Here is a 995,528-nt window from a genome sequence, read left to right as displayed (position 1 = left end):
AACACAAATGTCCGATTTTAGCGTGATCACACGAAGATAGATGCACTTAAGGAAGTAAGATTATATCGGGTAAGAAGTTCTTGTCTTGTCTTGTCTTGCGGATATTTATTTGGGAACCAAACATATTCTTTCCCAGTCACGAGCCCAATGAAATTTTTCACTTATATCACAACAGCACACGTTTAGATCAATAATAACCAGTTTTAGCACGATTACACTTAGATAGATAAACTGAAAGAAGCACTATGATATCGTGTATATGTAAGTTCATAAAAGTATTAAACTATCTGCACTGGTCGAATACACAGATAACCTATTAATCTTGAGCAATAAAAATGTGTTGCACTGTACAAGATTGGAGAGTAATAAACTCTTGGCCCGGAACATATAGAAATGCCACTTCACCAACATGTCGGAAAAAACAACTGAAAATCTAGATCGTAATTACAATTTGATGTGAGTGTTATCAAGGTATTCGTTTAAGATAGCAATGATCCTAGACGAAGGTTGATACAACAAAGCTGAAAGTCGTGTAGGGAAAGGTACGTGGACATTAAGTAATTTCTGCATTAAAGTGGCCTGTTGGCGAGCATATTGGAAGCAATGGAAGAACAAATGGTCACTATCGCCCTGAGGTTCTCCACAGGAACAAGTTGGGTCGTTCGTAATATGAAATTGAGCTAACTATACCGGGGTTAAGGCATGATTAAAACGGAGTCTGATGATGTTAGTAATGTGACGTCGTGTATACGTACCATTTGCAAACCACGGAATTGTGCTCGGTTGAATTTGGTAGTAATAGTGGCCTTTCGTACTAGCTGATAAACGCCATTTTGTGCACCATATGTGTTTAGCTGCATTTTTGATATATGGAAATAAGTCAGAAAACGGGATTTTGATTTGTAGTAAGTTCGTGGTGTCTGCACTAGCTTCTATTGCTGCTACATCGGCCATATCGTTGCCTACATGTCGGTTATGCCCTTTAATCCATATTAACGTTATAACAAAACCGGATGTTTCGAGTTGAAAAATAAGGTGTTTAACTTCGTAGACATATGTATTTTGACTATGAGCGAAGGATTGAAGAGCTTCTAAGACACTTTGAGAATCGCTGAATATTTTTTTTTTTTGGATTGCAACTGCTGGACATATAAGAGAGCTTGATATATGGCATATAATTCTGCGGTAAAGATAGTTAAATTATTAGGCAACGGATATTTAAAGCTAGTTTGTGTTTGTGGATCATAAAATGCTGCTCCGACGCCAGTAGTCGATTTTGACCCATCGGTAGAAAGGTGATAATCTGGTGAGGTTATTGAACTTTTAAATTTCTTAAGAGCGTATAATTTGGGATGAGTCGAATACAGTGATGGTTTGAATGAATCAGAAGGGGCAATGATAATAGAAGGACGGAATGTTTGAATATCATAATCATATGAATACAAATTTACGCGTGGTGTGCGAAATATAGTTTCAGTAAGATGGTGGAGCTCAGCATACGCCATATATATGGCGGGGTACTGATGATGAGGTGGAGGACGCTGTTGATAATATTCATATAATAATTTTAATTTAGGGACGATAAGAGAGTTCGATCTGCTAATATGTTTAAGTAGGAATTTTTTTGAAATTTTTATCCTGCGAATATACAGTGGTTCTTCTGTAGTTTCTACTAATATAGCGTTAGTTGGTGTTGTTCGGAGGGCACCCACACTGATACGTAGTGCTGAAAATTGTAGACGATCCAAAGCTAGTAAACTGTGTTTAGCAGTTAAATCAATAATATGGGCGCTATAATCAAGTATGGACCGAATAGTTGCACGATATAGTTGTAATGCTGACAAGGGGTCAGCACCCCATGCACGTTTCGTTACTGTTCGTAAGATAGTGATATAACGATCAGATTTCCGGATTAAATACTGTATTTGGGGTTGCCATGCAAGTCTTTGGTCGATATATATGCCTAAATATAAGTGTTGTGAGACAAAAGGGATGCTATAGGTATCAAAGTTAATAGGGCTTTTATCAAAGGTTCGTTTATTTGTAAAGATCATCGCGGCACATTTGGCGATTGAAAGTGAAAGACCATGGGTTGTTAGCCACCGAAGGACTAAACTTAAAACGCGAGATATTGTGGCTCTACATTGGTCAATGATGGAGTGAGAACAATAAATAACATAATCATCCGCATAAGCGAGAATTCGAGCGTGTGGAGTCACAATAGATTCGAGATCTTTCATATAAAGGGCAAACAAAATTCCACTTAGTATCGAACCCTGTGGTAATCCTTGTGATGTGTAGCGACTTTCAATTGTGTGTTGAGTTGATTTAATGGTTAACCGGCGATTGGTAAATAACTGATTTAAAATAGAAAGGAATTTGATGGGAAATCCAGAAATAAATAATTTCTCCCAGAGAATATGCAATAACACAGCATCATAGGCATCTTTAATATCCAAAAAGACTGCCACGGTAGATTGTTTCCGCCATTTTGCCAATAAGATGTCGAGTAGGAAAATAATGATAGGTTCCTGTGTACTATTACCACGTCTAAAAGCGAACTGATACTTAGGTAATAGCGAGTGATATTCCAATAACCACGCCATTCGTTTCATGGGGATTTTACAGAAGACTTTCCGTACACACGATCCTAAGACTATGCCACGATAATTTTCAGGTTCAGTAGGTCGTTTTGTTGGTTTCAAAATAGGAGTTATGAAAAAATCGTTCCATGTTGCTGGTACGTGTAATGTCTCGAGAATATTATTATAATATTGTAGTAAATAGATTTGGGCATGAGGGGGTAGGGCCCTGAGCATGTGGTAAGTAATGACATCAGGTCCTGGGGACGAGCTATTAACGGTACATAATACCGATTGTAGTTCGTTCAGTGGCGGCTCGTGGATATCAGCAGTGGGGGGCGCGCCTTAGTTTCATAATTCCACAAATATCTCAAGTTCTTCAAACTATTTTATCAAGATACACACTTCGAACACTATACGGTGCAATGCATATGCAATTATGATTATGATTATTATTATTATTATTATTATTATTATTATTATTATTATTATTATTGTTGTTGTATGTATGTATGTTCAGTCTTCAGCCCTACGGATGGTTGGATCCTCAAGAGCTCCGCCATCAGCTGTCACAGATAGCCTAGGCATCACTGAAGAGGCGTACTAGGGAAATGAGGAGTGAGGTAGTTTCCCGTTGCTTTCCTCACCTAGCCAGAAGTTGCTATTACATATCAGTCTGCCAAGCCCACTGAAATGCATGCACTAACTGACCCTATGAGCAACATTTTCACACCATTCATAGCAGGGACTGGCTGCAGAAGGAATGGCATTACTAGCATCGCTCATACCTCAGTCACTTTCATATTGTCAAATCCAAGGACAAGACAGACACAGATCAATGAAAGTAACAAAATTACTCTAGCCCATACCAGAACACATAGTGCACAGTAAACACTAGGTCCTGCTGGCAAAGGCAATATTATTATTATTATTATTATTATTATTATTATTATTATTATTATTAATGCAATTTAGTACAATATAGTGCATACCTTCATCCTCTGATCACGTTCTGGTCCAGCGGTTACCGTTTTTGGTTGCTCTACAGGAGGTCCCGGGTTTGATGCCCAACTCAGCCAGAGAAATATGAAGCATTGATAGCATTTGGTTCCTGCTACCCCATCCTCGACATAAGAAGTAGAAAATCACCTAATGCTGTGGGTGGAAGAGCGTAGAAGAACTGACCACCCTGCCGCAAATAAAGTCCTGCACAGGCTGCCTGTTCTCTGCATGTCTCTTGTTCCGATTCCTGGCGCTCAGTATGAAGATACTTGCTGAGAAATTTCCAACGTCTCGCGAAGAGGTTATTTCTATTTCACAATTTCACAATAAAATCACGACACTTTTTCCTAACATAATTAACGTGAACAGATGATTTGATATTTAATTAAATTATTTACACAGACCTAATTAACTAACCCTAATTTCTATAGGAAAAATCCATTCGCCGCTCTTTCAATTTCACAAATTTGTCCAACACTTTCTTGTCAAAGTCTGGAGTTGATTGTATCATATCTTTGCTTATAGACATCATTGCCAAAGCGTTCAACCTCTCGTTTTTCATTGTGTTCCTAAGAAACGATTTTATGCGTTTCAACGTGGAGAAACATCTTTCTGATTCAGCCCTTGTCATGGGGCTGGTAATGATAATTTTGAGAAGTTTATGAACTTCACTAAAACAATTGACAATCTATTTTTCCTCAGAAAATTAAACAAATTAATTGCTCCTCTAATACTCCGGAAATCTTCTCTTCGGTACATAACTTGAAGTTCTGTTTTGAGTTTTTCTCTTTCAAGCATAGGACAAAATGAACAGACATGGTTAAAAGATTCCTGTGGGAACTGGGTAGAATGTGCCTCGAAGTGAACATCATTCAATAAAACAGAAACTTCCAAATGGCCAGTAAATGAAAATCTCTCTCTTACTTGCACAGAAACCACGTCGCATATTTCTTTGGCCGACACTATTCGTCTACTATGTGGAGAAATATCATCCTTTTTCCTCTTTCGATCCGGTTCTGGAAAGTTTTGTTCAATTTCCCTGTGAATTACATCAACTTGTGCTCTTTCTCTCATTACGTGTTTTTCGAAAGAATCAATGTAATTTCTTATTTGAACACTGTCTTTGTTTCGGGACTGAATTTGATTATATAGAAGATCAACGTGATGAAATAGACTATGGAACACATATAGCCAGAAAACAAATTCAGGATCACAAAGAATACGTCTTAAGCCATTTGCTTCATTTAATGTGATCTTGTTTGTACATTTCTCTTCAATTTCTTCAATGCAATCTATTAGATTTTCTCTGTTTTCGTACACCACGTTCACAGTTCTTATATTATAATTCCAGCGCGTGGGTACAACTTTCGGCATTTTCTTCTTAACGATATTTTCGAGGAAATCCGATCTCTGAGACGAATTCGAAAAGAATGCAGGTATCGCTGATAAATTTGAAAAGAAAATCCTCACTTTAGGAATATGATTTGTTGATTGTTCCATGATAAGATTAAGCTTATGGGCATAGCAATGCACATAATATGCGTACGGATAGTGCTCACGAACCTTTGCCTGAACTCCACCAAGAGAGCCGCTAAAAACATGAGCTCCATCATAGCTCTGTGCAATCAACTTATCGCGAGAATGGCCTACCAGGGGATTAATCTGTTCCAGTAAGGTTTCTGTTATTCCATTCGCCGATTTGTCAGAAGGATAAAAGAATCCCCAGAATCTTTCATGTACCGAGCCGTCGTGAAGGTACCGTAAAACAATGACCAACTGACAATGGTTCGAGATGTCGGTTGTTTCATCACACTGTATACCAAGAAATTCAGCCTCTTTAATCTGTTCAGATATTTCCTCCCTACACACTGCCAGCATGCAACTTAAAATGTCATTTTGAATTATCTTTGACGTTCCTTTAAATACACTAGCTGTTTCTAAGTGTTGCTTCATTACGCTATCCAGATCAGCCGTGAAGTTAACTAATCCCTTAAATACACCTGGATTTAAAGAATTATCTTCTTCATTGTGGCCTCGGAGCGGCAATTCAAATTCCGCACAAAAACGTACGCAAGTGATGAGTCTCTTTAATATTTGCCTGTTCTTGTCCACGATCGAATTATGTTTACGAATAGTTTCACTGTAGTGATCACTTAAACAAGACACGACATTGACTTTACCAAGCATTTCAAAGTCCATAGTACTAGTGATATGTTCTTGGGATCTTTCATGCTTTTTAATTTTCTCATTAATATGCTTGATATCACTTACCCTGTGGTGATCCATTTATCTCCTTTCCTAGAGCGGGAGAATAGCAGGCAAGGAAAGCAGTAAAAGGTTTCTGAGATATCACTTCCACATATCCACGGGTTCTTGTTATATACGTCAGGAGAATAAATTTGTCTTTGGAAAGCCCTATTTTCATTTTCCTTGGTCTCCGATTTTTTCAACGAGAAGTCTGGTGTCGGCCTACCACACTCCTTCAGTTCGACTTTCTTCTCGATAGAAAGAGAAGAAAACGTAAGTTCTTTAATATGTTCGACGGTAATCATACTGTACGAAGTGCAAACATAACACTACGCCTACGTATAAATAACAACCTTTTTCCTAATTTCACCTCGTCACAGTAACCTCACGAGTTCATTCATCAACACAAAGCTAAACATCGCGCTCTCCAGTGAGTATGGCCAACATGAGTCAAGTGCGAGGAGACAGTAGTTACAGTCATTACGCGTTTCGTTAGTTAATAATCCTAAAAATTACAAGACTATTTTAAATATTTACTGGCATATTTAACTCAGTCCGACTCGTTGGCTGAATGGTCAGCGTCCTGACCTTCGGTTCAGAGGGTCCCGGGTTCGATTCCCGGCCGGGTCGGGGATTTTAATCGCTTCTGATTAATTCTTCTGGCTCGGGGACTGGGTGTTTGTGTCCGTCCCAACACTCTCCTCTTCATATTCACACAACACACTACACTACCAACCACCACAGAAACACGCAATAGTGATAACATCCCTCCATATCGGGTTGGCGTCAGGAAGGGCATCCGGCCGTAAAACAGGGCCAAATCCACATGTGCGACACAGATCGCACCCGCGACCCCACAGGTGTGGGAAAAGCGGTAGGAAAAAGAAAGAACTGGCATATTTAACTCAGATAAGTGCTTCAGTAAAATAGTTCCTAGTTTTAGGAGAGAAATGACACAAATTGACCCCTGTTAAATAGAAATCAAATCACCAATGTTTCGGGTGGGTTGGCTGCAACGATGGGCCGCGGCAGAAACGCGCCGGATTCTCCGTTAGAACAGCACATCACTACCGTGCCTCTGATTGGCTCCCTCAAGGCCAGTCAAGCGAGACTCGGAGCTTTTGGTCCGCTATGAGAGAGCGCCCTCCTGCGCTGGGCCAGCATGATCCTTGGCCAGCAGCGTATCGGGCCGCGGTACAGTTCAACTCGCGCCCTAGATAATAATCTTATAGTAAAATATTTCCCTTGTTAACATTTAAGATTAAAATTCCCCATTTTAATGGAACCCCGTGGGGGGCGCGCGCCTTAGCGCCTCCCAGACGAGCCGCCACTGAGTTCGTTATGATGAAACGGGAACGCCCTACGAGCATTCACGTTTCATTCTTTTATTATGAGGAGCTCGCTAACACCCGGCCGTAAGCATTTAAAACTTGCGCCGAGCGCACAGGCATAGTGGGAGCTGCAAACAAGCTCGCGATGTTCTAGAACACCGGCCAAGGACAAGCGACGTCACGCAGAAGGTTCCTTCGTGTTCCATAGCATTGCTGCATGAACGAAATATAATATCAATATTTCAATAACGTCACCTTGCAGGCAGGAATAATGAACGCTGCTAGCCGAAATTTCGTGTCAATCGCTGTGAAGATGGCCAAGATAAAAAAAAATTCTTGGGGCCCACATGTGTAGCCACGCCCACCGGCCTTCGGCAATATAAGCGAGTCGCCAGCCTGGGGTAAAGCAGAGAGAGTGTGCGGTACGCAGCGGCAGTGTGCTGTAGGCAGAGAGTGAAGGGAGTCGGCAGTAAGCCGTGAGTTCAGTGAGTGTGTGCAAGCAAGCACGTCGCGACATAATTCGTCACTCGGTCCGGCTGTATAATTGAGTTCAGAACGTTCGTGTTAAGAGCTTTTTCCGTGGGCTTGATTTCATTTAAAGACTGTGTTCTCGCATAAACTGTGCCAGCCTTGATTTCATTTAAAGACTGTGTTTCTCGCATAAACTGTGCCAGCCTTGATTTCATTTAAAGACTGTGTGAAAACAGCGATAGTGTTTCTAGCCAGCCTTGATTTCATTTAAAGACTGTGTTTCTCGCATAAACTGTGCCAGCCTTGATTTCATTTAAAGACTGTGTGAAAACAGCGATAGTGTTTCTAGCCAGCCTTGATTTCATTTAAAGACTGTGTTCTCGCATAAACTGTGCCAGCCTTGATTTCATTTAAAGACTGTGTGAAAACAGCGATAGTGTTTCTAGCCAGCCTTGATTTCATTTAAAGACTGTGTTTCTCGCATAAACTGTGCCAGCCTTGATTTCATTTAAAGACTGTGTGAAAACAGCGATAGTGTTTCTAGCCAGCCTTGATTTCATTTAAAGACTGTGTTTCTCGCATAAACTGTGCCAGCCTTGATTTCATTTAAAGACTGTGTGAAAACAGCGATAGTGTTTCTAGCCAGCCTTGATTTCATTTAAAGACTGTGTTCTCGCATAAACTGTGCCAGCCTTGATTTCATTTAAAGACTGTGTGAAAACAGCGATAGTGTTTCTAGCCAGCCTTGATTTCATTTAAAGACTGTGTTTCTCGCATAAACTGTGCCAGCCTTGATTTCATTTAAAGACTGTGTGAAAACAGCGATAGTGTTTCTAGCCAGCCTTGACTTCATTTAAAGACTGTGTTCTCGCATAAACTGTGCCAGCCTTGATTTCATTTAAAGACTTGTGAAAACTGCGACAGTGTTTCTAGCATAGACTGTGCCGATCTTCATTTCATTTAAAGACTGTGTCTATCCGTTGAACTGTGTTCATAATAAACTGTGCCAACATTCCCTCTTAAAGACAGTGGAATGCAGTATCGCGATTTCTTTCCGAGGAACCATGTCAATTCCCATCATAACCTGTTCAGAATCACGTATGATCTTAAGTGCCAGTGATAATCTTCTAAAATTTACGACGTAATGGAACTTGGACTGTCATTTATTTCAACAAGTGTATTGTGCTGATGGAGTACAGTGCAGAGACTGTACCCGGTAAATTTAATTTTCTTTATGAAGTGCTTAATCACTGCACCTCGGAAGGTCCTAGATTGTTTTCGTTTGTTTATTATTCCAAATACGATAATTCCTTCCATCTTATCCTCGTGGAACTGTGACTCTAACTTTATCCTTGCTGCTAAAGTGCGTTCAACATCATTGACTGTGGGAACTATTTCGGCGTGCTTCGCCTTAGAGAAGTGTCACACCAGTGCCCCATGACGTCCAATGTGGAAGCTCCACATTTCCCCGTTCCTGCCTCAGGTTCGAGTCATCAACACTAATACAGAGAAAACACCAACGACGGAAGACAACGCCGACGCCGACCGCAAGACGACGCAGCCGCCGCAGGACGACGTCCTCTCCACGCCTTCAGGGACAACTCCACGATTCAGCTGTAAAAGGTGACATAATTCTTTGCATATCTATTGAATAAACTGGAAGATCCACTTAATCGGGAATTTTTTTTTCACTACCCTTCTCTCTCACTCTCTTAGCATGGGCCGTACACGCCTTGTCGTTCCTCATGCTCTCCGATAAACTGAAGTACGGGCGTTCCTGTTACAATATGTAATGGGCTTTAATAACGAAGTAGTAAAGAAGTTCTAACATTAGCCTTGCTTGCTTGATTGCTTGCTTGCTTGCTTGCTTGCTTGCTTGAGGAGATTGGTTGGGATTGACTGTTCTATCTCCCAGTCACGAGCCTTTCTGAATATCACACTTAATTCACTTTAAAGCTACACATTCATCACTAGTAGTCTTTAGCATAATTAAAATACTTGATAACTCCGCCACTAGGAATGACTCGGATTTCCTAGTGCCGGTCCCAAGCCCGGTAAAGGAGGAGGGTCAATGGCTGGTTGTTGAGTCTTGGGGGTTGCACTGATGTCGAGTAAGTGCTGCCATTAAAACTCAAGAAATGCTTTAGTTGACAGTCCATCTGTCAATGTAACCAGCAAATCCTACCCCTCATGGGGATGGGGGAGGGCAAGTACCTGGCGCCTTAAAACTGGGTCCCTCGGCTAAGGTATGGTAACCCCTCCAGAAGAGTCCCTGGTCCTCCAGGTTGGGGGTTGTGCGAAGGGCTGGTAACTCTTCCACTTAAAAACTTACCTCACTCATAAATCTCAGATGAATAACCGGACGGATTCTATGATGACGACAAAGGAGAAATCAAAGGCCAAACGATTTCGAATTAGAGATACATTAAAGTTGGGAACTTGGAACGTGAGAGGCATAAAAGGAAAAGAAGAAGAACTGGATAGAGAGCTGGCTAGGAAAGAAATCAATGTTGCTGTAATTACTGAGACAAAAAAGAAATTACAAGGAACAAAAGAAATTGATAAATACACTATGATTTATAGCGGAGTTACACAGGATAAAAGAGCTGCAGCAGGAGTCACAATATTAATAGACAGGAAGTGGAAAAACAAAATAGAAAGCTACACCATTATAAATGAAAGGATTTTGGTGCTGAGGTTGAAGGTAGAGAGAGGGAAATTAACCTTGGTAGCCGCGTATGCTCCTGAAGAAAACAAACAGGAAGAATCTGAACAGTTTTATGAAGTTCTTCAATCAGTGTTGGATAACATATGTAAAAGTGACTTTGTTGTTCTGGCTGGTGATCTCAATGCTCGAGTAGGAAACAAACCAATTGCAGAAATAGTGGGAAATAAAGGTGAACCAACTTTGAATGAAAATGGTAAATTATTGATAGAATTTTCATCCTATAATCAATTAAAAATTACTAACACCTTCTTTGAGAAGAAAGCTATACATAAATTCACATGGACTGCAAGAGGACAGCGATCAATTATTGACTATATAATGGTCATAAAAAGGTTAGGCCCAGATGTAACAGATGTCCGAGTACATAGAGGCATCGATTTATATACAGATCATTATCTGAATTCTTGCTAAATGGAGGAAAAGGCTGAATAGAAATATACACAGAAACCAAGAGATCTATAAGGTATATTTACTACAGGATGATGGAATAAAATACTTATATCAAAATCGGTTGGAACAGTATTTAGGTCAGATTCCGACAAGTACTGATATTAACAAAGAATGGGAAATCATAACATCAGCAATTCAGAAGTCAGCAGATGAAGCCATTGGAGTGAAGAAGAAATTTAGGAGAAAAACTGGGCTTAAAATATGGAATATAGAAATTTCAGAAGCTGTCAAGCAAAAACAAATATTATACCTGAAAATGATACAGCATCGTACCCCACAAAATGAGAAAGAATATAAAAACAGCAGGAACAAGGTCAAGTCACTAACGAGAAAACTCAAGCAAGAATCATGGGATAGGTTAATAAACTCAATAGAGGATGATATCCGTGGTAGGCAAGAGATGGCATATAAGTTAATGAAGCACCTCAACAGTGGTGAAAGAGAAACTGCTAATATAAATGTAATCGAAGAAGAATCGTGGATACAACACTACAAAGAATTGTGGTATAACGGAGAGTATGGAGAGAGTCAGGAAGATCAAGATATAGATATCGACATTGAAGGAATTGACCTAATAGATATAGAAGAACTTAATACTGTTCTGAAATCTTTCAAAAATAGAAAAGCACCAGGGTTAGACAACATAAATATGGAGTTGTTCGAATATGGTGGGATCATTCTTAAATTTAGAATGTTACATTTAATTAATCTTTGTTGGAAAAGAAGAAATATACCCGAAGAATGGAGAAAAGCTAAAGTAATATCACTTTTCAAGAAAGGAAATCGAAGTTTTTGCAGTAACTATCGAGGAATAAGTTTATTAAATGTTGGCTATAAAATATATGCTAAAATTATAAATAATAGACTTAAAATCATTGCACACAATCTCTTATTGGAAGAGCAATGTGGATTTAGGAAAGGCAGATCCTGTACAGATAATATATTTAGCCTCAAACAGATACTGGAGAAGAGAAGAGAATTTAACTTGAATACTTATGTCGCTTTTGTCGACTATGAAAAGGCTTTTGATAGGGTAGATAGAGAACAGTTATGGAATATAATGGTAAAAAATGGATACCCTAAACATCTTATTCAAGTTATCCAAAGTCTGTACAAAAGGACGAGAATTGTGTTAGATTTAGGATACAAACGAACGGAAGAAATATTAATTAATCAAGGTGTACGTCAGGGATGCAGCCTCTCTCCAACACTATTCAATATATATATATAGATGAAGTAATCAGAAATTGGAAACGAATTGTGCACTCTGGAATAAAATTGAACACAAGCACATACATAAATACTATGCTCTTTTGCAGATGATCAATTTATCCTGCAGGATGATGAAGATAAACTCCAGAAATCAATACATCAGTTAAACAACATTTGTAAAAGTTATAACCTTCGGCTATCCAGAACAAAAACCAAAGTTATGGCGTGGCAAGGGAAATATCCTATCAGAGCGAAGATAGTAATCGACAATCAACCAGTAGAACAAGTCACAAATTTTAAATACCTTGGTTGTGAAATATCTTTTAATGATGATGACGAGGTGAAGAAGAAGCTTCATCGATTTCAATATATGTGTGGGACAATTCGCCGAACACTGAGAGGAAAAGTAAGAGAAGATACTCAACTTAAATTATATAAGACTATGGCTGTACCAACTTTGCTGTATGGAAGTGAGACATGGGTAGATAAAATAAGCTATAGGAATAAAATACAATCATCTGAAATGAGATTCCTAAGATCAGTGAAAGGATACTCCCTAAAAGATAAAATACGAAATGAAGAGGTAAGACAAAAATTAAATATATTCTCAATGAATGAAAGAATATTCCAAAACAGGATAAATTGGAAAAACCACGTTCTGAGGATGGATAACGACAGAATCCCAAAACTTGCCCTGGAATACCATCCTACAGGAAGAAGAGATATTGGTCGTCCTATGAAGAGATGGAATGAAATCTGAGGTCGGAACAGGCTATTAGCCTAATCCATGAAGAGGAAGTAAGTAAGTAAGTAAGTAAAATACTTGATAGCAAGTAATGCTAAGGAAAAGGTATATGACGCACAAAAACGAGGGACGTTATGCTCGCCCAGGCAACGTATAGAAGTGTCACTTCCAAGCATTCGTGAAAAACAACTGAATTATTATCGCGTGATTACAACTTTATTTGAGTGGAATCAAGGTACTCGTTAAGAATGGTGATGATTTGTGGTGAAGGTTGGAATAGCAAGATTGAAATTAGTTCGATTCGAACAGTGGTAGTGTGCGGTTCCACTTTCCTAATTGGTTCGTGTGCGTCAAGTGCAGTATTCTATAGTGCAAGGTTTACAGCATATGTATGGCTCTCTTCGATAGTGGAGGCGGCGGTACTAACCGTTCACCGGCCATGGACATTTCTAGTAATACTGATCATGAAGAAACAGTGCGGTCAACCAATAATAGTGTCATCACACCTGCTCTCGGTGGTGAAAACTCTTTATCCAATATACACTCTGATGAGATTGTTATAACTAAGCCGATTTACTAGTATTCAGGACACCGCGGTCCGTACGTAATCTATGTTGAGTCAGCTGATGAGAAAAACACTGGAAATATTCATCCCATGGCGCTTGGTAGGCTCTTCTACGATAGTAAAATTGTAGGTATAAAATCTATCAAACCGAAAGGTGCAAAGCGTATACAAGTTCTATTTGACTCAGCTAACAATGCCAACATTTTTCTCAAACACCCCATTTTGAATTCTCATAAACTTAAAGCTTTCATTCCGGACTCCAACTTGTATCGCATTGGATAAATTCGCGGAGTCGATAAGCAATTAACTGAGGAGGACATTATTAAGTACATTGAATCCCCCGTTCCTATAGTTAAAGACCAACGGCTCAACCGACGTGTGTCAGTTGATGGGGAAGCTAACTTTTTTCCCACGGGAACGATAAAATTAACCTTCAAATGTCAATCTTTACCAGAATTTGTTACTATTTTTCACGTCATACTAGAGGTTCAGGCATTCATTTTTCTCCCTATTATCTGCGGGAAGTGTCAACGATATGGGCATACAGCCAAAAAATGCAGAACAAAATACCCGAGATGCGGTAACTGCTCTACGAATCATGAAAGTCACACATGTTCTGATGTAATACGTAAATGCCTACATTGTGGGCTAAATCACAGTGTAGGATCCGATAGATGTAAAGTTCATCAGCAACAAATCGCAATCAAGCGCATGACGTGTGTGGACAATATTTCCTTCCAGAAAGCACAAGAAAACTCCATCCGACAGGATTTTCCCCCCTCAGCGTCCCACATCTATTTCCACAGTTTAGTACAAGCAATTCGACGTCACCACGTGAGACTCCACGTAAACGAAAATTTACTGAAGTAATTCAAAGACCAATTCGACCAGCTCCCCTGCCAGGCTTTGATAGAGCCGGCTATCACGCGATCTTACGCAATCCTATTTTGGAACATGCTCCACGAGTATCTATTTCCCAGACTCAACCACCAAAGGTGCAAGTGGAACAGTCAACTAGCACAGCTTCCCCTATAGAAGGTCCCTAGACTTCATCTGATCGCCCTATACTCCCGCGATTAACCAAGAATGTTCAAGCAGAAATACTGCAAGACTTCAAGAGATTAGCAGACGTTCTGGGTGAACAGCCTCAATGGGCTCATTTATTAAAAATCCTCTTTAACAAGGTTAGTCAGTTTTTAGTAGAGGAGGATGCGCATACTGCAATGGAACAGTATTACTCCAAAAAAGCATGAATTAATACTTCTCATCCAAGAATATCATCCCCATATTATTATATTACAAGAGTCATGGTTAAAACCTGACTCCACGTTTTGCGTCCAGGGTTATAATGTTGAACGACTCGATGATTGTGGCTACGGTGGAGTACTAACTTTAACTGAGTCGCAAATACCATATACTAACGTCTTGCTCCCTTACACGATTCCTAACACATACTCCTTGGCTGTTAGAGTGCAACATTTCCTTATCGTGAACCTCTACTGCCCGCCTTCCATACAAGGCAACGCCTTTCAATGGCATCACTATTTTTCACAGTTTTCAGCCCGAGACAGTTTAAAAATAGCAGGTAACCTCAACGGACTTCACACTGACTGGGGATGTGTCGATATCACAAAAAAAGGACGTCATATTCTTAATGCAGTTTTAAATAACCATTTGTTTATTTTAAATGATGGCTCCCCTACGCGGCTATCTCCACCAGGACACCCTAATAGTGCAGTGGATCTATCAATTTGCTCCGAAAAAATCGTCCATAAATCAATGTGGTACGCGCACAAAGACACTTATCTAAGTGATCACTTTCCTATAATTATTGACATTATAACACAACTCCATCCGCAGAACATAGTTTTACACCTTCAGCATAGAACACGGAATCTCCAAAATTTCGATTTTGGCCTCTTTCATGGTTATATTTCAAATCGCATTAAATTTGCCTCACAATCATCTTCTGCCTATACTTCCTTATATCAGCATATTCAAAACTACCTAGATATATATCACCCTTTTCATTATCGCAGATATAGCGATACTACTAGACGGCTTAATATTCACTGCTGGAATAAGCAATGCGCTGCTATGGTGAATCGAAGACGCAGCCTGCTCAGAAGCTTAAACCAAAATTTCACACCTGCTAATTATTTGCAATATAAAAAGTACACTGCCCACCTGAGAAAAGTATTCAACGAAAGACGAAGAGAATCTTGGAAATGTTTTATTAACTCCCTCAGCAGAAAAAACCTGTATTAAGGATATTTGGGCTGCTATAAAAAAACTAACTCATATAGGATGCAATACACTCTACCAACCACACTTCGAAAGCATCTCCCAATTTTACGACACATTAACGCCGGATTTTGTTGTTCAAGAATTTCAGCAGTATACTACAGTGCCCCTTCCAGATAAATTTCTCACACTTTCCCAACTTATATCTTACCCAGAATTTTTTAACATACTCCAAAAGAAACCTACTTCTGGTCCTGGACCGGACTATATTACCTATAAAATGATCTCCCATCTTCCTTACCATGCACATGCAATCAGCATAGCGTATCACAATCAAATACTAAACTCCGATGTTCCTCCTTCTGCATGGAATATATTTACGCTTGTGCCCATACCGAAACCAAAAAACTCGGCTACCAATCTAATTGAATATAGAGGAATCTGTTTAGGGTCATGTTTAAGAAAAGTCTTCCTCAGTATTCTATTGGAAAGGCTTTTATTGTGTCTCGCTTATCACAATTTGCTACCCGTCTATCAATATGGCTTTATAAAAGGGAGAAGCACAGCGGATCCCATTAATATATTATTAACTGATTTGGTGCTTGCAAAACAACGCAAACATGGAACAATTGTTGCTTTCCTTGATATTAAAGCTGCCTATGACAACGTGCCCATACACATGTTGCTGTCGAAACTTCATAACTTACACCTCCTTGCTAATTTTATTAAAATTCTCCAACATCTTTTATATTTTCGGCGAATGGAACTCGCATGCCGAACCTCTACGTCTAACGTACGATACGCATCTCATGGGTTGCCTCAGGGCGACATTATAAGTTATTATTGCTCTATACTTAAAGGATTTAGAAGGTATCGTCATACGTGATGCAGGAATACTATTATATGCGGATGATATCGTCATTTATTCTTCTCATGAAAGTCTGGAAGTCTGCAGAACTAATATTACTCGAGCATTAACTGCTGCTAAAGGATGATTAAACGAGCATGGTTTGGAACTTTCCTCTACCAAAAATGTGGCCATGATTTTCACGCATAAACGCAAGTATAATACAGACTCTTTCAGAATTGCAAATATTACAATTCCGATAGTCTGGGTGCACAAATATCTTGGTATATATTTAGATAATAAACTGTCCTGGAAACCCCATTTCGAATGCCTTTCAAAAAGATTCAAAAATTTACCAATATATTGAAATTAACAATTAGACGAAACTGGGGTGCTGATCCCGTAACGGCTTTATTACTTTATCAGCATACAATACGCTCGCTTTCAGATTATAGATCCTTTTATTTTGATATTGCTTCCTCCACTCTTATTCACAAGCTCCATGTAATTCAACATCGAGCACTCCGATTATGTATAGGCGCTTTACCATCTTCCCCTACTAATGCGTTACTTGTTGAAACATGTGACATGCCGCTCCACTATCGCCGTTTGTATTTAGCTTCTAAATTTTTATTGCCCCGAATGGCACTAGCTAGACATCCTATCCTACCCAAAGTACAATTACTGGAGAAATATCGGCAACGTTCTCAACAGCAATCACGAACTCCTGCTTTGTTAGACGCTTTCAACTTGACGCGACTATATCATACTAGCATTCAATAAAATATTTCGCTTCCATACAATACAATGCCATACAATATTATGCACTACAAACCTAATATTGTAGTGTCTCAGCGCATTTCCTTTAATAATAGCACAATGCAAATTTCTGACATACCTAAACTAACACTTAAAATGGCAATAAATGATCTCAATCCTACTCTTATAATATATACAGATGGTTCCAAACAAAATGTGGGCACAGGGGCCGCATATTACATTCCGCAGTTACACGTCTGTGAGCAATACACACTTCCAAACCCTGCCTCAATATTTACTGCTGAGGCTTTCCCTATACGACAAGCTTTGCTATACCTAAAAAATAACCAAGTCTCCAAAGCGATCATTTTTACAGATTCCTTAAGTGTGCTTCAAAGTTTAATGCAACATAAGTCCTATACAAATTGGTACATCTGCAATATTCGCCGACTTTTATTTGAACTCGATGAAAATGGTGCTGATATAACGTTAACATGGATAAAAGATCATTCGAACAACGCAGGTAATGATAAGGCTGATAAAATGGCAAAACAAGCTGCATCCGGAACCGGAATCAATGCTTCCATAGCCCTTCCCTACACAGATTTCACGCCGTCTATTAAACTTGCTATTCAACAAAAATGACAGCACAATTGGACACAATCGGCGAAACTCAAAGGAAAATATTATTATCAGCTGCAACCACGTATTGCTAGTCACCCATGGTTTTCAACAACAAAATATTAACGCAGACATATTACAACAATTATCAGATTACGCTTTAATCATGCTCTAACTCCGGCTTATAAATTCAAATTAAAGTTAGCGGATTCACCCATGTGTTCATGTAATAATAGTATAGCCGACACTACTCACATATTCTTTCAATGTTCCCATTTCGCCCTACATAGAAAACGTTTTTTCCAAACTTTACGCTCACAAAAAATACAAGTACCCACAACGGCCGCTCGCCTCGTTCAACAGCCTACACCTTCACTTGTTCTCGCTATTCAAGAATTTTTGGATAATTGTCATATTAAACTCTAAATTCTTTTGACTAGTGAGTCTTATGAGCTTCTTAACTCGCATCCTCCTCTACATAACTGTAACCCAATCACTTTGCTATAACATCTGATGACGTAACGTTCTCGACCCGTAACCCGAATGTTTCTACAAGTGTTGAACAACTCTATCCCTCATAAGTAAAACTCAGTCTGTTTCTCTCGAAGATTTGTGATAATAAGTGTTGTGATTGGGTAATGGCTTTTCAGCAGCGCCAAAGAAAACCCTAAGAAGAAGAAGAAGAAGAAGAAGAAGAAGAAGAAGATTGAAATTCTCGTGGGCAAAGGTATGTTAAGACTGATTAATTTCCGCATTAAGAGTCTCTGTTGAGGCGCATATTGAGGGCATTGAAAAAATAAATGATCACTGTCGCCATTATTATATCCACAAGAACAAGAAGGGCTATTTGTTATGTGGAAGCGACATTGATACACCGGGGTTAGTGCATGATTAAAACGTAACCTTATAATATTAATAATATGGCGTCGCGTGTACTTACCGCGGGCAAACCATGGTTGTTTCGCAATGGTAGGCTGCAATTGATAATAGTGTTGTCCTTTCGTACCGGCAGAAAGTCGCCATATTGTGTTCCACGCTTGATGAGCATCCTGTTTAATAAGTGAAAAGAAATCAGAAACCGGGATTTTAAGTTGCAATACATGTGTGATATCAGCACTTGCCTCTTTAGCTGCTAAATCGGCTATATCATTACCTACGTGGTTACTATGTCCTTTTATCCAAAGTAACGTTATAGAAAAACCAGACTTCTCGAGTTGGAAAAGAAGGTATTTAACCTCGTATACGTACGCATTGTAACTTCGTGAACAAGATTGTAAAGCCTGAAGCACACTTTGGGAATCGCTAAAAATATTCGGGAACTGAATCTCTGAACATATAAAAGAGCTTGGTATATGGCATAGAGTTCCGCTGTAAATATAGTTAAACTATTCGACAACGGATATTTAAAACTTGTGTGTGTTTGGGGATCATAGAATGCTGCTCCTACTCCAGTAGCCGATTTTGACTCATCAGTAAATAGATGATAATCTTGGGAATGTAATAAACCTTTAAATTTCTTATGAGGAAAAGTTCGCAAGTTAATCCCACTGGAGAATTGGGTAGGTGGACAAGAGGACGCAATAATTATTGATGGACGGAATATGATAATATCGTAAATATATGAGTACATGATGAAACGCGGTGTTTGTAGAACGGAATCGGGAATATGTTGCATTTCAACATATGCCGTATATATTGCAGGGTATTGGTGATTCTTTGAGGGACGCTGTTGGTAGTATTCATATAGTAATTTCAGTTTAGGGAATAGAATAGAGTTCGATCTACTGATGTGCTTGAGCAAGAATTTTTTCGCAATTTTTAACCATCGAATATGAAGAGGCTCTTCTGATGCTTCAACTAACAGGGCGTTAGTCGGTGTTGTTTTGAGAGTACCCATACTTATACGTAAGGCGGAAAATTGTAGTCGATCTAATGTTAAAAGATTTTGTTTGGAAGCTAAATCAATGATATGTGCACTATAATCTAAGGTAGAGCGAATGGTAACGCGGTAGAGCTGTAAGGCTGACAAGGGATCAGCACCCCATATACGTTTCGTTACCGTTCGCAAAATGTTGATATAGCGATCGGACTTTCTAGTTAAGTGCTGAATTTGATGATGCCATGTTAACCTTTGGTCTATGTATATGCCTAAATATAAATGTTGAGGGACGAAGGGGATGCTGTAATCACCTATCAAAAACTCTTTTGTTAGTAAAAATCATTGCCGCACACTTAGGTAAGGAAAGATAAAGGCCATGAGACGTTAGCCACCGGAAAACCAGGCTCAGAACATGTGATATTGTGGTTCTGCAATTGTCAACGTGTTGATGCGAACAATAAATGACATAATCATCTGCAAAGGCTAATATTCGGGCATACGGTGTTACAAGAGACTCTAGATCCTTCATATAGAGAGAAAACAAGATTCCACTTAGTATAGATCCCTGTGGTAAGCCCTGTGAAGTATGCCGACTGTCAATTTGATGTTGGGTGGATTTAATTTTAAAATGCGGTTGGTAAATAATTGGTGTAAGATAGAAATGAAATGGTAGGGAAAGCCATAAATAGACAACTTCTCCCATAATATATGTAATAAAACGGAATCATAAGCACCTTTGATGTCCAAAACACTGCAATGGTATATTGCTTCCGCCATTTCGCTAATAAAAGATCAAGTATCAAGATAATAAAAGCTTCTTTTGTACTGTGGCCGCGCATGAAAGCAAATTGGTACTTAGGGAACAAGGAATAATATTCTAGAATCCACGCAATTCTTTTCACGATGATTTTGCAAAATATTTTACGTATACATGATCCTAATAAAATTCCGCGAAAATTTTCGGGTGCATTCATCGTTTGGTGGTTTTTAATAAGGGGGTTATAAAAAGTTGTTTCATTGTTTTGGTACTTGTAGATATGTAAGAATATCATTATAGTATTGTAGCAAATGAACTTGTGCTTACGAAGGAAGGGATTTCAGCATAAGATACGTGATTGCATCGGGTCCTGGCGAGGAACTGTTAACATTAGATAGGACAGATTAAAGTTCATTATAGGTGATTGGTTGTGACAAAATAGTAAAATGACGAGAATCACCAGATGATAAGGGTAGAAAGGGAGGAATTGCGGAATCTGGGGTGATTGTATGGAGAAAGTCTTCTAAAACCGTTCGAGGAACGGAATATTGGGATTGGTATTCAAACGTTCTAGTTACCATACGAATGGCATTCCAGAATTTCGCGGCAGTTAGCTGAGGAGTTAAGGAAGAATTAAAAGATTGCCAAGCCTTACGTTTCTTGGTGTTAAAAAGCCTTGTTTTTGCAATATGCTTACGTAAATGTAAGTAATGATGTTGTGTCATAGATTGACGATTTTGCTTAAATAACCGTTTCCTTTTATTGATGAGTTCATGACATTCTGCATCCCACCATTTAATTTCGTGAACCGGGGGTGGGCTCGATGCTTTGATAGGCCTACACGGATGAAACGTATTTAAGAATTGAGTTAAATAAGTAACCAAAGTTGGAAAAGTGATAGGAGTACCACATTCATGCTGTAGAATATGATGGATATATGCTTGATAAGTTTGATATTAAAATTTTTGTATGAGCGTACATTACTGATTATGGGTGAAGCATAGGACTTTGATATTGATCTGCTATTACCGTACGTTATAATAATAGGAGAATGATCACTGGTGTACGTGTCTGCTACGGTATGGTACGTGGTGATAGGAACCATGTTCATACGACATAACGTGAGGTCCACCGCGCTTGGAGGGGATCCGGGAGATGTAAGACGTGTTGGTGAGCCATCATTTAAAATAAAAAGGTCGTGCTGATGTGACATAACGAGTAAATTTCATCCTTTTATGGTATCAGTTGTACACCCCCATTCAGTGTGGTGACAATTTAAGTCGTCGATAACGAAGAGATGCTGAAAGTGTGTAAATTGTTCAAAAAATTGTGCCCATTGTCGTTGGGTGATATAAATTTGAGGGGGACATTATATATTCAAGAAACAAATGTTACGATAGACTATCCCTGCCGCATAAGTATGTGGAATAAGATATTGTATAGCTAGTGTGTTATAACTTAAGGTCTTCTGTATACAAGTGGCTACACCATCATAACCATTACCATCATGGCGGATGACATGATAGCCTCGCAATCGAAAGGAAAAAAGTGGTTGAAACCACGTTTCCTGCAGAAAGACAAGATTAGCCTGCGTCGCATTTATTAAGAGATGTAATTCGTGTTGCTTGGGAATGACAGTTCTACAGTTCCATTGCAATAATCTTATCATGTAGTAATACACTGACTGACAGAGCAAATGCAACACCAAGAAGGAGTGGTCAGAACTTTATGCCAATTGCAGGGTAGACTGACGTCACTGAGGTATGCTCATGATGTGAAATGCGCCGCTGTGCTGCGCACGTAGCGAACGATAAATGGGACACGGCGTTGGCGAATGGCCCACTTCGTACCGTGATTTCTCAGCCGACAGTCATTGTAGAACGTGTTGTCGTGTGCCACAGGACACGTGTATAGCTAAGAATGCCAGGCCACCGTCAACGGAGGCATTTCCAGCAGACAGACGACTTTACGAGGGGTATGGTGATCGGGCTGAGAAGGGCAGGTTGGTCGCTTCGTCAAATCGCAGCCGATACCCATAGGGATGTGTCCACGGTACAGCGCCTGTGGCGAAGATGGTTGGCGCAGGGACATGTGGCACGTGCGAGGGGTCCAGGCGCAGCCCGAGTGACGTCAGCACGCGAGGATCGGCGCATCCGCCGCCAAGCGGTGGCAGCCCCGCACGCCACGTCAACCGCCATTCTTCAGCATGTGCAAGACACCCTGGCTGTTCCAATATCGACCAGAACAATTTCCCGTCGATTGGTTGAAGGAGGCCTGCACTCCCGGTGTCCGCTCAGAAGACTACCATTGACTCCACAGCATAGACGTGCACGCCTGGCATGGTGCCGGGCTAGAGCGACTTGGATGAGGGAATGGCGGAACGTCGTGTTCTCCGATGAGTCACGCTTCTGTTCTGTCAGTGATAGTCACCGCAGACGAGTGTGGCGTCGGCGTGGAGAAAGGTCAAATCCGGCAGTAACTGTGGAGCGCCCTACCGCTAGACAACGCGGCATCATGGTTTGGGGCGCTACTGCGTATGATTCCACGTCACCTCTAGTATGTATTCAAGGCACGTTAAATGCCCACCGGTACGTGCAGCATGTGCTGCGGCCGGTGGCACTCCCGTACCTTCAGGGGCTGCCCAATGCTCTGTTTCAGCAGGATAATGCCCGCCCACACACTGCTCGCATCTCCCAACAGGCTCTACGAGGTGTACAGATGCTTCCATGGCCAGCGTACTCTCCGGATCTCTCACCAATCGAACACGTGTGGGATCTCATTGGACGCCGTTTGCAAACTCTGCCCCAGCCTCGTACGGACGACCAACTGTGGCAAATGGTTGACAGAGAATGGAGAACCATCCCTCAGGGCACCATCCGCACTCTTATTGACTCTGTACCTCGACGTGTTTCTGCGTTCATCGCCGCTCGCCGTGGTCCTACATCCTACTGAGTCGATGCCGTGCGCATTGTGTAACCTGCATATCGGTTTGAAATAAACATCAATTAATCGTCCGCGCCGTCTCTGCTTTTTCCCCAACTTTCATCCCTTTCGAACCACTCCTTCTTGGTGTTGCATTTGCTCTGTCAGTCAGTGTATTCATAATATGATCCCTCAATTTGTAGATTACAGTACTTAGTTGTGGCTCATGACCTATATGTTGAAGAAACATCACTAAAATACGTTGAATTTCATGTTGAAGGTATTCCTTCGTAGGGATAGAACTTGTGGCTTGGGGAATCAAAGGATTCCGCTGCTCACGTTGTTGTGACAAAGGTGGTGTATGCAATATTGTTTCAGTTGTTATCGTTGTACTCGATGATGGAATAGGACGTGCTGAAGCAGCATGCTCATTCCTAAGAATGGCTAAATATCCCTGTTTATCGTATCCAGGCCCGGGTGTGGAGGGTGGAGATTGTAAGATAACTTGGGTAAACTTGCGCTTTCGTGTGTTTGTCGTAGGTGGAGCTTGAGAATCTGTTGGTAAGGGGGGAAATTGATTTGCCTGTTGTTCAGGGTAATAAACTGGAAGCGCTGTTCTGGCCTTAGCCTCCGGAAAAGAAAGATATTCTTTACTCATAAGTCGTTTGATTTTGACTTGGTATTTGTGCTCAGGGCAATCCTGGGAGCCCGTAATATGGTCTTTCTTGCAATATACACATTGCAGAAATTGTTCAGTACAGGTATTGGTTTCATGTTGTTGGGAACATTAGCCACATCGTGAATTTTTTGCCTGACATTGTCTGATAGTGTGTCCATATCGCTGGCATTTTCGGCAACGGATAGGAGAGAAAATAAAAGGTTCAACCTCCATATAAACTTTATATAAAGCAACCTGTGGAGGGAGCATTTGCGCACGAAACACAATCTTAATGGAACCTGTAGAGAGATACTGCGTTTCACCATCTTGAACAACCCTACGATTTAGTATTTGCACGGATTTAACTGGAGCCACGGATTCTAGGTGTTGGAGAATTTCCTCATTTGAGATACCCTTATCAACCCCGCGTATTATTCCTACTCGCAAAACTTAGCAGGAGGGAATATAGGCTTTGATTTTCAAAGTGTCTAGGATTGAGTTGTTTAAAAAGGCATTGGCTTGCGCAGCAGTATGGAAGGTCACCTGTATTCGGTTTCGACCTTTACGCTGAATGGATTTGGCATTTAACTGTTGTTCGTAGAAACGGCGACCAAGGGCCATAGGATGGAAACTACCAATATTCTGATCAGTCGTAGATTCTACAAATACGAAATATGGCCCATGATGAAACCTATTATAGTATTCCGGTGTAGGTACTGCTTGTTGCACTGCTGGTTGTTGGTTAGGTTGTTCATCATTAGAACAAGGTGATACTTCTGTATTGAGACGTTGCTGGTCACTCTTAGTTGAATGGGATACCTGCCGTTGTTCAGTATTGATAGAGGTATCAGACATGGATTACTCATCCATGGGAAGCTCAACTTCACTTTCCACTAGTAATTTATCCCCTGTCATCGCCAATGGCCCTCCACTAGCGGCAGCCATGGCTTACTACTCCCTCACCACACACTCACTAAGCAAAATTAATCCCCACTGCCGCACTCGACTGACACTCACGACCGAGGTAGTGCACCGCACGGCAAGCAACGACGAACGGAATAACATTAGCCTTCTTTCACTGCTTTGGTTTGTCCGTTGCCTACGTTATAATACAAGGCCTGGAAATAAAGCCCGTAAAACGCTATGGAAGTAGTTACACTGAAGTTCAATGCCGGGCCGCTAGGATCGCTTTCTTTCCCCTTGTCTACCAGGTTCGTGCCTTAAAAACGTGTTCATTAACTGAATTGGTTGTGAATGCATTATGTATTCGTCTGATGTTAAGCATTCGCAGTTCCAGTCATGGTTTATTCACGAGAAATTAAAGGTAGTGGAATTTCATTTCATAAGTTTCCAGTGAATGTTCAATGTTCGAAACATTATACAGAGGAAGTATTACGCATGAGATACGAATTCAAGCTAATCGAAGTAAGCCTCTGTTCCTAAGTTTTGATCCGAGTTACGTCATAAGAATCGTGCGATCCCAAAATTTGTCACTGGACTTTTTTGTAAACAATACTACCGTGACCGGCGATCATTTGAGAGGCATCTTCAAACTCAGAAATCTTAAATTAGGAAACCAACGAGGAAAATAATTTGCCCAACAAATTTGGCGAAAATGAATTAGCAAGAGCTAAAAATATTTTCCCCCCTGAAACAATCTCTGGTTTGAAAAGTATGGAGGTGGTTTGTCCCGAGAGCATTAAATACAGTTTAAAATAAGCCATTTGTTTTATGGAGCATTTTACGAAATTGTTCGATGCGCATGACGTCTGCAACACCTCACATGGGACATATTCCTGGAACGAGAACAAACGAGCATCTTTTGACCGGGTGAGTTGGTCGTACGTTTAGGGGCGCGTGGCTGTGAGCTTGCATTCGGGAGATAGTGGGTTCGAATCCCACAGTCGGCAGCCCTGAAGATGGTTTTCCGTGGTTTCCCATTTTGACACTAGGCAAATGCTGAGGCTGTACGTTAATTAAAGCCACGGCCACTTCCTTCCAACTCCTAGGCCTTTCCTATCCCACCGTCGCCATAATACCTATCTGTGTCGGCGCGACGTAAAGCCACTAGCAAAAAAAAAAAAAAAGCATCTCTTAGTACTGAAGATGAACACCTCAAACGCTAATAATAGAGAAAAATAAAAACACGCAACACACAACACATCGTACTGAGAGAGAAATGTCTTCAGTTCATCTAGACGACGTACGATACGAAAAACACTATGGTGGAAGCAGAAGGGAATGAACGAACATTAGTGAAACAATGAAAATGAAATGTCGTATGGCTTTTAGTGCCGCGATATCCTTGAACGGGTTCGGCTCGCCAGGTGCAGGTCTTTCTATTTGACTCCTGTAAGCGACCTGCGCGTCGTGATGAGGATGAAATGATGATGAAGACAACACATACATCCAGCCCCCGTGCAATTGGAATTAACCAGTTAAGGTTAAAATCCCCAACCAGGCCAGGAATCGAATCCGGGACCCTCTGAACCGAAGGCCAGTACGCTGACCATTCAGCCAACGAGTCTGACAGTGAAACAATGATGAAGCGAAAAACACAGAATAATGGAAAAATGAACACGGATAGAGATGACACTGGTGGTGTCGTAAAAGCACTCAGACACAGATATTGGAGGCCGGTACCACTGCCGTGAGGAGCATCATAATATCCAGTAAAAGAAAAAATTAGAATAAAAAGGCAGTGGGACAGAGGGGGAAGTTACGTGGTAGTGGTGGGGAAGAGGTAAGAGATAACCGCATGGCAAACTCGCCCGGTTTGGAAGATTGAGTACGATCAGTAGTTGAGAGTAAGTTGGATGAAAACCAGTGTGATTTCAGACCACAGAAAGGCTGTCAGGTTCAGATTTTCAGAATGCGCCAGATGCCTCAAAAATGCTACGAGAGGAATAGACAGTTATGTTTGTTTCGTAGATTTAGAGAAGGCATATGACAGAGTACCTAGGAAAAAAAAATGTTCGCCGTATTGGGGGACTATGGAATTAAGTGAAGATTAAAGAACAATCAAAGGTATGCATGTTGACAATCGGGCTGCGGTAAGCATGTATGGTAGAATGGGTTCTTGGTTCAAGGTAGTTACAGGGGTTACACAACGCTGTAATATTTCACCTTTCTTGTTCATGGTTTACATGGATCATATACTGAAAGGTATAAAGTTTTTTTTTTTTTTTTTTTGCTATGGGCTTTACGTCGCACCGACACAGATAGGTCTAGGAGTTGGAAGGAAGCGGCCGTGGCCTTAATTAAGGTACAGCCCCAGCATTTTCCTGGTGTGAAAATGGGAAACCACGGAAAACCATTTTCAGGGCTGCCGATAGTGGGATTCGAACCTACTATCTCCCGGATGCAAGCTCACAGCCGCGCGCCTCTACGCGCACGGCCAACTCGCCCGGTAAGGTATAAAGTGGCAAGAAGGTATTCAGTTAGGTGGAAATATAGTAAGCAGTTTGGTATATGCCGACGACTTGGTCTTCACGTCAGATTGTGCTGAAAGCCTGCAATCTAATATCTTAGAACTTGAAAATAGGTTCAATGATACGAAAAAATGCCTTTCGAAGTCTAAAGTGATATAAGTGGATCAAAAACCTAAAAGAATTGCAAATGAAAAGCTTGAACACGTACGTAATTTCAAGTAGTTAGGACGTGTATTCTCCCAGGATGGTAGTATACACACAGTTCAAAAAAATAGGGGAACATGCTTCGTAACGTCTGGTATGTGAATGTTAATCTATCTATATATATATAAAATAACTTGTCCTGACTGACTGACTGATTCATCATCGCAGAGCCAAAACTACTCTACGTAAAGAAATGAAATTTTGGGGATATATTCATATTAAGATGTAGGTGCCCGCTAAGAGAGGATTTTTGGATATTCCTTCGCTAAGGGGGTGAAATGAGGGGTGAAATTTTAAAATGAGTGTGTCTATATCTCGAAAGTTTAAAAGTTTACAGATGTAAAAATTGGTATTTAGAATCTTCTTTAAAAATAAGGAAACACGTATTTTTTTGTTTTCAGAAATTCCCAATAGGAGGGGTGAAAAGGGGTGAAAATGGGGAAATGGGTTGAATGCCCTTAATCAGGATACCTGTACTTATATCTCAGAAACTGAAGATATTACAGACCTGAAAATTGGTACTTTTGATCTCTTTTAAAAATAAAGAAACACGTATTTTGTTTTTGTTTTTGGAAAATCCAATTAATGGGAGGGTGAAAAGGGGGTGAATTTTTAAAATGAGTGAATCCATATCTCCAAACTTTTAAAGTTTGCAGATGTAAAAACTGGTATTTAGAATCTTCATTAAACATAAAGAAAAACGTATTTTTTGTTTTCGGAAAATCGCAATAGGAGGGGTGAAAAAGGGGTTGAATGCCTTTGATGAGGCTACTTATATTTCAGAAACTGAAGATATTACAGACCTGAAAATTGGTGTTTGGGATCTCCTTTAAAGAAACACGTGTTTTTTTGTTTTTGGAAAATCCAATTAATGGGGGGGTTAAAAGGGGGTGATTTTTTAAAATGTGTGTATCTATATCTCAAAATTGTTACAGTTTTTAGATGTAAAAATTGGTATTTAGAATCTCCTTTAAAAATAAAGAAACACGTATTCTTTTGTTTTCGGAAAATTCCAATAGGAAGGGTGTAAAAGGGTGAATAATGGGTTGAATGCCTTTAATGAGGCTACTTATATTTCAGAACCTGATGATATTACAGACCTGAAAATTGGTATTTGGGATCTACTTTAAATGTAAAGAAACACGTATTTTTTCGTTTTTGGAAAATCCAAGTATTGAGTTGTGAAAAGGGAGGTGAATTTTTTAAAATGAATGTGTCTACATCTTAAAACTTTAAAATTTACAGATGTAAAATTTGATAGTTAGAATCTCCTCTAAAATAAAGGGACACGTATTTTTTTGTTTCCTGTAAATCCCAATAGGAGGGGTGTAAAAGGGTGAAAAATGGGTTGAATGCCTTTAATGAGGTTACATATATCTCAGAAACGAAAGATATTACAGAACTGAAAATTTATATATGGGATCTCCTTTAAAAATAAAGAAACACGTATTTTTTTAGTTTTTGGAAAATCCTATTAATGGCGGTTAAACAGAAGTGACAAATTGGGGTGAATTTTTTGAAAGATTATCTTGGAAACGTAAAATGTTACAGACGTAAAAAGTGGGTGTTTGGAATCTCCTGTAAATGTAAAGAAACATAGGTGATTTGTTTTTGGAAACTCCATTTAAGGGGAACCGAAAAGGGGTGAAATTTTAAAATGAGAATTTTTACAGTATATCTAAAAAACTTAACATGTTACAGAAGTGAAAAATGGTATTTTTATCTCTATTAAACATAAATAAACGTGTATTTTTAATTTTCTGAAATACCACTCGGGTGGAGGGGGGGGTGAAAGTGACTGAAAATGGTGTTGAATTCTTTTATTTAGGCTACTGATATCTTAAAAATGAAGATGTTACAGACGTGAAATTTGATATTTGCAATCTGCTTTAAAAGTAAAGAAACACGTATTCTCGGAAAATCCAATGAAGCGGGGGGGGGGGGGGAGGGGGTGAAAGAATTAAAAAATTAATTGACTTTAATTGTATGAGAATATATACATCTAATAAAAACTAAAGTTGTTACAGACGTGAAAATTCGTATTTGGATCTCCCTTAAAAACAAAGAAAAACGCGTTTGGGGGGGGGGGGAACCATCTTGGGCTGCGGGAGTGTAAAGGAGTTGAATTCCTTTCATGAGGACACATAAATCAAAAAGTGAAGAAGTTAGAGTCGTGATAATTGGTATTTAGAAGATCCTTCACTATTAAAGAAACAAGTATTTTTTGCGGGAAAATTCACTTGGGGGGGGGGGGGAGTAGTTTGAAATGAAGTGACAAAAGTAAATTATATTTATGGGGATACTTATCTCTCAAAACTGAAGGTAATAGACGTGAACATTGGTGTTTGGAATCTCCCTTAAACATAAAGAAACACGCCTTCTTTTAATTTTTTGGGGGGGTGGGGGGGGGGGAGGGTTGGCAATAAAAACTAACGGCGGTGGGGTGTAAAAGGAGGTGAGACCAATTGATTTTACTGTTCTTAATGTACTTATAAGGATCCTCCGCTGCTCAGGCGGCAGCGCGCCGGCCTCTCACTGCTGGGTTCCGTGGTTCAAATCTCGGTCACTCCATATGACATTCGTGCTGGACAAAACGGAGGCGGAACAGGTTTTTCTCCGGATACTCCGGTTTTCCCTGTCATCATTCATCCCAGCAACACATAATAGTAATAATAATAATAATAATAATAATAATAATAATAATAATAATGTTCCGGACCGTCGTTAAATGTGCGGACCGCGCTGGAAACGGCTCCTGGACGGGTAATGACTAAGAATGCAGCCGGCCGCGGGTTCAGTGCCGCCAAGGCTCCCAATAAGACACCACGCCGGATCTCCTGAAGGATTTTATCCAGATTAAAAATGATTATAGGAATATACGGTATGGCAAAGATTTACGGACCCAACTGACCGGGAAGAATACCTGAGCCTAGCCCGGGAAGTACGAAATCGATTGCTGGAAAGGAAGATTGAAAAATGGGAGGAAACATGCCGTAATCTAATAGAAAACGAGTCAGATCGGGAATTTTGGTGGATTCTCGCTGAAAACGTGTCAGATCGCGAATTTCGGCGGATTATATATCTAAAACAATAATCATGCAGTTATAAATTTCAGTATAATACCGTAGCGAAGCACGGGTACCATGCTAGTTTGGTATATACTTTCTCACCTCATACTTCTGACATAATTATATAGATAACAGAGTGCTGGTATTTCACTCCCGTTTACTCCTACATCCGTCCTACATCCGTCTAGGAAGAGATTGCAGGGCTGCTGTTATAGGAGTAATATAGTTTTCTTTCTATAAGTAGATCTGTTAAAATGAAATGCAATCTTTTAGGTTTAGTGTTCCCTTTTGTTGCTTGGAATCGAATCCGTGATCATGGGTCGGACATCACTACTGATCTCCCGAGGAAGCTAATTACCAGTTAGCGATGGCTACGACTGCCGTAAAATTCAAAATTTTTCTTTTATAATAATAATAATAATAATAATAATAATAATAATAATAATAATAATAATAATAATAATAATAATAATGGTGCATGGCATCTGTATAGGCTTGGTGGTGACCTAATGAGGATAAAATGAGTGGCGAAGACGTCATAATCACCCAGTCCCCAAGCCAGGGGAATTAACGGTATGAGGGGGTTGATTCTGAAAATTGAATCAGGGCCATCGGACCAAAGGCAAGCATTCTAAACCTTAGGCTACCATCTGCACTGAAATGAAATGTCGTATGGCTTTTAGTGCCGGGGTATCCCAGGACGGGTTCGGCTCGCCAGGTGCAGGTCTTTCTATTTGATGCCCGTAGGCGGCCTGCGCGTCGTGATGAGAATGAAATGATTGCCACTGCCATTGGAATTAACCAATTAAGGTTAAAATCCCCGACCCAGCCGGGAATCGAACCCGGTACCCTCTGAACCGAAGGCCAGTACGCTCACCGTTCAGCCAACGAGTCGGACATCTGCGCTGATCAGGTGGTATGTATTGGCAGTAGCTGAGGCCAGGGCAGTAGCTTGTGAAACAGCCTTGACAACACAGCATTGGCTATTGGCTGCAGCTCAAAACGTTGAAGGCTTGACTTCACTAAACCAACAATCGAAAAGTGGTAAAAAGTCTAGTGGTAGCACACATCTTGATCCCAGCATACGCCACTGCTAACGATGGCAGAAATATGGAAGATATGAAATGCAGACTAGCACAAGCAAAGAAGGGCCTTCTTAAGAAAATAAATTTGCTCACTTCGAACATTGATATAGGAATTAAAAAGATGTTTTTGAAGACTTTCGTCTGGAGCGTGGCTTTGTAAAGAAGTGAAATGTGGACGATAACTAGCTCAGAAAGAAAGAGAGATAGAAGGTTTTTAAATACGGTGTTACAGAAGAATGCTGAAGGTGAAATGGAGAGATCGAATCACGAATGAAGAAGTACTGAATCGAATTGGTGAGAGACCTTCTTCTTCATTTTCATTATCTGTTTACCACTCCCAGGATGGCTGAGGTGGGAATCGAACCCATCTCTGCTCAGTTGACCTCCCGAGGCTGAGTGGACCGCGTTCTAGCCCTCGTAACACTTTTCAAATTTCGTGACAGAGCCGGGAATCGAACCCGGGCCTCCGGGGGTGGCAGCTAATCACACTAACCACTACACCACAGAGGCGAACGAGTGGAGATCGATTTGGCGAAATTTGGCCAGAAGAAGAGATAGAAAGATAGGATACATCTAAAGACACTCAGGACTTGTGCAGTTGGTTTTGGAGGGAAGTGTAGGCGGTAAGAACGGTAGAGGTAGACCAAGGTATGAATATGACAAGCAGATTAGAACGGATGTAAGCTGCAGCAGTTACGTAGAAATGAAAAGGTTAGCGCAGGATAGGGTGGCGTGGAGGGAGAGCTGCATCAAACCAGTCTATGGATTGATAGCTCAAACAACAACAGCCTAAGTGTAATGGTTTCTCATTTCTCGGAGGCTTGCAATATTCAGCTCTGCTGCCTGTTTTGAAAATTACCCTTTCTTTTCGGCTTGCCGCTGTTGCTAGGCTCATGGACTCGGTGCTAGAGTCAGCGTCTCTGGCACACAATGGAAGGAAACGGTAAAACAAACACATTAATACGAAGAAAGGGCCATTAGCTCATTTCACAGAACCTGACGCGAACTGCGCAGGAGGAAAGCGGTAGCGGCGATTAGGAATTAGACGTGTGTGTGGTGGGGAACAAAAAGTACCGCGGTTCTGGGGAATAGAGTGTGCGATAACCAACAAAATTGAAACAAAACAGCTACAAAATTATAAGTTTTTCATGCTCTCTGAGCGAATTTTGACGTTGACACTTTACCAACTTCACTGCGGTGATAATAGACTTTTTTAATTTAATAAAGCTTTCACCAAAGGAACAATTACACATGTGCGTAACAAGGGCTTAGTGTCATCTATATATAACTTATAGGCCTATATATAAGGTAACATGTCCGGACTGACTGACTCATCATCGCCGAGCCAAAACTATTGGATATAAAGAAATGAAGTGTTGGAGAGACATTTGTATTACAATGTAGGTGCTCGCTAAGGGAGGATTTTTTATATTCCGTCGCTAAAGGGAGAGGGGGGGGGGGTGAATTTTTAAAATTAGTATATCTATGTCTCCGCCTGGCGGAGGCGGTAAAGGCGTGCTCGGTTCGCCTCGAAGGACGTGGGTTCGAATTCCCGTCAGGAAGTCGTAAAATTTAAGAAACGAGATTTCCACTTTCGGAGGTGCATATGGCCCTGAGGTTCACTCAGCCTACACCAAAAATGAGTACCAGGTTCATTCCTGGGGGCAAAGGCGGCCGGGCGTAGAGCTAACCACTCTACCCCATCATGTGCCGAGGTTAACAATGGTGAAAGCCTTTACCTTCCACTCCTCCAAGGGATTTCAGAGCCTGTGCGGAGGTGACTTCGCTTTGCTTTGCTATATCTCAAAAACTTAACAGTTTAAATGTGTGAAAATGGTATTTGCGAACTCTTTTAAAAATAAAGAAACATGTATTTTGTTGTTGTCGGAGAATCCACTTAAGGGGCTGAAAAGAATTGAAGAAAGCGGATGATAAGTGAAGGAGTTGAATACTTTTTATGAGGATACTTCTATCTCAAAAACTGAAGACGTTGCAAACGTGAAAATTTGGTATTTGGAATCTCGTTTAAAAATAAATAAACACTTATTTTTGGTTTTCAGAAGGTCCACTTTAAGGGGGTGGGGGAGGGGGGCGGGAACTGAAGAAGGCGTTGAATTCTTTTTATGAGGATGCTTATATCTCAAATCCTGAAGATGTTACAGACGTTAACATTGGTAGAATCTCCTTTAGTCCGCCTCTGTGGTGTAGTGATTTGTATGATTAGCTGCCATCCCCGGACGCCCGGGTTCGATTCCCATCTCTGCCACGAAATTTGAAAAAGTGGTACGAGGGCAGGAACGGGGTCCACTCAGCTTCGGAGGTCAACTGAGTAGAGGTGGGTTCGATTCCCACCTCAGCCATCCTGGAAGTGGTTTTCCGTGGTTTCCCACTTCTCCTCCAGGCAAATGCCGGGATGGTACCTAACTTAAGGCCACGGCCGCTTCCTTCCCTCTTCCTTGTCTATCCCTTCCAATCTTCCCATACCCCCGCAAGACCCCTGTTTAGCATAGCAATTGAGGCCGCCTGGGCGAGGTACTGGTCATCCTCCCAAGTTGTATCCCCCGACACAGAGTCTGAAGCTCCGGGACACTGCCCTTCAGGCGGTAGAGGTGGGATCCCTCGCTGAGTCCGAGGGAAAAGCCAACCCTGGTGGGTAAGCCGATTAAGATTAAGAAGAAGAATCTCCTTTAAAAATAAAGGAACACGTAATTTTTGTTTTCGGAGAATCCACTTAAGAGGATGAAAAGTATTGAAAAAGCGGGTGAATTTTTAAAATGACCATATCTCGAAAACTTAACATGGTACAGACGTGAAAAGTGGAACGTGGAATGTCCTTTAAAAATACAGGAACAAGCAATTTTTTTCTTGTTTTCGGAAAACCACTTAACGATGGTGAAAAGAAGTGAAAAATTAGTTCAATTCGTTTTATGAGGATACTTTTATCTCACGAACTGAAGATGTTACAGACGTGAAAATTGGTATTTGGAATCCCATTGAAAAATAAAAAAGCATGTATTCTTTGTTTTCGGAAAATCCACGTAGTTGGCTGTAGAGGTGGGGAGGAAGGACTGATAAAGTAGTAGAATTCTTTTTATGAGAATACGTAGACCCTATATCTCATATCCTGAAGATGATACAGACGTAGAAATAAGTATTGGAATTTTCTTTAAAAAATAAAGAAACATGCATTCTTATGTTTTCGACTTGAGAGAGGACTGTTTCTCACATGCACAGTTCCATGTCACATGTTCCAGAGTTAGCTCTGCCAGTAGCCTGGTCATCTTAGCCCCGAAAAATCAACACCACAAACGTGGTGTATAAAGAAGTTCTGGGTTAAATGAAACTCAGTTTTTCCATGAGTTTTTATACTTTATATGGATTTTCAGATAATGTCTAAGTGCAGTACCGAGGAACGATTACTTTTATCAAATAACGAAATCCACGCGAGTGAACCCGCGGGTTACAACTAGTCAGATAGTAATCGTGGTCTAATATCGTGCCAATGCGTCTGTAGCCCTCTTTACTACAACTTGCCGTTATCATTCAATTCGAATTTTAGAAACCTGCATAAATAATTACTACGCCCCATGTTAATAATAATAATTTCGTGTGGCTATTTCTAGCCGAGTGCAGCCCTTGTAAGGCAGACCCTCCGATGAGGGTAGGCGGCATCTGCCATGTGTAGGTAACTGCGTGTTATTGTGGTGGAGGATAGTGTTATGTGTGGTGTGCGAGTTGCAGGGATGTCGGGGACAGCACAAACACCCAGGCCCCGGGCCATTGGAATTAACCAATGAAGGTTAAAATCCCCAATCCGGCCGGGATTCGAAGGCCAGTACGCTGACCATTCAGCCAACGAGTCGGACAACGACCCATGTTGAACAGTATTGTATGTCCATTGTGTGGGCTATGTTCTATACAATGTGCGCCGGGCTGAGTGGCTCAGACGGTTGAGGCGCTGGCTTTTACTGATTCCAACTTGACAGGTTAATCCTGGCTCAGTCCAGTGGTATTTGAAGGTGCTTAAATACATCAGCTTCGTGTCGGTGGATTTACTGGCACGTAAAAGAACTCCTGAGGGGCTAAATTCCGACACCTCGGCGTTTCCGAAAACCGTAAGAGTAGTCAGTGGGACGTAAAGCAAATAACATTATTATTATTATTATTATCATTATTATCACACAATGTGCAAATCTTATGAACGGCAGAAGCTCAAGCGTTAAATACATAGTCGTCGGTGAGTTCACCCTCAAAGCAATATTTTAATGATTGTTCAGACCAACCCGGTATCCACTCTTTAAAAAGGTATACCCTATTTAATCAGGTTCCTGAATTTTGGTGCAATAAATTGGTAGCGAGCCAGAAGCTTCAAAAAGTGAAAACAAAGGCTTCAATGAGTCAATGGTCTAGAACATTTATTGTCTGTACATTTTTAATGTAGTCATTGCATATTACTGCTCCTTAGTCCGGCTCCATGGTTAGCGTGCTGGCCTTTGGTCACAGGAGTCCCGGGTTCGATTCTCGACAAGATCGGGAATTTTAACCATAATTGGTTAATTTCGCCGGCACGGGGGCTGGGTGTATGTGTAGTCTTCATCACAATTTCAGCCTCATCACGACGTGCAGGTCGCCTACGGGAGTCAAATCAAAAGACCTGCATCTGATGAGCCGAACTTGTAGTCGGACACTCCCGACACTAAAAGCCATACGCCACTTCATTTCTTTTACTGCCCCTTACATTTACCGTGACGCCAGGGTTTCCTTAGACAGCTAATAGTGGACTGTTGGGGATTTAGTCAGCCTTCGGGCCGACTGCTCAATGTAGGTACAGCACACAATAACGATGCATTCTATAATTAATAAAGACGAAGTGACGTGCTGAATAATGGAGATGGGAAAGTGACACACCACGAAAAGAAGTACGTAGGTAGTTTTCCTCGGAGCTGTCATGCAGAGGGTGAAAAGACATCAGAAATATCCGTTCTAATAAATCCCAGTCCCATAAAAACTTCAGAAAACGTTTGACAGACGAGACTATGAATATAAGTGCAATAAATCATCCCTTTAATGTATGGCTATAACGTGTAAAACTGCTTTCTGAAATCATGTATGGAACTGCGTAGTTTCTTGTTTGAATACAGCTGGCAGGTTATACAACGCTGATGATAATTTTCAGAGAGAAGGCTTAAACTGTATTCTTGTAAGAGAGAGGGTTTGAGCTTTTCCCAGCCCAAGGAGTATGCATGGAAATTTCCAAAGGCGTCTGTTCTCAGCCATTGTCTGCGAGTCATACGAGAAACCACGGTGTGATTTACCGGGCAGGAATGTGCAGCTGCCCAGAACTGATAACGAAGACGGCCCGCAGAACCTGGGAACATTCTTCCTTGGAGACTCGGTTGGATAATTCAAACTACGCAATAATCTCATTCAAGAAGACTTGCTAAAGTTCCTCTTTTTAATAATCTGTTGATACATGATGTCTTCTGGCATGGACTGGAACAAGTTTTTTTCAGCCTCAATCTCGTCTTTATGAGCGATACTAAAGTGCTTGTGTAGGCATGAGGGGTGTATCCTAAGGGGGGTGGGGGTGGGGGGTTACTGGGGGTTAGAATCATCCCCGATGATTTTTTTTTCTTTTTCAAAAACAAAATAAACAGAACCGGCAATAAACATTCAGATATTACCGAGCTTGATAGCTGCAGTCGCTTAAGTGCGGCCAGTATCCAGTATTCGGGAGATAGTAGGTTCGAACCCCACTGTCGGCAGCCCTGAAGATGGTTTTCCGTGGTTTCCCATTTACACACCAGGCAAATGCTGGGGCTGTACCTTAATTAAGGCCACGGCCGCTTCCTTCCCACTCCCACCCCTTCCCTGTCCCATCGTCGCCATAAGACCTATCTGTGTCGGTGCGACGTAAAGCAAAAAAAAAAAAATATATATATCAGATACATAATTGTCGAAACAACAGATCTGTTGAACCTATTTTCAAAGAAGACCGTGATCGTATTCTTCTTGTTCCGTATTTTTTTTTTTTTTTTTTTTTTTTTTTTTTTTTTTTGTATAAGTTGTTTTAGGTCGCACCAACACAGATAGCTCTTATGGCGACGATGGGACAGAAAGGTGCTAGGAGTGGGAAGGAAGCAGCCATTGCCTTAATTAAGGTACAGCCCCAGCATTTGCCTGGTGTGAAAAACCATCTTCAGGGCTACTGACAGTGGTGTTTGAACCCACTATCTCCCGAATACTGGATACTGGCCGCAGCTATCGAGTTCGGTCAAAATTTTTGTGTTTCAATGTAAGATTTTGTAGTCTAGGCCTACTTTTCTTTCAAACCACTAAGCACTGGACTTAAATACATAAGGTAGTCCAGTCGGTTGTTAAAAATACACAGCAAGGAAAAAAGTGTTGTATTTCAATTATGGATTATCTTAAATTTCTTTTTAAACACGTAGGATAGCAGATTAGAAACTAATATTGAAATTTTAAAATGTGTTAGATGTTTTACGAAAATACCAGGTACAAACCCCCTAAAGCCACTCCCCCTTTTCTCTCTCTCACACACAGAGAGTGAGAGAGAGAGAGAGAGAGAGAGAAGAGAAGAGAAGAGAATATAAGTTGAGAAAATGAAACGAGTTTGGTTTTGAAATTTTGGTACTGGAACACACTCGGTCAAGGAAGCCAAGAATAACGGCTGACAGGACTCATCGTGCTGACCCCACGACACCTCGTAATCTGCAGGCCTTCGGGCTGAGCAGCGGTCGCTTGGTAGGCCAAGGCCCTTCGGGGATATTGCGCCATGGGGTTTGGTTTTTGGTACTGGTACACATAAGTATTGGAATTTACTCCTCTAGCGAAATACATCTCCACTGAGACAAATCATGACGATGATAATACGAAGTAATAATTTTCAAGTGAGTGCAGTCATTACTTTTAATTTGTTATATCTTATCACCACTACGTAACGGATGTCCGTATTTAACATTTTAATAATCCTCCTTTCGAACCAGTCCCAGCACTTCACTTGTAGGCCTTCACTACACCATCCACAGAGGAACAGTTAGTTCAGTTGCTTTAACAGAAATAAATTTAAGGACCAGTGATGTGTGTTCTACCATGCACATACAAAATTAACCGGATTTTCCTTAAGTACAGCATGGTAGCCCTGCTTTTATACCCAGTAAATACATGAAAACGGGCCTGTTCCGCAATGTAATGATACCGTGCTGAAAATGCTCACGGCATATAAGATTACCTGCTATGATGATAATGACTGCACTTTCTACGCACGTATATATAGGACTAAAATATACATTTGATTACATTCCGCTAGAATCTTTAGACGCCGTTGTTAAGACTTGTTCCCTTACGAGGTTTGTGCATTTTAAAGAGGCAAAACAAAAACTGGTAAAAAGACAGACAACATATTAATTTATTATTATTAATATGAATGTAAACATTTTTGGAAGCACTGAGGTGTAGATGATGTTTATCGTGAGTAGATGGAATGCCACAGTATTCTTACGAATAATTTTGGAGGAAGACAAAACTAGTTCACGGAAAATAACAATACCGGTACCGTAGCTTATATCGTTGGCAGGGTATCGTACACATACTTTATAATTCCACAGTTAAAGCAGTTAAAAATAATCCTATTTCACAACATTATTGTTTAGTTCTTCCCTATTTCAAATACCGGTACCGTACTTAAAATACGACGGTTTGGTTTAGGATTGCATTCTTTCGAAGTGCGATGTTCTTCATCTGTTACTAATTGGCAGGTTGCCCAACATCGTCTAGAGAAAGCATTGTTCGCTTAGCGAACTGTGAAGTTGGATTGGATAAATTATTGAATATACATTATTTAAAGTGATGATTCTGACATTGCCATGACTGTCCTGGATGATTGGTGTAATTTAGTCAATCGGAGAACACTTAAGGAGGGTGTTGGATTGTTTGTTCTTTATGGTATTATTTACTCCTTGAGATTTGAAATAATGAGAAAATATTACATGTATTTATTGGCAAGCATGTTTTCCACCGGTAGCTATATAAGTGCAGTACAAACCGATCAGCCGTAATGTGTGTGTGTGAGGAGCTACTACGTGTTGGTACGGTAGAGGAGCGTATTTGAAAAGTGTTTGTCTTTGATCTGTGCTTAATTATAACTAACAATGGCGACTCAGAAGTGCGTATTTTTAAAATATATACATGTTAAATTACTGTTAATCGATAACCACAGTGTTGCCAGGTCGACAAATAAAAAATCCGTAGATTTTAGTAAAAAATTTCGAGAGTTTTAAAGGAAATTTCAGTAGTTTCTCGAGCACCGAAATGTTATAATATAACTAAGTTAAAGAATGCAGTAGTCGTGTGACGTTATTATGAGAAAAATATACAATTCCACTCACCCGTACTCCTCTCTGGCCACTCTATATCTCTTCTTCTCTTTCTCCCCACTCTTCCTTTAGATGTGGTTATTCATTAGGCATAGAAATTGTAGGCCAATTTTGAAGTCGTAGCAGGATGCAGATTTTGTATTCTATGTGCGGGTCGGGGAATTCCCTTCAAATGATGCTGTCAAGCGGCAGTTTTGAGTTCTCTCAGGGGAGAGATTGCATAATTCGAGCCTAAAATGAGTGCGGGGAAGTGCGTAACGAGTGGTGTTATTGATAAAACGTCACGCAGAGAGATGAGAAAAGTTTTTCGGCACAAAAGTATTATGTACCGGTACCATAAAACATTATTATTCATTTTCCTTAAATATGGATTACAAGAAATTTCGGGAGGTATTTTTTTTCGGTTTTTTTGGTGTGTTGCAAAAAATCAGGAGATCTCCTGAAATTTCGGCAGACCTGGCACCACTGGATAACCACCACATGTATCTTGTCACTTACATTTACTTTTGGCATATTGTATGTTTCAGCGAAAATTATTTTGATGCTGTGATAAAGCCAATGCTGACTCCTGGGCATGAAGGAGAGCTTATTGAGTGGCTCAAGGACATGGGCTTAATTAAACAAGCTGTGAGGTGCCCCTGTGCTGGTCAGAGTAGGAATATGGTATTGATCAAGTCACGTGTCCTTGACAAGTATACTTGGGTGTGCCCTACCTGCAGCAAAAAGCTGCCTATTCGTTCTGAGTCTCTCTTTGCTGGGTTTAGGTGCGACCTAAAGAAAGTGATGCAAACTATTTTGTGCTGGTGCAATGGTGTTTCGGGTGAGGTTGCTGCCAAGCAGTTAGGTGAGTATTTGTTTTATTTGTATGAGTGAATAATTTGAAGTTGATGTGAAGTGTTTTGGAGAAAGGCCTTCGATGAGGTGAATTATGGTTAGTTGTCAGAGGATGTTCTTGTAGATTGTGATAGTTTCAAGAGATTATTTATCTCCATACCGTACCTCGCTCCACAAAATTTCTGAGATTGGGCTGATGCAACAGAGGGGTACATGTTCAGACTTGTGCTTGTTTAGGATAATTTGCTTACTTGGTCACAGATTTTGAAATAGTAAATATGTCATAAATTTCTTGATTACATCGATTTAGTTCCCAGTTGCACCTTAAACTGCTTACACTCGATCACCTTTTACCTTGTAAGCCATATTTCTAATGCAGTCTGCTATGTGGCTGTTAACTTTTTAATTAAATCTAGCAGATTCGCTTTAAATTTAATACAAAATGTTTGGTCATTAAGTTAGCATTACTTCTCTTTGTGTGTTAATGATAGTTGCTGATTTATTTTCCATGTACAGTAATAAATTCTGTTGTCTAGTAAAATTTGAATGGTGGGTGCCACTGGCATCTCGCCTGACAGTGATAAATGTCATGGTTATAATTATATACCCACAGATCTGAAAAAAATAATTTATAGACTAACCTCATTCGTTGAGTGAATGGTGAAAAAGTTGATGTATTTGCCTATATACTGCATTCAGAAAGGATGCCAGTAATTTGATAATTCACGTTAATTAACCATAACAGTTTTGAAGATGGCATTACCCAGCATTCATCACATCATTGAACTGTCTTTGAGAGTTTTACCATCTAGGCTGTATGGCTCCATGTCTAAATGGTTAACGGCTGGGCCAGAGTTTCTAACATTCATTGGTTAATTCCGGTGGTTCGGGGGGTGGGGGTGGGGGGGAGGGGCTGTGTGTGTGTGTGTTGTCTTCATCATTAGAATTCATCATATGTACGACCCCATGGTCACAAACGCGCAAGTTGCCTATACGGCATCTACTCGAAACACGTGCAGCAGGTCTCTTCCTTTCGGAGACCACACACCATTATTATTACCATCTAGGCTTGTAGATTTTGTTTTATTTGAGTTTTGGAACCTTATGAGGAGTACTTTTGGCCCAGATGCTGCTATTATTGGATGATTTTATTTTAGAAGGTGGAACGATATATACACATACATACATTTAGGCCTTATACAGGGTGTATCTGTGGTGATGATACAAACTTTCAGGGATGATGGAGGATGGCAAATGCATCAATGTGAGATACATAACCATATTCCGGAAACAATCGAGTCAAAAGTTAAGCAAAATTCTGCTTATTTAAGTCTGTTTGCCTGCACAAGTTTCACAAGCTGCTCCATTTACAACAAATGCTCAAAATGGCATCCGCCTGCGTCAATGCAGGCATGGCATCCATCGTCACACAAAGTTCTGTCATACCCGCTCGAATATCCCTGGTGTCATTTGAACTGTTAAGAACGAATGTTAAATGACTTGGATTATTGATAACTTTCGACTGGAATGTTTCCGGACTATGGTTGCTTATCTCAAATTGATCCATTTGCCGTCCTCCATCATCCCTGAAATTGTGTAACATTATTACAGATACATCCAGCATATTTGTTGTTGTGTGTAATGTTGGAACACTAACTTGTTGGATGTGAAACACTCTTGAAATGATGTCAGATTATGTTCATCTAGAAGGGTACTTCATTTCTCAGAAGGTGAACGTTGGTTATCTTGACTGGCTGGTTTGCATAAAACATCTCGTTTGTTCTTGGAACGTTTCAGAAACCTTGTCAAGTTTCCTTATGTGATGTAGTTTGCCAAATTAATCAAATGTATTTTTAAGGGATTGTTTTTACTATTTATTCTTATTTTTCTCACTCTTTTGGTGGGTTTACACGTACATAGATTCACTGGCGCCAGTTCGTTCACCAGTCCTACTGGCATACCAAAACAGGTTTATACGCATGTCTAGCCAGTGTCATTTTGAAGTGGGTTTAGCCAGTAAAAATTATTAGAAGATACTGAGTGAAGTTGGACTTATTCATGTCACCTGCCATGTTGGTTAAGAACATGATAAATGATCTTGAAAAACAAAAACGTAAAAGTCACGTGTGGGTGAAAAAGTTGATTGCATAAAGGGTTGATGTAGGTGCATCTGGGCGACTTTTAACTGAACTTCCACCAAAAGATTATGTACGAATGACAAAGGTCAATTTAAAAGGAAATGGAGCATGCAACACCATGATACAAAAGCAGAATACCACAATGAGAGATGCTTTACCGCCAAAACTGAAGCTGGAAATTACACTGAGTTATTTAGCATCTGGACATTCTTTTGCATCTTTACAGTATTTGTATAGAGTTCAAAAATGCACAATTTGAGCATCCCCGTTCTTATATAAACCCAGTTCACGTCCCACAAACAAGGATATTGTTCGTATGCTTAAAGGAATTTTGTAATTTTTTCTGAATTTTACTATGCTTTCATTATTAATTAAATTCTGATCCCACAACACAACACTTTACACAAAAGCAACTTAAGTGGATTTTAATATCTTATTGTTTACACGTTGCCTAGGAATCTCATATGACACGATATCACCAGCGCAAGGAAAGTTGGAACGCTACCAACTGTTCAGGTCCATGCATGCATGGACTGAACTTGTGCATCAGTTAAGGTTTATACGTGCAAGCCTTTTCTACTTGCACGCCAAAAGCTACTGGCGCCAGTCAATCCATGCACATGTAATCCCGGCATTTGTCATCGAAGATAACATCCTGGTTGTGTAGCAGATCCTTCTGGGTTAGTGGAATACAGATGTATTTTGTTTTTGGCACTGCTTGTGTTTCAACATCAGTGTAGGATAAAGTTGTTGTTTAGGCCAGCTGTTCCTCATATCCCAGGTAGCTGAAGTTCCAGGGCTATTCTTGGCTGTTTAGCATATGTCCGTTTCTTTCACCTTTTTGAACCATATTGTTTGCTCCATGACTTGTCTCCTTTGCATGTAACATGCTTCTGATGTGATCTTTCTTTGAAACTGCTCCTTATATTTCAATCATCTTCATCTCCATGGCACTTGGAAGAAGCTTGTGGTGTTCATAGTAGAGTTGGCTAGTGGGTGTATGCTTCGAAACGCTGAGCCGGCGCAATCAGATGTCTCGATGCCTCGGCACAACAACGCTTCGCTGTTTCGTGCGTTGTGTCGCATGGACAGGAACTCCAGTCGTTCTGTACATGTCGGTACATCGATGCTTCAAAACAGCAAAGCTTTGAAACAGTGATGGTGCTTCCTTTATTCTCTCGCCTCGATAGAAACACTCCGCGTGACATTGCCCTGAAGAAGAGCCAACACTAGTTAATAGACTCTTCATATTCTAAATAGCGAGTCAAATTACTAAAAGAAATAGGGAGTCCACCCTGCAAGGATTGTAATGTAATATATTAGTTTTAGTGCTGCTATTCTTACCTAGAAGTGATTCAGGAGGAGAGATGTGTTCATTATGCTTGCCAGGGACCAACCTGCCCCTAGAAGTGCATTTACTTTAATAACCTAAAGTAATGATCCAGGCACCATTATCCATTGCTTCTGCTAAGGATCACGGACATTGGCTGAGATATCAAAGATTAAGACGTCATTCCTGCCAATGAAGAGACAGAGATTTTGTTACCAACCACTGCAGAAGGAAAAAGGCTAAAGAGGTCCACAAAATTTAAAAGTGTCATGGCATTGGACGAAAACTGTACACTTTCTCAATTCCTTCTTTAATATCGGGGCTTACGGCAAGAAAAGAAAAGGTCACTTAATTGCCGTAATGTATTTTTGCACATCCAGGCCAATATCTGCCATAAAAACAGTGGCCCCTTCAGGGCCCCACTCCCTTCGAGAGGCTTTATCTATGCCCATGGTGTATACTGTCCATATGACGATAAAAAAATTAATGTAGTAGTTGTAACCTATCTTTGCACATCCAGGCCAATATCTGTCATGAGAACAGTGGCCCCTTCAGGGCCACAGTCCCTTCAAGAGGCTCTTTTCTGTCGCCGCTGCGCATACTGTCCGTACGGCAAAAAGAGGACAGCTATATCAAACCAACAACCAACAGTTGGCACCAGCGCTATTCTACTTACCTCAACTTACCTCAGCGCTACTAGTGGAAACCTAAGTATTTAACAAAGAACAGTCACTTTGCATGCGCCGCATAGTGGTGCCTCGTGTTACTTACATCGCGGGATGGGGACTCTATAGTGATGCCAAAAGAACAATGTACTCAGCAATTTAAGGTCTTTGTTTTGCACAGAAAAAGGACATTGTTCTCAAAGCAGGGTCATACTATGAATGATAATATACGATTGCACTCCAAGACAATGCCTTATTCTATTTTTTCTATAACTTTATAAGAAAGTAAGGCATTGCAAATTAGATCCACTGATTATGTTAAATTCATAATCATTTTTCACAATTTGTTTTAAATTCTAGTCAGTGGATACATTTTAATTATCATTACATTTTGTTCCACCTTGTACCATTAGGGGTCGATGACCTAGATGTTAGACCCCTTTAAAGAACAATCATCATCTTGTAAGAAGTTTGTAGAGAGCCCATTCATTTCTTTGTGCAACAGACGATTGAATTTCGCTGACATTTGACATAGGCAACCATCAGAATCCAATTGTTAGTTGTAAGGAATGTGAATTGGAATCTATTATATGTATATTCTCACATGCTATTGTTACATGACTTCAGAACAGACTTAATGGCTCACTCGGCATGGAAATGCATGTAACTTGAATAAAATTCTTGTTACACAACTGTATATTTTAAATGGCGCATTAGCCGTCTGCTCACAACACAGTACAGGTGTCACAACAAAGACCTAATAACTATGTTACCCCAGGGGAGGCATACATAAATGGTAAATTTGAAGATAAAATATCTATGAATTAGATGATGCACATTCCTAGCCCATTTCAACCGTAAATATGATTATTGTATCTCCGCAGTTTTCCAGTAAAAAGTGTCTATACCGGTATACTTCAATACTAATGTATTAATGCGCAAGGCCCGACAGCCATATTGACAAATTGCCTTTCACTTAGGTTGTTCTGACCAGACTCTTTGGGCATGTTGGAACCGGTGGATGCACGAGGGCATGAACCTATGACTATCAGTCACCCCCTCTAGTGATTCAAAAAATAATGTAGTGTGGATATTATAGCTGGAAGCAGGATGTCCTCAAATGACCAACAGGAGATAGGATGGTCTGATTCTCTTAGACCCTCTGAGAGAAGCACAAGCAGATCTGACTCTTACAATATTTGCCATCCAGGCACGTGTTGCACCATTGTTACAGGCCCCTTTGCTTGCCACATTCTTTATGTGTCCTGCAATTGGATACCCACCTGCTGTCATCTCTGTTTACAGTGGTGTGGTCATTGTCTAACCTGGACAGTTGCAAACTGGAATTAGCTCTCTTGGTTTGCTAACGACAGCCATGAATATGTCTGGAGGCCTTGTGGTGAGCGCCTCAATCCTGCCATTGCTGTGGATCAACATACTGCCTCCATTGCTTGTGTGCTAGTCTGAGGAACCTGTGGATACAACTACCAGTCACCCATAGTAGTGATACAAATGATTTAATGCAGCTGTTATGGCTGGATGTGGCCTATGTTATGGTGACGGCCACTTTTTGTTAACTGCATCTTAATTGTAGTGGAGTGTTGCATTGTGTGTGGTGTGGTAGATTCTGGAATATCTGGAATGGCATGAACGATCTGTTTGCCAGGCTAGGCCATAAAGGTGTTTAGTTTAAAATCCCACAAACTAGACTCTAAGGCCACGACACTGACCATGCAGCCATGTAGCCAGACTAGCAGTGATACATGGGACATTGAGAGCACACATCCTGTGCCTTTCATGGCTGGTCTTCCAAGAAAATGCTTGACCGTGCACAGCATGGATATTGAAGGAATGCCTCTGTTACCTTGCCACACTTCCATGGTGTGTTCATTTGCCATATATATTACCCATCAATGCCTGGGACCTCTTGATGCGTCAACATCAACTACCGGTACCTATAAATCCAAAGTTTACAGGAACAGTTGCAACAAATAGAGATAGAAATGCTGCAGGATATCTTCTGAAACCTGTGGATCTCCATGGACAATTGTATCACGTCTTGGGTCCAAGCACCTTGCGATTTGGCTGCATGGTTTGGGCCATGTAGCTGTGTCTGGCATTCAGGAGATGACAGTATACCACTGTTGACAGCCCTGAAGATGGTTGTCCATAATTTCAAATGTTCACACCAGTCAAATACTGAGGCTGTATCTGAACTAAGGCTTTGGTCATTCCCTTCTCAGTCCTATCCTGTTGTCATCCCAGGACATGTTGAGTCAGTGCAACGTAAAACCAATAGCAAGAAAAAAAAAAAAAAAAAAAGGTTCAAAAAGCATCCAAACTAGAAGTGGACCACTGGGCAGAAGCAACCATATCATGTTTCATGTGATTCAGACAACTCTTTCTTGGTGCATGATTTCATTTTTTGAGAGTGAGTGTATTTTTAATAAATGTTATTGGTATTTCTTTAAATGATCATAGTCTGCTTTGATGTTTCAGATATAAGGCTAACGGTTGTCTTCCGTATTTATGACAGCTTATCACAAGTTGCTAGTAAATATGTCAAGGCCCACAGTGATGAGTGGAAACTGGGTGGAGAAAATGTACTTGTTCTTGTGGATGTCTACCCTGATGGCTACATGTCAACTGTGCCTCGATCTATGAAAGTAGGAAAGTGTAGGGGCACTAAGAAGAGGATCCTGTGTATTGCTGAAATTTCTCAAATCCCACCCAGGGTTTGGGTGAAAATTTTGGAAGAGGTCAGCAGCAACTCAAAGGTTTAACGTTTTTTAACTTATTTATTTTTGGAGTGAAAGTCATTTTGTTATGCAAATTGAGACTTCTAGTTGTCGTTTTTCATGTCTACAATATAAGTGTATCAGGTGTACCATGAATTGAATACATAGCCTGCATGTCTCAATGACATTCGTGGTGTGGCATGAGTACATTATTTTGGAATGTGTTAAATGCTAGCATTTTGGATTATTTTCGTTGTTATCCTCTGTCGTGACCTGGTTGTTAATGTCTGTACACTGTAACTTGTTACGAATAACTGTACTGTGTGCAGAAACCAAAAATCTTACTCCCTTATCAACAGGCGAATTTCACAGACACCATCAGGGGCATGTCCTTCAAGCAGTGGGTTGCATTAAGCTTGCTCTAGGACTTGGCGTATATCTAGAACCCTTGTTGGACAGGCAAGGAATAAATGATGCACAGCAGCAGCGTTTAGCACCTTTGCCAATTATCTGCAACTGTCATAGCACGTTGTAATAATAATAATAATAATAATAATAATAATAATAATGTACTGGGCGAGTTGGCTTTGCGGTTAGGGGTGCGCAGCTGTGAGCTTGCATCCGGGAGATAGAGGTTTTGAATCCCACTGCCAGCAGCCTTGAAGATGGTTTTCCGTGGTTTCCCATTTTCACACCAGGCAAATGCTGGGGGTGTACCTTACTTAAGGCCACGGCCACTTCCTTCCAACTCCTAGGCCTTTCCTATCCCATCGTTGCCATAAGACCTATCTGTCGGGAGATAGTAGGTTCGAATCCCACTATCGGCAGCCCTGAAGATGGTTTTCCGTGGTTTCCCATTTTCACACCAGGCAAATGCTAGGGCTGTACCTTAATTAAGGCCACGGCCTATTCCTTCCAACTCCTAGGCCTTTCCTATCCCATCGTCGCCATAAGACCTATCTGTGTCAGTGCGACGTAAAGCCCCTAGCAAGACCTATCTGTGTCAGTGCGATGTAAAGCCACTAGCAAAAAAAATAAATTTATTTCTTTTACATCTCACTAAGTAACTTGTTTTTAATTGAATTTGGAGATATAGAGGTGCCAGAATTTTGTCCTGAAGGAGTTCTTTTACATACCATTAAATCTACAGACATGAGACATATTTGAGGATCTTCAAATACCTCCAGACTGAGCTAGAATAGAACTTGCCAAGTTGAGCTCAGAAGGCTACTCAGCCCAGTGTTATAGCACACTGCTGTTAACTTATGTTAATGCTGTTAAGGTCTATAGTAGACTGAACAATGAGGAGGCTTTTCTTTACCACCTCGTCAGAGAAGTATTACCACTTCCTTGTCTGTTCTGAAGTAAGAATATCAAAGCTCAAGTCATTTAATTAGAGATGTTGAATATTCCAGGTGGAGGACTCCCAGTGTTTTCAGAAACCATAGAAGAGGCACGTGTTCATTTCCCTCCTGCAGTGCAATCATTTTGAAAGTTCTACATGTGCACTCCTTATTTTCTGTCTGCGTTGTCCTGCACTCAACATATTAATGGCCACTGTTTATATTTGACTTCCAGTATTATAATTCATTATTTTGAATTGTGAATCATAGAAATATCATCTCGTACTACTTCTTAGGTAAGTGGAGCGCTCACTGCTACGGCTGGGGATTGACCAACCCACCCTTGGAAATATATTTACTTATTACTTTTATAACCAAAAATCGTTCTTTGTGTGGCATGCTTCCATACCTCTTGAGTCAAAGGCACTGCACTGCCTTTGGCTGAAATTCATGGCTTTGTTTCCAGAATTCAGCACATTATCAACTGCAATACAATAAATGATCCTTAGCAAGAAATATTAAATATTTGCCTTTGATAGTCACCGGCTATGAAAAACAGGGTTCTATTTTTGAGTCCTTTAATACCATTTTTCTCAGTTGTGGGTGCCGTTTGGCCTCAAGTCAACGTCTCATATCCGCTTTTGATGTTATATTTCCAGTACTTTTTTGGTTGTCCAGGTGGGTGGTCACCATTTACATCAAAGTGGAAGGCGAGATTGGCGACCATGCCAGGTGCTGCACATTGACGATGGCCTTTCAAAGGTCCTTTTCCTGCATTTTCTCCATAATTGCTGCAATGCCCGTTTGCAGATTTATGTCATTCTTGATGTGGTTAATTAAGGATATGCCTTTCATCAGCAAAGCATTTACATTTTCTTGGCATAGAATTGACATACTGTGATTTCGTTGGATGACTGGCATTCAGCTCCATGCAGCATAACTGGACATACTGTTGTTTGATTCCCACTGTCTGCAGCCTGTAAGATGGTTTTCCATGGCTTTCCATTTTCACACCAGGCTGTACCTTACGTATGGCCATGGTTGCTTCCTTCCAACTCCTTGCCTTTTCCTATCCTATCGTCACCATAAGACCTGTCTTTGTTAGTGCGACATAAATCCAGTTATAAAAGACCCCTCTCTAATAGTGCCTCCTTCAGCCAGGAGTTTTCTTGATTCATCTCTACCGAGCTCGATAGCTGCAGTCGCTTAATTGCGGCCAGTGTCCAGTATTCGGGAGATAGTAGGTTCGAACCCCACTATCGGCAGCCCTGAAAATGGTTTTCCGTGGTTTCCCATTTTCACACCAGGCAAATGCTGGGGCTGTACCTTAATTAAGGCCACGGCCGATTCCTTCCCACTCCTAGCCATTTCCTGTCCCATCGTCGCCATAAGACCTATCTGAGTCGGTGCGACGTAAAGCAACTAGCAAAAAAAAAAAAAAAAAGATTCATCTCTATCTGGCGCAGTAGTTTAATTTTATTTCTGTAAGCAATTTCTTTAGCCTTCAATTGTTCTGTTTGGACAGTAATACAAGTTTCTCCACTTTTATTAAATATAGTATGTTCTACATCAGGTATTTCCTATACTGTCTTAGAGGAGTCACATGAAACTACTTTTATAGTGTATGGAGTAATTGTAACAACCCTCTTCTCCTGCAAAAGAAATCTTAAAATTAGTGCTCTGTAAATATGTACTTCGACGTATTTCTCACATCAAATGACCAAAATGAAGGGAAATATCCTTTGATTCTGCTGTAAATACTTGGAGAAAGCAGTAAAGATAGATGGAACAGCCCATTTCCTTAGCCACACGACACACAACAAATTTACAGTAAATACACTGTAGATATTGTATATTTTTGCAGCAACCTAGACTACAATGTTTTGATACAACCAATATGGTGGCAGCGCTTACCTGCTGGCTTCTATTCTGGCAGCGTATTGGTGACTCTGTATTATTCTGTGCTCATTGAGGTGGATCTGGAGCAGACTGGCTTCAACTACACAGCACTGCATGATCAGCGTTGCCAATCCGTGCTCAGAGGTAAGCGACTCAAACATCTGTCGCTTCGCCATTCCCATATCTGACGACAGCGCAGTTTTCCTCACCCGCCTAATTTGGTGATCACGGATTTAACCTGTTATGTATCATGGACACATATTTCAAGCCCCAGTAGAGTCATGATAACCTTTTGCTATAAATTTACATGGGAATAGTCTTTTCAAACATTAACCAGATGTGAGAGAGTATACAGTAAACTGATCTCTGAAATCAGTGATCCACTATGCCATATATAGGTGGTATAGGTGGATAACGTTCTTACTTAATTTTGTTTCATAGCTTTAAAATGTAATCATAAATTACTTCAGCCTTTATATCTAACGAGTTAACAATTGCTCAAAGTAGGTAAATATTTGTTCCATAGTGAGGATAGACAACTGTGGTATGGGGTAAGAGCCACCTAATCCAAACAAATTTGTTTACTAAATCACTGTATTATTTACATACTGTATTTGGAAGAAAACTAAATGTGAAGGCCTACAATAATGAAACCTCAATAAAACTGATCAATAATAACATTACATGGAACATCGTTTCCAAATTTGGTTTTAAAATTTCATTGCATATTCATCGCACATCCAAATTTTGTTCATTAATCTGTTTGAAAGGTAAATGGAACTGCAATGTAAGTTGCATATGAATGTGCAATTTCAATACATATACGACTTATTGTCCATTTGGCAACACAGTCACATTTGCAAGATGTCATACAATGAATGAGTAATTAATTAAATAAATAAGTAAATAATACTGGTATACGTACGATGCATGGCCTAACGGTAGTTTGGCAACGTGGTCATGGGACTGTATGATTTACAGTGATATATTATGAGTTTTCATTTGAAATATGTAGTAAGGCTGTAAGTTATCGCTTACCGGCACCATCACAGAAAATGCTGGCACCGCACTCACTTGTTTCCTAGGACGACCTTCAAAGCCTTGCAACCAGTGGTGTACTCATATCGGAACGCGCAGGCAGACGAAAAAAAAATGAGTCATTGAAAATGTAATTCATGAAAAATAAAGTCAATATTTGCTCTCATCAATGGTATACATCAGAATAAATTTGTTCTTTTTTCATAAAATTGTCATTTTCTTGTGGTCTGCTATAATACATGATCGAACATTGCAGTACTGGGAAATTTATGAGTAGGTACACCCCTGCTTGCAACCCTTGTACTTCACCTCTAGTGGACCTCTTCATGTTGTAGGGGTGTGTAGGCTTTTCCCGTTTTGTGTTTATTAAGGTACTCCCGCAGAACTCGACTGCTCTGGAATGTACCGATGCATGTGTGTTTGTAAGCAAATTGATTACTGTAGACATATGTGCATGGGAATTTTAAGTTTTATTTTGTTTTTGGGTTGTTTGTTGAAATATTTTGTTTTTGAGTATAATAATACTGACCAGTTATGGATAGTGATTTACATAGCAACACATTAACATGTGAAGCATATATTTGTAATTATGGATAATTATGGTAACTATTCTGCGGCTTTCAAGCTAAACGGCACGGAAATAGAGCTGTGGAAAGAAATATTTCAGTGTATGGAAACTTGGCATATGTGACTGGTGGAAATTAAGACAAACTAAAAAACATAAACTATTTGAGATGCGCGTTTAGGTGTCCAGAAACGGGGAAGTGTCCAAAAATTGATGAAGAAGTGTTTGTGTATGTCCATGAGATACGTAACAATGGCGGTGTGCAAACCCAACATTCCCATAACTCGGTTTAAGGTGAGTCGTGAGTGGGTTATGAGGTTCATGCAATGACATAGCCTGTCAGTGCGAAGGAGAACAACACTTTGTCAAAGGTTGCTGATTACACGAACATGATTGTAAATTTTTCCAATTTGTCTTATGTTTGCACCAGGAAACTTCATACTTACTTCCTCAAATTGGTAATGCTGATCAGCTTCCAAGCTTTCTCGATGTGACTCACAACAGCACTATTGCGCTAAAAGGATCACGGAGTGTATAGCCTATTTTATGAAAATCAACGGTAGTGGGAAATTACGATGCACAGCTGACGGAAGAAAGTTGCTGCCTTACATAATTTTCAAGAGGATGTTTAAGCAAATACAGATTCCCAGTGGAATTCGTGGTCGAGTGCAAGCAAAGTGTTGGATGGTCGTAGAACTTATGCTTAGACAGGGTTAAAACTGTAAATTGTGTGGGATAGAAGACCCGGTGCACTACTGAAACAACCGGCTCTACTTATTTTGGATAGATTCTGAGTTCACCACATGAACAAAGCGAAGCAACTTCTCAATGAAAATAAGACACAGCAGGTAGTCATTCAGGTGGGAAGGAAGTGGCTGTGGCCTTAATTAAGATACAGCCCCAGCATTTGCCTGGTGTGGAAATGGGAAACCACGGAAAACCATCTTCAGGGCTGCCGACAGTGGGATTCGAACCCACTATCTTCTGGATGCAATCTCACAGCTGTGTGCCCATAACCTCACGGCCAACTCGCCCAGTGAAATGTTAGTTTAGGAGAAGGCCTAAAATTTGATTCTCAAATATGTATGTTATTAGTGGTCCTATAGATAAATACTTTGTAATAAAGGTTATATAGAATTAAATTTCCAATCATTTATGTCTTATACAGTTTTTACTGCACTGGCTATGATAACAGAGATATTAATGAATTTAGATTTTTGTGGCAAAGTCCATATTAATGCCAATCCATGAGAAAATGGGCAAACTGAATTAAATGAAAATTGGTATGCAAAGTTGGGTCTAGGCTATAATTTATGCACCCTGGATAAAATGGTAGTGTAGGGGAAGGCACCTGAAATGTAATTTTTAAATACCTATGTTATTGGTCTTATCAAAAAGTACTACATAAAAAACGCTATAGAGAATACAATTTCTGATCATTTATGTCTTATTCAGTTTTACCGTACTGACTATGTTAAGAGATGGTGGTGGCGGTGGTGATTATTGTTTTTAGAGGAATTACAACTGTTCAACCATCCTCTACATGACATTAATCAGAGAGAACAAATGGAATGGGTCCGACACATCAAAAAATGAAGGTAATGGTGTAAGATGACAAGCGCCACAAAGGGCATAAAAATAAAGACTCTACGCCTCCATACATAATACTGTCGGGGTCAGAATAGAACAAGAGTTGACAAAGGGAGGTCGGATAGGATAGATGAAAGTGAGGAGCCTGACACAAGTATGTGGAAGCCCCTGGGGCCACTTTTAGTCACTTCTTACGACGGGCAGGGGATACCATGAGTGTTATTCGACTGCCCCCACCCATGCAAGAGGATGACTATGATAAGAGAATTCATGAATTTAGACTTTTGTTGCTTAGTCCATATCAACGCTGAGCATTGCCGACATGGAAATGTTGTTCAATCGTAACTGGTGATGGCTTTTGTCATGATTGTCTAAAGGTGTAAAAACACATGGTCATCAGTCTATATTGACAAAGAAAATGATGAAGATGATTGTAAAAGAGAAGAGGTCATAAAGGAACTATCACTTTAAGAATAAGACAAGAGGGAGTCATTAGGAAAGGACTCCTTTTACATTAGATGCCCTGATATCCCAAATTTGAAAGAAAACTAAATGTGAAGGCCTACAATATAGAAACCTCAATAAAACTGATCAATAATAACATTACATGGAACATCGTTTCTTGTGATATGCTTTGTCCCTTCTGTTGGCACTCATCTCCAACAGATGGGTTACTGCTGCGTACTGAGTAAAACAGACTGCCTGAATATTGGTTGGAGTGAACTGGAGAGTTAGATAACTTTTTACTTTAGTATGCCATTCCTCTGGTTCAAAAATTTACTGACTCTGTTGGTACGTAACACACTGGTTCATCGTGGTATTCCAACTTTTCAGTACCCACCCTGAGGCGCTGATTCGAATGAGCTGTGTGCACACTAAATGGAATAATGGCAGAGGGGTGTTCACGGCTATCTGTGACCGGATCATTCTAGCTCTGGAACTTCAGAAAATGTGCGGTTTTTCATTTGATCGAGTATTTCATATGATGGCATTGTTTCAATCACGGCATTCCTACTGACGTCATTGTAATAACCTAAAATATGGTGACTTCAGTTGGGAAAACCACAAAGACACTTTTGGAGGATGTAAAATAGTAGGAAGAGAGCATCTGTCATTATAATGAAAACTGCCCCACTCGATTGCGACTGGCATTAGGCAAGTGGGCATCATGGTAAAAACTCCTTAACACAGTTTTCACATGAGAAAAGATGTATTGGTGACTTCCCCATTGCGTTTCTAGGATGACGTGAAGAGGTATGCAATTTTAACACATCTTACTCGCAATGTGTGCACTACTTAACTTAGAATTGGGTATACAATGTAGAATTCCGTAGTGAAGCACGTGTACTTCAGCAAGTTATGTACTACACCAACTCGATTTCTAGGTTAACTTATAAGACTGCTAATGACCCCAACTTGTGTCGAATTTAGTCCCATATCTGTGTGTGTGTAAATAATACAGTGATATAGTAAACAAATTTTTTTTATTAGACGGATTTAATCCCATACAACAGTTAACAACTGCTATCACCACACTGTTTACGCATATATTACAAAAACATTATTCTCAGCTTTTGTTTCAAATTTTGTTTACAGTTCACCATTTGATAGGTATTACCGAATACTTGGTATTACTAATAAACTCTAACATGACCTTTGAATGTTGGCGAGAGCTCGCTAGTGCACATAGCATTAAAATGGTGCCGAAGACAATTGCATTCAATAGAATCACTGGAGTGCATAAATATTGAGAAAGAAAAAGTAACATGCATAATCACCCTTAATAACAGATGCATCATTGATAGGGTTCTCACTGTAATATAAGTCCGACTCGTTGGCTGAATGGTCAGCGTACTGGCCTTTGGTTCAGAGGGTCCCGGGTTTGATTCCCGACCGGGTCGGGGATTTTAATCTTCATTGGTTAATTCCATTGGCTCAGGGGCAGGGTGTCTGTGCTGTCCCCAACATCCCTGCAACTCACACACGACACATAACACTATCCTACACCACAATAACATGCAGTTTACTACACATGGCAGATGCTGCCCGCCTCATCAGAGGGTATGCCTTATAAGGGCTGCACTTGGCTATAAATAGCCACATGAAATTAATTAATTTACTGTAATATAAGAAATTTCAACGGATAGAATGAAAGCAGTTGTTACAGCAGGGTTCTTACTGTTTGCTATACTTGCTGTAGCAGACTTCTACTGTATTTGCACCAGTTTTCATCCTTCCGTGCATTCACTCAAATGCTCCGCTTCGTACTTTCCAGTTTGCCTAAGCAGTCCAAAGTGGCATTGGTTTCTTGACGTATTGGTGTCCGAGTTTTTTGTATGCAAGTGTAATATTATTTTAGTCGAGGAACACAGCCTGTCCAACATCTGGGAACTCGTGGATCATTTGAAGGAAGATTATGTCAACATTATCCTTGCATAGTTTCAAGAGGCAAGTGACTGTTTACATTGCAATCATGGCACCATCATTGAGGATTAGGGTGGGAGAGGGTGGTTTTCAGCATTAAGGTACATTGACATTTTTTAAATAGTGTCTTTACGTTGCACCAACACGGATAGGTCTTATGGCGATGATGGGAGAGGGGAGGCCTAGGAGTTGGAAGGAAGCAGCCGTGGCCTTAATTAAGGTACAGGCCCAGCATTTGCCTGGTGTGAAAATGGAGACCACGGAAAACCTTCTTCAGGGCTGCCGACAGTGGGATTCCAACACCATCTCCCGTATGCAAGCTCACAGCTGCGTGCCCCTAATCGCACGGCCAACTCACCCGGTAATTGACAGTTTAACAGTCAGCCTGTGTGGTACAATATGACTGAAAGAATGTCATATGCTGCAATGAATATCACTTTCACTCCACCACCTTGCGCAGGGCACAGATTTTGTTGATTGAGGCGGTCCAGGGAGCCTCTGTTCCACCTAATTCACCAGTTATTTTCTTTTTGTAAAGGTTGAAGGACATTTTGCATGAAATTTTAGATGAGAGAAGCTGCCATCCATTCTTTAGGATCCAAGGTTGTCACTGCGGGGGAATCATGAGAGATGGAAGTGGTTACGGTGTGTTAGCAAGTGTGGTAGCATGGATAAGAGTACTTTGAAAGAATGTAACTGACTACTCTCTTATTAGAGCTAGGTGTATATTTATGATACTGAGGTTGCCATTACTTTATATCCAGCCTATGTATGTTAGTGGTAGGGTATTACACATTGACACATGTCGGACATAGACTTAAAATTTCCTTGGTAATCTTGAAATTTTATGCAAGAGTTTGTACCAATGAATTCCTTGTCATGGGATTTCTGTGGCAGGTATTTTTTACTCTGTCAGTCCATACCTATTGGTTTGTATGATTGTGATATTAAGAATTTGCATTGTGCCAACAGGACAGACCAGAAGCCACTCAGCGTACAATACAGGAAGCGTTGCATGAAATCACGGAACACGTTCTGCCAGGCTCGATACTGGTTGCGAATGAGCGCACTGCAGTGTGTCCTTTCAGTGCTGTCAGGACTTTGGAAGATTTTCCTGTGGTGCAAAGGGTGGAGTATTTGAAGGAACTTAATTTTCTAGGCACCCGGACAGTAGAAGAAAATCTCGGTGAGTATTGAAGATGTGAGGTTGTAGGTCAGTGTTTTATTTTCCATACTGGAATGTATTGGTTGATAGCTTCAGCATTACCTTCTTGAGTATCAGAAATTGGCTTGCTATGTTTATCAGGAGAATGTTTGTCAAAGCAACAAGGTAGGACTATCTAATACTGGAATGTTTACTACAGTGTTGGAGGTAGGATAGAAGTAGATTTCTTGGGAGTTGGAAATACATTTCTGAGATGCACTGTAGGTTACAGAAGGCAAGCGTAAAACAAAGTCGTACATAATGGTTTTTGGGACGAAGAGTCCTGCATTGAAGGTGTGGAGGTGTGCACACTTGTAACCCTGTTCTGTTATCTGAATTGAATTTGGACATGTTCATATACAGTTCCTCTGGTTGATATTTCTGTACTGGAATCTTTGAGTGTGAAGGGTGTTGTTATGCGTGATGCTAGTACATTGTGGTTCGATGGCAGTCGCATATTTTTTGTGAATTAGTGTACATGTTCCTTCCCATAAGGGAGCAGAGTTAAGAATGACAAGGAGCTTTGGAGGGGATTTTGCTGTATGTAAGATTTGAACCTAGTTTAACTGTTAATTTTCTATATGTTGAACATTAAATATTGTTGTCCGATTATCAGCTTGGACTGCAGTCAAGCAGCAAGAATTTGCACTATGTCAACAGGACATTCCAGAAGTTGCTCAGCGTGCAGTATAGGAAGCGTTGCATAAAATCACAGAATACATTCTGCCAGGCTCGATTCTGCTTTAACCTGGAGTTTTAGGTGTTTTTGAATGAACAATACTTGATGGAAAAGATAAACTTTTGTTTCATTATTCCACATAAAAGGTAAAGATATGTTTTTAATCAAGAAAAAAGTAAGAGATTTTTACATTTTAAAAATGAAGTAGAACCTCGATGCATCGTTCCTGGAACTGCCGTTTTTCTGTATTCATCGTTCAATATTCTAGCATAGAATAGCGGCAACCTGGTATGCGAGAATGTTCAGGCGATTCAGAGTTGCTAGCCTTGAGCAACCATCTTGTGAGCTGGAGTGCTGTGCACAGGTTATTCATGCACAACCTCGCTATGAGTCTCCTGGTGCCAATGTTTCACTGCAATCCACTAACAGACCAATAGAAATATTCTTATTTACAGGAATTAACACAGAGGCACTGTAAGTAATCAGATTTGCCACCATTTTCTGTGTTGCGTTGGGCTGGCTAGGGCTGCCACCTTCATTGAAAATACCTAACCCATGCAGTTTAAAATCGTCACGGCGTGCACTGGGTGATTAATCGCATCATACCGTGTGGAGTGTGTGGGATGCTAGATATCTGTTGACCACTTTGTTGCCCCCTGCCCAGTTGTCTTGTTACAAGCCGGATCTAATCTAGCCAGACCAATAATCTTTTCGCTAGCCTGGTCTTGTAACTAATTAATAAGTTGGCAGCCCCTCTGTATCATCGTCCGAGACACACCGTTTAGAATTTCTTACCTCCCTGAGTGTGACATCACCTGAGCTGCGCTGTGTTAGGTCTTCAACCTATCGTCCGCAAAGAGTCTACAGAATCTTTACCAAAATGCAGGTTATCACTGTAGAATCCACGTATATCATTAATTTGCAGTAATAGAACTAACCTTAAAGGTTATAAATTATTGCGAGATGAAAAGAAAAGTGAAAAGGAATTGCATAAAATTCACGCTTATTATTTTCATTGTGTGTATCGTGGTTGCAATATTTCAATACCATTGTGTATAGTATGAGCATGTCCGGCTCCATAGCTAAATGGTTAATGCATGTTAGCCTTTGGCCCAAGGGATCCCGATTGGGTCAGAGATTTTAACTTTAATTAGTTAATTCACTGAAAGGGGGGTAGCAGCCTTTCGGAAGTTGCAAGGGCGGCAGTCTGGACGACTGACTGATATGGCCTTGTAATAATACTCAGCATGGCTTAGCTGTGTTGATACTGCTACACGGCTGAAAGCAACGGGAAACTACAGCCGTAACTAACTCCCGAGGACATACAGCTCTCTCTGTATGAATGATGTACTGATGATGGCTTCCTCCTGGGTAAAATATTCCGGAGGTAAACTAGTCCCCCATTCGGATCTCCGGGTGGGGACTACACGAGAGGGGGCGATCATCAGGAAGATGGGTACTAACATTCCGTGAGTCACAGTGTGGAATGTTAGAAGTTTGAATTGTTGTGGTAGATTAGAAAACCTGAAAAGGGAGATGGATAGACTAAAGTTAGATGTAGTTGCTATAAGTGAAGTACATTGGCAGGAAGAACAGGATTTTTGGTCAGGCGACTACCGAATTATCAACACAAAATCAAACAGGGGAAATGCAGGAGTTAGTTTAATAATGAATAAGAAAATAGGGCAGCAGGTAAGCTACTACGACCAGCATAGTGAAAGAATTATTGTCGTAAAGATAGACATCAAACCAATGCCCACCACAATAATGCAGGTCTATATGCTTACTAGCGCAGCGGATGATGAGGAAATCAAAAGAATATACGAAGAGATAGAAGATTTAATACAATATGTAAAAGGCGATGAGAATCTAATTGTGATGGGAGACTGGAATGCAGTGGTAAGCCAAGGAGGAGAAGGTAATACAGTAGGAGAATTCAGTCACTTTTTGCGAAATTCTAAACAAGTTTAAGCTGCGACCCAATCACTCAATGTGCTCCTATGATGTCATAAGTATGTACCCAAACATCTCTACCAAAGAAACTGTAAGAATCATCAATGATAATATCAATAAACACAGCTGCCTCAGTAACATGGAAATTGAAGAATTCATGAAGATATTAAATTTTGTCTTAAGCAATAACTTTTTCTCTTTCAATGGAAAGTTTTACCAACAAAAAGGCTTAGCGATGGGCGACCCTCTTTCTGGCATCTTAGCAGACATTTATATGGACACAATAGAACACACAAAAATTATAACACAAATAAAAGGCGTATGTTTATGGCTCAGACTTATAGATGATACTTTCGTAATTTTCAACAAAAATGTCACTAATAGTGACGAGATCTTGGAGTCCCTAAACAAAATTGATCCCAGTGTAAAGTTTACTAAAGAGGATGAAGTTAGGAACTCATTAAACGTTTTGGACTTAACTGTTACACGCGGCCATAATACCTTCGATTTTCGAATATACAGGAAACCTACACACTCTCCCTTAACTATTATGAATTCATCCCTACACCCTAAGTCCCAAAAACAAGCCTCTTTCTATAATTTAATTTATAGAGCTTTTAACATTCCTCTTTCTCCCAACAATTTAAAAATTGAACTGAAGTACATAAGGAATCTTGCTCAACTCAACAGGTTTAAAATAGATATTGTCAACTGTTTGATTAATACAATCAAAATTAAATTGTCCACTAATCTCGTCCCAGAAAAACCCAAAAAAACTAGTTTTGCCACATTTACATATAACAACCCAGCCATCCATCAGATCGCAAATACTTTAAAGAAGCACAATATTAATATAGCCTTCAGGACAGTTAACACCAATCGAAACATATTTTTTAACCACAACAAGGTCAATCACAATAGCAACCATTATTCAAGGTCCGGCATATATAAACTAACATGTACACAATGTGATTTTTCTTATATCGGCCAAACTGGCCAGAGCTTTAACACAAGATATCTGGAACATTATAATGCTCAAAAACACAATAAGTACTCAGCGATGAGAGAAACGGGCCATCACTTTACATCCATAGAGAAAGATCTTACCATCTTTAGAAGCATAGGTAAAGGTAAATTAATGAATGAACTGGAAAATCTACACATCTTTTTAGACCAAACCTACAATAAAAATAAAAATCTCAACGATGTCAATGAAATTAAAAATCCTTTGTACGAATTAACACCTAGATTAATTAATATCGTGAATTCAAATCAAAACAAAATCCCTCAATTTTTTAAATCTCCACACTCAAATGCTTCATCCACCATGACAAAAGTTAAACCCGCCCATATCGCTTCTAGAAACTCCCCTCCAGCAATAGCACATACACCCATAGACCAGCCTACCCCCACTCTCCCTCCATGCCCCGCCCCTCCATTACCGCACCAGTACAACACCAGGAGTAGAAATGTTGATAACACAGGCAGACAGGTCCATCTAGTACGAATTGAACAAGTAAGTCATTTTACAGTTAAGAGGTGTTAGTCTAATACATTTTATCCCAACGCGTGCTCTAAATTTTTAATTCAATATTACTTTTCTACTTCATTACAGATATTCTTAAGATCCCTCCCAAAGACCAAGCAATACATCAACGGGAACAATATTCATACAAGACTGTATCAAGTTTCTAGGATGTTCCTTCTCAATTAAGCAGCAGCCTAAAACTAAGAAACAGCTTAATATTGTACTCTTGTCAATTCCTTGTCGTTACATGAGACCCAAAGTCAAGACGCTAACAGTTTCATTCACAACAACGTTCTTGACCAGTCTACCTACAACAATCTGTTTTTTAAATCTCCACTTGTGCATGACAATACATTTAAATATTAGTTACGTCAAGAACATGAAAATGAAAATCGTGGGTCAAATAAGCCCCAGTTTTAATATCACCCTTTCTCAAGACTTATGATAAAAAAGAAGATACATTTCATTTCATTTTTGAACATTTTAAGTTAACCAGAATAGAACTGCCAAGTTAAAATACATTTAATTTAAATTTATATTTTCAATCTTGACCAACCTACAATCAACAATCAGTTCAAATCTCCACTTATTGTTGACGACACATCCTGTCAACAGGCACGGTACGTCAAGAACATGATATGATATAGGGGTCACATAAACCCTGGTATGTAATCCTCTTTACCAAAAAGAAGATCCATTTTAGTTTTGGACATTTTTCAAATTAGATAGATTAGGACCAAAAAACTTAACTGTATTAACTTAATGTTACCTGTCTTAAGAGTTCATTAATGTTTGTATATATTGTATATATTGGTATGTTTATATTGGTTAAAAAGGTCCCAAACCTTGACCTAAAGGTTGTATACAGGCTGAAGATGCCCAAAATAATGGGTGAAACATGTACCTGACCTAAATAAGTCTACATAAAATCATGTAGTTAATAACCACATTAAACGTGGAAAGTATTGAATAGGTGTTTTTTTTATTAAATTATCCTTGATATCTATGCCTAACATCATCTTCAATACGGAACAATAATGAGAGTTGTTACTTGTACTGGATACTGGCCGCACTTAAGCGACTGCAGCTATTGAGCTCGGTCTATAGTTTTTGAGATATATGTAGACTCATACAAATAATTTAACTAATTGTTCCTTTTTTCACCCTGCCTATGTGGATTTTCCGAAAACAAAAAAATATGCATTTCTTTATGAGATTCCAATCACCAATTTTTACGTCTGTAATGTTTCCACTTTTTGATATATCAGTATCCTAATACAAATAATTCAACCTACTTTTCAGTCCTTTCTACCCCCCCCCCCCTGCCCCAGGTGCTTTTTCCGGAAACAAAAAGTACGTGTTTCTTATTTTTGAAAGGGATTAAAAGTACCAATTTTCACTTCTGTAACATGTTAAGTTTTTGAGATATACTGTAGATATGCTCATTCTAAAAATTCACCCCTTTTTTTGTTCCCCTTAAGTGGATTTTCCGAAAAAATTATCTGTGTCTCTTTACTTTTACAGGAGACTGCAAGTACCAGCTTTTGAGTCTGTAACATGTTAAGTGTCTGAGATATATTGTAGGCCTAGATATATGTATTTTTTTAAATTCCACCCCATTTGTCACTCCCGTTCACCCGCTATCCTTTGGATTTTTCAAAAAGAAATAAATACGTGCTTCTTTATTTTTAAAGGAGATTCCAATTACTAATTTTCATGTCTGTAATATCTTCAGTTTTTGGTATATAAGTATCCTCATAAAAGGTATTCAACGAATATCCCCCATTTTCACCCCCCTAAATGGGAATTTGCGAAAACCAAAAAACACGTTTTTCCTTATTTTTAAAGGAGATTCCAAATACCAAGTTTTACGTCTGTAAACTTTTAAGTTTTTGAGATATAGATATCTTCATTTAAAAATTTCACCCCCCTTTTTGCCCCCTTAGCAACAAAAAAAGTACATATTTCTTTATTTTTAAAGGAGATTCTAAATACTAATTTTTACATCTGTAAACTTTTAAAGTTTTGAGATATAGATACACTAATTTTAAAAATGTTTAAAAATTCACCCCATTGGTCACTCCTGTTTACCCCCATTAATTGGATTTTTCCAAAACAAAAATATACGTGTTTCTTTATTTCTAAAGGCGATTCCAAATACCAATTTTCATGTCTGTAACATTGTTAGTTTTTGAGATATAAGTCTCCTCATGAAAGGTGTTCAAACAATTTTCCCATTTTCACCCCCCTCAAAGGGATTTTCCAAAAACAAAAAAATACATGTTTCTTTATATTTAAAGGAGATTCCAAATACCAAATTTCATGTCTTTAAACTGTTCAGTTTTTGAGATATAAATACACTCATTTTAAAAATTCACCCCCTTAGTGACGGAATATCCAAAAATCCTCCCTTAGCGAGCACCTACTTTGTAATATGAACGTATTCCCAAAATGTTATTCCTTTATGTCCAGTAGTTTTGGCTCAGCAATGATGAATCAGTCAGTCAGTCAGTCAGTCAGTCAGTCAGTCAGTCAGTCAGTCAGTCAGTCAGTCAGTCAGTCAGTCAGTCAGTCAGTCAGTCAGGACAACTTATTTTATATATATAGATTATTGTAATATTTGTGATTTACGTCATCTTCAATATGGAACCAGAATGAGAATAGTTACTTGTAAGCAGTATGCTCCGAATTGTCAGCTGAGAGATGGTTGTGGAATGGCATCAGTGGATGAATGAGCTTGAATTGAGTTTTAAAAAAGTCCTTCTTATTGACTTTGTGACTGACTGGATTGATCCTTGGGACATTTCTCTCAATGTGCTGGCATTCTTAAATCATTTCCTTCTTTCTGCCAACATACATTACTCTTGGAAACGCTGAACGTTTTTGAGGTCTGTTCATTATCTACACAAAGATGAAGTTGATTATTAAGAGGACACATTGGGGAGATATTAATTTATAGGAAGGGGAATTGCAGATTGGAATATTTTACCAAGGATGATCTTTGATAAACTTCTAGATTCTTTGAAGTCATTTTAGAAAATTGTATTGTTATTGGTTATTAGATGGCATAAATTGAAATGACAGAGCTGGTGGTGGTGGATACATCCAATAATTGGTGATTGACATTTTCGCTTGTGTGTTTCACGTTGGTACCAACAACGTAAGGCAAGCTGATATAAGTACCAACCTAGTTGGAGATGTGTGGGATCTAGTAAATGCAGCACGGGTGAAGTTTAAGAAAGCGGAGATTGTTATTAGTGGAATACTGTGTAGGAGGGATACTGACTGGAGGGTGATTGGGGATTTAAATGAGACTATGGAGTGGGTATGTGGGAAACTGGGAGTGAAATTTCTAGATCCTAATGGGTAGGTAGGAAATAGGGATCTGCGCTCAGATGGCCTTCACTTAAACCGCAGTGGTACGTATAAGTTAGGAAATTTGTTTGGAAGGGTAAGAGGGAGGTACATTCAGGGAAACAGGGTGGCCTAGAGAGCGGTGATAAGGGAACAGGGAACTGGAAATCAAGTAGGGATGACATAAAATTGTTAGTGTTGAACTGTAGAAGTATTGTAAAGAAAGGAATAGAATTAAGTAATTTAATAGATATATATTTACCAGATATTCGGAATTATTTGATAGGACAGTCGACTATATGGGAAACGACATGGAAAGAAATGTGATTGTAGTGGGAGATCTGAATTTGCCACATGTCAATTGGGAAGGAAATGTGAACGACAGAAAGCATGACAAACAAATGGCAAAAAAGTTAATATGGGAAAAACAGCTGATTCAGAAAGTGATGGAACCAACCAGAGGGAAAAATATGCTGGATGTGGTGCTGATAAAACCACATGAGTTCTATAGGGAAACTGAAGTAATAGATGGTATTAGTGATCATGAAATTGTTTTTGTCATAGTTCAAAATAAATGTGATAGAAAGGAAGGTCTTAAAAGTAGGACTATTGAGCAGTACCACATGGCTGATAAAGCAGGCACGAGGCAATTTCTAAAAAGTAACTATGATTGGCAGAAAACGGTAAATAAAAATGTAAACCGACTCTGGGATGGGTTTAAAGAAATTGTTGAGGAATGTGAAAACAGGTTTGTACCTTTAAGGGTGGTAAGGAATGGTAAAGACCCACCTTATTATAATAGAGAAATAAAGAGACTAACGAGGAGGTGAAGACTGGAAAGAAATAGAGTTAGAAATGGCTGTGAAAGTAAGGAGAAATTGAAGGAACTTACTAGAAAATTGAATCTAGCAAAGAAGACAGCTAAGGATAACATGATGGCAAACATAATTGGCAGTCATACGAATTTTAGTGAAAAATGGAAGGGTATGTATAGGTATTTTAAGGCAGAAACAGGTTCCAAGAAGGACAATCCAGGAATAATTAATGAACAAGGGGAGTGTGTATGTGAGGATCTCCAAAAGTCAGAAGTATTCAGTCAGCAGTATGTAAAGATTGTTGGTTAGAAGGATAATGTCGAGATAGAGGAGGAGACACTAAGGCCAAAGAAGTAATAACATTTACATATGATAACAATGACATTTACAATAAGATACAAAAGTTGAAAACTAGAAAAGCGGCTGGAATTGATCAGATTTCTGGGGATATACTAAAGAGAATGGGTTGGGATATAGTACCATATCTGAAGTACTTATTTGATTATTGTTTGGTCGGAGGAGCTATACCAGATGAATGGAGAGTTGCTATAGTAACCCCTGTGTATAAAGGAAAGGGTGATAGACACAAAGCTGAAAATTACAGGCCAGTAAGTTTGACATGCATTGTATGTAAGCTTTGGGAAGGCATTCTTTCTGATTATATTAGACATGTTTGTGAAATTAATAACTGGTTCGATAGAAGGCAGTTCGGTTTTTGGAAAGGTTATTCCACTGAAGCTCAACTTGTAGGATTCCAGCAAGATATAGCAGATATCTTGGATTCTGGAGGTCAAATGGACTGTATCGCGATTGACCTGTCTAAAGCATTCGATAGGGTGGATCATGGGAGACTACTGGCAAAAATGAGTGCAATTGGACTAGACAAAAGAGTGACTGAATGGGTTGCTATATTTCTAGAAAATAGATCTCAGAGAATTAGAGTAGGTGAAGCTTTATCTGACCCTGTAATAATTAAGTGGGGAATTCCTCAAGGCAGTATTATTGGACCTATATGTTTTCTTATATATATATATATATATATAAATGATATGAGTAAAGGAGTGGAATCAGAGGTAAGGATTTTTGCGGATAATGTTATTCTCTATAGAAATTAATTAAATCTCAGCCATAGATGCCCAAGAGAGATCCGGTTTACTCTGTCTGCCATCTAGCGGACCTAGAGTAAAATGGAACATTGAAATTGACGAGCAGACAGCCAGATGGCGTCAAATCGAAATGTCTGCACACGGTAGCTGAGGCGATACGATTATACATATTCTCTATAGAGTAATAAATAAGTTACAGGATTGTGAGCAACTGCAACGTGACCTTGATAATGTTGTGAGGTGGACAGCAGGCAATGGTATGTTGATAAACAGGGTTAAGTGTCAGGTTGTGAGTTTCACAAATAGGAAAAGTCCTCTCAGTTTTAATTACTGCGTTGATGGGGTGAAAGTTCCTTTTGGGGATCATTGTAAGTATCTAGGTGTTAATATAAGGAAAGATCTTCGTTGGGGTAATCATATAAATGGGATTGTAAATAAAGGGTGCAGATCTCTGCACATGGTTATGAGGGTGTTTAGGGGTTGTAATAAGGATGTAAAGGAGAGGGCATATAAGTCTCTGGTAAGACCCCAACTAGAGTATGGTTCCAGTGTATGGGACCCTCACCAGGATTACCTGATTCAAGAACTGGAATAAATCCAAAGGAAAGCAGTTCGATTTGTTCTGGGTGATTTCCGACAAAAGAGTAGCATTACAAAAATGTTGCAAAGTTTGTGTTGGGAAGTATTGAGAGAAAGAAGAAGAGCTGCTCGATTAAGTGGTATGTTCCGAGCTGTCAGCTGAGAGCTGGCGTGAAATGACATTAGTAGATGAATAAGTATGAGTGGCGTTTATAAAAGTAGGAAAGATCACTATATGAAGATAAAGTTGGAATTCAAGAGGACAAACTGGAGCAAATATTCATTTATAAGAAGGGGAGTTATGGATTGGAATAACTTAACAAGGGAGACATTCAATAAATTTCCAATTTCTTTCAAATCATTTAGGAAAAGGCTAGGAAAACAACAGATAGGGAATCTGCCACCTGGGCGACTGCCCTAAATGCAGATCAGTATTAACTGATTGAACTACGCTACTTATGCGTATACTTCATCTTCCTTTACCGGAAAAGTATGGCCCATGATGCAAATGTCAGCATTGTAACCTTGAGGTCATCTTTGTACATCTGTATTACACAATAACTTCTAGTGTCTAGTCCATGTCTAATTTAACACCACTCTATGCATGTTTTTTGTGTTATTCAATGGAGAAATATTACATTTTCAAACTCTCATCTTGCCTTACCAGAATAAAACTTGCATGCAATCTCCAAGGCCTTCATTCTCATGACTTAGTGGGTTATTGGATAACGCCAGCTTTGTTTCTCTTGCATTAATACAGTAAGAAGCGTATCAATTTTGTTAAATTTTTCTTTCTTTGATCCTCAGAATGTTTCTGTGGACGTTCAGGCATTCTTAAAATTTTCTTCTTATTTCCGCCAACATCATATGTTGCACTCGGAATCATCAAACTTTTAGCTGTGTATTCATTACTATTGCCAACGGCCGTAGCTGTGTTGAAACACCGGATCCCGTGAGATCTCCGAAGTTAAGCAGCATTGGGTGTGGTCAGGAGTTGGATGGGTTGCCACGCGCTGTTGGTGGGGGGTAAGGGAATGGAGGAGTGGAAAGGAACTGGCCACCCTACCGCACATAAACTCCGGCTCAGGAACACCTCTGCGGAGGTTCGGACCTGCCTTTGGGCAGAATAACCCTTACCTTACCTCATTACTAGTTGGTTTTATCATGTGTAAAACCCGCAAGTTAACATCGTAAACTCTTTCCCCCATATTTAACTGAAGTGACACAAGCAGTTAATGAGATGAGTGATTGATGCTCAGAAATTTAGTTGATCTATAACTGTATAGTTTTCAGTCTTTTGAAATTGTATTTAACCTGCATTAGTTTCAAAAGGATTCCAATTTACTATGTGCTAAGCAAGAAATCTTTCTAATGAGGAATGCACTAACAAGGTCTCACTGTATTTTTTCATGTCTAGTTAAATTTCAGGAAGGCTATTCCCATGTAAATTTATAGTGAAAATGTTATCATTACTCTACTGTTGCCTCAAATATGTTTCCGTGATATGTTTAATGTTAGGTTGGGTTAGGTGACGCTGTTTGAATAAGAAAACTGAAATGTTTGACACAGAAGCCACCGAAGTGATACTACTCCAAATTTTTGGAATGAAATTGAACATTCACATTGCTTCAAAATTAGAAAAATAACTAACAACTAAGCCATAGATTGGAAATCTGCAAAAACTCAAGATTTGAACAAACTGACTGCCTTTATCACTTATGTGATGTGTCCTTGTTTTATAGTTAAGACATTGGGTGCCACGTGGTCTTCAAATTTGAGATGGCATGACGCCATATGGTGGCACACTGTTCTTGAAATCAGAGTTGGTGTGATGCCATATGGCGGCACAGTAGAATTTCAGGCAATGTGCCATAGAAAATCAGCTGTGACATCTATGCGCGTAAAATTGGTACTACGTGAAGAGCGAACTTCAGGGTCTATTCCAGGTATGTATTTCTACTATGTGCCACCATATGGTGCTACAGTATTCTTCTGAAGTCACTGACTGGCCAGTGGTCATTGTCATGAGTGAAAGCGCGCTAGGCATTGTTTATTGCTCATTTGCGTACGAATAATAATAATAATTTCGTGTGGCTATTTCTAGCCGAGTGCAGCCCTTGTAAGGCAGACCCTCCGATGAGGGTGGGCGGCATCTGCCATGTGTAGGTAACTGCGTGTTATTGTGGTGGGGGATAGTGTTATGTGTGGTGTGTGAGTTGCAGGAATGTTGGGGACATCACAAACACCCAGCCCCCGGGCCACTGGAATTAACCAATTAAGGTTAAAATCCCCGACCCGGCCGGGAATCGAACCCGGGACCCTCTGAACCGAAGGCCAGTACGCTGACCATTCAGCCAACGAGTCGGACTGTGTACGAATTATCACTCAGTTTGTATAGTTGTGCAAAAATATAAAAAATGGGAGATATTGGTAATAATCTTGGTAGAAATGGTAAGCGACTTGCAAAGAAGAGAATTAGTGAAGTGGATATTTGTGAATTACTGATGGATTCTGATGGAGAGGAAGATGTAAGTGTTGATGGCAGTGAATATAACACTAGTGATGATGAGTGTAGTGACAGTGACAGCATGAGGAATGTATCGAGTGATGTGGAAGACAATGGTGATACTGATAGTGATATTATAGGTTAGGACGGTGCTGGTGCAAATGGTGTAGACAATCATGTGAACAATGATGCCTAGGGTCCTTGTGTTGGGGCACAGAAAGATATTCCATTTACAAGCCAGGAGCATCAAAATCTTCAAATTGATACTTCTACAGCCACACCATACGAGTTTTACTGACCGTTCCTAACAGACAAAGTTCTTGATTTGATGGTACTACAAACTAATCTCAATGAAAATCAAACACTAGTGTCTATGCATATTAAGCAGTATAGAAGTTTGAAGGAATGGTTAAATACTACAAAGGGGGAAATGAAAGTTTTTATAGGTTTGAGATTGTGGATGGGTCTTGTGTGAATGCCTTCATTAACAAATTACTGGAGCCAGTTTTCTGTATATGGAAATAGTGTAGCTGGTAAGGCAATGCCAAGAAATTGTTTTCAGTTACTATTTCGATTCTGGCACTTAGTTCCCAATGATGCTTTAGCTGGAAGTTGCACAAGATTCAGCCACTGTTAGATATAATGCATATGAACTTCAAGAGTATCAAAACTCCAGGTGAAAACCTCGTAGTTGATGAATCAATGATTCTGTGGAGGGGTCATTTATCATTCTGGCAATTTGTGCCTGGTAAGGCACACAAGTACAGTGTTAAACAATTTAAGCTGTGCAACAACATGGGCTACACCTACAAAACTAAAGAATACGCTGATAAAGGTACCTTGAATTCTCAGAATACACTGAGCATGGCTACTCATGTTGTAATGCAACTTATGGACCCGTATCTGGGCAGTGGTCGCTTTCTCTACACCAACAACTATTACTCATCAATTGAGTTAGCTGAGGTGCTACTGAATCGTAAGACACATTTTATTGGCACGCTTAGGAAAAATCAAAATGTTTTACCAAAGGATGTTGTAAATGCAAAGATTAAGAAGGGAGAACTCATTGCAATGGAGAATAGAAATGGACTGACAGTGATGAAGTGGAGAGATCAGAGGGACATGCTGATTATGTCAACCAAATGTTCTAATGATGTAATTGCTACAGGCAAAAGGAACAGGAAACACGAAGATGTGGTTAAACCGAAAATGGTAATAATGTACAATAAAATGAAAGGAGGAATAGATATTGCAGACACACTTTCTTCGTATCACACTGCAATGAGGAAAACCATCCGATGGTACCACAAAGTTACAGATGACATTCTTTTTGGTACTGCCGTTGTAAATGCACTGCTCCTGTACAATAAGACACGGGCTACTGGACATCAAGAAATATCTCTTGCGGAGTTTCAAAGGAACGTAGTCAGCACTCTGCTTTGTTTAACTAATGATCCTGTTAGACATACTCCAAAGAGAGAGAACCACTGCCTTGGAGAACCCAAGAAGACCGAAGGACAGAAAAGTACCAGGTAAGTATTATCAAGTTCAACATTATTGCACTTCTGGAGGATGTTAATACTAATTATAAAATTCATTTTTATTTCTTCCTTTCAATATTGCAGGAAAGCTCGAGGTCGGTGTCGAAGCTGCTATCAACAACTATACAAGGTCATGGGCAGAACGGCTGCTGCTTCTGCCGCAAAATGGGTACTGTCTGCACAACCTGTTCTGACACACCTTTCCTTTGTCTGAACTGCTTTGAATCATTTCACAACAAAGAGTGACTGAAGGTTAATTGTTGTTGTAAGTCTAATGCTTATGTTGCAATGTGGGTGTCACTGCCTGTGAATCGTGCCGAGACTCATATTTTCATTGTTTCGATTTATCAGAAAACTGTTCACAACAATATGTAATGAAATGTAAGTACTTGTTTTACATTTTATTAGGTTTTCATAAATATTGTGTTAGTTTGAATTAGCAAATTAATCTCCCGTATTTGAAATTTGCGTTGAACATTCCATGTCAAAAAAATTCTGTGACACCATATGGCGTCACACTATATTTTATCTTCCGTAAAAATTGATGTGGCACCATATGGCATCACACATGACCTTGGTATGACAAGATAAAGCTTACTTAGTACATCATATAAATATATCTCAAGATTATATAAACAGCGTACACACGTACAATTGCTTTGGCACCAGGGAATACTATTCAAATCAAATCAAATCAAAATCTCTTTATTTGCAAATGAGGTGTCTACCTCGGTGGCAAATGGTACACTAAAATACATTATTGTCAAGCACTAAATTTTAAATTAACAGGAGATGAAGAAAATTTTCCTAGATTACAATATTATACAATTTACGCTAATAATTTTTTCTATTAAACACACACATCATCCTTAATGAATTTATATTGTTTACAAAATTCTACTTATAATATCTTACAAACATAGTCAACTCATATACAGTACGGTATGTGAAATTACTTCTAATAATACTATACAACTGGTATATACCGGGCGAGTTGGCCGTGCGCGTAGAGGCGCGCAGCTGTGAGCTTGCATCCGGGAGATAGTAGGTTCGAATCCCACTATCGGCAGCCCTGAAGATGGTTTTCCGTGGTTTCCCATTTTCATACCAGGCCAATGCTGGGGCTGTACCTTAATTAAGGCCACGGCCGCTTCCTTCCAACTCCTAGGCCTTTCCTATCCCATCGTCGCCATAAGACCTATCTGTGTCGGTGCGACGTAAAGCCCCTAGCAAAAAAAAAAAAACAAACAACTGGTATAAGATTAAAATTAACACTGAATTTATTCACATATTTATATTTTACCCATTTTGGAACCTAAGTAGCATAACGACCTGCTGCATCTTAACCAGAGCCCCTTTTGCCACCACTTTTCAGAGTTCCTGAAGGGCCTTCACAGCTACCGTAGCGGTCCCAGGGCCCTCAAAGTCCCCACTGTACTTCACCCCTACAGGCAGTCCCCTACTTGGGCTGTCCAAACTCCTTAGACCAGGGGATGGAATTAATTTAATCACACACATTTATTATTTACAATATCCTGCACTGGTCGAATGCCCTCTAACATTTAATTTATTATCTCTGTTGCTGTTTATTCTCTTCTTGAATATCTGTACAGATTTTGGAAAAGGATCAAACACTACCCCTGGTAAACTGTTCCACTCCTTCACGCCCTTCCCAATGAAAGAAAATTTACCCCAATCGCTTCTGCTAAAATTCCTTCTAATTTTGTACTTGTGGTCAGTTCTACCAATGTAATTATTTTCCAACCAAAGCCTCTCACGGATATCTCCCCATGCTTCTTCTCCTGTATAGGCTCTATATAATCCTATAAGTCTAGTTTTCTCCCTTCTCTTACTTAAAGTTTCCCACCCAAGTTCCTTTAACATTTCTGATACACTACTCTTTCTCCTGAAATCCCCTGTTACAAACCTTGCTGCTTTCCTCTGCACACCATCTAGTTCTTTTATTAGGTATTCTTGGTGAGGATCCCAAACACTGTTTGCATATTCCAATAATGGACGAACCATACTTAAGTATTCAAATACATGCCTGGCACCAGTGGAATAGTGAGCTAAAATCGGCTCGGCACTCAACGTGTTAAGAATGTCTGCCAGCATAACGGTTAGCCCAGTTAGGTTCTATTCGATTCCCACTGCTGCCAGAGATTTAAGAATGGCTGGAAGGTTGGTATGCGGTAAAATTGCACATACAGCTTGCCTCCGTTGGAAGTATGTGTAAAAAGAGCTGCACCTTCTTGGGATGAGGTCACGAGTTTGCTATTAATATGTTGTTGCTGTTGTTTGGGTTACGAGTCCATAGACTGCTTGAATCCAGCTCTCCATGCCGCCCTATCCTCTGCTAAACTTTTCATTTCTACGTAACTACTACATATTACATCTATACTGATCTGTTTTTCATATATATACCCTGGTCTACCCCTGCCGTTTTGACCACCTATACTTCCCTCAAAAACTAACATTACAAGGCCTGGGTTTCTTAAGATGTGCCATATTATTCCATCTCTTCTTCTGGTCACATTTTGCATATCATTCTCCTCTCACCAAATTGATTCAGTATCTCTTCATTTGTGATTCGATCTACCCACATCGCCTTCAGCATTCCTCTGTAACACCCCATTTCAAAAGCTTCCCTTTCTGAGCTGGTTATCATCCACATTTATTTTCCATACAATACCATGCTCCAAGCAAAAGTCTTCAAAAACATCTTTCTAATTCCTGTATCAATTTTCAAAGTGAGAAAATTTCTTTTCTTAAGAAAGGCCTTCCTTGTTTGTGCTAGTCTGCATTTTATGTCCTCCTTACTTCTGCCATCATTAGTTACTCTACTGCCCAAGTAACAATATTCATCTACTTCCTTTAGGACTTCATTTCCTGATCTAATATTTCCTACATCACCAAATTTTATTCAACTGCACTCCATTACCTTTGTTTTGGATTTATTTTCAACTTGTACTCCTTCTCTAAGAATGTGTCCTTACCATTCATCAGTTTCTCCAGATCTTCTACAGACTGAGACAGAATAACTATATCATTGGCAAATTTCAAGGTTTTGATTTCCTCTTCTTGGGTTATGATTCCTTTTCCAAATTCCTCTTTGATTTCTTTATCACCTGTTCTTTGTAAACATTGAGAAGGTGATGTGAGAAACTGCAGCCTTGCCTCACCCGTTTCTGGTTTGCTGCTGCTTTTTCATAGCCTTCAATTCTTATCACTGAAGAATGATTTTTTTGCAGATTGTAGATAGGTATTTTTGCTCAGTATCTGATCCCAATCACCTTCAGAATCTCAAATATCTTGGTCCAATCGACATTATCGAATGGCTTTCCTAGATCTACGAATGTCGTGTACGTAGGTTTGTCTCTCTTAATTCAATCCCATTAACATTATAAAATGTTTACTAAGGTTTGCTTAACTTGTGAAAATGTAAAATTGGTATTTTTGATACAAGTTGATGCTTTGACAATATGGGCTCAAATATGAAATTTATAACGTATAATGAGGATTGCTTCACGTGTTGCTACATTACTTCTGAAGCCAAACTGATCTCCCAACTTGACCTCTAATTGTCTTTCCATTCTTCTGTAAACAATCTTTCTTTCTTTCTTTCCTAGTCTGTTTACCCTCCAGGGTTGGCTTTTCCCTCAGACCCAGCAAGAGATCCCACCTCTACTACTTCAAGGGTAATGTCCTGGAGGTTGAGACTTTGGGTCGGGGGGATACAGCTGGGGAGTAAGACAAGTACCTTGCCCAAGCGGCCTCACCTACTATGCTGAACAGGGGCCTTGTAGGGGGATGGGAATATTGGAAAGGTTAAACAAGGGAGAGGGAAGGAAGCGGTCCTGGCCTTAAGTTAGATACCATTGCGGCATTTGCCTGGAGGAGAGTTGGGAAACCACAGAAAACCACTTTGAGAATGGCTGAATTGGGAATTAAACTCCCCTCTCCTCAGTTGACCTACTGAGGCTGAGTGGACTCGATTCGAGCCCTCCTACTATTTTTCAAATTTCGTTGCAAGGCTGAGAATTGAACCCGGCCCTTCAGGGGTGGTAACCACTACACCACAGAGACGGACTTCTATAAATAATATGTGTTAAAATTTTGCAGGCATTAGATACTAAATTAATGGTGCTGTAGTGTTCACACTTGTCAGCACCTCATTTCTTGGGAATAGGTATAACAACATTCTGTCTAAAATCAAATGGCACTTCTCCTGTATCATACATCTTGCACACTAATGGAATAACCTGCCCATGCTGGTTTCTCGTAAGTCGGTCCATAATTTTGAGGGTATGTTATCAATTGCAAGTGCCAAATACAGCAGGCGAGATTAATAACAGAATGATTGTTTAATATCTCGTAACTCAGACCAATATAAGTATATTTTTGGAGAAAAAGTTTTAAAACTTGGAAAAAACAATCCAATCATGATGACTGTTTTACTTGTCAACATTCCTAATAAATCATAATAACATTAATATTAGTTTTACATCCCACTAACTAATTTTGTGGTCTTTGAAGACACCAAACAACTCATATTATGCGTTAATAAAACCATGGGGACAGTGAGCATACAAAATTAAGCACCTTGAGATACTCATAATTACGCCTAGCTTTCCTGTTATATGTATTTCTTTCAATGTGGAACTTCAGGCACTATACGGGCACTTAGAGATAGTGTACCAAACCTAAACAATGAGGCCTCTCTATCTCAATTACAGCTGTTTAGGTAAATCCTAATGTGATAAATGTAGAGAACAAGCATCAAGTACACTTAAAAACTAAAGTTTGGCTTTCAATATCTGCAGTTATCCAAAGAACGATTCCAGTCACTATGTATTACATTCAGAAGTATGACTCGTAACATTTGCTAGTGATCAGCTGGTGGGTTGCCACACTTTCTACAGGACGGCGTTATTCGGAAGGGGTGGCTTGTGCTATGCACATACCAACTGGGAAAATAGAGACCATCTCTAGAAACCATTTGTGAATAGGTTCTCACTGTCTGGATTCTGTAATCAGAAACTGTTAAAGTTTCAGAAAGACCAGGATATCGAATGCTCTCGATAGATGATAACGCTGGTAGCAGGGAAGTTGGTGACACAAAATGGTAATTTAAATAAAGCCATGATGGGGTTTAACTGTATGATAGTCCTACTGCTACACTGATGAAGACAGATGATGGGTCATTAAGTTCTTTTTCTTTCATTTGTGTTGATATTACATAATACGATAATAAAACTGTATGTCTAAACCGTATCCCTTTTCTCTACGGGGTAAAGTATGAAGTGAGATGTATCTTTGTATTGAGTTTTTATGACCAGATGCTCTTTCTGATGTCAACCTTGTCAGAGGAGTTACTGTGTTGAAACGAATGACATGATATCAGAGTAATAAAACTGATTATATTTACACTGTATACTGTATTTACTCATGTATTAGACCCCCTCGCGTATTAGACCATGCCCCGGGCTTTTTGAGACAAAGAAAATGAAAAGAATAAATTTCTCATACAAGATCCCCCCAACGTAATACGTTGGAGAAGAATGACAATTCCACTTCGAAGCGGGTACAAGCCTTACTGCAGCTCTGATGACATCACACAAATTTGTGAATAGTTTTGTCCGCATGACCCGCGCAATGTAAACTCGCCTCAGAGTCATGTGGTACATCTGTGTGTCGTAGTTCAGCAATGTCTTCCTCTGTAGTGTAGCTGTATTGCAGTTCTGATGATGTCGCACAAATAGTTGAATAGCTTTGTACACTGCAAGTGCGCATCAGTTGTGCTATATGTCTGTGTTTTGTAGTTGACAGCATCTGCCGGTGTAATTATTAGCACAGTTAGCTACCGTTCTCGGGGCCCTGAGTTCGATTCCCGGTACCGAACTGCCAGATTTAAGAATGGCAAAAAGGTTGATATGCCGTGAAAATGGTACATACAGCTCCGTAAAACAGAGCTGCACCACCATGAGTTTAATTTAGTTAAGAAATATTCATGATTGTTGCTATTATTATAGCAGGTGAGATCATTAACAAAGTAATTGTTTAATATCTCCTAACTCGGGCCAGTATAGGTTTAGAACGTGATAAAAGCAATCCAATCATAACAAATGTTTTACTCACCAACATACCTAGAAAATAATAATAATTTTATTGATTTTACGTCCCCATCAACTACTGTACCCTACAGGGCACATTAATACTGCAGGATGATACCTACCTGCTCTTCTGTTCTTGCATACGGGCACCAGCTCAGCTACCGTCGGCAGAAATGGTCGATAGTTTGGGTTCTTATGACGAGAGGATCATGGGGAACTCAATACTACATTAAACTACCAAATGAGGAACACTTTCGCTATAATCAGAATTTTGAGCATAAGTTTGTATTCACAACACAAGTTAATTACAAGGATTGCACCTGTAGTGCCAAAATACGTGCGCCGAAGGCTCATATCTACAAATTAAAAAGACACAAAGCAAATACAATCTTGATAATGACGTTATGCTGAAATTTGTCGATCTGTGAACCAAGAAAAAAAACCGATGTGTTCTCCCACATGGAAATTACATCCCTATGTCTGCGACATAAAATGATATAATGGTAGAATTAAGGATACCTGCAGAGATTACCGCTATGACGAAAGTCTCCTCCCATACCGGGATATTTATATACACAAAAATTAGCAGCACAATAGGTAAGTAAAAATAAACTAAGATAACCTACTCTAGCGCCCTCAATTTCATATTTACACGGACGTGAACCCACGTCCACCAGGCAGACACATGTGCCAACAGGGCAATCATACCAGTGGCATAGTGCCAAGATCACATTAGTAGACTACACAACCCTAATAACGCGAATCAAACAAGAAAGGACTACGAGGCAAAATGGATAAAAATAAATGACGCACAGTTTTGCAAAAGATTCCCTGCCAAAGGAGAATGACCGACCTCCAGAGCAATTTAAAAATGGCCGAGCTCACCCCAATACGGAGCAGGCGAACATTGACCTAAGTCGGGTCTGGAGCCCCCTTCCACAACAAAAAAAAAAAAAAACTTGTAAACAAACTCCCGCTAGACATCTTACCCTACATTCTTTCACAAAGGGACTTTCAAGCTTCTACACATACCAGCCAATGGCATAAAATAAGTGAGGAAAAACACATCTCACATCACGCTCCTGACTTTAATTAACCACCCACTCGGGTCGCAGTCGAATCACATGAAGTATTCTACAATTCAATCATATCAAACCATCACCGCCAATATGCGGCGCGACAACAGTAACCTAGGGAGTCAGAGGTTCAAACCCCACATTTGGCAGAGTAGCACAGAGTCGAATAGCGTTAAAACCTGCGCCTCCGCTATAGTTTACGCCCGTCTAACACACGTAAGTAGAGCCCCTTAACTAAATAAATGTCATCAGCCTGCATACCTTACACAACGCAGGTATATCTGCCCTTCCCCTGGAATATAATGGGAATTACATATATTACCAAATCCTACAAGTAAAATGCATTTCGCGACCGACCCAAAGGAAAATATCCGGTCTATCGTACTCAAACAAATATGTATCACTAGGCACACTACCTCTTGCCTCGCTAACAAATATTACCACATTGTCCACTTTACATAAAGATACAAGAAAACAAATCTAACTACTCTTACCCTTAGATATATCAAACACTCTTAATATGCAGCCTGATGGGCCACCATCAAACCTATATGAATATTTACACGTTTACTTCTACTATCTCTGCGTGATACCTTAACTCTACCATATGTCTAATAATTCATTGGTCCACTTATCTTAATTAATCTCCTCGTCTCTCCCTCCGGGTATGGCTAGCATGATTTAGCCCATCATGATAGATGTCTCATCCAGGTTCGATTCTTGGAGTCCATTCTTCCTGCCCCGCTGGTCCATAGTGCCGCCTTCTTCTTGAGGGATGCCTCGTTCAAGGTTGCGTCTTCGAAGCCACGTTCTGAAGTTATAGCCGCTCACTCCCCTTGGAATACCTCGACTTCTTACTATAATGAAAGATTCACTTTAACCACTACGCCACATTCTGGACATTTACTTAGGTTGAGCTAGCACACAGCGCTAACACTTTGCAATGCACACTCCTCGTCCTCCCTTCACATATAGCTGCATACTCGCTAACTTGTGTACTGTACCACAAACTATTTTCTGCTCTAGAAACTATCCACTCAGTTATTGTTTTTACGCCCGCTTAATTTGGATTCAACATTCTATCAGAGAATAAATGTAGACCTCCTCAGTCTATTGTCCACACTTCCTCGGCACCTCGGGAGCTTCGCCCCTACCGTTATTTAGCCGAGTCTGCAAGTACAGCTTTCTATTGTTACTGATAGCATTAAGCACACGCGATCTCATTGATAGGTATCTGAATATAGCGCCACTTACAGATCCACACCTGTCTCCGTAAGTCTTCTATCCACTGGATCAAAGTTATCGCACTGTAATAATTAATCACACTGTAATAATTACACACTGTCTTTGTTCTGAACAAAGGGTTTCTGGAGCAATCTAGGCAGACATGCGACGCGTGCCGGCAGCAATACGATAGTCAACTGGATGATCTCCCCCCATATCACTCAGCTTTTATATGAGGCCGCACACCAAAGGACGCCAGGGGAAGTCCCGAGAAACAACTTGAGTCTGGAATGTGGCCACTACAGAGCTTCCCACGGTGGTTCTGCTTGGAACATATTTATTGATCTAATCCTATGTTAATAACCCTAGATGTATCTACCGCATCGTAAAATTCTAGTAACCATTTCCATCTTTTTATTTCTTGAAAGACCTTCAATTACGGGAATTACGGCTCAATTTCCGTAATGTGGTGGGCCTGTCTGCTCCCGCTAAAATCTCTGTTAAGATGGCAGGTCTCTCCCTCCGACAAAATCCCATCTCTCTTTCTCTCTTCCTCACATATTCTTTCTTCGTCACACCTGACCACGCCTTGCCTCGGGAAATCACCTTCTCGATTCCCGCGCTCTGTATAGCATCACGCCCTCACAAACGGCGCCCTACTGCAAAATTATTACTGCGTTAAATATCCATTCTCGCCACTCAATATAATGGTACACTACTTTTACGATTTTCAGAGAGGGCAAACAAAACATACTATGCTTTAGTAAAAAAAAGGCAATGAATTTACATAATTAAATATTATGATGATAAAACGCATTACTGCCACACCTGTTGACATCCATAAATGTGACAAGCTTTCCTGTTATTTATTTTTATTCTTTCCATTGTAGAACTTCTGGCACTAACTGGACACTCGGCAGCATACCTAACCTAAACAATGTGGTCTCTCTTATCTCCATTACAGCTGTTTAGGAAAATCCTGATGTGATAAATGTAGAGAAGAAGCATGAAATATCTGGCTTTCAACAGCCGGAGTTATCCAAAGAATGCTTTCATTCAATATGTACTACATTTGGAAGTACAACTCATAACATATGCTGGTTATCAGCTGATTGGTTGGCATTGGCAAGCTTTCTACAGCACAGCTTTATTCTGCTACACATGCACCAACTGGGAATAATAGATACAATCTCCAGAAATAATTTGTGAATAGATTCTTACTGACTCTATAGTCAGGAATGGATCTATTTTTAAAATTTTCAAAAAGATTGGATCTTGAATGCTCTCGATGGCAGTGCATGGCTGACGAGATAGCAGTACATACATACATACATTATCATTATAGACTGTTATGGCTTTCAGCGTTCAGTCTGCAAGCCTCTGTGAATTTACTAAACGTCGCCACAATCCTCGATTCGCAACTAGTGTTGTGGCCTCATTTAGTTCTATACCTCTTATCTTCAAATCGTTGGAAACCGAGTCTAACCATCGTCGTCTTGGTCTCCCTCTACTTCTCTTACCCTCCATAGCAGAGCCCATTATTCTCCTAGGTAACCTATCCTCCTCCATTCACCTCACATGACCCCACCATTGAAGCCGGTTTATGCGTACAGCTTCATCCATCGAGTTCATTCCTAAATTAGCCTTTATTCCCTCATTCCGAGTACCATCCTGCCCTCCCACCTTTTTGTACCAGCAATCATTCTTGCTACTTTCATGTCTTTTACTTCTAACTTATGAATAAGATATCCTGAGTCCACCCAGCTTTCGCTCTGGTAAAGCAAAATTGGTCTGAAAACAGAACGATGTAAAGATAGTTTCATCTGGGAGCTGACTTCCTTCTTACAGAATACTGCTGATCGCAACTGCGAGCTCACTGCATTAGCTTTACTACATCTTGATTCAATCTCACTTACTATATTACCATCCTGGGAGAACACACAACCTAAAAAATTATCGACCTGTTCTAGCTTTTCAACAATAATAAAGGTGTTTTAATTTGTTCCACCTATTCAATACTTATACTTTACTTATACTTATAAGTATATACTTATATACTTATACGTATGGAATAGGTGGAACAAATTAAAACACCTTTATTTTGTTGAACTGTAAAATTTTCAATACGGACCTAAAATGAGGTTTATAACATGTAATACTGTTCTAGCTTTGTATCACCCATCTGACATTCAATTCTGTTGAATTTCTTACATACAGACATCAATTTATTCTTCGAGAGGCTAATTTTCTTACCATACTCATTGCACCTATTTTCAAGTTCCAAGACATTAGACTGCAGGTTTTCGGCACAATCTGCCATTAAGACCAAGTCGTCAGCATAGGCCAAACTGCTTACTACATTTCCACCTAACTGAATCCCTCCCTGCCATTTTATACCTTTCAGCAGATGATCCATGTAAACTACGAACAGCAAAGGTGAAAGATTACAGCCTTGTCTAACCCCTGTAAGTACCCTGAACCAAGAACTCATTCTACCATCAATTCTCACTGAAGCCCAATTATCAACATAAATGCCTTTGATTGATTTTAATAATCTACCTTTAATTCCATAGTCCCCCAGTATAGTGAACATCTTTTCCCTCGGTACCCTGTCATATGCTTTCTCTAGATCTACGAAACAAAAAACACAACTGCCTATTCCTCTCGTAGCATTTTTCAAATACCTGTCGCATACTGAAAATCTGATCCTGACAGTCTCTCTGTGATCTGAAACCATACCGGTTTTCATCCAACTTCCTCTCAACGACTGATCGCACCCTTCCTTCCAAGATGCCAGTGAATACTTTGCCTGGTGTACTAATCAATGAGATACCTCGATGGTTGTTGCAATCCTTCCTGTTCCCTTGCTTATAGATAGGTGCAATTACTGCTTTTGTCCAATCTGAAGGTACCTTACCAACACTCAACGCTAATTTTACTACTCTATGAAGCCATTTCATCCCTGCCTTCCCACTATACTTCACCATTTCAGGTCTAATTTCATCTATTCCTGCTGCCTTATGACAATGGAGTTTATTTACCATCCTTTCCATTTCCTCAAGCATAAATTCACCAACATCATTTTCCTCCTTCCCATGGGCTTGGCTGATTGAAACACCACCAGGATGATTTCCTTTTACATTGAGAAGATGTTCAAAATATTCCCTCCACTTCTCCAGTGATTCCCCGGGATCTATTATGAGTTCACCTGAATTACTCAAAACACTGTTCATTTCCTTTTTCCCTCCCTTCCTAAGATTCTTAATTACTGTCCAGCAAGGTTTCCCTGCTGCTTGACCTAGTCTTTCCAGGTCATTACCCAAATCTTCCCATGACTTCTTTTTGGATTCAACAACTATTTGTTTCGCTCTGTTTCTTTCATCTACGTACAAATCCCTGTCTGCCTCGGCCCTTGTTTGGAGCCATTTATGATAAGCCTTCTTTTTACGTTTACAGGCTGCTCTCACTTCATCATTCCACCAAGATGTTCGCCTTTTCCCATCTTTACACACAGTTGTTCCTAGGCATTCTCTTGCTGTTTCTACTACAGCATCCCTGTAGGCCACCCATTCACTTTCTATATCCTGAACCTGCTTACTGTCTACTGCTCGAAACTTCCCACTAATCATATCCATGTACTTCTGTCTAATTACCTCATCGTGGAGATTTTCTACCCTTATTCGTTTGCAGACAGATTTCACTTTCTCTACCCTAGGCCTAGAGATACTTAGTTCACTACAGATTAGATAGTGGTCTGTATCATCAAAAAATCAGCGAAAAACTCTTACATTCCTAACAGATTTCCTGAATTCAAAGTCTGTTAAGATATAGTCTATTATGGATCTGGTACCCCTAGCCTCCCATGTGTAGCGGTGAATAGCCTTATGCTTGAAGAATGTATTTGTATCTGCTAAACCCATACTAGCACAGAAGTCCAGCAAATGCTTCCCATTCCCATTAGCTTCCATATCTTCCCCACATTTACCAATCACCCTTTCGTATCCTTCAGTTCTATTCCCAACTCTCGCATTGAGATCACCCATTAGCACTATTCTATCCTTGCTGTTGACCCTGACCACAATGTCACTCAATGCTTCATAAAACTTGTCAACTTCATCCTCATCTGCACCCTCACATGGTGAATACACGGACACAATTCTTGTGCTAATTCCTCCAACTGACAAATCTACCCACATCATTCGCTCATTTACATGCCTAACAGAAACTATGTTGCATGCAATGGTATTCCTGATAAAGAGCCCTACCGCAGACTCTGCCCTTCCCTTTCGAACACCCTTCAAGTACACTTCATAATCTCCTATCTTTTCCTCGTTATCTCCCCTTACCCGAATATCACTTACTCCTAGCACATCCAGATGCAACCTCTTTGCTGACTCAGCCAATTCTAGTTCTTTCTTCCATAAGCCCCATTAATATTGATAGCTCCCCATCAAATACCATTTCGTTCACCAAGTTGTTTCCAAGGAGTCCCTCGCCTGTCAAATGGGAGTGGGACTCCATTATTCCCATAAGTCCGAGGCTTGCTTAAAATGTTCTGAGCTCGCCAAATTCATGAAGCAGGATGCTACCCTACTTGCACATAGTCCAAGTGAGGATCTCTCCTCTAACGGGCTATGGACCACAGGTGAATTGTATAGTCCTAGCCGCCTGAGCACAAGGAGGCCATGACCCAGAATATGTCCGAGATGCCCACTCCCATTCCATAGCAACTGGTATCCTGACTCTCAGGAGCACTTACTAGGCCACTCAGCTGTTGCCCATAGTTCATGAACTAGGACGTGACTACAGTAACCCACAAACATGAACCATCCACAAACATGAACCATAGCAGTAAAGATGATGTAATTTGGAATGACGACACGCCCGGGCCATTAGGTTCTTTTGTATTAATATTGCATAATACAATATTACAATACGTTTATCCCTTTTCTCGACGGGGTCGAGTATAAAGTGAGACGAAACTTTGTAGCGAGTTTTTATGACAGGATGCCCTTGCTGACGTCAACCTCATCAGAGGAGTTAATGAGATGAAACAAATGACATGATATAAGAGTAACTAAAACTGACTACTGTATATTTACTTTATATGCAAGTCTAAGTATCCTGTGTTCACCATTTGTTGTCTTTATACATTTAGAAATACTGCCTTCCAACAATAACAGACAGTAAAACTCAAAATACATTCGTAAGTTTGTTAAAGAATAGTGTAGAATGTTTACATGTTCAATTTATTTTTTATTTATTTATTCAAGAAAGGGCACCTGAGCTGAGGCTCTTACCGCGCAATACAGATTAAATATTGGCAGAGTTTACAAAATATATACAATACAATAATAGCTTATTTCTAAATACGTTACAGTCTTAGAGAAGAGGAAACCCTTACAAATATATAATACCACTGTACATTACTTGGTTTGTAAGATTTACTGCTCATTTTCTTTTGTCCATTGACTATTTATTTTTTGTTGAAATTTTGAAATTGTTGTTGCCTGTTGTATATGTTTTGGAAGAGCATTGAACACCTTCACAGAGTAGTGCCATAAGGAGTTACAACCATACTTACTAGTTTTTATAAATTCGGTATGGACTCTCTTTGCTCCTCGAGTGTTATATGAGTGTATGTCAGAATTTATAATACAGATAGTGTTTGTATGAACCAATTTATGCTTAATTTTATAAACCATCATAGCTGAAGCTCTATCACATAACAAGTGGAGTGGTAGAAGTCTGCATTTCTTATAGAAATAATCTGTAGGTGTTAGGGGCTGTCAACTAAAAAAGTACTTTTAGTGCTCTTTTTTGTAAAATGGCAACTTTCTCAGAGTTCCTTATAGCCCTTTTTATCCTAAACGTCCTGCGTTCACTGTGTAAAACTTGAGGTAATTGCATATTTGGCAACCCTTACTTTTCTTTTGCTGTAAAAGTGGGGGAAAAATTGGTAAATATGGTATATAGACCTAAAATTTAGAAATACTGCCTTCCAATGAAGGTAGCCAATAATACTGTGAATATAAAACTAAATTTTTTTAAAGAACAGTGTAGAATACATGTACAATTTTTAGTTCTTTATATCCGGAGCTTACTTCATGAAATTGGAGGCTATTGCATGGCTATTCAGCAATAAAAGCAGAAAAAAGGGGGTCCAACTCCCAAGGAAATACGGTATATACGGTCTAGTAGTGAATTTTCCTGTAGAGATTTTAAACTTTATCAGACTACTTTCTGCTTGATGGTTTTGGAATAGTGCAAATTTTCTGGCCAAAATTTACTTTACTTGTATTGTTGCGAGTTCTTTCTCTTAAAACATTTTTTCTTTTCTAGAAATTATATGGCAGCACGTGGTGGATGTTTGTGATGAATCGCAAGAATTGTGCAAGTCTGCTGGGTCACTTCTCCTTAACGAGTTTCTGTGGCGTCAGATGATCTCGCAGACAACGTCCTCTAAATTGGAATCGATACTGCACCAGATCTCTGAACAGTATTGTGAAAGGTGGCGCCAGAGGAGGTATGTAGTCTACACCAAATTTATAATGGCAGCGTTTATTTCTTTCATTCTGCATTTTAAAGGCTGGTGTTTTCAACTGGGAAGACACTTCAGAATAAATGGATACCAGGTAAGGATGTCTGTATTTAGTATTAGGTGCTCCATTACTAATTCTTCAGCTGCACAATCATCTAGGATGAAGTGTATGCAAGTTTATGAAAGTACTGTAGTTCTTGCTTCTTTTGTGGGAGGAAATACAATGTATTAGTATTACTTTATTTATTTATTTATTTATTTATTTATTTATTTATTTATTTATTTATTTATTTATTTATTCCCTATCGTGCCATGAACACCACACAACAGCTGTAAACTGAGAGCTATTCCTGTACTTGGGTCGGATGTTAGGTAAACAAGCAGCGGCTGTATGATGCAAGGGTTGTTCCGCTGTTGACACTTTGCCACTTTCAAAAGTTACTTTCATGCACGAGTGTAAATTAAGATTTGAAACTCGACTGCTTTCTGAAGTGAAAAGTGGAGTTGAATGCGCTAGATGATATACATATGACGTTTATATGTAAATAACATTACTTTCCACATGCAAAGTATTTGTAATATTTTCCCAAAAGGTAATTTGTAGCAACCCAATCCCCATGTTTTGTTTGTTTATTTACCTTATCTCCAAAGTGATTTGTGATTGAGTATAGCTTTGGTCTTTACACCAGTTTATATTTCTGTTAGCAAGATTTAGTGCTGCAGACCACAGACTAAAGAAAAAAGGCAATGATCCCCCTTCTTTTTTCTTCCACTTCACTGTTTACTTACTTTACCACCTGGAACATTTCTTTCCCTGGTTTGTCACTTAACAGTAGGATTCTTCGACAGCTGGTCTCAAGTAACGTAGTCCACTTGGTATCGGTGAGTTTCCTGGTCAGATTTTTTACTCGTCAGGTAATTTCTGAAAAGGAATTTGGCTATCAGCAACTGCTACTTATTATCAGAGTTGTTTTTACTTCCTTTCATATTGTTTCTAACATATTTCTTGAGTCGCCTGATGATAACTTCAAATGATTTTCTAAAACCTTGTGTATTTTACCAATTTCCCCAAATGAGCAACAAATGGTTTCTTGATCTTCCTGGAGTTCAAACAAGCCTACCATACAGCTGTCGTAATTGGTAAATAAAATGGCTTGTTATCACTGACATCAAGTCACCCTTTAAAAAGCATTTCTCTACATTTTACCAAGCAAGTGGCTGCACAATTCGGGGCACGTAGCTGTTGGCTTTCTTTCTGGAGATAGTGGGCTCGAACCCCACTGTCGGCAGCCCTGAGGATGGGTTTTCCTTGGCTCCTAATTTCCACACCAGGCAAATGCTGGGGCTGTACCTTAATTATGGTCATTGTCGCTTCATTCCCACTCCTAACTCTTTCGTATTCCATCGTCGCCATAAGACAAAAGATTGCTGCTGGGCATATTGATTATTTACACAAGTCCTTTACAATTTTTTTTTTTTTCTGCAGACATATTTATTTTAGGAAGCTGGTAGTGTGTTGCATACCATTGTCAAGCTATCTCCTTGTCAATGAGCAGTACTCTCACATTGTCTTATGACTGTTACCTAAGGCAGTGCAATTGGTGGGAAGTCTGGCGCCAGTCCTGCCCATTTTTAATTATTCTGCTGCTTCATATTCTGATGTTTTGTCCACTTGCCTTGCTAAAATTGTAAATAGGCTAATGTAATTTTCAGATGTTGAATTATTTTAACTTAACATACTTTGTCGTTGCTGCCAGTTTTTATTTTACTTGTTTCCAGAGACCCTACTGGTACAGAAAATATTGGTAATATTTTGGAACTTGCCAGTGCCAATGCAGGAAACCATATATTGTTATTAACAGGATTTTATCATAATATTATGTGGATAGCAGTACAGACATACATCAATATACCGGTATACCGTATTTCACTGCAAAATCATCACACTTTTTATACCAAAATTTAAAAAAAAATAGTAGGGTGCTACAATTACATAAAGAACATTTTAATACTGGTATTTGTATTACTAAAAAATGTGTAACTAAATTGTATTTTGTTCAAGTTTAAGGTGCACGTAATAACTGCACACATACATTAAATAATCAAGATTCTTCATTTATATGCAACAGTTTCAAACATTTCTCCAATCTGAAAATAAAAATGAACTTATTATTGAATTGTAATTAATTAGAGCATTAAACTTAAACTATTACACTAGCAAAAAATTATTGCATTATTGTAAAATACGGCCTTCCCTGTAAACAATTTACTCGACATTTTCCATGTCCCTACCTGATCCTCACCGCTCCTCATGCCAGTGTCAGATTCTTCGTCCCTGCCACACAGCATCATCTTCAGATCCATCTAGTGCATTCGAAATCCAAATCTTTTTGAAGCTCAAGTGACCCCACCACTCGTGTGTCCAATGCCACCATGAAGCTCTTAAGGCAATCTTCAATTCCAAAGGAGGAGGCTAAACATCTGTCCCCAAGAGATGCAATGCCACCTAGATTATATGGACTGCCTAAGATTCATAAAAAAGATGTTCCCCTCAGACCTATTGTTAGTGTGATAGGTTCTCCTACGTATGCTCTGGCTAAATACCTAAGCAAATTGCTTCAGCCACATATAGGACGTACTGAATCATACATCAAGGACTCTTGGTATTTCATCAACAAGCTGTCAACCATAACCCTTCAACCTAATACACTTTTGGTGAGCTTCGATTTGGAGTCCTTGTTCACTAAAGTGCCGATTGACTCGATCATGTCTCTCAATGAACACTTGTTCCCTGAAGACATTACTAAACTATTTTACCACTGTATGACGTCCAGCTATTTCTTGTGGGGTGGGAATTTTTATGAACAGACAGACGGAGTGGCCATGGGAAGTCCACTTTTGCCTGAAGTGGCTAATTTCTTTATGGAGCATTTTGAGGAAGAGGCTATTGCTTCTGCGCCCGTCAAGCCTATGATATGGTGGAGGTACATTGATGTATTTGTGGTCTGGACAGAAGGTCCTGAGAAACTTCATTTATTTCTAAACCACCTAAATCAGCAACATCCATCAATGAAATTCACTATGGAGATGGAGTCAGACTGATGCCTTCCTTTCTTGGATGTTCTGGTAAGAAAGAAACCGGATGGCTCCTTAGGACATACTGTCCATCGTAAGCCTACCCACACAAATCGGTATCTTCATGCAGATTCTCACCATCATCCAGCATAAAAACAAGGCATTCTCACGACACTCGCCAAGAGGGAGAGACAAATTTGTAAGCCATCACATATTCAGGTGGAGATGGACATGCTCAAAGTCGCGTTCAAGGGTAATGGTTACAGCGATTTGCAGATTCATAGAGCCCTACATCCCTGAGAAACGACCAAGCAAAGCTCACAGAAGGCAGAAGTGAAGGGAACTGCCTACTTGCTTTACATTCACAACACCACAGATCGAATTGAGAAGGTCCTCCGCAGACACAATATAAAAACCGTGTTTGGCACTGCCACTAAAATTGCTCACAATCTGAGTAAAACCAAGGACAAATTGTCCCCTGTTTTACATCCTGGGGTATACGAAATTCCCTGCATGTGCGGTAAGGTATACATTGGCCAAATATGCCGGTCCATTGGTACTCGTATCAAAGAACATGAACGTAATATTCGTCTCAACCAACCAGACAAGTCAGCAATAGCTGAGCATGCTCCATCGTTGAGTCATGATGTCATGTTCCAAGATACTTGAGCTCTTACCCACACTAGACACTACAGGTCCAGGATTATACGGGAAGCTGTGGAAATACGTAGAAACCCTAACAATTTCAACAGCAACACCGGCTATCAATTAAGTAATACCTGGTTGCCAGCCATTAAAAATTCACATAGGTAGTTCCCTTCCATGCCCCCTTCACTATTGTTATCTTGTCTCGGTGTTTTTTCAAAATTTGTACGTTCCTCGTCGCCAGATGTTTCATTCCAGGCTTGTGTCTATATCTTACACCTGTCTATGTCATATGTTACGCAAAACATGTTATGCGAACCGCTTAGTCTGATTGTGAGGGTTCAGTCAGCTTCTGCTTGTAACGCTAGTGTTGTGCTACGTCCTGGGAGCCGTCTGGTAGTGAATGAACGTACAATTTCCACTTCTAGTATAACATTCAAAATTTCAAAGGGTCATTGTTTAAGAAGCATTTCTCGTGGTCAGTCGAGATTTCTTCTGAGGACGCAGAGCATAGTTTTCTGTGAAGCGTTAAGAATTTCACCTAATTCTCTTGACACAGCATAAGCCCAAAAGTTTATACAGCATCATGTCTATAAGTACGGGCCGTGAAAGCATTAATGGCAATATTAAAAACCTCTATGGGGAGGATACTTTCAAAAAGGCTTCAAAATTCAGCAAATTATGGAGAAAGAAATCTATACTTCTTTCTTCCTTGAGCTTTCTACTGAGATGCAGGGACCATAACATCATTCCCAATTGTGTGAAGCTGAAGCATACGTTAAATACACCAAAAGCCAGGAGAATATATCAACACGCTAGCAAGGCTCTTGTGATCGAGAGAGTGCGTAACACTCGTAGGGAGCTGGATTCAGTCTCCCGAGAGTTGTTTTGTTTACACCTGCTGTTAAGCAACACTCTCTCGCGGGAATTGTGGTTGACTTTCGATCGCATTACTACTATACAGGCTGAACAAAAATTCAACCAGGTATCATTCAGACAAATCAAAGTTCCTCTGTCAAGCTCAGAAACAGGCAGTCTCTCACATGAACCCAGATGCTAGTAAAATTATCATCAATCTTTCCAAGAAATCCTTGGACGAGAACCAAACGGCAGTTCTAGCTTGGGGTCTTAATTTCGCTGTCACTCCCTCCAAAATTCCCACTGAGGAGTTAATTACTTCCATTGAGGCAGCCATCCACAAACTACCTACAGATGAGGCTGAGGAGTTAAGACAGAAATGTGTGAGGCTCATGAGGTCCTCCGTTGTGCCCGCGCCCAATTTAACAAGATGCGAAAGGAGAGCTCTGAAAGAACTTGTAGATGATTCTGAACTGACCATTCTCTCAGCTAAAAAGGGCAATGCGACAGTGGTTATGGACACTGACGAGTATAAGAATAAGATCTCGGCTATATTGTCAGAGCCTGTTTACAGACTGAGCTCACGTGACCCCACCACTCGTGTGTCCAACGCCACCGTGAAGCTCTTAAGGCAATCTTCAATTCCAAAAGAGGAGGCTGAACATCTGTCCCCAAGAGATGCAGTGCCACCTAGATTATATGGACTGCCTAAGCTTCATAAAAAAAAGTTCCCCTCAGACCTATTGTTAGTGCGATAGGTTCTCCTACGTATGCTCTGGATAAATACCTTAGCACATTGCTTCAGCCACACATAGGACGTACTGAATCATACATAAGGGAATATCGGTATTTCGTCAACAAGCTGTCAACCATAACCCTTCAACCTAATACACTTTTGGTGAGTTTCAATGTGGAGTCCTTGTTCACTAAAGTGCCGAATGACTCGGTCATGTCTCTCAATGAACACCTGTTCCCTGAGGTCATTACTAAGCTGTTTTACCACTGTATGACGTCCAGCTATTTCTTGTGAGGTGGGAATTTTTATGAACAGATGGATGGAGTGTCCATGGGAAGTCCACTTTCACCTGTAGTGGCTAATTTCATTATGGGACATTTTGAGGAAGAGGCTATTGCTTCGGCACCTGTCAAGTCTATGATATGGTGGAGGTACGTTGATGATGTATTTGTGGTCTGGTCAAAAGGTCCTGAGAAACTTCATCTATTTCTGAACCACCTAAATCATCAATAAAATTCACTATGGAGATGGAGTCGGAAAAATGCCTTCCATTCTTGGATGTTCTGATAAGAAAGAAACCAGACGGCTCCTTAGGACATACCATCAATCGTAAATCTACCCACACAAATTGCTACCTTCATGCAGTTTCTCACCACCATCCAGCACAAAAACAAGGAATTCTCACGACACTTGCCAAGAGGGTGAGACGAATTTGTAAGCCATCACATATCCAGGTGGAGATGGACACGCTCAAAGTCGCGTTCAAGGGTAATGGTTACAGTGATTTGCAGATTCATGGAGCTCTACATCCCAGAGAAATGACCAAGCAAAGCTCTCAGAAGGAAGAAGTGAAGGGAACTGCATACTTGCCTTACATTCACAACACCACAGATCGAATTGCCAAGGTCCTCCCCAAACACAATATAAAAACCGTGTTTGGCACCACCACTAAAATTGCTCACAGTCTGAGCAAACCAAGGACAAATTGTCCCCTTTTTATATCCTGGGGTATACGAAATTCCCTGTATGTGCGGTAAGGTATAAGGTATACATCGGTCCTGGGGGCCATCTGGTAGTGAATGAACGTACCATTTCCACTTCTAGTATAACGTTCAAAATTTCAAAGGGTCATTGTTTAAGAAGCCTTTCTCATGGTCAGTCGAGATTTCTTCTGAGGACACAGAGCGCAGTTTTCTGCAAAACGTTAAGAATTTCACCTTATTTTCTTGACACGGCATAAGCCCAAAAGTCTATACAGCACCATGTCTATAAGTACGGGCCGTGAAAGCATTAATGGCAACATTAAAAACTTCTATGTTAATCTTGCTATTGATATCAGGAATAGGTAGAGTTTACTATGACAGGAAAAGATCAGTTATTGAGAAGTGGATGTTATGAATGGATCGAGTAATGTAACAAGTATTTGGAAATCAGAATGATAAGGTTAGGTAGAGACATGCAGTAGATATGTGTTGTTTATGTCAATGGGAAAACAAGAAGGAATATTATCGTAGGCTAGGAAGTTAGATACCATCATGATGAGATAATATGTGATCCAGTAAAGTGAAGATAGTTTTATTTGAGTATTATACGCTGAGGGAAATGTGCCTATGAGAAGAGATTAAGATATTTAAGAGGAAATGGCTACATTAATAAAGTATTATAGTGGAAATAAATGAGCTACGTGTTGTATTGAAGGAAATGAATAATCGTCGAAGAGAATTGATATGAGGAAGGCACAGAAGAAGAATTAATTTAGCTTCTCTCTTCTTGTACCGTGAGAACACTGCTTCTTTATAATAAATGTACTTCATTCTCCTATGTTTTCTATTTTTGTTTCTTGCACGAAGAATACCTATATAGATATTTATCTTAATCTCTTGTGATTAAATGCCATTGACAACCTTGTTCTCCATTTGCCTTTTCTTGGTAGTCAGTTATATAACAGTATCATTTTTTAACAATCTGCCTTGTATTTCCTGTTTTTTCCATTGCCATAGTGATTATGTTCTTCCTTTCCAAGTTCGGCCCCTGTGGACTTCTTAATCATATTATTATTTGTGTTCGCTCTACATAAATTTTGTTTCACATAAATTTATTCATTCAACTTGATGACATTTTTCAGCATTACGAAAAATGCAATGGCACATAATGAACCTCAATATAAGGAGAGGTCTGCTTCTAAGGAATATATTTAACATAAATTTCCATTGCACATCCCATTGTAACGGAATTTTACGATACGATACTTTTTCTAAACTTGTTTTAAATGTTAATTAACTTCAGTTTTCACGTAATATCAGTCCGAAGTTAACACATTAAATGAAAATGCTCTTTTAGCGATGTGTTGAACCATAATAAATTGGCATGGCTTCTGGAAGTCACTGTTACCGGCAAGCAGTAGTCGCTATCAGGCAAGATGCTTTGCAGCATATTCTCATAATGAAACTCAAACCATGATTTATCAAAGTCTGTAACCTTGTGGTAATGTCTTTGTTCACTTCCCCGGTTTTGCTTCCTTACAGTAACGTGGATTTAACATTTGAGTTGAATATACTTAGCTTTGTTTTTGGTGCGTATGGGAGGGGGATCTCCATATTGGTCCTAACTGTGCAAAAGCTCCCAGGCTTTATTTATATGACTTACCACATCTCTAAAAGCACCTCCATTCTGGCTGACCATGCTTCCTAAGTACCAAAATTCCTCTACACTTTCTATATCCATTCCATGTACAGTGAATCTAGAATTGTTACGATAGATTATGCGCATTTCCTTTTTCGTTTTGTTTTCTTCAAGCTTACTTCTTTACCTTCTATTTTTAAATGATTCAAAAGCCTCCATGACTCAGACGGCAGCACGTCGGCCTCTCAGCACTGGGTTTCGTGGTTCAAATCCCGGTCACTCCCTGTGTGATTTGTGTTGGACAAAGTGGAGGCAGGACAGGCTTTTCTCCGAGTACTGTGGTTTTCCCTGTCATTTTTCATTCCAGCAACACTCTCAACTATCATTTCATTACACCTGTCAGTCACTAATCATTGCTCCAGAGGAGTGCGACAGGCTTCAGCAGCCGGCGCAATTCCTGTCCTCGCCGCTAGATGGGGGCTTCATTCATGCCATCCCTGACCAGGTCACTGACTGGAAAACAAGTTGAAGGTTTTCATTTTCATTTTAAGTCATTCAGTTTGATTTCCATGTCCCAAAAATATCCTACAAGAAGACAGATCATCCACATAATCCAGTTCTTCTAATCTGTTACTTAATCCCCACTGAATGCCACACTTTCTAGCCGTTGTCTCTCTCAACTATCCAGTGTCATGATAATTGATATTAAGTAATTCAGCAAAATACCCCTCCCATTGCTCGAGAATGCCCTATCTTTGTGTCAAGATTTGTCCTGTATCTCTCCTTACAACTTTTTTTAAAAAAAATCTTGTCTCCTGTTTACTTTGCTTTTAACCAATCCATACAAACTTTCTTACATCCTTCAACATCCTCTCACACAGTTTCTGTGAACTTATCCCAGCACTTCTGTTTCTCTTCCTGTACACTCTTCTCTCATACTTTCTTTGCTTCATAATACTTTTGCATACTCTCTGTATTTCTGCCTCCAATGCAGCTCCTTGATGCCTTTTGTTTTTCTTCCACTGCATCTCTTGCTTCATTATTCCACAGGGTGTCTCCGTTTCCTTCTTTATCCCTGATACTCTTATCACATGTATCTTCTGCACATTTTACCATTCCTTGTTTGAACTTGGCCCATTCCTCTACAACACTACTCCAGTATAGTGTACATCCTTTCCTCATTCCCCTCTTTTCTTTCTCCGTCCATTTAACTTCACTAAAGCCCATCATTCCTATGCCTTCTTTCTCCATAAAATCCACCACTACTTCTGCTTTTCCTGTCAGGGACATTATGTTGATTATGCCCAGTTCCATGATGTTCTTTTCTTGTCGCCCATTTTTCACAGTTCTCCCACTACCAAGGAAATGCACGTCACTGGCAGAGTGCTCCCTAACCTTTTCCGAGACAAGTTTAGATGTACCATATACACGGTGAAGCAAAATGCATGCACTCGGGCATTGTAGCGTGACTCCTCACATGCCAGCAATTAAAAAATATCTCTCACAAAAGTTTGTCCTGCAATTATATCTGGCAGAAAAAGGACATTGAAGAGTGGCAATCTGGCAACACTGTAACCACATGTATGGTAACTACCTCTGTCAGCACATATTAGTCATGCTGTACAGGAGGTCGAGGTTCAATCCTGGGTTGAGGCGCATGTTTTTATTTGCTAATTTCCATCAGACATTACATACTGTAATACAGTAAGACACCGAATCTTAGGTCACATGTATCCTACATTTACAACATTTTGTAATGCTGAACACAACAAATATGTGGTTAGACAGATAAGAAACAGACATTTGAAATAAATGACCTGTCATAGGACAGAATAACTACACGAACAATATCACTTTTAAGATGCTAAAGATGATAGCTCAGTAAAATAACACAGCATCTACTTATTATTTACATACTACATGTAATTTTTATGAGTGCTCAGATGTAGCACATTAGCAATAGTACTCTCCGTATTAATGACCACATGGTCTTCACAACAGAATATATTGTCCTCAGAACAAGAGATGCTCAAAGCGACCTCCCTGCACGTCCAAATATTGCACAACCCGCCGAATCATACAGCTCTGGACCCTTCGCAGCATAGCTGCTTCCACAATAACAAGAGCAGCATGAACACACACTATCAATTCTTCCACATTTGTCGGCAAAGTAGAGTACACGTGCTCCTTCAGGTGACCCACAGGAAGAAATCCAGGGGATTTAGGTTAGGTGAACGTCGTGGCCATACAACTGGACCTCTACGTTAGAGCCATTTCCCTGGAAATGTTCTGTCCAAATACTGTTGCACATTACTTCCAGAGTGTGGAACCATATTCTCTGCCGAACATGTAGTGGAACATCTTCCAGTGCATTAGGCAGATAGTTTGAGAGGAATGCATGATACCTTCGTGCAGTCAACCAGTGAGGCAACATGTAGGGGCCCAAACACCTGTCGCCCAATATTCTGGCCCAGACGTTGATACCAAAGCGAACTTGATATCCACGGTCACGGGTGCCGTGCGGGTAAACTTCACACCCTCAAGAGTGAATGCTGCTTCATCCAACCATAGTATGGTGTTCACAAAGTCATCATTGCCTTCCTGTTGTTGTTGAACCATTCACAGAATTGCATCCGCTGATGGTGATCTGCAGGATGCAGGTGTTGTGTGAAAGAATAATGATAGGGGTGCAGCCCATGTTCGTGCAGCACGTTAATGACTGTGTGTTGTGAGAGACAGAGCTGCCTTGCTACGCTACGTGCACTTCCCTGAGGTTCTTGGTTTATGACCTCCAGAATAGCTTCCTCAGTAGTTGGAGTTCGGCGAGTCCATGGACGACATATGTCACACGATGGTGGAAGGAGAGGACCTGACTTCTGAAGGCGCAGCTCCAGATGACAAAACACACTTTTATCTCCATGGCGTCGACGAGCAGCATATTCACAAGCAGCAACACCAGCCCGGTTATCAGATGCACCAAAGACCAGAAGCATATCTACATATTCATTGTTTGTTTATGCCATACGTCTGCCACACTGGTTTAGAAGTTTACAAGAAGGACATTTGATACATGTATGCATGTATATTGGAATCTGTCACGGGCACATTACTCCGCTCGCCACTAGTCCCTGTCTGGTGGACAGCGCATACACTTCGTAATAAACATGCCGCCAGTCCTGCGAGCTGTTCCACCTAATGCGCATTATCCCTCTGACACATATTGTTCTTCATGATTCATCCCGACACCGCTACTTGTGAAATGGTCGGTTTTGAATTACACTGTTTCCCTAGCAGTAATAGACGTGATGTTTCCATAATCCCATTGATAGAATAATAATAATAATAATGCATTGAGATATGTACTAAACAACATGTGGTTACCAGACGCAATGTTGAAAGGAATAATTAGTGGGACCATGGTGGTAACACATACAAATTGTAACCGAGTTTGGACATTATTCGCAAAGCACGTTGCTTGGCATCCTGGTAACGTAAGACCCCAAAAGGAATGTAATGGACCTGAATGAGGCAAGAATAATAGTTGGTACTAATCTATGGGACCATTGGAGGAGGGTACAAAGAAAACAGGTTTCACATCTAGTAGATGAAGTGGTGCGAAAAAAATTCACGCACACGACGTAGAAAGGGAGCCTTTCAAAGCTGACCAATGAAAACAATTGTTCGTCCATTTCTAGGATCGTAGTATGTAAGTGCAAATGGTTTCTAGAGGACCCACTGCAATTGCTGTTGATGATTAAGATGCCAGATACCATACCACCTGGACTACATTTACGAAATAAAAAACATACGGCTCAACCCAGGATCAACCCCTCGACCTCTTGCATGATAACCCAAAACTCCATCTACTTCACCAACTGTACAGCATGACTAATATATGCTGACAGAGGTAGTTACCTTACATGTGGTTACAGTGTTCCCAGATTGCCATTCTTCAACATCCTTTTTCTGCCAGATATACTCGCAGGATGAAAGTTTATGAGAGGCATGCGAAGAGTTGCGTTGCGACGCCCAAGTGAGTGAATTTTGCTTCACCCTGTATATGCTATTATTACAGTGGGGTCACCACACCCAGAGGTATTTTATACTTACTGTCAGGTGTAAATTTAGGCCGCCCTCAGGAGTACAGACAATTTTTGCAACTGCTGAGTATTACAATAAGTTCATAAATTATGCCAACAATAACTGAAGGGACTATGATGTAAATTATTGGGCCCTGATAGTATGAGATTGAATATGGTAATCTATACATATATAAAATAACATGTCCTGACTGACTGATTCATCACTGAGCCAAAACTACTGTTCATAAAGAAATGAAAATTTTGGGGATACATTTTTATTACAGTGCACGTGCTCACTAAGTGAGGATTTTTGGACATTTCATCACTAAGGTGGGTGAAAAGGGGGGCAGATTTTTAAAATGAGTATGTCTATATCTCAAAACATAACAGTTTAAAGACTTATCTGTTTTCTTACATCTGAGGAAATTTCATGAGCATTGTTGCTTTATAGAAGCAGAGTGCTCAGTTCATTAGCCTCAAGAAACATTTCATTATTAACGCAAATACTGTCTGATTACAACAAACACAGGAAGCTCTGTTAAGTACTGATGACAGCGAGACTTCTCTATCTCGGTGATGTATCCTACAGCTCATTTCAGTTAATTTACTCATAACTGACAACTAATGCAAGGGCTTCATGTTCACCATAAAATATAACCGAAAAATTCTTCTGCAACATACAATACAGACTGCTGAATGACTGTTTTTATGAGAATGCAAAAACTCGCAAGCACAGATAGACATATACACGTACAGTAAGATTTAAAATAAGTCCATCTACTGTACTTACATTATCAGCAATGTAGAGATTTTAAGTCAGAGGTGGACTCTTCATCTCATCCATTTACACACTGCTTGAGGAATCTTCATCTGAAAAGTCACCAAAGTGGATGATGATGGGTTCGATGTTGTCCTGAATTTCATCTGCCTTCCAAGTATCAGCTTCAATTTTCTTAACGTGATTCACATAATTCCTCCACTTATCAGGTGCGACACACACTAAACTTTCCTCAATCAACCTTTGTATTTCTTTTACTTTGAAGTCTGTATCATGTAAGCTCACATACTGTTTTACCTGAACCCATACAAGTTCAATGGGATTTAATTTGCAGTTGTTTTGGGGCAGTCCAAGTACTCTGTGTCCTCTTTTTAAAGCAAATTCATCTACCTTAAACTTATTGTATTTTGCCTTTTCCAAAGCAATAATATCCATGAAGTACTTTTTCAACAATTCATCTTCGTACTGAATATGATGTTCCCTCATCCATTCTTGCATAGCATATTTCTTCCAGCTTCTTGTCGGTATATGCTTCTTCTTGCTTCTGATAAGCATTGTCAGTAACAATAACAGAATTTGAAGGCAAGTTCAGCAAGAACTTTTCTGGAAAGTATGCTCAGTTCATTAGCCACATGTGCATCGGCAATATTTTCCTTGCAAAAAAAAAAAAAAAGACATATTCTGTGTTGGGTTCAAAACCGTTTTCATTACCTGCATGATGGATAGCGAGTGATAAGAGTTTTTTAACCCGATTACAAAACATCTGCCATTTTAAAGCACAGTTTTTTGGTTCCTCATGATATGTGACTTATACTGTTTGATATTATACACAGCTTCTTCTTTCTTAAAAAATTATTGACAAATTAGTCTATGTTTGAGTAATATAAGGAGTAGCAGATTGCTGATATGTTTAATATTATTTTAGTATTTGAACCTTGCTTCGTAGTATTTTCAAGGTAAATAACTGTATGGCTGAGGCCGAAACTATGGTTGAGATCTTGAATATTATTTTATATGCCAGGTGGAAATGGGCAGTAATTAGTATTAATCTCGAACCAGCACGGACCTAAAAAGGAAATTGTAAATTGAGTATGAGTTATTGAGAATGAAACGCGGCCATCAATTTGAATCAGGGGAAATTGTGACTCGTTTGTGAACAACACAGCTCTCCAGTGGCAAAGTTGCCAATTGATATGGTTATGGGCAAAGAGAAGGTGCACTGCTAGAAGTTGCCACGTTATGCAAGGCACTGGAAACAGGCCGTCTGGGTTGTGAGCTCTTTTGGTGTGAACTGTTCCTTACAGTCTGATCAGCTATTGTGACACCTGATACCCTCGAGATGTCTCATTGCTGTTCTCTCACACTGACTGTAAGACACAATGCAGAAATTACCAGTTTTCGGTCGTCGTGCACTGCAGGGCGAAGACTAGAGACAGTATGACTTGGATGTTCCTTGCTTTGAATACACAAGTTCTTACTCTATACTATAAGGCCTTTGATAACACTGTAACTTACCAGATATTCAAAAACATGTTCTGCTAATTCTTTTGCATAGTGTATTAAAAATATAATTAAATGAATAGGGCTTTCCACTTGATGTATTATTGTCTGCAGTTCTTGTAACTACTAAAAAGGGCTTACCATCATGGAGTGCTTTCAATTTCCTGTAGAATCAGCCTTGGTGGAGCTCTTTATTTTCACACATGATGAACGGTCCACTGCGAAATACTGGTGGACGGTAACCACACAGAATTCAAGATTGGAGTGTGCAAGGCCAGTGGCCATGGTAAATGGTGTACAAGTATGGATGAAATGTAGGGCAATTCTTCAGGCCTGGTTATCGGACACAAAGGCATTTTTACATTTATGTAATTTGTTTGCTAGTACCTCCACATCATACTATCTTGGAAAGGTCTTTTGATGATGAAGGGATAGGAAAGGAGTGGGAAGGAAGTGGCTGTGGTGTTAACTGAGAGCTGAGTATTTTCCCAGTGAAGAAATGGATAAAATAATGGTAAAGCATCTTTAGGGATGCTAGCGGTGGGGCTGGAATGCAACGTCTCTCAAATGCAAGTTTACAGCTACACAGTCCATACTTTGCAGCCAAGTTGCTTGTTAAATTTAAAAAGAATACATTACTTAAGAGAAAAATGGGTACTGGTGTGAGGTGAGAGAAGCAGAGGGAGACCAAGGCACTAGATGTGGAACTAAACAAGACCAATGTGTGAAGCTTGCACACCGAACGCTGATGATGTACATGTAAAGTCCACATAGTGTAATATTAATATCCTGTCCACTGGATACTGTATTTTTGTGTCTGCCTCTTGGCACAAGCCAGAATAAATGTAGCTTCCACCAAAGTCTCTGTCTCTGGTATGGAAGTTGTCAGAGCACAACTTATGTTTCTGAGTGTGATGAAAGGTGTTATTTGTAGGGTCAGTTGTGTGGAAAGCAGTAGTAAACTACCTCACTTCTTGTCATGCATTGTACAGCTCTTTATGGGACCACCATTGGTTTTTGTGGCTTCTTAATAACCACTTAATGGATTGACCGGGCTACATATTTGGTGTTGTATGGCAGGGTATTTGCATTCAGGAGATAGTGGGTTCAAACTCAATCGTCCTTTTTCACACCAGGCATCATAATTAAAGGCGTGGTTGCTTTGTTCCCATCCTATCCCATCACCGCTGTAATAGCTCCCTTTGTCACTGTGATGTAAAACGGCTAGCAAAAACTAACTACATAACCCTTTACTAGGAACATGTATCCAGGCAGCCTCAAAGCTGAAGACTTACATTGCGGGCAAAATATTGAATAATTTATCATATGATTTGGATTTTGTGTGTAATAAACTAGTTGTTTGAATTATGTGTATTAATTTCTGAAATTATAATTAATTCTGTTCCTTTTTTTATTGTGAATTTTTCCTAATCTTAATTTTCAGGCACAATAGAGTTTAATTTGCTAACAGAAGTGTGATCCGTCCATTCAATGACTTCCTCGCTCATCAATGTAAATACTGGAGCTCTGGCGTATGGTTTACAGTTTGAAGAATGAGCAGGCATCCTTGGTTAAGTCTAATTTCTAAATTTTTTTTATTTTTGTAACTTTAGTTGCATGATTTGAATTGTTCACGTTCTCCTTTCTGTGTCACCATTACTACAAGTTGGTTACTGAAATTCAAAGAGCAGTTAGCCACTGAATGATTAGTGCATGAGGTGGGACACAGGTCTCTCCTCTTGGTTGTAGAATTACCAAAGTAACCAGTACTTCACCACTTAAATTAGTTCCATTATGATAGATTTTAAAAATGAGGAATTCTGTTGACTAGTTCTTGATTAATTTATTTATTATAGAATTAATTATCCCTTAGAATAGTTTGAAAATTATTTGGTTGAATACCCAGTTTAATTGTTGTACACCAAATTGGTAGCTCCGTTATCAAAATCCAGCAGATACAGCAGGAGTGGATGGGTCGCTATAATCTATCAGCTTCATTGTCCGTATTGATAGTTTGAGCACACAAGTATAAAGATTGAGAGTTTTCCACCTAATCAATACTTCATTATATAAAGTGTCTAAAATATTTCATTCACATTAAAACACGTCATCATCAGCTGCTGATGAACCTGCTTATTCGATAACGATTGTACATTGTAAAACATTACTTAGACTAAACATGAATGCCATATATTCCAGTACAATATAATGCTATAATGTTAAAACATAAAACAGGGTACAGTTCTTGAAGTCTAAAAAGGCTTTGACATCCTTGTGTCATGTGAATGCCACCCGTTCCAGCCAACGGTTGTACAGGTAAATTCAAAAGTGCACTGTTGGGCCACAAATATGCGGAAGAACGTTATGTTCAGTACTAAATGGGGTCCTGTTCTTGCTTTATAGGTACCTATGCTCATCCTCAGTCCATTATTCTGCTGATAAACATGCTTGTTTTTACTAAGACTTGTTGTTGAGATATAAGTTGCTGTATATGAAGTACTGATATCAATAAAAGTAAGTGTGAGTACTGCTCTCTTCATACTTGTGTTACACTCAGGTGAAGTCAAATGATCTATGAAAGAAGAAAGAGAAAGGTAGAAATGAGATTAACTAATAGAGAGTGCCTATTGAATGTGTTGTCATTGAGCATGGTCAGGAGCGTGCTGCACACTGTTCCGTGTTTGTCGTGTGGCTGTTGTAGCATTAAGATGGAGGAGTAGTGGGGAGGGGGAAGCAGCTTGTGGAGGGGTGGGTGGAGTGGAGAGTGTCTTGTGGGGGTTTGTTTGATGTGTGGATTAATATTTGCTGATTCTTTTTAGATATGTATCTTTTAGAATAGGAATGGCTGTGTTAAAAAGAATGTTTGCTTTACCTGTGGTTTTGTTTAGGTTGAAGTCAGACTTAGCATACTGGTCCATACTGATGTAGAAATCTTCCATTATAATGAGCAATGGGCCTGTGGGGTTCATATTTAAAATTTCCATGTCATTCTCGACATTAGTGAATTTATGCTTATAATCCTCGACATGTTGCCCGATGGATGAAAAATTATTATGTTTTATGGCATTGATATGTTCATTGTAGCAAATAGAAAAACTTCTACCAGTTTGCTTTACACGTTGGCTTAAGTCACAGGTCTTGATGACCATACGCACATCTCTCCGCAGATATTCCCAGGTAAACTTCTCCCTGATCATGTTAAAAACTTAATCTGTCCTGGCATGTCCCAAGATAACATGGCTATGCCAAATGATATCTGATCTACTTTAGGGGGTGCAAAGATTCGCCATTTAGTTTTGGCAGAGTCAATGTACTTGTATAATAAACCATTAACAAGGCAAAACAGTTGGGCAACTGGCTGGATGCGAGGAAGGTCATCATCATCTACCGGAATGGATCCCTCAAAGTATTGGATAAATTCTTGGCACTTGCTGTCTCTCCTCTGCATCTGCAGCAGATATTGTATCTTCCGGAGGAACTCCTCATCCTCTTCTCAAAGGATTTCAATGGGATTAGCCACAATAATTTCGGTGGGATTCCAGCTAAGGTCATCAGCTAGTAAATTCTTACGTTCTGGCCTATGAATGACAGTCAGATCAAATTGTTGGATAAATAAGGTCCATTGGGTTATCCTTTCCCTCGTTAGATCAGAAGACATGATAAATATCAAAGCCTTATGATCTGTGAAGATTGTGCTGTGATAGCCATAAATAAGTTTCTTCCAGTATTGGAGGGAGTACATAATCACGACAGCTTCCAGTTCGGTGATCATGTAAGAATTCTCATGTGGCCTCAACTTCTGACTCGTAAAGGAAATGAATAATTTATTATCTGGCTCTTCCAGCTTGATCTGGTACAGGGCTGTGCCTATTCCCATGATGCTTGCATCACATTTAATGTAGAATGGCTAGTTGAAATTTGGATAAGCCAGTCATACATTATCTCTAAGCATGTTCTTAGTAGCAATGAACGATTGTTCACAGTCTTGGGTCCATTATCACCTGTTGTTCTTCTTAAGCAGCTGTTGGAGAGCAGATACAGTTTCCATGTACTTGGGGCAATGTTGGGCAAAAAACTGGCAAAGTCCCAAAAAATTGCCTTACATGCTTGATTCGATTAGGCCTAGGAAAATCCAAGATACATTGAATTTTTGCAGGGTTAGGTTTAATGCCTTTACCACTGATCACATGTCCCAGAACAAAACTTCAGTTTAAAAACTGACTCTTGTGGGCAATTATCTTGAAATTCTTCTCCATTAGCTCCTGAAATACCTTGTGAATGTCTGCCTGATGTTGCTCCCATGTCTCTGATGCTATCAAAATATCATTGACATAAATCTCAGTGATAGCTTACACTTCATCAAACAGCTGATTCCCTAAAGTCCTAATCAAGGCTGCTCCTGAGTTCTTAATACTGAATGGCAGGCAATTAAAGACATATGTGACATTCTCGAATATGAAACCAGTGTATAATCTACTCTTCTTGTCTAGCCTGATGTGATAATATGGCAAAGTCTTATCTAGGTACGTGAAATACTTTACCCCATGGAAACACCTGATGATATCTCGTAAGAAAGAAGGATGGTCATGTTCCAGAATTAGCCTGTCATTCAGCGCAAACTGCCGTTGGGTTTTCTTACAACCGCCAAAGGGTTGATGAATGGGGTGAAGCAAGGCGAAATTATTCCATCTTCTTTCATCTGATGAATTAGTGCCCTAGCTTCCTCACGATACCTTTCTGGTATTGGGTAGGCTTTACGTTTGTATGGCAAATGATCCTTAACATTGAGATTATATTCGTAATCAAGGATTTCTCTTGGTTTGCTATCGAAGCTGTTGGGGTAAATTTCAAAAATTAGATTAGTTGCTTCTGCTATGTTTGAAGGGGTTTCTCTGTCAATTATTGCATGGGTAATCGAAGCAACATAGTCCTGATCAAAATCAGTGACCTCATCTACTATGGACACAAACTCGTCCTCCATGGGTCCTTCCGTCGGGTTGCCCTCTTCTTTCAGATTAACTTTGACTGGCACTGCATCATCTTGATTATGCTCTTCTTTTGCACCATCGAGTTTTTCATCAAGAGCTTCTAACCCATGTATCACTTCTTCTTCCTCTACCATTCGCATTTCCACAGAGTCCAGATTTATAAACCAAATGACACTAGCAGAATAATCTATCACCCCACGGAATCCCAACATAAAATCAGACCCTAAGATCAGATTAAATTTCATTTGTGGCAATATCAAAAAGATATGCTTGAAGAGTACACCATCAATATAAAGTTCGATGAAAGCTTGTTTCTTGCATTTAACAACCTCATCAGGCACAATCCCCTTAACCTTAAGTAAGGCTACTGGAATCAAAAACATGTCCTGTTTGTCCCTTAAGGCCTCAATGAGTCTTTCAGAAATGAGCAACATCTGTGCTCCAGAATCAATTAATGCGGCGACATTCATCTTGCTTATCCTCATATTAACGACAAGTAATATACACTGAATTTTCAGTCTAGATAGTGGAGTATCCTCGTATAATAACTCTGAGTCTTCTATGTGATAATAATTAATCGACTTCCATTTTACATAATGGTTTTATCTGATCATCCTCCTTGTGATTTTCAGGCAATCTCCTTTGGTCTAGATAGGATTGTTTTTTCAGCACCTGTGACTTGAGAGTCATGATCAGGTAGTTCTATCCATCTTGAGTGCTCTTGGTACTCCAGGGAGGCTGCTCCAGGTAAGTCATCAGATTGGTTTCACACCACCTCTTCTCAATCTCTGCCCGATGTGAGCCTCGGTCTCTTTCTTGAGTTTCCCTCTTTCTTCTTCCATGTAGTCCTTGGTCGGTAGGGTGAATTTCTTCGATATGGACATCTTCTAAATCCTCTATATCAAGTGGGAGTAGTTTGCCTAACTTCCCTGTCCTCTAAGTGCTCTCTTTCTTGGCTATCTGGAGGTTTAAATCCTACATGGTTGGCAGTAACATATTTACTCCTGTTGACCCTAGGTGTCGACTGCATGTTAGCAGTGTCTCCTCTCCTTAATAGAGAATCTAGTTGTTCTAAGACTTCAATGTCAGCAGGGCCCAGGATTTTCTGAACATGGGGTGGAAATTGTAAAGTAATTATGTGGATCAAATCCTTTTCAGGTAGTGGTGGATCTAGGAATTGCATCTTCTTAAGTTGAGCCACAAAATAGTCTGAGTACCTGGACATATTAATAGAAGTATTATACCGTTTCGAGTATAACTGCATCTTAACAAAGTCCTGAACATCAGTGTTCCAAAATCTTTTTAAAAGAGCCTCTTTAAATTCTGAGTAAGTTTTGAAGCTGAATTTAAAGGCTCTGAACCATGGAAGTGTGCGTCCTAATAGTTTTGACCCAGTGTGAAGTTGTCCATCAGAACTAATGCAATTTTCTAAGAAATTCTCTTCAAATATTTGCTAGGAATTCTCTAGCAGAGTATTCCACTTTTCCTGAAAATTTTGCAGGTCTATCATCTTGTACTTTTATAATAGTAGTTACATTAGGATTGTCAACACATGACCCCATTGACAATGATGGTGAAAATGAAACATTGAAACATTCCTCTGCTCTAAAAAGATAATTTTATTATTGAGGGCATCTATTTGCATCTGCATCGTTGTTCTCATTTCCTTAACTTCTGCTTGAAGGTCTCATTTTACCACTGCTACATCCTTACAGAGACAGGTGACCTGAGTATGTGTGGTTTGAAGTTGAGTTGTGAAGCGTTTATCAAATTCTCCTTGTTAACTTTTAAGGAGTCTGGCTTCATTATTAATTCTACCTATATAATTTTTGAGCGAATCACTTAATGTTTCCTGGACTGAAGCTATCTTAGCTTGTGCCAATGAAAGATTGCCATGAGATCCCCTAAATTCTGCCTTAAGATCATTTAATTCTTGAGATATTTGATTTGAAGTTGGTAAAATTGCCTGTAAATCATCCTTGATGATATTCACAACCTGTAATTTAATGTCTTCTTTAACTGACAAACTGAGTATTCATTTCTGTGAACCTCCTTTCTATTTTGGCATTAGAGTCACTAAATCTTTTCTCTATGCATGTACTAGTTTGTGCAAGCCGCTGCTCACGGATAGCATTAGAATCAGAAGGTCGTTTATCTGCAATTTTGATATTCACCTCGGCAATGCTATTAGCTAATTCAGAAGTGATGTTGGCATTTACCTCGGTAAGTTTTTTCTCAAAAGTAGCCACTTAATATGGCTTATGAGCTCTCCTCTCGAGCCTACCACGCTGGCTGCCACGTATACACTCCTTTCTCTGTACCAGTAACTGACACGCACTCATTGTTGCATTGAGCATGAGGGTTTTGCAGGCATGTGAGCACTTATGTTAGGAGATTGTACAGAGAGGAAGTAAAAGATTCTATATGCTGGCCACATATATATTAAAAATCAGTCAAAGTAGACACATGGCCTAAAATTTCCTTAAACATTTGTCAAATTGGACTCTCATCCACACTTAATACTCATTAAACTGATAACAGATTGTGTCAGTCTTATTAGCGACAAATATTTAAAATGAAGTTCATCAATATAATTAATAAAATCACTTCTTGATATAATTTATTAACTTGGATAAAGAAAGTTCATTCTTGAAGTTTATAATTGAAAACATTAATTAAGATCACCTTGAAATAATTAGTTATTTTACATGAATAATGCTCATTCCTGAAGTTCATAAATAATGATTTTAATTAAGTTCACTTTGAAAAATAAAGATCAGTTTTGAAAATGGAACTAACAAAAGTAATTAGATTTCCTTTCTGAAATGATTAATTGGTGTGAGCAAATAAAGTTCAATCTGGATATGCCTGTCAAATTTTGAGCTGAAGTTCATTCTTCAGTTAGCTAACTAACTAAGGTAATATGGAGATAAATAAAGTTCTAATTAGTAATCAGTCAGTCAGTCAATACTGATCTGCATTTAGGGCAGCTGTCCAGGTGGCAGATTCCCTATCTGTTGTTTTCCTAGCCATTTCCTAAATGATTTCAAGGAAATTGGAAATTTATTGAACATCTCCCTTGGTAAGTTATTCCAATCCGTAACTCCCCTTCCTATAAATGAATATTTGCTCCAGTTTGTCCTCTTGAATTCCAACTTTAACTTCATATTGTGATCTTTCCTACTTTTATAAACGCCACTCAAACTTATTTGTCTACTAATGTCATTGCCCGCCATCTTTCCGCTGACAGCTCGGAACATACCACTTAGTCGAGTAGCTCTTCTTCTTTCTCCCAATTCTTCCCAGCCCAAACTTTGCAATATTTTTGTAACGCTACTTTTTTGTCGGAAATCACCCAGAACAAATCGAACAGCTTTCCTTTGGATTTTTTCCAGTTCTTGAATCAGGTAATCCTGGTGAAGGTCCCATACACTGGAGCCAAACTCTAGTTGGGTTCTTACCAGAGACTAATATGCCCTCTCCTTTACATCCTTACTACAACCCCTAAACACCCTCATAATCATGTGCAGAGATCTGTACCCTTTATTTACAATCCCATTTATGTGATTACCCCAATGAAGATCTTTCCTTATATTAACACCTAGATACTTACAATGATCCCCAAAAGGAACCTTCACCCCATCAACGCAGTAATTAAAACTGAGAGGACTTTTCCTATTTATGAAACTCACGACCTGACTTTTAACCCTGTTTATCAACATACCATTGCCTGCTGTCGATCTCACAACATTATCGAGGTCACATTGCAGTTGCTCACAATCTTGTAACTTATTTATTACTCTATAGAGAATAACATCATCCACAAAAAGCCTTACATCTGATTCCACTTCTTTACTCATATCATTTTTATATATAAGAAACATAAAGGTCCGATAATACTGCCTTGAGGAATTCCCCTCTTAATTTTTACAGGGTCAGATAAAGCTTCACCTACACTAATTCTCTGAGATCTATTTTCTAGAAATATAGCAACCTATTCAGTCACTCTTTTGTCTAGTCCAATTGCACTCATTTTTGCCAGTAGTCTCCCATGATCCACCCTATCAAATGCTTTAGACAGGTCAATCTCAATACAGTCCATTTGACCTCCTGAATCCAAGATATCTGCTAATACCTTGCTGGAATCCTACAAGTTGAGCTTCAGTGGAATAACCTTTCCTAAAACCGAACTGCCTTCTATCGAACCGGTTATTAATTTTGCAAACATGTCTAATATAATCAGAAAGAATGCCTTCCCAAAGCTTACATACAACGCATGTCAAACTTACTGGCCTGTAATTTTCAGCTTGATATCTATCACCCTTTCCTTTATATACAGGGGCTAAAATAGCAACTCTCCATTCATCTGGTATAGCTCCTCCGACCAAACAATAATCAAATACTTCAGTTATGGTACTATATATATCAACCCGTTGTCTTTAGTATATCCCCAGAAATCTTATCAATTCCATCCACTTTTCTAGTTTTCAACTTTTGTATCTTATTGTAAATGTCATTTTTATCATTTGTAAATTTTAATACTTCTTTAGCCTTAGTCTCCTCCTCTATCTGGGCATTATCCTTGTAACCAACAATCTTTGCATACTGCTGACTGAATACTTCTGCCTTTTGAAGATCCTCACATACACACTCCCCTTGTTCATTAATAATTCCTGTAATGTCCTTCTTGGAACCTGTTTCTGCCTTAAAATACCTATACATACACTTCCGTTTTTCACTAAAATTCGTATGACTGCCAATTATGCTTACCATCATGTTATCCTTAGCTGCCTTCTTTGCTAGATTCAGTTTTCTAGTAAGTTCCTTCAATTTCTCCTTATTTCCACTGCCATTTCTAACTCTATTTCTTTCCAGTCTGCACCTCCTTCTTAGCCTCTTTATTTCTCTATTATAATAAGGTGGGTCTTTACCATTCCTTACCACCCTTAAAGGTACAAACCTGTTTTCTCATTCCTCAACAATTGCTTTAAACCCATCCCAGAGTCTGTTTACATTTTTATTTACCGTTTTCCACCGATCATAGTTACTTTTTAGAAACTGCCTCATGCCTGCTTTATCAGCCATATGGTACTGCTTAATAGTCCTACTTTTAAGACCTTCCTTTCTGTCATATTTATTTTTAACTACGACAAAAACAGCTTCATGATCACTAATACCATCTATTACTTCGGTTTCTCTATAGAGCTCATCTGGTTTTATCAGCACCACATCCAGGATATTTTTCCCTCTTGTTGGTTCCATCACTTTCTGAATCAGCTGTCCTTCCCATATTAACTTATTTGCCATTTGTTGGCCGTGCTTCCTGTCATTCGCATTTCCTTCCCAATTGACATCTGGTAAATTCAGATCACCCGCTACAATCACATTTCTTTCCATGTTGTTTCCTACATAGCTGATTACCTTATCAAGTAATTCTGAAGAAATGTTAATGAAGTGGCCAAGTTTCAAAGTTCCCATTCGTTAGCAAGTTCGTCAGTACGACTTAATATTACACTGGCTTTAAGAAATAGCAAGTCATCTGCCACCTGGGCGACTGCCCTAAATGGAGATCAATATTGATTGATTTGGTGAATAAAATTTATATTTATTATATTATTGATTTGAAAAATTGGAATGTATCAGTTTGAAATCGTACTGAATGAGTTGCTGCAAAGTTTTAAAGTGACTTGCTGAATTGAAAGTTCCTTGATAAGACACAGTTCACACTATTGTTTAATGACACAGATGCTTATAACCTTATTGAAGAACTGGCTCCGTTTGACTGTGTCCTTACAGACTGTATTACCATGTCTTCCATGGATCAGGAACACCATCACTGGAACAGCATACCATGTCCCTCACAGTTACCACGTCCACCATAGCCCGGAACACCATCATCACATCCCTCGAAGTTACCATATCCACCATAGATCAGGAACACCATTACCACATATCCCTTGGTGTTATCACGTCGCCATCGGCGGGAGTTCACATGACAATACAGGCAGTCGGAGTATGCATGGTGCGTTGGTTTACACATACCACTTCGAATGATATTGCACAGTTCGTTCCAAGTAGGACGTCTAATATGCGCAGTAATTTGCACCAAGTCCACTAATAAGGTGATTGACTTCTCATGAGACACTGAATTTACTAAGTTCTACTTGCCGTTTAATGCAATTAAATAAGTTTTAAACAAAGTCTATGCTAAGATAATTGAACCTTCACAGTGCCCTGACTTCAATAAGTTCTGACTGTCAGGTTAATGCAGTTCAAGGAAATTGAAATAAAGTCCATTCATTCAACTTCACACATGATCTTAGTGTGGGATTCAGTCTATGTTCCTGATGCATTGATAAACAGTCTACTATCACTCTGTCACCATGAAATACAAGGTGTCTGGGTTAAAGGTATAATAACTTTTGATAACTTGAGAAGCAGTGGAGATATTTACTTGCGGTTTGTTTCTACAAGTAGGGTAACTCACGATGTTTGTTTACATACCTAATAAACCTCAATATGTGGATCATTAGTGGTGTGACAGACATCTAATGGGTATTCCACTTCTCTCCAAGTGTTCTGCAGCATTGTAGGTGTAACATTGGCGATAGCTGCACGAATGCGATGACACAAATATGGTAGATCGCGAACTGGTGTCTGGTACACTTGATTCTTGACAAACCGCCACAGGAAGAAATCAAGTGGTGCAATGTTGGGGCTTCTAGGGGGCCAAGCAATTGATGGACTACCTCTCCCAATCCAGCAATCTGGGAACTGATGATTTAGGAAATCCCTCACAACTTCTGTATAATTGCATCGTGCACCATCTTGCTGAAAGATCACGTCATGAGGAAGATGTGGCACAACATACTGCTCCAGCATGTCTAGGTAACATGTTCAATTAACTGTAGGCTCCGCAAAGAAGAATGAGCGAATAGCCCTGTCCTTCAACAATCCACACCACACATTCTCTTTCGCAGAGTCCTGTTCCAACTCTTATCACTATGTGGGGGGGGGGGGGGGGGGGGCGGTTCAGATCCCCATATGCGGCAGATGTCCTTGTTTGCTGTGCCCGAAATATGGAATGTAGCCTCATCCGAGAAACAGACTGAATCAAAGACTGCCACATTTCCATCAATTTTTGTCAGAATTCTCCGTGAATGTCTTACATAGCGGCCTGGCCTGAGGTTTGATTTTCTGACGAAGCTGCAGTTTGTACGCCTGTAGGTGCAACCTTTTGTGGACGACATCGTGTACTGTCAAACGAGGTAACTGTAACTGTCTACTTGGTTGTCGAATTGACTTACGAGGGCTTCACTTGAGGGACTCACGGATTAAATCAACAGTAGCCTCTGAAGCTGCGTTCTTAGCGTGGGAGCCTGACATCTACAGCAAGGTCCCAGATTCTCGAAGGCACCTGTCCCATTTCATGATTGTTACGTAAGTGGAAAGATCATCAGTTGGTAACAGTCCATACTCATGCCGAAATCTACATTGTATTAGTGTAACGGATTTTATCTTCGCGAGTGAAAGCACATAGAATACCTTCTGCTGTGGAGTCCACATGGTTACTGGTACACTTCTTGTGAACAATGCAATTACACGCATGCGCATGTGGTACCACCGCCACTGCAAGTGAACACAGAAAATATTTCGAGTTACCCTAGTTGTAGAAACAAACCGCCAATAAATATCTCCATCATTTCTCAAGTTATTAATTTTTATATTATTATACCTTTAACCCGGACACCTTGTATTAAATAGTTAATGGCATTGTCTTTACTTCTAACCATGAAATATTAGGCATGTATTTTCCACAAAAAATGTCCTAACTGGTTACTTTACTTGTAGAAGTTAACATGTATACTCGTCGTATTAATTTATAAGTTAATAAACAGTTCTATCACACATGGTATCAACATGTCCGATGTCTAACACTTGTATATTATAAGTCACGCAAAACGTTTAAGTATTTGGAAAAACTTAAAATGCAGAATTTTTTACCGCCGTCGGAGTTAGAGTTCTCGGCTGTACCTCGCAGGTACTTAGTTCGACGTTTGGACTTGACACTCGCGCACAAAGTTGAACTTTACTGCCTGCACAAACTCGGGCAGCAGGTGTCTGCTATGCTGTACTGTGTCTATATTGTCCTCTCGCCCATCTTATATACCCGGGCTTGACCCTGAGCATGCACGTCATTGAAATTACTTGATACTTTGACATTGTGATATCTCTTTAAATAAAATAGTTATTAACATGAAATTTGGGCAGGAGCCATATGTTATTGTAAGCTACACAGTCCCATTGTCCATTAGTTGATATCACAACTGGAAGTGGAGATATAAAAAAGCTTCCAGATGGTTCTCTCTAACGTGTTGGCCACGTGTTTCATGACATCGTAGTTGTGTCTTAGCAGGCTGCCACAAGCTCGCTCGCTGGAAGCATTGCCTCATAGCCCACAACGCGCATGATTTGAAAGGATGAAACAGACCGTGCGGTCGCCAGTTCAATCACAGGCAGTTCCTGTTTCAATTGCAAGTAATCAGCTTCATTTTCCGTATCAAATTTTAATACCAATATAATGGTCCGTTATTGGACATTATAAATTTTCCAGCTAACTCATTCTTGGTTGCCTGCGTTTTGCCCTCGTGTGCTAAGTTGGGCTCATCAGTTGGTACTTAGCACACCTACCAAGACGCAAGGCTAGTGCATACTGTGGAGGCCACTGCATAGGCTACTTGAATCCACCAGCAGTACCAATGCACTATGAGAGACTATGTCTAACTTCCAAAAATTGATGCCTGCCTGGCCATCAGATGATACAGATGTTGATTCCATAGCAAACATGAGATATTTGTCCTGAATGAGTAAATTTATAATACCAATATAATAGTCCGTTATTGGACATTATAAATTTTCCAGCTAACTCATTCTTGGTTGCCTGCGTTTCGCCCCCGTGTGCTAAGCTGGGCTCATCAGTTGGTACTTAGCACAGCTACCAAGATGCAAGGCTAGTGCATACTGTGGAGGCCACTGCATAGGCTACTTGAAGCCACCAGCAGTGCCAATGCACTATGAGAGACTATGTCTCACTTCCACAAATTGATGCCTGCCTGGCCATCAGATGATACAGATGTTGATTCCATAGGAAACATGAAATATTTGTCCTGAATGAGTAAATTTATAATACCAATATAATGGTCCGTTATTGGACTTTATAAATTTTCCAGGTAACTCATTCTTGGTTGCCTGTGTTTCGCCCTCGTGTGCTAAGTTGGGGTCATCAGTTGGTACTTAGCACACCTACCAAGACACAAGGCTAGTGCATACTGTGGAGGCCACTGCATAGACTACTTGAAGCCACCAGCTGTGCCAATGCACTATGAGAGACTATGTCTCACTTCCAAAAATTGATGCCTGCCTGGCCATCAGATGATACAGATGTTGATTCCATAGGAAACATGAAATATTTGTCCTGAATGAGTAAATTTATAATACCAATATAATGGTCCGTTATTGGACATTATAAATTTTCCAGCTAACTCATTCTTGGTTGCCTGCGTTTCGCCCTCGTGTGCTAAGTTGGGGTCATCAGTTGGTTCCTAGCACACCTACCAAGACTCAAGGCTAGTGCATACTGTGGAGGGCACTGCATAGGCTACTTGAAGCCACCAGCAGTGTCAATGCACTATGAGAGACTATGTCTCACTTCCAAAAATTGATGCCTGCCTGGCCATCAGATGATACAGATGCTGATTCCATAGGAAACATGAAATATTTGTCCTGAATGAGGAAATTTATAATACCAATGTAATGGTCCGTTATTGGACATTATAAATTTTCCAGCTAACTCATTCTTGGTTGCCTGCGTTTCGCCCTCGTGTGCTAAGTTGGGATCATCAGTTGGTACTTAGCACACCTACCAAGACACAAGGCTAGTGCATACTGTGGAGGCCACTGCATAGGCTACTTGAAGCCACCAGCAGTGCCAATGCACTATGAGAGACTATGTCTCACTTCCAAAAATTGATGCCTGCCTGGCCATCAGATGATACAGATTTTTTTTTTTTTTTTTTTGCTAGGGGCTTTACGTCGCACCGACACAGATAGGTCTTATGGCGACGATGGGACAGGAAAGGCCTAGGAGTTGGAAGGAAGCGGCCGTGGCCTTAATTAAGGTACAGCCCCAGCATTTGCCTGGTGTGAAAATGGGAAACCACGGAAAACCATTTTAAGGGCTGCCGATAGTGGGATTCGAACCGACTATCTCCCGGATGCAAGCTCACAGCCGCGCGCCTCTACGCGCACGGCCAACTCGCCCGGTGATACAGATGTTGATTCCATAGGAAACATGAAATATTTGTCCTGAATGAGTAAATATATAATACCAATATAATGGTCCGTTATTGGACATTATAAATTTTCCAGCTAACTCATTCTTGGCTGCCTGCGTTTTGCCCTCATGTGCTAAGTTGGACTCATCAGTTGGTACTTAGCACACCTACCAAGACGCAAGGCTAGTGCATACTGTGGAGGCCAAGAACCAAGAATGAGTTAGCTGGAAAATTTATAATGTCCAATAATGGACCATTATATTGGTATTATAAATTTACTCATTCAGGACAAATATTTCATGTTTCCTATGGAATCAACATCTGTATCATCTGATGGCCAGGCAGGCATCAATTTGTGGAAGTGAGACATAGTCTCTCATAGTGCATTGGCACTGCTGGTGGCTTCAAGTAGCCTATGCAGTGGCCTCCACAACACTCCAGCTACTTGTGTACTGTATGGAAACAACTACGAGCGGCAACACCTGTATATCAGCAGCAGATTAACAGAGAGCATCATTCGTCAAAAATTTACCACCTGCGGCTAAAGCAACATTCATGGCGACCGGAAGTACTTCACCACCACCACCACGAACCGTGATGGACGAAGAAACAATAAAACAAGCAAGGAGTCTTGAATCCAACGATTCTCTGAGTCCCACTCACTGTAAGAAGATTGCCATTGCTCCTGAAGATGACAGGTCCTGAGCATCGACTGGTAGTACTTATACAACACTGTCAGCCAATCCCGAAGCGTCTCCAAGCGGCATATCACTTCTCAACATCAAAGAGAGTGATATTATAGTACCGTTCCATTTACCACCTGGGAACCAGTCTTCGGAATTTATGCCATCAAATATTAGAAGCTACGCAGAGGCAGCAAAAAATCCTGCACTGCCCTACCAAGTACGACAGCGCAGTGGCACAGCAAAAAACACCGGTCTACCTGCCCCATTCTACATTGTGAAGTTGAGGCATCTGAACCCGGACATCAACCACCCGAAAGCAATCTACCATATTATCATCAAGTTTCTGCCCAACGCCATACATGAATACAATCTAGAAATTCAATGGAGCAAAGAAGGCTACAATATCAAAACTTCTAGACCATTCCACTCAGTCCTAGTCAACTCCATAGGAATGGCTCACTTTGGAACGCACGCTGCAGTACAGAACCTGGCTCAACAACCACGGCGAAACCAGCCACTTTCGCGTCCAGCCCCCACCTTGTCAGTGGTGGCATACAGGGTCGATCGCAGTTATACTGAGGATGAGGTCGCTGCCCAACTTCAGCAGCAGGGACATCAAATCTTCCGGGTAATTCATATCTGGAATGCCAACGGACCGACCTCGCTGATGCGTATCCTGTCTCAGGATACTGCAACATTGGACCAGCTACTGAGGGAGGGTGTGCTGACCTACGCGAAGCGACATCGTGTGGAGGCCTCCCGCTCATCTCCACCACAGCATAGGCGCTGTGATCGCTGTCAATCCTACAATCATCCCACCACTGTACCGTGCTTTCTCGATCAGGTATGTGCGATTTGTAGTGGTCAACATGTCTCACATGCTTGCATGAATAAGGGATCACCCAAATGCAGCACCTGCAGCGGAGCTCATCCAACATTTTCAGTTAAATGCAAGGGTAAACCTCAACCTTCCCCCACTCAACCAGAAACCGTGCTACCTATCACTCCCATTGACCTTCCTACCCTGCCTTCCTCTTCCACTCTTCCCCCTCCCTCCACTGAGAACATTCTGCGATTCATCACTATGGTGCTCCAGAATGTTCTCCACTTACAACGTCCTAATATTCTGTATCAGGTCCAGTTAGAGGCACGATTGATCTTCCAGACTCACTTGGACACAACGTTCTCTGGGACAAGAATGCACTGTGCATTCTTTCCCCTTGATCCTGGTCCACTATTGTAGTAAATGAAAATTTATAATGTTAATGTATGTTCTCTGAGAGCCAAGCGCCCGCTGCTGGATCTGCAGATAGATCAACACAAACCGGATATCATAATTTTTTAATGAAACATTTTTAACAAGGAAACAAAGACCAAAATTTAAAAACCATACTTTCTACCGCTCCGATCGCCCCACCAGAGGCCGCGGAGGGGTAGCTATTAGTATTCATCAATCCATTCACTCACAACAACATTATCATTATCTAAATGAATATCCATCTGAAAACTTAATTATATAAATCACGATTGGAAATCAAATAATAGCTCTAGCAACAATTTATATACCTCCAGGTTCTTCCCCACCAACCAAATTTGTAGAATACATCGATCGTAAATACAGTACGTACATTATCATCGCAGATTTTAACATTACGTCATATACGCAGCAACAACAAACCATCTACGACCAACTATTACATGATATCCGGGGTGTTGACTTACCCTTCCCCTCCCCCACCCGCCCTATATCACAAACGACCCCTGACATTGTAATCCTCACCCCTAACCTAGCAACGAACTGTGACATCACTATGCTACCTTCAATCGGCAGTGACCATGTCCCTGCCCTATTAACCGTAACCAATGTACTAACCAACCCATATCAACATACCCAACGTCCTCCACCAGTCAGACAGTATAATCGAACCGACTGGGTAGCATACAGGCAAACAATAACAGACAAAATACGCAATACCGACCTACCTACATCACAGCATGAATTACATGACGTAATTAAGACATTAGAATTCGCATTAATTACAGCCGACAGACGCATATTCCTCGCCACACCTCCCATCCCTCCAAACCTCCTCCCACCTAAAGCACTCCAGCTATTAAAATATTCCCACGACCTTTACAAGGCATACCTCCGCACCCGTGACCCAAATACCCTCCCCGAACATAGAACTACCCTTAGACATGCTCGTTCATTCATCAAGGCTATGAAACGAAAAGCCTGGGCAAATACTTGTACTGAATTATCCAACACGACTGATACTCGCAAATATTGGACCAAATTAAAACAACTGACACACACAAAGAAATCCTACCCCCATTATCCAATAATACATAACAAATCCGCACCCAGTGATCCTAAAGTAAAGGCTGACATTTTCACAGATCATTATAGAGTAATTTTCTCGCCGTCTTCTGACCCCCATTTCTACCATACTGATCACGCTGTAATAACCGAATATGCGGATATCACTCAACCTCCTCTTCGACCTAGCTTTGAACCTCCTTCCGCCCCTGATTCCCAACATTGCTTAAATGCTCCTATTACAGTACAAGATATAAAAGACGTACTCAGGACCAAAAAGAACTCTGCCCCTGGTCTAGATCAGATTACTTATCGACACATCAAAGAAGCTCCACATCCCTTCCTACAACTCCTAAGTGCAGTATATACTATCATTTTCCATACTGGATTCTTTCCTGCTCATTGGGGACATGCTACTATTTTGTTATTTTTAAAACCTAAAAAACTACCATCCCTCCTAAATTCATGTCGTCCTATTAGCCTTCTAACAGTATATTCTAAAATCTTAGAAACCATCCTCGCATGCCGTATATATTCCTATCTCAATTCCCTCCATCTCATACCACAATCGCAAGCCGGTTTCCGTCCTCAGCACTCCACATATGACCACCTCTTTCATATCTCTGCATCCCTCACAAAATATTTACCTCCCAAAAACTGCACAACCCTTATCAGTCTAGACGTTGAGAAAGCCTTTGACAAGGTATGGATCGACAGACTGATATTTAAACTTCGTCACCTCCCGCTACCTATGACGATCACCCGTTTCTTCGCCAACTTTCTCAAATCCCACACAGCCCAAATCAATATTCATAATACATTATCCTACACCTTTCCTATTAAAGCAGGAGTCCTACAAGGTAGTCCATTGTCACCGCTTTTGTATATCTTGTTATGTATCGATATTCCCCAAACCCTACCCCCACTCAGATTATATCAATTCGCTGATGACATAGCAATACTGGCTCTAGGAACTAATAACCGATCCCTGCAATCCCGATCACAAACCTACTTAAATGAGCTCGAACAGTGGCTGAATCATTGGCACATCAAAATCAACGTAAGTAAAACACAATTTATAATTTTCCGCAATCATAAACGTAGATGCCGTTCTACTAACCAAATTTACCTATCCTTACATGATCAACCCCTTACCGAAACCACCACACTTACCTACCTAGGCATCACTTTTCAAAATAATCTAAAATGGAATATACATTTGGACCAGATTTACAAAAAGGCATCCCGCAGGTTTCACCTCCTCCGCTGGTTGTTAGGTCAAACCTGGGGATTAAAACCAACATAAATTATTAATACATACAAAGCTTTTGTTCGGCCTGTTATCACGTACGCCTCCTTATCCTGGATCTCCGCCCCCCTTCTCCGATACCTCGACATATTAAAACTAGACCGTCACGCTATCCGACTGGTTTATCGCCTCAGACCAGAAACAAGACTCGAAGTAGTAAATAACCGTTATACATTCCCAACAATCCTTTCCCATCTCCATTTGATTCGTCTTCGTTATTTACAGAATGCTGTTTCCCGCAGCTCATCTGAACCTTTAGAAGCAATTAGCCTTTCTCATCTCGCCACCGCCATCCTTACAAACCAATCAACACCTTTAAGCAAACACCTCTTTCCACCATCGACCTCAGCCCACAACTAAAGCTAAACGCACATAAAGTTATGGACCACTACAGATCGCACAATTCTGACTGAGGTTCTTATTCCGGTTAATCTTCCATTGCCACCTTACACATTTAGTGGAATTAAAGGCGATACCACCGCCATCTCCAATTACATTTGTGTTCAGTGTATGTGTAACCTCTCAGAACTTATGACGACGTGGCTTTTTCACTTGGACAAGAATTGGCTAATAATACACTGACTGACAGAGCAAATGCAACACCAAGAAGGAGTGGTTCAAAAGGGATGAAAGTTGGGGAAAAAACAGAGACGGCACGGACGAATAATTGATGTTTACTTCAAACCGATATGCAGGTTACACAATGCCCACGGCATCGACTCAGTAGGATGTAGGACCACCGCGAGCGGCGATGCACGCAGAAACACGTCGAGGTACAGAGTCAATAAGAGTGCGGATGGTGTCCTGAGGGATGGTTCTCCATTCTCTGTCAACCATTTGCCACAGTTGGTCGTCCGTACGAGGCTAGGGCAAAGTTTGCAAACGGCGTCCAATGAGATCCCACACATGTTCGATTGGTGAGAGATCCGGAGAGTACGCTGGCCACGGAAGCATCTGTACACCTCGTAGAGCCTGTTGGGAGATGCAAGCAGTGTGTGGGCGGGCATTATCTTCTGAAACAGAGCATTGGGCAGCCCCTGAAGGTACGGGAGTGCCACCGGCCGCAGCACATGCTGCACGTAGCGGTGGGCATTTAACGTGCCTTGAATACGCACTAGAGGTGACGTGGAATCATACGCAATAGCGCCCCAAACCATGATGCCGCGTTGTCTAGTGGTAGGGCACTCCACAGTTACTGCCGGATTTGACCTTTCTCCATGCCGACGCCACACTCGTCTGCGGTGACTATCACTGACAGAACAGAAGCGTGACTCATCGGAGAACACGACGTTCCGCCATTCCCTCATCCAAGTCGCTCTAGCCCGGCACCATGCCAGGCGTGCACGTCTATGCTGTGGAGTCAATGGTAGTCTTCTGAGCGGACACCGGGAGTGCAGGCCTCCTTCAACCAATCGACGGGAAATTGTTCTGGTCGATATTGGAACAGCCAGGGTGTCTTGCACATGCTGAAGAATGGTGGTTGACGTGGTGTGCGGGGCTGCCACCGCTTGGCGGCGGATGCGCCGATCCTCACGTGCTGACGTCACTCGGGCTGCGCCTGGACCCCTCGCACGTGCCACATGTCCCTGCGCCAACCATCTTCGCCACAGGCGCTGCACCGTGGACACATCCCTATGGGTATCGGCTGCGATTTGACGAAGCGACCAACCTGCCCTTCTCAGCCCGATCACCATACCCCTCGTAAAGTCGTCTGTCTGCTGGAAATGCCTCCGTTGACGGCGGCCTGGCATTCTTAGCTATACATGTGTCCTGTGGCACACGACAACACGTTCTACAATGACTGTCGGCTGAGAAATCACGGTATGAAGTGGGCCATTCGCCAACGCCGTGTCCCATTTATCGTTCGCTACGTGCGCAGCACAGCGGCGCGTTTCACATCATGAGCATATCTCAGTGACGTCAGTCTACCCTGCAATTGGCATAAAGTTCTGACCACTTCTTCTTGGTGTTGCATTTGCTCTGTCAGTCAGTGTATTATGTCATTGCTTGCACATTTAAATTCCGATCTTGTTTATCATTTCATTCCATATTCTTTCTCTTCAGGAAAACAATGTTTACTGTTCTTATGTTAAGTTTGTAGTGCTTCATACTTCAAAAAACAGACTTTCATTTTTGCTGATGTGTTCTACAAAAGAAGACTTTTTTTTTAAACTTTCGTAAAACATGTGTTATCAGCACACACTCATATAAAACATTTCACAATACATTCTTGTACATGTAATCAGCCAAAGAGTCCCTTTGTTGCACTGGTGGCCCGCTCCCCTCACGGGGAGAATGAAACAACTATTTGAATAAAAAATCCTTCACAGTATGCACTAGCCTTGCGTCTTAGTAGGTGTGCTAAGTACCAACTGATGAGCCCAACTTAGCACAAAAGGGTGAAACGCAGGCAACCAAGAATGAGTTAGCTGGAAAATTTATAATGTCCAAAAACGGACCATTATATTGGTATTATAAATTTACTCATTCAGGACTAATATTTCATGTTTCCTATGGAATCAACATCTGTATCATCAAATTCTAATCACAGAGACTTACAATAATTGAAAATCTTCCACCTGTTTGATACTATTTATTTGCTTTTTAGCAAATTATTAATTATAAACAGTACATGTTTCATTCTCACTTGAGAACATCTTCAGCTGTTGTTAAGCTTAGGTGAATCGCTAAGTTTCTGAACTTTACAAAGGTGAAAAATGAGAGTATCCTCCTAATTCAATACAATAAATATTCCGTCATTAGACGGAGTAAACAAATTCAAACATGTTTCGGCTCGACTCCTTTGAGCCATCTTCAGTGAAAAATGAGGGGAGTTTGAAATAATTTACATAATATAAGTTGAAAAAATGCTAAAGAACATAATGAAGGAGCAAATGAAAAAACAAACTAAAGAGAGCCTAGATGGAAACAAAATTAGCACAAATATACAATGTTTACATCAATATGCGGAACAAAAAACAACTCACTGCGACAAAATTCAGTGAAAAGGTGTTGATTTAAAATAATAATTGAAACTAAAAACTGTGTTAACCAAAGAAAACAAAGGAATGAAAAAACAAATGATGCAGATGGAAATGAACAATAGTAGCACATGGTGAGGTTGTGGACCTCATAGTTTACAAAATATTGTTTAGTAACAATAACAAAACAGGTTGAAATCTCTGTCGAAAATCATCCTTGTAGTAACCCATCACATTAAATTGGTCAGGAGGAGAGTGGGAGCAAACATTTTTGAGAAACCAAGCCTGATATACCATGCAGGCGAAAAGCCTGTAACAAGGAAAAAACACCAATGAGATTTAAAGCTTAGCAGCATTCTCAATACCTTCTCAATCTAGCTGTCCCTTTCTTGATTATTGTTTCATAAAGTTGGCTGGTGTCTTGCCTTATTATAAAGGGTCGAAAGGGCCACGATATAAAATTGAGAAGCTGTGCTAGGTAGAAGACAGATGCATAGTAAAGTGTATGTGATCTAGTGGAAACCGTCAATGAAGTTCTAATCTGTAATGGAAAAATGAGGTTGTGTGAGAAACGTGGGGTGATAAGTAAAAAGTGTAGAATGGGTGTGAAGCTTTAAATTTCATTGGTGTTTTTTCCTTGTCACAGGCTTTTCTCCTGCACGGTATATCAGGCTTGGTTTCTCAAAAATATTTGCTCCTGCTCCCCTCCTGACCAATTTAATGTGATGGGTTTCTACAAGGATGATTTTCGACAGTGATTTCAACCTGTTTTTTTATTGTTGGGGTAAGGGTTATTCTGCCCGAAGGCAGGTCCGAACCTCCGCAGAGGTGTTCCTGAGCCGGAGTTTACGTGCGGTAGGGTGGCTAGTTCCTTTCCGCTCCTCCATTCCCTTTACCCCCCACCAACAGCGCGTGGCAACCCATCCAACTCCTGACCACGCCCAATATTGCTTAACTTCGGAGATCTCACGGGATCCGGTGTTTCAACACGGCTACGGCCGTTGGCTTGTTATTGTTACTAAACAATATTTTGTAAACTATGAGTTCCACAACCTCACCATGTGCTACTACTGTTCATTTCCTTCTGCATCATTTGTTTTTTCATTCCTTTGTTTCCTTAGCTTAACATAGTTTTTAGTTTCAATTATTATTTTAAATTAACAACTTTTCACTGAATTTTGTCGCAGTGAGTTGTTTTTTGCTCCGCATATTGATGTAAATATTGTATATTTGTGCTAATTTTGTTTCCGTCTAGGCCCTCTTTTGTTTGTTTTTTCATTTGCTCCTTCATTATGTTTTTTAGCATTTTTTCAACTTATATTATGTAAATTATTTCAAATTTCCCTCATTTTTCACTGAAGATGGCTCAAACGAGCCGAGCCGAAACATGTTTGAATTTGTTTACTCCGTCTAATGACAGAATATTTATTGTATTGAATTAGGAGGATACTCTCACTTTTCACCTTTGTAAAGTGAAAACCGTCAGTCGGAATGATTCTAATATCTTGTAAAAGTTTCTGAATACATTATTTTCAGGTACATTGTTCCTCTTAAAGACTATTTGAATATAAATTAAATTAAAATGATGTTAAAACAATGTGGGGGTTAATGTGTTGATGAAATGAGATACGATGAATACATAGTTAGCCTGCTTAAAAAGTATATCTATTCATTGGAATAGTTGTTAAAATTTTCAACTCTGTTACACTAAAAATAACTGTTTGTCTTCCAGTTAAAAGGTTTTTAAAAAAATGATTGGCTTCTTGACACTATTCTAATTATTGTTCTTTCACTCCTTCCAGGTAGGCTGTTATTTATTTTGAGCTTGCTTAATGTGCCCTAAATTGAGTCTAATGTGGAACTTTGAAGCTGATTGCCGGTCACTTTTTGAGAAGGGAGCTTCGTCTCAATTTCTGAAATGAAATGAGGAAAATAGGAATTTGTTTTTTTGTAATGACACGTCAGAGTTGAAACCTTTAACAACTATTCCAATGAATAGATATAGCTTTTAAGCAGGCTAACTATGTATTCATCCTGTCTCATTTCATCAACCCATTAACACCCACATTGTTTTAACATCATTTTAATTTAATTTATATTCAAATAGTCTTAAAGAGGAACAAAGTACCTGAAAATAATGTATTCAGAAACTTAGCGATTCACCTAAGCTTAACAACAGCTGAAGATGTTCTCAGGTGAGAAAAAAACATGTACTGTTTATAATTAATAATTTGCTAAAAAGCAAATAAAAAGTATCAAAAAGGTGGAAGATTTTCAATTATAGTAAGTCCTGTTTCAATACCAAATATCTTTGTTAGTTATAAGGGACTAGTTTTGACCCTGTAAACTAATCAAATCAAAATCTCTTTATTTGCAAACAAGGTGTCTACCTCGGTGGCAAATGGTACACTAAAATACATTATTGTCAAGCACTAAATTTTAAATTAACAAGAGAAGAATTTTTTCTTTCTAGAATACAATAATATACAATTTATGCTAACAATTTTTTTCTATTAAAGAAACAGATCAACCTTAATAAATTTTTATTCTTTACAAAATTCTACTTATAATATCTCCTATACTTACAAACATAGTCAACTCATATACAGTGTGTGGAATTACTTCAAATAATACTATGCAACTGGTATAAGATTAATATTTACATTGCATTTATTTATTTTTTTTTTTTACCCATTTTGGAACCTATGTAGCATAACGACCTGCTGCGTCTTAAACAGAGCCCCTTTTGCCATCACTTTTCAGAATTCCTGAAGGGCCTTCACAGCTACCATAGCGGTCCCAGGGCCCTCGAAGTCCCCACTGTATTTCACCCCTACAGGTAGTCCCCTACTTTTGCTGTCCAAACTCCATGGACCAGGGGATGGAATTAATTTTTTTTACACACATTTTTTTATTTACAATAGCCTGCATTGGTCGAATGCCCTCTAACATTTCATTTATTTTCCCTGTTGCTGTTTATTCCCTTCTTGAATACCTGTACAGATTTTGGAAAAGGATCAAACACTACCCCTGGTAAACTGTTCCACTCCTTCACGCCCTTCCCAATGAATGAAAATTTACCCCAGTCGCTTCTGCTAAATTTCCTTCTAATTTTACACTTGTGGTCAGTTCTGCCAATATAATTATTTTCCAACTGAAGCCTCTCACAGTTTTCTCCCCATGCTTCTTCTCCTGTATAGGCTCTATATAATCCTATAAGTCTAGTTTTCCCCTTCTCTTACTTACAGTTTCCCACCCAAGTTCCTCTAACATTTCTGATACACTACTGTTTCTCCTGAAATCCCCTGTTACAAATCTTGCTGCTTTCCTCTGCACACTATCTATTTCTTTTATTAGGTATTCTTGGTGAGGATCCCAAACACTGTTTGCATATTCCAGTAGTGGATGAACCATACTTAAGTAACTTTTTTCTTTTAATTCTTTGTTGCATCCTTTAAGTAGCCTCATTATGACATGTAACGATCTGTATGCTTTCCCAACAATGTCATCAACATGACCCTTCCAACGCACATTACTTTCAAATCTCACACCTAAGTATTTGCACTTGCCATCTTTTGGGATAACTACCTCATCCAAAGTATATTCAAATTCAGTTTTAAAGCTCCTGTTTGTAAAAGTTGTAACAGTTGATTTGCCTCCATTAACCTTCATATTATTTTCTTCAACCCACTGTTGGATACTTTCAAGGTCCCTTTGTAATTCTGAACAATCCTCAATGTTATTTATTTCCCTATAAACAATTATATCTTCTGCATACAATCTTATTTTTGATGTTATATTGTTCCCTAAATCATTTGCGTATATTAAGAAAAGTAACGGACCGATTATACTACCCTGTGCGATTCCCTTCCAAACTTTCTCTTCCTGTGATATATTATTTCCTACTTTGACTTTCTGAACCCTTGAATTTAGAAATGTTCTTATCCAACGTATAACTCTTACGTCCAATCCTATTCCCTCCAATTTCTTTAATAATATTCCATGTTCCACTCTATCAAAGGCTTTGGAAAGATCTATGGCTATGCAATCTAACTGGCCTCCTGAATCCAATTGATCTGATATGTCCTGCTGAAATCCCACCAGTTGTGCCTCACAAGAAAATTTCTTTCTAAATCCATACTGGCTCCTCATGAACCAATTGTTATCATCACATATCCCTCTGATGTACTTTGCTATTAAACTCTCCAGTATTTTACAAACTATACTGGTCAGGCTGATTGGTCTGTAGTTCTCTGGTTTCCTTTTATCAGCCTTTCCTTTATAAATTGGTATTATTATAGATTCCTTCCATTTTTTTGGTATTACGCTATTATTTATGACATAGTCAAAGAGAAATTTTAAATAAGGCACTATGTACCACCCCATTGTCTTTAATACCTCCCCAGTAATTTGATCACTTCCTGCTGCTTTTCCTTGCTGAAGCAGTTGGATTTCTCTGAAAATATCTTCATTTGTGACTGAGAAGCTTCTTGTTTCCGTATGTGTCTCTCCCTCTCTATCTTCTGTTACTGTTTCCAACTCCTGACAATCTTCTACTGAATCTCTGAATTCCCTACCAAATAGATTTGCTTTCTCAGTATCTGTTGAATAGTGTTCACCCCCTTCTCCCCCCAACGTAGGAATTTGGATTCCATTTCCTTTTTGATTTCATATATATGAATACATCATTTTCCCTTTGTGGTCATTAACCTCTTGAAGTATGCCATTCATAAATTTCTATTTTGCTTCCTTTTTCACTCTATTCAGTTCCCTCATTAGCTGTTTTCTAGTTTCTCTATTCTCCCTACCCTCTTTGATTTTCCTGTTTACTATTCTACATTTTCTTTTTAATTTCCTTATTTCCCTTGTATAATAAACAGGGTCTGAGGTCATTTTACCCTTCGTAACAGGTACAAATCTCTTCTCTCCTTCCCAAATGATTCCTTTAAATTTAGCCCAAAGTGTATCCACGTTACTCCCTTCACTTATCCAACAACTGAATTGTGATTTAAGGTAAGTCCCAAATTCATCAACTTTAGTTTTTCTGTATAATTTCTTATCTTGTGTGACCCTCTTATTAAGCATTTTTGGAACAAGTCCTACATCCATTATTACAGCCTTATGTGTCACCTATTCCTTCAATTACCTCAGTTTTATCGACAATTTCCCATAGTTTAACCAAGAATACATCTAGCAAGTTGTTGAGATGGGTCGGTTCTTGTACTACTTGTGTAAATCCTCCCACCCAAATTAACTTATTTGCCAGTTTCTGTTCATGGGCTTCACTTGCAGCTCCATTCCATTCAATTTCAGGCACGTTTAGATCTCCCCCAATTATTACCATATCATTATTATTGTTTTTATGAGTATAATCTATTATTTTCTCAAATATTTCCATGTCTCTTTCCTCTCTTCCAGGCCTATATGTTCCTATAATTCCCACCTCCTTCATATTATCACAAACTAATTTTATCCCTAATATTTCATCCCTTCCATCGGTTAACCATTCATGTGAACAATAAGTTTCCTTCACCAGAATAAACACCCCCACCCTTTTTATCTCCTCGGTCTCTACGATAGACTGTACACCCTCCTGGAAATACTTCTCTGTTACCCACCCCTTCCCTCAACCATGATTCTACTCCTATCACCACATCAGTCCCATAAGATTCCATCAATGTACTGAATTTTATTTGTTTATTTACTACACTCTGACAGTTTACCAAGAGCAATCTCAGACCCCCTTCCTCCCTAAAACTTGACTGTTGTAATTGGGTAACATTTGACTCATGAGTTGAGAACGTCCCTCGAACCCAGATCTTTGTACATAGATCTTGATTTAAGGATCTGGGTTTTCTGGCAAGTTTCCCTGCATATGCCAATTTAGTGGTATGGATTTTCTTAAGTGCATATTAGTTTGCAAATCTCTGTTGATAATTGTAGCAATTTGTCTACAGAGAGTTGCTTTTCCATTACCATTCAGATGTACCCCATGCCTAGTGAACATTTGCCTGCCAAGACCTAAATTATCTACTACATAGACATTTCTAAAACTCTTACATAATCTCTTGATTTTTATATTTACATCATGTACAGCTTTGTTCACACACGAGTCTTCTATAAGGTCATACCTGGGTGGCAGATTAACTACAATTACTTTTGAATCAGTAGTTTCAAAATCTTACCTCTGAGGGTCGTAATTAGTTTGTCACTTTCATTTGCAGCAATGTCATTTGTCATCTGTACCACTCACAATCACCACGTAGTTGTCCTTCTCTAACATAGGATCTTTCTACTCCACTGTCTTCTATATCTTCCAGTTTCTTTATTCTGACCTTTAAGCTTTCATTTTCAAGTTTCATGACACATAAGTCTTCTTGTAGCACTCCTAAAATCTTAAGCATAGATTTGTAAGTCTCTCTTTCTTGTTGATCTACCTCACTATCAGTTTGTTTACACTCGGGACACAGCCACACACTTTCTTCAATATCAGACCTATTTACAATATTTGCACAACGAAAATGGTGCCATTCATCACACTTACGACACAGAATCCCATTTTTAGCTACTCTTCTGCATTTGCCACATTTTTCACTGCATCTTACACCATTATCCACCACGGATATCACAGACTTACACACAGTAGTCGCCATCTTGAACTATGTCATCCTCAGCCTTTTTTGGCAATTAGAAAAACATATAAAATCTTATACAACACAATTGCCAATATTCTGCTGAAATATATATGAAACATAATGACAAATAGTGTTCATTAGCACTTGTGTCATGGTTAAAGTACAGTTATTTGTACTTCTCCTTGGTTGTATGAGTAACTTCTGTTCTTTGGAAATGTAATCTTAAGGTAAAACTATACGAATACACATTCAAAATTAAAAGAGATAAATAAGTTAAAGTCACACATTAAAATCTTCTTCCAGTAATGAATAGCAACGTCTGTTGATATGGTAATATTTTAATCATGTGTTGATGTATAACCTCTTAAGTCATAGATCATCATCATCATCGTTGACCATCTCCAGTTGCCTGGGTGTGGTGTACGAGCCCCCTCCATCTTTGTCTGTCCATGAACCACTGTTCTCTCATAATCTTCTCCCAATCTTGTTCTCTCTCCTCGACATGTTTCTTCACCAGGTCAGTGGATTTTCCTCTGGGTCTACACACTGGTCTTTTTCCTTTTACTTCTCTTTCATATTCTCTTCTTGCAGTCCATCTTGCACTCAATCCTCCTTACATGGCCAAACCACTTCAGTCTTGCTTTCTGAATCCTCTGTAGTAGTGAGTCTCTATTCCCACCTCCTCACAGACTTTTACATTCCTGAATATTTTTTTTGCTATTTGTTTTACATCACACTAACACAGATAGGTCATATGGCAATGATGGGATAGGAAAGGCCTAGGAATAGGAAGGAAGCGGCTGTGGCCTTAATTAAGGTACAGCCCCAGCATTTGCCTGGTGTGAAAATGGGAAACCTTGGAAAACCATCTTCAGGGCTGCCGACAGTGGGGTTCGAACCCACTATCTCCCAAATACTGGATACTGACTGCACTTAAGCGACTGCAGCTATCGAGCTCGGTATTCCTGAATTTGTCCTTCCTGGTGTTTTGTATCATGATGCGTAAGAACTTCATTTCTGTAGTTTGGAGTTTTGATGGATATGTGTGCATAATTATGTTAAGTTGCTAGGTATAACTCTATCAATGTAATTACCATGTTCAGCTGCTACATACATTTCCAAAGAAGACAAGTTACTCATGTAACCAAGGACATAAGTATATATTTTAACCATGACACATTAGTGCTAAACAAACACTATTTGTCAATAAGTTTCATATATATTTCAGTAGAATATTGGTGATTGTGTTGTATAAAATTTTGTTTTCATAACTGGTAATTAAGGCTGAAGATGACCCAGTTTATAGGGTTGAATCTAGTCCTTTATATCTAATAAATATATTTGGTATTTAATCAAATGGTATTGAATAGGTGGACCTCCCATCCTTTATTTATCAATGACCTTGGGAATCCTTCAATTTATGTTCTTTGTCTTTCAATTCCCCTCTTCCTTGTACAGTTAATACTTTTCAGTTATTACCACCTCTCTAAGGCCGGTATTCATCAATATCAGTTACTTCTGCTGTTATCTTAAATTTCCAAAACTCGGATGTCATTTTCTCGGTTAACGCTCACTTCTGTATTCACCACAGAATTTATCATCTCAGTTTACCAAAACTAAGTTTTCGTTTCAGTCTGAATTTGAACCATAAATTTTTCATCCTGGCGCACATAAAACAAATGACTAAGTGCTGCCGCCACTATTGAAATATAAAGAAATTTTTGATTCCTTTCAGGGTTAGCAAATAATTTGCATAAATTATGTCTGCTATTGAACAGAAACAAAGAAAGAAGCCTAATATGACTTTCCAACAGAGTGAATTATTATTGAATTTGGTGGCAGAAAGCATTAACAACCTAGGAAATAAGAAAACAAATTATAGCCTACACATGGTATACCGTATTTCACTAAACAGTAAGGCAGTATTCCTTAATTCTTCAGTAAAAAGTCACCCAGTCGTGTACTGTACAAGATATAAGATATAATCAAGAATTCATCTTAGGCCATGAATGACCCATAACAACAATTCACATCAAGTATCGCCTCGCAAATGACATGATTCCTATGTGGCACAGAACTGATTTGACAACATAGTGGCTGCAAAAGTACCAGCTTCTAGGTTTCTGTATGACTGGAGCACTGCACCAAACTTCTTGCCAATAATACCTGCAGTCTAACTTTTCGCCGTAAAATTATGAAAAAATATGCGGGTGTTATTCGTGTATAGGTGGTATATCTGTAGGTTGTTTAGTACCTATAGGTATAATACGTCAGCATTAATCTTTCCTTTCTATTTTCTCATTAGCATTTTCATAGAAACTACGAGGGAAATTATTATTATTGGCTCATTTAACGTGTATGCAAAACTTATGTAAGATCAGTGATTCCCGGATACGTGCCCTTCCCTTGTTAGTATACTTTCTTTTGTACTATATTCACCCTGCATTAATGCTAGACTGATAAGCAGTAAAGGTAGTTCTAATTTTGTTTAGATTTAGAGCATGTATTTTTTGAAATTTGTTATGTTGTACTCATTATGCAATGTAATTTCCCAATAGTATACTAAAATTCCTTGCAGCAATCATGTTGTGTATTTATACTCTAGTATTACAATGTATTTTAATATTTAATTTTGTCTCATATTTTTACATCTATATAAAGATCATTGTATTCATTCAGAGAAATTCTCTCTTCACTTTTTAGTATCTATGTATGTCTTAAGTGTTTGGTTATGGATGTCATTTTAAAAATGTTTTTCCTAAATTTTATTTTACTTTAGTTTAATTTAGTGTTAATACTTCATGCATATGGAACAAATATACTAATAATATGCACATGATTCAAAATTCAGTGTAATTGCCCAAATTCTGTCTGCCTCGGGTATTGCATGGAGAACATCCTCAATAATTCCATGGTAAGTGCTTAGTGAACACTTGAACACTCAGCACAACAATCAAAGCGAGGAAAAGGCATCTTACTCCATTTCAATATTTTATAGATTAGAAGTTAAACATATCCCTTCTTGCTCTAAGTGCAGACATGAGGATTTTTTGTTGAAAGAGTTAACTTTCATGAAAAATTTAATGCCAAGAACCAGCTGTTTTTATCATAAAACTTCCAAATACTTTTTGGTACATTTTGAAGTCACATTTTCTATTTATTGATAACTAAAACATGAAAAATCTGGCCCTGTTAAGAGGTTTTAATAGTCCAGTGAGAAATATCTCTTCACCTCAAGTTGTTCATGTGGCATTCTGCAATTTTTCCTTGTTTCCTTATTGGATTCTATATTACTGTACTTAATTTGGTGTACATTAAAAAGAGCAAGATGAAATACATAGAACTGTAGGTATTCTTTTAACTTACAGTTGGCATCCTTATTAAAACGACTGGTCTTAAACTACAATTTTCATTTACAGTTTCTCAGCTGTATGGAACAACTAGAGAATTGTGTCCAACTTGCGCCTCAAATTGTATAAAGCTCTATATTAAAGTTTACTTGGATATTCCTCTACATAAAAAATTCATAGTTATGTCCTTATATTTCAGTTTGCTGTTAGAGATATATATTGCATATTTAGTGAAATGTAAAGTTTTGTTCCTTGCCAGGTTATTGGGTATTAACTTGAATCTATGCATAATTTTACAGACTTGATACTGAAATTCACTATGTGTATTCAAGCTGCATGATTGTCATTAGGTGTAAATGTTAATTCTAGACCTGATCCTTTACTTACCTACATCTGAGAGAATTAGGGAAGTGATCAGAGCTTCTTCCTTGGAAGCAGATACTGTGATGCATGTTAAATATTTAGCTGACTACAGTATGTTCAGTCTTTATTCCTCAATATGTTACAGGATGAATGTTTAAAAATTTTATTTCAGCTCTCCTTCTTTTTTCTCTTCAATTCTGAATTAGTCTTCAACTGCTCCATTAGAAATAGTTGTATGGTACTGCAGATATTTTATAACCATATTAGTAATTAGCTCTGAATAACCAGAAAGTGAAAGCCGATGAGTGACCATTCAGTTTTTTCCATCATTGTGAAGTTCATTATGAATATATTAACAGGAGTTGTTTCGATTTAATATTTTTACTTATGTTTGAGAAACTTCAGATCCATCTTGCTCTTTGAAGCTGTATATCTGGTGCTGATTTTGACAAGTTCTGTAACAGACATGGTAAAATTAGGTTATATTTTATTTCAGTATTGTTTGCTTAAATAAATTATAAGAGTACTTATAACCTGGTTACTTTGGTTAATCCTACTGTATAAAGCTGTGTGAACTAGAATTTTGAACTTTCCTGCTGGAAGTACATTTTGTTATTCTCTTCATTCCTGAGAAGAAACCTGAGGCAGTTTTAAGTGTGTATTAGTTCAGTGATACCTAGATATATGTTTTTAATTGGTAAGAGGATGCTTGCTATGATGCACTGTTACTTGTACTCAATGAAAAGCATGACTACTCTTTGAATTTACTCTGAAGAAAATGGAAATTGCAACACACAGAAGGAGTAGTGCTACATTGCTGCAATTGAACATGCAGGACAAGTGTTTGGTTGTGATTCGATGATTATACTTTCAGGTCACTCTGACTGAAGTTTGGACAAGAATTAATATAGGATGTGCCCACCATGAGCTGCAATACATTGATGGATTCGTCCAGGCATGGAGTCAATAAGGCCCTGGATAGCTTCCCGAGGAATTGTGGCCCATGCTTGCTGCACTGCATGGATCAGTTGTTCCAGAGTTGTGGTTGGCTGAGGACGGTTGGCCAGTTGTTGACCAATCATGTCCCACACATGCTCAATAGGACTGAGGTTCGGGGATCTGGTGGGCCATTCTAAGATTGTGATGTCGTGGAAAGCTTCTCTGGAGATGCATGCAGTGTGAACCCGGGCATTATCCTGCTGAAACATCCCATTAGCAATGTTCGCCATCATAGGGACAACCACTGGATTGAGTACCCTATCAACGTACTGTCGAGCAGTCATAGTGCCCTCAACAATCACTAATTGTGATTTCACATTAAAGCCAATAGCTCCCCAGACCATAATGCTTGGTGTTGGCCCTGTGTACCTCTCGACAATAAGATCTGGGCGGCCCCTCTCCCTGGTACGTCGGCACACACGATTCCGGCGATCACTGCGGGTAAGACAGAAGCGCGATTCATCACTAAAGACGACCCTATGCGATTCGTTGACCCACGTCAATCTTTATCGACACCAGGCCAGCCTTACACGTCGCTGTTGTGGGGTCAATGGAACACCTTCTGCAGGGACATGGGCTCGTAAGCCAGCTGCATGCAGGCGATTACCAACTGTTTGTTGTGTAACGTGGGGTGCCACAGCAGCTCGAATTTGCGCTGCTGTTGCATGGGGTTTCATCCGGGCCATCCGAATGATGCGGTGATCCTCTCTCACAGTTGTCTGTTGCGCTGGGCCTGTGCGAGGTCTACGAGTGTGGGTACCTTCATTTGACCACTGCTGCCATACATGTTGTACCGGAGATGCCTGTTGCCCAACATGTGCAGCGACAGTCCGTAACGATAATCCAGTCTCACACAGCCGAATAATCCGAGCCCTCTCTAACGGCGACAGTTGTTGATAGCGTGCTCTTCTCTGTCGTCGAGGCATGTTTATTGGGGAACACTTCACTGCACAGACTGCAAGTCAATTACGCTACACCAGAGTCCGTATATTGGAGTTGATTCCTCCACGACCAATCACGTGGGGAGACCTGTAGCAACAATCCAATGGGTCTGAAACTTTGATCGTTTATATACTTATATGGCATCATTTCATATCTTGAAAATCAACGCAAACGACCAATGCCTTCATGGTGTTGCAATTTCCATTTTCTTAAGTGTATATTCTACTTCACTGGTGTATATCAACTTCTTATTTGTGTAGTAGGCAGTGGTGTATGTTGGGATCAAGATTTGGGCTACCACTAGACTTAGGTTACCCCTTTTCGATGGTTGGCTTTGAGCTGCAGCCAATAGCCAACGGAGAAGCCTACTGTGTTGTCTAGGCTGCTTCACAAGCTACTGCCCTGGCCTCTGCCACTGCCAATACTCAACAACTAATCAGTGGAGACGGTACTCTAAAGTTTTGCTAATTAATGTCCTGCTTTGTGGCTTATTGGATAGAATGCTTGCCTTTGGTCCGATGGCCCCAGTTCAATTTTCAAAATCAAACCCCTCATACTGTTAATTTCCCTGGCTTGGGGACTGGGTGTTTATGATGTCTTCACCATTCATTTTATCCTCATTAGGTCACCACCAAGCCTATAGAGATGCCATGCACCATTATTATTATTATTATTATTATTATTATTATTATTATTATTATTATTATTATTATTATTATTATTATTATACTAAATGAACATGTTGAATTTTACAACGATCGTACCCATCATTCACTGGTTAATTAGCTTCCTCAGGAGATCAGTGGTGTTGTCTGACCCATGATCACGGGTTCACTTCCAACCAAAAAAAAAGAGAACACTAAACCTGAAAGAATGCATTTCATTTTAGCAGATCTACCTACAAAAAGAAAACTATATCATTCATATAAGGCTAAGGCCATACGAGGCAGTAAATACAAATGCAGCGAGCAACAAAAACTGTACCATGGCAATTAATGCCGCTGGATGCCACACGGCGGCAGCAATTGCAGTTGTAGCACAGTTGCTGCAGTGCAAGGATCACCTTTTTTTTCCTCAAAGATCTAGTTCAGTTATGAATCTTGCAGCGAATGTTGCTTTATCCGTGTTACTTGCACGACAGGTGGCGTTGACAAAAAAGAAAGTGGTGGATTCATCCTATTATCAGTGAAAGGTCAACAACGGATAAAAATATAATTATTCATTAGAACCTGAAGCTTTACCCAGATATTTTTTAAAAATATTACCGAATATCAGTGAACTATTTTCATAATCGATTGCCAGTTATAAGTAGGAAAATTGTCATCGTCGTTGCCATTCATTGCAGTGATATACAACCTTGTACTACAAAATAAACATGTAACTTTCCTCATCAGGAAACGAGGGCCCATTTTCAATTATTGTGTGGGGCCCCCAGAGCTTCTTAGCACTGCTACTGCACGTATTGTACAAACATGGGTACTTCTCCACTTCCAGAACGACATGTTCACCGTCCACATACTCCATATTTCATAAATGTACTATTGTTATATATGTAATGAACGAAAATGAAATATGCAGTAAATACATTCTCTTGTGGCCACTGCCCAACAGCTTATACAGTGAAAGAAATGGGCTCTGGCCTATCCCTTCAACAGCCAGACCTTGAACTGCTTCCAACAAACTGCGTTTATGGCAAGTGTGGCTGGCCCATCACACTGCAACACAAGGTGCACATTTTTTCTCCTGTATTTGCTGCTGACTTCCAACAGCATTAACTGCTCGTGTGGCCGTAGCCTAACAGCCATCCTACAGCATCTTCCTACAAGGATGTAGAAGTAAACAGGAGTGAAATACCAGCACTCTCTTATCTATACAATTAAGCCAGAAGTATGAGGTGAGGAAATATATACGATGAGTAACACATGCCTGATTGTTAGCAGTGGCGGAAGCCTAGGACAGCTATCACCCTGGTCCCAGCATCTATCGGACATACGTCAGCAAGCCGCGTGAGATGGGTCGAGGGGAAAGGGATGAGAGTCTGGGCTGCAACATCAGTCTCCAATGCCTAGCTCCCAGAAATACGTGCAACATTTTTTCCTCAATGCTTTCAAGTTTTGTAAATGGAACAATGTGTCAGATGCTCACATTATAATGTGCTTTAGATTTCCATCCTTCTCAATTAAGGTTTAAGCTTCAGCGATAGCCTTGGTAGCCCTCAGTATATGCCACTGGTAGTAAGAAGGAAAAAAAGAAGTGACAATTCAAATCATGCACATAGACAGATAGACAGGAGGACAAGAAGGAACACAAATCAAGAGAAACATGAAAACACAGTTTCTTCACACATACTGCAGGCTCTCGTCCCATCTATCCTAGTTCCCTTCTTGGGCGGAAATGAGAGATGATGTTTCAGATGTGGAGATTGTCCTAGTCTTTCTGTGTTTTCATGTTTGTCCTTGTCTTCTCTTTGTGTTGTTCCCTCCGCACATTGACATGCCTTTATGTTTCCTAATTTCTTGTTCCTTCTTTCAACTTATTTAGTAATTTTTTCAACCTGAGTAATTTTGATTAATTATAACTGAAGTTAGTTGTTCTATATCACAAAAATTTGTTGTTCCTGTTCCAATAAGCATAGGGAGTCCTTGAAATATGTCTTATTTTAATTTATTTTGTGAATTAGATTCTAATTGTTATAGTTCATTGCTAGTTGTTTAATCTTAGGGAGGTGCTCATGGAAGGTTGCTTAAAATTGTCCTGCATGAGCATACTTCACATTTGTGTTGTTTCTGCTGCTTTAGTAAATACATGTACATATTGTTTCTTTCCATGTACAAAAGCAGTAAGATATGAATCATCTGAAAATGATCTCTAGTAAAGTAATTTGATTGGTCTTCACCAGAGTATAAATTACTGGTTCATTTTGGTCACAATACCCAAAGTTCTCTGCCTCCAGTCCTTGGACAGATGCGGTTAAGTCTCCAGAATCTTACGGATTTCTGTAGTGGTGTTTTGCAACATTCTTTCTTCTTTTGGAATATGTCGTGCTTTTAATCTTCTTTGCACACATATACAGAGCTGCAGTTGTTAGACACCCATACTTAGCCGTGATGCTCTGCAATGGAGTGGACTTCAGCTGACTTCAACAGTGTTGTAAAATTTGAGTGCTAGAACTTCTGGTAGAGTAATTTGGTCTTCACCTTTCACGTACCAGAGTATAAAGTACTGGTTCATTTTTATCACGGTACCCAAAGTTCACCTCGAGACTGGAACTCTGCCTCCAGTTCTTGGACAGATGCGGCTAAGTCTCCATAATCTTATGGATTTCTGTGGTGGTATTTTGCAACTTTCTTTCTTTCTTCTGAAATATGTTGTGCTCTTAATCTTATTCGTATGCATATACAGAGCTGTAGTTGATAGACCTCATACTTAGCCACGATGCTCCACAACGGAGTGGAGTTCGGCTGAATTCAACCGTGTTGTACAATTTGAGTGCTAGAAAGCGAGAGGGAGCTAACCCACACAGACATGGAACTGAGATATTTTGAGTTTTGTGTTTGAGGAAAATTAAAATCATCTTCTAATATCTATTATTTATCTGAAAAAGTCAGCACCAAATTGGCAAATCTGAAAAATGAAATTTAAAAATGGGTTACCGTAACAACAATCGCAATTTTCATCAATTACTTGTTTTAAAATGCAGTTAGTTTCAGATTTACTTTAACATGAATCCTGTTGCATTCTGGTTGAAGGCCACAGTACACAACATGATGGTTTTCTGGGATGTGAGGGAGCAGGGACATAAAGTCCTTGTGTTTTACAGCAACAATCATTCTGATCATCTGGCCAGATGTGCAAGTCAGTTTCTTAGCTAGATTTGAAGTTGACGCTACTATAATGACTCTAGTATGAAGAAAACCTTTTATATGATCACTTACTCCATTTTCTAAATCGATAAACTTTGACTTTTGTTTGCTATGTTTTTCTCTTTGGTCAACACAAGGAGAAGATTTACAGGCTTCATTTTGTAATGTTTCTGTGTCATATGACTGTCGATGAATGTCAGATGTTTGTATACTTTGGTCTCCTGGCGGTAGATAAAATGCTTCCTGTATATCTCAAGTATATCACAAAATGCTTTAGCAGAAGCCCTTGCTGAATCACCGCTTGCATTCTTTATGTAATATGTATACAATAATTTTCTATTGTCTCCACTGTCAAAATCTGCACTGTTTCTATATGCTCTGTTGCATGCTTTACCGTATACAAGACTGCACAAATAAAGCATTTTGCTGATTATAGTTTCCTAGTTTATTAAACTCAGTAAACAGGTCGTCCCTATCATTCACCGTAAGTGTGTGATATTCACATCATCTGAGGTTATATTTCATATACTTCACAGCACAGTCACAACCTCTACCCTGTTTCCGCACTGGAACAGCTTTGTTAAGTTTTTCACTCATGTAGTCTACTCCCAAGTTTCTTTGTACTTTTGTCTTTCTTTTCTTCCAGTCATCTTCATTACTTGCAAGTTTTCTAGATTTCTCACAACTACTAGGCATGATCATCTTCACTGTCAGCCATGGTATCAACATTAAAACACGCGACTGCAAGCGTGTGTGCTGTTGGCTACGACTATGTAGATGACGTAGTGTTATTGCTTGGCTTAACTCCCTCTCGCACAAGAACAAGGGTAATACATTCTACCCGACGTACCATGTCCTTTCAATTCAGAGATATTCCAAAATCTTTCTTTTGATAGTAAATATTCATATATTGTGGGATAAAACAAATAGATGATTGTGGTATCCAAGTATGTAAATAACTCATTCTTTAAAAATTTGCTCCCTCTCGCAATCTAGCACACATTTGTACTTTCGGTCATACCAGCATATTTGGATATCGTTGGTGTGTGTTTGATGTCGATGAGTCGGCAGCAGTTTGATTTTGGTCCCTTATGATACCTTCCAGTTTGCCAGTGTGACCAGACTTTATTCCTGTGTATACGTTTCATCATTGTTTATAGTCTTTGTTAGAGGATGCAATCCTTCTTGCTTGTATACGTCCACACCCTCGGGCAATGTACGCAGGGTTGGACCCCAAAAATGGATGTGGACGACTCTTGTTTTGAAGCACCTACGTGCTGAGGGTGCGTCTGCGCCTTCCTGCTCTGACACGTGTTGCTGGAGCAGTTGTTATCAGAGCAGGGAGGAGAGGACAACAACAATGGGGATCCATGTCATGGTAGCCTTCTGATCGAGTGGGTTGCCACCTGTAATCATGTTTGGGATGTCAGGAGTGGATGTGACTGGTTTAGGTATTTGAGTAGTGGGTGCAAGTGTGCCTGCGGAGCGTGCTAGAGTCTGTTTCCGTATTGCCATGCGAACTTGGAGAAAGTATGAGTATATTCTTCTGTAACAGTTGTTAATGGTGTGTCTAGCTCAGAACATTCACGTTTCTCCTGTTGAGGCAAGTTCTGCATAATTTTCATAAGAGAATCAACATGTCATTCTTTATACAACTGAATATTTGGAGATAATATAATGTACTCTTATTTTCTAAAGATTTAATGCATAAAAAAATGATACTTTAATTTATGCAAGCAGAAGTTTGCTTTGGGTTTGCAGTAGTACAGAATCTCTTGTGTTTGTAATGTGAATCACTATTTAGTATTAACGTTGAAAATACTGTTGATTCATCCTATAACATTTTTAGACTTCAAGATCTTCCTTAAATGACTTTATAGTCTCAGTGACTGATAATTGAACTTGTTACCAAACTAATTCATGGTGAAGATTGGCACTTGCATATGAAAGTATTCTACTTGAAAGTTTGTGTTAGAGAAGCTTTATTGAAGATGTTTTCAGGTGTGAATTCATATCGTTACTAAAACTGAAATTGCTTGATTGTACAGTGTGTCTAGTATATACTTGAATTATTTAATTTAGTGAATCTTTTTGGGCCAAAGAGAATATGTTTAGGCCTCCGTTTTTTAAATTCCACATTTTATCCTTGTATTATATAGTTACTAAGTTGTTGTTTTTTTACATGTAAATGTTTATTTTAATTTTATTATTGTGCATTCTCTGTTATGAAAATGTGCATCTCTATATTTTTGTGTTAAAGTTCTTTCTGTGTAATATTTTAATTTGTTTAGTTTCTAATTTGTATGTGTATTTTCAGTTGAAACATTTTATCATGAAAGCAGACCCGGCCAGCAGCTGGAAACTGCAGATGATGATGATGATGAGAGTATTCATGTATATTTCCAGTTGATTTATTGTTGGTCATGTATAATTTATCAATATTGAAGACTTTCACCTTATAGTATTTTCCCTATATGTTCTTGGTGTATATGGAATGAGGGGATAGGCCAAGAATTTTTTGTAATGAATCGGTTTGCTTCTCTACAGAATGTTTTCATTACTTAAAAGAGAGCCTATACTAAAAGGAACCGTCATTCAGTTTTGGAAGCATAGCAGTCTTATTTTTCCTGTGTAAATTGTGAATGACTAAACATATTCACCTCTTAGAAAAATGAGTTACTAGGGAGAAGGATGACCAACATTGTTGGGTACTGACTGTACCTACAGACCAATTTCATTCAACACAAAATTGTATTTCTCATTTCTGAATATCAGCATAAGAGTGTAGCATAGTTGGTTAGATGCTTTCCTCCTATGCTTCGAGGTTCGAGTCCCAGCATTCGACTTTGCATAATACGAGAAGTAGGATTGGTATCTACATTGACACTTTCAAGAATTCATTTCAGAGCATTTCTGCCATCTCTTAAAACTGATAGACTTGTTGATTAGATGTATATCCACTGAACTAGTATTTAACTTCACTAACTAAATAAATTAGTGCATCACTACTTCTTAAAGTACTCCCCATGATGTTAATAAACATTCACAATATTACCCGATGGAAGCTGACACTCAACTGAATGTAGACAGCAGTTGAGCACACATGTCTGCAGGAATAAGCCAACATAAGGTAACATGACAACTTTCTGGCCACTGCGGCATGGGTTCCTGCTCTTTGATTTCAACAAAATATAAAATATGCATTAAAATTGTTCTGATAATCAGTCTTTGTGCATTGCATATCTATACATTGATAGCATTACTTGGGGACTTTTTTTCATATCGCTCATCACTGGACTCGTCAGATGATGATGAAGAACTAGGTTTGTAAACTAATCACTCAATGGTAGCTTCTTATATAGATTGTGGACCATTATAGAAGGTGATGCCAGCAATTCTTCAAGCTCTGGGTCACTTTCTTCCTCACTTATCCTGTCTTTTTTGTCAAGAGATTAAGTACTTTTCTCATCACATCCTTGTAACCAATGTGGTTTCTTTGCAACGGCAAAGACAAGAAAGCTGCTAAACATATTCCCTGCCTGCATCAAGTTACATTCCTTTTCAAAAGGCTAATTTTCTATTCCATGTAAGCATGATTTGAATACATTTAGTAGTACTACACCCTGCCTGCGTCCAGGTAGGTCAACGTAAAAGAATTCCCTAACCAGCTTCCCAGGGGTACTTGCAGTTGCGATGTAGTTTAATTTATTTTTCGTGGGATCCGAAGAAGACTTTGATGAGTCAACACGGTTACTCATTTTCAACCTAGTGCTTTGTTTTTTACTTTTTTAATTTTTTAAAAAATTTTACATCCCCGAAGGATGTCTCCATCAGTGACGGCATTCAGTCATTGAGAATCTTGGCTACTGTACCTTATTCTACTATGACACTTATAAATAAATCACCAATGAGACTTTCTTAAACTAATATTATTTATTAACAAATAAATATCTATAGAAATGAGTAAACAATTAATCGAGAAGAGAAAAATAATGTTGATATTTCCAAATGCTTATCCTACAAGTACGTACTGCTAATGAGCTGATTTTACATTAATACAAAAACGAAAAGCCTTCTTACTGTCATCTTCAGCATATGGTTATTCAAATTAAACCCTTTACTTTTCTTACATCTCATAAGTAATATCTCAGCATAGCCTACCCTTTTAAATACATCTCTTACTTGAAAATAAAAATATTTCCTATGGTATTTACACGGACTTCGACTTATTAATGTTCCAACATAAGTGCATTATACATGATCTAAACTTTAAGTATATAATCTTCTTGAGCTGGGTTTCAACTAACGTTCATTCTTAACTATCAATCTGAATCTCATCATGGAATTTTATTATTTAGGCTTTGGAAAATGGGATAAGTTTCTTGTAACATGCAGCTCAAATTTTGCTGCTATAAATCTACTATATTTAATTTCAATATTGTGTCTATATTTCATATTTTCAATACATGCATAATGTTAACAAACTCAAATATGTCGCATCTCACGCAATTACTGCCTGTGTGCCGTTAAGATGCATTAAGACTTTCAATAACCTAAGATATATTACATAACAAAATCACATATTCTCCTTTGTATGGCACTAGCCTAAGTCATTTCATAGCTCTCAACCCTGATTTGGTTCATCATGAAGATTGCAGCTCCGTACAAGGTGATTAACCATCATCATAACCTAATACAAGGTCTCTCAAATGCCCAAAATCTCATGCGTGGAGACAGTGGCACAGAGATCCTGTGCACAGTGCATTGGTCCCGCTCCGCTTGCCTCGGACCAATGCTTCGTCACTGGGCTACTCGGCTAAGCTCGGTTCAACTCGGCTCGGATTTGGAGCGCTACAGAGCAAGTGAGGAAGAGGGAGACAGGGGGAATGAGTGAGACAGGTGTGGGGAAACAGAGAGACAGTGCTATTGCTCCAAATAGAGGAGTGGGGGTCTGCACTCTGGTCAACCAAGCAAAGTCATCTTTTGCACTGTGCACAATGCATGCACTGGGCGCATGCACCCTGAGAGGCTCTGACCTAGTATAACATTATTTCTTTACAGTATTGAGGTTACCAGGTGTATACATTCCACTATATTAATTCATATTTCAGCTTGATTATGTTGGAATTGTGATAGGATCCCTATTCTCTAAGACAATAACTTTTCTGATATATTCTTAGGTAAGTATGATCCTATTTGACCTGTATTACTACTTAACATATTCCATTTCTTCTTAATTACAACAACATATACCTCTTGATATACTTCATATTCCATATTTCACTTCATTCAATTCTTCTACCTTATAAATATTGCACTTCATATCATATTTCTTCTTAATATCAACTCCATGTTGCAAGAACATTTCTCTCGACATATCATTTGATTCTATTTCCCTTCATAACAACATAGGATCCATCTCTTCTTAATAGCTTATAACCTTTACCCTGTCTGATTATGTTACTCTCACATAAACAGCCTTATTTAATACAACAAATAACCTCTATGATACTCTTTACTGACATCAATATTAGCCTAGGCTATAATTTGGTCTCTACACATGTTCTCGCAATGCTCTCCTATGGTATCAAATCTTTACTATGGCCACTTCTTACTTCATTTTACATGGATTACCACATATGTTAATCATGAGAGCTAGGCATATCAAAGAAGTTGATTTCGTCGATCACAGCAGGCACACATATTATTTCACACTTTCAAAAGAAACACAGTTAACTCTACCAAACTACATAAATATCTTAAAATAACAAGAAACTTATCTCATTTCCTCAGCGGTGTTGGGATGGACTAGTCTGCATTATTACTGCCACCGAATCTTGCGCTTAGCAGCAGCTTGGCTGTTGTCATCTGGGCCCTCGGCTCATCCTAGTTTAGGTCGGGTGGCTTTGAGTAACCCATTTCTCCCATGCAGTTAGAAATTCTCCGTGACTCTTGGCTCATTCATGAGTTGGATCAGACAATACATCTTAAAGAAATCTTCTCTATAGCAATCTTTCAATTGATAATAAATGTTAGCCCTGTATAATTTAAGCTGGTCTCTAATTTCTTCTATATGATTATCTTCTCAACTAGTTCCATAATTGACTAATGAGGGTATGGATTTATTTCCTTTCTATGGGCTACTTTATGGTTGATATTTAATTTTGCTCTTTTGCTTCTCCGTGCGGCAATTGTGTAGGCGTAAAATGCTCTGCTTTTCTCTCAGTTGTATTTTTAATTGGAAAGTGTGTTCGTACTTCTTCTCTGTGACTGGATATCACTAACTTGGCAAACTCCACTTCTTAATATGTTTCCAGATCCGTATTCCCTCTTCTTTCTGCAGTATTGTAATATCCTTTTATTATCTTGGCTGAGTTATGTGTGAAAATTTGGATTGCCAAAAAAAGTAGTAGTCTTTCTTTAACTGTTGTCCCATCTTAACAATCACCAATGATTCTATGTATTATGCTATACTGCTAATCTGGATTTCTATGACCTTGCATGCTTATTTACTCTGTTTGATGCCACCGCCAGCCATTGTATTTAATCTGATCTGATTAATATTTCTACATTAGGGATAGCGTCATGGTACATTTCACCTCCCGGTTGATCAAATATATTGCTTGCAATATATTTACAGTTCTTGTTTCATTTCTAGTTCAATGTATCTTACGCTATTCCGTTTTGATGTCTTAGCTACCGTCATATCACGACACTTGAATGCACATTGGTTTTCTAATCCTCTCTCATCCTGTGGTCTGTTTCTTTTCACTTACCTCTATTCCTGACTGTCATCTGTCTGATATTCTTGGTCCAAACAATCCTTTCCTTACTCCACTTCCAGCAAGTTGTTTGGTACGTGGTTATGTTCCTCTTTGAAGTATAGCTTAAGGTTCACTGCATTGTGAATACTCTTGTAGGTGCCAGTTAAGTTTTCAACTTCATATGCAATATTGCTAAAGGTTCTCTTTATCACAATATGGTCCATCATATAGATGTGCAAATTTAGCAAATATCTTTCCTAAGACATGCACCTTTCTACCGGATTTGATGACAGATGCCTGAATGAACATAAGATTTGCTTAATGTTTAATTCCTTGATGGTTTTGCAGAATTGATCAGATGTAAATTGTGTACCACAGTCAGTTGGTTTCCCCATTTTTGGTATTATGTTTTTCGTTAGGCACCGTAGGACTTGCTTCAAATTAGCCCTCTGGATTGGCTGTAATGTTATGTATTTTGAGAACACATCCATGATTACTATGATATACTTTCTGCCTTTCTTCATGATAGGTAGTGGACCAAAGATCTCTACTGCATACATTTTTCTCGACTCAGTTGGTAGTATTGTGATAGGTTGGTGGCTTGTTAATTACTTATTATGCTTTGTTCTTTGGCATACGTCGCATGTACGGATCATTTTCTTGACTGCTCTTCTTAGTCCCTTCCAAGTAAACCACTCTAAGATGGTCTGTACCACTTTATCTATACCTCTGTGTCTGGTGATACAATGTGTGTGCCATATTAGGTCTCTTTACAGATACTTTCGTACCATGATTTGCCTTTTCTCTTGGTTCTTTCCTATCTATCCATTAAATATTCCATTTACCATTGCATATGCTTGCACTGTTTGGGATTCTTCATTGATCTCTTCTAATTTTCTGATGATTTGGCCTAAGTTTTCGTCTGATCTTTGTAATGTATTTAAATTTTGTAGTTTATTCAGTAAGTCCTCGTCTCATTGTTCTATTTCTATTTGGTGTATTGCCTCTTCTTGCTCTGTCAGATTTCGGCTTAGTGCATCTGCTAGGATATTTTCTTTACCTCTGCAGTTTTCGATTTTTAGTTGAAATTGCTGCATAAATAACATCCATCTTATTACTCGTTCGCTTGCCATTGAAGCTTTTAGTCCAAAGATCAGTGCTTTGTGGTCTATTTGGATAGTTATTGGGTATCCATATATTATGTTCCTCCACTGTTGTGGTGCATATACTAATGCCAATAGCTCCTGCTCTGTTGTGGTGTAATGCTGTTTATGTTTTCTTAATCTGCGACTTGTAAATACCAAATATGTTCTTTTCTTTGATTCGTTTTCTTCTTCTTAATATAGGCAAGCTCCTATTCCGATATTCAATGCATCTGACTGTATGATAAATTCCTGCCCATAGTTTGGATAGCCTAGTTTGATGTTGTTTACCATTAATTTTTTCATCTCTAGGATTGCTTGTTCAATTTCTCCACTCCACTTCCACCTGTTGTTTACTTTTAATAGCTCTTGCAAAGGTACTGCAACTGTAGTGTATCCCTCAGAATGATCTGCAAAAAAATTGCATCATGCTCAGGAATTGCCTTACATGTTTTATTCTAGTTGGATGTGGGAAGTCGCATGTCGCTTTTATTTTAACCAGGTTTGGTCATATCCCTTCTCGATCTATAACATGTCCAACAAATAATATCTGTGCTGGGCAGAATTTTGATTGGGCAAGATTGACCTTAAATCCTGTATTCTTTAATTTTCCCAATAGTTTCGCTAGCTTCTCGCAATGCTCTTCGGAAGTCTTCATTGTAAAGACCAGGTCATCCACATAACAGGTCACGTAGCTCTTTACTTCTGATGAAAGGTTTTGATCTAAGGCTCTTATCAGCATGGCACAGCTATTTTTCAGTCCGAATGGGAGACACCAGTGTGCATATGTCTGATTGTCAAATATAAATCTGGTTTTCAACCTCGATTTTTCTTCTAGTACAACATGTTAAAATGATCAGGTGAAGTCCATACTGGTAAAATATCTCACGTTCCTAAATTTCTTAACGATGTCCTTTAAACTAGGTACTTGGTCATATTCTGGTATTAACTTCTCATTTAATTTCCCGTGTCTAAGCATATCCTTAGGCTTCTGTTGCTTTTCCTTACGATCACCAATGGATTGAGATACGGAGTAGTTATTTTAGTTATTATACCGTCAGATAACATCTCCTGCATGATTTATTTTACTTCGTGGAAGTATTTTTCTGGGATATCATATACTTTTCTCCTATATGGAGTCCAACGATTTACAAGCAGTTTATATTTAAAGTTTGGGATTTGCCCCGGTTTATTCTTGAAGATTTCTGAATATTTCTTTAAAATTTCGTATAAATCCATCTTTGCGCTGACGAGACTTCAGTTTCTGCAATGTTCTTCCATATTTCTGAATTTTCTTCTTCCTCTTCTTCTGAACTCATGATTCCTTCAATTGAATTATTTATTTATTTCTGCCTCTATCTCTTTGATATCATTCTGCCTTGTATCTAAGTGGAATCCTTCTTCTAGGTTGCTGTCTATTTCTTGCCCTTCTATCCTCATATGCTCGTTATTGTTTACCCTGTCCTTCAGGCTAATTCTCTCGGCTGTTTCTCTACCATTATTCCTGATAATTGAGAATCTAATTTCCTGTTTTTCCATGTCGATAGTATTTTTGTGACTAACATGAAATCAATACTTTATTTTATTCATTATTATGAATGGATGCTCAAAATTTTGACTTCCAATTCCGACTCTAAGATAAGTTTGCATCTTGCACTCGATAGTTTTGTCTGGGATAATCCCTCTGATCTTTACCCTTGATACTGGTATTGTTAGTAGTTTGATCTTTCTCTTGAGTTCCAAGAATAGCACATTTGATATGACACTGATGCTTGCTCTGGAGTCTATTAAACAATGAGTCCTCATCCCATTTATTTTTTCTATAATTATTGGTAGATTAAATTGCTGTATTCTTGCATTAATTTCACTGTCATTTAAGAGTTCATCTGGTCCTATTTCCCATGAATCAACCTGTGCAATTCATCTGGTCTTATTTCCCATGAATCAACCTGTGCAATTATCCAGCTTACAATTTTGTCATTATTTTTCTCTTCCTCAAATTTTTTATATATAAACTTATTCTAAGGTTGCCATTGTTTTCTCTCGGATATCTCTGAGTTTTGCACTAAACCTTGGGTTTAATCCTTGCTTTCCTCTGTCTCTGCTCTTATATCTTTTGAGCTCAAGACTCTCAGCACCTTCTATGTCCCCATTTACATCTTGATCTCGGATGGCTTGCTCCCATCTTTCTTTACTTTGTGTCACCTCTCGTAAATCCTGAATATACTTATTATTGGCATATTTCCTTTCTTTGGAGTTGTGTTCTTGTCTGTCATCATATTCTGGTCTTCTACGATAATTATATCTGCCTCTATTTCCTCTAAACTGACTGTTTGGCCTGTGATATGGTGTGAATCTGTTATTTGCATTGGATCTTTCATAAGACTCATTATTCTTCCTACACTGGATTCTATTTAACTCTCTTCCTTCTTCTCTTTAGTAGTTTCTGGCAGTATTTCTCGGCTCTCTTGGTACAAGTTTCCCAGTATTATCTTGTGTTACCACATTTGTCACCTCTTCATTACTTGTGTTCCGACTGATTCTAATTGTAGAATGTATCATCATATCTAACTGTCATAAGATGTTTTCCATTTCCACAGCTGATTCTACATTGGTGGCTGCTAACAATCTCTGCATGTCCGGTGGGAATTGTTTTTGGATTGTTTTGATCGCTTCTAACTAGCTTGGTGCTGCAATTAAGTCTTGGAATTGGTGGAATTGATATGGGAAATAATCGCTGAAACTTGTCTGTCCAGCTGATGCATATTTTCTCGAGTATAATTCCATCCTAAGTTGCTGTTGAACATCCAAATTCCAGAATTTTGAACTACTTATAGTTATGGAAACTGTATTTAAATGCTTGGTAGCATATACTCGGATTTGAGTCTAGGTATTTTTCAATTACTTGTAGTCTTTTGTCTTCCAGAATTTTGTTCTCCCTGAAGTATTCCTCCATCTCTCTCAAAAACTGCTTGGGCGACATACTTGCAGTATTGTTAAGGTGTTTAGGCCTATCATCATAAGTTTTAATGACGTTTATGATAGCAGGCTTTCCATTGTTATTGTTGCTATTCCCTGTCGTTGTGTCATTGGTATTCTGGTTTGACTCTATAGTAACTGTAGTTATTGTTTCCCTCTCATTGATATGGATTTCCATCCTTCTCTGCCTCTCATTGTAGCTTGCTATGGCAGATTTTGTTGCCTGGTTTTCCATTCTCATGTCTTGAACTTCCTTATGAATTTGCTGTAACTCTCCTTCTGTCTTATCGATTATTTCATTAGCATCGTTTCTGTTGTGCTCCATTTCTTCTTTCATGATTTATCTGCTATCTGGTCCCTAGCTACGATAAAATTTACCTCCATGGATTTGTTTGTAGTTTCAATTCCTTCATTTAATTTATTCATCATCTCTTGGCATTTTTCCCATCTCTCCTGAGAATTTGTTTCTAATCCCTTGATGTTATCTGCCAACTTCTTCATTTCCTCTTCCTTCAGGTTCTAAATGAAGTTTCAGTTCTCTGATAGTTCTTCTCTCATCTTGTTTATTTCTTCATAAACTTCTCTATTCTTGTTCCCCATTATTTCTGTCATTTCCATGCATAAGCTTACAATGTCAGTTTTGATCTCTGCCATCTCTACTCTGATTTTTCCAATCTCTATTTTGACCACCTCCTTCTGTCTCTCTTCCATCTTCTTTATTTCTTCCATCTGCCTTTGTTCCAGTTGCTCTTGCCTTTGCTGGAATTCTTTCTGCTTCTCTTGACCTTCTCTCGTGCCTCTGATCTCTTCCATCATTCCTTGCTGTTTTTCTTGCTCCTCTCGCCTCTTCCATCTGCTTTTCTTGATCTTCTCATCTTTCTCTTCTCATTTCTTCATTATTTCTTTCATCTGCTTTCTTGTTTCTTCCATCATCTCCTCCTGTTTTCCCTCCTGCTTTCTTATCATTTCTTCTTTCAAAAGAAACACAATTAAATCTACCAAACTACATAAATATCTTAAAATAACAAGAAACTTATTTCATTTCCTCAGCGGTGTTGGGATGGACTAGTCTGCATCATTACTGCCAGCGTATCTTGCGCCTGGCAGCGGCTCAGCGGTTGTCATCTGGGCCCTCGGTTCATCCTAGGTTAGGTCGGGCGGCTCTGAGTAATCCATTTCCCCCATGCAGTTACAACTTCTCCATGACTCTTGGCTCATTCATGAAAATACAACAGATGAGTTGGATCAGACAATACATCTTAAAGAAATCTTCTCTATAGCAATCTTCCTATTGATAATAAATGGCCTCTAATTTCTTCTATATGATTATCTTTTCAACTAGTTTCGTAATTGACTAATGATGGTGTAGATTTATTTCCTTCCTACGGGCTACTTTATAGTTGATCTTTAATTTTGCTCTTTTGCTTCTCCATGCAGCAATTGTGTAGGCATAACATGCTTTACTCTTCTCTCAGTTGTATTTTTCATTGGAAAATGTGTTCTTACTTCTTCTCTGCCACTGGATATCGCTAACTTGGCAAACTCCACTTCTCAATATGCTTCCAGATCCATATTCCCTCTTCTTTCTGCAGTATTGTAACATCCTTTTATTATCTTGGCTGAGTTAAGTGTGAACATTTGGATTGCCAAAAAAGTAGTAGTTCAGTTTTATTTTTATTTTAATGTTGTCCCGTCTTAACAATCACCAATGTTTCTATGTACTGTGCTATCCTGCTAATTTGAATTTCTATGACCTTGCATGCTTATTTACTCTGTTTGATGCCACCACTGGCCATTGTATTTAATCCGATCTGACTAATATTTCTACTTTAGGGATGGAGTCATGGTACAGTACTTAATGTTTGTTAAGTTTCAAACTCCTTTTTAGTGGTGTAATTTACTGTTAATTATGTATATGTACGAGGGTTGGAAATTAAATAGTGGCAACACTGCTGTGGAAACACTATGCAACAGAATCTAATATTGTCGCTGAGAGCACACGTTGGTTACATACCTACCATACCTCATAGCAAATGGACTCGCCCTTCCCACATCACCTGCGTGCACACAAGTGAGACAAATACAGTCACGGGTGAGCTAGTGGTCTAACATAACGTTGTCACTATGTTTTCCAAACAGGAACAACGGAGTTGGATCAAGATTGAATGTGCCAGAGGTCGTACACCACGACAGTGTCATCAAGGTCTTCCAGAGGCTTGCGGGGAATCTGCATTGCCTTACAGAACAGTGGCACGTTGGGTAAAAGCCTTCGACGATGGTTGGCAAACCATGGCGGACATTCATCGAGCAGGTCGTCGTATGAGTGCCGCGTTACTGGACAGTGATTGAAACCAGACGATTCGTGAGCATTCACTTCAGAACTGTTGCAGATATTCGACAGGCAGTAGACTGCTCCATTCGCACCATCAACAGAACAGGCTCTGCTAAAGGTGTACTACAACTTCCACATCACTGGCAACGGGTTATACACAGCGCTGGTGACTACATTGAAGAAGAGTAAAGGTTGCTAACATGTAACCCTTTTGTATCTGTTGTAAATCAGTAGTTGCTACTATTTAAATTCCCACCTTTGTATGTAAAGAGTAATTTACAGGAAATCAAGTTTTTCAGAACTAATAGTTAATAAGGGCGTGAAAAACCCATACTATGAAACAACATGAAATTACCATGTTTTTTACTAGTTCTTGGCTGGGGAAAAAGTTCCACTTCCATCATTAAATGATATTTGGTCAGCTTGTCCTATAGCTTATGTTGTGTGCAGAAATACTAAGCTATACTTTTAAAAAATATTCTGTGGCGGGGCCATTTAAAACCACGATATGCACAAGAGGGTTAAATGAAATTTCACATCCATGTATAACCGAAGTTCCTATGGCTATGTTCACAATATTGACAGTCAGATTTTGCTCGTTTCTGACTTTCGATGCAACTTTTACAATTTTTACCTGGTGTTCAGTGGAATATCGTACTCTCATAACTTTGAATCCTATTGTCATTTTGAATGGGTTTCTGGGAGATGAGAATGAAAGGTTTAGCTTGTAAGCTATAGTGGGGAAATCCCATGTCTCGAATTTCAGTGTGATGATTACTGTTTTATTTACCACAAAACTATTTATTTAAAGCCAGCTTAATATTTCTGGCAAGACTGCTCCTAAATTGCATGGAAAATGATTTGTTCTTTGAACTGGATCATTTGTAGGGTTTCCGTTCCTTAGACTGGCTCCTTGACTTTGAGGACTGGTGAAGTAGATTCAAGAAGACATTATTTTCTGTTATAATCTATCTTTTATGATTGTGAATGTACCTTTCAGTTGCTGAATATGTAAGTTCCTTCTCAACATGGAAAGGAATTAAGGGGTTGAGAGTACAAGTTGTACAATTGCTCCTTTGTGCAAACTGAGTAAATAACCACTAATGTTGAATGGCTGTTTATGAATTCTGAGAATTGTTTTCAAAACATCAAATATTTTTTCTAACCGTCAGCGAGTCTGTATATATTTTTAGATGTTCAGTTGGTGATTGCAGTGCCCCTGCATTATTTTTTAAAACATATTAAAATCATTTGTACTCCTTAAATCTGAAAACTTTTTACACTAAAACAGGTACACGTGCAAACACACTTTAATTACCATGTTATATTTTTAAATTTGTCATACAAAACATTAGATTTACAATGCATGCTCACTATAAAACAAGGATATGTGAACAATTAATGCATAATTGATATAACAGGCTGAAGAACATGATAGATAAACAACAAATAATGTAAAAACATAAAACGAAAATATAATGGTGTAGCTCCAACACAGAAGAGACATTATTCATAGCCGCTCTCTACATTTCCCTCAATGTCAGTATGTACAGAATCAGAAACATTTGTACCATTTTGTTGTGCTTTCTTCAGACTCTCTCTTCCTCGTCCTATTGTTTCTCTTCTCCCTCTTCTTGCATTCATTGTAACTGCTGTCTGAGAATGAGATATATTGTTGTAGAACTCGTGATGAATTGGGGGGGGATGTAGTCCTTTATCACCTGAAGATCTCTCCACTTCTCATATTTTATTTCAATGTCATCTTCACGTAAAATCTGAAGAGAAACCATTGATGGCCGACCAAGAATGTACCTTATGATATAGATGTTGATTCCCATAGGGAATCTGAAATATTTGTCCTGAATGAGTAAATTTATAATACCAATATAATGGTCCGTTATTGGACATTATAAATTTTCCAGCTAACTCATTCCTGGTTGCCAGCGTTTTTCCCTCGTGTGCTAGGTTGGGCTCATCAGTTGGTACCTAGCACACTTCCCAAGACACATGGCTAGTGCATATTGTGGAGTCCACTGCGTAGGCTACTTGGAGCCACCAGCAGTGCCAATGCACTATGAGAGACTTTGTCTCATTACCAAAAATTGATGCCTGCTTGGCCATCAGATGATATAGATGTTGATTCCCATAGGGTATCTGAACTATTTGGCCTGAATGAGTAAATTTATAATACCAATATAAATGGTCCGTTATTGGACATTATAAAATTTCCAGCTAACTCATTCCTGGTTGCCAGCGTTTTGCCCTCATGTGCTAGGTCGGGCTCATCAGTTGGTACCTGGCACACCTCCCAAGACGCATGGCTAGTGCATACTGTGGAGGCCACTGCGTAGGCTACTTGGAGCCACCAGCAGTGCCAATGCACTATGAGAGACTTTGTCTTATTACCAAAAATTGATGCCTGCTTGGCCATCAGATGATATAGATGTTGATTCCCATAGGGAATCTGAAATATTTGTCCTCGATGAGTAAGTTTATAATACCAATATAAATGGCCCGTTATTGGACATTATAAATTTTCCAGCTAACTCATTTCTGATTGCCAGCATTTTGCCCTCGTGTGCTAGGTTGGGCTCATCAGTTGGTACCTAGCCCACTTCGCAAGACACATGGCTAGTGCATCATACTGTGAAGGCCACTGTGTAGGCTACTTGGTGCAACGGGACCCACAGAACAAAGATGATATGACAGAATACGAAACGCTCCAGCATATTGCGGCACATTGCTGGTATCGACATTCATATAGTAGGTCAAGGGCAGTGCATAGTGGCGCTTTTGATGGGACTGCGAGTCACTGTCTCGGTCTCGTTTGAGTATGTTTCAGAACAACTGATACTCGGTGTTCCGGAATAGTGGAACATAATTGTGAACCGGCACAGTGTGCCAAAACAGGGACTTGGTGTCCAACCCTACCTTGAAGAAAACCGTACTCTAGCTTACCGAATGATCATTTACCAATTTCTTGTGGGATGTCACTTGTACCACTTGTACTCTCAGCCCCTCATTGTAAGCGATGGTATGTATATGTAAACAAAGCTAGAGTTTAGCTGGCTCATCCCAATCCTTTTGTTGGAAGGGTAAACTGGTGCTTTAAGATGCTTCAAGCAGATTGGTGGACAGGTTATTTAGATGTTTACATTTTTGAGATGAGTTTATCATTAAGGGCACAAAATCTACAATTCATTTCAAAGAATGTGGGATGAATGACAAATCTATGTCCTTTAATATTTGTTGTAAGCTTATTTGAATTTTATAGTGCATAAATTGTACATTATTGTTATTGATACAAAGCATACACAATGTCTTTATGGTAATTTGAAGGGCATCAATACATTTTGAATGCAGAAGGCAGTTCAGGCACCATTACTTCCAACACTTCATTCAGATGGTCTCCAGTTTCTATGGCAGTGCATGTGCGATTTGTTCTGGTGGCATACGTGTCTCTCACATATGAATGTAGACTTGCAAAAACTATTCAAGCCATGCTACTAATGGAAATAACTTGGCCATGACAAGAACAAGGAAGAGAACACGATGTAGTAACCCTGTCCCCGTACATTGACCTACCATCACTGACGATGCTTCTACTTTATTCCCGTTAAGCATTGTTGAGTCTGTGTACAATTCATTCCAACTTATTAATGAACATGGGAGGGCTAAATTGAAATGGTGAGAATGATGTATTCCAAAGATGCAAAGTGATGGTTCTTACTTTTATCAGTTTCAATTTGTCATTAACTGTTCAGTGCTGCCATCTGAAAATGATGTAGTGTTTGATTGAGATTCAGCTTTTGCTTTTCACTCTTGTTCCCTTTGTCACTTCCGTGACATAACCCTGCTTGGGGATTGTAAGGATCATGTAATCACTGTATTTCAAATAAGAGTTTGGCTACATGAGGCCGATCTCATCTGCATGTATGCTAAGAGCACATTCTGCAGTATGTTTTAAAAGCTTCGGGAAGTATTTCATAAATCAATTTATTTGCACTTATTTGCCTTTTCTACGAGCTTTTTGGAATGTCTCATAGCATGCATGTATATGAACTGTTGACTTCTTTCTGTAATGCTTGTTGTGTAATTTGGTAAACTTTTAACTAAATACATTTTGTTGTTAATTGCAGATCAATTACCTTGTTTTTGCAGCTAGTTTCATTTTTGAATCTCATAGGTAATTAAGTGTGCAGCACCTAGAAACTCCTTGTAATTAACAAGACAGAATTGTTAAACAAAACTGATAAATTTCTTCTCATTTTGTTACCTTTGCTTTAATGTTTCAAATTGTGTGCTGCCCTAGGTGTTCGAGCAGTTTATTATGCCTATCTGGGCAAAATATATTTTTAACATGTTATAACATTGTAGCTCCAAGGCTGAATGGGGGCATTTTAATTACCTGAAATTAGGTGCCTTTCTGAAAACTAAGTACAAATTCTACAAATTAGTGGACTCAAATAAGGGGACAAAATTTTATTAGGTGTTCTTTTTTCCTGAGTAATCCACTATTTATGAAAGACTGTTCTTAAAAACTATTAGTGAAGATTATAGTTGATCTATTTTATCTATGTTACAAATGTTAAATATTGATAAATAAATATCTGAATAGCAAAATTTACATTTCTTTTGTTATTTGCATGCATCGTCACCCTTAGACCTTAGATTAAGATTTAGCATTAGAAAATGGTGTCTTCTCTGTACATGACCTTGCTTAAAGTTCATATAGGGGTACAAACTGAAGACTATTCTGTGATTCCCCAAGGTACAGCACTAAGGAAAGTGTCTACTTTGATGACATAACCAATGTACTATGATAAGACTACATGCTGCCTGTTTCCACCAAAAGGCCCTGCAAAATTTTTGTGGCCAGATGCTCATGGACTTCCCTAACTCCCTGGTTTTTGCTCCCCAATCCACTGCTGACTTGCCAACGGTGAGGGCTGTACCATTCAACATTTAGCCACTTGTATCACTTCCCTATTGCTTATATGCGTAACTCATCAATTTATTTTGTGGCCATTCCTGTCATTGCTCAATACCTCTTTTAGTTAGTGCGACTTTAACCACATGGCGACTAACATCGTTTCGCAGACGTGGGCCTCCACCGAGAGCAAACAGCCTAAGCACGTCTCTCAGCCGTGATGAAATTTTCCACTAGTGTGAGCTCATAGCTCAGCATGTCACTCATAGATGGCAATTGCATGCTATTTTGTAAACCTTCTTAGACTTCCCACGAAAAGAATATCCAGATCTAAGCATTTAGATTGCTGAAATCTTTGAAAATAAGGTGGAATGTCTTCCACTACAGTAGTTCCATGCCAAGATGGCCATGTGCAGCAACAAACATTTGACTCAGCTTGATATAAGTAACTATTTATGCAAAAGTGGCGACAGTGAAGTGTCATGTAAATCTGAAGGTGATGATGAAGAGTTTATTGTTCACAAAAGTAATGAATCTATGTCAGAAAGTGATATAGACCCCGACAAAGAGTTAGATTTAGCTCAGTCTTCCACATCGCAAAGACGCAATATTGATCCTCGAACATGATAAGTTGAAAGTGAGTGGAAGTGGAAGGATGAAGACAATGTACCAAGTATTTGTAAATTTAGTAACATATCATTTCTCAGTGTGGTAATTACTTGTAATCTTGGCAAGAGATCTTCACCACTAAATATTCTAGCGTGTGTTCTGACGAATGAATTCTGGACTATGATTACAACAGAAATGAAAAGATACGCTAAACAGTGCTTAGAAAACCTAGATTATGAAAAGAGACTTTATGGTGATAAGTGGTTCGACACATGCAATGACGAACTGAAGGCTTATTTTGCACTATGTATTATTATGTTGCAAGGAAAAACTCCTGTGTAAAAATGTACTGGTCGAATATGGATATTTTTGAAACTCGTTTATTTAGCAAAACAATGCGTTTGCTCGCTTTGTTTTCAGATTTCTTCACTTTTGAGACAATACTGTAAGAGATACTAGTGATAAACTAAGAAAAGTTAGAACTGTTGTGGAATACTTGAACAGCCGATTCCAATCCATTTACGTGCCACAGGAAAATGTAGCAATTGATGAGTCTTTCATGAAATTCAGAGGACGTTTATCATATGTTCAGTTCAATCCTTCCAAGTGTGCCAGATATGGGACAAAGTTTTATAAATTATGTGAATCAAATTCAGGTTATTGTGTACAGTTTATACTGGCAATGATTTAGTTGTGGGAAGTGGGATGGCTCCATCTGCAAGTGTAGTCCTGGAGTTCGCAGAGCCTATCTTGGACAAGGGATATACCCTGTTCTTAGATAATTGGTATTCATCACCTATGGTGTTTGTGAAACTTTGTGATAAGAACACGAATACTGTAGGAACTGTAAGAAAAAACAGGAAGATGATGCCCAAGGATTTAGTGAAGAACCAACCGAAGGAAGTTGAAGCAGACAGAAGGTCAAGTCACGGTTTACTAGCTATAAAATGGCATGAACGCAAGGATGTTTACATGTTATCTTCAAAGCATGCAAGTGTTGAAACTGTAGACACAGGGAAAAGAAGGAGGAAGAGAGGAAATAGCAAGAATAAAGTAGCAGAAGGAGAAACTGTCAAGAAATAGAAAAAGGTCCTTGAATATAACAAGGGAATGGGAGGGGTGGACAGGCAGGATCAACTACTTGCCTGCTTTCTGATTATGAGGAAATTCATGAAAGGCTACAAAAAGATTTTCTTCTGCATGTTTGATATCGCTCTACTAAACACGTGTGTCATCCACTCCAAGATATTGAACAAAAAAGCACTGATGTTCACAGAGTTTTGCTTGGACCCAGCAGATCAGATTCTTCAGTCTGTAACACTGCCCAATTATAAAGGAAGAGAAAGGGTTTTGAATGGCAATTGTCCAGCTAGACTGCAGACAAAGGCATGGGCACATTTTCTAAGATATATTCCTCCCACAGTAAAGAAGCTTCATCCAGCTAAGGCTTGCAAAGTTTGTACTTCACAAGGAAAATGCAGCAAAACAACCTGGGAATGCAAGAAATGTGAAGTACCTTTACATCTTTCTTCTTGTTTCAACAGTTACCACACCAATGTCAACTACTGAAACATTTAAACATTTTTAAAGACGTTCACAAGATTTCAATGATTTATGTAGTAAATTGTATGATTTATGTCACGTTCTTTGTCGCATGGGGCATTGTGTATTAAAGCCTTCATTTTAAATAAGTATTCAGTGTTATGGTGCAGCAAATCAAATTGGTAGTCAAAGGAGTTAAGCATATACCAGAAAGTCACCTGGAAATGAAATTTTTCAGAATTTACAGTTAGTGATGTGGGTTATTGTAGTCATGTCCTAGTTTGAACCATGGGCAATGACTGAGTGGCCTAGTATGTGGTCCTGAGAGTCAGGATACCAGTTGCCATGGAACAGGAGTGGGTATCTCAAACACATTATGAGTCATGGCCCTCCTTAAGCTCAGGCAACTAGGTCTATACATCCACTGTGGTCCCTAACCAGTTAGAGAAGAGATTCTTACTGGGACTATCGGTAAGTAAAGTATCACCCTGATTCACAGAACTCTTTTACGAGCATGCTCAGAACTTTTAAAACAATCCTTGGACCTATGCGAGTAACAGAGCCCCATTTCCATTTGCCATGCGAGAGACTCCTTGGAAAAAACTTGGCAAATGAAGTGGAATTTGATGGGGAACTATCAGTATCAATGGGGCTTACAGAAGGATGTAGAACTGTAGAGTGAACAAAGAGGATGCATTATGAGTTAATGATATGTGGGTAATTGAAGATAACGAAGAAGAGATAGGAAATTATAAAGTGTCCTTAACAGGTGTTAAAAATGGAAGGGCAGAATATGGGGTAGGACTGTTCATCAGGAGTACTATTGCATGAAACATAGTTTCTGCCAGGCATGCAAATGAGCAAATGATATCTGTAGATTTAGTAGTTGGAGGAATTAGAACGAGAATTGCCTCAGGTGTATTCACCATGTGGGTGTGCAAATGAAGATGAAGTTGGCAAGTTTTATGAAGCACTGAGTGATATCGTAATGAGGTTCAATAGCAAGGATAGGATAGTGCTAATGGGAAATTTCAGTACAAGTGTTAAACATAAAACTGAAGGATATGAGAAGATGATTGATAAATGTGGGGTAGTGTTTACTGGATATCTGTGAGAATTTGGAATTAGCAGTTACGAATACATACTTCAAGCTGCACATGGGAGGGTAGACTATATCATAACTGACCTTGAATTCAGGAAATCTGTTAGGAATGTGTGGGTATTCTGGGGATTTTTTGATGATACTATGATACTATCTTCTCTGTAGTTTAGGCCTAGGGTAGAGAAAGTGAAATATGTCTGCAGAAGAATAAGCATAGAAAATCTCCAGGATGAGGAAATTAGAAGTTCATGAATATGATTTGTGAAAAGTTTGAAGAATAGGCAGTAAGTAGGTTCAGGATATGAATGGAGAAAGGTGGCATACAGGGATGCTGTAGTAGAAACTGCTACAGAATGCCTACAAACAGCTGTATGTAAGGATGGGAAAAAATGAACATCTTGGTGCAAACATGAAACTTCTAAACTTCTAAATTTTTAAACTTTAGAAATAATGCATATCTGAAATGGCTCCCAACCAGGACCTAGACACACAGGGAACGGTACATAGTTGAAATAAACCAAGTAAAATAAATAACTGTTGAATCCAGAAAAGAAGTCTTCGTAAGATTTTGGTAATAACCTGGAAAGGCTTGGTCTAGCGGCAGCGAAACATATCTGGACAGTAATAAAGTATCTTAGTAATGGACGGGAATAGGAAATGAGTAGTGTTTTGGGTAAATCAGATGAACTCGTAGCAGATCCTAGGGTATCAATTGACAGGCGGAAGGAATATTTTGAAAATCTTCTGGACGTTTTAGAAATCTTTCTGTTGACGTGGTGAACAACCAAGCTTATGGGAAGGAGACAATGATGTTGGTGAAATTACACTAGAAGTGGAAAGGTTCGTAAACAGACACCATTGTCATATAGCAGCAGAAATAAGTACAATTAGACCCAAAATGGTGAACTATATTGGGAAGGCAGGGCTGAAATGGCTGCACAGAGTAATAAGATTAGCATGGAATGTTAGTAAGGTACCTTCTGATTCACAGGCATAGCCACGGGGTGGTTACTGGGGGGTTAGAACCCCCCCACTGAATATTTATAAAAAGAAAATAAATAGAAACTGGCAATATACAATAAACTAAATTAACATTCAGAGACATTTGTAGAACCAAAAGATCTGTAATTCACTTATATCAGGGCCCTTGTAATGACAAGTCATGCATGCACCTTCAGTGTGTTCTGCCATGATTTTGTTGCTATAAACCCCCTCCCCATCGGCCGGTCCTGGCTATGCTACTGCTTCTGACTGGATGGAAGCAGTAATTGCACCTGAGCAAGAGAACAGGAAGGATTGCAGCAACTATCGATGCATTACATTGGTCAGTGTTCAATGGCATTTTGGAAGGGAGGGTACGATCAGTGCTTGAGAGTAAGTTGGATGACAACTATTGTGGTTTCAGACCACAGATTTTCAGACTGTGCCAGATAATTTAAATATGCTACGAGGGGAATTAGCAGTTATGTTTGTTTTGTAGATCTAGAGGAGACATATGACAACAGTGCCAAGGAAAAATTTTTGGCAGTACTGGGGGATAATGGGATTAATTAATGAATTATTAAAAGTAATCAAAGGCATTTATGTTGACAATTGGGTTGCAGTGAGAATTGATTGTACAATGAGTTCTTGGTTCGAGGTCCTTACAGGGGTTAGATAAGGTGCTAATCTTTCACCCTTGTTGTTCATAGGTAATTTAAAGAGATCATCTACTGAAAGGTATAAAGTGGCAGGAAGGGATACAGTTAAGTGGAAATTTAGCCTATGCCGAAGACTTGGTCTTAACGGCGGAGCAGAAAGCCTGCAGTCTAAATATTGAAACTTGAAAATAGGTGCAGTGTATATGGTATGATAATTGGTGTTTCAAAGACTAATGTGATGTCTGCAGGAATGAAACCCAAGAGAGTTTTTACAATTCAGTTTACATTGCCCAACAAGAGATAGCTCATATGGCGACAATAGAATAAGAAGAGACCAGGAGCGGGGAGGAATTTAATGGTCTTCATTAAGATAGTGTGACTATAGGACACCATGGAAAACCATCTTCAGGGCACTATCTCCAGAATCCAAGCTGACAGCTACTTCCCTTGCTGACTCAAACCATGCAGCCACTGCCATGCTGGGAATAAAAAACTGGAACAGGTAGGTCATTTAAAGTATTTAGCATGTGTGTTCTTGTAGGATGGTAGTATGGTATAGTCATAGTGTATACACTCTTGTATAGTACATTATAGTACTCTGGCACGTAAGGCTAGATAATAAAAAGCAAATATCACCGCCCTATTCTCTTTTGTTAATGGTTCATCACTGCTGCCAACATCACTAGTTGTATATGAAAATCACTAGATATAACCATAACAAACTAACCTCACTGTGAGCATCTTTAATGGCGATTCCCTTACCCAGGTACATGATAAAAGTAAAGATTAAATAAATCAAGATATTAATAATTAAGTCGGTCTTCAAACTGAATGAGAAATTAAGAAAAGAAACACACCTTCTCACCCTCACTGAATTTAATGTTAAATATTTCTGCCTTTATTCTGATACACACGTCACTATAACCGTATTCTTGAAAAGAGGGATATGTCTTGACTGATGCAATTTAATTAATAAACCTTTGCAGTGTGATTTTCAAAAGTTCCGGAAATTACTTAATGTCTTTCATTTCTTTGCGTGATTGTTTTCTTCTCTCTTCAATAAGCAGTAAAATAGATTACTGAGCACATTTTCAGCTTGCAGGCTGGTTATATCTTCAAGCTTGTCCAGAAAGCATATAGGAGCAGTAATATGCGAAGCTACTTCAACAGAAATTAGGTCAGCTTTTAAAGCTGAGAATTGAGAATAATAATGTTATTGGTTTAACGTCCCTGTAACTACTTCTATGGTTTTCACATACTCCGAGGGGTTGTAATTTCATCCTGCAAGATTTCTTTTATGTACCTGTAAATCTACAGACATGAGGCTGGCGTATTTGAGCACCTCAAATACCCCTGGACTGCGCTGGGATCGAACCTGCCAACCTGAGCTCAGGAGACCAGCACACTACCACCTGAGCTAGTTATACTCTCTCTCTCCTTCACTTGCGTAATTTAATTTTAAACATTTCATGCCTTTATTTTGAGGTACACATTAATATAACTGTGTTCTTAAAAGGAGAGGGATCTATATGTAGGTGCTTTGAAAAGTTCTTGGAATGTACTAGAATTAAGTATCTTACCTCAGTGGAACTGCTTTTATTTTTCAACATAGTCTCCCTGTAGACTAATGCATTTGGTCCAGCGATGTTCCAATGCCTTGATCCCATCTCGGAAATGAGATTCCTCCAGGCCTGCAAAATACCTCTCCAATTCGGCTGTCAGTTCTTCCCTTGTAGAAAATCTCCGTCCACCGAAGAAAATTTTCAGCTTGGAGAATTGATGAAAGTCTGATGGTGCTAAATCAGGTGAATAAGGTGGATGTGGCAACAATTCATACCCCAGTTCATGAAGTTTTGCCATGGCAATAACACTTGTGTGCGGCGGAGCGTTGTCCTGATGAAAGATGACCTTTTTCCTTGTCAAACCAGGCCTTGTTTCGTGTATCTTTTCCTGTAGTTGGTCTAGGAGGTTTGCATAGTATTACCCCATAATTGTTTGGCCAGTAGGAAGATAATCTATCAGGAGAATGCCTTTTGCATCCCAGAAAACTAAGGCCATGACCTTTCCGGCCGAACGCACTGCCTTTGCTTTCTTTGGTAGTGGTGAATCAGCATGTTTCCACTGCTTTGACTGCTGTTTTGTCTCTGGGGTATAGTAGTGGACCCAAGTTTCATCTGTAGTCACAAACCGGCGCAATAAGTCTTGTTGGTTGCAATGAAAACGGGCCAGACTTTGTTCGGACATTTCCCATCTGGTGCGTTTATTGTCCAATGTCAAGAGCGGCAGCACCCATCTTGCGGATAATATTTTCATACCCAATTCTTCGGTTAAAATATAATATACCCATTCAGAAGACATCCCTACAGCTTCAGCAATCTCCCGCACTTTCAGTCGACGATCCTCCATGACTATTTTATTCACTTTTGCGATAAATTCTGGGGTCGTAACACTTTTTGGCCGTACACTACGCAGATCACCATCCAAGCTCTCCCGACCAAATTTAAACTCGCTGGTCCACTTGGCAACAGTTGAAAATGAAGGAATAGAGTCCCCCCCAGTGTGTTCTGAAAGTCGGCATGAATTTCCTTTGCTTTCATACCTTTCTTTACAAAGTATTTAATCACTGCTCGAATCTCAGTTTTTTCCATTGTCACAAATCACTACACGGGAACAACAACAAAGAAACATCACTACCACACTCCTGCAGCTAGAGCACTGACGCGCCACGTGTTCACTCACAAAGGATGTGTGATTATTGCACGGGAACCTCGTTGCTCTATCACTGACATCTAGTGGTGATTCCGAGAACTTTTCAAACCGTCCTCGTACATAACTAGAATACATAATTGGGAAAACCGCCCCAGTTGCTGGGTTACTAAAAATACTTAGGTATTTAATCCTAAAACTCTCGTACAAATTTATTATTCACTAGTACAGTACCTAAGTGTAATTTGGTCACATTGTATAAGTCTTCCCTGAATGAACTAAGGGTGATACAAAACAGGGTAATAAGGAACATATTTATCTAACACCCCAGTAAAAAACCTGTACATTCAAACCAAAATTCTACCTCTCAGCATAATTACAGAGCTTAATTCTGTCATACTAATGTATAAAATAAAAAGAAACATAATATTTCACAACATCACTTATTAATTCAGACAACCACAGGTATCAAACTAGACATACAGATGGTTTGGCCTAGTACCACATCCACTCTTTAAAATATGGGAAGAATTGTTGTAAATTTTCAGCAATTCAAACATACAACAAACTTCCTGCTGTTGTAAAAACAGCTCGTATTTTAAAATGTTTCAAATGAAATGCAAAGGAAAATAATGAAGCCATGACTTCCAGAACAGAACAAGTCCACCAACCTTAATTCTGAGAAAATCAATTATTTTTATATAGGCCTATCTCTGAAACTATTTAGTTTATTATACTGATATTTTGTGTAGGCTAACTAATATATATATGCATAACCTTGTTTCATACCAGGAAAATTCAATGAATGGTTTAAAAAAAAAAATGCTGAAAATCTTGTTTTTGTGCTGTTCTGGAAGTCACTGTATTCTGGGCTGTGCAACTTCACAATAAGAGAGCCCAAATTAAGTTATCAATATAGAAACAGTAGTTATTTTGACTTATCTCACTTACCCAAAAAAGGAGTGCATCAATGTTTTCATGATCTGCAAGAAAGAATTTCAGAAAATGTGGGAAAGCATCAACCATAAAATAGAAGTGCAGGATTTAATGAGGAAGATCTCAGAGATATTAGAGGTGCAGATGATGGTTAGCTTTCTTGCCTGGATCATAAGGATTCCTTGGTGACAAGACTTGTTCATCTGTTTGACAGGAATTTGATCAGAACTAAAGTGAAGAGGTCAATTTTCTAGCTAACTGGACCTTAGAATGAACTTCCTTTTTTATAACATGTAGTGACTGGCACAGGATTTAAGTGCCCGGTAAAACACTTCTGTGTAACGTGTGGTCACTGGCATGAGATTAAGCTCCCTGTAAACCATTTCTATATAACGTGGGGTCACTGGTGCAGGATTAAGTTCTAAACAGTTTCTATGTAATGTATGGCCACTGGCACAAGAATAAGTTCCCTGTAAACCATTTCTGTATAATGTGTGGTCACTGGTGCGGTATTAAGTTCCCTGTAAACCGTTTCTGTGTAACCTGTTTCATCATCATCATCAGTTTTCTTCATCCAGATACCCCCTTTGGGTGGGTGAAGTAGGATACACCCATGGTGTCTCCTGCATGTCATAGGAGGTGACTAAAAAAGGCCCCAGGGGCTCTTAACTTCGGAGCGTTGGTTGGCGACCCTTGGGACCCGTAGTTGAGTCCTGGCATTACTTCTACTTAGGTATGCTAGGCTCATCACTTTCATCTATCCTACTGACCTCACTTGGTCAACTCCGGCCCACTGCTCACCCCAACCCTCCCCCTCTCCTTCCCCTCCTCTTAAATTGTCAGGTTACATGGGTAGTATACATTCTGTTAGTGGCTGGCCGGCGAGCAGATATGCTTCCTCTGCTTTAACTATTTATGTATGTCCTAATAATTTATAATTATAAAAGTAATGTAACATAGCTTTTTCTTTTTTTATAGTACTAAAGGAGCATTTGCAGGAAACATAACAGGAGGTTTGTTTCGCTCTGTTTTAAAGAGTCCGGTCCTGCAACAGTTGAGCACAACATCATCTGCCCTGATGGCACATACATGGCTACATTTTAATATTTATACAACTTTGTAATAAATCAGTGTATCCTATAAAGGGTCTTAACTTCAGTAAGATGTCAAAATTAGATGATAAGATGGTAAATTTCTAGTGGCAGCAACAATACAAGCAGTGACAAGTAACATTTTATCAGTATCTGACTCAGCTAATGGATCCATCCAGGGTGATGATACACATTGTAAGAGTGTAAAGGATAGGAGGAATGAATGAACTGTTCCAGAGCATTTTTAAATATGTTCCATGTCTTAAGTGTTGGTTTACAACAGACATTAACACTTTCCAGTCTAACTGCGAGCATAGCTCGCAGCGGCTGAAATTACCCTCAGGCTGCGCTGCGGGCATAGCCCGTAGTAAGGTCTGACAATTCACTAAAAATCGAGAACAAGCTATGCACGCATTCTGGTGGTTACATCGTGTTTCTTCTTGTATTAGTTATGAGAGAATTTAAGCAGATGGTAGTATTATATGTCTAAGTCAGAGAATTTAAAATATTTTCGATCAACATGCATCCTTAGATGTTGTCACTCAGTGAGCTCTAAGACATGGCTTCTCGCAGCAAACATGTGCTTGACGAAAGTGATATTTTCAATATTTTATCATATATTATAAGTTTATGCGCAAATGAACATATTATTGACATATGAATTTGAAACAATTTCTTACATTTTATTATGATTGGAGTTCGTTTTACAGCCTAGTGCACGTTCCCGCGTATTTCAAATTTGCGTGAATACGTAAGATTGTCTACATATTAGTAAAGTTGTCTGTTTAGATGACTGTATTTTCTCTTTCTCGGAACAATGTTTTTTATATTTGAGTAACTTTTGACAAAATTTATCAATTAAAATAAAATTTTGTAAGAGCTCCCATTTTCATTATTGTAATTATTACTATTATTATTGAAGCATTATTATTTTTATATCGTACTCATTATTGTTGTTGTTTTGTAATTGCAATACACATATTTTGTTAGCAAAATAGGGTATATATAACAGTATTTCAGAAAACTGTACCTGCTTAATTACCATTCGCAAAACATGGTTTAATATATAAACAATTTTAAAATATCAAGTGATAGTTGACATAATACAAACAGTGTTTTTCAAAACTAGATGCTCAAATAAGCACAAAGTAAAAAGAATCATGCAAATATCTCCTACAGGTACAGAGATATAATGTTTTAAATATCCTTAAAAATGCCCAGTGCAGAACTTTTGTTAGGGATATTAAGGCCCACACTGGAATGGGTTAATATATAAAGCAAAGTGTACATATGTTGGTCTAGAGCTGACATTATACAGGACAATGCTTAATGTTAATATGATATGATGTTGTATCTAGAGATTTGGATAAGATTGATTTTGATGTAAATACGCTGATGAAGGGAGTTAAGGCTCCCGAAGCATGTACGTATAAATAATTCAAATATTAATAATATATTGACCGGGCGGACTAAATAATCACCCATTGTACATTATTATTCAGAATGGTTACGCATTACATCACACACGTGTATTCAGGATACGGTAAATAAAACTATCTGTGTCCATGTACAAAACTGAGAGATTGTTAAACTGCTGCTTCGCAAAACCATAATAAAAATCAGTAATCTAGAATGACCATTTGTAAATATATCAGCTTTGCATACCCTGTCTCTGTTTGTTCATTTCAACCGCAATAAAGTCAAGGTCAATGACATTATAGGTTTTGAGATGTACTTGCATGCACCGTACCATTTGTCCCATTGATTAATTAAATGAATGTTGTGATGTTTGCGATCATTTTCCATACTTTTCCCATGGAGGCAGTAATTCATGAATTTAAAAAATGTTGTCGTAGCACATTGACGATACTCTGTATTTAAATCCATATACGGCTTAAGCCATGCTTGCTGCTTAAACGCAATAATACGATGAATGCACTGAATGTTAATAACATATTTGCTTTTTAGGATATAGTGTAGCCAACAGTTTAACATGCTTTGATGTATCATCAGATGGAATCATTTTTAAAAACGCAAAAAGTGAAGTCAAAATGTGCATTAGGTACTTCAGAATGATAAACTGATTAACTTCTAAAACAAATCGTCAATTATGATCCTTAGCAGCAAGATAAATATCAGAATGTTCAATTTCTGTCAACCAAACAAAATGTTTATATTGTAAAGGCTGTAACATTACATACCAATACAATTTGTTAACATCATAGTTGATAAGATAAGAATGTTCTTTTTGTGAATCGTATTGTTCAAGGTATGGATTATTTGCAATTGCATATCTGTTACCTATTGAAACAAGTCCACCACAAATTCCGCATTCTAATAATCAATAATAATAATAATGTTATTTGCTTTACATCCCAGTAACTACTATTTTAAGGTCTTCGGAGACGCCGACGTGCCGGAATTTAGTCCCGCGGGGGTTCTTTTACGTGCCAGTCTACCGACACGAGGCTGACGTATTTGAGCACCTTGAAATACCACCGGACTGAGCCAGGATCGAAATTGCCAAGTTGTGGTCAGAAGGCCAGTCCCTCAACCATCTGAGCCACTCAGCCCGGCATTCTAAAAATCAAAAACATGTCTATATCTGTAAGAAGATCAAGTTCAACACTTGTATACTTTAACATTGCATTCCATGAAAGACCAGGGCTAGTATAGTAATAGCAAGGATTTAATCTAAAAATACTCAAACACATTTTATGAACCTTTTCAAACAATAGCAAAGTATAAGTGTGTCTTTTAAATACAAATCAGCATATTCACTAAAGATTTTATATTGAATGTGACCACATGTAGTCCTCATCTGAAATGTATATAGTATGGTTGTCATTTGATGAGGTACTTAATGACAGTGTACTGCTTTAATTTATATCACTTGAAAATGCAGACTGAGGAGGTAATTGGGTTTCTTCTAGCATTTTAAAGTTTTGCATATAGTCATATGGCAAAATAGTTTTCCTACTACAAAGTTTAAATTTCTCAGGATCTGGGAAATAATCATGAATGAATTTCAAATCATTGCTTGAAAGACCATTTACAAGCATACCAAGAGAATCAAGTCAAAAGATTTGAAGTAGAGACTGCTCAGCACATGAATCTATTTGTTGTGTATACTTAATCTCTGATGATTATCTGTAAAAAAAAAATAGAAAAACATATAAAATATACAATATTATTTCATAGTATATTTACTTTTTCAAATAAATAAATAAATAAATAAATAAATAAATAAATAAATAAATAAATAAATAAATAAATAAATAAATAAATAAATAAATAAATAAATAAATAAATAAATAAATAAATAAATAAATTTACATAACATATATTAAAATTCGGTACATTGATGGAATCTTATGAGACTGATGTGGTGATAGGAGTGGAATCGTGGTTGAAAGAAAGGGTGGGTAATAGAGAAGGATTTCCAGAAGGGTACACAGTCTATCGTAGAGACAAGGAGATAAAAAGAGAGGGGTGGTGTTTATTCTGGTGAAGGAAACTTACTGTTCACATGAATGGTTTACCGATGAAAGGGATGAAATATTAGGGATAAAATTAGTTTGTGATAATATGAAGGAGGTGGGAATTATAGGAACATACAGGCCTGGAAGAGAGGAAAGACACATGGAAATCTTTGAGAAAATAATAGATTATACTCATAAAAACAATAATAATGATATGGTAATAATTGGGGGAGATCTAAATTTGCCTGAAGTTGAATGGAATGGAGCTGCAAGTGAAGACCATGAACAGAAACTGGCAAATAAGTTAATTTGGGAGGGAGGATTTACACAAGTAGTACAAGAACCGACTCGTCTCAATAACTTACTAGATGTATTCTTGGTTAAACCATGGGAAATTGTTGATAAAACTGAGGTAATTGAAGGAATAGGAAACCATAAGGTTGTAATAATGGATGTAGGACTCGTACCAAAAAGGCTTAATAAGAGGGTTACACAAGACAAGAAATTGTACAGAAAAACTAAAGTTGATGAATTTGGGACTTACCTTTAAACACAATTCAGTTGTTGGATAAGTGAAGGGAGTAACGTGGATGCACTTTGGGCTAAATTTAAAGGAATCATTTGGGAAGGAGAGAAGAGATTTGTACCTATTAAGAAGGGTAAAATGACCTCAGACCCTGTTTATTATACAAGGGAAATAAGAAAATTAAAAAGAAAATGTAGAATAGTAAACAAGAAAATCAAAGAGGGTAGGGAGAGTAGAGAAACTAGAAAACAGCTAATGAGGGAACTGAATAGAGTGAAAAAGGAAGCAAAACAGAATTATATGAATGGCATACTTCAAGAGGGTAATGACCACAAAGGGAAATGGAAAAAGCTGTATTCATATATCAGGAATCAAAAAAGAAAAGGAATCCAAATTCCTACATTGGTGAGAGAAGGGGGTGAACACTATTTAACAGATACTGAGAAAGCAAACCTATTTAGTAGGGAATTCAGAGATTCAGCAGATGATTGTCAAGAGTTGGAAACCAAAACGGAATATAGAGAGGGAGAGACACAGAGGGAAACAAGATGCTTCTCATTTACAAATGAAGGTATTTTCAGAGAAATCCAACTGCTTCAGCAAGGAAAAGCAGCAGGAAGTGATCAAATTACTGGGGAGGTATTAAAGACAACGGGTGGTACATGGTGCCTTATTTAAAATTTCTCTTTGACTATGTCATAAATAATAGTGCAATACCAAAGGAATGGAAGGAATCTATAATAATACCAATTTATAAAGGAAAGGCTGATAAAAGGAAACCAGAGAACTACCGACCAATCAGCCTGACCAGTATAGTTTGTAAAATACTGGAGAGTTTAATATCGAAGTACATCAGAGGGATATGTGATGATAACAATTGGTTCATGAGGAGCCAGTATGGATTTAGAAAGAAATTTTCTTGTGAGGCACAACTGGTGGGATTTCAGCAGGACATATCAGATCAATTGGATTCAGGAGGTCAGTTAGATTGCATAGCCATAGATCTTTCCAAAGCCTTTGATAGAGTGGAACATGGAATATTATTAAAGAAATTGGAGGGAATAGGATTGGACGTAAGGGTTACACGTTGGATAAAAACATTTTTAAATTCAAGGGTTCAGAAAGTCAAAGTAGGAAATAATGTATCTCAGGCAGAGAAAGTTTGGAAGGGAATTGCACAGGGTAGTATAATCGGTCCGTTACTTTTCTTAATATACGCAAATGATTTAGGGAACAATATAACATCAAAAATGAGATTGTATGCAGATTACATAATTGTTTATAGGGAAATAAACAACATTGAGGATTGTTCAGAATTACAAAGGGACCTTGAAAGTATCCAACAATGGGTTGAAGAAAATAATATGAAGGTTAATGGAGGCAAATCAACTGTTACAACTTTTACAAACAGGAGCTTAAAACTGAATTTGAATATACTTTGGATGAGGTAGTTATCCCAAACGATGGCAAGTGCAAATACTTAGGTGTGAGATTTGAAAGTAATTTGCACTGGAAGGGTCATGTTGATGACATTGTTGGGAAAGCATACAGATCGTTACGTGTCATAATGAGGCTACTTAAAGGATGCAACAAGGAATTAAGAGAAAAAAGTTACTTGAGTATGGTTCGTCCATTATTGGAATATGCAAACAGTGTTTGGGATCCTCACCAAGAATACCTAATAAAAGAAATAGATAGTGTGCAGAGGAAAGCAGCAAGATTTGTAACAGGGGATTTCAGGAGAAAGAGTAGTGTATCAGAAATGTTAAAGCAACTTGGGTGGGAAACTTTAAGTAAGAGAAGGGAGAAAACTAGACTTATAGGATTATATAGAGCCTATACAAGAGAAGAAGCATGGGGAGATATCCGTGACAGGCTTCAGTTGGAAAATAATTATATCGGCAGGACTGACCACAAATATCAAATTAGAAGGAATTTTAGCAGAAGCAATTGGGGTAAATTTTCATTCATTGGGAAGGGTGTGAAGGAGTGGAACAGTTTACCAGGGGTAGTGTTTGATCCTTTTCCAAAATCTGTACAGATATTCAAGAAGAGAATAAACAGCAATAGAGAAAAAAATTGAAGTGTTAGAGGGCATTCGACCAGTGCAGGTTATTGTAAATAAAAAAAATGTGTGTGAATAAATTAATTCCATCCCCTGGTCTAAGGAGTTTGGACAGCCAAAGTAGGGGACTGCCTGTAGGGGTGAAGTACAGTGGGGACTTCGAGGGCCCTGGGACCGCTACGGTAGCTGTGAAGGCCCTTCAGGAACTCTGAAAAGTGGTGGCAAAAGGGGCTCTGGTTAAGACGCAGCCGGTCATTATGCTACTTAGGTTCCATAGTGGGTAAAAAAAAAAAAAAAAAAAAAAAAAAAGTAAATGGAAATGCAATGTAAAGTTTAATCTTATACCAGTTGTATAGTATCATTTGAAGTAATTCCATATACTGTATATCAGTTGACTATGGTTGTAAGTATAGGAGATATTATAAGTAGAATTTTGTAAAGAATATAAATTTATTAAGGTTGATCTGTTTCTTTAATAGAAAAAAATTGTTAATATAAATTGTATATTATTGTATTCTAGAAAGAAAAAATTCTTCTCTTGGTAATTTAAAATTTAGTGCTTGACAATAATGAATTTAATGTACCATTTGCCACCGAGGTAGACACCTCATTTGCAAATAAAGAGATTTTGATTTGATTTGATATATCTGCTTGTGAAGGAAAGCTGCTTACAAATGAGAAGGTTGACTATGGATCACATGCTGATATATGACCGTATCGTGCAATGTTTACCTTTTGTCATCTTCTCTTCTGTATGCATACACACACCAGATGTTGGGTTACACAAATTGTCTTTACTCAAAGACATTTTTGTATAATGTATAAAACCTTGACTGAGCGAGTCGACCATACGGTTATTGTCATGTAGTTATGTAGTAGCATTTAAGAGATAGTAGGTTCTAACACTGCTGTTTGCACCTGTAAAAATAGTTTCCTGTGGTTTTCCATTTTCATATAAGTTGAATGCTGAGACTGATCCTTAATTAAGCATGCAACTGCTTTTTTAATTCCTGTGCCTTTTAATCTTATCATTGACATAACATGTACTTGTGTTGGCACACCATTAAGTCTATTGTAAAAGAAGTAAATAACCTTTACAAATATCATTACTGTTTGTTTATTAAAATTGAATAGATCTATACATACTCATGGTTTTGCAGGACTACCTTGTTGCGGCTGCTGTTGTACTGCATATGCTGGCTTCATCCTTTCACACACTGATAAGCCACTCCCAGAAAAGAAATGATGAAGGGTGTGTACAAAGTGAACTTAAGTCTTTTTAACAGCTTGGCTGAGTAGCTCAATCAGTAAAGATAGTAGTCATCTATCTCCTTTACCTGATATTACACACAAATAAAATTTGTATAGCCTACCAACCATCCACTACACTGCCTAAATGCCTGCAGATTACCAGGTAACGTGCGGTCAGCTCAATAAATCCTCTTATCCATTATTTACAGCTTTATTTACTGGAGCTGCTATCTCTTGGTTAAATAGCTTATTAACTGTACTCTACAAGATGCTCAAAAGAATGATACTTAACCATATATCCAGGAAGCAATAGAAAGAGTCATCCCAGTTAAACAAGGGGGTTTCAGAAAGAATCATAGTTGTTGTAATCAGGTGTTAACACTGACAACAGAGACTGAAGCAGGATTCTAGAAAAGACTGAAGACTGCTGCAGCTTTTGTCGACCTTACATCAGCCTATGACATGGTCTGGAGAGAGGGACTGTTGCTCAAGTTTGTTCAAGTCATCCCTTGTCAGAATCTAGCATGCTTACTAAACGACTTGTTATCCAACCTTCGACTTGCTGTATTTCTGAATGGTGAAAGAAACAGGTGGAGATCTCTAAATAATGGTTTACCTCAAGGGTCAGTATTATCTCCCATTCTATTCAATCTTTACATCCATGACCTGCCAAGAACAACTTCAAAGAAGATACAGTTTGCAGACGATCTAGCTTTAATTACTCAGAGTACGGATTTGGCACACTGTGAGGATGTACTTATAGAGGATCTAGCTACCATATGTGACTATTTTCACAAATGGAGACTCCAGCCAAATCCTAGTAAAATGGAAGTAACAGCATTCCACTTGCATAACATGGCAGCTAATCGGAAGCTACATTTGTTTTTTAACGGAACAGTAGTCATCTATCTTCTTTACCTGATATTACACACAAATAAAATTTGTGTAGCCTACCAATCATCCACTAGACTGTCATGTAGTTATGTTCTTCTTCTTCCCAAAATATCTGGGTGTCACACTGAATCGACCCTTGTCATTCAAACAGCATTGCTTGAATGTGTCAATGAAGCTGAGTACAGGAGTAAATCTGCTGCATAAAGTAGTGGGTGCAGATGCAAACACTCTTTGCACTGCTTCACTTTCCCTAGCATACTCGGCAGGTGAGTACTGTGCTCCTGTGTGGGAAAACAGCGTACATTCGAGCAAGATTGACGTACAGCTCAATGAAACCGCGAGAGTTGTTACTGGTACAGTGAGGTCCACTCCTACTCAGTGGGTGCCTGTTTTAGCAAACATTGCTCCTACAGATATGAGAAGAAAAGCAGCAAGAAGACCTTTGCACACAGGAACTCACTCTTGTTCAATGCCTTACAAGATCCACCTGTGATGAGGTTAAAATCCTAGAATCCACTTTGGACTAATCTACACTCCTTTGAAAAATTCAGTGTAACAGCAGAATGGAGACAGTGATGGGAACAATGTCCACCCACCAATGCCTTTCTGATTAAAGACCCAACAAAGAAAGTGCCAGGTTTTGATCTTCCTCGACATGAGTGGTCAAAACTCAACCGTTCCAGAATAGGCCATGGCAGGTGCCGTTATATGATGAAAGTATGAGGATATCGTGAAAGTGCTGCGTGTGAGTGTGGTGCTGAGAAGTAGACATTGCTTCATGTTGTTGAGAGCTGTCCACTGTCAGCATTTAAGGACAGTTTACGGGCTCTGCATGAATTGACACCAAGTGCAGTGGACTGGTTGTTGAAGCTGGACATTCTAGTTTAATTACTTCTATATTTTAATTTATATGTTCATTGTATATTTTTATATATTACGCTTGTAAATGCCATACGATGATAATAATGATGATGATGATGATGATGATGATGATGATGATGATGATAGTAATAATAATAACTGTAATCAGAAAGACTGAGCAGTCATTAAATTAGCCCTCATATCACAGTAAGCTGGGAATTGAAAATACAGTCTACCCTGTTCCAGCTTTTGTTGTAGAGTTGAGAATCAAACTCATACATAGGCCGAGCAGACATCAAACTAGCCTTCAGATCATCATAAGCTGGCAATCAAACTTGCAGTCCACCCTGTTCTAACTTTTGTTGCAGAGCTGGGAATCAAACTTTCAGTCTACTTTTTTCCAGCTTTTGTTGCAGAGTTGGGAATCGAACTTGCAGTCTGCCATGTTCCAACTTTTGTTGTAGAGCTGGGAATCAAACTCAGACATTCACATGTAGCAAATAATTACACTCCTTGCCTAGCGTGGAATCGAACTTGCAGTCTACTCTTTTCCAACTTTTGTTGTAGAGGTGGGAATCGAACTCATACGTAGGCTGAGCAGTCATCAAACTAGCCCTCAGATCATGGTAGGCTGGGAATCGAACTTGCATTCTACCCTTCTAGCTTTTATTGTAGAACTGGGAATTGAACTCAGGCATTCATGTGTAGCAAATAATTACATGCCTTGCCTAGCTGGGAATCGATCTTAAGGTCTACCCTTTTCAGCTTTTGTTGTAGAGGTGGGAATCAAACTTATACGTAGGCTGAGGCAGTCATCAAACTAGCCCTCAGATCATGGTAAGCTGGGAATTTAACTTGCAGTCTACCCTGTTCCAGCTTTTATTGCAGAGCTGGGAATTTAACTCAGGCATTCATGTGTAGCAAATAATTACACTAACTTAAAAAAAATAGCGGAGGTAAAAATCATTCTCTTTCACTGACGAAGTTACAGCTAAGCAACAGTTGTAGTTTGTCTACCCGTTTCTGTTCGCCGATCAAATTACGAGCTATCAGTGCATCCACGCATACCTTTGTGCTTGCGAAGAAAGAGAAAGTGCAGCTTCGTATCTACCACAGACATGTAACTATATGCAGGCTGACGATTTTTATCAATACATGTGTATTATAGAAGACATTTTGGCATAAGCAGCTTAACTTTGTGACATCAAACTAACTCACTGATCAAAGTAAAATTCCCCTAGCCTGACTAGAGAATTAAACCTATGGGTACTGAGATTCTCTCAAACCCAGCATGAGATCCCACCTTAACTACCTTAAAAGCAGTGTCCTGAGGTGTAAAGGTGTAAGACTTCAGGTTGGAGGAGAATACAAATGGGAAAGACACTAGCACATTGCCCAAGTGGTCTTACCTGTTATACTGAAGATAGGCCTTGTTAGGGAGATAGGAAGATAAAAAGAAAGCGACTGTGGCCTGAAGTTACGTACTATCCCATAATTTGCCTAGAAAAGAAGTATAAAACCAATGAAACCACATATAAGAGTGCTGAAAAGGGAATCAAACCCTCTCCCCCTGTACTCAGTTGACCTCTCAAGGTTGAGTAGACCCTATTCCAGCCCTTGTACCACATTAAGTATCTGCTGCTCTGACTAAAGGCATGCAGATTGTGGGGGTGACGTGCATTGTTTGTTTTACAACAGGATGCCCTTCCTAACGTGTTCTTTTTCTGTTATACTTTACAATTTGTATCATAATGTTGAGTTCATTATGTTTTACAGCATGATGCCCTTCTTATTGGGTTCTACTCTTTACCTTGCAGAAGACACAAAAAATTCCCCTAGCCTGGCTAAAGGATCAAACTTATAGTCACTGAGATTCTTTGAAATCCAGCAAGGGATGCCACTTCTACTGCCTTAGGGACATCGTTCTAGAGCGTAAGACTTCATGTCGGTGGATACAACTGGGAAAAGGACAAGTACTTCACCCGAGCGGTCTTACCTGCTATGCTAAACACAAGTCAGGCGGATAGAAAGATTAAAAGGAAACGGCTGTGGCCTTAACACTTTGACTACCACGAAGTAGCCAGGGCATTTAAACCTCCAGCCCAGCCATTTTTGAAAGTCCTTGCCTGCTAGTCCTGCCTTCTGCACTGTGGAACAAAAATATTTACTACTCTTATATCACACTTTGAAATAATGTGAAAATTTGAACATACCTGGGGAAGGGATTCTAGTATGATTTTAAGGTGTGATGTCTGGTGTCACATGCTCCAGGGTGCAGAGGGACGTCACACTTCCTGTAGTACCACCTTGTGTCACATACTTTTTTCTTCTTGAGACAAACTCTACATCTTCTTGTCGAGTAAGGGTCAGTTTTCAGTGGTGGGAATGTGAGCAGAATATGTTCATTCATTTTTCCATCCAGACGTGATGGGGGATCTTTAGCTGGTGCTCTTCATGGGTAAATATAATGCAATGGGGTGAATGCTAGTGATGATGTGTCGGAGAGAGCTGGAGAGGCTGTTCTGACTTGGGACGGGGCTGAGACGGGGACAGTGGCAGAGGATTATGACCTTCAAGATAGTATCTGCAAACTGTCTGAATAGCTGCGTTTATACTAAGAGCAATTCCCTCATGAAATAATTTCACGAGGGAATAGAGCCTAGTGTAGACGCTCTTTCACTGCTGAGTAATTGCGGAGTGAGGGCCCTTGCTGCGAGCCGGAGCTCAGTCGGTTTTTGTCCGCGCATCAAACTGTTTCGCTCATCAAATTTCGCTCAGTGTAAACGTGGTCCCCATTATTGTGCGAGGGATGAATCAGGAGCAGTGCTTGCAGCTCATTGAGCTCTACAAAAAATCGAGATTTTATGCGGAATCCGAAAAACAAAAACTATTTCAATCGCAATAAAAGAGAAGATGCGTGGAAGGAAATCAGTTCTCAACTAAACTTTCTTATTTCTATAGTGAAAGGAAAGATGAAAGCGCTACTGGGATCATGTCGAAGCGAAAGATCGAACGAAAATAACAGCAAAGTCACTAAATCAGGTAAGCAATTACTATTGGTTTATACTGCAAAATTGTGTAATTTCATTACTTTTTTGAACCTACCGGTACCTATTTTGAAGCATTCTTGGGTCACTGTGAAGAACTTACACTGAGAGGCACGAAAAACGCAACACTTAAATCACTTACAAAAACTGACATTTTTAAGACACTTTTATGACGCTAATCTAATATATGATGAGGAAAGATTGTAGTGCAGTCCCATGTAGGTGTCTAACAATGAAGAACAATGAAACAACAATGAAAAAAAGATGATAAACAAATTAACTCATAGAGGTAATGCACAGCTGCAGCGGCTAGAGCGATAAAACAAGTTTCCATATTGACTGCAAAACCAGAACTGAAGCTGTCAGGCTTGTCGAAGGTGGCTCGCCGCACTCGTGCTATTTTTCACTCTGAATTGCGCTCTGTTTTGGGTAGTGCAAAATTTCACTTGAAGCAAGTGAGTTTCGCCCGAGCGACTTTCGCGAGGGAGTTTTTCTAGTGTAAACGCAGCTTATGAACTGTAGATAGGTGAGTTCTGTCTGGGTATTGGACTTCTGGAAGAGACGGACAGAATTCAAGAGGGTGCATTTTAATAAACAGATGATGATCCTTCACTTCCACTCAACCAGTCTTCTTCTCCTGCATAGAGGGGAGGCATTCCCTTCTAGGTGGCCCACTTACCCCCCGCCAGGGTGGGGAATGAAAACTTCATTATTATTTTTAGTAGTAGCAGTAGTGCACTCTCCACCACTTCTGCACAGAAAGTGGCCACTGCCTGGCTTCCTACTTCTCCCAAGGAAGCCGGCAATATTTTTGGTCGGGGCTGGGATGTAGCACCTGGGAGAGAGATTTCTCGGTTGCTAACCCGACCATGTGAGGTTAGCTTAGCGTCTGTGGTTGCAAGATTAGGTTAAGATGTCATCACGACATCATAAACTCACCTAGGTGAGGTTAGGGTAGCCCACGTAGGTAAGGTTTAATTTCATGATGATGTCATTGATTAGGGGTCAGTGGCCTTGTCTGCACCAAGAAAATGCTGACTCAGCAAAAATTCAAATTTCCCACCAAAAGCAGCCATTATTTTAGAACATACTTTGCCCTTCTACTTCTTCTGTTACCATTTCTTTCCCAATTGTCAAGGCATTTTCAAAATTTTGGTTAAATTTATAAAGGAAAGTTTGCATTCAGTATAGGCAATCACCTGGCTGATGGTTAGCTTCATTGTCTTCAAAGTGCCAGAATCTCAAGAGAAGAAGGAAGAGATCCAGTGGTATTACCCATCTTGTAAATCAAACATCATGTAAGTTGTTCTTGGATAGTAAGAGTTGATACTGGGATGAGGAACAAGATGACCTCATTTCTTCTATATTAGTTTCCTTCCATTTCAAACTTCTGGACTTCCTTTTCTCATTATGATTTTGTTTAAATTTTATGGAATACCTGTTTGTTTCCTGAACTATTATTTACAGTATTCTGTCATCCAGGAAGTGAGAGTATTTACCAGTGGGCTTTCCCTCTTCTAACCACAACTAAACTTTTGCTTCCTCAGGAAAAACAGTGACACGTCAATCATTCTGGGTTATACCACCCCAACTGCAGTGTGATTTTCCTAGTTTATACAGGCTCTAGCAATCATGAGCTTGAACAAAATATGCAGCAGGATATTCGATTACTTGAAACATGGCTTAATTTCAACCGATTAACTATCAATCTAACAAAAACAAACTACATAAATTTTCACAAACCTTTATATGTATTAAATTTGGATAAAAATCTGCTTTTCTTCAATCAAAGAGTAATGAAAGTGCACAGTACTAAATTCTTAGGACTGATTATAGATGAAAATCTGTTGTGGAGTAATCACGTGGAGACTATCTGTAATAAAATTATCCCTGTGATTGGTATCCTCAGTAGATTGCGATATAAGTTTTCTCGTGGGTTGTTGAAGGGTATTTACTATGCTCTTATTGAAAGCCACATCTCTTATATGATACATGTCTGGGCATGCTGTAATAAAGAATTATTTGGAAAGGTAGAGGTCCTTAGGAAGAGAGCACTAAAAATAATTTTCAAACTGCCCATTCTGACACCGACTAAAGATCTGTATAAATATTGTAATATATTATCACTTCCAAACCTCCGCATAAAGGCTTCTATAATTATGATCTATAAAATTCAAAACAAATTAGTCCGCTCAAACACATCAGTAATTACCAATTCACAGATTCATAATTATGAAACAAGAATTATTTATAATATTCACTACAATCAGATTCATTCCACTAGTTATGGTCAAAACTCTCTTTGGCATTTTTCTATAACTATGTATAACTTGCTTCCAAAAAATATAAAAATGTTACCAACTTTATCTATCTTCAAAAGTAATTTAACTAAATACCTGAAGTAGTATGGTAATTATGGTTAGGAAGCTTTGTCCTATCTTATCTCTTACACAATGTTAAATTATATACTTACTGTATTTTATTTTGTAATCAGATTGTGAATATAGCTGCCATTGTCATTTATTTGTATTGCACCAAGAAGAGCCTTGGCTCAGGTGCCTATATTGAAATGAAATAAATAAAAATAAAAATAGTTTGTTCATTGTCACCATCATTTACCTCTGTGTCAGTTCCAAAGGATGCTGGTGAAGGTGATGAACTTCATAATACAAGATTGGGATCTTCAATATCACTACATTCAATATCTTCATATTCTAGAAGATCCTCAATATCCAACCCTTTTAATGGTTTTTCTAAATGCAAACTCCTGGGTGGTTATGAAGAGTATGAGGTGGAACACTCTCTGGCAGTCTGCTAATGTATGATTCATTTGAAACTAGGCATGTATGCATGAACATTCCTTAGCCTTTTTTGCTTATAGTTGACAATAAGATAATAAAATTTGTAAGTAATGTTCTTACCATGATACTGCATAGAAAGGATGCCCACTTATAAATACTGTAGTTGCTTCACATGCTAACAAAGATATTCATGCAATCACAACAGATTTCCACCAGCTTATAATGACTGCTACAGCACGATAACACTCTATTTACAACGTATAGCTCTTACTGTCCACCACAGTTCAACGGTAAAAATGCGAGGCCTTGTAACTTGTTTAGCAAATAATAAAAGCTGTATTACTGCCATGTGTGACGAGTCACCAGTGTTTCATGGTACAAGGTATCTGTTAAACATACATCTATGCCATATAATATCATAAATACCCTATGTGACTCACTGGCATGCTATTATGCAAAGTTATCAGTGTAGCAGCGTAGGAATAAAATGTAATATTTTTGTCCCATACCACATTTTAGTGTTGTATGAGTCACATGTGACTTGCAATGGGCTTCTGATAAGTTCACCTGTATACACCCCAGCGTCAGTGAGTAGGGTCTGACACATCCCACTCTGATGAGTCTAGTGTCAGACCTAAGATGAAACGCTGGTTAATAGAGCAAACACCTGGAAAGCCTTATATCTGATCTGTTTTTGACAAGCTCTATTGGTGAAAAATATCTAATTCCCTCGATGGGAACTTAGAATTTTCCACACACTCCAGTTCCGTGAGAAAATTTCTGCATCTATTATATCATTTCTCAGCCATGATTCAACCCCTATTATAATATATGGTAAATATATATCTATTAAATTACTTAATTCTATTCCTTTCTTTACAATACTTCTACAGATCAACACTAACGTTTTTATGTCGTCCCTACTTGACTTCCAGATCTCTGTACCCTCATCACTGCTCCCTAGACAACCCCGTTTCCCTGAATGTACCTCCCTATTACCCTTCTAAACAAATTTCCTAACTTATATGTACCACAGCAGTTTAAGTGAAGGCCATCTGAGCGCTGATCCCTATCTCCTACCAACCCATTAGGGTCTAGAAATTTCACTCCCAGTTTCCCACATACCCACTCCATAGTCTCATTTAAATCCCCAATCACCCGACAGTAAGTATCCCTCCTACACAGTATTCCACTGATAACTATCTCCGCTCTCTTAAACTTCACCCATGCTGCATTTACCAGATCCCACACATTCCCAACAATGTTGGTACTTATATTAGCTTGCCTTACGTTGTTGGTACCAACATGAAACACTACCAACTTCTCCTTCCCCTCCTCCTTCTCTTCTACTTTTGTCAGCATCTGCCTCAACCTAATTCCTGGATAACACTCTACCCTGGTTCCCTCTCCACCACACACTTTCCATACGTGTCTAACGATGGAATCCCGCATGACTAGTGCCTCAACTCCACTCACGTCATTTGATCCCCTCCGCTCCCGATCAGCCCTATCTTTTCTCACTGCTGCAGAAGCTACTTCCTCCTTCCTTTTCTCCCTCCCATGTCCCTGTTCCACCTGTCTTTTCCGATCCTCTACTCTACATTTCCCTTTTCTGCCTTTTCCCTTCCTCCTACTTCCACACATCTCAGCAACAGTTCCCTGTTCCTCATCTTCCCTCTGTTGCTCTACCTGGAGTGGCTCGTACCAATTTCTCACAGACACCTGTCCTGAATTCTGATCCTGAATAGAGCCCTTAGCCTGCAATCTCTTTCCCCTGAGAACATTAGACCACCTGTCTTCTACATTTCCCCCCTTTCCTTCCCATCCCTCTTTTACACCTGCTGTAATCTGTACATTGTTTGAGGGAGGCCTACCTTCCTTCCTGTCTTCTATCTCCCTCAAACTCTCCAACTCCTCCCTCATACCCCTCAATGCCTCGCCATATCCACAGTTCCTACACTTGCACTCTTTAGCCATTCTTTACGGAAAAAAATGAAATGAAAAGGAAAAATAAAATAGGTTGTTTTGTGAAAAGAATAAAATGAACAAAAAGAAATATTGTCTAGGATAGTACTAAAAAATCACACGACAATAAGGTATTTAATATACTACTACACTACAACACTACTTAGTCGTATTCTATTTTTATCCTACAACACCCTAACAGATTTTAGCGACAGCAGTTAATTAGATCAAAAATTAGATGTATGGCTTTTTGGCGTTTGCTCTATTAACCAGCATTTCGTCTTAGGTCTGACACTAGACTCTTCAGAGTGGGATGTGTCAGACCCTACCCACTACATCTAATTTTTGATCTGATTTTGATATGCTCTATTGGTGGAAAAATATGTAATTCCCTCCACGGGAACTTAGAATTTCCAGCAGTTAACTATGTAAACAGTGCAGACAGGCTCTATAAAATCAGACCAATATTAGAAAAACTTTCGGATCAGTTTTCAGTGGTTTACAGTCCCGACCGAAAGATAGCTTTGGATGAGGGCATGCTTGCTTTGAGAGGCTGGTTACGTTTTCGAGTTTACAATCCATTTAAAAATAACTAAGTATGGCATTATGGTTAGGATGGTGTGTAAATAAAAAACTGGGTATATTTGCAAACTGCTTATTTGTGATGCAAGTGGAATGGCCTTAAATAGTACTGTTCTCAAACTTCTCAGTCCATATTTAGGCCTAGGGTATTCTGTTTACATGGGTAATTATTACAACAGTGTTGCTCTTGCAAAAACCCTACGTGAACAGAATACTACCATATGTGGGACAATCAGGCAAAACAGGGGAGTACCAAAGGACCTTAACAATCAACAAAAATCCTTGAAAAGAGGGTAAATGACATTCAAATGTGATGGGGGTATATAGTCTTGTCTCATGGATGGACAAGAAAATAATCACAATGATTTCATTCATGCATTCTGCTGAAATGGTTTAAGTGACTTCAAAGTTCAGCAGAAAAACAATGAAGCCAGTATCCATTGCAGATTATAATCAGTACATGCATGGAACAGACACAGCTGACCAATATCTTGCTCTATATCCTTCATGAGAAAAAGTTGTAAATGGCTGAAAAAGGTTATTTTCTATTTACTACAATGCACCCTCTTCAATTCTTCCCATCTCTTCCAGAAGTCCAATACCCAGACAAAAATTACTTATCTACAGTTCATACAGACAGTTTCTACATACTATCTTGAAGATCATAATCCTTTTTAACAAAAGAAATTTCATAAGGAATTTCATCCTCCTGCCACTGTACCACTCTCAGCCCTGACCAAAGTCAGAACAGCCTCTCCAGCTCTCTCGGACACGTCGTCACTAGCATCTACCCCACCGCATTCCATTCACCAGACTCCTGCCATGAAGAGCACCAGCTAAAGATCCCCATCACGTCTGGATGGGAAAGTGTATGAACATGTTCTGCTCAAGTTTCCACCACTGAAAACTGACCCTTACCTGACAAGAAGATGTAGAGTTTGTCTCAAGAAGAAAAAAGTATGTGACACAAGGTGGTACTGCAGGAAGTGTTGCATCCCTCTGCACCCTAGAGCATGTGACACTAGATATCATACCTTAAAATTAAATTAGAATTCTTTCCCCAGGTATGTTCTAATTTTCATATTATTTCAAATCGTAATATAAGAGCAGTAAATATTTTTGTTCCACAGTGCAGAAGGCCGGACTGGCAGGCAATGGCTTTTAAAAATGGCTGGGCTGGAGGTTTAAATGCCCTGGCTACTTCCCGGTAGTCAAAGTGTAAAGACTTGGTAAAATAGTGAAATTAAAAGAGTTACGAGAAAGAAAAGTAAAGGTATGGAAATTAGAGGAAAAGGGAGCACAAGAAAAGTTCCAAGAAGAACTGAAAAAACAAATTCCTGAAGGAGAGGTTTTATTGCGAGAGAAGACCTGGTACAGTACACAGAGAATATCTACCAAGTAAATGACAGAATCATGAAAATCAGACCTGTCTTGGAGAGTGGAGTGCAAGATTTTATCCACGTATATGCACCCCACCCATACAGTGAAATGTGCAGAAGATAGATGTGGTAGAGTATTAGGTATAAAGAAGGAAAAGAAAACACCCTGCTGGAATAACAAAGTACAGGATGCAGTGAAAGAAAAACAAAAAGCATGGAGGAGCTGGGTAGGAGGCAGAAATACAGAGAGTAGGCAGAAGTATTCTGAAGAAAAAAAAGCATGTCAGAAGATTGTACAAGGAAAGAAACAGAAGTGCTCGGAAAACTTCACCAGAACCTTGCGAGAATATACAAAATTTGCAAGGACAGATATGGGACAAATTTTCACACAAAGAGAGGATATTCTCCAGTGGTGGGAGGAGTATTTTGCTAAATTACTTAATATCAAATTCAAAGAACTGGAGGAATATGAGGAACATGAAGAAGAAATGGTGGAAGAAAACCAAAATGTTGGAAATAGAAGGAGTTATAAAGAAGATGAAAAGTGGCAAAGAATAAAGTGTGGGTGAGGTAGCTACGGAGATGATAAAAGCAGCAGGACCAGTAGGGTTACATTGGATATATAGATTATTTCAAGTGATACAGAAGAAAAACGAAGTACCAGAAGATTGGAGGAAGGGTCTGATAATCCCAGAATTCAAGAAGAGTGATATGAAGAAATTTAGCAACTATAGGGGAATCACCCACTTAAGCGACTGCAGCTATCGAGCTCGGTGGGGAAGGATTTAGTGATGACATTTAGAGATACTAAGAAGGTGTACGGCAGTGTACCATGGCAACTGGTCTGGGATGCAATGATAAAAAGGAAGGTAGGATGAAAGTAGAAAAGGAAATGGAGGAAGAACAATATGGGTTTAGAAGAGATAGATCAATATTTGATCTAATTTTTGCATTAAGGAACTTGATGGAGAAAAATGGGAGTTCAGGAAGGATTTCTTTTTTTTCCTAGTTGCTTTACGTCGCACCGACACAGATAGGTGTAATGACGACGATGGGAGAGGAAAGGTCTAGGAGTGGGAAGGAAGCGGCCGTGGCCTTAATTAAGGAAAGCACAGAAAACCACATTCAGGGCTGCTGACAGTGGAGTTCAAACCTACTATCTCCCGAATACTGGATAATGGCTGCACTTAAGCGACTGCACCTATCGAGCTCAGTGGGGAAGGATTTAGTCATGACATTTAGAGATACTAAGAAGGCATATGGCAGTGTACCACGGCAACTGGTCTGGGATGCATTGATAAAAAGGAAGGTAGGCAGAGCAGAAGTACAAATGATCAAAGCCATGTATTAAAAGTGTGTAAATAGTGTGGGGACTAAGATAGGACAAACAATCTGGTTATTATCCCTTCTACTCTTCATCACAGTCATGGATGAAATCCACAAGAGTTAACAACAAAAAATGGAAAGCAAAGAGACAAAGGCCTTACTCTTTGCAGATGACATAGTAATATTGGGAGAAGAAGAAATGGAAGTAGAAGAGCAAGTTAATGTATGGAATCGGGAGACAGAGGAATATGAAATGAAAGTATGTGTGGAGACGTGTAGGACAAAAGTGATGATGAGAGGTAAAAGAGAAGGAAGAGGGAATACTGAATTAAATGGAAGACAATTAGAAGTTGTGAAAAGTTTCAAATATTTGGAGAGTATACTTGCACACGATGGGAAAATAAATGAAGAAATTGGAAAGAGAATCCAACATGCAAACAGATTTTACCAATGTGTGAGAGGTATTGTGTGAAACCAGGATGTCCTAGAGAAATGCAAGAAAATTCTGTACTCGATTTGGACATACACAGCAGGCACATGGACAACAAAACATGATGAAAGCAGAATCCACATAGCCGAGTTGAAATTCCTTAGAGGAATAATTGGGAAGACACAAAGGGATAAAATCAGAAACATTGAAATCACAGATTCTCTAAACAGCAATACAAAATAGACACCAGTAAGTTGGAATGGTATGGACACATGATGAGAATGGAAGAGGATAGAGTTCCAAATTGAGTATTTATAGAGAAAATAATAGCTTGGAAACAAACTACTCCCAAAAATTTACATATTACTCAAAAGTTCTACGAACAAGAAATGTCCTGGAAATAGTACAGAAAGAAAAATAATTCAAGTTAAAACTTTAATTAAAAAAAAAAAAAAAAAATCTTACCCCCAAAGTCACAACCACAGCTACCAAGGACATGTCCTTCCACCATGAGCTTCAAGCAGTAACTCACCTCATGGTATGCGTCACTTCAGGCATGAGCTCCTGACACAAGGCATATAACACGGAGGCTGAGTACCAATCAACAAATAGGTTACAAACCTAAGACATTTCTTGTCCAATCACATTCAATTTTTCTGTTTAGTTTAATCCTTTGATGCTTCTGAATGGATTTTCCGCATCACCGGAAGACAACCTAAGTTACGTACATATGCTGGGTATACGGTGTTCAGCAAATTACTTCCCGATCATGCAATGTTGCACCACGCATATAATAATAGCACAGTTACCCAAGTCAGTAAGAAACTCTATGATATAATGATAGTCCCTGTTAGTCTCTCATTAACTAAGCTATTGCAGCAATGTGTAATGAGCCTTTTAGTTTGCTTTCCAGTGTGGATTTCGCTGCACTTTAATGAAAGAAAATTGTATACTCAATTTGGATATACACGGCAAGCACATGGACAACAGAACATAATGAAAGCAGAATTCACATAGCCAAGATGAAATTCCTTAGAGGAATAACTGGGATGACACGAAGGGATAAAATCAGAAACATAGAAATCACAGAGAGAATTGGATTCTCTAAACTGCAATACAAGATAGAGACCAGAGACCAGCTATTAGCTGCTGTCCTATGAAGCCTGGGTTCGATTCCTGGTGTTGCCATTAATTTAAGATTGGCAGGAGAGCTGGTATGTTGTTAAAAGTGTACATGCAGTTCACATCCATTGAGGGTGTGTCTGAAAAGAGCTGCACCACCTTGGGGTGAGAACACAAATTTATATTTACATTATAAATAATTTAGTATATGGAAACGACATAAATCTAAGGTAGACATGGTACATGAAGTACATGTAATATGAATGTGGACAATAGGAAGAATATGATTTCAAATTATTTTAATTATTTATGAATCAGTACATACACCACTAAGTTTGAGGATCTTATAAAGTTTTATTCAGCAAATGAATGAAAATATGATGCATGGTTGAAGAATTTCTTGTTTACTCTGATGTATACAACTGTTTTACAGATTTCACTTTCCAATTTCTTCTGAAATACAATAACAAAACAATTATTTTAAGTTCTTAGTCACCTGTTATATACAACAGGTTAACTGTCACTTATATTTGGAAAATTTTAGTCCATGTAAATTCTAATTTATTTATTTATGTTTTACCAATAGACATATTGTTATGTAAATAGTTTATATTTAATACTCCAACTGGCATTAAAGGCATTTGGTTGCTTTATAAATGATGCAATTTTACAAACACAGCTCATTTATAATGTGAACAGGAGAGGAACCTGCAAAGAAACTGAATACATATTACTCCATTTTGACAAAGTGGAGTTAGTTTGTGTGGCTAATTGAATCCTCCTATTCAATACATTATAATATATTTCATCTATAAAAATTTCATTTTAACATTATCATACATGTTTCAACCTGTATTTTGAGTCATCTTCAGTGGATTTAAAGCTTAAAATACATAAATTACAATCCAGTAATTTTATGAATGAAAGTTATTGAACTTTGGTACAATGGGTCTTATTTGAATCCTAAGTTAATATAATGCAAAAAAGTGGAGTTTATTAACACAAATAAGGAAGTGATGTGGCTCCCTTTAATTTAATCCAAACTATCCTTTCCTTTGTTATTTTAGGATATTGAAAATTATTATGTATGCTGATGAGTAATGTAGCAAGTGCAATGTCTGATATAAACCCTACATTATCTATTGGTAAATTTTGGCACTCCTAGAATATTTGTAAGTTGGAGATACTATCAGGTGAGACATCTCATCAGTATTGTTATTTGGAGTATTCTTTATCTGGGCTCAGATAATTGCAAGTTATGTTACAACTCTTAAATTGGAAGTTTGTCATATTCTAAAGGGAGACATTTATAGGCACTCCAAGAACTTAAGAGACATCGATGATAATCATCATCTGTATAGAACAGTTACTATGACCTCAACTATTCCAGTAAATGAAGGACAAAAATCTACAGTAGCTATGGTACATAAGGTACATGGTACATAATATTCGATAATGGGAGAGAATGATTTAACATTATTCTAAATAATTATTTGTGCATTAATCCACATATCATTGACTCCTAATAAGGAAACGAAGTGTAATTTCATTATTCTTTAAGTTACTACCAACATTCATGATACAAATACAGAAAGCATCTCATTCATCTCTGCACTATATGCTCGTCCCTTCTCTTAGATTCATAGGTGTTACATAACTGTAACTTAATTATTGGCAACCTGTACACTATTTGAGCAACATTCACTGATAACATAGTTACAAATTAAATATTTCATATATCGTAACTAATATTATCAGTAAATGCATATAATGGGTAATCGTATCAGGTATCAAAACTTATTCTACGGTACTTATACTAAGTATAAAGGAGAAATGCTATTCTAATTTCTAACACATCATACTCGTTCATCATTGTTACGAGTTTCAGTGTCCTATGTTACTGATTTGGTGACAGCTGCAATAATAACAAACATAATGATATTTGTAATGATCACGACAATGACAATAACAATGATGGCAAAGATGTGTCGATGATGATGATGATGATTATGAAGAAAACATTCATGAACCGATAATCGGCAGTATACCAAGTTTTATCTTGGATGTTTCCTGAGATATGTGTCTGTCGTAAAGTGTAATTATGAGATAAGTACGTAAAACTGAATAATCTTCTGTGATATTTCAATAATGAAATTCAGTATGTCACAAGGATGCTCACAGAAGAAACTTCACTTAAAATACACTTAAATTACATACAGTATGAGTCAGGTCTTGAACCACAATGAAAAATTGCAATGAAATGTTGGAACTTTATCTTGCTGACTTCTGTAGGAAATTTAATTTATTTCAGGATATTGGTCCTTATCATGCAACACTCTACACCAGAAACAATTATCAATCTGCCTCATCTTCTTCTTCTGCATAGTCATATTCTTCTGGTGATATGCTGGTAGGTATGTAATCCTCTTCTTCACTGAAGTCCTACAAATCCAAAAATAAAGAAATTTATAATATCAAAGGATTAATAAAAGAAATAAAGGTATACATGCAATGTAAAAGAATAAACTAATTGAAGAAAATATAAAATGCTTTCAACAAAATGGAATAAAATATTACAACTGTCTACACACATTTCACATATCCCATTTTTCAGTAAGAAATCATTAAACCTATACGACTCAAAATGGAAATTGCAACACTTGTAAGGAAATGGTAGTTCGTTAATTTTGATGATAAGGAATAGTGCCATTTAGATGCATAGACAATATCAATTTCAAGCCTACTGGATTGTTTATACAATACTGCATAAGTGACACTACAAACAAACCTTCTTTAGAGGGGAAGCTCGATCCACTTTAGTTCACTTGCACTGAAGTGAGGCAGGTGACACCCTGCCAAACATGCCTTGATGACAGAGAAGAGTATGCTATCAACAACCATCACAGTTTGAGAGCACTTGGATATTTAGACTGTGGGATAATGGATTATCTCTAAGGATTTTAGCGGCATATCTTGACCAACTTGCACCTATGCATCTACATAGCAGCAGCGAACATATAATGGCAAGGGTACTAACATTACATTTTTGTCTTTAAAGAAATACAAAAGTGGGCTTCTACCCCTGGGGCTAATGTGCAAAATGGCGGCCTTGCGGAACTACCTAGTGCTAGGGCTCTCGAAGCAAGATGGCCACTATACATTGGTTATATGAGACTAATTTTAAGGAGCTGGGCAATGGGCTAATGGTGATACATTGTTCTTATAAGCCTAACTTTGGAGAACTACCTGAGTGGCTCACAACTTCTAACTTATGACCTATTAGTTTTATTAGCCTAACTTTCGAGACCTGACACAACGGCTATACTCTATTTGTATAATTTAGACGGGTACAATATAATGAGAAAGCAAATAAAAATGGTAAGACTATATAAAACTTTGAAAACATGAAGAACAGAAGAAGAGACTGTGAAGACTACTTAACTCCATTTTGCAGTACTAAGTCAAAATTCCAGTATTGATAGGCTATTTTCTTTAGTACAAACCCTGATGGGCCTTCCAAGCAATTGCTGCTCCGCACAAAGGCCTGCAGATTACATGGTGACGTGTGGTCTGTGCAAAAAAAACTTCTTGATTGGGGCTGCTAACTCATAATCAGATACCTCCTCAGCTGGTTTCAGTTTGGCTGAGTGGACCTTGAATCAGCCCTCAGATCGAGGTAAAAGTCCCTGACTTATATTGGAATTGAACCCGGGGCCTCTGAGTAAGAGACAGGCTTGCTACACCTACACCACAGGGTGGGTTGAAGAAAATTAGGTGTAGTGATAAATAAGCAGGATGTGTAAAGTGATGGTATAAATGGTGAAGGTGATATGTGGAGTTCTAAATTGGTACATATTTAGTGTAGAAAGAAAATGGGACATTTTGCTATCATAATATATTCTTTCATCTGCCAGTGCAGTGAGAGGTGAACAGCTGAAGGTTCAACCTTGACCTAGTGAGGGACGAGAGAACATATGTCCGCTCAAGGCTAGAGTTTTATTGCTCTCTCTTTTCTACAAGCTCACTGCAAGCGAGTTGTAAATCACGTGACAAGGCAGAGTGTGTGCAGATGAAAATAAACTCCATCATTCTCAAAACATCTACCAAGACAAGGACCGAACCAATGATATTTGGAAGTGAACGTAAGAATCAATGAAAATGTGACAAGAATACATGCCTCCCAGAACAGTAATTAATAAAAAACATGTAGACGAGCATTGCTCTCCTACCATTTTGTTCTCTTGCATATTTGAAACTCTTACCATTTTGAATTTCTTTTGCGTATTAGAAGCTCTTACCATTTTGCTCTCATGCCTATCTGAAACTCTCACATATCTGAAATTCTTATGACTTTGAAACTCTTACATTGCAGAACATTATAGAAGTTACGGAGAGACAAAATGTTCAGGAACATGTCCACGAGAAACGAATTCACCTCGTGGAGATATTGTGCAGCTTTAAACACTTGTCAGTCAAGAAGATAACTTTTGAAGTGCAATAGGGTTTGGTCGTGTGCATATATTGAAATAATTTATTAGTTTCAGCTATAAACGTGCTAAATCAAGTGGACCTCTTACATATTTTGCGAGAGCCATTGTTAGGGACTTCCAGTATTATAAGGAATCTGAAGTACATGATGGGCTGAGTAGCCTACATGGCAGAGCATTGGCATTCAAAAGCTCAAGTTAGTGGGTTCAATTCCAGATAAGTTCGGTGGTATTTGAATGCGCTCAAATACGTCTGCCTCATGTTGATGGCTTACTATCAATGTAAAATAGTAATGAAGTCAAAAATTTGCACTGCAATCTAACTACAGTGAATAGAATATTTTTTTTTTTGAAGAACATGTTTGATCTGATTCAACTCAGTTTGCAGTCTGAAATGAAGACAAACACTAAGGATTTAATATTCTTCTTCAGTTAACGGAGTTGTAAATGGCTGGAGAGAGATAACAAACAATATTTTGGACTCTTGTGGATGGATTTGTATGACTACATATGATTCACATTCAAGTATTTCACTTCTAAAAGTGCCATTGAATGTGATTATTTCTTTGAATTTTAAATTCCTACGTTAAACTGAAGTCCAAATGTTATGATCCACTCCTATCGACTGGGGATCCTAATGGAAGAGATTTCCTGTTTAAATCCCAAAAGTGACCATGTCTCTTTTGTCTTATAAAATCACAGAATTGCCACTGTTGCTGGACAGGTTATCAGATGCACACACGACACTATCTCTCATATTATCAAGAAGAAATTTACAAAATTCTTTCTTCCACCAGCCTCATATCAGCAGTAGATTAATATACCATTTCATATGGCTATTTCTAGCTGAGTGCAGCCCTTGTAAGACAGACTCTCCAATGAGGGTGGGCGGCAACAGCCACGTGTAGATAACTGCATGTTAGTGTGGTGGAGGGTAGTGTTGTGTGTGGTGTGTGAGTTGCAGGGATGTTGGGGACAACACAGACGCCCAGCCCCAAGCCACTGGAATTAACCAATGAAGGTTAAAATCCTCAACGCAGCCGAGAATCGAATCCAAGACCCTCTGGACCAAAGGCCAGCATGCTAACCATTTAGCCATGGAGCCGGACTTAAACTTGTATCCTCATCCCGAGATGATGCAGCTCTTTCCAGGCATACCCCCAATGGAAATGAGCTGCATGTACCATTTCAATCACATACCAGCCCTCCTGCCATTCTTAAATTTCTGGCAGTACCAGGAATCTAACCCAGGCCCCTGAGGACAGCAGCTAATAACACTACTTATGCTATGGAGGTGGACAGCAATAGATTTACGTGCAAGTAAAAACAACTGTGGGACAAAATTCAGGCATCTCATTTTCTACGAAAACCAGAAAAGTAGTAAGTGGGTCATAAAACCAATAACATTATTATTTATCTCTATACTTCCTCATGGTGATTACGATACTTTAATAATAATAATAATAATAATAATAATAATAATAATATACACAATATCTACATGAGCAGCACTTGTCATTGCTGAAATACAGCCCGTGTTCCTACCTGCCATTGGAACAGCAGAACTCATGTTAATGAAGAAAAACAGAGCATCTCTTGCACCAATTCACGAAACCACTATAAAGAAAAACCGTCACTTCCTGGAATCCGGTCACCCTACTATCTTCAAGACCTAAGTTTGCGATAGCTGCTCTATCAACTATGACTGATACATTTACATAAATGGCTCTCACAAACCTAATATAGCTAAATCTGATACAGTGGAATGCACATTCTTTATATACAAGAACAACGGCGGAGTGTTTACAGCCCAGTATAAGTTGTCATCCAGTTGCTTAGTATTTAAGCTGAGCCAACAGTAGTACTCAGATACTAGGTGACTCGCAGGCTGCATTGAACTCAAAAAGAACTATGTCAACACAGTAGCTGCTACTATAAGGTCTACAGCACAGCAGTTTCCCCATGTCTGTCTTTCCTGGATCGGAAGAGACACCTTTTTTGCCAGAAATGGAAAGGCAGACATCCTCGCAAATCGATATAGCAAGTACCTACAACAAATCACCCCCAAGCTGTGAAAAGCTCAAATTAAAACATATTTGGTAAGTAAGTGGAACAATCTCTGGACATTCTGCACAAAGGGGTCCTTCACAAGAGTCTTTATACATATAGCCGATTCCAGTGTAAAACATTTGTGCCCGAATTCATTCACACTCAGTTTCTTTCCAGCCATGGAAATTTTAAGTGCTATTGTGAATGCTTTAAAATTAATATTGAGGATAAATATTTGTACTTATGTGGACCTTCTTGAAAATTGGACTGTCCAATGACTGGAAGGAAAATTTTTTTCTAGTGGCTTTACGTTGCACCGACACAGATAGGTCTTATGGCGACGATGGGATAGGAAAGGCCTAGGAGTTGAAAGTGGCCATGGCCTTAATTAACCCTTGAATGCCCGAATTTTTTATTTTTTGAAATGTTCAATTTTTCTTAATAAACATTCTTAGGATAGGGTATTATTCAAGGAATATCCATTATTTTGAAGCAAACGTGTTTAGTTTCGGAAATATAGGGTGTTGCATATATGCAATGCTAGGCGCTTAAGTAGTAGTCTGCAAGGTACCAACACATATGTTGTTTTCTTCGAGAAATAATGAAAATAAGGGGACAGTGAGCATGGAGAAGAAGATATAAGTTATTGCTGAGTTGATTATTTACTAAGAGATAAAATAAAATAGTTTATATACAGTAAAACATTATTTACAGTACCTGTTATATACACTGACTGACAGAGCAAATGCAACACCAAGAAGGAGTGGTCAGAACTTTATGCCAATTGCAGGGTAGACTGACGTCACTGAGGTATGCTCATGATGTGAAATGCGCCGCTGTGCTGCGCACGTAGCGAACGATAAATGGGACACGGCGTTGGCGAATGGCCCACTTCGTACCGTGATTTCTCAGCCGACAGTCATTGTAGAACGTGTTGTCGTGTGCCACAGGACACGTGTATAGCTAAGAATGCCAGGCCGCCATCAACAGAGGCATTTCCAGCAGACAGACGACTTTACGAGGGGTATGGTGATCGGGCTGAGAAGGGCAGGTTGGTCGCTTCGTCAAATCGCAGCCAATACCCATAGGGATGTGTCCACAGTGCAGCGCCTGTGGCGAAGATGGTTGGCGCAGGGACATGTGGCACGTGCGAGGGGTCCAGGCGCAGCCCGAGTGACGTCAGCACGCGAGGATCGGCGCATCCGCCGCCAAGCGGTGGCAGCCCCGCACGCCACGTCAACCGCCATTCTTCAGCACGTGCAAGACACCCTGGCTAACAATTTCCCGTCGATTGGTTGAAGGAGGCCTGCACTCCCGGTGTCCGCTCAGAAGACTACCATTGACTCCACAGCATAGACGTGCACGCCTGGCATGGTGCCGGGCTAGAGCGACTTGGATGAGGGAATGGCAGAACGTCGTGTTCTCCGATGAGTCACGCTTCTGTTCTGTCAGTGATAGTCACCGCAGACGAGTGTGGCGTCGGCGTGGAGAAAGGTCAAATCCGGCAGTAACTGTGGAGCGCCCTACCGCTAGACAATGCGGCATCATGGTTTGGGGTGCTATTGCGTATGATTCCACGTCACCTCTAGTGCGTATTCAAGGCACGTTAAATGCCCACCGCTACGTGCAGCATGTGCTGCGGCCGGTGGCACTCCCGTACCTTCAGGGGCTGCCCAATGCTCTGTTTCAGCAGGATAATGCCCGCCCACACACTGCTCGCATCTCCCAACAGGCTCTACGAGGTGTACAGATGCTTCCGTGGCCAGCGTACTCTCCGGATCTCTCACCAATCGAACACGTGTGGGATCTCATTGGACGCCGTTTGCAAACTCTGCCCCAGCCTCGTACGGACGACCAACTGTGGCAAATGGTTGACAGAGAATGGAGAACCATCCCTCAGGACACCATCTGCACTCTTATTGACTCTGTACCTCGACGTGTTTCTGCGTGCATCGCCGCTCGCGGTGGTCCTACATCCTACTGAGTCGATGCCGTGCGCATTGTGTAACCTGCATATCGGTTTGAAATAAACATCAATTATTCATCCGTGCCGTCTCTGTTTTTTCCCCAACTTTCATCCCTTTCGAACCACTCCTCCTTGGTGTTGCATTTGCTCTGTCAGTCAGTGTACATATGGTAATCAAAATAAATATATTTATTAGAAAATGGTATTGAAAACTGACAGGGTATTCAGAATTCTTCAGTTTACTGGTGTGATCATTTCTCTGAAGACTCAGTGATCTGTATGTCCCTTTATGTGGAACAGAATGAAGCAACTTATGCAGAGCCCAACGTCACAATTTACACACCCTGTACGGATTATGCTAGAGCATTTCTCATATGTACACCATCTTCATTTATTGTCTGGGATATACATCACAAGGGGGTGTTGCCCGTCGTACCGTACAACTTCATGTACGCGACCTTCCCCCGTGCGCGACAGCGATGGGCGCCCCGCTCCCCTGGGCTCCATGCCGTAGGATTTGACGTAGTATTGCGCCACTTCCCGCTTGAACTGAAGCTGCATCATTTTAGGCAGTGACATGTTGCTGAGGTACCAAGCATTATGCAGGCTGACGTCTAAAATCCAGGAAAAAATTGCCCACCACCATTTTTTGCTCCTAACTGCCATGCAGAATCTGTTGACGCTCTCGTCCATGAGATCTGTTCCTCCCATACATGTATTATAAATTCCTAATAGTACAGGGCGTTCTACCATGACGACTTTCTTATCTGCCCTGGAAAACCTCTTGACGAGATAATATGCATCACAAAACTGGTATATGAGTTTGAAGTGCATGCATAGCAACGAAGGGTTGTTACGTCAATAACAAACCCTTCAGTAACAAATTGGTACATGAGGACGTGATTTGACAACGGATCCACCCAGCGTTGCGAATATGCAATGCCAGGAATATGTGGATCTCACTCACCCACGAGTTATTAATTGTAAAAGGATGCAACGCTAGGCATTCCTGGGTTAAGGTACAGCCCCAGCATTTGCCTGGTGTGAAAATGGGAAACCACAGAAAACCATCTTCAGGGCTGCCGACAGTGGGATTTGAACCCACTATCTCCCGGATGCAAGGAAAAAATTTGATCTTGAGTGTCACCTAGAGAATTGTAATGCAGAACTCTCAAAGCCATTATACCATCTGTTAAGAAAATCCTGCTGCTACAAACGGCACATCACACTCATTCACCACATCTTTAATAATCTAGCTTCCTAATTTTGTGTCAAGGACCAATAATTAATTAAATGATCATAAACTATAGCCCTAAAAACTCATGTTAAATAGGGTTCAGACTATTGGGATATTAAAAAGAAAAGCATGGTACAAGAGTCCCAAACGACCATGTTCTTCCAAGCAGTTGCTGCTCAGCTTGAAGGCCTGCAGATTATGAGGTGTCATGTGGTCAGCACGATAAATCCTCTTGGACATTATTCTTGGCTTCCTAGAGCAGGGCTGCCATCTCACCGTCAGATAGCTCCTCAACTGCAATCACGCAGGCTGATTGGACCTTGAATCAGCACCGAGATCCATGTAAAAATCTCTGAACTGGCTGGGAATCAAATCTGGGGCCTCCGGGTGAGAGGCAGGCATGCTACCCCTACATCGCGGGGCCGACATTGGGATATTCAATAAAATAAAATCATACAGTAATACTACCTGTGAACACAATATTTATCAAGAAAATCACAACTGAAATAAATCAATAGGTAAGCACTGAATTTCCAATTTAAATACATACTACAATTTTATCTGTCATTGAAAGGGAATGGGTTAACATTAAGTCCACTATACAACTCAATTATTAGAATAATGATACTTACATAATTGTAGTGTGCTGGCTGTGGATATTCACAAGGGAAGCATTCCATGTAGCTCATTCCATTATTATCAGCGGTACACTCGCAAGTTTGACAGGAATATGGCACAGCAGTTTTAGCAATCCGTTTGCTCAACACTGTCACAAACTTCTTAACAGCACCTTTCTTCTCGACCTCCAGTAGTTTTGCAGTAAATACAGTTCCTGTATGACAATGGGAACAAGAAAAACATAATCCATAGCCTTAGATGTACTCATAATGAAAATACATTTTTGCTTCTAAAATATTCATCCAGTAAAACTCTGCTCATCTAGACCCAGTTAATCTGGATATCCGATTTATCCGGACTTACTATGTTGATAATATTTCTACATTAAACTTACTCTTGAAAATAAATCATTTTAAATACACAGTTCAAAAAAATTAGGGGAACATGTTTTGTAATGCCTGGTATGTGAACGTTCATTTCATAGATGGGGTTCCAATGGTTGTACAGCATATCTTCAGACCTTAGCTACTCAGGGTATGTCATATCGAAGTTATGCTCCATCTGTAGGCGTAGCCATGCATTAAACTGTCAGGTGACCCCTCAAAACAAAGTGAATAGCAGTGCGTCCGAGTGTCGTTGTGAGGTACACAGACTACTGCAGTCATATGAGCATGTGTCCAACTCATTGGCTGAATGATCAGCGTTCTGGCCTTCGGTTCAGAAGATCCCGGGTTCAATTCCCGACCGGGTTGTTGATTTTAACCTTCATTGGTTAATTCCAGTGGCTCGGGGACTGGGTGTTTGTGCTGTCCCCGACATCCCAGCAACTCACACACCACACACAACACTATTCTCCACCACAATAACATGCAGTTACCCATACATGACAGATGCCGCCCACCCTCATCGGAGGGTCTGCCTTACAAGGGCTGCACCTGGCTAGAAATAGCCACACGGAATTATATATATATATTTGAGCATGTTGTATGTAATCCAGCACATCCCACAAGACATCTTAACAAGGTTCAATTCGCAAGGGCTGTCACTTGGATGGACTTCTTGTCATGTTGCTGTGGATCTCAATGTCTCTCCGTCAGTTATTCACTGCTTGTGGAATTGCTACAATTAGACAGGCCAGTTCACAATGAGGGTTGGACAAGGTCATGGACACATGAAAACCCAACAGGATGACCGATATCTGACCATCCGTGCGCTACAGCATCGTTCAGCAACTGCCAGACAACTGCAGCAAGACCTCAAGAGGGTCACTGGAGTCATGGTATCTGACCAGACAGTAAGGAACAGCTCAAGGGAAGTGTCCTTACAACCCATACGTCCTGCTTGAGTGCCCCATTTAACGCAGCAACATCGCGCAGCTCGCCTTCTGTTTGCCCGTACCCACGTCAACTGGGAACTTTGCCAATGGAGACCTGTGTTGTTCACAGACAAGTCCGGATTTCCCCTGACACAGCGTGATGGACATCAACGTGTATGGAGACACCGTGGTGAGCAGTACATGCCAAATGTTGTCCAGGAAGGTGACCGATTCGGACAAGGTTCTGTGATGGTGTGGGGTGGAATCAGTACTGATGGCCACACGGATTACGCCGTTGTCCGTGGTAATCTTACCGCTGCAGGGTACATCGAGCAGATACTATTACAACATGTGTTGGTTGCTGTATACTGTGTTGGCCCTGAATTCATACTCATGCACGACAATGCCAGGGCTTGTGTACCACCCATCACCAGAGCTGTATTGCGAGAACTGGATGTTCAAGAGATGGAATGGCCAGCAGAGAGTCCCGACCTTAATCCCATTGATCATGTGTAGGAGAGGCTTGACAGAATTGTTTGTGGGCGTCCTGTTCCACCACAGACACTCCAACATTTCGAACAGGCTCTCATTGAAGAATGGGACCTGATACCAGAATGTAACCCCCATCAACTTATACGGAGCATGCCACATAGGTGCCAAGCTCTGATAAATGCTCATGGAGTACATACACCGTACTGAAGCTCTCCAACTGTGATAAAAATCCACCCTGGAGGAATGTTATCACTTTGTTTTTGTCCCTATTTGGACATTTCTGTTTGTGTTATGAAAATGAATGCGAATCCATCAATGTTCTTTTGTATACTCTAACAGTAAAGAATAAAGGTTTAGTTGGTAAGTAACTTTTGTGGAGTATGGCATACGTTCAAAAACGTGTTCCTCTAATTTTTTTGAACTGTGTATAAAACAATGAATGACCCTTTAAAATTAAGAGGATTTCATTGACAAACACAAATTCTTTCATTATAAAGTGTTCCATTTATAGTTAAAATTAACCACATTTTTAGAATTAAAGATTTATTTACAACTGGCTTTATATCGCACTGACACAGATATGTCTAATGGCAGTGATGGGACAGAAAAGGGTTAATAGTGGGAAGGAGACAGCTGTGGCCTTAATTAAGGTACAACCCCAGCATTTGCCTGGTGTGAAAATGGGAATCCACAGAAAACCATCTTGAGGGTTGCCGACAGTGGTTTTCGTACCCACTATCTCCTGAATCAAGCTCACAGCTGCGCGCCCCTAACTGCATGGCCAACTTGCTCAGTTTTAAGATTTTTTATTTTGTCAACAAAATCCTCTTGATGCAAAACAACTGCATTAAGAGTGCTACTTTGTTTTGTTTGTCAATGATAAACTAGGTGTGGTACTGGTATGTGAACTTGAATTAATTTTACATTTAGTGAAAAAACCTTTTGGCTCGATAGCTTTTTGTCAATGCAGGGTCAGACACATCCCACTCTGATGAGTCTAGTGTCAGACCTAAGACGAAACGCTGGTTAATAGAGCAAACACCTGAAAAGCCTTACATCTGATCTGTTTTTTTTACATGCTCTATTGGTGGAAGAATATCTAATTCCCCCCTTTGGAACTTATAATTTCCATTCGGAATTGCTAAGCAGGCAATAATTCCATTGTGGAGTTTTATCTCCCGTATGCAGTTATCAGACTGTGCCTCTTATATAGGGCTTCTGATTAGTTCACTTGCATACACCCCAGCATCAGTGGGTAGGGTCTGACACATCCCACTCTGATGAGTCTAGTGTCAGACCAAAGACGAAACGCTGGTTAATAGAGCAAACGCCTGAAAAGCCTTACATCTGATCTGTTTTTTTTTTTTACATGCTCTATTGGTGGAAAAATATCTAATTCCCTCCTAGGGAACTTAGAATTTCCATTAGGAAATGACACACAGATTTATTGCAATGCTGCCACCTTGCAAATTGGATAAAGGACTATCAACAGCTAAGGAGTTAACTCTGACAGAAAAACCTCACCTTATGTTAGACTCAGCAAGCCAGCATGGGGAGGGAAAAAATGTCAAATCGCTTTCAACAGTAAAATGAGCCTTGGATGTAAGCAGAAACCAAGATATAAACCTTCTTCTACAGAAGGTCACTCGGGATGTCTGGGGACGATGTTTGAAGGGTAATTAGCCTATGAAAAGCCATGTTTCTACCAACGATGATGTTCAATATGAAAGCCAGCATTTCAAGTTATAGCCTGACAATGTCATTCCCATTGCAGCAGACGTTTTTGCAGAGCTAGCATGTCTATCATATCCCACTCCTCCTGACAGGCTTTCCAGAGGCCATTGTGATAGTGCGTGGGTGTCTATTTCTTAAGGCCCTTTTTACGAGTCCAAATGCACAGAAGTACATGGGTGATCCATTGGGTGCTTTCAATGGAATGTCATTAAGAGGAATTGCATGGATTCCATTTTCCATCTCCATTCTGTCTAAGAACAGATACGTCAAATGAGAGGTGTGGCTGGATGCTTTACCTTGATGTAACCATACCTGATTTTTTGCCCTCCCATAGAGTGCTGGGATATCTGTGTTGTGAATGGGTGTTAAAACATCTTACTGATAGTATGTAGAGTTCACCTTCACATTATTAGCAACACGGTGATTGGTTAAATTGCCATTGTAGCAGTATAAAGGGATGATCATGAAAACTTTCCTGGCATTCTTTATACAATGTTCGTTTTTTTTTTTTTTTAGTCTCTAGGGAAGTAGTAAATCGAGCGGGGTTTGATACAATGACTAAGGTAAACATATGCTTCATCTAATGTCACCACATTTTTCCATCTGTTCCCTGCCAAATAGCTCTCATACAGCTTTCTTGGGTTAGTGCAACATTCTGAAACGTGATGAGGCAAAAGCTTGTAAACTTGGCGCTTATGCTGCTTTTCTAATTGGAGGTTCTTACTGATTATGCTGTTAACTGTTGAAACAGACTTCCCTAACTTATGTGCAGTAGTCCTTGGGGGGGAGGGGCAGGGTTACTACTTGAGACAAGGGCCTTCACTTTCCTCACTACTTCTGGTGTAATGGTCGTGGATTTGCCTGTTTTCTTTTTTCCCCCCTCTGGAATTACGCCCAGTCAGCCTTTGACGATTTTATTCAATACAGCACTGATCCCGTTCTTTGATATCAAGAAATCACACTTCTTGCACATTCCTTGGATTGCAGAATAGCTATATTTAGCATCAGAAAGGGCTGTTATATAGCCCTCCCAGTAAGGTTCAATCCACTTCAGTATCATTGCAGTTAATATCACGAAATTCTACAAACATGTTCTCAGTAGTGACGTGAATAATCACTCCGCATTCTGATGTGCTCAAGTTGATAACAGCACTGCCAGAGACCTTCAAAGTCATCACCAGAAATCCCGAACGACCTCCTGTATGTATAATTCTGGTAAGGATGACGGTGAAAAGCCCAAAGTTAAACAGAATTATTCAAAGAAGAAAATTCCCGGGTGGAAAACAAATTCAAAATAGGAACATAAAATACCATAAGTCTGACTGATAAATGTGAGGAGCTTGTTCATCTCATAAAAAGAAGAAAGAATAAAGAAAGGAAGAGGTCTTTGGACTGAGGAAAACAAAGAGGAAAGGGAAAGGAAATAAATTGCTGCAGAAAGGTTACAAACTCTACTGCAATGGAAATAAGAAAGGAAACAAGGAACTGTGCGGCATTCATAATCAGCAAGAACAGTGATGCCATGGCCGATACAAAATATGTTAACCCATTGCTGTCTAACATCGTCTCGGAGACATGGTCAGCCGCTGAGAAAGAAGAGCCGGACCATATCTCAGAGACATGCTGAAATTTGTCACGTTTTGATATCCATAGTTCGGCATGACACAAATGTATGGCAGTGTTACGCTGCTCTATATACATTTTTTACGTCTGTGGAAAGAGGCAATATCGATACTGTTATTTATGTTACATAAATCCTTGAAAATTATATGGGGTGTCTTCTGCTACTGTACTCCATTGTCAATATGGCTACGCACAGATGTAAACATTTGAGTGAGTTAGATATCGGAACTTCTTTGTGCGAAAGTGGTGATAGTGAAGTCTCATGTGAATCAGAAGGTGATGATGAAGCAACGAATCTTCATCAGAAAGTGACACTAATTCAGATAAAGAGTTAGGTAACCCACAGCCATCCACATCAAAGAGGCCTTACATTCGTGCTGGATCACAGTCAACTGAAAGTGACTGGAAGTGCGAAGATGATGATAACATACCAGGTATATGTAAATTTATTGCCGTATCATCTCTATCTGCAGTAGTTTCTCATAGTCTCGGTGATAAACCCTCTGCATTAGAAGTTTTCTCGTGTGGTCTGACTGACAAATTCTGGACGATAACCACAGAAACAAACAGATACACATATTGGTGTTTATCCAATCTGAACTATAAACAAAAACTTTATGACAATAAATGGTTTGACACTAATAATGATAAAAGGCTTACTTTGTACTCTGCATTTTTATGGCTCAAGTAAAAAAGCCCTCAGTACAAATGAACTGGTCAAAGAGGGGTATTGTTACGTGCTAACTAAACTGCAGATGCCAATGATAAAGTAAGAGAAGTAAGAAGTGTCGTGGACTACGTAAATAACAGATTTCAGTCCATTTATGTTCCACAGCAGGATGTAGCTATTGACAAGTCACTGATGAAGTACAGAGGACGTTTATCTTACGTGCAGTTCAATCCTTCCAAGCATGCCAGGTTTGGAGATAAATTTTATAAACTTTGCAAATCCAATTCAGGCTACTGTGTAAAATTTAAAATTTATACTGGTAATGACTTACTTGTGGGAAATGGGCTGAGTGCAAGTGAAAGTGTAGCGCTAGAACTGGCAGAAGCTATCTTGGACAAGGGATATAATCTTTATTTACAGTAGATAACTAGTATTCATCACCTAAATTATTTGTGGAACTTCATAACAGAAACAAAAATACCACAGGAACTGTACAAAGAAACAGAAAGATGATGCCCAAGGATTTACTGAAGGAGAAACCTAAGAAAGGAGAGGCAGACCGAAGGTTAAGTCACTGTCTAGTGGCTATAAAATGACATGACCGCAAGGATGTTTACATGCTGTCTTCAAAGCACAGAGGTGTGGAAATGGTGGCCACTGGGACTAAGAAGAGAAAGAGAGGGAACAGAAAGGGTCAGGTAGCAGACGGTGAAGTAGAGTGCGTCAAGAAACCCTCAATGGTCTTGGACTACAACAGGGGAATGGGAGGGGTGGACAGACGTGATCAAATGCTTGCCTGTTTTCCTCTTAGGAGATAATTTATGAAAAGTTACAGGAAGATAATCTTTTATATGATGAATTTTGCTTTACTAAACTCATGTATTATCCATTCTAAAATAGTGCAGAAAAGAACATAAAATTTCACAGCATTACGCATGGACCTGGCAGAACAGATTCTTGAATCTGTAACATTGCTGAATTATGCAGGAGGAATGGAGATTGCCCAACTAGACTGCAAGAAAAGACATGGGAACATTTCCCTAGGCATATTCCTGGTACTGCAAAGAAACTTCATCCTGCCAAGGCCTGCAAAGTGTCCACTTCACATGGAAAACGCAGTGAAATAACTTGGGAATGTGAGAAATGGGAGGTACCTTTACATCTTCCTGCCTCTGAATGGTCAGCGTACTGGCCTTCGGTTCAGATGGTCCCGGGTTCGATTCCTGGCCGGGTCAGGGATTTTAACCTTCATTGGTTATTTCCAATGGCCCGGGGGCTGGGTATTTGTGCTGTCCCCAACATCCCTGCAACTCACACGCCACACACAACTCTATCTTCCACCACAATAACACGCAGTTGCCTACACATGGCAGATGCCGCCCACCCTCATTGGAGGGTCTGCCTTGCAAGGGCTGCACTCAGCTAGAAATAGCCACATGAAATTATTATCTTCCTGCCCGTTTCAAGAGTTACTGTTGTCACCTTTAACTCGATCCGAGTATATATAACTTCTTCCTGCATACATTGACCAGTTCATCTCAGTTTATGGATGTGTTTATGATGACTAAACCGACCAATCCTGGCATAAAACATACGCCCACACAAATCACACTGAATGGATGGAGGAGGGTGGGGTTGTAATTGACAGAGTTTTCTTGCTTGTTGCTTGGCCTCTTGATGTCTGTGGCGTGCTCTTTCAAACAAGTTGACAGCGGTGGATGTAGTGTTCCACCACAGTGAACGGTCCACAGCACATTCTTCTCATGTCTGTATATCTTTACCAGTTGTCTTCATGATGTGTTTTAGCAGGTCCTTAAAATGCTTAAGAGGGGCTCCATGAGGTCTACTGTCAGAGCAAAGTTCACCATAAATAATTCGGCGGGGAAGCCTGGTATCACCCATGTGGTGAACATGGCCTAACCATCTCAGTTAATGAGCGACGATTATTGCCTCAATGCTATTTAGTTGTGCTTTGTCGAGAACTGCCATGTTGGTCTCATAGTCCTCCCACTTAATATTCAAGATGAATCTCATTTTCTGTTGGTGGAAGCGCTCAAGTATTTTGATAACACGACGATAGTGTGTCCAAGTTTCACAGCCATACATACAGCAGCGTGGAAATGACAACAGCTTTGTACAACATGAGTTTGGTATGCAGTTTTAAGTGGTCATTCATGAAGACTCTGTGCATTAACCGTCCGAATGCTGCATGAGCAGCCACAATTCTTTTATCAACGTCTTGTTCACAGGTACATCGTTTAGAAAAGATGCTTCTAAGATATGAAAAGTGATCAACCTGTTCCAGTATTGTGTCTAAGATGGAGATACTGAACTAAGGTAGAGGTAGAGTTAAACCTGGGGCAGGTTGTGCAAGTACTTTTTTTTTTTGCATTAATGGCAAGACCAAAGCGATCACATGCAGTTTTAAAGCAGTTTACTGACTGTTGTAGTTCTGCAGGTGTTAGAGCAGGAGATGGAGTGTCATCGGCATACTGCAGTTTTGTCACCCGGGTAACCAGAGTACGTCTTTTTTGAGTGAAATCTTGCCAATTTGAAAAGGCCTCCATCAAAACGAAATTTAATCCCCATGCCTAAGTTGTTTGCTGATGAACCATGCAGCATGGCAGCCATGTACAGTGCAAAGAGTGTAGGAGCAAGCACACAGCATTGTTTCAATCCATGAGTGATTGGGAACGAATCTGATACTGAGTTACCATGAAGAACCTGTCCAGACATGCCATCACGAAGAGCTTGAACCAATTCCACATAACGTTCAGGACATCCAAAATGTCTCAATACTTTCCAAATATCGGATCTTGGTACTGAATCAAAGGCTTTTTCCAGATCATAGAAAACTAAATACAGAGGCTGCTGCTGCTCTCTGCATTTTTCCCGCAGTTGTCTAGCACAGAATATCATATCTGTTGTGCCTCTGAAGGTTCAGAAACCACATTGAGACTCAGGCAAAATCCTCTGAGATAACTTGGAGCCGGTTTAATAGAATTCTTGCAAGAATTTTACATGCAATTGACAAAAGCAATATACCACGGTAGTTCCCACATATACTGCGAATGCCTTTTTTGAAGATAGTGATGATGGTAGCATTCTTCAAGTCGTCAGGTACTTCTTGAGTTTCCCAAATCAATAGGATGAGTGTGAAAAGTCTAGTCTTGAAGGGTATACCTCCATTTTGCATCAGTTCCATAGGGATGTTATCAGGACCAGAAGACTCTTGGTTTTAGTTGATTGAGTGCTTTGGTGAAGTCTCTGTATGCAGGTGGAACTGTCATCCATGGTGTTCGTGGCTGCTCAGGGACATTACAAAGAAAGTCCTCAGCAACAATGGAGACATGATTTAGAAGCAAACAGAAATGTTCCTTCCAATGGTCTGAAATTTCTCCATTATCAGTTACAATGATGGAGTTGTCAGCAGTCTTCAATGACCCCGATGAAGATCGAATTGGACCACGTATCTCCTTTATGCCAGCATAGAAATTTTGCAGGTCACAGGCATCAGATAATGTTTGCAGTTCTTCAGCTTTTTGTTGCCGCCAGTTATTCTTGATTTTCCTCATTTGTGCCTGACATTTTCCTTTAAGTTCCAAGAAATGTGATTTCTTCACATTGGAAGACGGATCTTGAGGATAGGATAGATGGGCTTCCCGTTTGGCATTAATCAGACATTTAATTTCTTCATTATTCTTATCAAACCAGTCCTGTCACTTTTTCCTCACAAAACCAATTGTTTCCTCTGACTCAGTGATGACCTTTTGAAGCGTGGCCCATTCCTGATTTGTACTATCACTGGTGACTGGATGACTAGCCAGTTTGTTTGAGATTGCATTTCTGTAATCTGTAGCAATGGATTCAATTTGAAGTTTAGAAGTACCAAATTTCTTTCTGGGGAGGTTGTGGATGGATCATTTTGTTTTGTGACAGATAGAGATTCTCAACCAGCAAAAAAGGAGCTTATGATCTGTCCAGCAGTCATCGACGTTTCTTGTGGTCCTTGTAACTAGGACATCTTTCTTTATCACATTGCCTGGTGATGATGTAGTCAAGATTGTGCCAGTGCTTTGAGCGAGGATGCATCCGAGTGGTCTTGTAGCGATTAGGTAGGTGGAACTGAGTATTAGTAATGAAGGGTTCATGTTCAGCACATAAAACAAGGAGCAGTAGACCATTGGCATTACAGTTGCCAGTCCATGTTTTTCCATCACATTGACCCATAATTGGTGATCTTTACCAACTCTGACATTGAAATTGCCAAGTAGTAAGAGTTTGTCTCTTGGTGGTACTCTGGTGATGGTAGTGCTCAGCAGGTTGTAGAATTGGTCTTTAGCTTCCACATCAGCATCCAAGGTGGTTGCATATGTGGAGATGAGTGTCATAGATTTGGCTCCATAAAGTGGGATTCGGAGAGTCGTAATTCTTTCACTGACAGTGGCTGGAGTTAGCTGATAATCATTCACCAATTTGGTCTTCACAGTGAATCCCACACCATGAATGCGGTGTTCTCCCTCATCTTTTCTCTTCTAGAAGATTGTGTAGCCTGAGCTGAACTCTGTAAGTTTACCTTCGCTGGACAGTCTGGTTTCACTTAAGGCAGCAATATCAATTTTCATTCGTCCGAACTCATGGGTGACAAGTGCTGTTCTTCTCTCAGGTCTGTTGTTGTCTTTCAAATCAAGTGGGGTTCAAACATTCCAGGTTCCTATAATCAAAGTTTTGGTAATCTTCGTTTTTCAACTGCATAAGGGGTGACACACTGGGTGCGGCCTCCCAGCCGGCTGAGAGTGTGACTACTGATGTTTAGCCCACATTTTCTAGGGCCTTCCCCATTCAGCGTGGGCAGCAGTGATACTAAATAGGCCTGCCCAAACACAGATGCAGTACCAAATTCCTGAGTAGTCATGGGGGTCTCAGAAAGACGACCATCACACATCTGCTGTCAATGTACAGGTCTGAACTAGAGGCTTCCAGTTTCACCCGAAAACCTGCCTCCACCATCCTTATCCCATCTCTGTTGGACTTGAGTTGAAGGGGGTGACAGCAGGAAAAAGTGCCACAAGCAGGATTTTGTTTAAGATGGATTGCACCTTGCAAGGAAGTGACCCACACTATATGATGTCAGAACTATACCCTGTGACACAAATGAAATGCGACACGCAGGTTCTAGTACCATGACTGCAACGGGCTGCCGCAGACTCGAAATACCAGTGAGCTGTGGCTTCACAGCCAGTCCGTCTGGCATGACCTCATCTGCCTGCATGACCTATGAGAACCACAAAAAAGGAGGTTCTTCAGTCTGTTTTGCTGTTGGGCCAAAGACACAGATGATGGGTTTCAGTGTCATTTCCTACACTGAGGGGACCATCCCACCCAAAGGGGCTCATCTACCCAAAGCCGTTGGCCCCTATGGGGAGGCGGGTTATTTACCGCCGCTCGACACTCAGCGTTAGCTGTTTTTAAAGCTGATTGCCAAGCCAGCTGTTACCATATCAGTGTTAACTACTGAAATGATAAACATTAAACATGTTGACAAGTTTTTATCCAAATATGTTATAAGTTATATGTATTATACTCTGTTACCTGTAATACGGTATAGTGTGCATAGCATCATCCATTTTAAATTAGTATTCTGTGTTATAGATAATTATATTAGAATTCAATGGGTTCATGAATGAATTATTAAGCTACATCAGAAAATCAACAAAAGCACCTGACCCTTGTTCAGATTTATGCTCCACATACTGGGTGCAGTCAAGAAGGGAAAGATGACCTCCTTCAAGTAAGAGAGAACCACATCAAACAAGATAATACTCTTGTTATGGGAAACCTAAATGCTCAGGTGTGAACTGTAAGGGCAGTGTATGAGGCAGTGATCGGTTCTTGTGGATATGGAAATAGGAACCACGAGGCTGAATGTCTCTTTGAATTCTGCCTATGAAACAACCCAATAATCAAGAACACCTGGCTTGAAAAGCAGCTGAGCTATAAGTTCACAAGGTACAGCTGGAATGGAGAGCAGAAATCTCTTACTACTATGTCACTGCAAAGACATTTATTAAAGATGTTAAAGTGCTGCCAGGAGAAAGTTTTGGTAGTGACCACCACAGGTTGCTAATGAGAAAGAGAAAACCTGGACTGAATTCACACAGAAACTAGATGAGGAGAACAACAAGAAACTATTATATCAAGTAGTGAGAAGCTAGAGAAGCAAGTATGAAGAAATAAATGCCCTGGAGAAAGGAGATGGAAACATCACTAGGAATGACAAAGAGATAAGAGATGAGAGGGGACAGTATTTTGAAAAATTATATAATGGTGAAAATTTAAATATCAAACAACAGGAGACCATGGCGAAAGAAAATAATGCCCTAAAGAACATTAATAAAGCCAAGGCAACAGGCATAGATGATGTAAGCGCTGACATGATCAAGGCTGCTGGAATGCAAGGATTGCAGTGGTTGTCCTAAACACCATTTGGAAAGAAGAAAAACTACCTGAAGACTAGACTAAGGGAGTCATCGTCTCTCTATTTAAGAAAGGAGATGGACGGAAACCCAGAAATACAGAGGCATCACTCCTCTATCACATGGACTGAAAATAATGGAACCAGGATAGAACCACACCTTAAAGAGGAGCAGTTTGGTTTTAGAAGGAATAGGGCAACAACAGATATGGTATTTTCTGTAAGGATGATCATGGAGGAGCACTGGAGAAAAGGAAAAGATGTCATCTTTATTTTCCTAGATATTGAGAAAGCTTATAAGAGTGCACAGAGATGAAAAAACTGGAAATATATTGAGAATAGATCTATACCGTGTGCTTTAATTAATAAAGTCAAAATGCTGTATGAACATTGCCAGTGTTGTGTCCAAATAGGGGGTTGATATTTGGAGTGGTTTGAGAATAGGCATGGTTTATAACAAGGCACTATTGCCACTTTTACTCATCATTGTAATGAATGAAATAATGAAAAGAGTTAAGAGACTCAACAATATTAACTCTGAGTTTAAAGCTCTTTCTTTGCAGATGATGTGGTGATGGTGAGGCTGAAGTACAACAGAAGCTGGAATGCTATATTCAAGCAAACTGATCACAAGATAAGCAAGTCCAAAATGGCAGTGTTGCCTGTTGGTCGCCAAACATCTGTACTAACATCACTCTAGATGGATCAAAGTTGGAACAAGTACATCAGTTCCGTTATCTTCACAGTGTAGTAACAACAGATAGCCAACCATCTGCAGAAATCACTAGTACAGTACAGAATGCAACACAGATTTATCACCTTGTGAGAAAACTTCTTTGGGATAAGCAAGTTCCATTACATTAATAATACTTTACAGGAGCTTCTTTGTACCACTTACAGTCTAGAAACATGCATCCAAACCAACAGAAATATCAGCAAACTACAAGCAGTGGAAATGAAGGTCTTAAGAAAACAAGGAGGGACAAAGTAAGAAACGATGAGATATGCCATCTTGTCCAATATCCCTGATCTGGCCGGCATCAAATCCAGGGCCTCTATGTATGAGGAAGTACGCTATCCCTACATTGCTGGGCTAGCACATCACTAGTACATTTACATGTTTTAAACAACTTTATTCCTTAACAGAATATAAACTTCCTGATCCAAGTTTGTACGATGACTGTTTAAGTGTGAATGGTCTAATGAAGTATGGTACTGAATAGGTAGATCAGGAAGTTTATATTCTGTTATGGAATAAAGTTGTTTATATTAGTGTTTATATTTATTTATTTATTTATTTATTTATTTATTTATTTATTTATTTAGTTATTTATTTATTGATGTCTTTAATTGCGGTTAACTTAGGGCTCTTGGCCCTCTCTTACACTTAACCACATTATGTGGCTTGATAATGAATACAAACTTAATATTCTAACTTAATACACTGTATATAACATAATAATATAACTTAATACAGACTAAAACTAAAAGATCTACATCCTAAGTCTAAAATGAACAAAATAAATTCAATATTAACTACTCTACATGGAATTCATATAATATAACAGTAATTTATGTAAACATTTGGGAACTATTTACTCAAGATTTTCACTCATGCGTTCACACATAACTACATAATATAGCCTACGTATTCAAGAGGAAATCTTTAGACTGTCTTTTGAAGGTAATTAATGAGGAATTTCTAATTTCAGGGGGTAAAGCATTCCATATTCTAGCGCCCAACACAAGGAAAGAATTACTGCAGGCAGATGTACGATATGGAGATATTGCAATTGTTGACCCAGAACGCGTGTCATGGTAATGAAAGGAAGGTAGAAAACGGAAACTTCTGGAGAGACATTCAGGTATATTTTCAGTCAAGAGTCAATAGATAAGCATTGATACATGCTGATTTCTCTGCTGCTCTACTTTTAACCTAGAAAGTTGTGCCTAAAAAGGGGATATATGCAAGGCAAAATTCAATGAAAAAATAAATCTAATGCAGGAGTTTAAAGCTCTCTGCAGTTTCTTACTTTGTTCACTGGTAGCATCCAGCAACGCATCACAATAGTTAAAAATTGGAAGTATCAGTGATTTGAACCAGTCTTATTTTCAAGTTGAGAGGTAATACAGTCTGGTGAATCTTAAGGGGATGAAGTAATGAATGATCTTTCCTGCATATATTAGAGGCATGCTCATCCCAGTTCAAAGTTTCATTTATGGTGACTCCAAGGCTTTTTACTGATTTACGGAATGGGACAGCTGCACCATTTAGTTGAATAACTGGAAGTTGTAGACTGTGTAAACGGGTAAGCAGTTTTCTCTGCCCTAGTATGATAGCTTGTGTTTTCGTTGGGTTGATGGAGAGAGAATCCTCAGCTGCATAACAGCTGATCTGCTGTAAGTTTCAGTTCATATTTTCAATAGCTGAATTTATGTCATTCACATTTGTGTGGCAGTAAATTTGATGGTCGTCGGCATAGAGAGGGTAGTTGCAGTTTTCCAACTCAGAAGAGATGTCATTCAAATATAAAATCAATAACAGGGGGCCAAGTATAGAACCTTGTGGCACGCCATTAACTTTGTACTTCCACTCCGTTCTCTTTTCATTCATGACAACACACTGTTGTCGGTTATGGAGGTAGAAAGGGAACAAGTTGAGAGCAGCGTGGCTAAGATGGAAGGAATGCAATTTCGCTATTAATATGTCCATACTGATAGTGTCAAAAGCCCTGCTGAAGTCTAGGAGAATGAGCATGGTCAATTTACATTCATCCATTGCTTTCCTTACGTCATCCGCAATTTTTCGAAGAGCAGTAGATGTACTATGTCCGTTTTTAAATCCAGATTGGAAGTGATCAAGTAACGAATGGTGCATCAAATACTGGAGCAGTTGTTCATACATGAGTTTTTCTAAGACTTTCGAAAGTGAAGAAAGTATAGAGACAGGCCGATAGTCAGATGGATAATTCGCTAGAGATTTTTTTGGTACTGGAAAAATTAAAGCATCCTTCCAAACAGTTGGGAAGTAGCCTTCCAAAAGACACGAGTTACATACCTGGGTTAAAATTGGCAATACTACATCTATCAAGGTAACGATGAAGGTTATCATGATGTCGTCCACTCCGATTCCTTGTGATTTGACTGATGTTAGTTTTCTCCTTACATCAGTTTCATTTACTTTACGAAATTTGAACAAATGCCGTTGTGGTAATGGAGTAGATTGAACAGAATTTACTGTTTTTTGTATGATATGAGGATGGGTACTAACTATTTCTCTAGTAAAGTGGGCATTTAATTCATCTGGATTTATGTCATGCGTATTGGAGTTTGTAGTTTGCCTCCCAATACCTATGGATCTGAGTTCTTGCCAGGTATTTTTTGTGTTCAAGTTACTGGCTAATTGTTGGAAGTATGCATATTTATTTCTTTCTGATTATTTGTTTAACTCTATTTCTAAGCACATGGTACTTTTCAAAATCGTCAGTTGATAATATCTGCTTGTAACATCTGTGTAGTGCATCACGTTCAGCCATTGCGGACTTAATGTCATTTGCTAACCAAGGAGCAGCTTTGCGAGTCACCCTAGCAGTACATTTAGGTACGTGTATGTTATACAATCCCAACAATAATGTGTTAAACCTCTTTACTTTTTCGTCATTGTCAGTCAAGTGTAGTATTTCATAGCACGGGCAGAGAATAACGTCTTGTATTAATTGTTGAGAATTTAACTTTTTCATGTCTCTATAGGTTATCCACTCTGGCTTTGTTTTGGGAACTTTCAAAGAATAAGCTAAATATATGAGATCATGGTAGGATATACCAGGTACAGAAGTTTATCCATGTTTTAGTATTTTCTGAGGATTGTTTGTGACGAGTAAATCTATTAGAGTGTGTGAGCTGTATGCATGTGGTGAGTAGGGTTAAGTGGCAATACTGACATGTTACAAGAGGTAAATATGTTATGTAAACAATTTGCTTCAATGGAGTAGATTAACAGGTTTGTGTTATAAAGTCGCCAAATATGAGTACATGTTCGTAGGTAGGTATGAGTTTTAGTAAATTTTCTTCGAAGTCGGTGAAGTTTCCTGGTTTTGGTGGTTTGTAAACGACTCCAATAAGTACTTTAGTCTTATCAACAGATAGTTCAACAAACATATATTCGGTTAAGGTATCAGTAGATAATGTAAAAGTTTGTATAATCTTCCCCGTTAAATTGTTTTTGTAGTATAGAGCTACTCCTCCTCCACGGTACTTTGGTCTATTGTGAAAAACTGCATTAAATCCTTCTATATTTACCATGTTTAGAGGGACCGAGTCCTTCATCCAACTCTCACTAAGTGCTGCAACTTTTACCATGCTTCCTTCAAAAATAGCTTTCAGCTCAGTGTGATGGGCAATTATACACTAAGCACTGACATGGGCACACAGTAAGGAGCAGGGAAAGGACGAGAATTCTCTCTCCAGGCGAGTGCGGGTGGGGTGAGGAGTCAGGGAAAGAGAAGGGTGGGAGGGTTCAGTATCAAGGTGAAGGTTGTTTACCCTGCCCAGGGAGAAAGCTACATTACTGCCTGTGTTAGCCATAATCAAAAATAAACAAAGGACAACTTACCATTGTTTCCTCTTGTATACGTAAGCCACTTGAATCACTTAAACATTCACTCACACTAAACTTATAATAAAACCACTTATAATTAAAACGTAAATCCATGAGTCATGCACTCTACTCTACTAATCACCTAGCCGTGAAATAACAGCATTTAGTTCCGCTTTAGTGGCCACTGTAAATTTGTTTTTTTGCCCAGAACTATGATTCTTCCTTCCTGGGTCCAAACGCTATGCACTCCGAGCTGGTCTCTGGCTCGATTTAATAGATCTTTCCTTGCAGCAGTCAATGACTCCGTAACCAACAGTTTGGTGCCTTTGAAGTGCTTCTTAGCGCGCCAGACACAAACGCGAACATGAAACTGGGCAAATTTAACTATAATCGGCCTGTTTTCTGAGGTCACGACTTCCGCAGCTGATCTGCGTTGAGGTCCCAAACTATGACAGCGATCGATGTCATCCATCGATAAGTCCACTTGCAGTTTAGATTTTACTGTCTCTATCACTTTGGCATAGACATTCTCAGCCTGTTCTTCTTTCACCGCGTGTATGGGGAGACAGTTCCACCTACTGTATTGTTCGGCTTCATCAGCCTGGGCTTCGTGCTGGTCAAGACACTCTTTCACAACTAATAACTCCTCCTTTACACAAGAAATTTCTGCCAGGATGTACTGGCGGAAATCTCTGAACTCAGAACAGAGGGAAGTCAGATTTTCATTGGCGCAGCACGGTCGGTAGTGTGACCCAAGGTGACTTTTATCAGTTGTAATTTAAATACTTTGTTGAATTTTTTTCTTTATGCCCTATTCTGACTTACCTTTATCAATAAATGATAGAAGTAACTAATAATCTTTTAATGTTGCCATTAATGCTTTCACAGCCCGTACTTATAGACCTGATACTGTATAGGCTTTTGGGCTTAGGCCGTGTCAAGAAAATAAGGTGAAATTCTTTATGTTTCACAGAGAACTGTGCTCTGCGTCATCAGAAGAAATCTCCACTGTCCACGAGAAAGGCTTCTTAAACAATGACTTTTGAAATCAGAAGTTATAATAGAAGTGGAAACGGTACTTGCATTTGTCATCAGATGGATTTTCAGACATGGCACAGTGCTAGCGTTCGAAGCGGAAGCTGACCGAACCATCAGAATTAGTCTAAGGGGTCACATAACATGTGTACGTAACATATGACATTGAGAATGCATGACAATGATACAAGCCTGGAAAGAAACATCTGGCAATGAGGAACGTGTGAATTTGGAAAACACCGAGACGAAACAACAATAGTGAAGGGACAGGGAAGGGAAATACCTACGTAAATCCTTAATGGCTGGCAATCAGGTATTACTTAATTGATAGCCAGTGTCCCTGTTGAAATTGTTAAGATTTCTACGTATTTCCACAGCTTCCTGTATAATCCTGGACGTGTAGTGTCTAGTATGGGTAAGAACTTGAGCATCTTGGAACATGACATCATAACCCGGCGATAAAGCGTGCTCAGCTATTGCAGATTTGTCTGGCTGGTTGAGACTAATATTACGTTCATGTTCCTTGATATGGGTACGAATAGACCGGCATGTTTGGCCGATGTATACTTTACAGCAAGTACAGGGAATTTAAAAATCAACTGATCACTAGTCCCCTTGTCTACAAAAATGTTGAATTCTTGTTTTGAAGTCAATTTCACACGGTTTGTTAATTGCGAACATTTCTTCCATGTAACTTCTCCTTCTTTCACTACTATCATCAAAATAATTCAGGACAATTTAGAAACTTCTGAAATATCTGACTTCTACTAGCACCTTGCACTCAAGATGTAGAGAAAAATATTAAAATTTCTCTGTACTTGCGGTAAGGTATACATCGGCCAAACATGCCAGTTCATTGGTACCCGTATCAAGGATCATGAACGTAATATTCGTCTCAACCAGCCAGACAAATTGGCAATAGCTAAGCACGCTCTATCGTCGGGTCATGATGTCATGTTCCAAGATGCTCGAGCTCTTACCCAAACTATACACTACACGTCCAGGATTATACGGGAAGCTGTGGAAATACATAGAAATCCTAACAATTTCAACAGGGACACTGGCTATCAATTAAGTAATACCTGGTAGCCAGCCATTAAGGATTTACATAGATATTTCCCTTCCCTGTCCCTTCACTATTGTTATTTCGTCACGGTGTTTTCGAAATTCATACCTTCCTCATTGCCCGATGTTTCTTTCCAGGCTTGTATCATTGTCATGCACTGTCAATGTCGTATGTTACGTACACATGTTATGTGAACCCTTAGACTGATTCTGATGGTCCGGTTAGCTTCCGCGTCGAATGGTAGCACTGTGCTACGCCGATGAGCCATCTGGTGATGAATGAACGTACCATTTCCACTTCTATTATAATGTCTGATTTCAAAAGTCATTGTTTAAGAAGCCTTTCTCGTGGACAGTCAAGATTTCTTCTGATGACGCAGAGGACAGTTCTCTGTGAAACATAAAGAACTTCACCTTACTTTCTTGACACAGCCTAAGTCCAAAAGCCTATACAGTATCATGTCAATAATCTTTTACCTCCTCTTTCTTTACTCTCCTTTCCCAAACAACTCTAATTCCTAACAAATTCAACCCTATCCCACCTGCTGGTAATTAATGGTGCCCTTTTGAGAGTTGCATTCCCACATCAAGGAATTCCAGGACTGTTCACTGTGAGTGGTTTGTCATCATTATTTTTGGTCTGGAGTTAGTGAAACTATTTTTAAAGGGACTTAGCAAATGTCTGTGAAACAGATTTGCCTTTGTTGAGACAGCTAAACAGTGAACTGTGTAGTGCTAGCAATCTAAGCATAAGGAGGATCATATTTCAGAATAAGCAGTATAAATGATGACAATTAGATTCTTAACCAAATGTTTAGCATATGTTTCATATGAAATTGTTATTCCTAAAAGAACAGAAGTGATCACTAGTCACCTTGTCTACAAAAATGTTGAATGCTTGTTTTGAAGTCAATTTCACACGGTTTGTTAGTTGCGAACACTTCTTCTGCGTAACTTCTTCTTCTTTCACTACTATCATCAAAATAATTCAGGACAATTTAGAAACTTCTAAAATATCTGACTTCTACTAGCACCTTGCACTCAAGATGTAGAGAAAAATATAATCCTTATAGGGTTGGTTTTGTTTAGCAAAATTATTTACTTGCCTTAGCAACATTCTATTATCTACACAGACATTTCTTCAGAGGAGCATATTACACTGGTGTACTAAACAAGCTTACTTTTTTATATGTCCTTAACAAATTAGCATAATTACCATTTGTTTCCAAGGCTAGTGCTGTGCAGAATCCAAGCTTTGATTTTGGCAGTTTAACCTGCCTTCTTAAATCACTATCTCCCTTCAGTGATTTTACATCTTTCTTTGTGTAAGCTGTTTCACCATCCATTCCTAGAAAGAAATCAGAAAAATTAAAATGATGTGAGATCACTTATCTGGAAAAAACAACAACAACAACAACAACAACAATAATAATAATAATAATAATAATAATAATAATAATAATAATAATAATAATGTCGTGTGGGCTCTGGGGAGATCAACCTGCACGCCAGTGTGTGTGTGTGTGTGTGTGTGTGTGTGCACTCATGCACGTGCAGAAGAAGAAGATGATGATGATGATGAGGTAAGGAGAGGGTGAAGCCCAGTGTTGGCACATAGCCTACTCCTGTAGAATAACATCAAGGAGTCTGATCAAGACTTAACGTACCCATCCGACGGTTGAATCATCACCAACAGTGTCACATGCCCTCACTCCATATGAACACGGTGGAGAAGTCTGAAATTGAACCAGGCTTTTAGCATGTAATCTAGTGATTAGAAATTGTACAAAGGGCACTAGCAAAGTTTTGCAACGTGAGTGAACGCTTTAGACTTTTTCAAAAGAATTTTCACCACACTCAATACACTTCTCTATACGTTGAAACCAGTCACTGAACCAACTCTGCCACTTCTCTTAGGTTACATTTTCACACTCTTGATCCCATGCTGCCAGAAGCTCCTCGTTGGATGCAAAACGACCCCCTTTCAGCTTCATCTTCACTTCTGGGAAGAGTGCGAAGTCACATGGGGCAAGATCAGGACTGTATGGAGGGTGATCAAGCACAGTCAACCCTGATATGGCCAGGAAATCCATTGTTACATTCGCACAATGTGCTGGAGCATGTCGTGATGCAAGAACCAAGTGTTAAGTCGTAACCTTGGACGGAGCTGCTCGAGAGCCGGGATGCCCTGAGGCAGACAAGTCTCACTGTAACACTTTGCAGTAACTGTCCTTTGTGTTTCTAGCACAACCCGAGGCAGGATGCCCCGTTTAGTGAAGAATACTGCAATCATTCTTTTCTTCACTGATCTTGACTTTCACACAGTCACAGGAGTACCCTTGTCTTCAATCAGCCACACCTTGTTCTGGGATTTCATTGGGACATCATAATAATAAAGCCAAGTTTCATCACCTGTAATGATGCTACTGACATTACGCGAAGTCCCATTTTCAAACTGTTTTAGCATTTTTTGGTACCATTTCACTCGATGTGCCCTTTGTTCCACTGAAAGTGAACGGGGCACCCAAAGGTAACAAACGTTTCTAACATGGAGATGGTAGTGTAGAACTGAATGAATAACTGGTGCAGGGATGTGGGGGGTCTCTTCTACCTTCCGATATATCAACCGCCTCTCTTGCTACAACATTTTCCTCACAGCTTCAATGTTTTCCTCAGTCATTGATTCAGACGGTCGCCCAGAACAAGGGTCGTCTTCAACCCAAAATTTCCCCTCTGGAACTCTTTGTACCAGCGGAAAATTGTTGTCCGATGTGGACAGTCTTCTCCCAGCACAGGAGTCATTTCCTCCAGGCACTGGTCAACAGTTAATCCACGAGAAAAATTGTAGCGGATAATTGCGCGATATTCACCTTTAGACCACACTGACACCTTAACTTGCTTTCAATCCCACTGCTTAGTAACAACTGGTGTGAAGGTCGCACCTTGCTGTCTTCTAGACCGGTTTTTCACCCCACTTTTCATCCCTCTACCATAACAGGGGTGTCCAGCCAACCGTTTTTGCGTATTGCAAAACTTTCCTAGTGCCCTTTGTATACCATTACCTCTCCTACCCTACTGGCCAACATTCTGATGGTGGAATTTATTTTCCAACAACAGGGCTCAAACCGGAACCGACTAACCATGGTGTCAGACCAAAGACTTGGCCCCTTAATAATCATGATCACCAGGTGGGCGTTAATAATAATAATAATAATAATAATAATAATAATAATAATAATAATAATAATATAGTGATGATAAAATTACAAAAAATTATACTGGCTTCACTACACTTTCTAATGATAAATAAATTACTTACTGAACTGGTTTCAACTGTGTGGGAATGGCTGTCCTCAGCAACTAATACTCGATGTCTTATGTCCCTTACCAGCAAAGTGGTTAGAAAGCCCATGTCATATGGCCATACCAGGGTGATCAAGTCAGTATAATGTAGTGTAATAATAAAATATTGATGATTTTATTAGCATTGAACTTAACATATTTTTCCCATTTAAAAAAAATGGTATTGAGTCCATGTTCAAAGTTCTTGTAATTTGATAACTTATGGAACCAAGCATTTTAATGAAATACTTATTGAATAACTTGAGGTACCGTATTTTCAAAAATTCTCATATTTCTAAGACTTGTTTTAGAATGTTTTCTTTTTTTTTGCCCTGTGGCACTGTCTGTGCTAACCTGTAGAGGAAATTTTAAATGGTATTAACAAAGGATTTTGGACAGATACTTATGCTACAAAACTGAGCACCCGCTATAACACGCATACCACGCGAAAGGTGGAAACACTGTTGTTACATATCAATACTGCCATCGCTGTGGTAGGAGAACTGCACAGTGACAACTCACAGATGCATACAGTTGTTGGGTTATGTCTTTGTTGGTGCATGGACTAGTTTAATATGTTCATCCAGCTGTAGAAATGGAGGCAAGCAAAGAAGAGCAGAGAAGTGTGGTTTATTTTATGGTGGCTGAGGGTGCTGGAGTATGTAAAACTCATCATCGCATGTCTGCTGTGTATGGCGAACACTGCATGTCCATGTCGAGTGTACAGGAGTGGCATAGGAAATTCAGAGAAGGGTGCACATCACTGCAAGACGATGTACGCCCAGGACAGGCCTATTGAGCCATTACTACTTTGCAGAAACTACGATGCACCATAAAGCCAAAATGCCCTGGAATGCTGTCGGACGGAGTCATCCTGTTGCATGATAATGCTTACCCCCATACTTCCAATCTGGTGAAGGCTACGCTTCAGCGATTTGGTTGGGAAACATTTCAGCATCCTCTGTAAAGCACGGATCATTCACCTTGTGATTTTATCATTTTTGGCGACCTGAATAAATACATTTGTGGGTGTCGATTTCATTCGGACGAGAAATGGCAAGAGTGGGTACGGTTGCGGATCCGTCAGCAACCTGCAACTTTCTACAAAACTGGAATTGTACATCTCGCCTCCCAGTGGGATAAATGAATTAACGCTTTTGGGAATTACTTTTCAATAAAACCATTCCATGGTCACATTGTAGCGGGTGTTCGGTTTTCATTTGACTGACCCTTACATTAACTCTGCAGTGGTCGCACACAATTTTACGTTGTAGAAGCTCACATGGCATCTGAGAGATGCTACTTTGTTTCTGAATCAATTATGCTATCCCAAGTTTTGAATAGGATTTACATTAATTTCAGGATGTCTTAACCGAGCTCGACAGCTGCAGTCACATAAGTGCGGCCAGTATCCAGTATTCGGGAGATAGTAGGTTCGAACCCCACTATCGGCAGCATTGAAGGTGGTTTTCCGTGGTTTCCCATTTTCACACCAGTCAAATGCTGGGGCTGTACCTTAATTAAGGCCACGGCCGCTTCCTTCCCACTCCTAGCCTTTCCCTGTCCCATCGTCGCCGTAAAACCTATCTGTGTCGGTGTGACGTAAAGCAAAAAAAAAAAAAAAAGGATGTCTTAAAAAGATGAATATAAACTACTGAACCTAATTTACTGATATAAAAGCAACTAACGATGAAAATTAGTTAATAGAGTAGAAACCTAAATCGTCTCTCTGATACAACCAAGCAGCACAGTTCTACAACCACCTTATCGCCAGCCCAAATGTCCTTGGTATTTCTGTGGTTATCTTCCCCTTCAGTATGTACTGTAAGTACAGTATGCCAATTAGGACGTTCATTTCACATATGAGGCGTTGAGCGCAATAGTAGCCCAACCCACACAAATGTAGAAAATGAGTAATAGGGCACAAAATGTTGTTCATAATGGTAAATAGGAGAGCAACAGTGGCCCAGACCACATTGAGAAACCCCCGACAGATGTGTTGTTGCAATGGAATTAATCACAGCCTCCCAGAATGCAACACTGGTCCAACCATTCCAGCTGGTGCGTAGGTTGCTGTTGCATTGGTTATTATGTCGTACACGTATGGAAAGTGGGTAGTGTTACTGATTGTGCGGAAGTATGGGCCTCATCAAAGCATGTGTTATTATCGTGTGAATACATGTACATACATTATGAAATACGTATACTTTGTACAGTGGAGTGATAATCCATTGCTATTGAAAAACTGCTAATCATAACCTCACTTTTGTTTCGTTGGCATGCAAGGTTCTCATTAAGGTAATTGTTTTTCCCTTCTAGATGAGTCATCTAATTCAGAAATAGATGAACTGGAAGATATGCGATCATCATATTTGCCTTCTGATAGTGGTGACAGGCATGATTCCGCGAATGAAATACGGTGCATAGGGAAAAAAATCCATAGAAATATTACAGTTCCTGATAGTGATCCTGAAGCACATTGCAACAAATTAAATATTAGTGGGGTGGCACAGAACAGTAATGAATGTGAAGAACAGTGTAGAGGTAGAAAGAGAGTTAGAAATGAGGCAGGTTGGAAACGAAATATCAGAAAAAGACTTTGAAACTCTGGAAAGTCGTATGTTTCTGCTAGGGGAAAACTTATTATGGAAAAGATATTCAAAGATTTTGAGTGTTGCTGCAACTTAAAATGACATATGTTGGTTTCTCAAATGCAGAAGTGCAAAATATTTGATTCTTTTTATGCACTGGGAGACTACAGTTTACAAACAAGTTATTTGTGTGGCCTTATTACAGTGGCAAAGGGTTTATACAAAAACAAATGTGAAAATACACGAATTTACCACCTCGCAAGTGCTAATAAGGAGGAGGTCAAAGTATGTAAAACATTCTTTAAGGAGACACTAGGAGTTTCTGACGGCAAGATTACACAGGCTTTAGGTCAAACATCGGATGATACTACACCTCCTAGAGACAAGCACGGTAAGAAGCGTTACCCTGGCAGAATGTCAGATGAACAACTTGACAAGGTAAAGGAATTCATATCTCAATTTCCTACTTATCTCTCTCACTACTCAAGGCACAAGAGCCCACATAAGAAGTACCTTGCAACTGACCTGAATATAACTATTATGTATAACCTGTATGTAAAAAGTTGTGATGATCCAGTTTCTTCGTACATTTTTCGCCAAAGGTTTAATAATAATTTCACTATCTCCTTTCATTCTCCATTAAAAGACATGTGCAGAAAATGTGATGAATTTGCAGTTTGTAAGAAGACAGCACATGGCGATGCACTACACGTGATTAAACAAGAAAGTAGCCTTCATATGAGGAAAGCTCAGGCAGCAAGGACTGCAATGAAGGATGATGCAGTATACAGTATACTCGATTTAATCATCTAATAGGAGAGATCCACATCGCTCTACAAGGCCCCTCCCATTCTTGCCCTAACCTCTCCGCGCACAGCGTGCCTCACCAAAAACTTTCCATGACCACAGTCCTGAAATAGTGTTTGGTGACAACGGACTTAACATAATTTATAATTTATAATTTCTTTTTGTCATTACTGTTTCATGTTATCACTAACCTCTCTATCATTGACAAGTTTACGCTACGTAAACAATACTGTACATATATAAGCTTGTTTGTAAGTGATTTGATAGAATCTGAGGATGTTCTTGTAGAACGAAACATGTCATTCTTTGTATTTTAGTGTGTATTTTACAGGTATGTTTATAGTGTTATAATTTACATTGTATTTGCTGTGTGTTTGACAGACTGAAGAGCCTTTGTTACATTTAGCTTTCAATTAGGTCTGAGAACACATGGGTCTCCAATGTCTTTAGTCTTTCCATATTCTCTCTTTTTCTACATAATCTAAGTGTTATTTATGTTTTACTTCAGACTTCCAGAAAATATATAGGCCTAAAAGTGTAAAATAATTTGAAGAAGGGGTGACAAATTATTTTTTTTTCTTTGCTTGTGATGCACACAAGATTTTGAAATTTTTCAGTATTTATGTCAAAAGAATAACATTAAAACAAATAATATGCCATTTCTTTCTTGTTTTTCCTACTGCATTTTCCCTCAATGAGGAGGGATCACGGGTGCGATAGGAGGCGCACATATGGATCTGGCCCAGTTTTACGGCTAGATGCCCGTCCTGACACCAACCCCATGTGTAAGGATGTATTCACTATTGCATATTTCTGTGGTGGTTGTGAAGATGAATTAACCAAACGAGGAAAAATTTCGTGAATCAGGTGAAAACTAAACCCGGAACCCTTTGAACTGATGGCTTCATTGCTGACCATTCAGCCTAGGGGCCAGATATAAGAGTACCCTATGAAGCAGATTAATTTTCCAAGTGTTCTCTCATGTAAACCGGCCCTGCGGTCTAGGCATAGCAAGCATGCCCCCCACCCGGAGGCCCTGGATTTGACACCCACCCAGGTCAGAGATGGTTACCTGGATCTGAGGGATGGTTTAAGGTCTACTCAGCCTATGCAAGAACAATTGAGGAGCTATCTTATGGTGAGATAGTGACCCCGGTCTATAATATCAAGAATAATGGCTGAGAGGATTAATCACACAGACCACACATCACTTTATAATTTGCAGGCTTTTGGGACGAGTAGTGGTCATTGGGCAGGCCAAAACCCACCAGGGCTGTAGTGCCTGCCACTGGTTTGTTTCTCTGATTTAATTTCTCCCTTCATATACAACCATGCTTACTGTCAATTAGGAAATACTCTCTCTTCTAATAATTTATAACAGTAAAATATTCTTAAGAATCTATTTTCTACAGCGCATACAAGAAGTGAGATGCCCTAATCACTGATCAATACACATAGCATGAACTAATTAATAACACAGATAATTTCCCACTTTTGAATATGTTCTCTCTTTTGTACACAAATAAATCATTTATGATCATTTTTAAACCAGTAACCCTGTTTTGATTTTGCACTGTACTGAGATTCTCAAAAGGACACACACTCTCCCTCTGCCTGTCCCAAAACATTAGGTGTGACAATGTACTCACCATAAAATATCTTTTGTATTCTTGGTTTATCAAACTTAAAGTCATCATTCATTAAAATGTGAAGTTTAATATCACTCTCAAGTAGTACTTGATGCAAGACACTATAATCAAGCTGAAAAAAGAAAAGTGAATGTTTGAGTCATTATTTATATTTTGTGAGATTACATAACATTTTACAGATGAAATGCAATATATTTTAATAGAATTCCCCATTTAGTTTTTACATAGAAACCTAGAATTTTGGGCATTAAGTGATGTTTAGATTTCATATGCTGTTGGAACTTAGAAAAATTACTAAATGCAGAAATACTTCCAAGCAATGAATATTACTCTGCATTACTTCACTATGAATGCACAAAATTTCATTATTAACTATTACCTTAATACCTATTACATCATATTTACAGTCCAAATCTTGAATATCATAACAGAAAAATACTTTTTTTCACATTATTTTAATATTAGAAATATACAAAAATTCTTTCATTTATGAATCCAGTAATCAATTTTATAATACTCACAGTCATTCCTGTGGGATCACAGTTAGAGCAGGGTATAAGAATAAATGTTTTAGAGACTCCTGCTCTAAAAAGAAGTTTTGCAGCATAGCGAATGGCCCCAAATATATCCTTGCTGCCATTACCTGTAAGTGGGCAAAATAAAATTTACAAATGAAAGTGTTTGCACATTATGAATAAATTCTACCACTACATTCTAATTTTATTCACTTGTGAAAAATGCAAGCATAGTATTTCTTTGCTAAGTATATAATTTTTTGATTAGAGACGTACATACAATATAACAATACATGTTTTCGGATAGATTTCACACCGGAAGTTGACAGGGTTGGTACACATCATGTTCCTTGTCATTAAAAGAAGCAATAAGTAAGAATTTAACCTGCCCAGCTATGATAAAAAAATTGAATACTTCTATTCATTAGTCATCTAAAATAACATTGTATGGTACAGTACTATTGGAAATCTGAAAATATGGTTGTAAACAATCACCAGATTTCTTAGCCAAGGTCATGTATATGAGATCTGAGAGTTTAAGCAGCAAAGAATACAAATTAAAAAATTTGTTTTTTGATATCTGTTTTATATTGCACTGACTCAGTAAGGTATGGTTACCTCAGCTGAGAATTCAGAGTTACACAGTTTCTTCCTTTACAGGCACAATTCAAGCATAAAATTTCTTTCCATAATTCTATCTTAGATGGTTTTGCTTTTCTTAAACTCTCCCCTGATATCATTCTTTTAACTTTTTCACATTTTGTGTTTTTCATGCCATTTTCACTGTTACTATGTGAAATGAACATTTTAATGAATTCACACACATAAAATCATATGTATTGTGAACCTCTGAAACTAAAACAAAGCACTAAATTGAATGGAGAAATCCATTACTGCAGGCATCAAGATCACCTACTTGACTGTGGTGCAAAACAGCAAATCTATATGAGGCACCAGGGTCAGGCAGTAACTGTTTGAATTTGTCTTAAGAAGGTCATGAGAGACTACAACTAATACTTCCACTAGTTCAGCTAGATTCTTCGGGAAGCTTAGGCAGTGTCAATGAAGGCAGGAGCCGCAGGCTTTCATCACCACTCCCGTGAATTGTTAGAGAGAGGTATTAGCTCCCTATGGATTCTGTTCATAGCATCTACATTATGATAATAATCAACTGCCTGACTGTGCTAAGCGTACGAACAAAAGAAAATCACACAATGAGAACACATGGGCAATTTTACCAAGAATTTTCAAAATGACTTTATTTGCCCAGTAGTGTACATCATATTAGTCTCAAAACTACCACATGTCCCAATAATTACCACATAGGTTTGGTATCCCTGGTTGGCTGCAATATTTGCTCATCTTTCGTTCATTCATATAAGTGAAGAACTACTCTTAACAATTGAAGAAACAAAAAACAAAAGAAACCTGAAGTAGCACACTGAATGGAAATGAAATGAAAGTCCCAATATTCATTCAGGTAAAAGGAACAAGTCTATATTAAAGTAATATTATATTTGAAATGTGAAATGAACTATAGTTGTCATCACAAGGCATTATTTATAGTTTCATGATACAGTAATTAGAAAAAAGAATTGTCTAATTTAACTTACTGGGTCTCAAAAGTGTGAATTGCTTACCTGCTGGTATATGTTCAAAATAATGTGGTATCATCTGGGGAGTGGCAAAAACATTATTGTTTACAACAATGCTTCTTGGTTCATTATACACACCATCTCCTCCATACACCACCACTGAAAATCTGGAAATAAACATTCACTACAAATATTCCTGAATAATTCTCATGTTTTGACAGATTTATACATAAAAGATGAAATCAACTGGTTAAATTTGAGATTAAGGTACAACACTTATGGTAAGAGCAACGTATACATTTCTGTGAAAACTTTGTGAGGTATTAAGATTGGTTATGGACAATCGGTTGAAAAATTATGGGTTCTTGAATGAATGCTTGTTGTTACTGGCTTACTACAGTCAACAGCTCTAAGTGTGCAGGTTGTTTCATCTGTTATGTCAACTGTGTTATATCTTCTGAGGAATCATCAGCAATTTAAATCTTCTACATGAATTAGAAGGCCACTGGAATGTGCTTCTCAAATGCTAGCACCAAACTAGGTATGTGTACAGGAGCGGATGACAAGGGGTAATCACTTAGATAAGTAAATAAAAATGTTGCATATCTGTTAAGTCCTGCTATAAAATTTGGAACAATGTCAACACAGAAATACATGCATGTGTGGATAGTTCCTGCACACTTCAACATCTGTGTTCCATTAAGCACCATTCGATAACAGCTACCAATATTTATATGTGAGGAAGAAAGGACATTAACTCTTCAACAGTTACAGTTGCTATGCGTCTATGCTTGAAGGCCTCTGTATTTTGATAAGGCAAAGCACCATCGCCCAAAGCTTCTCTTAGCTCCGCCTCACTCTGACGTGTATTTCTGCCATGGAGAACAGTAATTTTCAGTATGACTGCTGTTCAAGTTTACTTACATCCATCTTAGAGCACGGCTTGTAGTACACAAACATCTTCGTGCATTGTTAATTAGGTATCAATGCACGTAGATGTCTGGCATTTAGTAGTCTGTGACACAGGATTTCAAACTTCCCGAGTTCCCACATTATTGTTATTATTATTATTATTATTTTTTTTTTTTTACAAGTTGCTTTATGTTGCACCGACACAGATAGGTTGTATGGTGCTGATGGGATGGGAAAGAGCTAGGAGTGGAAAGGAAGCGGTCATGGTCTTAATTAAGGTACAGCACCAGCATTTGCCTAGTGTGAAAATGGGAAACCACAGAACAGTGGAGTTTGAACCCAGTATCTCCTGAATGCAAGCTCACAGCTGCACGCCCCTAACTGTATGGCCAACTCGCTCGGTCTCGACATGTCTGAAAGACATAACATTGTTGCCATGATTCATGAAACAATCTGTGTATTTAATGTGTGTAAAGTCCACTTAAAAGATGTGTGTAGTAATTGTAATCTACTGCGGTTACTATTGGCAATGAAACAGTCGTGGTCTATATTTTGGATATCACCCCAATATTTGCCAAGAGTTGAAGAGGAAAGACATAGAAAACAATTCTTATGGTGATTAAGAGATTTTAAGTCAATTCTCTTCTCAATTGTGTTCCCATTTCTGAGGTACCTTCCCTCACTACAAATACCTGACTGAATTTAAATGATTGGGAAGCCACTAAGCAAACTCCCAGACAATAGTGGCAGTACTCCTATTACAAATCAGCACTTAAATGATATGTGTAACAAAGTAAGAACATTTATCAGCTTTCTTGCTAAATGGAATACCCAAGGAATTACACTAATACTGAGTTGTATGAAAAATAATGAGTGTTTCTATATTCAGAAATAAAACAAATTATTTTCCATTCAAAGAGTTGTACATAAACCAGACCACTGGAAGACAGAAGGACAAATAGCTATTGAGAAAAGTGAAGGTAGTAATCTAGTCAATCTAGAGCAACTTCCAGCAGATGAATAAACAACTATTAACTCGTGTGTAATCTTGGTGGAATACATCACCCTTTTCGTTGTTTAGTTCTTCTTCTGGGTTGAACCATGTTGTTGTTTTATGTACCCTATGTACAGTTTTTTTGACATTTCGAATACATCACAGTATTCTTGTCTTGATCTGAGGAATTTAGTCTCCCCAGGCAACTAAAAACACTATAAAAGTGGTTGCTGTGTTTCAGCCCAGAAGAAGAACTAAATAGTGTAATTTAAAAGACCAAGGAAGCTTCATATTATAAATGAGCAGTAAGTGGTCACAGGTCTCAGCTGGGCATGTACGTCTGATTGCCAGCAAAGCTAGGCGTGCATCGTACAACAGCACTGGAGAGCTAGGCTGGGCTTGTTACGTCATGAGGGCCACACCAAGGCAGCTTGGCTAACAGGGCTTCGTTTCCTTTTCTAGGCTGGGCTTGCTAGGGCTGGCGTACCAGCCAGGCTAGTTGAATGGCGATTACTAGTGTGCTGCATTTACTAAACAGTCTGCACCTTTCTCTTCTGAGTTAAATGAAAGAAACGTATTGTTTTGTAAGTAATGTAGTTGTAATAATTGAGATTGACCACCACCGTAATCCCAGGAAAGCGTTCTAGCTCCTCATCTGTATCCAGGTGTGGGTACTAGATGATCAAACCAAATGAGCACATTTTGTATTGTTGGTCTGCTGTCTCCTTCTAAATCATTCGTAGCTTCTTTGAAAGGTTCCAGGAAATAAGTCAAGTCACTCATGAGTTTTTTATTGATTGCTTCCAGTTTATTTATGACTTTTTCTACTTTCTCCCTTTTGCCTGCAGTTGTAGCCGATAGGATTTCAATCATTTTACCATACTGGTTATGTACAGATTATAACATGATAAGCTTATTATTCCATGTTATTTTACATCCTGATTCAGAGTATGCTCGACCCAACCATCTAATTCTGTACCTTTGAAATAGATCACAGCTTTCTGTGTTCCCTTAATTATGTATTCTATGTCCTGCACCTGAGAATTAAGAAAATCATCTTGGAATGTGTGCTGAAAAACTGTATTTAAACAATGCCCTACACAAGGTATTCACATAAAGCCTTTGTAAACCGTTAAGGCCTTCCTAATATTTGCACCTTGATCTGTCACGAACGTAACCCTTTGTAAACCGGCGAGCTAAATTTCCAACACAGCACACTGAGTGGTAAATTCTTTCAGGATGTTTTCATCAGATGTGGGAGTATAGGGGAAGAGGCAGGTTACAAGAACTCTGTTTTTTATTTCCCACTCACTAATGTAGTGAACCTTAAGGGAAATAAAATGACTTTTTTGTAACCATCTGTCCACATGTTTGTGGTTACAGCACAAGAGTAACACTGTATTGCATCACGAACATCTGATTTTTTAGAGTGACTAATGTCATTGGCCATTTCACGACATCACCGGGAAACAGTCGTCTGGTGCAGTAGCATCTCAGACCAATTCACGTACTTCACTAAAGTCATTCCCTACATTAATTCTTGTTCTACCATTTGAAACCTGACCTAACCTTGAAAGGGCTTAGGTTTACAGGACATAATTTAACACAAGCCTGTTATTTTATGTTGTATGGAGGTAGGAAAAACTAGCATGAAACACTCATCTTACTCAAAGGAGAATGGGTGCAATTATTTTTGCTAATGTGCTGGTATTTAAGCTTCGTAAAAGGCACTGTCCTATTTTGCGTTGCACAAATTTTGTTTTCTACCTCTTGTCATCAATAACAATAAAAGATCATTCCCATACTTCACCCTTCCCGGCACTATTTTCTTATAATGCATTTGATTTATTCTTGATTTTCATCTCGACTTCAGTTGGAATGTCTATGTTCAACAAGCATCTAACCACACTGAACTGAAGACAGTTGTTCTGGATTCATCACTAATCTGGCACAAGATCTTTGAGCTCATCATGACTTGACTTTGTGAACTGCAGGGCTTGTTCACTTCCAGCGTGAACACTATGAAGCTTGAACCGGCCAGCTGGCAACAATGCCACATTGTGCTTAGGCCGGCACCTGGAGATATAGGCAATTTCCTCAGCTCCAGCTGGGCTTGTTCTCTTTTCTACTTCACGTCTAAGACCCTTTCTGTTCTTCAGTTCTAGCCTCTTCTGTAAAAGTTATTGATGTACTGCTCCAGATATATAAAAAATGATCATTTGATTGAATAACGTAAATTTTCACACAAATAATGTCCTTGAAATAACACCAGACCTGGACCATAACTTTCTTTGCATGAATATTTTGTTTTATGAGTGTTCTAAATGTTCGGCAATCTGACATATCTCCAAACAGCATTTGTCTCAAAAACATTTCTCTTTTGTTTTGCTTTAGAAGTATACTACAAACAGAATAACTGTCCATACAGCTTTACTTTAACATTTATTTATTATTATTATTATTTTTTTTTTTTTTTTGCTAGTTGCTTTACGTCACACCGACACAGATAGGTCTTATGGCGATGATGGGACAGGAAAGGGCTAGGAGTGAGAAGGAAGCAGCCATGGCCTTAATTAAGGTACAGCCCCAGCATTTGCCTGGTGTGAAAATGGGAAACCACGGAAAACCATTTTCAGGGTTGCCGACAGTGGGGTTCGAACCTACTATCTCCCGAATACTGGATATTGGCTGCACTTAAGCGACTGCAGCTATCGAGCTCGGTTTAACATTTTGTGAGGAACTCATACTTCACAATGAGACGTATAATCGAACTTCAGAAGAAGATTATTATTAGCATCTCAGCTAAACTCTGAGTCAATTAATTTTGGATTAATTTCAGTATCTGCCTTGATGAGAACAACATTTATTGCTGACAGTCTTTCAAAGCAATTTGCAACTGGTAAGCTGAAATTCACAGATTCAAATTTTTAAAAATCACCTCCACGGCTTGATCCATCAACAACAGTTGATACAACCAACACTCTCCATACATGTCACTAATGTTTTACATGTCAGTATCCCTCCTTTATAATCAAAACTGAGTTTCTTTGAGCACAAGGCCTCAATGCTGACCATTCAACCAAAGAGCCAGATTATTATTATTATTATTATTATTATTATTATTATTATTATTATTATTATTATCTCAGTAGAGACTCAGTAGATAGGCAGTCCAGACACTCACTGATTTGGGACTAGACAAGAAGACCTTGAACCTTATGAAAGTTTTTTTTTTTTTTTGCTATTTGTTTTATGTAGCACTGACACAGTTAGGTCTTATGGTGATGAAGGGAGAGGAATGGCCTAGGAATGGGAATGAAGCAGCCGTGGTCTTAATTAAGGTACAGCCCCAGCATTTGCTTGGTGTGAAAATGGGAAGCCATGGAAAACCATCTTCAGGGCTGCCAACAGTAGGGTTCGAACCCACTATCTCCCGGACGCAAGTTCACAGCTGCGCGCCCCCAACCGCATGGCCAACTCGCCCCATCCTTATGAAAGTGACTCTGACCAGTATCACATGCAATGTCAAGTCAAATTCAGAGGGCAAATATCAAAGAGCTTCAAGAGTAGAACAAGTGTTCAACAAGGGGTGGCTTATCCCAATCCTCTTCAACTGCCTACTTAAGAAAGTTATTCGTGAATGGACGAACATACTATCAGATGACTCCAGGTTGAGAATCATTTACAGAAAGAACAAGATAACAGTCAACTGCCTGGTCTTCGCAGATGATCTTACACTTCTCGCACCCAGTGTGGAAGAACCTCTTCTCTGTCAAGTACATAGCAGCTTAAGTAAGACCGAGGATCACCATCAATGAAACAAAGTTCATTACCAAAACCAGAGATGCACCAAACTCAATCCCACAAAGGGACATGGTCAGAGTACATATACATTTTTATATGGGATTAATATGAGTTACCATAACACTGTTTACTCTGATGTATGAGGTAATAATTGTTGAAACAATGTAAATTGACAACAGGTCATAGGTAATTAATTTGGTTATGCAAATATGGATAATCTGGTAAGAGATAAGTTTTGATGCTATAATTAAATGCTGAATATTGGTTCTCATATACTGTACTAGTTTGGATCTCAGCATTACCATAACCACACTCATGAATGATATGTACGGTCACTGATGTGAAGCATTTTATATTTGTACACAAGATCTGAATGGGTTTGTTTTCTCAAGCTGCATCTCAAGTTACTAGAGTCAGCTGTTCTTGTTAGCAACAATACTGTCAATGTCACCGTTCGCAGACTGCACTGTTAAACATTTGTGCTAACATATCTCATTATTATGATTTCATTTACCCTGCATATCACTAATGAATTAAATAAATGGAGAAACCTTCATCTCAATAATTCTAAATAGGACTTGTTATTTAATAGTTTGATGTCCTGTCACCTATTGGTCAATGTTATTTGTAGATGTCAGCACAATATGTAACTTTGAATTGTGATAGCTGGGCCCATAATTTGGTTATTGCCGTACTTAACACTAAGAAATCTACTCATTGGAGAGTGAATCCCTGGTATATTACTTGAAGATATGTTGTTTTATGATAACCTACGGACATTTTTTAGGATCCGCTGAGTAGTTGAGGGCTATGCTATGTATATTTTGGGAAGCATTGCCGCTTCTGCACTGTCTCCATTATTACACTTGCACTTTTGTGGAGTATTTACAGACCATGTAACATGATGTGCACCCATTTATTTATTTTACCGTATTTACGCGAATAATCCCCGCTGCCGAATAATCCCTGCACCCTAATTTTAGGAAGGTTCATTTTGAAAAAAGTTAAATGTCAACAATGATGGAAATAAAACACGCAACCTCAATTTTGTGCGTCAATTTTTTAAAAACTATGCGGGGATTATTAGCGTAAATACCCGTATTTACGTGAATAATCCCTGCATCCTAATTTAGGAAGGCTCATTTTGAAAAAAATAAATGCCAACAATGACGCAAATAAAACCTGCACCCCAATTTTGTGCATCAATTTTTTTAAAAAAATTTGCGGGGATTATTCGCGTAAATACGGTATGTCATATCTGTCAATGAATTAAATTGGCACACACACTTATGAGTCACACCCACCATGGGCGCACATTAAAAATATTACAATACCAGATGTGTTCAGTAGGATTCAAGTATGGGCTATTAGCTGATGTACTTGTGCTTCGCTACGGGATTCTCAGAAAGACTGACTTTGTGGTTTTCCTAACCGAAGTCATCATTAATAGGAAACATCAGTAGGAATGTAGCGATTAAAAGCAATTTTAACATATAAAATACTCGATCAAATGAAAAACCGTGCATTTTCTCACTTTTAACTAACAGTACTGTGCCAATCTAACAGTCCAAATTTCCAGAGTTGGAATGACCAGGCCGCAGACTGCCGTGAACACTCCTCTGCCATTATACCATTAAATATGCACACTGCTCATTCCAGTCAGTGCCTCAGAGTATGGATTGAATAGTTTGAATGTCATGATGAACCAGTGTGTTACGTACCAGTAGTATCAGAAAATTTACGAAGCAGAGGAGTGGCATGCTAACTCCCAAGGTACTTCCCATCAATATTCAGGCAGGCTGTTACACTCAGTACGACGGGGGGAGTGGGCCATGTGGTAAGGGGTGCGCAGCTGTGAGCTTGCATCTGGGAGACAGTGGATTCGAACCCCACTGTCGGCAGCGCTGAAGATGGTATTCCATGATTTCCCACTTTCACACCAGGCAAATACTGGGGCTGTACTTTAATTAAGGCCAAGGCTGCTTCCTTCACACTCCTAGCCCTTTCCTATCGCATCATCGCCATAAGATCTACATGTGTCGGTGGGACGTAAAGCAAATTAAAAAAAAAATACTCGGTACTCAGCAGTAATCCTATCTACCGGAGGTGAGTGGCAACAGAAGACACAAAGCACATCACAACAAACAATGGTCAATGTAATGTTACTGTTGATCAATATTATGAGCTTTATATGTTGTAGGCATTCACATTTAGTTTTCTTTCAATTCTGTGGTTTGTAAAATTATTTATAGCGTAGACTGTAGTTCCTCATTCTCCGTCTTTACATGCCTATTTTCATTAAATTCTGTTTACCCATTTTCTCGTGACTCGGCACTGATATGGCCTTAGTAACAAATATCCAAATTCATGAATATCTTTGTGATCATAGACAGTACAGTAACAATGTATCAGACATAAATGATCGAAAATTTAATACTACATAACTTTAGTTAGGTAGTATTTATCGATATGACCACTAATAAAAAATATTTGAGAATTAAATTTTAGGCCTTCGCTTAAACTACCATTTCACTCAGCGTGAATAAAATTATTTATGGCCTAGATTACAGTGACTTATTCCCTGACTTCTGATTTTCATTAAGATAGGACCAATAATATAAATATTTGAGAATTACATTTTAGGCCTTCCCCTAAACTACCATTCTTCTCAGTGTGAATACAGTTATTTAAATCCTAGATTGTAGCAATTTATTCCCCGACTTTGCATATCGATTTTCATTAAAATACGACAACTAATAACGTAAATATTTGAGAACTAAATTTTAGGCCTTCCCCTAAACTACGATTTCACTCAGCGGCTTATTCCTTGACTTTGCATACCGATTTTCATTAAATTCTCGTCATCCGTTTTCTCATGATGCGTGTACAGACAGACAGACAGACAGACAGACAGACAGACAGACAGACAGACAGACAGACAGACAGACAGACAGACAGACAGACAGACAGACAGACATGTCGGAAAATTAAAAAGTGCATTTCTTTGTTACTGTGAACATGACTGATACATAAATGCCATCCTTTTTAAATTCTGTACAATGTACAGACAAAACTCTTATTTTATATATATAGATGAGCTGGCCACTCTAAGTGAAGAATCCTAACTTCGTTCAGGTAATCAGACACACATCACGCAGTATGGGGTACACATTGTCATACATTAGCTAGAAGTCTTCACCAAAATAAAGTGCAAACTGGACACTCTGCTCATTCAGGATTTCAGAGATGTTCTGATGTGCAGTAGGGGAGCCATTCTCAATGAACACAAGCTCTGTCCTAGTCTCTAAGTTTATTTCTTCATTCCTGTCCATATACTGAGTGAACCTCCAGTGAGGACTGTCTTATCTGCAAAGGTATAGGGTGAAAATTGTTCATCTGCTTTCCTGAACACTTGTTCTTTTCCATCTGGTGATTTTTAACAGAATCTTAATTTGTCTGTGGATAGGTCATATCTTCACTGATCAGCTGTCCACTCTCTACGTTGAGGAGCAGGTTTCGGGCTCTCAAACCTGCATCAAATAACGTGTCTTACAGTAATTTCACTTACATTGACTTGCCGAATGTGGTGGAGGTGATTTCACAACTCATTGTCTTTAAGTGGTGATCACACGGTGCTTGAAATTGAATAAATCATTTAACCACCACTGAAGTAGCCTTACCAAAGCATGAACCTGGACTCCTAGAGAAGGTGTGGTGTTCCCTAAAACATTTTACAGCTTGAAAACTGCTATCTAACAGTGTGCTAAGTGTCAGTGCAACATATTGGAAGGTGCACTCATCCTGAATTAAAGCAACTGCTTTAGCTGCATCTGTGTGGGGCCAAGAACCATGTGGACAAATCTTCTTGAAACTGGCAGTAAATGAACCACAATGACAACTGATCACTGTATCAACTTCACTGAAGCTGTTTGTTCAACAAGACAATGATGAAGTCACTAACAACATTGTCTGTAGTTACCTAGATTTGGTGCGGGAAGCATAAAATATGTGGGAAAAAAAATGAAATGTCGTATGGCTTTTAGTGCCGGGATATCCCAGGACGGGTTCGGCTCGCCAGGTGCAGGTCTTTCTAATTGACGCCTGTAGGCGACCTGCGTGTCGTGATGAGGAGGAAATGATGATGAAGACAACACATACACCCAGCCCCCGTGCCATTGGAATTAACCAATTAAGGTTAAAATCCCCGACCCGGCCGGGAATCGAACCCGGGACCCTCTGAACCGAAGGCCAGTACGCTGACCGTTCAGCCAATGAGTCGAACATGGGAAAACAATAGAATTGACAAAAGGAGAGATAAGTCACTCATGAGGTAATATTATGCTCAGAAAATGTCAAGAAAGGTTTACTTAATTTGATTTACTTAGTTTGATCTTTCTTTGAATGTAATGAACTTTCTGCAAGTATTCCACATTTTTTTGCTAGTTTTGTAATATATTCTATACATATGTTCAAACAAATAATTATAAAATCTACTTTAGGTCAAAATTCTTCAATATCATTTCTCAAGAGAAGAATTTTTAATGCACTGGTGGCTCAAATGTGAGAACATGGGCTCTTTGCACCCAAACAGGTATGTTCGATTTCAGCTCAGACTGGTGGTATCTGAAGGTATGCAAATATGCTAGCCTTATATCACTAGATTCATAGTGTGTAAAAAGTAAACTCATGCAAGACAAAATTTTGGCACTTCAACACATCCAAAAATTGCAAAAGTAGTTAATAATAATAATGATAATAATAATAATAATAATAATAATAATAATCTATATATATAAAATAAGAGTTTTGTCTGTACATTGCTCAGAATTCAGAATTTGGAAATAATGGTATTTCTGTATCGGTCATGTCCACAGTAACAAGGAAATGCAATTTTTACTTTTCCGTAATTTCTATCTGTCTGTCTGTATGTATGTACATGCATCACGAGAAAACGGCTGAGGAGAATTTAATGAAAATTGGAATGTAAAGTCGGGGTGATGAACCACTACAATCTAGGCTATAAATTATTTTATTCAAGCTGAGTGAAATGGTAGTTTAGGGGAAGGCCTGAAATTTAATTCTCAAATATTTATGTTATTAGTGGTCATGTCTTAATGAAAATTGGTATGCAAAGTGGGGGTAATAAGTCGATGTAATCTAGGCCATAAATAATTGTATTCACGCTGATTGAAATGGCAGTTTAGGGGAATGCCTAAAATTAAATTTTCAAATATTTATGTTATTAGTGGTCGTATCTTAATGGAAATCGGCAGACAACGATGGGAAATAAGTCACTACAATATAGGCTGTACATAATTGTATTCACATTGAGAAAAATGGTAGTTTAGGGAAGGCCTAAAACTTAATTCTCAAATATTTATTATATTAGTGGTCGTATCTTCACGAAAATTGATATGCAAAGTCGGGGAATAAGTCGCTATAATCTAGGCAATCAATAATTTTATTCACACTGAGTGAAATGGTAGTTTACGGGAAGGCCTGAAATGTAATCTATATATATAAAATAAGAGTTTTGTCTGTACATTGCTCAGAATTTGAAAAGAATGGTATTTCTGTATCGGTCATGTCCACAGTAACAAGGAAATGCATTTTTTACTTTTCCGTAATTTCTGTCTCTATGTATGTATGTATGTATGTATGTACATGCATCACGAGAAAAGCTGAAGAGAATTTAATGAAAATCGGTATGTAAAGTTGGGTGATGAACCACTACAATATGGGCTATAAATTATTTTATTCACGCTGAGTGAAATGGTAGTTTAGGGGAAGACCTGAAACGTAATTCTCAAATAAGTTATTTATGTTATTAGTGGTCGTATCGATAAATACTACATAACAAACATAACTTTAGTTATGTTGTAAGTTAGTAGTAGTTATGTAACAAGTTATTAAATTTCCGATCACTTAAATCTTATACATTGTTACATATCAGCGCCGAGTCACGAAAAAATGGGTAAACAGAATTGTGAAAATCGGTATGTAAAGTCTGAGAATAATGAACTACAGTCTATGATATAAATAATTTTGTAAGATGCCCTAATATCACAGAGTTGAAAGAAAATTAATGTGAAGGCCTGCAATATAGAAAGCTCATAAACTTTATCAACAATAACATCACATTGACAATTGTTTGATGTGATGTGCTTTTTGTCTTCTGTTTCCACTCATCCTTGATAGATAGGATTACTGCAGCGTACCGGTTTTTATAATTTGCTTTACGTCGCACCGACACAGGTAGGTCTTACGGCGACGATGGGATAGGAAAGGAATACGGGTGTGAAGGAAGCGGCCTTGGCTTTACTTAAGGTACAGCCTAGTGTGACTGGTGTGAAAATGGGAAACCAAGGAATACCATCTTCAGGGATGCCGGCAGTGGGGTTCAAATCCACTATCTCCCGGATGCAAGCTCACAGCTGCACGCCCCTAACCACACGGCCAACTCGCCTGGTCGTACTGAGTGTAACAGAGTGCCTGTATATTGGCGGGAAGTAGCTGGGGAGTTAGATAACTTTCTTCTTTAGCATGTCATTCCTCTGGTTCATACATTTTCTGATATTACTGGTACGTAACACATTGGTTCATCAAAGCATTCGAACTATTCAATCCCTACTCTGAGGCACTGATTGGAATGAGTAGTGTGCATATTTAACGGAATAATGACAGAGGAATGTTCACAGCAGTCTGCGACCTGGTTATTCCAGCTCTGGAACTTTGGCCTGTTAGATCGGCACCGTAGTACTGTTCGTTGAAAGTGCGAAAGTGTGCGGTTTTTCATTTGATCGAGTATTTTATATGATAACATTGCTTTCAATTGCTACATTCCTACTGACGTTTTTGTAATGACCTATGTTGAATTCAGTTAGGAAAACCACCAAGTCAGTCTTTCTGAGAATCCCATAGCGAAGCATGGGTACATCAGCTAATAATAATAATAATAATAATAATAATAATAGTGTTATTGGCTTTACGTCCCACAAATAAATAAACTAGTCCACTTTAATCTACGTAACCTGACTCCAGCCAAGTGTCAAGTCAAGGGATGATGTTCTGGTAGGAAGGAACACACCACTTTTGGAACAATAACAAAAGGAATTTTTACACAGCATTAATAAAATAAAACTGACAGGAGACATAGGTTATCTAAAGGAAATTAGCCCTGTCTGTTTACCCCACACGAAGTTCACTAGTAAAGTCTAGAACACATGATGCAAAAGTTAAGCAAATAACATCCAACCTGAGCCAAAATAAATTACATTTTGTCACTGGAACTTGATACAGGTCCCCGTTACATAAATGTGTATATATTACTCAAAATAACTACACAAAATCTTCAATTCCAAGTAGAATTCCTAAGAGTAGAATCTTGTGAGACATACCCCTTTTAATGTTTGTTTGTAACAGATACATTGGGATATATGAAAAGGAACCTCCACAAAGATTGCAATTATAGACATACAAGGACTGAAAAGCAATCAGTTGTACTTTGGACAATATCAGGCGATGCAATGAAATGTGCTGACGGCTGATCGTTTCACAATGGTCTCTATCCAAAAGGATTGCACAAAGACTGGTCTTTTTCAAGACCTCTTGTGTTTACCTCTTTAAACATCAAGGGATTTTCTAAAGAGAAAGAAATCCTATTAGTTCATTTGTGCCAAAAAATGTGCATGTGACATCCTGCTAGTCCAGGAAACACACAGGGGGAGTACTAGGTACCGTCCAACAATTGCTGATAAGGAACTAATCCTGGAGAGGCCTCACGACAAATATGGCAGTGCCATCTTTTTCAGACCTAACCTGAATATCATCTCAGCCTCATTGACTGAAGACAATGACATCGAGTTCCTTAGAGTCTGCACTCCATACTTCTGTATCACATGAGTCTACAAACCACCCGAAGCTATTTTCAGCTTTCAAACACTTGCCAACTTCCATCACCACGATGCAAATGGAACAAGTCTAGAAACATGGGCTGAAGCTCATGACTTGCATCTGATCCACAATCCGAAGCTCCCATCATCCTTCAACACTGGCAAGTGGAAAAGAGGGTACAATGCAGAAAATATCTTCATGTCTTCAAAAGTAGCTGGGCAATGTGTGAAGATTATGGGAGAGCCTATCCCTCGCACTCAATATGGGCCTGTTATTTGCACCATAAATTCCGTGGTGATGCCTAAAGAGGTACCATTCAAGAGGAGGTTTAACTTCAAGAAGGCTGACTGGACGAGGTTTAGTCAAGAGCTTGACTCGGAGATAATCAACATTCCACCACACGCAGAAATGCACGACATCTGTATAGAATGCATCCAGCAAGTTTCAAGGAAAACCATTCCGAGAGGATGCAGAATGCAACATGTTCCAGGCTTGTCCAGTGAGGACTGACTGCTATTAGAAAGATATCAGACCCTTTACAAAGAGGATCCATTTGCTGAAGAAACTATCCAAGCTGGAGAAGCACTGTTGCAAACCATCACAACAATTCATAAGGCTAAAGAGGAGCAACCTGGTAGAGAACCTCGACATGAAGTTGAATAGTCGACAGGCCTGGAAACTGCTTAAAAACCTTAGCGGTGGCCCTGTAAAACCACGGGAGAACTTTGCCAGATTGACACCTAATCCAGTGGTGAACCAGTTCCTGCTGAATGGTGAAACCAAAGGAAGGGCAACCAAAGAAGCTCTTCAGCGTGATTTGGAAACAGAGATCCCTTCGAGATCCCTTTTCCATGGGTGAACATGAAGCTGCCATCTCCAGCTTGAAGATGTACAAGGCTGATGGTGTCGATAACCTATGAGTTGAACAGATAAAGAACTTTTGCCATAAAACATTGGAGTGGTTATTAACCCATTCACATCCTATTTAAATACCATAGCAGTTCACTGAGAAAACACATTTTAATCCTTCACTACAGCACACACTGTGAGGATGTGGGCCACGGTGAAGTCGGCACCACAAAAACACACTGAGGGGTCTTACCCCTTTAGGAGTTAAAAGTGCATAGATCTTCAATTAAAATTGAAATAATAAATAAAGAGGTTCAACCTATTCAATACAAAAGAATTGAATAGGTTGAACCTCTTTATTTATTATTTCAATTTTAACTGTGATACTTTTGAGTACAGAACAATGAAATTTTTATCTTTAGATCTTCAATGACATACCCCCAGCCTACACAAAACTATGGTGGGAGGTCACGTGGTCTCGCTCTAGACTTGCCCACCGTCGTAATTTGTATCACATATCGTGTCATCAGCACTACTACACCCATCATTCAAACTTGAACTAAGACCTTCAGGGTCAATTTCATCATCACAAACATCACTGTCTTCATAATCACTCTCTTCAACACTATCTATTAGCTTTCATATTCCATCTTCATCAACATCAACACATCTGCTTGACGCCATGATTGCAACTGATGTAAGCGAAATAATATGAACAAAGATTCTTTCGTCTCTCGTTCCAGAGGTGTGTGATAACCTGGAGCATGGGAAATAACCGAAGCCACATGTCTAAACTTCAGCTCAGAATGCATACAAGTGGCATCTGTGAGTTAGTAACTGAACTACATGTATTGATATACGGCAGTGCATCGCCACGAGCAGAGCTCGTCATTGGATTCATATGCCACGAATAACTTATGCGAGCTAGGGTCATCAAATGATCCGATTGGGTTAAACCTAATGAACAGGTGTGTCGCCAAGTTGTGTAAAATGTTGCAGAAATCTTAAGTCATCGCACTACTCAAACCTGGGACAGAGCCAAACGACCTAAAAAATGTTCGGCCTATTTCCCTGCTATGCCATACCTTCAAGATATTGGAACATTTGGTACTTAACTGAAGGCCCCCCACAACTAGCAGGCTTTCGTGCTGGCAAATTGTGTTGTAGCTGACTTCAGCGATGGATGAACTCTCCAAGTACTATGATGCCAAACATCTGAAGCTGGACCCCAGTAAAACACAAGTGCGTGCGTTTCATCTATGAAACAAGGAAGCACGGCAACTGCTGAATATCACACGGCGAGGGAAATGATTGAAACATTGCCCATCACCAGTTTATCTAGGTGTCACACCAGATCATGCTCTAATGCACAGGCAGCAGTGTCTGAACATGAAACAGAAGGTCAGTGCTCGCAATGGCATACTAAAGAAGCTGATCGGCAGCGCCTGGGGAGCCAGCCCATACATCCTGAGGACTTCTGCACTTGAGCTGTGTGTTTCAGCCGCTGAGTATGCCGCTCCTGTGTGGAATGCTTTAGCACATGCTAAGCAGGTCAAGACCACAGTTAGTGATACTGAAAGGATAATCTTGAGATGCCAAAAACCAATGCCAGTGAAGAAACTGTACCTGATTGTTGGAATAGCCCCACCCTACATCTTGAGGGCCACTACTGCAGACACCAAGAGAAAAAAGCAGGAGAACGACCATCAACATCCGCTCCATGGTCACCAAGCTACAAGATCTTGCCTCAGATCCCGCAAGAACTTCCTTGCTAGGACTCTGCTGCTGGAGGGAACACCAGAGACAACTTGTCTTAACAGATGGAGGAGCTCACTGCCCACAGACATGTCACCAAAGGAAGAACTAGCTCCAGGCACCGACCTACCTTACCCTGTATGGAGGTCCCTCAACTGCTAAAGAGTGGGCATCCCTCGATGCAAGACCAACCGGAAGAAATGGGGGATTCTTCCAGCAAACCCAGACACCTCGTGTGAATGTGGTGCTGAACAAGACACAAGCCACCTACTTATCTGTCCCTTCCTGGACAACCCATGCACATCACAAGATGTTTCTAGAGGAAACAACAAGGCCATCGCAGTTGCAGTTTTTTGGAAATGCTGACTAGACACGGAAATGAATGAACGTATACATTTGCATATAGTATAGACACATTAAACCTCAGAGTTAAGAGTATTAATTTTCAACAAATATTATAGTTAATATTAGTTCTGGGTCCTTTTTATAAATATAAAAAATTCTACATTCCCTGCTAATGTTAAGTACCGAGTCAAAAGTTATTATAAAGAAAATCGCATTCTCATGCAGGAGAAAAGTGTTCGACACCCTTAGTTTAAGTAAGCAATTTAATATATTCCAATCAATATTTCTGAAGTCTGTTTTTACCTGTTTGATATGAAGCGTTCTTCAGTGAGTTCCTTAGTCAAAGTGGAAATAAGAGCATCCATATTTTTTCTCTCTTTAATATTTTGATTGCACACTCCTGCTTCAATAATGAATACTATGTCTGTGGATCGTGGTACTGCAGTGCCTTCCAGTGTTCTGAAATCCCCTTCAGCGAGCTGGCTGCCATTTACCAACTCACATCTGAAAGTAAGACAGAATTGCTGAGTTTTTATTAAGATCTCATCTCTAACTAGCCTATGCTGCTTGAGTATTGCATTTAAATACATTTTGTAATTCATTTTATAATTTCACACTGCTATAACAAAATTATTATACAGGGTGCACCATAAGTCAGTTAATGGAAAATGCATAGTGTACTGTAGCATTAATGGCTAATACAAAAACAGTGGACAAAAAGAAATTGTTCATAGTGGTTTCCATTGCTATCTAAGCATTTAAGACATTGTTCAAACACTGATTTACATATCTTGTCACACAAGTCCCCATTATTACAAAAAATGTTTTCAAATTCTTGTTCAATCAAATCTCTTAAATGCTGTAGGATTAGTGGCTTTGTAGTAAAAACTTTGTCCTTCATTACCCAAAAAAACACTGAAAAATCACATGGCGTGAGGTCTGGTAAGTAAACACATGTCCTCACCCCGAGGTGGTGCAGCTCTTTTCAGGCACACCCCCACTGGAGGTGAGCTGCATGTACCATTTCAACCACATACCAGTCCTCCTGTCAGTCTTGAATTTCTGGCAGTACCGGGAATTGAACCCGGGCCCCCGAGGACGGAAGATAATAGCACTAACCGTTGCGCTATGGAGGTGGACATGAGGTCTGGTGACCTTGGCGGACAATTGATTTTACCCCACTTTCCTATCCACTCTTTAAAAGGGTCATTCAAAAATTCACAAATGTTTAATCTGTACTGTGGTGGAGCACCATCTTGCTGCCAAATAAGGATGTTTCATACTGCTTCAAATACAGGGCTACTGCCTGATTCTTCATAACTTCTAAACATTCAAAGGTACCTGTTCTCAGTCATAGTCGCACTTAAGAAAGTAGGACCTATCACTTCTCTGCTGCATATACCTGCCCAAACCACAAAGGAAAATTTAATTCCTTCTCAATTACAGACCGTGGATTTTCAGAAGCCCAATATGTGCAATAATCTCTGTAAACTCTTCCATTTAACTTAAAACATGTTTCATCATATTACAAAATTGTTTTGTAGAAGTTATGATCACTTTCACCTTAGATAACATACCATTTACAGAATTCATTTCTTCAGTCAAGATCATCTTCATTAAAAGTGTGCAGCAATGTAGGTTTAAAAGGCTTCAGATTAACACTTCAAAAATTTAAACATTCTACTTGCATATATCTCAGAAAGTTGTAGTTTCGTAGGAGCTCTACTCGCTGATTTCTTGGGTGATTGAATGAATACCTGTTCAATGATCTGCAGATTTTCTTCTGTAGTTACTGATTTTGGGCAGTCACTGCATGATAACACAGCTACAGAACCTGTCTCCTCAAACCTTCCATTTAATTTGTAGATAGACTGCCTGCATGGTGGTTGAGTATGTGGAAACTTGTCAACAATTATCTTACAACTTCGTAATTTGGATCAAGCTGCTACCACTTCTGTAAAATAAACACGCGCTGTTCTGTGGACAATTTTCTATTGATAATGTAAGCTTCTCATACTAACAATCAATGCACAAATGAAGCCAGGGTTTATCTTGGTACTAACAAGCCACTGCACACAGGTTCTGCCATTAGTTAATTAGGTTAAATTTGACCATCGACAACATGTGCAATAATGTGTAGAGGTTAACCATTGTATGCTACAACCTGAACAACTTACTTAACACATGCTTCTGGAATCCTCAGAGGTGTATTTTCTATAAGACACGCTTTCATATATGCCACTGCAATGCTGCAAGGTTCCTTTCCACTTGGGTCTCTGGTGTTCAAACACATATTCAAGAATGGAGTTGAATCCACCTAAAAGAAAAAGATAGCATTATGAGTGCAAGAAACATACATTAAAAAATGCATTTAATCTGTGAAAAGATGAGTGGTGATCATAAAAGTTTGGCTTAGCATGTAACAATTTGTACAGCTTTGCTCAGGGCAGTAGAATTCCATTTAAATTTGCAGATGATGTTGGAAAGAGAAAATTGCAATTTAAAGTACCATTTCAGGGGATAAATATATTGAAAAACACATTTTCAAGAATATAGTTTACCCTTTCTAGGTAAAACAAACACAAATGGCCAGGTTTATTCTGCTATGGTAGTGCAGTTGGCTGTACAGGAAACAACTTAATGCACAGTGTCAGGCAGCAGTAAATAACCCCTCACCCCAAGGGAGACAACAGTTTTGGCGAATGAGCCGTCTTGAGGAGGAAATGTCACTGGAATCAATCAGGTAGTGCCCATTCTCCAGGTTATGCATAAAGAGATCAATCAATGATCAATCAATGAATACTGATCTGCATTTAGGGCAGTCGCCCAGGTGGCAGATTCCCTATCTGTTGCTTTCCTAGCCTTTTCCTAAATGATTTCAAAGAAATTGGAAATTTATTGAACGTCTCCCTTGGTAAGTTATTCCAATCCCTAACTCCCCTTCCTATAAATGAATATTTGCCCCAGTTTGTCCTCTTGAATTCCAACTTTATCTTCATTTTGTGATCTTTCCTACTTTTATAAACGCCACTCAAACTTGTTCGTCTACTAATGTCATTCCACGCCATCTCTCCACTGACAGCTCGGAACATACCACTTAGTCGAGCAGCTCTTCTTCTTTCTCTCAATTCTTCCCAAGCCAAACTTCGCAACATTTTTGTAACGCTATTCTTTTGTCGGAAATCACCCAGAACAAATCGAGCTGCATTTCTTAGGATTTTTTCCAGTTCTTGAATCAGGTAATCCTGGTGAGGGTCCCATACACTGGAACCATACTCTAGTTGGGGTCATACCAGAGACTTATATGCCCTCTCCTTTACATCCTTCCTACAACCCCTAAACACCCTCATAACCATGTGCAGAGATCTGTACCCTTTATTTACAATCCCATTTATGTGATTACCCCAATGAAGATCTTTCTGTATATAACACCCAGATACCTACAATGATCCCCAAAAGGAACTTTTACCCCATCAACGCAGTAATTAAAACTGAGAGGACTTTTCCTATTTGTGAAACTCACAACCTGACTTTTAACCCCGTTTATCAACATACCATTGCCTGCTGTCCATCTCACAACATTTTTGAGGTCACGTTGCAGTTGCTCACAATCTTGTAACTTATTTATCACTCTATAGAGAATAACATCATCCGCAAAAAGCCTTACCTCTGATTCCATTCCTTTACATATATCATTTATATATATAAGAAAACATAAAGGCCCGATAATACTGCCTTGAGGAATTCCCCTCTTAATTATTACAGGGTCAGATAAAGTTTCACCTACTCTAATTCTCTGAGATCTATTTTCTAGAAATATAGCAACCTATTCAGTCACTCTTTTGTATAGTCCAATTGCACTCATTTTTGCCAGTAGTCTCCCATGATCCACCCTATCAAATGCTTTAGACAGGTCAATCACGATACAGTCCATTTGACCTCCAGAATCCAAGATATTTGCTATATCTTGCTGGAATCCTACAAGTTGAGCTTCAGTGGAATAACCTTTCCTAAAACCGAACTGCCTTCTATCGAACCAGTTATTCATTTCACAAACATGTCTAATATAATCAGAAAGAATGCCTTCCCAAAGCTTACATACAATGCATGTCAAACTTACTGGCCTGTAATTTTCAGCTTTATGTCTATCACCCTTTCCTTTATACACAGGGGCTACAATAGCAACTCTCCATTCATCTGGTATAGCTCCTCTGACCGAACAATAATCAAATAAGTACTTCAGATATAGTACTATATCCCAACCCATTGTCTTTAGTATATCCCCAGGAATCCGATCAATTCCAGCCGCTTTTCTAGTTTTCAACTTTTGTATCTTATTGTAAATGTCATTGTTATCATATGTAAATTTTATTACTTCTTTGGCCTTAGTCTCCTCCTCTATCTCGACATTATCCTTGTAACCAACAATCTTTAAATACTGCTGACTGAATACTTCTGCCTTTTGAAGATCCTCACATACACACTCCCCTTGTTCATTAATTATTATTCCTGGAATGTCCTTCTTGGAACCTGTTTCTGCCTTAAAATTTTTCACTAAAATTTGTATTACTGCCAATTATGCTTGCTATCATGTTATCCTTAGCTGCCTTCTTTGCTAGATTCAATTTTCTAGTAAGTTCCTTCAATTTCTCCTTACTTCCACAGCCATTTCTAACTCTATTTCTTTCCAGTCTGCACCTCCTTCTTAGTCTCTTTATTTTTCTACTATAATAAGGTGGGTCTTTACCATTCCTTACCACCCTTAAAGGTACAAACCTGCTTTCGCATTCCTCAACAATTTCTTTAAACCCATCCCAGAGTTTGTTTACATTTTTATTTACCGTTTTCCACCGATCATAGTTACTTTTTAGAAACTGCCTCATGCCTGCTTTATCAGCCATATGGTACTGCCTAATAGTCCTACTTTTAAGACCTTCCTTTCTATTGCATTTATTTTTAACTACCACAAAAACAACTTCATGATCATTAATACCATCTATTACTTCAGTTTCCCTATAGAGCTCTTCTGGCTTTATCAGCACCACATCCAGGATATTTTTTTCCTCTGGTTGGTTCCATCACTTTCTGAATCAGCTGTCCTTCCCATATTAACTTATTGACATCTGGCAAATTCAGATCTCCCGCTACAATCACATTTCTTTCCATGTCGTTTCCCACATAGCTGACTATCCTATCACATAATTCCAAATCCGTGTCAGTGCTACCTTTTCCCGATCTGTACACTCCAAATATATCAAGTTGCTTATTATCTTTAGAAATGAGCCTTACACCTAGATTTCATGTGACACTTGTTTGTTCCTTGCCATGACTTACTTTGATTCTATGGGCTCATTTCTCCCTTCTGTGTTTGCTAATGTTCCTAGTCTTTTATCATTAGTGTTCATCTTTATATTTGTCTCTTTCCTTTTCTTGACCTTATCTGGCTTTCTTCTCATACTACACTTCACACATCAATATTGAAGATCTGTCAAGACTGACCCTTAATGAATGTTGATCCCCACCCTCCTGATGGACTGGAAAGCAGCAACCAGCTCACCGAGCAAGTTGGCCATACGGTTAGGGGCACACAGCTGTAAGCTTGCATTTGGGAGATAGTGGGTTTGAACCCCACTGTTGGCAGCCCTGCAGATGATTTTCCGTGCTCTCCCTTTTTCACACCAGGCAAATGTTGAGGCTGTACCTTAATTAAGGCCACAGCTGCTTCCTTCCCACTCATAGCCCTTTCCAATCCTATCATCACCATAAGACCTATCTGTGTTGGTGTGATGTAAAAAAAACTTGTAAAAGAAAAAGAAGCAGCTTGCTGTGGCCTGAGGAGAAATGGATGTAAAAGAACTGGGAACGATGATGAGAGAGCCCATATAGAGGGTTATTCACCTAAGATGTTACACACCGGGCGAGTTGGCCGTGCGCGTAGAGGCGCGCGGCTGTGAGCTTGCATCCGGGAGATAGTAGGTTCGAATCCCACTATCGGCAGCCCTGAAAATGGTTTTCCGTGGTTTCCCATTTTCACACCAGGCAATTGCTGGGGCTGTACCTTAATTAAGGCTGTAACCGCTGGTTCGAGCGTGTACATAAATAATAATAATAATAATAATACTAATGTAAATTTTAATTTTTTTTATTATTTATGTACACGCTCGAACCAGCGGTTACATTTGTTACCAGAGCGTGTGTTATGTAAGGAGTGAAGACTTACAATGATCATTTTCGGCTAACTTTTCTAAAATTAATTTTAAATCTTTTAAGTTTGTATATAGGCCTAGGTTGTAAGAGTTCCGTGTGTATTCGTAATTCCCGGTTCTTGTTTTTCATGAGTCTTGTGCGAGTTTATCTCACCACGTGTTTTTCGTTCCGTGATGTGCAGTCTTGTGTTACTGTGTTTCTCTTGTAATTAACGGTTGGAGGAAATAGTGCGTCACTATTTGTAACAAGTTTTTGGTTTCGTTAATTTCAATAAATTTTCCTGTGTGGCAAGATTTCACTTGACCACGTGTTTTGTAGTAAAGTGATATCTTCACATTTCGTGTGCTGTGTTCGTTTTCCGAAAGTCTTCTTTGATAAATTTCAATATGTTTGATTATGTCAAGTTTTTTTTTTCTTCGATTCGTGTGTTTTCATCGTAACACCTGTGGGATTACTTGTTGCTTTAGGCTATGTCATTAAATTATGCTAAGTGCTGTACTTCAGTGCATGACCTAATGTTTTCTCCCAAACAGCTGAGTTGCGTATTGTGTTGAAAACAGATGATTGCTTGACTAACTTCCGAGATTATGAGCGCTCAATTCAATCTTATAAAAGTTTCTCGTGTTGTAATCATCTTCTTTTTCTTCTTACAGATACGTAAATTGTAGTGTGTGTTTTGGTCAAGTTTTAGCATGGAGTCTCTTTTGTTTTTCTGAAATGTTTGTCTTCGTAAATTGTCGGTAATAACTTTAAGGTTAAATTCGTAAATTGCTATTTCTTCGCATGTTTTTCTGTTTGTAAATCTCGTGTTTCGGCAATTTATTTTCTAAATTTTGTTTCTTGTCGCCTGGTATGTTATATTTGGTACTATTCTACGTGTGTGATCTTCTAAAGTAATTTTTACGTTGTATTTTAGCTCAGTTTAAATTTAAATTTCCGGTCATATGTTGTTTTTGGTCTATTGCTGGATCTGGGTTCGTTTCCAAGTAGGTATGGGACTATTTTGGGGACTGTTTCCCAACTAGCTTCTAAATTACGAAAGTTTCCTAGTTTGTTTGGTGCTTTTCCATCGTGTAAGTGTCTGTTTCCTTGTCACGTATATTTATTTACCCATGTATTCCTATATTTGCTAGGGAGGGTTCTATGAGGACTTGGATAGGCTCATAGGGTGACACGTGTTCACCATATCTTTAGACCAGGTAATGCTGAGGCTCATTTTGGGCAAAATTGACGGGTTACGGATCTGCACTTGTGCTCGTGACATGTTGGAAATCTAGAGTATCTGGTATGAGATTCCTCGTAATCTTTTTCTTGGTATTAGGTGCCTAGATGGAAAATGATGTCCCTTGTGATTATAAGAATGATTACTAGGAAGATTTTCTGCAAATGTTCATTTTGGTGTCCTTACGCTGAGCTATAAATTGGTTAATTCTTAGTTGGTCTGCAGGTTGTCAAGATTTTATTTCTGTTATTTTAAATTTGTCACTAGTGAAATTTTGAAGGTATCGTGATTTAGCTAAGCCATTCAGTTAATGTTTCTGCTTGTTTCCTTTTGTTCGATTTTATCGATATTAAAAATTTCTTGCATTACGGGTTCGTGTCTTCCAAATTTATGTACTCAGTTTGTAGAAGTATGGGATTCTCTAGACTGAGTACGGTTCTAAATTTGTAGGTGTGCTGTATCTGTCCTACGATTTTGAATATAATTGTGCCTTTTGTAGGCATATGTGTGTGTGTACTGAGAGTTAGGGTTAAGGTGCTGAGAGGCCGTTCCTCTTCTAGGAGTACAATATTGGCCTTAAGAGTCTCATTGTCTTGTGATAAGTTCAAGGGTACTTGAGGTCATGTTCTGATGTTCTGTCCTTTTATTTGGTGGGTACTTCTTGATGTGTCATCGCACTGGTGTGTGTGTGCATGCGTGCGTGCGTGTCTCTCTCTCTCTCTCTCTCGCACTTGTTTTGGTGGTTTGATGTTGTCTGCGTGTATGTCGAAGGACAGATAAGCTTGGTAGTCTTGTGTGTTGTGCGGTTATCTGGTAATCTCTGGTATGAAGGTTGTACTTGTACCTTTTTTTATTTCTTATATCAGTGAGTTGGATGTCTGCATGTGCACTCTTGCATCGCTTTGGTTTTTCATTTTTGAGTTCCTGTTGATAAAGTAATATGATTTTCATTTGGTATTCCTGGCTTTATTGTGCCTTAATTTGACTGGTGTGACACGTAATACGTAATGTGAGTTTATCTATGTAAAAATTTCATAAGTACATGGCATGGTAAATAAATAGTGACTTACTAACCTCAATTCATTGAAAGTGGTTGCAAGCTAACGTAATTAATTATTTCTTGGTTTTGAGTTCCCTTGTAACATTCTAAATTCTTCCTTTTTATTTGTTTCATTCTGTTCCTTAATGTTGGGTGATTAAGAATGCACACGGTAACTTAATTTGGTAGTTATAAGGAATTAGTTGTAAGCAAATTTTAATTAATTGGCATGCACCATTTTTTGGGTTCTGTAGTTAATAATTTAGTTAAGTCACTTTAGTTGTAATGGGAAGGGTTATTTATAATCATGTTAGATATAATTTCATGTAATGTCTGTTGGGGTAAGTTTAGAAGTTTATTCATGATTAGTTAGGGATTTTATAATGTTTTGGCACTAGGGTAAACTGGCAAATTTTCTTTTAGTTTTTTTAATTTTCCTAAATTTTGAAATTCTGAAATAGCACTTGCCAGGAGGGCTGGGGTTTCCCAGAAACATGAGAGGGAATCTCCCTAAGGAGGCTTGTAATTGTTAATGAAAAAACACAAAAAAAAACCCACCCTCGAAACTCAAGGCTCCTTTTAAAGTCATCAATAGTTCAGGCCAGTGGCCTAAGTTCTTCAGTTCAAAATTTCTGCTGCGTATGTTTATGTTTCAGTTACTGCTATGCCACTGACTTTTCGACCTGAGATATCTATTTGGAGTCTGCAACGCACCTATTGGCCACTAATGTCTGATGGTGGAATGGAAAGGTGTTTAATGTTGGCAGTAGTCTGTGCTGTACCACCTACCTTCGCCAGTTATGGACCTGTTCACTAAGTTGGGTGGGCTGTGCTGAGGCTGTAAGTGAGCAATGGTTGGACTGCAATAGGGATGGAGACGTTGGCAACGGCCATGGTCAGCGACTTCGTTTGATAGCGATACCAACGCTCTACTGGGTTTTACCTGTATGGACGTTCCTGAAGAGAACGAAAATAAAAAGGCGCTGTGGTGCAATTTGTGGCGTTGAGAGAATCTTCAAATCTCCATTAAGCCTCCCATTTTAAGTTCATTTAAATTTTGTTATTTTCTGTAATTTTTTGTCGAGCGGAGCTCGACGTTGGGAGGAGGAGAATGTCACCGGTTGGTGGGACGGAGAACTGAAACTACATTGTGTTTGGAAATGTAAATTTTAATTTTTTTTTATTTGTCTGAACGATTTAATTTTTTGCAACTCTGGACTCTACTGGAATTTTATGTAACAGCAAGAAATATGGAACTGTATGAACATTGCAACATGCAAAAGTGTTTTGAAGTGATTTTTTTAAAAATGTAGTTTTTATGTAATCTGATGTAAAAGTTGTAAGGTGATTTATTTTGGAGCATCCTGTACCTGTACCACACGTGTGGTTTCCTATGATGAAATTTTGGTGTTGTAATCGTAATGTTCCAGAACTTGTGCAATTGCTAACGATGTTAAAATGACCATATATGGTCACAAGATTTCCTATTGGTAAAAAGGTCCAGGAATCTAGGGTAAGTTTGATCTTATTGGTTGATTGTAATCAGGCCATTTCCGGCCTTGTGGCCGGCTTCGAAAAATGATGCGTGAGCTCGGCGTCATTTTCCATCCGATCGCCCTCGCGAGCGTTCGTGCTCGAGGGCTACCCTCGGGAACTCCTGCCTTTCCGAAGTAAGTGTTATTTCAGTGTTTTTGCAATGTTATTCTCAATGTTTTCTGGTTTCGTTTCATTTAGTTTAATTCCTTTTGTGTTTCATTATTTCGTCGCTTAATGTCATCTTAAAAGTTTAATTTGATGTGTCCGAGTTTACCCTAGGTTCCAATTGCCGTAGTTTCAATTCTTTCATCCATTAAATACTTTCGCTTTAAACTATACCTTTAAGGTAGCATCACCTTCTTTGTTAAATCACATTTTATGTTAAGTTACTTAAGTATGTCTTGTTTCCGTGTCGTGGAACTGTATCTTGTAAAACTTTCTTGTCATTTTTAATATAGTTGAGCTAGAGGGTGTTTCTTGTAAGTCTTTTCTCCCCCATAACGTCATACGTTCCATGTACCTCAATAAGGGCTTCCCGCAGCTTCCACATCCTGTCTTAGTTGTCATTTTTAGGCCTGTAAGTGTTCCCTGTTTTGGTTGATATGAATTCTCCGCCACTGCGTCATATTTCTACCTCCTTATTCATATTATTAAGTATTATCTTATTTACTACTGGTATTATTTTCCTATCTCATTATTATTTATTACTGGTATTATACTATTTCTGTATTATTATTATTTATGTGTAACTGTAGTTGACCCAAAATTATGGTTACAAGAAAAAAAAAAAAAAACGATGTTACACGCAAATAACATCTAAACTATTAAAGATATTGGTATTCTGTTCTCATATTCATAAATGATAGAGGTTTGTAAAATAATGTGCTACTTATTCTCATGGGATGATTAATAACCGAGATATTGATACTAACTCCAAATTTTTAAATGGAACGACATGAATAAATACAGCTGGCCTAAAAGTTCAATGGAGTACAAGTTCAAATATGCAAGTATTTTCAAAATCAGACAGTTACTTTTTGAGATATCAATGAAAACCGGATTTGGGCCTTTGCGTGCCGCATCAGACAGCATGTAGTTGGCCAAGGACATATTGGGATGCAAGCTGTTTCCTGGCATTAATTCCAGCCACAGAATGGATACCAGGCATGTACTATCGTAAACATAATGTGATGTACCATAGCATACTCTGGGTATGCAATGTTATTGTATGACTGGTAAACACACAAGGGGGAAGGGAGATTAAAGTTTCTTTTTGTTTTGTTCTGAAATCTATGTGTAAAAGGTTGTGCTCAGTTTGGCGTCTTTCCCCACGGAAAGGAATGGGAAGGATTTGAAAAGGACGTCGGCCATGGCCTAACTCAAAGGTACCAATCCAGCATTTGCCTGGTGTTGAACATGGGACACCATAAAAGTCACTTTCAGGTCGCATAGAGTACCGAACTCATTCCCAACACTGTCTCTAAATGCAAAATGTCAGCGTCATAACAATTATACTGACGAGACATTGTTATGTACCTGAGCCCACGCCCTTAGGAACATTTCCAGTGAAATCTACCCCGAAAATTGTTCATTTGCTTTTCTACAAGGTGTCCTGTGTTATGTTTATTTCTGAATTCATACAGTAGTATGTACTGTACACTCAAACCAGTGACAATTATAGCTTTCGTTATGTTCCTTTGAAGTCAAAGTAAATATTTTATTCCTTTAAAAAATATTAACCCTCCTGTCCTGTCATGAGTTTGCCTGTCATACACACTTTACGAACCCATCACATGTGTACGATATGCTTACATGCCGGGTATCAATTCTGTGGCTGGAATCACCCTAGGAAACTGCTTGCACGTCAATATGTCCTTGCATGGACTTATAAGAAGTAAGAGGACGGAAAGAGTTATCACAAAACTGGTGAAAAAGCAAGATGGTGATTTGTTAGCACACCCAGAAGAGATAAAGAGAAGATGGTAGGAGTATTTGATAAGCTACTGAATGTGAACAACTGTACAGGGGAGATAAAAGCAATACAATCTGAGGACTCAACAACAGAGGATGATATAACAATGCTGGAGGTGGAGTTAACGGTACAAAAGATGAAGATGGGAAAAGGAACAGGGGTGGATGAAATCAGTGTGGAAATGATAAAGCCTGTTGGACCTGTTGGTATACAATGGTTGTACCAACTACTAAAGTGCATGTAGAAACACAAATGTGTAGCCTACCAGAAGGCTGGAAAAAAGGGATAATAATCCCAGCGTTTAAGAAAGGGGACAAGAAAGTTTGTGGTAATTATAGAGGAATCACACTTATATCTCAGCCAGTTAAAATACTGGAAAGGATATTAGAAAGAAGAATGAGAAGAAAGATTGAAGGAGAGTTACAAGAGGAACAATATGGCTTCAGGAGTGGAAGATCTACAGTGGACCCCAATCTTTAGCATGAGACAGCTGATGGAAAAGAACTGGGAATATGGAAAGGATCTGGTCATAACTTTCATAGATATAGAAAAGGCATATGATAGTGTCCCCAGAGAGAAGGTTTGGGAAACCATGGTTAAAAAGAGACTTTGAAGAGAAATGTTAGAAATGGTACAAGCAATGTACAACAAGTGTGTTAGTCGGGTACTGACCCCAGTTGGAAACACAGAATGGTTTAGGAATAAGACTGGACTAAGACAGGGGAGTGTGCTGTCACCTCTTTTGTTTATTATGGTCATGGACAAAATTGTAAAGGAAACAAAGGAAGCCTATGGAGATAAAGAGATGGAAGATACTGCTATTTGCAGATGATGTTTGATCTAGGAAAAGAACAGCAAAGAAGTGCAACGACAACTAGATGTACTGAATAAATAAATTGAGAAGTATGGCATGAAAATCGGTACTGATAAAAGCAAGACTATGGTGATGTCGAGAGGGGAAAGACAAGGAAAAGGGACTGTGAAAACTGGAAGTTGGAGTCTGGAAATTGTGGACAGCTTTAAATACCTAGGAAGTGAATTAATGCAAAATGCTAGGGTGGACATGGAGGTTATCAGGAGGGTACAGCAGGGCAATGCATTCTACCGAAGTGTAAGAAAACTTGTTCGGAGCAAAGTACCAAGGAAAAGTAAAGAGATAATGTACAAAATGTACTATGTACCCATACTGACATACGCAGCTGAGACCTGGATTTTGCAGGCAGGAGAGTAGAATTCAAACCAGTGAGATGAAGAAGTATGATAGGAAAGACAAGGAAAGAGAGAGTGAGAAATGAAGATGTTAGGAAGGAAGTTGGGATAGGAAAGCTAAATGAGAGAAATGAAAAGAATAAACTAAAATGGTTTGGACATGTAAAGAGAATGGAGGAAAATAGAATTCCAAGACAGATGCTGGAGGCAAAGTGAAAGGGCAAGAGAGCAAGAGGAAGACCTAGAACAAGGTGGATTGAATCAGTGAGGTGTGGCATAAGAAGTCGAAATTTAGACTGGGACAAGATCGTGGAAGAGGAATGGTGGAAGGAAAGAGAAATATGGAGAAGTGCCATAAATACCCTGACCCAGCAGGAGCTGGATAAGGGGAAATGATGATGATGATGATGATGATGATGATGATGATGATGATGATGATGATGTGTTAGTTTACTGTTTACCATTTGTTTCAAGCCACCTCTTGGCAATTTTCTCTATAAAAAGAAGCTCTCACTATACTGTACATTAAAACTGGTCAGCAAGTGAGTTAATATTAACCAATTTTTCACATCCCTTACAACATTCCAGTAATTTGGAGCTGAATATGTTCCTGAAATGCTCCAAGAAAATACCACTTACTAAAATGATAATCGTTTGCCTGACTAATGTTACTTCAAATTGTTTGAAGATTATTCCTTTTTACTTGAAATACCCAGAACTATTTGCCAACTAACAGAATTCTTCAACTGGTAAATAATTTCAGTCTGAGGAGTTGCCAGGCTGACCAAACAATACTTTGCTATCTAAAGACCATCTGGCTGAGCAGAAATCATCTTGGCAGGCCTAAGGTACATAACAGACTGTATAGGTCAAAATCTTTTTTGGCTATCAATTATGCCAGTACACTCATACCTTGACATCTTAATGAGAAGAAGATGGATGTCAAAACTCAAGAGTGGGGCCGATGATCTTCGATGTTAGGCCCCTTAAAACAACAAGCATCATCAAAAAAGAGTATCACATTCTTGTATTTCCTGTCACCTATAATTTCTGCTTGATTCGAGGAATAATGAGTGTGATTTGGTAATGGACATAGTCTAATGGCAAGGAGTTTTGTCTTGCAGAGTACTGTTTTGTGCAATTCAACTTTCATTTTGAGTCTATAGCATTATAATTTTATGGCACTATTATCATGCCACCACTTGGCAATTTTCACTATAAAAAGAAGCTCTCAATATACTGTACATTAAAACAGGTCATCAAGAAACCTGGACTGGGACACAGTGTTGGAGGAGGAGTGGTGGAAAGACCGAAGAAAGTGGAGAGGAACCATATTTGCCCCTACCCGGCTACAGCTACAGCTACAGCTGGATAAAGGGAAATGATGATGATGATGATGATGATGATTATCATGGAAATGATAAGCTCTACTTAAATCACATTACACTTCACTCAGAAATAAATTCATAATTCCATAGAAGGAAGAGTAGGAAGGATACGAAGAGGTTTAATCTCGCATTAACTCACATAGGTTTTCTATGATGGTGGGACAGGAAAGGGCTAGGACTGGGACAAAAACGGTCATGGTATAGCCTCATAATGATGATGCTGATGATGATGATAACATGTCTGGCCTCCAGAGAGGCCTGGTGCAGGTCTTGCAAGTTGACATCCATGGGTGTCATGCACATTGTGAGGATGGGGCCCTATCTAGGAGGAACTGTAAAACTGAAGATGAGAGCCAGTAAAAAAAAATTAAAAAAAAAAATCCCTGACCCAGTCAGGAATTGAGTTTGAGGACCCTAGGACCAATAGCCAGCATGCTAACCAGTTAGTCATGGAGTCAGATATTTGCCTGGTGTGAATAGATGAAGATTCCAGTACATGTGTGATGTTAATTTCCATTCTTTAAACAAAAGAGGAAAACTAAAAAATGTTCAATCATGATGGTAAAGAAAGCCTAAGAAAACAAGCAGCATTTCATCTACTTACCCTAGCAAAGCAGGAACTGAACTGTGAAGTTTTGCTCTTGAAGAAAGTTTCACATTTTTCGATCAGATCACTGTCAGGGTCCTTTGTTACAATAGCAAAATTTTTCGAAGTTTGACATTTTTCTGGTTCAATGGCCCAAAGTTTGGCAAACATACCTAAATTAGTTTCAATGTGTCTCTGAGGAGTCATAAAGTCTGATGTTGGTTCATTATCCATAGTACCAAACAAGCCAGCTGTTTTGCCATAGTACCACCCTGAAAGTACAACATAATTGTTTAACTAGAAAGCACTAGTACAAAATTACATAAACAATTACCAGAAAATGTATTTAAAAAATGAAAAAAATGTATGTTCACTAATCTATAAAATAACATGTCCTGACTGACCGACTGCCTGACTGACTGACTCATCATCACCGAGCCAAAACTACTGAACATAAAGAAATGAAATTTTGAAGATACATTTATATTTTGTACAATGTAGGTGCTCACTAAGGGACGACTTTTGGATATTCTGTCGCTAAGGGGGTGAAAAAGGGGGTGAATTTTTAAAATGAGTGTATCTATATCTCAAAAACTTAACCGTTTAAAGACGTGAAAATTGGTATTTGGAATCTTCTTCAAAAACAAGGAAACACATATTTTTTTGTTTTTGGAAAATCCCCTTAAGGGGTATGAAAAAAGGTGAAAAGGGGGTTGAGTACCTTTTATGAGGATATTTATATCACAAAAACTGAAGATGTTACATTCTTGAAAATTGGTATTTGAAATCATCTTTAAAAATAAAGAAAAACGTATTTCTTTGTTTTGGGAAAATCTTCTTAAGAGGGGGTGACAGGAGTAACAAATAAGGTGAATTTTTAAAATGAGTATATCTATGATATATCTCAAAAATGTAACATGATAAAGACATGAAAACTGGTATTTGGAATCTTCTGTAAAAGTAAAGAAACGCGCATAGTTTGTTTTCTGAAAATCCACTTAACCCCTCAGCGCCGACCTCTATACGTGGTATAGACCTTCTTTTCTTCCGTAGCCGCCGACCTCTACATGTGATATAGACCCATACATGGTTTCACATTTACGGCTATAGCGCGAAGAGTTTTGGAGTTACTGATATGCAAATTGTTTTGTTTCCAAGAAGACAGTTTCAGGTTTATCAGTGTTGTAAATAAGAATTGAAAAATCATTATAATGTAGTTGTTTTTGCGAGGATAATTATTTGTCAAGTAAGTCTGAGCACTAATCTCTTGCTTTTTTAAAGTCTGTTTGCTTCATTCTTTCCCACAGAATAATATAAAAAATGATGATCTGAAAAGTTTGTCTTTTCGTGTAATGTTCTTTTCTCTATTTGTACATTGGGAGTGTGGTTTATTTATTATATTTGTCTTTATTTCTCAGCTTGTAATATTTTCGTAACTCTCCACGAGCGCTCTGTGTAGGCATCAGTTAGTGCTGCTTTCTGTCATACGATACGAGAACCAGTTGTTCATGGTATATATCTCGTTTGAAAGACGATGTCTCGACCTTTTATCTGAAATATGTATCGAGTTGGTTTGTTTCGTCATAAATGTTATTCCCCTCATTCAGTTTTGTCTTGTTGCTTTCGGTCTCGCTGCAGCTTCACCAGTCCGTGTGAAGCGCCGCGCTCAGCGGTGGTTTGACTGACAGTAACGTGCTTGAAATATTGTATAATTCAGATGAAAGTTTAGTCGGAAGTAGTAGTGACAGTATAAGCAGCAGTGATAATGAAACAGATGATGTAGCAGTGGTAAATGGTGAGAGTGACGATGAGGAGGAAACAGTACTTGGAAATTTCGTGTAAGAGATTATAGATAATTATACAGGTCAAAGATAATTTTTCAACAGTGAATTCTGATTGCTAAATTCTCTAATAATACTCACTCAGGTCACAGAGACAAATATTGAGCAATTACCTTATCAGGTTCAGCTGGTGAAAGGTTTATTTACAAAATACGCTCGGGAGGGGAACGAAATATTCAAGGCCGGCGCGCATCAGATAATACAGTTCCAAGGTTGCAGGAAAGACATTTTATCAGGAAATTAACACCCAAGAGTTGGAAATCCAAACCTCAGAGACATTGTATCCTGTGTTCAAAACACGGCGGAAAGAAGACATCAGTGTACTGCTGCCAGGAGTGTGACTTGAGTCCCTGTCTCAAAGAGTGCTTCGAACTCTATCACACGGAACTAAATTACTAAGGAAATGTGAAACAATTATGTAATTATCTGCCTGTACATAGTTCTGTCATAAGGAATTCTAAATTTCGTGAAAATCGGGCTAATCTCATCCGGCCGCAGGGTAGGAAGCTATTTAAATGGCTGCGACGCTGAGGGGTTAAGGGGAAGTGTTAAAGGCGGTGAATTTTTAAAATGAGCAATCTGTGGTATATCTCAAAAACTTACCATATTACAGAAGTGAAAATTGGTATTTTTAATCTCTTTTAAAAATAAAGTAACCGGTATTTTTTGTTTTGGGAAAAAACACTTGGGGGGGGGGGGAATGACTGAAAAAGGGTAGAATTATTTTTATTAGGATGGTGATATCTTCAAAACTGAAGATATTACAGATGTGAAAATTGGTATTTGGAATCTCCTTTAAAAATAAAGAAATATGTATTTTTTGTTTTCAGAAAATCACTTAAGGGTGGTTAAAATGACTGAAAAAGGGGTTAAATTATTTTTATTAGGATGCTGGATTCTCCAAAATTGAAGATATTACAGACGTGAACATTTGTATTTGGAATCTCCTTTAAAAATAATGAAACAAGTATTTTCGTTTCTGGAAAGTAAAATTCACTTAAGGGCGTTGTAAAAAGGACTGATAAGTGAGTTGAACTCTTTTTATGGGGATACGTATATCTCAAAAACTGAAGATGTTACAGACATGAAAGTTTGTATTTGCATCTTCTTTAAAAATAAAGGAACACGTATTCTTTTGTTCTCGGAAAATCCACTTAAGGGGGTGGGGTGGGTGAAAAGAACTGAAGAAGGTGTTGAATTATTTTTATGAGGATACTTATATATCAAATACTGAAGATGTTACAGATGTGAAAATTGGTATTTGGATCTCCTATAAAACTAAAGGAACACACATAATTTGTTATTTTTTTGACAATCCACTTAAGGGGAAGTGTTAAAGTGGGTGAATGTTTAAAATTAGCATGTCTGCAGTATATCAAAAGAACTTACCACATATTACAGACATAAAAATTGGTATTTTTACCTCTTTTAAAAATAAAGTAACATTTTTATTGTTTTCGGAAAAATCACTTGGGGGCGGGTAAAATGGCTGAAAATGGGTTGAATTATTTTTATTAGGATGATGGTATCTCCAAAACTGAAGATATTACAGATGTGGAAATTGGTATTTGGAATCTCCTTTAAAAACAAAGAAACGGGTATTTTTTGTTTTTGGAAAATCCAATTAATGGGGGGGGGGGATAAACGAATTGAAAAATGAGTTGAATTCTTTGTTTGAGGATACTTATATCTCATAAATGAAGGATGTTATAGACGAGAAAATTGGTATTTGGAATCTCCTTTAAAAATAAAGACACACGTACTTTGTGGCAGGGAAAGGGTGTGGAATCAACTTAAGGGGGCATAAAATGAGTTGAATTATTTTTATGAGGATACAAATAAGAAGTGGACTTAAAACAATACACCCCTAAGGTGGTTTTGTCTGGGGGGGGGGGGGTGAGGAATGACGACAAAAATATGAATTTATATGAAACCGTTTGAATTATGAAGTTAAAATTTCAAATGATATCCTAGGTGTTAAATAATAGAAGGTTTGAAACAAATTTAACCGCTCAGAGAGTTAAATGGTGGTTAAGATCCAAAAACAGATATATTAATTTCATCCTCTGAAACGGTTTAATGTACAAAGACAAAATTCCAATTCCTAGGTGTGAAATAGGAAATTTTTTTTACGTTCCAACCCTAAACTGTTAAATGAGGTCAGCTCTGTAAACAAAATTATTCATCTTTCGAAAACTGATGTACAAAGTTGTAATTTTACGAGAAGGGTGTTCTTTTATGTCCTAGATGTAAAATATCGTATACTTCAACAAAATATTTCTCCCCTAAGGGGTTTAGATGGTGGTGACCCTAAAAAACACAATATCCATTCTTCTGAAACCCTTACAGCCACTAACCTATTTTTTTCTTTTTGATGAAGATTGGTCTTCTATACTCTAGATGTTAATAAATATTTAAAAACCTTCACCCCTTAAGAAGTATTCATTCCTCCATTACTATTCGATGTACAAAATCAAAATTTCACATGTTGTTCGCCTTTATATCCCAGATTTTAAATAAGATAGGGTTTAAAACATTTAAATTCTTCTGTATGGTGTTCAAATGAGTGTTAGATCAGAAAATAAATAATCATTCTTCCAAACTTTTGATGTACAAACTGAGGACGTATTTCACAGGCTTAGCTGGCAGTGGACTCCCCAAAACGTAAAACTTTGAACAATAATTTTCATTTTAAAGCTGTAGGGAAGCATGGGTATCTTGCTAGTAATCTATATATCTATTTCCGTTGCTTACAGAAGATTATGAAAAAACTACAACACATATGATGCAAAATGTCTCAGTCGATTCGTTATTAAGACAAGAAGTGTGGAAAAGTGCTCAAAATTTGATATGAAGTGTAAAAAAATTAAAAACATTGATATTTAGCATATAAAAAATTGTGTAGGCAATAGTAATTATGCGGATGCAAAGCGTTTTGTTTTTGTATGTCCATTCAATTCAATTGAATCCAAGTTTTTGTATAATTTGTATAAGGGATGTTAGCAATAGTAATCACAGGGATGTAAAGTGTTTTATTTGCCTATTATTAATAGCCGTCATTTATTGCTCAAACTGGGTGAATTCAAACAGTGAATCTAACAGCCCAGTTTGCGATGTGAATTAGAGAAATGAAGTAAAAAGTATTGTTTATGTGATTCTCACTGCTGTCAGTTGATTGATTTCTCCATTGTCAAAGTAACCTACTGCAGAGAATAATGAGTGATGTTAGATATTTTGCAATATTGTTTGAAGTACAAAGAAAATAATTAGAATGAATTTGTTGTTTCTTTTCTTTTTTTAAAATAAGTGGTTTGTTCCAGATATTCCAAAAGCTTGGTTGTATTGCTGTGATATTGTGTGTTTTTTTAAACCTAAGAGTATTCAGATAGTGAATCTTACAATCCAATTAGTTAACATAAAAAAATGTTGTTTCTTTGTATGATTCTCTTTATATGGGTAGCATACTGCATAATGATTAGGAAGATCAGGCTACTGTTTTGAGAAGTAAGAAATATTACTGCACCTACGAGATCTACAAAAAAAAAAAGTTAGGATAAGTCATTACCTCACAATAATAAATACTGCTGTAGAAATAGCACTTAAAAAAATAAAAGGTTTTTGGCTTTAGTGTTGAACCTTTCATATGTCATTACGAACCAGGTCTGTCCAGACAAATAGTGTGTCACTAAGAGACATCTCGGTAAATGTTGGTATAATGACTGATATTCATCTAAGCGAGTAACTGAGCTGCTAGCAACAAAAGAGTATCACACTGCAGCTGTCTTGCCTGAGGTGCGATGTAAGGACTCACTACCAGAACCAGGGTCAAAGTTTCTCTATAAGGACAACATCGCGGAGTGTACTGTAGTGGACTCTGGTGTAACATCTTGAGGTAGACTCACTTGGCATTCACGTCTCGCATTATCACCACTTCTTTATCTTCAACGCACCTCTCCACCACTTCCTCCAAGAACTCCTCTAGACTCTCTTGGGCATTATCTGTCTGAGGTGCATATCCTTGGATAAAATCATACACTCAACTCTCCAAGCCAAGTCTGTTTTTCACGATTCTGTCACATACCTGGTAGACCTTCTCTATGTACTGTACCAGGTCTCCACTCACAATAAAACCTACTCCATTGCAGTTTGCACCTCTACTCCAAAACAACTGAAACCCTTTCCTCAGTTTCTTCTGTCCCTTCCCTTTCCACTGGGTTTCATTCAATCCCAACAATACAATGGCCTTTTTCTTCCCTCATGTATTCTATTAGTTCTTCTGTCTTGCCCTTAAGGGTCTAGACATTTATGGTTGCAATCTTCATCGCTGGTTGCCCACTTCTCACTAGGGTTGGGCACTATGTCCCTGTTTCGGCACACTGTGGCGGTGAACACTTATGTTCCGCTGTTCCGGAACACCGAGTGTCAGTTGTTCCAAAACATTCTCAAACGAGACTCAGACAGTGACTCGCTATCGCATCAGAAGCGCCACTATGCACTGCCATTTTCACTTCGCCTTCTAGCTGACTGCCAATACCGGCAGTGTGCTGCCACGTGCTGGAGTGTTCCACGTTCTGACATATCCTCTTTGTTTTGTGAATTCCATTGCACCAGCAACTGGCCTTCAGTACATGCGAATAACTTAATGTGTTCTGTTTTGTAAGTGTTTTCATTGAAGCCTAGTAATATATACCATACTAAAGACGGTAAACTTTGCAAAATGTTTCACCGGAGTCCTGTTTAGGACATTTTTACTAGAATAAAACCGAACAGAGTGAAATGCAATTTATATTCTTCTATTTTGTCTGCAAAGTGATCTTCAACCAGCACAATGACGAGACATCCCATAATTTTTATTTTCATGTTCTGCTTGTATAGTTTTATTTTTAACCTCCTGTTCCGCTTGTATATAGGTTTAATTTTTGATCTTCGTATTTTGCTTGTATTGTTTAATTTTCATTTCCATGTTCCGCTTGTATATTATGTATGTAACTATAGTAATGGCGAATGTTTCTTCAACTGCGTGAGTATATTTTTAATTGGTGAAAATAACATTGTGACATTTGTAAACATATCTACTACCAGTGTAATTGTAACAGGTGTATTTTAGAATGAATGAAGTTAGGTCAGGGCCCCGAACCTAGTGTCCTTAACATATATGGCACCCTAAGAATCAACATTTATATTTAGAAAATCAAAATAGGCTTAAAACTAGTGTGAAAAAACATAGAATGTTGCAACATTTAAAAAATAAAAAAATAAAATAATATTCCACTATCCCCTTCTAACCGAAAAAAAAGAGTTTGAATATACAAAAGAACTTGCAAAACTTAACGGCTATAAACCTAACCTGATTGATAAGGTTATTGGTAAAATCAAATCAAAAAATACTAATAATTTTATTCCAGATAAGCCCAAAAGAATAAACACTGCCACCTTCACCTTCACTAACCCCACCATACACAGCATTATTAACCCATTTAAGAAGCATAACATCAGAATTGCCTACCGAACTCGCAACACTAATCGGAATATATTCTTTAATTCCAACTTGGTAAATACTTCTCAAGACAAATTTTCAAACTCTGGTATTTACAGACTCGAATGCCCCCAGTGTGAATTTTCTTATATCGGACAAACTGGCCGCAGTTTTAGAACTAGATACTTGGAACATTGTAATGCCTTAAAGCATAAAAAGTACTCTGCCATGAGCAACCACTTGAGGGATTCCGGCCACAATTATTCTACAATTGATCAGGACCTCCACATTATAAAATATGTAAATAAAAGCAGCTTAATGACTGGATTGGAAAATACATACATTTTCTTGGATCAACATTTTAGTAATAATAATTTGAATGACGTTCCTGAGAACAACAGCCCATTAATTGAACAAGTCCCCAATTTACTCAGTAATCTTAATATAAATCATAACAATTTCACAAAAATCTTCAATTATAAAACTTTAAATACCCCTCCGGTCATCATAACAGATTTCACCTTACCCCCTCCCCATAATACAACTCCGCCGCCAACTTCCAGCACTCTCATTGTTGCGCCTACCCCTGCCGTCCCAACTTATTCTCCGCCTAAGCAAGCACACAGATACAACACACGCAGCAATGGGCATACGTTTAACAGACCCCCTCGAACGGCTAATGTCTATGGTCAACGCTCATCCAACATAAGAGGTAAGCGATCTTAGTCTCCCATTTTGAACACCCTATTTTCAAGGCCCGAGTACATCTTCTTCCTCTTTCCATTTTCAGATTTCAGTTCACGCACTTGGCATCTTATTTTTTCCATTTTGGTCTTGAACTCCCAACAAAAATGAAGCGGCTTCAGGCATGATCAATCCTGTTTGAAGTGTTACTACTCCATGTCTGCTACAATATATGAATTCTCTTGCCCATTCTCACGTATCTATACAAGAGTGGGATTTAATTATTTCTTCACTTAAAAGAATATAACCATCCTTTTTTGTTATGTACGAACATTCTTATTAACTGACTGGCAACCATGAGTTTGATTATAACACTGCCAGCTCTGTGTCGTACCTTATGTTTTTAACCTCTGGCAATACGATTACGTGTTTTTTCTAACTCAGCCATGATGAACACTCTTATATATTTTCACTCTTGTTTTTATGTTTGAACATTCTGATTGACTGACTGGTTGCAATGATATCCTAATGATTTTAATTATTTCACTACCAGCTCTGTCTTGTACTTTCTGTTCTTATCCTCTGTCTCAACACGATTGTTTTTTAAAAAATCATGTTGCAACATTCTATGTTTTTTTCACACTAGTTTTTAGCCTATTTTGATTTTCTAAATATAAATGTTGATTCTTAGGGTGCCATATATGTTAAGGACACTAGGTTTGGGGCCCTGACCTAACTTTAGGCTAAGATTTATTTTCGGCTGATGATGCTTACGACTGTTAAGCAAAACATGTCCCATCTTACAACGCCTGTTGTAATGTTTATTTCCTAAATATAAGGAAAGATAAGTATTGGAAAGGTGGTGTTAACTATTATTCTTGTTTTAATGTTCATATTCTGATGTCCAATATGGTCTACAATGAGATTTATTACTTGTAATGTGATGCTAGAAATGCTAAGACACCTTTGGAATCATGGATTCAGTTAATAACGGAAGAAATGTTACAATAAATTGTGGAATGCACTAGTAAATACACTGAACATGTACGAGGAAACTATGCTCAAGAAAGAGATGCTAATTTTACCAGTCCACTAGAAATTAAAGCTTTAATTGGTCTTCTCTACTTAGCAGGAACGCTTTGTAGTAATCGACAAAGCTTAGATGATTTAGATGGGAACAGAGTAGAATATTTCTGTCTTGTAATGAACTTAAAAAAGTTTAAATTTTTTATGCGGCATATCAGATTTGATGACAAAAGCACTCGTGGAATACACACCCAATATGATCGCCTTGCAATAATTAGGGATATTTTTCCAAGCCTCATAAATAACTGCCAGAAATGTTATTCAGTAGGCAGTAACATAGCAATTGATGAATACTTGGAAGGTTTTCATGGCAAGTGAGGCTTCAAGGAGTTCATACACTTGAAACCTGCCAAGTACAGGATCAAGATTTATGCATTGGTTGATGCAAAGCTGTATTATTCCTACAACTTGGAGATATACGCTGGAAAGCAGCTGGAGGGGCTTTCTGTGTAAGCAACAAGCCAGCTGATGTAAAAAGGCTTGCAGAGTCAATCTATGCAAGTGGTTGAAATATTACTAAAGATAATTGGTTTTCTGATGTCAATCTACTCCATGAACTTAAAAGTTGGAAGGGTCTCTAAAAAAAGAACAAACACCAACTTCCAAATGAGTTTGTTAACGTCAAAGAGAGACGAGTGAAGTCCAGTATATACGGATTTTGTGAGGAATCAACAATCATGTCCTTTGTACCGCAAAAGGGAAGAAATACTGTAACAAGTTTGCACTTCGACGACTCAACTGATGAAAGTACAGGTGAAAACTTCAAACCCAACATGGTAACGTTTTATGACGACACGAAATCAGATGTAGACGTAGTTGACAAACTGGGTTCAACTTTCAATGTAGTAAGAAATACATGACGCTGGCCAATGGTTGTCTTTATTGCCATTCTGAACGCTGCTGGAATCAATGCCCAAGTCATTCTGACTGGAAGAAGTTTTTCAAAACAGTTGGATAAGGAACTGGCATCTGAATACCTTAAAATGATAGGTGAGAAGTCAACAGGTATCCCAGAGCAACTTCCAAATATTTGCAGAGGTTTAGAACACCTGTGAAACAAGAAGCTGCAACAAGCCCCTCTGAAGTAAACAAGCGGAAACGTTGTACCACCTGCACAGAGCAATCAAAGAAGACAAGGTTGTCAGATACTCTTTTGTTAACTGCACAGATTATTTCTGCTTGGAACATGCAGTTATGATCTGCAAGAAATACCTTGAGTCCCATCAGTAGGTATAGCAGAATGTAATCTAGACAATTCTCCAAGGACTGATTTTATGCCATTATTGTAGACTGTCCATTGTCAGTCGAGTTTTTATTCGAAGGTGTGTGCATATATTAAGTATCCAGATTATCAGTTATTCTATATTTTGTAATAAATGAACTGTTACTTGTTAGTGAAATTCTGATCTGCATTAACCTTAGAGATGAACATGCTGATTCAGGCAATTCTCTGAGGACAATATAGAGGTTTTATGCTTTTGTATACTGCTGATAGTTACTATTAAAGAGTAGGGAAGGGTCCACCTATATAACATTATGGTATTGAATAGGTGAACACTTCTCTACCCTTTGATAGTGCTGATTGTCACTAGAGTTCTTTTTATTCTAAGCCATATGGTTATAATATGTATATAACTTAACCATTATTCTATATTTTAGAACAAAATAACCACTACTTGTCAGTAAACGTCAGTTTCAAATTATCCCTACAGGTGTACATGTTGATTATACTGAAAATTATGTTTCCTGTAATATTCTTGTATTGAGTTGTAACTACTGTACATGAAATTTCTTCAATAAATAATCCTTCACAGAAATATATAAATAATCAAAAAATAAATATTCCTTGACAGAAATACAGAAATAATAAAAAATAATAAACAAATAATTAAAAAGTACAAGAAAAATTGCAAATCACTACATACCACATGCGAATATGTGTGTGTATCTGTCACATAAATTGTGCTCGATCACGTTCATTTCCATATTGTGCCCGGCGGAGGGTTATGATAAGTTGCCAGTGAGCACGCACTTAAGAGCAAGAATCAGTATATAGGCTATAAATATAATTTTAAATTAGAACAAGGGTCGATGACCTCTATGTCTGGTTCTTTTAAACAAACCATCATCACCAACACCAAAACAAAGCAAAGCTTTTGTACATGCTGTGAAGTTCCCTGGAGGAGTGGAAGATACTATTTGAAACCTCAGCACTATGATAGTTAGCTCTAAGCATGACCACCTTAGTACTCAGGAATTAACCAGTGAGTGAACCCCAGGGCTGTGTGTCTTTCCAGAAGTGGAAATCTTGTTTCTAAACTTCCCGACTTCCTTACTAGTAATTGAAGCCATATCCTGAGTGAACTGAGCATATCATACCACCCTGGCTTGGCAACTGTCATCATTTATATGACAGAATTAGCAGTTACCGCGGCTTTGCTCACGTGGGTTTCATAACTTGATAAAAGTAATTGTTCCTTGCTACTGTACTAAAACATTTTCTGAAAATCCCTAAAGTATAAAAACTTACCAAAAACTGAGTTTGATTTACCCCCAGAAACTCTTTGTAAACCACGTTTGTGGTATTGCTTTTTGGGCTACGATGACCAAGCGGCATACAACTGTACATGTAAGAAACAGTCTTCTCTCAAGTCAAAAAAGAAAAGTTTCTTTATTTTTAAAGGAGACTCCAAATACCTATTTCCACATCTGCAACATCCCCATAACAATAATTCAACCCCTTTATCAGTCTTTCCCCTACACCCACCTCCACCTAAGTGGATTTTCCAAATAAAATACACATTTCTTTATTTTTGAGGGAGATTCAAATACTAATTTTCATGTCTGTAACATCTTCAGTTTTTGAGATATCGGTATCCTCATAAGAAATAATTCAACTCTTTTTCACTTCATTTCACACTGATAAGTGCCTTTTCCAAAAGAAAAAAAAAAACTTGTTCTTTTTTTTTAAAGGTCTTTCCAAACACTAAGTTTCACGTCTGTGACATATTATGTTTTTAACATATGAAGCGGATATACGGTACTCATTTTAAAAATCACCCGCTTTTTCAATTCTTTTCACCCCCTTAAATGGATTTTCCAAAAAAAAAAAAAAAGACTTTTTTTTTTTACCTTTAAAGGAGATCACGAATACCACTTTTCATGTCTGTAACATATTCAGTTTTTCATATATATAATTATCCACAAAAATAATTCAACTTCTTTTTCAGCCCCCAAAAAAGTGTGTGTTTCTTTATTTTAAAAATAGATTCCAAATACCTATTTCCATGCCAGTAACATCTTCAGTTTTTGAGATATAAATATCCCAAAAATATAATTCAATCCCTTTATCAGTCTTTCCCCCACACCCACCTCCTCCTAAGTGGATATTCCAAAAAAATACACATTTCTTTATTTTTAAAGAAGATTCAAATACTAATTTTCATGTCTGTAACAGCTTCAGTTTTTTTAGTATCCTCACAATATTTCAACTCCTTCTTCTGTCCCCCCCTCCCCTCCCCCCCAAATAGGTGTTTCATTATTTATAAAGGAGCTTCCAAATACCAATTACCATGACTGTAACCTCTTCAGTTTTTGAGATATATGCATCCTCTTAAAAAAAATTCAGCTCCTTTTTCACCCTCACCAAGTTAGTTTCCCCAAAAAACATGCGTCTTTCTTGATTTTGAAAAAGAGGTTCCACATACCAATTTTTATGTCTGTAATCTTCAGTTTTTTATTAATAGTATCACCATAAAAGGAATTCAATTTTTTCACTTCCTTTTACATTCCCCCCCCAAAGTGAATTTTCCAAAAAACAAAAATATGTGTTCCCTTATTTATGAAGGAGCTACAAAATACCAATTATCATGGTTATAACATCTTCAGTTTTTGAGATGTATGTATCGTCATAAAAACAATACAGCTCCTTTTCACCCCTTCCCCTCAGTTATTTTCCCCCGATAATATGTATTTCTTTATTTTTAAAGGAGATTCCAAATACCAATTTTCACATCTGCAATATCCTCAGTTTTTGAAATATAAACTTCCTAATACAAAGAATCCAACTAATTTTTCAACCTTTCACCCCCCCTCCCTAAGTGGTATTTCCAAAAACAAAATAGTATGTATTTCCTTAGTTTTAAAGGATAATCCAAATACCAATTTTCACATCTGTAACATCTTTAGTTTTTGAGATATCAGTATCCTACAAAAAATATTTCACCTCCTTTCTCAGTCCTTCCACCCCCTCCCCCCCTTTGTGTTCTTTCTTAAAACAAAAAATTGTTTCTTTATTTTAAAAAGATTAAAAATACCAATTTTCATGTCTGTAACATATTACGTTCTTGAGATGTACTGTAGATATGGTCATTTTAAAAATTAACCCCCTTTTTTAGTTCCCATTACGTGGATTATCTGAAATAAATTATCTATGTTTCTTTACTTTTACAGGAGTTTCCAAAATACCAATTTTCATGTCTGTAATATCTTCAGTTTTTGAGATATAAGTCTCTTCATAAAAGTTGTTCAACCGCTTTTCCCCCTTTTTTCACCCCCCTTAATTGTATTTTCCAAAAACAAGAAAATGCATGTTTCTTTATTTTTAAAGGAGATTCCAAATACCAATTTTTACGTCTGTAAACTTTCAAATTTTTGAGATATAGATAGCCTCATTTTTAAAATTCACCCCCCTTAGCGACGGAATGTCCAAAAATCCTCCCTTAGCGAGCACCTACATGTTAAAATGAATGTATCCCCAAAATTTCATTTCTTTATGTCCAGTAATTTTGGCTCGGCAATGGTCGGTCGGTCAGTCGGTCAGGACATGTTATTTTATATATACAGATGTTCTTTTCTTTCAGTAGTCTCTTATTTTGTAGTTGCAAGAGGGTCAAGAACTCTGAGATCTATGGATACAGTATAACATACCAGACAAGGAGAAAATGCAAATATCAAATCTCAAGTTGCAATGAATGGAAAATCCTTTTGCACTTTCAATGGTCACCATTTCTGCTTCTTGAAAAATGAATGTGTCACCAGCCTCTACTGGCAATTGCTTGATTCCTTCCTTTTCAAGTCTGACGCTCTGTAAGAAGAAAACAGGTCCTCTATAAGTCTTGACACATAAAAATTCCTTCCATAAACAATTCTTTGCAAGAAGTTGCTCTGAACAAGAAAAAAAAGTCTTGAATACTCTTATGTATTAAAAAACAAACCACACACTCTCTCTCTCTCTCTCTCTCCCTCTCTCTGTGTGTGTGGTCAATAATTCATACTTAAGGGGGTGGAGATCTGTCTGAGTTACAAAAAGTCCATCTTATCAAAGGGTAATAAAGTTGTTCCTTAATAGTACAAACTATTACTGTACTTTATCTGCAGTGAGATAAACAACAGAGTCAGCCATCGCTTGATTGAAATTTAATGTACATGTGCTTAGCAAAGTCTCTCAGATACCACCTGAAGTTCTACACCACAAACTGCAACACTGATAGACCAATGCTGTATGTACCATTTTGTACAATTTTTTCAGGTTTATGTCACTAAGCAACTTCAATCATTCAAAGGCAGGCATTTATACAAGTGGAAGCACATGCTTCCCCTAGTGCACCGTCACTGTAGTGTCCTACATAAGAGGCTTGCAGTGGTGTCTCAACGGAACACTAGCTGCCAGCATCTTAGAAAGGTTTAGCAATCCAACTGATGAGCCCACTGCTACACTGAGGCGAAACGCTGGTAATTTCACGACTGAAAAAGCCTAAAGAGCTTATATGTTTGTAACTTCAATCATTTTCTACTGGAAGCTGTTGCTTCAACATCATATTGCAAAGCAAATGTCTTCAGCTTATCCTTATTCTTTCATATGCGATGTCTGCTTTGAGTCCTCCGATGGCATAATCCTCACAAACAATTTTCCACAGAAATACTGGACTCTAATACACTTACTGGCAAAAAAAACCAAAAAAGCGGTACACTATATATTTCAGACAAAATTTGAAGTTAGTGCATTTGAAACCTGGTAAAAATCAAATATTAAGACATTACAACAATACAAAATTGCATTAGCTAATTAGCCTACTTGAGAATTTTTAGTGCAATGACACTGATCTGCTAATTCAAACTTTCCTATCATTGCATGAAGTTTAAATAGTGATCTTTTATATTTCGGGCATGCTGATTCTGGAACTGAAGTCAGTTTTCGCCTATCTCATCAGGTTTTTGTGCAAATTCAAAACGAAAATTTGATAAATATGTAGCACACGCACATGCAAGATTACTATTATCACATGTAAAGAACGCTTCTTTCTTATTATTTTCACCCATTTGAACACTCCTATCTTATACTGGTATACTTATGAATAGGGCTCGGATTCGAGCATATTAGCATATTTTTTTTCCTGACTAGTACACACTGAAAGAAGCCTTTCGGTGGTATTTTCATCTCTCTAGGACCAACAGAATTTAAATTTATCGAGCATATAAATGCATAAAACCGCAGAATAGAAGCATATAAATGCATATTCTTGTGGTTTTCGTCTAAATAGTTTGTTTTTCTTCGAATTCCCCACTCTCCCGAATTCAGGCCCTGATCATCCTTAAGGTTCAAAAACAGAAATAATTATTGAAATATAATAGAACCGCAGGTTTTTAACCTATAGTGGGGTCATTAACACACCCTAATTGGCCTCTGCCAGATTAGTGCGACTCATCAGATAAGCTCTGGAAGCCCCAAGCATCCTTTCACTTTGAAATGTGAGGTATTTAGTGGTGTGCTTATTTTGGGAACCAGTATTACTTAGGTGGCTTTTCCCATGAAGCGGTGGAAGATCCGACCCGGTCAAGTGAAGTTTCTGCATTCTACTCTCAGTTCTCAGTTCGTAATCGTATCCGTACGTATGTATCAAGTTCTTGTGATTTCTAAGTACGCAATGCCTTAAGTTAAGGAATCTCTGAGTGTTTTACTCCGACGATATGCAAAGGAAGACCGTGACTCTTGTTCTACTGACGGGAAAATTCTTTTCTGCAAAATGTGTGAAAAAGAGGTAAGTTTTTATTGACATTTTTACATCTACGTTCTTAAAAATATTACTGGTCAAACAGTTGAAATTTGAAGTAAACTGTATGTGCAGCATACGGTGCCTACCTACTAGGTAAGTAGAGAGAAGTCTAAGAATTCGGAGTGTAGACCCGTTAGATCCTCAGATTTTACATTTCCGAGGCGGAAATTGACATTTGGATTTGCTGGGTTTTCATGGGATTCATTTCATAGTCCACAATGCTTTATTTTGTTCATTCAATGTATTTTTTCTCACTTGTGCATACCAATCTATTCATTTTCAGATCAAGATTTTGAAGGGTTTTCAATTTTCCCAACATAAGGCCACAAGCGGGCACTCAGCAAAAGTCGAAGAATTTCAGAATGGAAATTGAAGAAGCAAGCGCTGATACAACCTTTGTTCAATCAGTAACAGCACTCGGATGAGTTCTCTTCCAGAGTTTGTAGGGCGTTCTTAAGCTTCAACATACCCCTCTACAAGGTCGAACATTCTGAGATTAAAGAGTTCTCTTCAAGTACTTTGCAGGAAGAGAGTTGCCTCATGAGTCAACCCTAAGTAAATATTACATTTCTTCAGAGTATGAAAAGGTATGAATTCACGCACGATTGCCGTATTCAACATTCTCGTTTAAACTATTTAGAAGTAACTTTAACATGGATCTGGCTCTGTCGTAATGAAGGTAATCTCTCGATAAAACCTTCATTCCATGAAGAATATTCATTCAGGTACTTTTTTCACCAGGTTTTACACGCAATCAGGGACGACATCGGGAGCCACCCAATTAGGTTATCTATCGACGAGGCCACAGACAGTTGTGGAAGATACATGGCCAATGTTATTGTTGGAAAACTCAGTCCCAGTGAACCGGGGAATGGCAACCTAATTCTGTGCAGAGAGCTAGATGTGACAAACCATGGTACCATTGTGCAAACAGTGCAAGCAGCGCTGCGTAAGTATATTTTTGTTCATTAATTTTTTGAGCATTTTGCCGAAGAAGAATAAGTACAGTCTGGCTATAATTTCAATGCATTCTACGTATGCTCAGTGAAGACTCTAATAGTTCTGATAGTTAAATCTCTCTTGTAGTTGTACAACATGTCAGAATCCCATTAACTGAACGGTTCACCCTTCATTTAATACATTCCTGTTTCAGGCTTGCTGTGGCCAACCGTTTCAGATGAGGAGGTAAACAAAGTACTCGCATTGGTGACTGACGCTGCTCCCTGGGAAGAGCCTCAAGCTTCTCTACCCGAAGATGTTACTTGTCTTGCTCATGCATTGCACAGAGTTGCTGAGGAGCTGCGCGAAAAATCGTCCAGCGTCAACAGAGTAATTTCTTCAGTGGAGAAAATTTTCGTCAAAGCTCCTTCTCGCGTCCGTGCCTTCAAGACGATGAATTCAGAGCTCCCTTTACCTCCCGATCCCATATTGACGCGGTGGGGAACTTGGATCTAGGTTGCCTTGTAATACGCTGAAAATCATAGGACAATTGAAGAGGTAAGGCTGCTTTTAAAATGAAGGGCTTGATGCCATCCTTGACTTTCATAAAAGCCTACATGTGCGTCATTCCTGAGGCCATCCTAAAGTTAGAATCGCGAAGGATGGAATTGGTTGAAGTGGTCGCTACAATACAAGGAGTCATCCAAGAAGCCAACTTGTGGCCTGGAGAGACTGGGAAAACCGTGAAACAAAAGTTGGAGTTCGCGCTGGCTTGAAATCCCGGTTGAAGTGCAGCGTTGGACTTGGAGAGGATGCTGCGTGGCGAGTCTGCACCGTCAGAAGATTTTCCGAACTACTCTGCACAAGAAGCAACATCATTCAAGTATTTACCTCTCCTGTCAGTTGACATTGAAAGATCGTTCTCATCATTGAAACTTTTATTGACTGATTTAAGAAAATCATTCAAACCTGAAAAAAATAGAAAAAAATTCTTGTTGTACAGACCAATGCAGATCTAATTCATTGACTCGCCTAATTCTGAACATTTTGTAAATGAACTTTTAAACTGTAACTTTTATAAGAAAAATGACCATATATATACTTGAAACTTGAATGCGAGTATATCGCAGTGTATCATACATACAATTAGAAAATAAAGCTCGTATATAACGAAATGTTATTGGGTTTTTCGTTTCACTTTCCTTTCTATAGTTTTTAACAGTGTTTATCGAGCATATTCTGCATATTTAACCACATATAATGGGTTTTTCAGCATATCTATGGAGCATATAATGGGTTTTTCGAGCATATCTATCGAACATATAACACATGGTTTTCGAGCATATCTGGAGATTTTATCGAGCATATCGATCCGAGCCCTACTTATGAACATAATATAAAGATATGTAGTGTATTGTGTTAACAGATCTATAGAAAAACACAGCCAAATGGACCAAAATTTATGACGCATTAAGCATCATAACGTACTGAGAATGGTAAGTCTACGGTTTCAATCTTATAATGTCCTACCTTAGTATAAGAAATGTCTTCGCCATGCTTTTCATGTGTGAGGAGTAGTTGGACCTTCTCTCTTTAGTAACCAGCAGTAATCTGCCAGCATGTTTTTGTTCCATTTCCCTTGATATCTGCGTTCCATTTCCTGTAGATCCCGATGGAATCTTTCTCATTGCTCTTCACTCAGCATTCCTAGGTTCTCAGGGAAACAGTCCAGATGTGAATGCAACATGTGCACTTTCAAGCTCATTTTGCAGCTTAAATCTTGGAAAGAAACAAGCAATCTTTTCACCATTTGTTTGTAGTCTGAATCCTTTGTGTTTCCAAGAAAGTTTTTGACCACATTCCGGAATGCTGTCCATGCCGATTGCTCTACAGCGCACATAACATCTTCAAAATTAGCATCAGAAAGAAGTTTTCTGATACTGGACCTGTGAAAAAACCCTCCTTGATTTTGGAATTACTGATGCCTGGGAATTGATGACACAGGTACTGAAAGCATTCACCGTCATTGTTTAGAGCCTTAACGAATTGCTTCATAAGCCCTAGTCTGATATGAAGTGGAGGTAACAGTATTTTGCTCTTGTGAACAAGAGTTTCTTGTTTTAAGTTTTTCCAGCCACAGAACGGATACCAGGCATGTACTGTAAACTACCGTATACATAATGTGATGTACTGTAACATACCCTGGGTTTGTAACGTTATTGTATGACTGGCGAAGACATAATGGGGAAGGGAGATTATTTGGACATTATTCATTCTCTTTTCTAGAATGAGCTCCTCTGATGTACTGTATTATGTTTATTTCTCAATTCATACAATAGTATGTACTGTACAATCAAACCAGTGACAATTATAGCTTTTGTTACATTCCTTTGAAGTCAAAGCAATTATTTTTTTCCTTTTAAAAACATCACACCTCCCTGTCCTGTCAGGAGTTCGCCTGTCATACACACTTTGTGAACCCATCACATGTGTATGATATGCTTACATTCCTAGTATCCATTCCGTGGCTGGAATCACACCCAAGGACCTGCTTGCGCGTCAATATGTCCTTGCCCGACTTCATGCTGTCTGATGCAGAGTGCAAAACAGCGCATTCTGTCCTTAGTGATATCTCAAAAACTAACTGTCGTATTTTGAAAATACTTACATATTTAAACTTGTATGCAACTGAACTTTTAGACCAGTTGTATAAATTTATGCCATTCTATTTAAAAATATGGAGTTAGTACCAACAGCTCAGTTATTAATCACCCCATGAGAATACGTAGCACATTTTACAAGCTCCTGGGTACCATTTACGAATATGAAAACAGAATGCCGATATCTTTAATGGTTTAGAAGTTATTTCCATGTAACGTCTTAGGTGAATAACCTTGTATAATGAAAAATATATATCATTTTTGTGTCTGTAAACCATACAGAGACATTTCATTTCAGAATTAGAAAATGTAGATATGCTATAATAGGAACTTACATCATTAAATACATTAATATGTACTACTTGGTCTTCAGTGATCAGTGAAATTTCATAATAAACGTCTTCTTTTGCAGTTCTTCCATATGTCAGAATAAGAGAAAAGTTGCCATCAACAAAGTCAGATGCTAGAAGGTAAGAACAAGATCCTTCAAATTCATAAAAAGACCTGTCAAATGTCATGAAGTGCTGAGGTCCAATTATCATAGCTTCCCCTGAAAAATGAAATAAATCAAATATAGAAATCATATAACTGTAATATCATTTTAAAAATAATTACAATTCATTCCATATGTACTGTATATATCATGTAGTAGGTGAGTAAATGCTATAACAATGGATACTTTCATTAAGATCAGGAACAGTAAGTAAAAGAATTCTGGTAGTCATATTACACTCATATTCATAAAAACCAGAACACCTTGAAAGACTAGAGATAGGGAGTTCATATTCACAGGACATGTGCACTAGTATATTCTGAAGAAATGATTAGCATTTGAACTATGTCAGCCTTCAGGTTCAAGGGTCCACATTGATACCTCGCCACACCACCACCGACTGGTAAAATGTGCCTGCGGCTCTCGTAGTCACTAAAAACCGAAGGTAATGGATCAGTGTGACTTGAGCAGACATGCAGGATGCCTCACAGACATATGCAAGAACCGTACCATCAAATGAGTGAGTTTGAAAGAGGGCGCATTAATGGCATCCATTAATGCATCCATCTGGGAAATTGATATTTGTGTAGGACGAAGTGTGTAGGCAAAGCAACAGGTGTGTAAAGAATGGTTCATAGAAGGCCGTAGAACACAATGAGATGGGTCTGGACGCACCACCCAGACACCCCCCCCCGAGAAGATCGACACCTCATCCGAATGCCATTGCAGGACAGATCTGCATCCTCCTCAGCTTTGGCGCAACAGTGGAACAATGTAACACATCGTACACTATCAGTAGTAACAGCCCGTCACCGTTTATTATGGTCCAGGTTACCGATGTGTCGTCCACTTCTCTGCTTACCTTTGACTAATGTGCATAAACATGCTAGACTGCAATGGTGTATGGAACAACGTCACTTGGGACAGGAATGGCAGCAGATAGTGTTGTTGGACAAATCCAAGTTCTGTTTGTTTCAAAATGATGGGACGCATTTTGGTTTGCCACAGACAGGGAGAGAGGCATCACATAGACTTCATTCACACAAGACATACAGTACCAACTCAAGGCCTTATGATGTGGGGTGCTATTGGTTACAGCCACAAATCACAGTTGGTGCGTGTCCATAGCCTGTGACCAATCTGACCTACGTGAATGACATTCTGCGACCTGTAGCCATACCCTTTGTGCATGACATCCCAGATGCCATATTTAAGCAGGACAATGCACGACCACATGTTGCTGCACAAACATGTGCCTTCTGGAAGTCACAGGATGTCAGACTGTTGCCCTGGACCGCCCTATCACTGGACTTGTCGCCAATTGAAAATGTGTGGGATATGGTGAAACGATGGGTGCGGCGCTGTAACCCAATGCCAAACACCAAAGACGTACTGTGGAACTAGGTGAATGCAGCATGGATGGCTATACCCCAGGATGCTATTTGCGACTTACACGCGTCGATGCCATCACGCATGGAACAAGTTATCAGTGCCCATATAGGACTCAGTGCCTACTAGGCAACAGAACACATGCTGAACCTAGGTGACTGAAATGCTAACCGTTTCTGCAGAACATACTAATGAACACGTCCTGTGAATATGAACTTCCTATCTCTAGACTTTCAAGGTGTTCTGTTTTTTATGTACATGAGTGTATTATTAAGCATACATTTTTCTTCATCACTACTTTTATTTTTTGAAGGGGTTTCTTCATTATAATGACTCAGTATATCTCATTTCATGTACTGGCTAGGGGTATAAGACTACTTGTCATTACTATGCAAATTTTCTGGCAAGTACTTCATCCTGTGCCAGTGGCTGTCATGATGATATGTCAGTCAATGATCTGTCTGACCCCAGATTACAATTAGGGAAAGTATTATTAAATAATTGAGGAGGAACAATGTAATACAATGAGAGTGTCTATGATATGCTGTGGGGTGACTTAATAAAAGTTAACAGATTCAAGTTTAAGGGTTAGAATCCTGATCTTCTGAATATTTGGACAGCGGAACTGAAGATACATCCATCACTAAGATAACTGAATTTATATTGCAGAACCCTCTGACAGCATTTCCCTAGTCTCCAGTCACCCTTGCCATCATCAGAAATCTTCTGACAGGTGACAATAGAGATGGACTATATTTTCAAAAAAAGGAAAGGAATGTCACTGTCTACATCACTGTAAGATTACTCATCAGATTTTAACACTAAATGTCAGTGGGGACGGGCATTTATTTTGTTATGGACAAGTAATTTTATGTTTAACTGATAGAACAAGGAATTAATGGCAAACAGTTATTTAAAAAGAAGGAAAAGCTTACCTTTGAAAGGAGGCAGCCAGTTGGATGGCTCAGTATATGGTTTATATTCATAATATAATGTCCAAAATGTAGTATTTGAAGTAACAAAGTAGTTCTGGAGGTCACTAATGGCTTTATATTCAGGTATTTCCTGAAAATTAAGATGATTAAATATAAAAGAGAGAACACTCAGAATAAAAAATACTTCCCAATGAGATATTGTATAAACTTTATAGGCCTAGTAGAAATGAACAAATAATTGAATACTGTGATCAGATAATCAATGATTATTAATTTACTTCTTGTGCAGAAAATTTAACAGTTTAACCACAATAAATTAAAGGTACATGATATTTTTTGTTGATAAAATGTTTATACTGAAACAAGACATTACAACAATGTGAGATGTTTACAACTATCACAAAATATTTGACATTTTCAGAAGATATATGTGATTATTAAAATAATGGGAAAACACCCACAAATTTTCATTTGACAAAGATACCATACCTCAAACCTTGGAGTTTCATTAAATGCATGCCATGACATTGGAAGCTTCTGTTCCAGTACTACATAGCCATTCTCTGGATCAAATATAAATTTAGTTTTTGCTTCTCTGTACCTAAGGGCATGGATAGAGGAAGGCATATTAATAAAACTTATGAAAAAGGTGTATGACTTTTTTTTACTAAATGAGGGGCTGAGAGTACAAGTTGTACAAGTGACATTTCACAAGAAAATGGTCTAAGTGCACATTTGGTAAGCTAGAGTATGGTTCTCTTCAAAGTAAAAGAAGTACAAATCAGTTCCTGCACAGTGCTGCACTCTGTGATGATAAAGTTTAACCTCTAACACTTGGCCTGGAATGCAAGTGAAATGGCAGATGAAAGGCAGATTGCTGCTCTCCTGCATGAAGATTTAGGCATATATTTTTCTTATAGTACAGCAGTGGTGCAATAGGTATGCTTTCGGGAGTACTTATGGTAATAAGTAATGCAGATTTAAATATGCCACATGATACCATTCCTTGTTTGCGATGGCAGGTTTGGGTTCTTAGTACAAAGGTGGCAACGTCAGATCCATAGGTATTTATCCATTAGCAATCTGCAGTGCACATGCATGTTATTTACATGTAATAAAACATCACACCTGTGCAATTTGTTTAATCATTATTATAAATCATAGCTTATTTTATGCAATAATTTAAATAATATTCACAGGTTATGTTAGCTTACTTGCATTTTACAGAATGCATTATAATTTATCTAGATGCTAGTTCTGATTCCGATATACTGGAGTCTGATGATGATTACGTACCTTCAGAATAGAGTTCAATGTCCTAAGCAATAAGTTCGGATCAAAAGGAAAGAAGTAAATTTACAATATACCCCATTCTCAGACAGCAGTTACGATGAATGCAAGAAGAGGGAGAGCAGAAACAAGACTACATGGAGGAAGAAGGGGACGAGGATGGGGAAGTCTGAAGAAAGCACAACAAAATGGTACAGCATCTCGAGTGTTGCCTCAGGAAGACATTCTTCAAGAGATACCACAGAAGTGAATGATTCTGATTCTGTAAACACTGACTGTGAGGGGAATATAGAAAGCAACTATGAAAAATGTTTCTTATTTTTTGGAGCAACGCCAGTATATTTTCGTTTTAAGTGTTTACATTATTTGTTGTTTACCTATCATGTTCTTCAGCCTGTTATATCAATTATGCATTAATTGTTCACATATCCTTGTTTTATAATGAGCATGCATTCTAAATCAAATGTTTTGTATCAAGAATTTAAAAATTAAATATGGTAATTAAATTTTGTTTTCACACTTACCTGTTTAACTTTAAAAAGTTTTCAGATAAACAGCCATTCAACTTTAGCAGTTATTTACTCAGTTTGCACAAAGGAGCACTTGTACCACTTGTACCCTCAGCCTCTCAAATGTATAAATTTTGTTTCAGTTCCACATAATAAAATGATTATAACTTTCCAGACAACCAGATGTATATTTTTGCAGTTCTTACGGGCAGATGTTGTAAATGGGTTTGTATTTAGAATATCCACAACTATCACTAATAGGACACTTTAGCTAATATCTCTTAAAAAAGTTGCAGTATTCAATCCTTTCCTTCATACCTGTTTTCAGCTTGCAGAGCAGTTTGAGTTATATCTGTAATTTTAAGATGTATGAGTGTTATAGCATTTTGAATCCTTGTTCCTAGGTCTAAGTAGTCATAAAGCCACATCACCTGCAAAAAGAAATAACTGAATCAAATATATGATAACATATTCAAACTATTCCTGGATAAGTATGTTTATCATGAGGGTTGATGGCCCATTCATCGTAAAAAACTAAACATTTCAGAGGACACTACCTTAGAAAACCACACCAAAGTAATCGTAAAATCAAGATCAAAACATTTATGTTTCATTAATAGGATGGAAGATGTATGTTTCAAAAACTGGGAAACATTTTTTCTGATGATGATGATGATGCTTGTTCTTTAAAGGGGCCTAACATCTAAGGTCATCGGCCCCTAATGGTACAAGACGGACGACATGATATGATAATTAACATTTTAAAATTTATCCACTGACTAGAATTTAAAACAAATGAAGATGAATAATGCTGGTGAATTTAAAATAATCAGTGGATCTTAATTTGCAATGCCTTTTTTTCTGTAAAATGAATGATGATAGGTTATGGTCGAATAAGACATTGTCTTGAAATTCAATAATATATCATGCAAATTACCATTAAAAAGCACAATAAAAGATACAAACACAAACTAAAACAGAGTCAAATTAATAAAACAAAAACAATAAAACAAAGACTAATACAAAACACTACATTTATATGCGATAAAAAATACCACTATCCCTCATAAAACAGATGACAAAGACTGCTGAATGCTCGTCATCTTACAGGATGAGGGAGATAACCAAATGTCTCAGCTGAGAGCGAATATCACTTGCTGGAACCTTGTAAGGCAATGGGGGCAATGTAACTGCCTCCTTAGCAGCCTTATCAGCTGACTTGTTTCCCTCTACACCCATGAGGCTTGGGAGCCACATAAACGTGATTCTGGGGCTGGCATCTGAACACCCAGACAGCAGGTCCTGGATCCGCTGCATCAGAGCGTGCCCAGGAAAACAGGTATCAATAGACTGTAACAAGCTCAAGGAGTCAGTACACAGCAGAACGTGTTCGTACTCATCGGACAGTGCGCACCATAGAGTTTCACTGATAGCATAGAGCTCTGCTGTGTACACACTACAGGTTTCCGGGAGAGCAAAAGGAAACCTATTATTGTCGACAATGAATGCACAGCCCACTTTCGTTTCTGCCTTTTAACCATCCGTGTAAATGAAGACTGAATCTGGATACCAGCCAACAACAGACAGGAAGATCTTCCGATAAATGGAAGGGTCCATGTTTTCCTTCTGGCCAGTGTGCAGATATAGGATTATTTCAGGTCATCGTATTATCCATGGAGGTACCCCACTTCGTTGCTTGACAAGGCAAGGAACTGAAGGTACATCAAACCATCTGTGACTGCTGTCCAAACGTATTCCAACCGGCCACGTTGCTTGAGGATAAGCAGTGTATCAGACGGTTTCCATTGTGGAATGCGCAAGGACAGCTTGGGTGAAGTGGCATCTGTTGCAAATTTGCAGCATAGGACAGAAGCATTTGCTGGCGCCTCAGGTGTAAAGGTGGCACACAAGATTCAGCTAGCAGGCTAGCAATGGGGCTTGTACAAAAAGCTCCTGTTGCCAACTTAACCCCGCTGTGATGGATGCTATTCAGTTTCACAAGGACTGATCCATATGCTGCTGTAGTCTAACCTGGATGTGCCCTATAAAATCGTAGGAGCACCGTGCAGTCAACCCCCCAATTAGTACTGCTGAGAAACTTCAAAATATTCAACTTCTTAGTACATTGCACTTTTAACTACTGCACATGTAGCTCCCACAATAATTTGCTATCAAAAAGGAGCCCAAGAAACCGGTGTCAACTACGGGAAGAGCGATATTTCCTAAATAAAGCTCAGGATGCGAGTGAAGAGGGTGCTTCCGGCAAAAGTGTACAACAGAAGTCTTTGCGGTTGAAAACTGAAAGCCATGTTCTAAACTCCACTGTTTCACTCTCCTAATAGCTTGCTGTAATTGTCGTTCTGTGACTGCCATATTGTGCAAGCTATAATGCAGAGAAAAATCATCCACATATAGCGACGGTATTACTGCTGAACCAGCAGCAGCGACAATACCGTTTATGGCAATCATGAACAGAGTGACACTAAGAACCGATCCCTGTGGGACTCCATTTTCTTGAACGTGGTATTGCGAATATGCCTTCCCTACTTGGACACGGAATAGACAAAGAGACAAAAAATTTGCATTAAATACCGGCAAGTTACCTCGGAATCTCCATTGATGCAGGACTGAAAGGATACCACATCGCCATGTGGTGTCATAGGCCTTTTCTAAGTCAAAGAAAACAGCCACCAAATGCTGTTTGTGGAGAAATGGATCCTGGATAGAACTGTCTAGGCGTACCAAGTGGTCAGTGGACAAGCGAGCAGCTCGAAAACCACATTGGTTCTCGGACAAAAGTCCTTGTTTCTCCAGACACCACACAAGATAGCGATTTACCATTCTCTCAAATAGCTTACACAAACAGTTAGTAAGACAAATAGGTCTGTAACTTCCTGCATACTTAGGATTTTTGTCAGGCTTGAGGACAGGAATGACTATGGCCTCTCGCCACCGAGATGGAAACTCGCCATCTATCCAGATTCAGTTGAAGACACAAAGGAGATATAACATACTATCCTCACTAAGGTGTTTCAACATCTGGTTATGGACACTGTCTGGTCCAGGAAAACACTTTTTCTTGTTGCATAACTAGATTATAATGTTTGGAATTACGTAGATGATTAATATTAAACCACTTTGAGCTTGGAGGCTTACAGTACAAAACTTGAAAGAAAAATCCTGTCATATTACATAAAATATTGTTTTACTGAGTTGGTTTCTATAGCTTCAGATACTCAAAGGGAGACTTTTTTATGCATATACAGTACATACACCAAATATCACTCAAGTAACTGAGAAAAATGACAAAGATCTGAGGAGAAAGAAACAGTGGATTCACAAATATAATAGCCTGCATGATATATACTGCTGCTTGCTGCAGAGGTGAACTATACTGTAAGGCTTATGCCACGTGCCAGAAACAATTTAAAAATATGACGTTCACCAAATGAGGTGGCCGTGTGGTGTGGGCTGCATCACTGTAGCTTGCATCGGGAAATGATGAATTCCAACTCCACCACTGGCAGCCCTGAATATGGTTTTCTATGGTTTCCCATTTCCACACTAGGCAAATGCCGAGGCTGTGCCTCAATCAACCCACCAGCTTACCTAACCGTTGAATCGATGGGATGCGCGAGCCTATGCCCGACTTACCTAACCATCGAATCGACGGGGTAATGCAGCGTCCTGCTTTATCTATGGTAAAGGAAAGGTAGTACATTAAAAACTCAACAGATGGCATTACAATCATTCTTTATATGTGAAGAAAGTCTCTTCAGCTGTATTTGAGTCATGCTTAGGGGATTAAGTGCATAAAATGAAGATAGCATTGAGCTGATGTTGTGGGTATTGGGTGAGTAAAGATGAGCACGCACGAGGCTATTACCGAGCAGGAAGTGTCGTGGATATTTTACTGAATAGTGATCGTGAAGAAGATTATAATATATCTGAAAGTTCTTCCTGTGAATCTAGTGATGTAAATACGTTATCTGCGCTTAGTGAAGTTAGTGACAGTAATACGAGAAATATTACGAACATAAATGTTCCGACGCACTGAAGAAAAAAACAGAAAGTTTAAGAGTGGAAATGGGAATCTGCTTGTCCATTGCAAGGTATTCCTACCAAAATACCATTCACTGGAATTCCTGGGGTAAATCCTGTTTTTCAAAATATCAAAATTAGGCCTAAGCATATTTTTTAATAAATTTCTTCGTGATGATTTCTGGCAAAGTGTGTGTGATGAGACAAACAGGTACACGAATAGTTGTATCAGTATTGACGTGCCTTCTGCAAGTACCAGTCTGGATTCAAAGTGGTATGATGCAATTAGTAATGAAATAAAGGCATTTATTTCATTAAGCATTCTGCAATCATAGGATAGGAAAGACAATCTTCAGTCTTACTGGAGTAAAAAGAAATTAACAGAAACTCCCTTCTTTCGAGCTGTGATGCCATATAAACTATTTTTACTACTTTGCCTTTATTTGCATTTCGTAAATAATGACAAGATAGATAAAACCAATCATTTAGGTAAAATAAGGCCTTGCATTGAATACCTGAATGACACATTTCAGAGCCTGTACACTCCGGATGAGGACGTTGCTATTGATGAAAGTTCAGTGAAATGTCGGGGCAGACTGTCGTTTGTACAGTACAATCCTTCAAAAAGGGCGTGATTTGGAATAAAGTACTATAAACTATGTGAATCAGCCAGTGGACACTGTCATCAGTTCCGTGTTTACATGGGCAAAAAGGTTGGCAATGAAAGTGTTCCTTCACATGAGGCTATTGTTATGGAGCTAATGACTCCACTGCTAAATAAAGGATATTCTTTGTACATAGATAATTGGTACATATCCCCTATGTTAGCTGAGAAGCTTTTATTAGAGAAAACTAATGTTCTAGGCACAGTTAGGCTGAACAGAAACAAATGCCCCAGGACTTGAAAAAGCTGAAGATCAAGAAAGGTGAGGCTGTGGCTAGGTACAGTCATAAGATCATGGTCATCACGTGGCAAGATAAAAAGCCTGTTTCAGTGCTCTCTACCATGCATAGAGACATAGACATGACTACCACGGGGAAGAAGAATAAATGAACCAATGAAGCAATTGTGAAACCAAAGACCGTCTTCCATTACAATAAAGGTATTGGTGGAGTAGATTGTATGGACCAGCAGCTGGCTTCATTTCCATTGATGCAGAGGTATGTGAAAGCATACAAGAAAATATTCTTTCATCTTAATGATATGGCAATGTTCAATGCTTATGCACTGTACAAGAAAGTGACCAAGGTAAGCATGAAATACAATCAGTTCAGGCTTCTTGTAACTGAGGAGATACTGGAAAGTATCACTTAACCAGACTATATAAGAAGAGGCCGCCAATCTGCTGACACCCCAATGAGACCACAAGCAGCGTGCTGGGCTCACTTTCCTAGGTAAATACCTCCTAATCAAATAAAACAAGGCAATGTCGAGTGTGTGCAGCCAAAAAGAAGACTAGCACAAGCAGATGGGAGTGCAAGGTGTGAAGTAGCTATTCACATGCCTGAATGCTTCAAGATATTCCACACTAACAAGAATTACTAGGTGGGTTTACAGTGAATAGTTCGTATTTTTCAATGTAATGTAGCACATTCCATTGTAATGATGAATTTTGAGTATTTCTATGAAAGTCTGACAACATTTGAGCCAGTAGTTGCAGTGATATTATCATTTAAACACAGTCTTGCATGGATCTTATAATCATCATCATCCTAAACCATCTCCAGTTTCCCGGGATGGACCTTATAAACATCAGCATTTAAATGGTAATTTAAAAGTCCGGAACTGATGTTTATAAGGTAAGCGGATGGGTTAAGGTCATGGCTACTTCCTTCCCTGTCTTAGTGCTTTACTACCCTATCTGAGTTAATGCAACATTCAACCACTGGATAATAAATAATGACATACACTGACAAAGTCCTACTCTACAAAGAGAACTGCAGATGCACATATCTCACTTGTCAAGCTGCCATAAATTCCTTCATACTTCAAGAAATGTACATATTTTCTTAATTTTGGTTCCTCTGTGTTGTAGCTTTCCTTCACTATCTGAAGTTTGAATACCGGTATGTCATCTTAGAATAATTCTTCAGTTGCCATAATAAGAGGTTTCTTTATAATATTTTGCTATAACTGTAATAAGACATTACAACATCACTTACCAAAACAATGCTTAACAGTGATGCATGCTGGTTTATCTGATACAGAGGCAGGATTATTAGGGGTAACAACAGAGTGGGGACAGAAGAATTCACTGTAACTAGCAGAATGCTCAAACATACTGTTTACTTTAGGACCTACTGAATTCGCCCTTTCCACCTCGAATGGCTCATATCCCCCCACCGTTCAAACTCATACCAAAAAAATACCATCATCAGGATATTTATTGCTTATAAAACATAAGTAATTTAGGAAATTCTTTTCCAAATGACTAACATTTTGAAGCAAACTCCAGTTAATATTTTAATGAGTTCAATACGTTGTATAATAAAATATCTAAATTATTTCATAGCATACTAAATCAAACCAACACCATCTGTTTTACTAATAAACAGTGTATAACTTTCATACAAGGTTTATACACCGTTTATGTGAAATTCGTTACTAATATATCATGTATAAGCCTCCTGTGTTTACATTTATTATAGTTATTCATTGATTTGCTCATATAGACCAGGACCCTTGTATAAGCGTTGTATAGCAGCGAGCAGCAGAAAAAGAAACGAGTGAGCAGTTTATTTTCATGGTATTTACTGTCTGCAGTAATATAATCATGGTGAAATATTCGACTTATCCATTTATCATTGAACACACATTGAAAGAATGTATGATAAAGTTGACGATCTTCACGATATTTTAAACATAGAAGACATACACCATTTAGAGGTTATGGAGGCTAGACATCTTCGTAAAGTAAAACATTTTGAAGAGACGGAATGACAATGAAAAACTATAAAAGAAATGATGGTTGGGCGTATTTTTGTGTAATAATGTGTTACTGCTTAATAGACTTTTGAAAGTGCGAGTTTATTATACTTTATCTGCCTCTACAAAGATCTTTCTCAAATTTGAGTATAAAAAGGAACATATTCCTTGACATAAAAAATGGTATAACTTGAAAACCGTACATAATATGGTTTCCATACTTTGTAGTTGAATACACAGATATAAGATGTATAAATGTCTAATAGAAACTTTTTTCATTTAACCTTTCTATTAGCTACAAAACAGTTTTTCTTTTCTCCTGAAAAGTGAGGATTTTGGAATGTGTACTCTTTTCAACTCACCGATTCAATTACAATTGCCTATGTTTTCCGTACTATCCCAGTTAGGAGCTCTTGATCTTTTCTTAAGCTTTTCCATTTCTTTCACGGCGTTCATTACACAAGCAAGCTGGAATTCAAGAGGAAAAATTGGGGCAAATATTCGTTTATACATAGGGGAGTTAAGGATTGGAATAACTTACCAAGGGAGATGTTCAATAAATTTCCAATTCCTTTGCGATCATTTAAGAAAAGGCTAGAAAAATGACAGATAGGGAAACTGCCATCTGGGCGACTGCCCTAAATGCAGATCAGTACTGATTGATTGACTGATTGATTAATTGAAATGTTGATATTAATATAAGCCAATTCCCAGCTGTCTCACTTATGTTGCCAATGCCTTTTCGATATGCCGTGCTACTGCGCGACTTTCCGGAATGTTTTCTCATAGATAACCAGCAGAAGCGATCATAAAGGCAGTGAACGTGCGAAATACATCAGTGAAATGCAGGAAGACTTGGAACGAGTGTATACGTGCTGTATAGTAATACAATGCGTATACCACGTTTATTAGTAAGAAAAACATACAACACTTATACAGGGTTGTTTGATTTGGTCATCTGGTTTCTCAAAGCGTTTTAGGTTAGTTGCGACGCCATTTTACCTCAAATTTTTTCCTCTCAAACGGCCTGTCGGCTGTCGTGGCAAAAATGGTGGGAAGCATAAAATATCGCAAACGTAAATTTGAGGATTTTAATACATTGTGAGCATAGGAAATCTCAGGGGACCAACAAAAAATGTTGTAAAAGATGGGAAAACGTAAAAGCCAGGAACGTAAATGCAGGGTAATACCGCACATCAAGACTGCGACAGTAAATGTCCTAACACTGAGAGGAAAGACAGAAGAATTGATTGACTTCATGAAAGAAAAAGGATACAGGCTGTATTACAGTGGAGGACCTGAAGCAAAAATTGGAGTGGCCATCATACTTAGAAAAGAAATCCAAGACTATGTGGAATCTACAAAATGCATCAGCAATAGGATGATGGTGGTGAGACTCCAGTTCGAAAATGGTATGAAAGGTCTATTTCAGTTGTATGCTCACAAACAGATTGCATAGATGAACATCTAGATGACTTTTTAGAGGAAGTGGAGAGACAGATAGAAGATAAGGAAGTGCTATTGATAGGAGATCTAAATGCATTAGTTGGAATGGAAAGACAAGGAAAGGAAGATGTTATAGGACCCTGGTTGTAGGAAACACCTGGTTTAGGAAGAACAGTCAGAAGATTACAAGGTATGGTTGGGGAGACAGACAAACAAAGACCATGATTGATAATATAATCATCGAGAAAGAACCCTGGAACAACCTTTTAGATGTTACAGCCATGGCTGAAGAAACCTTTGGTGGAGATCATACAGTGGTGATAGGAAAATTGAAAGTGGGAAAGATTGAAAAACCCCCATTAAAAAGAGAGAAAAGAATTAAAGTATAGAAGTTGAAGGAGAAAACCATACAAGAAGAATTTCAAAGGAAGATACCCTTGGGACCCAGAACGGAGATGGGGAGTGTTGAAGATGCATGGAAAAGATTTAAAGAAGCACTGGTTGAATCTGCAGAAGAGGTATGTGGTGGAACATCAGGAAATGTGAAAAACAAAGAGACACACTGGTGGAATAATAGGGTAAAGATTAAAGTGAAGGAAAAGAAAATGGCATGGAAAGCATGGAAAACATCTAAGACTGAAAAAAGTAGAAGACAATATGTGGAGGCAAGAATTTGGCCAAGAAAGTAGTGGAGGAAGAAAAAAGGTAAACCTGGGCCTTATTGACAAAGAAATTGAGAGATGATATGCAGGGCAGCAAGAAATTATTGTATGGTATCTTAAAAAACAAAAAAGAGAGATCAAGTGAACACCAGATTTGTGAAGGATGAAGGTGGCATAGTATTAACAAAGCCAGAAGAAACAAGAAATAGATGGAGAGAGTATTTTCAGAAGTTACTGAACAGGAGAACTAATGGCAGTCATTCATGGACCACCAGGAAAGGCAATTAGTTGATGAAGAAATGGATAAAGAAATTACAATGAATGAAATTGGAATGGCAGTAAGAAAGATGAAGAATGGAAAAACTGCTGGAATAGATGAAATTTCAGTGGAGATGATAAAGGCAGCTGGAGCTGTAGGCCTGCAGTGGACATTTCAAGTTCTCAGGACTATCTGGGAGAATAAGGAGGTGCCTGAGGATTGGCAAAAAGGAATAATCATCCCAATTTTCAAGAAAGATGATAAGAAAGTATTGAAGAACTACAGGGGAATTACTCTGATATCCCATGTTGCGAAGATAATAGAGAGGATACTAGAAAGTAGGATAAGGTTGAGGGTTGAAAATCAGATACAGGAAAATCAGTTTGTTTTCAGAAGTGGAAGGTCAACAATAGAGCCATTTTTCATAATGAGACAACTAATGAAAAAGCAATGGGAGTATGAGAATGATATGGGGATGACATTCATTGACATTAAAAAGGCATATGACAGTGTCCCCAGGACTAAAATTTGGGACAGTCTGGTGCAAAAAGAATTGGACAGGAATTAATAAAAATGATCATGGCAAAGTACAAGGAATGTTGTAGTTGTGTGCAAACACAAGTTGGCAGGACAAGTTGGTTCAAAATAACTAGTGGGCTGAGACAGGGAAGTGTCCTATCACCAATCCTGTTTACAATAGTAATGGATGACATCATAAGAACAGCGAAAAAAGCATATGGAGGAAGAGAAATCAACATCATGTTATTTGCGATGATATTGTGATTTGGGGAGAAGTGGACATGAAGGTTCAAGAACAGTTAGATGTGGTGAATGGGAAGATCAAAGAATGTGGATTGAAAATAAGTGTAGAAAAGAGTAAAACTCTAGTTATTATGACTAGGGTGGGGGGCAGAAAGAAGGGAAATGTCATATTAGACTTGCAAACAAGCCCCTGGAAGTAGTGGAGATGTTCAAATACCTGGGGAGCGAATTAATAGAGAATGCTCAAATGGATGTTGAAATTAGTAAGAGGAGTCAAGTTGGAAGCTATTTCTATCATAGTGTAAGGAACATGTTATGAGACAAAGATGTGCCAATGGAAGCAAGGAAACTATGTACAAGATGTATTATGTACCCATAACAACTTACAGAGCAGAAACTTGGACAATGACAAAGAAGGATGAGAGTCGAATACAGGCAGCTGAAATTAAGTTCTTGAGGAGTATGATACAGAAGAGTAGAAGAGACAAAATAAGAAATGAGAAAATCCAGGAAGAAATTGAAGTGGAAGAAATGAATGATTAAGATGGTTTGGGCACATAAAGTGAATGAGTGATGAAAAAATGCCAAAAAACGTGATGGAAGTGCAAATGCAAGGAAGGAGCGGTCATGGACGACCGTGATTGAGATAGAAGGACACAATCCAATGCAGTATTAGAGAAAGAAACCTGGACTGGGACACAGTGTTGGAGGAGGAGTGGTGGAATGACTGAAGAAAGTGCTCCTACCCAGCTACAGCTGGATAATGGGAAATGATGATGATGATGATGAGGAGGAGGAGGAGGAGGAGGAGGAGGAAGAGGAGGAGGAGGAGGAAAGGCCTTCCTTGCTTGTACTAGTCAACATGCTATGTCCTCCTTACTATGCAAAGACTTCTAAATGGCAGGATTTTTTTTTTTTTTTTACGATAAGCTTTATGCCACACCGACACAGATATGACTTATGGCATCAAAGGGATAGGAATGGCTAGACATGGGAAGGAAGCAACCATTGCCTTAATTAAGGTACAGTCCCATTTGCCTGATATGAAAATTGGAAACCATGGAAAAGCTAAATGGGAAGAATAACAGTGACTGATAGATAGATAAACATTTCTTGTTATTGCTGCTGCTGTTGATGATGGTGGTGGTGATGAGGATGATGATATTAAGTGCTTGAGGTATTGTTGAATATCAGCTGTGTGGACATGAGTGTGTAAAATGTATTCACAGTGATCTAGGATTGAGACTCAAAATAGGTACTATAGCAGCATTTGCAAGGAGTGAATATGGAACTCTGAGAGAGATATCACATTCAAGAAAGCTACAGCCAGCATGAGAATACAAAACTCAAAGTTTTGAATGGTGCAATTTCCCAGTCCTGTTACAAAGTTCACATAACTGCTCAACAATAAAAGTGAGCAGAAATCATTATATTGATCATAACTGTGTAATTAATAAAACAGTATTTACTAAATTATTACCTTATCATAGAGCTCATTATATTTTTGGATGGCATAATTTACAGATGGAAGCTTCTGCAACACTTTAATTTCATTTATGATCTCTGTTACAATATCTTGAAGTTCCTTTCCTGAAATAAATAAATAAATAAATAAATAAATAAATAAATAAATAAATAAATAAATAAATAAATAAATTAATTAATTAATATGTAAACTAAAGATTATACACATTCAAACAGCACTGAAGTTCCATAAGAAACAGGATACTCAATTATGAAGTATGAATTATATGATAATTTCAGTCCCTTAGCCATAAAGATTTTTCTGTTATCAGATGCTATAATTCACCACTTAGTGTCCTATTTAAACTGCAAACATTTGAAAAAAAAAAAAAATTTAAAAGGAGAAATGTCCATACAATCCATTAAGGGCACTGGCCTACCAAGACAACTGCTGCCCAGCTGCCTCCCATATTAGACAGCTTCTTGTCAGCTTTCAAGAGACTGAATGAACCCTGTTTCAGCCCTCAGTCTAGGATTAAAACATTTGGACTGGCCAAGAATCAAACATGAGGCCTCTAACCCTACACCATAAGACTGGCTGCAAAACTATTGACTACCAATTAACAGAAGAGTCATTTCATTAATAATACATCATGTGGTTTATTTAAAAGAATGACGATTTCACTTACCAAATGGGACCATAGTGAAGTATTTCTCCTTTAAGAACTCATAAATTATTTTAGAATATTTTCTAATATTAGTAATCATGTCATTTTTAATTATATCTTTGTATAACCTATCCAAGTCTTGAGTAAAATTTGCAACCTTAGTAAAATAAGGTGATTCAAAGATTTCTTTTTTTTGCTGGTATAGGAAATCTGTAAAAGAAAATTACAAATATAATTAATATTTGAGTAAAAAATAGATTAATATTTTTAACTAAGTAGAGTACTCAGAAAGGAAGCTCCAATAATAAATATTGCTCTTTATTAGTGCCAGGTTCTTTTAGCTAGTGACATAACAAAATTATCAAATCTGGTTGATGAATTGTTGCATGAATTAATTGCGGTCAAGACAAATGAGCAGCTTGCCACTTACATGAAATATATTGTAATCTCTTATACATTTCCTGAATGACAGGCAATAACAGGCAATCATCATATCATCACCAATTTAGCAAATTATTTGGAGAAAATGCTATGAGAGATACAGTAATAAGAAGATGATTGACAAATTTAAATGAATGACATGTAAACGTGCACGATGGGTAGCAAAGCGGTCAACTTTCTGTTGTTCATGATGACTTGGTGTTTGCAATTGATGAGAAGGCTCATGAGAATAGACAATTTGCAATTTGTTACTTTCTCTGAACTTCTGTGACATATGGTCTCTATCATATGCAGCATCATTACAAGAGGCTGGGGTAAAACCTGGTATCCAGTTATGACAAATATCTAAACTATGATGGGTAATACTTAGCTTAGGGTAATTAGACTAGATGGATCTAAGATGATCTAGACATGTAAGTGGTTCAGTAAGAAAGGTAACAAGACCTCTCATATGTGTATCATTCCCTATATTGTTTCAAATTCCCATCAAACCAGAGCAAGTACACAACTGCTTCCCCTCATGACCATTACATAACACTTCATATCAGCCACACTGTACCAATACCAGTTGTAAGATTAGAATATGCTCAAACACTGAGGTGCATAGTACAGAAGGGAACGAGCCCAGTTCAACCTGAGGAAATTGCCTATATCCCCAGGTGCTAGCCTAAACCTGATCTGATGATATTGCCAGCTGACCGGTACAAGCTTCCTAGTGTTCACACTGCGAAGTGAGCAAGCCCAGCAGTTGATAAGATTAAGTTATGATGAGCTCAAAGACCCTGGGCCATGTTAGTGATGAATCCAGAACCCCTGTGTTCAGTTCAGTGCAGTTAGATTCTTGTTGAACATGGTTATTCTAAGTCGAAAGTAAAATAAAAAATAAATGTATACATTAAAAGAAAATAGTGTTGGGAAGAGTGAAGTATGAGAATGATTTTATGCTGTTATTGATAACAGGAGGAAAAAAGCAGAATTTGAGCAGTGCAAAATAAGACAGTGCCTCTTACGAAGCTCAAACATCAGCACATTAAGAAGGAATAATTGCACTCATTCTCCTTTGAGTTATGTGAGTGCTTCATGCAGATGTGTTATTCTTAGCTCTATAAAACATTAAATAACAGAGGTTTGTGTTAAAACAGAACTATGCCCTTTCAATGTTATGTCAGGTACAGGGTTTCAAATGGTAGGAAAAGAATTAATTAATGTAGGAAATGATATTGGTAAAGTTTTTTAAAATTTGCTTTATGTTGCACGAACACAGATAGGTCTTATTGCGATGACGGGATATGAAAGGCCAAGGAGTGGGAAGGAGTCCTCTAAGGAGCACATACATTTTTTCCTAGTTGCTTTACATCGCACCGACACAGATAGGTCTTATGGCAACGATGGGAGAGGAAAGGCCTAGGAATGGGAAAGAAGCGGCCATGGCCTTAATTATGTGGTTGGACTGAATGTGTATGGGGAGTCTGTTGGCATATTTATGGGTCGTATCAAAAATGATCATTTAATCATTTTTCATTTTTGTCAAAATCGGTGAAACGTGGTGTGAAAATGGAAAACCACGGAAAACCATCTTCAGGACTGCCAACAGTGGGGTTCAAACCCACTATCTCCCAGATGCGAGCTCACAGCTGCGCGCTCCTAACCGCACGGCCAATTTGCCCAGTAGGAGCACATACTGAGCCACTGGTTGGGTGATACTCACTCTTATAATTATAGCTTCGTTATTGTAACAAGAAAACACCCTTGGATCTTAACTTACATGTCATCATTGAAACCCATCATCAAAATTGTTGTACGCTGACCTTGTCAGTTCCATTCTCCTTTTCTGCTGCATATCTGTTTGTGTTGCAGTTGCTGCAAACTTTATATCCATCTGGTGGACATTATACTATTGTACCCGCCTGGATGCTGCTCTACACCTTTTGGTCACAATGGTCCAATTCTGGGATCAGAGCGGACCGGATGTTCCTGCCTTTATGTGGTTGGACTGAATGTATATGGGGAGTCTGTTGGCATATTTATGTGTCGTATCAAAATTTATCATTTAATCATTTTTCATTTTTGTCAAAATCGGTGAAACGTATTGTACTACACGCCCAGTTCTAGAAGCACGTTTCCTGTAGCATAAATGAAGACTCTTCTTGAACATTTAGGGTATTATCACTGTGTCACCAAGAAAGAAGAGACTTTTGATTGGAGAAAATAAAAGTAAATGTAGTTGGTGAATGTAAAAGTTAAGGGTGAATTCTGCATCCTGATTGTTTGTCTTTGGTGGTTGCACCATTTCCTGTTTCTCGAACTTACCCCACTTCTTCAGTGGGAGCAAGGTAGGACCTGGGTCTGTGATCATCTGACCATCTCAGTGAACGGACGTGCTCATCCTTCGGTCCCCTAGTGGGAAACCCGTTCTCAGGGTAAGCACTATTTCTATGTTTATTTCAGTTTTTAACTTCATTCAAATGTGATAATTTAACTTTTTCTTATCAGGAGTTTACCCTCGAGTTTCGTGTTCACCACTAAATTTGTTGAAATGACTTAGCTTCTCAGCTAAGATCATATACTATTTGTTTGGAGGCAATACCCATTTTTCTTAAACTTTGTATTATGTTGTAATTATCCCTCAGGTTTTCCTTCCGTTATTTGTGTGTCACCTTGCATAAGTATGGAGAATCTATGCACTTTTAGATAATGATGCAAGTTTACCATTCCTCTGTGTTTGGTTTTATTTTTATCCTTGTGTAGAATGGGACTAGCTCTCATTTTAGTCTACACGTATTGTCAGATTAGGGTTTTTATAGGTTTGAATTTAGTGATTAAATTTCTTTTAGCACATGGTGCATGTCTGCAGGCATACTTAATAACTCTATAATTTCCCTAATTTTGTTTCTTTAAAAAAAAAATGTTGTAATCCAAGGCCCTTACCCTTTCCGTTTCTTTCACAACAAAAGGCTACGTTCCATCATCTGTCAGGGTTCCATGCCACTTTCCACAACCCTTCTGTAGTTGCATGTTTCCTAACCTGTTTGTTTACAGTTTGAGCTGTGATGCTTTTGTTGTATCTAAGTGTTTTACTATGGTTAAAATAATGTTGTTTGTTTGTTTGGTGTTGTTGTTGTTGCTGTTGTTGTTGTTATTATTATTATTTGTGTAATCAGCCAATAACGGTTACAGTAGGAAATGATATTGATGAAGTTTTTTATATTTAAAAATCTGCTCTACATAGCACCAACACAGATAGGTCTTATGGCAACAATGGGATAGGAAAGGCCTAGGAGTGGGGAGGAAGCGGTCATGGCCTTAATTAACATACAGCCCCAGCATTTGCCTGGTGTGAAAATGGGAAACCACAGAAAACCATCTTCAGGGCTGTCAACAGTGGGGTTCGATCCCACTATCTCCTGGATGCAAGCTCACAGCTGCACGCCCTTAAACGCATGGCCAACTCACGCGGTGATATTGGTAAAGTACATGCATATGAGGTGATACCACACCAGAATGTTTCCTACTGATCTCATGAAATGGAAAATGCTATTTGCCACTCTGTAGTACTGAAAGTTTGTGATGCAATGCAATGTTATTCTTGTGCCACAACTACAGACATGAGGATGGATCATTACAAAAATAATAATTTTATTTCCCCTCACGGTTCACTACTTCAATGAGTGGACAATTAAAAACAGAGTTCCTTCAACCTGCCTCTTCCCAATCCACCAAAGTCTCATGGAAACGTTATGAAATAATTAACCACTCAATATACTGCATTAGGAATTCATCTACCATATTTACTAAGGGTTATATTTGAAACAGATCAAGGAGAAAACATTAGGAAGCTTTAACGGTTTACGAAGGCTTTTCATGAATACCTTATGTAGGGCATTGTTTATATAGAGTTTAGTGGCAAACATTCCAAGATGATTTTCTTTCATTCTCAGGTGCAGAGCATACAATACATAATTAAGTAAACATAGAAATTTGTGGCCTGTTTCAAATGAACAGGATTAGTTAGTCGTGTCTAGCATATCCTGTATCAGGATGTAAAACAAGATAGAATACTAAGCAGATCATGCTAAAATCTGTACCCAGTATGGTAAAATGATTAAGGACCTATTGGCTGCAACTGCAAGCAACAAAGAGAAAGTAGAAAAAGTGAGACATAAACTGGAAGCAATCGATACGGAACTCTTGAGTGACTTTACTTCCTAGAAGCTTTCAAAGAAGCCACAGATCATTTAGAACGAAACAGGAGTCTAACAAAAAAAAATAATAAAAATGTGCTTCTTTGGTTCCATGATCTTGTTAGTCATTGTGAGCAGGCACCTAATGACAAAATATCATTGAAGGAAATTAAGGCAAAAACACTCAATTTCATCAAAAAGGAAATGCATGATTTTGTACCACAAAATGGCAATATTTCTGTCTCTTCATTCTTGCCAGTTAAAGATGCTATCTGTAACTGAGAAAGAGGATGTTCTAAACAAAGTCGAATTCTTGGGTAAGCATTTAATTGAAGGTAAGTAAACATATTTGCTCTTCATATGTTGAAAACGTGTTATCAAAACAGCCAACAAAATGTCTAAATGTAGTATTGTCAATGTTCTGATTTTTTCTATTTGATAGAAAAGTGTGGAGAAAAACAAGAACTTCAGAGCTCTAACAAGGAACCATCCAAGAAAGTAAGTCATTTCCAGTGATGAGAAAATGACTTGTAAGAAACACCTATGGATGAAGTTTCTTCTCTACATGGCTACAGCACAGGAAGAACACCAAGACATAAATGACATTTTAGGATGGTGGAAAATGCATACGCATGATTTTCCTAGACTTTCAAGAGTGGTCAAAAAGATATTTTGTATACCAGCAAAAATTGCAACTAGCAAGTGCAACTTCAACCACATGGCTTTGTTGCAAAATGAGAGGTGAACCCGTATTGATATCCAGCATATCAACGACCTGTTATTAATCCTTAGCAACATGAACTTGGAACAGGTAAATGTACTTCAGTTATTGTATTGTCATTCTACCCAATTTTCAGGGAAGTAGGTAGTTATAATCGTACAGTTAGATGTTTATTCATACAGAAGCCTACTAACGTAGGGAGAACTTCATTAAAGTGTTACAGAATGAAAAAATTCACCGAACACTCTCTATGACAAAAGAAATGTAACTGGTTCATGAGATGGCACAATAATTAGGATCCTACTCTAGAGACAGATCAATCTTTATTGCATTTTCAACATCATAGATGGCTGCTGCTTGGCTTGAGGCCCTTAGATAAAAGTAAACTTGTGTCCTCATCCTGAGGTGGTGCAGCCCTTTTCAGGCACACCCCCAACGAAGGTGAACAACATATACTATTTCAATCAGAAGGGAGGTCCTTCAGCTGGATTTATTGATTTATTGACCAGTGCCTCTACTCACTGTGGCTCCTCAATTGTCCTCACGACATTGGGTCAATGCCCTTCCAGACTTCTTGGCCTTTGTAAATTTCTTGCCAATACCAGAAACCAAACCTGGATGCAGACTCTGTGCTAGAATGCTATCCTGAAACTACGACGGTGGTCAATGGTGATTATTACAACTACATTTTTTACAAAACAATACTGAATATCACTTTCACTTAACTCAGGAAGAGAAGGTGCAAACTGTTAGTGAATGCACCACGCCAATAATCGGGCACTCAAGGCCAGCCTGGTTGGTATGCGAGCCCTAGCAAGCTTAGCCTGGAAAAGATACCAAGGCCTGATAGCCGAGCTGCCTTGATGTGGCCCTCATGATGTAACAAGCCCACTCTTAATGTATAATGCAATCGTGCGATGCAAACCAAGCTTAAATGTCAGGCACATTAACGACCCCAGCTGAACCTGAGAGTGCTTACTGCGCATCTTTAGCATCTTTAGTGCATAGTGTGATCTGATATCCGTTTCTAAAGAGACATGACAATTTTAAACAGTCTTCGAAACTGACTTGAATTGCTGTGAAGTGGCTATGTATTACTGTATCACAATACATCAACATAAAGCCAACTGTCTGCCTCTGTGGAGTAGTGGTTATTGTGATTAGTTGTCAGCCCCGGAGGCCCGGGTTCAACTCTCAGCTCTGCCACGAAATTTGAAAAGTGGTACGAGGGCTGAAACGGGTCCACTCAGCCTCAGGAGGTCAACTGAGTAGAGGGGGGTTCGATTCCCTATTCAGCCATCCTCAAATTGGTTTTCCGTGGTTTCCCACTTCTCCTCCAGGCAAATGTCGGGATGGTATGTAACTTTTTTTTTGCTTTATGTCGCACCGACATTTGCCTAGTGTGAAAATGGGAAACCACGGAACACCATCTTCAGGGCTGCCGACAGTGGGGTTTGAACCCACTATCTCCCGGATGCAACCTCACAGCTCCGTGCCCCTAACTGCATGGCCAACTTTCCCGGTGGTACCTAACTTAAGGCCACGGCCGCTTCCTTCCCATTCCTAGGCATTTCCTATCCCATCGTCGCCATAAGACCTATCCATGTCGGTGCGACGTGAAGCAAATAGCAAAAGAAAGTTTCTTCCATCTCAAAACACAGTAGATTCCTTGGTATACTGTTCAAACTAATACTCTGACAAGTATAAGTACTATGTGTAAATATACAGTATAATGAACTATACATGTATGTAGGAGATGCATTAATTTATGCATGTAAAGTCTGTTATCTTACTTATTTAATCAACCTACAGTCCTGTGCAAATTAATAGGAACTAGGTTTCATTTTTTAAAAAATTTCTATGGTTGGAACAGTGGGATCCACATTGCTAATTTTTAGATCTCACATATTATGCATTATTTGTTTGTTAATTGAACAGTAATTTTTCTCTGCAACAATTGTTTTAGGTTAAAAGTGCATTTATTTGCATGTGTTGTACTTTTGAGGAATTTTGAGTTTACCTTGTGTTCAGTCCTCAGCCCAAGATATTTGTCTATTGGTCGTCAATGAGTACAACCCGTAAGAATGACAGTGGATTTGTAGTGAAAATTCAGAATACTTCTATGACACAAAGAGAGCGTGCTACTAAATTTTATGTTGGTGACACTGTAAATAAAATTATTCAGTGGCACAAACAGGTGGGTTCAATTTCATGGAAGAGAAAGGGACACTATGGCAGGAAAAAGAAAACTACACCAACTGATGACTGATTTTTTCTTGCAAGAAGCCTGAAAATTGTGTGACAGGGAAGTGAATCTGAACGTGACTAATATTCATAGTAGACCTCTATCAGGTGGAAGAAAAGCCTGCAAAACCTCTAAAGAAACACCTGCTAACGGAAGAAATGTGCAGGAAATATCTCCTGCGGGCATAAATTAATCAGAATTGGACAACAGAACACTGGAAGAAAGTTCTTTTCTCTGCTGAAAGTCGTTTTGAAGTGCAAAGTGCATTGTGCAAACAAAGAGCCCACATATTTAGCACATTTGCAACAGACTGTACAACACCCATTGTAGAAGCTGTTTTGAGGGTGTTTCACGCATGAAGTTCTGAGACCATTAGTGCCAGTTAATGTGTATGATGAAAAGTGACCAGCAGTATGTGCAACTGGAAAGAAGAGTTCTTCGTAAACTGAAGAAAAAGTTCCCAAATGGTGACGGAATTTTTCGGCAAGACTTGGGCCTTTGCCACAGTTCAAAGAAAGTGAAGAAATTCTTCAGTGAAAACAATATTCGAGATGGTCAGCTGGCATCACTAGATAAATTGCGTTTCCAACATACACGTAATAAAAGTCATATGGTATTGAGCCAACCCACAAGACTGTGCGAAAGTTAACTACGATAGTTTAAACAAGAGTTATGTTTAGAAGCAGATACAATTATAAAGATGAGCTATATGCTGAAAGTTCTTGGAACAAGATCCCGTCAGGAACAATGGGCTGATATATATTGCATGAACAGTATAAATCTACAACTTAACATGGCCTATAACAGAATTAAATGGAGGCAGAAGAGTCACATAGCATACCCTTCTGATAGGTGGGATAAATGCTGATGAATATGATGATATATTATGAAATTATATTTCTGTTCCTTTAAGAACCAACCAGAACTTAATATGTGGATATGTCTCATAATAAACATCAAAGAGCTAATGATATATGGAAATATTACTCACCCATAACTTCTTCGCTTACTTTCAAAGCAATGGCTTCCACATAGTGGGCAAACATAACGAATGTTGGTTCAATGGTTATTACAAACTTATTCCAGTATTCATCCAACCATCTGGAAGCTTTAAGATATAGCTCTTCCATATATTTCACAAATGCTACATGAAGATCCTTCATAAACTGAAAAAATAAAAATATTACAATTCAAATATCTTTTAAAAAATCAGCATATGCATTTATTTACAAGAGAATTAAATTTGTAAAATAAATATTTTATTTAAATATGTTCCAGCTATAATTCTGTATGATCATATAAGTTACAAGATGAATCCTCAGCAAGTGTCGTGACACTTGTGGGACATAGCCAGTGTTGTGAGGTCCAGAGGACTGCACATGTTTAAAGCTGAATAAGATTTTCAATTTCTGAATAAAATCATTTGATTAACAATGCTATGTTTAGTTATTGTTAATAGTAATAATTTGTCCTAATTTCACTAAGAAATAACTCTGTAGGGTAGTTATTCATTGTTTTTTGAATATCATGTACCTAATGTCTACTTCAATCAAGTACAGTATGTCAAAAATATTCAGATGAACTGCTTACAGCCATACAAAACATTTCTAATTGTGTAATTGCAATATCATTAAAGGTCCCAACAACAAAATTATGAGAAGATTTATATAAAAACAAAGATATATGGAAACCAGCAGATCATACATTTTATAGCTCACTCCATGTTACGAAAACAGTATTGCTCTTATGAAAACAGGGTTGCTATATCGAACGGCTCTGCTCAACAGCATCACAAGGAAACAGCGGCACATATATTGGTGAATTTCTGTATTTAATTTCAAAATAAAAGGGGGATGAAATTAAAATTAAGCTTTTTTTTTTTAATTCAAGGAGACAGGGGGTTTAGAGGGGGCTCATTTTGGTTTTGAACTGCTACAGGGGAAAATGGCAGCACCTAAATTTGTGAAACTCCATACTTAAGTTCAAAATAAAAGGAGGAAAAAACTAAACAGCAAATTATTTTTGGAAACTCAAGGGGACGGAGTTTTAGAGGGGGCTCATTTTGTTTTTCACAGCAATATGGGAAAATAGCGGCACATAAATTTGTGAAACTCACTGTTAAATTTCAAGATAAAAGGGGGAAGAAAGGAAGCTGCAAATTACTTTTATTAAATCTAGGGTACCGAGGTTTTAGAGGGGGGCTTATTTAGGTTTTTACAGCAACAAGCCTGAACTACTGCACATACAAAATCTCAGTACTGAAATTCAAGGTAAACAGGTAGAGAAAATGTACAATAGATCATTTTTACAGGCTCAGGAGTGGGGGATGCAGTTAATTGAATTTAATAAATATGTTCAGGCAAAGCTTAGTACTACTGTGCCCATATCACCTCATGTAAAGAAGGGTAAAAATTAAATGTGCTTAAAAGACATCAGCTAAATAACAAAACCAAGCAGACATAAAGATAATAGCAAATTTCTGTATCTGTTCAATTCATGCTGTGATGTATCCCTCATGTTGATACTCATCGCGGACAATTTAAAGTGTTCTGAATATCTAGTTTGGAAGCTACGTCCAGTTTGACCGATATACAAACACTTTAAAGCTCAAAAACATAATAAATTTTCTGCGATGAGTATCCACATGAGGCATGCTGGTCACCAATTCACCTCAATAGAACGGGATTTGAAAATCATAAAAAGAATCAAGAAAGGCAGACTAATGACTGAATTTGAAAACCTATACATCTTTCTGGACCATTTCAATAAAGACAAAAAATTTGAATGACATGATCAAATTCCGATTCTACTTCAAAAAATGAATTTTCAAGACAATAACTTTTTTAAAACTTTTAATACCATGTCAGCTAATATTCCCAGCAAATCGATAGACACTCCCCTCCCCTCTGCCTCCCACATTTCCATCAACTCTCCTCCACACATAGTCAACAAGCCTATAGCTCCTCCTTTCCAAGCGCTCCCCCTTCACCATGAGTTCATGGATACAATACGAGAAGTAGGAACCGAGTGACCTCCAGTGGTCCGACAATACTCAACACGAATAGATAACATCTTAGCGGACTTCATCTTCACTGTGTCGCTCACTTCTTTTGAACAGTAGGTTTAATGATAAATTTCTTTAATTACAGACAGTCTACAGATGCTTGGCATCTCATATTTTCCATCACAAGTTAGATGTTCCTTTTGACCAATACACCAGTATTCAACACGTACCAACACCATCAAGCTGTGCTACTTACAACTTTACTTCTTTAACAGGGCCGATGACCTATATGTTAGGCCCCCCTTAAACCACCACCATCATCATCATCATCATCATCATCATCATCATCATCATCACTTCTTTAACAAGATTAATGAAGGCCTATTTTAATTCAAGATACTGCAATCAATTTGTTGTTATACTTTTAACATTTGATCTCTTCGTCATGGACTACATTAAATGCCAAATCATCAATTACATACTTACAAATCAATAATTACAAATCTTAATTTATCGAACCAAAGACTTTAACCAGATGGTTTTACAAATTTAATGGTATTATTTCTGAATAAGGTTTTAATTACCTGATTTCATATTGTTGGAATGTATTTCCTAATTATTTTGATTTGTGGCCTGGCCTCGAGGCCTGTGCCTGATTTAATCTCAAGGAGAGATAATGACTGAAGATGCCTCCTATGAAAGGCAAAACATGTCTCATATTTTTATAATGTAATAAGGATAAAATCCTAATTATATAAGTACCAAATGTATTGAATAGGTGATTAAATACTAAATTAATTCGTGACCTTATAAGTACATACCACTTAGTCAAGCAGCTTGTCTCCTTTCTCCCAAGTCTTCCCAGCACAAACTTTGCAACATTTTTGTAATGCTACTCTTTTGTCAGAAATCACCCTGAACAAATCGAGTAGCTTTTCTTTGGATTTCTTTCCAGTTCCTGAATCAAGTAATCCTGATAAGGGTCCGGTACACTGGAACTATACTCTAGTAGGGGTCTTACCGGAGACTTACATGCCCTCTAATTTACATCCTTACTACAACTCCTAAATACCCTCATACCCTTGTGTACCCTTTATTTACAATCGTATTTATGCGATTACCCCAATGAAGATCTTTCCTTTTATTCACACCTAAGTACTTACAATGATCCCCAAAGAGGACTTCAACCCCATCAACACAGTAATTAAAACTGAGAGGACTTTTCCTATTTGTGAAACACAAAACCTGACTTTTAATCCCGTTTATCACCATACCATTGACTACTGTCCATCTCACAACATTATCGAGGTCATTTTGCAGTTGCTCACAATCTTGTAATTTATTTATTATGCTGCACAGAATAACATCATCTGCAAAAAGCCTTATATCTGATTCCAATTTTCTACTCATATCCCTCTTAATTATTACAGGGTCAGAAAGATTCATCTACTCTAATTCCCTGAGTTCAATTTTCTAGAAATATAGCTACCCAATCAGTCACTCTTTTGTCTAGTCCATCATTTTTGCCAGTAGCCTCCCATGATCCATCCTATCAAATGCCTTAGATAGGTAAACTGCGATACAGTCCATCTGACCTCCTGAATGCAGGATATCTGCTATACCTTGCCGGAATCCTACAAGTTGAGCTTCAGTGGAATAACGTTTCCTAAACCCAAACTGCCTTCTATCGAACCAGTTATTAATTTTGCACACATGTCTAATATAATCAGAAAGAATGCTATCCCAAAGCTTACATGCACTGTATGTCAAAATGACTGGCCTGTAAAATTCAGCATTATGTATATCACACTTTGCTTTACACACAGAGGCTACTACAGCAACTCTCCATTCATTTGGTACAGCTCCTTCATGCAAACAATAATCAAATAAGTACTTCAGATATGGTACCATATTCCAACCCATTGCCCTTAGTATATCCCCCCGAAACCTTAATCTAATTTTCCAATTTTGTATCTTACTGTAAATGTCATTGTTATCATTGGTAAATTTGAATACTTCTTTAGTATAAGTCACCTCCTCTATCTGGACATTATCCTTGTAACCAACAATCTTTACATACTGCTGACTGAATACTTCTGCCTTTTCAAGATTCTCGCAAACACAGTCCCCTTATTCATTAATGAATCCAGGAATGACCTTCTAGGAACCTGTTTCTGCCTTAGAGTACCTATACATACCCTTCCATTTTTCACTATAATTTGTATGACTGCCAATTATGCTTGCCATCATGTTATCCTTAGCTGACCTCTTTGCCAGATTCAATTTCCTAGTAAGTTCCTTCAATTTCTCCTTACTTCCACAGTTATTTCTAACTCAATTTCTTTCCAACCTGCTCCACCTTCTTAGTCTCCTTACTACTCTGTTATAATATAGTGGATCTTTGCCATTCCTTACCATCTTTAAAGGTGCCATCCTGTTTTCACATTCCTCAACAATTGCTTTAAACCCATCCCAGAGTCTGTTTACATTTTTATTTACTGTTTGCCACTGATAATAGTAATTTTTTTTAAATATCCCCCATCCTGCTTTTTCAGCCATATGGTACTGCCTAATAGTCCTAATTTTAAGACCTTCCTTTCTATCACATTTATTTTTAACTATGACAAAAACAGCTTCGTGATCATTAATACCATCTATTACATCAGTTTATCTATATAGCTCACCTGGTTTTACCAGTACCACATCCAGAATATTCTTCTTCCATCACTTTCTGAATCAACTGTCCTTCCCATATTAACTTATTTGCCAACTGTTGGTCATGCTTCCTGTCATTTGCATTACCTTCTCAATTGACATTTTGTAAATTGAGATCACCCACTACAATCACGTTCCTTTCCTTATCCTTTCCCACATAGCTGATTATCTTATCAAATAATTCTGAATCAGCTTCTGCGCTACCCTTTCCCGGTCTGTACACAAAGACATCAAGTTGTCTGTTATCTTTAGAGATGCACCTAGAATTTCATGTTTGTCATCTTTAACTTTTTCGTAGCTACAAATTCTTCTTTCACCAGAATGAATACTCCTCCTCCTACCATTCCTATCCTATCTCTATGATACACACTCGAGTTCCGAGAGAAAATTTCTGCATCCATTATATCATTTCACAGCCATGATTCAACTCCCATTACAATATCTGGTAAGCATATACAGTATCTATAAATTTCTTAATTCTATTCCTTTCTTTACAATACTTCTACAGTTCAACACTAACATTTTTATGTCATCCCTACATGACTTCCACATCCTTGTACACTTATTACTGCTCCCTAGACCACCCTGTTTCCCTGAATATACCTCCCACCTCCCTATGACCCTTCTAACCAATTTGCCTAACTTATACGTACCACAACGGTTTAAGTGAAGGCCATCTGAGTGCAGATCCATGTCTCCTACCCACCTATTAGGATCTAGAAATCTCACTCCCAGTTTCTCACATACCCACTCCATAGTCCCATTTAAACCCCCAATCACCTTCCAGTCAGTATTCCTCCTGCACAGTATTCCACTGATAATAATCTCCACTTCCTTTAACTTACCCGTGCTGCATTTCCCAGATCCCACACATCCCCAACTATGTTGGTACTTATACCTGCTTGCCTTAAGTTGTTGGTACCAACGTGAAACACTACAACCTCCTCCTTTCCCTCCTCCTTCTCTTCTAATTTCCTCAACATCTGCCTTAACCTTATTCCTGGATAACACTCTACTGTGGATCCTTTTCCTCCAAATACTTTCCCCACATGTCTAACAATGGAATCCCCCATGACTAGTGCCTCACCCACCTCATTTGATCCCCTCCGCTCCTGATCAGCCCTATCTTCTCTCACTGCTGCAGAAGCTACTTCCTCCTCCCTTTCCTCCCCCCCATGACCCTGTTCCACCTGCCTTTTCCTATCCTCTGTTCTACATTTCCCTTTCCTACCTTTTCCTTTCCTCCTACTTCCACACTTCTCAGCAACAGTTCCCTGTTCCTAATTTTCTCTCTGTTGTTCTACTTACAGTGACTCGTACCGATGTCTCACAGATACATGTCCTGAATTCTGATCCTGAATAGAGCCCTTAGCCTGCAATCTCCTTCCCCTTAAAACATTAGACCATCTGTCTTCTACAATTCCCCCCTTTCCTTCCCATCTCTCTTTTACACCTACTGTATCCTGTACATTGTTTGAGGGAGGCCTACTTTCCTTCCTGTCCTGTGAGAGAATCCTAATTATCTCCCTTAAACTCTCCAATGAGGATTTGGAGATTTTGAAGGAGATACTCCTTAATGCCTGGCCACATCTACAGTTCCTACACTTGCACTCCTTAGTCATTCTTTATGGAATAATGAAAAGAAAATAACTTATTCTTTGCAAAATAAAACAGAAAGAAATATTGCCTAGGATAGTACACAAAGATCACACAACAATAAGGCAATTAATATAGGTTACTACTATACTACAATACTACTTAGTTGTACTAAATTTTTTGCTACAACACCCTAACAGGATGCCATTGCTATTTGCTTTACGTCGCACCGACACAGATAGGTCTTATGGCAACAATGGGATGAGAAAGGCCTAGGAATGGGAAGGAAGCAGCTGTGGCCTTAATTAAGGTACAGCCCCAGCATTTGCCTGGTGTGAAAATGGGAAACCATGGAAAACCATCCTCAGGGCTGCCAACAGTGGGGTTCGAACCCACTGTCACCCGATTACTGGATACTGTTACAAGTGATGGTGCCTGTATGTAAGATGAAACATGTACCATTTTAATTAACAAGTCAATGTAATTTAACAAAGACAAGATATATTGTATTGATTAGGTGGACAAATTAATAAATTAACTTATGGTTATTATTTCAATACTGGATACTGGTCGCACTTAAGCGACTGCAGCTATCGAGTTCGGTTTAACAGGATGAAAACTGCCATTAATTACTGACTACCGAAAGGAATACACAAGAATTACACAATTCTAAACTGCAGTTAAAGCCTACCCTAATTTCTACAACAGAATTCTAGTATGAGAGTTACTAAAGATACTTCTATTATAGTACACAAATGTTTCACAGTAATAGAATAAGCACACAATTTCTAATAAGATACTACAATACACTACAATAATTTTTAACTACATTCAGACATATCCTGATTACAATAGGTATTACTAAGTACAAACAAAAATGGAAATTACAATTTAAGTTTGAAATTTTGCACCTGGGAGATAGTGGGTTCGTATCCCACTGTCGCCCCCTCGTGTGTGCTTCTACAATTGTAGGGGATTAACCTTGGTTACCCTCTTCAATTGAAGATCCTCTTCGTGGTGGGGGGACTAGTAGCTCCTTTCTTGCGATGCCGAGTGGAGCCCTACTGGGTAACCATTCGGTATACAAGGAGGAGGAAGCTAAAGCACCACCCAACCCTAAGGTGTAACGCGACCCGTGCAGATGGGGTGCATGGCACATGGGAGATGTGTCCTGAACGGAGCCTTCGAGATACTTGGTGCCCTCTCAAAGTAAGTAGCCTTACCCGGGTATGCGGGGCTCTGCCTGGGCGGACATATATTTCCCTAGCTCCTCGTGGGACCTAAATGAGTACTGTAGCTACCCATAAACCGGAGAGCTCTTCTGGGGCCTCCGAGAGAAACACCAGTTCAACAACCGATGGGGACTCTTCGGAGATACCCTCGGATAGTACGACCTCGACAGTAAGAGAGCTCACTCTAGAAGTGAGCAATCTACTAGTCCAGAAGAAGAAGAAGAAACAGCGCTCCGGCGCTGAGAAGAGGAGGTATAAAAAGGCTTTAAAGGCCCGGGAGCAGGCCAAAGAGGGCCTAACTCCTGGAGCTGAGAGGCCTTCTACTGCCATGACAGCGACGACCGTGGGGGGATCCAATGGGCACAAGAGGGAGGACCCTGAAAAAGGCTCTGCTTCTAGGGCACAGAGGACTCCACCCACCAAGACGCCAGTGGGGAAACGACTTCTGTCGGGGGCAACCCCAGAAGAAGATCGGCCGACCCACAAAAAACCCAAGGTGGAGTATGGTAGGATAGCTAAAGCTGGGATCAGGATGGCCATAGCACCTGTAGGATATCCTGACCAGCAGCTAACCAAGAAACAGGTGGAATCTGTGGAGGAGGCTATCACCGATCTGATAGACGGGCTTCCGGTGCAGGGGTCCATTAAGCCTCAGTTCCTGGACTGCTATCTGTCGAGAGGTGCGGCCGTCATTATCGCAGAGAATGATGAGACTGTAGCATGGCTTTCTAGTCTTGTTACAGGTCTATAACCGTGGGAAGGAGCCAGGCTCACAATTGTGGGAAGGAGCCAGGCTCACAATTGTGGGCATGGATAAACTCCTTTCCTATAAGAGAGTCATGGTCTGGATACCAGGACAACCAAAGGACAATAACGTCCTTTTGGGAAGAATGGCACGCCAGAACCATGGCTTAAATCCCAATAGCTGGAGGGTCTACGACCGCAAGGAGGAGAAGAGAGGTGTCCGACTTGTGGTCAGCATGGACTCCAAAGATGTGGAGAAAGTGGTTGGGAAGAAGATCTTCTGCGGGGTGCATGTTGCTACCTTCACCTTGGTGGAGGGCAAGCGCGACAAGCAGAGGACCAACCCCACCACAGACAACACTGAGACTAGCAGGGGCAAAGAGCGGGAGCCCGGACAGGAACCAGGGCCAGCCAAGCCTCAAGATTCATCGCGGGAGACGGAGCTGCACGTTCTGGAGACCGCATAAGGTAAAGTATTGCATGAAAGTAAGCAATGATTACTTTCATACAAGCAAACATACAACATTGTATAGCGGCCTCCAGGGTACTTATTAGAAGTATCCAGAAAGGAAGGTTTTCGGTCGCCCTGATACAAGAACCCTGGCTTAGACAGGAGCATATCATAGGACTAAGATGTGCAGGCTTCACTCTATTCAGTGGAATAGCAGAGGAAAAGCCTAGAGCATGTATACTAGTTAAGGATCATAATGCTTGGGCTATACCAGGCTTCATTACTAGAGACCTTGTAGCAGTTCTAGTGAGATATGAAGAGGGCGGACAGCCAAGAGATCTGGTTGTCTGTTCTGCATATTTCCCAGGAGACTCTGAATCTCCACCCCCGCCGGAGGAGTTCAAGAGACTGGTGATATATTGTAAGAAACAAGGACTAAACCTCATAGTAGGATGTGACGCCAATGCTCATCACAGCATTTGGGGAAGTTAACACACAAACCGAAGGGGAGAGCATTTCATAGAATTGCTATGTACAACTGATCTTGAGATCATGAATATAGGTGATACCCCTACCTTCATCAATAACAGGAGTGAGGGGATCATAGATCTTACCCTGGGTTCCATGGGAATCATACAGGAATTTAAAGACTGGAAAGTTTCTTTGGAACCTTCCTTGTCAGACCATAGACACATTGTGTTTCATATAGAGGGCTCCTTCGAGATCCCACCTTATAGAAACCCTAGACAAACCAACTGGACGTCTTTCAGGGAGGACGTGAGGAGGGGACTGGAAGGAGGACCCTCAAATATAATTAAGAACAAAGAGGAGCTGGAGCTTAGTGTGAGTTTTCTCACACAAACACTGGTTACCTCTTATGAATTAAACTGCCCAGTTGTTAAGGCAAAAAGAGCAACAGGAAGTTTCAAGTGGAACAGTTATCTTGAACACCTGAGGAGAAACACACGAAGGCTCTGGAATAAATACAGGGAACTTCAGGATCAAGAAAGCCTAGATTCTTATAAAGAATCACAAAGAAGGTATAAGTCAGACGTCAAAAAGGCTTCTAGGAAATCTTGGAGACAGTTTTGTGACTCCATTGGAAGTCAACATGAAGCGGCAAGGCTTCATAAGATTCTAACCTTGGATGGAAGGGCAAGGCTGGGCTCACTGGAGTCACCTTCGGGTGGATACACATCCACAGAGAGGGAGACCCTGAACTTACTGCTTGATGCCCACTTTCCAGGTTCAGCAGTCACGAATAGTGAAGTAGAATCAAGCGGATCCTTCAGACCCGATAGAAGTGGCTGGAAGGAAGCCACAGAGATTGTTACCCCCAGAAGGGTGAAGTGGGCATTAGAATCTTTTGCCCCTTACAAAAGTCCAGGAATGGATGGGATCTTCCCGGCGCTTCTTCAGGAAGCGGGTGGGGTCCTTATACCATACCTGGTCAGAATTTTTAGAGCCTGTCTCACTATGGGGTACGTGTACTCCTTGTGGCGTCAGGCGACGGTGGTATATATACCTAAACCCGGAAGGTCTTCATATACTAGACCTAAGGATTATAGACCCATCAGTCTAACGTCTTTTCTTCTTAAGACCTTGGAAAGACTAGTGGATAGACATATTAGGGAGAAAGTTTTAAGAGACTGTCCCCTGCATCCTCATCAACATGCATATCAACCAGGGAAGTCGGTTGAGACGGCACTACACCAGCTAGTTTCCAGGCTGGAGAGTGCCTTGGATCAGCAACAACTTGCTATGGTTGTATTCCTAGATATAGAAGGGGCCTTTAACTACACATCTTTGGGCTCCATAGAGAAGAGGAGTGAGCAGGATGCTCATAAAATGGATTATGGCCTCGCTGCAGGGCCGTCAAGTTCTGTTTACCCTCAACGCAGTTATGTTGAGAGCTAATATAGACAGGGGGTGTCCACAGGGAGGAGTATTATCACCAACATTATGGTGTCTGGTAGTGGATGAACTACTTACCAGGTTAAATGTTGGAGGAATTTACGCCCAAGGCTGTGCAGATGACATTAGCCTGATGGCGGTGGGAAATTTCCCCAGTATGGTTTCAGAGCTCGTACAGAGCTCCCTACGTAGGGTGGAAAGATGGTGCCACGACACGGACTTGTCAGTTAATCCCAACAAGACGGAGCTCGTGGTATTTACCAGGAGGAGGAGGCTAGACGGACTGTCAGAGCCTTTCCTATTTGGGAAAAAATTAGTTAAGACAACCTCAGTTAAGTACCTGGGGGTAATCCTTGAGGCAAGACTGAGTTGGAAGAAACACATAGACCATAAGGTGGATAAGGCTCACAAGATTATGTGGGCCTGTCGCAGGGCCGTCGGAAAGACTTGGGGCCTAGGACCTAAGGTGGTCCAGTGGCTCTATATTTCTATTGTACGGCCCATGATCACCTATGCATCTTTAGTCTGGTGGCCAGGTTCGAAGAGTAAAACTGTGACCACCAAGTTAAACAGTGTCCAAAGACTTGCGTGTCTAGGAATAACAGGGGCACTGGATACTACACCACTATGTGCAATGGAGGCCATCCTAGGTCTTCCCCCTTACATTTATATGTTAAGGAAATAGCGGGAATGAGTGCCTACTGCCTCTGGTCACTCGGAGGATGGTCCTTCAAGAATCCGAATAGAGGTCTAGCCTCTATTCTCACAAGGCTTCACCAGACCTGCCCTATGACAATGATGATCGGGGACCTGATGAAACCTAGTTTTAATTTGAACTATAAATTCACAGTGGTGATACCCACAAGGGAGGAGTGGGCCGCGGATGCTGGGGCCCGTCTTAGGTCTGGGGGCTGTACATGGTACACAGATGGCTCGCGGACAGAGACGGGCACAGGCGCCGGGGTCTGGGGGCCTAAGACAAGGCTCTCCCTACCTATGGGTAAATATGCTACTGTTTTCCAGGCCGAAGTATACGCAATACTGGCCTGTGCTGTACATATATGGAACATGCCTGGACACAGAAGATGCATCACTATTTGCAGCGATAGCCAGGCAGCGTTAAAAGCACTATGTGCAGTTAAAACAACATCAAAAATGGTATGGGAATGCCAAAGGATGTTAGATCAGCTGTGTGAACTTAGCTCAGTTACCCTATTATGGGTCCCTGGGCACACAGGTATCAGTGGAAATGAAGAAGCTGACAAACTAGCAAAACAAGGCTCCTTTCATAGGACCAGAGCCCTTCCTGGGAGTGTCACTCCGAAGCATGAAACTGGTAATATCCCAGTGGACAAACCAGTCTCACTTAGACATTTGGAAGAGGTTAACTATAGCAAGGCAGGCACATGAACTTATCAAAGGGCCTAGCCAAAGTTATAAAAAGGTCCTGATAAATTTGAATAGGACCAGAATGCGAATGGTAGTTGGACTGTTGACAGGCTACAATATCTTACAGAGACACCTACACATCATGAAAATCAGTCAGGATCCGATATGTAGAAGATGCGGTAGGGAGGAGGAGACCTCCGCACATGTGTTATGTCAGTGTGAGGTTCTTGCAAGCACTAGACATCGATACCTTGGCTCACATTTCGTGAGCCTGGAAGATATCAGGAATGCCAACGTCCGGACACTGGTATCCTTTATAGGAGCATTAGGTCTGGACTAGGCAAACCCGTTCAAGGGACACAAAGGGTCTTCACAGACCCACGTGTGGAGCCCTGAGAAGGCAGGGTTCACCCATTCTTAATCTATCTATCTATCTATCTATCTATCTCACTGTCGGCAGCCCTAAAGATGGTTTTCCGTGGTTTCCCATTTTCACACCAGGCAAATGCTGGGAATGTACCTTAAGTAAGGCCATGGCCACTTCCTTCCAACTCCTAGGCTTTTCCTAGCCCATCGTCGCCATAAGACCTATCTGTGTCAGTGCAACGTAAAACCACCAGCAAAAAAAAAGTTTGAAATTTGCAAGAACTACTCACTGATTACCAACATAGCTAAATGTGTAAACAGATCGTTATGAATGTTAGTACTTTTTATCCTACTATGCTCTAATAGAAATGAAAACTGCCATTTGGTTAAATGCTGAAGGAGCGAGAGGGTTACCATACACAAAGATACACACGAATATATCAGGCAAGATACTATCTAATATACCGTATCTACACTACAGTTCTTAACTGAAATGTGGTTATGTTACTTTTACAGCTGGTGGGTTACTATTATTATCCCTATTATGTAGGACGGAGAATAAAAGTACCCTTAAATGCTGAAAAATAAGAGGCTGTCCACAATAATTTTTCTAAAAAACTTTTGTCAAATCTACGGCGGGGACTTGAATTGGAATTATTGGGATATAGGAAATTGTTTATTAACTTTTATCGATGAATAATCGAAGGTGCAAAGTAAGAAGTATGCCTAGGAGTTGGAACTACAAATTATCAGAATACGGTAACCGGCTGATTCTTTTATTTGTTTACTCAATTACCCCCTACTCCTTAATCTTGTCGGAATACAGCAAACAATCATCAACAAGCGCCAATAATCCAAAGACTGTTGAGTAATTCTCCAGTGAAATACTGTGTATTCTCTTCAACTTCTTTTTTAAATTGATGTTTACAGGCATATTGTGTTATTTAATTGAATAAATTATTACCTTTGTAATAGTTTGAATGGATATCTATGTGAAATACCGTGTCTATTGCCTGCTCGAATGTAAATGCTGCAGAAGTTGGAAATTCTTATGATAATCTGTCTTTGTAAGTATTATACCAACGAATCTGCAGATATTTAAATGTTAACAAAAAGTTAATATTATTACCTAAATTATTTCCTAAACCTAAATTTGAAACAAAGTGTACCTAGCTAGCCTACTTAACCTAGAAAATGTAATCTACTGAACACAAACTGAACTACTTGATATAAAATTCAAATAAATATCACTAATCCCAATTTCTATGAACAAGCACTGAACACCTATATATAATTTGAAATGCTGGCCATGAAAGCCTCACTTGTTATATCAAAGAGGAATTGCTGATGTTGAGAGAAACTGTTAATGTCTCTTTCAGGCAGTTTTTCCTAGAAGCCAAGAAATTGGTGACATCCTATGGAGTTTAAATGAATTAATATACATTTCTATTATGCAAGCACATTGTGCAAACTAAGATACTGTTATGTGCTAGCCCCGTGGTAGCTCCTTTCGGTACTTCCAAGAAGGGGCTTGGTGACTCAAGACGACCTGTAATCTCCCAGCCAGCCTGTGGGGTGGAGCCGGCCGTCCCGTATATTGTTCTCACCGGGCGGCTTAACTGTGAGTTCCTTGGAGATTCAACAGGGATGTTCTGCTTGTAATGACATTGTGAAATTTCTGGATCAAATCATGCGAGCTATAAAATGGGAGGCTAGCCACGGAGAGTCAGTCAGTGTTGGACTCGGAGTCGATATTGGACTCCGCATGAGACTCGGTGTGTTGGGGTTCGGTGGCTGCCCTGAGGGCAACGGAAGGGTTGGCTGTCGCTAGTGTCCCACCGAGGTCTGAACCAGGAGATGTTGTTGTGGTGTTGGAGAGACCAGTGAGTGTGTAACTGGAGGTGGCAGAATGGTAGGCTGTACTGTGTGTTTGTGTAATTCTGTGGACTGAGAATCGCCGTGAGCCAGCGAGGAAACGCGCTATCGTGAGTGCGAGGATAAATGGACCTGTGTTAATGTTCACTGTTGTGAGCATCATCCTGCTGTTGAAGTTAAATTATGTTTTATCACAACATGTAAGACATATTTTGTCTGGAAAGCCTTCAATACAAGACGTTTTTCTTTTTTAAATACAGAGCATTAATATCTAGGACCGATGATAACACTCACAATTCATCCATGTCCTCAGTTATATTATGTTACAGTAATTAATCAGTTCATACCAACCTTATCATACTTTTCAACCAAACCCTCCAACAAAGTGGAAATTTTAGCCATTAACTCTCCTCTCATTAGGCTATTCATAAACTCGACAGCTTTATGATAGGAATTCTTAAGCTGAAAAAAAGAAAAGAAGACAAATATTGAAAAATTAAACTGAAATGAAAAAATCACTATTAATGGACCAACTGAAAAGAACTGGCCTCATTAAAAGGAGCAATATACTAGAAAAGCAATAATGAATATTTCTATGAGATCATCTCCAAATAATTATTCACCTACAAGAAGTTCCACCAGTTTCTGTGCAGTCAAGGAATTTATGCTCAACTTACCATAATGCTATTTTTCTAAACAGTGATATATCTTTATGCTTTAGAACTACCATGGAATTATTTTGTCAGGGAAAATATCTGTAGCACTTACAGTTTCAATCATCCACAGGAGAGACTTCTTTATAGCTTCTCCTGTCTCTCCCATAATTTCCCAGATCTCACGTACAATTTCAGGAAGTGACTCGATGTGCCCTCTGTAAAAGAAAGTAATTTCTCAAATTGAAATAATAACACAATAATAAGGTTCCTCTTTTCAAATATACTGCATATTATAATACTAGTGTGAGTCTGTGCATGCAAGATAAATATGCTGGTGTAGTCACTGATGTAGTTTTGAGAGAAGATTTTGAGAAATATTTAGTTTTCAGTACATTTCCATTATTTCCAGTATCTTTTTGAAATTAACATACTTGTTTCACTGCAGTTTAGAATTGTAAATTATTTTGTTAGAGAGCACTTGCTTGCTTTACTGTTTTTAATTCTTGTGTAATCCTTTTGATATTCCATAATTAACTCTGTTAGCGCATGGTAGGATAAAATAATATTAACAATAATAATTATAATATGCCTGTGTAGCACTGCAGTATAGTTATTTTATAAGTTATTACACTGATTACTTTAATGTAGCACGATACTTGTGTAGTTTTGATTTTTTTAAATTCACAGGATATGTTAGTTTATATTTGTATGTTTTCATTTTTCCATAAAGCCAAATAAAGAACGGTTCAGGAATGCAGGTGAAGGGACTGTGGGTGTGAGCAGGCATTAAGAAGTATGAGGGAAGAGCTGGAATGTTTGAAGGAGATATATAGGATTCTCACAGAGAACAGGAATGAAGTACTGTAATTGTCCTTCAAACAATGTACAGGATATGGTAGGTATACAAGAAGGAATGGAAGGAAAAGGAGAAGTTGTAGAAGACAGGTGGTCTAATGTTTAAGGGGGAAGGAAATTGATGGCCAAGAATCTATTCAGCGGCAGAATTCAGGACATGTATCGGTGAGAAATTGGTATGAGTTACTACAGGTAAAACAGTACAGGGAAGATGAACAGAGAAGTAATGCAGAGGAAGGGAGATGTAAAAGGAAAGGAAAAGGAACATGGTCATGGAAGGGAGAAAACGGAGGAGGAAGTAAGTTCTCCAGCCATCAGGAAGATAAGGAAGATCAGGAAGGGAAGGTATCAAATCAGGTGGGTGGGATTGATGTTCTTGTCACTGGGGACTCACTTGTTAGACATGTGGGGAAAGTGTGTGGAGGAAAGGGCACCAGGGTAGAGTGTTATCCAGGAATTAGTTTAAGGCAGCTGTTGAGGAAAGTCGAAGAGAAGGAGGAGGGTAAGGAGAAAGTGGTAGTTTTTCATGTTGATACCAACAATGTAACGCGAGCAGGTATGTACCTATACATATTTGGGAATGTGTGGGATCTGGTTAATGGAGCAAGGGAAAAGTTTAAGCAAGCAGAGATTGTTATGAGCGAGATGCTGTGCAGGAAGGATACTGAGTGGAAGGTGATTGGGGATTTAAATTAGATTATAGAGTGGGTATGTGGGAATCTGGGAGTGAGGTTTGTAGATTCTAATGGGTGGGTAGGAAATAATTATCTGAGCTCAGATGACCTTCGCCAGTGGTACGGACAAGTTAGGAGGTTTGTTTAGAGGGGTTATAGGGAGGTACATTTAGAGAAACGGGTTGGTCTACGAAGCAGTGATAAGAGTACAGGGAGCTGGAAGTCAAGTAAGGATTACATAAAGATGTTACCAGTTATTGTAATGGGAGTTGAATCATAGCTGAGAAATGATATAATGGATGCAGGAATTTTCACATGGAAATGGAGGGTTCATCACAGAGACAGGTTGGAGGGGGAGTATTCATAATGGTGAAAGAAGAATTTGTAAGCAATGAAAAAGTTATGGTTAAGAAACATGAAATTTTAGCTGTAAGGCTCATCTCTAAAGTTAACCCGTTCGGTGGGCGATGCGGCGAGATCTGTGGCTGCAAGTCGCTTGCTGGGTGGGGAACGCGGATATATACATCAATTCAAATTATATTTTTTCCTCAGTTGCCTGCCTGCAGAGGTTTATTTCCTTTTCAGCAGCGTATTCTGGACGAGTCTGCCCTCTGATGTGAATTTTTTCAACTACGTTCTCCCAATACCAATGTGTCATCCATGAGTTACAACGTAACGAACGCAACAGAGTCCGGGCAAGAACGACCTAAGGCTTAATAGCTCCGCGCTGAAGCTTTAGCTCATCGCCTAATCGTTCCTTGGATGTAATAATATTGCTGTAGAAGGGATTTCTAGAGATTATGGCACTGAACAGACCTCTCTGATGACATTTTAGAACTGTGACCTGATTTATTATCCCCAGTCTTGAGTTCTTCTTTCACGACTGGAGTGTGTGTTTATCGCGAGTTACACAAAGTTTTATTATCGTACGCATCCGTAACAGTCATATTTCATGATTTCTCAGCAGTTTGGACGGAATGCGATTTTTTTCTGCTAAAATATCTATAACGAATTACCAGCCTCCACTGTTAGAGGAAGATGATTTATGGGTCATGATAAATGAAATGCTGGAATTTAGTGGTGAGAATTGTGATATTAGTGAAGTAAGTTCTGCGAAGGGGAATTCGTAAGTGACAGGAAATTACCTGGAATAAGTACTGCAGGCTCGAATATATAGGGTTTGGGCGTAGCTGATGCGAATATTCAGCAGTCGCAATAGAGACAACACCTGTTCGATTCCAGTTCAAGTAGCGATCATGACAGTGACAGATGTGACGATAATACTGATTACAATCCAACCATTGCAAGTTCTTGGTCAACTTATACCGAAAATGGACAAAGAAATTCCTACTTTGATCCAAATTTCCACCGTGATGACAAGATAGTGTTTTTAGGGAAAACAAAGCTGAGCGAAATATTTTAATAACTTTTTTATGACGAGATATGCCAGAACATAGCTGAACAAACAAAAGATGCCGAGCAGGAAATCGCACATAAAACCCAGTTTAGCAAGACGAAAGGAATGAATCAAGATCAAGATTGGTTCCGGCAAATAAGGACAAAATAAAGCTTCTTATGGCCATTCTGTTGCCGCAGAAAATTAGGACACTATTTCTCGCAATCTCTTGTTCACTACCTCTATTTTCTATGAGCTGATGACACAGAAGAGATTTTTTCCTTGCCAGATTGAGTGGCCTGGCCGGCCTCCTGACCCCAACTTGGCAGGTTCAATTCTGGCTCAGACCAGTGGTATTTGAAAGTGCTCAAATACGTCGGCCTGTTGTCAGTAGATTTACTGGCATGCAAAAGAACTCCTGCGGTACTAAATTCCGGTACCTCAGTGTCTCCGAAAACCATAAAAGTAGTTAGTGGGACGTGAAGCCAATAACATTAGATTTTACTCCACAGCTTTTTACATATCTCTGACAATGAGGTGAATAATGCACAACTTCCCCCCAAAATATACGAGATAAATCCAGTATTTGACCACCTGTTAGCAAAATTTTCAGAAGCTTGTACCCCTGTTGGCAAAATGTCAATTGATGAAAAACTCTTGCTATGTAACGGGTGGCTAGGGTGGAAAGTTTACATAACAAGAGAACAATCACGTTTCGGAATGGAATTATATAAATTATGCGAAGGCGAGACAGGTTATATAACGTGACCTGCTTCTGCGTGTATCATAATGAACAGCTGTAAAAGACATAACACTGTGAAGACTAAATACTGCAAATATTACCTGTATTGTCGTGTAATATAGTCCGTTTATGTCACTTATGAATTGTAGGGAGGCTATATAAACTTGATCCCTCGAAAGCGCTAACCAACACAACAGAAAATTTCATGAGTATTATAATTTATTCCATTGTATATCTTTTAAGTACATGTAAACTTTGTAAATCCACAATTTACATATACAGAAACATTTATCTACAGGCAGAGATTGATAGTAAACTGCCTAAAATATTCAGGTGAAAGTTACTGTATAAACAAAAAACAGAGCTTTGCTGTTAGGAAGAAGCAAACTTGATTTGACAGTTTGAAAGCACTTAGTACGTTTTTGCACAAAGTATTGAAAAATTAAAATAATCGAATTTTTAAACAATTAAATACATTATATTCAAGTAAATATTTCTTTTTTGGCCCTTCAATAGTTCATTTTAGTCTAAGATTGTTTTTAATCCAGTAATTAAATATTTTCTTCAATCACAGAAATCGTTCCCCACCTGAGAGTGAGCTAGTGTGTACCAAGCTAACCGCTTAAGGGGTTAATAGGCAGCTGGATGTTTTAGGTTTGTGCAGACCTGGAAAGAGCAGCATCGATGCTGCTGCAGAATTATTTGATAAGATAATCAGCTAAGTGGGAAATGATACAGAAAGCAATGAGGTTGTAGCGGGTGATTTCAATTGACCAAATAACTGGGAAGGTAATATGAATGACAGGAAGCATGTTGAACAAATGGTAAATAAGTTAATCTGAGAAGGCCAAATGAAACAGCAAGTGATGGAACCAATCACAGGGAAGAATATTCTAGGCGTAGTGCTGATAAAACCATATTACCTCTATAGAGAAACTGAAGTGATAGCTGGTATAAGTGATCATGAAGCTGTTTCCATTATAGTTAAAAATAAATGCAAAAGAGAGGAAGGTTGTAAAAGTAGGATTATTAGGCCAGTACCATATGGTTGATAACACTGACACGAGGGAGTTAAAGAAAAGTAACTACGTTCAGTGGAAGTGATAAATAAAAACGCAAACTACTTATGATTAAAAGCAATTGTTGAATGTGAAAACAGGGATGTACTTTTAAAGGTGGTAAGGATTGTAATGACTCACTATATTATAACAGAAAAATAAAGGGACTAAGAAGCAAGTGCAGGTTGGAAAGAAACAGATATAATAACGTTTGTGGAAGTATGGAGAAATTAAAGGAACTTACTAGGAAATTGAATCTACTGAAGAAGTCAGCTAAGGATAACATGATGGCAAGCAGAACTCGCAGTCATATCAAGTTTAGTGAAAAATAGAAGTGTATGTTTAGGTACTTTAAGGCAGAAACAGGTTCCAAGAAGGATATCCAAGGATCATTAATGAACTAGGGGAGTGTATTTGGAGGACTTACAGAAGGCAGAAATATTCAGTCAGCTTTATGTAAAGACTGCTGGATATGTGGGTAATGTTCAGGTAGAGGAAGCAACTAATGATAATGAAGTATTGAAATTTACCTATGATATTTACAATAAACTAAGAAATCAGCTGGAATTGATAAGATTTCTGGGGATATACTGAAGACTATGAGTTGGAATATAGTACAATATCTGAAGTACTTATTTGATTATTATTTGCACAAAGGAGCTACACCAAATTGATGGGAGAGCAGCTATACCCCTGTGTACAAAGAAAAAGGTGATGAACATAAAGCCAATAATTACAGGCCAGTCAGCTTGACATGCTGCATGTAAGCTCTGGTAAAGCATTCTTCCTGATTACAGTAGACATGATTACAAAATTAATAACTGGTTTAATAGAAGTCAATTTGGGTAAGGAAACATTATCCCACAGAGGCTCAACTTGCAGGATTCCAGCAAGATATAGCAGATATTTTAGATTCAGGAGGTCAAATAGCCTATATCACTATTGACCTATCAAAGACTTTTGATAGGGCAGATCATGGGAGACTACGGTACTGACAAAAATGAGGGCAATTGGATTGGACAAAAGAGTGGGTAGTTACATTACTAGAAAATAAAACTCAGAGAATCAGAGTATGTAAAGCATTATCTGATCCTGTAATGATTAAGAGGGGAGTTCTTGAAGGCAGTATTATTGGACCGTTATATTCTCTTACATATATATACCAGTATATATAAGTAAAGAACTGGAATCAAAGATAAGGCTTTTGTGGATGATTTTATACTGTATAGAGTAATAAATAAGTTACAGGAATGTAAGCGAATGCGAAAAGGCCTTGACAATGTTGTGAGATGGGCAGCAGATCATGGTTTGATGGTAAATGAAGTGAAAAGTCTGGTTGTGAATTTCATCCAGAGGAAATTTACAATTTCCTTTACATCTCACAGATACAGATGCATCTTATGATGATGTTGGGAATGGGATAGGAAAGGGTTAGGAGTGAGAAGGAAGTGACCATAGTCCTAATTAAGGAACAGAGCCAGCATTTGTCTAGTGTGAAAGTGGGAAACCATGGAAAACCATCTTCAGGCCTGCTGACATTTGGGTTTGAACCCACTATCTCCTGAATGCAAGCTGACAGCTACGTGACCCAAACCGCATGGCCACTTGCTCAGTCACCCAGAGGAAAAGTACTCTCACAGTTTTAATTATGGTGTTGATGGGGTGAAAGAACCTCATGAGAATCACTGTAAGAACCTAGGTATTAATAGAAGGAATGATCTACACTGGGGTGATCACATAAACGGTATTGTAAATAAAGGTTACAGATTTCTTCATATGGTTATGAGGGTATTTAGCAGTTGTAGTAAGGATGTAAAGGACTCTGCAAATAAACTCAGCCTTTGTGGGTGGGGTTATCTTCCAATAAGTAATCAGGGGAACCTCACCCCTACAGAGCACATCCCTAGGTGGCAGACAGGGGGTTCCTACAGTATGTAGGGCTGGTTGAAATATCCAATACAATCCGCGGACCAGCAGGTAGCCCAATTCCTGGGGGATTTAAAATACTGGGACACCCTCTCTCCAAGGGTCATAAATATGGACAGCCCTTGCCCTGGGTTATGGGTGAAGACCTCAACGGCATCTACAGTGGAGAAGATGGACTTCAGTATGGTGGAGATGGCGGAAGGGGGCAAACCCGTAGCGTCTGTACTCCAGAGGAGCGGCTACAAAATGTGCCTGACTCTATGTTAGGAGCGGCCTAATTTGAACCTGGCAGAAGGTAATAAAATGCCTTTGGGAGTGGCGAACCTATCGTACAAACAGCCTATAAAATGAGTGTGAGTGAATCGAGGTGTCGGAAAATGCTAGGGCGCCCCCCTGAAGTGAAGTGCAGTTTGCAGTGCTCTGGGGGAACTGTGAGAAGTGGGCTACCAGACATCACTAGAATCAGTATCATCATTATCATGACTCTGAATGGCAAGGTAGATGAACTGATAGAGTATATGGAGAAGAAAGACATAGCAATGATGGGAGTGAGTAAGGCAAAATGGAAGGAGAAAGGTAAAAAAGAATTGAAGAAAGGGTATAGAATATATTGAAGTGGAAGAAAGATGGCAACAAATGGTGTTGGTGTTATATTGAGAGAAGACCTAGTGCAATATGTGGACAAAATTGACCAGATCACTGACAGGATAATGAAAGTTAGACTCGGACTTGAGAGTAGAATGCAGATTAATGCTTAGAAGAGTTTCTAGAAGAACTGAAAAGTTGTATCGAAGACAAAGAAGTTATAAAATTGGGAGACAAGAATGCACATGTTGGAATAGACAGACAGGGAAAAGAAGAGATAACTGGCCCCTATAGTTATGAAAACCAAGATGAAGAAGGAGATTTAGTCATAGATTTTTGTAGAATGGATTAATTGTTGGCAATATGTTGGTTAGAAAAAAGAACACACAAAAGATAACTAGATATGGCTGGGGAGATAGAAAGACAAGGACAATGATTGATCTTATTCTGGTGGAGAAGGAGTAACGTAGACAATTGGAAGATGTGACAGCAATGCCAAGAGCAGATTTCAAAGGAGACCATAAAGTGGGGCAGCCAAATTAAGACTTACTAAAATAACAAAGTTAATAGAAAAAAGGGAAAGAAAAATAAAGGGATGGAAGTTAAAAGAAAAATAAATAAGGGAAAAGTTTCAAGAGGATCTGAAGAAAGAAATTCCCAAAGATGACGTAAACAGTGTGGAAGAGGAATGGACACGTTTCAGAAATGTTTTTGTAAAGTGTGCAGTAAACACCTTTGGAAGACTATCAGGGAGGAAAAAGGAAAAGAAGACTCCTTGGTGGAACAGCAGGGTAAAGGAAGCAATTAAAGAGAAACAAATGGCTTGGAAGAAGTGGATAGGCAACACTAGTACACAGAATTGGCAGAAATATAAAGAAGCCAAAAAGGTATGTAAGAAAATAGTACAGAAGAGAAATGGAAGAGCTGGTAAAGTTTCACAGAAACTTTACAGGAGGATATAAAGGGAAGTAAAAAGGTTTTGTATGGTTTGGTGAAGAATAGTTTAAGAAATAGGGAAGATACAAAATTTGTAATTTGTAATTGATGCAAAGAGATGACATACTATGTATATATTTCATATGGAACAAATGATCTATATTACTGAACACAAATATGTACATAATACATTAAAAATGAATATCAAGATTCTTCAGCCAGGAAAGCGCTGGAGCTGGTGCTTTCATGAACTCTTACCAAACACCTGTGAATCTATGCTGTGGACACTCCCGAATGATGTGGTTGATCATCTGTTCATGGACTTCGCAGTCACAAGCAGGTGAATCTAGCCATCCCCATTTGTGCAGCGTTGCTTTGCACCTAGCATGACCAGTTCGTACGTGGTTTAGTTGGCACGATGTAGCTCTTGGTAGATTAGTTCCTGATGTTGCTGATGTTGAAAGGCCCTGGCTGCTTAATAATGTTATCATCCCAAATTGGCTTCCTGGATTTCAGATGCATGGTTGGTGGATTACTCAGTACTGAGTGAATCGGAAGGTGTTTAAAGTCAGGACAGATGTAAGTTTTCCAAGTTTGAGCAGCAGCTTGTTGTCTTCTCAGTTGTGGAAGAAGTATACTTGCCAGTACGTGCAACCATGGCACAGGAGTTGATCTTAATGTGCCCGTTATGATCCTTAAGGTCTCATTGAGCTGAGTATCCACTCTGTGGACATAAGCACTTCTATACCATACCGGTACACAGTATTTGGCAACAGAGTAGACAACGTGCAAGGATTGCCATATGAAGAGTACTTCCATCAGCACCCCATGTTGTGCCGGCTAGTTTACGAATGATGTTATTCCTGGTCCTAAGTTTTCCTGCAGTATTCTTGAGGTGTTTTCTGTAAGTCAGTGAGCGGTCCAGAGTAACTCCCAGGTATTTGGGGTTAGGATTGTTTCTCAACCTTTTTCCACAGAATGTAATGTTCAGCTCTTGTTTGGAGATTCTATTGTTAAGGTGAAAAGCTGTGACCTCCGTTTTTGATGGGTTTGGGCAAACCCTCCATTGTTTGAAATAGTTTTCTAGTTTTTGCAGATCCTGTGACAGGATTTCTTCTCCTTCTTCAAGATGGTTAGTTTGAATTGCTATGGCAGAGTCATCAGCATAGCAGAACTTATGGGACATTGTTTCTGGTACATCTGTTGTATACAGGTTGAAGAACAATGGGGCTAAGACAAATCCTTGAGGGAGGCCATTCTTGATGGTGTACGACTTGCTCATCTTGTCACCTGCACACACTCTGAAATAACGATTTCTTAACATGGTAAATAACAGGGCAGTGAGTCTTCTACACGGTAGTGCTTGTTTTATCTTCAGCATTAATCCATCAATCCATACTGTATCATACGCAGCAGTTAAGTCAATGAAGGGCATGGATGTTTTCAGTCCTCTTTGGAAACGTGGTTCTATAAAGGATGTTAAAGCTAAGATTTGCTTACAGCAGCTTCGTTTTTTCCTGAATCCAGCCTGTTCTGGTGGTATTATACTGTCTAATGTGCAGTATATTCTGTTGTAAATTAGGCGTTCCAGAATTTTATAGCAAATGCTGAGGAGTGAAATTGGACGGTAGCTTGCTGGGTCGTCTGCTGGTTTCCCAAGCTTAAGGATTGCGATGATTTTTGCTATTTTGAACTCAGGTGGTGTTTGTACATTGGCGAGGATATCTGAGAATAAATTCCTGAGCCACTTCCTTCCATTACTTCCTAGGTGAGTTATAATTTCCGGAAATATACCATCCAGACCAGCTGCTTTTCTAGATTTCAAAGATCTAATTGCTTGATTGAGTTCAGCACATGTAAAAGGAGAGGAATAAAATGGGTTATCATCCAGCTGATCATTGATTGCTTTAAGACTCTCTTGTATAATTTTGTATTGCAGGCATCTATCGGAACATCTTCTGACCTCTTTTTAACGTGTTGTGCGATGGAAGATGGATGAAGTTTAGTTCTGGAAATCGGCAGTTGTGTTGCTGCTCCAAGTTTTCTAAGAAGTGACCAACCTTTGTGACTGGAGTGAGTAAAATCAAGACCTTGTGTTGTCCCCAGTGTTCCCTTCTTTGAGTGTTCAAGGATTGTAGAATCTGAACGACCGAAACAGGATCTCCGTTTTCTTCGTATGCTTTAGCAAGCTCTTCAGTCTCTTCATTCCAACAAGGAATGTAGTTCCTTCTATACCCATGGGGTATGTTATGTTTTGCTGCTCCAATAATTGTTCCAACAAAGTGTTTATAATTCTTGAGTTTAGTTGGAATCAAGCAAAGATGAGAATCAACCTCATGAGATTACTTCATCCATTGCGCTTTCTTGAAGTTCCATCTGGGTTTCTGTTTTGTTCTAATTAATGGGACTTGTAAAATAATAGGCGATGCTGCCTGCATGGAAAACCTGATAGTAAATATCTTGTGTGAGGTAAAGGAATATGGCTAGCATCCATCGTTATTAGGCAGAGATCAGGATTGGTGTCTTTATGCCATCTAGCAGAATGGAAAGATTTTTTGTCTTTTGCATCGTAGGACAGATGAAGTTGGATCTGGTCCATCCAATTTGATAGCTTTTCTCCATTTTCATCATTTTTGTCATACCCCCATGAAGTATGATGACTGTTGAAATCCCCAAGGTAAACACCTGGATGACTTAAGTTTGGAAGAGGGGGATCTGGCCAGCATTCTTGTGGTGATTTGTACACTGCAAATATTGTTGTTTCCATTATGTTGACAGATATGATTTCAATATTACTTTGTCGGTATGATTTCAATATTACCTTGTCGGTAGTAAGAAGTAACACTGTAGTCGGATATGTCCTGGCGAATGTACATGATAGAACCACAAATCTCTGAACCAAGCATGCCTACAATTTTATAACCGGGTATACTTGCTCTGGAATTTACCTGATCATCTTTTAGATGGGTTTCTTCTAGGGTGATGAGATCAATTTTATGTTCTTTAGATAATTTACTCAGGTATTCATATTTAACTTTGGATATGCCTTCAATGTTTAGTTGTAAGACACGGGCACAAGATCCAATGCATTTTGAGTTCTGTGTGAATTGGCTCTTAAAGGAGCCAGTGGGATAAGTTTGTAGTGATACGAGATCTAGTTCTGTTACCATTTGTGTAGACTTTCTGCCGTCCTGCTCTTGCAGTCCGGTGCCCAGGGTACACTATCTTGGACGTTGTCTACACGTCGTACCAGATATTGCCCATATTAAGATGGCTGACAAAATGTGCAGGCTCTGTGACCTAGGCAACCGCGTGAAAAAGAGAGTAGAGTGCACATCTTCTTTGTGGTCTCCATGGTAGTGATAGCAGGCGAGACAAAATGGGTGCCAGTTACGGCAAAATTTTTGAAATAGATATACTGAGTTACCGTCTAAGTAGGGATATCTGTGGAACGATTGGAACAATGAACAAGATGGCAGTTATTTAGGGCACAAAAATGATAATAAATATGACCCTAAAACACTATTAAAGAAACATGGATTCACTAGATAACACTAACATAAACTCAGCACCCTAAATAAAATCACAAATATCCCCTGGAAACCACAAACGAAGCGCAGTTCTTCTTTAGAGATGGATATAAGATGTACTACCACTACACCTCTTTTTCACTGGTAATGACATACTAAAAAGATGGGAAGAATACTTCTCAGAAGTGTTAAATATTAAATACAGTGAACTGGTAGACGAGAAGGAGCAAGAAGAAACAATGGAGAAAGAGGAACAAGAAAAGGAGATATTGATGTCAGAAAGAGAGGAAGCCATACAAAAGATGAAGAGCGGTAAAGCAGCAGGAGTAGATGAGGTAACTACAGAAATGATAAAAGCAGCAGGACTAACAGGGTTAGAGTGGCTGTATAGATTATTTAGAATAATCTGGAGGAAGAAAGAGATCCCAGAAGAGTGGAGAAAGGGTTAAATTGTCTCAATATTTAAAAAAGATGATAAAAAGAAATGTAATAACTACAGAGGGATCACCCTTATTGTCCATGTAGCTAAGATCTTGGAGAGAGTATTGAAAGGAAGACTGAGGTGGAAGCTAGAAGGATAAATGGAAGAAGAACAGTATGGTTTTAGGAAAGACAGATCAACGTTTGACCTGATCTTTACATTAAGACATATGATGGAGAAAAGATGGGAGTTTGGAAAAGACATAGTGTTGACATTTATTGATAGTGAGAAAGCTTATAACAGTGTGCCCAGACAGTTGGTATGTGACACATTAAGGTAAAAAAACAAGTTGACAGAGTGGGAGTGCAAATGATAAAAGCTATGTACAAAAATTGTGCGGGTAGTGTGAAGACTAGTATAGGAAAAACAAAATTGTTTAAAGTTGAAACTGGTCTCTGACAGGCCAGTATACTATCCCCCATACTATTCATCATAGTCATGGATGAAATTCATAAGAACATTAAATAGAGATTGGGAAGACAGGCAACAAAAGCCATGTTGTTTGCAGATGATATAGTGATATGGGGTGAGGATCAAATTGAAGTGCAAAAACAAGTAGATGTATGGAATCAAGAGATAGAAAAATTTGGGATGAAAGTAAGCACAGAGATAAGTAAATCACTAGTGATGATAAGGGGAAGGAAGGAAGGAAGGAAGGAAGGAAGGAAGGAAGGAAGGGTAAAGATAAAACTGAATGGTAAAATTCTGGAAGTGGTTAAAAGTTTCAAGTACTTGGGAAGTGTGATCACAGAAGATGGAAAGATAACCGAGGAAATTGGGAAAAGAATACAACAAGCAAACAGCTTGTATGAGAGTGTAAGGGGTATTTTGTGGAACCAAGATGTCCTGAAGAAATGTAAGAAAGTATTATATTAAACCTATTATGAACCCATACTAACTTATGCAGCTGGATCATGGACTACAACAAAACAAGAGGACAGTAGAATACAGGCAGCACAGATGAAATTCCTAAGAGGTATCAAGGGTAAGACCAGGAAGGACAGAATTAGAAATGCATCCTGTCAACTTTTGAAAAGGGCTATCAGTAAAAATCACACGTGACAAGAAAATCTAAGGATTTTTGACATACCCCAGCTTGACAAAAATAATAATACTCCTGGACTACAAAATACAATAATTCATGCTTTAAACAGGATATTTTAATGAAATCAAATCTACTTACATCGTAGGCCAATGATTTGTAGATGAATATAAAAATCAAGAAGAAATCCATGTTAAACAGCAGTAGGTGTGGTGAATATTAGTTTGGAGCATACATAACAGGACTTCCTTGATAAATTAAGCAGATATGTCATAATTGAAAAAGGCTTTACACAATAAAACTTGTTTAATGTAAGACAGGAAAGAAATAATATAATACACACTGCAAATCACAGGCTAGTTCGACTTTAAAGTCATAGTTTTGGCTTTTTTAGCTTCCTGCAAACAAAAAGTATTGAGAAAAAGTTTTGTCATAACAGGGACCAGAAATCCTGGTCTTCAAAATAGAAATAAACTCCAGAGATTCATTGGATATGGATGATTAGAACTCTGTTCTATTTTTCTTTACAAGGCTGAAAACACGTTCACATTCTGCATTGCTATACGGTTTGGTGAGAATAGAGAGCATTACTCTAGAAATTTGGTTATACAGTACTTAAGAAATCCATCGTCTCCACGAATTCTTGATAGTTTTGCCCAACTAGAATCACTTGCAGTATCTTGATTTGCAACCAAAGTGTCATCTACTTAAAGAGCTACAAACTACCTCTGAGGCTCATTCACCACCTCACCTCTAGTTTCATTCTCTTCCCTGCATAACATGATAGGAAACTTTTCCAAGAAAAAATGAATGGAAGAAAACTGTGCATCTTCAATATTGTCTAACCTAGCAACTTGAGCATGCTTTAGCACATCATCCTTGAGTGGAAATTTGTTGATGATGTAATCACAGGCAGTACAAAAGTAGTTTTTCACTGATGAAAAGAAAAGGGATTTATCTGTATCCTGGAGATCATTCACTATGTTCGAAGTCTGAATGCCAATAACTAACTTATCATCACTTCTTTGATTTTAAACCAGGTTGAACTCAACTTCAAGCAATGAGGAACTTTTGACTATTTTGGGTTTAACAAACTTGGTGAACAACTGCTTTAGCAAATTCATTAAAAGTTCTAGTAAAAAGTGAACTTATGGAGAAGAAGTCTGAAGGGCTCATTGAATTTGTCAAATACAGGAACAGTCACATGAAGGAAAGTGCAAAAGGCCTTGTTCAAGTTTTAGGATAAGAACATAAACAAATTTTCCTCACGTGTTGTAGCAGAAGTCTTACTTCTTAGGCTGAGTTTGTCACATTTGGAAGAATACCCTATTCTTTCAGGGGCATGTGTAGTAGCAGAATCAAGAATTATCTTCTTCTGATACTCTTTGGATCCACTTCGTTCAACTCTAGGTATTCTGAAAGATGTCAAGCTTGTGGTAATGTTTTGGGTACATAATATTACTTCCTCCTTGAAGAAAGAAAGAAGCGGATCCCACTGGCCCAGTAGTCTATCCAAACATCTGCCTAAAGATAACCACTTAGTACATACATGCTTCAGAATTTTCTTTGCCCCTTTATTATGCAAGTTCTGAAATTTCTGAAGGCATTCTTTCCTTTTGACACTCTTCTCTAAGAAATAAAACATATCAACAAGGATCTCATCCACTTTAAGTGGGAATTTTCCAGCACCTTTTTCAGCTGCTAGATTAATCAGGTGGCAAACGCAACCTATGATGGCAATACCTGGTTGAACTTCCTTCAGAACTGCTGAAACCCCATTTTTGTGTCCTATCATAACAGAAGCATTGTCGAAGCAGAAGGCCACACAGTTTTCACTTGGTATGTTACGAGAATTCAGCGCTGTGATAACATCAGGTTACCTACGTTTCGCCCTGTTAAGTCCCCCTATAACGCTGGTATGGACAGCACAGTGCTCATTACTTTTCCCCGCAGAATATTGTAGAATATAACAACAATAAGATACAACTTGGTATTTGTATCACTGCTTCCATCCGTTGCCAAAGAAAATGGTCCGCTCTGAAGGCACTTAACAACTTCAGATGATGCATTTTTTGCCATTTTATTTACATGCATGGTGTTTTCGTGCAACTACAGCTGTATTTCTTCGCAACTTCTGATGTGGGAAACATCTTAAATAAAGCACCAGCATGATCAGCCGCACTTAAGGGCATATTGTGTTCCACCAAAAAGGAGGTAAACAGACACTCGGCCCTAATTATGTCACTGTCAATGTTTCCAGACCTGGTGAAAAAGGTGTTGATTTTCTTGTTATCTTCCTTCGATTTAATGTAACTTACATGTTTACCGCACTTCACATGACCACTTAAATCATTTCTTCCACCATGTGCAATATTAATATCACACCCACATACTGTGCAAAAGGCACATTTTTCTCCCTTTCCAGATTTTAGTATGCATGGAAAATCAACAGAATATGATTCTTTAAATGTCTGGAAGTACTCTATGGTACTGATAACGAAGGTGCATGCTGTCATTACTACATTTAGTCATTGACGTATGTGTTGTGGGGAATGAAGACTGCCTATAAAATTAGAAGGCTTAGATTATGATAATATGCTATGAAAAGGACAGAGCATTTATCCACAATATTCCCCGCATATTAACGGAAGTATTTCCTCCAAAGGCAGTACTTTTCTTGTAACAACTTACGTTTGATGCAACGTTTTGCATACGGTAACATTATTCTTACGTTTTCATGCTTCGGGTGGCTATGACAGCGGTGTAGCAGGGCAGGTGAGGTGCTTCTTCTGTCCTCAATGTTCAGGGGGTTTGAATCCCTTCCTGGGGAAAGAATTATACTTTTTACTCGTATAAAAGAATTTGAGTAAGAATATTTCATCAATCGTGTACACAAATAAATTTATAATTATTATTGTGCAGCAGTGTTAACTATCTGATTGTGTAAAATACTGTATATCAAAATCAAAAGTATCCCTTCCATGACTCGGGATTCGGGATTTCCTTACAAAATTTCAGATCAATCTGTCCCGTAGTTTCGGGCCTATCCGGAACAAACAAATCAGACACCATCTCATTTTCAATACGATAATAAAATAGATGATCCCCATAAACTAATGACAACCGGGCGAATTGGCGGTGCGGTTAGAGGCGCGTGGCTGTGAGCTTGCACCCGGGAGATAGTGGGTTCGAATCCCACTGTCGGCAGCCCTGAAGATGGTTTTCCGTGGTTTCCCATTTTCACACCAGGCAAATGCTGGGGCTTTACCTTAATTAAGGCTACGGCAGCTTCCTTCCAACTCCTATACCTTTCCTATCCCATCGTCGCCATAAGACCTATCTGTGTACGTAAAGCCACTAGCAAGAAAGAAAAATAGACAAATGTGTCAACAATTTAAGATGACATACACACTTTCAGTCTTATAACCATTCAAGTAAGTAACTATTTCGACACTTGTAATGTTAAGACAATATACTTTGTTTTCCTTTTTTCTGTATTTATACAGCCCAAGCAAGACATTTTAGTAGACAATTAGTTTATTCTGATGGAGGCATTTGTAACAAATCATCACACAAACACAATTCTGACTGTCTCCAAGATACAGATAAGGGTGGAAATGATATTATGTACAAAAGGTTGCACGCACAAAAGCTCGAGCAAAGAGCAAACTTGTTCAAACTCTGATGCCATCTGTTCGAGCAGCTCGAGCTAGGCTCAAGCACATTGCTATTCAGTTCCAATAACAAAACAAACATCACACGGTTAAAAATACCAATCACATCAAAGAATGAGTTATCGACTATCGTGGACTTGCCTTCGACCAAGAACGAGCATGCTTCAACCCAAGCAAGCAATCGATTATACGGAAGTGGAGCAATTATCGAATGTTAACGTTTCAAATTTCTGTCCACGAAGTCGTAAAATGACAAAGCCCATCCGTAAAATGCTGCAATTTCCATAAATTTTACGGACAAACCATAAAAGTTTAAAGGTATGGAAATTAAGAGATAAGGAAAAGGACAGGACTCTTGAAACTTCACGACAGGATAGAAACAACAAAGCAAAAGTGGTAAGGGCATATGATGAGAATGGGAGAAGGGAGTGTGCAAAAACAAGATTTTTCAGAGAAGTTAACAGGAAAGAGACCACGAGGAAGACCCCGAAAGAGATGGACAGATTCAGTGTGGGAGTGCATAGAGAAGAGGGGAGGAGAACCAGAAGATGTACTTAAAAGAGGAGAAGAGTGGTGGAGAGACAGGCAGCAATGGAGGTCCTTGATTCACAACCTGTCCCGGAAAGCTGGAAACGGGAAATGAAGATGATGATGAGTAAGGATGTAAAGGAGAGGGCATATAAGTTACTGGTAAGACCACAATTTACTGCGGGGGTGGCCAAATTATTAGGGACAATACACATATGTATGTTATTTCTAGTATAAATCATCTCATGAGCAAACAAATTGATTTTCATATGGTTTTTTTTTTTGGTATTGCTACTGGTATCATTACTTTTGTTTCTGAAAAGTGGCAACACTGGAAACCTGCGCCATTTTTGACATAATTAATGTCACATCACGACTGGTTCAAGTTTAGAATGCTAAATGGTTTATTTTGTCACCTATTAAATGCATATAAATTTTACATTTAGGAATTTATTATTAATTCCACTTGAGACATGTTTCGTCCTTCATTGAGGGGATCATCAGTCAAATCACCTCCTCAAGGCAAAAATCAGGTACCTGATTAGTATTTAACATGCACATATTAATACACATTGCAATGGGAAAATTAAGTACGAGAAACACTTGTACAATGGTGATGGTTAAACAATATAAGTTTATAGAATAAGAAGTCGGCACCAATGCTTAAAATTACTGGGTAATTATAGCAGAGTTCAGCAGTGGTGCTCTGAAGAATAATTGACGCACTAATAGGAAATTATAAAGTTTATAAAATTATTTACAGTATAACAGTCATGGGGGAAGGGGTATAGTGTTTGGCGTCAATGTTTGTGACAAAAATTACTGTCAATGGTTGGTAACTCTACAGTAAATTTACATTATCCAATTGAACAGTTGAGAATTTACAGTTTATATACATATTTACAGGAGAGCAGCTTGGTAAGCAAGGATATAAAAAAGTCTAGTACCAAGTGCGTCCCGTTGTTTTAATTATTGGAAGATGATTGTAGCACTGACACATCAGAAATATGCAGAGTGGTTTAATCTTAGTTTATAATCACAGGGGGCAGGGAAAATATTCCATAGCCAAATGAGGTTCTATAGACATCAAACAAAGTTGTCTGGTTGAAACACCAGGTTCGGTACGGTGAACTGGTCAGCGTGGACGGAGACTCAATGGGTGTCATTGAGTAAACGGTGCATTTGAATGGCAACAATAATGGCAGTTTTTTGTAGGTAATTGTATTATTGGGAATATGTTGCGAGTTGAATCCTTCGCTTTTTCTTAGTTAACTTCTTGTAGCATGGAATGATGTGTGAAAACATTGGTGTGAGATGCCAGTGAGACTTAAATTGATATTATTTCGTGAATGAAAGTATGAAGGACATCGGGACGAAGTTACTGTTTTTTGTTGCTGGTCTGTTGTAATAGAATGGAGTTGCTTATGCTATGAACTGCAGTGTAGAATGTATATGGTAACTACAGGGTCAGAGCGTTGTAGCTGGGATGAGGCATCTTCTCATTCTGTCTGTGAAGAGGAGCCGTAGTGGCACGCCATATTCGTGCCAATGTGCGATGGAATTCTAGCGTGTTGTTGAAAGTTGGATTGTATGAAGTGGAAGTTATCTGTAATTGAGAGCTCAAGGAATGGTTTCCTGGTGATAAACAGGAAATTTTTACGCATGATTCGGCATCTTGCCACAAAGCCGGGAGTGTTACTACATTCCTGGCTGAAAAAAAATTACTGTTTTGCCCTGGCCAGGAAACTCACCAGACATGAACCCCACAGAGAACATATGGGAGCTCACGAAAAGGGCGATTGCCAAGCAACTGATCTCCACCCAGCTCCAGCTGATTGACACTCTCATTAAGAAATGGCATCATGACACTGAACACCAACAAAATGCAAAACTGCGTATAGAGAACCTGGCCCGATGCACAGAAGCTATAACTACAGCAAAGGGTGCCATCACTAAATACTGAGGTTTATTGTATTAGGTTTCTATTAATCCCCATATTTCCTCCAAACAATATTTCTGCATAAGAAGCTTGTTATTTTTATAATTATAGTAACATACTCTTGGAAATACAACATACCTACGAGACCTACAACCAATTATTTGTTTAAAAAATGCAGTTAAACTACAAAAAACTAAAATATTAGTTCTGTCCCCAATAATTTGGCCACCCACTGCATGTATGGTTCCAGTGTATGGGATCCTCACCAGGAATACTTGATTTAAGAACTGGAAAGAATTCAAAGAAAGGAAGCACGATTTGTTCTGGGGGATTTCCAAAAAAAAAAAGTAGTGTTACTAAAATGTTGCAAACTCTTGGAATTGAGGCTTGGGAGTAAGGAGATGAGCTGCTTGATTAAGCAGTATGTTGCAAGCTGTCAGTGGAGACATGGTGTGGAATGACATTAGTAGATAAATAAGTTGAGTGGTGTTTTTTAAAGTAGGAAAGATCAAAATATGAACATAAGGTTGGAATTCAAGAGGAGAAACTGGGACAAATATTCATTTACAGGAATAACAGGTTTGGAATAATTTATCAAGTGAGATATTCGATAAATTTCCAATGTCTTTGAAATTATTTTAGAACAGAGTAGGTAAACAAATGATAGGGAATCTGCCACCTGGATGATGCCATAAATGCAGATCAGTGATAACTGATTGATGACGAACTGAATACACATTTTTTGTGCTTGTAACTATTACTATTAGATACGTTATATTTTAACTCTCTTATCAGGTATACTAATAACGTACACAATTTGAGGAATAAATAGACCTACATAGGGTAGACATATTACTTTTCTGTTTTAAATTAAAACAAGTTTTCATAATGAGACATATCACCATCAAAGAATGAAAACATTGTACGTCCATTTAACTAATTTTACAGAAAGAAAAAAACACCTTAGATTTCAAAGTCCCTCAAATAGGTTTTTGATAATTATATTCCATAACATATTAGGAACTTGAATGTATTAATAACTTTAAAATATTTACTTAATATGCCTGTTACCAGACATGCCATTTTTTTCATACTTTTACGGTTACGAGTTCCAAGTTTTTAATTATATTTCAATACATTTCCAGAAAATAAGGCGTAACTCTCATTGTATGAAAGGTGGAAAAAAATTAATTTTTCTTGAAAATATTCCTTAATCTCGGTGAGAGCAACAGCTAATTTGACAACTTGTTCTAACATTAGTTGTTTTATTTGATCAAATGAGCATTATTATTATTATTATTATTATTATTATTATTATTATTATTTATGGTTCATGTTTGCGGGTTACTGTAGTCACGTCCTAGTTCGTGAACCATGGGCAATGGCTGAGTGGCCTAGTAAGTGGTCCTGAGAGTCGGGATATCAGTTGCTATGGAATGGGAGTGGGCATCTCGGACATATTCTGAGTCCTGGTCCTCCTTGTGCTCAGGCGGCTAGGACTATACAATCCACTGGTGGTCCATAACCCGTTACAGGAGAGATCCTCACTTGGACTATGTGCAAGTAGGGTAGCATCCTGCTTCATGAATTTACCGAGCTCAGAACATTTTAAGCAAGCCTCGGACATGTGGGAGTAACGGAGTCCCACTCTCATTTGACAGGCGAGGGACTCCTTGGAAACAACTTGGCGAACAAAATGGAATTCGATGGGGAGCTATCAATATTAATGGGGCTTATGGAAGAAAGAAAGTAGAACTGGCTGAGTCAGCAAATAGGATGCATCTGGATGTGCTAGGAGTAAGTGATATTCGGGTAAGGGGAGATAACGAGGAAGAGATAGGAGATTATAAAGTGTACTTGACGGGTGTTAGAAAGGGAAGGGCGGAGTCTGGGGTAGGGCTCTTTATCAGGAATACCATTGCACACAACATAGTTTCTGTTAGGCATGTAAATGAGCGAATGATGTGGGTAGAGTTGTCAGTTGGAGGTATTAGGACTAGAATTGTGTCCGTGTATTCACCATGTGAGGGTGCAGATGAGGATGAAGTTGACAAGTTTTATGAAGCATTGAGTGACATCGTGGTCAGGGTCAATAGCAAGGATAGAATAGTGCTAATGGACGATTTCAATGCGAGAGTTGGGAATAGAACTGAAGGATACGAAAGGGTGATTGGTAAATGTAGGGAAGATATGGAAGCTAATGGGATTGGGAAGCATTTGCTGGAATTCTGTGCTAGTATGGGTTTAGCTGTTACGAATACATTCTTCAAGCATAAGGCTATTCACCGCTACACATGGGAGGCTAGGGATACCAAATCCATAATAGACTATATCTCAACCAACTTCATATTCAGGAAATCTATTAGGAATGTACGAGTTTTCCGTGGATTTTTCGATGATACAGACCACTATCTGATCTGTAGTGAACTAAGTATCTCCTGCCTAGGGTAGAGAAAGTGAAATCTGTCTGCAAACGAATAAGGGTAGAAAATCTCCAGGGCGAGGAAATTAGACAGAAGTACATGGATGTGATTAGTGAGAAGTTTCGAACAGTAGACAATAAGCAGGTTCAGGATATAGAAAGTGAATGGGTGGCATACAGGGATGCTGTAGTAGAAACAGCAAGGGAATGCCTAGGAACAACTGTTTGTAAAGATGGGAAAAGGTGAACATCTTGGTGGAATGATGAAGTGAGAGTAGCCTGTAAACGTAAAAAGAAGGCTTATCAGAAATGGCTCCAAACAAGGGCTGAGGCAGACAGGGATTTGTATGTAGATGAAAGAAACAGAGCAAAACAAATAGTTGTTGAATCCAAAAAGAAGTCATGGGAAGATTTTGGTAATAACCTGGAAAATGCTAGGTCAAGCAGCAGGAAAACATTTCTGGACAGTAATAGTCTTAGGAAGGGAGGGAAAAAGGAAATGAACAGTGTTTTGAGTAATTCAGGTGAACTCATAATAGATCCCAGGGAATCACTGGAGAGGTGGAGGGAATATTTTGATCATCTTCTCAATGTAAGAGGAAATCATCCTGGTGGTGGTGCGAACAGCCAAGCTCATGGGGAGGAGGGAAAATGATGTTGGTGAAATTATGGTTGAGGAAGTGGAAAGGATGGTAAATAAACTCCATTGTCATAAGGCAGCAGGAATAGATGAAATTAGACCTGAAATGGTGAAGTATAGTGGGAAGGCAGGGATGAAATGGCTTCATAGAGTAGTAAAATTAGCATGGAGTGTTGGTAAGGTACCTTCAGATTGGGCAAAAGCAGTAATTTCACCCATCTATAAGCAAGGGAACAGGAAGGATTGCAACAACTATTGAGGTATCTCATTGATTAGTATACCAGGCAAAGTATTCACTGGCATTTTGGAAGGGAGGGTGCGATCAGTCGTTGAGAGGAAGTTGGATGAAAACCAATGTGGTTTCAGACCACAGAGAGGCTGTCAGGATCAGATTTTCAGTATGCGCCAGGTAACTGAAAAATGCTACGAGAGGAATAGGCAGTTGTGTTTATGTTTCGTAGATCTAGAGAAAGCATATGACAGGGTACCGAGGTAAAAGATGTTCGCCATACTGGGGAACTATGGAATTAAAGGTAGATTATTAAAAGCAATCAAAGGCATTTATGTTGACAACTGGGCTTCAGTGAGAATTGATGGTAGATTGAGTTCTTGGTTCAGGGTACTTACAGGGGTTAGACAAGGGTGTAATCTTTAACCTTTGCTGTTGATAGTTTACATGGATCATCTGCTGAAAGGTATAAAATGGCAGGGAGGGATTCAGTTAGGTGGAAATGTAGTAAGCAGTCTGGCCTATGCTGAAGACTTGACCTTAATGGCAGATTGTGCCGAAAGCCTGCAGTCTAATATCTTGGAACTTGAAAATACGTGAAATGAGTATGGTATGAAAATTAGCCTCTCAAAGACTAAATCGATGTCAGTAGGTAAGAAATTCAACAGAATTGAATGTCAGATTGGTGACACAAAGCTAGAAGAGGTCGATAATTTCAAGTATTTAGGTTGTGTGTTCTCCCAGGATGGTAATATAGTAAGTGAGATTGAATCAAAGTGTCGTAAAGCTAATGCAGCGAGCTCGCAGTTGCGATCAACAGTATTCTGTAAGAAGGAAGTGAGCTCCCAGACGAAACTATCTTTACATCTGTCTGTTTTCAGACCAACTTTGCTTTACAGGAGCGAAAGCTGGGTGGACTCAGGATATCTTATTCATAAGTTAGAAGTAACAGACATGAAAGTAGCAAGAATGATTGCTGGTACAAACAGGTGGGAACAATGGCAGGAGGGTACTGGGAATGAGGAGATAAAGGCTAATTTAGGAATGAACTCTATGGATGAAGCTGTACGCATAAACCGGCTTCGGTGGTGGGGTCATGTGAGGCGAATGGAGGAGGATAGGTTACCTAGAAGAATAATGGACTCTGCTACGGAGGGTAAGAGAAGTAGAGGTAGACCAAGATGGCGATGGTTAGACTCGGTTTCTAACGATTTAAAGGTAAGAGGTATAGAACTTAATGAGGCCACAACACTAGTTGCAAATCGAGGATTGTGGCGGCGTTTAGTAAATTCACAGAGGCTTGCAGACTGAACGCTGAAAGGCATAACAGTCTATAATAATAATGTATGTTATTATTATGATTATTATTATTATTATTATTATTATTATTATTATTATTATTATTATTATTATTATTATTATTATAGACAACTAACCCTAAAATATTTAATCATTATCACTGGCACAGAGTATATTACACTGAATTCTGCCTACTCTGATATACATAGTTTACTAATTGGTCATTGGAGGGCAGTAAAGATCATCGTCATCATCATCATCATCATCATCATCATCGATGTCCCACTCCAGTCGCCCAGGTGTGGTTGGATGTAAAAATTTTTTCTATTTTTCATCAGTGAGCAGCTTGACATACAAGGTTAGGACCTTTGGTCCAAATATCTCACTTTCAGAAAAAATCTGACTTACAAGGTTTTAATTCTTAGGTGTAGATATAGGATATTTACTTCATTTCATTGTCTGGCCAGTTATAAGAGCTGGAAAATATACAAAGGTCATGTTCCAGCAATATCTTCAACAACACAGTGGGTAATCAAAGTATCCTCATGTTTTCCACAGCTATAGTCCATCCTTTGAGCACTTTCAAAATACTCCCTTCATGAAGCCTGGAGATTGAGAAGTCCAAGTGCTTTTAGACAGTACTGAAAAATGCTATTCAAAGAACTGTACAGAGACTGAATGAGATGAAAGTCAGGTAATTCAATATACAATTAATATGGTGGGTAAGATAAGACATTTCAGTCAGTCTAAAGTAAATATGTGAGGATGATCAAAGACACGCAAGGCCTTTGGTGGCCTGGGGCCTGTTCCATGAACAAATTTTGCAACTTATTACTTTGCACTTTTCAGTTCAGATTTTGTTCCATCACTTTTCAGGTTTAGTTTGCAAAGTGAAAAGTGAATAGTTAGGAATACTTTCACTTTTCAAGCCTGTTATATTCCTCCATTGGTACAGAAATGCAAAGTGCAAAGAAATGAAGTGAAAAGTTTTCAGAAATCTTGCAAAGAGATGATTCCTTTTTCATATGTTAATTAACAAGTATGTACATAAGTTTGTCAGCGTAGAATTTGGTTTAGTGATATAAACACATTACGATGAGAGCTTTTGTTAGCATCAAATGAGGACCGTGATGAAAAATCCAACAAGAGAATGTGCAAAGACAGGATTAACTTTCATAACCTCACTTCAACGGAATTTCACAAGTGATGACGTATTACCCCAAAACAGGCTGACTATATTCTTGAAATGATCAGCAATTTATTGAAACATGCAACAAAACGAAGTCAATCCCTTTCCGAAAAAGAACAAATTCTTATAGGCCTATGCTTACATTGGTTAGTAAATGGTGCCCAGCTGCACAATGTACTAGCAATGCATGGGACATCAAAATCAATTATCTGCAGAACTGTTACCAAAGTCGTAGATGTTATAGTAAATGTAATATTTCCTAACATATTATATTGGCCTGATAATCCACTTAATATAGCGACAGGATTTCTAATGAAGGGTGAATTTCCCTCTATGTGAGGATGTGTTGGCAGTACTCTCGTTAATATTGATGCATGTCATCATTTGAGAGGTTATCTTTAAAGTTGCCAAAAAGGATGTACCGTTTCTCCCTGACAACTTCCAGCACGGCCAGCTTCTTGTAATAACCTTTCTTTCCCATGACAAAAACTTTAAAACTAACCGTACCACAATTATACCGTCAAGTTTGCCGTGAAAAATACAGCATTAAAATCATAGAGTATTAGGCCTATACAGTTTGCCCATGGAATAAACTTGATCGGATCACTCATTCGCAAAGACTTTTCACTTTGCAAAAAAAATTGAAAAGTACAACCTAGATCATGGTGGAACAGAAACACTTCGCAAGAATTGAAAAGTGCAAAGTTGAAAAGTTGCAAAGTTCGTTCGTGGAACAGGCCCCTGGTAGATACCAATCACCTTCCTGTTCACTAGCTCAAACATCTTCCCCAGCTGGCTAGAGTAGTGGTATTCAAAGCATCATATGCATAAGACTAGAGGTACGTGGGGTAGCTTCTGTTTTCTGTGAGCATTTCAGAAGAGAGTCGAGCCTGCTGATTTTCAATAAAATCTTGTTATGATTGTGTTTCTTTCTACCACTAAACAGAGACCCCTTTCTGAACTATTCGTTCTAAAATAACTTATGTGTCACTTTGTACCACCCATTGACTTGGTATGTAAAAATGCTTGCTTATGCTGCATCCAACTATCTTGTGAAGGCTTACCACGTTGCCTGAGAAGGGAACAGATGACTCCAGTGGTCGAATCATTGGGCTATCATTAAGCAATGAAAATGCAAGGAACATTTCTCTGGCTGACCACTCAGTTTTGGACTTCTTATGTAAACTTTACTCCAAAGGATTTGCGAGGTTTCCTTTGTCCAGCGACGATTACATACTGTACAATACCACTCTTGTCGTTATTGGGGAATAGGGTGGTGCAGCAACTTAGTTTGATTCCTGGTGTTGCTAGAGGTGGGATTTTCAGTGCGTGCATGGATCCTGAGCAAGCCATATTGGCTGCAGATGATGATGATGATGATTATAGTTAATATTCTTTGGTATACTTGTTATTTCTGGTATAATCGCAATATATTCGTACTTCGGGGGTACGAAGATAAAACAATTGGATTTTGGAGGTACACCAACCCAAAAGCTTGAATACCAGAGCTTAATTTAATGTCTGTATGTATTGAGAGTATCTCAAAGGTGTGGGTTACTGTAGTCAAGTCCTAGTTCTTGAATGATGGGCAACGGCTGAGTGGCCTAGTAAGTGGTCCTAAGAGTCGGGATACCAGTTGTTATGGAATGGGAGTGGGCATCTCGGACATATTCTGAGTCATGGCCCTCCTTGTGCTCAGGCGACTAGGACTATACAATTCACTGGTGGTCCATAACCCGTTAGAGGAGAGATCCTCACTTGGACTATGTGCAAGTACGGTAGCATCCTGCTTCGTGAATTTACCGAGCTCAGAACATTTTAAGCAAGCCTCGGACATATGAGAGTAACGGAGTCCCACTCCCATTTGATAGGCGAGGGATTCCTTGGAAACAACTTGGGGAATGAAATGGAATTCGATGGGGAGCTATCAATATTAATGCCGCTTATGGAAGAAAGAAAGTAGAACTGTCTGAGTCAGCAAAGAGGATGCATCTGGATGTGTTAGGAGTAAGTGATATTCGGGTAAGGGGAGATAACGAAGAAGAGATAGGAGATTATAAAATGTACTTGACGGGTGTTAGAAAGGGAAGGGCAGAGTCTTGGGTAGGGCTCTATATCAGGAATACCACTGCACGCAACATCGTTTCTCTTAGGCACGTAAATGAGTGAATGACGTGGGTAGATTGGTCAGTTGGAGGAATTAGCACTAGAATTGTCTCCGTGTATTCACCATGTGAGGGTGCAGATGAGGATGAAGTTGACAAGTTTTATGAAGCATTGAGTGACATCGTGGTCAGGGTCAACAACAAGGATAGAATAGTGCTAATGGGCAATTTCAATGCGAGAGTTGGGAATAGAATTGAAGGATAAGAAAGGGTGATTGGTAAATGTAGGGAAGATATGGAAGCTAATGGGAATGGGAAGCGTTTGCTGGACTTCTGTGCTAGTATGAGTTTAGCAGTTACGAATACATTCTTCAAGCATAAGACTATTCACCGCTACACATGAGAGGCTAGGGGTACCAGATCCATAATAGACTATATCTCAACCGACTTCAAATTCAGGAAATCTGTTAGGAACGTACGAGTTTTCCAGGGATTTTTCGATGATACAGACCACTATCTGATCTGTAGTGAACTAAGTTTCTATAGGCTTAGGAAATCTGTCTGCAAATGAATAAGGGCAGAAAATCTCCAGGAAGAGGAAATTAGACAGAAGTACATGGATATGATTAGTGAGAAGTTTCGAACAGTAGACAGTAAGCAGGTTCAGGATATAGAAAGTGAATGGGTGGCAGACAGGGATGCTGGAGTAGAAACCGCAAGGGAATGCCTAGGAACAACTGTTTGTAAAGATGGGAAAAGGCAAACGTCTTGGTGGAGTGATGAAGTGAGAGCAGCTTGTAAACGTAAAAAGAAGGCTTATCAGAAATGGCTCCAAACAAGGGCTGAGGCAGACAGGGATTTGTATGTAGATGAAAGAAACAGAGCGAAACAAATAGTTGTTGAATCCAAAAAGAAGTCATGGGAAGATTTTGGTAACAACCTGGAAAGGCTAGGTCAAGCAGCAGGGAAATCCTTTCTGGACAGTAATAAAGAATCTTATGAAGGGAGGGAAAAAGGAAATGAACAGTGTTTTGAGTAATTCAGATGAACTCATAATAATCCCAGGGAATCACTGGAGAGGTGGAGGGAATATTTTCAACATCTTGTAAAAAGGAAATCATCCTGGTGGTGTTGCGATCAGCCAAGGTCATGGGGAGGAGGAAAATTATGTTGGTGAAATTACATTTTACGTGGAAAGGATGACAAATAAACTCCATTGTCATAAAGCAGCAGGAATAGATGAGATTAGACCTGAAATGGTGAAGTATAGTGGGAAGGCAGGGACGAAATGGCTTCATAGAGTAGTAAGATTAGCATGGAGTGTTGGTAAGGTACCTTCAGATTGGACAAGAGCAGTAATTGCACCTATCTATAAGCAAGGGAATAGGAAGGATTGCAACAATCGAGGTATCTCATTGATTACTATACCAGGTAAAGTATTCACTGGCATCTTGGACGGGAGGGTGCGATCAGTCGTTGAGAGGAAGTTGGATGAATAATGAATAAAATGGCAGGGAGGGATTCAGTTAGGTGGAAATGTAGTAAGCAGTCTGGCCTATGCTGACGACTTGGTCTTAATGGCAGATTGTGCCGAAAGCCTGCAGTCTAATGTCTTGGACCTTGAAAATACGTGAAATGAGTATGGTATAAAAATTAGCCCCTCAAAGACTAAATTGATGTTAGTAGGTAAGAAATTCAACAGAATTGAATGCCAGATTGGTGATACAAAGCTAGAAAAGGTCGATAATTTCAAGTATTTAGGTTGTGTGTTCTCATAGGATGGTAATATAGTAAGTGAGATCGAATCAATGTGTCGTAAAGCTAATGCAGTGAGCTCGCAGTTGCTATCAACAGTATTCTGTAAGAAGGAAGTTAGTTTCCAGACGAAACTACATTGGTCTGTTTCCAGACTAACTTTGCCTTACGGGAGCGAAAGCTGGGTGGACTCAGGATATCTTATTCATAAGTTAGAAGTAACAGACATGAAAGTAGCAAGAATGATTGCTGGTACAAACAGGTGGGAACAATGGCAGGAGGGTACTGGGAATGAGGAGATAAAGGCTAATTTAGGAATGAACTCTATGGATGAAGCTGTACGCATAAACTGGCTTTGGTGGTGGGGTCATGTGAGGTGAATGGAGGAGGATAGGTTACCTAGAAGAATAATGGACTCTGTTATGGAGGGTAAGAGAAGTAGAGGTAGTCCAAGATGACGATAGTTAGAGTTTTCAACGATTTAAAGATAAGAGATATAGAACTAAATGAGGCCACAACACTAGTTGCAAATTGAGGATTGTGGTTATGTTTAGTAAACTCACAGAGGCTTGCAGAATGAATGCTGAAAGGCATAACAGTCTATAATGATAATGTATGTATGTATGTGTGTTTAAAATACCATTTAAAAAATCCTTCTTTATATTCATGTCCCACAAATCACCTCTGAATCAACGATGCTTTCAAAATTGTAACATACTTCTTTACATGAATATTCCACAAAAATCTTTTGAACTGTTGACTCATAAAAAGTACTCACTCCATAGATTTCAGAAGGCTATTTTACATGTCTGGGAAGTGATAGACCAGTAAGTAGCATTCCTGCTGCGATTTTACAGAAACTAAGCCGTCAACGACAGGTGCAGCAGCAAGTTGACTATGATTTTCTGACTTATGAAGGGAACCCACTAAGTGTAACAACCCAATTTCCCAGAATCTTTGCTCAGTGAAAGAAAGGCCAAAATAATCGAACTCATATTTTGGCTCATCCTTCGACACTCGACCATTTCCAAGAAAATGACGGTCGAAGTCTCCGACATACTTAACATGTCTTTTAGAGCACAAGTTCAAGTGACATAGTGGTGCAGGGGCTATCTAGCTTTACTGCAACCTTCAACATTCTTGCACTTCTCTTTCAGCCATTCTCCCTTAGCTGTTCCGCACCTTCTATCTACTTAGTTCCTTAGTCGCTTGTATTCTGTTCTGACCTTTTTAAATTTTTATTGTTCATCAATCAGTTCTAGTATCTCCTGAGTTATCCACTGATTATTACAGTACTTAATCTTACCTTCCTTTGTAACTCATCTACGCAGCACTATGGAACTCATTCTTAAGGATTGTCTGCTCTTCATCTATTGTGTTTCTTTCAGCTGTTTCATTTAGTCCTTGGGCAACATGTTCCTTAAAACAATCCCACACTCTCTTTTCTTTCATTTTGTCTACATCGCTACTCCTTGTATTCCTTTCTTTCTCCAATTACTTCAACTTCAGAAGGCATTTCTTGACCACCAAGTTGTGGTCAGGATCCAAGTCTGCTCCTGGGAAGGTCTCATAATCCAAAACTCATTTCCGAATCTCTGCCTGAACATAATAATCTTCCAGTGTCTCTAGGTCTTGTCAACATATTGTACCCGAATGAGATAGGCCCTAGTTATCATGATTTGATATTATAATATAAATGCAGACATATGGGAATATTAAATTGTGTACAGTGTCAGTTTTGTGTGGCAAAGGAAGAGTTTCAACATAGTCAGACGTGTTTGCGACAATCTGTCACCAAAATTTAGCCCGTCATAATGGGTAGAATATTTCCTGGTCAGAAGCTAAGAGGATTAAAAGCAAGCGCTCACAACAACAGAAATAATCACTACAAGGAAGTGAAGGAGCATTTATTTCAGAACAAGGTGAGGGCAAGTACATCACCAGTACAGAGAATATGACGAATTAGAGTTTCCAACGCCTCGAGGCATTTTGTTGTCAGGTTGACGGGAAGAGATATTTGAACTAACCGCTGCAGTGTTAGACAATGACAAAATTCGTCAGAGACTCGCAGATGTGCCAACATAAGAGAAACTAAGGTGAACTCCAGTTAGCTTCTCCGATAACAATAATTAAATTATTCCAACCACAAAATTGAATAGAGGGGATTTTTGTGATATCATTCCCATGTTGATTAATTGTAATAAATTAAAGTAAAGAATTCTAGGAAATGACCCACGCTATCTCGCCATTGGTCAAGATGATCACGCCATCAGGGACGCCGACTTAGAGCTCGAAAAGTGGAGGACAGAGATCAAGTAATATCTCCATGATCGCCAAACGATATGAGATCAGAATACGACATGTGAATGTGTATTGCCAGTTTATTAAGTGGGATAAATTCAGAGATCCAAATCCATCTGCAAATGCCGATTTAGGATAACCAAACCCCCTACCTCTGGAGTGAACGCAATTAACCCATGCGCGAAACCAGTTCGACCATATATACTAGGGAGTCAAGCTTCACATCAACCAGTCGTTTGAAATAATTTGATACGCTGACACGGTGACTCAGTAACTCAGTGCCAGAAAACGCATTATAGATTCTGTTAGAGTTGAAAGTATGTTAGTAGTCATGAAGGTGAAGACGAACGGTGATAATTATTCAGAAAATCATATACTCAGGAAGTGCCGGATAAAGAACGCGACACACGCCAGTTCGAATGAAACGACACTTCATTGTAATGTGTCACAACTTGTCGTTCGGGCTCAAGGAAGAATATATTGTGCAAGTGTAATGGGTCTAGAGGCACCTATAAGTGTTTTCTTTATTCTTGTATAAATTATTGTAAATTCTCTAGTAAGGTGTTAATCAAGGGTAATCTCCCAGAAGTGTTTTGTTATGTTAATTTTATAAAGTGCGATATGATGTACGAGTAAATTACCATGGGGCCATGAGGCTTCTCATCCTCTATGAGACAATGGAATTCTACATAGGAATGAGTACACAAATTTAATATTTGGGGATGTTATCGCAACAAAATGGGATTCAGTGTAGATTAATCATGGTTACTTAACATGGATCGCCTCCCGAATCCATGATTTTAAAAATAGACGGACGACTAATTTATATTAACGTAATTATGGGTTAGATTAATTAATTGAGTATTTGTTTGTTGTATATAATGTAAATATGGGATATTTCTTTCAATTAATGCATGCTGTTTGTGAATACTTTGATTTGAGTTCATTTCAAGTGTTAGATTTCTTTTTGTGCTAACCCATTTATTTGATTTTCAATCACTGGGGTGATTATTTGTATGCTAGTATGAATATTTGTTACCAGACAGCCAGATTATGAAAGTGCCAGAGTGTAAAATTTGTGTTGCATACGGAAGGTCATAATAATAATAATAATAATAATAATAATAATAATAATAATAATAATAATAATAATAATAATAATAATAATAATAATAATACTGCTTTATGTGCTTTGTGTGTTCGCAAGTTCTATAATAATAATAATACTGCTTGGTGTGTTTGCGAGTGAGAGATAATAATAATGTTTGTGAGTTGGCAAAGGAAAGTAAATTAATAATAATAATAACATTTTGTGCATTTTCAAGTTAAAGTATAATAATAATGATAATGCTTTGTGAGTTTGCTAGCAGAAATAATAATCAATGTGGAGATAACATGTAGTGTTAAAGACTTTAATTCGGGCAGTAAGTTTGATTTTTACGTAAATTGTTGATTTCACGTTTTTGGACTTTATCTTAACCATTTAAAGTTGTTTAAAAGTGATAGAGGCACGTGTATAGGATGGTCACATTATGTTGAAAGCCCAGAGTGGTTTGAGCCCATATTTAGAGTTGGAAATCATGAGGAACGAAAATCCGGCATGAAGTAAAATTGAGCCGTACTGTTTGTAATGATGAAATAGATGAATCTCTAGGCCTAAGATGATATAAAATGCCGATTCCGGTATTATGAGTGGCAGAATCCACGCACCGAGGATTAATTTATGAAATAAATGTTTGAAGAGTTCCAATGAAAAAAAATGGACTTCAAATGAATTGGGAAGGAATAGTTTAGCAATCGCCGGCATTGGAGGTATTTGCCCAGCCACGATGTGCCATAGGGTTGTGAGATGTGTCTTGGGAGGACATGTGTGCCCATAAAATTAACGGCAGTACGAAACTGAAGGTGCGGTCCTGAATACCGTGTTGTCCTGACCGATATAAAGCAGTTCATAATGGGATTTAACATATGTGACTGAATTCTAGAGAGTGGAGATAAAAATATAAAACTTTCCATTTCTAATAATAATAATAATAATAATAATAATAATAATAATAATAATAATAATAATAATAATAATAATCCGAGTGAATCTTGTCTTAAATCAATTGCTTAGTGCCAAAGTAGACCGAAATTGTAAAAGCTTATGCATTAACCATAAATATCGCTAACGGTAGTGTCACACGTGAAATTAAGTTACCATAATAAAAACAATAATAAAAAGTTGAAGAAACAGAAGAAGAAGAACTTGAAATAGTATTTTGAGAATAATAATTATGATGAAAGGAAATTAAGATATTTAATGGACGATGATTCAGTGTTAGGAATATAATAATAATAATAATAATAATAATAATAATAATAATAATAATAATAATAATAATAATAATAATAATAATAATAATAATAAATATAATAATAATAATTTATTATGAAACTGATCATTAATTTGTGCGGATAAATTACGAGGAAGAACGACCCTTCGTTTGAAACGTCGGCAAGGGTTAGCATATAATCATCCCGGATGACAAATGATAATGATCAAATATAGGATTATATTGAAATAAATGATAATAATAAAATAATTGATGGTAATCACAGAATATGATAATGATCAGAAAAAGAATGATAATGATAATTATTTAATAATCATATGAAGATATGATAGGGACAGTCGTCATGTGTCGAACTGGTTGGAACCAGATGTTGGGTTTCCACGTGGGTGATTGTTAGCGGTAGATGTGAAATAACCCACAGACGGCACATGTCTTCATTGTCAGAGCATAGTAATGAACCTTTCGGTACGTCTTGTTGTATTGACAAATGTAAATATTGAGACAAGCTTTGAGTTAATGAGCTATACCTGGCATGTTTGTGAATCTGGAAATATAGGCTAGAGTTTGTCCGTACTATAAATTCCCGTTTTAGATACGATAACATTTCCACGGTGAGGGGTCCGGCTCACCAGAATGTACATACCGGAAGTGACTCATGTCCAATGGAACGGGGAGATGACAGTAAATAGTTACTCTCATGCCTTCATCTCCGAAAGAAGATCTCCAGCGGTGAAAAGTCCACTTATACGGATGTGGATTCGATCCCCAGTAACCAATGGGGTGAATTCACCTAATATTTTACACTACCAGAGTAGTGAGGTGAATCCAGGTATTATGTCATTTCTTTTTCAGGATGGAATTTTCCCAATGTAATAATTGTCATCATGTGCAGTTTGCAAAATAAGTCAATAAATTGCTCCTCATTGCAATTTCAATAGGAAACAGTTTCTATATCTTTTTATTGTAGTTAGTCCAGTATGCCCATGAAATTTAAGTTGTCACTTCCCAGTCCTATTGTGGAGTCTATAATTTGTATCCATGAATAAGCCGTACCCCATTACTTTAATTTGCATGCCCCATTCATCCCTGTGTTCATTTGGTGCGCCTATATATATTTTTATTGATTTTTTAATTATAAATTTTTAACGTCTTATACAAACTGATCACCCCTGAGATTAAGGCTAGTCTGGGACTCAGGAGGTGAGCGGATGCAATATACTGCTGTCATTTGTGGTTTTTGAACCAAGTATTACCAAGTACTAAATTATGATTGATGAAGAATTTTATCAGCTGACTTCTCTTTTCATTCCTTTGTCCCAATCCATATTCCCCTACTACATTAACTTCTCTTCCTTGGCCTACCACTACATTCAGTCTCCCATCACAATTAAATTATCATCTCCTATTACATATTGTATTAAATTTTATTTCTATTTCATCATCATCATCTGCTGAACTAGAAGGCATAGAGAACTGTACTATTGTGGTGGGCATTGCCTTGGTGTTTATCTTGACAACAATAATCCATTCAATAAGCCGGTTATAGTAACGTATCTGTTGCCTTATTTTCTTATTCACTACTAAACCAACTCCTGTATTTTCCCAATTTGATTTTGTGCTGATAATATTCTGTAGCTGCCTGACAAGAAATCCTGCTTTTTCTGCCAACATATTTCACTTACACCAACCACATCTGACTTCTTTTTTTTTTTTTTTTTGGTTGCTATTTGCTTTATGTCATGCCGACACAGATAGGTCTTATGGCAATGATGGGACAGGAAAGGCCTAGGAATGGGAAGGATATGAAGGTACAGCCCCAGCATTTGCCTGGTGTGAAAATGGGAAACCATGGAAAACCATCGTCAAGGCTGCCGATAGTGGGATTCAAACCCACAATCTCCCGGATGCAAGCTCACAGCTGCGTGCCCCTAACCACACGGCCAACGACCCTGGTCTGTCTGACTTCAGTCTATTCATTTTACATTTCAGATTCCTGAACCTACCACATCCACTTACTGCCATTTCTTTATGAATCTGTTTCTTGCACAGGCTAGAACAAAAACGTAACTTCCACTGAAGTCCCAGTCTCATCCTTGGCTGTGACAATATGGAAGCTACTGCAATATGGATGATATTGAGTAATGATATTCAGAGCCCCAACAGTGTGTCTGATTGTTATGAAAGGTGTTGCTCATGGGATCAGTCGTGCTACAATAGCACTTTCTGCCCCAGAGAGGAAAGCAACGGCAAACTACCTCACTCCTCATCTTGCCTAGTACGCCTCATTTAGGCACCACTATTGGATTTTGCAGTTTCCCTATAACTTCACAATCTTGGGTGGTGCTGTTTGAGGATCCTATCGGCCTCTGGGCTGATGACCTGACAGTCAGACAACCAACCACAATGATTCAGACTACTTGCATTCCACGCTCCAACTCTTCCTACATACCTTATTGAAAGTTCGTCGATCAGACTGCTGGAGAAAATTACGATGTCACGAATATAAAACTCATTATTATTGTATGAGTTATTTAAATATACTTTAAAGTCTTCGTAGTCTTCTTGCAGCTGCTTCAATTCTCTGTGAAGAAAAACAGAATTATGTCATTACTAAATTTCTGGAGTGCATCATAATACAGACACAGCAATGAAAAGTAAAGTCATATCACATTATTTTTTCATTGAACCCAAAGACATTTTTCATAGAACTCCACATTTTATACGACTTCCTAGAAGTTCAACAATACAAACAAGATTTTGCCAATGTTGGGATGCGGAAGGTCTAGAACTAGGAAGGTGGCACGCGTGGCATAGCTCTGGTATTTGCTTGCTTGGAAAAAACATTTTCAGGGCTGCTGATATTGGGATTCAAATCCACCATCTCCCAAATGCAAGCTCACAGGTACACAACCTATACTGCTCAGTCTACTAACTAAGTAGACCTCCACTTTTTATGAGGCACAAAACAACTCAGTAGAAATATATCAAATAATTATAATGTTTCTTCAGGAGAACTGTTATATTTTGCTAAGTACTGGGCGAGTTGGCCATGCGGTTAGGCACACGTGGCTGTGAGCTTGCATCCGGGAGATAGTGGGTTCGAATCTCACTGTCGGCAGCCCTGAAGATGGTTTTCTGTGGTTTCCCATTTTCACACCAGGCAAATGCTGGGGCAGTACCTTAATTAAGGCCACAGCCACTTCCATCCAACTTCTAGCCTTTCCTATCCCATCATCACCATAAGACCTATCTGTGTTGGTGCGACGTAAAGCCACTAGCAAAAAAAAGAAAAATTGCTAAGTCTAATATTGGGAACAGCTAAGAGCAAACTTTTTTATTTTTTTCAATTTGCTTTACGTCGCACCAACATAGACGTAGGTCTTATGGCGTCGATTGGGCAGGACAGGACTAGAAACGGGAAAGAAGCAACCATGTCCTTCATTAAGTTACAGCCCTAGCATTTGCCTCATGTGTAAATGGGAAACCACAGAAAATCTTCCCAGTCATAGGCCTTTCCCATCCCTGCATCATCAGAACCATTTGATGTGTTGGTGCGATGTTAAACCATTAGCAGACGGGCTGCCGACAGTGGGGTTCAAACCCATGATCTCCCGAATGCATGCTGATAACTACATGACCCAAACCACGTGGTCACTTGCTCAGTGCAAATCATTTCATTATAGAATGAATTACATCCAGGAACCTCTCTGCCTTATGAGAGGGTACCAACTGCCCCATCTTCCTCTCACTAAATATCTTGGAGTAAAAGCAGGTGGCTTTTTAAACAATTACATATTTTCTTCTTCTGCTAATGGTTTAACATAGCACTAACTCATCGAATGGTTCTGATGATGCAAGCATGGGAAAGGGCTATGACTGGGAAGGTAGCGGCAGTGGCCTTAACTCTTTCCAGTCTAACAGCTCGCAGCGGCTGAAATAACGTTCAGGCCGCGCTGTGGGCATAGCCTGTAGTAAGGTTTGACAATTCACTAAAAATCGAGAATGAGCTATGCACGCATTCTGGTGGTTACATCGTGTTTCTTCATGTATTAGTTACGAGAGTATTTAAGCAGATGGCAGTATTACATGTCTAAGTCAGAGAATTTATGACATTTTCGATCAGCATGCATCAGTAGATGTTGTCACTCAGTGAGCTCTCGCAGCAAACACGTGCTTGACGAAAGTGATATTTTTGATATTTAATGATATATTATAAGTTTATGTGCAAATGAACATATTATTGACATATGAATTTGAAACTACTTCTTAGATTTCATTATGATAGGAGGTTGTTTTACGGCCTAGCAGATGTTCCCGCGTATTTCATATTTGCGTGAATACGTAAGATTGTCTACATATTAGTAAAGTTGTCTGTTTAGAAGACTGTATTTTCTCTTTCTCAGAAGTCTTTTGTCGTAAATGGAACAATAATTTTACATTTGAGTAACTTTTGACAAAATTTATCAATTAAAATAAAATTTCATAAGAGCTCATATTTTCATTATTGTAATTATTACTTTTATTTTTATATTGTACTCATTATTGTTGTTGTTTTGTTATTGCATTTTATATTAGCAAAATAGGGTAAATATAACAGTATTTCAGAAAACTGTACTTGCTTAGTTATCCGTCAGACCTTTCGTCCATTCGCAAAACATGGTATAAAATATAAACAATTTTAAAATCTCAAGTGATAGTTGACATGATACCAACAGTGTTTTTCAAAATTAGGTGCTCAAACAAGCACAAAGAAAAAAGAATTATGCAAATATCTCCTACAGGTACAGAGATATAATGTTTTGAAAACCCTTAAAAATGCCCAGTCCACAACGTTTATTAGGGATATTAAGGCCCAGACTGGAATGGATTAATTAAGGTTCAGCCCCACCAACATTTACACTATCAATGACTAGACTATTATTAGGAACTGGAGGTATTTCCGGATATATGACAATGGGGCGAGAGAGGAAGCTGCATTAAAAATCGGTATGTCAGTTATGAAAATGCTAGTTAAATGTGTACAGTTTTTGTTATATTTTTCAGTGGAGGGAAAATATCAGCATTCTTCAAATGCCAGTTGTTATACTTCGTTCTTTCTAATTTTTGAACTACAGCATGTATATGCAGATTCTTTACAGGAAAGGACTAGAAAGAATATTAAGAGGATATTTAAGTCACACTAATTAAACAATTGTTTAGATGTTTAGCATGAAAAAGCAAATGAGTAATGGAAGGGAAAATAAAAGGAAATGTCATTATCTGCACTACTGATAACTTTTTCATATACAGCAATAATAGTACAATGCAAGAATGACAATGACTGAGTACTACTGTATTAGGATTTAGGATTACTGGAATATCAGTCACGGCATCAAAAATCTATCTATTTTGTATTAACCTGTCCCTTCACATAATTTTTATACAGAGATGATACTGGACCTAACTGAAGCCGTCCATTAATTTATTCACATGTTAAGTGTAAATAAATTAGCATTCCATACCTTCTTTATACTAGCCTTACTGATACAAATGTTTCAAGGTCTAACCATTAGGACTAATACAGTGAAACCTCGGAATGCGAATAACTTGGTCTATGAGTGTTTTGCAAGACGAGCAAACATTTTAAATAAATTAAACTTGATAAGCCTCCGTGGCTCAGACGGCAGCGCGTCGGCCTCTCACCGCTGGATACCGTGGTTCAAATCCCGGTCACTCCACGTGAGATTTGTGCTGGACAAAGCAGAGGTGGAAAAGGTTTTTCTCCGGGTACTCCAGTTTTTCCTGTCATCTCTCATTCCAGCAACACTCCCCATTATCATTTCATAGCATCTATCATTCATTAATAATCACTTTGGGAGTGGCGACCCCATCGTACTAACAGCCTATATCTGCTTCATTCATTACATCCCTGACCCGGTCAATGACTGGAAAACAGGTTGTAGGTTTTCATTTTCCATATAACTTGATAAGCGAGTGAGGTTCCGCAATACGAGCATCACGTGTGCCTACGTTTTCCCCGCCCCCTGTTCATTTGTTGTATGGATGAACGATGTCTTTGGTCCTGTAGTGCAGAAATACCTTACAGAAAATAATCTTTCGCTCAAAGTCTTACTGGTTATGGACAATGCTCCTGCTCATCCTTCAGGCCTTGAGGCCTTGAGGACAACTACCTGGAGGAATTCAAGTTCATTAAGGTTAAGTTCCTTCCTCCCAACACTACTCCAACCTATGGATCAGCAAGTCATTTCAAACTTCAAGAAGCTATACACCAAAGCACTATTTCAGCGATGCTTCGAAGCGACCGAAGAAACAAACCTTACCCTCCAAAAGTTTGGAAGAAATCATTTCCCCATCGTGAACTGCCTGAATATCATCGATAAAGCCTGGGATGGAGTCACCAAGAGAAGTCTCACTTCCGCTTGGGGAAAGTTGTGGCCTGTCTGTGTTCTTGGACGTGACTTTGAGGGGATTGTTGGTGACAATGAGCCGCCGATTGTCGATGAAATTGTGTCCTTAGGGAAGACTATGGGGCTGGAGGTGAATGACGTGGACATTGAAGAGCTGGTGGAAGAACATAGCCAGAAACTGACTACCAACGAACTGATGGACCTGCATCACGAACAACAGGAGTAGGTTATGGAGATCTCGTCTGTGGAAGAGGAGGAGGAAAAGTCAGTGAAATCTCTCACTTCAACTTAGATTCGGGAGAAGTGCAAAATGTGGTAAACGGTAAAATTTTTTGTAGAAAAACACCACCCGAATAAGGCTTATTTATTTAGCATATGGCTTATACAGACATAATCAGTAACATACATATATACATATTCACAGCTGAGAAACAAAGCAACTTGTGCTTCACAATTGAATGTCTAATTCTTCGATCCAGCGTGTAGCATCCAGAGTCAGCAGCAGGAAGTCATCCTCATCACCGTGATAGGCTCAAATCCTACATTCCCTGACGATATGACGAACAGTCTGGTGAGGAGCTCCACAGTCACAGTCTGGATTAGGTAGCTTTTTCCACTTATGGAGAGTGGCTCTGCACCGACCATGTCCTGTTCTGATTCTATTCAGGGCAGTCCAGGTCTTGCATGGTAGGTGGGATCCACTTGGAAGTCTGGGACCTGAGAAGAAGGTATGAAGGCGCACATCCGTTGCTGCTTTCCATCTACTTTTCCACTCATCAAGAGATTTAAAATCCTTAGCATCCATGTTAGAGGCATCACGCAGAGTTGGATGGCGTGATTTTAGTCTGTTAAGATTCAGAAGTGGCAGGTCACTATTCACGGGTAGACTAGGATTTCTTGAGATCTTGTGAAATTCCTTCATAAGGGCATTAGATCAGCGTAGATCAGGTGGCATTATACCAGTTAACAGTGGAAGCCAATGAACTGGAGTAGATGTGATTGCACCAGATATGATGCGCATTGTGGTATTAAACTGGGCGTCAACAAGCCTTGTATGATGACTGTTCATCCAAACAGGTGCACAATACTCGGCACTTGAAAACACCAAACCCAGGGCTGAAGATTGCAAAGTGGTTGCTGAAGATCTCCAGGTAGTTCCACACAGTTTATGAAGGATGTTATTTCGAGACTTCAACTTTTGTGCTAAGTTCAGGAGGTGTTGTTTGAAGGATAGTGTGCGGTCCAAGATGACACCAAGGTATTTTGGGTTCCAGTTATGACGAAGAATTCTCCCTCTGAAACTAACATTCAGTTTCACGTTCGCCAAACGATTATTTAAATGAAAGCAAGACACTTCTGTTTTGCTCGCACTGGGTTGGAGTCTCCAGATTTCGAAGTAGTCTTCCAGTAAAGACAGGTCTTTGGTCAGAATCTCTTCAGTCGTCATCATTACCTGATCTTGTACAGCTAGAGCCAAGTCATCGGCATAGCAGAATTTTCTGGATGAAGTGTCAGGAAGGTCAGAGAGATATAAGTTGAACAATAATGGTAAGAGAACTGATCCTTGGGGCAATCCGTTGTTTAGCTTCCTCTCCTTGCTTATCTTGCATCCAGTGATTACTTGGAACTTCCGATCACTTAACATGTTGTTAATCAGTTGAGCCACCTTTCTGCATGGTATGATACGAAGAAATTTGTAGATACCCGAATAAGGCTGTAGCAGTGCAAGTGATGAATCAGTTCAATGAAAATGCAATGTCACATTTTCGTGAAATCCTCAAAAAACAGGCAAAAACAACAGTCAATGGACAGGTTCCTCGTTAATGTTGCATGGAGAGAAAACAAATCTAGTGGGCCAACAGATAGCAGTGATTCCGTTAGTGAAATTCGTGCTACACGGTAACTCTTCTTATGTCATCTCTCGTCTCCCTCACAACAACAATGATTCTATTGTAAGGAAAAGTGCACTTTAATTTGTTTTGCATTATATTTTGTTTTATTAATGGTATGCGAATAAATATTTTTGTGTTGTGGACGAATCACCCGCGTTTCAATTGTTTCTTATCGGAAAACTTGTTTTGATATACGAGCGCTTTGGATTACAAGCATGTTGCCGGAATGAATTATGCTCGCAATCCAAGGTTCCACTGTAGTTCTATGCACCTAAGCTCAATTAAAACAATGATTTGGAATACATTCCATACAACCTTTACAATATCTTAGTAAATTTTATTTGAACTAACTTGACAAAAAGATCAACACTATTAATTTACTGATGCTGGTCTATCAAACAAATTTACATTACCCTCATGAATATATGATATACAAAGTTCATCATTACACCAACTGCAGTGGCAGTATTTAAGAAAATTTCCATTTCAGTAACAAAAAATATTCTAAATTAAGCCTTACCTTACATCATCAAGGAATTCTTGCATACTGTTTTCAGCATCTCTCCACACACTTTCAGCAGCGGAATATGATTCAGAACGTATGTAGTCTCTCCAGAAATAAAGACCATTAAAGAATCCATTCCAGACATCATTACCAAACTTGTAAACATTTGCCTGTAATGTTCAAACAGAGAATCACCTTATTAGTAACATGGGGGTGATCTAGTACTATGGATGCTCACAAAATCAACAAATCTATTGAAGTAGAGTGAATTTTAACCTTGAGCTCATCTTCAAGTTCTGGACGCCAACGGAGGTTTGAAGTTACAAGACGGGAGTGATTGAGGCGTAGATAAAATGCTATGTCTGATACATGAACATCCTCGTAATCAGTCCACATACTGAAGATTGCATTCCGTGAATCAGGAACATTTCCATTCATGTAGAAATTTCTTTCTGAGCCATCTGAAATTTAACCATAATACAGATTTCAAACCTTCTGATACAAAATCGATAACTTATATGTCTTGAGATTAATAATAATAATAATAATAATAATAATAATAATAATAATAATAATAATGATAATGATGATAATAATTGTACCAGGAGGTACACCCCAACACTGCGCATTTAAACCTAGCGCCTAAAAGAACTCCTCTACTGGTGAAACAGTGAAATTGAAGCTAGACCAACTTATAAATTTACTCAGAAGATGTCACCACAGAAATCTGATGTAATTTTGTTATTGCGAAGTTTCCTGTACTGTATGAATTTTTACTTGTTTTGTTTGCCATTCATCAAGAAGTTTGGACATTCTACCATAGATGTCACTGCTAAAAAACTATTATCATGTACCCTGGTGTGAAGTGAAAGAACTTTTCATTTAAAGAAGTTTTGTATTCATAAGACTTTTTTTACTATTGATGTTCATTTATTTTTGGGTTGGCAATATTTATCTTTTCTTTCCACCAGTTTTGAATCCAGCCAATCCCTAATTTCTGTTATTAATGTTCTATCAATCACATTCTTCTTCTTCTTCTTCTTTTTCGATTTTGAGTGTAACTTTTAAATTACCCTATAAAAAGAGAGGGTGTGACTAGTTTAATCTTGAATGGTCTCAAACTTTCCTTGAGGGTTTACAAACTGCGGATTTTCACGTATCTTGGCCAATTGATCGTCATCTGACCTAGTGTGTGTGCCAAAGCAGGAGGCGGGCAGCGCCTCTTTCATTAGGCAGCAGTACACCAACAAGGTAATGACCACATGTTTATTTCTTGCTAGCTCCGCAGTTTAACCTGAGGGAAAGGTCCGAATCATTAACTATGTAACCTAGTTTTCCTAAAAATGTAACTTTCTGCCAGCTAATGTAAAAACTTCATAAAATCTTTAACTGTAAATTGGGGATAGAGAGTGATAGACCCTCTCGAGCTGCCCTTCATATTGGTTTGAGGTGACTAAGTTTTGTAACTGGTTTTCTTCCTTTCCATAATGTCTTAATTTATTCTTATATGAGTCACCTCCATAGTTTAGGAATAGCCCCTGTTTCATCGGCCTAGTGACCTTTAGGTTTTAAGTGTTCATATCTAGGAGTGCAAGTATTCACCTCCATTCCTTTTGTGTTGGGGCCATTTATTTAGCCATTATTCTTGTTCCATGAAGGCCCAGTAGGTTGGGTATTAAATACCCCTGTATAATCTACAAATTGTAAGTTGATGTTGCCTTGAATAGGCTTGGAAAACTGAGAGCCTGTTAGCTCTTTTTCAAAGTAAGATTACTGTATGCCTCTTGAAGACTAGATGTTGTATTTTGGGAGCAAGTGCTCCATGAATTAGGGGGATTTCTGCCCTTGAATGAATTTGTGCTCTTTGTAAATTTGAGCTGAGAGCTCAGGAAACGTAAAGCGAGGGGCTTGAAGCCCAGGACTTGTGGAATTCACTATATTGTAGTTTCCTTGACTTGTTTCTAAATCGCTAATTTTACCTGTTACGTAGTTAATTGTTGATTTTTGAAATTCTAAAGAAATATAACCTTTGTTAAAGTTTTAAATTAACTTTAATATTGTAGTTACACCCATTCCCCCCGGCACCTTCTTTCACCTCTTTCTGCTCCACGGGTAACACAATAATAATAATAATAATAATAATAATAATAATAATAATAATAATAATAATAATAATAATAATAATAATAATAATAACAATAACAACGTATGTCCAGCCCTTGTCCCGTTTCTCTATGGGGTCTGGTATGAAGTGAGATGAATCTTCATAGTGAGTTTTTATGACCTGATGTCCTTCCTGAGTCAACCTCATCGGAGGAGTTATTGAGATGAAATGAATGGCATGATATGATAGTAGGAGGGGAGAGAGTGAAACCTGGTGCTGACAACTTCTGTCAAATAGCACCAAGGTGTCTGTGCAAGGGTTTAAGTCCCTATCAAACGTATGAATCATGATCAACAGCATCACATTCCTTCACTACATATGAGATCTGCGGAATGGTTTGGAATTGAATTCAGACTTCTGGCATACAATCTAGTGATAGAAAATATATACCACCACTTCTCCTACCCTGTCAGCCAACGTTCTGATGGTAAATTTTTTTTGACCAACGGGAGTCGAACTGGATAACCATGGTGTCAGACCATATAGACATCACACCTTAATAATCATGGCCACCAGGCGGGTTAATAATAATAACAATAATAATAATAATAATAATAATAATAATAATAATAATAATAATAATAAAGTTTATACCTATCTGAAAATATTTCTGCTCTCTAGTTTATGATGACATAGTCCAGACCATATGAATACCAATGATATTTCATCTCTTCGCTAAATGGTTTCACTTATTATTATTAATGTATTTAACAACTCTTCAATTGCTGTGAATTTTAAGAGCTTTCGGAGTGTCAGGAATTCTGTCCTGTAAGCAAACAAGATATTTATCTTAAAGTAACTGGTGATACCATTATCATAGCCATGGGGCCTCCAAGTTTACTTGGGTTCCAAACCACAGTGATGTGACTTTTTGTTTTTAGAATCTTAAATGCACTGGGAAAGCCCCCCATGGCTTAGGCTCCCTCTCACCGCTGAGTTCCGTGGTTCAAATCCCGGTCACTCCATCTGAGATTTGTGCTGGATGAAGCGGAGGTGGGACAGGTTTTTCTCTGGGTACTCCAGTTTTCCCTGTCATCATTCATTCCAACAACACTCTCCCATATCATTTAATTTCATCCATCAGTCATTAATCATTGCCCCAGAGGAGTGCGACAGGCTTCGGCAGCTGGCACACTTCCAATCCTTGCTGCTAGATGGGGGCTTCAGTCCATTTCCTGACCCAGTCGTATGACTGGAAACAGGCTGTGGATTTTCATTTTCACATGCAGTGGCCAAGGATTCAAACTGTGGCTGCCTTGGTCTGTCTTACAATGGAGTTCAGTAATCTGATAGTATAACTACTGACATAGATCTGTTGCAATTAACTAATTAAAGCCTAATGATAAACTGTAAGAAATGCTAAATGTTGGGATGTTTGGATTTGATTTTTTGGAATAATCAAACATATTCAGCATGATTGTAATTGTTGCTTTCAGAGTTTATGAGAGGGTGTACTGCCAATGCATTTCCAAGTATTAATGGTTCATCACAAATACTACACAGGGACATAAGTCACACACACTGTACAACATGTAAATTCCAGTGTATTTGTATATTGTTAGAACTAGGTTCCAAAAGGCAATTAAATATCCAGCTAGAGTTGTTGAATAATATCTCAGAAACTCTTCCATTCAAATTGGCTATCAGATTATGTGGGCAGTGTTCCCACAAGGTTGGGACAAGTGGCTGGACTGGCTGGCAGGTTCAATATTGGCTCAGTCTGGTGGTATATGCCAACATGTAAAAGAATTCCAGCAGGACAAACTTCATGTCATATTACTTTTAAAGTTTAACCTATATAGTAATACAGCGTATTTCCTGGTATTAAACAGTCATGTCACTCCTTGCTATATTCCACTATTGACCTGGTTTGGGTTGGGCACGTTCTTATGTGGTAAGTTCCACATATACTGTTATACAGTTCTCACACACAATTTTCATCTGGGTCATGAAACACTTTCGGGAGCAAATCTTGTGGTGGAAACCATGAACTGCAAGCCTGGTCATGACTTGCCTTATTTTACAGAGAGATTGTGTCCATCTTTGGTCCCGCATCGCATCTGTTGTGTAGAATTCCCTCAGTATATCCCGCTTTTTATTCTGTAGAGCTTGGAGCAGCTTGTTGTAACTTTTTGTAGTTGGTAGTAGAAGAGTTATTCGTAGATCCTCTATTAGGAATATTTATCTTGCAAGCTCGTATACCAGTCTGGATTTGGTTGTCTTAGATATACCAAGGGCTCTTTTGAAAAATCTAGATTTTGTCTTTTCTATCTCTTCCAATTGCCTATAGTTAAAAAATTCCCATTTTAGCTTGAGTCTATATGTCAGAATGGGTAGTACCTTCATTTGAAAAAGTGCCATTACTGTTTCAAGTAATATATATGTCCAATGTCTGTTATAGCTTTTATTGCGGTGGCTGTTTTTGACCTTATGTGAAGTCTAAAGGTTCTTCCTGTAACCTGTAAGGTAATGCCTAGGTATTTGAAATTGCTGATTATTTTCACTTCCTTGCCGTTGCAGGTAACTTGGTCGGAAACTGCTGGTCTTCCACAGTTTCAAAAAATTATCATTACCGTCTTATTCTCATTGATTGTAACTTCGTTTTTCTGGGCCCAGTCACTTAATATGTGTACTGCCTTTTGCAAGTCATTTATCTGCTCTGAAGCTATTGCCATATCATCCGAATATATGTATAATTTAGCTTTTGTTGTTTCTCGGATTCTGTCACCAACATCGTATATGAGCACAATAAATAGGGTGGGGCTCAGGGGATCGCCTTGAAGTACACCATCCGTTTGCACTATCCAGTTTGAATTCCCAACTCTGTCGTAGACTTGCATGAGGGTCGTTGTTCTTGTTCTGCCTGTTAGCATTTCTAACATGTTCATAAGTATAGTTCTCCTTGAATTTTTCTACAAATTAGCAATCAGATTCTATACTGGCATATTTTAAATATCTGTTCATCATTTCTTCTTTCACTCTAACGAGGGGAACTTAGCCACGAGTAACAACAGGATTTGCCAGAAACTTTGCTCAGTGAAAGAAGGGTGGAACTAAGTGAACAAGTTTCGCCTTAACCGTAGACACTCTCCTACTTCCGAGAAAATGATGGTTGAAGTTTCTGACATGCTTTATGTGCCTATTAGCGCGCAACAAGTTCAACCGATATAGTTGGCCCATTATTGGACATTATAAATTTTCCAGCTAACTCATTCCTGGTGCCAGTGTTTTGGACTAGTGTGCTAAGTTGGGTGGCACAGCAGCTTTCACTGCAGTCTCACACCATTATGCCCCACGTTCAAATCTCGATTAAATTTTTGTTTCATTTATTTACTTTTGTCGACTGATGATTACTATGATATAGATGTTGATTCCCATAGGGAATCTGAAATATCTGTCCTGAATGAGCAAATTTGTAATACCAATATAAATGGTCCGTTATTGGACATTATAAATTTTCCAGCTAACTCATTCTTGGTTGCCAGCGTTTCGCCCTCATGTGCTAGGGTGGGCTCATCAGTTGGTACCTAGCACACCTACCAATACGCTGGCTAGTGCATACCGTGGAGGCCACTGCGTAGGCTAACTGGAGCCACCGGCAGTGCCAATGCACTAAGAGACTTTGTCTCATTATCAAAAATTGATGCCTGCTTGGCCATCAGATGATATAGATGTTGATTCCCATAGGGAATCTGAAATATCTGTCCTGAATGAGCAAATTTATAATACCAATATAAATGGTCCGTTATTGGACATTATAAATTTTCCAGCTAAGTCATTCTTGGTTGCCAGCGTTTCGCCCTCATGTGCTAGGGTGGGCTCATCAGTTGGTACCTAGCACACCTACCAATACGCTGGCTAGTGCATACCGTGGAGGCCACTGCGTAGGCTAACTGGAGCCACCGGCAGTGCCAATGCACTAAGAGACTTTGTCTCATTATCAAAAATTGATGCCTGCTTGGCCATCAGATGATATAGATGTTGATTCCCATAGGGAATCTGAAATATCTGTCCTGAATGAGCAAATTTATAATACCAATATAAATGGTCCGTTATTGGACATTATAAATTTTCCAGCTAAGTCATTCTTGGTTGCCAGCGTTTCGCCCTCATGTGCTAGGGTGGGCTCATCAGTTGGTACCTAGCACACCTACCAATACGCTGGCTAGTGCATACCGTGGAGGCCACTGCGTAGGCTAACTGGAGCCACCAGCAGTGCCAATGCACTAAGAGACTTTGTCTCATTATCAAAAATTGATGCCTGCTTGGCCATCAGATGATATAGATGTTGATTCCCATAGGGAATCTGAAATATCTGTCCTGAATGAGCAAATTTATAATACCAATATAAATGGTCCGTTATTGGACATTATAAATTTTCCAGCTAACTCATTCTTGGTTGCCAGCATTTCGCCCTCATATGCTAGGGTGGGCTCATCAGTTGGTACCTAGCACACCTACCAATACACTGGCTAGTGCATACCATGGAGGCCACTGCGTAGGCTAACTGGAGCCACCGGCAGTGCCAATGCACTAAGAGACTTTGTCTCATTATCAAAAATTGATGCCTGCTTGGCCATCAGATGATGTAGATGTTGATTCCCATAGGAAATCTGAAATATCTGTCCTGAATGAGCAAATTTATAATACCAATATAAATGGTCCGTTATTGGACATTATAAATTTTCCAGCTAACTCATTCTTGGTTGCCAGCGTTTCACCCTCATGTGCTAGGGTGGGCTCATCAGTTGGTACCTAGCACACCTACCAATACGCTGGCTAGTGCATACCGTGGAGGCCACTGCGTAGGCTAACTGGAGCCACCGGCAGCCAGTGTATTGGTAGGTGTGCTAGGTACCAACTGATGAGCCCACCCTAGCACATGAGGGCGAAACGCTGGCAACCAAGAATGACTTAGCTGGAAAATTTATAATGTCCAATAACGGACCATTTATATTGGTATTATAAATTTGCTCATTCAGGACAGATATTTCAGATTCCCTATGGGAATCAACATCTATATCATCTGATGGCCAAGCAGGCATCAATTTTTGATAATGAGACAAAGTCTCTTAGTGCATTGCCACTGCCGGTGGCTCCAGTTAGCCTACGCAGTGGCCTCCACGGTATGCACTAGCCAGCGTATTGGTAGGTGTGCTAGGTACCAACTGATGAGCCCACCCTAGCACATGAGGGCGAAACGCTGGCAACCAAGAATGAGTTAGCTGGAAAATTTATAATGTCCAATAATGGACCATTTATATTGGTATTATAAATTTGCTCATTCAGGACAGATATTTCAGATTCCCTATGGGAATCAACATCTATATCATCTGATGGCCAAGCAGGCATCAATTTTTGATAATGAGACAAAGTCTCTTAGTGCATTGGCACTGCCGGTGGCTCCAGTTAGCCTACGCAGTGGCCTCCACGGTATGCACTAGCCAGCGTATTGGTAGGTGTGCTAGGTACCAACTGATGAGCCCACCCTAGCACATGAGGGCGAAACGCTGGCAACCAAGAATGAGTTAGCTGGAAAATTTATAATGTCCAATAACGGACCATTTATATTGGTATTATGATGATTACTACACAAATGGTTTTGTTTAATGTATTTTGAAATATCGTTGCCCTTTTTTGTCTATTAATGTTCTGTCTGGTAAGTGAATTTTAAAACATCCATTTTCCTACACTATTTGCACAGCAAAGGGATATCATGACTAGAAGCGATGTAATAAAAAGCCAAATCCACGCATTGCAAGCACCAGTTTTTGGAAATATGATCCCTTATGGGTGGTTTGTCACAAACTTATTGCCAACACATGAAATCTTCAATAATGTTAACGATGTTTCTTTCTCAAGTGACATTCCCACCTAGAACTGTGGCAAATCTGCCTTTGATCAATGCTCATGGTGTGAAAAATTTATGTTTTGAATGTTTTTATGATAGGTATTATCCAAGGGAATGCACCATAACTCTCTGAAGCATTAATGTAAGAATGAACTTACAAAACATCGTAATCCCTGAAAAATACCATATATTCTGTATATAAATAAATACATAACATTTATTGCAAAACCCAGTTGTAATTTTACAATCAACATAATGCCCTTGTATCCATTAACTTGATAAGAAATATTTGTGTAGTAATTGTCAATGGACATAAATAGATAAATGAAAAAAAAAAAAAAAATAAATAAATAAATAAATCATCAGGAATTGAACACGGGATGCAAAAGTGTGAAGCCATATGCTGATAGCCACTGCGCCACTGACAGTTGAACTTGTTGCGCTCTAAAAAGCTCGTAAAGTACGTCGTAAAATTTGACCGTAATTTTCTCGGAAACAGTAGAGTGTCTAGGGATAAGCTGAAACATGTTTTCGCTTATTTCGCCCCTCTTTTGCGAAGTTTCTGGAAAATCGTGTTGTTACACTTGGCAGGTTCCTCTCGTAAGTTAGAAAATCATAGTCAACTAGCTGCTGAACCCATTGTTGACGGGTTAGTTTCTGTACAGTCGCAGCAGGAATGCTACTTACTGGAGACGAGTGGTGGCAGAAGGACCTCAATTAACAACTGTCAGTCAGTGCAATGTTATTTATTGTTGTATCAATGATTCTCACCTTTGACGCAAATGGCACAAACATCAAATTCGTGAATATCTCCATTATTACAGTTCATACAGTAAAAATGCATGAGGTATACATAATTGAAAAGCAGATTTTCTATCATTATTGTTATGTACAGTTTTTATACAGAACTATTACTTACCGAGATATTTAAGTTTGTGAAAAATGTAACAATCAATAATATTTGTGTTATTACAAGGGGCGTTTGAAAAGTCTGTGCAAAAATAAAAACTACTTACGTGTTTGGGGTAAACCTTTTTAATTTTTAGACATAGTCTCCTTTCAGACTTATACACTTCATCCAACGATGTTCTAGTTCGTTGATCCCTTCCGAATAATAGGATTTGTCCAAGTCTGCAAAATAGCCCTTAGTGATTACAATCACCTCCTCGTTTGAATAAAATCTTTGTCCCGCCAGCCATTTCTTCAAATTGGGGAACAAATAGTAGTCTGAGGGAGCCAAATCTGGAGAATAGGGGGGGATGTGAAATGAGTTGGAATCCTATTTCCATTAATTTTGTGACCACAACTGCTGAGGTGTGTGCTGGTGCGTTGTCGTGATGGAAAAGGACTTTCTTATATGCCAATCGCGGGCGTTTTTCTTGCAGCTCGGTTTTCAAATTGTCCAATAACAACGAATAATGTGCACCTGTAATAGTTTTACCCTTTTCCAGATAGTCGAGGAGGATTATCCCTTGTGAATCCCAAAAGACAGTCGCCATAACCTTTCCGGCCGAAGGAACGGTCTTCGCCTTTTTTGGTGCAGATTCCCCCTTGGTAACCCATTGTTTAGATTGTTGTTTGGTCTCAGGAGTATAGTAATGTATCCATGTTTCATCTACAGCGACAAAACGACGCTTAAAGTCCTCCGGATTCTTCTGGTACAGCTGCAAACCATTCTTGCAACACTTCACACGATTACGGTTTTGGTCAAGCGTGAGCAATCACGGCACCCATCTTGCAGATAGCTTTCTCATGTCCAAATGTTTATGCAAAATATTATGTAGCCATTAAGTCGAGATGCCCACAGCACTAGCAATCTCATGCATTTTAACTCTTCTGTCATCCATCACCATATCATGGATTTGATCAATGATTTCTGGAGTCATAACCTCCACAGGCCGTCCAGAACGTTCAACGTCACTTGTGCCCATATGGCCAGTCCAAAATTTTGAAACCACTTATAAACTGTTCTAATCGAAGGTGCAGAGTCACCATTATGTTTATCAAGCTTCTCTTTAGTCTCCTGAGGCATTCTGCCTTTCATAAAGTCACCACACCAAATTCTTTTTCGTCTATTTCTTGAAAATCACTCGACTTCCTTGATTCACATGAATGCCAAACACAAAGAAATAAACCAATATGGCCGAAACTTGGTGTGCATTCATTCAAGAGATGCTACTAACTAAATATGACCTAGATACGCGTCGGAGGTGCCATCTCTCGGACTTTGCACGGACTTTTCAAACCACCTTCGTATTCCTCGTACTGCAAAATCACACACAACACATAAAAAATTGGGAATTATATTTTGCACAATTTTTGCTACGTACTGTTTTTCATTACAGCTGATATTAACAGAGAAATTTGATATTTCCCTTTTGACCAGCCTAACCCAAGAAGGATGGAGTTTTTATTTTGCTCTTAACTGGTTCATTTTATGGAATATAAAAGTAATCATTGAAGGAACATCTTCATAATAGGTGAAAGGAATGTCGGGTGTACCAATGACTACTGTAAGTTCCCATTAGCTTGACCTAGGAGGAAAAGAAATATGCTGGTACTGTATGATTATTTTTATACTATGAAGTGAATTATTACAAAAGTTAGGTTTCACAAATATATTACAAATTTTAAAGAGAAATTTGAGTGTATTGTAACTTAGTAATTAGTTTCCCTCTCCAGTGGCCTCACCTTGGAGGAAGTATTACATATACTGAAAGAGGATGACAAAGACGGGTCATGTATAACTGAGCCACTGGATGCGGCTGCAGCAGTTGCACACACTAACTGAAATAGTTTTCCACCATGAACGTGGTAAACATTGTAATATTCCCCTCGAAGAGGATTTTCTGTCAATGCATTTTTGGATGCTTGAATTCTGCTGCTGTCTCGTTTGAAGAGACTGCATATCTCAAGTCTATTTGTCAGTAAGGGAATATAGTAACACTTAAATGGAGTATGCCTGTACTGTCTTGGTACTATATAATCCCAAAGTTATGTTCCAACCTGATTGTAAAAGAACTGCTGCACTGTTGGTTCTATTAGTAATATCCTATTTTTTTAGCTTGCTCAATATACTGCCTTGGTATTTAAATTGGTCCATGTTTTGTGATGACTGTTCAAGTAAATGGTTGCATTGGAGTGATCATAACTGCTGCTCTTGTTTGGCTAATTTTTAGCTCATATTCCCTAAGAACTCATTCAAAGCATTCAGTTTTTGTTTCACCTCATTTCTGTTTCTCCTCAAATCATGGCATCGTCAACACATATAAGAGCATTGGTGTCATTACCCTATGTTTCTCTTACAATTTTCACTACATCATGACTAATGGTAATGAGGTACTGCCCTGCTGTACTCTTTTTCTTGTAGTGAACCACCCACTCTCTTCATTACCTATTCATGCACATGACCTCATATCCTTATACAGTATTTTAATTTTACAGATTTTGTTTGGCTAGCATTTTAATGTTGCATTAACTCATCAAAGGTTTTTGGCAACACAATGACGGGAAAGGGCTAGATTGGGAAGGTAGTAGCCATGCCTCAATTAAAGTACAGCCTGACATGAAAACGGGAAACCATGGAAAACCACCTTAAGGGCTGCCGATGGTGGGATTCGAACCCACTATCTCCTGAATGCAAGCTCATAGCTATGCGCCCCTAACCACGCAGCCAACTCACTTTTCATATGGGTCCCACCTGCAAAAATTCATCCAGGCCCCCTTCATGGTTGATGTCTACTCAGTATTTATTAAATTAGGCCTAAGAAGTAGGATAGTGGACTTAGATACTGCTTTCCCTCAGCGGGCATTATTTGTGTTGAGCTGTACACCGAGCTCTCTGTGAATCGAAACCGGCCCCTATTTCATTTACATCAACATACCTTGCCCTTCTACTTTTGATGCTTAATATATTAAAACCTGTGAGGCTACCTTTTGACATAGCACTTAGTTTTTATTTGTTTAAGTTTAGAAAATTATAGTTTGGATGTAGCTACTGTTATAGGGAAAGTGAGGAACAATGCAGTGCACAAGTCCAGAACATTAGAGGTTATGAACAAAAGTTTAGGTAATAACCTAATAGATGATAAAGAAATTAGTTTGATCCTTAATGCATTTCTGAAACTTAAAATCTGGCGAGGAAGTTAATTGGACAGGTCATCCTCATATTCTGACTGGAGATTTAACGTTGCACTGTACAACTCTGCATCTGAGGTAGACGACAGAAATCGTGGATGAAGCACTTTGAATATTTTCCTTACATTATCAATTCCTTTGCATTGTCCATTAATCTGGTTAACTATTATATCCAAAGTCCTGCTGTTCTGTTCTGAAATGTGCTTCTGGATCCATCAACTGTTCATCGCTACAAAGTTAATCAAAATGCCACTTAACTTGCCAAAATCTATATTTTGAAAATTTGGAGCAATACCACAGCTGTTTCTAGTCATGACCTGGTGCATATTATGTAACAAATTCATAGAAGGAAGTAGTCACTATCCTCTAACTAGATACAATGATGAATAATTGTTGAACTACATCACTGTGAACATTGTAAACTTAAATTTAAGATTTATGAAATCAATCAACAAAAACTATATACAATGTCATGAAATACTTCTCTATTTATAATCTACCTATGATTAGTTCCCCTAAGTGAATAACACCACGGGAATACCGGTGCCTGTGATTAGTCCCACTGTGTGAGGAACACCATAGGTCTGCGTTGCTTGTGAGTAGTACCCTTATGTGCGAAACACCATGGGTCTGTGTTACCTGTGAGTGGTGCCACTGTGTGTGACATACCATGGGTGTACATTACCTTTGATTAGTACCACTATAGGAGGAACACCATGGTTCTGCTTTACCAGTGATTAGTACCATTATGAGGAGACCATATTAGTTTGTCTGATGACCTTATGACAATGACACTGTATACAATTTCCATTTGTTTTTACACTTATCTAAGAGTTATTTCCTAGGGAATGTTTTTAAATACATGCACAATCTCATAGAAAACACAAGTTTCTATGGTACAGTTTTCAATTTGAAAAGAGTAACTACTTCCTTAATCCTTGTTAAGTTCATGAAGCAATATGCAATTCACCCTATTATTGTATGTTATGACACATAAAATTTTCAATACCCATAAAAGTATTTTTCACAAGACATCCTTACATACTGTTGCTAAATCTGACCCTGAAATTTGCTTCACGAGAATAAATCTGCATGTAAGTTTTGGGAAGGCATTCTTTCTGATTATATCAGACATGTTTGCGAAATTAATAACTGGTTCGATAGAAGGTAGTTTGGTTTTAGTAAAGGTTATTCCACTGAAGCTCAGCTTGTATGATTCCAACAAGATATAGCAGATATCTTGGATTCAGGAGGTCAAATGGACTGTATCGCGATTGACCTATCTCTATCTAAAGCATTTGATAGGGTGGATCATGGGAGACTACTGGCAAAAATGAGTGCAATTGGACTAGACAAAATAGTGACTGAATGGGTTGTTATATTTCTAGAAAATAGATCTCAGAGAATTAGATAGGTGAAGCTTTATCTGATCAGGGGAATTCCTCAAGGCAGTATTATTGGACCTCTATGTTTTCTTATATATATAAATGATATAAGAAAAGAAGTGGAATCAGAGGTAAGGCTTTTTGCAGATGATGTTATTTTGCATAGAGTAATAAATAAGTTTCTCACAGCTCGATAGCTGCAGTCGCTTAAGTGCGGCCAGTATCCAGTAATCGGGAGATGTGAGTTCGAAACCCACTAACGGCGGCCTTGAAGATGGTTTTCCGTGGTTTCCCATTTTCACACCAGACAAATGCTGGGGTCAACTATATTGGTATTATAAATTTACTCATTGAGAACAAATATTTCAGGTTACCAATGGGAATCAACATCTTTATCACAAGTGGCATGTTCCGAGCTGTCAGGGAAAGATGGCGTGGAATGACGAATAAGTCTGAGTGGTGTCTTTAAAAGTAGGAAAGATCACAATATGAAGATAAAGTTGTATTTCAAGAGGACAAATTGGGGCAAATATTCATTTATAGGAAGAGGAGTTAGGGATTGGAATAACTTACCAAGGGAGATGTTCAATAAATTTCCAATTTCTTTGAAATCATTTAAGAAAATATTAGGAAAACAACAGATAGGGAATCTGCCATCTGGGCAACTGCCCTAAATGCAGATAAGTATTGATTGATTGATTGATTGATTGATTGATTGATTGATTGATTATTACCTCACTGAAATTATCAACGCCAGAAGGAACTAAAATTGTGCTTTATCCCTAGTCACCCCAAGCAATAGTCTATTTTTATAGAGTACAGTTCCTTTTACATGAATTTTATCAACTTGAAGATTCTTGACTTTTTTGCTCTCAGAAAGTTGATCAACATGCTTAAAGAAATAGTATTTCCATTTTCCGAAGGAGGAGTTACTTCAAAAGAAGCAGATGATTTTCTCAAATATTGAGGGAGCAAAAATGACAAAATATCTCAAGACATCATAGCATTTTGCATATAATCATGAACTTAAAATTGTTGAAAAACCTAACCTGTACAACAAAAGCTAAAGGTTTCCACCTGTCCAATACTGTTTGTTGTAACCTTACGAAAATTACATTTGTTGAGACTAGTTTCGGTCTTACCAGAGACAATCATCAGTCAAAATCAAGGTCACGGCAAGACATGAATAGAGATAAAATTTAACAAGCAAGCATGAAATTTAATGCAAGAAAAGTAAAGTTTTGGAAAACACTCATTACAACCACATGTCCTGTGCAAGCTCTTGTTGAAAAAAAACAAAAGCTAAAGGTTTCCACCTATTCAATACTGTTTGTTGTAACCTTACGAAAGGTACATTTGTTGAAACTAGTTTCAGTCTTACCAGAGACAATCATCTGTCAAATTCAACGTCACGGCAAGACATGAATAGAAGATAAAATTTTAAAAGCAAGCATGAAATTCAATGCCAGACAAGTAAAGATATGAAAACACTCATGTCCTGTGCAAGCTCTCAGCTTTCCTCCAATTTGAAGACTGCACCTCACAGAAGACCAGGTGAAACACTAAAATACCAGCACTTGAGGAATCTTCTAGAACTCAGCTCAGCTGAAACAAGTGTGAACAGAATGATGTTGATGGGGTGTTGAGATATTAATTTGTTTCCAATATGGATCATTGAAGCAGCACTTAAAATACCAGCACTGGAGGAATCTTCTAGAACTCAGCTCAGCTGAAACAAGTATGAACAGAATGATGTTGATGGGAAAGAGTTGAGATGTAAGTTGGTACCTTCTTCTCCTCACTTTGTAGAGAATATTCTCCAATGGTAGAAATGGCTACGTTTACTTCTGAATGATTATGCCTTTGGTTCTAATATTAACTATTGCTCTGAAAACAATTGCTATTGAGGTGATGGATAAAAATGTTAAACTCTTATCTTCTTCAATATAATAATTCCTTAATCTACAACTTGAGATGAATATCATAAATCATAATAGGTTTTAATACTTCAAGAAATTTACCATCCATTACCTTCAGTAGTGTTAACTGATACACGGAGGAACTTGTCATCAAAATTCAGGTAATAGTCCCCAGTAGAATTCAATTCATTTGCCCTCAGAACTGATCCATTCACTTTATAAAAGGGATAATTAGAAATATACTTCCCCTTAATAAATGATAAATTATTTTGGTCTTTTTTCTGCAAACAAAAAGAAACAGGTATTGAGTGAAAAGCACTGACTGAAAACATAATTAGGTACACAAAAAATAAAGTCAAATTTAATTCCTATAACTCATATACTTATATACCTTAACATAATAATATCATCATCCAGAAAATAAAATGCATCTTCCTGTCAACCAGAAAACCAAGTCTGAAAAGTACTCCATTTTTATTTACAGGAGGGAAATTGGCTAATGAAGGCACAAGACTATCATTTTATATTGAAATGCAGCTTAAATCTCCAGTAAATGTCAACAAGTCACAGCCAAAGGTAATTTTACAATACCTTAGGTTTAGTATGTGAAAGGTGGTCAAATGTATGCAGACAAAGTATCCATATATGATGTAGCCACCATCCACCCACGCAAAAAGAGCACTAAAAAATGTGTGCATCAAGGGGTTAAACCAACTTACACCTTAATGTGACTATTGATGTAATGGTCGTAGTCACAGAACCTCCGGTTTTACACAGAACAGGCATGTGATTTTTTTCATTTTAAAAATCCTGCAAGTACTGGAACCTGGTCAGTAGCAGCAATTGGGCATTAGAAGTGGCGGGAGCACAAAAATTTATAGAAAACAAAAAAAATTACTGGGGGCCTGGGGTATATAGTGGGGAGTAAAAGTTAACAGTTTACCAACTTAATTGCGGTAATAATAGTTTTCTGAAATGTTGATTCAATACCATACAGTAAAACGTTCACCAAAGGAACAATTACACATGTGAGCAACTAAGGTTTCATCCCATCACATACCAACTGCGCTTCTACAGGCTGCTGCGCGAGTCGCCAGTACCTGTTTTGCTGGGCACTGAATAGTTGGTTAGCTGTGTCGAACAAAATTTTGTGTGTATTTCTGATGAATTTTTTAAATATTTAAAGAAATTATAGGAAAAAACTAGGTAACAGATAACAGGGATTGCATAAATTGCTTAAAAAAAAGTAATTCATAGTTTTAGGTGGCTAAAATTGAATAAAAATGTAATTTCTTCTCCACAAAGTGTAAGGGGGTGGGGGTGGAATTGCCCCCTCCCCTTCCCCCCTGCCTAATCGCCACCACTGAACCTGTCAAGAAGTCAAAGACCATACCATTCAGCTATCATGCTCCTTTACATCTCAAAATTGGTAGATCATGCTTGTTAGCATAGCAAGCTACTAGTTCGTCAGAGTGGTTGTGCATGATGACTTTCACACTTTTCTGGTGGGTTTATGTAATTAGGGTTTAAATTTCATTACACAATAGCTATTCTACCAGGTTCTCAGAATTACAGTTGTAATAATGGCCTTCAATCTTGTATATTTTTCTCATAGTCCAGGAAGAGATGCTGTTTTCTGCCCTGTAAATGTTTTGCAGTTCTGAATACTGTTATAAGTAGAGGACTGGAGGTACAATGATGTCCTTCTGGAAGGAAATGTACTGTGATTTTTCTGCTGATACAATTCCTCCTGGCAATTTGGGTGCACAAGCATATTTCACAGATTGGGCAGATAGGAGAATGAAGGTGCTGAACTCTCACTGATGATGTAAATATTCTGCATAAATGTTGTACTCTTTTAAATACAGAGGCAAACTTTAACAACTACTCTATCATTTTTTATCTGCAATTTTATAATTCATATGTTGTTACCTCCAAGTTTAATTCTTTAAGAACAGTATCTATTTTTCCATTGAGTTCCTTTGTTTGAATTGGTATATACATTCGTCCATAGCGTGCCTGATTTTTGGTCTGGTAAACCCCACCATCCTTTTTGATGTTTCCTCTGAGCACCAATCCCAACCTATATTTTGAAAAAGAAAGCAAAATGCATTATGTTATTAAATTATAGAAATTTAAGATCAATTTTCTTTATCATGCTATTTAGACTACAAAAGAAAAAAAAGATTATCATAATGACCACAAAGATTAGATTATCTGAAAAGGAAATTTATACGAGGAAATTATATTATTTAAAGATATGTCTACAAAGGATGATCTGAACAGAATAGAGCAAGGGTACTGACAAAACTTGCCAACAGATATTTAGAACATAAATCATGTAGAATACAAAACATATTATCCTCCATTTACATACAAAAAGGAAATGGTCCAATGAGGCAACATTTTATCAGGCTGTGTCCATATTGCCCATCGGTGGTACCTGAACTGGTGGAATTAAAGGTTCATTTAGACTATGTTTATCTAAGGTCAGCAACCAGCTACACAGAAACAACCAAGCTTGAGATCTGGCAGAGCGACAGAGTTCTACTGCACGTATATTTGGAATCTTCTTTCAATGTAAAGAAACCCATATTCCTTTATTTTCAAAAAATCCACTTAAGGAAGTTGTTACTTGAATTCTTTGTATGAGGATACTTATATCTCAAAAATTAAAGACATTACAGACGTGAAAATTTGTATTTGGAATCTCTTTTAAGAATCAAGAAACACATCTTCTTTTGTTTTCAAAAATCCAATTAGGGGAGTGAAAGAATTGAAAAATTAGTTGAATTATCTGTAGGAGGATACTTATATCTATAAAACTTAAAGACGTTACACACATGTAAATTGGTATGTGGAAGATCCTTTAAAAATAAAGAAACTTTTTTTTTTGTTTTTGGAAAAATGACTTGGGGGGGGGGGGGGAGGGGAGGGGGGGAGTGAAAATATTTAAAAGAGTTGAATGTTTTTTTTTTTTTTTTTTTTTTGCCATTTGCTTTACATCACACCAACACAGATAGGTCTTATGGGATAGGAAAGGCCTGGGAATGGGAAGGAAGCGGCCATGGCCTTAATTACGGTACAGCCCGAGCATTTGCCTGGTGTGAAAATGGGAAACCATGGAAAACCATCTTCAGGGGTGCCGACAGTGAGGTTCGAACCCACCATCTCCCAGATGCAAGCTCACAGCTGCGCGCCCCTAACCGCTCGGCCAGCTCGCCTGATTGAATTCTGTTTAAGAGGATACTTATATCTCAAAACTGAAGATGTTACAGACGTAAAAGTTGGTATTTTGAATCTTTTTTAAAAATAAAGAAACACATATTTTTTGATTATGGAAAATCCACTTAAGGGGCTGAAAAGAATTGAAAAAGTGAGAAAGCTGGTGAATTTTTAAAATGAGTACCAGTATATCTACAGTATGTCAAAACCTTAACATGTTACTGACTTGAAACTGGGTACTTGGAAAGTCCTTTAAAAATATAGGAACATGTATTTTTTTCTTTTTTTGGAAAAAGCACTTAATGGGGGTAAAAAGAAGTGAAAAATGAGTTTAATAATGTTTTATGAGGATGCTTATATCTGTAAAACTGAAGATGTTACAGACGTGAAAATTGGCATTTGGAATCTCCTTAAAAAATTAACATGTATTTTTTGTTTACAGAAAATCCACTTAGGTGGGGGTAGTGGTGGGGTAAGGACTGATAAAGGGGTTATTGGGGATACTTACATCTCAAAAAGTGAAGATGTTACAGACATGGAAATAGATATTTGGATCCTCCTTTAAAAATAAAGAAACATGTGTTGATGTTCTTTTTTCGAATTGAGAGAAGACTCTTTCTCACTTGTACAGTTCTATGTCACATGGTCATCTTAGTGCCAAAAGGCAATACCATAAACGTTGTTTACAAAGAGTTTCTGGGGTAAATGAAAATCAACTTTTTGGTGAGCTTTTATACCGAGGAACGATTACTTTTATCAAATTATGAAATCCACGCGAGCGAAGACACTGGTAACTGCTAGTGTTTATATATTTAGTTCTTTCATGTTCAATACTAAACACTGACAGATCACTGAGGTGCATCTGACATGTTTAATGAGACATTATCAAGTTTAGTTTCAAAAAACTTCTCTCTGCATCAGCTGTTGTGACGGGAAGAATGAGATACAGCTGTAACAAAGTGTTTAGATCAGGCAAGCTACTTAAGAGGTAACTCTCTTCAGTTAATAATTCAGCCATCTCTCTTACAGTTTTCTTCTTACTTATGAGCTGCCTTTGTGGATCAGTGGTAGAGTGTCAGCCTCTGGATCCCAAGATAGCGGGTTCAAACCTGGCAGAGGTAGTCAGATTTTTGAAGGGCTGAAAAAATTCCATTCCACACTCCATGTCGTATGATGTCGGCATGTAAAAGATCTCTGGTGACACTTTTGGTGTTTACCCGATAAAATTCATTAAATCTCAGCCATAGATGCCCAAGAGAGTTTTGGTTTACTCGGTCTACCATCTAGTGGGCCTAGAGTAAAATGGAACGTCGAAATTGATGAGCAGACAGCCAGATGGCATCAAAATGAAATGTCTGTACATAGTAGCTGAGGCCACACGATTATTATTATTCTTACTTATGTTCTTATAAAATGCAGTCTTGAATGATATTACTTCGATAAGAAGGATCTCTGAAAGATCTGAAGAGTATTTCTCAACGAGAACCTGTTTTTGAATTTCCGGTTGTTCTCGAGATAGACTAATTAATTTTAGAGGGGAGAGAAATGAAAAAAATTTAGAACGGATCTCACGCTAGTGAAATGGATGTCCAACTGTGTAATGATTACATCGGGAGAACATTTAAATACACATATCTCGAAGATGTTCATGAGATCACTTATTCTTGAACCGGAAGAAAGTTTGTCATTAAATTTTTTACCAACTTCATATGTTTCTGCTGCAATTCACATTTGATATTCCAAGAATTGGCAAGAACTTGTACTTCACTTAAAAAACAACAGAAGATTTCCCTCAAATTGGAAAATTTAACAATGTGCAGGCAAAAACAATATCAGCTGACCTACTCTGCAACAGTTTCAAGATTATGCTGATATCTTCAGTACTTTGCTCTGCAGTGTAAATAACAATACAAAATCAAATTTATCAAGTTTCTTAATTAGCGAAAGCGCATCTTCTTTCTCTGAGGACTTAGAACTGTGTAGTACTATTGCGTTCAAGAATTTCGTTACAGAGGAGAAGTTATTTCTAATAGCCACTAGACAGTCAAAATGTGATAACCATCTTGTTATGCATGTATGTATGTATGTTTAGTCCTCAGCCCGAAGGCTGGTTGGATCCTCAAATAGCACCACCAAAGGCTACACAGTTATAGGAAAACCCCAAAAACCAATGGCAGCACCAAAATGAGCCATACTAGGCAAGATGAGGAGTGAGGTAGTTTGCCATTGCTTTCCTCACTGGGTCAGGAAGTGCTATTGCAGCACGACTAACCCTATGAGCAACACGTTTTATAACACTCAGATGCACTGTTTATGCTCAGAATGTCATTACTCAGTATAACCCATACACCAGCAGCTTCCATATTGTCATAGCCATGTATGAGACTGGATGCAAAAGTACCATATCCATCAAGAAATGACAGCAGGCAGACATCAGTTATGCGGAAGAAAATATATTTCCACTTAAGCTTTTCATCTGAAATTTGGTTCTCAATTGCTGTGTTTTTCTTCCAAGTAGAAAATGCTAGACAGTTCGCAAATGACAATGACTGGCCTCATGAATTTTAATCTTTTTTGCTCAGGCCTTACCAGTCAGGAATAGTGCCATTGCGCCAAATTCTCCCTTCCCTGTTGGCACCGAAATACCAGCAGGGCTCACAATACACAGCATTTGGCTTTGGAGAGTAACACAACCAAAATTTGTCTAGCTTCTAACCAGTTTTTGTGTTTGATTAATAATAATAATAATAATAATAATAATAATAATAATAATAATAATAATAATAATAATAATAATAATAATAATAATAAACAACAACAATAATAATAGGTACTAAATGACCTTTTTGTGATTGTATCTCTAGGGAATGGTCCACTTGGTTTACATGGTTCTCATGTTAGGATGCACACTTTTGTTTCTATACTGATACCTTCAGCAAAGAGGCCCCTATCAGTCAGAAAAAATATGTCCGATTCTCCATTACCCACTGTTTTATTTTGATTTCAGTTTCATGAGCATTTTGTGGAATTGTTCGGGCCACTGACGACTCTTCGGATTTAATAGGCTGAGCATGCGTTCCATCTAGATTGGTTTTTGATAGGAGAGCTTTTTTAAAAACCGTGTCAATTTTGGTTAATTTGTTAGCAAATTCCTGTCTCTCTAGTTGAAAGTTATGCTATTTTGCACCAGTCAAATACCAGTGCTTATCTGACAAACTTTATCACTGTGGAGAATGGTAGTTCTGTGACTGTGGCTCCCCACCTCTATGGCCTGGATTTGATGTTCGGTCAATGTGTGTGGGATTTACAAGTTCCTGTGGTTTGGAATGCACATAAATTGTAACATGCCCTGACTTCTTATAGTAAGATTGACATTTAAAGCTATGTTAAACTACAACTTGCCTCTTATTGAACACACTAGTACTACACAATTTAGTTTTCAAATTCGAAGGAATTAAAATTAAAAAACACACACACATACAGAAAAAAATATGCATATTCTAATTATAGTAACCAAAACACGCTAACTGGCACAATATTAAGGAATAATCTCATTCCTAGGACCAAATAATTTACTATTATTTACAACAACACAACCGTCAATTGTAGGCTTACTTAGCAACACTGACTGCCAAGAGTTATAAACAGGCTTGAAACTTCAATATTTAGAGTTCAGATAAGGAGGATATATGAGCCTCCATGACTCAGGTGGCAGAGTGCCAGCCTCTCACAGCCGGGTTCCATGGTTCAAACCCTGGTCACACCATGCAAGATTTTTGATGGACGAAGCTGAGGCGGGACAGGTTTTTCTCCGGGTATTCTGGTGTTCCCTGTCATATTTCATTCCAGCAACACTCTCCAATATCATTTCATTTCATCTGTCATTCATTAATCCTTGCCCCAGAGGAGTGCAACATGCTTTGGTAGCCAGCACAATTCCTATCCTCGCCGCTAGATGGGGGCTTCATCCATTCCATTCCTGACCCGATCGAATGACTGGAAACAGGCTGTGGATTTTCATTCATAAGAAGGATGTCTTTGTCATCGCATCTTCGCTTACTACAGGGTTAAGGTTATGTTTCAAGGAGATTTCTACCTTCCAATACTTGTCAGTTCCTTATAGGTAGTTTATTATTTACATAACATAATCCAGCTTAATCTCTGAGTATGATACTAAATAGGACATGTTTCATTCCAATTATAGAACATCTTCAGCTAAAAGATTTAACAAAAATTGACAAGACAAATAAAACACTTGTGATGATTATGATGATATTGATAAGATAAAATGTTCGTCCATGTTGGGTTAAAAATTTCCAACAAGTCAAAGTCCAAGTTAACAAATAAAATTGATGTAAGGGGTCTTCCTTTAAGGCTGGGAAGTATATGCTTGTTGAATCTTGAAGGTAAAATTAATAATATAAAAGATTTTCTTAAAATGTGATTTTCGGGGAAAATCCTGAAAACAAGCGTAGTTGAAGTTGAATTTAAAGTTTGAATGTTGAAATAAGTATCATAATTGGTTGTGTTATGTTTTTATCCTCCCTTATGCCGTGTCATCAGCTGACACCCAACATGAATGAACATTTTATCTTATCATCATCATCATCATCATCATCATCATCATCATCATCACCACAAGTATTTTATTTTTCTTGTCATTTTTTTTTTTTTTTTGCTATTTGCTTTACATCGCACCGACACAGATAGGTCTTATGGCGACAATGGGACAGGAAAGGGCTAGGAGTGGGAAGGAAGAGGCCGTGGCCTTAATTAAGGTACAGCCCACACATCTGTGTGAAATAGGAAACATGAGATTAACTATGAATGGGAGGATTCTCACAACAATTAAATGCATTTGCGTACCTTGTCGCAGGATGGTCTCCAAGAATTTCATAACCATATTCCCTTGTTTTGCCTTGAGAGTTGTCCTTTATCTTTCCTGAGAGAGAGAGTTTCTTATCACTCACATTGGAATACACTAGATCAGTTGTTAAAACAAACAGATCTTTATCATCACTGAAGTATAAACCATCAAGTGTAACATCCTAAGAAAAAGACAAAATCAGAAGATTACACACCTATTCCTGCAGTTAATTAAAATAAACTGTATATTAAAATTCTATAACAGCACTTTAAGGTAGCTAAGTTACATATTTTCCCTATCCCCAGCATGGGATGAATTTAGATAATCTCTATAATGTAAAACTTGAATTTGTGCCACTGTTTAAAATACAGTAGAAATCTACTGAACCTGAGTGCTTCTAAACAGTCTGAACAAAGATAAATACATTTTTAGGCTGTGTACTTACGAAGGTAATCCCAAAAATGAGGTCTTCTACTTTTTATAAATACAAAACTCTGTTCGTGTAGCTGTTGGTCACAATACTGTGAAGAGTGTTTCCCGTGCTCACATATAAACATGCGCACACCACACTCAGGCACTCTGTCTTGACTTGGCAGGCGTTGACAATGGAGCTTCCGTTGCATGTTACCGCCAAGTGCGAAGGGCACGCAGTTATTCGGTTCTTGAACGCAAAAGGTACTGAACCGATTGAAATCCATCGCCAATTGAGGGAAGTGTATGGTGAGTCGTGCATGGATGTCAGAAATGTTCGTATGTGGTGCAGAGAGTTTGCAGCCGGTCGGACTGAAATTCACGATGAATGAACAAAGGAGGGGGAGACAGTCAATTTCCGCCGAGACAGTCATGAAGGTTGAGCAAACCATGCATGAAGATCGGCAGATCATCCTGGATGATCTCTGCACTTTGGTCCCTGAGGTTTCCCGAAGTGCCACTCACAACTTCCTGAACAACATGGTGGTGAGCTGGTATGACATCCGCATACAAAAACGGTCACAGCGTCTACAAAAATGCATCGACCAAAATGGTGATTATCTAGAAAAACAGCTAAATGTTCAAGCTGTAAAATGATGTAAACCATTGTGGAAATAAACAGGTCTATATATTTATAAAAAATAGGAGACATTATTTTTGGGATTACCCTCATATTTTCTTTCAATCAACGATATTCATGTATCACTACAATGTACAGTATATACATACTCTGTATCAAAGGAGGAGTGTTTTGGCCTCAAGAGGTTATTCAAAATTGTCCAACTAAGTGGGTAATAGGTTGTCGTGTCATTCCACCCACTCTGAGGAAAATTTCATTGCATTAAATATCACTTGCGCCAGGCCAAAATAATTTTACTTCACAAAAACAACCACAATTGGAACAACTTCCCATTTGACACAGACTATAGTACTAGATTTTCACTATTATCAATGAGAAAGATTTTAAGGACACTTTCCATGTGGGTAACTATTACTTGGGTGTTCTTGATACATTAAAAATAGATTTTTCTATAACATAAATGCCACAAAATCTACGTGGATATCTTTTGACACACAAATTTTCTAACATCTATTTTAAAACATTTAGTACATTTAACAGAAGGTATAAATTATAGACACTACACTACTGAATAACTTAAGATTTTAGTAACTGTCATTCATTTATTTGCCTATACTTTCTGAAGACTAACACGTGGAATTTCTCTGGAAGAAACTTCTTAATAAATAGTTCAGAATTATTCTAAAAATTTATTCTGGATAGACATAAGGCTGTATCCATGGAAATGTCCTCCAGGTAAAGACACCTTCCTCCCCATAAACAAAAACCCCACCCCACCCCACCCTGGTATTTTAAACCAAAGTATTTTCATCTTCCTGTAATCTGACGTGAATAACAAATTGCGAGTTCCATATCTCCCATCAGTTACAAAACAAGCCATTCATAATTTTTATACAATATCTTCATGACCTCATATGGTTAAAAAAATATTCACATAGGATTATCAAGATAATTAATAGAAAGGAACAAACAAGTGATATTTTTTTTGCTACTGGCTTCACGTCGCAACGACACAGATAGGTCTTATGGCGACGATGGGATAGGAAAGGCCTAGGAGTTGGAAGGAAGTGGCCGTGGCCTTAACTAAGGTACAGCCCCAGCATTTGCCTGGTGTGAAAATGGGAAACCACGGAAAACCATCTTCAGAACTGCCGACAGTGGGATTCGAACCCACTATCTCCCGGATGCAAGCTCTCAGCCGCACACCCCTAACCGCACGGCCAACTCGCCCTGTAGTGATAAATAATACACTGACTGACAGAGCAAATGCAACACCAAGAAGGAGTGGTTCGAAAGGGATGAAAGTTGGGGAAAAAACAGAGACGGCACGGACGAATAATTGATGTTTATTTCAAACCGATATGCAGGTTACACAATGCACACGGCATCGACTCAGTAGGATGTAGGACCACCGCGAGCGGCGATGCACGCAGAAACACGTCGAGGTACAGAGTCAATAAGAGTGCGGATGGTGTCCTGATGGATGGTTCTCCATTCTCTGTCAACCATTTGCCACAGTTGGTCGTCCGTACGAGGCTGGGGCAGAGTTTGCAAACGGCGTCCAATGAGATCCTACACATGTTCGATTGGTGAGAGATCCGGAGAGTACGCTGGCCACGGAAGCATCTGTACACCTCGTAGAGCCTGTTGGGAGATGCGAGCAGTGTGTGGGCGGGCATTATCCTGCTGAAACAGAGCATTGGGCAGCCCCTAAAGGTACGGGAGTGCCACCGGCCGCAGCACGTGCTGCACGTAGCGGTGGGCATTTAACGTGCCTTGAATACGCACTAGAGGTGACGTGGAATCATATGCAATAGCGCCCCAAACCATGATGCCGCGTTGTCTAGCGGTAGGGCGGTCCACAGTTACTGCCGGATTTGACCTTTCTCCACGCCGACGCCACACTCGTCTGCGGTGACTATCACTGACAGAACAGAAGCGTGACTCATCGGAGAACACGACGTTCCGCCATTCCCTCATCCAAGTCGCTCTAGCCCGGCACCATGCCAGGCGTGCACGTCTATGCTGTGGAGTCAATGGTAGTCTTCTGAGCGGACGTCGGGAGTGCAGGCCTCCTTCAACCAATCGACGGGAAATTGTTCTGGTCGATATTGGAACAGCCAGGGTGTCTTGCACATGCTGAAGAATGGCGGTTGACGTGGCGTGCGGGGCTGCCACCGCTTGGCGGCGGATGCGCCGATCCTCGCGTGCTGACGTCACTCGGGCTGCGCCTGGACCCCTCGCACGTGCCACATGTCCCTGCGCCAACCATCTTCGCCACAGGCGCTGCACCGTGGACACATCCCTATGGGTATCGGCTTCGATTTGACGAAGCGACCAACCTGCCCTTCTCAGCCCGATCACCATACCCCTCGTAAAGTCGTCTGTCTGCTGGAAATGCCTCCGTTGACGGCGGCCTGGCATTCTTAGCTATACACGTGTCCTGTGGCACACGACAACACGTTCTACAATGACTGTCATCTGAGAAATCACGGTACGAAGTGGACCATTCGCCAACGCCGTGTCCCATTTATCGTTCGCTACATGCGCAGCACAGCGGCACATTTCACATCATGAGCATACCTCAGTGACGTCAGTCTACCCTGCAATTGGCATAACATTCTGACCACTCCTTCTTGGTGTTGCATTTGCTCTGTCAGTCAGTGTATATAGAGGAATAGGAACATGAAAAACCACGTAACTGGATAAACACAATGATAAATGATTGTGGGAAGAGGGAGCAGAAGAAAGAGGAGACAAGTACAAATATGATAATGCAAAAGAACAAGGATGATCCTACTTCGTCTTCATTTTCATTTCCCCTTGTCCAACTCTGGCCAGGTCGGGGTGTTGATGGTACTTCTCCACCGTTGCCTCCCCTTCCACCACTCCTCTTCAATAACTGTTCTTTTTGTTATACTGTTCTTGATCGAGTCTATCCATTTAGCTCTGGGCCTCCCTCTTGCCCACTGTCCCTTTATCTTAGCCTCCAACACTTGTTTTGGTATCCTTCTCTCCTCCATCTCCATAACAAGTCCAAACCAACTCAATTTATTCTTCTCCATCTTATCACTCAGTTTTTCTACCCCTATCTCTTTTCTGACCTCAACAGTACTAACTCTGTCTCTCGTTATCTTTCCTGACATACTCCTCAGGAATTTCATATCACTGGCCTGAATTTTACTCTCATCTCTTGCTGTCAATGTCCAAGTCTTTTATGCATACATTAATATAGGGTTGTAGTGCATCTTGCACATTATCTATTTACATTTCATAGGAACTTCTTTGCACCATACCAAGTTCTTTACATTCTGGTAGAATGTATTTCCCACTTGTACAATTCTGCTTGTAGCAACAGCTCATATCAAGACTAAAGGTCCGTCAAGATGGCCCCTCGATGACTGTTGAAGCCTGCCCTTTTTAGCAAGCTGGGAGCAGAAACGAGCTCATCAGGGCCTAAGAGAAATGGATAAAGAAGAAACAGGATTGATAAGGAGAGATCCAATATATTTTAAGATGGAAGATTATGAAGATGCGGAGATTGTTCTTGTCCTTTTATGTTTCTATCTTTGACTTTATCTCCTCTTCCCGCGATTCCTCTTCCCACTTTTATGTGTGGTTGTATTTATTCTATTATATGTTCCCTTTCTGTATTTCTGTTCTTGTGATAGTCATCTAGGAATGATAAATTTAGTCAGAAAAAGAAAAGAAGTATTTTTTGGCTTATTACATAATATGATAATGCATCATATAAAGGATACTTTCTTGAAAACCAGAATTCTCTAGAATTGAGGATTTTGTGTAAGTTTAATGTTTACACAGAATTTACAATAAGTGTGCATAACCTGAATCAAGGGGCTTCTCAAAGACTATCCAGTGCAGTGACAGTAATGTTAATGCTGCTGTTGTTTAGTTTATGGATCAGACTAACAATGATGCTGAAATAAAAAATAAAAACTTCTCCTCTTCCTGGGATGTATTTTCCCAAACTAATCTGTTCATGTTTATTCTACTGTGTGTTCCTTTTTTTAATGTTTTCATGTATTTCATATATTTCTTTTTTTGCTGTGATAAGAGCATTCTTTTAGCACAGTAACATATAATCTTACCAAGAAAGGGAATGTTTTCAAGTTAGAAGAAAAAAGTGATTTACTTCTCCAGTTGAAAAATTAAGAACATCCCCAGCAGTTATTTATTTATTTTTTTGCTAGGGGTTTTACGTCACCATCCCCAGCAGTTATGGATATTGTAGGATAAGTTTGATTTCATTGAAAGTACTGGAGAGGTAAGAAGGTACAGATGAACAATAGAAAATTGTCGCTTCTCTGGAAATGAGAAATATAAAAAAGTCCACTTTGGTTATGTTCGGCTTTGTATAATCAGCTGGATGCATTTTGCAACATGGCCCGTCCTTCTCAAAAATTGTGTCAGTTGTTTTCACTCTACCCTATCCCTTCTCTCTCCTCCTCATGATATGCACTTGCAAACAGCACTATGAAATTATAAGTACCTGGTACGCTCATACATAGTGCAGTGGGTCAGCTGTAGGCTTAAAAATTTGCATCTACCATAACAACCAAGCTTAGAATCCTGGCATGAAAAAATTTTTGTTCCCAAATGGATTTTCTGTGATGGCAGCAGGCAATGAGCATACCAAGTTTGGCTGAACTAACTTTGATGCTACCCAATGCTTCACTCAATTCTGTTATAGCACATTATTCACAACTGTTAAGAGAGCAAGTGCTGGCCCTCGTCCAACACAGCTATTTTAGCATTCATGAGTCAGCGATTCAGTGTGGTGTTATGCCAAGGGCTGCTCAGAAATGTATACTGCAGTGGTGGGTGTCAGGGAACATTGCAAGTCTACTGGGCAATTGTTTAAAGCAGGTTTCTACTAGGGAAGAAGACAACAGGTTAGTTGAAGCTTCATAGGAGAACCGGTTCTTAAACTCGGCGGAGCTCACGCAGGTGACCAATTTTCCCAGATGTCCATACACAGTTCGTAAATGATCACGAGGAGCTGGACTCCACTGCAGAAAAGCTGCTGCCAAAGAGTCTCTATCTGATGAACAGACAGTCGATCAGTGCGCTTTTGCCAAGATGGAGTTAAATCATAACTGGGATCGTGTGATCTTCTCTGATGAAACTTTTTCAGTTCAGCAGAGTGGGGCTAGTTCACATCTACAGACCGTGCACAGCCCAATATGATAAAAGATATACAACCAAGTATTCATGCAATGGATGCATATCTGTGTCGTGTTGAGGGTGGATGTCATCTGTTGGGGCTGGAGTACTTCATTGGATAGATGACCATCTTTCATTGGACCAATATTTTGACATTCTGCACAGAACATTATGGTTCTGAGAGTGAGAGTGTGGTGTCCGGATGAGGAATTACAGTTTGTGCAAGTCAACTCTCCAATCCACATGAGCGGTTGTGTTGGGGGCTGATTTCCTGAGCAAGACCCCATTGAACTGCTTAATTGGGTCCCTTGAGCTCCAGACTTGAAGCCCATTGGACCTGTGTGGACAAGGTGGAAATGCCATATAAAGAAATACTGGTGTCATGCTCCCCCACGTTCACATGATGCTTTGTGGGGCACTACATTGGCTGCACGGGAGGAGATTGCCCTCGACGAAGAATATTTTAGGAAGCTTGTTGAGCCAATGCTACGTTGGCTCCAACAAGTTGTTCAAGCCAATGGATACTGGACGAGGTATTAAGGCATGTCTATAACATTCCTTTTCTGGAGTAAAATAATAAAAAGCACAATGTTAGATTTTGCAATGACTGGGTGAGCTGTCACGTATATTTTTTTACCCGTGTGTTCCTATACTTCCTAGGAAGGGTACTACATTGGCTGCGATAGTGTATCTGGTATGAGATTCCTCGTTATCTTTTTCTTGGTATTAGGTGCCTAGATGGAAAATGTCCCTTGCTATTGTAGAATGATTACTAGGAAGATTCCCTGCAAATGTTAATTTCCATGTCATGCTGAGCTATAAATTGTTGTTAAAGTCATAGAGGTCTGTAGGTCATTAAGATTTGTTTTGGTTATTTTAATTTCATCATCAAAACCTTGTAGTAATATTTTGTAGGTGTTACGATTTAGAATGAGTTCTGCAATTAATTTTCTTGCTTGTTTTGTCTTGTTCGATTTTCTCTATTTTAAAAATTTCTTGCATTATGGGTTTTGTGTCTTCTAAATTCATTTACTCAATTTGCGGTAGTATGGGATTCTGTAAACTGAGTAAGGTTCAAAATTGGGTAGCCATGCTGTATCTGTCCTTCCATTTTCGCATATAATTGTGTGTTTGTCTTGGGTGCCTTGGGTAGGCATATCGTGTCTACCGAGACTTAGGGCTTAAGGTGCTGTAAGGCCATTCCTCTCCTGGGAGTACGATATTGGCCCTAAGAGTCCCATTGTCGTGTGATAAGTTCAAGGGTACTTGAGGTCATGTTCTGTCCTTTTTCTATTGTGGGTACTTCTTGATGTGTCATCGCACGGGTGTTTTGGTGTGTGTGTGTGTGTGTACTGTATTTGTGTGATGGAGTCAGTATTGAGGTCGTCTGTGCCTTTTACCATTTCATTGGTTATGCTGATTCAGAAATCGTCGCACTTATTTTGGTGGTTTGATGTTGAATGTGTGTATGTCGGAGGAGAGATAAGCTTGGTAGTCCTGTGTGTCGTGCGGTTATCTGGTAATCTCTGGTATGAAGGTTGTACTTGTGCTTTTTATTTCTTATATCAGTGAGTTGGATTTCTGTATGCACACTTTTGCATCGCTCTCGTTTCTCATTTTTGAGTTCCTGTTTTGATTTGCGCCTTAATTTGACTGGTGTGACATGTAATACGTAATGTGAGTTATCTGCATTAAAATTTTATGAGTATATGACATGGTAAATGAATAGTGACTTACTAACCTCAATTCATCAAAGGTGGTTGCAAGCTAACGTAATTATTTATTTCCTTGTTTTGAGTTCTCTTGCAACATTCTAAATTCTTCCTTTTATTTGTTTGGTTCTTTTCTTAATGTTGGGTGATTAAGAATGCACATGGTAACTTAATTTAGTAGTCATTATGGATTTATTTAGTTATAAGCAAATTTTGGGGAAAAGTCTTGCCAGTAATCTCTTGGATCTTATAGGTTATTTAGGAATATTAGTTGTAATTAGGATGGTCATTTGTGACCATATTAGATATACTGGAATATAATGTATTTTGGGCTAAGATAGGAATTTTATTCATATGCATAGTTAGGGATTTTGTAATGTTTTTGGTACTAGGGTAAACTCTGGCAGATTTCCTTTTAGATTTTTATTGTCCTAAATTCTGAAATAGCACTTGCCAAGGGGCTGGTGCATCCAAGAACTATGAGAGGGATCTCCCTAAGGAGTCTTGTTATTGTTATTTAAAAAAATAAAAACAAAAACCCACCCTTGGAACTCAACTTTAAGTCATCGATAGTTTAGGCCAGTGGCCTTATTTCTTCAGTTCCAAGTTTCTGTTGTGTTTGTTTATGTTCCAGTGACTGCAATATCATGGACTCTGTTCAACCTGGGATATCTGTTTGGAGCCGGCCACACACCTATTGGCCACTTATATCTGATGGTGGAATGGAAAGGTGGTTCTGATGGCGGCAGTCTGCAATGCTGCGTCAACAACCTTCGCCTATTTTGGGCCCATTCACTAAGCTGGTGGGCTGTGCTGAGGCTGTAAGAGAGCAATGGTGGGACTGTAATATGGATGGAGACATTGGCAACGGCCGCAGACAGCGCCTTCATTTGACAGCGATACCAACGTTCTACTTGTTTTTGCCTGTATAGATGTTCCTGAAGATAACGAAGAAAAAAAATTGTGGTGTGGTGCAATTGTGGCGTTGCGAGAATCTTCAAATCTCCGTTTAAACCTCCCTTTAACTTCATTTAAATTTGTTATTATTTAAATCTCCTTTTTGTCGAGCGGAGCTCGACGTTGGGAACAGGAGAATGTAATATCTGATGAGACGGGGAACTCTGCTGGAATATTTTTAAATTGTAATAATATTTTTTTGGGAAACATCAAGATAATATGGAACTGTAAATGAACATTGCAACATACGAGAATTGTGGTGAAGTTTTTTTTTTGTATGTAAATTTTATGTAATTGATAATTTAAATTAATGTCACGTAAAAAGACACTTGGGACATTTTACTTGAAGAATTTCTTGCAGAATTATTTGAAAATTAATTTTTGTAATTCTCTGTCAAAATTGTAATCTGATGAAAATGTAAAGGTGCTTTAGTTGTGAAACATCCTATACCGCATGTGCAGTTATTGCTGCTGAAATTTGTGTCTCAATAGGAAATCTTGAGAAGTTGCTAACTATCTTAATATGACCATATATGGTCATGCAATTTCATTCGCTAGAATAATGAGATTTCCTATTGGCGAAAAGATAGGGAACCTAGTGGAAATTGTTTCTTATTGGTTAATTGTGATCGGGCTATTTCCGGTCTTCTGCCAGCTTCGGAAAAATGATGCGTGTGCTCAGCGTCATTTACATCCGACCGCCCTAGCTCGCGCTTGGGGCTTTCCCTCAGGAACTTCAGTCTTATTGGTAAGTGTTATTTCAGTGTAAATTTTATGTCATTCTCTATGTTTTCTAATTTTGTTTGATTTAATTTTATTCTTTTTGCGTTTCGCTATTTCTTTGCTTAATGTCATTTTCAAAGTTTTAAATTTAATGTGTCCGAGTTTACCCTAGGTTCCTGTTGCCGTAGTTTTAATCCTTTCATCTATTAAATACTTTTGTTTTAAACTATACATTGCAATGTAGCATCACCTCCTATGTTAAATCAAATTTTCTCTAAGTTACTTAAGTATGTCTTGATTCCGTGTCGCAGAACTGTATGTTGTTAAGGTCCTTTAAACACCCTTCATTTGTGCATAAGCATCTGTTGCTATGTAATTTAACTTACTTCTTGCAAAACTTTAAAAATTTTAATATAGTTGAGCTAGAGCGTATTTCTTGTAAGTCTTTTCTCCCCCATAATGCCATACGTTCCCATGGACCTCATAGGGCTCCCGCATGCTCCACTCTCCTCTCTTAGTTGTCATTTATAGGCCTGTAAGTGTTCCCTTGTATTTGATTTAATATTGCGTATCGAAAGATACTCGTCACGTTTCCATGTTCTGATGTGAATTCACCGCCACTGCATCACTTTACTATTTCCTTATTCATATTATTGAGTGTCTATTTTTATTTACAACTATTTCTTTACTCACATTCTACGTCAATATTCAACATTATTATTATTTATTATTCTGTGGTATGGGCCGATGACCTTCGATGTTAGGCCCCTTAAAACAACAAGCATTCTGTGGTATTATTATTATTCTATTAATTCATGTTTGTGTACTTTCGAAACCAATGTTACAGGTTCGAACCCCACTGTCGGCAGCCCTGATGATGGTTTTCCGTGGTTTCCCATTTTCACACCAGGCAAATGCTGGGGCTGTACCTTAATTAAGGCCACAGCTGCTTCCTACCCATTCCTAGGCCTTTCCTATCCCATTGTCACCATAAGACCTATCTGTGTCGGAGCGACATAAAGAAAAAAAGATTTTGCAACGAATGGAAATACAATGTATTTGTTTAATGCAACACTTTAAAAGTTTAAAAAATAAGTAATGCGTAGAGTAAGACCTGAACCCTGGTTCTCACCTTGATAGGCAGGTACGCTTCCTCGGAGCTACTGGCACTCGCAAGAACACACTTAATATTGTAAGGTTATGCCCGACTGTGCAAGCACACAGCATATTTCGACCTCTATAACAGTACGTCAAAGGGGCCAGTGATAATAAACTATGTGCTCATTGCATGCATTCGGAGTGGGAATGCACAGACTGTTAGTATGGTGCAGTTACATACCAGAGTAACGGAGTCCAGTAAAATAATAAAATAAATAAATTGGTGATTCCAGTATTCGAACCCCGGATTTCTTGGTTGACAACAAAGGACTTTTCCCTTACATTAACACTATCATGCTGTGAGAGGCTTTACATTGAGCTTCACCTGCCAGGCATGTCCCTCATTTCACTTATGGATGTTTCTCATCCACTTCATTGTATTCTTTTACGTTATACTAATGTGTGGACAGTTCCATTTCATTAAAACATGTCGTTTAACAATAAATGAGTTGCATTTTTTGTTGCGACTGTACCATATCTCCTGAGAACGATAGGACTTTAAAATTGTTCATGCATCAATTTTTGATTGTTCAACTGTACCTCATCCAGCACTGGTAATGATACTGTTTCTGCTGGAGCAGACCTGAAAGTTACATTCATCATCACTGAATTTCTTCCTGTTTCTTCTTCCATGCAATATATATTGAAAACTAAAATGTAACAATTACTAAAATTACAAAATTACAATTTTATTCCAAGAAGTAAATTAAGAATAAAAATTATATTTTGTAAAAAAGTAATAATTTCAAGTAAAAATTACTAGATAAGTATTCATTACAAGTAATTTGATTACTTTTACTCAATTATTCCCCAACTCTGAAAGTAATGCACTCACTCTCACAAATGATGGATGCTTGATACAAAATACTGCATGCTGTTTGTTTGGTTTAGTACTCAATCTCTTCCAGTCAAAAGATGCACCGACACTTCTTTTCTTTACTTGTTTGTCCCATTCAAAATTCATTTCTGATGAAAGTGAATTATTTGCAAGCTGATAATAGCCAATAAGTGTGAAGTTTCTCCTGGGATATGCAAAGTTGATTTGTACGTGCTCTTCCTCTTTTTCATTCTACAAAGGAAAAAATAAATTATATATATATATATAAATAATGCATTCATATAATAGGCAATGCAAATTAAAACAACATTAGGAATCCAAGGTCAATATAATCACATTATTAAACAATATAACTTTATTACTTAATCTTTAAAGAAATATTAATAAGCTTAGAGTTCCCAGAAAAATAAATTTGGAGTGCCTGAGGGAGTGAACAGTTACATAATTATAGTCATCTGGCATATCAACAGAGATGAATAAAGTTTTAGTGTATACAGGATGAGTCTTTCCTCCAATATATCCACAACTGTTTGTTAATTACGGTTTATTGAAGTTGGAGGAGAACACACATAGTGTTCCTTTGCCTCTAATGTACTGACAGAAGTCACTTCAAGCAACTGCTGTGACATTATTTCTCAACCAACCCAGCGTAGACACTGTTACAGAGATGCACTCAACAACAGTCCGCCTGTAGATTGCAATAGGTTAAAGGTCTTGTACATATCCACTATTCACACTTATGCTTAAATTGAGCATATTAGAAAAGTCACTAAGGACTGACAATTATCCTAGTGTCATCAGATGTAGGCCTTGCTGTCTTAGCAGCATACAGTCTGTTGTAGTGCACTTACAGTAGTGAATTGTACTATATCTTGATTTTTTTTAAAAATCTTTCTTATCACCTTCTTGCTTCTTGCCATAGAAGAGAGACTCATCCTGCATAGGGTCAGAACAGATGGAGAGCAGCAATCTACCATGGACAGAGTACACACGAAACCGCTGTCTGTCAGGTCATCAGCCCAGAGGCTGGTTGGCTCCTCAAATAGCACCACCAAAGGTTATGCGGTTATAAGGAAACCCCAAAAACCAATGGCAGCACCTAAATGAGGCGTACTAGGCAAGATGAGGAGTAAGGTAGTTTGCCATTGCTTTCCTCACTGGGTCAGAAAGTATTATTGCAGCACGACTGACCCTATGAGCAGCACCTTTCGTAACACTCAGATGCACTAGTCATGCTCTGAATGTCATTACTCAGCACTACCCATACCCCAGCAACTTCCATATTGTCACAGCCATGGATGTTGACTGGGACTTCGGTGGGAGCTACACTTTACTCTGGCCTGTGCCAAGAGATGGATGCAAAAGTACTGTATCCATCAAGAAATGACAGCAGGCAGACACAAAACACGGATTCAAAATTTTTGGTTGCAGCTTTCATCAGTGAAAGAGAGAATAACAATTATGGTGACCATTGCTCAAATGTAGATGCAGCTATGTGGTAAAGTGAGGGGGGAGAGAGGTAAGACAAGAGACCACAGAAAGAAAGAGTCATCATTTTATTTCAAGTTTCAGTGCTTCCTTAGCCCTGAGCCCCAGTTCATGTCCAACTTCAGAATCCTTAAGAGCAAGAGGATGGAAACATGGGGGTAAATGTTTACGGTCTTCAACTGTGAAACACTTACCAAATGAGGTCTGATGGAGCCCAGGATAAACCCCCAATCATCTTCTACGTCAGCTCTCTGTCTGTTTCCTACATGTGTATAATTCCACTCTTCTTAGCTTTCTTACCTAAGCTTTCAAGATAATTAATCCTTCTCACTTTGATCATTCTGTCATTGTGTTCTTTTACAGGTATGATAAAGTGTTCTGAGTTCTATATTTTGTACTTCGACAGACTGAAAAACTTAATAACATGTCATGCTGTATTGAGGGCAAACTGACAATTGACTGGGTTTTAAGGTCCCAGTGGCATACCCATGTTGAAACATCCCATAAGATATCCAAAGATAAGCATCATCAGAAATAATAATAATAATAATAATAATAATAATAATAATAATAATAATAATAATAATAATAATAATAATAATAATAATAATAATAATAAATGTAACAATTATTATTTTATGTCACCCTGCCTAGTCTTATGCATCTCAGAGATGCTAGAATTTTGTCCAGGAGGGGTTATTTTGAATGCTGGTAAACCTTCCAACACAAGGCTGGTGCATTTGAGTACCTTCAAATACTGCCGGACTGGGTTGGGACTGAATCAACCAACTTGGCTCAGAAGGTCAGTGCTCAACCATTGCAGCCAGCCAGCATGGCAGATGAGTAGACTGCTTGTCGTCAGCTGGATTAGGAACAGAAAAGGAATTGGCTACCCTACTGGAGCTCAATTTAACTTATCAGGGTCTTTTGGCTCAGCTGGGTAGCTTGTCAATTTCCATGTTTAAAAGGCACTGTGATAAGTAAATGAAGTGAGTTTTCGGTAGGTAATCATCATTTAGTGATCATGAAATGTGTTTACTTTGCTAACGTCTTAACAAATCACTTCCAACTTACTGCATATCTGCACACTTTCACTGATGTAATTCTGAAATGTTACATAAGAATCAGAGTTCCTAAACTCAAACTACATATCTTGGGGTTGTACAGAATGCTGATGTAGCACAGGTATGAAGTGTACTAGTTCATCTGCTCTAACTGGCAATTTTTCATCTGGATTTTTTTTAAATGTGTGAAAAATGTTTCTGATCTTGACTAGTAGCTTCATATTACTTCAAGCATGTTCTTATCATTAGACCTCCTTGATATGAGAAATGTCTGCTGGTCAACTTGCATTATAATCCCATTTCATCATCTCATCGGCTTTAACTCGTTTCAGAGTTTAACCTTCTTCAGTGTCACTTCACTCCAAACTCAATCCCATTTAATTATGACTTAAAGAGACAGTAAAGTACTTAAAAATTTCTATTCCATTCCATATATTATAAATCATATTAAAAACTAAAAAAATAAACAAGCTTGCACAATTATATGATTTAACATTATCACTACCATGGGACCTCCAGTTTTACGTAGAATCTAAAGTATAGGGCCATAAATTTTAATTTATAAACTGCACATGCAATGATCCAGATTTGAACCATAGCCACCTCGAGAAGAACCCAATAAATTAATATATAGCAACAAAAACCAATGACTGGAAATCTATGTCTACCCCTTAGCCCTGTTTCTTGATATGGGGTCAAGGATGAGGACGGATGAATTTACATGGCATATTTTTATGGCTGGACACCAACCTCAGTTGAGGAGCTAATGAAGATGAGATGAATGATGGTGAATTAAATTGGGTATGGAGATGAAAGGAATAGGAACTGTTCCGGCATTTGCTTGGAAGTGAAAAATGGGAAACCACACAAAACCATTCTCAGGACAGCCGACAGTGGGGGTTCGAACTCACGGATCTCCCAAATGCAGAGCTTGGCTCCAGAGCCATAGTGTGTTAACATGCGCTGTAGTGTTGTGAAGAAGTGAGAAAATATTATCTGGTCATATTCATTACGGCTAGTCTATACCTTGTTTAAAATTGCCACATTATTATTATTATTACCTGGAACAGTTAATTATTGATTGGGTAAAATTACAGGGTGTCTACAGATTTGATCAAACCACTTTTCATGACCTTCATGACCATTTCCTAAAATATTTCATGTCTCGAACAAAACAAGCAATAATGCATTAGAAAGAATGCCCACAACTCAACTGTTTGGCACTTTCAACAAGTGCCCCCATTTTTCTTTCTAATTATAGTTTTATTCATTTATGTTTATTATGTAATACATTTAGCAGGGTACACAAAAGTATTGCACTTCCAATGATACACTATAAAAATGACCTGCCTCTATCTATTTAATAATTAATTTTAAATTAAGGAAGTTACTATGTTAATTATAGAAATTTAATATAACTTATTCTACCCTCCTTCCATTAATATTTTCGATATGGTGTTCCGCCTTGGAAATTCATGTCACCTGGGAATTATTTTCCCTTTATTCTGTCCGCAATTACCTTCTCCGTGACTTTCTGTCACTTTTATTTATGAATTTATATCTCCTCTGTGCGTTGAGCACTGCCTCCTGTCTGGTGCTGCCGCTTGTCGGTAGCGAGACAAACTTCTGATTTGTTCTGACCAATGAGAGCACGGCATGTTGGCTTAGCTTGGAGCTTGTGGCTAGCAAGAGATTACAAACCATAACTCTCAACTTTGTTCCATATTGAAAACAGCCATCTCACTAAGTTTACAAAAGGAGTAATTTTATTATCCCACCTATTCAATACAATTGATTCCATGGTTATGTGGTTAAATAAACATAGAAATTACTAAATTTACAGGGACATGTTTCGCCCTTCATTTATTGGGCATCATCAGCCTTATTTAATCTTAAAACAAGCATTGGTCAGAGGACATTATCACTTATAATTTATAAAAATTAAACTGTGTTTCTTGAAAGTAATGACACTGTGGAATAGTTGTTATAAAATAAAGAGGTTAAGGCATAACATATACAACACATGCTAAAATCACTTTAAACAATCTAAAATGTTTGTCTAAAAAGAAAATAATTTTGTGTCATATTCATTCTAAAAACAACACAAGTCTGACACTGAAGTGGATCCTCTTCGTAAGAAATTTGAACATACGCGTTGCTTGGGGGTCAAATATCAAACCCAAGACTTCAATAGACAAGAATGGTACGTCAATACACAAAAGCTGGGGTTGAATTCTGTCTTTTATGAAAAACACAGGAGCTAAAAAGTACTGGCCGGAAAAATGGCAAACGATTTAAAATTATCTTATTAATTTGATTAATCAAAAATTATCGTAAGATAACTAATGCAAGAAGAGAGCCTCCGTGGCTCAGACGGCAGCGCGTCGGCCTCTCACCGCTGGATACCGTGGTTCAAATCCCGGTCACTCCATGTGAGATTTGTGCTGGGTAAAGCGGAGGCGGGACAGGTTTTTCTCCGGACTCCGGTTTTCCCTGTCATCTTTCATTCCAGCAACACTCTCCATTCTCATTTCATAGCATCTATCATTCATTAATAAATCACTTTGGGAGTGGCGACCCCATCGTACTAACATACTATATGTGCTTCATTCATTACATCCCTGACCCAGTCAATGACTGGAAAACAGGTTGTAGGTTTTCATTTTTTTTTCAACTAATGCAAGAAGACGTTGATATGTTGAAGTCGCTACTGAGACGAGTACATCAGACTATTTGACAGGTTTGTTTGACAGTCTCGTGAAAGTGTGGTACCTCTAGAAGATGTAGAACACTGTGGAAAAGTATGTGGTTATATCATTCGCCGTAAACTATCTCTGTCTTAATGTATCAGCAGCGTTAGTCTGTCTTTTATTCTTCCTTTTTTTAAACTCTTTTTACATTTTTTGATTAATCAAAAATTATCGTAAGATAACTAATGCAAGAAGACGTTGATATGTTGGTGGAAGTCGCTGCTGAAACTAGTAAATCAGAGTATTTGACGGGTTTGTTTGACAGTCTCATGAAAGTGGGGTCCTTCTAGAAGATGTAGAACACTGTGGAAAAGAATGTGGTTATACTGTAATGAAAAGAAATACGAGCTTGACGGTGTGTGTTTAAATCGTATGCGAGTCCTTAAGAATTATATGGTATTTAAAACGGTTACTTACTCATTTGCCGTAAACTATGTCCGTTCAATCTACAACCTAATCACACAATATGCTCTTTAGATGTGATTAATATGTACCCAAATATTCAGACCAGAGACAGAGTCAACATCAGCTATAATAACATCTGTAAATATAGTGGCCTCCGTAGAATGGAGATCGACAAGTTCATGAGACTATTAAATTTTGTTTCAGACAACAACTGTTTCACTTTTAAAAAGAACATTTATAAACAGAACAGTTTAGCTATATGTGACCCAATATCGGGCATCCTAGCTGATATTTACATGACTCGATTGAACACACAAAAATAAGAACTAATATCAAAGTGATCAGTTTGTGGTTGAGATACGTGAATGATACTTTTTTTCTAGTTGTTTTACGTCACACCAGCACAGATAGGTCTTATGACGATGATGGAATAGGAAGGGCCTAGGAGTTGGAAGGAAGCGGTTGTGGCCTTAATTAAGATACAGCCCCAGAATTTGCCTAGTGCGAAAATGGGAAACCACGGAAAACCATCTCAGGGCTGCCGACAGTGGGATTCGAACCCACTATCTCCTGGATGCAAGCTCACAGCCGCGTGCAACTGACTGCACGGCTAACTCGCCCGGTGGATGACAGGGTTGTAATAATCTATAAGAATGTCACCAATAGTAGCAACGTCTCAGAAAGCTTAAATAATATTAATCCTAACTTAAATTTCACTAAGGAAGATGAAGACAAAGGCTCCTTAAATTTTTCGGACATACAGGTCACCTGAACCATTAACACCTTCAATTTCCAGATTCATAGAAAGTCTACACATACGTCTGTAACCATAAATAATTCCTCATTACACCCTGGTTATCAGAAACAGGCATCTTTTCATAGTTTAATATACAGAGCATTAAGAATCCCACTCTCCCCTACTAGCTTAAAAACTGAGTTAAATTACATAAGAAACCATGCCAAAATTAATGACTTTAAGGCCGAAATGGTAAACCACTTAATTCATAAAATTAATAACAAGTTATCCACAAATCTTATACTCGACAAACCTAAAGGAACTGAATACGCCACTTTGACATATTGTAGTTCAGTTGTCCGCTAAATTGCCAACACTTTCAACAAATGTAATATGAACATGGCCTTTAGAACAACCAACACTACTCAAAATATATTCTTTAATTATAATAATGTCAACAATAATAACAATAAATATTCAGGTTCAGGAGTCTACAGATTAACATGTTTTCAGTGTGGAATTCCATATGTTGGACAGACTGGACGAAGCTTCTATATAAGGTACATGGAACACTTCAGTGCAGAAAAACACAATAAATATTCGGCAATGAGCACGCATCTGAAGGAAACTGGTCACCGTTTCAATTCAATTGAGAAGGATCTCATAATAATCAAGAATACAAGCGAAGGTAAACTCTTAAATGAATTAGAGAATATATATATTTTTCTGGACAAAACATATAATAAAGATTGAAACTTTAACGATGATACGGAAGTCAGAAGTCCCTTATATACTTTAACGCCTAAGTTATTAAAACCACTCGGACACTGCAGCTCTTATACAGCACAGTTATTAAAAACGGTCAACGCAAACCAGAATAGAGTCCCATGAATATTTAAATCCTTTGAATTAAAAACTCCCCTTATCTCACCAAATACTAAGCCTACTCTTGCCCCTCCAAACAACCCCCCTCCCACATTAACATTGGCATGCAAAGCTCCGCCTACCTCCACTTCCCCTCAGCATTCCCCACCACCTCTACCACATCGATACAACACGAAGAGTAGGAACTCCAGACAGACAAACACTGCTGATACATTAAGACGGACATAGTTTACGGCGAATGAGTAGGTACCTGTTTTACATAACACATAATACTTAGGGACTCATATACGATTTAAACACACACCGTCAAGCTCCTTTTTTGTTTCATTACAGTATAAGCACATTCTTTTCCACGGTGTTCTGCACCTTCTAAAGGGACTACACTTTCATGAGACTGTCAAACAAACCTGTCAAACACTCTGATATACTCATCACAGCAGCGACTTCAACCAACATATCAATGTCTTCTTGCATTAGTTATATTACGATAATTAAAAAAAAAAGACAGACTAACGCTGCTGATTCATTAAGACAGAGATAGTTTACAGCGAATGATATAACCACGTACTTTTCCACGGTGTTCTACATTTTCTAGAGGGACCACACATTCACGAGACTGTCAAACAAACCTGTCAAATACTCTGATATACTCGTCTCAGCAGCAACTTCAACCAACATATCAACGTCTTCTTGCATTAGTTATCTTACGATAATTTTTGATTAATCAAATGAATAAGATAATTTTAAATCGTTCGCCATTTTTCTGGCCAAATTTTTTTAGCTCCTGTGTTTTTCATAAAAAACAGAATTCAACCTCAGCTTGTGTGTACTGTCATAGCATTCTTGTCTATTGAAGTCTTGGGTTTGATATCTAACCCCCAAGGAACGCATATGTTCAAATTTCTTACAAAGAGGATCCACTTCAATGTCGGACTTGTGTTGTTTTTAGAATTAATGTGACACAAAATTATTTTCTTTTTAGACAAAACATTTTAAATTGTTTAAAATGATTTTAGCATGTGTTGTATATGTTATGCCTTAACATCTTTATTTTATAACAACTATTCCACAGTATCATTACTTTCAAGAAACACAGTTTAATTTTTATAAATTATAAGTGAAAATGTCCTCCGACCAATGCTTGTTTTAAGAATAAATAAGGCTGATGATGCCCAATAAAAGAAGGGCGAAACATGTCCCTTTAAATTTAGTAATTTCCATTTTTATTTAACCACATAACCATGGAATCAATTGTATTGAATAGGTGGGATAATAAAAATACTCCTTTTGTAAATTTAGTGAGATAGCAAGAGATTGTCACCCATTATGAGTTTTGTCGTCATGGAGGAGTGTTGTGTGATGTATCGGCATCTGATAGAGGCCTTCCCTGCCAACATGGATCCTGGATGAAAAGCTTTAAGTAGGGCCACCCTAAAACTGTTCTAGTCGTCGTCGTCCTTGTTATTTCTACTATAATGTTTTTCTTTTTAATTTTCCAAGACCGACGCTTTCATGATCAGTATGTTGTAGTGCAGTGATTATTATTTTACACAACTTTCAAATCAAATCAAATCAAAATCTCTTTATTTTCAAATGAGGTGTCTACCTTGGTGGCAAATGGTACACTAAAATGCATTATTGTCAAGCACTAAATATTAAATTCACAAGAGAAGAACATTTTCCTATAATACAATATTATACAATTTACGCTAACAATTTTTTCTATTAAACACACAGCTTATCCTTAATAAATTTATATTGTTTACAAAATTCTACTTATAATATCTCCTGTACTACTTACAAATATAGTCAACTGATATACAGTATGTGGAATTACTTCAAATGATACTATACAACTGGTATAAGATTAAACTTTACATTGCATTTCCATTTACTTATTATTTTTTTTTTTTTTTTACCCATTCTGGAACCTAAGTAGCATAACAACCTGCTGCGTCTTAACCAGAGCCCCTTTTGCCACCACTTTTCAGAGTTCCTGAAGGGCCTTCACAGCTGACGTAGCAGTCGCAGGTCCCTCAAAGTCCCCACTGTACTTCACCTCTACAGGCAGTCCGCTACTTTGGCTGTCCAAACTCCTTAGACCATGGAATGGAATTAATTTATTCACACACATTTTTTATTTACAATAACCTGCACTGGTTGAATGCCCTCTAACACTTCATTTATTTTCTCTGTTGCTGTTTATTCTCTTCTTGAATTTCTGTACAGATTTTGGAAAAGGATCAAACACTACCCCTGGTAAACTGTTCCACTCCTTCACACCCTTCCCAATGAATGAAAATTTACCCCAATTGCCTCTGCTAAAATTCCTTCTAATTTTATATTTGTGGTCAGTCCTGCCGATATAATTATTTCCCAACTGAAGCCTCTCACGGATATCTCCCCATGCTTCTTTTCTTGTATAGGCTCTATATAATCCTATAAGTCTAGTTTTCTCCCTTCTCTTACTTAAAGTTTCCCACCCAAGTTCCTTTAACATTTCTGATACACTACTCTTTCTCCTGAAATCCCCTGTTACAAATCATGCTGCTTTCCTCTGCACACTATCTATTTCTTTTATTAAGTATTCTTGGTGAGGATCCCAAACAGTGTTTGCATATTCCAATAATGGATGAACCATACTTAAGTAATTTTTTCTTTTAATTCTTTACTGCATCCTTTAAGTAGCCTCATTATGACATGTAATGATCTGTATGCTTTCCCAACAATGTCATCAACATGACCCTTCCAGTGCAAATTACTTTCAAATCTCACACCTAAGTATTTGCACTTGTCATCTTTTGGAATAACTACCTCATCCAAAGTATATTCAAATTCAGTTTTAAAGCTCCTGTTTGTAAAAGTTGTAACAGTTGATTTGCCTCCATTAACCTTCATATTATTTTCTTCAACCCATTGTTGGATACTTTCAAGGTCCCTTTGTAATTCTGAACAATCCTCAATGTTATTTATTTCCCTATAAACAATTATGTCATCTGCATACAATCTTATTTTTGATGTTATATTGTTCCCTAAATCATTTGCGTATATTAAGAAAAGTAACGGACCAATTCTACTACCCTGTGCAATTCCCTTCCAAACTTTCTCTTCCTGCGATACATTATTTCCTACTTTGACTTTCTGAACCCTTGAATTTAGAAATGTTTTTATCCAACGTGTAACCCTTACGTCCAATCCTATTCCCTCCAATTTCTTTAATAATATTCCATGTTCCACTCTATAAAAGGCTTTGGAAAGATCTATGGCTATGCAATCTAACTGACCTCCTGAATCCAATTGATGATATGTCCTGCTGATTGGATTATTTCACCTGACTTCAAGATTTGTAAGTTGATTTCCTGTATTATCATCTTGGCCTACTCATCATGAAACTTTGAAAATATCTTTTGGGTAACTACATCAGTTGTCACGTGGACACACATCAACTGGCTTACTTCATGTAACATTTCTGAAAATCACGTCCCTGTTCTACGCTTGTAATTTTTCTTTCTTAAATTGAAATTGGTTGGCTTCTTATATTGTTTTTTGGGTTTGAGTAATTCTCACCGATTATGTTTTATTGTTATAATACTTCCCTGTCTATGGGGTTTAGTTAATTACGTTATTGTTATTATTATTATTATGATGTGGTGTTGTATCAATGGGTAAAACCTTGTTTTCTGAAAAAGGTGTTAGAGGCGGTTTGACTATCACTAGGGTTTCTGCAAGAAGTTTTTTTAAATAATCGGATCCCATAAAATACGTAAATTTTCTGTTGCCCATTTTCATTTATTTTAATTAACTTTGTGATTCTTCTGGTGTAATGGGATCTGCTAGATTGTCTATTGTTTTGATATGTGGAGTTTTCCAGATTGTTGGGTATTGTTCTGGAGTTCGTGATTCATTTGTTTTTGTTTTAGGGTTGTCATGCTGATGATGATTATTGTTGTTGTAACAAGCGGGCATGGTTGATTTTCTATGTGAGACTTCTGTATTTTTGGGGCATCCTATGTTGGTACACTTTCTTCTGGGATATGTTTGAGTATTTTACCTCCACTTCTCTACGTAGCACATTTAATCTTGTGGATGATGATATGATCCTTGTGGAAGCTCAGTGGAACATCTTTGGTACCATCCAAATTTAAAAAACTCTAAATTGCAACTGACACTTTGGTGTGAACTTTGTGTTAAATGATGATGATGATGATGCTTGTTGTTTAAAGGGGCTGAACATCGAAGGTCATCGGCCCCTAATAGTACGTGATGGACGACATGAGATGATAAATAAAAAAATTAAAATTTTAAAAGATTAAAATGCATCCACTGACTAGAGTTTAAAAGAAATTGTGATGAAAAAAATGATTATGAGAATAAAACAATCAGTGGATCTAATTCGCAATGCCTTATTTCTTATAAAAGGATAGAGAATAGAGGTGATAATGGAAAAAGGCATTCCCTGGGCAGTCAGATATATATATATATATACATATAATTCAGGTTATGAGTTAAAATAACATTTTAAAATATGCAACACGAAATACACTGACTGACAGAGCAAATGCAACACCAAGAAGGAGTGGTCAGAACTTTATGCCAATTGCAGGGTAGACTGACGTCACTGAGGTATGCTCATGATGTGAAATGCGCCGCTGTGCTGCGCACGTAGCGAACGATAAAAGGGACACGGCGTTGGCGAATGGCCCACTTCGTACCGTGATTTCTCAGCCGACAGTCATTGTAGAACGTGTTGTCGTGTGCCACAGGACACGTGTATAGCTAAGAATGCCAGGCCGCCGTCAACGGAGGCATTTCCAGCAGACAGACGACTTTACGAGGGGTATGGTGATCGGGCTGAGAAGGGCAGGTTGGTCGCTTCGTCAAATCGCAGCCGATACCCATAGGGATGTGTCCTGGGTGCAGCGCCTGTGGCGAAGATGGTTGGCGCAGGGACATGTGGCACGTGCGAGGGGTCCAGGCACAGCCCGAGTGACGTCAGCACGCGAGGATCGGTGCATCCACCGCCAAGCGGTGGCAGCCCCGCACGCCACGTCAACTGCCATTCTTCAGCATGTGCAAGACACCCTGGCTGTTCCAATATCGACCAGAACAATTTCCCGTCGATTGGTTGAAGGAGGCCTGCACTCCCGGCGTCCGCTCAGAAGACTACCATTGACTACACAGCATAGACGTGCACGCCTGGCATGGTGCCGGGCTAGAGCGACTTGGATGAGGGAATGGCGGAACGTCGTGTTCTCCGATGAGTCACGCTTCTGTTCTGTCAGTGATAGTCACCGCAGACGAGTGTGGCGTCGGCGTGGAGAAAGGTCAAATCCGGCAGTAACTGTGGAGCGCCCTACCGCTAGACAACGTGGCATCATAGTTTTGGGCGCTATTGCGTATGATTTCACGTCACCTCTAGTGCGTATTCAAGGCACGTTAAATGCCCACCGCTACGTGCAGCATGTGCTGCGGCCGGTGGCACTCCCGTACCTTTAGGGGCTGCCCAATGCTCTGTTTCAGCAGGATAATGCCCGCCCACACACTGCTCGCATCTCCCAGCAGGCTCTACGAGGTGTACAGATGCTTCCGTGGCCAGCGTACTCTCCGGATCTCTCACCAATCGAACACATGTGGGATCTCATTGGACGCCGTTTGCAAACTCTGCCCCAGCCTCGTACGTGCGACCAACTGTGGCAAATGGTTGACAGAGAATGGAGAACCATCCCTCAGGACACCATCCGCACTCTTATTGACTCTGTACCTCGACGTGTTTCTGCGTGCATCGCCGCTCGCGGTGGTCCTACATCCTACTAAGTCGATGCCGTGCGCATTGTGTAACTTCCATATCGGTTTGAAATAAACATCAATTATTCTTCCGTGCCGACTCTGTTTTTTCCCCAACTTTCATCCCTTTCGAACCACTCCTCCTTGGTGTTGCATTTGCTGTCAGTCAGTGTAAAATAGAGTCAATGGGATAAAAGCACAGTGGACAAAAAATACACTAAGACAAGAACAATATTAAACATGAGAATAAAGACCACTGTCCCTAATAATACCGATGACGAGGTCTGCAGACTGCTAGTCATCGCGCAGGTTGAAGGAGATGGTACAGGGGTGTTTTAGACTAGGGCGCAGATCGACCAGGTGCACTCACTCCGTAAGGATGTGTACCACGGTAAGATGATCGCCGCAAGTACACACCGGATGGGGTTCTCCTTTCAATAAATGGGAGTGCGTCAGGATACCGTGGCCGATCCGAAGACGACAAAATACCACTGCTTCCCTCCGAGAAGCCCAAAGGGAAGTCCTCCATACCTTCGTTGTACCTTTTACTGCTCTCAGCTTATTTGAAAGAGGAGTGGCCTGCCACTCCATCTCTCAATGGGACATAACCAGATGTCTCAGCTGAGAGCAAATATCACTTGCTGGACCTTTGTAAGGCAACGGGGACAGTGTTTCTGCCTCCTTGGCAGCCTTATCTGCTAACTAGTTTCCCTCTACACCCATGTGGCTTGGGAGCCACAAAAACGTGACCCTGGTGACGGCATCAAAACACTCGGCCAGCAGGTCCTGGATCCGCTGCACCAGAGGGTGCTGAGGGAAACAGGTATCAATAGACTGTAGCGAACTCAAGGAGTCAGTACACACAAGAAAGTGTCGGCGTTCATCAGACAGGGCGTACCACAGAGCTTCACAGATAGCATAGAGCTCTGCTGTGTACACACTACAGGTTTCTGAGAGAGCAAAATGAAACCCATCAGTGTTGACAACGAACGTACAGGCCACTTTAGTGTCTGTTCTCGAGCCATCCGTGTAAACAATGACTGAACCAGGATACCAGCCAACAACGGACAGAAAGAACCTCCAATAAATCGAAGGGTCCGTTTCTTCCTTCGGGCCAGTGTGCAGATCCAGGATTATTTCAGGACATCATACTACCCACGGAGGTACCCCACTTGGTTGTCTGACAAGGCAAGGAACCAAAGGTACGTGAAACAATCTGTGACTCCTATCCAAGCGTATTCCAACCGGCCGCGTCGCTCAAGGAAAAGCAGCATACAGCAAACTGTTGCCATTGTTGAATACGCAAGGATAGCTTGGATGAAGTGGCATCTGTCGCAAATTTGCAGCATATAAAAGAAGCATTTGTTGGCGCCTCAGGTGTAATGGCGGCACACCAGACTTAGCAAGCAGGCTAGCGACGGGGCTTGTACGAAAAATTCCCGTCGTCAACCTCACCCCGCTGTGGTGGATGCTGTTCAGCTTCGCAAGGACGCAGGGTCTTGCTGAGCCATATGCTGCACTGCCGTAGTCTAGCCGGGATAAAATACATGCCCTGTAGAATCGTATTAGCACCGTGCGGTCAGCACCCCAATTAGTGCTGCTAAGAAACTTCACGATATTCAGCGCCCTAATGCATTGCACTTTTAACTGCCGCACGAGTGGCTCCCACGATAATTTACTATCAAAAAAGAGCCCAAGAAATCGGTAAGTGTCAACTATGGGAAGAGCGACATTTCCTAGATAAAGTGCAGGAGGAGGGTGAAGAGTACGTTGACGACAAAAGTGGACAACAGAAGTCTTTGTGGTGGAAAACCAAAAGCCATGTTCTAAGGTCAACTGCTCCACTCTCCTAATAGCTTGCCTTACTGTAACTGTCGCTCTGCGACTGCCATATTACACAAACTATAGTACAGAGCAAAATCGTCAACATATAGCGACGGTATTACTGCTGAACCAGCAACAGCGACAATACCGTTTATGGCAATCGCGAACAGAGTGACACTAAGAACTGATCCCTGTGGGACTCCATTTTCCTGAACGTGGTATTGCGAACATGTCCTCCCTACTCAGACACGGAATAGACGGAGCGACAAAAATTTACAATAAAGACCGGCAAAATACCTCGGAATCTCCATTGATGCAGGACTGAAAGGATACCATATTGCCATGTGGTGTCATAGGCCTTCTCTAAGTCAAAGAAGACAGCTACCAATTGCTGTTTGCAGAGAAATGCATCCTGGATAGAGCTCTCCAAGCGTACCAAGCGGTCAGTGGTCGATCGAGCGGCTCGAAAACTGCACTGGTACTCGGAAAAGAGTCCTTGTTTCTCCAGACACCACACAAGTCGGCGATTTGCCATCCTCTCAAATAGCTTACACACGCAGTTTGTAAGACAAATCAGTCTGTAACTTCCTGCATACTTAGGATCTTTGTCAGGCTTGAGGACAGGAATGAATATGCCCTCTAGCCACTGAGACAGAAAATCACCCTCTATCCAGATTCAGTTGAGCACATGAAAGAGATATAGTAGACTATCATCACTAAGGTGTTTCAACATCTGGTTATGGATGTTGTCTGCTCCAGGGGATGTGTCCTTGCAAAGCACTAAGGCGCTGTGGAGCTCCCACTTCGAAAGGGGCACGTTGTAGTCCTCTGAAGCTTGAGTGGCAAAACTAAAGTGATGACATTCTGCCTCCCGCTTCAGAGCAAGGAAATCACGATGGTAATTCCCGGAGCCAGATACATCCGCAAAATGACTAGCTAGATGGTTAGCAATCAAGAGTGGTTCAGTGACGACTCTGTCTGCAATGGAAATTCCTGGTACAGAAGATGATCCCTGGATACCCGAATTACATTGAAGTTTAGTCCACACTTGAGATGATGGAGTATGTGACGTCACAGACAACACATCTCTCTCCCATGAAGCTTTCTTACTTTGGCGAATAAGAACTTGCGCTTTAGCGTGGAATTTCTTAAATGTTGGCAACAGTAGGCTGCCTACGATAACATTTATGGGCTTGATGGCATTCTTTGATAGCTGCTGCAATTTCTTCCTTCCACCAAGGAATGAGTTTTCGGTGAGGAGGCCCTGAGAAGGAAGGAATGGACTCCTCAGCAGCAGCAAGTATAACTTGTGTTATATAAGTTATTTCGCCGTCTATGGTCCGCGTGGTATCGGCACTAAAGACAGCTAAGGATGTGAACTTTAGCCAATCAGCATGTTTAAGAATCCATCGAGGGGGTTTCATCAAGGTAAGGATGTTGGGAAAATGGTCACTGTCACAAAGATCATCGTGTGTATTCCACCGAAACAGCGGAACCAATGTTCGGCTGCATATACTTATGTCTATGTGAGAATATGTGCTGTAACATACACTAAAGTGAGTTGGTTCCCCTGTGTTCAAAATACATAAATCCAGCTCTGTTACTAATTTTTCCAGCTCGCTTCCCCGGGGGCAAGGGATCTCAGAGCCCCACATGGGGTGATGGGCATTAAAATCGTACAATAAGAGGAAGGGAGGTGGAAGCTGATCTATAAGATCAGTGACATCATTTATGTTAAGAGGCTGGCCTGGTGGAAAATAAATATTACACACTGTTGCTATGACAGGCAGCGGAACGCGAACAGTTACAGCCTCCAGTGGAGTTCTTAATGGAACCTCTTCGCTGTAGGTATCAGAACAGACAAAAATCCCAACGGCACCGGAAGCCCGGTGAGCATAATGTGGTTCTGTCGAGTATAGTCGAAAATTTCTCAAGACCGTATGATGACCTGGTCTGAAATTTGTTTCCTGAATACGGACTATACTCGCTGAATATTCGCTAATGAGCTGGCACAGCTCACAATTTATTAAAATTTATTAAAATTCATATCCACCTTATTCAATACCAAAAATGTAGTTAAGATGAAATTACAACATGTATATTTATTTTATCAGGAATAGTTTTGACGCTTTATATTGCGTCATCATCAACTGATATACACTGGAAACATTGGCAAACATATATAAGTTTATCTACGTCACACACATTATAAAAACTATGATAAAGATTTAAAAACCATATTATAATTATACTATTTCCGAGTCCATATTGTCCAAGACTTGCAATTATTAAACTTTGGATTGCTAAAATCTGATGCAATTTGGTTTAAATAATCATTAAAATTAAACAAAACTAATAATAAAATCACGATCTTCTTAAAAACATTCACTTTGTTTGATTTTTTTTTTTTTTAATGTTTTTGTAGAACCATATTAAAGCCATTCAATAAAGTCCTCAGGCTATTGCCATGTTGTGAACATAATGTCACAGAATAAGATTAAACAATCTTCTTAATTGACAATGACACTGTTTGACACTTCAAAATCTTTTAAAACCATATTAAAATTATTCTATGAAATCTTCAAAATGTTGAAATGTGGCGATCGTGAAAAGAGGTGGACTCAGAAGCCGGCGCTTTATGAAGTTACCAATTATTTCATTCTCAGTTCAATGCAGACCTGAAATAATATGAAAATATTAACCTTCACTTTAACTGAAAAAGTGTGAAACTTTACGTCTTATAACATGTGACTCACCTCGTGAGATCGCTGTCCTTGCAAAGCACCGTGTAGCTAAGTGAACCTTGTTGTGTCAGCAATCCAGTGTCCAAGGTTGGTTTTGGGTCAAAGAGGGGAACTAGGGGAAGGAGGGAGGAGCAACTGAGGGGCGGCAACCTGTTGGAGCTCCGGAGGGCGTGATTGTGGAAGGAAGTATGTAAAGCTACTGGGCATAATATGAAAAACTGTCTTATTGTCCGGTATATGTATATTTTTAAAAAACTCTATAAGAAAATCAAAAAGAATATTTGGTTTTTTGGAAATTTCATTTAAATTAAAATTTGGATTAAAATACTGATCTAAATGTATATAACAGCCCTCCGTAACATCCAGCAAATTACCTTTCCCTAAGCTCTCGAAAATTTCAATGTCTTGTTCTATAGAAGTGAATTTATGTTTTAGATCATGTACGTGCTGGCCTACCGCTGAAAATTTGTTATATTTTATTGCATTGACGTGTTCTGTGTATCTAATTTTAAAACTGCGTCCTGTTTGGCCTAGATATGTACTATCACAGTCATTGCATTTAAATCTGTATACTCCCGATTTGGTATACGGGTTCGACCTATTAACCGAAGTTGCATTGTGCAATCTATAGTATTATTATTATCAGTGCGAAATGAAATTTCCATGTTATGTTTTTTGAAAATATTAGTAAACTTATAAATATCTTTGTTATAAGTAAAAGTTGCAAATGTCTTATGATTGGGTTTGTCCTTGACCAAAGCGGTTTGCAATCGGAATTTAAACTTGTTAATAATACGTTCAATAAAGCCTTCACTAAAACCATTAGCCTTAGCTATTGAACGTATTATATTGAGTTCTCTTTTCAAATTATCTTTCGTCATAGGAATCTTAAAGGCCCGTTCTACTAAACTATTATATGTAGATCTTTTTTTACTCTGTGGATGTTCCGAGTCCTGTCTAATAGTTACTGCCGTTTGTGTAGGCTTTCTAAAAATACTATACTCAAAAGCAGAACCCGATCTGTTGATTTTTAGGTCAAGGAAATTAATTGATTTATTACTTTCTGACTCCAACGTGAACTCAATCTGAGGGTCAATATTGTTAAGTAAATCAAGAGTAGCCTTTGCATCTCCAACACTTTCATCCAAAATTACTAATGTATCGTCTACAAATCTAGCCCAAAACAATATATTATCAAAGACTTTGTCATTCTTCATCATGTATGTTTCCAAAGCTCAGCAAGATGCCCATCATAACCGTTACAATTCCATTGTAACAGTACCATATTGTGGGTGTGGACTTCTGAGGTTTAGGTTAGGAGCAGCATAATGCTTCCTAACCTAACCTACACTCACATCCCCATCCGAATATGGAGATAAATGCTCCATGTGCATCACGTCGTCTGGTGACGTCTGGTGACGAGGTGATACATGCCTGCCCTGGTTGACGATGCCGCTTCCACCGGCTTAGGCGCGGCTTTCGCCGACCTCGTGGGAGAAGGAGACATTGTCTTCTTCCCCTTCTGTGCTGGCATAGGTTTCTTAGCCGGCACAGGCTTATTGGTGGCGAAGGCCGGGATGGACCCGCCTTCGAGCTCGTTCTCTTTGCGGCGTTGCTCACAGGAGCAACTGCCACCTTGGGCACAGCGATCTTCAGGAAAGGTGTTCCAGTTGAAAATGAGGAATCTGGGAGAGACTGTGCTATCAAGCTGAAGTCTTAGTGTCTTGGCCGGTGCATTCAGAGAATTAAACTTACGGCGCGCTTCCTGGTAGGAAATACCATCCAGGGTCTTGATCTCCTGGATCTTCTTCTCACTCAGATAGGTTGGATAGTTCCGATCTCGAGGAGAATGAAGACCAGAGCAGTGAATGCACTTGTACGGAGGTGTGCACTCCTCCACACCGTGAGCTACTTTCCCACATGTACCACACACAGACTGTTTCGAACAATGAGATATCATATGTCCGAATCTCTGGCATTGATAGCATCACATGGGAGGCGGGATGTACGGCGTCACATCGCAAGAATAGCTTGTTACGTTTACTTTCTCTGGCAACACTGACAATTTGAAGAAGACTATGAACGCACCCGTGGCAACGTCTTCACCGTTGACTTTGCGCGTAATGTGGCGGACGTGAGTCATGCCAAAGTGCTTCATGTCTTCCGTCAATTCATCGTCAGTGTTTAGAATAAGATCACGGTGGAAAATAACCCCACGAACCAGATTCAAGGTTTTATGCTCTTCCACTTTGACAGGGATATTGTCAAATTGGTCGCACTTAAGCAACCGATCGGCTTGGAGCGCAGTGCTAGTCTTCAGAAGCAAACCACCATTGCGCATTTTCTTTAGATCCTCAAGTTCACCGTATACACCTTCGATGTGTCGACTGAAAAGAATCGATTTAACCAGATTGAAATCTTGCCCATCAGTTCTGGTAGCAACCAAGAACCTAAGGAAGCTGGAACCCAGACAATACGCTGCGCTTGTTCCCAAGTGGTTGCCCCCCTTATGGAATCAAATGTTAAAGACTTGGGTAGCGAACTACCCGAGGAGGCAGGCAGAAGTAGTCTCGACGCCATACCCGAAATTATCCTCCCCAAATGCCACTCACTCCAATCAAGGGTCTCTGTAGCCGATCCAAGCAGCTAAGGCAATACCCACCTGGTCATAGCCGGTACTGCCCAGGGTCCGATGTTGGACGAGGCAATGAGCATTAGGACTCCCTTCCTCCAGTCTCCCACAATAGCATGTACCCCATAGTGTGTACAGAGCACTAAATATAGGTAAAAATAAATAAAAATAATGAATAAGAATATGTTCTTCTGGCATTCGGGTGTGCGGGGACCTGTGTTGTCAGGCGGATACTACTGCACAGGGTACATGACACTGCCACCCGTCGCTTCCTGGGTGGTTACCGATACGGGCTTTCGAGTGTAGTCGCACACATAGGAGGTCCATCTCCATGCAGCATGCACATCAAAATTTGGAAATGCTCTACAACTAAACCTCAAAAAAAAAAAAAAAAAAATAATAAATAAATAAATAAATAAATAAATAAATAAATAAATAAAAAATAAAAAATAAAGAGGATGGCCACATGACCCTTTAAGTCGCCTTCTACGATAGGCAGGGATTACCTGTGAATGAATTCAGCCCCTCCCATCCACAGGAGGTCCAACACATTATACCAAACCGCAATCCATGTCCGCACCTAGGTCGTTCCTTTTAGTCGCCTCTTACAACAGGCAGGGGATACCACGTGTGTATTCTACATGTGTGTCCCCCACCCGCAGGGGGTCTTTCTGTTAAAAACAAACAGAGGTTTATGTAGTACATATTCAAATTTTAGGCCAGTTCTTCCATGTCAGTTTCATTGTAAGAGTTTTATTGTTTTACTACCATTTTTTCTTTTCTGCATCGGCCGAGCATGTTCTAATTAGCATTTTAATTTCTAAAGTTGTTTTATCTTATTTTCTATTTTAGTGAGTTACTATTAGCCTATATTGTTTTTTCCTGATATTTTACGAGGTGACAACATGTAAAATTCTGTTTGTTTTTGATTTCTTTCATCTTAACCTCTCAACGTCGCAGCCATTTAAAGAGCTTCCTACCTTGCGGCCGGATGAGATTTCAACTACGCGCGACTGAAATACATTGATTTGCTTAAAGCGTTACTACAAGTATAAGAGTAACCCGATATTCACAAAATTATGAATTCCTTATGATGGAACTATGTACATGGAGATAATTACACAATTGTTTCACATTTCCTTAGTAATTTAGTTTCGTGTGATAAGAGTTCGAAGCACTCTTCTACACAGAGACCCAAGTCACACTCCTGGCAGCAGTACACCAACGTCTTCCTTTCGCCTTGTTTTGAACACACAATACAACATCTCTGGGGTTTGGATTTCTCACTCCTGGGTGCTAATTTCCTAATGAAATCTCTTTCATGCAACCTTGGAACTGTATTATCTGATGCGCGCCGGCCTTGAATATTTCGTTCCCCACCCGAGTGAGCATATTTTGTAAACAAACCTTCCATCAGCTGAACCCGATAAGATAACGGCTCAATGTTTGTCCCTGTGACTTGTCTGAATATTATTAGAGAATTTAGGAATCAGAATTCTCTGCTGAAAACTTTTCTTTGATGTATATAATTATCCGTAGCCTCCCACATGAAATTTCCAAGTACTGGTTCCTCCTCATCGTCACTCTCATCATTTACCACTGCAACTGCCACAGCCAAATCATCTATTTCATGATCACTGCTGCTAATACTGTCACTCCTACTTCCGACTAAACTTTCATCTGAATTATACAATATTTCAAGCATGTTACTGTCAGTCAAACCACGGCTAGAGCTAGCCATTGAGCGCGGCGCATCATACGGGCTGATGAAGCTGCAGCGAGACTGAAAGCAGCAGGATGAAACTGAATGAGGGGGATAATATTTATGACGAAACAAACTAACTCGATACATATTTCAGATAAAAGGTCGAGACATCGTCTTTCAAATGAGATACATACCATGAACAACTGGTTCTCGTATCGTATGACAGAAAGCAGCACTAACTCATGCCTACACAGAGCGCTCGTGGAGAGTTACGAAAATATTACAAGCCGAGAAATAAAGAAAAATATAATAAATAAACTGCACTCTCAGTGTAAAAATAGAGCAAATAACATCACGCGAAAAGACTAACTTCTCAGATCATCATTTCTTTATTTTATTCTTTGGGAAAGAATGAAGCAAACAGACTTTTTTAAAGCAGAGATTAGTGTTCAGACTTACTTGACAAATACTTATCCTTGCAAAAACAACTATATTTTAACGATTTTCTATTCTTATTTACAACACTGATAAACCCAAAAATATCTTCATGGAAACAAAACAATTTGCATATCCGTAACTCCAAAACTCTTCGTGCTATTATCGTAAATGCAAAACCATGTATGGGTCTATACCACGTATAAAGGTTGGCGGCTACGGAAGAAAAGAGGGTCTATACCACGTATAGAGGTCGGTGCTGAGGGGTTAATTTAAATACATTTTCTTGATTTTAATGGTTTATCCATACTCGGAAGTAATTTTTCGATCCACCTGTTTCCATTTTTTTTAACTCCTCCTTAAGGTAAGTTACCTGTTCTTTAAACATTTTCATTTTATGTTCTGATTTTGTTGTTGTTCCGAGGGTGTCTGTTACTCATGTCCACTATATTTCGGTACCAAGGTGGCATGGTACCCAGAAGTATTTCAGTACCAAGGCGGCACAGTACCCAGAAGTCTTACACTTGAAAACATATTAATTATTTTTCAAAAGTCTTTTACTTTCAAAAATATGACAAAATATGTGGTTTAGAAAAAGGAATAGCAAATCCAGTACATGATATAGTTGAAGATAACAGAAGAACGAAGATAGTAATAGATTACTTCATGGTGGATAAAGTACAAGTCGCAGTTGATGGATGGCTCTATCAGGAGAAGCACTTGGTAGAGACCATCCAGTAGTTGTAGCAATAACAAGAGTGAGAAAAATTCAAGGGATAAAGGAAATAAGAGAGAAGGGGGAAAAAAAAAGTATGGAAATTAAAAATTTACAGGAGGTATTGAAACAACAAATCACAGAAAACAGAATTTGGAAGTGTGGAAGGGTCTAAGTTTAGAGAGACATTTGTAACCTGTCCAGAGAACATCTGCAAGGATAAAAGTACATCTCGATGAAAAAGCGTCCTTTATTTCTGCAAAACTAAATGTCTGAACTGGCATCATATATTATTGCAGTGATTCAACTGGATGTGCTGCCCACTTTCGTACTACTTAAAACTTCAAAATGTGTACGTTTCTGTCCCAGAAATAGTCAACTAGAGTGAATTTTAATGTGTCTGCTAAAGGTCTAGGATTTGCTGATGATCTTGCTCTCTTGTCCAACAATATACAGGAAACCAGGCAACAAATTATATCATTACAGTAAATAGCACAGAAAACAGGTCTTGGAATATCTATTGAAAATACAGTAAATCACCTTAACTGACCCATCACTCTTAAACAATATTGCCATAGGAAACCAAGAAAAGAATATTGTAGATAAATTTAAATATCTGGGATAAATCGTAACATATAACCTTAAAGAAAAGCCAACATGGCATAACAGAATAAATAAATTGACCAGAGCACAATATGTAACCAAGAATACCGACAACAAAAAGGGCCTGTCAACAGAAACAGAATTAAAACACTACAAAATAGTCACTCAACCAGAAATAACGTACGCAAATGAAACCATCCTCAAAACAACTAACACTGCACAAATAGACAAAATACTCAAGATAGAGAGAAGAATCATTAGAACGTGCATCAGCAAATTATACCAAAAAGATGGACACTGGCGAGTAGCTTGTAATGATGGAATCTACAAGGAAATAGAACCAGTAATGAGCACAATCAGGAAGAAATGCACTTCATTTTTTGGACATCTAATCAGGACACCAGACAACAGGATCATCAGGAGAACAATACAAAAATTATGGAATAGTAAATGCAACATTAAGTGGATTACAGAAATCAATGTAGATATGGATGAACTACAAATTACAGTGGAAGACCTAAGAAACAAAACCGACAAAATCAGGAAACTCACAGACAAATAAACCAGACTGCAAACCAGAATCAACAAACAGACAATAGGAAGGGTGATTACCGATGAAGAAAGAAAGATCCGAGAGAATGAAGAAGTACTGGGCTGACAGGAAACTGAAATTTTTTTTGTATAAATTTGGCTAGAGTGGTCCAATGAAGGCCCACTTCATCAGCGTAAAATTCCAACTGGGACCGAGTCATTTATTAATGAGATGATACGCTGTCATGATAATAGGTACATGACACCTGATTAACTTGTTACTTAATGTGACAGTCTTTTAATGTTATTTTTTAGGTGACAGATACTGTTCAGTTAACCTGCTCAGGAATGTAAAACTAAAATTCTATTATTTCACTATGTATTGAATGGTCTATTCATGAGACTGAGCACATAGGGGAATACATGATGTAAAAGGCGAACTAGCTCCCTACTAGTTTGAATAAATGCCATACTTGGACAATATTGTAATTCAACACCTAAGTGGATACCGAAATGTCCGCTTGCTTTGAGAGATATGATTTGTAACTTTCCCTTGCTTCGTTACTTCTGAATATTTTTCTTTGATTATTCACGCCATCGTTAATTGTTCATTCTTGTTTTCTTTTTCTTTGTACTGACGCCATCCGTTTACATTGTAGGTTTTTGTTTTTGCTTTCTGCTGACAAAATAACACCAACCAGACAGTTGTATTGTTGCTGTTGGCTGGGATGGTTGTGATTATGTCATGTTGTGACCAGCATCATATTGTTGTGTAATGTGCATTAAACCAGAGTGTTTAATGTGTAGAATATGGTTACTGCAATATTTTAACTTGATTTTGAAGGAATTAAGTATATTATTTGAACTCTCCTACATTTTAATTACATTTCCTTCTGTTTATTTTCCTTTTTCATGGCATGTATTTTTAATTATGGCTTCATAGTTTATCTTAGTTTAGGTTCTTCCCTTTGCGTGAGTTTTTATATTTTATGGATTTTTTTCATATACTCCTCAGTATTCACTGAGGTCCCTTTCTTCAAAACCAAATAAGTGATAATTTATGGTCTGCCAAGATTACTATGTTAATGAAATTTAATAGTGTAGAACCCGGGGACAGCCATATCCATAATCTGTACACATGAAAGGTACTCGTAATTCTAAGGTTTTCTATAACCGAGTTCAGAAGGTATCACAATTTGCAATTGTTTAGTCTAATTATCATTCCATTGGTTTTACCAACCTCTTCTTAATTTTCCCTTACACAAATTTTTGTTAAATTGTGTCCGTGGACATGTAAATTCATGATTTGTTCTTCCTCCACCCACCAATTATTTAATTAAAATTGATCTATTATGACGGTATAAGTGTTTATTTGTTCTTTCAGGTGAATTGTCTTAATCCTTTGCTGTTACCTGGTCCACCCTCTGTTTCAGTCCTTATGACCTCGGTCCTGCCCAGACTCTCATGCTCCTAGTCTCTTGTGTTTATGTGTCGTGATTATCCTTCCTCGTTGTGTGCTTGCGTACTTGGTCTGTCACAGAATATCATGTAGTGTTATTAATGGTCGACAATGTGTTGTTTACTGCTGTTGCCGTCTTGTCCATTGGTAGCAGTGTTCGATTGTTATTATCGCTACAGTGCCGCCACTACACTCGGTAAAAAAAACTATGACTGTAAATGTTATGATATAATTGTTATGGTTACAAAAGAGTGAAATACATGACTTACAGTAGTTTTGTTAACTATGGTTAGGTCATAGCTGGCCCAGGAATTTGGATCCAGGCTCAGAGTTGAATGCTGTTTGAATTCGTGGTCCAGAAAATCATAATCTGTTTTCAGCTTTACCACTCGATTTGAATGTATAACTGAAACATAAAAAACAAGTTTACTTGAATATTTTCACACCATTGGTTCATTTCTCTATTAGGTGAAATGTATAAGGAGATAAATAATATAAAGGTACAGTATAAACTTGCTTATCTGAGGTAAATGGGACCGAGGGCAACTTGGATAGCAAAAAATCTTTGATGTGATGGAACATGTAGCAAATCATGGTTGTAGGTTAGAAATGACAAATATTTGTATTACTGCAGTAGTAACAATTTTAATTAATTCATCTTCTCTTAAAGAAGTGGAAACTGTATGTACAGCACTTAACAACCTTAATAAACTTTTTAAAATAAAGTTAAAACTTATTTGGGAAAAAACATTCCTGTATTGTTTTTTATTTGAGCTTGTTATCTCCCATGCTTGCTGCTATGTTCTGCCACCATTTCAACCAAAGCAAATTGTGCAAAGTGAACTTTCCTTATTGCTCTATGTAGGCCGAGGTGGCCTCAGTCATGTATAGGCCATCTGTGTATGAAATCGGTCAGTGCATTCATTATCAGTTCAGTCATGGTCTTGCCAAGAAAAACTTCAACAACGGCATTTACTGCTAGTTCCTCCTCCTTGCCCTCTTCAAGAATTCATGACATCTTCTTGGTTCAGAGGCTCAATTACAGGAAGAGTGTTAGAGTTATAAGTTTGTTAACTTCATTTTTGGGCCATAGTTTTGCACTGTACACAGTTATGAATTTTACCATTAATTTCATTCATTACACTGTCAAAACAAGTGCCTTGGTTAACACAGAGCCTCGGATAATCAGGTCTCAAATAATAGAGTTTATACTGTACCACAATAATATATATATATTTTTTTACAATCTGCTTCACATTGCACCAACACAGATAGGTCTTATGGCAGCGATGGGATAGGAAAGGGCTAGGAGTGGGAAGGAAGTGACTGTGGCCTTAGTTAAGGTACAGCCCCAGCATTTGCCTGGTACAAAAACGGGAAACCACGGAAAACCAGGCCTGTTGACAGTGGGGTTCAAACCCACTATCTCCCGAATTCAAGTTAACAGCTATGTGACCTAAACCGCACAGTTACTTGCTCAGTACCACAATAATATTCATGTTAATTATGATTGAGAAAACAGAATTATAGCTAAGTAAATGATTTGAAGTGTTTTGATTTGGGGCTCACCACATCAAGAATATCTCAAGAATGAACTGAATGAGTGATGAGATCATTTCTGTGATACTCCAAGGCCAAGAATAGGCATTCTTCTGATCAAGTGGTTGCTGGTGAATATTGTTCTGGTGGATTCCTCCCCCCTGGATTATGGAAGATACAGCATTATAACGGACAGTAGTAACCCTAGTCATGAAAATTGATAATTAACGGGAATGGGATTTACGTTAACTGCACAACATTAAATACAATTCCAAATTAAGCAATGTGATCAGAACATTCTGGCATGATAGATCTGTTTGTCCATGGATTAGTTCTATATATTAAAACATCCTTCAAGAGAGTTCTGACACTGAATCCTTAGGAGAGAAAAAAGAGATGTGGTAATGTTATTACTGGTTTTATGTCCCACCAACTAGTCTTATGATTACCGGAGATGTCAAGATGCTGGAATTTTGTCTCACAAGAGTTCCTTTCTGTGGGTACATCTACCTATCCGAGGTTGACATTTTTTTGAACCTGCAAATATCACGGGGATTGATCTCATTAACATGAGCTCTGCTACCTGAACCATTAAGTCACGCAGTTAGGGAGGCTACTGCTATTTGCTTTACGTCACACCGACACAGATAGGTCTTATGGCGACGATAGGACAGGAAAGGTCTAGGAGTGGGAAGGAAGCGTCCATGGCCTTAATTAAGGTACAGCCCCAGCATTTGCCTGGTGTGAAAATGGAAAACCACAGAAAACCATATTCAGGGCTGCCGACAGTGGGGCTCGAACCCACCATCTCCCGAATACTGGATACTGGCCGCACTTAAGCGACAGCAGCTATCAAGCTCGGTCGTTTAGGGAGGTATGCTGTAGAATTATGAAAGATGATATCATGAGGACAGCAGAAGCCACATATAGTGATAAACAAATAGCAAACTGTTATTTGCTGAGGACAATGCAATTTGGAAAAAGAATGAGAAGAAAGTCTGAGAACAGCCTCATGCAGTATATGAGAAGATATGCAATGGACAATAAGCAATGAGAATCTGTGAGGAGAAAAGCAAAACAATGGTACTGACAACAGGAAAGTGAGAAGGAAAGAAGCACTGAAAATCAGAGAAAAAGATGTTGAAGTTGTGGAGATCTTCAAGTACTTGAAAATCAATGGAGAATACAAGACTGGGTATGGAAATCAGCAGGAGGAAACAACTTGGGGGTGTTTCCCATTACAGAGTATGAAATCAAGTATGGAACAGATATATAATAATGAAAGCTAAAGAAATAAGGTGTACCTACAGTATTTGTGACAACTGTGCAGCCATAATAACCAAGTGTCTTCTAATATGGAACAAATACAGTATATACTAGGAAAGGCTCTTAGACTATTTCACATCCGACGTTAGGATATCTGATTGCCCTTCTGCTGTGCTTGACATAACATGACGGTGAGTCATCTACAAAAAACCTGCTGAAAGCCCCAATACTGACGTAGAGGAAATCGTTGAAGATTTTCAGACTATTCAGTGGGACATTCAACCAGTTGATGTAGAAGAGTAGCTAGCTGAGGGAGATATTCCTGAGGTCACCAACAAGAATCTTAATAACGATAAAAATCATTCCTGATGATATTAATGAAGAAAATATGGATGATGATAAACAAAAAGATTATTGGCCACTCTGAAGTTAAGGAAGTGTTTTTAGACTACACTCAAATATATAGAACAGCATCTAGTAGCAATACACCTGCATACAAATTGTGAGAAAAGAAATTGAGTGTGCATCCCCAAAATCAAGACCGCTTAATTAGAAACAAAATAATATTACAGAATATTTCAAGTAAATTCAATTCTATGTAGTAATTTTCAGACAGTACTGTACACTTTAATATTATATCAAACCTAGCAATTTGACCAAAAGGTCTACAAGACTACAGGTACTCTTCTCTAGAATTCATTTCATTAAACATCAAAATAATTGTTTTTAAAGCATGTAACTCTACTGTTATTACTAGAGCCCGGAAGTTAGGCAAAATGCCTTTTTAATCTGACTGGATATATTGAAGAATCAGATAGAGATAAATATGTTTTTGTGCATTTAGGAAGTGTAGAGACAATTTTTATTTTGCCTTTTTTGCCTATTTTGGCTTCTCTTGCCTATTTTATGATTTAAAGCCTTTTTTTGCCTTTTTTGATCGTTATGCATTTTTTTCTGTGATTTACACATTTTAAAAAGCACGTTATGAATTTCCGTACATCGAAGACAAAAAAGGTTGCACAAATTTAATTACATATTGCTATCACAAATATCTATTTTGAATATTGTTCCCTGTAAATCGTTTACTTGTTTTCAGGCATTCGAAAGCTTATTTTCTCAACCCATTCATTTAACCTCTGTAAATAGCAGAACCTTTATTAGTGAAAGGAATGCACAAGCATAATGAATACCAGGAAAGAGGGAGGATGAGGGAAGTAGGTCTCTTCTCCTTCCTCACACCCCTTTTGCTGTGACAATGCATAATTACCGGGTATTCCCGATTTCAAAATGATAAGATAATGCAGAGGAAGGGAGGAAATCACTTCTGTCTAACTGGTCAAACATAAAAGAAGCTGTCAGTCTACTGTTGAACTTGCTAAAGGCAACTCAGGTGTTTGCGCTGACTTATTTATCATGCCGAAATTTTCATCGCTGCATGGTAAATTACATGGCTATGTTCGCGAATTTGGTTCGGATACACTTTCTACTGATGGAGCTATACTCTTTTGCAAAATCTGTGAAAAATCTATTAATCACCAAAAAAGTACTTCATGACTCAACATAAGTCTAGGTTAAATATTCTTGGCCCTAAGATCAATTTAATATCAACAGCAGTTACAACATCCAGCAGGCAATCTCAGTATTCCCTGGATCTATGCTAAGCTTTCTTGGACTCTGGAATTTCGTTCTGGAAACTGGAAAATCAATCCCTCAGCACGTTTCTGCAGAAGTACACTAAAGAAGTTCCGTCAGAATCCACATTAAGAAAAACGTATTTGAATATCTCCTTTGAAGAGACCCTGCAGAAGATTCGAAGCAGAGTTGCAGAAAAGAAGATCTGGATCTCCATTGATGAAACTACGGATGCAATGGGATGTTACATGGCCAACGTCATCATTGGAACTATGGAAGCAAAGCAAACTGACCTATCATCAGTATTTCTTTTTGACGACAGAAGAGATGGAGAGAGCAAATGGTTCCACAGTGGCACATTTGTTCACAAATTCATTAATGTTACTCTGGCCGGATGGAATACGGCATGATGATGTCCTACTTTTTGTCACAGATGCGGCACCTTACATGAAAAAAGGAGCTACAGCCTTGAAAGTTCTCTTTCCTAAAATGCTCCACCTCACATGTCTAGCTCATGGACTGCACAGAATTGTTGAAGGGAAGTTTGTATCCTCACATGGATAAGTTAGTTTCGAATACCAAGAAAACCTTCCTAAAATCACCCTCCCGAATCTGGGTTTTCAAGGATGTGGCACCAGAGCTCCCTTTACCTCCACAGCCAGTTCTCATCCGATGGGGAACCTGGATCTCAGCAGTCATATATTACAGCAACAATTTGGACAAGATATGTAAGGTACTTCATGCCGTATCAGTAGACGAAGTTGCTTCAGTTCGCGAGGTAAAAAAGTTGTTGGACCATGAAGAGCTCAGCAATGATCTGGCATTTATAACAGCACATTATAGTGTGATACCGGAAGCAATCTTGAAGTTGGAGAAAAGAGATGATTCGCTGGTATCATCTATGGCGATTCTTGAAGATGCAGTAAATCAACTGCTACAAGCACCAGGAGAAAAAAGGAAGCAGTATTAGTGATAAAAACATGTTCTGAGTGGTAATGTGGACATTGAAAAAATGAAAAACATTTGTGATGTTCTGAAAGGTGAAAATTCTGTTTTAACTGGCATGTGTTCTTCCAAAATAGCTTGTTTCAAATTTGCGCTTATCACTTCAGTGGAAGTAGAATGTTCTATGATGACAAACATTCTTTCTGACAAGTGTCTGTCTATGACGGTTGATACTTTGAAAAAGCACATTGTTGTTGCTTTTAACCAAGGAAAGTAAGAGCAAGTATGCTAATTATGTAATAAATTGATAATAAAAAATGAATGAGTATTTAAAATACATATTTTTATTAATAATGAGTGAGATTCTTCTTTGTTTTCACTCCTACTAAATGCCTATTTTAATTACAGTACTGCCTATTTTCAGTATTTCAAGTGCCTTTTTGCCTGCCTATTTTAACTAAAAATAAATGGCTAACTTCCGGGCTCTAGTTATTACAGTCACAGTGATATGTGAAATTTTTTTTAAGTTACTGTAAAACCATTTTACATTTCTTTCTATGTTATAATAAGCTTGAGTGGTGTATTTAAAACAAGGAAAGGTCACAACATGAAAATAAAGTTGGAATACATGGGGACAAATTGGGGCAAATATTTGTTGATAGGAAGGGGAGTTAGCGGCTGGAATAACTTGCCAAGGGAGATGTTCAATAAATTTCCAATCTCATTGCAATCATTTAAGGAAAGACTAGGAAAACAACAGATAGGGAATCTGCCACCTGGGTGACTGCCATAAATGCAGATCAGTAGTGACTGATAATAAAGAATCGTATTCATTCCTTGGATTATTGAACTATATTTGTGCACAGACCATGTCCCATCCAGTAAGTGACTGATATGTTACTGTATGTACTTATTGCAACATATGCATATGAATCCTGGTCATTGACATAGAAAAATGGAAATCTAATACAGGCAATAGAATGACACTTTTAAAGACAAAAAAGAAAGAGTGAAAAATGAAGATACAAAAGAATTCCTTTATAAACAGTTATAAGAGAGAGGAGGGCTGGGGTGGGGTGGGGTGGGGTGGGGTGGGGTGGGGTGGTGTTAAGAACAGTACAAGGCGAATGTACTCGTAGAATGATTCTGAAAATATGTTTTCAAGAGAGAAAAAGAAAAAATGTGTGTGTGTTTTAAGAACAGTACAAGGCGAGTGCACCTATAGGTAGAATGATTGATTGATTGATTGATTGATTGATTGATTGATTGATTGATTGATTGATTGATATCTGTAAATACACGGGTGGAATAAATATCCAAACACCATGAAATAAGGAATGTAGAATACAGAAATTTTGGCGATATATTTGTCGAGGTAACATATTTAATTGATTAACACTTTGGGGTTCAATGTCGGACTCAGTCCGACATCGTTAATTTTCAGTTCCGGTCCTATGTCGGACCTAGTCCGACACAACTTTAAGGTTATATATTTCTTATGCTGGAGCAGAAATGGCACCGAGCCTTGGCATCTCTCTTGCCTACTGCTATCTGCTGTTCATTCCTTTAAGCTGAATTGTGATTTCTTTGGAGATAGTTCCTCACTGTCACAGCTGTGTTATCAACATGGTGTCCACCAGCCGCGGCATGGAGCCTGATGATATTTACGAACAGTTATGTGACAGTGCCGATATTGACGATGATTTGTTGACGGATTCTGATGGTGACATTAGTATTCCTGAATCTGAGTATGATATTTCGAGTGAGGAGGAAAAAGACATGGAAGATAGACTTGTGGCTCTCTTCATCGACCTTCGGTAAGGACATTTTTTCTGGGAAACGATTTCTTCAGATATTCTGGGGCTTTCATGTTTCACCCCCTCCACAATCAAGTGCATCAACAATGGTAACAAGAACGAGTAAAGTTAGAAGTGTCTTATAATGTGTAGGGGAGTCGTTCTTGGAATTTTATAGACCAATTCAGTATCTGTCAGTTAACGAATCGACTGTAAGCTTCAAGGGGTGTGTCCTTTTCAAAATGTACAATCCACGAAAACCAACAAAGTGGGGGATTAGGATATATGTTATTGCTGATGCATTGAATGGGTACGTTTTGTATGTTTTGGCTCGTTTACTTTTCCCTGGTTTGACATTTGGCAGTAGAATAGTTCTACAGCTGGTGACAGACGTTCTTCATGTTACTCAGGCTGTAGGTTATCATTTGTTTACTGATCGATTTTACACTAGTATGGAACTGGCAAGAGAACTCTTGAAAAGGAAAATTCACCTTACTGGGACTGTTGAATCGGAAGGTACTACCACCTCAGCTGAAAGATAGGAGGCTAAATCTGAAGAAGTATGATATTAGTGCTCTGTGGAAGGAAGAAACGTTCATTGTATTTTCGTGGAAAGACAAGCGCACTGTGTCAGTTCTTAGTACATGGCACAACCCATCAATGGTGGAGGTAGTCAGACACAACCGTAATGGGCAAGGAGAAGAAAGAATTTTGAAGCCTGTTGCCATTATAGATTACACAGCCAAATGCGAGGGGTCGATCGTGCTGATCACTACTGCTCATCTTATGGTTTTGTAGTGAAAAGTCCGAAATGGTGGAGGAAATTGTACTTCTGCGTGTTGGAGGTAGCTTTGGTGAACAGTTTTCACCTATATAACTTGCAACAAACAGCAGAAAATAAGCCCGGGATGAATCACAAGACTTTCAGGGACCGAGTTATTATGGGGCTTGTTGGGGACGTTAGGAACAAAAATGCCCGTAAACGCGACCGACGGAGCAGCTGTGACGAAGAACTTCGACTGAACGGGAAGCTACACATCATAGATGCTCGTCAGGACAAGAAAACCAAGGACTGTGCCGTGTGTTCCAACAGGAAAGTGAAAGGAGGCAGAAAGGAGACATCATTTTTTTGTGAGACCTGTCCAGGGAACCCAGGACTACACCCGAACAAATGCTTCTGGAAGTACCATACTTTGAAAAAATATCACTGATAATGTGGTTAACTTGACTGATAATAAATAAATTTGCAGTTCGTATTATTAATGTAAAAATTCAGCTTTATGCTTATGTGAGTACTTCCTTCCCATATATGCCTAATGTCAAATTGGACCTGTGCAGGATGCAGGTGGAAAATCAATTGGACCCCAAAGGGTTAAAGGTACAAGACTACAGGTTAATATATACACGAGAAAAGCCATTACAAATGTGCCATGCTGGTCCATTAATAACTGGCGTAATCACCTGACTATTGAATGCAGGCATGGAAACGTGTAAGCATTGTGTCATACAGGTGCCGGATGTTGGCTTGTGAAATGGAGTTCCATGCCTGTTGCACTTGGTCTGTCAATACAGGGATGTTTAATGCCAGTTGTGGAATACGTTGGAGTTGTCGTCCAATGATATCACATACGTACTCGAGCGGTGATAGATCGGGGGATCAAGCAGGCCAAGGCAACATGTTGACATTCTGTAGAGCATGTTGAGTTTCAACAGTGGCATTGGAGCGTGTATTATCCTGTTGGAGAACACCCCCAGGAATGCTGTTCATGAATGGCAGCACAACAGGTCAAATCACCAAATGGACGTACACATCTGCAGTCAGGGTGATTGGGATAACCACGAGAGTGCTCCTGCTGTCATAGGAAATTACTCGCAAGACCAGAACTTCCGGTGTAGGTCCAGTGTGTCGCGGTGTAGGTCCAGTGTGTCGTTGCCACAGAAAGGTAGAATGCAGGTGCTCACCTGGCCTCCTCCTAACCAACACACGGTCATCACTGGCACCAAGGCAGAAACGGCTTTCATCAGAAAACACAACAGCCTTCCACTCATCCTCCAATGAGCTCTCACTTGACACTAATGAATTCGCAGACGGCGGTGGTTTGGGGCAAGCGGAGTGCACACCACAGGGCGTCTGGCTTGGAGCTGTCCTTCAAGTAACCGATTTCGAACAGTTCGCTGCATCACTGTGGTACCAACTGTCGCTCAAATTGCTCCTGCAGACGCAGTCCGCTGTGCCACATTCATACACTGAATATGGCGGTTCTTCCACTCAGTGGTGCCACGGGGACGTCCGGAGCCCGGTCTTCATGCGAGCGTACCTTCTCGTGACTACTGTTGCCAGCATGCATGCACAGTGGAGACATTCCTGCCAAATCATTTTACAACAGCGCGGAAGGAAAATCCACCTACATGTAGCCCTATTATACGGCCTCTTTCAACAGCAGTGAGCTGTTGATACTGGCCTCTTCGTCATCGTAAAGGCATTTTTGACTCGCCCACAGTCACTCCATCCAATCTCGCAGGTAAATAATCCTCTCGCACAGTACATCCCATATTTAAAGCCAACCTGATGTGCAACGTCATGGTGCCGCTACTAGTGCCACGCTAATGTGATTTGCGGGAAATTTGATTCAACGTAATCTTTCAGACGTACAAACATGCCTACCAACATTTGTTAATCTAGCACAACCCCTTCTTGGTGTTTGGATATTTTTTTTCCACCAGTGTATGTTTTCAAAAGAGATAGAAAGGCAGATGGGGGCAGGGTAGGGGGGAGTTACTAACAGTGCAAGGCGAGTGTACTTCTAGCATATGTTATCAAATGTTCTCTCATTCCACTCATTTCTTCTTTTTTTTAAATTTGCTTCACGTCGCACCGACACAGGTTTTATGGTGACGATGGGATAGGAAAGGCCTAGGAGTAGGGAGGAAGCAGCCGTGGCCTTAACAATTCCATTTCTATCATATCTTCATATATACTGCACAATATAAAAATAAATGGTAATTTCTTTCTGAAAAATTCTACCAACAACAAACATAATACATATAAGTGTTATCTACTACTCGTTACTCGAGAAAAATAAACAAAAAAAGAAGCACTAAAAAATCATTACCTGTCACCAGCATTTCTTGTCCAGTCATAGTTGTTTTAACATTTAATTCTCCTGTCAAGTTGAAGAATGTTTCATTGTGCAGCTTAAAAATTTCTGCCCTCTTGAAATCCTTGAAAGACATGAAAAGTAAATGTAAGAATTAAACACATACATTCCTAAATAGTGTTACTCTTACCAGTTACGGAACTATAATCATGAAATATGCATGGAATAATGGAATGAGCTTTCATTAGAATACACTTTTGTTAGCTAGCTTTTGATGAATTAATTTAGTCCTATTTCATATACAATTTATTAATTATAAAATACAAAAACATATTCCGGAAGGCCAGAAGAATATGCAAATCCAATATACAGTTTGTGTTCCCTAACCTGGAAGAGAAAAAAACTTTGGAGACAAAATCACCAGAAAGAGAAAACAATATACTGTATACATATGAGGTATATACAGTACAACATGGACTTGTGTTAATTACTCTCTCTTTAACTCATTAATCCATCCATCCATCCATTTTCACACATACATCAACTACTGAGTTATAGGCTGATTTTCTTGAAAATGTTCTGCATGAGAATTTGGCATGCATGCAGTGGGGGAGACTCTGTTCTCTCATCCTTCCAATAGCTCCAGTCTTAGGTGTATAATTTGCACCAAGAACATGTATCTAGTATTGTACATAAGAAGTGGTCATAAGTGTGTTTAGTTTAATTTATGGCTTCTAGGGTATGAATTATTTTGCATTGCAAGATGGATAGGTGGCCTGGATTCACAATCTCTATCAATAAAACACCTACTGAAAAATTTAAAATAACAAAAGTAGTAAAAAATAAAATTTATGATTTATTTCTTCCCCTGTTTTTTCTGTACGACAAACAACAATGATTCAGAGATTTCATATTTTTATGTATTACAAGATTTCAGCAATATTTTGAGGAAAACAGTCAGGGACTTTACACTCACCAGCTTCGGAGTCAAAGGCTCCTGAAGGTTATTATTCAAAATATTGTTTCCACCATAGGCATGAAATGGGTCAGGGAGGAACTCATGTCCCTTAAGTATCAGCTCAAGGACATTCATTAGACACTAGGCGTGATGCTATCACCAAGAAACTGATACCTCTAAGCGTCACGAGTGTCGCACTCCCCAACGATGAGGTCTCCGAGACCATATACTCCCCGCAATATCTGTGCTGGTCTCGGGTATCCAGAGAGTCATTCAGGGACCGTGAGGGGCCAAATCAATTTCTCCGGTATCCGAGGTGGGGGTATACTGCTAATTACTGCGAGATGCCTCTACGCTGTGTCAAATGTGGAGAAAACAATTCAGCTGTTCCCTGCCCCCTCACTCTGGAGGCACCAGCTAAATTTATGTACTGTGTGGGCAAACACCCAACCTCTTCGAGGTGCTGCAACACCTTCCACTCTATTATGGAGCAGAAGATGGTACGGGAGTACCTGAGAAATCAGAACAACAGGACTCTCCCTACTGCAAGAGAAGTAGACCTCAACTTCTCTTTTGCTGCTGCAATCATTGAATGATCTTCCAATCCAGCAGTACGCATATGACATTGCCCTTCGACAATGCTCACGGTGTCTCCTTGCTGCAACAATTGATCACGTCATTCTGGGAGTGGTGCATCCGGAACAAGGTGAAAATAAAACCTACACAAACACAAAGCGTCAGACTAAAATTGGTCATCTCACCATTAACAATGTTACATTGTCCTCAATCAATAAAATAAATTATCTTGGCTTAACACTGACCAGAGTTTGTCCTGGAGATACAATACAGAACAGGCCTAACAACGAGCTACATCACGGGTACCAGCCCCAAGACCTCTGCTAGAAAATAAATATATCTCTACTAGTAATAAGAGAAATATTTGCCCAGCATTATGACAGGCCTATCCTGCTGTATTGTTGTGAGACCTGGAGCTATATTCCCAAAACACCTCTTTCTAAATTAGAAGATTACCAAAACAAACTTTGGGAATGATGTCTAGAGCCCTAATACTGAAATCTAATAAAAAGATATGACACAAACTTCGTATTCTGCTTATGAGATCTCAGATAAACAAAAGAGAAGGATGACCAAACCTAGAATTCTTCTTAGCCACTCAAACGACCCTGTCATCCTACTCTTAAAACCAGTCATAAGGACCAAGAAGCTGAACACACAATTCAAACGTTGAGACCCTTTGCTAACTTATAACCTGCTTTAAATTGGAAAAGAACAAATCTTTCAGCCTTCTCCAAATTAAAACCAACTGTCTTTTAAAATTATAAATTTGTTTCTTAAGAAGTGAGCACTTCCCATCATCCCCTTCTAACACTTTGGCATTAACCATTAAAACAAAAATTAGTGAATAGGGGGTTCATTGTCTGACACAAGGCAAAATATTGCCTCCTAGCCATATCAATTTTCTCCTGCCAGTGTAGTAAAAAAGTTTTTCAGCTTATCAGGTATTCTCGGAAACAACTGAGTAAAAGGGCATAGTTTATGCCCCGGGACTCTCATTGACTTGCCCTCAACCCAAAAAAACCCTCCTTCCTACTTTTCTTTAAACCTTTATCTGATTTTGTCTTTATCAATGCAAAGAAATGCACACATTAAGTATAAGTTATACGATAAATTAGTTTACTAAGGTCCCGTCATGACACTCATGTATGTTCGGTACAGCAAACACTACATCCCACAGGCAATCAATCAATCAATACTGATCTGCATTTAGGGCAGTCGCCCAGGTGGCAGATTCCCTATCTGTTGCTTTCCTAGCCCTTTCCGAAATGATTTCAAAGAAATTGGAAATTTATTGAACATCTCCCTTGGTAAGTTATTCCAATCCCTAACTCCCCTTCCTATAAATGAATATTTGCCCCAGTTTGTCCTCTTGAATTCCAACTTTATCTTCATATTGTGATCTTTCCTACTTTTATAAATGCCATTCAAACCTATTCGTCTACTAATGTCATTCCACGCCATCTCTCCGCTGACAGCTCGGAACATACCACTTAGTCGAGCAGCTCTTCTTCTTTCTCTCAATTCTTCCCAACCCAAACATTGCAACATTTTTGTAACGCTACTCTTAACCCCGTTTATCAACATACCATTGTCTGCTGTCCATCTCACAACATTTTCGAGGTCACGTTGCAGTTGCTCACAATCTTGTAACTTATTTATCACTCTATAGAGAATAACATCATCCGCAAAAAGCCTTACCTCTGATTCCACTCCTTTACTCATATCATTTATATATATAAGAAAACATAAAGGTCCGATAACACTGCCCTGAGGAACTCCCCTCTCAACTATTACAGGGTCAGACAAAGCTTCACCTACTCTAACTCTCTGAGATCTATTTTCTAGAAATATAGCAACCCATTCAGTCACTCTTTTGTCTAGTCCAATTGCACTCATTTTTGCCAGTAGTCTCCCATGATCCACCCTATCAAATGCTTTAGACATGTCAATTGCGATACAGTCCATTTGACCTCCAGAATCCAAGATATCTGCTATATCTTGCTGGAATCCTACAAGTTGAGCTTCAGTGGAATAACCTTTCCTAAAACCGAATTGCCTTCTATCGAACCAGTTATTAATTTCACAAACATGTCTAATATAATCAGAAAGAATGCCTTCCCAAAGCTTACCTACAATGCATGTCAAACTTACTGGCCTGTAATTTTCAGCTTTATGTCTATCACCCTTTCCTTTATACACAGGGGCTACTATAGCAACTCTCCATTCATCTGGTATAGCTCCTTCGACCAAACAATAATCAAATAAGTACTTCAGATATGGTACTATATTCCAACTCATTGTCTTTAGTATATCCCCAGAAATCTGATCAATTTCAGCCGCTTTTCTAGTTTTCAACTTTTGTATCTTATTGTAAATGTCATTGTTATCATATGTAAATTTTATTACTTCTTTGGCCTTAGTCTCTTCCTCTATCTCGACATTATCCTTGTAACCAACAATCTTTAGATACTGCTGACTGAATACTTCCGCCTTTTGAAGATCCTCACATACACACTCCCCTTGTTCATTAATTATTCCTGGAATGTCCTTCTTGGAACCTGTTTCTGCCTTAAAATACCTATACATACCCTTCCATTTTTCACTAAAATTTGTATGACTGCCAATTATGCTTGCCATCATGTTATCCTTAGCTGCCTTCTTTGCTAGATTCAATTTTCTAGTAAGTTCCTTCAATTTCTCCTTACTTCCACAGCCATTTCTAACTCTATTTCTTTCCAGTCTGCACCTCCTTCTTAGTCTCTTTATTTCTCTATTATAATAAGGTGGGTCTTTACCATTCCTTACCACCCTTAAAGGTACAAACATGTTTTCGCATTCCTCAACAATTTCTTTAAACCCATCCCAGAGTCTGTTTACATTTTTATTTACCGTTTTCCACCGATCATATTTACTTTTTAGAAACTGCCTCATACCTGCTTTATCAGCCATATGGTACTGCCTAACAATCCTACTTTTAAGACCTTCCTTTCTATCGCATTTATTTTTAACTACCACAAAAACAGCTTCATGATCACTAATACCATCTATTACTTCAGTTTCCCTATAGAGCTCATCTGGTTTTATCAGCACCACATCCAGGATATTTTTCCCTCTGGTTGGTTCCATCACTTTCTGAATCAGCTGTCCTTCCCATATTAACTTATTTGCCATTTGTTTGTCATGCATCCTGTCGTTCGCATTTCCTTCCCAATTTACATCTGGCAAATTCAGATCTCCCGCTACAATCACATTTCTTTCCATGTCGTTTCCCACATAGCTGACTATCCTATCAAATAATTCCGAATCCGCATCAGTGCTACCCTTTCCCGATCTGTACACTCCAAATATATCAAGTTGCCTATTATCTTTAGAAATCAGCCTTACACCTAGAATTTCATGTGCCTCATCTTTAACTTTTTCGTAGCTTACAAATTCTTCTTTCACCAGAATGAAAACTCCCCCTCCCACCTTTCCTATCCTATCTCTACGATACACACTCCAGTGCCGTGAGAAAATTTCTGCATCCATTATATCATTTCTCAGCCATGATTCAACTCCTATTACAATATCTGGTAAATATATATCTATTAAATTACTTAATTCTATTCCTTTCTTTACATGACACTCATAGCTTGACAAATCTTTGCCTTTTCTGTAATTTTTATAACCTATACCACAAGTGTGATGAAGTAGGGAAAATCAGTAAAATTAAAATAAAAACCACTCATGCTACAGTATGAATAGTTCTGATTTTTAAAAATTTACAACTAGCTCTTGGGGCCATCAAAAACAGGGTAAATTTTGTGTAATTGCTGCAGTAATGCCGTCTAGCAGAAATGAGTGGCAACAGATGAGACAAAACACTTCTTCCCCTATTCTTGTTTCTCTACACTACATCCTGGTGGAGTCACGGGTGCAAACTGTGTCACACATGTAGACTTAGACATGTTTTACAGCTGGTTGCCCTATGTGAAACGATGTATCCATTACTAAGTGCTTCTGTGATGGTAGGTATTGTGATGTGTTGTGTGTGTATGAAGAGGAGTACTTTCGCACTAACACAAACACAAACACCCAGTACCAGGAATCGAACCTGAGGCCCTCTGAACCGAAGGCCAGTAGGATGACCATTCAGCCAAGGAGCTGGATTCCATGGTAACATAACAAATTCCTAATTAGTTATCTCTTTACAGATAACGTTTTGAAAAAAAAAAGATGGTAGACTGCAGTCCTGTTTCAAATGTTTAGTGTTAAGCAAACAACAACAAAGAAGAAGAGGAAGAAGAAAACTACTTCTACTACTACTTTTCTTCTTCCTCTTCTTCCTTTTCTCTTTCTAATTTGTAAGTGAAGTGAAGTTTGTTGTACAGAATCCTAATTTATAGATAGAAACTTTTCCAAAAATCAATGAAACCCACGAAGGAGCGAATAGACGAATGCTGGAGACAATTGAAGCCTGAACATGGAGCAAGTATTTTTCAAAACTTCTGTCTAATATCCTCATCCTGGAGGTTGTCTACTCTTGTTCGTCTGCAGACAGATTTCACTTTCTCTGCCCTAGGACTAGAGATACTTAGTCCATTACAGATCATATCTGCATCATAAAAATATTTCCGGAATACCCACACATTCCTAATAGATTTCCTGAATTCAAAGTCGGTTATGATATAATCTATTACAGACCTGGTGCACCTACCCTCTCACATGTAGCGATGAATAGCCTTCTGCTTGAAGAATGTATTCATAACTGCTAATCCCATACTAGCACAGAAGTCCAGTAAATGCTTCTCTTTCCTGTTAGCTTCCATATTTTCCCCATATTTACTATTCACCTCCTCTTATCCTTCAGTTATATATCCAAATCTTGGACTGAAATCACCCATTAACACTATTGCATCCTTCTGTTGACTTTGACTACGATGTCACTTAATGCTTCATAAAACTTGTCTAATTACTCCTCATATGCACCCTCACATGGTGAATTTTCATCTTAAATCCACCCAAATAATTTGCTATACTACTATGTTGCGTGCAATAGTATTTCTGATGAACTTTCCTACCTCACACTCTGCCCTCCCCTTTTTAACATGTGTTAAAAGCAATTTATAATCTCCTATCTCTTGCTCGTTATATCCCCTTACACAAATATCATAATTCCCAACTCATCCACACGCATCCTCTTTGTTGACTTAGCAGGTTCTACTTTATTTCTTCCATAAGACCCATTAATATTGATAGCTCCCTGGAAAATTCTATTTTGTTCGCCACATAATTTCCAAAGAGTCCCTTGCCCATCAAATGGAAGTAGGACTCTGTTACTCCCATAGGTTTGAGGCTTGCTTCTGAGATCAGTACATTATGTAAAGAAGGATGCCACCCTACTTACACATAGTCCCAGTGAGAATCTCTCCTCTAACGGGTTAGGGACCCCCGGTGGATTGTATAATCCTAGCTGTCGGAGTACAAGGAGGACCATAACTCAGAATATGTCCAAGATACCCGCTTCTGTTCTATAACAACTGGTATCCGGACTCCCAGGACCACTTACCAGGTAACTCAGCCTTTGTCCATGATTCATGAACAAAGATGTGACTAGTAACCCATACAACAAATTATTATTATTATTATTATTATTATTATTATTATTATTATTATTATTATTATTATTATTATTATTATTATTATTATTATATGCATTAATGCAGCATAGTTGACGAATATTGGATTGTGGTAGTTAAGTTTATGACTCCAGGACAGGAAATAGATAGAAATAAAAAGAAAACAATTTTTATGAAAGCATCATAAGTGGAATGTGGTTCTTGTAAAACAAATATGTAAATGAATCATTTTACTTATAATATTGTATCATCTGACTGTTTTGGCTCTTTGGCTGAATGGTTGGTGCAGTGGCCTTCGCTTCAGAGAGCCGGGTTGGGGATTTTAATCGTAATTGGTTATTTCCCTAGCTTCGGCCAGTGGGTGCTTGAGCAATCCCCAATATCTTCACAACTCATACACAACACTATCCTCCACCATAAGAACAAGTAGTTCCCCATATACAGCAGATGCCACTCACACTCGTCGGAGGGTATGCCTTACAAGGGCTGTACCAGGCTAGCAATAGCCACACTAAATTATTATTATCACTACTGCTGGTCGTGGTGTAGGGCTGGTTCGAGATCCACTCAGCATACACGATTAAATCGAGGAGCTATCTGACGGTGAGATAGTGGCCCTGGTCTAGTAAGCTAAGAATAACGGGATGAGCAGCGGTCACTTGGTAGGCCATAGCCCTTCCGGGCTGCTGCGCCATGGGGTTTGGTTTTTATTATTATTATTATTATTATTATTATTATTATTATTATTATTATTATTATTATTATTATTATTATTATTATTATTCAAATTCATTCACTCCTTAGAGCACTGCTTTTCAGTACACACTATCAGCATATTCTGAAGCACTTCTCAGTGCTCAGATTTTCTTTCAGGAGATTTATTTCAGGAGGACCAGGATGTCAACAGCGGATGTGATGGAGTGGGACACCTACAGGGACGGGTGTGAGCCCCCTAATGGCTTTGAGATGGGAGAACAGACCGACCCCGGGGAACCAGGCTCTTCTCATATACTACAGGAAGGGATGTGACGCATTGCTAGAAAGGGACACAGTCCTGTATAAAATGCGCAGCCCCTCTACCAGGGTACCAAATGTATCCCCTCCCAGTATATTGAGAGCTTTCTCCCAGGAGGCCTGATAGTCCGGCACCACAGCGAGGGACACCTGGATAGCATGGTGAAGGAGCTTTCCGTCCAATTCGAGGTCGTCCGACTACCAGGGAGGGATGGCGCACCACGGGTGAACGCCGGTGCCCTCGGGACGGAGACCAGATCAGCTGCCACCCAGATGGCCAAGAAGGACAGATGGCTAAGGAATAAGGCGGTTGATGCTGACTTAGTCCTCCTGCCCATGCTGGAGACCAGCGACACCACCATAGAGGTGGGGCATGCCACCCCCTGGCACCGCGACTGTGCGATCCAGGCCGAGCGGCTAAGCTCTGAAAAGTGGACACAGACCACTCTCATGAGGGCCACTTCTGCAAGGCGGACTCAGACCAAAGCCAACCAGGAAGGGCCTACTACCAGGGCGTATTTCAGAAAGGCGCTCCAGATGGTGGACGGTAGCACGGCTGTAGAGGAAGACGCCCCCTGGCGTTTGGAAGCAGCTACACAGGCCCAGCCTGTCCGTGAGTCTGTGAGCAGACATTGATGTGTGCCCCACAGGAGAGGGAACGCAATCAGGTGTTGGTACTGACTGACGCTGCTGCCAGCCAGGGGGAGGGGGGAAGCCAGCTCTGCAGCGGGGCCACCTGCTACACTAGGGTCAGAAGGCAGGGAGGAGGGCAACCAGGACGAGGCCTCTTACCCTGCCGAGAAGGGACTGCCACCGCCAGGATGCAGAAGCCGCCCCCGGGCCAGGAAGAAGAAGACTCTGGCCCGTCAGGAATGCTCCCAAGACAGCAGTCCACCGAGGAGCAGACCAGGAGAGGATCTCAGTGGGTAGTGGCAGTCAGGTGAGATCAAAACATCCCCCTCAGCAGCTCTTGCAGTGTTTCAGCTGCTTGAGGTGGAGCCATTGACAGGAGGACTCTTACTGAGGTGCAACTGTTCTGGGGGTGATCACCACTATACAGTCTGCACTGCGCGCACTCAAGGAGGCACCGGTATGCGCCAATTGCGCAGGAGGCCACCCGGCCTGTCATCGCCATTGCCCTGTTTATTGGGTCATGGTGCGGGCAGAGAGGAAGGAGACCCGGTATCATGTCCCACCTCCATACAGGAGGCCTCCATCTTGGCGGGCTTGCCCTCATTCTCTGGGATCGGAGACTGGGTATGAGGGACCCCAAAGGGGCGGAGCAGTGCGACAGGCCCTAGTGGCTATTGGCGCAAGGCTCCGTAGCCGGCAAGGCCCGCGCTAGTCACGACAGTTCCCAGATGGACTCATCCCCTGATAACTGGACTGGCGAGAATATGGCTCATGACTTTTGCATGATACCTTTTCTCAACTAGCATTATAACTTGGACCTATCCAGAAACCATGTCCTTGCATGTACTATCAAAATTTTTCAGGTTTTACATGTAGGGTCTTTGTTTTTACACCTATGTAGTTATCCCTGACCCTTAATACCATGCCTCAACACCACCTTTCCAACACTAACCTTGTCTGGTAACGCATCTAACGTCCAAACAGGCAGGTACTCCTGTAGTACCTACCATTTCCCACTCCTCCCTGCTATCTCTTTTCTCCTTAGAAATTAATAGCCTTACGTATAGACATGATACTGTATAGGCTTTTGGGCTTAGGCCGTGTGAAGAAAATAAGGTGAAATTCTTTACGTTTGGCAGAGAACTGTGCTCTGCGTTCTCAGAAGGAATCTCGACTGTCCACGATAAAAGCTTCTTACTTCTTAAACAATGACTCTTTAAAATTTAGACGTTATAATAGAAGTGGAAATGGTACGTTCATTCACCACCAGATAGCTCCCAGGACGTGGCACAACGCTAGCGTTCGAAGCGGAAGCTGGCCGAACCATCAGAATCCGTCTATGCGGTTCACATAACGTGTGTACCACTGATCTCTATACCTGGATGGCTGGTAGCTTGGGTAGCAGTAAGCCGAATAGAAGATGACTGGCGTAGTAAGATGGCAGCCAGCGCATGGTCCAAGAGACCACGAGGAGCGTGCTTGCTTTGTTTATGCTTAGTTCAGTGACGCCAGCCCTCTTGATTGTAGTTCCACGAGTGTTCTGTGCTGTGTTATTGCAAAGTAAACAGTAGTGTATTTTACGAATTTAGGTTCGTTGCCTTGTAGTATACTTGTGGATTACAAGATTCAATTTAAATATGTATGTGTTTATCTGAAATGTGAATGAAGAAACATTCTACGGGGTATTAACATACCGCAGTGTTCAGCTTATGGATATACAAACAGAACCGATCAGCAGAAGGAGAAATCATTTCATCGGGGAGTTTTATACTGTACATAAGAATCTTCCTAGGGTAGTGTTTTGAGTTTTGGGTTTATTGTATCTTTTTTCGCATATTCCGGGAGCAAAATGGCAATTAATTTTTGTAGGTTTCCTTTCTCGAGACCCGAACTTCTAAGATCATGGATTAGGAGTATCAGGCGGGAGAATTGGGAGCCTTCTAAAACAGCTGTTCTCTGCTCGGATCACTTAGAGGAAGACTGTTTTGATAGAAATGGACAAACTGTACGCCTTAGAAGTGATGTACAACCAACTGTTTTCAATTTTACTGAACATTAACTGCAAGTAAAGATTTACTTATATTTTTTTTATTTCTCATAATTAAACTGACGGTTTCGATGAAATAATTGACGTGACCTTATAACAATCTTAGAAAATGAAGTCTGGAGGAATTCTAGACCTTATTTACATCAGTAATAATTATGGGCTTCAGACACTGGAGTGGTGGGAGAAGGGAAAGTGTGGTGGGTGTTTGGGGCTATCCCATTATACTATTCGTGGTATTTGGGACTCTTTTAACTGGTGTTACATATTTCTGATAATGACTATTAATATCGCTTTGCTGGCTGAATTTAATTAAAGAGGTCTGTAATAGTAAATTAAGCTGCAGGTAATGTGATATATTGACAAGTTTTGAATATTTGCTGGTTTTATAAATGTGTACATTTGCTTCAATGATATTTTAATTTGATAATATGCGCGTTATTTCATGGAAACAGGAAACAGAAATTCATTATCAAGCACCGATTACGATATGTCGAATCTAGGCCTGTATAGTGAGCTACGTTTATAGGTACATCATTTTAAGAATGCATAATTTCGTGGCATACATGTATACAATTTACAGCAATGTTTCCAGAAACTGGTTTTCACTCGTATTCTGTTACCGATCGCTAATTGCATGTATTCAGCACCCAAGTTAATATTTGTCGGCCGTTATTATGCACTCATGTTTATTGCTATCCCGGAGATTTACTGACCTCGGAATGACGTGTCAGTGATCCCAATGTCCTTATGCTTTGAGTGAACATGTCTCTATATTTTTAATTATTCCAATGCGCCATTAATTGCGACTTAAAATTGACTATATTATCATTGCTTCCCCATAAGGAGAGCTCTAGGCTGGGTACGCCAATATGGCGAACCGCGCGCTCAACTTGGCGTACTTTCTCCTGCAGCGGAGACCTGCCATCAGCGATCCATGTATAGAGATCAGTGGTGTGTACGTAACATATGACATTGACAAGTGTATGGCATAGACACAAACCTGGAATGAAACATCTGGCGACGAGGAACGTACAAATTTGGAAAACACCGAGACGAAATAACAGTAGTGAAAGGACAGGGAAGGGAACTACCTACGTAAATTCTTAATGGCTGGCAACCAGGTATTACTTAATTGATAGCCGGTGTCCCTGTTAAATAATAATAATAATAATAATAATAATAATAATAATAATAATAATAATAATAATAATAATAATAATAATAATAATAATAATAATAATAATAATAATAATAATAATAATAATAATAATTCGTGGTGTGAGTTACCGTAAGCACATCCTAATTCGTGAACCACGAACAACGGCTGAGTGGCCTGATGTGGACCTGAGAGTCGGTATACCAGTTGATATGGAGGAGTGGGCATCTCGGACATATTCTGAGTCATGACTCTGGGACGTAACTGTTTTAATAATATTCTATTATTGGTATTCCTCATGGATAGACGTTTTCGCTTTTGAAGACGCAGAGCAAAATCCCCGTGAAACGCAAATAATTTCTCTTTATTTCCTTTTTGACACTTTCGCAAGAATCTAAATAATAATAATATTGGCTTTACGTCCTAATAACCACCTACTTTCACGGTTTACACAGACGCCATGGCGAAGAGACTTTGTCCCCAAGAGTTGTCTTTTTTGCCGGTAAATCTACCGACAAGAAGTTGGCGTATTTAAACACCTCCAGATGCCACTGAACTGTGCGGGGATCGAACCGCCAATTTGGGCTGCGAAAGCTAACGCTCCATCATTGAACCATTCACCCCGATGACAATAATAATAATAATAATAATAATAATAATAATAATAATAATAATAATCTGACTGCTTGGCTGAATGGTCAGCGTAATATCCTTCGATTCAGAGGGCCCCGGATTCGATTCTCGTCCACGTCACGTCGTAGACTTTAGCCATGTTGGTCGGAGTCTTGGTGTTTACGATTATCTTATACACGTCTTCATCTATATACAACACACTGCATTACTAACCATCACAAAAACCACGCAATAGTGAACGCAACCCACCAAATGGGGTTGGCGTCAGGAAGGGCATCGGGCCGTTAAACTGACCTTAATCGACATTGATAATAACGTAGATAATTGAGAAAATATATATGTAAGGAAATAATAATAATAATAATAATAATAATAATAATAATAATAATAATAATAATAATAATAATAATAATAATAATAATAATAATAATAATAATAATAGAGTTCAATTTCGCATCCACTACGATCGGTCTTAGGACAAAATGAATTACTGAAATTTTGCGCTGGAAAAGAGTTTTTCTTCGGGAGACTGAATCCTCTGACACGGCTCCCTAATAAGCGGTTTGGGTCACGTAGCTTTATTAGCTTGATTTCGGAAGATACCTAGGTGGTTTGAACTCCACAGTCGGCACCCCTGAAGATGTTTCTCCATTGTTTCCCATTTTCACACCTGGCAAATGTTGGGGCTGTGCCTTAATTAAAGGCACTTCCGCTTCCTTCCCAGTCCAAGCCCGTTCCTCTCCCATCGTCGCCATAATATGTATCTCTGTCGGGGACGTGAAACATTTTTATTTTATTTTTTAAATTGACTATTTATACACAGATTCGGCAACGCAAAGCTTACGATAAGATATGAGGATCTAACCGAATACAAAATACAACCTGGCCAATAACAATTAGGAGAATAATACCTTATGTCCGCGGGACTTGAAATGGTGTCTTAATATTATTTCGAACAAGCGCGGAAGTGTCCAGGGATCTGTCTACCATAGGATAACGGGGTACAGTACAAACCTCGTACAGGTGCTGAGATCCAGTTCTACTGTACTGTGGAATGGGCTGTCTGCTTACCCACGATGCAGAGACTACTTACAGCTTAAAGTGTAGTTTTATGCTTAGTTTTATTCACGGGCAAACTTGCCCAAACCTGATAAAAAAGCAATGCTACTGAATTTTGGACGTACCCAAATTTAACATTTCATAGATTATCGTATCCCTGACCTATTTGAACTTATATTAAGTTGCCCTGTAAGTGAGAAAAAAACAAACTTTCGATTTATTCCCGCTACTTCCATAGTAATTCAGAATGTTGCTTTTCTGTATACAACAACAGTATTACTGAAATAAATTTATCTATACATACTGATCACATCGAGCCACTTTTTAGGAACGAACATGCTTTTTAATGCTGGTGCTTTACACTACAACTTTCCCTCCATCTGCAGGACTTCAGTTACACTAACAGAATGGGGAAAGTGCAAGTCAAGAGGTTCAGAGCGCTCTAGCGGACTTCCCTACTACTACTAAAATGTGTTCCACGGCCGACTGGGTCCCTCGCTGCGCTAGCTAGAGCGACGCATCAAGTCGGCCGTGATGTGTTCATTCCTCCCCTGAAGGCGGAGGCGGCCTACGGACTTCCCCGAATCACAGCGCAGTCTAGCGCTGCGAGTTGCTAATGCAAATAGTGAGCAAGGAGCGATCATCGGGGGATATTTTCATTTATGATTGGTTTAATGCCGTGAATTCATACAAAAAAAAAAAGAATCAAATAATACCACAAAACAGCAAGCTATTTCAAATGATATCATACGTGTTAAATTAGAGAAGATTTATTCAAGTTGCTTTACGTCGCACCAACACAGTTAGCTATTATTGGCGACGATGAGATAGAAAAGGGCTAGGGGTCAGGAGATGCAGAGTGGGTCTGGGCCCATAAGTGGCCACGGCTGGTCCGTGCTCCAACAGCTCTGCACTCTGACCGGCCAACCGAGCAGAGGAAGGGTGGCCATGACTCTACCGTGGCTCTACGCCTCTGCATTCGGGAGACGGGACAGGGCTGAACCTCACGGCTGGCCACAACCGTCGGCTGTCCTCAGAATGGTTTTCTGTGGATTTCCATTCTCCTGCACTAAGGCGAATGCCGGGACAATTCCTAGTACAGGCCACGGCCGCCAACCCCCTCACCTTCTCCGATCATCTCCTTCACCGTAACAAATCTCCCGGCGAGAGAGACGGCTTCACCGTCTAAGAGGCCCGCCTCCTCCTTCAGGGGAGGAATGAAAACACTTTAGTAGTAGTAAGGACTAGGGTCTGTAGATGCAGAGTGGGTCTCGGCCCATAAGTGGCCACGGCTGGTCCGTGCTCCAACAGTTCTGCACTCTGACCGGCCAACCGAGCAGAGGAAGGGTGGCCACGCATATACCGTGGCTCCACGGCTCTGCAATCGCGAGACGGGACGGCGCTGGACCTCATGGCTGGCCACAACCGTCCGCTGTCCTGAGAATGGTTTTCCATTCTCCTGCACTAAGGCGAACGCTGGGACATTTCCTAGTATAGGCCACGGCCGCCAACCCCCTCACCTTCTCCGAGCATCTCCTTCACCCCAGGCCCCGATTTACAAATGGGCGGACTGGGCATTTGCCCAGGGCGCCAGGTTTTGAGGGGCGGCGGCCGGCGGGTCGAGTAATTATGGCCTGCGTGAATTACGTCTTAATTCCACTCAAATTACTTTTACATTCCACAAATTATTCCAATTATTTTATTAGCCTGTATAAAACCTTTAAACTATTCTAACTTTAAAACCTGAATTTACTCTATATATTTAAATTTTAGGAAGAAAATGTGTCTTATTTCCAAAATAATTTATTTACATACAAACTATCAAACTGAACCAACGGCTTTTTAAATAAAAATAAAATCAGCCTGATTCTTATTTGGCTGCTACCTGTATTTGGCTTGAAGTTTAATTATGAGAATTAACTGTATTTGCATAATGTACTGTTTTAAAACTCGGCTAAATATTGTTTGCCCAGGGCGCTAACTACTTGAAATCGGGGCCTGCTTCACCGTAACAAATCTCCCGGCCTGAGAGACGGCGTCACTGTCTAAGAGGCCCGCCTGCCCCTTCAGGGGAGGAATAAAAACATTTTAGTAGTATAAGTAGTACGGGCCAGAATCGAGAAGGAAACGACCGTGGCCTTAATTAAGGTACTGTCCCAGCATTTACCTGGTGTGAAAAACAGATTAGTCGGGCTGAGTGGCTCAGGCGGTTGAGGCGCTAGCCTTCTGGCCGCAACTTGGCATATTCGATCCTGGCTCAGTCCGGTGGTATTTGAAGGTGCTCAAATACGTCAGCCTCGTGTCAGTAGATTTATTGGCACGTAAAAGAACTCCCACGGGACAACATTCCGGCACCTCGTCGTCTCCGAAAACCGTAAAAGTTGTTAGTGGGACGAAAAACCAATTAGATTAGAAGCAAACTGTTCAATATCCAATAACAAAGGTACAGGCAATTTTGAATCTAAAATTGATATAGGGGCAATCCATGCTTCCACCCAGACTGATGCCTCAAACATTGAGGAAATGCGAAAAACTATGAACCGGTTACGTGTGAAGGTAACTCGACTAAACAACACTTTACAAGAGAAGGAGGAAGAACTGACAAGGGCAAGAATAAAACTGAATGAAATTGAAAATGATAGTTTTTACAGGGCATTAGAGGTCTTGAAGAAAGCTGCTGCTGAGGGCAACATTCATGCCAAATTCATTTTAGAACAGCTTTTTATGTCTCATAAATGCAGGCCAAATTGGAGTAGTGACATCATTAGGGAATGCATTATTTTTCAGTACATGTCTCCTAAAGGTTATTCACATGTACGCACCAGAGGACTGTTAAAACCACCATCCACGAGAACTCTCTGCAGATATTCTGGTGACAGTAATTGTGCCACTGGTGTCACTAAATTGATTATGGATAGACTGACCTTACAGGCAAAAGATCTGCATGAAGTTGAACACTTTTCTTCCTTGATTGTAGATGAGGCTGCAATCAATCCTAAAATAATTTATTATAGGAAACTTGACTGTTTTTTTGGGTACAAAGAAACAATCCTTGAAAAGTCAAATGAAGACAGCAGACCCAGAGACCAGACCATTGCTAATCGAGTTCTGTGTTTTGTGTTAAGGGGCCTTTCCACAAATTATCAAATACCATGTGCTTTCTTCTTCACAAAGCAGTTGTCAGGGCGAGAATTACATCAGCTGGTGTTGAAAGTAATTGCGGAGGTGGAAAAATGTGGTTTTGTTATCATTAGGATTGTGTCTGACAACCACAAAGCCAACACTACCATGATGAGGCATTTAGGGGGAGGCACTTTACAACCAGTGGTTGATCATCCATTAGATGAAACTAGGAAGCTATTCCTTAGCTTTGATCAATGTCACATCCTCAAAAACATAAGAACACAGTTTCTTGAACGAGAGATGACTGATGGCATGGGGATAATATCAGCAAAATATTTGACCATGCTATATAAAATGCAGAAGGATGAGATTGTGAAGCCTGTGAGACATCTGACAAAGAAACATATTGATCCGACTCCATTTGAAAACATGAACGTCAAATGCGCCAAAGAAATTTTCTCACCAGCAGTCATTGGTGTCATTACTGCTCTGAAGGAAAATGCAAGTGCTCACCCAGAGGCACATAAATTTAGAGATGCAGATGCAACCTTACTTTTCATGAAATATGTTGACAAATGGTTTGCCATGCATGATGTTAGCAATACATACCAACATCTGCAGAGAAGAAATCGAGATAAGGAGCATTTCTTCTCATTGAATGACCATCGCCTGGATTGGCTGGAAAATGATTTCCTTTCCTATCTTGAAACTCTTAAGTCTGCTAGCACTGTGCATGGGAAAGATTTCCTAACCAATGAGACATATGAAGCAATTACACTGACAACCAAATCAACTGTTCAGTGCAAAAAATATCTTCTGCAGAATGGCTACCACTACGTTCTGACACGTGCTTTTTCCAGTGATACTGTCGAGTCACTTTTCAGCACCTTGCGGCGTATGTCAGGATCAAATGATATGCTGGACTCAAGATCAGTAAGTTTCACTTTGCAGAAGATACTGAAAACAGGAATTTTATGCAGTTCATCATTCAGCAATGTAGAGAACTCTGCATCCAACATCACAGATGGTCCAAATCTGGAGCTGATGCCATCAGATGCACCTGACTCAGAGGAAGAAAGGCCTGCCATTCCTGAAACAGTTATGAGCATCCTCCAGGAGGTACTCCAGGAGCCAGGTAAACATTGGCCTCTTAGGAAAAGTACAAAATTCAGAACTTATTATAATATTAATGTTATTTAAGAAGTTTTGTTTCATTTTCAGCGTCGCCACTTCCAACCATGAAGACTGCAAGCCTGGCACATATTGGTGGCTACATAGTGCGAGCAATAGAAGAAAGAGTTCATTGTATGGAATGTCTGAACTGCATTTCCCACAATTCCAGCAATTCCCCTCTGATGAGTCTTATTTCAAATCAAGATCTGGGAAATCTGCATTATCCCAAACCTGCATTTGTAACAGTATTGTCTATTCTTCAACGTTTTGTTGAAAAAGCAGTACTGTATCTTTCAGGCAAAAATGTGTTGGAAATCATATGTTCATTTATTGTCCCATTACTAGCTAGGTGCCCACTTCTTCAGTGCCCAGTTTGTGATCAATCTGGTCAGGAGCAACTTGCCAGCATTATTGCTGAGAAATTTGTCAGACCACTTCTATACAATATAGCAAAAACTGTCACTGAAAAGTTAGTGGCATCAAAGTATATTTCACACAAACCACTTAGCAGGAAAATCCTCAGAGTCTGACGTAACTGTGCAGTGAAAGAGATGTGCTTCATTAATGTTCTATAATATTACAGTGTCATCAACAATCATTTACGGTTGTCTCCCAGGTGGCAGATTCAACTACTTACCTAGTCTTTTCTTAAATTGTTTGAAAGAACTTGCACATTAGTCAAACATTTCCCTTGATAAATTATGGTAGTACAATCCCTAATTCTTCTTCCTACAAACAAATATTTGCCCCAATCCATCCTCTTAAATTCCAATTTCTTCATGATATCTGACCTACTCTTAAAAACTCTAGTAATTATCCAGTAATAACATTCCATTTTATCTCTCCAATGACAGCTTGGAATGTACTGCTTATGATAAAGATGTTGATTCCCATAGGGAACCTGAATTATTTGTTCCGAATGAGTAAATTTATAATACCAATATAGTTAGTCCGTTATTGGACATTATAAATTTTCCAGCCGGTGGCTCCAAGTAGCCTACTCAGTGGCCTCCATGGCATGCACTAGCCATGCGTCTTGGTAGATGTGCTATTTACCAACTAATGAGCCCAACTTAGCACACTGGGGCAGAACACTGGCAATCAGGAATGAGTAGCTGCAGAATTTTAATGTCCAATAAAGGACCAACTATATTGGTATGTACTGCTTAGTCGAGCAGGTCCCTACTCTTCACAGCCCAAAGATTGGTACATTTTTGTAATGCTGCTCCGTTGTCTGAAGTCATGCAGAATGAATCATGCTACTTCTCTTTAGATCTTTTCCAGTTCCCACACCTAGTAATCCTGGAGTGGGTCCAATACACTGCAACCATACTGCAATATTGCAGTCTTATCAGAAAGTTATATGCCATCCTCTTTATTTACTTACTAAAACCCATAAATACCCTCATACCATTTGTAGAGATCTGCAACCTTTATTTTGGTTATAAAAACTTCAGTTTTGATGATATCTGTTAACATTTGCTATCATTGTTAAGGTCTTTTGGAGTTGTTCACAATTCCCATAACTTATCTACTACTCTATACAGTGTAATATCAACAGTCTGAGGTGAGCAGTATGTCATTACATGTGGACAGCATCATTTTACTGATTTCTTTAAATCAAATATTTAAAACAAGATGTAAGATGAGTCAGTGCAGTTATGGTATTGATAAAGTGGTTAATATTCCAGATTTAAAACTTCAGTTTGAAGATATCTGTGCACAATAGTAGCATGGAGATAAATAGGTGTGGTATTTACAATGCTCTGAATTATTCTGTATGTTAAGTGATGTTAACTGAGTATTGTTTTTCTTGTCATAACCATTCTTTTTAAAACTCTTGTTAATATTTCAGTTGTAAAAACTTTAATTTTTAAGATATCTGTACATATTTACTACCAGAGAGAGATATATATGTACTGTCCATCCCACAACATTGTCATGGTCTTCTTGGAATTAGCTCACATTCCTGTAAATTATGTCAAGGTCTTCTTGAATTTAGCTCACATTCCTGTAAATAATGAACTCTATACAGTATAACATTATCAGCCTGAGACTAGCAGTATGTCTTAAGATGTGGACAACATCATTTTAATGGTTTTTCTAAATCAAATATTAAAAAAAAACATGTAAGATGAGTCAGTACAATTATTGAGAAAGTGGTTAATATTCCAATTTTAAAACTTCAGTTTGGAAATATCTGTGCACAGTAGTAGCACAGAGATAAGTAGGTGTGGTATTTACAATGCTCTGAATTATTCTGTAATGTTAACTAAGTATTTTTCCTTTTCATTACCATTCTTTTACTCTCTTGTTAATATTTCAGTTGTAAAAATTATAGTTTTTAAGATATCTGTACATATTTACTACCAGAGAGAGATATATGTGTATTGTCCATCCCACAACATTGACAAGGTCTTCTGGAAATTAGCTCACATTCCTGTAACTTATGAACTCTATACAGTATAACAGCAACAGTCTGAGAGTAGCAGACAGATATGTCTTATGCTGATGATGGGACATGAAAGGCCTAATCAAAATTGTTTTAAAAAAGATGTAAGAGGAGTTGTTAATATACCAGTTTTAAAACTTCAGTTTTGAAGATATCATTCTGTGCACAATACTACCAGAGAGATAAATAGGTGTGGTCTTTATATGTGCTCTGAATTATTCTGATATTTTAATAGATGTTAACTATATATTGCATTTGCATTAGCAATTTCTTAAAAATCTTGTATTTATGTATATTATGGTTATGTTTAGATAGTTTAATGTAAAAATGTTGGTTTGTGAATATTTTAGTTTTAACATCTTCAGTTTTTATGATATCTACTGTTTTACTGATACATACTACTACTACTACTAGACAGATAAGTAGGTCTACTATTCATCCCGCAACATTGTTAAGGTTTTCATGAAATTCCTTGCATTCCTGTAACTTATGAACTATATACAGTATAACATCATCAGTCTGAAACTAGCAGTAGGCCTACAGTATTATGTGTGTACAACATTATTTTACTAGTTTCTCTAAATCAAATATTTTAAGAAAATGTAAGAGGAGTCAGTACGGTTTTTCTATTAAGAAAATTATTGATATTTAAGTTCTTAAAACTTCAATTTTGAAGATATCTGACCCCGATACTACCAGAGAGATAAAACGGTGTGGTACATACATGTGTTCTGAATTTCTTATCTGTGTTCATTGGTTCTGAAATAATGGTATTACGTGGTAAAATTTGTAACCTTTCAGGAAATCACTTCAAAGGTTTTGCATTTTTCAGAAATAATTTATTGTCTCCCACTACAACAAACAAGCTGGCACGAAGCTGAGAACATTACCTTGAAATGTACAAAAACATAATCTGATGAATTATGATATTGTTGAGCTTTGCTTATGAATTAATTTTCAAATGTCAGTTTCACTGTTGAACAACTACCATAAAGTGAAGATATGCCTGAAGCAGAAATGACATTACAAGCACGAGGATGACTAAAACACCTAAGTTTGTATTAGGGCCTATAGCTCCCTACAACCATCCTTGAATTAGCACTTTGAGATTAGTTTTCTGATTCTATTTTCTGGTATTTATTACTCCTAAATTTTCTTTCATTGAATAATCCTTTAGGGGGAGTCATATTTGCCATATGATAGCAACACAACACATTTTTATCCAAGATAATCTGAACTTGAACATTTAAACACTGACAAGTAGTAACCATTACTGTTTTGACAGGAAGGTCAACGTATGAAGCGAAATTTTACCTTTGCAATGAACAGTTTACCAAGTATTTCCTAAAAATACATTTCTCTCCCTGAATGTTTATTTAAAATTCTAGTGCAATGTATGAATGAAATATAATCTGAAACTATATATTAAATGTAAACATGTTTAACATATCCATACACGAATACTTAAGTAGAAACAAAGACTTTTATGTTTTAACCACGCCCCCTTCCTAACAGAAGACTTGAAGAACTTTAAAACTAATTGGATAATGACTCTTAATATCAAGATTAACATCAGAAGACAAAAGTAGTGTAGTAAGTTCTGTTATGTATCTAAATACTATGTACAATAAAAGTGATTACTATTAATCCTCGCAGTTAAGGAACGTCAGTTCGCCAACTCTTTCTATCCGCTGTTTCATTTCACGACGTTATTTTGAAAAATATAAGCGAAATTAGCCTTTAGGATTACCCGATTAATCTTTTTAACAGTATTAGTCAATGTAACATAATCCTTCAACCCTCTCAATTACGATAAATCGGCAATCAAAGTCAATATCATAACGTCAGCTGGACCACTCCATCTCTCCGCAATTTCATTTCAAGACATTATTTTGGCATATATAAATGAGAGTAACCTTTAGGATTAATCTTTTTAACAGTATTAACCTATGTAACATACTCCATACCTCTAAATTACGATAAATCGGCAATCAAAGCCAATATCTTTTACATAAATAGATATGCATTTCTACCTCAAATAGGTCGGCCGCCAGCGCCACGTGTCGAGCTGTGTAACTACTCCGATTACAGTGCGTGGACCCGATTGTCAAGGCCGGTTAGGAGCTTGCTAGAGCGACGCATCAAGTCGGCCGTGGGATCAAGATCAGGTACGGCCGAGCAACACAGGATGCCGTCACGTGTACCCGAACAGGGACCACGATCAAGTACGACCCAACTTCACCAGATGCCGCCACGTGTACTCCAACAAGATTCAAATCTCCGACACCAGAGTGCTTACCATCACCTGCCTCCTCCATGGAAGAGGAAACCATCAGACTGCCGAGGAGGAAAATGGACAGGGACTCACCTAGCCCAGAGGGAAGAAAACCCAAGGCAATCAATAATGAGCAAAGTCCATCACGGCAGTATTGAGAATATGGGGCTGCGGCCGCATCCTCTTCCTCCCGAGCCTGGAGACCCGACCTACTGAGGATCGCTTGGCTAAATTAAGCTAAGCTTACCTCACACCCTGGCTAAGAGTATGGTCTTAACCTCACACTTCAGCTAAGAGTGTCTTACTTCAAACTTTGACTAAGAGCAGGGGCCTAACTTCACACCTGGAAGGGGCTTAACCTCACAATTTAGCTAAGAGCAGGGGCCTAACCTTACACCTTCGCTAAGAGCAGTGGCTTACAACCTGGCAGGGCTTAACCTCATGCTGACCACACATTAACCTAACCTAACCTAACTTAACGTTAACTAAGAGTGCCGTGTTAACTTCACTGGTTGATTTTTACGTCCGGCTGCCCTTCTCGACAGGGCTTAACCTCACTGATGTTGAGGAGGGGGGCTAAGGCTGAGAGTAACGCGGACCTAACTGGCTGCTCGAAAAGTACTTAACATTAGTGTGGAGTTAACTTCAGTGGCTCCTTTTTTACACCCGGCCGCCTTTCCTTACACCTACACTGTTATAAAGTTGTGAAGTAAAAATGGAGTTTAGAGTAAAAAAAAAAAAATGCTCGGGGGTGAAAACAACCCTTGAATTAAACATTTAATAATGCCTAAACCAATGGTCCTAGAAAATTGATTTTTAGCTTAAAATTCAAAATTCAAAAAGTCCTCTAACTGGCGATAGAGATCAACTCATGCCTGACTTTTTCCTTCCAAAGTTTTGGGGTAAAAATGACTTTTGACGTTAAGACAGTGTTGGAGGATACTTTCAATGACTATTAGAGTAAAAAAATTACGCAGGAGATGAAAATAACTTAAAAAATTATTAACTTGTAAACAGATTGTCCTAGAAAATTGATTTTTATCATTAAATTTATCTAAAATTAACATCTGACCAGTGATAGCAACTTACCCTCGAATACTGTTTTCTTTTTCAAAGTTTTGGGGTAAAAATGAGTTTTAATGTTCAATAGGTGCTGGAGGATACCGGTACTTTAAACGACTTTTAGAATACAAATTAGGTAGGGGGTTAAAACAAGTCTTAACTTTAAAAAATTAATAACTCCTGAACTGATTGTCCTTGAAAACTGGTTTTTAGCTTAAAATTATCCACTAACTCGTGATATAGATCAACTTACCCTCGACTGTTTTTTTCCCAAAGTTTTGGGGTAAAAATTACTTTTATCATTCAAAATGTTTTGGCGTATACTTTAAATTACTTTTAGAGTAAAAAACAGGTTGGCACGAAAACAACTCATTAGTCGTGGAAGACTGATTTTTAGCTTAAAATTTGTCGAAAATGATCTTCTAACCGGTGATATAGATCAACTTACCCCTGACTTGACTTAATGTGCGAAAATACTGCGATCTGGAAGAGTTAGTCCCATTTTCATTTCATTTCACCTTCAATAACACAAGAACAAAGGGTCATTTTTCTCTGTCTCTGATATATATACTAGCAAGATACCCGTGCTTTGCTATGGTATTATACTGAAATTTATAATTGCATGCTTAACGTTTTATATATAATCCACCAAAATTCGCGATCTGACTCGTTTTCTGAGTGAATCCGCCAAAATTCACGATCTGACTCGTTTCTTGAGAGATTACGGCAAAGTTCCTCCCATTTTTCAAACTTTCTTTCCAGCAATCGATTTCTTTTCCTATAAGCATTTTTAATATGGATCAAATCTTTGAGGAGATCCGGCGTGGTGTTGTCTTAGGTGCCTTGGCGGTACTGAACCCGCGGCCGGACTGCAATCGTAGTAATTACTCGGGCAGGACCCGTTTCCAGCGCGGTCCGCACATTCTGACAACGGTCCAGAACATTATTATTATTATTATTATTATTATTATTATTGATGTTCTGGACCCCACAGCAAGATGCAAGACCGCTACTTGGCCGTAAATTACATCTGCTGTCATTCTCATTACTTACAATGTGACCAGCACCATTGCCGCGTGTAGGCAAGTACGCGGGATTTCTGGCGATACGAATGATATACCTCCGTGCATTATTGACCTTATTATATATGTGGACAATTGCACGGTCAATATCATTCCTATCGTTTATTTCAAATGTGTTTAAATTTTCATTTATATGCTAGGAGAGAGAATCTACTGTAATGTAACTAAGTTTTCCAAAGGAAAAGATGGCCCTTGGAAACGAACCCAGGAAAGATTAAAAACGATCGGATTATGATCAGAATAAGTACATTATGAACTGTAAAATAAATTGGTCTCAACTACATTTTCAACCCACCGACATTAATTTGATTTACTCCCCCCCCAAAAAAATAAAGAGGCGTGTATCTTTATGCTTAAAGGAGATTCCACGGCTGTCACCTTCAGTTTTGAGATATGAGTATCCCCATATAAGTAATTCACTTTTTTCACTTCCTTTCACCCCCCCCCCCCCAAGTGAATTTTTGGCATAAATTACTTGTTTCTTTAATAGTAAAGGATCTTCTAAATACCAATTATCATGACTCTACCATCTTCAGTTTTTGAGATATGTGTCCTCATAAAAGGAATTCAACTCCTTTTCACCCCCACCTTCCAAGATGATTTCCCCCCGAAACGAGTTCTTCTGTTTTTTTAAAAGAGATACAAATACCAGTTTTCACGTCTGTAACAACTTTGGTTTTTATTAGCTGTACGTATCCACATACAATTAATTTTTCAATTCTTTCACCTCCGCCCCCCCCACTCATTGGATTTTTTGGGAATACGCGTTTCTTTACTTTTAAAGCAGATTGCAAATACCAATGTTCACGTCTGCAAAATCTTTCGTTTTGGAGATAATAGTACCTTCATAAAAATATTTATACTATTTTTTCAATTACATTCCCCCCCTTTAAGTGGATTTCCGAAAACAAAAAAATACGTATTTCTTTATTTTAAAGGAGATTTCAAATACCAAATTTCACGTCTGTAAAATCTTCAGTTTTTGAGATATAAGTATCCTAATTAAAAGAATTCAACCCCTTTTTCATTCACTCTAACACCTCCAAGATTTTTTCCGAAAACAAAAATACATGTTTCTTTATGTGTAATAGAGATAAAAATGCCATTTTTCACTTCTGTAACATATTACGTTTTTGAGATATACTGTAGAAATGTTCATTTTAAAATTTCAACCCCGTTTTAGTTCCCCTCAAGTGGAGTTTCCAAAAACAAATATCCTACGTTTCTTTACCTTTACAAGAGATTCCAAATAGCAATTTTTACGTCTGTAACATTTTACGTTTCTGAGATACACTTTAGTTATAATCTTTCTAAAAATTCTGTCGTTCCCGATTAACCCCCATTAATTGAATTTTCCGAAAACAAAAAAATACGTGTTTCTTTCTTTTTAAGTGAGATCCCAAATAAAAATTTTCAGGTGTGTAATATCTTCAGTTTCTGATATATAAGTATCTTCATTAAATTAAATAACTCTGTTACTTCTGGGAAAAGCAGCTGGACTAGACGACATTCGAGTAGAGCAGATCAAAAATTTTGGTCCTGTTACGAGGCGATAGCTACTGGAATTAATGAATATCTGTGTCCAAGAATGCAAGATTTCCAAAATCTGGCGGAAGGCTAGAGTCATTGCTATCCCTAAACCAGGCAAAGATCGGCTGCATCCCAAAAGCTATAGGCCTATTTCCTTGCTCTGTCACCTGTACAAGGTCCTGGAGAGGCTCATTCTTGAGCGACTGATAGGAAAGGTGGAGTCGTCTCTTATACCACAGCAAGCTGGATTCCGAGAAGGAAAAAGTTGCACATCACAGGTATTAAACTTGACACAGCATATTGAGGATGGCTTTGAGAATCGGCTCATTACAGGCGCTGTCTTCATTGATCTTTCTGCAGCTTATGACACAGTCAACCATTGGCTTCTTCTAACAAAATTGTATGACATCACCAAAGATTTCCATCTAATGTGCAACATTAAAAATATTCTCCAAAACCGAAGATTCTTTGTGGAATTTCAGGGAAAAAGAAGCAGATGGAGAACACAGAAGAATGGGTTACCGCAAGGCAGTGTGCTCGCACCACTGTTATTCAACATCTATACTAACGATCAGCCTCTACCTGAAGGTACCCAGAGTTTTATCTATGCTGATGATTGTGCAGTCACTGCTCAGGCCAACTGTTTTGAAAAGGTAGAACAGACTTTATCCAAAGCTCTGAAAGAATTTACGAACTACTACAATGAAAATGACTTGAAGCCAAATCCTGCCAAAACTCATAGCTGTGTATTTCATCTCAATAACAAAAAAGCAGCTAAAACCTTACAAATCACCTGGGAAGGAATCCCTCTTCAACACTGTTCGACTCCAAAATATCTGGGAGTGATTCTGGACCGTACGCTTACGTATAAGAAACATTGCCTAAACGTGAAACAAAAAGTGTCTGCCAGAAACAACATAGTGCGGAAACTTTGAGGCACCACCTGGGGAGCTCACCCTTGCACTGTGAGAGCAAGCGCGTTAGCACTGTGCTACTCCACTGCTGAGTATGCATGCTCCGTGTGGCATAAGTCCAGCCATGCCAAAAACATAGATGTAGCACTAAATGACACCTGCCGTATTATCACAGGTTGTTTAAGACCTACTCCCATAGATAAACTCCACTGTCTCGCTGGTATAGCACCACCCGAAATCCGACGTGAGATTGCTGCTAGGCATGGGAAAAGCAAGGCTATGACTATGGAAGCCCATCCTTTGTATGCCTGTCAACCAGCACATCCTAGGTTGAAATCAAGAAAGAGCTTCTTGACAACCACTGAAGCTCTTAAAGGAACACCACAACAAGCAAGAATCTCAATGTGGCGGGAAAAATGTCAACATTTGAGAGAATGGATGGTTCCAAAGGAAGAACTTCCTCCTGGACATTCTGAACAGTGGACAACATGGAAGGCTCTCAATCGATTACGCTCCAGCACCACGAGATGCAAGACCAACCTACAGAAATGGGGCCTTCCTGTGGAGACAGTTTACTGCAAGTGTGGTACTAAGCAGACTAACGAGCATCTTCTACTGTGTCCATCTTCTCCAGCCACTTGTACCATTAAAGATCTAATGAGGGCAACTCCAAATGCGCTTGTCGTGGCCAATTTTTGGTCAACCAATGTTTAAAATTTCCTTGTTTAATTTTTGTCTCTCTTACTTTGTACTTCTGACACGATAAATAAATAAATAGTATCTTCATTAAAGGCATTTAACCTCGTCTTCATCCCTCCTATTGGTTTTTTTGTGAAAACTAATAATACATGTTTCTTTATTTTTCAAGGAGATTCTAAATACCAATATTTACATCTGTAAACTTTTAAAGTTTTGAGATATAGATACACTCATTTTAAAATATCACCCCCTCCCCCTTTTCACCCCGCATTAATTGGATTTTCCAAAAACAAAAAATACTTGTTTCTTTCCCATATACAAATTTTCAGGTCTGTAATATCTTCAGTTTCTGAGATATAAGTATCCTCATTAAAGGCATTCAACCCGTTTTCCACCCTTTTTCTCCCCTCCTATTGGGATTTTCCAAAAACAAAAAAATACGTGTTTCTTTATTTTTAGAAGAGAATCTAAATACCAATTTTCAGATCTGTAAACTTTTAAAGTTAAAAATTCCCCCCCCCCATTTCACCCCCTTAGCGACGGAATATCCAAAATTCCTCCCTTAGTGAGCACCTACATTGTAATATAAATGTATCCTCAAAATTTCATTTCTTTATGTCCAGTAGTTTTGGCTCGGCGATGATGAATCAGTCAGTCAGTCAGTCAGTCAGTCAGTAAAAGTTACTTTATATATATAGACTAGCAGTTACCTGCGGCTTCGCTCGCGTGGATTTCGTAAAATAATAAAAAAAAAAGCGTTCCTCGGTACTGTACTAAGATATTATCTGAAAATCCCTGAAGTATAAACATTTCTCGACAAATTTACCCCGGAAACTCTTTGTAAACCACGTTTGTGATATTGCTTTTTGGGGCTAAGATACCATACAACATAGAACTGTACATAATTATGAGAAACAGTCTTCTCTCAAATAAAATGTTTTTTTTTAAAGGAGATTCCAAATATCTATCTCCACCTCATAACATTTTCAGTTTTTGACATAGGCTATACAAACCCCCATAAAATTTTAACTCCTATATCAGCCGTTCCCATTTTCCGAAAACAAAAAGAAATACATGCTCCTTTACTTTTAAAGGAGATTCCAAATACTAATTTTCACGTCTGTAACATCATCAGTTTGTGAGATATAAGCATCCTCATTAAACATTATTCCCTTCTTTTTCCACTTATTTTCACCCCCGTTAAGGGCCTTTTCCGAAAACAAAAAGTACGTTTTCCTGTATTTTTAAAGGACATTCCAATTACCAAGTTTCATGTCTGTAACATGTTAAGTATTTGACTTATACTGTAGATATACTGGTACTCAGTCCGGCTCCATGGCTAAATGGTTAGCATGCTGGCCTCTGGTCACTGGGGTCCTGGGTTCGATTCCCGGCAGGGTCGGGAATTTTAACCATAATTGGTTAATTTCGCTGGCACTGGGGCTGGGTGTATGTGACCCCTTCATCATTTCATCCTCATCATGACGCGCAGGTCGCCTTCGTGTGTCAATTCATAAGCCCTGCACCTGGCGAGCCAAACTTGTCTTCGGACACTCCCGGCACTAAAAGCCATATGCCATTTCATTTCACCGGTAATCATTTTCAAAATTCACCCACTTTTTCTATTATTTTCACCCCCCTAAGTGAATTTTCCAAAAACAAAAAGTATGACTTTCTTTACTTTGAAAGAAAATTCCAAATACAAATTTTCATGTCTGTAACATTTTCAGTGTTTGAGATATAAGTATCCTCATAAAATGAATTCAACTTCTTTTTCCCTTTTTTCACCCCCTCTTCATTTAAGTGGACTTCCGAAAACAAAAGAAGACGTGCTTCTTTATTTTTAAGGGAGATTTCAAAGGCCAATTTTCATGTCTGGAACATATTTTTTTTAAAAGATGAAAGTATCCTCACAAAAAGAATTCAACTCCTCCTTCACCCCACCACCTTTAAATTGATTTCCCTCCCAAAATGTGTGTTTCTTTATTTTTAAAGGATATTTCAAACACCAATTTTCACGTCTGTAACCACCAGTTTTTGAGATATAAGTATCCACATAAAAAGAATTCAGTTTTATTCACTTCCTTTCACCCTCCCTCCTTAAGTGAATTTCCCGAAAACAAAAAGCACGTGTTTATTTATAAAGGAGCTTCTAAATACCAATTATCACGACTGTAACATCTTCAGTTTTCGAGAAATGTCTCCTCATAAATGGAATTCAATTCCTTTTCACCCCCTCCCACAAGTTTATTTTCCCCCTAAATGCACATTTCTTTATTTTAAAGGAGAGTCCAAGCACCATTTTTCATGTCTGTATCAACTTTATTTTTCGTAAGATATAAGTATCCTCATACTTCAATAAATTTCAATAAATTTCTTAGTTCAATTTCAATAAATCCAATAATTTTTTCAATTCTTTCACCCCCTAAATTGTATTTTCCAAAATCATAGGAATATGTGTTACTTTATTTTTAAAGGGGATTCCAAACACCAATTTTCATGTCTGCAACATCTTTAGTTTTTGAGATATAAGCAGACTCATAAAAATAATTTAACTCATTTTCACACCCGCCTAAGTGGATTTTCCGAAAACAAAAAATTATACATTTATTTATGAGATTCCAATCACCAATTTTTACGTCTGTAACTTCTTCAGTTTTTGAGATATCACTATCCTAATAAAAATAATTCAACCCACTTCTCAGTTTTTTCTACCCGCCCTCCTCACACCCCCATGTGTTTTTTTCCAAAAACAAAAAATATGTGTTTCTTATTTTTGAAAGGGATTAAGAATACAAATTTTCACTTCTGTAACGTGGTAAGTGTTTGAGATATACTGTAGATATGCTCATTCTAAAAATTCACCCCCTGTTATTGTTCTCCTTAAGTGGATTTTCCAAAAAACTATCTGTGTCCCTTTACTTTTACAGGAGATTCCAATTACCAGTTTTCAAGTCTGTAACATGTTAAGTGTCTGAGATATATTGTAGGTCTAGATATATTTTTTAATTCCACCCCTTCTGTCACTCCCGTTCACCCCTATTCATTGGATTTTTCAAAAACAAAAAATATGTGTTTTGTTATTTTAAAGAGACTCCAAATAACCAATTTTCATGTCTGTAACATTCTCAGTTTTCGAAATACAAGTATCCTCATGAAAGGTATTCAACAAACTTCCCCCTTTTCTCATCCTTCCCCCCCTTAATTATCTTGGTTACGACTGAATGACAGATGTAGACTCCACGCAACTACTTTGCTGTATCAAGTGCTTTCTGAAAACACTCCTCCTTACCTATCCACCAGATTTCGCTACCTTAGTTCCCTGCACCTGTTCAATACCCGGTCAGGCTGTACGCTAGAAATTCCTGTGCATCGAACCGCAACCTACAACAGATCGTTCACAATCTCCGCCACGAGCTGGTGGAATGAACTCCCCAATGACATCAAGGAAGCTAAATCTAAGACAAAATTTAAAATCCTTTGCCAGCGTCATCTTTTAAGCACTTCCAGTCTTTCTTGAGTGTGAATGGGATGCATGAATGAGAGTGAATATGGTTGTTATTGCAATGTGTTCCTGTATATAATTTAGTTATACTTTACTCACCTTAGTTTAGTTAGTGATACTTTAGTTGCTTTAATAATTATACTTTAGGTTGTAAAGATTTCATATGTTTAAATTTTATGTAAAATATACATTGTATATACATGAAGTGGTTAAGTGTAAGAAAGGGCCGGGAGCCCTAACTTCGCCACAATAAAGACGCTTTAATAATAATAATAATAATAATAATAATAATAATGGGATTTTGTGAAAACAAGAACACGTTTCTTTATTTTTAAAGGAGATTCCTAATACCAAGTTTTATGTCTGTAAACTTTTAAAATTTTGAGATATAGATACACTCTTTTTAAAATTTTCTAAAATTTCACCACCCCTTGTTACTCCTGTTTAACCCCCATTAATTCGATTTTCCAAAAACAAAAATATATATGTTTCTTTATTTTTAAAGGAGATTCAAAATACAATCTTCAGGTTTGTAATATCTTCAGATTCTGAGATATAAGTATCCTCATTAAAGTCATTCAACCCCTTTTTCACCCTTTTCACCCTTTCAGAAAACAAAAAAAAAATGCGTTTTTCTTTATTTTTAAAGGAGATTCTAAATACCAATTTTTACATCTGTAAACTTTTAAATTTCTGAGATATAGATACACTCATTTTAAAAAATCAACCCCATTTTCACCTCTTAGCGAAGGAATATTAAAAAATTCTCCCTTAGCGAGCACCTACATTGTAATATAAATGTATCCTCAAAATTTCATGTGTTTGTGTCCAGTAGTTTCGGCTCGGCGATGATGAATCAGTCAGTCAGTCAGTCAGTCAGCCAGGACAAGTTATTTTATATATATAGACTAGCAATTACCCGCGGCATCGCTCGCGTGGATTTCGTAATTTGATCAAAGTAATAGTTCCTCGGCATTGTACTAAGACATTATCTGAAAATTCCTAAAGTACAAAAACTCACCCAAAAATTGAGTTTCATTTACCCCAGAAATTCTTTGTAAACCACATTTGTGGTATTACCTTTTGGGGCTAAGACAACCATGCGACATAGAACTGTACATGTGAGAAATAGTCTTCTGTCAGGTCGAAAAAATGAATACACAGTTTTTTATTTTTAAAGGAGATCCCAAATATCTATTCCCACATCTGTAACATCTTCAGTTTTTGAAATATACATAAGTATCCCAATAAAAATAATTCAACCCCTTTATCAGTACTTCCCCCACCCCCACCCCATTTTATTAAGTGTATTTTCCAGAAACAGAAATACGTGTTACTTTATTTTTAAAGGAGATTCCAAATACCAATTTTCACGTCTGTAATATCTTCAGTTTTTAAAACATAAGTATCCTTCCTCATAAAAATATAAATGAACCATTTTTCACTTCCTTTCACCCCCCGTTAAGTGCCTTCTCCGAAAACAAAAAGGTACATGTTCCTGTATTTTTAAAGAACTTTCCAAATACCAAGTTTCTTGTCTCTAACATGTTAAATTTTTGACATATACTGAGGATATAAGGGTACTCATTTTAAAAATTCACCCGCTTTCACAATTCTTTTCAGCCCCTTAACTGGATTTTCCGAAAGCAAAAAAATAAATGTTTCATTATTTTAAAAGGAAATTCCAAATACCAGTTTTCATGTTTGTACGTCTGTAACCCCTTCAGTTTCTGAGATAAATGTATACTCATAAGAATAATTCAACTTCTTCTTCTTGACTTCTTTCCGCCCCTCGCCCGCTTTAAGTGGACTTCAGATCAAAAATTAGATGTATGGCTTTTCAGGCTTTTGCTCTATTACCAGCATTTTGTCTTAGGTCTGACACTAGACTCTACAGAGTGGGATGTGTTAGACCCTACCCACTGATGCTGGGGTGTATGCAGGTGAACTTATCAGAAGCCTTTTATTAGGCACAGTCTGATAACTGCATACAGGAGATAAGACTCCACAATGGAATTAATGCCTGCCTAGCAATTCCAAATGGAAATTCTAAGTTCCCATGGAGGGAATTAGATATTTTTCACCAATAGAGCATATCAAAATCAGATCAAAAATTAGATGTATGGCTTTCCAGGCTTTTCGTCTGACGAAATGCTGGTAATAGAGCAAAAGCCTGAAAAGCCATACATCTAATTTTTAATCTGATTTTGATATGCTCTATTGGTGAAAAATATCTAATTCCCTCCATGGGAACTTAGAATTTCCATTTGGAATTGCTAGGCGGGCATTAATTCCATTGTGGAGTCTTATCTCCTGTATGCAGTTATCAGACTGTGCCTAATAAAAGGCTTCTGATAAGTTCACCTGCATACACCCCAGCATCAGTGGGTAGGGTCTGACACATCCCACTCTGAAGAGTCTAGTGTCAGACCTAAGACGAAATGCTGGTAATAGAGCAAAAGCCTGAAAAGCCATACATCTAATTTTTGATCTGATTTTGATATGTTCTATTGGTGAAAAATATCTAATTCCCTCCATGGGAACTTAGAATTTCCATTAAGTGGACTTTCCGAAAACAAAAAGTATGTCTTTCTTTATTTTGAAAGGAAATTCAAAATACCAAATTTCACGTATGTAACAGCTTCAGTTTTTAAGATAAAGTATCCCCATACACATATTTCAACTCCTTATTTATTTTCAACCCCAAAACCCTTACGTACATTTTCTGAAAAAAAAAAACCAAATGCATGTTTCTTTATTTTTAAAGGAGATTCCAAATACTAATTTTTCACGTCTGTAAAAATTTCAGTTTTTGAGATATAACTATCCTCATAACAGTAATTCAACTTTTTTTCTCTCTCCCCCCCCCCCCAAATTCCTACCCGTTAAAATGATTCCCTACTCGCCAAGAGTGCAAGTTTCTTTATTTTTAAAGGAGATTCCAAATACCAATTTTCACGTCTGTAACATCTATAGTTTTTGAGATATAAGTACCCTCATACAAAGATTTCAACTAATTTTTCAATTAATTCACCCCTTAAGTGGATTTTCCAAACAAAAAGGATTATGTATTTCTGTACTTTGAAGGAAAATTCCAAATACGAATTTTTGTGTTTGTAACATCTTCAGTTTTTGAGATATAATTATCCTCATAAAAAGAATTCATCTCCTTTTTCACTCCACCTCTGCCCGTTAAGTTGGTCCCCCCCCAAAAAAGATGCATGTTTGTTCATTTCTAAAGGAGATAAATACCAGTTTCATCATCTGTAACCTTCAGTTTAGAGATATAAGTTTCTCCAAAAAAGGAATTCAGTTTTTTAATTTCCTTTTACATGCCCCACTCAAGTGAATTTTCTAAAAACAAACAGTACTCGGTTCTTTAAAACAGCTTCCAAATACCACTAATCACGACTGTAACATCTTCAGTTTTTGAGATATATGGATCCTTGTAAAAGGAATTCATCTCCGTTTTCACCCCCCCCTACCATGTTGGTCCCCCCCCAAAATGCGTGTTTCTTTATTTTTAAAGGAGATTCCAAATACCAGTTTTCATGTTTGTAATATCTTTAGATTTTTGGTATATATATCCTACATGCATTATCATACAAATAATTCACCTAACTTTTCAGTTCTTTCACACAAAAAACCCCCTCCGTTATAGTTTTTTTCTGAAAACCAAGGCATACGCATTTCCTTATTTTCAATGGAGGTACCAAATACCAGTTTTCACGTCTGCGACATGTTAAGGTTTTGAGATATACTGTAGATATGCTAATTTTAAAAATTCACCCCCTTTTTCAGTTCCCCGTAAGCGGATTTTCCGAATTTTTTAAAAATGTTTCTTTACTTTTACAGGAAATTCCAAATACCAGTTTTCAAATATGCAATATGTTACGTGTCTGAGAGAATTTGCAGATATATTCTTTTTAAGAATTCACCCCATTTGTCACTCCTATTCACCCGCTATTCATAGGATTATCCAAAAACACAAAAATACATGTTTCCTTATTCTCAAAGGAGATTCCAAATACCAATTTTCATGTCTGTAACATCTTCAGTTTTTGAGATATAAGCCTCCTCATAAAAGGTGGTCAACCCATATTCTTTTTTTTCACTCCTCTTAATGGGATTTTCCAAAAAATAAAAAAACACACGTTTCTTTATTTTGAAAGGAGATTCCAAAAACCAATTTTTACGTCTGTAAGGTTTTAAGTTTTTGAGATATGGACATTCTCATTTTAAAATTTTACCCCCCCCCCCTTTTCACCCACTTAGCGGCAGAATATCCAAAAATCCTCCCTTTGTGAGCACCTACACCCTAATGTAAATGTATCCCCAAAATTTCATTTCTTTTTGTCCAGTACTTTTGGCTCCACGATGGTCGGTCGGTCGGTCAGTCAGTCAGGACATGTTATTTTATATATATAGATAGATAAGTTTTTAGGGTAAAAATGAATAATGCACATAGAACTGCATTGGAAATGGATAAAACAATTCCTTGATAAGTACACATTAATAAGATTCTGACGTTATATGTAAGTGTGCTGAAAAATAATGCCTCCAATATTTTTATTCTGTTCTCAATATCGGTTGAGGTATGACATGTCTTGCAAGTTACTCAGTTGACATTCTCACAACACCGATGCAAGATGCAACTCTCTGTTGCTAGAGGGCTCCAAATTTTAGCATGTAACATGGCGGTGTATAACGTAACTATGTCGGGGTGTGAGAAACAGCATCCTGCAATCGAACTTCAAACTGCAGAAAACATGCCTCCAATTGAAATCCATAGAAGAATGAAAGAATGATGATTGTGTCGACATCAGCAATGTGCGACGTTGGATTGTTCATGCTCATTATGAAGGAAAAGGTGGTGCAAACATCAACATGTGTGACAGAGCTCGGAGTGTACAACTGCGTACAGCAAGCAACAAGATTCATCGCAATTGGGTTGATGAACTCATCAGAGAAAATCCTTGGATAACAAAGGCACAGCTTTCAGGTAAGTGCAGCATATCACGAGAGCGTGTACAGGCCATCCTTGCAGAATTGGGGCACAAAAAACTGTGTGCACAGTGGGTGCCTCGAATGCTCACTCCTGACATGAAACAGAGGAGATTGGACACCTGTCAGCAACTGCTTTTGCGTTTTGAGCTCGAGGGTGACATTGTGACAGATGATGAAAGCCAGGTTCACTATTATGACACCGAATCCAAGAGGGCATCAATGGAGTTCGGCCGGAAAGGATCACCAGTGTTAAAATATTTCAAGACCATGCCATCAGCAGGCAAAGTCTTGCTCACAGTATTCTGGGATGTTCAAGGTGTAAGGCATTCAGAATTCATGCCTAAAGGCACCACCATAAACTCCACACGGTACTGTGAAACCCTCAGCAAACTGAAAGCTCGATTTTGACATGTTCATCCACACGTGCAGCACCCTCTCCTTCAACATGACAATGGCAGACCTCACAAGAGCGCTGTGACATCTGCAATAATCACATGCCTTGGATTCACAGTCATCAATCATCCTCCATACATCCATACATCTGAATTTCACCTGTTCCCAAAATTTAAAGAACACATTCGAGGAGTTCACTTTGATAGTAATAGAGTGGTATAAGCAGAGGTGCTGTTGTGGCTCCGTCGACAGAGTAAAAATTTCTACAGAGTCGGTGTCAAAAAACTGGTTTCTCATTGGGAGAAATTTGTACGTCTCCAGGGTGACTATACTAAGAAATAAATATGTAGACATGAAGAATAAAGATGTAGGATGTTAATACAGTTTGTTTTATTTAAAAAGCTTTAATGGTTTTCAAATAAAAAATTTGGAGGCATTATTTTTCAGCTCGCCTTCATAGTAACGTTTGTTAAATATACATGCTCCTCACCTGATCCAGCAAATCACCTGCTTAAACTATCAATGCAACTGCAATGAAAATGGATAATGCAATTTCTTGACAAGTACAAATTAATATGATACAGACAATAATAACGTTTATTAAGTATCACCTACTCCTCACTCGATCTCTTAAGGATTACATGCTTCTGAACTGAAGATTACCTGCTTATGCTGAGGACTGCTTGGGTGACCTAAAATTCTGTTTAAGAGCAGGGGCTCACACTTAGGCTAAGAGTGGAGCCTTACACTTTCGCTAGGGCTGCAGGCTTAACCTGATCGCTCGGCTACGTGTGCGACAGGAGTTTTGTCAATTTCACACTCCGACTAAGAGTAGGACTTTACACGTTGGCTGAGAGTAGGGGTTTCACACTATAGTTATGAGTAGGGGGCTTAAGCCTGGCTAATATTGGGACCTTGTACCTTGGCTAAGAGTGGGGCTTAACCTGACTAACCACACTTCCAAACACCAGGTTGCTTTATTTTTATTTTTATTTTTCTGCAAAAGTCTGGGTAATTTTAAGAGCTGAGCTACAGTATAGGCTTAACTCTATGCTGACCTAACAGGACAAGTTTAGATAACTGTAGAGATGAGCTAGAGTGTTGGCTTAAACTCACGCTGAGCTAACCAGCACAAGTCTGGATAACCTTAGAGCTGAGCTAGAGGGTTAGCTTAACCTCATGCTAACTGACTGCTCTTAGCACAAGTGTGGATATCCTTAGGGTTTTAGAGCTGAGTATAGGCTTATCCTAACTGGATGCGCTTCCAGCTCGCATGTGTATGGGCTTAATTTATCAGCTGTTCTTACTTTGTTTGGGGTGCTGACCCCAGGCTCAATCTTAGCTTAGTCCAAATATGACAAGCTCTTGTTCAGGCATGTAAAAGTACTAAATTCTGGAATAGCATACTAGAGAAGCAGAGTAGAATTTGCTAAGCTACTTTATGTGGAGATTACACTTTAAACTTTAATCCAAGATTGCAAAGCATAATAGAAATTATGTAGACATGTTTGCTAGCTCTCTAGACTATCTTGTGCAAGGTTTGAATAATGTAACTAAACACTGCTATTTGAGTCAAGAAATTGAACAAAGCATAAGACTAGAAGTGTCTTAGTGATGACTAGGAAAAAAGCAAAATAAGTAGAACATTTTAAAAATTTAATGAAATATTTATTTGTTTAATTACTACATTCGTTAAGGTCATACATCTTCCTGCAAAGGTTTAGCATGCCTGTGATGCTTTCTAATTATTGTTTTACAAATGACTGGATCTACTGAGGATTACTTGCTTTTAACCTGAGGATGACATGCTTCTGACTTGAGGATTTCATGCTGAGGATCACCTACTTTTAAGGATTACTTGCTTGTCTTTTTAGAGGATCAACTACTTTAGGTGGGGGTAATGATAACACACAAAACTTTGCTGAGGCAGATCAGAGATCATGTTTAGAATAACATCCAATCTACTGTAGATTAACAGCTTTTGACTAGAGGATCACTTGCTCTACTGTAAGGAGCATAAAGACAAGGCTGAGGCTGAGGCAGGGGCTGGGGCAAAGGTACAGCAAGATTTAATAGGATTTGAACTTTATGCAGGATGTAACTGGACACTGCTACTTGGGTCAAAGAAGCAAACAAGGTGTAGGATTAGAAGCTATAACACTGTGATGACTGCAAAAAATAAGTGAAATAAGTAGACAGTTTTTAAAATTGATTCACAAAATTATGTAATATTAAGGTTATACATCTTACTGTGAAGGATTAGCATACTCGTGATGCCTTCTAATTATTGTTTCACAAATTAAGTGTTGAAAATATAATTTGCAAGATAGTTGTTGCTGTGGTGAGATCAATGTTTTCATCTTCAACTACAGCAAGGTGTAAGTTTACAATTTTCTATTACAATCAATATGATTTTCACTTCGGTGCTTGGCAACGTGTTAGATTTTAACTTCGCTATGCAGTTAACTTAGGCATAAAGCGTTAAGATAAAGCACAGAACTTAACATGGAGTCAATGTCTCAAGCCTAAAGCTGGAATCTGTTTAATAGCAAACCTTTTGTCAAAATACTTAATGTTTTAGGTTTCTTCAGGTGGATGCTTAGTTAGCATGTTAAATTTCTTAGCCATTCTATGTCAGCTATCCAGCTAGTTAGCTGAGAGGAACCATATTCACTACATTTAATAGACTTAGTTATCCTATGCATGCACTCACAGGACTAACTCCAGGTTGTTGCATGTATGCTTTAGTTAATTCTGTGAAGATAAACAAGGGTTAATGAGCTTTTGCTAATGAGCATTGGCTAACGAGCAGCAATTAATGAAATAGGGCTAATAAGCTGTCGCTAATGAGCAGGGTCTTGCACCACTTTCTAAATTACAAGTTTTCCAAAACAAAATTTGAGAATGATGTCTAGAGCCCCAATACTGAAATCTAATAAAAATATACAACAAAAATTTTGTATTCCACTCATTAGATCTCAGATAAACAAAATAGTGAAAATGACAAAATCTAGAATCCTACTTAGCCACTCAACCAACCCTGACATCTTACTATTAAAACAGGTACGACCCTGACATCTTACTCTTAAAACAGGTATTAAGGACCAAGAAGCCGAACACATGATTCAAATGTTGAAGTTCTTGGCTCACTTATGACCCTTTTTTAAATTGGAAAAGAACAAATCTTTTGGCCTTTTCCAAATTTAAACCAACTGACACCCAAAAATTGGAAATTCTTTTCTTCAGAAGTGATGCTTTCCCTCCACCCCCTTCTAATACTTCAGCATTAACTTTAAAAACTAAAATGAGCAAATAGGGGTTTTCTTTTCTGATGGGAGGCAAAATACAGCATCTCAGCCAGATCGATCTTCCCTCACCAGTGTAGTACACAGAGATTTTTCCGACTCATTGAGTATTCTCAGAAACAGATGAGTAAAAGGGCATAGCATTTGCCCTGGAATTCCCATTTATTGCCCTCAACACCAAAACAAACTCTCTCCTCCTTTCTTTTCTTTTTATTCTTTGTCTTCTTTTGTCTTTATCGATGCGGACTAGGAAATGCACACATTAAGTATAAGTTTTATGGTAAACTCTTTTACTATTGTCCCATCATACCACTCATGGGTTGACAAATCTTCGCTTTATCTGTTATTTTTATAACCAATACCGCAACTATGATGAGGGAGAGAGAGAGAGAGAATCTGCTTACATTTTACAACAAAATATCAATAAAAGTAACAAAAAAAAACCACTCACGCTACAGTATGAATTGTTTTGATTTTTAAAAATTTACAAGTAGCTCTCGGGCCCATCAAAAGCAGGGTAAACATTTGTGTAATTGCTACGGTAATGCTGTATAGCAGAAATGAGGGTTAACAGAAGAGACAAACTACCACCTCCTGGTGGAGTCGCGGGTGCGAATTTTGTCACACATGTAGACTTAGACACGTTTTAAGGCTGACTGCCCTTCCTGATGCCAATCCTATGTGGAAGGATGTATCCATTACTAAGTGCTTCTGTTATAGTAGGTACTGTGATGTGTTGTGTGTATATGAAGAGGAGTATATTCAGACTAACACAAACATCTAGTCCCAGGAATCGAACCCGGAGCCCTCTGAACCAACTACCATTAGGCTGACCATTCAGCCAAGGAGCTGGATTCCATGATAACATAAAATATTCCTAATCAATTATCTCTCTACAGTTAACAATTTGAAAACTCTTCCTCTCTTTTTTTTCAGTTTTTAAGTGATATGAAGTTTGTTATAGAGAATTCTTGTTTGTAGGCAGAAAAATTTCCGAAAACAATGGAACCTATGAAATACAGAATATACGAATGTTGGAGACAATTAAAGCCTGAACAGTTGTGCGGTTAGGAGCGCACAGCTGTGTGCTTGCATCCAGGAGATAGTGGGTTCAAATCCCACTGTCGGGAGTCCTGAAGATGGTTTCCAAATTTCACACCAGGTAAATACCTTAATTAAGGCCATGGCCACTTCCTTCCATCTCCTAGCCCTTTCCTATCCTATTGTCGCCATAAGCCCTATATGTGTCGGTGCGACGTAAAGCCATTAGCACCAAAAAGCCTGAACATGGAGCAAGTATTTCTCAAAACTTCTGTCTAATATGCTCATCCTGGAGATTGTCTACTCTTATTCGTCTACAGATAGATTTCACTTTCTCTACCCTAAGACTAGAGATACTAAGTCCATTACAGATCAGAGCTGCATCATCGAAAATTTTCTGGAATACCCACACATTCCTAATAGACTTCCTGAATTCAAATTCAGTTATGATGTAGACTACAATGAACCTAGTGCCCCTACCCTCCCATGTGTAGCAGTAAATAGCCTTCTGCTTGAAGATGTATTCATAACTGCTAATCCCATACTAGCACAGAAGTCCAGTAAACTCTACTCATTCCTATTAGCTTCCATGTCTTCCCCATATTTACTATTCACCTTCTAGTATCCTTCAGTTCTATTTCCAACTCTCACATTGAAATTGCCCATTCGCAATATCATAGCCTTGCTGTTTACCCTGACTACAATGTCACTCAATGCTTCACATGTCAACTTCATCCTAATCTGCACCCTCACACGGTGAATACACTGAAACAATTCTCATCCTAATTCCTCCAACTGCTAAATTTACCGACATCATTCACTCATTTACGTGGCTAACAGAAACTATGTTGCGTGCAACAGTATTCCTGATGTATATTCCTACCCCACACTCTGCCCTCCCCTTTTTAACAGCTGGAAACCTATTGCTGAACATAATTCTACTAAACTTGGTATTTCAGTTAAAAAAGTAAGGACTGTTACAATATAGGCTATATGTCATTTCATAAGTGCAAAGTATGAGTAGTTCAGATGAATATAACAAACTGAAATCTCAGGTATATTTGTTATAATTAAGGCTACCAAAATACTACATGCATCAAAAGAAGAAGAAAATAGAATTTTTTGCTATTAACAGAACCTAACAGTGTCGGATAACAACAGCTAGTCTTGTACATTATTTGCCCTCCTTTTGTATATTTAGGCCTACTCACTGTGCTTGACCCCAGATGGACTTTATGGAAAATAAATGCCATCAACATAGGGTTTTACTTGTAGGTCATTGCTTCCAACTGTGCTTGGCAATTATTGTTACTGTGCAGCATTTGGTTTGAGGCTGGGCCAAGAGAAAGTCAAGACCAGTTAATACCTTTCCTCCAATTCATGCATGGTTGTTCCCACTTTCACACCACTTTACCGGCTATGACATGCCTCTTGATCACTTATAGGGACATTTTAAAGAAAATTGAACTATAGTTCCCATGAATTTAACTTATCTATTACTCTTACATTAAAATCTGCCTACCGAGCTCGATAGCTGCAGTCGCTTAAGTGCGGCCAGTATCCAGTATTCGGGAGATATTAGATTCGAACCCCACTGTCGGCAGCCCTGAAAATGGTTTTCCGTGGTTTCCCATCTTCACACCAGGCAAATGCTGGGGCTGTGCCTTAATTAAGGCCACAGCTGCTTCTTTCCCACTCCTAGCCTTTCCCTGTTCCATCGTCGCCATAAGACCTATCAGTGTCGGTGCGACGTAAAGCAACTAGAAAAAAAATATCTGCCAGCCAAAAATATTTCCTGGTATATATATCGAAGTTGTGAGAATCAATGTGTGGTGTGTGTATGTTTTGTGAATAGGTTTTCTTTTAAGTATTATGAACTTCAGTAATCATTACTATTATTACACTTCCTCTTTTTATTTTTATTATTATCATCATCATCATCCTTACTGCCTTACTAATTTGTAATCTGATTTTAATTGTTTATACTTTCATCATGTTGTTTGGTAATTAATATGTAAAATACAGAACTGTAGTTTAGTAGTTTACACTTCATGCTATGGATTATATGATTATAAATTCATTTCATTTGACCATTTGGTACAGGTATTTAGATACCTCACTTTATATGTATAGTATTAAGCATTTATTTTTAATTGTATTTTCCTTGTCATAACTTATGAATTTCATTATGGTCTATATTGACAATTGATCACTATCAAAGGGTAGAGAAACGTCCACCTATTCAATATCATTAAATTAATATTATACTTTATATTATTGGTACAAATTTCTTTCATCTTCAGCCAATGGTCAAATTGGAAATACAGGCATATATATAACCACCAATAAAAATTATAAATTGGTACGTCTTAAGTAAAGTCTTAATCTAATACAGTGATGAAATGCCAGACTACACATTTACAATTGTTTTACTTAAAAAAAAATTTTATTAGTGGAATATGATAAGTGTAAGAGAGGGTCATGAGTCCTAAATTTACCTCAAACGTAGGTCAAGAATGAATGAATGAATGAATGAATGAATGAATGAATGAATGAATGAATAAATAAATAAATAAATAAATAAATAAATAAATAAATAAATAAATTAATTAATTCTTATCCTCACTGTTTGGAGGGAGTTCATTCCAAAGCTGAACAGAACCAAACAAACAAGCATAATTGGAAAGATGGGGTTCGTGCAAATGGGGATTTAGGCAAACAAATTGGTAGAATAAAGAAACTTGGGGGAATGGTGAAAGGTGATTGATTGCAATGCCCTCACTGAGTAATTACTTGTGATAAATATTAATGAGTGTACTGTGAACATTTATCATATTTAATTATGAAGGATTATCTAACATTTGGTAATGAAGATTCTTAAAATAAATTATTTACATCGGATAACAGTGGTGTGAGTGAAACTTATTGGTGAAATGGAGTGGTGTAATTATGGGTGTCAATTGAAAGACCAACTTCCGTATGATGTATGGGATGTCATAAAATTCTGATTACCCCATACCTCACTGTAACTTTCTGGCTGATGACACTTCATGCTAGAAGCTTCGATTCTTGTTGACAGACATTCTGGTACACCGAGATTTATATTATAGCAGACTGACAACACTGAGCAACATTGAGAACTTCCACTCATTCTTTCTGTAGAGGTTTCATCTATCCTTGGAATGCACTTTTCTATGAAGGATAATAACTATTTCAGGGTTCATGCTGGTTTTCAACATCGATTTCAACTGGATTTATGATGGATTTCTTCATCATCTGGAAGTACACCTTCAAAATGATTGTCCAAGAAGTGGAACCAAGGCAGACAACCTTAAGATGTGAAGCAAGTAATCTGTAATGATCATCAGTCCTAGGACAATCTCCAGTTGTCCGAGATGGGAGAAAAATTTAAGTTAAGTTGACAATTTTTATAACTGGGGTGGACTCAATACTTGTTCTTTGTGGAAGTAAATGTAATTTATTATGTTTTGTGGTGGTGCAGCCATGCCTTATTTGCTCTCAATTTTTTTTCTGTAGTATTTACTTTTAATAGTTTCTTACAATTTTCATGTTTCAGTGAGATACATATCCCCTTGTAATCAATATTTTTGAATATGGTGATAGATTTTCTTCTGAAAATGACTGAATGCAGAAGATGGAGTAGCAATTAATAATCATGAATTTAAGTGATATCAAGTCCATCCACTATAAATTTAATGATATAATAATATTATGTGACTATTACTGTATCTGTTATCATGATATTATTTTCTTTCTGGTTCTTGGATAGCATACTATCTTCAAAATCATGTTACCTCATGGCATTAAAGATTACATAATCATTATAAGTTAAACATCCCTTATTTTGGTATTAAAAGATTTTCTAAGATTAATAATAGTAGTTATGATGATTAAATAAACTGTGCATCACTTAAGATCCTCATGATAACATTTAATTAAATAAGCACTGAATTAATGATGCAGGTGCTTTGCATTGTTTTGCCATGCATCGTTGGAAAACGTGCTTTATTGTGGATGATATTGAGGTCATTTATGATATTTCATTCTTCATCTCGACGATTTGGAGTCAAATGATGTGTGTTATAATACTGGAATGCAGTAAAATTGACGCTAGTGTTCTATGATGCAGAATAATATTATAGATATTCAAAGATGTGTTATTTTTCCTCATATATAATTTAATGGAGCACTTTGCGAAGTAATGGATTTATTTTTGCAGGCACACTGAATAATCAAGTCATGATGTGATGCAGTACAATGTCTTCTCATGTGAATTTAACAATCTCATGAGTTATCATACTTTTGGAACTCATGCGAGAGTTCTATCTTGATTATTCACAAGGGAGATGGTCTACAGTGAACCCAATCTTCAGCATGAGACTATTAATGAAAAATAATTTGGAATATGAAAAGGATCTGGTCATGACATTCATAGATTTAATAAAGGCATATCATACTACTCCCAGGGAGAAGGTTTTTGGAAACCATGGTCAAAAAGAGATTGGGTACACAAACTGTAGAAATGGTGCAATCAATGTACAACAATTATGTCAACAGCATACAGACACCGGTCGGAAAGACGGAATTGTTTGGAAATGAAAAGGGAGTGTGCTGTCACCTCTTTTGTTTCTAATGGTTATGGATGAAACTGTAAAGGAAACACAGGAAACACATAGGAATAGGGAGATGAAGTTATTACTATTTGCAGATGATAGTTGGAGAATGAACAGCAAAGTAGTAAACAACTTGATGCACTAAATGAAAAAATTGAAAAGTATGATATGAAAATGAGTGAGAGAAAAGCAAGACCATGGTGATATCATGAGGAGAAAGACAAGGAACAGGCAGTGTGAAAATTGGTGGTCAAAGACTTGAAATTGTAAGTAGCTTCAAATACCTAGGGAGTGAATTAATCCAGAATACAAGGCTGCATATGGAGATTAGCAAGAGGGTACAACAGGGCAACACATTCTATCAAGAGTGTAAGAAACCTTGTCTGGAATAAGGAAATTCCAAGGAAGTGTAAAGAGATATTGCAAAAATTGTATTATGCACTCATATGCAGCTGAGACCTGGACGATGACAAGTAGGGAGGAGAGTTAAATTCAAGTCAGCAAATTGAAATACTTAAGTAGTATGATAGGACAAGGAAAGGCAGAGTGAGAAAGAAAGAGGTGAGAAAGGAGGTTGGAATGGAAAACCTAAATGAGAGAAATGGTAGGGGTAAACTGAGATGGTTTGGACATGTAAAGAGGGTGAAGGAGAAAATTATACCAAAACAGATGATGGAGATGAAGCTGGAGGGAAAGAGAACAAGAGGGAGACCTAGAACAAGGTGGATTGATTCAATAAATAATAATAAAAATGATGGACTGGGAAAAAATGATGGAAGAGGAATAGTGTTAGGAGAGAGGAAGGTGGAGAAGTGCCATAAGGAGCTGGATAAGGGGGAGGAGGGTGATGATGATAATATTTTGATAGTCTTTTAAAATAAAGGTTCTTTTGTTTATGCCCTGTGAGGTGTGACCCTATATGGCAATGAATGTTAATGTTACTTTAGATGACAAAGAAAGCCTACTTCTCATGTACTGTAGTTTTCTAGTGCAATTGGAAAGGGTCAATAGTATAATCTTTAAAATTCTTCATAAAAAATTCTAGCTTTACCATACCAGTACCTGTAGTTAGTTATTCTTCAAGACAACATAAATACCATATGTTAATTCAGGACATGTTTGGAACACATTATGGACATCATCAGCTGATAAGCAAAAGACAAGTTAAAATACAACAAGGATATTATAAACACATTTAAAAGAATAAAATTATGATTCAGTTGGCAAATACGTCAAGTAAAATGCAACATTTTTTTCAAGGGAATGTCAAGTGAGAAAGTTTAAAACTGTAAAACAGTGATGCACATCACTTTTTAGTCAGAGTTGTTGGCTTGAGTATTGTTAGCACACACAAGAAGTTGGATGGACTCTTGATGTGTTGAACTTGAATATTGGTACAATTCTTTGAAATTAGACTTGTTACAAGATGATTTGTAGGAGGAGCTGAAGTCAAATTGTGCCAATAGAAGAAAGATAGGTGTCTTCGCCAGTCCCATGAGCTTCAACTCTGCCCCGAAATTCATTTTTTGTAACCATTGGGCAGGAAACTTAATTTGGTTATGTGATATCGCGTGATGAAAGGAGAGAGAGTATTAAATCCAGAGGCAACAGATAAACTGCATCAGACAATGACGGTGATGATTTCAGTTATGACGACTTTAAGCCGAGCACAAATAGCAAAATACTAAAAACTAGGGATGATTCTGGAAGTATGACATGTGATTCTGTGGGTGAAAGTGAGGGTTTTATTCCAAACCAGGACATAAACAGAGATGACATGAGTGTAACTTATAACTAGGGATATTGTAATGGCAGTTAGGCTGATAGATTTCTTTCTGAAAAGTTGAAACTCTCAACATTAGGTTTGAGAATATAGCAGAGGCTTCACCATATTATGCAACTGATAGTTTATTTATGACTGATTAAGTTGTCAATGTAATGGTAGTGGATATAAACTGCAATGCTCATCAATTTCTACTATCCCATCAATTAAACATATCAAGATAATTTAATGATTGGGTAGAGACAACACCAGAGGAAACAAGGAAGTTCCTCGATGTACTGTAATGAATGGAACTGTCCAATACTGAATTGGATCAAAAACTAATCTTGGAAACCTTTCACTGCACACAAAACATAATTTTCTTTCATGAACAAAAAGGTAAGGAAAGCTTAGCATCAGAACTCTTGCTTCTTTCTACAATAGTGCAATCCCATATTGGGATGCATGTGTTTGTACAGTTTGTTAAAATCAATATGACACTGTACAGTGTTGCACTGTATTCACACATGTATATCATCACAAAGGCTAAATATAAATATGCAAAAGTTGTGGGACAATGACCTAGATTTTAACCCTTTTGCTACCAGTGTTGCTCCTAAGCAACGTGTATTTCAAGGAGACCTCACCAGTTTTTATTTAGACTGGTCCCTTCAACCCCATTGTTGCCATGAAGCTACAGGTGTACATTTTCATAAAATGACTACAGATGCCACTTACAACACTGATCTAGGTGGCAGTGTGTGTGTTTAGTATGTGAAGTGAATCAGCTGGCTGTGATCTAGTACCGCCAGTGTTACAAAATCACGTTTCAGAATAACTATGGTGAGTTAACTTTTTATATTAGTGTATTTGTCAACTTAATGTACTGTTGTAAGATTATGTACCATGATAAACTGGAATATGTATGATAGCTAGTGAATATATCTGATTAGAAAATGGTGTTGCTCTCAAGCTACATTGGGGTTAAGTATAAACAAATCATTCTAACCTAACTTTTACCAACCGGATTGTAATTCCATTTTATAGTTGTTTTATGCCAATAGCCAAGATGAAATCAGCACAAACAAGGAATGAAAAGGACCTTATTGATATTCTTGAACAGTTATCAGATGGAATTCTGAATTCTGAAATAGATTAATTGTCAGATTTTGAGGACTCAGAAGATGAAACAGCCGTATTTCGTCAAGCATAGTTGTGGTTCTCACAAATGAGCTTCCTGAACACAAAAACTGGTTTTCTTCTCTTCAACTTGCCAATGCACTGAAAGAAAGGGGATTATTCTGTGTGGCCACAATACGGAATGACAGGATGGGCAAGTGTCCCCTGAAGTCTGAAGCTGAATAAAAACGCTCTGGAAGAGGCAGCTACGACTGGCGTGTGGAAAAGGACAGTAATGTGGCACTTATAAGATGGTATGACAGAAAAGCAGTGAATTTTATATCAGCTTACGCTGCAATTGATCCAGTAGGGAAATGTAAGAGGTGGAATGCATCACAAAAAGTAACCATGAAAGTAGATTGCGTCAGTGTTACAAAAGAGTATAACTTCTTCATGGGAGGGGTAGATTTGGCTGGTATGCTTCAGGAATTGTACAGAATTGATTTGAGATCAGTGAAGAGGTACAGTAGAATAATATACTGATGCATTAGTGTTACCGTTATGAATCAATGGTGGTTGTACCGTAGACATTAGGCTCAACGACGTAGCAAATGTTAATATTCGATGGCAAAATTCCAGGCAAATATTGCAAGCGCACTTACGAGATCAAGGCAGGGGAAAGGTACAAAACGTCGCTCCAGTGAAGCACTCAAAAAACCCGCTAAAAGGCGAAAATTTGCAGTACGCTCAAATGATGACATTCGGTACGACGGGTCTAAACACTGGCTGGGATACTCTGGTAAAGCTAGATGCAAATTTTCCCCAGGTGCACTCACTCACTTGAGGATCCAACCAGCCTCTGGGCTGATAACTTAACAGGCAGCAAAAAAATTGCTTCCCTCTGTTCCATACCAAGTAGGCCTTAATTGTGTACTGTATTTGTTACTGGAATTATAGTGCTTGTAAAGGAAAGTTGTTAAAGTAATGTGACGTTTCTCCCATCATCCAGTGTTCTAAAACATGTTATTATGATATTTTAATGTTTCTTGTAGTGTGTAATGTCTTAATTATGATACTGTAATGTTTCTAGTACTGTGTAATGTCTTAATAAAGTAAGAGTAGGAAATTTAAATTTTCAGTTTATTTTTCTTCGAATTACCACTGAGCCCCAATGTAGCTCTGAAGCAACATGTTCAAAAATCCAAGTCTAGGAGGGAATTTTTTTGAAAATGGCAAAAATGCATTTGAATGTGACCAATTAGTATAGAACAGCACAAATACAAAATTTATGAAAATTATTTTTACTCTTGGGGTTCAAAGGGTTAAGCCCTGTAAAATCATCATCATCCTCATCATCATCATCATAATCATCATCATGGAGAGTTGCACGGTTAAGTCTGTGAACAGTTTGGCACTGGCAAGTAAGTCAGCTTTTTCATACCTTGGTGTTACATGACAACAATCAAAATTTAACTCAACAAATCTATGTGTTAAACAGGATGAAATAATGTTATGGTCAGGTAAAAAATTTCAACATGAAACCAGAAATGAAACATTGTCATTATGTTTTATGATCAAACACTTATAAATTATACACAGGAGAGTTTTCCACCTATTCAATACTAAGTTGTATTTACAATGTTATTTACATTACATGGGACTAGTTTCAACACTACTCGGGGTCCTCATCAGCTATATTAAACATACACAATATTTGACAAAATCCTAAAACATGTTCCTAAGCAGTAAGGATCTTATGAATATATAATTTACAATATGAAGTGTGGTTGAATTAGGCAAGGGCTATGGCGCTCAAAATGTTGCAAATGAAATTGAAATATTATGTGTGACATAGGTAGTTTTAGGGCAATGTTTGTGTTTATTGATTATCCTTTCTATAAATATCTTGTAATGACATAGGTGAGCAATAAATAATGCAAGTACACTAAACATGCTAGAAAGTCTGGAATAAAAGTACAAATGAGGTGCTCTGTGTTGTAGATTAAAAATTTCAGTATGATTTTAGACTCATGCAATTCAGTAAGTCCTGGTAATACATAATCATTGTGGACCATGTGATACGGTACTAAGAATGAACACAATGTAAACTGACACATATATAAAAATATACAAGTATGTACAATGTCTGAGTAACAAAATGTGTAGTTGATACTCTCTAGAAGAAGAGTCGACTATACACTGTATCAGCTTAAGTGGAGAATTTGGTACTTGGTGTATTAAGTAACCAAGCCATGTTGATAGGGCTGCATGGTTGATTGTTGGAATTGTGCAGACTGAATATGAAGTTTTTAAATTCTTCTTGAGAAGAAAGTAGACACTGCTTGTGGTTATATTAATTGCTGGGACTCGCAGTTCATAGCAGAAAACAAATTGGACCTATTAAAATTGAGAAAAGTCAGTAAAATGCAAAGTACACGGAAAGAGGAAAAGATTACCACAATGCGAATGAACACTCATCTCGCGCTGCGGTGTGTGTAGCTTAGCCGATAGTATGCGACTGGTGGCGGAAGGAGAAATATGGGAAGGGAGGGAGGTGAGGGGCAGGCGCATGCGGGTTGAGTAGAGTGGAGGTGGCTTGGGAGGGGATGGGGGTGGAAGGGGGAGGAGGGGGAAATTTAAGGCGGAGCTGAAGGGTGTGGGAGAAAGGGTGATTGTTTTGGAAAAGTACCTTTAATAAAACTTATGATTGAATTCTGGATGGGTGAATTATTGTTTCTGAGAAAAGTGATAAATAAATCGAAAAGGATGTTGGGTTCCTCTGAGATTTCATTAAGATTGTAATTGGAGTTAAAATATTGGTCTAGGTGTATGTAGTAATTTTCCATTATGTTGAGTAAAGGACCCTTATTTGCTAATTCAAGGATGTCCATGTCCTGTTCAATACTGGTAAAATTATGGTTATAGCTAAAATCTTAACGTATTTTATTGCGTTAGTGTGCTCATGGTATCTTATATTGAAGTTTCTTCCGGTCTGCCCAATGTAGGATTTGTCACAGGTATTGCATTTGATCCTATAAACTCCTGATCTAAAAAAAATGCTGGTCTTGTTGATATGTGAAGTATTGTGTAAAACGTTCATGTTCTTATTGTTGGTTTTGAAAGCTATTTTAACGCCTTGTTTCTTAAAGATATTGGTTAACTTGTAAATATCATTGTTGAATGTGAAGGTGGAAAATGTTAGAGGTTTAATTATTTCTTTTTTGAGGGTAGTTTTAGGGCGATGTTTGTGTTTATTGATTATCCTTTCTATAAAATTATTGCTGAAACCGTTGAATTTTGCAATTCTGCGGATTGTGTTTAGTTCATTCTTTAGATCTTTCTTGGAAATCGTTATGCTAAAAGCTTGATGAACTAGGTTATTGTATGTAGCTCATTTGTGGGACTGGGGGGTGCATTGAATCTTGGTGAATGGTGGAGGCTGTTTGAGTAGGTTTTCTGAATATTTTATAACTGAAATAATATGAGATTCTAGTGACAGTTAAATCTAGAAAGTTAATTTTTTGATTTGATTTGGTTTCTAGTGTGAATTTGATATGAGGATCAATACTGTTGAGTCTTAGGAGGGGGTGCAAGCATTAACTGACTTTTCCACCACCCTTCAACAGTACTGATCCTCATATCAAATTCACATTAGAAACTGAATCAAATAAAAAAATTAACTTTCTAGATTTAACTATCACTAGAAACTCAGATTCTTTCAGTTAAAAAATATTCAGAAAACCTACTCAAACAGCCTCCACCATCCGCCAAGATTCAATGCACCCCCAGTCCCACAAATGAGCTACATACAATAACCTAGTTCATCGAGCTTTTAGCATACCGATGTCCAAGAAAGATCTAAAGAATGAACTAAACACAATCCGCAGAAAGGCAAAATTCAACGGTTTCAGCAATCATTTTATAGAAAGGATAATCAATAAACACAAACATCACCCTAAAACTACCCTCAAAGAAGAAATAACTAAACCTCTGACATTTTCCACCTTCACATTCAAAAATTACATTTACAAGTTAACCGATATCTTTAAGAAACAAGGTGTTAAAATAGCTTTCAAAACCAACAATAAGAACATGAACATTTTACACAATACTTCACATATCAACAAGACCAGCAGTTTTTTAAAATCAGGAGTTTATAGGAGCCAGCCCCGTGGTGTAGGGTTAGCGTGCCTGCCTCTTACAAGGAGGCCCCGGGTTTGATTCCCGGCCAGGTCAGGGATTTTTACCTGGACCTGAGGGCTCGTTCGAGGTCCACTAAGCCTACGTGATTAGAATTGAGGAGCTATCTGACGGTGAGGTAGCGGCCCCGGTCTAGAAAGCCAAGAATAATGGCCGAGAGGATTCGTTGTGCTGACCACATGACACCTCGTAATCTGCAGGCCTTCTAGCTGAGCAGCAGTTGCTTGGTAGGCCAAGGTCCTTCAAGGGCTGTAGTGCCATGGGGGGGGTTATAGGATCAAATGCAATACCTGTGACAAATCCTACATTGGGCAGACCAGAAGAAACTTCAATATAAGATACCATGAGCACACTAACGCAATAAAATAAATAAGTTTTCAGCTATCAGCCAACACATGCTAGATTATAACCATAATTTTACCAATATCGAACAGGACATGGACATCCTTGAATTAGCAAATAAGGGTCCTTTACTCAACATAATGGAAAATTACTACATACACCTAGACCAATATTTTAACTCCAATTACAATCTTAATGAAATCTCAGAGGAACCCAACATCCTTTTTGATTTATTTATCACTTTTCTCAGAAACAATAATTCACCCATCCAGAATTCAATCATAAGTTTTATTAAAGGTACTTTTCCAAAACAATCACCCTTTCTCCCACACCCTTCAGCTCCGCCTTAAATTTCCCCCTCCTCCCCCTTCCACCCCAATCCCCTCCCAAGCCACCCCCACTCTCCCAACCCGCATGTGCCTGCCCCTCACCTCCCTCCCTTCCCATATTTCTCCTTCCGCCACCAGTCGCATACTATCGGCTAAGCTACACATACCGCAGCGCGAGATGAGTGTCCATTCGCTTTGTGGTAATCTTTTCCTCTTTCCGTGTACTTTGCATTTTACTGGCTTTTCTCAATTTTAATAGGTCCAATTTGTTTTCTGCTATGAACTGCGAGTCCAGCAATTAATATAACCACAAGCAGTGTTTACTTTCTTCTCAAGAAGAATTTAAAAACTTCATATTCAGTCTGCACAATTCCAACAATCAACCATGCAGCCCTATCAACATGGCTTGGTTACTTAATACACCAAGTACCAAATTCTCCACTTAAGCTGATACAGTGTATAGTCGACTCTTCTTCTAGAGAGTATCAACTACACATTTTGTTACTCAGACATTGTACATACTTGTATATTTTTATATATGTGTCAGTTTACATTGTGTTCATTCTTAGTACCATATCACACGGTCCACAATGATTATGTATTACCAGGACCTACTGAATTCCATGAGTCTAAAATCATACTGAAATTTTTAATCTACAACACAGAGCACCTCATTTGTACTTTTATTCCAGACTTTCTAGCATGTTTAGTGTACTTGCATTATTTATTGCTCACCTATGTCACACGTAATATTTCAATTTCATTTGCAACATTTTGAGCGCCATAGCTCTTGCCTAATTCAACCACACTTCATATTGTAAATTATATATTCATAAGATCCTTACTGCTTAGGAACATGTTTTAGGATTTTGTCAAATATTGTGTATGTTTAATATGGCTGATGAGGACCCCGAGTAGGGTTGAAACTAGTCCCATGTAATGTAATTAACATTGTAAATACAACTTAGTATTGAATAGGTGGAAAACTCTCCTGTGTATAATTTATATGTTATCTCAGTTCAATATGGACCAACAACATGAAGTTCATAACCCTTAATCTAACACTTGCCAAGTGATGCTATATTTATTGTTTATTTATTTATTTATTTGGGAAACCAAAACAGCGAGAAGCCGAATTACAGAGTTCCGCAATGAAATACATATTTACAATAGAGTAGCACAAGGCAAGCATAAAGAAAAGTGGAAGAATAATGACGAAAAAACATCTAACGATAAATATAGAGGAAAAAATTAAAAACTAACATAATTAGAGACACAACATAACAAAAACAAAAAATAAAGGCTAAAGAAACGAGAAAAATTGTTGAACGTAAAACGAAGAGAAGAACTTATAGCTAGGCACAGTAAGATAAATACAGACATAACACTTAAGTAATGGTATAGCACAGTAAAAAATAAATATTATATTATGTACAAAAGAGAGGACAGCAATGAGAAGAGAAAAAAGGAATATGAAGAAAATGAACTAGGTTAAGTTAAGTAAGAATCGATTAAAGGAGGCATACGAAGAAAAAACGTCCAAGTTCCTGTCAGAAGATAAAGAGTTAAGGAGGGTTGGTATGCGGATAAATAAACTTCTTTGAACGAGAGAGAGGCGGGAATACGGAATATGAAGGGGCGTATTAATCCTGGTTTTGCGAGTTGGAACATGTATGGAAAAGAAAGATGCAGGTTCAGGAGAACGAAATAAACCATTAACAGCGTTATATAGGAATCTAAGGTCGGCTACTTTCCTGCGACTAGATAACGGGTGAAGGTTTAACTTGTCTAGTATCTGATTACTGCTCAAGTTTCGACAATCAGATACTCTGGCTCTAACAATGGCACAGAAGAATGACTGCACGCGGTCAATATGATTCAGATTAGTGGGTGAAGAGGTAGACCAAATGGGAGACGCGAATTCAATAATCGGTAGGGTGCAAGATACATAGTAGGCTCGGAGGGCGTGGATATCGGTGATGTCAGAAAATCTATACAACAAACCGAGAAGTGACATTGCTCGCGCGGTTATCTTTTGTATATGGGGGACAAATAACAATTTACTGTCAAACATCACTCCTAAGTCATTTTGTTCTGCTAGAGTTGGGAACGGGTTACCGTGGAGGGAGTATTTACTGAGAATAGGGGATTTACGAAGCGTGATCGAAATAGAGGAACACTTGGCAGGATTAGGCTTAAGACGCCATGTGGAGCACCATTCAGAGAGTGAATTAAGCCCACTCTGTAAGGAGTTTACGTCAGATAAAGAATCGATTTGTTTGAATATTTTACAGTCATCTGCAAATAGTAGAATTTCACAAGAAACGGAGGATACAGAATTAATGAGATCGTCAATAAATAAGACAAAAAGAAGCGGACCTAGGACACTGCCCTGTGGGACGCCAGAATGTACCATAACAAGAGTCGAACTGAACCCATCAAGAACCACACGCTGAGTTCTGGTATTGAGGAAGCTCTGCAGGAGAGTTAGCAAGCGACCATGGATATTAAAACGTTCTGAGAGTTTATAGGAAAGAAGTACGTGGTCTACGGTATCAAAAGCCTTAGCAATATCAATGTAGCACACGTCCAGTTGAGAACCGGCGTTAAGAGCAGATGTTGCACGATGGAGAAGAACAGCCAGATTAGTTAGGCAGGAACTACCAGGAAGAAAACCATGCTGCTGGGACGATATATAAGGAAGTGTGAAAGAAAGAAGGCGCTGGTGGATAATCTTTTCACAGATGAGCGACAGAGTGGGTAATATAGAAATCGGACGATAGTTTCTGACATCAGACCTCTTTCCACTTTTAAAAACCGGAGTGATGTTAGCGATTTTCCAGTCGTCAGGAAAGTAGCCGGCTAAGAAGCAACGGTTAAATATAACAGCAATAGGATGGGCAAGAGTCGTAGCGGTATTCTTAAGGAAGACAGGACTGAGACCATCCGGACCAGTAGGTTTATTTTCTGGGAGGGAGGAAAGTAACGAATAGACTTCTGACTCAGAGGTGGAAAGATTACTGAGACTATGAGAAGGAACAGAATCAATAGACGGAAAATCTGGGAACTGAACAGGTGCAACAAAATTTTTCATATCTCCATTCAAATTATGAGTTAACATTCTTTTTAATTTTTTAGTGTCTATCTTCACCTCTTCCTTGTCATACTGTAGTTGTTTTCTAACTTAGAATCCAGTAACAATTCATCATACAGTAGATGATATTATGATGCACACATTTGACAGCATGAAAATAAAATGTGCATGACAGAAGAAAGTGGAGCTGCCATTACGAGTGAGCTTGGTGGAGATTATACGACAAGAATTTTGATAGGAGGAGATAAATATGAATTCCATAGAAGAGTGATCTGGTCTGTAGGGAAGAGAGTAAAAAGATAGATGACATTATCTTTTGGAGACGAGAACAAGGAAATGACAACGGCTCAAGTGATACAAAATGCTGTGGAAAAATATAATTTGGTGTCCTTGTAAACATCAATAAACACCATTTATGCCCTTCCCACAAACTTAAGGGTAATTAGATAGCAGGTCAAAGGAATTTTATCTCTGTACATAATATCATATTCAAGAAGGAAAGAAATGATGTAATTATACTTACAATTGTAGGTAAGTTTGTTCCATCCATACCTCCACTGTATCTAAATTCATGATCATAAAAGATTCCAAGTGGAAAGTAATCATTTTCTATCTCAATATTTATAACATCCTTATCAAATCCAGCAGATGACTGAGAGTCACATTTATACTTTCCTTCCAAGAATTCCTGGTCATTATATTTAATTGTTGCATATCCAGTTTTGTTCAGTGGCTCTTGCTAGAATGGAAGAACAAATAAAATGAAGTTGATATAACATCATCCATTATCTGAGAGAATGTGAAGACAAAAAGGCACTTAACCATAACATATTGAATAATACTAAATATGAATAATTCAATTAAATTATTACCATACATTTAATAAGAGATCTACGATATTTAACAATAACTTCACAGGGTGATTCTTGAAACATCTGTGTTCAAGGTTTTTTAAAGACGTGAACTGTGAAAATATTTTTAAACAGTCATTGGAATAATTAGCCAGTCCCGAGGTATAGGAGTCATCGTTCTGCTTCTTACCTGAAGGTCCCAGATTTAATTCTAGCTCATTTAAGGATTTTAATCCTGGACTGACAGCTGGAATGGAATTCACTCCACCTTGTGAGACCATCTGAAGAGCCATGGGGTACAAAGGCAGCAGGTCCAGTCATGAAAGCCAACCAATTTGACTGAGGATGTCACATTGACTATGTGGCACTCTTATTATAAGCTATAAATTTTATTTTTGTTCCGTTCTGAAGTGCAATATATATTGTAATGAAAAGGTGGACCCTCTTGTCAATTTATTTCTTATACTTGGCACTCCGCAATGTTGTCATAGCAGTCCAAGACCCTCAAACAGTAGTACTTGCCATGGGTTTGGAATCACTTTCATAAAACTTTGAGCCTGATATTCAAGTCTAATTGAATCAAAATTACTACACTCCACATACATCTTTTGAAATTACTTAGCAATATCCAAATCTTTGTCAAAGATGAGAACATTTCTCTTCTTTTGGAAAGTATTCCCTGCTTTGCCCAGTCTTTGTTCTATGCTTCCTTCCTTCTGCTTTTATTGGTTATTCCCAAGTATCAGTCTCATCTTTTTACTGGCCTTATCCCAATTATTTAGGATTGGCACTAATGTGGATTTAGCCTAGTTTTACTGCTGAATGCCCTTCCTGATGCCAACTCTATGTGGAGGGATATATTCATTATTGCAAGTTTTTGGGGTGATTACTGGTGTGATGTGTTGTATGTAAACAAAGACATATTGTATTAAGGCGATCAGAGATACCCCAGGTTCAGGCTAGAGGAATTAACCAAATGCAGCCAAAATTCATAGTCCAGCCCAGCCTGGAAGGGATGCATTCATTATTGCAAGTTTTGGGGGTGATTACTGGTGTGATGTGTTGTATGTAAACGAAGACATATTGTATTAAGACAATCAGAGACAGCTTCAGGCTAGAGGAATTAACCAAATGCAGCCAGAATTCATAGTCCAGCCCAGCCCAGAATCTATTCCGTGGTCCTATGAACAGAAGGCTACAATGCTGACCATTCAACCGTGAAGTTTGATGAGTACCAGTCTCATCTACTACCCAAAATGTAATTTCCTAGCCTGATATTACCCACACTGACCTACATTATTTTACTGTATTCTAACACCTTTATCCAGTCAGTGTTATCAAATGCCTGTATGCAGTGACGGGAAAAGTACAGCAAAAATTTAACTGGGCTCAAATATTTCATTCAATTATTACAACTATAAATTACTTTTTCAACAGTAATTGGTAAAATTACAATTACTTCACAGATAACCAGTGTGAATGTAATTACAGACATTATTTAATTGCACATGGGGCTCCCCAATTTTGTGTATTGTTAGCATAGAAGCATTAAGTGGCTAGCATCGCTAAGTGAGACAAAGTATGGTACTTTGGAACTTTCAAGCTGATATTTTCCCATAATTTTTATTTTAGTTTGCAATGTTTAGCCATTTAGCATCCATTAAAAATCAAAACAATAGGTAAGTGGTTAGTTCTATCATAAAATAAAGTCCAGATCCACTATTTTACAAAAAAAAAATTATATGCATTATCTTTTGTAACTCTATGGTTCTCCATTAAATTACGCCTTTTGTGTCAAAGAATGCCTTCCAGACCAACAGCTGGCCGAGTGCTGTTCTGGTGGGCTCTTGACTGCTAACATAGTGTACAAAGAGGCCTTTAGAAACTAATTTACAGAGTTGTTAATTACATTCATTTTTTTACCACTGACTTAAAAATTACAGCTTACCCATTACCTTTCGGTACAACCAGGGTTTTTTTCAGGGGGAATGCAGGGGGTATGCATACCCCATAAACATTTGGAGACTGGATATGAGAAAACATAAGTACATTTCTGTACTTTTGCAATAGCTACAAAATTCTACAAATCATTAATAATGGAAGTAGTTTTATGCTGTTATATAAAAATAGTTATTTTTGTGTTGTATGTTGGCTGTACAGTCTATATAATTATGATCACTGGCTGTTTTCTGATGTCATGCCAGCACGATTAACTGGGCTTTAGGTGTGCAGTTTGTTTGTTCTGTGGTTGGCATTGGCATTAAAAGGCACTGTCTTTCAAGAGCAGATTCTAATCTGTTAATGATGCAGCTTCAAAGGCAGTATTAACTAGTGCTGGGTAGCTGAATACCTGATAGAAGCGATGTGATCGTCGAAGAATTCACACATAAATGAAAAATAGTTGAAAATGGAATCCTGTATGCTTTAATTAATTTTATATCCAAGTGGTGTTATGCAGCAAGTGATGATATTATTTTGTGTTTATGTGTGTGGTTAGTTTTCAAGATGAAGAAAATAATAATTTTACATCTCCCCAGGTACTACAAAAGGTAAAAGTGAAAGGCGTAAACAATGACAAGGAAATGCCAACAGTGTCATGTAGTGATAAAGTAGGAAATCAGAACAATGGACCAACAACTGGGTGTAATGTTGGGACTGAGGACATTCCGGAATGCTGGGATTTGAACAAAAAACAGTGACTTTGCAATAAGTATGAGTGGCTGCAGTTAAAATATTAAAAGCAACAAAACTGAAAACTATTGAAACTGCATGCACTAAGACTTTAGAGAGAGAGAAAAAAGAGAAGTAACTGCCAATGTTTTTCTAATAGCATATACAGTAGTTAAAAGGAATGAAGCCTTCCACAATTTTAAAACTGAAATTGACATGCAGGGGGAATGGCATTAATATGGGCCACATTCTTCATTCAGCCAACGCATGTAGAAATAATTCTTCTCATATTGCATTAGACTGCATTTTTTGTTTTTTTGTTTGTTAATTGCTTTACGTCGCACCGACACAGATAGGTCTTATGGCGACGATGAGGCAGGAAGGGGTTAGGAGTGTGAAGGAAGCGGCCGTGGCCTTAATTAAGGTACAGCCCCAGCATTTGCCTGGTGTGAAAATGGGAAACCACGGAAAACCATCTTCAGGGCTGCCGACAGTGGGGTTCGAACCCACGATCTCCCGAATACTGGATACTGGCCGCACTTAAGCGACTGCAGCTATCGAGCTCGGTAGACTGCATTTTTACAATTGGGTTTAAGTTGCTTGGTCTTATGATGATGATGGGATAGGAAAGGGCTAGACCTTAATTAAGGTTCAGCCCCAACATTTGCCTGGTGAGAAAATGAGAAACCACAGAAAACTACTTTCAGGGCTGCCAATAGTGGGGTTCGAACCTACTATCTCCTGAATGCAAGCTCACAGCTGCATACCCTTAACAGCATGACCAACTCCCTTCATATATTGCCATAGAAATGAGAAAAAAGGTAGTACAGATGAAAGATAGTAAAATTGCAGTCCTTATGGATGAAAGTATCACAGTGAGTCAGCTGTCATCACTAATAGTGTACATGAGAACAATTCTTCCAAATACAAATTAGCAATATTGTTACTTGGGTAGTAAAATAAGTAACGATGGCAGAAGTAAGGAGGACATAAAATGCAGACTAGCACAAGCAAAGAAGAGCTTTCTTAAGGAAATAAATTTGCTCACTTCAAACATTGATATAGGAATTAGGAAGATGTTTCTGAAGACTTTCATCTGGAGCGTGGCATTGTATGGAAGTAAAACATGGACAATAACTAGCTCAGAAAGAAAGAGAATAGAAGCTTTTGAAATGTGTTGTTACAGAAGAATGCTAAAGGTGAGATGGATAGATCGAATCACGAATGAAGAGATACTGAATCGAATTGGTGAGAGGAGACTGATTTGGGTAAATTTGATGAGAAGAAGAGAGAGAATGATAGGACACATCTTAAGATACCCAGGACTTGTTTAGTTGGTTTCTGAAGGAAGTGTAGGCGGTAAGAACGGTAGGGGTAGACCAAGGTATGAATATGACAAGCAGATTAGAGCAGATGTAGGATGCAATAGTTACGTAGAAATGAAAAGTTTAGCACAGGATAGGGTGGCATGAGGGCTGCATCAAACCAGTCTATGGACTGATGACTGATGAATTAGCAAGCCAACATTTTTTGGGCATTATTCAATTACATGATATCACTGCTGAAGGCATATTTAATTCATTGATGACATATTTGAGAACACTGAGATTCAATGGTGAGTTTCTGAAACAGAATCTTGTTGCACTGGCAATTGATGAGGCTGCAGTAATGCTAGGAAGAAAGAAGGGTGTAATTACTCACATTAAGCAACAGTTTTACCAATGTTTTGTTCTGGCATTGTGCTAATCACAAACTAGAGATTTCCATGGCTGATGCTGTGAGCAAAAATTTCATCTCACATGTAAACCATTTCAAAACTTTCCTGGACAAGCCATACACAGTTTACTACCAATCACCGCAAAATGCCAGGGAATTAAGAGCTCATGTGGAAGAGCCTGAAATAACAGTGTTAAAAATTGGGAGGATTTTTGATAGAAGGCAGTTTGCTTCCACCTTCAGAGCTGTCTCAGCTGTCTGGAAAAATGTTGAAGTTTTAGCGGCCTATTTCAAATGTCAATGATGATCCCAAAGGACACAAAACCAAACAAATCACATATGGAGGACTCCTTAAATGCATTAATAATGTTAACTTTGTATTAGACCTTGCATTGATGTGTTTTGGCATTATGCTAATCACGAGCTAGAGCTTTCCATAGCTGATGTGAGCAAAGATTTGCTCTCACATGTAAACCACTTCAAACCTTTCCTGGACAAGCCATACACAGTTTACTACCAATCACCGCAAAATGCCAGGGAATTAAGAGCTCATGCAGAAGAGCCTGAAATAACTGGCGGAACTTAGTGTTGAGTTGCAAGCACGTGACATCACAATTTATCCTGCCATAAGAAGTAAAGTAAATTATGGTATTGTATTTTTTCAAAGACTATACTATACTGAAGCCTTGGAAACAGAAGTACAGTTAATGTTTTAAGGTGTGACACTCAAAACAGGAGCAAGAAATAACGGTATTCATAGTGATGTTGTGAAGTTCTATGAATGCCTGGGTAAGCATGTAGAGAACAGCCTTTTAACTTCAGAAGACAGTGAAATACCGCAATGGGCTAGAGTTTTGGATGCTACAATTTAGCCAGAAAAACCTGATCTAACTTATGAGGAAAAAATAAATAAGAAACTTGTGTATATGTTTTAAGATCTGTGACAGACAAATACTAAGAGGTATCTGAGAGTAACCTACGGAGAAGAAATATCCATTGTCTCTACTTCCCCTTTTTAACACTATGGGCAACATCCCAATTTCGACAAGCAAATGTGAACAAGGCTTCTCAAAAATGAATTTGATCATGACTCCAACAAAAGCATGATTGCATCTTATGATCATCAAGTTGGTTGGCCGTCCATTAACAATTTTTAAACCTATGGACTATGTAAATTCATGGCTTTGGAAAGGACGACATCAGGCGACTGACACAAAAAGCAAGGAGAAAAGGCATGAAGAAGGCAGTGACCATTCTCTACTGCCAGTGTGGAATTTATTGCAAGCACGTCAGAGACATTACCATACATGTTTATATTTATCTGTTCATTGAATTTTAAAATGTAAATCGTAAGTTAGCGATGTTCTGTTGATTACAAACTGAGAGTACTCCTTAAAAATCTTTTAGAGAAAAAGCACTGGGAACAATGACCTATATTATACTACATAGAATGGTAGATAACGTGCCATCTTTGAAGCAGCTTGAAATCACCTCCACCATGTTTTTCGTAAGGCACTCAGGATGTAACATGCACAGAGTGGGTCAAGAGTGTAATCAAAGCAACTCTATTAATTCATCCACTCAATGGCTGTAGGCTATTAATCTAAATATACTACAATATGGAGAGAAAATAATAAAGAATCCACAGTTTTTCCCCCAGAAATTTTCGTCAGCTGGGTGGCAGAAATTAGTAGCCGGGCACGAAATACTATGTAAAAAAAAAAAAAAAAAAAAGCTAAAATGTCAATGTATTACCCTCAGGAACAATAACTGAAAAACTGAACTATTTTAGTGTTCTTATCAGGAACAAGACATGATAGAGTAATTTGAACGTCTGATGTTCTACTGCTTATTCATAATCATGTAACACCAGGAACCATTCGGTTGCTGTGCAGTGCCATACGGGTTTGTGACCTCATGCCGAATCGAATGCTCACATGTGATTCTACGCTAATACAGACACTGCTTGCGCACGACACTACATGATAGTTAAGGTAAACATTTAAATTTTAATATAATACGACACATTTACAGTATTTACGTTTTAATTTAGAGCACTCTCAATGACTCAAATATGTATTAATATGATGTAATATAGTTTATGTTAGCTGGGCGGTCTGTAAAAACAGCAGGGCAGTACGCCCATTAAAACGGTCCTAGGGAGAACCCTGATCCACATTTTCAAATACTGATTATTATTTGAAGAACTAATTATGGTATGAGTTTATTTACAATTTGTAATAACCTATGCTATTCTCACTGTCCCATACTAATATAATGATTAATATTAAGCCGTATGCAGATTAAAAATGTTACACACAATGTATAAGGCAAGCAATGTAACATAATATGAAAAATAGACAAGTAGTTTTCGACAAAATATGATTTATTTAAACGTGGTGGGGACTGCCCTGTTCGATTCATGCCATGTATGAAACATGTGCTAGCTCTTGTCACCTTCTTGCTTCACCTTCCTCTGACAGATAGTTATGCTCTATTGTACTCATAAATACAACACATACCTGCCAACTTTCAAAAAGAGAAATCCAGAAGTTCCTAGAGCAGAAACATTTTAACAAAACGCGCATGCATCACAAAGTCTTGAGGCATAGTGGAAAAGGACGGCAAGGGGGGAGATTACAAACAATACTAATACAAATTAAATACATGTTATGATCACCCCTGAAATTGAATACTCACACAAAGTTACATCTTTATGAGTGCTCATCTGTTTTCACTTAACATTGGGAACAGTTCATACAGTACACAAATAGTGTTTTTCTATACTTTAAACTTGTGGTTCACAATATGTCACCATCAAAACTAAACTAAACATGTACACTTAATTACGAAATTCAAGTTCACAGTATGCAGGCTTTTATCCATCACAGGTTGGAGAGAACAGATAGAGATAAGTTGCTTTCTTTGCTTTCTTCAGAAATTCTGGAGGAAGACTACTCGAGTAACATGAACCAGTACTTCTGGTTTTCAAAACAGAAATAGAACCCAGAATTTCATTTGACAATGAGGACCTAAACTGATTTTGGTTCTTTTTCACCAAGCTCAGCATTGCTGTGCAATAGAGTCAGAACAGAAAGCATTAGCCTGGATATCCTATTATACTTAGAAACACCATCAGCTCCACGAATGTTAAACAAGTGAGCCTATTTGGGGTCATCTGTCAGATCCTCACTCTCAATAGTAGCACAGTCATCAATCTGAAAAGCTACAAATCGGTTTTGAAGCACATCCATTGCATCCTCAAGTGGCTCACTGTCCTTCCTAGGCAGCAATAATAGAAAACTTTCTATAAGGAACTGTACAGAGGGAAACTGGCATCTTCAATTTTTGAAACATCTGCAACCTTTGCATGTTTCAGTACTTCATCATTGAAAGGAAACTTGTTAATAATATAATCACATGCTGTGCAGAAGTAAGCCCTGGCAGATGAAAAGAATGTTGATTTATCTCTACCATTAAGTTTCTTCACCAAGTTCATTGTCTCAACGCCAATGACTAGCTCATCATCTCTCTGATTCTCAGTAGAATGGTATGGAACTTTTAATATAAGGGAACTTTTGATCACTTTTGTTTTAACAAATCTGGAAAGCAGCTGCTTTAACAGCTTTGTCATGAATTCTAGTAGTTTAAGGATGTGAGGGGAAGCACCCTGAAGTGTAGAATTGAGATTCTCAAATAAAGGAATGACAGCACAAATGAAGGCACAGTATGCCTTATTTAAACCTGATGACAGAAGCATAAACTTTTTTTTTTTACAATTTTGAATAATGTTATTATACTTTAGCACAGGAGTGTCGGATTTTGAGACACATGCAAATCTCTTGGGAGCGACCAATTCTGATGACTCAGTAGCTTTCCTCTTTTCATGGTCTTTGGAACTACAGGCTCTGCTTTCAGGATCGTAAATGATGTTCAGCTAGTAGTTGATGCACATTGAGCATTAACAAGCACATCACCGGGCGAGTTGGCCGTGCACGTAGAGGCGCGCGTCTGTGAGTTTGCATCCGGGAGATAGTAGGTTCGAATCCCACTATCGGCAGCCCTGAAAATGGTTTTCCGTGGTTTCCCATTTTCACACCAGGCAAATGCTGGGGCTGTACCTTAATTAAGGCCATGGCCGCTTCCTTCCAACTCCTAAGCCTTTCCCATCCCATCGTCGCCATAAGACCTATCTGTGTCGGTGCGATGTAAAGCCCCTATAAAAAAAACAAGCACCTCATCTTTCAAGAAACCGCCTCTGCAGATACCTTCCTGACAATAGCCATCTTGTGCAATCATGTTTCAGTATCTTCTTCATTTCCTTGTTGTGAAGCTATTGGAATTTCTTAAGGCGTTCCTTCCTCTTACAACTCTTTTATAAATAATAGAAGATGTTGAATAATAGTTCATCAACTTTAACAGGCAAACTGCTTGCACCTTCCTCAGCAGCCAATTTAATCAAATGGCATGAGCAACCCAGTATGAAGACATGTGACTGTGCCTCCCTTAAAACAGCAGCAACTCCATTCTTCTTTCCAATCATGACTGGAGCATTGTCGGAACAGAATGCTACACAATTTTGAATTGGTATTTTGTAACACTCTAACTGTGAAATTACCAATATTACATCCCGTTGAATCAGCTACCAAGGCTGGGACAAACAACACTGAGCTATCTTTTCCTGCTTTGCCACAAAACAGGTAACAACAGTAGCATAAAGCTTATTACTATTATTGCTCCCATCCGTAGCTAAAGAAAAGGGTTCATGTTACATGTAACCAATGAGTTCACTTCTAGAATCCATAGCAATTTCTTTCAAAATGTGTGTGGTTTTCATAAGACCACAGACATATTTTTTTTTTTTGCAATTTCTGAACCTGGAAACATGATCGGCAGCAGCTAATGGGATATTATGTTAAATTAAAAATGAAGTGAACAAGCATTCCTCTCTTAATATATCAAGGTCAGCTCCATAAGAGGTAAAAAAACAAATTCATTTTCTGACTGCCATACTTAAATTTTGTACTGGAGGTGTGTTTAACAGATTTAATGTGATTTACTAATTCTGTTCTTCCTCTGTGAGAAACGCTTATATCACACGAGCACATGGAACAGAATGCAAATTTTTGCCTTTCCATGATCGTGTAAAATAAGGAAATTCAGCAGAATATGCATCCGTAAAAGAATGATAATATCATTTCTTAGGTGAACTCATTGCGAACACCACTAAAAATGCTAAATTGCTTACAAATTTGTTACACAATTCCATGGGTTTCAGAAATACTGCCTATGTTACTCACATTCACACACAAACAAAGCCTTTCAGCTGCTATGAAGCACAACACAGTTACTAAAGTTGTTATACATAAATTCACAGTCTGCTACTTTCACTGATTTCTTTTCTTCAAAACCACAGCCTGCTACTTGATTGGGAACATCTCAGTGAATGAAGTAGCAGTTGAGGTCGAACAGGTGACAAAAGCACGGCGATAATCGATACATTTACTGGTAGAATTTCAAACATTGCATCTCGTATTACCAGCTACTTTTGAAAGTCAAATCCGATTTCACTGCAGAAAGCGAAAACAAACACGGATATTCAAAATCCATACAATAACGTTGTTCATCCGTACAACCGTAAAACACACTCAAAATCCATACATTTTACGGAAAAAACTGAATATTTGGCAGGTATGACAATACGATAAAATGATAGTAGTTATTTGACATCTTGTGTAAGTTTCATGAGCAAACTAAGGTGGTATTGATATTTTATTAACTAATTTGAACAGATGCTTCCCTTCTTCTGAGCTGTTTTTACCCCACATCATATTCCATTGTTCCATGATATTTTTATAAATGTATTGAATTATATCTGAATGCTTTCCCCTTTGGCAGTATCATTAGTTAGTTTGTCAGCTTGCATAATACCATGAATTCTGCTATGTCCCAGTATTCATACTAATATATAAGTATAGGACTGTAATATCATATTAGAGTTTTCATAGATTTTGAATATAACAATTATTTGTATTTGAAGGGTTGTCTAGTACTTAGAAAGTTGGTGCATATTATAGGATTGTTTATATTATGATATTTAATATATAGGCTAATAACGTTTGTCTACTCGCAAATGTTTCAGCTGTGTATATTGAAGTTATATAAGATAGGGTAATTTTTCTCAATTGGTAATCATGGGAATAAAATGCCGCACCTTCTCCTATTTTGTTTGTGTGTTTCAAACCATCTGCACAGAATGTAACATAATTAAGATTATTATTTAAATTTGTATTAATTACTCCATGTAGAAACATAGGATTTTGAATGTATGAATGTACATTTTTCCCTGAGGTTGATTTTATTATGGTTGGCTTAAATATATTTGCTGGGAAGATGGTTGAACATATGCGATTTATTCTATTTCGGATGAGGTTTGGTTTATATTCTTTTGCTATTGAATAAGCCCATGGAATTCTGGGTAGGTTTTCTTTTTCTGTGTAGTACAGTATTCTGCTTTTGAATTACTATCATATGTGCTGCCACCTTCCCTGCTACTGGCATTATCACCATCCCAAATGACGTCACCTTCTCTGCCATTGACAGTATTCAAAATCCCGGTCTTTTCCTTTCTTTCTTTTTTGTTTGAAAGATTTTATAGTTGTTTCCTTCCCGATTAAAGACCAAAAAGAGACAATCTTTCGCTGATGTTTTCAACAGAGGGTCTCTGTATTCTCCCAGTTGGTGAATGAGTAGCAGAAGCCACCTCTTCGCAATAAAGCTGCGCTGTAAAAAGTGCGTCAACCCACCAGTTGATCACTTGGAACGGTCTGAGCAAATTTCAGGAGTTGTACTTCTGAATGCAATACGTAATGACTGGAAGCAAGTATCCCAATAAAAAGCATTCAATCCCTTTTTCACTTATTTTATACACCCCCCCCCCCCCCCAAGTGGATTTTCCACAAAAAAAAGTTTCTTTATTTTTAAAGGAGATTCCAAATATCAATTTTCATGTCATTAAACTGTTAAGTTTTGAGATACAGATATATTCATTTTTTTAAATTCACCCCCTTTTTACTCCCTTAGTGATGGAATGTCCAAAAATCATTCCTTAGTAAGCACCTACACTGTAATATTAATCTACCCTCAAAATTTAATTTTTCTATGTCCAGTAGTTTTAGCTCGGCAATGACAAATCTGTCAGTCAGTCAGTCAGTCAGTCAGACAGCCAGTCAGTAGGGACATGTTATTTTATATAGATAGATATTTTATATAGATATATAGATAGATAGATTTTAAAACTTGTCATGTACAAACTGTTGTTGCATTTAGAACATATAATTATACCCAAAGTTTTTTAAATAAATGATCACATAGGTACATTACATCAGCTTTGTCTTTTCTGCAATGTGTTTAATAAGAGTATGATGACATTTGCTGTTTTCAGGCTAGTAAACAACATTTATAAAGTAGGCCTTCTGCACTCCTAGAAAACTCATTGCAGTGCCATTAACCAGTGTATTTTCCATGATCATTATCTATCTATCTATCTATCTATCTATCTATCTATCTATCTAGTATTGGGATCAAGATTTAAATCCATAAAAACATACCAGGTATGAGGGTAATCGCAAAAATAAGGTCTCCTATTTATTTTTTATAAATACAGAAATCTGTTCGTGTGGCTCTTGATCACAATATTGTGAAGAGTATTTCCTGTGCTCGCATATAAACATGCGCACACCACATTTAGGCACTCAGTCTTGGCTTGGCAGCTGTTGGAGAATGGAGCTCCTGTTGGTTGTTACAGCCAAGTGCAAAGTGTGCGCAGTTATTCGGTTTTTGAACGCAAAAGTTACTGAACCAACTGAAAACCATCACCAATTGACAGAAGTGCATGGTGAGTCATGCATGGATGTCAAAAATGTTCGTAAGTGGTGTGGAGAGTTTGAAGCCGGTCGGACTGAAATTCATGACGAACAAAGGAGCAGGAGACCGTCAATTTCCATCGAGACAGTCGTGAAGGTTGAGCAAATCATGCGTGAAGATCCGTGGATCACCTTGGATGATCTCTGCACTTTGGTTCCTGAGGTTTCCCAAAGCGCCGCTCACAGAATTTTAACGGAAAAGTTGAAATACCGGATGGTGTGCGCAAGATGGGTGCCACCATGCATGCTGACTGAAGACCGCATGTGGCAACAAGTTGATTCTCCCCACGTATTTCTTCAACGCTTTGCAGCCAAACAGGAAAACTTTTTGGACTCAATTGTCATTAGTGACAAAACCTGGGTGTTCTAGTTTACACCTGAGCCACACCCCCTCCCTTACCGACAATCTACGTCACCATAAAACACACACGTCGGGAGACTCGAGGCGTGGACCGCGACTAGGAAAGGCCAATGACACAGCCCAGAACTGGAAATGACCCTCATTCCAATGCAGAACAGGAACGAGACTAAGGCTACTAGCAATAAAATTCAAACTAAATTTAAATGAGGGTTTATTGAGATAATAATATAAAAATAAAAAAAAACAAGAAATGAAGCCAACAATTAAAAGAAAGGATACGTACATGTGCAGAGTTCATCCAATTGGAGTCCTAACATTTATGCCTGAGCACAGCTTTTCAAACACCAAGCTTAAATTATTCAAACGACGGGCTCACCGTATCAATTGCAATCTCGCTACATAATGTGGTAATGTGAATACAATCCACACGGATCAACTCGGTCATTCTTTCTGTGAGATTAATAAAATTCTTAACATACGCGTCTATTTTACTTCCACATCGTCTCAACAATTACCACAGATCAAAGTTCCCACGCAGCGAGGAGAAGAAAAACGAAGACCCCAGAGAAGGTAAAATAAAATGTGAAAGATCACAACATAGCACAGAGAGAAACATCTCTGGACCAAAGAAACAAAATTCAAACCCAAAGAGGAACACAGGCATGCTCATAGCCTGAATATAAGAAAACAAACATGGCGGCCTCGTGGGCAAGCAAACGACCATGATGGAGACCAATGCAAAATAAATATCACCGTATCGGCAACAAGCATGAGGCTCAGATACAAAGTCAAAAATATAAACTGAGCTGACCGATACATCATCCTTTCCCTCCTTCCACTCACCAACACACACTCAAACATTCAGACACTGCTGGTATTGGCAAGCAATACGAGCAGTTGCTCCAGTTAATAAGTTGAACACCAACTTGTATAGTATGACTCTCATGGTCACAAACAAAGGTCTCACATATGTCAGAGATAGCGTGCACGGCACAGACAATTAGCAATAGGATAATAGGGACCCAGTGGTCACACATAAACCTATCAACTTACGTACTTCGTATGACACAAATGGATCTCCATGTCGACACGCAGGACGTACATTCATTCGATGGCAATATACTTTACAATGTAGTGCATGTACATAAAATCAATCAGAGACCCAGCTATGAGCACATCACAATCACGTCAACAACGGACACACAGCCCATTCTCGCTGTACAGCAGAAGGATGCATATCAATCAGTCATCATTAAAAGAGGAGAATGGCAAAACAGAACCGTAGAAATAATATTAATACAAGGATTACCATACCTGTAATATCAATAATCAAAGTAACAAGAAGGATGGTAGTATGGGTCAAGTTTAAATCTATTAAAAACCCATTTATGGCATAAAAACGCCACTCCAATCTGCGTGGGGTCCATGTTTATATTCCACATACATAGCAATGCAAAGATTTGCTCCAAAGAGATAAAACAACAGTCTCGCCGAAAGAATGATCTTCCGTGCTCATGACCGAGGGAGCTGCCTTCTCTGGTACAATCATGGAAACACTTAACTCAATTGAAGTGAGACAAATACAAGCTCTTTGCAATATGGGAAACATCATTTTTATGAACATGCCATTTTATCATGGCTAACACCTGAGACCAAGCAACAATCATACCAGTGGCGGCATCCCTCTTCGCCAAAGCAACGGAAATTCAAGCAAACACACTCTGCCGGAAAAAGTTATGACAACTGTGTTTTGGGATCAAAAAGGGGTATTGTTGGTCGACTTTATGCCCTCTGGTACCACAATTAATGCTGACAAGTACTGTGAGACCCTGAAAAAACTCAGACGGGCAATTCAGAACTCTAGAAGAGGAATGTTGACCAAGGGCGTAAACATTCTCCATAACAACGCTCGCCCGCACGTCGTCTGCAAGCTGTTGCTCTCCTGCAACAGTTTCAGTGGAACATCATCACCCGTCCACCCTATAGTCCTGACTTGGTGCCCAGTGACTATCACTTGTTCCCTAAGTTGAAAGAACATTTGGCTGGAAAGCGATTCAGCATTGACGACGAGGTGAAAGACCATGGCGGCCAGCTAGTATGACATAGGCACACAAAAACTGTCACAGCATCTACAAAAATGCATCGACCGAAATGGTGATTATGTAGAAAAATAGCTAAATGTTCAAGCTGTAAAATGATGTAAACCACTGTAGAAATAAACAGGTCTATGTATTTATAAAAAAAAAATAGGAGACCTTATTTTTGGGTTTACCTTCGTACATAACAGCCAAAGTCAAATTGTGGCTTATCCAACGCTTCATACCTTGCTTTTTGTCAAAATATGAGCAGAAACTAGCATGTTGTTCAATATAACTTTAAAACCTAAAATCCTGTTCACATGTTCTGGGACTAAAATTTGACATAGTATCTGAGCTACAAGTTAGCAACTTTTTAATTTTTTAAATCTGGGATTTGCCTTGGTTAGAAACTGGCAATAATACCAGTCAGCCATTATGTCTGATGGATCACGAGAGGCATATATGTTCTCAAGATAGTATTTGTTTCAGAAGTTAACCTAAGCTTCTCAACCCAGGGTGCTATTTCTTACCATGCATCTTCCCAATTTACTTCAACAAGCTAGGTCAACTCATTCCACAATACTTAGTAATCATAACTATAGTTATTTCAATACATCTTTCATTATATTTACCTTATATCCATAGTTGATTTGAGCAGTATGTTTGTGTGTCAGAGGGATTTCAACCAAAACTAGACCAGTCAAATCAGTGACCTGGTGATACATTTCATACTTATATTCTGAATTCAGAACAGCAGTTTTATTTGGCCAGAAGACTTCAACAAAACGTTGGTAATACAAGCTGAAAGGTAAAAATAAGAAAGAATACAGCACTGAATACTATTCAATTTAAAATAAAAACAGTTCTCACAAAATTTCAATGAGTAAAACCTTAAAAATAATAATTGGTTACAGAGTAGAAACTTGTATTTTCTGCTTTAAAAATATACAATGTGTTTCATGAATAATAGTAAATATATATATATATATATTACAAATTGTTTTACATCACGCCAACACAGATAGGTCTTATGGCGACGATAGGATAGGAAAGGCCTAGGAGTGGGAAGGAAGCGTCCGTGACCTTCATTAAGGTACAGCCCCAGCATTTGCCTGGTATGAAAATGGGAAACCACGGAAAAACATCTTCAGGGCTGCCGACAGTTGGGCTCAAACCTACTATCATCCAGATGCAAGCTCACAGCTGCCCGCCCCTAAGCGCACGGCCAACTCGCCCGTTAGTAAATATTCCAGGAGGCAGCAGAATGGACTCTTTCAAGTAAATAAAAGGTCATATAAGCATGTGTACAAAGTGTGTGACATTACAGCTGTTTATATGGTACACATAAGAACAACCTTACAAAAATAATTAGCACACAAATTATTTACTTATTGATGCACAAACCTACTGAATTATATTTCTATCTTTGGGGACGGATAAAAAGTGAAGCCAACAGAAAAAGTAAACACAAGAGACGAATTGGTTTATTGCAATATGCATAATTTACCCTCATAAAAGAACGCCAAGACCTCCAATGAGCTACATGTACTACTGTCAAGAGAGCTGAAAATTGCATGAAGTCCGTGGCAGAATTTTTGAAAATTTACTGTGAACTGTACTGAAGGATGTCGGTTTGAGCACTGATAAGTCACCTCTGTTGAACTGTTGCACGTTGTTATGTAGGATTTTTGCATCAATACATCATATGGTTTGAACTGTTGCACATTATGTAGAGTTTTTGCATCAATGAATACAACAAGTCATACCATGCTGAGTAGCTCAGGTGGTAGAGTGCTGGCCTTCTGAGCCCAATTTGGCAGGTTCGATCCTGGCTCAGTTTGGTGTATCTAAAGATGCCCAAATACGTCATCCTCGTGTCGGTAGATTTACAGGCACATAAAACAACTTCTGTGCGACATAGTTCTGGCACCTCAGCATCTCCAAAATTCAAACAAATGTAGTTAGTGGAATGTAAAACCAGTAACATTATGAATCCAGTACGTCATTTGCACATTTTAAATAATTTTTGTAAGGTTGTTTTTATATGTACCACACAAACAGCAGTAATGTCACACATTGCACACATGTTTTTGTACTTGAAACAGTCCATACAGCTGCCACCCAAATTATTTACTAGTTCTCTTGATACATCCTGTTTAACGGGCGAGTTGGCTGTGTGGTAGGGGTGTGCAGCTGTGAGCTTGCATCCAGGAGATAGTGGGTTCGAACCCCACTATCGGCAGCTCTGAAGATGGTTTTCTGTGGTTTCCCATTTTCCTTTCCACTCCCAGGACTTTCCTATCCCATCGTCGCCATAAGACCTATCTGTGTTAGTGTGACTTAAAGCAAATTTTAAAAATATCCCGGTTACAATTTATATTTTAAGACAGGAAGCAAAACTGTGTTGGGTGTGTGCTGAGAAACATTTATAATGTGAATAACAGATCACTATAGCCAATGTATTTAAACAGAAGATTTCATAAATTTTTTTTTTTTTTTTTTGCTAGAGGCTTTATGAATATTATAACACAGTAGAGATTTCCACCTATTCAATACTAAGATGTATTTACAATATTTACATTGAATAGGTGGAAACCTCTACTGTGTTATAATTCATATGTCATTCTCAGTTCAATATGGACCAACAATATGAAATTCATAACCCTTGATAGTGGCTTTATGTCGTACCGACACAGATAGGTCTTATGGCGAGGTTGGGATAGGAAAGGGCGAGGAGTTGGAAGGAAGCAGCCGTGGACTGGTGTGAAAATGGGAAACCACGGAAAACCATCTTCAGAGCTGCCGACAGTGGGATTCAAATCCACTTTCTCCAGGATGCAAGCTCACAGCAGCGCGCCCCTAACCGCACGGACAACTTGCCCGGTGATTTCACCATTTACAGCAGAACACATCCTTCATCTTACATGGCACAAGGTACAGGCATTTTTCATTTCAGAAACCCCACATATCCTGAGAAGTGACTTTTGAGAAAAACAAACAAACAACTGTCTGCACACCATCAGATGGTTAATAATGAACAGATTCATTTCTTCACACTTTGCTCTGTCTTGCAAATGCAGTTGCTTGGAACATATCCTTTTGGTATCTCCTAGTTCCCCTGACTGCTCCTGAAGTATTTCAAACTGTGGATGATGAACGTAATCAATGTTATAAAGTACTGCTACCACTCAAATTTTATTATACACTTACGTTCATAAAAACCAGAACACCTTGAAAGACTAGAGATAGCAAGTTCATATTCACAGGACATGTGCATTAGCATGTTTTGAAGAAATTATTAGCATTTGAACCATGTAGGACATCAGGTTCAAGGTCCACATCGATATCTTGGCGCACCACCAGTAACTGGTAAAATGTGCCTGCGGCTCTCGTTGTCGCTATAAACCGAAGGTAATGGATCAGTGTGACTTGAGCAGATGTGCAGGATGCCCCACAGACATGTGCAAGAACTGTATCGCCAAATCAGTGAGTTTGAAAGAGGGCGTATTATTGACATGAGAGAACGTGATGCATCCATCTGGGAAATTGCTGTTTGTGTGGGACGAAGTGTGTCGGCAGTGCAACGGGTGTGTACAGAATTGTTGACAGAAGGTTGTAGAACATGACAAGATGGGTCTGGTCGCACCCCCCAGACCACCCCCTGAGGTGATCGACACCTCAACCGAATGGTATTGCAGGACAGATCTGCATCCTCTTCGGCTCTGGCCCAACAGTGGAACAGTGTAACACATCGTACACTATCAGGAGTGACAGTCCGTCGCCGTTTATTGCGGTCTGCGTTACCGGTGCATCGTCCATTTCTTTGCCTACCTTTGATTAATGTGCATAAACATGCTAGACTGCAATTGTGTATGGAACAACGTCACTGGAGACAGGAATGGCAGCGGAAAGTGTTTCCAGACAAATCCTGGTTCTGTTTGTTCAAAAATTATGGCCACATTTTGGTTCGCTGCTGACAGGGGGAGAGGCATCGCATTGACTGCATTCACACAAGACATACAGCACCAACTCAAGGCCTTATGGTGTGGGATGCTATTTGGTACAGCCACAAATCACAGTTGGTGCATGTCCAGGGCACTGTGACCAATTTGACCTACGTGAATGACAACCTGCGACCCATAGCCATACCCTTTCTGCACGACACCCCAGACGCCATATTTCAGCAGGACCATGCACGACCACATATTGCTGCATGAACACGTGCCTTCTTGTTGTCGTAGGATATCAAACTGTTGCCCTGGCCCGCCCGATCACCTGACTTGTCGCAAATTGAAAATGTGTGGGATATGGTGAAACGACGGGTGCGGCACTGTGACCCAATATCAACCACCAAAGATGAAATGTGGAATCAGGTGAATGCAGCATGGATGGCTATACTACAGGACGCCATTTGCGCCTTATACATGTCGATGCCATCACGTGTGGAACAAGTTATCGGCGCCCATGGAGGACCCAGTGACTAATAGGCAACAGGACACATGCTGAACCTGGGTGACTGAAATGTTAACTGTTTCTGCAGAACATACTAATGAACATGTCCTGTAAATATGAACTTCCTATCTGTAGTCTTTCAAGGTGTTCTGTTTTTATGAACATGAGGGTATTTTTTGCTGTCTGTTTGTTAGCCTGCTTGTATTTTTAACAGTAATCAGTTAATCAGCATAAAACCTAGAAAGTTTCTGCTTTTCTGTGGTCTTGATCCCAATGTACAGTTCCTCTGCAGGCGTAGGGATTGTATAGAAATGAATTATTCTGGTGATCATTCACTCTCTGTGTTCAATGCATAGGACAGTACGATTACATTCCATAGACGTTGGGACACAGTTTCTTCATACACACTTGCGCTGCCTATGCTCTACTTTAACAAAGCTCCAGTTACAGATAATTCACTAAATCTGCTTCCAGAGTATTAGGAAATGCATTATTGGCAGGATGATGGAGGGCATTTCTATACACCATGTACTCTACAAATTTTTGAAAAGTACTTTGTGATAAGCCCTGTTACATAATAAATTATACATTTAACTACTTCAGCCATACACAACCAAGTTCAATTATTTCATCACAGTCCCATGAACGATGACTATTTAAACTGCCCATTTCACTCTTTAGATTATCTATTGGTGACTAGTCTTTACGAGTTCGAAAAACTCTTGTAAAATTGTACAAGCAATATAAAGTTTATCTTCATTCTGCAGCCTCTGACAATTTCCAAATTTTGGTGGCTTTAAAATACTGTACACAGAAAGCATTTTATACAACTGTGAAAATGTGGGCATTGCTGGATGGTCATTCTGGCAGCCAAGTTATCTTATGATTCCAAAAAGCCTTTCTAAAGAATCCTGTTTGAAGTTTGCAGATAACATACATTAAAATTGCAAAATTCAAAGCAAATATTTTGAAAGGACTATAGTTGATTTTAAAGCTACCTTCAAACCCTTTGCTGTGCTATTGGTTAAGAAACTGTCCTAATGAATTGTTTCGAGACACACTTCATTCTCTAAGATAATGTTCTTCCAGCCAATAAATATCATACTATTATATTTTATTTATTTATTTATTTATTTATTATTTATTTAATTTTTTCTCTGGGTACTCCGGTTTTCCCTGTTATTTTTCATTCCATAAACTCTCTCCGATATCATTTAATTTCATCTGTCAGTCATTAATCATTGCCGCAGAGGAGTGTGACAGGCTTCAGCAGCCGGCACAATTCCTATCCTCACTGCTAGATGGGGCTTCATTTGTTCATTCCATCCCTCACATGGTCAAATGACTAGAAACAGGCTGAGGATTTTCATTTTTAGTTATTTAAGCAGACATGTTTTGCCCTGTTTGAAGGCTTTTTGAGTGCATAATCGTTTGTTGCTATTTGTTTTACGTTGCACCGACACAGATAGGTCTTATGGCGACGATGGGATAGGAACGGCCTAGGAATAGGAAGGAAGCGGCCGTGGCCTTAATTAAGGTACACCGGGCGAGTTGGCCGTGCGCGTAGAGGCGCGCGGCTGTGAGCTTGCATCCGGGAGATAGTAGGTTCGAATCCCACTATCGGCAGCCCTGAAAATGGTTTTCCGTGGTTTCCCATTTTCCCACCAGGCAAATGCTGGGGCTGTACCTTAATTAAGGCCACGGCCGCTTCCTTCCAACTCCTAAGCCTTTCCTATCCCATCGTCGCCATAAGATCTATCTGTGTCGGTGCGACGTATAGCCCCTAGCAAAAGAAAAAAATTAAGATACAGCCCCAGCATTTGCCTGGTGTGAAAATGGAAAACCACTGAGAACCATCTTCAGGGCTGCCAACAGTGGGGTTCGAATCCACTATCTCCTGAATACTTGATACTGGCCGCAATTAAGCGACTGCAGCTATCAAGCTCGGTGCATAATCTTTTGATCAACACCTTATAGATTAGCATGTTCAATCATATACTGTATATAAAAACACTGTACATTCTAATGAAAATTATTAAATTAAATAAAACTGAAATTAAAACAAAAATGGAAAACTAACTATGCCATGTCTTATGCCCTTTTGTTTCTTGGTCCAAACTTGCATATCACATATTTACTGTATATACATAAACAGAATACTTCCTATGGTTTTATCCAGATATGTTATGGGGAAGCTAAATAGTGGATGGTATTTTATAGCCACTCAGCAGTGTACTGATGCCTTGACATAATCAATTTTTTCCCTGTTTCTACACATTCCTTAATTACAATTTGGGTGGCAGGTGGAATATTTGAACATTTCAAGTGCTTTGGAAATTGCTTTATTATTTTATTCTGCATGTTTCACTTTTATAGCTTGTAATTCAACTTATAACTTTTGAATTACGTTTTATTTTTGTTTTAAGAATCACTCCTGGCATATAAGAACTTTTTGGAGTTTTGGGATATACTGTAAGTGATTCATCTGATTGGTCTTGATAATCAAAAACATTTTCAGCACTTGTTTCACTGAGATATCTACTATCATGAGTATGTAACATATTTTCAAGTCTTACATATGGGACAAATCAAACCATTTATTGTCTTCTTTCATTAAGAGATCACATTTATTAAGTCTCCACAGACAAACAATTTCTAGAGTTACAAATTCTGCCTGAATGTCATAAAATTTATTCTGTTCTGGTCCACCTGCCCAGAGTTTCTCTGAATTCGGTGAATTGTTTAATTTCACAGTATTGAGATTTCTCGTCAATTTTTTTAAAATATAAATAATTTAATTGAATAATCCCCAAGATAGTTACTGGTAGTTGCTTTGTAATTAATGTCTGACTGTATTTTTGGAACCCAGTTTCAAAGAAAGTTACAAACTTCAAAAAGTCTGTCCATTTCATTTGAAAACTCCAGTCAGTCGATGGGTGTGTCATGAGAATTGCTACCATAAATATATTTTGCAAAATAAAATTCCTCTGCTTGAGAAATGTTAATCTGTACATCCCATTCAGAAGATCTTGATCTGTTTGCTTCAAAAATTTCAGTTTATTGCAGCTTGGTTCCTGTTTTAAGAATGAGAGTTATTTCTGTTTTAGAAAGGTAACTATGGCAACCGGGATATAATGGCGGAACAGCAACTGGCAATAACTTAGCTTAGCTTAGCTCAGCTCAGCTCAGTTCAGCTCAACATTTGCACAACAATGATATTTTCATGTTTAGCTGTCAGTTCTTTAATAATGCAATCCAGGGAAAATGCAAATCACACATATTTTCTTTACTGAAAGAAGCCTATCTTTCATGGGTATCGTTTTTCAGCATTTCAATAACAATTACTCATTTTCAGGAGCTTCATAAATGGAAATCTTTCTTTCCACACCTGCCTCAGACTTGTTTAAACTGTATCTTTTCTTGCAGTTAGGAACAAAGCACTTTCTGCCCATTATTTAAAGAACTCACTTCAATATACACGTGAACAGCATGAAATAATTAAAGTAAACACTACACTCAACAGCAATCCACTCACTACAGAGGGAGTCATTTGGTAGTCCCACAGAATACATTTCCATCTAGCAGATACTGTTGAATTAAGTGATAATATGGAGACAGAGCCTTCCAGACTACTGTATTACCTATCGTGGTCATGCCTCACAGTACAGGAATTCGCCGGGCTGAATGGGTCAGACGGTTGAGGTGCTGGCCTTCTGACCCCAACTTGGCAGTTTTGATCCTGGCTCAGTCCGGCGGTATTTGAAGGTGCTCAAATACGTCAGCCTCGTGTCAGTAGATTTACTGGCACATAAAAGAACTCCTGTGGGACTGAATTCCTGCACCTTGGCATCTCCAAAAACTGTAAAAGTAGTTAGTGGGACATAAAGCCAATAATATTGTTAGTACAGGAATTCACTGTTCACTCAATTTCCACCAAAAATGGACAAATGATGTTTAAGAAATGGAGCATTTGTTTGCGGTCCACTATTGTGTAAGTGATTTCATTTCTAAAAACCATCACATCCTTGAACAAATGTGAAACTTTTATTTTGCTAGTGGCTTTACGTTGCACCGGCACAGATAGGTCTGATGGTGACGATGGGATAGGAAAGGCCTAGGAGTTGGGAGGAAGCAGCCGTGGCCTTAATTAAGGTACAGCTCCAGCATTTGCCTGATGTGAAAATGGGAAATCATGGAAAACCATGTTCAGGGCTGCCGACAGTGGGATTTGAACCCATTATCTCCCAGATGCAAGCTCAAGGCCACACGCCTCTAACCGCATGGCCAACTCGCCCGGTAAATGTGAAACTATGAGTTCAGTTATGACTTAAACAGATTCACCTCACTTGGCCTCTAGAAACCCAAAACCAAATTTCGACAATTTTAAAACTTTTTTTTGTGTTTAACAGGCTTTTAGTGAACACAAACATTATGATAAATCTGCAAAAAAAAACAAAAGTAGGAGGCAAATATTTTAGCCGGGGGAGTATTTGGAGGTTCTGGGGGGCAGATTTAGATGTTAACACTGTTTTGTGTTTAGTTTGATGTTAAAGGGCAAAATAAGACATACCTTTATAAACAATATTTTGGGGGTGTCTAGTTCTTTTTTCAACGTTATCATAAACGATATGTCAGGACTATACCAAGTTATGATATTTACATGCTGCTGCTACCCACATCTTTAAATGGAAAACAGCAACATTATTACAATTAAGTGAAGAATGTATCAAGTTACACTTATTATCTGAGCCAAAAAAAAAAAAAAACACCTGATGTTGCTAGAGGTTAGGAGATGGAAATTTTCAAATTGGTGTTACAGGAGTAGGGGAATATAAAATACCCAAATTAGGTATGGTATAATTACTGTATAAGAAAAAAAAAAGGACAGAAACTTCTGAATTCCTTTCTGAAAGTATTAACTTCATGAAAAAAAAAAAAAAAAAAAAGATTCATATGATATGCTGAGCACTACAGCAGACACTGGTGTCTATTTTGAATGTCCTCTGGCTCAAAACTGATTACGTACGCAGTTGCCTGATTGTATATAGAATTTGACAATGTCCAGCAGTCATAAAGTACCCTTCAGTTATAATTCACGTAATGGGCTTCGATGTCATACTCATATACAATACACATTATACTAATTTTACTCATCATCATCCATTTTGCTTGTCCGGCTACCACCAGGTTGGAATGCTTATGGCACCTGTCCGTCTTCCTCTATCCAACCACTGTTGTTACTCCTTGATTGTAATCCAAATCAGGTTTTTTCTAATTATACTATTCTTGATCATTTTCAGCCACCTAAGTCTGGGTCTCCCTCTTGCCTTTCCTCCTCCTGTCTGGGTGTCCATCACTGCTTCAGCATCCTTCCCTTTTCCATCCTCTTAACATGTACAAATCATTTAAAGTTTAACAATTCCCATTCCATCGTAAAGCTTTTCCACTCCAATTTCCTTCCTGATGTCCTCATTTCTTACTCTGTCCTTTCTTATCTTTTCTATTATAGTTCTTAAAAATTTCATTTCACCGGCCTGGATTTTATTCTCCTGCCTTTTTGTCAGTGTCCAGGTCTCCTCTGCATATGTCAGTACTGGGCAGTAGTATATCTTATACTGTACATCACTTCTGTATACTTTACTGGTACTTCCTTTCTCCACACCAGGTTTCTCACACTTGTAGAATGCATTTCCCTATTGAATCCTTTTAGGATAATCTCCATGTCCAGCCTTACATCCTGCATCAGTTCGCTTCCCAAGTACTTGAAGCTCTCCACAATTTCAATGTTTTGTCCCTTTATTTTTATAATTCCTTTCCCTTCACTAGGGTCTAGGGTTGATCTTCCATTTAGAAAGCCATATTGCTCTTCTTGTAATTGTCCTTCCACCTTTCTCTTCTAGACTACACCATTGTCTTACTATTTTCCAAACTGATTATAATTCCTTTCCCTTCACTAGGGTCTAGGGTTGATCTTCCATTTAGAAAGCCATATTGCTCTTCTTGTAATTGTCCTTCCACGTTTCTCCTCTAGACAACACCATTGTCTTACTATTTTCCAGACTGATTTTCATTCCATAATTTTAAATAATCTCACTGAACATGTTGAGTTGTCCTTGTACTTCCTCTGTGTTTACTCCACACTCCACAATATCATCTGATCCCCCTATTTTAACTTTATATCCAACACAATTTCGTCCATAACCATTATGAATAACAGTGGTGACAACACTCTTCCTTGTCGTAGTCAAGTTTCATTCCAGAAGTGTTCTGTCCTCTCCACGTGTTTGAACACTGCTACAATAATATTTTTGTACATTGCTTGTACATATTCTATAATTTGTTTACCAAATCCTTTCCATTGTATTGCTTTCTATACCTTTGATCTGGGTACGCTATCGTAAGCTTTTTCTAAATTAAGGAATGTCACCACCATATCTCTTCCCTATTTCAATGTTTTTCTATTAACTGCCTCATACTGAAGATGGGGTCTAGGGTTGATTTTCCAATTAGAAAGCCATGTTGCTCTTCTTGTAATTGTCCTTCCACCTTTCTTCTCATTCTTTCTTCTATTGGCCTTTCAAATATTTACTACCTGAGATATAAGTGAGATTCCTTGATAATTATCACTAAGGTTCAGAAGTTATGGGAAAGTCCTATTTCTTTCCTGAGCTCATTATACCCAAAATCTGAAAAATAAATGTGAATAATGAGTCCCTGACCCCTTTTAAAGCAATTTGATGTTGCATTTAAATGCACATTTTGGTGATTTTCATTGTTTGAGTCATATTTAGCTCATTTTAGTGATATAAGGTCATATTTGTTCATATATATATATATATTTTTGCAAGCTGCTTTATGTCGCACTGATACAAATAGGTCTTATGGTGATGATGGGATAGGAAAGAGCTAGGAGTGGGTAGGAAGCATCCGTGGCTTTAATTAAGGTACAGTCCCAACATTTGCCTGGTGTGAAAATGGGAAACCACGGAAAACCAACTTCAGGGCTGCCGACAGTGGGGTTTGAAACCACTATCTCCCGAATACTGGATACTGGCCACACTTAAGTGACTGCAGCTATCAAGCTCAGTATTTGTTTATAATTTCAGCATTTTTATTTAAACAGTAGTGTTGTTAATAAAGAACATGTTATCTGCATTGAGTTTCAAATGCAGGATTCTCAAATAGTGTAATAGATATATTTTTCTTTCTTTTCCCCGAAAAGACACGTAGCAGGTTTAGAAGACCTGATTCCAAGACGGAGCTGCTCTATGGACGCCATTTACCACATCTTTCTGAATAGGTTAGATTGCGACAACACACAAGAGTTCACGGACTGTAATGATAGTGTGTTTCCTCCTAGGGACAGGATGTCAAGCCAGTAGATATATTTAGCTCAGAAGCAATTAGCAAACAATGAAATTCCATGTTATCTCTTGCCCAGTTCATCCTTGAGAGGTCCAGTTACAGCTCTCTTCCTCTTTCACAACCAACAAATTTTAATAGATGGGTCACACTTGTAGTACTGCAGGGAACCCCATCATGCTGCAAGTGAAGTGCAATGATTAAGAAATTATGTGGAAGAGTTTGGTGAAGAGAACTTCAGTACTGTAAAGCGTGGGAAGTTAAGCTAGTGTCAGTAAAGTGATTTAATGATCAACAGCACTGCACTATGGCTAAGCGTATAAGCTGTGCGTATCAAAAGTATTCCAAACAAAGCAGGCAGGCACTTTTGTTTGATATAGAAAAATCTTTGTCTACCAATTTTTTTTTGATTTCTCAAAAGACCTGTGCAAAACGTTGATATCTACCAATATTCTGCTTAATAAAGTGAACAACTAGTACTCCCAAAAATTCTTAAGTAAATACACAACGCAGTCAGTTCTGGACAAGGCAACATTGTGAAGAAGTTATTTGCCCTCCTGTTATGGAGACATACTTTGAAAAATTAGAATTAGTATAAACAACAATAGCATCTGGGTATTCGTTGATGAAAATATGGATGTTTGTGGGAGGTATGTTGTAACTGTTAATAGTTGGCACGCTTCTTGCGGATCATCCGGGTGATGTATATTACTTCATTCTGAGGTTCTAGATGCAGCTAACCATTCCATAATTGCAGTAATTTTTGACAATTCCATGAAGCTTTTGTGAGATGATGAAGTTAAGCGAAAACTAATCTTGTTGTTAGTAACCGATGCTACACCATATATGGTGAAACCACCAAGGGGACTAAAGATACTCTACCCAAAATGGTCCACTTAATGTGTCTTATTCACGGGTTGTGCAGAGTTGCTGAAGAAATACAGCAGAATTTTCCTGATGTTGACTGGTTAATATCAAATGTTAAGAAAATATTTGGGGAAACTCCGCGCTGAGGGTGGCAAAATTCAAAGGTGAAGCGCCTTTGTTTCTTCTTCCTCCTCAGTCAGTACTCACTCAATGGGGAATACAGCTTAATGCAGTGGATTGCTACTGTGAACACTACAAAACTGTGTGAGAAATTGTTTCTGCTTATGACACTAGTGAAGCCGGCCCCGTGGTGTAGGGGTAGTGTACCTACCTCTTACCAGGAGGCCACAGGTTCGATTCCCGGCCAGATCAGGGATTTTTACCTGGACCTGAGGGCTGGTTCGAGGTCCACTCAGCCTACGTGATTAGAATTGAGGAGCTATCTGACGGTGAGATGGCGGCCCCGGTCTAGAAAGCCAAGAATAATGGCTGAGAGGATTCGTTGTGTTGACCATGCGACACCTCGTAATTTGCAGGCCTTCGGGCTGAGCACCGGTCGCTTGGTAGGCCAAGGCCTGTCATGGGCTGTAGTGCCATGAGGTTTTGGTTTGGTTTGCTTTTATGACACTAGTGAGGCATCATCAATAAAAACTGTCAGGAAATTTAGTATATATTACTTCCAATTATAGAAGATCTCTTGAAAACTTTCTGTCACTTAGAATCTGCTGGTTGAGAATTATCTGAAAGTTTGGGAATAGTAAAGGACATGGTATCCAAAGTAGAACAAACAAGAGGTAGAGTGGCAGTTACGGTGAAGGACAAACTCGGTAAGGTATCGAGTGCAAATGAGGGATATGCAACAATGTGCAGCGACCTTAGGAGGAGATTTCTTCTTCTTCTTCTTCTTCTTCTTCTTCTTCTTCTTCTTCTTCGTCGTCGTCGTCTTCTTCTTCTTCTTCTTATTCCAATTCATACAATTTCCTGTGTCACACTTTCACAGATAGGGCGTATAGCTAGGATGGGATAGGAAAGGGATAGGAGTGAGAAGGAAGTGATGTGGCCTTAATTAAGATCTGGTGTACTGGGCGAGTTGGCCGTGCGGTTAGAGGCGCGCGGCTGTGAGCTTGCATCCAGGAGATAGTGGGTTTGAATCGCACTGTCGGCAGCCCTGAAGATGGTTTTCCGTCGTTTCCCATTTTCACACCAGGCAAATATTGGGGCTGCACCTTAATTAAGGCCACGGCCGCTTCCTTCCAACACCTAGGCCTTTCCTATCCCATCGTCGCCGTAAGACCTATTTGTGTCGGTGCAACGTAAAGCCACTAGCAAAAGAAAGACCTGGTGTGAAAATGGGTATCCACAGGCATCCATCTTTGGGGCTGCCGACAGTGGACTTCGAACCCACTATCTCCCAAATGCAAGCTGATAACTAAGAAGAGTTTCATGGCCTAAGCCACATGGCCACTTGCTCGATAGATTTCCTTTCCACAGCCTAAGAATGCACATGATTGTGATGTGCAATGCCGGCAGAGAAGAAGATTAAGAGGTGCCTATGATAATGAACTCAACAAACTTCCCGTTGGGCATTGTCTTTTAACTTATGCTACCACATACCATAAAGCATACTAATGCTGCTCTTTTTTTATTTTTAGGAAAACCAAGCAAGAACTGCACTTCAAGGCTATTACACTGAATGAATGTTGAAAGTTGTAATGTACTGTATCTCTCTGTCAGTTTGTATGATAAAATGTGTCTGGTGTATTACTGCTGATCACGTTTCGGTACTTAAAGCATTTAATGTTAGTAATACTCTAATACTTGCAACCTATCTTTAAAATTCATGCCATATTTTTATTTTTATTTAAGGTCATATTTAGCTAGTTATTAGGGCATATTTGCTTGCATATTTAACGTCTTTAGGTCATAAACTTCCAAACCCTAACTATCACATATCCTCCCGTTCCCTTTTTAAGTACAGGTATTATTACTCCTTTACATCAGTTATTTGGTATCCATTTTTCTCTCTGAATACATCTAAATAGCCTACAAAGCCATTGTAGACCAACAGGTCCTGTTGCAGTCATCATTTCCACACACAGTTCATCAAATCCCACTGCTTCTCCCACTTTCATTCCTTTGACAGCAGTTTCCACCTCTCCATTGTGATTTTACCCTCGGATTCTGTCTCCTCACACTCTACACTTATCATCTTGTCTACACCCTTTCTCACATTCAGGCATTCATCCAAGTAATCATTCCATTTTTTCCGTATCTCCTCTGGTTGCATTAATATCTCTAATATTCCCCACCTCCCACTTTCATCTGCTCTGTGTAGAATCTTTCTTTTCTTTTCCTTCTTACAAGTCTATATCATTCTTTTACTGCTATACACATTCAAATTTGAGAAAATTGGTTTATTATATGTTATACAAATCTCTCTAAGCCTCTGCGGCTCAGGCGGCAGTGCATCGACCTCTCGCCGCTGAGTTCCGTGGTTCAAATCCTTGCCACTCCATGCAAAATTTGTGCTGGACAAAGTGGATACGGGACAGGTTTTTCTCCGGGTACTCCAGTTTTCCCTGTCATCTTTCATTCCAGCAACACTCTTCATTCATTCCATTCCTGACCCGGTCACTGACTGACTGGAAAACAGGTTGTAGGTTTTCTTCTTCTATACAAACCTCTCTCTCTCTCTCTCTCTCTATATATATATATAGATATATAATTCGAATGTGTAACACAAAATTGTGAGAAAACTGCAATACTAATGCCTATATGTTATAGATCAAAAGAAAGGTCTCCATAACAGGATTACTGGACAAATATTATTTCTTTCATAAAGTCCTTTATTTGCATAAAATAGTCATTTACTTGAATAATATGATGCTTAGGTCAATGCAGTTAACTGTATTCATGGTAGATGGCACTGTGAAAGTCGGCTCCACTGATCTTTCTATGCCAGCCTGATAGAGGGCTCTGTGGAAGTTGTCTATGCAGATCTTTCTATGTTAGTCCAAAAGATAGCCCTGTGAAATCAAGTTATTACCAGAATCTAAGTTCTTGCTCCATGTTGGTTCTAATGAGCGATGTATGACAAAATTATAAAATTAGAAGTCATTACAGGAGTTTCCAAGAATAAGGAAATTTATCTGCTTAGGACTGGTTTGGTTTCTACTGACAGTAACATGCCTTTCAAATTCAAAGGGAGGTAGTTCCTGTTATGTCTCGATTTCACAATGACCATTAACACATTGGAGACGCCGCTCGTAGAATCTACGGGTGCGCTATTTCATTGATGTTGACAGAGCTCGGAGAATCTACGGGCATGTTTTCACTGTAGCTGCTATTTCAGCGAACTGTGACTTCACTAGGATACTGTTGAATGCTTCTATAAGCATAAAGTGTACTAGTTATAAGCATAAGTCAGAAGCTCTTCTTTCAAGGCATTGATAACACAGCCACATTCCTACATAACCTGGGGTTGCATCATCGTTGACTCTGAGCTGTGAAATGGACAGGAAAGTACATACGGTACATGCAGACAGGAAGAGTGTGTGTTCGAGAGACAGGCTTGTTTGTGTAATTCTTGTGAATATTTAGCATGTACGATATTTTGACAATGAATCCGTAATGGATGTTGTTATGGAAGACACAAGTTCTGAAAATGCTATGGGCTTTACGTCGCACCGACACAGATAGGTCTTATGATGACAATGGGATAGGAAAGGCCTAGGAGTTGGAAGGAAGCGGCCATGGCCTTCATTAAGGTACAGCCCCAGCATTTGCCTGGTGTGAAAATGAGAAACCATGGAAAACTATCTTCAAAGTTCTGAAAATGAGGATGAGGATAACAATTACACACTAAGTAAACATGATGATTCCGGCGCTTCAGGCAAGTACATATACATAATGAGCTAATTTCAAATTGGAGTGAAGTGTAACATAGTTTTATACCGCTTCCTAAAAATGTGGGAGTTTCCCGTGTACAGATGACAACCTGCAGCAACTCGATGCAACCCCGCCGTCAAACAACAAACATTGGGAAAGCAAATTACTGGTCGTAAACAAGGATACCGGTGCCAATTGACCAATTAGGTTAGAATCTGTATTCGTGTTTTTGAGTAGATGTGTCCACAATATTAAACGGATTTTGAAACATTAACCGAACTGGCGTCCATAACTGCGTCCGATTTTTTTCGTTTGCAAAACTAATTTTTTTCATCTATATATGTAAAGTAACTTGTCCTGACAGATTCATCATCGCCAAGCCAAAACTACTGGACATACAGAAATGAAATTTTGGGGATACATTCATATTAACATGTAGGTGCTCGGTACGAGAGGATTTTTGGATATTCCGTTGCTAAGGGGGTGAAAGGGGGGGGGTGAAATTTTAAAATGAGTGTATCTATATCTCAAAACATTAAAAGTTTACAGATGTAAAAATAGGCATTTAGAATCTTCTTTAAAAATAAGGAAATATGTATTTTTTTGTATTCAGAAAATTCCATTAGGAGGGGTGAAAAGGGTGAAAAAGGGGTTGAATGCCTTTAATCAGGATACCGGTACTCATATCTCAGAAACCGAACATATTACAGACCTGAAAATTTGTACTTTTGATCTCTTTTAAAAATAAAGAAACACGTATTTTTTGTTTTTGGAAAGTCCAATTAATGGGAGGGTGAAAAAGGGGGTGAATTTTTAAAATGAATGCATTTATATCTCAAAATTTTGAAAGTTTACAGATGTAAAAATTGGTATTTAGTATCTTCATTAAAAATAAAGAAACACGTATTTTTTTGTTTTTGGAAAATCCCAATAGGAGGGATGAAAAGGGGTGAAAAATGGGTTGAATGCCTTTAATGAGGATACATATATCTCAGAAACTGAAGATATTACAGACATGAAAATTGGTGTTTGGGATCTCCTTTAAAAATAAAGAAATACGTATTTTTTGTTTTTGGAAAATCCAATTAATGGGGGTGAAAAGGGGGTGAATTTTTAAAATGTCTGTATCTATAACTTAAAACTTTAATAAAAGTCTGCACATGCAAAAATTGATATTTAGAATCTCCCTTAAAAAGGAAGGAACACGTATTTTTTTTGTGTTCTGTAAATCCCAATAGGAGGGGTGTAAAAGAGTGAATAATGGGTTGAATGCCTTTAATGAGGATACATATATCTCAAAAACTGAGGATATTACAGAACTGAAAATTTGTATATGGGATCTTCTTTAAAAATAAAGAAACACATGTTTTTTGTTTTTGGAAAATCCAATTAATGGCGGTTAAACAAGAGTGACAAATTGGGGTGAATTTTTTGAAAGATTATATCTACAGAATACCTGAGAAACGTAAAATGTTACAGACATAAAAAGTGGTATTTGGAATCTCCTGTAAATGTAAAGAAACATAGGTGATTTGTTTTTGGAAACTCCACTTAAGGGGAACTAAAAAGGGAGTGAAATTTTAAAATGAGAATTTGTACAGTATATCTCAAAAAACTTAACATGTTACAGAAGTGAAAAATGGTATTTTCTTATCTCTATTAAAAATCAAGAAACGTGTATTTTTAGTTTTCCGAAATACCACTGGGTGGAAGGGGGGAGGGGGTGTCTGAAAATGGTGTTAAATTATTTTAATTAGGCTACTGATATCTCAAAAATGAAGATGTTACAGACATGAAATTTAGTATTTGGAATCTGCTTAAAAAGTAAAGAAACACGTATTCTCGGAAAATCCATTGAAGTGGGGGGGGGGAGGTGAAAGAATTGAAAAATTAATTGACTTAATTGTATGAGAATACTTTCAAATAATAAAAACTAAAGTTGTTACAGACGTGAAAATTGGTATTTGTATCTCCTCTAAAAACAAAGAAAAACGCGTTTTGGGGGGGAAATCATCTTGGGGGTTTCAGTAAAATGGAGTTGAATTCCTTTCATGAGGACACAGAAATCAAAAACTGAAGAAGTTAGAGTCATGATAATTGGTATTTATAAGATCCTTTACTATTAAAGAAACAAGTTTTTTGCCGGAAAATTCACTTGGTGGGGGGGGGGGGGGGGAAGAGTGTGAAAAGGAGTGAAATAAAGTGAATTATTTTTATGGGGATACTTATATCCCAAAGCTGAAGGTAATAGACGTGAACATTGGTGTTTGGAATCTCCTTTAAACATAGGGAAACATGCCTTCTTTTAATTTTTTGTGGGGGGGGGTAAATAAACTAGACGGCGGAGGGGTGTAAAAGGAGGTGAGTCTAGTTGATTTTACTGATCATAGTGTACTTATAAGGAGCCTCCGTTGCTCAGGTGGCAGCGCGCCGGCCTCTAACAGCTCGGTTCCGTGGTTCAAATCCCGGTCACTTCACGTGACATTCGTGTTGGACAAAACATAGGCGAGACAGATTTTCTCCGCATACTCCAGTTTTTCCTGTCATCATTCATTCCAGCACACTGTCCAATATAATTTCATTTCATTTGTCATTCATTATCCATTGCCCCAGAGGAGTGCGACAGGCTTTGGCAGCCGGCACAATTCCAATTGTCGCCGCTAGATGGGGGCTTTATTCATTCCATTCCTGACCCAGTCGATTGACTGGAAACAGGCTGTAGATTTTCGATGTACTTATTCTGATCATAAACCGATCATTTTTAATCTTTCCTGGGTTCGTTTTCAAGAGCCATCCTTTTCTTCAGAAAACGTTCTTAGATTACAGCAGATTCTCCTGACATATAAATAAAAATGTAAACACCTTTGAAATAAACGATAGGAATGAGATTGACCATCCAATTGTTCACCTCTATAATAAGGTCAATAATACATGGAAGTATGTCATTCGTATCGCAAGAAATCCCGCACACTTGCCTACGCGCGACAATGGTGCTGGTCACAATGTCAACAATGACAATGGCATCAGATGTAATTTACCGCCAAGTAGCGGTCTTGCATCTTGCTATGGGGTCCAGAACATCTATAATAATAATAATAATAATAATAATAATAATAATAATAATAATAATAATAATAATAATAATAATAATATTAATAATAATAATAATAATAATAATAATAATAATAATAATGTTTTGGACTGTCGCCAAATGTGCGCACCACGCTGGAAACGGGTCCTGGACAGGTAATGACTAAGAATGCAGTCCGGCCGCGGGTTCAGTACCGCCAAGGCACCCACGACGAAACCACGCCGGATCTCCTCAAGGATTTGATCCATATTAAAAGTGCTTATAGGGAAAGATGGCAAAGATTTAGGGACCCAACTGACCGGGTGGAATACCTGGACCTAGCCCGAGAAGTACGAAATCGATTCCTGGAAAGAAAGATTGAAAAATGGGAGGAAACTTGCCGTAATCTATTAGAAAACGAGTCAGATCACGAAATTTGGCGGATTCTCTCAGAAAACCAGTCAGATCGCAAATTTCGGCTGATTATATATAAAACAATAAGCATTCAATTATAAATTTCAGTATAATACCGTAGCGAAGTACGGGTATCTTGCTAGTAAATTTATATTTACCGGGCGAGTTGGCCGTGCACGTAGAGGCGCGTGGCTGTGAGCTTGCATCCGGGAGATAGTAGGTTCAAATCCCAGGATCGGCAGCCCTGAAGATGGTTTTCCGTGGTTTCCCATTTTCACACCAGGCAAATGCTGGGGCTGTACCTTAATTAAGGCCACGGCCGCTTCCTTCAAACTCCTAGGCCTTTCCTATCCCATCGTCGCGATAAGACCTATCTGTGTCGGTGCGACGTAAAGCCCATAGCAAAAAAATAAAAATATAAAATTTATATTTAAAAATTGCTGCACTATTATGATAATTATAACTCATTTTTATGTAGAAGAAAGTGTGATCTTTCTAAATATTTCAAAAGTTGTTATAATCATGGCTTACCCTAGCATTGAAAACATTTTAAAAACCATTAAAATCCCTGCAATTTCTGGAGGGTAGCCCATTCAAGTATGGGTGTCTCCAATGTGTTAACAAAGCACAGGGTCCAAGTTTTGACAAAATACGTATTTACTTATCTCGATGAATTTTCATTCATGGTCAGTTATATGTGAGATTCAGTAGAGTTAAAGCTGCAAGGGATGTCAAAATTAAAATAAATAACTACACCATATCAGGGTCAGTTCCCCGAAAAACATACTTTACAATGAAATACTATAATCAGTCAATGAATAGGTCAGCAAATGCAGTCATTTGCAGTGAACTGTACCATACTTTATTAAGGTGATTCATAAGTGTCACAAACATGCACAAGGAGATTATGAGTAACTGTAAAGGTTCAAAAATTCCATATTTATAGTCACAAAGGAAGTGCAAGTTTAAAGGCAAATGAATGGCCTTCTGGAATTTAGTATGTTTTCCGTTACTTTTCTCATGCTTCCTTTATCATCAGTTTGATTTTTAGTCTTTGTGTGCAACTACTGCTGCAACAGGCCACTAGTTATATACTGAGGTACAAGAAAGTTTATTTTTTTCAATTTGCAGCTCGCTTATCATTCACTTTCCCATGGAAATGCAAAGATAAACTGATTTGTATCAGACGAACTAGGCAATGGAGTTAGGATGTGTAAGAACGCAGGAAATGGTGGCTTCATTACTGCTATTAATTCACTTTTATTTTGATGGTTTTGTGTCAACATGCAAACTAAACGGAGAGAGAAGTTCAATACTCTTGTGCAACTTGTATGAACTTATAATCCAGACTTGTAACTTAACACTTGCTTACCTCATGTGCCTCACTGTATTCCTCTCTTCCCTCACTTTCTCATCTTGCACATGTCACAGGTACATGCATGTGATTAGCGCCCACTTACTTTACCACCATGGCCCCAGCAGACACACGTTTCCTGACACACTACAGTAGACACCAGTACCTAACTTACTTTATTTTTGTTTTTGCCAGAGAGCGTATTTTTGGTTCACAGAGGAAAATTTCAAATTTCTGCTTGGCACTCAGTGTGTTAATTCACTTTTACAATTTCAAGTTTGGTTTTATGATTTATGAGCAATGCTAAATCATACTTCTAGGATGATTTTGCTATTATGCCAGCAAATTCAGTCTATCTCCACAGAATATTCTGCTCTTCTAGTCTGTCAGTAATCTCTGACATGGTATGCTATAGAATTTAAAATTGGCAGAAACAAAGTTACCAACCAATATACTGTACTCTCAGCAAGTATTGCTGCTTGATAGCTCCCTTCTTCACATGAGCATACTTTATTGTACATTTACAAAATGTAAGGGTTGGTTAATGCTGATCTAAATTTAAGAAAATACTATGTATTACCTTTCAGTTGCTGTCTTGAAATTAATTCCGGCATATGGTATTCCTTGAAAAGGAGTATTTGATTTGATTGTTCCATTCATATTGTAGATTCCTTTAAAATCAACCTGGGCTCTGGCAATATTTCTGCTAGCAGGATAAAATAAGTCACCCCTGAAAAAACAAAATGTAAGGCAATTATTAATTTACAAAATTATGACACTAGCTAAATCCAGAGCAGAATGATAGTAGTGAAAACTTAGGTGATACAAAATGGAGACAAAATGATGAAATGAACCTTGCCCAGTGGAAATGATTTTCATACATGTTGTTAACAAGGTAACTTCATGTAAATAGTATAAAATGATTCTAATAAATATAGTATACTGACAAGTAAGAACATTATGAGTAGCTGCCCAATATGCTTTTACTTATGAGCCAGCAACCAAAACTGCTCTGACCCACAGACACACAAACTCTACAATGCATTTAAAAGAGCACCCTAAGGGCCTGTACTATGACTGTCAGATAAACAGCCAGATACATAAGCTGCATTTTTGCAAATTAGAAGTTAAATATTTTCTTGCGTACTGCAGAAGTAGTAGATATTTTTATTGTATTGGCAATAAAGTTACTGAAAATGTAATGAAATTTAGCTTGTTCCCTGGCATTTTAGTTTGTTTAGCACTATTCTTCTTAAAAACTGTATTACTAGAGTACTATATTATACTCTTATTAGATTACAATGTGGAAGTTCAAGTCAAGAAATGAAATAGGACTGAAATCTACACATATGAAGACATTTTAAAATTAATTAAATATGTAACGAAACTCAGAAACTGTTGTAGAAAATAAAAAGACTGAAAATGTTACCTGGACGCAAAAGGTAAGATTCAGATTATGTATCTTATCAATCTTATGAAATAATTCCTATCACAAGATATTTCATTTTTTTTGTCTAATACTAATTACAAGGATACACGTTATGGCAAAAGTAAAGAAACTTCATATTTGATCTGTACTGACACAGTATTCAGGAGAATAGTCCATTTCATTTTGTAGTAGAGTTCATATTCATAATCAATGCCACAGCACATGGTGGAGAATCATTAATGTTATTATTAATTATTTAATTTACTGTTGCTAATTTAATAAGAAGTTACTTTATTTTTTCAAAACACTGTTAGAATAGTAACTAGCAAGCATTCATTTCAATTTAGTGTAAATACTTAGTAGTAAGTTGTTGTGAAGTCAAAGAAATATAACCTCCTTAATGTCCTCATTCAACGGACGAATTGCCATGAAGAACGTCGTATACCTTTACTCCATATCAGCACCATGGAGAGATTTGGAATTGAACCCAAGTTTTTGGCACGCACTCTAGTAATTAGGAAATGTGTACTATCACCTCTAGTACCCTGCCGATTAAAATTTAGAAGATAAGTAAGAAATAAATAATCAGTTAATGGGACTTGAAACGATAAATAACGGTGTGGCAGCATCAAGTAATGATGCCGAAATGACTATGGCTAACTAGCAAGCCTGTCGTTGCTGTGCTTATGTGTAATTCATATAGTTAGTAGCAATAACTTGCTAGCTTGGGAATTCTTTAAAAATTCTGTGATAGCTGGATAGGAAGCGTGATGTATTTTATAAATATATACATAGATTACCTTATTATTTTATTTAGGATCGTTTCAACCTCCCACGGGTTACGATTACACAACTTCCTTAACAGTTGATGTTCTTTCTTTTTACGCCAATACTCCTTCATTTTCTGGCTAGCTTTTGCTTGTTCCTCATCCGAGAACACCCTTCTTGTTCTTTTTTTTTTTTTGCTATTGGTTTTACATCGCACCGACACAGATAGGTCTTATGGCGACGATGGGACAGGAAAGGGCTAGGACTGGGAAGGAAGCGGCCGTGGCCTTAATTAAGGTACAGCCCCAGCATTTGCCTGGTGTGAAAATGGGAAACCACGGAAAACCATCTTCAGGGCTGCCGACAGTGGGGTCCTTCTTGTTCTCTTGGGTTTCTCTATGAACAGATCCATCACCTCTGCAATTTTCCTTCTGAACACTGTTCTGCTTGTAATATCTCCTTCCTAAACACTACATTTTTAAAAATCCTGATGAACTTCTTTCAGCCATGATACTTGGGCCTTTCTTCTTTTCTGGAAAATAAGGATCTTATTTGCTAGGCATTCCGGTCCCATTCTTCTCAGGTGTTCATAGAAAGTCAGTCGTCTTTTTCTTATCAAGGTTTAAATGTTTTTGCATTTTTCATACAGCTCTTGATTTGATCTCAAATGGAAGGTAAACTCATTTCCTGTTGCTTTCTTGGGCCCCAGAATTTTCCTCAGAAATTTACGCTCCTTCTTTTCTATTTCGGAGCTGGCTTTCTTAATGGAGGGGGAAATCATCATCTGATGATACTATGTTCTTATTTTCATTTTCATGACCACCTAACTTTGATTAATTCACCTTCATCTATACCATAACGGAGAAACATTTTCATGATTACTTGTAGAGTGTTCATTCTAGTATTAACATAATTTCTATTAATTTTTAGACCATTATTTCATAATTAAATATTTTCTTGGACAGTTTCAAAGAGCTATATGCATTTCTGAAATGTTGAATGAATGATCTACATTCTCTTAGGGCCTGTACTATGACAGTCAGATAAAAGTGCGATTTAAATTTACACGGCAGTTTGCACATTTATCTGGAAGTTTGGTTGAAAATGCGTACTATGACTTTCGTTTATGGGCAGTCTGGGAGAATATTCTCTAGTTCAGCTATGCCGAAGTTGGAGAGGCTCTTATTTTGGACTGAAAAATACAGGTAAACATACATTTCAGTTTGTAAGACTTCTTGATTTTAAGTGACTTTGACAATATAAACAACTAATTTGTACAAATAAGAAACACAATAGTTAAATAGGAAAAAAAAATAAAGTATTTCTTCCCCTCATCAAAAATAATCATGATCTAGTATTGACACACTCTTATTTACAAAAGTTCCGAGACCTGTATACAACTTTGCTCCTATCGGGGGTGCTGCTGTACTTTTCTGTAAATTTTTGGGCACTTCAATCTGATAGGACAGGGGGAGGGGGAGGCAGAGGGAGAGGGTGAGAGAGGGAGGGAGAGGGTGAGAGAGGGTGGGAGAGATGTTAGGCCTTTCTGTAGCGTTGGAGGCCAGATGCACATGAGCTCAAGGTGCACTTCCTGTATGCAAACAAATTTAGATTGATCTACTACATTTACTGCAATGGACTGGGCGTCACAGTACAGAACAACCAACATAATTCAGCATGAGCCGCCAATGTACGTGACTATGAATGAGTAGGTATACAATTCTGAATGCACTGCAGGTAATGGATATAAAGAATATTTCCAATTTTTTGAGTCGTAGATTTCCCCATTTCAGTTCCATACAGTCACCATGCTGTTCACGTAGCAATACAATATCTACTGGTCATCTGGCTGGGGAGCAATTGTCTTGGCAAGCTAAGGCCTAAAATGGACTATGTATGTAATGACAGGGTGGTACCTAGCATTTAGGACACTGTTGCTTCTGTCTTGATTAAGTTCCCGTTAATTATAACTACCACAACTACATATGTTTTTAAATTTCATATGTACTAAGGTTTGCCTTATTTATCTGTTTCTTGACAAAGGCCAGAGTAAAATGTAACTTCCATTGAAGTCCAGGTCCCATTGATGGCTGTGACAATATGGAAGATGGTGAGGTATGGGTGGTGCTGAGTAATGACATTCAGAGTTTGACTAGTGCATCTGAATGTTGTGAAAAGTGCTAATCATAGGGTCAGTTGTGCTGGAATAGCACTGTATGACCTAGTGAGGAAAGCAATGGCAAACTATCTCACTCTTCATTGTGCCCAGTAAGCCTAATTTTGGAGCCAACCTATAACCACACAAGCTTCAGTGGTGTTATTTGAGGATCCACCCACACTTCAGGCTCATGACTCAACATATAAGAGTATGAGATGCAGTGGTCTTTTGGGGTATTAATAAACTGAAGAGATGGACAATCAATCTACTAGTTCTAGATGGTTGTAGGTCAATAATTTGACACAAATGTTATCAAACCAAGAATCTGAGGATTTACTGTCTTAGAAGACTACCTCTGTGGAAATAACCGTGGCCAGGGAGTGCTACAGACTAGATGCCTGTATCAGGACAGAAGTTAAAAGAAAATATGGAGCAGTAACTTGCACATTGCTCATTCTCCATCATGCTATTATTGGTTCAGTTTCAAATAGTCCTGAAACAGTTAGGTAATTATAATATCAAGCCGATCTATCCTTCTTTTGCTAGAAGTTTAATGATGCACCAATGTATGCAGGCTTTAGGTGACTAGGGCAGAGATTAGCAATGGGAAGGTAATGACCATGGCTTAAAATAAGGTATAGCACTGATACCTGTCTGGATTGAGAAATAGAAAAATATCTTCAAGGCTGCCAATAGTACATTTCAAATCCATTGACTTCCAAATGCATGCTAACGGCAACATAATTTGTACCATAAGCCAACTTTCCTGGCAAAATCAAGCAGAAATTAGGTAATTGGAAGCAATTAAATTCAAGCAAGGCAAATACAATTATTAAGTTACAAAATTCCATACATTTAGCCAAGTCCTATTTTGTCCTAAAGAAAACATACGAAAAAATTTATAATATTTCTGGTGAAAAATAACTAGGGAAAGGATTTTAAGGCACTAGTAGGTTAAGAATGCAAACATATTTGAACAAGGTGCAAGTGTAATCTAGCTGCTCAGCAGTTATAGGGATGAGTTACATACGTTTTAGGGTTTCTGATAGTTCAGATCGCTAATATTGATGTAAACCATTGTGCGGGTGGAAGACACTTGCGCCTTGGTTAAATACATTTGCATTCCAACTTATTAGTGCCTAAAAATACATTCCCTAATAGTAACTGTTGGTATCTGTGGTAAATCCCTTTCTTATACAAGGTGCAGCCTTAACACAAATTTTGCTTGTAATATGTACGAAGCATGTTTTTAAAGAAAGTACCGTTTTTAAATATGGCTGCTGCAGCGCTTCGATCGTCGTTTAGAGCATGCACGTTCAGTACTTACATCTGCAGGCTAGCCACAAACGCCATTACGGCCATACGCCATTGTGCGTATTGAAAATGTCTCTGATATTTAACGGTCCCGGCGAGTGTGAAGCACGTGCTGTGATTCGATTTTTAAATGGAAAAGGCGTGAAAGCTGTTGAAATTCATCGGCAGATTAGTGAATTGTATGGAGAACACACTATGAGCAAAGGAATGGTGGGGAAATGGGTTAGAACATTTACAGAAGGCCGTACTATTGTCCACGACAAGAGGCGCAGTGGGGGACCGTCTGTCAGTACTGAAGACTTGGTGCAAAAAGTTGATGCAAAGGTTTAAGAAAACAGATGTTTTAAGATTTCGTCATTAAGTTATGAGTTGCATGAAATTTCAAGGAGTGTTCTTTATGAAATAGTGTCAGGATGCTGAGATTATCAGAAGTTGTGTTCACGCAATCCAAAACAAACGGTTTGTCATGCTCACAAGGGGGATTCTTTTGCTTCATGACAATGTGCGATCTCACATGGCTAATCTAACCCGAGACCTCATCGCTTCATTTGGTTGGGGACAATTTGATCATCCTCCCTATAGTCGTGACCTAGTGTCTAGTGACTACCACTTGTTCCTGTGCCTGAAAGAGCATTTAGGAAGTCAACGCCACGACAATGATGATCTATAAAGGACCGTGCGGCAGTGGCTGGCACATCAGGTGGCACGTTACTATTCGGATGTAATTCAGAAGCTGGCTTCACGATATGGCAAGTGCCTTCATATGTCTGGAATTTATGTTGAGAAGTAGTTTAAGATACAGGCTTACATGTAACAAAAAAAAAGAGAACTGATTAAAAAATTGCATTACTTTTTTCTATATCAAAACAGTACTTACTTAAAAAACATGCCTTGTATTTATGTCAACTAGTTCTATTTTCTTCTTTCATACATCTCATTTAGTGGAACAATAATATTTCTCATGTGAACTTCAAATATTCCCATATGAACTGTCAAAATACGACTTATTTATTTGATTGACTGTGAGAGGTCCTTACCGTACACTGCTGAATGTTGGTAGTTTGTTTAATGATGCTGTAGCCAGGAATGCATCTTCTTCATACTGTGGCAAGGTCAGTACATACGCCAGGTCCAAGGAATTATTGTCACGCTGCATTCTCAAGGTGTTATTTACATGTTTAATATCACCAGTTCCATATTCAAAACACATATTTCCCACCATTTTTTCTTTGTCAGTATTTATCTGAGGGGAAAAAAAGAGAAAGAAAAGAAACTCACAACATTGTATATACCACATCTCCTTCATAAACTGCAATGCCTTTCAGTATTCAGTCTGCAGGACTATGTAAATTAACTAAGCTCCTCCAAAATCCTCTATTTCTAACCAGCTCCTGTTTAGTTCTATACCTTTTATCATTAAGCCATTAAAAACTGAGCCTAACCATCATCGTTTTGGTCTCCCTCTACTTCTCCTACTCTCTATGGCTGATTCCATTATTCTCCTAGGTAATCTATGAATAATATTATTAGCTTACGTCCCACTAACTACTTTTAGATTTTCAGAGATGCCAAAAGTGCCAGAATTTTGTCCTGCAGGAGTTCTTTTACATGCCAATAAATCTACTGACATGAGGCTTACATATTTGAGCACCTTCAAATACCACCGGACTGAGCCAGGATTGAACCTGCCAGGTTGGAGTCAGAATGCCAGCACCTCGACTTTCTGAGCCACTCAGCCTGGCAGGTAATCTATTCTTCACTACCCTTACATGAGTCCACTACCACAGCCGGTTTGTATGTACAGTTTCATCCATTGAGTTTGTTCCTTACTTTGCCTCATTCCAAGTACTCTCCTACCAGTTAACTTACTTGTACCAGGAAGCATTTTGCTACTTTCATGTCTGTATACTTCCAACTTTCCAGGCTGAGTGGATCAGGAGGTTGAGGCGCTAGCCTTCTGACCCCAACTTGGCAGGTTGGATTCTGGCTCAATCCGGTGGTATTTGAAGGTGCTCAAATACGTCAGCCTAGTGTTGGTAGATTTACTGGCACATCAAAGAACTCCTTGAAAAAAAATTCCAGCACCTCGGCATCTCCAAAAACAGTCAAAAAGTTGTTAGTGGGACATAAAAACAATAACATTATTATTACTTCCGACTTATAAATAAGATATCATGAGTCCATCAAGCTTTTTCTTTGTAATAACAAAGTTTTTATTCTAATCCACCTGTTCAATACATTACAATGTTGTCACATTTAAAATATTTTCATTAATTGACAAGTTATTTGTGGGACATGCTTATGGTTATGTTCATAAACAATGACTCTAGAACTATTGAAATATTTTTTCACAAACTTAAATCTACTCTATTAGAATATCATAAAATACATAAACTTTGATCATGCCTTAGTAACATGGGCTTAGTAGGAGATAAACATTAAAATTGTGGTAGAATGAGTTATTCTAAAATACTTAAAACAAGTAGCATGTTTAACATCTTTGAAATAGGTGAAATTCGATCTTAAGAACTAAATTTGAATGTTTCTTTGTAATAAGATCTGGTAAAAAAAGTATTGTATCCTTTAAGGATAAGTCTATAAAGATTCAAAGAACTCGTCAATTTGATAATTGAACTTGTGACAGGATCAACCAAATCTGAATCTCGAAGAACGGTTACATTTGTGAACAATGACTCAAGAACTATTAAACTATTATTTCATAAACTCAAACTAAATTTACTAGAGTACCAGTATCATAAAATCCAGAATCTTTGGTGACATGTCTTAATAACTTGGGTTTAGTAGGAGAAACACATTAAAATTGTGGTAGAATGAGTTGTTGTAAAATACTTAAAACAAGTAGCATGTCTAACATCTTAGAAAGACTTGAAATTCAATTTTAAGAACTAAATTTGAAAATTTCTTTGCAATGAGGTCTGGTGAAAGTTTTATATCCCTTAAGGATAAGAGTCTATAAAGATTCAAAAATCTCATCATATTGATAATTGTACTTGTAGCAGGATAATATTGATCTTCATGATATTTAAATACTTGTTATCATTTGACCACAGCGAGTGCTGTCGAATAAATAGCTCTTGTTGACGTTGGTGACCATACGTTGAAATTGCAGATTTAAAAATGTATGATTGAAAGGGATGTAAATCGACGATCGTGGTTAAAAGTTGTTAAGTAGTTTATCTTGTTGTAATTCTGTAACAAGGAAAGGAATCTTGTAAGTAATCGGAAGTTGTGTTGCTAGTTAATTGCGTGCTTCTCGAACATTACTTACCCCTTCAACGGTCGTTTGACCGTTTGGTGTTAACTAAGGTTATATGGCGACTGCCTGCTGTTCCACGTCTACTCCTTGTGTTGTATGAGTGAGGTGGTAGGAGTTGATGGGAAGGAGTAGGGGTAGGAGGAGAACTGTTAGTAAGTGTGGTTTTCGAAGGGGAATATCTAGCAGGGAGGGGTTGTGTTCTTTAATGTTCCATGATTATTATTTGTTTTGGGGATGAAAACATTGGCAAAACTGCTTTTTTCTAGATTAACCATTTCTAAAAGTTTAGGTAATTGTTTTTGTAAAGGATTTCTTATTTTGATTTCGCCATTTAAATTTTTTTTCTTTATTGAAATGCTGGTCTAAATGGATATAAATATTTTCTAATTCTGTCATTAATTTTCCCTTTTCTATCTTTTTGATAATTTTTAGGTCTTTTTCTATAGTTGTAAAATGGTGACCTGATTCTCTCATCTGAGCACTCATCGCAGAATGTTTGTTGTGTTTTGCAGCGTTAACGTGTTCTAAGTATCTTGTGAGAAAGCTACAGCCAGTTTGGCCAACATAAGAACATTTACACTCTACTCATGTTAATCTATAGATGCCAGAATTTAATTAAGGGTTATTGTTAGAATTTATACTATTGTGGTTGAAAAACTGTTTCTGTTTGTATTTTGTGTCTTGAACGCTATATTAACTTCTTGTTTTTTTTATAGGATTAGTTATTTGATAAGCGGCTGGATTAATGCATGTAAATGTGGCGATTTTAGACTTCTTGGTTTTTTCGGGAGTAAGGTTAGTTGCTAACTTTTGTTTTACTTTATTGATGATCTGATTGATCATATTTATTTTGTATCCGTTAATTGAAGCCAGATGTTTTATAAATTTGAGCTCTTTTCTTAAGCCAGTATCTGAGAGGGAAATTTTAAAGGCTTTATAAACAAAACTGAAAAAAGCCGCTTGTTTATGTGATTTTGGATGGAGTGAATCATTTTTTATTGTTAAAGGAGCGTATGATGGTTTTCTAAATAATTAAAATTCGAATCTATCTCGTATTTGTGTTACATTAATATCCAAAAAGTTTATTGAGTCATCTTTTGTAAATTTTATGTACGGGCCAATATTTTTAAAGAAATATAGAATTATGTCACTATTGTTTTTTTTTACTATCTATTATGACAAAAGGGTCATCTACATACCTGATCCAAAGACAAAGTCCTTCTATGTTTGTTTTTATCTTGTTTTTCTCTAAATGGTCCATATATATGTCTGCCAGTATGCCCAATCTGGGGTCTCCCATTGCCAAGCATGTTTGATGGTAAATCTTTTTATTAAATGTGAAATAATTGTTGTTTAAGGTAAATTTTAATAAGTTAATGACTTCTTCTATTTCGCATTTACTTAATCTACTGTGTGTGAAGAGATTGTGTTTGATGATATTGATAGTTTCTATAACTGGTATATTTGGATACATGTTGGTTACATCAAATGAAACCATTTTATGTTGTGGTTGTAAGTTGAATTTACTTAGTTTATTACAAAATTATATTGAATTTTTGACTGTCGATTCGTTATTGAACTTGTAATGTCTTTTGAGGAAGTAATGTATAAATTTAGATGTTTTATACGTAGGACTATTTCTACTGTTAATTTTAGGGCATATGGGTAACTTGGGTTTATGTAATTTGGATAATGCTCTAGCTGTTGGTAACTTCGGATTCATACTTATTAATTTTTGGTGTTCTTGTTCATTAAATAAGAAAGTTGAATTCTTAAGGATAATTTTAGATTCCGTTGAATCTTATTTATGGGATCTTAGTTTACAATGGTGTAGGTTTTATCTGAAAAGAATTCTTCTCTTTTTTTCAATATAGTAATTTTTATTTAAAAGGACTGTTGTTTCACTTTTGTCTGCTTTGGTAACAACTACGTTATTTTTGCTTAACTTTGTTTTTAGTGTCATTATTTGTTTTGTGAGATTAGGATTAGAACTTTCATTTATTTCCCTTACGAAAGTTGGGAGCTTCTTTTTAACTTCAAATCTGATGTCATTTTGTAAATCTGGTGTCAATTTATTCAAGTTAAATTCAACTTCTGCTACTGCATTGATTACATCTTCTACTTTTTGTGAGTTAGGCCAATTTAATTTTGAACCTTTATGGAATAGGTTCATTTCATTGTCAGTGAAGTTTGTGTTTGATAGATTGATAGTGTTGGGAATGTTCTTTAGGTCAGCAGAATTGGGATTATTTGAACTATTGTTAATTTTGTTAGGAGTTGGTTTGTTTTCTTTTAAGAATATAAGTTTGTTATCTAGGGTTTTTTGTTTCTTGTCTAAAACGTCAACAAGTTTCTCTGTTATATAATTTTGGATAGCTCTCCATTCCAAGGGAGACAATTGTTGCAAACTTTCCAAGTGCGTTCGGTATAATTGCAAGTTCAAATATGATTTCTTCTTATAGAGTAGTAAACCAAGATCCCATAAATAAGATTCAATGGAATCTAAAAATTATCCTTAAGAATTCATTTTTTCATTTAATGAACAAGAACACCAAAAAATGATAAGTATGAATCCAAAGTTACCAACGGCTAGAGCATTACCCAAATTACATAAACCCAACGTACCCATATGTCCTAAAATTAACAGTAGAAATAGTCCTACGTATGAAACATCTAAATTTATACATTACTTCCTCAAAGGACATTACAAGTTCAATAACGAATCGACAGTCAAAAATTCAATATAATTTTGTAATAAACTAAGTAAATTCAACTTACAACCACAACATAAAATGGTTTCATTTGATGTTACCAACATGTATCCAAATATACCAGTTACAGAAACTATTTTTTTTTTTTGCTAGGGGCTTTACGTCGCACCAACACAGATAGGTCTTATGGCGACGATGGGATAGGAAAGTCCTAGGAGTTGGAAGGAAGCGGCCATGGCCTTAATTAAGGTACAGCCCCAGCATTTGCCTGGTGTGAAAATGGGAAACCACGGAAAACCGTTTTCAGGGCTGCTGATAGTGGGATTCGAACCTACTATCTCCCGGATGCAAGCTCACAGCCACACGCCTCTACACGCAAGGCCAACTCGCCCGCTACACAAACTATCAATATCATCAAACCCAATCTCCTTACACACAGTAAATTAAGTAAATGCTAAATAGAAGAAGTCATTAACTTATTGAAATTTACCTTAAACAACAATTATTTCATATTTAATAAAAAGATTTACCATCAAACATGCTTGGCAATGGGAGACCCCACATCGGGCATACTGGCAGACATACATATGGACCATTTAGAGAAAAACAAAATAAAAACAAACATAGAAGGACTTTGGATCAGGTATGTAGATGACACTTTTGTCATAACAGATAGTTAAAAAAAACAATAGTGACATAATTCTAAATTTCTTAAAAAATATTGGCCCATATATAAAATTTACAAAAGATGACTCAATAAACTTTTTGGATATTAATGTAACACGAATAGGAGATAGATTCGAATTTCAAATATTTAGAAAACCATCATACGCTCCTTTAACGATAAAACATGATTCACTCCATCCAAAATCACATAAACAAGCTGAATTTTTTCAGTTTTGTTTATAGAGCCTTTAAAATTTCCCTCTCAGATACTAACTTAAGAAAAGGGCTCAAATTTATAAAACATCTGGCTTCAATTAACGGATACAAAATAAATATGGTCAATCAGATCATCAATAAAGTAAAACAAAAGTTAGCAACTAACCTTACTCCCGAAAAACCAAGAAGTCTAAAATCGCAGCATTTACATGCATTAATCCAGCCATTTATCAAATAACTAATCCTGTTAAAAAACGTGAAGTTAATGTAGCGTTCAAGACACAAAATACAAACAGAAACAATTTTTCAACCACAATAGTATAAAATCTAACAATAACCCTTATCTAAATTCTGGCATCTATAGATTAACATGAGTAGAGTGTAAATGTTCTTATGTTGGCCAAACTGGCCGTAGCTTTCTCACAAGATACTTAGAACACGTTAACGCTGCAAAACACAACAAACATTCTGCGATGAGTGCTCAGATGAGAGAATCAGGTCACCATTTTACAACTATGGAAAAAGACCTAAAAATTATCAAAAAGATAGAAAAGGGAAAATTAATGACAGAATTAGAAAATATTTATATCCATTTAGACCAGCATTTCAATAAAGAAAAAAATTTAAATGGCGAAATCAAAATAAGAAATCCTTTACAAAAACAATTACCTAAACTTCTAGAAATGGTTAATCTAGAAAAAAGCAGTTTTGCCAATGTTTTCATCCCCAAAACAAATAATAATCATGGAACATTAAAGAACACAACCCCTCCCTGCTAGATATTCCCCTTCGAAAACCACACTTACTAACAGTTCTCCTCCTACCCCTACTCCTTCCCATCAACTCCTACCACCTCACTCATACAACACAAGGAGTAGACGTGGAACAGCAGGCAGTCGCCATATAACCTTAGTTAACACCAAACGGTCAAACGACCGTTGGAGGGGTAAGTAATGTTCGAGAAGCACGCAATTAACTAGCAACACAACTTCCGATTACTTACAAGATTCCTTTCCTTGTTACAGAATTACAACAAGATAAACTACTTAACAACTTTTAACCACGATCGTCGATTTACATCCCTTTCAATCATACATTTTTAAATCTGCAATTTCAACGTATGGTCACCAACGTCAACAAGAGCTATTTATTTGACAGCACTCGCTGTGGTCAAATGATAACAAGTATTTAAATATCATGAAGATCAATATTATCCTGCTACAAGTACAATTATCAATATGATGAGATTTTTGAATCTTTATAGACTCTTATCCTTAAGGGATATAAAACTTTCACCAGACCTCATTGCAAAGAAATTTTCAAATTTAGTTCTTAAAATTGAATTTCAAGTCTTTCTAAGATGTTAGATATGCTACTTGTGTTAAGTATTTTACAACAACTCATTCTACCACAATTTTAATGTGTTTCTCCTACTAAACCCAAGTTATTAAGACATGTCACCGAAGATTCTGGATTTTATGATACCGGTACTCTAGTAAATTTAGTTTGAGTTTATGAAATAATAGTTTAATAGTTCTTGAGTCATTGTTTACAAACGTAACCGTTCTTCGAAATTCAGATTTGGTTGATCCTGTCACAAGTTCAATTATCAATTCGACGAGATCTTTGAATCTTTATAGACTTATCCTTAAAGGATATAATACGTTTTTTACCAGATCTTATTGCAAAGAACTTTCAAATTTAGTTCTTAAGATCGAATTTCACCTATTTCAAAGATGTTAAACATGCTACTTGTTTTAAGTATTTTAGAATAACTCATTCTACCACAATTTTAATGTTTATCTCCTACTAAGCTCATGTTATTAAGGCATGATCAAAGTTTATGTATTTTATGATATTCTAATAGAGTAGATTTAAGTTTGTGAAAAAATATTTCAATAGTTCTAGAATCATTGTTTATGAACATAACCATTTTTCGAGATTCAGATCTGGCTGATGATGCTCTGTGAGGGAGCGTAACATGTCCCACAAATAACTTGTCAATTAATGAAAATATTTTAAATGTGACAACATTGTAATGTATTGAACAGGTGGATTAGAATAAAAGTTTGTTATTACAACTAACATGTTTTAATACGAATGAAAATATGAGATTAGTCACTTGCAACAAGCTTTTTCTTCCATAAGTCAAACGCAGTATGAAAACATTCTGATGTATGGATAGTTTCATCCAGGGGTTGACTTCCTTCTTATAGAATACCACTGATCGCAACTGCGAACTCACTGCTTTAGCTTTGCTGCCCCTTGATACAATTTCACTTAGTATACTACTCTCCTAGGAGAATTTCATTAAGCTTAAAAAATTAATATAAATAATATAAGATCATCACAATTGAAACAGTTATTTGAGAAACCACACATGTCCGTTTTTGGACAAAATAGGTTTAATGCATATATATTAAAATTTCAGAGAAAAATCATACATGTCTGACTCATTATAAGGGTTTTACTGGGACCTTGAAAATTTTCTCCTGGCCTACTGTTCCTGAATACTTGAATAACAGGAATGACAAGACATTCTCTTGGCATTATTGTTAACAGGGAAGATGTACCTGAGTAACTGTAATAAGTGATATTGTTAAGATGGGCAATGCTGGAAAATACGACGTGCACGTCGCACCAACATCTGGCGAGCCGAACTTGTCCTCAGGCACTCCCGGCACTAAAAGCCATACGCCACTTTATTTTGATGCTGGAAAATGTTCTGAATTTTGACATTAATGTTGTTGCATGAAGGGAAATTTAAAGATGAAACTTAATTACATAATTAAAGTCTGATGTAGTGTGCTTAAATGTTTCTAAACAATAAATTACTTCATTTTTTTATGTTTTCGCTAGCAAGAGTTTATTTATTTATTTATTTATTTATTTATTTATTTATTTGAGAAATCACACATTTTCAGTAACTTTCACTCCTCATATCACTCTTGTTTGAAAACCCATTTTTATAAAGAATAAGATCAGAATTATTACAAAGGATCTCATAAATAATTGGTATGAAAACCAGGCACAAATTCTAAAGATTAGAACCTGTAGGCAGTTTTTCCCACTTTTCTCAAAACTAGTAGTAGGAGACATGTGTTCTTTCTCAAATAACAGATTTAATTAGTCTAAATGTTCCAATCTCAACAACAACAACAACAACAACAACAACAACAACAACAACAACAACAACAACAACAACAACAACAACAACAACAATAATAATAATAATAATAATAATAATAATAATAATAATAATAATAATAACAACAACAACTATTATTATTATTTTGGTTTACTGTCCCTCTATAATTGCCTTTGCAGTTTTTGGAGATGCCTAGATGTTGGAATTTTGTTGTTTATGAGTTCTTTTACGTGACAGTACATCTACCGACATGATTCTGGATATATTTGAGCACTTTCAAATACTGCTGGATTGAGCTAGGATCAAACCTGCTAAGTTGGTCTCAAAAGGCCAATACTCTAGTGTCCGAGCTACTCAGCCTGGCAGTTCCAAATCTCATTACCTTTATAAATTTCAGTTTACTCATCAATTACACACTGCTGGCCATATAAACTCAAATACGATGAACAACTTATTCAAACACCCTGATATGCTCAGAATGCACAAATCATGGGAGGGGAATGAACAGTTCCACAATATACTTTTCTTATTACAAAGAAGTCATCAGTAAAAGTCAAACTACTCAAAGTTTCTACGTAACAATGTCTCAGGATAAATGATCCATGTAAACAATGAATGACAAAAGTGAAGGATTACCACTCTGAGTGGCTCCACTAATTTATTTTGAAGTTAGTTTGTTTAGCACATGGCTAAAAAAAAAAAAGCATAAGTAAAACATGTACAATATAACAGCAGTAAGGTTTCAATAGCCTTACCAGAAGAAAGTATAAAAATCACAGCTTCAGAGCTGCATACTGTGTCCATTCAACCACTGGATTGAAAATGATGGAACCTTCACAAGATGTGCTTGTGATCCTAGGTATGAGTGTCTTTGACATTCAGTGAGGATATGCTACACAGTCTGGCAGTACGCTTCACAATCACAGAAGGTGAGCCCCGGAAGTTCCACTTATGGAGTTAATATGTGCATCGGCATGTTTTATGTGTAACCTTTTCAGTGATGACAGACTCCTGGAACAAGATTTGGATCAAATGGTCTAAGCCACTTGGGAGCTGCAAGTGACCACTGATATTTCCATTCCTCCTACCTCTGTCAACTGCTTGGCTGTTCTCATTTTAGTCCATTGATGCTCTATAGATTGGTAGGAGAGTGTTAGATGAGATTTTATTGTGTTCTTACAATAATGCATTCGTATGGTTCAAGTCTGGGGAAGCAACATGAGAAAGAAATGGTAACCAATATGTTGGAGAACAGTCCCAGAAATGATCTGCATCGTATTGTTCAGTTGCTGATTTACCATATCGGGAAGTAAGAACTAATAAATACTTTTCATTGCCTTCAATAACCTTTCCTTGATACTAAAATCCCTCAAGAGGGTCAACATCATATCCACATGTCCTCTGACATGCATCTTCTCTACCATAAAACAAAAAAATAGTCAGTCCTTCTTGTAGCATTCCTCAGTTACTCAGAACTGTTCTTGAAATACGGTCCTAAAAACCTCCCCATACAGCAGTTTTCATGCATCTTATTCTCTATCAATTATCATATTTTCTTGCCCAATATGCCGGCATATACTTACCTTGGCTGATACACCATAAGTCTTCTTAGAATACAGTGTGGAATATTTGAGAATATGAAGTAGGCTTTCAAGCTTATCGGTGTAGAATAATTTTACATGGAAGGTATGGATTTCATGTTGTGGTGGAGGAAGCTCCAGATTTAACAACATGTCCAAATTCTCAGTTGAAATCATGCTCAGTGAAACATTTGTTCCAAACCTAAAACAGAGAATTATGGTCCACTGATGATGTGTTCAATATCAAAGTAAATTGAATACATTATAGAAACTTATTGCACTCTTAACAAACTATGCATTTTAAACTTTATTTCTTCATCATATAATAAAAACATATCTGATGAAGAAAGGGCACCTAGCTTGGAAAGAATGAAGAGGTTTTGGGAGAGGAGGAAGATGATGATAAGCTAAAATCCCAGTTAATTTTTTGAAGACTTAGATGTATATGATTTGTTTTAAGTGCTACAATGAAAGCATAAAATATGTAAATAATAATAAAAGCAATGCAAGTGCATAACATTTCTTTTAGGGGATGTGAATTGTTCAAATGAAAAATTTTGTTTGTTTTGTAATTTGTAGGAATGTGCAAACATTCTAGAAGTAGCTGTGTACATAGATTACATATCCACTGCAAAATTTGTTTCAGAAATCTTTTCAAGTGCATGTCCAAGTGTGTCATAATAGTGTAATGGTGGATACCCTGAGTGAAGGAAGTTCCGGTTGACAGCGGACTCTTTCTTCAATGGTGTCACAGATCTGAGCATCATGGGGAATTAACGGCCCTTCAGCAATTTTGTCAGATGTCCAAGAATGCAACAGTTGCAGGCTGAGAAGTTGGATTTGTATGGTGGATATTTGAGGACATTGTAATGCAAGCAAGCACCTTAGCAGAGTTTGGTATACATGGGCAATATGTGGGAATGAGCTGTCAAAAAAAAAGAATAACCTCATTTGACAACATGCTGGGTTGCTTTCTCTTAATGGTCATTTGAGTTTGTGTAAGGTAGTGTTGTTTGTGGTTGCACTGTTCATATGACCTGCACTTAATCAAAAGCAATAGGTGTTCTCGTTGAAGCAAAATGTGGTCATCATTTTCCAGCTCTAATGGAGGAATGAGCTTACTCTAGGCATGGAGAGCAGAAATTGTTCCATTCCATACCCTTCAACTTTGTGGTAGATCGACATGGTAACATCAAGTTTTACTTGTGGCCACAAGAAACTGTCCCCTGTGCATGAATCAGAAGCTCCTTGCATTTGCCCATCCTCCAATCCTCTTGGACCTCAATGAGATGTTTTGGTGACCCATTCCAAGCACACTTTCTAGTAACCCAATAGTTGATGGAGAATAATATATACATTTCCCTTGTTTGTGGACAGCATTTTCACAACATGCAGGGATATAATTGGGCAATTTGCTCGCACAATGTTGTCCATGACGGCAACTGAAGGGTTTATTGGAAGAAGGGTCTATCCCTCATTTTAACAAATTTTAAGAAAAGAGCAATCAAAGTTCGTTAAGTGTAGGAAAAATTCTAAATATTCTGTGATCTTATAATTAAAGAATATATTCCTGACACTTCAAAACAATTTATTTTAAAATATTTATAACTGAAAAAAAAAATTAATATTGCCCCCATCCCTCCAAAAAAGGGAGTTTTGTAACATTTTCAGAGAACACATTATTTATATCTTATGAAGGAAAGTTTGCCTGCCTCAATTCCCGCCCAGGTCAGAGATTTTTACCTGCAACTGAGGGCTGGTTCGAGGTCCACTCAGCCTACGTGATTACAATTGAGGAGCTATCTGACAGTAAGATGGCAGCCCCGGTCCAGAAAACCAAGAATAACAGCCGAGAGGATTTGTCGTGCTGACCCCATGACATCTCGTAAACTTGCAGGCCCTCGGGCTGAGTAGCGGTCGCTTGGTAGGCCATGGCCCTTTGGGGCTGTTGCACTACGGGGCTTGCTTTGGTTTGGTTCGGTTTGGAAAGAAAGTTTTTCAAATATTGAAAAACATAGAAATGAATGTTTTCCATTAGGAACAGTTAATATTTAACCATATAACTTGTTTACAATTTAAGTGAGAGGGTACATTATCAAAGTCTGCTCTGTGTTTGCAAAATGTTCAAGTATTAAATACACATGGTTTTTCAATTTTTGTTTGTGCTTAGTAGTGACATACGGTGATGTTGATTCCCATAGGAAATCTGAAATATTTGTCCCGAATGAGTAAATTTATAATACCAATATAAATAGTCTGTTATTGGACATTATAAATTTCCCAGCTAACTCATTCCTGGTTGCCAGCGTTTTGCCCTCATGTGCTAGGTTAGGCTCATCAGTTGGCACTGCAGATGGCTCCAAATAGCCTACGCAGTGGCCTCCACGGTATGCACTAGCCAGCGTCTTGATAGGTGTGCTAGGTACCAACTGATGAGCCCAACCTAGCACACGAGGGTGAAACGCTGGCAAATAGGAATGAGTTAACTGGAAAATTTACAATGTCCAATAACGGACTATTTATATTGGTATTATAAATTTACTCATTTGGGACAAATATTTCAGATTCCCAATGGGAATTAACATCTATATCATCTGATGGTCAAGCAGGCATCAATTCTTGGTAAAGAGACAAAGTCTCTCATAGTGCATTGGCACTGCCGGTGGCTCCAAGTAGCCTACACAGTCGCCTCCACGGTGTGCACTAGCCAGCATCTTGGTAGGTGTGCTAGGTACCAACTGATGAGCCCAACCTAGCACACGAAGGCGAAATGCTGGCAACCAGGAATGAGTTAGCTGGAAAATTTTTAATGTCCAATAACGGACAATTTATATTGGTATTATAAATTTACTCATTCAAATATTTCAGATTCCTTACGGGAATCAACATCTACATCTTCTGCTGGCCAAGCAGGCATCAATTTTTGGTAAAGAGACAAAGTCTCTCATAGTGCATTGGCACTGCCGGTGGCTCCAAGTAGCTTACGCAATGGCCTCCACGATATGCACTAGCCAGCGTCTTGGTAGGTGTGCTAGGTAACAACTGATGAGCCCAACCTAGCACACGAGGGCAAAATGCTGGCAACCAGGAATGAGTTAGCTGGAAAATTTATAATGTCCAATAACGGACTATTTATATTGGTGACATACGGTACTGGTATTTTAATTAGGATACGGCTGAACATAGTTTAAAATTATTGTAGTGTAAGATAAAGTTGGAATACAAGAGGACAAATTGGGGCAAATATTAATTTATAGGAAGGGGAGTTAGGAATTGGAATAACTTACCAAGGGAGATGTTCAATAAATTTCCAATGTCATTGAAATCATTTAAGAAAAGGCTAGGAAAGCAACAGATAGGGAATCTGCCACCTGGGTGACTCCCCTAAATGCAGATCAGTATTGACTGATTGATTGATTGATTGATTGATAGTCCCCTGTAACATCTTGTAAGATACTAATATCACTGTAGTTCTCTTCAGCATCATTATTCCGTCAGAGAGGTTGATACAATTCAAGACGCACAGGTGGGATGAAACTTTAAAAATGAGCGAATGTCCTAGAGTACTTCGTTTTTATCCCTTCCCCATTTTGGTATTTGACTGGAAAGTCAGTAAGTGAATAGTATTTCTCTCATCCTTCCTTCTAACTTAAAGTTTTTTTTCACTTTTTCTTGCTATTTGCTTTACGTCGCACTGATACAGGTAGGTCTTATGGCGATGATGGGACAGGAAAGGCCTAGGAATGGGAAGGAAGCGGCCGTGGCCTTAATTAAGGTAAAGCCCCAGCATTTGCCTGGTGTGAAAATGGGAAACCACGGAAAACCATTTTCAGGGCTGCTGACAGTGGGATTTGAACCTACTATCTCCTGAATACTGGATACTGGCTGCACTTAAGCGACTGCATATATGTATCTTAAAAATTATACAAAAAGGGACCCTGCTTAACATCACCAAGGAATTTTTCATTCAAATCGACCAGTTCATCAACCCAAACTGTAATTTAAATGAACTAACTGGAAAAGTAAATATTTTGTATGACTCTATCATTCCATCGATTGGTTAACACCTATCTTAAAAAGTTCTCCATCCCAAACAATACACATCAACCCCATCCCAACTTCAAGTCCCTCATCTGATCCTGCCTTCCACACCTCCCCCTCTCACACAGAAGACAGTAGACAGAGTGACGGCAATGTGATATTAAGAAGATCTAGATGAACTAGAGGGAGTAAGTACATTATTTAAACTTATCCGTTTCACACTCTGCTTGTTTTCACACATTTTCACTTAGTCTTTTCTATATTTTCAGATATCCAACACAGCCTGCCCAGACACATTTACAGCTGTGTTCTCAACATGTTCCATCAAGAACCTAACAAAATAGCACTGAGGGGATGTTCCTTCTAAAACAAATAACCATTTGACTTCACGTATTATAATAACCCAGTACATAACATCCATAACATAATATTATTAATCAAGAGTCATACATGTTATTCAAACATTGTGAAGTTGACAAATCCATTTTGCTTCTTATGGACAACAACCAAGACAGTGACATCAATGACACACAACACTTGCAATTACTATATTCGCTTTACAAAACTTTAACGTGCATAAATTATTTGAATAATATCAAGTACAGACTTATGCAACAAGCAATATGTATTTATACAACAAACTGACAGGATCATTTATATGGTTATATTGAGTGACTTGTGTTTATATGGTGAAATCAACCAACCCTATCTTACTTCTTATAGATAATAACGATCAAGGAGTATTTTGCTTCAAGTTGATGTACAATACCGTAACCAACCTACATTAGATTTTTAGTATTTTAACCTGTGGAAGTTATTTTAATACATCAAGTGTAGAGTTACATTTTATTTAATGTGCAGCAATACACTCAAAGAACAATTGGCAAGATGATTGTGTGTATAATTCGTAAGATATTTGTATAGGCTATTTAGTTTTTAATATTATTATGGTTGTATGGCTGAAGATGACCCAAGATTTCAGGGATGACATTAGTACCATGTGTACATTTAATGTATAACTGTGTACCAGTCTGAACTGTATTGATTAGGAGGAACAACCACTAATGCTATATTCATTAACAAATGCTATGTAGTGTTCAAGCAACTGGGCTGATTGCCAATTATTCAATGCATCCATCATTTTCTCTGCTGTTTCTGTTCATGATGCAGTCTGATAATCGATAACGAAACCTTCCTTTTACTGTTGTGCTTAATTCAGTCATGCCATTTCAAAATACTTCATTTCTTTGCAAATACATGATGGTCAACACCAAGGCCCTACAACATAGGCAACTATGTCAAAAATATATTATATACCTGGCACATTCTGAAACCTGTATTATTTAATGCACAGTTAACTGTGATATTTAACACACAGTCTAGCCAGGGAAAACAAAATAAAATGTCGCATTCATTTCCACAAACTGTGTAAGACATAACCCTATTGTTTCAACAGATAGTCATCAGTTTGTATGCTACAACTAGAAGCCCAAGCAGCAACACTGCAGTAAGAAGACTGTTCGCCTTGGCAAACAACAGATAATACTGATCCATGCATGCATTACTAGTATGCTATTTAACCACACACACTTGTTCTAAAACCTATACCAGACACTGTGCTAATTATTTTTCCTATGTAAATGAAGAGTGGTTAGTAATGGGCAAAGAAAACAGGAGTTACAGCACATAGTTTAAATTAACAGTGATCATGATTGCAGAAAATAACGGCAGTCGTGCTGTAGCATGCGAGTATTATGTAGAGCCATCATATATATGCAACGGGCATAAATAAAAAGGACAGTTCAATGTCCCAAGAAGACAGCCTTATCATTAAAATTGAAACAATCAGGTCATTATGTGAAAAAAGAAAAAAAAAAAGAAAAAAGAGAAAAGGACTGTTCTAATCGGATTAAGAAATGACGGCTTTTCAGCTTCTCACAAAATGCTACAGTTAAAGGTGGTGAAGACGCAGAGAAAAGCAAAACAGGAAACTCACAGTTTAAAGGAAGCACAGAGGGTGGCTGTGTAGATTAATGAAGAGGATCAACTTTTCTTTTCTGTGTGTAAGGTACTGCCAAAGGGCCATACTGCAAAAGTGGTGGAATTCCATTGGTATTTTAGATTCAAAATTAAATTACCGGTAGTATAATTCCCACCCTCACTTTCTGAGGTAAAGATTGCTTTAAAAAGAACTAAAACATTATACAAGTAAATATGGCACTATTAAGGAATTATATCATGCTACAATAGAAATATCAGGAAAATTGCAGAGTACTTACATCCACAAATGATCAAATTCCACATTTAGTCCAAGAGATAAGGGTCCAAATGGTTGTCCAGGATTCTTATAAAACATATTGACAACACCATGCTTCTGCAGATCCTTGTCACTGTAGAATCCATCCAGATGGATTTTCATGTCTTCTGTGAAAAGCCACACCCAATCACAGTTGACACCTCCTTTAGCTCTTGTTACATCAAATGATGCTTTGACATTACCAAAATCTTTCTGAAGGCTGAAAATAATAGTAAAGACAGTACAATTAAATTGAAATTACAAACTAATTATTTATGATTCACAATCTCCCAACAAAATGTTGTGAACAATTGCCAGAAATATCTTAATGTCTACAGCCATTACAAAAATAATATTGCAAAGAGAATTTAATACAAGATTTTTACAACCATTGCTCATCGCATAAGATGGAGAGAGGTAAATAGACTATGACCAGGTTGTTTACAATGAGAACAGATTAAGACCTAGTCCTACATTCTGAGAGAATAGTGATGAATATGGCAGAACAATTCTTTCCAGAGACAATGTTAACATCAACTACTGACAGTTCAACAACATAATCGTTGGCTAAATTTTTATGCCTGATTGGAGAAGTATTAAGACAGCTGTTTCCCCAGGGAGCAATGCACTGAAGAAACAAATATGACTGATAAAACCTCACTCACTGCTACTAATAAACTGTAACAGCATCAGAAAAAATATTGATCAAGGCTCACAATATTTAAATATTCATCTTTAACTCAGGGAGATATGCAACTCAGTTAAGGGATTAAATCATACACTTCCCTTTTCTTTCAACTACTTTTCAATATGGTGAGTAAGGACCGAATAAGAAGAGGATAGTCTGCTAGAAAGAAAACGTTTTATTCATCACTTGTCTTTTCCTTTATATTATTTGTATTGACCCACTGGTCTCTCTGTTTTGTTTGCTGTGTGTTTCTAGTTTATTTTTAATCACTTATATATATATAAACATTCTTTTTTTACCTTTTCCCTTTTCCTATGTTTACTCAGCTTAATTTTATCCTACATTTCCCACATCAAGATTATAAAGGTGTGCCATGTTGGTGTATGGTGAATCGAGAATGTTGTTGGATTAAGTGGGGCTGAGGTGTCTTATTTTCATATAGCAGTGTTTCCCAACTTCTCTCTCTCAAGTACAATCTCTCCTGCTCTAATTTTTTAAAGTACCAATATCTAAATTCTAAGCAATTTTTATAGAGATAAGTATTCTGAAAAGTAATGTAATTAGTACAGTCAACCCCCGATACAGTGCCCCCTGTTAATATGCCACCCTTGCATTGTGCCAAGAAGTACTTGCAAACAGATTTGCTTGTATGCTAAATACATGAGAAACCTCGTTACTGTGCCTATTCACTTAGTGCCAAAATACAGTAAGGGTAAAATGTCACAAAATATGGCCAATGAGATTTCCTGGAATTGCTATAGAATAGACAATAGTGGCTATCAAGGGAAGGTATACAGTGCCGAGAAACAACCCTTTCTATCAAAGGCAGCAGAGCAAGCCTTCTTCTCGAAGCTTCGAACTTCCCGAATTCCTGTTTACTGTCAAGGATACAGGTTTATTTGTAATTTGAAATTAGTGAAGATTTGCAACAATAAAGGTTTAAAGGTAGCGCATGAGGGTGGAAGGGGTATTCACACATTACTTAAGCAAAAATGGACACAAATTCTACTCTACTGTTAAGTGTCATTCAGTTGTTACAGTACTGCAGGGACACTGGGCATTAAAATGAAGAGAGCAGTGATATCCCTTCAAAAATGCGTGAACTTTGTGAATATAAGAAACAGTTTCCAAAGATTAGACAGCAGATTATCGCATCCCACTTTTCATTACTTTGGGGAAAGACTGTTGGAGGTGTAAATGAAAAAGCCTTTTTTTTTTGTTTCTGTTTTTGCTAGTGGCTTTACATCGCACCGACACTGATAGGTCTTATGGCGACGATGGGATAGGAAAGGCCTAGGAGTGGGAAGGAAGTGGCCCTGGTCTTAATTAAGGTACAGCCCCAGCATTTGCCTGGTGTGAAAATGGGAAACCATGAAAAACTATATTCAAGGCTGCCGACAGTTGGATTCGAACTCACTATCTCCCAGATGCAAGCTCACAGCCGCGCGTCCCTAACCGCATGGCCAACTCGCCTGTTAAATGAAAAAAGAAAAGTGGTTTAAAGAACATTCTTCTTCTAGTGCAACATGCCTTAAGCCTGCAAAACATGGAGAGCCAGAGGATGCCTTAACTCTGTGGAAAAGCCAGGTTAATACAAATTATGAAAAAATCATTGAGAGTTTGGTGACAGAGTGGGAATAAAGGAATTTTAGTACAGTAACAGATGGTTGGCACATTTTAAACAGAGGCGTGGCCTTTCACAGTACACTATGCAAGATAAAACAGGCAAAGTGGATGACAACATAGTGTCCAATGGAAGGAAAAGATTGTGTGATGTAATAAACAAATATCAGTTGGAAAATCTTTACAACATGGACGAAAGTGGTTTATTTTTCAGAATGCAGCCTGATTAAGACAAATTCTTCTGCACCCATAAAATGTTCCAAGAAAGTCAAGGTTAGGATTAGTGTAGCTTCTTATACAAATGCTGATGGCAGTGATAAAAGAAAATTAACTCTCATTGGGAAAGCTGCTTGGCCATGATGCTTCAATGGTGACTACTGTTACAACAAAAAGGCATGGATGACTGCAATTGAATTTATTACCTCGTTACGGGATTTCAATGAAGCCATGAAGAGGAAAAGAGGCATGTCTTACTTATCCTTGATAATGCAAGTTGTCGCAGGACAGAGCCGCCCAGCAATGCAACAATTGAGTTCATACCACCTAATGGCACAGGATTCCTTCATCCTTTAGATGCTGGAGTCATAAAATGCTTTTAAGCACATTACCGCCATCATTAGGTCAAACACATTATAGAGTGCATTAATAATTATGTGGCCAATCAATCTGTCACTTAAGGATGTGGTCTTCATGATACAGTGTTCATGGGATGAAATTAAATCAACAACAATATTAAGAAATGCTGTAGCCATACAGGTTTAATCCCTCCTTAGATGTATTCTTTATATAATGACAACGCTGAGGAAGAACTCAGAATTGCATTAAAAGAATTTGAAACCTTTGAAACCTTTGTCATTGGTGTTTTTACACCTTAATTTTTCATTTCCTTAAGTTACGAGGAAATGCAGCTGGTATGCATTTGAACGCTATCTGTCGGCATGAATGTTAACTGAACTTTCATCCAGTTGGTGGTGCACCAAGTGGCCACTATACATAACTGCAATAATGTGGCAAATAATTAGATACACAAAAAAAGACGAGTGACTTTTGTAGTCTTGAAGAAGGTGGAGTCGCGTTCAGACGGATTCTTGCATTTATCGCAAGGGATGAAGTACAGAGGTTTGGAATATGATCCTGGCTAAGGATCACACTAAGGATCATTCCTAAAACCTTATCATCAGCACAAGGCGTCAAAATGTTTCATTTCACCTTTATTTAATTTTGGGCAATTGTTTATTGATACCCATGTAGTAGTTTGAATTTTCATCATGTAACCTTGTCTTAATTCAGTAAACGTTGATTTAAGAACCTTCAATTCAATGATCAAATATTATTCTTGGTAAATTTTAAATCAAAATTTTATGTATATCCATTTCTTATGTCGGTTATATCGGCATGAATACTATACTTCGATTTCACATTAACATTTCATATCTACCCTATTGGGAATCTTTCATATCTGTTAGGACCAAATTTTTCTTCTGTTAACATTATTTCTTAGTAAAATTTTGAAGGTATGTTATAATTCCAATTTTGGGTTAAAGTTTCTTCAAATTCTTACGAAATTTACTATACGTGAGGTTAGGCCTAATAGTATATCTTCAGATGCATTCATGCTAAGTTATTAGACGAGTCATCGAGAAAGTTCTTGATAAACTGCTTCGCAACTACATTGTGTTTCATGACAATCAAAGGGGTTTCACCAATACACCCAGTACTTACATAAATACCTCAATTTTGGAAGCCGCTTTACAGCACACTAGGCAAGAAAAGAATGATGCATGCATTACATTTCTCGCCGTTCGCAAAGCTTTTGATAACGTCGGATATGCGCACCTCCAGAGCACACTGGAGTCGGTCGGAGTGCCCGAAAAACTGACGAGACTGATAATTGCTCTACAAGAGGGAAACGTAACACAGATACAGACATGAAAACAGAGAACAAAACCCATCAAAATTAATCGCGGTGTGCTTCAAGGCTCCCCTTTGTCACCGGCATTATTTAACATCGCTACCAATCATATTGTGGAAGAACTATCTGGAGATTCTTTAGCAAGGAATTACGGTTACTCTATTGCAAACGAGGAGCCCAACGTCACTATAATGTGTTTCGCCGACGGTACGGTATTATTTGGGAAAAACACTGAATCTGCTGCCGAACTAGCCAGGATCGCCATAGAAAGACTTAAGGAACTCGGCCTGGACATCAGCGCTTCAAAATCAGCTTGTCTTTCTATCAAGAAAGGTCAGCTAACGGAGGAGAATATCATCATTAATGACGACTGTGAAATTAAATCACAGTGCAACGGAAGTGCGATTCATTACTTAGGTGTGAATTTCATCAATGAACTTCAACTGGATCCACAAGCCGTACTTGACAAGATGCGAAACAAGATTGACACCCTTGTTAGCTCACCATTGCTGCAATCTGACCACAAATTTTCAATTTTAAATAGTTCAATATCACCTACTCTTATTTACCCACTCCAAGTTACTCCCCTAAACAAGATACTTCAAACTTTTCTATCAGATACGGATAAAATATTAAAGAGTGAAACTAAAGAATTATTATAACTACCAGCAGATGTTCCAGATCACATGGTATACACCGAAAGGAAGTATAAAGGCCTCGGTTTGTTTCGCGCCACTTGGGAAGCCAAACTACAGCATATTAACATCTGTAATAAATTATCACTTGCAAATAACGGCTACATTAATGCAACTAGGAACTTGGAACAAGAACGTACAATTTGTTTGTAAGACCTAGGCATAGAAATAAATGATCGAGTTATGTCCAAAAATAGCCATCTTCCCAACGTAAGGAAGGTCTGACAGATACTAAGAGACAGAGAAGTTCAGTCATGGACGAAGTTGCTGCACAAAGGAAAGGGCCTTGGACTCTTCCAGGAATACACGCCAGGAAACAAATGGATAAGAGATCACCAAGGCTTATCCTGTGCGGAATGGAGAGAGGCCATCAAGATGACAGCGAATGTGTGCGCCGTTCGCTCCGTGCCAGGAAGGTTCCAGGACAACACCCTCTGTCGGCATTGCCACAGAGAGCACGAAACTCTTGCCCCAGTGCTGGGAGCCTCCCCTCACGGGGAGGTATTGAGAAATTCTCGCCATCATACAATACACAATAGAGAATTGGGAAAAATTATCCACCTTTTCAATACAATGTATTACGTGAGGGTTTTACATTTAAAATATCACGTTTATTTACAACTGGTACCGGTTTCGACAATGTTTGATGTCATCATCAGCCAAGGACAATTGTACAAAGATATATTACATTAATCATGACTCCTACAGTAATATAACATGTAATGAATATAAACATGAAAATAATTTTAAAATATATACATATATAAGCTGACAGTCAATGGGATAAAAGATTGTTTTATAAGGTGTACACCTTAGTATTTTAGTTAAAAAAGGAGAAAGTATTGAAAGTGAAGTATAATAATCAGCTTTAAGTGACATATTTGTCTGTTGAACAGTAGGGTTGTGTTTTTGGAGGCTTTATAGCCATGTTTAACATTATAAAAGTAGACACATGCTTAGTTATGAGTGTTTCTAAATAAAAATATGTACAGTAAAATCTAGAAAGTATTCGAATATGGCTTGAGCTTGAGCTTAAAAGATTGAATATCACTGCACATTGATGTTGGCATATAAAATGTCCGTTGGTGGATTCTATGTATAAGTTGTTTGTACTCTTATTAATAATATACATTCCTGGCTTACGTAATTCTAAAATCGCGGATTATATTTTCTTATAGGTTCCGCCTTGGTTCAAGATCCTTCTCGAACAACCTATGTACTTGCAACTCATAGCACAAGAATCTCTTCAATACCATTACAACAGAACTGCTCTCAATCTAAAATTCTCTATCTAATATGATATAAATTAGAGTACAAACAACTTATACATAGAATCCACCAATGGACATTTTATATGCCAACATCAATGTGCAGTGATATTCAATCTTTTAAGCTCAAGCTCAAGCCATATTCGAATACTTTCTAGATTTTACTGTACATATTTTTATTTAGAAACACTCATAACTAAGCATGTGTCTACTTTTATAATGTTAAACATGGCTATACAGCCTCCAAAAACACAACCCTACTGTTCAACAGACAAATATGTCACTTAAAGCTGATTATTATACTTCACTTTCAATACTTTCTCCTTTTTTAACTAAAATACTAAGGTGTACACCTTATAAAACAATCTTTTATCCCATTGACTGTCAGCTTATATATGTATATATCTTTAAATTATTTTCATGTTTATATTCATTACATGTTATATTACTGTAGGAGTCATGATTAATATAATATATCTTTGTACAATTGTCCTTGGCTGATGATGACATCAAACATTGTCGAAACCGGTACCAGATGTAAATAAACATGATATTTTAAATGTAAAACCCTCACGTAATACATTGTATTGAAAAGGTGGATAATTTTTCCCAATTCTCTATTGTGAATCTGGATTCAATACGGAAACTAAAGAATGAAATTCTTAATGTTAAATCATACAATACGACACATGATTGCAACCTCACTGAGGGATCATGGTTTCACGGTGCATGAAGAGGTCTCTGGCCTAGCTACCGACGGGAGTAACAGGCGTATTGACATGATAACCTTTCAACCAGCTAGCAAGCAAGGACTAATCTTAGATCCCACAATACGCTTCGAGTCGCACGTTGGCCAGGCCGAAGAGGTGGACGCCGAAAAGAAGTCAATTTACCAGCCAATTGTAAACTACTATAAAGATAAATATCACCTAGACAATATTTCCGTCCATGGACTCATGATCGGAGCTTGAGGCACAATCCCTAAATTTCTTGTACAGCTATGGGATTCTCTCGGTCTCAGCCGGACACGACTTCACGACATTGCTATCGCCGCAATACAAGGTTCAGTGACCATAATTCGCAATCATCTATATAACATCTGAAGAAACATACTGCAAATTTATTCCTGAGCCTTGTGGTGATTTTTCTACCTGGCACACTAGCAAAGTCAACAGTAACTTAGAAGACAAAATACTGTGTAGTCGACATACTTTGTCCTTGTGGCAGCCTCCGCATGGTGGAAGTTGTAATAATAATAATAATAATAATAATAATAATCATAATAATAATAATAATATTGATGTAAACAAAAACTCAAAATTATTAGCTGTCTTAATGCTAGTTAACCATACGTTGTATGATGCCTTGTGTATTGTTCAATTGTTGCCTGATTCTGTCTTTTATTTTGATGATGAATAGCTTTCATTTCCGTTTGTTTAAAAAAAAGAAACAGATGTTATTGGTTATAAATGATCATTAGCCTATGACTATAAGGTGTAATCTTGAACCTTGTCACTGGGCGAGTTGGCCGTGTGGTTAGGGGCGCATCCGGGAGATAGTGGGCTCGAATCCCACTGTCAGCAGCCCTGAATATGGTTTTCTTTGGTTTCCCATTTTCACACCAGGCAAATGCTGGGGCTGTACCTTAATTAAGGCCACAGCTGCTTCCTTCCAACTCCTAGGCCTTCCCTATCCCATCATCGCCTCAAGACCTATCTGTGTCGGTGCGGCGTAAAATTTTAAAAAAAATTTTAAAAAAAGAACCTTGTCACTTTGTGGTTGTATCCTGAATCATGATTGAATTGATTCTTGTTTATCTATTAATTATTTGTCATCTCAGTACTTTATTTTTGATTAGTATTTTCCAGGCGCAACGATGATGTACATTGTAATTTCAACTTCTTTGCTATTTACTTTGCATTGTACCAGTACAGATTTGTGTTATGACAATGATGGGATAGGAAAGGGCTAGGAATGGGAAGAAAGTATCCATGGCCTTAATTAAGGTACAGCCCCAGCAGTATACATAAAATCTTGAAATCGTTGAAACGTCCCTTTTGTGTCTAAAATGCCAATTATCCTTACTATGTTATTTAGCAAAAACTTTAAAAAATAAAATAATTTTCAAATCAAGATTTTATGTATAATTTTTTTTTTTTGATGACTGTATTGTACAAACATGTCAAGTCCAAGAATTTTTGTTTGGTGTTTGGCACCACTGAGGAAGGGAGAAGTTGAGCTCTCGAAACATGTACGGGAGATAATATAATAAAATGTGAATTATTGACAAGGTGGAAATGTGTTTTCATAGATTGAATGTAAATCAATATAGACAAAATTGAACCACCATGGGTAAAATAATCAACTGACTGTAATATCGCTGTTGTGCCTGTAAAAACTGCTATGTGAAATATTTCAGGTTAGAACTCTGGCTGGTAAGATTCTGTATTTTAAAGAAATATTGTGCAAATATATTTTTAAAAATTCTTGCTCTTGATTATATATGTGCTATGAGTCTGTATTTCTGCCACATTGTCACATAGGGGTTTTTCCAGGTGCAACAATGATGTACATTGTAATTTCAACTTCTTTTGCTATTTACTTTGCATTGTACCAGTACAGATTTTTGTTATGACAATGATGGGATAGGAAAGGGCTAGGAATGGGAAAGAAGCATCCATGGCCATAATTAAGGTACAGCCCCAGAGCATTTGCCCAGTGTGAAAATGGTAAACCATTTTCAGGGCTGCTGACAGTGGGGTTCGAACCCACTATCTCCTGAACAATGCAAGCTCACAGCTATATGACCCAAAATGCGGAGGCACTTGTTCGGTGTAATTTAAAAAACTGAGGAGAATAGATATAACAAAGAGCAATACTAAATGAGATACTTGAACTCTTATCACTGAATCCAGTTGCTCAGTATTAACCTTAGGTCGGCTTTCACGTGAAATCTGCTACCGTATTAGTCTCTGTATGTCTTCAACAATTTTAGTCACTTTAACATGTCGTCCTCAGACAGCGGAACTCCAAGTTCTAAAAAGTGGAAATTTAGGTGCCCAAAATAGGTTCTTACATAGCTCTATTATAATTCTAAGAAATGTAAAATAGGTGCTAACAATTTGCTAAAGAATCATGGTAATGTACACCGTAACATTTACTTAATTAGAATTAAAAAGAAACTAACAAATATTTCGCTCTTTGAACATGTCATTCATAAACTGAATGGATTACTTTCTTTACATAGATTTTATTCATCACTGTTCCCATAGTCTGCCCACAATGGGTGGCAAGGACTATTTTTAGATTTTCCCATATAGAGGCTGAAAAAGAGAATTCTACGTCCACTGTACAAACGGGACAATATTTTAGATTTGGAATGAGCTCGTAATTAAATTCCATCTTTGCTATTCTTTCCCATTAAAATTTTAGTGGCAACAATTAATATCTTCAGTCCAGGCTTTTCTGCAGTACCATGTCCAACTTATTTCTAATATTCTTCCCCAGCAGTTTTGATTATTTCATTTTTGGCATATCTTTCTCTCTCTCTCTCTCTCTCTCTTCTGAATACTTGCAAGTCAAATAAGTAATAAACTGGTTTATGGTAGATAACAATAATGTTATTGGTTTTACATCCCAAAAACTACTCCTACAGGTTTTGGAGACACCAATGTGTTGGAATTTTGTCCTGCAGGAGTTCTCTTACATGCCAGTAAATCTACTGACAAGAGACTGGCATATTTGAGCATCTTCAAATACCATCGGACTGAAAAAGCCAGCACTCTACTATCTGAGCTATTCAGCCCAGTGTTTCTAGTAGAGAAGAAGATGTTGCTACTTTGGTGAAAGCTAGAATTTTAGGACTGAATGAGAAGGGAAGGAAGGTTTTAGGTACTTCCCTACTGTGTTGCTCATCACTAGACTTTCTGATGATGGGGAAAAAGAAGGGATTGTTATTCATCTGGTTAAGAAATATAGTAGATATAAAGCAAAGTAAAAATATAAAACAAAAACTTGAAAATGTCGGAACAGGCATTTTGAGGCACTGTATAATACCTTTATTTTGAGCCAACTGGCCATGATAAGGAAAAAAAGTAAGTTTTGCCTAAATTCCTCTGTCTAGTCATCACATCAAATAGGGCACCAAGACTTGATTGCCTTCTTGGTGAGGTTGGGGTAGTCACGTAGTGCTTTGAAACAAAAGTCAGAAGGAGGATATTTAGAAAAGACCATTTTCATTGCAGTATCATATGAAAGTTCAATGATCTGTTAACACTGCTAGCAAAGCATCTTGATCAGAAACTGGATCCTTGGTCCTATCATTTTCATAAAACTAAGGAGTGAAATCTATAACCAGGTTGTGACAGTGGCTTCTTATGTCTGCCAGCACATCAGGGTAAAACTGGAGCTCATTGTCCTGTATGAAACCTTAAAGGAATGAGGAGAAAGGCACTGCTTACCTGCCAATAGGTGGTTAACTTATGCCAAATTTCCCATTAGATATTTGAGGTCATATAACAGTTATTTATTCTTAAAATAAACCTTTCTAGCACAGCCTAAATTCGTATTCATGTTTTAAAATGTCACCCTGCGAACTTGTGTAACACCTCAGGTACCGCAGGGAGTATGCCTACCATCAATTGTAAAATGCTGTTCTAGAGTGTAAAGGTTGTATCTGTTAGAGCTGATGTAGAGATTTTTCATCCTTATGTTGATATGTGCATATTCATGTCCTGTGTCCAATAAATGATTGGCAAATGCAGAGTCTGTTTAATATTTCAAGAGTTTTGATGCATCCTTTGTACTTTGTTCTGAAATTTCAACTGGACTGACAAACATAGATTATAATATTGATAATGAACACAGGTGTTCTTATCCTGTGCCTGAAGACAACCAAATAAATTTAGCTGAAAGTACTTTGGCACCAACGAGGTAACATGTTTACCATAAGAACCATGGTGTGTTTATTATCATCCACTGTTAATTCTTCTTCATCACTATGTAATGGACAATCTGGTTCCTTGGGTAAATGGTCAATATAGCAGCATTTGGTTCATAAGGCACTGGGTTCTATTCCCAGTCAGGCTGGGATATTAGCTGCATTTGATAAATTCTTCTACTCAGGGGCTGGGTGTTTGTGACAGTCTTGCTACACATCTTCACTCACATTCACACTAATGATCACCACAGAAACACACAATAACCAAGTGAGTTGGCCAAGTGGGTAGGGTCGCTTAGCTGCAAGCTTGCATTCGGGAGATGGTGAGTTCGGATTACACCGTTGGCAGCCCTGAAGATGGTTTTCTGTTGTTCCCCATTTTTATACCAGGAAAATGCTGAGACTGTGCCTTAAATAAGGCCATGCCCACTTCATACTCATTCTTATCATTGTGTTGCCAGAAACCTTTGATGTATTAGTGCAATGTTAAACCACTATAAAAACACAATAGTGAATATGTCCTTTGACATGGAGTTGGCATCAGGAAGGACACCTGGCCATATAACCAAATTTAATTTACATTAACGCTCGCCATAGAGAATTGAGAAATTGGCCAGGAAAGAACTACCTACATAATGGATATCAGGGCAGAAAGAGAGGGATAAGCAACCATTTAAAAGATAACTGACATAGTATTAAGAAAATAAAGATCCTGGTTCACAAAAATGTTACTATTTTACCACTTACAGTGTACTTCCATATATCCTTATCTTCTCCAAGCCTTCATATGCAGAGTTACCAATTACTTCCACTGTTACGTTTCCATTGTCTTGTTGGTATATCTTCCCACTAAGGGAAAATGATTTGTCTAAGGTTGAAGTAACCTGTTGAGTAAACAATTATGTGTGTAAATTTTATTTCTTTAAATTCTAAAATATATCACATCTGGCATAGCACTACATTTATTTACTGTCATGCATTATTCCTTAGAAGAGTTATAGCAGTTCTGGATCTACAATGTAGGTTTCTCACGGTTAACAAAATGTCCTCACACATTGTCTGTATATTGTTTATAAACCTATACTTTCCTCAACACAAATGCTTGGCTTACTCTTTCCCTTTTTATTATCAATTTGCTTTGCATGTAATGTGCTCTTGGTTTTCAGTTTGAACTGATGTTAATACTTTTAACAACATTTAGCCCTCTGGTTCTGTTCGTTACCAAAATAAACACTGGGAGGGGCAAATCAACCATCATGAAAGATCACAAGAATACAACATTGATGGTGCATGTGTTTACTTTCCTTTAATCAATGCCTCATGAAGTCCAGGTGTTTTTGGTTCCTACATTAAATTCATCTATATATATATATATATATATGTAAAATAAGAGTTTTGTCTGTACATTGCTCAGAATTTGAAAAGAATGGTATTTCTGTATCAGTCATGTCCATAGTAACAAGGAAATGCACTTTTTACTTTTCCATAATTTCTGTCTGTCTGTCTGTCCACGCTTCACGAGGAAGCGGCTGAGGAGAATTTAATGAAAATCGGTATGTGAAGTCAGTGGATGAACCACTACAATCTAGGCTATAAATCATTTTACTCATGCTGAGTGAAATGGTAGTACTACTACTACTACTACTACTACTACTACTACTACTACTACTACTACTACTGGTGTTGTTTAGTGCTCTGCGTATTTGCTTAATTAAGTGGTGTTTTAAAGGCTGTGTATGGATAAAATATATTGCGATTATAAGTGGAAGTGCTGCCCTTCAGAACGTGGTATTATCTCTCTTTGATGAGCTAAAGAGGCATCCCTTTTCTGATAAGTTAAATAGGTCATTTATATTCCTTTAAATGATTTAAGGTTATGTTCTTAAAGAGAAAAGAGAGTAGAGGTACTGAGAATAGCAATGTCAAATCCAAAGAGGTTGAAATAGATGTAGAAAATCAAAGAGATACTATGTCGGACGAGGAGCTGGACGTAACCATGAACTACGGAGTACGAAGACTATAAACCAAAGAGTAGGATTATAAGAGATGCGACTAGAAATTGATAAGTTCGTCAAGCATAGTGAAGACTTATTAGCATTAGTTAAGATGACTCCTAATACCAAAGCGGAGATAAAGAAAGGTATTAAAGAAATGGGACAAATGGCAGAAATCATTCGTAGTCATTCGTGGGAATGGGAACAATTTGATGTGAATGAAGATCCAAAGGCTAGGAGTGATTTGGAACAGGGCACTACCTCCAGTAAGAAAATAACTCGTGATGTTAGGGCACAGGAGCAATTCAGTGACAGAGTGCTAGATATTGAGCAGACCCTCTTGGAAGCTACGTGCTTTGACGAGTTTGCGAAGCTATTGGATAAGGAATGGCCTGACTGTGTTTACAGTAACATGCACATCATCTCTGGAAATATAGGGAAATTGACTGGTTGGGATATATCAATGGTTGTAAATCCCAAACATCTTACAGAGGAGGATGGAATTATGAGAAGCATGAAGAATATGCATACAGAAATCTCTGACTTGCTGAACTCTAATCTGGAGGAAGGTAAGATGGAATTCCTGCGCACTGTTACTCAAACCTACACGAGTCGAGGAGGAGAACGGGAGAAGCTGCGATATGTGTATGTATACCATATTCATTTAATCAGGATGGAGTAAATGACCTGCAGAGCCTGTATTCATGTCTCACCCACTGGAGAGAGATAATTGAGACTCATGCAAGAAAGAAGGTGATGATAACTATCCCGTATACCCTTGATCGGAATTATATAAGAAAAACCTTGGAATGGATGTTTCGTAAGAGTGATATTGAAATAGGGTGCTTGGAATCGGGTAAAACACAGGTAAAACAGGCCGTTTCTGTGGGATTAACATCAAAAAGGAAATCCTTAAATGATAATACTCAGGAAACAGTTATGTGCAAAGCTGCGGGCAAAACGTACGCCAAATTGCTTAAAACAGTAAATGAAGGAGTAAACATTGAAAAAATTGGCGTTAAAATAAAATGAATAAGGAAAACAGCAAAAGGATGACCTTACACTTACCGTAGAAGGCAAAGGAAAGGCTGACGTATTACAACCTGAGATAACTGAAAACGTCAAGGAAATAGAGGTTTCAACAAAAAGGAAGGAGACAACAATTCTAATGTACGGTATGATCCGGATTTAAATGAAAACTATCTTAGAGCAGCACTCTCCTTAGAAGCTGTTGTTGAAGAATCTCAGATCAATATTACGTCCGTAAGACCGAGGAGGTTCGGAAATCTGAATGCTACCGTAATCTTGCCAACGGAACCATCGAAAATACTGTTAAAGAAAAAGAAAATAAATGTGGGATGGGCAACCTGTACGGTGAAGGAAAGAGTTACAGTTGCAAGGTGTTTTAAATGTCTTGGATTTGGACATAAAGCACCACACTGCCACGTTAAGGATGACCGGTCACGGAGCTGTCTAAATTGTGGAAGAAGGCCATTTGGCGAAGGATTGTGGGAACGTTTCGTTTTGCACCACGTGCCAAGTAGAGGGCCACTGCTCAGATCAAATGAAATGCCCTACTTACAGGAAGCTAATATTAGAGGCAAGGAATTTGAATTTAAGCTACCAATAATGGACATACTGCAGGCGAATCTCATGAGGAAACCCAACAGTCATGACATTATGTATGTGACAGCCTTGGAAAAGAAAATGGACTTAGTGCTTGTTAGTGAGCCAAACAGAAGGCGAGTAGCTGAAGGTGGTTGGTTCACGGACAAAAGCTGTGATGTAGCTGCATATTTTTTAAATGATAAGTTGGAGGTGCTAAGCATAAGGGCAGAAGAAGGATATTTGTGTATTCAACTTCAGCAATATCAGATTTATTGTTGTTATATCTCTCCTAACATCCCTTTTGATATTTTCAAAGCTGAAGTAGATGTAATAGTTCAGGACTGTATGGTGTCAGGTATTGAATCTATCATTCTCAGAGACCTAAATGTCAAGTCGCCTCTGTGGGGGGCACCAACTGCAGATCGTAGGGGAGAATATTGGGCAGAATAGATAGCGACCCTAGACTTCGTGGTTCATAACACTGGAATCTTACCAACTTTTTCCAGAGGGAGATCAGAGTCTTTCATAGACGTCACCTGCTCAATGCAGGGTATAGCATCATTCATTGTTGACTGGGAAGTTATGGAAGATGAATCTCTCAGCGACCATCGTTTTATTTATTTTCAAGTTAAGGGATCAAAGAAGATTAATGATATCACGAAAACGGTGTGGAATTATAATTGGGAAACTTGCAATCGAGTGGATGTCACAAACTGTAGATACAGTGCAACATACTCTAAAAGATGTGTCTGCTGTTCTTAAAGATGCTTGTAGGACCAGCCGATTGAGGGGATCAACAAAATATAAAACACGTGTCCCTTATTGGTGGAACAATGAAATAGACATGCAAAGGAAAGACTGCAATCGCAAGAGATGAATTCTTACAAGATCTAGGAAAAAAATCAGCCAGGTCAACTTACTGACTATAAGGCATCAAAGATGCAACTAATGAAGCTAATAAAGGATTCTAAGAGAAATCTCTGGCAAAAGCTATGCGAAGATCTAGACAGTGATATCTGGGGAGCAGGATATAAGATAGTGACCAGTTGAATAATCAACAGGGTACCAGTCAGCTCCCAGCTGATAGAAGGAAAGCCATAGCGATGGAGTTGTTGCCTGGTACTAACGACAGACTTGAAACGGAATCAGATTTTTGTGTTGCAGAACCATTTACTGTGGTTGAGTTACAAGAGTTGGCACGCAATATGAAGAGTGGTAAGGCACCAGGTGTAGATGGAATCCCACCAGAAGCCATCAAGTATGCAATTGAGGTGGCACCTGGTTCGATCTTATCAGTCTTCAATGATTTATTAAAAAAACATGAATACCCCAATGAGTGGAAAGTAGCCAAGCTAGTGCTGTTATTGAAGGCAGGGAAACTATCATTAGATCCATCAGTGTACAGGCCACTTTGCTTATTAAACACCTTGAGCAAACTTTACGAAGGATTGATTAAAACTAGACTGGAGAAAGAACTTGAACAACAGGGAGGACTTTCTTCGAACCAGTTTGGATTTAGAAAGGGTAGAACCACAACCCAAGCTATTGAGAGGGTGATTCAAATACAGGCAGAAAGCAGTGAGAAATGGGCTGCCTTGATAATGCTAGATGTCAAAAATGCTTTTAACACCGCTTCTTGGAGCATTATTTTGAGAGAACTTTGTAGGATGAACATTTCTCGGTATGTACAACAAATAATCATTAAGTACTTCAAAGGACGAAGAATATGACTTCATGATTTAGAAGACCTTGAAATGAGTGCTGGCATTCCACAGGGATATGTCCTTGGACCCACTTTGTGGAACATTCTATATGATGGCGTCTTAAGCCTGCAGCTGACAAAAGGGACATCTATTGGTTTTGCAGATGACCTTGCAATAGTGGTAATAGCAGAGAATGCAGAAGAACTGACCTTCCGAGTAAATGAATCACTGAGACGAGTTAACCCTTGGATGGTAAACAATAAATTGAGATTGGCTCCACATAAGACTGAGGCTGTAATTTTGAAAGGTTCCAGGAATTGGAAAAATGTCCGTTTCTTATTAAATGATACAGTGATTATCCCAGGGAAGTCTGTACGATACTTTGGGGTTCTTATTGACAGGAATTGCACATTCGGTGCACATGTGAAGGCAGTAACCCAAAAGGCAGAGAAGAAGGCATCGGCATTAGCCAGACTTATGCCTAACATCGGGGGACCAAGAACAGTTAAGAGACAGATTATGTGCTCTGCAGTATATTCCATTTAATTTATGCTGCACCTATCTGTAATCAAAAAGTAGTAGTAGTAGTAGTAGTAGTTTTTTTTGTTTTTTTGTTATGGCAGGGGAAAATCTTTTAAAGACACCACTCTGTGTGGGAGTTGGATTTCCACCAATTAAACAACCCTGCCCTCTTCACTCAGACCATTCTGGAACTGCTTGTCAGCATGACATCAGAATGGAGTGATGTACACTGACTGACAGAGCAAATGCAACACCAAGAAGGAGTGGTCAGAACTTTATGCCAATTGCAGGGTAGACTGACGTCACTGAGGTATGCTCATGATGTGAAATGCGCCACTGTGCTGCGCACATAGCGAACGATAAATGGCACACGGCGTTGGCGAATGGCCCACTTCGTACCGTGATTTCTCAGCCGACAGACATTGTAGAACATGTTGTCGTGTGCCACAGGACACGTGTATAGCTAAGAATGCCAGGCCGCCGTCAACGGAGGCATTTCCAGCAGACAGACGACTTTACGAGGGGTATGGTGATCGGGCTGAGAAGGGCAGGTTGGTCGCCTCGTCAAATCGCAGCCGATACCCATAGGGATGTGTCCACGGTGCAGCGCCTGTGATGAAGATGGTTGGCGCAGGGACATGTGGCACGTGCGAGGGGTCCAGGCGCAGGCCGAGTGACGTCAGCTCGCGAGGATCGGCGCATCTGCCGCCAAGTGGTGGCAGCCCCACACGCCACGTCAACCGCCATTCTTCAGCATGTGCAAGACACCCTGGCTGTTCCAATATCGACCAGAACAATTTCCCGTCGATTGATTGAAGGAGGCCTGCACTCCCGGCGTCCGCTCAGAAGACTACCAATGACTCCACAGCATAGACGTGCACGCCTGGCATGGTGCCGTGCTAGAGCGACTTGGATGAGGGAAAAGCGGAACGTCGTGTTCTCTGATGAGTCACGCTTCTGTTCTGTCAGTGATAGTCACCGCAGACGAGTGTTCAGGACAAATATTTCAGATTCCCTATGGGAGTCAACATCTATATCATCTGATGGCCGGGCGGGCATCAATTTTTGATAATGAGACAAAGTCTCTTAGTGCATTGGCACTGCCGGTGGCTCCAGTTAGCCTACGCAGTGGCCTCCACGGTATGCACTAGCCAGCGTATTGGTAGGTGTGCTAGGTGCCAACTGATGAGCCCACCCTAGCATACGAGGGCGAAACGCTGGCAACCAAGAATGAGTTAGCTGGAAAATTTGTAATGTCCAATAACGGACCATTTATATTGGTATTATAAATTTACTCATTCAGGACAAATATTTCAGATTCCCTATGGGAGTCAACATCTATATCATCAGACGAGTGTGGCGTCGGCGTGGAGAAAAGTCAAATCCGGCAGTAACTGTGGAGCGCCCTACCGCTAGACAACACAGCATCATGGTTTGGGGCGCTATTGCGTATGATTCCACGTCACCTCTAGTGCGTATTCAAGGCACGTTAAATGCCCACCGCTACGTGCAGCATGTGCTGCGGCCGGTGGCACTCCCGTACCTTCAGGGGCTGCCCAATGATCTGTTTCAGCAGGATAATGCCCGCCCACACACTGCTCGCATCTCCCAACAGGCTCTACGAGGTGTACAGATGCTTCCGTGGCCAGCGTACTCTCCGGATCTCTCACCAATCGAACACGTGTGGGATCTCATTGGACGCCGTTTGCAAACTCTGCCCCAGCCTCGTACGGACGACCAACTGTGGCAAATGGTTGACAGAGAATGGAGAACCATCCCTCAGGGCACCATCCGCACTCTTATTGACTCTGTACCTCGACGTGTTTCTGCGTGCATCGCCGCTCGCGGTGGTCCTACATCCTACTGAGTCGATGCCGTGCGCATTGTGTAACCCGCATATCGGTTTGAAATAAACATCAATTATTCGTCCATGCCATCTCTGTTTTTTCCCCAACTTTCATCCCTTTCAAACCACTCCTTCTTGGTGTTGCATTTGCTCTGTCAGTCAGTGTATATTATTAAGTTCTTCCTTTCTCTTCTTTCTCATTCATCCCCATAATGCTTGTCGCCATTGACTTTACTGTGTTCCAGGCAAACGGGCTCTCTAACATAATCTGAACCAGATTCCCTGGCGTGAGTCGTCGGCCAAGTTGTTGGCAAGCTTTCCTTCGTTCTTCTTCCCATCGAACACAGTAGAAAAAAGTGTGTTCTACTGTATCCCTTTCAGAACAGTACCGACGACCATCTCCCTGCGTCTTTCCCATCTTCAAGGCGTATACGCCGAATCTTCCATGTCCTGTCAGGATCTGCGACAGATAGTAATCTACCCGGTCGTTGTCTTACATTAAGACAGTCTCCTATGTTGGGTATTAGCTTTTTTGTCCATTGGCCAACGTCGGTTGTGCCATCCCATCGGTCTTGCCAGTCTAGTAAGAGTTGGTTCCTCGAGGCTTTCTTTTCTTCAGCAGATATAGTCGCACCCCTTTCATGCCAAAGTTTTCTGTCTACAACGAGGAGGTCAATGGGAATACCGGCAGCTACAACTTGTAAAGCTGCTGTCGAAACAGTTCTATATGTACAGGTAACTCTGAGCAGCATTTTCCTCTGTACTCTTTCCATAGCTCTTTGGTGAATCTTCCTCCTGAGTGCATTGTGCCAGATAGGTGCAGCATAAAGTAAAATGGAATATACTGCAGAGCACATAATCTGTCTCTTAACTGTTCTTGGTCCCCCGATGTTGGGCATAAGTCTGGCTAATGCTGATGCCTTCTTCCTTGCCTTTTGGGTTACTGCCTTCACATGTGCACCAAATGTGCAATTCCTGTCAATAAGAACCCCAAGGTATCGTACAGACTTTCCTGGGATAATCACTGTATCATTTGATAAGAAACAGACATTTTTCCAATTCCTGGAACCTTTCAAAATTACAGCCTCAGTCTTATGTGGAGCCAATCTTAACTTATTATTTACCATTCAAAGGTTAACTCGTCTCGGTGATTCATTTACTCGGAAGGTCAGTTCTTCTACATTCTCTGCTATTACTACTATTGCAAGGTCATCTGCATAACCAATAGAAGTTGTCCCCTTTGTCAGCAGCAGGCGTAAGACACCATCATATAGTATGTTCCACAAGGTGGGTCCTAGGACAGATCCCTGTGGAACGCCAGCACTTATTTCTAGGTCTTCTAAATCATGAAATCGTATTCTTCGTCCTTTGAAGTACTTAACGATTATTTGTTGTAGATACCGAGAAATGTTCATCCTGCGAAGTTCTACGAAGTTTTTTTTTCAAAATGGCGCCCGGTAATGACGACGTAGTGTTTTATTCTCCGAGTAAATTAACCGTAAAATGTGACGAAAAGTGCGGAAAATGTCGAAAATTAGTGAAAAATGGAATGTTGTGTGATTCATGTGATCGATGGTGGCATTATAAGTGCGGAAATTGCCCTAGAGACGTAAAAACTAATGAAAATGTTGACTGGATTTGTGAGCAGTGTGTTCGGAATGTTGTTGTTGGGGACGGCGTTGACGAAGCACCGAAAACAGTCGATGAGGAATATAAAAGTGCATTAGAAATTATAAACATTCTAAAAAAGGACAATGAGACTCTTAAAGTTGAAAATCAAGAATTAAAAGAAAGACTGCGATCGCTACAATTTGGGACTGACCATTCTTCGAGTGATATACCGGTACAAGTAACAAACTCGAGCACGTGGTGTCAAGTAGTTCGTGGATGGCCGGCTAAGAAGAAATCTACAACTGAATTTCCGGAAATAAACATTACAAATAGGTTTTCTGCCCTAAATAATTTAATCCTGGAAGAAAGTGATCGCGCGCGTGAAACCAAATCATCGCGATCCGTTGCCGTGCCGAGTTTAAAATTTAGGCCTAGAATTCAGATTCAAGACCCAGTTAGGCCTAAATCAGCGAAGGTAGCTGTGTTTGGTGATAGCCAAGGAAGGGGAATTGCGGGAGTGATTAACGACGAGAATATAGCAGCAACCGGAGAAATATATCCAGGAGCTTCTATCAGCAGTGTTGTGGAAAACGTAGAAGCAGCAACTAGGAACTTCAGGAGCGGCGATGCAGTGCTTATCATCGGTGGGACGAACGACGTAGCTCGCGACGACGCCAAGAATGTAAGATCACAACTTAAACATACACTAGGGAAGCTGACCCACACTAACGTTTTTGTAGTGAACGTGCCCCACAGGCATGATTTAAGTAGAGACTCGTGTGTGAACATTGAAGTGGACAAGGTCAATACAGATATTTTTAAAATTTGTAAACATTTTCGGAATACTCAGGTTATTGAATGCAGCAGTTTTGAGAGATACTGTTATACAAAACATGGCCTCCATCTAAACAATTCAGGTAAACGAAAGATAGCAAATATTGTTCTAGATTTTATTAATCTTAAGATATGTACTGTAAAACAGGCAACTCCCTTGAGTTATAATACTGACCAGGAAAACTAGTAGAAAGAGCCAGCTGTACTTCAAGCTGGCTCAGTCAACTAGAAAAAGAAACTCAGGATCGTAAGGAATTTCAAGTTACCCAATTTCAACAGTCAAGTTTTAGGGAGGAAGGGGGTCTGAGATTGCTCTTGGTAAACTGTCAAAGTGTAGTAAATAAACAATTAAAATTCGGTACATTGATGGAATCTTATGAGACTGATGTGGTGATAGGAGTGGAATCGAGGTTGAAAGAAGGGGTGGGTAATAGAGAAGTATTTCCAGAAGGGTACACAGTCTATCGTAGAGACCGAGGAGATAAAAAGGGAGGGGGGGGGTGTTTATTCTGGTGAAGGAAACTTACTGTTCACATGAATGGTTTACCGATGAAAGGGATGAAATATTAGGGATAAAATTAGTTTGTGATAATATGAAGGAGGTGGGAATTATAGGAACATACAGGCCTGGAAGAGAGGAAAGAGACATGGAAATCTTTGAAAAAATAATAGATTATACTCATAAAAACAATAATAATGATATGGTAATAATTGGGGGAGATCTAAATTTGCCTGAAGTTGAATGGAAAGGAGCTGCAAGTGAAGCCCATGAACAGAAACTGGCAAATAAGTTAATTTGGGAGGGAGGATTTACACAAGTAGTACAAGAACCGACTCGTCTCAATAACTTACTAGATGTATTCTTGGTTAAACCATGGGAAATTGTTGATAAAACTGAGGTAATTGAAAGAATAGGAGACCATAAGGCTGTAATAATGGATGTAGGACTCGTACCAAAAAGGCTTAATAAGAGGGTTACACAAGACAAGAAATTGTACAGAAAAACTAAAGTTGATGAATTTGGGACTTACCTTAAATCACAATTCAGTTGTTGGATAAGTGAAGGGAGTAACGTGGATACACTTTGGGCTAAATTTAAAGGAATTATTTGGGAAGGAGAGAAGAGATTTGTACCTGTTAAGAAGGGTAAAATGACCTCAGACCCTGTTTATTATACAAGGGAAATAAGAAAATTAAAAAGAAAATGTAGAATAGTAAACAGGAAAATCAAAGAGGGTAGGGAGAGTAGAGAAACTAGAAAACAGCTAATGAGGGAACTTAATAGAGTAAAAAAGGAAGCAAAAGGGAATTATATGAATGGCATACTTCAAGAGGGTAATGACCACAAAGGGAAATGGAAAAAGCTGTATTCATATATCAGGAATCAAAAAGGAAAAGGAGTCCAAATTCCTACAATGGTGGGAGAAGGGGGTGAACACTATTTAACAGATACTGAGAAGGCAAACCTATTTAGTAGGGAATTTAGAGATTCAGTAGATGATTGTCAAGAGTTGGAAACCGAAACAGAAGATAGAGAGGGAGAGAGACAGAGGGAAACAAGAAGCTTCTCATTCACAAATGAAGATATTTTCAGAGAAATCCAACTGCTTCAGCAAGGAAAAGCTGCAGGAAGTGATCAAATTACTGGGGAGGTATTAAAGACAATGGGGTGGTACATAGTGCCTTATTTAAAATTTCTCTTTGACTATGTCATAAATAATAGTGTAATACCAAAGGAATGGAAGGAATCTATAATAATACCAATTTATAAAGGAAAGGGTGATAAAAGGAAACCAGAGAACTACAGACCAATCAGCCTGACCAGTATAGTTTGTAAAATTCTGGAGAGTTTAATATCGAAGTACATCAGAGGGATATGTGATGATAAAAATTGGTTCATGAGGAGCCAGAATGGATTTAGAAAGAAATTTTCTTGTGAGGCACAACTGGTGGGATTTCAGCAGGACATATCAGATCAGTTGGATTCAGGAGGTCAGTTAGATTGCATAGCCATAGATCTTTCCAAAGCCTTTGATAGAGTGGAACATGGAATATTATTAAAGAAATTGGAGGGAATAGGATTGGACGTAAGGGTTACACGTTGGATAAAAGCATTTCTAAATTCAAGGGTTCAGAAAGTCAAAGTAGGAAATAATGTATCGCAGGAAGAGAAAGTTTGGAAGGGAATTGCACAGGGTAGTATAATCGGTCCGTTACTTTTCTTAATATACGCAAATGATTTAGGGAACAATATAACTTCAAAAATAAGATTGTATGCAGATGACATAATTGTTTATAGAGAAATAAACAACATTGAGGATTGTTCAGAATTACAAAGGGACCTTGAAAGTATCCAACAATGGGTTGAAGAAAATAATATGAAGGTTAATGGAGGCAAATCAACTGTTACAACTTTTACAAACAGGAGCTTTAAAACTGAATTTGAATATACTTTGGATGAGGTAGTTATCCCAAAAGATGGCAAGTGCAAATACTTAGGTGTGAGATTTGAAAGTAATTTGCACTGGAAGGGTCATATTGATGACATTGTTGGGAAAGCATACAGATCATTACATGTCATAATGAGGCTACTTAAAGGATGCAACAAAGAATTAAAAGAAAAAAGTTACTTGAGTATGGTTCGTCCATTATTGGAATATGCAAACAGTGTTTGGGATCCTCACCAAGAATACCTAATAAAAGAAATAGATAGTGTGCAGAGGAAAGCAGCAAGATTTGTAACAGGGGATTTCAGGAGAAAGAGTAGTGTATCAGAAATGTTAAAGGAACTTGGGTGGGAAACTTTAAGTAAGAGAAGGGAGAAAACTAGACTTACAGAATTATATAGAGCCTATACAGGAGAAGAAGCATGGGGAGATATCCGTGAGAGGCTTCAGTTGGAAAATAATTATATCGGCAGGACTGACCACAAATATAAAATTAGAAGGAATTTTAGCAGAAGCGATTGGGGTAAATTTTCATTCATTGGGAAGGGTGTGAAGGAGTGGAACAGTTTACCAGGGGTAGTGTTTGATCCTTTTCCAAAATCTGTACAGATATTCAAGAAGAGAATAAACAGCAACAGAGAAAATAAATGAAGTGTTAGAGGGCATTCGACCGGTGCAGGTTATTGTAAATAAAAAAATGTGTGTGAATAAATTAATTCCATCCCCTGGTCTAAGGAGTTTGGACAGCCAAAGTAGGGGACTGCCTGTAGGGGTGAAGTACAGTGGGGACTTCGAGGGCCCTGGGACCGCTATGGTAGCTGTGAAGGCCCTTCAGGAACTCTGAAAAGTGGTGGCAAAAGGGGCTCTGGTTAAGACGCAGCAGGTCGTTATGCTACTTAGGATCCAGAACGGGTAAAAAAAAATGTAAATAAATAAATGCAATGTAAATATTAATGTTATACCAGTTTTATAGTACCATTTGAAGCAATTCCACATACTGTATATCAGTTGACTATATTTGTAAGTAGTACAGGAGATATTATAATTAGAATTTTGTAAACAATATAAATTTATTAAGGATGAGCTGTGTGTTTAATAGAAAACATTGTTAGCGTAAATTGTATAATATTGTATTATAGGAAAAATTTTCTTCTCTTGTTAATTTAATATTTAGTGCTTGACAATAATGTATTTTAGTGTACCATTTGCCACCGAGGTAGACACCTCATTTGCAAATAAAGAGATTTTGATTTGATTTGATTTGAAAATAATGCTCCAAGAAGCAGTGTTAAAAGCATTTTTGACATCTAGCATTATCAAGGCAGCCCATTTTTCACTGCTTTCTGCCTGTATTTGAATCACCCTCTCAATAGCTTGGGTTGTGGTTCTACCCTTTCTAAATCCAAACTGGTTCGAAGAAAGTCCTCCCTGTTGTTCAAGTTCTTTCTCCAGTCTAGTTTTAATCAATCCTTCGTAAAGTTTGCTCAAGGTGTTTAATAAGCAAAGTGGCCTGTACGCTGATGGATTTAATGGTAGTTTCCCTGCTTCAATAACAGTACTCGCTTGGCTACTTTCCACTCATCGGGGAATTCACGCTTTTTTAATAAATCATTGAAGACTGATAAGATCCAACTACTAGTAGTAGTAGTAGTAGTAGTAGTAGTAGTAGTAGTAGTAGTAGTAGTATGACCTGGTCTAGAATTACAATTTAAGCATATTCCAAATTATAGCACCACAATTCACTAAATAACTCAAAATTCAACCCTGAAAAGATCTTCTTCCTCTTCACTTTTATTAAATTCTACATTCATTTTATTCAAATTTAGCAGTGAAGAGGGGGTTTCTCCTCTGGCTTGGAGGAAGAAATTGCCTCCAAGTCAGATTTTTTCTGCCGCCAGTATAGTGAACTGAGATTTTCTGACTCATCGGGTACTCCTAGGAAACAGATTATTAAAAGGGCATAGTTTTTGCCCTGGGACTCTCCACTGTTCGACCTCCCACGCCGTCCAAAAAAAGATGAAGAGTGTTCATGGATCACGGCTGTCTGCGACCTGGTCATTTCAGCTCTGGAACTTTGGATTGTTAGATTGGCAACGTAGCATGTTTTTTTAAAAGTGAGAAAATGTGTGGTTTTTCATTTGATCGAGTATTTCATGTGAAATCATTGCTTTTACACGTACCATTCCTACTGATGTCATTGTAATGACCTATGTTCATTTCAGTTTGGAAAACCACTAAGAGTCTTTCTGAGGATATAAAAAGGCAGGTGGAGTGTGAGTGTCTGTCATTATCCTGCAATTCCCCAACCTGATTGAGACTGATGGTAGGCATGCAGGTCTATCATTACAATGAAAATTTCCTAACGCAGTCTTCATATGAGAAAAGACGTTTGGTGATTTCTCTGTCGCGTTTCCAGGGTAATGTTAAGAGCTATGCAACTTAATAATGTCTTGCTCAGAACGTGTACTCTAGCTAACCGACAAGTCTGTATACAATGTAGAATTCCGTAGCGAAGCACGGGTACATCAGCTAGTCTATATATAATAGTGATGTACAGAAGTAAATTTTAATGAGTACTTTTTTCCCCTCTTCCTCAACTGTTGCACCTGATGAAGATAATTTGTGAAATCAACAAATTTGAGAGCAACATTCTTCTAGATATGTTCCAAGAACTAGTAATATTGATTAGTGACATAGATCCAGTTACTATATTGTAATCTGTGATAGTATGAAGAATTTCTCAAATTCATTGTAATCACAACCGTTATACGAGGTGAGGCAATTAAATAACGAGACTGCACCCCTCCTACTCTGTGGTCGCATGGTGGGAGGTTGTCATTGGAATGTAGTTGACCTTGATCCTTTCTGAGCAAGCACACTTCGTTTCGTCATTCTACCTGCTTTAGTTTGCTTTTGAGACTTGGTTGTAGTGGACGCTATTGTGTAGTCGTGCCGCGATCATGGTGGACATAAAACTCGAGCAGCGCATTAACCTGAAATTCCTAGTGAAATTAAAGAAATCACCCACAGAATGTTTTCAAATGTTAAAGGAGGTGTTTGGTGACAATGCTATGTCACGTGCACGAGTGTTTGAGTGGCATAAACTGTTTTCTGAAGGTCGGGAAGAGGTTGAAGATGATGAATGTCCCGGACGACCTGTGATATTCAGAAGTGAAGGAAACGTCCAGAAAGTCAACAAAATTGTATGGAAAGACCGACGTCAATACTATAAAGAAGTCCTAATCAAGCCAAGGGAAAAGGGTAAGGAAGAAAAGACCAGATGTATGGAAGAATGGCTCATGGATTCTTCACCAAGACAACGCACCAGCCCACAACACCCTGTCTGTGAAGCAGTTTTTAGCTGACATGTGCATTCCTGTGCTAGAACATCCTCCGTATTGACCTGATCTTGCTCCATGTGACTTATCTCTTCCCAAAAGTGAAAAGTGTGTTGAAGGGAACACATTTTTCAGTCTGTGGAACAAGTAAAAGTAAAAAGGGCAGAGTTGTTGTGCGGGGTGACAAAGGATGACCTACAGCATTGCTTCGAACAGTGGAAGGCACTTATGCAACGGTGTATAGATAGGGGAGGAGAGTATGTTGAAGGGGATAAAAGTGTATTGTAACTTTGTTTGCAATAAATCACATTTTTCACATCAGTCTCATTATTTAATTGCCGCACCTCATATATTAGTGGGTTCGAACCCCACTGCCAGCAGCCCTGAAAATGGTTTTGCATGGTTTCCCATTTTCACACCAGGCAAATGCTGAGGATGTACCTCAATTAAGGCCACAGCCACTTCCTTCCCACTCCTAGCCCTTTTCCATCCTATTGTCACCATAAGCAGACCTATCTGTGTTGGTGCGACGTAAAGCAACTAGCAGAAGAAGAACATCACTTCATTTCCTCTGGTTTCTCTGAGAAATATTTTGATTACTGTTGATAATATGTCAATTTGCTTACTCTGCCTTCTTTAAGAAATATTCTGAATACTGTTTATTTGATGTCAGTTCTGTCCTGTAACATTTTTTGAGATATACTTTGGCTACTGATTATATTACATCAGTAATAATGTACTGTATTTGCTCTCAACAGCTGGATATACTCAAATCAAACCTCTAAACCATGATTCTATATTTCATGAACTATTATTTGAAAAAAATTGAAAAGATTGCTTAGGGCATATGCAGTAGGTGAAAGATGATACTGGGTGATCAATGAGAGGAGGGTGACCAGAATCAAAGATCATCATCATCATCAGCATATTGGGAATGATTAACATTATGACAGTGATGACCAGACTAAAGAACTGGCTTCTTGTGAAGGTGAAGCACATAGAAAAGGAAATTGGATGGGAAGAGGAGAAAGAATGATGAAGGAAAGATAACAGCTGCTTTACAATACTCAACAAGGAGTCAGAAATGGGATAGGTAAGGTATGTAAATGATAAGCTCATAATGCTGACACTTCACCTGGAGAAAGAAACAAAGGATTTGTTTTATGAATATACCTCACAAATTGGAAATAAGGAAGGCCTAGAGTAATTCCTGCAAGAACTAGACAGCTGTTAACATAAGATTTTTTTTAACGGAAGTAAATCTTTGGAGTGAATGAGAGAATTGGATGTGCCTTATTCATGTGTCCTAACACTTAGCTCATCACCTTACAATGTGAAATGATTCAACTGATTAAAAAATCTTAAACAGACCATCTTACAAACTATTTTTTCCTGCTATTTGCTCTACGTCGCACTGACACAGATAGGTCTTATGGTGACGATGGGACAGGAAAGTCCTAGGAATGGGAAGGAAGCAGCTGTGGCCTTAATTAAGGTACAGTCCCAACATTTGCTTGGAGAAAAATGGGAAACCATGGAAAACTATCTTCAGGGTTGCCGACAGTGAGCTTTGAACCCACTATCTCCCGGATGCGAGCTTACAGCTGTGCGCTCCTAACCACACGGCCAACTCGCCCAGTATTACAAACTACAAAGGTAATTCTGGGTTAATATTTATGTTCAAATAACTGAATTTGTTAACAGAAGTAAGGTACTTCCAAAGAGCTCAAAAATTATTTTTTTGTGTCGGTGCGACGTGAAGCAAATAGCAGAAAAAAATTATTTTCACATATAAATGAAGTGCAAATCCTTTTGTGTTCAGAGTTATTGCACAGCAATAGATAATTACCTTCACATTAAAACTTGAATTTAGTATATTTTCAAATGAAAGATCACCCTGAAGTTCAAAATTGTCTTTTCCATGCTGCACAAAACATAATAAAGTATGGCCATTGACTGTCTTCCCAATGTTTAATTTTATCAAAATGTGGTCATCTTTACTGGATGATAGAAATTTAGTCTCCATCTGAAATAGAATGAAAGTAACACATGTAAATATGTCTTAGTAAAGTATATTCATTTAAAATAATCTTATTAACTGATGATTATATATGAAAGAAAATATAAATATGTCTCACCATGAAAGGTACATCACTGTTTGACTGGAAATGTCCATCAACAGTGTAAGTTTTATCTCCGATATTGAGAGTTCCTGTGAGTGTCTTAATATCCGATGCTGGAGAGATATTTCCACTGAAATGAGCTTTCCTGAAAATAATATGTATTACATAAAAATTCTGAAAGTAAGATACTAATATTAAATAAATTAATGGAAGAGAAATGACTTACATTGCTTTATAATAGTAAACGAATTACATTATTGGAGTGCTTACAAACCACTTGCTGTGCAGCTACCATATTACCAACATTGTACTCAGAAAGCCAGTTCTTTACAATGTAGCATAGTGCTTGTGATTTGAATTGTCTTTCAACAGTTCAAAATGCTGAATCTTTGGGCAAATGTTGTTTATGTATATATATTAAAATATGTTAGTAATGGAAAGGAACAAACAAGTGAGAAATTAAGTCATATATGGAAAAATAGGAACATGAATAGCAATAAATAATAGGATAAACATAATAGCAGGTCAGCATCAGAAGAGGAGACAAGTACAGACATGAGGTGTCAAGATGGTCCCTCAATGAGTGTTAATGCTCATCTTTCTGATGAAACTGGAAAGTAGAAATGAGCTTGTGGGGGAGTAAGAAGAGGTCCACATTGAAGAATTGGGATCCTATTTCAAGAGGGCAGTTAATGAAGTGTGGAGATTGTCCTGGTCATTTTGTGTTTTCGTGACTGTCCTTAATTTCCCTTTCCAATGCTCCCTCTTCCGATGCTGACCTGTTGTTTTCATCCTATTCTTTTTTTCCTATATTTCTACACATGACTTGAAATATGTTTGTGTGATGTATGTGTCTTTGCTCTGATTTATGGATGCGCTGGCCCTGCCCGCAGTCTAGGGATGCTGAGCCTGCTCCATGTTTGAGGTTCACTCACCCCACCTGAGAACAATTGAGGAGTTATCAGATGGTGAGATTGCGGCAGTTCTAGAAAGACAAGAATAATGACTGAAAGGATTTATCACGCTTATCATGCATCGCCTTATAATCTGCAGGTCTTCGGGCTGAGCAGCGGTCAGTTGGCAGGCCAAGGCCCTTCAGGGCTAAGCGCCATGGGGTGGAGGTTGTGTTTTATATCCTTTATTTTGAGTTGTATTGAGTTAGTTGTTTAGTCAATTCTAACTCTCCGTGATCCCATAGACTAATGCGTGCAATTTCCTTCTGCCCTGTATTATTTCCTAAAGACTTTCCAAACTGAGGTCCATGACTTGTTTGATGCTATCAATCCATCTCATCTGTTGCCACTCTCTTCTCCTTTTATCATCAGTCTTGCCCAGCATTAAGTTTTTTTCCAGTGAATCATATCACCTCATAATATGAAGGGTCGGGGGAAAAAACCAGGTAAGTCACTTTTTCATCGAAATTGAGATATTGTTACAGCCCGCTTCAGAGTGATCATGCGCATCTATTGAATGGTCTGAAATAGAAAAAAAGCATGTGAGTCAGGAGAAATTAGCACTCAAAGTTTTGCTGTTACGGGAAAGAACTAGGGAAGTCCAGTACAAAAGTTGCTTTTTCTCAAGGTGTACAAATATTGACTCTCCTGCTTTTTTCCCCTGACCCTTCATGATGACCACGTACTTCACTTTTTGCTTCAATATTTATCCATCCAACGAGCAGCCTGCATTAATTTCCTGTAACATGGGCTTCTTGGATCTTTTTGCAGTCCATGGAACTCTTAAGGAGTATTCTCCATCACCATAGTTCAAATGTGTCAATTCTTTATGATGCTTTATGCTGATTCAGTACTGATAATATCTTCAGTAATGGTAATCTACTATCATACTGTAGTTGCTATACAGCAGTACAGTTACCACACTGCAGTAGCAAGCACATGTGCATTAGCGTTATTACCATGCCATGATGCTATGAGGCCGTGCTACCTTTACAAATTAGTACTTGAGGAATATACAAATGCAATATCGACGTAGCATTAGTTATATAGAAGTAGGATGATATCGCAACTCAGTGTATGGCAAAATGTTGCAATTTATAAGAAGTCACAGCAGAGTGCATGAAGGAGATGCGCAGGTAAATAAGAGGATTCAAGTTGCAAAGGTGTGGATAGGGAGAAATATTGATACCTTTGGCATGAAATAATAAATGTGTACAGAATTTTCCTATTACTATTACAGATATTTGGAATCAGGATAGCTTCTCATGAAAAGGAAGGGACAACTAACAAAGAACCTTCAAATAATCTTAACTTAAATGCTATATTTTATGAACTTTGAAACAAGCTGTATAACATAGAATCTTTATCAACAACATCGCTCAGCTTGTCTGTCACTGACCCCATGTGGTTGCATTTCTTTCAATTCAAGAACCAATTTCATTGTAGGATAATTCACAAAGCCGACAGGTGCAGACCTGTTTGCATGGTTGTCATGTCATGCTAACTCACTCTACGTAGCGCAATCCATGGTTGTTGAAAGATAGATACCCATGAAGTTGTGTGAGAGGGGGACATCTATTCTGGACACATATTTGATCCATATTGACAGCCTACAAAGATCTACTGGGCCACTGTGTTCTACAATTCTATTTCACAGATGTCCCCCTCAGCCAATTTTCAAGTTTGTTAAATACATTTTTCATTATGAGTTACAGTATAAATCAAGATTATGACTGGTTCCTAACACTACAACTTGAACAAAACAGTGCCATTTAACTTGACAAGCATAACATTATATAACAACTGATGGACATTGGTGTCACTCTTCAAAAAAATATTTTTCATCACAGACTCATGATTGTTCAAAGTGTTATTTTGAGATGTTTTGTATTATTCAGTATTTTAAAATTATGCCAATTTGGACTATGTAATGGCTGAAGATGAGCTCAAGTAAGGTCAACACTAGTACCATTAATGTTTGCATGAGAATATAGCCAATTTTTTAATGAAGATATATTGTCATTGAGGGAACCCACTCTTACCACTCTGTGCCCATGAATGGTAGGGAAATACAATGTCACCACCCTCTCCTTGTAAACTGCTTATATTAGTATCACCATTGGCGGACATGCAGCGCCACTCGGTCGAACGACTAATCACACCATTGTCCTACCCTGTTCTAAGCATTCTCCCAATGTGGGGTTCATCAGATGCATCCTTGGTTTTGCTGTTTTAATAGCCAACAATGTATTATTTGTGAGCATGTTTGCAGGTGGTGTGTTCAATGTGTTATGGAATAAGTGGTTGGATGTAGTGTTTGTTGTCACAGGAGAAGTTTAGATGTTTAGAATCAAGATCTTCTTCTTCTTTCCACACCCTGGTGGGATTGCAGGTGCAAAGTGTGTCACACAAGTGAACCTGGCCCTATTTTATGCCTGGATGCCCTTCCTGATGTCAACCCTATGTGGAAGGATGTACTCACTATTGTGTGCTCCTATGGTAGTTGATAGGGTAGTGTGCCCAAATGTCCAGATACGTCAGCCTCACTTCCGTAGATTTACGGGCATGTAAAAGATCTCCTGTGGGATTAGATTCCAATCCCCTAATCAGGGGGATTAACCAGATGTGCCTAAAATCTGTGACCCGGCTGGTAATCAAACCCAGAGCCCTCTGAACTGAAGGCCATGACACTTACCATTCAGCCAAGGAGCTGGATGATGTTTAGAATGGTACTGATTTCTGTTCTATGTCCTTTTGGTATTTTATTTCCCTCCAGTGTGTTATTTAGTATGACTGATGTTTCTATAAAGGTTAGTTACGTCAAATGGTGCTTGTGCTGAGTTGTGTTCAACGTCTTTAATTTCTGTACTCAATCATTCTTGTTCATTAAGCAAGTCTCTGTGTCAAATTTTATGTTTTGGTCTGACTTTGCCTGGTTGAAAATATTCCAATGAGGAAATACCATTATAAGGCATTAGAGAGGTGGGTTTGTAGTGGCTTATCATCGCAACATAATGGAAGTCAACTTTGAGAAATTGTTTTATTGAGTTTCCCTTTCATTGCTCATTTCTTGTCCAGTATTCATTAGAAATATTCCTAGCCTGAATGTCAAAATTTTTGATTGTCATTGAAATACAATGCTGGAAAGGAACAAACAAGTGAAAAATCATGTCATACACAGAAATACAAATGGGAACACACAATATCATGAACATAATGAGAGGTCAGGATCAAAAGAGGAGACGAGAAAAACACGAAAACACCAAAGGACAAAGACAATCTTCATGACTTCAAACACTTTCGTCTTCAAGCAGATAGGCTCTCTTCTCAACAAACTCAATTCATCATCCATTTCTTCTCGGTACTCAATAAGCTAGTTTCTGCAACCTGGCTTCATCAGGAAGGCAGACTTCAACATTCATTGAGAAGTCATTTAGACAGATTTTCAATCTTGATGTGTGAAGTGTGGGATAAGACACAAGATGGTTGAACATAGCAAAAACAAAGAGATGACAAAATGAAAATGAATACAGGTAATAATTAGGCACACAGGACAAACAAAAAAGGAGAAAAGGAAACTAAATGGTAAATTTAAGTAATGGAAAGAACAAATAAATGACAAACCAAGGTATCCCTAGTCTTTTACACCATTGGTTCTCAACATTTGTGAGACTGTACCCCCCTTTTCATCCGAAAATATTTCACCCCCCCCCCCTCAGTGAATGACTGATTTACAAAAGTTCTACTTTTCTGTTAGGTTTAATAGCTCAAAAAACACTTTATAATGATTTATTATTATTAATTATGAATGCTTTATATATAATATTACATGTTTCAGAGTAATAATTATAATGCATTCACTTCACAAAGAAAGTGAGAATGACACAAATAATAATACTAGAGTATAAAACAAATTACAGAAAATATATTACAAAAGATTCTACCCTCACTGCAATTAGTATTTCAAACTACATCATTTGATTTGATTTTGTAACAACAGAATTAATGATTAATGAGATGGCTGGCACTGTTTTTTTTTTTCAAACTTTTTAAATATTTGGTTCCAATTATGATAGTGCACACCTCAGATCACTTTCAACATCTAGCTGTGTTCATTATTTTGATTTGATGTAAGCCAGCATAGAGAACCCAGATTCATATATATATATATATGTTGAGGGAAACTGCACAATGCAATTTGAAAATAAAATAAAAATGTTAAAATTATTTCCTGTAAATTTGTCCTACATTCATATTTATCAGTTGATTTATTACTTTATTTTCATTTTTGTCATATTATTACATTTCTTATACATGTAGAAAAAGTCTGTGCAAAAGATTATAAAAATTCAATAATTTTTACTATACTTCATGATAAAAATTATTGTATTTTTATAATTTTTTATACATTTCATTTCACAATTCATAAATATGAATTCCTTGTCCCATCGTCACTAGGCCTATAAAGTATAGTAATTTTAGGAAAAACTTTTTTCTACGTGTACGGTTTAGAGGTGATAGAGATAATATTTTGTAGTAAATTCTTTCCTTTGTCACAACTGTTTACTGTTTAGCAAATTTGAGTGTGTTTTTCATTGCTCAGCATGCCTCCCCTTAAATTCTCCCATACCTCCCCAGGTTGAGAACCATTGTTTTACACCACCTGCATTCATCTTTATCATTTTACACATGTTTATCTGGCTTTTTTCTTTTCACACATTTTCCACATTGACACTGAGGTTCTACCAAGGTAGCCCCTCATTGAGTGTTAAAGTCCACCCTCCTGATGAAGTTAGGAAACATACATGAGCTCATCAATGGCTGAGAAGAAATGGAAGAAGAAAGATTGATAAGGAGAGAGACTATCTGCTTGGAGATGGCACTGTATGAAGATTGTCCTTCTGTGTTTTGATGCTTTTTTTTTTTTTGGCCTCCTTTTCTATGCTTCCTCTTCCAATGCTGACCTGTCACTGTGTTTATCCTATCTTGGTAGTCATCTAATACGATTTAGCTGAAGGATTCTGATACCATTTTCATCAAATTATTTAGTGAAGCACAAACCACATTCTTTTAAATGGAAAAGATTATTTGAGTGAAATTGCTTTCCTTTACCATCAATTAATGTAGATCTTACCTGAACTGTTCCAGTGGAGTTTCAATTTGAGCATTGATGTCATTTCCTTGTACAGATACATCCAATTTATATGTATACTGTGGTGAGTAAGAGAGGAGGAGGTCTAGTATGAGACTACCATCATCTTTTTTGGAGAAGTAAATGCTCATTTCAGGTGTGATGTGAGGTGTTTCAATTTTAAGAGATGTTTTCAGATGTGATTTGTCATAACTCCAAAGCCCTTCTATTTTATACTGAAACAAATACGATTGCAAAATAATTTCTGTATATGCACTTACAAAAGCACAGTATGAGGCTTAGATAATGCTAGCAAAGGGTATTGGCTTTCAAAAAATCTTGAATGACTGAGTAAATGTGAAAAAGGCAATAATAATAATAATAATAATAATAATAATAATAATAATAATAATAATAATAATAATAATAATAATAATAATAATAATAATAATAATGGCATGTGGCCTCTGAAGAGACCTGGTGCAGGTCTTTCGACTTGACACCGTATAGGCAACCTGCACGTCTGTGAGGGTGGGGCCCTACCTATGATGAATTCTAATGCTGAAATTGGCAGACACACCCAGCCCCATCCACTGGAATTAACCAATGAAAATTAAAATCCCCGACCTGGCTGGGAATCAAACCCGGGACCCTTGGAGCAAAGGCCAGCACACTAACCATTTAGTCAGGGAACCGGACTAAAAGTGATGATCTTAAAAATGTCAACTACTCATTAACGAGATGAGATTGGGATGAAATAATTTCATTATATCAAGAGACCGCATACTAGGTAAAATGCTTATGCTTTCTTTTTACAAATGTAATATAAGCAATTTAATGTAAGTTCATTTCAGGGTCTTAGGGTTGTGTGGAGCAGAGATAATTTCACCTTTGTTTGCCCATTTTAATATATAATGCCTTTGAGTGCTTATTCGCCTCTTCTTTATGAAATAAACACTGCACTTCAATGGAGATAGCTAAAATGTGCCTTTATATTTTTGAAATTATGCTGCATACCCTAGCTACAAAAATGGTTCCATCTTGTTCTTGAAAGGTTGCAATGTTTCTGTTCAAATGGACAGTCGTTTGTCACTAACCTGTAATCCCTCTTAGACAAAGGTATTCAGAATTTGTGTCTTCCATACTGATTATTAAAAAGAATGGAGTTTTAAATAACCTCAATTCTTAAGAATTTTGGCAAACAGAATTAAAAATATGTTCTTCCATACACCTCCTAATCAGGATTGGCAATAAAATGTCAACTTTTCTCCGGAAGCACTTTCAGTTCACATTCTTTATCCATTGAAAGCTGGCATTTCTGCAAATGGTGCGACTGTGTTCTTGAAGTTCACAGGGCAATTATTTCATCATGCCAAAAGAACTAACAACATTAAATACCAAACTAAATAAATTCATTAAAGAATTTGATGGTGATGTCCTTTCGATCATAAATCCTATTCTGTAAAGTGTGTGAAATGACAATGAACTGTGCGGGGAAAAAAGAGGAATATTTTGCTGAGGGCATAAGCTGCAAAACACAAATCTGCTGTGTGTGGTAGAAATGCAGATCAGGAAACAACTCCATTCTCCTCAATCACAATATCTGAATATCAAAGATTTGAAGGATTTGAATTAAAATTTTCATTAACCCTTATGCTTTCAAGGTAACGATCTATCAGTACCCACGGTTACTGTGAAAACTGACATGGTAATGATCTATCCTTACTGGCCTTTGTTGTTATTATTTCGTTATTTACATGCCAGATAGCAGCATTTTGCACGGAATAAGAAGAGCACAGTTTTAGCTCACGTTATACTCCACGGGATCTGCCGACTATCCGTATTTATCAATATTCTTAGAGTTTAAAACATGGGCTCACTGGAGTTCGGTGTCTTGTTTACGTCATGGTTGGTGGCAAACATGAGAGCATTTCTCTCTGTTTTTGTTGATGATACTGATTATATAGTAAAATTAAGCATCATATGCATTATATTTAGTTTACTTGCTAGTTCATTATTAAATACTTTTCTCAGGTAATTAAGTGCATATTGTAAGTGAAGTGTTAGATATAGCCTAGTCGGATATAGTTCATTTAGGTTAGGCCTAGTTATTTATCGGGTGCGACATGGCGAAGAGAGTTCATTTAGCTGACGATATCGCTGAATATCTCAACAGTTATTCAAGTGATGATGTTTCTTTGTCTGAATCAGAAAGTGTAGTTGATGATGATAATCTTCCAGCACCTCCAGTAAAAAATGTGTATTTTATACAAAATGGCCAAATTTTTTCAGTGATACATCACTTTATGCAATTTAGTGTATCCTTGGATCTAATGCAAATAGAATCTTTATATTTACCATGCTAGTAAAAAATGCTATGACCTTTCTACTAACATCAATCACAAATTTGTGCATCGAACACCATTTCTCAGAATTACTTCATAACTTTTAAAATCTAAAACTTGCAACTTTGTTTCCTCATTTGTTATTTTTTTAAATTGAATCTTTCTAGTTTAGGGACATGACATATGTAGTGATAATAAGTGATATATACTCTATAAGTTCACATAAGTTCATGTTGATATCTTTATTGGTGTGCCTTTCATGTAATTTTAAAAGAAGTATGTGCATAGTAAGGTATATATGGCTGACAGTTTTCACACATCCATCAGCTGAGAGCTTGAAAGTGAAAGGGTTAAAGAAAGTACTCATTTTTAATGCCTATTTTCAATGATATGGTTCTATGTGGAACAGTTATTAAGTCTAGGTACACAAGAAAAATAAACCAGCTTGAGGCGTATAGATCATAAAATGTTTCTTTAGTCTTGTTAAAAAGAAACTGTAAAATGTGTGTTATCCGTAGGTTATGTGTTATCCACGGTTCCATATCCAACTGGGAATCATAACATTGGGTCAAATTAATCTCCACAGGACCACATTATTGCATCGGGACCACATGAGTCAAGCCTGTTGAATGCCACAGATTAAGAGAACAAGAGTTATTCTTTCTACAGATAACACATGTTTTACAGTTCCTTTTTAACAAGTCTAAAGACACATTTGATCTATACGCCTCAAGCTGCATTATTTTTGATGTGTACCTAGACTTAATAACTGTGCCACCATCTCAGATTTTATAGAACTTTACTTCATGGTCAGACGCACCATACTCTCATTATCTTGTACCACAATTTTAACTTGTTTGAATTTAATATTTGTCATTATAGCTGCTTGTCTAGTGTTTTATATTGTTTTTTGATCAGTTGCGATTTGCTCAATTGATTCATTGGCTGATGATGACATGATCTGAATGTCAAAACTAGTACCAATCTTGTATAAACGATGCGATTTAACTCACATCAATAAATTATCATTGTATTGAAATGGTGGACCCTTAACATTTTCAATTCACTGTTAAAAAAGTATGTAAACTGTGACAGTTTGTCATAATGTTCATCTAAAATGTCTTTGTATATACTTATACACTGTGATCAATAAAAAGCAAGGGTAAAATGTGTCTTTGTACACTGTGCCCTTAAAAACTCATTAGCAGATCTCAAAATTGACAGGACTCTAATTTCTTTGTAGAAAAACATAAAGGCTTGTGACAGTTATAAGTGTGGGACATTCTGTAATTGAATGGTCATTATGATGTGGATATTTTGCAATTGTTACCTGTAACTAAGAGAAGGGAAAAAAGATGTGAATACTTGACTACTAACTTTTTGATCTAAAGTGAACTTTGTGTTTAAACACATGTTGACTCAACTCAAAATTAAAGTGTCCCAGTATTTTTTGATAGTCTTGGAGCAGTCTTCCTGCCGCTAATACAGCTTTATGTCTAGTGAAGTAATGATGCGTGTTTGTTGGAATCTACTCACTAGCTTGGCGAGGTGAAGAGAGGGGGAAGAGGAGGCATGTCCTTGACTTCCTTATTGTTTACTCCTACTTCGTAGGGAGAGGGAGAGACCATTTGAGGATCTGGAAGCATAATCCATCTTCCTTTTTTTACTTGACTGTGGTATTTCCTAACTCTCTGAGGTGAGGTGAGCTGAGGCGAACACCATATTTTAATTTTCACAGTAGATCACGGAAGTTGAAGTCATTGGTAAGTCGGGTGAGTCTGTTATGTTTGTAAGAGGTAAAGTTGCTATCCTCACACCAAAAGGCTGGTAAATTAAGGGTAATATATAAATCAAAATATAAGAGGAGTACATACCACTTGTAGTGCAGGTTCCAATCTCTCAAACATCAATTCTATCTTTTTTACTGACTGGGTAAATTCCTTCTTGCCTGTAATTCTAAAGCTTGGAATTGTATAACTAGGTGATTCCAAGGCCAAGCCTAGAGATGCTTCAATGTATTGTCCTTCAGCCTGAAAATTAATTTAAATTTCAGTGTTAACCTTTGGTAGTACCGTTGTCAACTTATCATTATGGTGTTTTAATATGGAATGATTCATTGAGTGAAAATTAATGTGAGTTCATAGACAAAAAATTATATTTAGTTTAAAGCAAAGACTTTAGTTTAAAGGCCAAAAGTACACACTCATACAAAAATCCCAGTGAGTATTATAACTATTTTCATTCTAACTTCTTCATCTTCCACAACTTCCTTCACAGCCTGGTGGGCCTGTCTTATGGCCAGATGCCCTTCCAAACCTATGTGGAGGGATGTATATGCTATTGCATGTTTCTGTGGTGGTTGGTACTGCAGCATAATGGGACAAATGCAAACACTCAGTCTTCGAGTCAGAGAAATTAACCAGATGTGTCTAAAATCACCAACATGGCTGGAGATCAAATATGGAACCTCTGAACCAAAGGCCTCAACATAGACCATTCAGTCAATGTGTTGGTCTCCTCATGTTGAAAACCACTCTCCTGTGTACAATCTATGGTTTTGTGAATGCACAGAGTAAAATAATAGATGTTCTCAATGATGTACATTCTCTAGTAATACAGTATTTCAGCTGAGTATTCAGTTGTCACTAGCAAAGAATACAAGATCAAAGGATTTTCTTGAATGAAAACAGGGCAAAACTGAGACAGTCAGGGGTTCCTCAAACATTCATACACACGTAATTTCATGATTTTTAAAGTTTACACTTCCCTTATTTTATTAATATAATTTCTTTAAACTGATATTTTACAATAATTTCTCTCATAAATATTATGTAAAAGCTCAGTGAAAAAATGGTGTTAGTCTTTACTATGTTTGGTGTGCTTACTTTTAATAGTAGATAATATACACTGACCAGCCAAAAAAAAAAAAGACTCACCTGAAAAATATAACATTCTGATGGTATAATTTCATTTGAAGCACTTTGTCTGGCAATTACTCATGATTTATGTTTTTATTCCCTTAGTGGTTTAATGTTGCACTAACACATTGATGGTTTTAGTAGATTCAAGGATGGGAAAGGGCTAGGATTTGGTAAGTAGCGGCCATGGCCTTAATTAAGGTACAGCCCCAGCATTTTGGTGTGAAAATGGGAAACCATGGAAAAGCATCTTCAGGGCTGCCAATGTTGTGATTCAAACCCACCATCTCCCGAATGCAAGCTCACAGCTACATGACCCTAACCGCATGTCCAACTTACTCGGTTTATGTTTTATGCATAATGGGAGTGTGATAAGCATTCATAAAACTGAGGAGTCACAAAACATTCTCTTTGAGTTGTATGCTACTGCTTTGTTGAAGCTGTTGCAGATACTGGATTTTATGGCTGCAATTACGTTGGGTGAGTTGGGCCAATACAATACAACATGGCCAGCTGTTTTCAGTTATTCAAGTCAGCAATTGTCAATGATTGCTAGTGCACTCTTATGAATATTACAACAATTTATCATCGGGTTCTGTGGAATAAAGATGTCAATCACTCGGGATGAAGTTGTAAAGGCCACATCCTAAGTAGATGATGGGAAAAGCTTTACACAATGTAGAAAATATTCTCAAGGCATTGTATGGGAGCGTTCAACATTCAATTGCATGTTTTTAGCAGAGTTTGATACTTATAACAGAAGACCTGGGTCAGGAAGCAGAAGAAGATGTATATCTCCGAGAGATGACAGAACCTCGGTCCTCTAGATTTTGTGGAACCGCCACACTATCACAGTTCAGGCCAAAAATCGCATGCAAATGTCCAAAATTTTCACGTAAGTGAGAGAACAGTAAAACCAGGAATAGAGGAGACCAATATGAAGTCAAGATGTCCTGCATCAGGATCAAAGCTCTTACGAGTGCACAACGTAGCAATACTGAATTTTGTGAATCAGTATCAGGACTGGACTACTGAGCAGTAGAGCAAGGTTCTTTTCTCAGGAAGAATCAGATTCAGCTTCGTTTCCAGATGGCCGTAGAAGGGTCTGGAGGAAACAGGGAGAGAGGTATTCATAAGCTCATTTCTACTCGGAGGAGGTTGCATAATGCATAAATACCTACGCCGATACTGAACTTATGCTCATCGATGATGAGGCACCTTAATTCCCCATGATAAATCCATGAGGTTCCCAATGAACATGTAGTAGTTTTGCACCATTCATCAGTAAAAACTTCACCTTCATGCATGCCCTCATTCTGCTGGATGTGTCACGCAGTGGCTTCATGATGTCAGGATATGAACTTGGTCTGGCCAGCATGTAGCCCAGACATGCTTGGAGACTTGCAAGTAGTAACAGTGATACCCTGCAAGAACTGAGGGAAATTTTGATTGAAACATAGAACCTCATTCCTTGAGGATTTGTATGCACTTATAGACTCAATGACAAGATGTCTGCACGCAGTGATTTGAGCAAACAATTGAAACGCACCCTCAAAGTGTTCTTTCATGCTTCTACGACATTTTCTATGGCCACGCACAGTGTTGTTTTTATTAAGTGTCATTTGACCAATGGTGATAATGATGAGGAAAATGTGCTAGACTTGATGATACTGATTTTACAAGCACATTTTTAAAACATTTAATGTAATTTCATACCAAAAATTGTTTATTCTTAATTGCTTTATGTTTTAAATATCGTAATTTGACAAATTAAGAAGTAGAGGAAAATTTTAGTGAGTCAAAAAAATCAAAATCAAGTGATCGATTTTTTGTACCAGTAAGTTTATTTACTGTGTCAAATTTTCGTCCAGAAGTATGTAGTTTCCTCCAGTTTCATAAGTTCATGTATGAAGATGTGAAACATGTAGTATTCTAACTGGAGGATTCATGCTAACACTTGTTAAAACACATAATTTTCTGTTCCTATTTTATACCATTCATATAATGAACAGAACCTACCTCCAAGTATCCTGTTATGGCTACTTGACTCTGTTCAGTAGCCAAAATCAGGTTAGTACGGTAAGTGTTGTCTTCTACTTCAAGTTGTCCTTTTACACTGAACAGCTTCATGGCATCGTATGGACTGAACATAGTGAAATTGGCAGAGCGTATATGTATCAGGACAGCACCATCTTTTGCTGTATAATTGCCATAATTGAGAGAGATCCCAGACTGGAAAAAAACACATTTTACTTGTTTTCATTAAACAGTAAAATATACACAAAAACTTTCCAAAATGCATCAAAATGACACACTTCTGGTAAGGTAAGGATTATTCTGCATGAGATATAGATCATCTCAGTCCAGACACTCTAAAGGTACTTGTCTAAAAACTGTAACAGCTATTTCTTTGAAAATTATATTCTATTAAAAACTTCCTGTATGTTGTAAATATCCACAAAATCAATCAATTGCTGATGGTGACAAGTTCTACATGCAACCAGAAATGAAAGGATTACTAATCAAATTAACATAATAATAAAAATTAAGATAACCCATGTTAGGGGCGGCTGCAAAAGGCCATGTTAGGTGTGGCCTGATCAATATCTGGCAGTAGCTCTAAAATGCCTTTGGGAGTGGTGACCCCATCGTAATAATAGCCTAAAATGAAAATGGTACTTCTAAATCAGCCTTGGAAAATGGTAGGGCATTCCCTGGAAGTTATGCACAGTTCTTATGCTGGGAGAACTGTGAGCGACCAGCAGAGGACATTATGAAGATTGTAATAATCAACCTCATGTCACTGACTGTGGAAAGTCAGAAGAGATGATTGATTTCATGGAGAAGGAGAATATAGCTATGATATAGCAGCTATCAGGAAAGATAGGGCTGACCAGGAGGGGAGGGGATTAAAGGAGGTGGGTAGGGTTGAGGCTCTGGTCATGGGGGATTCCATCGTTAGACACGTGGGGAAAGTGTGTGGAGGAAAGGGAACCAGGGCAGAGTGTTATCCAGGAATTAGGTTGAGGCAGGTGCTGAGAAAAGTAGAAGAGAAGGAGAAGGGGAAGGAGAATGTGGTAGTTTTTCACGTTGGTACCAACAACGTAAGGCAAGCTAATATAACTACCAACATAGTTGGGGATGTGTGGGATCTGGTAAATGCAGCACGGGTGAAGTTTAAGAAAGTGGAGATTGTTATCAGTGGAATACTGTGTAGGAGGGATACTGACTGGAGGGTGATTGGGGATTTAAATGAGACTATGGAGTGGGTATGTGGGAAACTGGAAGTGAAATTTCTAGATCCTAATGGGTGGGTAGGAGATAGCGATCGGCACTCAGATGGCCTTCACTTAAATCGCAGTGGTTTGTATAAGTTAAGAAATATGTTTAGAAGGGTAATAGGAAGGTACATTCAGGGAAACAGGGTTGTCTAGGGAGCGGTGATGAGGGTACAGAACTCTGGAAGTAAAGTAGGGATGACATAAAAATGTTAGTGTTGAACTGTAGAAGTACTGTAAAGAAAGGAATAGAATTAAGTAACCTAATAGATATATATTTACCAGATATTGTAATAGGAGTTGAATCATGGCTGAGAAATGATATAATGGATGCAGAAATTTTCTCACGGAACTGGAGTGTGTATCGTAGAGATAGGATAGGAATAGTGGGAGGGGGAGTATTCATTCTGGTGAAAGAAGGATTTGTAAGCTACGAAAAAGTTAAAGGTGAGAAACATGAAATTCTAGGTGTAAGGCTCATTTCCAAAGATAATAGGCAACTTCATGTCTTTGGAGTGTACAGACCGGGAAAGGGTAGTGCTGACACAGATTCAGAATTATTTGATAAGATAATCAGCTATGTGGAAAACAACATGGAAAGGAATGTGATTGTAGCGGGAGATCTTAATTTACCAAATGTCAATTGGGAAGGAAATGCGAATGACAGAAAGCATGACCAACAAATGGCAAATAAGCTAATATGGGAAGGACAGCTGATTCAGAAAGTGACGGAACCAACTCGAGGGAAAAATATCCTGGACGTGGTGCTGATAAAACCAGATAGGTTCTATAGAGAAACCGAAGTAATAGACGGTATTAGTGATCACGAAGCTGTTTTTGTCGTAGTTAAAAATAAATGTGATAGAGAGGAAGGTTTTAAAAGTAGGACTATTCAGCAGTACCATATGGCTGATCAGGCAGGCATGAGGCAGTTTAAAAAAAGTAATTATGATCGGTGGAAAACGGTAAATAAGAATGTAAACAGACTCTGGGATGGGTTTAAAGCAATTGTTGACCAATGTGAAAACAGGTTTGTAGCTTTAAAGGTGGTAAGGAATGGTAAAGACCCACCTTATTATAATAGAGAAATAAAGAGACTAAGAAAGAGGTGCAGACAGGAAAGAAATAGAGTTAGAAATGGCTGTGGAAGTAAGGAGAAATTGAAGGAACTTACTAGGAAATTGAATCTAGCAAAGAAGGCAGCTAAGGATAACATGATGGAAAGCATAATTGGCAGTCACACAAATTTTAGTGAAAAATAGAAGGGTATGTATAAGTATTTTAGGGCAGAAACAGGAATAATTAATGAACAAGGAGAGTGTGTATGTGAGGATCTTCAAAAGGCAGAAGTATTCAGTCAGCAGTATGTAAAGATTGTCGGTTACAAGAAAAATGGCCAGATAGAGGAGGTGACTAATGCTAAAGAAGTATTAAAATTTACATATGATAACAATGATATTTACAATAAGATACAAATTTGAAAACTAGAAAAGCGGCTGGAATTGATAAGATTTCTGGGTATATACTAAAGATAATGGGTTGGGATATAGTACTATATCTGAAGTACTTTTTGATTATTGTTTGGTTAAGGGAGCTGTACCAAATGAATGGAGAGTTGCTATAGTAGCCCCTGTATATAAAGGAAAGGGTGATAGACATAAAGCTGAATATTACAGGCCAGTAAGTTTGACGTGCGTTGCATGTAAGCTTTGGGAAGGCATTCTTTCTGATTACATTAGACATGTTTGGGATATTAATAACTGGTTCGATAGAAGGCAATTCGGTTTTAAGAAAATGTTATTCCACTGAAGCTCAACTTGTAGGATTCCAGCAAGATATAGCAGATATTTTGGATTCTGGAGGTCAAATGGACTGTATCGCAATTGACCTGTCTAAAGCATTTGATAGGGTGGATCATGGGAGACTACTGGGAAAAATGAGTGCAATTGGACTAGACAAAAGTGTGACTGAATGGGTTGCTATATTTCTAGAAAATAGATCTCAGAGAATTAGAGTAGGTGAAGCTTTATCTGACCCTGTAATAATTAAGAGGGGAATTCCTCAAGGCAGTATTATTGGACCTTTATGTTTTCTTATATATATAAATGATAGGAGTAAAGAAGTGAAATCATAAGTAAGGCTTTTTGCGGATGATGTTATTCTCTATACAGTAATAAATAAGTTACAAGATTGTAAGCAACTGCAGCATGACCTTGATAATGTTGTGAGAGGGACAGTATGTAATGGTATGATGATAAACGGGGTTAAGAGTCAGGTTGTGAGTTTCACAAATAGGAAAAGACCTCTCAGTTTTAATTACTGCGTTGATGGGGTGAAAGTTCCTTTTGGGGATCATTGTAAGTACATAGGTGTTAATATAAGGAAAGATATTCATAGGGGTAATCTTATAAATGGGATTGTAAATAAAGGGTACAGATCTCTGGACATGGTTATGAGGGAGTTTAGGGGTTTTAGTAAGGATGTAAAGGAGAGGGCATATAAGTCTCTGGCAAGACCCCAACTAGAGTATGGTTCCGGTGTATAGGACCCTCGCCAGGATTACTTGATTCAAGACCTGGAAAAAATTCCAAGAAATGCACCTCGATTTGTTCTGGGTGATTTCCAACAAAAGAGTAGCGTTACAAAAATGTTGCAAAGTTTGTGCTGGGAAGAACTGGGAGAAAGGAGATGAGCTGCTCGACTAAGTGGTATGTTACATGTAACTAATCTCACAATATTGTAAGCATATTATAAGTGGTATGTTCCGAGCTGTCAACGGAGAAATGGCGTGGAATGACATTAGTAGACAAATAAGTTTGAGTGGCGTCTTTAAAAGTAGGAAAGATCACAATATGAAGGTAAAGTTGGAATACAAGAGGACAAATTGGGGCAAATATTAATTTATAGGAAGGGGAGTTACAGAATGGAATAACTTACCAAGGGAGATGTTCAATAAATTTGCAATGTCATTGAAATCATTTTAGAAAAGGCTAGGAAAACAACAGATAGGGAAGCTGCCATCTGGGCGACTGCCCTAAATGCAGATCAGTATTGATTTATTGATTGATGGGGTTGAGTCAGGTTAAGTGAAGAGGAAAAACAAAGTAGAAATTGAGGAAGAGATATACACTCTACTAGAGTGGAGGACATACAGCAAAGAATGGAGTGCAGATAATATCCAACAAGATACTAGATGAGCATGTAGATAAAGTCGACAAAGTAAGTGATAGAATAATAAAGATTCTGATAGGGACAGAAACTGGAGCAAAGGATTTCTTCCAAGTGTATGCACCTATGCCTGGATGCAACAAAGAAGATATGGACAAATTTCCAGAGGCACTGGAGAGGGAAATAAAGGATGTGGAAGTGACTGTCATGGGAGATTTTAACGCAATGGTGGGTTGCGACAGGAAAAGAAGTGGAAGAAATAACTGGACCTTTTGGATATGGAAGGAGGAACGAAGAGGTAGAGAAGTTGGTGGAGTTTTTGTGAGAAATGGGTTAAAAGTGGGCAATATGTGGTTCAGTAGAAAGATTACAAGATATGGATGGGGAAACAAAAAGACAAAGACAGTAATTAAATACTTCTTGGTGGAAAGAGAAAATTGTTTACAGTTGTTAGATGTGACAGCCTTGCCAGTAGTAGCTTTTGACAGAGACCACAGAGTAGTGGGGTAGCAAAAATGAAAGTAGGAAAAAAGTGAAAATGAAAGAAAATACAGAAGAAAATCAAAGTATGGAAATCAAAAGATAGGAAGTAAAATAAAAATTCCAATATAAACTGAAACAACACATACCTAGAACTGAGGTGGAGAGTGTGGAAGTGGAATGGGTCATGTTCATGAAGGCATTTCTAATCTGCGTAGAAAGTGTTTGGGGCAGAATAACTGAAAGAGTGAAAGATAAAGGAATACCACAATGGAATGAGAGGGTAAAGGAAGCAGTGAAAAATAAAGCATTGTAGTTAGGGAATAAGGATAAAAATGGAAAAATAGAAGGAAGTTACAAGGAAATAGAAAGAAGGTGCAAGAAAGTAGTAAGTGAAGAAGAGTAGGGAAGAATTCATAGGAGAGTTGGAAGAGGATGTGTACAGTGATAAAAGAATGCTATGTGGACTTTTAAGAACAAAGAGTCTACACAAGCAGGTGAAAGGAAAAAGGGGAGAGGTAGTAACACAATGAGAGGAGATAAGGAAAAGATTGATGGATACTTTAACTACTGAATATAAGAAGGGGTGTAGATGAAATGATAAAGGTAAAGATTTAGGAGACAGAATCTGAAATTGAAATCGCAATGGAAAAGGTGGAAAAAGCTCTCAAATGAATAAAAGTTGGATAAACAGTGGGGCTGGATGAATTGTGTGTGGAAATGATAAAAGCAGCAGAACCCATTGGTACCCTTAAATTAAAAAAAAAAATCTTTTCACATAATTAATATCAAGTTTCTGGTTTCCTTTTACAGACTCAACTGTCAATAAATTCATATTCTTCACAAGATTTTAACATCGCTTCAAATTGAGATGGTCCACAGAGGTCCAATTTTAACACTGTTCTTCAACCTTTAATCTACAACTTTTTATCTTCTCATCAATGTGTTCTACATTTCTAGCACATGCCTATGACTTTTGTCCTTTGTCTCCTGAAAAGGAATATAGTGATCTCCTGACCAACCTTCAACATTATTTCCTCAATATTACTTTTTGAATAAATATGACTGATCGTCATTCTCGCCAGAATCTAATTGTAACCGCCAATCAGTCAACTTAATTTTTAGCAATCTTACTACTTGTTCATCACATTCTGATGCTTTGTCCATTTTACTTGTAATAGCAACTTTTATGTCAATAATTTTAATACTTTCACCTTTGTAATTCTTCACATTGTAAAAAAAAAAAAAAAAAAAAAAATTAACCAAAATTGTTATTTTGAATGTTAATTTTAGTTTAAGTCTCTTCAAGACTTTTAAAATCAATTTCATCTTATTATATGTTATTTCAAGTGCTTATTTTTATTCTGAGATCAAGACTATGGCTGATGATGCCTTCATACTATGCGAAACATGTACCATTTTTAGTTAATAGATCAATGTAAGGAGCCTCCGTGGCTCAGACGGCAGCACGTCGGCCTCTCACCACTGGATACCGTGGTTCAAATCCCGGTGACTCCATGTGAGATTTGTGCTGGACAAAGCGGAGGCGGGACAGGTTTTTCTCCGGGTACTCTGGTTTTCCCTGTCATCTTTCATTCCAGCAACACTCTCCATTATCATTTCATTGCATTTATCACTCATTAATAAATCACCTTGGGAGTGGCGACCCCATTGTAATAACAGCCTATATATGTTTCATTCATTACATCCCTGACCTGGTCAATGACTGGAAAACAGGTTGTAGGTTTTCATTTTCAGATCAATGTAAATCATCCAAGACAATGACTTATTGTATTGATTAGGTGGTCAATTTAATAAATAACTTACTGCTATTATTCTAATCAAATATCATCAATACGGATAAAAATGATATTCATTACATGTAATTGCCTTTGAATGTCGACGAGAGAGCTCGCTTGCGGACATAGTGAGGAAACAATACCGAAGATGATCGATCACATGCAACATAATCGCTGGGTGCATAAATGTTGGTAACTGAAAAATCATGTACGCTTAATCACTCATAATAATGGATGTGTCAGTGATAGGGCTCTTGCTGTAACCAAAGGATAATACACAGTTTATTATAGGAATTTTGAAGGGACAGACAAAAGCTGTCGCTATAACAGGGTTCTCGTTATATGCCGTACTTGCCATAGCAGACTTCTACTGTAATATTCTATTATAAAATCAAATATAACTAAGCTAAATAACAATTTGGAGAACATATAATGAAGAAAGAAAGAAAGAAAGAAAGAAAGAAAGCAAAGTTCAACAAATAAAAGAACTATGGAGAACAAAAGTGTATAGAAAGAGAAAAAATCATAATGAAAAACAAGTAAAATACAAACTAAAACATATAAGCCAATACATAATAAAGTAATGGAAAAACAAGTACAGCAATAAACAGTAATCTATGTACACGAGCTAAAAGTGAAATATTATGTACATTTACACTATAACAATAATATTAACCTAATTTTAATTATAAGGAACAACAGTGGTCTTCAGTTGTACAGTAGAAAGGCTTATATACTACAATCACACAACCTGTCATATGTCATCAATCACATGAAACAATCAGCTGTATTCAACAGGTAATCTCTGCATGCAATCTTCAATTTTGATATTGCCTTAAGAGTTCGCAACAGCAGTTGGACATGAATTCCAAAGTCGTGACCCAGCCATAATGAAGGATCTATGGCCTTCAAATTGAAGATCAAAACCAAACCCCATCTTCACTAAGAAGTAGTTAATGGAAAATCATTGGGAATACGGAAGAGAATTGGTGATGGCATTCCTCGATTTAGAAAAGGCTTATGACATTGTACCCAGACAAGAAGTATAGAAAGTAATGCAATCAAAATGATGTGGAAAACAAATGATAGAATATGTGCAAGCAATATACAAAAATTGTTGCAGCAGTGTCTGTGGGGAAGACATAGTGAATTTGGAATGAAACTGAACTAGGAAAAGGAAGTGTGCTATCACCAGTTTTATTCATAATGGTTATGGACGAAATTGTGAAGGAGACAAAGGCAAAATATGGAAACAGGTAGTTGAAGGCAATGTTGTTTACAGATGATATTTTGGTGGAGAGCAAGCAGAGAGGAAGTACAAGGACAAGTTGACATGATGAGTGAGATTACTGAAAACTATGAAAATAAAATCAGAGCGGAAAAGAGTAAGACAATGGTACTGATTAGAGAAAAAAGGGAAGGGAGAGGAATCGTTAAAAAAAAGTGATGAAATCTTGAAATTATGGAGAGCTTCAACTACTTAGAAAGTGAACTGATGCAGGACTGGATATGGAGATTATTATAAAAGGATTCAACATGGAAATGTATTCTACCGGAGTGTGAGAAACCTGGTGTGGAGGAAAAAAGTACCAATGAAGTGTAAAGAGGTGATGTATAAGATGTACTACTGCCCAATACTGACATATGCAGTGGAGACCTGGACATTGAAAAAAAGCTGGGAGAATAAAATCCAGGCCAGAGAAATTAAATTTTAAGAACTACGATAGGAAAGACAAGCAACAAGAGAGTAAGAATTGAGAAAGAAAATTGGAATGGAAAAGCTTTACAACAGACTGGAAAGGAATAAACTTAGATAGTTTGGACATGTAAAGATGTAAAGAGGATGGACGATAAGAGAGAGACCAAGACTAAGGTGGTTGATAATGATCAAGAATAGCAAAAAAAAAAAAAAAAAAAAAAAAGAAACCTGGATTGGAACATAGTTAAGGAGGAACAACGGTGACTGGATAGAGGAAGATGGAAAGGTACACAGGCAAGGTTGAATATTTCAGATGCAGTCTTACTGTTCGAAGTTAAATGACATGTTGTAAACACTTCCAATGTAAATTTACCGGGAGGTACACCTCCACCCCGCGCATTTAAAAGAAGTGCCTTGAAGAACATTATCTATCATACAAAAAATGGAAACATCTAGTACAAGAAGTCACCACTAAATGATGGAGTAATATGTGATTTTAAAGTTTCCTAAACTGACTGGAATTTTTTTGTCTTGTTTTGGTGTATCACTGGTTGCAACAACTATTTCAAGAAATTTGGACTTTTCTCCATAGATGCCTCTATGAAAGAACTGGGTCATGCACTCTGGTGCAAAGTGAAATAACTAGAAATTTAAAGAAGTTTTGTGTTTATAGGTTTTCTCAACTGAATTGACTTTCATTATTTTTGATAATTCAAGGTTTACAACACTTCCTTCTCATCCCGCCAGCTTTGGAGTCTAGCCAATCACAAATTTTCTGTATTTATTTTTCAGCTATTTTATCCACCAATAAAAATGAGAGGCTGTGTCCAGATTTAGTCCAGAGTCTTCTTGAAACTTCCTCTCGGGTATTAAAGCTGTAGCTTTTTTGAGCTAACTTGTCTTTTCTGATCGTCGTCTTACTGAGTGTGTGCGTTAAGACAGGAGGCAGAGGCCTCAAACATCGGCAGGCAGAACATCAGCTAAGGTAATGGCCAACAGTTTTCCATCTAAGTAGTTTTCTCTGCAAGCTGACCCGAGGGGAAGGTTCCAATCTTTAACTATGTAACAGTCAATTCCTAAAATGCAAACTTTCTTCTTTCTAATGTAAAATTTCATGTAAGTCCTAAGGACTTAAACTGTAAATTGGGGATAGAGTGTGCTGTTACCCTCTTGAATTCCCCTTCAATTAATCCTGAAGTGACTACGATTTTGTAAGAGTTTTTCTCTTGTAAATCATAAATTAACTTGTCCTACTAGTCACCTCAGAAGTGTGGGATTAGCCTCTGCATCGTCAGGTCACAAGCCCAAGTAGGGTTTTAATTTCTGATTTCGAGGAGTGCAAGTGTATGCCTCCATACATTTTGTGTTTGGGCCAGTAATGTAAACTGTTCTTCTTCATGAAGGCCTGGTAGTATGGGTACTAGATACCCCTGTGTAATATAAAAGGTAATTAATACGGCGTTGTAAATTGTAGGTTGTGCCTAGAGAGGCCTAGAAATGTAATTCTATTGAGCAAAGAAGCTCTAATCCCTAATGTACAATTAAAGGTTGCCTTAATCAGGCTGTAAGGGTTGGGAGTGCAGTCTCCTTTGTTGAATTTGTAGAGCATGTAAGCTCTTTTCTTGTAATGTAATAGATATTGGTTTAACAATGAGTGGTGCCTTTGGGAGGCCATAAATTGTAACCGTTGGAGCAAAGTGTTCATGATAATTGTGTTTTGGGAGATATCTCTCCTTTTCTATCTGTCTAAAGCAACAACTGTGATGTTGGGATCTTGGTAAATTTTGAGCTTGAACTCAAATTGTAACTAGTCTTCTCTGGGTTTTTCCTGCTTTTTTCCTATTTTGCACTTAACTACCTGTACCTGAAATGTTGTTTGTTAAAATTTAATTTCTGAAAAGAAATATAACCTTTATTTTAATGATTTAAATTAATCTTTGACTCTTGTAGATAGACCCATTACAGTCTGCACGTTCTTTCACCCCTGCATTCCACAGAATACCTCGGAACAGTAACAATTGATTGTACCACTCAATAAAATGTAAGAGCACTCTATTTATTTATTTATTTATTTATTTATTTATTTATTTATACTTGAATATGTGTGATAGCTCTTCGTCCACCAAACAGGAGAAAACACAACACATACACCTAAAAGCCTTTGTGAAATATATGTAAGTGTAATTTGGAAGTGGTTCATGGTGTGGGTTTTTGTAGTCAGGTCCTAGTTCATGAACCATGGGCAACAGCCGAGTGGCCTAGTAAGTGGTCCTGAGAGTCGGGATACCAGTTGCTATGGAATGGGAGTGGGCATTTCGGACATATTCCGAGTCATGGCCCTCCTTGTACTCAGGCGGCTAGGACTATACAATTCACCGGTGGTCCATAACCCGTTAGAGGAGAGATCCTCACTTGGACTATGTGCAAGTTGGGTAGCATCCTGCTTCATGAATTTACTGAGCTCAGAACATTTTAAGCAGGCCTCGGACCTATGGGAGTAATGGAGTCCCACTTCCATTTGAGAGGCAAGGGACTCTTTGAAAACAAATTGGCGAATGAAATTGAATTTGATGGGGCTTATGGAAGAAAGAAAGTAGAACTGGCTGAGTCAGCAAAGAGGATGCATCTGGATGTGCTAGGAGTAAGTGATATTCAGGTAAGGGGAGATAACGAGGAAGAGATAGGAGATTATAAAGTGTACTTGACGGGTTACTTGACGGGTATTAGAAAGGGAAGGGCAGAGTCTGGGGTAGGGCTCTTTATCAGAAATACCATTGCGCGCAACACAGTTACTGTTAGGCACGTAAATGAGCGAATGATGTGGGTAGATTTGTCAGTTGGAGGAATTAGGACTAGAATAGTCTCCATGTATTCACCATGTGAGGGTGCAGATAAGGATGAAGTTGACAAGTTTTATGAACCATTGAGTGACATCGTGGTCAGGGTCAACACCAAGGATAGAATAGTGCTAATGGGTGATTTCAATGCGAGAGTTGGGAATAGAACTGAAGGATACGAAAGGGTGATTGGTAAATGTGGGGAAAATATGGAAGCTAATGGGAATGGGAAGCATTTGCTGGATTTCTGTGCTAGTATGGGTTTAGCAGTTACGAATATATTCTTCGAGCATAAGGCTATTCACCGCTATACATGGGAGGCTAGGGGTACCAGATCCATAATAGACTATAACTTAACCGACTTCAAATTCAGGAATTCTGTTAGGAATGTACGGTTTTCCAGGGATTTTTCGATGATACAGACCACTATCTGATCCGTAGTGAACTAAGTATCTCTAGGCCTAGGGTAGAGAAAGTTAAATCTGTCTGCAAATGAATAAGGGTAGAAAATCTCCAGGACGAGGAAATTAGACAGAAGTACATGGATATGATTAGTGAGAAGTTTCGAACAGTAGACAGTAAGCAAGTTCAGGATATAGAAAATGAATGGGTGGCATACAGGGATGATGTAGTAGAAATAGCAAGGGAATGCCAAGGAACAACTGTGTGTAAAGATGAGAAAAGGCGAACATCTTGGTGGACTGATGAAGTGAGAGCAGCTTCTAAACGTAAAAAGAAGGCTTATCAAAAATAGCTCCAAACAAGGACTGAGGCAGACAGGGATTTGTACATAGATGAAAGAAACAGAGTAAAACAAATAGTTGTTGAATCCAAAAAGAAGCTGTGGGAAGATTTTGGTAGTAACCTGGAAAGGCTAGGTCAAGCAGCAGAGAAACCTTTCTGGACAATAATAAGGAATCTTAGGAAGGGAGGGTAAAAGGAAATGAACAGTGTTTTGAGTAATTCAGGTGAACTCATAATAGATCCCAGGGAATCACTAGAGAGGTGTAGGGAATATTTTGAACATCTTCTCAATGTAAAAGGAAATCATCCTGGTGGTGTTGCAAACAGCCAAGCTTATGGGGAGGAGGGAAATGATGTTGGTGAAATTATGCTTGAGGAAGTGGAAAGGATGGTAAATAAACTCCATTGTCATAAAGCAGCAGGAATAGATGAAATTAGACCTGAAATGGTGAAGTACAGTGGGAAGGCAGGGATGAAATGGCTTCAAAGAGTAGTAAAATTAGCATGGAGTGTTGGTAAGGTACCTTCAGATTGGACAAAAGCAGTAATTGCACCTATCTATAAGCAAGGGAACAGGAAGGATTGCAACCATTATCAAGGTACATTATCTCATTAATTAGTATAGCAGGCAAAGTATTCACTGGCATCTTGGAAGGGAGATTGCGATCAGTCATTGAGAGGAAGTTGGATGAAAACACGTGTGGTTTTAGACCACAGAGGGGCTGTCAGGATCAGATTTTCAGTATGCGCCAGGTATCTGAAAAATGCTACGAGAGGAATAAGCAGTTGTGTTTATGTTTCGTAGATCTAGAGAAAGCATATGACAAGGTACCGAGGGAAAAGATGTTCGCTATACTGGGGGAATATGGAATTAAAGGTAGATTATTAAATCAATCAAAGGCATTTACGTTGACAATTGGGCTTCAGTGAGAATTGATGGTAGAATGAGTTCTTGGTTCAGGATACTTACAGGGGTTAGACAAGGCTGTAATCTTTCGCCTTTGTTGTTCGTAGTTTACATGGATCATCTGCTGAAGGGGATAAAATGGCAGGGAGGGATTCAGTTAGGTGGAAATGTAGTAAGCAGTCTGGCCTATGCTGACGACTTGGTCTTAATGGCAGATTGTGCCAAAAGCTTGCAGTCTAATATCTTGGAACTTGAAAATAGGTGCAATGAGTGTGGTATTAAAATTAGCCTCTCGAAGACTAATTGATTGCAATAGGTATGAAATTCAACAGAATTGAATGTCAGATTGGTGATACAAAGCTAGAACAGGTCGATAATTTCAAGTATTTAGGTTGTGTGTTCTCCCAGGATGGTAATATAGTAAGTGAGATTGAATAAAGATTTCATAAAGCTAATGTAGTGAGCTCACAGTTGTGATCAACAGTATTCTGTAAGGAGGAAGTCAGCTCCCAGATGAAACTATCTTTACATTGGCCTGTTTTCAGACCAACTTTGCTTTACGGGAGTGAAAGCTGGGTGAACTCAGGATATCTTATTCATAAGTTAGAAGTAACAGACATGAAAGTAGCCAGAATGATTGCCGTAAGCTGGCTTCGGTGGTGGGGTCATGTGAGGCGAATGGAGGAGGATAGGTTACCTAGGAGAATAATGGACTTTGTTATGGAGGGTAAGAGAAGTAGAGGTAGACCAAGACGATGATGGTTAGACTTGGTTTCTAATGATTTAAAGATAAGAGGTATAAAACTAAATGAGGCCACAACACTAGTTGCAAATCAAGGATTGTGGCAACGTTTAGTAAATTCACAGATGCTTGCAGACTGAATGCTGAAAGGCATAACAGTCTATAATGATAATGTATGTATGTATGTATGTATGTATGTATGTATGTATGTATGTATGTATGTATGTATGTATGTATGTATGTATGTATGAAGAATACTGATGAAGAGAAGGTAATGCCCTGAGTTTGATGGGGTTTCAAAGGCAATCCTTACAATGAGCTACTCCGCACAGAAAGAGGGCGAATTTGTATGTGTTTGCAGTCAGTTGAGGAAATTACATCAAAAACATTCGAGAGAAGAGGCCAGAACTAGTAAACAAAATAGAGCTGCATATCAACTGCACAGTGTGAGATCTCTAGTGTCTTTGGGTATCCACATAAATTACAATGTTATTGGTTTAACATCGAAGTCTACTTTTATGGTTTAAAAAACACTAGGTTGATCGTCCTTGCAAGAGTTCCATAATGTGCCAGTAAAACTACGAACACAAGGTTGGCATATTTAAACACTTCTGAATACCACTGGGACTGAGCCATATCGAACCAGCCAACCTAAGCTTAGTCATACGAAGTTACACTATATTAAATAGGTCGTCTCTATCCTCCAAATATATTTATCACACACTGTACCTCTCAAAATTTCACAAATCTCAGTCTCTGTCATACTCCTTGAACAGATAACCTGGCTGTTAGGGATGGATGGACGGACGGATGGATGACCAGAAAGATTAGAAGCAGTGACAAATATTTATTTATTCGTGTCAGTAGCACAATATAGATTACAGATTGTAACCATACTGATTAATAATAGTGCTACTGGAGTGAGAGAATCAGCCATCTAGGAATAGTCCTAGTCCGTTGCCCAGGAGACACCCGGATGTATGGCAATATCACATGTAAATACACCCTTCCGGGTACAGAATACGGTACAAAGAAGTGTGAATTCTAGTTTAGAATTTTTCCTCGTAATTCTTGAAATTTTCTTGTTAGTATCTCAAATGCTGAAGGAAAATACATTACTGTGACAATGAATCATTTACTAAATGGCAAAGGGCACAGATCGTTTGATGGAACATGCTTCTAATTTCTTTTCTTTATGTCGCATCGACACAGATAGGTGTTATGGCGACGATGGGATAGGAAAGGCTTAGGAGTGGGAAGGAAGCGGCCATGGCCTTAATTAATGTGCAGCCCCAGCATTTGCCTGGTGTGAAAATGGGGAAAACATGGAAAACCATCTTCAGGACTGCCGACAGTGGGGTTCGAACCCACTATGTCCCGGATGCAAGCTTATAGCTGCGCCCCCCCCTAATCGCACGGCCAACTCACCCGGTCTTCTCCTAATTTCTAAATTAAACTGAAATAAAATAAATTATATAAATACCTTTATCCATTCTTTGTCACTGAGAATCATAAGATCCAACGATGTTCCATATTCAACCCCAAAATCAATTCTGTAGTCAAAATTAGATCTCACTTCTTTAAACTTTTCACATGGTGTTGTGATTTGCAGTTTGTTAGATATTGTAAAATAATCCTGAAATATAAATAAACATATCAGTGATTTTATTAAAAACAAACAAACAAACAAACAAACAAACAAACAAACAAACAAACAAACAAACAAACAAACAAACAAACAAACAAACAAACAAACAAACAGACAAACAAATAAATAAATAAATAAATAAATAAATAAATAAATAAATAAATAAATAAATAAATAAATAAATAAGATAAACAATTTCCATTTACAAAATCACATTTCAGTTTCAGGCATGGTTGTGAAGATGATCTGATGATATTATTTTTAAATAATACAATTAATTAAGCATTGAATTTACATGGAATGTAGCAAATATGTTAAGTATCATTCTGGCATTCACCTCAAGACGAATTACAGAAACCTTTTACCCTTTTTCTCTGATAGCCTACCAAACCTCTCCGGAGTGTCTGCAACCATCTCGTCTCACACAAGCCTCTTCTTTCTTCCAGGCTTTTGAAGATGAAACACTGAAATACTTTTTTTCTGTTCAAATCTACAATGTCCCTTTCGTGTCCTTGCATGGTAAATGACCCTTCTACTCAAGTTTTTCCTTGTCTGGTTCGAATGGTTTAAATTACATTTACATTATTTTGAACAAACAAAAACTCCCTTTCATAAATCCCAAGTTATAGGATTATAATGATTACGACATTTCTTTAATTTGTAATTCCATGATTTGTTTTGGCATTCTTCATTCATTTAATCTGCACAACTATTCAAACTACTTTTCTCCATTTTATCACTCAACCCATAGAATGGCGGTAGGCCATCTTCTTCTTCTTCTTCTTCTTCTTCTTCTTCTTCTTGTAATTATTATTAAAAGTGGTAGAGTAATAGAATTCAATAATAAATAATGTTATTTGCTTTACGTCCCACTAACTACTTTACGGTCTTCGGAGACGCCGAGGTGCCGGAATTTAGTCCTGCAGGAGTTCTTTTACGTTCCAGTAAATCTACCGACAGGATTGAACCTGCCAAGTTGGGGTTAGAAGGCCAGCGCTTTAACTGTCTGAACCACTCAGCCCAGCGTAATAGAATTCATCAGTGGTTCTCTGAATAACTAATACTTCTCCCAAGTCTTAGATAGTACCAAAGTAACATTTTTTGTCCACAGTTGTAACATGGGTACAAAAAGCAATTTAATGCAAACATTTCAAATATCAGTACTGTACTAACATTAAATGATAAATTATAGTGAGGTTATGTATATTGTTATTTTATTAATACTGTTATTACCAGTATTTGTATTCGTTTCTACAGTGATACTACTTTTTTTTTACTTAGGAAGCAAATTGCCCATTTATTTTGTATATTATGTAGTATATCAGATATGTTTGTAAATAGGATACGATAGTAGATAAGGACAGGAGTTTCATTCAGATTTTACATCACTTATTTATTTACTCCTCTGTGAACCATGTAATCTTGCCATGGTGGGAAGGCTTGTGCGTCCCAATGAAGAAGGTAGCTAAGCCATAGGTGAAGCATACCAGGTGGGTATCTGTTGAATGACCAGATTAACGAATGGTTCATCGAAGGAGGGTAGTAGCCTTTCGGGTAGTATGACTGATTCATAAGGCCTTGCAATAATATTTAATATGGGCTAGCAATATTGAAACTGCTACACGGCTGAAGGCAACGGGAAACTACAGTCAAAACTAATTTCTGAAGACATACAGCTCTCTGTACCAATGATGGCTTATTCCCAGGTAAAATATTCCAGAGGTGAAATAATCCCACATTTGGATTTTGGGGACTATATGAGAAGGGGCAATCATCAAGAAGATGAATACTGACATTCTGCGAGTCGAAGCGTGGGTTGTTAAAAGTTTGAATCTTTGTGGCATTAGAGAATCTGAAAAAGGGAAGGGATAGACTTAAGGTAGATGTCTTGGATAAGTACACTGGCAGGCAGAAAAACGTTTATGGCCAGGCGACTACAGAAAACACAAAATGAAACGAGAAATGCAGAAGTTGATTAATAATGAATAAGATAATAGGGTATTGGATAAGCTACTACAACCAGCATAGTAAATGGATTATTGTTGTCAAAACAGACACCAAGCGAATGCCCACTATGATAGTGTAGGTCTATATGCCCAATATTTCAGGAACGTAAAAGATGAGAATCTGATTATGATGGGAGACTGGAATGCAGTGATAGGCTAAGGAAGAGAAGGTACTGTAGGAGAATTAGGAGTGGGACAACGGAATGAAGGAGGAAGTCATCTGGTAAAATTATGCACCAATTATAATTTAGTTTTTGCTACTACTTGGTTTAAACACCACAAACAACAGCTGTATATGTGAATAAGACCTGGCGATACTGCAAGGTACCAAATAGACTTCATTATGATCAGGCAGAGATTCAGAAAACCTGGAGTTGGATTGCAAGACCTTCCCAGGAGCAGAAGTGGACTCTGACCACAACTTGGTGGTCATGAAATGACATCTGAAGTTGAAGAAATTGAAGAAGAGAAGAAATGCAAGGAGATGGAATCTAGAGAAGTTGAAGAAAAAGGGAACGAGTGATTGTTTCAAGGGAACGTGTTGTACAAGGACTAAATGAACAAGATGAAAGAAACACAATATATTATGGCTCTTTATTTTGCTTTTAATGGTTTTTAGTAACAAGCTTTGAGTTTTAAAATTTGGTTAGTTTGCTGAGTTTTCTAGTTTGATTACTTTTTGTGTTTCATTGGTTGCCATGTTTTATTATTTCTTTATGTTGTGTGGTTATGCTTTCACATGCAATTTCAACATCCGTAACTAGGTGTTTTATGTTGTTATATATGCGACTTTCTTGGCAATCAAACTTCAGACCTTTTCCTAACAAGTTTGTTTCTTTATTTGAAATGGTTCTCTTGGATATGTTAACAATTCTTGGATAGAACTCAACCTGATATCCTATGTGGATGTTGACTAGCCAGCTGCAATCACATCACTGACAGAGTAAAGGAATGTGACAGTTTGCATTGTATGCTAGAGTGGAGAGCAGTGAGGCCTTCATTTAAAATAAGTTATAAAATTCAAGATTTTAAGGATTTAAATAGAAATAAACATAAATGTTTATACATTTCTAAATACTGTATATTTGAGAATGATTTGATAGAATCTGATGATGTTCTTTCTAGAACAAAACATGTCATTCTATTTTAATTAAGTTTTTCTTCTTCAGGTTAATTCTGTTACCATATGTTTTCTTTTTCAGATAGTTTATAAATTACTTTATTCAAAATTAGCTTTGGCAGACTGAAGAACCTAACAGTTATAGATATTCGAGAGACCTATAGATCAACAAGGCCCCTGGAATTGATGATATACCCTCAGAATTACTGACTTTCTTAGGAGAAACCAGTATGGCAAGGTATTAATTCTATTCAGTGTGTAAGATGGATACAGGAGACGTGCCATCCAATTTTTAGGCAGAATGATGTTGTACCTATTCCCAGTAAATCAGGTGATGACAAGTCTGAAAACTATCACACCTATAGTTTAGTATCTCATGCCAGAAAATTTTAAAACACATAATTTACAGAAGAATGGAAAGACAAGTTGAAACTGTACTTGGAGACGATCAATTTGGCTTCAGAAGAAATGTAGGAATATGTGAAGCAATCCTGAGTTTACATCTGATCTTAGAGGACTGAATTAAGGACAAACCCATATGGCGTTCATAGATCTAGAAAAGGCATTCAATAATGTTGATTGGACCAAGCTATTTGAGATTCTGAAGCTGAACAGATTAGATGCCAAGATAGATGATTATCTGTAATCTGTTCAAATATTAGTCTGCAGGAGTGGCCTCTCCTTTTCAATGTTTATATAGAACAGGTGGTAAAGGAAATCAAATCAAAGAGGAATTTGGAAAGGGAAACACACAGGAAATCAATGCTCTGAGATTTGCTGATGATATTGTTACTTTAACTGACCCTGCAGATCTGGAGAAATTTCTGAATGCTATTGACACATTCTTGGAGAAGAAGTACAAGACAAAAATAAACCCAAAACAGATATAATGGATTGCAGTCAAAACAAGTTATCCTTGTGTGGATACCCTCTCATAGAGGTATTCAAGGCAATGAATCTGCTGATCAAGCAGCTAAAGACGCTACTTACCTCCCACTAGGCGATCTACCAATAGCTACCCCTCACACTGACATTATTGCCTATGCTAAAACAAAATTATACCAACAGTGGAAGATGAAATGGCTTCAAACTTCGAACAGCAAACTCCACGAAGTAACAACGGAATCTACAGTACAACACTATCTTCACAACCTTCACAGGCAAGATCAAGTCCTAATAACTAGAATACGGATTGGCCACTCCAAGATAAGTCATAGCTACCTCCTTGAGAAGAAACTGCCTCCCATCTGTACAGCATGCAATAGTGTGTCGACTGTGAAACACATCATAACAGACTGTTCACTGTATGAGAAATGGCGCCAGTACCACGGTATACCTAAGGATATTAAGGGGACACACTCATCTCCTTCACTGTGCAAACAAATTATCAAGTTTTTCAAAGACACTGGTCTGTATTCAAAAATTTAACTGTTCAGTTTAAAATACCAAAATCTTTTATATTTTTTTCATTCTTCACCCTACTGTAATTTAATGTAAATTCTACAGTTAGAAGTCACGACAAGACCTTAGGGTTAAAGTGACTCTAAATTATCTTAATAATAAAAATAAAAAACAGCCAGGTGATGCAGGAAATATTAGGTTATGAAATGAAATCTTAAAAGAAGTAGATGAATACTGTTACTTGGGTAGTAAAATAAGTAATGACGGCAGAAGTAAACGACATAAAATACATACTAGCACAAGCAAGGAAGGCCTTTGTTAAGAAAATAAATAAGCTCATTTTGAACATTGATAAAGGAATTAGAAGTTTATGAAGACTTTCTTCTGGAGCATGGCACTGGATGAAAGTAAAACATGAACAATAACTAGCTCAGAAAGAAAGAGAATAGAAACTTCAGAAAAAAATAGATAGAAAAAGAAGATTGCAGTTTGTGGCCAAAAGAAGAGATACTGAATCAAATTAGTGAGAGGAGAACAATTTGGCTAAATTTGAACAGAAGAAGAGATAGAATAATAGGGCCCATCTTAAGACACCCAGGACTTGTTCAGTTAGTTTTTGAGGGAAGTGCAGGAGGTAAGAATGGTAGGGGTACTCCAAGGCATGAATATGGCAAACAGATTAGAGTAGAAGTAGGATGTAGAAATGAAAAGGTCAGCACAGTATATGATGGCATGGAGGCTGCACCAAACCAGTCTATGGAGTGCTGAAATATCATCTTCACCATGTATTTAGTGTTTAAGTGAAATCCATCCATCCGGCCATCCGTCCATCCCCCCTTTTCCTTCGTTATTTATTTTATGCCACACCGACACAGAGAGGTCTTATGGTGACAATGGGATAGGACAGGGCTATGACTGGGAAGGATGTGACTGTAGCCTTATTAAGGTACAGCCTTGTGTGAAAATTAGAAACCACAGGGAACACACTTCAGGTCTGGCGACAATAGGGCTTGAACCCACTGTTTCCCAGTGCAGGCTAACAGCTACACTCCCTCGAACCGCATAGCCAACTCACTCAGCCATCCTTTGTACTTGCCGGTCACTTCTCAGCTACATATTTACAACAGAGATATGTAACATGTCTTGTATATTATTTCTTTAGTCCTCATCTTTGTTCCAATGTAGGTTCTGTACTCTGTAATATAATAATCTTCCAAGTTGTCTCCCACTGATTTCTGTATATCTATATATATAAAAGAACATGTCCCAACTGACTGATTTATCATCGCCGAGCCAAAACTACTGGACATAACGAAATAAAATTTTGAGGATACATTTATATTACAATGTAGGTGCTCGCCAAGAGAGGATTTTTGGATATTCCGTCGCTAAGGGGGTGAAAAGGGGGGTGAAATTTTAAAATGAGTATCTATATCTCAAAACTTTAAAAGTTTACAGATGTAAAAATTGGCATTTAGAATATCCTTTAAAAAATAAAGAAACACATATTTTTCTGTTTTCGGAAAATCCCACTAGGAAGGGTGAAAAAGGGTGAAAAAATGGTTGAATGCCTTTAATTAGGATACTTATAACTAAGAAACTGAAGATATTACAGACCTTAAAAATTGGTATTCAGGAACTCCTTCAAAAATAAAGAAACACATATTTTTTGTTTTGGAAAACACAATTAACGGAGGGTGAAAAGGGGGGTGAATTTTTAAAATGAGTGTATCTATATCTCAAAACTTTTAAAGTTTACAGATGTAAAGATTAGTATTTAGAATCTCCCTTAAAAATGAAGAAATACATATTTTTTTGTTTTTGGAATAATCCCAATAGGAGGGGTGAAAAGGGGTGAAAAATGGGTTGAATGCCGTTAATGAGGATACTTATATCTCAGAAACAGAAGATATTACAGACCTGAAAATTGGTATTTGGGATCTTCTTTAAAAATAAAGAAATACTTTTTTTTTTTGTTTTTTTTTGTTTTTGGAAAATCCAATAATGGGGGTTAAACAGCAGTGACAATTTGGGGTGAATTTTTAGAAAGACTATACCTACAGTATATCTCAGAAACTTAACATGTTACAGACATAAAAATTGGTATTTGGAATCTCCTGTAAAAGAAAAGAAACATAGGTGATTAGTTTTTGGAAACTCCACTTAAGGGGAACTAAAAAGGGGGTGAAATTTTAAAATGAGCACTTCTACAGTATATCTCAAAAACTTAACATGTTACATAAGTGAAAAATGGTATTTATATCTCTATTAAAAATAAAAATGTCTATTTTCCATAAAAGCCACTTAGGTGGGGGGTGGGGGTGGGGAAATTGACCGTAAATGGGGTTGAAATCTTTTAATTAACATACTGATATCTCAAAACTGAAGATGTTCCAGACGTGAAATTTGGTATTTGGAATCTCTTTTAAAAATAAAGAAATATGTATTTTTTTGTTTTCGGAAGTCCACTTAAGGGGTGGGGGGGTGGGGGAATTGAAAAATTAGTTGAAATATTCGTATGAAGACACTATTATCTCAAAAACAAAAATTTTGCACACGTGAAAATTGGTATTTGAATCCCCTTTAAAAACAAAGAAAAGTGCATTTTGGGGGGAAACACCTTGGGGGTGGGGGTGAAAAGGAGTTGAATTCCTTTTATGAGTACACACATTCCAAAAACTGAAGATGTTAGAGTCGTGATATATTTACAAGATCCTTTACTATTAAATGAACAAGTATTTTTTGTCGGAAAGTTCACTTAAGACGTGGGAGGGGGGGTGAGTGTGAATGGAAGTGAAAAAAGTTAATTCTTTTCATGGGGATACTTACAGTATATCTCAAAACTGAAGGTAACAGACATGAACATTAGTATTTGGTATCTCCTTTAAACATAAAGAAACACGCCTTTTTATTGGGGGGGGGGGGGTAAAATCAAATTTTCGGTGGGGGTGTGAAAAAGGAGTTGAGGCCAATTGATTTTACTGTTCATAATGTACTTATTCTGATCATAAACCGATCATTTTTAATCTTTCCTTGATTTGTTTTCAAGAGCCATCTTTTCCTTTGGAGAACCTAAAGTTAGATTACAGTAGATTCTCCTGGCATATAAATAAAAATTTAAACACATTTGAAATAAACGATAGGAATGAAATTGACTGTGCAAGTCTTCACCTCTATAATAAGGTCAATAATGCACGAAAGTACTGTATATCATTCGTATCGCCGAAATCCCGCGCACTTGCCTATGCACGAGAATGGTGCTGGTCAAATTGTCAGCAATTACAATGGCAGCAGATGTAATTAACCGCCAAGTAGCGATCTTGCATCTTGCTGTGGGCCCAGAACATCAATAATAATAATAATAATAATAATAATAATAATAATAATAATAATAATAATAATAATAATAATAATAATAATAATAATATTAATAATAATAATAATAATAATAATAATAATAATAATAATGTCCTGGACTGTCGTCAAAATGTGCGGACCGGGCTGGAAACGGGTCCTGGCTGGGTAATGACTAGGAATGCAGTCCGGCCGTGGGTTCAGTACTGCCAAGGCACCTGAGACGACACCACAACAGATCTCCTCAAGGATTTGATCCATATTAAAAATCTTTATAGGAAAAGATGGCAAAGATTTAGGGACCCAACTGACTGGGTGGAATACGTGGAACTTGCCGGGCTGAGTGGCTCAGACGGTTGAGGCGCTGGCCTACTGTCCCCAACTTGGCAGGTTCAATCCCAGCTCAATCCGGTGGTATTTAGAGGTGCTCAAATATGTCAGCCCCATATCAGTAGATTTACTGGCACGTAAAAGAACTCCTGCAGGATAAAATTCTGGTAACTTGCCGCCTCCGAAAACTGAAATGTAGTTAGTGGGACGTAAAGCCAATAACATTATTATTATTATTATTATTTAATATGTGGACCTACCCTGGGAAGTACGAAATCGATTGCTGGAAATAATGTTTGAAAATGGGAAGAACTTTGCCGGAATCTCTCAGAAAATGAGTCAGAATGCGAATTTTGGCAGATTCTCTCAGAAAACGAGGCAGATCATGAATTTTGGTGGATTATATAGAAAACGTTAAGCATTCAATTATTAATTTCAGTATAATACCGTAACGAAGCACGGGTATCTTGCTAGTCTATATATATATATATAAAATAACATGTCCTGACTGATTGACTGATTCATCATTGCCAAGCCAAAACTACTGGACATAAAGAAATTAAATTTTGACGGTATGTTTATACTACAATGTAGGTGATCACTAAGGGAGGATTTTCGGATATTCCATCACTAAGGGAGGTAAGACGGGGGGTGGGGTGAATTTTTAAAATGAGTGTATCTATCTCAAAAACTTAACAGTTTAAAGACGTGAACATTGGTGTTTGGAAGTTCCTTTAAAAATAAGGAAAAACACATTTTTTTTGTTTTAGGAAAATGCTCTTAATGGGGTGGATAAAGGTGGAAAAGGGGATCTATACCTTTTATGAGGATACTTATATCTCAAAAATTAAAGATGTTACAGTCATGAAAATTGGTATTTGGTATCTCCTTTAAAAAAAAAAGAAACACTTTTTGTTTTTGTTTTTGGAAAATCTACTTAGGAGGGGCTAGACAGGAGTGACAAAAGGGGTGAATTTATAAAATAAGTATATCTACAACTAGCAATATACCCGTGCTTCGCTACGGTGTTATACCGAAATTTGTAATTGAATGCTTATTGTTGAATGCCGAAATTCGCGATCTGACTCGTTTTCTGCGAGAATCCACCAAAATTCGAGATCTGACTCGTTTTCTAATAGATTACGGCAAGTTTCCTCCCATTTTTCAATCTTTCTTTCCAGCAATCGGTTTCGTACTTCCCGGGCTGGGTCCAGATATTCTACCCGGTCAGTTGGGTCCCTAAATCTTTGCCATCTTTTCCTATAAGCATTTTAAATATGGATCAAATCGTTCAGGAGATCCGGCGTGGTGTCGTCCTGGATGCCTTGGCGGTACTGAACCCGCGGCCGGACTGCATTCTTAGTCATTAGCAGTCCAGGACCCGTTTCCAGCGCGGTCCGCACATTTGACGACGGTCCACAACATTATTATTATTATTATTATTATTATTATTATTATTATTATTATTATTATAGATGTTCTGGACCCCACAGCAAGATGCAAGACCGCTACTTGGCGGTAACTTACATCCGCTGCCATTGTCATTGTTGACAATGTGACCAGCACCATCGTCGCGCGTAGGCAAATGTGCGGGATTTCTGGCGATACGAATGACATACTTCCGTGCATTATTGACCTTATTATAGAGGTGAACGGACGGTCAATCTCTTTCCTATCGTTTATTTCAAATTAGTTTAAATTTTTATTTATATGCCAGCAGAATCTACTGTAATCTAAGAACGTTCTCCGAAGGAAAAGATGGTTCTTGAAAATGAACCCAGGAAAGGTTAGAAATGATCGGTTTATGATCAGAATAAGTTCATCGAAAATCTATAGCCTGTTTCCAGTCATTCGACAGGGTCAGGAATGGAATGAATAAAGCCCCCGTCTAGCGGCGACAATAGGAATTGTTCCGGCTGCCGAAGCCTGTCGCACTTCTCTGGGGCAATGATTAATAAATGACAAATGAAATGAACTGATATTGGACAGTGTTGCTGGAGTGAATGATGACAGGGAAAACCGGAGTATTCGGAGAAAAACCTGTCCCGCCTCCTTTTTGTCCAGCACGAATGTCACATGGAGTGACCGGGATTTAAACCACGGAACCCAGCTGTGAGAGGCCGGCGCGCTGCTGCCTGAGCAACGGAGGCTCCTTGTAAGTACATTGCGAACAGTAAAATCAATTGGTCTCCCCTCCTTTTACACCCCACCGCCGTTAAGTTTATTTACCCCCCCCCAAAAAAAGAATGAAAAGATGGCGTGCTTCTTTATGTTTAAAGGAGATTCCAAACACCAATGTGGTCACGTCTATTACCTTCAGTTTTGAGATATAAGTATACCCATAAAAATAATTCACTTTTTTCACTTCCTTTCAAACTCCTCCCCCTCCCCACTAAGTGAATTTTCCGGCAAAAAATACTTGTTTCTTTAATAGTAAAGGGTTTTCTAAATACCAAATATTACCACTCTAACTTCTTCAGTTTTAGATTTATATGTCCTCACGAAAGGAATTCAATTCCTCTTCACTCCCCCCCCCCCCCACACACCCCAAGATGGTTTCCCCCCAAAAACGCGTTTTCCTTTGTTTTAAAAGGAGATCCAAATACCAATTTTCACGTCTGTAACAATTTTAGTTTTTATTAGCTTATGTATTCTCATAAAAATAAGTCAATTAATTTTTCTATTCTTTAACCCCCCCCCCTCATTTGATTTTCCGAGAATACGTGTTTCTTTACTTTTAAAGCAGATTCCAAATATCACATTTCACGTCTGTAACATCTTCATTTTTGAGATATCAGTAGCCTAATTAAAAGAATTCAACACCATTTTCAGTCATTATTAACTACCCCCTCCACCCAAGTGGCATTTCCGAAAACAAAAAATACATGTTTCTTTATTTTTAAAGGAGATTCTAAGTACAAATTATTACATCTATAAACTTTAGAAGTTTTGATATATAGATATACTCATTTTAAAAATTCACCCCCTTTTCACCCCCTATTAATTGGATATTCCAAAAACCAAAAAATACGTGTTTCTTTATTTTTAAAGGAGATCTCAAACGCCAATTTTCAGGTCTGTAATATCTTCATGTTCTGAAATATAAGTAGCCTCATTTAAGGCATTCAACCCCTTTTTCACCCTTTTCCACCCTTCCTATTGGGATTTTCCGAAAACAAAATAATACGTGTTTTCTTATTTTTAAAGGATATGCTAAAGACCAATTTTTACATCTATAAACTTTAAAAGTTTTGAGATATAGATACACTCATTTTAAAAATTCACCCCCCTTTTCACCCCCATTAATTGGATTTTCCGAAAACAAAAATATACACGTTTCTTTATTTTTAAAGGAGCTCCCAGACACCAATTTTTAGGTCTGTAATATCTTCATTTTCTGAGATATAAGTATCCTCATTAAATTCACTCAAACAATTTTGCACCCCTTTTCACCCTGCCTATTGCGATTTTCGGAAAACAAAAAAAATACGTGTTTCTTTATTTTCAATGAAGATTCTAAATACCAATTTTTACATCTGTAAACTTTCAAAGTTTTGAGATATAGATACACTAATTTTAAAATTCACCCCCCATTTCACCCTCCCATTAATTGGATTTTCCAAAAATAAAAAAATACGCGTTTCTTTATTTTTAAAAGAGATCAAAAGTACCAATTTTCAGGTCTGTAATATGTTCAGTTTCTGAGATATAAGTACCGGTATCCTCATTAAAGGCATTCAACCAATATTTCACCCTTTTTCACCCCTCCCATTGGAATTTTCCGAAAACAAAAAAATACGTGTTTCCTTATTTTTAAAGGAGATTCTAAATACCAATTCTTACATCTGTAAACCTTTAAAGTGTTGAGATATAGATACACTCATTTTAAAATTTCACCCCCTTTTTCACCCCCTTAGAGACAGAATATCCAAAAATCCTCTCTTAGCGAGCACCTACATCTTATTATGAATGTATCCTCAAAATTTCATTTCTTTATGTCAAGTAGTTTTGGCTCGGCGATGATGAATCAGTCAGTCAGTCAGTCAGGACAAGTTACTTTATATATATATAGATATATCTCAAAAATGTAACATGTTACGGATGTGAATATTGGTATTTGGAATCTCCTGTAAAAGTAAAGGAACACACATAATTTGCTTTCTTAAAATCCACTTAAAGGAAAGTGTTAAAGGGGGTGAATTTTTAAACAGCATATCTACAGTATATCTACAAAATTTAACATATTACAGATGTAAAAATTGGTATTTTTAATCTTTTTTAATAGTAAAGTAACACATACTTTTCTTTGGAAAAACATTTAAGGGGATGTAAAAATGACTGAAAAATGGGGTTGAATTATCTTTATTTGAACACTGGTATCTCCAAAACTGAAGATCTTACAGACATGAATATTGTATTTGGAATCTCCTTTAAAAATCAAGAAACTTTTATTTTTTATTTTAGGAAAATTCACTTAAGGGGGGTTGTAAAAAGGAATGAAAATGGGGTTGAATTCTTTTGATGAGGATACGTATATCTCAAATACTGAAAATGTTACAGGCATGAAAATTTGTATTTGGGATCTTCTTTCAAAACAAAGAAACACATATTCTTTTGTTTTCGGAAAATCCACTTAAGGGGGTTGGGTGGGCGAAAAGAAGTGAAGAAAGTGATGAATTACTTTTATGAGGATACTTATAAGTTACATCAAATACTGAAGAAGTTACAGACGAGAAAATTGGTATTTGGTATCTCCTGTAAAAGTAAAGGAACACACATAATTTGTTTTCTGAAAAACCACTTAAGGGGAAGTGTTTAAGGGGGTGAGTTTTTAAAATGAGCATATCTACAGTATATCTCAAAAAATTTGAAAATTGGTATTTTAAATCTCTTTTAAAAATAAAGTAACACATATTTTTTTTCCTGGAAAAAACACTTAAGTGGTGGGGGGGAAAAAGGGAGTGAATTATTTTTATGAGGATACTTATATCTCAAAAACTGAAGATGTTACAGACATGAAAATTTGTATTTGGATCTCCTTTCAAAAATAAAGAAACACGTATTCTTTTTGTTTTTGGAAAATCCAATTAAGGGGGATAAATGAATTGAAAAATTAGTTGAATTCTTTCTTTGAGGACACTTATATCTTGAAAGCAAGGGATGTTACGTACGAGAAAATTGGCATTTAGAATCTCCTTTAAAAATACAGACGCGTATTTTGTGGTGGGGGGGGGGATGAAATCAACTTAAGTGGGGTGGATGTTAAAGGAGTTTATTTCTTTTTATGAGGATAAATATAAAAAGTGGATTTAAAACACTGGGGGGTTGACTGGGGGGTGAGGAATGATGACAAAAATAAGCATTTATATGAAACCGTTTGAATTATGAAATTAAAATTTTGAATGATATACTAGGTGTTAAATAAAAGAAGGGTTGAAACAAACTTAACCATACAGAGAGTTAAATGGGGGTTAAGATTTGAAAACAAATGTATTCATGCCTTCCTCCAAAATGGTTTAACATACCAAGACAAAATTCCAAATAACGGTAATATTTTAAATCCTAGGTGTGAAATAGGAACATTTTTTTGTTACGTTTTAATTGAGGTTAGTTCCGTAAACAAAATTATTCATCCCTCCAAAACTGTTTAGACGTATAAAGTTGTAATTTTATGAGAAGGGTGTTCTTTTATGTCCTAGGTGTAAAATATTATATACTTCAAAACATTTCTCCCCTAAGGGGTTTTGATGGTGGTTGACACTCAAAAATGCAATATCCATTCATTCGAAACTGTATTGGGCATGGACTTCATTGTTTTTTTGAAGGATGGTCTTTTGTATCCTACATGTTAATGAATATTTAAAAACATTCACCACTTAAAAAAGTATTCATTCCTGAAACATTCAAATTCTTCCATATAGGGTTCAAATGAGTGTCAGATTCAGAAAATAAATAATAATTTCCCCTAAAACCTTTTGACGTACGAACTGAGGGCGTATTTTACAGACTTGGCTGACAGTGGACTCTCCGAAATGTAAAACTTTGAATAATAACTTTCAGTTTAAAATCATAGCGAAGCATGGGTATCTTGCTAGTGTTTTAATATATCATACCCCAATTCAAAATATTTTAAAATCAAAGAATTTAGATTGATCCTTCATTATCTTGGGTACTTAATACACAATGAAGCACACACTAATCTGAAAATAATATCAGATGATTAGTGAAAAAATAAAATTGAAGGAAAGGACTTATTTAAATCAAGTAAATCTGATTTTAATACAAAATCACAGATTTATATTTTCTTGATCAAAATCACAATTATTTTTACACCCTGGTGTGCACATGTACCTTTTTTAATTACCACCCAGCTAATATAACAACTCGCAGTGACTTAGTCAATTATAAGTTTTTTCAAATATATTCTGTCCTCCAGGTGTGAAAATAGAGAAGAATGGAGTAGACAATGATTGTGGAAGATTTATCTTCAACAGAGATACTTTTGGAAGTCACAGATGAGATCACATTAACTATTAACTTTCCTGTCTTCCATTTTGAAGTAAATTTTTCTGTCTTCCCTTCTCCTATATTTACACAGTGTCATTCCCATGTTAACACCATTCATGATAACATAGTGACAAACAGTAAAGTTTGAATGCTTGCACTACCTTCCGTCAACTGTTGGCATGCCGAGATTTACATTGTACCACCACATACTGGGAGTGTGTGTGTGTCCAACTACCTGCCTCCACCTTTATTTAAAATATCTTAAAACAATACTTCTATGGGTAGATGTGCAGAATAAAATGAAACATTTCCCTTGCAAAAGGGCCCACAGATTAATGGGCTTATTTGCCAGCTACAGATCCCGCCATAATTACACGGAAAGGATTGTGACATAACAGACATAAATGGTGAAGCAAACCTTGCATTAATGATCTCTCACATCAGAATGAACTCCCTTTATGACTTTCTATATCTGATAGCTACAGTGAAAACTGTCATTTGTAGCACACTTAGTTTATACCATTCATCTCCTGGAGATTTTGGTGACCAAGCTTGCTACAGTTAGTTTTTGGTCCTTAAACCAGCTCTAATTTTTATTAAAAACAAATTCACTGCAGTTAGGTATTGACACTGCAGTTTAACAAGTGGCAACTTTGAAGATTACACTGCTTATGAACTAGAATTACCAATTTTAACTCTACAAGACGATATAACTTCAAAATTTTCATGCTACTTTAAGCTGTTCTCAATTTCTTTTTTACAGCTTGCTTTACATTGCACCAGCACAGGTAAGTCTTATGGTGATGGTGGGATAGGAAAGGGCTAGGTATGGGAAGAAAGTAGCCATGGCTTTAATTCATGTACAGCCCCAGCATTTGCCTGATTTTAAAATGGGAAACCACGGAAAACCATCTTCAGGGCTGCCGACAGTGGGGGTTTGAACCCACTCTCTCCCGAACCCAAGACCACAGCTGCATGCCTCTAACCACACGGACAACTAGCTCAGTATATTCTTAATCTCTGATGGACATAAGGTAAAATGCTTCACTTTGTTGATTTATAAAATAACAGGTCTTGACTGACTGAGTGACTGACTGACTGACTGACTGACTGACTGACTGACTGACTGACTGACTGACTGACTGACTGACTGACTGACTGACTGACCAACCGACTGACTGATTGACTCACTGACTGCCTGACTGACTGATTCATCATCACCGAGCCAAAACTACTGAACATAAAGAAATTACATTTTGGGGATACATTTATATTAGAGTGTAGGTGCTCACTAAGAGAGGATTTTTGGATATTCTGTCACAAAGTGGGGTGAATTGTTTACATAAGTATATTGATAAAAAAAAGGGGGGTGAATTGTTTACATGAATATATCTATATCTCCAAAACTTAAAACTTTGCAGACGTAAAAATTGGTATTTAGAATCTCCTTTAAAAATATAGAAACATATTTTTTGTTTCCAGAAAATCCCATTAAGAGGGGTGAAGAAAGGTGAAAAAGTGCTTGAATAAAAGAAACATGTATTCCTTTAATTTTGGAAAATCCAATTAAGGGAGGTGAAAGAATTGAAAAATTAATTGAATTATTTGTATGAGGATACTTGTATCTAATAAAAACTGAAGTTGTTACAGACGTGAAAATTGGTTGGAATCTCCTTCAAAAATAAAAAAACCCACGCATTTGGGAGGGGGGGGCAGATCAATGGGGGTGAGGTGAAAAAGGAGGTGAATTCTTTTTATAAGGATATTTATCTCTCATAAAATGACGTGAAAATTGGTATTTGATATCTCCTTTAAGAATAAAGAAACACATCAACTTTTGTTTTCAAAAATCCAACTAAGGGGGTGACAGAATTGAAAAATTAGTTTAATTATTTGGTTTTTATTTTACAATTGGCTTTACGTCACACCAACACAGATAGGTCTGACGATGGGATAGGAAATGTCTAGAAGTGGGAAGGAAGCGGCCGTGGCCATAATTAAGGTACAGCCCCAGCATTTGCCTGATGTGTAAATGGGAAACCACGCAAAACCATCTTCAAGGCTGCTGATAGTGGGGTTTGAACCCACTATTCCCCGGATGCAAGCTCACAGTTGCGTGGCCCTAACTGCACGGACAACTCGCCCGGTGAATTATTTGTAATAGGATACTTATATCTATAAAAGCTAAAGATGTTACAGATGTGAAAATTGGTATTTGGAATTTCCTTTAAAAATAAAGAAACAGGCTTTTCCTTTTTCGGAAAATTGACACTTTGGTGGGGGGGGGGGGGGGAAATAATTTAATTATGTTTGAGAGGATACATCTATCTAGAACTGAAGGTGTTACAGATGCAAACGTTGGTATTTTTTATCTCCTTTAAAGATAAAGAAACATGTACACTGACTGACAGAGCAAATGCAACACCAAGAAGGAGTGGTCAGAACTTTATGCCAATTGCAGGGTAGACTGACGTCACTGAGGTATGCTCATGATGTGAAATGCGCCGCTGTGCTGCGCACGTAGCGAACGATAAATGGGACACGGCGTTGGCGAATGGCCCACTTCGTACCGTGATTTCTCAGCCGACAGTCATTGTGGAACGTGTTGTCGTGTGCCACAGGACACATGTATAGCTAAGAATGCCAGGCCGCCGTCAACGGAGGCATTTCCAGCAGACAGACGACTTTACGAGGGGTATGGTGATCGGGCTGAGAAGGGCAGGTTGGTCGCTTCGTCAAATCGCAGCCGATACCCATAGGGATGTGTCCACGGTGCAGCGCCTGTGGCGAAGATGGTTGGCGCAGGGACATGTGGCACGTGCGAGGGGTCCAGGCGCAGCCCGAGTGACGTCAGCACGCGAGGATCGGCGCATCCGCCGCCAAGCGGTGGCAGCCCCGCACGCCACGTCAACCACCATTCTTCAGCGTGTGCAAGACACCCTGGCTGTTCCAATATCAACCAGAACAATTTCCCGTCGATTGGTTGAAGGAGGCCTGCACTCCCGGCGTCCGCTCAGAAGACTACCATTGACTCCACAGCATAGACGTGCACGCCTGGCATGGTGCCGGGCTAGAGCAACTTGGATGAGGGAATGGCGGAACGTCGTGTTCTCCGATGCGTCACGCTTCTGTTCTGTCAGTGATAGTCACCACAGACGAGTGTGGCGTCGGCGTGGAGAAAGGTCAAATCCGGCAGTAACTGTGGAGCGCCCTACCGCTAGACAACGCGGCATCATGGTTTGGGGCGCTATTGCGTATGATTGCACGTCACCTCTAGTGCGTATTCAAGGCACGTTAAATGCCCACCGCTACGTGCAGCATGTGCTGCGGCCGGTGGCACTCCTGTACCTTCAGGGGCTGCCCAATGCTCTGTTTCAGCAGGATAATGCCCGCCCACACACTGCTCGCATCTCCCAACAGGCTCTACGAGGTGTACAGATGCTTCCGTGGCCAGCGTACTCTCCGGATCTCTCACCAATCGAACACGTGTGGGATCTTATTGGACGCCGTTTGCAAACTCTGCCCCAGCCTCGTACGGACGACCAACTGTGGCAAATGGTTGACAGAGAATGGAGAACCATCCCTCAGGACACCATCAGCACTCTTATCAACTCTGTACCTCGACGTGTTTCTGCGTGTATCGCCGCTCGCGGTGGTCCTACATCCTACTGGATGCTGTGCGCATTGTGTAACCTGCATATCGGTTTGAAATAAACATCAATTATTCGTCCGTGCCGTTTCTGTTTTTTTCCCAACTTTCATCCCTTTCGAACCACTCCTTCTTGGTGTTGCATTTGCTCTGTCAGTCAGTGTATTTTTTGTTTATGGAAAGTCCACATAAGGGAGAAGTGGGTGATAAAAAGTTAAGAAGAAGTTGAATTATTGGGAGACTACTGGCGAAAATGAGTGCATTTTGAATAGACAAAAGAGTGACTGAATGGTTTGCTATATTTCTGGAAAATAGATCTCAGAGACTTAGAGTAGGCAAAGCTTTATATGACCCTATAATAATTAAGAGCGGAATTCCTCAAGGCAGTATTATTGGACCTTTATGTTTTCTTATATATATATATATATATATATATATATAAATGATATGAGTAAACAAGTGGAATTAGAGGTGAAGTTTTTTGTGGATGATGTTATTCTGTATAGAGTAATGAATAAGTTACAAGATTGTGAACAACTGCAAAGTGACCTCGATAATGTTGTGAGATGGACAGCAGGCAATGGTATGCTGATAAACGGGGTTAAAAGTCAGGTTGTGAGTTTCACAAATAGGAAAAGTCCTCTCAATTTTAATTACTACGTTGATGGGGTGAAAGTTCCTTTTGGGGATCATTGTAAGTATATAGGTGTTAATATAAGGAAAGATCTTCATTGAGGTCATCACATAAAGGGGATTGTAAATAAAGGGTACAGATCTCTGCACATGGTTATGAGGGTGTTCAGGGGTTGTAGTAAAGATGTAAAGGAGAGGGCTTATAAATCTCTGGTAAGACCCCAACTAGAGTATGGTTCCAGTGTATGGGACCCTCACCAGGATTACCTGATTCAAGAACTGAAAAAAGTCCAAAGAAAAGCAGCTCGATTTGTTCTGGGCGATTTCCAACAAAAGAGTAGCATTACAAAAATGTTGCAAAGTTTGGGCTGGGAAGACTTGGGAGAAAGAAGACGAGCTGCTCAACTAAGTGGTATGTCCAATAACGCACCATTTATATTGGTATTAAGTGGTATGTTCCAAGCTGTCAGCGGAGAGATGGCGTGGAATGACATTAGTAGACAATAAGTTTGAGTGGCGTATTTGAAAGTAGGAAAGATCACAATATGAATATAAAGTTGGAATTCAAGAGGACAAACTGGGGTAAATATTCATTTATAGGAAGGGGAGTTAGGGATTGGAATAACTTACCAAGGGAGATGTTCAATAAATTTCCAATTTCTTTGAAATCATTTAAGAAAAGGCTAGGAAAACAACAGATAGGGAATCTGCCACCTGGGCGACTGCCTTAAATGCAGATCAGTATTGATTGATTGATTTCATGAGGATACTTATATCTCAAAAACTGAAGATGTTACAGACATGAAAATTTGTATTTGGAATCTTCTTACAAAGTAAAGAAATACGTATTCTTTTGTTCTCGAAAAATCCACTAAACCAGGGGGGGAGATGTTTTTTCAAATAGTTGCATTCTTTGTATGAGGATGCTTATATCTCTAAAACTAAAGATGTTACAGGGGCCGATGACCTCAATGTTAGGGCCCTTTAAACAACAAGCATCATCATCATCATCATCAAAGATGTTACATTACAAGATATTAGAATCATTCCGTATTGACGGTTTTCACTTTACAATGGCGAAAAATGAAAGTATCCTCCAAATCAATACATCATATATTCCGTCATTAGACGGAGTAAACAAGATCAGACATGTTTCGGCTCGTTTGAGCCATCTTCAGTGAAAAAAATTAGGGGGGTTGGAATAATTTACATAATATGATTTGAAAAAATGCTAAAAAACATAATGAAAGCGCAAATGAAAAAACAAACAAAAGAGAGCCTATACGGAAACAAAATTAGCACAAATATACAATATTTACATCAATATGCAGAGCAAAAAACAACTTATTGTGACAAAATTCAGTAAAACAGGTGTTAATTTGAAATAATAATAGATACTAAAAACTGCGTTAACCTAAGAAACAAGGGAATGAGAAAACAAATGATGTAGATGGAAATGAATAATAGTAGCACATGGTGAGGTTGTGGACCTCATAGTTTACAAACTATTGGTTTATAAAAATCACAAAACAGTTTGAAATCGCTGTCAAAATCATCTTAGTGGAAACCCATCACCTCAAATTGGTCAGGAGGAGAGCGGGAGCAAACATTTTGAGAGAAACCAAGCCTGAATTAACCTGCAGGCGAAAAGCCTGTGATAAGGAGAGAAAAAAAAAAAAGCATTTTTTCAACTCATATTATGTAAATAATTATTCCAACCCCCCTAATTTTTTCACTGAAGATGGCTCAAACGAGCCGAAACATGTCTGAACTTGTTTACTCCGTCTAATGACGGAATATATGATGTATTGAATAGGAGGATACTTTCATTTTTCGCCATTGTAAAGTGAAAACCGTCAATACGGAATGATTCTAATATCTTGTAATCTTCTTCTTTCTCTCAATTCTTCCCAACCCAAACATTGCAACATTTTTGTAACGCTACTCTTTTGTCGGAAATCACCCAGAACAAATCGAGCTGCTTTTCTTTGGATTTTTTCCAGTTCTTGAATCAGGTAATCCTGGTGAGGGTCCCATACACTGGAACCATACTCTAGTTGGGGTCTTACCAGAGACTTATATGCACTCTCCTTTACATCCTTACTACAACCCCTAAACACCCTCATAACCATGTGCAGAGATCTGTACCCTTTGTATCTTCCAGGTCTTGCCGAAATTTCTCTTTGTCTTCCTCACTTCAGCCTGTCTGTGGGGCATACACTTGTATGATGGTGTATTTAGTGTTCTCCAGTTTCATGAACATTTTAATGATTCTATCACTTTTGCAGATAACTTCAGCTGTAGCATCAGTCCCTTCTTTAATTAAGAATCCAACACCATTTTTCGCTACCTTCTCCTGCCCACTCCAGTATAATTTATAACCTCCACAAAGTGTCTTACTTCCAGTCCCTTTCCATTTGGTCTCACTTAATCCCAATATTGATATATTTCTTCTATACGTCATGTCTAGGAGTTCTTCTAACTTTCCAGTTAATGATAGAATGTTCATAGTTCCAATTCGGTATTTGAGTCTCTTTTTTATTTGGGTTTCCTTTCAGAACATTGTATATCATCAGCCTTACGGTCATCATACTTTACAATTGTCTGAGAGGACGTGTCAGTCCGGTCTATAATATTCTTTCCGAGGCTCTTTTTCTTATTGAAAGCGACTGTACTCAATACTCTCCTGCTGACTTGCTAGGCCTAATGCATAAGAGGATTTTCTTTCAGGTTTTACTCCCTTAGCCTTTGAGGATGCCTTCCTCGTCCTACAAGGCAGTAGGTTCCATCTGTACACCCCAGAAGGATGGGTTGCCTCTTCCGCCATCTCTACCATACCAAAGTCCATCTTCTCCACTGTAGATGCCGTTGAGGTCTTCACCCTTAACCCAGGGCAAGGGCCCTCCATATTTATGACCCCTGGAGGGAGGGTGTCCCAGTATTTTAAAACCCCCAGGAATTGGGCTACCTGTTGGTCCGCGGGTTGTATTGGTTATTTCAACCAGCCCTACATACTGTAGGGGCCCACTATCTGCCACCTGGGGACGCGCTCTGTAGGGGTCAGGTTCCCGTTGTTACTTATTGGAAGTTAACCCCACCCACAAGGATTAAGGTTATTTGCAGAGACCACAGGCTATACCATTCTTAATTGACCTGCTGGGAGCCAAATTTGTGCCGGCCCCATGGTGTAGGGGTAGCGTGCCTGCCTCTCACCCGGAGTCCCCAGGTTTGATTCCCGGCCAGGTCAGGGATCTTTCTCTCGACCTAAGGGCTGATTCGAGGTTCACTCAGCCTACGTGATTAGAATTGAGGAGCTATCTGACGGTGAGATCGCGGCCCTGGTCTCGAAAGCCCAGAATAACGACCGAGAGGATGTGTCATGCTGACCACAAGGCCCCTCGTATTCTGCAGGCCTTCGCTCTGAGCAGCGGTCACTGGGTAGGCCAAACCCTTTCAAGGGCATAAGTGCCGTGGGGGGGAGAGTCAAATTGTGAGAACTGAAAGGTTTGCATTTTGTTAAATGTAAATTCATGCTTTACAATATTTCATGATTCATTTGGTCAAATGTTAAAATTATGCTTACTAAAGACATTTTAGTTATTTGTTTCTTAAATTGCTTTCTGTAGCCAATAAAAGTAAGTGTACCCATTTTCCTCTTAGCAGTTTATTCCTGGTGAAAGATAAAGTGGTATAAATCAAGAGTTCTACCATTCTTCTTATAAATGTTTTGGTGATTTCCAGTACAAGGGAATAAGCTGTGTTTTAACCTACAATATTACAACTTATTTGTAAAATAATTCTTAACAAAACATAATATGTTGCAGTAAAGGTGAAATTGCACTTATGGCTCCTAATACTTTTTTTTTCTCTGACAGATCAAGTTAAAATACTATAGAAGTCCGCTATAACGAGTACAGCATGTTACGAGAACCCCATCATAATGACAGTTTTTGCTTGTCCCTTCAAAATTTCTGTGTTAAATTGTGTAATGTCCTTTTTTTACAGCGTGAGTCCTATCACTGATGCATCCGTTATTACGAGCAACTAAGCATGCAAGATTTTTCCGTTACCGACATTTATGCCCCCAGCAATTATATTGCATGCTGTCTATCACCTTTGGTATTGTTTCCTTGCTATGTCCTTGCTATAACATGGTTGATAGCAGTTGTTAACTCGTTACAAATAAAGGCTAAGTAAAGGATTGCTTAATTTTAATACTCTACACTGAAATTAAGTAACAATGTGGTACACCTCAAGAAATGACAGCCCTGAAGATGGTTTTCCGTGGTTTCCCATTTTCACACCAGGCAAATGCTGGGGCTGTACCTTAATTAAGGCCATGGCCGCTTCTTTCCCATTCCCAGCCCTTCCCTGTCCCATCGTCACCATAAGACCTATCTGTGACGGTGCGACGTAAAGCAACTAGCAAAAAAAAGAAATGACAGATCACATCACTGATTTCAGAGGTTAGTTTATATTTTCTCGCAACTGGTTAAATTTCGGAGAGGCTATTGCCATATAAATTTATAGCAAGAATGTTATAATTTCTCTTCTGGTGCTTGGAATGTCTTTTCATGATACATATAGTATGTTAAGTTAGCTTATGTGACGCTGTTTGAATAAGAAAACGGAAACATTTGCCACAAAATGCAATCTTTGGTATCGTTTTCTCGCTATGTGCACTTGTGAGCTCTCTCGTCGATATTCAAAGGCGATGTTGGAGTCGATTAGTAATACCCATAACCTGCTGTTCCATAAAGAAAATTTGAAATGAAAGAAGAGAACATGTTTTCATAACGTACTTAAATAAAGTTGTCGATAACAGTCTTTAACTCATTAGAAATAAAGGCTAAGTAAATGATCACTTCATTTTAATCCTCTATACTGAAATTAAGTAAGAGATATGGCAGAGCCCATCACTGATTTCAGAGGTTAGTTTATATTTTCTGGTATGTGGTTAAATTTCAGAGAAGCTATTCCCATGTAAATTTAATAGCGATAATTTTATCATTTCTTACTGGTGCTGGAATATGTTTTCATGATACATATAGTATGGTTAAGTTAGGGTAGGTGACGCTGTTTGAATAAGAAAACTGAAACATTTGCCACAAAATGCAATCGGTCATCTTCGGTACCGTATCATTTTCTCGCTGTGTACACTTGCAAGCTCTCTCCTCGACATTTGAAGGTGATGTCACAGTCGATTGGTAATGTCCGTCGACTGCTATTCTCTAAAACAAAATTAAAAATGAAAGAGGATAACACGTTTTCATAATAAAGGTGTAAATAACGTGGCTGATAGCAGTTGTTAACTCGTTAGAAATAAAGGCTGAAGTAAGCCATAGCTTAATTTTTAATGTTATATACCGAAATTAATTAAGAAAGAGATACATCTCAAGATATGGCAGAGTACTACAGTACATCACTGATTCAGAGGATAATTTATATTTTCTCGCATCTAGTTAAATTTTGGAAAGGGTGTTTCCATATAAATTTGTAGCAAGGAGGTTATTGTTTCTCTACGTGCATTTGAAGTATGTTTTCTTTATACATATACAGTTACGTTAGGTGACACTGTTTGAAGAACAAAACTGGAACGTTCGCCTCAGAGTCCTCTGGAGTGATACTATAATTTTTTCAGAATGAAATTAAACATACACTTTCACATAGTATCGGATTTCAAAAAATAAAAAAACGAGCAAGTCGTAGTGTGGATATCGTCCACAAAAACGCATGTTTTGAACAAACTGATTGCCGTTTCATACCGATTTTAATGTCTGTGGTTTTTTTCCCAACTTATACAAAAAATCGGGTATAACCATAAACCGTTATAGCGAGTAAATTTGTCGCTGTTATGAATTCTCACCATAACAGACTTCCACTTTAATTGTGGTGTTGTTGTTGTCGTCGTCGTTGTTGTTGTTGCTGTTGTTGTTGTTGTAAAATGCTAGAATGCCACCTACTCACTCTGGTGTAGAAGTTAGATTTGACAACAAACACTTCTCTAAATATTTATCTTTGTGTCGTTATCAGAATCACCCTTTTCGGAACCTCCACAACCACAGGAAAACTCTTAGTCTGGATCATTCATGTTTATTCCTGGAAATAAAGGCTAGGTGTTTACTTCTAGATTATACATGTTTTGGCCTAAAACATTTACAGCTGCTCTGATTTCACTCTGCTTAACATACTTTGGACTGTATTCATTGGTGTCACAGTTATTTACTTTTATTTTCAATGAAACTCAACCAGGGACATAAATTTAAAGGGGGCGCAAGAATAGCATTTGGATAGTATCAGTAGGCACAGAATACGTGAAAGAAAAAAAAGCATCATCCGACCTCGTTAACTTAACCTTGATTCATTAGAAATGCTCAACTGACATGAAAAAGTATTCTGTTCTACGCTTTTTGGGAATAGAAGTATGATTAGTAACATCCTTTACGTGCATGATGTGAAACATCACTGCATGATACTTGTAGGCTATAGAGTGCAAACTTCCCTTATAAAGAAAATTTCTGCTTTAATATCATCTGGATATTACAATCTAAAGAAAGGAAACTATGCTAATTCTTACCAGCTCAGTTGCACAGACTTTTTTATTTTACTTTTGTGCATAAATAAACACGTAAAACAACACAGAACAATATGACCCCGTGGCATTGCCCCGTAACTTATATCATTATTCCCATGAGTGCACTTCACTCTGGCATGAGAAAGCCGTTGAGTGGTCTGAAGTGGCTCCTATGGAACTTATCATTTTGCCTCTTCCACATAACAAATTTTCATGAATTGTGAGTGCACAGAGTGATATAACTCAAAAACTATTATTTCCTGACTTATACCACTGTGGCTCTCAGCAGCTCAATTCTATAAACACGTTACATCCAATTTTTGATAACCGGATTATTAGTACAAGTTTGTGGCCTCCTAGATCAATACATACTGTGATTGTTTTCTCTGGGGAACCTTAAAGGGCAAAGTTTACTGAAATAATCCCTATACTATAGAAGAGCTGAAGGACAAAATAACACATGCAACACAGTCTATTACCAAAGTGGAATTACAGAAAGTGGCAAATAATTTATTAAACGATGTCAGGCATATCCTATTGCAGAAGGATGTCATATTCAATAGTGTCTGAAATAAACGGTGAGTATAAATCTGTATAGATGTACAGTATTTTTAATAATAATATTTAAATTAATGGACTTATTTTTTTCTGTAGTTGCTAAATGTCTCGATTTGCTGGTAGTAACAACATGTTCCCTGCTGGTGCAAGCCCAACATGTGGGAAAGTTGAGTTGGGGTTCTGTTTAATCTAGTTTCCTCGTTTTGTACACCTGGCCTTCCATGCTGCAGTTGGGAGAGCAGGAAGTTGACCAGCAGCTAAATGATGCAAAGTTTCCTCCTAAAATGAGAGCACTGTGTGAGATGAAAAGTTGTAGTGTCATATTTACTGTATAATAGTGAGGGTTGCAATAATATTCAGTGTTTCAGATAAAATGTAGCACAGTACACAACTGACGGATAGTCTGTGATCAGAAATATTAAAGACTAACAGTTACCTGTGGCTTCACTCGCATAGATTTGGTAATTTGATAAAGGTAATTGTTCCTCGGTACTGTATTAAGACATTATCTCAAAATCCCTAAAGTATAAAAACTCACCAAAAAATTGAGTTTCATTTACCCCAGAAACTCTTTGTAAACATCATTTGTGGTATTGCCTTTTGGGGCTAAGATGACCAAGCAACAAAGAACTATACAAGTGAGGAACAGTCTTCTCTCAATTCGAGAAAAAAAAAGAAGCAAGATGTTTTTTTATTTTTAAAGGAGATTCCAAATACCAATTTTCACATCTTCAGTTTTTGAGATATAAGCATACTCATAAAATATCATTCAACTCTTTTTTTACTTCTTTTCACCCCCATTAAGTGCCTTTTCCAAAAACAAAAAAATATGTGTTCCCATATTTTTAAAGGTCTTTGCAAATACCAAGTTTCATGTCTGTAAATTGTCAAGTTTTTGAAATATACAGTAGATATGCCGGTATTCATTTCAACAGTTCACCAGCTTTTTCAATTCTTTTCAGCCCCATAAGTGGCTTTTCCGAAAAAGAAAAAATACAGGTTTCTTTATTTTAAAATGAGATTCAATATACCAACTTTCACGTCTGTAACAATGTTCAGTTTTTGTGATATAAGTATCCTCTCAAACAGAATTCAACTCCTTCTTTACTTATTTTCAACCACCCCTCCCCCCCCCCCACAACCAAAGTCGATTTTCTAAAAACAAAATAAGTGTCTATTTTTAAAGAAGATTCCATATACCAATTTACAATTGAATTTTCAAAAACAAAAGAAGATATTTAGCTTTTATAGATATAAGTATCCTAATACAAATAATTCAACTAATTTTTCAATTCTCTCAGCGCCTTAATTGGATTTTCGAAAACAAAAGAAGATGTGTTTCTGTATTTTTAAAAGAGATTCCAAATACCAATTTTCACGCGTGTAACATCTTTACAATGGCGAAAAATGAAAGTATCCTCCAAATCAATACATTATATATTCCGTCATTAGACGGAGTAAACAAGATCAGACATGTTTCGGCTCGTTTGAGCCATCTTCAGTGAAAAAAATTAGGGGGGTTGGAATAATTTACATAATATGATTTGAAAAAATGCTAAAAAACATAATGAAAGCGCAAATGAAAAAAAAAAGGGCTCTCTTTTGTTTGTTTTTCATTTGCGCTTTCATTATGTTTTTTAGCATTTTTTCAACTCATATTATGTAAATAATTATTCCAACCCCCCTAATTTTTTCACTGAAGATGGCTCAAACGAGCCGAAACATGTCTGAACTTGTTTACTCCGTCTAATGACGGAATATATGATGAATAGGAGGATACTTTCATTTTTTGCCATTGTAAAGAGAAAGAAGAAGAGCTGCTCGACTAAGTGGTATGTTCCGAGCTGTCAGCGGAGAGATGGCGTGGAATGACATTAGTAGACGAATAGGTTTGAATGGTGTCTATAAAAGTAGGAAAGATCACAATATGAAGATAAAGTTGGAATTCAAGAGGACAAACTGGGGCAAATATTCATTTATAGGAAGGGGAGTTAGGGATTGGAATAACTTACCAAGGGAGATGTTCAATAAATTTCCAATTTCTTTGAAATCATTTAGGAAAAAGCTAGGGTGCAACAGATAGGGAATCTGCCACCTGGGCGACTGCCCTAAATGCAGATCAGTATGATTGATTGATTGATTGATGATTGATTAATTCAGAAAATGTTGTTATTATTATTGGAGATCTAAATGCGCAAGTTGGGGTAGACAGACTTGGGTACGAGAGCATCATTGGTCCACATGGATCTGGACAAAGGAACCCAGAAGGAGAACAACTATTAGATCTGTGCAGAAGAAATGATCTTATAATCAAAATACATTCTTCAAAAAAAGAGACAGTCACAGAATAACAAGGTACAGTTGGGATGGCCAGTATAGAACATTGATTGACTACGTAATCACAAATAAAGATGGTGGCAGGTACATCACAGATGTAAAGGTCATCCCTAGTGAAAGCATGGACAGTGACCACAGACTGTTGGTAGTAGACATCAAACATAAGACAAATGAAACGCAGAAACTTATTATGAAAAAACCATGGGTTAAAACTTGGAAGTTGCAAGAAGTCCAAATAAAGGAAGAATACAAACTAAAGATTCAACAGAGTTTGCCGAAGTGTGAAGTAACCAGCGTTAATGAAGAATGGAAGGCCTTCAAAGACACCTTTGAGGGAGAAGCCAAAAACCTATGTGGAGTTACAAGTTCTATCAAAAGAAAAAAGGAGACACCATGGTGGAATGATAGAGTGAAAACAGCGGTGAAAGAAAGAAACCAAATAAAGAAGGCACTGGAGAAGGAAAAACAAAAACAGGGACAAGAACGAAATGAACAAGAAATACAAAGACTTCAAGGAGTATACAGGGACACGAAACTTGCTGTAAAGAACATTGTAAGGGAAGAAAAAGAGAAGAAATGGAATGAGTTTGCAGACAAACTGGAAGAGGACAGTAGAGGAAATATGAAATTGCTATACAGAGTAGTGAAAAACAAGCGAAGGGATCAAGAGACCACAAAGGCAATAGAACGTGATGATGGAACTCTGGCACAAGAAGAGGGAGAAATTAAACAAGAACTCAAGATCTATTTCGAAAAGCTGCTGAATGGAGATACAGAAAACATAACAACGGATAGAGGAGAGCGAAGTCGAGGAACCACAACTGAACCACCAATTATATGGCTTGAGGTTGAAAATGAGCTCAAGAGCATGAAGAAAGGAAAGGCAGTGGGCATAGATGAACTAAGTGCAGATATGCTGAAAGCAGCGGGAATTCCAGGAATCCAATGGCTCTACAGACTGCTCAACAAGATTTGGGAGGAAAATACTATTCCTGAGGACTGGAAGATGGGCATCATTGTACCTCTGTTCAAGAAAGGAAGCCGACGAAAATGTACTAATTACCGTGGTATCACACTACTGTCTCATGTCCTGAAAATAAAGGAAAAAATAATAGAGACCAGAATCAGAGATATTGTTGAACCAATTTTGGAAGAAGAGCAGTATGGTTTCAGACCAGAAAGGTCAACTACAGACCTTATATTTGCAATTAGGATGCTAATGGAAAAATACTGAGAGAAGAACAAGCCTTTATTTCTAATATTTTTGGACATTGAGAAAGCATACAATAGTGTACCAAGGGAAAGAATTTGGCAATGCATGAAAGAACTTCAAGTGCGAGACAGCCTCATAGACAAAGTGAAAATGTTGTATAGTGGGAACAGAAGTTGTATTCAAGTAGGATGTGGTTTGTCGGACTGGTTTGAAACAAAGAGAGGAGTGCAGCAGGGCAGCTCATTGTCACCACTTCTATTTATTATTGTAATGGATGTAGTAATGAAATCTATTAAAAGGAAAGAACATGTAGATATCAAAGCCTTCACATTTGCAGATGATGTTGTGATCTGGAGTGACTCAGAAGAGGAATTGGGAGAAAGAATACAAAGCTGGAATGAGGAGTTTAAGAAATATGGTTTAAACATCAGCAAGACCAAGACGGTGGTGATGAAAGTGTAGGGGGAAGGAGCAGAACCAATAGTCATGTTAAATGAAGCTCAACTGGACAGCATTCCAGTTTTCAAATACTTGGGTAGCATTATATCAAATGACAACCTAGCAAAACATGAGGTGAACAATCGAATCAATAAGGCAACACAATTTTATCACCAGGTAAGACACCTGCTGTGGGATGAGCAAATACCCATGAAAACAAAAATGACATTGTACAAGTCCTATTATACACCAATTCTTACATACAGTCTCGAAACCACAACACTGACCAATAGAGATAATTCCAAACTTCAGGCAGCTGAAATGAAATTCCTACGCACTATGATCCAGAAAACCAGGAAAGACAAGATTAGGAATGAGAAAATTAGAGAAGAAGTAGGAATAGATGATTCTCTCCTCAATAAGATTCAGATATCAAGACTGAAGTGGTTTGGTCACATGAAGAGGATGCCAGTAAACAGAACTGCAAGGAAGGAATTTGACAGAAAGGTAGAAGGAAGACGACCCATGGGAAGGCCACGAAGGAAATGGATAGATTTAGTTAAGAGCGATGTACTGCTGAGAGGTCATGATTGGGACAAGTTGGTGGAGGAAGAATGGTACAAGGACAGGATGAGATGGAGGAGGCTCATATACCACACCTGGGAAACTGGAGATGGTTTAGGATGATGATGATGATGATGATGATGATAGCCTTTGGTACCAACCTGCTGAAAATATCCATAAACCTTTTCTTCCTTTGTCTCTTCATTAAAAATTGGATGAAAAACTGTTCTCACATACAGATGTGAATTCACGCAATCATCAATAATTATGGGCCCAGTTACCCAACATGCACTTACCTCACACCATACCCTTATTTTAAAGAGTTGCACTGATACTTCCTGTACAATGTATAGGTTCTCAGCATTCCACAATTGCACATTTTGAGAATTTAAATGTCCATAAAAATGGAACCATAGCTGTGGATCTAAATTTCTATTGTAAGCATTTCTAGGAAATCAATTATAGAACCTTATTCTTGTGCTGAAATTTGTTTGGTGAAGTTCCTGCACATTATATGGTCAATATTTCAGCAGTCTGATCACTTTGTAGGCTGACCCCTGTGCTAGACAATTATGTGATTTTCTGGGATGTACTACCCCAAGTTTATCTTCAGTTAAAACATGTCTTTTCCGCTTCCTCTGTACGTCACAAACTAAACTTACTATATGCTACTTTTTCAAAATCTTCAAAATGCCGGACTTTGTAAGAACAGTAGTCAGGATTTTTAAAAGCAAATCATGAAATGCATCTTCTAAAGTTACCATTTTCCAAGTAACATTAAACCAAATAAATTTGCTGTTGAACCAAATGTTTCATTTTTCAATCTATTACTTAATACACAAGCACTGTGTACAATAATATACAAGCAACAGTTGCACACACATTCTGATATAACTCTCTGAAGCAATTAACTGCTGGGATGTTTTGTACATCTGGCTTCCCACGATGTGGTCAGGGGAATGGGAAGTTTGCCAGCGGTAGAATGATGTGAAGTTTCCTCTTAGAATGAGAGCACTGAATAAATAGAGTTTACTCTAAAACATATTATTTCTTGCAAAATACTTACTTCATAGTTCAGTTCATCATACAGTACTGCAGTACCATCAGGTAATGTTAATGTACCCTCAATGGTGTAAAGACTATCCTTAGTATCAATGTCTAATGTTCCTTTAAATGTTGGATACAGAAGAGTATCAATTTCAACTAATCCTTTCCAGTTGATGGCATATATATCGTCCTCTTCATCATTATAGTCTTCTTCATTTTCTAGTTTCTTGCTGACAAGTTTTAAATCTTCTGGAATTCGAGGCTTATTTGCTCCCTGGACCTTGATCCCAAGCTAGAAATAAGTTAATGCATTAGTATTCATAATCTTAGCAATTTATGAATGATGGAAACAATGTATCACTAAAAACAATGTCTCAAGTTAATTAAAGGCATATGAGAGGAGTGTGAAGAAAAAGACAGGAGGGAGGACACAGAAGTTGTAAACTATAGTATGTGTGAATGGGAAGTGTTTTTGCCTCGAGAGGCTACTCAGAACTGTCCAATCAAATGGATGCTGTAATCATGTTATTCCAACCTCTCAATGCACTGTGGTCCATAGAAAATTTAACATTGCTGAATATCCCTTGCACTAGGTCAAAATATTTTTACTTCATAAAAAATGACTGCAATGGAAACAGCTTCCCATTTGACAAAGACTATAACCAACTTCGTAACTTTTATAGTAATTCCAGTTGAATTTAAATATCTTTAGAACTAATATAGTCCAAGCTAATCTAATCTAGAGAGCTCTACTTACCTTTGAATCTCCAACATTCAATCCAACTTCAAGATCAACACCTTCTTCAATTTTAATTAATTTAGCTATGAGACCATTCTCATGGAATCCCTCAATTGGTGTGTATATCCTATAGCGGTACTCAAAATCTGTAGAGTGTATGTAATGCCACAATCCAGAGAACCCAATCACCAAGTTGTTCCATCCACATCGAAAATCGACCTGCAATAGTAATATTTATGTTTAAATACTGGAATTGAAAATAGAAATCCTAATTTTATCAACACCATTTTCAGATTCTCTACATAAAGATAACTTACAAAAGCTGCAAAGTAAGAATTGAAAATGGATTGTTTTATGAATGAGAAATGTGTCATGCAGATCATAGTAGACAATGATTAATACTGTAAAATTCAGGTTCATGCAGTTCATGATGAGTATTCTTGCAGACACTTTCCAATTTGTCAAATGGGCAACATCTGAATTGTCTGGTAACCGGTCCTGGTCATAATACCACTGGCTATGGAATAAGAGTAGATTTTTTAATTTTCTAAAATCTGCTTTATGTCATACCATCTCAGATAGGTCTTAGGGCGACAATGGGACAGGAAAGAGCTAGGAGTGGGAACGAATCGACCATGTCCTTGATTAAAATACAGCCTCTGCATTTGCCTGGTGTGGAAATGGGAAACCATGGTCAACCATCTTCAGGGCTGCCGACAGTGGGGTTCAAACCCACTTATCTCCTGAATGCGAGCTCACAGCTACAAGACACAAATCACGCAGCGACTCGCTCGGTAATAAGAGTAGATTTATTTTGAGTCTTGCTCCAGCATGTGCACAGGCAGCAATGACTACTCAATACAATAAAGGCCCCTAAACTATTAAAGTATTTTTTTTACAATTGGCTTTATGATATAGATTTTGATTCCCATAGGGAATCTGAAATTTTTGTCCCGAATGAGTAAATTTATAATACCAACATAAATGGTCTGTTATTGGACATTATAAATTTTCCAACTAACTCATTCCTGGTTGCCAGCATTTCACCCACGTGTGCTAAGTTTGGCTCATCAATTGGTACCTAGCACACCTACCAAGACGCTGACTAGTGCATACCGTGGAGGCCACTGCGTAGGCTACTTGGAGCCACCGGCAGTGCCAATACACTATGAGAGACTTTCTCTCTTTACCAAAAATTGATGCCTGCTTGGCCATATCATCTGATGGCCAACACTTCTCCTTGACTCCATCCACTGTACCAGAACTTTGGACCACTTGAGGTTACTTCTCAACATGATCCACCCATTGCCACTTGCTACACCACATCTGTGATTCCTGTCCTCCCAATCACCTCATTCCAGATTCGGTCTTGTAAGCTGGTCTCTAGTAGCGCCTGCTCCATTGCTCACTGGCAGACTCTGAGTCTACTAGCATTTTTCTTTATGATAGTAACAGTGTCAAGTCCATTGTTTGCAACAGGTAGGATGCACTTTCCTCTTGAGGATCAGTGGTATTTTTGAGTCTTGGAGAAAGTAGCTCAGTCTGCCAAAGGCCACCATCTCAGTCAGCCATTTGGTTATCCTGCCATAGTTTGAAGTTGCACCCCAGGTACACATATCATCAACTTTCTCAATGATTTTGTCAATTTATGTTCTGTATGTTCATTTACAGCTGGGGAGGTTTTCTGAAGGTTTGAAGTTCTTCCAAAACTACGAAATGTCGGACTCAGTGAGAGGCATCTTTTCGGATGAAGGAAGAGATGGTAGTCAATTTCTGCCAGCCAAAACGATTCAATGTGAGCTTCCATTCAAGCTGCAGAGTGAGGTCTTCCATTGTCATGCAGTAACAACACTGACAGATAGAAGACTGTGACATTTAATCTGGACTGTATGGCAAAGTTTGGTCAAGGCTGCACTGATTGCCATCCCAGGCAGTATAACACCATGTCTGACCCAATACCCCATTGCCATAAAATTGCATGTTGAGAAAGTCTGCTTGAATTTCACTTTTGTCGGAGATGATGTATGTCACCATTTCACTGATTGCTGCTTTGATTCAGTGGTCATTTTTGACACCCATATCTTGTCCCCCATGATGATGTGGTCCAGTAATGCATCACCTTCCTCATGGTACTGGGTCAAAAATTTCAAGGCACTGACACAGCTCTTCATTCTGTGTTCCTCAGTCAGCATTTTTGGAACCGAACTATTGCACATTTTTCTGCAGTCTAAATTTTCTAACACAATTTTATATAAAACCAACCTTCAAACATTTGGAAATTGAAGTGACTGACAGGATATTGTGAACTGTCTGTCTGACCAAATGGGGGTGTCAACTGCACGCAAAATTGTCGCTGATCAGGGATGCCAACCATAGCATGAGCTGTCATGAACCTTGTCCCAAACTTCCTCGAATAACCTACCCATTAACGGTCTTTTCACTCACTCATAGTGTTGGGGCTATACACTTCACAGATCTAATGATGAATCTCTGCCAAAGGCACATTCCTTGCTGTCAAGAAGTGGATAATTGACCATATCTCACATGCAAAGGGCCACTTGATTGTGTTATGAGTTCCATTGCACACTACAGAGCAACAGCATAGTACCATTGTGGTAACAAGTGGGTGTTTGTGCATGAGGGATGCTGTGTGTCAGAGCAAATGCAGAAAAGAAACATGTGGGATTTCAAAAGATATGCACAACTGCTCCTTAATTAAAAATTAGCCATTGTAACTAAAACTATATATATATATATATATATATATATAAAATCCTCTATTCAAAATTTCCTTTCTTTGTATTTCCCATTAATAAAAAAATAATTATCTCAACATTCTGGTAAAGAATCATGCATATATCTTAATTACTATCTATGTTATAGATCTATGAAAGGACAACTGCAAGATATGCCTAGTTCTTTTTCACTTCACCATCTGGTAAACAGTTTGACTGTCCCTACGCACACTATTTGAACTGTAAACTTAATACTTTTCAGGAGGGCATCATAAAGCTTCTCCTGAGCACATGCTGCTGCATAATATTGATACTTTGCATTACTTTATGCTAATTAATGCTTTTTATATTATTTTTCTTTTCCACATACAGTTATAATATACACAAACAGAAATTACTCACACTATAAAAATAATTTCTCACATTTTCAATTTTGATAATATACATAGGAACAGTCAATTTGGTCTTTCTAGGCTCACTACTCTTAAACATATCTGGTCCTAAAAGGGTTAAGTAAGCAAGAGTGTATTAGTGTGAACTCCTTACCATATCATCATTGAGTTTGGCGATCAACACTGCTGTCTGAAGAAATTCAATGGGAGTTGCTAAGAAAAATTTAATGTTAAATTTTCTTAAATGATAAAAACTGAACAGAATTTCAATCCCAATTGCCCCTGCAGGTGCTTTTATTTCTGCAACAAGATGTTTCTTCTCTTGTGAAAATCCAAAGCGACCAGTAATTATGCTGTAGTTCTCAAGAGGTGTAGTAATGTTGAACACCAGCATGTTGTTTGTAATCCGCTTTACATACCCTGTCAATGAGAGGAAAGATTACACCATAATTGTAGTACAATAAACGCTTCATAATTCAATTCTAGCTCGTAAATTTCTAATTACTGTGCTAGGAATTTTCATTACAGTGCTTTTGACATACTGTAAACAATGGAGATATTTTGTATACAGAATGTAACAATAACTTTCTGGACACATTCCTCATACACAGGAAGAAAATATGTTACATGGGCATGAGTCTGGACACACTTTATTTCCATGTTAGAACTCATTTTCTACAATTCTATGTAGTACATTAATCAAGAGAAACACACAGGAACAGAACGTTTCAGCATATCACATGAAACACTTTTCTTGCATGTATCCTGAAAGTTTGCCCATAACTTTTCGTGACACCCTATATTTTAAATGACTAATAAGGAATGGAAAAGAACAAATGAGTGACAAATCAGTCATATATAGAATGATGAACAGGAACATGTATAATAATGGGACAGGATTGATGAGAATATAACAAATCTATTTGAAGACAGCAGTGCATGAAGATGTGGAGATTGTTCTTGTTCTTTTGTAAACTTCTTTCCTCTTTCTATCATTGCTTCTTCTGATGCTGATGTTTAATTGTGTTATCCTACTTATGTTCCTGTCTTTCTTCACAAGATTGATTTCTCTCATGTTTGTTCCCTTCCATTACTTATACTGAACTGTTGGGTTTCTTTTCCTCCTTTTGTGTGTGTCTCCTATGTTCGTAGCCTTTTACAACCTATATTAACCTTTTTGTCTCTTCACTTTTCCCATGTTTATCCACGTTTCTAATCATCCTACACTTTTGACATCAAGGCTGAAGGTCCTCCATGAGGATTGAAGCCTGCCCTTCTGCTAAAGTTGGGAAGAAGAAATGAGCTTATTAGGTACTGAGAAGAGATAGATATAGAAGATCTGAGATTGATGAGGAGAAAATCTATCTATTTGAAGATGGTGGTGTATACAGATGTGAAGGTTTCTCTTATCCTTTTGTGTATTCATGTTTGTTCTTGTTCCATCTTTCCACTGTTCCCTCTTCTGATGCTGATCTGTCAGTATTTGTAGTACAATAAACCCTTCACAATTCAATTCTAGCTCATAAATTTCTAATCACTGCACAGTGTGTAACAATAAGGTACAGCCAAACTTTCAGGACACATTCCTCACAGAGAGGAAGAAATATGTTATATGGAGTATGTTTCTTAAAACAATTCCAGTATAAATTACAAGTTTGATCAATTATGTAAACAAAAATAAAATCAGTATTATAGTCGGCCAAGCACTGCAGGAATAGCGTACCTATCTCTTAGCCGGCAGCCCTGGGTTTGATTCCCAGCCAGATCAGGGATTTTTACCTGGTTGAGGGATGGTTTGAAGTTCATTAGCCTACAAGATTATAACTGAGGAGCTATTGGACGGTGAGGTAGCGGACCCGGTTTAGAAAGCCAAAAATAATGATCAAGAGGATTAGTCATGCTGACCACATGACATATTGTAATCTGCAGGCCTTCGAGCTGAGCAGTAGTCGCTTGGTAGGCCATGGACTTTCGGGGCTGTTGTGCCATGGGGTTATGTCCTGCCTTTTTGGTCTTTGTGCTTCACTCAGCCAGGCATTGTAAAAATCAGACAACCTTTCTGCTCTCGCTACTCCATGCCCCTTAAAAGTTACAGAACTTCATATTAAAACTAAGACATGTTAGTGAGTTCCTCTATTTAAGTGTTTGCAAATAAGTTTAAAGTTAATCCCTGTGAGCTGAGAAAAATAATGCAATTTGGACCAAAGTCTTTGGTTATACTCTGACCTTGTTCTATTTTATTATAATAAGTAGCAAACCAAACTCCCTGCTCAAACGTAGTACCTCTGAATTTATTATCAATTGAAAATCCGGTTCTGTTTCATGTGTGGTGATTATTTTCATCAGTATCTTATACTGTGTCTTTGTGCTATTACATGATGGCTATAGGAAGGGAAAATAGCACAAGATAGTGCAAGTTTTCTGAAAATGTAAGAAGCAAATATTGATTATCTGAGGGATGAAATGAAAATGAAACAAAGTGTAGACTAATATCTCTGATGGTTTCCTAAATTTAAGACATAGAGAATTAAGAGATTTGCAGAGATGTGTTGACATGGAAAAACACAAAAATGGAATAAGGATAGTGTCATCATCAAAAATATATACATATTTTTTAGTTCAAAAGTTACATCTCTGAATAAGAATGTTAAGGCAGGTGAAACAACACTTGCTCTTCATCATTCATATGATTCAGTGGACTGTACATCAAAGTTAGGCAAAGTAATTTACTGTGATTCACAAATTGCAAGGAATATCAAGTGCAGGAGGACAGGGTCAATTAGGTTCATGCATGCCAAGTAGTCATCTGATCTAGTTACCAGTACCTTACAGAATAAATTTCCATATCTTGAAACTGGGATAGGATGCTAGCAACCATGGTACACTATAACTGTTTCCAGTAATTGCTCAGTATTTTGATTAGAATGAAGCTACAGGAAATGAACAACTATTCTAAGGAGAGTGGTGAGGTAGTATAAGAGTACTTTTGTAGTACCTTGCATAAGTATGAAATAACCTCAAAATGCATTGCTTTTTGTGGGGACATTGTCAATGTCAATTTTGGAAGTCTTATGTTTCATGGAGGCTTTGCTCTCCATCTTCAGAAGAGAGGCACATCTGTCTTCTAAACATGCAGAGCAAAGTCCCAACAAAACATACAGAATTTCTCTTTTTTTTTTTTTCTTTGACATGGTAAAATCCCAAAAGATTATCATGTTTATTAACACTGGTCGTGAAAGCATAAATCTAAATAACATAGTATAGTATTCCAATTCATGTAGAGACCGACTGAGATAGTGACATGCTGTTAGGGACATGCAGCTGTGAGCTTGCATTTGGGAGATAGTGGGTTCGAACCCCAGTGTCAGCAGCCCTGAAGATGGTTTTCCGTGGTTCCCCATTTTTGCACCAGGCAAATGCTGGGGCTGTGCCTTAATTAAGGCCATGGCTGCTCCTTCCCACTCCTAGCCCTTTCCTATCCTATTGTTGCCATAAGACCTATCTGTGTGATGTGAAGCAACTAGTAAAAAAAAAGTAGAACTACACTTTGGGCTGCCAGGCTGAGTGGCTCAGATGGTTAAGGTGCTGGCCTTCTAACCCCAACTTGGCAGGTTTGATCCTGGCTTAGTCCGGTGGTATTTGAAGGTGCTCAAATACGACAGCCCCGAGTCGGTAGATTTACTGGCACGTAAAAGAACTCCTGTGGGACTAAATTCCGGCACCTCAGCGTGTCCAAAGACCTTAAAAAGTAGTTACTGGGACGTAAAGCAAGTAACATTATTATTATTACACTTTGGGCCAAGGACCTCGAAGTTTGGTCCCTTAAAGCAGCACTTACCTTAAACTATACTTGTTGAGTATGTTTCTTAGAGCTATTCTGGTACAAATTAAAAGCTTGACCAATTACGTAAACAAAAAATAATCAGTGTTACTGCCGGTCAAGTGTTGTAGGAGTACCGTGCCTGTCTCTTACTGGGCAGCTTTGGGTTTGATTCCCAGCCAGATCAGGGATTTTTACCTGGATCTGAGGGCTGGTTTGAGGTCCACTAGCCTAAAGGATAATAACTGAGGAGCTACCTGACGGTGAGGTAGCGGCTCCCAGTCTAGAAAGCCAAAATTTATGATCTAGAGGATGTCATGCCGACCACATGACACATCATAATCTGCAGGCCTTCGGGCTGAGCAGTGGTCGTCTGGTAGGTCATGGTCCTCTGGGGCTGTTGCACCATGCGGTTATGAAGATTGTAATTCTCTTTATGTAATGAATAATCATTTTCCTGAATTACAGAATAATAGCAGTATCCATGGTAGTGATCCCTAGGTGTCAAATCTTAATTCCAAAGCATTTTATGCAAGACCTGCATGCAAAGGTTGTGGGTTCAATACCCTCTGTTATTCCGTTAGTCACTTTTAGTCTGTATTTAACATCTCCTTGGCATGTGCTGTATCTGCTCAACATGATCTAATGAGCTGAAAGTCTATTCGAAGAATTTCTTGCAAGTTGGATGACATTCTAAACCATAGTTCAAAGTGTGAAATCTCGACAGAGAAAAGGTAAAATATATAAGGAAACATACCTTCAAGAACATCTGTTAGATGTTTAGTCTGAAAAGATCTTTGAAAAGAAATGATGCCAAATTAATTACAGTACATTCAATTATTCACATTAGCATATAACTGAAGTAAATTAATGAAAAATTTTAAAAAATGCTTACCATCTACAGCAAAAGTGTATTTCCTTCTATCTAGCGTTAAGTCTGCAGCTCCTTTAATATCCCAATCTGAGCTGACATGCATTCTGCATATTAACACACCATCACGATATCCAGTGTACGGAGATATCAGCGATACTTTCCCTGTTAGATTGGTTGATTTAGAATTTTCTTCTAGTTGCCATGTACTCTTCACAGAGACAACCTTCTCGGGGTAATACTGATGGAGAGAGAAGTTTTATAATTTAAGATTCAACTTTAGATTATACAGAATACACAAGAGGTATAGTTTACACAGTTTTTGGTAGGTACAGGGATGTTAAAGGCTGAAATGAATTTGGTATAATCCCATATAAATTAAGCTCCTAATAGAAATTGAAAACATAATGCAGAATATAATTATGGTCTATGAACTGAACGTGGGTCCTTACTGTCATATCAATAACTGGGCTAGGTTTCATTTGAATATTCATTTCTGAAGTGTGTTTTAACCTTCTATTATTCTGAAAGAAGTAAAATTATGTTTATGAGAAACTTACATAGAGGACGATGTGTGCATATTTGTCAAAATATTTGAACAAAAGAATGTGTTTCAGACAAAAGAAGTCAAAAGTCGATATGTTCAGATCACAGAGTACATGAAGTTACCATCATTCATTAATATTCCCCAGTGCCCTCGAATGAAATTGAAGATTTCAGGTTTACAGATTGTTGGAACTCCCATTCCTGACTATGCTTGCAAAGATGGAGGCCATTTCCTAGCTCAAAAAGTGTACAGGAAGCCAACACATACTGACCACTACCTTAATAAGTGCCGAAACAGGCAATGATGAGGATACTGTTCAAGGGACCTAAATGATTATATATATATCTGTATCAAATACTTCAACAACAACTATTTTTGACTTTGCAAGTTACTGAATTCAAAGATCAAGAGAGCTGTTAAGTCTCTTGCACACTCTGAGAAGAAAGTGGAAGAGATGTATGCATTCCTTCCAAGTATTCTAACATCAAATTATAGGATCAGCAAATTTTAATGTATCACAACTTCAAGAATGCCTTTTAATTTTCTTTTTGCCACATTAATGTACCAAATACAGATTTTTGGATTACAAGAAGGCTAGGACTTGGAAGACAGCACCCTCTGCCTTAAAGTAAATCACAATATTTGCCCAGTGTGAAAATGGTAAACCAAGAAAGCCATCTTCAGCAGTGCTGACCAGGCAGTTTGAGTCCACCATCTACACCAGGGCTTCTCAGGGTGCATGCGCCGTGCAATCCACGGGCTCAAGGTGCAGGAGACGACTTCACTAGATTGACCAGAGTGCAAACCCCCACCCCACTTCCCCTACACCTGCCTCACCCGTACGGCCTGTCTTCGCCTTCTCCACCTTCCCCGCTGATCCTCCCCTCACTGCAAAATTTTTATATGCGGTGAGCGGTGATACTGTTGTATGGGACAACGTTACCGGTGTTAAAACACTCTTCTTTCAATTTGGTTTGAGCAGACAATTTATCTTCTCCAGCTCTTCTTTTCCTATATCTTTGCAATGATACCAGTTATGCCTGCAACAAGGGGCTGGCCGACAGCAATTTGAGAGCTTTCTTTAAATTACAATCAGAAATAGGCCTACTTGCACGCAATCTAGTTTTCGTACAAGTCAAAGCAGGAAAAAATATCTTTCACATATGCATGTTGAACTAAAAATAGAAATAATCTTAGCTGCTTCTCGATGCAGCTTAGGAAAATCTTCCTTCGAAAAATTCTCGTAGAATTTGAGCAAAGCCTTTGTATTGGAAAATAGATCTTTTTGATTAACTTACCACATAATTATTGTCCCACGGATTAAGCATTTGGCTTTATCGTCACGACTGACAAAGAAATACGAAAGTTCCCAGTTTGATTGAAATGGACTTTTGGAAGTCTTTGCTTTCTTTGAAACAGGTTGGTCCATTATTATGTTGTTGTCTTGTGCTTATCTATTTCACTGATAAACAAGCCGTCTATCAACGAACGCTTCGTCGCTTTCAGCGCACTACATCATCCAAGTCAAGCCGAGTTGAGTCGAGTCGGAATGATGCACAGTGCACGGAGTCTCTGCGCCTCGGAATGCACGCGTGAGATTTTGAGCGTTTGAGAGGCCCTGATCTACACAATCCAAGTTTACATCTACACAATCTATTTTGCATAGCCAACTCACTCAATAAGACTACATTTAGAACCACAAGAAAAATATCTCATCTGTTATGTTTGGCTAATGACCCTCATAAATGCTATATTAACACCAGGCACAAAGGAACATAACCATCACTGTCATCAGGTTCAACAGAAAAATATGCAGTGGAAGGTGATGCTTTCTTACCTTGTCCATGAAATAAATTTTGAGGTACCACAGTTACCATCAGCCAGTAACATACATTTCTCAATCAGGCATTTATTGGAATAATGAAACATACCAACAATTACAACAAGAATGGAAATCTCAACAGTTTAGCAAAACTTGGCTCCCTGAGCTCACTGTGAGACATTGTAAGAGTGATCCCACAAGGTCATAGTGCCCAAGACTTGATAAGACAAATCTGAGAGAGAAGGAATCCAATACCAGTACCACAACCTAGCCTCTTCACTGCTATAATAGTACAGGCATTCATTCATTTTATTTGGTTTAAATATTATCCACATGGAATAAGACACTACAAATCACTTCTAGAAGTTTATACAGCACGATCCATTTTTTAAAATTTGAATTGTTTGCATAATGTAAAGGCTGCCTGACAACCAAAGCATATAAAAAAACAATATTTTCAAGTTTTACATACAGTGCATTTCACATGGAAACGACATTGATCATCAATCAGATCAGAGCTGTAATGGATCAAGCTAGAATATTATACCAAGATGAAAGAGCTGAAAATGTGACCACCCTTGACACTCAGTTCAAAGAGTTACAGGAGTATGGTGAGGATGAAGGATTCTATGATTCAGCACTTCCCAATTTAAAATATGTAGTATTATTCACAAGATATAAATGGCTTAATGTAATAATACATTTGCTATATAATGAACTACACCTAAAATGAACCATGCATGGATGTAATTACCTGTATATGTATATTTGTATCATATTTGTTGTTGCTTTCCCTGTGGAAGAGACTACCAGAAAGTGATGAAACTTGAGGAATTGTGCTAATAATGGATGCATTAAATTCACAACTAAAGTCATCATCTGAGATGAAATAATCTCCGAAGAGGTTTAGTGCAATATTCTGGTTATCTTGCCAGTGTACACTGCCATTAGCTTGAAATAAGTTGCCTTCATGGCGAATTCTGAAAAAAAAAATTAATGAAATGTTTTAAGCATCAAATATACACAAAAACAAGTCAGTACTCTTTGGATTCCAATTACCAAAAACAATCAGCAAGTACTGTATTAAGAACACACAAAATGACTGCAAAATTCTGATTTTACCACAGGTTAATACTGTATGTAGTAATGTCAGTAGAAAGTATTCATCTCCATCTATCGAAGCAATGCTATGTAGTATCTACATCTTTTAGACATAATATTGTATATAGTAATGTGCTTTCCCAGTACAAATACTAAAATTAATAAAATATTAGTAGGAGATTTCTTAGAGTAGGATGCCAAAATAAATTTGTAGATGTGATACGTAACATTCATATTGCTATTTTAGGGGTACAGTATATGCATAAGAACATGATTTCAATAAATATGAAGCTTTTGTGGTTACAAAATAAAATATGAATTTTTTAACGCATTTCAATAACTAAGCTCATAAAGTCAAATGTACATTGCTAAATTAATACATATTTTTAAGTGGTTTGTTCAGTAAAACCCTTCTTTTATATTTCCAGTATTCACATCTTCCCACCATTTACACAATTTTGTTTTGAATCCCTTCAATTTTCCCATGCTCATAATATAATTTTTACCGGCATCATTTCAAACTTCCCATGCATTACGACAATTTTAAGAATGTGTGTTCGTGTGTGAAATGGCTTCTGGACTGTAAAAATATAAATTTCTGGAGGTTGACACTGCTTCAGGTGTTAAGGAGCAAGATGTCTTGTTTACTCAATGGGTGGAGGGTAGGTGTTACAGTTGGCTACTATTGGATTGGTTTTGGAAATTTAAGAACACTGCACGCATGCTACTTTACTGTAGTAACAAATGAAGCTGAGCAGTGTCATGATCACATTTCACACTAGTCACTTGCTGTCTCACTGCCATGTCAACTTCCACACACGTCCTGTGAGATCACCTGTGATTGTTTCATAAAAAGTTATTCATATCATTCGTACTCTGAAATATTATGCGTTTTGGATGGAGAAAGTGATCTGTCATACAAAGCTATTTCAAGTATGGAAAAATGAGAAAGAAAGTCTTTTTCACTTGACCAAAAGATTGTATTTTGGAAAAGTGGATTCATTTAAAGAAACATGCATTGCACTAGAAAAGGGACTTGGCATCTCCCTGTCAACACTGAAAACCATCGTGATTAACAGGTACACAATCCAGCAAGGTGCTTCTGAGGGTGGTCCACACTTGAGGAAGAGGAAATACATCAAATTAGAAGAAAATGCGTGTGAATGGATTTTTCAGCACAAGCGTCAAATGCTCCCATCGATGACGTAATGCTGAAAGAGGAGGCTCTCAAAATGGCAAACATGCTGTGAACTGAAGTCTTCACTGCTTAAATCAAAGCACAGACCAATTTTAAGAAACAGTACAATACTGTGTAAAAGGTTATATCTCTAGAATCCAACAGTGTAAGTGAAGAGACTGTTATGACCTGAGAAGAGTTGAGGCTTCACGAGTTCCTGATCATTTTCAGTGTGGATGAAATGGGTCTGTTCTACAGTCTCATGCCAAAGTTGACTCTCACTTACAAAGTGGAAGCTTATCATTGGTGGCAAGTATAATAAAATGTGGCTCACTATCATGCTGGGAATGAATGCAGATGTTTCTGAGAAGCTGCATGCCTTTGTGATTCGAAAATAAATGAATCTTCAATGCTCGTCTAACTTTGCAAACTACTTCTGATGCCAATCAAAAGGCATGGATGACATCCTCACTGTTTTTGATGCCAAAACGGGGACAGAAAACAGGAAGATCGCCTTGTGATTGACCAATGCTTGGCTCATCCTCATAACCTGATGCAGCAAAATGTGAAATTTGTATTCTTTCCAGCCAACTGCGACCCGTGCATTTTGAGATCATCTGTGTCTTTAAGAGCTTCTACAGGAAAAATGTAGTTAGGAAAGCTCTGAGTATACTGGAGAGAGGAAAGGAACCAAGAGATATGAAGGTTTTAGTTTTAGACATGGTCTGCACCTTGTTGCCAAAAAATACTCTTTTGCCAAGAAGAAGAAGAAGAAGAAGAAGGCTATGAAGCAATCATGAAGTATACTGAGTGGAAATGCCTCCAACCAGAGATTTCATTTTTAGACCTCATCAAGGTTGATGAAAACATCGCCATCATCACTGCAAAACAGCATTCTATTAAGGACATTGTCGAGAGCTGTAGACAGGAAAATCACAATACCAATTCCAAAGATGGTGAAGTAAATGATAGTGCTCCTTCGATGGGAGATGCTTCTTCAGCTCTGGAAACACTAAGGAAGTTCCTCTCAATTTCAGATGATGATGATGCAACATTTAATCACCTTTATGAACTTCGAAAACAAGCTGATAAAATGACAAAAGAAGTACAATGTAAACTAATTGACTTGTTCTCAAAGGCGGAAATGTGTGTGCTGGATATCTATCATTGCTGACAGAGGGTGAATATGTCTGGTTCTTCTCAACAACTCCTCCAGATTGTTTGTTTGATATGTGCTGATTTTGACTGTGAAATTTTAATGGACTATTCTTTCATATTTCCTTGTATGTAACTTAAACTACCAGGTGATTTTATTGTGAAGCTTTGACTATAATTTATCACAGTTGTGCATGATTTGTATTTCTTTGTAGACATTATGTTGATTTTTATCATGAAGGTTAAATTTATTTGAGGATTGTTGTGCATGTTCTACATTACCATATTTTCTCACACAATTATTGCCCTTGCATAATTTATGCATCCCAATATTTCTGGGTCCAAAGTGGAGAAAAGGAAATGCTCCCATATTTGACGCAACCACTTCTTCGATCAACCATCACGCAGTTCCGGATGTCCTTGGAAATAATGATGTCAACTAATCAAGTAGCAACCTTCCTACCGCAAAACTGGGCATTCCAAGTACTGCGCAACGTGCTGTTATCAGCCAGTAGGAAGTACCACTGCACTAGTTCAGTGAGTGAATCAGAGCTGAAGTGGCTAGTGACGCTCTATTCCAGTCTGGGACAAACATATTTTACGAGTGTTTCGGGTGCAGTACATGCATTTTCTGTGATCTCAAAATTGTTTTTTAATCCACAATGAGCAAGTATTCAAGTACAGTGAAACCTCGGAATGCGAGTAACTTGGTCTATGAGTGTTTTGCAAGATGAGCAAACATTTTAAATAAATTGTAACTTGATAAGCGAGTGAGGTTCTGCAATACGAGCGTCACGTGTACCTACGTTTTCCCCTCTCCTTTTCGTTTGCTGAATGGATGAACGAGGTCTTTGGTCCTGTAGTGAAGAAATACCTTTCAGAACATTATCTGCCGCTCAAAGTCTTGCTGGTTATGGACGATGCTCCTGCTCACCCTCCAGGCCTTGAGGCCGACTATTGGAGGAATTCAAGTTCATTAAGGTTAAGTTCCTTCCTCCCAACACTACTCCACTACTCAAGTCTATGGATCAGCAAGTCATTTCGAAGTTCAAGAAGCTATACAACCAAAGCACTATTTCAGTGATGCTTCGAAGAGACCGAAGGAACAAACCTTACCCTGTGAGAGTTTGGGAAAAATCATTTTCCCAACGTGAACTGCCTGAAGATCATCGATAAATCCTGGGATGGAGTCACCAAGAGAACTCTCACGTCCGCTTGGGGAAAGCTGTAGCCTGACTGTGTTCTTGGACGTGACTTTGAGGGGATTGTTGGTGACAATGAGCTGCCAATTGTCGATGAAATTGTGTCCTTTGGGAAGACTATGGGGCTGGAGGTGGATGACGTGGACATTCAAGAGCTGGTGGAAGATCATAGCCAGGAACTGACCATCAACGAACTGATGGACCTGCATCGCGAATAACAGGAGGAGGTTATGGAGATCTTGTCCAGGGGTAAAGGAGGAGGAAAAGTCAATGGAATCTCTCACTTCAACTGAGATTCGGGAGAAGTGCAAAATGTGGGAAACGGTGCAAAATTTTGTAGAAGAACACCACCCGAATAAGGCAGAAGCAGTGCGGGCGATGAATCAGTTCAATGACAATGCAATGTCACATTTTCGTGAAATCCTCAATAAGAGGCAAAAGCAACAGTCATTGGACAGGTTCCTCGTGAAAGTTGCACCAAAAGAAAACCATTCCAGTGAGCCAATAGATAGCAATGATTCCATTAGTGAAATTCGTGCTACACAGTAACTCTTCTCATGTGATCTCTCGTCTCCCTCACACCAACAATGGTCTCCCTCACACCAACAATACTTCTGTTGTAATGAAAATTGCACTTTAATTTGTTTTACGGTAAATTTTGTTTTAGAAATGGTATGCGAATAAATATTTGAGTTGTGGACGAATCATCCGCGTTTCAATTGTTTCTTATGGATAAACTTGCCTTGATATACGAGCGCTTTGGATTACAAGCATGTTGCCGGAATGAATTATGCTCGCAATCCAAGGTTCCACTGTAATACTACATTGTATAAACTTGGAGTGATCAGTTACGCAGAAACATACGGGAATTAGGCAGCGGGCTGCAAGTATTCAGTGTCTGAACACAGCGTGTGCTACTGGTGGAAACAGAAAGGTGCACTTCAAGTGACCAACCAAGTCTCGCAATGCATTTCACGGACTAAAAAGTGGCAAGTTTCCGCAAGTACAGGAGGATCTGCTTAAATATGTGATTTCGTTACGCAACGATGGATATGCTGTTTCTCTTAAAATGCTGTATTTTAAAGGACGATAAGTAGCTGCTGCACATGGAATTAATGTCTCTGATTTTAAGGTTGGCCAAGGCTGGATGATTAATTTCATGAAGGGAAATGGACTTCCTCTTCGACAAAGAATAACACTGTGGCAAAGAATGCCGAATGATTTCAACCAAAAAGTAATTGACTTTCACTGCTTTGTGACTGAGAAGCATAAAGTGAAGGAATATTTGCTCTCCCAAATAGGAAACACAGACCAGATGCCAATAAGTTTCGACCTGCCACAAAGTTGAACAATCTATACAAAAGGAACATCGAGTCTTATTGTACGCACTACCACAAGTGAAAAACAACGATGTACTCTAATGCTGCTGTAACAGCTGAAGGCAGAAAGCTTGTACCTCACGTTGCTCTACAACGAAAAACAATGCCTAAAGTAAAATTTCTGTGAGGGATTCACATTTGTATATTTTTAAAAAAGGGTGGTTGGACACATCACTCGTACAAGATTGGATACGAACAGTTTAGGAAAATTGAGCAGGATCCCTCCTACAATGCATGGCCCTTCTCGTGCTGGACAGTTTTCATGGCCACCTGACGGAAGACACTAAGAAATTATTGGAAAACATGAAAACCAATTTGGCAGCTATTTCTGGTGGACAGACATCAGTACTTCAACCCTTGGATGTTTCGATAAATAAACCATTCAAGGACAATGTGTGAAAACTCTATCAGTGCTGGATGGCAGAAAGTGTGCACAGACTTACTCCAACAGGAAGATTCAGAAACCACCTGTGGAACTCATTTGCAAGTGGATATTGCGCGTTTGGGACATTATCTCTTCGAAGATGATTGAAAAGAGCTTCAAGAAAACAGGACTCTCGAATTTGTTAGATGGAACTGAAGATGACTTCTTATGGCGAGATGTCCGGCTCTATGGCTAAATGGCTAGCGTGCTGGTCTTTGGCCACAGGGGTCCTGGGTTCAATTCCCGGCAGGGTCGGGAATTTTCACCGTAACTGGTTAATTCCGCTGGCTCCGGGGCTGGGAGTATGTGTAATCTTCATCATCATTTCATCCTCATCATGACACACAAGTCGCCTATGGACGTCAAATCAAAAGACCTGCATCTGGTGAGCCAAACTTGACCTCGGACACTCCCGGCACTAAAAGCCATACGCCATTTATTTATGGGGTAATGTGAGCAGTGATAGCAGCAGCAGCAGCAGCATTTCTTCCTCCAGTGCTGGTAGGTAAGACTTTTATCTTTTGCTGGTATGTCATTATCAGGTACTTACATGAATTGTACTTTTATTAGTTCCTATTTATTTAACTTCAGGTCCTATTGTCAGCTCGTAATGGGAAGAATATTTTACGGTGTCAGTATTTCAAACCCATGTGTCCAACTTACCTAATGCACCCAATTTGACTTTTCAGAAAGAAATGCATACCGTAATTTTATGCCAAATGACGATAACTGCAAATTGGCTTTGTGTGTGTATTACATGTGATGTATCTTTTAAATGTAAATAAATTGAAATTTTTTTTTTTAATATCTCAGTTCCTTGAATAATTTACACATCCACAGTTTTGCTTGTATTTTGCTTGTATTTTTTTGACAAAAAGTGCATTAATTAAGCAAGAAAATATGGTATTGTGCATATAAGTTAAACTTATTTAAGACAGCATCTTTGCCTAGGTATTCAAGTGTTTGTTGCTATAATTTTTCTTATCAATATTATTTTCAATACACTGTGTTCATTTTTGGGTTTTATTTCCTTGTTCTACATTTATATAGTGCTAAATTGGTTCAGTATAAAAATTTGATTTTTTTGAGAAAATAAATTTGAAGGTTTCAGGACTCAGTCTTATTTGTATGGTGCTTGATAAAACAGAAATTATACTTAATAGTGTCTTTTTCTAAAAGTACTAGCCCTCTGCTTAACAGTTTGCCTCCAATAGCACTAAGTTATTGATTCCAGGTCATTTCAGGTACTCGTGGATAAGAAAAACCCATTTCCTTTTATTTACATTTTCCCCCTAAATCTATACCATTTTTCTCTATTCCTTTGAAAAGTGTGAAAGAGGATTTTACTGTATTTCATTAACTACAATATTTTAAATATGGAGACCTCAGTATTTATTTATTTATTTATTTATTTATTTATTTATTTATTTATTTATTTATTTATTTATTTATTTATTTATTTATTTAATCCTTTTATTTACCCAGCAGCTAATGATGTCTTCTTCCAGTCTTCAAATGGTGTCATTAATTCTGATTTCACACTCACTATCATACTTTGCTCATATTCATACAAAGCAGCAACTGTCATATGGATGGCATCTGTGGGATTCCATTCCAGGCGAGCATAGGAATTGTATACCGAGCCTGTAGAACAAAGTGAAACTCTTTTACAGTCAGTCAATTTTACACCATTCTTGTACTTTTCTAAACACAACTCCCCTATCTTGGAGAAAATAATGCCAAGAAAGGGTGGCTAAAGATATCTAGGATTAGGACTCAGTAAAAAAAATAAGTGCAATATAGTAATCATGTCCAAAAATAAGAAATAAAAATAGGTTTCATAATCAGTGAAATGTTAAAAAACCACCTAAATACATGTCTCAAACAAACAAGATCCTTATTTGAACTTAGAAGTAATCGAAATAAAAATGCCAGGAATGTATCATTACACTGAAGGTCAAACAAAGTGTAATTTTCACGCTATGGACAAAGGACACAAGAATGTAAAATAATTCAGTCTGCATTTGGTTTTCTATAGGTATTATACACAGTAATTAGCACAAATTCATCAGCACTGAAAGATATTTAAAAATACTACATTATGATAATAGAAGCAAACTGCTAGACAACAGAAGACCACGGAAATTAATTTAGCATGGGAAAACAACCCAGGTAACATTAATGAACATACATATCTAAACAAGTCTCCCCTTTTCCCACATTTATATTAAAAGGTAATGACTTTTTTAAAGTTTGATCTGGTCTTGGAAAGAACAATGGGCATATACTTTTTATACAAGGTATTATCAATCCAATCTGCTATTACCAATCCATTCCACAGATGGTTACCCTGGAGCTAGACCTCTGTAAATAAAGTGTGTGGTGGATTATATTGTAAGTTACCTCAGTCAGGCCCCTCAGGTTATAACATTTCAAGTCATATGCCATTTTTAAAGAAACCCTAGTATACATTATCTGTCTACAAATATAATGTGATAAGTTAATACATACAGAGGCAACAACTTCTTGTTCTTGTTCTTCTTCTGTTTTCACCATAACCTGGTGGGATTGTGGGTGTGAACTGTGTTGTACATGTGAATTTGGCCCTGTTTTATGGCTAGATGCTTTTCCTGACACCAACCCTATGTGGAAGGATGTATTCACTATTGCATTTTTCTGTGGTGGCTGGTAGAGTATTGTGTTGTCTATATATAAAAAGGAGTGTATTAGGAAAAACATGAACACCCAGTCCCTGAGTCAGAGGAATTGACCAGATGCTGTTAAAATCCCCAACCTGGCCAGGAATCAAACATCTGAACCGAAAGAATTGGTACTGTGACATCTTCCTCACATCGACGTTGATAATAACTATCTTTGCTTCACAGAGAACGGAATCTGCATCTATAATTATCTATGGAATACGACGGAACAACGACATTTCAATATAGTAATTTATTTAAATGAGCAATATTTCTAAATTCACAGCATGATTTATAAGGCAATAGTGAGATGGATAATTAACAAAACTAAGTATGGAAACTCAATATCTAAAAAGTGGGATACAACTGAATTGTATAGACACGGCAAGCTTACATTGCCCATTGTTAACAACTTTCTCTCACCATCTTGCCTTGAACGTAGAACGAAGCAATCGTATAAGCTGAGCATTTATTATTATTATCGCCACATTTCATGCTAAGGATCATCACCAATATTCACGACAGACACGACCGGTAATCTGTCGTACGGTCAGAGTTACGGAATTTAATATTAATCTGAACTGCTTGCTGTGATAATTTCAAGATTGGACTTACAATGTCTCAATCGTATAAATATTGATTTCATTAACTGTAATTTATGCATGCTTGGCCAAGAATAATGTATATTATTATGCTAGTGCGCGACATTCAAGATGTGTATTTTCTTTAGTGTTTGTTACATCAAAATGAATTAACATGTGAGGCATCAGGACAACACCAAGATAGACTGTAATACTTTTCACCTGATCCTGGTGGAGGCAGCTCTACATAAGATAAGTCCTTACTTTTATGTTCACTAACACGGAATTCTCTTTCAGGTTATTTCCTTTATTTTGATTCTTGTGTACATATCATTTACAATCGGCAGAGCAGAAAGAATATTCGGAATATGAGATTCATATTATATCTTCAAATAAATCAAGGTACCATAGGACATAGTGTATCTTCAATTAACAATTTCAAGTCACGTTTAATGTTGATCATGTATCTAGATCTCACTTATTTTGAATTTCTGGATGTTAATCTTCGGTAATATTAATTTCACTGTTAAATGGGTCAGGTAAATTAGGATCTTCGAAACAACGATTATGCATCGAGTGTAATAATATTTGTACTATTATTGCCGAGTAGAGAGTAGGAATTCTATTTCAGAGTATTCAGCAGATTTAGCAGATTTGTACAGTAACTTTTATTTTACAGGAGAATCGAGGACAGTATTAGCGACATATTATTGAATCTTTGTACCTTAGGTGTCATGTTGCATTGATTTTATGAGAGGTATTTGTTGAATAGAGTCTTCGAGTAAAGAAATGAATAGATCGCTTGTAGCAATGAAATAAGAAAGGTAATAGAATGTAGCAATCATCGATATTAATCAATGAATATCAGAAGCCATATGCCAAGTTCTGCTCTTATTATTTATTACAGATGTATTTCCATGAGAATCTGACCAGAATTGATCCTGCAACCACCAGCAGTAGTACTGTAATATTATGTTTGTACATGAGATTTTATTTCAGCTTTTCATCTAAGATTAATCCAGAAATGATCCAGTGTGGCTATATTGTAGTATTGTGGGATGTACTTTATCCATTCTAGGATAATGCCACGTTCTTCCCATTTTATCAGTATACTGAAATGATTTATTTACTTGATGGTACCACATTCGTTTACGTTCTTCAAATTGATCTTTAATCTCAGATTATTTATTTCTGCATTGAATTGAGAATGTTCTTTGAGAAAGGGAAAATCTCTTTCATATTTTATGAGTATCTTTATATTGCTGCCATTGAATTAATGTTATTTTATAATTGCTCAAATGATATGACCTGAAGGCGAATACTGGCCAATGTAAGGATTTCTCTGAGAACTGCGGGTATAGGAGATGAGAATCAACCAAGTCAAACTCATTCAGACCAATTTATATCCAAATTCAATCACGTTATTGTCAATTACAATCGAGATTAACATATATCATGGTGACATGTATTAAATCAATGATTAAGGTAATATTTAAACCACCATTCATGGCAATGTTTTAAATCATTTTCAAGATACTTAATTATTCATTTGAAGATTTATTATTTATGACTGAATCAATGTTCGACTATACAAAATTTCAAATGGACTAACGATTAAACATTTGTAAATGCAATTGTAATTATGGACATGTTGTCAAAGGCCATTTTTTGATGCAAGTGCGATAAACAGATATAACTTGAAAACAATATTCACTCACCCATGGGTAAATAATGCAAGAACAAGCTCAAATTATTATTATTATTATTATTATTATTATTATTATTATTATTATTACTACTACTACTACTACTACTACTACTTGTATGTATGGCTATGAAGTGTTACATCCAGTTAGTATTTGTATTATTATTATTATTATTATTATTATTATTATTATTATTATTATTATTATTATTATTATTATTATTATACAATAGCATTGTTTGTGAGGTTATGTCATGAAACATGCACTGTATATAGAAATTAATATCAGTTCAATTAATGTAAGAACCTGTATATCATTCATTCTTACCTGTATATATAATTTGCAATCCATAATTGTGAAACACACTGTAATTTCCAGAATGGTATAGGTAGACGAGAACGATGGAGAATATTCTGTACATTATAATCTATGTATTAGGCACTCTCGAATTTTTGAGAAGGTATATTTTGTAATGTAGCTTTCTAGAAGCCTGGCCAGACACAAGGAGGTGGTCTTGATGGTAATGACAAGTTAATGGTTGGAGAGTTATTGGTCAGGGAGTTGTTAAGTAGGAGTTTCACTGGTGAACACGTGTTGTGGTTAACTGACATGCTAAAGTAGGCAGTCGGTAGGCAACTGTTTTAACTGTGTTTCAAGGTTGTAATCTCCATATTGAAGTGTCAGGCAGTTGTTTTTAAAATGGAGAATTTGTGATGTGAGTGTTTCGCTCGTGACAGCAGTGATTAAGGTTATGTGTGTGTTTAATTTGCAAATAGATGTGAATAAAAATAATTGTACCAACTGACAGCATCTCGTGTGCGTCTGTGTGGATACATTAACTGGCTACCACGACAGAATTATTAGAATCCACTGGAATCAAAAATGAAGAACGACCAGAGGACCGTTGTGATGTTTAAACAGATAATTTCCTTGGCTAAAAACATCGAGGCCCAGTTTGGAAAACTCAAGGAGAACATCGAGACCCAGTTTGGAAAACTAGAGAAGAACATTGAGGCCAAATTTGGAAAAGTCGAGGCCCAGTTTGGAAAACTCGAGGAGAACATCAGGGCCAGTTTGGAAAACTCAAGGAGAAAATTGGGGCCCAGTTCAAGACTGGATTGACATCAGAAGAGGGAGCCGAATAACCGATCGCTGGACTTTGTGGGCAGGAGATGGAAGTACAACACAGCCCGCAGTCATGTTCGACTTGCGAGGAAGTTGTGGTGGCGCGGCAGTGCCCACAAACCGAGAGCCGACTACCGAGTCCAGCTGCAGGAAAGGACTCAGCGCACCAACGGAACGCTGCAGATATTCGACACTGAGACCGAACAACGAACCAACAACCAATGACTGTGAATAGGTCGTACCAATATGACACCAAGAGTAAGGCGCTCGACAGCTGCAGTAAGCTCAACGGCACCGGGAACTCTCCAGGGAGGATATTCAGCGTGGAAGCAGAACTATGGGGAGACTCAGACGATGTCCCAGGAGGTGGAGGCAGTGATGGCAATGACACAGCCAGTGGGACCCACTGTAGGTATGAACGAAGGGAAAGCCAGCGGAGCTTCGAATGCCATGCGAGTACCTGTGGATCACCATCACCAGGAACTAAGACACCGTCGACCGGACACAGCGGACCCACCATGGGAAGGTGGTGGTCCCTGATGGAACCACTGGGCTACGAACAGTGGACATCGACAGCGCCAACAGGAGGGCTGTGTGACTGAGTTAGTCTGTGTGTAGTTAAATGGTGAGGACCAAGAGAGTGTGACAAAGTGTGGAAACTGTTTCAAGTTACAGGGGGGATATTGATGCAAGTTTGTTAAATGGATATAACTTGTAAATAATATTCACTCACCCATGGGTAAATAATGCAAGATTGAGCTCGAATTATTATTATTATTATTATTATTATTATTATTATTATTATTATTATTATTATTATTATTATTATTATTATTATTATTATTATTATTATTATTGCTGTCTGTGTCCTCCGCATTGCAAGCTCTGCGCCTACAAGCTCCGCAACCCGCCGCAGCACCGAAGTTTCTAGCAGCTACAAGGTGTCTTTACTGCGCCTGGCACGCTCATCGATGACGTCAGCCAGGGATATATAAGGAGCTTCGTTCCGAGCCTCTCCAGGACTACCCCAATGTTCGACGACCAGACCACACCGCAAGTCAGACACGGAGGCATTCCTCTTAAAAACGTGTTTTGAACAGGTGGACAAATTGCTGGCCATGAGGTTTCACCTCTGAACATTGCCTCATTATCCTGATCCCCGTAGCCACGTCGAGCCCCGAGTATAGCATTCTGCTACTCCCTTTTATTCCTCACCAGTGCTCCGACGTCCACCTTAGCATTCTGCTATTTGAATAAATTAATGCAAGTTCCTTGCAAGTATAAACCTAGTACCAGCATTCTGCCTCTCTCTACAAGTTACACTTGTAATTTCACAGAAGATAGTTTTCGGCTATCAGGACAATTTATTAGTGAAACAGACTATCTCCTCAAGGTAGAACTAAGTGTATATAGAACCCTCATATTGTATAATTGTACATATGCAACAGACATTCAATTTAAGATTAAATTTCAACATTAACTGCATGCATTCAAACAAGTTTCAAGAATAATTCAGTTTTATTTGTTATATATATTGTATCAAATCACTGAAACAATAAACTTTACGTTGTGTCACTGTATACCAAGTTCCTTGTATACAACAATTATCATTATGATACGTCCGACTCGTTGGCTGAACGGTCAGCGTACTGGCCTTCAGTTCAGAGGGTCCCGGGTTCGATTCCCGGCCGGGTCAGGGATTTTAATCTTAATTGGTTAAGTCCAATGGCACGGGGGCTGGGTGTATGTGTTGTCATCATCATTTCAACCTCATCACGATGCGCAGGTCGCCTACGGGAGTCAAATAGAAAGACCTGCACCTGGCGAGCCAAACCCGTCCTGGGATATCCGGGCACTAAAAGCCATACGACATTTCATATTATGATACGATAGCGTTGTTTGTGAGGTTATGTCATGAAACATGCACTGTATATAGATATTTATTTCAGTTCACTTACTGTAAGAACCTGTATATCATTCATTCTTACCTGTATATATAATTTGTAATAAATAATTGTGAAACACACTGTAACTTTCAGAATGGTAAGGTAGACGAGAATGACAAAGAATATTCTGTACATTATAATCTATGTATTAGGCACTCTCGAATTTTTGAGAAGGTGTATTTTGTAATGTAGCTTTCCAGAAGCCTGGCCAGACACAAGAAGGTGGTTTTGATGGTAATGACGAGTTATTGGTTGGAGAGTTATTGGTCAGGGAGTTGTTGTTAAGTAGGAGTTTCACTGGTGAACATATGTTGTGGTTAACTGACATGTCGAAGTAGGCAGTCGGTAGGCAACTGTTTCAACTGTGTTTCCAGGTTGTAATCTCCATATAGAAGTGTCAGGCAGTTGTTTTTAAAATGGCGGCTTTTTGATGTGAGTGGTTTGTTCATGATAGCAGTGATTAAGGTTATGTGTGTGTTTAATTTGTAAATAGATGTGAATAAAAATAATTGTATCAACAATACAATATGTTTAGATACACCATTGTTGTTACTAAAGACTGCCATTATTCTCATGTTATCTTCAATAATGTACATTGTGTCCTCCAACAAAAGCACATCTTATGTAAATAAACCAGCCATCCTATAGTTAAGTTTATTATTTGTTAGTTAGAAATCCTCCACATTACTTCATAATAATTAATTATTACCATTACATGAGACACCTGTCTGTCTCAGGTATATTTTATTCTTTTACGATTAATTTAACATTGTGGTGAAACTGTCATGAGAACCTACTCTTGAGTTAGGAACCTTATGTTCTGCTGGAGCTAAGCAAAATACAAATATAAACATAAATAATATAATATGATAATACTATAATATGATGATATGCGATATGATGAATATGAGATATCTATTACAACATCCTACCTGACGATGATTTTGATGTAATTATGACTCATGATGTACATATCTGTTGTTGCTTATAATGGATCTATGATGAAGCCGTAAGATGAACTATTTCGACAGCGCATATTATAAATAATGTAACAGCTTGGCCCCATATATTTTCACTACACTTAATTTACTTATAGACAACAGTCCCATTTTTGTCACCCAACAGTGGGGCTGGACACTTAATATGTCGCAATACTGAATATTCACTCAAGGAGCTGGGCATGCAGAGGCATCAACAATCTATGTAATATCCCAATAGCCCATATGCAGAAATTACATTAGCCAACAAACTCACCTATGCTGAACAAGATAGTTTGGCTGCTAACACTTATCTCTCGATGCATTAATTTAGAATTTCAATACAGATGCAGACTCCTTTAACAAAAAAAATGTTATTAAGTGTTTATGTAGTGTAACGATATTCTGAGATTAGAATTAGATGTGTATATTTTAAAGGGTGATATATTTTTTTCTCTTTTATCATTTAGCCAAGAACAGTTAACAAATTATTATAAATATTTACTATTTTTATTTTAATGTGTTAAACATAAATTAAGAACTGTGATTTTATGATATAACATGTCCAAGAGAACATTGGTAATTAGTATGCTGATGAAGAAGAGAACATTCTAAGTTCTTGAAACATGTATGGTCGTTAGTAACAATAGTAAAGATTCTTAATAGTATTGACAAGGTGGAACCACACTTTTTAACGGTGTTTGAATAAATGAATGCGTAAACAAACGGGTGGATACAGTAAGGGACATTGGCAGATGTACCAGGGAACTCATTTCATCTCATGTGAACATTCTCCACATGAGGATACCAGTATCACCACTCTGAATGGTACTGGCAAGAGGAATCAATTGCCTCATGTGTTTGGTGATGCACCTGTACTCTGCCATTGACATATACCAACTGGTACCTCGATTCATCTGACCAGGTGATTATTTATCAGGCTTTGCGAGTTATATGGCAATATTCCTTTGTCCATGTCAGTCTTTGTGCCTAATGACATGCACTGAGGACATGTTCCCTAGTGGGAAGGCAGATTCTGTGCAAAACTGCGAGGAGATACTTCTGGATGGTATGACTGCCCACACCTCACTGTTTTCTAGCATTGAATTTGTAGGTGATCTGCCGGACTGTGACACATCTATGTGCTCTTATTATCCGAACTAGCCGACGGTGAACCTTGTCATCAACACCTTGTACAACACGGCAGTTGACTCTGGTGGCAGAAGTTTTTCCTGAATCAACATACTCACGATGCCTTCTTTACACAATGGCCAGTGGACAGTCCACTGCCTGTACAACTTTGGAAATGGAATGACCTGTATGTCCGGAGCCAACAATCTGGTTGCCAACAAATGCACTGAGATCTCGTATCTTACCTGTATGCTACTTAACTTTTACTCACATGCCCAGTATTAAGTCTGATGGCATTACATTCATGTGCCATGCTGTACTATTACATTACATTTCACCAAAACTGCAGCTATCTATAATGCAATTGCTCATCAGTGTACAATTATTTTTACTGAAAAGGTGCCAGGGAATGCAATTATTTATTTGAATTTTAAGTTATTAATCTGATAACTTGAAACACTGAGAAGTGTGGCTTCCTTCTTAATAAATTATTCAGCCAGTCAGACAAACTACGATGCCTGAAAGCTCACATCACTAAAAATCAAAATCATGAACATTGACAAATAAATTGTCTTTAATAAAAAAATGTCTACAACTGAAGCTCATTTCCAAATACATACAGGCAAAATCTAAATCCACATCAACATTGGCTAAAATATCAACATCTCAATTAGAGTTATTGTGGATAAGATACAAAATTAAATTTGCATATATAAAGAAGCAGGAAATCAACGAACAAATTCTATGCATTCACTTAAACCTAAGCAAATTCAGGCACCCCGCTCGATGGACATCCTACACTAATTTTTTTACACTATTACATTAAACATGAAGCAATCAAAAAACGAAAGATCATTGGCAACAAAATCAGCAACCTAAGAAGTAGACAGACTAAAGCAAAAAACCATGACAAACTCACTAATTTTCATCCTAGGTTAATTAAAAGATCTAACACTACCCTTTCAGATAATGAAATCAATCTGCTAGAAAAAGGCTTCAAGTTCAACTGCCATAAATTTTATACCAAAAATAACAAACGTAGAAATTGCTGGCGAAAACATACCCGTACCTCAAAGAGAAACAATAAAAAAACGTAGCCTCCAAAGAAGTCCTAACAATTGGACATGAAAATTCCATTAACACTAGAACGGCCGAACTTTCCTCATACCTGCAAAGGCTGCAGGCAGTCATTTCCACCGCTGCTGCTTACTGATATACACCTAGCATCCATGATCTGGGAAACATGTGAATGTTCAATAATTTATTTTAAATCAACATAGTTAACCATTGGGATGAATTTTATACAGATCAATCCATTGTTAAATATTAATAATTGTTCATATTCTCTCACTTCTAATAGGTAACAATGAAACATTTTGGCGGACTTGCTATTGAATGCCTTTGTGAAAACTCATGATAAAAATAACAGTCTCTATTTGTTTACAAGCCTATTCAGGCACTTGACAAGCAATTTATGCAAGTGATTATCTTACACAAACATTTTCCACAAACTACTTTGTTGCAAGAACAACACGAGTCAGAGGTTTTGTTCTGTTTACAATTGGAGTTCACTTGACATTGTCATCGCTTACGACTGGCACAATGAAGTCCTAACAATTGGACATGAAAATTCCATTAACACGAACGGCCGAACTTTCCTCATACCTGCAAAGGCTGCAGGCAGTCATTTCTGCCATAAATTTCATACCAAAAATAACAAACGTAGAAATTGCTGGCGAAAACATACCCGTACCTCAAAGAGAAACAATAAAAAAATGTAGCCTCCAATGAAGTCCTAACAATTGGACATGAAAATTCCATTAACACTAGAACGGCTGAACTTTCCTCATACCCACAAAGGCTGCAGGTATTTTCTGAGTCTGAGGCTCAGGCTGAACTGTAGGGAGTTCAGTCAACCGGGATCTTGTCTTCACAAAATCAGATCTTAGTTCTTGTATTACTTCAAGAATATAATCATGTCAAGAGATTCTCTGTCCCGTAAATTCCTTGTAGGCTATTCATGAATATATTGCTGCTAGGTCAAGTACGTTGTAAAATACATTCAGCAACCTGCCCTAGTAGTGTATTTATGCATCATTTGATCAGCTACATCCACACCATACTTAGTTCCGTTATAAAATTCAGTAGTACTAGGGAGCTTGACTGACTTGAACGCACGGGTGTAGAGTGCTTAGCAGAAGCACATTCTTGTTCACTTTCCCTTGATATACTGTGAGAGTAGTGTGAGCTTCCTTCTGAAGTATGACAGTACCGAGCTCGATAGCTGCAGTCGCTTAAGTGCGGCCAGTATCCAGTAATCGGGAGATCGTGGGTTCGAGCCCCACCGTCGGCAGCCCTGAATATGGTTTTCCGTGGTTTCCCATTTTCACACCAGGCAAATGCCGGGGCTGTACCTTAATTAAGGCCACGGCCGCTTCCTTCCACTTCCTAGGCCTTTCCTATCCCATCGTCGCCATAAGACGTATCTGTGTTGGTGTGACATAAAACAAATAGCAAAAGTATGACAGTCTCGTACAGATTCATGCGTAGTGCTTTGGTTGACTCTGGGATTTCTTTGTTCACTCAGTTGAGTGTTCCAGCAATACTAGTTTCCTTCTCTTTCAGTCTCTCAGCCAACTTTACCAATGAAAAGAAGTTATCAGTAGTCATGTTACGTCCTTTCATGAGGTATGGGTCCATAAGTTTCATGACAACATTTTCAGGCAGTGACTCACTGACAGGTCGCATTTCATCTTTCCCAAGATAAGGAAACCCACTGCGCACATACTTAGAATCAACATCTACCAGTAGCCAGAATTTTATGGCAAATTTATCTGGCTTGTTGGCCATATACTGTGTGAACCTGCACAGAGCTTTAATGAGGAAGAGTTGTTCATCAGCTGTGACATTCGCTCCTGGTTTATAGCACGCATAACAATTCTCAATAAATCTATTCCAAATATATATCAGATGCCAAAGCAAATTTATCTGTCTGCAAATGAGTGAATCTAGTTTTACGGAGATCAAAGTGTAAATACCTTAGAATTTCTTTGAACCTGTTTCTTACCATAGTGTTAGTGAAAACAGGGGGACCCCATAAAGAAGACCACATATGATCTACGGCTAGACTAGTAAGTTTATAACCTCCAAGGGCATATAACAAAGCAATGAAAGCATCTAGTTCTTCCAAAGAAATAGACCAATTATTATCCATTGTCTGTCTATGAGCTTCGGTCTCTATGCACATCTTTATATGCTTCGACATGGGTGTGTCAATGAATAAACGCTAGGCACTAAACTTGCTATTACATAACGCTTAGCATGAGAAGTAGGCCCTGCTACCTCTTTCAGTACATTCTGAGCAGCCAACCTTCCAGGGAGGGTCCCACTACTGTCGATAACAGTCCAAATAGTTGTTCCATCCTTACCACATAACTGATCCTCTGGTGCAAATGAAGGAGACTTTACCAGTTCAAGACCTCTCACACCTCGCCCCCTTCCTCTTCACACAGGTTGCCCGCTGCTAAGAGACATCCTGTGCTGCAAGATTGATCATGGCTGGTTGAAGGAGTAACTGCGTCTATCGTAGGTGCGAAGTCCACTGTGTGCATATATTCATTAGCCGAATCACTATCACTATCCAACATATTACCACATTGTTGAGGTATAAAATCCTCATCGTCACTCATTGCGTCTATCTATATCTGACAATGTATCTTCGTCACCTGATTCGTCTTCTCCTAGCTTTTCAAGTTCTGCTAATAATAGAACAGGAGTAAGTTTTTGCCACCAAGCCATTATTGTGCACTATACTACAGAAGGGACAGGCACTAACTCGTCCACTCATGACCACAGCTAGAGCCATACTGTTTAGATACATCCTATAAACCTATAGTGCCACTTGTAAATATATTACAGGAAGCAAGCAGTGAGCAGATGCATTCCAGGACAAATTCTCGCTGTTAATCTGTACATATTTTGTTACAATCTAAGTCTAATGTTATCACTTTTTTATTAAAACATTGTTATTCTTTTAATATGAGGACACTATTTTGATCATTTTTACACTCATAGACCTGACCTAGTTTTTGTACATTAACGGCTGATGATGTTTGCTATGTCAAACGAAACATGTCCCATTATTTAAGACACTTCATGGTTATTCCATAATTCAATGAGTGTGTTGTGTTGTATTGTATTGAATAGGTGGTTGTAAATAAAAGAATTTTATAATTTTATTATATCATCTTCAATACGGTTCTATTATGAGATTAATTACATGTAATCGCCTTCGAATATCGACGAGAGAATTTGCTAGTGGAAATAGCGAGGAAATGATACAGAAGGTAATCGATCGCATGCAACATAATCGCTGGGGGTCATGAATACCCGTAATGGAAAGAAACGTGCGCGCTTAACCATTCGTAATAACGGATGCGTCAGTGATAGGGCTCTCGCTGTAACCGAAGGATGATACACAGCTGAATATAGAAATTATGAACGAACAGCAAAAATTGCCGCAATAATGAGGTTCTTGTTATATGCCGTACTCGCTATAGCGGACTTCTACTGTATATTTTGTTTTTGGAAAATTGACTTAGGCAGGGAGGGATTGAAAATAAGTGGAGAAAGAGTTGAATTCTTTCCATGAGGATACTCATACCTCAAAAACTGAAGATATTATAGACGTGAGAAATGGTATTTGAAAAATCATTTCAAATAAAGACACACGTATGTTTTGTTACTGGGAAGTCCACTTTGGGGTGGGGGAATTGTAAAGAAGGAACGTAATTCTCTTTTGGGGGTAAATATATATATCAAGAACTGAAGATGTTACACGTGTGAAAATTGGTATTTGTACTTTTTTGGTTTTGGAAAATCCTCTTAGGTGGGAGGCAGCGGAAGGACTGATAAAGGGGTTGAATTCTTTTTATGGTGATACTTATATCTCAAAAAAACAGTGTGGAAATTATTTGGATCTGCTTTAAAAATAAAGAAACAGGTATTGTTCTGTTTTTCACTTGAGAGAGGACTGTTTCACACATGTACAGTTCTATGTCACATGTTCCAGAGTTAGCTCTGCCAATAGCCTGGTCATCTTAGCCCTAAAAGGCACTACCACAAACAACATGATTTACAACAAGGTTCTGGAGTAAATGAAACTCAGTTTTTCAGTGAGTTTTTATACTCTAAGGATTTTCAGATAATGTCTTAGTGCAGTAACGAGGAACGATTACTTTTACCAAATTACAAAATTCACCCAAGTAAAGCTGTGGGTAACAGCGAGTTGCACATATATATGCATGATTTATAGTGATTTGATAGAATCTGAGGATGTATTTTTTATTTTTTTACAGGTATGTTATAGTGTTATATGTGTTGATGATTGATTGATTGATGTTTGTTGTTTAAAGGGGCCTAACATCAAGGTCATTGGCCCCTAATGGTACGAAATGACACGAAATGAGATGACAAATTAAAAGTCCAAAATCCTCCACTGACTAGAATTCAAAGCGTGAGGATGAAGAATGAATGGATGGATTGATATGAAGTTAAAACGATCAGTGGACCCGATCCACAGTGCCTCACATGCACAGAAGCTGGCACAAAACAATAGCAGTACGGACCAAGGGACAGCTTCTATAGCACGATGCTGAATTGAATAGAATATGCTCGTTCTTGAAACGGGTCCAAAATCCAGGTCATCGGCCCTCATAATAGTATTTATCGCTAGAAAAGTAGAACCATGGTACTTCCCACGTTGCGGTACTAATCAAGAGTAGCGTAGACTCGTGGTATTCCATACATTACGGTACGACTCACAGGTAATGAAATTCGCACATGTATTACAGACCTTATGTTTTTCACACATTGCGGCGCCCTTGACAGGCAATGCAAATCTATAGTGTTCATCACCTAAGTGTAATAACCACAGGGACTCGTACCATCCTGTGGTGTTCCTCATAGAGTGGGCAAGCCAGAACTATGAGTTCCTTCATCCCATGGTGTCGCTCATATAATGCTACTAATCACAGGTACTGTAAAAGCCGTCGTGCCCACGTTTGCTACTAATCACAAACCTATTTGGTACCCAACATAGTGGTACTACGCACAAGTAAAGGCGATCCATGGTGTTCCCCGCGTGGTGGTACTAATTACAAATACTTTCATGGTTCTAAGTTGATCATCCCTTGGTCGCCCCTTTTAGTTGCCTTTTACGACAGGCAGAGGGTAGTGTGGATGTATTCTTCGTCTGCATCCCTCACCCACAGGGGGTGTTATATGTGTTATGATTAGTGTTTTCGAGAGACTGAAAGCTTTAAAGTTACTTAACTAATTTGACACTGGAAGATATGGCTTCCTTCTTAATAAACCATTGTAGTCTGTTGGTTGGCTTTCACATACCATCGCAGTCGACGTTCACCTCCGCTATCAATGCTGTGTGGAAATCCACAGTTTCCATGATAGTTATTCCCAATGGTACCATTCGACCACACACGATTCACCTTTACAACAGAGGTACGTGCCTGGTTTACAAATTATGCTGTTTTTGAAATGCTGCTCCTCTTAGGTCAAATGCCAATGATAATCCTGTTTTGCAAATTGGTTAAATTGTTCCCTTAACCATGATAGCAGGAAGTACAATGTATACAGTCAGCCTGTCAGACTCATTATATATCCATATATAGTCCATGTCACGGGGCATATGTCATGGGCTACACACTGCAGATGCACTTCTAGCAGGTGGTCATAATAATGTAATTTGACTGTGTACATCTTGTTCAGCTTTGATCAGCTATTTCAGGCAACCTCATTTAATAGCATATTGATAAACAATGTCTTACCTTTAAATGCAAGTAAATAGCTTCCCTTTATTGTTCTTCCTGGATACGAAACCATGAAATTTCCACTGTAGTTCCAAGCTTCAGGATGATAATAATATATTGAAGCTGCAATCTTTTGTCCTGGATCTCGGTTAGCATCCCATTTGAGTTCCACACCTACTTCCTTCTCATCAGGTTCATTCAAACTTCTTAGAGCCAAGTGAATATCTCTAATCCTGTTAAGTTAAAAGATTAATAATTACATCCATTATCAAAACACAAATAATGATGTGCAGAGTCAGCCAGAAAAATACAGCATATACACTCCTTAGTGAGCAAACACTATTTAGTTAAGTAGTAAAGCATATGGTTACATTAGATGTTCAAAATGTTTGCTGTTGGCTGCCAGATACATAGCAGAATGACAGCGGTTGCCGCAACTACATCGGTAAATGTTGCAATGGAGATTGCTGCACATGCCACTGTAATCTCCTGGCAAAGGGCCTCCAGCGTGCTTGGCTTAACGTCGATAGACTTGATCTTTCACATTTCCCCACAAGTCCATAGGGGTAAGATCATGTGACTATGGGGAGAACTCAATGGACCCCCTTCATCCAATTCAATGTCCCTGCAGATTGTCATGCAGGAAAGTTTGTACTGCTACATGGTAGTGTGGTGACACCCTGTCCTGTTGGTAGAAGACTTCATCATCAGCTCCATAAAGTGCACGTAGAGCTGGTGAAATTAATATGCGTAACAATTCCAAATACACTTCTCCAGTGACAGTACCATCAAAGAAAAAGGGTCCTACTAAGCCCCCACATGACAGTTCACAGCAGAAGATAACTCCTGGTAGACTCTCTAACTTGTCTACATGAACATGCCCAGTAGACACACTTATGTCAATTCACTGTTGCATTAAGTTTAAACTAACCCTCATTAGACCACACTACCTTCATAAGAAAGTGTTCACCTTGACTTACCATTTGTTGATACCATTTGCAAAATTGCAGTCAATGATCAGGATCGTCATCATTAAGCACATGCAGTAATCGTAGAACTATGAGTTCCTTCATCCCATGGTGTCGCTCATATAACGCTACTAATCACAGGTACTGTAAAAGCCGTCATACCCACGTTTGCTACTAATCACAAACCTATTTGGCAGCTTTCAAAATTAATTGTACACTTGTACTGCCAATCCCCACTTTCCGTGCACATTGCGTAGCAGAAGTAGCAAACATTTCCAACACGAGAGCCAATGAAGCAGGACTGGTAGCTGTATGCATTCTGGGGCCAATGACCTTTGATGTTAGGCCCCTTAAAACAACAAGCATCATCATCATCATGTATGCATTCTTCCCAATCTTCCTTTGTGAATAACACAAATCATTCCATACACCTCAAACTTAACAATAATGTGCTTAATTGTTAGGCATGTTGGGGGTTCTGTTTCAAACTCCCATCTCCACTGACGTTGCATTTCAACAGCATTATCAAACTGGAGTCCGGCTCCATGGCTAAATGGTTAGCGTGCTGGCCTTTGGTCACAGGGGTCCTGGGTTCGATTCCCGGCAGGGACGGGAATTTTAACCTTAATTGGTTAATTTCGCTGGTACGGGGGCTGGGTGTATGTATCGTCTTCAACATCATTTCATCCTCATCACAACGTGCAGGTCACCTACGGGTGTCAAATCAAAAGACCTGCATCTGGCGAGCCGAACATGTCCTCGGACACTCCCGGCACTAAAAGCCATACGCCATTTCATTTCATCAAACTGGATAAACCACTTCAGAATGCATTTTTGCTGCTCGAACGTCAAGCGTGCCCTAGCCATATTGCTTTCCTACTACTGTGATGCAAGTGCCGACATCTGTGGGGCAAAAGACCACATTACAACATATTGGTTCTTCAAAACAATTGACAATGTCAGTATCCTGATACAGTCTGACAAGGAGTGTACATGTTTTTCTCAATCATCAATTAATCATTCACTACTGATCTGCATTTAGGGCAGTCACCCGAGTGGCAGATTCCCTATCTGTTGTTTTCCTAGCCTTTTCTTAAATGATCGCAAAGAAATTGGAAATTTATCGAACCTCTCCCTTGGTAAGTTATTACAATCCCTAACTCCCCTACCTATAAGTTAATATTTGCCCCAATTTGTACTCTTGAATTCCAGCTTCATATTGTGATCTTTCCTACTTTTACAGACATCACTCAAACATATTTGTATACTGATGTCATTCCATGCCATCTTTCCACTGACAGCTCGGCCAGACCATTTATATTGGTATTACATACCACTTAGTCGAGCAGCCCAGCTCCTTTCTCCCAAGTCTTCCCAGCCCAAACTTTGCAACATTTTTGTAATGCTGATCTTTTGTCGGAAATCACCCAGAAAAAATCGAGCTGCTTTTCTTTGGATTTTTTCCAGTTCTTGAATCAAGTAATCCTGGTGAGGGTCCCATACACTGGAACCATACTCTAGTTGTGGTCTTACCAGAGACTTATATGCCATCTCCTTTACATCCTTACTACAACCCCTAAATACCCTCATAAACATGTGCAGAGATCTGTACTCTTTATTAACAATCATATTTATGTGATCACCTAAATGAAGATTTCTCCTTATATTAAGACCTCAGTGCTTACAATGATCCCCAAGAAAAACTTTCACCCCATCAACGCAGTAATTAAAACTGAGAGGACTTTTCCTATTTGTGAAACTCACAACCTGACTTTTAATCCCGTTTATCATCAAACCATTGCACACTGTCCATCTCACAACATTATTGAGGTCATTTTGCAGTTGCTCACAATCTTGCAACTTATTTATTAATCTGTACAGAATAACATCATCTGAAAACAGCCTTATCTCTGATTCCTCTTCTTTACACATATCATTGATATATATATATATATATATATATATATATATTAGCATGATACCCGTGCTTCGCTACGGTATTATACTGAAATTTATTTTTTAATGCTTATTGTTTTATATATTATCCACCGAAATTCGCGATCTAACTCTTTTTCTGAGAGAATCAGCCAAAATTCTCGATCTGACTCGTTTTCTAATAGATTACTGGAAGTTTCCTCCCACTTTTCAATCATTCCTTCCAGCAATCGATTTCGTACTTCCCGGGCTAGTTCCAGGTATACCACCCTGTCACTTGGGTCCCTAAATCTTTGCCATCTTTTCCTAAAAGCATTTTTAATATGGAACAAATCCTTCAGATCAGGCATGGTGTCGTCTTGGGTGTCTTGGCGGTACTGAACCCGCGACCGGACTGCATTCTTAGTCATTAGGGCCTGCCCGTCCAGGACCCGTTTCCAGCACGGTCCGCACATTTGACGACGGTCCAGAACATTATTATTATTATTATTATTATTATTATTATTATTATTATTATTATTATTATTATTATTATTATTATTATTATTATTATTATATATGTTCTGGACCCCACAGCAAGATGCAAGACCGCTACTTGGCGGTAAAATACATCTGCTACCATTGTCATTGCTAACAATGTGACCAGCACCATTGTTGCGCGTAGGCAAGTGTGTGGAATTTCTGGCGATACGAATGACATACCTCCGTGTATTATTGACCTTATTATAGAGGTGAACAATTTGACGGCCAATCTCATTCCTATCGTTTATTTCAAATGTGTTTAAATTTTTATTTATATGCCAGGAGAATCTACTCTAATCTAAGAACGTTCTCCGAAGGAAAATATGGCTGTTGAAAAAGAACCCAGGAAAGATTAAAAATGATCGGATTATGATCAGAATAAGTACATCGCAAGTCTACAGACTGTTTCCTATCATTCGACAGGATCAGGGATGGAATGAATAAAACCCCATCTAGCGGCGACAATAGGAATTGTTACAAGTAACAACTCTCATTATTGTTCCGTATTGAAGAAGACGTTAGGCATAGATATCAAGGATAATTTAATAAAAAATCACCTATTCAATATTGAATATTGAAATATTGAATATTGAAATAGGTGATTAGCATGATACCCGTGCTTCGCTACGGTATTATACTGAAATTTATATTTTAATGCTTATTGTTTTATATATTATCCACCGAAATTCGCGATCTAACTCTTTTTCTGAGAGAATCAGCCAAAATTCTCGATCTGACTCGTTTTCTAATAGATTACTGGAAGTTTCCTCCCACTTTTCAATCATTCCTTCCAGCAATCGATTTCGTACTTCCCGGGCTTCAATATTGAATATTGAATATTGAAATAGGTGATTTTTTATTAAATTATCCTTGATATCTATGCCTAATAGGAATTGTGCCGGCTGCCGATGCTCCCCTCTGGGGCAATGATCGATGAGTGACAAATGAAATGAAATATTGGACAGTGTTGCTGGAATGAATGATGACAGGGAAAGCCGGAGTATCCGGAGAAAAACCTGTCCCGCCTCCATTTTGTCCAGCACGAATGTCACATGGAGTGACCGGGATTTGAAACACGGAACCCAGCTGTGAGAGGCCGGCGCGCTGCCGACTGAGCAACGGAGTACATTATGAACAGTAAAATCAATTGGTCTCAACTCTTTTTATACCCCACCGCCGTTAAGTTTATTTACCCCCACCCTCCAAAAAATTAAAAGAAGGCGTGTTTCTTTATGTTTAAAGGAGATTCCAAATACCAATGTTCACGTTTATTACCTTCAGTTTTGAGATATAAGTATCCCCTTAAAAATAATTCACGTTTCTAACTTCCTTCCACACTCCCCCCCCCCCCTCCCTCACAAAGTGATATTGAAGCAAAAAATACTTGTTCCTTTAATAGTAAAGGATCTTCTAAATACCAATTATCACCACTCTAACCTCTTCAGTTTTTGATTTATGTGTCCTCATGAAAGGAATTCAACTCCTTTTCACTCCCCCCCCCCCCCAAAGATTGTTTCCCCCCCCAAAACGCGCTTTTCTTTGTTTTTAAAGGAGATCAAAATACCAATTTTCACGTCTGTAACAACTTTAGTTTTTATTAGATGTATGTATTCTCATACAATTAAGTTAATTAATGTTTTCTATCCTATAACACTCCAAATCCCCTTCATTGGATTTTCCGAGAATACGTGTTTGTTTACTTTTAAAGCAGATTCCAAAAATAAAATTTCACGTGTGTAACATCTTCATTTTTGAGATATCAGTAGCCTAATTAAAAGAATTCAACACCATTTTCAGTCACTTTAAACCCCCACCCCCACTACCCAAGTTGTATTTCCGAAAACTAAAAATACACTTTTCTTTATTTTTAATAGGATAAAAAATGACCATTTTTCACTTCTGTACATGTTAAGTTTTTTGAGATATACTGTAGAAATTCTCATTTTAAAATTTCACCCCATTTTAGTTCCCCTTAAGTGGAGTTTCCAAAGACAAATCACCTATGTTTCTTTACACTTACAGGAGATTCCAAACACCCACTATTTACGTCTGTAACATTTTACGCTTCTCAGATGTTCTGTAGATATAGTCTTTCAAAAAATTCACCCCAATTTGCCACTCCTGTTTAACCGCCATTAATTGAATTTTCCAAAAGCAAAAATATACGTGTTTTTATATTTTTAAAGGAGATCCCATTTACAAATTTTCAGTTCTGTAATATCTTCAGTTTCTGGGATATATGTATCCTCATTAAAGGCATTCAACCCATTATTCACCCTTTTACACCCCTCCTATTGGGATTTAGAGAAAACAAAGAAATACGTGTTCCTTTATTTTTAAGGGAGATTCTAAACACCAATGTTTACATCTGTAAACGTTTAAAGTTTTAAGATGTAGACACACTCATTTTAAAAATTCACCCCCCTTTTCACCCCCCATTAATTGGATTTTCCAAAAACGAAAAAATACCTGTTTCTTTATTTTTAAAGTAGATCCCAAATACCAATTTTCAGGTCTGTAATATCTTCAGGTTCTGAAATATAAGTAGCCTCATTAAAGATATTCAACCTATTTTTCACCCTTTTTCACCCTTCCTATTAGGATTTTTCCGAAAACAAAAAAGTACGTGTTTCTTTATTTTTAAAGGAGATTTCTAAATACCAAATTTTACATCTATAAACTTTAAAAGTTTTGAGATATAGATACACTCATTTTAAAAATTTCATCCCCCTTTTCACCCCCCATTATTTGGATTTTCCCAAAACGAAAAAATACCTGTTTCTTTATTTTTAAAGTAGATCCCAAATACCAATTTTCAGGTCTGTAATATATTCAGTTTCTAAGATATAAGTATTCTCTTTAAAGGCATTCAACCCATTTTTCACCCCTTTTCACCCCTCCTATTGGGATTTTCCGAAAACAAAAAATACGTGTTCCTTTATTTTTAATGAAGATTCTAAATACCAATTTTTACATCTCTAAACTTTAAAACTTTTGAGATATAGATGCACTCATTTTAAAAAATTCACCCCCCTTTTCACCCTCGCATTAATTGGATTTTCCAAAAACAAAAAAATATGTGTTTCTTTATTTTTGAAAGCGATCAAAAGTACCCATTTTGAGGTCTGTAATATCTTCAGTTTCTGAGATATATGTATTCTCTTTAAAGGCATTCAACACATTTTCACCCCTTTTCACCCCTCCTATTGGGATTTTCCGAAAACAAAAAAATACGTGTTCCTTTATTTTTAATGAAGATTCTAAATACTAATTTTTACATCTCTAAACTTTAAAACTTTTGAGATATAGATGCACTCATTTTAAAAATTCACCCCCCCCTTTCACCCTCGCATTAATTGGATTTTCCAAAAACAAAAAAATACGTGTTTCTTTATTTTTCACAGTGATCAAAAGTACCAGTTTTGAGGACTGTAATATCTTCAGTTTCTGAGATATAAGTAGCGTATCCGGATTAAAGGCATTCAACCCCTATTTCACCCTTTTTCATCCCTCCTATTGGGATTGTCTGAAAACAAAAAAATACGTGTTTCCTTATTTTTAAAGAAGATTGTAAATACCAATTTTCACATCTGTAAACTTGAAAAGTTTTGAGATATAGACACACTCATTTTAAAATTTCACCCCCTTTTTCACCCCGTTAGCGACGGAATATCCAAAAATCCTCTCTTAGCGAGTACCTACATCTTAATATGAATATATCCCCAAAATTTCATTTCTTTATGTCCAGTAGTTTTGGCTCGGCGATGATGAATCAGTCAGTCAGTCAGTCAGTCAGTCAGTCAGTCAGGACAAGCTACTTTATATATATAGATATATATATAAGAAAACATAAAGGTCCCATAATACCATCTTGAGGAATTCCCCTCTTAATTATTACAGGGTCAGATAAAGCTTCGTCTGTTCTAATTCTCTGAGTCCTATTTTCTAAAAATATAGCCACCCATTCAGTCATTTTTTTTTCTAGTCCAACTGTACTAATTTTTGCCAGTAGTCTCCCATGATCTACCCTATTAAATGCCTTAAATAGGTCAATCACAATACAGTCCATTTGACCTCATGAATCCAGGATATCTGCTATATCTTGCTGGAATTCTACAAGTTGAGCTTCAGTGGAATAACCTTTCCTAAACCCAAACTGCCTTCTTTCAAACCAGTTATTAATTTTGCAAACATGTCTAATATAATTAGAAAGAATGCTTTCCCACAGCTTACATGCAATGCATGTCAAACTGGCTGGCCTGGTGGACTCTGTATTATGAATAATATTAATTTTGTTCTTATTTACATAATTCTAGTATTACTGACAACTTCTCATCAGAGTTTCAGCTAATTTCCCTGTTTCTAAACTCTTAAAGTGTACAGTGATTTAAAATGCCATCATACTGAGATTATCGACTGAGGAGAATGGCCGCGTATATTAACACGTAAAAGCTATGGAACAAAGCTCTGCATTCGGGATATGTGTAGTTTCAAAATCAACCATCGGCTGCCCTGAGAATGGTTTTCTGGGGTTCTTCCTCTCCACTTCCAGGCAAATGCCGAGACAGTTTGAATTCAAAGGCCACGGCCTTCCATGTCCTTATCCAATTTCATTTACTATAATTAATTTCATCTTCATTAGCTCCTCAACTCAGGTTGGCAGCATGAAGGGCATCTGGCTATAAAAACATTCCATATAAATTCATCTCACCTCATGCCTGATCCTCTATCAAGAAGCGGAACTAGGGGGTGAACAAATATCTGAGAATCTCAAACAAACGTTTGGACTTAGTTAAGCAGATCACCATCATGCCACAACACAAACAAAGCTTGAGATTTTTAAGTATACTTTGTTTCTGGTCGAATTTGCTTATGCACAGAAACGGGGTGTACACATTGGCCTTAGTTGTTGAAAGAAAATAAATAAAAAATCTAGACCTGTTAAAACTCTAAGGCTGTAGGTTTTGTAAACTGTAATTCTTTAGTGTTATTTCTAAATACATATTTTCATGGTTACCGTGACAATTTTGATGTTCAGAGTTATTGTGGTAGTTCCATTTAAGACCTATTTTGATCCTATTCTCATACACTGGTGCAAGATAAAATGCCAATACTGTATCTAGAAGGAGTTATGCTAGATAAATGAAATTCGGGAGGAGTGTTTGCACTATGACCCTGCAAAGCGAGTTTTGCCAGTATTTTCTGTGCTTGCAGGCCATGGTCCAGGAACATGTGATGGTCCTGACGTTTCACGAAAGTCTGTGTTCGGCATTATCAAGGGTCACAGAGAGTTACAATAATTGAAAATCTTCCACCTTTTTGATACTTTTTATTTGCTTTTTAGCAAATTTTTATTTGTAAACAGTACATGTTTCGTTCTCACTTGGGAACATCTTCAGCTGTTGTTAAGCTTAGGTGAATCGCTAAGTTTTTGAACATGTTATTTGCAAGTACATTGATTCTCTTAAAGACTACTAGAATACAAATTAAATTAAAATAATTTTAAAACAATGTGGGGGTTAATGGGTTAATGAAATGAGACTGGATGATTACATAGTTGGCCAGCTTAAAAACTATATCTATTCATTGATGATGATGATGCTTGTTGTTTCAAGGGGCCTAACATCGAAGGTCATCGGCCCCTATCTATTCATTGGAATAGTTGTTAAAAGTTTTACTTTGTTACATTAAAAATGTCTGTTTGTCTTCCGGTTAAAAGGTTTTAAAAATGATTGGATTCATGACACTGTTCAAATTGTTGTTGAATGTTTTTTCTTTCACTCCTTCCAGGTAAGCTGTTATTTATTATGAGCTTGCTTAAAGTGCCCTAAATTGAGACTAATGCAGAACTTTGAAGCTGATTGCTGGTCAATTTTTGGGAAGGGAGCTTCGTCTTCGTCTCAACAACAGCAAGAAATTGAGAAGCCCCACCTTAGGTTTCACAGGTGCAGTTTCGAGCGCTGTTTATTTGAACTTTTCCATAAAGAAATTTGCGATCACTGGTTTGGGAGGACTGCCCATAGAGACACCGTCGATTTGTTTGTAGAAAATTTCATGCCACAGTACATAGCTTGTGGTGAGGCAATGGTTAAACAAGTTGGTAATGTCCCCGGAAAAAATCTGAGCCTCCTTTACAGGTACTTTAGTGAAGAGTGAGACCACGTCGAAGCAGACAAGCAGGTCTTCGGCTTCTAACTAGATGTTCTTCAGCTTTTGTATGAAGTGGCCTGAATCTCTGACATACAAATCGATGGTGTCTTCTGAATCCAATGATCACAAATTTTTTAACGGCAAAGTTCGAACAAATAGCACTCGAGACCGCACCACTGAAACCTAACATGGGGCTTTGCTTCGTAGATGACATCTTGTGATCTGGAGCCATGGACAAGAACAACTACAGCCATTTCTATAGCATATGAAGAGTATTTACACCGATATTCAGTTCACTATGGAGACAGAAAATGAAGGATAATTCTCTTTCCTCGATGTTCTGTTAATGAAGATGGCCGATTTAAACTTGAGACGCACAAAGTACTGCAAGCCAACCCACACAGACTGATATCTTCAGAAGACGTCCAACCACCAACCACAAAAAAAAAAAAAAAAATGGAGTGATTAAGATGCTAGCCGATTGTGCAAGGAGAATTTGTCAACCCCAGCACTTAAACAAGGAGCTCAGCCACCTCAAAATGGCCCTATTCTCTAATGCATACAGCGATAATGATATCCAGCAAGCACTCCATCCCAGACATCCCAAAACCAGGGAGAAAGAGGAGGAGTGGCTGGCAGCTAAAGCCTTTCTGTCGTATATTGAAAAGACAACTGACAGAACAGGGAGGCTACTGAAGTCCCATGGAGTAAAAGCCATATATAGGCCAATGAAGAGAATCCAGGAACAAGGTCTGCTAAATGACAAGCACCATCCTCTCTCCACAGCAGGTGTCTACAAGATGCCATGCAGCTGTGGCCAGGTACACATAGGCACTATCAGATGCAGCATCGCCACAGGACTGAAGGAGCATAACAGACACAGCTGGCTAGGACAAGCAGAAAGATCATCAGTCGCTGCTAGCAGGCCATGACATACAGTACAGCGACACCAAAGTACTGTCACCTACTGTATCGTATCACACCCGGCTACAAAGGGAAGCCATTGAAATTCTAAAGCACACCAACAGCTTCAATCGTAAGGAGGGCTCTGAACGGGGGTAAGCAAAGCCTGGTTTCCAGTCCTGGAAACCTTCAATCCTGGAGGACATGATAGCCACAGCAGACCAGAAAAAGCAACGGGTGATCAGCTGCCTGTCTCCGCCAAGGCAGATCGATGTACATCAGGCTCCTTAATGCTTCAATCATTGGCCGAAGAACAGCCAATCAGCAACCACCCCTCCAGCATGGCAGACCACTAGGCGAGCAGTGCACTGTAGCCTGCACTATATGATGAGATGGAACTGCAACAACACTCCATTTCACTGTGAGCTTTGCTGCTATCGAAGTCGGTTGGAAACCGTGATAATGCCGAACGCAGTCTTCGGTGAAACGTCGGGATCATCACATGTTCCTGGATTACGGCCCACAAGCCTGGAAAATACTCACATGATCTGTAATGCCGGCCGTGAAAGCCTCAATTGCTATACAAGGCAAGATTGTTTTAAATACGCGCTGTACACTTCGTGAGCATTAGTCATTCTCTGGTGTTGATGTTCTGAGGTAGGTGTGAGTCAAACATACCTTTAAAGAGATGAAGAAGGCAGTATCAGCAGCTTTCTGAGTTTGAACAAGGCCATGTATTAGGGTTACGAGAAGGTGGATGTTCTTTCCGCAATACTGCAGAAGACAAGAATTCTGATAATGTAATCCTTTAACCTTTTAAAATGTTATTTCCCCATGTCAACAAAGTTTTTAACCATTTTTAAAATTTCTTTCTTTACTATTTATGCATGTCACTATGCATAAATCTATATCAGCAGTAAATTCATACTTTTATTAAAATATGGAGATAGATTCAGGTAAAAATCTTAGTAGGCCTAATTATACAATATTTTAAATGTGCACGTGCAAAATGCTGAAAACTGGTTTGGTATTCTACACATAATCTGAGGATCTAAGCCCTGGCAATAAGAGGATTAATACTGTCATTAGCCAACCCTGCTGTAGCCCTCTTCGTTCCTTCCTGAAAGGGGCTAGTGAGTCAACTGGGAGCTCCCAGTCTGAGGGTATGGCCGGCCTCTCCCTGTATTGTTCCCTTTGTCTGGTTTTACCCTGCACTATCTGGAACAGGAAACAGGAATGTTCCATTTCTAGCTGAACCCTGAATATACTAGTAACCCATCATCAAGATATAAATACAAGGCTGCCACAAACGAGGAGTGGCTGTAGTGTTCGAGGGTCAAGTGTGTGGTGGGTGTTCCACCAGTCAGTGTTGAAGTTCAGTCGCTGGACTGGGACAACAGCAGTGATGACTGCCGCCTGTGTCCCACTGGTGTCAGAGAGTATCTGAGCAGAGTGCAGTGCGTGTACTGCCTTGGAGTACTGACTGGAGTAGTGTACGTGTACTGACATGGAGTGAGTGATTCAAGCTTGACAGCAGTATTGCTGGTTATTGTATGTGCTCTGCATATGGAGCGGAGTACTGTGTGTGTGTACTACCATGGATTTTAGACCGCCCTGGATTCAGCGTGTGGAGGAGCTGTTATGAGTAGAAATGGAGCAGCATTAACTGTCGTTGTGGTGAGGAATATTGTCCTGCTGGTTAGCACTGTTGAGCTGTTGTTGTCTAGTTGTCAGTGATAAGTAGTTCACTATGTTTGAATGTGCGAGTTACTGGACTTTCTCTGGAGTTGAAGCAAGGAATTGTTATTGTGTGTTGTGGCAGCCAGAAGCCTTGTATTCAAGCATATCTGTGAACGGCTGTTGTGAGTAATGTGACTATGCTTACAGGACCAAAAGTGAAAGATCTGTCATCAGGATAACAATATCCTAGTTAATGCCAACGAGCTGGACCACCTACTGTGAAGAGAACAGAGACTTGTAAATAGGCAGCAATTGGTATTTCACAAAACTTAGTATTTAAATAAAAATAGGAAGATAGCTTAAAGAGTAATTGGTTAGTTTAGAGTAAGATCAAATATTAATTCTCAAATATCTCCGTTAATATTAGTCCTAACAAAGTATTAATTGTACAAAAGAAAACAAGGTAATTTCCAATTTCTTTTGTCCTGCATAGTTTTTGCAGTTATCACACAGAGCACAGAAACACACACACACTCATGTAATTATCTTTGCACTGAGGCAAAGAGTAATTAACTACTAGGCCAAAAATGGGGTACACAAGTAAATGAAGATCACAAACAGCCCATCAGTACAGTCATAAAGTATTTCTTATGGAAGGTTTTTATTATAACTGAAAATATGATGTACTATTTTATTTACTTTATTTTACAAAAAAAATTAAAAACTTCAGAATACTTTACCAAAATCAGATTCTGAAAGTGAACATAAATTGTGCTTTGCTTGTGTAAGAACGATTTACAGTTCACACATATGTTCATTAGAATTTAATGATTCATACGATATATTAATTCTATTATTAAAGATTGTGAGAAAATACTTCAGGTAATTATATTTCAGGATAGATAAACACATAGTTTCAACCTCGAAAACAACTACTGTCGTCGTCATATCTATCAAAGCCATGTGCCTTACCTAGTTCATGGGACTCAAAAATGACTACTTACTGATCCAAATGAAGCTCGATCAAAATTTGCCTGTGCTGCAGTAAGTTCACCATAGTAGTCACGGAATATACAGCAGATTTCACACGTACTTCCACGTAGGTTTCAAACTCAACTGATGAAGGAGATGCATGTTTCAGAACAATACTGTATTTTTCTTTGTTGTGCTCTGCCTACAAAGAAATATACCGAAGATGACAAACTTCATCTAAATATCAAACAAAAAATATGGTAAATCTACGTCATTAAAAATAAGAAGGAACTTGGGTACATACATTTGTACATGAAAATACACTCCCAATAGTTAATATCTCAATGGAAAGACTGGTTTGTATTCATAAAACAGGAAGACGTATACTATATCACACAAAATATTAAGTATCCAAAAAAGAATGGTTCAGTTATATAAAAATAACAATTTGAGAAAAGTTACGTAAATCTAAAATTGCTGATATCAGCATTGTCATTTGTTGTACAAAATGTAGTAAAAGACAAAAAGAATTGTAAATTACTCCCTCCACTACTTTTGTAACATTATTTTATAGGATTAATTAACATTAACAGATATATTCGAGAAATCATTTTCAGATCTTCTTCTGAAATACCATACCATCTTACACTAACCCAATAATTTTGCATTTTAGTCCCTGTGCTTAATGAACTTCTCTCACTCTTTTAATAATAATAATAATAATAATAATAATAATAATAATAATAATAATAATAATAATAATAATAATAATGATGTCATTTGTTTTATGTCCCACTAACTACTTTTACGGCCTTCGGAGATGTTGAGGTACTGTAATTTAGTCCTGCAACAGTTCTTCTACATGCCAGTAAATCTACTGACACTAGGTTGACATATTTGAGCATCTTCAAATACCAATGGACTGAGCCAGGATCGAACTTACCAAGTTGGAGTCAGAAGGCCAGAGCCTCAACTGTCTGGGCCACTCGGCCCAGCACTCTCATGGTTTTGAATGACTGTCTGATGCTTCACATATGCCTGATGATATTACTGCTACAGACATAATAGCACCACTAATGTATTCTGGTAAATGTGTACATATTAATGGGTGTATAAATCTTTAGTTACAACAATCTGCAACACCTAGAATGGGCACCAGATGCATTTTTTTCTCTTCAATTTGCTTTACGTTGCACCATCTTAAGGTGACAAAGGAAGAGAAAAGGGCTAGGAGTGGGAAGGAAGTGGCCCTGGCCTTTATTAAGGTACAGCCCTAGAATTTTTCTGGTGTGAAAATGGGAAGCCACAGAAAACCATCTTTAGGGCTGCTGACAGTGGGATTTGAACCCACTATTTCCCAAATGAAAGCTCAAAGCTGCATGACCCTGACCGCACAGCCAGCTTGATCGGTGCACCAGAGTGCATTAGTGGTGCCAGTATGACTATAGCGATAGAATATAGGCAACTTAGGTTTTTCAGTCCCTCAAACCTAATGTAATATTAATTCATCTAGAAAATACCTGAAGAAAAGAAACAATCAATAACAGAATATTGTCCAGCTCCTGCCAGGTCAGGGTGATCATGGCACTTTCCACCGTTGCCTCTCCTTCCACCACTCCTCTTCAGTAATTGCATTCCAGTCCAGTCTTCATTTTCTTACACTGTTCTTGACAGAGTCCATCCATCTTGGTCTGGGCCTCCCTCTTGCCCTCTTTCCTTCTATGTTAGCCTCCAGCACTTGTTTAGGTATCCTTCCCTCCTTCACCCTCATAACATGTTCAAACCATCTCAATTTATTCTTCTCCATCCTATCACTCAGTTTTTCTACCCCTATCTCTTTTCTGACCTCAGCATTTCTTACTCTGTCTCTCCCTGTCTTCCCTGTCATACTATTCAGTGGCCTGAATTTTACTCTCATTTCTTGCTGTCAAAATCCAAGTCTCTGATGCATACCAGTACATTAATACGGGGCTATAGTATATCTTATACATTATCTCTTTACATTTCATAGGAACTTCTCTGTCCACACCAGGTTCCTTACAGTCTGGTAGAACGTACTTCTTCTGATACCCTTCTGATGATCTCCTTATCCAACCTTGCATCTTGCATTATTTCACTTCTCAAATATTTGAAGTATTCAACAACTTCAAGGTTTTGTCCCCTGATACTAATGATTCCTTTTTCTTCTCTTCCTCCTCTTGTCATCACCAATGATTTTCTCTTCTCCACACTGATTTTCATACCATACTTCTCAACACTGCCACTTAAAGCCTCTAGTTGGATTTGCACTTCCGTATTGTTGACTCCCCCGATCACTATGTCATCTGCAAACAATATTTTCATATCCCTTCCATATTTCGCCTTTGTTTCCTTTAGAATTTCATCCATAAGCATAGTAAACATAAGTGGAGACAATACACTTCCCTGTTTGAGTCCACTGTCATTTCTAAACTAATCTGTTCTCCCCACTGGAGTCTGGACAAAACTGGAACAATTCTTATACAATAAGTGGCTCGAAAAACGCAACATTTAAATTTCTTTCAAAACTGAAATTTATTTTAAATTTATGACACTTTTATGAAACTAATCCACTATCTGATGATAGAATATTGGGGTATGGTCCTATCTAAGTGTCTAACAATGGAAAGACGATTATAAACAAATTGAACAAATTAAGCCAGAGATGCACATTTCAAGGAAATATTGAGTAAGCACATAAAAGTAATGTACCTCTGTTTTGATGTTATGTACACTTCACAGACCTTGGAGATGATCTCAGGGACCCCTGTTCGCATCTTCAAAAGCGTGTATTGCCACCTCTTGCACCAATGATGGCACTCAACCTTTCAGGCATCCTCCTGATTAATCCAGTAATGTCCTGTTGAGGAATCTGCTCCCATTCTTCCAGGAGGGCATTCTGTAGGTCCTGTAGGGTCTCTGAATAGTGCGGACGGGCTCTTCTCCCCAGCTGGTCCCAAATGTGCTCAATACGATTAAAATCAAGGCTTCGAGCAGGCCAAGCCATAGCACAATTCCCTGTTTCATCCAAGAACTTTTGCAAAATTCTCGCAACATGTGGGTGTGCAATGTCGTGCATTAATGTAAAATCATCACCAATAAATTGAGTGAAAGGCACAACATGCTCCAGAAGGATTTCCTGCATATACTGATGTGTGGTAAGGCTCCCATTCTCCACGAAGACCAAATCCCTCCTTGCAGCTGTATTAATTCCTGCCCACACCATCATGGAACCACTCTTAAAAGGCACCCTGAATGAGAATGTGCAAGGGGAATACCTTTCCCCTGGCCTTCTCTAGGCTCTCTCTCTTCCGTCAAGTGATCGGAGGCCAAATCACGACTCATTGGTGAACTACACTTGATCCCATTGTTGTACTGTCCAGCCAAGATGTTCCTTTGTGAAACGTAGTCGAGCTGTACGATGCTCTCTGGTGAGTTCCGGACTGTAGCAGGTCTTTTGGACTTAATATTGGCTTCTTCCAGTCTTCTTCGAATAGTCCTCTCACTAACATTGACCCCTCGAACTTTGTGGAGACGATTTTGTGCTTCAATGGCGGTGGTGTGAAGGTTGCGGAGAACTTGAAGTTGTTACGATTTACGAACTTCATCATATCCATATTGATACAGTTTAAATTAAGAACTAGTGTTAGGTTTAATGGTCCATGCAATCAATACATTTCTCAATATTGCACTTAAAGCCTCTAGTTGGATTTGCACTTCTGTATTGTGGACTCCCCAGGTCACTATGTCATCTGCAAATAATATTTTCATATCCCCTCCATATTTTGCCTTTGTTTCCTTTAAACTTACATCCATAACCATTATAAACATACGTGGAGACAATACACTTCCCTGCCTTAGTCCACTTTCATTTCTGGATGGGCCATTAAATCTAACACTAGTTCTCAATTTGAACTTGAATTTGTAGAGGTCATCTCTCTCCGATGTTGCTCTTCATGGACCTTTCACATTGCTTTCACTAGTTCCCTTCATTGCATTCCACATCCTTTTCTTTGCAGGATTTCCCACACCTTTTCTCTATTAACACTACCATATGGCTTCTCTAGATTAAGAAATACCATCACCAGATCTTTTCCACATTCCCTCTGTTTTTCCATCAGTAATCTAATGGTAAATATAGGACCTATCATTGACCTGCCCTGTCCAAACCCATACTGCTCTTCCATATTTCTTTCCACCCTTCCTCTCATCAAATATTTTGGCTACTTGTGACAACAGTGTAATTCCTCAATAACTGTCACATACTTTCCTGTGACCTTTCTTAAATACTGGTATTATTAAACTTTTACACCAAACATCAGGTACCGTACTTGCTTTTTCCTCCATATACAACTTAGCAGCCTATATAACCAATGTAGACCAGTAGGGCCTGCTGACTTTATCATTTCCACACATATTTCATCCATCCCTGCTGCTTTTCCTGTTTTCATTTGTTTAACAGCTATTTTCACCTCTGCCATTGCAATATAACTCTCCATTTTTGGATCATACTTCAACTCTACACTCTCTTCTGCATCATTTCTCACATTGAGGAGTTTATCAAAATAGTCTTTCCACCTATTCCTTATCTCCCCTGGGTCTGTTATTGCATTTCCACTTTCTTCCTTCACTTGTTTTGTGTAGATTTTTTCTTTCCTCTTATTTTTTATCAACCCATACAACAGTATTCTCACTAATATTGTGAATCAAATACGTGAGAGGAGATCGATTTGGCTAAATTTAAAAAAAATGATAGGACACATCCTAAGACCTATTTCTGATATAGGGATGTGCTGTTTTAATTCCTCCTGAAATTTCTCCTGAGTTCTTTTATCTTTTAATTTCCATACTTTTATTTTCTTATTTCTTTTACTCTCACAATTTTACCTATTTTCAATTTTGCTACCACTACTCTGTGGTCTCCATCAAATCAATCAATGTTACATCCATTAACAGTTTACGATTTATTTTCTCAACCAAAAAATAATCAATAATTGTTTTTGTCCTTTCATCCCAGCCATACCTAGTGATCTTTCTACTATTCTTCTTTCTAATCCAAGTGCTACACATAATCATTCCATTTCTCTCACAAAAATCAATCAACTTATCTCCCTCACTATTTCTTTCTCCATATCCAAATGTCATTCTGTCATTTCCAACCTGTGCATTGGGGTCTCCCATGACTATCACTTCCACGTTGGTGATTACTTTCTCGAGTGTCTCTTAGAATTCCTCTATATTTTCCTCACTGTTTTCAGTTTGGGTGTGTGTAAAATTGGATGAAATCTTTTACTACTTCTTCCGTCCTCAGTTGTATTCTGACTATTCTATCACTAACATTTTCATCTACGTTTTCATCGAGGATTTTGTTAACAATCACTCCTACTCCATTCTTGCCTCACCTCCTTTATCCCAGTATAGGGTGTACCCTTTACTCATCCTCTTTACTCCCTTTCCCCTCCACTTGATGTCACTCAGTCCCATCAATGTAACATTATCTTTCACCATAAAATCAATCAATGCCTGTAATTTTCCCATCAGGGTCATAATATTTATTATTCCTACCTTCACAATATTAACCACTGGTGGCCCACTTATCACAGCTCCCCCAGCACAAGAACTGTGTGTCGCTTTTAGCAAGGTACGCCCTAACCCTTTCCTAGGCTGATAATTACCACCAATCATTTTAGGCTATTGTTATGATGGGGTCACCCTTCCCAAAGGCGTTTAAGAGCTACTGCCAGCAATTATTCAGGCCGCCCCTTACACGGGGAACAGATGCACTTGCAGCTGCCCCTAACAAGGGAAACAAGACGCTGCTGATGAATAGTATACTAATACTAATCCCCGAGTACTGGGCTGTCCCTTCCGCAATCTCCACTGTTCCGAAGCCCATCTTCTTCGCTGTAGATTCCGTTGAGGTCTTCGCTCGCAACCCTGAGCTGGGACCCTTACCAGATGCTACACACAGGGTCAGTGTGCTCTGGGAGTGACATAGGTAGGGGAGCCACTCTCTGGGCAGGGTTGCCTCCGAAGTGGGCCCCTACCTGCTATCTACAATAACAGAATTTATACCTGAAAAATGTGAACAAAAACAAATATACTATAAGTACATCTCCGTGAAAACTGACAACCTCACTGGAGTATCATGTAACAGAAAGTTACTAGTAGATTGGTGAGCTGGCATGATGCCAGAGACCACGTGAGGGGATCTACCCTGGACAACTTAGGAAAGAAGAAGTACAACAAGGAGTAGTGTGCATCACTGAGGTAAGTTCAAACATTTCCACATTTATTAAGATGTTGTAAATGGAATTTTAATAACAGAATATAACTGTTCATATTCATAAATTCTTATTAAAAAATAAATGATTTCTGAAGATCTGCTTTCAAGAATGAAACAAGTCATTTTGTTGTTAATTAAATGTTATCTTTTTCAGGTATATTTTGTTATAAAAAATTTCTTCTTTTTAAGGTATTTTCTGGTTTTAATAACCTGGGATTACTTTTTAGTTTCAACAGACTGAAAAATGTCATATTAACCAAATTGAAATTTTAAAGAAAATTGTTTCCAGTATAGCTACAGTGCCATCAGGCATGCATGAAGTGTCAATCATTCAAAACAGTGACGGAAGGTCATTGAACACAGATCATTAGACAGCGTTACCAGCACTGAGGGTCTTCATGAGCCTGAGTGGTCACATTTTGCAATATCAAGGCCCGAGGGATGTTCAGATGTCACAGTTACTTCATGTTAGAACCAATGGGTGTACGAGTGCACCCACACATAGTGAAGGTTCAGATAGACTATGTCAAGGGAGGATCTCTGTATTCCACATCAAGTATTACACTGTTCCATATTTTCACCAGCCACAGTTATTACTGAACTCCCAACAACATCTTGTGTCATCTTGCAGCATGTCTCGATGACTGAGATCAGCCAAACTGCAGGTCAACCTTCCCATGTGTAAGCTGCTGCTAACACCAGAGCAGAGAGGGCTGCATCTGAAATGGTGCTGTAAGTGATAGACATGAACTGATAAGGAGTGGCACCATATCATGTTCAGCAATTAGCCTTGGTTCTACACTACCATCGATGACTATTTTGTGCGAGTATGATAGCAATGAGAAGAGAAAACACGTCCAGTCAATGTTATGGAGAGACACACAGGCATTACTCCAGGTATCACACTGTGGGGAGTCATACGGTACTTCTTCTGGTAGTGATTCATGGGATACCGACAGCACAGAAATAAATCAACAAAAACTGACCATTTCTGGTCCTCGATTGGTCCGTATTGATTAAGCTCATCTAAACTGCCTGTGGCATTTTTCCAAAAGCACAGCAATATGTGAGCGACATCCTGCATTCTCAAGTCTTTTCTCTCATGAGAAAACACCTTGCTACTGTCTTTAAATAAGACAATACTCATTCACATGTTACAACTGCATATGGACAGCCTGCATCATGTGGAGGCATTCCCAAAGTCAGCAAGGTCTCCTGATTCATCCCCAATAGAACATGTGTGGGATCACCTTGGACATCAACTCCGACTCAGCTGATCTTCAGGATATTGAGGGCCAGGTAGATCAAGCGAGACTTGCCTTCGGAGAGGATACAGTGGTAGTAAGACTCCCTTCCGAACCAAACTGGTACATGTATCCAGGCCATACATAGTGCTACATCCTACTGACATGAGACCAGCAGTATGCCTGAACTGCCAACTTCGTAGTTCATTTGATCTGATACTGTAATTATTGCAATAATATCATATGACTTTTCAACAAATGCAGTTTAAATTTCATTTCCACCATTCTTTCTGAAAACATTCTTTTCATCAATGAGAGTATTTCATGAAACAGGCTGCAACTCCTAACTAAATATTCTCACTCATAATCAGACTCAGATAAAAAGCAGCAACATAACCAGGTATGTCGGATACACCCTCCAGCAATCATTACAACAAGAGATGATTACAAGTCTGAAAATCGTATTAATGTAATTCATTACTGAATTGAAAGTAATCATATGTATGAATACATCCTGTATAAAAATTTTCAGCCAAAAACCAAGTGATCAAAATAAACTTTTTTCAATAAGTAACAGGATGTCATATATCACCTGTAATGTACTGAAGGTGGTTGCTATATTGCAAAGAACAGAATGGTTATTACTTGACTGTGAGTGAATAATAATAATAATAATAATAATAATAATAATAATAATAATAATAATAATAATAATAATAATAATAATAATCATACAGTCGAACCTGCCCTAACGGACACCCTTATTCAGCAGACACCTCCCTATATGAACAATTTTCCTCGGAACCGATTTTATTTTACATAAGACAAGTGTTAAATTGGCCTCATTTAAGCGGACACCTCGAACTCCGGACAGCGGACTTCGCCATTTGTCCCGTCCACTTGACTTAAGCGGACACTTTATGCATTGCAGGACAATTTATTACACCGGACCACATGTCAACCTTTCTTTTAAAACCATTATTCAGACATAAGGAAATCCCTTTTGAATGTTTGTACTATTTCGAGTGCGAGGGGAGAGAGTGTACATTGGAATGCAGTTCTACCTATAGTGGTGTATAGGCCTATTCTGAGAATTCTAATTGCCCAGAAATGCTGCCAGAGACTGTTCACTCACAAGTTACCTGGGGATTTTCGTCCCTTCTTGCATCATTCTATTCATAACTCGGATTGTCGCTGATAAGGTCGAGCTCAGGTAGTCAACTTGAGAAGGAAAAGAGAGTACAGGCGCTAATTAGTGAGACAGAAATACCGTAGCATTTGAGTTGTCTGTTAAACATGAGTAACAAGGGACGATCGTGTTTAGATCTCGAGGCAAGAAGAAATGTGATTATAGAAAGTGACGAGGGACTTTCAGTGAGAAAGCTTGCTGAAAAATTCAACTGCGGGAAAACTCAAATAAACACTATTGTGAAGAATAGAACTGAAATTTTAAAGGAGTGGGAGGAAAATAGAACACTATGGAACCATTTAACAGACTTTATTCCGTTTTGGAGAATACCGCAGTTAAGAAAACATGTGCTAAATTTACACAGACGAAGCTTCACGATTACTTCACGAAGCTGTAATGTTTGTAAATGATGTAAAATCACTTATAATAACTCTCTATGAAATACTAACACAGAAATGACTTAGAATAATAAATATAAAGATATGTAGGCCTATGCTTATATTTAAGGAGGATGTCCTTTGCCGTTAAAATGTTCAATTAATTTTACAACTTGTTTTAGCGGACACCTCTCGTAACAAACATTTTTCCTCGGAACCGATGGTGTCCGCAGAAGGGAGGTTCGACTGTAATAATAATAATAATAATAATAATAATAATAATAATAATAATAATAATAATAATAATAATAATAATATAATAATAATGATGATGATGATGATGATGATGATGATGATGATGATGATGATGATGATGATGATGATGATGATAATAACAACAACAACATACCTGGAGGTCCAATTTTAGTTCTTCTTCATCTTGAATATATTTGCCCAAGAATGCAATTTCTTGGAATGAAGGCGATTTAATAAGTAGCTTCAGGCTGTGACTTGTTTGCTTTGAAGTACTTCTGTCTTGATAGAGGCCTCTAGCTGTCAAATTGTGTCCACTAAACCAGACTGCTGAGATATCTATCTGTGAAACAGATACATAATTAGGATTAGCAATATTTTACATCTCTCTCTCTCTCTCTCTCCCCCCCCCCCCCCTCTCTCTCTCTCTCTCTCTCTTTGTGATCTTACCTTTAGAAACTGTAAGCATTAGTAAAGATGATATTGATCATTGGGTGATTATTGAAGAGCAATGTAAATACAGAACAGTTCATTACTTCTGCAGCAATGAGAAAATGTAATAACAGATTTCCGATACTCCATGGACTCAGAAATGGTCTTCAGAATTATTAACACACCACAATTTTGATTTGAGAAAATATTTGTGACGTTCACCACAAAACCCCACTATAAGTCACGTGGCAAAATTTTTAATAGGATGACACAATGAGGATGAGTATTGATTTTGATATTTAGATTTCAGCACCAACTGCTAGTCTGATCTTTAAACTACATGATGGTACCATAAACAGCCCTGTCAGTGTACTAGAAAATCTCCAAAAAGCCCCTTGATGCAAATCATGCACATTAACAAACGTATAACTTAAGCTGCAATGGAAATTTAATATTAGTGACTTACAGTAGGGTTGCTTTTATGAAGTCTCTGCCAAATCATCTTGTATTAAAACATTAAATATCCTATGTTATGCTGAAATATAAGATTTTGTTATCTAGAGTGTGTATTTTACTGACTGTTTATTTTAACTAAAGCTCCTTCACCAACTGTGAGGGAGACTTGTCACACCACTTTAGGCAGGGGCATCCCCTGTTTCAGTTCATGCCTGACTAAGGGTTAAAGCTACAGTTGGCAGATATAAGGAGAGAGAGAGAATGGTGTTTCATAGACATTTGTGATTATAATATTCCTTACAACAATCAGCATGATTATAATGATTATTGATTACATTTCATCATGTTTTTATTATGATAGTGATCTGATTCTGGGGACAAGAACATAACGTTACATACACTCGACGCAGACAGCAATGATAAAATATTATGTATTTTTTTTGCTACAGTGTACAATTTAGGCTCAGTAACGTATGTGAATTTTAATTTATTGATATGAAACAATTCTCAAGCTGTTTTTATTCAATATCCTACATTAATAATTATAATAACAACAATAACAGCAGCAGCAACAAGAACAATAATAGTATTGGTTTTACGTCCTACTAATTAATTTTGTGGTTTCTGGAGAAGCCAAGATGCCAGAATTTTGTCCTGCACAAGTTCTTTAGCATGCCAGTAAATCTAGCAACACAGGCCTAACGTATTTGAGCCCTTTCAAATACCGTTGGACTGAGCTATAATCAAACCCTTGGGCTCAGAAAACCAGCATCATAAACATCTGAGCCACTCAGCCTGGCAATCATATATTATTATTATTATTATTATTATTATTATTATTATTATTATTATTATTATTATTATTATTATTATTTTCTTAATACATTACAAAACATAATTTCTCTTATATGTAAAGACTGAAGTGAATCAGATTTTTAATGTAGTCAAACATTTTTGTTCCATTTTTCTTAATTTTTATATGTATCTATTTCCCTGTGAATCATCTTCTTGTCTTCCCTCCCCCTCCAACCATTTATTGGGCCCCAGTTTTACGGATGTGCGGAGGGATGTATTCATTACTGCGTGTCTGTGGTTTTTTGTAGTGTGATGTGTTGTATGTAGACAAAGGTGTATATTAAGAAAATCACAAGTATCAAGCTAAAATTAACAACACACAGTTAAAATCCTCGACCTGGCAGGGAATCAAATCCAGGGCCTTCTGAATCAGAGGTCAGGATGATGACCATTCAGCAAAGGTGCTATACCTTTTGATTTTCTGCTTAATAAAACCAAATGCTTGAAATATTATGAATAATTTAATTATTTTAATAGCTCATACTGGTATCCTTCTACCCAACAAAATGGTCAAATAGCCTTAGATCAATCTGTCTATCTATCTATATATATATATAATAAGAGTTTCATCTGTACATTGCTCAGAATTTCAAAAGAATTGTATTTCTGTATCGGTCATGACCACAGTAACAAGGAAATGCACTTTTTACTTTTCTGTAATTTCTGTCTGTCTGTCTATCTGTATGTACCCGAATCACTAGAAAACGGCTAGAGAGAATTTAATGAAAATTGATATGAAAAGTCGGGAAATAAGTCGCTACAATCTAGGCCATAAATAATTTTATTCACGCTGATTGAAATGGTAGTTTAGGGGAAGGCCTAAAATTTAATTTTCAAATATTTATGTTATTAGTGGTCCTATCTTAATAAAAATTGGTATACAAAGTCGAGGAATAAGTCGCTACAATCTAGGCTATAAATATTTTTATTCACGCTGAGTGAAATGGTAATTTAGGGGAAGGCCTAAAATTTAATTCTTATATATTTACATTATTAGTGGTCCTATCTCATTAAAAATTGGTATGCAAAGTCGCAGAATGAGCCACTATAATCTAGGCTATAAATAATTTAATTCACACTGAGTGAAATGGTAGTTTAGTGGAAGGCCTAAAATTTAATTTTCAAATATTTATATTATTAATGGTCGTATCAATAAATTCTACATAACCAAAGTTATATAGAATTAAATTTCCGAGCATTAATGTCTTATACATTTTTACCGTACCGGCTATGACAACACAGATATTCATGAATTTGTATTTTTGTTGCTAAGTCCATATCAACGCCGAGCCACGAGAAAATGTGTTAACAGAATTTATTGAAAATCGGTATATAGAGTCAGGGAATAAGAAACTACAGTCTAAGCTATAAACAATTTTATTCATCCTGGATGAAACTGTAGTTTAGGGGAAGGCGCTTAAAATATAATTTTTAAATACCTGTATTATTGCTCCTATGGAAGTAAAATTCATAACAAAAGTTATAGAGAATACAATTTCCAGTCATTTGGGTTTTATTCAGTTTTACCGTACCGACTATGATAAGAGAGGTATTTCAGAGTTGGAAGAAAACTAAATGTGAAGGCCTACAATATCGGAAGCGCATAACATTGATCAAAAATAACATTACATTGACCATTATTTGTTGTGATGTTGTTTGTCTCTTAAGCTGCCTCTCAACTCCGATAGATGGGATTACTGCTACGTACCGAGTATAACAGCCTGACTGTATATAGGTGGGAAATAGCTGGGGAGTTAGAAAACTTTCTTCTTTAGCATGCCATTCCTCTGGTTCATACATTTTGTGATATTGCTGGTATGTAACACACTGGTTCATCATAGTATTCTAGCTATCCGATCCCTACTCTGATGCGCTGTTTCAAATGAGCAGTGGGCATACTTAAGGCAGAGGCTCACTCAGTAGTAGTAGTAGTAGTAGTTGTAGTAGTAGTAGTAGTAGTAGTAGTAGTAATAATGTTATTTGTTTTACGTCCCACTAACTAATCTTTTACGGTTTTCGGAGATGCCGAGGTGCCAGAATTTAGTCCCGCAGGAGTTCTTTTACGTGCCAGTAAATCTACCGACATGAGGCTGACGTATTTGAGCACCTTCAAATACCACCGGACTGAGCCAGGATCGAACCTGGCAAGTTGGGGTCAGAAGGCCAGCGCCTTAACCGTCTGAGCCACTCAGCCCGGCAGCAGCAGCAGCAGCAGCAGCAGCAGTAGTAGTAGAAGTAGTAGTAGTAGTAGTATGGCCTGGTCTAGAATAACAATTAGGGCTATTTCAAATTATAGCACCACAATTCACTAAATAACTCAAAATCCAACCCCGAAATGAGCTGTTTCTTAAGGAAAGCTTCTTCCTCTTCAATTGTATTAAATTCCACATTCAATTTATCCCAAATTTGCAGTGAAGAGGGTGTTTCTCCTCTGGTTTGGAGGAAAAATTTGCCTCCAAGTCAGATAGATTTTTCCGTTGCCAGTGTTGTGAATTGATACTTTCTGACTCATCGGGGTACTCCTAAGAAACAGATTAGTAAAGGGGCATAGCTTTTGCCCTGGGAGTCATAACTATTAGAACTCCTCCCCGCCGAAAATGGACGAAGAGCGTTCATGGCACACGGCTTGGTCATTCCAGCTCTGAAACTTTGGACTGTTATATCGGCAGCGTAGTACTGTTCTAAAAAAGTAAGAAAATGAGTGGTTTTTCATTTGATCGAGTGTTTCTTATGAAAGCATTGCTTTTAATTGTGCTATTCCTACTGACATCATTGTTATGTATGTCCATTTCAGTTGGGAAAACCACTAAGACAGTCTTTCTGAGGATGTAAAAAGGCAGGTGGAGAGTGTCTACCATTAAATGAAAGCTCCCCAACCTGATTGTTACTGATGGTATGCAAGCGGGTCTACCATTACAGTGAAAATTCTTTAACTCAGTCTTGTAACGTGCTCCCTAAATCATGGCTACTATGTTCTTCTTACCTTCTGCATACTTCGCCGTCGTGCTGCCGCAAACATTCCTACTGAACTTACTACTGCTCCGTCTGCTCACCCGCCTCACCAGCGACTGCATGCTGTCTTGTCTTCCTCGCCGGCTCTTGATTACATCACCTGTTTCTCGTATATTCCAGACTACGCTTTGCTCCGCTATATAACTCGCCGCTGCCTTTCCTTCGGCGGTCAGGTATTCATTGTGCATGAAAAGCGTGGGAGCAGGAACTATTACGCACGGCTGGCCCGTGGCGATTTTAAACATTCTATTTTACGTCACATCATATCATCTTTGTGCAGGGTGAGCAGATTTGTAATTTATGATATCTTAATACTTTCGATTTTCTTCACTCCTTAGCCCTTCAGGCCTTAGCATACATATTTTTCTTTTTTTTGAACTTTGCCCATTCTGGGCACTTCATGTCGCTTGTTAAACAAATTCTTCAGACTTGGTCTGGATCTTGTGCAAAAGGACTTGTGCTTCGGCGAACTCTACCATTGACACGGAACTTTGTGTACGCCCTGTGTGTGTGGGATTTTATTAATACGGAAATAGACACAGCAGCCTAGTTTTTTACCCTCTCTCACCCTCACCATTCCCTTTAATCCTGCATTCTTTTCCCTCTCCTTGCATATTTTTTTCTGTTCCGTTGAATTCCTTTCTATTTTCACAAATTTTACGTCGTTCTTAATTGTAATAGTGGCCTATAATCTTTGTTAACTTTTTCTCACATGGTGTATAATTATGGTGCTTTTTCTCTTTTAATGTAAAAATATTGTTGTTAGATCCCTTTGGTATTGTCCATAAGATATGCTATTTCCAGTCATTCCATAATGCGTTTCCCCAGATGTACATATTATGACTTGTTAATAGGGTTATAATTAGGTCTACTCATAGTCTGATCATCGTCCTTTTAAATTCTTTCTCTATTGCCAACATAATTTAGAGGATTCTTGTTACAATCGCAAAATCTACTTTCCCTTGTGGAGTTCCATGTAAACTTTCGAATACTTGCTTACGCACCTAAACTTTGTAATTACTGTTATTTTTGTTTCATATTTATCAAAGGTGTTCTTGATTGTAAAAATGTTTCTTTCTGGTGGCCTTGTAATACATTTTGTGATTTAAACCTCGTTGTTTGGGCTGTTTTTGCTATCCCTGCTTCCCCTCCCCTTTTTCTTTTATGCACTTACCATGGTATACCTCCTGGGTAAAGGTCCAGAAAATAATCTCTGCACTATTCTGCTGACCCTTGGAATTTATTCTGATTGCTATGCCTCCTTTTTTTCCCCCTATGTCATCTGGTGGTTGAACTTGCGAGTACTGTATATGTTCTACGAAAAACTTGGCTGGTGTTTTCAGTTGCGCGTGACCTTGGGTTCAGTGCTTTGGCTTCTAGACATACACAGACTTATAACTTGGATTTTCTGCATTATCTCATCTGTCTACAGATATTATCAATTTTCGTAAACATAAACGCTAAAAACATAAAATTAACCCTAACAGTCTTCATATGAGAAAAGATGTTTGGTGACTTCCCCGTCGCGTTTCTAGGGTAACGTTAAGAGCTATACAATTTCATACAATCTTGCTCACAATGTGTACACTACCTAACCTAGAATTCTAATGCAGAATTCTGTAGCGAAGCATGGGTACATCTGCTAGTATTAACTATAGTGTTGCATCAGAATACCAAAGTTTGAAATTAATTTTCTAGAAATTCAGTAAATTCTGTCTAATAACTATAAACTTACTGCAAATGTTCAATTCTTCTTCTGGTTTTAAAGAAAATATACTACATACTAACAAAATATAAAGCAAACAAAAACTGACATTATCTGACTTAAGGTACTGCATCATACGCACTGATGTGTTATTGTGTCTATTGACAGAGGATTCTCAAATTTATAAATTTTTAAATGACATTAATCTGAAACGAGGTCAAAGTCAAATTCAGACTGGAAACTGTTATATTAGAAATATCTATCCTTGTTTGGCATTCCATAACTTTTCTACCTTTGCTTATTTGTAGCCATGTATGGTACCTTTCCACATAGGACATTTTAACAGTGGTCACTGTAGTTTTATAATTATAGGAAAATAACTGACATTACATATATTCAGGTTCAAACTCCAATGTGTAACATATACATTTCATAATACTGAATATATTTATCCAGACCATAAATATGCAAAAAAGGAGTATTGAAAAATACACTCTTAAAAGCTCTGGCTAATTGCAGTAAACATTCTACAAGTGTGCAGAAAATTACAAACATTGACCCTCCAACAGCAACATCCCACAGAGAGAAAGAACAACCTTTTGAGGATTCAGTTCCTCTGTTGCTACATAAAATGCAACATTGCTGTATTTTTGAACACTATGGTTTACAAGAATAAAATACATAAACAGCTATACCTTAGCAATTACAAACAGCTGAAGCATGAGCTATCTTCTTGTGTACTTTGGCAGACTAAAAAGCAGATGGAGGTCACACAGAGGAGATACAGCTGAATGATTGACTCACACCAAAGCTTAACTGTCACATCTTTATTTTCTTCCCAAGATCTGCAAACCCAGCATTTCACTACTTCCCACCATCAGTGCAATTGACTCTACAACTTACAGCCTAGCCAAGCTACTACACTATCACCATGGGCATACAGATGTTTCCATCAAGAATTCTGAATATTTCAAGCAATTACTTCATGAGTTGGAGACAAACGACACAGACATCGTGATTACCAGTACACAGGTACATAATATTGTATTTTATTGATGTTAAGAAGGCTTGAGCTACCTCTGAAGTATACATAAAGAAAAACTATAGTTCAAGTAACACTTGCACATCAGTATAATTATGTAAAGCATATCCTCTGTACAAAGTAAATACAGGGAACTTGTGAATTTTCATTCTCCCAAATTACTATGATCAACAGAGTCTGGACATTGTTCATTGTATGAGTGTCCAACTCCATGGCTGATTGGCAAGTATCCTGGCCTTCAACCATAGGTTCAATTTCTGGCTGAGTAGTGGTTAAGTCCCTTGGCGCAGGGACTGGGCGTTTATGTTGTTTTCAATATTCTTACAACTCATATACAACACATAAAGTATCGTACATCACAATAACATGCAGTTTCCCATATGCAGCAGACACCGCTCACTCTATAGGAGGGTCTGCCTTACAAGGGCTACATCTGGCTGTAATAGCCAAACAAAATAATTTTATTATTATTATTATTATTATTATTATTATTATTATTATTATTATTATTATTATTATTATTATTATTATTATTATTACCATCATCAGTGGGAGTCTTATAACCTTTGTTAAAAGGTAAAATGCAGGCCCACCAGTCCCATTCATGATCTACATAAATGGATAGTACATGACAACATAAAACACTGAGCATGTTGGCAACATGGTACGTGCTGCATAGCTGTAAGCGTGCATTCAGGAGATGGTGGGTTTGAACCCCACCATCAACAGCCCTGAAGATACTTTTCTATGGCTTGCCACTGTCAAGCCTGGCAAATGTTGATACTGTACCTTAAAGGCCAAGGTCACTTCCTTCCCTGTACTAGCCATTTCCTAACCCCTTGTCACTGAAAATCTGAGTTAGAGCTTTGTTAAAAAAATCAGGGAAACTCTACATAACACATCTTAGAATGATTCAAATTCCTAATAAGGCTTCTGAATACCACGATTTGTCTAATTATCTGGAAGCAACATTAAAGATGTATCATATTTTGAGAATTAATAAACAGATACTCACGTTGTATTCATTTGGTGTTTTCTCATGTAGTTGGAGTTCTATTACCATTGGATGAAAAGACGGCAATGTCACATTCAATTTTGCTTCAACATACATAAGACTACTCCGAGGTAGTTTCAGATTAAGAGTAATAAATATATCTTTGCCTAAAAGGAAGAAAAGGAAAGAATTAACTTATAATATTTAATAAGGAAGAGAATATCCAAGATAATTCATAACTGCATACAACAGAGTTGAACATCCAAGTCATCACAAAACATTTAACAAGGACAGTTCCTTTTAAATTATCTTAAGATTGACAGGGACTAACATTATGTTGTAGTTTCCTTATTGACCTAGGTAGTGAAATCTTGTACATTCATAGCAGGTATTACAAGTGTTCCCTCATTGCATTCACAACACTTTAGAGTACCTGCATCATAAATAGTGTGTTTTCTGGTAGGTGTACAAAATTTTCTCATATTGTACTTGCAGTAGCCACAATGGCTTTCCACAGATGGTGTGCTGTTGAGAGTTCAGAATTTCCTTAATGTGATTCCACAACCAGAAGTTGCAAGGCATGAGAATGAGAGATTACATTAGCCACGCAACTGGTCCACAGCATCCAATACATTATCCTAGATAATAAGTGGGCAAGAATCTTGCATGCATGCAAATCAGCTGTTGTTGGTTTGCACACTTCCCCACTATGGCCACCTTTCCCTTCTACCCTGCAGTAGTGGAGAAGTAGCTATCTATCTTTTTCCTGCTTGTGTAGACCACTGCCCCAATGTGCCAGCGAGTTCATTCTCTATTGTGTTTACATTTTTTCCTATAGGCTTCCGTTATGGAATGTGAAAACAATGCTGGAATGGACTATTGGAAACAAATACGATATTACAACATTTTTATGCACGAACCATTTTATTTAGCTATTACAAGTTGAAGAAATGTCCGCCTCCGTAGCGTAATGGTTAGTGTTATTAGCTGCCGTCCTCGGAGGCCCGGATTCGATTCCCGGTACTGCCAGAAATTTAAGAATAGCAGGAGGGCTGATATGTGGTTGAAATGGTACATGCAGCTCACCTCCAGTGGGGGTGTGCCTGAAAAGAGCTGCACCCCCTCGGGATGAGGACACAAATTTACTTTACTTTAGTTGAAGAAATGACAAACTGAATGACTGGGGTAATATTTCTGCACCTAAATGCAAACATTTTAGGAGATTTGTCTCCTGTGATGTTTACTCGGAACTCTGATTAGTTCATTTTTATAATTTGTTACAGTGGAAGCCATTTCTTTTCAGTTTCAACTCAGGTAATTTGTAACTGTTAGGAATTTACATGTCTCAATAATGCTAATCAGTTCATAAGATATTTACACAAAGTGTGTAATTTGATAGAATTTAATTATGATCTTTCAAGAACAAAACATGTCATTCTATTTTAAATAATTTGTCTCTTTTTCAGGTATAATCTGTTATTATGTTTTATTTTTCAGGTATTTTATAAATTTATTTATTCATTAATTCGTTTTGACAGACTGTAGAACCAAACAGTTATAAGTTAAGTTTTATAACTGAAAAAAAAAAAAAAAAAAAAAGTATATATACAATGAGAAGTATTGATTAGGTGGAAGCCTTCTTCTCATTGTATTTGTTTTTAAGGTAATTTAGAGTCATGGAGAAGGTTAGCATACACGCAGAAAAAGAACATATTGCAGGCAGTCATTTTGTTTGCTTTCATTGTCAAGCACATTTTCCCGTGGTATTTGCAACTAAAATGAGTGAATTATTATGAAGCAGTGAAATTCGTGAGTGTCTGTTAGAATTACAAGGCGAAGAAGGTAGTGGTGTTGTTCTGGAAGAAGGAAATGATGATTCTGACAGCTGGTATACTTTCCAGGAAAGAAACTGCGCTTGTTCCCTGTCTGTTCAATTATAGAAAAATATCACGCAGCCACTTCTGGTGCCCAGGATGTAACTGTGGTGCACATCAATACTGCTACCATAAATCAGAACATAACTGGAGACCCATGAGGGCAGGAAGAAAGAGAAGCCACCTTGAAGATGCCAAGGATGAGTCCAACTAAGCAGTCTGTGTTTTGGAGTGATGTGCATGTATTATATTATTCAGTGTTCTTCTATTTTTCTTACCTTTACACCAGTTGAAGACAGTGAAAAGTGTATATCTTCTTGATCAGCATAAAATGGTGTACATTTTGTATATAATATAACAGTGATAGAGCTATTTTTTGTTACCCCTCTGTTGCCTAGAACTTCAAGGACTATTTAAACATTTTTCTTTTGTGTGGAATATTTCATCAATACACCCTTAAGACACTAAATTGGTGAGAACAATTTCTTACTACATTTTTCTGAATAACATGACAGGTAATACTTACTTAATAGTCAACAATTTTCTTTTGTGTGATTTTATGAAAAGTTGCTTGCAAAACTCCCAGAAATGCTTAGCAGTTGGGGGTGACATAGTTACCGGTTGCAGGATTAAAAGAAGCATAAAAACTGATGATGATACTCATAATAAATTACAATAAAATATTTTTTTAAAATTTTTAATGTTATTTGTTTTACGTCCCACTAACTACTCTTTTACGGTTTTCGGAGATGCCGAGGTGCCAGAATTTAGTCCCGCAGGAGTTCTTTTACGTGCCAGTAAATCTACCAACACGAGGCTGTCTTATTTGAGCACCTTCAAATACCACTGGACTGAGCCAGGATCGAACCTGCCAAGTTGGGGTCAGAAGGCCAGCGCCCTAACCGTTTGAGCTACTCATCCCAGCAATAAATTACATCTACTTATCATTTTGTGTTATACAGTTTATCACCAACGCACCTTTATATCTTTTATTTCAGGCTCATAACAGAGCTTTAAACAATTAGTGTAATTCCTTTTATGTTTTACTTTTACCTAACAAGTGCTTTTATACACTGACAGAAAATGAAATCCCAACACCTAGAAGAAGTTTCAGATAAACAAAATTTGGGAGGCATGTTTGCACATCTAATAATAATAATAATAATAATAATAATAATAATAATAATAATAATAATAATAATAATAATAATAATAATAATAATAATAATAATAATAATAATAATAATACTAGTAATGTTATTTACTTTACGTCCCACTAACTACTTTTACAGTTTTTGGAGATGCCAAGGTGCTGGAATTTAGTCCCGCAGGAGTTCTTTTACGTGCCAGTAAATCTACCGACACGAGGCTGTCTTATTTGAGCACCTTCAAATACCACCGAACTGAGCCAGGATCGAACCTACCAAGTTGGAGTCAGAAGACCAGTGCCTCAACCGTCTGAGCCACTCAGCCCGGCTGCACATCTGAAAGATGATGCCTATTCAGATTTGCATGCTAGTTGATGAAGACTGGTGCTAATAGTGCCACTATGACCTTTCAAAGCAAGTTTGGTTTAAATACATACTGTACACTTTGTGAGCGTTAATCATCGTATGGTGTTGACGTTGTGAGGTAAGTGCAAGTCAAACATGCCCTTAAGGAGACACAGTATCAGCAGCTTTCTGAGTTTGAAGAGGTCGTGTAAGAGGGCTAGGAGAAGGTGGATGTTCTTTTCAGGATACTGCAGAAGGACTTGGCAGGGATGTATCCACAACGCATAGGCGTTGGCAACAATGGTCACGGGAAGGCACCGTCTTAAGAAGACTGGGGTCTGGCCGCACATGGGCTACCACTGAGATGGGAAAGCTGCCGTATTCGCTGCATGGCTGTGGTAGATCTTACTGAATCTGCAGCAGCCATTAGAGCTTCAGTTGGCAGGAGGGTGACACAGCGAACTGTAAAAAATTGATTTCTTGAGGGACAGCTTTGAGCCAGATGTCCTGTTGCAATCATGCCACTAACTCCGTATCACTGCCATCTGTGATGACTTGAGTTGTTTTATGTTTTGGTGCCAGTGATAGCCATAGGTTGGTAAGGGGCCAGGTGAGCGCTTTGAACAAAGCTGTCTGCGGCGTCAACACACTGGGCCTACATGATGAGATATGGTCTGAGGAGTGAACTCCTTTGATAGCAAAAGTACTCTCGTCATTATGCCAAAAACCTTTTTGTATGTCAGACTGGTGATTGAACTGGTGGTGCTGACATTCATTCACAGTATTCAACGGGGTGTTTTGTAACAGGAAAATGCTCATCCTCATAACGTTGCTGTCACCCACAGTGTTGACCAATTGTCTTGGCCTATGAGATCACCAGACCTTTCACCCATTGAGCACGTGTGGGACATTATGGGACAACAATTCCAGCATCATCCAATACCAGCACTAACCATTTCTGATTTGACTGACCAAGTGCAACAGGCATGGAACTCCATCCCACAAAATGACAAACAGCACCTGTATGACACAATGCACATTTGCTTGCATTCGAAATCATGGTGAGTACAGCGGTTATTAATGTACCACCATGTCACATGTTTTCTCATGCAGACTTGAACCTGCGACCTGGAAACTTCAACCAAATAAATATGTTACCTAGGCAACTGCTAAGCCTAAACTGCTTTCTTCCAAACTAATGTCTTTTTCATGTTTGGGTTTCATTTTTCACCAATGTATCTTTTAAACTTTGCCAACTGCCCAATTCACTTGAAAATGTATCACGTATTAACTGACAGAAAATCCCAAGATATTACACTAAATCAAAAGCACAAAAGTGTATAGCCATTCAAACAAACCAAGTTGTCCCAACAAGAAATCTATAATTCAGTTTCACCAATATTAACAGCAAATAGAGAAAAATATATATTTCCATACCTGTTGTATATCTGATTATTGCTCGTACAGTGATATCCGCACCTGCAGCATGATAATTAAGAGAAAATTTTAGATGAATGTCACTAATAGGTTTTGTGACTTCAATGAGGAAATTAACTTTGTTACTTTCATATGTTCTTGCAAATGTAAAGCTCAAGTTTAAGGTAAGTTTGTTCCTTTCATCTTTTATGTTCAGACCATAATTTATATCAAGCCGGAGCTGGAAATGCCCATGAGTACTCTGAAATAAAGGAAATATACACAGTTATTTTTCTTCATTCTCATCATTTAAGAACAGGAATGCAGATCTGAAATGATAACAAACACTCAGGTAAGAAAGCCAAGAGTAGCGAAATACATATATAGGAAACAGATGGAGAGGAGTGACCTACCATGCACACATGCATGGATAGAGTACACTATAATCATCTGTAAGTCACTGCTCCCCATCAGTTTCCTATGCATACTAAAATTATAACAATTTTACAAACTGGTTTTCCATACAATTTCATATATAAAACAGTCATTCATTTCCTGGAGACAATTTATAATGAACATTAAGCTTCAGCTGAACTGTGACCTGTAAGTCTATGAATGATATGAGGGCTGTTTCTTTCAACCTCCGATGGGCTATAAAAAAAAAAAAATTTAAAAAAGACACCTTGACATAACAAAATGATTTTATTACTAAATTTTAGCAGTTCCATACTTATTTTTCCATATGATCACCAAAATGGTTTAGGCATTTGTCATATTGTGACACCAGCTTTCTGATACCCTCTGCAAAGAAGTCTGCCACCAGTGAGGTAACGTACGTCTTGACATCCCCCTGAAGTTCTTAGTTTGTACGCCACAAATGAAGGTTTAACATCAGTGAACTTTTTGTAGCAATCACAGACATATCAAGGCCTTCTCTGTACACAACTGTGGTTCAACACCTGGGATATTGGAAACTCTGTTCTCGTTTGGTCCCAACAATGTTGACTGATGACACAAAACTCAGCGAATGATGTCAGCCGTAATGTTTCTCATGCATTACCATAGTGAGAGGGAAGAGTTTTTAAAGGCTATCATTACTGGTGATAAAACTTGGGTCCTGTGAGACACTCCAGAAACCAAAGAACAGTCTAAGCAGTGGATGCATCCTTCTTCTCCACACAAGCCAAAAGAGTTTAAACTGACACTGAGGAACAGCAGAATAATGGCTGCCATTTTTGGGACCATAAATGTGTCTTGTTGGTGGACTTTATGGAGCAGGAGGCTGTCCAGACGAACGTTAACTCACTGGCGGCAGACTTTGTTGCAGAGGGCATTGGAAGGCTGGTAACACGACACAACAAATGCCTAAATCGCTTTGGCACTTATGTGGGAAAAAGTATGAAATTACAAAACTTTTAGTGATAAAATGATTTTGTTATGTCAATTTGTCCTTTTTTATAATCCATTGGAGGTTGAAAAAATAACCTTCATATTTTTAATAATTTAGGAAACCACAATAGGAATGCTAGAACACAGTGAGCACACAGAGGTAACTACTCCTTTTAAATGACAACCAGTTGCAGAGACCAAATGTTTATTATGTGCAGCAGGAGATTTCACTGCAGTGGATGTTAGCTGCAGGTTTAGAGGAAGTTTGGGAAGGGCAGCAACCAAAGGATATGCTTTCTTTCTCCAAAAAAGAAAATTGGGAATAGTTGCAAATCTGGCATAGAGGTAGATCTAGATAAGTAAGTTGTTGCTACTACAGTAGTCTGTAATATACTCATCTGCAGTCTAATGTTCTTTGTCTAACTAGTAGGTCATCACAGATTCAGAACTACAGATGGATTGTAATGCTGAAAAGTACATACATAAAATCAAGTTCCAAAGAGTAACCTAACAGAAGAAAAGGAGATATGGAAAGTACCAAGAAACAATTGTGAGTAAAAGAACTAAACTTTCTAGAAGCATTTTCTGCTCACATTTTCAGCAGAGATATTATGAAATGTCGGAAATGCTTAACAAATCTTTTGTCATCAACCTTTTTCACAACAGTGAGTAAAAAGGGTTTATTATTATGGGCACCTGATAAAAAGTGTTAACTATAATATTGTTTGGATCTACAGAACTCTTCATAACATTTAGGGGATCAAATAAGAACAATCAAAGGAACAGACAGAATAAAAGAGAAAGGCAGTCATATTAAAATGTAATGACTAATTAATAAAATAAAAGTCAATATTTAATCAGCCCATAAACATTATTAAAACATGTATGCATACTGGTAATTAATTATGTAATCGATAGTACTGACAGGGTGATTAAATGTTAACTTTCATTTAAGAACAGACAGAATGACACAAATGCAGTAAATTAAATCCCATATTTCATTCATATATCAGTTGTAGTAGGTATGCAGTTGTATGAGCCCTCAGAGTTCAAATGACATGAAACACTTTAGGGCAATTGTATATCAGTAAAAATCTTAGAAAAACACATATTAACAATAGTAGCTGCCCTCTAATATAGCATATGGGCTCCTTCAATAACCATCAGAGCTGTCCACCTGTATTGCATGGATTCCATATGCAGTGCTTGGGGGATGTGTTGTCAATCTTCCATAAGACCTATCTTCAGCTCTGGACAAGTTAAGAGAGTTCCTGTCCTACTTGTAATGTACCTGTCAAGGGCATCCCAGGTATGTTCAATTGGATTTAAGTCTGGTGAGCAGGCTGGTCACCTTATTCAGCCAATACACTCTGTTTCGAACATGCTGTCCACCAACCAAGCTTAGTGAGATTGAGCTGTAATGTCTGACAAGGAACACTCGCCAATAGCTTCAGAAAATGACACGACTTGGCTGGAGGACCTCGTCTGTACATTAGAGTGGTCATACTGCCATTTCGGATTTTTTAAAAACTGCTATTTGTTCGGGGCGTCGACCTCGAAAGATCTTTTACTTGCACTATATGTTCTGAACCTGTGTGTAATTGCGGAAGTGTAAAGTGTTGAATGTGAGGAAATGAACGTTAAGGATGACACAAACACCCAATCCCCAGACCAGGGATATTAATCATTTACAATTAAAAACCCCTGACCTGGCCGGGTGACAGGCGGACGCATTGCCCCCGACACTGCTGGGCCGGACGCCATTTTGGATTACTTGGAGATCCGTATGTCTGCCACTATCTGAACTGTCAGTTCATTACTATCACATTTGACTGTTTCTTAATGAGCGTGGAGTTATTTTGTGTTCTATGTTCCCTCCAGATGCAAACTCATTGACTGTCAGACTTAACACCGATCCACAACCACTCTGAAAACAGAACCTGATTCCATTTGGTATATCTCCATTTATTATGATGCAATGCTAGCTTCTATGGGTTTTATGTTCCTACAGATGTGAAGCACGTATGGTCCATTAAATTACTATAAACGAGAAACAAGCTCGTGAGAAGCAAGGAAGTGTATGTGGAAGAACTGGGAATGAGGAGGAATAAAGCCTATCTATTTGAAAATGGCAGTTTGTGAAGTAGTGGTGTCCAGCCCATAAGGTCATAGGGTCACGTGCCCTCCCAACAAACAGTAATATTTTAATTTTTATTTCTCGATGCGTCATACACAGGACACAGGTTTTAAGATCATAATGACAATAACTAGTATGTTTAAACTGAAAAATCTGGCTTTAGGATAGAGTGTAAAATATATATCTGCACCTGGCCACAACCCTCATGTGTCCGTGGAGCAGATATATTGAAAGTACGAGGGCAATTCAAAAAGAAACGAGTCAGAGGCTATAAAATGAAAAACGCAGAAAGGATTGTAATACAACTGCCTGCAGAAGAAGGTGCAGTCCCTATAAGAGTGCTAAGGTCCTAAACTCGCTGCTGGAGAGACATGGGTGCACACTACGTGATGAAAGAGCAAACGCGCACCCAATGATCGTCCACAGCACCCAGTCCTGCTGACAACAGTGAAATGGAGGCTTCAAAAGAAGAGCAAAGGGCTATAGAACATTTCTTGACAGCAGAAGGAGTGAGGGTAATGAAAATTCATCGAAGAATGGCACAAGTGTACAGAGAACACTGCATGTCCGTTGCCAAGTGTCAAGGCGTGGCACAAGCTATTCAGGGAAGGACGGATGTTGTGGCTGATGATGCATGGTCTGGAATCCCACACCGCATTACCGATGCCATTGTCCAGCAGGTGGATATGTCCATTATGCAAGACCGGTGAGTTATGGTAGCAGCCATTGCCGCAGAGGTTGGAGTGAGCATCGGAAGCGTTCTTGCCATCATTAAGAACGGATTGAAATTTTGCTAAAAGTGGCCCAATGGGTGCCTCACAGTATTCAATCAGCACAGGAAGCATGCCCAATGCCTCTCTCTTGAACATCTGCTGCGCTATGCCTGCTATGCCAAGGAACGTGATGAGTTCCTGACACGAGTGGTCGCTGGAGATGAGACATGGTGTCATCACTTTGAACCCAAGTCAAAACGACAGCCTCCAGTGGAAGTATGCAGGGTTGCCATGACCCAAAAAATTCAAGGTGAGCTAAAGAAGGCTCTGAGAGGCAAACGATTTACCTTGGACGACGACGTCAAGCAGTACGTTTGGAACTGGTTCACAACAAAGCCCCAGGAATTTTATGAGACGGCCACCACCTTGTGTCACAGTGGGACAAGTGCCTCAAGCATGCTGGGCAATACTTTTGAAATAATGATACAGGTTTTCATTTTATAGCCTCCAGATCTTTGAATGGCCCTTATACATGGTCTTCAAACAATGCCGTTGACTACTGTATGTTTCTTGGAGAAAAGTTCTGTTGTAAGGAGAGGGGCTCAGTCACAAGCAAACTGTGATCAAGAAGGGTGGCAAATAGTTCCCTGGAAAAAAAAGAAAGCTACACAGTTCACTGACTGCTATTTCTGGATGTGCTGTTGTTCAAAGTGATGGTGTAAATATACCAATGCCTACTATGGACAGAAAAACGCTTAACTAGATAAAATAGAATAGACATTCCTGAGAAGTGCAATGGCAACTGAGAGGTAAAAATACACTTGCTATGATCGAGAGATTTGCTGCAGCTAAAGAAATGAGAGTGGATCTGACATAAGAATTAATGATAAGATAGGTCTAGGTGTGTTATGACATACTGTATTTTAATGTTTATATTTGTATGTGTAAATATATGTGTGTATTTTAGATTTATATTATCCGAGCCTGTATTAAAACCATAACGTGACCCTCCTATATGAAACTTTACAAACTGCCACTGTCGTGAAGATGTGTTTTTATGTTTGTCCTTGTCACTTCTCTCTGTGCTCCCTCTTCCCACACAGTCCTGCCATTGTGTTTGTCCTCTTATGCTTTCATTTTCTTGTCCCCCCCCCCCCTCCACCACCTCTCTCTACATATGACTAAATTACTATTCTCGCCTTGTATGTCCCTTCTGCCCCTGGCTACTATAAACCTGAGGGCATCTTTTAAACATCTGGAACATACCTCTCACTTGATGGTCAGCTGGTAATTTCCAGTACTGTTGTGTAACTTGGGAATTCATCATGTGATTTTATGGTCCGACCTGCATGTTAGTAATTTTACATAAGTAATTTGAATATAAGGAAATCCACCTTTTCAATACTTACAAAACTGTTGCACATAATATTATACTACAACATTTTTATTATTATGAAGGTACCGGTTTCGACATGTTTTCAATGTCATCATCAGCCTTTCATAAAACCAAGCAAGAGAATAAATTCACATGTAGCAACAATATACACACACTAGGTAAAATTTGTATAGCGACACACATTCAAAATAGTTTATATAAAATATATGAGGATTGCTACACGTTGGCGGCATAATACTCTTATATTGTCTTGGTACATAAGTTGAGGCACTTTCTGTAAAGTTGGGCTTTGGTATGATAAAGCTTAATGAACACGTTAAAATCTTGATAAGTATCTTAGTCGTAGTGAAATATGGCACTGAGGAATAATCTGAGCACTGTTGGTGGCATAGTCTTCTTATCTTAAAATTGTACTATGCATGTCGAAAGGTGGTTTTCAGTGTACATGTAGGTCCTAGGATGATGTGTAGGACCGAGGTTCCTCAGTTTAAGTGGAACGTGAAACCTAGAGAAAAAAGGGGAGCTAATTTTAATATGGTGTTCTGTAAAGGGCAGGTCATATGAAGCAGAGGTATAGAGAGTTATAATGTGAGATTCACCTTGCCGCAGCATGCCAAGAAGCTTACTCTATGGAGAGGAGTTGACAACTGGAGCTGGTTTGTGGGGAGGGGGGTAGTGTAGAGGTAGATGGGAGAGGGAAGAAAGGGAAGGGAGGGGCTTGGAGAGGAACCGCCTATGGGGGAGGTTTTGGGGGCAGGTCTGGAGGGCAATGCGGTGGGGACGTATGGCAAGGGAGGGTGTTATGTAATGCGTGGAAGATCTCCTAGATATCAATGAAAATTGCTTCATACACCTCGATCAGTTTTTCAATCCCAATTTGAACCTAAATGAAATTTTTGAGAAATACAAGGTTCTTTACGACTTTCTTATTATGGTTCTTAAAGGTATTAAGTTTTCGAGAAAGTGTTCGATCTTCCACGCATTACATAACACTCTCCCTTGCCATACGTCCCCACCACATTGCCCTCCAGACCCGCCCCCAAACCTCCCCCATAGGCGGTTCCTCTCAAAGCCCCTCCCTTCCCTTTCTCCCCTCTCCCATCTACCTCTACTCTACCCCTCCCCCCGCCACAAACCAACTCAAGTTGTCAACTCCTCTCCATAGAGTAAGCTTCTTGGCATGCTGCGGCAAGGTGAGTCTCACACTATAACTCTCTATACCTTTGCTTCATATGACCTGTCTTTTATAGAACACCATATTAAAATCAGCTCCCCTTTTTTCTCTAGGTTTCACGTTCCTCTTGAACTGAGGAACCTCGGTCCTACATATCATCCTATGACCTACATGTACACTGAAAACCACCTTTCGACATGCATAGTACAATTTTAAGATAAGAAGACTATGCCACCAAGAGCGCTCAGATTATTCCTCAGTGCCATATTTCACTATCAATAAGATACTTATCATGATTTTAACGTGTTCATTAAGCTTTATCATACCAGAGCCCAACTTTACAGAAAGTGCCTCAATTTATGTATCAAGTCAATATAAGACTATTACACTGCCAACATGTAGCAATCCTCATATATTTTATATAAACTATTTTAAATGTGTGTCGCTATACAAATTTTACCTAGTGTGTGTATATTGTTGCTGTATGCAAATTTATTCTCTTGCTTGGTTTTACGAAAGGCTGATGACGACATTGAAAACATGTCGAAACCGGTACATTCATGAAAAGGTGGATTTCCTTACCTTAAAATTACTTGTATGATTCTCAGTTCAATACAGAACAACAATGAAGTTTTAAACTTTATTAGTAATTTGTATATACAGTAATAGGCATCTGATCGCTGATTTTGTAGTCCTCCTGTAAATTCTTGTTGTTTGGGTGCTTCTTAATTTGTATAGCCTTTCGGATTTTTCTTTTGAAATTCCAGGGCACAGCTGCTAAAATCTTGGTTTTATCAAATGAAATTGTTTGTTTCACAGAAATGCTTAGCTACAGATTCAATTTCCCAGTCTTGATTCTTGGTAAGATGGATATTTTTTAGGGTCTGGTAGAAATTAGTTGGGGTTTGAACCCCACTGTCGGCAGCCCTGAAGACGATTTACCGTATTTCCCATTTTTATACCAGGTAAATGCTGGGGCTGTACCTTAATTAAGGCAACAGCCCCTTCCTTCCTGCTCCTAGGCCTTTCCTATCCCATCTCCACCAAAGACCTCTCTGTGTCGGTGCGATGTAAAGTAAATTGTAAATAATAATAAAGATATTAGTTGTTTAATTTTGCCTACGCACAGATACTGCAGCTACATTCAATGTGGTAGACTCCATAAACCTGAAATTCTATCGTGTCTTTGACGGGTTGCAGGTAAGGATCTAATTTCCTACACTGTTGCACTGTTAATGGGGATACCCATCATGGGGCTATATGTATGGAGGCCACCTGTACAATGGCAACTTTGGACAGTTTGAGAAGACACCTGTGTTTTGTTGAAGTCTGAAGCATGCATTGTAATTGTGTTGCATGATGCTGCCTATTCTAATAGGTTGTTAACCAGAAATAATAGTTGTCAATTACTTGAGTGTTCATGAACAACCTTGGCCATACATTTTTCAAACATTTCCAGTAGTTTGAAAGCTAGTGAAAAGTTTTTGGCTGTAGCCACCTTCTTCTGAGTCTGCCTGGCTTTCATCCTGCCTGTAATTCTCCATACAATAGATTCTTGTAATGAAGTTGGTAGGGCATTGTACAGCCTGCACATCATTTACACACTGAAACACTTGACACCTACTGATGCGGACGGCTAATGGAGCATTCGTAATCTTTGAAGTTCTCAGTGCACTATCCTTTAATATCACTTATCACATCATTATGTGACTATGTTAACAGGACCTGCTTTTCCAGTTCAAAGAGCATTAATATGTGAATGTAGAATAATCTGTCGCTGAGCAGCGCTTATCAATTCAGGGTGTTTGTCATTATTCTCTTTTTATTTTGAGTAATTGTGTGTGGAACTGTGTACCCGCTAAGCTTTATTGATGGATAGCACTTTATGAGGGTGCAGTGATGTCCGATCAACCAACTGGCGTACTACAATAGGGCTGGTTCCAACCTTGTGCACGGATCTCAATTTTCAACACCTGGGGCAGAAGTTTATTACCGGTATTGTCTGTTAAATGAAAATAAAAAAAATCTTTATAGCAATTGAATTCTATTTCATGCCCATCTGCCTGATGAAGTTGAGAAGTTGAAACAAGCTCATCAAGGACTGTAAAGAAACAGATCTGCTTGAACTGAGATTAGTGAGGAAAATACTCACCTATGAAGATGACAATGTGTGGAGATGTGAAGTTTGTCCTTTTCCTTTTGTGCTTTCATGTGGGGCCTTGTCTCCCCTTTCTTTGCTCCCTCTACCCACAGTAGCCTGTCACTATGTTCTTGCTTTGAGTGCTCCTCTCTTCCTTCCTAGCATCTTATCTTAGTTAATTTATGTAATTGGAATACCTGATGTTCTGGTATCTGAATAATCCTTCCTCTTTAATACTGGTGATAATGGTTGTGTTTCTGATACCACGTCTTCTATCATACTTTCAGAGCCTCGTGCATCTGCTAAAGTATCGTTTGCCTCTACTGTCAACTTCCTATCGTCTCTACTACAGCTTGTCATGATGACAACTCTGAGGTTGTAAATAACACAGAACACCTAACACATCCCTTCGTGTCAAAGAATTCTAAAGAGAAAGCAATATCCTTCTTAGATACATTTGAAACCTCAATTTTTTCTAAAATTAAGAAATTTTAAGTGATGTGTGTGACCTAAAGCCTCGAACTACCATGAAGACAGGGTTCATTCAGTCGGCAATGGGACTTTTTGCACAGGAAGAGCCTAGTTGACCCTAGGCACTAATGTGGTTAACAACAGTATGTATTTGTAAAATATTACAAGCAAACCTTTCTGAATTTTGCATCAGGCAGTGGTGATGTTTATTTTTTTAAAAGGAAGAAAAGGCACTTAAAAAAATAAGGTAACAAGAGCTCTCACAGGTGATATATTCACCCTCATGTCCAGATTCTACAAGGGCCATAGCAGGAGACCACAGCTTTATCTTGCAGCCATTACATGGAACATATGTTGCATCAGACCCTTGCAATGTCAGTTGAAATATGGCTGCGTGCCTGGAAAAATGGTCAAATGTGGAAGTATGCAGAGTGATCTGGTTTTTGTTTGTGAAGAGCACCTCATCAGAGGAATTCAACAACCTGTTGAGGTGTAAGATGTGAATGTCACATCATGGCGCACTAAATCTGAAAATAGCACGACGGATGTTCAAGATAAGCAATGATCTGACAAGCCAAACACGTCCATCACAGATGGCAGTATATGCTGCATTGAAGGTGTGTTCCAGGAGTATCATTGTATGTGATTTAGAGATATTACTAATGAACTCAGTATCTCAGTGCGCAGTGTCCACACAATCATTCACGAGCAGCTGGGCTACCGAAAGATGTGTTCACAGTGGATGACAAGGCATCTCACAGAAAATCAGAAAGCCATTTGGATGGGATTGTCTCTCACACCCTTGATGCGGTTTAATGAGAAAGTAGTGCTGTTTCTGCACCGAAATGTTACAGGAAATGAAACATGGGTGCAATATGTAACACCAGAGGTGATGTGAGCATCCAAATCATGGAAACACACCTCATACTTACCTTGCATGAAAGTCCAACTCCATTTGTGAAGAAAGTTATGGCAATAATCTTTTGGGAATACAAGGGTATGCTTCTGGTAGATTTTCTCACCAGAGGAGCAACAGTGAATGCTGCCAGCTGTTGTGATATACTAGAGGATTTTCGGGTAGCATTTGCAGAAAACGACCGGGACTTTCCTCAAAAGGTGTCGTGTTGCTCTACAATGGCAGACCACATGCAGCCAACAGTATACATGAATTGTTATGGCACTTCTGATGAGAGATAATGGACCATCCTCCCTACAGTGCTGATCCATTTCCATCTCTTAAGACTGTTGAAGAAGCTCCTGGGTAATAAGTGATTGAACGACGATACGGCTGTTCAGCATGTTGTCACGACGTGGCTTCAGGGACTGGATACTAATTCCTTTCATGTCGGCATCGATGCCTTGGTGTATGATTGGAACAAATGATTGGGCAAGAATATCAACTATGCTGAACAGTAATGTGTATCAGTGCCCTACTACTGTGTATCCTTACATCTGCCTGAGCTCTTGTTACCTCATTTTTTGAAGTTAGCTTGTTCAACTTGGCAATCATCTTCTCAAATTTTGTGTTCAGTAGCCTAATTCTGTGTGTGTGATTGAAACGTAAGACCATATATGACATTTCCACATTTGGTTTCAAAGTATTTCCAACGGTTATGGACAGCATTTCAAAATTTCCATTTGAACCCAGAGGAACAGCATTAGAGACAGATATTATATATTTTCTTAAATTATATGTTTAGAAATACTCACTAGGTACATCATAGAAGATATAAAGTTATACTGTGGGTAGGCTGATGATTCCAACTGCAACGATCCTTCAACCCGACTTAAAGTTTTTGAAACTCTGTTAGTTAATGTGGCATGTACTGTTACAGTTTCTGGTTTTGCATCCTTGAATTTGTAATCTAATTTCAAAGTGGTATAAATTGAGGCATCACTTCTTTTAACATAACCAGTGAGCTTTGTTTCCAATTTCCTAGTTTGAAATTCCAGATTTACTTCACACTGTGAAATGCCTTTTTTCTCAATCCATCGTAAGGTACCTACGACAGAAAGACATTCATTCATAAAACAATTCACCAAGAAGGCTTCAGGTACAATGGTATCTAAAACAATAATAAGAAAAACAGTAACCACATCACCTGATAATTCAGCAATTCTTGTTCCATTTATTGCCAGATAAAGTCTAGGGTAATATTTAAGACCATACTTCTCTGTAACAGTCTTCAGGCTTAACTCAGCATCAACATGCTTTTTACCATTTATATCTAGACTAAAGTTTATATATTTCTCCTCTGGTGTGTTTTTATATTTGCCTAATGGAGAAAAAACAAAAACAAAAAATTATTAGTTTCTTCAAATGCATGCAGACATGAGAAAAAGTTCTTCTTGTATTTGATAACAACATTATCTTCAATATTACTTTCAGTAAAAATGTTAACTCTTCAACATATAACCAAAGAGAGAAGAACAGACATAATTTTTCTTAAATGACAACCTTAACTCTCATTAAAGGAAAAAGAGACTGCAACTTGAGAATTTTGATTGTGTAAATATATTTGTGAAAGGGTTGAACAGTTTCGATACCTGAGATCGGTAGTGACCAATTGCAATGGTACCACTTATGAAATAAAACAGGGAGTAATGGCTGCTAACAGAGCCTATTTTGCCCTGACTTACCAATTCTACTGCAGTATCCTAACTCGTATCATCAAGTTTACTATCTACAAAACACTTATACTGTACGTGGTGTTCATGTAAACCTCAGAGATGTGGCCTATCTATCTATCTATTTATTTATTCAAGCTTTCATTCCCCCCACGTGAAGGGGGAGGTGGACCACCTAGTAAGGAACACCTACTCTCTGGCCAAGAGAGTTGTGGAGATTTAAAGGTGATGTGCTAGATGTGGGAGAGGATAAATAGAGCTGATAGGAATGGGAGATATGATTGTGGGCGTCTTGGCTGGAGAGTCTTGGTATATACGTTCTTCTGTACAATAGTCTTTCTTTCTTCCACCATTTACATTTAGAAGATTTTGTTTGATTACACATATACACGAAAATATAATGCAATAATACAGGCTTATTTCTTTAACAGCATGACCAATGACACTTTGCAATTTTCTGCAGTATTATAAATGAAAGGTTTTAAATAAATAGATCTAGGAAGCTTACTGCCACATAATTATATACAAATATGAAATTACTTTTATTAGTTATGAAAGGAATGAATGATGTGTGCAACCTGCTAAAAAAAAATACTGAATGTGAGAGGGAAAAAAAACCCACTGATCTATACCAGCTACAGTATATATAATAAAATTTGGAATTATATACATCCATATGTAGACGTTGCTGCATTTTGGCAATAGGCTACATCAGTTCTATTTATGAAACAGAGTGTGGGTTCTAATTTGAGTTCTTGACAACATAACCACGTAGCTTAGCTATTTTTGCCGGCTTGTTGAAGAGAGGAACTAAATGAATAGACTTCCTGCTACATAATATTCAGTATATGTAAAGACTGGTGAAATGAGATGTGGCCACTAACAGCAAGAGATACTGAAATGTTGGATGCTTTTGTGAAAAAAGGTACTCTGTAGAACAATAGGCACATTTTGTCGAAGAAGAAGATGGAGAAGGAAATAAAATACCGAATTGTTATCTATTTATAAAGATACACCTATCAGCAGATAGTAGGATCAGCAGGGCTGTGGTGGGCTGCGCATATGGTACAGATAAGTGATTTAAAACAAATCCTAGTGGACAAAGAAGATTAGTCTGACTCAGAACCAGGTGGCTAGATGGACAGTTGAGTGAGAACAATGCAAAAATTAGGTACGAGAAATGGAGAGTACTGCCACAAGACCGGGGAAAATGGTTGAAAATAGCAGAAGAGGATAAGGTTCACAATCTACTCTCCTATACTCTAGTTCAAAAAAAAGAAGATTAATTTTCAACCAGATGGGACATCAAGGTATAACAAAGTATAACACGAATAAGAATAATAAATACATTCTTGTAATCTACCAGTTTCATGTCTGTATTGATACTTGGTATTCACAATCCCAAAGAACGGGTACCGTTCACCTAATCAATACTTGGAAGGTACCCGTTCTTTGTGATTGTAAATACATTCTTATCAACAACGTCTTTTGGAACAACAGCTTACACAGTCACCATGCCAAATGCTTCCTGCCGCATATCTTAGCCATGCTCCATCTATTAAACCATACCTGTTACCTGTTAAACCTTTGCCAAGATCTCTGCTGCGAGGAGGTACCAGAATAAACTCACCAGCTCTAAACTGCAAATCATGTACAGTCTAATGTCCACCACCAACTTGGAACGCACATGATCAGTCACCCTTTCTGTTGAGCAATTCATACTTTCTCTTACTAAAACCTACTGCTAAACTCCACTATTGTGATCATCCAATCTCAACAAGTCCCTGCAGACAACTATTATTATTAATAGTAGTAGGTGGCCCCGCGGTGTAGGGGTAGTGTGCTAGCCTCTTACCCGGAGGCCATGGGTTTGATTCCCGACCAGGTCAGGGAATTTTACCTGGATCTGAGGGTTGGTTCAAGGTCCACTCAGCCTACGTGATTACAATTAAGGAGCCATCTAATGGTGAAAATGGTGGTCCCGGTCTAGAGGATTTGTCTTGCTGACAATTAGACACCTCATAATCTGCAGGCCTTTGGGCTGAGCAGCGGTTGCTTGGTAGACCATGGCCCTTCGAGGCTCTTGTGAAATGGGGTTCAATTTGGTATAATTATAATTATTATTATTCTCCTTTAGAATTTGCTTTATGTCGCACTGACACAGATATGTCTTATGGTGATGATGGGATAGGACAGGTTTAGGAGTGGGAAGGAAGCAACGGTGGCCTTATTTAATGTACAGCCCAAGCATTTGCCTGGTGTGAAAATGGGAAACCACGGAAAACTATCTTCAGGACTGCCAACAGTGGGGTTTGAACCTACTATTACCTGAATGCAAGCTGATACATACCAGAAGACAAAGATCTTATCTCACAAATACGCCAAAAAATGTTAAGTCCCAAGGTGACACCCAAGTTTGAGAACATTCCAACAATACAGATCATACGATTCCAAAATCAAATAAAGAAATGAAATCTTGTCTTACAGCAGTTCTTTTATGTGCCAGTAAGTCTACCAAAAAGAGACTGGCATATTTGAGCACCTTCAAATACCGCTGGACTGAGCCACGATCTAACCCATTGTGTGTTCCTATTCATGTTCCTATACCGGTGGTCAATCAGCCCCTTGTGATCCAGTTTTATGTATCCCTTTACATTTACAACAATTCTGAACGACATCGGTCCCTCTCTCTAAACTGGGGTAATATAATGAGATGTGTGTTTACAGGCTAGAAGACAGTAGGAATTGTGAGTGCCACTATTAATTCATTATGGGTACCTTGAATGAACCCATAAAATGACTACAGATAAGCAGAGCACGTACTTCAAAACAGGAGGTGGATAACACTGAGATGTATAACTTGTAATAAGTGGTATGTTCCGAGCTGTCAGTGGAGAGGTGGTGTGAAATGACATTAGTAGATGAATAAGTTTGAGTGGTGTCTTTAAAAGTAGGAAAGATAACAATATGAAGATAAGTTGGAATTCAAGAGGACAAATTTTTTGTAGGAAGGGGAGTTAGGGATTGGAGTAACTTACAAAGGGAGATATTCAGTAAATATCCAATTTCTTTGAAATCAGTTAAGCAGCACGACTTGCAGGAGCGTAGCAAAACAAGAAGTGAAGAGCACGAAGAAATTCTGCAATATTCCACTGGGTTTCTTTTACTGCCATTTTATATGAATTGTGCACACTATGCAAGCCACAAGATCCAATGTTCAACAAAATAGGAACATCTAGATCATCTAATAAATTACCAAAATCCTGAAGGAACTTTTTATTAACATTTGGACCATCCACTGAAATTTGTAATTTTTTTAGATAGAGTCCTTGCTGTGCTTGCAAAAAACCATTTAACAAATCTGAGGAGGTAGAGTGACCAAGAAACATGGAATCAAAATAAGAAGTGCATACTTCATTAGTATCAGGATTTAAACAATGAACTACAAGAACCATTTGGCCTATCTGAGAAACTTTATTCAGTGACTCGTCAAACCCAACGGTGAAATGTGTGCACTTACTACCCATCTCAAGAACTTGTTTTTGGAAATAGAGAGCCAAACCATGAGTGATTGTATATGCAACTTTTGTTCTGAGCAGTTGAACTTTCGAAGCTGTTTCAGAGTCTGGAAACATTACTGGAAAAAACTGAGAACGCAATATAGGTCTAATACATCGAGCTCACCATTCCCCAACCACACAGAATATTCAATAGTAAGCAGATCAAAACATTGAAAATTCGATCGATCAATCATATAGCTATCGATATTATTGATTACTTCACATTCAAGGTCACACTTTAACTTTTCATTAAAATTTATTCCTGGCATAAAAGACATGCCCTAGATTAATGTTATAAAAACTGAAAAATGTGTTTGCATTACACGGATAAATATGGTATGTCAATTTTATCTGGCAAAAGAATGAATTTCCAGATTTTTTCCTGAATTCCCTGACATTTCCACGTTTTCCCGTTAATTATCGAATTCCCTGACATTTCCCTGTTTCCCATACGGGTGGACACCCTGTAAAAACTTCATGTTAATTCCGAGAATCTAATCGAAACAAGAGAAGTCCACCTATTCAATACCATACAATGTTATAAGATAAATTATAACATTTTATTACACTTAGTACTGGTTTCGATGCTGGTGTGCATCATCATCAGCCAAAAATAAGAAAAACATACAATGACAAGGCTACAAAAGACAGTGCATAAAGTATGCACAAATTTTACAAAACTGGTAAGACTTAATAAAAAACAAGATCCGTAAACATTAACTTATGACTTAAACCTAAAAATAGCACCAACTGTCTTAAAACTTTGAATATACATCCTCTTGACAAAAGTCCTCTAAACCTAAAATCGTTAAACCATGTGCGAGCAAATTAAATTGAGCTGAGCACAAATAAACCAATGCTTCACTATCATAAAAGTCCAAGAGCATATTTTCTTATCTTGTAAGAACATATGTATAAAAGGTTTTCTTGCTGAACATCCATTGAGTATTGGAGTAAAAGGTGCAAAAATTAAGAAACCATTTTGCTGTTGGTTAAAAATGGCTGTCATTAAAATTACGTAACCAGTCAAAAGACATAACCACTTCTATTACTAAAAAAGAACATGAGGGAACTTCAGACAGTGTTTTGCATAATAAAACCTAGGTCTTCTCTAACTTAAGGAACGTGGCTGGATTCGGTCTGCTAAGTAATAAATAACAACATACATACATACATTATCATTATAGACTGTTATGCCTTTCAGCGTTCAGTCTGCAAGCCTCTGAGAATTTACTAAACGTCGCCACAATCCTCGATTTGCAACTAGTGTTGTGGCCTCATTTAGTTCTATACCTCTTATCTTTAAATCGTTAGAAACCGAGTCTAACCATCGTCGTCTTGGTCTCCCTCTACTTCTCTTACCCTCCATAACAGAGTCCATTATTCTCCTAGGTAACCTATCCTCCTCCATTCGCCTCACATGACCCCACCACCGAAGCCGGTTTATGCATACAGCTTCATCCATCAAGTTCATTCCTAAATTAGCCTTTATCTCCTCATTCCAAGTACCCTCCTGCCATTGTTCCCACATGTTTGTACCTGCAATCATTCTTGCTACTTTCATGTCTGTTACTTCTAACTTATGAATAAGATATCCTAAGTCCACCCAGCTTTCGCTCCCGTAAAGCAAAGTTGGTATGAAAACAGACCGATGTAAAGATAGTTTCGTCTGGGAGCTGACTTCCTTCTTACAGAATACTGCTGATCGCAACTGCGAGCTCACTGCATTAGCTTTACTACACCTTGATTCAATCTCACTTACTATATTACCATCCTGGGAGAGCACACAACCTAAATACTTGAAATTATCGACCTGTTCTAGCTTTGTATCACCAATCTGACATTCAATTCTGTTGAATTTCTTACCTACTGACATCAATTTAGTCTTCGAGAGGCTAATTTTCATACCATACTCATTGCACCTATTTTCAAGTTCCAAGATATTAGACTGCAGACTTTCGGCACAGTCTGCCATTAAGACCAAGTCGTCAGCATAGGCCAAACTGCTTACTACATTTCCACCTAACTGAATCCCTCCCTGCCATTTTATACCTTTCAGCAGATGATCCATGTAAACTACGAACAGCAAAGGTGAAAGATTACAGCCTTGTCTAACCCCTGTAAGTACCCTGAACCAAGAACTCATTCTACCATCAATTCTCACTGAAGCCCAATTGTCAACATAAATGCCTTTGATTGATTCTAATAATCTACCTTTAATTCCATAGTCCCCCAGTATGGCGAACATCTTTTCCCTCGGTACCCTGTCATATGCTTTCTCTCGATCTACGAAACATAAACACAACTGCCTATTCTTCTCGTAGCATTTTTCAATTACCTGGCGCATACTGAAAATCTGATCCTGACAGCCTCTCTGTGGTCTGAAACCACACTGGTTTTCATCCAACTTTCTCTCAACGACTGATCACACCCTCCCTTCCAGGATGCCAGTGAATACTTTGCCTGGTATACTAATCAAGGAGATACCTCGATAGTTGTTGCAATCCTTCCTGTTCCCTTGCTTATAGATAGGTGCAATTACTGCTTTTGTCCAATCTGAAGGTACCTTACCAACACTCCACGCTAATTTTACTACTCTCTGAAGCCATTTCATCCCTGCCTTCCCACTATACTTCACCATTTCAGGTCTAATTTCATCTATTCCTGCTGCCTTATGAAAATGGAGTTTATTTACTATCCTTTCCACTTCCTCAAGCATAATTTCACCAACATCATTTTCCTCCTCCCCATGAGCTTGGCTGCTCGCCACACCACCATGATGATTTCCTTTTACATTGAGAAGATGTTCAAAATATTCCCTCCACCTCTCCAGTGATTCCCTGGGATCCATTATGAGTTCACCTGAATTACTCAAAACACTGTTCATTTCCTTTTTCCCTCCCTTCCTAAGATTCTTTATTACTGTCCAGAAAGGTTTCCGTGCTGCTTGACCTAGCCTTTCCAGGTTATTACCAAAATCTTCCCATGACTTCTTTTTGGATTCAACAACTATTTGTTTCGCTCTGTTTCTTTCATCTACGTACCAATCCCTGTCTGCCTTGGCCCTTGTTTGGAGCCATTTCTGATAAGCCTTCTTTTTACGTTTACAGGCTGCTCTCACTTCATCATTCCACCAAGATGTTCGCTTTTTCCCATCTTTACACACAGTTGTTCCTAGGCATTCCCTTGCTGTTTCTACTACAGCATCCCTGTATGCCACCCATTCACTTTCTATGTCCTGAACCTGCTTACTGTCTACTGTTTGAAACTTCTCACTAATCATATCGATGTACTTCTGTCTAATTTCCTCGTCCTGGAGACTTTCTACCCTTATTCGTTTGCAGATAGATTTCACTTTCTCTACCATAGGCCTAGAGATACTTAGTTCACTACAGATCGGATAGTGGTCTGTATCATCGAAAAATCCGCGAAAAACTCGTACATTCCTAACAGATTTCCTGAATTCAAAGTCTGTTAAGATATAGTCTATTATGGATCTGGTACCCCTAGCCTCCCATGTGTAGCGGTGAATAGCCTTATGCTTGAAGAATGTATTCGTAACAGCTAAACCCATACTAGCACAGAAATCCAGCAAACACTTCCCATTCCCATTAGCTTCCAAAATCCTCCCCACATTTACCAATCACCCTTTCGTATCCTTCAGTTCTATTCCCAACTCTCGCATTGAAATCGCCCATTAGCACTATTCTATCCTTGCTGTTGACCCTGACCACGATGTCACTCAATGCTTCATAAAACTTGTCAACTTCATCCTCATCTGCACCCTCACATGGTGAATACACGGACACAATTCTTGTCCTAATTCCTCCCACTGACAAATCTACCCACATCATTCGCTCATTTACGTGCCTAACAGAAACTATGTTGCGTGCAATGGTATTCCTGATAAAGAGCCCTACCCCAGACTCTGCCCTTCCCTTTGTAACACCCGTCAAGTACACTTTATAATCTCCTATCTCTTCCTCATTATCTCCCCTTACCCGAATATCACTTACTCCTAGCACATCCAGATGCATCCTCTTTGCTGACTCAGCCAGTTCTACCTTCTTTCTTCCATAAGCCCCATTAATATTGATAGCTCCCCATCGAATTCCATAAGATATTTTTTTATATTTTAAATGTAAAATGGTGGACACCATGTTTCCAGGGTACTGAACGATGTTCTCAGTTCAAATCGGGACCTGAAGCAAATAATGTCAAAGAACAGAATGTCAGGAAAGGCTTTTTAAAAGGTCCTGTTGTAAGAATAATGTGAATAAGAGACTCACCGCTGGCAGCATATATTATACATAAAGAAGGACCCTATACAACTCATTCAAAGACAGTTAAAACAAATCCTGAATGATTCTTCCTTTCTTTTTACGGAACAAGAAAAACAAAAGTTAATAACCATGAACCCGAGTTTGCCGACAGCGAGATCACTTTCCAAGTTTCACAAGGCCGGTGTCCCCATTCGACCTATTATAAATTACAGGCCCAGTCCTCTTTACAAGCTAGCACAGTTTATTCAAACATTTCTTGCTAAAAATTACAAACTTTCTTCGAACAACTCTATTAAGAACACCACGGAATTAATTAATAAATTGGATATTTTTGTTCTTCGTCCTTATCACACTATGCACTCTTTCGATATAGTTAATATGTTTCCCAGTATAAATACTAAGGAGCTTCTTCCTATCATCAAGAAAAATCTTCTTGCCAATAGTCAACTAAGTAAACTGGAAGTTTTAAATTTAATGAGTCTTCTTAACTTGCTAATTAATAATATTTACTTTACATTGGATAATACCATTTATAAGCAGAATGGTCTGGCAATGGGGTCACTGGCCTCCAGGATTTTGGCAGAGATTTACTTAGACTTTCTAGAAAATAATGCTATAATAAAAAATTTAACCTTCAGTAATATTCATTTCTGGGCCAGATATGTGGACGATACCTTCGTAATTCTTGATGAACGGTCCACAGATGAAAAAGTTACTCTTGACAATCTTAACATTTTAGATCAGAATATAAAGTTTACCTTAGAATCTGAGAATAATAATCGTTTGAATTTTTTTGACCTAACGGTTATTTTTTTTTTTTTTTTTTGCTAGTTGCTTTTCGTCACACCGACACAGATAGGTCTTATGGCGAATATGGGACAGGAAAGGGCTAGGAGTGGGAAGGAAGCGGCCGTGGCCTTAATTACGGTAGAGCCCCAGCATTTGCCTGGTGTGAAAATGGGAAACCACGGAGAACCATCTTCAGGGCTGCCGACAGTGGGGTTCGAACCTACTATATCCCGAATACTGGATACTGGCCGCACTTAAGCGACTGCAACTATCGAGCTCGGTGGACCTAACGGTTACTCGATCACTTTCTTCCTTTTCGTATAATATCTATAGAAAGCCTGCTCAGACTGCTGTCACCATCAGGAACAATTCTTTCCATCCTCAGGCCCATAAAAATGCTACCTATAATAGTCGGGTTGACAGAGCCTTTAGAGGTCCTCTGTCGAAAAAGAATCTGAATAAAGAATTAAATTTAATTTGGGCGATAGCTAGAAACAATGATTTTAAGAATTCTTTCATTGAGAGAATCATTAACAAGTTTAAGTACCATCCTAATGCCACTCTTTTGAGAGAAAAATCCAAAGTTAATACTTTTTCGACTTTCACCTTTACAAATAAAATACACAGCATCACCAATATCTTCAAAAAACATAACACTAAGATTTCTTACAGAACTAATAATAGAAGTATTGACATCCTGCATAACTCCACTTCATTAAATAGAAATAATGTTTTTCATAGTTCTAGAGTGTACAGATTATGCTGCCATGACTGCGGCAGTTCTTATCTTGGACAAACAGGATGAAGCTTTAAAATTAGATATGTATAACACATTAATGCCGTTAGTACAATAGGTTTTCAGCAATGTGCAGCATATGAAAGATTTTCAACATAATTTTACTAGCATTGATCAGGATCTCACAGTTTTACAGGTTATTAATAAAGGTACTTTGCTTGACATCACTGAGAGCTGTTTCATTCACCTGGATCAATACTTTAATGCTGGTTTAAATCTCAATGATATTTCTGAGAAACCAAGAGTATTGTTCAATTTTTTGATAGCCTTTTTCAGAATCAGAAAAGCTTCCAATAGCAAATCAGTTTTTCAAAGCATACAGAAAACATTCTCACGCCATGCCCTCTTGCCACATCACCCTGCATAATTCCCCTCCTCTTCCCTCCTTCCTTCTTTGCCATTAGCTCTAAGCCCCTCCTAATCCTTCTCAGTACCTCCCTTGATCTGCTTCCCCCTCCCTTTCCCCCCAATGCAGGTTCGTTGGTCACGGTGGCTTGCAGCTCTCAGTGTCTTCTCTAACGTCTAAAAACACACATAATATACGCTGCCAGAGGTAAGTCTCTTATTCACGTTAATTCTTACCACAAGACCTTTTAAAAAGCCTTTCCTGACATTCTGTTCTTTCTCTATATTTGCTTCTGGTCCCAATTTGAACCGAGAACATCGTTCAGTACTCTGGAAACACGGTGTCCGCCGTTTTACATTTAAAATATTAAAAAATATCTTATTATTTATTACTTAGCAGACTGAATCCAGCCATGTTCTTTAAGTTAGAGAAGACCTAGGTTTTATTATGCAAAACACTGTCTGAAGTTCCCTCATGTTCTCTTTTAGTAATAGAAGTGGTTATGTCTTTTGACTGGTTACGTTATTTTAATGACAGACATTTTTAACCAATAGCAAAATGGTTTCTTAATTTTTGCACCTGTTACTCCAATACTCAATGGATGTTCAGCAAGAAAACCTTTTATATGTTCTTACGCAATAAGAAAATATGCTCTTGGACTTTTATGATAGTGAAGCATTGGTTTATTTGTGCTCGGCTCAATTTAATTTGCTCGCACATGGTTTAACGTTTTTAGATTTAGAGTACTTTTGTCAAGAGGACATACATTCAAAGTTTTAAGACAGTCAGTGCTATTTTTAGGTTTAAGTCATAAGTTAATGTTTACGGATCTTGTTTTTTAATTAAGTCTTACCAGTTTTGTAAAATTTGTGCATACTTTATGCATTGTTTTTTATAGCCTTGTCATTGTATGTTTTTCTTATTTTTGGCTGATGATGATGCACACCAGCATCGAAACCGGTACTAAGAATAATAAAATGTTATAATTAATCTTATAACATTGTATGGTATTGAATAGGTGGACCTCTCTTGTTTCCATTAACATCCGTTGGAGGTTGTTATCTCTTCTCTCTTTATCTGTTTTCTATGTAGGGTGTGGAATATGGCTTGGGAAGAGCAAAACTGGGGAACTGGGTTTTTAAGGAGAAAACTGAGTGCCCTGAGGGTAATGTTAAAGGAATCTAGCATTTGAGATCTCGAGGGCTGCTTGGGAGAGGTGGAGAATATCAGTGGTTGAAGAGGTGTTGGGAGAATCGGTGCTGTCTCCATTGAGCGCTGCTCCTGGATGAGGTCGGCTACCACAGTGGAATTATCGGTACCAGAAGGTAGTCCTTGGTAGAGTTTTTCTGGCAGAAGATTGTCTATGAACTGTTGCAAGCCTTGATTCGAGCCTGGAGTAGGAGTACTGGTGACCGCCAGTTTTCTGAGTGGAGGTTCAGATTCCAGAGCATGATGTGGATGAGTACATTTGTATTATACTCAAGTAGAGTCCCGTTGTGTTGGTGCTGGCTGAACTAGTAGGTGACGAGGAGGTGGTTGGTCTTCATAGGAGCACATGATGGAGTGATGAGCAGTGGTGGTTGTGGTGTTTGTAGCACTGTTGATGTTGGAACAGGCAGCATTAGTGGTGGTGATCGTGATACACACTCCAGTTCCATAAGAATATTTCTACATCCATTATATCATTTCTCAGCCATGATTCAACTCCTATTACAATATCTGGTAAGTATATGTCTATAAAATTACTTTCTTTATAATACTTCTACAGTTCAACACTAACATTTTTATGTCATCCCTACTTGACTTCCAGATCCCTGTACCCTTATCACCACTCCCTAGACCGCCCTGTTTCCCTGAATGTACCACCCTATAACCCTTCTAAACAAATTTCCTAACTTATACGTACCACTGAGGTTTAACCTTTCAAGAGGTAGTGACGGAATAAATCGTCCTAGCCACATGGCTTCCTAAGTGGCCATGACGGAATATTCTTTCCGCGATGGGTATGACGACTTATTCCGTCATAAGATCCAAGATCACTTTCCTTTGTGTGTGTATGTTAGTTTCGATCTTTGCCTACAGCATCACTCTCCTAAAATCACGTGACCAGATGAAATGCTTTCATTCTGCACCCAACTGGCAGCCAGCCAGTACCGGCTGGTACCAGCCGCCAGGTTGCTGAGAGTGGTAGATAGTGCATTATGGCAGGTGCAAGTGGAACTCGGAAACGTCTGCAAGAAAAAGAACTGTTTGATTTGTTACAGTGTGACAATTCGGAGAGTGATGTATCATCTGATTGTGTGACTAATGTTGAAATGTCAGGAGATAGCGAGCACAATAGTACAAACGGCTCAAGTGAACGTGACGGTAGCACTAGCAGTGATATTCAGCTCCGTGTATGGACCATGGTAGGATCTGAACGGCCGAGATTTACATTTACAGCGCATCCGGGACTAAATGCACAAACTGAAGACGTAAATACTCCGCTAGAATATTTTCAATTGTTTATCACTCCTGACTTACCGGAACTAATATGCTGAACAGTTTTTAGAAAGCACACCGACCTTCAAACTATATTGGAGAGTGAATCAGTGGACTGACACAAATAAAGATGAAATTATGAGTTTACTTGCATTCTTTCTCTTGCAAGGCATTCATCAGTTACCTGACAACAAGAGCTACTTTTCTCATTGACAGATATTACAGATCCCAATATTTTTGGAGCTGTTATCTGAAAGAAGATTTCATCTCCTTTGCGAACTCTTACACTTTGTCGATAACGAAGCATACGATGAAGCCACATGTGCTCCGAAGAAACTTTACAAATTGACACCTGTTCTGGACCACTTGAATAGCATATTCCGAAGTGTGTACACACCTGAAAGTGATGTGTCTGTAGATGTCTCTCTTATGTTGTGGAAGGGATGTTTGTCATGGGAAGTTTTCATACAGTCTAAGCGCTCAAGATTCGGTATCAAATCATTTCAACTGTGTGAATCTACATCTGGTTAAGTGTGGAATTTCTTGGTGTACATATGAAAAGACACCCAGTTTGATGACTCTCTGAAGAATGAACCATTTGAATTGAAAGTTGTTTCCCGTTGCTTTCTTCAGCAAGCCAAGCGCCTTGCCCTTCGTACTATGATCATTTTTGACAGTTTAATACATATTCTGTACTTGTTGAACCTGATAAAAATACTATACTGCACAAGAGTATCTCACTATATGTTACTTCCCAGTACCTTGTGGAAAATGTGCCACTGTGTTAGTAGCTACTCAAAAGAAATGTACCACTTGAAAGGTTAAGTGAAGGCCATCTGAGTGCAGATCCCTATCTCTTACCCATCCATTAGGATATAGAAATATCACTCACATCCCAGCACAGAAAGTCTTCCAAATTAGGAATAAGTTTTGGCCAACCTTCCTGGTTCTTGTCCTCCTCCCTACCATGGCTGACATGGATATATTGTTAAATACAAGAGTCTCAATTTTTAAACAACTTTATTGAGTGAAACCATCCAAGCCCCCCACCACAGCCCTTACGATGTGAATGGTGTCTTACAATCAACACAGTACTGCTCAATGCTGAGTCCAACAACCAGCCTGTGGGCACTGCACTCAACCTCACCCCCATCAACTAATGGCCAAACACGCAAGCTCCACCTGTTTGTAAAACTTGTGGTCAACCTCATCCCACCTACTCATGCCTATGTAAAACTCCCCCTCCCTTCCTGAAAACAGTCTCAAATTTGTTGCTCCCATCAGAACCATGGACCCCTCACTCCTCCACCCAACTCCCAGTTTTTTCCCCCCCGTCCAAAGAAGATACTGTCCAATTCTTTACTCCATCTCTCCCCAACATCTTTCCCATCACCGCCCCCTCGTCTTCAAGCTGCCGCCAACCAAACCTTAAACCTCCATTTTCAAACAACCCATTCTGGTTTAAACTGTCATTTTGTTTTCTCTTGCTCGAAACCCTTGTCTGATGGATAATCTAACCCAAAGTACAAGACCCTAACCTCCCATATCCATAGTTTTCCTCAACATTCAATCCTTCAGGAAAAAATGCTTTCAGCTCCAAGCCCTCCTACACCATAATCCCGCTCACATACCTTATTACTTAATGAAACCATTTTCCATCACTCCCAATCTGCTCACTTACCTGGCTTCACCCTCCACAGAGCAGACCACCCAGATGGGGTCGCTCATGGGGGTGCAGCTATCACCGTCTGCCCCTCCCGCCCAACACGTATCCACCTCTCCACTCACCCTCATTCTTTTCCTAAATCCCTTATCGCAACCATTTATTTCAGATCCAGATTCCTTCATCTAGCCACAATATACAACCGTTTCCACAACGCTCTTCCGACAGACTTCCTCACCTACCTCCACAACTCATTCAGATATTTCATCCTCCTCATAAATCTCAATCTACATGGCCGAACAGCCACCGAACTTAATAACATTGACACCTTCCTTCACAGCATAGATTCATCATTCATTCCCCTACCAGGACCATCACGCCCTTCTTCACAATCCAACCCTGATGCCGTTATTGCTCATAATTCTTTTATAAACCTCTTACAAGTCTCTTTCCTCCCCAGTATAGGGAGTGACGACCTCCCTATCTTACTCCAAATCCTAACCCATGGCCCCTACACCAATCCTCCCCTCTCCCCATGCATCATCACTATTTTTTCCAAAGCCAACTGGCCAGGATACTGTGTCCACATTAGCTGATCCCTCACCCAAGCACCTCCTCCTCCCACTGACACCCAATCCATAGAGAACATAGCATATTCCATCCATACTACAATAACCTCCAACGCCCATATTCCTACCTACCTTTACATACCCCATAAAATGTGACTCCTGCCTAAGTTCCTCCATCTCCAGAAACTATCCCTATAATACCTCTCTGAATTCTCCAGAACCTGTGACCCTTACATTCTCCTGATCCAACGCCAAACCAGCCATTCAATTACCAACTATCACCATGCCCACCATCGCCACTCTTGGTCCGATACCTGCATTTCTCTAAACGTTCAATATGCCTCCCCTTCCAAATTCAGGAGTAAACTCTCTTCCCTTCTCAGCCAACATCGCACCCCATCCTACCTCATCCTTCATAATGGCGGATCTCCAAGACACACCAAGGAAAAAACTGGAGATCTTCTTCTCTCACTTTCACAAACGCTTTACCCTGACAATCCATCATTCCGTAACCGACCCCACCTTTCATCAAAACCTTCTGTCCTCGCCCTACCTACAACTATCCTCAACCCACTCCCTCACACCCCACGTCCTAAACACCCTGATAACAGTCACCAACATAATAGATGCCCTATCCTGAACCCAAGGCACCGCTCCAGGTCCCAATCGCATCTACTACCAACACATCTGCCAAGCGCCACCTAAACTCCTTTCACTACTAGCCACCTTTTATACATTCATCCTCACCTCTGGTTTTTACCCCACCAGTTGGGGAAATGATCCAACATGCTCCACTTCCCTAAACCTGGAAAATACCTGTCAAACTCAGACACCTCCTCATCTTATAACCGTCCTCATCAAAATCCTGGATAAGATCCTAACTCGCCACATTCACCCCTATCTTCAGTCCCACCACCTCCTACCACACTCCCAATGTGGTTTTTGTCCCGAAATTTCCACTTCACACCTCCCAAACTTTCCACTTCACACCAGCAACTGCTCCTCACCCAGTTTATTGCTGATAATTTCAACTTAGTCCTCCCCAGCCTTCTCATTACCTTTCACTTTAATAAAGCTTCTGATTCCATTTGGCGTTCTGCCCTAATTTATAAGCTTCATCACTTCAACCTTCCTCACGACCTCATCCAATTCTTTGCCTCTTACCTACATACCAGAACCACCTGCATATCCATCCATGGCCAGCTCTCTTAACCCTTACCAATGTCTCTAGGAGTTCCTCAAGGATCCCTGCTCTCTCTGTTGCTCTTCATTTTCTTTTTAGCTGATATCCCCCAACCACCCTTCCTGGCCCAAGCTCCTCCAATTCACTGATGATACAGCAGTCCTTGGCTTCCTCAAACCCCCCCCTCCCCCCCACCAATCAGTCCAAGCCATGAACCGAATCCTTCAACCCTACCTAAAATCCGTTACCTCTTGGTGTAAGCGTTGGCACTTGCATATCAACCCCTCCAAAAGCCAATCCATATACTCCGACCGCATCATGGACGCCTCTTCGTCACCCAAAATCCCGAACACCTCTGCCTCAAAATCCACAAGACCCCTTCCTTCATCCTAAACCTACTTTGAAATACCTATGTATCACCATCGACCAACATCTGTCCTTTTGTCCTCATTTCCTTAATGACAAATCCAAAGCCACCAGTAGATACCAGCTGCTTTACCAACTGGCTGGCACCAGATGGGATCTCAACACCAAACTCCTCCCCATTCCCTATAAAACCTTTATCAGACCCGCCGTCATGTATGGTCACCCTGCCTGGACAGCTGTCACCCATTCCAATCCCACCCTCTACCAGCCTCTTCTATCCATGGAATGTCGCTTGGCTTGGATTGCTCTCCATCTTCCACCTCTCTATTATACCAAAGACCTCTATAACATACCTATTCCTCTTCCCCAAACTGGACACCTACGTCTCCCTCCCATTCCAAAGATTCCTAGATAAAGCCATGACCCCCAACAACCCCATTACATCCCCACTCTGGTCACTACCCTTTAAGATCCCTCGACATACCTTATCCCCACTCCACTGTTACCACATCCTCATCCAATCCACAGACCAGCCACCCCCTTAGAGACAACTACGTTTGTGTACACTACATACTCTCTCCACACATCATTAGCTGCCTAGTCCATCTCATAGGACAAATTTACTTTTTGATATTACCATTCCTATGACACCACATAGACCACCCTACCATCCCCATGAAATAGCACTCCTCTTAAGCCACACTTAGCAAGCATTAGAACCCACAATATGTTCCAGCCATAGAGACAAATCCAGCTTCTTGCTAAAATGTGACATTCTGTACATATGTATATAGTCTTAAAATTGTATTATGTACAGTTAATGGTTTTCTCAACAATTTCCTCTCTTCAACAAGGTGGAAAAAATAGCTACGCTACTATTGGTTATGTTGTCAAGAACTCCAAATTAGAACCCACAATCCATTCCAGCTATAGAACTGATGTAACCTATTGCTAAAATGTGGCAACCTGTACATATTATATAGTTAAAAATTGTATTATATGTAGTTGGTATTGATCAATGTTTTATTTAAGTATCTTTTACATATTGAATATTTTCTTAGCAGGTTACGTACTTCCATTTGGTTATCACACCCTGCAGCAATCATTCATTCCTTTCATAAATAATGACAGTAATTTCATATTTGTTTATAATTATATAACAGAAAGCTTACTAGGTCTATTTATTTAGATAACCTCATTAATAATATGGCAGAAAATAGCAAAATTTCTCTGGCTATGCTGTTCAAGAAATAAGCCTGTGCTATTGTATTATTGTATATTTGTGTATGATATGTGTAATCAAACAAAATCTTCTGTTCAAATGTAAATGGTAGAAGACAACAAAACTAATTAGATAATTTTTTTAAAAAAACACATTAAAATCAAGAAAAAGGAAAAATTGGAAATAAAGTAGGGAATAAAATCTTGCTCAGACAGGCAGACAGACAGACAGACAGACAGACAGACAGACAGACAGACAGACAGACAGACAGACCGTGGTGTTGGAAACTCCAGCACCCTGCATCGATGCCAATTTTCCACCCCTCACGCTAGTCAGATATCCTATTACCTTAATCCATGCACTACAGCCCCATCCCCAGGGGCAGAGTCCTGCAGGCAGGCCCACCGTGCAGCACTTCAAACCCACGGGCTCCGGCAGCCCAGCCCGTGCAGTGCCGTTCTCTTCTGACGCGGCAGTGTACTGGCCCACAGCACTGGTCTCATACAGCCCACCGCAGTCCACTGCACTGGGCGGGCTCAGTAGAATAACCTTGAGTACTTCTCCACAATAACATGTGCGCCGTGCACAATGAAATGTTCACGTCACACTACTATTCGGATCACTCACTCTACGAATTCCCGTACGCTAATAACATATTTCAAAGTACGCCAATCGCATTTTGAAATTAAACGGTAGAGATTTCTCCTGCACTGTAATAATAATAATAATAATAATAATAATAATAATTGAAAACAAACAGAAACTTTATTATAAACTAATATTAGTCTGCAATTGTCATCAAGTTAACTGAAAATGAATCTAAATAACAGGAAGCATATTCATAGGACTTCATTCATGTTTATCTCAAAATGAAATACAAACAGAAATGACGTGCAATATGCCAACAACAAAAACAAACCTGAACATAGCTTTTATTTAGTGTGCGTAGTTTATTGGTCATTGCTAATGTGGTGGAATGGAATTACTGTGAATGAAAAGAAGAGCATCAGCATTGTCTGGTTGTAGAAGAGACTGTCGTGCGTTGAGAATGAAGCCCGCTGAACTGAAATTTCTCTCTGAAGCTGAACTTGATGTTTGCGTACATATTACTTTCTTAGCGATCTGGTGAAATTTTGGATAGTTTTGTCCAAGTGTTCTCCAATAGGATGCTATATCTATCTTCTTCCATTCCACTATTTTGCTTTAAATATCTTTCCAGCTCATCTGTTGGAATAGGAGCATCATGAACTTCAGTGCACGAAGAAAACTTCATTACTTTGGCAGGTTGTGGCATAGTCATGGAGTCTGATGACACGGAAACATTAGAATGCTCGTCATTCAAGCACACCTCGTTCATCGTAAGTTTTTATCTATGCATAAAAAGACAAAATCAGACAGACTCTAATCTATACCTACTAATATGATAGAGAGTGCAAATTTTGTTAGTGTGTGTATATCTGGAGGATAATCTCAGAAACTACTGGACCGATTCTAAAAATCCTTTTACTAATGTAAATATACATTATCCCTGAGGGACATGAGCTATATTTTATTTTCAAAACAATTCGAGGTGGGGGCGATGGGGGAGATATAAAAAATAATAGGCTAATATAGGCGAAATATCAAATTTGTCGTGGAAGGACCATGTTTTAAGGCCCTAAAACCGACCGTTATGGAGATATTGGCACCACACTACCCCTGCTCTCGGAATCGGATAAAGAAATAAACTGCCGTAACCATAGCAACACCAGCTCCAGGATTCTACAGCAGTGAGATTATGCATGTACGTTTGGGCATAAGTGCCAACCAAAATTTGTACACATAATCCCTGAGCATATCTACAATATATCTCAAAAACTTAACATGTTACGGACATGAAGTGGTATTTATAATCTCTTTTAAAAATGAAATGAAATGGCGTATGGCTTTTAGTGCCGGGAGTGTCCGAGGACTAGTTCGGCTCGCCAGATGCAGGTCTTTTGATTCGATACCCGTAGGCGACCTGCGCGCCGTGATAAGGATGAAATTATGATGAAGACGGACACATACACCCAGCCCCCGTGTCAACGAAATTAACCAATGATGGTTAAAATTCCCGACCCTGCCGGGAATCGAACCCGGGACCCCTGTGACCAAAGGCCAGCACGCTAACCATTTAGCCATGGAGCCGGACTCTTTTAAAAATAGACATGTATTATTTTGTTTTCGGAAAAAACACTTGGGGAGGGGGGGCTAAAAAGGACTGAAATGTGGGTTGGCGTGAATTTTTAAGATGAGCATATCTACAGTGTATCTCAAACACTTAACATGTTACAGATGTGAAAATTGATATATTTAATATTTTAAAAATAAAAATCAGGTATTATTTTGTTTTTTGAAAAACCACTTAACGTGGGCGGGGGGGTGGGGTGTAAAAGGGACTGAAAAGGGAGCTGAATCAGTTTTATTAGGGTACTGATAGACTATCTCAAAAACTGAAGTTGTTATAGACGTATAAATTGATATTTAGAGTCTCCTTCAAAAAGAAAGAAATACGTATTCTCTTGGTTTTGGAAAATCCACTTAAGGGGGGATGAAAGGGGATTAAAGGACTGAAATATTAGTTGAATTATTTGTATTAGGATATTTATATCTAAAAACCTAAAGATGATGCAGACGTGAAAATGGGTATTTGAAATCACCTTTAAAAATAAATAAACACTCATATTTGGGGGGTAAAATTAACTTCAGAGGGGGGGGGGGGGTTGAAATAGGTGTTGAATTCTTTTCATGAGAATACAAATATCTAAAAAACTGAAGATGTTACAGTCGTGATAATTGGTATTTGGCAGCTCCTTTATCAATAAACAGATTTTTGGGGGGGGAAAACCACTTAAGAGACTGAAAAGAACTGGAAAAGCAGGTGAATTTTTTAAATGAGTACCAGTATATCTACGGTGTTTGTCAAAATCTTTACATATTACAGACATGGAACTTGGTACTTGGAATGTCCTTTAAAAATAAAGAAACATGTCTTTTTTTTGTTTTCGGAAAATCTATGTAGGTGGGGGTGGAGGAAGAGCTAATAAAGGGGTTGAATTCTTTTATGCAGATACTTATATCTCAAAACCTGAAGATGTTACAGATGTGGAAATATGTATTTGGAATTTCCTTTAAAAGTAAAGAAACTTTTTTTACTTGAGAGAAGATGTTCTCACGTGTACAGTTCTATGTCGCATGGTCATCTTAGCCCCAAAAGGCAATACCACAAATGTGGTTTACAAAGAGTTTCTGGGGTAAATGAAAGTCAATTTTTCAGTGAGGTTTTATACTTCAGGGATTTTCAGATAATGTCTTAGTACAGTACCGAGGAACGATTACTTTTATCAAATCATGAAATCCACGCAAGAAGCCGAGGGTAACTGCTAGTGTGTACATGAAGTTCATCGCAGATCGTACAGCACACATAATTAATGTTTTTCCCATCACCATCAACTGCAGGCTTGAATACCAACTAAATACGACTTTAAAGTTTAGGATCCGGTTCAGAAGTCTTGTACTGTGCGGTTTATAGTTCGTCGGTTTCTTCTTTTTTTCTTTTTAATTTCCTGATTTTTTGCCACGGTTTCTATTCTTTTGGAACCAGAGTCCACATTCGTTTCCCATAACAGGATAGACGTAGAAGTCAAACTGAAAACCACAGTAAATTTGATCGACTCTACTCGACCGTAATGCAACGCACTATGCTGACACGCAATACACTGTACATATTGAAGCAGTCAGCCCAAAGAACTACCACAGCGCTGACCTTGGCTCACCGTGTACGAATGACAGAGCGCTGTCCAGACCGGCCCGTGCGATGACGTCGTGGGCTTCGTATGTTCGAGCCTTTCAAAGCCCATTGCAGTTTACTGCCGAAGCAGCTCAAAATCACTCCTCACCTTCAGTCCCTGTGCTGTAAGCGCTAGTTACAGTACAATGATCATGGCACGGCCCAATGTCGAGCGGAGAAACCAAACTGTGGACACTGCTAACAAGTGCCTGTGCAGTGCCACATTTGGGGATTTATTCATACAACTTAATAAGACAATGTAAAGCTTGCCCAGCTCCACCACCAGATCACCCTGACCTCATAGTCCCTATCAGAACAATAGAACCCCCTACACCTACAATAGACTCCATCTATCCATTCCCCACCCCAGAAGACATCATCCGATGTTTCACCCTATCTTTGATGAACATCTTTCCATATCACCGTCCCCTAAGTATTTTTCAGCTCTAAGCTGCAGTTACACTGACTGTGTAATGCAGGCATTCTCCATCACATCTCCTCAAGATACCTGTATCTCTTGGTCAGAGAGAGGGTGTAGCCCTTTACGTGGCCTGTCCCACTCCATCAGGGTGGGGAACGAAAGCTTAAAAATTTAAAAAAGTGGTGTCACATCAAGTAGAGTAGGCTTCGGCATAGTGGCTATTTTTTGCTAACCTTGCGGCTCTACATTCGGAAGGCAGAGGGGCTGGCCCCAACCATCGGCTGTCTTGAAAATGGTTTTTCGTTGTTTTCCATTGTACTGCACCAAGGCGAAAGCTGAGACAGTTTCTTTAAAGCCCACGGCCGCACCCACTTCGACTTCTCCATAAACCACATCACTAACACAAATCTCCTTGGCCTGAGAGAATAACCATCTAGGAGGCCCGCCGTACAATTTCCAGTTACAGAATGAAAACTTTCACCCAACCTCAAGCTCCCCCCTCAAGTGGTGTTGCTACAAACATGCTAGCCAGCCAGTGTCCTGGAAAGTTGAATTATTCAACTGATAAGTCCATGCCGCACTGGGGCAAAACACTGGTTACTTTTGACGACTGAGTTTCCTGAATTTTATTTAGCTACCTCAATCAGCACCCATATTTTTTTGGTCATGCTAGCACAGAAGGGCATATATAGCAGGTAGAGATATATTTTCCTCTAGTTGTCGACATTGCATTTGTGCTTTTCACAAGATAGCTTGTAGTGGTGTCAAGTGTCAGCTTTTACATGTAGACTTTTTTATTTCTGCCTATGTAGTGTTGTCGTTTCTACCCATTTAAACCACTATGATAACTCAGCATCTCATCTGGTCTGGTAGCTTGCTGAGCATGGGAAAAGGCAGATACTTCCTTCAGTATCACTTATTCCCAATCCTCCCTGCTGTCTCTTTCTCTTCTTAGAATTAACAGCATGTTGGAGGCGATGTAGATAGTGCCGATCACCAAGCGCGGGGGGGGAGCGGAGATGTAATTCCCTCCTAGTTCATTGGCACTGCATTTGTTCTTATCACAGGATAGCTTGCTGTGGTGTTGCCACCGGTGTGCTTGCAGGCCAGTGTCTTGAAAAAGTGCGGTATCCAACTGATGAGCCCATGTCACACTGGAGCAAAACACTCGTCATTTTTGGTGACTGAGTTTGCATAGATCCCTCCAAATACTTCCAGTGTAACTCAGGCAAAGGACTAAGGGCATCATTAATTGCTTTTAAGATTAATTATAGAAAACTGTTAACTGCATCATTGCTTGCAAACATGGATTCAGCTGCATCTGTCAACAAACTAACTAACTGTGCTCGATGCTGCAATTTGGATTGCAGAAGCAGTGAAAGGGGTGTCACCAAAAAACGTATGTCAGTGCTTTCATGAAGCCATGTTTGTTTCACACCCTGACCAAGGAATCATCATAAATGAAAATACTGATGTTCTACAACAAACTCTTGAACAGTGTAATTATGGTAATGTCAGTGCAGAAGATTATGTGGCCACTGATGTAGAAATTGAGACAAAGGCAGCGTCAGAAAACATCAAAGAGTTCGTCACCCATCCCCTCCAAGAAAAGAAAACAGAAATTGATGGTGATGATGATGAGAACAAAGACGACTAAGAAAATGGTTTATGTAATGTGAAGTCCTACCAACATGCCCTGTCAGCCACATAAAGTATATTCAGTCTTTTTCACTAGCGAAAAATGACATGGAATTGATCAACATTATTTGCCATGCCATTTTAATCGAGAACCATGCTACCAGGGATAGGTGTGTCCAGCATAAAATTCTGGATTACTGGAAGAAGTAAATGACAGTACTATTCAGTATTACTATCACTGATAATTCTATAAAACATGTAATGTGTATTAAATAAGTATATGTACTGTACTGCTGTGTGCTGCAAGGAAGTTCTAAGGAAGGACAGATTTTTGATAGTGCTGATGAACTACTATAGTGTATATAAGCATGTAATTAGTGTCATTATTGTATCTATCACAGAAAAACATATTTTTTAAATTTTTTTACAAGCTGCTTTACGTCACACTGACACAGATAGGTCTTATGGCGACGATGGGACAGGAAAGGGCTAGGAGTGGGAAGGAAGCGGCCATGGCCTTAATTAAGATACAGCCTGGTGTGAAAATGGGAAACCATGGAAAACCAACTTCAGGGCTACTGACAGTTGGGTTCGAATCCACTATTTCCTGAATACTGGATAGTCGCACTTAAGCGACTGCAGCTATCGAGCTCGATCAAAATCGTATAAATCTACTGTTCGATTTTCTAACGGAGGTGTGTACTTATGAGTTTTATTTTATCTTTTAAACATACCAGAATCCTGCATACAGCAGAAAATCCCTAGGGTTTTTGCTGAGGACAGGTTTTACTGAATTATTATTTTTCATTTTTCACAATATGCAAGCTGATACATACCTGAAGACAAGGCACAATCATAAGATTCCCAAATCAAATAAGGAAGTTAAATCTATATTGGCTGAAACAATAAATAGGCTACAAGTGAAGAGGCAAATAATAATATACTTACCAAGAGCTTCATATTTATTTTTTGCTGATTGAATGAGCACTGTTAAGTTCTGACTGTCCGGGTGTAAATTTAGTTTAGCACTCATTTCTCTTTTCTGTAGCGATCCAGGTGTATCAAAAACAAGGCTGACGGTTGAACCATTCTGAAAATAAAAAGAGCAGGATTTAACTTGACTGGATGGTTTCCTAAGACTCAGGGTCAGTTCTAGCATCATGTGCCAGACAAACTACCAGGTGCTCTCACCTCTGATTAAGCAACAGAAGCTGTGTCCAGATTTTGATAGTTTCAATGGCTGAGATGTATTAGAGATCATCTTACAACATTTGCTGGCTGCTACAAGCACAAGAGTACCAATTCATGATTTCAAGATCAAGGTTTCGATCCTGACTGCAGTAGCAGATTTTTCAGTATTTTTCCATTCTATGCCAAAATCATTGGTATATTAAAATCATAGGTGGTGCACTCAGTAGCCATACAACATTTCTATTTTATCTACCCAAGAGCCGTTTTAATAACCTGCCTTTCCTTTACTTGCATCAGCTGAGTAAGCGAGAGCACAATGTTAATTTTACAATCTATGAAACAAATGAATAGGGGGGTTTTGTGGTAAAATGCCATGATATGACTGAAAATAGAAAAATTGTTTGTGTATCACTATCACAGGAGGCAGAGAAGGGGGATGGGGAAAGAAAGTTACACACACACAGGGTAATGACAAACATTGCCAATAATAATAATAATAATAATAATAATAATAATAATAATAATAATAATAATAATAGTTCCGGAGTATCTGAGGAACGCAGAGGTGATGAAAGAAAGTGCGGGCTTAAATGGGTCTAACTACAATATCAAAATTAATTTAAAACTTAAACTGAAGGTTATATTTCTTCAAAAAACAACAAGTCGGCAAATAACAGAATATCAGGTACAAGACTAGGAAAATTCAAGCTTCAGAACTTTAACAATTTGGGCCTTAAGCCCCTAGTTTTACAATCTTACAAAAGAAGAGGTATTACTTAATGAGGGGCAGAAATCCCCTAATTCAAGTGCACTTGCTTCCTAAATCACAATATCTAGCCTCCCAGAGGCACACTTTACAGTTACAAAACTTGAAAAAGAGCTAACAGCCTCTCCGTTTCTCTCGGCCTCCTCGAGGCAACATCAAAAATCTTACACTCTCTGGCCTCCCATGGCCCGACTTACAATTTGAAACAGGAGTATCTCGTACGCAACCTATACGGCCTTTGCGGAACAGAACAGGTTAAGTAAATGGCCCCAAACACAAACTAAATTAAGGCATACTGCGCTCCAAGATAATGAACACCAAAAAAAACCTAAGGGGCTCTAGGTCGATGAATCAGGGGCTATTCCCAAACTACTGAGGTGACTCGTATAGAAATTACATTAACACATTACAGTAGGAAAAAGTTAGAGAAAAATGTAGTCACCCCAAACCAAGATGAAGGGGAGCTCGAGATGGTACATAACTCTCTATTCCCGATTTAAAGTCAAAGCTTTATGAAATTTTTACTTTAGCCGAAGAAGATTTACATTTTAGAAAAGTTTGTTACATAACAAAAGAATCGGACCTTTCCCTCGGGTTAAACTGCGAAGGTAGCAAGAAAGGAAGAATTTATGTGGCCATTACCTTGTAGATGTTCTGTAGACTGATGAAAGAGGCCGCCCGCCTCCTGCTTAGACACACACACTCAGTAAGATGACGATCAATTGGCCAAGAAACGTGAAAAGCCACAGTTTATAAACCCTCAGGGAAGATTCAAGATCATTCAAGATTAATCAGGACACACCCTCTTAAATTTTATTGGCAGATACAAGGTGAAGAAGAAATACGGAATTGGTTGGAAATTAATTACAAAAATTAGTGATTGGCTAGATTCAAAACTGGCGGAAAGAAAAGGAAGAATTGCCAACCCAAAAATAAATGAACATCAATCAGTTACAAATACCTAGAAATACAAAACTTCTTTAAATTATAAGTTCTTTCACTTCGCACCAGGGTACATGATCATAGTTTTTAGTGGTGTCCTCTGTGGAAAAATGTCCAAATTTCTTGATGAATGGCAAACAAAGGAAGGAGAAATTCACTCAGGTTAGGCAACTGCACAATAACAAAATTACATAATATTTTGGTGGTGACATCTTCTGATTAAAGTTCTAACTTGTTGTATTATAGGTTTCACTTTTGATTGATAGAGGAGTTCTTTTAGGCATTAATTTTGAATGCGCGGCATTGAGATGTACCTCCTGGTACAATAATAATAATAATAATAATAATAATAATAATAATAATAATAATAATAATAATAATAATAATAATAACAAAAAACAACAATATTAATACTGGGCAACACTGGTAATAATAATTTTAAAAAACCAAGGTATATTCTGGAATGACAACTTTCACAAATTCACGGATCAAGGTTAACATTTATAAAGATAGTGTCAAGGCTGAAAGAAATTACCAAAGAACACAGTCACACCTCAAATTCAAAAAAGGAAGAGCATATTTTAGTACTTGATATGAAGAGCAAGAGAAAATGAGAAACACAGGAGAGAGAAATGGAGAGGGGCAGGTTTGATCTAAACAGGTGGATACAGAGATAAAATCAAAATTTTAAAGAATATTGAAACAAATCAGTGTAAGTCTGGTAAATATTACCTCAACAGTTTCCCATTTATATTCCAGGAGGTATTTTGTAGCACTAGGATCAGCCTTTTGAAAAGAAAGACCAAACTTTGTTGGGCCATTTAAGAGAAATTTTGAGGCATTGCTTTGATGAGTGGCATTTGGAAACTGTAGAACACCACAGAAATTCAAACCCAGGGTTTGATCTAAAGATGGCCAGCTACACATGTGTTTTTCAACTCGTCCTTTCTCTATTCCTCTTTGTAATTCTTCTTCTTCTCCATGCATAACCACAAGCTCAGATCTGAAAGAGAAAACCTAATGTGAATTTAACACCAAAAAGCATCATAACATTACCGTATTTACGTGAATACTTCGCACCATTAAATAATCAGTGCGCCAGTATTTTAGGCGAGAAAATTGGCTTTAATTTGCATTTTATTTACCAGAAATTAATCCTCGATAATGATCTACTCCGAACTGAATAAAATATAAATTTATTTTAAGAAACATATCATAATCTTCACATGATGTTGCAGAAACATCTGAGACTAGGAAACATTTTTAAAATTACTTTAATGTTAAAATGTGCAGTAAAATATTTAATTCAATAATTGTATGCTCTCTTACCTCTATTCATCATCACTTTCACTGTCATCACTAGCAGAAGAATCACATTTTTCATCACTATCTTCCCATCCTCAGTTCCAGCAAGTGAATTTTCATTACCACCTTTTTTGAAGGACTTTTCCACCAGAGGTTATGGAATGGATTCCCATGCACATTTTACCAACTCACAAATCTGAGTCACATCCAGCCGCTTGATTTTTCCATTCTGCATTAATTTGTGTTTCGCATCAGTATGTACTGCATGTACCGCTGTTTCAGTGCTGCTTTGAATGGTCGCTTTATACACACATCTAATGGTTGAGGGATGGATGTAGGAATAATCATCAACATCATCATCATCATCATCAATAATCATCATCATCATTTTCCAGCTTCAGTTTCCCAGGTGTGGTGTACAAGCGCTCACCACTTCTTCCTGTCAAAGTAAAGTTTCTGTTCTTCTATTTCCTCCGACTTGGCATTCCTCTTGCTGACCTCCGATTTCACTGTGTCTATGCATCTATTTCTTGGTCCCTTTACTGGCCCCTCCCCTTTCACTTCTCTGTCAAAGTAATTCCTTGCTGTTCTTGTTCCGTCCATCCTCATAACATGTCCCAACAATTGTAGCCTGACTTCCTAATAACTTGGTAACAGGTATTTTGATGCCAACTTCCTTCCTGTTTGTTCCATTTCTAATCTTGTCCTTCCTGGTCTTTTGGTTCATTGTTATGATGAATTTCATTTCTGTTGACTGGATTTTACTATTTGCCTTGTTATGCAGGGTACATGTTTTGAGTCCATATGTGAGAACTGGAATGAAGTAGGTATAAAACATGGTCAATTTTGATTCTGGGGGTATTTTATCATCCCAGAGTAGATTTCTCACTTGAAAATAAACTTGAGAGGGCCTCCAAGAATAATCACCTTATTCCCTTGTTGCAACTTCTGTTGCACTTCTGAGTTGTGTGTCCATAGAATGACCAACAATTTACATAAATTTAGCAGCACTTATGGGCAATGTTGCAAAAAATGCATCACCCAGTCAACCACAAGGTCACTATCCACCCCACTCCTTCCTGATTTGCTCTTACCAATATGCCTATCACTCATACTTTTGAAAAGTTTTTCTTTTAAATTCATGTAAGGTGATAACTTGAGTCCATCGCTAGTTATACACAACATGACCGTACACTTTTGTTTATCACTGCTGCTTGTTCTTACTATTACACTGGATTCTGCCTTCCTGTTGACAGTGTTGTTGAGCATTATTTTAAAACAGACCAGCGTTTCATTTGCATTACCAGTTTGTGATAGTACATAGTCCTTGGTGAAAATTAATTATGTGGGGATGAAAATCCACTTCCCTTTCTTCGTAATCACCTGAAAGCTGTTGAGCAATGCTAGTCCTTCTCTGGAAGCCTAATCCAATACCTCTGAAAAAATCACGTTAGCCAGTTCAGCTAGCATTGAAGCCCATAATGACTAGTTCCTTGGCTATAGCCAAAACTTTCAGTGGTACTTTTCACTTGTAACTGTGAATCTGTATTGTCTCTCATCATATACCTAATGAAACGGCCTTTTTGATTTTTGAGGTTCAGATGCTTCACTTTTTGGCCACAAAATGCCTGGTGGCTACTATTTGTTTGTTGAAATACCATTTTTCTTTCTTCCCTTTTTTTTTTCCACTTGTGAAAACATCTTTCTCTTTCTCTAACATCGTACTTTCTTCCTGCTGTGCAATTTCCAATGTCCTCTGCATCTTCATAACACTTAGCTTTTCTTTAGCCGTGAACCTGCAATAACAAGAACTTGTAGCCATACTTAACACTTGGTTCACACATCACTTTTACCGTGCTACTGATGCCACACAGACCAAGGCTGCAACATTACAGTATAACGGGATCCATTGTTTGAGGCAAAGCAGTACCAACCTGGTTTCATATAATGTGCCCACTTCTGTTTTTTTTCACTAAATTTCAGAAAAAATATGCACAAGTATTTGTGTAGATACAGTAATCTAGGATTTTATAATTCAACAGGTTAGAAAAACATTTTCATTACTCTTAAGTTGGGATACATACTGTGCAGTAATAATCTCAGTCTTTTCCTTGGGTACGTTGAAGGACAAACTCACAAGCCTTTTTCCTCTTACTTTCAGATGCCCATCAATTGCAGAAGATGTGTACAAATTTGTTTTCAGTTTAATGCCAGTGCCTGCATAATAAGCATCTACACCAAGTGATCCAACCACGTCCATTGACACACTGAAATAGAAATAAAACTTTTAGTTTGTGTGAAGAACATGAAAGGCAATAAAAGGCAATGTTAGGTAAGTAATCCAATATACAGTGTAATAATAATAGGTCGAAGAAGAAGACGAAGATGAAGAAGAAGAAGAAGAAGAAGAAAATGGAAATTGCAACACCATGAAGGCATTGGTCGTTTGTGTTGATTTTCAAGAATGATGCCATGTAGGTATGTAAACTATCAAAGTATCAGACCCACTGGATTGTTGCTACCGGTCTCCCCACGTGATTGGTTGCGGAGGAATCAACTCCAGTATACGGACTCTGGTGTAGCGTAGTTGACTTGCAGTCTGTGCAGTGAAGTGTTCCCCGTCAAACATGCCTCGACAGCAGAGAAGAGCACGCTATCAACAGCTGTCGCCATTTGAGAGGGCTCGGATAATTGGGCTGTGTGTGAGGCTGGATTATCGCTAAAGACTGTCGCTGCACGTGTTGGCCGACAGGCATCTACGGTACAACATGTATGGCAGCAGTGGTCAAATGAAGGTACCCACACTCATAGACCTGGCACAGGCCCAGCGCGACGGATAACTGTGAGAGAGGATCGCCGCATCATTCGGATGGCCCGGACGGAACCCCATGCAACAGCAGCGCAAATTCGAGCAGCTGTGGCACCCCACGTTACACAACAAACAGTTGGTAATCGCCTGTGTGCAGCTGGCTTACGAGCCCATGTCCCTGCAGAAGGTGTTCCATTGACCCCACAACAGTGACATGTAAGGCTGGCCTGGTGTCGAGAAAGATCGACGTGGGTCGACGAATGGCATACAGTCCTCTTTAGTGATGTTTCGTGCTTCTGTCTTGCCTGCAGTGATCGCCAGAATCGTGTGCGCCAACGTACCGGAGAGAGGGGCCACCCAGATCTTATTGTCGAGAGGCACACAGGGCCAACACTAAGCATTATGGTTTGGGGAGCTATTGGCTTTAATGTGAAATCACAATTAGTGCTTGTTGAGGGCACTATGACTGCTCAACAGTACGTTGATAGGGTACTCAATCCAGTGGTTGTCCCTATGATGGCGAACATTGCTAATGGGATGTTTCAGCAGGACAATGCCCGGGTTCACACTGCACGCATCTCCAGAGAAGCTCTCCATGACATCACAACCTTAGAATGGCCCGCCAGATCCCTGGACCTCAGTCCTATTGAGCATGTGTGGGACATGACGGGTTGACAACTGGCCAACCATCCTCAGCCACCCACAACTCTGGAACAACTGACCCGTGCAGTGCAGCAAGCATGGGCCACAATTCCTCAGGAAGCAATCCAGGGCCTTATTGACTCCATGCCTCTAGGAATTCATCAATGTATTGCAGCTCGTGGTGGGCACATCCTGTATTGATTGTTGTCCAAACTTGCAGTCAGAGAGACCTGAAAGTGTAATCATCGAATCATAACTGAACACTCGTCCTGCATGTTCAATTGCAGCAATGTACCGCCACTCCTTCTGGGTGTTGCAATTTCCATTTTCTTCAGTGTATCATCTGATATTGCTGCAGCATGAGAAATTCACAATGAGCATTGGAAAGACGAACGATGTGTAACTCAATGTTAGGATCAAATAGGGTCAAGTACAGGAGCTAACAGCAGGGGACAATTGAAAGATGCACACACAGAAGGCAGTGTTGTAGTATTTACTTATGTACAGACTAAACACAAACTTGCATTACAAACAGTTCACATCCCTTAAAATAGTCTCCCAGGGCATCAACACATCATTACCAATGATGAGAAAGACTTTGAATACCATCAGTGGTGTTGACTTCATCAATGTGTATCGCCTATTGCCAGTATGATCCATCCCACACAATAGCTTCTTCAGTTTCAGAATTACCGAGCAAGTTGGCCGTGTGGTTAGGCGTGCACGCAGCTGTCAGCCTGCATTCAGGGGATAGTGGGTTCGAACCCCAGCAGCCCTAAAGATGGCTTTCCGTGGTTTCCCATTTTCACACCAGGCAAATTAATTAAGGTCACGGCTGCTTCCTTCACATTCCTAGCACTTTCCTATCCCATCATCACCATTAGGCCTATTGGTGTCGGTGCGACCTAAAGTAACTTGAAAATAAAATAATAAAGTTTCAGAATAAGATCAAAGTCACATGGACTGAGATCCTGTGAATGGATGATGTAGTATGTACGACTTCCCATTAATGTACAAGATCCCTGATGGGAGCAGTTGTGAGGGCTGTAGCGTGATCATGGAGGAGTATGGCATCATCCAGCAGTGCGGAAGTGAACAACCCAGATGTTCCTGCAGAAATGTACGGTAGTACTAAGCACTAAGTGGCCCTTATTAAAAGTATGACACTAAAAAAATAAACCTTTGTTGTCATATGCCCAAATGAGCATGAACTTTGTGGGCAACGATTTCTGTTGCACCATGTGTTGTCATGGTAATACCAGATGATGCCATTCAGCTGGCTAATACTTCACTTTTAATGTGTGTGCTCATGTTTAGCATTTGTTAATGGCAATAATACAATTGTGCTGAAATTGCTCCAACTGGATATGGCAGGTCTTGTATTGCACCCTCTTCTGCACCTCTGTTAAATGATGAGGCAGCCATTTTGAAAACCTCTTGCACACTTGCAAGTTCTGAATTTATTATTTTAACCATTATGGTCCATATTTGTTCGTACTGACTTATCTAATCACAAAAAGAAAAAGAAAAACCAGGTGATGTTATGAGTCTGCCTTGTCAATACTGATAAAAAATTATTTCATACATGCCAATTAATCTATCATACATATTTCGAGAACACCATTACAGCAAGGTTTTTGAATTAAGAGTCAGCTGTTGTTTAAATGGTTCTAGTTTGATAAGTAAACAAGAAGCCAACACAGGTACAGAAGGAGTGAAATGCAACGAACTGGCTCGCTTGTTCTTTGAGACAATATCACATTGGTTCATGACATACATTCGGCTGTATGTATTTGATTCATGATTTGTAAACAAGCACCCACACATGAACTGGAAAGTTTAATCACAACCTGGCTCACAAACTGTTTACCATTTTATGATGTATTTCAACACACAAGGAATACAGATGGAGCTGTACCAGAAATTTGAGTCTTAAGTTTTTGACACACACATGTTCTTTAAAAAGACATTATAATAGAATTTCGGAATATTTTACAAAGAAGCGTTCTTTTTATATAATTTTAAATATTTTATTCACAATTGAGGTTTTTAAAGTTGTAATCCTGTTAATGGGAATGATATGAGTTTTTAGATAATGAATTATAACATTTTTTACATTTTTATTTGTAAGATATTTGATATTTTATTGGTAGTATGTAATTTGACCAACTCTGCTGAAAATTTTGAGAACATTTTGTTGCTGCTGAAGAGAACATAATGGTGTTCTCGAAATATGAATGAAAGATTAATTGATATGTATTAAATAGTTTTTTTGAGTAGTATTTGATAAGCACATTTGATAACAGACATGGACATTTCAGTACGGGCAGACATGGGATGACCATTGTGCACCCAGTCTGCAGTCGATACTGGTACGCATCCATACTGGAAGGCCACCATCCACGGTGCAACAGTATGATATACCGTAGCAAGCCGTATCACCTACAGTATCCCATAGCTCTGCATGACAGTGATGGGCATTTCTTCCAGCGAGAACTACAATTTTCACGTATGACCACTGTTCCACTTTACTTATATCCATCTCGAAGCATGGCCAGACGCACACTAACAAATGCGATGGGTAATAGTACATAGCCAACCATGCCCTCAGATTCGATCTGTTGGTGCCCTTCAGTAATGTGTACCAATATAGTAACTACCTTACTGAGATTCCGAACGACTGAACAATATAACACCATTACCATGACTTATGGAATGACCCAGGAAATTTGTATGGAAATCATATCCTGGGTGTAGTCCATTTAACATGGACTCCACTAGAGATTCTGTATGCAGGTATAGTGGAGGAAGTGTTGGATGTTGTGTATGAGTTATAGAACAGTGCAGAAGCAGCAACAAACACTCAGTTCTCAGTGAGGAAGTTGGTCTAGTTATATCTTCCGTATAAGAATCGTCACCCTCAACCACACAAAGTAAACAAATGCAGTTAAAATACTGCAGCCCAAACAGAAAACACACCTGAGACCACTCAGGCATGGAGCTGGACTTTTTTTTTTTACAACTTGCTCTGCGTCGCACTGATGCAGATAGGTCTTATGGTGAAGATGGGAGACGAAAGAGCTATGAGAGAGAGAAGGAAGCGGCCTTGGGAAACTATGGGAAACCATCTTCAGGGCTGCTGACTGTGGGGTTCGAACCCACTATCTCCCGAACATATATTACTTCAGGTTAATGTTTTGTTCAGCAAGTAATACACTTTACATAATACTGCTGCTATGTTTACAGGCTAACAATAAAAAAAAATAAAAAAAAATAAAATCATATCATTTTGGCCTCTTAAGACCATGGTTAACACTTGTCAGCCTCTCTGGATTTCCGGTAAACTCCTTCATCTTGATGGAGAATGCAGTTCTTCGTTCTTCAGACCACTTTGCACCAGGGTGTTTTCTCACTCCTAGTTGATGATCCTTTTGTACTCAGGTCATGAACTTATTTTCTTTCTTGAACCAGCGTCAAAGAGACACCAGCCTGATCCTCCTTCAATGCAGTTACATTTCCAAGTCATGAAAAAATCAAGAACTCTTTGAGATATTCTGGTGTTAGACATTCAAGTCAGATGACTGAATAATAATAATAATAATAATAATAATAATAATAATAATAATAATAATAATGATAATAATAATAATAATAATAATGAAATGGCGTATGGCTTTTAGTGCTGGGAGATTCCAGGACAGGTTCGGCTCGCCAGGTTCAGGTCTTTTGATTTGACTCCCGTAGGCGACCTGCGCGTCGTGATGAGGATGAAATGATGATGAAGGCAACACATACACCCAGCCCCCGTGTCAGGGAAATTAACCAAGGGTGGTTAAAATTCCCGACCCTGCCAGGAATCGAACCCAGGACCCCTGTGACCAAAGGCCAGCATGCTAACCATTTAGTCATGGAGCCAGGAACAACAACAACAACAACAACAACAACAACAACAACAACAACAACAACAACAACAACAACAACAACAACAACAACAATAATAATAATAATAATAATAATAATAATAATAATAATAATAATAATAATAATAATAATAATAATAATATGAAGGGTATTGGTTCTTTAAGAACAAACCCCATTATAGAGTAATGAAAACCACCCCTATCTTCGGTACAGCTTTTGCTGTCAACACCAGAATCCTTAGGTCAGTCTCAAATTTTGAAGGTGTTAATGTCAGGTTATGCCTACTTTCCCTGTGTTGTGCAAACAAAACATATATGCTAGTCAATGCACATACTCCAGCTAATGAACAAAACAAAAAAAGACCTGGAAGACACAGATAGATTCTGGAACCTCCTGTATGCCAGATTAGCAAAAATCCCAAAACACCACGTCAAGATCCTAATGGGTGATTTTAATGCACAGGAAGGACATGAACGGAAACGCAGGAAAGTTGTTGGGCTCTACCCAGCACAGAAAAGAACCAACAAGAATGGAGAACGCCTCATTAAACCATGTGATAACCATAACCTCCAACTGATGTCAACACACTTTTGTCACTTACCTAGAAAACAGATGACATGGAGATGCCCAAACGAAACAATACGAGAATTTCAAATAGACCATGTTGCTCTATCACGAAGATACAGTCTCAAAATCATAAAAGTTACCTTAAAAAAAGGGAATGAACATAGACTTAGATCACTACATATCAGTAATAAAGTTTTGGCCAATCCCTCTCAACAAAAAGGAAAACAAACCTACCATAATTTGCTTTGACACAAAAAAATGCTCAGAGAAAGAGAGAATGAATTCAAAGAACTAGCCCAACCAGAGGAAAAAGACTTCAACAGCACAAGAAAGCAGATGATACAAGCTGCAAAAGGAGTGGCCGAAATCAAGAAGAGGAAGATCATGTATATGCCTGGAAAAAATATCACACCTCAGAAAAAGAAGAAAATTGGAAGATGTATGAAACAAATCAAGCACAAACAGCAAAAATAATACGCAGTGAAAAACGCAAGTATGAAAATGTACTAATGGACAAGATTGAACAAGAGAAATTTTAAAAAGACGGAAACCTGCTTGGTATTCCCAGAGTTTGAGTTCAACTTGCTATTCTAGTCTTTCAAGGATGGATAGTGAGTGACAGGATCTTGTAGGCTACTGACAGAAGGGAAATACCACGGTAGTTGCTTTCTACGGAAAGATGGAACTCTTGCAACATCAAATGAAGACAACTGCAAAATCTTAGCTAAGTATTTTAATGACCTTCTAAACTGTGAAAAACCAGCCAACCCCATCAAAACAAACAAACCAGTGAGCCAAACCCTGCCATCTTCTCCACCAAATTGCGATGAAATCAAATGCCACATAGAGAGACTGGTAAAGACTCCATGATTGCGGAACTGTGGAAACATGCCCCAGAAGAAGCAATTGACATCCTACACCAAACTGTTGTAGATGTATGGGAAAAAGAACAACTACCAGAGGACTGGAAACTAGTTTTGATCCATCCTTTACACAAGAAAGGAAATATAAGAGATGTGAACAACTACTGTGGTATTTCTCTTCCATCTAAGGCCATGATCACATGCCACAATGAAGACACAAAAATGTAAAATAAGTTCAAGGTAAATTGCAGAAACGATTTTAATATGTGCACGGAGTATATGTCTATTGACATGGCACAAATGTTCTAACTTAATACCTCAAGGCTCGATGGAAAGGCAAGTTTTAATCTTGGGTTTACTGAGATGGAAAAACACCTGCATTGTTTTCTTAGTAGGCTGATATAATGGTTCTCAGTCAGTGAGTAAGAGGCTGAAATCCTCAAGAATGTTGAGGTGACAAGAATGTCTGTGGGCTATTTACCACAGATTTCTAACAGACACAGATTCCCTCCGGGATACTGTACATCATGCAAGGGAGAGGTTCACAATGAACATGGCCTACTCTGAAAATGTGAGCGACTGGTGCAAATTCAGAAAGCAAATTTTTTTTACTTAATCTGTTTTACGTCACACAGACAGATGTTATGGCAACAATGGTATAGAAAAGGGCTAGGGGTGGGGAAAGAAGCATCTGTGGCCTTAACTAAGATACAGCCCCAGGATTTCCCTGGTTTGAAAATGGGAAACCACTGAAAACCATCTTCAGGGCTGCCAACAGTGGGGTTCGCACCCACCACTATCTCCCGAATGAAAGCTCACAGTCGCATGCCCCTAAATGCATGTCCAAATTGCTCGGTATACTGAGTCATGAAAGACACGTAGTTTTGAGAGTAACTTAGTTATGACATGACATACACATTAACAAACCACTTACTGATGATGACTACCATTGTTTTAAGGGGCCAAACATCAAAGTCATTGGGGCCTGATAACTTCCTATAATGTACTATAATCAACTGAAATACACATTTTTTCCATGACCATTAGGCGAACATGATCGGTAAAATTCAAACAAGAATCTCCTCAGTCTGTCATAGGACCCATGTTTGATGGCAGTAGGAAGCTAAAAAGTGCAGCGGAATATTTTCATGTGCCAGTTTCTGCCGACAAAAATTCACTTTGAGATCAATATCATCATTTAGAAGAGGAACATACAGTGTAAACAACTTACCTTGGTCTGATGTTTCCTTTAACATCTAGCTCACCAGTTTTCATAAAATCAGTACCTTTCAGAGAACCAGAAAGTTTCAAATTTACTGCTGCTGTTCCTACTGCATTCAAATTAATAGGAAGACCTGTACTAGTAGGTACTATATAATCTGTGTCCAAGAATACTGTAGCTTTGTTATAATGTACTTCCTGTAAATAAATAAATAAATAAATAAATAAATAAATAAATAAATAAATAAATAAATAAATAAATAAATAAATAAATAAATAAATAAATAAATAAAATAATTAATTAGTTAATTAATTAAAAAGAAAAAGAAAGAAGGAAAGAAACAAACCAACAAACAAACAAACAAACAAACAAACAAACAAACAAACAAACAAACAAACAAACAAACAAACAAACAAACAAACAAACAAACATTACTGCTGAAGATTATGAAGACAAAAAGAAAGAAAGAGAGAAAAAAATAGGAAGAGCAATTTGCAAGATTATAACTTGTTTTTCATATTTACTCATTGTTTCATGATACACTAACACATACAAGTTTTCAGTGAGTCTAGAATGGGAAAGGGCTAGGATTGAGAAGGTAGCATTCAGACAAGGAGCCAGACAATGAGGCCACTGATCCCAGTTGCAACCAAGCACTGAACAAACTGGAGGTGGTTCAGTACTTGTGTGGAATGGGTTCACAGGATATGTGTTCGATATACATAGCATAGGTAGACCATGGTATTCTAATCATGAATGAACATGACCAGGTAGACCATGGTATTTTAATGATCACGAACAAATGTGACCAGAAGTATCTGACTAGAAATATCTGTCATAATGAGAGCACAAAAAACTGGCTCAAATCACAAACATGTTCAATGCAGAAGATACCAGATGCATATCCAGCAGGTCAGTGCATAGGGATATGGGAGAAGACTCCCCAATATAGCACTGTTAACAGCTTGATACAGTGCACACCATCTTATATAGCCTAGGAAGGTTGGTAATTAGGCTTTGGAGGACTGAAACATGTGGAGTCACAATAGAAGTTGTTTTAGGCTGATGGCAGCATATTCACCTTTGACAGAAACCCAATGAGACAAGGGATCCCAATTGTCAACTACGCGCTATGGAGCCATATTGGTGAGGTCATGAGTTGGGTCCAATAATCTATCTAACATGTCAATGAATGGTGACAGTTGCAGACCACTTGCAGCTCATCATGGATTTCATGTTTTGCAAACAGCAATGTTATAATACTGTATTTGTTCAGGACTATTTCAGAATGTTTTCTGGAGCATTCTAACAAATGGAGTGGCTGATATGAATGCAACAGAGTATTTATGGATTTGTATTGGAAAGGATCATTTGCATGTAAGTTCTCACACCTAAAAATTACTGTTCACCTCCATAGTGCAAAGGTTAGTGTACCAGGCGGTACACCTCGACGCTGCTAATTCAAATATTGCGCCAGTTGAAACTCCTCTACAGGAGAACGCCTGAACTTTAACAAACTGTACTAATTCAAAGGTTTCGTGGAAGATGTCACTATCGTAAATTTTGAAGTGTTCTGAACTGTGTCTATTTCGATTTGTGTTTGTTTGCTCCATATCAAGAAATTTGAACATTCTCTAACAGATGTCTCTACCAAAACTAATATCGCACTCTGGTGTAAAGGAATGTACCTTCCTGAAGAAATTTTGTATTCATAAGTTTTGTCTTAACTAAATTTTGTTCTGTCAGTTGTAGGTTGGCAATATAATCCTTTCTTTCCGCCTGTTTTGAATGTAGCCAATCAGGAATTTCTGTAATTAATTTTCCACCAATAAGGTGTTTCTTCTTCGTCTGGTGTATTAGTTTTTGCTGTTATCCAATAAAATTTTGTGGGCGGGTTGTAATCATTCATGAAACGTCTCGAATTTTCCACGAGGGTATATAAACTGCTGATTTTCTGGTCTCCTGGCCACTTCAGTAACATCTCTCCTAGTGTGATTATGTAGCAGGGGGCGGGAAGAACCTCTTTCTTCGGGCAGCAGTTCATCCATAAGGTAATGGCCATTTAATAACTTCATTTCTCGCTATCTCAGCAGTTTAACCCTCGGGGCAGGTTCGAAAACTTTTCTCATTTAACCTATCTTTAAAATGTAATAGACACTTGGTAAAACTTTGTCTCTTTAACTATAAATTGGGATAGAGAGTGCTAAACCCTCTCGAGCTCCCACTCCTATTGTTTTGAGGTGACTTTGTTTTCACAACCATTTCTTCCTTTCTTAATGTAATAAAGTCTTCTTATACAAGTCACCTCTTTAGTATGGGATTAGCCCTTGTGTATACGGCCTACCTGCCAAGTAGGTTTTAAAATTGTATTAGGAGTGCAAGTTACGCCTCCAGTCAAGTTGGTATTTTGGGCCATGTAATTAACCTGCTTCTTTACTGAATAGGCCCAGTAGGTTGGGTATTTATTACCCCTGTTCTTGGTATGCCTTGAGGGCAGTTTAAAGTATAGTTTGTTGTGGCCTTTGATGGGCTTGAACCTTGAGAGCGGGTTTGCTCTTTCTTAAATTTGGTTTCTGTGTGCCTCGAGGAGGCTTAATATGGTAATCAGGAGCCAGTGCTCCTTGGCACGATTGGGGTTTTCTGCCCCTTTGTTTGAACTTGGTATATAGGTAAAGTTGGGCTTATAGCTCAAGGTTCGTGAGTGTCGGGCTCGAAGCCCAAATTTCGCAACGAACTAAAATTGTACTTTCTTAATTTGTTGATCTGCTACTTGGTACCTGTTATATTCTGTTATTTATTTACCTTGAAAAGAAAATATAACCTTTGTTAAAGTTTTAAATTAACTTTAATTTCGTAAGTTGAGACCTATTCCACCCAGCTCCTTCTTTCACCTCTGCTGTTCCACAGATACCTCAGAGCAGTTAGCACTATTAGTTGCTCTTCTCAGAGGCCTGGATTCGATTCCTGGTATTGACAGAGATTTTAGAATGGTAGGAGGGCTGATATTTGGTTAAAAATGCACATGCAGTTCACCTCTGTTTGGGGTGTGCCTGAAAAGAGGTGCACCACCTCAGGACAAGGACATAAGTTGACATTTGATCTAAAAATATCAGGGTACTGTGGGAAGCTATTATTGTCTAGACAGCATGGCTTAACATCTTTTCAAGTGTTTTCCATTTGGTTGGAGAATCCATGATTTTTGGCATACACTGTAAGTGAAGGTAGATAGATAACACCTCTATTTATGGTGAAGTTAGAGCCCAAGGTCCTCTCTTATACTTAACCACTTCATGCAGGGTGTATAACATTAAAATTATACAACTGAGGCCTGTAGTATCAAAGACGGACATAATGCTGTCTGGTCGAAATGGGGACTGTTCTAGTTAATCTTCTTGTTTTGAATTTAATGGTGAATGTAGTTTCATTCAGAAATGGACAAATTTAATATATTTTAATGTTTTAAATATATGGTCACTTTCAAACTCAAACATTTGAACAGTGAGTTTACATCAAAAACAGCCAATTGAAAATCGTCCGATGCCAGCTGCTTAAAGGATCATGTGACTGTTAAAAAATGTTATGACTATCATAATACTGATCAAGTCTTCATAAACACCTCATTTCAGTGCATCTCTGAGTTTTCATTGTATAAAATTATGGTGTTTTTCTGAAACATCCAATATTATTTGATATGGATACTGAAATAGAAGAGGTTTCTCCAGACAGGCTAAGAAGCTTATCGCTAATCCTGAAATGTGGAAAAGGGTTGTAGAAAAAAAAGGCTAAGGTAAGTTATGTAAAACATGTCAGTAGATTTTAATTTATATAGTTATTCAATTTTTATAAACAGAATATTGGATGTATATGGTGTATAAGAGTTTTAAATATTGTCAATCTCTAAATATAATGATAGAAGTTTACCACTGTTTTATTTACTTGCATATAAATTATGCTGATTTAACCTTAATTACTGGCTTAAAATAAGGCCTTAAAAGGAAGGTTTTAATGTTTGTCCTTAGTGAAGTAGGCTTTATTTAGCTTATGTTGTTAAGATGTCTGAAACTTATAAATTCCATTATGTTTGGTTCTAACTACTCAGCAAAGGAGATACCTTCATATCCAAGATATAATCACAGGCCTACTTTCAAATGCAAACTGTTAACCATGAGGAATGTAAAATATTTTCGTCATTCATTTTATACAGTTCCTGGGAAATAAAAGCAGGATGCCTTTATAATAAAGATATGCAAAGCAAGGCCACCACGACATAAACTAACTCCTGCAAAATTGCCACATTTAAAGACCTGAACATATGAATATACCGTTCAAAATCAAGCTGGAAATCTCCTCCAGATATGCAGAGAAACATTCTTGAATATTCTTACGATAACAAAGCACAGCATTATAGGGTGTTTTTTTTTGCTAATGGCTTTACATCGCACCAACAGATAATTCTTATGGCGATGATGGGATATGAAAGGGCTAGGAGTTGGAAGGAAGCGGCCGTGGCCTTAATTAAGCTACATCCGTTGCATTTGCCTGGCGTGAAAATGAGAAACCACGGAAAGCCATCTTCAGGGCTGCCGACAGTGAGGTTTGAACTCACTTTCTCCCAGATGCAAGCTCACAGCTGCGCGCCCCTAACCACACGGCCAACTCACCCGGTAGGTGTTTCTTAGATTCATAAAGGACAACTCACTTATACCTTTGGAGACATGTGCCATAAAAGGTGCCATAAAGAGCATATTTACAGAGATTTGAAAGAAACTGTTATATATTTTATAAGAAGATTCAAGGGATGTGAATCACATTACGTTAAGGGCATAAAGCCCAAGGGTATATCTAGTATTTATTGAAGATGAACATTACAGGCTTTTTGCCCAAATACATGTTCCCATTACAGAAACAAAAAATAAAAATAAACATGTAAGCACCACCCCTATAACTACCTTAACTCTAAAATCTTAATTTAATTCTGTGACCACCGGGTGAGTTGGCTGTGTGGTTAGGGGGGTGCAGCTGTGAGCTCGCACCCAGGAGATAGTGAGTTCGAATCCCACTGTCGGCAGCCCTAAAGATGGTTTTCCATGGTTTCCCATTTTCAAACCAGGCAAATGCTGGGGCTGTACCTTAATTAAGGCCACGGCTGCTTCCTTCCCATTCCTAGGCCATTCCTCTCCCATCGTCGCCATAAGACCTCTCTGTGTCGGTGCGACGTAAAGCAAATTGAAAAAAGAATGTTATGACCCCTCCCACAGGGAGAAACCAGACCACATGTGAGACGCCACCCCTATATACTATGCGTTCACTCACATGGGCGGAAAACCGGGCCGCATGTAAGCACCACCCCTATAACTACCGTAACTCTACAACCCTAACTTCAATTTGTGACCTCTCACACAGGCGGAAACCAGACCACAAGTGAGAAACAACCCTAATAACTACTGACCAGCCGTCCCCCCCCCTCTCCCGATGAGGAAGAAAAGGAACCACCCTCCCTGGAATGACACGTTCAGCCCCTCCTTACAGTCGACAAAGCTAGATCCTCACCATTCCGTTTGGTGACAGGCTACCTGTGTGCTGAAGTCCAGCATCACATGCACCCTGACTCCCTCTCTCCTTTCTTGACCTCTGTCTACTAACACTTGCCAACAACATTTGGGATAGGCCCACCCTATCCCACCCTCTTATGTTGTTCCTTCCCCCCTCCCCTATCCCCTATAACCTCTTAACCAATTATCTCTGCCTTATACATCTACCCTAACTCTTACATACACTTATTCACTCAGGACCTGCACTACTCTACTCAAGCCTCTTTGAATCAACATTTTGTCATCAGCAGAGCAATGCCTTCATACCTCTAGTTTACACTTATTCACTCAAGCTCTGACCTACTATGCTCCAAACTCGCTGACTCAAAATTTCGTCATCCGCAGAGCATGTGCCTTCATTCTTCTTGCATATCGCCTTTACCACTTACTGTAGGTTTTTGACAAAAATCAGAAACAGCTGTGCAGCAGCCTTAAAGGCAAATTCTCAGTTGTGCCAAGAGGAGGAAGATCCTAGTAGCGGTTTGTCATGACACAGGCAGAGTGTTAAATTTCACAAATTAGCACAGAGGAAATGTCGGCTTCCTCACCACTGGCTAGCAGCGGTGAAGGGGGGAGGTGAGGTGCTGGCGTGTGCCACCACAAGGAGGCACCCTAGCATATGAAAGATGCTAGGTCAGGGGAGATCGGGTGACATATGCCATCACGTACCCAGGAAGTGAGGTTGTTAAACCTTGGGTTGCTGTATTTTGCCTTTTTTGTTTTTTTGTTTTCTATTTAACACAGTTGACTGCGAGGCCAGTGGGTTTACTTTTTCCTTGTTTTTGTGTTTAGTGTTGTTATGCCCACCAGCGTGGGGTATTATGGTATCCTTATAATGTATTGCCTATGTAGTCTTGGTTTCATTGTTTTTTGTTCTTTGCTTGTTTTTTTCAATTGAGAATTTCTATTTTTCTCCGCTAAGATTGATTAGGTTGTGAAACTGTAAGATCAGGAGAAAAATAAAGGTTTCTTACTTTACCACTTACTGACTTTGCAGTTCATAATATTACATAAGCACTGACCTAACTTCCATTTAAATTCCAGTTCACTTATGAGTCATCAGTTGAGTCGTATCTCTCATTTTCTCACATTCCAACTTTATGTAATTGTTCTACTTTCCTGTTACCACACGTTAATCACTAAAACATCATTTTCTAACTTACTTACCAATACTGTTTTTAAATTACACATCCATGTCTTGAAATATCAATAATAACATGTCCTATCTTTATCACTTAAAGCTTCCAAACTACCGGGCGAGTTGGCCGTGCGTGTAGAGGCGCGCGGCTGTGAGCTTGCATCCGGGAGATAGTAGGTTCGAATCCCACTATCGGCAGCCCTGAAAATGGTTTTCCGTGGTTTCCCATTTTCACACCAGGCAAATGCTGGGGCTGTACCTTAATTAAGGCCACGGCCGCTTCCTTCCAACTCCTAGGCCTTTCCTATCCCATCGTCGCCATAAGACCTATCTGTGTCGGTGCGACGTAAAGCCCCTAGCAAAAAAAACTTCCAAATTTACAATATCTTCCCACTTCACAAATTTTCCACATTTACAATGTATCTCCACGTTTTACATTTAGATATACTCAAACCTTCTAAACTTGCTGTCCTTCACTCACACTTTACACACATTTATAACCATAAGCTATCTTACTTAACCGTCTTTAACAAACCTATTTATTTACAAATCTTTACTTCTAATTTTATTTATCACTCTTTCACACTCCTCTAATTCATTCTCATTTTACATCCTTAACTCTTTTAACTTTATTTCACATCCACTTTCAATTCTTATACCTTCAAGACTACCCCCAATAAGACCTCACCGCCGTCATTTAGCTTATTTCACACCCACATAACAGTATGCACTTTCTTCTTTTAACGTTATTCCACAAACTCTCCTTACTGTGCATAAATACCTGTTTAATTCTCCCCTTTTTCCCCGTTCTTTGATAACCCACCCTAAGATTTTTATGCTCATCCCCTTTCTCTAATATCTCCCATTTATTGGCACTCAAAAGTTTATTTCTTACCTGTTCTGTATCTTTACAATTATCTATTAAGTGTAGATCATTGCCTGTTGCCCCACATAATACACAGTGACTTTTCTTTACCCTTTGTCAACCCCTTATTCTTATATAACCCCATCAGCCACCATAGTAATCCTCCTCTCTTCAATCTATCTATATGCATAATATTTAACTCTGTCACTTCCATTACTTTAATAAAATCACTAAGCGAGTCTCTGTTCCTGCACTCTTCTATCCATCTCTCTCTGAATATCTCTAATCCTCTTTAAAAGCACCCTCTGACCCCTCACTTCTTTCTTCTTCCAGACCTCTTCCCACATGTACCCCAATCAAACCCTCACAACATATAGTTTAATTTTTTCTAGCCAGCACCCCTTATACATGCTTTTCTTTTGTTGTTTGTATGCAGCCTGAAGCACCCTTCCACCCTCTCCTCTTTTCAAACCCATCCAATATTTGAATACCCTTTTCACACACTCAACCCCTATTTCTTCCCCACACATTAATTCCACCCCAGCATTCACTGTGCACTGAGGGAGCCCATCACTGCCTTACCAAATTTACTCATGATTTCTCTTAGGTTAACCCTCTTTCCCTCCAGCCCCATACATTACCCTTCTTAGGAAGGGTAGCAGTATTAGTACTACTGATCTTAAGGTTAACCACAAGGTTTCATAGCTTATTTCTGGAAATTAAGCCACTAAAATTTTGACTATGGTTAAGGCTGCCATCCCCTTTTCCCTCGCTCTCCTAATTTGGTCATCCTATGTCCCTCTTCCGTTTAAAATCATTCCTAAATATTCAAACTTATTTACTTGTTCTATCCTCTCTCTCTGGACCATCCATTTAATTTCTTTTTTTATTCCTTTTACGATTCTGCATTACTATCACTTTAGATTTATTCCTGTTAACTTTCAGGGCCCATTCTTTTGCATATTCTGACACTGCATTTATACTTCGCTGCATCTCACCTGCAGTTAAAGTCAGCAAAACCACGTCGTCCGCAAAAATCAGTCCTGGAATCTCCATGCCAATAAGAACTGGGGCTGCCCAGTTATGCCCACCGTGTCCATCCAAAATGTCTTTAATGAATAAAATAAACAATATCGGGGATAATTTACAACCCTGTTTTAAACCCATCTTACAATCTAATGGTCTACTTAACCTGTTTTCTTCCAGCTTAACACAGCACCTGACCTCTTTGTATATTGCCTCCACTGCACATATCATCTTCCCAGAAACCCCCAACCTACCCAATTTTTCTACTAGCGCACTTCTGTTTTCTGTATCAAAAGCTTTTTCAAAATCAATTGCCGCCACATACACTTTTCCTCATTCCATACTCATGTATTTATCTAAAATCATCTTCACCAGGTGAGTTGGCCATGCGGTTAGAATTGCGTGGCTGTGAGCTTGCATCCGGGAGACAGTGGGTTTGAATCCCACTGTCGGCAGTCCTGAAGATGGTTTTCCATGGTTTCCCATTTTCACACTAGGCAAATGCTGGGGCGTACCTTAATTAAGGCCACGGCCACTTCCTTCCCACTCCTAGATCTTCCCTATCCCATCGTCACCATAAGACCTACCTGGGTTGGTGCGATGTAAAGCAAAAAAAACTTCACTATCATTATATTGTCTGCCATTCCTTTTCCCTTCCTAAATCCCCTGTAGAAAACTGACAAAACCGAATTCTCTTCAGTCCAGTCTCTTAATCTGTTTGCTAAAACTCCTGTGTAAATTTTACTTAAGAGAATCTAACAGACTTATACCCCTATAATTACTCATGATGTTTTTATTACCTTTCTTCTTGTATATTGGACATATAATTCCTGTTTCCCATTCTTTTGGGTACTTAGCCTCATCAAAAATCTTGTTAAATAACTTCACTATGCCCTCTATCAACACGCCAATTTTGCTTAATTCTTTCCTAAAACCATTGTTAATACCACTGCATCCTCCCACAGACCTACCCCTAATTTTACCTATCACTTTCATGACTTCTTCTTTTGAAATTTATTTTTCCCGTTCAAATATCGATACCCCACTATCTCTCCAAATAACTTCTTCCCCCTTCTCTCTATGCCATTTCTCCTCCCCACCCCTCCAAGTAGTTCACTAAAATGGCTCACTCACTGTTCATCCTCAATACTTAGTTTCTCAAATATCATTCCACCTTTGTTAATTCTGTTTATTCTCTCCCAAATTTTTTGCATTTTATTAATCCTACATTCTTTATTTATCACTTCTGTTTGTTCTTTCATCCATAACTTCTTTCTCTCACTGATTTCCCTTTTGTAACCTTTCCTTAAATTACAGAAAACTTCTCTTTCTGCACTCCCACCTTTTTTTTTTCTATACTCTCTTAACGCACCCATAACCCTTTTTCATAATTCCTCACACTCGTTACTGTACCAACCTCCCTGCACCCTCTCTCTTCTTTCTCCTCCTACCTCTATCTGTGCTACCCTTTTGATTGGGTATAAAATCAGCTCCAATGCAACCTCCCACCCATACCTTACTAATTGTAATTCCTCCTTTATTATTGTAACCAATTCCCATTTTGCTTTCTCTGACCATTTATATTTTACATACCCTCTCCCCAATTCTTCACTTACCGAGCTCGATAGCTGCAGTCGCTTAAGAGCGGCCAGTATCCAGTATTCAGGAGATAGTAGGTTCGAACCCCACTGTCGGCAGCCCTGAAAATGGTTTTCTGTGATTCCCATTTTCACACCAGGCAAATGCTGGGGCTGTACCTTAATTAAGGCCACGGCCACTTCCTTCCCACTCCTAGCCCTTTCCTGTCCCATTGTCACCATAAGACCTATCTGTGTTGGTGTGACATAAAGCAACTAGCAAAAAAAAAAAAAAAAAAAAAAAAATTCTTCACTCTTCATTTCTTATCCCCCCTACCCTTTTTTTTAATCAACACTCACACTAGAAAGTGATGTGATTCAACCCAGTCTCCTACCTCCATCCTTATGATTTCCTCTAACATATCTTCTGAGCTTATTACTATGTCAATGACGCTTCCTCCCTGTTCTGTAACATAAGTCAGCTTCCCATTCCTGTCGCCCTCTTTCCTACCACTCAGAATATATAAATTTCCTGCTGCACATATTTCTAAAAGTTTATCTCCATAATTGTTTATGACTGTGTCTTCACTTCTTCAACTTTTCCTCATTACCCTCCCATCTTCTGTACTGTACCCTGGGCCTTGCTCCACTATTCTTGCATTCCAATCCCCAAATAGCAACATACCATCATCTTTTTCTTCAAACATCCTTCTTATCATACTAATTTCCAGCAATAACTCCTCCAAAAATGTTTTATTTGTATATAACGAACTCTTTGGGTAGCAATATGCAAATGCTAAACTTACCTTCTCAGCCCTCCCTTCTTCCCTCCCCATATTAAATCTAATCCAGATTACTTCTTTCATCTCTATTTCGATCTCCTCTACTAGTTCACTAATCTTTTCCTTTATTAGAACCACTATTTCTCCCGGCGTTCTCCACTTATTCCGCTCCTTTCTTTTGGAGGTGGTTTACTTCAGCCTTTATTTTTAATGAGTTAACAACTGCTATCAGCCATGTTATTTACGCATTTATTACGAAACGTTTTGTTTAGAATTTCCTTTAGAGAACAGCTGTCGATGGTTATTACTGATATACTCCAACATCACCTTCGAATGTCAACAAGAGAGCTTGCAATTGCACATAGTGAGAAAACGATACCGTACCAAAGATGATCAATCACATTTTGTGGCAAACATTTGAGTTTTCTTACTCAAACAGCATCACCTAACCTAACTTAACCGCACTATATTTATTGTGGATACATATTTCTAGCGCCAGTAGATAAATACCCTTCTTGCTATAAATTTATATGATAACAGTCTTTCTGAAATTTAACAGATGCAAGAAAATATAAACTAACCTCTGAAATCAATGATGCACACTGCCATATCGTGAGGTGTATTCCATCCCTACTTCATCACAGTATTTAGCATTAAAATTAAGCAATAGTTTACTCAGCGTTTATTTTTAATGAGTTAACAACTGTTATCAGACACGGTATTTACACATTTATTACGCAAAAGGTTCTCTTTCATTTTGAATTTTCTTTACAGAACAGCAGTTGATGGGTATTATTAATCGACTCCGACATCACCTTTGAATGTCGACGAGAGAACTCGCTAGTGGACATAGTGAGGAAACTGTAATAGTGGTAAAATGGGTGAATTGTTTTACACTCAAGATTGACTCTGTGTGTAAAATGTGTACCCTCAAGATTGACTGTGTATGATATTTTAAAAAGAAGTTGTTTGTGTTTTATATGTGTTTTAAGTGAAAATGTTATGTTCCTTTTGTGTGTGAATTCTAAGGGGAAAATATGAAGATTTTTAGGGTTGTTGGTTTTCGGTGATTTCATTATGTGTAGATAAATTTTTTTTACGTAAAGTTTTTTGTCCTCATAACTTTCAGGGCATGGTGTAGTCACACGTGCTGGGTTTGGTAGGAAGCTTTGAGTAATTTCCGGTTGCATCAGAATGAAAATTTCTCAAAACTATGCCCGGTATGTGGTCATTGGTTTCCTCTGGGCCCTTATTGGCCAAAATAAAATCTTTTCCTATTGGTGAATGTAAGAAATGCGGGTGCGCTAATTGGTTGCTTCGCGATTTCACCCCTTCCGGCGGTTGGCCACTTGGCCAGAGCCAAGCTTGTTCCCTCTGACTTCTTGTTTTGACCGGCGATGGGAGAAGTTGCCTCCTCTTTCTGATGGGTATCCTGGCCCTCCATGGTAAGCACTATCTCGTTCTTGTTTTGGATCTTTAACTTTCAAATGTAGTTTTTAATTTAATTTTCTTTAACCTCCAGAGTTTACCCGGGATTTCTCCCATATGCCAGTTTTAATTTCACATGACTTAGTCTTTGTGGCTAGTCATACTCTTTTTGTTTTAGAGACATTCCCCTTTTCCTTTTGGCTTTATTAATTGTGTTGTAATTATATAGAATTTCATTACCTTCTCTTGGTTTATTGTATAAAATATGTAAATCTTTAGTTTCCCTTGGGTTGCCTCTAAGTAGTTCCGTTTCGTCTTAACATACTCTCGTTTGGGATAAGCTCCTTATTACAAGTTATAAATCTCATTTTTCAACCGTATTGGAGTTCAGAGTAATAAATTATTATATTTATAATATATTTGAGGAACCACCTTTCCAATACACAAAATCCTTATGTTTAGGATGAAACCATTAAATCACAAATTGGACATGTTTCGCTCAATCTTAGTGAGCATTATCAGCAATAGAAAACCTAAAACATTGGTAGGTCAGGGCCCTGATCCTGGTGTATATCACAAAAGAATGTCTAAAATACATTGGTAAAATGTATGAATTTAACACTTTAAATAAGATTATTTATGTCTATTAAAACAAAAATTAATCATTCAAATTGTTTAAAATGTAAAACGGAATGGATGGCTTAAATGTTAAAAATAGTTTATGGTAATTAGATGTTCTTAAAAATCGTTGTCCATATTATAAGCTCCTTACTCGGAAGTGTTTTAGAGAAGGTTGCTTCCTGAGCACGCTCTGGGGTAAGATTTAATTATCTTCACCTTTTCTTTCCTTCTTTGCGTATTAACATGTAGGTGTGATTTGTGAGTGTGTGCTCTTTCATTTAAATGTATTTGGTTAAAGTGTTTCTGAATATTTCTGTAAGTTATTTTAAACTCACCGCCATGAAGCTTGTATGCATCTCTCTAAATTTGCTGTGTTAAACTCGACTTGCGTCATTGGTGGCTCCGATTGTAATGTTGTTATTATTATTATTATTATTATTATTATTATTATTATTATTATTATTATTATTATTATTACAGTAAATTGTAATACGTAAATTGAATCACAGCTAATTTTTTTCACCAGCAATGCCAATACCTTCTCACCACCCGGGTAGGGTCCCAACCGCTTCCCATCTCCGTTCCCTTAGTTGTCATGTTGCCTAACCCAGTAGTTGCATTCTAATGTTTTCCTGTATTTGTCGTGCGTGAGTTTTCGATTTTGTTTGATCACGTCTGAAAATTATTATTCTCCCTTATAACTTTAATTATTATTATTATGTTTTAATTTTTGCGTTTGTGTACACTGTTAAAGGTTACATAATTAAAGTTTTAAGGGAGAATAATAATTTTCAGATGCGATCAAACAAAATGGAAAACTCACGCACAACAAATACAGGGAAACATTAGAATGTAACTACCAAGTTAGGCAACATGACAACTAAAGGAACGGAGATGGGAAGCGGTTGGGACCCTACCCGGGCGGTGAGAAGGTACTTGCATTGCTGATGAAACAAAATTAGCAGTGATTCAATTTACGTATTACAATTTACTGAAATAATAATAATAATAATAGTAATAATAAATAAAAATAACATTACAGTCGGAGCCATCAATGATACAAGTTAAGTTTAATACTGTAAATTTAGAGAGATGCAAACAAGCTTCATGGCGGTGAGTTTAAAATAACTTACAGAAATAATCAGAAACATTTTAACCAAATACGTTTAAAGGAAAGAGCACATGCTCACAAATCACACCTACATGTTAATACATAAAAAAGGAAAGAAAAGGTGAAAATAATTAAATCTTAACCCAGAGCACACTCAGGAAGCAACCTTCTCTAAAACACTTCCGAGTAAATAGCTTATCCCGAACCAGAGTATGTTAAGACGAAACGGAACTACTTAGAGGCAACCCAAGGGAAACTAAAGATTTAAATATTTTATACAATAAAACCAAGAAAAGGGGAAGGAAATTCTATACAATTACAACACAATTAATAAAGCTAAAAGGAAAAGAGGAATGTCTCTAAAACAAAAAGAGTATGACTAGCCACAAAGACTAAGTCATGTGAAATTAAAACTGGCATATGGGAGATATCCCGGGTAAACACCGGAGGTTAAAGAAAATTAAATTAAAAACTACATTTGAAAGTTAAAGATTCGAAACGAGTACGAGATAGTGCTTACCTTGGAGGGCTGGGAGACCCATCAGAAGGAGGAGACAATTTCTCCCGTCGCCAGTCAAAACAAGAAGGCAGAGGGAACAAGCTTAGCTCTGGCCAAGTGGCCAGCTGCCGGAAGTGGTAAAATCACTAAGCAACCAATTAGCGCACCCGCATTTCTTACATTCACCAATAGGAAAATATTTTATTTTCGCTAATAAGGGCCCAGAGGAAACTAATGACCACATACCGGGCGTAGCTTCGAGAAACTTCCATTCTGATGCAACCGTAAATTAATTGAAGCATCCTACCAAACCCGGCATGTGTGACTACTGTGCCCCAAAACTTATGACAAAACCCTTTACGTAAAAAAAAAAAATCTACACATAATAAAATCGCTAAAATCGAACAACCCTAAAAGTCTTCACATTTTCCCCTTAAAACACATGTAAATAAAATAACAATTTTCACTTAAAACACAAGTAAAAAACAAACATCATCTTTTTAAAATATTATATACAGTCAATCTTGAGGGTACACATTTTACACACAGAGTCAATCTTGAGGGTAAAACAATTCACCCATTTTACCACTATTACTGAAACGATACCGAAGCTGATCGATCGCATGCAACATAATTGCTGGGGTGCATAAATATCGGTAACAGAAAAAAATTGCTCGTAATAACGGATATGTCACTGATAGGACTCTCGTTTTAACCGAAGGATAATAAACAGTTTAATATAGGAATTTTGAAGGGACAGAGAAAAATTGTCATTATAACGAGGTTCTTGTTATATGCTGTACTCTCTATAGTGGAATTGTAATGTATATGCAGTGGTAGAACCTGACATGAGAGGACTATGTAATCAACAGAACTGTATTATTAATTAACTTGTTTTAGAACATTCTTCTACCCTCAGCAAATTATCTTGCTTCAGTGACTCTATTTAAGGCATAAAACAGCACTAGAGAATTCAGCGAGTTGTGTCCTCTTTGAAGGAAATGCAAGCCTTTCATATTGTGCAACAACAGACAAGAGCTTGAGGTATTTCCCTGACTCTATGCATTAGGCAGTTGTTATGTATGTTTGGACCAACGTAAGTGTGCAATAATTTTTTCACTCATGAGACTTGCTAAGTCCAAATCAAGAAGGTCATTGTCAGATTACAACCAAGTGTGCAGTCTTAGATTTAATATTTCTTAGTCAATACATCCCAATTTTGATAAGCTTGTTAAAGAAAAGAGAATCTGAAAATTCAGGAAAGTATAATGGTAATCAGCAGCATATGAATGTGCATAATAATAATTTACATTATATTCCCTTACTTATTTTTTGCCATATTAAATAATTAGATGGGCATAGATGACTTATTCTTTATCAAAAGGTTTTGTTAAATATTAAATGTCTCTTAATATAGAGTAAAATATGAATTATTTATCATTTGTAAACAATTTTTTTTATTTCAAATAGTTAAGAGACAGAATATCCAGAAACTAAAATACACCCTATCAACTGCTGTCTACATTTCACGAATTCCCCAAACAAGTCTACTGTGAGGAGATCAAGCAGAGTGAGGTGATGTCACAGCACTGCTTACTATCCTCTTCTGCTATATAACACTCTTCAGAGTCCAAATAAATTACCTATAATCATACCTTTTTCCCAATATGCCTTCATTTTGCCTAGCTGCCTAGATGGAACACAAGTAGAGTTTCTAACTCACAAAATTCGTGGTTTCAGTCCTGATTTCTGATGGGCAAACAAAACTTTTACCACTTTCTATCACAAATGTTGGCATGCTGAAGACCTCTTGTGGCACACTTTGGGTCTACCTGACTACATTAACTCATCATTAAGAATAACACAGAAAAGGTTTGCTTTGCTGCTAGATAGTAACATGATAGATGAACTGGAACTGGTGAGACATTATTATTATTATTATTATTATTATTATTATTATTATTATTATTATTATTATTATTATTATTATTATCATCATCATATCATCATCATCATCATCATCATCATCATCTGCAAAATCAGATTTTAAAAAATGGTTTAAGTTTCTTTCTCCACTCACTAGCTGATTACATGGTAGGATTTTAGTCTTTTGTACACATTTCTTTTTGAAAACAAACAATTATTATTATTAACCTGTCTTTAGAACACTTGACCACTACATTCTCCATCCACTTCCAAACCTCAATTTCTTTAAAGAAATACCCATGCATTATTTTCTTTCATAACATACCTTTCCAGAGAGCAGCTGCTTTAATCTTTCCACTGGATTTATAGATGCTAATGCTTTCTGTATTTCTTCATCACCAATAAAGGAATGGTGCTTAAGTTCATTACCAAACACCTTGAATCCAAAGGATGCCTGCAAAGAAATGTATATATATTAAATACAGCATCCAACTATCCTGCAGAAAAAGAAAAACCCAGTGGACATGCCATCTAGCCTGCAAGTCCAAAGAGAGACTGGTGAAGTAGGCACTCGATGGGAAGCGGAATACCAGGCGTCCCATAGGATGGCCACGACAACATTGTATGGGTGAACTGGCGAAGGACCTGACAGCCATCGGCCTTGACAACACCTAAAGGAACCATGGAAAGAGCAAAGGGGAATGGAAGCAGTTTGTGAATGCAACACATGGTCTGCAGGGCCTGTAATCGATAAATTTTGCATATTGTATTGTAAAGTACAGAATATGTATTGTTTCATAAGCACATACAAAAACAACAACAAAGCTTGACTTTGCTGTCTGTTTAGAGTATTCAATGAAGATTCTGCTGAAAATGATATGAGTAAAGAATTGGAATCACAGATAAGGCTTTTTGCAGATGATTTTATATTGTATAGAGTAATAAATAAGTTATAGGACTGTGAGCAACTGAAAAAAAAAAGACCTTGACAAAGTTGTGAGATGGACATGGTAAACAGGGAGAAAGGTCAGGTTGTAAGTTTCACCAAGAGAAGTCCTCTCAGTTTTAATTACAGGATTGATGGGGTCAAAGCACCTCATGCGGATCACTGTAAGTACTTAGGTGTTAACATAAGGAAAGATCTTCAATGGAGTAATCACATTAATGAGGTTATAAATAAAGCTTACAGATCTCTTCATATGGTTATGAGAGTATTTACAGGTTGTAGTAAGGATATACAGGAGAGGGAGAAAAAGTCGTTGGTAAGACTCCAATTAGAGTATGGTTCCAGTGTATGGGATTCTTACTAGGATTACTTGATTCAAGAATGGGAAAAGATCCAAAGGAAAGCAGCATGATTTGTTCTGGGTGATTTCTGACAAAACAGTACTGTTACAAAAATATTGCAAACTTTTGGTTGGTAAGAACTAAGAGTAAGGAGGTGAGATACTCAGGTTGCCAATGGAAAGGTGACATGGGATGACATTAGTAAACAAATAAGCTTGAATGGCATTTTTTAAAGTAGGAAGGACCATAAAAGGATGCTAAAGCTGGAATTCAAACGAACAAATTGGGGAAAATACTCATTTACAGGAAGAGGAATTAGAGATGTCTGATGGATTTCCAAGTTCTTTTAAATAATTTAAGAAAAGAATAGGTAAACTGTCTTCTGGGCAACAGCCCGAATTGCAGATCAGTGGTGACTGACTGAAATGTTCTCATCAGTGCAATTTATTTAATTATTTATTTATTTATTTATTTATTTATTTATTTATTTATCTGGACAGAGTTCTCCTCCATATTCAACAGACACTATGTATGAATTGAGTAAATGAATGGCTGCATGAATGAATGAATGAATGAATTAATTAATTAATGACTGCATAACTGAATTGTATTCAAGCATGCATGAATGAATGAATGAACACTCTCTCCCAATCATGGATGACCACTAACTGAGGAGGGAGCATTTCTAATTGAATGAGTCAATGAATGAATGCATGGATGAATTTATGTACAAATGCATGAATGGATGAATTAAATGAACTCGGCCTATAGCTACGAAGCACCAGCAGCTACGGAGAAACTATCCCATACAGAGTGAATGAATGGATAAATGGATAGAAACTCTTCACTCCCAGTAACAGATAACCAGTAAATGCAGAGAGTGCTCTCATTATTGAATGAATGGTTTTTTTTTTTTTGCTAGGGGCTTTACGTCGCACCGACACAGATAGGTCTTATGGCGACGATGGGATAGGAAAGGCCTAGGAGTTGGAAGGAAGCGGCCGTGGCCTTAATTAAGGTACAGCCCCAGCATTTGCCTGGTGTGAAAATGGGAAACCACGGAAAACCATCTTCAGGGCTGCCGATAGTGGGATTCGAACCTACTATCTCCCGGATGCAAGCTCACAGCCGCGCGCCTCTACGCGCACGGCCAACTCGCCCGGTATTGAATGAATGAATGGGGTAATGAATGATTGAATGAGTGAATGAATGTTCTCATCCTACAGCTATGGAACACCAGCAGCTGAAGAAGAAACATTCCATCTATTGGACCCTGACCCAATTTAACAATTAATTACATTATGGAGTACTAATGACAATGACAATACAATGATACTAATACCACTACTAACTATACTAATTACCTCCACTGACAGATTCTTAACTAACCGATTCATAACTCAAACATCCATCTATCCATAGTCTGCTCTACCCACATTACACGAACATACAACTTTCTTCTATAGACATTTCTAATTACAATTAATAATTTACTGATATTACTAGGCTTATACCATTCTTTAATTATCATCCTATCATTCTATAGCCATTCTCATCGTCACCATATGTTATTCGTTGCTATTCAAACATTTCCTTCTAACCACTAGGATTTCTTTACAGGATTTCAGCATGTGAAATTCTTCTTTATGTTCACTACAAAGAAGGAACCTTACTGTATCCTTCCCTCTAATCCATCCATAATTCTTATAAATTCCCATCATCCATCAGATCAAACCTCGTGTTTCTCTTCTATTTACATTCACAATGTTAATGCGAATACCCCAACTTGTTGTGTTTGAGTCATCAGTCCACAGACTGGTTTGATGCAGCTATCCATGCCACCCTATCATGTGATAACCTTTTCATTTCTATGCAACTACTGCATCCTACATCTGCTCTAATCTGCTTGTCATATTCATACCTTGGTCTACCCCTACCATTCTTACCACCTACACTTCCTTCAAAAACCAACTGAACAATTCCTGGGTGTCGTAAAGTGTGTCCTATCATTCTATCTCTTCTTCTCAGCAAATTCAGCCAAATCAATCTCCTCTCACCAATTCGATTCAGTATCTCCTCATTCGTGATTCGATCTATCCATCTCACCTTCAGCATTCTTCCGTAACACCACATTTCAAAAGCTACTATTCTCTTTCTTGAGGTCGACGCTAATTAGGAACTAATATTTAGAGGCCCCATGAAGAAAAGAAGAAGAAGATTCTCTTTCTTTCTGAGCCACGTTTCACTTCCATACAATGCCACGCTCCAGACAAAAGTCTTCAGAAACGTCTTTCTAGTCCAGCCCCGCAGTGTAGGGGAAACACATCCACCTGTCACCCAATGGCACTGGGTTTGATTCCTGGCCAGGTCAGTGGTTTTTAATTATAAATGATTAATATCCCTGGCCTGGGGACTGGATGTTTGTGTCGTCCTTGATGTTTCTTTCTTCACATTCAACACTCTACACTACCGCAATTCAACTTACACGCAGGTCCATATATGATGAAAGTCATGGCATAAAATCTACAGAGGCCGACGCCACGAACAAAAAACATCTAATTCCTATATCAATGTTTGAAGTGAGCAAATTCATTTTCTTAAGAGCGCTCTTCCTTGCTTGAGCTAGTCTGCATTTTATGTCCTCCTTATCAATCAATCACTACTGATCTGCATTTAGGGCAGTCGCCCAGGTGGCAGATTCCCTATCTGTTGTTTTCCTAGCCTTTTCTTAAATGATTGCAAAGAAATTGGAAATTTATTGAACGTCTCCCTTGGTAAGTTATTCCAATCTCTAACTCCCCTTCCTATAAACGAATATTTGCCCCAATTTGTCCTCTTGAGTCCCAACTTTATCTTCATATTGTGATCTTTCCTACTTTTGAAGACACCATCCAAATGTATTCGTCTACTGATGTCCTCCCATGCCATCTCTCCACTGACAGCTCGGAACATACCACTTAGTCAAGCAGCTCGCCTCCTTTCTCCCAAGTCTTCCCAGCCCAAACTTTGAAACATTTTTGTAATTCTACTCTTTTGTCGGAAATCACCCAGAACAAATCGAGCTGCTTTCCTTTGGATTTTTTCCAGTTCCTGAATCAAGTAATCCTGGTAAGGGTCCCATACACTGGAACCATACTCTAGTTGGGGTCTCACCAGAGACAAATATGCTCTCTCCTTTACATCCTTACTACAACCCCCAAATACTCTCATAACCATGTGCAGAGATCTGTACCCTTTATTTACAATATCATTTATGTGATTACCCCAATGAAGATCTTTCCTTATATTAATACCTAGGTATTTACAATGATCCCCAAAGGGAACTTTCACCCCATCAACACAGTAATTAAAACTGAGAGGACTTTTCCTATTTGTGAAACTCACAACCTAACATTTATCCCCGTTTATCATCATACCATTGCGTACTGTCCATCTCAAAACATTTTCGAGGTCATTTTGCAGTTGCTCACAATCTTGTAACTTATTTATTTATTACTTCTACCCAAGTAATAATATTCATCTACTTCCTTTAAGACTTCATTTCCTAATCTAATATTTCCTGCATCTCCTGCCTTCGTTCGACTGCACTCCATTACTTTTGTTTTGGACTTATTTATTTTCATCTTGTACTCCCTAAACAAGACTTCGTCTATACCACTCAACAGCTTCTCGAGATCTTCTGCAGTCTCAGATAAAATAACAATATCATCGGCAAATTTCAAGGTTTTGATTTCCTCTCCTTGGATTGTGATTCCCTTTCCAAATTCCTCCTTGATTTCCTTTACTACCTGTTCTATATAAACACTGGAAAGGAGGGGGGACAAACTGCAGCCTTGCCTGACTCCTTTCTGGATTGCTGCTTCCTTTCCAAACCCCTCAGTTCTTATCACTGCAGACTGATTTTTATACAGATTGTAGATAATTCTTTGTTCTCGGTATCTGATCCCAATCATCTTCAAAATCTTAAATAGCTCGGTCCAATCAACATTATCGAATGCCTTTTCTAGATCTACGAACGTCATTTACGTGGGCTTGTCCTTCTTAATTCGATGTAAAGTCAGGATTGCTTTATGTGTTCCTACATTTCTTCTGAAGCCAAATTGATCTTCCCCCAACTCATCTTCAACTTGTCTTTCCACTGTTCTGTAAATAATACATGTTAAAATTTTGCAGGCATGATACTAAACTAACGGTGCGGTAGTTTTCACACTTGTCAGCACTGGCTTTCTTGGGAATAGGTATAACAACATTCTGCCAAAAATCGGATGGCACTTCTCCTGTCTCATACATCTTACACACTAAATGGAATAACCTTGCCATGCTGGTTTCTCCTAAGGCAGTCAGTAATTCAGACGGAATGTCATCAATTCCAGATGCCTTGTTCCTATTTAGGTCTCCCACAGCTCTGTCAACCTTTGACCTCAAAATTAGGTCTCCCAATTCATCAGGATCAACAGCCTCTTCATGTTCCTGAACCAAATTTTTTTTTTGCTAGGGGCTTTACGTCGCACCGACACAGATAGGTCTTATGGCGACGCAGAACCAAATTATCTACATCTTTACCTTGATACAACTGTTGGATATGTTCTTGTCATCTTTCTGCTTTTTCGTCTTTCCCTAGAAGTGGCTTTCCATCTGAGCTCTTAATATTCATACACCTAGATTTCCTTTCTCCAAAGGTTTCCTTGATTTTCCTGTATACAGCATCTACCTTTCCTAGGACCATACAGCCTTCGACATCCTTGCACTTCTCCTTCAGCCATTTTTCCTTAGCTACCTTGCACTTTCTGCCCACTTCATTCTTTAATTGCCTGTTTCTTTTCCTCCCTCTTCATTTCTAGCATTCTTGTATTTTTGTCGTTCATCAGTCATCAATGGTTGAACCATTTCCCATTATTTGCTTTATACTCTAAGTACTCTAATCTATTTGTGACTCCACTTGACATCCATCTATGTCCATTGTTCATTCTTTGCTCATTTACAACCCTTTTTACAAATCAGAACTTTTGTCTTGGAGATGTTAATTTTTAATGACCATTTTTTGAAAACTCTGCCACAGCATTTCATTTAGTCCTTGCGTAACATGTTCCTTGAAACAATCCCTCACACTCTTTTCTTTCAACTTGTCTAGATCCCATCTCCTTGCATTCCTTACTTTCTTCAATTTCTTCAACTTCAGATGACATTTCATGACCAACAAGTTGTGGTCAGAGTCCATGTCTGCTCGTGGGAAAGTTTTACAATCCAATACCTTGTTTCTGAATCTCTGCCTAGTCATAATGAAGTCTATTTGATACATTCCTGTACCTCCAGGTCTTGTCCACGTATACAACCATTGTTTGTGGTGTTTGAACCAAGTACTGGAAAGGACTAAATTATGATCAGTGCAGAATTCAACCAGCCAACTTCCTCTTTCGTTCCTTTGTCCCGATCCGAATTCTCCTACTGTATTACCTTCTCTTCCTTGGCCTACCACTGCATTCCAGTCTCCCATCACAATTAGATTCTCGTCACCTTTTACATATTGTATTAAATCTTCTATCCCTTCATATATTCTTTAGATCTCCTCATCATCCGCTGAACTAGTAGGCATATAGACCTGCACTATTGTGGTGGGCATTGGTTTGGTGTCTATCTTGACAACAATAATTCTTTCACTATGCTGGTCATAGTAGCTTACGCGTTGCCCTATTTTTTTATTCATTATTAAACCAGCTCCTGCATTTCCCCCTTTGATTTTGTGTTGATAATTCGGTAGTCACCTGACCAGAAATCCTGTTCTTCCTGCCAAGGTACTTCACTTACACCAACTACAATTAACTTTAGTCTATCCATCTCCCTTTACAGATTCTCTAACCTACCACAACAATTCAAACTTCTAACATTCCATGCTCCAACTCGCAGAATGTCAGAATCCATCTTCCTGAAGATCGCCCTCTCTCATTCTCTACTCCCCATAGTTCAGCTCCATATAACATTTAATTTTTCACTACAGCTTGCAGGACATTTTTCTGAATCTTATAATCTATATCTGGGAATTTATTTTCAAGATTTCAAATGCTGCAAGACCTTTCCAATTTGCCTGTTTTAGTTTTATCTGGTGGAACCATTTCCCATTATTTGCTTTATACTCTAAGTACTCTAATCTATTCGTAACTCCACTTGACATCCATCTATGTCCATTGTTCATTCTTTGCTTATTTACAACCCTTTTTACAAATCAGAACTTTCATCTTGGAGATGTTAATTTTTAATGACCATTTTTTGAAAACTCTGCCACAGCATTGATACTATTTTGCATGCCTCTGATCATTAACATCATCTGCAAAAATTAGGCCACTTTTCTCCTCCATGAAAAATAACAAAAATAAAATAGGAGATAGCTTACACCGTTTTTTCAAACCCAATTTAGATTCTATTTGACCTCATACTACCTACTCTAATACTACATTGCTCTCCTCCATAGATCGCCTCAATCGCTTGTATCAAGAGTGTAATTAAATTGATCAGTGGAAAAAGAAACTAATTTTTTCTCACTTTTAGGGGAAGGAAAATCCTGTTTCCTGTCAAAATAATATTACTTATTCCTCTGATTTCTGGTCACATTAGCCATTTTGCTGCTATCAGTGTGATGGATAGCTCAAAACAACATATTGTGGAATAAATTCTGCAAAATCAGATTTAAAAAAAAATGGTTGTTTTCTCCACTCACTAGCTGACTTTATGGTAGGATTTTAGTCTTTTTCCCGTTCACCTTTAAGTTATAGGCAGTTAAAAAACTTTTCAAATATCATAGTTCTATTTGACTATGATTACATGCACATTCACAAAGTACTATAGTTCTTTAACAATATTTGATCAACTGCATAACATAATTGTTGAGGTACATAACTGTTGATATCGTGGATCAGAGCCAGATGACCTCCGCTTTTACATGGAATATGAACTGCAGGGACGAGACTTCTCATTTCAAAATCCCACGTGCAAAACTTAACCACATTAGTGTCCAGCCAGCGATAAATTTCGAACTGGAAATCCCTTTGTATCTGAAGTTGCTCTGTTCTCCCCTCCCCACTTCTTTCACCTTACACTCCACCACATTTCTAATAGTACTAAAATTTAAAATGAATATTTAATTAAACAAATATTCAGTATGATATATTAACTACATATGCCAGAACAAACCACATGCTTCTGAGTAGCCCATCATAGACTACCTACTGTGATAGTCTGTGTGACTTATCAATTTCTAACATTTACTGGGTATAAATAATTACAAACACATCTTGAAGTAAACTGAGATTAGGTACATGCAACCCAAAATTCAAGTTTACATTATTGCTCACATTTTTATATCTGTTATAATTAATTCATGTAATGCATCTTCAAGACTTGCCCATTAGGTAGATATACTGGTAATAAATATAACTGAATTCTCATTTTCTTAACCTAAAAATGTTTGTAAGATACACTGCTTATATACATACCTTTGGAATATCAAAATTGTTGTCGATGATATTGGGTATTTGTTTCACTTGATCTTTCAAGTCATTTTCTGCACTTCGAATAAACCGGAACCTCTGTAGCTGCTCATTAATCTTTTTACTGCTCATGGGCCCTTTAGGCCCAAATAGAGCTTCAATGTAATGTTCAAATCCTTCCATACGACCTGCTACCTTCAAAAGAAAATTAGAAGAAAGGAAAGAACCATATATTTTTTAGTAATAATGTCAAACCTTTACAACATTAAAATTTTTCACCAGAAGGTAAATGTTATGTTAATTCTATAGTTTATAATAGTGAAAATGTGAATTATAAATAGGTGTACCCATATTCATACCTCAAATACATTTATTGAATGTCCAAATAGATCCACAGTAACATTCAGATTCGCTGATCTGGGAATATAAGATTTTGGTGAGAAGATAACATTGCTTTCATAGTTTCCTCCTGGAATATAATAAACATTTGATTAGGACACATTTGTTTAGGTTCTCACATCTTGGGATCTAGTTCCTTTCAGTACCAAAAATTCCAATACTCTAATGTCTCTTAAGACTGATGATAACAATGATTTTACTGGTTTACTATCCCATGCATTGCTCTAGATTTTAAGAGATGACTCATGAGCAAAAACCTCATACGAAGTCCCTAATAGCTATATTATTCAATGTGGCCTTTGGTATGTTCCTTTAAGAATGCTTGCACTTCAGTCCCCAAACTACTTCGGGCCTCTCAAACTACTGTTATTTTACATGTCACACATGCTCAGTTACTGAAGTAAACACATCCAGATACATTAACTTTAATTGATGAGTAAAAATTTTCTCTACAATAGAAATACACATTCCTTCCACTGATACCACATTTCATCATCCATACAATACATTACCATTATTTTCTTGAAAAATGTAAGGGCCTCATAAAAATGGACATGTAAGATTTTTAGAAAATTATATTGTAATTTATAAAATAATGAATAAAAAATTTTGAAAAATTTCCTTTTCATTTCAAAATGAAAATGCATGGATGAGAGGATTAAAGTGACATAATCCAATGACCTGCATTTCTCACATTTAAATGGCTTGACATGCCACAGACCTCAGCCAGGATCAAACCTACTACCTTGGAAGTAGAAAGACAACTTCTACCGCTATGAACGGGGCTTTGATAATGTTGTTATCATCATTCAAGAGGGTATTAAACACATGGTATTATAAAATCTTCGATTAATCAAGGATAATTCATGGTTTCACACAAGAAATTTTTCATATAACTGTCATTATGTGTATCATCAACATAGGACAATCTATATTTTCATACACATTACTTAAAATTGAAAGTACAACACCAGGAAGATATGCACTGTATTAGTTTTTAATACTTATCAGATAAAATGTTATAAATATGGGTCTGTCCATGAAAAATAAAAAGGAAATGGAAAAAATGCATGCATTTTAAACATTCCCACATTATTCTACTTGCAGAGCTTTGTAGCCAGACCATCAATGTACTGAGTTATGATAGTCATTAACATCTAACTGCCATTGTTTAACTGTATAGCAACTGGTTGAATTTTCATTGCACCGGGCGAGTTGGCCATGCGCGTAGAGGCGCGCGGCTGTGAGCTTGCATCCGGGAGATAGTAGGTTCGAATCCCACTATTGGCAGCCCTGAAGATGGTTTTCCGTGGTTTCCCATTTTCACACCAGGCAAATGCTGGGGCTGTACCTTAATTAAGGCCACGGCTGCTTCCTTCCACTCCTAGGCCTCTCCTATCCCATCGTTGCCATAAGACCTATCTGTGTTGGTGCGACGTAAAGCCCCTAGAAAAAAAAAAAATTTCATTGCGATTTTGTAACGATACTAATACCATATAAATCTTAGAATCAACCTTGATTCTGAGATATTAGAGAACTACACTCACCCAACCCACAATTTAGAAGTATTTTATAGAAGAATTCTTTTAGAATTTGTTTTACGTCGCACTGACACAGATAGGTCTTATGGCAACAATGGGATAGGAAAGGCTTAGGAGTGGCAAGGAAGCGAACGTTGCCTTAATTAAGGTACATCCCCAGCATTTGCCTAGGGTGGAAATGGGAAACCACGGAAAACCATCTTCAGAGCTGCCGACAGTGGGGTTCGAACCCACTATTTCCCGAATTCAAACCGATTGTTACGTGACCCAAACCACGCGGCCACTTGCTCGGTAAGTAATTTATAGAGTGATTTAACAGTTCAAAATGACTTATTATAAATACATGCTTTATGAATTTGAATACCTGCTATTTTTTTTAAATCTCATTCTAACATGTTATGGTACAGAGTCACAGAAAGATCCTGATGCACTAAAAGTACTGAGCCCTTAAATGTTTGGGGATCACTCATTTAAGATATGAAAAAATTCTTTATTCATTGGACATTCCTATCTAAGCAATACATAGGAACAAAGAGGTGCAAAATCTAAATAATATAAAATAACATGCCCTGACTGACCGACTGATTCAACGTCGCCAAGCCAAAACTACTCAACATAAAGAAATGAAATTTTGAGGATACATTCATATTACAATGTAGGTGCACACTAAACTAAGGGAGGATTTTTGGATATTCCATTGCTAAGGGGGTGAACTTTTAAAATGAGTGTATATATAACTCAAAAACTTAACAGTTTAAATACGAGAAAATTGGTATTTGGAATTTCTTTAAAAATAAGGAAACGCGTTTTTTTTCGTTTCCAGAAAATCCTCTGAAGGGGTGTGAAAAAAAGGTGAAAAATGGGTTGAGTACCTTTAATGAGGACTAGCGAATGTACCCGTGCTTCGCTACGGTATTCTACATTGTATTCGGTTATCGAAGTAAATAGTGTACATGCAGTAAATAAGATTGTTTTAAAATTGCATGTCTCTTAGCGTTATCCGAGAAAGAGCATGGGGAGTTCCCCGTACGTTGTTTCCAATGTGAAGTGTTTGTTACGGATTTGTGATATAACGGCAGGCTCACTTGCCTACTGCCATTCACAATCGAGTTGGGATGATTACGTTATAATTGCAGGCCCCATTGCCTACTACGCGGACAGAATCGATTTGGGGAGTTTTCGTTAATATGGCAGCCCCCTTTCCTACTTCCAGACAGATTACAGTTGAGGAGTTTCTATTATAATGGCAGGCAATTACCCTACTATCACTCGAAATTGAGTTATGCAGTTATCATTATAATGCCAGGCCCATTTTCCTACTGCCAGCCAGCTTACTGCCAGTCACACCAAGTTGGTGAGTTTCCATCAAAATAGCAGGCCACTATGCCTAATGCCAGTCACATTTTAGATGAGGACATTTCTTTATAATGATAGGCACCCTTGCCTACTGCCAAACACAATCGGGTAGGGGAGTTTTAAACAAAACTGCATGCTCACTTGCCTTCTGCAAGTCAAATCGAGAAGGGAACTATTCATTACAATTGTAGGCTTTCCTTACTAATGACAGTTACACAGGAGTTGGAGAAGGAACCCTTTCCTACTGTCAGTCAAAGTCGGTGTGGGGAGTACTGATTACAATAGCAGACCCACCCTTTCTCGATCGCTAAAAATCGACATCAGTGAATATATATAGATCGACATACGAAAGTATATGCGTGTTTACAATATTGAAGACCTTCATTTACAGATTAACTGCTACTAAACGTACGTCATATCGACAAAGGATTATACCATAAGACACGCCGGATTTAGTGGCCTAAATGGCTGGTCCTATGATATGTCATCTATTCTTGGGTCAGACTGAGTTAGAAACGTGGAACAGGGTAAAGGTTTTGTAAGATTATCTCACATTACATTACTTTTCGGATACATACATAGCTTTTGGCTCACATATGGCTACTGGGTGGGCCAATTTTCGTGAAGAGTTTAATGATTCTGTATTTCATATAAGTAATTGAAAGTATGAATTATGCATGTGAAAATTCCAAATTGACTTAACATCGATTAAAGAGAAAAATCAAACGTAAAAGGGATACAAATACGGCAAAAAGTCATAAGACCACGGTTGTAGATAATTCCAAATTGAACGGAGATTGTGCAATCCGTTATGTGATAGGAATTTCCGAAGGTGTGCACCATCATTAAAATTGCCTGCATATTTCAATATTCTTCGGGGATAAAAAGTGAAAATTTTAATGATCTAGGATGTTTTCCGTTCGTTACAGGCTAAAACGTATAATTTTGTCAAATTTCAATTATCTTCTTTTTCTCCTGGCAGATTATGGCGCAATTTCGATTTTGTGCGAGGCGGGTAAAAATTAGTACTTTCAGGAAACTAAACCAAAAATTATGGAGATGGTCATTATTACCCCTTAAACGGAAAGCTGTACGAAAATTTCGCCAAAATAGTCAATGTAGAGGCACACAGTCGTTACGATTTGATTTATATAGATAAGGAATCTGCTCCATGTAAAACACCTTTTGGGCTATGTCCTCTGGACTTAACCTGCAAAAGTGACCATTCATGATATCTCCCTTAGTAATCCTCCTGACGAAAGAATGCACATGAAAAAAAGGTTTAGAGGTGGAATTCCATCACGTTTGGTCGATTTCCAGTCAGGTTGGTCTTGTTCTGTATATGTTGTGGAAGAGTAAAATCACCATTTCGGTTCCCTATAAACCGCCAGTCCATTCCGGAACATGAAATGTTATTTACGTTTAAAACCTACCTTTGGACAGGTGGATGCTAAATATAAATTTTGGTTCGAATGTCTTCAGTAGTTTTCAAATTGTAAGGAGTACGCTTTACACGCACCCGCTCGGGAGTTAAGTCCGATGGGACTTGTACAGAAAAACGGTCTGTTAATGATATCTCCCTTATTAATCCTCGTATCGAAATGATGCACATGAGAAAAAAGGTTTAGAAATTATTATCTACCAAGGTAGGTAGATATACATTAAGTTTGGTTGTGTATATTTTGTGAAAGTGCAAAATCACTGTTTCGGTTTCGTATAAACCCCCAGTCAATTCAGGGATTTAGAAACAATATTTGCCCTAAAACCTATCAAGGACAGGTGTATTCTAAATATGAGTCTTGGTGGAAATACATCCAGTAGTTTGTAGCACTCGCGTACATACGGCGTAATTAAGGAAGAAATAATACAGTTAAGAAAGTTGAAAGTAACAGAAAATGGATTATAACTGAGGACAGCCGGATAACGACAAATATGTAAATGCCAAGTGAATGTATTGGAAAATCAAATGCCCCTCAATAAATTATGCTAGTGTGAGTAATGGATATAATAAAGCGGTAACAGAGGAGAAATTTAGGTCAGTGATTCTTAGGTAAACAAATAATAAGAAGATGACTAATGGCGTTATTACTTAATCTATTCGAGGGCGGTTATAATATCCAACGATATTCCGCCAATATCCCGCAGATAGGCCGATTGACGCCACTCTTGCCTTCTACCCAAGGAACAACCACGAATTTAAAAGCATGATGAGGAAAATGGCAATACGTTACTTCCCTGCTGGCATGCAGTCAGAGACGTTGCCATGGTAACCTGTAGGTTCGTTGTCGGTCTGTCGGTCACTCAATGCAGAGCATGATACCAGCGGAAAATTGTAAATTTCTCCGTCATGTGAAGAGTAAGGTAAATTATGAACATAACGAAAGTTGTTTATAATGAAGAGACGTTTCACGTACGGTAAACGAAGTTTACAGAAAATCAATAGTATAAGAGAAAATGGAGGAAAACCATTCTGGTTTTCCTATAAACCACCCGTCTATTCAAAGATTTTAAAATAATATGCATATAGAAACCTTCCCCGAGATGAGTATACTCTAAATATGAAGCTTGGTTGAGATCTATCCAGCCGTTTCGAAGTGATGGTGGAAAAACCATTCTGGTTTTCCTATAAACCCCCGGTCTGTTCAAAGATTTTAAAATAATATGCATATCGAAACCTTCCCCGAGATGAGTATACTCTAGATATGAAGTTTAGTTGAGATCTATCCAGCCGTTTCAACGTGATGGTGGAAAAACCATTCTGGTTTTCCTATAAACCCCCCGAGTATTGAAGGATTTTAAAATGATATGCATATCGAAACCATCCCCGGGATGAGTTTACTCTAAATATGAAGTTTGGTTGAGATCTATCCAGCCGTTTCGACGTGATGGTGGAACAGACAAACAAACAGACAGACAAACAGACAAACAGACAAACAGACAAACAAACAGACACGAAACGTAAAAACCACCGATTCGGTCTTGAGTTGACCTAAAACGGATAAATATCTGAAAAATTGGCAAAACAAAAGAAATTACAGACAGCGGACCCCCTACAATTTTATTTATATAGATACTTATATCTCAAAAACTGAAGATGTTACAGTCTTCAAAATTGCTATTTGAACTCTTCTTTAAAAATAAAGAAACACGTATTTTGTTTTTTTGTTTTTGGAAAATCTTCTTAAGAGGGAGTAAACAGGAGTCACAAATTGGGTGAATTTGTAAAATGAGTATATCTACAATATATCTCAAAAACGTAACATGTTACAGACGTGAAAATTGGTATTTGGAATCTCATGTAAAAGTAAAGGTACACGCATTATTTGTTTTCTGAAAATCATACTTAAGGGGAAGTGGTAAGGGGGAAAATTTTTAAAATTAGCAACCTGTAGCATATCTAAAAAACTTAACATACTACAGAAGTGAAAATTGGTACCGTATTTTTAATCTTTTAAAAATAAAGCAACAAGTATTTTTTGTTTTCGGAAAAAAACACGTAAAGGGGAGGGGTAAAATGACTTAAAAAGGATTGAATAATTTTTATTAGGATGCTGGTATCTCCAGAACTGAAGATATTACAGTCATGAAAATTGGCATTTGGAATCTCCTTTAGAAATAAAGAAACACATATTCATTTGGTTTCAGAAAAAACACTTAAGGGGGTTAAAATGACTGAAAAAGGGGTTGAATTATTTTTATTAGGATACTGGTATCTCCAAAACTGAAGATATTATAGACATGAAAATTGGTATTTGGAATCTCCTTTAAGAATAAAGAAACATGCATTTTTGTTTTTGGAAAATTCACTTAAGAGGGTTGTAAAAAGGACTGAAAAGTGAGTTGGACTCTTTTTATGAGGATACTAGCAAATGTACCCGTGCTTCGCTACGGCGTTCAACATTGTATTCGAATATCGAAGTAAACAGTGTACATGCAGTAAATAAGATTGTTTTAAAATTGCATCTCTCTTAGCGTTATCCGAGAAAGAGCATGGGGATGTCCCCATACGTTGTTTCCAATGTAAAGTGTTTGTTATGGATTTGTGATATAACGGCAGGCTCACTTGCCTACTGCCATTCACAATCGAGTTGGGAAGTTTACATTATAATTGGAGGCCCCATTGCCTACTGCGCGGTCACAATCAAGTTGGGAGTGTTCGTTACAATGGCAGGCCCCATTTCCTACTCCCAAACAGATTACAGTCGAGGAGATTTTATTATAATGGCAGGCAAATTCCCTACCACCATTCAAAATTGAGTTGTGCCGTTATCATCATAATGTCAGGCCGATTTTCCTACTGCCAGCCAGCTTACTGCCAGTCACACCAAGTTGGTGAGTTTCCATCAAAATAGCAGGCCACTATGCCTAATGCTAGTCACATTTTAGATGAGGACATTTGTTTATAATGGCGGGCAACCTTGCCTTCTGCCAAACACAATCGGGTAGGGAAGTTTTACACAAAACTGCATGTTCACTTGCCTTCTGCAAGTCAAATCGAGAAGCGAACTATTCATTACAATTGTAGACCTTCCTTACTAATGACAGTTACACAGGAATTGGAGAAGGGCCCTTTTATACAGCCAGTCAAAGTCGGTGTGGGAGGTACTGATTACATTAGCAGACCCACCCTTTCTCGATCGCTACAAATCGACATCAGTGAATATATATAGATCGACATACGAAAGTATATGCGTGGTTACAATATTGAAGACCTTGATTTACAGATTAACTGCTACTAAACGTACGTCATATCGACAAAGAATTATACTATAAGACACGCCGGATTTAGTGCCCTAAATGGCTGGTCCTATGATATGTCATCTATTCTAGGGTCAGACTGAGTTAGAAACGTGGAACAGGGTAACGTTTTTGTAAGATTATCTCACATTACATTACTTTTCGGATAATTATGTGACAGCTACATACATAGCATTTGGCTCACATATGGCTACTGGGTGGGCCAATTTTCGTGAAGAGTTTGAAGATTCTGTATTTCATGTAAGTAATCGAAAGTATGAATTATGCTTGTGAAAATTCCAAACTGACTTAACATCGATTAATAGAGAAAAATCAAGCATAAAAGGGATACAGATATGGCAAAAAGTCATAAGACCAAGGTTGTAGATCATTCCAAATTGAACGGAGATTGTGCAATCTGTTATGTGATAGGAATTTCCGAAGGTCTGCACCATCATTAAAATTGCCTGCATATTTTGATATTCTTCGGGGATAAAAAGTGAAAAATGTAATAATCTAGGATGTTTTCCGTTCGTTACAGGCTAAAACGTATAATTTTGTCAAATTTCAATTATCTTCTTTTTTTCTTCTGGCAGATTATGCCGCAATCTGGATTTTGGGCAAGGCGGTTAAAAATTAGGACTTTCAGGAAACTAAACAAAAAATTGTGCAGATGGTCATTATTACCCCTTTAATGGAAAGCTGTACGAAAATTTCGCCAAAATAGTCTGTGTAGTGGCACACAGTCGTTACGATTTGATTTATATAAATAAGGAATCTGCTCCATGTAAAACACCTTTGTGGCTATGTCCGCTGGACTTAACCTGCAAAACTGACCATTCATGGTATCTCCCTTATTAATCCTCCTGACGAAAAAATGGACATGAAAAAATGGTTTAGAGGTGGAATTCCATCACGTTTGGTCGATTTCCAGTCAGGTTGGTCTTGTTCTGTATATATTGTGGAAGAGTAAAATCACCATTTCGGTTCCCTATAAACCGCCAGTCCATTCCGGAACATGAAATGTTATTTACATTTAATACCTACCTTTGGACAGGTGGATGCTAAATATAAATTTTGGTTCGAATGTCTTCAGTAGTTTTCCAGTTGTAAGGAATACGCTTTACACGCACCCGGTCGTGAGTTAAGTCCGATGGGACTTGTACAGAAAAACGGTCCGTTAATGATATCTCCCTTATTAATCCTCGTATCGAAATGATGCACATGAGAAAAAAGGTTTAGAAATTAATTTCTACCAAGGCAGGTAGATTTAAATTAACGTTGGTTGTGTATATTTTGTGGAAGTGCAAAATCTAGTTTCTGTTTCGTATAAACCCCCAGTCAGTTCAGGGATTTAGAAACAATATTTGCCCTAAAACCTGTCAAGGACAGGCGTATTCTAAATATGAGTCTTGGTGGAAATACATCCAGTAGTTTGTAGCACTCGCGTACATACGGCGTAATTAAGGAAGAAAATAATACAGTTAAGAAAGTTGAAACTAATAGAAAATGTATTATAACTGAGGACAGCCGGATAACGACAAATATGTAAATGCCAAGTGAATGTATTGGAAAATCAAATGCCCCTCAATAAATTATGCTAGTGTGAGTTATGGATATAATAAAGCGGTGACAGAGGAGAAATTTAGGTCCAGTGATTCCTAGGTAAACAAATAATAATAAGATGACTAATGGTGTTATTACTTAATCTATTCGAGGGCGGTTATAACAACCAACGATATTCCGCCAATATCCCGCAGGTAGAACGATTGACGCCTATCTTGTCTTCTACCCAAGGAACAACCACGAATTTAAAAGCATGATGAGAAAAATGGCAATACGTTACTTCCCTGATGGCATGCAGTCAGAAACTTTGCCATGGTAACCTGTAGGTTCGTTGTCGGTCTGTCTGTCACTCAATGCAGAGCATGATACCAGCAGACAATTGTAAATTTCTCCGTCATGTGAAGAGTAAGGTAAATTATGAACATAACGAAAGTTGTTTATAATGAAGAGACGTTTCCCGTACGGTGAACGAAGTTTACAGAAAATCAATAGTATAAGAGACAATGGAGGAAAACCATTCTGGTTTTCCTATAAACCCCCCGTCTTTTCAAAGATTTTAAAATGATATGCATATCGAAACCTTCCCCGGGATGAGTATACTCTAAATATGAAGTTTGGTTGAGATCTATCTAGCCGTTTCGACGTGATGGTGGAAAAACCATTCTGGTTTTCCTATAAACCCCCCGTATATTAAAAGATTTTAAAATGATATACATATCGAAACCTTCCCCGGGATGAGTATACTCTAAATATGCAGTTTGGTTGAGATCTATCCAGCCGTTTCGACGTGATGGTGGAAAAACCATTCTGATTTTCCTATAAACCCCCCGTCTATTCAAAGATTTTAAAACGATATGCATGTCGAACCTTCCCCGGGATGAGTATACTCTAAATATGAAGTTTGGTTGAGATCTATCTAGCCGTTTCGACGTGATGGTGGAAAAACCACTCTGGTTTTCCTATAAACCCCCCGTATATTCAAAGATTTTAAAATGGTATGCATATCAAAACCTTCCCCGGGATGATTATACTCTAAATATTAAGTTTGGTCGAGATCTATCCAGCCGTTTCGACGTGATGGTGGAAAAACCATTCTGGTTTTCCTATAAACCCCCCGTCTATTCAAAGATTTTAAAATGATATGCATATCGAAACCTTCCCCGGGATGGGTATGCTCTAAATATGAAGTTTGGTTGAAATCTATCCAGCCATTTCGACGTGATGTTGGAACAGACAAACAAACAGACAGACAAACAGACAAACAGACAAACAGACAAACAAACAGACACGAAACGTAAAAACCACCGATTCGGTCTTGAGTTGACCTAAAACGGATAAATATCTGAAAAATTGGCAAAACAAAAGAAATTACAGACAGCGGACCCCCTACAATTTTATTTATATAGACTTATGTCTCACAAGCAGAAGATGTTACACACATGAAAATTTGTATTTGGAATCTTCTTTAAAAATAAAGAAACGCGTATTCTTTTGTTTTTGGAAAATCCACTTAAGGGGTTGGGGTAGGTGAAAAGAACTGAGAAAAGCGTTGAATTATTTCTATGAGGATACTTATATATCAAATACTGAAGATGTTACAAACATGAAAACTGGTATTTGGATCTCCTGTAAAAGTAACGGAACATGCATAATTTGTCTTCTGAAAATCCACTCAAGGGGAAGTGTTAAAGTTTAAAAGTTTAAAATGAGCATGTCTACAGTATATAAAAAAATCTGACCACATATTACAGACATGAAAATTGGTATTTTCAATCTCTTTTGACAATAAAGTAACATGTATTTTTTGTTTTTGGGAAAAAATCAGGGGGGCATAAAATGACTGAAAAAGTGTTGAATTATTTTTATTAAGATGCTGGTATTTCCAAAACTGAAGATAATACAGATGTGAAAATTGGTATTGGGAATCTTCCTTAAAAATAAAGAAACACGCATTTTTTGTTTTTGGAAAATTACTTAAAGTTACTATGACTGAAAAAGGGGTTGAATTATTTTTATTAGGATACTGATATCTCCAAAACTGAAATATTACAGATGTGAAAATTTGTATTTGGAATCTCCTTTAAAAATAAAGAAACACATATTTTTTGATTTTGGAAAATTCACTTAAGGGGGTTGTAAAAAGGACTGAAAAGTGAGTTGAACTCCTTTTATGAGGATACTTATATCTCAAAAACTGAAGATATTGCAGATATGAACATTTATTTTTGGAATCTTCTTTAAAAATAAAGAAACATGTACTCTTTGTTTTCGCAAAATCCACTTAAGGGGGTGGGGTGGGTGAAAAAAACTCAAGAAAGAGATGAATTATTTTTATGAGGACACTTATATATCAAATACTGAAGATGTTACAGACGTGAAAACTGGTATTTGTATCTCCTATAAAAGTAAAGGAACACGCATAATTTGTTTTCTGGAAATCCACTTAATGGGAAGTGTTAAAGGGGGTGAATTTTTAAAATGAGCATATCTACAGTATATCAAAAAACTCACCCATATTATAGACACAAATTTAATCTCTTTTAAAATTAAAGTAACATGCATTTTTTGTTTCGGAGAAAACACTTAAGGGGTGGGGGTTTTAAAAAGGACTGTAAAAGGGAATGATTTCTTTTTATGAAGATACTTATATCTCAATTACTGAAGATGCTACAGACATGAAAATTTGTATTTTCAATCTCCTTTAAAAAAAAAAGAAAAACGTATTCTCTTGTTTTCGAAAAATTGAATTAAGGGGAGGTGGGAGATAATTAATTGAAAAATGAGTTGAATTCTTTGTTTGAGGATACTTATATCTCAAAAACAAAGGATGTTATGGACGAGAAAATTGGTATTTGGAATCTCCTTAAAATTAAGACACACGTATTTTGTGGCGGGGGAGGGGGTGGGTAGAATCAACTTAAGGGGACGAAACGAGCTGAATTATTTTTATGAGAATAAAAATAAGAAGTGTGCTTAAAACAATACACCCCTAAGGGGTTTTTGTCTGGGGGTGAGGAATGATGACAAAAATATGCATTTATATGAAACCGTTTGAATTATGAAGTTAAAATTCCAAATGATATCCTAGGCATTAAATAACAGAAGGTTTAAAACAAATTTGACCATTCAGAGAGTTAAATGAGGGTTAAGATCCGAAAACAAATATCTTCATTCTTTCCTCCAAAACAGTTTAACATATGAAGACAAAATTCCAATTCCAAATCCTAGGTGTGAAATATTTTTTTAACCTTCCCATCCTAAGTGTTAAATGAGGTTAGCTCCGTAAACGAAATTATTCATCCCTCCAAATCTTTTATGTCCTAGGTGTAAAATACTGTATACTTCAAAATATTTCTTCCCTAAGGGGTTTAGATGGCGGTTGACCCTCCAAAACACTTTTTCTTTTAAGAAATTTGGTCTTCTGTATTCTAGATGTTAATAAATATTTAAAAACATTCACCCATTAAAAAGTATATATTCCTCCATTACTGTTCGATATACAAAATGAAAATTTCACAGCTTGGTCACTTTTACATCACAGATTTTAAATAAGATAGAGTTTAAAACATTCAAATTCTTCTGTATGGGGTTCAAATGAGTGTTAGATCAGAAAATAAATAATCATTCCCCCAAAAAGCTTGACGTACTGTAACTGTCCAGGCTTCTCCAGCCATACTAATTAAGTGTACAATCCTATTATGTGATATCACTCGATATCAAGATTATCCGCCATCGGCAATTATTCATAAAGACATATTAATTTAACTTCAATCATTTGTAAATAAGGCTTATGGAATCATATTGTATATATTAGAACATCATTTATTATTTAAATTATTATATTATGTAGGACAGGAATTCATTATGTACTGTAAAGATGGTCAATGTTGAGACAGAGTTTGTGCCTGTGGGTCACATTATCATTGGCTTCAAGAGGTTGCTCTATATGCTCGGCAACCAGCCACATGCATTCCCCTCACACAAAGGCACTATGTGGCTCCTCAAATGTGGTGTCTTGCTCATCGAAACTGGATCCAGGAAGAGTGGGGTAGTGTCCTGTTTGCAGATGAGTCATGGTTTAGCCTGGAGAGTGACTCTCTGTGTGCTCGTCTCGCGCACACCTGGGACATGTTACAACTCCGCCAATATTGTGGAAAGGGTCCAATATGGCAGTGCAAGTGTTCTTGTCTGGAGTGGCATTATGTTAGGAGCACGTACCACACTGTGTGTGTTTCCTACGGGTACTGTGACGGGTGCTGCCTGTAGGAATTATATCCCCAACAGTATGTGCAGATTTTTCGTGGTGCACATGGACCTGGGTTCCATCTGATGGATGATAATTTCTGCTCACACAATGCTGGCCTGATGGATGAGTACCTGCAATATGAGAACATCACAAGTCTAGAGTGACCAGCTTGCTTCCCAGACGTAAATCTGATTGAACATGCAATGGACACACTAGGCCGAAGGATTGAAGCCCTAACACCACCACCATGGACCACTGTTGATCTCCATAGGGTACTTGTCCAGTAATGGGATGTGTTACCACAAGCCATGCTGGATGGCCTGATCCAGAATATGGGGAGCTGTTGTGCAACCTGTATTGCCATGCAAGGTCATCAACGCCTGGTGTTGGCATTCTGTATGCCACCGGTAGAGGGACCCCACACATGGTCAGTACCACCCATTGTCCAAGTCTGGTTTTCCTCTATACCTCGTATCAGTAACACTGTGTCATGAGCCAAACTGTTGCCATGGCAGCTTTTAGTGCACCATGTTTTTCAGTTGATCTCAAAGACCCCTTAACTTATGGACATGAGAGTATAAATGATATGAGTATGGAACTGGAATCATAAATAAGGCTCTTCGTGGATGATGTTATACTCTATGGGGTAATAAGTAAGTGAGCAACTTTAAAAAGACCTTGATAAATTTGTGAGATGGACAACAGACGTTCTTTTTTTTTTTTTTTTTTTTTACAAGTATCTTTACGTCGCACCAACACAGATAGGTCTTACAGCAATGATGCAACAGGAAAGGGCTAGGAGTGGAAAGGAAGTGGTCGTAGCCTTAATTAAGATACAGCCCAGCATTTGCCTGGTGTGAAAATAGGAAACCAAGGAAAATCATCTTCAGGGCTGCTGACAGTGGGGTTCAAACCACTATCTCTCGAACACTGGATATGGCCGCATTTAAGCGACTGCAGCTATCGAGCTTGGTACAGACAATATTATGATGCTTAACAGGGTGAAAAGTCAGGTTGTAAGTTTCACAAAGAGAAGTCCTCTTAGTTTTCATTTCTGTGTTGATGGGATGACAGAAACTCACGGGGATCACTGTAAGTACCCAGCAAAGACCTTCAATGGGATAATGACATAAACAGGATTGTAAATAAGGGTTACACATCTCTTCATATTGTTATGAGGGTATTTAGGACTTGTAGTAAGGATGTAAGGGAGAGGGTGTATAAGTCACCAGTAAGCCCCAATTAGAATATGGTTATAGTGTATGAGACATTTACCAGGATTACTTGATATGAGGACTGGAAAATATACAAAGGAGAGCAGCATGATTTGTTGTGGGGTGATTTCTGACATAAGAGTAGTGTTACAAATGTGTTGCAAACTTTGGGCTGGGAAGATGTGGAAGTAAGGAGACGAGCTGCTTGACTAAGTGGAATGTTTCCAGATGTCAGTGGAGAGATGAAATGAAATGGCGTATGGCTTTTAGTGCCGGGAGTGTCCGAGGACATATTCGGCTCGCCAGGTGCAGGTCTTTTGATTTGAAACCGTAGGCGACCTGCCTGTCATGATGAGGATGAAATGATGGTGAAGACGACACATACACCCAGCCCCCGTGCCAAAGAAATTAACCAATGATGGTTAAAATTCCAGACCCTGCCGGGAATCGAACCCGGGACCCCTGTGACACCAAAGGCCAGCATGCCAACTATTTATCCATGGAGCCAGACAGTGAAGAGATGACTTGGAATGACAGAATGACATTAGTTGACAAATAAACTTGAGTGGAGTTTTTGAAAGTAGGAAAGATCATAAAATGAAGATAAAGTTGGAATTCAGGAGGACAAACCAGGGCAAATACTCATTTACAGGAAGAGGAATTAGGGATTGCAATAATTTATCAAGGGAGATTTTATTAAATTTCCAACTTCTTTGAAATCATTTAAAAACAGCCCGGGTAAAGAAGTAATAGGGAATCTGACACCTGGGCAACAGCCGTAAATGTAGATCAATGGTAACTGATAACACACAACAGGGTTAAGACAATGGCAGAAAAGTGTGAATATAAAAAAGGTACAAAGAAAAAGGACAATGTCCACATCTTCAAATCTTTCTCCTTTTCAATCAGGATTCTTCTACAAACATTCCTTCTAGGCCCTTGATGAACTCATCTCTGCTTCTCACCTTCATAAGGAGGAGCTTTCACGCTCACTTAGGGGCCTTTTTGACAGGTCTTCAATCTTGATGTGGAAAGTGTACGAGTAAGAAGAATGCAGGATAAACACAGGAAGAAAGAGGAGACAAGGAGATAAAGAGAATACAGGTGGTAAAAGCCTAGGAATGCAAGGCAAACACAAAATGAGAAGAACAATACAACAGGTCACTATAAATAATGGAAAAGAAAAAACAAGTGATATATAGAATGGTAGGAATATTGAATGAAACATATAATAGAAGAAAAACAATGCTAAGTCAGTGTGTGTTTTCTTTCTCTTTCTTTAAAAGATATGTCTAAAATATGTATATCTTAACAAGATAATGGATAATTTGTAGAATTATATAATTTAAATTTTAAATAATACCTACCAGCATTATATTCATCGAAGAATACTGAACCTTCATAATTGTGAGAGAATTTTCGAATATCACTACTAAATTTCTTGTCAAGGTCCCTATCTTGAAGTAGTCCCTGAATTTCAACTCGGCTTGGTATCGATGACTTCAGTAAGTTGTGAAGGTGACTCCAAACAAATGAACCAACTGGAACAATTGAATTTCTTAATATTTTGGAAAATATAGAAACATTTTATTAGTTTTTCAACAGTTTACAGTTATATAACTATTTGCCTTCCATACATTCTTACAATAAACAGAATGATAGTATAAATAATCAGTCTGATACTGTTAAAGATTACATCATGCTGCAGAGACAAAACACACTGCATTATAAAATCAAATATCCTGGTCCCTTAAACAACATCTAACGAAAGGGCATTCAAAACCCACATAAAATACTCCTTCGCTGTCTATTTAGCACATTAAGAGGAAAGTATTTTTGTTTCGTTGGCTGAAATATTCTGCAAATTTAAATAGAAATATTACTACATCCATTTGCAGTCAAAAATATGCTATTGTAGGTACGTCTGAATATTTCAGAGAATGAGTTTTATTTTAACAGAACAAACTGAACATTACCTTGATTAATTTCTTCTGTCTGAAGGGTATGCTTAATTGTTTTAATAACATTGTAATTAACACATCTCATTACTTGTAAATAAGAAGCGATTCGCATCTCAGGGTCTGTAGCATGATTGCGATATAACTCCAGAAAATAACTTCTTTTCTCCTCACATGGCAAACGCCTGAAATCATAAGGGAGAGTTGTTATTCTACTAGACATTCAAGAGGAGCTCTAGTACAACAGGTGTCAATATACAATTTTAGATACAATTATACAATATTGGATGCAATATTGTCTCACCCTATATTAACATTCTAAACCATTTATCAAGTCAGACTCGACCTTCTTCCTTAAGCTATGACCTCAGAGTACTTATCTACCATAAGACCTATCTGTGTAAGTGCGACACAAAGCAAATTGTAAAAATATATATATATACTATATATAGCACAATCCTCAAAGCACAACAACCCCCAATTTTTAAAACATAAGTTGAAAGTTTCATCTTGAGTTGAGGATATACAGTAGTATTCTATCAAATCCTTTCAGGTGACCCCAAAGGCAACTAAGCCTGCTACAATAAAATAACATATACAGATTTTTTGACACATAAGTTTAATTGGAAATGAATTTGACTTTCATTGTTAATTTGAGCAAACAAACAAACAAACAAACAAACAAACAAACAAACAAACAAACAAACAAACAAACAAACAAACAAGCAAAAAATCCAAACCCCACGGCACTTAACGCTCTTGAAATGGCTCTGGCCTGCCCAGCGATCACTGCTCAGCCCAAAGGCCTGCAGATTACGAGGGGACGTGTGGTCAGCACGATGCATCCTCTCGGCCGTTATACTGGGCTTTCGAGACTGGGGCCGCCATCTCACCGTCAGATAGCTCCTCAAATGTAATCACGTAGGCTGAGTGGACTTCGAACCAGCCCTTAGGTCGAGAGAAAAATCCCTGACCTGGCTGGGAATCGAACCCGGGGCCTCCGGGCGAGAGGCAGGCACGCTACCCCTACACCACGGGGCCGGCTAATTTGAGCTTCCAAGAAGAAATTCTCAAACCTCAATGTTCTTAATGAACAATATACTGTACATAGAGTTGTCTTATTTAACAAGTAAAGGTAATTAATAAATGTTGATGAAATATGAAAGATAATACCTATGAGCTTCAATGGCAGCAGTTCTGATTTCCATGGGTAACTCTTCATCCTCAATACAGAGTGTCAATGCAGGTCCAATGGTTGAAGTAGGTACACCGATATTTGCAAGTGACTTTATAGCAATCAAGGTCTGAAAAGCAATTACTCAGTTAGTAAAAACACTGAAATATAATGTATATTAAATAATTAAAAATAACTATGGTTTTAAATTTGTTTGATTTTCCAGTGTTAATAGTAATGGTCAAGTATGGTTAACTGACTGACTGACTGACTGACTGACTATAATCAATGTACTTTCTCTACTCAGAGGTTGGTGATGAGTTAAAATAAAGCTGGAAAGACTACAGATGGTATCTACATTTCAGGGTAATCATTAAATGGTTATTTCAAATTCTCATCTTTCTTCTGTTTGAGGTAGATTTAAGTAGAGTAACCACTGCACGCAATATGTCGAGGTTGAAACATTGGCTAGCGTTTCAGGATCTTCTCATTACAGTGAATGTCTAAGTAACTCAAGATACTACTACTACTACTACTACTACTACTACTACTACTACTAAAATGTTTTCATTCCTCCCCTGAAGGGGGAGGCGGGCCTCTTAGACGGTGATGCAGTCTCTCAGCCCAGGAGATTTGTTACGATGGAGATGCTCGGAGAAGGTGATGGGGTTGGCAGCCATGGCCTATACTAGGAACTGCCCCGGCATTTGCCTTAGTGCAGGAGAATGGAAAGCCACGGAAAACCATTCTCAGGATAGCAGAAGGGCCAGCTGTGAGGTCTGTCTCCCGAATGCAGAGGCGTAGAGCCACGGTAGAGTTATGGCCAACCCTCCTCTGCTCGGATGGCCAGTCAGAGTGTAGAGCTGTTGGACCCTGGACCAGCCGTGGCCACCCATGGGCCGAGACCCACTCTGCACCAACCGACCAAGTCAGGACACCACAGCATCCGGTTTATGGCTGACATACTATGGGAGAAATTATACTCAGTGCACAAAGGAGTCCACACTGTTGCAGCTGGCGGTGGAATGAGAAGAATCAACAAATAAATCTGGTGACAAGAAAGGCTTTATTCTCGATCCGACTATCATATTCGAGACACATGCAGCATGACCTGAGAAAATGGATGAAGAGAAGATACAGAAATACATAAGTACAGTCATTAAGTTCTGAGACTTGACGCCTGGAGGATAGGCACCCACAAGACTGTATGTTGCACAAGATGCTGCATTACACGGCATACACCAACACAGAACCACATCAACCCACAAGATAGTTGCCATTGTCCATTAACAACTTAAACAGAACCACATCCACCCTCTAAATAGTCGCTGTTGGCCGTTACGCACATTTGCCAACGTTGGTATAGCTGCTGGAAGCACCGCTAAAAGTAAACACCATGTTTTGTCTCCAGTTATTATCCGGTTGAGAAAAGTTGGATCATCGTCAGCACTACTGATGAAGTCACCACAAATCATCACGCGATAATCACGTTGGTCTTGCGACAGGATTCGTGGCACTCTGTGCTGGGTAACACGAGACATGTTGAGGTCATCCGTCAGAATTTTGTGGCAAGTACCATGGATGACCCTATTGCTGCTACAAAATTGTCTACCGATTAGGAGCGGTTAACACCCACCAACGTTGCAACTTCTTGGATCTTGCGTTCCATTCCAACTGTTTGTGGCCGTCCAATACATACATCATCTTCCAAACTGTCCCGTCCCTGCACACAACGTTGGTGCCACCTAAACACAACAATGCGAGACTCAATGCGTCTTCACCGTAAAACCTGCTGCATCATTTCAAACGTTTTGGCAGCAGTTTTGCCTAATTTCTGGCAGAACTTGATGTTTGCCCGATGCTCAAACTGTGACATGTCAAGGTCCGACGGGCGCATTCAAATCACCGTCACAACAACGACCGTACGCCTGCTTCCAGCGCATGCACTCAACTGTCTCTTGCAGGGACGAGAGACTAACTGACATAATACCATACCACGGCGCCACCTATTCGTTACAGTGCACCACAGCGCCATCATGTGGTCAGTCTCAGAACTTAATGACTGTACTATGTATGTGCCCATATTACAAGGAGAAGTACAAGTTAGAAGATACAGCTCAAGCTGGGAGCACACGGAACTATTCCCAAATTGCTGGTAAGAAACTGAAAGCTTTAATGTCCATCTCATAACATCACCTCTATTCCACAAGTTAGGAATCCAATTGTTCTGTATTCATTTTATGTTTAAGAATTAACTATATATTCTTGTACCAAAATCAATTATGAACTACATTTTTTTCATTTTGTTGCACTGTCACTGAAATCTTGATTGGTATTCTTAGTCATTTTTGGCAAACTCAAAAGAAAAACAATTAAAATATCTTTGTTTCCTCTCAATATAAAATATACCATTTTTACCCACATAATTTTTCTACCCTTAATTCTGAAATGGAAATTTGGGGAAGAATAAAAATTTGCATAATTTTCCTGCCATGATTATGTGAAAGTTTTCCTTCATCAGTGCATTTTCTATTATCTTTCCATGAAATGTGTGGTCATAAAAAACCCTAAGGCTCTGGCTAGACAGGCAGTTTTAAACCTGACATTTGTCTGTTCAAAAACCCAAGAAGTATGCACACAGTGGTGTGCAATATGATGTGGCTAGACACTACAGAAGTTATCGTGCAATATCGAAGTATAAAGCTGTCCTCAAGGTCGAAGCGCAGACAAGCAACAGGGTGAATCAATCCACCACTTTCTCTGTAGTTTCTGTTCCCAATGTAATCCGACAACTAATAACAAAACATTCACTTCTGATGTTATCCTTAATTCTGTCATGACTTTTCAAAATAGATACTATTTTTTTTTTTTTTTTTAATGAATGACGGTCCACAACAAGGCTCTACAACAATGAAACACCTATTCTCGGAAAATCCGATGAAGGAGCGGGGGTGGTGAAATAATTGAAAAATTTATTGAATTATTTATATGCGGATACTTATATCTAATAAAAACTAAAGTTGTTACAGACGTGAAAATTTTTATGCGGATCTCCTTTAAAAACAAAGTAAAACGCGTTTTGGGGGGGAAATAATCTTGGGGGCGGGAGTGAAAAAGAGTTTAATTCCTTTATGAGGACAAATATCTCAAAAACTGAAGATGCTAGAGTCGTGATAATTGGTATTTAGAAGATCCTTTACTGTTAAAGAAACAAGTATTTTTGCCAGAAAGTTGACTTAGGGAGGGGGGATGGGGAGATTGTGAAAAGAAGTGAAAAAAGTTGATTACTTTTATGGGGATATTTGCATCTCAAAATTGAAGGTAACAGACGTTAATACTGGTATTTAGAATCTCGTTTAAACATAAAGAAACACCCCTTCTTTTAGTTTTTTTGGGGGGAGGGGTAAATCAAATTAACAGCGGCGGGGTGAAAAAGGAGTTGAAATCAATTGATTTTACTGTTCATAATGCACGTATTAGGAGCCTCCGTGGCTCAGGCGGCAGCGCGCCGGCTTCTCCCCGCTGGGTTCTGTGGTTCAAATCCCGCTCTCTCCATGTGAGATTTGTGCTGGACTAAGCGGAGGCGGGACAGGTTTTTTCTCCGGGTACTCCGGTTTTCTCTGTCATCATTCATTCCAGCAACACTCTCCAATATCATTTCATTTGTCATTCATTAATCATTGCCCCAGAGGAGTTCGACAGGCTTCGGCAGCCGGCACAATTCCTATCCTCGCCGCTAGACCGCTGACCCGGTCGAATGACTGGAAACAGGCAGTAGATTTTCAATGTACTTATTCTGATCATAAACCGATCATTTTTAATCTTTCCGGGGTTCGTTTTCAAGAGCCATCTTTTCCTTTGGAGAACGTTCTTAGATTACAGTAGATTCTCCTGGCATATAAATAAAAATTTAAACACATCTGAAATAAACGATAGGAAATGCTATTGGCGGTGCAATTGTTCACCTCTATAATAAGGTCAATAATGCCCAGAAGTATATCATTCGTATTGCCAGAAATCCCGCACACTTGCCTACGTGCGACAATGGTGCTGGTCACATAGTCAGCAAAGACAATGGCAGCAGATGTAATTTACCGCCAAGTAGCGGTCTTGCATCTTGCTGTGAGGTTCTGAACGTCAATAATAATAATAATAATAATAATAATAATAATAATAATAATAATAATAATAATAATAATAATAATAATAATAATAATAATAATGTTCTGGACCGTCGTCAAAATGTGTGGACCGCACTGGAAACGGGTCCTGGCCGGGTAATGACTACAAACAGAGTCCGGCCGCGGGTTCACAAGATGACACCACACCGGATCTCCTTAAGGAAACGATCCATATTAAAAATGCTTATAGGAAAAGATGGCAAAGATTTAGGGACCCAGCTGACCGGGTGGAATACTTGGACCTAGCCCGGGAAGTACGAAATTGATTGCTGGAAAGGGAGATTGAAAAATGTGAGGAACTTTGCCGTAATCTCTCAGAAAACGAGTCAGATCGCAAATTTCGGAAGATTGTATATAAAACGTTAAGCATTCAATTATAAATTTCAGTATAATACCGTAGCAAAGCACGGGTATCTTGCTAGTATATATATATAAACAAATTGTTTAAATGAAACATGTAGACCTAACATTTACCTTTATCTTATCATTTCCAAGAAACAAAGTACAACTAACTTATTAACAGAGTAATTCAAATATAAAAATAAAATTATTTTACCACAGCAATCTAATACTATTTCATGTGGATTTAAAGCACTCTTGAGATCAAAAGTAATTAACTTGTGTCTCTAATGCAGGCGAATATAATGAATTCCAATTAGTCCAGGTCTATATTCAAAACAGTTTTGAAATTTGAAAACAAATCAGTCATAGGCATCATAGGTTTCTTACTTTGAAATCCTCTGAGGAAATGTTCAACATCTTAATTTTGCCTTAAGTAGCAGTTTCTTCACAGCTTCTCTAAGGTATTGAAGGTTTTTGTTATGTTTTTTTTTCAGCGTAGGCCTACTATTTCACAGATTTGTCAATGTGATCACATCTTTTAAGAGCTTGATCAACACAGCATCCATTTTCCAACCAACTTATTGCAGTGAACTTGTAAGGAAATGTGGTTCTTGTTGCTATGTCTAAATATTTAGCACGTTGAGCAGGGCTATCTTTGAAAAGATTGTGCAGAGATCTGAAAAGATTTAAAATGTCCCAGTCAATTTTGGAGATCCCAGTTTTCACGGCTCAATTCACTGTATGCAAACTGCATATGGCTATATCAAGAAGAGATTTGGCCTCGGTGTTCAGCACTTGCAAATAATTTTCAAGTTTTTAAATAAAACTGAGGGTAACATTCGGCCCATCCATTGAGACTTGCAAAATATTACCTAAAGATACGGACAGTCCATGTATAAATCCATCTAATAAGTGATCTGCAGTTACGCTGCCTAAAAATACAATATTCCAATACCTTGTTGCAACTTTTGAAGATTTACATCCCTAAACCTTACACACAAGTCCATTTGTCCTCTTTGAACAAATTTGTCTAAAGATTCATCAAAACGAACAACGTAGTCAGAGCATTGTTTTAAGTCATTTTGCAAACTTTCTTTAAAATATAGGGCTGATCCATTATTTATAACATAGGAAGCCTTAGTCCTGCTCATAGTAAAGTTTGAGCAATTTTACTGTCTGGGAACATTGTTTTGAATGCTGTGGAGGTTTCATCACAAGAGCTGAGAAGCATCTTTGCAGTGACAACCTGGAGAGCCAATATAGCTTCAGCCAATATAACATTATCTTTATTCATATTGCAAGTCTTAAAACTCCTTTGACTTGTTCTTGGCACTGCTAATTACTTTGTAGCTGTGGATATAGTGCTAACTCTTGTCTGCGTATCTTCAAGTTAAGATGAAGTGCAGGTATTCTTTACAAAGAAAGACATTGTTGGCTGGGAAGACTTAGATTTCATGTATCTTATATGAGCAGATCCTTTAGCATGAGTAGTGACTGCTTGATTGCCCATATTACTATGTTTGAATGATTTACAACAACAAACTTTACAATATGCTGAAGTTGTATCATTTACCAATATGTCCAACCAACCACTCAGTTTGGGAAACACTTTACTGTCTAGCCAAAGTTTATTAAATGTACACTGCTTGTAAGACAATGTCATGAGTTTCAAGAAAGCATCCTAGAACTGAAATAAAGAAGAATAACATAAATACCTGAAAAGGAAATTCTATAATAGCCTGGATTATGACAGGCTAGATCCTAAAAATGATAGGATTATTGAAAACCTTCCTAGGAATATTAATGACTAGGAAGCATGGCACAAACAACTGAACATGTTAATCAGAAAATGCCAACCCTCATTGCAATATGTATTTCAAAATATGCTAGCTAAAGTAGCAGAAAATGACATATCGAACAGCTGGACACTGGACACTCGCCAACTAAGAAAATTGAAAATTTGAAATGGAATTCTTAGTTGAATTAACACAATTATTTATTAGTCATATAATAAATTTCCTATTATTTTAATGTAGATTTCCTGCAAGCCGGGTGCGGTTGTGTATGAGCCTACTCCAGTTTGTTCTATCCATCCACAGATGCTGCTCATATATGCAACACCAGTTCGCATCTCTAATTTCAAGGTCCTTCATTATCTGTTTTTCCCAAACATCACGAGGTCTTCCTCTTGGTCTCTTCTCAGGAACATTGTAGTCAAAGTATGTTCGAGGAGTCCTGTGAGGGTTCATTCTTTTCATGTGACCATACCATTGCAATCTCTTCACTTCTAGAGTCTCCAGCAAGCTTCTTTCCAATCCAAGTTGTTGTTGGATATCCACATTCCTTATTTTATCCATTTTTGTTGGAAATTGCCAACTATATAAGGAGGAAGGAAATGTCCTGGACTATTTCTGCATATTAGGCCACAATATAGCAGGAAATCTACATTAAAATAATAGGAAATTTATTATATGACTAATAAATAATTGTGTTAATTCAACTAAGAATTCCATTTCAAATTTTCAATTGTTACCAATTATATCCACCTGTGACTAATTCAAATTGTTACTAATAAATCACTTGTGGTAAATATACATCTGTGATAAAAATGAACAACTTATGAATTAAGTGTGACCAATTATAATGATGGTAAAAAAAATTGTGAAGAATTCTGCTAAATCTGATACAGCACATATAAGGACATGTATACAACAATGATTACATCATCATCATCATCATCATTTCTTTGCTCCAGCAAGCCGGGTGTGGTTGTGTATGAGCCTACTCCAGTTTGTTCTATCCATCCACAGATGCTGCTCATATATGCAACACCAGTTCGCATCTCTAATTTCAAGGTCCTTCATTATCTGTTTTTCCCAAACATCACGAGGTCTTCCTCTTGGTCTCTTCTCAGGAACATTGTAGTCAAAGTATGTTCGAGGAGTCCTGTGAGGGTTCATTCTTTTCATGTGACCATACCATTGCAATCTCTTCACTTCTAGAGTCTCCAGCAAGCTTCTTTCCAATCCAAGTTGTTGTCGGATATCCACATTCCTTATTTTATCCATTTTTGTTTTTTGTACACAAGAACAGAGAAACTTCATTTCTGTTGCCTGAAGACGACTCTTTATTGGTCCAGTAAGTGTTGCTGCTTCCAGGCCATACGTCAGTATAGGTACTAGATATATTTTGTACAAGCTGATCTTGGAAACTAACGGAAATGTTTCATCCCAAAGTATTTGATGTACAGCGTGATATAATTTGGAAGCTTTCTGTATTCTGTTACTAATCTCTTGATGTATGGTACTGTCTGATGACAGAACACTACCTAAATACTGGAAGTTGTCTCTACAATATCCATCTCCTCATCTCCAATTCTTAGATGAACAATTGGAGAGTTTCTACTCATCACCAAGCCAACTGTCTTCGTTTTGCTGATTTTGAGACCAAAGGTTGTAAAAGCTTCATGCCAGAGATCTAGTCTAGTTTGTACTTCTGCTTCTGTCTCACCCCATACCATTACATCATCAGCAAAAACTAGGCCATTAGTTGTTGGATCCTTTCTCTTAACCGCTTTTAAAACTTCATCCATTATGATTATGAAGAGAAGTGGTGAAAGACAACTTCCTTGCTGGACTCCACTCTTCGTTTCAAACCAACCTGACCTTCCATCCTGGACCTGAACACAACACTTGGTTTCATCATATAATCGTTGTACTCGTGCTATGATGTCATCGGGCACTTTCTTATGGCACTAATTCTCCATTGCTGGAGGGACTGCAGAATAAAGAACATACTGCAGCAACCATAAAAGGTTCATCTTATGTAACATGTCAAAATCAGTAAAAGTTCAGAGAAATAATGTTTTTAAAATTACTTTTTCCCACTACTCAAAAGTGAGCCACGACCAACCACAGTGATAAGAATATCTCAAGTCGGAGGAAATAAGTAAGCTTCCATGCATATTACAGACTCTCAAGACTCGAGTAAGGTGAAAATGGAAACCTACAACCTGTTTTCCAGTCAGTGACCGGGTCAGGGATGGTATGAATGAAGCCACCGTCTTGCGGTGAGGATAGGAATTGTGCCGGCTGCTGAAGCCTGTTGCACTACTATGGGGCAATGATTAATGACTGACAGATGAAATTAAATGATATTGGAGAGTGTTGCTGGAATGATGATGATGATGATTGTTGTTTAAAGGGGCCTAACATCGAGGTCATCGGCCCCTAATGGTATGAAATGAAATGAGACGAAATGTTATGACAAATTAAGAGACCAAAATCCACCAATTAACAGAATTCAAAGTGTGAGGACAAAGAATGTATGTATGGATGGATGGACATGAATTTAAAACGATCAGTGGAACCGACCCACAGTGCCTCACATGCACAGAAGCTGGCACAAAACAATAGTATTACTGACCAAGGGACTGCTTCTATAGCACGATGCTGAATCGATTGTGCTTGTAGTCGAAACGGATCCAAAATCAAGGTCATTGGCCCCTCGTAATGGTACTTATCGCTAGGAAAGCAGAACCATGCTATTTGTCATTTGGCGATACTAATAAAAAGTAGCATAGACTCGCGGCATTCCACACATTATGGTACTACTCATAGGTAGTGTAATGCGCACATGTAACACAGACTTATGGTGTTTCGCACACTGCGGCGCTATTTACAGGCAACGCAAACCTATAAAGGCAATGCAAATCTGTGGCGTTCCTCACATAAGAGGACTAACTACAGGGACCCGAACTATCCTGTGGTATTCCTCACATAGTGGGAACTAAGCATAGGCAATGCAGAACCATGGTATCGTTCATCCCATGGTGTTGCTCATATAGGGGTACGAATCACAGGTACTGTACGACTCTCATCCTGATTCACACACTGTCGTTACTAATCACAAACCGATTGCGCACCTAACATAATGGTACTACGCGCAAGTAAATGCGACCCATGGTGTTCCTTGCGTGATGGTACTAATTACAAGTAGTCTCATGGTTCTAATTTGATCATCCCTTGGTTGCCCCTTTTAGTAGCCTCTTACAACAGGCAGGGGATACCGTGGGTGTATTCTTCACCTGCATCCCCCACCCTCAGTGGGTTTGCTGGAATGAAAAATGACAGGGAAAACCAGAGTACCTGGAGAAAAACCTGTCCCGCTTCCGCATTATCCAGCACAAATCTCACATGGAGTGACCGGGATTTAAACCAGGAACCCAGCAGTGAGAGGCCAACGTGCTGCCGCCTGAGTCATGGAGGCTACTCGACTACGGTATCCGACCATATTAATTATTTTTATATACATAAATAATGTTGTAGGTTTTACGTCGCACTAACTACTTTTTCCATTTTTGGAGATGCCGAGGTGCTGGAATTTTGTCCCCCAGGAGTTCTTTTATGTACCAGTAAATCTACTGACATGGGGCTGACGTACTGGACTATTGAACCTGACAATTTGGGCTCAAAAAGCCAGTGCCTTACCCGTCTGAGCCACTCAGCCCAGCTTTTATTTTTTTAAACTTTGACTGGTGAGCAAATGGGAAACCATGGAAAACCGTCTTCAAAGCTGCCGACAGTGGGGTTCGAACCTACTATCTCCTGAATGCAAGCTGACAGCTATGTGACCCAAAATGTGCAGGCACTTGCTCAGTATTGAAGTAATAGATTCGTGTTCGAACCCACTATCTTCCAAATTCAAGCCAACAGCTACACGACCCAAAATGTGCAGCCACACACTCAGTATTAAAATATCAGACTTGTGTTAGGGAAAGAAACAAGTTCAATTCCTGTCTGAAAGCCCAGTGACTAGCACCCAGACAGATGTGCCAAAAACCTACTTGGTGACACAATTATTAAAAAAGGAAAAAAAAAAAAAATCTAACCCTTGACATAATGTAGAATTTTTACAAGTATAAACATTTGTTGAAATTCATTCCATCTTCAAGTAGAGCTGTTGGAATGTACTCTGCCTACTTTTAATTGTCATGGCCACTCTGCTTTATGACTTCCACAATTTCCCTAAACATCAAGCAAATGCAATGTGAAGATGGTCCCTTGAAAAAGTTCACCGTCAATTCCTTTTCTGGTACTTGATCTAATTACTACAAGGACGCTAACATGAAGATCCATAGATGTGACAAAGCCATCTTTTCATGAGGTACTATTTCTTGAAAAATGCTCAATCGAGGATTTAGCATTGATGGGACTGAAATTTCCGGACAGTTAATGCAAGAAATATTTTCTTTGAGGAACGGATAACGCAGGATTTTAAAAGCATGATTTAATTAGGATGCTCATGGGATCACATAATTTGAACTATGGTAATAAACCAGAGAAACATTTCTGGGAACAGATACCGTGTTTGCTCGCATATAACACACAATTTTTTGACAAAAAATAAGTGTGAACATTTTTAGTGCATAATATATGCGGGGATTTGTGTGGGAAAGATCGTATTCCAGAAAAAAACATAAAGTTTGCATTAGGCTATTGAAACAAGACAACTGGCATAATTACCCTATTCATTGTCACTGCCTTCAGTATCCGAGCTATTATCACGTGCATCATTCTGGTCATCATCTCATACTGCATCATCCTGACTTCTGTCCAACGCGTCTGCGATGTCTGTCTTCAAGAAACTCTTCACAATAACGTCTGTCAACACCATAACACATGCCCGCCATAACCCAATCACACAGGAGTTCAACTGATGGCATCTTTATTTTGCCTGCTGGCGTCAGCTCATGCTCCCCTCCTGCCATCCATTCGGCGTAGAATTTACGCATGTTGTCCTCGAAGGGCTTGTTAACAGAAACATCTAAGGGCTGTAGACAATGTGTAAGTCCACTAGGAATTACAACAAGATCAGTTTTCATATCCTGAAGACGTTTCTTCATGTCTTCCACCAAGTGTCCGCAGAAACCGTCCCACACTAGCATTGCTGGGTGTCGAAGAAGTGCGACTGGCCATGCTCCCCACCCCGTACGGACCCAGTCCTGGACAAGAGCTGTATCCATCCATCCTTTTTCTTGAACCAGTACTTGAATGCCTGTGGGAAAATTCACTTTAGGCACTGTTTTTTTTTTGAAAATAACGCATGGTGGCAATTTTCTTCCGTCTACGGTTATTGCTAGCATGACAATGCAACGCTCTTTTTCACACCCAGTTATACGTACAAGCAGGCTAAATTTTCCCTTCTTGTTGATGGTGGTGTTGCATGGCATGTAAAGTTTATCAGGGTTTGGTCTGCATTGCCAATTTGAGATAAGAGGTAATTGTTTTTCTTCCGCATTGCTTTCACATGGTGATGAAAATCTATAATTTTTTCGCTGAAATCGCTTGGCATTCTCTGCATTTGCAGACACAATCCCTTTCATGTCATGAATCTACGGATCCAACCCCAGCTAACTTCCAGATCCAAACAGCTGATTCCTCCTTTAATCGCTAGTTCGCACACTTTGCGAGATGCTAAAGTCATCATTTCACAACTCTGTACCGTAATGAAGCAACTTGTCTTCCAGCTCAGGAAACTTGCCAGTTTTTGGGCCTCTGAATGCCTTACGTGTTTGGTTGGTGGTTTCTAGAGCAGCTTTCTGTTTACGCCAGTAGCGAACATTAATCTCAGTTACACTGTATTCTTGACTGGCAGCTCTATTACTATGTTCTTCAGCATATTTTATCACTTTAAGTTTAAACCCAGCCACATAACTCCCATGTTTCTCCATAACTTAAAAATCGACCTACACAAGAAAACTTAACTGAGAAACAAAAATGAAACTTGAAGACAGAATACTGGTACTTGTCGACAATACAACAGATGGACGATACCTAATACCGTGATCACTTGACTGCTTGGACAGGGAAACACTCCCAGTTCACATGATCAACTCTGCAAGACAGGTAGCGATAAGCATATTCATAAAGATGGAAGAGTGAGAGGGATGGCTGAGTGTTACTGACTGGCTAGGAATGTGGCCTTGGGGAGGCAGTTTGCGAGTTAGGTATTTTTGTTACCACAGCTAGCCTCAACCGTTCTGCAGGTAGAAAGAAATGCAGCTCCTTCTTGTACTGTCATGTACAAAGTACCATAACAGCAATAGGTACAGTCCCAATATTTAGAGTAGGCACGTCCGCGGAATATTCAAACTTTTTTCGTGTATGTACCGTATGTCTTTATAATGTCAGAAATTAATACAAGTTACGTGAGGGGATTTTTTCCTACAATTTCAAATGTTAAAAGGTGTGAGATATATGCAGTGGCGAGTTATATGCGAGCAAATATGGTAATTGTAGTTCCATTTTATTTCCCCAATTGCTTCAGGTTTAATGGTCCCACGCACTTGCTTAGAAATCAGATTCAAATTGTCCTCAACATGAGTAAGCCACCCGGTCAGAACTACTGTTCACTGCTCTGAAATAAATGGCATAAATGTAACAGCAACCAGAATTTTCACGTACAGTTTTCAGTGAAGCATTCAAAATAATTGTACTCAACAACAATGACAGAATGAAGATTTTGTTTGGTTAATCTCGAAAATTTTGGGTACATGTCGAGACAATTCACACACTACTCACTGTCTCTCAAAAAATTGGGGTCTCAATACATTTGTCTTTGCTTTAATATAATAGGATGCGAGGCTTACAAACCTGGGACATCAGAATGCAGAGGTCCGTGGTTTCCCATTTTCACACTGGGCAAATGGGTTGTACTTAATTAAGACCACGGCCACTTCCTTCCCACTCCTAGCCCCTTCCTGTCCCATCATCACCATAAGACCTATCTGTGTCGGTGCGACGTAAAGCAACTTGTAAAAAAAAAATTTTTAATGCAGAGGGTAAAGTAGGTCTTAATTTCATCCTCATTAGTGTCAAACCACTCTACACTTCTTTTTCCATGTAGGTCTGATAATTGCTCCATAGCATAAATATTTGTTTCCCACACAATGTGGGAAACGACGGGTCCATAACCTTCAAGAATACAGACAAATCCAATACACAATTATTGAAATATTTGTGTCTCAGTTTTCCTGATACCACTGGAAATCCTGTCAAGTAATGAATAATTTATGGTTATCTCTATTAGTAACACACAGTCTCTGTTTTAGTTTCGTACGCGGGGCTTTAGGCAGTAGCAGCAATTAGGAGGGCAGTCTTCCCCATACTTTTTGAAGAAAATATTAACATTTTTTTGCATTTTAGTGGGCTGAAACTAGGAGTTATAGGAATTATTTAAAAAACTAATTTGTACAAGCCCTGTTGTCTTATCAGCTACTTTTTCCTTTATTTTATTTAATTATTAGCGGAAATACGCACAAAAAGTCGTTCATGCCGGCTAACCGATTTGTATAGCGCCACAGCACGTACCGGTAGTGGAGACTCTGCATGTGCTGTGAGGAAGGGTAGCAGTGGTATATTGGTATTCATTTATTTATTTGCCAAGGTCATGGACACTGAGGTATGATTCACCCGCTTGCTACGCGCATTTGTCAGTCTGGCAGTCTCTTTAGTGTCTGTTAGTTTCTTAGTGTGTAGTCAAGTACTAAATTATTTTAATTGTTTAATCACGCCATGCTTCTATTTAATTGTAATAAATGCGTAATATTGTTCCTTTGGGGAAATTTTTGTTATGTAGTATTGAATCAAGATCTTTGAAAAGTATTATTATTGCACTTAAATTGGTAAACTGTCAACCTGTATCGCTCTGTCGAAATTTGCTCAGAGAGCATAAAAAAACTTACCATTTTCTAGCTTGTTTCGTCAGTTTTGATGTATATAACTCCCCATCCCCTCCCTTGTCCGCTATGTCCCATAAACACGGTACTGTTTGTTGTCTGTATATTTTCTTTGCACGCACACTTTTAGTTCCCAATCACCGCTACTGGCTTTAGGTACAATTTCACTGTTACTCATATCAGATGAAATATCACTTTCACTTCAAATCTCTTCTTCAATGTTATCATAATCACCATCACTACCCTCTGAAAATAAAACACTTTCAATGAACTCAGCAACAGCATTGCTGTCACTTGCTTAAACTATACTCAGAGCCGTGGCTAGGAGAATGACTGACATCTGATGAAATATTTGTGTCTTCAGAGGCTACTATCAGGCAATAAATAACAGTGCAAATTCTTAGGAGAGCTGTAAACAAACCACATTCCTGTTCTATTCACAGAAGTTTGCAAAGGGAAACCCTTGCAGGGGTGATCAAAATATAAGCTAGTAGATACGACTTGGTGCAGTGCATGAATGCCTGGTCATTTGAGTTTAAGGCCTGGCCAATGCTCGCATGAACATCACGTCAAGTGAGTTAAGTGGGGCTTGATGGAACAGAGTGCCTTGAACATCAATGATGTCAAAAAATAGTGGCCTGATATCCATACCTGTCAACTGAACAATCGTAACAGCTCATATTAATATTTTAATTGCATTAATATTATACATACAACATAATGAGGATACTTAAATTTCCTGCTATTTCATTGTCTGTAAATTACAGTTACCATTCCTAACATTTTCCTCTAGTTCCCTGAATTTTCTGACTGAGTGACCACTCTGATAAATGTAATGTCACAACTAGATGAAAACTCTTCCCAGTACTGTCAATTAAAGCAGCTCATAATTTCAAATGTAACTTATTACCTTCTCCATGGACATCCTATTCTTATCCTTATGTTGGCATCCTTGCATTAACATGTTCTCTAAATACTTGATTAGGGTATATGTCTGCTTTTCATCTTTACAGTTGGCATTCCATTTGCAGTAAGTATGCACAACAGATGATATACTGAGATAATACTGCGCATCGGCTTCCTTCGCCGTCAGAAGAGGAGTGATGTAAGACAGCGTCTGATTATCAGGTCTGTAAGAAAAAGCGTTACAGTACAGATTTTAAGACTTGTAAATCTTCTGAAATATTGAAAACAAATGTCTTGCTTACAAATATACCTTTATTCTCTTTCTCATCAGAAATTTACCAGACCAACGAAGGGCTACATCATAACCTAGTGGAAGGAACTCTTTCTTAATTTGCATATTTAACTTTATGACCACACAGTACTTTCAGAGTATGTATGGTACACGTTGAAGAGATTTAAAAAAAGATAAACTTTTTAAATAAGAAACTGTATTGATCAAATGCACCTGATCAATACTTTTACACAAACATTTTATAGCACATGTTCTGGTCCTATTTGGACCTTCTTCAGCTATCAACATTGAATAAAATTAATGGAGCAAAACAAAAAAGACATTAAGATGTGAACAAGACAACACAATATCATAACACTAAACAAAATATTATTTTAATGGTGGATCTTGAAAGTTTAAGAGAAGTTAGAGACATCATGTAGTTCCAAAATAGCACAAAATGCTCATTCCTGAGTTAAATATAGTAAAACATATTATAAAACTGTTAATATTGTCAACATATTGGAGCAATATGTTATTAACTCATTTAAAAATTATAAAGTAAAAATTACAAAGTAAAATGTTTCGTATGACCTTGTCAAAATAGAACGGAGTAAAAAAAATGATGCAGACTGCACATTTGTCTGCTGTTCCTTAGAATAGGGTCTGAGAAAAGCAAAACAAAGTTTCTCAATGAGTGCAGTGACTTCATATTCAATATGGATCCCAACTGGATATAAAATGCCTGGGTTAAGAAAAATCTATGTTATACCTGGCAGAAAATTCTTCAATCAAAATAAAACATGTCTGAACACTTAATGAATCATATTTTTGAGAGAGATAATATTTAACTCTTTTTTTTTTCTTTACGTCGCACCGACACAGATATGTCTTATGCGGAGATGGGATAGGAAAGGCCTAGGAAGTGGAAGGAAGCGGCCGTGGCCTTAATTAAGGTACAGCCCCAGCATTTGTCTGGTGTGAAAATGGGAAACCACGAAAAACCATCTTCAGGGCTGCCGACAGTGGGGCTCGATCCCACTATCTCCCGATTACTGGATACTGGCCGCACTTAAGCGACTGCAGCTTAATGTTCAACTAGAGGACCTGTGTTGCTCCACGGCATTCATTATGAATACATGAGATAACGTGTCTTGATATGAAATTGCTCCATGGGTTGCCTGGGCACTTTCTTGAACGTTTATTTTTGGATTTATATTACTTGTTAATTTTGTGCCAAGTTAATTTTTTCAGATTTCTTTGCTGTGACGTTGATTGACATTTTACGAACTATCTTGTCGTTTTATAGTTACTGTTGTGTGTTTAGTTAAAAGTCTTAGTTTTAGATTATTTTGTTTCGTGTGAATTTTCAAAGGAAAAAACATGTTAAATTGTGAAATATTTGTTTTATTATTTACTGTACATTGATCATTTTCATGACAAAATTATGTAAGTAATGTTATCTGTCTGTTAATGCTATGCTTAATTACTTAGATAATTTTTTCATGAAAATAATCAGTGGAAGTAACAAAACAAATGTTTCACAATTTAACATGCATTTTTATTTGAAAATTCCAGTGTTCCATAAATTTTGCCGGTCAGTGTAAAAGAAGCTAGAGAGCTGGATACAAACAGAGGATTATGGAACCATGAGTGGTGTCTTTAAAAGTAGGAAAGATCACAATATTAAGATAAAGTTGGAATTCAAGAGGACAAATTGGGACAAATACCGTATTTTCTCGCATAATTAACGCCCTTGCATAATTTACACATCCCAGTATTTTTGGGTCCAAAGTGGAGAAAAAGAAACGTACACTTCTTCGAACATCCATCATGCAGCTCCGGATGCATTTCGAAATAAAGATATCAACTACTCAAGTAACAACCTCCTTATTGAGAAACCGGGCATTCCAAATACTGGGCAACGTGCTGTTATCAGTTGATAGCAAACCACTGCACTAATTCAGCGAGAGGATCAGCGCAGAAGTGACTAGCGATGCTCTATTCCAGTCTGGTACAAACATATTTTACGAGTGTTTCGGGTACTGAACATGCGAATTCTGTGATCTCAGAATTGTTTATTAGTCCACAGTGAGCAAGTATTCGAGTAATACTGCATCATATAAACTCTCGATGATCAGTTACGTCGAAACATATGGGAACAGGGCAGCGGACCGCAAGTATTCATTGTTCAAATGCAATGTGCTCTTCCTAGGTAACAGAGAAGTGCACTTCAAGCGACTAACAAGTCTCACAAAGCATTCTGCGGACCAAAAAGCGGCAAGTTTCCGCAAGTAGATGAGGATTTGCTCAAATATATGATTTTGTTACACTATGTTGGATATGCCATATCTCACGAAATGCAGTGTTTTAAAGAATGAGAAATGGCTGCTGTACATGGAATCAGTGTCTCGGATTTGAAGGTTAGCTGTGGCTGGATGATTAATTTTATGAGGAGAGATGGACTTTCTCTTCGACGAAGAACAATATTATGCCAAAAAATGCCGAATGATTTCAACCCAAAAGTAATTGATTTTCATCCAAAATAGGAACCGCAGGTCAGATGCCAATCAGTTTCCATATGCCACAAAGTTGAACAATCGATAAGAAAGGGACATCGAGTGTTATAATAGGCACTAACAGAAGTGAAAAATAACTGCATTGCATGCTGTAACAGCTGATGGTAGAAAGCTTCCACCTTACGTTGTTCTAAAACAAAAAACAATGCCTAAAGTAAAATTTCCGCGAGGGATCCACGTTCGCGTCCAAGAAAAATGGTGGATAGACACATCACTCGTACAAGATTGGATTCAAATAGTTTGGGGAAATGTAGCAGGGTCTCTCCTTTGATGCCTGGCCCTTCTCGTGTTGGACAATTTTTTTTTTTGCTCCGGTATGTCATTATTATGTACTTGCATGAATTGTACTTTTATAAGTTCAAGTTTATCTCATTTCACATCGTATTGTCAGCTCGTAATGGGGAGAATATTTTCCATTGTCGGTACTTCAAACCCACGTGTCCAACTTATCTGATATACAGTACCTTATTTGACTTTTCAGAAAATATCTCATGCCGGAATTTTAAGCCAAATGATGATAACCACAAATGAGTTGAACCAATTGCGTTTATATTATATTTGATGTATCTTTTATATGTAAATGAATTGTAAATAATTTTTAAATATCAAAATTCCTTGAATAATTTATGCATCCAAAGTTTTCGCCTGTATTTTTCGTCAAAAAAGTGTGTTAATTACGCAAGAAAATACAGTATTTGTTTAAAGGAAGGTGAGATGGTTCAATAAATTTCCAACTTTCTTTTTGCAATCATTTAAGAAAAGGCTAGGAAAATGACAGATAGGGAATCTGCCTCCTGGGCAGGAGGCAGATTCCCTAAATGCATATCAGTATTGATTGATTGATCGATTGATTGATTGATTGCGACTGACTTAGTTAATTCGCAGAGACTTGCAGACTGAATGCTAAAAGGTGTGACAGTGTACAATTAAGATGCATGTATGAGATAATGATCCATGATCCAGCAACCAACCACATTTTCTTATGTATGTGCCTTCAGTATTTATTCAGTTGGGTTCAGCAAACAGCATAAGTCTGTTATCTGATGATAGTGCAAAAAAAAAACAAATTTGTTAGGGTGTACCCAAGGATGGATTGATGGATTGATTGATTGATTGATTAATTGATTGATTGATTGATTGATTGATTGATTGATTGATTGATTTTCAAAGAACAATCTGAGCCACAGCTAGTTATAGTGCAATACAAGTCTCTTGCTTAGATAGCAGGGGCAGTTATCTTCAGCCCAAACTGTACAATGTTGTAACGACAGTACAGTGTGTAGGGTAAATATCTCCTTGTTCTATTGCTGTCACTATGTAAATAATGTATGAAAGTACAATTTATGTTAATACAGGCAAATATCTCTGGAAAAGATGTGCTTTCTACTGAAACCTCAATTTAAGGTAAACCCCCATTTAAGGTTAAAAATATCAGGTCCTTGTAAAAACGTTAAATAGGGGTTCTACTGTATATAGATAATTTTGATAATTCCCTTAACCATTTCTACATCAATATTATGTACCTACATTATTTTTAAGCTAAACTTTAATTATCTGTGAATTATGTAAGTGAACGAACTGGAATAATTGTTTGTATTTCCCTTAAATGACACTAAATCCAGTATGCTTTTGAGTTCTTCAATTAAAAATATATGAACTAGTCAAAGAGGAAGGAGGAAACATATACCAGTAAAATAGTTCAAACTTTGAAGATATAATAATGTGTTCTTTTTAAATCAATTTGCTCATTGTTTTCTTATATGCCATTGAAAATTTTAAATTAAATGTATCTCAAATAGCTAAAGTGTTTGCAGGTCCATTGTTTGATGATCTAATTGTACATACCTTGGAATGAACGCTATCATGAAGAGCCACTCGTGGATCAGATCTTTTGGAATGGTCCCATCAAGGATTAGGTCCCGCATAACAGCTATTGCAGCATTACTTCCCAACAGTGGAAGAGCATCCAAAACATGTTTCCTGAAAACATACATTTTCCTTTTAAGGGAGCAAGGTTGCAGTTTTATATGGTTGTTGATATTGTACTCATAGCCACTTGGGCAGGGTTTGGATTTGAGATTCTAGTGTAATTGACTCTCACTGGTATACTCAGCCATCATCCATGGTTCATAAAAAATCAGGATGTGACTTCTGGAAATCTTTAACTACAAAATATTTGCATGGAAATCCATGGAACAGCTAATCATAAGTTCTGAAGCAATAAGATGATAACTTGTGTACTACAGGAATAAGAACATAAGTATTTCAAGTGAAGCAACTATGTCCTCTCCACCAATGATTTCATTAAGATGTTTTACGACTGGTCAATAACCGAGTGAAAAGTTTCACTGTCCTCTTATTTGGGAAAATCTAGATGGCAGTTTCTTGTTTACTTCTTCAAACTTAAAATTTATTTTCAACAATGTTTACATTACAACAATGCTGATACCATGATGATTCTTTGATTAATTTCTCAACATATTGGGAATCATTAACCATAATAAATAATTTTATATATATACCTTCCAGTGCTGCACATGCTTGGTGCTCTGGTGTAAACTTGTGTGAGGGCAGGATATGATAATAATCTTGCTGTGTGGATGAATTTTGTGAAAGCATCAGGAAATCCCTGTTGTACCTCATCCTGAAACACAATAGAGCTATGTTTCCTGAGAATGATATACCAATAATTCTTTTAATAACATTTAAATAATTGGGCAAATACATCTAGTAACACTCACTGTGTGTGTGGTTTCTTTTGTTTTTTAAAATGGAAAAGAATGAGAAAGACAGGCAAGGAGACAAAGTGAAGAAAAATAATTAGAAAATAATGTGAAATGAGAAAGTAGCAGATAATGACAACAACAACAACAATGATGATGATCGGCATGTTATGGAAGCAGTGGAGTAAGAGCTAGATCATGGACTATAATTTCATGTGGCTACTTCTAGCCTGGGGCAGCCCTTGTAAGGCAGACCCTCTGACGAGGGTGGGCAGCATTTACTGTGTGTAGGAATCTGTGTGTTATTGTAGTGGAGGACAGCGTTGTGTATGATGTGTGAGTTGTAGGGATGTTGGGGAAGCTACAAACACTCAGTCCCTGAGCCAAGAGAATTAACGGTTTAAGGTTAAAATCTCTGACCCAGCCATGAATCGAACCCAGGGTCCTCTGAACTGAAGAGCACTACACTGACCATTCAGCCAAGGAGCCAGACAAGATCATGGACTGAACAATGTAAACATTTCCATTATGAATTTCATTTAATCACCATCTACCACAAGACATATCAACAGAAGTGCAGTAATCTGACTAAGTTACAGCAACTGGACTCCCCATTTCAATCTCGATTGTACAACTTATTCTAAAGCAGATGGTGTTAGTATTCAGGATGATGCACAGAAATCCAATGCAGGTACCTAAAAAAGAAAAATATTTTATTGACTACAATTTCTTTTGTTTAGAGTTCTTCAACTGTAGAAAAAAATATGCACATAACTGGTATGTATCAGGGACGTATCACATTGAATTACACTTAAGAATCCCTTGCAGTCCTCACCAGCTATTTCACGAGTCATGGGAAGTCAGATGTAAGGCTTTTCAGGCGTTTGCTCTATTAACCAGCGTTTCGTCTTAGGTCTGACACTAGACTCATCAAAGTGGGATGTGTCAGACCCTACCCACTGACGCTGGGGTGTATGCAGGTGAACTTATCAGAAGCCCTATATAAGAGGCACAGTCTGATAACTGCATATGGGAGATAAAACTCCACAATGGAATTATTGCCCACCTAGCAATTCAGAATGGAATTCCATTCATGGGAAGTCACTGGTACATTTATCCACAAGAAGGCAACTCTAAAACAGAGGAATGCAATCCCTCATTCAATGCAGCACATTTACCCTGCTGTTGTCAGTGCCCTATGCAGACAACATGGAGAATGATCAGAACGATGAGATTTCAGTGGACAATGTAAATTTGTGTCTCCATCCCGAAGTGGTGCCGCTCTTTTGAGGCACACCCCCAATGGAGGTCAGCTGCATGTACCATTTTAACCACATATCAGTCCTCCTGCCATTCTTAAATCTCTGGCAGTACTGGGAATTGAACCCAGCCCACCAAGGATGGCAGCTATGAGTGCTAAACATTACGCTACAGAGGCAGACATTTCTATGGAAAGAGGGTGTGATGATTGGTGTGTGGAGAGTATGCACTGTTTTCGAAAACCATGTACAACTGGGTTGAAGGCTGGAAGAATGGTTGTATATCAACAGCAAAGAGACAGGACAGTGTCAGAGATGGCAACCAATGTCAAACAAATGGAGCGGTGATCTTCGACAACAAGTGGATCAGTTTCACAGGCGTGGAAGTTGTCATAAGATTTGTCAAAAGATCCCTGTAGCACACTGTGCAAAAACACTTATAGTTAGAGAAGGTGCTTCCAGGAGGGTGCCCAAATCTATGAATGAAGTGTGAAGAGAAGTACATGTGGATGTTGCAATGAAAGTGCAGTAGACATCATGTCAAACATCGTGTTTATAGCGAGACATGTCTCTATTATCATAAACAGGAATGAAGTTACCCTTGGCTGACAAGCACATGGCCAGGGTATTTTGGGACACAGAGGGCATCACCCTCATTGACTGGCTAGATCTGTTATCAACAACACTGTATATGTGGTAAACCTAAGTGTATTAAGCTTAGGAAATGGGCATAAGGTGTTCTACAACAGGACAAACCATGCTCCCATATGAGTTGAGGAATGACCACCACCATCATCGAGCTTGTGTTACTAGTGGTATCACATCCACCTTACTCCTCTGACTTGACATCCTCTATCACTTGTTTTGAGGATATGAAGACATCCCTGTAGAGAGAACGACTGTAGATGTCAAGGACCTGGAAACAGCTGTCCAGACGTGGGTGCAATGCACTCCAAAAAATATATATAACAATATATAAAGTAAATAAGATCCTCTGCACAGTTTACAAAGGTGGTTTGAAAAGTCCGTGCAAAGTCTGAGAGATGGCACAACAGGCATGTATTGAGGTCATGTTTAGTTAGTAGCATCTCTTGAATGAACGCACACCAAATTTCAGGCATATTGGTCTATTTCTTTGTGTTTGGCATTCGTGTGAATCAAGGAAGTCGAGTGATTTACAAGAAATGGACGAAAAAGAATTTTGTGTGGTGATTAAACATTACATTATGAAAGGCAGAATGCCTCAGGAGACTAAAGAGAAGCTTGATAAACATTATGGTGACTCTGTACCTTCGATTAGAACAGTTTATAAGTGGTTTCAAAATTTTTGGACTGGCCATATGGGTACAAGTGACACCGAACGTTCTGGACGGCCTGTGGAGGTTACGAATCCAGAAATCATTGATCAAATCTATGATATGGTGATGGATGACAGAAGAGTTAAGGTGCATGAGATTGCTAGTGTTGTGGGCATCTCAACTGAATGGCTACATAATATTTTGCTTAAAGATTTGGACATGAGAAAGCTATCCGCAAGATGGGTGCCGCGATTGCTCACGCTTGACCAAAAATGGAATCGTGTGAAGTGTTGCAAGGATGGTTTGCAGCTTTTCCAGAAGAATCCGGAGAACTTTAAGCATTGTTTCATCACTGTGGATGAAACATGGATACATTACTATACTCCTGAGACCGAACAACAATCTAAACAATGGGTTACCAAGGGGGCATCAGCACCAAAAAAGGCGAAGACCGTTCCTTCGGCCATAAAGGTTATGGCGACTGACTTTTGGGATTCGCAAGGGATAATCCTCATCGATCTGGAAAAGGGTAAAACTATTACAGGTGTATATTATTCATCATTATTAGACCGTTTGAAAACCGAGCTGCAAGAAAAACACCCGCGATTGGCCCACAAGAAAGTTTTTTCCCATCACGACAACGCACCAGCACACACCTCAGCAGTTGTGGTCACAAAATTAATGGAAATAGGATTCCAAATCGTTTCACATCCCCCCTATTCTCCAGACTTGGCTCCCTTGGACTACTATTTGTTCCCCAATTTGAAGAAATGGCTGGTGGGACAAAGATTTTACTCAAACGAGGAGGTGATTGCAAACACTAATGGATATTTTGCAGACTTGGACAAATCCTATTATTCGGAGGGGATCAACAAACTAGAACATCGTTGGATGAAGTGTATAAGCCTAAAAGGAGACTATGTCAAAAAATAATTACTCCAAACACATAAGTAGTTTTTATTTTTGCACGGACTTTTCGAACGCCCCTTGTATATAATGCAAAGATGACATGTAAACCATGATTAACTGTAGTCAACTACATTTGTAACAATGTAAGGTAAAGAGACAAGATATTATACAAAATAATGAAGATAATATTTTTTACTTACCATGTTGAGTCTGCACATTTGTTTGATGAGATCTCGGGAAGCCTTCAACTCTCCAGACACGGGTTTGGGAGTCAAATCATGGTCAAATAGAAGTGATTCCCTCCTGGTGATTATTTCTGTAGAATATTTGAAGTGCATTAGAACTACAAATTTGTTGTTATAAGAGAAGACCACATAGTTTAAGAGAGAGTGACTATATTTCTCTGTAACCTTAACAACACAACCTCTACAGTTATTTAATGCCCCCAATGGTTTCAGAGCAGTCTCAGTCTGTCAGCAGTTCCCCACCCACCCTTTAGTACACTAACAAGGAAACTGTCCAATCTGGGCCATGGCTATTGCAATAAAAACAATTATGCAAGTTCATTTTTGTTGGTAAGCAGCGTGGTAATATCGCAGTAATTTATGTTGCTTTTTGGGTATTAACAATATATAGAATCGAAATAAAATAGAAGACTATTTCAAACACAAAATTAATCATAAATAATGTTACTGGTTTTACGTCCCACTACTACTTTTATGGTTTTCTGGAGACATTGGAGTTTTGCCCCACGAGAGTTCTTTTATGTGCCAGTAAGTCTACCGACATGAGGCTGGCATATTTGAGAACATTCAGGCACCACTGGACTGAGCCAGGATCGAACCTGCCAAGTCGGGCTGAAAAGACCAGCGTTCTACCATTTGCTCTACTCAGCCCAGCAACAGAAAATTATACACTGCTCAATTTGGTCATGTCTACAGATTTTCCTAACTACATCGTTCAAATGCATAGTGGGATAGGGATTGGACTTTTCTGCCAATGAAATGAAATGGTGTATGGCTTTTAGTGCTGGGAGTGTCCGAGGACATGTTCGGCTCGCCAGGTGCAGGTCTTTTGATTTGACGCAATTAGGCGACCTGCGCATCATGATGAGGATGAAATGATGATGAAGACGACACATACACCCAGCCCCCGTGCCGGCGAAATTAACCAATGATGCTTAAAATTCCTGACCCTGCCGAGAATCGAACCCGGAACCCCTGTGACCAAAGGCCAGCAAGCTAACCATTTAGCCTTGGAGCCGGACTTCTGCCAATAAGACGTCATGTTGATAAAAATAAAAAGAGGGCTCAACTGTCATCTGGGTGTTTGCAAGATCTCAGTGTCAGCTGAAAGGTACGACTGTCTCTACAATCCAAAGTGCGTGGAAAGTTGGTATGTGTGGAGTGGAGTTTTTTAGAAGTCATGGCTGATCATGTGGACCAAGGTAGGCAATGGGGAAAGCAGCTGTCATTGAATGAAGCCACTCATGCACTTACACTGCTTCAAGAATGCTACTCACCGAGGTGCATTGCCAGAATCGTGGGTGCTGTTCAGAATATGATTTTGTATGTGTAGAAATGTTTCCAGCAGACTGGAAGTGTTGTCAGGTGCTTTGACACCGACCACCAAAGGAGAACTACACCAGGGCAGGATTGTTTTGTGCATCAACAAGCTCTCCAAAACTGCCAAGTTACAGCAAGAACACTACAGGTGGACCTACAGTAGACTTCTGGAGTACGAGTTAGTGATAAAAGAGTCAGAAACAGGCTTAAAGAGGCCAATTTAAGATCCCATGATTGCTCAGACAATATCATGGCATGAGACTGCAATTTTCTGGAGATCACCTGTACTGGCAGCCAAGACACTGGCGTCCTGTGCTGTTCTCGGATGAATCCCATTTCACATTTTATCATTCAGGTGGTTGTCTGCAAGTGTGGAGAAGATGTAGGGAGAGATTTCATCTGACAGCTGTACAATCTACTGTTGTTTATGGAGGTGGATTTGTTACGGTAAAGGCAGGTGGCAATAATCCTTATTAAGATGCTTAATTACTATGTAGGCACTTTGGCGTATAACGAAGGACCAATTTGTTTAAGACACATTGTGCAATGACGTCATGAACTGAGTGTCCCAAGAATGCTTTTCACTTCAATTCTTATTTATTGCAAAGAAGAAGGTTTGTTTTATTGTGTGTCTGTTTTCATTCAATATATGTACGCACATCATGGAGGTATAAACATATAAAAAATTACCAAGTTTGTATTTTGAGCAGTGTGATTCAAAATAGTACAGAAAATTTGTTTGATAAAAGACTTTATAATAACATTCTGTTGTCTATCATCAATTCTGTTCCCCTGTACTGCAAGATATGTCAGTATATGCATGGTCGAAGTCTGAATACATAACAAGAAATCTGGACAGAGGTTTCCTAAATGTTCTTCAAACTGTACTTGAAGTTAACAATGGTGAATGTGAAATGATAGACTGTGAAGAAGCAGCATTTATTACACATCTGCACTGTTCCATGGTCCACTTCCCAGGTCACTCTGTTTAGAATCCACTCTACCATCAATAAGGTAAGAGAAGTTTAAAACTGAAATATATTTAGAATGTAATATATAAATTTGTATGAAAATGTCAAATGAAAATAAGGGTAAGAGTAAAGATATAGAACATGGCGCTCCATTCTGTGTTGCTTTCAGCAGTGACATATCTATGCCCTTGCTGCAATATTAATAACAAAAAGTAAAATAAATGACTATTAGCACACTTTTTATCATACACTGCCAGAAAAAAAAAAAAGCATGCAATATCCTCAATGACAAGATCATTTTATTCACATGTGATGTGACAGGTTCATCACTGCAGGGGTATATGATTACAAATTCAGACCAAATGAAACACAGGTGCCACAGTAAAGGGTGTCCAAACAGTTGCGTTAATACACAGTATGCCCCCTTTGGCGGCCATGCAGGCATTTATTCGTGCATGCAAACAATCATAAAGGTCACAAGCATCTTGTCACAAGCATCTTGCATCTTCAGATGCAATTCGGCAATGTTTCTTATAGGCTCTGTAGAACATGTAAGTTCCCGCTTCATCACGTCCTATACATGTTTAACTGGTGAGAGATCCAGTGATCTTGCTGGCCAGGGGGCAGTTGTTGTACACCACATTGCATCATTGCAGCTGTATGTGGATGTGTACTGTCCTAGTGAAAAAGCACATCAACTTCCTGTCAAAGAAATGACAGTAGCACAGGGACAACAACCTGTGCAATGTCGCAGGCACTGGTTACTTTACCCTGCAGAAACACCACCTGTGACCGCAAGTTGTAACTGATGGCTCCCCACACCATGAAGCCTGGGGTGGGCCCTGGGTGTCATGGGAGAATGCACTCTGGAATAGGCTGCTCACCACATCTATGCCGTACGCGTGTATGTTCATCACTTACATACAGACAGAACCTACTCTCATCACTAAAGACAACACAGCACCGTTCCCCTCTGCAGTCGACTCTTTCATGACACCAGAGTAGCCATGCTTGGCGGTGTCGTGGTGTCAGTGGTAGCCTGGCCAGAGGCACACGTGATCATAATTCTGCTGCAAACAGATGGTTCCCAAGGGTCCTTGGTGACACAGCAAGTGCAACATGTGACCGGATTTCTCTTCTGGATGATGGTCGATCAGTCACCGCTGCTCGCACAATGTGCCAACCTTGACGTGCATCTGTACTACGCAGAAATCCAGAGCCTGGTCTACTATTGGTGTGGGAATGTTCCAGAGACCACTGCTGAAAGCAGCGACATGCCACAATACACTGTGCCCAACATGTGCAGCAATCTGTCAATACGTCTATTTAGCTTCCTACAGGCCCACAATGCGACCCCATTCAAATGGCTGCAGTTGTTCAACAGGAGCACGTACTCGTCGCCAGAGCATTGTTGTACCCTAGAATGAATGTTGCAAACACTGTTCATCTCTAACCTCAGAACAGTTACTGCCTGCAGAGTCAAAACAGAGTACGCATGGACAGGCCTCCTGAGCGCCATCTGATCGCCGATGTCTGCAATAAATGAATCACTAACACAATAACCCCTCAGTATGCACATATTATACCCTGGTGCCACTGAACACAGTCCTTGAGGATGTTGCATGTTTTCTTTCTGGCAGTATGTAACAATTACACTGTATAACCGATGGCCTAGGTGGGACGGTTCCCGTGTGAGCCTTACAAAACTAAACATCAGTTGCTGCTACAGATCAGTTTGTTAAGTCTGCTGTTAGAGTACTGGGTTCAAATTGTAAGCAAGGTTCATGGTTTGAATTCTAATGGCGGGAATCAAGGACAACTACTTTAAGTGTCATCCAGAACTTTTACTTGCTTATAGAAAGTGGTATGTAATAGAATGCCAAGTCAAGAAGTCACCTTTCTGTCACCTAACCTCATAAAAATGTACATATGATTAGTCATGATTTATATGCAAGGTCAATGTACTTGTAGTTTGATTGATTAGAAGCCACACAATTTCAGTGTCAACCTGTTAAGAGTGAGAATATGAAAATACTTTGCAATGGGTCAAACACAATTTATAATATAAACAAAATGTTAAGATATAAGAGATGAAATAAAAGACGATGGAAAAACATATAAAAATAGTAATATTATTGGTTTTACATCCCACTATCTAGCTCCATGGTTTTTGGAGATGCTGAGGCACTAGAATTTTGTCCTGCAGAAGTTCTTTTATGTAATGTAAATCTACAGAGAGAAATCTGTCATATATTAACACATTTGAACCAGAAAGGAACTGAACCCCCAACTTGACTTCAGAAAGCTACCTGAGCTACTCAGTTTGGCAAATATATAAGAAATGAAAACATTATAAAAGTGCCTGGAGCGGAACGCAAATCCGATTCTTTGTGTTGACAAATACAACAATTTCAGCATTGCGGCCTTCAGTTCAGAGCGTCCCGGGTTCAATTCCAGGCCAGGTCAGGGATTGTAATCCTGTCTGATTAATTCTTCTGACACGGGGACTGGGTGTTTGTGTTTGTTCCAACACTTTCCTCTTCATATTCAGACAACACACTACACTACCAACCACCACAGAAACAAGCAATAGTGACTACATCTATATATATAAAATAACTTGTCCTGACTGACTGACTGACTGACTGATTCATCATCGCCGAGCCAAAACTACTAGACATAACAAAATGAAATTTTGGCGATACATTCATATTAACATGTAGGTGCTCACAAAGGGAGGATTTTTGGATATTCCGTCGCTAAGGGGGTGAAAAGGGGGGGGTGAATAATTAAAATGAGGATATCTATATCTCAAAAACTTAAAAGTTTACAGATGTAAAAATTGGTATTTGGAATCTCCTTTAAAAATAAAGAAACACATATTTTTTTTGTTTTTGGAAAATCCCATTAAGGGGGATGAAATGGGGGAAAAGGGGTTGAACACCTTTTATGAGGATACTTATATCTCAAAAACTGAAGATGTTACAGACATAAAAATTGAAATTTGGAATCTCCTTGGAAAATAAAGAAACAGGTATTTTTTTGTTTTTGGATAATCCGATGAATAGGGGGAGAACAGGAGTGACAAACGGGGTGAATTTTCAAAAAGACTATGTCTGCAAATTATTTCAGACATGTAACACATTACAGATTTGAAAACTGGTATTTGGAATTTCCTGTAAAAATAAAGAAACATAAATATTTTTTTCGGAAAATCCACTTAAAGGGAACTGAAAAAGAGGGTGATTTTTTTAAAATTAGCGTATCTATAGTATATCTCAAGAACTTAACATGTTGCAGACGTAAAAATTGGTATTTGAAATCTCCTTTAAAAATAGGGAAACACGTATTCTTTGGTTTTCGGAAAAGGATCTTAACGGGGAGGAGGGGTGAAAGGATTGAAAAATTAGTTGAATTATTTGTATAAGAACGTATATATACATATCAAAAAATCTAAAGATGTTAAAAACGTGAAAACTGGTATTTGGAATCTGCTTTAAAAATAAGGAAATACATTTTTGCCAGGGGAGTGGTGGAATCAAATTGGGAGAGGGGGGATGAGAACGGAGATGAGTTCCTTTTACGAGGATACATATATCTCAAAAACTGAAGATGTTGCAGAAGTGATAATTGGTATATGGAAGCTCTTTTAAAGAAACGGGTACTGTTTGTTTTTGAAAAATTCACTTGGGTGGGGAGTGTGAAAGGAAGTAAAACAATGGAATACTTTTTCTGGAGAAATTTTTATCTCAAAACTGAAGGTTACGGACGTGGAAATAGGAATTTGGAATATCCTTTAAAAATAAAGAAATATGCATTGTTGGGTGGGAGGAAACCAACTTAACGGGCGGGGGTGGAGTGATAAAGGAGTTGAATTCTTTTTATGAGGATACTTTTATCTCAAAAATTGAAGATGTTACAGACATGAAAATCTTCATTTGGAATTTTCTTTCAAACTAAAGAAACACGTAATCTTTTGTGTCTGAAAAATCCGCTTAAGGGGGTGAATTAATTGAAAAATTAGTTGAATACTTTGTATGACGGTATTTATATCTCAAAAACTAATGATGTTACAGACGTGAAAATTAGTATTTGGGATCTCCTTTAAAAATAAAGAAACACGAATTGGGGGGGGGGGGGAATTAACATGAGGGCGGGGGCGGTGAAAAAGGAGTTTAATTCCTTTTTATGAGGATACATATATCTTAAAACTAAAGATGTTACAGTCGTGATAATTGGCATTCGGAAGCTCCTTTTTAAACAAAAACCAATTTTTTGTTTTCGGAAAATTCACTTAAGTGGGAGGGTGAAAGGAAGTGAAAATTTTTTATTTTTGTGGAGAAATTTATATCTCAAAACTTAAGGTTACACACGTGAAAGTCTTTACTTGGAATCACCTTAAAAAATAAAGTAACACGCATTTTTGAAGGGGGGGGGGATCAACTTAACGATCTGGAGTGAACAAGGAGTTGAATTCTTTTTATGAGGATACGTATATCTCAAAAAATGAAGATGTTAGAGGCATGAACATTTGTATTTGGAATCTTCTTTCAAAGTAAAGAAACGCGTATTCTTTTTGTCTATGGAAGATCCACTTAAGGGGGTGAATGAATTGAAAAATTAGATGAATTCTTTGTGTGAGGGTACTTATATCTCAAAAAAATTAAAATTATTGTCCGGCTCCATGGCTAAATGTTTAGCGTGCTGGCCGTTGGTCACCACAAGGACCCCGGGTTCGATTCCATCCTCATCATGATGCGCAAGTCGCCTACGGGAGTCAAATCAAAAGACCTGCATCTGGCGAGCCGAACCCGTCCTGGGATCTCCCGGCACTGAAAGCCATACGCCATTTCATTTCAACTAAAAATGTTAAAGACGTGAACATTGGTATTTGGAATCTCATTTAAAAATAAAGAAACATGCACCTTTGGGGATGGGGAATCAACTTAACGGGTAGGAATGGGGGTGAAAAAGGAGTTGAATTACTTTTATGGGTATAATTATATCTCAAAAACTGAAAATGTTACAGACGTGAAAATTAGTATTTGGAATCTCCTTTAAAAAATAAAGAAACACGCATTTGTTTTTTTACGGAACACCGATGTAAGGAGTGTGTTGTTGAAAATAAGTAAATAAAGAGTTGAAAAACTTTTATGAGGATACTTCATCTCAAAAACTGAAGTTTTTACAGACGTAAGGCATGAAAACTGGTATTTGAATACCCTTTAAAAATAATGAAACATACATTTATTTATTTTTATTTATTTATTTATTTATGTATTTATTTATTTATTTATTTATTTATTTATTTATTTATTTATTTATTTATTTATTTATTTATTTATTTATTTATTTATTTATTTATTTTGTTTTTGGGAAAATCCAATTGAGGGGCTGAAAAGAATTGGAAAAGAGGGTGAATTTTTAAAACGAGTACTGGTATATCTACGTTATATAATGTCCGGCTCCATGGCTAAATGGTTAGCGTGCTGCCCTTTGGTCACAGGGGTTTCAGGTTCGATTCCCGGCAGGGTCGGGAATTTTAACCATCATTGGTTAATTTCCCTGGCACGGGGGCTGGGTGTATGTGTTGTCTTCATCATCATGTCATCCTCATCATGACGCGCAGGTTGTCTACGGGTGCCAAATCAATAGACCTGCACCTGGCGAGCCGAACCCGTCCTGGGATCTTCCGGCACTAAAAGCCATACGCCATTCGATTTTACATTATATGTCAAAAACTTAACATGCTAGAGACAAGAAACTTGGTATTTGGAAAGTCCTTTAAAAATACCTTTTTGTTTTCAGAGGGGGCACTTAACAGGGGATGAATAGTAGTGAAAAATATTTGAATTTTTTTAATGAGGATACTCATATCTTAAAAACTGAAAATGTTACAGGCGTGAAAAATTGATATTTGGAATCTCCTTTGAAAATAGGGAAACATGTATTTTTGTTTTTGGAAAATACACTTAGATGGGGGTAAGGGGAGGACTGAATAAGGGGTTGAGTTCTTTCTATGGGGATACTAATGTATATCTCAAAAACTGAATATGTTACAGATGTGGGAATAGGTATTTGGAATCTCTTTTAAAAATATAGAAACATGTATTTATTTTTTGACTTGAGAGAAGACTGTTTCTCACATATAGAGTTCTATGTCGCATGTTGGTCTTGGCGCCATTTCTGGGGTAAATGAAACTCAATTTTTGGGTGAGTTTTTATAGGCTACGGTACTTTAGGAATTTTCAGATAGTCTCTTAGTACAATGCCGAGGAGCGATTTCTGTGATCAAATTACGAAATCCACGCAACAAAGCCGTGGGTAATTGCTAGTCCCTCCATATAGGGTTGGCGTCAAGAAGGGCATCCGGTCGTAAAACAGGGCCAGATCTACATGTGCGTCAAGGTTCGCACCTGCGACCCAACAGATGCGGGAAAAGCAGTAGAAAAGGCAGAAGAAGAAGATATAAGAGTAATCATTAAAAGTAAGTTGTTAAATTAACAAAAAATCTGCCTTGTGTTAGTGAGAATACCAATTATTTAAGAATACTAAGGTAGGAAAGATGGTTCTGGTTATTAAGAAAGGAGGTATAACACAAGCTAACAATGTGAAGCAGCAACTTAATAATGTTGTGAAGAAGAAACAACACATACAATCTCCATTACCTATTAGTTCTACGCAGGGGCAAAGCGTCAGGGGAGACAAGGTAGACAGCGTGTACCCTTAAAGTTTTGTGAACGATAGATTGTCTAGTAAATTCAATTATATTTATAGAACATTAATTATTTCCAAATACAAGACATTTTTGTATTCCCCGCTTTACTTATTTTCGACTCACTTTGTTAATGCTCGAGCTCGCGTCAGGTACATGAAGCACGTAGACAAAGGTAGACGCTGTCCATTCTGTGTATTTTCCCTTTGATTTTCAAAGCTTTCAGATAGATAAACACTAACGCTATCTGTAGGTGCTGACTGTGGAACGATTACTTTCCTATAGTGAGATTGCTCTGCCCAGTAGACAGACGTACCAGCGTCTCTTCTTGCTCTCATTGGCTAGTATTTGGACCTCAGTTACAAAGGTGCTCTTATTGGCTACCATCTCAGGCATGCTTTAAATGTAATTAATTTGAATTTACTTTATTATAAGACACGTCACTGCCTGCTGTCATTTTTTGATGGATGCAGTACTTTTGCATCCATCTCCTGGCACAGGCCAGAGTAAAGTGTAGCTTCCACCGAAGTCCCAGTCAACATCCATGGCTGTGACAATATGGAAGCTGCTGGGGTATGAGTAGTGCTGAGTAATGACATTCAGAGCACGACTAGTGCGTCTGAGTGTTACGAAAGTTTCTGCTCATAGGGTCAGTCGTGCTGCAATAGTACTTTCTGACCCAGTGAGGAAAGCAATGGCAAACTACCTCACTCCTCATCTTGCCTAGTACGCCTCATTTTGGTGCTGTCATTGGTTTTTGGGGTTTCCTTATAACCGCATAACCTTTAGTGGTGCTATTTGAGGATCCAACCAGCCTCTGGGCTGATGACCTAACAGACAGACAAGACACGTCTAAAAGTAAAATAATGATATAATAATATTCATATACGAAATATAGAAACTTACACCTAATAAATGAATAATAGCACTAAAACCCTTCATGTACATGCATTTTCTTGCCCGCGAATATTAGTTACGGTACGGCATTATAACGGGAACGAACAGTTACAGTTTCAAAGTTAGGAATGTGGTGTGAGACGTGAGAGCAAGGTGGCTAATAGTGTATGCGTGTGCTAGTATCTTACAATAAAGTGATAGGCCTAAGTGTTAATTTTTCATTATAAAGGAATAGTGAATAACTTACTACTGGTGATAAAATATAAAGTGCAATTCTTGTTTTCTCGTGTGGAAGTTTGTGTTTATTTATGATAGGCCTATCATGGCTTCTGTATTTACCAGGCCTGACTTCGATTCAGTTGTGTACTTACTTAACAATGGTATTTCCTCCTTGTCGTTAGAACAGAAGATAACGATAAAAACTTTACAGAAACGGCCTAACCTAACATTATCACAACAGGACAGAAAACTTGTTCGAAAATTTCAGAAAAGCTGGTATGATAAATATCAGTGAAATGTAATGTTGTATGGCTTTTAGCGCTGGGATATCCCAGGACGGGTTCGGCTCACCAGGTGCAGGTCTTTCTATTTCTATATTTCAGAAAAGCTGGTATAATAAATATCAGTGGTTGTGTGGAACGGGTAAAGGTCACGAACAAAAGTTATTGTGTTTTTATTGCTTGAAGTTTGGCGTTGATGGGGAAGATTCTTGGCGCAGAACGGGTGTAAATACCATAAAAAATTTTGAGAAAAAAGCTAAAAAGCACGCGGCATCTGAGAATCATATAAAGTGCGCCGAGAAATTTCACATGCTGGGGCGGTGCCATATCGATCATGCCGTTTCAGAGGGGCAGAGACTACAGGCCATTAAACACAATGAAATGGTTTCAAAAAATAGAAAAATTGTCAGCAGATTAGCAGACATTGTTTGCCTCTTAAGTATTCAAGAATTGCCGTTCAAGGGTCATCGAGAAAGTCAATGTTTTTCTTTATGTTCATTTAATAAAGGGAATTACTTGGCTACTTTTGACTTACTGGCTTCGGAGGAATCTTTCATGAAAGACCATTTAGAATCAGAAAATGTCTTCAAAGGTACTTCTAGTGACATACAAAATGATTTGATTAAAGCTGTTACTGTTGCCGTTCAGGAACGTATTTGAAAAGAGACAGAATTAGCTGAATTTGTTTCTGTCCAAGATGATGAAATTACAGATGTTTCCATTAAATCACAATTAAGTATTATTGTGAGGTATTGTGTTAATGGTAAATTCGAAGAGCAGTTTCTAGGCTTTTATGATGTGTCTGCTGATAAGACTGCTAGGGGTTTAGCTGAAGTCATAATCCTAGTTCTGAAAAAATGGAACATTGATGATACCAGACTCGTATGTCAGACGTATGACGGAGCTACGTAATGTCTGGTCATAAAGGAGGTGTCCAGGCAATTGTCAGACAGTCTTATCCTCATGCCATCTTCGAACATTGTTATGCCCATCACCTCAATTTGGTTCTTCTTCATTCTGCAAAAACTATAAAAGAGGTGAAATTGTTCATATGCAATTTATCTGTCTTCCACACATTCTTCTCTCGTTCTTCACGTCGTGCAGAATTGCTGAGAGAGCAAGGTTTTCAGCTTCCTCATCCTTCTCACACCTGATGCAATTATCATTATCGGGCTGTTATGACCGTGAAAAAATATTATCCCGAGCTGAAAAGAGCAGTGGATCATATCATAAATTCTGACAACTGGAATCCAGAATCAATTCAGACAGCAATAGGAATAGACAATATATTGAACAATCACAAATTTTTGTTCCTCCTCTGTCTCTTTTCTAGAATTTTTGTCTACACCGACTTCTTGTTTAGCATTCTGCAGTCGAAAACGTCTTCTGATGTAAATTTTTGTATTAAAGAGGTGCAGGTTGCTACTACTAACATCAAATCGCTCAGAAGTGATAAAGTAATTAAAGAAATTGAAGAAGAATGTTCTGCTTTGTGTTCAACTGTCATAAATACTAACCAGGGTCAAAGAAGAGTTGCCTACGAGGTTCTTGATTCAGTGTTGCTTCAGTTAGAAACACGTTTCGGTAATTACGAAAGCCTTCATTTCGTAGAACTACTTGATGAAACTAAATTTAATATTTATCATTCACAATTTCCCCAACAGCATTTAAACGAACTCATGGCCATGTATCCTAAGGTTTTCCATGTAGATCAACTTAAGAATGAACTTATCAACATTTACTCTGATCCCGATAAATATATTCCACCCCAGCAACTATTGGCGTACATTCTTAATAATGAACTCCAGAGTGTGTGTATACGGAAACAACAAAATTCCTTAACTTGATGCTATCTATTCCATTAACGTCAGTTTCTAGCGAACGCGCTATGAGTAACTTGAAACAAATTAAAACCTATTTAAGGAATTCGATGACCAACCAGAAACTGTCCAACTTGGGAACTCTAGCTATAGAGAAGGAACTGCTGTGGCATCTTAGCAAGACGCCTGACTTCAAGACGAGAGTAATAGACATATTTGCTGAAATGAAGGACAGGCGGATTGTACTCATTTACAAGAATATTGTTTAAGGTGAGTTGTATGAAAATCTACTTTTAACCTCTCATTAAATTTATGTAACAATGAATTATATAGCTATTTTTAATTCTAAATATACGTTGTTATTTGACAGTTCCCCACAGCCAATTTATTTATTTATTTATTTATTCATTTATTTATTATCGTCTTGTGTTCTATGGCGTAGTTCAGGCTATGGATCCTGCTATTATGCCCAACCATAATACACTATTTAATTTATGTTAAATTCTACAACATACTACAACTGTGCAACTTATAGACTAACTGGTAAAGCTCATGGCATAGATCCTACGGTTAATATTACAGGAAGAAAGTACATTATCTTACATATGTTCTATAGATTATGTTCTGATATATAAGTAATGTTTGCAACAACATTCTTTTGAACAGCTGAGTACTAGGAATGTTTCTAATTTCAGCCGGCAGGGAATTCCACAGGCAGATAGTCGCGGGGAGCAATGAATCACTGTTACTAGTAGTATGGTGAGTAGCAAAACTTAGCAAGGAGTTAGTTAATGACCTTGTTTGGTGATTATTTCTGAATGATAGGTACTGAAGGTCATCTCTCAAGTAAACCGGTATTTGCTCCGTAGAATGCTATGAATAACAGTCACAGAAATAAAAGGAGTGCACGTAGGGTTATACAGTAGGTTGTTATAGGAATTGTCTTAGTTTCAGAGTCATTAATATAATATTGATAATATGATTAAATAGCTTTAAAAATATCTGTCTACCCCCTTATATAGCTCACGCTTTGCCACTGGTTCTAAGATTATTTAATTGATAGTCTCTTAAAAGGCTGAATAGTATGAGGCATGCTTAAAAATATTGCTATAAAATTATCTGATGAAACAATGTCTTATAAATACTGCAAGTTTTTGAGTTTATGTGCAGAGAGGTACAAAAATTTCAGTCTATCAAAACCTGATCTGTATTTTCTGTTTAAGAAGTAATTTTACTGAGTCACTGAGCAATGAAGTGGGCATTTCATGAAAAACATTTTGTTCTTAAAGTTCTTAAACATCACTCTAAAATGATATTGAACTAAGCCCTATGGGGGATGTTACGATCACAATATTCAGATAAACTCACCCAGTGGATCAGTAGTGGTGTTGGTCTCTGCCACGAGAGTAAAAACTTGTCTTGTTATGGTTTTTGCTCCACTGTCACCATTTGAGAATGGCTGAAATATGTGCACATCTTCACATTCAATTTTATTATACACATGATGGTCAACTGATATATTGCATGAGTTTCTTGTTTTAATTAATGGCATCGCTTGGTAATTCTGAAAGAAAAAAATTAAAATAAGTTTTGCATTTTCTCCATACACACATACATCATTCAGTAGACATGTACTTCAGAGGAATGTGAAAAAATAAATTATAATACAAAAATTTAAATAATTAAATTTTAAAAAAAACACAGCTTATAATCACAAAAGGCAATTAAAAGAGACATTACTCAATATTTTGTTACAGTTAGAGAAATTAAAGAGCATGTTTTTCTCTTACTGTGGTTTTCTCACATACCTCTAGTAACTTGCAGATAATTCAAAGAAAATATCTGAGGTGCCTAGTATCAAACATGGACAAAAGCCATTTTGTTAATTTTTCAGTAGAGCCACATTTTCGTTTCTCTATGTTAAACCCCCGTTATACGTGTGAAAATTTTTTGTGTATGCCATATTTCTAGCCCTATGAACAAGAAAATCATGGTCGACACTTAGCAATTTTAGTCTAAGTCGATGTAAAACATGTTCAAATATGACGATGTCCATTTCTGAAACCGGGATTGGCTTTTGTCCATTTTTGATACAAACATCCATGTAATTGTCCACTTTGGAAACGAACTATCCCAATATTTGGAAAAAAAGGTTGCTGGATGACACGGAAGTAAACTTCTATTTTAAAAGAAATATAATTAAAATATGAAAGAAATAAGGCTATTTTTATACTTTGTTAACATTTTTAACATTCATTTCAGTTCTTGCTTCACTGTATTTCTGGGCAAATAACCTCTGGTTCATCATAAGGGTCTTCAAAACAATCACATTCATAAATAATCATTAACATCTTGTTCATTTTCACTACAAATGTTCTTATTGATGACTTCGACATACCGCTCAAGAGAGGTATTAACGTCCAATCTTTTCTGAAGTGCTTTCCTAGTACATTTGTCAACATCTTTAAGTTTCTGTGGGTTTACATTCATGCCAATATCAGAAGTAAAGGATTCATTAACATTAGATTTACCTGTCATGCTTTCGTGATCTTACGCTCAATACCTGTTTCCAAATAGTAACCTACCTCACTTTAAACTACAACATTGCCTCTTTTCATGGTCCTGAGTACAATTCTTTTACACTGTGAAATCTTGAAATGAAGTTGACTAGCAGATTTCAGATAAATCTGTGCTTGTTCTTCTCAATTCAGTGGTTCCAAGGTTTGTCCAATCACTTTCACTGTCCCGTACATTTTGAACACCTCAAGATATTCATCAGGACTTACTATGGTCGTCATCTTTTAAGGTCTTTCTCAATGAGTCCAAAAATCCTATCTGGAGGCAAATATGAGTGTCCAGTAATTGGAAATACCGGTTTTAATTTGTCAACAGAGGATGGTGCATACGTTGTAAGCCACTTTGCACACATCGTCAACATATTACTGTTTTATTTTGGCCGGCGCAGCCATCAGCAATCAACTTGACTGAAGTAAAGCCTTGTAAATCATTAGATCGTAACTCATTGACAACCGCTGATGCTATTTCGTTTGATGATTTCTTTCCCTCATTCTCCAGCCACGTATAAACAGACACATTATCAGGGCGCAGTTTGTTTGAGATGTGCCTATTACAACAGACAGATTGTAACAGTAGAGTTGTCTGGAATAATAAGCCGACTGATCACTTAATTTTGGCAAAACGAGGTTCTTTTAGCAATCATAAGACATTAAAAAACAGTCCTCCTCTTTTTTCCTTAAGATGTCGATAAACATTCTCTGGTCGCCATGACAGTTTGATGTCACTTGTAGCAATATGATTGGCTGAAACGTTCATGTCCGTTTTTTATATAAACTACGTTTGGAGGTGTCCGATTATGAAAGAAACTGCATATTTCTATGTTAAAAATTACGTACAAATATTCGTTTATGAAAGACACGGACCACTAATTCAGAGAGAGCATTAAAAATGCTATAAGGATCAATCCTTAACTCAATTTTGATATAGGTGGCGCATGTTTATGTTTGATATTAGGCAGCTCATCTAACCATTGTTTCATATAAAGAAACCTGTTTGATGATTCCACAAGGGCCTTTTTGAATATATAGCTTAAAATGGTTTTTCAGGTCCTACCCAAGGTAGCTAATATCAACAAGATGTTACCGAGATAGAATATGACTGCTTCATTTTCTTCCAAATCTGCACCCAGAAATTGTCATGAGATTTCAATTTTAATTCATTTAGAAGAGATCTGTCACTTGTTAGGTTTATTAGCTCTTCCTGTTATACTCTTGACATGTTGATGTTGTGTTCACGTCAAATGAACTTCAGATACAATCATTTTCACCTAAAGGTTCTAGAAATGTATCCTCAAATTGCTGGCAAAGATTTTTGAGATACTCTATAACAATGACATTAATTGTCATTACATCTAATTCATATTCCTCCAGAAATTTATTCTGGTAAGAAAACATTTTACAGTTTGCTTTCTCCAACTGGTTTCTGTGTAGTTTGAGTGTCTTTTTAAAGGAGCAAGATAATATTATAATGTGAAAAAATATATTACTAACTAAATATACCTTAGTTAGCATTGCAATACATCATCACTGTCATCCTCAAGTTATTGAAAGTGAAAGAAAGGCAATTCTTAGCTAATACTGTTTTATACTTTGAGAAACTTCTTTCTACATCCACTGACGTAATGGGAGCATATTTAAAAAACACTTTATTCACAAATGTAAATTCTGATGTCTTCTCCTGACAAAATACTGTCTCTCTGAGTCACCATCCGATACCCCTTATTTTTATCTAATACAAATGTTATTTTCTGTCTCTGTTCCCAATTTCACCTTTTACATTTTGTATACAAACTTCAGCATTCCTTATTAACTCTATTGACTTGTCCAATGCCATACCACTTTCATCTAAGCAGGTTAAGGTTTCTGGAAAGAATGAAAATTTTTATTTCATACAAACCATTTGGATATGGAAATGTAAATCCAGAAGGTGAGTTGTTGGTGGATTTTTGCATGAGGAATCAAATGATTGATGGAAACATCTGGTTTAGGAAGAAGAACAGTCAGAAGATTACAAGGTATGGTTGGGGAGACAGACGAACAAAGACCATGACTGATTATATAATCATAGAGAAAGAACACCAGAAGAACCTTTTAGATGTAACAGCCATGCCTGAAGAAGCTTTTGGTGGAGATCATAGAGTTATGATAGGAAAATTGAAAGTCGGAAAGATTGAAAAACCCCCATTAAGAAGAGAGAAAAGAATTGAAGTATGGAAGTTGAAGGAGAAAAGCATACAAGAAGAACTTCAAAGGGAAATAATACCCTTGGTACCCATGACAGAGGTGGGGAATGTTGAAGATGAATGGAAAAGATTTAAGGAAGCACTGGTTGGATGTGCAGAAGAGGTATCTGGTAGAACATCAGGAAATGTGAAAGACAAAGAGACACACTGGTGAAATGATAGGGTAAAGGTTAAAGTGAAGGAAAAGAAAATGGCATGGAAAGCATGGAAAACATCTAAGACTGAAGAAAGTAGAAGAAAATATGTGGAGGCAAATAATTTGGCCAAGAAAGTAGTGGAGGAAGAAAAGAGGAAAAGCTGGGCCTTAATCACACAGAAATTGAGAGATGATATGCAGGGCAGGAAGAAATTACTGTATGGTATCTTAAGAAACAAAAGGAGAGATCAAGTAAAAACCAGATTTGTGAAGGATGAAGGTGGCATAATATTAACAAAGCCAGAAGAAATAAGAAATAGATGGAGAGAATATTTTCAGAAGCTGCTGAACATAAGAACTGATGACAGTCATTCAATGGATGACCAGGAAAGGCAATTAGGTGATGAAGAAATGGATAAAGAAATTACAATGAATGAAATTGAAATGACAGTAAGAAAGATGAAGAATGGAAAAACTGCTGGAATAGATGAAATTTCAGTGGAGATGATAAAGGCAGCTGGAGCTGTAGGCCTGCAGTGGACATACAGGGTTCTCAGAATTATCTGAAAGAATAAGGAGGTCCCTGAGAATTGGAAAAAAGGAATAATCACCCCAATTTTCAAGAAAGGAGATAAAAAAGTATTGAAGAACTACAGGGGAATTACTCTAATATCTCATGTTGCCAAGATAATGGAAAGGATACTGAAAAGTAGAATAAGGTTGAGGGTTGAGAATCAGATACAGGAAAATCAGTTTGGTTTCAGAAGTGGAAGGTCAACAATAGAGCCCATTTTTATTATGAGACAACTAATGGAAAAGCAATGGGAGTATGAGAATGATATAGTGATGACTTTCATTGACATTGAAAGGGCATATGACAGTGTCCCCAGGACTAAAGTTTGGGAAAGTCTGGTGCAAAAAGGAATTGGACAGGGATTAATAAAAATGATCATGGCATTGTATAAGGAATGTTGTAGTTGCGTGCAAACACAAGTTGGCAGGGCAAGTTGGTTCAAAATAACTAGTGGGCTGAGACAGGGAAGTGTTCTATCGCCAATCCTGTTTACAATGGTAATGGATGACATCATGAGAGCAGCAAAAGCAGCATATGGAGGAAGAGAAAAGAACATGATGTTATTTGCAGATGACATTGTGATTTGGGGAGAACACGACAGGAAGGTTCAAGAACAGTTGAATGTGGTGAATGGGAAGATCAAGGAATGTGGATTGAAAATAAGGAAAAGAGTAAAACTCTTGTTATGACTAGAGGTGAGAAAGAAGGGAAAGGTCAGATTAGACTTGCAGACAAGCCCCTAGAAGTAGTGAAAACATTCAAATACCTGGGGAGTGAATTAATGGAGAATGCTCGACTGGATGCTGAGATTAGTAAGAGGATTCAAGCTGGAAGTTGTTTCTATCATAGTGTAAGAAATATTTTATGGGACAAAGATGTGCCAATGGAAGCAAAGGATACTATGTACAAGATGTATTACGTACCCATAACAACTTATGGAGCAGAAACTTGGACAATGACAAAGAAGGATGAGAGTCGAATACAGGCAGCCAAAATGAAGTTCTTGAGGAGTATGATACAGAAGAGTAGAAGAGACAAAATAAGGAATGAGAAAATCCGGGAAGAAACTGGAGTGGAAAAAATGAATGATAGAATAGAGAAGAGCTGACTAAGATGGTTTGAGCACATAAAGCGAATGAGTGATGAAAGAATGCCAAAAAAGGTGATGGAAATGCAAATCCAAGGAAGGAGAGGCTGTGGACGCCCACGATTGAGATGGAAGGATACAATCCAACGCAGTATTATAGAAAGAAACCTGGACTGGGACACAGTGTTGGAGGAGGAGTGGTGGAAAGACCGAAGAAAGTGGAGAGGAACCATATTTGCCCCTACCCGGCTACAGCTGGATAAAGGGAAATGATGATGATGACAAACCATTTATCTTCCATTTGAGGATCAGAAAACAGGTCCTGTGCACTCCCAATTGCCTTAGCATCTGTTCTGTCAAAGTAATTTGCTATTTCTCTCTACCTGAAAACTGTCACAATGGTACATGCATGCAGTCAACCAGGTACCCCAGTGTATTAAAACTAGTGCTGGGGGCAAAGTTTAACAGGGGCTTTGTCTTTGAAATAATTTGTTTGGGATGATGTTTAGACAAATACTTTCTTTACTGTGAAAATTAGTCTCTCTACTTCTGAAATGTTTCACCTGTCCTCTTCTGCAACTCAATGAAAAGCATGGGCCAGGCAACATAACATACAACATCTTATTGAAAAATGATCTGACAGATTTTGCTGCCATTATAATGTAAGATGTGGCCTCTGTTAGGAAGAGGAGCACATTCTCTCGTATTCCACTAGTCCATATTAACCCTCTTAGTAGCAAGCTTTCATTCTGGGAATGTGCCAAGAATGCCATGCTGATTAGTAGCATTTTGCAAGTCCCTATTTGAGCACTACATAATTTACAGTTTTAAATATTCTGACTTTGATCTTGCAGGAAATGCTGAAGATGGTATGTACTTACTTCTGACTATGGTTACAATATCGTTAAGTTACAAAAAATATATATTTTTAAAAATTCTGTACACTTGGAAAACAAAACAAAAATCAAATTTCAAAAATAGCAATAAAAATAACTTTAAATTAACATTACAGATAAAATGTGGTAATACCTCTGCAATGCAGCCATCCAAGAGAATAAAGACAGAAAATTTGAAAAGCATAGGTTCAGTAGTTCAGTAGATAATTACCATTATATAACTCCCAATCGTCCCATGACCCAGAGAAACACATGAAATTCAGAAATCCAATGTGCGTAAATAAATGAACAAATGAGCCACATAGTGATAAAATTAGAAGCTACGTTCTTTACTCTATGTAAACAAAATGTAAGATTATGGCATCTGCCATTCATAATCATGCTAAATGCAGATAGTAAAGTGCGCTGTTCAAACAACGATATATCGTTGCTGGCATTTTACGTACAAGTACCAAACAACGATATATGGTTGTCTGGCATTCTAAAGGTTAAACATATGGATTTATTGAACAGCTTGTATATCTGAGTGTGATTAATCACTTTCAAAATATCTGAGGACAGAAAAAAAAAGTCTGTCCAGGACTATTAGTTTCTAGGATCCCTATCACCATATTACCTTCATAACATCCCTCTACATCAGTAGTCTTATAAATTCATACATAAATTTTTTTCCCATTCACATATTCAGTTTGAAGCGTCATTGTAACATTCTGTTGAATAATTTTTATGCAAAGTTGATTCATCTGGAAATGTATGATCAGAGTGCTGTTCAGCGAAATCACTTAACTGTTTATTTGCAGCAACTTTAATTTAGCATACTTTAGAGAACAATACAGTTCCATCAGTTAAGAATGTGTTTTCACCAGATTCTGGCATATACTGTTTCACATGGCTTACAGGTGACTCTTTTTTTGTTTTGGTATTTCTATTGTACTCCACAATAAAATATCACACACTTTGTAATTACCAGTTAACTGTGTGAATAAGCACAGCTGTGTCAGACCTGTAAACATGTATAATGAAGCAAAACTCTACACAAATTATATGTCGTGAGCTAGACTTGTGAGTGTGACTCCACACAGCAAATATCACCCCTGTACTATAAAATTAAAAAAAAATTTAAAAAAAAAAAAAAAAAAAAAGACAATTTTCTTACCAAAGGTGACTAGTGATTCTCACATATCAAACAACAAGATGGCCAGCATTATTTCCACAATTTTTGAAACACTTACCGATCTAAAGACATATGGTGTTGTTTGTAGTATGGAGTGATGCTTGTATCGATTTATACATGTTGAAAAATCCTTATATTTTTTAATTATAAGGCTTGTCTCCACAGCTCTATCAAGAGAATAAAAAGTCTGGCAGTCTCCATTAATATCAGTCTGGAAACAAGAAGAAATGAAAATAATTTGATTATTATTATTATAAAGATGGCAATATCAAAGATCCATTTATTTTCCAAGATTCATTATTCCAAACACAGTAGAAGTCTGTTATAGCGAGAATTCTGAAAAGTGAAAAATTTACTCGCTATAGAGAATTGTCATTATATCAGATTTTTTGTAAAAGTTGGGGAAAAACCCACACACACTAAAACAGATATGGAACGGCAATCCATTTATTCAAAACTTGCAATATAGCAGATTTCCATATTACGCCTTAATCGTAAGTTACTTTTGTAATTCCGAGACAATGTGAACACATATGTTCATTTTCATTCTGAAAAATTCGAGTAGTATCACTCCAGTGACTTCTATGGCAAACGTTTCAGTTTTCTTATCCAAACAGAGTCACCTAACCTAACTTACCATCATATGTATCATGAAAACATATTTTAAGCACCAGTAGGGTAGTCTAATGATAATCGTTTTGCTATAAATTACTCGGGAATAGAATTTCCCAAATTTAACCAGGTGTGAGAAAATGCTGTGTAACCTCGTAGTGCATTCCTCATTAAGATGATTTCTCGCTCAGTACGTCGTAAATTCGAAGTCCTGATTCACGTCATATTAAATCTATTTAAACATACCTCACTTATCATGTCACAAATTTTCATTATTACCGCTCAGTACGATCACATATTTCCCAGCCCTGAAATTATTCTTTTTCATACCTGGTGAAAGGAACATTATTTTCAACACAGATTAGAGCCCTTGCCACAGGAGGCAGGTTGGAAAAAGTTACGCAAAAATGGGAAATGGCCTTGAGTACCAGAAATTTAGAGAGTAAATTATAGCTTTGGGAAGCAAGCCATTAGCCTCAGGAAAGTTCAGTTTGGTTTCTGGTTTTCATTGACATTGCTGAATAACCCAGTAAGCCTGTTTGTGTTTGTATTTCTGAAGTTAGAAATTTATTGTATGTTGCATAACAATGAAGGGTAGCAGATATTTGTAGCATGATAAGATTACATAAGGATTAGAACATAATCGTGTGAAGTTAACTAGCGTGGTGCATATTTGTTTTGTAGTAGCCCCGTTATAGATGCTGAAAAAGTCATGAAATTGCTTACTAAAGAAGACAAACTCCAGGAAGTGGACAGGCATCCGCATCTTTCTTCTTCTTCTTACGGACTTTTTTACTGTCGTCCAGCCACTAGGCGTATAAAAAAGGAGATCACATGCCAGATAGAGTCTAAAAATCAGAGGATAAGTGCATTTTGCACATATTATAGAGGGTTGAAAAACGACTGTCTTTGAAAGCAGTCTAAGGGTTCACTGTTCACATACAACCAAAACTTGCACTGGATTCAAAGATGGAAGCCAGAACAGAACGTCTAATGATAGGTATAAACTTGTGGAGAGAGCGAAATATATTGAGCACCAGTAAATATGATCGAGCTGCAGAAATGTCATGTAAATTCTCATATGGAACGTAATAATTTGAAGCAGGTGAGAAGGTGGGAAATAAGGGAGTGTGACGCAGAAAAAAGCACAGGGACACAAAGGTACTAAACTTCACGCCGAAGTGGCCCGTCTTGGCGACTTGTCTACTACTCAAAACAACACCGGGCCTACAATTGGGATAGACAAACACTTAGGAAAAATGTAGTAGGGAGAAAGGAAAAAGTTAAAGCTAATAGGAGTATTAATTGAAGGAATATGGAGGAGTTGAGGTATATACCAGAGAATTTAGTGCAGAGATGAGAGTACTAACTTAAAAACAGTAATGCGCAATGTTCTGATTTAGTTGGTGAAAGACAAATGTACCGGAATTACGTATGATAATGTTTGAAGCACGAGGAACGGGAGTAACAAAAGACTTTAGCTGTGGATAGTAGCGAGAAAAACAGTAGCAACTAAAGTGAAGTATAACGGAAGCCAAAAGAAAACTAACATCAAATGAAAAGGAGTGAATAAATGTATATACCAGTGAAATATGTAATTAAATGACCATGAGCGTGGAATGATTATAGGATCAATTGAGCATCGTCAATAAATTGATTAAGAACTGCAATGATATCAGATGAGAGATCAATTAATAGACAAGTAAGACTTGTAGGAAAGGGAATTTTCATTCGTGTCAGGCTAGTGAGTAGCTTACGCCGGGGTGCAGAATAGACAGGACATTGAAAAAATAGATGGTTACTATCCCCTTCTTATTCACCACATACACAGGCTGATTAACTAAATGAAAACGAAACTTGTATTGCGGCGCAAGGAAATGATTGAAACGTAATCTAATTATGTTAGTGATATGTCGACGTGTGTATGCACCCCTGGCAAACTAGGGTTTTGTGGTAATTTGTGGTTGGAGTTGATAATAATACGTGCCTCTATAATGCGCAGATTGATTCCAGTCATCTTGCCAGGAGCTGTAGGCAGTGTCCTTAAGACTGGGATAGAAGTCCAGAGGTGGTATAGGTACTGTGAGAGGGGGCGTTGGGAGACGACTAGCTTCTTTAGCAGCAGTGTCCGCTAGATCATTACCAAGAATATTGGAATGTCCCGGTATCCATACAAGTGTAATATATATGCCATTTTGTTCAAGTTGATAAAGTAGGGATTTGACAGTATATATATATAAATTTAAGGAGGGAGTAACTGATGCTAATGCCTGTAATAATCCGCATCTTTCAACTGTGGTGGGCGTGCATGTTGAAACTCGCACCTTCGAGTTTCGACTCCAGTCGATCGAAGTGTTGTCTCATTCAAGATGACAGTCAAAGTCATTTCTCTCGCACATGGCTGAGTTTAACCTCCAAATTCATGGTTGAAGAGTGTGACCAGAAAACAAAATTTAATGCACTGGTCCGAAATATAAGGCTTCAGTTGACATTTGTTTTAGAAATTGTGTGATCTGGAATAATGTGCTGATACTTTTATGGGACCCCACTGCAAACATTTTTACGTGTGTTGTCAGGTGTTTTAAACACCTTCTAATACACTATTTTATTTAATAAGCCCCAGTGGAAAAGGATTTCATATTTGTTCTCTCATCTTTTTCACACCTTTTAATAGCCTCATCGCATCTTTAGAAATGGTAGATAGCCTATATCTCTCAGTATACCCGTGCATACACAACGTAAAATGCACGTGTCAGAAAAAAAACATATCAAGTGTTTACACATTCGTGTTGGATAGTTTTTATTCATGTATTCAATAGTACGTTTTCTCGCTTAACACATTATCTTCCCTTGTTCCCTTCAGAAACAACTAATGAGGTTTTACTGAATAAATTAACCTCCAAAATCAGTCATCCACTCTGCACCGTATTTTGAGGCGTATCACACTTGCTTAATTTCAGTACATAGTGTACCGGGCGGTACATCTCTATGACGCAAGTTCAAATCTTGCGCCAATTGAAACTCCTCTACAGGAGAAACTCTGAACTTAAAAAAACGGAATCAACTCAACTGTTTATCAGAAGATGTCTCTGGGTGTTTTGATTTGCTTTTGTTGATCAAGAAGTGCGGACATTCTCTAACAGATGTCTCTACTAAAAACTATGATTATGCACTCTGGTGCGAAGGAATGAACTTTCTTGGAGAAATTTTGTATCCATAAGTTTTGTCTTTATTAAATTTTGTTCTTTCATTTGAGGGTTGGCAACATTAAGCTTTCTTTCCGCCTGTTTTGAGTTTAACCAATCCTAAATTTCTGTAATTAATTTCCCACCAATTAGGTGTTTCTTCATCGATTTGTGTGTAACTTTCGCTGTCAACCAATAAACATCTGTGGGCGGGTCTTAATCATTCATGAAAGGTCTCGAATTTTCCGCGAGGGTATAAAAACTGCTGATTTTCTTGTCTCCGCGCCACTTCAACAACATCTTGCTTAGTGTATAGAAGCATAGCAGGGGGCGGGTTGCGCCTCTTTCTTCGGGCAGCAGCTCTTCAACAAGGTAATGGCCGATTAACATCTTTCTTTCCTCTTTGCTAGCTCAGCAGTTTAACTCGCGGGGAAGGTTCGAAACCTTTAATATGTAACCTATCTCTTCAAAATGTAAATCCCTTTTCAGTCTATGTAAAAACTACAAATTTCTTCAACTGTAAATCAGGGATAGAGAGTGCTTTACCCTCTCGAGGTCCCCTCCATTTTGAAGTTGAGGTGACTACATTTTCATAACTGTTTCTTCTCTTCCTTAATGTGTTAAAGTTTTCTCATACAAGTCACCTCCCTAGCTTGGGATTAGCCCCTGTGTAATCGGCCGAGAGCCACTTAGGTTTTAAAATGTGTATTTAGGAGTTCTAATTCACGCCTCCATTCCTTTTGCATTTTGGGCCATTTAAATTAACCTTGTATTTGTCCACTAAGGCCCAGTAGATTGGGTACGTTATACCCCTGTTTCTTTATAAGTTGTGCCTTGATGGCAGTTTAGCGTAATAGTCTGTTATTGCCTTTAATAGGCTTGAAAGATTGAGAGTGGGTCAGCTCTTTATGGTGTTGTGGTAAAAGTACCCTAGAGAGGCTTGAGATGTGAAATTGGGAGCAAGTGCTCCATGTAATGAGGGGTTTTCTGCCCATTGGTAATTTGTGGTTGTGAGCTGAGAGCTCAGAAATTGTTAAAACCTTGGGGCTCATAGCCCAGAATTTGTAAAATCCTCTTAACTTGTGCTTTCATTTGGAAAGTTGCATTGTACCTGATTTTTCTTTGTTATTTCACCTAGTGAAAATTGTTAAATGTTGTTATCTGTTGAAAATATAACCTTTATTTAAATTTTAATTTCATCTTTAAGACTTGTAGTTAGACCCATTCCAGCCCACACCTTCTTTCACCTCTGCCTTCCACGGATAACTCCGTAACACATAGTTTTAAAATTAAGCGATCGTTTATTTCAGCCGTTATTTCTAACGAGTTAACTACTGCTACTGGCCGCATTATTTATGCATTTATTACGGAAACATGTTCTCTTTCATTTTAAACTGTGTTTATAGAACACCAGTCGACGAGTATTACTAACCGACTCCGATATCGCCTTCGAGTTCAAATGCTGACGAGTGTGTTCACTAGTGTACATAGTGAAAAATCTATATCGAAGATGATCATCACATTCAATATCATCGCTGAAGTGCAGTCCAGCTCCATGGCAAAATGGTTAGCATGCTGGCCTTTGGTCACAGGGTTCCCGGGTTTGATTCCCGGCAGGGTCGGGAAAGTTAACCATACTTGGTTAATTTTGCTGACATGAGGGCTGGGTGTATGTGTCATCTTCATCATCATTGCATCCTCATCACGAGGCGCACGTCGCCTACGGGAGTCAAATCAAAAGACCTGCATCTGGCGAGCCGAACTTGTTCCTCGGACACTCCCGGCACTAAAAGCCATACGTCATTTCATTTTTTTTATTTTTTTTTGCTGGAGTGCATAAATATTAACGGAAAATTTATGCACGCTTAATCGCTCGTAATAACGGATCCATCAGTGATAGGGTTCTCGCTGTAACTGAAGGATAATACACCGTTTAATATAGGAATTTTCAAGGGACATAAAAAAGCTGTCATTATAATGGAGTTCTCGCTATATGCCGTACTCGCTATAGCAGACTTCTACTGTAAATCTGATTCCATACCTCAATTGTCTGGTGGCTCACATCAAATCTCTTCATGGAATTTTGCAGAGATGAGAGAATACCTTTTTTGAAATTTAGCACCCAGCTAGGCTCATTGCTCTCTGGACAAACTTCAGGTATTATTCCATCATTAAATGCAAACCTGAAAAGAAATTGAAGTAAAGAATATGACTACATGCTGTCTCATAAATATCTTGCAAAATAATGCATTACAAAAGAATAAATCCTTCTCTTATTTTCAGTGACCTCCAGCATAGGTCCTTTTGGATGTACATGCAGTGTAAATACCAATTTTTTGGGACATTTGTAGGCAATTCAGGCAAATTTTGAGTCATGAATCTACAAACAGAAATTCTATTGGGTTCAGTTTATTGTCCACAGGTTGTATGAGGAGGTGTATATAAATAAAAAACAGATTTATTTTATTGTGTTTTAATCCACCTGCACTTGGTGTTGGCAGAGCTGACCTTGAGTGACAACGCTATGCACGCCATTCACCTGGAGCTTCTCAGTTGCAGGGAAACAGCCAATGTGAAATTACATGTTTACTGTACTCAACGCGGATCATAAGTTGTAGCAGTGTGCATCCATTAGTTTTTGTGATCCCCTCAACTAAATTCCATCAGAAACAGTGGAAATGTTGAAGCAAGCCTACAAGTCTCTGAGTGGCATAAACGACTTAGGGAAATTAACTGACTTTGAGGATGCTCCATGCCCCAGAAGACCCTCAACTTGAAGAATGAAGACAATGGCAACACAACTGATGTCACCTTGCCAGAAGACCATCATGTACCGATAGCACAGATTGCAGGGATTATGGCTATGTCCTATGGATCAGATGAAGACATCATACATAATGTTCTTGGTTATCACAAAGTTGCAACAAAATGGGGTGCCTCATTTGAAGAACAACAAACAGAAGGCTCACTGTGTGATGGCACGTCAACAATGCAAAGGGAGCTTCAACGCGAATCAGATTTCATGGCCAAAGTCATCATATGCGATGAAACCTGGTTCTATAATTATGACCCAGAGACAGAATAGGAAAGTAGTCCAATGGAAACATACTTCAAGTCTAAGGCCAAGGTTGAAGCCAGTGCAGGAAAGTCATGAACCTTGTCTTTTTTGATCAGTGAGGCACTTTGCATTACCACATGTTGAATCGGCAACATATTGTTACTACTGATTACTACTTTGAGGTATTGAAAGGGCCCCTCGAGAGGAAACTTGCCAAAAAATAACCACACCAACCACACCTTGCTCAAATGGGATGGATCCTTCATCAGGACAATGCACCTGCTCATCGCACCATCAAGACCCAAGAAAAAATCACTGCATTGGGCACTGAGTGGTGCCACACTGATCTTATTGCTAGATCTAACAATTTGTGACTTCTCCATATTTCCTGCAGTGAAAAAAAGGAATTTTGGGGTTGTCATTTTCCTAGTGGTCAGGAGTTAGATAATAAAATTTTGGTTATATGCAATAGACTATCCAGGAAGGGTTTCCGGGAGCGTTTTGAACAGTGGACTGAACGCTGGAACCATTGCACTGTGTCTGAAGGAGAATACTTTGAACGTCTGTAAGTGAATGTGAATAGAGGTAGGCTATGTTTTCCAATAATAAAACAATTCCGATTATTTTTCGATACCCCCTCGTATACATCAATATGTTGTAAATGTTAGTGTAATAAATGCAGAATATCTCTAATGAAATTTGTCTTCCAAACTGTAAAATCTTAGAAAAAGCCAACTATCTATGGCATTATTTCTCTTGGCATTCACTACATAAAATATAAAAGTGAATAAAGGTGCAGAATTCCTCAACATGCTGTTACTCAAATATTTTGGAGAATCTTATTACTCAGTATGTGGAATAAAGTGCATGATGAAACTAAAACTTGACATATTTTTTCATCAAATTGTGTATTTCCTGATTATCACATCAATAATGATAATTGTTCTAAATCATTAGCTCATACAGAAGTTACACTCTTTATCTTGTTTGAGAAATAAATTACTTTATGAATGACAAAGAAGTTGCAAAGTCCATTTGCTTACCTCAATGGGAATTCACTGACAGCTTTTCCAAAGTCTGCAGACTTTGGAACCTCCCGCTGGGCCAGACCGTCCAGTACCACCCTCTCAGTAACGGAAACATCTTTTTCCACCTAAAATTATTGATCAGTTGTAGTATATTTTAGTAAATGATATTTATTTATAAATGCATACAAACATACACACATTCAGACATATCAAATTTGTGTGTCCATTTTATTTTGCATTGGAGTTAATGTACATTAATTAAGGACTATGGAACAAATTGTGGTCCTTTATCTAATATTTCATTCACTCAGTGTCAGCACTTTTGAACTAAACAATCTCACAAACCATGATTGTAAAGCCCTATCTTCATCGCCTATTCCCTTTTCACTACAGACCTTAGTTCTTTTTTTACCCTAAGGAAGTTCCAATGTTATTTGCTTTATGTCCCACTAACTACCTTTCTACGGTTTTCAGAGACGCCAAGGTGCCGAAATTTAGTCCCACGGGAGTTCTTTTACGTGCCAGTAAATCTACCAACAAGAGACTGACATATCTGACCACCTTCAAATACCACCAGACTGAGCCAAGATCGAACCTGCCAAGTTGGGGTCAAAAGGCCAGCACCTCAACTGTCTGACCCACTCAGGTCACCAATATGTAAGTTCCAATTCATTCACCAAAATTTAGCAGTCATCATCTTTCATGCAGAGAGCGTATTTCCATAGAAAATATCTGTAAAATACTGCTATTATTTCAGTATTTGTCAATAATGCTATAGGAAACCGTAAATCCTTAATACTGATATTACATTGTAATAGGACATGCATACAGATATAAACGTACATTAATGAAAGACCAGCATAACAATAGTAAAAGCAACCAGGATCAGAACCTGAATACTTAAAAATGGATTTAAATAGTTCTGATAGGCCTAGTCATTACGTTTACATGGTAACAAAGTGGCCATTCTGACCAACTGCTTGTTGTTTCATTAAGTTAAACACTGACCTGTGAAATCTGTCATTTTGTTACATAATGGGGGAATACAGCAAACTTTGGCTGGGCTGCAGTCGTAACACCTGTTCTGTGGTGAGCAAGTTAAAATGGGAAGGAAAACTAAATAAATCTCGTATACTGGTACTTTGAATATCAAACATATCCAGATGCATAATAAACAACTGCTTTGATGCTGTGACTGCTACTACATTGCAAGAGCATTGCAAGAGTAATGGAATTTAAGTACTTAGGTGAATGGATCACTGAAAATGGCAATGAAATTAAATCAGTAGCTTCAAAAATCCAGAAAATGGAAACTGCTTTTCAACGCACAAAGACGGTTTATAACAAAAAGTGCTTGTCCTAGAAAAGTATTATTCATCATTACTTAACAGTGATCAAACCTGAAGCTCTTTATTCTTCAGAAACACTCAATTTACAACATAAAAATTTAAAGGAACAATTAGAAAAGGAATATCATGAGAAAAATCTTACCGCCCAGAATTAAAAATGGAATACATTACCCCAAACCCAACTTGGAAATATATTTGTAAATATCTGAACTTACTGATACAATGAGACTGCGACAAATTCAATTTTCAACCCATTTGAATAGAATGAATAACACCAGACTTACTCATCGAATCCACAAATTTCTGCAAGTCAAATGTACGAGATCAAAATGGTATAAGCAAGTAGAGGAAGACCTCACTGAATTACGAACACCAAATCTGGAGGATAGAAATGTAAACAGGAAAATTGTCCGCACAAGGGGATTTGAGGAAGATAAGAAGAAAGCAACATGGCGTACCTGATCGGAGGAACAGAAATTACAACAATCAATGAAAATTAAGAACTACTGGTCAAGGAGGAAAGCTCAACAAATGTTGATTCCATGTGGTTCTAAGTAACCCATTCACGAATAATAATATACATTTTTTTTTTAAACTTGCTGTATGTCGCACCGACACAAATAAGTCTTATGGCGACGATGGGATAGGAAAGAGCCAAGAGTGGGAAGGAAGCGGCCGTGGCCTTAATGAAGGTACAGGGTTCGAACCCACTATCTCCCAAATGCAAGCTTACAGCTGCGCACCTCTAACTGCACAGCCAACTCGCTCGGTAATAATAAACCAAACCCCATGGTGCAACAGCCCCGAAGGGCCATGGCCTAGCGACCACTGCTCAGCCCGATGGCCTGCAGATTATGAGGTGTCCTATAGTCAGAACAATAAATCCTCTTGGCCATTATTCTTGGCTCCCTAGATGGGGGCCACCATCTCATCATCAGATAGCTCCTCACTTGTAATCACGTAGGCTGAGTGGACCTTGAACCAGCCCTTAGATCCAGGTAAAAATTCCTGACCTGGCTGGGAATCAAACCCGGAGCCTCCAGGTAAGAGGCAGGCACACTACCTCTACAACGCAAGGCCGACTCGGTAATAATAAATAATAATAATAACTGAGCCATGAGTTAAGCCTCTCCGTCTCTTTAAAACTGCTGCCGATCTTCTCTTGCAATATTATCTATGCTCTACTGACTGAACTATCATATTGCAAAAGTTTTACCTGTAGGGACTGGATGTCCCTAGCATTGATTTCTCGTGCCTAAGAGTGTTCAGAAACTCAAACTACCAAAGAGAATGTTTTTTTTTTAAATGTTGGATACTTAATTTGCCTTCAATTGTTTTGCAGTTATCATCCCTGTGATTAAATTGGTCCGGCAATGATATGGCTTCACATCAAAATCCTATCAAAATTTGAGTTTACTTAATTTGATCTAGAACTCTCCCTTTACCACCTATAAAAGGAGTAAGTTTTCTTGAGACTAAGGTCTTGCGGCAGTAAGTCATTAAATGTGCAACGTGAAGGAGAGAGCTCCTAGGAGGAAATGCTGGGGATGGGGTAATGGCAATTTGGCATGGGAGGGCTATTTTAAAAGGTATGGCAGAACTTGAAATATATGATCTCTCTGCAATTGAAGATAGGGAAGATTCCAGTGTACTCCTTTAGCATGTAACTGTTAGGTCATTTCGGCTTTCTTAAATTTTAATGTAGCGTTTTTCATTCCCAACTTAAATTAAATGCAGGTTTCTCTAGTCAGTTTTCGGACTGAAAAATTTCTTTCCTGATGGGAATTCGTTTAAATGTAAGGATGCATGAGTGGTTACAGTCGTTCCCTTCTTCTAATTTCATTTTGGATGACTAGGATTTTCTGACCATCTAAATTTATTATTCTCTTTTGGGCCTTCAATTATTATTTTTTCTCTCTTTGCTTAGTCGCCTCGTAGCATGACTTAGCCTCAATGTCATCGAGTTTAATGCCCGGTTAGGTATTTTCGGTTAAACTTAATCTTTGGAGTGCTTGGTGTTTCAGCCTCCATTCTCATTTTGTTCTCGGATTTTAAACTTTCACTAAGTTATCTTGTAGTATGGCTTAGCCACTGTGTCATAGGGTCTTACACCCACTTAAGTCTTTATTATTGAACTTAATCTTTAGAGTGCTTGGTGCTTCAGCCTCCAATCTCGTTTAGTTCTCAGCCTTTCAAGTGCTACCTTCCTTTTTTCTTCTGATTTTCATGGCTGTGTAGTGTGGGCCTTATGCCTCTGTTTACTTACGATATTGCAATCCTTTCTCAAGGGTAGATAAGGTATTAAAAAAGAATTTTTTTTTGCAGAGTGTTTCTTCTACATCATGTGTCTGCAATGTCAGACAACTGGTATTAAAGTGGACTACTGGCCCGATAATGGGTATTTTGTAAAATTAATTGTAAACTGGACACATGGGTTTGAGACCCGTCTGATGTAAAGTTATAATAGAAGCTACGGATTCTTCCACAGTTATGTAATTGACTCTTTCAATATATGTAAAGGGTAGCCTCTCCTAACTAGATGTAAATGTACGAGACCTACGGGTCGGAAATCCTTGCATCATTTGAGATGGGAGTTTACCTCCCCAAAAACTGTTAAGTTTCTGAGCTTCAAGCTACTCTGTTGTAATATTTTCTGAGCTTACGAGGTACTCTATTGTAAAGGCTTTTTTTGGGGGGGGGGGGGCTTATGGGCCCCTGGTTGCAACTTTTTGAGTTTCTCAGCTCTTTTGGTAAAGTGTTGTTCTTGTTTAAAATATCCTGATACAAGAAGAGAGAAAGAAAAAAATCTCTGATTTTTTAACAATACTTAAACTCTGATTTATACTTTGTCCAGCCATTCATTCCACATGCTTCTTTACTAGAGATGGGACAAATGGTTACTTTCCAAAATCATGTTCCTGTGTATCCATTACAGTGTAGTATTAGGTTGGATTATAAGGATATAAAAGTAACATAATACAAGTTGCAGGTCAACTTTTGGGAGGAACATCCACTATACATGCTGTGTCTTGCAGCCCCCTAACTGCACCTTAGTAAGTACTTTTAAATAGCAATACTACATCTTCATCTCCCTTTCTTCTCTCCCACTCTCCCTTTCATCACCTCGTTACCGGTGCTCACATTCTTGACTATTCCTAGAAAATGATTTGCAGTGACCCATATACACTATGAAAACTAATACTTTGAAACTTTCATTTGTAAAAATCGCCGTGATTGATAGGTATCTCTGTGTATTAATGATTTGCAGTGACCCATATAAACCCCGAAAACTAATACTTCGAAACTTTCATTTGTAAAAATAGCTGTGATTGCTAGGTATCTCTGTGAATTAATGATTTTCAGTGACCCATATACACTCCGAAAACTAATACTTCGAAACAATTGAATAGGTATTGAATAGGTGAATAATAAATGTATACTTTGTAAAATTGAATGTGATCACTGTTGTCAATACGGACCAAAAAATGAGATTAATGACTTGTAATTATAAAATATGTCGATGAACGAGTGTCATATACACTTCAGAAATGCCGAAATAAGAGATGAGGAAACAGTCATGTCAGGCAAGCCATAAGCAGAATTTGATCCAGAATTCTATTTTTTGTCTTTTTACATCACACCGACACAGACTGATCTTATGGTGACAATAGGATAGGATAGGACAGGACTATCATAATCTATAAGTTTCATTTCCGTATTGATTATATTCACAAATATGATGTTTTGAAGCTTCCACCTAATCAATACATATATTTATATCTTATTGTTCTACAGTACCGGTTTCGACCTTGTGAAGGTCATCCTCAGCTGACAATCATAACATACATTAAAACATCACAATAAGAATGTCACATGGTATGGGTGAAAACATAGTCATTACAATTGTTCTAGTTTAAATAATTATCTACAATAACTGATATAATAATTAAAAGTGTAACATTACTATATGTACATGAATGATGTATGTTAAAATATGTTTCCTTAAATTATAAAGGTGTCACATAGTATGGATAAAAACGTTATCAATTTGCAGATGTTTTTCGTCTTATCTTCGTCTACGTTAATCGGTATGAGAGTTAAAACTTTGCAATACTATTATGTGCACAAGTGATATATGTTGAATGTACAATATTCTTGAATTGTGAAGTGTCCACTGTTCCACATTAAAACTTATGGCTAGATGAATAAAACATTTTGAAGTACAGATTAATTCTTGCGGCGTGTTGTTGTATATGCGACTATGTTATATGATCAGCCGTGTTCGTCTACTGGTGGTATAATGGTATGAATTTCTTGAAGTAATATGTACACTTATGTTGAAATCAGGTAGTTGTCCGGTGTTTAGTGTGGGACTTCGTCGATATATACACAAAGCTTATAGTTTATGCTAAGACTGAATTGACCATAAAATATGGTATATAAATGTAGATAAGTTGTTGTTTTAGCGACGTGCTTCCTTTAGTTTATATGTTATTTGATTTCGTCAAATGTCAATATGTATTATAACACTTGATTTCAACATATTTTTGTGTTTTAGTTAGTGTGAAAGCTTCTTTCTTCACTTTGTGTTGTAGGACGTATTTTGTATCTGTAAATAGAAATAAAGTGTAAGAAATGTTGCGTCTGCCAAGTTTGTTTTGAAGTTGGAATGGGTGTGCGTGTACTTACAGGACAGGACTAGGACGGAAGCGACCGTGCCCTCAACCGAGGAACAGTCCCAGCATTTGCTTGGTGTGTACATGGGAAAACCACCGAAAACCATCTTTAGGGCTGCTGACAGTGGGTTTAGAACCCACCATCTCCCGAATACAAGCTAACAGCTACGTGACGCAAACTGTGTAACCAACTCGCTCTCGAAATCCAGTATAAAAGTCCTCACAATCTCCATCTTTCAGCGTCTTATTCTGTATATCACTCTCTTTCCTTTGTTCTGGTAAAAATTATGATAACAGCTGTTGCTGCACTGCCTTGCACGTTGCAGTCGATGACGAAGTTCCAGGAGGGATAGATACACATGATGGCACTTACAATGGCTTTTCAGAACCTGATACTTGAGTACCATGTACATTATTGAGAACTAAATTCACCAGTTGAATTTTTAAAATTATTATTATTGTTATTCTGTACCTTCTTGCAACGCGTTTCTAAGAAACCATTTCTCTGTAATTGAGTTTTTGTCCACATCAATCATATCGAGTCTTTAGCTCTCTGTCCACAATACGGCATGAAACACAAGATGAAAAGTGGGAAGAGCACGTGCAACAGTTTTGAGGAACTATGCTTCTGTATGTACATGTATCACCACCTGTAAGCCTAATACAAAGCACTTTCAAAAACTAAAGAATATCTGTAACTGGCCAGCAAGTAACAGGGTAGAAATAATATATCAGCACTGTCTCTAAACTGTTACAAAATATTCGCTCGCACCTGAGCAGGAGAGTGCCCTTAAAGCGAGCTGCTATGCTTCCTAATATCCGTTAGCCAATCAGAAAATCCTACCCGCCCCTTGATTTCACTCAGACAGTTACTTTTGTATTAGGGTCTCTGGGAGAACATAATATTTCTGGAACAGCTTACACTGATGGAATAGGATACAATATCATGTTACGATACGTAACTTCCACCTCTATTCTTTACCTCTGTGGTCTGCTAAAATAATAATAATAATAATAATAATAATAATAATAATAATAATAATAATAATAATAATAATAATAATAATAATAATAATAATAATAATAATAATAATTATAATAATAATAATAATAATAACACAAATAACAATAATAATAATAATTCCTGCACATCGCAGGCTTACTGTGCTAACCTTTGTGCAGATCCATCCTGTGATTTGTCTACAGTATGATGGATAATTGCTGAGAATATGATGATATTAATGTGAGCCTTGTACAGACTATTTTATTTCTAGGGCAACTGTGGAGCAATTCGGAGGCACATCTGAGCAACATGCATCCAGATGAGTTCACGACACTCTAAATGGAAAAGAAAAGCCTTAAAAGATCATCAGAAATTGCCAATAAACTCAAGATAAGGAAGGGTAAAGTAGAGGTGTTGACGAGTAAATGCATAAATCTGGTCACTGTTCATGGCAGACCATTTGCACTGCTAGACGACTCTCCTTTAAAAATATCACCAGTCTGATTTGCCTGGAAGCACAAGCTAGGAACAGCATTAGTTCTCACGGAATTCATGAACATATTGTCAACAAGGCATAGGGCTTACACCGAATCATCTATCAAGAGGAAATCCTGAAAATGGTATCTCAGAAAGAGGATGCTGTGGATTGTTCTTTCTTGGGTATCAACGTTCAGTTTCTAAATGGCAGTACAACCATCATGTTAAAAATGCTTGCAGTTGGTAGTCATATTGCTGAAATGCTGAAGAATGTTATCCTAAGTGTTTGCGAGGTGTATGGTAATTCGGTGTAACAGATATATTCAGTAACCATGAACAATGGATCAAACATGATTAAACTTGTGAAGTTGCTGGGACAAGAACAATTACATGACAATGAAAACAAAAATGATGATGACGAGAATAAGATCTTATTATTTTACTTGGGATTAAAGTGAAAATTTGGAACTATTATTTCGGAGTGTACACTAATAAAGTTGAAAATCAGTAAGGAACATGAAAGGGAATTTCATAATCAGAACATCCAAGACACATAGTTAGATCTGTGAGATGTGCAACTCATACACTGCAGTTAGCAGTAAAAGGATGTACGGAAGGATACCACAGCAACTCAAACTATAGCACAGGCACGGAATGTATGTAAAAAATTGCTTTCTCTGACAGTTAGAGGTGTGCTGCAAGCAATGAAACTACTGAAACCCATACTTGACTGTGCTATTAGATGGCATTCAATGGTGGACATGATTTAGCGATTAATAGAACTCAACCAGTGTTGCACTGGCACTAGAAAATGTTTACTTCTAACACCAGAGACTTGGAGTGACACTGAATTGCGTGTAAACATGCTAATGCTAGCTCATGTAGCTTACAAACAATTGCAAGAGGAACAGTTAACTATTGGGGACTTATAACGAATATAGCTCTGCTGTATTTTGGACATATCCAAAATAAATACATCACTATCTTTAAGTCTTGTGAATACAATGAGGAGTAGATAAAAAACAGTACCTTCTTGGAAGAACATTCCTCGACCTTAGATATAACGTGGCACTTACCCAGGAGGACGCATGGCACTTTCCCAGGAGGAAGCTGAATGGACTAACCAGTATTTGATCCTAACGCTATTTGCTTTACGTCGCACCGACACAGATAGGTCTTATGGTGACGATGGGACAGGAAAGGTCTAGGAATGGGAAGGAAGCAGCCGTGGCCTTAATTAAGGTACAGCCCCAGCATTAGCCTGGTGTGAAAATGGGAAACCACGGAAAAACATCTTCAGGGCTGCCGACAGTGGGGTTCGAACCCACTATCTCCCAGATGCAAGCTCACAGCTGCACGCCCCTAACCGCATGGCCAACTCGCCCGGTCAGTATTTGATCAATATATGGACACATGTTGTGGAAATGGAATCCTTACACACTACTACTGCTAAGTGACATTTACCTAACCAGCAATGACAATACAGACTCTGAAGCTGACAAATTTGAGAGCATGCCGAAAACTTTAGAAAGAGAAAATAAAACAAGACCTCACTCTTCCACACATTTGGTCAACTTTCGAAGTGTCATGAATTTCTGTGAACTTTCTCAGCTGCAATCAAAGGAAAACATCTTGGAATTTTGGCAGAGGAACAAACACACAATGGCCCAGTTGTATATGGTAGCCACTACAGTCTCAGCCGTTCCATCCACACTAGTAATTTAAGTGTGAAAGACTTGTTTCGTCATTACAGTGCCTTGTTTTTTCTCATCAGTGCAACCTACACGGTGAAAAAATAGGAGTTTTCTTGTTAATCAGGACTAATTCACAGTAGGCATTATTGTCTGGTTATCTCTCCATTCCAGAATACATGCACAAGACAGTCAGCCATGCCGTCCCAATGTAGTTGTGAAGGCACATGCAAAAAAATGAAATGGAAGCACTATGCCATTCAACTTATAAACATTTATTTTCCTTATTCATTTTTGACTCTGCTTGGTTGGCAAGGCTGACACGCGTGACCTATGCTTGTGAATTTGTATTCTGGAATCAATCTCTTCCTAATGTACATTTGAATATATTAATTAAACCATCGATGAAGCATTTCTTTACAATTATATTTGCCCCCAATCTGTACTGGTAATGTAACCTTTATATACCAGTATGAAAATACTGGTACTGGATGTACTTTACCTGTAATAATAATGGTTTCCACAATTAAGGTTATATTTGGGTATAGGTATTTTGTAATACTGGTATTCTATCCAAACCTAAATTATTCCAGTATTCAGTCTCTGCTTACATGCAACTTCACGTATTGTATTCTACTGTAAATACTATTCAAAACAGAATCAAGCTGATGATGCTCAACAACCCTGTAGTTCAAACTAGAGTCTGCCAATTTATAGCAAATTGTGTTAGCAACTCCTTTGAGCTTATGAAAGCATATCGTCCAAATCCATCTCCAGAACCATTGTTTTCATTTTAGTCAGCATACATGCCAGTTTAGATTCTATTAAAATCCCTATTAGGAAAAATTTCAATGAATGCGAGCAACAACTTGAGGGCTGACTTGCCAAGGAGGTACAGGCATGCTCTGTTACATGGGTTTGATTTCCCCTCAGGAAGTGAAAGATTTAGAAATAAGAGGTCCACATCTGGAGAGGGATATGGCTCTGAGGTTCACTCAGCCTACATGAGCTATGAGTACCAGATTAATCCTTGGGCATAAAGTTGGCCAGGCACAGAGGTAACCACTCTTTTCCACGGTTACAGTTAGTAGAGGAAAACTGAACTTCCACTAATGACTGATCAAGGCTTCATTATAACTGCTAGAGAAAATTATGACCACGGGGGTTAGCAAGAAAGCATAGGACCCACTAAGTTTCAGAACAGCAAAGGAAATTGCCTACTTGAATGCCGAGTGAGAGATAAGTTTCCAAAGATGTCCATGGGGCTTCCGAGAGCCTTGAGGGTGGTGAGACGATATATGGCAAGGCACAGTGACAACCTTCCTAGTTATTTTTAACTGCCTGGGGAAGGAAGTACATCAGTCGCCTTGATAAAGAATACTGCTATGTATTCAAAATGTCAGCAACATGTACATGAGATTCATAAAACAACAACACGGTCCAAACTGGAAAAGGAACTTAACAGTAATTTAACAGACTGTGGAAGGATCACATCTAAGCTTAAGAATGGTTTCTTATTTCAAGTTCATGCATATGCCAGGATACATAAATAAAGTTACACACAGGATGCGACTTCTCCTTTTCCAATCATAACTCAAGTAATAACACACAGATTAGGCATATCAAGACTTAAAATCACAAGATTTCTCTTTCCTTTCCAATCAAAGGTATAAGATTAGCAGACGGGTTGTTAAGTTCTGAAAAGGTACCGCAGCTGGCCTTCCTTGGAAGTGTACCTGAAAACTGTTGCACAACCAACCAGGTTTCAGTAATCGGTTCCTAACTCTGAAAAACGGGTTCTGCACGATGGATTTCAGTGTCATTTCCTACATTGAGAAGCCATTACTTCATCTAGAGGAGTCCTAGCCCAAATCTGTTAGCGACTCTAAGGATCTGAGTCATTCAAAAATACTCAATGCTGTAACCTCACTGCCGGCAGAACTAATCATTGGCTCCACTACCTGGCTGCCTCATCCAGAATTTCACCCGCCCATGGATCCCGCTAGCAGCTTACACACGAAACTAATTCGTCATTTCCCATATTGGCAACCTATTGTCTTCTGAAACTATCACCTGATACTATAATGTCACCTTGTGTTTGATCAATCTAGAAATTCTGTGTTGACCTGTGGTGCGGTGATTCACAGTGGTGTATTAGACTGCTCTTCGGAGCTGATCACATATAACCTAGTCATCTGCAACTCAAATTATTCAATCCCTAGTACCATTTCAAGTGAGGAGGAGAGATGGCACACATTACATCCCTTCAATTGATAAAGTAGGCTATTGTCATGAGTATGAGAGCTCTAACCTCCATTACTTTATGGGCATCAGGAAATTACGCGGGACCTGTCACGCTGATGCAGCTTGTTCAATTGGAGTTTGCCAGGTGACTTTTTCTGCCCTTCTGGGGCTGTTGAATGAACCAGTCAGTGCAATTAGCAGGGGCCCAATCCATTGAATTTACAATACCATTTTGAAACTTTACTCTTGAAGTCGATTAAAGTGAGTGGTGGTGTTGTTGGATTTTCCTTTAACAAATTCAGGGTGAGTTGAACCCCTACATGGCAGCACTTGACTGCGCACTACTCCAAAAATATGGGTGAATTATCTCGCCTTGATCTTTAGTTAGTAAGATTGTACCAGAAATATGCAGGCATCTGTGTGAATATAAGACAGACCCCCTCCCCGCCTCTCTCTTTGCCCTACTTCCCTTTCTCTGTAGAATTTGGCATAAGTTATATATAATCTTAGATTTAATTGGGATGTTTGAGTAGTTAGCCAAATATGTTTTTATTGAAGTTGGTCTTCATGTTCTGTGAATGTAAAGCTAAGTGTCAGACCTTGGTCTTATTGTTGGTCTATTCATCTTTTACCCCAACCTCTCTATCGATGGGTAACCTTATTATTAATGTGCTTTCAACATCCAGAGTATATACTGTATCTATGTTCTAATTTATCCCTGTTCCCCTTTCTTTATTCTTAAAATGTTCATTCTACTAGTTGTTAATTCTTCAAGATTTGTATGGTCGCAAGTTGTCAATGTACAGTGTATTATGTGTCATATTTATTTTGGGTCATGTAAAACACATGTTCCTACTCAAGTCATGTTATATATCTTAAGGTTGTATCCTCAGTTGTATCCTCAGTTGATGTAACTCTAATTGATACATAAATTACAATGGTAAGTACTCTTGTTTGGATTAGAGGTTATTCTCTTATTTGTTTATCCTTACCCTGTTTTACCTTGTTGAATCTCTTCACTTTGGGATAATGCTATCTTCCCTTGTAACTTTATTAAATATTTTTCGATCTCCATGGCCTCTGGATTTATGCGCTGTCCTGCCTCACTGGTTCCCAGCATAAATTTATAGGTAATTTTGTTCCTTCGCCACGAGCAATTTTTAATGCAACTTCGTGTATTGAAAACACAAATATATATATTTCATGCTAAATGGCACATCCTCTGAGAATTGAGCTTGAAGCTCTGATTTCCTGGCATACTACGTCTAATGGGTCATTACGATGACACCTTATTCATGATAATTATAACTGTTAGTTCTTTAATACTGTTACCATATGTTTTCTTTTTCAGGTAGTTTATAAATTTATTACTCAAAGGTAGTTTCGGCAGACTGAAGAACCTAATAGTTATATATTAACTGAGTCAAAAGTAAAAGGAGATGGTTTATAATAATAATAATAATAATAATAATAATAATAATAATAATAATAATAATAATAATAATAATAATGTAAAGAAAAGACCTGCAATATTAATGATATGTTTTAATCACCTTCTAACAATCCTTAGTGAAGCAGTACTGGTTATACGGTTTACCCAATTATCATATAAAATACCTGGTAAGACAGCCAATATCCCTGTTATTGTAGAAGTCCCTAATAAAATCCAAAAATAAACTTGAATATATGTGCTTGTAAACCATTATATCAAAAATTAGCACATACTATTAGTGCAAGCTTCAGAATGATGGTTATCATGTAATGCCTAGCCTATTCAGTGAGTAGATTTATTTGATAGTTTTCTACTTACAAATAGAACTCCTTCACACTCGGACAGGAATTCTACAGCAACTGTAGCCTTAATGTGAAGAGTTGACTCATTTCTACTCGTTCCACCAAAGAGAGTTCTGATGTCCGTCGCATACTTGTACTCGTACCTCACATCAGGTAAGTATTTGAATTTCGATGCAGCTGAAAAAAAAAAAAAGTACAGTCATTATATAGTATTTCTCTTAAATTCCAACTGAGCTGCAACATTAATGCACTTTACATAACATTTCTTCAAAATATTATTTTCAGCATAGCCATACATACAACATGTTAAACTGTTCAATATTGTCAGAATGTGAAGGGAAAAAAATGTGTCTTCCTCATTATCCAGGAATTTAACAGCTGTACAACACTTTCTAAGGTATGGGATGACCTCTCTTGTCAACAAGTGACACAGAGAACATGTTATTTAGTAAATGGTGACAAAATCAATTCCTTGCTAGTTGCTTTATGTCACACCGACACAGATAGGTCTTATGGCGACGATGGAACAGGAAAGGCCTAGGAATGGGAAGGAAGTGGCCGTGGCCTTAATTAAGGTACAGCCCCAGCATTTGCCTGGTGTGAAAATAGGAAACCACGGAAAACCATCTTCAGGGCTACCAACAGTGGGGTTCGAACCCACTATCTCCCGGATGCGAGCTCACAGCTGCATGCTCCTAACCGCACGGCCAACTCGCCCGGTGGAAACCTTTCTGGACAGTACTAAAGAATATTAGAAAGGGAGAGAAAAATTAAATCAATTGTGTTTAGGGTAAATCAGGCAAACTCATAATAGATCCCAGCGAGTCAATGGAGAGGTGGGTGGAATATTTTGGAAATGTTCTCAACATAATAGGAAATCCTTCTGGTGATGGTGCAAACTACCAAGATCATGGGGAGGAGGACAATGATGTTGGTGAAAGTACATTTGAGGAAGTGGAAAGCATGGTAAATAAACTCCATTGAGATAAAGCTGCAGGAATGGATGAAATTAGACCTGAAATGGTGAAATATAGTGGGAAGGCAAGGATAAAATTGCTTCATAGATTAGCAAGGAATGATACAAAGGTACCTTCTGATTGGACAAAAGCAGTAATTCCATCTACCTATAAGCAAGGGAACAGGAAGGATTCCAACAACTATTGAAGTACAGTATTTCATTGATCAGTATACCAGGCAAGGTGCACAGTGGCATTTTGGAAGGGAGGGTGCGATCACTTGTTGAGAGTAAGTTGGATGAAAACCAGTGTGGATTCAGACCACAGAGAAGCTGTCAGGTTCAGATTTTCAGTATGTGCCAGGTAATGGAAAAATGCTACAAGAGGAATAGACAGTTATGTTTATGTTTCATAGACCTAGAGTAGCATATGACATAGTACCGAGGGAAAAGATTAAGCATTAAGGATTAAGGATAGTATTAAAAGCAACCAAAGTCATTTATGCCAGGCAATTGGGCTGTAGTGAGAATTGATGGTAGAATGAGTTCTTCGTCCCAGGCACTTACAGGGATTAGACAAGGCCATAATTTTTCACCTTTGTTGTTCAAAGTTTCCATGGATCATCTGCTGGAAGGTATTAAGTGGCAAGAAGCAATTCAGTTAGGTGGAAACGTAGTAAGCAGCTTGGCCTATGCCGACGACTTGGTCTTAATAGCAGATTGTGCTGAAAGTCTGCAGTCTAATATCTTGGAACTTGAAAATAGGAGCAATAAGTATGATATGAAAATGAGCCTTTCCAAGACTAAAGTGATGTCAGCAGGTAAGAAACCTAAGAGAATTGAATGTCAGGTTGGGAATACAAACCTGGAAAAGGTAGATAATTTCAAATATTTAGGATGTGTATTCTCTCAGGAAGGTAGGAAGCAAGTGACACTGAATCAAGATGCACCAAAGCTGCAGTGAAAATTGATAAATAGATGTAGTGATTTTGCAGTTGTAATCAACAGTATTCTGTAAGAAGGAAGTCCGTTCCCAGACAAAACTATCTTTATACTGTACTCAGGATATCTCATCCATAAGCTGGAAGTAACAGACATGAATGTAATGAGAATGTAATGAATGCAGGTATAAGCAAGTGGGGACAAGCAGGAGGGGTCTCAGAATGAGGAGATAAGTTAGGAATGAACTTGACTGATGAAGCTGTATGCATAAAATGGCTTTGGTGGTGGGGTCATGTGAGGCAAATGGAGGAAGATAGGTTACCTAGGAGAACAATGGACTTTGTCATGGAGGGTAAGAGAAGGTGAGGAAGACAATGGCAACAATGTTTAGACTCAGTTTCTAAAGATTTAAAGATAAGAGGTATGACACTAAACAAGGCCACAGAGCTAGTTGCAAGTAGAGGATTGTGGCAGCGATCAGTAAATTCACAGAGAATTGCAGACTGTACACCGAAAGGCATGACAGTCTATAATGAAGATTATGTATGTATGTATGTATGTATGTATGTATGTATGTATATAATACTAGCAGTTTATCCAAAAGTAACTGTTCTCGGCTATAGAATTCCAATGTAGCCTAGGTAATTCCTCTTTATCGTTCCTTCATAGACAAAGGATATAATGATTCTTAAAATAATTGGAGCATAAAGCACCAAAACTCAAAGCGCACAACAGAGAAAACATTTGACATAGATACAGTCAACTCAACAAGAAAACTAGTCAAAGTATTGTGAAATTTATTTTACACATGGCTGGCTCAAATGCCTGGTGCCAGTTCCTTACTTAAGTTTCATAGTAGAAGCATAGTGAATTCCTTTATATATTTCTGAAATGGAAGGCATGTCCTTCTAAAAACTTGAAACAATTATAAAATAATTTTGTTAACTTTCTCAGATTGGCAAGACCTCACTAGATACTATTTTTAAGTATTGTGCTATGAGAAGGTTCTTACAGTAAGTTATATCATCATTATCCCAATATAAAATTTTGGAAATATGTTAATAAGACTATAAACAAATTTTGAAATATATTTAAAATATGATCTGAGAAAGTGAAAATCAAAATTATTCAATTTTTATTTTTACTCCCCACTGTTTATATACAGTAATTTTTGGAGACATCGAGGAGCAAGAATTTTGTCCTACAGGAGTTCTTTTATATGCTGGTAAATCTATTGACACTTGACTGGCATAGGCTTCTTCAGCACCTCTATATACCACCCAACAGAGCTGGGATTAAAACTGCCAACTGGGCTCAGAAAGCTGGCACTCTACTAACTGAGCTCACTCACATGGGAGCTGATGTGAAGTGCAGCCTTTTGCAATCACCAGCAACCCTAAAACAAGGCTTATAAAAGTAACAGTAATGTTTACAGTCAAAGAGTGCCAAACACACTGTACCACAGAGCCATGATGTCTTTATGTGATACTGCACATGCTTGGCATGTTTCCTGTCTCGTGTACATCAATAACTGCCGCATAAGATTCTGATTTTACTGAGCTTGATACCTGCAAACGCTTAAGTGCGGCCAGTATCCAGCATTTGGGAGAAAGTGGGTTTGAACCCCACTGTCGGCAGCCCTGAAGATGGTATTGTGTGGTTTCCCATTTTAACATCAGGCAAATGCTGGAACTGAACTTTAATTAAGGCCATGGCCACTTCCTTACCTCTCCTAGCCCTTTTCTCTCCCCTCATCGCCATAAGACTTTTCTGTGTCAGTGTGACGTAAAGCAACTTGCAAAAAGAAAAAAATTAGAAACCTGATTCAGGGCATAGGCCTGTTCCTAAGCTAACAAATACTGTATGTGGAATAAGTTTATACTACTGTGTGTTTAGCAAAATGACTTGTAATCCTCATGCTCTGGCACAGATACTGGTGAATGAGATGATGCAGAATTACCAAGCGAAAGACACGGCTGCAGCAAACATCAACAGGAGCATTGCATGGGAATTGTGTAACTAAGCAGAGAATCATGTCTAGTGTGGGATTTTTATGTACACAGTGTGGTGTGATAGTGACAGAATGTCAGACACTTTAGCCTACTTTATCTAAATTCAGTGAAATGCTGGACACTCCAGCACACAGCACGGTAACCAATTCCAGTTCCCATGAACCATCACCCTCAGAATGAAATGGAAATGTGTCCACAAACAGTTTTCTGAAAAGACAGAGTCAAGAAAGCAAAGAGTTGCAGCAACTGCCTGAAAATTCAAGAAATCACTAAAAAGTGAGGCAAACAGTAAAGGCGCTTGAGGGAGGTGGGACGCTAGAATACAAAAATACTTGAATTCGCGATCATACATACTTCAAATTCTGCAATCCACATGACATAGGACACGTAATTCACTACTGGCATTTTAAGATGTGGACAAAAGCAGCAGCTATCTTGCCGTATATTCCCATTTTAAGGCCAGCTGAGTATTTCCTGCAGCAATTCAAATGTTCCTATAAAATAACATTAAGCATGATCACAAAATTCGTTACTGGGTGGGATGTTATTCTTGACACTGCCATAAGGATCAGAGCATTGCGGTTAATAAACAGAGTACGGCCTTCATTTCTGCTAATGCAATCAATGCAGATATGGTGTTCAATATGGACCAAAATCAATTTTAGTATGAATTCATTATTTTTCTTTCTTTTTTTTCTTTTACAAGTTCCTTTAAATCACACCAAAATAGATAGGTCTTTTGGCGACGATGCGATGGGAAAGGCCTAGGAGTGGGAAGGAAGCGACCATGGCCTTATTAAGGTACAGCCCCAGCATTTGCTAGGTGTGAAAATGGGGAACCATGGAAAACCATCTTCCGGGCTGCCCATAGTGGGGTTCGAATCCACTATCTCCCAAATACTGATCACACTTAAGCAATTGCAGCTACCGAGCTTGGTGAATTCATGTTAAATATGACACTATCAATGACTGGGGACAAGATGACTGAGGATGACTGAAGTGCACACCTGCTTTCAGGAAGTGGGTGGTAAATTCAGCAAAGGTGTTTCTAACACACTACAAAGTAACCGACCTCCAAATATAGAATATGACTGCAATACCAGTGGTAAGATGTCAACAGCTCTTGTACTGCTCTGGATGCATAAAGCACTAGAACCGGAACTGGGGAGAGCATTGCTTCTGTTGCTGGATTCATGGTTTGAACAAACTTACACAAGCAAAGCCTTCAAATACGGGGATGTAAATTTGCACACCGAAAAAATACCACTTAAAACCACAAAGTAATGTCAGCCTCTTCATGTCAATTTCTTTCATCAGTACGAACTATTTGTGTGACGCATGGAAGAGTACATACGTCATGATGAGGAGAGTACTGTCAACCTGTATGAGAGGATATTCGTTTTCAAGTTGCATTCTTTCAATTTATATACAATCAGTTGAGTACACTAGAGTACCAGACTATGCTTTGCTACCTATGGAAAGCATCTGGATACGTGTTACAGGACATGCCAATTCTGTTCCATAATGTGTTGGACATCAATTTTGCAGTTCTTGACATACACAGCACTCCTGACTGTGGTTCCAGTGCCATCATAATTTGCTCATGGTGTGAGATGTAACTTTGTTCACAACACTGCCTTCCAACATCACATTACCACAATGTAGAATGAAGTGCGTATATGGCATTTGAAAATTCAAGATGCTGTATGTAATCTCAGCATTTACAACCGATATTTCACAGGTACAGTGTGTTTGGTACATTATGACTGCAAACATTACAGTTGCGCATCTTGCTTTCATAAACCTTGTCTTAGGGGTTGAGGAGACAGCAACCTCTTATTCTTATTCCCATTTATTATTTATTTACTGAAAATTGTAATACAATTTAAAGATGATAGACAACATTTGTCCACACACAGCACACATGTCTACGGACAGCTTGCATCATGCTGAGGTCTTCTTGTGGCCGTCAAGTATGCTGATCCTTCCCGACAGAACACATGTTTGGTTTATGGGTTTTTTACAGTCTGATTACGTCGCACTGACACAGATAGCCTTATGGCGACGGTGGGATAGGAAAGGATGAGGAGTGGGATGGTAGTGGCCATGGCCTTAATTAAGGTACAGCCCCAACATTTGCTTGGTGTGAAAATGGGAAATCATGGAAAACCTCTTCAGGGCTGCTGACAGCAGGATTCGAACCCACTATCTCTCGAATATCAGCTCACAGCTGCGTGCTCCTAACCGCACAGCCAACTTGCTCGGTGAGCACATGTTAAACAGCCTATAGACTCTACTATATATGTTATGGCCTATGTTCTGTTTGTGAATACATAAGTTAAGTAAATTTTACTCTACATAACTCGAAGGTTCAGAGCAATATTATCGTACGTAGCATTTCAAAACTTTAACAGTAAAGCAAATTAAAAGTTTGCGTATGCCAGAAATAACAATGGAGTCTTATGGCTATCACCATTCTAGGCAATACTGACAGCCATAAGTCTCCATAGTGATTTCTGGTGACAGCCATAACTCTCCATGGAGATTTCTGGCACACACAGCAACTTTCAATTTCCTTTACTGTAAAATGTTTAACTAGTTACGATAGTAGTGTTCTGAACCATTGAACTATGTAAGACACTAGTGAGTCCACAATAATGTTATTGGTTTTATGTCCCACTACCTATTTTTACAGTTTTCAAAGACGCTGAGGTACTGGAATTTTGTTCTGCAGGAGTTCTTTTATGTGCTGGTAACTCTACCGACATGAGGCTGGCATATTTGAACAACTTCCAAATACCACCAGACTGAGCTAGGAACAAACCTCCCAACTTGAGCTCAGAAAGCTAATGCTTTACCATCCGAACCATTCTGCCCAGCTGCTAGTGAACAATTTAGCATAGTTGTGATCATGGAGCCAATGGTAATCTTTAGTCAAATTCAAAAATGGAGAGAGTTTTGCATAAGTAGCGATTTGACTAGTTCATTATTACAACATTCTGATGACATTTAGTCCTAAAAGTTTAAAAGGAATAGTCAGCGATAGGTTGGCTGGGTATGGGACAGTTAAAGTGATATAATCACTGGCTTCTCACCAAGGCAGTAACACATGGAATCCCAGTCAATGCATGTAGGCCTAGAGTTTCTGAAATAAAAGTCACATCCCTGTCATTTGGATTCCATTTAAAACTGGAGGTCCTATGGTTATGATCATGACATCAACAGTCACGTAAAACTGCAAACTTACTTTTTAGTGATAGCCCTAGGTTAGAAACTGTTTAGATTTGTACTGCATATGAGTTTAGATTTAAAATTATGTTTCTATATTGATTTATAGTTCATTATCCAGATTTTGTATTTGGTGTCATGTATTGGACTTGTGTGGGTGGAAGTCTTTATTTCATGATGTCAAGACTAATGAAGTTATTCACTTTCCCTAACAATTACTAAAATGTCCTCCACTAAAAATTCCTGATCTGCAATAGGGTCCTGAACATATTTAATACTTGATTTAATAATTATTATAACTCACACCAGCTGTTATGAATTTTTTATTGACACACTCCAATCTACTAAGCAACCAGTAGGCCTACTGTACTGTTCTCCTAAATAACTTATTGTGTGTGTCCAACCCTTGTTCAGTTTCTCTAGGAGGTTGGGTAGAAAGTGAGATAAATCTTTGTAGAGAGTTTTTATGACGATGCCTTTCTGATGTCAACCATATTAGAAGAGTTGATGAGATGATATATGATAGTAGGAATGGAGAGGGTGTAACTAGTGCTGACACATAGCTGACTCCTGTTGAATAGCATGAATAGCACCAAGGCAAGTCTGCTTGAAACTTAACATCGCCATCCGATTGACAAATTACCATCAACAGTGTCATGTACCATCACTCCGTATGAATACTGGAATTGAATTCAAGCATTTGGCTTACAATCTAATGTTTAGAAATTGTATATCACCACCTCTCCCACCCCACCATCCAACATTCTAATGGTGAAATTTTTACATTTTTTTTTTCCTGATCAATTGGGCTCGAACTGGCTAACCACAGTGTTAGACCATAGAGACTTGATGCCTTAACGATCGTGGCCACCAGGCGGGCTCGTAAATAACTTACTAATCTTCTGAAATACCTTAGGTATCTGGAAGGGCGATGCCTCTTTTCAATAAGATATAGCTGAATGTTTACACAAAAAGAAATGTTTCAGGAATATTGGGTTCTGATTATTATTATTATTATTATTATTATTATTATTATTATTATTATTATTATTATTATTATTATTATTATTATTATTATTATTATTATTATTATTATCATTAGTTTAATGACTTGACAACATGCATTAAGGGGTTGACAAGTAGGAGTCTTTACGAGTTATAAGGTCCTTTACACCTTTTCACCTTTTCAACTAAAATTCACAAAAAAAAGTGCTGAAGAAATTAACATAGGCCCTATTATTTCCTTTAAGGGGCTGACACTCTATGTCAGGTTCTGATAAGCCATTCGAGAGAGATTCTCTCACGTTTAGTGATAGTGAGATAATATGGAACAAAAACGATAAAAATATACGGTAACCAAGAAATGAGGAAAATTAATATAATAACAACAAATAGGATGCCAAACAGTAATAGTTAATTCTAAAAACAACTTAGTCTTAAACCCAAGAAGTGTTTATGATTTTATAATACTTTTATTACTCACAGTATCTTGTTACTTAATACTCTTATCGTTCAGGGCACTATCTATAGTGATGGGTAGCTCGTGAATGAGTCGTTCAAAATGAACGCTTCACTCCTATGAAGTGTGAACTAACCACTCATTTTCAATGAACTGGTAGTTCAAACACTTCACAGTTCTCACACTTCATATCATTCACAGTTCTCAAACTTCATTTCGATTCGTCTGTCGCTCGCTCACTCTCTCTCTCTTCCCTACTCTGACTAGCTACGTAATTCATTTCCTCCTTTACTCCCAGTCCCATCCTACCTGTCAACTGTGTTATTACGCCGTTAATGATAACATACGAACACACGGACAACCCGACAGAGTGACCACAGCAGACATGCAAATAAAATGCTTACCTTGTGAATCTGGAAGTATAAAATGCGCTGAATCCACAGTCGAAAGAGTATCTTCCTTGCAGGAGTGTTCATCTCACACAACACTTATGGTACCGGTAATTAATTAAACAAAACTGCACGTGGGGAATAGACTAATTAAATAAAAATATAAAAATGAACGGACTTTGTATCACTTCTTATAAGTAAAGAATGCCTTGAATCCACAGCCTAAAGTGTATCATCCTTGTATGAATATTTGTCACATAATCAAAATTTCACTTTGGAGAATGTCCGACTAGTTGGCTGAATGGTCAGTGTACTGGCCTTCGGTTCAGAGGGTCCCGAGTTCGATTCCCGGCAGCGTCGAGGATTTTAACCTTCATTGGTTAATTCCAATGGCCCGGGGGCTGGGTGTTTGTGCTGTCCCCAACATCCCTGCAACTCACACATCACACTATCCTCCACCACAACAACACGCAGTTACCTACACATGGCAGACGCCGCCCACCCTCAACGGAGGGTCTGCCTTACAAGGGGCTGCACTCGGCTAGAAATAGCCACTTGAAATTAAAACTTTGGAGAATAGACTAATGCAGGATGCTAAAGGGTTTATTGTGTCACCTATTCAATACATTATAAATTTTTTACGCTTAGGAATTTATTATTAAATCCATTTGAGACATGTTTTGCCCTTCATTGAGGGCATCATCAGTCATAGTACCTCCTCAAGGCTTAAAAAGGGTCTTGATTAGTAAATAAATTGTAAACATTAAGATACATTACAATGGGAAAGTCACAGTTAAACAATATAAGTTTATAGACACAGTAGTCGGCACCAATGCGTAAAATCACTGGGTATTTTAGCAGAGTCCAGCTGTGTAATTAAATTTAAAAAATCAAAATGAACGGACTTTATATCACTTTTAAAGACCTGAAGCTGGAATCGCCTCTCCTAGAGTGCTTTAAGTACGACGATTTAGCTCTTCCACTAGCTTCTCGGCCATCTGTTTCACATCACCACGAATATCAGAGTTATTGGCAAATCTGCAACACCATCTTTTCAATGACCGAATGAGGAGTATAACTTTTGACGCAGTGACCAGTCTTTCATTGCTCATTTCCTCAGTACAATCTTTGAAAACTTTCACCACTTCGCACACTTGTGTTATGCTTGTAATGTCGTCTGCAGAAGCGGTTGTATTGACAATGGATGAGTGGACTTCAATTAAAAATGAGAGCTACTTGTTAGTGACAGTACACTATATGAAAGGTGGTGGTGGTGGTGGTGGTGGTGGTGATGGTGGTGGTGGTGGTGGTGGTGGTTGTTGTTTTAAAAGAAAATACAACCAGGCAACCGTCCTCTGTTAAAACTAACCAGAGAGAAAAAAAACTGAAGTGATCCGACACTTCGAAAAATGGAGGTATCGGCCAAAGGAAGACAAGGGCCACGAAGGGCGTGGAAATGAGACTCCCTAGGCCTCGAATGCTCTAATAACGTCGGAGTCGGAAAAGAACACGAGCTGACCAAGGGAGGTCGAATAGGATAGATGAAAGTGAGGAACCTGGCACAAGTAAGTGGAAGCAATGCCAGGACTCAGCTAAAGGCCCCGTAGTCACCAACCCAGGCTCCAAAGTTCAGAGCCCCTGGCCCCCTTCTCTTACGACAGGCAAGGGATACCGTGGGTGTTATTCTATCTCCCCGCCCACAGGAGATTCATCAAGGTAGATAAATAGACGTTTATGGCAGTGGTAGTCATTTTCATTCTCTTTCGGATTGAATTTTTAAAAGGAAAAATGTTATGATATGATGAATAACGTTGGTAACCCTGGTGTTTTCTCCCAGAGTACAGCCAAGGCCAACTAGATATCTAGTGCGGCCTTGGTACAGCTAAACAAGGTATCACGTGGCAGATAAAGACACTGTTGAGTGCATCATGCGAATAAGATGACCCTAGATTAAATGTATTTCCTTCGTTGTATAAGACAGGTCTCCCTATTTATCTTTTCCCTGTCCCTATTAACCATCATCTAGATGCTGTAAGCAGGTAAGCCATTTGGTCCATGATTACATAGCTCTGCCATCTGTTGGCAGTATTATAAAGTATTGTGAAGCTTTATTGACTGAGTGCGATACTGTGAACGAAGTCGCTGCTGAACGACATACTTAGCAGCTTCATCAGGCTTGATTACTTCATGGACGAACTACTTCATTGGAACGGTTCACAGTAAAGAGTGCGAATGAGTGAAGTAGTTCATAGTTAATGAACTGGTTCGACCCATCGCTAGCACTATGTAAATACCTATAGATAACCTCGAAATTCAAAAACTGCCGGCAATTCAATGTTGCCAACACATGATGTCGAAAAGTATCTAAAAGTGATTGTAACCCTGAACAGAAATCTTGGGTCAGCGTTTTGGGCCTTCGGTTCAGACGTTCAGAGGACCCCAGGTTCGATTCCCTGCTGAGCTGAGGATTCTACCTGCGTATGGTTAATTCCTCTGGCTCAAGGACTGGGTACTTCATCTATATGCGACATAAGTTTTAGTTGGTTTTAGCAACACGTGTGTTTATCGACATCTTGCATGTTTTTTTTTTTTTTGCTAGTGACATACCGGTATTTCTGAGGTAACTATTTCACACAATTACTTTTTCTTGTACCTTTCCCACCACTGTCTATATGACCGTATATTGATACAAATGAGTTCAAATCATCGTCTGCGGCGGCGGCGTTGCTGCTGCAGGCGTTGTTCTTGTTCTCGATGCTGCAGAAATCTCTCTAGTTCGTTATTAAGCGCTTGAGTGAGGGAAAAAAATATTTTGATATCGATTCCATCTCTCAGACTCTTAATATTCTTCTATATCTTTGTTTATTTAATTCGTTTACCCTCGAGGGTTGTTTTTCACCCCAGATTCAGCAGGGGGAACCCACCTCTACCGCCTCAAGGGCAGTGTCCTCGAGCGTGAGACATTGGTTGGAAATAAAAGTGGGAAGGAGGACCAGTACCTCGCTCAGGCGGCCTTACCTGCTATGATGAACGGGGTTCTTGTGGGGGATGGGAAGATTGAAGGGGATGGGCAAGGAAGAAGCCGTGGCCTTATCTTAGGTACCATCCCAGCATTTGCCTGGAGAGGTGGGAAATCACGGAAAACCATTTCAAGGATGGCTGAGGAGGGAATCGAACCCCTCACGGCTCAGTTGACCTCCCGAGGCTGAGTGGACCCCGTTCCAGCCCTCGCACCATTTTTCAAATTTCGTGACAGAGCCGTGAAGCGAACCCGGGCTTCCGGGGGGGGGGGGGGGGGGAGGGGCAGCTAACCACACTACTACTACGTTTAACTCCATCATAGAATGTGGCGCCATTTTGACTTATCATTGTATATCGGTTCCCATTTGACTGTGTGGTAATGTACTGTGTCCGCCTCTGTGGTGTAGTGGTTAGTGTGATTAGCTGCCACCCCCAGAGACCCGGGTTCGATTCCCGGCTCTGCCACGAAAATTTGAAAAGTGGTACGAGGGCTGGAACGGCGTCCACTCAGCCTCGGGAGGTCAACTGAGGAAAGGTGGGTTCGATTCCCACCTCAGCCATCCTGGAAGTGGTTTTCCGTGGTTTCCCCCACTTCTTTCCTCTTCCTTGTCTATCCCGTCCAATCTTCCCATCCCCCGCAAGGCCCCTGTTCAGCATAGCAGGTGAGGCCGCCTGGGCGAAGTACTGGTCATCCTCCCCAGCTGTATCCCCCGACCCAGGGTCTGAAGCTCCAGGACACTGCCCTTTAGGCGGTATAGGTGGGATCCCCGAGGGAATAACCAACCATGGAGGGTAAGCAGATTAAGTAAGCCGGGGTTCGATCCTCTGCCACGAATTTGAAAAAGTAGTACGAGTAGTACGAGCTTTTACTGATACAAGTTCTTCCGATTCGTCTTTCTATCTTCTGCAAGCCTCTGAGAATTTACTAAACGTCGCCACAATCCTCGATAAAATAGGTCTATGTTTTGTGACAAAAATATTTCACATTTCAGATTTTAAACATGTTATTTGCTGGTAAATTAGCGTATTATGGTACGTATAGTCGGAGCTGTCCGCCTCTGTGTTGTAGTGATTACCTGCCACCCTCGGAAGCCAGGGTTCGATTCTCTGCCACGAATTTGAAACAGTAGTACGAGTAGTACGAGCTTTTACTGATACAAGTTCTTCCAATTCGTCTTTCTATCTTCTGTAATCTGTCAGTTTTGGATTGTTCGTTAAGATGGAATAATGTTTCTGCGGCATATGTGGGCTTTTGGCTTTATGACTGTATTGTAATGTTTGATTTTTTGCATTAAATGGATAAGCATTTCTTTTTTAAGTTTCCTATGTCAATTTTTGTGCCTTAGATAACTTGTTTGCCCTTATATGAATTGAATGTTTTTTTCATTTAAATTATTTGGTATTAACTCACCTATATATTTGAATTATGTTACAATTTCAATTTTAGTACCGTTAATATGTATTTCTTTTAATGGTGTTGGTATTTTTGGAGCATAATTCCTGTTTTCTCAAATGATATTTTAAGGCCAATTTTATTTGCAAAGGTGTAAAGCTCTGAAATTTGAATTACCGAGCTCGATAGCTGCAATTGCTTAAGTGCGCCCAGTTTCCAGTATTCGGAAGATAGTGGGTTCAACCCCCACTGTCGGCAGCCCTGAATATGGTTTTCCGTGGTTTCCCATTTTCACACCAGGCAAATGCTGGGGCTGTACCTTAATTAAGGCCATGGCCACTTCCTTACCACTCCTAGCCCTTTCCTATCCCATCGTCGCTGTAAGACCTATCTGTGTCGGTGCGACGCCATGTCATCTGAAAAACCAAGGCAATTTGTTTAGATTTTCCTTCTTCTTCTTCTTCTTCTTCTTCTTTTCCTACTTCTTTTCCCACACGTGTGCGAACTGCGTCGCATATGTGGATTTGGCCCAGTTTACTGCCGGATGCCCTTCCTGACACCAACCCTATGTGGAGGGATGTAATCACTATTGCGTGTTTCTGTGGTGGGTGGTAGTGTAGTGTGAATATGAAGAGGAGAGTGTTGGGACGGACACCAACGCCCAGTCCCCGAGCCAGAAGAATTAGTCAGATGCGATTAAGATCCACGACCCGGCCGGGAATCGAACCCGGGACCTCTGATCCGAAGGCCAGTACGCTGACCATTCAGTCAACGAGTCGGACTTGTTTGGATCTTCCAACCTATTTTAATATTTGGAGGGCATTTCCTAAACCATTCTCGCATTGCCATTTCTAGTGCACAGTTACAGTAAATAGTAATAGTGATACTGATAAGCCATCACCCTGCCGTAACCCAGTAGTTACTTCAAATGGGTCTGATAATTCGCCTCTGAACTTCACTTTTGATTTGGTCTATGTAAGAGTTAATTTTATCATATTTACTAATTTAGGATGTAATCCCATGTGTCGTAAAATTTTAATAAAGATTTCCTATGAATCCAATCATAGGCCTTCTTTTTCTGTTGTAATCCATTATCAGTTTGAGGCTCATAATTTGGTCAGGGCAACTCCTCCAAGGCTTGATAATAATAATAATAATAATAATAATAATAATAATAATGATAATAATAATAATAATATAATGCCATAAGACCTATCTGTGTCGGTCTGACGTAAAGCCACTAGCAAATAACAACAACAATAATGATGATAATAATAATAATAACATACATACATACATACATACATACATACATACATACATTATCATTATAGACTGTTATGCCTTTCAGGGTTCAGTCTGCAAGCCTCTGAGAATTTACTAAACGTCGCCACAATCCTCGATTTGCAACTGGTGTTGTGGCCTCATTTAGTTCTATACCTCTTATCTTTAAATCGTTAGAAACCGAGTCGAACCATCGTCGTCTTGGTCTCCCTCTACTTCTCTTACCCTCCATAGCAGAGTCCATTATTCTCTTAGGTAACCTATCCTCCTCCATTCGCCTCACATGACCCCACTACCGAAGCCGGTTTATGCGTACAGCTTCATCCATCGAGTTCATTCCTAAATTAGAATTTATATCCTCATTCCGAGTACCCTCCTGCCATTGTTCCCACCTGTTTGTACCAGCAATCATTATTGCTACTTTCATGTCTGTTACTTCTAACTTACGAATCCTGAGTCCACCCAGCTTTCGCTCCCGTAAAGCAAAGTTGGTCTGAAAACAGACCGATGTAAAGATAGTTTCGTCTGGGAGCTGACTTCCTTCTTACAGAATACTGCTGATCGCAACTGCGAGCTCACTGCATTAGCTTTACTACACCTTGATTCAATCTCACTTACAATATTACCATCCTGCGAGAACACACAACCTAAATACTTGAAATTATCGACCTGTTCTAGCTTTGTATCACCAATCTGACATTCAATTCTGTTGAATTTCTTACCTACTGACATCAATTTAGTTTTCGAGAGGCTAATTTTCATACCATACTCATTGCACCTATTTTCAAGTTCCAAGATATTAGACTGCAAGCTTTCGGCACAGTCTGCCATTAAGACCAAGTCGTCAGCATAGGCCAAACTGCTTACTACATTTCCACCTAACTGAATCCCTCCCTGCCATTTTATACCTTTCAGGAGATGATCCATGTAAACTACGAACAGCAAAGGTGAAAGATTACAACCTTGTCTAATCCCTGTAAGTACCGTGAACCAAGAACTCATTCTAACATCAGTTCTCGCTGAAGCCCAATTGTCGACATAAATGCCTTTGATTGATTTTAATAATCTACCTTTAATTCCATAGTCCTCCAGTATACTGAACATCTTTTCCCTAGGTACCCTGTCTTATGCTTTCTCTAGATCTACGAAACTGCCTATTCCTCTCGTAGCATTTTTCAATTACCTGGCGCATACTGAAAATCTGATCCTGACAGCCCCTCTGTGATCTGAAACCACACTGGTGAACATCCAACTTCCTCTCAACGACTGATCGCACCCTCCCTTCCAAGATGCCAGTGAATACTTTGCCTGGTATACTAATCAATGAGATACCTCGATAGTTGTTGTTGTTGTTGAAATCCTTCCTGTTCCCTTTCTTATAGATAGGTGCAATTACTGCTTTTGTCCAATCTGAAGGTACCTTACCAACACTCCACGCTAATTTTACTACTCTATGAAGCCATTTCATCCCTGCCTTCCCACTATACTTCACCATTTCAGGTCTAATTTCATCTATTCCTGCTGCCTTATGACAATGGAGTTTTTTTTTTACCATCCTTCCCACTTCCTCAAGCATAATTTCACCAACATCATTTTCCTCCTCCCCATGAGCTCGGCTGTTTGCAACACCACCAGTATGATTTCCTTTTACATTGAGAAGATGTTCAAAATATTCCCTCCACTTCTCCAGTGATTCCCTGGGATCTATTATGAGTTCACCTGAATTACTCAAAACATTGTTCATTTGCTTTTTCCTCCCTTCCTAAGATTCTTTATTACTGTCCAGAAAGGTTTCCCCTGCTGCTTGACTTAGCCTTTCCAGGTTATTACCAAAATCTTCCCATGACTTCTTTTTGGATTCAACAACTATTTGTTTCGCTCTGTTTCTTTCATCTACGTACAAATCCCTGTCTGCCTCGGCCCTTGTTTGGAGCCTTTTCTGATAAGCCTTCTTTTTACGTTTACAGGATGCTCTCACCTCATCATTCCACCAAGATGTTTGCCTTTTCCGATCTTTACACACAGTTGTTCCTAGGCATTCCCTTGCTGCTTCTACTACAGCATCCCTGTATGCCACCCATTCACTTTCTATATCCTGAACCTGCTTACTGTCTACTGTTCGAAACTTCTCATCAATCATATCCATGTACTTCTGTCGAATTTCCTCGTCCTGGAGATTTTCTACCCTTATTCGTTTGCAGACCGATTTCACTTGCTCTACCCTAGGCCTAGAGATACTTAGTTCACTACAGATCAGATAGCGGTCTGTATCATCGAGAAATCCGCGAAAAACTCGTACATTCCTAACAGATTTCCTGAATTCGAAGTCGATTAAGATATAGTCTATTATGGATCTGGTACCCCTAGCCTCCCATGTGTAGCGGTGAATAGCCTTAGGCTTGAAGAATTTATTCGTAACAACTAAACCCATACTAGCACAGAAGTCCAGCAAACGCTTCCCATTCCCATTAGCTTCCATATCTTCCCCACATTTACCAATCAGCCTTTCGTATCCTTCAGTTCTATTCCCAACTCTCGCATTGAAATCACCCATTAGCACTACTCTATCCTTGCTGTTGACCCTGACCACGATGTCACTCAATGCTTCATAAAACTTGTCAACTTCATCCTCATCTGCACCCTCACATGGTGAATACACGGACACAGAATTCTTGTCCTAATTCCTACAACTGACAAATCTACCCACATCATTCGCTCATTTACGTGCCTATCAGAAACTATGTTGCGTGCAATGGTATTCCTGATAAAGAGCCCTACCCCAGACTCTGCCCTTCCCTTTCTAACACCCGTCAAGTACACTTTATAATCTCCTATCTCTTCCTCATTATCTCCCCTTACCCGAATATCACTTACTCCTAGCACATCCAGATGCATCCTCTTTGCTGACTCAGCCAGTTCTACCTTCTTTCTTCCATAAGCCCCATTAATATTGATAGCTCCCCTTCGAATTCCATTTCGTTCGCCAAGTTGTTTCCAAGGAGTCCCTCGCCTGTCAAATGGGAGTGGGACTCCATTACTCCCATAGATCCGAGGCTTGCTTAAAAATGTTCTGAGCTCGGTAAATTCATGAAGCAGGATGCTACCCTACTTGCACATAGTCCAAGTGAGGATCTCTCCTCTAACGGGTTATGGACTACCGGTGAATTGTATAGTCCTAGCCGCCTGAGCACAAGGAGGGCCAGGACTCAGAATATGTCCGAGATGCCCACTCCCATTCCATAGCAACTGGTATCCCGACTCTCAGGACCACTTACTAGGCCACTCAGCCGTTGCCTACGGTTCACGAACTAGGACGTGACTACAGTAACCCACAAACATGAATAATAATAATAATAATAATAATAATAATAATAATAATAATAATAATAACAATAATAATAATAATAATAATAATAATAATAATAATAATAATAATAATAATAATAATAGAAGCCTCCGTGGCTCAGGCGGCAGCGCGTCGGCCACTCGCCGCTGGGTTCCGTGTTTCAAGTCCTGGTCACTCCATGTGAGATTTGTGCTGGACAATGCGGAGGCGGGACAGGTTTTTCTCCGGGTACTCCGGTTTTCCCTGTCGTCTTTCATTACAGCAACACTCTCCAATATCATTTCATTTCATCTGTCATTCGTTAATCATTGCTCCAGAGGAGTGCGACTTGGCCTCGGCAGCCGGCACAATTCCCATCCTCGCCGCAAGATGGGGCTTTATTCTTTCCATCCCTGACGCGGTCAATGACTGGAAAACAGGTTGTAGGTTTTCAATATTAATCATATAATACATTATTATTATTATTATTATTATTATTATTATTATTATTATTATTATTATTATTATTAGATGCGAAACAGACCAGAAAACTGATCTCGCAAAGCTCACTTAGAAGTTGTGTATTTCCTTCTTTGCCAGGCAGCCTTCAATTTTTCTCTCATCGTAGTCCTTCGTTTTTCTGTCCACTTGGCTCCTGTCTTCTTTTTGTGGTTTCTCTTTGACTCTACTTCCCCACTTGCTGATTTTCGTTCTGTAGCAGGTTCGGTCTGCGATGTCGGCCACTTTGATTCCTGATTTTTCCAGGTCTTGGCGGATTTCCGATGTCTCCCTATTTGTTTTGATGTTTTCTGTTGCTTCTATGATTCTTGTCAATCTGTTTTCTGGACGGCGTTTGTTGTGTCCGTAAAACTTCAGGCGTCTTTTTCTGTTGTCGTCCGCAACGTTTGAGAGCAACTCGGTTTTCGTACGAAATTGCAGTCGGTATCCTTCGTCAGTCAGTTTTGGGCCGATAATTTTTCTGATGATTTTACGTTCCTCTTTCAGGACGTCTTCGAGTGCTTTTTTTTTTTTTTTTTTTTTTTTTTTTTTTTTTTTTTTTTTTTTTTTTGTAGAGATTCAGTTTCACTCGCGTATAGTATTTCATGTTTGATTACGGTGTTGTAATGTCGAATTTTGGTTAAGATTAAGAGGCTTTTTTCTTTGTAGGCCTAAACGTTTTGCGTTCGGCCGAGGGCTCGCTTGATTTTCTGGATGCGGACTTCGAGGGCCTTCTGTTCTTTTCCTATTGGTACTACAATTTCTCCGAGATATCGGAACTCAGTTACTTTTTCGGTTGTGCCAAATTTCTTGTTCAAATTTTGGAGTTTGCAGTGGTTGCACATGACCTTGGTTTTTGAGAAGGAGATTTGTAGGCCGAAGTTTTCTGAGCATTTCTAGAAGATTTCGATTTGACTGATTGTCTGTTGTACCGAGCTCGATAGCTGCAGTCGCTTAAGTGCGGCCAGTATTCGGGAGATAGTAGGTTCGAACCCCACTGTCGGCAGCCCTGCAGAAGGTTTTCCGTGGTTTCCCATTTTCACGCCAGGCAAATGCTGGGGCTGTACCTTAATTAAGGCCACGGCCACTTCCTTCCTAGTCCCAGCCCTTCCCTGTCTCATCGTCGCCAAGACCAAAAAAAAAAAGAAAAAAAAGAATTTGTCTGTTGTTCGTTTGTTGCGAGGATCGCTAGATCATCCGCGAAAGCGAGACAGGAGATTTTTACATGTTTTCTCATACTTAATGGTTGCCAGTTTCCTTGAGCTTTTAGAGCTTGTTCCCATCTCTCATGATTTTGTCCAGGGCTATGTTAAAGAGTAGTGGGGAAAGTCCATCTCGTTATCGGACACCGATTTTTATCTGAAAATTTTCAAATATATTTCCCATGAATTTTACTTGGGAGGTTGTGTTTGATGAGAGTTAGTCTGATGATTTTTTGAGTCTTGTTGTTCACTCCGTATTCACTCAGTGTTTAGAAGAGAGATTGCTGGTCAATGGAGTCGTATGCTTTCTGGAAGTCCACGAAGTTGCAGATTGTGGGTTGTTTTCTGGTGTATCGTAGTTCCAAGATGGTTTTCGGTTTGAGTATCTGTTCTGCACAGAATTTGTGGGGCCTGAGGCCCACTTGGTATTCGCCTGTGAGTGTTTCTAGTTGTTCCTGTGTTCTTTGGAGGAGGGCTGCGGAGAGGATTTTCTATGCGACTTACACCAGGGAAATTTCCTTGTAATTATTCACATCTTTTTGTGAAGTAGAACGAGGAGGGTCTTTGTCTAATTTTCTGGTAGTTTCTCAGCTGTCCAAATTTCTTGTATGATTTGTGTGAGTTCTTGGAGTGAATCATTTCCCAGATATTTAAGAAGCTCTGCTACGATGCCATCGTCTCCGGATGCCCTGTTGTTTTTCAGTGGCTGTATGTGTCGGTATATTTCCTCTTGTGTAGGTGGGGATGAGTCTGGGTTTGGATTCGGGTGGGGTATATATATGGAAACCTTTCTCTTTGTTCTGGGCAGTTTAGTTGTGACTCGAAGTATCTCACGAGTTCCTTGGTGTTTTCGTCATCTGTGAGTACCAATTTTCCGTGTTGTTTTCTGAAGCAGAGGTTCTTGGGCGTGTACCCATTTAATCTATTGCGGAAGACTCTGTAAAAGTCTCTGGTGTTGTCGTTGCGGAAGTCCTGTTCCGCCGACTTCAGTTGGTCTTCTTGGTTTGTTGATGAGTTTAGAATTCTGTCTGCGGACTTCGCGGAATTTTTCCTCGTTTTCAGGTGTACGATTGCTGATGAACTTCTGGTATGCATTTTTTTCTTTTCAATATGGCGTAGTCACATTCGGTGTTCCAAACTGTGTGTCTGCTCTTCTTCTGTTGTGGGATTTGTTCTGATACACTCTTCATGTTTTTGTCGTGGAATTCGTGCCAAGTTTTTGCTGGGATATTTTCCCATGTTTCCCTGAGATTTGATGTTTTTATTTGTGTTATGTCCAATTCATTGTTTGCCTTGGATTTCTGGTAGAAGCTTTTCGGGGGTAAATTTCACTTTGATTCTTGTTAGATGATGGTCCGAGGCAATGTTGGCTCCTCTGCGGACTTGGACGTTGTGTACTTCTTTTTGTGCTGGGAAGGAGATGGCGACATGATCGATCTGGTGTTTGCCGCAATAGGTGTTGGGTGATTTCTATGTGAAGAGCTTATTGGGGTTGACATTGGGATATTGACATGATTTTCAGGTCGTGTTGTTGACAGAGTTCGATGAGGCGCTTGCCGTTTTTGTTAGTCTTTTCATGTGCTGAGAATCTTCCCGTCTTGCCACTCACGGCTTGACAAATGTTCGCTTTTTCTGTTATTTTTATAACCAATGCTGCAACTATGATAAGAGGTGGAGAGAGAGAGAGAGAGAGAGAGAATATCTTTACGTTTTACAACAAAAAATAAGTACAAGTAAAATAAAAAACACTCATGCTACGGTTCGAATTGTTTTGATCTTTTAAAATTCACAACTAGCTTTCGGACCCGTCAAAGGCAGATTAATTTTTGCATAATTGCTGCAGTAATGCCACCTACCAGAGATGAGTGGCAACAGAACAGGCAAAATACTTCTGCGATCTGTGTCACAGATATAGACTTAGACACGTTTCGTGGCTGGTTGACCTTGCTGGCGAAAAATCCTATGTGGAAGGATTTATCCATTACTATGTGCCTCTGTGATCGTAAGTACTGTGATGTGTTGTGTGTGTGTGTGTTTGTGAAGAGGAGTATATTCGGACTAACACAAACACTTGCCTGCTGCCATTTCTTGATGGATACAGTACTTTTGTATCCATTTTTTGGCACAGGCCAGAGTAAAGTGTAGCTTTCACCGAAGTCCCAGTCTCATCCATGGCTGTGACAATATGGAAGCTGCTGGGGTATGGGTGGTGCTGAGTAACGACATTCAAAGCACGACTAGTGCATCTGAGTGTTATGAAAGGTGTTGCTCATAGGGTCGGTCGTGCTGCAATAGAGCTTTCTGACCCAGTGAGGAAAGCAATGGCAAACTACCTCACTCCTCATCTTGCCTAGTAGGCCTCATTTTGGTGCTGCCATTGGTTTTTGCGGTTTCCTTATAACCGCATAACTTTTGGTGGTGCTATTTGAGGATCCAACCAGCCTCTGGGCTGATGACCTAACAGACAGACAGAACACAAACCCCCAATCCCAAGAATCGAATCCGGGGCCCTCTGAACCGAAGGCCAGTAGGCTGACCATTCAGCCAAGGACCCGCATTCCATGGTAACATAAAATATTCCTAATTAATTATCTCTCTACAGTTAATGATTTGAAACAAAGGTGGTGAACTGCAGTCCAGTTTTTAACGTTTAGCGTTAAGCAAACTCTTCTTCACTTTTTTCATGTTTAAGTGATTTGAAGTTTGTTGTAGAGAATCCTTTATTTTATTTAATTTCCGGATTGAACCGTGTTGTACTTGTACGCATATCACGCACAGTTTGCCGACGTTTCGAATACATTGCAGTATTCTTTGTCAAGGCGACTGAAATACCCCTACTCGATCCGAGGTAATCAGTCTCCCAGGCAGAAACCCGGAAATTAAATTAAATAATTCTTCACACCGTGGAAGCTTCACTTCTAAGGTAGAAAATCCTTGTTTGTAGGCAGAAACTTTTCCAAAAACAATTAAACCTATGAAGTACGGAATATACGAATGTTGGAGACTGAACATGGAGCAAGTATTTTTCAAACCTTCTGTCTAATATGCTCGTCCTGGAGATTGTCTACTCTTGTTCGTCTGCAGATAGATTTCACTTTCTCTACCCTAGGACTAGAGATACTTAGTCCATTACAGATCAGATCTGCATCATCGAAAACTTTCGGAATACCCACACATTCCTAACAGATTTTCTGCATTCAAATTCGGTTGTGATATAGTCTATTACGGACCTGGTGCCCCTACCATTCCACGCGTAGCGGTGAATAGCCTGCTTGGAGAATGCATTCGTGACTCATAATCCCATACTAGCACAGAAGTCCAGTAAACGCTTCTCACTCCTATTAGCTTCCATGACTTCCCCACATGCCTTTGTTGGCGGTTCCTAGTGTTTACAGTGCACTATGTCTTCTGGTATGGGCTAGAGCAATTTTGTTACTTTCATCGATCTGTCTCTGTCTTTTCCTTGGCTTTGACAATATGAAAGTGACTGAGGTATAAGCGATGCTAGTAATGCCATTCCTTATGCAGCCAGTCCCTGCTATGATTGGTGTGAAAACGTTGCTCATAGTGTCGGTTGGTGCATGCATTTCAGTGGGCTTGTCAGACTGATATGTAATAGCAACTTCTGGCTCAGTGAGGAAAGCAACGGGAAACTACCTCACTCCTCATTTCCCTAGTACGCCTCTTCAGTGATGCCTAGGCCATCTATGACAGCTGATGGCAGAGCTGTTGAGGATCCAACCAGCCTTAGGGCTGAAGACTGAACATACATACAACTTCCCCACATTTACTATTCACCTTCTCGTATCCTTCAGTTCTATTTCCAACTTTCGCATTGAAATCGCCCATTGTTGTTTACCATGACTACCACGTCACTCAGTGCTTCATATGTCAACTTCATCCTCATCTGCACCTTCACGTGGTGAATACACTGTGACAGTTCTCGTCCCAATTCCTCCAACTACCGGGCGAGTTGGCCGTGCGGTTAGGGGCGCGCAGCTGTGAGTTTGCATCCGGGTGATAGTGGCTTCGAACCCCACTGTCGGCAGCCCTGAAGATGGTTTTCCGTGGTCTCCCATTTTCACACCAAGCAAATGCTTGGCCACGGCTGCTTCCTTCCCAATCCTAGCCCTTTCCTATCCCATCTTCGCCATAAAACCTATCTGTGTCGGTGCGACGTAAAGCCAATTGTAAAAAAAAGTTTGGCCGGGCTGAGTGGCTCAGACGGTTAAGGCGCTGGTCTTCTAACCCCAACTTGGCAGGTTCGATCCTGGCTCAGTCCGGTGGTATTTGAAGGTGCTCAAATACGACAGCCCCGTGTTGGTAGATTTACTGGCACGTAAAAGAACTCCTGCGGGACTAAATTCCGGCACCTCGGCGTCTCCGAAGACCTTAAAAAGTAGTTAGTGGGACGTAAAGCAAATAGCATTATTATGTACAAAAAGTAATCCTCCAACTGCCACATTTACCCACATCATTCGCTCATGTACGTGCCAAACAGAAACATTCCTGATAAACATTCCTACCCCATACTCGCCCCTCCCTTTTTAACACCTGTTAAGAACACTTCATAATCTCGTATTTCTTGCTCGTTATCTCTCCTTCCCCGAATATCAATAAATCCCAACTCATCCACACGCGTCCTCTTTGCTGACTTGGCAGGTTCTACTTTCTTTCTTCCAAAGACCCATTAGTATTGATAGCTCCTCAGAGACTTCTATTTCGTTCACCAAATTGTTTCCAAGGAGTCCCTCGCCCGTCAAATGGAAGTGGGGCTCCGTTACTCCCATAGGTTCGAGGCTTGCTTAAAATTTTCTGAGCTCAGTAAATTCTGTCAAGCGGGATACTAACTTATTTACATATAGTCCCACACCGACATGCAACCAACGGGTTAGGGACCACCGGTGCATTGTATAGTTCTAGCCGTCTGATCACAAGGAGGCCCATGACTCAGAACACTCAGAACATGTCCCAGATGCCCATTCATATTCGACAGCAACTTGTATCCGGAGTCTCACGAACACTAACCAGGCCACTCAAACGTTGTCCATGGTTCACGAACTAGAACGTGACTGTGGTAACCACGAATTATTATTATTATTATTATTATTATTATTATTATTATTATTATTATTATTATTGTATTCATTAATGCAGCATAGCTGAGGAGCATTGGACTGTGGTAGTAAAGTTTATTACACCCGGACAGGAACAGGGAAGACATAGACAGAAAGAAAAAAAAATACAGTTTTCTTATTCAAACAAAAATGAGCGAATAGGGGTTTTCTTTTCTGACGGGAGGCAAAATACCGCCTTTCAGCCAGATCGATTTTCCCCGCCAGTGTAGTAAACAGAGATTTTTCCGATTTCCGGCTGGGTCGGGGATTTTAACCTTAAGTGGTTATTTCTCTAGCTTCGGCTACTGAGTGTTTGTGCTGTCCCCAATATCTTCGCAACTCATACGCAACACTATCCCCCACCACAATAACAACTATTTTCCCAAACACACAAGATGGCACCCACCCTGATCTGGGGGTCTGCTTTACAGGGGCTGTACCAGGCTAGCAATAGCCACACGAAATTATTGTTATTATTATTATTATTATTATTATTATTATTATTATTATTATTATTATTGCCGGGCGCCGCGTAGGGCTGGTTCGAGGTCCACTCAGCCTACGGGATTACAGTCGAAGAGCTACCTGACGTTGAGATAGTAACCCCGGTCCAGAAAGCCAAGAATAACGGCGAGAGAATTCGCCGTGCTCACCACACGACACCTCGTAATCTGTAGGTTTTCGGACTGACCAGCGTTAGGCCATGGCCCTTCGAGGCTGTTGCGTCGTGGGTTTCAGTTTATTATTATTATTATTATTATTATTATTATTATTATTATTATTATTATTATTATTATTCACTCGCTCCTTCTTAGAGGACTTAAACAGCACGAATGATTTTTTTCTTGCTAGTTGCTTTACGTCGCACCGACACAGATAGGTCTTTGAGAAACCGAAGTAATAGATGGAATTAGTGATCACGAAGCTGTTTTTGTTGTAGTTAAAAATAAATGTGAAAGAAAGGCAGATATTAAAATTAGGACTATTAGACAGTATCATATGGCTGATAAAACAGGCATGAGGGAGTTTAAAAAAAGTAACTATGATCGCTGGAAAATGGTAAATAAAAATGTAAACAGACTCTGGGATGGGTTTAAAGCAATTGTTGAGGAATGTGAAAATAGGTTTGTACCTTTAAAGGTGGTAAGGAATGTAAAGATCCACTATATTGTAACAGAGAAGTAAAGAGACTGAGAAGGAGGTGCAGGTTGGAACGAAATAGAGTTAGAAATGGTTATGGAAGTACGGAGAAATTGAAGGAACTTTCTAGGAAATTGAATCTAGCAAAGAAGTCAGCTAAGGATAAGATGATTGGTGCTCATACAAATTTTAGTGAAAAATGGAAGGGTATGTATAGGTAGTTTAAGGCAGAAACAGGTTCAAAGAAGGACATTCCAGGAATCATTAATGAACAAGGGGAGTGTGTATGCAAGGATCTTCAAAAGACAGAAGTATTCAGTTAGCAGCATGTAAAGATTGTTGGTTACAAGGATAATGTCCAGATAGGGGGGGTGAGTAATACTAGAGAAGTATTAAAATTTACCTATGATAACAATGACATTTACAGTAAGATACAAAAGTTGAAAACTAGAAAAGCAGCTGGATTTGATAAGATTTCTGGTGGGTTGGGATATAGTTGTTGTTGTCTTCACTATAGCCCTTGGAGGGCCTTGGCCTACCAAGCGACCGCTGCTCAGCCTGAAGGCCTGCAGATTACGAGGTGTCGTGTGGGCAGCACGACGAATCCTCTCGGCCGTTATTCTTGGCTTTCTAGACCGGGGCCGCTATCTCACCGTCAGATAGCTCCTCAATTCTTATCACGTAGGCTGAGTGGACCTCGAACTAGCCCTCAGGTCCAGGTAAAAATCCCTGACCCAGCCGGGAATCGAACCCGGGGCCTCCGGGTAAGAGGCAGGCACGTTACCCCTACACCACGGGGCCGGCTGGGATATAGTACCATATCTGAAATACTAATTTGATTATTGTTTGGTTGAAGGAGCTATACCAAATGAATGGAGAGTTGCTATAGTAGCCCCTGTGTATAAAGGTAAGGGTGATAGACGTAACGCTGAAAATTACAGGCTAGTCAGTTTAACATGCATTGCACGTAAGCTTTGGGAAAGCATTCTTTCTGATTATATTAGACATGTTTGCGAAATTAATAACTGGTTTGACAGAAGGCAGTTTGGGTTTAGGAAAGATTATTCCACTGAAGCTCAGCTTGTAGGATTTCAGCAAGATATAGCAGATATCCTGGATTCAGGAGGCCAAATAGACTGTATTGCGATTGGCCTACGTAAGGCATTTGTTAGAATAGATCATGGAAGACTACTGGCAAAAATGAGTGCTATTGGAAAAAAAGAGTGACTGAATGGGTGGCTATATTTCTAGAAAATAGAACTCAGAGAATTAGAGTAGGCGAAGCTTTATCTGACCCTGTATCAATTAAGAGGGGAATTCCACAAGGCAGTATTATTGGACCTGTATCAATGATATGTGTAAAGAAGTGGAATCAGAGATAAGGCTGCTTGCATATGATGTTATTCTGTACAGTGTAATAAATAAGTTACAAGATTGTGAGCCGCTGCAGGGTGACCTCGATAGTGTTGTGAGATGGACGGAGGGCAATGGTATGATGATAAACGGGGTTAAAACTCAGGTTATGAGTTTCACAAATTGGAAAAGTCCTCTCAGTTTTATTTACTGCGTCGATGGGTGAAAGTTCCTTCTGGGGATCATTGTAAGTACCTAGGTGTTAATATAAGAAAAGACTTTCAATGGGGTAATCACATAAATATGATTGTTAATGAAGGGTACAGATCTCTGCATATGCTCATGAGGGTATTTAGGGGTTGTAGTAAGGATGTAAAGGAGAGGGCATATAAGTCTCTGGTAAGACCCCAACTAGAGTATGGTTCCAGTGTATGGGACCCTCACCAGGATTACTTGATTCAAGAACTGGAGAATATCCAAGGAAAAGCAGCTCGATTTGTTCTGGGTGATTTCCGACAAAAGAGTAGCGTTACAAAAATGTTGCAAAGTTTGAGCTGGGAAGACTTCGGAGAAAGGAGACAAGCTGCTCGGTTAAGTGGTATGTTCCGAGCTGTCAGTGGAGAGATGGCGTGGGAGGACATGAGTAGACGAATAAGTTTGAGTGGTGTCTTTAAAAGTAGGAAAGATCACAATATGAAGATAAAGTTGGAATTCAAGAGGACAAATTGGGGCAAATATTCGTTTATAGGAAGGGAGTTAGGGATTGGAATAACTTACCAATAATTTTCCAAATTCTTTGCGATCATTTAAGAAAAGGCTACTAAAACAAAAGATAGGGAATCTGCCACCTGGGCGACTGCCCTAAATGCAGATGAGTAGTGACTGATTGATTTGATTGACGTAGCGACGATGCGACAGGAAAAGTCTAGGAATGGGAAGGAAGCGGCCGTGGCCTTAATTAAGGTACAGCCCCAGAATTTGCCTGGTGTGAAAATGGGAAACCACGGAAAACCATCTTCAGGGCTGCCGACAGTGGGGTTCGAACCCACTATCTCCCGGATGCGAGCTCACAGCTGCGCGCTCCTAACCGCACGGCCAGCTCGCCCGGTGCAAATGATTTAGACAAGACTATTGGTCACCTTTAAAATAAGATGAACAACGATCGTAAATACATTATTCATGCCTATAGAAATCCCACCTTTTCGTACGCGCGACAATGGCAGTGGTATTATTGTCAATAATGGCTGTAATGGCAGAGTTAGTATCCCGCCAAATCGAGATCTTACGCCAGCACGTCCAGATTAATAATAATAATAATAGTAATAGTAATTGTGCCATAATTCTACCGGCAGGACGACCCAAAGGGGTGCGGGCCAAGGATCTGGACTGACAAAGTAAGGTCCAACCCAGAGACTACAATGCTCAAGACAATAGGTTAAACAGCCAGAATAGAACATTTATTTTACAAATTAATAACAACGAACAGGTTTGGAAGCGCTTGGGAATTAACATGTTTAAGTAGAGGGTTTTGACCCGTTTTCATTATTCACCTGTAAGTAGGGGACCAGCCCCATATAAAACAGCAATATAATTCTCTCTTCCTACAAGAGGGCTAACACCAACGTAAACTATTTGGCTTGGTTCCAGATAATATTCGAACAATAACACTGGGCTGAAATCTAGTTCACAAAATTTCTCAAATAATACACCATCTAAAAGTCAATATAAAGATGACATCCCATTTAGGTACATTTGCAAGCGAAGCATATCGCTTCTCAAACTAAACGCCCAGAACATTCTGGCACTTTACATATCATTTCCGTGAGCCCATTCTTTAGCTCCTACCTTGACTACAAGCCAAAACATCAATAACGAAAGCTCAAGTGCCCACCAATAGCTGATGATAAAAGAAACATAGAATTTAAGAGAAAGTACACTTAGTTTCAAAGTACATTTTTCAATGATAGCTCAAGACCAAGCTTGCCGTTATCAGCCCACAAACCAAGATGCTTTACATTACCATTACTTAGTTCCTCTCTTCATCCTAGCAACATTTTGAAAACCTGAACATCTTACATCCCATGCCCCCTCACTGTCTTTGGTTCGATGAAAGACAAGTGTTTTGCCGAAAGTGCAGCAGCTGAGTGTCCAGTGGACACTGTCCACAGCCCGGCGAGGCGAACAGTCTTGCCAGGAATGGAATGTCCCAGGTTTACGTCAGCGCGCTCCCTCTCTCGGAGAACCGGGAGGGGGTAAGCGCAAGCGAGCGGGGCATGAAAGAAAGAAAGAAAGAAAGAAAAGAAAAGAAAAGAAAAGAAAAGAAAAGAAAAGAAAAGAAAAGAAGACGGGCGAGAAGGGCGCACCAGGATAGAAAGAATTCCTTACCGTGGAACCATAAGTTAGGAACAGGGAGAGAACACATTTATTATAACACAACAACGCGGGTGATGCAAAGAAAGCAAGCATAATTAAATAGATATAAAACGAGCTAAATAGCACAGCAACATACATCTCAAGTTTTTAATGGGGAGGTGGGAGATAAAATTCATGGCTCAATAATAATAATAATAATAATAATAATAATAATAATAATAATAATAATAATAATAATAATAATAATAATAATAATAATAATAATTGTTGTACCGGGAGGTACACCTCAACGCCGCGCATTCAAAATAAGCGCCTTAATGAACTCCTCTATCGGTCAAAAGGTGAAATTGATACCACATGGAGTTGGAACTTTTATCAGATGTCACCACTAAAATGTTGAGGAATTGTGTTATTGTGAAGTTTTCTAAACTGATTGAATTTCTCCTTGTTTTGTTTGCTATACATCAAGAAGTTTGGACATTTTTCCACAGATGGCACTACCAAAACTATGGTCATGGCACTCTGGTGCAAGGTGAAAGACCTTACAACTTAAAGAAGTTTCGTATTTCTAGGTTTTTAAACTGAATCTATGTTCATTTATTTTTGGATTGGCAACACTCCTCTTCTTTCCGCCAGTTTTGAATCGGATCAATCATAAATTTTGGTAATTAATTTTCAACCAATCCCGCATTTCTTGTTAATTTTGAATCTACCATTAAAAATTAAGAGGCGTGTCCTGATTCGTCCTGAATTCCCTCGAACCTTCCCTGAGGGTATATAAACTGCGGCTTTTCATGTTTCCTTGCCAATTGATCGTCGTCTTTCTCTGTGTGTGTGTGTTAAGGCAGGAGGCGGAGCCGCCTCTTTCTTCGGTCAGCAGAACATCTATAAGGTAGAGGCCACGCAAATTCTATCTTTCTTGCTACCTCCGCAGCTTTATTCGAGAGGAAGGTCTTTAATTATGTAACAAACTTTTCTAAAATGTAAACTTTCTTTCGGCTAATGTAAACTTCCTAAAGTCTTTAACTGTAAATCGGGGATAGAGAGTGAGTTACCCTCTCGAGCTACCCTTCATCTTGGTTTGAGGTGACTACGTTTTCGTAACTGTGTTCTCCTGTAATGTGTTAAAGTGATCTCCATGCGAGCCACCTCAGTAGTTTGGGAATAGCCCCTGTTTCATCGGCCGAGAGCCTTGTAGGATTTTATATTTTAGACTATTATCTGGAGCGCAGTTTTCGCCTCCATTCAATTTGTGCTCGGGCCGTTTATTTAACCTGTTCTTTTTCGTAAAGCCCCTGTATGTTGGCTACTAGATACCCCTGTATTAAACTATTGCTATTTGTAATTCAGAGAGTGTAACATTTTGAGTTAATATTGCCTTGAGCGGGCTGTAAGAAACTGAGAGCCTGTTAGCTCTTTCCAAGGTTTTTGGAATAGTAAAGAGTGCCTCTGGGAGGCTTGATATTGTATTTAGGGAGCAAGTGCTCTTGAATTAGGGGATTTCTGCCCTTGAATACATGATTCCTTAGTTTGAATTAAAGTTTTTATAAACTGGATCCGGTATCTCTGACACTGTAAAACTAGGGGCTTCAAGCCCAAAATTGTTAAAGTTCTGAATCTTGGATTTCTCCAGGTCTTGTTTCAAGATTGCTAATTGTACATGTCATGTTGTTATTTGTTAATTTTTGAAATTCTAAAGAAATATAACCTTTTTTAAGTTTTAAATACAATTTTGATCTTGTATATAGACCCATTCACTCCGGCACCTTCTTTAACCTCTTTCTGCTCCATGTGTATCCCCATAATAATAATAATAATAATAATAATAATAATAATAATAATAATAATAATAATAATAATAATAATAATAATAATAATAATAATAATAATAATAATCTGGATCGTCGTCTAATTTTTCGGACTCCACAGGAAACGGGCGCCCGCTGAGACATAAATACGAACGCTGCTCGGCCTAGCAAGTACATAGGTAACTATGACACCGTAGGTCTTCGCTACCGAAGACCTAAAGATATTCTGCTCTAACCCCACCCCACTAAGGGTTGCCGACCATATCATGGTCAGTGCGATCTAAATTTCAATGTTTCACAACTATACCAACACAAATGCAGTTGTAGTTAGAAATATATTACGAAATATCACTCAAGGCCCAAATTGGGTCGACGGGTTATAATCCCTCATTGGTACCGAGTCTTCCCGGCACCGTTGAGAATTGTGGCTACCCTTCAGTTAAACCGTGACACAAAAGACGTCACCACGCCGGATCTCCTTAAGGATTTGATCCACATTAAAATAGATCTAGGAAAAGATAAATAACAATGATATAATAAAAATGAAAAACACAGAAAAAAAGTAAAGAAGAAACAAAAGAACAAATACAACTAGCCAATAGGCCAAGCACCTTCCATCTCCTTATTTCCACAGATCCCTTACCCAGCTCCTAAATCCTTCACTTCATCTTTAACCCGGCTGAATCTCTTGGCCAGAGAGAAGTCGTTACCTTTTAGGTGACCCGCCTCCCCCCTTCAGGGAAGGAATGAAAACTTTCTTTATAAACGTAACAAGATGGCAAAAATACCACGACCCAGCCGACCGGGCGGAATACCAGGAACTCGCCCGTGTGAAGTCCGCAACCGTTTGCTGGAACGTAAGATTTAAAAAATTCGAAGTATTCTGCCGGAATATCTCTGAACAAGAGTCAGACCGCGATTTCTGGTGGGTTACTCGCAGTCTTCTCTGTTCCTGTTCAGGTGTGATAAACTTGGCTACCACAGTCCAATGTTCCTCAGTTGTGCTGCATTAATAATAATAATAATAATAATAATAATAATAATAATAATAATAATAATAATAATAATAATAATGGTAATAGTTCGTGGTGTGGGTAGTGCGTGAAGGCTGAGTGGCCTGATAAATGGTCCTGAGGGTCGGGATACCAGTTGCTGTGGAATGGGAGCAAAGTTTCAGCGAAACGCAAAGAATTTCTCTTTGTTTCCTTTGACACGGAAAAATACCAAATGATTATGTTTGTCAATACGTGTCGCGAAAGCATGAATCTATATTAAATAATAATGCTATTGGCTTTATGTTCTACTAACCACTTTTACGGTTTACACGCACGCCATGGTGAGAAGAGTTTGTCCCCAGGAGCCTTCTTTCTTGAAGGTAAATCTACTGACACGAGGTTGGCGTATTTGAACACTTTCAGATGCCATTGAATTGTGCCGGGATCGAACCCGCCAACTTGGGCTGCGAATGCTAACGCTCTATCATTGAGCCACTCACCCCGGCAGTAATAAGACTTCAGCTATGTTGGTCGCAGCCTTGGTGTTTATGGCCGCTTGTCAGCATTGCATCTATACTGTAGAATTCTTTTTCCTCTAGTACAGTATTTGGCAACTATTTCTTCCGAACTGCAGACGAAGTTCTTATCATGTCTGACTAAATTTCAATTCATAGATCACCCTGGTTATCCGTATGTTACACCTATCTCCGAAGAGATAGGTTAGATCATTATTTCCATGGCATATTTGAACTTAATTTAAGTTACCCTGTAAAAAAGAGAAACAAAAGTTTCGATTTATTGCTGCCCCTTCCATAGTAATTCAGAATGTCGCTTTTCTGAATGCAACAGTATTACTCATGTAAATTTATTCATTCGTACTGATCATACCGAGCCACTTTTTAGGCAGAAATGTGCTTTTTAAAGCTGGTGTTTTATACTACAACCTTCTCGTCATCTGTAAGGTTTCCGTTAGACTCACAGAATTGTTACCAGTACCAGCCGCATTCAGTCGTGAACTTCCTTCTCAATATGTTCATTTTCACGGCCGACTGGATCCATCGCTGCAGAGCGACGCATCAAGTGGGCCGTGTCTTTTTCAATGAGGTTCGACAATCAACCAACAGAGTCGCCACGGGCACCATGGCTAGGTTCGATCCTGATACTGTGGACGTTGCCACCTGTACCACAACGAGGTTCGATCCTTCCACGGTAGAGCGCTGGCTAGAGGCGGCGAACTATCGATAGTAATCGCCATCGATATTTTCCGATAGTATGAACTCTACTATCGATAGTAATCGATAGTTTACAAAAAGTGGAACGAATCATATCATTATGCATGAAAATAGGACATTTACTGAACACAATCCACAAAAAAATTCAGTAGAAATTACAACTATTTCATGCTATGAAATTTCAGAAATTCAAATCGGAATCATTCATAAATCTATTTAGTGGCACGTCCGAGACATTTTCGAGCTGCATGCGCTTGCCCATAACTTGACCGCCGGAGAAATTCTCGTCAGCTGCAGTGTTCATTTGCTATCGCCCGACATTTTCTCGAGTATAGTATTATCTTTGGAAAAATGTTTTACAGCATTCTGAACGGATGGCAGGAGAGTTTTCAGTTGCTTTCGTGAAGCCTTTGGCCTAAAATTTGCCTTATCTTCTCTCGCCTATAAGGTATACAATCTCTTGACTCACCAGCTGACAAGGTAAACAGAAATGGCGAGCGCGAAAAGGAAGAAATGTTTGTCTGATGATAAAATAAGTGACTCGCCTACATCAAAGATGAATCTCTAAATGATATTGGTAATTCTAATAGTAGTAATAATGATTGTTCGCATGATGACCTGGTATTTCTAATGAATGTGAGGAAGATATTTTGTGGGAAACAATGGTGATGTAGCACATACATTCGTTTGGAAAAAATGTAATATTGTAAATACTGAACGATCTAATATCATTCCATTTACGGATATTCTGGTGCAGGGAATTTATTACAGTATTCCACACCCATTGCACTTAGCTAACTTTTCATCCTCACTACGCCTAAATCACTTCCAAACGTCAGGTACGGTAACTTCCTTTTGGGCATCTATATATGAAGTTCACAATTTTAAACCAGTATATTAAAGTCACTACCAAACAGTGAAACATCTGTACAATTTCTGTTAGTGCAAAAAATGAGCCAATAACGAAAAAAAAAAAAAAAAAAAAAAAACGAAAAAACGACCGTTGACTATCGATAGTAGGCAACTGACTATCGATATCAGACGATAGTGGTCACTATCGATAACTATCGATAGCACTATCGATAGTTTTCCGTCTCTAGCGCTGGCCATTACCTGCATCGCCTGCATCCTCAATGGAAGATGAAGTTGTTCCACAGCTTCGGAGAAAATTGAGCAGGGATTCGCCCAGCCCAGAAGGAAGAAAATGTAGGGCTATCAACCTGTAGTAGTGTTCATCTACGCCAAGCACTTCCCTCCAGTCTGCCAGTGGCCTGTCACCACTTGGCATAAATACATATGAAATACGGGCACTGGAAATCGCTCACCAGGCTGCATGCCCTGTCAACTCTCAGCTACACCGAAGCAGCTCGGAACCCCGCACTGCCTAACCAAGTGTACCTACGAAGTGGAACGGCTACAGGAACGGGATTACGAACTCCGTTCTTTATCATTAAATTGTGGAACCTGAACCCGAACAAGAATCAGTCTAGGGCCACCCATTCAATCATCACAAGGTTTCTACCAAATGTTCAGAAGGAGTATAACCTGGAAATTCAAGGAAGCTAGGAGAGTTTTCTTTTTTTGCTAGGGGCTTTACGTCGCACCGACACAGATAGGTCTTATGGCGACGATAGCAAGGAGAGTTACAATCTCGATACTTCGATGTCATTTTAATCTGTACTAGTCAACACCATCGGACTAGCACATTTTTGGAAACATGCTATGGCTCAACAGCCGTAGCGCGACACACCATCTGCGCGCCCGGCGCCCACACTGTCGGTAGTAGTAGATCGTAGCTGTTCAGAAGATGAGGTTGCGGCTCAACTCCGACAACAAGGACTGCAAATATTCAAAACCATCCCTATCAGGAACACCAACGGGCCCACATCTCTAATGAGGATCCTGTCATGTGATGGGCCCTGTTTGCAACACTGAAAGCAACCACGGAGGTTTATTGCCTCTAGAAAATTGTGGACTAGGAGGTGGAGGAACGCAAATCAGTGATGTCTCACCTCGGGACGTGCCCAACGGCCCGCTCCAAATTACGAAGCACGCTTTTCTGCCAGTAAATTCAACTAAGACCGAGCGAGTTACTGAGCTTGCATTCGGGAGATAGTGGGTTCGAAACCCACTGTTGGCAGCCCTGAAGATGGTTTTCCGTGGTTTCCCATTTTCACACTAGGCAAAGTATGGCCCAACAGCCGTGGCGCAACACACCACCAACGCGCCCGCCGCCCACACTGTCGGTAGTAGTAGTAGATCGTATCTGCTCGGAAGATGAGGTTGCGGCCCAACTCCAACAAAAGGACTGCAAATATTCAAAACCATCCGTATCAGGAATACCAACGGGCCCACATCTCTAATGAGGATCCTGTCACGCAATGGGCCCTGTTTGCAAAACTGGAAGCAACCTTAATTAAGGCCACGGTCGCTTCCTTCCCACTCCAATCCCTTTCCTATTCCATCGTCGCCATAAGACTATCTCTGTCGTTGCGACGTAAAGCAACTAGTAAAGAAAAAACCCAGCCAATCATCCGAACAACCCACAAATACCATACTAGACACATGAATCGGCCCTGGAGAGACCAGGTATTCCACGTCGTCTGGCAGTGGACTCGGCACCAGCACCGCAGATGCCACTGTCTTGGACCAATACAATTAACTATCTTGGACTAATTATGGACCGCAGCTGCTCTGAGACCTCTGGTGGAGAATAAATATATATCTACAAATATTATGAGAAATATTTACCTAGCATATGTCGAACCCATTCTGCTGTAGTATGGTTGTGATGCCGGGGGCTATATTCCTAAAGCTCCACTTTCAATATTACAAGTTTTTATCAAAACAAGACACTAAGAAAGATGACAAAAGCCCCTAGACTGAAATCTAATAAAAAGATACGAAACCGAACTTCGTATCCCGCTTATTAGATCAACAAAATAGTAAAGATTACCAAATCTAGAATCCTCCGTAACTACACAATCGACTACTCAATCCTACTCTTAAAACGGATCGTAAGGACCAAGAGGCGAACACGTGTTTCAAACACCGCAGCTCTTGGCTCACGACCTTTTTTGAATAGGAAATTAACAATTCTTTCTGCCTTTTCCAAATGTTAAACAATTCTCTTACTAACGAACCTCAAAATTAAACCCCTGAAAGGGTCCGTTTGTTAAGAAGGGAGGTCCCCACCCCCCACCCCCAACATTCCGACCTCAAATTTCACAACAAAATTGAGCAATGATGGGGTTTTATCTCTGACGGAAGGCAAAATACCGCCTATCAGCCAGATCGATTTTTCCCTCCAGTGCAGTAAACAGAGATTTTTCCGACTTATCGGGTATTCTCGGAAACAGATGAGTAAAAGGGCATAGTTTTCGCCATGGGACAGTCATTTACTTTCCCTAAAAAAAGTCAAACTACGTAGGGTGAAACAGATGAACCTTGAGAGTCAGAAGGCCAATTACAATTCTCTCACGCTGAAATAATATCAGAGCCGCTCCTAGGAATTTCGCAGTCCCATGCGAACATTGCAAGTGCCACCGTACCACTCCTTCCACCCAATGTTCCCAGATATTTACAATGGAAATTCCCATCACATTGTTAAAATGTCTATCATTTTTCTGCCAGTAAATTCAACTAAGACCGAGCGAGTTACTGAGCTTGCATTCGGGAGATAGTGGGTTCTATCTTTTTCCACAAGTCTGATATTTGTAATCATAAACATCAAACTAAGTTTCTCGCTGCTATAAGAAAACTACTGTAATCAGAAACAGTCATTGCTATACCTAGTATATCTAACATACCAGATGTTCTACTACTTCCTTAGTCGCTAACTCACCCCGAAAACCCACTTTTCCTTTTAGGCGGGACGTCTAATTCAAACATAATAATAATAATAATAATAATAATAATAATAATAATAATAATAATAATAATAATAATAATAATAATAATAATATCAGAAACAAACAGAAAATATACGAGTTTATGACAAAACTTATACATAATGCGCGCATTTCCTAGTTCGCATCGATAAAGACAAAGGATGAAGAAAAAGGAAAGGAGGAGGAAGTTTTTGTTTAGTTTTATTTTGGTATTGATGGCAAGTAAATGGGAGTCCCAGGGGAAAACTATGCACTATTACTCATCTGTTTCTGAGAATACCCGATGAGTCGGAAAAATCTCTGTTTACTGCACTGGTAGCCAACGGCCGTAGCCGTGTTGAAACACCTGATCCCGTGAGATCTCCGAAGTTAAGCAACATTGGGCGTGGTCGGGGGGGGGGGGTTAAGGGAATGGAGGAGCGGAAAGGAACTGGCCACCCTACCGCACGTAAACTCCGGCTCAGGAACGCCTCTGCGGAGGTTCGGACCTGCCTTCGGGCAGAATAACCCTTACCCTTACTACACTGGTGGGGGAAAAGTCGATCTGGCTGAAAGGCGGTATTTTGCCACCCGTCAGAAAAGAAACCCCCCTATTTGCCCATTTTAGTTTTAAAAGTTAATGCCGAAATATTAGAAAGGGGTGGAGGGAAAGCCTCACTTATTAAGAAAATTAATTTCCAATTTTGAGTGTCAGTTGGTTTAAATTTGGAAAAGGCCGAAAGATTTGTTGTTTTCCTCTTTTAAAAAAGGTCATAAGTGTGTTCGGCTTCATGGTCCTTATGACCCGTTTTAATAGTAGGATGCCACGGTCGGTTGAGTGGCTAAGGAGGATTCTAGATTTCGTCATTTTTACTGTTTTGTTTATCTGAGATCTAATAAGCGGTATACGAAGTTCGTGTCGTATATTTCTATTAGATTTCAGTTTTGGGGCTCTAGACATCATTTTCAAAGTTTTCTTTTGAAACATTTGTAATTTAGAAAGCGGAGTTTATAAATATATATCCAGGCGTCACAACAAGACAGAGGATAAGCATGACATAAATGCTGGGCAAATATTTCTCTTAATACTTTTAGATAATATATATTTATTTTCCAGCAGAGGCGTAAAACCAGTTAAATAGTGATCGTTTGTGTATCGTACAAATTAATACGGCCTGTTTAAAGTATTATCTCAATATCTTGACCAGAAAACTTAAGGAAATGCTGATTAAGCTTCTTTAAAGCAATTGAAAATTACTCCTTCACTGTGGGATCAGACATGAAAGTTGACTACAAAAGTTCGACGTCTGTGGGTATTAAATACAATACAAGCGTTACATAAGCTTAGTAAACAGGCCTGACAAATAGATTCTAGGTCAAGTTGTGCGTTCATTCTCACTTCACGGTCAATTCCAAAGTAGTTTATTCAATCGATAAGAGAAAATGGCGTATTTCTTGGAAAACCCGCAAGGCGAGTGAGCGAGGCTATTTCTTGTAATCATTGTGTTCCATAAAATGTTGGCAATTGGCCAATTACGGTGGATTGGAGCTGCTGAAAAAGAGGAAGATTGTTCTAATTCCTTCAGGACACGAGGTAATTACGTGACCGATGTGAACAGGCAATTTATTGAAAAATATTTTTGTCTGTTGAATAGAATAGCAAAGAAGGCGACAGACTACTTGCGCAATCATCCCATAAAAGTTGGCGTGAAGAGAGAAATAAACGACCTCTTTAAAAAATATACCTTTCTTAATCTGTTTACCCTCCAGGTTCGGCTTTTCCCTCGGACTCAGCGAGGGATCCCACCTCTACCGCCTCAAGGGCAGTGACCTGGAGCTTCAGACTCTGGGTCGGGGGATACAACTGGGGAGAATGGCCAGTACCTCGCCCAGGCGGCCTCACCTGCTATGCTGAACAGGGGCCTTGTGGAGGGATGGGAAGATTGGAAGGGATAGACAAGGAAGAGGGAAGGAAGCGGCCGTGGCCTTAAGTTAGGTACTATCCCGGCATTCGCCTGGAGAAGTGGGAAACCACGGAAAACCACTTCGAGGATGGCTGAGGTGGGAATCGAACCCACCTCTACTCAGTTGACCTCCCGAGGCTGAGTGGACCCCGTTCCAGCCCTCGTACCACTTTTCAAATTTTCGTGGCAGAGCCGGGAATCGAACCCGGACCTCCGGGGGTGGCAGCTAATCACGCTAACCACTACACCACAGAGGCGGACATAGATAAACATACGGTATGTTAATTGAGAAGATCACTTTCCGGGTGAGCCGTTATACTGTAGAGCAGGATCTCCCAAACGTTTTGTCTCTGAGGCCTTCTGAACACATCGCATGCATGTCCAGGAACCCCTTAGCCACAGAACATAGTACTGCATTCAGTAGACAGAAACAGAATTTTGTAATGATACAATGTCTGATTTGATTCGTACAATTTAGGACTAATATTTACTATCTTTGAAAGTTTAATTTAACTTTGCTTTGCCGGGCGAGTTGGCCGTGCGGTAAGGGGCGCGCAGCTGTGAGCTTACATCCTGGAGATAGCGGGTTCGAACGCCACTCTCGGCAACCCTGAAGAAGGTTTTCCGTGGTTTCCCATTTTCACACCAGGCAAATGCTGGGACTGTACCTTAATTAAGGCCACGGACACTTCCTTCCCAGTTCTAGGCCTTTCCTATCCAATCGTCGCTTCGCCATAAGACCTATCTGTGTCGGTGCGACATAGAGCAAATTCTTCTAATATTACTTCCTTTACATAATGATACTTTATAAATGAACAGAAATTATGAAACAATGTGACTCTTCGCTAATAATTATAGCAGTGTGGATCTGGAAATTTACTTGGAAAAATTCACTTGTTGCGGTTATTGGATCAATAGTAGCCTACGGATGGTGCTGTTTTCCAAAGACCAGGCGTGTTACAAGCGAAGTCACTCGAACCGAAGATCAGCCTCTACAATAGCTCTGTCTATGTAAGGCCTATTTCATTTTCATTTGTGAGAGAGCAGAAAAGATACACCCACACAGGTATGTTGTCATGAAAGGCATTAAACACCAGGCGAGTTGGCCGTGCGGTTAGGAGCGCGCAGCTGTGAGCTTGCATCCGGGAGTTAGTGGGTGCGAATCCCACCGTCGGCAGCCCTGAAGATAGTTTTCCCACTTTCACGCCAGGCAAATGCTGGGGCTGTAAATTATTTAAGGCCACGGCCGCTTCCTTCCAACTCCCAGGCCTTTCCTATCCCATCGTCGCCATAAGACCTACCTGTATTGGTGTGACGTAAAGTCACTAGCAAAAAAAGGCATTAAACATAGTATTTCCTTTCTAGAAATTGTAGGATTTAGGGGATGTTATGGACCCACAAGTAGAACAGAGACGTGGAGTTTTGATATATTCATGGAACTTCCTGGAGAGAAACATGCCACTCCATCTGATTCTCCACACATTTCATACTTCAATTTATTTTTCACCTTATCTCTGCCAGTAAACTTCGGCTTGATCTTCCTCAAGGGAGCGCAGTTCATGTTCAGTTTCAAAGAAGGGAATTCTTATCCCCCAGATTTTCTCACCCAGAGGCGGAAAATACGGTCTGAGTGCGGATACTAGCAATTCAAGTGTCTCACAATTACATCACTTACAATGCCTTGTAGAATTCCATCTTTTTCCGCGGCTTACTTGCATCATCTATCGGCCAAGTTAAGAGTGGCATATAATATAATCTACTGTATGTAATTTATACAACAGTGAAGACATAATTCCTAAATTTAACCGAGCAAGTGGCTGTGCGGTTTGGGTCACGTAGCTGTCAGCTTCCATTCGGGAGTTAGTGGGTTCGAATCCCACTGTCGGCCTTGAAGGTGTTTTTCCATGGTTTCCCATTTTCACACCAGGCAACAATTAAGGCCACGTTCGCTTCCTTCCCACTCCAACCTCTCTCCTATCCCATCGTTGCCGAAAGACCTATCAGTGTCGGTGCGACGTAAAGCAGATTATTTAAAAAAAATCCTGAATTTAGTATAATGGTCTATGAACTGCGTCTGTACAATAAAACTTCACACTTAAAATTCTTACAACTTATATTATTATTGCGGACCCCTTGGATTATCGACGCGGCTTCCCAGGGGTCCGCGGACGGACCACAGTTTGGGGACTGCTGTTGTAGAGGAAATGTTTTTGATAATAATCACCAAACACCTCTTCGGCGAATAGTACCTAAAGAGAAAAATACAATGAACTAATCGAATTCGAGAAAATGCTGGAAATGCTGTCTATTAATCAGTGGACAACCGACGAAGTGGTGAAGCCTTTTACAGCATTTATATATATATATTTTTTTAGTCGCCGCTGTGGTGTAGTGGTTAGCATGATTAGCTGCCACCCCCGGAGGTCCAAGTTTGATTCCCGGCTCTGCCACAAAATTTGAAAAGATAGGTCTTATGGCGACGATGGGATAGGCAAGGGATATGAGTGGGAAGGAAGCGGCCGTGGCCTTAATTAAGGTACAGCCCCAGCATTTGCCTGGTATGAAAACGGGAAACCACGGAAAACCATCTTCAGGGCTGCCGGCAGTGGGATTCGAACCCACTATCTCCCGGATGCAAGCTCACAGCCGCGCGCTCCTATCCGCACGGCCAACTCGCCCGTGGGGAAAAGAGGGGAGGGGGAGCTGTAAGCGTAACCGGATGTGCGTCACTGCGCCGGATGTTACTTCTCTGCGCTATCTGTTGATAATAGCAGTGAGGTATGCACAAAATGCGCACCGTGGCGCTATCTCTGATCGGGGACTGAAACTACTAGCGCCTTAGTGGCTTGGTACCGAAATTCATCATTGAGTTACATCTATCCTATCCTCTTTGCTCCCCTCATCATATTCAGACACCACAAATACACGCAATAGTGATTACATCCCTCCATTTTAGGGTTGGCGCCAGGAAGGGCATCCGACCGTAAAACAGGGCCAAATCCACATGTGCGACGCAGTTCGTACCCGCGACCCCACAAGTGTGGGAAAACGCGGTAGCAAAAGGAGAAGAAGAGAGGACCATTTCGTGTGTGGAAACATTCAATTTTCAAGCAGTGACTAATTTGCGACGTGTGTTGCCGGATGAAGAAGTAGGTCTACTGCTTTTGTCGTCAATCTAGCTACGAGTCTATCTCGTTGGCCTGCACACTGAATACAGAGATGTTGTGTTTTGTCACGGTTACTTGTATGTTCTTACTTGTGGAGTGACACAATGCACACAGGAACTTGCGACCGCACTGGGTATCCTACGAACAGTTTTATTTAATGTAACATACAATTAGTGTGCGTCTTAAATTCATGTCTGTAAGCTGCTACGTTATTTCTGCACATGAATGTAAAGTAGGGTGACCAGATGTCTTGATTTTCGCAGGATAGTCCTTTTCTTAACCCTCATTCTGCGGTCCGCACACAGTATCGAATATCTTAAAAGTATTTTGTAATACTATCCAGTAGCCTAATTTCTGCTAAATGTAATTTTAATTTCTATTTTCTGTTTGTCTATTATCTATGAAATTTAACAAAAAGGGTATCAAAACCCGGTCAAAACCGTGAGTTACTCACCATTTTTTCTATTCTCGATGATGACGATAGAACATGAGCATATGAAACATTTACTGCTCAAAAAAAGAAAGAAAAACACAAACCTCATGGCGCAATAGTCTCGAAGGGCCTTGGCCTACCAAGCGACCGCTGCTCAGCCCGAAGGCCTGCAAATTATGAGGTGTCATGTGGTCAGCACGACGGATCCTCTCTGCCGTTATTCTTGGCTTTCTAGACCGGGGCCGCTATCTCACCGTCAGATAGCTCCTCAATTGTAATCACGTAGGCTGAGTGGACCTCGAACCAGCCCTCAGATACAGGTAAAAATTCCTGTCCTGGTCGGGAATTGAACCCGGGCCTCCGGGTAAGAGGCAGGCACGCTACCCCCACACCGCGAGGCCGGCATTTACTGCTCTGGTTTCCATTACTATCACCAATTAATAAGCTGCGACGGAGAAGAGAGCAAATCTGGTATGATTAGAGGACGATCGTGACTACACCGAAACTTTACACTCTTTCATAATGAGATTACAATATTATTTCTTTTTATTGACAGATAGGCCTACATTCTTTCGTTTACTGCACAATGTATTTGTAAATTTGTCTTACGTTAATATTTATTATTGTTTTGTGAATGCAGTTTAGATTTCGAGAGATATAACGATAACGCAAACCACTTTGAGGAATAGATCCTGCTTTCTGTGTGTGAAGTTCTGGTCATTGGGGCGAGTTGGCCGTGCGCGTAGAGGTGCGCGGCTGTGAGCTTGCATCCGGGAGATAGTAGGTTCGAATCCCACTATCGGCAGCCCTGAATATGGTTTTCCGTGGTTTCCCATTTTCACACCAGGCAAATGCTGGGGCTGTACCTTAATTAAGGCCACGGCCGCTTCCTTCCAAGTCCTAGGCCTTTCCTATCCCATCGTCGCCATAAGACCTATCTGTGTCGGTGCGACGTAAAGCCCCTAGCAAAAAAAAAAAAAGAAGTTCTGGTCATTGAGCAGATCTATCAAATCATTTATTTTTTCGATAGCATTAACGAAGAGTAAGGGATCGGTGCTCCCTTCAGCCCCTCCCCTTCCCAAAAATTAAGCCCTTCCTTTCACTAATCAGGGGCTGCCTGGCTGAGGCGGTAAAGGCGTGCTCGGTTCGCCCGGAAGTACGTGGGTTCGAATCCCTGTCAGGAAGTCGTAAACTTAAAGAAATGCGATTTCCACTTCCGGAGGTGCACATGGCCCTGAGGTTTACCCAGCCTACACCAAAAATGAGTACCAGGTTAATTCCTTGGGGCAAAGGCGGCCGGGCGTAGAGCTAACCGCTCTACCCCATCAAGCGCCGAGGTTACGGATAGTGGAGGCCTTTACCTTCCACTCCTCCAAGGGCTTTCGTGGCCTGTACGGAGATGACTTTGCTTTGCTTTCACTGTTCATTTACACAATTTTTCTCTTGAGCAATAATTAAAATAATTCCTTGGACACTTCAGGTGCCCAAAAAGGGTTGAAAATTAACTTGACGAATAATTTTCCAGGCTGTAGAGCCGTGGTCCAAGGAGCACTTCTTTCTTCCAGACTGCCTTCATCGAAGATTCCTTCAGGTTGCACAAGCATAAACTGTGTATTTGATGTGGTAGATATCTATCGTAGCTGTAGACAAAGAGGAAGAGATGGTGTAGTGGACTACTGCGTAAAGCCCGGAAAATATTCATTATACGACTGACCGTAAAAGCTTACACTATTTCAGTATGGAGACTTATTTAAGTAACCGACAAGAAACTAAAATGGGAGATTAAAATAGTCTGATTGTTAAAGGACTGATATAATGATTAGCCGCTAGAGGCGAAATACTTATATTAGAGAATAATCAACTCAGTCTAAGTTAAAGGAGGAGGTCCCATATCTCGATTTTCAAGCAATCATCTTCGTATCCAGGTAAATTAATTCTAATGTTAGTTTTAAAGTAACTCGTCAAATTAAGGTTTAGATCAATTTAGAGCTGAAGGTTCATGAAAAAACATGCGACACATATGGGTGAGAGCAGTTTAAACTCACAGTCAGTCTAGAGATAGTAGAAGGGTACGGTAGGGCTACAGAATTCAACTGACGTAAAGGGTAAGTCTATTATTATTAGTTCTTACTATTCATTGTTTTTATTTATTCATGCCTACGCTCAATAATTTTACGTTATTTCAGAATTAAGGATCGGAAATTAGGTATAGGCAAAATCTACACAAAATTAATTCACATCCTAAAAATAATTTAAATAGCTGTAAATAATAATTTGATGAGTTATACTTGTCTTCCTTTTTATTTTATTTCAACTCAACGAGTGAATTTACTAAGAAATTATGAAACTTCAGCACTTGACAAAATTAATTTGGTACTTCATCACGTTTTTACTGAATGAAAAGCTTTAGTTTTTATTTAACTGCAGGTAGGCAACGCTGACAATTATGACTTCTAAGCAATCCATGTGCGTGGTAACAAGTTGCGTACACTTCAATATATCCTGAAAGAAATCACACATTACCTCTCGTCAATAAGCAGTTCAGGCCACAATTAAATAAAGGAGACCATGGCGTTTAACCTTGCTCTGTACACTTGATACATAAAGAGACTAAACGAGCAGAAATGACAGTAGAAAACGTTTTCAGTATTCGGCAGCCCTGAACATGGTTTTCCGTGGTTTCCCATTTTCACACCTGGCATGTGCTGGGGCTGTACCTTGATTAAGGCCGCGGCCTCTTCCTTCCCACTCCCAGGCCTTTCCTGTCCCATAGTCGCCATAAGACCTATCTGTGTCGGTGCGACGTAAAGTAAGTAGAAAAAGAAGGAAAACGTTTGACCGGGCGATATGGCCGTTCGGTTAGGAGCACGCGACTGTGAGTTTGCATCCGGGAGACAGTGGGTTCGAATCCCACTGTCGGCAGCCCTGAAGATGGTTTTCCGTGGTTTCCCTTTTTCACACCAGGAAAATGCTGGGGTTGTACCTTAATTAAGGCCACGGCCGCTTCCTTCCAACTGCTAGGCCTTTTCTATCCCATCGTTGCCATAAGACATATCAGAATCGGTGCGACGCAAAGCCAGTAGCAAAAAAAAAAAAAAAAAAAAAAAAACGCTTGGAATCAAAACAGCTCAGACTATGCCGTTAGCAGCAGTAGCACTTTGCTTAACTTAAAACTTAATTTCGTTTGCTGCAAGTGTCTCAATGAATTTATAAAAGTATAAGAAAATATCAATTTTCACCCACCTCATTGAATTCCGTATACAGGGCGGTCGGAACACAACGTAAACCGGGTATTATATGAGCGTTAGAGGGTTGGTCATACTGATAAGTAATTGGAAAAGAATATTTGGATATCTCGCCCTGTTGTCATTTTATCAGCTGCTGAAGTTAGCCAATCAGATCGCTTCGCGAGCGAATTCCAATGGGCTTTGCGAGGCGTAATTCGTAAATCATGGAAGAAATAAACTTCTCCGAGGGAGGGACTTGAACAAAGACCTCCCTGCTGATAGGCTCGGTCCACAGCAAGCACGCCACGGGATCATTGGCTGAAACCCGAGGTATGTTAGTGTTTGATGCTCATTTCTCGGTATGGTCCTCAAGGCAGACCAAGCCATGTGCAGACTTAGCAACACTGCCGCGCAAAGCCCATTTGAATTCGCCCGCGAAGCGATCTGATTGGCTAACTTCAGCAGCTGATAAAATGACAACAGCGGGAGATATCGACGTAATTTTTCAAATTACTCATCAGTGTGAGCAACGCTCTGACGCTCATATACCCGGTTCACGATGTTCCAGACCAACCTGTATATATGAAAGTTTGCTTGTGCTGATGATGCTTGTTGTTTAAAGGGGCCTAACATTCAGGTCATCGGGGCAACATTATGAAAGTTTAGCAATGATGAAAATAAGCAGTTGTATTAAGTAATTGGTGCATAGCCATTTCAAACCAAATCATTACAGAGAAAGAAAATGACATTTTCACTAAATCAACATAAATTTTCGTGAAAGTTCTATCATGGCACAAGCCATAAACTAATCTATATAACATTTGAATCTGCAATGAAACACATTATTCACACGTCAGAATTACAAACATGTTAAATAATGTAAAATACACTCTACTACCAGTCTTGAACTGAATTACTTACCGGAGCAAATGGGTCTTCCACATTTGTATGGATCCTTCATTGGATCTGTAACAGACAAGAAGATAGCAACATTAAGCTTGACTGGAAAAGAAAGTCAACTCTATTGTTAAATGCAGAAGAAGTTTAATGGAAGATAGAATAAACGTCTGTTTTAATCTTGTCATGGCGTTGTCCTGTAAAAGTATTGCATCTACAAACCAAGAGTGGAAGTAAGAAGAGATTATTGGTTTAAAAAGTAAAGATATTCTTTCGGCCAATATATTTTCACCATCACTTGGCTATTTCAGAAAAGTCTATCCGTGTTTAAGCCATGTGGCCGGGCAGCAAAGTTACTGTGCTCTGACATATGACTTTCTAAAAATAACTTATCACTTTGTGCTATAGTAGTGATTTTAATATTTTGTATTCAAAACTGAAGATTTGCTTCTCAAAAGAAATATCCTAGATTACGCAAAAGCTTTGTTATATTAGGAGGGGCTGCCTGACCGAGGCGGTAAAGGCGTGCTTGGTTCGCCCGCAAGGACGCGGGTTCGAATCCCCGTCAGGAAGTCGTAACATTTAAAAAACGGGATTTACACTTCCGGAGGTGCATATGGCTCTGAAGTTCACTCAGCCTACACCAAAAATGAGTACCAGGTTAATTCCTGGTGGCAAAGGCGGCCGGGCGTAGAGTTAACCACTCTACCCCATCACGTGCAGAGGTAAACAATGGTGGAAGCCTTCATTTCCAAGGGTCTTCATGGCCTGTACGGAGGTGACTTTGCTTTTTTTTTTGTTATTTTAGGATGTTGGTTCTACCTTATTGTCTGACTCGTTGGCTGAATGGTCAGCGTACTGGCCTTCGGTTCAGAGGGTCCCGGGTTCGATTCCCGACCGGGTCGGTGATTTTAACCATCATTGGTTAATTCCAAAGGCCCGGGGGCTGGGTGTTTGTGCTGTCCCCAACACCCCTGCAACTCACACACCACACATAACACTATCCTCCACCACAACAACACGCAGTTACCTACACATGGCAGATGCCGCCCACCCTCATCGGAGGGTCTGCCTTACAAGGGCTGCACTCGGCTAGAAATAGCCACACGAAATTATAATTATTATTATTATTATAGTGGTGTATTATCAGTAGCGGCGCTAAGAAGCTCACCACCCCCCCCCCCCGGCCGCAATAATTGAAAATGGGCCCCACGTTTTCTGATAGGGAAAGTTACAAGTTTATTTCGTAGTACAAGGTTGTAATTGTTACAATGAACAGCAACGACGACGGTAATAATAAAATAATAAGTTACACAATTTAGTTTTCAAATCCGATGGAATTAAAATAATACACTTATATGGTACGAACACACACAGACAAGAAATGGATATTCCAATTATATACGTAGTAACCAAAACAAGCTGACCGTCACAGCATTCAGAACTAATCTCGTTCCTAGGACCAAACAATTTACAACTCAACCATCCATTGTATGCCTACATAGCTACACTAACTGCCGAAACTTATAAAGAGGCTCGAAACTTCAGTATTTAGAGTTTAAGATGTCTTTGTTACCGCATCTTCGCTGATTGCTGGGTTCTCAGAACTGGCTAATTACTTCAAAAGCCTTGTTGATTGTTGTGAGTGGCATCAAGGGATGGTTATTACTGGAACAGGCTGGGAAACACACATTCTTTCAGAAATAACTACCGTTGTACCGTACTCCTATTGACGAAAGAAGCTCTGCACTACGACAGACGAAGTTTGGAATAACCCTCTGTAATACAAATGATACTGTGTTGTGTACTGTAGCTTTGTCAATATGTAAAATCACTCTTCAACTACTGAATTAAGAAAAAGTCATTGTTCTCTCACAAGCGGGGTACTTATTGCCGCCATTGTATATTATACAGGCAAACCCCGTTATACGCGGATTAGTTATCCGCGTTTTCGCATATACGCGATTTTGGTTTTAGTCTAGTGCTGCCATCTGTTAAGAATACTGTACGTGGAAGCTGTAAAGCCTTAAGGCGGGTACAGACATGCGGTCCTAACTCTAACCTATACTATATTGCGCGCCAAGGTTAAACGAGACGAGCATATCTCTACGCGCATCTTCTGTCGTGTTTATCGAGACTTGAATCGTCAGTTCCGATCAGTAGAGCTGTGAAGTTGCACTTGACAGGCGTATTTAAAACGCCGGATAATAGGAAAGAGAGTGTGCCTGTCGAAGTCATATTCGTTAGAAACAAAGTTAGGAGTTTTGGATCGCTATGAGAAAGGTGAGCGTATTGTTGATATTCAGCGTGCTTTGGGACTTAGTAAATCCACTGTGAGAACTATTCGTGACAATGCCGAATCAATTCGAAAAAACTGTTCAATCTTTTGCTAACTTAAGTGTGATTGGAATGGCCAAATCTCGCTCGGAAGCGATGCAAAGAATGGATCGGATTGAGCATCACAACCATCAACACATGCCTTTCTCCGGAGCTGCTATTCAATCTAAAGTCAGGAGCTTGTATGCAGAGTTTATTTTATTATTGTGTGTTTAAGTGTTACATTTTTAAGTGTATAAAGTTGCATTAAAATGCGTTTAAGAAATATGTTAATGATTATTTTTGTAGAAATACTAATCATATTTGCTATTTTAAACTTAACATGTGAGTACATGGAAACATAACCTTATATTTTACATATAAAATGACTCTCGATTTACGCAAATTCGGTATGCGCGGCAATTCCGCGGAACATAACAATCGCGTATAACGAGGTTTACCTGTATTTTTAAACATTTTTTCTATTCATCCTTTACATTTTAACACTTTTCAGTTTTTGTCTTCTTGTCCTGTTCTTATCCTATATCTATGCATGCGAGAGAGACACAGTTCCTATGATCAAACGTTTCATAAACAGTATCAGCACATGGATGATTTATTTACATTCACAACGCCAGAGAGCTAAATTTACTGGAAATAGAGCGACTGAGTAAGCAGTCACTTCCTGTACTCTCTTGGCGCAGTTAAAATTCGAGAACCGGGCGAGTTGGCTGTGCGTGTAGAGGCGCGCGGCTGTGAGCTTGCATCCGGGAGATAGTAGGTTCGAATCCCGCTATCGGCAGCCCTGAAAATGGTTTTCCGTGGTTTCCCATTTTCACACCAGGCAAATGCTGGGGCTGTACCTTAATTAAGGCCACGGCCGCTTCCTTCCAACTCCTAGGCCTTTCCTATCCCATCGTCGCCATAAGACCTATCTGTGTCGGTGCGACGTAAAGCCCCTAGCAAAAAAAAAAAAAATCGAGAGATTCATGTCAATAGATTTACTGACCCGTTAAAGTACAGTACAGTATATCTCTTCAAGGTAAATATCCGATACCTGAGCTTCTCTTTAGTCCAATAGTAGCTGAACGATGTTAAAGAGATAACATAGCGAATAAAAAAAAGAAAAAAAAAAAGAAAGTGAGATCGCGTGACATATTACATCTGGTCGGCCGATGTGCAGCGTGATGATCGTGTCTCGATTCAAGTTCACTCACGCAGTTATGTTGCGTTTTCATATTTTGTTCTCCTTAAGTTTAATTTTTACATCATAAATTGGCTATTGGTACTAATGAGTTGACTTCGTATAGGAAAATCCGTTAAGTACAACAATATGATACCAAGAGAGTAACAATACCATAAAACTGATATATTATACAAAATATGTAGGCCTACTATAGCCTACCGATTGAAAGATTGTCCCATCCTTAATGCATCTAATTAATATAAATTAGTTTAAAATCGAGAAAGCAGAGAATGAGGCCTAGAAAATGTGGCTTCCTATCGCAATAAATACAGAAGACTTAAAACGTATGAATTAGCTTGTGTTATGTATAGAAACTATTTTGATCTTCTGCTGTCATGAAATGTTCCAGACAAGAAGTAACTAAGACATAACATTAACCTGAAAATCAAGAATAATAATTTACCAGTACTCAGAAATAACCTCCTGCAATAATAATAATAATAATAATAATAATAATAATAATAATAATAATAATATATATACAATAATACTATATAATATAATTATAATATATATAATTACATAATAATAATAATTATAATAATATAATAATAATAATAATAATAATAATAATAATAATAATAAAATAAAATAAAGTCCGACTCATTGGCTGAATGGTCAGTGTTGAGGCCTTCGGTTCAGAGGGTCCCGGGTTCGATTCCCGGCCGGATCGGGGATTTAAATCGCGTCAGATTAATTCTTCTGGCGTCCGGCTCCATGGCTAAATGGTTAGCGTGCTGGCCTTTGCGCAGGGGTCCCGGGTTCGATTCCCGGCAGGGTAGTTAATTTTAACCATAATTTGTTAATTTCGCTGGCACGGGGGCTGTGTGTATGTGTCGTCTTCATCATCATTTCATCCTCATCACAACGCGCAGGTTGCCTACGGCCATCAAATCAAAAGACCTGCATCTGGCGAGCCGAACTTGTCCTCGGACACTCCCGGCACTAAAAGCCATACGCCATTTCATTTTTTCAATTCTTCTGGCTCGGGGGCTGGGTGTGTGTGTGTGTTTGTCCCAAAAATGTCCCCTTCTTTTTCTTCTTCTTCCACCGCTTTTCGCACATCTGGAGGGATGTAATCACTATCGCATGTTTCTGTGGTGGTTGGTAGCGTGGTGCGTTGTCTGAGTATGAAGAGTGAGCAAATAAAGTACAACTGAATCTATTGGTCTGAATCTGCATAAATGAACGAGAAGAGTATGCCTAATAATATTATAGCCAGGCAGAGGAGTTTAGTAATTAAACAGAGCAATCTTATTACTAGGGCAAGGCATTTAATGATTTTGTATTTTTTTTTATGAAGGCCAAAATGTAGCTTGAGTATATGTACATGTGTTTCATGAATTGACTGATTAAATAAGGGCAATTTGTTAGGGCATTTTTTCATTTTTTGCCGTTTACAGGAGATAGGTCATTTTTCTAGCAATTTATGGTCATTTTTGGCATTTTTAATTGTTTTCTGGGAAGTGTTATATTTCGTTATATTTGGATATTTAATTAATATTATTTATGTTTACAATACTTGTCTATTATGTTTAACTTAGACAAATAACTTGCTCAAGAAAGAACGTAGACTTGCAACATACCCTGCTCCCACTAGTTTTCAAGGAAAGAGTAGTCTATTTTCAACTCGATTGCACTTCCAAAAAAACATAGGCCTACTATAAGCAATACCTGCTTCCCCTATATGTAAGACGCATAATGGACTCGCCCAAGCTGGGCATTGCTCCTTATCTTCAGCTAGATAAGAAGGAAGTCAGTCGCCCGCGTGCTGAGAGTCGAGTGAATTCTTTGTTGACAAGTACTGTAAGATGCGCAAATTTAAAGGAAGTACAATTGTTAAATTAAAACAATTTGTTACACAATGTGGAGAAAATATATTTTCCACTGATGGGAAAATATTATTTTGCAAAGTGTGTGATGTGCGAGTTACAGCAGAAAAGAAGTTTACAGTTGAACAACATGTGTCGCGAGAAAAACATGAACGTGGTGTGCAGCGACTTGAAGATAAAAGAAACCGTGGCTTACACCAGACACTACTGGGTGAATCTTCAACATTTTCTCCATTTTGTGAGAAACTGTGTACAGCATTTTTATGCGCCGATATTCCACTGAACAAATTGAACCCCCGAAAGCTGCGTACATTCTTAGAAGAGGAGACTGGAAAATCTGTACCAGATCCCTGAACATTAAGAAGAACCTACGTTGGAAGATGCTATGACAAAACGTTACAAGAAATAAGGATAAGGGTAGGAGACGGAAACATATGGGTATGCATAGATGAAACAACAGACAGTATGGGACGATATATAGCCAACGTTATTGTAGGCGTCCTGGAAGCAGGGATTGCTGGAGAACCATTTCTACTACATTGTGAGCAATTGGACAAAGCTAACTGGTCAACAATTAGCAAACTGTTTGACCAGTCTTTGAAGCTATTGTGGCCCGATGGCATTCGGAATGACAATCTGCTGCTTTTAATAACAGATGCAGCACCCTACATGGTAAAGGCTGCAAATTCGTTACAAGCGGTCTTCTCGAAAATGGTGCATGTCACATGCCTAGCCCATGCGTTACATCGGACCGCGGAAGAGGTACGACATTATTTTCCTAAAGTTGACAAGTTAATTGGGTGCATAAAGAAAGTGTTTTTAAAAGCCCCATCTAGAGTTCTAGCATTCAAAACAGAAGCTCTCGAAATTCCCTTGCCCTTTTCACCTGTTTTGACTAGATGGGGAACGTGGATTGAGGCTTGTTGTTATAACTGCGAGAACTTTGAAGTTGTAAAGAAAGTGGTCTATTCCTTCGACAAAACTGAGGCTGGATCAATAAAAACAGCCCAGGAACTCTTGGCTGACAAAGAAATTGCAGGTAAACTTTCCTACATAAAAACAAATTTCGGATCCCTTCCTAATGCAATAAGTGCTCTAGAAAAATCCCAAGTGCCACTAGTGGAGCAGCTGCAAATTGTGTATAAAGTTGTGAATGATCTGAATCGTGTGTGTGGTAAAGTGGGTGAAGTTGTATCTATGAAAATGAATAAGGTGTTGCAAAAAACAGTGGGTATAAAACTTTGTGTTCTATTGGCAAAGCATTATCGGGTGAACATTTTTCTCTGACCGACTGTGAATTGAATCCGGGAGATACTGCTTGTTTTCAGTATGCACCAATTGTTTCACTTGAGGTAGAGAGAAGCTTTTCCATGCACAAATCGTTACTTGCAGACAATAGGCAATCGTTTTCATTTGAGAACCTACGCAAAGTTTTTATTATGCATTTCAATTCGAATTTATTGTAAACAGCCACTGAAGTTTATTTTCTTAAATATTCTTTGTTAATTAAATGACACCTATTTGCTAGGAGAGTATTTGAAGAATATGCCAGTTCTAAAATATTTCATTTTTTTTCACCAGGGGTGCAACGTGGTATTTACTTTGTTAGTACAAAAATAATTTAAACTTAATGCATTGTCAACCATTAAAATTCTCTCTCAAATCAGCTAATTGTTTCTTAAAGGATTAATAAATAAGTGACTTACGATTAATTTATTGGTCATTTTTTCAAATTTTGTGTCATTTTTTAACCATTTTTAGGTCATAAATGCATTTTTTATTTTGCATTTTCTTGCTATTTTTTTGGTCATTAAATGCCTTGCCCTACTTATTACAGTTTGGAATATTGGCTACGTCAGGTACTGTGACGGGCACTGCCCTCCACAAGAATCGGTTTCGTTGCGACTATTCCAGTTATTCCCCGCATACAGACAAGTGGAGAACTGTGGCAATGTCTCCGAGGACAAGTTAGTCTCGCCAGAAGCAGTTCTTCTTATTTGACGCCCGTAGGCAACCTGTGCGTCGTGGTGGGAGGAAATTATGATAAAGGCGCCACATACACCCAGTCCCCGTGCCAGCGAAATTAACAAAGGATGGATAAAATTCCCGGCCCTGCCGGGAATCTAACCCTGGACCCGTGGGACCAAAGGTCAGCACGCTAACCATTTAGCCATGGAGCCGGACATCAATGTCATTGACGAGGAGGGAAAGGCCACTATACGTGCAGTGAAGCCAATGATTTCACCAGTTTTAAGATATTTCATATATTCAGAATCATTTCTGTATTATTGCAACTAAAATAACTTACGTACAATATAATCATCTATACTAAACATTCCGGAAGCTCTTGAGTCAATAGAACAAGTTTCAGAAACACTGAGTCAAGTAAAAGCGGGAATTGTAAAAGAAAGGGTGACAAATAAACTTAAAAGTATTCTGGAGAATAATATTGGATACGCAGAAATGTGTAAAACGAGGGACGTGGGAATCTCAAGCAACTCTGATATTTCATGATATTTCCTCATGTTACGTCGTGTGATGCGGAACGTAGTTTTTCAAAATATAAAACCTTTCTACGTGCTAATCGCATGTGATTTACTGTACATTCTTTGCATTTAGAAATATATTATAGTACTCTGTAATTCCTATACTCACGATGTAAAAGAAAAGCCAATGTAACTCAGATTTCTGTGCATTATTATCTGTAATTAATAAAGACATAACTTACTGCACATTACAAATAGCTAAACGTATATTGCTTTCTTCCTTCTAATAATCCTAAATCCTGGTCCATCTCCAACTGTACAAGTACATCGTACTTGTTGGTTTACAGAGGACACTGCAAGGAGGCTACAGGCGCTTCCACCTTCCCTCGATGCGTTCCTAACTTAATGGTACTCATACTAAAACCCCCTGCCAGATTACTGTATAACATTTTATCATCCTATTATTATTATTATTATTATTATTATTATTATTATTATTATTATTATTATTATTATTAATAGGGAGCCTCCGTGGCTCAGATGGCAGTGCGTCGGCCTCTCACCGCTGCGTTCCGTGGTTCAAATCCTGGTCACTCCATGTGAGATTTGTGTTGGACAAAGCGGAGGTGGGACAGGTTTATCTCCGGGTACTTCGGTTTTCCCTGTCATCTTTCATACCAGCAACCTCTCTCCATTACCATTTCATTTCATCTGTCATTCATTAATCATTGCCCCAGAGGAGTGCGACAGGCTTCGGTAGCCGGCACAATTCCTATACTCATTCCATTCCTGGCCCGGTCGAATGACTAGAAACAGGCTGTGGATTTTCATTTTTCATTTTCATTGTTATTAATAATAATACTTTTCTGAGATTCTTAAAAAATAGAAGCAGCACTTCATATAACGAAAGCTCAGGTTGGGGACTGTCTCCATGGCATGTTGTTCATTACACTCTAAAGCTGAAAGTTGAATCAAGAGAAAGGAATGAACACTGTTTCGCATTTACGACCATTTTTTTTTTCTGACGGGGACGGGAGAGGAACGATGCGCATGGAAATCTATCACCAGTAATTAAAAATCCGCCATTGTTGGAGTATTTGTGATTTTGTTTATAGATGTAATCTAAGTTACCTCAATAGACACAGCACTTTCGCGTCTTGGTCGACCCGGGGTGGGTGGGTGCGGCCTTGGCCTGTATTAGGAACTGTTCCGGCGTTCGCCTTAGTGCAGGAGAATGGAAAACTACGGAAAACCATTTCTTGGACAGCCAACGGTGGGGACAAGAGCCTCTCCGTCTCCCGATTGTAGAGGCGTATAGCCACGGTAGAGTCGTGGCCACCGGTCCTCTACTCGGTTGGTCGATCGGAATGCGAAGTTTGGAGGCACGAACCAGCCGTGGCCACCCTGTCTCCGCACCCGCTGACGTAAAGTTTCAAATGAGCTACACCACTTTAAATACTTCAAGAAGCACAACGATTAAATGATTTACGAGTCAGAAACTGATGTGTGACACTTTTACCGTACTTCTGGAGACAATCTTTCCTATATCAATGTCCCGAGAGAAATGCACATACCAATTCTACGCTATGAAAAATTCGTTGAGACGTAAAACTGGTTCTGCTTATCTTGTGGCTAAGTTTTCACAGCAACTGCCGGGTTCCAATATAAAAGTAACTAACCAATTATATGAAGCCTCCGTGGCTCAGCGCGTCGGTCTCTCACCGCTGGGTTCCGTAGTTCAAATCCCGTTCACTCCATGTGAGATTTGTGCTGGACAAAGCGGAGGTGGGACAGGTTTTTCTCCGGGTACTTCAGTTTTCCCTGCCATCTTTCATTCCAGCAACACTCTCCAATATCATTTCATTTCATCTATCAGTCATTAATCATTGCCCCAGAGGAGTGCAACAGGCCTCGGCAGCCGGCACAATTCCTATCCTCCCCGCAAGATGGGGACATCATTCATTCCATCCCTGACCCGGTCAATGACTGGAAAACAGGTTGTAGGTTTACATTTTCATAACCCATTATATACAACCCTTGGGGACGACATAGTCTTAATGTTTTATGATGTTCTGTACAGTGACATACCACAACACAAGTATTGTATCGTGAAGATTCATGTGAGAAGAAACCCTGTCGTGTTATTCATTCATTATGTTCCTGAAAATTAGCTGACGATGTTTCTAACGAAAAGAATGCTGTCCTGCACTTCGATCCTTGGAGAGGCGGGAGGGGTCGAAACAAAATCTTAGTGGTAGATTCATTTCATTTGAAGGTGGTTAAGATTTTCAACATGGAGATTACGAACCGGGAATATTCGCTAGGCAACGCTGCCAAAATCTTGATATTATTAAATCAAACATAAAAAAGGAGGTTGCCTTTGCTGGCAAGATGTAGTGTTTACAGTGCACTATGTCTTCTGGTATGGGCTAGAATAAATTTGTTACTTTCATTGACCTGTCTCAGTCTTATCCTTGGCTTTGACAATATGAAAGTGGCTGAGGTATGAGTGATGCTAGTAATGCCATTCCTTATGTAGCCAGTCCCTGCTATGAATGGTGTGAAAATGTCGTTCATAGGGTTGGTTGGTGCACGCATTTCAGTGGGCTTGGCAGACTGATATGCAATAGCAACTTCTAGCCCAGTGAGGAAAGCAACGGGAAACTACCTCACTCCTCATTTCCCTAGTACGCCTCTTCAGTGACACCTAGGCAATCCATGACAGCCGATGGTGGACCTGTTGAGGATCCAACCAGCCTTCGGGCTGAATACCCAACATACACAAAAAAGGAGGAAACTACACCAACTGCTAAGTCAAATTTATTAACTTGGGTACGTGCAGAATGTATACATCTCCTTTTCCCTAGGAACGAAATTAAAACAAAAATGGAGAAAAACTGAAAAGTTTAGAAAAACCGAGAAATATGAGAATTATAGAAACAAACAATATTGAGGAGTGTGTGTTCAAAGGGTGCTATTTTCACCTTAACCAAGTTGTTTGAAAAGCGCAAGGAACGTAAAATAAAAGGCACACGGAACGTCCCCATGATCGGGTTTGGTACAGCTTTTAAGGAATTACATCTTCCTGGTCTGAATTGCTCCTGACAATCAATAATATTCAACTACTACTAATAATGATAATAATTTCGTGTGGCTATTTCTAGCCGAGTGCAGCCCTTGTAAGGCAGACCCTCCGATAAGGGTGGGCGGCATCTGCTATGTGTAGGTAACTGCGTGTTATTGTGGTGGAGGATAGTGTTATGTGTGGTGTGTGAGTTGCAGGGATGTTGGGGACAGCACAAACACCCAGCCCCCGGGCCACTGGAATTAACCAATGAACGTTAAAATCCCCGACCAGGCCGGGAATCGAACCCGGGACCCTCTGAACCGAAGGCCAGTACGCTGACCATTCAGCCAACGAGTCGGACCATTCAACTACTGTAACGCAGACGGACGAAATAGTGATTTATTTTCTGGAAGTGGGAATAGCACTCCTCAAATGATGTGTTTGCCAAGTCGATTGGAAACAGGTGGTACGAATAATGATGACAAAGACCCTTTCAAACATACATGCATACATACATCAGTATAGACCGTTATGCCTTTCAGCGTTCAGTGTGCAAGCCTCTGTGAATTTACCAAACGTCGCCACACTCCTCTATTTGCAACTAGTGCTGTGGCCCCATTTAGTTCTATACCTCTTATTTTAAAATCGTTAGAAACTAAGTCTAACCATCGTCGTCTTGGTTTTTCTCTACTTCTCATACCCTTCATAACGGAGTCCATTATTCTCCTAGGTAACCTCAAGGTACGTTACAGGCCCCGATTTACAAATGGGCGGACTGGGCATTTGCCCAGGGCGCCAGTTTTTGAGGGGCGGCGGCCGGCGGATCGAGTAATTATGGCCTGCGTGAATTACGTCTTCAATTAATTCCACTCAAATTACTTTTACATTCCACAAATTATTCCAATTATTTTATTAGCATATATAAGACATTTAAACTATTCTAACTTTAAAACCTGAATTTAACCTATATATTTAAAATTTATGAAGAAAATGTGTCTTATTTCCAAAATTATTTAGTTACATACAAACTATCAAACTGAACCAACGGCTTTTTAAATAAAAATAAAAACAGCCTGATTCTTATTTGGCTGTTACCTGTATTTGGCTTGATAAGTTTAATTATGAGAATTAACTGTATTTGCATAATGTGCTGTTTTAAAACTCATAATCTTGAAAACTGTAATATTTAATTTGTAGACAATTATTTTTTAGAGGAACAGGAAAACGAGCAGAGGGGGGGGGGGATAAGTATTGTTTGCCCAGGGCGATAACTACTTGAAATCGGGGCCTGGGTACGTAGAATACAAGACAGAGATCAAGAGAGAGGTGCGCAGTAGCAAAGCGGAGCTGTGACGTCACGCAGGACCCTCGCGCTGAAGCTGACCTGAACGAGGTAGAGGTAGTTCATATAAGAATCGCTGTGCACGCAGAAGCTAGGAGCTAATAATTCAGTATAGTAGCATATATGTGGTGTAAAAGAAACCGTGTGTATTTATTTTATGCGATAAAACTAAAAATGCAGTAATAGTGTACACTTTTCAGTATGGTTTGTTGCGCCATTCCAGGCTGCACAAATCATAGCAGGCACGCAAAGGAACGAAGCATACAGTTTTATTTATTCCGTAAAGCCACTGACCTAAATAAACGGTGGCAACACGATGCAATAAAGACATTATTGAAAGCTATTTTTCTCAGCTTGAGCTTACGACATCCTATTCTTTACCGAAGGATGAGCAAGGGTTCGTTAAAGTCATTGAAGAGCTAGTGGAACAGCTCGGGGACAGTCGCGAAACTAAGGATCGTGATGATCTGCTTGAAGACCTTGCTGGCTATATAGCTTTCATGATAAAGAAGAAAATCTCGGCATAGAAAGCGATTACGGACAGAAAACAAGTCAACCTACAGCAAGGGATGTAAATTGGCTTTCAAAGAGGTCTAGAGACAGTTTGATGCAGTCTACAGAGAGATGGCACAACACAGCAGTGAAAATGGAAAGGGGGGAACTGAGAGAGGGTTCTACCCTCATCGCAAACCTTACGGAAATACTGGGGAAGAAATTCCGCGAAAATCATGAAATTCATTAATTTGCAGTAAGGTGCTTCGTGAGAAGCCGTTCTTTTATTGGAATGAACGCTTTAAAGAAAAGTAAGGCATTCAAGAGGCCAAGTTTCAGTTAATACAGTACCGATAAAAATGACTTAGAAGAAGAGCAAAGACATTGAAAAAAATTCACTGATGCTATAATAGATAACTGTGTTTGATAATATTTGAGTAAATATCAGCATTACTCTTTATGTATAACTTCTTCTTAAGACGTCGTCTCCAGTCGGAGGTAAACGATCCACACGGCCAGCTCCGATCTTCACGTTGCAGCCATGCCTTGTGGATTTATTGGAATATCTCTCAGGATCTTTAATGCAGTGGTTTCCCGTTGCCTTCTGCATCCTAATGCCGTTGACCAAACTGGTTCCTCCGCCTTTGGGAACAATTTCTTGTCCCCAGGACAATAAAAGGCCCTTACCCATACCCGCTCATCCACTCTCAGAGAGACTGTTGGCACTTGGTATAGGGGATCTCCTTATACCGGGAGATAATCGGTCCCTTCATTCGTTAGCCGCCTGCATATAAAATATTATTTTTATATGCAGTCGTTGCCCCCTCTCTACCGCCGGGAGGTGAATGTCAGGATTTCACCGTCATTGAAACAAGGACCAAATGGCATTTCCTTGTTTCTCTGGTTCTTATGAAAGACAGTTTATTATGTTGTATATGAAACCAGTGCTAAGTGTTCATTAATGTGCATATAATATGTACTGCTAACGTGTAACTCGTCAGTTCGGAGGAGAGAATTTACTGTTTGTGTTATGGACATTTACAGTTTCCTAATATATTGTTTGTAACAATAGGTATACTTCCTGCAATCATCAAGCTTTAATTTTCGGGTTTGTAACAATCAGAGTTCGTTGTTTTATACATAGTTCGGTGTTAGGAACATGAACATATGGAATGGCCATTCCACGGTGAACACAGTCTTAGCATTGTTACAACCTTTTATACAGACCTAAATATTTCAGAAACGCTGCGTGATTCACATTGTATTTGATCTCATAATACTACCACAGTCTAATATATGAGCGGTGTAGATGCAAAACTCACATTCTCCAATTTTTTAAGGTATTGAGTTATGCGTATCACCATGTGCGTCTTGTAAAAGCGCATCGAACTGTGATGGTTGTTTGAACCAAAACGCACATTATAACACTGAAATTTTTTTTAACTGAAAATGGAGTTTTGAAACATAAGTCACATTATCCAACAGATGTTTTGCAGCAAAATTCACTCTCTCCATTCCAGCCAATCTGAGAGCGTGTGGTGCGCCCAGGGAATCATGGGATTGCCTTCACTCTGTAGATGTTTTGTTCACCTCACTCTTAGCATTAACCTCTCAGTTTACGCAGCAAGTTTTTAATTAATTAATCTTTTATTATTACGGCTGGGGGCCTGCAGGAGGATTGTTCTGACAAGAACTAAAGCGAAGGACGTACTTGTTAGGGGAGAGTACACATACAAGTCAGATCTTGGAGCGTCCAAATCTCCAACCAAGCCAGGGAAACTGCTTTCTAACGTGAGTCCTAATGTTATTCCTGTGTCAAACACAACAACAGAAACCAAGAAGGTTGATGACAACAACTTGTTGACGAAACATTACGGGGACCACTGGAGAGATAACGAGGAGTTGCTATTTTACAAAAAAAACATTGTTGATGGGGCTGATGACACTGAAGAAGAGGAACCAGTTTGTGAGCCGATTGAAGAAGTCATTGTCATTAATGTGTAAAACCTATAGTCTACTATAAAGTTTCTAACATTTTAGATATTAAAATTTGTTCTTTTCTTAACGCTTTTTGTTTCCTTTTTGCTAAACCCAGCCTATAACAACATACCAACCCACGATATTTTCCTTGGTCCGTTTTCAAAGTTAAACCGTTTTGCTTCATAACTAACATTATCCATGAAAGTTTGTTGCAAAACTCACAGTTGACCACAGTTTTGTTCAAAACTCAGATTGTCTGAATTTTACTTTAAAATTACAAAAGAGCCTCTTTAAACAAAGCTTTGCAGTATGGGCAAACAGTTCATATTGAAACAAACTTGTAACAAAAAATAAAAAGTAAAAGTACGATACCATGGCCTTCAACATCAAACAGTTTTTCACCTTTTTCCGAAAGTTTGGAAAAGTGGAGATTGTGAGTTTTGCATCTACACCCCTCATATACAGTCGCGAAGCTCTGGTGATATTTTTCATCCGAGGCGACTACAGCGCTTCAAGCGGCGAGGTAGAGGCAAGTTGCTAGCAGACAAAAGGGAACGAATTACCACTACTGTCTAAAATGGTCATAACTTCTGAATCATTCATGCAAATATTGTCCTGACAAGGTTATTGTAATCCTTATGAAATAGTAGAGGAGGTCGAACAATTTATTTCGATTTATTTCGATGACCGAACAACCGACGTCGAACCTGCCAAGTTGGGCTAAGAAGGCCAGCGCTCTACCATGGTCGGTCACTCGCTTTCTTGGCTTACGCTGTCTGAACAGTCAACTATAGACCCCAAGTGTAAGAGTACGAATTGTAAAGCATAAAAACCTCTACAAAAAGTCCGGGAAAGTATGTACCTATTTCGAACCGTTTGCCCTCTAGAAGTGATTTTATGTTATAGCCCGCGGTAAAAAACATAACTTCTTAAGATTAAATAAATATTTCGGTATTATCCTCGAACTCCTCATCGAAATAAATTGTTTGACCTCCTCCACGATTTCATAAGGTTTACAATAACCTTGTCAGGACATTATTTGCATGAATGGTTCAGAAGTTATGACCATTTTAGACTGTAGTGGTAATTCGTTCCCTGTTGTCTGCTAGCAAGTTGCCTCTACCTAGCCGCTAGAGGTGCTAGTGTTGCTCCAGCTGTCAAGTGGATGAACCTTCCACTCATTAGAGCTTCGCGACTGTATATATTAGACTGTGATACTACTTTAATGTAATAGCGGAAAGCCTTTTCTGAGGTGAGGTTATAATATCAATAAAGTTTTCTTGTCTCTAACTTCTGGCTAAAACAGAATCGCTCACAGCTGTGTATTACCTCATACAGAGAACAAGGTGTTGAGTGTTCCAGTGACGTCAGCGACGGCTAAGATTGGTGGGGAGACCTGCGAGTGATCCCTACCTCTTACTCTAACTACCTTGGGTAACCTATCCTCCTCCATTCGCCTCACATGACCCCACCACCGAAGCCGGTTTATGCGTACAGCTTCACCCATCGAGTTCATTCCTAACTTAGCCTTTATCTCCTAATCCCGTGTACCCTCTTGCCATTGCTTCCACCTGCTTGTACCGGCAATCATTCTCGCTACTTTCATGTCTGTTACTTCTAACTTATGAATAAGATATCCTGAGACCACCCAGCTTTCGATCCCTTAAAGCAAAGTTGCTCTGAAAACAGACCGATGTAAATATAGTTTCGTCCGGGAGCTGACTTCCATCTTATAGAATACTGTTGATCGCATCTGCGAGCTCACTGCATTAGCTTTACTGCACCTTATTCAATCTCACTTACTATATTACCATCCTGGGAAAACTCACATCTTAAATACTTGAAATTATCTACCTGTTCCAGCTTTGTATCACCAATGTGACATTAAGTTCTGATGAGTTTCTTATCTACTGACATCAATTTAGTCTTCGAAAGGCTCATTTTCTTACCATACTCTTAGCACCTATTTTCAAAAATTAGATTAAGTAGAAAAAATAGACATCCTTTATCACCTTCGGTTTCAAAGGCAACTTTGCATTATTATTATTGTTCTAATAATACTACAGGTACCTTCGACCATTTCAGGCAAAGATCACAACCGAATTTGTGAGTCAACCAAGGTTGTTGTGTAAATAACTTGTTTCCACGCAATATCACTCCCTACACATATTCCCAAGACTGTTGTAAGGATAATTGTTTCTGTCCATACAGCACTCTACGAACTTAGGCAAAGACTTAGATTTATATTGATATCTCTGTGATTACATTATTGTGATTATGGCTTTCAGAGGAAGGTTCTTTTTCACAATTGGCTTTACGTCGCACCGACACAGACAGGTCCTATGGCGACCTGTGATGAAAGCGGACTTGGTCTTAAGTTACAGCCCCGCTATCATGTCTGAAGAAAGCCTTCAGCAGACGGGAATGAATGAATGAATGAATGAATGAATGAATGAATCAATCAATCAATCAATCAATCAATCAATCAATCAATCAATCAATCAATCAATCAATCAATCAATCAATCAATCAATCAATCAATCAATCAATCAATCAATCAATCAATCAATCAATCAATCAATCAATCAATCAATCAATCAATCAATCAATCAATCAATCAATCAATCAATCAATCAATCAATCAATCAATCAATCAATCACCGTTGTTCTATGTTTTCGGATACTCATTCCTAAATTTTCGTCCTATAAATGAATATTTGTCCCCAATTTGTCCTCTTGAATTCCAACTATATCTTCATATCATGATCTTTCCTTCTTTTAAAAACTCCATTAAGACTTATTCGTCTACTAATGTCATTCCACGCCATCTCTCCGCTGGCAGCTAATAACATACCGCTTAGCCGAGTAGCTTGTCTCCGTACTCCCAGATTTTGCGATCCCAAGGTTTGCAATATTTTTGTAACACTATTTTGCTGTTGTCGGAAATCACCCAGAATAAATTGTGTTTCCTTCCTTTGCATATTTTCCAGTTCTCTAGTCAAGTAATCCTGGTGAGTGTCCCATATCTAATTGGGGTATTACCAGAGACAAACGTCCTCTTCTTCATATCTTTACTACAACCCCTAACATACCTGAGGAGATTTACAATCCTATTTATGTGATTACCCCAATGAAGACTTTTTAAAGAAGAAGTCATATGTTTTCAGTGTCGACTCAGTCAATACAACTTTGAAGCTTTTCAGTGTGTCGAAACAGTAAATATAACACATATATCACACTGCATGTGTTTATCAGTGTGATATTTTTGTTACAGTTATGTTACAGTGTTATAATTAGCGTTCCGACTGAGTGAGAATTTGAAAGTTATACCAGTGAAGATCTTTCCTTTTATTAACACTTACCATCTTACGTCATGGAGGTCTTTTTTGCATCCGCTGATCAAGAACATGGAAGGCTGTAAAACACTGGACAGTAATTAAAAACTTCTATGAACTTCTGAGTTTCCTTTCTGCGAAGTACAGTGCATTTACAATTACATTTACTTTGGTATCTGTCTGAAATTCATACAGAAGAAAATTGTTATTGATGGCTGATAACTATCTTCATGTAGCAATATCCTTGGCAATTTGAATGCACTGCTAATGGAGTTCTCCTCTTAACCTGATCACCACTACACGACACGTAGTTTCGGCCCGTCTGGTGGCTTTCTCTTCCTTTCATGCTATACATATTCACCATACACTCAGTCCACACTCACTATATAGCCTGTTCTCCTAGCTATTTTATAGACTGTTGCGATGATCTTTAGCAGACGTCTCACGCTGCGCACTTCGTCCCGCGGGCGGCCAGACTGGCCGGCGATGGGTGTATGCTATTCTGCCACAGTGACGTTGTGTTTACGTCACAGGCCGTGAAGGTTGGGCGAAGTTCTGCCAGTCACTCCCGATCACTGCAACGATACCCGAATTTGAAATGGAGGCAGAAAAGTAATGAAAGGAAGAGGACAGAAATCCACGTCATATTCAATTTACGTTGTAAGAAATACTTTCTTTATGTTCATTACAGTTTATGTATTATGACCGGATATAATAATGAGTTAGACGTACAACTTCCAGTATTTTATAATGTGCGTAATGAATTACAATTTTCACGATTCATTTTTAAGATGTGCTTTAGAAGCTTATATAATACGGAGTTAAGGTGGATAAGCTATGGCTTGCTTCGTTTTAAATTATCTGATAAACTCACCAACAATCCAATATGTTTACCAGGAATACCATCGGTTACGTTATTTATTTGAAGGCATACTGTACCTCTATTCGGTAGATACATTTACATTCTTGTTGTACTTTAATCTTGGATAGTAAATATCTATGAGCCTCCGTGGCTCAGACGGCAGCGCGTCGGCCTCTCACCGCTAGATACCGTGGTTCAAATCCCGGTCACTCCCAGTGAGATTTGTGCTGGACAACGCGGAGGCGGGACAGGTTTTTCTCCGGGTACTCCGGTTTTCCCTGTCATCTTTCATTCCAGCAACACTCTCCATTATCATTTCATAGCATTTATCAGTCATTAATAAATCACCTTGGGAGTGGCGACCCTATTGTAATAACAGCCTATATATGCTTCATTCATTACATCCCTGACCCGGTTAATGACTGGAAAACAGGTTGTAGGTTTTCATTTTCATTTCAGTAAATATCTATGTCGTCACTCGTGATGAAACTCCACCGCCATTTAGAGGCTAGTTATTATCAACGGACTCCTCTGATAAATTTGAAATAAGTTACTATTTTCAAGAATTCAGTGAACAGGGAAAGTCACACAACACTACAACGCTGTGCAAAATCAAGCAGTAAACGTATTGAATTATTTAAATATATTACTTTTTGCTTAATGAATAACAGGAATTTTACTTTTTCTTAAAATAGAAATACTATAATTCCCATCCAAGGAATTGTAAATCGTAGCTTGTACGCTTAAACTCTGTATCTTTGTGAACTGTAACACAAAAATGATAACGTGTCAGTTTCCTTTGAATGCATAAATTAAAAAAATAAAACTGACTGTTTATAACGGGCAGTTTACATGCGATTATAGCGATAATTTAAATACTGTACCCCAATCAGCATTTCGCTGAGTAGCGGAAGAAAGCTTCGTAATCACAATCGAACGTCACTGCTCCCTTCCCTGCAAAGTATGCTCGCTTTCTCAGTTCACTGTGACGTATGCATGCTACGTAAGCTGTCCGCATTGACGTCAGGCCAGCCCGGCTGCACTGGCCCAGCTGAGCACCTCCGATCTAGAACAATATCACCTGCTAACAGTCTACTACGTAAAACTAATGTTCTATAAAGACCAAACTCGGTTGGACTGGCAGTAAGTCGAAGCAGCTGAACACTTTATTTCCCTGATCTCTACTGTTAAGGTAGTGAAACACAATCGGAGAAAATTGTATGTGAAATGCCGATGTTCATTTAAGGGGAGATGACAATAAAAATAATAAGAAAGGCATTTTAAATTTTTTATTTGAAGCGTCTTTGCCCAAAGGGGCAAATTCCAAAATTTCGTAGTAATATCTTGCTGGGAATTTCTCCAAACCAGTTAAATATGTGTTTGCAGTGGAGAGAGTCACGCCCCTTTTTACGGTAATGGCTTGGACTAGGTATTACAACATCCTATTCTACTTGATTTTCTTCTAATTTTGCGTAAACTCTTTTAAAATAGTGTTTCCCTTCCCCATTTTACATGCAGATGATAAAACTACACGTATTGAAGGCAGTGACTTGTATTTACTAAGTTTCAGTTGCTGAGTTTGGAAATCGCAATACTTGACTGAGTTTTACAGCAGTGAGTTTTGTTAATATGTGTAACAAGGGGTACATCACCAAGCGTGTTTAGGAAGATAAAGTGGTCAAGAATACGTAACGTACCATCCAGAAGACAACAATAAGTTTCCGTAGAGGTCATGCTAACTAAGGATTTGAACAGCTATTCTACTACGAATGCGTCTAGGAAAACGCTGTCACGTGGATTATTTTGTGAACTTCATAGTAAGGATGTAAATAATATTTCGATAAATACTGCATTTAGGTTAACTGATATTGAACTCCTTTGTAAGGCCATAGATTCTGATGAAAATGATACTCATTATTCATCTGGGGGCTTCTAAATACCAAGTGAACCTGGTTATGCATTATTCATAGCAGCACTTAAAGAAAATCCACAGTCTGTTTCCAGACATTCGACCGGGTCAGGAATGGAATGAACGAAGCCCCATCTAGCGGCGAGGATAGGAATTGTGCCGGCTGCCGAAGCCAGTCGCACTCCTCTGAGGCAATGATTAATGAATTATAGATGAAATGAAATGATATTGGAGAGTGTTGGAAAAACCGGAGTACATGGAGTGACCGAGATTTGAACCATTGAACGCAGCAGTGAGAAGCCGGCGCGCTGCCGCCTGAGCCACGGAGGCTTAGCAGCACTTATACTTGATTCTTAATTTCCCAAAACTTACAAATTTTGAAATGTTGGTGCACTTTTCTGCAAACAATTTGGATATTTACCTGAAATGTTGCACACTTACTTAACTTTAATCAGACTTCACTTCAATGGAAGCAAATTCCAGTACATTTTTCAGTTTTCACTATTTTTAACTTCACATCCGAGAGGCATATCCCTTTTACCAGTTATATACAAGGTTCTATCTAAAACGCTATTAAACAGAGTAGAGCAACAAACAGATCATTTGATTGGTGAATACCAAGCAGGCTTCAGAAAGGGTAGATCGTGTTCTGAGCAAATTTGGAGTCTGAAGACGATATTAAGGACACGCCGCAGTACCACCACATTTGTCACCTTTGTGGACTTTAAGAAGGCATATGACTCTATCGACAGACAAACTGTTGTGGACATCCTAGCAGAGCTCATTGTGGACAAGAAGACCACAGAATTAATCCGCCAGACTCTCACAAACACAACATCTCAAGTGAAGTTTTTAGGTGAACTATCAGAGCCTTTTGAAGTGCATACAGGAGTTCGACAAGGAGATGGCCTCTCCCCAATCCTTTTTAACTTAGTGCTAGACTAAGTCATCAGGGAATGGGGAAAAGAAATCGAAGGTATAAACATTGGTACTCCGGGACAAAGAATTAACGTGAAGTGCCTAGCTTTTGCTGATGATCTAGCTATCTTTACCAAGACTAGTGAAGAAACCAGGTGTTAGGCATAGATATCAAAGATAATTTAATAAAAAACCACCTATTCAATACTTTCAACGTTTAATGTAGTTATTATCTACATGATTTTATGTAGACTTATTTAGGTCAGGTACATGTTTCACCCAATATTTTGGGCATCTTCAGCCTGTATACAACCTTTAGGTCAAGGTTTGGGACCTTTTTAACCAATATAAACATACCAATATTGTAAATTGAAACCAGGTGTGCCATAGAAAAGTTACATGAGATAGCATCAAAGACAGGCCTCCAAATATCGTATGAGAAGACTCATATCATGGCTAATGGACACCAGAATATCCAAAGATCCCCACTACAGACAAATTATGGAATAATCACACAGATCCCCTTCTTCAAATATCTAGGAGAAATCATTTGTACCATCCGGATTGGACAGGAAAGCTAATTTAGAAAGAGCCACCAAACTCCTGAAAGCATACCGAATAACATGGAACCACTACAATAAAAGAATGATGTCACGAAATGCAAAACTTCGGTATTACAAGACTGTTGTTCTTCCGGAAGCCTTGTATGCTTAGAAACCACATCCCTAGGAGGCCACTTTAAAATTGATGAATTTGAAAAACAAGAACGAAAATTTTTTAGGAAAATATATGTCCCCGTTCATGTAAATGGTATATGGATCAAAAGGAAAGCAATCGACAATTTCACCGATACCGTACGCAGGGGACGATTGAAATTCTATGGCCACATCTGTAGAATGGACGACACTAGATATGCAAAAAGACTGCTTGGTATAATTAAATCAAAGAAGGTCAAAATAAGCTCGTTAGAGGAAATAAAGCAGGACTTAAAAGAAATGAACATCACAGAAGATATTATCTGGGATCGCAAGGCTTTTGGTAATCTGGTTGCAAAGCACACGTTCATGGAAAAGGCTAAAAGAACCACAGGGAAGCAATGGACTGAAGAACGCAAGAAACAGCATAGCGAGTTCATGACGAGATTTTGGGAGGAGAAGAAGAAAGGAAAACCATCATCAAGCTAACAAGTTCGAACGCGCTCTGTAAACGGGCATAACGAAGAAATAATAATAATAATAATAATAATAATAATAATAATAATAATAATAATAATAATAATAATAATAATAATAATAATAATAATAATGTTATTGGTTTTCCATCCCGATCACTTCACTAACTTTACATGTAGAATGCGAGAGATTTGTGAGAGGTATTTGTAAGAGGGCCTTAAGCAAGGTACAGCCCCAGCATTTTTCTGGTGTGAAAGTAGGAAGCCATCTTCAGGGCTGCCGACGGTGGGATTCGAACCTCCGATATCCCGAATGCAAGCTTCGGGGAAGAAGTGGGGTGTATGATGGAGAAAGAGATAATGCTCCGTGTGTACGCACAATTTTCCTTGCCTTTGTCCTTGCCTCTTATAGGCAACATCCACAGTTCGTTTATTAAAACGGCCCTAACTGCACACACAGTAGCCTACAACACACTGTACTTAAGACACACTTCTCAGTCAAGGAATGCACCAGATCATTTCTCCTCTCATCTGTTGGTCGCAGTAACATTCATAATTATTTAATATGCTCGAAGTTGCAACACTGCCGCCCCAAGATTGTGTATTCCTTCACACACAACATTTAGAATGGAATGAAAAACTGATCGAAGGAAGCAATACGCCCAATGGTTTGATTACAGTTAATGTTGAATATGCCCTTTCCTACTTCGGTGCACAGTTCACAGCGGTGTAGTAGTGACCTTTGGACTCTCTTCAGCTGTGTGCTGTGCCTTGAACGACCTGAAAATCTGCCTATATTCTTGGTACAAGTTCATCTTCTCTTTCTACGGGGTTCGCATCGTAGTCAATTTGTGCAGAACAAACTGTATACCGCCTACTGGGACTGGAAAGCGACTATGCGAATCGAACGAGACACTTGTGCATTCGCACCGAGCATTACCTCTTCGGCGCGACGTAAAGCCGCTAGCAAAAAAAAAAAAAAAAAAAAAAAAAGCATTACCTCTGTCTCCCACTTTCCACTTCCCCTCCCTTCCCCCTTCTGACGCACAGCAACAGGCAGTGGCTGGCTCTCTGCCATAGCAAATACGGTAAATTCGTCAATTTGAATCGCGCGCCCGGAACTGACGAAGTAGGCTCATTTTCTCGAAAAGAAAACTTTTCTCCGCCATTCCGACTACACCACCGTTCTTAACATAACACGAAGAGCAAACCCGATTTTTTTTGTCGGTATAGTTCTGATACACCCTGTATTGTGCGGGTGGTAAGATTCCAAGTATCATCTCTTCGGCCATCGGTTATCCACAGTTAACGAATATCCTCGTGTGTCGAGAATGTATAACATTAAATATTCCTTTGCCGGCCAATTTTTGTGCGGTCGAGTGCATTTATTTATGGCAATCGACATGATAAATCACGATAAGACCAAGACCGTTCGTAGATCTGCTATTCGAGTATCAGTGTTCCCAGTGGCTATCTTCTCCTCCACACCCATCCTCTGTTCCACTCGAACCTTGGGGCAATTATACTAATTATACTAATCAAAGGCTGTATAATTGTAATTACATACATTACTACGGATACCTCAGCAACAACAACAAAACATATTATCAGCCCATTTCTACATACAGATGAAACTTGCACCCATGATCACGTGTGGTGATTACAGTTCTTATATATTAACAGTGGCAGCTGGTGGTATCTTAAGATGGGTGTTGCACCGACATTTTCCATGTCACATTTTTTTGTATGAGAAGTTTACAGAAATAACAAGAAGCTCTATTAAATAATCTCCCCCTGTGGGTGGGGATGGTAGAATGCATCCACGTTATCACCTGCCCATCGTAAGAGGCGACTAAAAGGGGCCCAGGGTCTCGTAACTTTGGAGCGTTGGTTGGCGACCACGGGGCCTTTAGCTGATTCCTGACATTGCTTCCACTTACTTGTGCCAGGCTCCTCACTTTCGTTTATCCTACCCGACCTCCCTTGGTGGTCAATTCTTGTTCTTTTCCGACTCCGACAGAATTACGTATGGAGGCCTATGGAGTCTTTTATTCTCACACCCTTCGTGGTCCTTGTCTTTCGTTGGCTGATACCTTCACTTTGTGAAGTGTCGGACCCCTTCCATTTTCTCCCTCTGGTTATTGTTAATAGAGAATGGTTGCCCAATTGCACTTCCTCTTTAAACAATGATCACCAACAACACCACCACGTTAAGTAATGAACTATGTTCCTATTAAAACTGAAATATATGCGGCAATTAAAATACAGGAAATAAGAGGTTAATTATATAGTGTAACTATAGTTACTCTTACTTCACTTGAATTTAAAATTTGCCCTCCTGTTTTTCATTGATGAAAAATGTCGGTTATATTGCGGGCGATCAGTGTGGCGTACCCTAGTGTCGTGGAACAGAAATTACCTTTGCAAGAGGAGAAAAAGCAAGAATGACGTCATCTCCGCAGAGTTGTGCGATCTGACGGGGACATTAGGAATTATTTCTCGATAGGGGGCTTGCCGGTCTCCTGCAACACCCAACACCGATACTGGCGAGCGTGCTACCCGATGCTACGTACAGGCTAATACTCGTTCCTGCTGAAACTCTGTTAAGTAATCTCCCCTGTGGGTGGGGGAGGTAGAACGCTTCCACGGTATCCCCTGCCTGTAATAAGAGGTGACTAAAAGGGGCCCCAGGGGCTTGTAACTGCGCTGCACTGTGCGCTTGGGAGTTGCCGTAGGGAAAAGACTGAGTATGATTCGAAACCAGCAGCGTTTATTTGTCCATTACGAAGCATTAGTAACCGAACGACGATAGGTTGTTAATTTTAACATAGGTTAGGTTTATTAAACTAAAAGTCAAGGAAATGACGATAAATGAAGTGTAAAATCATTGGGAATTGTGGAGAAGTGCAACAATACCAGGCACAGCCCCTGTTTATTAAATCTGTGCAAATAAACGAAAGTCGTTGTCGAAGTGATTTATGAAGGTTTGTGTACAAACGGAAATGACATGAATTACGGAGAAACTTTCAGGTTCCTTAGAAACTTAAAAACTTGCTACCAGAATATCTGATATCCCCTGGATTCCTTGAAATATTGCACATTCCCCAATCTCCCTCAAGGGGACCGAGCAGGAGTGTTCAAAATTTGGCCCCAGGAGCAAAATAGCGTATGTATTTTGTGTTTTGACTGTTGAAGTAATACAAATGTTAAATAAATATATAGGAATGAAATAATTTATGTACATATCTTACTGAATATATTTTAACCCTTTAATTCGAAGAACACGATAAACTTGGTTCATCTGTGCATTTACTATGTAAACACAATATGAGGTACAAGGCAGGGTTAAATAAAGTCTCCATAGCTATTTAATATCTATTCAAAATGTATCTTCAGGGAAGCACTGGAGGATATATAAAAATGGAAGTGCATTTAAATAGCCAATGGATAAACAGCATTCGATATGCGGACGACACTGTCATTTTTGGAGATACTGCAGCCCGGAAAGTTTACAGTACTTCATCGACAGAGTAGCACTATCTAGCCACAAACACGATCTTGACATAACGAAAACCAAATCTATGGTCATAAGCAAAACTTTACCCCTAAATATCATCTTGTAATCGACTAAAAACCTTCTGAACGAGTTCGGAAATACTACCGTACTACAATCAATAAGTTCGTGGACTAGCGCCCACAGTGTAAGCAACACGGCGTGCACTCATGTACTAGAGTCGATAACTTCTTGGACTGGCGCTTACACTGTAGGCACCGAACTCGATAGCTGCAGTCGCTTAAGTGCGGCCAGTATTCAGTATTCGGGAGATAGTGGGTTCGAACCCCACTGTCGGCAGCCCTGAAGATGGTTTTCCGTGGTTTCCTATTTTCACACCAGGCAAATGCTGGGGCTGTACCATAAATAAGGCCAAGTCCGCTTCCTTCCCACTCCTAACCGTTTCCCATCCCATCGTCGCTGTAAGACATATCTGTGCCGGTGCGACGTAAAGCAACTTGTAAGAAAAAACACCACTGCTGGCAACACAGTGTCCAACCATGTATAATCGCGATCACAAGAATTCCGGCTGGTTTTTGAAGATAACAGTTATTATTATTATTATTATTATTATTATTATTATTATTATTATTATTATTATTAGTAGTAGTAGTAGTAGTAGTAGTGGTAGTAGTATTTAACAGGGCTTATATTGACGAAAATAAGGGCCATTCTTTCTTACAGTGGGTGAGCGTGTTGCCATTTGATAATGAATTCATAGTCGAGACCGCTAACATTTCAGCCGGACCTCGCACACAAGAATTTAAAAGAAACTGGAGAATTTGACCTGCAATGAGTTGACATATACATTGCGTCTGTTGCCTTGAAGGAGGCGTGTGGTTCCTCCCTTCATTCCCCTCTGCCATCATTGTCAAGCCAGTCGGGCGTGTGGGCAGACGGGGAAGCAAGTACCTTCCCCTTCGCGTGTGTATTTCTTCATGCTGGATGTCCTCGTACTTCGTTCCACCTCCCCTCACTCTTCGCATGTGTGCATGTGTTAACGCGTATGATAGATGTGACCAGTGATAGAGAGAGTGTGTAAACTGAGTGGTTCTGAGGGCTGTACCGATTTAATGCCTGAAATGAATATTTCTAGCCACGAGATACTAAAGATTCCGAGTGTACCGGTACTGTACGTACTACAGTCAATATGTTCGTGGACTAGCGCTAACAGTTCAAGTATCACATAGTCTTTTGATGTTCCTTTTCGCGTTATTTCCCGTCGTGGTGATCCGGGCGATTTTGACTTGAATATCTCAAACGTTTCGCTAGCGGATTTGCGTAAGTTTTGGCAGAACTTGAAATTTGCCCGTTGCTTAAACTACGACATTCTCAAGTTCCGCCGCTGACATTGAACTACTTGTCACAACAGAGACCGTAGTTCTGCTTAAACTGTATGCACGCAACTGCCTCTTGCTGTGACTGGCAAGAACTGTCACGGCAATATCCTGTGGTGTAAACTCTCCGCTGTAGTGCACTACAGCGGCATTAGACGGCCAGTCCACCAACTCGATGACTCTACTACGTATATATATCTCGGTACCATCGTTAACGGTTAAAAGGTTAATTCGCATGAAGTGAAGTTCCGCATTGGAAAAGCTAGGACTGTTTTTGACAAAATAGGAAATCTTTTTAAAAGTCGTGAGTTAACATTAATAATAATGTTATTGGCTTAACGTCCCACTAACTACTTTTACGGTTTTTGGAGACGGCGACGTGCCAGAATTTAGTCCCGCAGGAGTTCTTTTACGTGCCAATAAATCTACCGACACGAGGCTGACGTATTTGAGTACCTTCAAATACCTTCCGAGTTGGGGTCAGAAGGCCAGCGTCTCAACCGTCTGAGCCACTCAGCACGACTGAGTTAACATTAGCCACAGAAATTAGGCTTCTTTGCTGCTATGTGATTTTTGTTCTCTATTACGGCGTTGAAACATGAATTTTGACAAATTCGCTCAATAAAAATAGTGATGTCGCTCTGTCGAAGAATATCAAAGATTGTCATAGACAGATCATGTCACAAATGCAGAGATCCTTCGAAAGATGAGAAATGATAAGAAAGTAGAAGCACGGTACTGACCTCTGTGAAAACCAGAAAGCTTCAATACCCCGACCATATCATGAGAAAAAGAAGTAGATAAGATCTTCTGCAAGGAAAGGAACACGGAAAGAGAAATGTTGGCAGAAGACGAATCTCCTGGCTAAAAGACCTCAGTGAATGGACTGTCAAGACATCGTCAGAGTAATTCCAAGCAGTTCACAACAGATAATAATGTTATTGGCCTTACGACACACTGACTACTTTTACGGTTTTCGAACACCCCCACAGGATTTCTTTTATGTGCCAGTAAATCTACCGACACGAGGCTGGCGTATTTGAGCACCTTCAAATATCACCGGTCTGAGCCATGATCGAACTTGCCAAGTTAGGGTCAGAAGGCCAGGCCCTCAACCGTCTGAGCCACTCAGCCCGACTGGCCACAACAGAGAAAGCACAGCCGAGATGGTTGCTGACGTCCGGAAAGGGACTAGAAGAAGAACAAACGTAATCCTTTACGTTGGTAATATGCATTTAACGTTGAACTATTTTCTTAAAACTCCATCGATTTGCAGGGGTTACGAAGCGTAAGTGTACCATTACTTTAATATAACTTCACCCACTCAAAGTCCGGCTCCATGGCTAAATGGTTAGCCTGTTGGTCTTTGGTCACAGGGGTCCCGGGTTCGATTCCCGGCAGGGTCGGCAATGTTAACCTTAATTGGTTAATTTCGCTGGCACGGTTGCTGGGTGTATGTGCCATCATCATCATCATTTCATCCTCATCACGACGCGCAGGTCGCCTACGGGAGACAAATCAAAAGACCTGCATCTGGAGAGCCGAACTTGTTTTCGGACACTCCCGGCACTAAAAGCCATACGCCATTTTATTTCATTTTTTACCCTCTCAAAGAATTTTGACACCCAAACTTATGTGTTGTGCCAAGATGACTGCTACCCAATCAGATGACCCACTCGTTGAGAGTGTAATGATTCTTCAGCCACATTGCTTGACTACTTTGACTGATTCACTTTCTCTCATATCAGCAGTTCCCCAGTTGACCTTACGAGATTAAGTCAACCCCGTTCCAATATTCGAACCAGAATTTAAATCTTTGGACTAGCCATGAAGGAGCCCATAGTCTTCGAGTAAGAAGTAGAGACTGTACTCGTGCACCGCTTGACTGGTGAGAAATACACCTACTTAACATATTAATTACCAGGATTTCCTTGGTTCAGGCAGTTGGACGATGATCTTTCATTGCTGTAACCCTGAATCAAATCTCAGCCAGTGCATGCGAAGTTTATAAACGTCTACATACATATCAACTCGTCGGAACAACCGGTTAACTTCGTCTGCAAATGTCTGTAAACTTTTTGTGTGACAAAAGTTGTCAGAAGATCAACTTCGACAGTTGAATTGGTTGTTTAGATCGAATTTTTCGATATCCTGACGCCGTCACTACATTGTCCAATAAAATTATGTAACACTGTGAATGTCTGAAAACCAGTAGACGGTGCTATTCTTGCCAACCGCAATTTCTGAGACTTGTCTGCTCAAAGGCTACTGGTCATCCTACTGCGGGACCACAAGCGGTCCTTTTCAGAAAAAGAAGGAATCAATCATAGTAACGTCCAATTAAACAGACGCAACTGTAAGGAACAAAAAGCAATACAGAATTAAGCTAAGTCTACTGCGTACTACTCGAACTACCGGCATGATGTTCTTCACAGTTACTCCCTAAAACTATCATATTCAGCGTATTCTATCGTAAAACAAATAGTGGGGGAAGATCGGGAGGTATCGGACGACGGCTGGTGTCGGACAATCACAGATGTCTTTGTTAGCAGCATGTGGCAGAACCTGTTTAGTTACTCACAGGTCCGCCTGCATGTTTGAAAGGTGGGTACATCCTATTTAGTTGAAAGGAAGGGTCATTTATGAGTGGTGGTGTACTTTTGTCCTTTGTGTGATTTTCGGTCGGCACGGATTTATCTTTACCAAGAAGTAGTAGCAGCAAGGATAAGTTGCATTGAACTTTAGGTATATTACCAGAAGCAGTATTCCTTTCTCTGTAATATCGTGGGTTTAGAATCAGTTTCTTTTCGAACGTTCTCGTTCAGTTCCAGCTGTTTCTTAAGGGAGTCATTCGGGCGGTATCGGACACGAAACTGGCGTGCGGTATCGGACATCACAGGTTGCTGTTCCGTCCAGGTTACTGATAGTACTATCCTCTGTTTTAAGTAAACATGGGGAAGATATGAAAATAATGGGAAGAAGCCAATATGATATTAGCCGTGAATAATGTCAGGGACAATAGAATGAGTATTAGAGAGGCCAGTCAATGTTCCTCCGTTCCACAAGAGCACGTTAGGTGATAGAATTAAAGCTCTTGATGCCGGTAAAGAGGTTCCAATAAAAGCGTGTACGGCGAACAGTGAGACTTATCAGAAAACATTCTCAGATGAAGAAATGAACCTGTACATGCATATCGAGGCCCCGACAGCCAGCTCATGCCACTCAAAAAATAAATTTTAAAATTTTTCTATTAAATTTTGCTGAGGAATGGAGAGCTGAACATAGGTTTAATAAAACTAAAATGATGGCAGGAAAGACTTTTTCTTAATGAAGAGGCAGCAGGACCTCCGTCTGAGGACGGCTGAGTACCAGCTTGCAGCGAGCAGTAGGCTTCAACAAGGAGGAAGTGGACAAATTTTTTGATAAGTTAAATGATCTTATGACCAAATATTTGTTTGGTCCATCAAAACTCTTCAACGCTAATGAGTGTGATATTTTCAGAATGTCTAAACGTTAATTTGTTTGTAATTTGAATGTGAAAAATCTCTTTTTGTTAAAAAAGATTGACCGTCCGTTACCACCCTCCATTTTTCAAACCTACGAAAGTGTAATGACCTCATAAATTGTTAATATTGTCCGTGTTTTTAATTGTGATATAACATATTCTAGTGAGTACGTTAATAGAGGAATATAGATGCTTATAAAATGCATTACATGATTGTTTTTGTATTCCATAAAAAAATTATGGCTGAAAAGTTAAACTGTCCGATACCTCCCGATTTTCCTCTACTTTACAAGAATTTGTCCGACTCGTTGGCTGAATGGTCAGCGTACTGGCCTTCGGTTCAGAGGGTCCCGGGTTCGATTCCCGGCCGGGTCGGGGATTTTAACCTTCATTGGTTAATTCCAATGGCTCGGGGGCTGGGTGTTTGTGCTGCTCCCAACATCCCTGCAACTCACACACCACACGACACTATCCTCCACCACAATAACACGCAGTTACCTACACATGGCAGATGCCGCACACCCTCATCGGAGGGTCTGCCTTACAAGGGCTGCACCCAGCTAGAAATAGCCACACGAAAGTATTATTATATAGGAATTTATATCAGAAAACGTGTTATTAAGCAGTAAGAAAAGTTAATCCTATCAAATGCCTTCTAGTACAGAAGGTCATCAAGCATTATTTGTCTATGGCTGATCTAAAGTTTAATTTTAAATGCTTATAAGCTACACCACAAACCGACTTGTAAAGTTGAGGGGTGTTTGTGTACGGTAGCTATACTGACTAATTCAAATCATCTTCCATGGCTTGTTCTTTAAAAAACCGAATCATCTCAATCCAATTCGTTGAGTAAATGTACAGATTGCTAACAACCATTGTTTTGTTTATACTTTCATTTTCTTCCTTTCATTATTATTTCGAATTCCCGCGATTGCTGTTAAGGCAGCTCCATTTGTTGATCGATAGAGAACGAGGCATGATGTGCGTTTCGTACATTGATTACGGTAGTTCTGATAAATTGGACTGGTAGTCAGGCAGTGTGTGTTCACTCCAAATCTGGATATGACAACAAGTTTGTGCTTGTGCAGGCATTTTTAGATGGTCAAGGTGGGAAGTGCAGCAGATTTGCCTCCGAATCTCTTGTAGCTTGTCTTTAATGGACCTCACAATCCGGGGTGGTTTTCCCAATTTAGCGATCGATAGAATGTGTTAAAATGTAACTACTTGATCTACATAATCATACGTATGAAATATTAATATCATGAGAACAGTGGAAAACCAAAGCAGAGTGAGTTTATATCTGAGGACAACGATTGTCCCTGTCCATCTTGCGTGTCACGTCTACCTTGGTTTCTCTTTACTCAAAGAAAATAGGGAATGATACCGCATTCCAGTGGCCCTTCGCTAATTTCAGTCCCCACACATCCTATCTCTCAGGATTAACACGCTGGTTAATTACGCGTTGTTCTACCCATACGTGAAGAAGCAACTCTTATTTTGCTAAATATGAGGTGTAAAACTACGGAAGCACTCAAATATCCGGGTATTATAGGTGGTATAAATAGGATCCACCCCTTCATCTAGCGGTTTTCGTAACAGCCAGATGCGGCACGAGTACTTCAACTGTTGTTAGAAGTCATACATTTCGCAATTTTCAGCACCTCTTTTGTTATTAACACAGTTCTACGCTACCATATGTACACCATTTATTTGATATTTTAAATGAAACTACAAAATGATGATGTTCTTAGGATTGCAGAACACGGTTTCACAATCATGCTAGCAGTGCATATACCAGCATTGATGTAGCTTTGTGTTAACGGTAGTACATTTCTGTGAACATTTCTAAAATCGTGCCTATTCAAATCAGTTGGATTGTTTGTGCACCATTTAATTTTTACGTAAAATATGAAAGAGTTTATATCATCGATATATTTATGGTAAACTCCTCTAATATGTCTCAATCAGCTCGTATTTTTACACCCTGAATAACGATTGATCCTTAGATTTGGTTCGGCGTTATGGGCATTGCCTTGGAGATGTCTTAAAATGTTATGACCATCAATTTATTCAGAATTATAGCCCACATGTTCAGTGCTCAAAGATTTGTATTATTGCTCTGACAACTTCCTTTCTAAGGTTTTCGACTTGTTCTAGCCTGTTCTAAAACTTTCTTCCCTTTAATTTTAATTATTTTAAAGCCATCTTTTTTGAAGTCTTGTTGTTTACGATTGTGCTTATTCATTTTTCTTGTAGAAATTTAGTAAAGAAGTTGATGGTTCACTCAGAAGGACGTAGGTTCGATTCTCTGTCTGAAAGCTGAGAATTCAGAAACGAAGGTATCTACTTCTGGAGAGGCATATGGCTCTGTTGTTCACTCATATAGACTCTAATAGTATCAACTGAATAGACTTTTTAACATGAGAGTCGGGCTGAATGGCTCAAGTTGGCAGGTTCGATTCTGGATCCGTCAGGTCGTATTTGAAGGTGTTCAAATACATTAGCCCCATCACAGTAGATGTACAGGCACGTAGAAGAACTCCAATTCCGACATCTAGACGTCATTGAAAACCATAGTGGGACGTAAAACTATTATTATTCTTCAATATGAGACATTATAAGTTCAGTGAAATGAGGCCAGACAGAAAATAATCACTTGTGTTTGTATCTCACCTCATCATGGTTCTACATCCCTCACCCAACCGAAACTTAAAAAAGACAAAATAGATACTTGAATACTTCTCTCTGCCTCTTTGACTGATCTCTTGACGTGGATGGATGAGTTGTAAATTCTTTATTTAACTTCACCTGATTTCATCACAGGGGTGGAGGTGATCGGGTTAGGGTCTGTAAATTTCATTACTTTGATTGAAATGTGCGAATATATGACAACTAGGTTGAAACTTCCTGCAGAGCTTGCGATAAATACATGGAGATTGCCGATATTTTTTATGTATGAGGACTGAATCACTGCCAATAAATCTCTTTTGCTAGAATGTAGTATATGGTACAAGTGAAATATTACCGGGGACGGTACATAATTAACGTGCCAGAGAGAAATGAATATGAAGATAGGACATGTCAAAGCAACGCTGTGGATTAATCATACCTGGCTGGGGGCAACTGGTTATTTATCATTCTACTGCTTCTCTCACCCTCGCACCACTACAGGTGAAGACTCCAGGTAACAGCAATGTCATCAAAGGCAGGACCGTGTATGTGTGCGCGCGCGTTGCTATCAGATAATCAATCCAGGGGTTAGTATTGATATTTAAAGAGAATTTATTCTAATGGGTCAATTTATTTTTGTGTGTGTGAATGTGTGAATCGCAAAGAAGAGGAACGGTGGGACACAATTTACTTATTACTGCATTCAGTGGAAAAAAAAAGATCGAAACATCAAGTTCCAGTTTGAAAATGTAATACAAGGTATTACAAAATCACAGGGAAAATTTAAAGAATGGATTCAACATACTATGTAGGGAAGTATTGGCACAGTGAGGATTTTTTATCTGGGGAGGACTATAGCGATAATAATGTCTTAGTCGCTACACACTATATGCAATGTAATAAACTGTCCACTAGGAGGAGATGGAATAAAGGTATGTTTATCATTCCTGATGTTTTAAACCTAATATTATCCAAGTAATTTATCATTGCTATTATTATACGAGATCTTATTCGTGTCAGATATAAAGTGCTTTATTTCAAACTAGCAATAATCTGCGGCTTCACTCGCGTCGATTTTGTAATTTGATAAAAGAAATCGTTCCTCGGTACTGTACTAAGACATTATCTGAAAATCCCTGAACTCACCGTAAAACTCAGTGTCATTTACCCCAGAAAGTATTTGTAAACCACGTTTGTAGTATTGCCTTTTGGGGATAAGATGCGACATAGAACTGTACATTTGAGAAACAGTCTCCTCTCAAGTCGAAATAATTTTTATTTTTAAAGAAGATTCCGAATACCTATTTACACGTGTGTAACATATTCAGTTTTTGAGATATAAGTATCCCCATGAATAGAATTCAATCCCTTTATCAGTCCTTCCCCCATCCCCACCCCCATCTAAGTGGATTTTCCAAAAAATATACATGTTTCTTTATCGTTAAAGGAGTTTCCAAATATCAATTTTCACGTCTGTAACATCTTCAGTTTTTGAGATGTAAGTATCCTCGAAAAAATTAGTTCAACTCTCTTTTCACTTCTTTTCACCCCCGTTAAGTGCCTTTTCCGAAAACAAAAAGAAAAAATACATATTCCTGTATTTTTAAAGGACTTTCCAATTACCAAGTTCCACGTCTGTAACATATTATGTTTTTGACATATACTGTAGATAAACGGGTACACATTTTAAAAATTCACTCGCTTTTCCAATTCTTTTCATCCCCTTAAGTGGATTTTCTGAAAACAAAAAATGCATGTTTCTTTTTTTGCTAGTTGCACGTTGCACCGACACAGATAGGTCTTATGAAGACGATGGGACAGGAATGGGCTAGGACTGGGAAGAAAGCGGCCGTAGCCTTAATTAAGGTACAACCCCAGCATTTGCATGGTTTGAAAATGGGAAAGCAGGGAAAACCATCTTCAGGGGTGCCGACAGTGTGGTTCGAACCCACTATCTCCCGGATGCAAGCTCACAGCTTCGCGCCCCTAACCGCACGGCCAACTCAGCCGGTTATTTATTTCTAAAGGAGGGTCCAAATACCAGTTTTCACGTCGTGTAATATCTTCAGTTTCTGAAATATAAGCATACTCATACAAATAGTTCAACAATTTTTCAATTCATTCACCGCCCTTTGCGTGGATTTTCCGAAAACAAAAGAATACGTGTTTCTTTAATTTGAAAGAAGATTCCAAATACAAATACAAATGTTCATGTCTGTAACATCTTCAGTTTGAGTGAAAGACGGTGTATAACGAGTTGCTTTTTCTTGTATTTGCCGTCAGGGTAAACTAGCCATTAGTTAAAGGAAGGAAAGCCTGTATCAGTGGTCGGAGGCGGGGGGGGGGGGGAGCTTATAAGCTTATGTTCTTTCAGCATCTTCCATGGCAGAGAAGTAAAACAGAAAGGCATAATTTATGAGTTATCGGACAGCGAAACGTGATCTTAGTGTCCGTCAATACCTTCATAAAACGTGTTCATAATACTGTATGTATTTGTCTTCTCTGAAATGAACTATGTTGCAGCAGCTCTCTCTTAGTGAGTCTGCGGAGCCTTTCAGACAGCATGTACTATGCTAGGGATATTGGAGGTATGCGGTTGCAGAGTTGACTCCATCCTACAAGTGGCCACGGCTGATCCTTGATAGTCAGCACTGCACTCCGACCGACCAACCGAGCAGAGGAGCGGTGGCCACGGCTCTACCCCAGCTCTATACCTCTGCAGATGGGCTGGTCTCTACCGTCGGCTGTTCTGAGAATAGTTTTCTGTAGTTTTCCATTCTCCTGCTAAGGCGAATATCGGGAGAGTTCCTAGTATAGACCACGGCCGCCAATTCTCTCATCTTCACCACAAATCTCCTTCTCGAATACAAATCTCCTGGCCTGAGAGACTGTGTCACCGTCTAACAGGTCCCCCTCCCCCACTTCAGGGGAGGAATGAAACCAGTTTAGTAGTAGTAGCAGTGGCTATTGGAGTAAGGTACCTTCTGATTGGACATAAGTAGTAATTGCTCCTATATAGCCTACAAGCAAGGGAAGAGGAAGGATTGCATCAACTATCGAGGTACCTCATTGATCAGCCTGCCAGGCACGGTGTTCATTGGGATTTTGGAAGAGAGGGTACGATCACTGGTTGAGAGGAAGTTGGATGTTCACCAGTGCGGTTTCAGACCACGGAGGGGCTGTCAGGATAAGATTTTCAGTATGCAGCAGGTAATTGAAAAAGTCTACGGGAGGAATAGAGAGTTATGTTTAAGTTTAGTAGATATAGAGGAGGCATATTAACGAGTACCGAAGGAAAAGATGTTCGCAGTACTGGGGGTTATGGAATGTAGGGGTAGATGATTAAAATCAATCGTCGGTCCCACGGTGTAGGGGTAGCGTGCCTGCCTCTTACGCGGAGGCCCCGAGTTCGATTCCCAGTCTGGTCAGGGATATTTACGTGGACCTGAGGGCTGGCTCGAGGGGTTGGGGGGATTTACTAAAATCAGTCAAAGGCATTTATGTTGACAACTGGGCTGCAGTGAGAATTGATGGTTAGACTCAGTTTCTAAAGTTATAGAGATAAAAGATATAGAACTAAACGAGGCCAGAACTAATTACAAATTGAGAATTATGGTGGCGGTTAGTAAATTCACAGAAGATTGTAGACTGGACGCTAAAATGTATAAAAGTCCATAAGGAAGATGTATAATAATGATAATGATAATAATAATAATAATAATAATAATAATAATAATAATAATTCTATCCGCGACGTATCTATTCCAGCACCAACAGTAACCTTAATCCACTTTTAAACTGACAATAGAGGCAGAAAGTGAAACCATACTAACAGGAAGAAAAACTACCACCCGTTAGAGTGTATTTCGCACGCTGGCTCTCACCAAATGAAACTATGAAGTCGATATTTGCGAGATGCATTGTATTCTTTTTAATATTAGACAAAACGTCGGTTTCTATCTTCCCAATGCTTTCCCTTTCCTATTCCACCGTGCATATGTCAGTGCGATATTATAAAATGCTTCATGGGATTGGGAAGGAAGCCGCCGTGGCTAATTCCAGTTGGAAAACGGTTAAGGAGGTAATTCCCACCCTCTTTGCTACTTAGTTGTTTTTTTCGAGGCTGCATATACACCTACAGTACCCTTAAACCAGTTATAAATCCGCAACAGAGGCGGAAATTGAAGAGAAGATACCACCCGTTAGTGGGTAATTCGTACGTTGAATTTCACGAAATGAAACTCTGAAATCAATATATGCGAGATACAATTGATTATTTTCATGCCCACTCTGGTGCCTTGCACATTTTTAATATCCCTTTGAATACACTGCTATATAACCGTGGGCTGTATCATTATCCTCTTATCCGGTTCTTCTTCATTAGTTTCGTGCCCTTTGAATACACTGCCCGTAACTGTGTTAGTAGGCTGTATCATTATCCTCTTATCCGGTTCTTCTTCATTAGTTTCGTACCCTTTGAATACACTGTCACGTAACTGTGTTAGTAGGCTGTATCATTATCCTCTTATCCGGTTCTTCTTCATTAGTTTCGTGCTCTTTGGTAACACCGCAACGTAACTGTGTTAGTAGGCTGTTTCATTATCCCCTTATCCGGTTCTTCTTCATTAGTTTCGTGCTCTTTGGTAACACCGCAACGTAACTGTGTTAGTAGGCTGTTTCATTATCCCCTTATCTGGTTCTTCTTCATTAGTTTTGTGCCCTTTGAATACACTGTCACGTAACTGTATTAATAGGCTGTATCTTATCTTCTTATATGGTTCTTCTTCATTATTTTCGTGCTCTTTGGCTACACTGTTACGTAACTGGCTTAGTAGGATGTATCATAATCCTATTGTGTGTAATTTATTTTTACAATTGGCCTTACGTCGTACCTACACAAGAAGGTCTTACGGCGACGATGAGACAGGAAAGGGCTAGGAGTGGGAAGGAAGCGGCCGTGGCCTTAATTGTATGAAAAAGGTAAACCACGGGAAATCATCTTCAGGGCTGCTGACAGTGGGGTTTGAATCCACTATCTCCCGAATGCAAACTCGCAGTTGCGCGCCCATCACCACACGGCCAGCTTGCTCGGTTTATCTGGTTCTTCTTCATGAGTTTCATGCAACAGTGTCAAACACAAAGTAATGTGTAAGTCATATAACCTGGTCAAGAGAGTAGTGGAGGCTGTACAGCTACAGGGTCGGTTTAAGGGCCCAGCACCACCCCGCCGCATCGTCACCCTCCTGTAAACGCGTTATTAGTAACAAACATGTTGAATTTTCCGCTGAAACTGTCTTCCTTTAAAGTCCCTTAACTTTCCAGTTGAACTATCTATGTTTTTCGATCACCAAAATCTTGAAATAGAGTCGCACGCCACTGCAATTCTAGTTCATTTACGATCACGAAGTTCCGGTCCGTGTACTTCCTATTCTTGTCTACTTAGCATGTTTACTGATTGAGTGTTAGTCGGGTAAGTTCATGCTTTGTCCCCGCGGTTTAACATAAAATGGATAGAAAATACGTGTGAGGTTCTTAAAAGGGAAAGCGTAAGAAGGAGCTGAAGAAATGAATATTCTGGCAGAGAATGCAAGATGATAAGTTGCCGGATATTTGCAGTCACTGAGATGAACTTGTGCCCGCTTACAGAAATTCCCCAGCAGTCACAGGAGATTTGCGGTCACTGCAGCAGGGGGTGGGCCTCATTAGCTTAATTTCTTGATATCTCCGCTAACCTGCCTGGGCTCCTGCTCCCTCCTTGTAGATCAACATTCTGGATGAAGTGTGATGGGAATCAGCATTTTGAAACATACAATTTACCGTCGACCAAATTGTTATATGTACTCGGGTTTGGAGGTTGTTCATTAAATAACCAATAGGCCTACAGAAACTCCAATGACGTCATCGTTTTACTTGACATGACATGATCATGGCCACAGAAGAAGGAAACATAGCCTGTTTCAAGCTCTTAGGGAATGGTTTTTCCGTCCTTCTTTCTAGAGAGTCTTAACATCCTTTTTATATTACTAGATGTTAAACCCGCAGATTCAGAAAAATATGTCTTCTTAATCCCTTCAGCAGAAATGCCGTCTACCACAGATGAGCCGCAGCAGAAGAGACGAATCATATAAGTCAGTCTACATTATGATATTGTTGAACGATGTATATTGAGCCTATACGACTGGCCTGCCCTATGGGCAACAGTGGGCCCTGCTTGCCGTCAGGTCACACCACGCGAATTAGCGCATACTTAGTAAGTCACCCAACAACGGGTAGGCGGACAGAAGAGAGTGCGTGTGTGTTCATTTGATAGAGGAGATGGCCATATTTGAAGGCGAGGCGCACATGTCAGTTCATTCAAAGGCTTCAATCTAGCTGAACGCCTTCGTACTGATTTTAACGATGTAGTAGTTACTTTAGATGTTTCTTCTTTTCTACAGCTTTTCGCGGGTGCGAAGTGTATTGCTCATGTGGAGTTCGCCCTGTTTTACGGCCGGATGCCTTCCTGACGCCAATCCTATTTGGAGGGATATAATCATTGCTGAGTGTTTCTGTGGTGGTTGGTAGTGTAGTGTGGCGTATGAATATGAAGAGGAAAGTGTTGAGACAAACACAGAAACTCAGTCCCCGGGCCAGGAGAATCAATCAGAGGCGATTAAAATCCCCGACTCGGCCGGGAATCGATCCCGGGACCCTCTGAACCTAAGGCCTCAACACTAACCATTCAGCCAATGAGTCGGACAGTTTATTTTAAATGTTTATCATAGGATAAGACAGCTTTATGCAGATGATTCTCTAATCTACGCACGTGCAGACCGCTGTCAACTGATCATTTTAAAATGCATTTTCTACTGCTTACTTGCGTACTTTTCTAAATGAATGATCCATCAACAATCAGAGCATCCCGCAACCTTCTTGCTTTGCAGGCAACACTCTTGATGACCTCTTGTTGGCCTGTATCATTAGGCTACTTTCCTAATTAACTTTTCATCGTCGTCATGATATTTTATTAACTCTTTCGTCATAGTTATGGAAAAAGTCAAATCTGAGCTGTACTACAGCTAAGGCTAGGATTGCGCGGCGATCTGAATGCGAGTTAAAGAGGAATCTCGGCGAACCAGACAAGCTACTGTCAGAGACGTTCATTCTTTAGAAGAGGAATTTTTAATTCAAGTATGCGGAGGGCATAAAATGCAGACTAGCACAAGCAAGGAAGGCCCTTTCTTAAGAAAAGAAACTCGCTCATTTCAAACATTGATATAGCAATTAGAAAGACGTTTTTGAAGACTTTTGTCTGGAGCGTGGCGTTGTATGAAAGTGAAACATGGACGATAACTAGCTCAGAAAGAAAGAGAATAGAAACTTTTGAAATTTGGTGTTACAGATGAATGCTAGTCCGCCTCTGTGGTGTAGTGGTTAGCGTGATTAGCTGCCACCCCCGGAGGCCCGGGTTCGATTCCCGGCTCTGCCACGAAATTTGAAAAGTGGTACGAGGGCTGGAACGGGGTCCACTCAGCCTCAGGAGGTCAACTGAGTAGAGGTGGGTTCGATTCCCACCTCAGCCATCTTGGAAGTGGTTTTCCGTGGTTTCCCACTTCTCCTCCAGGCGAATGCCGGGATGGTACCTAACTTAAGGCCACGGCCGCTTCCTTCTCTCTTCCTTGCCTATCCCTTCCAATCTTCCCATCCCTCCACAAGGCCCCTGTTCAGCATAGCAGGAGAGGCCGCCTGGGCGAGGTACTGGTCATACTCCCCAGTTGTATCTCCCGACCAAGAGTCTGAAGCTCCAGGACACTGCCCTTGAAGCGGTAGAGGTGGGATCCCTCTCTAAGTCCGAGGAAAAAACCGAACCTGGAGGGTAAACAGATGATGATGATGATGATGATGAATGCTAAAGGTGAGATGGGCAGATCGAATCCTGAATGAAGAGATACTGAATCGAATTGGTGAGAGGAGAACGTCTTGGCGAAACGTAACTAGAAGAAGAGATAGAATGATAAGACACTTCTTAAGGCACCCAGGACTTGTTCAGTTGGCTTTTGTGGGAAGTGTACATGGTAACAAAGGCAGGGGTAGACCAAGGTAGGAGTATGACAAACAGATTAGGGTAGAAGTAGGATGTAGTAGTTATGTAGAGATGAAAAGGTTAGCACAGGATAGGGTGGCATCAAACTAGTCTATGGACTGACGACCCAAACAACAAATCTACAGAGATGTGCGTGTCGATGACACTGTTTATGAACAAATCTTGAACACATGTGAACGGAGCCGCGGACAGTAGCTAGTAATAATAATAAAGTCTACGTTTCTACTGGGCCTCTACCCGGAGAAATGTACGGAAGATATTGAAAATATTTACTGCACCGGCAGTAGAGTCTCCGTGGCTCAGGCAGCAGTGCGTCGGCCTCTCACCGCTGGGTTCCGTGGTTCAAATCTCGGTCTTTCTATGTGAGATTTGTGCTGGACAAAGCGGAGGCGGAACAAGTTTTCCTCCGGGTACTCCGGTTTTCCCTGTCATCTTTCATTTCAGCAACACTCTCCACTATCATTTCATTTCATCTGTCAGTCATTAATCTTTGCTCCAGAGGAGTTCGACAGGCCTCGGCAGCCGGCACAATTCCTATCCTCGCCGCAAGATAGGGGCTACATTCATTCCATCCCTAACCCAGTCACTGACTGGAAAACAGGTTTTAGGTTTTTCATTTACTGCACCGGCAGTGTACAGTAATTGCCTGTGCTCCGTTTTGTTTTGGTTAAAAGGTTACTCTAACAATAATGATGGCAATTCCACCGCTAAAAATGGCGAATCACTTCCTTTTTATCAACTCTTAGCAACTTGTATTTTAATGGAAAGGTACTGTAAGGCTTTTGGGGAATTTCAAAAAATAATTAGTTCTATAATCACAAAAGGAAGCTCTGTTTTTAATTTGAAGAGTGTACGCTTAAATTTGGTTATTTCACTAATTGGACTCCTTTTATAAAGTCAGTACGGAAGCTGTGTTGACATTTACACAGGTAAAATGTAAAACAGACAGACACGACGCGGTGAAATATACATTCCTTTGGAGCTGGGTGTGTTTTACGCAAATGAAAGTTATGTCTTTTAATAAATAATTCAATAAAAATAAAACATTCCGGAAACTCAGCCGTAAAAGTACCAGTGTTTCGCCACAGTGTGGCCTGAGCTTTTCACTTGGAAACCGCACCTTTCCAAGAAACTGGTCGGCTAGTGCACTATGATAATAAAAATAAATTAATCCATGGTCCGCCTCTGTGGTGTAGTGGTTAGCGTGATTAGCTGCCACCCCCGGAGGTCCGGGTTCGATTCCCGGCTCTGCCACGAAAATTTGAAAAGTGGTACGAGGGCTGGAACGGGGTCCACTCAGCCTCGGGAGGTCAACTGAGTAGAAGTGGGTTCGATTCCCACCTCAGCCATCCTCGAAGTGGTTTTCCGTGGTTTCCCACTTCTCCTCCAGGCGAATGCCGGGATGGTACCTAACTTAAGGCCACGGCCGCTTCCTTCCCTCTTCCTTGTCTATCCCTTCCAATCTTCCCATCCCTCCACAAGGCCCCTGTTCAGCATAGCAGGTGAGGCCGCCTGGGCGAGGTACTGGTCATTCTCCCCAGTTGTATCCCCCGACCAAAAGTCTGAAGCTCCAGGACACTGCCTTTGAGGCGGTAGAGGTGGGGTCCCTCGCTGAGTCCGAGGGAAAAGCCGAACCTGGAGGGTAAACAGATGATGATGATGATGAAATTAATCCATTATCGTTTTTTATTACCTTCACATTACAACTCTTGCCTGTCTGGAGAAATCCGGTTTTATGACTTGTGATTTGTGGTTGAATGCTATTATCTAGAAACGAAAATGACAGTCCAGAATAGATTTATTCTTGCAGGATTACCTGGTTCACTCCAATAAAGAACTGGGGATATTCTTTGCGAGAACACTGAAGAACATTTGTTGTTTCTAATCCCCACAATTGACAACACAACACTTGATCTTGAAAATGGTAGCAAGAATTATTCGTGTCAAGTCGAATCTATAAAGATAAATACTATTTGTTTTCTACGACTTCTTTTTTTTTTTGCTAGTTGCTTTACGTCGCACCGACACAGACAGGTCTTATGGCGACGATGGGACAGGGAAGGGCTAGGCGTGGGAAGGAAGCGGCCGTGGCCTTAATTAAGGTACAGCCCCAGCATTTGCCTGGTGTGAAAATGGGAAACCACGGAAAACCATTTTCAGGGCTGCCGACAGTGGGGTTCGAACCTACTATCTCCCGAATACTGGATACTGACCGCACTTAAGCGACTGCAGCTATCGAGCTCGGTCTACGACGTTTAACGTAAAGTCTGCTCAGTAATAAACTTACGTTCCATGAAACGGTAGCTCTTAAAACAGTTAAACAATTTATATATAAATAAATCATTATTGGTCTCAGATCAACATGCATTGAATTATTCTATTACAAGGAGAACTATGCGTGTGAATTTATGAACAGGAGCACTATGAAATATACGTATGTTTTATAGGTTCATAGGAACTAGGAAATTTATACGACTTACAACACTGACTGACAATGACACTGTAGTGTGTATATAATTAATTCACCATTGTTGCTAATATACCGTAGTTTTGGTTGCCATTACAATAAAGTTCTTGTTGAGAACTGAAGTTTTTCGCGAGATTTGTGATCGAATCCTACCCTCTACAAGATAAAATGACTATCCGGAGTGGATTTCTTTTCCCTTTTTCCTTTCACTGTGATGATTGTTGTTTGAAGGCCCAAAACATTGGAATTATCAGCCGAGGCTCTTTATTGAAGGTCGAGTTCGTGTGTATTTACAAACTGAGCTTACTCAGATGACCGTTCAGTTCTGGTCTTTTCTAAAAATCTCGAGACGTAATAACAGAAAATTAATGGGATGTATAAAATAAGATTCAGTTACAACAGACCAGGTTGGCAGTAAAAAATCTGATCATAGTATTAAACGGAATATAATGTGTTCTCTCCTTTCTATTTCAACAACCTTTGTACATTAAAATCAGGCACGTGTTAACAACTAAATATTAGTCTTGTAAACGTCACGTAATCTGTAATACCCATCATATGATCATTTACTGAAATTAGCGCCACATTCTCTAGTTCTGCTACACTCCTGACAACGATTTCTCTCCACATCAGATTTATTTCCTTATAAGAACCCTTTATTCTAACATGATTGACAAGTATTCGTAAACCAATACAAATATGAACACATTAGAATAGTATGAAATATCCACACAATCTATATCATAAAATACAGAACTTCGCAACGAAAGTATATAATGCTATTCACTCATACCGTGCAGTTACAATATACCAAGGTGAAAATAGAGGGGATCATTACGATTCAATTTTAAAATAGCCATCCTCATTAAAGGAAGAACATAGTAACTATGTTTACCTCTGTTGGATGAAATGAAGTCAATTTTAGTCAATATCTGTTAACATACTCTTATTTTTATAAAGAAATTGCGCACCATGGAGGAGCCATCGCCGGTTCACGTAAGTGGGTGCAGACTCAGGGCATGGTAATATGAAGAAACAATCAAAATATTGTACACACAAATAATTTATTGCAGGGTAGCAAACATTTGCAGGATGAACACCTGCAGTGTGGAGACAGGTGGCGATACGGTAGAGCATGGAGGCATTCAGACGTGGGATGTTCTCCAGAGGAAGATCTTGCTACAAGTGGCGCAAATGACCCTACAAATTTGCCGTAGTTGCCAATGACCGAAGTTGCCGTCCAATCTGGTTCCAAACTTTCTCGGTGCGCAAAAAGTCTGGAGACCTTGCTGGCCAGATAAGCATGCTGACATCACGAAGGCAGGCCACTGATACCCATGCTGTGTGAGGCCGGCTAGTATCCTGTTTGAAAATTACATTGTCGAGTTGTACCAGGAAAGAAAGCACATTAGGTCGCAGAATTTCCTGGACGTATCGCAGCGCCGCCAGGGTTCCTTCAATCGCCACCAGTGGGGAGAGGGAAACGTGAAAAATGACACCCCACATAATGACACCTTCGTTAGAGCGGTCAGCCGCTCTATGACAAAGCGTGGATCACTGCGCTGGCCAGGATGTGTCCAGACTCGAATTTAACGGTTGTCTGTGTCCAGATGGAATCGTAATTCGTCGCTGAACACCACTCGTCACCAGTCCGCCATCCGCCATGCTGTCTGTTCATGCCAGGATGTCAAACATGCTCGGCGATGTTCAGGTCTTAATGGTAGACGTCGCAAGGGACGCCGAGACGATAGATTCTGCTCTGTTAGCTACCTGGCTATGGTATTGGTGAACACTGGGGTATCCCCAGCTGCCGTGACATGTTTCTGGAAGGTGCAATGCTTACAGTCTGTCACACGATGAAACGATCTTCGACTCGAGCCATCTTGATACGTGTATGTACCCTCACGTTAACACTGCGTTCAAGAGCGACGCACACTGCATTCAGAACGGTTCAATTAGTGAGCAATGCTTCGAAACGTCCAACCTGCCTCGCTTAGTTCTGATGATGTGGCCTCTCTCTAACTCATCTAGCTGGTCATAGGCTTGCTGGAGGATGCTGCGTGCTCGCTCAACTCACGCTCACGCGACTCACGTTGCTTGCGCTGCTCACACTGCTACTAAGGCTTTATTCGGCGTCTTGCATCTATGAATGAAGGAGGCATGTGCAGGTCCCCTAGTGGCACTTCCGAGCAAGCAGTCAACATTAAAACAAATGGGACACATATTAGCCTATGGCGATATTGTGTGGCAACCTTCGATGTACTCGCCCAATTCGTTCATGGTGTGCATTCTTAACTATTTTTGTTACTAATGGGTGTATTTCTACGCAATACAGCAGAAATGGAGATATACCTTAGAATGATTTAACAACAAGAGTGAGAGTAATGGTAACAACAATAGCAACGCAATCTTCTACACTTTAGTTAGATCTTTATGTGCTTTGTTGATGATAATGCTTGCTGTTTAAAGGGGCCTAACATCTAAGGTCATCAGCCCGATGCGTGCTTTGTTAGGTGTATTGAATATTTTCAATTCTATTTAATTTGGAGTACTGCTGGCTAGAATGGAAATGGGAGCTTCATTACTAACCATTCAGATGGAAACATTTCAAGTTCTTCCCCTAGGATGCACAATGTAGCTGTGATATTTGAAATGTTACAACACTGAAAAGATCAGGTAGTTCATTCGCTAATGTTTGATATTATTGTTCACTAGTGCTTAATGATTAACAGAAACATTTTAGTTATTTTGCTCCACGATTTATCTGTGGACAGTTAATCAATATTCTAAGTTATTTTTCATTTTTAGTAACCTTAACTGCATGCAACAAAGTGGTATACTTAGACTGTTATTCATTTTATATTTATACGCACGCTATATATATTTCGTCCACTAATTATGGGTTTTTCGACCCAAATAATTATATGTTCAGCCTAAAGATCACTATTCCCCTCTTAAACTCTCTCTCTACCCTAAACAAGCAGTACGTGAAAGCATATTTCTTTTATGTTAAACTCAATCTTTGTCATTTCATATGGACTTTAAAATGTATTTGATGTTGCAGATGCCAATTGACATCGACTTTACCCTAGGTGAGCTAAAGGAACGTAGTACTGGAGTGTAATTGAGTGCTAAATTACTTACAGAAGAAAACTGACTTGTCTTATGATCTTATCTTCATAAAGTAGGAGGATTTAGTACTTGCCTGATATTTCTAGAAAAGAATGTTATAACTACGAGACACTGAGTATGATATGAATATTGAAAGAAATTCAGCGTACAATTAGGTATGTTTTATCTCAATTTCACAACTCATAGAAATGTTTAATGTTCCATTCATTTCCCATCCTTAGAAGTACAATAACATAATTCTTCCCTTAAATGTATCGTAACTGCTGAGTTTTAGAAGTAGGCCTATTATTTGGGATCAATGAAGGTTTCCGGAGGATTAAATATGTTCTTCGACGGTACAGTAGCAATGATATCTCATACATCTACGTCTGGCTCCATGGCTAAATGATTAGCGTGCTGGCCTTTTGTCACAGGGACTCCGGGTTCAATTCCGGACAGGGTGGGAATTTTAACCATCACTGGTTAATTTCGCTGGCACGAGGGCTGGGTGTTTGTGTCGTCTTCATCATCATTTCATCCTCATCACGACGCGCAGGTAGCATAAGGGTGTCAAATCAAAAGGCCTGCACCTGGCGAGACGAACATGTCCTTGGACACTCCCGGCACTAAAAGCCATACGCCATTTCATTTCATTTTCTCATACATCTACTTCCATTGAAGGGGGGTATGAAGACACGAGTGTGAGAGGACGAAAAGACGAATTTTGTGCTCTTTTTCACTGATGTCCTTTCCCGAAAATGTTCGGATTCACACTATGAAAACGTGACGATGGCACCCCATTCGAAGCTCCGGGAAACCTTAGCTCTATGCCAGACCGACTCATTAAGTATTCACGATTAACATAAACGAGTGCTGGAGACCGTTAGGACATCTCTAGCTTAGAAAGGAGAGAACAGTTGAAACGACAAATACACTCGCTCACGTTCTAAATGCGATATATCGAGGAACGGAGTTTTGTTTTTAATCGACACAGGGCTTTATTTTCATTGACTATTTGTTCCAGAGAGGCGTCAATCAAATATTTCTGCGATGTATAGTTGCTCTCGCAGCAATAGTTAAGAAGGAATTTAGAGAATGTATAAAATGAGGTACATGAAGTCAACAATATGTAATTAGGCGCTCCTCTCTCTGCAGAAGACATTAGACATTCTGTAACATCATAGAAATGTCGTCTTTATATTCACACCGTAAGTGTGCAGATGCCCGGGAAGATTGCTCATCTCTCCTGGATATGACTCCGCCTCATGGTCCTAGCCACAAAATGTGGAACGGCAGCTTGCAGACATTCCTGGATGTTGACTGCCTGAATAAGTTTGGAGATGCACTGGATATTTTCCTTTCTTCGCCCATTTAAGTTCGAAGAGCACCAGCGAGTTTATATCTCTCAACTACGTGTATCGGATGTACTGAAATGAAAATATGCGAATATATGTTATTTTTCTATAACTATACTGTAGGCTTCAGGTTCTAGTTAATGTAGCTGATAAACTTAGGATAGTTCGTTTAACTTCTTTTTAAAATTTGGCTTACGTCACATCGACACCTGTGAAAATAGGGAACATGGAAAACCATTTCCAGGGCTTCCGACAGTGGAGCTCGAACCCGTTATCTGTCGAATGCAAGGTGACACCTACGTGGCCCAAACCGCACAACCACCCGCTTGGTCGGTTTAACTTTTACCATAACATCTGTCATTAAGGTAATAAATAAATCTATTAAATTTTAGGGATGGAACTGAGAAGTCGTTAGATGATAATGACGAAGTCTATATTCAGGACATAAAACATATGTAATATCCGTTCTTTTGGAATATGTTTGCATCAGTTCTTCGTCGAGAATTAAAAAAATCAGCACTCGCTCAAGCCCACGATTCGATGGCTCGCTTTGCGGTCACTAAAGTTTTTACCTTACTTTAACTTTGACCAACAGTGATACGACAGGGGATGCGGTTACTTATCATCCTCATGAAATCAGTATGCTTCCTTTTATTTAACAATCCTCTAACTCTGTCCTTCTCCTTTACTCAACTTTAAACCTGAAAGGTCAATGAAGTCTTCGAACAATGTATCTTATCAATATAAATAACTCGGATGTAATTCTTTCTGATATATTTTTTAAAAGCCCTTGTTTTTCATATTTGCTAAGACCTTTAATTTCTCCCTAAAACCCAGGGATATTTTCTTAGCTAGGTATTACTACAGATATACGAAATATATTTCCAGCGTTACAGATGCCACTGTTAGTTAGATAACCATCATGTCCGACATTTCTTAATTCTCTGTTCTATGTGACAATTTCTTGATGTGCGAATCTTAAACAAGTACAGGTCCGCGTAAAGCGTAACACTAGATCAAAGGGCCAACCACAAGTGAAATTTGCCCCTCCGCTCCACAGTCGTACGGAGATTAGATGAATTGCCAAGAGGGATGCGGTACATTATTCACTTCTCCGCGTTATTAAACCTTTGGAGACGAAAGAAGGAGATCTACCGGCTCTTTTATTTCCAAGAAAGATAACAGTAGAAAGTTCGTGCGATAGGTACTGGAGTAGTACGGTCATGAACGCTGTAATACCTGAGTGATGAATAAGCAAAGGGATTTCTCAAGTAACTTCATAAATTATCCAGAAAATCCAGAAAAAAGTGTTATCTCTGCGCAGATGAGAATGCCGGCTCTTATATGTTACTGTCATGCATTCATCATCCGCTAGATATTCAGCTTCACAGAATGTGACTAGTGCCAATACATATTATACTTGTCAGCATGTCTGCTTATAAAGAACATGCCGGAGTGAAACTGCTCCTATTGCAAACACCAACTAGAATAATAGGGAGAAACATTAAAAGTTCTTCTTATCTGCAGACTGACGTATCAAACGTCTCCATATATCCTTGTTATATACAGAACTTTATATTCAAGAATTCGTATTAAATTGCCATAAATATTTAAAGGAAATTCTGGCAAATTATTTTACAAATTGATAGCTATCTGTTTTGAGAGTAGTATTGAATTCACAAATTAGGGACTGTTTTTATAAATATCACTGGAAACTGCTGTACTTATGAGTGTTGTAGGATCGCATAAGATTGTATGAGTTTGTCCGATCAGCGGCACGAAGTAATTATCATTTTGAATGAGTAAATTGATACAATAATATAAGGTCAAGGAATCAGTTTAAAAATTCTTTTTCTGAATTACAAGAATAGACAGCTTTTAAATTGCTTATGCATAGAATAATCAATTATAATTTTTAACAATTGACTTTCACTTTGGATGAGATGTCATGTTTCTTATCTGTAGCTCTACATTATTCTGAATGTAACGGTAGGTTTAAGTAAAGAATTGGCCTCCTCACCACAGGTAAAGTGTAAATTAGTAAGACCATAGATAATACGATTTTGTTCAACTGAGGACACCAGTCCATGTCCGATTTTATCAGGAGTGAGTGTAGGGAAGGCATTAACTCCCATCACAGATTTGTTTGCAAGATGATTCACTTATTGTCATGTCAACGATTCCTTCCTATGGAGTGATGTTTAAATTATCGAACCCTCTGGAAAAAATTAATGATATACCACTATTTTAAATTTTTATGTGAACTGAAAGGGCAGAGTTGTCAGAGAAGGCCTGTTTACCTTTCAGTTTACAGAACTTTTCGTCACCATCCTTGAGAAGATCATACTATACCACCCGCAACTGACAATTTTTCAAACTGACACAAGAATTAAAATATGTATTTAAAGTAAAATATCTGCTCCTGGTTGTTTAGATTATCTATATGAAAGTTAAAGGTAACTTAAGAGAGTACGGTTTCTTGAAGTTGCGAAGTGTCAGAAGTACAATCTTGTCGGACGTAAGTAAATATAACCATTTCAGGCAAGCATTCAAGAAACGTGAACAGTGGACGCAAATGACATAACCCAGAGCAGTGCAGAAAATCATACTGATGAAGAACGTGATGTAAAAGCATTTGACCAATCGTTCATTTTATTTTACTAGGTAAACAACTCATAGGGAATCTACCACCAGGGCGACAGCCTTAAGTGCAGATCATTGGTGATTGATTGATTGATTGATTGATTGATTGATTGATTGATTGATTGATTGATTGATTGATTGATTGATTGATTGATTGTACTATTCGTTAAAAGGAAGTTATTTTCTATATTAAGTTAGTCCTCCATCGCTTAGTAACCTGACCAACTGTTTTGTATGGAAATGGATGCCATGCCTACATTGATTATCAAATTCATAAACTGGAAGTATTGTAGCTTACATGAAGCTAAATCGGTGGTAAAATCAAGGGGAGCGTTGGTGGAGTGTATTAGTAATGACGACATAAAATACTCTTATTGTTAGATATAATCGTTGAAACCGGACTTATGAGGTATATGATGAAGTCTCAACGGTGATTTGCGATTTACTGCAAGAAGAATAATGGATTCAACTAAAGAGAAGCAGACAGAGATACAGAAGACAAGAACTGAACCAAGTACTTGATATTTTGGGGCCGTGCATATGCAAAAGAAGTTACGACGTTAAAATGCCAATAGGGAATTATAGTGGTAGGTATCTATTTTGTTCATGAATGCTTGCGCATTGAATACGGAAGAGAATGAAGCTCTAAAACGGAATATGTATGTTAATTCATTATTTAATGTCGTGTGGACTCCGGAGAGGCCTGGTGCAGGTCTTTCGAGTTGACGCCTGTCAGCGACCTGCGTGTCTTTGAGGAAGGGGCCCTACAGATGATGAATTCTTATGCTGAAGACGGCACACGGACCCAGTCCCCGAGCCACCGGAATAAACCAATGCAGGTTACCATCTCTGACCGGGGCGGGAATCGAACCCGGGACCTCTTGGACCAAACGCCAACATGCCAACCATTTAGGCATGGAGCCGGACATTTCATCGATGAAGGTGGGGTAATGTTTATAATGATCCACCAGGAAATGAGCCCCAGCCATAGAAGTGTCTGAGTGTGGCGTATAGACTACTGGTGGTCGATGTTGTTGATTTATATTAGGAACTTGAGACACTTTTGGTTATCATTCCCACTTGTATGAGCATTAACTATCTAATAAGCTATGCTCTTATGTGATCTGTTTGACGTGTGTCATTGTAATTATTTGAACAGAGGACTGGAAAAGGTGCTTTGGGATATCAAAATATTAGCGAGGGGTAAATGAATTCGGGTAAGCAGCTGATAGCATCTTGGATCGCCGAACGATAGGGCTTCCTGTTCCTACACAGAGCATGATTTAACGTGTTCGGAAACGAAGATAAGATGGAATTATTTTCTCAGTGATTTATTTGAGACTTACTTCATATTTCCTGCCCTACATTCCTTGGTCAACTTTAATTCTTTCACAACCTAGATGGTATTAGGATCTTTAATGCCCCTTAATTTTCCTTGCCCTTCCCTTTCTCTAACTGATGTCTTCATTCTTCTACAGGGAGAAGCTCTTTCTTCTGCAATTTATCTTAAGAAATGTTGATATTTCCGTTGTTTTGTCCCTTAAAACAACAATCACGACCATTTTCTTAATGACTAATTTGAGTGTGAATGTGAAGATTTAGACTTATCACAAGTGTTCCTACATGTTCCTCAGAAACAAAAACCAATATGGTCTTGGCCATACATATACGAATTCTATCAGTCTAATTATAAATCCAAACGCACCTACATTATTTTACTGTGGATTCGATCATTTAAATCATATTACCGATTGATCTAAGTATGGTTATAACCTATCAATACAATTCACTGTGGAAAAATAACTTTTGAACACATAAATATAACGTTTTCTACTGGAGCTAATTGCCAAAAGCTAGTTTTCGAGATATGATCAGATGGGATGGGATTATTTCCTTAGCGATTTATTTGAGACTTACTTATCTCTCCAATTATTTTCAACAATAAAATCATACCATACTCTTCTTCAGTGACTAACTTAGGAATTATTATGACTGAGACTCTAAATTGGACTCAACAGGTGACAAGAACATGTAATAAAATGCACTAGTGCTTATATCCTCTGAAACGATTCTGTAATGTAGGCCTATTCTCGGTTGGACTTAAAGCACAACTAATTCGCTCCCTGATACTGCCTATACTTGAATTTTGTAACACTGTGTTGACTGAAATAACCTGCGACAGTATCAAACTGCACCGGAGCCTGAACAGCTGCGTAAAATATATATTTAATCTGCGATATGATGCTCATATAGGCCTATCACCTTATTATAAAGAAGTCATCTCCATACAGGCCATGAAGGCCCTTGGCGAGGTGGAAGGTAAAGGCTTCCACCATCCGTAACCTCGGCACTTGATGGGGTAGAGTATCACCTTATTATAGCTGTAGAAAATACTTTCCACTAATACTCCCAACTACCTTTCTTCACATTTTTTTTACCTCTCGTCCTATCATGACCATGGCTCCTCTCTTGCCATACCTATAAACCCCACTGCTGTTTACAACCGCTCCTTCATAATATCTGCGTCCAGGTCATGGAATTAGCTACCTGCGAACATAAGGGACAATCCCTCTCATTGCATGTTTAAATCGTCTTCTCGCGAGTATTTGCTGAGTAGATCCTACTGACTTGCTGGATGAGTGTATGAAGGAATGAATGGGATGAATGAATGGATTACTGCAGTTACGTCATTTAAGTGTATTTTGCTTTGCGTATTGTAAAATTAAGGATTCTATTATTATTAATATAGGGGTTGCCTGGTCGAGGCAGTAAAGGCGTGCTCGGTTCACCCGGAAGGACGTGGGCTCGATTCCCAGTCAGGAAGTCGTAAAATTTAAGAAACGGGATATCCACTTCTGGAGGTGCATATGGCCGTGAGGTTCACTCAGCCTACACCAAACATGAGTACCAGTTTAATTTCTGGGGGCCAAGGCGGCCGGGCGTAGAGCTAAACACTCTAGCCTATCAAGTGCCGAGGTTACGGATGTTGTTGTTGTTGTTGTTTGAGTCATCAGTCCATATACTGGTTTGTGCAGCTCTCCATGCCACCCTATCCTGTGCTAACCTTTTCATCTCTACGTAACTACTGCATCCTACATCTGCTCTAATCTGCTTGCCATATTCAAACCTTGGTCTACCCCTACTGCTCTTACCACCTACACTTCCTTCAAAAACCAACTGAACAAGTCCTGGGTGTCTTAAGATGTGTCCTATCATTCTATCTCTTCTTGTCAAATTTAGCCAAATCGATCTCCTCTCACCAATTCGATTCAGTATCTCTTCATTCGTGATTCGATCTATCCATCGCCCCTTCAGCATTCTTCTGTAACACCACATTTCAAAAGCTTCTATTCTCTTTCTTTCTGAGCTAGTTCTCGTCCATTTTTCACTTCCATACAATGCCACGCTCCACACGAAAGTCTTCAAAATATCTTTCTAATTCCTATATCAATGTTTGAAGTGAGCAAATTTCTTTTCTTAAGAAAGCTCTTCCTTGCTTGTGCTATTAGTTATTTTACTACCGACGTAACACTATTCATCTACTTCCTTTAAGACTTCATTTCCTAATCTAATATTTCCTGCATCACCTGCCTTCGTTCGACTGCACTCCATTACTTTTGTTTTGGACTTATTTATTTTCATCTTGTACTCCTTACCCAAGACTTCGTCCATAACATTCAGCAGCTTCTCGAAGTCCTCTGCAGTCTCAGATAAAATAACAATTTCATCGGCAAATCTCAAGGTTTTGATTTCCTCTCCTTGGATTGTGATTCCCTTTCCAAATTCCTCTTTGATTTCCTTTACTGCCTGTTCTATGTAAACATTGAAGAGGAGGGGGCCAAACTGCAGCCTTGCCTCACTCCTTTCTGGATTGCTGCTTCTTTTTCAAAGCCCTCGATTCTTATCACTGCAGACTGATTTTTATACAGATTGTAAATAATTCTTCGTTCTCGGTATCTGATCCCAATCACCTTCAGAATCGTAAATAGCTTGGTCCAATCAACATTATCAAATGCCTTTTCTAGATCTACGAATGCCATGTACGTGGGCTTGTCCTTCTTGATTCGATCCTCTAAGATCAGACGTAAGGTCAGGATTGCTTCACGTGTTCCTAAAGTTCTTCTGAAGCCACATTGATCTTCTCCCAACTCAGCTTCGACTTGTTTTTCCATTCTTCTGTAAATAATACGGGTTAAAATTTTGCAGGCATGAGATACTAAAGTAATGGTGGGGTAGTTTTCACACCGGTCAGCACCGACTTTCTTGGGAATAGGTATAACAACATTCTGCCGAAAATCGGATGGGACTTCTCCTATCTCATACATCTTACACACTAAATGGAATAACTTTGCCATGCTGCTTTCTCCTAACGCAGTCAGTAATTCAGAAGGAATGTCATCAATTCCAGGTGCCTTGTTCCTATTTAGGTCTCTCACAGCTCTGTCACACTCTGACCTCAAAATTGGGCCTCCCATTTCATCAGCATCAACAGCCTCTTCTTGTTCCAGAACCAAATTATCTACATCCTTACCTTGATACAACTGTTGGATATGTTCTTGCCATCTTTCTGCTTTGTCTTCTTTCCCTAGAAGTGGCTTTCCATCTGAGCTCTTAATAGTCATACACTTAGATTTCCTTTCTCCAAAGGTTTCCTTGATTTTCCTGTATGCAGCATCTACCTTTCCCAAGACCATACAACCTTCGACATCCTTGCACTTCTCCTTCAGCCATTCTTCCTTAGCTACCTTGCACTTTCTATCCACTTGATTCTTTAATCGCCTGTATTATTTTCTGCCCTCTTCATTTCTAGCATTCTTGTATTTTCGTCGTTCATCAATCAGGTCTAGTATCTCCTGAGTTATCCACTGATTCTTAGTTGATCTTTTTTTCCTTCCTAACATCTCTTCAGCAGCCTTACTGACTTCATTTTTCATGACTATCCACTCTTCCTCTATTGTGTTTCCTTCAGCCTTTTCATTTAGCCCTTGTGCCACATGTTCCTTGAAACAATCCCTCACACTCTTTTCTTTCAACTTGTCTAGATCCCATCTTTTTGCATTATTTCCTTTCTTCAATTTATTCAACTTCAGATGGCATTTCATGACCAACAAGTTGTGGTCAGAGTACACGTCTGCTCCTGGGAAAGTTTTGCAATCCAACACCTGGTTTCTGAATCTCTGCCTAATCATAATGAAGTCTATTTGATATTTTCCAGTGTCTCCAGGTCTCGTCCACGTATACAGCCGTCGTTTGTGGTGTTTGAACGAAGTATTGGCAAGGACTAAATTATGATCAGTGCAGAATTCAACCAGCCGAGTTCCTCTTTCGTTCCTTTGTCCCAATCCGAATTCTCCTACTGTATTACCTTTTCCTCCTTGGCCTACCACTGCATTCCAGTCTCCCATCACAATTAGATTCTCGTCACCTTTTACATATTGTATTAAATCTTCTATCTCTTCATATATTCTTTCGATTTCCTCGTCATCCGCTGAACTAGTAGGCATACAGACCTGCACTATTGTGGTGGGCATTGGTTTGGTGTCTATCTTGACAACAATAATTCTTTCACTATGCTGGTCGTAGTAGCTTACCCGCTGCCCTATTTTCTTATTCATTATTAAACCAACTCCTGCATTTCCCCTGTTTGATTTCGTGTTGATAATTAGGTAGTCACCTGACCAAAAATACTGTTCTTCCTGTCAACGTACTTCACTTATACCAACTGCATCTAACTTTAGTCTATCCATCTCCATTTTCAGATTCTCTAACCTACCACAACGATTCAAACTTCTAACATTCCACGCTCCGACTCGCAGAATGTCAGTATGCATCTTCCTGATGATCGCCCCCTCTCGTGTAGTCCCCACCCGGAGATCCGAATGGGGGACTAGTTTACCTCCGGAATATTTTAGCCGGGATGAAGCCATCATCAGTACATCATTCATACAGAGAGAGCTGCATGTCCTCGGGAGTTAGTTACGGCTGTAGTTTCCCGTTGCTTTCAGCCGTGTAGCAGTATCAACACAGCTAAGCCATGTTGAGTATTATTACAAGGCCATATCAGTCAATCATCGAGACTGCCGCCCTTGCAACTTCCGAAAGGCTGCTACCCCCCTTTCGATGAACCATTCGTTAGTCTGGTCTCTCAACAGATACCCATCCGATATGGTTGCACCTGCGGCTCGGCTAACTGCGTCACTGGGACACGCAAGCCTCCCCATCGCGGCAAGGTCACATGGTTCATAGAGGAGGAGGTTACGGATAGTGGAAGCCTTTACCTTCCACCCCACCAGGGGCCTTCATGGCCTGTATGGAGATGACTTTGCTTTTATTATTAATAACATTATTACTATTGTTATTGCTATTAATATTATGTGTTATTTGAGACATTATATATTTCCTGCCTTTAAATTATTTTGCCGGCCCCGTGGTGTAGGGGTAGCGTGCCTGCCTCTCGCCCGGAGGACCCGGGTTCGATTCCCGGCCAGGTCAGGGATTTTTCTCTCGACCTGAGGGCTGGTTCGAGGTCCACTCAGCCTACGTAATTAGAATTGAGGAGCTATCTGACGGTGAGAGGGCGGCCTCAGTCTCGAAAGCCCAGAATAACGACCGAGAGGATGCGTCGTGCTGACCACACGGCCCCTCGTAATCTACAGGCCTTCGGGCTGAGCAGTGGTAGCTGGGCAGGCCAAAGCCCTTTCAAGGGCGTAAGTGCCGTGTTTTTAAATTATTTCAAAGAAGTTCCAAATCTGTCGAACATCTTCCTTGGTGAATTATTCCAATCTCTAATTCTTCTTCCTATAAACGAGTATTTGTCCCACTTTTTCGTCATGAATTCCAACTTTATCTTCAAATTATGATCTTTCCTACTTTTAAAAACACTGTTCAAGCTTATTTGTCTACTAATGTCTTTCCACGCCACCTTCCCACTTACAGCTCGGAGCATACCTCTTAGTCGAGCAGCTCGTTTCCTTTCTCGCAAGTCTCCCCAGCCCAAAGTTGGCCTTATTTTCGTAACACTACTCTTCTGTCGCAGATCATCCCGAACAAATCGTGTTTCTTTCCTTTATAACTTTTCCAATTCTCGAATCAAGTAATGCTGGTAAGGGTACCATACACTGGAACCACGCTCTAATTGGGGGTCTTATCAGTCTTATCTTATCATTCTTGCTACAACCCTCGAATACCCTCATCACTAGGGCCCGGATGTTCATGACAAGTCATATTCTTTTCTTGCCAACGGCCGTAGCCTTCTTGAAACACCGGATCCCGTGAAATCACCGAAGTTAAACAACATTGGGCGTGGTCAAGACTTGGATAAGGGGGGGTAAGGGAATGGAGGAGCGGAAAGGAACTTGCCACCCTACCGTACGTAATCTCCGGCTCAGGCACAACTCTGCGGAGGTTTGACCTGCCTTCGAGCAGAATACACCCTTACCTTACCTTATATTCTTTCTATGGAAAATACAACTTAAGCATGATTTTATCTGCGGTGACTAAAACTATATTTTCACGGGTGATATAAAGTCATATTTTGCCTTTTTAACGTTTTTTTGTCATTTTCCAGTAATTTTTCACATTATGGTTATATTTCCCCGTGAATATTCGCATTGTCATATTTTTTATCTTTTTATTCCATTTTTGCATACCTGCTTGCAGTCGTCTCAAAGATGGATTTTTCACATCTCCTAATTATTGTCTGTAATTTATTACAATTATCTTCCTTAGAAATAAATATTTATGTGAATTAGGAGGGTAAGCTGTATACTGTAAAAATGGAGAGATGCGTAGAAAGCGACAGAAAGGTGAGCCTCAATTGAACTCTAATGATTTGATGTACCGGTATTTCAAATATGCCTCAAAAACATCCTGCGATGTTGGGGGTCTTTTCTCCGATAGAAGTCACTGTTGCGCGAAAAATAGATCATCGTTCCCATTTTAAAACTTTAAAATGTATGTAATTTGCTATTGTAATTATTTCTGATTGCCCATCAAAATGTGACATTTATTTCATTCTCTGCAGAGTCGAGAGTTACCTCTGGATTCAGTAAATCAATTCCAAATACCATATAATAATAAAATTAATATTATAACTTATTATTATTATTATTATTATTATTATTATTATTATTATTGAAAGTGCTATTTAAAAAAAGTTATTTTCAATGTAACGTTAATTTAAACAGCGGCAAGATTCTGAAGATTTCGAAAATGTTACCAAAAAAATTTTGAAGTCATATTTATTGTCATATTTTAATACATTTTGGGTCATAAGTGCTTACATATTTCTAACATTTTTAGGTCATACACCTCCGGGCCCTACTCATAACCGTATAAAGAGATCTGTAACCTTTCTTTACAACCTCGTCTTTCCTTATGTTAACTCTTATGTGCTTACAATGATCCGCATGAGATACTTGCACCCCATCATCACAATAAACTGATAGTGGTGAAACAATCTAATATTTCACCCCATTTACTATTATACTATTTTCTGCTGTCCATCTCACGACTTCGTGGAGGTCTTTTTATTGGCGATCACACTCCTGTAACTTCTTTATTACTCTATACCAAAGGCTGGCACAATTCGTCTCAATGAGTAGCGCTTCAGCTCAGGCTCAGAGTATGAGCTCTGATGGAAGGTACAGCCTAGCAGCTGCTTGCACGGCTCTCAGTTACAAGGGGAGCGTATCTAAACAGATTTCTACTTTTAACAGTTCTATTTTGCCTATGTCTCGTTCTATTCAGTGCATTAGATTATGGTGAAGAAACAAAATGAGTTATTTTTGTGTACAAACGCCTTGTGCTAAGTAAATAGTTTAATTATATTCATTTCATTAGATTATGCGTAGGAAACAAACGTAATTATTTTGACTTCTGATAACTAAATGTTCCTTTGACTACTACCTGTACTCATTTTTATTATTTATTATTATACATTCTTCCTCCATCTAGAGGCTGCCCGAAGACAAAGAAAACACAATATAGTTAATATTGATTAAAAAACGAAATAGTTTGTAAAGAACTCGAAAAATTAAAAACAATTGTGAAGTTTAATCTATAAATTTAAAAAATTCTAAAAACAATTGGTCGAGTTAAAAGCTACAATAACCTTTAACACATTACATTTTTTATAAGAACAACTTTAGAAATAAATTCTACTAAACTTAAAATAAAGGTATGATTCGGACCTGAGGCCAGTTGACCTTATTCCTATAGATGATGTCTCAAAATGAGGACCCTGAGAGCTTTCTAGAAATACTGTAGGCCATCATAAAAATGTTTGCTTAGGAATGCAGCAAAAACAATGTACGACAGACGAACTCGGGTATTGTATTGCGTAAACATAATGTACTCAGCCAGGTGCAATGCTGTGGCTTGCCTTGCATCTTGACTGCGCGTATCGCCATCTAGTCTTTGTAACACAGGGTGCTCTCCACTCTCTCGGCGCTCATGCCCGTAGCTCTTTCACTGCCCACCTATACAGTAGGCCTATAACGTCGTCCGCAAAAAATCCTTGTCTACTTATATATGTGCTATAATTCTCTGAGTTCTACTTTCTAGAGAATTAGCCATCCATTCAATCACTCGTTTGCCCAGACCAATAGCCCTCTGTTCGTCAGGAATATCTGCCCTATCAAAAGCTTCGATAGGTTAATACCGATTCCTCTATGTAGGCTACTGTAAGTTACAATGAACAAGAAATAAGCTAACTGCGTTTCGGAGCACAAAATATCACTTTATACCCCTTACGTCACGTTTTTCTGCGTGGCGTTTGAATGAAATATTTTAAGCATTTCATTCCTTTACGAAAATGTTTGAACGAAGACTATAAGTTGCTTCATGGTTGGGATTACTAACATTTTGGCCATCAGTCTACGAGGTTACTGAATGCGGTTGTATTGTGTGTCAGTCTGTGATATTGTTGTACCTACTCAAGTGAGTGATTTTGGAAGATCGGTTTATTTTCTTTTTTTGTGAATGGTTTAACGTCGCACGAACAAATCGAACTTTTCGGCGACGGATGGATGGGAGAGGGATAGGGTCGAGAAAGTAGTGGCCTTGGCCTTAATTAAAGTACAGTTCCTGCAATTACGTGGTTTGAAAATGGGAAACCATTGAAAACCAGAAGATGGGTTAAACTTGAACAAAATCGTGTACTAGTTTTAGCAATGGTAATTTATTAAGTGTAACCTCACTTCTGACAGAAATGGCTCTTAGCCGTCAAAGAAAGTTAATTATTTCGCGAATGTCCGTTTATACGAACAGAAAGTAGTTTACTGAATTTTGAGCAGAAAATGCTTTTATTTAATTCCCATCGGCTTATACTAACTGTAACACTATTTCAGAATGGGAGGGAAAAAAAGGTCGACTCTTAAAGCTACCATAACATACTGTCTAGCACCAGACTATGGATTCCAAGTATTGTCGTGAGCAGGAATTGCCTTTCATCCTTTTCTAAGTGAATACAACTTCACTTTTGCTGAAACGAAGATATACACGAATCCATCGCCTTTCCAATCACATTGCTTCTCTGTCGGCCTGTGGTGTCCAATCGGCTTGAATGAAATATAGTGAACTTAATTATATTCAAGAACACTTAACTTCGAGAATCTTTTGCGCAAGATGTTAACCCCACATAGAAGAATCCATGAAGAAAAGACATTCCAATGCACCAGAGCCTCCGAAAATCGTTATTTGTTGGATGTTAAAATCAGGTGATAATCTCAATCTCAGGTTCGATCCTGGCTCAGCTCGGTGATATTTTAAAATGCTCAAATACGCCTGCCTCGTGTCGGTAGATTTATTGATATGTAATGGAACTCCTGCGGGAAAAAATCCGGCACCTCCAAAAACCGTAAAAGTAGTTAGCGGAACTTAAAAGCCATTATTATTATTATTATTATTATTATTATTATTATTATTATTATTATTATTATTATTATTATTATTATTATTATTATTGATAGTTCCATTTCACTGCTGGCTCATTGACGGTTTTTACAGTCAAATGACCCACCTAAGCATGTTCTCGAATTCGGAGAGAAAATGCGGTCACTTTTGGGGGAAACCTGTCTTCACCAATATGTTTGACCGTCTACAGGACCGTTATGAACAATGCGCAAGACGTGAGGGTGCATATTTTGAACACTTGCTGTACCGACACATTTAGGCACGTGTTAACATAGCCACGAGCCTGTGATTCGAATCCGATACGTAGTACTGAAAATCCTGTGGTTTATGACAACTAGTCGTGCGAAATTGCAGGTTTACTTACAGATCTCTTCATATAATACCAGTTCTATCTTCAAGTCTCTGGATTCGTTAGGCGCTCCTTTCATGTGTTCAGGGTTGGGGGATGGAATCTTGCCATAGTCAATTGATGTAGTAGATGGTAGTTGAAGAGATCTTAAGCACATCTTCTTCTTCTTCTTCTTCTTATTAACCTTTTTCCCAGTTTATTGGGGTCGGCACCGAGGCGGATTTGGCCCATTTTTACAGCCGGATGCCCTTCCTGACACAAACCCATATGAATACTATTGCGTATTTCTGTGGGACTTTGCAGTGTCTTGTATGGAGATGAAGAGAAGTGTGTTAAGACGAACACAAACACCTAATCCCCGAGCTAGAGGAATTAACTATAAGCAGTTCAAAATCCCCGGTCCAGCCGTGAGTCGAATAAACCCTGTGTTCTGCGAAGCAAAAGTCAGTACGCTTATCATTTACCAAGCAGCCGGATGAAGAGATGTTAAGCACATATAATGATAATAACGTCTGTCTTTGTGGTGTAGTATTTAGTGTGATTAGCTGTCACCCCCGGAGGCCCGGGTTCGATTCCCGGCTCTGCCACAAAATTTGGAACGGGGTCCACTCAGCCTCGGAAGGTCAACTAAGTAGAGGGTGTCCGATTTCCACCTCAGCCATCCCCGAAGTGGACTTCCGTGGTTTCTCCACTTCTTCTTCAGGCAAATGCTGGGATGGTACCTAACTTGAGGCCGTGGTCGCTTCCTTCCCTCTTTCTTGCCTATCCCTTCCAATTTTCTGAAACCCACAAGGCCCCTGCTGAGCATAGCATGTGAGGCCGTCTGAGCGAGGTACCCAGTTGTATCCTCGACAAAATGTCTCACGCTCCAGGACACTGCCCTTGAGGTGGTAAAGGTGGGATTCCTCGCTGAGTACGAGGAAAAAAAACAATCCTGGACGGTAAATGGATTAAATAATAATAATAATAATAATAATAATAATAATAATAATAATAATAATAATAATAATAATTTAGCTGTCATATGTAAAAGCTCAGATTCTCCACGATTTCTTATTCACATCTAGCACTGCGACCTGACGCGATTCTATGTCTCTCATTGGTTTAGCTTTATTTCTCTTGATCTCTAAAGCGTAATCTCGCAGTCCCCTTGATAATATTTCCTCTCAACTGTATTTGCACTACAGTACGCAACTCCGCCGTCAAAGTCGATCCATACGTACAGCCTCATAAACATGCTCTTTTCTAACTTAGTCTTAATCCACTCATTACAAATTTCCTCAAATCCTTGTTTGAAAGTTATTTATAAAAATATTTCTAATAATTCTATTCTTCCTTAAACTACTTTGCTATACAAACAATTTTACTGGAAGGCGAGGGTCTGTGAGAGAAAATATAATTGTTTCCGCTTCATTAACACACACTCCTACCGTGCTAATAACAAGGACCACATAATCTTCTGTACGTGTAAAATACGAGAGGAAGTTAATGAAGCTGGTACTCACTTGCATAAGTGTTTTCAGTTTCTATGACCACAATGAAGAGCAAGATAAACATCCACGAGGACGACATCCTGGCACATCTCCCACAGCGCTGTTCTCTTGAAGTACTCCTCGAATTCATGATCACTTCCAGAAGTATGACATACCGAGAACACAATAGCTGCACTTGACAGACAAAGAGAACACAGATAACTCTGTGCTTCTCAACTCCCGACGTTAAACTGAGGCTTAACTGAGCTTTGGACTCCCTCCTGCACTCGTGTTCAGGACGAGCAAAGGGCGACACGTCAATCACTGGGAAGAGAGGGGGCAAACATTGGTCTGACCTCTACTTTGAACTCTAGCCTGTGACGATAAAGCTACTGCAGGAAAAGTATCAACCATCGCTATTCAATTATTCTCATCTCATGATGAAATTCGTGCTAATGAAATGGCGTATGCCTTTTAGTGCCGGGAGTGTCCGAGGACAAGTTCGGCTCGCCAGATGCAGGTCTTTTGATTTTGACTCCCGTAGGCGACCTGCGCGTCGTGATGAGGACGAAATGTTGATGAAGATGACCCAGCCCCCGTGCCAGCGAAATTAACCAATTAAGGTTAAAATTCCCGATCCTGCCGGGAATCGAACCCGGGACCCCTGTGACCAAAGGCCAGCACGCTAACCATTTAACCATGGAGCCGGACAAATTCGTGCTAAAGATTATACATACGGCTAAATCCTGTTCACTGGACTAGGGTTACAATTCTTTCTCTTTTGGGGGGCATTCTGTCACGTAAGCAAAAACGCGAGTACTTACGTCACGTGCAAAGCATTCTTCCAGTCAATCGTAATTGCCACGAAGCACAAGATACAGCTCCACTGTGCAAATTTCATTTGTACTGTCAACAGACTAATTAACAATTGTAACCTTTCATGATAAAATATAACAAACATAGCGAAAGATGACATGATCAGGTACACAGCTTTCTATTAAGTTTGTTCGCAGAACGAATCCATGATAGTTCGATTTATCGTCCATATGCGGTTGCCCGGTTGGCAACTAGTTTGAAACGTGACGAGCTAATTTTCACTACGAACGGAAGTGGTTGGAGACGTCAGCTGTTTTGAACCAACGTGTTGTGTATTGTGTGAGCTTCCGAAATAAATTAGGATTTTATTCGTAACTTCAAGTTTAAAAATGGATGAACACGGTCAGATAACAACGTGAATGACTTAATAGTATTAGTTTAGAATCTGAAATATATATACTTAGACATAAATACAGAAGTGGGGTTATATTTATATTTGGTAAATTTTACTTATTTCATAGGTTATTTGAGCAACTAATCACGACCGTGAAGTAATTATCAGGTCAGGTATTAAACGAACATAGATGGCACTTGGTATGCGCGCACATATTCTGACTCGCTGACTGAAAGTGTTTTCGTCCAGGATCAGAAATTGTTCCAACGATCTGATGATGGTTTTCAACAGTTTGCAAACCTTGTACGAACAACACATTAGTAGTCAGCAACGCTGATGATCGCTACTGTATGTATGTATGTTTGTTGGGTATTCAGCCCGAAGGCTGGTTTGATCCTCCAAAATCGTAATTAATTTCGGAAGCTTACACAATACACAACACGTTGGTTCAAAACAGCTGACGTCTCCAATAGCTGTCATAGATAGCCTAGGCGTCACTGAAGAGGCATACTAGGGAAATGAGGAGTGAGGTAGTTTCCCGTTGCTTACCTCACTGAGACAGAAGTTGCTATTACACATCAGTCTGCCAAGCCCACTGAAATGCATGCACCAGCCGATCCTATGAGTGATATTTTCACACCATTCATAACAGGGACTGGCTGCATAAAGAACGGTATTACTAGCATCTCTCATACCTCGGTCACCTTCATATTGTCGAAGCCAAGGATAAGACTGAGACAGGTCAATGAAAGTAACTAATTTATTCTAGCCCATACCAGAAGACATAGTGTACTGTAAACACTACATCTCGCCAGCTACTACGAACGCGAATTTGAAATTGTGCATGCATCTGCTAGTTCGCAACAGTTTCTGACTGAACTACGAACAAAGCTAATAACAACTGTCCAATGAGAATGTCCATGTTCATAGCCAAGTCGTCGTCGGTCAAAGTGGCGGTATAACCGCTTCACATCAGCTTATCCTTAAGAGATTATTTAGCCAGCTCTGGAATGTACTTTGACTTGTACTATATCAAGCACTTGTCTTCTATAAAATAATAGTGTTAAAGAGAGTTGGGAGGCGCATTAGGAAAGATCGTTGGACTATTGATTGCTGAGTGTGGGGAATGTGGAAAATGAAAATGAAATGCCGTATGGCTTTTAGTGCTGGGATATCCCAGAACGGGTTCGGCTCGCCAGGTGCAGGTCTTTCAATTTGACTCCCGTAGGCGACCTGTGCGTCGTGATGAGGATGAAATGATGAAGACCCAGCCCCCGTGCCATTGGAATTAACCAATTAAGGTTAAAATCCCCGACCCGGCCGGGAATCGAACCCGGGACCCTCTGAACCGAAGGCCAGTACGCTGACCGTTCAGCCAACGAGTCGGACGGGAATGTGGAAAAGATCTTTGATTCTGATGGAGCGGGAAGGGACACGGAGAGAGAAGAGTGAGAGAAGATGTTCCAAGCGGTAATGCCGATTTAGGGTCCCGTGGAGGAAACTCAGGTCGGCCATCTGTTGCCCGATCTGCAGCGGTGACACATTTATTGCCCTTAATACCTGCTGGGTAGACAGATTTCTAAGTTTGGGATTTCTGATGCAAACAATTGCAGGCTGTTAGTAACGAAATACAGTTCTGCTTGCCTCTATTCACGACAAGAGCGGCAAGATGATGATGAAGCGCTAACACTTCAGAGCCTAAAATTGCGAGATCCTTTTCTCCTTAGGACAATGATATTTAATGGTATTTCAGTGTAAATTCCTCGATCTATAAAGGGACTCATTTTGGAACAAATTATCGACATCTTCGGAGACTGAACGTTTGTCGTTAGCGAAGCATTAAGAACCTATTCTGCTGTGACGGGTAGCTCAGACGGCGGAAGTGCTGGCCTCCCGAGCTCGATTCCGGCTCAGTCCGGTTGTATATGAAGATGCTGAACTACGTCAATCTCATATCCGTCGATTTATCAGCATGTAAATGAACTCTTACGGAACAAAATTCGTGTACTTTCGTGTCTCCGTAAACCGTAAAAGTAGTTAGTGAGACGTAAAGTCGATAATACCGAGCGATTTGGCCATGAGGTTAGGGTCACGCAGCAGTGAGCTTGCATTCGGGTGATAGTGGGTTCGAATCGCACTGTGGGCAGCCATGAAGAGGGTTTTCCGTGGTTTTCCATTTTCACACCAGGCCTTAAAAGAGATCGCGGCCACTTCCTTCCTACTCCTAGCCCTTTCATGCGCCTTCGTCACTATAAGACCTATCTGTGTCGGAATTCCGTGTTTGTTAAAGAAGTACTTGCAGAATTTAGAATGAAAAGTTTTTTCCACCTAGAATGAATTCAGCGAACACGCAATGGGCATCCTAGAGAAATATTTGACTTAACCACACTAGGGTTACAGAAATTGGAATTCAGAAACCTTACCTCAGTTGGCTTTGCAGTATATGACAATAGTAATGTCCAGGTTGAAATGAAATGGCGTATGGCTTTTAGTGCCGGGAGTGTCCGAGGACATGTTTTGATATGACTCCCGTAGGCGACCTGCGCGCCGTGATGAGGATGAAATGATGATGAAGACGACACGTACACCCAGCCCCTGTGCCAGCGAAATTAACCAATGATGGATAAAATTCCCGGCACTGCCGGGAATCGAACCCGGGACCCCTGTGACCAAAGGCCAACACGCTAACCATTTAGCTATGTAGCCGATGTCCAGGTTCATAGGTGTAAACGATCGTCGGTTTTCAGACAGATTTCTTTCTTTCTTTCTTTCTTTCTTTCTTTCTTTCTTTCTTTCTTTCTTTCTTAATCCGTTTACCCTCCAGGGTTGGTTTTTCCCTCGGGCTCAGTGAGGGAAGTGTTCTAATTGTTCTTTCTCCCACTTCTACTGCCTCAAGGGCAGTGTCCTGGAATGTGAGACTTTGGGTCGGGGATACAACTGGGGAGGAGGATCAGAGCCTCGCCCGGGTGGCCTCATCCGCTATGCTGAACAGGGGCTTGTGAGGGGGGGAGGGGGTGGGAAGATGGGAAGATGGGAAGGGATAGACAAGGAAGAGGGAAGGAAGCGGCCGTGGTTTTCAGACAGCACGTTGCAAGACGAGTATCTTCTCTCCGTACCAAAGTATGTTAAGGGTTCCATACTTGAAGCAAGTAGGACCTTTTTCTTCAGAAACACTCGCAACAAAATTTCTCTTTTCAATGTTTCACTTACCTTGCACATAATTTGATACCCCTGGTATTGTTCAAGCATTAGTTTCATTCTTCATTTCATTTTCTCTCTAAGTACAGGAAATATGTTTGGGAGGAGATGGATGAACTAAGGATGACTCGAATTGAGAATGAGCAGTACAAATGTAGTAGAAAGAAGGTGAAATTGCAAAGAAAAAGGCGTTAAGATCTAAAAAGACTAAGATGGACATATAAGCCCAAAACGCCAAAAAAATTCAAGAAAGGACAAACAAAACCCACCATTTTCTGTCCTGCAGTGACTCAGAATGGACATATAATATTATGTTGGGCCTCGTCTTCGGATACTCGAGAAAAGAAGGATTTTTCCTCAACTTCCGAGCCCTTGGCTTTACGCCGCTTTGACACAGATAGATCTTATGGGGCGATGGGATAGGAAAGAGCTAGTAGTGAGAAGGAAGCGGCCTTGGCCTTAATTAAGGTATAGCCCCGGCATTTGCCTGGTGTGAAAATGAGAAAGCACGGAAAACCATCTTCAGGGCTGCCGTCAGTGGGGTTCGAATCCACTATCTCCTGAATGCAATCTCATAGCTGCGCGCCCCTAACCGCACGGCCAACTCGCTTGGTGTGTTATGATGAATGTAACAGCTTGTATACTTGCCAAGAGTCATGGGATAGCAGTATTTAAAGGTAAAAGTCGGTGAAGCCACTGTACCGTGAAGTTTTGGCAATACTCAGACCTGTATCAGGCGTGATTTGCGATCTCGAGAGCCGTCTTTCGAACAGGGCATGGTAAAGAGGGCTCGATGAATGGAACATTCCATTCTCAAAGGTGTGCGGACATTTAACATTCTTCAATCGATTGTGTTACGTGTTTACCGGGAATACCTCATGGAAGACATTTCCACCCACAGTCGCCAACCACGGATGCTTATGATCGCGATTAGCGACGTCTGGCTAGAATTGTCCGTGGTAACAGACAAACCACACTGGCTCAGATCACATCCACATTCAATGCAGGAGGTACCAGCTGGCAATGCAACGTTCTTGAACGTCACTGCAGTATGGGAGCAGAAGACCTACCAGAGTGCCCTTGTTAACACCATAACGCCGGGCACAGCGTCTCACCTGGGCGCCTGACGTTGCTAAGTGGACCCTAGATGCAAGATTCTAGACTCTAGGTGACTGGCGACATGTACAGTAGCTTGGTCCGATGAGTCACTGTTCCAGTTGTTTCGAGTCGATGGTAGGGTTCGGATATGGCGCAGGCCCCACAAAGCCGTAGACACTAGCCGTCAACAAGGCATCACACAGGCTTGTGGTAGCTCCATAATACACAGTTCAAAAAATAACTACAATAACACGCAGTTCCCATACATGACAGATGCCACCCATCCTCGTTGAGGGGTCTGCCTTGCAAGGGCTGCACCAGGTGAGCCCAACATGTCCTCGGAAATCCCTGCACTAAAATCCATACGATAAATAAATAAATAAATAAATAAATAAATAAATAAATAAATAAATAAATAAATAAATAAATAAATAAATAAATAAATAAAATGTAAGGAATAACGACATACGATACTTAGGCGTATTCGTAAGCGGTACAAAATACAATGAGTGGCCAAAAGTCATGGGAAGACACTGAATGTGATGTTAATAACTGGTTGCTCCTCCACGAGCCCTCAAAACGGCAGCAGTACGCCGAGGCATCGACTCTACAAAGTGTTGGAATCGTTCTGGAAAATAAAACTTAAGTACAGTACATCATACTCTAGGAATGGGTAAATATGTCATGCAACATAAATCCCTACAGTATGGTACAGTAAGGTTGATTTTCCTTTACACATGCGCATGGGAAAATGAACTCAATGAAAATTGTTCTGATGAACTGTACTGTATATCCATGTATGGGTGGGAGTCGTGACCAGTATTAAGGAAAATAATGGATAGGGAGAGCATTGTCACATTCACGGTTTCGTCATAGCAGCGATATTATTATTATTATTATTATTATTATTATTATTATTATTATTATTATTATTATTATTATTATTATCAACAATGAAGATTGCGTTATTGATGAGAACACTACAAAGTATTTCACAGTGGAAGATTTAGGTATCGACTTTGTAACGTGAAAAAATGATAAAAAAGGGAAGAAGTCTGAAAAAACCTGTGATAGATAGTGAAACAAAGAATAATGTGACCTATGTAGAATGCGTTGAGTGCAAATGTGTGTTCCGTTTTAAATAAGCGGCTAGCGCCAGTCGCTTATAGCAGCACTCCTGTGGTAATGGAAGTCGTTGTGGCCTATCTTTAACAAAGGAACTGTTGTACAAACGTGTCATTATGAGTTGTGAAACTCATCCACTACGGGAATATTTTCTGTCTAACAGCTTCTCAGGGAAAGGCTACAGCATCAGATCAAGGGAATTATGCACACTTGACCGATATAAAGTGTAAAAACCATTTAATCCCAAATTATTCTACATTAATTTTTATTTAAAAGTAGGTTTTTCGTACATATTTTATCTAAGCGTTCTAGAAATAAAGATAACAATTTCTTGATATCATCCTATTAGCCTGGTATTAAAATATAAGAATTTGTTATTCCAAGAAACCATGATGAACAAGTAACGCCAAATAAAGGTCCTAGAGGACATTTTGCTTCATTAATACATTAATAACGATAAAAGTAATATGATAATATCAAATAATTATAAACAGCAATGAAGTACTCCTTGGAGCTGATGTGAAAAGTTTCTATGCTTGTGTTGGCGTCTACGTGTTCGTGTCTTGTGTTTAGTAGATGTTTATCAAACGCAGATAATTCAGCCTAGAAACAATATCCAGCACATGGACACACAGTATGTACACCATGATTTTAAATTCAAATACAGTAAGTGGCCTAAGTTCTACACTGAAGAAATCAGTCGAAATTACAAACATAAAACATAATCTGTATTTCGTAACCATTTACTAGACATTAGACACGAATATGCATAATATATCAACCCAAGAATGGAAACTGTACACGTCAGCCCTACGGGACACACCCTGGTCCAAATAAATGACCTTCACTCTTCATATCCACTGACCATGAGACACGTTTTTCAGATAATAGTATTCAGCTTCTCGTATGAATTTTCAAAACTTCTATCTTAGGAAAGTTCCAACTGTTTCTTAAAATCAGCCGACATTTACTATAACATGTGAGTAGTAGTTCTGTATTCGGAAAGTCATTTGTTACCCAGCCAGATAGCTTGCAGATGTTGAAATGTTCCATAGTCTGTCTGATGATCTCTTGGCTGTGTTTTTTTAACGATAGGATTCTATTCCTCTCGTATCAGACAGCTTCTCATTAGACCTCACGAGGCTAATGATTCCAACTACAACCTTGTGACCACGATTAAGATCATTTGACTTTACGGTATACTCTATCCTTACACCAAACGTACAACGTAACAACAAACGCATACAATGTCAAATTACACTGACTGACAGAGCAAATGCAACACCAATAAGGAGTGGTCAGAACTTTATGCCAATTGCAGGGTAGACTGACGTCACTGAGGTATGCTCATGATGTGAAATGCGCCGCTGTGCTGCGCACGTAGCGAACGATAAATGGGACACGGCGTTGGCGAATGGCCCACTTCGTACCGTGATTTCTCAGCCGACAGTCATTGTAGAACGTGTTGTCGTGTGCCACAGGACACGTGTATAGCTAAGAATGCCAGGCCGCCGTCAACGGAGGCATTTCCAGCAGACAGACGACTTTACGAGGGGTATGGTGATCGGGCTGAGAAGGGCAGGTTGGTCGCTTCGTCAAATCGCAGCCGATACCCATAGGGATGTGTCCACGGTGCAGCGCCTGTGGCGAAGATGGTTGGCGCAGGGACATGTGGCACGTGCGACGGGTCCAGGCGCAGCCCGAGTGACGTCAGCACGCGAGGATCGGCGCATCCGCCGCCAAGCGGTGGCAGCCCCGCACGCCACGTCAACCGCCATTCTTCAGCATGTGCAAGACACCCTGGCTGTTCCAATATCGACCAGAACAATTTCCCGTCGATTGGTTGAAGGAGGCCTGCACTCCCGGCGTCCGCTCAGAAGACTACCATTGACTCCACAGCATAGACGTGCACGCCTGGCATGGTGCCGGGCTAGAGCGACTTGGATGTGGGAATGGCGGAATGTCGTGTTCTCCGATGAGTCACGCTTCTGTTCTGTCAGTGATAGTCACCGCAGACGAGTGTGGCGTCGGCGTGGAGAAAGGTCAAATCCGGCAGTAACTGTGGAGCGCCCAACCGCTAGACAACGCGGCATCATGGTTTGGGGCGCTATTGCGTATGATTCCACGTCACCTCTAGTGCGTATTCAAGGCACGTTAAATGCCCACCGCTACGTGCAGCATGTGCTGCGGCCGGTGGCACTCCCGTACCTTCAGGGGCTGCCCAATGCTCTGTTTCAGCAGGACAATGCCCTCCCACACACTGCTCGCATCTCCCAACAGGCTCTACGAGGTGTACAGATGCTTCCGTGGCCAGCGTACTCTCCGGATCTCTCACCAATCGAACACGTGTGGGATCTCATTGGACGCCGTTTGCAAACTCTGCCCCAGCTTCGTACGGACGACCAGCTGTGGCAAATGGTTGACAGAGAATGGAGAACCATCCCTCAGGACACCATCCGCACTCTTATTGACTCTGTACCTCGACGTGTTTCTGCGTGTATCGCCGCTCGCGGTGGTCCTACATCCTACTGAGTCGATGCCGTGCGCATTGTGTAACCTGCATATCGGTTTGAAATAAACATCAATTATTTGTCCGTGCCGTCTCTGTTTTTTCCCCAACTTTCATCCCTTTCGAACCACTCCTTCTTGGTGTTGCATTTGCTCTGTCAGTCAGTGTACATTAATGGCAACAAAATAAAAAAATGAAAAGTATATTTATTAACGGAATCTCTCACAAATTATACAGAGTGAATCACCTAAAACTTGCACCCCAAATATATCTGGAATAGAAGGTGTTATTGATTTGCTGTCTTCACAGAAATGAATTGTAACAAAGGGCACGTAATTGTAGCTCATACATATATCTTAATTGTTACGGGATTACCCGTGGACGCAGAGGTGAAATAAGGTGCCGGGGTGAATGGGTCTAACTACAAAGTCAAGAATGGAATTTAAACAAAATGGAAGGTTATATTTTCAAAAAGCAAAAAATTAACAAATTCTCACTTAGTGAGATAACAATGACATAGCAATTTTAAAACAAGACTTAGAAGGGTCCAAGATTTCAGAATTTTCACGTTCTTGGGCTACAAGCCCCTAGTTTTACAATTTTTGAGTTCCCAGTTCAAAATTACAAAAAAGTACAAATTTATACCAGGGCAGAAGTCCCTCAATACATGGAGCGCTGGCTCCCAACTCACAATATCAAGCCTTCAAAAGGCATTCAGCAATCTTATTTTGAAAAAGAGCTAACAGGCTTTCAGTTTTCACGCCTATTCAAGGCAACACCAAAAATATCTGACACCTTTTGGCCTTCCATCGCCTAGCTTACAAACTGATACAGGGGTATCTCGTACCCAACCTATAGGGCCTTCGTGAAAAAGAAATAACAGTTAAATAAATGGCCCGAACACAAAATGAATGGAGGCGTGTACTTGCACTCCTAAATATGCATTCTTAAAACCTAAAGGGCACTAGGGCGATGAAACAGGGGCTATTCCCAACCTATGGAGGTGACTCGTATAAGAATAAATTAAGACTTTACGGAAAGGAAGAAAACCAGTTACAAAACGTAGTCACTTCAAACCAATATGAAGGGAAGCTCGAGAGGGTACATCACTCTCTATCCCCGATTTGCAGTTAAAGATTTTATGTTTTTACATAAGCCGGCAGAAATTACATTTTTAGAAAAGTAGGTTACAGAGTTAAAGTTTCGGGCCTTTCCCTCAGGTTAAACTGCGGAGCTAGCAAAAGTAAGATGTTAGATGGCCATTACCTTGCTGAAGAGCTGCTGCCTCCCGCCTCCTGCTTGACACACACACACACACACACACACACACACACACACTTAGTTAGATGTTGATCAACTGGCCAAGAGACGTGAAAATCCGCCGTTTATAAACCCTCGGAGAAAGTTCGAGACCTTTCATAAATAATCAAGACACACCCACAGGGTTTTATTGGTCAAATTTAAAAGTGACACTCAGAATCGAAGAAGAAATACGGGATTGGTTGGAAATTAATTACAAAAATTAGGGATTGGCTGGATTCAAAACTGGTGGAAGGAAAAGATGAATGTTGCCAACCCAAAAATAAATGAACATCAATTAGTAAAAAAAACCTTATGAATACAAAACGTCTTCGAATAAAGTTCTTTCACTTCGCACCAGGGTGCATGATCATAGTTTTTTAGCAGTGACCTCTGTTGAAGAAAGTCCAAACTTCTTGATGAATGGTGAACAAAACACGTAGAATTTCATACAGCACATGAAACTTCACAATAAGAAAATTACGTCAAATTACCGTAGTGACATCTTCTGAGTAAAGGTTTAAGTAGGTCTAGTTTCAAGTTCACTGTTTCTCCAGTAGAGGAGTTCTATTAGGCGCCACATTTAAATGTGCGACTTAGAGGTGTGCATATTTATTGTAGAAAGTTACATTTTTTAAAATGGAACAATGGCTATTGACATAAAAAAAACTGCTGTAAATTAGAATGCAAGTGATGTCTCTTTCTGGATTCTAGTACAGGTAATTTACGAGCTGTCGTAGTTTGAAAATTGTAAATACAGGTAGTTGTGTGCTCTATGTGTCAGCACTAACTTAAGAAAAAGTGAATAAAGGAATTGTTTGTGTTCTGAAGAAGAAAGAAAACTGGCCTTCAAAGATTGTGTTCAAAATGATGACCCCCAGCTTCAATACAAGATTTCGGTCTGCCATGTAAATATTGACACGTTCCAGGATTTGATCAAAATGTTCACCGCAAGCAGCAGTAATACGCAACTTAATGCCATCTGGTGTAGTCCGTATGCTCTTGCAAACACTGGTACTGAACCCTTTAGGTCCATATTGAGGGATACCTACCTTCCTTACCTATCAGCAAAGTTCATGAGATCTGTCTCTTGGGTCGTTTCGGGTTCTTCGTCACTTGCTGAGGTAAAGGTAGGGTTCATTAATTCTAATCTATCTACTGGAATGAAAGGTCTATTTAAAGGATTCCTATTTATTCAGGAAAATTCTGAAGTAATTTACTATGTCAACGGTGTCATAGTCAATAGGGAACATGCATGATCCGGGGTTTTAATTAAAAATATGCTAATCTGATACAAAATTACATGCAGAATTCAAAAGTGTGATCAGAATGTACAAATAATAACTCCAAACATGATAAAAATCTACGAAAATGTCATGTCACGCAAGTACGCGATCTCATTGGCCTGACGTCATCGTACAGGTTGACTGAATTAGCAGACGAAATAACACGTAGTGTGCTGTGAGAAGCAGGATACACTTCGCGTATTTCTACTTTACGTTAGTGTCTAGTATGGTTAAATTCGAGGTCTATACATTGGATAATAATCTGAGTGGTATATTTTAGACTTAAAATGAATCCTGCGCAGACAGTGAGGCAGAAAACTTATAAATGGTGTAGAGTTCCGATGTGCAATAGCACATCGTTTACCATCCCAAACAAATTGTTTATAAACGTTCCAAAGACGCTAAAACTAGGGAGAAATGGATTTTGGCGAGCTGGAGAAATGCTGGTGATATATCGGAAAAGTCTACAGTTTATTTTTTTGAAGATTTTAACGTAAGATGAATTTGTTTGAATTTTCAAATAACTTTTCCATGTCAGCTGTTCTAGTGGTAAAACTTTAAATTTTAATGTATGATGCTTTATTTAAATGCTTCAATTACATCTTGGAATATGAAAGTAATAAATGGTGCATTATATAATGCTGATTATTAAAGTATTCTCCAAACCTAACTTATGTTTTGGGTGATCCATGTCAAGATAATAAATCAAAGGGGTTATGAACCATTTTGACAGCTCTAATTCTACCAGTATATCTTGGCATGGGACAGTTATGTATGTCTTTATTGAAGA

General features: G+C 38.7%; 2 protein-coding genes across 2 annotated transcripts; both read right to left on the bottom strand.

The window, feature by feature from the left end:
• Positions 1-189,940: 189,940 nt before the first annotated feature.
• Apoltp (Apolipoprotein lipid transfer particle) lies at positions 189,941-858,215 on the bottom strand. The gene is made up of 72 exons (XM_067142082.2): positions 858,097-858,215; positions 856,037-856,178; positions 850,257-850,409; positions 842,881-843,076; positions 829,245-829,360; positions 825,378-825,499; positions 824,701-824,835; positions 820,010-820,229; positions 804,837-804,967; positions 803,682-803,848; positions 803,073-803,246; positions 787,006-787,115; positions 786,653-786,841; positions 778,204-778,332; positions 761,324-761,511; positions 753,375-753,557; positions 750,718-750,988; positions 748,035-748,176; positions 723,433-723,606; positions 723,041-723,333; positions 711,932-712,172; positions 707,149-707,294; positions 698,789-698,974; positions 689,298-689,467; positions 676,154-676,368; positions 660,625-660,787; positions 653,460-653,685; positions 650,361-650,577; positions 645,800-646,065; positions 642,537-642,737; positions 641,799-642,071; positions 609,884-610,036; positions 594,766-594,978; positions 591,703-591,858; positions 587,487-587,719; positions 581,415-581,544; positions 581,126-581,302; positions 564,121-564,257; positions 552,232-552,468; positions 545,915-546,113; positions 535,351-535,556; positions 529,225-529,374; positions 507,870-508,038; positions 492,160-492,375; positions 434,914-435,022; positions 424,892-425,028; positions 398,860-399,093; positions 387,239-387,420; positions 381,080-381,230; positions 379,260-379,428; positions 363,968-364,152; positions 363,707-363,861; positions 357,337-357,468; positions 321,358-321,460; positions 320,941-321,051; positions 306,295-306,469; positions 297,737-297,925; positions 297,064-297,173; positions 285,806-285,918; positions 284,178-284,289; positions 283,689-283,818; positions 281,207-281,421; positions 275,147-275,303; positions 261,149-261,402; positions 248,149-248,288; positions 246,275-246,475; positions 229,465-229,586; positions 227,831-227,952; positions 227,310-227,421; positions 220,137-220,268; positions 199,929-200,128; positions 189,941-191,999 (listed from the first exon to the last, which is right to left on the bottom strand). The coding sequence occupies exons 2-72, from the start codon at positions 856,070-856,072 to the stop codon at positions 191,913-191,915; spliced, it is 12,048 nt and encodes a 4,015-aa protein (XP_066998183.2). The 5' UTR covers positions 856,073-856,178; positions 858,097-858,215; the 3' UTR covers positions 189,941-191,912.
• On the bottom strand, positions 858,093-983,248 carry LOC136863806 (uncharacterized). Its single transcript, XM_067140144.2, has 4 exons — positions 983,047-983,248; positions 918,623-918,667; positions 871,332-871,492; positions 858,093-858,206 (listed from the first exon to the last, which is right to left on the bottom strand). The coding sequence occupies exons 1-4, from the start codon at positions 983,162-983,164 to the stop codon at positions 858,093-858,095; spliced, it is 438 nt and encodes a 145-aa protein (XP_066996245.2). The 5' UTR covers positions 983,165-983,248.
• Positions 983,249-995,528: the final 12,280 nt, after the last annotated feature.

Source organism: Anabrus simplex, chromosome 2 (genome assembly GCF_040414725.1).
Source record: "Anabrus simplex isolate iqAnaSimp1 chromosome 2, ASM4041472v1, whole genome shotgun sequence".
NCBI lineage: Eukaryota > Metazoa > Arthropoda > Insecta > Orthoptera > Tettigoniidae > Anabrus > Anabrus simplex.
Note: the sequence above shows the minus strand (reverse complement) of the source record. Positions and strands in the feature narration are given on the sequence as shown.

Bases quoted from the DNA above. Each gene is read 5' to 3' on its own strand.
- Apoltp (XM_067142082.2), bottom strand. From the start codon at position 856,072: ATGAAGAGATTTGATGTGAGCCACCAGACAATTGAG. The intron at 581,545-587,486 runs GTAAGATCTACA...TATTATTTTCAG, and splicing joins ACTCCACTGGAACAGTTCAG to GAAAGCTCATTTCAGTGGAA. The intron at 552,469-564,120 runs GTAAGTGGTAAA...TATTATTTTCAG, and splicing joins AGGATATATGGAAGTACACT to CCTTCAGAAAGATTTTGGTA.
- LOC136863806 (XM_067140144.2), bottom strand. From the start codon at position 983,164: ATGAATTCGAGGAGTACTTCAAGAGAACAGCGCTGTGGGAGATGTGCC. The intron at 871,493-918,622 runs GTAAGTAATTCA...TTTTTTTTTCAG, and splicing joins TGGAAGACCCATTTGCTCCG to CTGCATCGAAATTCAAATAC. The intron at 858,207-871,331 runs GTAAGTAGAAAA...CAATAATTTTAG, and splicing joins AGTGTGAAGGAGTTCTATTT to GTGGAAAAAGATGTTTCCGT.